The sequence below is a fragment of the Lissotriton vulgaris genome, chromosome 2_1 (genome assembly GCF_964263255.1).
Source record: "Lissotriton vulgaris chromosome 2_1, aLisVul1.2, whole genome shotgun sequence".
Lineage (NCBI taxonomy): Eukaryota > Metazoa > Chordata > Amphibia > Caudata > Salamandridae > Lissotriton > Lissotriton vulgaris.
In genome coordinates, this window is record NC_141687.1 from 1,003,169,311 (window position 1) to 1,004,322,743 (window position 1,153,433).

At 45.0% G+C, this 1,153,433-nt stretch overlaps 1 protein-coding gene across 6 annotated transcripts; it reads left to right on the forward strand.

Moving 5' to 3' along the window:
- The first annotated feature begins 33,054 nt into the window (after positions 1–33,054).
- Positions 33,055–839,364, forward strand: COBLL1 (cordon-bleu WH2 repeat protein like 1). 6 transcript variants are annotated; one of them, XM_086956594.1, is made up of 17 exons: positions 33,055–33,225; positions 233,632–233,717; positions 306,473–306,570; positions 581,526–581,702; positions 605,716–605,923; positions 626,356–626,584; positions 649,131–649,169; positions 655,839–655,939; positions 658,981–659,220; positions 668,730–668,892; positions 670,043–670,102; positions 687,795–688,020; positions 765,078–765,143; positions 767,406–767,497; positions 768,666–770,104; positions 800,694–800,858; positions 836,966–839,364. In XM_086956594.1, the coding sequence occupies exons 2-17, from the start codon at positions 233,712–233,714 to the stop codon at positions 837,050–837,052; spliced, it is 3,396 nt and encodes a 1,131-aa protein (XP_086812720.1). In that variant the 5' UTR covers positions 33,055–33,225; positions 233,632–233,711; the 3' UTR covers positions 837,053–839,364. The 6 variants fall into 6 exon arrangements, with proteins under 6 accessions (XP_086812720.1, XP_086812721.1, XP_086812722.1 ...); XM_086956595.1 differs by lacking the exon at positions 765,078–765,143; XM_086956596.1 differs by lacking the exon at positions 800,694–800,858 and having other exon boundaries at positions 836,966–837,193.
- The last annotated feature ends 314,069 nt before the right edge of the window (positions 839,365–1,153,433 follow it).

Consider the following 1,153,433-nt stretch of genomic DNA (forward strand, 5'->3'; position numbering starts at 1 on the left):
AGAGCGAGCCAGCAGAATATACTCTCAAATTAAAAACTCAGCTGCAAAGCGGGAGTTTTCATATGTTAAATCAGATATGCAAGAATACTATTACGCACAGGGTAATATTGGCAATACTGCTTATCTCCTGAGGGTATATGGGGAAACACGGGGAGACTACTAGCACGGCAGGCCAAGGATCGACACGTTCAAAAGAGGATCATATCCCAGAGAGACGTAGTCTTGAAGACACAGATAACCAGCTCCTTACAGAGCGGGAATGCTTTATAAAACACTATGAGAAAATATACCAGACGGATCAGCGATTTATGGTAGACCATCTCACGAGGTTTCTAGATAAGCTCCGTATCCTGTCTCTATCTAAGGACCAAAGTCAAATGATAATGTCCGAGTTTTCCCTTAAGTAAATAGACATAGTAGTGAACTCAATTGGCAATGGTAAATCAGCTGGAGATGATGCCTTTCCAGCAGAAATATATAAGAAGATTGCCCTAGTTTAAAAATACACTTACTAAAGCTTGCTAATCATATTTTATATGGCGGAGAACCCCAGACATCATTTCACATGGCTTTGGTAGTCAGCATTTTAAAGAAAGACAAGAATAAGGAAGACATTAACTCCTACAGGACTATAAGTCTACTTGACATTGACTATAAAATCTTCACAAAATTGTTGGTGAATAGGCTAAATAAGATTGTAGGATCAATTATTCACTGCGGCCAATGCAGATTTGTGGCAGGCAGACAACTTTCCACAAATACAAAGTTCCTTATAGAAGCCCTGGACTATCTGACGCATAATAAAATAGCTGCAAGGGTGTTATTTTTAGATGCAGAGAAAGATTTTGATCTCGTGTCCTGGGAAAGTCTTTTTTTTATTATTTTTTAGGTCTCGCCTGTCGATGCGCATGCGCATCGAGCAAGCGAGACTATGGGGGCTTATCCACTCTTTATCCACTGCAAGGAATCGTGGCGATTCCTTGCAGTGCCCGTGACTTTTAAGCTCAATGCGCATGCGCATTGAGCTTAAAAGCGCGTGCACGTCCGTCTTGTTTTACCCGCTCCGCCCCCTCCCCTTCCCGCCGTGTCGCATTTCTCCTCCCCCCTCCCCTCTCTTCCCTCCGTCTTGTTTGTTTATTTTACCCGCTCCGCCCCCTCCCCTTCCCGCCGTGTCGCATTTCTCCTCCCCCTCCCCTCTCTTCCCTCCGTCCTGTTTGTTTATTTTTTTTCTTCTCTGCCTCGTTAACCTGCCGTGTGCGTTTGTTTTGTTCTCCAATTAATGTTTTTTTGCAGGCAAAGGCCTCTCTCTTCGCCTTTGTGACGCGCAGCTCTGTTTCTCCTCTGGTCTCTGATGAACTAGCCCCGTGTCTCCTTTCTCCTCCTGCCTCCTGTGATGTGTGCATGCCCAATGCTTTTGTGTTAGTCCTCTTTCGGATGCCGTCTCCGCCCCTGTGTCTCCCCCTTTCTGTCTCGGAAGCTGACGCCCACCCAGTCTGTTTCCCTCTTGCCTCTGCACAGATTGTCTTTTCTTCCTCTCTTTTGCGCCCATGTGTCTGATGCACACATTTTGCTTTTTGTTGTCATCTTAATGTCTGTTTAGCTGAATTATTCCTATGCAGTTTTAAAGATGCATCAATAACTTGCAGTTGTTTTAATCCTTCTGCCTGACAAGCTGTCTTTACATGATCTGAGACTTTCCCCCCAAATGAATGGGTGATTTTAGGTGTGGCATTAGCCAAGACTTATTTCATTCTTAGTAAAATTGTATATAACATACTTACAAGGGTCTTCAGTCAGCCACCCCTCTCCATTGGTCTGCTGTTGTCATTCACTGCTCACTACAGCAGGGGGCGGTGGATCGAGCAGATCGAGACTGGATATGTTCACGGAGTTTCAGAAGTCCACCCTCTCACAAGGAGCGCATGCGCACACAAAGTAGTTCCGTTTTAGGCTTGAGGCTTCAATGGCAGAGTTTTTTTTTTTTTGTGCCCAGAAAATATATTTTTGCATTAAGGTAATTTAATTTTTACATAATGACGAGTGGCTGGGCACATCTTTCAACAATGGCGTTTTACCAAAGCAATGTAAACCAGCATTGGCAAAGCAAAAAGGCCAGACTTCTTAGCTTTTTCAGAACTGTTTTAGAACTGTGCTGGGTTTTAAACAGCAGAACTGTCAAGCATTGCTCTAGCAATATACATGGAGTTTGGTTTGGGCCTGCCTCTCTCAAACATTAGCTTACTTGACTAACTATTTACAGCTGTTGGCTGGAGACTGTCATGTCTGGGTTCATTATGATATTCCGAGCGTTAAAACATACACTGCCAAACGCGCCTTCACATCCTCACCCCCTCATCCTCACACACCCTCACTCACCCTCACCCTCACTCACCCTCAACCCCTCACCCTCACTCACCCTCACCCTCACTCACCCTCACCCACACTCACCCTCACTCACCCTCACTCACCCTCAACCCCTCACCCTCACTCACCCTCACCCACACTCACCCTCACCCTCACTCACCCTCAACACCTCACCCTCACTCACCCTCACTCACCCTCACCCTCACTCACCCTCACTCACCCTCACCCTCACCCACACTCACCCTCACTCACCCTCACTCACCCTCAACCCCTCACCCTCACTCACCCTAACCCACACTCACCCTCACTCACCCTCAACGCCTCACCCTCACTCACCCTCAACCCCTCACCCTCACTCACCCTCAACCCCTCACCCTCACTCACCCTCACTCACCCTCACTCACCCTTACTTACCCTCAACCCTTCACCCTCAACCCCTCACTCACCCTCACTCTCACTCACCCTCACTCACCCTCAACCCCTCAGCATCACCCTCACTCACCCTCACCCTCACCCTCACTCACAACCCCTCACCTACCCTCACCCTCAACCCCTCACCCTCACCCTCACTCACCCTCAACACCTCACTCGCCCTCACCCTCACTCACCCTCAACACCTCAACCTCAACCCCTCACCCTCACTCACCCTCACCCACCCTCACTCACCCTCACTCTCACTCACCCTCAACCCCTCACCCTCACTCACCCTCACTCACCCTCAACCCCTCACCCTCACTCACCCTCACTCACCCTCACCCTCACTCACCCTCAACCCCTCACCCTCACACAGTGCAATAGGTCTCAGACCATTTCAGTTAGAGATTTTAGCTTTTTTTATTTGTAATTCTTTAGCATTGGCTACAGGAAACAAAAATGCTAAACATTTACAAAAAAAAACCCATAAACAATTCTAAAAGCACTAACTCTAATGGTGCGAGACCTATTGCATTTCCAATGCTTGTCTTTTTTTATAACTCTGTTTATTGAAAAGAAACATAAATCAAAGAAAAACAGTAATGGTTACAAAATAAAATACAATTTCTGAGGACAACAGGAAATAAAAATTAGACAAAAGAATACATTGGGTAAAAAGAGAAAAATATTACAGTGATAGCATCAGCCCCCTCCACAGCCCGCCTATGGTGTAACGTTGTCAACAACATCAATTGTCCCATCAAATGGGGCACAGATAAAACCTCTGCTTTTGTTCCAGGGACCCCATACTTTGGTCCATTTACCTGGGCAACCTCTGCCCTCATACACCGCCCTCTCCAACTGCATGCATCAATCCAAGTCCGCCGCCCAATCCCCGTGTCAGAGTGTAACCACCCCCCTCCAAGTTCTAGCAATATTGCGTTTGGCAATCATACATCCCAGTGTGACCCAAGTACGTTCACACCTGGTTAGTTCAGTGGCCTCCCAAACATTCAAGAGACAGAGACATGGGGATACATTGATTGGTTTATCGCAGATTTGGGACATGGCGGAAGCCACTCTACCCCAGTATGTCTGACAGTCAGGGCAGTCCCACCACTGGTGTAGGAAAGTACCTATATGTCCGCAGCCCCGCGGACAATCTGGAGAGGACACGAGACCCATCTTAACAAGTGCCATACTGGTGTAATATGCCCTATGAAGCAGCTTGAGTTGTATCAACTTAAAACGGGACCGAATTGCCACCTCCCGGGGTGATGCCAGAGCCTCCCTCCACTCTTCGTCACCTAGCTCTCCCACCTCATCGTTCCATTTCGCCCGTATTTTACCCAGGGAGTCGGGCATATTATTAAGAATCTTGCGCTATGTCAGGGAAATCCCTCGTTCTGGGAGGTAATCATCCAGTAATCTGTCGTCTAATGCAATACACTACGTACCTGGAGGTACTGGAAGGTCTCCCCGCCTGAAGATGGTATTGCTGTTTTAAATCGCCGAACGGAACTACTCCCCCCATAGTCCAAAGGTCACCCACCGTTGAGGGGCCAATTAAGTCCCATTTGTCAAACCCTGGGAACCTCGAAAGCATACCCATATGAGAGGACTCAAACAGCTGGGTGGCCTTAGTGATCCCACCTTTCCATCTCAACGCAGAAGGGGCGAGCACCATAAAGAAATCGTAGTAGAGGTCGGGATGAGCTTAGGCGCATATTTTTTCCCTCCATACAGAGCTCTGATGAAGTTACCCGAGGTCATATTATATCTGTCCATTGTGTATGCCGGATCCGCGATGGGCCGATGCATCCAGTGGTTGAGTACCACCAGCTGCGAGGACCAACAGTAATATTTAATGGCGGACAAGACTATGCCTCCATCATACCAGCTGTTGGTGAGCTTGGTGAGGGCGATTCTGGGAGTGCCATTATTACAGAATAAGGAGCATACCTCGAATTCGATAGAGAGAAAGTATTGGGAAGACACCAGAAAAGGTGTATTCTGCAATGTGTAAAGAAAGCGGGGAAGAGACATCATTTTATAGAGAGCAGTTCTACCCAAGAGAAGAAGGGGTAAAGATTTCCAGTGCTGTACATCAGCACGGACCTCTGGAGCTGAGGGAGAAAATTTTGATGGTAGAAAACATCTTCATCTTTGGCGATGTATATACCTAAATACCGAAAGCCTTCAGTAACGACCCGGGCCAGATGGCCCGTTGAGAGGATCGGTGGCTCACCGCTCAAGACATAAACCAGAGATTTATTCCAGTTGATTGTATAACTGGAATATTTTTGGAAAAGGGTGAAAACATGCAGTATTTCATGGATTGATGAACGGGGTCGGGCCAGATAAAGTAAAATATCATCGGCATAGAGGGAAATTCTGTTTGACCAATCTGGTGTCCAATTCAGACTGCGAATCATAGGGTCACCCCTAATCCAAATGGCCACTGGTTCTAAAGCGAGGGCGAAAAGAAGAGACGACAGGGGGCAGCCCTGATGCGTGCCCCTACTCAGCGCAAAAACTGCTCATTGGCCTCCGTTTACCGTCACTCGGGCCAAATGGCGGGTGTAAAGCAAGCGCACCCAGGAGATAAATTGGGTGCCGAACCCATCTCTCTCCAGCACCGCAAACAAGAAGGGCCATTCTATCATGTCGAAGGATATCTTAGCGTCCAAGGACACTATCACTGAATCCTCCTGAATAGTGGAGGCTCGGCCCAGCACCCTGAACAAACGACCTAGATTAAGCGCGGTATTTCTGGCGGGCATGAAGCCAGATTGATCCGGATGGATCAGTTTATGAAGACATGGGGAGAGGCAAAGGGCCAAAAGTTTGACCAATATCTTGACCTCGGGGTCTAAAAGAGAGATCGTTTTATACGAGGAGCAACAATCTGGTGGTTTGCCTGTTTTATGGATGACAGCAATATTGGCCAATCTCTGTGTGGCTGTCAAAGTACCCAGGGATACTCCCTCGTCATACATAATCACCAGGAAGGGCGCAATCACAGAGGCGGCACTTTTGTAAAGTTCAATTGGGAGGCCACTCGGACCCATGGCCTTCCCAGACTGCAGCTCCTCAATGGCTTTGGAAACCTCCTCAGAGGTCAGATCGGCATCAAGATCTGACACCTCTGTTGAGTCCAGTTGTGGCAAAGGTAACGTGGAAAGCAATTCTGCTGCCTCAGCCTGAGTGCATGTGGACGAGGGGGCATAAACACCCATGAAGTAACTGGCGAAGGCTTCTGTGATTCCGAGCCTGTGGTGGTGACGTGCACCCTGCAAGTCCGAAGTCTCTGCCACCCACCGATTGGCCAACTCCCTCCTATCTAGCCATGCCAATAGCTTACTGGCTTTATTGCCAACATCATAAATACGGTGCTGAGTGGCACGGTACTGGGTCCGAGCGGCATCTTCCGTTTTGTTTCTGTATTCTTTCTGCTTTATTGCCACTTTATGGGAGACCTCCGAGGAAGCGGAGGAAGCCATCTCGGCTTCCAAAGATGTTACCTCCCTCTCTATATCCTGTAGTTGTTTACATTTATCCTTCCTATGACCCATGCCACCCCGGACCCCATGATCACAGTCTTTTTTTTGGGGGGGGGGGGAATAATTTTTATTAACCGTTGCATTAAATAACAGCCGATTACAATCATGTTTATCTTGCTTCTCACCTGATCTATCGTTATCCACACCAGTGCCACACATATCATTACATATGTACAGATTCGTTCCGCCGTAGTGCCCCGGCCCATTAATTGTACAGTATTTAAAATCGTCCCCAATAGTACAAGCAATGCGTTTGTCATTCGCTCAATTCCAAATCTGATTCCTCAGAAGAGGGGGCGCACACGTTTTCCCGATATGTGTTCCATTTGCCTCACACTCTCGTCCATTTTTGTGGACACCCTCTATGAACGAACACCGTTTTCTGCGCCACCATTGCGCTGACTAAGTCAAGACACCACTGTTGATGGGAGGGGACCTTCTGTGCCTCCCAGTGTTGAGCAATATTCAGTTTTGCTAGTGCAATACCCATGGTCACCCAGCTCTGCTCCACGTGGTTGAGGTCTGTTGGCTCCCACACATTGAGTAGACACCTCCTTAGTTCCGGGTAGACATCAAAGCCACTCACACGAGCGATCGTATCCATTACTGCCCTCCAGTACGAAGTGATGTTGGGACAGTCTCATAGTGTATGATAAAAGGAGCCCGCTACTCCGCACTCTCTAAGACAAAGCGGGGAATTTGCCCTCCCTATTTTATGTGTGGTCCTGGTGTAATATGTTCTGTGCAATATTTTAACTTGCACAAGCTTTAGTCTGGAGGAGATCACTACGTTCCGCGGGGATGCCAGGGCCACCTGCCAGTCTTGGTCATCCATCTCATCCACCTCGGCTTGCCATTTCTCTCTGAGATTGTGAGTGGGATCGTTTTGGTTATTGGCCATTTGATATGTTAAAGAAATTGCCTTTTTGGTGAGGTGGTCTGTCAATAATCGATCCTCGAGTGGCGAGGACTCAGGGAGGTCAGTTCCGGGAGGTATGGCTTTGTTAGTGCGTGTTGTATTTGAATGTATCTGTAATACTCCGTCCCCACCATCTGGTATGTTGCTTGCAGCTGTGCAAAGGTGACTACTCCCCCCTTTTTCCACAGTTCCCCCACCATGGAAATGCCTATTTGGTCCCAACGGGTGAAACCTTTACTGGTGCGCAGCTTACCTAACCTAGGGGTGTTCCAGAGTGGTGTCTGTTGTGTTATCACTCCTTCCCAACCAAGCTCTTGCTGTGCTACGGACCAGACATGTACGGTGTGTGCTGTGGGGCCAATCAGTGCTTGTTTCCGAGTTTTATCATACAGGGCCACCATGATTCCATCTGTGCCAAGAGTGTGCCTGTCCATACGCAGTGCTGGTTCCTCTTGTGGTGCATGGAGCCATTGATTGATCACTATAAGCTGCGAGGCCCAATAGTATAATTGAATGTTGGGAAGGGCAATTCCTCTGTCATACCAACTCTGTGTAAGTTTACACATCGCTATTCATGGGGGCTTCCCCTCCCAAAGGAGGTGTCCCACCTCAGCCTCAATCGACTTGAAGTAGGAGTTAAGGACAGGTGTTGGGGTGTTTTGCAGTGCATATAAAAACCTGGGTAGAGCCATCATCTCCTGATCACAGTCTTATATGCCTCCCACAGTATTATGTCAGAGGCGACCAAACGATCATTGTCAATAAAGTAATTTTGAGTGGTGTCTAACAATTTGGCGCGTACAGCTGCGACGCAAAGATACCAATTAAGAAGCGTCATTTCACGGCCGCCAGGGGGTGGGAAGCGCCTCCATAGTGCGCAACAACAGGAGAATTATCAGAAATACCCCTTGGAAGAAAAATTATTTCCCCAAATTACAGTACCTGGGTTGCCTTGCAGAACAAGTAATCAATGCAAGACATACTCCAGTGCACCCCAGAGTTAAAAGTGTACTGTCTGGATTGTGGAGTACATACACGCCATACATCAATCAAAACCAAGGTGTCTAAAAATTCCACCAAGTGCTTGCCGGATGACTCCCCCCGCAAACCATCTAGGTCCCCACTAAGGGCTGCATTACAGTGGCCTCCAACCAACATATCACCTTCCGGTAAATTAAGCAGGTGTTAGCCTAGATCGGTCAAAGTAGAAAAATGAAGTTATCGGGGGACATAGACAAAAGTGACATTTAAAACCTCCCCTCCTCTTTTTAATTCTTGACAGATTTGGGTTCTCAAAAAATGTTATACAAATCGTAAACTATTGTGTATAAAGATGCCTCGGCGCAAATCATCATCAACTCTAGAAATGTAGGTTATTGTAGAGTAAATAGAGGCACACGCCAGAGGTGTTCCCTATCCTCAACACATTTTCCCTTATTTATTAAACCCCTGGCAATAGCCATCAGGAAAAAAGCATCACTATCAGCACCAATGCAAGGCATGTCTAATATAAAAGTATATGCCGACGATATTGTCCTCTTTCTTAACCCCGGAAAGAGTATCCAAAAGGAAATCTTTGCAATTTTCACAGAATTGAAAACACTGGGTGGATACAAAATAAATAACGACAAGACTGAAATTCTACTCTGCAATTGCTCGCAAGATCAATTTCAATAATTGGACAAGGGGCACTGATAAGAATTTCAATTTTACCACTATTTAACTTTTTATTCTCAGCAATTCCTTACGTATTACAAATGTTGTTTTTAGAAAAATAGAAGGGCTATTTTCACCTTTTATATGGGCCAAAAAGCCATAGAGGTTAGCACTAGACACTTTAAGTAATCCAGATAAGAAAGGTGGGATGGCTCTTCCTAATCTGAGGAAATATTACCATTAGAATTTTGCACACAACACATACAGATTTTTTAACTACCTTGACCCACCTTGCACAGAATGTTTATTTATAATAAGAATTCTGAAGGAAATAAAATCTCGGACCCAGTGAGGCTTGTGAAAAGTCCAAAAAAAGTAAGTTACAAGGTCCTCCAGTGGTTTTTAAACAGAAAACACAATTGTTTAAGTATTATGATATACCACTGATAAATACATCCACACTCCTGGCAGATCTGTATGCCGGGGAAGAGAGGCTTGTTCAACCTAATATCTTAGGGAAATGGGAAAAGAATGGATACATATCTATGGGATATTTTATTAATACTGATACTTGGAAAACATGGACATAGATCGAATGTGGCCTAAGTTGCTATAAAGATACACTTAAATGATCTTTTCATCAAATCAATTTTTTTTAAAATATAGACCCGATTATACTCTGTGCAGAGTCAGAACTCAGTGAGGCCCTCTTAGAAACATCTAGATGCAGATCAATAAACAGTTAGTTACAAATTCCTAAAGTGGAATAAGGAGAAGAGGGTATATGAAAAAGCTTGAGATAAATGGCAAACGAAAGAAGGCCTCTTGATTTCAAGGACTTTTTGGAACAGAATTAATAAGTTCAACATAACATTATTAAGGAGTGCCAATTTTAGGAGAATGTAATTCGATACCAAATGGATACTATATGGGCCCCCAGCCTCTTTGCACAGTTTATATCCCCAGATAGAAGACAAATGCTTCCGGTGTTCAGAAAGAGAAGGGGGTAACTGGACCTATATTGTACAGGAATGTCAGAGAATGAAACAATTCTAGGAAGAGATCCAGGAACATTGTAGGCACAAGTTAGGTCCTGGTTTAATGATTGACAGCCACATTGCAATTCTTGGGTGTTCCCCAAAAATTACTGTTAGTACTTCACAAGCGGAAGGTTTATATACCTCAGCACTAGTGGCAAGATCACTAATACTTTAGAGTTGGCATAGTGAGAACATACATACCTACATTTTACCACTGGCAGTCTAAATTGTTCAAAGTCTGAGAATTGGAGAAATGCTATGCCCTAAAGTCGGGTTCTTATGGAAAGTTTAGGATCCATTGGAAATCTTTAGGAAACTAGGCAGCAGAAAATCAAAATCAAATACAAAGTGGACACTATACATCTTGTTGAAATCCGTAGTTTTTTTAAAAAGGGAAACATGCAATATGTGCTTTTAGTAACATCATTTTAAGTAATGCCCTCTTTTTACATATGAAGTACATTGTATTGATTAATTAATTATACACGTTTGAAGTTATTTGTCAAGTTTACAAATGGGAAATTGAATATCATAGGCACTTATGTATGTATGTTACTGTTCAATGAACTCTCAATAAAAACATTTTTTTTAAAGATACCACAAATTGCAATTTGTTGTTGTCTACAGTTGATACCTGGTAGGAAGTTAAGAGGTTACAGGAAGAAGTGCTTGAAGCAGAACAGCAAGTTTGGGTCAGAGCAGGTTGTGTTAGAAGTATCGAAGATGACATTTGTGTTTCAGGAGATGAAAGACCTGTTGTCAGATAGCTTGCTACCTGCAATGGCAAGAAATTATCATGGTCCTGCACATGTAGGGAGAGACGCCATGGTGTGCCTCTTTAGGCAGACATGCTTTAACCCCAGATTCAGACTGATGGCTGAAAGTTTGCGTCACAGATGTGTTATGTGCCAACAGCAGAACGTAAACAGAATAAGAGCAGTAACACTGAGACATATAGGGAGATCAGGAGATCCCTTTAATAGGATGAAACTGGACTTCATTGAGATGCCTGTGTGACCGATCATTCACTGATCACTATGTCTTTTGTGATGCATGCTCCATTGAAACCTAGCAATTCGGGTGGTATGAAATTCAATCGACAATGGAATCGTCTTCTTAGGGAGCCGATCCGACCTACATTACTGCATGAAACCTTCTCAATGGAGGGTACTGTGGACAAGAGTTATGCAACCCTTTGCCAGCACATCTTGACAGCTTTGGGTGAGCTGGCCCCTCTGCGAAGGGCGAGGGACAGGCCTAGAGGAGCTAACGCCTGGTTCACCGAAGATCTTGGACAGCATAAGTTCCGCTGCAAACAGGCGGAGCGTACCTGGAGGAGAGGGTATAAGGAGCAGGATAGGGCAGCCTATAAAGCGACCCTGCAGGAATATAAGGTCCAGCTAAGAAGTGCAAAAGCTAAGTTCTTTGAAGACACCTTGGCGAAGGCCTCCAATGAATCACAGACCCTGTTTAGGTTGGTTAACAACTTATCCAACCCGTCTTGTACAGTGCCAACTATTCCGGCTTCACAGGAATTATGTGATTCGCTGGCCCTCGCATTTGAGGAGAAAATCAGGACCATCTTGACTGGTCTTATAGCATCTGGACAGTCTGCGCCGTCTATGTCTTCCCCTTTGGATCCTTCCAACCACTTGGATAACATCAAGGAAGTTTCCCCTCGGTTGTCCTGTTTTCCTATTCCCTCGTTAAAGGAATTTCGCGTCTTGGCCAATGGCGTATCTTCAGGGTCACCACTTGATCCTATTGCCCATAAGATTTGGAAGGCATTTCAAGATGAGTTGTTTCCACCTCTTCATTCCATCTGCTGCCAATCACTGACCACAGCATCAGTCCCAGACAGCTGGAAGTTGGCAATTGTAACACCTTTGCTAAAAAAGGCTTCTCTGGACCCTCTCTGTGCGGCCAACTATCGTCCTATCTCGCTTTTACCATTCGCGATAAAAATTCTTGAGAGGTGGGTCACGAGAGCCTTGTCTAACTTCCTAAAAACAAATCTCTGTCTGGATGCGGCCCAATTTGGATTCAGACTGGCCCATGGCACCGAGACCGCATTGGTCACCGTGTTGGATGATCTACGGACGCGTGTCGACAGGGGCAAGTCAGCATTTTTGGTGCTGCTTGACATGTCGGCCGCGTTCGACACGGTAGACCATGAAGTTCTACTTGGCCGTCTTCGGAGCGTGGGAGTGAGCAGTCTGGCTCTAAACTGGCTCACATCTTATCTTGACAACAGACAACAAGCTGTGGCACTACCACCATTTCGATCAGCCACACGACTGGTGAATCAAGGAGTCCCTCAAGGGTCGGCGATCAGCCCGATCCTTTTTAATTTATATCTCCGACCCCTGGTGGAACTGATAAAGTCATTCGGCATATCAGTCATCAATTATGCCGATGACACTCAGTTGATCTTTTCATTTGAAGGATCAGAGATAATTTCAAGGAACACTTTTCACCATTGTATGTCGGCTACAGCAGCCTGGTTGCGAGCCAACTCACTCCAATTTAATGGATCAAAAACGGAGGTGCTCCATTGCTCTTTAGACCGTCTTCCACGTGCATTACCGGATGATTTTTGGCCGACCTCCATCCCGGGCTCGGTGGAAGCTGCAGAATCAGCTCGCAATTTAGGAGTTCTGTTTGAACCCAATTTACAGCTTGATGCTTCTGTAAACAGGACGACAGCGACATGTATGGGCCAGCTTCGCGCCCTACGTAAAATTCTGCCAATTTTTCCCAGAGGAGCCAGAGCTGAGGTAGTGCGTAGTTCTATCCTCAGTAGGTTAGACTACTGCAACACACTACTTCTGGGAGCTCCCAAGACCCTGATCCTAAAGTTGCAAAGGATTCAGAATATGGCCGCTAAACTGGCTTTGTCCCGACCACGGTCCGCTTCCTCATCTACACCTCTAGCTGACCTTCATTGGCTACCGGTCCAGCAGAGGATCGCTTTTAAAGCTCTTTGTCTTGTGTTTAGGGCTCTGCACGGACTAGGACCGATACCACTTCAAAACCTTTTTTCCTGTGTTTACGGCTGGGAGGAGCAGTTGTGGAGTTACTGAATCTAGCGGAGTTGGCACCGCTTGAATGCTGTATCAACTTGAGACTGGCCCTGGAAATGCCATCTAAATCAGCCTCGTCAGCAGCAGCAAGAGCAAGACTTGCAAAAGCAGCAAGAGCACTCCGTGAGGCGGAGCTGGAGGAGCAACAGCTGCAGCAGTCTGGAGAAGGCAATCAAAGCGGCGGTGTGTCCACGGTTCCTACAAGTAGTGCCAAAACAAGGAAACAAGTTCAGAAGACACCAGCCGCATGTTTACCACACCAAGAGGTTTTAGCCACTAAGCGGAAAATCAATAGCACTCATGAGGTAGCGAGCCCTGGTAACACGGTTATGGACTTACTCAGGAGAAAGCAAGGGGCCTCAGTGAACCTAGGGAATACAGAGGATACCCTAGTACATTCTCCTAATACGATGGGAACCCTTGAGGTGTCACCACCCCCGCAACAACTAGAGGAAAATGGTCCTGCCCTTACACAAGCTACACCGGCGGAGAGCCTGGAGGAGAATCTAACTGTAAGTACTTTAAGAGCTAACAATGGTGGTGTTGGTATTAACACTAACGGCCTCATAGATCCTAATACTGCTTCAATTGCCTCTCCGAACTCTATTTTTATCTCTCCCAACATACAAGGTGATGCAATTACTAAATTTTCAATGTCGTTTTCTGGGACTGGCGAAAATATAATGGGGGTAGTGGAAGATACTCTGCCCCAAGATAATCAAGCAGTTCAAAGCTCTTCACCGCCAACGAAGGGTTTAGCAGGGGGCTCCCCCTTAATGAATACGATGGAAGAAATACCTCTAGGGGAGCACATTCTAACTCATGGCCATGTAAATGCTGACCCTCAACCATTGACTGACAGTAATGGTGCGAACAGGGGGGCACCTATAACTCAGGGATCTTTCCTTCCTGAAGCCGAAAAAGAAGGGAATGTATTCTACTCCTTTTCTGATGAAACAGGAGCAGAAGCAGAGACCGAGGATGGTGAGTCAGACAAAGCTAACTCTAGTATAGAGTGTGATGAGGATGACCTGGAGTATGATGAAGATGGCGAATCCCTTCTGTTTACATCTTCACCAGAAGAGAGTATAGAGGAGGAGGGACAATCAAAGACAATCAAATCCAAACCTAAACTTCTGTCCAGGACTAAACAAAGAGGCCCCTGTAGCACAGATTTGTCTAATCAAGATACACTCCCCCCTTCTGCGGTAGAAGCAATTCTACAGGCCATCGCAGCCCATAGGGAACAGACGGAGGAGGATGGTAAACGATCAAGGTTGGCTCTACGCAAGATACAAGGGGTGGTTAAAAATCTGACTAAAACCTGTAAATAAGTTGGCGAAAGGGTTGCTGAAGTTGAGTCAAGAGTGCTGACTACTGAAAATGAAACTCTAGCAAACGTAGAGAAGATCAAACTCCAGGAAGCTGAACTAATGGATATGAAATGGAAGCTGGAGGATTTTGAGAATCGCCAGCGTCGTAATAACTTACGCCTGCTGGGAATTCCGGAAAAAATGGAGGGGGAGAATGTACGAGCATTTGTTATCAAACTGTTCAAGGAATATATGCCCGACCTAACAAATTGGAACTGAGAACTTGAGATCCAAAGAGCTCACAGGATGCCATTTAATCCTCCTGCTAAACCTGGCCCTTATCCTCTGGCTATTTTAATCTATTTTGGGAACTTCTTATTGAGACAATCAGTGGCCGAGAAAGCTAGACCTGATCATAAACTTACATGCAATGAGGTTTCCTTTTTCACTAGGCCTGATTTCTGCCATGCTACAGTGGAGAGGCGGTGGCGATTACGATCCTTAATTAAACCCTTTCAAGAAAAGGGGGCCCAGGCTTATTTAAATAACCCCGCAAAACTAAAGGTTGTATGGGCAGGGCAGGCCAAGATTTTTATCTCTGAAATTAAAGAGAAGGCTTACCTTGATGAGATTAACAAATAGGGGCCAGTAATGTTGTGATATAGAGTATAGAGTCTCTTGCTAAGTAGATATCATCGATTGATTATTGCTTGACTATTGCTTGATACTCATGCTTTCTTTGTTTTTTTTTTCTCAATGAGATATTGCCTATTATATATTTTGTAACTCTCTATTCCTTTAGGCTTAAACCTATAATACACTATTAAAGTGGATACGGTAGCTCAGGCGCTACACTGCTAGCATCATCAGGACTCTGGTAGAGTCCGATTGCCCACTAATTGTGGGGGGGGGTCCCCAGAGGGGGAGGGGCCTGTAGGGAGGAGGGGGGCAGGTGGAGCTTGGGGGGGGGGGTTGGAAAAAGGAAAAGAACTTGATCCAGAGGGTAACATTTTTTTTGTAAACTTTAAAAATTGTACAAATAAAGTAAGCAACTGTATGATGAAGAAGTCAACGCTCCTTGATAAGTATAATGAGAGAATTAGAGAGTTTTTTATATATGCTGATTCATTGACTAATGGCTAGACTGAAAATTCAAACTTGGAATATTGGGGGCCTATTGAATAGGGAAAAACAACGTCGATTATGTGAATTAATAAAACTTAATCCTGTAGACATTTTATGTCTACAAGAGACGCATGTTCCATGGGTAAAAAGATCACAACTGAGGCTTAGAGGATATAATTTGTTAGCCGTCTCTACCCAAACATCAAATATAGGAGGGGTGGCGATACTCGCTAAAACTCATCTTGGCCAACCTATATGTGCTGCTTCTGATTCACATGGTAGATGGGCAATAGTGAAATTAGCAAATGGCTTGATTATCTGCACAATTTATGGTTCTAATCAGGACGATCCGACAATATTCTCATTACTTGAAGCTGAGCTTGCAACCTGGCAAGGCTCGCTAGTAATCTGTGGGGACTTTAACATCTCTTTAAAAACACATCTCTTTAAAAACACATCTATTTAACGATCAAAATAACCATAATTTGCAGAATTATGTAGGACGCAAACCTAAAGTATATAAGGCTATCAGGAGATTCACAAATAGCTTGGGACTAGTAGATATATGGGGTGTTAAGAATCAGCAGGACTCAGGATGTACATACTTTTCCCACCCACACGAAAAACATGTCCGTATAGATTATTTTTTCTCCACTAGGGATTTAATGGCTAAACCAGCAATAACTAAATATCCTAAGATCATATCCGATCACAATGCTTTGGTTCTCACATTGACAGTTGGCGATCGAAAGCAGCCTCGGCAATGGTCTTTTGACCGAAAACTGTTGGTCGATAATGAATACATTAGACACATTAAAAAATGGACGGAGGAATTTTTTGATATCAACCGTTTTAGTGCCTCCAGAAACACTGTATGGGATTCCTACAAATCTGCCCTTAGGGGCGAGACCATTAGCTTCCAAGCTAGAGCGAGAGAGCTAAATAAGAATGACTTCAATGCTAAAGTAATAGCCTTGGCTAAGGCAGAGGAAGAACATATCACAGCTATTTCCCAGGGGGCAGATGCTACACAGTCAATGTATTTAGTTACCCTATTAAAAAATGAGCTAAACAACAACCTTAGTCAAAAAGCAGCTCAGACCTACAGTGCTCACAGGAGAGATATCTATGAGAATGGGGAGAAAGTGGGGAGGCAGCTGGCGTTACACACCCGGCAAAGGAATGTTTCTAATCAGATAAAATTGATAACCGATAATGGTAAATCGTATACGCAGCCAGATGTGATCACTTCGTTATTTCAGCAGTATTATCAGAATCTATATACGGAAGACTCTACCCCTCTATTAAATACAGAATATGAGTTTCTGAATAATTTTATTAATAATACCGATGGTCTAAAAAGATTAGATGATACTACACGTCAGGATCTGGGAGGCAAAATCACCTTAGATGAGGTTTTACTATCTTTAACCTCGCTTGCTTCGGGCAAAGCAGCAGGTCCTGATAAGCTACCCATAGACCTATATAAAATTCTGAGTCCTCAGTTGGGTCCAATACTTCATGATCTTTTTTTAGGTATTCAATGGAACGGGATAACCCCGGACTCCTGGAATAATACAAATATAATTGTCTTCCCCAAAAAAGGAAAATCACCTCAACAATTAACGTCATACCGCCTCATATCACTAATTAACGCAGATTCCAAATTATATGCCAAGGTGTTAGCCACGAGACTTAGTAGTGTCATTGAGCAAATCGTCTCCCCGTGGCAGCATGGCTTTGTACCTGGCAAAGGAACAACAGACCATACTTCTAGGGTAATCGCTTTGTTTGATGCCATGACTGTCACGGGGGGCCGAATGTCAATGATACTATTAGATGCCGAGAAGGCGTTTGATCGCGTCTCGTGGAAATTCCTGTGGGCAATTATGCAGTTAAACAATTTCGGCCCTAAATTTATTAAAGCGATAAGATCAATGTACTTATCTCCCAAAGCTAAAGTACAATTGATGGGTTCTGAATCCGACGATATTAGTATAACTAGAGGTACGAGGCAAGGCTGTCCTTGCTCCCCCTTATTATTTGCTGTATATATTAATCCCCTGATATTGAAACTTATTGAGAGCCCTATTATCACTCCAATTGTTCTTGGCCCGTTTTCTACTAAAGTATTAGCATATGCTGATGATATCGCGGTCTTAACATCAAACCCGATTGAGGCTATGGGGGAAATTGAGGCTATAACTACAGAATTTGGCATCTATTCTGGATATTCTTTAAATAAAAGGAAGACAATTGCATTATGTACCGACAAAATCGACTATAATGATCAAAGGAAAGCAGCAAATGCTACTTATTTAGGAATTGTCATTACTCCCACTGTTAAATCCATAGTTAAATATAACTTTAACCCACTGATTCAAAATATTACAAAAGATTTGGATAGAGTAAATGGGCTCCACTTGTCTATTATAGGGCGAGCTAATTTCCTTAAAATGAATATACTTCCTAAATGTCTTTACCTGTTTCGAGCAATTCCATTGGCTATTGATCCTAAGGTCCTAAAAACTCTTGAATCCCTTATGATTAAGTTTGTTTGGCAACATGGTAAAATTCGAAGGTCTCACAAGTTAATGTCTCTGCCTAGCGAAAGAGGTGGGTTGGCAATACCCAATACTAGTATGTACCACTGGGCCGCACTTCTTAAACAAATGACCCCACTGATTAGCTCTAACTTAAGGGTATTACCCCCTGATAATGATATTCCACCCTCAATATATGAGCTATTACTAGGGGACAAGGCCAATGGATTGTTCTTACAACAGATTGAGGCACGGGACTACACCTATGACCGGAACTATGAAATTATAAACGGGGCATTAAAGGTTTGGGGCAAAGTTACTAAACACCTGCACATTAGTAAATTGAATAGGTATACCTCTTTATGGTATATGAAGGTGACCATGTCATTTTCAAATGATATTATAGCAAGGAAATGGCAGAGACTTGGAATCCTGTGTGTTAAAGATTTTCTGGTACATGGTCTAGAAACTACTTTTTTAGATATTAAAGATAAATATCATCTTTCTAACGGGGATTACATCAAATATGTGCAAATATATACAAACCTTAAGGCTAAGGGACCTACCCTTGGGCTACAGAAAATAGATCTGTTGGAGGCTATTAATAGGTCTAATACACGTATTGGTGTTATATATAATCTTCTCCTTGTTAATGTACAAGATGATTTGGAAAAAACTGAATCTAGCTGGGCAGTCAAACTTAGTAATCCCAATGTTGACATATATAAAAGTCTTGAGCTGAGCCAATGACTTTTTAGGGCTAGCAACCTTAAAGCTCAAACATATAAAACTATTTTTGGCCTCTAGTACACACCCGCTAAACTGTATTCTTGGGGTAAAAGGGAAAATGATTTATGCCCAAGATGTACACAAGGACCAGCTAATTTAATACACATGCTAAGTAGTTGCCCCAAACTCACTCAAATCAAACATATGATTGCTGATTATTGGGAGGTGCTGTTTGGTCATACCTTTCCAGAAACAGATTCACTGTTTATTTTAGGATATGATTCATCGATCGCTCTATCAAAGAATGAGCAAAATTTATTATTTATAGGTACGGCGGTACATAGAATTATTTTGTCGGCCCGCTGGAAAGAAGCCGAACCACCAAGCTTCCAGATGTGGCTGGCTCGCTTTTTAGCTGTTTTCAGCTTCGAGAGAGCCATATACTCTACAAGAGGGTTTAAATGGAAAAGATTGGGCGAATCGATTTAGTCTCCAGTTTTGAGATGGAAAGCAGGATTAAATCCATCTATCTAGATTTTCTTTGATGGGATAGAAGTCAGCATACAACCTATAATATATATAACTGAATACTATTTAATAAAAAAAATAAAAAATAAAAAATAAAAAAAATGCTTGCTATTTAATGTAATATACTTTATGAGTCATTAGGGGAAGTTTCTGGCTCTTCAAAGGTCCTGTATTACCTATTGTATAAAATATTGTTTTATTCTATTATTCTTTCTTTCTTTTCGAAGTGAAATCCTTGAAAATGAATATGATTATGACTATGATTATGATGCTTTATGATTTCAACTTGTATTCCTCTCTAATATGCTTTTATTTTTTTCTGTGTTCTTTTTTTGTCATTTCTTTGTTATGTACCTGTCTGGATTGAGTTCAATAAAAAAAAAAAAAAAAAAAATCAAAACCTTTTTTCCTGGTATCAAGCAGCCAGACCTTTGAGATCCTCCTCTGCGTTCCTGGTGAGGATCCCCAGGATAAACAGAGTGAGGATGGGCGGCCGCGCCTTTAGCTTTACGGCCGCCACATTATGGAATACTCTACCTCTGGCTTTGAGGAGTAGCCATGATCTGCCTACGTTTAAGAGGGATCTTAAAACCCACCTGTTTCCTAGAGTAATGTAGCCTATTTCATTTGATGATTGGATATGGTCTCAGCGCCAGGATACCCTTCTGGGTGACAGCTGCGCTTAACAAGCATTAAATACATACAATACATACATACAATGGGTTGAGATATTTCTTATTGTGTGCATCTTCTCGCAATGAGTTGAGCTTACTGGACTAGGAAAAATAACAGTCTCACAGTAGCAAAACTGTTGTTGAGGGAGTTAATTCTGCGTTTTGGCTTCCTGACTTCTTTGGAGTCAAACTGAGAAACTAATTTTAAGAAAAAGGTCCTGAAGATGTTATGTGCAGCATTACAAGTTGAAGAGACTCCACTGCAGTTACCAACCAAAGGCTTCTGGTATTGTGTCGCAAGTAAACAGCACTTTTAAATCCAGGTTGGCTAAAGTGTGTGCTTCGACATCCCTAAAATGGCCTGATGCTTTGCCCCTTGTATTGATGACTCTACGCAGTACTCCAGATAGGAGGACAGAACTGTCGCCCCATGAAATCATCATGGGGAGGGGGCGTGGCTACGGAGGCGACCAAGATGGCCGCACCCGCATACAGCTCCGCCGGTCGGCATTTCCAGCAGCCCTTACATGGCGTAGAGCGAGCGGAACCACACGCTACCTTCTCCCCCTTCTGTGCGCGGAACTCGGCTGCCGGACGATGTCTTTTTGGTTCGGCTGCGGCACTCCTGGGGACGTCGTTCGAGCCTGATGACACCGGGCCTGCATTGAGGTATTGCCTGCATCGCGCTGGGGCCGTCGGAGCCGGGGTAAGTCTTTGCCTGTTTTTCTGCCCGCCCGCAAGCCTCGTCCTGCCCGCCGCTGCCCTGATGACTATCCCTGCGCCCTGTCTCCCGGCTGCCCCTCCCTGCTGGGCCCTCGCGACCGTTGCGGTGGTAACGGTCTTCGGGACTGCAATGTTTTTTGGTCCCGGGCACACAGTAGGTTTGGGGGCCGGCCCGGAGTGCGTGTGGTGCGGGTCCAACGTCATATGGTGGCAGTGTGTCGGGAGGTGTCAGTGGGCCGGTGGGGTTGGGGCGATAGTGCTTCCCACCCCTTCAACGCCAGGGGGGCGTTCTGTGATCGGTGGGGGTGATTTGGCTTCGTCCTTTGCCCTCCTCCTGTCCCGGGCCCTCCCTTGGCAGCGCCTAAGCGTCTGGCATGCCTGGCAGTGCAATCTGGGACAGTACTGCCCAGTCTACGAGCTGCCCTGGCAGGGGCCCCCTGTGGGCTGCTCTTTTGGAACGCACCGGCACCTGGTTGTCTCCTGTTCGTGTCCTGCCACAGTGAACCTACCCCTACCATCTCTTTGGGGACCCTCACTGGTGCAGTGACTCAGCTTGGCGCTGTGTGGCCCTCTACGGCCTTCTTGTCCTGGAGGCACCCCGGCTGGACCTGCGCCCTGAGCGCTCTGAGATCGAGGTTGAATTTTACGACCGTGCCAGGGACTGCCCTCCTGCATCCTCCCTCTGACCCGAGAGCTCGACCCAGCTCCAGTTGACTGGCTCAGTTATACTCTTGCATACCACAAACCGCGTCGCCCTCCCTGGGCACCAGCTCACCTTCCACAATGGTCAAAAAAGACCCGAGACAGCCCAAACTTCAATTTGAGAAGCCTCCTGATACCTTGGCGGACCCTGCAGCAGACCCAACCGCTGCGGCGGCTCCCCCTCCGGAGGAGCCCGACTCAAATTCACTGGCTGCCCCCATGATAGACGAAATGAGATCTGGCTTCAAAGCCCTGGACGCCCGCTTTGATGACCTCGATAAGAAATTGGCCGACATGAACGCAAAAATCCAGGGTCACGATCGCAGGCTCGATGTGGTAGAGTCCAGGGTTTCTGACCTTGAAGATGGCGCCTCTTTTTCCCTGAAATGGCTGGAAAGAGTTGAGAAGATCCTCAAGGACGTGGCTTTGAAGAACGAAGATTTGGAGGCAAGTGGACGCCGCAACAACACACGCCTTCTTGGCGTTCCGGAGACGACGGCCACTGGTCGGCTGGACACGTTTGTGGAACAGCTTTTGTCAGACATTTTTGGTAGGGAAACCTTTACCCAGGGCTTCGCGGTTGAACGAGCACATTGGTCCCTGGGCCCTCGCCCCAATCCCGGCCTGCCCCCAGACAGATTATTACAAGGCTTATGAACTTTCGCGATCGAGACACGGCCCTCCGAGCGGCCCGTGAGAAGGGCGACATCCAATGGCAGGGCAACAGCCTATCCTTTTTCCCGGACTTTACGATCATGGTGCAGGAGGCTAGGCAAAAGTATCAGAGCGTCAAGGCCATGCTGCGAAATTTGGGACTCCGTTATGGTATGCTCTACCTGGCACGACTCAGGGTGAACATTGATGGCAAATCCAGAATTTTTGATACCCCACACGCTGCACAGGAATTTTTCCGCACCTTCAAAAACAACAAAAGTGGTTCGCCCGGTGGGTCACGGCCACACTCCCCTCCACAGCAGTCCTCGCACTCCAGCGTGGAACTCTTTTCCCAATCCGGGAGTGGCTGAATAACTGTTTTGTTCTATTCCTTGGTTCACAATATGACTTGTGGTTCTTGCTCGTTCGAATGCATATTTACCATTCTACTGTTTTAGTCATCTGAATGCTGGCTTGCCCGACTGCGTGGAGTTGCCATGCCCCATGGTGAATACCTCCATGGTTTGTTTTTGTGGGAACGGTACTTGGGTATTCCTCTTTCTGGGTAGGGAGAGGGTGGGTGGCGGGCGGGAGGGGTTCTTTGTGTTTTTTATTTTTATTTTTGTTGATTATTGCAGTTTGCAAAGTATAAGGATGTTTTTGAGTGCTAGGATTTGCCGATACATTGACTCCATTTATGAGGTATTGCTGATATGGTTGTGCTAGGAAATGTGCCCGTTCCCTCCGGACTGTCATTGTTAACTTGGAATGTGCGGGGCCTGAATGATAATAGAAAACGGAGACAAGCCCTGAACTATGTGGCACGTCATAAAGTAGACATCCTTTTTATGCAGGAAACTCATTTGGCAGACGCCATGGCTGGTGGCCTGGCATCGGGGTGGGGCCCGCATAGGTATTTCTCCAGTTATAGCTCGTATTCAAGAGGGGTGGCTATCCTTGTGCATAAGCGCATCCAGTTCGCACACTTTGCCACAAAAGGTGACCCTGAAGGTTGTTTCTTGATCGTCACTGGTCAGCTGCTGAGTCATAGGATATAATTGGTCTGTGTCTACGGCCTGAACACTGACACTCCCTCTTTTTATCAATCATTTTCTACCCACCTCCTTGCTATTAACACTGGGCTCTTGATCATTGGTGGGGACTTTAACCTTCTCATGAATCATGATAGAGACAGTAATGCTTCCACCCCCGATTCCAAGCCCTTCTGGAGATCTGCACACATTATTCCCTTGTAGACATTGAGGCACATTTACACTCTATCAGCCCTGTTTTCACTCACTACTCTGGTTTCCACAACACATGGACCAGACTAGATTACTGGTTAGTCTCTCCTGTGAGTGCTAGCTGGTTGGATTCAGTCCGCACTCTCCCCTGCACTCTATCTGATCACTGCCCGGTTCTTCTCCAACTGTTGATCCCTAGAGAGGGGGCTATGAGAGGAGTTGGCGTTTCCCTGGTCGGTCGTTGCTGGACCCCGTCTTCACTGAGGTGCGACGAGCTTTCGAAGATTACTTTGATTTGAACACTGGCTTTGTTGACACCTGGGCGGTCCTGTGGGAGGGCTTTAAGGCATATATCAGAGGGGTGTGCATTTCAAAACATGCAGGGATCCTCCGAGACCTGCGTTCCATATTAGACAGGATCGAAGAAAAAATTGCTGCCGCTGACCGCGAATTACTTACTGCCCCCTCAGACATCCTGTCCGCCACTCGTTTAGTGCTTTATACTAAATTCCATGACGCGGAGGATAGGGACAGGCCCGGACAGGCCGTTGCGGGCACCGGGCAATTCCCCGGTGGCCGCATGGTTGGGGGCCGGTTTTGGGCCCCTGGGGCCGGTTTTGTTACAGGGCCGTTATGCTGCAAAAACGGCCCTGTAACAAAAACGGCCGAAAACCGGCCCTGTCACAGAGCGCGGTCGCACCTCTCCCCCCTCCACTCTCCTCCCGGAGGGGGGAGGGGGGCCGGCAGAGCACTTTGCCAGGGCCGGTTCTGGTTCCCAGTCCGGCCCTGGATAGGGAACTTTCATTTCTCAATAAGCATGGCGTTATGGAGACGGCGAACGCCCTGGTCGCCTATTAGCGAACACTCTGCGCCCTCCTAGAGCCCCAACTTGCATCATTTCCATGTCTGGTCTAGACTGCTCCCCAGTACAGTCTACCCCGGCGGTCTGTGAGCTCTTCCTCACGTACTATAAGACCCTTTACACCTCACGCCTCTCCGGGAATCGGGCCGACCAAGAAGAGTATCTATCGGAGGAGGCCCTTGTGTACCTGGAGCGTTACATGCAAGAGTTCCTTCTAGCCCCTATTACTGCAGACAGCATCATAGAAGCCATTAATGCATTGCGTGGCTCTTCAGCACCCGGACTGGACGGCTTCTCGGCCGACTTTTATAAAACATATAAAGACCTTCTGGTGCCACGTCTGGTTGAGGTCTACGGGGAGGCCCTTGATGTTGGCATCCTCCCCCCGACGTTTCGTGAAGCAGTGATCATCCTATTGCCTAAACCAGAGAAAGAGGCCATGCTCTGTGGTTCATATAGATCGCTGTCACTGCTGAACACGGACTACAAAATCCTAGCCAAAGTGATAGCGATCAGACTGTCGCTTCTGATGGAATTTATCATCTCTCCCGTGCAATCGGGCTTTGTTCCACATAGGTCTACGTCCCTTAACCTCCGCACCTTATTCACGGTTTTACACCGTATTGACCCTGTTACTCCAGCCGCTGCAATTTTATTGGATACGGAGAAAGCATTCGATTCGCTGGAATGGCCCTTCTACCTTTCTGTCATGCGCAGTATGGGCATGCCGGTGTGATTTATTGCCACTGTTGCCCTTTTGTATACCAGGCACTCCGCTCGGCTGTGACTTAATGGAGTATTGTCAGATCCCTTCCCTCTATCGCGGGCATAAGACAGGGTTGCCCCTTTCCCCGCTTGTGTTTATTTTAGCTCTCGATCCCTTGGCCAGACAGTTCCAGGAGAACCACTTCCAGCGCGGGTTGCAGTTTCGAACTGGCCCTTTATTGATGTCCATGTACGCGGACGACATGATACTATATGTCAGGCACCCCCACTGTAATCTGTAATCTGTCCCCATTAATATGGGAAATCATACGTTTCGGTGCCTTCTCAGGACTAAATATTAACTGGCACAAATCTGTCCTTTTTTCACTTACTACCAGCACTACACCCTGGTCTTTTGACTTTCCGCTGGAATGGTACTCTACCCCTCACCATGGCCAGGAGAGTTGCGATCATTAAAATGGTGGTACTTCTACGTTTTTTATATTATTTTAATAACATACCGGTTCCCCTAACCAAGGCCTGCTTCAAGCAACTTCGCTCACTTCTGCTCCGATTGGTCTGGGGTGACCGCACGCCACGTGTCAGCTGGAGAGTCTTGACCATGCCGCCAGACAAGGGCGGGCTGGGTGTACCGGACTTCTACTTGTATTATTTACTTGCCCAATGTGCCTATGCCTATTCTTGGTTCCACCCGGACGCGCATATTCCGTACTTACGCCCAGAGGCGGATTTGGTATGCCCTAGACAGCTTCTCACACTTCTCACCCACTGGCTTCCCTAGGGACCCGCGTGATATACAAACCGTATCCACCACATGCTGGGCCTGGAATAAACTGCGTAAACGTTTAGGGCTAGATGTGCTTTACTCTCCGGTACTGCCCCTTCCCAATGCCTCCCTTCTTCCCATTACAGAGGAGACGCTGGTGAAGCACACCTTGCAGAAATTTACGATCGGCACCCTCTGAGACTTTTTCCCCGATGGTCATGTATTCTCTATGACGGAGGAAGCCCGATTCACTGACCGCTCCTTTATGGACGCATTTATCATCACCCGGCTTCGCTCAGCATTGAGGGCATGCTTCCCCTCCTTTCTTCTAGCCCCCGAGGAGGTCCCCCCTCTTACGTTAGTGATACAGAGCTCATCCAACACACACCTGATCTCCAAGTCCATGTAGGTGGCTCTGTATATGTTGGTAGCTCTATGTGAGTGACTCTGTGTGGGTGGCTCTGTATGTGTGTGTGGGTGGCTTTGTGTGTGTGGCTCTGTGTGGGTGTAAATGCAATTGGTCATGCATTTGCGAGCGATTAAGCTATTGGCATTGTAAATGACAATGCCATTTATTTAACGATGCGTAACACTTAAACCTAGTAATGACTCCAAACTCAGGGCCGAATGGGAGAGAGACCTGGGCGGTCCTATTTCGGATGAGCAATGGACATATTGTTGTCAGGCCACGACGGATGTTTCCCTGAATAGTCGGCATAAGTTGCTACAGTTTAAATTTCTCCAGCGGATGTATTGCACCCTGGCTCGTGCACATAGAATAGACAACTCCCGGCCCCACCACTGCCGGAAATGTCTTTCACCTTTTGCAAATTTTGCTCACTTGACATGGACTTGCACCAAGATACATCAATACTGGTTAGACATTCATTCTACTCTGGGGGATATACTCTCTATGCCACTCCTGAGATTGCACTGCTGGGATATGTTGCTAATTTACCTAGGAACATTCGTAAATTGGCAGCGCTCGGCTTCATGTTGGCCAAGAGGGAAATAGCATTGCTCTGGGGTAGTAGACGGGTCCCCACTCTCCGATCATGGTTAAACAGTTTAGCAATTTGCAATACAAACTGCAAGGAGTTCAGCACTTTACTCCTCCCCACCTCCAGGCCTACTGATATATGGGTCCCCTATCGAGACTACATCTCCCGGCAACGAGTGGCCCAGGAGCCCCCAACACAATCCGGCATCAGCCCGACCGGGTGGGTTATAGCCCTTCAATCTCTGCATTGGGGCGGTACGGTGCCGGAGTTTGCATCAATATTTAGCTGTTTTCTTTTTGTTGGCATTATTCCATATACAAAATTTTGTCTTTGGAGTGATGTTCGCTTGATATGATGTCTTTGATATAAATCTATGTTGAGATGTCCTGGTACTCTCTTTTCAGATTTCACTTTGGTATTTGTCATTTGTGTTCATATTTCATGGATATGCTTTGCTGCCTTATTGTTATTGTCATTATTCAACATTACATTGCAATGTGATTGTTTGATTATGCTTTTATTGATTTTATTATGTTTACTTTATTATATCCTTGCATTATTTTTACATTTTTGTCATCCGTATTCCTGTGAAAATTTTTAATAAAGGTTTAAAAACAAAATCAGAATGGGGAGGGCCAAGTGAATGCCAGCTGTGCCTGCAAAGGCGATCGTAAACATTACAGATGACATGATTCTTGATTACTGGAAAAAAACGGCTGATGTGGTGCGTTTTGTGTCTCACCAGGTTGGAAAGGCTACAGCTCCGCATCAAAAGGAGCAGTGCCAGGACCTCAGTCTCAGTGACTGGGTAATGGTGAAGACGCACATGCGCAAATCATGTTTTGAGCCAAGGTAGCGTGGTCCCAACTAGGTGATTCTGGTCACCATGACAGCTGTGAAGTGCGGAGGCCTACATAACTGGGTACAAACTGCCTATACTCACAGAGTCCGGTGTCCCCTTGATGGTATAACAGCACCTGTTCCTGATATGCCTGTAGTTACAGTGAGACAGAGGGAGCAGGTTAGTCAAGCTGTTGGGGATAAACAAGAAGCTAGGACAGCACTCAGTTGGCCACAGGGGAGTCTGAGAAAGTCAACAGTTGAAGTCGATACAGAAGAGTCTCATCTTGTGGTGCAGACTGCGTCCGATTCAGACCCTGGCGAAGGGCCTAGTATTGTTGCAATGCGAGTTGTAGCTGGAGACTGGTGGCCAAGGAGACAAGAGAGAGGGAGACGCTATTTCTCTTAAGTGCACTTTCCATACACTATCCCTTAAGACACAGAAGGAGTTGGCCAAAGTGACAGTGATGAAGAAGGGCCAACAGTAAGAAGATAAAAAGCTAGGGTACCCTGCCAAACGTACTCTTCACCTGAATGGCCTTACATAGCAGTCAATGATTGGGAGAGAGCAACTTACACCTTTTGCCATTACAATTCACATCCAATTGATCCTCCTTGAACTGAACTTTGTGGCTAAACTGAGTTTTGAAATTGCAATGCCACTAAACAGACAGAGTTAATTTATTCTGGTAGTGATCATTAATGAGTTTGAACTGCGCATTTATTAGAGAAAAAACGTAATAGATTTGAAGAGATGTTTTAACTTTGCTATGCTGTTTGAGCAATTGAAAACTGAGCACATTTTTGCAAAATATTCCATTGCTTACACCCACATTTAATGTAAATACAATTTTTTTCCAATTTTTCAAAATAGAGACTGCTCCTTAAATTTTTCAAACGACCCTCCTTATTTCCTCATTTCTGCAATTATTGTGCATGCTTTGTATAATTGCCTGTGAATATTACCTGAGACGTAGTTGTATGCGATAACACTAGTCACCCAGGTCTCAACTGGGTCTACGTGTACCCTCTTGTGTTTTTTGGAATGTATTGGGGTCATGAAACCTGAATAAACTCTGGGAACATCTAAATCTAATGTAATAGAATTATGAGAGAATCTTCAAAGCTATTCTGTAATAAAATGTTTCTGCTTGCTTGTTCATGGATCATGTACGTGTGTAGTGAATATATGAAATCCTTTGTCTAGTCCTATAAAAGGATCTGTTTCCCTGTCAGAAACCTCACTTTTGCACAATTTTAGAAGGTGAATCTATGCTGGATTTTCATTAGAACTGTACTGAGTTCTTATTTAAAGGTTTTATATAGCGCTGGCTAGACCCGGAGGTATCGAGGTGCTTTACATGCGTATCAGATCATAGTTGCAGGTTACATCATTACAAAGGTTACATAGTTTTAGAGCAAGGCAACATAGTTACTTGAAAAGGTCGTAATAAACAATAAGCATATATACGTAAGGGAAAAAGCAGGCAAGGGGTTTGTAGTTTATGATTTATATGCGTATGTGCAAACTTGATTGATGGTCCACTTTATTTATTTATACTCTTATATACTTTGAGTAAACTTTTGAACTGTAGCCTGTGTATTTCATTCTTATTGAGAATGTTACATCTTCATTCAACGTACAGGATTTAAGAAAGTAGAGACGGACCCAGTAGGGGAGCACCAAAGTCCGTACAGGGACGACACCACTCTCAAGCACGCAGCTGATGCGCACTGGGCAAGTAAATGAGCGATAAAGTTGTGCCCAGTATGTATATGCACAGGCTGAACCGGCTACTACCCCAACTGATTTTGGCGCTATGCAGGACTCTAGACACTACAATAACGGTCTCCTTTATCACAAGGAGATTATTACGACAGCACAAAAAAATTAACACGTATGCACTCACACTTTTCTGCATGACCTCGTGCACTCATTTATCCACCTGCTCACTCATTCTTGCCTTCACCCACTCATAATACCACATACACAAACACACCAATCAGAGGAGACTGTAGAGACACTTTCATTTATATGCCACTCATGCTGTTATTGGAGAGCCTTGCTGATTTTTAAGTCGAGGACCTAAAGGCTGCGCTTGCGCAGTCTGGGGTCGGAGAATTAATGTGCCTTAGTTGCGCTTTGGAACCCGCCTCCCTGCCCTGTCTCTCCTCCATTGGCTGGCTTCCTAAACGGAGGCCAGCCATTGGAGGAGAGAGCCGTCACTCCGATTTAGCCTCGTCTCTTTCGGATTCGGGGGCGTAAGTTTTGCTGTTCTTTAGCTCGTGACGTCGTCCGTCACTCAGGACTGCAAAACACGCCCCCAAATCCGAAAAATTTCGGAAGCTTGAGGCCGCCATTTTGTTTCCTTCGCAGTGAAGGTGAGCCGTTCCTCGCTGTCCTCTTGCCTTTGTAAATGCTTGTTGCTTCAAGTAAACACTCTCCCCTAGCTCCCAGCACTCTTCTCCATCCCTGCATCCCTCTCCTCCTCGCCCCTCCCCGCGCGCGCTCCTCATGTGTTTCTATTTAAGGGCTGGCGAGCGGGCGCCTGCGATTGGCCCACACAGACCCCTTTGAGTTCCAGCGCGAGCCCCGAGGAGAGGAGAAGGAGTTCTACCTCAGAGGGGGCAACTCTGCACTGTCTCTTTGGGCCGGCCGGGGGTTGTGTCACGCATGCACTTCTTGGCGCGGGACGGTGGCAGTCACGTGGGAGCCCACCATGAAACCCTGTGACTTACCCCCGGTGCCGCGCGCCCCTCACCTCCCAATGTCCCTCTGCGCCGCTCTACTGGGGGCCAGGGGATGCTGCTGCTATATGGCCAGCCACTTGCGGAGATGCAGCGAGCTCACATTGGCTTCTGATTGGCTCGACGAGGCGGAGGCCAACCATGAGTCGGGTGCACCGAGGTCACCCCAAGGGAGCCACGTCCGGCAGCTGGCTGACCGCTTGCTTTCTTCCATCCCCAGGTTCGGACCCGAACTCTGACCACATGATCCTGGAGCAATATGTGGTGGTCTCCAACTATGCCAAGCAGGAGAACTCTAAGATCAGCCTTCAGGCCGGTGAGGTGGTGGACGTCATCGAGAAGAACAAGAGCGGTAAGTCCCTTCCTGCCCTCCCTCCCCACGTCTGTTTTTGTTCTTTCCTCTCCTCTCCCCTCCAGGAGCTGTGCATTAGCCCATCTGGTACTGTGCTAGGCTGCTGGCTGATGAGTTCGAAGTCTCCCCTTGTTGGTTTGGGATTGAGGCCAAAATGTTTCCTTCTACTAGAAGAATGTCCCCTACAAATGTGTATTTTCATGTACTATATTGTATAAATACAGCACAAGAACGTCTTATACACATGTATTCATATAAATGTTTGGCAATGTGCATAAAAGTGTTATCCACATTAGTGAAACAAGACAGTTAAGGCTGAAAAACAAAAATTAAGAAATTGTGTTTTTGATGGTGTGTTGATTTTGCTTTTGAGTCTGCATTCTTATTCTTTTGTGTATCCTTTCTGTGATGATGCTTACTGTGGTACATTCCAGAGGCCTTGTTTGCAGATCGGGCCTACACCGTTTTCTATAGCTGACGGAGACGTTTTAAGGCATGGGCAAAGTGGTCTCTAGCCTAGGGCCCCAACATTTCAAACCTCCCCCCCCCAAAAAAAAAAAATCCAGCTCTGTTCTGCTGTCTAGGGCCTGGATGGCCTTTAATACTGCTTAAACAGATTGTTTTAAATACCGTTTTACTTTAATGTATCTTTAAATATGGATGATATGTAGAGTCTGTTACAGTCATGTTGCAGAGAAATGTTAATGTTTTATGCCACATCCTTAAAAAAAGATTTTTAGATCGAAACAGTGTGTGGGTGGCTCTGTGTGTGTGTGTGTGGGTGGTTCTGTGTATGTGTGGGTGGCTCTGGGTGTGTTTGTGTGGCTCTGTGTGTGTGTGAGTGGCTCTGTGTGTGTGTGTGTGTCTCTGTGTGTGTCTCTGTGTGTGTGTGTGGCTCTGTGTGTGTGTGGCTCTGTATGTGTGTGTAGCTCTGTGTGTGTGGCTCTGTGTGGATAGCTTTTTTGTAGGTGGCTCTATGTGTGGGTGGCTCTGTCTGTGTGAGGGTGACTGTGTAGGTGGCTCTGTATATGTTGGTAGCTCTATGTGAGTGACTCTGTGTGGGTGGCTCTGTATGTGTGTGTGGGTGGCTTTGTGTGTGTGGCTCTGTGTGGGTGTAAATGCAATTGGTCATGCATTTGCGAGCGATTAAGCTATTGGCATTGTAAATGACAATGCCATTTATTTAACGATTAAGCTATTGGCAATGTAAATGACAATGCCATTTATTTATGATTTAAAAAAAAAAAGTCATGAGCAATGCCAATAGCTCTACTTTTAAATGCCGAGACCATTGCATTGTAAATGCTTGTTTAAACCATTCACCCAGCTATTTATGTATGTGCTCACTTCACACTCCTGGCAACTCACGGACTGCTGCTGGGTGCCTGCTGTGCTCAATCACCATGCCCTGTCAAAGGTAGCGTGACAGGCTTGAAAGATTGGGCATCGCTGCAGCCTGTGACTGGCCGGAGGTGTCACAATAACCACAAAGAGCACGGCAATAGGCTTCCCGGAGCTGTTCACATTCCGCTGCCTCGCGAATTAATGTTCTCCTCTTTTTCAAGCAGGGGAAGTGTATTTGCAGGTGCCACGTTATTCTTCTTAGGTAAATCTGCTTCTCTTCTCAAGGGTGGCTACGTGAATTGCTGCAGATTGCCAAATCGAAGGGCACAAAGCATAGAAAGGTGGTGGCACATAAGCTGCTAGGCGATCACCTTCGGAAACTGATCCGTCCTCTTTAACCTATTGGTAGTGTATGTGAAAAGAGCACAATCGCCCATAAACAAAAGCAAAACATGCTCAAGTCTTTCCGAAAGAAACATAACGGAAAAGTAAAGCAATGCATTATGGTTTCTTAAGATCCAAAGCTATGTCACCGCAAGTTATACTACATTTATGTTTTGTTTCGGCAATAATATCATTATTGAAATACGATTACATTTTTTAAATTTGATGACCTTGATTTTATCTGTTTATTTACTTTGGGAAGGAAATGAGTTAACCGAAAGTATATGCGACTGCTTCATCGATTTATTTGCAGTAATTAATTGCTCGCAAAAGAATCAAATCCATTATATAATGGCCACAGCTTTGTCGTTGGCTGGAGTCCTTTTTTTGTTTTGTTGAACTTATTCATTCTGGACGCCCTTCTCGTAATCACAGTGCTTCTTAACACGAGGATCTGCCCCTTTGTATACTCTTTGCCAATGATTGGTCAAGAGCATGTAAAGCGCTCCTGTGATTGGGTGACCAGCGTTAAGTTTTTAGTAGCAGCTGTCGGGCTCAAACTTCTGCTGCGAATCGGGCTTTTTAAAATAAGCCAGTAACAAGCTGATTTTGGAACTAACGTTGCCAAAAAAACTTCAAAAAGCGACTGACTACATTATTTTAAAAAGAGGGATGAAAAGAGCTCACTATCGCTTACCAGAAGCGTGGATGACAACACGGGGGCCGTCTCTTCTAGGGGCGGGTAGTTTTTCTAACCAATCGTAGGAAACATAGACACTAAGACTTTGCTTTTACTTTCCAGTCTCCTGTCAATCATAATAACACTAGCTTTCCGATTATATCCTCTTAGCTTCATTTACTGAAGTTGGTTAGAGTCTGCAGCGAGGCAAAACCAATTGGATTTTCCAGCAAGTTCGGAATCCGGGAGGTAAGACTAATATATGGAAATCTCCCGCCTGATTTGGGATTGTTGGGATGTGCTGTTTTTGGTCGACAGCTGTTTGCCGGTATTGCAGCACCCCTGGCGATTGAGGTTATCTGAAGTTTCTTTGATCTTGAGTACGAGCAGTAGGCAGAACCTAAAACGTGAGCATTGTTATGACTTCAAGAGTGGGGATGTAGCACAGAACACAGCCGGAAGAAAAGTGGTGTGTACCCACTGCGTACTTGGGTGTTAAACGCATTATTGTTATTTAAGCAATGGTTGTGGCATCCCAATGATTTGGGTTTTTTTTGAGAAAAAGAGTCAGTTTTACAGAAGTGCAACTTATTTTGTAACTTTTGTATTTCTTTTTCAAGCACTGCTGTAGTCGAGATTTTACAGTTTTGGCAGTATGCTACGGCCGGGCATCATTAAGCGGTGTCGAGGAGGTAGAAAGTGTCATGTTGCTGCGTTAAAAATCTGTTTTGCTTTAAACGCCCCATGTTTTGACCTGTCTGGCTTTTGATATTTTAAAAGGAAGTGTGCGTTTGACTTTATCTAAGTTAGTATCTCGTTATACGTATTACTACAGATTTGTTTTCTCTCTGCCGCTCCAAGTTTTCAGTTCGGGGGGTGGGGGCAAGGGGGGGGGGGTGTCACACAGAAAGTACACACATTCTATTTCCTTTGAATGTGTTTATTTTTGTTGCCCGGTGTTAGGGGTGTGAACCGAGTCTGTATTCCTCATTGCAGTATTATATGTGGTAGACATCTCTAATAATCTGAGATGATACGTCCAGTGACGCAATGGTGTTTCAGTGAATGGGTGGTACAATCTGATTTTGGAATTGTGTTGGTGAAAGAAGACCGTTGCCTTTGGAACTGTTTAATTTTAGTACCGCATTACAGTCGACTGTTCTTGCTCACTTAAATAATAATTGTTCTGTCTGGTACCCAGTAAAGGGCCAATATATGGGATAAAATGCCCCATGACATACATTATAGGGATATTGCAAGTCCGTGATTAGTTCCTTTATCATATCGAGGCTGAAGACAGAATTGACCTCCAAATTGACCTCCAAAATGACTTGTCATTAATGTATGGTAGGGCTTTCTTTATTCTGCATAATATACAGTCACACCATCACCTTTCCCACAAACCACTTAAATCCTTGGTGCAATGGCCTTTCAAATGAGAGGCCACATATTTGCAAGTATTAGCAATACATGTAGAATCTCTAGTGTAAAATTAAATATACCAAAAAGCAGTTGGATTTTTGTTACGAAAATATATTCAAATCAGTTTAATACCAGTCAGATTTGTTAAAAAATATTGCACTGTAGTGAAAAGTGTAGAAACATGCAGAGAGATTCTATCTTTTGTACTTATTACCCAAGGCATGCAAAAAATAAACATGTTGCTATACATATCACTTTTTGCTTATTCCCGACTAACAGAATGAGGAAAAGCCACATTTTATTTTTGTTCCTTCGGACTGCAACTTTTAATTATGCTCTTTGTCTTGCCTTTCACTTTTGCAGCAGGCATTGTGACATCAGAACTCAACTGTAATAACTTATTACAGTTGAGCAGCTACGTACTTCGTTTAATACAGGCATCTAGATCTGTTGTCACAAGTTGCCCGCAATGAGGACATTGGAGAGAGGTTTTTAATACAGGGATTGCAGTATCCCATGTATTATATTTAACACAACTGAGCTAAAATGGCAAGAGCGAATTAACGATAATGGATGACTTCCACCCCGTACCTCCAAGCATTCTAAAATTTACTGAGCGTATTTGAGATGGGGATAGTTAAAGTTTTTTCTTTGAAATATATTGAGGCAAATGATTTTGTAAGATAAGCAACATTTAAATCTGGTCCCCGATTTTGACTCTCTTCTATGTAAGGAGAGGCAGATAGGATGTGTGCTCTTTCCTTCAGAGATGTGTACCTTTCCAAATTGTAGCAGAGAAAACATATTAATGTACTGTGTGAACTGTGGAACCCTTTTGAACTTCTTGTTTTGGTCCAAAGATCATTTAAGTGTCTTTAAAGGGTTAGTTTTTCAAAATATGCTAACAGTCGTGCTGTTGTGTTATTCAGCTATAATTCTAGCATGTGCCAAAAACAGTTAATTCTTGCTTGTTGAAGCTCACCCTGGAGCTACAGCTGTTTTGGCTATGAACTTGTAAAACTACAGAAGAGCTATTGCGTTTTACTCAACAAATGAATGCTCCTATCAAGACACAATTACGTGTTTTTCCATTTGTTTTTAGGTAGCAATACTACATATATTTAATTACAATTTTACAATAAGTTGAAAGACCTTTCATTTGATGAATGTAAGGGAACACTCTGTGCTCCATCTGTTGTCAGTTTGATGCTCAGATTTCATAATAGACTGTTTTTTTATTGCCAGTGTCCTTCTTAGATATCTGATTTCGATCAGTAGGGACATTTTCTAAATGCGGCGTTGCATTTTCAAAAATAAATATATCCACCTTATTGAGCGTTGATGAATTATATTCTTTAAAATGCTTGGCTGATAATTGTATGTGAATGAGTCTGGTTGAAGCAAAAGACCACATAGATATAGATTATTTGTAGTCTAACATGGGCATTGGAAAGACACAGGAGAAGCTAGGCCAAAACAGACTTGTGAAAACTTTCATAACTCGCGCACCTTCATAACCAATGAGTCTCCCTTGCCTCCAATAGCCCCTCCCTTCTTTAAAAGAAAAATACCGCCTCCTGACACTGTACATAAACAAGCCCAAACCAGACACCCAGGTGTTCCGTACCGGGAGGGTGAAGGGACCTTAAAGGAAGGCGGTGGAGTAGGACTAGGACTAATGCCATTATCAGTAAGTAATAGACGCATTGCCTCCCGTCCCTCCCTCGCCTTGCTTCCTAACCAATGAGACATAGCAAGTGAAATAACATCAGGCAATTGAGTCGTAAACATCCATTGTTAATAGAGTGTCCAAAACATATACAAAATAACCTCTATTCCCTCCTAGAGGACAACACATTATTCAAACACTGCAGTTCAGTATTGAACAAACGTGGAGGGAGATGACAAAGTCACCGCCCTACAAATCGCCACCACCGATATCCCCTGCAATTCAGCCACTGTTGCTGCCATTCTGTGCGTAGACTGCCGCTGGACACCTAGGGGTGGAACCACACCCTTCACCTCATTTGCGAACAAGACCAGAGTACGTATCCACCTACTCAAGATAGCACTAGATGGCTTTTCCCCTTTCTTAGCAGGACCAAATTTCGCAAATAATGCATCCCCTTTAGAAAACGACTGTACCACAGGAAAGAGTGCCTCACGTCCAAACAATGCAATTTACACTAATCATCTGAGGTCGGCTTCGGGCAAAACGCAGACATGGTCACCTCCCTACTCACATGAAAAGCAGAATTGACTTAGGGTACGAATGATGAAACCAGAACAATCCTGTCCAGAGACACCTTACAGAAAGGAAACTTACAGGATAAGGCCAGCATCTCACGCAAGCGCCAGGTGGAATTAATGGCCACCAAAAAACAAGTCTCAAAAGTTAAACGTTTCAGATCAACACACTAAAAGGGTTCAAAATGCTGCACAGTCAAGGCATCCAATACCAACTGCAGATTCCAACTAGGTAAAGTGCAAACTGTTCTGGGAAACAAGTTAAACAGCCCTTGAAAAAATCTGGACATCAGCCCTCTGCCATCCTTTAGATTCTGCCAAAATCCACAACATGCCTGACAACTTCGCTGGCCACTGAACCTTCAAAGTGGTGACTGACAGGACCCATGTTCGCACCATCCTGTAAAAACTCCATAACCAGACACAGACTGGTTACGTTAGGGTCTGCCGGCTTCTTCAAACACCAGTTAGAAAAGGCCATACATTGCCTTGCATAAGAATGCTGAGTAGATGATCTTGAAGCTTGCAAGGTCACTAGATCAACTAAGCCTCTCCATTCAATTTCCATGCCATCTAATGCAACTTCCTCAATGACCCCAGAAGAAGGGCCGGAAGGTAGAGCAGGGATGGAACCACTGGAAGATCCCCCTCCGACCGCTCCTAAACAACTCCAGTAGAGGGAACCACTCTGCTTGAGGCCACCATGGCGCCACCAAAATCGCTAGCACCCCCTCCTTCTTGACCCTCACCAGAAACACCCTGACCAACTGAAAGGGCGGAAAGGCATATACCAAACCCAGGGTCCATGACAAGTGAACTCGTCTGTTGACCAGAAGACATTGTCCCCTCAAACATAATCTCTTCACTTTCGCATTATCTGGCGAAGCAAACGGGTCTACTACTGGAAGACCCCACCTCTGCACTAGTAGGTCGAACAGCGACAAGTGTAGGAAGAAGTCCTTGGAGGATGGAATTTCTCTGCTTAACAGTTCTGCCCGGACATTCTCCTCAACCTTCACCCCCTTCAAAATGGGCATTCAGAGACAGAACATAAACCTGTGCCTTTTAGATAATGTCCCATGCAATCAAGCACAGGAACCTGGACCTGGTACCCTCCCTGCCTGTTGACGTAAGACTTTGCCACCAGATTTTCTGTTTGTGCCAGTACCGATTTCCCATTCAGGATCGCGTCATAATTCACCAGAGCCAGAAGAAGAGTTCCCTGCGGATCAAAGTTGCCATTTGGCTACAGACCTAAAGATCGAGATCCCCTGGTGATCAAAGGGAAAGAATACAGTTGACTAGAATGTGCAGATGAAACCTGGTCCAAGGGACCAGGAACACAGTCGATGTCAAGTGAGCCTGCACCTGCAAGCACTCCACTGCCCGTGGGGCCTCCTGAGCCAGCAAAGACCGAACCTGATCCTGCAAACTGACCAACCTCCTCTCTGACAACGTCACTAACCCTCTGAGAGTCAGAAAACATGCCCCAACGAATACCATTTCCTGGGATGGATTCAAAGATGACTTGTTTTCCAATTTATCAAAAATCTGTGACCTTGTAGGACCTGTATCCCTCTTGCTACATGAGCCGCCAACAGTGACTCGCTTGTGAAGTGTACCAATAGGTCATCCAAATAGGGATGCACAAACACTCCCTCTGTATGAAGAATAGCCATCGGTGGTGCCAGAACCTTTTGTAAACATCCGGGTTGAGGACTTGAGCCCAAAGGGAAGAACACAAAACTGGAAATGCTTGAAACCTATCGCAAACCCTAGAAACCGTTGAGAGGGAACTGTGACCGGGACGTGCAAGGAGGCATCCTGTATGTCCATTGATGCTAAAAAAAATCTCCTGGACCTATAAGCAGGATAATCGTCTGAACAGTTAATGTTTTGAAATGAATACTTTTTATCCATGAGTTGACCCACTTGAGATCCAGGACTGGCCATACTACCCCTGACACCTTCTGAACCAGAAACAAGTTGGAATAGGCCCTTTTCCCTTGTTCTTTGACTGCAACCTGCAGATGGCCTCTTTCGCCATTAAGTCCCTGACACCATCCAGAAGGGTCAGCCTCTTCCCCTCTGCAACCGGAACCGGAGTCAGCAGGTCTCCAGTATTTGGGGGAACGTATTCAAATTCTATTGTGTAGCCATTGCCACAATGTCTAGTACCCTTCGATCCGACACATCCTGCTGCCAAAGTGATAGAAAATGCTGGATACTGCTGCCTACTGACAATGTCTCTCCGTGACAGTGATTGCCAGGAGCCTTTCTTAGACGCCCTCTTCTGAGAAGGAACATTGCATTTGAGAAAAAAACCTGGATGACGCCTCCTCCTTCGAAAAGAAGATTGAGGGGGTTCATGCTCTGGGATGATTTATAAGCTTTCTTCCATCCCTTCCTAGCAGAGGAACCCCCTTTAATGGGGCGGGTCATATTTTCTCTCATTAAGTGCCTTGGAGATCATGGCAGGTAGCTGCTCTCCTGAGAGTGCCTGACCCTCGAACAGAATTTTCATCAGGGGGCCTTCTCCCAAGGATCTGTCTTCCACTGCCTCAGCCATAGAGACTGTCTGGCCGCAATCATAACCCCAGTGGACATAGCTAATGAGCGTATAATATCCGATTTAAAGGTCTGCAAGCAACCTTGCTTGCTGTTCCATAGCTGCCAGCAGATCAGAACACTCTGTACCCTCCTGAACGGCCACAGCCTGCTTACTGAAGTCCTGCCCAAGGATTGCATAGAATATGCTGAGAAAAAACTTGTTTTCAAATCCAAATTCTCCGCTCTGAATGCTCTCCTAATACCAGACGCCACCTTCCTATCCATAGTAGAACAAAAACAATGTTGTCCCCCAGGATAATTTTCTCTCACAACTTTGAGAATACAAACAAGGGAAGGAAACCTATTGTTTGTATGGGTTATTTTATTTAAACCCTTTTAGCAATTTTTTATTATTTTGAAAGGCATTTTAAGGTAGAGAAAGACACTACTTACACACATTTACACTATTTACAACTATCATACAAACAAATCTATACACAAGACAATATATACAAATGAATTCACAGTTATAGGCAAGCTTCTTTTACAATAAGAAAAACAACAATTCTGTTCACATAAATAATTAATCTTTGTGAAAAATTCAACTTATTAGAAAGCCCAACCAGGGTCAAAACAACAGGAAAAGGCAACAGAAAAATCACTTTGTACTCAACAATCAGTTACAGTTGACAAATGACTGTTAATTTTGCTTAATCAAAAGTGCCTATTCGCCGTTATGCCGACGCGTTTCAAATCTGGAAGAAATCACAGATTCTCTTCAGGGCTCTGTCAGTGTGGAATTCTATAAAAATAAAGGAAGCTTGATTTAGCCACTATTTACAAGGAATTGAAAACCTCCCCCTAAAACACAGGGACAGAAGTCGCAGGATTTTACCTTTTCATATGGGTAACGCGGTCCCGCGGTCCAATAATTCAAATAGAGAGGGGCCTTTTGTTATGCAGGGATTCTGTTAAAAAGATTATGAAAAGGGATTTAATACCAAGCGTCTCAGAGACGAGCAGGTGGATGGTCCCACAATTTCAAAGCACACATTCCGTACCTTAGATTGTTTAAAACGGGGGCACCACTAGTTATTTTCTCCAAAGGTGGTTCTTCCGCTGTATACTTATTCACGCTGCCGCCTGAAAAGCAACAGACATGTACTGTACTTACTAGATGACCGTTCACTTTGCTAGCTCGATCTAAAGCGGTTTGCCTAACTATTGGCGTACCTGAGTATCTTTGTAGGGGGCAGTGAGGGATTTCGCTGTTATGTCGGACTCTCGCTGATGGGCGGGGATGCCTCCGCGGTATAACGCTGCGTGCTTCAATCTCGCTTGGATCTGAAATAGTTATATTTAAATTGTAAAGCGCGAAGAGGCTACTTGTCTACCATACTGCAGGAGACGCGCTAACACTCACCTCTCTTTCCAACCACATACCAGGAAATGCGAACTCATTGGTGGAAAACCACCATGTGAGGCTACTACTTCAAAGCCAATCCGCCGCTAAGCATTGTGGACTTTGTAGTTAAACAGATACTTCAAGTTTATAGGCGGGAAATCTCTGATAAAGAGTTTAGCCCCGTTTGGGTACTATTGAATTTTAGTATCAAATATGCTTCTTTTCTCAAAAGCATTTGATCGCTGTTTCCACTCAAATTAGTTTGGTTCAAGTTGAACAGCACAGTCCACTTGAACTCATTTTCCCCATGATTTTGATCAATAAAGTGTTGGACAAGGGGCGCTGTGAGCACTCTGTTTTTAATGCGTGACCTATGTTGCGTCATGCGTGTGTTGGCCTGTTGGTTTGTTTTACCTATGTAAATTTTTGGACAAGGGCAAATAATAGCGTACACCACGTTTTTGGTTCTACAGTTCGTGAAGTTCGAATGGGTCCACGTTGTGGTAGTGTGGCAGAAAGTTTTCCCTTCAATCGTTGTATCGCAAGCGATACAATTCCCACATCTATGGTGGCCCTCGATTGGTTTGAGTCCCCATTTGGACAATAAGTCGCTTTTTGGTTTTGGTATTCTAATGTCTGCGCGAACTAATTGTTGGCCAATGTTCTGGTTTTTTTTAAAAGCAAATATTGGGCGGGGAAATGGCATTTCCAATTCTTCTAACAAATGCCAATGTTTCAAAACCATCTGTCGAATTTTGTGAGTTTCCGCACAAAACGTGGTAACGCAAACTAAGCTTTCAAGTTCACGCTTCTGTTTTGTCTCAAAGAGACATTCTCTTGGTGTGTAACGAGCCCTCTTAAACGAATGTTTAAGTAATTTACTTGGGTTACACACCAAGAGAATGTCTCTTTGAGACAAAACAGAAGCGTGAACTTGAAAGCTTAGTTTGCGTTACCACGTTTTGTGCGGAAACTCAGAAAATTCGACAGATGGTTTTGAAACATTGGCATTTGTTAGAAGAATTGGAAATGCCATTTCCCCGCCCAATATTTGCTTTTAAAAAAAACCAGAACATTGTCCAACAATTAGTTCGCGCAGACATTAGAATACCAAAACCAAAAAGCGACTTATTGTCCAAATGGGGACTCAAACCAATCGAGGGCCACCATAGATGTGGGAATTGTATCGCTTGCGATACAACGATTGAAGGGAAAACTTTCTGCCACACTACCACAACGTGGACCCATTCGAACTTCACGAACTGTAGAACCAAAAACGTGGTATACGCTATTATTTGCCCTTGTCCAAAAATTTACATAGGTAAAACAAACCAACAGGCCAACACACGCATGACGCAACATAGGTCACGCATTAAAAACAGAGTGCTCACAGCGCCCCTTGTCCAACACTTTATTGATCAAAATCATGGGGAAAATGAGTTCAAGTGGACTGTGCTGTTCAACTTGAACCAAACTAATTTGAGTGGAAACAGCGATCAAATGCTTTTGAGAAAAGAAGCATATTTGATACTAAAATTCAATAGTACCCAAACGGGGCTAAACTCTTTATCAGAGATTTCCCGCCTATAAACTTGAAGTATCTGTTTAACTACAAAGTCCACAATGCTTAGCGGCGGATTGGCTATGAAGTAGTAGCCTCACATGGTGGTTTTCCACCAATGAGTTCGCATTTCCTGGTACGTGGTTGGAAAGAGAGGTGAGTGTTAGCGCGTCTCCTGCAGTATGGTAGACAAGTAGCCTCTTCGCGCTTTACAATTTAAATATAATTATTTCAGATCCAAGCGAGATTGAAGCACGCAGCGTTATACCGCGGAGGCATCCCCGCCCATCAGCGAGAGTCCGACATAACAGCGAAATCCCTCACTGCCCCCTACAAAGATACTCAGGTACGCCAATAGTTAGGCAAACCGCTTTAGATCGAGCTAGCAAAGTGAACAGTCATCTAGTAAGTACAGTACATGTCTGTTGCTTTTCAGGCGGCAGCGTGAATAAGTATACAGCGGAAGAACCACCTTTGGAGAAAATAACTAGTGGTGCCCCCGTTTTAAACAATCTAAGGTACGGAATGTGTGCTTTGAAATTGTGGGACCATCCACCTGCTCGTCTCTGAGACGCTTGGTATTAAATCCCTTTTCATAATCTTTTTAACAGAATCCCTGCATAACAAAAGGCCCCTCTCTATTTGAATTATTGGACAGCGGGACCGCGTTACCCATATGAAAAGGTAAAATCCTGCGACTTCTGTCCCTGTGTTTTAGGGGGAGGTTTTCAATTCCTTGTAAATAGTGGCTAAATCAAGCTTCCTTAATTTTTATAGAATTCCACACTGACAGAGCCCTGAAGAGAATCTGTGATTTCTTCCAGATTTGAAACGCGTCGGCATAACGGCGAATAGGCACTTTTGATTAAGCAAAATTAACAGTCATTTGTCAACTGTAACTGATTGTTGAGTACAAAGTGATTTTTCTGTTGCCTTTTCCTGTTGTTTTGACCCTGGTTGGGCTTTCTAATAAGTTGAATTTTTCACAAAGATTAATTATTTATGTGAACAGAATTGTTGTTTTTCTTATTGTAAAAGAAGCTTGCCTATAACTGTGAATTCATTTGTATATATTGTCTTGTGTATAGAATTGTTTGTATGATAGTTGTAAATAGTGTAAATGTGTGTAAGTAGTGTCTTTCTCTACCTTAAAATGCCTTTCAAAATAATAAAAAATTGCTAAAAGGGTTTAAATAAAATAACCCATACAAACAATAGGTTTCCTTCCCTTGTTTGTATTCTCAAAGTTGTGAGAGAAAATTATCCTGGGGGACAACATTGTTTTTGTTCTACTATATCACGGTCCAGTTGACCCCCTGTCCCAGGACCAAACTCCGTTTTTTTGCAAACCTTCCTATCCATGGCATCAGTGGGCTTACAGTCCTCTGGATTAATGACCGTCTTGCCAATCAGGGTAGCCAGAATTGATTTCAGACGAACTGAATGAGGAGGAGCGTCCTCCCCTTCCAACAAGTACACAAGAACAACCTCTGTAGAAATCGAGGGACCTGAATCTTCTCCTCCTCCTTCCATTCTCTCATTACCATATCCCTATCAGGACCTTGAAAGGGCATGGCAAAGCTAGAGGGCTTAACATATTGAAGAAACTGAGCATTCCCTGTCTACGCTTCCTGAAAGGAAGGAAATCCCAGGTTTTGCCTCATATGGGCCAGAACATCCCACATCTCTTCTCAGGAAACATACTTCCCTCCTGAGAAAGTAGATGGAGCCTCAAACTCCGCTACCAAAGTCTTATGCTTAGTTGGCTTGATGGGCTTTGCAGGCTGAGCTCGAAGGGCTCTTGCCACACCATCTCAATCATATCTTGCACCTCTTTAAACATGAGAAATGCGCTTCCCCCCTTTCTGGACTCCAAGCATCACTAGTCCTCTTGCGGGGTAGATTAACCTCCTCCTCTGAGGAGGATGCAGTTAGTAGCACACGTTTCCGTTTGTTAGCATTCTTCCCCTCCATGATAACGCACAAATGCCACATAACCCACCAGAGCTCCTGAAATACGGGGAAAGTAAACACATCCTAAACCAATAGGGAGATGTCAGCAGCACCAACGCAATGACCAATCAAAGTGTAAATAAATTTCCCCCAAAATTGTAAATGAAAAGAGGCTCAAACTTGTTCCGACTGCCATTCCATGTAAGAAAATGCCTTTGATTGTGCACCCTGCCATGCAGAGGCGCTGACCCAGCTCAGCCCCAGCAGGACTGCCGGAGTCAGTCGCCGTGTCCTTTGCAGGGCACAAGTCCTAAAAAAAGAAGTGGGGGGACGCTGACGTCACAACAGGAAGTGACGCCACGAAAGGTGATGCACCATCAGACTCATTGCCTCCCCTCGCTCACCCCTTAGACGCGATTGCATCAGAGAAGCCAGCGCGTGACCAGTGTTCTGAATGAGCTCCGATCTTGCCCCAGAGGCCAAAGAGTGAATGTGTGGCTCCATTTACTCCTGTAATCGAGCTCCCGGTAAAATAAGTGGGGGGACGACGTCCACCCGCGTGGTACCCCGACTCGAGCCCTGGTCCTTTGGCTGTGCAACCTACACCAGTCATGCTGCTGCACCGGATCACGCAACCAAGATAAGCAATCGCAGCCTAGTTCCCTGCTCCAGGTGGGGGCATAACATCGAAGCCCCCCACATCCCGCCATGAGGCGAAAAAGGAAGTAAGTCTCCTGGGAGACAAAAAAGAACAGGGCGGAGGAGGAGGCGGGGCATTTTTATTTTAAAGAAAGGAGGGGTCTATCATCGGCAAGGAAGCCTCATTGGTTAAGAAGGAAGGCGAGGGCGGGATGGGAGGTAATGTACAGAATGCACAAACTTGTTTCTGCAGTCCTTCTGAAATAATTATTTTATACAGCATATTCCAATGAAACGTTAAGGCTGATCCCACACTTAAATACCCGATTACTTTTATCACAACTTCGGAAAGTTTGCATTTAATTCCCAGCAAAAAAAATTGGAGGTACTTAGCAGAGGATGTTCCAAAAGACCGATATGTTCAGACTTTCCTTGAATTAGGGTTGAGGACGCTGTGAAGTAGGTTAAAAGACTCATTCTGAGTAGTGTGCAAACTGGAAATTAGTGTGTCTTTTTCTGGGGTGACTGCAAACAATGTTTCTTTAGGTTTTCATCTTATTACTCTGCCCTCCCACCCGACTTTATCGGTGTGCTAACACACACCATCCCACCGCCCATGTTGATAAGCTGGTTAGTACTTATTCTAATTATAATTTATATGTATATTTCTCACATACCTTAACCTATGATACCCCCAAATGCTGCGTCCCATAACACAATAACAGCACCTAGGTGGCCATCACGTACAAAATGACCACATTTTCCACATAGGCTCAAAACAAAAACAACACCCTTACAATCACACATGTTATTCACTCCTAATTGTAATTGCATTTATGTAATATTTACTATCTCTGACGAGGCATCAAAGCCTTTTTTCGGCGAGTGGCATTATATTCCACATCCCAAAGAGGATTAGTGGTGATTTAGTAAAGGGAGATATGAAATTAATTTGATCAGTGAACATGTGAGTTAATTATTTGGATTGAAAAAGGATAGTGGAGGGATAGAAGAGGGAAGGGTTTGCAATTTATATAGCGCTTGCTACCCCTGATGAGGTGTCAAATCACTTCTCTGCGGGTAGCACGCTACTCTGCAACCCAAACAGGATTAGTGGGGAATTAGTATAGGGAAATATAAAATTAATTTAAGCAGTGGACATGCTAGTCTGTTAGTTTGGATTGAAAAGGGTAGTGGAGGGATAGAAGAGGGAAGGGTCTAAAAAGTGTATTTTTAGCTCATAGCAGTAGGAGGAGGTTTGGTTTGAGTAAAGGGGAGGTGGAAGGGGGGAAGTCAGAGGGATGGGCTTGGGAGTTCCTAATAGTAAGATGTATGAGATGATGCTAGGAGATTTAGAGGAGGGAAGAGTCTAGAAAGGGTTATTTTGAAGATCATAGTAGTAGAATGGGGTTTTGGGATGAGCCCGAGAGTGTAGGTAGGTAAGTATATTGAGAGCGGTATAGGGTAGTGCATTGGAGATGCTGAATCAGATGTGATAACTATAAAGACACATAAGTACATGGAGGGTATATATGTATAAGGAAGGTAATATATGTAGATTTAAGTTACGCCTAATAAACTCAGACTTTCAACTGTTGCGGAACTTTAAGTTAATTTATTTGGTTTTATTATATATATTTTTTGTATTCCAATAATGAAGCAATTGTAGATTAATAGTTATAATAAAGTTACTTATTTATGCAGTTACCTATATTCATGTTAAACATAGAATAATATATGTAAGTAATATGTACATTTGTTAAGCACAACTAACGAATATCTACATATTTAATGGTAGCAGTACTCCACAAGAAGAATTGTTAGGCAAACAGGAAAATATTTTTTCTGGCTACCTTGACAATATCCATTAGTTTCCTAACTCAGTGCCCTCCTTTTGTGCCTCGGAGTGCCTGTAAGAGCAAAAGCTATCATCGATCAGCAGACGTTGAAACGGTTAATGTTTTGATAGCCAAGCCTCTGACTCTTGGGAATCATCTTAGAAGGGGCAGGGAGCAAAGTAAATAAACAAATAGGGTGTGATGTGGCTCAAGGCTGCATGCGATAGAAAGTAACAGTATCCAGGCAACAATAATAAGAATAACTGGCAAAAGGAAATTTAGTATAACAATATTTAAATACAGGTAAAAGAAAGTAAGATAATCATTAATTATAGTCACATATAAAATTTAATATCATTGGTACAAATTGATAAAAATGTTAAATCATGAACATCAAATATAAAATAGCAATAAAAGAAGGGGAGACTACAGTATACAGATATTGTAGTCTCTTAATAACAAGGGGGAAGTTAGAGACTGTGATGGTTTCCACTGCTGATAGTTCGAGTTGGTATCTGTCTGTCTTTTATTGCTATTTTATATTTGATGTTCATGATTTAACATTTTTATCAATTTGTACCAATGATATTCAATTTTATATGTGACTATAATTAATGATTATCTTACTTTCTTTTACCTGTGTTTACATATTGTTGTACTAAATTTCCTTTTGCCAGTTATTCTTATTATTGTTGCCTGGATACTGTTACTTTCTATCGCCTGTTGTGCCCTGATCCAGGAATCTGACTTTACTCAGGGGGTCCCTGTTTATCACAATAAGTTCAAGACTGCATGTCAACAAAATGAGCAAGCCATGTGCTGCTTAACCGCTTAACTGCTGCAGCAATTCCGCTGCGGTGCAGCGGTTCAGCGCAGAGGGCGGGGCCGCGTCGGCCAACGGACGTGCACAGCTCTACGAAGGTAGTGTGAGCGACGGCCGTTGGCTGACGCCAGCAGCGAAGAGGTTAACTTTAGGCAATAGATTCAAGTTGATTTTACTGTGGAAAGTGAGATTTAAATGTACTAAAAGGCGCTGAGGCAAACGAGGTAAACATTTAGAGACAATGATTGAATTGGCAGTTCAGCATCAGAAAGTATTTTAAACAGGGGTGTAGAAACCACAGTGGGGGATATGCCTCTCCAGATTTGGGAGTGGTGGGGGTGAGACTAAGGGGATAACACCCCACCCTGATTTTTAAGTAGAAACTTATTTTAAATTGAAGCAGATCATCTCTCTGAAGCCATGCTGCACATCACTTAAATCTCATTGAATTGCTACAACCCGAGGAGAAGATTCTGTGGGGTCTCCATGACCTCTTTGTTTTGTTAATTATTTAATTATGGTCATTGAGGTATTAAACCTCTCTTTAAATCATTGATTTGCCAAGCTAGGTGAGCAAGCAGAGCAAGAGAAAGGCAAGACCCAGGCAGGAAAGCAAAGGTCATCAATGGACAGGAGAATAAGCTCAATGTGGGCCTGTAGCATAGCACAAGGGGATAGTAGCCCCCTCTTCCGCTTTCTGCAGAAGGAAGGCACTTCCTCCACGATGAGAGAGCCAGCGGGGAGCCGAGTAAGCGTGTCAAAAGGCCTCCCTAGGGGTGGGCAATTCAAAGGTGGCGAGGGGGCCTTGCCACCAAACCCATGTAGTCAGACCAACATAATTTGATAAGATTGTGGGGCACAGGTCAACCGTTGGGCCTGTTCTCCTCCAAGATCCATTGCATCACTGCAAGCTGGAGGAGGATCCCCATAAGAGGAGTGCAGTGAGACAGCGGTGAGGAAATACCCTCCTGGTAGCTATTTTTCCTGCTGCCTGCCCGTGAACGAACTAGTAGCCTTTAAAAAAAACTCTTCCCACTGGGGTGATCTTATCCTCGGGCGCATCAAATTGGGGGATAGTACCATTGTTTTTTTTTTATTTAACTTTTTTATAAAGTTGAAATGAACGCAGGCCACAAATGGGGTAAATGCTTCAGGTGATGACGATTGATCATGAGCTGTCCGGACTATTTTCTTCTTTTGACCTGAAACATTAAACTGTTTTCAGTGGAACAAATATTGTAAGGAGGTCGGATTTTAAATTCACACAATGGAGCAGGCCTACTGGCGGCATCCTAAAAGGAAGATGCAGCGGATTTTGCGTGGATTTTTCAAAGAGTTGACTGAGAGCTAGGTCTAATGGTTCACGCCTGGAAATGAAGGCTGAGTAGCTACAAAAGAATTTCTTCAGAAAAATTGTGTTGGATGCAGAGAATGGCCTTTAAGCTGTGTGATGGACGCAGGGGATTACGTCAGCGTAGAAGATTTACCCTGTTATCAGTTTTTATGTCCAGACTTGCACTAATGGGAAATATTTTTCAGTTTTACTTCAATGGTGGGGATTTTGTACTTTTTTCTGCATTGTGAATGTTAAAGATTCTGCTACCTATTGATCAGTCTCCTCTTAAACAATGATTGTGCCCTTAACATCAAATAATCATGTTTATTATTGTAATCACGGACCAGGCTGTTTAAAAGCATATCTTTAAGTCCGGCACATCCATGTTTTATCGCAATTTGTTTGTATTTGCAAAGCCATTTGTTAGATGAATAGAAGCACATACAAGTTAAAGTTGGATTTAAGGTCAATTTTATTATCAAATATTATTCGTATAAGATTTTTCATGCTTTCTTTCAGGTGCTCTGAAAACTGCTTCAAAGTAGTGGAAAGGGTTACACCTCTAATAAAGAAAGATGGTTGTGCTTTTTATTTGGTCGAGCCTAGATCTAGCGTACATGCGCTGCAAGACATGAGGTGGAGTAGCGAATAGAAGCCCTGCCCACTCTCCGCCCATATTTGCCATTGGCTTGTGTCATTGTCTGTCCTAAATGCTGGCTTCTGATTCAAAAATAGGCTTGTTATTCCCTGCTTAGTACTGCTTCCTCTTCATTTTTCACCTCCAATGGCGACTGGCCCCTTTACTTCGGTTGTTACATGGTACGTGTTATTTAGACTGTGAGCACTATTTTCTTTTACTGCACGCACCACGAGCTTTGGTGCCTTATTTACCCCCTTCCCGTTGTCATGCCTTGTTTATCGCCCTCCCTTCCGTTGTCTGTACCTTTGCCACCCCTGCCCGCTGTCCTTGCCTTCTCCCTGCCACTGCTCACACGTTGTCCATGATGCCTTGCATTTGCAATGCAATAGGTCTTGCATTTACGCAAGTTTGAGCTATTGACATTGTAAATGACAATGCCTTTTATGTATGTTTTGGTTTTTAAAACATAAATGAAACACATAGTCAGTTACAATGCCAATAGCTTAAACTTGCGTCAATGTGAGACCTATTGCATTGAAAATGCTTGGTAACAAATGCCATTGGAACACCAGGTTTGCAGCTTTTTCAAAGAGATCTGCTTAAAATCCATGCGCATTTTTGTGAGAGGGTGCAATGCTGCACTCCGTGGCAGCAGTTGGGCTACTTCTTGATTGCAGGCAACAGCGTTAACAGATTTAGTGGCTCTCTGCATATGCATGTAATTGGTGAATGTCTGCTTTCCTCAAATGCAGGGCTTCCATGAGCCGCGCAGTTGTCGTAAATGAACCTTCAGTGGTGGAGTATAAGGGCTAGATCGAATATCGCTATGAAAGGAAAAGTAACAGGGCCACAATCCAATGTCCACTGGACTCCGGTGGAGCCCTTTACTGACTTTATTAAAATTTTGTAAAACAACCTCCCTCTTATCTGGGGTTTTAAAATAAATGGGCCCAAATTGTGGATTTTACAGAATAACTTTCAAGTGTATCGGCTAAAAGCTTTGTGACTGTCATTCAACTTCATAACCAATGTTGATCTTCTAGACGCAGATGTTGCCAGTTATTGCAGTCAGCACCTGGTCAATTGCTCTTTTACTTCACCCGGGGGTTCAACCAGGGATACATGGAAGTTAACGAGTCTCCAAGAAAAGTAGTACTGCCAGGGGCTTGACATACATAAAGCACAAAGACCCATGGGAGTCAGATTCACTAATTACTGGTGGGGCCATGCCATACCAAATAAGTGAAATGGAGGCCAGGTGACATTTGTGATTCCTGGGATGCCTTGATACAAAAAAATGATTTCAGTTTGAAAAGACCCAGGGATTACCACACTTCCCCTGTCCTCAGATTCAAGCATTAACCACAGATTCATACATTTTGAATGCTAACAGCCAACCAGCACTGGATCCCAAGCTGCCCTATCTTCAGCTCACAAAGCAGAGATCAAGATGTCAGACAGTACCCGTTTCAGAGGGCCACAGGGCAAGCAGGAGTTGCGGGGCCCAAGTGTTGAGTCCTTTTACTCTTGATGTCTCTTGGCCTGACCTACTATGCGTCCTAAGTAAATAGGCCAAATACTTACTTTTAATGAAAAAAGGAGTATTTATTGTGATTGCACAAAGCATAGAATCAACATACCAAATAGTCCCCACAGCCTCTGAAGGTCATCGTGTTAGTGCTGTACCAGGCGGAAACCCCAAGTACCTCTGTCCCATTTAATCCATCTAGTGGGGTTGGCTCTTCTCCATTCTATACTGGAGGTGACTCCCAGGTGCATCCCTTGTTCGTCCCCTTACAACTAAGTCTATACCTCACCTTAAGGGTCAGTGCTGCGGCGTGGCCATGCAAGATGGTCGACAGGACACGCTCCGAGGAGGCTCCGGGTCAATCCCGCATGACCTTGCATCATCCTGGGGCAACCCGGCCCCATAGCCACTTTTTTTGCGGGGGTGGAGGGGGGTGTGTGCAGAGACAGTGGGGCAATGTTGGTTGATGCTCCTGTCGGCACTGCTGCGTGCTGTTGCCACCACCTCCGCGCGCTGCTGCATTGCTTCTGGTGGTCCAGCTTTGGAAGAGGTGGGGTCCTCATCCACGGTTGGAGGAGCAGCCCTTGTGTGTGGTGGCCGCGGGCTACATCTGTGCCCTGAGTGACTAATGGAGGGGCCCTTCAGTGGTGTGAGTGGCGAGTGCCACCCTTCTGGGCTCTGGTGATCCCTGTTGTGTCAGGAGACTGCCCTGATTAGCTAAATGGGAGTTGACATGGTCCTGTTCAGAAGCTGCAATGCTGTGTCCTGCCTTGGGGGGAGCACTACTCTGCTCTCAGTGGAGCCTATGGTGGGGAGTTTGTGTTCCGCTTGCAGAAGCCTGGCAGCCTGAATTTTCTTCTGCTGGATGCTATCTGCTAGTGGGGTTTGTGCTAACCTACCTCCCCCTTACCCCCCATCGTTGAAGTAAATTTGCCCGGTGACTGGCCCAGGTGACTGTGTAGATCTGATAGTTACGTCAGCCAGGGGCTGCACAAGCAGGTGGGGGCCCCTCACGGCAACACGTTAGAGCACTATACCACCCCAGTCTCCACCTCACAGTGAGTGAGGATGTTGAACACACAGTGGAGGAACCCACAAGAGCTGAGTTGTTGGAGGCTATTCAGGGATCCCGTGTGGCCCTAGAAGGCAAGACTTAAACTGTGGTCATTGAAGACAATTTCCTACGTACTGAACTTTGAAAGGTTTAGGATAAAGTCAGGCTGGTGGAGGGTTCCATTGAAGAGCTGCAGTCGAAGGTGGCCACCCTAAAGATGCATGTTGCTGCCGTCATGACTCGCACAAGGGTGGAGGATGATGAAGGGTGGTCCCAATGCAAGAATGTGAGGGGCCAACCCTGAGCAATTTATGGACACCTGGATCAGGGGCACCCTTAGGCCCGAGGGATTATCCCCCATGTTCACTATTGAGAGGGCGCATCGTTCTGTAGTGGCTCCGTCGCGACCTGAAGCTCCCCCGAGAGGTATTATTGCTTGCATCCTGAATTATAAAGACCGTGACGGCATTCTTAGAGCATCTAGGGACACTGACTTGGCCAAATATAAAAAGCATAACATTTCCATTTACCCCGATTACATGAATACGGTCCAAGGTGCCCGGAAAACATTCCTGGACATTAAAGCTAAACTACGCTCTATGGGCCTTTGTTATATGTTGCTGTACCCGGCTCGATTGGATGTGCTACCAGGGGGAGGCAAGCACACTTTTTTTGATGCACCTGAAGATGTTTGGCACTGGCTGGAAGTATAGGACAAGGTGCCAAGGGATCGCAGTGGCTCCTGGAGATCGGGCACGAGGAGGAGTGTGTTGCAGCGGGGCCTGGCTTGGAGGGGAGGGGAAGGGAGGGATCAGGAACTGCCGACCATCACATCCCTGAGATGACTGCTGTGAGCAGGGCCAGACTGGGAAACACAACCGGCCCTGACAAAGTGCTCGGCAAGCCCACCCTCCCCATTTAGGGGGAATTTGGGGAGTGTTGGAGGTGTCGCTGAGCTCTTTGCCGGGGCTGTATTTCGGCCGATTTTGGTACAGGACCGATTTTGCAGCTATGCTGCAAAAACTGCCCTGTAACAAAAACGGCCCCCACCTGTGCGGACCACCTGGGGATTGGCCGGTGCCCGCTATGGCCAGTCCGGCCCTGGCTGCGAGGGTAGAAATACAGAAAGGTTGTGCCATGGCTCTGGCCCTTCCAGAGAGGCGGTCTGAGGCAGGAGATCATTCTTTGCAGCGAGATGAGGACACACTACATGTGGCTTCAAACCCCGAGGGAGTACTGTCTTGAGTACTGGTACCATCCTGTGTAACCTGCTTAATTTCTTGATTGTTTCCTTACAGAGGAGGGCGTCCTCCTTTTTATGGGAGTTCTGCTTTAGCTGTCATACATGGGGAGAGGAGTGCATTGATGGGTATATTTGAATTATCTCTGCAGACACTGTGTGGGGGTAACTTGTGCACATTTTGTGGTGGCTGGCTGTCATCGTTGCCCACTCACCTCCTAGTTACGGGATTGTTTTTCTGCTGGGTGACTTCTCCACATTCGTGGTAGGCACTGTTTGGGGGTGGAATTAGGCTGTAAATCCAGACAGTGAGATTACATTTGGATTTGCAGTGTGAAATGTTGTTATTGCCCTGCGTGTCCGGGGTGGGGGGCAGTTTTTCCAACCCCTCTGTTGGGGGTCAACAGTTTATTATTGTTAAAAAGTGTGTTCTACGACAGTGCAAATGGTAGCTACATTTGTGGCCCTGGAGTTGGGCATCCTGGGAGACGGGAGAAGGGGAGGGACTTGGAGCACGATTCTGCAGGGGATAAGGTTAGTCCAGCTTGGATAGTCACGTGGAACGCCCGAGAGCTCCGGGATTACACTAAACACTATATGGTCCATTCCTTTCTCAGGAGCCATAATATTCAAATTTCCTGTTTACAAGAGACCCACCTCGGGATTCTGGAAACACAGAAATAAAAAAAAAAGAAATGGAGGGGTCAAGTGTTTTCTGCCTCTTACTCCTCTTATGCCAAGGTGGGGGGGGGGGTCATCTGGGTGGCTCCTGGGGTTATAGTGAGACTTATATGGAGGCGAGGTATGTGTTGATTCAGGGTACCCTTGATGGAAAGGAGATCACAGTGTTAAATTCATATGCTCCAAATGTCGATGATTGGTGTTTTTTTTAGAGTTACAGGAAGTGCTGTCAGACAGTGTTATGTTATCAAAATGTCTTACGAGCACGAATCACCCCAGGAGTGGGGTCTTGGTGCAGAAGCCAGGACATAGCAAAACTAAAAACAAGTCAAATAGATTTGTCTTAATTATTTTCTAAATTGTCAGTGGTACTTGCAAAATCGCAGCTGAAGAGGCAGCTAATTCCAATAGAATGGAGCTAGGAAAGAGAATGACCTGCCCACTGACCAAGACTTCCTGATCCTAGGGACCCGGAGCAATGCTTGTCGAAAGATCTTAAAAGTCTTAGAGGGGAGTAGCGGGGAGCTTTGATGAAAGATTGGAAGGCCCATTACCTTATAGAGCTTTAGTGTAGTGTGGAGTCTCCTGTGCTATGGATGGATGATTTTAACTGTGTTTTAGATGGAGGGAGGAAACGCTTCCCACCCTAGATGGTACTAAACCACTGTTGACAGGAACCCCGGATAGAGTGATGCAAGACTTGGGTTTATGGGATGCATAGCGCATGTTACTCCTGGATGGGTTACAGCATACAAGTCAGTCTCGGACCCACAACACCTGTAGCTGGCTGGACCTGTTTTTGGTGGGTGGCCTGGATCATCCCGAATAGACACAGTCACACATATGGTCTGGTTTTTATCGGATTACTTTCCTGCTTTACTAGTGTTGGACTGGGGTGGGAGGTTGAATGGAAGTCGAGCATAGAGTATGCCAGCTGATTTACTTACAGACACCACATGCCGTGGGGACTTGCATACTGCTTAGACCATTACATCACCAATAATTGGGGGACCATGGCCACCCGGGTGGTTGAATGGGAGACCCTGAAAGCGGTGATACGGGGGGAATGTATCAGTACTATTTCTGGGGTGTGCAGGAAGCTAATAACTGATGTGAAGACCCGGGAGACCGGTTATCGGAGCTGCAGAAACAAGAAGTGTACACTGTGTGGGCCTGTGCAGACACCCCGACTGCCCATAGAGAAGTTTGTTCCTCAGGAATACACTGGATAAAACAGGCCTAAAAGCCTACCAGCAGTTGTTGCATTGGGAGGACGATAAATCCGACAGGCCCCTGGCATGGATTCTCTGCGGGAACCTGAGATAGGCACTAGAACGTCTATACGGCAAGCACAGGGACACATACTAACCCAACAGCGGGATATTTTGATGACCCTATTGGATCATTTTAAATTGGTCTACCGGGCTGGCCCACCTGACACTGAGGGTAAGCTGGATAGGTTCCTTCCAAGAGTGGAGCTTCCCAAATTGCAAAGAGAAGATCTGTTTGAATTGGTTGGAGAATTGACCTCCGGAGAGCTGGGTGTGGCTATTAAAGCATTGAACAGGTCTAAGGCCCCGGGTGGTGATGGATTCCCTGCGGAAATCTATCATGCCTATTCCCCAACACTTAAGGAGAAATTGTTGGAGGTCTATTTAGAGGCGAGAGAAAGGGGTTTTTTTACCACCCATTATGTGAGAAGGGGTAATGTGTTTGATGTTGAAACCTGGAGTGGACCCAGAGGATCCATTTGCATATAGGCCAATGACTATGCTCAACACCCACCTCAAGGGCTTATGCAAACTGTTGCAACACGATTGGGCGGGGGGGACTGAGATTTGGTTCATGAGGACTAATATGGCTTCAAGCAGGCATGTAGTACTACGCATAATCGCAGACAATTGTCTTGTGTTATATGATGCCATAGTGGATGGGGAGGAGAGAGCCCTGGTTTCTCTGGACCGCAAAGGCAATCGACACAATAGAATGGACATTTTTTATGGCAGTCCTCAGGTGGGCGCAAGAAAAATGTATGTGAATTAGTGCTGTGTGCTTTGAATGGGTGTGTGCATGGTAATGTGCTAGCGAATGATGGGTGTATGTGTGCGCTTGTGAATGGATCGGTGTGAGTGCACATGTAGATGGGTGGGAGTGAGTATGTGTGTGTGGGTGCTTGTGAGGGATGGGAGGAAGGGAGTGTGCTTGTGCGTGCCCGCCCCACTACTCGTCGACATTACACATTTCCTGTCTTGGGGTTGCAGTCCTCACCTCTCTTAGTTTCCCCATGGCCTGTGTTTCCAAAATAAAACCCACAGACCTCCAGTTTACGTACCATACTATTAATCATTTAGTCAGGATTTTTCAAAGCACCCACGAGGGTCTCAAGGCCTTGGAGATGCTAGATGCTTCACTGAGAAAAAGGTAAAAACAAGGCAAAAGCAGGAGAAAGCACTCAGACAAACAGGGGGGAAGGAAGGAGAAAGCAGTGAAAATGAGGGAAAAACAGGAGAAAGCACGCAGAAAAACGGGGGAGAGGAAGGAGAAAGCAGTAAAAAAACGAGGCAAAAGCATGAGAATGCAGTCAGAAAAACGGATCGGAAGAAGAGCGCTGCAGCAGCATGGAAGGGCTGGGTCTGGGGCAGGCACACACTCATCCTAGCATGCACCCAGAAGTATCACTTGCTGGCCTGTGCTGCACTCAGTCCATGAAGGCCACAGACTTTACATGAGGGGGTCAGTAGGCACCACTCCTGTGATACAGGTGAAAAGGCCTTTTCACCCTTCAGATCACTATGAAATGCAAAATGGGTATGCTCACACCACCGTGCTTCTGTCACTTAACTCCTGGTAAGAGCAGTAGCCCTCTAACATCATAAAGGTAGCACTTGTTGCTCGCCTCCCGATCCAACAAGACCTTGTTGCCATAAGAAGGGCCTAATTTCATTACCTGGGATCCAGATATCCTTGCAGCTGAGGGGCTCAGTGCTGGTGTGTATGCACTGTTCTGTGAGGTATGCCGCTGGCCGCGCGACACGAAGGGGAGGTAACGCGAGACAGCGTCTTAGTGACACATGCCTCGCGAGCAGAACGTCACCAGCGCGACAGGCAGGGCGCCGCCCCCCCCCCCGGCTAGGTGGCCAATGCAGGCGCGGCATGTAGGTGGTAGGCGGGCCTAGGGCCTTTATCTAGGCCAGCCCGGTTCAACACTTCCTCTTTCCGCCGCATGTTAGATGGACTACTCGATGGTCATCAGCATGTTATCAAAGATATGTACGCCCATAATGCAATGCAAGGCAGTGCCGAGCTGTCATTTTCCAATTTTACATGTATTGGTGCCATTGAATTCTGGTGTGTTATTGTTTGTTTGTGGTTTGCAGTGAAGCTTAGAATAAAAGCGTTATACCAAATGTGTCTTTTCTTTCAGTCGGCGTCTGCGTGTGGGTGATGGGGCATTCGTATGTCTCCAGACTCGAGCGATGGGCTGCATTCAGGAAATGGGAATTGGCCTTTCCAAAGACACGGATAGTATGGATGGGCTCACCTGGAATGAAGTGGGATCAGCTGCAGCGTAGACTGGCGCAGGGAGTGGCAGCCGTGGGGGGACCTCCCAACATTTTAGTAGTACATCTGGGCGGTAACGACCTGGTTACAAGGGGGAGGCGAGCCTTAGTGGATACAATGCAGCGGGAATTCACGGCAATAGCGAACGAGTTGGGAACAACGGAATTGGTATGGTCAGAGATTGTCCCACGCAGGACATGGAGAGGAGCGCGGTCACCGCATGCCATCGAGCAGAGCAGGAGGAGGGTGAACAGGGCCATGCAGAAATTCACCGAAAAAAGGGGTATGGGTTTTATTAGGCATTCATTAATACAGGACAGGGCTGTGGGTTACTATGAAAAGGATGGGGTTCACTTGTCTGAGACGGGGATGGATGTGTTTCTCCTTGACTTACAGGAAACTTTGGCGGCAGCAGGCTGCGTTTGAGATACGGGTGCTAGGTCTAAGTAAGGTGCTAGGTGGTGGGGGACTCTGTCATCGGCGGAGGCCTCATCCAGAGCTGTGGCGGAGTACAGGGCGATCTGGAAGCAGATGGACAGGAAGGGTACCTCTGCGGCAGAAGGAGACAGCAATACCTCTGCCTGGCACAGTAGGGGTGCCCGAGCCAAAAATCTGGAGCCGAGGGGGTTCCAGGAAGCAACGTCGGCGCCCCGTTAGTCCTTCGGGCGGTCGGGGGGCCTAAACCGACCGGGGGTGTGCCTCATCGCTCCGCCCCGACAGGGGGGGCGGGAGTAAACAAGATAACCATTAAAGGTATTGCACCGTCAAGAGCATCGACTTACCGTGCAAATTGGCTAATTAGGCAGGCGGGTCAGCGAGGGGCTGCCGTCTTGGATCGCCTGTAAGATGACCCACCTATCTGCTGTAGTATGCAAATAAACATGCACCACCGTTTTCCCACAAGCATGTCTCATGAGTCTTCTTGGTGTGAATGTAGTGGGTACAAGTGGAGCGAGTGATGGCGGTGTGGGCACTATGCTGTATTGAGGTGAGGCTTAGAAGATCCGCCCATTTTTTCAATTGGCTCCTGTTACTGAATAGGCTTAGTTGTACCTCCTTGATACCACCTTGTCTGCATTTGTAACCTCCCATAACAACTGGGCTTTTCACTTGTGTTGCTACACGGTCTGCTTTATAAGTCGGTGAGCATTTTTTTCTTTAATGATCTTCCCCTATTTCACCCACAACAGCGCAACAGGCCGCCTGCTTTTATATGATTTGTATTTAAATTATAGCGCGGTCTGCTTTAACTGTATCAGCTGCTTTTATTTAATTATTTAATGTACAGCGTGGGCCGCTTTCCATTTAGCGGTCACGCTTATTTAGTTAAGTGAATGTGGGCTGCTTTCCCGTTAGCGGGCATGCTACAGAACCTTTTAAATTAATACATTTCTTTTCGCTTTGGGTGAACGCGCACCATACACACTTTCCTTTTAATGTACATCTAGTTTAATGGGGGGAACCAGTGCCCCTCAGAACCAGGGTGTACAAGAATATGGAGAACGTTGGTTCTGTTGGGTAACAGAATTGATTCTTGGTATACTCCATAATAACCAATGCAAAATAACAGTACTCAAACTCTTCAGTAATAATCAATGAAAAAGGAGAAAAGACAAAGAACATGAATCAACGACACACCAAATTTGAATCAATCACAGTCTGTATTTAAGGAAAAATCCATATATTCTTTTACATTTTATGGTGTCGAACTGACATTCCAGGGCTGTCAGAGTTCATGAACATACACTTTGTTCCAACGGCGCAAGTGCTATGGTGAAAAAAGTGCGAAGAAAGGTGCTAAATAAGAACAGGAAATCTACAGTGCTGTATAAATTGTTGAAAATGATCATTCAGAGGAAATCCATCCCGAGGTTTATGAATCACAGAGCCGCTGTTTTTTAAAATTTCCATTTCACTTGCGGCCGGAAGCATTTGCTTGTACTCGTCTGTTATTGGGAATTGAGAAACGTGAAGCTAGCAAAATCTGGTGCAACTTGTGTATGTGTGTGTTTTTTATCTATTTATTTGTTTTGAATCCTTAGATTAATGTATTTGTATTTATTACAGTACAAACTTTGCTGGGGAGCAACCAGGCTGTTGTACGTTATGTGGGGTGTAGGGAGATGATACACAATTGTGTACATGAAGTTGGAATTTACATTTTTGAATTACACAGTTAAAATACATTGCACATATACTATGCATTTCACATATTTTAGGACAGGTTTAAAAATTTACCAAGATTTACAAGGTTTTCATTCCATGCCCCTAGGTTCTGAAACCAGCTGCTTAGCTTAGTCTGTACGTGCCGTTTATATTTGGATCTGTGCCTGCTTGTTCATGCAGTCATCTTGACTGTCTCACTCCTTTATTGAATCCCCTTTAGCAAAATGTGCATTTCTTTCGTCCCTTCAATTAGTGCTTGCACATTTAACAGATGCGCATTTTTGCAATGTGTGCACCTTGGTACTTATAGAAATCCCTGTTTAGAAAACGGATACATTTTGGGAGAATTTTGACTTTGTGACTCTTTTTTTTTTTCTCTATGTCTAGGGTTGGTGACTATAATCTGGTGCAAATATTTTCTTAACATTGTGGCTCATATTGAGCCTAAGGGAACTCACCTGTTGATTTTACGCATTTTGACAATTGTAATGGTAAAAGGGTGCCATCTTCTTTGAGTGTTTCCTGAACAGGGTATTTCCAGTATCGGCCCGTATTTGGGACTAGTGGCAGGGCGGACGGTGAGAGGAGCATAGGGGTCGCAAAGGGAGGGGGGGGGGGGGGGAGTAATATAAAAATAATAAAAATGTAAAAAGTACCTACAGATGGCCGCATCCTGCTTCGCTCTCCTCTGCTTCAGGCACAGGCTCCCAGAATGCTCTATGGCCAATCCTGAAGCTGCTCTCACTTGAGAGCAGCTTCAGAATTGGCCAGAGTGCTCTCAATTAGAGCTCCAGGACAGACTGGGAGTCTGTGCCTGCTCTCTCCAACCCCATCAATGCAGCTGAGATTGGAAAGCGGTTCACTATGCATGATGGTTCGGCCGGGCTATGACGGCCAGCTAAGCCATCATTCGCAGTGAAGGTAGTGCACTACCACTCCCCTCAGTGCCGTCACCCCCAGGACCCTCCCCCAAGACTTGGCAGACAAGGAGAAATAAAACAAATGGGTTGTTTTTTTCGCCTTCCCTTGCGTTTTTGGGGGACGACGCTCCTCCACCATAGCAGAGGAGCTGCTGCTGGGTATTTCAAGAGGTCCTTCTTACATTGCTCTTTTGTCAATTTTGGCATCATTTGGGATTAGCCAAGTAGCTCAGTCTCTAACCCTGGCTTACTGTTAGTCAGCACAGAACTTTCCATAGGGACACCGGAAAATCCTTCTCGGTAGGCTCAGGAGTTTGGGGATGCTTTTAAGTATGGATGAACGAGGGATCTTTATTTATTCAACCTAAGGGATTACTCATATTTCTTGCTAGCATGTTTATAATGTATTTTCTAAATACTTCGGGAGACAGCTGGACTCTATCTGTTAACCTTCACTACGTACAATATAGGTCTTGTATTTTTAAGACTTCTTTTACTCCCAGCCAGTGCTTAATTTGAGCTGCTAGTTTGTGGTGCTGGCTCTAGCACTCAATTGTGAACAGCTGCACTTATGGAAGTTTGCCACATGGCAGCGCTGTTTGTTTAATTTAGAGGTGAGCACACAACATTTATTAATTCAATATTCATTCAAAAAAATGACTAATGCATGCTGCCTAAACCATCCTCATAGCTTTGGAAACCTGGAATAGTAAGAATTGTCACACTTGTAGGAGCGTGATGGTTAGTAGTTGCGTGGATTCTGTCATAGGGAGCGCTGGCAGGGGAAATTGGTGGTGTAAACTGCAGTGGTCGCCCCCAAGGGCCCTGGCACTTATTATTTTCTTTCTTTTGCAAATTAAGCACTGTTCTCAGCCTACCACTAACTATGGTTCTCCTTCATTGCCCTTGTCAACTGGATCGAGAAAGGCAGAGGTATGAGCACAAAGTAAACAGAGGGTTTGACACCACAATATATCACTGTTTCCTGTCCGTCTATAGCACTCGCTGTCCTTCAGCCTGTTCATAAGCAAGCTGTTAGAAGCCTGGCACGAAGATCACCATATGACTTGTTTGGGATAAAAGTGTTCATATCATCCCCTGCCACTTTTTGGTGAATCGGTATCCACAGCTGTCTTAAGAAATTGCTTACTTTGTCTATCGCTTGAAAACAGCCAGTTCACTCCTCTAGTGCCACTTCAGTTGGATATAAACGTTAAAAGAACAGACCACTACACAATTATTCGGCCACTAATGTTATGGGTTAGACTTTGGCGGGTGCCTGAACTGTATGATTATAGAGCTGGTTTAAAAGAGATAATGGGGTTGGATAATTCGAACACCATCCCCTGGTTAAAACACGTCAAAACCTGGTTCACCAAAATAGGTCTAAAACACTTTTGGGAGAATCCAGAATGTTTACCGCCTAACACAAAACTGATTATAAAAAGGGCTTTTTGGAGCTTCGTGGTTAACATGGTAACAAATGTGTCTAATGCTGGAACCTTAGTGACCAACTTTCTCAGTTTCAAGGATGAGCCTCTTTTTGAGGCTTTTCTTGATGAGATCGAGCCCCCACTTGCCAAAACCCTATTTTTAAAACTAAGATATGGGAATCTTATGACTAAAACAACTTTGGCACGCTGGACTAGGGGGTCTAATGGTCCGACTCCAGTGGCAGATGAAACTTGTACTATGTGTGAATGTAATCAGATAGAAGACGACCTTCATATCCTTTTCTTCTGCTCCGCCTATGTACTGGCCAGAAGATGGATCAAGCCCCTATGCCTATTATTAGGAGTAAGATCCTGAAACCAGGCCCTAAGAATAATTAAAACAGACACAACCCAAACAATAGTATTTAGTGTCAGTCGATTCCTACATTCAATTTTCTTTTTTACGGAGAAAAAAAGGGCTAAAACTGTAATGTAAATGAAATATGCCCACATGATCAAATGTGTTTTAGAAATTCCATAAGGACCTCTGGTATTTTAGAATTGTTTGTGCTCAGAGAAAGTTTTATTGGAGAAATTTACTTTTGATCATGTATTTCTTCTTTTTTAAGTTCATAAATGTTTTATCATGCTAAATGTATTAAAAAAAGTGACATAATGCATATTTTAATGAACTGTGTTGTGACTCTTTTATGGCATTTAAGCCGAAATAAAGAAATTTGAATGAACGAAAACGGCCAGTTTATGCTTCGAATCCCCAGAAATGGGTATGCAGATTTTAAATGCAAATTAAACTGATTGTGTACCAAATATGCTAATATATACCTGGCAAATATTTGTGTATGGTTCATGAAGGACATGTAGTGCAGAATGTGTTCAGGCACTTAGTTTCGTTAAATCTGATCGTTTGTATGGCTGCCATGTTGTGTGAGTTATTGTTTAACTAGAACGTGTATGTTTTTTTTTTTTTTTGTTTGCAAACTTGTACAAGTGATATCGGCTGCTGAGTCCTACAAACTTGTATAAATGAGGCGGCAATGTGGGCAAACTAGGCCATAATAACAGGAGAGAGATAGTAATAATGTGTAATTGGAAGCACTTTATAAAAAAAGAAGCTTATCTTTTTGTTGTGACCTACAAAGAGCCCTTTAAAGGTCTCTTTCAGCTTGCCAGAAAGGCATTTCCGCAATGCAAGTCTAAACGTGCTGTTCGGATGAAGGGCAACTTTTGTTCTTGCAAAATATAATCAGCTCTAAACCCAATTTTTAGGCATGACACCCCTTATACATGTAAGCATAGATTATCGTTTCTGAGCCCTTCGTCATTGATTTCTCTTTTTCCTACCAGCCTCAACCGGCATGGTGATTTGTGATCAATCTCCTTGTTCTTTTTCAAAATACACAAGACAGAACGCTTCGGTCTCTTAAATGTTCAAGCGTGTGGGAAGGCATGCGCTTGCGTGCCAGCACCAGCTTCCTCACCTCTTGTGCCTTGTGGCCAACAAACACGCGGTTTGCAATTCTGTTTTTTTTCATGCTGTTGTATTTGATAGTTGGGCAATATCTTATGGGTAGTTTTACCACAGATCATGAACCATCTTACAACAAATACATTACTCTAACGGTTTTTGTAACATTTACTGTAAGAACTCGAGGTTTAATGCAGTTAGAAGGATGTATTTAAGCTCCACAGTGCAGGGCAGCACAAACAGAGCGAGACCCTTCCTTTAGAGAGGTAGTACAACGATCTTTGACCCACTGTCATCTCCCAGCCCCTCCGCCTGCGAGCATTCCAGTTGGTAAAACTATGCGAGAGTAGAAGGACCGGAACAGGGTAAATTTGAAAAATAACAATACCATTACTAAAACATACTCAATGGAAACCCAAAGTATAGAAAACACAACTTTCCACTTATTAAAACTGAAACAGGGAGAACACAGTAAAGCATGAATCATGGTGGAGCTTCCAAGATGAGAATTTTGTCTCAAAGTTTTAATTTTTTCTTATTTTATTGTGTTTATAAAAACATATCCGCACTGGAATACTCTTCTCGAACATCTCAAACAACCATTGAAGGTAAACGGGAATCCTCAGCTCAATGGTCTGGGGCACCATTTTCTCTAATAATTTTTTCTCCAAACCTGGGCAACGCTCTCAACAGCAGACCCAGAATCTAGTCCCCTTCAGGATCTACTTCAGAGGCATTTAGTCGTCCACCACTCACACACTTGGCTAATGTCTTGATGCTCCAATGTTTGCCAACCTGCTGCGTGATATCAAACTCCAATGGTTAATTGGAGAAGTTAAGCCTATACTCCCTTGCCTTTAAGACAATAGTTCAACAACCAAACATTAGTGTACAGTTAAATTGATTCCCTGTATGTTGTCTTCAAATAAATATCATGTAGGTGCTCCAGAAATTGTCTCCCTGATAGTTAGTAGTGAAAGGAGTAAAAGTGCGCTAGTGCTATACACAGGAAAAAAACTGTAGACTGGTTAGTATTATAACTGCTTTGAAGCAAGCCTCAAATGTAGAGGACCGCTCCAAAACATTACAATAAATGCCAGTCAACAGAACAATGTGTCGATGTTTCAACCCATGTGACCAATTCTCAGTCATCATCAGCACAATGGTAGTAGTAACCATCAATGTGGAATAATCCTGAATGAAACTTGTATCTATAAGTCCCCTATTGTCAGGATAAATGTACAGATCCACTCAAAAGGTTGGACCTATTGACTGTTACTTTACTGTGAGATCTGGAAAGCCCAGAGAGAAACTTTATGGTGGAACTGTCCAGCAGCAAGAAACCTTATTCAAACAGCCTGGCCTGGCAGACTTGTCTGTGACATCTTTCACATCGAACTTCTGCTCTTGTTTACAAAAGGCTTTATGCAATTGTCTCCCTTCTAGTAGCTGAGGCGTATTTGCATTTCTTGTTTGGCATATTCAATCATTACATGTTTTTAAGGTAGGAGTCATGGCTCTTGCCTATCCAGGTGTGAGCACACAAAGCGAATGCAGGAAAAACCAATTTAAGCCATGGTATAAGCCATGATTTTGGGTGATTATATATCTTGAAACAATGAAGGAATATCTGAACTGTCGATCTGTTTCTCAAGTTGACAGTGGTAAATGGTTATTTATCACTGGAACATTAATAGAAATGCTTATTTTCACTGGAAAAGGCACCATTTTTCAGAGGTCTGTAGTAAAACTATGTAACAGAAAAAAACACGAGATCAAAAGCACACCACTGGACACAACAGCAGTAGAGTAAAAACACACCTGCAGTACTCACAATAGCAACACAAAAACACTCCACGACAATAAAATAATAGAAGACTGGAACAACCCCACGTGACACAAACACAACAAAATGCACAATAATCCCAAAACAAATTAGCACAGATGCAACAGAACAACAAGACAGAAGAAAAACTATACACTATAAAGCAATAACAACTCAAAGACGACACACATAACATTGCAATTACACACCCTTTCACAAAGTACCCAACAAATTACACCATTGCATTATTTTACTCAGCAAATATTCTTGCACTTGTTATAACCGACAGAAATCCATTTTCATAATGCACCGGTAAAGGATTGCTCCAGGGACTGCAGTAGGTATACAAACGCACCGCGCTTTCTGAGACGTGTCTATGTTAGTGCTCACAGCACGATGCAACTAGTCGAGCAGTAGTGCAGAAAATACTTAGGGGAAATAAGTGCACAGAGATGCTTCGCAGCACGATCTAGCAACTTATGGTGTGAGCACGGGGTCGGGTGTATCATCTAGTCAGTTTCTTTCCACCTATACTTCCCCTCCCCAGGAACAAACCCACCTTATGCTGGGATGGGATCACATTATACATTTCAATTTGTGTCTGGTTTTAGCATAAGCCACAACCGCTTCTGTAGACTTCTGATGAGGTCCTGTTTCGGAGGGAGTCTGCAATGTGAATGACGACGAGGTTTTTAGTCTATTCGGGCTCCTATGTTTCAGGCTGTGAACGGTCGAGCGGGGACTTCCAAAGCTATACTTCTTTGCCTCGCTCATGGGGCTATTTATGGTTCTGGACCAGAGGGCATCAGGTCTCTCTTAATTCCCTACCTCCCCAGCAGGGCCCTTCGGTCCTCCACCAAGAATCTTCTTCCTAGATTTGCCAAGGCAAAATGGGGAGGCAGGGCTTTCTCCACCCTGGTTCCTAAGCTCTGAAACTCCCTCCCCCCTGCTCTGTGAGGACAACCATCTCTTGTGCATTTCCGAAAGGATCTGAAAACGTGGCTTCATGGACCCGGTGATCTGAGACTTGATACTTTGATACCTGCCTTGTCAGGCGCCTTGATGCCCTTGGGCTAAGTCGCGCGTTATATCCATCCATCCATCCATCCATCCATCCATCCATCCATCCATCCATCCATCCATCCATCCATCCATCCATCCATCCATCCATCCATCCATCCATCCATCCATCCATCCCCCCTCCCCCCCCCCCCGAATGTGTGTTTGTAGGTACTCTGCATGCCTATTGCATTTACTACTAGTTTATTTTTTATTTTATTGAATCTACTTATTCTTAGAAGGGGCTCCTCTTAAATACCTTATTGTGTGAAAATAACAATGGAGAGTAATGTGAGCAAAAATAACCTTGTTGCAGCCGTATTATCCGCGATTTTTCTTTTCGCGTGTTGTTTAATTCCCAGCACTTTTTCGTATAATCTTGTTAATTTTTCTTTTTAAGGTCGGAATTCATGGGCAGTGCGTGGTTTGGTTGAAATAAAGAGGGAGCTGCTAATCACCTTCGTGATTTTCGTGAACAAAAGGCAAAAAAAAGCATAAAGCAAACGACCTTTTGTGTACTAAAGAAAACGAAATCAAAATAATGCAAAGGTAGCCTAACAGAAAAACGAATAAAGCACTTAATTGCTGCGACTGCGAGGGTGCAGCTGGAATCACCCCATCATATGTACTTTGAAGTCGCTAGATTTGGTGGAGGGTGTGGCCAGTGCCTCAGTTATGTTGCTGCACTTTTTCAGAAGTGCAGGCCATCGGGAGTATACGGTTTCTACCAATAATCCGAAAAGGCACATGGAAGATGCAGGACTTGCAAGCATAGATGCCTTTTTGTGTCTTCGGGCTGTATTTGTTCTGGCGCGGTTGGTTATTCAGTGCACATAATATACTGATTCAGTCATTCCTGCGATCCTTTAATATGTTTATGTATAAAAAATGAAAACAGGCCCCTCTTTCATGACGGAGCCCTAATGTCTATGCAGATTTACTGCTGCCGCTAAAACTCATTATTCATCCGTGGGTTGAAGCCTTCTGAGTCTTGGCGGTGAGGTCCTACTTCGTGTTGACTGTAGGAAACGAAAGAGCGAAGAGCAGCCCCTAAACTTAAGAACACTATTTTTTCTACATGACGGTGTGCTCCAAGAACTTTGTGATAGGTCACCACTATAATCAAACAAGCATTTGCAATGCAATAGGTCTCCCATTAATTAAGTTTTAGCTATTGGAATTGCTAAATCTTGCAACACCAATTGCAACAAAAGTCCATAAATTGTAGGCCAAAAAAATGTGTATTTATTTTTGTAGCAATGGTTGCATGCTGCGCTTTAGATGAATATGTTTAAAAGTAAAGTGCACCATACTGCGATTGCTACAATAGTTAATTGTGGATGCGTTAACAATTGATGTGTGCACTGATGGCTGGTGGTGTGTGTGCCTGTAGAAATTGTGCACTGCTGGCTGGTGGTGTTTGTGCCCGGTGAAAGCGTGCACTGACGACTGGTGGGGTGTCTGTGCCTGGTGAAAGTGTGCACTGACGGTGTGCTTGTGTGTGTGGTTGTGTGTGTGGTTGTGTGTGTGCGGTTGTGTGTGTGTGGTTGTATGTGTGGTTGAAGTTGTGTGTGTGGTTGTGTGTGTGTGGTTGTGCATGTGTGTGGTTGTGCATGTGTGTGGTTGTGCATGTGTGTGGTTGTGTGCGTGGTTGTGGTTGTGTGTGTGGGTGTGTATGTTGTGTTTGTGGGCAGCGATAGGCACAATCAGAATTTATGGCTCTAACTGATACAGAGCCCTGGTCACGCAGACATACATCAGGCACTTGTATAGAGGGCAAGAACCCAAATACATGGACACACAGGCAGATGTTTCTTCCTAAGATGTGATTCTGTTTCACCTGGAAAAAAAACAACTTCTGTTTGTCTCCCTGTAGAACGTCATTCGCATTGCTCTTGTGGAGTTAAAATCATATGAACATGGACTTCACAGCATAAACACACAGAACGGAAGGTGAGAGGACTCCGACTCCAGCAGTTGGCCAGAGGTCATATATGCATGCTCTGAGAGAGAAACAAGGACACAGACACAAAGGTGTAGCAACACGGTTATCAACAATGAAGCAGGAGGCAATCACACAGGCAATTACAGCAGGGCAGTGAAACACACAAGGGATTAGACTCTGGGCTTGGAGACACAGGCTCAGCACTGGGCAGGGAGGAGGGGCTCTGAGAAACAGACACAGACATGACTGGCATGGACGCGGAGATGGGTAATGAGACACAAGCATGGATAGAGAAACACAGGAAGTGCTAGAGAGACACACATGGTTAGAGAGATACTGATGTATAGGAAGACACTTGCTGTGAAGACACAGCTGGATAGGAAGACACAGACGTGGATAGAGAGACAAGGGCATGGATGGAGAGACACACATGGCCATGGAGACATGGAAGAGATCGGCATGGATAGAGAGACACAGGCATGGATAGCAAGACACAACACATAATAGGGCAACACACCTTGTTATTGAGACACTTGCTAAGAAGACACAGACCTGGGCAGGAAGAAGCAGACTGGGAATAGAGAGACAAAGAAATAGAGAGACACACATGGTTAGAGAGACACTTGCTAGTAGGAAGACACATACATGGATACTCTGGCTGGGACACACAAACATAATAACTGAACTCCACATCTCACTGGGATCACCTCGCACCATAAAGGGTTTCCCGAACAAGGTATCCCACTACCAGTTGATGAACTTCGCTAATTGGACAGGCAACTGCACCAGCAAGCAAAATAAACGGAAAGTTGGCCATATAAAACATATGTAACATAACCAAATGCATGAGCAATGCAGGAATATGCTATTCTGTTTGCAACAAGCAACCATGCATGTTTTAGATGAGCATACCATGTGCTGCTGAGAAGAATTAAGAAGTTAAAATGGATCTATTTTTTCTTACAAACAATGAAAAGTTAGTTATTAAAGTTATAAAGGAAATATATCAGTATTAGAAATACTGTTCTTGTTAATTAGAACATTACAAAGTTATGGAGCAGCTCAAAACTATGGAATGGCTAATCAGAGCCTTTGAACGGTATTGGAGGGTTATTGTCACTTCCGACAAGAGCCAGGCCGTCATCGTTCGGCAGTTAGAAATTATTTTTCAGATGCTAAGACAACAATTTCGGTTTAAGCCACCGTGAGCTCATCAGTTTTGTGAAGTTGTTTTCCTAAACCTAGGGAAGTTAGATGTGCGTGACCAGCAGTTGGGTGAAGGGTTATTCACGGAGGTCGCCAACTGCTCTCCCTAGCCCCACCTATCTTACTCCCGCCGCACTGCCCCTGCCAGAAATAAGTTTATGAGGTAATGCCTGGAGAGTCTTGGAGTCTCAGATGAGCGGTGTCCAGGCTTGGCTGACGGAGGGAGGAGGGACTGGGACAAAACCGGTGCAGGCGCGAGAGGGTCTCCTTGGCGAGAAGGTCTTGTGAAGCTAGAGAGAAACAGTAGTCCCGCGACCAGGAAAAGAGCCTGCAACCCGAAGTAGAGCCCCATCCGTACAAACCGGTAAGTGCCCCCGGGGCGACTCTGAAACAAAGCACTATCTGCACAAATCGATATGTACACAGCTGAGAGGCGGAAAAGAGTAGAAAGGGATATGTTTGTAGGGCTCGGATAGGAAATGAATTTGGTCACTGCAGCTCATTGCATCCTTACAACACTACATTTACACATAAGGGTGGTTGATGTTTAAGGTATTTCAGAGTATGGGCCCTGCCACCCACCAGAAATCAAAAATAATTTGCTACTTTTTTCATAAATTGACAATATTTTTGCATTGCCGGCCTATGTACCTCATTCTTGTCACACTATCAGCCCACCTGCCCAAAGCGTCTCACTATTTTTGATTTTCCTACGTTCCTCACATTGTTTGTTCATGTGCCGAATGCTCCCCACAGAGCATTTCATGTTTCGTCTTCTCATTTCTTGGTACATGTAACCGCATTAAAAAAGCGCTTTGTGCTGCGCTGCATATAAAAACAAGCGGCACTGAAAATGATCGCGAAAGCGATCACTAGTGTAAAAAAAAAAAAAAGCCCGCGAGTGGTGCACGCACGAGTGCCACTGCGAGGCATATGTTTTCAATTATCGTGCCTGTGTCTGGGCACGATAATTGAAAACATATGGGCTTTGGTGCGCATAACAGACACCAATAGGCCGTGGGCGGAACAATGCGCCTGCCTTTGGCCTATTGGGTGCTCTGTTAACTAAATACACACACTCAAAGCCCAATCACAGAAGAGCAGACATAAAACACACGCACAAGCGTGTACGATTCCAGGGTCCATTTCTGAACCCCAGACAAAAGGACTCCCGCCTGCGCGAGCACTGCTGTGCAGTGCAACGCAGGTCGCAAGACCTAAAGAGAAAACCACACATTTCAAAATTGTATCGCTATGCTGTGCTGTGCTGAAGTAGGGTGATACACTTAGGACGCTATGCTTTTTTAAAATCAATGTACGTGTTAGGGCAGGGCTCCAAACTGGGTCCAGAAGGGCCGATTGACTGATATCTGGATAACCCCTCACTATTTAACTTACTTACATTTGCTTTCATAGTATGTCGATCTATCATATATGATATCCTGAAAATCTGGGATGGATCAGGCCATTGTGGACCTATGTTAGATAACCCTGAATTAGAATTCTGGGGAGCAACTATGTCCTGATTCATATTGGGTGAATCACTGCAAACAGTATGTTGTACATCTTTGTGTAAGCAGTTAGTGCAGTATGCAGACCCTTCTATTTTCAAAGTTGACTAGTGCATTATGGGAAGCCTGGAAATGCTGGAGTGCTGCGTACCCTGGCCTCCTTGGTTAACTAATAATGTGTTACTTGTATTTTTACTTATCCAGCACACCAGAGAATGACTCTTAATGATTCCTCCATCTAGAGTGCTATGGTTACATTTGTGATCCAAATCAAGGGGTGCTGGTGCAGAATATGGTGACCAGATAAATAATGAGTAAAGGCATGGGTTAGTCAGACACATACCATTCCAACTTTTATGATTGTATTGTACCCCAATATAGGCCTGGGTAGTCACCTAACCTATCACCTACATTTACTGTGCCATTGTGCTACATAACAGGTTTATGCTAACCTTTTACCTAGTTAGGTGCTCCATAAATGTGTGGTTTTCTCCGAAAACTAGTGTCCTTTATTATGCATGAGGATTCTCAGAATCACAGCAGGAATACCATCTTCTGCATAATAACTATGTGTAGGGGTTATCCCTTTCGTCATCCTCGACAGACATGACGTAGCAAGGTGGAACCCCTGAGGATACCTTTTGGGTATATAAGCACCATATCTTTGCAGAGGCAGGCGGAGACGACAGACTTCCATGCTGACACACTGTCACAAGACCCTGAGGTTCATGCACGCAGCAGACACTCCGGCATGCAGGGGTCTGACATCCCTCGAGAGGTGTCCATCTCAAGACCAAGATGGGGTCCTTCACTCTCTCAAACCAGGTAATGGGGTTGGTCCTATTCTAGGGGTATTCTTGGCTACACACCTACTTACATGCTAGGTACATCTAGTTAGGGTTAGCATTGTAGAAGTACGCATTATTACTGTCATGTATTTACATGCCTACATATCTTCATCGTTTTAGCACTATGTTAGAAATCTACCATCCATTTTCTCTGTTGGTGCTTATAATCGAATATATCTGTTTCTTTCTTATGGATGTTGTAGCACACAAATTTTACACTAGAATGACGCTGGTTCAATAAATGCTTATTGAAAACGTCCCCATCGTTTATTCTGTGTATCTCTCTGAGACAAAGTGAGCACGAGTGACTAGGCGAAGACAGTTGCCAGTAACTATTCTCTTCTTGATAAGAAGAGTTTCATAGTGGCACTGTGAACTAGCTGGTATACAGGTGAACATATCCGGTGGGGATGTCTGAAATCCGTCTGGACACCACTCCCACAGTTTGTTGTCTAAACACGCAGATCGTATATAGATTTGTAGGAACTACACAACACGACCACTTTATCAAGAATAAGTGAAGAACAGGATATCTTTCTTTTTCTATTTAGTCTTTTATTTACTCACTAAAATGGCTTCCCTTGCATATGCATGCCTTCACATACAGACGGCTAGACATCTATGAAAACTTTTTGCTATAAAGGTTGGGAAAAGCAAAGAAGCATTCCCAAAGTCAATTGGCTTGTTGGTTTTGCCCGCACTTGTTGTTCATTCTGCTCAACTGTTTCTACTAGCTAATCTTCTTGAATTGTATCTTCCCCTTTGCTCTTCTCTCTTTAGTTTGCTTTTTCTCCTACTTATTCCCTTAGTGAGGGCTCATTTACACTATCTGCCAAATTTATGGCTGTTCACTTAGTAATGTAGTGGATGAGTGTGAAAGATGGAGCATCTATCCTTCGCAGGTCTTTGTTTTTGAGACAATGAATCTAGTGTTCCGGGTGGTGCCGGTTTGGACTGTTTGCATCCAAGCATAATATATTGCTCAGGGAAAGGCTGAGCTACGCCTTCCTTTTACTAAACATTGTGACTAGAGCTATTTGCTTGACCACTAGTACTAACAAGGAACAGGGATATGTACAGAATCATTCTTTGCATTTGGTTTGATTCAACTGATTTCTTTGCATAAATTGGTTTATACCCTTTTTAGGACTCTCCTATGCACCGCACATGCGCTGCATAGGAGGACCTTTAGCCGTCGTTCTGCTCTTTTTTGAAGCACATACTCGTGCTTGTGGTAGCATACACTTTGTGGGAGCGTACAGGGGAGCGCCACAAGCACAATTATGTGCTTCGAAATAGAGCAGACTGCTCTCCCCAGCGCGCGCCCTCGCACTACTCGCGGGCTCACCTCCTGCTCCCCCTCTCTCTCGCAATTAACTTTCGCAGCCGCTTTACTCGGCCCAGCCCCTCCTCCCTCCACTCCTCCCTCCTCTCACCCACCGCCTCCGCACCTGGTCCAGCGCATTGCACCGGGGCCAAATTCTGGTAGCACAGACTCTGATGATGATATGTTGCCTACTACAGCTTTTACTGCACTGTTCCCATGTTGTAAAATTGTGTCTAAAAAAAATGACGACACGAAAAATAAATGCATCGGTGCATCTTTTGGAGTAACCCAGCTGACTTCAATGACCTGTAACACAGATGTAGAGGGACAGCCACATACACGCACATGTACACAGACACGCCGATATACAGAAAATAGCACAGTTCTTGTCACACCTCAACCCTTTTTAACGTTCCTTTTTTGACATTGTTGTAGTTCACCCCGAGATTAGGCTCTCTTTAAACAGCTCTAGAAAAAAGAATAACTTTCTACACTGTGCATATTTTCAAGCAGAGCTTTTCTTCAGGTTTCTTTATGTCTCACAGTGATGTTTTGAGATCCGCAAGAGGGGACCCAGGGGGAGCTGGGCACGAGCCTGTCTCCCCCTGGGTTGGTTCGCACAATGGATCGGCAACCCAGGTGCGAGGAGGGCTAATTGGGGGAGTCTGTGGGCACGCGGGAAAAGCTAATTAGAGACGACTGCTGGGGCGGGAAAAATCTCTGTGCCTGAGAGCGGTGGGAGGAGAGGAATTTAGTTTGTCCCACCCTTCCTGTTACTCTGTCGCTGTTTTTTTCAGACATACAATTTTCTCAGCCTTAGTTACTGCCAGCGGATTAGCAATTTTTCTGCCACTATAAGACAGGTTTAGGTTAGCCATGTAGAGTTTGTAGGCGGATTTCCTGGGGGGGTGGGCAGTCTTGAGCGGGCTTGTCCATCCTCCAAGGGGGAAGGTGGGATATACAGATCACGAGGAAAGGAAAAGAAAATGATGGGGATCTCTCAGCATGAGTCAGTTCTTCTGGGGTTGCTTGGGTCAACATTTTGGGTGTTATGTTTTTGAAGATATGTCTAGCTGAGTTTGGGCATTGCTTTATCATCTATCTGTAAGATGTGTGTTTGGGAAATATAATATGCACCTGTCTTAATAAAGTGGCCTTTTTTTCTATTAAAGAAGTTGTGGGTTGTGAGTTATTGTGCGAAAATGAATGCTCTCATTTTATCTACCCTCGAAAGTATTTAATTATTGAGTTTTGCTACTATAAAGTAGGAGCACTAAACGCTGCAAAAAGAAATCGAGCAACTAAACACACCTTGCAAATCTGTACGGTATCATGGTGGTAAATAGCAAATTGTTAAAAATTAGCACTTACCAAAGGAAAAAAACTAACGCCACCACACGGTTTATTTCTGGTCACCCCTTTCATTGAAAAGCACCATGTGAGTTACGCACGGACCTGAAACAACCTGGCCCTGGTTTATTAGACACACAAAAAATAGATAAGGAGGATGCACCCCACACAATTAACCCCTTGCCTGCGGCCGGAATTCCGCTTCTTTGCGGCACATTCCGATCGCGGGCGTGGTCGTGACGGCTCCCGGCCATCATCAGCACACGAGCACTGTGTGCCATGACGGACGGGAGCCGTCACCTGCATGCAAGGGGTTAAGCGGTCGTTTAAAAATAACAGAAGGCCGAGGAGACCCCAAGCGATTTTGAAATGACCTGCGCTACCGCAAGATGGCGTCCAACAAGGGAAGTGTTTATTTTCCCACGGGAAGCATTTATTTTTCCAGGTATTGCACATCTATTTACAAATGCATATGTTATTAGGAAGAAATACCCTTAATAGTTAATACGTACTCAAAAACTTTGTTTAGTAAACAGTTCAAATTCTGGCCCGTTACGCCAGTCCATCAGTCTATTTGAGGATTCATAGAAAGCTACAATTATAAAAACACTCTGCTGCTATCGCGGCTTGACCGGTGCTATTTAAATACCATAGGCATTTTAAGTATTCAGCGGTTGTAGATATGAACTACTATTGACTGTGTGTAGTCTCAGACCTCTTTAATCAAACACCTTTCACTCTCACTCTTTCAGGTTTCTGCTTTTCCCCTTTTCCGTCTTATTTTTGCTCGGTCTATCTGCATTGGGTGTTTTTCCTCACCTACTATCGGCAAATGAAATGTGATGAGAGGAAAAAGAATTGCCGGTGACCTCCACCGGCAAGCAACTACCGGCTCAAATTGAGCACTGGCTGCAACTGACTTTCTTTTGTTATGCAGTAGATTTGCTCTTCTTTACCTGTCTGCTCCCATGTCTGTGCACCCCCGGGTTTGCTCCAACATTCTTTCTGCTTCTTTCTCTCCTCGTTTATTTCATATCTGTCCCCTTCTCTTCATCTTTATTTCCACCTCCCAACCTAAGTGGCGTCGCCTGCTACATCATGTCCTTCCTGCCGCTTTAAAACATCGAAAGAAAATAAATAAGCATGGGCGGAAAATCCGTTCCGCTCGCGAATTTTGCGGATTTTCGGTAAATTCGCAATCCGCGAACTCTCACGAATTTACTGAAAATTCGCAAATTCGCACGCAGCGGATTTTTTTTCTTGGTGATACAATATTGCGGCGTTCACTTACCGTCATTCAGCGTTTGCCGAGTTGTTTTTCTCGATATTTTGCGAGTGCTGCGCCATTTTGGATCTTGCTGCGGGATCCCGCAGGAGTTTGGCGACGCATCGCGAGAGTTCGCAATTGCGAACATGTAGGTGCGGCGGGCAGCAACAATCTCGCACTCGTGAAATTACAAAATTTGCAATTCTGCACAAGAAATCCACTAGCAAGCAGCATAGACCTTCTGAAAATGATGATTTTTATCAGAATAACTCCTCAGGTTGACATTTGCCTGCACTTTTTTGGATTTGAGGCCTTTTGACTTTCTTTGGATCACTTTTGGATTAGAAATCAACTTTCACAAGTAAGTTTGTTTGGGGCATTACAGTTGCTGTTCTGCAGAAAAACGAGTTTTGCAAAACTGAAAGCCCTCAGCAGGTGCAAAGGTTCACTCATCATTAGTAACCATTCCCTGTAGTACTTCCTGAGGGGCCCCTCCAGAGTTCAGTTGCCTATGTTTGTTTGGGGCATTACAGTTGCTGTTCTGCAGAAAAACGAGTTTTGCAAAACTGAAAGCACTCAGCAGGTGCAAAAGTTGAAACTCATCATTAGTAACCATTCCCTGTAGTGCTTCCTGACTGGGGCCCCTCCAGAGTTCAGTTGCTAGTTGCAAAAATTCTATGACCCTGCTCTGACCCTCACAGCAGGCTCATAGAATAGCTACAAGTAGGCCACAAAGGTACTGGAAAATAAAATTGCACTGCAACAGAAAGAAAATTACAGATAAGGAAGCAGGTGCCAGACTGGAATTTTAAAACAGTGACACATTAATACATCAACCCCAAATTAATTCATGTCAGTTGAAGCAGGGCAGGTGTGCTTGCTTTCCCCCCCCCCCCATAATCTACAGTGATGAACCAGATGGTGGCATTGATGTACCAGAGGGTGGCATGGGTGAAACAGGGTGGCAGTGGTGAAACAGAGGGTGCTGTGAACCTGTGATGATGAACCAGACCTAGAAACAACATAGTCGCGACCGTTGCGAGCCGACAAGTAAGTTCGCAATTGCGAACTGGTACAAAACCCTCGCGAACTGGCAGAAACCCTTGCGAACACAAAAAAAATCCGCAAATTCGCGAGAATTCGCGGATTTTGCGGATTGCGAGTTGCAAATACGCAAATTCGCGAACGCCAGATTCGCAAAATTCGCCCATGCTTAAAAATAAATACATAATAGACTGGAAAATCCGATAGCCTTAACGGGTTGGAGAACAGTAACTTTGGAAATGCGAACTGAAAATCAGGGTGTGAAATCATCGTACATCAGTGCAACCGCGATGGCTCAGATCAAAGCTTTCTCAGGAGTATAAAGGGTTTTAAGCGTAATCCGCATTTAAAACCTTCCAACAAATATTCACAGTGAAATTGAATACTTTTACTGTGACTCCGTTAGACTTGTGTCCCAACTCATAGATGTATTCCAAAATCAACTGTTATTTAACGTGTGCAATCCCCAGAACATGTAATATAAAAAATAGACATTCCTTTCTGGTGTCAAGGTATGCTATGCTACATTTGCGGTGTTATTTTATGTTCACGTTGTCATACTGTTATGTGTTGGATTGTTCGTAACATGCTTGCTCTATGGCGCTAGCAGACAGAACTTAAAATAACACAAGGAAACTAACACAATACAGCTGAAAGAGTAAGGAAATTTAGCTGAAACTTAACATTTTAATGAGCGTCTAAACTGTAGGTATTTTTCTGAGCTATGAATTCCTACTGGGAGAGCAATCTAGTTTCATGCAGGCAACTGAAAGAACACTCACTCACTGCGCACATTTGAAACACAATAACTTAAACAGGGAGTACGCTTACACCTCCCACTAGCCCCAGTCAATGCACTCACTTACCACCATGCTGGGCACCCTCCAAGTCAGACATCCCAGATACCCCCTATGCACATCTGGAGTCCCCAGGCCACACCCACAAAAACAAGCATTGGCATAGCCAATAGGTCTCGCCTTATGGAAATATAAGTATTTAGTTATGCAGCACAATACCCTTACTGCAACAACATTAACACTTATAAGGTTCCAAAGGCGAGACCTATTAGCTATGCCAATGCTTGTTATTATTGATACAGAATGAGTGCAAGGGAGCAAATACTGCGTACCCCTGTCTAGTTCTATTAATAATACTTTTAGTGCCTGGCTTCGCCTATACACGACTTTGTAAAATGGCATTCTGATTAATGCTGTAAGTGATTTTTTCATATACTGAGACCTTTTGAGATTGGTGGCAACTGTACTTTTCACGTTTTTCTTTCACTCTTGCATTTAAAGTTCGGGGCTGAAAACCTGCTTAGAACTCTATGTGAACTAAATGTGGGTTTTGGCATGCCTCAGAAAGGTGGAGGGATCTTTATTTGTCCTGCTTCCTGGATGTCTAACAGGAATATTAACTTTGAAGCATGCACAATTTAGCCTGCAGTGTAATGACCGACAATTGATGAAATCAAAAGGAAATTTTGCCGACAAAAGAAGTGAATATGCATTAAATACATACTGTTGTTTCATAGTGGCTCAGAAAGAGTGTAAACATTTGTGAAATGAGAAGTTTAAACGATTTTGTTTGTGCCATCTTTGGGCTCCAGAACATCTCATAGATAGCCATAGACCAATGCTCACAAAGTGTCTTGGAAACAGAAGGATCTTATGGATTCCGGAGATGGGAACTTTTAATATCAAATTAAATTTATCACATAAATTTTGTTGGCGCTATACCTCCTTATCAGTCTTTAAATGATTATTCTTTTGACATTTAAACTTTAACATAAATAAATGCTGAGAGTGCCTCGTGTGTGCATCATGTGTGTGGGCGGGCTTGCAACATAAAGGTGTTAATCTAAGTTCATGAGATGCATACAGAGTCTGCTGTTGATTAAGTATTGCTCTCCCGGTTCCAATTTGGCATATTTGCATTATTAAGGAATATTTTTTTGTCTGCAGGTTTTCCTCTTTTGGTCTTCACGTGCTACTGAAGTTTTTATTTGATGTATTATGCATTCAGCGAGGTCAGTGCATGTGATCTCTTGGCATTTATAGGAGAGATTTTATTGTGGCCTCCGAGACGGACATCATAACTTCACAATCCCCTCCTGATGGTTTGAGCTCACATGAGGTCTGACATGAATGTTCTCTCTGACTTGCCCTTCACCTACATTGTGCCTACTTAGATACATCTCGATATTGTATTTTATTGTAATTGCATTTACATAGCACTTACTACCCCTGACAAGCTTTAAATTACTTTATGGCAGTGATCATGCTACTCTGTAACCCAAGGTCAGTAGTTAACCAAGTGGTTATTACTTATTGTAAATTGGGTGGTTATTGGGTTAGTGATGTGCTCTGAGGAACATTTTGTAAGCTTTTCCTCCAGTTTCTAGTGGTGAAATATGTTATTAGGATTTAGGTATTCTTTATTACAGTGAGTGCATACAGTAAAAATGTAAACAGGCTGGAAGAGGGTGGATACTCGTGAGGTTGCAGAGAGAGGTTACACAGAAGGAGAATTTATTATGTTTTCCAGCGGGATGAGTAGATTGGGCAAAAGGTTTAGGCATTTTAGGAATGGTTATGTGGAGAGTTTAGCACTGGTAAGGAGGGGTTTGGCTGCATTACTGAAGTATAGTAAAGAGTAAGGCATGCAGGCATGTGATAGAGTAGGGTACGCCTAGAGTCACTAAATTGGGAGAGTATAATTTAAATAGGAAGGTGGAAGAGATAATAATCCCTAGCTATTAATCAGGTACATTTCCATGCATGTTTTTGTTGCAATATTGAGATAGGAAGCAATCTGGGCCATACATTAAATGCACAAAAATGTTGAAAGTCAATTACATATGGGCAGGTGAATAAATGTTGAGATTTTTGGTTGCCTCATTCTACTGTTAATTGTATTGATACAATCTGGCTGTGTTTTATAGATATTGAACATTCATAACATTGTTTGACTTTGTACTTTGTGTTTTTTAATGAGGTACTGAGTTATGTGATATATATTAATAGCAGGTCATTTGAATTTTCCTTGTAAGATTTTGAGGAGTGGACAGTCCAGGTGGTTTGCACTGATCAATTTATTATGCATCTGTCTGAACTAGATGCATGTGTGATATGGTCTAGGGAATATGGTTCTCCCTGATAATAAAGTTGTTGTGCAGAGATATAATGATAGACCTCTTCATTAACAGAAAGTATTGCGTATACCGGTGCATCATATATATAGGTGTTACATTCAAACGCATCCCTCATTACTCGAGTACAACATGTTAAACCTCTAGATTTTTATATTTTTATATTGGAGCTACAAAAAATGGTAAAAGTGAAATAAAAGAGTATTCCATGCATTTCCAAGCAATTGCCCATCTGAATAATGTAGATAAACTGTACCCAGTTCATGCATTCAGATTTATTCCATATCACTGAGAATGTGCCCATGGTTTGAGATTGCAGTGGATCCATTTGATTTAAAGTTTTAGAGAGGACGTTTATTCTATCACAAAGGGTACGTTGGCAAATATGGTTTTAGCTGATAAGATATTAAACTGTCAAATTTTTCCTGGTCTGGGACAGTTCAACTTGAGGTTAAAAATTATAAATCAAAAAAAGGTCAATGGAAATATAATATTTAGAGTTCAACGTGTGCTTGGGAACCCTTCATCCCTATGGACTGAAGGGCCTTTATAGACCTGGTCTTCTTTAGGCTCAAATAAATGTAATGCAGGCATGGGAAAACAAGGCAATAGTTAATATCCAAAATAAAGTTTTTCCAAATCATTGCATCTTTGTTAATTTGGCAAATGAGTGGGTATTCTTTTGCCACAACCAAAATTATATTTTTTAGAATAATTTCTCCTTTTTGGATCAGGAGACTACTTTGATGAAGTGCATGCATCTGCACTTCAAACTATCTTCCTTCCAGAATACATTATGCGGATGGATCCTCCAGGCTGCTGTTGTGGTGGGAAACATCTTTCTAGTCCCATCAAATAGCCCTTGAGACAATGAAGTGAAAGAGGGGGAAGAAATGGGGAGGATCTGACTCCTGGCCGTTTTGTCTGAGCAGCAGCCATCCTCCATCTTACATTCTCTATTCCTACTAAAAGATTTGTGCGCTCATCTGAGTTGAACCTTAATGACAGTTAAGGTGATCACTCTCTAGTATGCTGCTCAACATTGTTCCTATGTTTGTGTTCATATTGCAAAAGAAATCAAAAAATGATTCACAATGATGTGGACCTACAAGTACCATAGTAATTGTCAACTTTTATTTGACAATTTTAGCATGTTCTCCATCAATCGAACGCTTGAGTAGGAGTTGTGGCAGGGATTCCAACTTTCCTTCCCTGGGAGCACTTAAAAGGGTCTGTGTCTTATGCTCACCAGATAATCAGAATCTTTACAGCAGATGGTCATTTCCTGCAGTGTCAGTGGTCTAGGAGAATAAAATGAAAATCGGGCCAAATTCAAGTATATGTAGCCTTCTGTTGTAACGGACTATGCCCTGCATGCCTGAACTGCATATGCCTGTGATCCTGGTTTTTGATTTTCGATCATGCCACACACTAATCCCATGTGCGTGCATTGACCTAGGACTGGTCCACGACAATAATAGTTTCTGGACCGTGTCTTGAAGCGGGAGAGGCACCCTCACATTGACAGAGGACTACCATTCCCTGTCACGGGTTTCACGAGTGGAGCATGGTGGTGGCAGTATGCCATGGCTGGTGAATTGTAGTGATAGCAGTTGCGGCTGACATGGCTCGCGGGTGGGGGGAGGGGTCGTGATGAAGAGAGTGAGCAAAAGAAAATCGCTTACCTTGCTGCCGTAGGGTCCCACGTCTCTGCTCCTGCTCTCCTTCTTCCGACTTCAGGAAGAGGAAGAAGGCAGCCAGGCTCCCTCCCCATAGCCAATCGCAATGCTGCAATGCAGCTTTGTGATTGGTTTTAGCGCCGCGACACAGCGCTTAGCGAGGGGCTGGAGGGGTGGGCATGTTCTCCATGCAGGCTGTAATGCAGCCTACATGTAGAAGGGGAATGTGTGCATGACTGGTTTGGGTGGCCCGAGAGGGACAATCAAACAGTCACTGCGCACTTAGGAGTGGGCAAACCACTCCTCCCCTGCCCTGCTCTGTTAGCAGAGCAGCCCCGCCCACCCGTCCACCCACAAAGAAAACATGAAATGGTAATAACGTAGTTATTAACAGTTTATGTTTTTGATTCTCGCACTGCAAGAAAGCAGAGGGGCGACGCTCCTCCGCCATAGTGGAGGGGCCGCCCCTGAGTGACAGGCTTTTTTACCTGTGAGGTATGAATGCATGCTTTCCTGCCCATTCATCTAAAATTCTGCTGTCCACGATGAACCTAGAATCCTGAATGCCAACATTGTGTTGTGCATGTGTGCTAGGATTGATAGTGTGCCGCGTGCGACTGATACAAGCCAGCGGGTTCCACTTTGAAAGCCCACATCCTGGACCATAGTACAAGATGGATGAGCGATTGTTTCGCTCAGACACCATATGTGTATTCCTGACATTTCCTAGATGTGAGAGGGATCATCAGATGGTTTAGTAAGGAAACCGAGCACAGGCCTAGGCCCCTCTCGATATATTAGGCTGTGAATGACTCTGACTGCAGGTATTTGGCAGGGAGTGCAGAATGAGGTCTACAGGATCTCTTGGTAGGGAAAGGAGTCATTTGAAGGGGCACAAATAATTGTCTCTATTCCTGGTCTTTGTTAAGAGGGGTCGTAAATAGTTGGGACGGTAGCCTCTCACACCTCTTTGTACTTCTGTGGTGGGCACTCCAGCTAGAGGCTGTCCAGTTGAGCAGAGTAGCATTGTAGACAAAGGGCATGTGTGGAAGGTGGCTTGACCAGGACACATGAAAGGGGAACCAACACAAACCATTTCCAAGGAAGCAACCCTGATTATTACCTCGATCTGCAAACTGGGTATAAAGATGGGAGGCCAATACCTATTGGTGTTTGTTGTTGTGGTCTCTTCTGCTAAGGAGGGGGTACTACATAGAACTTTCCTGTCACAGACTACGAGGCAGCCAGGGGGTTGGTGTTGCACTAAAAACAACTCTCCAGTAGCGAGGGAACTTCTCCAGGAGTTCGATCTGAAGGATGGGTTGCTGGACTGTCCTGGATGCCAAGACTACCTATCTACGTACATAAGGAAAATATGAGAATTAAGCCAACACACAGTATCCCTACCAAATACATGTGAACATACAAGATCGTGACCATGGCTGCTGTAACAACCTAAACACATAGATGTTCTCACCCGAGAATGCCCAATAAATATAAACTTACACCGCTGTCCGAGTCCTGCCCTTTTCTGCTATTTGGGGAAGGAATTGAGGACCAAAGGTTGCAGACACACTCTTATGTGTCTATGTGCCAAGACTACCTGCCTGTGAGCTAGGGGCGGAGAAATCAACCCCGCAAGATGAGCTGATCTAGGATGGGGATTGCTGTAATTGACCTTGGCGTAGGGTCCGCCATAACAGGGATTCGCTAAGCAGCCACTTCAAAGGAATCATGGTACTGCTGGGGCTGGCCTAATAGTGTGATCTTTGTCATTTATTCTTATCATAGCTGCCACAGCACCTGCAGCTGTGTGCCTCAGTGGTCCGCTCTACCGAAGCAGGGATAAGTGCATGTTGGTGGAGCTTGTGCCCCACAAGTGGACTGCGTGACCTCAGCACTGCCAAAGTGTGCTGATGGGTCAGGCCTAGCTCTGAACACGAAGAGAACCGAGAAGTGCCCCTGGGGTGCCTCGTGAAGAATCAAGGTTGTTGCCTTGATGCCCTGCATTCTGAAGATGGTGCCCAGTGACCGCCATGCCGAAGACTCATCACCTGCAGGCGTGTTGTCATTGCCCCAAAAAGAGGTGAGAAGTGCCAAGTACTCACAGGTGTGCCGGAATGAACTGCACCGTAAACCGAGATCTACTGCCAGCCGCTCTGAAGAGGGCTACTGAAATACGCTTCTGCTTTTGCTACTACCGAAGGAAGCGCGGCGATTCAGCTACCGTGAAGTCTTTCATGTGCTGTCTGGAATCTCTCTGCTACTGCTACCAAACGTGGCCTGGCGCTGCTCCTGTGAACTGGGAGAGAAATTAAAAGGGCATAGGCCTGGGATACTGAGAGCTAAGCACAAACCCAGGAGCGAGGGAGAGCGCGAGCTCCACACATAGGTACAGCCTTGAACTCTGGGCCTTTTCAGGGGAGACCGCCCCAGAAAGGGAAGGACCCACAAGGGACAACTGAGCTAGCCAGAAAAGACCACTGAAAGCATAAAGATTTGCACCTGTAACCCAGGTATCCGTGCATTTTTATATATGTGGTAGAATTCTATGTTTTTGTGGAATTACGTGTCTTGTTTACAAAGAGAAACACTGGGCTGGACATTCATCTCATTGCGCTGTTGATGGGAGGCGGTGTTGATTACAGAGGCCCCCACACCACCCTCTCTTAGTGGCCTGTGAATGTTTGCCCTCGCTACCACTCAGAATCCATGGCTCAAAGGGTTGCACTGGCCTAGTTTGCAGAACAATAGTAAGGTGGGCCATGGGACAGTAGTGGTAAAATGCATAAACCCCTAAAGTTGTGGCCCAGGAGCCCTGCCTGCCTTATGTACAATTCTACTATTGGCCCAACGTGTCACATCATCTTTTCGTTGCTTGCTTGTTCAGTCATAATGGCTTCCACGAGTTGCTTTGAGTGTCTTCTTGATTTGAAAGACTTCACCACATCTGTAACTTTTTTTGTGCCTGACACAGCCCAGCTTAGTCAGGTGTCCAGGAAACCACCGGGGATGGGTGTGCTCCCCTGGCTCCTTCATGTTGTACAAGCAAAGCTGCATGTGTTGACCTGTGAAGTCCTTTCATCCAGTATCTGGGCATAGGTCTAAATGGTGCTTGCTGAGCTGCTCTCAAGGTAACTGTAATGCTGCGTTTGCAGTAGTACTAACAACACTCCACCGCTAATCCTAAAAGGAAGTGGAACTGTTGTCAGTGCTTGGCCCCAATTTACTTTCCAAGAGAAAGTTGTATGTGGCTTGGCAATCCCATATTGAGGTAAGGAGGGCACAGACAAATACAGTGAGATAATCAACTAACCCGTGTTCTAACATTATATTAATATAAAGTATAAAACTGCAACTAATGTTGAAGTCTACAGAGTGCTGAATGCAAATGTGTTTAATCAAACCCTTTTTTTTTTTTAAAGCACGGCAGTTTCAGTGGTATGTAGTTTGCTCAAGTGCAAGTGGCATTATTTTCTCTGGGATCCAGTTGACCATACCTTGCTAGATATATGTTTTACACATTGTAATAGTTTGCAGAACATTTTCTTGCTGGCATTTTAGAAGTGAAATTTGAAATGAATAGACTCTTATCAATCTACAATGATGCAGTAAATTGTCTTGGAAGCATTTCATCCAGGACTCAATCCCTATTCCCTCCTCAACCCCTAATAAACCCTTGAATCTATGTAATTTATGGATGTTAGTTTGATTGTGGCTTAATAGTTCTACCGCTGCTTCTACACTAGAGACATGGTGGCAGCTTAAATTTGATTTTGAGTTTAAGATCTGCATGGCTGCCAATATTTTAGTTTGTGTATGAAATTTGCATGTTTTCATAGTGCCTATGTGTGACATTTTAGTGTGTGCTTGACACTCTGTGTAACGCATTATTATAGGCAATCACATCTGTGAAAGGAGACAAGTATTGTGTATTACCCTCACAAGTTGAATAATATGGTCTAGAAGTAGCCATAAAGCATCCACAGCTCCTGAAGTACATATACAAAGGTCACTAACCCACATCTGTTTACTAAAATAGTCGTCCCACTTGCATCCTGGGAATTTGGAGCTTATTCTTTAACTTTTAATGGTACACCCAAATGAGGGTAAAATCATAACCACCATATATGCTAACCAAGCCTGAAAACAACAGGAAGGATTTGGTGTTATAGTTTTCTAAATATAACTGGAGTACTCCTAATGTATCTTGCTAAATGGGTAGCGTACTCTCGCAAAGCAAATAAGCCCCTAACTAAATAAAGTAGAATGCTTCATCCTCCGGCTCTCCGTCTGAGACTGGGAAGTTCCGGTGGAGGAGAATTTTGTGATTTGTGCAGGATAGTTTCTAATATTCTGGGTTCCTAACCTATCAGAGTGAATTTTGATGTCCTTAAAGTAGCAGATCTAGGTGCAGTGGATCCCTCAAGACCTTTGAGCCCCGATCCCAGTGCACCTGCGGCAATCCTGAGTACGGATAAACTATGATGATAGGTGACATTCTCAGCCACCAGATCCCGGCAGTAGGTAGTCTCTCAGTCTCTCATGCAACTTTCCAGGCACCAGCACAGCTGCACAGACAGTTGGGTTGCGAGGTCTGATTTTCCAGCTTTAGACTGGCAGCCAAGAGCTGAGCCGGCTCCCTGTCGCTCTCTTGGAAGGTCTGCAGCTGCACAGAACAGTAATTTCCTCATGATATATCAACACCCAGCACATCCTCCTCCTTCCTTTCATTTTTAGTTGATGAGCTGTCAGTGACTCTGCTCAGTGTGCTGAGTTTGGAGTTGTAAGCATAACAACCAAGCCTCCTCAACCCCCAGCCCCAAGCAGGATCTGAATAGTTCCCTCAGGTTAGCACAGAATGTATGTAACGCATGAGACGCCTTGCAGCATGATGTGAGCTCTACAGTGTCGTGAACAACCAGCTAGACCTCGGAAACAGCACTTCGCTTTGGGTGACATTTAGTTTAAGTGTTGGTATGTTTGAAAATTGCAACATTGTTCAACTTCTGATGAGTGACACTTGGCAGATTTGGATAGGTCACTCTGGCACCTAACACTCTCTCTAAGACTCATAAGGAGATGTTCAGACTGGTGGACACACTTATTTTAATTTGGAGAAGGATTTACCTGATCAGTCTGATACCTTTAAAAAACTTTGACTCCTGTTAGATTTGCCAAATATCTTATTCATTGCATTGTGCAGTCATAATAAGTGTTTTCTTCCAGTCTTTTTTCCAAATGAGGGAGATTGTACACTGGATGGAAGAGTAGCTTGGTAGGGGTGGGCGTAGTTCGCGAAGTAGCGCTACGCGAAGCTATGCGAAGTGCACTTCGCACTACGCGAACTTCGCGTAGCACTACGCGAACTTTGCGTAGCACTACGCGAGCTGCGTAGTAGCATGTTCGCACTGTGGAAGATGCGTTTTCAATGATAGCACAGTGCCGGATGCTTGTCTGCACTGTGCAATCATTGAAAACGGCATCTTGCACAGTGCGAGCTGTAGTTTTCTGCTGCTCGAGTAGATTATTACTCGAGCTGCAGCTTTCTCAACGCGAACTGGTAGTTTCTCATTGAGAGCGGTCGCGAGCAAGCGCAACCACTCACAATGAGAAACCTTACCTCCCCGCGTTGAGAATCTCGCCGGGATGTAATTTTGCTTGCTCGCGGTCGCGAACATGACGTTCAGGACCGCGAACAAGCAAAAAATGAGCGCTGCACTACGCTACGCTGCACTACGCTTGTTCGCACTGTGCTACGTGCAGCTCGGGTAGTGCGAAGTTGTGCAAACTTCGCAAACTCCGCGAGCGTAGCATAGTGCTTCGCCCAGGCCTAATAAAAAGTAGACTTTTTCCAAAAAATAGCGTGCTTCGGTCTATTTTTAGCAGGTTGGGATAGCACTCTATTTATTTTAGGATGTGGCAGATGGATTTGAATAGCTAAACTTTAGATCTGATGATCTTTGCTGTTCAGGAATTAGCTATTATTTTTTTAATATATATTTATGTTAATGAAGAGCTTGTATTGGGCTGATGTGAAATAAAATTGGCCAAGTGGTGCTGGCTTTAGATTTTCAGTAGTGCTGGTGCAAGTAGCCTTCTCTCTAATAGAGATAGTTTTGTTAGGCAAAACTACCTTTCCAGACTAGTTATAAGGTAGGTTTGGTGGCTCTCTGATGGGTGAGGGGAAGACAACTGACCTTGACAATTTTGATCGGTAAACAGGGAAGTATTTGAAGTCTGAAGCTTCTGCAATGAAGAGATTCATAGCCCTTTTTTTTAGGACTCCTATGTGTAGAGCACTGAAGGAGGTTGTCGAAGGACATAACATTGTGTAGTCAGGTGAAAAGTTTACAATTGTTTCTGCACCAGTTGACATTGAAATCTCCATGAAGATGTAATGGTGTTCAGTGATCTGATTTGTGATGTTGCATTTGGGTTTAGGTAGATGATAGATAAGGTTTAAGTAAGTGACTATAGATGAAGTCAAGATTATCTTGTACCATAGGAAACTGGTGCACCTAGTGTTTAGGAATGTATGGCAAATATATATTTGTGAATGACCACAATTCCCTATACTAGAGTTATCTGTCGGCTCTCTGATTGGTTCCTCAAGTCTTTTGGTACTGATAGATCAGTGAGCGACTGCGAATGATGACTTAGCCAGGTTTCAGTAATGTAGAAAAGCCTAAATATGATGGTCAAATATTTGTGAGTCAGTATGGTGGGCAGTAGTAGATCCCGTAGACTGTTGTGGATCACTGATTGGGCCTTTGGCATCTGGTTCAGTCAATATGATTTGGATTGTTTGGTCGATTTGTGGGAGGGGGATTCATGATGTGGAGACCTGTGAAAGTATGGATGGGATGTTGTGCTACAAGAAGACATTTCTTGATGATAGAAAGAAATCATATGCATGAGGTGAAGGAGGATGTGGGCGGTGAGAAGAAAGGATATAGACCCTCCTAAATGTGTAGGTTGTGGGGGTGAGTACCTCCCCTTAATGTTTAAATGATGTCAACTGAAGCATACATATGAATGGCACCCAACAGGGAGACTTAAGTGAAAGGCAAGGGAGGAATACAGTGTTGCTTTGAGCAGTATTTAGGGCAACCATGGATTGACTGGAGAAAGGATGTAAGCTTTTGTCAGATGTAATTACTTGGTAAGATGGAAAACAGATAGATTCAATCCTAAGTTATGAATGTACTATGTGAGAGGCAAAAATATCGTAGCTGAGGATCTGTGCATCAACAGACCCCTTTCAAACAGGAATTGACAGGTTGTGGTGACAGATTTGAAAGGCTACTTTGGTGGGTGGCGCAAACAGTGCTGCAAGCCCACCAGTAACATTTAATTTACTGGCCCTGGGTATCTGAGATACCACTTTACAAGGGACTGATAGGTAAATTAAATACGCCAAAGAAAATTAAATACGCCTAACAGGTGTAGACCAATCTTGCCATGTTTTACCATAGAGAGCACATGCACTTTACACTGGACAGCAGTGATAAAGTGCCAAGAGTCCTAAAACCACCAACACTATGTCAGCAAAAATACTAGGAGGAAGGCAAAAAGTTCAGGGATGACTCTGCAAAAAAGGCCAAGTCCAAAAACCAAACATTTGTTCATTATGAAAAGTTGAACAAAAGGCGTAGGGCTGATTGAACTTTCGTGAAACACATAATCAGGCAATCATTGTTACAACATTGGGCTTAAACCTATCAACAGGTATTTTGTTACATGGAATGCCACAGATAACCATAGTAGGCATGGGTATTTTGTTGGATACCCCTTGATAAACCTTCAAAGTAAAAGATTTGCCCTGTAAGAATCTTTGATAGACTATATTAGAAGGATTTATATATTGTTTCCTTTTAATCATGGTGGTGTGGGATTCGTTTTCTTAATTTGTAGTGTTTACGCATAAGAAATCAAGCCAACTTAAATTAACTTTCTGTTTCTTCCATTTTGAACATGACATCATAACATGTGATCACTGTCACTGTTGGTTTTTCTACTCGCTATAGTAAAGAATTGTGGGCTTACATTGAAATAACTGAAACTTTCCCAGTCACATTGAACGCGATGTACCTAATCAAGGACAACCTAACTGTCTCAGACCAAGTAACATATTACGTAACAAGTCATGTCACTTGAATAGACTCGGGAAATGGCAGTCTAATGTAATGGATTTGTGAGAAAATCCTCAAATGTATTCTGTAGTAAAATGTTCCTTTTTGTTTGTTCCTCTTCGGTGCATAACCTGTGAACCATGTATTTTTGTAGTGAATGTATGAAGTCCTTTGACTAAAGTCCTTTAAAAGGACAGAGTTTTCCTATATTTAGGGCTCTATCAACATTTTCCTTTTAGAAGGCGAATCTATGCTGGGTCTCCTGTAGAACTTTACTGACTTCGTTTCCGAGTCATATTCTTATATTCTTAATTGACTGTGGATCCAGTATATGTATTTTGTACATATAATCTTTGAGTAGACATTTAAACTTTAGTCCTTGTCTGTCATTCTTATTGAGAATGTTTATAGCTTCAGCCTAATGTATGGAATTTAATAAAAAGAGACTGTTCCATCTGGGATCACCAAAGTCTGTTAGGGACTTCGCTTCTGGTGCAAGTAGTTGGCGCTCATGGGGCAGGTAAATGTGACACAGATTTGCGCACCAACAGTGAACAGGTTGGAAATTTAGAGCAATGATGCAATATACTTAACTGAATTCGCAGATTCCTTGCCATGTTTAATATTTTACGTTTTTTATTGCAGGCATATGTCCTTCACATTTAAGCAGCAAACCTTTTTCTTTTCTTCTACTTTAATTTATTTGATTTATCCTGCATATGCTTGTTGAGGTTGTGTCTTTTTATTGTAAATGATACAAGGCAAAAATGAGTCTGTAGGTGGGTGGGTGTTTAAGTGAGTGTTTGAGTGCACGGAAGGCGGAGTGCATTGTGACCGTTTGGGAGTTTCTAATCTCACCAGTAACTGAGAAGGCACTTTCACTGATATGCCGGACCTATAGGCATTGCCAGTGCTCAGTTAAAGAATTAGTCCCTCATTGTCTTGCATTCGGGCCCCTATTATTTATTAGTTCAAACAAAATACTGTGGCATGATGGGGAATATTGTCTTTTCTGTCATTGTTTTTGGTAGATTCTCAGTTAAAATTGCCGCGTTTGACTGAATGCTACCTCCAAAAATTGTAACATTCCTTGAAATGCTCATCTCTTTTTTCGCATTCTTTGATTGCAAGTGGAACGCAATAAGCACCGTAAACTACTTAGTTTGCACGCAAATGACTACTAGTAATTTGGTCTCTTTGTGTTACTCTTTTTTTTAATACTTTTTTGTTGTATTCGGTCTTACAGGTTCGTTTGCCAGGATTTTGACAAAAAAAAGAACAATGCTTAAACCACAGTGTTTGACACAGTAATTTCCTCAGGTTGAATTGCCATTTCTTACAATACAGCAATTACTATGTATATATAAATATATTTCTTGGCTGGATGTGGAGAAGAACACATTGATTGTTTTCTTGGTTTAACGTTCAATGGCAAAATCAGTATTAACCAGAAACGTATGGTGTTTTTATTAAGATCAATAAAATGTACATGTTTTATTAAGTTCAATAAAATCTAAATTATAAAACATCTGTTTAGCTTTTTAAAGTTTCGAAAAGAATCATTTAAATTGTGCGGTTTCCATTATAACAGCACTCTTGGGTGCTCTGCTTTAAATTAAAATTGGAAATGGTGTAAATAGTTTCGTACTAGTGTAATGGCATTAATTAAGGCTCTTTTTTGTTTTATTTGTGACGATTCTACCATCTGTTCTGGAAAAGGTGATGGAATCCCGTTTTTAGTGAATTCTAATTGGAAATGATACTGCATACGCACGTTTATATGAGTAAAATGCACGTCTTGGCAAACAGTGCAATACTGGTGGTGTTTTGGACACTCAAGCACAGGTTGAACCTTTCATTTGGGGTGCATTGCATTTTGAACCTTTAATTTGGGGTGCATGCATTGTCCTCCGAGGACTCCAAATAACAAAGAGCTTAGAACTTTTCCTGGTTTGAATGTTGGCCTTCTAAAGGCCAATATTCCTACCTCAGTTTGCCGCAATGCTTCCTACATTTTTAGTATTTTTAAACATTTTTTTAAGAGTCCCGGTGGACTATTAAAGCGACAAAATATGTGGACTTGTGGAAAGAATGATATTGAATGTATCATGGCATTATATAGTCCAGCTTAAAACAAACATTACAAAATATGACCTAATTTCTTATATAGATTATTACTTCTTTTTGTGGCAGTGTTGTGGTCTGTGGATGTGCTGGATTGTTGGGACTCACCAGGCGGATGCTTTGCCTGTGTGAAGGAATGTGGAGTTTGTGAGGAGCAAAATCTTTAGTGATGTAAACAGAGGAACATGCAATCAGGAAGCGGGAGGAGGAGTGAGTGGGAATTTGCCATATAACTATCTCTCAGTTCCCTGAGGAAGTATTGAATTTCCAACCCCTGAATATCATTTGAAAAACAATAATGGAAAGTGCAATGTTTCCATTCTTATCACCTTGTTCTCTCTATCCGGGATAGTCAGTAGAATATTGAATGGTGCAAAAAAGACGTCGCCTTTTACCATTTGTAAAATTGCGAGGCTTTATTGACAGTATGACATGAGCACCTAAATCAGAGACGCATTCTCTGGGTAAACAGGTCTGGCTTTTTGTTGTGGGAAGTTCTTTTTCAGAATAGTTAGGACACTGTGTGAATTTTCTCCCAAGAGTTCTGGAAAACAAAACCAATAATAAAGAAACAGCTTGTGCTATAACTATCTGGACAAAAGCGCTTTTCCGGGAAAGAATGCATTAGCAAAGTTAAGAAGTACTCCCAGAGAGGAGGGAGATAAAAATTAGAAGGTGAAGTTTGTGTTGCAAGTGGTGAATGTAAAAGGCATACAGAGCAAATTATTACATGATGCATACTTGTCAAAGGGCCAATATTTTGTTGCATCTTTAAGCAATCCTATGCGTGCACAAATCTTTACTTTTTGAAAGAACAAATCTGTAAATCCAATATGTTGTTTCAAAATGTTGCGGTTCATCATTTATAATATAAGTGCGGGCCGATGCAGGAAATTACTTAATGCTCCATATTATAGGGGGAAAGACTCTCCATTTCCAGGAGCAATGTTGTCTTCCTCAGATTCAAATGAGCATCGCTGCTTTCTGGTTCTTTTTTCACTTGTGGGTGTGAGCAGATTGTACCAAGATGTCTTACCATACAGAATATAGCAAAACCACTGGGGTGAATGTATGACATTGTTCTACATTCTTCAGTCAACTGTTGTTTTTGCACTTACTACAGAATATAAACAAAACACGTTTGCCCAGCCATAGGTGTGAGCATGGCTCACTGATCATATTTAATCACGATTACTGCGACTGTGTTTACATAAAAGTTTGTGAATGCAAAAAAAAGTGAAGAGACTTGAAAAAAGGGTCTGGAAATTCGAGCTCACATGATTAGGCGATGGATGGCTTAAGAAGATTGCTGAGTGGATACCCCAAGGATTACCCTCCATCAGATTGGTTTGTCGAGTGTTCTATGTGTAACTATTGAATACTTTGTAGTTTTATCAATAGAAGTGATATACACGTTATTTTAAATTACTTGTAGCTGTCACCATTACCTAGATGTACATAAATGATATATAATGATTTGGGCTCTCATTCAGGCATCTATGACACAAAAGAGTAAATTAGAAGATATTACAATTAGGCATACAACTATTACATTATACATAAAATAGCATTTTCTAGGTATGTCTTGTAGGTGGAGTTTGATTTCACTGGCATGGTCTTTACATGGGAATTGAGGTATTGTCGTAACTAGAGAGGGGTAGTTGTGGGAACCCTTTCATTTTTTTTTGTACTCAGAACCCGTTTATTGAATTTTGCACATAACAAAGCAATGGCATGGAAAGGAGTCAAATGAGTAAACACCTGGGACTTTGGGCACAAGCCGAGAAGATACATAGGCAGTGATATAGGAGGTATATCAGAGCAAACAACAGCAATGTTTAGTTTACATACCACAATGATCAGTTCTAATAAATATTTCTTATTAGGAATGTGGAGTTAGAAATCAGGGTAGAGGATGGTCTGTTGCTTCATTTAAAAGCGAAAAGAGAACAACAAACATGAAGAAACCGATGATTTTTCAAGAATGGTTATCTCCAGATAGGTTTTGTCAAGCTATTTAAAGCCATTCATAAATAAACATTTGTTAATAAAGGTTCGCTAAAATAAATTAGTCAGAACCACTTTCTTCAGGTTTGTTTTTGGTCGAAAACACACACAACCATCACAATATAGAGGATGTGATGTTGTCTGTACTGGTCAATCGAAGCAGACCGGTTGATGACTGTGGTATTGGAAGATTCATTTTTTAAAATGTGTTGGGTGTCTTCAACACCTTCGAACATGACGTAATGGTCAAACCTTTATCGGGGCTAGAATTTGTGTGCATGAATCTTAAGTGGTTACATTCATTCTTTGTAGAAAGAAAGTAAGCTGTTGCTCTTCCTTACTTGGAGACAGAGTGTAGAGGATTAAACTGTGGTGTCCCACTGTGCGGTCAGTTCTAACTCCATTCCTATTTAACCTGCATTTTAACCCCATGGTAAATTATTCCTCCAGGCAGGGGTGTGTTTCTACCTGTGCTTTGAAGACACCAGTACATATTTTGCCTATTTCATCTCTATAGAGCAGGCTGAACAAGTCAAGATCCAGAAGATTTGGACAAATGTTTGACATTACTTTTCTGTGGATATCCACCGACCTCCTTTAAGCGTAAACAGGCAAAAACTAAACTCCTCCTGACCCCTGCAGTTATCACAGATGTAGGTGATGTAACCTGACCGTTTGCCAGTGGACCAGATGATCAGCCTCCTTATTTAGTCTATGACCTTGGCATTCATATAGACTCTCACCTAGTTTCAGACACAGGTGGCAAATTTGTCTATACTGAGTGTAGAGAGTCCTCAAAACAATTCCTCCAGGTTTGAAAGAAATCTACATGTCTCAGTGAAAAGTAGCCTTATTCTCTTAAGACAGCACTTCAGCTACCCAAGGAAAAAGGAGGTATAGGTCTTCCGAACTTTCGAAATTACCAAACTGCATACCTATGTAAACTGAGGTCTAAATGGCTTCTCCCACAATCAGACTATATCCCTGTCTGGCTAGACATAGAAAGAGCGATCATTAACAATATGCCTCTCTCCGCTCTCCTAACTGCTGACGTTTCTTCTTTTCCCCATTCCAAGTACATTCTGCTCAATACCAAGAGAGCCCTGCTGAGTTTAGAACGGATAACCAAAGCCAAGATAAAAATTAACAAGTCCAATTCGGCCTCCTTATGGTACCATCCAAGTTTAAAGGTAGATGGCAGGTCACTATACTGGGATCACTGGTCTAAAAACGGGGTAAACCTAGTCAAAGATCTATTTACAGGCTCATTACCTTTACCCTTCTCCGAACTGCAGACCGGCACAATTTTAAACCTATGGATTTTTATAAATTCCTAAAACTTAAAGCGCTCATTTCATCACTCTCTATCACACCCTACGAGCCATCGATAGTTGGCAAGCTTGCTCAACTTGTAGAAGCTGGGCACACCGTATCCAGGATATATAAACTCCTTTCTCCCAACTCACAAAAATCACATAGAAAATGTGAGAAGTCATGGGAGAATGAGATAAACTCCTCTCTGATCCCATTTGATTAGGAGAAGATTCACCTGATCCCTTTCTCTAACAACATTTCGCCTATACGCTCTCAAACAAAAATATTGTTAATAAACAGATCGTACTGGACCCCGGAGAACATTTTTAAGCTTAAACTTATCGATAGCCCCACATGTTGTAACTGTTGTAACTGTAAATCTCACGTGGGGGACTTGGCCCACATGCTCTTTCATTGACCCGCCTTACAATCCTACTGGGACAAAATCTATAATTATATACACAAAACCTTTCACTACCGTCCGCCAAGAGATTTTTCCTACATTTTATTGGGTGCTCTAGATCCTCATCTTGTAAACACCCAGGATCGGCAGCTGATGGACCATATGCTCACACTGGCATACAAAGTCATTCTAAGCAAATGGAAAAGTGCCAGTGAAGTCTCCTTCAAAATGTGGCAGGAACGGTTGTTCTCTTTGAGAGGTGCGGATAACGAGTCTCTCCATACTTCCCCATGGCGTAAATCACACAGAAAACTGTGGGGCTCCCTCGACTCTTCGTACACATGCTATAACCCTCCATAGCTCGCAAGCTCTGTTACGCCTAGTATGTGTCATACTCCTCGCAAATTGAGTAATACTTTACTTTTACCGATTGTGTGAATTGACTGTACTGACCAATTCGATATTATAGGGCCTGGACTCATTGAAGACATCTCATTTAGCACTAGAGCACTGTCAAGCAGTAATGTCATCAATATTATAATTCTTACCACTGTTATTATTGCTTTCTTTTATTATGTTGTCATTATAATCTTTATTTTAACTATTATCATCCCTAAATTTTGCTAGTATCATTAAGTCAAGTCAAGTCAATAAAAATGTATTCGGATCACAAGGTATCCATAAAAGTACAAGTACATAAAAGAAACAGAAGAGATTCACAAAATGGTTAAAAGTGAAGCATCGTGAATTCACAGAAATTACATACAGGTTCACCAATCATGCATAGTTAATCTAGCCCGAACAGCTGTACGTAAAAAAGTGTCAGTGCGAAATATGAGTTCTTCATTGTCCATAGATAATATCATTTGATGTGCATTTTCCAAGCTGATGGGCTTTCATTTTTTAAAATACGGAGTTAAAACCATTTAATATATTTCATATAACATTTGCAAAAAAATAAAAAATGCAACGCAGATTGTCCACTCGAGCCATCACACGGACAGGGCAACAAATCCGATTCTTTCTGGTGGCCAAGGGGAAAACAAAGTGCAAGTTTAATTGAGCCTGCCCTTAACTGGAATAATAAACCCCTTACCCATTGTGCCATTGGAAGTGTCAAATAATGGGGCAAGGGCGAGGTTACGAAGTCAAAGGTCAGATATGTTGAAACAGTGGTCTTAGAAGATTCCCTGTCTAATCTTTCTTCATCGTAGAGTGTGTATAGGGCATATCTTATTTCATTTTTGTGTGGGAGATTATCAACAGTGTTCTTGATAAAAACATTTCCATAATTAATGCTACAAAGACTGTTATACACACCTGAGAGCCAGGGGATAATCATACCTGTGGAGAAGTGTGGCTCAATGGTTAGAGCGGCAGACCCTGATGCAGAGGTCTAGCCCGGGACCAGGGTTCAATTCCCCGCCTCGGCGGGTCTTGGGCTCAAAAATTCCACGGACCTGATAATTCTCGCCTCAGTGCCTATTCTAATCATAGAGTCCCACTCTGCAACTCTGGGCAATAGCTTGCTTAATCTCCACAACGGCCCCCACAACGCTAAGGATGCCTGGCCTTCACCCTGGCGGTGCCCAGGAGTGGACGCCTCACAGGGAAAGCCAGGACGGGTTCCACAGCGGTATTCGTACAAGCGCCTTGAGACCCTTGCGGGTGAGTAGTGTGCTATACAAGTATCAATTTTACTTTATCGCAGTTCAGACAGTCAGAAATAATATCTCTGGAGAGTGAAGCCGCCGGATTCTTCCAAATAGAAAGCCAAAGCAAAGCCGGACGGGCCCGAATGAAATCCTCGATAAAATTCAAATGTAACTCCTTATGGCAGACATATTGTGTGGTAGAGATAGGAACACAGAGCATCTTCCTAAGAAATCTATTCTCTTCCAATTGAATAGGTCCACTCTTGGCCACACCCCAAACCTCCGCGCCATAAGTGGCCACGGGGGTACACTGGGCTTTATAGATTTTTTAAATAGCGGATAAGGTACCAGTGTGTTTAGAAAGGGGTAGGCTAAGGATGGAATTGATGGCCTTTGAGAACCTACTCCTGGAGTGAGCAATATGCTCAGTCCAGGAGTTGTTCGCAGCAAAGACCACCCCTAAATAAGACAAGCATTGGAAATGCAATAGGTCTCGCAGCATTAGAGTTAGTGCTTTTAGAATTGTTTATGGGTTTTTTTGTAAATCTTTAGCATTTTTGTTTCCTGTAGCCAATGCTAAAGAATTAAAAAAAAAGCCATAAACATTTCTAAAAGCTCTAACTCAAATGCTCCGAGACCTATTGCACTGTGTGAGGGTGAGGGGTTGAGGGTGAGTGAGGGTGAGGGTGAGTGTGAGTTAGGGTGAGGGGTTGAGGGTGGGTGAGGGTGAGGGGTTGAGGGTGAGTGAGGGTGAGTGAGGGGTTGAGGGTGAGTGAGAGTGAGGGTGAGTGAGGGTGGGTGAGGGTGAGTGAGGGTGAGTGAGGGTGAGGGTGAGTGAGGGTGAGTGAGGGTGAGTGAGGGTGAGGGTGTAGGTGTCATCTAAATTATTATTTGTGTAATCACTCGCACACACAGATAAATCTTCCATTTTTGCAGTGCATGCACATCTCTTTCATAGGGGGTTGAACAAAGTCAAAAACATGCCTACAAGTCATAGTTTCCTTAAAGTACTTGTCAAGGGATAAACTGTGCGCCTTTTGTTTCCTTCCATTGCCTTGTCATCTAGGTGCTAATCTCCAGATGGCTCCCAGCCAAGAGGATACCTGAACAAAAGAAGGGTTGTGGCCCTTTAAATCAGGCCTTTGTATTGGGCCCGGCTAGAAGTAAAGGTAATAAAGCCGCCTCGTGCTGTGTGCAGGCTGCAGCGCCGAAAGGAATGCAGACAACGTGCGGCGCGGCCGAGAATGTCCCGGGGTCGGGAATGACACCAGGACAAATTCAGCTTCTTTCCCGGAGTTGGCTGGACCCCAGGTCCCAGGACTCGACAGGATCCCCCTACTTTCCAGCATGGATGGTACGTGCTGAACTTCAATGGCCGAGCCCACTGCAAAGACAGGGGCTGTTGCACATTTTGACAACATGGTTTATACAACTCGGTTCTAAAGTCTGGGTAAAAATTTGCACGAGCAGTTGCAAAGGACTCGCTGAACCCACCTGATTTCACAAGTGGAGAAAAAAAATCTATTGGAAACGCACTGGTAAAACGACCTTTCACACAGAGAGGGGCATGCTGCGCACTGGTTTCAGCCTACTCCTCTCAAATAGTATTAACATACAAATAATTTAGGAGAGAACTACTCCAGCATTATTAAAGTGCGATAACGAGTGAGGTGACCATGGCTGATTCTGAACACACTTACATTTCACCTCTATTTCAAAGTCTTCCTCCGATACCTGCATTTTTTTAAGAGGCAATGGCATGTTTGTAGGAGGGGGGGGGGGCATTAGCGGTGCCGGTGCTCCACCTGTAAATGCCCCTTTGTGCCTCACCACAGGCGACAGTCGCAGCCACCAAAAACTTACACAGCTCTCTGCCGGAGTGTAGCGACGTTGTTACATTTTGCGTTTCATTTACCCTTGCATTCCCTAACAGCATTTGCTTTATTCCTGATGCTTTGTTTGTGTAGTTCTTCATGCAAAGTATTGCTCATGTACAGCGAGCAGTGTGAAAACAACAGCTCTTATGTGGCTGTGCGAGTCCTGTGGGCTAGGACTGGGAGTCGCGGAGTTCAGGCTAAAGGCAGGGCAGACGTCTCGCAGTGCCTGTCAGTGAGATAGAAGGGAGTTTTGAACACATGCTCCTCCATTCATTGGCCTCTCTGTACATTGCACATAGAAATGGCATAGTGCGGCAATTGTAATTGTGATTATCAGGGCTTTAAGTGGGTTGACAAATGGGGGTGTCTCTCAAGGGGGCGTGCCCGCTTAATTAAGGGCGTGGATTAAAAACACACGAGCTAAAATCTGTGATTAGCACAGTGTGCCGCCTGACTAATATTTTGCTGCTTCTGCATCCAGATATATAATATAACTTGTAACATTACACCTATAACAAGCCAGGACTGTGGACATTGTCAATGGCTGTTAGTAGTATAAGATGAAACGAGAGGGAAAGAAGAGATGGCGAGGCAGAGGGCAGAGGGAAGGGGAGAGAATGAGGTGAAGTAAGAGGGATTGCTGTGGGGAGGGGGGGGAGGAGAAGTGCGACACGGCCGCAGCAGGGGGCGGAGCGGGGAGAGAAATGTAATTGACACGGCCGGCCGGTTGTGAAACTGAAAGCATGGCCGGCCGGCCGTGAAAGCCTTTGATGCGGCAGGGGGAAATGCGAGACGGCGGGAAGGGGGCGGAGCGGGTAAACAAAGACGGACATGCACGCGCCCGTGACTTTTAAGGTCAATGCGCATGCGCATAAGCTTAATGCGCATGCGCATTGACCTTAAAAGTCACGGGCACTGCAAGGAATCGCCACGATTCCTTGCAGTGCAGATAAAGAGTGGATAACTCGCAATACTCTCGCCTTGCTCGATGCGCATGCGCATCGACAGGCGAGACCTAAAAAACTGTTAGTGGACTATAATTTGTCTGTGCCTACCGAGATACTACCTAACTGTCGTTTGTTAGGGCCACAAGACATGATAAAAGATTTCTTAAAATTAGTTTTTAAATCAAGGGATTCCATATAATCAACAAATCCCTTCACCAGGACACGTAAATCATTCGGTGTGCGGCCCATAAGCACCGCGTCATCTACATAAAGCAGGACGGGAAGGGAGTTGCCCAAGATTTTCGGGACGTCGTGTGTAAGAGGGGTAAGGGTTTTATGCAGACCATTAATATAAATAATAAAAATAAGAGGAGCTAAAACGCATCCCTGTCTAACCCCTCTTTGAACTTTAAAAGTGTTTGATACTTCACCCCCCTGGCCAATTCTGACGCAGGCTAGTATCATTATTGTCATGTCTTTTCGTTATCGGGATTAGCACTATGTTTATTACTATCACCTTTTCTTTGTTACTGTACTGTATTGTTTGTCCTTTCGTTTTCCCTCAATAAAACGATTTGAATAAAAAAAACTGCACTATGCAAATTCTATTTATTTCCCCTTCAGTGCGACCCTTGTCCATTGTTTCCAACCAGTGCAACATGTTGCTTTCCATCTTGTGTCCGAGCCATCTGGGTGAGATCTCATTTCTTTTGTCCCTCTACTGACTCTATATTCATAGAAGAGCTCAACTTCAAGCTCTGAAGTACTAACAGTCACATATAAAGCATTTATTCTATGAGTTTTTTTAGAATGTTACATTTAGTGCAGTCCGAAGCGAATCTTGCGTTCCACTATTTTAATGTGAGTTCGTGGTACCAAAAACCAAGTTAGTTGGCTATGGGGTAGATCCTTATCTCAAGCAACAGCTAAAATCTTGCCCTCCATTCCCTTTGCATTGGCAGCTGTGCTAAACTTACTAAATTTCCAGGTACTATTGTAGAAAGCATTGACTGCTTTCTCGTTTCTTTTAAATCTCTTAATGCCCCTTTACAACACTTCAGGGTAATGTGTTGTGCTCTTTTGGCTTTTGTAATTAAATAGCAGCTAGAAGCTCCCTGTACTAGTGCTTTAGTGATGCATATGGCAATGCCGGAAACAATAAATGCATGTTGAGGGGAGGGTAAAAGGATGATATTGGTAAGAAGTTTGTTCTTTTAACTTTCTATAACAACACAAGCTTGCTTTAGACCCAGGCATGCCACATGAAAAGCAGCTTACAGGTTTGCCTAAAAAAAATTACAAAATCACAGTCAAAGAAACAAAAAACACAAGCAAGTTGGAAGCCTAGCTTGTCTGTTCAACATTTGAATCAGAACAGCGATTCTTAACTCGTGGACTGCTGACCCGCCCCCCCCCTCCTCCTCCTCCTCCTCCTCCTCCTCCTCCTCCTCCTCCTCCTCCCAGGGGTCCGAGACCCATTCTCAGGAAGTCCATGGACTGCAGTGCCTAGAGCTATCCCAAACTGAGGAAACTGAGGCCATAGGTCAGCAGTAATATTTAATCAAAATGAGGTCATCCATGCATGTGAGAAGGCTGATGTTTACGTTGCTAAAGTTTAACTTAGTTTGCTTCCCTATGAATATTACATTTTACCAGCACGTTTATCAAAGTTTCAACCCTGCAGATCCTCAATTGAACTGTAAGTTGTTAAAGTTGTTCAAGCTTCACAACCCTGCCCTTAAAAAAAATATAATAATAACACAGCCTAGTCATTCCCCAGTACACCCAATATTACATGGAGGTTTTTAAGTTCAATAAGAAGATGAAATAATTGTACTATACTGAACAGTAATTTTTTAAAAAAAAATTCTTGACAGATATACCATGTAGGTAATATGCAGCGTGTGGTTTTATGTGAAAATGTATATTATTTTGAAGGTTTTTTTGTACATTGTTACGGTTTAAATGTAACCAAACAATAAAAAACTTACTGTGAATTCAGGTGTGGGTGGGTGTTTCTAATGGGACATAATTGAGAGTTTTGGAGTTGAGGCAGAAGGCAGTGCGAGTTTCATCCATGGGTCGTTAGGTGTTCAGACTATTTGAACATCCGATCCTTTGCCTCTTTTCAGAGGAGCACAGAGCAATGGTGGCATGTGGAATTTGTAATTGTGATTACTTGTGAAAGTATGTGAAGGAGGTAGAAAGCTTCTGAAATATTGACAGGTCTAAAGACTTTACAGTTGAATGGTTGTGTTTGTTTGAGAAGGGTACAGTCATTTTGTACGCAAGGAAGTATATACTGGAGAGAGTGAAAAGAGTGCAAAAGAAAACAATGACGTGTGACTTGAAAATAGAGAATTTCAGAATGATGTGGGGAGAAATAAGGCTTGCTGTAGTGATTTAGACGGGGACATCAGAAGTCAAGAGGTAAAGAACCACTGAATCAGAATATTGTTCCTGCAAAACGTATTGCTGAAATGCCACTAAACGGGACTCTGGCCTGTTTCTATCCTTGAGCTAAACGGCATTTAGCGCCACGCAGTGTTCGTTTTAAGCCATTGCACTGTAAGCTCTATGCCCATCGAGCTAAAGAGGTTTGTCAAGGGATGTCTTTTTGTGGTAATGATACAGCATAACTCTTCGAACTAGGGACTTTTACAAATCGTGTCACGCTGCTTACTGTTTCCGTTGTTGAACTATTGTTAAAGCGGAAAAAGAGTGACTTAGAATTAAAATGTCAACTTACACTGTTTTTAAGAAAAAAGAGTGAATTCCACCGACTGCATGTAGTTATTATTATATTTTATTTTTATAGAGCGCAACAGCTACCCTAAGGTTTCCCGGCGCTAAGAAAGAGGCTGAAACAGGTAACAAGGGGAAAGGGACAGTTGAGCAGATGAAGTTTAGTTATTGGTTAAACAACCATGTCTTCAGGTTCTTACGGAATTGCAAATAGCATTCATTTGTGCGGAGTTGGATTGGAAGGGAGTTCCATAACAAGGGGGCCAGATAGGAAAAAAGTTATCCAAGAGTGATTCTCGGTAGCAGTATGTTTCTGAACTGGAAACCCCGAGGTTTATTATAAGATGAATATTGCTGTTAAAAAGCAATTGTAAACCAAACATCTTTAATCATAAAGATCGAAATAGTTTACAAACAACAGAGGAGAAAGTAGCACATAGCTAGTCTGGCTATATGCTACTTAGCCAGATGTAAGAACGTTAATTGCGCTTTCTAATTGGAAGGGGCCCATTTTGTAAAATGTATTTACACTAAATAATTTAGATAATTAGAATTCCTCAATATGCCTCGCTGCTTAGGAACCATCAGGTGGTGCTCATGTGACATGCTTGAGATTTCCAGAGAGCCACCGGGGTGCAATATTAAATTCCACGTCTGGCGTCATGGCGTGACTGCTCTCAAAAGTCACGTTCCTTGTGGTGGCGCGTGTGAAAGAATCGAGACGCTGATTCGAGGCAAAGCTTGGGTTTGTGGTTGCTGCAGGGATTTGTTTTTCACTTCTTGCGTGTGAAAAAACTGGAAAATGCCTTTGGCAGAAGCGTTTGTGAATGCTGCTTCACATGTGATATGTAAGTATATATAGCAAGTTATTGTGTGATATATTTCATATATGTGGCACTGAAGGACACTGACATACTATCGATTGTAGGTCCGCTGTTTTTGGGGTGGCACGTGTCTAAGGATAAATGTTTGCCAATTCCTCTAAATTAGCCTGCTAACCGAAGTAGAGCTCATTTTTGGTCATATGATGTTTTCTTTATATTAAAAAGGTAGTGCGCTGGGTGGACGATTTTGCAAAATATGTGTACCAGCTTTACAAAGCCTTTCACCTCCAGGCCAACTAGTGGCAAGGCCACAGTTACACAGTGGCTTTCCTGTTAACTTGGCGAATTTCAAATGACCTGCTTATAAAGTTGTTAAAATAATATAAAATGAAGATAATAGACGTTGGTAAGAGTAAAGGTGGGTTTAATAAACCTCATCCACAAACAGCCAAGAGTAACTGACAAAGACCAGGATTCTTATTAGGAATCCATGTACAGGGTTCTGTGAGCTAAGAACATTGGTAAAGACACACAGGTCTTTAAGGGGAAAGGAAGAGAATATCACACATCTCCCTTCCTTACATTAAAACAAGTGAAAGAAAGATAGAACAATATAATATCAAATAAATACAGTCTAAAGCAATAAAAACAGGTCAGAAGCACTAAGAACTCCATGAGATATAATTGCAAGGAAATATTCAAACATAGTCTTTCAAATAGCAAGGAGCTCTACGAGTTCTTTGACTCCTTTTGAAAGAAGGCAAGGTCCTGTCAAGAGAAGAGTTAGAAGCAAGATGAAAGTTGCCACACGAGCCATCATTGTGGATAGAGTCACCTGAAAGAGACAATTTAGGATTAACAACAACTACACAACTCTTATTCCAGATTCTCCCATCTTCCGTCTTAATAGCATTCTTAAAAATCTTAACAACAGCTCTAATGTCAGTGTATTTCGACCACGGTTTGCGTCCTACCAGAGTCTTTATTTTTACAAAATCACCCACTTTGACCTCCTGAAATCCCACACATTTCTTTTTGTCAAAGTATTCCTTACAAGCTGTTTGCTTAAGTAACTCTCTGGTTCTCCATTCTCCAATGTCATTATGAACTAAACCTTTATTCAAACACATCCACTCAGGACACCACAACGTATTAGGAACCCTCCCTTTGAACAACTCAAATGGAGACCTCCCAGTGGAAGAATGAGGAGCAAAACGATAAGTATTAATCCTGTCCTGAAGAGTTGTCTTCCAATTCAAACCAGAAGACCGAGCTAGCTGAATTGACTCTTTTAGAGTCTTGTTGACTCTTTCAACAGCACCATTGGTTTCCGGATGGTATAGGGAACACCTTTTATGAACCACACCACATTATTTTAAAAAATCAACAAACATAGAGGAACAGAATTGTGGTCCATTGTCAGATAACAAGCTATTAGGAAAACTTTCCTTATTAAACAATGCCTCTTAATGATAGAATCAGAGGTTTCCCCCCCCCCCCCCCGCTCCCCTCTCCCCCCCCCCCCCCCAGTCGGAAGGGGCCACATACGCGACCGAACCCAACGGAGCAACTCCGCCCCAGGTTCCTTACACCCCCAATTTCTTTCCTATTTCCTCCATTGGATCAGAGGTAGTTTCAGCAGAATGTCGCCCCCCAGTTGACTATGCTGCATCTGCTTTTCTTCAATTTTTTTTCTGCACCTGACAAGCAAGCACAAGGTCGTAACCCACATGACGATCCCTGCCGCAACCCTCTACCACACCACGACAACACTCTGAGTGTACTAGCCACCCACGACACTCACATACGCCGCCCAGTGTCGGACCTGGTCGGTAACACTCACCATTGAGAAACAACACATTGCATCACTGGCCGGAGGGTTGTGGGCAGCATGGGGACAGCCGACCAGAGGCACACCTGCCTTGAAGGGATGGGCCAGATACTCTGGTGGGATGGACACCGCAAAATATGTTGTAGTGCAATGAAAGAGTGTCATTTATAGTTAACGCCGAGACTGTCCCCATTACAGCTGATTGCGTTATTCGCTAATGATTGCATTTATTGGGTTTTCAGCCGTCATCAACATTCGCACAGACATTGTACGAGCTGCTTAATTCACTGTTTCCCTTTCAAATTATGCTCACAAGAAATGTAACTGTATGTCAAGTGTTTTAATAAAACATATTTAAAAAAAAAATGATAGAATCAGAGGTAATTTCCCTGACCGCACAAACTTCAATCCATCTAGAGTAAAGATCAATTAGAACAATAAGGTAAGGAGTATCAGAAACCCCAGACAATGGACCCAAAATGTCAATCGCAACTTCATCAAAGGGATGACTTGGTAAAACCCTCTTGACCATAGGCATTTGTTTTGTCTTTAAAATCTTGTCACTAGAACAGCATTCAGCACAATCCCTGACCATCCTCTCTATTTCTAAGTCCATGCCAGGCCACCAGAATTGCATACGTAGAATCTCTTTTGTTTTCACAATGCCTAAGTGACCGCAATGAGCATGAGACAACAATTTTTTCCTTAGACTACTGGGAGGAACAAGTTTGGTACCACGAGTTAATAAACCTTCGTTCACAGAAAGTTCATCTGAAACTAATAACCAAGGCTTACTCAAACGAGTATTATTCTTTAAGGAAAGAATAACTTTACAAATCTCCTCATCTTTCTCTAACTCCAACCTCCATTCAGATTCATCTATAGCACCATCTGTCACCTCACACACGTTTGTGTATTCATCCAGCTCACAGGAATCATCCGTTTCAAAACTTTCAGTGTCAACTAACCTAGATAAACAATCAGCTGACTTATTAGCTATCCCTGGAATATATTGAACATCAAACTCAATTTCCTGCAAGGAAACAATCCATTTTCTGATTCTTGAAGATATAGCGTCTAGTCCTTTTTTTTAGAAAAAAACCTCTCTTAAAGGCTTGTGATCAGACAAAATACAAACTTTCATACCCCAAATCAGATTCTTAAACTTTCTTAAAGCCCAGAAAATTGCAAGAGACTCCTTCTCTATTACAGAGTAATTACACCCCGATCCTCTGAGACAACGAGAAGAACAACAAATCAGAGAATCTTTCCCATTTCTCTTCTGAACAAGGACAGCTCCCAGACCTTTGTCACTTGCATCTGTAGGACAGTAGGAAGACCAGGAACAAATGCCTGAAGAGAAGGAGCTTTATTTAACTCTTTCTTAATACGTATAAATTCACTCCTGTATTCATTTGACCAGTCAAAAACAACATTCTTTGCGGTCAATCTCCTTAGACTATGAGTTTTGTCTGCAAAGTTAGCAATGAATTTACCATAAAACTCAACCATACCTAGAAACGAGAGAAGTTCTTCTTTACAAGTAGGTTCCTTCACTTTGTCAATAGACTCTACCAATTCTTTCTTAGGAAAAACACCATTACCAGTGATACAGTGCCCCAAATAGTTAACTTCTTGTACTCTGAATTTGCATTTAGACCTTTTTAGAGTCATACCTGCCCCATCTAAACGTTTCAAAACAGCACACACACGACTATCATGCTCGAGAATGTTATTACCATAAATCAGTAGATCATCCTGATAACACTTAACACCAATCAACCCTCTCAACATTTTTGACATGATATGTTGAAATACTGAGGCCGCAGAAACAAGACCAAAAGGCATTCTCTTAAATTTAAAGGTACCCATAGGTGTAATGAATGCAGTCAGTTCCTGCGAGGAATTGTCTAGCTCCACCTGATGGTAAGCGGAAGCTAAGTCAAGAGTAGTGAAATATTTTGCGCCTTTCAAAGTGCCAACCATCTCATCTATGTTGGGAAGGGGAAACCTGTCCACCACAACTTCTTTATTTAGTGATCTTAAGTCTATGCAAAGACGAATTTCCCCTGTTGGTTTTTTTGCAATAACAACTGGGGCAAGCCATTCAGTTGCTTCAACTGGTTCGATAATGTTATTTTTTACAAGTTTATCTGGCTCTTCTTGAACCTTTACCTGCTCCATAAGAGGAATCCTCCTAACTTTTGCTACAACAGGAAGAGCATTTTCTTTCAACTTTATATGATGTTTGTAACCACACAAACATCCCAAATCTTCTTTAAAAACATTTGGCAACTGTTTTGCCAAAATATTTGACAAGTTATCATCACTCTTGTTAGATACAGAATTAGACACCTCTTGAATCTGAACCTGGGGAGAGGCATTAGGATCAAGTTTAACACCTAGTTGACGTTGATGCAGCCATCCCAATAACGCATCCCCTTTCTTTGAAACATAAACTTTTCCCACAATAATATGAGAACCCAGTTCTATTTCAGCCATGAAGTATCCTAACATTCTAATTTGTTTCTCACTGTATCCTAATGGGAAGATATCACATTTGAACATTTTGACTTTTTTTGAAAGGAAATCATTAAACAGTTTTTCATCAATTATCGTTATTTTAGAGCAAGAATTAAATTTAAAATTAATCATGGAATCTTCTACTCTAACCATACAAGAAGGATGATCTGATTTGTCATCATTCACTTCAAAACATATAGATCTTACTTGAGGTTGAGGCCATCTTCTCCTGGAGTTATCACCTTTGTATGTTTTTGTTCTGCAAAATTTAGCATAATGGCCTTTTTTATTGCATAAATTACATGTTACTTTCAAAGCAGGACAAATAGGTGAATTCGCTAAATGACTAACTTGACCACATCTAAAACAAGAAAATTTGTTATTCAAAGCAGAATAAGATGAGTTGGATAACATATTCTGCTTCTCTTCAGAATTTGCGCTTTCTAGTTTCTTCAATTGATATACAGTTTCATCCACTTTTACTTCATCTTTTGACTCTGAAGTAGATGGTTTCTCTTTCTCTTTCTTTAATTCTCCAAAACATCTGGTCATATGTTAAACTTGTTTTGCAATTACAAGAACTTCTTCGAGAGGAGGTTCATCTTTCAACCAGAGTTCCTTCCTAATATCATCATGTGCACACCTTAAAACAAATTGATCACGAATTCTTTCGTCAAGAGTCTGACCAAAGTTACAGGAAGATGCCAACTTCCTTAAGGAGGATACGTATTCTTCTACTGTTTCTTCTTTCTTTTGTTCTCTTAATCCAAAATGGTATCTCACCATAATAGTACTGAGTCTCGGTAAATAGTGTCTATCAAGCTGTAGAATGGCTATCTCATATTAATTTAAGTTTCTTTGCTCGGCAGCCGATAAATCCGGTAAATGTTCAAGAACATCTTGACCTTCTCCTCCAAGAAAATGTAGAAGGAGCGAATGTTTTCTTTCTGCTCTCAAATTTGTTCCACAAACTCTTGCATTATTTGCAAATTTTTTTTCTCCATTTTTTCCATTTTACTTTGGGTTCACCTGGACTTGTAAGAAAAAATGCAGGCTGAGTAACATTTTGCATTTTTTTTTTTAATTAAAGAGAGTAAAAAAAAATATTGGGATATATTTCTCAAGCTTAATCCTTTCTCTTTCTTATTATTTTAATTTTTTTTTATACTTGAATCCAGCATTGATAATTTTTTTTTTAAAGAGTTTAATTCACTTAGGATTAAAATTGTTATTTTCCCTTTTTTTTTTTAGTGTCCAGAAATGTCATAAGAAAACGTCATAAAGCCAGTCTCTAAGTAAAAAGGAATACTCGTGGATTAGTAATTGTCCATTGTCTCAGACGTGCACTTGAAACAGCAGCGCAACGTTCGAGAGACAAACAGATGACGAGTACAATGGCAGAGTGAAAGACGTTCTACTGGAGCGCAACGCAGGCCACGTTGAAACGCAGCGTACCAAACAGATGACGTGTAAGATTTCAGCGTGAAAGACGTTCTGCTGGAACGCAACACAGGTCAAGTTGAAGTGCAGCGTGTATGACATCCACCGCGCGCATACAAAGCGAGACAGAAATTCTTCACGCGCTCAGTCTCCAACCCGTTTAAAATGTTTCCTTATATTTATTTTAATTAGTCCCGGTCTCATTCTCTTAAAATATACCTCCCGCTCTCCTCACCATAATATTGAGCCGATTTCTGCCGCTGTGAAGCCAAAGCTTCGCTTCTTTGTCAAACAAACAGCCGCTGGAGGAGAGACAAGGTCGGTTTTCTTTTCTTTGTTGTTGTGTTGAGGTCGTTTCCGATCGTCGCCAATATAAAGTTGTTAAAATAATATAAAATGAAGATAATAGACGCACAGGTCTTAAAGGGGAAAGGAAGAGAATATCACACTGCTCTAAGAGGCTAAGGACTTCCGGAAGATGGGATCTAATAAACCTCTCATCCATGGTCCTTCGCATGTTTTTTTGCTATTCCCCCTCCAGCAGGGCTTTAAGTGGGATGAAAAAACTGGAGGGTCTCTCAAGGGGGCGTGGCCAATGTATTTATTGGAGTGGCTTACAAACACATAGGATAAAAAATTGTGCTTTAGAATAGTGTGCCACCCGACTGGTATTTTGCTGTTTCTGTCATTGCATCCATATAAATGATACAACAAGTAACATCATACATACAACAAGTCAGGACTATTGTCTTTGTCAATGGTTGTTAGTTGCATAAGATAAATGAGTGGCAACTATGGCTTGAATTAATATTGAAAAAGCTTCCACTTAAAGCCCTGGTGACACCAGGACAATGTTACTGCTCCAGAGTTTAAATAAGAGAAGGGAAATCCAGAGAGAAAATAACTCTTTAAAGGATTTCCCTTCCCCTACAACGCTCGGGAAAAAACAGACCGCCTGTGCCAGGGCACAAAACAGAGCCCAATAGAGACCCGTTTCCAGGCTTCCTTAAAAAAACTGCCGGTGCTCAGACCCGGTGGGACCCGGCCTACTTAAAGCACTGCCCTCTAGTGTGATGCTTTGCACCTCTCTGTGGTCTATAGACTTCGTGTATATACAGAAAATGACTGCAGGGGAAAACTCGTTCCACTATTCTCCACCTGATATCTCCTGTATTGCTATCCTTTGCATTTGTTCCATCCCACTCTGCAGTTTAATGTTCGCATACAAAAATAATGGCTTTGTCTTTGACACTTTTTGAATGTGTGGCAATACACCGCAAGCACTTCAATTGTACAGCAAGTGATGAGACCATTGTCTGTGTTATACAGCACTTTATTCGTATTTGCCCAGTGCTTAATTTGTTAAAATAAATATGTGCCTGGGCCCTCGTCAGGGGGTCACTGAAGCTTGCACCATCTAGTGCCACTGCCAGCACTGTCAGTGACAATACCAGCACTACTACTAACCTTCAAGCCTCTACAAGGATAACAATTCTGTCCATTCCAGTTCCCCAACGCTCTAAGATTGACTTGGGTGGCTGGTGTTAGTTATTTTTTAATGTATATTGAATTAATAAACTGTTGTTGTGCTCATCTCTAAATTTGATACACAGCGCCACGATGTAGCGAACTTGCATGTTCTGTCTAATGTCATTGTTCTGCCAGTTCTATTACTTATGTTCTGGATCTAGAATTGTGGGGATTTGGGAGTTGACTGCCTTGACTGAAGGCATGTACTGTGCTGTCTTCCCAATAAATCTTTTAAAACTTTTTCCTGGACTTACTGAATTTACTATAGTAGTAGCTATTTTTAACGTATATTGAATTAGTAAACTATTGTAGTGCTCATCTCTAAAGTAGACACTCCACAACACCATGTGGTGGACTGCCATAAGTGTTGGTGTTGACAATTAAGTGCTGGTGCTGTGCACCGGAAACCACTGGCACAAATTAAGCACTGCACTTGTCTTATATTTCACTACACCTAGGAAGTATTTATTGTCATTTTAAAAGACTGCTATTGAAGTAAGGGTGTTTAAAGTGTGCTGTTGCACCACCAGACATAAGTGTTACACAAGAACGTTGTATTTTTGTCACTATGGCCACTCGTTTTTTTTTATATTGAGCCTTATACATACGTAAATATCAAAGTACATACACTGCTTGCTTTAAAGTCAAGTACCTTGTGTACCAGAACAGCTGTTGCAAAACGACGAATCAAGTCTTGTGAGGGAACTGTACCTCTTGTTTGAGGCTTAAATGATTACTATTTGAGATTTCTGCGCCATGCACATTTCCTCTGCATTTTCATACTCTACGGCTACACTGAAGAGACTTCAAGATGTACTGTTTAAGTACTGGCCATGCTCATATACATGATATTTTTCATCAGCACGGATCTACCATGTAAGGAAATTCAGGCAGTGTTGTCACAGCTAAATGATGAGGGTTAGGATCAACCAGTTGTCTTTATGAGTAGGTGACTACCAGCGTTAATGAACTATGGTTTTCCTGTAGTCAAATGCGCATACCACTCTCTTCGTCTTCCGATGGACCTTCTTTTGTGCCAAGGGGGCTAGATATAAGAGAGTCAACAGTCATCGAATGAGCACTAGGAACTGGATAACTGAACCACCAACTAGAAATTAAGCTTATGTAGATTAGTCTTAATACAATGCAATAAAAATAAAGAATCATCACAGCAAGCCCAAATCTCCTGAATAAACATAGGCGAGCCAAAATCATGTACACTAAAAGCTCAGTTAAAGTAATACAGAATAATAGCATTAGTACTTGATGCTCAGTGATCTCCCTACTATGATCCTTCCTGATCATTGATTAACAGGATTAAGAAAGCACATTCATTTAGATAGAAATAATAGCTGAGAAAATATGGACATATTTAGTATAGTTTACCAAGAGTTTAATACATTTAAATGCATGAACAAATTTGTTCAGTCAAAGTAGATATACCAAATCTCAAGAATTCAGGAAGGGACATGGGTGAGGCCAGTTCAAGCAGTCTCCCAGAAAGGAAAAGACCACCAAGTGCATATTCGTCACTTTGGAAAGGAAGCCAGGTAAATCTGCATCAGGCAAGTCGCAATGGAAGTTCCACAAATCTCCGTCAGTGATTGTAAGAGAATAACTGGTAGTTCGTCCAAAACTCAGTGTGTTCGCCAGTTCATCAGCCAGGCAGATTGCCAGACCACAAAGATTCCTTTTCTCCCTCTCTCATCTAGCAGTACTATATTCTTAAAGTTCCTGGGGTGACCCCTCCTGGAATCACCTCACTTTATCAGACCACTCAGTCCATTGGTCAGTTTGTATATGATGAGTGTCAGGCGACATAAAGAAGACACATATTTTGGAGAAATAGGTGGAACAATTATACAATCCTTAAGCAGTCCAATAACTGAAACATTGGAACATTGTTCCTTTAGCGAGAGCACATGAGCAAGCTCAAGAGGACAGTTTCCCAGGCAGCTGTTTGGATTGTATCAGGAAATGTAGCAAAATATCTTATTTGGTACATGAGAACTCAGGAAAGAAAACAGTGTTTGCCGTTATTTGATATATTGTGGAATTCTCTCACGAGCAATAGTTTCAGCAAGGTAAGAAACTTCACATATGCAGTTAGGCCTACATTAATTCATGCTAATATAACATAAAATATATATTATTAAGCATACAGTCAAAGGAAATATAAAGATGTCATGATTCTAGTATACTCTGATGCACTGAGCATCATTTTAGTGTGGTTACAAATAATGTGTCCGTATGATGCATTAGTACATTGAAAGTATTAACATGTAAATGTACTTCACATTATGTTTTAAAGTTTCATTAAATGTGCGTAACAGCATATGTACAAAATACAATCTATGAACGTTTTGTGGAAGCATCATTAATTAGGAATGTGTAACACCTACTTTTCTTTTGTCATTTTGGTGCAAAATTTACACACATAAATGGTACATTTTAGTAAAGTTCATCCTTGTAGCTAGGATTATTCATAACATTTGATAAAAGTTTATTAGTCATACATATATATGAATGAAAATAATAATTATTAGGGGTAACTCATTTCGTGAGAGTTCACCATGTACAGGCTTCTAACACACGTTAGTAAAAATAATACTTTTAAAATGTATAAATCACAGTCTACATTACTTGTACGCATATCATCTAGTCTAAATCTTTGTTTGCATGCTTTTACTATGCAGTAACAAAAATTATTTAATTTTGCTATTTGTTCTTGAATGAGTAATTGGTGCACATTTTTTTTTCTCTCAAAATCGTCGTAGTTCAGTTTAAAGGTTTAAATGCGATTTTCTCTCCAACAAGAGACATCGAGAGGGAAAACTTTGATGTTGTTTGGTCCCTGAAGAAACTGAGACCATACATGTTTGGGACTCACTTTAATGTTCAAACTGACCAAAGGCCTTTCAGGTGGCTGATGCTGATGAGAGGAGATAACCCAAGCTGTTAAGGATGGTCATTTGCCTACAGGGTATGGACTTCACAGTGGAACACAGACTTGGGACTGGCACTGCCAATGCAGATGGCCTTTCCAGGTTCTTCCACGTAGATGATAACTACCAGGATTAGGGTTAGTTGCTTTTCACCTTCAGTCTGAAGGAGGGGCCACATAAGGAAATGTCTCTTTTTGCATGCTCACCTCCAAAGTTTTGGATTATTGCTGCTGGTTTTTCGACTGTGAGAGCAGACGGAGGCCTGCTAACCAGACCTCAGTGCTGGTGTTGTAACCCATTACAAAGTGCATGTTGAATTGGCTACCCCCAATTGGCATAAGCTAACTTACTTATAAGTCCCTAGTATATTGTCCGAAGGGTACCTAGGGCCTGTAAGTTAAAGTGTCTACCCAGGGCTGCAGCACAGGTTCTGCCACCCTGGGTGTGACATAGTACAAAATGTCTCCCAGTTTTCCATTGCAGTCTAGAAGAGTAATTGTAAACTGCTAGTTGGACTTTGACCTTTAAACCAATGGCAAAGCCCCCACATCATACACGGCAAAGAACTGTATATTATTAAGTGGGACATGTACTTTAATATGTCCTAACAGTAAAACTACCTGATTGTTGTTTCATTGTAAAAAAAATCTAGTAGCCCCATTGTCTAGTACAGGGTGGTATCTCAGCCCTGTTAACTTCTGTTTAGGACTACTGAAATGGGTACTTGAAAATATCAAATGGATTGTGGCATTAAACCCGACTTGATGCCCAAGTCAAATTTAATGGCACTTTTAAGGAAAAGCAACTTTTAGAAAGTTGCCACCCTGTTGCTTGGTCTATCAGGTGGCCAGTAACAGTTGCTGGCCACCAGACAGCCTTCTGTCCTGGGGAGTAATGGAAACAACTCACAGGCTCAGGAAAAATAAAGGCTTACAACAGAGTGTTACTTTCCCCCTTGCAGGAAGCCACACAGGCTTCCCCTCTGTTCATGTAGATGGGCTGGTTGTGGGAACCGAGAGGGGAACCAGTTTCCAAAATGTTTTTTCCAAGGGGGAGCAGGGGGGGTGATGTAACCCACAAGTAGCCACACCTCTAGGGTGAGCTACCAACCTCCTAACAGCCAAGGAAGAGTTCAGATATCTTGAGAGTCGGCAGAATAGTGCACTCTGAGATTGCTAGATGCCACACACAGCCAGAAGTCGTCATAAGGAAGGAGGGATCCTCAATCAATCAATCAATCAATCAATCAATCAAGTATTTGCTAAGCGTGACTACTCACCTGTAAGGGTCTCAAGGCGCTGTGGGAGGGTGCAGCTTCCGGTCAATCAAGGAGGGGATCCGTCGAAGAGCCAGGTCTTGAGGTCTCTCACGAAGATGGGGTGTGATGTTGTCTGTCTGAGGTGGAGCGGAAGGGTGTTCCAGGCCTTGGGCGCGAGGAAGGAGAAGTAGCTGCCTCCTGACCTGGTTTTTCTAGTGCGTGGGACCACGGCGTAGGAGAGCTGGGCTGGTCGTAGGGTCCTTTGTGGTGTGTGGAATTTGAGTCGGCTGTTCAGGTATGCTGGTCAGGTGTCGTGGAGGGCCTTGTGTGCGTGGCTGAGCATCTTGAAGGTGACTCTCGCCTTGATGGGGAGCCACTAAGATGTGGCAGTGTTTTGGCAGGTTAAGGACCAGTCTTGACTGCGTTCTTGATGTTTTGTAGCTTGTGGGTGAGGTTTTTGTTTATTCCGGCGTAGAGTGCGTTGCAGTAGTCGAATCTGCTGGTGACCAGGGCGGGAGCGATAGTCTTTCTGTGTTAAAGGGGGATCCATTTGAAAGTTTTGCGTAGGAGGCGAAGTGTGTGGAAGCAGGAGAACAAGACTGAGTTGATCTGGCGGTCCATTTTGAGCTCAGAGTCAGGATGATTCCCAGGTTGCGTGCGTGGTCCATGGGGGTGGGTGGGTTTCCGAGGGCGGGGGGGCCACCGGGTGTCATTCCAGGCATCGGGGTTTGGGCCCATGTTGAGTACTTCCGTCTTGTTGGTGTTAAGTTGTCAACTTCCATTCCTTCTCGAAAGTTGTGTCTGGCAGTTTTAGGTTCGTTGGATAGGGAGAGGATGAGTTGGGTGTCGTCTGCGTATGACACAATGTTGAGTCAGTAGTTTCAGTTTCAGTTTCATTGGTCTTTATTCGGGTATGCAATATCCATAAAAGTACAAACATTACTCATAATCATTTACATAATCCGTCGCCATAAAAATGTAAAGCAAAAATCAGCTATAAAACTAGTCTTTAAAGATATTGCAAAGTTATCACGCATATTCAATAGCAGCTTCAATACTAAAGTGCCAAAGTGCAAGGTGCGAATATTTCAGAAAATAGCAGCAAAGATGGACAAATTATTAGATCACATTAGAATTGCAAATAGCAGCATCGTATAAAAGTGCCAATGTGCATAATGCGAGTAAAAACTATAAGAATAGCAGCGAGAAAAGGCAAACTTATTAAGGTCCATGCATAGTGATCTATTCACCCGCATATTATTCATATTACATGTTGTCCTGTCTTAAATATAAAATCCGGAAGTGTATATAGTACATCTTAATCCAACATCCAAGAATCCATAGAGGAACGCGAACAAATAGTCATTTTCAAAAAGGTGCAAACTCGATATGTTAAATCATCATCGTTAAGCTGAAAAATAGATTTATATGCAACCTTAAAATCCGTTATTCCTATTGTCCTAAAAAAATGGTATCAGCAACTGCATACTGTATTTTTGATAGAAGGTACAGAAAAACAAGAAATGCAGCATGGACTGTTTTCCTAAGTTACCACAGGGGCAAGCCAGATCCTCACTATTGGGTTGATATCCTATGGGGAAGCACAGCAAATATTTCATTGTGCCCGATCTGAGGTGGAAAAGAAGGCTTCGCTCCCAACTCGTGATGTCTCTTAAGAGATAACTAACAGGTAAACAAGAAGGAGGTCCGCCTTCTTCTGCCATTAATATATATTGCCCCACGGATGCTTTGGTGAGCTCCCGTGCATGTCTTATATCCCCATAATGTTTATATAAGGCTTTACGGATGTGATTTTCTGTCAATTCCATCTAGTTGATCAAGTTTATAAAAAATAAGGCCAAGATTAACTGCTGTCAGATTTGCAGTACTTCCGCGAGCCACGGTATGTCACCTCCCCTGTCATATTTTAAGCAGTCAGCCAAGATCTCTCTTGTTAATGAGGCTGCCGGATTTTTCCAGACCTTTAGCCAAAATATGGCAGCGCGGGATATAATCTTCCAGGTAGGGCAATCTTAACTCATTGTGACAGATAAAAGTAGAGCGGGATATAATCTTCCAGGTAGGGCAATCTTAACTCATTGTGACAGATAAAAGTAGAGGATGAAATTGGTAAACCCAAAATTCTCCTACAAAATCTGTTTTCTTCGGCCTGGACACTTTTAAGGTTTATAAAGCCCCAGATTTCAGCCCCATAGGTCATAACTGATAAGCATTGTGTCATATAAAATTTAAGTAAGGACAATACTACCTCAATTCTTTTTGGTTGGGGAGGCTTATTACTGAGTTTATTGCTCTTAAAAATTTGGTCCGGCCATATGCCAGATGTGGTGACCAGTATCCATTATCCGAAAATTGTAAACCCAAATACGGGAGAGTGCATAGCAGAGAATCTGAGCCCAGGGTTATAGTACTAATAAGACTTTTTTTAGGGCCACAACACATTAAAAAGGATTTCTTAAAATTTGTGCAAAGGTTCAGGCTATTCATAAAAGCTACAAAACCCCTAACTAAAATGCGAAGAGCATTGGGTGTGCGCCCCATTAAAACAGCATCATCTGCGTATAATAGGGCGAGCAGTTTATTACCATTGATTATTGGGACAGCTGTAGTTTGGTTGGATAGTACATTGCGTAACTCATTAACATATAAAAGTGGGGCGAGAACGCACCCTTGTCTAATGCCTCTACCAACTACTATGTCCCCTGAAACTGCTCCATCCATGCTTATTCTCACCCGGGCCTTTAGGTCCCTGTGTAAATACGCTAAAAAATACACCATGTCTTTATCCAACCCTTAATCTAAAAGGCATTGCCAAAGCATGGATCTATTAACAAAATCAAAAGCGGATGTAAGGTCCATAAATGCCAGGTAGAGGGGACTGTGATGGGCGATGGTATTTTTCCCTATAATTAAATTAAGGTTGAGACACTGTTCCACCGTTCCAAGGTGACTTCGGAACCCAGCTGGCATTTATTTATTATATTTTCATCCTCTGCCCAAGTTCTGATTTTATTGAATAAGACCCTCCCCAATATATTAAAGAGTGTTATCAATTAGAGAGATAGGTCTATAACAACTCGGGTTAGATCAGTCTCCCTTTTTAAAAAATGGGGACAATTACAGATGTAGACCAGTTGTATGGAATTTTAGTAGTTATTAAGTTAGTTATTAAAAACGTTGAGTAGCAAGGGAGCCCAGAACTCTGGCCTAGATTTTATAAGTTCAATTGGTAGCCCGTCCGGGCCCAGGGCTTTGTTTCCCAGGCTCTGGTTTATTGCATCCTCGACTTCTGACAGGGATATTTGAATTTGAACGAGGGTGGAATTTTCAAAAATATCTTCGCACTGAGATGTGGAAGAATATATATTTGAAAAGTGAGCTACCCATGCTTCGCTTGTTATATTACAGCTTAACGGGGTAGATGTGTTGCCAAACTCTCTCAATGACTTAGTGGCTGACCAATAGCCGTTTGTATTATTAAGCTTGGCAGCACAGGCTAGATTGCTCCAATGCTCTTTTAAAACCACATCTCGCCTATCCTTTACTGCGCTTTTATAAGTGTGCCTTAGCGCTCTAATAAGATTGGGGTCTCTGGGGAAAACTGCTAGGGCAGCCCTGAGTTCCCTGTTAGCCCTAGAGCAAATATTGTCAAACCACCTAGGGTCGGATTTAGGTGTAGCTGCTGGTCTAGAAATCAGCTTTGTGATACCTGCACATAATAAGATAAAAGCGGAAACTGCCTCTGGGTTAGGGTTGACCGATGTGAGACAGGTCTCACAAAGCGATGGATAGGTTTTTACCATCTTTTGAAACACCCTCGGGCAGTCCATGCCCTTCCATTTAACTCTTAAATTATCAGTGCCGGCCCCTGGCTCCTTTCTAGTGTTGGGTCTCGGTGCTGCCCTAAAAGAAACTAAGATTAGGTTATGATCCCCAAAAGTAGATGCCCTAACCTCTGCCAAGACTAAATGGTCTTCTACTAATGCCGATATAAAAACATAATCTATGGTTGAAGAGCGTTGGGCTGAGGGAAGACCCCTGAGGGACTCCACAGGTGGTTGGTATAGGGTCCGAGAGGAAAGGGGGGAGTCTGACCCACTGCGTTTTACTGGAGAGGAAAGAGCTGATCCAGTCAAGGGCCTTTTCCTGGATTCCTGCGTCGTGAAGTCTGCGTATTAGGGTGCAGTCTGAGACAGTGTTGAACGCCACTGAGAGGTGGAGGAGGATGAGGGATATTGTTTCTCCTTTGTCCAGTAGGGTGCGGATGTCGTCTGTTGCGGTGGCGGGGCAGTGGTCCGTGGGGGCCCCGGAGTGGATTGACTTCATCGTTTTCAATGTGTCTTCGGTGGTGAGGGCTGTCCAGTTGTTAATCGTTGGCTTCAGGGTGTCAGGGGTGGTTGGTTGGGGTTGTGTGTGTAGGTTGTCTTCGTCGAAGTTGTCGTAGATGCTCATGATTTTGTGGTGAAAGAACGGGCTGAGTTTGTTACAGAGGTCTTGTGAGGGAGGGATGTCAGTCGACTCACTGGTGGGTTGGGTGAACTCCTTGATGATGATGAAGAGTTCTTTGCTGTTGTGTGCGTGTGTGGAGATTCTGTCTTCAATTGTTTTTTTCCTCGTTTTTCTGATGAGTTGGTGGTGGGCGTTGGTAGCAGCTCTGAAGTTGTTGCGAGTTTCTGTGGATTTGGTGTTCCTCCAGGTCTTTTTGAGGCGGCGGCAGGTGTGTCTGGACTCTTGAAATTCTATGGTGAACCATCTAGCTTTCTTGGCGAGGGTGGTTTTGTTTTTCTTGAGGGGGGCTATGGTGTTGGTGCTGTCAGAGATCCATCTGTGCAGGGTTTGGGCTGTTGTGTTGGGGTTGTTGTTTTCCGCGATGGTTGGGGTGGAGTTGCTGAGCGAAAAAGTAAGCTGGTCGTCTGATTCTGACCCAGTTTCTTCGTGGGAGCAGGTGCTGGTGTCTGTGGATGATGGGTGTTCTGAAGGTGAAGTGGAAGCATCAGTGGTCAGTCCATGGGAGTTCGGTGGTGTGGCTGAATGTGATGGAGTTTACTATTGTGAAGAGGGGGTTGAGGGTGTGTCCCGATGAGTGTGTGGGTTCGGTCACGGTTTGGCAGAGTCCAATGTTGTGGAGGTTGTCCAAGAGGGATGTGGTGTTGGGGTCCAGTTGGTTGTCGATGGGGAAGATGAGGTCTCCCAGCAAGGAGTAGTTGGTGGATGGGATGGCATGCGGGTAGATAATGTCCATGATGGAGTTGGCAAAAGGTCCGCCTGGTCCAGGGGGTAGGTAGATAATGGTTCCTCAGAGGGTGGTGGTAGGGTTGGTCTGTATCTTGAAGTGTAGATCTTCCATCATGTCTGTGTGCTCGTCGGGGAGTGTGCTCAGGCGGATGGTGGATTTGTGGAGGATGGCGATTCCTCCTCCCGGGCGGGTGTGGCGGTCCTTTCTGGAGATCTTGTACCCTTGGGGAATGGCGATGGTGATGTCCGGTCCTGTGATGGTGTTGGTCCAAGTTTTGGTGAAGAACATTACGTCCAGGGCGGTGCTGTCGAGGAGGTCCCAGATGTCGGTGGTGTGTTTGTGGAGGGTTCGGACTTCGAGAAGGATGCAATGCGGGTTCTTTGATTCGGTTGTGTTATTGCGGTTGGGTTGTGCTGGATCCGTGTTCCTGGCGGTGCTGTAGGTTCGACGGCAGCGGTGGCAGCTGAAGGGTCCATGGGTGTCGGCCGGCGAAGCTAGCTTGCAGTTATTGTTGCGGCCTGGGTTGAGTACGTGGAGTGGTGTTGGGCTGTAGCGTTGGTGGTGCGGAGGTCCAGGGCTCCTGGCGCTGGTCGCGGTCGGGTTGCGGACAGGCGCAGGCGCGCCTTTGACGCACCAGCGGCGCAACCGCACAGGGGCCACCATTAAGTAGGGGAGGGAGGAGGGACTAGCAGCTGGGTGGTGGGAGCAGGGGCGGTCAAGGGGGCAGTGGTGGCGGGAACAGGCACAACACGGGACAAGGCCAATTAAGTGAAACCAACAGTGGGGTCAAATAAGGAAGATGGCAACAGTGGGGCACAAAGGCACAAAAACACAAGTGGCAACGGGCACAAGGTCAGTTAAGGAAACAAAACTACTGTAGGCTCAATAAGGAAGACCGCAACCGTGGGGGTAAAAAGGAAAACCGCAGTGGGGCACAAAAGGCGGCAACAGTGGGGCACAAGCACAAAAGAACAGCAGGCACAGAGAATTGAGGAGCGAGTAGGGGCTAAGAGGAATACCCACAGAGGCAGGCGCAGTCAGGGTGGTCTCAAACTCTGCCTGGGAAGGTAGAGTTGATCAGCGGCGGAGCACACCAGAGCGGAGCTGCTGGGGAAAGAGTGGTCCCAGATCGGGGATCCTGGTACTCCATTGGCTAGTGACCACATCATTCTCCCATGCAACTTTCTGAGCTTACATATAGCACCCAGAACAGATCACATCTGGGCAGGAGAAAGTACCAAAGGACTGCTCTGCTGACCCCTGGACTTGGTAAGAGAGGCCGAACCAATCGATGGACTGCACCTGCTGCTCCTTGGGCTAGTTAAGGACTGTGCCTGATGTGTCTGGCTCCTAGAAAATTTACTCCAGAGCCCCAGACTGAAAAGGTGAACTCGAAGAGTCAGTCAGATGACTCCCTCTTTCAGCACCACTGCCATAAAAGCTGAATTAGCTCTTCCTGGCTAGTCTGAAACCACTCCTGAAGATTTGCCACTGACCAACGAGGTGCAGCCAAGAAGACCACCCCTCAGCTCCCAAAAGTTGCACACATGTCTGCCAGACTCTGGAGAGTTTTCAGAGAGCGAATTGGTCACCCAAGATGCACACTAGCATGCACCAAAAGAAATCACTGGACCTGCTGTCATTAGAGACCAGTAGCCCAGTCCCCACTGGACTTCTACTGGCTCGTACTGGACTTCGAGGGACCCCCGACTCCTGTGGCTAAAGTTGCCCCACCTCAGATGTGTACTGAGGAGTAACCCCAGAAAGAACCTGGTGACTGCACAGCACCCAGAGCATCTTTCAGAATCCTCAGCATCTTGTATGTCCAGTGTCAGGACCACTCCATTGAAGTCTATGGTGGTCTTTGTGTAATGGATGGAACTGGACTTGAGAATGCTTTGGGGACCAGGTAACTGTACAGGTATTCCTTATTGGCCTCCTTGAACCTACTCCGAATAGTTTGCCCAGTCCTGGCCGGAGTAACCAAGCACTACTTTACATACAAATGTTTTCAAACTTTACGGTTACCAATGCTTGTGCGTTCTTTGGACTATTGGACTAAAAAGCTGAGATGTATGTTTTATTTAAAAATCTATATCTCTCGATCACTTTTGTGGATTTTGCTTATCTTGGTTTCTAAAAATTCATTAAAATATAATCTAGATTTATAAATTGATGTCAGATTTCTTTTCTGTTGTGTGACTGTCTTGTTTTTTTGTTTGGTGCGTCTAAATGCTTTACACTAGTTTTTAGGTCTCGCGTGGGTGTGGCAGCAAAGCTGCCCCACCCTCGGAGAGATCTTGTAAACAAAAAGGGAGCCTAAGTCCCGCCCCTCCTTTCTATTGGTTAGCGTCAGCGTTCATAATAAACACTGGCTTCCCATTAGAAAGGAGGGTTTTCTGTTGCCGCCCTGTCCGCTTTTGGAATGGTCCCTCCGAACATGGTAGCCTGCATTACGGCCGTCGTGACCAAGTTTCTTATCTGAAGCTTCGTCACTCTGCCTTGTTAAGTCTCTCTAGTTTAATAGGAAGCAGCTGCAAAGTGCTGCATGGCCACTCGCTACCGTCATTACATTTCATATGCATTTTTAAAAACTTTTTAATTCTCCATTAGGAACGTGTATTGTAACACTTGCATTGTCCTCGTTTATTTAGGTGCCGGGTCTATTTACTGTCCCAGTCCGACCACGGGTGCCGCCGTCCTGGAGGGTTTGCCCGTGTGACTCAGCGCCACATCCAGCAGGTCACATAACTGGCAGTCCGAGCCCGGCGCAGCCACAGACCGTGGGAGACAGCAGTGTGCGTGAGGCAGGTGTGTCTGTCTGAGGGAGATACAGCAGCATTTATTTATTTTATGTATTTATTTTATGCGTTTTTATAGCGGACTTTACCCGAAGGTGTCAGAGCGCTTCACAGTAGAAACAGTGTGTGTGAGGGAGAGAGACAGCAGCCTCCGTTTGTTTATGGGTAACGGAGAGAGGCAGCTGTGTATGCCTGAGGGAGTGTGTGTGCGAGGAAAAGATAAGTGTGTGAGTGTGAGACATCGCTGTATATCTCAGGGAGAGTGACAGCAGAGTGAGAGTGACAGCAGAGTGAGAGTGACAGCAGAGTGAGAGTGACTGAGAGACAGCAGAGTGACTGAGAGACAGCAGAGTGAGAGTGGCAGCAGAGTGAGAGCAGCAGAGTGAGAGTGGCAGCAGAGTGAGAGTGACAGCAGAGTGAGAGTGAGAGTGACAGCAGAGTGAGAGTGAGAGTGACAGCAGAGTGAGAGTGAGAGTGACAGCAGAGTGAGAGTGAGAGTGACAGCAGAGTGAGAGAAACAGCAGAGTGAGAGAGACTCGGCTGTGTGAGTGTTCCAGAGAGAGCAGGATATGCTTGTGCGCTTACATGGTGCACTGACACACAGGGGCTAAAACAAAAAACAGCTGAACACGTGTTTTGGGAGCTTCATGGAGGCAGCCGGCCCTCTGTGAGGGGAGCAGCAAGGAGGGGACGCCCCAACCAATCAAGCGCAATTACTCACACGTGACGGTCTCAAGGGGCGGGTAGGGGGCAGGTCCTCTAAGTGCTGGGGTCACTGTAAGACCCAGGTCTTGAGGTCCTTGTTTGTATCGGCACAGGTACCCAGGGTTTACTTTTGAGTTTTTACAAAAAAACTTAACTTGACCCAAGACAGGTCTGTGAGTGTATTTCATAGTGAGGTCTCTCAACCACACCATATAATACACCTCAGTCTTCACATACCATATTTATGGAAAGCTTTCTTGATGTGCTGTAAACCAACATGAAAACCTCTGTTGGTTAATTTGTGGAGTTACTCTCACACGTTTAGGCTCAGCTGCAAAAGAAAAGGGTTAACTTGTTTTCATTAGTACTTTCAATATTTTATGTTATTGTAGTTGAACCAGAGTAGTTTATAATTGAACTTGTATGCATTATAGAAAGGGTAAATAACATTAAAATCTAGATGTAAAGTTGGTTCACTAAGCAACGATACAGGATGAATCAGATGTCCTCACCATCTGTAGCCCTGAGGTAACAGACTCTCACGTCTTCTTATAAATCCATATCCACTTCAACCTCCAGATTTTGCATGGAGAAAGTGACAAGCTGAGGAATCTCTACAGTTTCTTAGTGTTTTACAAAGTAAGTATTTGGGCATGAGAGTAACATGTCATAGTCCCTTCAAGATTTTCAGTATTGCAATTAAGAAGGTCCTCTTGGTTGACCAGCATTTCATTGAATACTTCATTGATATTTTAAGATGGCGCCTGGTCATTTCAGTGATAGTCTGCATTCTTAAAACTCTATTATGTCATCCCATTCGCACAAACAAATTAGCCCCAGTCATCGTAGCATTCCCAGGTGGAATATTTGGAAGTTTTGTGGCACTTTCCCATAGCTAACTTAAACTGTCTAGCATGATTCCAAGGCGGTACTACATATCAAGAATTTCCAGTCTGCTTTCCACGCAATATTTACATTGGAACCATCGGTTCCTCCAAATAATAGTGGGCAGAGTTAATTAGTGTGATCATAAGTTAATGGTCTTGTGAATGAAGAAGAGGGTTGGAAGCTCTTTGACAATGGTCCCTTGATAGTGAAAAGCATAGAATGGCAGGCATGAGATCACACCAGCTTGGGAATGATTTAGCCTTTTTGTTCATTAGAAAGCTTAGTAAATCAGCTATGTACAAATAAAAGAACAGATGCATCCCTGCTTGACTTCTTGGCTTCTTTGTTAAAATAAACACAGACCCTAGTTACTGAATGGGGGTCTTGGAACAATGTAAAAACGGAAGTTAAATACTCCGTGCACTTGGTTTACTTGATGAATGTCTCTATTTATATAATGGAATGCCCTACTAAAGTTATTAAATGTTTTAGATGATCTTGTCAACCCTCCCTTTCTGCTTGTTTTGCCAGAGCAGTTATCACAAAAGTATTGTACAGTTTAGGAGAACTTGTCTTGAATCCTGTTTAATGGAGGTGCAGGAATTCTTTTTCTTCAAGCCATTTCTCTAATTCGATTAGTAGTACTTTGGCTCATATTATAGGTGAAGCATTAGCTGTTAAGTATTAATTAAATTGATAGTGTATATTGTATACACCATGCTGGAAGTACTACCCCTCTAATAACTACACACTAATAAAATTAGTTCAATTCACCTATATAATAAGACAATTCTAGAAAACCGCGATCCGGAAATGAGTAAAATATGCATGCAAATTGTTTGTCGGCCAAGTGGAAACTGGCAGGACAGTGTGACATTGTGGACTGGGCAAGGTGAAAATGGCCATATTGAGCATACTTTCATACTCTACCCTTGCATATGTGAGCAGCACATGTGACAAGTTGGTAAAATCGTTAGTGAAATCGGCATCTTATCATGAACTCAGCCCTGGAAAAGTAAATAATCCTCTGTATGAAATTAATGCATAGTATTTATACATTTCCTTCATTTTGCCATGCCATATTCAGTTTAACAAGACCTTTGTGGATAGAATTCATGCATGGTATATAGGAATTCCGCGCTGCCCCACGATTTGCAAAGAAACGCCTGCTTTCCTGAAAATACCAATTTACCCCCAAACCAATACCATTCAATGTATGTGTACCAACACTCGCACTCGAAATGGTGAGGGGACCTATGCAAGCTTAGTGTTTTTGTATTCATTAATAGTGTATATAGACACAGAAAAACTGAATATCTATGTCTGCTCACTTTCCTGAGACCTCTGTGGCTTTTCGTATAGGAAATAAATCTGTGATTATCTATGGTACACCACGTTGGATTCATAGAGTCGGTTGCCCTTTTCCAATCCCCCCACCCCTGCCACACAGACACGGTGTTCTTTCCCTATTTCCCCTTTCACCTCAACTTCCCTTCCTCCTGCACCCAAGTTTATACTTTACAAAATGCACTCAACATGGATAAGAGAAAGCATCTTCTTCGGTGCGTTATCCACAGTCCTTCTTATGCTCGGTTGCTAGTACCTAATGTGAGTCGTGGTTGCAGGTGTGACTCACAGGCACTCATTTTTTTTTGGGGGGGGGGGGACAACAACTCATCTTTAAACCTCATACCTCGACTCTGAGCAAGAGAGAGAAAAGCAGCAAAGCGGGAAAGAGTTGAGAACACAGTGGCAGGAGCAGAAAACGGGGAGTGAAAGAAACCTACGAGGGTGGAGTGTAGGGACTGGGAGAATATAATGTTTGAAGAACAAGGCATGGGGTGAAATAAACACTAGAAAAACGTGCCTCGCTTTCTTCTCATCTCTTGCTTAGTTAGCCATTTATACCCTCAAACCCACAACGATTTTATGGCATACGTTGGTTTTCTTGTTCTCTCTATGTTTATCCGTTGAATGTCTCCTGACAAAACCGCATAACCAAGCGATTTCACACCAGCTAGCACAGCCAAGGGGGAACCATGCTATATGCTGGCTTCAACTACCAAGGCTCCCTGGCAAATGCCCTGCCATAATTGTAAACCGGTTGTGTCTTTTAGTGCACTGTTGTGCCAATTGTTCTTTTGTTCTGCCTTATTGCTATGCACAGCCTGTTGGAGTATAGTAGCTAGACCACCAGTCAAATGACATCTGATAAAGTTACCTAACTTGGGTAAACAGTTACTTGTGCGCAGTTGATCACTGATTAGGTTACCGGACAAATATAAGCACTTGTATGAAATATATGACATTGTAATATTGTGACAAAATACTCAATAAAATGATGTAAAAAAAAAGCTAGAAAAGTTTGTATTCAGCAACCGTGACATTTGGCAGCGATGCCTTTGGGCTTCTTAACTAAATTGGACATTAAGCACTGGCGCAGAGCTGTTTTTATTTGAAGAAATATGGTAATACTGAAAGGTAGAATGGGAAAGTGTGGAAACGGAAGTGTCCGTGTTTCCCACTTATGCCTTAGGAAGAAAAGCGCACAAAATCAAGACCTGTCCCATCTCATTCAATTAGTTCGGGTCTCATTGTATGGCATCTCTAGGTTTGCAGGGCTCTAAACTAATGATGAAAACAAAAAAGGAAGGCGAAGTATTGATGGATTACTTGAATTACTCTGAGCCAGTGGTAACTTTGGTCAAGCCCGAACCATCATTTGTTTCCCACCATTCCACCACAGACCAGAACCAGCCATATGCATATCTGACTTGGTGCTAGTAATAGCCCAGCTGGGACTGCCAAACTATGTTCCCTCTGAATGGAAACACAAATTACCCCAGAGCAGTTTGAACTAATTTGGAATAACTGAAAACATACCATGTATCCAAAATGCAGTTAACATGGTTGTGCATTGTTTTTGGCATTTTGGCTCATTGGGTGTACTGTACTGTTTTGTGTTTTAACAAGAATTGAGGACTCTTGGCAGACTTTCGACGTTGACTTATAATTTCAATGCTTTTCTACAGATAGAGACGTGGAAGTAATATGTATTAGGCAGTGTTTTGCTGGGAGATTTGTAGGGTCAATGCAAGTTAGCTTTGTTTGATATCACTGAGACGCGGGTTTTGCAAAATTTCAGGGACTAATAAGAATCAGTGGGTGCCATGAAAAAAGCAGGTTGAAGCCCTTGTTATGGTCTGAGTTCAAGTCCCCTTTCATACAACATGTCCACTTGCATACGGAGTACTGTTTTCTATGTGTCAAAATGTGGAAATGCATCAGAGCATGCCATTCGCTCTAATAACATTAGTTCCCTGTAATTATTAGGATGCTATTGAATGTAAGTGTCTATAAAACCTGATTCACAATGCATGGCAGTAATGAATCCCTTAATCCTGGCCAGAGACATCATCACCTCCCGAATCTAATTCTCGCCATCACCATGTCATTCTTTCTCCATAGCCACTGGTGGTAATGGACATCAATTAAAGGCAAGACCATGATGGCAAAATGGCAAGGTTATTGCAGGCACTTGCCTGGCTTGATGGCACCTTATAGAAATTTCCGAGGTCTGGGGAGTCCTTAGGATAAATTTGTAACCCTCTGGAGTTCCATCGCCGGTACATCATGCAAGAGATTTTGGGTCAGAAACGCTTTTGGCGATCTAAACAAATGATGCATTGTAGACTTGACAAGTTTTATACATGCATGCCTTTGTTTTTTCAACTAAAGTTTGTTGACTCAGTTTATTCTCCAAGTCCAACTATAAGGAAAAAAGTAAAAATATTAACCACCGGTCACAAACCTGAAATATTTTCATTCAATAATGAAGGAAGTGGCCCGCTTAGGGTCACCCGGGTCACTCAAAACCACCTATCAGCCTTCCATACCAAATGAAGAGTCTGTCAGACAGTAGAGAATACAAACCAATATACGTTTATTCAGATACACTTGAGCGGAGCCCGGTTTGCCCAGTCTCTTAGGAGTTCTGCAGAGGGACTGACATCAGCAAACATGGAGATACATTATGTACAATTCAGAACCAATGAAGGCCCGCCCATATGGGAATTTTCCAGGCGGATGCAGCTAAACAAAGAAGTACAGTTGGATAGGTTTTGGGTCTGAGGCTGGGCACACACTATCTCCTACCCAAGGTCACTTTTTCCGTGGCCGTCACTAGATTGGTGGGAGAAGACCTCTATCTAGTGGGAAAGGTATGCGCTAATAAGAACAGTGTATTCATTAGCAAAGCAAGGCCCAACCTTGGAGAAACAAAACTTATCACAGGCAATTTCATGAAAAATCAAGGATTCGTTTCAATCATGATTCAAAATGGCGGCCAAACATAAAATGGTGCCGCGAATGCTAACTTACATAGAACAATGCACAAGCGAAGATTACGAAAACATTTTCATTCCAACAGACCCTCCTTTTAGCAAGAGCTAACTATTTTAGGAAATGATCAGAGAAAATATAAGATTTTCGAGGAAAAAGGAGCATCAGTATTAGGAGCTGTTCATATATTCAGTATCAGGGATGGAGGCTGCAAGGAAGGATGTAGTCTCAAAAATACCTTCATCAATCTGCATGAAATCGTCCATATCCTTTTTGCATCATAATTGCAGCATTAGTACCATAAATTGACATTTTCTGTTTGGGAGTGAGGATATTGACACAATAGGAGTAACAAGTTGGGAGACATTGTATGCAGAGGCAACATCTAAAGAAGATACCGGCAACCACAGCCAAGAAAATTAAGATCTTCCAACCCTAGAATGTTAGCGTGTTCCAAAACCACCCCAACAGCATCCAAGTACCTTCTTCTTGGTGTACATCAGCCGATATTCTATGTCATTTTTGTATGTAATTTTCATATAGCTGAATAAACATTGGGAGCGTTATTAGGTATATTAATAGAACAGCTGCTGCCAATGACGCGATAGGCCCCTCCGCTATCTGCAAGTATAACGGCTAACACCATCTGGTTCTGCAAAGTGACTAATCTTGTAGCCTGGAGCTCAGCAGTGATATTTGTCACCATCCCAGCAGCTGTATTGATAACCCATTCAACAACTCTTATTAACTGAAGAACTTGAAGGCTATTAGCCGTGGGGCCCCAAAAAGGTAGGAGGCCCTTCACAGCGTCTCCAAATTGTTGTGCTTTGATGTCTGTTTGATCTACATCCTTTGTCTCAACAACCCTTTTGACTCGGGTCAGGAATATACTTCTACGTTGCAGCTGATTAATATCACAAAACTGGACGGGGCAATATATACAGGGGGAAGGAAGGTGAGACAACATGTGCCTGACCATCCCCTCAGAAGCCAGACGTGAGCTTGTGACCCACAGACAAATTAGACATTATGGGGCAGGATCAAAGGCGAACTCTTAGTTGCATTCAGCTTGTAGGTGAAATTATATTTACTCTCCCCCACCTTTATCTCCCCAGTCCCCTGGACACAAAAACTAGCTGTCGTATTGACCACTGGCACAGGTATCGGTTTATCTTTGGTAATATTTTGACTTCGGAAGGATCTAAAGTACTCAGAAGTGTTAAACCATTGGAAATCAGCCATTTCCATGCAAAACCAGGCGTTATCCTTTACTCTTTGATACGTTTTCAAACAAGACTTTGAGGACAGTGCCCCTAGAGTCCCTTGTCCTGCTGGTCCTAGGAGGGTAAACCCTTGATAGAAGCTTAAATATACATTCGCAGTGTGAGAATCAATGGATGTCATACCCAAAGTAGAAAGTTGATATTGGAAATACACCAGTCGAAACAATTCGTACCAACCCTCACAGCTGCCAGTATACGACGGTGGCATTGATACCAAATTATGGCCAGTGCTTAATTTGTAAAATATGAAGTGCAGGTGCTCAAATGTTTGTCGGAGGCCACACCCACTTTTCCCAGGCTCCACCCACTTCCTCCACTGGCACCACCCACTTATTATATTAGCTCCACCCACATCTTTAACGGGCACCGCTAAAAGTCAAATGTAATATATACCTGCCTGGAGCAGCCTCGAGGAATGTGTAGGGTTATTGTGGTCAGCCCTTGAATGGACTCAAACATTTCTTCACAACAATAGCCGACAGTGGTTGTGGACTTTCTTTCGCCATCATCCCACTAGGTAAAAGGAGAACTCCTATGAGGATTCCTTATTTCCCTGCTGCTACTTTTTAACATCTATTTGCTTCCTCTTGCTTCAATTATTACTCTCCAGAACATGTACAATGGCTACCATTATTCAGTGAGCGAATTACTTAACACTGTATAAAAATTCAAAATGAATTAATAATCAGTTGTAACTTGTGTTTGACGGACATAACAAAAGGGTGTGAGATTTAAGTGCAGACCATGTATTCTGTTATTTGCTAAGATGAACACATATTTATGCGTTAATTATGGCGAGATAAGAGTCCCAAGGCTTGGGAAGCGAACACTGCCTTTCGGTCCATGCGGGTGAAATTCTTGACTCACACGATGCTTTTGAGTCTGTTAACATGAAACTGGTCAGAAGGAGAATAACCCTGAGCTCCGGTGAATCTCCGTGAAGGGATTCAAGGATGGAAAACGAGCTACAGCAACGTTGTGCACAGGACATTGTCAGCATTGTGAGCAGGTGTTGACAAATTGTAGTGATTCAGCCGAGTTGTAGTGGGTAAGGAGCTATCAGACTGTGCTTGGGAGAACTGCGAGAGATGTTTGGACGCAGTTCATGCTCAAGCCTTGCACGGCTTTTGCTCACGCAATTCAGTCAATTTCGAGCCAGGGAAACATGTGCGGAGAGTAGTCAGATGAAATAAATTTCTTTATTCCCTGCATGCCTGGCCAGTGCTCACCCGTGCAGACCCGGAGCCTGTGCGGGGGTGAGGGGCCACGGTGCGAAGAGGGCAGAGGTGACTCAGTCTGTGCTTGGACAAGTGCACGGGTTCAGGTACCGCTGCTGGCGCCCTTCAGTCATTAGCATGAGAGTAGCACGAAAGATGGGTAGCAGGCAGCAAGTGAAATAATGGTTGTATAACCTACAACTACAAGGCAAAAAAAATAGCCTAGGCGAGCTCCCCGAGATTGTGCGCACTGCGCAGTTACATTAAGGCTGAAGTGCCGTCATTACCGTAAGGTAGAGGCCGCTTTTTCCACAGGGGCCTGTTTGAGTGAGAAATGAATGGTGCACGGCACGGGTGAAGCTGGCACTGGATTAGAAGGCACTGGCAGGTGGCAGGAAGCAGGGTGGCATTGGGGTGTGTGGAGGGGAGAAGAAGGCTTGATGGGGGAGTCAGACGAACCCTTCTTCCATTAACATACTGTGTGAACCGTGCACAACAAGGGACAAAATCAATCCAGGCATCATCGCCGCTAAGGTGGTAGTGAGTGACTGGTGGTGAGCCTGAGAGGCAGTGCGGGTATGGTGGGACTTGGGTGTGGCAAAGCAGTGAATGCGCGCGCATTGCAATGTTAATGTGAAAATTAAATCTGTGCACGCTGCTTGCCGCACAGAGCCCCAACCAACCCCCCTCCGATTTGGTGACTAGCGAGCCTGAACCGAAACTGAATCCAGGGCTAGCCCAGTACTGTCTGATCCATCCAGGCAGCCCGGGCCGGCCTGCAACTGCGCAACAGTCAATAGCAACACACACTACTCCTGTCAACATGATCATGATGATCAAACTAAGGGCCCCAAATAATGGCCGCGGCCCCTCATCATCTGACCCTCACCAATCAACATAATAAAAAGAAGTAAACCAGTAATCACGGCGCCTGTGGCCTGCGCCTGCTAGGCCTGGCTCACCTGCGCTACGCAGCTTTATTTACGTTTTTAAATGATGATTAGGCCTCCGGCCTACCCCACCAGGCCATCATGATCAGACCACCCAACAAATAAATAATCAACATAAAATGTTAACCAGACAGTAATCACTGCGCCTGCGGCCTGCCAGGCTATGCCCCCTGCCCTGACTAACCTGCGCAGCTTTATTTATGTTTTCATAAATCATGATGCAAGTGATTAGGCCGCCGGCCTACCCCAGGCCATGCCTCGCCGCCCCCTCACCTTGTGAGCTGGTCTGCAACAGTAGTAGTCAGTCTCTACGTCTACCGAGTCAGCCAACCTCAGGTCCGACACCCGCTACTTTCAACGGCGGCGTTTAAGTTCAACTACCACCACCAGTTACTTGGTGGTGGTGAGCACGACGACGAGAATGATACGACCTTGGCCGTGTGGGTATCCTGGGGCGTGCCGTGGCAAGTGAACGCCACGCATTCAATTGTAAAATCTGCGCACGCGTCACTGCCTCTGCCTTGCACAACCCCAACCCCCACGGAAGAAGACCAGCCCAGCCCAGGGCCCAGGCAAACCAAAGCCCTGCCCAACTCGGTGCCCCACCCACTGGACTGCATGGCCGGCAACACTGATCCGCGTGACCGCGTCTGCTGAAGTCTGTTGTCAGTCAAAAACACTAGACGAGGGAGGAGGAGAAATTGAGTCGGACTCGTCACCATTAAGAAGACAGTAAGTTGTTCAGAGTCATGACTCATCATGATCAAACACAACCAGCATGGGTTATTAAGAGACAGCAGCTGAGCCAGCAGCACACATGCAGTGACGAAATCGTGTAACTGACGTGCGGACGGTGCACTCACTTAATACGGTGCGTGACTTACTGTGTAGACCCGGTCCCGATAATTAGGTGCCGGTGCTAAGCACCGGCAAGCCCCGGCACAAATTAAGCCCTGATTATGGCTCTTATGAGTGACCGAAGGGAGCAACCCAGAAACCCAACAATTAGTTGTATTGAACACATTATGAGCAAAATGCAACATTTGTATAAATACATTCTTCGCCTGGGGCTAGAGTAAACAAAAGATGTGTTTAGGGGGAGTGGTAGTAGTACCTACCAAGAAATGTACAGGAAATGTCTCCTCTAGAAACCAAGATATTACAAATATTGTCACTCGTTCAATCACAACAATTAGTATACAAACTATTTTACTCTTTGTCGACCAACCCCTCATTGAATGCAGTGGTGCAAATGGCTGTACCTCCTCGGAAATAGGCCAACCAAAGGGTTGCAAAGGGGAGAAATGCAACAAATATGATAGGAAAGGCAAGTGTTCCCAGTGTCCGTCAGAGCCTCACTGGTACAGGCTTCTATTGTTTATCAGTATGTTGGTGCTCTTGAGCACTGACGGTGGAGCTTGCTCTGTCCTAAGCTTGTGCTGTCCCATGTCGATCAGGATAAAGTACCCCAAAGGGATACCTTTTTAGCTATTCTGTCCAATGTTCAAAACAGTGCACAAGTCGGTTACACAACACCCTAAACTAATTCCGTTGCTACAATAGCAAAGTACACATGACTTACACAGTCCATCCCTAACTAATCTGACTTCTCCTTTTGTGCACCGTTCCTCAACCGAGGATGCAAATTGTACCTGGCAGTCCCAGGCACCATTGGATCAACAAAGAGCGGCTCCTTAATAGCTTGTATTTCTGGAGGGACCGCTGCATTCAATACTTCATCATTTTCCTCATCTGTTTTGGTCCAGGTCAACTCGCGTCACTAAAAGGAACGAAATGGGGTACCAGCTTGCATTCGGTGTCTCTGACTCCCTCCTGCACCTGTTCGTTATAGGGCAGAGGGAGAGGGACCTTGCAGCAATGGCTGGCTTGCACCCAGTTCTTCCAGCCAGCGATTTTAACGGTGGTGCATGTGGATAAGAAGACCTGTTCCGGTTCCTTCCAGCATCGCTCCAGATTCTTCTTCCGCTGAAAGTTGCGAACCAGCACGAAGTCGCCGACCTGGATATCATATCGTTATCAGGCCCCTCTGGAGTAGCTGGTAGGGACTCCCGGACGTATTGGTGAATAGAACGCAAGCTTTCAGTTAACAGACAAAGATAGTCTATCAACAATAGATACTCAATATCGGAAAACCTACGAGGGCGCCGGAACGCCCCAGACATTTGCCGGGCGTTCAAACACGACCTTGTATGGTGACAATCCTGTCCTAGAATGTGCCGCTGTTCCTATTGATAAAAGTGCTAATGGTAAAGCATCTGGTCCCTGTAACCCTGTGGTCTCCTGAATTTTTGCCAACTTTAGTTTGAGAGTACCATTTTACTTCTCAACCAAACCTGCTGACTGTGGGTGATTATCAGCATGACATTTTTGTTTGATATTCAAGCCAACACAAATTAGCTGTATTACCTTGGCATTAAAATAACATTATCACTCCAGATCAAACTGGGCAAACTGAAATGAGGAAAGAACTCCTTCAGGAGTACCTTTGCTGTTGTAATAGCTGTATTGTCCTGAGAGGGCTAGGTCTCAACCCATTTACTGAAAGCACAAACAACAACCAACATGTACTTCAAATTATTACACCTATCTAATTCTATGTAGTCCATCTGGAGGACCCCAAAGGGGAAAGTAGGTGGTGCAAAATTACCGGGTGGTGTAGGGTACCTTTTCCAGGATTGTGCATCATGCACACCATACAGTAGTTCACTAAATGTGAAGCTGTCTTAGGAATATTGTCATTTTGCCATACAGGGTCTAACAACTTGCAAATACCTTTAGAGATGATATGGGTTGGGCCATTGTGACCACAGGAAGAACATATGCATCTGGCAACATCCATCTGTTTACCTGATTTATCAATCAAACATCCCTCATCGTTCAATTGTGCTGTACTTTCTTGCCATATTGCTAATTCTTCTATTGTTGCCTCACTTTGTATCTCCTTCACATTCTCAAGTGTATCCTCAAACATTGTAATGTCAGACACCCACCTAGCGGGCCTGCTACAAACATACTGTTAATTTTAATCTGTACTGTTTCCTTAGCTGTCTGGTCAGCAAAAGCATTCCCTCTACCTACATCGTCAGTAACTTTCCTATGGGCGCTACACTTCACTATTGCCAACTTCTTAGGGAGTGTCAAAGCAGACAAAAGCCTGAATATAAGGTGACCATGTTGGATCTTTGCGCCGTGGGAAGTAAGGAACCTCTCACAGCCCAGAGTCGCCCGAAATTGTTCGCGACCCGAAGGCATACTGGCTGTCAGTATAAATATTGACAACCAGTCCCTTGCTCAATTCACGAGCTCGAATAAGGGCAGATAACTTAGCTGCTTAGACTGACTGATAAGGGACTCGTGATGTATCTACGACTGTACGCAATGTGGAGAGAACCCTGTGTGACATACGGTCAGTGCCTTCAACGAATGATCCCTCTTCCCACGCCTCATACTATGCTGGATTCCAGGCTAATGCCCTCCACCAACCCTGATCGGTCAAACCCACTCATTCCTGTTTGGACCGGACCTTACCCTTAGTTAATTGGCCATACCACCCTCTCCAATGCTCCAACTTCGATATCCACAGGCCATGGAGCTCCGCTAGTCCCATATGATCAACTCCCTCCCCAGGAACCACTCACCATCAACTTGGGCCCTTCAGGCTTACACCGAGGCCCCCCCATCAGCTCACCCCCCAACGCACCCTTTAACCCTTTCAGATGTGGATGCGCGCCTGAAAGATATATCTCTCCAGTTGCACAGTCTCACTACTGAACTACATGACCTGAAAGCCCTCTCAAATAATCTTTTACCAGCAATCAGCTCCTTCCTCACCTCTGCGAATCTGCCCAGAGTCTCCCCTAGGGTTAGTGATCGCATGGGTCAGCCTTTAGCCCCCTTTAGCTCGAAAACCATACCCCTACCTAATGCTCCCTCCTGCCCCAGAATATTTGAGACCTACCTGGCGTCCAATGATCTCAATGACCTTCACAACTCATACTCTAGTAGGTCCAACTCCAACATGATCGCGCCAAGACAAATACAAGCCAACCATTCTGACCCAAACAGAGAACCTCCTCACAATCTTAGAGTACTCAATAAAGACAACCTCACAAGAGTGAATGTCATCCAGACTCCTTCCCCATAAATCTGTTACAACTTAAATGTGTACTACTAAATTGCAGGTCAGCCAGTAAACACACCTCTGATATCTTCGACCTCATCCAACATAATGACTTAGACATCATCATCCTCCCTGAAACTTGACTAAATCCCTCCTCCACTCCCATCTTAGAAAGCCTAGTACCTCCTACTCACTACATAATTAGTCTAGACAGAGCTCGGAAGCTTGGTGGTGGCCTAGCTTGTATTTATAGGAACACACTCTCGATTTCCTCACATGGAGTCCTCTTTGCCTTCCTCCTGTGAATACCTATGTCTCAGCATCTCAATCAATAACCTGCCAGTTTGCAAACTTCACACTTTTTATCACCCCCAGGAGACAATCTCCCCTTCATCAAGCAACAAATGGAAATCATCTCTGGCAATGTTGACTCAGACATGTCTCATATCTTCCTTGGTGATTTCAGCCTTCACTGGTCTAACCCCAATGACCATGCGATAACATGCCTTAAATCGAACTGATTCAGCACTGTAACCAACCTACTCCTAATAAAGGAGAAACTCTAGACCTCATTATCTTGAAAGTACAGACCATCACTTTGGATACCAATACCCCTTGTAACTGGTCCGACGACCACTGCATCCTCTTTTATATTAACAGAGAGATGTCTAAGAGGAAGGGTCAACCAACGAAATCAAAGATTTGGAAAAGTGACCTCAGATAAAAAAAACTCAGATGAACTAGCAGCCCACTGTAAAGCTGCCCTCTCCTCCCAAGCTGACTTGGTTGAGGTTCAGTTAATCACCAGTTCCAACATCATTGATGACATTGCACCACTCCAACAAAAATATCCAAACCGTGGTACAATGACAATCTAAACACGGAACACAGCAACCTCAGGGCTGTTCAACGGTCGTGGAAATCCTAACCCTTCCTGGTCCAACTAAAACTCCTTAGAGATGTTAGGAGCTTCTACAACAAACAAATCAAGAGCGCTAAAGCTGACTACTTCAGACACCAACTAGATCAAGCTGCTAACCGTCCCAAGAAAATTTTCGAATTAGTCAAACAGCAATCAGTGGAAGGTCCAAACCACTCTGACTCTGGAGGCAGTCCACCCTCATGCAACGAACTTGCTGCTTTCTTCACTGAGAAATCAAAAAGTGCAAACCTATCAGCCTGAACACTAAGAACAATGCGCATTGTTCTTAGTGTTCAGGCTGATAGGTTTACACTTTTCTAAGAGGTCAAGGGGTGGTGTGAACCCAGAGGATGGAAGGAGAGCCTTCTTGGAGGAGAGTTCAATGGTGATGAGTCTTGATTTCTCAGTAAAGAAAGCAGCAAGTTCGTTGCATGATTCTTGTCCTTCCTCCACCACAGATCACAAAGAGTCAAAGCAAACCACTCCACTCTCAGCCTTCTCCAGTACCCATGGATGTCTCCCAAGGGTCAGCCCTTTCTCCTATCCTCTTCAATCTTTTCTTGGAACCACTAGCTAATTCACTAAATTCCACAAACATTCTCTTCCATATGTATGCAGATGATACTCAACTTTATCTGAAAATCTCATCCCCGGATAACATCATCTCACTCAGCACTACCCTAACGTCTACTCAAAATTGGTTAACTGAGAAACATCTCCTGCTCAACACCTCCAAAACTGAACTCCTTCTCATCCCTCCTCCGAACCACATCCCCAAGCCAGACCTTTGGCTGAATCAACTTACTGCTTTCAACTGCACCCCTCTCATCATAGACGCAGCCAAATCTCTCTGTATCACTCTGGACAAGCACTTGAATGTGAAAAACCACATCAGCAATGTGTGTAAGGGAGCTAATCATTTGATGAGAACACTTGGAAATATCAAACCACAATCTGATTTCAAGCAGGTGGTCCAAGTGCTTGTCTTGCCGAGGCTAGACTACAGCAGCGCTACGCTCTGTGGCCTTCCCAAATACACCCTGGCTCCACTAAGGGCATCACTGAACGCTGCGGCTAGACTGGTTACAGGTTCCAAACTAAATAAGCACATATCCCCAGCCCTAAAATCTCTTAAATGGTTGCCCTACGAAGCTCGAATTCCGTTAAAGTTTGCCGTTCTGACGCACAAAAGCCCTGCGTTTCAAAACTCCCAGGTACCTAGCGCAAAAGCTTGAATTATCCTGTGGTGGTAAAGCCTCAAGAAGCGCTAACACTTTTCTCTTGAAACCACTCATCCTTAGCAAAAAGAGAACTTGTCACCGAACCTTCTCCGGCGCTGCCCCACAAATACGGAACTCTCTTTCTCCGGAAGTATGCAGAATATCCTCAACGACTGCTTTCAAACTGAAAGCTAAAAGATTCCAAATGAATAAATTCTTACCTTACTTGGGCTAGGTTCAACTGCTCGAAGTCATTGATCCTACAACCATTGTACCATCATTTGATGCTGCTCTTCTTTACCGCATTGTGTTCTCCCTTCGTAGACCGCTATATACCTGTTTATTGTATTACTCTGCTTGACTCAGTGTCTTGTAATTATGCGATTATTCCTGTTTTTTTTTATTCTTACTTGATGTCGTTATTGTATTTATGTCCTTCCATCCATCCTTTTGTAAAGCGCTCTGATATCCTTCGGGATCTTGTTCGCGCTATATATTAAACTTTATCAAATAAAATAAAAAAATAAAAGAAGGGATGGGCAGTAACATGACTGGATTCAGAGTGGTACATCTTTTGATCGTGATATGTTTCGCGAACAATGTTAGTACATAACCCGTCAGATGTGCACTGGGGAGTTGCTGTGTCTTAGTGTTATTCAAAAGAGTATCCACAGCATGAGGTACCATGACTGTGAGATCAGTATCGAGCACAAGTCCAGCCGATTGTCGTATCGAGACCGCCACAGCCATGACTGCTCTTAGACAGCTCGGGAGTGCTCTTGGGACTGGGTCAAGAACAGCAGAGAAATAATCACAGGGCCGTTGCTTATCTCCAAATTTATGTGCTAAAACAGAAAGACCTCAACCACCCATTTCATGGGCGTACAACACAAATGGTTTAGTGTAGTCTGGAGTGCCAAGTACTGGAGCCAAACAAAGCGCAGCTTTCAATTGCTCAAACGACTGCTGACATTCAGGCGTCCAAGGCAGGGGCTCATGCACGTCTTTTAATGTTAGAGCAAGCATGGGATTAATTAGTAGCGAGTAGCTAGGTTTCCACTGCCGACAGTAGGAAGTGATACCTATGAAAGCGCGCACATCTTTCTGAGTTTGTGGAACAGGCATTTTAACAATGGTACTAATGCGCTCAGGAGTCAATCTCCTACCCTCCTTCAGCAGTATGTGACATCCTGTTGACAATATTGAAATTTGGAAAGGGAAACTGTATGTCTGTGCTGTGCCAAATAAAACAACAATTTACCTGTACTGTCCCTGCAACCTTGTTCTGTGTCAGAAGCGATAAGGAGATTGTCCACATACTGGGGCAATACATTACCTATAGGAAGCATAAGGGACTCAAACTGGGTCTTTAAAGCTTGACTTAAGATACCTGGACTCTCAGTATAGCCCTGAGGAGCTCAACAGAATCTAAAGCTTCTGCCAGGTAGTATAAAACCGAACAAATACCTGCTGTCTGGATGGATAGGAACACTGAAGAATGCATTTTTCAAGTCAATGACAGAAAAGAATGTAGCAGTGGAAGGAATCATTGTCAAAAGAGTAGTAATGTCAGGGACCACAGAAAATGGGGAACTACTATTTTGTTAACTTCACACAAGTCAATCACAAAACGATAAACATTTTCTTGATCATTTGAGGAACCCGAAGGTGTACTTTTAAGAATGGGAAGAATAGGACTATTACAAATATTAGCAGTCGTCTCCTCAACCACTCCTTTCTCAATCAAATCCTGTACAATTTGCAAGAAGGCTTGCTCTCCTGCCTGCGGTATTTATACTGAGGGATTGGAGGCAAAATAGCATTTTCTTTAACTTGAATCGAAACCGGCGATTTCTGTAACAGTCGCACATCTGTGTTGCCTGTTGCCCACAAAGTGGGTGGCACATCTTTAAATTCAACAGGAAGGGGCACATCATTGAACAGACACTATTTCGCGCGTGCCACATCCAGACCTATTGTCATGTAAACACCTGCCAGGGAACAATAAATTGTAGCATACAATTTCTTCAACAAATCCAAACCTATAAAATTTTCTCCACAATTAGATGTCAAAAAGAATGGTGGTGAATCCACAGTGAAAGGACCAATAGTCCGTGCAAGAGGTCTTAAAATGGGGCTTACAACCGATACACCAGAAAACCTACCGAAACATTGTTATGGCCAGTCAGAGGTGCCCCAGGGACCAAAGAACGAGCAATGGAACTGTTTGTTGCACTGTATCCTCCAAAAATTCCTTAGCCGAGCCATGCAACTCCTCAGTAACGCAAGGACCACGGTAATCTACAGGTATCGGAACTGGTCCCTCACTCTGTCCCTGGCTGTCCTAGGTATAAGACATTCCTGTCACCTCATCTGTGTCATAATCATCATGACAATACTGTCCGCCCGAGGGTCATCAAAGTAATTATTATCAGAAGGACCCTGTGAGGCCGCAGCATGCTGTCCGCCCCATCAGCTCCACGACCCCGTCCACGAGAATCTCGTCCACTAGGGACTGCCACTTTCTGCAACAACACAGGACACTTGCTACACCAGTGTCCCTCCTCCTTTCAATAAGCACACTGATTCGGCCCTAAAGGCGGAGTATTCGGCTGTCTGCTAGTGTGTGGTATCTGTTGGGCCAAACCACCACGTCCTCTACCATTCCCTCTAGAAACCTGCTGCAACAACACCTTTGTTTTCAAATCCTTGTGCTTCTTCTCCGTCCTCTCCTTGTCCTCATTTTCATTGTGCTCATAATACTGCACTATATTTAAAATAACAGAAGGGGAAGAGGTGGACCAAGTGCTTTCAGAAGCCTGCAATCGAGCCGCAACCTCCGGAAGCAAATTGGAAACAAATCTGTTAACAATCAGACGCCTCCCTTAATCGACAAATCCTGTGCACTACAATCCAGAAACACATCTTCAAACCGTGTGAAAAAAATCAGACACACTCATCTTTCTTCTGGCGACAAGCCATTAACGTGTCCCAATCAGCCTTCCTCGGTGGAATAAGAGAATGCATATACGTGATAATGTGACCTGGCAAAACAAGTATCTCTGCCTTAGGCTCATCACCGGGCTTCCTTTCCTGATCCCATACTTTGATTTGATCCCATATACGACACAGTTCCGCAACATGATCTTGGTCATGCACTTGCCTCCAAATATCAACCTGAACCAATAAACCAAAGAACATTTAAATATCTGCAACTGTCATTACTGTTGAAGAGGCAGCTTCAGTCAATTCTTTATAATATGCAGTAGGATTTTTCCTAGGGTCGGGTAATTGGTTGTTAAGAGACAATACTTCACTTCTTTTCCACGGAGTATAAACCCATTACTCCTGAAACCTGGCAGCCACTGCCGCCTGAGTAATATTACCACGACCATCTGTTACTTCGGGTATCTTGGGGTGATATATAGGATGAACCTCTCTCATCGGAAATTGAGACACTATAGTGGGGCTTTTGTCAAGCAGCCTTCACCTATAAGCAATCAATGTCGTAATGCTACCAAAACTTGACCAGATTCTATATTACTAACATATACACGGTCTTTAATATCATGTAAAATCTGTGGTGCAGCATCTTTGAAACACTGCTCCCAAAGGCTAATCAAAGTAACTAGACATTTGCTTAAGGGCCTGCTGTTACAAAAGGCTCATAATCTTTCAACACATTCCACACATCTTCCACACCATAAATGAAGTGTAGGACCCACTGCGCAACCTGGTTAGCCACTACCGTTTTCTCTGCATCTCCCACTTCATTTCACACATACGGACCCAGGCGCTCTTTAAACTTTGACCATTCTTCATCTCCAAACCCGTGCACAGGTATCCCATCGCTCAAGGAAACTGGAGGATGACAAGCATTGGAAATGCAATAGGTCTCGCAGCATTAGAGTTAGTGCTTTTAGAATTGTTTATGGGTTTTTTTGTAAATCTTTAGCATTTTTGTTTCCTGTAGCCAATGCTAAAGAATAAAAAAAAAAAAAGCCATAAACATTTCTAAAAGCTCTAACTCAAATGCTCCGAGACCTATTGCACTGTGTGAGGGTGAGGGGTTGAGGGTGAGTGAGGGTGAGGGTGAGTGAGGGTGAGGGTGAGTGTGAGTTAGGGTGAGGGGTTGAGGGTGGGTGAGGGTGAGGGGTTGAGGGTGAGTGAGGGTGAGGGGTTGAGGGTGAGTGAGAGTGAGGGTGAGTGAGGGTGGGTGAGGGTGAGTGAGGGTGAGGGGTTGAGGTTGAGGTGGTGAGTGAGGGTGAGGGCGAGTGAGGTGTTGAGGGTGAGGGTGAGGGGTTGAGGGTGAGGGTAGGTGAGGGGTTGAGGGTGAGTGAGGGTGAGGGTGAGTGAGGGTGATGCTGAGGGGTTGAGGGTGAGTGAGGGTGAGAGAGTGAGGGTGAGTGAGGGGTTGAGGGTGAAGGGTTGAGGGTAAGTGAGGGTAAGTGAGGGTGAGTGAGGGTGAGGGGTTGAGGGTGAGTGAGGGTGAGGCGTTGAGGGTGAGTGAGGGTGAGTGTGGGTGAGGGTGAGTGAGGGTGAGGGGTTGAGGGTGAGTGAGGGTGAGTGAGGGTGAGTGAGGGTGAGGGTGAGTGAGGGTGAGGGTGAGTGAGGGTGAGGGGTTGAGGGTGAGTGAGGGTGAGGGTGAGTGAGGGTGTGTGAGGATGAGGGGGTGATGATGTGAAGGCGCGCATCCGTAGACAAAAAACAGAGTAACCTCTTACTCTTCTACCTTAAAGCGCTTTGGGCCTCGTAAAGTGTAAAAGCGCTACAATTGATCCATTAAAGTTATTTATATCCTGGCTCCAGTACCTACAAATACAGGGAGCATGCCCCCTTTAAAACCTTGTATAACACCTTTAAGGGGCACTAAAGCTGTGTAACTATTCACGCCCTGCGCAGTTCCTGGAGCGGGTGTTTAAAGTGACACCTACGCCCCTCATTGAGGTCTGAAGGCGCGCGCGCCTCCTCGGGAGGTTCCCGGGCAGTGAGGCTGGGCTGAGGCGAGCAGCGGGCTGGGGTGTCTGGGGGGGTGGGGGGGGAGTGGGCGCGTGCCGGGGGAGCGGATCTAAATAACCAATTACACCACATCAAATTAGACAGATGCAAAAACGCTGAGCAAATACCCCCACCGGCCAGAGCTGGGAGCGTTTATCGTGCCTATAAATTAAATTATTGATACCAGATTGCAGACGATGCGATTGGACGGAGGGAGGCGGCGAGTCTATCTGGTCCCTGCCCCTCCTCCCGCCACGCTCCGGGGCAGCTGTGGGGGATAATCTCCTTCGAGCCGGAGGCGGGCAAGATGCGCGGTGCTGTCAGGGAAGAATGCGAGCAGCGGGACACGGCGCTGCTGTTTTCGGGGGGTCTAGGGTGAGTGCCACAAACTAGTGATGCTGGGACGCGTCCGACAGTTAGGGTAGTGACGGGACTGTATGTGTGTGTGCTTCGGTACTGGGACATAAGGGGGCGCTGCAGGTCAGGTTGCAAGGCTGGACAACTGCTTGGTGTCCTGGTAATGAAAAAGTAGGGAGTTGTGCAAGTAGGGATTAAGAAGATGCACTGCTTGATCTCAGTGTGAGTACGAGTACAGCGGCAGTACGGCTGCTGCAAGTCTGGATTGGGCTGCACTGGGTGCTTGCACTGTGAGTACAGGTACAGGACAGTAGGGCTGCTGCAAGTCTGGACTGTGGTGCACTGGGGGCTTGCACTGTGGGGAGAGAACAGCGCAGAGGGGCGTGGGAGAAGCACAAGGGAGAGAGCAGCGCAGAGGGGCGGGGGAGAAGCACAAGGGGGAGAGAGCAGCGCAGAGGGGCGGGGGAGAAGGACATGAGAGAGAGAGAGAGACGCATACCTGTGTGAGACAGCAACAGGGAGCGTTGCGAGTGGCATACAAGACGGAGGGAAGAGAGGGGAGGGGGGAGGAGAAATGCGACACGGCGGGAAGGGGAGGGGGCGGAGCGGGTACAATAAACAAGACGGAGGGAAGAGAGGGGAGGGGGGAGGAGAAGTGCGACAGGGGAAATGCGAGACGGCGGGAAGGGGAGGGGGCGGAGCGGGTAAACAAAGACGGACGTGCACGCGCTTTTAAGCTCAATGCGCATGCGCATTGAGCTTAAAAGTCACGGGCACTGCAAGGAATCGCCACGATTCCTTGCAGTGTGGATAAAGAGTGGATAAGTCCCAATACTCTCGCCTTGCTCGATGCGCATGCGCATCGACAGGCGAGACCTAAAAAACCAGGGAAGGAGAGGCAACCGCAGTGACCTGTACCAACGATGCTGAGGGCTGCGTCACAGGAAAAAAAGCTGGTGAGAAAGATGCTGAAACAATGGGTGTGAGGGGGTTGCTAACAGTCACAGTTGCTGCGGACAGCAAGGAATCAGAAGGAAGAGAAAGAAGAGAAGGAGCCGGTGCCATGGCAGTCGAGAAAGCAGCAGTAGATACAGGAACAGAGACAGCGGAAGCAACAGTAACAAGCGGCTGTGAGGGCGATGGAACAGGGGATATATCTTTTGTGGGCCGTACGGGGTGGGGGTCTATTATCTAATAACTCCTCCACTAAAGTATCATTTTCTTCTTGGGCCACATAAGATTTATCAGTATGTAATCAAAACCTCCAAGTTCAATCCCTATCTCTTGTTTTTCTCTATCATGTGCTACAGCTTTCTGAGTTAAAGTTTGCATTCTCCCCTTTCGTGCCTCCTTTTCCATCTTTAAGCGTCTCTGTTTAGCCTCCTTCTACCACATTCAACGATCATCAAACATAGACTGTCTTCTTCATTTCGCAAATAATTTTTCCTGTAGAAACCCAATTTTTTGTTAATCAAAAGTGCCCATCAACGGCCACTGCAACTCTCCATTGTCTCTTGTATATTTGTGCCATAATGTACTAAACATAATAGGGCCAATACAATGTTTCACATACATATTAAAATTAGGAGTGCCTTCTGGGGGCGCCTGCTGAGCTTTTTCCAATTGAGCATCTGCAGAACAACAGGAAACCAAGAATCGGCTAATCCAAGGCATTTTCAAAAAAGAACCCAAATTCGCTATTTTGCCTGGCAAAGCAATTGCAGGTGCTTTGATCCCAAAAACGGTCCTAAGACAGTATCAAATACAAACCAAAATGGTACCATATCCACAAAGAACCAAAACAAACTCACCTGATATATGCAGGTCAAACAAATATATTCTCCACTGTCGACTATTCAGACCAAACGGTCAGATCCAAGGATTTCGCCGTTCAGGATTCCAGTCGGGATGACCACTGGACGAGGCACCGTTCGGCGGGACAGAAGGGGCAGCTGGAATACAAGAACTCTCTCATGCAGGGATCTCTGATCCGTCTGACCCTACGATGGCCCCGACCTCCTCACCCGTCCGTGGGAGGGGATGGGTCACTCACCCGAAGGATTACCTGTTCGGATGCCAACTGAAGGAAGTGGCCCGCTTAGGGTCACCCAGGTCACTCACGACCACCTCTCAGCCTTCCATACCAAATGAAGAGCTAGTCAGACCATAGAGAATACAAACCAATATATGTGTATTCAGATACACTCGAGTGGATCCCGGTCTGCTCAGTCTCTTAGGAGTGCTGCTGAGGGACTGACATCAGCAAACATGGATATTAATATTATTATTATTTATTATTCAACCAATAATATGATCATACACAGTATGTAAAAATCTCAATATACACAATGTTGCATAAAAACTTTAAGAACAATTTCTTGAAACAGTTCAAAACAATAGTTTAAAACCTAGTTTAGCTCAGCTGCTGAGTCAGCGTTTTAGACAAGATTTCAATTTTACGGATCCATAAAGACAGAATATCAGTTAAAAGGACACATGTATTAAAACAGTCTGACCCCAAAATTTCCCCTCCTTCCCCGCAAAATAACGTGTCAGCCGCTTGACCAGCTTTTTAATGTAGGTGTAAGTCAGTGTTATAATACAACTTTCTATCTCTGCCACCAGGTGTAAAGCAGGAATATTTTTATTGTAAAAACAAGCCACTTTGTTGTGTCTGACCTGAATATGTGTAAGGCTTCAGAAGGGCATGAGAAAGAGAGCAGTCGGCAAGCCGTAATAATCCATTATTTCCTTAGGCTTGCATATGCGGGACTGAAGAAAATGAAATGTTCTGTAGTCTCTGGGGTAGAGTGACAAGACGGGCACAAAGGAGATATAGTAACATTTGCCCAACTAATTTTCCTTGCATACAGTGGAAGAGATCCTGTCCTAAGCTGTATGTAAAGTACTCGTGCCTGAGGGGGTTCAATATCATCCATATACATATCGATCTTAAAATAACTTTTAACATTTAAAAAGTGAAGAGTTAAAGTGTCTCCTGCCGCAGCGTCGTTACAAGAAGAATCAACAAAATCCCAATACCTCTTTTCCAGTAAAGGGACCATTTTTGTAATAGACTGTGGGTCCTCCCATATCGCACCCAGGCCCAGTCTAAAGAGCCACTCCCTGACCTTTAAAAAACCAGGCCAGTTGGCCTGTATTTCCTTAAAGGGTTAATAATTCCACCACTGCTTCCTTTACAAGGATCTGTGTATTATTAGTTCAAAGTCTAACCCAAAATGTTAATACTTTAAGAACAGCAAAGTTTGTGATGGGCTTTAGACCTAGGTCACAGCATAGTGGCAATATGGGTGTATTGTTTGGGAGGTTAAGGATTGCCTTTAAAAATGTGTTTCACGCTACCTGTAGCTGTTTCACGTTCTACAGGCCCCACAATTCAGCCCCATAGAGGGCCTCACCTAGGTCTTTGGCCGTATGTATTTCAAGTATGGGTGAGATTGGGCGGAAGACTGAACGTTACCCTCTTTACTATTGCGCATGCCACATGCTGAAGTGTCGGCACACTCTTCTGAATCTTGGGTGACCATGCTAAATTATCACTGATTCTGACTCCCAAATAGTCGAAAGCCTTGACCTGTTCTAGAAGTTGGGTACCCAACATCAGTTTCCCCTTGGTGGATTTATAAGGGTTAAAGACCATATATTTTGTTTGAGAAATGTTCAAGGCCCCAATCTTTGCATGCTTCAGCAAACTTGGTCAGCACATTCTGAATGACCATTAGAGCCTTAGAAACGAGCAATGTATCCTCTGAAAATAGCAAAGAGCGTATAAGGCTACCATCTAGTTTTGGCGGGTCTCCTCCACAATCATATAAATCTTTTATGAGCCCATTCATGTACAAGGAAAAAAGGGCTTGGGGCGAACACACAACCCTGACGCACCCCCTTAGAGACAATTATGCTGTTAGAAAGTCTACCATCAGACTTCCACCTAACTTTGGCCAATAGGTGGAGTAAGTCAACTGTGGGTCCTAGTTCTCTAAGTGTGGCCCAAAACTTATTGCGGTCAAAGGAATCAAATGCCGTTTTAAGGTCGACAAATACAACATATAAATGACACTTCCGATCTTCACTTCCTTCCAAATAAGCAACAGGAATCTAAACACTTCATCTAAGGTGCTCGCTGATGAACTAAAGCCTGCCTGCAGGTGTGAAATAGTGTTGTTCTCCTCTATCCAATTTTGGAGATGTAACAGAATAACTTTACAGAACAGTTTTTGGGAAACCTCTATAATACTTATTGGTCTATAACTTGATGGGTCTCCTTGGTCTCCTTTTTTGAAAATGGGAATTATTTCACCTCCTTTCCAGGTTGAGGGGATGTCTTCACCTCGCAGAATAGCGTTAAAAACCTTTTGGAGCAATGGACCCCAAATATTAAGCTCTGCTTTATACAGGTCTCCTGGGGGTCTATCTAGGCCAGGAGTTTTCCCAGTCTGGAGTAAGTTGATTGCTGTTATCATTTCCTTTAAGGAAAACCCTTCAGCATATTCCTGTGTTGGCATTGAGATACCTTAACTTACTTCTGCTACTGTTACCTCGCCAATAAAGAGCTTTTGAAAATATTCTTTCCAGATGTGTGGTTGTATGTAAAAATCGTCTTCGCTAACCTGCTTAATTGAGCCCTTTGAAAGAAGGTGCCAGAAAAGCTGGCTATCCTTCTGTTTAGATGCCTCAGCTAGTGTACGCTAGTTGTCAGCCTCCCAACTCTTTTTTGCCATGTCCTGGGCCCTCTTGTACAACGTCCTTCTGCTTATATTATCGCCTCGTGTCCCCTGCTTTACTGCCACTATTGGATTGTTTCTAGCTAATCTGTAATCCTCGTTATACCACGGAACGATGCTTCGTTTGGACATATTAAAATTAGACAGTCTACTAAAATAGGGTTTGATACTGTTAGTTAATTGTTGGAAACTAGACGCGATGAAATCATTATCTTTTTGGTCTAGACCACGAAGTGCCATAAGGGTCTCAACCACTTCTTTATAAATCTTAGGGAGTCATTTCCCGTCGGCTATAACCTAGGGCCGTTTAATTCTCCTGTTATTATTTGTGGTTACAATTGGGGCTATTGTTTGATGAGTTTGATTATATGAAATAGGGAGGCCAGTTAGCTCCAATAAAAAAGGCAATATGATCGCTGTCCTCACGGTTTTGGACAGTCATATCCTTGACATAGGGCCACAAATCAAGGTCCACCAAGATATAATCTATCCTACTTTTAATGTTCCCCCTCTTAAACGTGAACTTGGCTTCCTCATCTGAGGGTGTCCGCCCATAACAGGCACGCACCCCTTGGGCTAAGGTAAAAGACCGTACCTGCTGCCCAACCTTGGTACATCTTTTAATCTGTAGATTATTTACACCCGTAGCTTGCTCTTGTTATGTTATGTTTTAAAAAAAAAAAATTTTTAAAACCTTTATTATTAAAGAGCACACAGCTATTCAGCCTAACATCCCGGAGGCAAGGCAGCATAGAATCAGGAGGAGAAAAGTGCAAGGTGATTCACATCAGAACATTGCAGGTTGTTTTTTGTTTTTTAAGAAAGAGAACTAAACCGAGAAAAGAAACGCCAAAAGGCGCGTGAGAGTGGCAATGGAGCAGCAGAGACGTCAAGGAGTCGGCAAAAGGCAGAGGAGGACAGGTAGAGAATCAATAAAAAGAACGAATGGTAGGATGGGAAGGGGGGGGAGGAAAAAGCAGGAGAAGTACAAACAGCATAAAACAGTTGGTGTCACAGGTTACGGTGATAAGTGTTCGTCCAGAGGGACAGGGTCCGGTGGCATGCACACATCGCCCCTGTACGCATTCCATGCCCCCCACACTTTATTCCATGTCTGAGGCCTCCCCCTGGCTACATAGACCGTCTTTTCTCGGATCATGCACCAATCCATGTTGGCTTTCCATTGTACCACCAGGGGGGCTGTAGCAGCACCCCACTTTTGAGCAATATCACGCTTGGCAACCATATTGCCCAATGTCACCCAACGAGTCTGCGCCGTGTTGTGGTCAGACGGTTCCCAAACGTTAAGGAGACACCTCTGCGCCTCTGCAGCCAACACCACACCAGTCACCTCTCCCATAATCCGGTGCACTCCCGCCCAGTAGGGGGGCAATGACGGGGCATTCCCACAGAATATGTAAAAAGGTTGCGAGAGCACCACAACCTCTACGACAAAGGCCATCTGGCGAGAATCCCATATGCAAGAGCCGAGGGCCGGTGACATGCACCCGGTGAAGGATTTTGAATTGCACCAGTCGGAGACGTGAGGAGATAGCGACCTCCTTAGGGGAGGACACTGCACTCTGCCAGTCCTCATCGTCAAGTTCCAGGCCGTCCGCCGTCCATTGGTCTCGCAAGCACAGGAGGAGATCAGTCCGAACATTAATCAATTTCTTATAGGACAGGGAAATAGCACTGTCAGGCATATGGCCATCCAGTATCCTGTCCTCTAAGGGGGAGCTTTCGGGGATCTCTCCCTCCGTCGGCTTGGCAGAGAGCAACGCGTGTCTCAGCTGGGCGTAGCGGAAAAACTCCGAATCGCCCAAACGGTATTCAGCCTGCAGTTGAGGAAAGGTCTTGACTTCGCCCTTAACAACCATATCGTCCACCCTGGAGATGCCTATGAGATCCCATTTGTCGAAGCCCTTGGTGTGCCACAGCCTGCCCAAGATATCAGAGTCGTACAGTGGGGTAAACCTAGTCAGTCTGTCCTGCCAACCCTGCGCTTTAGTGATCGTCCGCCAAATGTGAACCGCTGCCTTGGTCGGGCCTGACAGGCACCGATCAAAGGATCTAGAATACAGGGCACGATAGTAGTTGCCACCGCGTAAGAGCCACCTGTCCATTGCGTAGCCTGGGCTATCAGTAGGGCCATAGAAGCCGTGGTTGATAGCAGTGAGCTGAGAGGACCAATAGTACCGACGTACATCCGGTAGGGCTATGCCTCCGTCGTACCACGGTAACATGAGCTTCTGGATGGCGACACGGGGTCGACCATCCCAGAGCAAGGCCCGTTGCAAACTCTCAATCTCCCGAAAATAGCGGGCCGGAACCGGGTCCTGAGTGTTCTGCAAGGCATACAGGAACCTGGGCAAGGACATCATTTTGAACAATGCTGCCCGGCCCAGGAGAGAGAGCGGGAGCCTGCGCCAGCTATCCACGTCTCTCCGCAGCCGTTGGAGAGGGGGGAGCAGATTGTGGTCGTATCGCGCCTTAGAACTACCGGAAATGTATATTCCCAGGTACTTAAAGCCCTGTCCGGCCATCTGGATATTGCAGCCTCTGGGGAGGCGCGGTGTGTCCCCCTTTAGAATGTAAAGAGAAGACTTGGCCCAGTTGATGACCAGGCCAGAGTGGCGTCCAAAAAGCCTGAGCACGTCGCATGCCACAATGAGCGACTTGCAGGGGGAAGTAAGGTAGAGCAGAATATCATCTGCGTACAGGGAAACTCTATCTTCAAAGCCCGGGGCCCAGGTTATGCCATGTAAGTCCGGGTGTGTACGTAGCATGGCCGCAAGCGGCTCAAGAGCCAGGGCAAACAGGAGAGGTGACAGGGGGCAACCCTGCCTGGTACCTCGGTGAAGGGCAAAGGACGCTGACACGCGGCCATTGACTGTGACATTAGCCAGCGGGCAAGCGTAAAGGAGTTGCACCCAACTCACAAAGACCGGTCCAAATCCAAGCTTCGCCAGCACCGCCCAGAGATAACTCCACTCAAGAGAGTCAAAAGCCATCGTGGCGTCAAGAGAAGCAAGCACTGCCGGCTCTTCGAGGGTGTGGGCTCTGGCCATAACACCATGGAGCCGACGCAGGTTAAGGGCAGTGTTACGGCGGAGAATGAAACCCGACTGGTCCGGGTGCACCAAATCACCGATGACTCCAACCAATCGATTGGCAAGCAGTTTGGCTAGGATCTTAGGCTCTACATTGAGGAGAGAGATAGGGCGATAGGATCGGCACACGTCTCTTGGTTTTCCCTCTTTGTGAATAACCACGATGGTGGCCAGCCTCTGATCTAAGGGGAGGAGGCCCTCGTCCAGTGCCTTCAAAAACATAGTCCGCAGGTGCGTGGATACCACATCCGGTCGAATTTTGTATAACTCGACCGGAATACCATTGGGGCCAGTCGCTTTACCCGACCTTAGTGCACGGATCGCCAAGGCGATCTCGTCAGCGGATATGTCTCGATCTAAGTCGGCACGGTCCTCTTCAGAAAGACAGGGAAGGTCAATCGTTGAGAGGAACGCAGCCGAGTCAGCCTCGGAGCGGTCTGAGTTGGAAGTGTAGACACCCCGGAAATAATCAGCAAAGGACTCGGCAATAGCACTTGGGTCCGTGACGGCGACCCCGTCGTCGCCCAAGATCTCAGGCACCACGCGGCTAGCCATCTCGCGCCTGTCCAGCCAAGCTAGCAGTTTCCCAGCTTTATCCCCAACGTCGTAGATACGACCTTGCTGTTCCTTGGCCAGGGTAAGGGCAGCATTCGTGGCGAGATCATGGTATTCCGTCTGTTTAAGGGAAAGGGCATGTAAAAGAGAGGGGTCGGGCTCAGGTCCCAGTCGGGACTCGAGGCGCAAAACCTCGTCTTCAATACACGTGAGGTCGGCATCTCTGACACGCCTGGCCTCTGCAATGAGAGCAAGAGCCTCACCCCTTAACACAGTCTTGAATGCCTCCCACAAGGTAATAGCCGAGCCAACCGAGCCCACATTCTCCGAGAAGTAGAGGTCGATGGCCTTAGCAAGGAGTGCACGAGTCTTGAGATTACGGAAATACCATGGGTTAATGTGGTATCTATGGTTCAGACTCCCTGTCTATCTATATTCTTTATCTGTCTCTATTGTCTAGAATGCTCTTTAGGTTCTATGCTTGATGTTCCACCTTTGGTCAGTTACTGCTTGATCTCTATTCTTGGCTGACGTTGCTTCGTGTATGCTGTGAAGGTTACTCATTAAAGAACCTATACTTCACCAGTCTGATCTCCGCCTCTCCTTGAAGACTGGATGTAACATTTGGCGACGTTTGGGATTTTTTTAGAACTTCCTTCACATTTCCAGCATCCACAGAAGTACTGGGAAGCTTTCTCGACCATCCGAGTGCGCTAGAACTTTCACTTCAAGAAACGCGCCTCCTCTACAAAAGGTCGTATGAAAATTTTCATTTCCTGACAGTTTTTACCTGTCCTGCGCTACTTTAACCTTCCCTGCGCACCTCCTTGTCTCGAGCGAGTCCTCCTCGAGCGCCATAGACTCTACGTTCCTCCCTCTCGAGCGAGTTTCAGCTCGAGAATTCCTGTCGAACGTACCCGTCTGAGTCTTCTCTCCCGGCCATCTTCGTCCACCTTCCCAGTCAGCCGTCGCGCACGTCACAATCCTCCGCCCAGTCCTTGACGGAGTGACGCGCTTCACGTTGTTTCACTTTACGTGACTCCATCTTGGTGCAGTTCACGCAAGTCTCCTCTTCTTCATTTGCATGCGCTGTCAGTTTCATGCGCTCGCCTCTTCAAGACCATTGCTTCTCATCGTTTAGGTGGACAACGTGTTCTTCATCATTTACACAGCGTTTTTTTCATTATTTAACTATTTTTTCACTACGCTGTCCTGGACTTCAAGCAGTTCTAATCGGCTTCAGGTTTGGTTCTTTTTTTTTTTTTCAAGTTTTTGGCTCTACTTTTCAACAGCACATCTCTTTGAATTCTACTCGATGATGTGCACATCTTACCAAGTACTTTAACCCTCTCTTCTGGAAAATCAACTGAGAGAGACCATTGTTATTTTTTCTTTTCTCTCATTTCTGACTGTTTTGTTTGTGTTCTCTGCACACATTGTTGTTTCGAAATGTCACAAAACATTGTCACTCCTCCTTATTTTCTCCCTGACCCAGGTGTACCTAAAACCAAATGGAAACAATGGTTCAAGGGTTTTGGCAGTTACATTATTGCTTTAGATGGTCAGAAATATGAACCAGACAGGAAATTAGCCTTACTTTATAACAGTCTGGGAGCTGAAGGTCAACGTATCTTTGACCATTTACCTGTTTCTCCTCAACCTCATGAAACTGAGTGGGATTGTTTTCAAGAAGCTGTTTCTAGGTTAGCCAAATATTTCATTGATGAAACCAGTGTTGTGGTAGAGCGTCACAAATTCTATACCAGACACCAGTTTGAGTATGAGTCAATTGACACTTTCTTAACAGAACTTAGTTTTGATAGCAACTTGTGAATTTGATGGTAATATTGATTCTTACCTCAGAGATCAAATAGTTGTTAATTGTTATAACAAAAAGGTCCAGGAGAGATTGCTTTGTTGTAGGGATCCATCTCTCAAAGAAACTCTTGAGCTTGCGAGAGGAATTGAGAGATCTGTCTCCTCTCAAAGGGTTTTGAACAAAAATAAAGGTGAAGCTGTAACCGAAGCTGTAAATGCCTTAAACATCAAACCAAAGCCTGACCAATTTAAAAACAAAGTTTCCAGAGAGCCTAAAAAAAGCTTTGCGTGTTTCAGGTGTGGTTCCTCTTCACATCTTGCCAATTCCAAAAGTTGTCCAGCTCTCAGTAAAACTTGTCTTAATTGTAAACGTACTGGTCACTTCACCAGGGTATGTAACAGAAATCTTGTAAAAGTTAATGCGATTGAAAATGTTGATTTTACTGAACCTGAGAATGTTTGTACAGTTGTCTCTTCTAAAAAGATTGTTCTGTACATTGATGCTGAGTTGGATGATGGTGGGCCCATCTGTGATATCACCATTGGTGATACTGTAATCCAAGTGACGGTGGATTCTGGCTCCCCGATCACCTTTGTCACTGACATTTTATTTAATTTACACTGGAATTCTGCCCAGCTATTCCCTCCTGATATTCACACCATTTCTTTTGGTGGCCATTCCATTGACATGCTGGGATTTTTCAATGATACCATAAAGTTTGAGGACAGGTCCATTGCTACTAAAATATATGTTGCTAAAAATGGATACAACATTTTGGGATGGAAAGATCAGGGCAAATTCGGCATGGTTTTAAGACCAGGCACTTCTTGTCCTATTTCCTTGGTTGATGTTTGTTCCTCCACTAATCTTTCCTTACACCAACTTTTAGCCAAACATAGTGCTCTTTTCAGGGACAAGCTGGGTCTTGTTCATGACTTTGAGCATCGCATTGTTCTCAAAAAAGATGCCATTCCTGTTGTACATAAAGTTAGGAATGTTCCCCTATCTGTTAGGTCCCAACTTAAACTACACTTAGAGCAACTATGCCTTGACAAGGTTATTGAGCCTATAAACTCGTCAGAATGGGTCGCCCCCATTGTTATCGCGAAGAAAAAGGGTAGCAAAGACATAAGATTATGCATTGATTTAAGGTCCTTAAACAAAAATATTTTAATAGATTGCTTTCCCCTACCCAAAATTCAAGACATGTTAGCCCAACTTGGTGATTCTAAAGTTTTTTCATGTCTGGACTTAAGATCTGCCTATCACCAGGTTGAACTCTGTGAAGACTCCCGTGACTTGACAGCCTTTAATACACCTTTTGGTCCCTATAGATTCCTACGCATGCCTTTTGGGCTTGCGTCTGCTGCCTCTGTCTTCCAGAAACTTATGTACAAAATGTTTGGTAATTGTAACAATGTTTTGGCCTACCAAGACGACATTCTCATTTATTCTAAATGTGATGATGATCATATAAAGAAACTTTCTGAAGTACTGAACATTTTAGAAACCAATGGTTTTACTGTAAAAAAAGAGAAGTGCAAGTTCATGGTTGACAGCATTGATTATCTTGGCCATCACATTTCCAGCAGTGGCATCTCTCCCAAACAAGATCTTATTAAAGCCATTGTGGATAGTCCCAGTCCGGAAAACAAAGATCAACTAAGGTCTTTCCTCGGTGTTTGCGAGTACTACTCGAGATTTGTGGATTGTTTTGCTTTGCAAACTGAACCTTTAAGAAAATTGCTCAGGAAAGGTGAAAAGTTTGTTTGGGATGATTCTCTCAACAAGACTTTTGTGCACTTAAAGAAGCTCATTGTTCAAGCCCCCTCGCTTCATTCCTTTAGAGATGATATTCAGTCTATTGTCACGGTGGATGCAAGTGGCATCGGCTTAGGGGCTGTCTTGTCTCAGTTGGTTGATGGTGTGGAACAGACTGTTGGCTTTGCTTCCAGGTCCCTTTCTCCTGCAGAACGCAGATACAGCACCATTGAGAGGGAAGCTCTGGCTTGTCTTTGGGCCACCAAGCATTTCGAGACTTACCTTTGGGGTAGAAGATTTATTTTGGTGACCGACCATAAACCTTTAGTGTTCCTTTTGTCGAACAAAGACCACAATAGTCTCAGTCCTCGTTTAGTCAGGTTACTCTCTAGGATGTACGATTTTAATTTCTCTATTTCTCATATCCCTGGAGGGAAAAATACCCGTGCTGACTTCCTTTCTAGATGTCCCCTTAAGGATTCTGAAGATTCTTCCTCCCTTTGTGAGGACTCTGAGTGCGTTGTAGGCATGGTTGATGGTTTGTTGTTCTCTGAGAATATCATCAGCAAGGATGAGTGGTTGGATTGTGTTAAATTGGACAAAGTCCAAAACTTAGTCATGAGTCATGTCATCAAGGGCTGGCCCGATGACAGGAATCTTGATTCTGGCATACGTCTGTTTGCTAAAGTTAAAGATGAACTTACTGTTGAGGACGATTTTTTGATGAGGGGCTCCTTGTTAATTCCTCCTAACAAACTTAAAGTGAAGTTGTTGAATTTGGCTCATCTTGGTCATTTAGGGATCACCGGTACCAAGAAAAGGTTAAGACTCTACTACTGGTGGCCAAATCTTGATGTTGACGTTGAAAATTTTGTTGGCAGGTGTTCCTGTTGTTTTGAGGCTGACAAATCTCTCAAGCTGCGGAATACCCCCCTCATTCCTGTTCCTTATCCTCAAGGTCCCTGGGAGAAACTGGGCATTGATTTTATTGGTCCCATGTATAACTTGAAGCCTCATTTAAGGTTTGCCATAGTCCTTGTGGATTATTTTTCCAAGTGGGTGGAGTGCTGGTTCATGTCTGATCCTTCCACGGTTGGTGTTATTGATTTCCTGGATGACCTCTTTCATAGAGAAGGTATCCCTAAGTTCCTAGTCTCTGACAATGGTGTCCAGTTCAAGTCCCATGTCACTCAAAAGTTCTTATCCAATCTTGACATCAAACACTTGACTGTTGCCCTATACAGCCCACAAGGAAACGGCATGGTCGAAAGGGTTAACAAGATGCTAAAAGACACTATCCAGTTAGCCTGCTCGCAAAATTTGGATGTTTCCAAAGCTGTCAAAGAAAGGTTGTGGAGTTATCACAATACACCCCATTCCACAACTGGCATTACTCCTTTTGTCTTGTTAAAGAAACGTTTTGGCTCTTCAAAGCTTAGTCCTCTCTGGGTCCTTGACAAGACAAAGGTTGACGGGAAATTACCCAATGTTGATCAGGTTCGCAACAGGGTTGTTTCTATGCAGAACAAAATGAAAGCTGTTTATGATGACAAATTTAAAACCAAAGTGGTTCCATTTAATGTGGGTGATTCTGTCAAAGTCAAGAGACCTCTGAAAAACAGTAGTCAAACTTCAAAATTTTATCCTGCTTCAAAAGTTGTCAGGGTCTCCAAGAATGCTGTATTACTTTCAAATGGGAAATGGTGGAGCAAAAGAAATGTCGTGGTTGTCAATCCTCCTTTTTCCAAAATCTGCAAAGACCAGAAGGACAGCAACTCTTCAGTCTTCTCATCGTTGGATTTTCAGCCCTCCACGCCTTCCCCTCAAGAAGACTTTTCCTTCATTTCTGGTGTTGATGATCTGGAACTTCCAAGTTCTTCTTCCTTGCTGTCCGACCAATGTTCACCTATTGATGTCTCTGATGATGTTTGTGCCTCTAATGTTTTACCTGATGGTTCTGTCCCTACCTCTAATGTCATTCCTGCTCATTTTGATCTTCCTCCTGTCCTTAGGCGGAGTTCTCGCAACATTTGTGCTCCTGCTTATCTCAAAGACTATTACCTTTAATCTGTTTTAGGCAGAGTTCTCGCAACATTTGTGCTCCTGCTTATCTCAAAGACTATTACCTTTAATCTGTTTTTTTTTTTTTTTGTTTTGTTTTGGGGAAGGGAGATGTGTGGTATCTATGGTTCAGACTCCCTGTCTATCTATATTCTTTATCTGTCTCTATTGTCTAGAATGCTCTTTAGGTTCTATGCTTGATGTTCCACCTTTTGTCAGTTACTGCTTGATCTCTATTCTTGGCTGACGTTGCTTCGTGTATGCTGTGAAGGTTACTCATTAAAGAACCTATACTTCACCAGTCTGATCTCCGCCTCTCCTTGAAGACTGGATGTAACAGTTAACCACCACCGGCCGGTCAGACAGGACGATGTTAAAATCAAACGAGACCCACAACGGGGAGTGGTCGGAGATACCCCGTGCCAAAAAACGGGCCTCAGACACGGCAGACGCATGTGCAGCTAAGGTAAAAACATAGTCTATACGGGAGAGACTACCATGGGCACTCGAAAGGAAGGAGAAATGGCGGAGCGCGGGATGTAAAAGTCGCCAGCTGTCCACCAAACCCATGGAGTCAAGAAAGGAAGTCAACCACAGTTGGGAACTGCGGAGATCTCTCGGCGGTTGGCGGTCCAGGGAGCCAGAGCAGACTGAGTTGAAGTCACCCCCCATTATCAATAGACCATCAGGCAAGGACAAAATGGCGCCACCAAGGTCCTGGAAAGTACTGGATTGTAGGCCTGGGGGAACATAAACCGAAAGTAGCGCGAGGGAACGCCCTTCCCATCTCCCCGCCACTGCAGCGTAGCGCCCCCTCTCATCAATAACAGTGACGTCTATCTCAAGGGGAAGGGACGCACGCACCAGGATTCCCGCCCCCCGGGAGCCCGAAGAGAACCCAGAGTGGGCCACCATCTTGTAGCCTTTACGATTAAGAGCTTTGCAAGAGTTTCCAATCAAATGCGTCTCTTGTAGGAGCACAATATCGGGCATATGTCTCTTAAGCAGTTGAATCACCACCCCTCTCTTAACACGGTCACCCAACCCATTAACATTCCAACTGATCACTTTTAATTTCCTACCCCCCATCGTCCCGCAACCCGTCCCACCCAACCCCAGCCAACCCAACCATCAAGTGAAAAACAGCAGTAAACATGATCCATTGCCTAGAGGAAAGAAGAAAGAAAGAACGAACAAATAAACTTGTATAATTGCACCCTGCACCCCTGCATCAGACTAAAAAGCCCCCCCAACCAGCAGTGTGCGTGTCGCCCCATAACTACTCTACAAAAAGTCCCAGAGGAGTAAGGAATCTCCACGAACACCTCCCGCCACCCTCCATGTAACGACAGGAAAGTCAGCAGGGTCACTTAAAAAACAATACCGACAGTCTCATGAAGCGGGGTCACCAAACGCCCGTGTTACACAGTAGAGCCAAGTCTCATAGATCCGAGCCACCAGCCGCACCTCCATCTTGTTCATCTTGAGCGTCCCGACGCGGCGACAAAGTGTCCAACCATTCACTCACATTCTCGGCGAAGTCAAAGAACAGGGCACGGCCCTCATGCTCAATCCGGAGTTTGGCAGGGAACATCATAGAGTACTTATATCCCATATCTCGCAGTCGCCGCTTTACGCCCGCATAGCTCTGGCGCTGTCGCTGAACAGCCCTGGTAAAGTCCGGGTAGAAGTGTATTTCAGCGTTCTGGTACTTAAGCGGTCCATGCCGTCTGGACGCCTGCAGGACCGCATCTCGGTCCCGAAAGTTGAGAAGCCGTGCTACGATGGGTCTAGGCGCCACGCCCGACTTCGGCGGGCCGCCCGGCACCCGATGGGCACGCTCCACAGAGAAAAAGTTACTAAGACCAGACGGTGCCAAATGGGTCTTTATCAGGTCCTCCACAAAGAGGTCCGTCGCCGCTTCCTCCGACCCCTACGGAACACCGACAATGCGGACGTTCTGTCGCCTGGCACGTCCCTCAAAGTCCTCCAGCCTCCTCGAGAATTGGTCCGCAGTCATCCGCAGGTTCCGGACCTCGGTTTGCAGGTCCGAGACGTCGGCCGTTAGGCTGGAGGTCTTAATGTCCAGTGTCTTCACTCTATCATTAGTCTTGCCCAGGTCGGCTCTAATGAGAGTCAGATCAACAGCCATAGTGTCCACCTTGTGGGTCAAGATCTCATGTTGCTGCTGCATGTCATCCCGAAAACTGGTAATGGCCCCCATGATGTCGCTCAGGGTAGGCTCGGAGCCGTCAGGTGAGCCCGCAGATGGAAGGCTCTTGGCAGAAGATCCCGTGGCAGGCGGCGTCTTCGGCTGGACATATCGCTCAATTCTACTCTGTTGTGACTGTGCTTTTCCGCGGACGCCCTTGTTAGACGTCCTGTCTGGGTCCCCTCTGCCCGCCATGTTGGTTCCGATGAGGACAAAGGGCTGCACCAGCCAAGCCCGAGCCCAGCGAGCCAAGAAGAAAATCCGAGCTAGACAATTAGACCAGGCCGATGAAAGAACGCACTGTAGGCACTAGCACTCCGCCAGTAGGGACAGCAGGCAGTCACTACGCAGTCCAATCGTGCGGAGTGGCGGAGACCGGAGAGACAATGGCACAGCCCTGGCACGGAGTTCAACTCGACGTAGCTCAGCGTAGGAACCACCGATTCGAAGGCGGAAGGCGGCTCCCGCCTCAGTAGACCACCAGCAGTAAGAATCCACCCGCGTGGATCAGGATTTCAGACAGGATATATGAGGAGGATCGGAAGGTCCGCGGAGCTCCGAGCTTACGCGGCCATCTTGGTTGCCCGCGAAGCTCCTCCCCCTCTGTTATGTTATGTTAAATGTATTTTATATAGTGCAAATCACCTTCGGGCCTCTAAGCGCTTTTAGAGAAATAAATGACAAGAATCACAGACGTCAACTGGTAACACAGGCAGCGGATTATACTGTGGCTAACGTCTCCTTGAATAGGAGCGTTTTAAGTTGTTTCCTGAAAGTAAGGCGGACCGGTTCCCTACAGAGATACTCAGGTAGATTGTTACAAATTTGTGGTAGCGTAACAGAAAATGCTCTACCTCCTTTGGAATTGGTGGTGTATCGGGGAAGGACTAGGCGGCAGGCCTCAGATGATCGCAGTGTCCGGCCGGGAACATAGTTCTCCAGGCGTTCTTTTATGTACACTGGGGCTTGGCCGTAGATTGCCTTGTAGCAATACAGAGGCCCTTGAATTGAGCTCTCTGTTTGATGAGGAGCCAATGCAATTTGTGTAATAGAGGAGTGGCGCAGGACCTTCTGGGAAGTCTGAAAATTAGCCTGGCCGCATCATTTCTGGGGGAGGCTAATATAGAGAGCGTTCCCATAATCCAGCCTAGAGATGACAGTGGCGCATGCAATCTTCTGTAGTGAGGCCGTTGACCGAAGAGGGGCACGTTTCCGTAGCTGCCTCATCAACCCTATACAGGTTCCTACCATTGTGGTGACCTGGCTAGACATGCACAACTCTGAGTCAATTTTTATACCCAGGCTTTTTACGACGGGGACTGGTATGGGGGCTGTGCCCAGTTCCGGTGGCCAAAAAAGGTCTCACCAAGGGCTGCCTTTAGTGGGAATGACGAGCACTTCAGTCTTATCAGGATTTATTTTCAGGGAATTGGCCGTAATACAATTCACTGCGAGTCTAAGTAGCTTTTGCACCGATTCCTGGGCCTGACTTGAGTTATTTATCTGGGTGAGGAGTTTGGTATTATCTGCGTAATTGAAGACACGGCAGTCCATATGAGCCAGGGTCTCTATCAGGGGTTGCAAGTAGATATTAAAAAGAAGCGAGGACAATGCAGAGTCCTGGGGTACGCCGCAAGTAAGACTGCCCTTAGCCGAAGCATGCTCATCCAACTGAAACCTTTGAGTCCTGTCTGATAAACATGACTGCATTTATGTGCTAGCCCACAGATGCCCAGGGCTGAAAGACAGGAAAGCAGCTTTTTATGGCTGACCCTGTCGAATCCCGCTGATAGATCTAATAAAATCAGGGCACTCGATTTTTTGCTGTCAGCCAAAATTCTGAGCTCATCAAGAACAGATAGCATCACTAGCTCAGTTCTATGTTGGGCTCTGAAGCCCACCTGTCGTGCATGGAGTAGCTGATGGTCCTCCAAATAGGTCGAAAGTGTCCTCAGTACATGTAATTCTATTACTTTCGCCAGCAAAGGGAGTTGGGAGATAGGTCTGTAGTTCTTAAGAGTGAAAGCATCCGCACCTGGCTTCTTTAGCATGGGGATAACTCTGCCCTCTTTTAGATTAACAGGTAAGTAGCCAATTTCCAGGGAATTGTTCAATAGCATAAGAATCTGTTTTTCCAGCCCAGCAAGGGCCATTTGGAAGATCCTCAGAGGGCAGGAGTCTCCCGGAAAGCCCTATTTGGTGCGATTAATTAGTAAAAGCAGAGAAGCGGAGTCTATTTTAGGGAAATTTGTGAGTTGTATACCGGGGTTGGGGAGACTGGGTCTGGGGAAGAGAACCCTGGTTAGTCAAGGTGTTTGCTAATTCTGTGATAATATCCCTAACTTTCTCAAGAAAGAATGCCTGAAAGACGTTACAGTTGATCGGTGCGACCCTAGATTTAATCTCAGACTTTTCACCTAATTCTTTCAGAATTATGAACGTCTCTTTCTGGATATTAGCAACCTCTGTTATACTTCCCTCATAGTACTCCGCTTTTCTAGTTATAATGACTTGCTTGTACGAGGTGAGAAGGGCTTTATAGGCAGTCAACTCATCTGAGTTATATCTTATGCGCCACCGCCTCTCGGCTTGGCGAAGATTTTGTTTCCTTTCCCACAGAGATTCATTAAACCATGGGGCCCCCTTAACCTTATACTTGACTTTCTCCTTCCGTTCTGGTGCCACTTTGTCTATGGCTTCGCGTACGTTGGCCGAGAAGGATTCACTCTCCTGATCAATATTCTTGGTTGTAGTTTTTTGAGGAGGGAGTGTAAGCAGGGTGGCCACTAAATGCTCGGCCTCAATTTTTCTCCAATTTCTCACCTTTCTCCACACCCGTGGAGTGACTATCACTCGGGACCCAACATTTAAGTAGCGAATGATCGACCAAGCGCAGGGACTAATATTAGTTAAGACAGCCCAAGGCTGCGATGTCCAGATAAGGTCAAGGGTATGGCCCAGTGCATGGGTAGGGCTGTTGACCAGTTGGTGGAGGTCCATTGATAGCATAGTGGTGTCAAAATGACTAGCAGATGGCTCTCTTTGTGCTTTGTCCCAATGATAATTAAAGTCCCCAACTACTAGGAGACGTCTCTATCTTCCTCCTGTTCTAATTCTTGTACAAAATCTACTGACTCATAAGTCGTATTAAAGTCACCAGCTAAGATAAGATATTATTCTTCACTGTCGATGTTGTGAAAATTAAAGAGCGTTGTTAAGGTTTCGGAGTGCTTATAGTGGCTGCTGAACCTGTTATAGATGTTGAATTGTCTAATTTTGGATATTCCCTTTGGGCCATATCACGTAAATACCAAGAATCTCCTGGGATTCTACTTCAAGTGGCTTGATTTTACAATCCAATGTGGTCTTAACCCATATTAATAGCCCACCAGCTGGTCGGCCTGCTGGTGATGGCATAGCCTCCATACTAAATGTAGTGAACTCCACCCTGCACACCCGCTCTGTCGCCCAGGTTTACTTGAACAGGCATACATGACTACTGTCCACCATATTACCACACTTGTGGTCGTTTAGCTTAGATTTTATTCCCGCAATGTTCCAGGAAACAATCTGTAGTGACTGTTCAGCACCCATGCTTCCCTATTGCAGGCAGCTAAATATAGATTTTTCAAGCTTTTGATCTTGGGCAGGTACACAGGTGGTTGGTTGGATGGGTAGGGTATTATTCGCTATCTCATTATCGATGGTATTACCAGTGTTTGTTGTTCCCTCAGCTTGGGTGGTTGTAACTACAGCGCAAACCAGCATTATTTTTAAATTCCCTTGATTTAGTTAGTCTGGGCTATCCAAATCAGTAAGTGCTTCATATCTATTACTTATTTCCATGTGGAAATGGACCTTTCTGTTTAATGGATACTGAATAGCGCGATCATTTGATAGGGGAGATGGCCCAGTTGGATTGAGATTATAAAAGAATCCAAGTGACACTAACTCAATCCCATGTCCTGGAGCCCAACCAAATGGATTCCTCCTACTTTGGAGCAGTTGCCCTGCAAGGGCTGGAGTTCAGCAATTAATAACTATGCAGTCTCCTTTTGCAACCTTCTGTAAGGGACCAACCCACCTCAATCTTCAGACAAACAAGATATCATGGAAACTTGAGTTGGAAAAATCAGTATTCTGTGATAGCGAATGACATACTTTGTTCTTCAATTGAGTGGTAGATTCCTTTAGGTTACCCGGGAGTGGCAGGGCATCGGTTAAAATCACCACATATGGGCAACATTCTGGGGAGGGATGTAAAAATCACATCATTGCAAGTATCCGCCCTTGTGGCAGGGTTACCGAGTTGTGAGTTGGACTGTCTAGAAGGTTCAACTCCTTTCCCATTTAGTAGCAGACTATTGGTATTCAGTTCAGAGTTGTTATCAGAGTACCCCTTTTCGGTTGGGGGGTAGTTATGCGCCATTACTTTGCGTTTGTGTTCCCGTGTGTCATGACCATTTTCTTGAGCAGTGGTCGCAGCTAAGGGTTGTATTAAATGACAGTGGTGGTTTTCCACCACGGTGTTGTGCTTTCCGTAACTTTTTACCCCCAATTGTACTGCAGATTCTGGACATTGTAGGCCATAATTCCCTGTTGCTAAGCTGGTAAGTGACTTTTTGATATTTTCCACATTGGCTTCCAAGTTATCAAGCCTATTCGTTATGGGTGAAAAAATCATGTTAAACAGTTTTCAAACCCGTTCATTAGAAGCTTAATATCTTGCGAGGATAGAACTGTAGGGACAGATGACACAGAGTAAGAGTGTGATACTGTTGGTGATACTGGATTAGTGCTATTATGATCCACAATGGGGGTCTCCTTGGCTTTTCTCTTGGATCAAGTATTGTCTGCCAGTGAGGGCTCCATATGTTTTTGGTTCCTCTTCCATTTGGCTGGGGGGCCAAACATCGGAGGTGCTGGAGGTGCTGGCTGTTGGGGTGGGGACTTCTCTGGGGTGTGGGTTCCAATGCAGGTTGATCAACAATAAGGCCCTCTGGTTCCATGATCTTTGGGCATTAGGAGAAATGTCCAGGTTCATACCTGCAATTGAGCCCCCCTCCATAGATAACCAACGTTGTACTACTAATATTTCTTTGTGAATCACTTTCGCAGCCTGTGATAAAAAAAAAAACAGTCAAGGGTGGAATTCTGGAGGGATTTAGAAATACTCTCCCTCTCTCCTCTTAGCTTCCTTTTCGCCATAAAAGGGGCTGGCACATTCATGCTAAATAAGGCTTAAGTCAGTACAGGATGTCCAACAGACTTACTTGGCAGAGTTCTTCTTTAAGAGGGGTCCAGGCAATCCGATTCCAGGAATAAATGAGAGGCAAATAGAAGAAATAAAAGCCAAGAGGGTGGGCCTAGCCCAGCCTCTGACGGGCGCAGCCCTTGGCCCAGGCTTTGCCCGCGCTCGTCCCATGCTGTTGGAGCTGCAAAGTGCTTTTAAGTGCCTCCAGGCGAGAAAAGCACAGCATCAGCGCCTCCTGGCGCTGTTGAATTATGGGTCTTGAAGTCCCCACTTGCAGGTGGTGTCACTGGCGTTAGTGGCATTGAGATACAATATGTACAATTCAGAACCAGTGAAGGCACACCCATAATGGAATTTTCCAGGCAGATGCAGCTAAACAAAGAAGTATAGTATGATAGGTTTTGGCTCTAAGGCTGGGCACACACTATCTCCTACCCAATGTCACTCTGTCGATGCCCACCACTAGACTGGTGGGATAAGGCCTCTATGTAGTGGAAAAAGTATGCACTAATCAGAACGGTGTATTCATTAGCAAATTAAGGCAGAACCTTGGAAAAACAAAACTTATCAGAGGCGGTTTCATGAAAAATCAAGGGTTAGTTTTAATCATGGTTCAAAATGGTAGCCAGATATAAAATGGTGCAGCGAATGCTAACTTACATTGAACAACGCACAAGCAAAGATAATGAAAACATTTTCGGTCCAACAATATGTCCTCTTTTCTGAACAACACACTTAGTTGCACAGTACTTTGTTGAAATCAAAACTGTCATTTTGTCTACTTTCTCATAAGGGCCATAGTAAATTCACAAATGCTGTTTTCCAATACAACCACCGTGTTTGAAAAACGGACACCCTAGATCTAAATTGTAGAAAAATATGTAGAAAGGTCAAAATATGCTTTGGCAAAATGTGTGAAATAACTTCAGCCATACTTAAGCCCACTACCCTTCTAGGTGTATAGGCCATCAGCCAAGACTGTCCAACCATCTTTGTACTGGGCTTTTATTTCAGTCTGACTCCAGGTGTAACCCATCTCCTGCAGTCATCCTTGAGACCTCCGCCCCTGGTTTTCTTGGGACTTCCTCGTTTCATTTTCCCTTGAGTGTTCAAGGTCAGGGTTTGTCTGGTAGTATTTTATGCAGGCTTGTGGAGAGGTGACCTATCCAGCTGCAGCGGCTGATTTCTTCATGAGGAGGGAGTTGGAAAGTCTGCTGCCATTGGTCGTTGTTGCTGATGGTGTGTGGACAGATTTGGAGGATTTTCCTCATTTTTATTTCTTCTTTTTTTTAATCAAATTTTATTCAGGTTCTCCAATTACAGTACAAGCAAGTAGAACATTTGAGTAATTGCATTCTATGTAGCAGGATATCACTTAAATACAGGTTGGTAAAAATAAATCGCATACAATTCCTACATAACTTGGTCATATGCCACCTTGGTATGCTCATCTCATTTGGGACCCGGCTAAACAGCCTATGTCCCGATATAATAACTCTTCTCATCCTGCCACCATATCAAGTGTACCAGTTTCTGAAGTCAAGTTTTTTTAAGTAATACACATTTTTTCAAAACTCCCCACCCCCTCACCTGCTGACAGGACGCTCCTGTGCTTTGAAAACCAAAATCCATTAGGATGCAGCTCAGACCTAGCTTCTAAGAAACTGAAAGTGGAGTGTCTATCCCGGAAGATGGGTGGGTCCGTCTTAAATTGGGGAAGGACAAGCGGGATCAAACTAGAGCCTAAGCTTGGTAATTCGTATAGTGCAACTACCTTAGTAGATGCCCTCATCTATGAAGGAGTGTGGTGACAATGTGTAGAGACTCCTACAAAGCTTCATGGAAGGAGGGTGTTGGCCGCCTTGAAAGCCTCCTGCAAGAGGTCCCAACTCATAGCGATCGGTTGAGGATTTTCCTCATACAGGTGTTGATAAAGGTCTGGACTTTGTTGGTGGTGGTCACAGTTCTCCTCCAAGTTTCTGCTCCATAAGTAAAGACCAATTTTACGTTGGTGTTAAAAAGCCTAATCTTGGTTTGACGCATTAGGTGATTGGAGCTACAGATTGTCTTTATTCGAAAGAAGGCAGCCTTTGCTTTATCGATTCTTGCCTTGAAGTCCGCATTGGTGCCACCCTACTTATCTATGAAACTGTCCAGGCAGGTGAAGGCTCATCTTTTTCCAGTGTGACCAGTTGTGCTGGTCGTGTTAAACTTCAAGATCTTGGTTTTTTCCCTGTGGATGTTGAGGCCAAGTTGTGCTGATGCCACATTGTCCGTCTTCTCTTGCATCTGAAGATGGGTATGGGAGATTATGGCCAGGATATCTGGAAAGTCCAGGTCGTCTAGCTGCATGCAAGGTGTCCACCGGATCCAATTTCTTCTCCTTGCTGTGGATGTCTTCATGATCCAGTCTATGACCATTAAAAAGAGAAAAGGTGGAAGCAACACGCTTGGTAGACTCCAGTCCTCACTTGGAAGACTTCTGTGAGTTGTCCTCCATAAACTTCAGCTATTATGTGATTAAACTACTTTCGGTGCAGAGTTAGTCAGCAGCCTACGGAGATGATTAAAAGTTCTGAACAGGAGAGAAGTTAATAGTGATGATGCCATCAGAAAAACCAAACCCTAAAATAGTGTATTTGCATGGACGCAGGTGAATACTGGATCTAGCTAGTCTGTTTTTTCCATTAATCATACCAATTGATAGTGGGTGTTTTAACGTGAAGGTTTTGTGCTAGTTTCAGTGTTCACGATAAGCTCTTTCATTGGGTAATGTATGTAATTCACAGCTAAACTTTCATATTGAAATATTAATCCAACCAATTAATGTAGAGATCAAATTCAATACGAATTTACACTTGCACGTCAAGATTACATTATTAATAAATGTCGGTGATGTGATTAGAACAAATTCTTTCTCATTTCTTCAGCTTTGTGTAGATCTTATTTGTGTTACTTTCTCTTTAGCGCATGGGAGTGGTGGAATTCCATGGATGACAGAGTCCTGGGTAGCTCCTCATAGAAGGCTGTTCATGGCAGTGCTGATTTGCAGTACCATTCGTTACCTTATGTTTTCCATGGTGGTAGCTCTCTTGTCATGTCAATGTTGGCTTTCACACTGTCATGGCCTGCCTGCCACCTAAATTTGTAAGACTCACCAATGTGGCTCGTGGACCATGTTATGCATGGAGGTGACTGTGTAGCCCACCCAAAGTAGGGTGTGATCACTTTCTTCCACACCATTAGACATTGTTTCCAGTCCTGAAATTTTGTCTGATCTCCTAAAGCTTCCTGGATTTTGTTGTCTTGCTTTGCTGTCATTGAATTAACTAGACTATCCGTCCTGAAAAACTATTGTAAGTAAAAAATATTCACGATGGGGACAGTGTCTGTAATGACCTCCTAACTCAAGGATAAGACTGACTTTGTGGAGATTTTTGAAATAGACAAAAGTGCATGTTCAATGTCTTGGCTCAAATGTATTACCCATCGTAACACCGGCACCTGCAGTGGGTTCATGTGTCCTCTGAGAATTATTAGATCTTACTTTTACCAAAATAATTCCCTTTATCTGAAATGTGGCCTCTTTTCTAGTGCATAAAAATTTTATATTGTATGTGATTGTTTGAATTATTCATCTTTGAAAGAAACTTTTATTTTTGTTTCACTTAGCAGCTGCTCAGTTTAAACAATTGTCGTGCTTGTTGGAAGGCCTGCTGAGCGGAGTTTGACCCTTTTAGGTCGGCTCTGTTTTTTTCCATTCCACAAGACTGATGCATTATGTATTAAAGGTCAGCGGTGTTCTTGTGGTCCTGGCAAGGATATTGAACTTGGCAAAGCAGCCTGAGCTTGTCCATATTTCATGGTGCATTTTTCGGGGTGGTGGATCACAGGGGAAGTCAGGAATGCATTTTATTTACCCTTTTTCCCTCGCTGTTTGTTAAAGAGTCTTATTTTTTGTCAGTTTTTCCAAAGTAAGAGTTCTCGTTGTTGAAGGCAATTACATCTTGCTGGATTCGAGTGTCCTTCGTTTTCTGGTCCAAACAATTGCTTACTCTTTTTGTTTTTTCTAATGAGCTGTCTTTCTAAAATGGACACCTTTTATTTTACTAGTACCACAGTCTGCACACATAAGATTCTAGTGTTCCCTACTTAGTTCTAAAGAATCGCGATAGCAAGCAACAGAATTGTGAAGCGGCTTACTGAGTCAGAAACCTTACTTTACAATTAGAAATGATGTGCTTAGAACTCCGCTTTTTAGAATGTTTTTCTATTCCGTCTTTTGTAAATAATTGGGGAATAAAAGCACATACGTTTTAGCCTATATGTGTATAAGAATATCTATAGTTATGGCTGTCTCCAGATCTTTTGATTCTGAGAACAACAAGTGGCTTTTAATTGTTGGTGGATGGAATAAGACAACAGTAGTGTTAATATGCATTGGCAAGGACAATAGGTCTGGCTTTTTGTTAGGGGAAGTTTTTGATATTTAGTCAACCTTAAGCTATTCTAGAAAGAACATTCGATAAAGAAGTAATATTTTAGGCTACTGCAGTATGGAAGCTGGGAGAAGGCCCCTTTGATGAAGAGACTGCAATACCATAGTTATGCTATATCCTCAAATAGGAGTGCTATGAAAGTATTCGGAAGATGAAGATTTCATTGTAAGTTTTTTGAACTCAAAAAACATGCACAGAATGATTTTTTACAATAGATACATGAACAGTCATGCATGTCTTTACTTTGTGAACAAAGAAACTGAAAATCTGACAGGATCATGACGCAAATTAATGTACATGCAGAGTTAGTGACTAGTACTCGGGGCTAGTGAGAGGCTAAGCTAAGGCATTAAAATAGCAATCACTTCTTTAACACTAAACAGCGCAATTATAAGATCACCTTGCAGCAAAGTAAATGCTTCAAAATACACACAGTGTCTAACTAAATGTTGTATCTAGAGTCAGACAAAACAACTACTTTGTGACTGTCACCAAAGCCTAAAGGAACAGAGTAGCCATTGCCAAAATGGCATGCTCTGTAGCCAGGCCAAAAAAAAATCTAGTTTAGCATATTTCCTGGCCCATCTTTTGACTATTGCTCTTGATGTATTGACACAAATGTAAACCATGTGACCGTGTGATTTGGGATTTGAGAATCATAGTATATCAAATCTCAAATAATGAGTCAAGTTGTAACTCAAAGACCTTTCTACCAAGATCACACTTTGCCTCGGCTCATTCAAATTAGACAAACCGCATCTTTCTGGCCAAAAGATTCAGTTGCTCCCTCAGGAAAACCCCACTGTCTTCTGGCTCGAGTGTAGGTTTTGTTTATTCAAAATAACTTTTACAACTTTTATTACGATTATGAATCAGTCGAAATCATCAAAATGGTGCACTGGTTTCCATGGCTTTTTACTGATCCAGCTGAAAATATCTGTAAATACATTTAAGCAGTTAATAACCTGAAATGTCAGCTGTCTCAATAAAAGCAAAGTGCCCTGTGTCACTCAGACACTCGTCTGACTTCATCAAACCTTCTTTCAAATAAATTGTTTACATATTTAGCATAAACGGTCTTAGGTCATCCCCCTATGAAAAAGAAAACAAACAACAACACAGCATGACTTGTCAAGCCCGTTGTTATTCTGTTTGAATTTTAGGTTCTGGTAATGAAATGGAAGACGTTCCCAGATCTAAACGAAATCTGAGAGCAATGAAATTGTTGTACTTAATGTCCAGAAAAAATTGCTAGCCATTGTGGATGCTGAAAACACTGAAATGAAATGGAAAATGAAATGAAAAATTATATTTATATAGCGCGTAACTACCCGGAGGCCTCGCAGCGCTTTAACTGATTACTGTGGCGAGGCACCGGGTGGGTTAACACGCTTTTCCAAACAAGTGGGTTTTTAAAGCTTTCCTGAATGCCATCCGGTTGCTGTTCTCTCTGAGATCCAGAGGAAGAGAATTCCAAATTCTCGCAGCAGTGTGAGAAAATGAACGTCCGCCCCATCAGGCTTTGTTGATTTTGGTTGGGGTGGCTAGATGCAATGCACTGGAGCGGAGGGCTCTGGAAGGAGTATAGGGCACAACTAGGGGGAACAGGATGGCAGGACCTGTTCGATGGAAGGATTTATGCACAATGCACATGGCCTTGAATTGTACTCTTGCAGCCACTGGGAGCCAGTGTAGTTCTCTTAGGGCCTTCTTGGCTGACTGCCAACGAGGAATGTTAAATAATAATCGGGCAGCGCAGTTTTGAGTGACCTGGAGTCTGTTGGTCACTGCTGCCAGGGCTCCCAGATATAAAGCATTTCCGTAATCCAGGCGGGAGAGTATCAGGGCCTGAACCATGATTCTCCTCGCCTGGAATGGAAGCAAAGGGAGCACCTTCCGGAGCATTCTCATTAGCCCGACACACGTGGATGCCGTTCTGGTGGCCTGGACAGAGAAATCTAGCGCTTTATCGAGCCAAACTCCAAGGCTCTTTATCTGAGGTTTAGGTGGAGGAGGAGAGCCTAGACATGTGGGCCAGATGGAGGCCAGAGTGGTCGGTGCAGGGTTGCCCAATAGCATAATCTCCGTCTTCTCCCCGTTTAGTCTGAGACAAGAGGATTGCATCCACTTGGCTACTGCCTCTAGACAGGGGCCCAGTATGTTGGACGACCCCTCAGTGTGGTTCAACGAGACCACCAATTGGGTGTCGTCCGCGTAGGTGACAATACGCACACCAAAGGGATGGACTTTCTCTGCTAGAGGTCTCATGTAGACATTAAAAAGTGTGGGGCTTAGGGCAGAGCCCTGGGGAACCCCACAACTGAGTGGTTGCTTGGAGGAGACTACCTCACCGTCAAACACCTGGAAGAAGCGCTCATCCAGGAAGGAAGTCAGCCATGCCAGGGCCGCGCCTGACACGCCCATGCCCTTCAGACGATGTAATAGAGTGGCATGGTTAACCGTGTCGAACGCGCCGCTGAGGTCTAATAATATGATGGCTACTTTCCCTCCCTGGTCCAGCACAGATCTTGTTTCTTCCGTCACTGCCAGCAGAGCTGTTTCGGTTCTGTGTTGAGGGCGGAATCCTGTCTGAGAGGCACATAGCAGATAGTTAGATTCTAAATAATCTACTAGGATGTTGTTAATGTGCCTCTCAAGCAACTTGCTCATCCAGGGAAGTAGCGAAATTGGGCGAAAGTTGGCCAAGTTGTTTTGGTCTAAGGTGGGCTTTTTCAAAAGGGCTTTAACCATCGCACATTTCCACGGAGCTGGAACAGAGCTCGAGGTGATGGAGGAGTTAAGGACATCTAGGATGACTGGGCGAATGGCATCAATGACCTTGGTAAGGGCCTGCGGGGGTGCTGGGTCATTGGGAGATCCCGAGGTGACTTTAGGGATCATTCTGTCTAATGAGATGGTGTCTATGAGAGGGAACTCATCAAGCGAACAGGGACCTAAGAGGTCAGTACTTGTAACGGCGGTATTCTCCGAGTCACTTCTACCAGTGGCGAAGGAGTTGTAGATGGCCTGGATCTTCTGGGAGAAAAAGGTGGCTAGGTTATTACAACTGATCCTGGTACTCTTGAACTTCACAAGAGAGTTACCGTATTTTCCGGCGTATAAGACGACTTTTTAACCCCTTAAAATGTTCTGGAAAGTCGGGGGTCGTCTTATACGCCGGTTACTAAAAATGGCGGTATTTTTTACATAGCGCGGACTTCACCCGAAGGTGTCAGACCGCGTCTCAATTGAAATGGGTGCCGCTTAGGGAACTCCAGCACAGAACGAAGAACGTAGGCGGTCTTGAAAATAAATTACGGTACTGTTACGGTACCACAGGCTGCTAATGAGCAGAGCAGAAGTACGAACGTTACATAGGCGATGGTGGCACTGTGCAACACGATATCAGCCCCTCGCCAGCCAGAGGCAACTCAAACACTGCGCAAGGTTTAAACTAAAACAAATGGCGCCGTGAGCCCTACCTAGACTGCAGCTGCACATCCCCCAGGCAGACGAGGCGCTCCTCCACGTGTGCTGATCTCTCTCTCCTTCCGTAATTCTTACGCTCATCGGAAGGAGAGGAGCGTCAGTACCACGTGATCTCCTCAGTCCATGGAGATAGAAAGGGGACTGTAGGACGTTAGGAAGTGGGGGTCGTCTTATACGGCGAATATAGCATGAAACCTACATTTTGTCAATGAAAGTAGGGGGTCGTCTTATACGCCGGGTCGTCTTATACGCCGGAAAATACGGTAATGCACTCTAATTTCAGATTAGTAGAGGAGAAACTGGGGAACTTGTGAATATGCTACAGAACATATATTATATTTTGTAATTGAAAGGTGTTTGTATGTCTGTCATGGCTATATGTCTTAATCCCACATCTGATAGATGTAAAATCTTTTGTGCACTGCTGTGGTTACTTTCGAAAGCTATGCAAATATTTAACACAATCCAGTTATTTGCCAAGTGATCGTAGTAGAGACCCGAACAGTTGTACCCTCCAAAGGCATTTACGACATTCCATGCATGTACTGACGCCCATTTGGCATGGATTCACCACAAGTAAGAGGAAGGTATTACTAACTGAAGTAAGATAATCCATTCTGAACTCTGAACCCATTTAAGAACCTTTCAGTAAACGAGTGTATCAATAAGCAGAGATCTTTATGCCTGTCCTTGAAGACAGTTTGTCACTACAACTTCTGAAACTTTACATTGAAGGCAATTTTATGCCGTTATTGATGTCTCTAAGAAAGTTCCCCCCCGACAGAAGAAATATCTAAATATTTCTGTAAGAACCACTGTTAACGTAAGAAAATTGCTCCAGTTCTTGAAGAGATTATCGGCTACCAGTGAAATCTGGAATCAAATTTAAAATGTTAACCCTGACCCACAGTTTATTCAGGGATAAACATTTCTGTCTGAGGAGCACAATGTGCTTGCAGTAACTTCAACCGTAAGTTCAGTGCATCTGGGTTTTAAAGTCTTGGTTCCCTTCAAATTAAGCAATTGCACCAATGCCCAAAATTAGGCGAATACGCAAAAGGAAAGCTCAGGACTAGAAAAGTTATGTTCCAGGGAAATGATCTTTTCATAACCGTACTCCACGTCCATGCGTTCTACCACTCCTTCAGTTGCTTAATTGGCTAAAAGAACTATGTCTCACATCAAGTTTTCAATTAAGCTTCCATAACCTCCTTTAATGCTTGCCATCCACAGAGCTTTTTCACCTCTCTCGGCAAGGTTAGGCGAAACATGGTCAATCATAAAGGTTATTGAAGGCCCTATGAGATGCAGGTTATATAAGGCTATACTTCTATTTCTGGAAAATCTAAGGAATGTGGACAATAGAAGCTGCGGCTTCAGGAGGCCAGAGCTACCTGACGCTACTTAGTGCCTGAATACGAGTTTGGCAATGAGGGAGCGGGACCGCCACGCCAGGGCCCCGCTCCCACACCGCTAAACCTGCGTGTGCACCACCTACTATGTTAAACTTTAACAGTAGGGCGGCTAGTTCTTAGGCAGTCCAACGGCGGTCCTCAATGGGATCATCAAAAACAGTACCTGCACCGCATGGACTAGTAAAGTCCATGCTGTGCAGGTACTGGGGTGCATGCACACCGGCGGGCACGATTTGTGCTCCGTTGCATGCAACCCATGGCCCTGAGGCAAAAGGGGGCCCTGTAGGGCCCCCTTAGGTATCTCTCAGCCACGGTTTTCTTGGTGTAGGAGCTGCCATGATAATGTTGGCAGAGAGGAATCTTGTTAAATGCTTGGCAGGACCGCTGCATTGCGGCCTAAAGACTGCCGCACCACCGCCAGGGATCAGGGCCGGACTGGCCATAGCGGGTAGAGGGCAATCCCCCGGTATGCCGCACGGGTGGGGGCGGGTTTTGGGCTCCTGGGGGCCGCTTTTGTTACAGGGCCCTTTTTGCAGCATAGCTGCAAAATCGGTCCTGTACCAAAATCGGCCGAAAACCGGCCCGGCAAAGAGCTCAGCAGCACCTCCAAACCCCCCAAATGGGGAGGGGGGGACGGCCAAGCACTTTGCCAGGGCAGGTTGTGGTTCCCAGTCCGGCCCTGCCAGGGATCTTTGATCCCTGAAGGTTGCGGTGTGCAATGGTGGTCCGACCGCCCTAGTTACAATAGGGAAGTTTGACCGCCGGGGTCATGGTGGCTGGACTGCCGCCCCGCAAGTCTGGTAGTTCTCGGACTGCTAGACTCTTAAACAGGCCCTTAGTCTCCAAAGCCACATTGAATGCCCTCTGATCCTTTAAGACACACAGGGATACATAGCAGTCATCCAGGTACAAAAGGATCCCCGACTGAATGCATATCTCCATGTTGACTACTGTAAAAGAATATTCTGGCCCTCAAAATAGTGCCGCCAGGTAACCCATAACTCTACCTTCTGCCTGGGCCTGCTCCAGTAATCATCCCTCAGATTCCCTGGTGCAAAGTTGGTGATCATTGCCACCACCTCACAAGCTTTTTGGTACATCTTGTTTAGCTCAATTAATCTTTCTTTTACTCCATTACGCATACTTTTTATATTCAGTTTTTCTTTTACCGTGTCTATGGAGAGAATTTCGTTCGCTATAATTTGATTTAATGGAATGTTACGTCAGTTATAATGCTGGAATTATTATGCTGACTGTTGGCCAGCTTCTGTGCTACGCCTTACCTAAAGCATTGTATAAACCCTGTTCCTTTACGCAGAGGCTCTTTATCTCCCTAAAACTCCTATTGCTGCAGGAGCTGAACTATTGAATCTTAAACAATTTACCGTAGTATTGCAGGTAAATCATGAAATAAATCTGTCTCTTTCACTCTGCCCCTCGTTCATTATGTCTCTCCTTCTTTCACTGACTGCCCTCACGTGGTAGCACCTGCAGCAAGTTCAGTGTAGCAGGCAAACCCTCGGGAAGAGTGGTGTCATCACATTGTTTCTCCTTTCATAGTGTAACTGCTGCTCTCATTACTCCGGGAAACCATGTCTTTTTCCCCCAAGGAGTGTTAATGGTAACCGATTACAGTGGGATGTGTCTATTGGCATTGGCAGGGCTATCAATGTCCTCTCACCCACTGTGCTGTTTAACCCTCCAAGAAAAAGGGGGAAAGTCAGGACGAAATTTTATTTTGCATTTCATTAGTCAGTCAAGTACACTATACCGTGGGCCATTGGAATTATGCGGCAGAGGAAGACCAAATTAAATGGCAGAGTTTACATGGCAGAGTTGACTAAATTATGCAGCAATAAAAGGCTAAATGTACAGCGCAATGTGGCACATTTTGTGAAAGTATTACTTCATTATTTTGTAATTTTTACACTCTATAACACTGTTTGGGAAAATATTCCACCTTATTAATATCAATTTAAGAATCAAACACAGCAGTAAACTACTGAAGGATGAGCAATAAACCTTTGCGAAGGGCCTTCAAGTGCGCAAGAGCACATGTCACCATGTTTTCAGTACTGTTTGATCCGTTCATGCAACAAACACATTTTTTGCTTAATATCTACAGATTATGCAGTAGGTAATGGATGTTGTGGCAAATGCAACAAATCCAGAATTATGTGAAAAAAGCAGCAGAATAGCATACTTTCAGTGCCCCTGGCTAGAAACACAGCAACCATTCCTCACTTTTCAGTCAACAGTATGTTGCATTGTTGGTACTTGTATTTTTGCTTTAACACTTTCTTTATTAGTTCAAAGCCCCAGAATGCAAAGTGATGTTGGCTAAAATGGCAGAACTGGCCTCATGTGTTATACATGACATGAAGTCACTTGTCAGGTATGCTTTAACATTATACAAAGTCCTCTATTTCAATTCAAAATCTGCTTGTTTCACACACAAAGCCAAAGGTAAACTCTGCTCATATGTTTTGTGAGGATTATCTCTTTCTTTCACGTCATGGGTTAATCCGATTGTTGGCAATATGAACTGTTGTTAATGTGGTGGAAAGTGTTAAACCAAGATTCACAAGAAAGGCACGACATGGACAGTAGCAATGCAGGTTTCCCTAACAAAAACAATATGTAAAGCACAGATGACAGCAGCAGGAGGACCACCATGCAATTATCTCACTCATACAGGACAGGCACAATACAGTCAGTTAAAGCACTAAACATGGAGTGAGAGGAGCTAAAGTACTGTTGTACACTCTTTGTAAACATACATAAACATACAAGAAGCACAACACACTTGGAACAAAGAGCTAGATTTCTAATAGAATTACCATATACTCATGTAGGATGACAAAACACATCTGCCTAGCGAGGTATGGTTGATCAGTGGGTTCCACATCTAGCACCGTGAACATTCAAGAGTACAACTGTTTGCTTGTTGTACAGTCTCTTAGATTTGGGTTCCCTATAACATTTATATTCTCCCTTTGTTAAATTCTCAGACCAGTATAAAAATTGTGTTTTGGCCAGCTAAATATGTTTTTTACTTTTGTCTTACAGCCACAAGATTAAAAATAGTGGGTAGAAAAATGGACCCTGATTCTCTTTTCTGTCTACACGTATTGGTGCTCAAATATTGCCACTTTGGGGACAGGAACTCCCTCAGGACTACACGCATCTGACATCAAATATTGTGGAAAAGTCCCTGTTCATAGGGCGTGCTATGCAAGTGCATTCACCTGCTCCACTTTTTTAAATTCATAAGCAGTGGAAACATCTTCATTCTTCAGTGGAAACAGCTCTTCTTCATAGAACAGGTACACCAAGTGCAGAAATAATGTGCTTTTCCCGCCTTCAGATCACAGGTAGGGCAGTAGCAGCACACGCTTTCCCCGTCTCAAAAAGCATATAGATCAGGCGGCAGCAGAGCAAGTTTTTCATCCTTGCAGAATTGGTACAGGATGGCAGTAGTAAAGCCAGCTTCCTGCAACAGAAAGAAGCAAGTGCATTCTTTCTTTATCCGCAGAACATATTCAGAAGGGCTGAGTAGTGCAAGCTTTTGTCAGTCAGAGAACATATTCAGTTAAAGCACGAGTGACGTGCAGGTTAAAGACAGATCTCTGGTGCGGTGCTTGAGTGAATTTGCGAGTTCAGACACTAATCTCACTTTGGTGATCTTTCATGTCAACATCCTGAATGCCCCAAGTTTTCCACATATCGATGGGTATCTGTTAATTCATAGGCCATTGTTATTAAAGGTGTCTCAGTCACAGCCTATCTAACTATGCTCTGTACAGGAAGACAGTAGCAACCTCTTCGAAAAGGTTTTGAATGTGAGTGCACCAGATGCTGTGAAATCCCAGCCTCGGTGCTGCACCTATTCGGAATATTGAGGGCTGCCAATGCCCCTTTTCGTTATCTATCGCTCCCTCTGCTCTCTTTTTCCTTCTCTGCCTCATCCCCCTCCACCCTCTCCCCCAGTTTACAGCAATATGTACGAAAAAGGCTTATCTAATAGGGTCTGTGCTCAGTACTTTTACACCTTCAGACAACCCCAAACCAATTGTGCGTTGCATTAAATTACACAATTGGCTCTTGCAACCAAGCGCCATTTTGTTTGAAGTAAACAGGTGAGCGCGCTAGCCAGGACAGCTTCTGTTTCCTGGGTTCCTTGGCAGCTAAATCCTCGTGTTGTGACTTGCGCTCCTGCCATTGTTTGTAATGTTATTATGAGTAACAAAACTTGTCTCCTTGTCACTCGTTTTCTGGTTTATGCGAAATCCGAAAGTCATCACCCAGCAATTAGTAGTGATTGACATAATGTAGTACACGTGCAGGTGCAGCTGCAGCGCCGAGCTTCTCTTGGTTTCAGTGTGCTCTTTTGAGATTGCGTAACGGCCTCCGGATTGCGTCAGGCTGCTAAGTACATGGTAAGGATAATGGATGCATGTATGAGGTCACCCTCAGCTTCCCACTCCCGCCTAAAAAGCGAAGGTTAAGGAAAGTTTAAGCCCTGCTATAAGTAAAATAAATGACAAGGGGTACATGCGATTTAACCAAGCAGCCTTTTATTGTGCTGGGCAAAATGGCACGCCAGCAGGATGGGAATGATCGGGGTTAGCCTCGTGCATGACGAGGTCTGCCTCATGATTCCTAACCTTTGTCTAGACGTTACAGTTGATGTGGTGTAATTTCAAAATAAACCCGTGACTTTTTAAATATAGGGCATCAACAGAACAGTAGGAAATGTTAACAAATGTGTGCTCACTAAAAGTAACCTACACCCTGCTTGTGGTCTGCCCCTTTAATAGATACAGTGACTGACCTTCATCTAGCTCCGTGGCGGCTGGTAATTTTACCAGGGAGTGGGCTGGGGGGAGGGAGGCACACATACACCTCACTCACACCCATGCAATCCCACACACACATTCACACATACACGCATGCGTGCACCAAACATAAAAACTCATAAAACTTACCTTAACTGCAGCTCTCCAAGAGGGAAACCTCAGAGGTCCCAGCAGAGTTTGGACTGCTACCTTTCCCCATTGGCTTACCTTAGGTTAGCCAATGAGAGAAGGCATCATTCCCAAGCCTTGGAGGTCCCAGGAGGGTTGGGACTGCTTCCTTCCCTCATTGGCAAACGTCAGCCAGTGAGGGAAGGCAGCAGTCTCAACTTCGTCACAGAGTGGGATGGGGTCAATAAGCCTGCTGACACCACCCCACTCTGTGACAAGATGTCACTGATTGACACTCAGCCCTGCGAACTTCAGGGGTTAAAACTGAAGCTCCTAGGTCCGAGTCAATCAGTGATGCTCACCCTCATCATGAGGGATAGGGCCTTGAGGCACTTTTACCAGGTTGAGGAGCACATGGGGCTGTAAAATACTCAGCTTGGCAAAATTCAGCTCAGGTAGCCGTGAGCCTGCACATTATGGCCTGGTACTACCTATACCCCCTCCTCCCTTGTCAAGACACAACATAACATCAAGAACAAGAGTTTCTTTGGAAAAGGGGATCGTAGATAACCCTCCGGCCGTATTTATTAACAAACAATTAAACAATTAATAACAACAATATTTACAGAAAGTTACGCAGAAAACATGCAATTGACATTGATTACATTGATAGATACAGATGTCAGATGGCTAACCTTAACATAACTCTAATACAAGTTATTCCTATCCGAATCTAAACATATGCGCTGAGTTAGAGCGTGGGCGACAAATTGCTGATGTTCTTAAAAACGATTGTTTTTTTAAATCTTTAAAGTCTGCGGCACAATCTGTGGGGAATCGGTGGTGGGAAACATTAAAGGGCTGATTGGTGACTAACCTGTGTTTGCACTCCCGCCCGTTCCGCCGTGTCCTTTGTGGGCGTTTGTTGCGGAGGGTGAGGAGGAGCCCAGCACTTCCGGGCACACAGCAACCAGGTCAGCGCTCTAGTTTCCCCGCCCCTCTCCCTGCTTAATGCGGGAAGGACAGCGGCCGTGCAGCGGACACGCCTTTGGCGCGCCGAAGGCACGCCAAAGGCAAGCCCGTCTGCGCCCGTCTGCGGCCGGACGGGGACCGGGGCCAGTACCCATGCCCAAATCGAGCACCTACCTATTCAGTATGGGAGAGAGGAACAAATACAGCTTTGCCCCCCCTCCATAGTGACGGCTTGCCGACACTCTATGGCCACGATGCTACTCAGAAAGTGCCACCATTGCTCCTTCAAAGGGAAGATGGAGCAGGGCAGTCAGACGGGCCAGGAGCTGCTTATGGGCGGACTACTGAACTGCAGATCCCTCAGTAAGCATAGCGTCGAGATTTCGGAGCTTCTCACGGATGAAAACCTTGACGTGTTGTTTCTGACTGAAACCTGGCTGGGGTCTAATTCGGACCCGGATATAATAGAGGCCCTACCCCGCGGATACACTATAGCCATTGACATAACTATAGAAGATCCACTGAAGGGAGGGACTAATAACTATCCCTGTAGAAAGTGGAAGAACTTCTTGCAAGACACCTTCAATAAGATGCTTAGGGAAGGAGGCCCCCCAGGAGGGTCTGACAGTGAAAGTGCTAGTGGAAATCTGAATGAGCGCATTCTGCAGGCCCTTAACAAAGTGGCAGGAGGAGGAGCTTCGCGGGCAAGCAAGATGGCCGCGTAAGCTCGGAGCTCCGCAGATCCTCCGCACATATCGTGGACGAAATCCTGTTCCACAGCGGTGGATTCCAATTGGCGAATGGTCACGGATGCGGGATCCGCTTTCCGTTTCTAAATCCGACATTTCTTGGCAAAGTTATGTCGTGTTGAACTTTGTGCCAGGGATGCGCCATTGTCCCGGAGGTGGCTGGTGATCGAGACGACGCGGTGCATGATTGATATGCGAAGCGAGCATCTTCTGTTCCTGCTGGCGGAGTGCACGTAGCCGCGGAGTTGCCTATTGCTGACTTGGCCCTCGTGGAAGCTAAGCCTCGTGTCTGCTCGAGTGCCTACTGTGTCCTCGCCGTATTGCCCTTTGTTCTCTCCGGACCCAACATGGCTGGCAGGGGTGATCCCGACAGGACGGCGAACCGGGCTAGCAGAAAGACGATCCAACCCCAGACAAATAAGATCGACCGGTACGCCCAACAAAGGACCTCGCCCTCTGTAGTAGCTCAGTCAAAGGACTCCTTACGCACGAGCTCACCTGAGGGGTCGGAGCCCACTTTACGGGACATTATGGGGGCCATTACAAGCATCAGGACTGAGATGCGTAAGCAGCCCGAGGTCCTGGCACATAAGGTGGACACCCTGGCCATCGATCTCAACTTGATCAGGGCTGACCTGGGCAAAACTAATGATCGAGTAAAATCCCTCGACATCAAGACCTCCAGCCTCACGACCGATGTTTGACCTGCAAACGGAGGTCCGAACCCTGCGGTCGGTTAATGACCTGTTCTCGAGGCGGCTGGAGGATTTTGAAGGACGTGCCAGGCGGCAGAATGTGCGCATCATTGGGGTACCGGAGGGTGCGGAGGAAGCGGCCGTCGATCTCTTTGTTGAGGACTTGGTAAAGACCCATCTCGCTCCAGCAGGTCTCAGTCACTTTTTCTCAGTGGAACGGGCCCACAGAATACCTGGCGGCCCTCCGAAGACGGGTGTCGCACCGAGACCCATCATCGCCCGTTTATTCAATTTCAGGGATCGGGATGTGATTCTCCAGGCTTCGAGGCGACATTGGCCTCTCAAGTTCCAGAATGCTGATGTGAACTTCTACCCGGACTTCACCAGGGCCGTTCAGAGACAGCGCCAAAGCTTTGCGGGGGTGAAACGGCGCCTCAGGGACTTGGGGCTGAAGTATTCTATGTTGTTCCCCGCTAAACTGCGAGTCGAACGTGATGGCCGAGCCCTGTTCTTTGATATGCCTGAGACTGCGAGTGACTGGCTGGACACTTTGCCGCACCGCCGAGAAGAACATGAGGAACACTCCGAAGGCGCCTCTGGTGGCCCTGATCTTCAGGAATAGTGCTTTTCGCACTGCCTTTAGCGGTTGGTGTGCCCGTTGACTGTGACTGATAATGCCAAGCTGTTGCACTTTTACCTATCCTATTCTCACATGGAGGGTGGCAGGGGGGGACTGCGGGGGTTCCTTACTCCTCTAGGGTCTTTTTTGTAGCTTAGTTAATGGGGCGACAGGCACACTGCTGGTTGGGGGGGCTTTTTAGTCTGCTGCAGGGGTGCAGGGTGGGGGGTGGTGTTGGGGATGGTTTTGTGTGTTTTCTTTGTTTTCTTCTTCTTTCTCTTAGGCAATGGGTCGTATGCTCTGTCTTGTTTCATTTGTCGTTGAGGCTTTTGGGGGTTGGTGGGGACTTGAGACACGACAATGGGGGGTAGGAAATTGCAAGTTCTTTGTTGGAACGTCAATGGCTTGGGTGATCGTATTAAAAGAGGGGTGGGTATTGCAACTGCTTAAAAGACATATGCCGGATATTGTTCTCTTGCAGGAGACACACTTGGTGGGGAACACGTGTAGAGCGCTTAATAGGAAGGGCTTTAAAATGGTGGCTCATTCGGGGTTCTCCTCGGGGTCCCGGGGGGCGGGTGTTATGGTGCGTACGTCCCTTCCTTTTGAGATTGACTCCACTATAGTTGACGAGAGGGGGCGGTACGCAGCTGTTGCAGGGCGTTGGGAAGGGCGGGCCCTGACATTGGTTTCGGTTTATGTTCCTCCGGGTTTGCAGAACAACACCTTTCAAGACCTTGGTAGCGCCATTTTGAATCTGCCCGCAGGGTTGCTCATTGTGGGGGGTGACTTTAATTCGGTTTGCTCCGGATCCTTGGACAGACATCCGCCTAGAGACCTCCGAAGCACGCAAATGTGGTTGCCCACTTTTCTTGACACTATGGGGTTGGTCGACTGCTGGAGACTCCTGCATCCCACCCATAGCCAATACTCATTTCATTCTGGCGCTCACGTAGTCTCTCCAGGATCGATTACGTCCTTACTTTGGCGGCTCATGCATCGGCGATCTCTGAGGCCCGTTTTTTGGCGAGGGGTATTTCGGACCATTCCCCGCTGTGGGTCTCATTCGACTTCAATATTGTCGTATCGGAGCGACCTGTGGTGGTCAATCCGCGGTCTGAAGCCGATTCGGTTACTTTCCTGTCTGATATCGATCTCCCGTGCTTGTCCGACGCAGATCGAGACGATCTAGACAGGGACATATCCATGGATGAGGTTGCACTCGCAATCCGTTCCTTGAAATCTGGTAAGGCGCCGGGCCCCAACGGCATTCCGGTAGAGCTGTATAAGATTAAACCGGATGTAGTTTCCCCGCATTTGCGTAATATGTTCCTGGAGGCGCGGGAGGCTGGCCTACTTCCCCCTGACCAGAGGTTGGCCACCATCGTGGTCATCCATAAGGAAGGGAAGCCAAGAGACTTGTGCCGATCATATCGCCCCATCTCTCTTTTAAACGCGGAGCCTAAGATCATAGCCAAAATGCTCGCCAACCGTTTGATTGGCGTCATCGGTGACTTAGTGCACCCGGACCAGTCGGGCTTTATTTCACACCGCAACACTGCTCTTAACCTGCGTCGACTTCATGGTGCCCTGGCTAGGGCCCATACGCTTGAGGAGCCGGCTGTCCTGGCGTCGTTGGATGGCACGATGGCTTTCGACTCCCTCGAGTGGAGTTACCTGTGGGCAGTGTTGGCGAAGCTCGGTTTTGGCCCGGAATTTGTGGGGTGGGTCAAACTCCTATATGCCGGACCGTTGGCTAACGTAGCTGTCAACGGCCGAGTTTCCGCGCCTTTTGCTCTTCAGAGGGGCACCAGGCAGGGCTGTCCTTTGTCGCCCCTCCTGTTTGCACTCGCGCTTGAACCACTTGCGGCCCTGTTGCGTACCCACCCCGACCTACATGGTATCAGATGGGCCCCTGACTTCGAGGACAGAGTGTCCCTGTACACAGATGATATTCTTTTGTACCTCACCTCCCCCTGCAAATCCCTTATTGTGGCCTGTGAAGTGCTGCGACTTTTCGGTCGGTACTCCGGCCTAGTTATTAACTGGTCCAAGTCATACTTGTATGTTCTGAAAGGGGGAACGCCACGCCTTCCAAGGGGTTGTGGCATACAGGTGGCGAGCCAGGGCCTCAAATATTTGAGGGTCTATATCTCCACTAATTCTAAAGCGCGCTATGAGCACAACTTGCTTCCCCCTCTTCTCCGCCTCCGGCGTGACGTAGAGGGATGGCGCAAACTCCCGCTCTCCCTGCTTGGGCGCGCGGCGTTGTTTAAAATGATGTCCTTGCCCAGGTTCCTCTACGCCCTGCAAAATACCCAAGATCCGGTCCCAGCTCAATACTTCGGTGAGATCGAGAGCCTACAATGCGCCCTACTTTGGGACGGCCGCCCTCGCATCGCTATCACGAAGCTTACGCTACCGTGGTACGATAAGGTGATAGCATTACCTGATGTGCGGAGGTATTACTGGGCCTCCCAGTTAGCGGCTATTAACCATGGTTTATACGGTCCGGCGAACAACCCGGGGTATGCCATGGATCGGTGGCTCCTGGGCGGCGGGAATTACCACAGGGAACTCTACTCGAGGTCTCTCGACAGGCGGATGTCTGGTCCAACGAAAACCGCGGTCCATATTTGGAGGGCGATTACTAAGGCGCAGGGATGGAAGGATAGACTGACTAAGGCGACCCCATTGTAAGACTCGGACATCCTGGGCAAATTGTGGCATACCAAGGGCTTTGATAAGTGGGACCTAATTGGCATTTCCAGGGTGGAAGATATGCTGTTGCGTGGCGAGGTTAAGACTTTTGCCCAGTTACAAGCAGAGTTTCAGCTGGGTGAGGCGGAATTCTTCCGGTATGCTCAGCTGAGACATGCATTGCTGTCCGCCAAACCGGAGGGGGAGGCGATTCCCGACAGTTCTCCTTTGGAAGATAGGGTGCTGGACGGCCATATGCCAGACAGTGCCATTTCATTGTCTTACAAGAAACTTATCAACATCCGTACAGACCTCCTCCTGGGTGTGAGGGACCAGTGGGTGCAAGATGGGATAGAAATTGATGACGAGGATTGGCAGAGTGCGGTGTCCTCCCCTAAGGAAGTTGCTATCTCCTCCAGTCTTCGGTTGGTGCAGCTTAAAATCTTGCACAGAGTTTATGTTACTGGTCCCAGACTTGTGCACATGGGCTACTCTGTCGATGGCCTTTGTAGGCGCGGCTGTGGCGCCCTTGCCACCTTCATGCACATTCTGTGGGAATGTCCTGCAATAATTTCCTACTGGCGACGTGTGCACTCGATTATGAGCCAGGTGACTGGGGTAGAAGTGCATGCAGAAGCCAGGAGATGCCTCCTGAACATTTGGGGTCCGACAGATCACAACGTGGCCCAGACCCAATGGGTGACCCTTGGCAATATGGTAGCTAAACGGGACATCGCGCAGAAGTGGGGAGCTACAGCAGCTCCGAAGGTTGTACAGTGGAAGGCCAATATGGATTGGTGTATGTTCCGGGAAAAGACCGTGTATGTTGCCAGGGGTAAACCTAAAAAGTGGCAGAAAATGTGGGGGGCTTGGAATGAATACAGAGGGGACATTTGCGTACAACCAGACCCTGCTCCGCAGGAGGAACGTTTATCACCGTAGCCTGTGACACCAACTGTAAAACTTTACGTTGCTATCCTGTGTTTCCCTCCCTTCCCATTCCTAGTATTATATTCCGTTGGACATAACTGTGTTCACTGTGCCCTCCCGACCCCCCCCACAACGCCTCACTGTATTTCACATTCCATTGCCTCTTTCTTTGTGCCAGTTTCGGCACTCTCTTTCTTTTTCTCCATCTCTTCTATGTTTCTCATACAAAATTTAAAATCAACCTCATTCGTTCTGATGTACTGATTCTTGCACTTTGGTTCTTTTGTTTCGATATGCTGCCTCGCCTCCGGGATGTAAGGCTGAATAGCTGTGTGCACTGTTTTTAAATAAAGGTTTTAAAAATTAAAAAAAAAAAAAAAAAACAAAGTGGCACCTCCACTACTGAAGAAATCTGACGGGAGAGCCAGAAGGCCCGCTCCTTTGTTTACTCCCGCCTTGCAGAAGGCCAAGGCAGAATGCAAGAGACTGGAGAGAAGTTGGAGAAGGGATTTTAGAGCACAAGAGCGGAGGCTCTACAGAGAAGGGCAGAGGAAATACCAAGTCCTACTTAAAGGGGCTAAGGCCGCCCATTATAAAACCAGAATAGGAGAGGCTGAGAACTCCTCAAAGGAACTCTTTAGAATTTATAAGGAGATCTCCACGGTGGCTGGCTCGAATGCCCCCTGCAACGATTCAGTGGGGAATGCAACAGAGTAGCAGACTACTTCTCTCTGAAGGTGAGGAACATCTATGCCTCATTTACTAGTAATCCTGGGAGTGGACTGGTTTTTGAGGAAGTGCCTGGAGACAATGTAGTGGGACGGAAACTGGAACGTTTCACAGTCCCTCCTCCAGAGACCCTAAGAAGCATTTGTCTCAGCATTAAGTCTGGATCCCCCAGGGACCCAGCCCCTCCCAAGGTGCTAGGAGAGAGTTTGGAGACTCTTGAGCCTTATATTAGGCACGTTTTGGAGATCTCTTTTTTGTACCTCACACGCTGCCAGTGACCGGGAAAAGAGCTGTGATCCTGCCGATCAGGAAAAAATCCACTCTCAGCCATGATATTCTTGAAAATCTAAGACCCATCTCCCTGCTGCCTTATGTAGCGAAGGTAGCGGAGAAAGTGGTCAATATCCAACTAATGGCGCACATGGAGGTGGCTAATCTCCTGCACCCCTCACAATCAGGGTTCCGGGCGGGATACTCTACAGAAACCGCTCTGTTAAGAGCCATGGAAACCATCAGGCAAGGAGTAGACGCGGGACACACCATGGCACTGATAATGCTAGACCTCAGTGCGGCGTTCGACGCTGTGGCACATTTCACCTTGCTGCAGTGTCTGAACAGAGGGGGTGTCTCGGGTCCTGTGCTGGGCTGGCTGAAATCCTTTCTGACAGGGCGCAGCTTCCAGGTCCAACGTGGGTCTTTCCAGTCCAAAGAGGTTGCACTAGAGCAGGGGGTGCCTCTGGGCTCTGCCCTGAGCCCCACTCTGTTCAACTTGTACTTGTCTCCTCTGGCTGAGGTGGTGCAGGCGTTTGGAGTGGAATTAGTCTCTTATGCTGACGACACCCAGCTGCTGATCTCCCTATCCCAGGCACCTTCGGCCGAGGCTTCCAACTTTAAGGCATGCATGCAGGAGCTTGCCTCCTGGATGAATAAAAACTGCTTAAAGTTGAATGGAGGCAAGACCGAGGTGATGGTGGTGGGTAGAGACAAATCTTGCTAGACCGCAGATTGGTGGCCACAATGTCTAGGCCCCACCTCTATACCCTGTCTGGAGGCTAAGAATCTAGGGGTGTGGGTGGATCCGGCTCTCTCTTATGAAGGTCATATCTGCCGGCTAGTGGGGAAATGTTTTGGTATTCTAAAAACTCTTAACAAAACACTTGATCTGCTCCCGCTAGAGGCCAGACAGACGATGACGCACGCACTTATTACATCCCGTCTGGATTACGGGAATGTTTTATATCTGGGTGCTCCAGAAAAGAATCTTAGACGGCTACAAGTCCTGCAGAATGCTGCAGCACGACTGATTTTGAGACTACCCAGAAGGGCGACGTCTAAACCAGCCCTTGAAGCTCTTCATTAGCTTCCAGTCAAGAAAAGGGTGCTGTTTAAATCCCTTCTCATCTGTCATCTCATCCTCTGGCATAAGGCTCCAATGTACCTGGGAAACCTGATCACTAGGTATGTACCGGGCAGAACGTTGAGGTCAGGCCGGACAGGGCAGCTAGAAATCCCTAGGATTAAGAAAGCGAGAATGGGCGACTGCTCATTTCGCCTCTTAGCTGCGCAAAACTGAACAAACTCCCGGTCTGTCTGAGGATGGAAAAATTGGAGACCAGGTTTAGGAGCCTTCTTAAAACTCACCTGTTCGGGAGGTGCTACGACACCAACCAAGATGGCCGCATAGTCTCCCGGCTCCGCTGACCCCCGTCCTCCGCTCGCGTATCCTGTCGAATATCCTGATCTCCTGCCCCGGATTCATGTAGGTGAACTGGTCTGCATCCCGATGGTGTGATCGCGGAATTTTTCTGATGTTCTGGTGTGAAGTAACATCGAAACTGGAAGCCGGGGTCTCTATTTCTGGTCTACCCGGGTCCAAAGTGAACAACAACGGACTGCCGAGGGTGGTTGGGTCCGGTCCCTGGAACTTTCGAAAATTTCTCTGAACTACTTTGCAACCATCTGCTGTCTGGTGCTGTACCTGAGGTGAGGCGACGGGTGGTGCGCGGTGCTGCGTCGCGGGGGGCCCCGGCCCGGAGGCCCGACACTAGCACCGCTGGTGCCCTGGGGTAGGGGTCCCGCCGCGCGTTGCTGCATGTTGCTGGCCCGTCCCTCACGGCCTGTTTCTGCTCCGGCGTATCCTGCCCCGGAGAGGGAGCCTCTCCGTGGGAATCGTTATGCCTGCGGCCGAATGGAACCCGGCGGAACGGATTCAATGTGGCCCTTCCTTGCGGATGGTAATGGCAGAAGTTGCGGCGCTTCACGCGATGGTGAGGGCCCAGGTCAATTATTGGCTGTCGGCAACAGATGGAATCATAGGACCGGGAACGAGCCCTGACTTGCTCTTTGAGACCCGGCAGCCGACTTGCCCCCTGTTGGAAGCTCTACTGGTGTGTTTGGACCCGGTGCTGGAAGCTGTGCCTGCCCCCGAAGAAACGGAATTCATCGTGTGTGCTGAGATTGGTGACTCTCTTAAGTTCTCGGAAACATCGGTCCTACAGTTATCGGAGCATTTCACTGCTTCCCCCATCCTGGACACTGTTGGCCCACACTTTGATCTGTGTCGGAACGAGTCTCACCCCCTCCCCAATCGGTCTCCCAATATGGCGGATGGAACGATGCTTGGCTTCGGGGACGGGGAGGGACATCGTTGGTGCAAGCTGTGTGCGTTGGGACCTGCTATTCCTCTCCTAATTGCTGACTCAAGCTCCGGCTGCTTCTGTGTGAACTTTGATTTTCCGGGGATGTGGCTTTTCTTATCCGAGGGACACAGCAACTTTGTTAGACGGGGCCAAGGCTGAGATTGTGGGTTGAATCGTTTACGATGGATCTATTGGTAACGGGACTGCTTCATCAGCAGACGGATTCCGGGGCGGGGGGTTTGTGGTTCCCCCCCCCGAGGTATTTTTGTATGGTGGACAACTTTACTTGTGTTGGCTTAGGGGGGCCCCTTTGATAGGGCGGGGGGGAGAGACCGGGAGCGCATAGACTATCGCCCTCCTCCGCTTCCCCGTTAGGTAGGGTTTCCTTTCTTTCTCTTTTTTCTCTTCTTCTATATTTCGGGTTTGGTTCTCGGGCAACAGCACACTGCTGGGGGGGGGGCCGTAGTCATCTGCAGGGGTGCAGGGTGGGGGGTTGGGGGAGGGGAATCTTTTGTTTTTATTTTTGTTTCTATGGCCTTTTTTCTCTTCTCTTATCTTTCTTTGTCTTTTCTGGGTCAGTGCAGTGGGTTTCCTTTGGTATCAATCCCTGCTTTTTCATCTGTGCCTCAATGTTCGTGGTGTTTTTTGGGTCTTAGGGCAGGTAACTGCAGGCGCGAATTGACCGTAATATTCCTTCACATCCTGACCTCTTGTTTCAGCGCCATTGATTTGATCGATTACTGTTTATTGTCGATACGTTTACTATTCTGCCTGCCATTTTCGCTGCTGGGAAATTGCTCGGCACCTGATCCTTCCATCTTATATTATAAAATGAAAACCTTTTATATCCTGTTTTTCTAATTGTGCTGTTCAGTGGCCAAGAGTACGCTAGCGTGGAGATTCTGCTCCCCGAGGTGCTGCCTGTGATTAAAATTGCTCTCTGTTAATCTAACTGCTTAGCGGCTGGCCCCCGGGGTTGTAGGCCCATACTTGTATTTAGTTTAAATGTCAATAAAGGTTTTCAAAAAAAAAAAAAAAAACTCACCTGTTCGCCAACTAGTTCTCTGTGATTAGCTATGAGCTTGTGTTTTTTTCTTCTTCTATTGGACTGTCTCTCTCTCTCCACAGCGCGGGGACATGCCGGGAAGGCGTAACCAGGCGCTCTATAAACTTCCTTATTATTATTATTATTATAATAGTCATAATGGCAATTACCTTTCTGCGTATCCATATTTGGGCCTACGGCAAGGTCAATAACTGGTGTCAGTTCCTTATCAGTTAAGCCCACCCTCCAGCGGGAGTGCGCATGCGCAGATGGCCCGTTCACCGTGAGGGTCCCTTCCCCCCCGGTTACCCCCGTACGCTCTGTATACTATCTCTATAAAGGGCCCTTGCAGTTCTGCGCCCTTTTACTGGCGCCATTGGGCATGTGCGGGGTGGCCAACTAGCCTACGAAAAGCAGCCAAAAAGGCTGTAACTGCCCCTGGAGTTCTAGGAGGGACACTTGTCCCTTCCCCTTGGGCGACCCCATTCAAGAATGGCGCCGCCCTCTAAGGACCTTACATTTACTGCTCACCAATCATTACCTTACCACCAGACCAATGAATCGCACTAAAATACGACAATATATTTACCTTAACCACATGCGCGCTAGCGCAATTCCCCTCCTACGCGATGATTTACTAAATCCCATGTTACGTGACGAGCTGGGCTCGGCATCAGCGTGCGAGGAGGCTACGCCATGACGAGCCCAGCTCGTCATCAGCCCGGAAGGGGTTAAAAAGGAAGAAAACATGTTACTGGAACAAAACACAACCTAAAATGAAAACAACATCATACACTCTTACAACTTCTGCTTTAAGGGATGGTGGGTGGGAAAATTAAATAACAGCCTCCTAGCGAGGCTGGTTTGCTGGGGAGCGCAGATGGCAAAGAGGAAGATTCCTCTGCTCCCCAGCCCTTTACCCCCAAGTTTTCATCAGACCGGTTCTAACCGGCCTGGTGCTGGCCACTTGCGTGACCCGGAAGTGATTCCTTTCACTCCAGGTTACAACCCATGACCCTACGACTATCGTGCTTGGGGCGGCTGTCGCGTCACTGCTGTGTGCGACAGACCCGCTCCCAAGTCGTCAGGGGCCGGCAGGACCGCCATATTTTCGGCGTGTACTATGCCGGCCCTGCCTTTTCTATATGGCTTGGTACTACCTATACCCCCTCCTCCCTTGTCAAGACCCAACATAACATCAAGAACAAGAGTTTTGTTGGAAAAGGGGGTCATAGATAACCCCCTCCCTGGCTGTATTTATTAACAAACAATTAAACAATTAATAATAACAAGTTTACAGAAAATTACGCAGAAAACATACAATTGACATTGATTACATTGATAGATACAGATGGCTATCAAGTGTACCCATCACCCTATCCCCTACATTCCTTTTACTCATAACTGCTAGGCACAACGTTAAGGGAACCCCCAAGAGTTCCAACCAGACAATTTACAGAATACAACAAGCAAATGGTAATAGTCCCAAAAAATGGATGCAGTTTTACAGCTCTCTGCAAAAGATGTTAGTGATGTTGCCCAGCCCGGCCTCCTCTGCTGATGACGCACTGCAGTGCGCCAGGGCATGCTGGGAAGTGAAGTCCTTGCCCCTGATGCAGCGGGAACCGCGCTGGTGTAGCAGCCCTCTGGACGGCTGGTCCGGTAAGGGCAGAAGCTCAGGGAGCAACAGGTAAGGCCAGAACAATTGGTGAAAATGCGGAAAGAAACACCGAAATAACATGATCATAGTAATCGGATTTGAGTGCCATGGAGTGCATTTCTTTTCAGCAATACTAATCTTTTTATCCTCTGGCCAAATTCCTAAAATATATGTTCATCCTTTTTAAAATGTATTTAAAGGCCTTTTCTATAAATGAGAGCCTGTTTGCTATTTGACTTAATGTGTTCTCTGAACTCTTATGTATATAGTTCTATAATCATTTGGTTAGGGGTTTCTGTAAAATGTAACATTCTCTAGCACATGCCTTGCACGGAGTAAGAAGGGTGTCCAAACATAAGCTCACCGTGAAAATAAATCACTCGACACCTTGGAGACTGTCTTGAAACCTGAATGGCTGTTGCAGCCACCTAGGAAAGAAAGGGTTATCCAAAGAGCTCAATCTTAACCAAATTACTCGCCTCTTTAAATAGCACTCCATCATCATGATGCAGTAATAGTCAACAAACCAGCTATCTCTCAAACTACTGTTTGACTGCCCTTGGCTTTGACCCTGTATTTGTACTCTGCTGCCTTAGGCTAGGTTCTTACTGTACAAATACCACATACCTAGCTAGAGGCCAGATTGTTATCTGCTAAGGTGACCTGTCTGTCTTTTAGTATTTTCAGTCGGTCTTGCTTACGAGTTGTTAGACCCGCAGACTACTTCTCCTGCACTAATCGCCCACTACCCTATATATCTTGTATGGGGTGCAGATCTGTATTACTAGAAGTCTGCTTAGTCCCTTCTTTAATAGGAAATGCACTGCCTTAAAAGGCAGTGTAGAGTCATTGGTGGCTGAACCCTTGTACATAAGGGAGTGCCTACATGGAAAATGATAGAATTCCATTTGCTGGTGTGTCTGCACCAACTAGAGGTATGAACACAGCCAAAAAGCACCCAGGGCACTGGTTGAGTATCTCAATCCTTGAGGTAGGCATTTGGGACATGTCATGCAGGTGGTGCTTGGCTAATGGTTGGGTGGGGGGACACCTGGCCTCTTTCTCAAAGGAGGTTTCAGCTGCATATCTGCACTCCCTGTTGGTGCTCCAGGTCCTCATGTATACATTATTCACCTGCACCATGGCCATTGGTGGACTTTCTATCTCCGTTGTATGGTTCTGAGAGCCCATGTCTCTAGTGAGGGAAGCTACAGGCACACATTCGCAGAGAGTTGGATTATTTTTTTGATTTCTGTGACTGGTGATAAGTTTATGCATTTGCAGTCAGTGTTGCTCGCAGCCCTTGATGTGCTTAGCACACAAAGTTCCTGCATCCCTATACAAGAAAGCCATGCTTGATGTTGTTACATATGATTTGATATTGTATTTTGGAAAAGTACTGAATAAAGTCAGCATTACCATTGAATTCACTAAGCCAAATTTGAATAGGCAGAATTAAAGCTGTATTTACAGGCAGCATCTTTGGTGCTGTTAAAGAATTGTGGTTCTAACGCTTTGATGCCATCCTGGTGGAAATGTACCTGTCTACATTGGCATGACATTAAAATATTACAGACCTCTGCAGGCCTCACAGTAAATGGTAAAACGCCAATTATGTGAAAAAGAATCAATAGGAGAGCGGCTTTGGCTTCACCCACTTGTTGGGAGCCAAAAGTACATGTTTTGATCGAACAGATTGTGCTTCCACAAAAAAGTGCTTGCCCTCCACACAGCTGCGATCATTTTGTTTATTTATCCAGCTGCCTGAAATTGAACTTTCAGGGGTACACACATGACAGTGTAATGCTATCAACATGTCTTCAATAACTAAATAATTTATGGTGGTTTTCTCCGGCATCAGCACGGATAGGAGGAGGGCAGTCAGTAACCGACATGGATTGTCTGGTTTGGCACCCGACCTTATAATCCTTACCAATATTATTCTACAATTATTTGCATCCACACAAATACATATCCAATTCCATGCTATCAACTTGTAATGTTTCACAACACAAGATTCTTTTGAAGCCAGACCTAATGTCGCTGCCAGTGCTTGTTCAACCTTGACATTCCAGCGAAGGTTAGCCCGATCTCAAGCCATGATTACTGAGTGAAAAAGTTGAGTGACATTGACCCGTTTTAAAACATAGGACTGGTGAGCATTGCCAAAATCTTATGAGAAATACTTCCATTAAGAGTGATGGTTACTTTGTACTCCGATCTATATCTCACTAATAAAAATGTGCCCAACACAAACTGGGCACATTTCCAGCCTCTTATTTTGCTAACATTTCGGATATGCCAAGGAGGGCACCTTTTTGCAAATGGTTATGTATTTTGTAAAAAAGAAAGAAAAAACACCCTTCCAAATAATTTTCTCAAAGTTATAAATGAATTTCACCACATTCAGGGCAAGGCCTATGGCACATTTCTCCACAATAATGAAAATATATTTGTACACTGATGTTAAGATTTTAAAAATTTCACCCGGAATTGACTATGCAGAGTTGAGGCTAGCCCTTCATTTTACGAGATGATGACTTATACAGGGGTGTAGCCTTTTTTTTCAATTATGTACACAATGTCTTGGCACCTAACTTGCTCTTTTATAAACTTTACTCCCTGCCCTCTTGATGTTCTCTCCTGTTTGCAGGAAGACAGCTTTGAATGTTTTGCCTGCCTGGTGTAATAAAAAAAAATCACATTCAACTATTACATGCATAAATACATACATTAAACAAGGTTTAAATGTATAAGATCTGGTAGCACTTCGTATGTATGAACAAAATAATGTATTAGTAAGTTACAAAACACACAATCTAACCAGTGTTTTTTCTCCACTTGGTCTTGATCATAGTTAGTTGTCAGTGTTTTTTCCTCTTTCTTTTATTTCTCATTGAGGTATCCCCCTTCCTGTCCCATTTCAATTAGCATCGAAGAGTGGTAGTCTATTTCAAAATGTGTGTTTCAGCCTTTGTTTTTACTGCAACTTCACTAAAATCAATCTTGATTTTTACAGGAAGAATTGTTTCTGCAGATTTCTATTTTTCTTAGTAAAACGTTTAATTTCTTATTTTTCTGGGATGTATACCTGAGTAGCTCTTTCAGGGCGGTAGCTATTTCTGTTCCACCGTAATCCTTTTACCAACTTTGCAATGCTCTTAGATATCATGTATATTTCTCTTCCTTTTATAAATGGCCATTAGTTATATTTTGCTCTTTCTTCCCTCAGGTGGGATTTACACATCCATTTCTGTCCCCATTCAACCATTGGACATTGCTTATTGCATACTTTACGTTTGTATTATCTATAATCACCATTTCACCCTCTGGTGGGCTGATGCTCATATGTGTGTATAACTTACAGTGACTTCATTTGTGCATTGTCGGTGTTTGTTGGTACTTGATATCATCAGCTGTGACTGGTGCGGTGACATAAAAAACTGTTCTGTAAAAACTCTGGTAGATTGAACATTCCACAATGAATAGGGACAGATTGTGGTTCCGCTGTTGGAACAAGTGGACTAAACTCTTAAATTAAGCACTATATAATTCATTCTCAGGGTTCAGGTTGTCTGCATCAAGTCAGAGACACGTTAAAACAACATAAATACGTACAATGCTCTATGTATTATATTGAAAGTTTTTAAATACTATGTTGTAAACATATGTTTAGAAAAACACAAAGCAAGTCCTCTACAAAAAAGAAGAAAAAATAATTAACACAAAGCACTGCTTCACACCACATGTTCACACACATCAGCTTAAAGATCTTGTACACTGCATCGATCACTTTGAGAAAGTGCTACTAAGGATGTATGTTACATGCTCTTTTAACCTACTGTGTGTTGTCACGATTGGTGTACGTCAATGTTAAGAGTTCTGATTTATATCTAGTTATAACTGTTTGAATGGTTTGTGGTTGTTGTTTTATTTGTTAATATGTTTTTTTATTTGAATATCTTTCTGTTGCTATTTGTTAGTATTGATGCTTTCTAATTTGCCATTATTCCAAATATGACAAACCTTCTGTGTTTCCAATGTGTCTTATTGTAAAACATTATCAAGGGTGGTTTTCCAAGCTAGTTTTTACACAAGCAATTTTTAGAGGTTAAACAATTTCACTTTCCTTGGTAAGGATATTACCGGAACAACTCAGAGAGGTCAAGTAAATATCTTGATAACATTTAGACAAGGCATCTAAAACATCAGGTGTGCTAATACAATTTCTCCCACTTTTATCTAGAATCTCTAAAATAGTTTGGTTTGCAGTACGCTCCTGCCATTGTGCTGCTAAGAGTGGGCCATCTTTACCTCCTTGCTGAAATCGAAAGTATCTAGAGTTCAGTATTCATTGATCCATTGCCTTTAAGTATTAGGATTTAATCTGTGCCTTGGCTGGTAAAATATCATCCCAAATTAATTGATGTCAGAGCTCATTAGCGCCTACCACTCTGACGTGGGGGTTTCCACTATCCTCCAGATTGCCCTCTAGCTCCTTGTCGGTTTGAGCTAATATACATTGTTGAGCTTGGTATTGTTAAGTGAACCCACAGATGTCAGCTTTCATTGCATCCTAGAGTCTATTGCTTCTGACCATGTGTATATTAATTAGTACAAACTATTTGATACATTTCCTAAATTCCTGAGTGTTTTGGTTGGGCTGGTTTGGTGCTTTTGGAAATGTCGGCAAGAAATGTTACTTACTTAATCTTCTAGCTCTAGTACTAACAAAATTGGTGGATGATTGGAGACCCATATTGGGTGACAAATAACTTTAGCTTTAGTTTGCTTGTGTACAACTAACCAGAAATAATTATATTGTAAAATATTGAAAAAAGAGTGAAGAATAAATATATAGACTCTCTCCTCTGGATTTCTCAATTTCCTTGGATGTATCAGGTTGAAAACATTTATTAATAAAAGGTAGTATGTCTCATTCATGGAATCTAGAAATGCCAGCATAGGTTGATATAGTAACTTTTTAAAGATCAAGGTATAAAGTTAAAGGTCCCTGCAAAGTCGAAGTTATTGGGCAAGGTCCGGAGTTTATTACTTAATTTGTGTGTAAAGTTTCAGGATATCATTATTGCTGCCATATAGTGTGCATATGTACAATACCTGTAAGCCTATCTTTAAACTTCTCATCATATAACACCATTCTTTGAGATCAGAAAGATTATACTGGAATTTATAAGGTGTGTCAAACTCGATGATGGTGGTGCCCATAATGAATGAATCAATCATCATTTGTAAAGCGCAGCATTGTCACCCCTAGGGGTATCTGAGTGCTCTAGGCACGACGTCTCGTCAAAAAGCGAGGTCTTGAGTTGCTTTCTGAAGTCCGCCTGGGAGAGTGCTGTTCGAAGATGGAGCGGCAGGTCATTCCAGATCTTGGCGGCAATGTAGGAGCAGGAGTGGCTTTCGCTTCCACTGTAACGGATTGGAGGCTGTTCGCAAGGGCTAGTGAGGTGGAGCCTAGGTGTCTTGCGTGTAGACAGAAGTTCACTCGATGATTAATGTAGGCCGGTCCTTGATTGTGTATAGCTTTGTAGGCATGAGTGAGGATCGTTTACCGGCATCTCTTCTGGATGGGAAGCTAGTGGGGATTTCTGAAGTGGGTGGTGGGTCCGTGTGGGGAGGTCCAGCATGAGTCTAGCTGCTGCATTCTTTATGTTCTGGAGTCATCAGAGTTGCTGGGTGGCCGGCTTAGAGAGTGTTGCCATAGTTGATGTGGCTGGTGATAAGGGTCTGGGTGATGGTTTTTCTGGTGTCAACTGGGATCCATCAGAAAACATTGCAAAGCGTGCAGAGATTGTGGAAGAAGGAGGAGGCGATTGCGTTGACTTGTTGTTTCACTGTCAGTTCGCTATTGAGTTTGATGCCTAGGTTGCGTGCAAGGTCTGTTGGTATGGGTGTAGGTCTGAGTTCTGCTGGCCACCAGCTGTGGTTCCATACTGACATGCTCTTCCCAAAGATGAGTATGTCTGTCTTGTCGGAGTTGAGTTTAAGGCAGTTAACTCTCATCCAGTTAGCTGCATTGGTCAAGGCGTCGCAGAAGTTGGTTCTGGCAGGGAGTGGGTCTTCGGTGAGCGAAAGGATGAGTTGAGTGTCGTCTGCGTATGAAATTATGTTGCGGCCATGTGATCTGATGATGCCTGTGAGGCGAGTAATATAGGTGTTAAACAAGGTGGGGCTGAGGGATGATCCTTGGGGTACGCTGCAAATGATGTCTTTGGGTTTGGAGGTGAAGGGAGGCAGCCAGAAGCTCTGAGTGCTTCCTGTAAGAAAGGAGGCGATCCACTTGAGGGTGTTATGCTGTATGCCAATGTTGGAAAGTCTGTTTATGAGGATGTGGTGGGAGGCGGTGTTTAATGCAATGGAAAGGAAAAGGAGGATCAGGGCCACAGTTTTGCAGCAGCCGAGTAGGGTTCTGATGTCGACTGTATTTGCGATCAGTGCAGTCTTAGTTCTGTTGTTGGCGCGAAATCCTGATTGGGATGTGTGGAGTAGGTGGTTTTGTTCCAGGTGTTCGATGAGCAGTTGGTTGATGGCCTTCTCACGTACCTTGGTTGGGTAAGGAAGCAGGGAGATTGGTAGATAATGTTTGAGTTTGAAAGGTTGAAGAGACAATGGGGGCAGGGGTCCGTGGGTGCCCCGAAGTGGATGGAATACATGATGGCAGTGGTGTTCTGTGTGATGAGGGGAGACCAGGTGGTGATCGTTCGGCTGGTGTGCGCTGGTTGGTTGAGGCTGTTGGGGTCGAGGGTAGTGGGTTGGTGGTTGAAGTTTATGTAGATGGTGGCAATCTTGCTGTGGATGCATTCGTAGCATAGAAAGATCTTGAGTTAGATGGAACATAGAAAGATCTTGCATCTAATCTGAAAAGGGTTTCCTATAATTATATGCCACAAGGGTTTCTTGAAGGCATGAAGTACTAGGCTTTAGAAGGGGCAGCTCTTGTTTAACCCTATTTTGTTTACTCCCGGAATTCAGTCGCTTTACTTTAAGCGTATTTATTCTAAATTAATGTATCATGGTGGTTTGCGTTTTTTTTAGTTAAGCCAGGTCTTGTGCTATGCTGCCTATCTTTGTACCTTCTCATTTTCCATTTCCACATTTCCACCCCATTGCCATCCCTTCCTCCTCCATCAATCCACCCTGCCCTTTTTTGACATCAGACCACCCTTCATCCTAATTGGATGCATGTTGAGCATTCTTGAAGCATAGTTAGAACCACATTGCTGCTCTCCCTTCTGCTTCATAAAATCTACTAATTCGCATTATTTTTAATATATGTATATGTTCTTTCTCTGAGAGATTAACTGCAAAACTTTTGTAACCTCTGTGAAAGCCTGTAAAGAGCTTTGTCAGTTGATTTTAATTGAAGAGCTGGCTATCTTTGTAGAAAGAATTTAAAGGGTCGGTGCTACCATTTCTTGCTACCAATTAACTGGTCACCCAGGCAGCTTCTGGAAATATGGAGAAGGTGTTGCCCTGTTTATTGCTGTTGTCTAGATAAAGTGCAGATCAGTTCCTTAATATTGCAATCTTGAAGGTAGGCAGATTGTCCATCCTAGGTCTGGTCCCGGCTTCAGGAGAAACAGTTGCAACTCTGTGGGCCGTAGCAATTGCAAGATCAGGGAACACTGATGTATTGTGTTTCCTCAAAGAGGTTATCTTTCAAATCTGCACTGACCCATTAGACCATATGTTTAGCGTTTCCTTCAAGCCCTTCAGTACTCCTTTTATCCACAAGGTAGAGCACTGGGCTGGTTCTGTAGTTCCTCACATTTTGAGATGAAGAGTTTAATCTCGGTTACATTCAGTGAAGGCTTCTCTGCGAAGGCAGAGGAGCGTCACCCCTCAACAGTGTAAGAGAAAATAAAATTATACTAACTCAATGTTATGTTTTCTTGCGATTGCAGCAACTTTGGGGGGCAGGCGGGCTACTCTGGTGAAGGGGGAGGGGAGGAGTTGTTTTCACTCCCTACGTGCGCATGAATGTTTGGCCGGCTGTCTCAGGCCAGCCAAACATTCATGCATACATAGCATGCTCTCCACCCAGGCTGTATTACAGCCTGGGTGGAGAACATGCCCAGGCCCCCATTCCCTGTCTGAGTGCTGAACCACGTTGCTCAGACCAATCGCAATGCTGCATCGCAGCGTTGTGATTGGATCAGGGGAGCCTTGGTGTTTCCTTCCTGTTGTGGCCGGAGGAAGGAGTGGAAAGACGCGACGAGGAGGACGTGGCGACGCAGACAGGAGGCAAATTTTACATTTTTCATTTACCCTTTCCCACCCCCTCCCGCCTTCTCACCACCCCCAATTATTGTCGGCTGCCACTGGTGACATTGTTCTTCCTTCAGAACATTAACAAAGTCAGGCACTCAGGATTTTATTGCCCGACGTGCTGTTATATAGGTTGCTTAATCTCTCATCCATGGAACCAGCGTTTAGCCCCTGTGCACCCATGTTCAGTAGATTGTCCATTTGAACATTTTTTATTGATTTAATCTCTATCAGTTTAATTTGAAGCATAGCTTTAGTCCAGTGAGCTGATGAATGATGAAGCCTGAGAGCAGCAGGTCTTGCCTTGACTGTCTGTGGCGATTATCTGTGTAACTCTGAGAGTGTCCCAGGGCCGGGAGGGGGGATAAGGTATGTTCTTTTAATGCGCTAGCTGGTGTATCTTTAGTATGGTGTCCGCCTAATCCATTTAGTTCACTGAACTCATGAGACTCAGTAGAATGGGCTAGTCAAATTTAGTGGTCAGAGCAAAGCTATCTGCAGCTCAAATTGAGCAGTTTACCAGCCAAGGTCAACATATATGCATCATATTGAAGTTCTGAGGAAGAATTTGGGTTTGGAACCATACATTTGAGAACTTTTTTTAGGTTTTCTTTGAGTGCAATGTAAGTTCTTGCTACTGAGATTTTGACAATATAGCTTGGGCCTGGGAGGCCTACCACTACTGTCTCTAGCCACTTAACCCGTCCATGAAGTCTGTCTGCAAAGGTAGGAGAGGAAGGCTTTGCCCCTCTCTCTTGTTGTACCCCTTTTAAACAAATTAGTTTTTCTCCTCATATAGGTTCCAGTGTAGGTGCCATTTCTCTTGTGTGAGGGTATCAACAAGTGGTGGGATCTGTGCAGAACAACATTAGTGAGAATAGGGTCCACAGCTGAGTACAGAGTCAAAACTGAATAACCATTCGGTATGTAAAGGTAATATGATCCTCCTTTATCTCTTTCTTCCTCACATGATTAATTGATGCATTTAAGGGTACTCCAAAATGTACTCAAGAAAGTGGGCTTGGTAGTGGGGTGTAGTAGCTAAGCAAACTTGAAGGCTGGGGATTCTAGGTTTATCCTGCTTGTAGCCTCGGGCTCAAAATCAACAGCTTTAGCTGGAGCGCAATAACAACAACATATCAGGCTTTCAGAGACGTTATCCGGCTTTAGCTACTTTCCTTGCACTACTGGGTGACTTGGAGCACCAGAAAAAAAGGCTAAGCCTTCTGTTAAAAACTTTGCCCTCTTGGCCTACCCAACCCCCCCTCATCCTGATCAGCTTCAAATTGAGCATATGTCCTGGCCATCTGCAAATTGGACTACTGATTGGCACTTTGTTACTTTGTTCACTTAGCAGTCTGCCTCAAAAATTTCAAAATTCATCATTCTGTTACTACTTATCCATGTTTGACGTCTTTTTGATCTCTAATTTCTTTCCTTGTTTTTCTAAACGTACGTGGGAATTTAATTGTGTTATTGTCTTAAATTAAAAATGTTGATATTGTTTATACTTAACACATATTTCTCTGCAGCTTGTTCCACGGCTGCCAGGGTGTGATCATGGTTTCTCTTAGTAAGTTATTGCATCCTAATCTGAGTGTGTTTATTAAGTTGATAGGGGCACCGCCCCTCAAAATGTATAAACCATTTTCTGACATGATGGTCATGAACAGTATGAGCATAAGTTATACAGAATTGATCACAATCGTTATCATAATGTGTGCACAGTAAATATTTCTCAAACACTACCAGTGCATTTATTTTTTGTAAGGATTACAGTTTCTAGGAGGAGGAAGTGATGCACAAAGCTTTCGAGCAGAGCATGGCCCTGGGATGTGTAGCAATGCACAATGATTCCAGAAGAGCACTAACCTGAAAAGTGTACCTGCTCGGTTGCATATAAGGGCACCTTGCAGGGTTTGTGTCTGAAGAGAGAAACTGTGCACCCGCCTGATTGGCTGGATTTTCTGATCTAGGATACTGCACTGGCTGATTGGCAGTGGGTCATGGCCCAACAAGTTTGGCCATGAAGACCACCTAAACTCAAGTCACCTAGACATGACACCACCTGGACTCATGTGGACTCTATTGCTTTTGGTATTTACTTAATGTGGGACCAAGTGCTGTCCATTTTCTCCTGGCTACTAATTAGCCTGAAGGCCCCTGCTGAAGTGCTGCTGACCATACCTGCGAGAAGTTTCAAACAAGGAGTCCGAAGACACAAACTCAGCACATTGAAGCTCTCTCTACACATCTCCATAGACTGGAAAAATGTGCCTTGTTCTGTACTTTTCCAACATTGGGACCCAATTTCTATTTTCTGCTGATCTGATCCCCGCTTCAAAGTGCCTTGATGCCACTCCTTGGTGGTTAACAGCGCTTTACAAAATCCCCAAATAAAGTACATTTTGTTTTCAAGAAATATATTTATATTTCGTAACCAACCAGACAAAACAAAAGGACACGAGGACAAAAACATTTGGAGTATTGCGTGCCTCACTGGGTGTTCACTGCATTACTGATGAATACATTAAGTCTTTGGGAATCGGCTAAAATTAAGTATATTGTGGTTCAGTAAATGTTTCTAGTTTAAAGCTCTATAGCTTTTTACATGTTTGATGTTTCTGAAAGAACTGACAGGGCTTTGGTCTTGATGAAATGTGTACACAACTATATTTACTTATACATTTAGTGGCTAAAATAACCTGGAAAAGCTACTTAAATCAATAGCCCGCACACCCGGATGTATGAAAAAGCATGCGACTGGAATTTGCATGACATTTTGCATTAGCACTTTTTCCGTAGATGGAAGATTTGCGTTCGCTTTAGAAAATAGAGCTCACTCTAAATTCAATGTCATTTTCTTTCGTTTTTAAATTACTATACATTGTTTTTACTACATCAAAGAATATAGTTCATTATGCACAACTCTGTTTTCATCTTTCAGAGTTCTTGGTCTCGTTGATGTATTGGCAGAGCCTATACAGTAATCTCTTGAATTACTATATAAACAAAGTTAATTTCGGAAAATCGTCTGTCTCAATAGTCCTGGTATTTGTAATCAAGTTAATGATGAAAAATTGATTTTTTCGGTGATGGGCAGTCTAAAAGTGCCTGTCCTGTTTGACAACAAGCAATTTAAAACCCACATATTGGGGTGGAAATAAAGTTAATAAAAAGGTACAGAATAGGCAAAAAAATCATACTGGATTGTTGATTTGCAAAATGTTTAGGGCCATATTCACAAACGGTGTTTTATAGTATGTTTAATAGTACTAATAATCAGTGATTGAAGTGAATTAAAAACAGTATAAGAACTGTGATGCTGCATGCAATGGGGGCGGGGTCAGTGAGAGTGGGGGAAGGTCAAAGGTGTGGCTAAAAAAACAAAATATTCTGTAGTTATTTTGGTCTTTCACCGCCAGGTAGCAACATATAAAATAGCACACAGCATAAATGAGAAATAAATGTAAAAAGATAAGTTAATGAGTGGCAAATGCACTTTAGTACATTATGAAATCTATATTAGTCAATGCACTGCAGAAGTCTGAGTTTAATTAGAGAGCCCCAAAATGTTATTTTGTTTGGTGCAGTGCACATTAAGTTTCTAGTGATTATCATTTCGACTTGTGTTCAGAAAGCAGACCATCTAATACAGTTGTCGAGAGCGACGAGCAGTTGGATACACAGCTTAAATACAAAAAGCCAATGTGTTTCGTCGTTAGGTCATTAAGACCTCGACTTCTTCAGGGCTGATCAAGACTGTATATGTAGATTCATCCACAAGTTCAATATCCAATCCGTTGGGCACTGTAATGCCTAAGTCCAGTAGACTACTGGTCAGCCCTGAAAAAGTCGAGGTCTTAATGATCTAACAACGAAACAAGTGTTGGCTTTTTGTCTTTAAGCTGAGTATCCAACTGCTCGTCACTCTGAACAACTGTATTGGATTGTCTGCTTTCTGAACACAAGTGGAAATGTTAATCACTACAAACTTTGGGGCTCATTACGATCGCGAGCCCTGAGTAGGAGGGAACGTCCGCATGTGCTGCGGCGTTCCCTCCTGTGCAATTAGGATGTGACCGCCACCCTGGCGGTCACATCCTCTATATTTAACATTGCGGCGGGTGCGGCTTCAAGCTGCACCCGCCGCAATGATAAAAAGGCATGCATTGCATTTACATGCAGAAAGCGGCAGGCACCGCGCGGTGCCTGCCGCTTTCTGCATGTAAATGCAGCGGGGTACCATAGGTACCCCCGATGTGCACCCCCCACCCAACCTTCACCAGGGGGCCCGCAACGGGCCCCTGAAGTGAAGATCCGTATGCTTTTCCACGGCGGAGAATCCGCCGCTGAAATGAATGTTTTTGAAGCCATACTAATATGTCTGGCGGTATATGAGATACACCGCCACCATAATAGAGCTTTTCCGCCGCTGTTGAAAGCCGACCGTGGCGGAAAAGCGGCGGACTGAAACCAAGACCCACCAGCCATCCTAATGTGGCGGTGGGTCTTTGGTGGGTCCGCAGCGGTTTTCCCGCATCCTCTGGGCCGGCGGTGGCTTCCGCCGGCCGAGGATGCGGGAAAACCGCGATCATAATGAGCCCCTTAATGTGAAGACTCGGACTACTATTTGGACCTGAACTGAAGAACTTGTATTAAAGTGGACCACCAATAAGATACTATTGCAAATAAGATTATTTAAGTGCCCGGATTTGTATATCTAATATTTCTGCTCTTCTTTCGGAGGGCATGTGGGATTGTGGATGGCAACCAATCCTTTCCTTGGAGCACCATTTATACTCTCAATTTGCTATATACTTTCCCCCAAATAAGAGTGCAGTGCACCCACATTTTGTTTTATACCTGGTTACCATATCTCTTCACAGGGTTTAATTCTAACACACAACAAAATGTACTTACCTGTAAATGAACTTTACAAATGTATCAAAATATCAGTATTTATGAAAGCACAAATGAAGCACATTTTATTGTTTTGTTTAAATCTGTTTTTATGAGGTTTCAGTTTACCCATCGTCATAAAGAACAAAATGTATCAAATCAAGCCGGTTTTACATTAATCCATTGAGTAAATTCAGAATAACATTCCGACTGAATAGGAAGCCCATTTTATTTTATAATTCTTAAGTGTAAGGAACACAAAGATTTTAAAATGATGAAAGCAAATCAAGACACATTACTTAGTGATGTGGAATACTTGCCAAAACCGGATTTCCACACACTATTGTTTGTGCGCCATATAGTAGTGTCCGTAAAACTGCACATCAGTAATGCAGCTATTTCTTTTTTCTTATTTGTGTTTATTGAATTTTCAACATGGAAATCACAGTACAGCAATTTAGAAATTCTCAGATGTACAGTATCAAACTTCATTATACACTCGGACCCCATTGTTACAGGCAACTCATCAACAAAGTTCGTTTTTCCTTCGTAACCCATTCCCCTCGTAGTTCCAACAATTCTTTCCACACTATTCTTCCTCCACACTCTCCCCATCTCACTCACTTAGTGGTTCACATATATCTCCCCTGAATTTGTTCCATGCCCCCAGACTTTACTCCACTTCCGGGAACACTCCCAATTGGTGAATCCCGTTCTTTCAGCAACCATGGCCGCGTCCATGTCCTTGCTCCATGCGGCCAATGATGGTAGCTCTGCTGAGCCCCATCTTTGTCCTATATTACGCTTAGCTATCATCCCTAATGTGGCCCAGTCCTGTGCCTGGTGAGTGAGGTCGTTTGGTTCCCAAACATTCAACAAACAGCGTCTAGCCTCTGGTACTAGTGAGACGTCCTCCGTTTGGGAAATAGTTCTCATCACTTTAACCCAGAAATCCATAATTTTGGGGCATTGTCATATGGTGTGGAAGAAGGTGCCTTCGTCCCAACAATGAATTAAGCAATATGGCTGTGGTGTTTTACCTATCCTGTGTAAGGTGTGTCTGGTGTAATAAGGGTGATGTAAGTTCTTCATCTGCACCAGTCTGAGTCTTGATGGTATACCCACCACGTGGGGAAGCCAGTGCCTCCTGCCATTCAGTCTTGTCAAGGTCTCCCACGTCTTGGATCCACTTGTTCCTAAGGTGTCCAGTGGGGTCCGGCAGGTTATTGACCAACTTCCGGTATGTAAATGATGTAGCCTTCAGTTATGCAGCTATTTCAATGGAAATGTGCTCTCTGTAAATGACTGTGTGCTACCACACCATGATTTAGTATATATTTACAGTAAAAACAATTCTCCCCTTGGGAAAACCAGTTCCACATATGAGCCTGTGAACCAACAAACAACACTCTTCCCTCAGAAGAGAGTTGTTTGATAGTTTGAAGACCAATATATGTTGGACTGGTTTTCCAAAGGGGAGAATTTTTTTTTTACTGTTGGTGTGTGGAGCCCTTCCCACATGACTAGTAGTTAAAATATATTTGCAACAGTGTACTCTAAAATCTACATACCACACAAATCTACATACCACCCCTTTGCTACTCTTTTGCTGAATCGGTGTAGCTCATTTGCCATACTTGTTCTTTAGGAAAGACTTGGATTTTTCACATTCCATGGGACGTCAGTGATGTAACACTGATCAGCACCCTGACAATTGTTCCAGCACCACTGATAGTAGCTTGTTTGCACCAGCTGCTCATATGGGGGTCTGAGAGGACTACCTTTAGAGGGCCGGTTGCTTTTTAAGTTTCTGGTTGTGTGGACTTCCACTAGTCATTGGCTCAAAGCAACTGCAGAATCTTGATGAGTGTGAAGTTCTGAAAACCACGGTTATAGAATCACCTCGGCTAGAAAGACTTGTTTACCGTACCAGCGAGGAACAAGATGTTATTGCATTATCATGTAGAAGTAGTTTTAATTTTATCTAGCCGTATATTGCAGCCAGACCATCTATACTATAGCCTTAATTCCTTCCCCCCCCCCAAGTTGTATTTGGGTCCAATTATAATTGGTGTTTATAATGTTCAGCTGTCTGTGCCAGCGGGTAGAGCTTGATATTAAACTTTGGGTGGTGTTACCATTTGTCAGTACGGAATTTATTACAGCAAAGCTTTGGAGTAATGCATAAATGTCTTATGCTTAAACTCATTTGAGGTGAAACATCCACGATAGTAATGTAAATCTATTTCTAATATGCTTAAACTCATTTAAGGTGAAACATCCACAATACTAATAGAAATAGGTTTACAATGTCATTTCAGTTTACCATTCTTCCGAGTTGTAATTGGGAAATCGAAACACAACTCTCCCTGCGCTTGGAAACGGCAATATTGCGGAATGTAGCCCTATAGAAAAAAGGTAGCCATTATTATTGACACGCATTTAGCAGTGCTAATTGGAATGTAACACTGAACTGCTGGTAATAGCGTGGTTCTTTTTCAGACTATGCTAGTCAAAGGTAAGCGCTGTATAAATGCAATTACAATGATTTGGGAAATAATGTTCACACTCTGGAAGCCCATTTAAATTTAACTGTCGAAAACATAAATGTCTATTAAATACAGAAGATTTGCAGTCTTGTACTGCCTCTATGCAGCGCAAGCAAACCAATAACCGTGCTGAAAAAGTGGATAGATGTTCAAAGAAGGGTTTGAAGGCTTGCCAGTTATTGCCGACATGTATTTTGTCAGAGCGTGCCGTTCCCTCAAACGCGCGCCTTGCCTTAACCTAGAAGCGTCAAACCTGCAGCTTGCCAGTTATTGCTGACATGTTTTCTGTCAGAGCGTGCAGTTCCCTAAAACGCGTGGCTTGCCTTAACCCATAAGCGCCATACCTGCATATTTTAAAGGTTCCAGCAGCGTTGCTCTGCTCATTGTACACACATAAAAGGGCCAGTCGAGAGCAGGTGGTGGGACTGAGACGCGTCGGACTGGTTTGAGCGTGCTCACGGCGGAGGCCTAATAATCATAACCCCCGCACTCTGCCCCCATTCCCACATGTATACCACCTTCGCCCATACTGTATTCCTTATCCGGACAAGAAAAGGCCAACATACACATTCGTCACATAGTGGTCATTTGTTGGCCGCAGTTTATTAGGAATACAAAGAAACATGTATATACTTTGCATATTTTGGCATGTTATGTCCTGACAAAACTTCCTTGTTATTGTCTCATGGCCCTTCTGGGTCGTTCTCTTTGGTAGGTTGGTTTTTGCGCTCCCTTTGCGCGGGGAGGGGGTAGCTTCTGTCCCGGAGTTAGGCCCCCTCGCTACCTTGTCCGACTCTTGTTGTGCCCTGCCTTCAGGCAGGGGCTGGGCTGCGAGCGCCGTCTCCGTTTGCTACCCCCCCCATCATTGGTAGGCCAACTTCCTTCCCAGCCGTGAGGCATCCCAGAGAGAGTGGTCCTACACACCTGTCCTTAGGCCAACTCACCCAGCCGTGAGGCATCTGAAGGTGAGTGGACCTATTCTGGCACACCGCCCTCCGGTGTGCCTCCGTACCAACCGATATCAGCGTAGTTCTTCGCCACGCTTTGCCTGTTCCTCAGCACTGCGACATTGCTGTTCCTTAGGTGTGGGTGGGTGGGACAAGAATTTGCGCTCCACCGCCGGTGCTGCTCCCCTGCTCCGATAAGATAGGAGCTTGCCTGGGGGAGCAGCGCTTATATGCCCCCCCATTCACCTTCCAGGCCAGGTAGGCCCCCATGCCCATTGGCGAGTTCGTAGCCTGCTTCGGCCTCCATTGGCCAGAGGTGCCGGCTCCTCTTCGGCGGCCGCCGCGGGGGGAGGGGCCGGGCATTTTCTTAGCTCCTGGTCACTTTGCGCGCCAAAAACCGGCCCCCACTAGTTGTTTGTGTCCAGGGGCGCAGCGCTGGTTATGGCGCCGGCTCTCGAGCCCCCTTCGGGAGCAGCCTCTGCATTAACCCCCGCACTCTGCCCCCATTCCCACATGTATACCACCTTCGCCCATACTGTATTCCTTATCCGGACAAGAAAAGGCCAACATACACATTCGTCACATAGTGGTCATTTGTTGGCCGCAGTTTATTAGGAATACAAAGAAACATGTATATACTTTGCATATTTTGGCATGTTATGTCCTGACAAAACTTCCTTGTTATTGTCTCATGGCCCTTCTGGGTCGTTCTCTTTGGTAGGTTGGTTTTTGCGCTCCCTTTGCGCGGGGAGGGGGTAGCTTCTGTCCCGGAGTTAGGCCCCCTCGCTACCTTGTCCGACTCTTGTTGTGCCCTGCCTTCAGGCAGGGGCTGGGCTGCGAGCGCCGTCTCCGTTTGCTACCCCCCCCATCATTGGTAGGCCAACTTCCTTCCCAGCCGTGAGGCATCCCAGAGAGAGTGGTCCTACACACCTGTCCTTAGGCCAACTCACCCAGCCGTGAGGCATCTGAAGGTGAGTGGACCTATTCTGGCACACCGCCCTCCGGTGTGCCTCCGTACCAACCGATATCAGCGTAGTTCTTCGCCACGCCGTCTGGGAGGCTTCCGTCTCCCCGCGGCTCCCCCCAACTACGCCCTGCTCTTCCTGGTTTGCACCCTGCCAAGAGCATCGCCTCCCACGGGTTGGCCCGACTTGAGCATCTACCCTCTCTATCCCTCATGAGACTGTCTTCTTCCATTTTCTTTCCTCGGTGCCACCATGCGAGGCTTCCCGGGGGGCTTGCAGGATCATTGCCTCTACTTGTCCCATGGTGGTAGGCCGCCCTTGTCTTCTATACTGCCCATCTGAGCCTGTATAACGGGCGTAATTACATCTTAAGTTGAGGTCACCCCATCTCGCACTCTTTCCCTTGTCCCCGGGGACCAGGACACTACCAGCAAGCTGTCTGGGCCTGTTCTATTGAGATGCAGCCATCATTCCCATTCGGTAAACGTTGCATTGGTAAGACATTTGCTTAACTTTGTAACCGCCTACTCCCTTGCAATCTTGTCCAAATAATCATTTTATTATTTCACACTTTTGCCATTGCTTTTGCTTCTACTAGTATCCAATATACCCACTCGATTGCGCATTTCATTGTGGTATTTCCACATGGGGCATTGTTCCTTACCTGCCACCCCGCCCTCAACTGTACTCATTTCTTACTTGGAAGGATAGAATCATGGGTTGGCCCCACTGGGGTGGCAGGAAGCCTAACAGTCCTATTTGTAAAGCTCATGTTGCCACAGGACATCCTTGCGCTGAATAACAGCTGCTTTATGGTTGTTATTGACCTCAATACCTGACCAGGCTCTTGGCTTTATGCCAACTGTTGCCCTCTCGCATTTCATCGGTGAGAGTGTGAGCTACTGACCCCCTTTTGTACTCTGGAACCCCTCAGCCCTAGCTGGCATCTTGATAACGACCCGGGCACCCTTTAGCCCCCGCCGAGATCTGTCTTAACTTACTGTAAACATATTGACTGCAATTTCCACGGCTGGTTTAGCCACAAGGGATAGATATGATGAAGGCAGTTAGCGCTGAGGCGGGGGGGGGGGGTGTTCTCTCTACCTTCTCCTTCTTCCCTATTCTACCCAGACTGCAGAGCTGCCGGATGTTTTTGACCCAAAGTTTTTTTTTTTTTTTTTTTTTTTTTGTTGCAAGTTATGTGCCAGCTCCTGGCTAACTGTATACTGTTATTACCAACAAGGGGAGTCTCGTGGTCCACATGGTCCATGTTCCTTGCAGCAGGCACATTAACCCTCGGCCCTGTTTACTATGACTAAAACCCAGAACTTCCGAGTCAAAACTCCAACTACACAAGACTCTGCTCCTGCCAGCCCGTTGGGAGATTTCATGCCTTGCGATTGTTTCCTGCCAAATTGCTGGAGGGCAGAAATGAGGCAGCCTGGCTCTTAATCACAAAATTAAACTGGCATCGGCGCTGAACGGGTAGCTTATGCCCAGACAGCAGGTCTGCAGGAACCTTTTCAATCTAGCTTATTTATTTACGCTGCAGTTTGCTCGGCTCTGGGTTTTTATTTCACACAATTTCGATGTCACCAATAGCCCCCTCCGTCTTCTCCTGACTCTCTTGCCTTCCCCACACGCCTAATGCCATATGGCATTAAAATCTATAAAACACTGTTAACTGCTCGCTTGACTGGCCTTGGCCATTGAAAATCAGTTGATGCCAGCCCTTAAACACGCTTTTTTATCACTGCATTTCTGGCGGTGCCAATTGTCATAATTTATTTATTTATTTTTTTAACAGTTGCTGATGTGTGGCTTTTCTGCACTTCAATGTGCTGTCCGTATGCATCGTAATAGTATATGTTCCTTTTGGACTAAAGAAAGCGATGCGCTCTTCAAAGCAAATATTATTATTTTTTTTTTTTTTTTTTTTTTATTTATTTTTTTTAACTGGAGGCCGGGGATTGAACCCGCGGCCTCATCGTACATGCAAAGCACGCGATCTACCACTGAGCTACATCCCGATGTTAGAATATGTGCCAGTGAAGTGGCGTAAAACCGGAACCAATTAATTTATTCAAATTATGTGTAAAGAGAAAAAGGTCCCAATCCCGCAACTCAGTCATGCCGTTCCCGAATCTTGGGGAGTTCTACAAGTAAAGATATGTCTCTCCCGAGGACACTCCTATGACCCGGAGATTGGATTTAACCACTCCCGGATCAGCCTGCACATAACCTCTTGAATAACCTCCGGGCAATGACTGGCTGCTGAAAGCTGCTTATCACTTTAGGGGGTAATTTGGTGCACACAGTAAATCGGTCCATTGTACGCTGCCTTCTCCCTGTCGCAGAATGTGAGTGCAGTCACGGACCCCTAAGCAGGAGTAGGCAAACCGACAGAGAAGTTGCGATATGAACACCAGGACTCAACAACCTTGCAGCGACCTTACTACACTTTGCAAACAAATCAGTAATGCCCGCTGTGACCTGGCCTCGGGCAATACCTTGCGTCGTCTGATTCCTATGCGCCTTTCATCTCTCGCTTCCTGCGACACTCAGGCAGACCCTGAGTGCAGTTACTCGTTTCCCCACTCTTTGAAGTATTTTGAAAGGCGGGTCCGTCTTCCCCTCATCGGAGCTCGTGCCTTGTAGAGCCCCTCGCAGCGCGTCCTCACTCATGCCATGTTTGCTGCTGCCTCGCTCCTCCTTGCACCCAGCCGCGCTAGGGGCGGAGTTCATTAGTCCGGTATCTAATGTGCACGCCTGATTTATTATGCAGTAATCTGATACCTCAGTGATTACCATCACAGGAAATGGCGCCCCTGCCCCCAGGCCGCCATCTAACATTAACCTGATAGCGGGCATTGCTCTCTGCCTGGCCCAAGCCCTTTGAAGCAAGCCTATTTACCATCTGTCGCCTCTGTGACTCTAGCGTTGCAAGTGTTGGACTCCTCTGGCCTCGTCAGACGAATCACCATGGCCAGGCTGAAATAGGGTCTCTCCATGCTCGTAAATGGTTTTACACGTGGGGAGTCGCGAAAGCCAAGGAATTTTCTTCATATCTCCATTTTTGTCATTTTGGATCGGGCCTGAGCTCCCAAAATCACCTAGCAAGCTATCTCCCCGTATCCCTTATGAGAACGCAGCTTGATCTATTCACCTAGTTGCCTGGGTGGTGGATATTATAGGCATACATTCCTATCCTGCTGAAAGAAAAGTGGCCCTGGTCCTAGCAGGATTTACCGGTTAATGTAGTAATTAACCACGCTCCAGATTACCCAACATTATTTCCGCCATGAAGGTACTTCTGAACTGACCGGGAACCAAGAACCCTTGTACAAGGGTAGCTGTCTTAACTGGCGTTATCAAAAGCACCCTGCAAACCCCGACTGTATCTGTTATATGGCTATAGCTCGCCCTGGGGGTATTGGAGCACTTTATATGGGCCCCGTTTTGACATTACGCATTCAGGCGCGGGGAGAGTGAGTGCTGTGCCAAGAATGACATGATGACTTTCATTCTCCCTCATGCATTCAACCTCATGTATTTTTGGTTTCTCACAATTTTTACTACCTCATGTATTCTTGTTTGCTCACAATTATCACTTTACCGTATGTAACGTATGCCTCTGCAATCTGTTGCTCGTGTAATGTTCTCAGTTTGTATCATTTCTGTTCTTATTGTGAAGCGCTCTGACACCTTCAGGTAAAGTCCGCGCTATATAACATTGCATAAATAAATAAAAAATTCTGAAAGCGTCTAGTTTCTTGCCTGTCGCCATTACTTAGCCGCAAGGGAGCACCGCATGGGCTCTTGCACAATGGCCTGGTTCATTTTCACTGTCTTATTGACGTAGAGTGCACGCACAGGCATGCCGACACACCGGGGGCGATCTCACGCTCTGAACATACTTAGGGCAAGACCCACCCCGTGTCCCCAGTGTAATGGCCGTCTGGGGTGCAGGTGCGAGTGCTCCTCTGCTCAAGTTCCCCGAAAAACGTTCACTTCCAGCCCTGCATTGTATCACACAAAAAGGGGGGTCGGGGGCCAGCAGTACAATTATATCCTGAACTGAAAAACTATCTGCCACTAATATGGTGTCACTCATCTTGTAATTGCGCGATTCTCAGCTAGCATTCCGCAAGGCTTCGGCCTATTCCCTGAGCCAATCCTGATTCTTGTGCGCAGCTGAGCCAGCACACAAGGGCTCCGGCATCTGTGCATATTCAGCCTATGAAGCGTGGGGGTATGGTGCGTGTGAGGAGTGTTTCTCAAAACAACAGCACGTTAAAAGCAACGGTAGCGCGGGTTTCAAATCCTTGTTTCCCGACATGAGAGCACCGGGGGTATGTATCGAGTAAAATAGTTCTCCCTCTATCGTTCACTATTTTATTTCATTTACCTTATTTCCATGGTATCTCTTTGCTGAGATCCCATGAGTGTCTGATGTAAAAGCAGCGCGGAGCTGATCTAAGGCTCCACCCTGACCCCTCCGCCAGGAACGGCAGCCGCAGCGTGAGATGACCTGACCAGCCTGGGCCACCGGCTACTATCGCCATCTTTTTTTTTTTTTTTTTTTTTACTCGCGCCCCTAGGTGGAACCTCCACTATAGCGCGATGTGAGAAACCCTGCCAGAAGCACAATTGGCTGAAACCATTGCCTGAAGCACCGGTCCTTCTGCGGGGGTGCCGCGCCATCGATCTCTGGCATGCCAAGGATGCTCGGTATCGGGCGCTTTCTATCCTCCCTATTTCCTTGTACCTTGCGTTGCGGGCAGCAAGCAATATTCCTGCCACCCTGTTTCTTACCTCCTTCGATCGCTGCGGGGGCACTGCCGCCCGCCCCGGCCTCTGTCATCTCGGGGGCACCACCGCCCGCCCCGACTGGTTCTGCCTTGGCTGCTGTTCCTTAAATGCCCCAGCTCCATGCGCCAACACCTGCCAGCTGCCCTGGATCGCTTCCTCGTGAGCACCGCCGTTCTGGCTTGAAGTGCATACGGGTCGCCGTTCTGGCACCCTGCTCCGCGTCGGTCGTCTTCCCACCGCTGGTAGTTGATCCCAACTTCCTGGACCCCGGTTCCCGCGAGGTGCCGCCTAGCTCTGATGTCGTGCTGCTGCTTTGCTCTGTCCTGCGAATCGGAGGGGGTACCTTCGCTTCCGGCGAGCTCCGGGAGTCTTTCACTTTCTTGCAAGTGGAACGGGGTGTGCACTCCGACTTCTCTGGTAACCCCTTGTTCCTCTTCGGGCAGCAGCGGCCGGTTCCTCAGTCGTGAAAGGCTTCGCCTTCATCCATAGAACCTTCGCATATGAATGGGATTCTCGACTCGACAAGAATTTGCGCTCCACCGCCGGTGCTGCTCCCCTGCTCCGATAAGATAGGAGCTTGCCTGGGGGAGCAGCGCTTATATGCCCCCCCATTCACCTTCCAGGCCAGGTAGGCCCCCATGCCCATTGGCGAGTTCGTAGCCTGCTTCGGCCTCCATTGGCCAGAGGTGCCGGCTCCTCTTCGGCGGCCGCCGCGGGGGGAGGGGCCGGGCATTTTCTTAGCTCCTGGTCACTTTGCGCGCCAAAAACCGGCCCCCACTAGTTGTTTGTGTCCAGGGGCGCAGCGCTGGTTATGGCGCCGGCTCTCGAGCCCCCTTCGGGAGCAGCCTCTGCATCAGCCCCTCTTGCGTGGCACGTGCGCAGCACGTATACTCGAAGAGCTCAACGCATCTCCCTTCCTTGATTTCAGCTTTTAATAGGTCTGTAAACTCTAAATGCCTTCCCCTCATTTTAACGTTGTACAAACACAGAAAATTCAGCTTTTCTTTTCAGAAATCCTAAGTTTATAATTTATTATATATATCGAGTGTATATTGATCGTTGTAATTTTTCATAAAAGCGGAAATGTAATGGCTTTTGAAAACACGTTTAGCTATATGCGTTACGTTCATTGATGTTTAAAGAAACATTTCAAGTTTAGTGATTTGAATGAGATTTCACTGGTCTTTTTAAATTATTTTTAGTTACCAGAGGTGCTAGAAGATTACAATTAATTTCTGATGTAAGGTGTTTTGTAATAAATTGACTCCACGCCAAGTTATTTCACAGTAGCCTGCAACTGCAAGCACCTTTTCTTTTTATGCACCTCTCAATGGGCTACAAAAAATGTAGTTCCTTAAACAGAAAAGAGCAGCAGTTTTCTCAATAGACACATGAACATTATTGTCGTCATTATAATCCAGTTTTCTCAATTCTGGATTACAATTAAATATAAACGGCAATCTTATCTATAAATTGTAGAATGTATTTGTTTCTGTCATAGTTGTGAAAATAAATGCAGCCCAATAACAGGTTATTTAGAACAACTGTGCTAATAAATGCGTATTCACAAATATATTACTACAGTGCAAAGGCCAAAATTAGGTTTATGGTAAAAGTACCGCAAAACCTTCATGAAAAAAGCGTTCCAGACTGCGTCACAGATTGCTTGTAACAATTACTTTGCACATGGTAACAACACTGCTATAGTCATTACATCTCTTCAGTTTTCTTTTACCTACTTCAAAAATATAACCCTTGCATCCTGGTTTTGGTGACATAAGCAGGGCTTTAAGTTGGCCAGGTCTCACTGGGTCTGAGCACTGGCAGTTTTTTAAAGGGGGCCTCAAAACGGGTCTTACGGGGCTCTGTTTTGTGCCCTGTCGGTTCGTTTTTTCGGGATGGAAGTGACAACAGGCTCATCGATGTGTGCTGCTCACACTGCTCACTTCTCAGTAGTGGAGAAGTTACGGCATGGTGTCATGCCAGGTGAGCGTTGTAGGGGAAGGTAAATCCTTTAAAGAGTAATTTTCTTTCTGGATTTCCATTCTCGTTTTGAAACTCAGGAGCAGTAACATTGTCGTGGTGTTACCAGGGCTTTAAGTGGAAGCTTTTGCAGTATTAAATACAACAAGCCAGAGTTGCTGCTTATTTTTCCTATGCAACTAACAACCATTGACAAAGCCAATATTCCTAACTTGTTGTAGGTATGATTTTACTTGTTGTATTATATATCTGGATGCAATGACAGAAACAGCAAAATACAAGTTGGGCGGCACCCTGTGCTAAGCACATATTTTTAGCTTGTGTTTTTTTTAAGCCATGCTCTTAATTACATTGGCAACGCCCCTTTGAGAGACTCCCCCCGCCCCCCCCCCTAGTTTTTTCATCCCACTTAAAGCCCTGGAAATAAGTTTTGTTAAAACAAGCACACATGATTAAAATACCATTGCATAAAACATGTAAGCAGATTCTCTGTCCCTCTCTCTTCCCCCATTGACCGCGATGAAGTGTGTAATTACTATTCTAACCTCACACGTTTTTTTACTTTTTTGATGCACTAGCTCAAAAGTACCTAAACACCCTACGGATACCTGTCCCAATAATGCACCAGTCCCCTCACAAATATAGTCTTCACAGTGTGGGTTATACATGCCCACATACACAACCACCCACCCACCCATCCTTGCTCTTTCCCTCTCTTTCTCACACTCTCTGTCTTCCTCTCGCTCTCTGCCTCTCTCTCTTGCTCTCTGCCTCTCTTGCCTGCTGCCTTTTTCTCTCCCTTTACTCCCTGCCTCTTTCTTACTTCTACTGTCGGTGTGGGAGGTTGATACACTATTTGCTATAGCATGTAACTTTCATTACCATAAGGGTACCAACACTTTTCTCTTGTATTTTAGGTCACTGGCTAACATCCTCAAATGGTCAGATCTGGGATTGCAAGTTTACATTTATAACTAAACATTTGTATTCAGATCCATAAAGTAGTTAAGAAAATTTAAAGGACTGTCTCTCTCAGATGAAGGTACGGTTTCAAGATCCCACTGGAAGTAGGCCCGCCAATCATCACTACACCCCAATTTATTTGAGCTGATACAAATTGTACAGCTCAAAAGGCAGCTGAAAGTCTAATGATTCAGTGAGTGCTCGTTTTCAACTCTGACATCATCCCTCTTTCACACCCTCACCAAAGATAATCTCTGTTCAAGCGACTTGCCCAATTGTTATTGTGGCTGAACAGAAAGATCCTACTTCTACCCATCCCCAGAAATACAGAATTTGTGTGAGCAGCAAGTCCGTTCTGATTAAACTGCTGCAACATCTCATGCACTTGTTCTGCTTAGAAAGAAAGCACTATATGTTTACATAGTGAAGTTGGTATGGTTCCTTGAGTATGAATTTACTAATGGCAATCCAGTTCTGAAGAGCCTCAATGATGAGTCAGACTAAGAAAATATGTCTTTCAAAAGTTAGACCAACTATATACAAGCTGGCTTCAATTGCAAAGACCACACACAACAGGAAAATTAACTAGGGTCAGAGGCCAAAATTTAAAGACAAACTGGAATACGTAGCCCCTAAAACTGGCTTATACATACAAAATATACTCCATTGTCTGGTCAAAAAAAGAGCAGCAAAGGAAAGTTCCTACTGTGAATCAAAACATGTGAAATTACAAAAAACATACAAACTTATGTATATGGATTCCCATCATTCACCAAGCCTGGTGATTAGCTTCATCATTTGGGTATCCCTGGATATACACAGTGACAAACCAGCTCTGTAAGTATCAGAGCCAATGAATGTCAGAAAGGTATATAAACCAAGATGAGCAAGATGTATTATGTGGGACCAAAAGATTTTTAAAGTGGTATTTTAAATGCAGTGCAAAGTAATGAAGTGCAAGAAAATAAAATTGGTGCGTGAACAGACCAACAAGATGTATAATGTCAGTCACGATCAAGGGTTAAAAAGCGTGAGTGCCAGGACTAGTTTTAATAAATAGCTGTCCTATATGATAATGGTCAACATGTTTCAGCACTTGACGGCAAGAAATACAGCCATGTGCTTTCGTCAGGACCTTAACAAGACTAAGATGATTTAAACTGCTATTTATAACACTTGGAAAAAGGATATAGTGTGAGTATTACTTCTCACAATACCGATTCCGTCACAATATCTTCAATATTTCTGAAAAAGTAAAATAAAATAGAAATAAAATTGACACACATTTGATTCATAGGAACAATCAAGATGCACACTCTCAAAATATGTGGCCGTAAAACATTATGCCATCATATGTATGTCCACACGAGGTACATACCTCATTCTTACCTTAAAGATAAGGAAGATCAAGCCTCACCCCACCTGGCAACAGCTCAGGGTGAAGGAGGCACCGCTCTGAAAAGGAAAATACACCAAGCTAAAATTCATGTGGTGTATCCAACCTTTACATCAAAACCACTGACTAATCCGCGGCATGCAACACAGGAAATATTCGGTACAAATGTATATGGTTTCACGAGCCTACATATTGTTAAGTAGACCCGGGATTGCTAGTGTACTGCGTCAGCATGTATACAATTAAAAACTCCAATAGGGGGGCAGGGATTTTTGTACTTATTAGGGATCATGCCTCCCACACAAACTGCCACAAACACCTGATCTAAAAGAGAGAGTGTCTTCATTGTTGCCATTTGTACTATGACAAGGTATCAGACAATCGTAAACGACCTCGTTAAGATATGCAATAACATGTGGCATACAAGAGACCTGATAAAATGGTGCCCGTTTTGGTCGGTTAACATTAAAAAGGAAGGAACACGAGCGCGTGTACCTACCTGTCCGTCGGTACCTCAGACGGTCAGCAGAGCCGTCGGGGGGGTGCCGAACGGACGGACAACCGGGATAATATATCCAGTGTGATTGCTGGAGTCTTCCGGGTCTCGCGCCAATTCCCGCGATGACGCGGGTACCGCGAGACCGGGAAAGACTACAGCAAAGGTAGAAATCAACGATTCTGTAGTTTCAACAAACGCGCGTGGGGACAAAAGGGATATACGGGATTATTTAATGTATTGCCACACCTGGCAAGGCTTTCTTCATTGGCCTTGCCAGGTTATTCACCTTGCATGTATTGGTACACAATATGAATTTCTGTCTCTACATAACACCTTCTCTCTCCGTGTCAAAAACTGTAAACTGGTAACATCGTTGACAATCCAGGAGCGTGTGGCAATACATTAAATAATCCCGTATATCCCTTTTGTCCCCACGCGCGTTTGTTGAAACTACAGAATCGTTGATTTCTACCTTTGCTGTAGTCTTTCCCGGTCTCGCGGTACCCGCGTCATCGCGGGAATTGGCGCGAGACCCGGAAGACTCCAGCAATCACACTGGATATATTATCCCGGTTGTCCGTCCGTTCGGCACCCCCCCGACGGCTCTGCTGACCGTCTGAGGTACCGACGGACAGGTAGGTACACGCGCTCGTGTTCCTTCCTTTTTAATGTTAACCGACCAAAACGGGCACCATTTTATCAGGTCTCTTGTATGCCACATGTTATTGCATATCTTAACGAGGTCGTTTACGATTGTCTGATACCTTGTCATAGTACAAATGGCAACAATGAAGACACTCTCTCTTTTAGATCAGGTGTTTGTGGCAGTTTGTGTGGGAGGCATGATCCCTAATAAGTACAAAAATCCCTGCCCCCCTATTGGAGTTTTTAATTGTATACATGCTGACGCAGTACACTAGCAATCCCGGGTCTACTTAACAATATGTAGGCTCGTGAAACCATATACATTTGTACCGAATATTTCCTGTGTTGCATGCCGCGGATTAGTCAGTGGTTTTGATGTAAAGGTTGGATACACCACATGAATTTTAGCTTGGTGTATTTTCCTTTTCAGAGCGGTGCCTCCTTCACCCTGAGCTGTTGCCAGGTGGGGTGAGGCTTGATCTTCCTTATCTTTAAGGTAAGAATGAGGTATGTACCTCGTGTGGACATACATATGATGGCATAATGTTTTACGGCCACATATTTTGAGAGTGTGCATCTTGATTGTTCCTATGAATCAAATGTGTGTCAATTTTATTTCTATTTTATTTTACTTTTTCAGAAATATTGAAGATATTGTGACGGAATCGGTATTGTGAGAAGTAATACTCACACTATATCCTTTTTCCAAGTGTTATAAATAGCAGTTTAAATCATCTTAGTCTTGTTAAGGTCCTGACGAAAGCACATGGCTGTATTTCTTGCCGTCAAGTGCTGAAACATGTTGACCATTATCATATAGGACAGCTATTTATTAAAACTAGTCCTGGCACTCACGCTTTTTAACCCTTGATCGTGACTGACATTATACATCTTGTTGGTCTGTTCACGCACCAATTTTATTTTCTTGCACTTCATTACTTTGCACTGCATTTAAAATACCACTTTAAAAATCTTTTGGTCCCACATAATACATCTTGCTCATCTTGGTTTATATACCTTTCTGACATTCATTGGCTCTGATACTTACAGAGCTGGTTTGTCACTGTGTATATCCAGGGATACCCAAATGATGAAGCTAATCACCAGGCTTGGTGAATGATGGGAATCCATATACATAAGTTTGTATGTTTTTTGTAATTTCACATGTTTTGATTCACAGTAGGAACTTTCCTTTGCTGCTCTTTTTTTGACCAGACAATGGAGTATATTTCAATTGCAAAGAGCCAACTAGAGATATATATATTTTTTAGAAGCATGGTACTGCTCAATTCAAAGATCAGTCTGCAAAGAAGAAATGTAGACCACAGTGACACTTTAATGTGGAATGGTCTCTGTCTAGACCTCCTACTTGTAGAAACCCATTTGAGGTAAAGAAAGAAACAAAAACTGCCTTTTTTCAAGAGTGACCTTCCTGGATTGTCCCACTTCCCTCAAAGCAATTCAAAGTAGCTGTAAGAGGCACGTGATTGTATACTACAAGTACCACTCAGCAGACTAGATGCATGTTCCATCATTGTCCAGAGAATAAGCCTTGGAGCAGACTTGCAGGATTTGTACCTGATACCCTCAGCAGACAAAATTGTCTCTGTCGTTGGCACATAAATCCAGTTACCATTCTCTGCAGCATATATTTTTTTCATTTGCTGCTGTTTATTAACAAGAGTTCTTAGAAGGTAAGCACATTTTGTTGCATTGCGCACATCAAATAATAATTGGTTACATTCTAAGTAAAGAGGTTGGTGTAGGTGTATCCACCTCCCTCTGAAGGAGGCCACAAGAAAAATTTAAGGCCAACTTTTAACATCATTAATTATGCAGGAACAGAAATCTACTTCGGACAAAAAATATTAAGTGGAACATCTCAATGCATTCCTGCACAATTCTTTCTTTTATAAGTGAAGGAAAGGTTGAATGAGCTACAAGATAAAGTGGTGTGTATCTTCTTTTCAGTCTGTCAGTCTTCACATATATAGCTCACCTGGGTGTTGTGTGGAACATGATGTGGTTTAGATGAAACAAGCTGCCACAACAACTTTCTGGTCATATATTATTTTTTTGTTATTACCACATTTGAATGGGATTATTTCCTAATAATCTTTATCATTTGCCTGTCCTTCTGAGGACTTGGTCAATGGAATGCAAACAATGGAATGCAAACCCTTTCGCACACCACTATTACCTACCTCTTGTGCAGTGGATATTACTTCAGGTAGTCTCGCAAATGATTATTATGAACACATCAAGCAACTGCCCGAATTCTAAACGTTCGCATGTGCCTGTCCATCCCCTCTACATCTGCCTGTGTACCTTCAGAGGTCAATTGTTTAGTAATTAATTTTAAAGCATTTCTGACAGGACCAGGGCTCTTGAAGGCCCAATGAATTTGCCAGGATCGGTCTTTCAGAATGCCTCCTGACGGGTGATTGGCTGGCAAACCCTACCTGTCCTTTAAAGGCACTTGCCAGAATCCTTCCAGTTCCCTTCGGGAAGTCTAGTACACTACGACCCTTTTGTGGTCTTTGAGGCACAGCTGTTCTTTGAAAACACTGCAATAAATATAATGCCTGGAAATTTCATTTTTAACATTTATGAAAATCAGTTCTTTGTCTGTCTACACTCTACCACTGGTCTTTAGTCTTTCCTGCATTGAATGTATTTCTCTATTTCCTTCCTCCGATCTTTCTCCCTCCATTGTCCCACTCCATCCCACTAATGCGTTCTGCAGCAAGTATTTCCTTTCCCGCTTTGTAAACCCTTTAATTTTCATACTTATGCCCCATATTATTTATCAAATTAATTGCAATATCTGTCCATATACTCTATTTTGCTCAAAATGAGGCAGCAAAATAGATTACCCTTTGACATCAAATCAGTTAATCTTCTGAATCTAGTTAATCACAAATCCATGAATTCCTCCTTTGGATTAACAACCTTAACCCGTACCTCAATTTTACAGCCAACTGCTCGGAATAGGAACTCCCTTTCCTTGATCTCATGATCATAAAAAAAAACAATAAGTTGGAAACAATCACATACAAAAATCCCACTGACAGCCACAGACCACTCTTGTACCAAAGTTTTCACCCCAAGGCATTGAGGGAGAATATAGCCTATGGGCAATTCCTGTGTATTCGCAGGAATTGTAGCAACATTGATGATTACAAAAATTAAGCCTCTGAACTAAGTATCAACTTGGTCAAGAGACGATACCCCCCCACGAATCGTGAATAACGCTAAAAAAGAGCTCGGAACACCAACCGATTAAATCTTCTAGAAACGCACAAAAAACAGTAAATCACATGTGTCACCACCTTCACCCCCGAATCCAACTTGTTAAAAAGAATCATTAACAAGCACTGGAGAATTTTGGAAACCGAAGAACTTACCCTCAGCAAACCATGATTCGCCTTCAAAAGGACAGCTAATATTAGTAATATTAAGGACCTACTGGTCAATACAAGACCAAAAAAGCAAACTTCCAGGTCCCTAATACTCTTTGGGATTTACCACCTGTGACTGGACACTACCCCTGTGGACAGTGTGTAGTCTGTCTGTTTACCCAGGCCTCGAAAAGCATTCCATTCACCAACAACTGGAGGTGGACCCAAAACACACAAATTGCAACACACGGAATTGCATCTATCTCATAACGTCCCCTGTCCACTCCAATACATAGGAATGTCCACACGTGCAGTCAAAACTAGGATCACTGAACACAGGAGCAATTTCCGATGCAAAAAATGTAACGCCAAAATGTGTGCACACTTCGTGAAAAAAAACATTCACCCAATGACATACAATGGACTGTTATTGAGGCTTTCCCTACCATCACCAAGGAGGCCCTTTTCAGAAGGGAATAGTGCGGAGTGTTCAAACTGGGAGGACATATAAGGGGCCTCAACAATGATATTCCCTGGGCAGAATTGAACCACTAGGGTTTCTGGTCACCTTACCACCATGCCCCAGGCACACTTCCTGCTCATGATTCCGGAATAACCAACCCCGGTCCCCCAAACCATTCCAGTCCTTACACATACTTGGCTTACACCGGGATAAGATGCACTAAGCCTTGCCCCTTCGCGATGTACAAGTGCCCACCTACACATATACATACATTTGTCTCCTTGACATGAGTGGCCACCTTCCGTGGACTACTGCAATTGTATCTCGTTCATGCCCCTTACGAGATCTCTCTAGTTTTAATCAGACCTGCACCTCAACTAGTTTATGCTCTTCTCACTTGAATTGCAACGTGCCCTCTTGTAAAGTGCTTACACCACAGTGACCGAAGGCTGCATCCACCGCAGGCTACTTCTCTCCACGAGCGCTGTCTTCCGCTCAAAGTTTTTTCAAACACAACACTGCTCCAAGATGGCCGCCTACCTGGTTGACGGTCTAGTATTTCACATAAATACAGGCAACACGGAAGTTGCCATCACGGGGCCCTGGGGATAGGGTAAGAGGACGGCAAGTGCTAATGCACGCCTGTGAGTATACTTACTCCGCACTACTGGTAAGCCTGCTACTGCCACTTAACAATATTTGTATGCACTGCTTATCCCTTTCAGATCGCCGGATCAACAAGGTGCTCTGGCCATCCCCGTCAGTCCCTTGACATTTTTCTAGGGGTGAGTCATGGCAGTGTTTGTTAGGTTGTGTGTGATGTTACCTTTGTGTGCAGTATGCAAGTGCATTTTTCCTGTTACTCACTAGTTTCCATTCACTCGCGCCCCCCCAACTAGTGAGACACACTCACGCTACGCTCCGTCTACCGCGCTAGCATGCACTCCGCTAGCACTTTGTTCCACCTGGAGCTGATGTGGGATCGAAACTCCATGGCACACACCAAGAAAAACATCTCTTCCATGCCATCCTGTATGCTTTAAATGTCTGTGGAACCCAGGACTCCTTGATGAGCCTAGAAGCCTCCGACTATATGCGTGACACTTTCCAAGCGCTCCCGAAATCAACCATCCCATCCCATCAACCGTCCCTGCAGAACCAACTTGTGTCTGTCTCCCATCACATTCATTAACAGATCCAAATCTTCAGGCAGAGGAACTGGATTGTCTATTACCAACTCTATACTTGGGAGGGCCAAAAAGGAGTTACCAGCACCACTTCCTTGCGCTCTCGCCTTACCTTCAACATTAACCTCTGAATAGACGCAAAAGTCAGGAATCCATAACTACGAGCAGCTTTCCAATGCTGCAGAAATGCATCCACTGCTTCCGCCGCTGGATCTGGTCTCTATCTGTAAAACCTGTTCACCTGAGCATTCACCCTGTTTGCGAGCAAATCCACCATACACTGACCCCACCTGTTGCTTAATGCTTTGAACACCTCTGTTCAGCATCCTATTGCTAAAATCCTTCAAACTCCTTGAATACCAATTTGCCACGATGTTGATTATCCCAGGAATGTGTTGAGTCTGAATAATAATCTCCTTGTTTAAACAAAAATGCCAAAATTATTTTGCTAAATACGTTAAAGCCTTCGAACTAAGTCCTGCCTACTTGTTGACATACCTCACATCAGAAACATTTTCCATCCTTAATAAAAAAACAACACTTCTTCTGGTTTCTGACAAAACTCTTTACTAGTATAGATCATGTCAAAAACTCCAGGTAGTTGATATGCATCTCCTTCTCTTGTACTGTTCACTTTCTCCCTAAAGTTAGGTAACCACACCTTGCTCCCAGCCCTGAACACTGGCATTGAATTCTATCTCCATAACCGGCATGTCACCAAAAATGGCCTTCTTTTCCAGACTTCCTAATTTTCTAGAAACTTCTACAACTCCCCCGTAGACTCTACATCCACCTGCACCTTCTGTGAATATCTCACCCCTTTCCATTGAAACCAGGCTTACAACCTCTGCAACGCTCGATAATGCAACAGGGTTGGAAATACTGCCTGAATTGATGCTGATAGCAAGCCTAATATCCTTGCTATCTGACGTTAAGTTACCCATTCGCTTGTTAACATTGTATTTATCTCGCTCCGGATCTTCTTCACCTTCTCCGAGGGCAACCTCAACATACATGCCAATATACAAATCTATAAGCTTAAAAACACCATCTATTGTGCTGGCTCCAGGTGTGACTTCTTTTTGTTTACTACAAGCCCAAGATCCTCCAAGATTCGCACTGCCAACTCCTTATGCTCCTGAGCTAACACCTTGGTCTCGCCTGTTATGAAAATGTCGTCCAAATGCACAATCAGCCAGACACCTCTTGTTTGCAACCAAGTCACAATTGGCCTCACCACCTTGGTAAAACACCAAGGAGCCGACTTCAATCCCAACGAAAGGCACTTGAACCTCCACATTACTCCCTGCCACGGGAATCTTAAAACATCTCTCTGTTCCTTACAAACCAGAACTGCCAAGTATGAATTCTTCAAATCCAGCTGTCTTAACCAATCTCTCTTCCTTAGCAGTTCTCTCAGCATATGCATCCCTTCTATCTTGAAGCAATTGTACTTAAAAAGTTAAAACAGGCCTCATCTTTTTGACATTTTTCCCTACTAAAAATATGTTGTTTACAAATCCTAGCATCATATTCTCTACCTTCTCTATAGCTCCTTTCATGCCTAGCTCTTTTACTTTTTGTTCCACCATCCTCTCTTCCTCCTTTGAGAATCTTAGAGGTCTTGGCTAAATCTCCTGCACTGGAACCTCAACAAAATCTATCCAGGATCCTTGCACTGCTTGTAACACCCATGGATCAGCTGTAATCTCCTTCCATCCAGTGGTTAATTTGTAAACAAATACGTGCCTGGAGCTCTTGTCAGCAGGCAGCTTGCACCAGCCCATTTCTCCTATTGGCGCTGCCTAAAACATAACCCACTACTAACAATCAAAGTGGGTACACAATGTGACGTAATAGCCAGAGCTGCTTACTTTAGAGCTGGGGGAACCAGGTTTGATTCTCTGCATCTGCTCAACATCCTGTGAGTCTGGACAAATCACTTATTCTCCCCGTGCTTATAATAAATGAATTTTTCGTTAGCGGGTGCTCATGAAAAGCGCTGTATTGATGATTAAGTGCCGTTGCTCAGCACCGTAAACCACCATTTGAAATTAAGCACTGCTTCCATCGCTCTAAAAAATGAGTGAGTCTGCCACCAAGTTTTACTGGGATACACAGAGGATCTCTTGCCAAACGTACCTTGTTGCCCCGCAGTCCTCCTGTCTCCCTCCCCTTGGTATCTGTAGGGCATGAACCCATGCGAGAAAGACATCCACGTGATCCCAAATCCGCAGTCGGGGAGTCAATCCCACATTCTCCCGGCCTCACCAAAAACCTTCCTGATATCTTTCTGCACTTTCTGTATTGAGTTAATTGCTCCAGCATACTTTGACATCTCCTTTACACATTCATCCCCAAATAACAGGGCCTTTGCCTTTTGGGCCTCTGCCTTACTAGCAAGTTCAGCTAGTTTTGGATCAATCTTCATAAGGAAGTTTATTCGGCACTCAATGCACAAAGGTGTCTTTGTGTTTCCTAACAATCACATAGCTAACTGCCAGCCATTGTCTCAGCTCCAAAACATCCAGAGCAGTCGCCTGCAAATACGCTTCCTCACACATATCGCAGATCTTTGTAATAGGTCCGAAAACATCTAATAAATGATTGTGACAACCTTTCAGACCTTTATCAAGACTGCCTTGGACATACCAACCACAGTCTCGTTCTCACCTCTAGGCATTTCCTGCCTAATCCAGTACTCCACATATTTTGCCACGTGTCGAGCTGGACCCCACTGTGATGACCGGGTGTTGAATGGAATGTGGGTCCAACATAAAGTCCCCCAAGGGGTCCTTTACTTAATCAACCTGATTTTTACTCTCACTCTCTTTCTTTATTCTTTTGCTCTCTATTTCCTCATCATCTCTATCTCCCAAGTCTGAAGAATATGAAATCACTATGTCTCCGCTACTGAAAGACTCATCACAGGCCACTGCTCTGTGATCGCTTTTTACGGCCTAATAGCCTTTCCAATCAACTCCACCAGCATTTTCCTTTGTCTATCATTGGGGCCGTATTGCCCTTTTGCCTTATAGCCATCCTCCTTTTGGAGATGCTTCCTCTTCTGAGTCATTTTTCGACCTTCATTTGACTCTCCAGCTGCTTCCTCCACAGACCAAAACTGTTAATCTTCTGCTTTATTTCCACTAAATTTCTCTTCTAATCTCTCCAAACAATCTTCCAAATGTTTACCCAATTGGGTTGCCAAAGAAGAAACCTCCTTACTCACACATTCCTGTACCTTTTCATCAATACCCATCCCTGAAGCATTAAGACTCTCAATACTTCTACTTAAATTATCTATCTATCCCATATATCAGTGGCTCTTAACATTAGGACTTCTGTGGACCCCCACTTAAGGATTACAGGAACCCGGAGACCCCCACTAAATTATTATTGGAATCTGAGTCATTACTGGAAGCCGGAGACCCTGGCATAAGCATTTTCGATTATTTGAAATGCAAATCAAACAAATACATAAATCGTTAAATATTTTATTTAAATTACAAACAAATATTAAAGAAAAGTAATTTTAATTGGACGGTTAGAGCTTTTCTAAATTCAATTTAGGGCCCTCATCATCCATATTGTATTCTGTTTGATGCACTTGTACTGTTCCCACAAATCAATCAGTGGATACTAACAAATATTAGCCTCGAATTTAAGACATTTTCACATTTCCAGGATGTTTTAAAATATTTTCAGCTTTACATTTTGCTTCTTCATTTATAGACGCTATTATTCTTTTTAAATTATTTATTTTTATAAGCAGTTGTGGACCCCCTGCTCAGGCTTTGCGGCCCTCTCAGTTATCCCTGAACCACAAGTTAAGAACCACTGCCTTATATGTTAAATTGAGACCTGCAATAGATGTATAAAAGATTATCTCTATTTTTTTTTATTACGGTCTAGCTGCGTCATAACTAGTCACCTTTAGTACGAAAATTAAGTATCTGCTCTACTGTAGTAACCTGAGTTTTAATGTCGCAATGCATGATGTCAGAGCTTGCAGACAGCTTGAATAGCAGGTGATAGAGCAGAATTATAATTGGTGCTTAAAGAATGAAAGAGAGTACTAGCTTTCCACTAATCTGAAACCTGGTTCAATTAATTGCCAGAAGGAGTCATTAATGGATGTATGTTTATTTTTTCAGGGCTAAAATTCATTGCATGAGCAGATAAATCTCTCAGCATGTTACCAGGCCTCTTTAAAATTGACTTGCATTAAGGTACTTATGATTTTGCCCTACTTTAATATATATTGTGGTGTATTGATTTTCATACTACAGTCTCCTCATTATAATACAATACGTAGGAGCGGGACCAGAGATTTAAGGTTTTGGGGAAAGATAAAGATGTGAACATGTATTTTAAGGAATAAAATACTGTAAGTAAAAAGATACTGCAAGCAACTATGGAGTTCCTTGACCTTATAAAGGAACTTCTCAGTGACTTGCCATGTACTTCTAATGTAGGGTAGAGAGTATTGTATTCCATATATAGTACTGTTTTATAAGTGTTATGGTCCATCTCCTGTTGACAGGTGTATCGTTCGGGAAGGACAAATCAAGAAAGGCGTGTGGCATTTCTACCCGACCCTCTTGTATAACCTGTCCCACTTTTATGTGCCAATTTTTTATTTGGTTGGGCTTCTGCATAATTTCTCGCCATATCCCCTAAGGTTGACAAACATTGGGTATTCTAGTCCTCACAAATTCTGTATTTTCATGACACATTTAGACCATGAACCAAGCATGTTATCTATATGTGTTCAGTGCCTGCATGTTTGTTTTTTAAATTTCTTTCACAAACATACAGTAAATACATTTCATACATTTCTAACTTATTGCATGAGAGATAAAAAATAAGCATATTTGCTTATTTTTGATAAATGCTTTGACCTCTGATTAGCTTAATAAGGAATGACTTGCCACTCTGGTGCCTGTAGTTTTATTATTCTCCATCTAATACTAAATAAACAGACTCTTTTTGCACTTGAGTCTTCTGTCTTGTGTCGTTATGTAGGCCCAGTGAGCACCCCATCTGCAACACTATGATTTCCACATTGAGGTTTGATTTTTTTCATTATTTGGTACTTTCTTTTCGACAGTGACTCTCCACTATTACAAATCCTAGAAGGGGTCATGGGGTCTCTTCTTATTTACCTCTTCTACTTGCAGGTGGTTTCACCAACCTAGTCAACAAAACCAATCGATCAATCAGGGGTTTCTCTATAGCACGGATACTTACCCGTTAGGGTCTCAAGGTGCTGAGGGGGGCGAAGGGAGGTCTACTGATCCGTCTGGGCGCAGGAGTTCAGTTGAAAAGCCAGGTCTTGAGATCCTTCCTGAATTGGGTTAGCAACAGGGATTGTCTGAGGTGGAGAGGCAGGGTGCTCCAGGTCTTGGGGGCAAGGTAGGAGAATCTTCCTCCGGCTCTGGGCTTTTGGACCCATGGGACAGTGGCCAGTGTCAGTTGAGTGGAGTGAATGTGTCTGGCGGGTACATCTAATGAAGGGTGATGATTCAGATATACTAGTCCAGCTTCGTGGAGGGATTTTGTAGGTTTTTTTGAGGAGCTTGAAGGTGTTTCTCTTGTTGACTGGGAGCCAGTGTAGTTCTCAAAGGTGTTAGGTGATGTGGCTGGGATTGTTAAGGTCCACTCTGGCTGCAGCGTTTCGAACACTCTATAGTTTCCTAAGGAGTTTCTGTGTGACACCGGTGTAGAGTGTGTTGCCGACGTCGAATCTGCTAATGGTGAGTGTATGGGTGACCATCTTTCTGGATTCAGTGGGGATTCATCTAAATGTCTTTCGTAGCAGGCGGAGCGTTTGGAAGCATGAGGAGGATATGGCATTGATCTTGCTGTTCATTGTGAGCGAAGAGTCCAATCTGAAGCCGAGGTTATGTGAGTGGTCCGGTGGGGTGATTGGGTTCTCAATGCTGTGCGCCACCAGGAGTCAATTCAAGTTGAGGGGGTAGGTCCCAAGATGACTACTTCGGTCTTGTCCGTGTTGAGTTTGAGGCAAATATCTTTAATCCAGGTGGCATCTGAATTAATCACATTGTGGACGTTGATTCTGGCAGCTTTGAGTTTGTTGGTGAGGGAGAGGATTAGCTGTTTGTCGTCTGCATAGGAGACTATATTGATTCTGTGGTTCCTGACTATGGCAGCGAGCTGTGCCATGTAGACGTTTAAGAGGGTGGGGCTCAGCGAGGAGACGTGGGGCACTCTGCAGCTGATCTGAGTGAGTTCTGTGATGAACTGTGGTAGTTTGACTCGCTGTGTTTGGCCTGTGAGGAAGGAGTGGATCCCGTCCAGGGCCGTGCTGCGGATGCTGGTGTCATGGAGTCTCGTGATTAGGGTGCAGTGGGAGACGGTAACAAAAGAACTTCAAGCTGCAGACATCAACAATCCCAAACGCCTGACATGTGACAACCAATACCGCAAGCAATGTATTATTTAAGGTTTTTTGTAAATGAATATCACGTAGAATAAATTCCTGGAAATCCTAAAATCACCTAATATTTTGCTTTCTCTGCACTGTGGCATACCTGACTCAGACCCTGTGCTTCAGTTAAAAGGACCACTCTTCCCAACTGCAATGGTAAAAGTAGGGCGCTCTAGCACTGTTCATGCTTACCAGAACGACCATGAGGAAGCCCTTCTTAGGAAAACTGAATTTGAACAACCACTCCTTCCGAATACCTTCACTTCATAGTTGAGTAAATTAGGATATTATTACTTGTAGACCAGTAGGCTCCTTTTAACCATATTTTGAGGAATCGTCTACAGTTCCACAGGACAAGCAGTAATATTCTATTAAAAATAGCTTAAAACATTTTTTGATACAAGGTCTGTAGATTTTGATTACAGTCACTCTGGCATTCACTCACACTCTACACATCTGTGCTTATGCTCAGTCAAGCATACTCCCAGCTTCAGAACCTACTATGATGCACTGCGCTTTCTTGCACCATACTGTAGACCCTTAGCCGGACACTTAGACCCTCACTATGAATCTTTCACCCTAGCTCTGTGGTAGCTTTACCCTAGGCTATTCACAAGCTGAACTGTGCTTTGTGTACTCGCATCAGTGCTCTGTGCATGCCCAGCAAAGTACTGTGCAAACTCGCCCTACAGGGCAAACCCACTACCATGGATTTAACACAGTCTGAAGACCATCAGTTGTGTTGTATAACGTCGGCATGCCTTGAATCATTTGTCAACTGTGAAGAAAAACCTGATCTGTGATAAGTGCTGGTTTGACAGCTCTAGTGCTGTGCTCTGAGTAATACCATTTGTAGATGTTTTATTTACTATTTTGCTCTGTAGAATGTTCCCTGTACGAGCCTTCTAAAAACCTCTTACTGTGTTCACTGAATGATTTTTCCCATGGTTCAACTTTTACACAGATGTGTACTTTCTCTGAGAAGTGTGCATGTGGTGCTCTGTTGTTCACAAATGTTTTTGCCTGGTTCCCCAGTGTTTTCTTTGACTGAAGCCTCGTTATGCTGTCTGTTAACTTACATCTTGCAACCGGTTGTTCTACGGGCAGTGTGCTACTAACTGGTGCTGTTTTTTCCTGGAGTTCGTTTACTGATTGCTTTGCTGACTTCTTACCCAGATATGTGTATGAAACATGGCTTGTATGTGCTACAATTCTCGTTCTCTTCTGTCTTCACAGGTTACTCCCTAAAATAGAGTCCTGGATCAGGAATCCATAATCCCTTCTAGTTTGAGTGCTGGATCAAGAACTCCTCTGGGATGCAGGTAAGAATTAAAGAAAATCCCTCCGTGTCTGATTTATCTATAGTCTGATTTTTTTATATAACACTCTATTAACCACATGCTATCTTGGTGCTGAATGAATTGTGGATAAAAAACCACCCAACTTGTGCCCTTTTTGGAAAGGTTATGTCTTTTATGCTTTCATGAAACCCAGGTGATTGGAGTGTATCTAAGTCTGTGTGTATTATGTTTCTTGGCTGATGGTAGAGTAAAAGATCGGCCTCAGGCTCATTTTCTCTTACAGTGCAGAATTATAAGTTTGGGGACTGATCAGGGGGACAAAGGGTTATTTGTATTCCAGTGTTAGGAGAACCACATGAGAGCATTACAACTATCCACCGTGCTGCTTGTGGGACCTTTGTATCAAAGTGCCATTCCCAAGACTTGAAAATAGGGAGTGGCTATGGGAAGAGAAGAGTACTGTCAAATAAAGCATCAGCTTGTCCTTTAAAATGGGAGGTGAGAGGAGGGTTACTAGCAGAAGGAAGAGCGTAAAACGTGGCAGAATTGTGCATGGAGAGGCCCTTTCTAGGCAGTCATCTAATAAATTGTCTACTGAAGCAGTATTATCAGCAAAGGACAAACAGCTAGCCCCTATTGAGAGACCTAGTAAGATAGGTATAGGAGGGCTGACTAAACTATCACAGGGGAGGAAACCAGCAGGGGAGAGTGATACATGGAGATGAACACAAAATGACCATTCAAATTGCTTGATATTTCTTTGAAGGACCAATTGATATTGCTAAATATTCCCGATGGTACTTTCTTGTCAAGAGCCTTATAAGGGGAAGTGAAGGTTTTGTCCTGTTTAGTTCAGCGGAATTTTATTAATGTAAATAGGCGATGTAATGATGACATGCCTGCCTGCTGCTAGTACCTTTAAATATGGTAATAGCTGTTTGCCCATTGATTGTTTTGTACTAGTATACCACTTTCATTGGGTAAAAGATTTTTAGGGTTCTTGATTTAAACCCTAGTGATCATAATGCACTCAGTTTAAAGCTTAAAGAAGCATTCGAGTCCCGAGAAAATGCCCTTTTTGTCCTAGAGGAAGTATACCATCGAAGAATTCAGATCATGATTACGGAAGACTTACTCCAGGCTCTGACCTCAATTGAATTTGAACTCGCAGATATGGAAGTATGGGACAATGCGATTGAATGGATTGGCAGATTGATGAAGCAATTGTTAGCCCATTTTAAACCGGGAAAGGTTGGACCAAAGTTATTTTGTGGCCTCAGAGAAATGGGGAGTGATTGGTTTGATGATGATTGTCGGGAGGGGAGAAGGTGTCTCAGCAATATTAAAAATAGAATATGTTTAAGAGAAGCAATGGAGGCCTCGAAAAAAGAATATCGTAGTTTATGTGCCTATATAAAAAAGGAATGTAATAGAGCAAATTGGGAGAAAGTGCATCACCTCTATATCGCCAGCCTCTTTGGAGGCACATATAGCTGAGGAAGATCGGTATACCTTCATTCATTCTGTTTATAGTGGAGGAAATTCTGAAAATTTGGTGGTGGTCTCTGGTGTTTTGCAATCTGACAAAGAGGTTATTGTAAATTATCAAACAGCTGTGGTATTATTAGAAATGATCTGCAACATCAAATCCTTCTAGGCTGGTAGCTCAGATGGTCTTCCGTCTGTTATTTTCAAGAAGGACCCCAGAAAGTGGGGCCTAATCCTACATAGGTTCTCTTAAGTGGTTTACAATTACGGGTATCCGCCCAGACTTATGTAGGGGATCTATAGTGAAGCCTATGCACAAAAAAGGCAATACCGGCTCACCAGCCAATTATCACTTGATAATGTTATTGGATACCTAATTATATGCCCAGGTCTTATTAAAGTATCTAGCTGCCTAGGCATTTGGCGCTGGTCTTCTCCCTGTGGAGCAGGGAGGGGTTAGGCTGAATTTCTTAACAACAGTTCACGGTTTCACCCTGTGGGGGGTAACAAGTATGTCAATGGAGTTGGTAGGCTGTCTTTGTTGCTGCTTTGTTGACTTACTTGCAGCCTTTTACAGGGTGGACAGAGGCACTTTTTGGCTTAAGCTCCGACAGTGGAATATCTCTGAGGCCTTGCTGTGTCTCTTGATGGAACATGACGATGCATTAAGTACCTATTGTCTAGAGAACAAGTTGTCAATCAATATTGACAAGACAAATGTTTGTTATTTGCATAGTGGAAGAGGAGATTTTCCTGGTTCCTAGACAATATGCGGTTGGAGTAGGTGCGAGATAATAAATACTTGTGGATGATATTCTCAGAAAACTTAAGATGGGGCAAGCAGCTGTCCAGTCAAAGGTAAGCATTGACAGCTGAAGTGAATGGTCCGAAGCGGGTTGACCACAAATATGGTAGTTAGACTTTTGAGCCTCTTAGTAAAGTTATATTGGGGGGGCAAGATAATTCCTTGGGCTCTGTATGGAGAGGAGATGCTGGCTATGGATATACGAGTCGCATGGGAAATGCTAGAAGTCAATATGTTGAAATCAGTACTTGATTTACCAAAAAACGTAAAGATTCAAGCCATAAGGCTTGAGATGAAATCTGTAGGTTTGGGTCATTTGGCGGATGCTAGAGCCTTGCGATACTATTTTTCGATTAAAAATTGAACCCCTAGTGATGAACTATCTGTGCAGATCCTCCCTGAGGTAATGGCAACCTTTCTTGGTAAGAAGAACTTAGTGAAAATCATTATGGAATGCTTAGACTCCTAAAACATTCAGCTCGAAGGAGCTGAGTCGTAAAAAAGTGGCCAAATAAAGAGCATTCTCAGGTATTGTACTGAGGAAACCAGCTGGAATTTGAGCAATTGGAGATCTGTCACCCCCTTTTTCTTAACTCAGGAGGGCCTTAATCTCTTACTGTATCTTTATAGAATACCAGCTAGGCACTTGTGGAACAAAATACTGCCTCTGAGGATGGGAATCAACCCTGGGTGGCGTATGCCAGGTTTAAAGTGCAGATAGCGTAAAATTGTGACCAGTGACTATGCAAGGTGGGGCCGGGGTATGTGCGTATCTTCTTTTAGTGGATTGTGTATTCTTCCAATACGAAGGGAAGAACATTCTGATCAGTATGTAGCCATTGCTAACAGCCAAAATGTAGATAAAAGTGCGTCGTCTTATGTTAGGAAATTTTCCTCCTGATTAGTGACTTTATACCCTGCTGTAGGGCATAATGGTGATCATAGAACAAACTGAGAACATACAGTCCAAGATCGGAAGACTTGGTTTGTGCTCGATATTGATCTGTGAAACTGGACAATTGGGGCCCTCTAGTTTGGCAGTAGTTGTTTTTGAGGCTTTCTTTAAACCCAGTCTTGCACAATGCAACTATTTCATGATTTACACTTCAATAGGGCATAACTTCTGTACATACCAAATATAAGTATGTCTATGAACTGGACTTATTGTAAACTCCCCTAAGGTGTTCATCATTTCAAAATATTTAATTATGGATCTTTGTTTGTAGGTCTGTATTATTGTTCCATTTTGTAATAATGTTATTTAGTTTATTTAATCATGTTTTGTGATATATTTAAATGTTATGTATTGATGATTTGGAAAATGTGTTGTATTTCTTTAAGAATTTATCTCTTAGAAATAGATATTTGACTGACTGACTGACTTACTCGTCAGTCTGACTATAAAGACAGATATACGCAATCTGGTAAGGTAATAACATTAAAGTATAGGTTGGAGGTAACTAGAGTGTAGATTATACCCAGGCAAATGAGGATATATTTTTTCTATGGCTGGCCATTGAAACTATATTTCAAAAGGAAAAAGAGGATATGTTTCTGAATATCAAAGATAGTACCAACAGCTCTTCTACCTGAATATGAAGGCCCTAGGGGATGCTAATTCATTACAATAGTCCAAAATCATCCGGCATTCAGAGGTAGGAATTAACAGATTTCCTTCAGCACCTTTAAATAAAGGAAAATGTAAGATGATACTTTTTTTTATCATGGGATCCAAGTGTCGGAATGTTTATGAGGCAAATACCCACGTTCTTGACCTTAGGAACTGGAATGGGTGGACGAGGTCAAGAGGTAGAGGTTCATTCAGCCCCCTAGGACAAGAACCTTTATCAGGCTTGCTTCAGGAGTCCCCCCGCTCCCTTTTTTGTCTATCCGTCAGATTATCTTCCCACTCTACTAGCTCCCTCTGGAGGTTCCGTTTTACAACCTACAATTTACCCATACACTCCCCGCGGAGCATAGGCTTCATGAGTTCCCATTCCATGGCCCTAGACCCCCCCATCCTCCAGTTAGTCTCCATATACAGAATAAGTGTCTCAGCTAACCCTTCTGTGAGTATCTTGTGTCAGCATCTCCAGTACTAGTTTCCAGACTCTACACAACTCCTTTTTTGACTCCCACCCACACTCAAGCAGCATGGGGAGTGGCCCGATAAGAATCTGCCCAGGTATGACTCCGTCAGTCGCCCTCACTGTAGGCCCTGATATATGATCTAGATGCCTATAAGTGTTATGAATTAGAGAATGACAGGTTTATTCTTGTGTGTCTGGGTGTAGCGTATTCTATGTATTAGCACAGCCTAGATTGTTCATCACCTCCCTAAGTGCGCAACCCATCCTCGGTTTTGTGCCCACTCTCTTCGGGTGTCTGTCCAATACACCATGCAAGACACAATTGAAATTGCGATTCTCCTATTAACATGACCAGAGAATCTGGTTTTTATTAAAGACACGGAGGCTTACATTATGCATTATCCTTTTAATGCAGTCACAAGCAGCGGCACTACATCATAATAAAACAATTCTAAAATGGAATAAACATAAGGTATTAAAGGCATGTGCCACAAACAGACTGCCTCTTTTAAATACTGACAAATAAATAAAGTTCCAAAGGATCTCAAAGTCTTGGATAAAGGAGTACAAGAAAAAAAATCCTTAACGAAACTTGAAGTGAAGAAGTTCTTGAATGAAGAATCCAAAATGGGAACAATGAGCCCAAGGAGAGGAGAAATTCTTTAAGCCGAATTATCTGAAAGGAATGGAGAACATGTGAAATATTGAAAAAAGGTGACAAATAAAATCACAGAGCATAGTATTATACAATACAATCAGAATGATAAAATCACAATCAAAGATATATTTAAAAAAATATACTATGCAGGAATACACCGTCCAAGGGAGGGTTGGGAGGGATAATGTTAGCCTCCGTGTCTTTAATGAAATCCAGATTGTCTGGACATGTTAATAGGAGAATCACAATTTCATTACAAGACTGGAGGCTACATTATGCATGTTGGTAGCCGTGAAGAACAACATCAGACATGTGCTCGATGGGTTTGCAGTAATGTCGAGCAAATGTGGATGCGTTGGACCAATCTGCAGCTTTGAGGATATCGTCCAATTTAGCACCAGAGTAGAAAGACTTACCGGCTATAGCGCCTCTAATTAAGTGTGCTTGGAATTTAGGTAAATCAATACCAGCCAGGTTCATAGCACACTTACAATAGAAGAAGAAGAGATGGATTTGAAAGGTTTAACAAAAGAGATAAGCAGTTGATTAGCGCCAGGAGGGCGAAGGTCTTTCATTCTATTCTCATATTCCAAAATACAATTCAAAACACACAGCTTTTTACACATATCAAAGCGAGGATAGAAAATAAAATCTGACATAGTCTTGGTTCTTCTAACAATTTCAAATTTAACACCATGCATATCATAAGACATATAAGAAATATCAAGACACTTGATATCAGAGATTCTACGGCAAGAAATAAGGCATAAGAGTGTTGCAAGTTTGATAGAAAGACATTTCCTATTAAGAGAAGAGTTATCAGGCCAAGAAATAAAAAGATCAAGAATAGCCTTAACATCTCACATGGACTGGTATTTAGGCCTAGGTGGTCTCTTTAGTCTGATGCTTTTCATGACTCTACAAATGATAAAGTTTTTACCTACCGTCTTACCGTTGACAAGAGAATGACCGGCAGAAATTGCTGATCTATAACTATTAATAGATCTATAAGAAAGCCCATTATCAAATTGTTCAACAAGAAAATTAACTATATGTACGACAGGAGCCTCCACGGGATCCAAGTTCATCTCCACACACCAACAAAGCCATTTTCCCCAAATGTTGTTGTACCTATAGTGCGTTCCAGGAGCCCATGATTCTCTGAGGAGAGGTGCAGCTGATGACGAAAGCCCCGACAATTCATTGGATTTCCTCACACTTTACAAGCAAGAAGGTTCAAACTCCCGGAAAGAATTAGGTGGTGATCTTCCCCGTCTGCGTTTGTAACGAGGCCTTGGGACACAGGAATTAAGAAAGAAATTTGGCAGGCCAGTGCCAGAGTCGTTGGGAACCAGGCCTGTGAAGGCCAAAACTGAGTTATGAGAACCAGAGAGCATTGGTCTTGTCTGACCTTCTGAAGAACTCTCTGGATCATTGCGAAGGGGAAAGGCAGAGACTGAGGTTCCAATCGCTGAAATCTAAAAGGAACCTTGAGTTCCAATCTGCAGAAATATTTGACTTTCCTGGAAGGTACTCTGCTTTCAGAGCAATCATGTGTTCCAGGCAAAACATCCAGAGTCTCTCCGCTAAGTTAGAGAGGACTGCAGATTTGGTACCACCCAGGCGATTGATATAAGAGACGGCAGAGATGTTGTCCATTTTCAAGACAACGGATCTCCCTTGAAGAGAGTGTCTGAAGCTCATCAGAGTGTAAAGGCCTGCTGAGAGTTCCAAATAGTTTATATGATAGGCGGACTCCGAGAGAGACCAAACGCCACCAGTGTTTTGGTTGAGAAGGCGAGCGCCCCAACCATGAAGGCTGGCATCAGATTCTAGAACAAACTCCGGAGAAGATCCCAAGATTGCTTTCCCATTCCAGGTGTCCAAATTCTCCAGCCACCAAGAGAGTTCCGATCTTGCTTCGTGATCCAGAGTAACAAGATCTCTGTACCAAAGACCGAATCTGAGAGCCTTGCCTTTTATCCTCTGAAGAGCTAGGTAATTGAGAGGACATGGGAAGATGGCTTGAATGGAGGAAGCTAGGTGGCCTAAGAGTCTGGCTAACTCTCTCAGGGAAAGAGAATCTTGTTTTAAGACCAATCTTATTTCCCTCAGAATTTTTGAATTTTTTTTCGGGGAAGTAAGAGAAGGCATTTTGAGGTATCTACCGTAAAACCGAGGAACTCCAGGTATCTGGAGGGGGTAAGGATAGATTTTTCCAGATTTATAATAAACCCTAGGCTCTCTATGAGGTCCATTGAGGTCCTCAGATCTGACAAGATCAGCGAATGGTCTTGGGACATAATGAGAATATTGTCGAGGTAAATGATTATGCGAATACCTCTTTCCCTCAGAAGAGAGACAATAGTTCTCATAATCTTGGAGAAGCACCAAGGGGCAGATGAAAGTCTGAAAGGAAGGGCTTGAAATTGAAAAAGGCGATTGTTCCAAGTGAACTGAAGAAAGGGTTGATGCTCCTTGGCCATTGAAATGGTGAAGTAGGCGTCTTTCAGATCCAGTTTCACCAACCAGTCTCCTTCTAAAAGGAGGTCTCTCAGGAGGTGGATGCCCTCTACCTTTGGTGGGGAAGAGGAAAGAGGTTGAGGAATACTTACTTGGAGTATTGGAGTTTGTGTTCGTAAATCCGTGGGATCTGGATCCTCTGTAGCGTGAGCCTCTCCCTCTTTGTGGGTAAAATCGGTTGGATTTATAGAAGCCTCTTCCTGAGCCTCTAAATCTTGAATAGGGCCTTTGATTGCCCCGGCCGGAGGAAAGGCCCCTTTTTCCAGCCCGTCCAAAAACGTTTTGATTGAAAACACGTTTTAAATTAGATTGGGCCTTATCAAGGGCGGTGAAGGTAGAGACATATTTACCGATACATTTAATCATGTCTTCACCAAAGAGTAGCCCTTTCGGGTTTAGGGAAGGTTCTCTTTCGGCCATGTCTCCCAATTTTGGATTAACCTCAGTAAGAAGGGCTGTTCGTCTCTCAATGTTAAGGCTTGAATTAGCATTGCCCAGGAGAACTAGAGCTCTTTGACTCCAGCCTCTGATAAGGTCAACATCAAGGGGAGTGTCATTGAATGACATTCTTCTGAACAAGTCTAAATTTCTACTTAAGGGACCCAGGACGTCCAAATGGCGGTCTTGGCAGCCCGTAAAGGACCTTTCTAAGCCCTTTCTCGGGTCTCCCCCCAACTTGAATAAAAACTTGATCAAATCAGGAACTAGGTTGGGGGTTTGACAAACTTTATCCTGAATTGTCGGTCTAGGTCACTCGGACTTGAGGGTACTAAGATTTTCTTTTTCCAGAGAATTTCTGAGCCATCTTTGAATAAACTTGGCCACATGTTCCTGAGGGAACCATAGGGAGCTTCTGGGATGGGAGATATTAAGGGGGGAGAACATCTCCTCACCCAGGGGGTTGAGAATGACATCCTTGGAAGAGCAGGGAGATTGCATATCAGGTTGGCTATTAAAATCTAGCTCTTCATCGTCCATGGTCAGGGACGAACTCATCATGAGGATTAAGGAAGTTGCCTTCTTCCTCTGAATCGCTCTCTGGGATGATTTGAGCACTTTCAAAATTTGTGTAGCTAAGGACATCCATATTATTTGCGCCGCGAAGGACCGCCGTATTGATTGTGCCGCGTGGAACACCATAATGAATTGTGCGCTAGGAACACTAATGGTAATTGAGGTGCAGGGACCTCCTTGAACACTTGAGGTGCTAGGACCTCCCAAAGCATTAGAGGTGCTAGGACCTCCTATAGTGCTCTTCAAAGGCTCAGAATGATTTGTTTTCTTGGCTCTTTTGCCTTGTGAAAAATTATCCAAAGTGAGATTGTCAGAGAAGTCGGCCTGATCAGGAGGAAGGTGCCTTTTAGAGGGCATAACCTTTTTGAGTGTATCAAACATAAGGGACTTCATTTCCTTTTGAATACATTTTTTTAGAGACTCCTTGTTGATGTTAGGAGAGCTTTGAGCAGCCTCATCAAAGTCAAAATCTGACATTGCAGTCAGAAAGTAAAAAAGAAAATTTGGCTGATTAAACTAATTTATAAGGTAATGGTCGATAAATTGTAAAATGTAAGTGATAATAATCTTCCCCCTATTTTTAATTTTTTTTTATCGTAGCCTTAAAATAAATAAATAATATGGAGATCAGTAATTAAATGAATAATGAGTCCTCCGGCATCAATCGCATCGAGAAAAAAGTAGCGCAGCAACTGACTCGAGTGCTCGAGCCTGCAATTGTTAGCTTAGAGGAATGACACTTGGAAAAAGGAGCGCGTAGCGTCGTCGTTCCCAAGGGTCATTCCTCAACACTGCGGCAAGGAGGAAAGCTCAAGAATGTCCGACGCTCGAGACAGAGCGATGCGGACAAGAGGGGAGATTTAGGAGGGCTTTCAAAAACATCGGAAGGCGATTAAGGAGTACGCGTGAAGAAAGAGGGTTTAAATGTACAAAATCCCTGAGCGTGGTCCCGCCCGAAACAGAAAAGGAGAAATGAACTCCGGTAAGAAGGAGGGGGGTGGCGGGCGGGTAATCTGAAGACTAAAAATAGGAAATCAGAGGGAGGAGGGGGGGAGGGGGGGAAAAGGGAGATGAAACGACCCCAGAAAACGATAAAGTCAGGAAGAATCAGCGATAATAAGTTAAGCAAGAACCTAACTGCACAATAGAAAGATATAAAACATCACATTTGTAGAAAATAACAGTTAAAAAACAGTATAAATAAAGTTAGTACAGAGAAGTAAAGGGAACTTAGCTGCTTGTGAGCCGCATTTAAAAGAGGCAGTCTGTTTGTGGCACATGCCTTTAATACCTTATGTTTATTCCATTTTATAATTGTTTTATTAGGATGTAGTGCGGCTGCTTGTGACTGCATTAAAAGGATAATGCATAATGTAGCCTCCGGTCTTGTAATGAAATCCGTAGCCCAGAAGACAGGATCATCCACACAGTTTGTCAGGAGATCCTGTATTGTGTGAAGAAAGTATTTGTCATATACATTTGAGGCATACATATTAAGATTGCTCACTGCTTTACCATTTAAAGTGCCCTGAATTAGGGCATACCGGCTGTCCACATCTGCGTTTAAGTAGGTAAAATGGAAAGGTACCCTAGGGGAGTTCCAGATCTTGGCCCCTCTAGCATATGTGGAGAAGGTGGATGAATACAGCTGCCCTCTCCATTTTCTGGCCACCCTGGCTGCTTTTGCATTATTAAGATGTGTTTCCTGTAGACATGCAATGATATGTCTTTTGCTTCAAAAAGGAAAGAACCCTATGCCGCTTGCTGTATCCCCCAACCCTCAAACATTAGCTCTGATCTTCTTAAAGGTGTTGCATCTGTGATATATCATAGTCTGCACCACAGTGTATGTGAACACTCAAGCTGCCGAACCAATTTGAATGTAGCTGTGCTGCGGGCCCACGGTATGAGATGAGGGAAGAGGCGGCAGACCGACGCACCACAGTTACCCGAGGAATGCTCCATTAAAACTAGACCCACAGAAATCCCACCCTTCCCACCCCTGGTAACCATGCTCTCCCACATGTTCTGTTGTGGAAATATACCTTTTTAGGGGTACACTGGTGCAGGGTCACCCTTTTGTCTACGGGTTCAAAAACCAACAAAGTAGAGATCAGCACTGGAGTAGGAATAAATAACAAGTTTATTAATCACTCATGAGTGGGACCACGTCCACACAGCACTCAAGTGCTGGAGGAGTTAGTGCATTGGCTTTACAAACCAGTGCCCTTTTCATACAGGTTTTGTGCAGTGTAAGCACGTGAACAGAAATAGGAAGAACAAGTTTTTAGAAATAGTTATCAGCAAACAAGGGCAGATAAATAACTACATGGTCAGCAAAATGGGAGGGGGAGCAGGAGTGCTTATGGCAGCAGTAAATGATTGACAGTTAACAGATGTACTGGCAGCTACAAACTGTCAGCACGTACATTGCTTTTAGCTCAGTCTGGAAGTCAACTAAAATAGATAGCACAAGCAGAGTGAAAAGACAAAAGAATTATGAAGTACACTTAAATGGACACCACAGCCAAAATGGTTATCGCTTATGCCAAGTAAATTATTACATGTTTTCCACAGACGGCCTTTTTCGCATAAGCTAAGACATTTTCTAATGCTTTAAAAGGGGTACGATAAATATCATGTATATCAATCAGCATCATATCGCTGACTTCTCGGTCTATTGCTAAACGGGCATTTACATTTTGGACATTTGTTTTAAATGATAGACAAGTAGTACAAGTGGAGTATACAGAGGGAACGAAGCATTGGCCCTCATTGGATACATAAGCGCCTGATTTTCCTGCTATTCAAAGCCGCACCAACAAAGAGTCCCAAATTAAAGTCAACATATTGCTGTAATGCAGTGTCAGTTTGATCCACTTCATCATTATTTATAGATTTTGAATCGGTTCACGGAAATGTCATTAAACAATTTCTGATCTTCATGATAAGCTGCAGGTGCCAGGAACACAGGAGGATGCAAGAAGGACACGTAGCATGTTCCAGACCATCCGATTGGTAGATGATAGTAGCCTTTACTTCCACAAATGAAATAAGTGTTGTGAGGAGATAAAAAACTGCTATTGTTCGTTCCAGTAATGTTCAATACTGTGGTACAGTCACTTTTTCCCACTGGGATACTACCAAAACTGCTCACGCAAAGTTTTGCTTGGGCTCTAGTAACAGGGATGACAAAAGGCCTGTTATCCTCGGCCGTTCGAGTGTTGGAGAAAACATAACGTGTGGAGGAATTTCCTCTGCGATAATCCTCCATTTCCCATACAGTTCCTTTGGCTTGTGGGTGCCCTTCCTCATCGAGGTAACAAACTTTATTAAGCTTTGCATTGAGTCCTCCTGCATCAGCTAGAGTGATATTAGCAATTGTAGAAGCCCACAACAGTGCGAACCAGGTTCCACAGGAGACATTATGCGAGAATGGCAGCGGTGACAACGGATTCCTTTTATGTTCTGATGAGGAGGAGTATTGCCACAAACCCAACCGTTAGTAGCATTGCTTAGCTGGTGTGTCTGATGCAACATTTGATAAAAATGAATTGATTCTCAGATTTTGCCGGTATCCCTGTTCATGTTGCGGCAAATCAAAATGATGGTGCTCTTTTGCAGCAAGTGATGTAACAGTAATGTTAGGTAAGGAGGCTCCAGGCATTATTTCCTCCTCTACCCACATTACAGTAGCGATGAGGGCAACAGTCAAAGTCAGACCAAGGATGCAGATTGTACAACCGTTGCATATTGTCGCAGCGATCTCCTTCTTAGGCAAGCTCATTTTCATCAGCAAACAACAAAATAGATGATGGCCTAGGGTCCTGGGCAGGTGTTGGTTTCTTTACTAACATTGAGACTAGCAGTCATTAATAGGCTACCCCCCTTTGTAGTCTTTAACCACCCAGGACAGTGGCTCAAACAGTCTCTTTCTGGGATGAAATGTCTTTCTTCCTGGATCGAAGCTGATATCTAGATGTACCAGGGATCGTGTGGTCCGGAAAGACTTCCTCAGGTCCTTCAGGTGACGCAGCTCGCCCTTTCTCGGTAATCAGAATGTCGTGGTGAACTGTCAACGCAGCTGGGCTCATGAGGGCATGCAGCATGGAATCGCCAAGCTGCAGATCGTGGCCTTCATCCTGCGACCTGTCTGGAAGAACTTCCCGTACCTGCTGATAAATAGAAGACAAGCTGTCAGTTAACTGGGACAAATAGTCACTCATCAACCCATGGGGTACATCATGTATAGGGAGAGGATTTGGGACCCCCAAATATTTATGGGCCTCCCAAAGACTATTTCTTGTGGGGTAAGGCCAGACCATGTATGTAATATCGATCTGTTGGAAAGCTGAGCTAGGACAGTGCATCTGACCATTTCAAAGACGTGGAAGCCTGTATTTTAGCCAATCTCAATTTCAGGGTGGAGTTGTAACGCTCCACCAGGCCTGCTGTTTGTGGGTGAAAATCGGCATGAAATTTCTGCTTAATCCCCAACCCTTTCATGACATATTCTACAACTTGTCCAATGAAATGAGGTCCGTTGTCCACTTGCAGGACCTCAAAAGTTGCAGTTGGTGTTGCAAACCCTCCTGTTGGAGTTTGCGTTCACTTTCCAGGATTATACTGGAGACAGACCAGACAAGACGGGACTATCTTTTTAGCAGTGCCGGCCATATCAGGATGATCCCAAACTTTCATAAGTTGTTTTGCTATTGAGGATGCACCAACATGTGCCGGCCCATGAGCCATGTGAATCAAGGGATATAAGTAGGCTGTGGGTAACTTCCATTTGGTCATATCTTTATTCCTCCAGCAGCCCTCATCATCCAGTGCTCTCTCCTTAGACCATTTGTCTAGTTCATCAGTGAAGGCAGATCGTTGCATGTCCAGCACCTCTTGCCTGGCATCATGCCAACGTTCAGCTTGTGACCTCTACATACATGGATGTGGTACTTCGCTTCATTGCAGTTTCATGTGCTGTCTGACCTGCAAAGGCATTACCTGCTCTTATTTTATCAGACACCTTCTTGTGTGCACTACACTTAACAATTACCACTTTCTTAGGATAGGTTAGGGCAGTAAGAAGATTATGCACTAATTCTCCATGCAGTATCTGCGTCCCATATGAGGGGAGGAAACCCCTTTCTTTCCATAAGCGACCAAAATGATATGCCACCCCAAATGCGTACTGGCTGTCGGTAAAAATATTGACAAGTAAGTCTGTACTAAGCTCATATGCTCATGTTAGTGAGTGTAGTCTGGAGTTCCTAATACTGGTGCAGAACAAAGAGCTTGGGGTGACTGTTGGAACGCATTCCGTCATTCAGTAGTCTATGGGAAAGGCATTGGAGTGTATTTAGTCAAAAAGGGCCAACAAAGGTTTAATAATGTGCGAAAAACTGCCTAGAAAGTAGTGAGGCCAATTAGTGCACGAACATCCTTCTGAGTGCGGGGTACAGGAGTATCTAAAATAGTGTGAATGCGATCTGATGTGGGTGCACGTCACTCCTTAGACAGGAGGTGACCTAAATAGGTACCTTGCTGTCTGCAAAATTGTAATTTCTTTCTAGAGACTTTGTGAGGATGGGAGGCAAGAAATGGTAACAATAACAGTCTTCCTTCTTCACAGTAGGTAAGGACGCCAGAAGGACATCCTTATAAGACACGATCTCTCAATTATTGGATAATTGTTATTTAAAATAACACGCACAGCTTCCGAAGAAAAACGTTTTGTAGCATGAAAATATTTAAGCATATCGATACCCACAATGTTGTCCGGCTTGTTAGGGGAAAATAAAAATGGACATGCTGCAGTGAATTTGTCAAATCCGAATTCAAGTGACTGTGAAAGTGGGCTAGGTGTCGGAGTCCCATCGAATCCTATCGATGTTACCATTGTGTGAGACAGGGGAGCCCTAGGAACCAGTTTTTTAGGCAGAGCACTATGAGTAGCCCCTGTATTAACCAGAAACCGATTAGTAGATCCCAAGGCATTTTGCGTCAATATAAGGACCCATTTGATCCGCTGGCGCCTTAACCGGTTCCTGTCCCCATCCTAGGCAACCCAATGCATAATCGAAATCGGCAAGGACTTCATTAGAATAATCAGACATTTGATATTGATTTTGTCTACCAAAAGTATTAGAGTAATTTGGTCCTTGTTCAACTGCTTCAAATCTGGGGCGAGCTCCTGTACCTCCCCTGTTGCCTGAATTCTCTGGGCGTCTTCTCACACTACCCCTTCCCTGTTGGTACTGCTGACCTCGCAAAAGAGGGCACTCAGAATGCCAATGCCCAGTCTCTTTACAATAAGCACACTGATCAGTGGACACATTTGCTCGAGGGAGAGGGGGTGCTCCAGGTGTATATATTGCACATCCGCCTCTTCCACCTCCCCTAAATGGTGGACCATATACTTGAGCCAACATAACTGTTGTCTTTAACTCCTTAACCTTCTTATCCTCCCTGCCTTTTGCTTCCTGTTTCTCATAATATTGGGCCATAGTCAAAAGGGTAACTGGGGGAGACGTGGTTCAAGAGCTCTCGCTGGGCTTTAAGCGACTAGCTATTTCCGGTAACATATTAGCGACAAATTTGTCAACAAACAAATGCTTACCCATATCATCGGCCAATGACTGGCCACTAAAATCATGAAATGTTTCCTCAACCTTGAAAAGAAGTCAGAAACTAACTCATCCTTTTTCTGTTTACAGGACGCTAACGTAGTCCAATCTATTTTCTTGGGGGTATGAGAGTCTTTAAATTAGTCACAATAGCTTTAGGAAGATCTAATATCTCCTTCTGAGGTTTCTGCGCAGGCTCGCTTTCCGCATCTATTTGTTCTAAATGTTCCCAAGTATCACCATATGCTACATTGTCATCTATTTTACATATTGTTCTCCACATATCAGGAGGCAAAATAAACCCAAAGAACATATCAAAATCTGGCAAGGTCATAGTGCAGGAGCTAATGGCTCCTTTCACCTCCTCATAGAAGGCGGCAGGATTTTTCCGGGGGTTGGACAAAGCAGCCTTAAATTATAAATAAAATACCCCTTTGTGTCATCCGAAGTTTTATCATCATTTGTTCCCGCAACCTTAGGAGGATCATAGAGGGGTGCAGCTTCATGAATAGGTTTTATAGCAACTGTACCACTAACTGGTGCAACCTCATCCACGAAGCATCTACTTTTTGTGCTGGAGATTGAACTGTTTCTACATCTTTCTGTTTTCTAGCTAATTCTTGCTCCTTTCGTAAACGTAATGTTGCGTCTCGTATTTTAACCACTCGTCTAATCATAGCAGTTAGGGCCGAAAAAGGAAAAGTCCCATCTGTTAATCGTTTATAATCAGTATTTATATCCTTTGACTCTAATTCTTGAGACATTTGTCTATCATCAAATGTTACCTCCCAAACCAATTTTTCTAAAAAATAAAATTGCTCAGTATTTTTCCACTGTTGAACCATAGTTACTATGAGCGATGCAGCAGCCGGCGAGCCTCCTCCCTAGCAGCGTTTTTTAATTTATCTTTTTCTGATCTAGTTAATGTAGAGCGACTCTGTCGCCCACTTGTTTATCTTTATCTTTTTCTTCTGAAGACAAATGCTCGTCGTCAGAAACCTCATCAGGGGCACTAGGAATGGGACATTTATACGGGGTTGGGGCATTCTAATAGGATGCAGTCATCCTGAGGTTTATTAAGTATGGGATAAATAGGGCGCCTAATAGGGTACTGGCCATTTACCTCTAATCGACTTTCCCTATCTTTTTTTTTTCCCCTATTTTTTCCTTCTTTTCTTTATTTTTTAATTCTAGCGCTTTTTTATATATCGTTTTACGTTGTACTTTTTCTGCTACAGCTACTGCTCTCTTCATTCTCTCTCGTACTTCTTTCTCCCACATACGCACACAAACATATCTTGTATACTTTTTCTTTTAAATAAACACTGCTCTATATATTGAACCGTTTTAAAATCAAATGACCCATTCACTGGCCATTGCCGATAAGAATCTTATTTTGGGTATTTGTTCCACAGTGGACCGTACATTACGGAAGAAATACCATATTTGACACACATGTTTCTATTAGGTGTCCCCTCTGGGGGAGCCAGCTGACTTTTTTTTCTAAACTTTGTTTGGTACCACCAGAGCAGCAACACGACCTATGGAGTGGGCTGAGAACAGGCATGCTTCAAAAATATGTGTAAAATATTACTACTTAAAAATATTTCAAACGGAGAAAAATCTCCACATTACCTGCCTTCAAACTTTGCAAAGAGTGAATAACAAATTCAAACGAAAAGCCCAGGGTTAAATCAAGAGTGCTGCTTTAGCGACCTTACCAAACAGAAGGCTCCAACCCCTACTTGCCGATCTCTGGTCGACCTAATGGCTACTACAAATGTGCGCCAAAGAAAACCCCACTTGAGACCAGCCACCACCTGGAGGGTCAAACCAGGAAAACCGGAAAATTCACGTTGGCGTGCAAAGACAAAGGTCTCCTCATGCAGTGCGCTTCCCCATTAAGATTCCAATCCTCTGTCACTCATGAGTGGGACCACGTCCACACAGCACTCTCAAGTGCTGTAGGAGGATGTACACTGGCTTCACAAACCAGTGCCCTTTTTATACAGGTTGTGTGCAGTGTAAGCTTGTGAACAGAAATAGGAAAGAACAAGTTTTTAGAAATAGTTATCTGCAAACAAGGGCAGATAAATAACTACATGGTCAGCAAAGTGGTAGTGTGAGCAGGAGTGCTTATGGCAGCAGTAAATGATTGACACTTAACAGATGTACTGGCAGTTACAAACTCTCAGCACATACATTGCTTTTAGTTAAGTCAGGAAGTCAACTAAAATAGATAGCACAAGCAGAGTGAAAAGAAGAAAGAATTACGAAGTAAACTTAAATGGACACCACAGCCAAAATGGCTGTCGCATATGCCAAGTAAAATATTACACGTTTTCCACACTGTCTGGTCTGACCACCAGTACAGTACTCCAATGCTGAACCTGTAATGAACAACAAAGAGAAATTCAATCCCAACCCCCCAATTTGCCAAATATACCATTTGTTACTGCTAGTTATTAACATAAGCAGGAAAACTGTTCCTCCTCCACCCACACAGAGTCCCCAAGAGCAAGACCCGGCTTGGCCCAGAGGCACTGGAAGGGACTCAGCTGCCCTACACATGTGGGAATGCATGACCCAATGTTCACATCTTTGACAAGGTTTATTCTCCAAATCCGAAACTTCGATTAAATGTTCGTACCCCTTTCATTTTATCACCTTGAACCCCGCCCCCCACGACCACCCTAAGAGGCACATCAGTCATTTCAGCAAAGGAGAATACTTGTACCACCAGCTCTGGTAGCAGCTTTATTCAGTCCATAGATGTATCCAGGCCGCTCTCTGTATATCTGGATGTCAAGGAAGATGTCTGATCCTCAGATGCCTCTGGCACAGACTCTTCCTTGGTTCCCATATTACCATTGTCTCAAATCACAACATGGGGAAGGGCTCTTCTTAGGTCCAATACCTGGGGACACGCTTGGCAGACCAGTATCCTCTGGCAGCACCCTCCTGTCCCAAGCGACCAGGTGGTCTGTCTGCCCTCCCAGTTGTGACTTTTTCCCACTTCTAGACCTGCTTTTGGGCTCTGGAAGAAGTGTGATTTTTCCATTCACCATTTTTCATAGTCATGCCGGTAATATCAGCATGTATTTTAAAGGTCATGGCTCTGAGTTCTTGTTTAACTTTCAGTAACAATTTTCTTTGTTTCTGCTCCTTTTGGGTGTACTCAGGATATATAGCAATAATGTGATTTTCGGACTGTGCTCCTGAAGCTTCCCTGGCACTTTTAAAATACAGTCCCTGTCTTTATAGATAAGGAATTGTGCAATGTGCACAGGGGAGAGGATGCCACCAGTGCCCGGTGAACCCTCTCCACCACAAAAATATCTGGGAGTCCTTGTGGTTTCAACGTGCATTGAATCTAATCCTCTAAGAAGTTTGACTCAGAGGACCCCTCTGCTCTTTCAAGGAACCCTAGTAGGCAGATATTATTCCATCAGGAGTGCCCAACCATATGCTGGTACAGGTTACAAACTTCCGCTTTCAGCCGTTTATGAATTCCTTAGCCAACTTTATTATTTCTTTGAATCCCCTTAGATCTGTCTGCAGATGGTTGACCTCAATCAAGACTTATTCAATTTTGCCCTCAAGGGCCATTCTGGCGCTGTGGATTGCAGCTAATAATTCTGCTCTGGTAGGTTCCTCTGAGAGGTCTGTGCCCAGTCTGTCGTGTGGTCCGCTGTCCCGGGGTCTGCACAGTAGTGTATTACATGATGGTTTTGCCGGACTGGGCTTTAGGTACTCTTCTGAAATGCTGTGTGGGTTTACTTCTCTGATTCCTCACCGACTTCAACACGAACGAACCCCTCTGACCGTATACATCTAAGGACTCCAACCGTCTGGAACTGGTGCTAAGCTCCGGGGTCGAAGTGCCCGCTTCTCAGAAGAGAATCAGAAGAAAGTTGCATCTGCCTTTGGGGCTATCCCTATTACATCACCTTGGTTGTCGAGGGCTTTGTGCAATGTCCTCCTTGTTCACCTCCTCACATTCTTAAGGGTGATATATTTACCTCTATCTCACAGGGCCTTTCCACTAACCTATCACCTTATGCACAATGAGGTTGCCCACTCATTGCGGGGACCAGGACCACGGGCCAGGCAGTATGCTGGGGGGCAGTAGGTCCTCACAATTGTCGTTCATCCCCAGTTGGGATGGCACGGTTGATCCAGGTACAGAGCCTGTCTTCTGTGTCCACTATAGGGAAGGGGGTAATTGAAAGCATTGTCTCTCTCCCAGCTTTCTCAGGAAAGATTGCCCCTTCCTGCACACTCAGTGAGAGGATGTCTTTGTCCCCGATGGTATTTCAGGGGCAATACTGCTATCCCTCCCGGCACAGGGTCCCAAACCCGCCTAGCAGCATGGCACTACAAGCAGGAGAGACAGCTGCCTTAAATTCTTCTCCCGCCGATCCAGCTGGGATCTGCCAGCCAAGGCAGTTGCAGCCTTGACCCCCGAGGCCAAAGATGAGGAGAGATGGGGCGCTGCACTATGCGGTGGCATAAGCTGCAGCACAGCTGCTGCCCCGCTCATGCTCAACCAGCTGACAGGGCTGCAGTCTCTGGCCACTTTGCATACCAGGTCACTTCTCCCGCACCACCCATGGTGGTCTGAGAACCCCCGCAGGGTGACACACTACAAAGGACCCACAGGCTTTCGTATCTCCCCCCCCACCACCACCACCTTTTAAAATTATCTTTAATTGATCCAGTGGGTCATCCAAAGAGCTGTGTGTCATCTGCCTAGGTCATAAAGGTAAAGCTGTGTGACCTATTTGCTTCTATGACATAATATGGGCACCAATAATATTGGGACACACACATACCTCATCAAAAATATTGTGGTTCTAAAAATCGAATTTAATACCACAATATATTTGTCTACAAAATATCAAGATTATATAGATTAATGTATATATATATATATATATATATATGTATATATATATATATATATATACACACTAATTTTAAAAAGTATTAACTTAATTAATATATAACTAAGTACAATATTTTTACAAAAGAAGAAACAAATTTAATAACACTATATACATACATATATATATATGTATATATATATATATATATATATATATATATATATATATATATATATCACCTACTGCCGTTCGCCAGTAGGTAGTTATAGTTAGGACCTAGTTTCCATAGGAAATCCGCAACTTTCTATTTGGAATAACTTTAGCGCCGGTCGACGAATCTTCGTGAAATTCTCCAAGAAGATGGGGCGCTCCGCTCCTATCCTGAAAGTTTCTGGGTGATTTGTCAAGTGGGGGCTGGTTCCCAAAACGTGTTTTCCCCATGCAATTTTCCATAGGGACATTCAGACACGGCTACAGCCTGAACTGCTGAACGGAATTACACCAAATTTAGCAAAAAGGTAGAGTTTGGTTCGCAGATTACGCTTCTTGTTAAATGGTGTAAATCCGTTCAGTAGTTCCTGAGAAAATCAAAAGTAAAATCATAGATATATCTATAGACGAAGTACCATACGCGTATCCCCCCTGAGCACGAGCTTTATGCTAATTGGCTGTGAACACTCCAAACCAGGAAGTGTTGGCAGCCATCTTGTGCCTCGGTAGAACCGATACACAAGAAAACAGAAAAACAAATGCGCAAAAGATGCAAAGGGGCCTGCTTGCGGGATGTGCGTAGGGTACGCGTACCCTTCCGATCCCAAAAAATACACCACTCCCCTTGAATACTGGGGGTCCCTGGGGGCCAAGTAGCCCACCAGGAACCTCCAGTATGTGCCAGGGGGCTGCTTTGCAGAGAGGTGTAAAAAGGGGTGTGGCCTCATTACACCTCTCTGCAACGCAGCCCCCTGGCGCATACTGGAGGTTCCTGGTGGGCTACTTGGCCCCCAGGGACCCCCAGTATTCAAGGGGATGGTGTTCCACCTCTGGAAACGCGCCAGGGGGCTGCGTTGCAGAGAGGTGTAATTAGGCCACTCCCCTTTTACACCTCTCTGCAACGCAGCCCCCTGGCGCATAATGGAGGTTCCTGGTGGGCTATTTGGCGCCCAGGGACCCAGAGTATTCAAGGGGATTTAGTTCCCCCTCTGGAAACGCGCCAGGGGGCTGCGTTGCAGAGAGGTGTAATGAGGCCACGCCCCTTTTTACACCTCTCTGCAACGCAGCCCTGTGGCGCATACTGGAGGTTCTTGGTGGGCTAGTTGACCCACAGGGGACCTCAGGATTGAAGAGGAATTAATTCCCCAACTTAAAACGTGCCACAGGGCGTGTTTGCACACATGTCTCCTCAGGCCCAGCCCCCTTCCTTCACTATTGAGCAAAATATTCCTCTAAAAACAGCCGAACTATGAATTCCTATTTACTCACCTGTTATCACAAAAGATGTCAGTGCTGCTTCTTTGAGCCCAGTACGGACCCTGAAAAGTAAATCTAAGCGTACTTACTAGTAACTTGTATTTCCTTCCATAGGAATCTATTGTGTGGTTTTCACCAGAAAAGTTTCGAAGTGCCTATTTTTGAAACATACAAATATTCCTCTAAAATCAGCCGAACTACGAATTCCGATTTACTCACCTGTTATCAGGAGAAACCCCAGTGCTGCATCTTTCAGCCCACTACTGATCCTGAAAAGTAATTCTAACCGTAGTTACAGTAACTTGAATTTCCTTCCTTAGCCTAACATTAACTAGTTTCACTTGGAAATTCTTCTAAGTGTGGAGTTTTGGAATTTTAAAAAAATTCCTCTAAATTCAGCCGAACTACGAATTCCGATTTACTCACCTGTCATCATGAGAGACCTCAGTGCTGCATCTTTCAGCCAAGTTCTGATCCTGAAAAGTAATTTTAACCGTACTTACCAGTAACTTGAATTTCCTTCCATAGGATATCATCAAAACTTTATTTTCGGCTTTTACAGCCATATAAAATATATATACATAAAAAATATATAAAATAAAAAAATATATATTACAATTTCAATATTGTTTTTGAAAAATGTTTTCAATTTATATTACAAATATGTAATGTAATGAAAAAAAATAAATATCTAAAAATAAATACTTTAAAATAATGTAGTAAATCAGTATAAAAAAAATATAACAATTAATACATTTAAAAATTATCATTTACAAAACCTTTGAAATTCACTGAACAAACCATAGGTTTCAGCCACGTTATAGTTGGGAATTAGCATTTAAAAAACCTTAGAAATTCACTGAAAAAAATCATAAGTTTCAGCCATGTTATAGTTAGGAATTAGCATTTAAAAAAACCTTAGAAATTCACTGAAAAAACTGTAGGGTTCACACATGTTATAGTTAGCTGGACATTTCACTCATACAAAACCATTGAAATTCTCCCGTTATAGTTGGTTCGGCTAACTATAACTTCCGCACCCGCAATGCACTGCTGATGACATTACATATTACATCACTCATGACATGGTCAGTGACATCACTCATGACATCACTGATGACATCATCCTTGTGAAAGAGTGGCAGACCTCCTCACACCCTAATATAACCTTTGATACACACATTAAAAAATAGAAACACAAATTTTCAAAAAAATGGAGATACCAATACCAGTTACAACAACCTATTCAGTAATTCCAACATCTACACAAATTCACCAACAGTTCTATATAGTCACTCATACATGTACTCACTCATCATATTACTCATACACCTATACATCCTGTTACACACCGATACTCATCCATAGAGTTACTCACACACATACTCACACATGCAAATAAACTATCAAACATCCATTTCCTTGCATATACAGCTATACACACACCACTACACTTACTTCTACAGAAACGTACATATACTTACTCTCTTAACCCCTTCGGTGCTCATGACGGAACGGTTCCGTCATGAGCGTCGGTTGGCCTGTGCTCATGACGGAACTGTTCCGTCATGAGTCCATAGGTTCTTTAAAACCTTCAGCACCGCAGAGGAATTTGCGCAGCACTGAAGGGGTTAATCAATCACATATAGAAACACATACTTATATATGCAGGAACTCTTCCAATCTCTTACTCTCACATATACTCACTTATATACATCAATACTCACATATACTAGTTTAAAACATATGTAGTTACTCATGAAGATTCTATTGAGACAGTCGTTCACTCACTAACACACCCATACACACACTCATCCACCCATACAGTCCTGCACACATGCTGTCTTCAGAACACATACAAACAGTGAGTCAGTCATTCATGCATCTGTGCGCTAAGTAATAACCCCCTCCAAACCATACAGACACTCATTCTGATACTCAAAAAAACAACTAATAACCCATATAGAGACTCATGTAGCTACTCACCAACCCATGCAGACACTTATACACCAAGTGAGACACTGATACAGATATTTACATATCTAAACATTACTCGCTAATACATGTATTCACTAAGATACACTTAAGAAGTCAGTTATGCAATCAATAAAAAAAAAAAATCAATTTAGACACTTATTTACCCATTTATTCTTCCATCGAGCTTTAGGTATACATATGTAAAAAAAAACATATTTTTCAGAAAGACGCATTCACTGGATGATGTCATCAGTGATGTCATGAGTGATGTCACTGACCATGTCATGAGTGATGTAATATGTGACGTCATCAGCAGTTCATTGCGGGCGCGCAAGTTATAGTTAGCTGAACTAACTATAACGGGGGAATTTCATTGGTTTTGTATGAGTGAAATGTCCAGCTAACTATAACATGTGTGAAACCTATGGTTTTTTCAGTGAATATATAACTAACATTTATGATGGTTTTTACTAAATAATTATAATTCAAAACATTATTAAAAAGAAAATTATTCAAGAAAGTTACTAAATAAAATAAAAATACTAAACTGCAATATACTGTAAAATAAAACAAAAAAATATTTAAAAAAAAGAAAATGGACACCTTTAAAATAAAAGCAAGTACATTTCTAAACTGCTAATATAAAAAGCTACAATAATTAATTAAAATATCTTAACCAGAAAGGGAAAAATATTTTAAATGCTACATCCAAAGTAATAAATATAAACCATTTAAAATAAATATCAAGCAAATAAACTCCCTTAAAAAAATTGAACTAAAAACCATAAATAAAAGATAAAGAAATAACATTCCATATTCACCTCATAAAAGTAAAAAGAATGTACATTTTGAAAAATTAAATGTACCACTCACTCAACCTTAAGAAACAGAAGGGAAAGTCCTATACTTTAGGGAATAAAATGTAGAATTCCGAAGCCAATCTAAGTTATAAAAGAGTCATTTGGAGGGGTCTGATGTAGTGTTCCTGCTCCAGCTTAAGCAACAGTGTTTGACTTTGAAGGGATGAGATTTACTACTCCCACGCCAACATAACCAACAGTAGGGAAAGTGTTAGACTTTGGAGTGGGAATAGTAAATTTGATCCTACAATCTAAACCACAGCAAATAAACTTTGGATATTGGATGAAGGAGGGAATCGGAGGGAGGATCAGATTTACCATTCCCACTTCAACATAAGCAACATTGGTGAAAGCATTGGGCTTTGGAGGCATTAGATTTACTATTCCCACTCCAACCTAATCAACAGTAGGGAATGTGGCAAAGAAATGTAAAAAAGTATTTAATAAAATCAAAAACATGGTTTTAAATTTGTTTACAAAATATTCTGTAAGCAAACAAAAATAAGTATTTTTTTATATTGCTGATTAAAAAATTACCAATTTAAACATTTACCAATTTAAACAATAATAAAATACAATAATAAGACTCCCAGCCTACTCCCCTACAGTCCCAACAACCCACAAAAAATGAAATAGTGAAAAGGAAATCATACTTAAAAAAATCTAAAATTGAAAATTTGTAATTTATTTAGATTTATTTTTACATTTTTAAGAAAACCTACATTGAAAATTATTTGAATCATTTATATTAATTACTTTTAGCCAATGTTTTTTTATAATGGTGAGGGCTCTGCAGCTCCCACAACAATAACGTTTCCAAAAACGTGTCAAAACAAGACACACATTGACAAAACCAAAAGGCTGACCACCAACACCAGACATATTGACTTTGCCAATTTTCAGGTTTTGCATAATCTTGTCAAAACTTCTTTTACACTGATTGATACATACCAGTATTTTCCAAGGATATTAATAATGGGCAAACCGGTTTTACTAAATGATGCTTCAAAGAAATGGTACCCAAAATCTTAGTTCTTTAGCAAAACGCTTTTTTCTAGGTGCATATTTTTTTTAAACATTTAATTTTGAAATTAAAGAATCATCAGTCTTGCTTTCAAGCTTCTGCAAGTATTTGCATCTAATCGGAGAGCACTGGAACCGCTATTGATAGTGCAATCTAAGCTTACAGAATTTCCTTGGAGCACTCACCCTAATAATAAAAGCTTTTTTATTAATGGACGATAAATATAAGTTCAAACAGCATGAACATATGAATACAAATCTTACCTTTACTGCAGACAATGTTCAGTCACAGGTCCATAATGTGGAACTGTAAATTGGCAGTCAAATGGGAAACAGCGATTACAACGCGGCTGGAACCACGCTGCACCTTTACCATGCATGTGTTACAACGCATGCACTGTTACCATGCATAGCCATTACCATGCATGTTTTTAAAAATACATGGGTCTTTACTACGCATGCCTTTACCGTTTTAAAGGTAGAAACAGTAAAGGCATATCAATGCACAGGTGATAAGGGCATACGCTGATTAAGGTGTTAGAAGCACTGGTGTGGTCAAGGCTATTGGCTTCATTAGAGGAAACTGGGAGACCTTTCTGCTTCCTCTTAATGACCTGTGCCGCACTGCACCTCAGAAGACCTGCCTCGTTGTCCCTTAGAGGCAAGGGGGATTGTTCCTGGAAGGGGGGGAGTGGCAGTGTGCGGTGACGGATTTAGAGCTTTAGACTCGGGTGTTTTTTTTTCTTTTTAAATTCCTCAGGGGCGGGGGCCTTTAGGGCTCAGGGCATGGGTTGGGTATTGTAAATAAGGGCTGGGGGCCTAGTCATGCTGGGGGTCTTGTTTTAGGGCTTAGGACAGGGGTCTGGTATTTTTAAAAAAGGCGGGCCAGGGGGTGATTGCACTGGGGTCTAGTTTTAGAGCTCGGGTAGAGGTCCAGTATATTTAAATAGGGCTGGGGGATGGAGGGGTGGCGCTGGGGTATACTTTTAGGGCTCAGTGCAGGGTTTGGGTTTTTTAACAAGGGGTGGGACTGGGGGGGCGCTGAGGACCGGTTTGAGGGCAGAAGTCAGGAAAAACCTTTACCACGCATAGGCCTTTAACATACATGCCTTTACTAGTTTTATCAAGTCTGCAATATGATGTAGAGCTAGCTCCTCGTGGCAAATAAAAGTGGGTGTACTAGGGGGAGCAGAGAGAATGTACCGTATAAATGCATTTTCAGTTAGTTGTAGGGGATAGTTGTCCACAAAACCGCACCCCCCCCCGCCCCATAGGTTGTCATGGTGAGACACTTTGCTTTATATATGTGGAGCAGTTCGGTAGGTGGTTTCCTACCTTGCTTTTTAACAAAAGGTGATATTGCAGCGGTAGATCTAGCAAAAGCTAATTTTTTAGCAGTGATGGCAGAGGCCCAGGAATTGTGATGATTAAAAAGTACACCTAGGTAAGAGACATTTTTTGTAAAGGCTAACTTTTTACCATCTATAAATATTTCACGGGTTTTCTGCGCCCCTTGCTCAAACCTCATAATAAACGTCTTAGATATATTAGTTTCAAGACCGAGGTCGCTCATAAATGTGCTAAAAAGATCCAGGGCTCGCTGGAGGCCATTTTGCGTGCGGGCTATAAATACAGCATTGTCCACCTGAAGAAGAGCGGGGATAGGCCAGCTTAAGGGAAGTCTTTGCCCTGGAGGAGCAACGCATCTTCTAATCCATTTATATATAAGTTAAAAAAGAAGGGGGCCAGCACGCAAACTTGCCTGACCCCCCTCCTAATTGGGAAGGCTTCTGTGCATTCTCCCGTCTGGACAAAACACACACCAGCTGACACGTCACTATACAGTCAACGTAGAAGCGTAATAATTTGTTCGTCAACCCCCACCCCCTCAAGAACCTCACACAGTCTATTGTGCTTTACCGAATCAAAGGTCGCGGTGAGGTCAACAAAGGCCATGTATAGACTGCCCTTTTTCGCTCGTGTGTACTTGCCAATCAGTATAGTGAGATTCAAGGACTGTTCGATGGTGCCAAGGCCGTCACGAAACCCGTACTGCAGGTCGGATAAAATCTGTTTTTCCTCGGCCCAGTCTGCTAAGCGTTCCAATAAAACCCTCCCTTCCACTTTGACCGTAGAATCTAGGAGGGAAATCGGTCTAAAGCATCCTGGTTCTTCACGGTTGCCCTTTTTGAAAATTGGTATTATTGTTGATTGTGCACATGTCTGCGGGAGGGTAGATCTTACGCTGGCATTGATATCCTGTGTCAGTATGGGCACCCACAGAGAGACATTGTATTTGTACAGGTCAACAGGTACCCCATCGGGCCCAGGTGCTTTACCGCCCGCGCTTTGTTACAGGGCCCTGGTCACTTCCTCCAAGGTGATTACTAAATCAATACGTTGTTTCTGCTTTTCTCTTGGGACTGGACCCCTGCTGCCGCTTGTGTGCTGGGCGCTACTCCCTCTGAAGCGCAACTTCTCGCCGGACCCGCTTCGCGGGTCCCGCTTCGTTGTGCCTGGAAACTGCGAGAGTGGGAGTGAAGTGGGCTGGGTCCTGCTAGACTGCTGTGGGTTGTGCTGTGAGTTTTCAGGGCTGCGAGCGACTGGTACGGGGACTCTATCTCCTAGGAGTCCCTGTTGGCCAGACCCGAGACACCTGGGCCACTCTCCCTGACTGACACGCCCCCACCAACGCCGTTAAAGACTCCGGACCTTCATAACTGCATGGGACATCGTTTCTGCTTTTCTCTTGGGACTGGACCCCTGCTGCCGCTTGTGTGCTGCGCGCTACTCCCTCTGAAGCGCAACTTCTCGCCGGACCCGCTTTGCGGGTCCCGCTTCGTTGTGCCTGGAAACTGCGGGCGTGGGAGTGAAGTGGGCTGGGTCCTGCTAGACTGCTGTGGGTTGTGCTGTGAGCTTTCAGGGCTGCGAGCGACTGGTACGGCGAATCCATCTCCTAGGAGTCCCTGTTGGCCAGACCCGAGACACCTGGGCCGCTCTCCCTCACTGACACGCCCCCACCAACGCCGTTAAAGACTCTGGACCTTCATACCTGCTTGGGACATTGTTTCTGCTTTTCTCTTGGGACTGGACCCCTGCTCCGCTTGTGTGCTGCGCGCTACTCCCTCTGAAGCGCAACTTCTCGCCGGACCCGCTTCGCGGGTCCCGCTTCGTTGTGCCTGGAAACTGCGGGAGTGGGAGTGAAGTGAGCTGGGTCCTGCTAGACTGCTGTGGGTTGTGCTGTGAGCTATCAGGGCTGCGAGTGACTGGTACGGGGACTCCATCTCCCAGGAGTCCCTGTTGGCCAGACCCGAGACACCTGGGCCGCTCTCCCTGACTGACACGCCCCCTCTTACCAATCTCCTACAATACCAAGCCCCATTGCCGCTGCGTGGGAGCGTCCCGGGAGAAGCCCGGGACAAGGGCGCGGCCGTCAGAGGCCGGAAGAGACTGGACTGGGCCAAGGCTCTTAGCTGCTCTCTGGAGACTGTGGTTGTATATTGTATATTTTGTTGTGTCTTGCTTGCCTTAGTTTTAGTGCCAGTTTTGTGGCCTCACGAGCCGATCTGTTGTTATCCCAGTGGAATCCCCACGAGAGTACAGTGTTCGCGGATCTCGTGGTTTCCTCTCTCTGTCTTAGTGAGGAACATGGAGTGCCGCGAAACTAGAAGTATGGCAGCGGCGGGAGGCAAAAAATTGACTGGAACATTAGATGATTTCATTGTGCGTACCAACTCCCTGATCAATGAAGGCATCGTGCTTATGGAAAGAAGGGTTTCCCAGGAACTGGCATTAGCCAAAAGATCGTCTCTGAGTCTTATTGGCTCTGCCCGCACCCCTGATACTTCACTACATATACCCAACCCTGTACAGGTCCTTGCTGATATTCACAACGTGAACTGTAGTCAGCCAGGCTCACGAGACCTGTCACCCCTCATCCCCCAGGCTGAGGCTCATAACCTCGCAGGGATTAGCTCGGAGCCTAACCAGGTAAATCCTCAGGTAGACCCCAGGTAGTGTCTACAAACGAACAAAGGAGGGGGAAGAGGGAGGGGGCAATTCCTAAACGAAAGCACCCAAACGTTAACACCATTGGTGCTAAGAAAGCTTGTGCCAATCCAGCCGGGAATACCAGTGTTGATCCAAATGAGAGGGGTGGACCGGTAGAGTCGAGAGATCCTGTTAATGATTCTACTGGGCAGAAAACTGGGGCGGGAGTAGCTCATCCTGAGGCCGCTAGTTTACCCCTGAACATCATCGATGACACCATCTTGGATAACTCCTTGGTGGATATTCTCGAGGACAGCATTATAGTCGACAGGGGGAGGGCTGACATATCAGGGGTGGCTGACGGGGAGGAGGAGCCCATAGGTTGCACCATAACTAAAATCATTAAAACCCTACTCGCACCCCTAGAAGCTAGGCTTCATGGTATCGAAAAAGTGCTCCACGACATACATAAGGACATATGGTTTCATGATAGCAGCTATGCTAACAGGACCACTAATGCCACTGCTCTAGCCAGTAAATCCCGGCCTGCGGTCAAGAGCACAGCAGTTGTAAAAAATAAGATGCCAAAGAACCAGGCACTAAATCCCCCTAACCACGCGATCAACAAACCAAGCACCCAAGCTCCCATATCAAACAAGCCCATTGACCAAGCTAACCCAAAAGGCCCCGCTACCCCACTCCAAAACCTGATTCAGCCCCCGCCCAAAAAAACCTGATACGGCGAAATATCCACCTATCGCCAGATGCCTGTTCCTATGTGATTATTCTGACGGGGGTAACAGAACTCGTCCCTCCTAACACAGAAACCTTTCAGGCGCTCAAAAATAAGGTATGTCACTGGTTAGCTAACAATTACCCCTTACCCCCAAATCTTTGTGGCAATATCTTAATGGTTGAGAGAACGCCATGGGTAGGACATAACAGGAAAAGAATACAGGGGGACTGTATAGTAGTGACCTTTGAGGATTCCCGCATTGCGGAATTTATCTGTCGGGGGAACCCTCGCAATAATGGTACTTTGGTCACGGCTAGGCCCCTGTCTTATTTCTATATGCCCAAAGAGCAACAGGATAATAGATGGAGTTGGCTTAAAGATCCAAACCATCATAGAGGAGCAATGAGGCAAGTGGTGCCCAGGGAAATGAACCCCTATAGCTGGGATAGGGGTGGTGAGGAGGGGTGGAATTTAGTTAAGAGAAGAGGAGGCAGGCATAACCATGACATCAGACACCACGCAGACAGGTTTAGTGGCATTGGCATGATTGCAGCTCACACATATAACTATGTCCAAGCCCCCTACCCACTAGATAACCTCTGTAACATCCCAATGACAAACCAGTATGACTGCCTGTCCGACCTGGGTTGGGTGGATTGACAACAGGCGGGCACAGCGTCAGGAATTGATAAAGGAAATAGGACCAACCCCGTCTCACCCGTAAACATGGCCTCGGAGACTGGGGTCTTAAGTGTAGACACCGGGGTACTAGTTCCCGTTGTTCACAAGCCCGGCATTGGTAAGGATTCAGTAATTAGTCCAAATAGCCAACCAGTGGGTAGGGAAGCCCCCAGAGATAATAGATATATAAAGGTTGGAACATGGAACATTGCTGGGCTGAGGAACAAAGTTGACGACCCTATCTGGAGGGAATTTATAGGCAGCGCAGATATCATTACCCTACAAGAGACGTGGGACACAAAGAATATACTCACTTTGGATGGATACATTACCTATTCTCTCACAGCAGTTACTACCACTAGAGGAAGAGCTAGGGGGGGACTGGTAACCCTTGTGGCAGCCAATATTTCTGGAACACACACGGTGATTGACTCAGGTTTCCCCTATTAGGGAGTAATATAGTAGACTACTTTCCGGTCTGGTCTCATTTTAGTGATCACAATCCCGTTTTTTTGTGTGTTAGAGGTGTCCTTAGCAGATCTGAGATTCAATTGAACAGGGTTGAAAAACAAGATATTCGGGCCACAGATCAGGCTCGCAGAATTAAATGGTGCAAAATTGTCCCCGAGGATTTCATAGGCAACCTCTCCAACAGTAGAGGGGAGGAGCTGCGTATATGCATGGACAAGGAAGCTGGGGACTGTGAGGTAGTGGAGGCATACCAAAAGGTTTGTCACCAGATCATGTCTGACTTAACACATCCCGGTAAAGTTAAAGAATCAGGGTCAATTGGCTGGTTCAACCATAACTGCTCAGTAGCTAACCGCAAACTGAAGGAGGCCTTGAAATGTAAGCCCGTTGATAGACAATGTGTGGCACTCCTAAGGAAAGCATATAAAGTAGCAGTAGAACAGAGGAGACGGGAGATCATGGAAGATGTCTGGGCAGAACTGACCTCTATCAACGTTATAAAAAAATAGCGCCAAATTCTGGGCAGTGATTAATCAACCCTACTTTGATGATTCAAGTAATAATGTTTTAGACTGTGGTATTCAGGAGGACAAGTGGTTCTCCCATTTTAAGTCAGTTTATGAACATGTGTCTACAGGGGTCGACGATTCAACCTTGGGGGCTACTCACCCATATACTCTAGTGGTGAACGAGGGTGAGGTTGCTGAAGCCATCTGCAAAATGACAAGCAATAAGGCCCCCGGTCCTGATGGCGTACCAGCCGACCTCTTTAAGTGTAACATAGCAATATGGTCTAAAGTTTTATCTAATGTTTTTAATAGAATTTCTAAAACCGGTATCCCAACGACCTGGTCGCAGTCGGTAATTGTACCTATTTTTAAAAAAGGTAATAGAGGAGAGCCAAGCAATTACCGCCCAATTTCCCTTATAGATTCAGCAGTGAAGGTTCTAGGCAGAGTGGTTCTGTGTAAATTATCGGATTGACTCGAGGATACGAACTCCCTGTCAGCACTACAGTATGGGTTCAGAAAGGGGCGCAGTACTATAGATCAGAGCCTCAACCTCCAATTACTGATTGGAAAGTACACCCTAGCGAAGCAAGGTTGTCTGTACATAGCTTTTATGGACCTGTCCTCGGCCTTTGACCGAGTAAACAGATCCAAGCTATGGGACTTGCTTCTTAAGATGGGCGTTGACGAAAATATAGTATACTTTCTAGCTGATCTCCATAGGGACCTCACAGCCACAGTCAGATATGATCGTAAGGGGAATTGCACGGGCAAGATAGGTATAACTAATGGGGTCAGGCAAGGCTGCATTTTAGCACCTTTATTATTCACATTATATATCAACGAGTTGGCAAGCGTCTTGGGAGCAGTTTGTAAGGACATTCCAAAGGCAGGCAAGTTTTCCCTTCCCGCATTATTATATGCGGATGATGCCGCACTTACAGCGCGCACATCAGTAAGTTTACAAAGTCTTTTAAATTCTTTTTATGAGTTTATGTCCTCTCTGGATCTTAGCGTTAATTATTCCAAATCCCACGTCATGGCTCTGGGCACAAAGGGCAGGCATAGGAAGCTGATGACACTCCACTGTAATGGGAATAGGTTATCCAGGGTAACCAGATTTCCATACCTTGGGGTGGTATTTGATGAATGTTCCACCTGGCTTCCTCAACTGTCCGAGAAAAGAAATGCGTTTGTCCGGTCCATCTCTGCCGTTCTGGGATTTTCCCGTAAACTGGGGGTAAAGCCGTTACAGGCAGTGTTAAAGGTTTACGACGCAAAATGTGTTTCCATTGCAATGTATGGCGCAGATTTATGGGGTTTTAAGAACGTAAAGTTGTTACAGGTGGCAGAGGACAAATTCTTGAAGTCCATTTTATCCGTACCACAATCGACCCCAGGTTTTATAGTTCATCAAGAATGTGGGGTGGAGTACTTAGAAGACCGGATTGCCATCGCACCCCTTTTGGCTCAGGGGTTAGAGGCGGCAGACCCGGAAGCTGCGATCGGCCCTGGACCAGGGTTCAATTCCCCGCCTCGGCGGGTCTTGGGCTCAAAAATTCCACGGACTCGATAATTCTCGCTCCGGTGCCATCTCGACTCACGGGTTCAGACTCTGCGACACTGGGCAATAGCTTGCTTAATCTCCACAACGGCCCCTCGCGGCGGGATGCCTGGCTTTCACCTTGTGGATACCCTGCCGGGGTTATCTCACAGGGGAATACCAGGACGGGTTCCCTAAGCAAGCGCCGGGAAACCCTTTGTGGGTAGCTGTGCGCTATATAAGCTCAAATACATTTACACAAAGTGGATCATGGTTTGGCTGAATCCAGAAGTAGATGTGAACCACAAGATTCTGACGGACTGTCTTAGTCTAGAACTTTGGGAATCCATTCCGTGGCTAAACTATGTCAGAAAGGTTGCAGTCTCACTAGGGCGCCCAGAAATATTTGAGGAACCGTCCAAACTGGTTAAAGGAGACATAAAATGGGTCAAGACTGCTTTTAAACTCCATAGAGGAATGGATAGAGAGGGCTTTGAATTGACTAAGCCAACTGTGAGAGCCCATCAGCTAGTCGTAACATCAGACAATGACCTAGAATTATATCTGAAGGTTGTTAATAATGCTAACCACAGATATCTACTAACCAAGTTTAGATTAAATAAATTCCATTTACTCCTCTCTGGGCGCCCATGTTGGACTAAGGTTACAGACTTGAAATTATGCACCTGTGATGGTTTTTCTATAATGGACACTGCCCACTTCATGTTCTTTTGTGGTTATTTTAATGAAATACGAAAAAAAATGTATTGTACCCCTACTAAAGGATAAAGGGTTCAAACAAGTGAAACCTGCCCTATTATACCTCCAACTGCTTTCCAATACGTGGGAAATTTTTAATGTTGCCACTTTTTTAAACATAGCTATGAGACCGAGAAAAAAACTAGCCAGTCTGAGATAATATTTTTTTGTGATTTATTTTTAGAGACTGTTAATTAATGGATTTTCATTCCTAACCTAGGTGAATTGTGCATGTTTTTAAATTTACTTATGAATTTGACACTTAATTCTTATTGTTCTAGATTTTTGCCATATATTCTTTCTTTGGTTGATGTGTTGGTGATGTTAGTTAGCCATATTGCAATTTAAATGTCTTTACCCTTTTATTGGACTTCTGTATACTTTTGTGGTTTTTGTTATGAACCGAATAAAGTATTTTGACTGACTACTAAATCAATATGTTCACAGTTATCAATATTGTAATCATCCAGATGCCTCCCCGAAATCCCTCGGTCATTATATAGCTTGGAGAAGTGGGCAACCCATGCTTCTTCTGTAATGGCTATCTCCACAGAGGGGCCTATATTTGGGCTTAGGAAGGGGGTTCTCAGGACCTTCCAGAAAGCTGTGCTATCTTTCTGCTCGACAGCATTATGTAGAGAGTCCCAAGCTTCATTACTAAGGGTTTGCTTTCTTTCTTTTAATACCCTTCTATTATCTGACCTGGCTTGATGGACGTTGGGTAAGGATCTTAGCTTTGTGTGTAGTGCCCTTTTTAAATCGGCATATGCCCTGGAGCATTTTTTATCGAACCATCCTGTGGATTTAGAGTGTTTGCTAAACTGGACAGTAAGTACATTTTGGACCACCCTTGTAATGTCTGCAGAACAGTTCACTATCGTTGCATCCAGAGCATCCTCACTTAGACAGTTTTCTATCTGATGTTTACATTTTACTAGAACGTTTTTAATTAACTGATCTGCGTCAACCTTGGACCACTTTAAAGAGAATCTGTTTACTTTATTTAATTCTACCGTTCCCAGCATACAAGTATGCAGATCAGGTTTTTTTGGAGAGTACGCATGAGTCTTGAACTTTAAAAGGAGGGGGTAATGGCCGTTTATAGCGATGTCACCCACCTCAAAAGAAAGAGCCAGGTGCGCATGTACGGGTGAGATCAAAATATGATCAATGATCGTGGCAAAGCCTCTCCCGTTAAAGGTGGGCAGAAAACCAACTGGGGTGGTCAAGATCTAATTTGCAAACCCGAGGTCTAGTTTGGATATGAGGTCATTAAATATATCCCCCGCCTTAGAGTGGTTGAATGAGTGCAACTATCAGCATCATTTGGGATACCTCACAGTCTGTTATTGGGATGATTACATAGGCCCCAATTGAAGTCGCCCAACAGCAGAGTCATGGTATCTATTCTTTTCCCGTTGGATATTGTTGTGACTGTAGCCAGGATGCCTTTCGCTACTGAGTCAAGATTATTATGGGTAGTATTATTATATAGATTAATCAATAGTATGCGATGTGTTGCAGTGTAATGTAACTTAACCACATGAAAATAGATTTCTCCGGGTGGAACGTGATCTTACTTGAAGGCAGCTTATTAGATATATATGTGGAAATCCGACCTTTTGGCCTTCCACCCAGCCCTTTCACTGCCGATGTGCTGAATGTTTTATAGCTATTAATGTCTATAGGTTCAATTGCCCTTGTCTCCTGTAAGCATAAGATGTCTGCGGTTCCCACAAAAGCTTCCAAGACTGGGTTCATCACCTTGTCACGTAGCCCAGAGATATTCCAAGACACCACTGAGCACGTTATAGGATCGGGTTTTGTCGAGGATGTGGTGCTGATCAACTCTATTACAGTTGAGAGATCCGGATTGGATACTATTATTGTCCCTGATAGATCAACATTCTGTTCAGAGGAGTACACTAAGTCCCCCGAGGATGCCTTACCACTTATACATTGCTATAGGTGCTTATGGTTAGGGGGCCTAGTTTGTTTCTCATTCCATGTTTGACCCATCTGCTGGGTGGTATCCAAGGTGGTAGTTTCTTGGTGCTCCCTCTTTCCTTCGGTGTTACCTGAAGGTGGTGCCAGTCAGTCAACCCCATCCAAAATATAGAGGGGCTCAAAGGAGTTAAATGTTGGGACATCGAATCTGTATTGTGGGATACCCCTGTTCTTATCAAGTACAGGGACCTACTCAGTCAGCCAAAATGGTTGGTAAAAAAGCCCAGAGGAACTACACCCATTCCCTCTTTTCTAGACATGTGGCGCCTGGACACTTCTAAGATGCTTCTGACCAGATCCGGCGATCTAAAAGTGACCACGACACAGTCTCCTGCCCGTGATTTAGGTGTAGAACCTACCCAGGGGATTCGGCGAGCCATCTTGAACTCAGAGATTAGCGCACGAGTGTGGCCCATCTTAATAGATAGTGCGTGTAGAGCCTTATTTTTCAGGGAGGACCAATGCTCGAATACTCCCTGTTGTATGGGGGGTACATTTGTCAGAACAACAGTATATGGTGTAGCCTGTGGTGGAAGGTGCAGGAAGGTCGGCTCAGATGGATAACTGTCGTTCTGTCTCCCATTGGCCTCCCTTAACTTCTCCCTGGGGTGCTGTCTAATTAAATTTACATGATTCGCCTGGGTCGTGGTACACGCAGGGCGGGTTACTTAGCTAAAAGTCCCTCAACCAACCTCTATAAGGTACTGTTCAGCTGTGGGGCGGACCGCGTGTCGGAGGGCATTGGTGCTACTTCACGCTCGAGATTATGTGTGGGCCTATCTGCTGGCGCGCTGTTAGCTACATAAGTATTGTGCGCAGCATTCAGGGCAGAACTGCCATGAGGGTTATTATCTTTAAGCTCTGTTTCGCGGCGTGTCTGTTCAGGAGGGTATCTAAGTTCCAGTGAACGTTTAATGACCCCCTCTAGACCCTGTAGCTTTTCTTCTATAGCAGATATCTTAGTTAGCACAGGTCTGATAAGGTTTGATAGGATACCCTCAAGTTTTTCCCAGAAATTTAACTGGTTTGCATCGGGAGTTCCCACCGTTGCAAGAGTGATCCCCATGGGCTCATGGGCCACTGTTGATGTGGCTGAACTTAGATTTTCTTGCTCAGACACACGGTTGTTTTGCCTTTGATGCAGAGTTTTGTGGGTATTTGGTCCCTGACCTCGTCTTTTTTTTTTTATGGAGGCGCTGACCCTGTGCCCTCGCTCAACTTAATTTTTTGGCCTTTCGTCTGAACGTTGGGTTTATTGGTTGTAACCTGACTAAGTACTTCACACGCAGTGGAGGGTGGGACTAATGGCGTCAGAGAGGTTTATTCCCCGGGGGCAGTGTGGGCAGGCCAGGCGGGCTTTGGGGGGCCTGCTAGGGATATATCTAGTGCTTCTAAATGGTGAATTAATGGGCGCAAAGTGCCAACTCATGGCTCGTGTGATAACCTGCGTTCAGTTATATTAATTTCATGCATTAGGACCAACTCGACCCTTTGCAAAAAGGCATTGAGGGTCCCAACCACCCCCTGCCCTGTAAGGGATTTTCGCTTGCTCATCCTCACCCCATTATTATATTATGTTCTATGGGATTATAGGTGTATTCTCATATTATATTCAACCAAGTTCCTATAGGGAAGTGTCTAAAAAGTATCGAAACTAACCACTAGGGGGGATTCACTATTTCGACAATAACAGGCAAGAATATGTCCAGATTTTCACAATAAAAATGTCAATACCGTGGCCCAGCCCAGTCTCTGACGGGCTCAGACGGGTCCGCCCTTGGTTCGGGCTTCGTCCCACGCCGCGGTGGGAGAGGCAGCGTTATAAGCGCAATGACCCCGCCTCCCCATCGCTCGTTGCACTGAGGGCAGCTGTGAGGGCAGGTGATACACTCTGGGGGTTGCGGTCCTCCCCAGAGTGTAGCCGGTACTGAGGGCTATGCGATGTGCCCCTCACTCCTCCTGGGGTTCCTCCCAGGCTTGCGTGGCGTCCCGAGGTGCAGGCAGACAGGTTTTGCCAGCAAGATGCACGGAATAAGTCTCTCCTATGAAATCCATTTTAAAGGCATGTGTGGTAAAGGTATATTAGGTATAAAAAATGTGTGGTAAAGGCATTTACGTTATAATGCGTGTGTGGTAAAGGCATGCGTTGCAACAGAATGCATTTTATCGTCAAGTATTCCAGCCAAACGGTTTGTGATGCAGGGGATTGGGCCTACTTGTCCCAAGGACAAAATAAACATGAAAACTTGTTGTGTTTGACCCCAAATAATATGTCCTGAGCGTCAGGCCATAGGAATTCCATAACCCTGCTTACAGGAGGAATGCCTGTTGCTCTCCAAGGGTGCCATTGAGAGAGTGCCGGAGGAGGGGGTTGTAACTATTGCTATTTCCACTTTCCGGAGAAGGACAGGGGATGTCCAGTTTTTGGTGGCCCTTCAGTCTCTACATCGCTTCCTGTGGAAGGACAAATTGCTAGCCCATGTCCTGACTGCCTAGGACGGTGTCCTGCATGATGGCTGTTTTCATATATCTGTTCTGTCCTGCAGCCCCACAGATATTATCTTCAGTGGAAGGTAGGCCAAAAGCATTTTCAGTTTGCTGTGTTCCTCATCGGCTTTACCAGTGCCCCTCCGAGAGCCAACAAAAGTGATGGCAGTGGATGCTGCCTATCTTTGGAGGTCAGGGATCCCAGTATTTCTCTACTTGGACGACTAGCAGTTAAAGGCTGGTTTGCCATAGTCAGCCACAGATCACCTCTGGACTTCAGCTGTCCTCTTGACGTTGTTGGAGTTCACTATCAGTGAGCCAAAGTCCCATTTGAATTCTTCACAGAGACTTCAATTCCTTAGGATGATCCCGGACACAGTTGTGTTGGGACCTTTCTTTCCACCGCAATGAGTACAATAAATTGTGGCTATTGCCCTGATGTTGCAGGCTTGGTCCTGGATCATGGTTAGAGCTATTCCGAAGTTTCTTGCCTCCTAGCCTTTTGCATCCACTTTGCTAACTATGCCAGGTGGCACATGCATACCCTGCAATGGAATTTAAAGTTCCATTTGGACCAGCAAAAGGGCAATCTGGCTTATGCTATCCATGTCGGAAATGAGACGGCTCGAGATTTTCATTGGTGGCTGCTCAAAAGCATTTGGTCCACCGGCAGGCTCCTCTCCCTTCCCCCAACCAGAGCTGATAGTTGTGATGGACGCGTCCCTACTGGGCTGGAGAGTTCACCTGGAGGAGGTGGATCTCAATGGACTGTAGTCTCTGGCAGAAGGCTGGCTCAATTTGCTGGAGTTGCAGATCTTTCATGTGGTTCTATAAAGGCTTCCTGCCATTGATCAACGAGGCCGATGCTGGTGTTCGATGACTACATCAATGCCACATGGTACTGCAACTAGCAGGGCGAAGTGTGTTCCTGGGTCATGTATAAAGAGGCTTTGCGCCTAACTGGTGGTTGGACCGACAGGGTTTTTTTAGTGATCTCGAATCACCAAGCAGGCTCCCTGAACGCCAGTGCTGAAGAACTGAGAAAGTGGTGCCTGGCAGATCATGAGTGGTGTGCTGGGCGCTGGGACAACTTTGTAGCAGATCACGAGTAGCACCTATATATACCAACATGATACAGAACATCTTCCAACAGTGGACAGAACCCTTGGTAGATCTTTTTTGCCACTGTTAAGAACACACAGTGTTGGAAGTCTTGCCTAAGGATGTTTCCCCAAGAACACTTGTTAAGAGTTGCATTCCGCGTGGAATTGAAGGCAAGATTCCTATGCGACTTCCCACCCCTGCTCCTTCTAGCCTGAGTTCTGAAAAATATCCAGACCAACCATGACCAAGTCATCCTAGTGGCTTTAAAGTGGGCCAGGAAGGTGTTCTACCATCACTTTCTGGTACGAAAATTGTCCTCTGATCAGGCTGCCGCTTTGTAAGGACCTCTGTCTCAGCAACAGGATAAGGTCCTCCGACCAAACGTACACAATCTACACATACAAGCTTCAAAACCGAGCAGCATCAATTTACTTTGTTTGATTTGCCACCTGAATTGGTGGATGTCATTATTGCCCCCATGCTGCCATCCACAAAATCCTTTTATGGTGGGCACTGAGACACATTTTTGGCATCACAAGGGATTCATAAGATTGACCCTTTACAAGAAAAGCTGTCAGACATTATTTTGCTTGTTTTGTTGTTGGCCCAGAAAGGCCTAGCAGTTGTCAGCAGTTCAGCCTTTTTACATCCTTTTTTAAATCATCTCTTATTTTTAGGTTTATTAACTGTGTAAGGTGCATCTTCCCTCCCAAACGATTTGTGATGCCACTGTGAGACATTCCTTGGTGTTGATGTTTCTTGTTATATGCCGCTTGCTGTGTCATCAAACCTGCTGTACACCACCTTTTTCCCATACTACTTAGTGAGGTCTCGGCAGCCTTCTTGCCGAAAGTCATTATCACATTCTATGTTGGGCAATCCATCACTCTATCAGGGTTACCTTGCTTACTCGGATAGGGCCTCCCTCAAACCCTCCCCCTCCCAGCATCTCTGCGACTCCCTTAATACTTTTTTCCTTGACACAATTTCTACCATTAAAGCAAATATTCCCCCTTCTTCCCCTTCCTTTGTCAACCCCCAGTGTCCCCCCAACACAGCCCGTCTCGACTCTATTCTCCTCCTTACAGAAGAATCCTTTCTTTCTCTTTTACCGATGGTCAAGTTCGGTTCCCCTCTTGATCCCTGCCCTGCATCCATTTTGAAACAGATTTATTCTGCCTGCGCCTCGCCCCCTCTCACTCTTCTCAATAGCTCGCTATCACAGGGCATTGTTATGCCACCTCTCCTTCCCATCTTAAAAAAACCTGGAGCGGACCCCTCAGTACTTGTCAACTATCGCCCCATTTCTCTCCTGCCCTTTCTGGCGAAAGTTCTGGAGCGCCACATAACCAGGACGCTCAGTACTTTCGTGGAGGAGAATATGGTATTAGCCCCTCGGCAGGCTGGGTTCCACCCGTCACACTCCACGGAGTCCGTGGTACTATCGGTCCTTGACAACCTCAGAGAGGGTATGGGCACTAACCATCCCCAGGCCCTGGTCCTCCTCGATCTCTCTGCCGCTTTTGACACGGTTGATCACTCCATCTTACTGTCCCGTGTCAGAGCGGCGGGAATCGGGGGATCTGCCTTGGTCTGGCTGTCCTCCTTTCTGAGTGGCCGCACCCAAGCAGTGCGCTTGGGAGATTTTTCAGCGGACTTCCAGCCGGTTAAATGTGGGGTCCCCCAGGGCTCATCCCTGTCCCCGTTGTTATTCAACTTGTACATTGCTCCCCTTATTTTTGCCCTCCAACAGCTGGAGGTCTCCGTCTATAATTATGCGGACGACCTTCAGCTTATTTTTTCCCTATCTTCTTCCCCTGAGTCCATTTCTAATTTTCAATCTGTCATGACCGTCATCATAGACTGGATGAACCACAACCACCTGAAGCTCAACCCCGACAAAACGGAGTTGGTGCTGACAAGTGGTTGCTCCAGTCCCTGGTCCCCCTCTTTCTGGCCCCCTTCTTTGGGTTCTCCCCCAACCCCTTCTTCTTCTGTAAAAACCCTTGGGTTCAAACTGGATCACCAACTCTCACTTCATTCCCAAGTCAGTTCTGTGGTGTCCTCGTCCTTCCTTTCCCTTCTTACTATTTGTAAAGTCTCTCGGATTTTCTCTTTCCCGGCCCTTAAACTTATAGTCCTAGCAATGGTGATCTCCCGCCTGGACTACGGCAATGCCCTTTATTGTGGCATGCCCGCGTACAGCCTGCGACGCCTCCAGCTAGTCCAGAACCAGGCGGCCTAATTTATCCAAGTCTCATCACGTCACTCCCCTCCTCAAGACCCTACATTGGCGCCCCATTCGTGAACGAGCCCAGTTCAAACTAGAATGCATCATTTTCAACGCCCGCTCCGGTTCAGCCCCTGCCTTTATCATTTCTGAAATTCACTTTTATGCTCCCCCAAGGGAGCTGCGTTCCTCCACCCAACAATTGCTCCTAATCCCCTGATTCAAATGCAAAAAGTGGGGTGGTTCCAAATTTTCCACACTCGCCCCTACCTTTTGGAACTCCCTTCCGGTTCATCTGAGATCCTGTCCCCAGTACACTCTCTTTCGCAAGGCACTGAAAACTTTTCTTTTCACACAAGCCTTTTCCTTTTAAACCCCCCTTCCATCCTCCTACTTCTGACGCCTCAGGGTTCAGTACAATACAGCGCCATGAAACCGCTAGGTGTACGTGCGCTTAAGAAATATTTTAAACTCTAAACTCTTACCCTCACCTCCAACAAGAAGAGGAAACCAAAAAGACTTTAAGCTTCTACATTGATTGTACGAAAGAATAGCCAGTGGACGAATAGCTTTTTACGGCATGGTCCGTAGCAAAGAAAGTGAAGAGTGTGCAGAAGAGGTCCTTGTTGAGGTGGATTCTCTTTTGCATTAAAATCTGCTATTCACTGGCCAAGAAACAGCCCCCAAGGAATGAGACACTTCTGTCAGGACTAAGGCTGCTACCAATTCGTTGTGACAGAGTGCCTGTCCTTGACATTTGCCAGGCTGCCATGTCATCAGTACATATTTTCATGAAGCACTCCTACTTTGATAGCCAGGTCCTCCCTCTTTTTAAGATCTAAAAAGGTCCCAAGTTTGAATTCAGCACTATGTTACCAACAACACTCCACATCTGAGGGGGCTGAGAAGAAACTGACATCCACGTACCGAGGTGACACTCTTATGCGTCTGGCGCTTGGGGAGTATTCTAACGTCAGGAGTCCACGATTAGATAGAGTATTCACCAGATTGAGCTTTACCCAACGCAAATAATGCACCACTCCCCTTGAATACTGGGGGTCCCTGGGGGTCAAGTAGGGGTGTGGCCTCATTACACCTCTCTGCAACGCATCCCCCTGGAGCATACTGGAGGTGCCTGGTGGGCTACTTGGCCCTCAGGTACCCCCAGTATTCAAGGGACAGGTGTTCTCCCTCTGGAAACGCGCCAGGGGGCTGCGTTGCAGAGAGGTGTAATGAGGCCATGCCCCTTTTACACCTCTCTGCAACGCAGCCCCCGGCGCATAATGGAGGTTCCTGGCGGGCTAGTTGGCGCCCAGGGACCCCGAGTATTCAAGGGGATTTGGTTCCCCCTCTGGAAACACGCCAGGGGGCTGCGTTGCAGAGAGGTGTAATGAGGCCACGCCCCTTTTTACACCTCTCTGCAACGCAGCCCCCTGGCGCATACTGGAGGTTCCTGGTGGGCTAGTTGGCCCCAAGGGACTTCCAGTATTCAAGGGGATTTAGTTCCCCCTCTGGAAACGCGCCAGGGGGCTGCGTTGCAGAGAGGTGTAATGAGGCCTCACCCCTTTCTACACCTCTCTGCAACGCAGCCCCTTGGCGCGTTTCCAGAGGGGGAACTAAATCCCCTTGAATACTTGGGGACCTCAGGATTGAAGAGGAATTAATTCCCCAACTTAAAACATGCCATAGGGTGTGTTTGCACACATGTCACCTCAGGCCCCGCCCCTTCCTTCACTATTAAACAAAATATTCCTCTAAAAACAGCCGAACTACGAATTCCGATTTACTAACCTGTTATCACGAGAGATGTCAGTGCTGCATCTTTGAGCCAAGTACTGATCCTGAAAAGTAAATCTACGCGTACTTACTAGTAACTTGTATTTCCATCCATAGGAATCTATTGTGTGGTTTTCACCAGAAAAGTTTTGAAGTGTCTATTTTTGAAACATACAAATATTCCTCTAAAATCAGCCGAACTACGAATTCCGATTTACTCACCTGTTATCAGGAGAGACTTCAGTGCTGCATCTTTCAGCCAAGTACTGATCCTGAAAAGTAATTTTAACCGTACTTACCAGTAACTTGAATTTCCTTCCATAGGATATCATTGCCTGCTATATAAAATATATCATCAAAACTTTCTTTTCGGCTATTACAGTCATATAAAATATATATAAAATAAAAAAATATATATTACAATTTCAATATTGTTTTTGAAAATTTTTTTCAATTTATATTACAAATATGTAATGTAATGAAAAAAATTAAATATCTAAAAATAATTACTTTAAAACAATGTAGTAAATCAGTATAAAAAAATAACAATTAATACATTTAAAAATTATCATTTACAAAACCTTTGAAATTCACTGAAAAAACCATAGGTTTCAGCCACGTTATAGTTAGGAATTAGCATTTAAAAAACCTTAGAAATTCACTGAAAAAACCATAAGTTTCAGCCACGTTATAGTTAGGAATTAGCATTTAAAAAAACCTTAGAAATTCACTGAAAAAAACATAGGTTTCACACATGTTATAGTTAGCTGGACATTTCAGTCATACAAAAACATTGAAATTCCCCCGTTATAGTTGGTTCAGCTAACTATAACTTGCGCACCAGCAATGCACTGCTGATGACATCACATATTACATCACTCATGACATGGTCAGTGACATCACTCATGTAGAATTCCGAAGCCAATCTAAGTTATAAAAGAGAAAGTGTCGGAGTTTGGAGGGGTCAGATGTAGTGTTCCTGCTCCAGCCTAAGCAACAGAATTTGACTTTGAAGGGATGAGATTTACTACTCCCACGCCAACATAACCAACAGTAGGGAAAGTGTTAGACTTTGTAGTGGGAATAGTAAATCTGATCCGACAATCTACACCACAGCAAATACATTTTGGATATTGGATGAAGGAGGGAATCAGAGGGAGGATCAGATTTACCATTCCCACTTCAACATAAGCAACATTGGTGAAAGCATTGGGCTTTGGAGGCATTATATTTACTATTCCCACTCCAACCTAATCAGCAGTATGGAATGTGGCAAAGAAATGTAAAAAAAAATATTTAATAAAATCAAAAACATGGTCTTACATTTTTTTTTACAAAATATTCTGTAAGCAAACAAAAACTCTTAAGTATTTTTGTATATTGCTGATTAAAAAATGACCAATTTAAACATTTACCAATTTAAACAATAATAAAATACAATAATAAGACTCCCAGCCTACTCCCCTACAGTCCCAACAGCCCACAAAAAATGAAATAGTAAAAAGGAAATCATACTTAAAAAAATCTAAAATAGTAAATTTGTAATTTATTTATATTTATTTTTACATTTTTAAGAAATCCTACATTGAAAATTATTTGAATAATTTATATTAATTGCTTTTAGCCAATGTTTTCTTATAATGGTGAGGGCCCTGCAGCTCCCACAACAATAACGTTTTCCAAAAACGTGTCAATACAAGACACACATTTACAAAACCAAAAGGCTGACCACCAACACCAGACATATTGACTTTGCCAATGTTTGTTTATTTTCAGGTTTTGCATAATCTTGTCAAAACTTCTTTTACACTGATTGATACATACTAGTAATTTCCAAGGATATTATTAATGGGCAAACTGGTTTTACTAAATGATGCTTCAAAGAAATGGTACCCGAAATCTTATAGTTCTTTAGCAAAACGCTTTTTTTTAGGTGCATATTTTTTGTAAACATTTAATTTTGAAATTAAAGAATCATCAGTCTTGCTTTCAAGCTTCTGCAAGTATTTGTATCTAATCAGAGAGCACTGAAACCGCTATTGATAGTGCAATCTAAGCTTACAGAATTTCCTTGGAGCACTCACCCTAATAATAAAAGCTTTTTTATTAATGAACGATAAATATAAGTTCAAACAGCATGAACATATGAATACAAATCTTACCTTTACTGCAGACAATGTTCAGTCACAGGTCCATAATGTGGAACTGTAAATTGGCAGTCAAATGGGAAACAGTGATTACAACGCGGCTGGAACCACGCTGCACCTTTACCACGCTTGTGTTACAACGCATGCACTGTTACCATGCATAGCCATTACCACACATGTTTTTAAAAATACATGGTTCTTTACTACGTATGCCTTTACAGTTTTAAAGGAATGAATGGTAAAGGCATATACGTTGCACAGGTGATAAGGGCATATGCTGATAAAGGTGGTAGAAGCACTACTATCAATGCAGATTCACTCATCTCCTTGATGTCCAAGGTCAAATCTGGATCCCCCCGGGATTGCTGCCCCCCACATATCATGAGAGAAGTTTTTTCTTCCATTCCTCAACCTGCTCTATCCCTTTTAAATTCATCAATCACTCAAGGCTGTGTCCCAAAATCATTTAAAGGTGCCACTGTGGTCCCCCTGATAAAAAAGGTCGGCGCCGATTCATTAGAGCCATCTAACTATCGCCCCATCTCTTTGCTTCCCTACTTAGCTAAGGTCTTGGAGGCACATGTTGCAAAATCTTTGTCTGCCTTTATAGAACAAACCGAACATCTAGACCCTCATCAAGCTGGCTTTCGCCCAGGGCATTCAACTGAGATGGTCATCTTGGCAGTCCTGGACGAGCTCCGCAGGGAGGCCGACACTGGTACCCCCCAGGCTCTGGTTCTCCTTGATCTGTCTGCCGCGTTCGACACGGTGGACCATAAGATCTTGTTAGACCGTGTCGAGCGCGCAGGCATCCAAGGTAGGGCCCTAAGTTGGATTACCTCATTCCTGGAGGATCGTACACAGGCTGTTCGCCTGGCAAATTTTACAGCGCCAGGGCTGAATATCACATGTGGGGTTCCCCAGGGCTCCTCCCTATCCCCACATTTGTTTAACATCTACTTACTCCCCCTAATTAAAGCCTTAAAACAGAGGAAAGTAACGACTTTCAACTACGCAGACGATCTGCAGCTTTCCTTTACCATAGACAACTCCATTGAATCAATCTCCAACTTTCAGGACACCATGGTGTTCATCCGCAACTGGATGGATCACAACCACCTAAAATTGAACCCCGGAAAGACCGAGGTACTGCTGATAGGAGATAGTTGTACATCCTGGGGGCCTCACTATTGGCCAGCAGAACTAGGGACGTTCCCTAAACCCTCCTCTTCCGTAAAAAGCCTAGGGGTGACTATTGACAAAGATCTGTCCCTAAACACTCAAGTGGGCTCGGTTGTATCTAAATGCTTTTTCCAACTGCGGAAGATCCAAAAGATACACCACCTACTCTCCCAGGCAGCACTGATACAAGTTGTGATTGGCCTAGTCTTATCCCATCTAGACTATGCTAACTCAATCTATCTAGGCCTCCCCTCCTATCAGATCAAAAGGCTCCAGCTTGTACAGAACCAGGCAGCTAGATTGATTTATCAGCAGCCTAAGTGGCAATCGGCCAGAGCTCTGATAAAAAAACTCCATTGGCTCCCACTGCTTCAGCGGGCCACCTTTAAAACCGCTTGCCTCACATTCAAATCTCTAAATTGTTATAGCCCAGTTTTTATTAACAATCTAATACTGAGGTATGTTCCAACCCGTGATCTCCGTTCCAAACATCAGAATTTGTTGGTGAGCACAAAATTCAAACGCAAACGACATGGTGGGTGTCGCTTTGGACATTTGGCTCCACAACTTTGGAACTCACTCCCATGGGAAATCCGTTCTTGCCCTGATTTACTTCGGTTCAGAAAGCAACTTAAGACATGGCTGTTCATACAGGCACATGAGTAACCATCTCCTCAGAAGTCTCGTCAGAACAGTTAACTCACAATTGCTCAAAAAACAGCGCCATGAAACCTTGGTCTAAGTGCGCTTTATAAATTGGTTATAACATAACATAACATAACTGGTGTGGTCAAGGCTATTGGCTTTATTAGAGGAAACTGGGCGACCCTTCTGCTTCCTCTTAATGACCTGTGCCGCACTGCACCTCAGAAGACCTGCCTCGTTGTCCTGTAGAGGCAAGGGGGATTGTGCCTGGAAGGGGGGGGGGGGGAGTGGCAGTGTGCGGTGACGGATTTAGAGCTTTAGACTCAGGGTGTTTTTTTTTCTTTTTAAATTCCTCAGGGGCGGAGGCCTTTAGGGCTCAGGGCATGGGTTGGGTATTGTAAATAAGGGCTGGGGACCTAGTCATGCTGGGGTCTTGTTTTAGGGCTTAGGACAGGGCTCTGGTATTTTTAAAAAGGGCGGGCGAGGGGGTGATGCACTGGGGTCTAGTTTTAGAGCTCGGGCAGAGGTCCAGTATATTTAAATAGGGCTGGGGGATGGAGGGGTGGCGCTGGGGTATACTTTTAGGGCTCAGTGCACGATTTGGGTTTTTTAACAAGGGGTGGGGCTGAGGGGCGCTGAGGACCGGTTTGAGGGCAGAAGTCAGGAAAAACCTTTACCACGCATAGGCCTTTAACATACATGCCTTTACTAGTTTTATCAAGTCTGCAATATGATGTAGAGCTAGCTCCTCATGGCAAATAAAAGGGGTGTACTATGGGGAGCAGAGAGAATGTACCTTATAAATGCATTTTCAGTTAGTTGTAGGGGATAGGTGTCCACAAAACCCCCCCCCTCCCCCCCCCCCCCCATAGGTTGTCATGGTGACACACTTTGCTTTATATATGTGGAGCAGTTCGGTAGGTGGTTTCCTACCTTGCTTTTTAACAAAAGTTGATATTGCGGCAGTAGATCTAGCAAAAGCTAATTTTTTAGCAGTTATGGCAGGGGCCCAGGAATTGTGATGATTAAAAAGTACACCTAGGTAAGAGAATTTTTTGTAGAGGCTAACTTTTTACCATCTATAAATATTTCATGGGTCTTCTGCGCCCCTTGCTCAAACCTCATAATATACGTCTTCGATATATTAGTTTCAAGACCGAGGTTGCTCATAAATGTGCTAAAAATATCCAGGGCTCGCTGGAGGCCGTTTTGCGTGCGGGCTATCAATACAGCATTGTCCACATGAAGAAGCGCTGGGATAGGCCAGCTTAAGGGAAGTCTTTGCCCTGGAGGAGCAACGCATCTTCAAATCCATTTATATACAAGTAAAAAAAGAAGGGGGCCAGCACGCAAACTTGTCTGACCCCCCTCCTAATTGGGAAGGATTCTGTGCATTCTCCCTTCTGGCCAAAACACACACCAGCTGACACGTCACTATACAGTCAACGTAGAAGCGTAATCATTTGTTCATCAACCCCCACCCCCTCAAGAACCTCACACAGTCTATTGTGCTTTACCGAATCAAAGGCCGCGGTGAGGTCAACAAAGGCCATGTATAGACTGCCCTTTTTCGCTCGTGTGTACTTGCCAATCAGTATAGTGAGATTCAAGGACTGTTCGATGGTGCCAAGGTTGTCACGAAACCCGTACTGCAGGTCGGATAAAATTTGTTTTTCCTCGCCCCAGTCTGCTAAGCGTTCCAATAAAACCCTCCCTTCCTCTTTGACCGTAGAATCTAGGAGGGAAATCGGTCTATAGCATCCTGGGTCTTCACGGTTGCCCTTTTTGAAAATTGGTATTATTGTTGATTGTGCCCATTTCTGAGGGAGGGTAGATCTTACACTGGCATTGATATCCTGTGTCAGTATGGACCCCCACAGAGAGACATTGTATTTGTACAGGTCAACTGGTACCCCGTCGGGCCCAGGTGCTTTACCGCCCGCGCTTTGTTACAGGGTCCTGGTCTCTTCCTCCAAGGTGATTACTAAATCAATATGTTCACAGTTATCAATATAGTAATCGTCCAGATGCCTCCCCGAAATCCCTCGGTCATTATATAGCTTGGAGAAGGGGGCAACCCATGCTTCTTCCGTAATGGCTATCTCCACAGAGGGGCCTATACTTGGGCTTAGGAAGGGGGTTCTCAAGACTTTCCAGAAAGCTGTGCTATCTTTCTGCTCGACAGCATTATGTAGAGAGTCCCAAGCTTCATTACTAAGGGTTTGCTTTCTTTCTTTTAATACCCTTCTATTATCTGATCTGGCTTGATGGACGTTGGGTAAGGATCTTGGCTTTGTGTGTAGTGCCCTTTTTAAAATCGGCATATGCCCTGGAGCATTTTTTATCGAACCATCCTGTGGATTTAGAGTGTTTGCTAAACTGGACAGTTAGTACATTTTTGACCACCCTTGTAATGTCTGCCGAACAGTTTACTATTGTTGCATCCAGAGCATCCTCACTTAGACAGTTTTCTATCTCATGTTTACATTTTACTAGAACGTTTCTAACTAACTGATCTGCGTCAACCTTGGACCACTTTAAAGAGAATCTGTTTACTTTATTTAATTCTACCGTTCTCAGCATACAAGTATGCAGATCAGGCTTGTTTGGAGAGTACGCATGAGTCTTGAACTTTAAAAGGAGGGGTAATGGCCGCTTATAGCGATGTCGCCCACCTCAAAAGAAAGAGCCAGATGCGCATGTACGGGTGAGATCAAAATATGATCAATGATCGTGGCAAAGCCTCTCCCGTTAAAGGTGGGCAGAAACCCAACTGGGGTGGTCAAGATCTAATTTGCAAACCCGAGGTCTAGTTTGGAGATGAGGTCATTAAATATATCCCCCGCCTTAAAGTGGTTGAAGTGAGTGCAACTATCAGCATCATTTGGGATACCACACAGTCTGTTATTGAGATGATTACATAGGCCACAATTAAAGTCGCCCAACAGCAGAGTCATGGTATCTATTCTTTTCCCGTTGGATATTTTTGTGACTGTAGCCAGGATGCCTTTTGCTACTGAATCAAGGTCATTATGGGTAGTATTATTATATAGATTAATTAACAGTATGCGGTTTGTTGCAGTGTAATGTAACTTAACCACATGAAAATAGATTTCTCCGGGTGGAACGTGATCTTACTTGAAGGCAGCTTATTAGATATATATGTGGAAATCCCACCTTTTGGCCTTCCACCCAGCCCTTTCACTGCCGATGTGCTGAATGTTTTATAGCTATTAATGTCTATAGGTTCCATTGCCCTTGTCTCCTGTAAGCATAAGATGTCTGCGGTCCCCACAAAAGCTTCCAAGACTGGGTTCATCACCTTGTCACGCAGCCCAGAGATATTCCAAGACACCACTGAGCATGTTATAGGATCGGGTGTTGTTGAGGATGTGGTGCTGATCAACTCTATTACAGTTGAGAGATCCGGATTGGATACTATTATCGTCCCTGATAGATCAACATTCTGTTCAGAGGAGTACACTAAGTCCCCCGAGGATGCCTTACCACTTGTACATTGTTCTAGGTGCTTATGGTTAGGCGGCCTAGTTTGTTTCTCATTCCATGTTTGAGCCATCTGCTGGGTAGTATCCAAGGTGGTAGTTTCTTGGTGCTCCCTCTTTCCTTCGGTGTTACCTGAAGGTGGTGCCAGTCAGTCAACCCCATCCAAATTATAGAGGGGTTCAAAGGAGTTAAATGTTGGGACATCGAATCTGTATTGTGGGATACCCCTGTTCTTATCAAGTACAGGGACCTTCTCAGTCAGCCAAAATGGTCGGTAAGAAAAGCCCAGAAGAACTACACCCATTCCCTCTTTTCTAGACATGTGGCGCCTGGACACTTCTGAGATGCTTCTGACCAGATCCGGCGATCTAAAAGTGATCACGACACAGTCTCCTGCCCGTGATTTAGGTGTAGAACCTACCCAGGGGATTCGGCGAGCCATCTTGAATTCAGAGATTAGCGCATGAGTGTGGCCCGTCTTAATAGAGAGTGCGTGTAGAGCCTTATTTTTCAGGGAGGACCAATGCTCGAATACTCCCTGTTGTATGGGGGGTACATTTGTCAGAACAACAGTATATGGTGTAGCCTCTGGTGGAAGGTGCTGGAAGGTCGGCTCAGATGGATAACTGTAATTCTGTCTCCCATTGGTCTCCCTTACCTTCTCCCTGGGGTGTTGTCTAATTAAATTTACATGATTCGCCTGGGTCGTGGTACACGCAGGGCGGGTTACTTCGGTAAAAGTCCCTCCACCAACCTGTATAAGGTACTGTTCAGCTGTGGGGCGGACCGCGTGTCGGAGGGCATTGGTGCTACTTCACGCTCGAGATTATGTGTGGGCCTATCTGCTGGCGCGCTGTTAGCTACATAAGTATTGTGCGCAGCATTCAGGGCAGAACGGCCATGAGGGTTATTATCTTAAAGCTCTGTTTCGCGGCGTGTCAGTTCAGGAGGGTATCTAACTTCCAGTGAACGTTTAACGACCCCCTCTAGACCCTGTAGCCTTTCTTCTATAGCAGATATCTTAGTTAGCACAGGTCTGATAAGGTTTGAGAGGATACCCTCAAGTTTTCCCCAGAAATTTAACTGGTTTGCATCGGGAGTCCCCACCGTTGCAAGAGTGATCCCCATGGGCTCAAGGGCCACTGGTTGATGTGGCTGAACTTAGATTTTCTTGCTCAGACCCACAGTTGTTTTGCCTTTGATGCGGTGTTTGGTGGGTATTTGGTCCCAGACCTAGTCTTTTTTTTTTATGGAGGCGCTGACCCTTTGCCCTCGCTCGACTTAATTTTTTGGCCTTTCGTCTGAACGTTGGGTTTATTGGTTGTAACCTGACTAAGTACTTCACACGCAGTCGAGGGTGGGACTAATGGCGTCAGAGAGGTTTCTTCTCCCGGGGGCAGTGTGGGCAGTGTAGCCTCTTTAGGCGAGGCGGGCTTTGGGGGGCCTGCTAGGGAGATATCTAGTGCTTCTAAATGGTGAATTAATGGGCGCCAAGTGCCAACTCGTGGCTCGTGTGATATCCTGCGTTCAGTTATATTAATTTCATGCATTAGGACCAACTCGACCCTTTGCAAAAAGGCATTGAGGGTCCCAACCACCCCCTGCCTTGTAAGGGATTTTCGCTTGCTCATCCTCACCCCCTTATTTTATTATGTTTAATGGGATTATAGGTGTATTCTCATATTATATTCGACCTAGTTCCTATAGGGAAGTGTCTAAAAAGTATCGAAACTAACCACTAGGGGGGGATTCACTATTTCGACAATAACAGGCAAGAATATGTCAAGATTTTCACAATAAAAATGTCAATACCGTGGCCAAGCCCAGTCTCTGACGGGCTCAGACGGGTCCGCCCTTGGTCCGGGCTTCGTCCCACGCCGCGGTGGGAGAGGCAGCGCTATAAGCGCGATGACCCCGCCTCCCCATCGCTCGCTGCACTCAGGGCAGCTGTGAGGGCAGGTGATGCACTCTGGGGGTTGCGGTCCTCCCCAGAGTGTAGCCGGTACTGCGGGCTATGCGATGTGCCCCTCACTCCTCCTGGGGTTCCTCCCAGGCTTGCGTGGCGTCCTGAGGTGCAGGCAGACAGGTTTTGCCAGCAAAATGCACGGAATAAATCTCTCCTATGAAATCCATTTTAAAGGCATGTGTGGTAAAGGTATATTAGGTATAAAAAAAATGTGTGGTAAAGGCATTTACGTTATAATGCATGCGTCGTAAAGGCATGCGTTGCAACGGAAAGCGTTTTACCGTCAAGCATTCCAGCCAAACGGTTTGTGATGCAGGGGATTGGGCCTACTTGTCCCAAGGACAAAATAAACATGAAAACTTGTTGTGTTTGACCCTAAATAATATGTCCTGAGCGTCAGGCCATAGGAATTCCATAACCCTGCTTACAGGAGGAATACCTGTTGCTCTCCAAGGGTGCCGTTGAGAGAGTGCAGGAGGAGGGGGTTGTAAGTATTGCTATTTCCACTTTCCGGAGAAGGACAGGGGATGTCCAGTTTTTGGTGGCCCTTCAGTCTCTACATCTCTTTCTGTGGAAGGACAAATTGCTAGCCCATGTCCTGACTGCCTAGGATGGTGTCCTGCATGATGGCTGTTTTCATATATCTGTTCTGTCCTGCAGCCCCACAGATATTATCTTCAGTGGAAGGTAGGCCAAAAGCATTTTCAGTTTGCTGTGTTCCTCATCGGCTTTACCAGTGCCCCTCCGAGAGCCAACAAAAGTGATGGCAGTGGATGCTGCCTATCTTTGGAGGTCAGGGATCCCAGTATTTCTGTACTTTGACGACTAGCAGTTAAAGGCTGGTTTGCCATAGTCAGCCACAGATCACCTCTGGACTTCAGCTGTCCTCTTGACGTTGTTGGAGTTCACTATCAGTGAGCCAAAGTCCCATTTGAATTCTTCACAGAGACTTCCATTCCTTAGGATGATCCCGGACACAGTTGCGTTGGGACCTTTCTTTCCACCGCAATGAGTACAATACATTGGGGCTATTACCCTGATGTTGCAGGCCTGGTCCTGGATCATGGTTAGAGCTATTCCGAAGTTTCTTGGTGTTAGAACTGGCTATTTCTGGTAGGCTAGGGCTGACGCCAAAGCCAGGCAGAAACCACCAATCTAGTCAGGGCAAGGAAGTCACACGCCAAGATAACCCCTGCTCACCCCCTTGGTAGCTTGGCACGAGCAGTCTAGGCTAAACTCGGAGGCAATGTGTAAAGCATTTGCGTCAGCGCACAATAGCAACAACATACTAGGTACACCACAAAAGAGACTCCACACAAGGTTATTATAAAAATAACGTTTGTATTGTAAAAACACATCAGATAAAATCACACATATACATGGTGCCAATTGGCACGGGCAATATTCACATGGGATTATTCACAAGACAGGGCCACAAGGGCCACTGTCACAATCAGCACTTTAGTAGTAATGAAATACTATCAGAACTTAGACTAAAAGAGTATAAAATCACTGTAGCACAAAGTAACAGTTATGAATCACATCCAGTAACTACTGGGAACAGGTAAGTACACACTACGCAACCCTAAACACCTTAGGAGCGTGTCACGCAGGTAACCAGGACCTCACTAGGACCACCTGTACTAGAAAGAACAACCACCTAAGGATAAAATCCACTTAGGTGTATAAATCAGAACACATTACCCATGATGCATGAATATACATTCAGACGAGTAGCAAAGAAAGAAAACACATGATGTATAGACCTACACATTCAGCGGTGTTAAGGACAGAGCACATGATGTAATCACAATACATTCAGGGGTGCAGCGCAAGAAGACACATGATGACTAAACATTCAGAGGTGCAGCGCATGAAAAGAAAGACACATAATGCATCAAACATTCAGAGGTGTCAAGAGTAAAGCAATAGCGCAAAAGTCACATGAGGCCTAAAAACCTTCAGAGGTGCAGGAATAACATATAATGCAAAAGATCACATTCAGAGGTGCAATAACCATACCATTGCGCAAACTCACATAAGCCACCACCTGTGGCAGTCCCTAGGCCATTGGCCTTGTTGGGGCTCAGACGCCCTGAGTCTCAGTGTCAGGGTGCGCTGCCATGCAGCGCCAGTCTCAAAGTTCAAAAAGCCTAAACGTGGCAGGTGCCCACAAAGTGCTGGGCACCTGGAGAACAATAAAACTGCGCCAGGGCCCTCACTGGCCCTTAGGCGCCAACTGCGCCACTGCGGGAGCCACACAGGCTCTGGGCATAACACACATGCCCCAGACGTTGGAGCCACAGAAGCTCTTAAAACAATGGTGCCCCCATGAGCCTCGCCGGACTCTGGACACGAGCTTCTCCCAGGCAGGAGGGGACGAGCACCGACAATATGCCCCGACACCCCTGCTTATCTCACCTGGCCACCACGAGCCTCAACAGGCTCTACACGACTTAGGCAGTTGGAGTCCCTCACGGGGGACTCGTATCAAGAACACGCCCTTAGGAGCCTCAACAGGCTCACTAAACAACATGCGGCCACGAGCCGCTCACTGGGCTCCAAGTAATATGCCCTGCGATCGTCGGGGCGGCCCTCTGCCCAGCGGGGCCGCCCAAAGCCTCCTCGCTTCGTGGGAGTCCCTCACGGGGGACTCTGTCACCAATACTGCCCCGGGTTGTTGGAGCCTCTACAGGCTCTGTGCGACGTTGGGGCGGCCCACTTCCAGCTGGGGCCGCCCTACCTGCTCTCGCTCCCGGTGCCACTCTCCGGCACCAACAACCGCCGCGTCGAGCCCCCCCCCTAGCCCTTCCAACTCACCGGGCTGTCTTCGGGGCGGGGCTCCTCCGGGCGGCGGCTGCACGCGAGGGCTCTCTGCTCCTGCCGCCGGCTTCACTGTGGCGGCGGGGGAATCTCCGGTCTCCCTCTGCACACGGGAGACCGGCAACGACCATCAGAGCTTCCCCCAGGCAGGGGGAAGCGGGAACAGCTCTCTCCCGGCCGCCATGTTCCTTCGCCGCACAGCTCCCCGGGGGAAGCTAACCAATCGGAGCGCGGCTCCTCGACTCAGGCCCACAGCAGCGGCCCAATCGGAGCGCGGCTTCTCAGCTGAGCCCTCGATGATGCACCAACCGCAGCGCGGCTTTGCTGAGGGGGCTCGTCTTCTCTGAGCCAATCAGGGCTCGGCTGCTTCGATTTCCTTCTCCGCGGCAATCCCAAAGGGGTAGGCGGCCCTGACGCGGGACGGCACCCGCAAAGTCAATATAAATACGGCACAGCCAGTAAAATGCAGGGAAGAGCGCCCCAGGCGCTAAGGCAATAATAAAGCGCTTCGAAGGTGATCTGGGACTTACAGCGCTCCCAGCGCTATGCAAATAAAGCGCTCCCTGCGCTGGATCACAGCTAAAGCGCTCCCAGGCGCTAAGGGGGAAGCACAGCGCCTCCAGGCGCTAGAAATCAACTCCAGCGCTCTCCCCAGGAAAAGGCAGCTTCTCCATGCTGCCAAGGTCCCAGAGCTTCCCCAGGGGCAAAGCCAAGTCCCCCCTTCAGCCCAGGCAGGGCAGAAGGGTCCCCCAGGAGTCCAGGAATCCAGGCACCCAGGGGCTGGGCAGCGCCCACCCCTGGTAGATCCAAGTCAGCCACAAGAGCTAGCACAAGAACAACTTGGAAGGAGACTCATCCCCTTCTTATACCCAGAAATGCCTTTGAAGTACTTCGTGCAAGGGACCCTGAGTGCTGGAATGTTTCTGGTTTTCGTCTTCCTGACCGCTTCAGGGCAAGAGGTGACAGTGAGCCCTCAGGATGGAGAGCTAGCAGGGTGGGCGACAGGCACGGCCCGGCACCACCAGACGCTCTTTCCTCCCATCCCTGACAGCAGAGGGGCCTTTCATCCACGGCTGACTCAGACCCCCTCCTCTGGGGCCTTGCAGACCCTGCAGACCCTGTCCTACTCAAACCAGACAGTCCATCCACCAGCAGGTCCAGGCACTCCTGGGCAGACTCACCAGCCAATCACACGCTAGCACCAACTTACACAATTATGCCAACTTCCAAAAGTAGTACTTCCAGACTAGGCACAGTCATGCTGCATACATCATTTTGCAGCATTCATTCTCACGAGTTTATACATACCAAACTTGACCCTTGCACTCCCCACACAACAGGAACTACCATGGGCATACATATTCCCCATTCATTCCTATGGGAGGGCAGGCCACTCACTCTTCATACAGAGAGCTCCAGCACTTTACACTGTACCACAGTGAAAAAAGTGCGCAGAGGCCTAGAATCACCAACACCAGGTTCCAGAAACAGGCTAGGAAAAAGCAAAAAGTCTAGGGGTGAACCTGCCCAAAGGGCCGGGTCCAACACTTGGCCTCCTAGCCTTTTGCATCCTCTTTGCTAACTATGCCAGGTGGAGCATGCAAACTCTGCAATGGAATTTAAAGTTCCATTTATACAGCAAAAGGGCAATCTGGCTGATGCCATCCATGTCGGAAATGAGACGGCTCGAGATTTTCAGTGGTGGCTGCTCAAAAGCATTTGGTCCACCGGCAGGCTCCTCTCCCTTCCCCCAACCAGAGCTGATAGTTGTGATGGACGCGTCCCTACTGGGCTGGAGAGTTCACCTGGAGGACGTGGATCTCAATGGACTGTAGTCTCTGGCAGAAGGCTGGCTCAATTTGCTGGAGTTGCAGATCTTTCATGTCGTTCTATAAAGGCTTCCTGCCATTGATCAACGAGGCCGATGCTGGTGTTCGTTGACTACATCAATGCCACATGCCAGTAGGGCGAAGTGTGTTCCTGGGTCATGTATAAGGAGGCTTTGCGCCTAACAGGTGGTTGGACCGACAGGGTATTTTAGTGATCTCGAATCACCAAGCAAGCTCCCTGAACGCCAGTGCTGAAGAACTGAGAAAGTGGTGTCTGGCAGATCATGAGTGGTGTGCTAGGCGCTGGGACAACTTTGTAGCAGATCACGAGTAGCACCTATATATACCAACGTGATACAGAACATCTTCCAACAGTGGACAGAACCCTTGGTAGATCTTTTTTGCCACTGTTAAGAACACACAGTGTTGGAAGTCTTGCCTATGGATGTTTCCCCAAGAACACTTGTTAAGAGTTGCATTCCGCATGGAATTGAAGGCAAGATTCCTATGCGACTTCCCACCCCTGCTCCTTCTAGCCTGAGTTCTGAAAAATATCCAGACCAACCATGACCAAGTCATCCTAGTGGCTTTAAAGTGGGCCAGGAAGGTGTTCTACCATCACTTTCTGGTACGAAAATTGTCCTCTGATCAGGCTGCCGCTTTGTAAGGACCTCTGTCTCAGCAACAGGATAAGGTCCTCCGACCAAACGTACACAATCTACACATACAAGCTTCAAAACTGAGCAGCATCAATTTACTTTGTTTGATTTGCCACCTGAATTGGTGGATGTCATTATTGCCCCCCTGCTGCCATCCACAAAATCCTTTTATGGTGGGTACTGAGACACATTTTTGGCATCACAAGGGATTCATAAGATTGACCCTTTACAAGAAAAGCTGTCAGACATTATTTTGCTTGTTTTGTTGTTGACCCAGAAAGGCCTAGCAGTTGTCAGCAGTTCAGCCTTTTTACATCCTTTTTTAAATCATCTCTTATTTTTAGGTTTATTAACTGTGTAAGGTGCATCTTCCCTCCCAAACGATTTGTGATGCCACAGTGGGACATTCCTTGGTGTTGATGTTTCTTGTTATATGCCGCTTGCTGTGTCATCAAACCTGCTGTACACCACCTTTTTCCCATACTACTTGGTGAGGTCTCGGCAGCCTTCTTGCCGAAAGTCATTATCACATTCTATGTTGGGCAATCCATCACTCTATCAGGGTTACCTTGCTTACTCGGATAGGGCCTCCCTCAAACCCTCCCCCTCCCAGCATCTCTGCGACTCCCTTAATACTTTTTTCCTTGACAAAATTTCTACCATTAAAGCAAGTTCGGTTCCCCTCTTGATCCCTGCCCTGCATCCATTTTGAAACAGATTTATTCTGCCTGCGCCTCGCCCCCTCTCACTCTTCTCAATAGCTCGCTATCACAGGGCATTGTTATGCCACCTCTCAAAACGGCCGTCATCCTTCCCATCTTAAAAAAACCTGGAGCGGACCCCTCAGTACTTGTCAACTATCGCCCCATTTCTCTCCTGCCCTTTCTGGCGAAAGTTCTGGAGCGCCACGTAACCAGGACGCTCAGTACTTTCGTGGAGGAGAATATGGTATTAGCCCCTCGGCAGGCTGGGTTCCGCCCGTCACACTCCACGGAGTCCGTGGTACTATCGGTCCTTGACAACCTCAGAGAGGGTATGGGCACTAACCATCCCCAGGCCCTGGTCCTCCTCGATCTCTCCGCCGCTTTTGACACGGTTGATCACTCCATCTTACTGTCCTGTGTCAGAGCGGCGGGAATCGGGGGATCTGCCTTGGTCTGGCTGTCCTCCTTTCTGAGTGGCCGCACCCAAGCAGTGCGCTTGGGAGATTTTTCAGCGGACTTCCAGCTGGTTAAATGTGGGGTCCCCCACGGCTCATCCCTGTCCCCGTTGTTATTCAACTTGTACATTGCTCCCCTTATTTTTGCCCTCCAACAGCTGGAGGTCTCCGTCTATAATTATGCGGACAACCTCCAGCTTATTTTTTCCCTATCTTCTTCCCCTGAGTCCATTTCTAATTTTCAATCTGTCATGACCTTCATCCGAGACTGGATGAACCACAACCACCTGAAGCTCAACCCCGACAAAACGGAGTTGGTGCTGACAAGTGGTTGCTCCAGTCCCTGGTCCCCCTCTTTCTGGCCCCCTTCTTTGGGTTCTCCCCCAACCCCTTCTTCTTCTGTAAAAACCCTTGGGTTCCAACTGGATCACCAACTCTCACTTCATTCCCAAGTCAGTTCTGTGGTGTCCTCGTCCTTCCTTTCCCTTCGTACTATTCGTAAAGTCTCTCGGATTTTCTCTTTCCCGGCCCTTAAACTTATAGTCCTAGCAATGGTGATCTCCCGCCTGGACTACGGCAATGCCCTTTATTGTGGCATGCCCGCGTACAGCCTGCGACGCCTCCAGCTAGTCCAGAACCAGGCGGCCCGCCTGGTCTTCAATTTATCCAAGTCTCATCACGTCACTCCCCTCCTCAAGACCCTACATTGGCGCCCCATTTGTGAACGAGCCCAGTTCAAACTAGAATGCATCATTTTCAACGCCCGCTCCGGTTCAGCCCCTGCCTTTATCATTTCTGAAATTCACTCTTATGCTCCCCCCAGGGAGCTGCGTTCCTCCACCCAACAATTGCTCCTAATCCCCCGATTCAAACGCAAAAAGTGGGGTGGTTCCAAATTTTCCACACTCACCCCTACCTTTTGGAACTCCCTTGCGGTTCATCTGAGATCCTGTCCCCAGTACACTCTCTTTCGCAAGGCACTGAAAACTTTTCTTTTCACACAAGCCTTTTCCTTTTAAACCCCCCTTCCATCCTCCTACTTCTGACGCCTCAGGGTTCAGTACAATACAGCGCCATGAAACCGCTAGGTGTACGTGCGCTTAAGAAATATTTTAAACTCTAAACTCTTACCCTCACCTCCAACAAGAAGAGGAAACCAAAAAGACTTTAAGCTTCTACATTGATTGTACGAAAGAATAGCCAGTGGACGAATAGCTTTTTACGGCATGGTCCGTAGCAAAGAAAGTGAAGAGTGTGCAGAAGAGGTCCTTGTTGAGGTAGATTCTCTTTTGCATTAAAATCTGCTATGCACTGGCCAAGAAACAGCCCCCAAGGAATGAGAGACACTTCTGTCAGGACTAAGGCTGCTACCAATTCGTTGTGACAGAGTGCCTGTCCTTGACATTTGCCAGGCTGCCATGTCATCAGTACATATTTTCATGAAGCACTCCTACTTTGATAGCCAGGTCCTCCCTCTTTTTAAGATCTAAAAAGGTCCCAAGTTTGAATTCAGCACTATGTTACCAACAACACTCCACATCTGAGGGGGCTGAGAAGAAACTGACATCCACGTACCGAGGTGACACTGTTATTCTGGTCCGCTCCATCATTTCCAGGGTAGCGTGAAGTGTGTGCAGTGCTGGATAATGCTACCTAGTGGCGTGCAGGGGCCCTGCTATGTTTAACGTTTTCCAGATCCAGTCTGGCGCTTGGGGAGTATTCTAACGTCAGGAATCCTCGATTAGATAGAGTATTCACCAGATTGAGCTTTACCCAACGCAAGTAATGTGTTCTTCGATCTTTATTGTGTGTCTGCAGAGTTCCTTTGCTCATTATTCACAGTATAGCTCCTGAGACCAAGATCGAGCATGTGGCAGATGAGGTGCTTGCAAATTTTGCTCGGTGCCTTGTGGTTTGTATGGAGTTGTTTGCAATGATGGAGCACTTTATTTGTTATTCTCTTTATTCAATTCAATACTACATGAAAACACCACAATACTATCATTGTTACATGATAAGATTATTCTCAAATTGGCTCGTGCAGCTATGAAATGTTCACTCTTGACCCACCCTCCCATATCCATCAAATTGGGGGTAGCACAAACAGCGATGGGGCCTGGGTCCGTTAGGTCTAAGCGGTTCACACAAACCTCCATGGTAGTCACTCCATTAGCCTCATATTTTATCCCACTTTTTTTGGCATCCCCTATTTTTGTTGACTGTATTGTCAGCTAATATATCTTTTTCCCAGTCTCTCAGGCTTGGCGCTATTTCCACTCCCCAACATCGGGCTATTGTGTGCTTAGCCACTGCAAGGCCTAGGTTCATCCAAGCCTGCCCCATGCGATCGTTGCCTGAACCATCCCAGAGATTAAGTAGGCACCACTTGGCTGCAAGAGGGATTGTTGTGTCCCATAGAGCGTTCATACAGTTAATGATTACCTCCTAATAACACTGTGTGAATGGACACTCCCAAATAATATGAAAAAGGTACCTTTCTGGGCAGAGTTTCTATGACATGAATCATCCGGTACCCTTCCCGTTTTCACTAACATGGTAAAAGTGAAGTAGGCTCTATGTAATATTTTAAGATGTGCCAGCCGGAATCCCTCTCTGATTGCTATTTCCTTTGGAGAAGCTAGTGCCTCCGGCCATTGATTATGGTCTATACTGCGCAAGTCCACAGTCCTCTTCTCGCGCAGGCCGAGCAGGGTGTCAGGTATGTGAGTGAAATCCCTTTACGTTCCATGTTGTCGTCTAGTAATCGATCCTCCAAAGGGGAGGAATCAGGCAGTTTCTCACCTCTGGGCAATGCCAATTGGAGCATGTGCTTAACTTTCAGGTAGCAGAATATCTCAGTGTGTGCAAGGCTGTAGTCCCTCTGTAGGTCGGCGAATGGAATGTCTCCTCCCTGTGTCTACAAATCCCTGATTTCGGACAGCAGTGACGGAGCATTTTTAGAATTAGCCTTGGAGGATACTTGATGTCTGAAACCAGGTTCTTTGGTTGAATCCCATGTATCTGCCTGCAAATCTCCACTGCCTCCTCCAAACTTAAAGTTTATAATATCAGACAGTAGCAGTAAGCAGCAAACAAAACAGGTGGGGTGATGGGTGAATATGTAACCCACTGACAGACACTAATAATAATCAGCAGTGCCCTTAGGCTCAAAGTCAACTCAAAGCTCTCAAACATGGTCCTTTGTTAACCGTGTTTATAAAGGGCTAGGATTGGGAGTTCAGGGGTTGAGACTGAATGCACAGCAAGTTTCTCACGGGGCCTGTCAGTGAGTTAAACCAACTTTTAAAAAGTAAAAATATGTACTTACCTACTGCCTCATGCTTGGTGCTCCTTTTCATCTCAGCAAAAAACACAGTTGATGGACAGAATGCAGAACAATGTCTTACATTCACCCCAGTACAAAGATCTGGGCCTAAGCAGCATAGGCTCCCAGAGCTACAGTCAGCAACTCCCTTCTACCAATCCAGACGCTTCTCTCATACTGTTCAGGCAGCATGAGAGAAGCACCAGAATTGGCTGGAGCACACTGATGTGATGCTCCTTAAAGCACTAGGGGTCTGTGCTTGCTCTCCATCCACCTATCTAAAACCGCGTGGGTTGGAGTGTTTAACGTGCACATGTCAGGCTGGCCGTAGCAAGACAGCCAGCCAAAGTGACATGCGCACTTTATGGTTTAACTCTTTTTATTAAAGTTCAGTCAGGTATCACTAAAACCCCTCATATCGAGCAAGGTCCATGTGAACTCAATGCAACTTGTACAGTCCAACCCGTTAAAGACTGGCTATTATCATGTAACCCTACGAAGGTCCCTCCCTCCCAACAATAAACAAGAATGAGAGAACCCCCAACCCCAACCCCCTCCCCCTCCAAACCCTCCCCGTCCAGTGCTAGAGCCCACCCCAGTGCCCCGTGGCTCTCTGCCTTTATGATCCGTCAATCTGCGACTGCCTTAAGTGTCAGTCTCCTTTGTCTCTGTGAGTCTCAACAAGCGTAAGTACCTAGGGCAGGTGATTTCTCTAAATTCGGTAACCAGCAGTGATCGGAATGGTTGCCAGTTCTTCATATTTGTCCCCTTCCCCCGCCAAGGTGAGCGACAACTTTTCCATGCCCAGGACCTGCCACATTCTGTGTAGCCAGCCAGTAATCGTGGGAGTGGTGGCGGTGCGCCAATGTGTTAGGATATTTTGTAACGCCGAACCCAAGGCAATAGCTATTTGTCGTCCTCTGCGGGAACGTAGGGGGTATGTAAGTGCGTTGGGGAACCCTAAGATAACGTATGCCGGGAATCGAGGAAGCTCCGTTTGGAAGTGCTTTTCGACGTCGTCAAGGATCTGAGTCCAGTAGGGTCGGAGATGGTCACAGTCCCACAATAAATGTGTCAGGTTCGCAACCTCGCCAACACAGATTCTCTTTGCTATGGTCCATCTCGTGTATTCTTTCTGAGTGTAGTACCAGTATGTGGTTATTTTTGTTAGTGTCTCTGTAAGTCCAGTGTGGTATGCGGAGTGGCGTGCTCTGTATGAAATCTTATCCCATTCCTTATGGCTGAGGACGCTACCTAATTCTCTTTCCCAACGTTCCCTACCAGGATTATAGATGTGTGTCTGTGGCGTCTGCAGCATCTTATACAGGTCGGATAGGAGTTTGGCATCCGAGGTTCATGATATGAGCGCTCATGCAGCAAGAATCGCCTATCTGCGCTTGTCCGCACTTGAGGTTGAAGTGCCCCGTGCCTAACTTAGAGATATTGTAATCGCTCGGCTTCCGAAAAACTGTATTCCTGCTTAAAAAGGGGGAAGGGTAGAACCCCTTCCGGACCATAAACATGATATAGGAAGCGGCAATCGGCTGGTCGCCAGTGGGAGAAGGCACCTTTCTCCTTTCCTGGCGTGAAATCTGGATTATCTACAGCGGCGTAAGAGGGGATGGAAAAGTTGTAAAATCTTTGGTAACGCAAATGGAGTCCCACACCTCCAAAGGGATTCTGGTGATGTACGAGGCGTAGAGGTTTGCAGGTCTGTGGGCCTTTCGGAGGAAAGGGATTTCCTGTTGCGGGTGGCCCGCTACTGCCTGGTCTTGAAAGAGCCAGTGTTTCTCTGACTCCCATTTGCTCCGTTCCACCAAGTAACGTAACTGTGCCGCCTGGTAGTATTTGTGCAAGTCGGGTATTCTCAGGCCCCCGGATTCCGGGGGAGCATGGCCAGCGCCCTCCGCAGTCTGGGTTTAAGGCCTTGCCAGATAAAGTGGGCAATGTCGGTCTGTGTTTGCTGGATCCAACCTGCAGGTGGACGCAGCCGCAGAGCCCGAAAGAGGTATAGAATCTGGGGTAAAATAGTCATTTTGACCGCTGCAATCCTGCCCAGCCAGGAGAGCGGGAAGTGCCTCCACCGTCCCAACTCTTCTCAGACTTTTTCGTGTAGTATCTTGTAGTTGGCGGCCACCATAGCGGGGATCGCGGATGCTAGCCGGATACCAAGGTATGGGACCGTGTCCATTGCCCACTAAATAGGGAGAAGATTCTGCAGGTAACTCCTCGAGACGGGCGAGAGCGACAAGTCCAAAGCAATGGACTTGTCTTTGTTCATTTTGAACCCGGCGAAGGCGTCCAGTTCCGCTAAACAAGCTGGAAGGGCGGTGCATGGGTTATCTAAGGAGATCAGTTAGTCATCAGCATAAAGGCTGATGATATGAGTGTAGCCTCCGAACTTGATCCCTGTAGCTGACGTATTCTGGCGAATTCTCTGGGCCAGTGGCTCCATGTACAGGGCAAATAAGAGGGGTGAGAGAGGACAACCTTGTCTCGTGCCCTGCTCTATGTCAAAGCTGGCCGAATTATAGCCATTTACCCGTACCACCGCAGTTGGGGATTTGTAACAGTTAAAGATGAAGTTGCAGAATTTCTCCCGATCCCTGCTTTGGCCAATACTTGTTCCAGGTATGGCCAGTGGACCCGGTCGAACGCCTTTTCGGCATCGATGGCCAGCATCACGCTCTCTCCTGGCCGTCGCAAAGCTTTTTCTATCAGGTGGACTATGCGTTTGGTATTGTCCACCGTTTGTCGCTCCGGTATAAAGCCCGCCTGGTCTAGATTTATAAGCCCGGGTAATTGAGGGGCCAGTCGGGCTGCCAGAATCCCTGTATATAGTTTGAGGTCCACGTATAGAAGCGATATCGGTCTGTAAGCCCCGCATTTAGTTCTGTTTTTTCCCGGTTTAGGTATGACGGTTATGGAGGCTCGGAGTAAGTCAGCCGGTATCGCACCGGGTTCGGCAAATGTGTTGAAAAGCCGCGTTAGTATCGGGCGAGTGTGGTGCAGAATTTCTTATAGAAGATGTCTGAAAAGCCATCTGGTCCTGGTGCTTTCCCTAGCTTAAGACGGGTGATGGCGTTGATTACTTGCTCAATGCGGATATCTCTCTCTCGAGAAATTCAGCCTGAGATGGAGAAAGTGAGGGAAGTGTTACCGACTCCAGGTACGTTCCGGCCTCTAGGTCGTTCAGGGAGCTGCCCGTATAAAGGGTGGCGTAAAAAGTGTGGAAGACGGCGGCGATCTCGGCGTCATCTGAAACGGAGACCCCATCAGGTCGCACAATCTCTATAACCTTCTGTTGCTGGCGTACTACTCGTAACCTGTTCGCTAACAGGCAGCCACATCTGTCGCCACCAGTATAATAGGCATGGCGCAGCCTCAGTGCCGCAAATTCTACGCGGTCTAAGTCCAGGGCTGATAACTGCGTTCGTGCGGCCTTATGTTGCCACCAGATTCTAGGGGCCCCGGTTCGCTGGTGGATTTGCTCCAGTTCGCAGACGTGTTTCGTAAGCTCGTCGCGCTTACTCTGCCTGTCCTTGTTTTCCGCCGAAGAGAGAGCTATAAATTCCCCCCGTATGACCGCCTTCAGAGCGGCCCACTGCGTCGCCGGGGTTGTGTCGGTGTTGTCATTGCGTGATAGATAATCCCGTATGGCCGTTTGAATATGTTCCACCACGTCTTTCCTGTGTAATAACGCGTCTCTAAGGCGCCAAACTCTAGGGGGATTGGATGTGGGTGGTAAGGTGAGTGTGGTAATGACTGGTGCATGGTCTGAAAGCGAGGTAACCCCTATCTCTGTGGAGGTAGATAGGGTGCATACCGGGCCAGAGGCTAAGAGATTGACCAATCTGGCATACATCCTATGGGCAATAGAGTAGTATGAATATTCCCTATCGTGTGGGTGATGTCTGCGCCATAAATCATGCAGGTCTAGTTCTTTCAGTCGATCTAAGCTACTGGTGGAGAGTGCCCCCGTCTGATGCGTGCGTTGAGCAGACCTATCTAGGACATTGTCGAAGACCAGGTTTAAGTCTCCCCCCACAATGATATGTCAATCTGGTGTGGCCGTGACCTCTGCAAGGGTCGAGTGCAGGAAGCATTCTTGACTTTTGTTAGGGCTGTAGAGCCACCCTAAAGTGAACGTGAGACCATTTAAGGAGAAGCGGTAAGCTAGCAGCCTCCCCTTAGTTCTGCGCTTTTGTGGAGGACCTCCATTTTGAAATGTCGGGCTGCGAGAATTGCTACCCCTGCAGTCTTGGTAGTGTTCTAAGAGAAGAGCTGCGTTGGGAATTTGAGGGAGCGCAGCCGGTTGTAGTCTCGGGCTAACAGGTGGGTCTCTTGTAACAAACATATGTCCGCCTGTGCATTTTACAGAAAGGATAAGATCGTTCTTCTTTTAAGGGGACTATTTAGACCCTTCACGATAAGTGTCAGGATCTTAAGGGTGTTCGGGCCGATATGTCGTCCACCTCCACCGCTGGGTCGATCCCTAGCAAGCAGCAAGCCTCTCGCAGGGAGCTGATTTGGTACAGCTTGTTATCCAGCCTAAACACTATCTGGAAAGGGTGGCCCCAGCTGTAAGGTACATGCTGTTTCTGAAGATGCGCTGTGACTGGTTTAAAGGACCGTCTCTTCTGCAAAGTGAGTGCCAACAGATCTTGAAACAGGCCTGGAGTGTGATTCTTAAAGGTGATAGGGTGTTGCTGTCGAGCTTTCTGCAGGATTTCTTCCTTTGTGCGAAAGTCCTGAACACAGACAAGGATATCTGGAGGGGGATGACGCATTCCTCGGCGGTCCCACTCTATGTGCTCTATAAGGTGCACCTCTGACTCAAGTGGGCGACCCAGGATATAGTTAAAGAGCTCTTTCGTGAAGGTGAAAAGGTCCTTGGTATCGTCTGTCATCTTTACTCCTCTTACCCGTATGTTATGGCGTTCTCCAGGTCTTCCATGTGCGTTTGTAGGTCCACTTGTTGGTAATGGAGTCTCAGGATCTCTTGTTGGAGGGCCTCAATGTCGGTGTCCTGTCTGTCAGTCTTTGTTTCCCACGTTGCTACTCGCTCTCCTATCCCATCTACCTCTCTGTGAACCTCCTTAAGTTCTTCGGTAAATTCTTTTTTGAAGGTGTGGATGTCGTCCCATAGCTCAGTAAAGAGCGATTCTAAATATGCTTTCGTGATGGGTTCTGTGTTATCTGTGGGGCCCGCAGTGGGGCGTGTAGTAGTCGTGGTCATGCCTTTGGGCGACTGGGACGTCTGGGCTTTCTCAAATAAGTCTTTGACTGATTTTTCTTTATGGACCCTCGCATTCGACATGGTAGGTGGGTCTATTGTCGGGGTCCCCGGTCCCGCGGTGTGGGCTGAGTGTAATCCGTCAGTCCAGAGCGCCCTCTGCACCACTAGCTGCTCTCGTGGCGTCTCCCTGGTGGGACCGCTATCTTTCGGGTGGCTGCAGGCCGCCTCCGCCTTTCCTGGGGTGTCCCCAGCACAGCTCGGCCCACCTAGGTTAGGTCAGTTGGGCCTTCAGAGTGGTGGGGCCTCGTAGCTCGACCGCCCCCTCCTGCACCAGTCGGGACCTGGGGCAATGCTGTGACCCACGGGTCTCCCTCAGCTTCGGCTTTGTTACGGGCTCACAGCGGTGATCCAGCCGCACCACTTCCTCCTCCTCACCTTGGCCACTAGTGCTGCCACGTGCTCCTCGTCCCTCCGTTGCTCGAATCCCGGGGCTACCACCCCGGCCGCTCGCTGGTGCGGTAAAGGCCCTCTTCCAAATCAAATCAAATCAAATCAAAATATCTTTATTTAGATATAAACATATATCTTTAAAAGAATTTACAAAGTTCACATTGTATAGCAACTGTTAAAAAGCGAAGAAAAAACAAGTAACAGTCAATTACCCAGCCGTAATAAAAGTAGAGGTTATCCACTCTTGGGCTTCCTAGTTCCATAGCAATTTAAGAGGAAAATAAAAACACGGGGTTGTAGTGATAAGAGAAAGGATAGCTTTAAAGCATATTGTGCAGGAAACTTTTCTCATCACCCTTTTATAATATACCCATTGTCGATGGTACCGTACGTGTAAAAGACAACCAGCATTCCTAAACCTCTATATTAAAATTTCATTTCGCGTCCCCCCTTAAAATTAAAATCTATTATAGTAGGGGGGCGCATTAGCGGGACCCATTTTGATTAAAACTACGGTATGCTAGCTGAATGAATTTTGTGAGTTTTATATTTAAAACAATATTTTCGGGGTTCAAACCCACCATAATCGCTTGCCTACAGGACCGGACCCCCAGCCTATTCCCTCTTCCGCTTCTCGCAGCGCGGGGCCCGGCTCACCCACCGACAGTGTTATGGAGTCTCACGCTCCTGGCCCCGTGGATGCGTCCCTCCTTCGCTATCCCTGGTCAGGGCCACTACGTGCGGCTCACCAAAAAGTGCTTGATCACCTTGTGGTTCCTGCAGTGCCCTGCGGCCGTGTTCTCTGGGCTACCTTTACCAAGATGGCGGATGCTCCACTATGTCTTGTTAGGCAGGCCAGTTCCTCGTGGGGGTTGTCCTAGGGGTGCCTGGGCCTCTGCTTTGTCCTGTCTGCAGGACTGTGGACGCTCCTTGCGGTCGAGGCGGCTCCCTCGGATCCCCGTGGGTCGCGGCACACGTCGGCCTTTACCAATATGAAGGCGGCTCTTCCTCCGCAGCTCGGGGCTCCGTTTCTCCTCACCGTGGCCCCGTTCCAGGTCTCCTTACTTGTTCCTAGGCCGCCGAGCACTGGGAGTCCGGCGGTGTGCGCGGTCCGATGTTCAATGCGCTTTGGTCCGTCGCGGACTCCGCCCCTCCCCCTCTCTGACCATGGAGGCAGCGGGCTTCTTGAGCAGAAAGGGCTCCTTTTGCCAGCTAAGCGGGGGTCCACCCGTAGCACCGTGGCTTCAGGGATGTCTGGTGCTCGTATCGTGGTGCCGACAGTGGCTACTACGGCCTCTGGCCGGTGCTGTGAAAAGCTGTCGGCGGGAGCCCGGTGATTTCGCGTCTCTCTACGCCACCATCTTGGCCATGCCCCTGACATGCGCACTTTAAACTGAAGGGCACACTATTCCTCCATGCTGCTGATACCCCCCTCCCCCCAGACTTGATTGCTGCCAGCACAAAAAATAAAATGGTAACAAATCTGTTTTTTTTACCATTTTATTTTTCATGTTTCCTGCTCTGCAGAATAGGGGCAAAGCTCCTCCGCCCTGATAGAGACACGGCTGCTGAATTATCTGATACTTTATTTGGGAATTGAGAATGAGACTAATGGTGACAGTCCATGATCAATGCCTCGCTGGATCTGTACTGTGCCTCTCACCCAGTGTTTTGTCTTCAAGAGCACATCTACTCTGCCAGCACAGGTAAAACTGATGACGGTGAATGCAGGATGTTCTCTGATAGTTCCTCTTTCCCTTCGCCTTTCCAGTCAATTAAATAGTAACTGCACTGCATACTTTTCCTGAATCCAGGATTCCTTTAGATGTACCTTGATGCTCCTCCTGTTTCATACACCGACAATGTTAAATAGGGGTTCACAAGGTTGGTGGGATCCAGCAGTGATACCTGAAATTTAGAGTTCATCCACCCCTGCTAAAACGACAGTTCTACTGCCAGTAGAATGATGCTATTTTCTAAAAGGACAGTGGGCTATATATTGTGGTTCATACTTTTGTATCCTCTACAAATGAAGATTTTTAGTTGTCAGCAATACAGTTTTCCTTGTGACCTTTCGTGTGTTTTTGTCTTTTTGTATCTTAAATTTCTTTTTTTTTTTAAACAAAATTGATTGCGTCAAGTAAGGAATATTATGCAGAGCTCTGTAACCCAGAGATCTTCTGCCACATATATGATAAAGTAAAGGGCATTGACGTTTATGACATGCAAATGATAAGTCAACTGAAAAATAACAATGAGAAAGAGTAACAACCCCCCACCCCCCTGATGCACAGTCACTAAACCCTCCCTCACAAGTTACTGATCACTCATGGAACGAAAAAGAGAGAGAACAAAAAAGGAGAAAAGAACAAGATCTCGGCTAAGCAGAGCTACTTTAAATTTCTTTTTTGCAGTGTGTAAACCTTTTCGTTTTTCCTCAAGAGGCCAAGTGTCTAATGACACTGTACTCGGAGGCGGTACACTCGTTTTCCTTGGATTTATGATGTGGTTCCAAAGACATAGTTTGTGTAAGATAGTCAAGCATTGATTACGAGGTGAATAACTTGAATTGTGGTGAGTTTTAATCAAGTTGTACTCTGTAATCCACATCAATTTCGTCTGTTTTAATAAATAATCTGCAGATAGGTTTGAACATTCTGCTCCGGTTTCTGAATGACCTCTTTTGTTTTGTCATCAGTCTGCTGATACGATCCAGAGAACAAACAAACCCCAATGCCTAAAGCGAGGCAAAACGTATTTCAAAATATTTATACAGACTGTGGCCCCTACTTAGTCATGTCACCAGGTAGTTGGTGGTTACAATTCCTTCAGTAGTTAAGAAGTGGATTACCAGCATTGAAGTGTAGTCTTGGGGCCGTATTACACATTATCACTGTTTGCGCCTGGCGCCCCTTTCAAAAGGTGTGCTGATAATGCGCCCCATTATGGTGTATGAGCTGCTCCCAGGGCAGCCCATTCATGTGAAAACACAAAGCAGAGGCTCTGTGTTTTCACAGTGCAGTCGGCACCCAACTGCAAGGGGATGTCTGGGATCCCCTTTATCCCCTGCAGAGGGCTGCAGTCAGGAGGAGCACTGACAGTGCGCCATCTTTTAAATGGTGCACTGTCCGTGCGCCTCCGGAGGGCTTTTTTGATTCTGCACCCGCGTCTGTAATATGGCGCGGGCACAGTCAGAAGGAATTCCCTCATTTGCATAGGGCACGCCCGTATGCAAATGAGGAAACACCCTCTATTGATTGCGGTGGCGCTTTAAGTGCGCTATCGCTATCATAGAAGGAGACGCACAAGCATCTGTGTCCCCTTCTATAATACCAAAGTGCCCAGGGGCGCGCAATGCGGGTGCAAACGCCAGTTGCTCCCTGGAGCACCATCTGTTATACTGCCCCTGGTGACTATCATGGTCATGGTGATGTTGGGAATTGAAATAGCTAGCTGCATGTCACCTGTCGCTAAAGTTTGATTCTTGCTCATTGGCCACATGTCCTAATGTATCATCACATTGCAAGTCGTATGTGGACACTACAAGTGGCATTTTGCACCAGTGATTCGAGCAAATCCTTTCACCAGGCAAATGTTTTATTTTGATGTGTCAATATGGGCTTTTGAGACTCTCGGATGTTGGCAAATAAAGTTGTTATTGTTGTAAGTGGGTTTGGATAATACAATAAAAGAATCAGAAGGTGGGTGATCTGGGTTTTAGGTTACTAACTTCTTAGTAGGGCCCAATAAAGATATACAGTGGTAAGCAGATGCTACTAAAAGTTAGGAAAATAATCTCTCTATGTGCCTCGTTCTTGAACCTTCCTCCAGGGCTTGCACTAATTTGCCTAAAATCATATTGCCAGCCCTAAACAAATATCTGAGGCCACTGAAAGATTATCACATTTAGAGCTATGCTGTTAGCAATACAATCCTGTGATGTTTTGGATGGCTTCTCCTGAGCTGCCCTAAAAGGTTTTACCATTATCCTTTAATGGCCTTTCCATTATTCAGACCTGGGCAGGATTGTCTGCTTGTGCCTGAGAAACATAGATCAATCACCCTGTTTCAGATATTTGAACAGTGACGCTTGTTTTGCACAAACCACTAACCTCCTCCCATTGTATCATCATAGGTTACTCACTTGGGTACATCGCTGGATCAGGAGTCCAGAAACCGTTCGGGCTTGAGTGCTGGAGCAGGAACTCATCCAGAGAATCTTCAAGGATGCAGGTAAGAAGGAGAGAAACGTTATCAATCCTTGAACTCCTTGATACTTTATGTTGAAAATCATTAGCGGATACTGTGCCCAAGATCAGATTTTTTAATATTGTGAGAGTTTTAGAAAGCTTATTGAGTTCATAAAGTCCTCCAAGAATGTAGCTAGAGCTTTCGAAGTTTTTGATCTTGACATCTTTTCCTACATATAAAACAAGACAAATTAATCCCCCTTGTTTCATAGTACCTATTGGCTTATCCAGCACAGCTAGGCAAATGGGATTTCACAACAGATCCATGGTACAGTGGGGTACTCTGTCAATACTACAAATAGTGTGTGCTGTGAAAGGGTAGGTGGGGTGGAAGTCTGTAGCATGATAAACCTTTTCACAGATATTATATTTACATTTAATATTTATTTATTCCAAGGAAGAACTCAAGTGCTAATTATTCCATATTCCAGGCCCAAATCTGTGCGAATGCAAAAAGAACAATTGATGGACAGAATCCAGAACAGTGTCATACATTCACCCCAGTACAGAGATCTGGGCCTAAATCCATTGTTTTTTTGCTCACCATGCCATTCCAGTTTGGACCCAGCCATATGCAAATCAGTCTTGACCCTGCGCCAAATGGGAACAGTCCAGCCCGAACTGCCAGGCCAGGTCCTCCCTGGACTCGAAACAAGCATCCAAAGAGCGGTTTCGGGTTTTCAGCCCTCATCAGCCAGTATAGCTTGACTCCAGTGGCATGGAGAGCACGGGACCCATTTCTGGGCATAACTGTCCCACTCAGGGTGACAAATGCAAAAAGAACAATTAATGGACAGAATTCAGAACAATGTCATACATTCACCCCAGTACAGAGATCTTGGCCTAAATCCATTGTTTTTTTGCTCACCATGCCATTCCAGTTTGGACCCAGCCATATTCAGTCTTGACCCTTGATGGCTGGGTTCAAACTGGGGTGGCATAGTGGGCAAAAGAATGATTGATTTAACCCAGATCTTTTGACTGGGTTAGAATGTTTGCATTGTCAGTATTCCGTCCATCATTTGTTTGCTGTAACACTTTTCGCCCTAAGTGGGATGGGTATGCCCAGACTTGGGTCCCTTCCTCACTGTGCCACTGGATTCTAGCTAGCCTGGCTGAAGAAGGGTGACATACCCTGAAACCGGTACCAGGATGCTTGTTTCCGGTCCAGGGAGGACCTGGCCTGGCAGTTTGGTCTGGACTGTTACCATGGGGCACAGGGTCAAGACTGATTTGCGTATGGCTGGGTCCAAACTGGGGTGGCTTAGTGGGCAAAAGATCAATGGATTTAACCCAGATCTTTTGACTGGGGGAGAATGTTTGTACTGTCAGCATTCCGTCTATCATTTGTTTGCTGTAACAAATATGTGTGAAGGCAAGAGATTTTGAAGGAGGACAAGTTGAAATTAATCAGAAACACATACACACACTCACTCACTCACTCACTCACTCACTCACTCACTCACTCACTCTTTAATACAGCTCTGCCTCAGAAGTCCCAGAAAGGTTGGGACTGCTGCCTTCCCTCATTGCTTGACCTAAGGTCAGCCAAGAGGGAAGGCAGCAGTCTCAAACTAGGCAAAGAGTGGGATGGGGTCGGTGAGACTGCTGACACTACTCTGTGACAAAGTGACACTGTTTGACACTTGTCCCTGGGCACTTCAGCGCTTAAAACTGAAGTGCCCAGGTCCAAGGCAATGAGTGGTGATACCACTTGTCAGTGAGCATCAATAACCTTTGCTGAGCTGAGAAGGTCATGCCCACAGGAGCTCTGACATCCTCAGCTCAGGCAGCCAGGAGCCTGTGCATTTAGCACATCTCTAGCTCCTGGCTGCCTACCTGAAAATGAAGAGTATCTGTCAGGCCGACTGCAATATCTTACCTGCTTTCTCTTTTACTTTATTTGTTTTTACATATGCTTGTTTATTTCCTTATTTGATTTTATTTAAGGACTTCAACAATAAATTCCTTTTAAATCAACATTCCCGGTGTAACCTGCTTCATTTCACCGACCTTAGCGCAACTTGACAGACACTATTCTTGATGGGCAAAAGGTGAAGGGGCGTAACCCGTCAGCCCCAATGGACCAGCCGCGGCTGCTCATACTTTAATAAAACCTGTTTGGGTGACTATGATATAGGTCAAAATGTCGATAGATCAAATCTTGGGCATTCCCCCATGACAATTCGTTTTTGCAAACATATAATCAGAGCGTAGATATAACACTGTAAGTGAATATAGTTTTTGCATGCTGTGTCTATGGACAGTTTGTTTTCCTCATGTTCTAAACCATGCAAGGTTAGCACTGTCACTTGTGAACACTTTTGTAACACCCTTTGAAGTGTATATTGTACTTTTGCATCTACAGTTGTACATGTTTGTGGTCCTATTTTTGGGTCCTTTATTGGTATATCAAGCAGATGCATTGATTAATTTCACATACCCCATTTAGTCCAGCATATTTCTTCTGACAGTTGCAGGTTCGAAATGTTAAAGAAATTACTGTGTATGATCTCCTGTGTTGTGTTCATGAATAAAGATTCATTTACAAATAATACAGAGCTGCCCTGTTCTGCTCTGTATTTTATTGAAATACCGGGTTGATGTTGAGTTGCACAGGGTGACTATTCACCATTTGAAGAGTGCTATCCATATCAGGACATGGTCAGAGGGGGATAGAAGGAGCAGGCAGAAATCTCTCTGGAGTCAGATGGTGGACTTCAGCCACAGGTGGGAAAGTGAGCAACTGATGCTGTAAAATTATAGCAATGTACACGAGGTAGAAAGCAATGGGACACTGCCAATGGGTTGGGGTGGTGGGTGTTGGGCACAGTTGAAGGAGCAAGCAGCCATCCTACGACATGAGTGAGTAGGACAGTGGAATATACAGACATGCCATTGGAGAGGATGGCAGGTAGTCAATTCAATGGAAGGATAACAGGGCACAAGTACCTGGTGGAGTAGAGGGCGATCACCGGCCACCAAGAGGGCCAGGTCCCAGAATGTGAAACAAAGGGGTGAGAATGGGATTCACACTTGGAGTTGATGAAAGGGGCTGATATGAAGCAGCTTAGTGGCACAACAGGAGGCAGAAAGGTGGCAGAAGTGCATAGGACACACATAGAGTGTAACAGAGCATGAGATGTGATAGGGCCAGTGAACACCATGCGGAGCGAGTGCAACAATAGAAAGGCAGGGGGCGAGGACAGAGGAAGACCGGTCCAGGGAACCATGGGGATAAACTGCTAGGATTGAATATGTAGATAGTGTGAGGGGGCACACGCGAGTTTGCAAGGCAGGCGCAGAGGACAGTAGAATAGGTACTAAGCATCATTGGGGTAAAGGGTCAGACCGGCACATGGAGGAGCATGGGACAGCATAGCAGGTATGTAACACCAGAGAGGCCAAAAGGGACTATTACAGAGGACAGGGAGAGGATTAGTGCTGCGCATCATGGGCAGGCGGAATCCAGAACAAAACTTTAAAAGACGGGAAGGGACAACAAGACACCGGCAGAGAGTGCGGAAGTGGGCAGGTGGCATTCAACATGGGGGGGGAGGGGTGGGCAGATTGTGACACATAGTCAAGGAGGCGATGAAAGCAATTTGCATCTTTTGTATTTGGATGTGGTCTGGCCTTATTTTTATATATTTATTTTATTGTTCTGGTTTATTCATGTTTTATATTTAAATTCTATGGACTATAATTACAAAAGCAACTAAAAATCAATAGCTTATTATTAAACTACAGTTATTCTAAGTATGTCAACAAAAAAGTACACACTTAATTGTGTAAAATCACATAAAGCTAAGTTAAGTAACCTTTAGGATAATTCTTAATATGTTGTCAGAAGATAGACCACGGTACCAAGCATGTAACATGCTATGATAAAGTCTCAATTAGCCACCTTCATATTTGAAAGGCGCTTATTTTTTAATTTTTTTAACGTACCAGCATCCAGTCGTTTGGAATAGATCAACATACCCAAAATCCTTCTTCGAGAATGAGCTTCTTTCAAGTGGATCAACAGCCAACTGAAATAGGCAGTATTTCTGCTTCTGTTAAAATATTCACAGTAATACGTAATAACAGTAGGAACACTTAGAAACTAAGTACCTGAGTTAAAGTTTGGTTTACAGAATACCACACCATAGACGTATGCCCGCTCTATTTAGTGGGGGTGGATTGTCATACTTCCCGAAGGCGGTGCCCCTCTGGCTCTGCTGGTGGTAGACTTACACTGATGTCCCTGTGGATTTTAAGGCCTTCCGTTAAGGTACATCTGATTTCCTATCCTTTTTAGTGGGAGTGATCTCATGTACCTTTTTTTCCAGTTTGGAACCGCCAGGAACACCCTTGTGGTCCCAAACAGAAATAACTCGCACACCATGGGAAAACCCTCCCAGGGTGTAATGGTCATTAGTTTTTTGTTTTTCAAAAACAAACTCCTGCTTTGGAGTTTGGTTGGAAAAAAAAATTGGTGAGAACCGCCTGAAATATGGCAGCCACTCAGTAAACTTTGAGTGCCTACAGAGGATGTATCTGCTGTGGTGATGTTTCCTCTGAAGGCACAGGGATCTCCACAAGGACGACATAGGTATACAAATATGGTGAGCGGTAGCCCAGCCAGAGTGGTGTGTGTAATCACCAGCTACACCCTGACGGATGGCAGGCTGCCCGCCATACTCTAAATGAGGCCCTAGTTACTAAAACTGTCTTTTGTGAATAACACTGGAGACAAATGTTACCTTTTCTTTTAAACTGGTTGATGTTGTGGGACCATGTAATTACTTCAGGATGAGATGCATCATTCACATACAAAATATTCACAATTTACAAATCTGTGTGAAAATGACTTCTTATAATTAGTATTTTTATCATTCATAGAATCGTAACTAATTAACTAATGATGCTGCAATTGCAATGAGTTACCTAGGTCATTTAGAAGAGTAGATAGTTAGTTATGCCACATTTTTTGTGCAAGACACCATTATTTCTAACATGCATCTAGTTTCTGATGTTCTGTTCAACTTGCTCCTGCTCACTCCCCCTTCCAATCCGTGTCCAGCTGCAAGTCCTCTCTCTCCCTTCATCTCTGCGTAGCATCAAGTGAATGACGTCAATATAATAGCAATGCAGAACATTGTTAGAAAGCCTGTGTTGTGAATGAAGCTTCCATTATGTACCCAAAGTATCATTTTTTTCAAGAACTTCTGTTAGAAGTGTTAGTGTAGATGCGCAAATTCTATGAGCCAAAGTTAGACGTGTGGTTAATTTTGCGTTGATCATCTTCATAGGGCAGTTGCTTAGAGGGAAGATGTAAGATTTCTCTTACCTTAAAAAATGGGTTAGTATTTGAATTTTTAAAAAGATTACGTAGTTGTTTCTGATTTGCCAGTGTGGCCCTAACCATGATCATACTATGCAGAATTTGCAGAATCTATTAAAAGAAAGTGTGATTTCTGTATAAAAGCTCTTGGGCTTTAGCTGTTCAAGTTTTGTCTTAGCTTCATTGGGTCGTTCCCTTTGGGGTCCTGCTTGATTTTACAACTGTCATTAGGACTGCTGTTGCTGGAGATTTTATTTTTCTATGTCGATTTGACGTAAATTCTTTATGGGATGTCAGTGCTCTTTGTGAGTGTGACATTTAGAATTCATGCTTAGATTCTGCCTAATTAGGAATTCATGTGTTTTATGATTTTGCATTGTCCCCTGACAAGCTGATAACTTCCCCCATAGTACCATATGTGCAGGAGACCGGTCTGTGGGTCACTAACCAGAAGACCGGCAGATTCGATGGACCGAAGTTGTACAATCGACAGAGGAAGTGACATAAGTCACGCAAAGTTATTACTAAAGGTGGAACTGAAACGGCTGCGAACCCTGTTATTCTCCATGGCAGAATGGATGGTAAGTGTTGTGGAAGGATGAAGGAGAACTCCGAATGAGAAGAAAAACAGAAGATCAGGACAAATGCAGAGGGGGAGCGGACGGGAACTCCGACGGGACTGTCATCTGTTGGAAGGTGAACAACCATCAACTTGACGAGTCTGCTCACTGAGTCGGACACCAATGGGAGCCATTTGCCGTTAGGGATTATGTTTCACATAAATGGTGTCTGTCTCTCTAGTTTTCCCAGTTTTGGTGATAGAACTATATTACAGAGGCTACATAATTGGGCCCGACTTTGAATCCTAACCTGGTTGCAGAGAAGGTGATTTTGGCCTATGCAACCCCAGTTCTTTTGGACCTCTGTAGTGATCATTCCCCTTTGTCCATTCTTCTCCCTCTAGTTGTATCTACAGGTGTGCACAGTCCCAAAGAGTGCAGTCCGATATCAAACAAGCAGGTATAACTAAAGGGAGATGGGGGAAGAGTGGACATAGAGAAACGAAGGCAAGCATATTTATAAGTTTCATGCCTGCTTAATCTTTAGACCCTCTCCTGAAGAAATTACATTTTTGGAATGGATAGGTTGGGGTCAGTGTATTCATTTGAGAGGGGTCGCTGGGATTAATAGTCGACAGGGGACCTTTGTAAACATGCAAAAATAAATCTGTTCTTGCTTGTATTCCAGTTTTATTAAAATAATAACGGAGCAGGTAACACTCCGGCTGAAAGCCTAGATTTTATTGTGAATGAAGAGTGTGCTAAGTGCGTCACTAAATAGTCTGCAAGTAGTCCTCGACGGGTTATTGGTTAACCTACAGGATTTGCACTTGCAGAATATCATCTGCAAGTATGAGGTGCAATTCAAAAAGCTTCTATCACGAAATTTGCGGCCAACCAAACCTTTCTTATCACCGGTGCAGATACCTTTCAGACGGAGAGGTCAAACCTATGCTTCCCCGGGGTCCAATGCACGGAGCTCACCTTGGAGCTCTTGTGTAATTACCTCAAGACCTTCAGATAATCCACTCACCATACAAGTGAAGTGGACACTTACCATTCAGCAACGAAATAGCCGTGTTGGCACAGCTCCAAAGAAGCCCTAGGAAATCATATACTTGCCAGCAAATGCATTTCGAAACTCAAGACAAGAAGGCGAGCTTTGGGCCATTAACCGTACTCCTGCTTTTAGACTCCTCTTTGTGTCGTAAAGCTCATTCAGAGTGGTAGAAACAACTACAGCTCTCTATGCAGGCAGCTCCTGGCAGCATCAAGCTGGGTGAGCCACATCTCTCAGGCTTGTCATCTGTAAAGCAATCTTTGAAAACCCTCGGTTGCACTTCCATTTTTGGTGTTGTTTGCCATGTAGCAGTAAGAAGATACCTCGAGGAATTCAAGTTATTTTCCTGACGGTCGAGTCTTCAAGTTGAGACAATGAAAGGCCTGTTTTTTGTTCACCTGAGAGCAGCAGCATCCCGTGAGGGTGGCACCTGTGCTTTCTAGTCAGTAGCTGCGGGACTCTGTCTCGGTGGGAGAGCCAGTATTAAGGTGCCCAACCGGGGACAGCAGGTTTCTCTCTGAATGCGAAACGTAGAGTTGTGTATATGGCCCGGTGTCTGAAGCCGAATTTAAACGGATCCTGCATATTCTTTTAAGGGGTTCTTTAGTCAGATTTGTCACAGGAGCGAATTTTTAAATTGAATATCACAATAACTGCAACTCCCTGGTTATGAGTAAAAAAGGAATGTAATAGCGATAGCTAGAGGCAAATTTAGTTACAGTAACTTTAATTATTGTAAAACGTCATCATCCCTATTTTTTTTTTACAGTTTCTACTTTATACAGCTGGTTGTCTTCAAAATAAAGCTGCATTGTTTTATTTTGCAGTGACTCGATACACTGCAGTATCTTTAGTTACCTCTTCCACTGGCTTCTTGTTCTAAACTTGAATTTATAAAGGTGAATCAATCCCCTCTAACGTTACTCTGTACTATAATTCGGTGCCTTTAAAATCACAGTGACGTTTCCTGTAGTGGAGGCTAGGTCTGTACTGCAGGCTCATGAGATCAGGACGCCGCGGGGAGTGGGGTGCTTCTTGAACACCCATAAGAGAAGGCGTTCCTGGAGAGGATGCAGATCCCACAGGGTGGAGCGCCGACCTTAAAAGTAAAGGCCAAAGACTATGATGCTGTATGGAGAGACTGTTCAATGCCGAAGATCAAATCCATGGAGTAGAAAGAAGACTGGAGCAGGATTAACCAGACCACCTCACAAGAGAACACAGCCGCTGAGGAAAGTTGGGTGCTGTGTGTTTAGGTTTATGAGATAGAACATGGATGAGGCAAGTAGTGTGGCGTTGGTGGTAGTTTTTAGGAAAGGGCAGCACCAAAACCCGAGAAAGAAGCACCACTGCTCACATTGTGGGTCAAGGGCATTACATCACCACTACTGAGTGGAGTGATGGTCATCCCTAAGATATTATTTAAGATGACTGGCATCATATCTCTACTGATAGGTGTTGAGTTGCAGTATCACTACTATGTGCTATGGATATAGGTGGCAGGAAGTTATCTACCAGGAAGTCATTAAAACAGTTTACTACTAACGAGCTGACAATCACCAAAGGGACATGACTGTCTCATCCCTCCCTCCTTTCATCCTCTGTCCACTCCTGACACCATTTTGGATTTGAAATTCAACTCTTCCCCCATTTTATCCCCCAGTGACTCCCCTCAGCCCTAATGTGACCCCTTTACTGATTCCTTGATGGTCCATGCTCACATTGGATGTGGTCTGCCGGCCAGAGATTTGAACCTCAGCAATGCCAATTCAGCCTGTCAACGTGGATACATTTAGTTCCATCAAAGTGTGTTAAAATAATATCTGTTATTCAGCACTTAGAAATGGCAGGGGTGCATTATATTTATTTATTTATTAATCTTATAGAGCGCGACAGCTACCCGTAAGGGTTTCCCGGCGCTAATTGACAGTGAACAACATGAATGATCCTGAAAAGAAAGGATTTATTGGGCAAACAGCCAGGTCTTTAAGGCTTTTCGAAAACGGAGATGGCACTGCTCCATTCGTAAATCCATAGGAAGAGAGTTCCATAGTTTGGGTCCCAGTACAACAAAGGAACGGCCTCCCACTCTGGAAAGCCTGAACCTAGGTACGCAGAACAAATGTTGGGAAGAAGAACGGAGTGAGCGTGTGGGTAAATAAGGCTTGACGAGTGCTCGAAGGTAAATGGGAGCAACATCAATTTTAATCTTATGCATAAAGCACAATGCCTTAAATTTTACACGATTTTCAATATTAAGCCAATGAAGTTGCTTAATGCGTTTCGTGATTGGATCATATTTCCGGCATCCACACAGGAGCCGGGCAGCAGCATTCTGAACCAGTTGGAGACGACGCAAGATCGCCTTGGTAACCCCCAGATAGAGCACATTACTGTAATCTAATCTAGAGGTCACTAATGCCGTCACAACAGATCTTTGGGTGTCAGATGGCAGAATCCAGAAGATCTTTCTCAGCCATCTGAGAATAGTAAAACAGGTGGCTGAGACTTTATTGACTTGGTCTTTCATCGTCAGATCCCTGTCAATGAGAACACCGAGATTTCTAGCACGTTCAGATGGTATCGGTAGAACGCCCATGGTTGACGGCCAGTGTCTCGGGCTCCAAAGGTCAGGCTTGTTGCCGAAAACAAGTACCTCCGTCTTTTCGCTGTTAAGCTTTAGAAAGTTACGGCTCATCCAGCGGGAAATGTCACTAAGACCGGATTGCAGAGAGGATGGTGAAGAAGGGTCAGCTTGAGATAGAGAAAATACAATCTGAGAGTCATCAGCATAAGTGAAAAGATTAAGACCAGAAAGCTGAGCAACATGAGCTAACGGAACAACATAAAGATTAAAGAGGAGAGGGCTAAGGATATAAAGAAGACTACAACAAAAATACTATTATTATTGTTATTTATAAATCCCAATAAAGATTAATCCTGTCACAACATATGTATTGTAAAAGAAATAAGTCTTTAATTTTCTTCAAACTGTAAGACAGTAAACATTAGAACGATTTGTGGTCTACATTTCCAGCCTTAATTATTAGGAGGTTATATATTCTGTATAAGCTTTCAGGCAGAGCCCTAGTAGAGGAATGGTTCTGCAGCTCAGTATGTTGAGAATGTCCTAACTCTTTGTGAGGGGAGGGCCTTCAGAAGACTGCATAGCAGACCCAGTTAGATTTAACGACTTGTGGGTGGTGCACTGGTTCTGACAAGTAGAAGCTTCTATAATGGAGAAAGGAGGTTACAACGGGTTCATAAAAAAGCTGCAATACTGGCCAGTTGCCAGGTTAACTAAGGGTTCCCAAAGGGACCTTGTGGTCTGTCTAGAAATTCAGGATCTGACAGGCTCTGGGGTGGTCACAAGGGTACTAGACCATTGCAAAATCTGGTACTTGCGTTAAGGTGTGGTTTGGAGAAAAAAAATCGTAATCCAGGACAGAGGATGTTGGAGAGCCTTTGCTAACACCATGTCAGGTAGAACCCAAGTAGTAATATTAATGCTGCAGGACTGGGGCAGTGGAGTTCCACACAGTTACAAAAAGCAAACGTGTATGCTGGAGAGTGTACTCGGCAGATGACGCGAACCATGGGCTGGCAGGAGGTGTTGCTAGGCTGGCAGACTTGCCATGCTCCCAGAATGCACTGTGGTTGCCTTGTTATGGTACTACCAAGATGACAAAGCTCCAGGGGTGGCTACCACTGTGTGGGGAGGCAGTTGTCCATTTTGCGTACCAACAAAAACAACAAAAGAATACAATCACTAATAAGGGACTGGGGTGCATCATCCTGTTGAGAGCTCATAGTGGAAGGGACCATGTTGGGTTTCAGCGAGGCACACTGCCGTTGGGTTCAGGAGACTGGTGGGAATAGGGCCTTCTGAGGCAGCGAAAAAAACAAAAGTCCAAGAAAACCCTTCGAGACAAAAGTGTCAAATGGTGGGAAGGCACATCGGGAACAAACGGCTGCAGTACTTCGTCCATGCAGTAGTTACTCTAGGGGCCACTTTTGTAATTACAAAGCAGTTTCTCTTACATGCTTCGTTGTTTTCTGGCTGGATGTACGTTTATTTTGACCAAATTCTAGCTAGTTGGACTCAAGACACTTTTGTGTTGTGGTGCAGCTAAAGCTGTCATTAATTGTTGCCGTCTTTTACATCCCCCCTCTGGTGTGTGCCAATTTTACCTGAATCGTGCAATATTGATAATTTCTCTCTTCCGCCTGCTAAATGTAATGAGTCAAACTACTACATGTATCTCAGGGCACAAGTCCTAAAAAAAAGAAGTGGGGGGACTCTCCAAGGTAGGCGTGGTCACAGGAAGTGACATCACGACAGGAAGTGACATCACGACAGGAAGTGACATCACGACAGGATGTGACATCACATGTAAGGCAGATCTATCATTTGCATATATTGCAAGATTTAATAATTGAAGCTGCTTGGTACTTAAGCCTGTGACTTAAGGTCCCTGTATGGAGGAATTAGCAGTTTACAGATAAATACAGACAGAAAACAATGTGTTTACTGTCTACTGTCTACATTTATTTGGTCATCTCCCGAATAGGCAGATTGCATAATGAGCCTCGGGAATAGAACTGCACAGTTTTTAACACTGCCCTCTGTTGTGCACAAGTCCAATAAGAGCCTAGTTGTCTCAGCCCCTCCAGGTGACTTCCTCTGGCCTAGGAGATGTCATGGGTGTAGCCTGTACTATGGTCATACCAAAACAAGCCAGTTGTGGCGCATAGATGCAACCCAGATTTTCAGGGAAATCTCAGCGTTTCCTTTTTAGGTCTGTCTTTCTATGAACATACCTGTGCTGCACTTGATTTAAGCATTGAGGTGTCCCACTAGCTTTGCGTTCTGCTAAAGGTTTCAAAGCTCTAACCAGGGCCGGTTCTAGGATTTGCAAGGCCCTGGGCTGAAAGGGCATGTGCGAGGCCCCCTCTAATTTACATAAGTGGCCCTTTGCAAGGAGACCCTTCACAGACACTGTGGGGACCCCATTGTCCAGCATTTTGGCTCCCCCAGTTTTAACTTTTACTCCACAAGCATTTCTCACACCTTCATAGGTGTGAGAATTGATTGTGGTCTAAAAGTTAAAACTGTGGGGGCGCCAAAATGCTGGACAATGGGCCCCCCACCGTGTCTGTGAATGGTCTCCTTGCAATTGAGGGAGCGTCTCTGTCTCCCTCCCCTATGCCTCCTGATACCATCCATGAGAGGCCCAGGGAGGGGGCCCCCTCCAATGGACCTTAATTGCAGGCGACACCTTTCTTTGTAATAGATCGCCAGGGAAACAACAGGAGACATCACCAGTGCGTGGCCCCATGCTGGTGGGCTGAGTGCGAGGCCCTGTGCAGCCGCCCACGCTGCCCATGCCTAGCGCCGGCCCTGGCTCTACCCCCATATCTGGAGTAACATAGTTTCATGAGAACATTCGTGCTTAGTATTTTATTGGTCTAGTGGAGACTAGACTATGTCCGATTACAATGAGAGCGTCCCAAGAGTTTGTTTTCGGTTCACCCGCAGGCTTTTGCACTTCGGACTAGAATGCGAATTTGAACTGGGATCAAGTAAAGTTTGTATATTTTCCCATCACATGATGCAATAAGACTACTTGCACGAGAAAGACAAACTTTTAGCATGATCCCTCAGAGGGTGCATGAAGTATGTTTCTTAAGCTGTGGGTTTCCGGCGACCAGTTCACTTATACAGCACGTCTTTAGCGCCACAAAACAAAAGGGAAAACATGTTTCTTTGTGTCTCGAACCATGACACTTCACTTTCCTTTTCTCACGAAAAAATACTTCACCTGGTCTTTGTGATTAATGCAAACAGTATCTGTCCATGGTGTACACAACTAAGAGATGGTACGACAGGACCACCCAGGCCTTTAAGGTTGTCACATTAAGGATGTAACAAGAGACTGGCTAACCTGGCCCTACTCATAGCAAAGTGCATCCCCACTTGAGTCTAAAGTTCCACCTTCCCTGGCTTCATGGAACTAGGACGTTCTCAGGTGGGCTGGCACCAAGAGCCATGTGCTGCATAGAGAATAGGCAAGGGGACTCTGCAAGCACCCCTTAGCAGAGAATTGACACTCACTTCAGAAAGACCTAAAAAAAACTCTATCCGAGAGATCTCTCCCAAGAAGAACGCGCTATGCGCCACATAAGATCAATGCACCCATCTATTTGTATCTCCAAGATCTGAGACAGTTACCCTATTGCTTGACAGCGGTGACCTATTTTCCCACGTCGCCCTGTTCTCCTCACAGTCTTAATAATGTTTAGCTCTTTCTACCTTGTGATCGCACCCTCCCCTCCTCCCCCCTCCGCCCCCGCCAAGTTCAACATTCAAACTGTTTATTTTCAGAGCAACAGAGTAGTTCCTGATTGGGACGAGTTAAAGGCCATAATGTTAATCGCTTCGTACATGTTATTAGCATAACTTAGTTCCACACTCGATCTACGAGCAGGCAGCAGGCGAGGCCGGGAGTGGAGTCTCGAGCAGGGAAGTCTGGAGTGGGAGGCGGAGGCAGGTCAGGCAGCAGGCAAGGATGGACGCGGTTTTGATGGAAAAGGGTGGACGGCGTTTTGATTGAGCAGGGTGGACGGCGTCCACCCTGGAAAACCCTCGAAAGTAAGTGGGGGGATGTCGTCCACCCGCGTGGTACCCCGACTCGTGCCCTGATGTATCTTTACACTCGCTACTTCCCTCCAGTGGGGGCTTTTGATCAGCTCAGTTTATTTAGGCCTTTTTAGGTGTCGCCTGAGCCAATGCGCTTGCTCATTGCTCCGGCGAGATTATAGTAAGGGGAAAAGATCAGTCTACCAAACCGGCCGATTAGACATAGTTCATGTGATCTATGCCCATGCACAACCCCAGCCACGTCACACTCCGCCATTTGTCTGTGCCTCGCATCAGACTTCAAAGGCTGCCGCTCCCCCGCCTCCCACATCAGACTTCAAAGGAATGCACTCCCACCCCCCGCCACAGCAATGCCGAGAGCTTGTCTCCACCTGCTCTCCCGTGTGCTTGCATCTTCCTTCCTTGGCCCTGGGTGTTTTCCGTGTTCCCCCATTCTGTGCTTTGATAAACTGAACGCGCTTTGTAGCACTCAACCCTACGTGCTCTTAGCTTCAGTCTCCGTGCTGCTGCACCACATCACTCGGGGACACCACCACATCACTCAGGGGCGCCACTACATCACTCTGGGACACCACCACATCACTCAGGGACACCACCACATCATCAGGGGCACCACTCATGGGCACCACCACATGACTCAGGGACACCACCACATGACTCAGGGACACCACCACATCACTCAGGGACACCACCACATCACTCAGGGACACCACCACATCCCTCGGGGACACCACCACATCCCTCGGGGACACCACCACATCACTCGGGGACACCACCACATCACTCGGGGACACCACCACAACACTCAGGGGCACCACCACATCACTCAGGGGCACCACCACATCACTCAGGGGCACCACCACATCACTCAGGGGCACCACCACATCACTCTGGGACACCACCACATCACTCTAATACACCACCACATCACTCTAATACACCACCACATCACTCAGCCTAACCACATCATCACTCAGCACCACAACAGCACTGTCCTTCCTTGCTACCAATAAGCATTGCCATATCCAATAGGACTCGCATTAGGAAAGTGTAAGCTATTGGCTTTGTGAATAACAATGCTATTAATGTATATATTTTCAAAGCCAACACATATTTAAAAAAATTGTCATTTACAATACCAATAGCTCACACTTTCTTAATGCGAGACCTATTGCATTGCAAAGGCTCGTTATATAGTGCTTACTTTACCCAGAGGTGTCAAGGCGCTTTACAATAGAGCAATGTGAATTACATAAGGAACGAGAGTGACATGGTAGTGGTAACATTACAAACAGTAACCATGAAATAAAATGTATCTGAATGGATCTTTCTGGCTTATCTGATTTTTCAAATGGGGGTGACCGAGATTTTCACTGAATATGTGGCATAGGTCGGTCGGTAACCGAGTATTGTCTGGATATTTATATCTGGCTAGTAGCATGGAGGACTCGAGCAAGAAAGACTTTAGGTATTTGACCAATGTAATGTTTATGACCTTGCCCCTCCCCACTTATTTCTCTGATCTCTTCCTCAGCCCCTGCCTGACCCTCATGAGGCATGAAATACCAGCCTCATTTGATGCAACATGTGATAAGAAAATCATTGAACTAAACTGAAGGGGCGTGTGGGTAGTGGCAGCGAACCAAACGTTTTCACAGCCACTGCTCTGTGACATATTTTTTCTCTGCTGAGCTGTAAAAGCAGCATGTGTTAAGAATCTCTCCGTGCACAGGATGCAGCTGTGAAGGCGCAAAAGACGCCTGAAATAGCTAATTGTGTTTGTCTGACCCTGTTTGTTTGTTTTATGTATGCGCCCATGCCTATGTTTAGATGCTGAGATCCCTAATAGCTCGGGTATTGTCCTGTGATTAAGCAACAACCAGCCATAAAATGCCCTTTGAAATGTGGGCTGAAAGCTTAGTTCTTCCAAGTTAATCAGTGGTGCCTTTTGCTTACCTCACTCTCAGGAAAACGTTGAGTCACTGGGTATGCAGCGGCCAAAAACAACACCACCGTGTATGATGGCGCATTTATTCTGAGGTCTAAATACCTAAATACCTGGCACTCCCGTTATGATAGCATTATATTGCATTACAGTTTCATTTATATAGCGCGTATTACCCCTGGCCGGGCTTTGAAGCAAGTGCTGCTTTTAGGGTTGTTTCGTGGTCTAACATTTCTGCACATCATTTTCTGAATTTTACCCTGGGCTATTTTTATAATGGAAGAGAAAGAGACACACGTGTTTAGTTGGTTGAGAGAATTAGTCCGCTTCTGGAGGTACTGTGGGGGTGTATACACAGTGCTGGCTGTGATGTTTAAATGTGAAATGAGGTGGAGCGTAAATACATACCTTGAACTGGACAAAGTGAATGAGCGAGCCCAACTCTTTCAAAGAGGGATTGGATGGCTCTCCCCGAATACATTTTGAAAAAATAGTGTGCAAATGAGTACATTTAACAGTACATTTTGCACAAGGAAAGCCACCGGGAACTTGGCGGCCATAGATTGATGCACTATAACTAGTCACAGGCCATTAGCTGAAGCCAACTTTTAGCAGCGCCTGCCTGTTTAGACATCTCACCTAGAGCACATTTTATTAACTCAACTCTGGTGAAGTCTGCGGTAAACACGGTCAGATCGCCTTGGGGGGGGTCGCACTGCCCCCACACATATCCTTTAAAGCGGCCTGTGTTACTGCAAGCAGTGTGTTTGCAGGACATTGCAATTTAGTGTTCATTCAGCAAAACTAATTGGAACCTAAAATCCCTTTGCTAAAGGTTAAACATTCAAATATGTATTGCAGACTATGACTGACTTCGTCCACTTAATAGATGAAAGTCTTAAGAATATAGTAGGAAAATGAAAATGGCGAACTTTCTTGAAAGTAGATATGCATGAAGGGTTACACACACGACTGAGCGCAGGCGTCTTTAATACTCATTTATTGCTTCACGTGTGTTACACTTTTCAGTTTTGTCCTCCCAAAATAAATCCAGCTCACAGTGTAAATCTCGCGGCCAAACTACACAGCAAAATACTTTCTACCTGTCTTGCACACGAAATGAGATGTTTTCATTAAATTGCCTTGGCCTTAATGTTAAATATGGAAGCACGCGCCCCCTCAAGACGGGCATCACATCATTCAAATGAGATGTTCGACTTGTGGGGGCGAGCCTCTGATTCTTACTGTAGGCGTTTTAATTTTTTCCAAATGACTGGTGAGGGTGAGGCAAGCAAAACTTGGGAACAGCTGAAATGTGCCGACGCTTAAAGCCTTATTACTAAATTCTACTCACTGCATGCACAGCCAGCTATCCTCCTAGCACATTAGACTGTAATAATAAATCACTTCCGAAATGAAAATGATTTCATTCAAAGAAATTGTTATTTTCGCCTTAGACTTGCCCCTTGACCGAGGCAATCGGAAGAAATGAGGGGCCTGGGTTTATTCACCTTTTATGGAGACTTGTGATTGTCGCTTTGAATGAAGGCAGTACATGCAACAGGAATGACTCCTCTCCACAGTCAAGTCAAGTCAAGTCATAGAATTTATATAGCGCACTACATACCCAGAGGGTTTCAAGGCGCTTAGGAAGGGGAGGAGGATTACTTGTCAAATATCCACGTTTTAAGTTGCTTTCTGAATGCTAGGTGGTTCTGGGTAAGGCGAAGGTAAGCGGGGAGTGAGTTCCATGTTTTAGCAGCCAGGTATGAAAAGGATCTGCCTCCCATGGTGGTCTTGTTGATGCGAGGTACAGTGGCGAGGGCTTGGCTGGAAGAACGTAGTTGGCGGGAGGGGGTGTAGAAGGACAGTCGTGAGTTGAGGCATTCTGGTCCGATGTCGTAGAGTGATTTGTGTGCGTGGGTAAGCAGTCGGAAAGTGATCCTCTTATTGACGGGTAGCCAGTGGAGGTCTTTAAGGTGACCAGAGATGTGTTCGTTGCGTGGGATGTCTAATATGAGCCTGGCTGAGGCGTTTTGGATTCGTTGGAGTTTCTTCTGGAGTTTTGCGGTAGTACCTGCGTAGAGGGTGTTTCCGTAGTCCAGTCGGCTCGTGACCAGAGCGTGGGTGACTGTTTTCCTTGTTTCGGAGGGGATCCAGCGAAATGTTTTTCTGAGCATGCGAAGAATGTTGAAGCAGGAAGAGGATACGGCGCTGACTTGTCTGTACATTGAGAGTGAAGAATCCAGGATGACGCCTAGGTTCCGTGCGTGGTCTGTCGGGATGGGTGCTTTTCCGAGGGCTTCCGGCCACCAAGAGTCGTCCCATGCAGAGGGGGATGTACCTAAGATGAGGACTTCTGTTTTGTCTGAGTTCAGTTTCAGACGGCTTTGTTTCATCCAGTCGGCAACTTCTTTCATTCCTTCGTGTAGGTTAGTTTTGGCGGTGCTGGGGTCATTGGTGAGAGAAAGGATCAGTTGAGTGTCATCCGCGTAAGAGATGATGTTGAGGTTGTGTTGGAGTGCGATGGCCGCGAGGGGGCTCATGTATACGTTGAAGAGGGTGGGACTGAGTGAGGATCCTTGTGGTACGCCGCAGATGACTTCAGAGGCCTCGGACTTGAATGGTGGAAGGCGGACTCTCTGGGTTCTTCCGGTGAGGAACGAGGTGATCCATTCAAGTGCTTTTCCTTGGATTCCGATGTTATTGAGGCGTTGTAAAAGGCTGCTGTGGCAGACTGTGTCGAATGCTGCAGAGAGGTCAAGGAGGATGAGGGCGACTGTGTCTCCATTGTCCAGTAGAGTTCGAATGTCGTCTGTTGCTGCGATGAGGGCGGTCTCAGTGCTGTGTTTTGCTCGGAAGCCGGACTGTGAGGAGTCGAGGGATTTGTTGGCTTCGAGGAAGGCGGCGAGCTGGTTGTTGACAGCTTTCTCGATGACTTTGGCCGGGAATGGAAGAAGCGAGATGGGGCGGTAATTTTTGAGTTCGGTGGGGTCCGCTGTGGGTTTTTTCAGAAGGGCGGTGAGTTCAGCGTGTTTCCAGTCTTCCGGGAAGGTGGCGGAGTTGAAGGAGCAGTTGATGACGTCTCGGAGGTGCGGTGCTATGACGGAGTCTGCTTTGTTGAATATGTGGTGAGGACATGGGTCTGTGGGGGATCCTGAGTGGATGGAATTCATCAGGCGGATGGTGTCTTCAGTGGAGATTGGGTTCCAGTCGTTAAGGGTGTTCACGGGGGGAAGATGATCAGCAAATGGTAGGGTGGGTTGGTTTCCGGGTTGGTTGTCAAAGCTGTTGTGGATGTCTGCAATCTTGTTGTGGAAAAATGAGGCTAGGGAGTCGCAGAGGGTTTGAGAGGGGGTGATGTCGTTGGAGTTGGCCGAGGGATTGGAAAATTCCTTGACGATGTTGAAAAGTTCCTTGCTGTTGTGGGCGTTGTTGTCAAGTCGATCCTTGAATGCTGTTTTCTTGGCTTTTCGGATTAGTTGGTGGTGCGTGCGGGTGGCGTTTTTGAAGGCGTCCTTGGTGCTAGTGGTTGGGTCTTTTTTCCAGGCCTTTTCAAGGGAGCGGCAGAGTTTCTTGGACTTCTTGAGATCGTCGTTGAAGCATGAGGCCTTCTTGCTGCCAGGTTTGTTTTGACGTTTTTTCAGTGGTGCTAAGGTGTCAGCGGTGTTGGATAACCATAGGGTGAGGTTGGCGGCGGCTTCGTTAGCGTTAGAAGAGAGGGCTGGGGTGTTTCGAAGGAGCGATTCGGAGATTTGGTCCGTGGTGATTTTGTTCCAGTTTCTTTGCAGGATAGGTTGGAGGTGGATGCTGGGTTTTGGTTTGTTGTAGGTGAAGTGAACGCAGCTGTGGTCAGTCCAGAGGAGGTCCGTGGTGTGGCTGAAGGAGACATGGTTGCTGGATGTGAAGATGGGGTCGAGTGTGTGACCTGCGATGTGGGTGGGTGAAGTGACTAGTTGTTTAAGTCCGAGGTTGGCGAGGTTGTCCACGAGGGTGGCGGTGTTGCGGTCGTTGATCTTTTCAAGGTGAAAGTTGAGGTCTCCCAGAAGGATGTAGTCTTTGGAGGGGAGCGCGTGTGGGGTGATGAAGTCCGTGATGTCTTCACTGAATTTTGCGCGGGGTCCTGGTGGTCTGTAGAGGAGGGTGCCTCTGAGAGTGGTTTTGGGGTCGATGTGGATCTGGAAGTGAAGGTGTTCGGAGTTAGCGAGGTTGGCGTCAGAGCTGGTTGAGATGCGGATTGATTTCTTATGGACGATAGCGATTCCTCCTGCTGTGTGGCTGGTACGGTCTTTGCGAGTGATCTTATAGTCTTCAGGGATGGCAATGGTGATGTCTGGTGCGGAGGAAGCATTCATCCATGTTTCCGTAAGGAAGGCGATGTCCGGAGAAATGGTGTCTAGTAGATTCCATAGGTCAATGGCGTGTCTGTGGACCGATCGGGTGTTGAGAAGGATGCATTGTAGGTGGTTGGGGTCGGGAATCTGTGTTGTGGTCGTAGCGGAGGTGTTGTCGGTGCCGATGAATTTGCAGGAGTAGCAGGAGAAAGGTCCATGGGTGTGTCCAGGAGCGGCTTGGACGCAGTTGGGGGCGCGGCCGGGGTTAAGGGCTAGGAGGGTGGCGGCATCGTAGGTAATGCGGGAGGGCTGGGCAGCGCGAGGGGCAGGGGGTCTGGCGCTGGGCGCGGTCCAGGCGCGGACGGGCATAGACGGGCTTACCTTTGGCGCACCTTCGGCGTGTCCGTAGCGCGTGGACGCTGCGCGTGGGACCATCTGACATTAATGCACAGTGGAGGGGGCGGAGCGTGGGAGGGTCAGCAGGGAGGCGGTAGCGGGGAGGCGGGGCAGGGTTCAACACGACAACAAGATGGTGGGTGGGTGTAATATCGAAACCTAGGGAAGCACAGAGCCAAATAAATACACGCACAGCTGAAGGAGCAACAGCGCGTCCCCTCTGAGTCTCAGGGTGAGAGAGCAAACCAGGCTGCAAGTGGAGCGCGAATTAAAGCCACAGATACAAAGGCGAAAATAGCACTCACAGCAAATACAGCTCGCTAAAAGTCAATTGGGGGTAAATGCACAATGCGCTTAACTGCAGAGATAGTTACAATACCAAATGTCAATTGCGGTATGCAGGAGCGATTGGTAGCAGCTGTGGGCAATCACGGGCTGGTCACTTGGCCAGCACACACACTGTCATTAGCATGCATTGACAAAGTCAATAGGGCTTGTCTTTGGCACCTCTTGACTTTGCGACTTGCTTTTGGCGGTGATGTACAGCGTCAGGACACTGTGCAGTCATGTCACAAGAAAACATAAAAAAACACAAAGGCTGGATGGGAATCTTGCAATTTCCACTGATGAGTGCATGTGTCTGAACGCATATGAGCGCTGGTGGAATGAGGCTTGCTCCATTTACTCGGACGGGATGGCGAATCCAAGAACACACGGAACAGATTATAGTGTGGAAAAGGCCACTTTATTGAAACAGGTGTGCAACACTTGATCCATGAACCTTGGCCCTAAGCCATGCATACTAAACATTAAATTCGGCCTCACTATACATACTAATAACTATCCATCCTCCTCCCCTAAGTTACCCCAAATAACCCATCACAAATTTCTTCACTCAGACTCCACGCATCCAACTATCCTGCATGCACCACTGTTTTCTTGTTACTTTCAAACTACCCCTCCTCCCCCCTCGACTGGATCTCAACATGACAAACTTTTCTTGAATTGACTTTACACTCAGCACCTGAATGTCCCTCACCTGCACTTTGAACTTTAACAACATCCTGTCCAACAAATCCATCAGCTTTTTTTTCTTTTATCCTCTGGCCGCCTCCCTTTCATGTGTCTAGAGTCCAACTCAATTCACCAAAAAGTAATCACTTCAGCGGGCCCAACCATCTTCTCTGGTACCAACAGGACACCAACATCTTCCATTAAGACCTGAAACAAGCGCAAAGCTTCTGCACATTTGCCTGACGTGGAGGAACTTACCAAAAATAAATCGTCCAGGTAATGAGTTATGAACTCCTTCCCCACAGAGGAAAAACCTCAATGAGGAAAAGCTGAACACATCTAACAACAAACAAGAATTTGAATAACCCATTGGCAGTGTTTTGTAGATAAAGAAATAACCCACAGACTGCATGCCCAACAGCTCTTAATCAGAGGACTGGACATGAAGCAAGAGAAAGGTCGATTTTAGATCACCTTTTGCCATTAATGTTCCTTACCCTGATCTATTAACCATTGCTTTAGCCGCATCAACAGAGGCATAGTGAACTTTACTGTAGGTTTGCTGGATCAAATTCTTGACTGACATGCCTTCTGGCCAAGACAAATGTTGAATCTAACAGTATTCTTCTGGTTCGTTCTTGAGGACAGCTCCAATCTGGAACACCGTCAAATTAGGTAGAGGTCAATCCTCAAATGGTCCTTCCATGCACCCTTCACTTACATCCTTCAAAAGCTTCCTCCAGAACAATTCTTCGTGACCCTGAACAGGCTTTAACTTTTCCGCTCATCTCCTTTCCCTCGGCCCTTCATAACATAAACGAAAACAATGCTCACTCACCCAACAACAAATCCTTCTCCCTTTGAGTGCCCAACTGCAAAAGCCAATGTTTAAGCCTTACTACCTTAACTGGTGTATGTACCTTTTCCCAAAGGATTCTGTCCACTTCTGCCCCTATTGCTGCAGCCCCGCCACCGCCCCCCCTGCACTGCTTTGCTGCACAAAACTGCTCCCCCTGAGATCCATCCTGGATGACCATATGTTTTCCCCACCCTTTGAGTACCATTGCCTGTGTTTTCAATAGTCCCACTAGCACTGCCCCCTGTTGTATGACCAACAAGCGCTGGCATTACCTGCTTGACCCTGTCCTGCTGCACCTACCCCAGTCTGGGTGAGACGTCCATGAATGGACTTGTATATCACTGGCCACCCACTTGTTGTGTAAGTGGATGGAGCTGGTCTCTCCAGTGTCATTGTTTGTCCCCTAACCCCATTAGCATTTTCCACCAGTTCGGCCCTAAACTCCTCGTCGTACCTCACCCAGGCACAACCTCCAAACGTTATTCCGCCTTCCATACTACGTTTTAAAAAAAATATCTTTTATTGGCGTTTTTTTGTGTTCTCTGGCTGTGTGTGTTTGGCTGGCTCTGGGTGTGTGTGTGTGGCTGGCTCTGGGTGTGTGTGTGTGGCTGGCTCTGGGTGTGTGTGGCTGGCTCTGGGTGTGTGTGTGTGGCTCTGGGTGTGTGTGTGTTAGTAATTGCTGTCTGCTGAGCTCGTCCGTAGGGTACAATAGGTCTCACATTTGCGAGAGATTAAGCTATTGGCAATGTAAATGACAATGCCATTTATTTATCTGTTTTCAAAACCAACACATAAATACAAATGTTGTCATGTACAATGCCAATAGCTCTAACTTTTCCAAAGGCGAAACCGTTGCATTGTAAATGCTTGTTTTTTGTTTAGTCTTTGGGGCAAGCAAGCGAGTCCCGCCACCCCCCCATCTGACCTCTGTGGCCTCTCATGGGGAGGCAACTCTGCCTGGTGTAGGACCCCCGGCTACAGTAAGTCCTCCCTGTCCGCTTCCTCCAATAGTTACAGTGGCTCTGCAACCTTCCTATTTGAATGGCTCGCCATATCCAACGCCCGCGCTACTATAAAACGACCTACTGAAAGAGAAAAGCTAGTGCTGGAAAAAAACAAATCTTACCCTGCCAACCAGCGTGTGTCACTGCCAACAGCAAAATGGCATCAGGTGAGCGCATTCCCCTGTCCTTATAACCCCGCCCCCGTGCTACCTGACCAATTCCCATTCCCTATGTCCCCAGACGCTGCCACCCAAACAAAGCTCCCAGGGGTGGGGGGGGCAGTACATTTTGCCCCCCTCTCAAAAAACTCAATGTAATATTTTTGTTATCGTTTCAAGATGGCGGAAGCGACTTGCATCGGTAAATAAAAACTGAAGTATAATTAGCAAAACGGTGCAAATAAAAAAAAATCAAAACCACCTCGGGTAGTTATGGGGAGGCAGGGAAAATGCATCATATGAAGATGAACGGGAGCAGAATTGAGAGAACACCTCATGGGCGATAAAGCTCAACATGGAGATCGCGTGGGGGAGAGAAACACAGATGAAAGAGAGCATCTCGGGAGAAAGGAGAGGAGCAAACCAGTGCTAGAGTTTGAAAACATGTGTACTCATGGAACCCTTGTACAAAAAGAAATGAAATAGAGGAGTACGGTGGGGTTACAAAAGCACTTAGATGAGAGCAAATCAGAATGATAAAAATGCCAACCAGTGGTAAGAAACGTGCCGGCTTTAAACCCACTTTAAGATCTGGTAAGCTGTCAATAAGTATTTTTTCCACCACATAGCTTCCGCTGTCTGGATCTAATCCGTGAACAATAATTAGCTGCAAGCCTTAGCTCTGGTTTACATCTGCTGCCATTGTGCCAGCTTGTAGGCTTTAAAACAGTATAATGCAAGTCCACCTTAGCTTTAACACACATGGTTCTCACAATGAATAAATCCGGCGTATTGCCTTTATCATAACTATTCGTAATAAACAGATTAGACCTATGTCATCTGATATAACTTTTCAAAAATTGTCTATCAGACTATAGCTTTTATCATTGACTTGTCACCATAATCAATTTGAGCACAATGTATTGAGTATACGTTTCCCCACAGTGCAGTCATCAGACGCATAGGCACAAAATTACAAATACGTACAAAATTACAGTTGGCAATATAATAATCAAACACCTCCTAAGAGGCCTATTAGAGATTACTGCAATGCAAATCGCTTGCCAGGTGTGGTAATCTGTGATATTCCATGTATCAAAATGCCGTCTACAAGCTTAAACCCAGCGTAAAAAAATGTATCTCTAAGAGCCTGTTGGATTCGGCATATGGCTTTCTCAGTAAATAAGGAAGGCCCACTTCTTTTGTCATAACGTTCCATAATAAACAATGAGATCTGTGGCATCTGACAATAGATTTCCTAGTGAACCAATTAGGCCTCTGGCCTTTATTGTTGACATGTCACCATGATCAACGCGGGCTTATTGTTCGGAGAATAAATTTCTCAAAAGGCAAAACACGCACTAGTTACCATGAAATCACACAACTTCTGCCCAACTTCTGTGTGTAAGAGAAGAGAACATGTGCGGAGCGTAAGCCCCTCTCTCACCACTGCGTTTTCAAGTGCTTTTTTTGTGGATCACATAAAGAAGTGATGACAGATGAATTCTCAAGCCAGACTTAAAATTACGGGACAGATTAGCACCAGGCTGGGCTTAAAGCCAGAGAGTATAGTTTTTCTCTGTTTATGGTTAATTTTATAAAATATTTTTGGTATCATGCTATTTTTGGTGCAGGTGTTAGGGTGAGCGCTAATAACTCCAGCTGTCTAATGTCAACATTTGAAAAATATATTTGAAAAAAGTATGCTTTAATGTGATGTTGAAACTGCTCTCTGTTTTTGCTTTCTTGTTCTATTTTTGTCATTCTTCTTCAATGTTCTTAGTAACCTACTTACTTTCATATACCGCCTTTATTGCACGTGATAGCAGAAGTTGGCATTCACTGGGAAACAACACAATTCTCCGGAGGGAAGTGACGTGGCAAGAACTGCCTTTGTGTTTTAGCTCCACCTCCTCAGTAGTGTGGCCTTTCCAAGCTGCACGATCCACTTTCACCACGTCGAAGCTAGCTGGTGACATTCCAACATGTCCTCACGCAGCCTCCTTTTCCTGCCATCCTGCCCAGGGAACTCTCTCGACTCCTCGCCGGTGTGCTTGGCGTCTGCAGCCAGAGCTGTTTAACACAATGTTGTGACCGCGCCCGCCTCAGACGTTTTCTAAAGAAAGCATATTAAGGGCTAGAGCACAATAGGGTGACTTATTTTCATATACCCACAAGATTTCTCTTTTCTTTATTTGTTTTAAGGGTGGGGCCTGTACTGTACACAAGCTTTATGAATGCTTAATGAGACAATACCTGGGTCACGTGATAATAGGGATGAATAAGAACGAGGGAATCTGAGAAAACATTTAAAGCTGCGTGTTAATACAGGTGAATTTTGTTCATTCAGTGCTCACTCTCGAGATGTCTGTAGTACCTCATTACCTCATGTACCTCATTTTTGACTTCACTCTGGGTTACATAATGAATTCATGCAACCGAGTCGCGCCTGCATGCTTTATGTTCTATATTCATGCTGGATTATTTTTCTTGCGTGGGCCGCCTCATTGTGTCATAGATATGGACGCGGCATATTGAGATTTTTGTGGCTCCTAGGTGTACTGGATAGCACAGACTGAATCAAATTTAGAGTAGGTTATTCCAAACTACAGTTCAGTACATTACAAAGTGTGCACTTAAGCAGCGTGTAGGGGGTTGGGTAGAAGATAGGGGCAAATTATCTTTCTTCTAGACAGTGCTTTAAATGGAAATGTGGGCACCCTATACCAGAGTAATTGTAATTGCATTTATATAGCGAGGCGTCAAATTGCTTTATCGGCGAGAAGCACGTTACTTGGCCACATCACACCCCACCTGAGAAGCCTGCATTGGCTCCCCATCAACAACAGGATCACCTTCAAACTCCTCATCCACGCACACAAGGCCCTACACAGCGCCGGACCAGCATACCTCAACGACCGACTCAGCTTCTACACCCCCACCCGCAGCCTCCGCTCTGCCAACCTCGCCCTCGCCACGGTTCCACGCTTCCAAAAAAACACGGCTGGCGGTAGATCCTTCCCCTACCTCGCCGCCATAACCTGGAACACTCTCCCTACCAGCCTACGACACGACAGACCCAGGACCTGCTGGCCTTCAGAAGACTTCTCAAGACCTGGCTCTTCGATCAGTAGCCCTTCGTTCGTACTACTAAGGTCTAAACCTTGTCTAAATCGCCAAATCTTAAACCATCAATAACTTTGTTAATCTTTTCCTCAAAGAAAATCGCTAAGCTATCATAGAGATCCTGTGTAGTGTTAATCTTATTTTTTTTGCAGTCAGGGTTAGCGAGATCCTTCTCTATTTTAAATACACTTCTAGTACTATTTGATGCTTTTAAAATAATATCTGCATAGTATTCTGCTTTTACTATGGAGATTTATTTTTTATAGTTACTTTTTACTTTTTTCAGGGCAATTTTATCCTCGTCTGCATTCTTTTTTCTCCATTTTCGTTCTGCTGCTTACAACCCTTTTTTAAGTTTTAAAAATGTTCATTGTACCACAGGGCAGACAGTCTACCTGTTGTTTTTTATTGTTTTTCATAGGGGCGATCTGTTCTAACGTATTACCGATTTGTTCATAGACTAGCATATAATTTCCATCCACCTGTTTACTTATATGTAGAGAATTTTGCGCAGGAAATACTGGAGATAGTTATGATTTTTTCAAAAGTCCTTTCCAGTCCCTGCCGCAATGATTATTTTCCTTAGTGGTGGCGGGATCATTCCTTCTAGGATTAAATACCAAGAACTTAATCAAATAATCACCAGACCAATCTACAGGTAGAATATCCTCTAATCCAATGACCTCTTCCCTAGAGAAGATTAAATCCAGTGTATGTCCTCCCTATGTGTAGGTTCTGTTACCCACTGTTGCAAATTCAAGTTCTCACAGGATTGGAGAAGGTTTTTGAAGGCTGGGTCTAAATTCCAGTTGACCCATAAATTAAAATCCCCTAAAATAAGTACTCTAGTATGGGTAAATGCCATGCAACTAAAAATATCAATGAGTACCTGTTGCTGGAAGCTGGCAGAACCGGGCGGTCTATAGCATACTATTCCTTCATGGGCTTTCAGCGAAAAACCCAAAAGTTCTATGCCCTCTACATCATCAATTTCCATTGAGGCTAAGTCCCCATTGTCTATAAAAATTACCCCATCCCACCCCCTCTGCCACTATTTCGCGGCTTGTGAAAGGCCTTGAGTCCCGATGGGCATGCCAGACCTAGTTCAAAATCTGAATCAGGGCGCATCCAATTTTCTGTCAGAAACATTGCATCCAAATGATGTGTTTTCAGTGATAATTGAATCTCCAGATGGTGTTTTACCAGGGATCTTAAGTATATTGGTCAATTCTTGCATTACCTGTGTCCAGTAGCTATGTATTATTTGGCATTCCCCTAAAATGTGGATATAGGAGCCCTCCCATAAAGTGTGGATATAGGAGCCCTTTGTGTTTTGCATTGTAGGCACTTGGGCGTCTCAGCTCGGTCCATTGCATGAAGTCTCGCCCTATCAAAGTACACTCTATGTAATATTTTAAACTGAATCAATCATAGCCTGAGTTTTATTGCCACTTCTTTAGGGTGCATTAAGGCCGTTTCCTAGTCTATTGCCTCTAATTCTCCCGTTGTAACCTTCCATTTACTTCTCAGTGCTAGTAAATTGTCAGGCATATTATTTGTCCACGAGACTGCCTTTTCAAGTATCTCCTCCTAGAGCAACCTGCCTTCTAATGGAGCATATTCAGGGAGATCAGTGATATCAGGTTCCTGCTCTCTCCAGGCATGTCAAAGCTGAAAATACTTGTTGTATTCCCTATCTGACAAATTATATTCCTCTTGTAGTTGTGGAAAAGTTATCAGATCTCCGTGTCTAATAATGTCACCCAGGTTTGTTATTCTGATGGTGTCCCACCCTTTGAACCCCTGCAGTTTTGCTATCTCCTGTAACCGCCTGCCCTCCCGTAAGAGGGTAGCCCTTGTTAACCCCTTGTCCCATTTTATTTGACGTTCTGCTTCTTTCCAGGCTTCCATTACTCTCTGTGTTGCTGGTAATAGGCCCTGTATCATGTACGCCCGAATATTTGGTAACACTATTCCCCCATTATATTGAGTGCGTTGTAGTGTTTAGAGTGCGACTCGGGGGTGACCTCCGTCCCACACTAGCGTGCAGACTTTGTAATTTATTTCCAGAAAAATTGCCTCTGGGATCTTGTGGTACGTATTTTGAACAATATATAGGAGCTTTGGCAGTGTGATCATTTTGTACATGGCGGCCCTTCCGAGTAATGTCAATGGGAAGCGCCACCAACTTGCCACTCCTCCCGGAATTCTACAAGGACACGTTGAATATTATGAGTGAGGCAATCCGTGACATTAATAGAGATGAACAAACCCAGATATTTAAAGCCCTCAGCTGCAATTGTAAGACGCAGCGGTATAAGTTGTTTGTCAGCAGGGCCACCAATGGGGTATATGCCGTATTTCCCCCAGTTGATGTTATATCCAGCTTGTTTGCCCTATTCTGTGACTAATTTGAATACAACAGGGAGTGTTATGTCCGGACTGGCGATGTATAGTAGGATATCATCTGCATAGAGGGAGAGTCGTTCTTCCCTTGTCTGCCCCTCATCATCCCAGAATCCCTTCAGTGCCGGGTGTGCTCTGATTAGGCATGCCAATGGTTAAGGAACCAGTGCAAAAAGCAGAGGGGACAGTGGGCAACCCTGTCTGGTCCCTCGTTGGATGGGTAAGGTCGCTGGTTTGACTCTATTGACCTTAATTCTGGCATTAGGGTTTGTGTACAATATATCTACCCACGACCGGAAGTTACTCCAGAACCCGGTTTTTAAGAGCACGTGTCTCATGAAAGCTCAGTGGACCGTATCAAATCCCTTTTTGGTGTCAAGCGATAGGAGTGTTTAAGGCCTGGCTCCCCTTTTAGCTGTGTCCATCCAGTTTGCCAGTCTAGGTAAATTAAGGTGTGTGGAACGTTTGGGCATAAAGCCCGACTGATCCTTATGAATCAATGATGTGATAACCGCCAGCAGTCGCGTTGCAAGTATAGAAGCCAAGATCTTAGTCTCAATGTTTAGACGTGAGATTGGACGGTAGAACCCCCAGTCTTTTAGGGCTTTACCTGGTTTTGGTATGACCACCACTGTGGCTTGACAAAGATCCGTGGATAGTGATCCCTCCTCCTTGGCTGCCAGAAGCATTCTTAAGATGTATGGGGACAGCAGACTATAATTCATTTGAAAAATTCTCTGGGTAGCCCGTTGGGACTTGGGGTTTTCCCTGACTTTTGTTTGGCTGTAGCAGATGTACCTCTTCAAGAGTGAATTCTGCTTCTAGAGTGTCTGTATCCTCTAGGCACAGGGTGGGCATTTCAATTTCGCGAAGGTAACTGCTTAGATCACCCTCGTCAGCTGTTGTCTTCACCTGATATAGATTGGTATAAAATCGCTCGAACACTCCTGCTATGTCTGCTGCAGTAGTATATTGTGTACCTGCTTCAACCATCTGGGCAACCCAGTTTGCCTCCCTCTCCGTCCGGCTCAGCTAGGAGTTTCCCTGCTCGGTCACCTGACTCGGAGTCTGTGCTGCGTTGCCTGTATTTGTGACTGGACCTCCCTGTTAACCAGCGCTCAAAGTTGCCTGCGGGTGACCTCTAACTGCCTAAGCGAGATCGCCTTGTTTTCAGGGGTAATATTGTGTTCTAGGTCAAGAAGTTGGCCTTCCAAGGTTTCTATCTGAAGAATTTCTTCTCTGCGTTTCCTCGCTATTGTATCCTGCTGCCTACCTCAAATGACTGCCTTGTAGGCCTCCCAAAGGGTGACAGCGGAGGACACTGAGCCATCATTTTCTTGAAAGAACAGCTCAGTTTCCCGTTTAATAACCTCCATCACTGCCTCATCACATAGTTCTCATGCGCTCAGCCTCCATTCTGATAGTGCTCCATATGCAGTCCCTTCTACCCGTAACCTTAATGGTGAGTGGTCAAAAATACCTCTAGACCAGTACTCTACTTCATCTACTGTCCGTATTTCACCTGCTGGAGCGAACAAGTAGTCAAGTCTAGAAAAGGTCTTATGTGTCCCCTAGAAATAGGAGTAGGTATGTTCCAATGTATGGTGCCTTCGCCACAAATCTATTAGCTCCATTGACCTCACAAATTCAGCCAGCTGGGTAGGGACACGGGTCCCCGCCATAGTTTTGGACCGGTCTCGACTCGGGTCTAGTCATCATTAAAATTGCCGCCGATAACATGAGTCGGGGTATCTGAGTCCAACAATATCTTAGCAACTGCGCCTAGCATTTGGGATGGCAGTCTTGGCGGACCGTATACATTAACTAGGGTAATCTCCCTCCGTCCCCACATACCACGAAAAAAGGCATATCTACCGTTGGGATCTATCCAAGATTGAATTATACGAAATGGCAAGGTTTTACGTGTCCCCCTACCTACGAACGTGCACTACACTGCGTGCCTCGGAGATGGGTTCCTTGTAGGAGCACCACATAGGGCCTGATCCTCTTAATATACCGATTAACCAAACCTCTCTTAATTTTGCTACCTAAACCTTTGACATTCCATGTCATAACTGAATAAGGTAAGTCTTCCATTGTGTGTGTGTTTGGTGTTAACACTGTAGGACCCATCCCACCTTTCCTAGTCTCTTATCTTGAGATGTTGTGATGCTGTCTAACTTAAAAACAAATTGAATCTTTAAACTAACAATGTCCCTCCCCCTAACCCTGAACCCCACTTTCTCCAGCACTGTACGCCCATCCCCTGAAGTGTCAACGTGACAACTCTGCGTATGTGTCCATCGAGAAGTCTGTCGAGCTCGCCCCTCACCTCCCCCCAAACTCTAAATATCGATCAAATCACTAAAGGATATACAGTGACTGAGAGAAAAGTGTTTGGTCTCTCTAAAGCTGCGCCCGTCTGGGGGGCAGGCCGCCTTGCCGGCAGTCAGTCGCCAGTCTACTCATGTCGCATGTCTGTAGTTCAGTCCTTTTCACCATCTTCACATTGTTGCAATTGAGGATCATTGTCCTTTGCCTGAATCTCGACTCCCCACTCCTCTGCGTTGTTGATGGCCTTGAGTAGCGGTTTATCACTATCCGTGCCAACCTGGGAATCCTTGTCGGAGTAAACAGTCTGTGCAATGTCTCCCTGGTTTGAGTCTCCGTCTGTGTCTCTGGTCTGTCTAGACCCATCTTCCGAAGCCACCCTTCTTCTCTTATACGGGGTAGACGGCAGCGTGGCTCCGACCGGCTTCTTAAGTTTCCCTGCCATTAGCCTCTTCAATTTTATCCTCTGCGGTCTAGGTTCCCATCTGTGAAGTGACTATCTGGACCGTGCTTCCGCCCCACCTGTGTCTGGTCGCGGCCTAGGCCTATCGTTAATCCATGCCCAGGCTTCTTCGGTGTTTTGAAAAAGTGAGCAGATTCTTGGAAGATTAACTTTAGTTTAGCCGGAAAAAGAAGCATGAATTGAAGTTTCATGGCTTGGAGTTTGCTTTTTACTGAGTCAAAAGTGCTCTGCATTCTCTGTACTTATCTTGAATAGTCTGGGAAAATCATAACATTGGCATTGGCCAGTTTGAGTGGCCAGTTTGAGTCACCTATTTTCCTTGCCTCTCAGAGGATCATATCACGATCTTGGTAATTCAAGAATTTTGCGTTCAGTGGGCGGGCTGAGCCCTTGGCGGGCTGAGCCCAGGGAGAATTCTCACAGCCACATCACCACATATCATTTTCAGTTCTGGAAAGCCTTTGTGGAATTTATGCGTCATGTCCTCCACTTCGGAAATGCGTGTTTCTGCCTGTGTCACTCAGTCTGCGATGTTGCGGACATCCTGCTGCAGGAGAGTCACTTTCGATCTAATCTCAGCCATCTTGCCTTCAAAGGCCTCCCTCCCTGTTAAATATCTACGTCCCATTCGTCGGATAAGGATTAATGACGTGGGTGCCCTCAGATGCTCTCTCATCTGTGGCGAGTAGTTATGGCTGTTCCTCCATACCCTGTACCTGCCCTCCCCCGGGGTCCTGCCAACAGCCGCAGCCACAAAGAGGTCTCCCCCCGTCCAAGATGCCACTGTGGAGGCATCACAGAAATGTCCCCTTTGGTATGTGTGAGCAAAGTTTCCGTAGTTTACACTATCGTTGGGGCTCCGTATCTCCAAGCATGGGGTCCTTGCTTTTCTCAGCACACATGTAGCATCACTCAGCCGATCTGAGCTCTTCTCTGGTCTAGGTCACTTCCCCCTGGATCAGATTAGCGGGCTGCGGTCACGTCCTCCATCACAACAGTGGGGGAAGGGCGCCGATCCTCTGGATCGCTGTGTCTCAGTGCCGGTACCCCTCAGGGCACCACGGTCACAGCCTCAGTAACGGTTGCAAGCGGGGGGAGGGGGGCTGTCCCTAGTCTAGTGCACACGGCCTCTGCGGCCCAGTCTCAAACCACGGAACCGGCAATATCGGCATTTGCCTCCGCTTGCGTCCCTCTTCAAGATGTCATCACAGAGTCGGGGCCCCTTCAGGCAGGCATTCAGTGCCAATTATTTACTCCGCTGAGGGGAAGCGGGAAGACTCAACTCACCCGGTCCGACTTCGGTCATGCCGTTAAGACTTGACCTCTGGCGTGCTTTCTCCGCTGTCCCCCCGGGTGTGCCCTACGCAGCGTCGGCTTGGGAACTACCACCGGAAAGGGTCTCCTTCAAATTTGGGTTGCCACTAGGCAGTAATCTCTTTCACTCAGACTGCTCTCGGCTGTTCCCCGTGTGGCCCCTCATGACTGGTGCTGCGCCACTTGCAGATCGTGTCGGCCATGTTGGCGGCGTCCGCTCACTCCGCAGCGATGTAGGTTTTTTGCCTCCGTAAGCCTAGATCAGCAGTCGGGCACCCTCCACAGCAGAGTCTGGGCTGCAGGGATTATTTATGTATTAGTCAATTCGTCGATGGTTACTAATAAAGCAGGATAACACTCATTACCTCATCGTCCCTCCCTCGCTTCCCTTCCTTACAAAATTGAGGCATCCCTGCCTCACCAGACACCCGTACCCACGTAATTTGTCACGTGGGGACTATATATAGCCCCCAGCCCCCTCATACCTCCTGTTTTTTTCTGTCTTTTTCTGTCTCACCACTGTGAGACGCGCGTCCCACGCGCTGGCCGTTCTGCGGAGCTGCGGTCTTTTTCTCTTTCTTGGGGGCTTCTCCCTCACTTGCTATCGCCATCCTGGGTCTGGCGGCGCCGACCTGGTGTATGCGAGCCTTCCCCACCGTGTTGGTGTTGTTGCGGTGCACTTCTCGGCGGCTGGGCGGTCGGGTTCCGGGAGACGGAGTCGCCGGCCTTGAGTGGCTGGGGCTGTGGTTCCAGTTCGAATGGCCGGAATGGAGGCGGCGGCTGGCGGATGTGCTGTAGCTTCTCGGCTGGCTGTTTCCGATGCTCCTATGCGGTAGGGGCCTCGTTTGAGGTCGTTTTTTATGCATTTTAATGTTTTTGATGATTGGTTTCTGTGTCTGCGTGGCTTCTTTATTGGTTGCCTCGTGTATCCTTTATTTCAATTGGTTTTCTCCCGGCTGGGGCTGTGTTACACATTATTTAAGGGCTTGCCTCGGCTTTCTGCCCTGTCAGTTTCACTATGGCTAAACGGACTTTCGAAGCGCTTGAGGGTTTTGTCCTCCTCTGATGAGGATGGTGAGGTGCCTGTCCCGGCTCGTAGGACCAGGTCCCAGGGTCCGGTGGATTCTTCTGCCCTCCTGTCTGCTTCTGAGGTGCAGTCCATGATTGAGGCTGCTGTGTCTCATGCTTTGGAGGCGAGGGGTGCTAAGCCACGGCGCAGGTCTTCTCGTGTTGCGGGGGGTCCGGTGGACTCTCCCTCTGAGGACTCGTCTTCTTCTTCTTCGGACTCTGCCATGCCTTCTACATCTTCGGGGAAGTTTGTGCGTAGGGAGGAGGTGCCTGCTATTCTCCAGCACATCAGGGAGAACTTGGGGTTTTCTCCTTTTGCTGCTCCCATGGGGTACGAGGACATTTTTCCCCAATATGTTAAGCCTCCTGAACTCACTATGCCCTTTCATGGCCGCATCAAAGACTTGATTTCGGGGGAATGGCGGGACCTTGAGCGCGCCTCGGTTCCTCGCTTTTTACAGAAGCTTTATTCCCTGGAGGAGGGGGAGGTCTCTCTTCCTCACTCTGTGAAGGTGGATGCTATGTTGGCCACTCTTATTGGGCGCACTTCTATTAATCCTGAGGATTGTTCGCCTTCGGATGCCACGGATAAGAAGGTGGATGGTGCGCTGAAGAAGGCCTTTTCCGCTGGGAATTTGTCTTTGCGTGCTGGCATCTACTCGGCGTATGCGGCGCAGTCTTTGGTGTCTGACTTTGGCAAGCTGGCCACGGCTGTTCAGGAGGAGTCGGACTGCTCTGGCTTGCTTGTCCACATGGAGCAGCAGGCTAAACTCTTGGCTGACGTCTCTTCAGATGTTCTTCGCTCTGCGGCCATGACCTCTGGCTCCTTGGTTTTGGCTCGTCGGAACTTATGGATGCGTGACTGGAAGGCTGATTCTTCGGAGAAGTCCTCACTCCTTAAGATTCCCTTTGATGGCAAGTTGCTCTTTGGTGACCAGCTGGATAGTATGGTCACTAAGGCATTCAAGGACCGTAAGCATGCTCTGCCTTACAAGGGCAAGGCGTCTGCCTCTGGTTCTCGCCTTTTTTGGAATACTGCTCCTTCCTCCTCTGCATCTTTTCAGTCTTCCCGCCAGTCCTCCAGGAACTTTTCTGCTCGTCAACGCCATTTCAGGCCCAGGAAATCTTCGGCCTTGCCTGGTCCCAAGCTTCCGGCGGATACCTTCAAGAGGAAGTCCTGACGTCGACTGTGTTTCGCCCACGGGTCCTGTGGGCGGAAGGCTGATGTCTTTCCTGGACGCTTGGCGGCTGGAAGTAAGGGATCACTGGGCGTTGACTATTATCAGGAGAGGCTATCTTATCGACTTTGTCGCAGTTCCGCCCGGCTGGGGCACCATCCTTACTCCTATCCCCAAGTCTCCGTCCAAGAGGGAGGCTCTGCTGGAGGGGGTTCGGGATCTTCTGTCAAAGAAGGCGATCGTTCCGGTCCCGCTGGCGCAGCGAGGTCTGGGATGTTATTCCATTTTGTTTCTGGTCCAGAAGGTGTCAGGGGGATTCCGGCCGGTTCTGGACCTGAAGAGGGTGAATGGTTGGGTTCGGACCGTTCACTTCAAGATGGTGACTTTGCAGTCCATCATTCCGTTGGTGGGGGTCCGGGACTTCATGACGTCTATCGATTTACAGGACACCTACCTTCACGTTCCTGTGGCTCGGACTCATCAACAGTTTCTTCGCTTTGCAGTTGGCGGCTTCCACTTCCAGTTTGCGGTTTTGCCATTCGGGCTGAAGTCCGCCCCTCGGGTCTTCACCAAGCTCTTGGCCCCGTTGGTGGCCCTGGTCCACTGTCAGGGGATATATTTGCATCCGTATCTGGACGACTGGTTGGTTCATGCTCCCTCTTTCCAGTTGACTATCGATCACACAGACTTGGTGCTGGCCGTTTTGAGGGGGCACGGCTTTCTTGTCAATCTGGGCAAGTCGTTCCTTGTTCCTTCCCAGGATCGTCTCTTCATTGGGGCCAGGTTTCGGACAGATTTGGGAGTGGTCACTCTGCCCGAGGCTCGGGTGGTCAAGATTCAGTCTCACATCCTGTCTCTGCTGTCCGATCCAGTGCAGGTGCCGGCACGTTGGCTGCAGGTTCAGGGGGATATGGCTGCCACGGTGTTTCTGGTTCCTTGGGCCAGATATCATTTGCACACACTGATGGCTCATGTTCTGGCGCATTGGTCTCCCCATTGTCTTCCCCTCTCTTCTCCGATTCCGGTTTCCCCTCAGATCAGATCTTCTCTGGGTTGGTGGCTGGTTCGGGGTCATTTGCTGAAGGGTGTCTCTCTCTCTCCTCCGGGTCCGGTTGTGGTGACGACCGATGCCAGCCTCTCGGGTTGGGGGGCCTGGCTTGGGGTTCATCAGTCCAGGGGCTTCTGGTCTCCCGCTCAGAGCAGGATGTCGTCGAACTGGAGGGAGTTGGAGGCTTTCCGTTTGGCTCTGTTGGCCTTCTCCCAGTTTCTGCAGGGTTCCGTGGTCCTGGTCAGGATGGACAACGTCACGGCCATGGCTTACGTCAACAGGCAGGGGGGGACGAGGTCCTCTTCTCTGGCCCTAGTGGCTGGGCGGTTGTTTGTTTGGGCGGAATCTCATCTGTTGGCTCTCTCGGCGATCCATATTCGGGGGGTATCCAATTCCCGGGCGGATGCCCTCAGCAGGGCCATTCCGTCGTCTGTGGATTTCTGCCTTCGTCGGGAGTTGTTAGTGGCTCTGACGTTGCGTTGGGGTGTTCCGGTGGTGAACCTCTTTGCGGATGTGGGAAATGCCTTGGTGTCCCGGTTTGTCTCCCGCTGTCGGGAGGGGTCGGCCTGGGCGGTGGATGCTCTCTCTTGCCCTTGGCCCCGCGGGCTTCTGTATGCGTTTCCTCCTTTCCCCCTTCTTCTCCGCTTCCTGCTGAGGGTCCGGTCCTCGGGGGCTTCTGTGATTCTGGTGGCTCCGGCGTGGCCTCGGGCCTCCTGGTTTCCTCTCCTGGTGGAGTTGAGGTCGGAGGTGGAGTGGTTGCTGCCTCTGTCTCCTCCCCCTTTGGTCTTCCCGGCGCTTCAACAGGATGTTCTGGGCCGGATGCGCTTGGCGGCTTGGAGGTTGAACGCCTAGGTCTTCTGCGACGTGGGGTTCCGGCTGGTTTGACCTCTACTCGGCAGGCGGCTAGACGCGCTTCGACCAACAAGTCTTACCTACGGCACTGGCGTTCTTTCAGTCAGTGGTGTCTTGTCAAAGGTTTGGACCCCTCTTCCTCTTCTTTGTTTGAGGTGATGCTGTTTCTTCAGGAGGGTGCTTCCTTGGGCTTGAAGGTGTCTTCCCTTCATTTGCAGTGGGCTGTGATTAGGGCGTTTAGGAGCTCTTGGGGCAATCTCTCGGATTCTGAGGGGTTGGTCAGTCGCCTTTTTAAGGGTTTGAGTAACGTTCTTTCTGCCCCTCGGCGGCATTTTCCGACCTGGGATCTTTCTCTGGTCTTGGACGCCTTGATGTCACCTCTCTTTGAGCTATTGGTTTCTGTGGATCTGCGCCTGTTGTCCTTCAAGACCTTCTTTTTAGTGGCCATTTCGTCTGCTCGCCGCCTGAGTGAACTGGGTGCTCTTTCTTCCAAACACCCTTTTTGTCTGGTCTTTGATGACAGGATCGTGTTGCGACCTATTCTTTCCTTTCGTCCTAAGGTGGACTCTCAATTCCACAGGGATCAGGAATTGGTTCTTCCTTCCTTTTTTTGTTCCCCGTCCTCGGAGTCTGAGGTGCGGCTTCACTCTTTGGATGTTAGGAGGGCTCTCCTGGTCTATTTGGAGCGGGTCGCTCCTTTCCGTCTCTCGGATTCCCTTTTTGTTAATTTTGGTCCTGTGAATAGGGGTTTGCGTCCTTCTACTCCTTCCTTGAGTCGTTGGGTTCGTTCTCCGATTTCTTTGGCGTACAAAGTGGGGGGGGCACCTTTCTCCTTTGGGGGTTCAGGGTTGTTCCACTTGCTCCATGGCTGCTTCCTGTGCGGAGGTCCAAGGGGCTTCAATTTCAGAGATCTGCCGGGCGGCCACCTGGGCTTCCCCGCTGACCTTTGCCTCTCATTACAGGATTGGCCAGGAGGTTGACTGTGCTGATGTGTTTGGACACAGGGTTCTTTCCGCTATGATTCCTGAATAGTGGTTTTTCCCCTGGTCTTCTGTGTTTTTTAATAAACCTGTTTTTTGCATACCTTCTTTGGTTGTCCTGTTTGGCTTTGTACATCTCAATTTTGTAAGGAAGGGAAGCGAGGGAGGGACGATGAGGTAATGCTTCAATTACTTACCGGTAATTGCATTACTCTGAGTCCTACTCCCTCGCTTCCCTTACTTGAATCCCTCCCTCCCTCCCTGATGGTCCAGGCCAACCTTTTGGTATGGTTTCGATCTGTGTGGTATTACAGGAGGTATGAGGGGGCTGAGGGCTATATATAGTCCCCACGTGACAAATCACGTGGGTACGGGTGTCTGGTGAGGCAGGGATGCCTCAATTTTGTAAGTAAGGGAAGCGAGGGAGTAGGACTCAGAGTAATGCAATTACCGGTAAGTAATTGAAGCAGGATTAATGACGGGCGGGCGGAACTCCGGCAACTGCGACTATTCAGCCATGCTGCTGGCCACGCCCCTGGTTATGCCTTCATAATCAGAAAATGTTAGATATATTTGTACCGTTTGTACCGCAGTCTCCTGCGCTACCAATACTGCGGAAGTCCCGCAGCGAGGCCCTGCAGCTAACTCCAGCTGTGCACTACCAAAGGCTGTGTGCTGTGGGAGGGTGCGGCCAACCCCCGCTGCTCATTGCTTTGTTTTGAAGCAGCACCTGGCTGCCGGAGAGGGTCATAACCTGCGACCAGGTCAGATGGCGTGGCTAGCACCCACTGTCAACCCGTGGGGTTGGACGCAGGGCCTGGCCTTGGCAAAGTGATCATAAACATTGTAGTCTGCTGACCTCAACTGGTCACCATTGATGTTATCGTAGTAAAGTTGAATTTTGCTAAGGTATGTAGGTTTGCAGCCCGCTATTATCCAGCATTTTGTCAATCAACCTTTAAGTATATGGATCAATTCACAAAATATCACTGGATATACAAAAAGTCTGTGTCTCTATTACGGTCCCTTTTTGCGAACCTAATATTAGGTCCTTAGTAAACTACTTTGACAGTTACGTACAGGCATTCCAAACAATATCATTTTTTTTCTATTTTTGAACCAGAGCACTGGGTTCTAACCTTTTTTTCTGTTTTTTGGGGACAATTTTTCTTTTGTTTGTGGAACTTTGTATTTTTGGGAGATTGGCTAAATATAACAGCAAAACAGGGCATTGAAAAATAATCGATTGTGTTTTTTGCGAGCTGTGTCACTCTGCCTGCAGCAGGCATTACCTTGCCACAGTCAAAGCAGTGTAATCCAATTCCGGCAAAAAGAAGAGTCCAAGTCCTGGTCTGGAACAAAGACAGCCGGGAAAACGCATCTCCAGGAGCCACCGCGCTTTGGATGGGTGTGCTAGATGTGAAGGCACCCTGCTATGCTTGCCTGCTCCTTATAGCAGTGCCAAACTATTAGGAATGCCATACGTTGGGATGCTTATGCATTCCAGAGTACCATACGAGTACCTTTTTCCCCGTTTGTCTCCTGACCTCCTTGTCACAGATTTTGCAAGTGACCTTATTTGCAGAGACCTTCCACTTCCCTGGTGCAATTGTGAAGAAGGCCCTAACTATAGATTCAGGAGTAACTGCTTTCCTCCTCCACATCTTGAGGGTCTTGAGGTTCAAGGTGTGTGCAACTCGTGTGATTTTGTGTAGCATAATTAGGTGAAATTGCCCCAAAATTACGCAAAATGCATCTTGTACTCAAAAATGTATGTTCGGATAAAAATTCAACTTGAAAATGCAATTTTGACTTGATTCTCGGTTGCTTGCATTCAAAACACTACCGCTTGTGTTCAGATTTGAGGTTTTGGCCTAAAACATTACCTGAACAGTCCGCACTGCTAAAAAGTCTATCTGAAAATTTTGTGGACTGCCTTTGTTAAAGGAACTACCTTTCACCTTAATTACACTACCTTTAATGCTATTCGCTTTCGAAAACTGCCTGAACTGTATATCTGGTGTTAAAATTTCCTCATGAAATTATTCGATGTGGCGTAATCTCTGCATAATTACAGCAAAGAAGCAAATGGGACTGGAACAACTTCAGATTGCATAAATACAGTCACACTAACCAATCGGATGTGGTTTTATTGAGTCACACAAAACGCCTTAATTATTTGAGATTGCCAAGAAGCCCCTAGACTCAAACTTGAAACTTCCATGCCCTGCAGGACTCTTTTTAGTACTTCTAGACCCAGAAAAGGAAGTAAAGGACTTGCAAGAGTCATACAGCACTCTGTCGCAATGGGTACTGTGGTACCAATGGGACAACAAACCAAAAAAATTAAAGCAGCCATCTGATTAGCGACTGCAGGTATACCACTCAAAAATAAGCCGACAGGCTTCAGAAAAATAGCTTAAAGCAATTCCTCATACAATATTTACACACTGCTATTTTAGTGACTGAGGTTGTTGTCCAGAGAACCCAACTCCATCATGGCCTCAGGACAAACTCCAGAGCAGATGCCACTTGCCTCTCCATCCACTGACATTTGCCAGTTCTAGTTTAGTCAGCTAGGTATAACTTGCAACCTCATGATGGACTGCTTATGCCCTCATATATTATAATCACTCATGACACATTAAGTGACATCATTTATTATATCACTGTTGACATGTCAAATGACATCATTAAGGTCAGCTCACTGGCATCATCCATGTTACTGCAATTCACATTACTTAATAAACGATTCCATCATTTAAAAAAAACTAAATTGGTTATAAAGTGTGTACAGTCATATAGAGCAAATAAATACCGATTGTACGTGTGTTGGTCCATGGAATGCAAACAGCGTAGGCCCTAAAGCCAAGTCTGGTAGTCCATGGCGAAAGTTATATGCCGCCCGGTTTACCTACCGGTAAAACTTCAGGTGTATTGATTACTCCATGTTCAATAAGGTGAAGGCTGAGTATACCTGGAGTGGGTTGCATAGTCATGTTTCTTAATGGGTTATGGAATAATGACAAAGGCTGTTGTCAAAATTCAGTTAGAAAAATGAAAGATTCGGTTGAAAATCAGTTATTCACCCATGCATATTTTGCCACAGGCCCATGTTAAAAATATTTCCTACAGTGCAATAGACAGATTGTAAGTAAACTGAAGGTTTATTAAGTGTGGTGTTTATTTAAAAAACTCCCCTGATGATGTTTGGCTTTACATATTGTAATTTAGAATGCACGGTTGACACACTTAGCGATGGTAAGCACGGCGTTAATGTTGTATGCTATTAGGCTCATCTCAGGAGAGTATGTATTTTACCAAACTACAGATGGTTGTCCATGCTCCATGGCTGAAGATATCTTAACAGGGGCTAAAACATACCTGTCAATCTGCTTTCTACAAATTGTGGGTCATGTGTAGTATTTAAGAGTGTGATTCCATTAATGTGAATAGAGAAGGAACACTTTGTGGAGAATGTTCAAGGTTTCAAAAGCCAGTGAATACATTAAGGTCTATAGCGGCATTTTGTTTGTTAGGTGGTTGAAAAACAGAAAAAGCAGATCAACATCAACCAAATGTGGGTGAGTTGCTAGATATGCTGTGTGCCCTTCATGTTGCCAAAGGATATACCAGTTTTCATTTGATTGGTAACAGGTGTAGCTTGTTGAATCACTGCAAAGTCTATAGCACATTTTCACAATCATTGATGGTATCTGCCGAAATGTTTATGATATCATTTGAGATTTCATTAGTGAAGTCCTTAGTGATTTCATTTAACATGTCATGAGGGATGTACTATGTGAAATCACAAGCATTGCATTGCAGTCTCAAGTTATAGTTAATTTACTAAATTATATCTTTATTAATTTTCAGTTTTGGGGTTTTAAACACGAGTGCAAGTCTCATTCCGTCACCTAACTATAACATCACTTTAACTTTTGTATTTTTGGTCTCCTTTTTTATGTTCCTCGAGTTCTTTTGATCGTACCTTACCACAATGTCACTTTAGCCTTTGTTTGTTTTTTTCCGGTGGAAAATATTAATATATATATATTTGGTTAAAGTGGTGTTAAAGTTAGGTATGGTAGGTAATATGCTTTTAGCTTATGTGAAAAGGAATCACTGGAAAATAAAATTGATTTTCATGAAAGTAAAAAACACAGGTGCATCGATCTCAGCTCCTTCCTGAAAGTTTTGTGGTGATTAATTACATTTGGTGTAATTCTGTTCAGTCGTTTTGGCTGTATTGCTGTCTAATTTTTGCTATGTAAAATGCATGGAGAAAAAGGGCCTCCACTTGGCAGATCACCCAGAAACTTTCCTTGAAGTAGCTGAGGTGGAAGAATTTTGTGTTTGGGAATTTGCCTGAAGAGGTGTCAAACGGCACCAAAGTTATTAGCAAAACACAACACTCTTTCTATGGTAGCTTTGACTTATGAATAAACATGACAATGACTGTTGATTGTGGTGCACTTACTATTTATATAATGCAAGGGTTGTGTCTGCACATTGATCTTCTAACAGGCATTGCCAATTTGTTCAGAAGCATGCTATTAGACTTCCCCTATGTACTGTAATTTGTTTGATTACGTGAGGCTGAACAGACTGCTAAAGCTGTCTCTAGGCCTTACATAAAAGGTGACAGTGTTTTTGACAGGAGAAGCATAATAGATAAACCTAGTGGAAAGTGGTATCAACCACATATTCTGCAGTTAAGGCCTTTTCTGGTGAACATGAATAGCCCTGTTGTGGTCAGGTCTGGCTTGGTTATGTTCAATGGTGATGTCCATTAGCTTGGTAAACATGACTCTTTCCATGCAGGCTCTTAGAGTTTAGTTGCTAAACGTCTAAGGAAAGCCTAGCATTTTGTAATGTTTCCATTGTATTTTTCATTCTTTTCATGCCAGCAAATTCTACAAACAATAGATAGTTGCTGAAGATCCATAAGAGTCACCTTTAGTCAAGCATTCACAATCCCCACAATAAAAATGTATTATCCAAATTATGTACAAGATATCTGAATGGGGATCCTTTCCATATTATTTGGCTTTACCGTAAGCCTGATTAGTTGAGGCCCTTCAGCCAGAATCTGTACTGAAAAGGGGATACTCTCCTTTTTACCATTAAGCACAATTACTTTATTTTGTACTTCCTACAGCTGTTAATATCAGCTTTGGAAGAGTTAATTTTAACTGATTTGGAGCAAAAGAAGATTTTTTGATTCTACACCTAGTGCTGTGCTGGGGTGCTCATCTGGGCAACATGACTGCCTAGGGGCTTTGGTCCAAGTCAGTGCAACGTCTTCACATGAATGCGCTCAAGCTGCAGGTGGTCAGTCTTTCCCCGAAGGTCTTTCTCCCTTCCAATGTCCAAATTCTGTCAGACAACACCATTACCATCCGCTATATCAAAAGAAAGGGCAGTGGGATGCTCATCACCCCTATGTTGAGAATCGATTCACCTGTGTAAGTGAGTGCAACAATGGGAAATCTTCCCTGTATTGGCTCATCTAGCAGGCTTCTTCAATGTGAAGGCGGATGCTTTCAGTTGCTTCCCAGCAAAAGACATTAGTGAGAGCTACACCTAGAAGTGATGGAGGTAATCTTCTTCAGATTGTGTTTTCATTCATAGATGTCTTTGCCACAGTCCAGAACAGGAAGTGCCTCTGTTTTCTGCAATACAATAACCTGGGAATGGTTTCCTTTCCTTGGGAGATGCCTTCAGGTTTGACTCATCTCATGCTGTACACATGTCTGCTGCTCCCGCTTGTCAGATGTCTCTGCAAAGGTGTGGGAGGACAGAGAACAGCTGCTTCTGATAGCTACATCTGGTTAAGGAGGATCTGGTGGGCCAATATGTGGGCACTCAGCTTAAGGTTGCCCTGTCATCTCCTCTGCAGAACAGAGCTGTTCTTGCATTGGGTGGTCGAGTCCGCTTCACTGATCACTAGGTCCGGCAGCTGCTCAACATGGAGATTGAGTGGTGCCAATTAGTCCTTTGGTTACAAAACTCGTGTTGGCTGCCAAGAAGCCTGTTACTTAATCTATCTATGCATACCGCTGGATTGACTTTGTTCAGTGGTACGAGTCGGAAAGCATTAATGTCTTTGATATCTTATGATATGTGTTTTACCTTATGCAACTAGACTGGCGGTTGCTATCATGAAGGGCTATCAAGAGACCCTGTCTGTTTTCTTGTGTTTGCCTGATCAAGCTTCCCTGTTTAGGTCACTGCTAGTTGTGTATACTTTTTTTAAAGGTTTGCTTACATATATTTCCCCCCACTCCCTTTATTGTTCCTCAGTGGGATTTGAACTGTGTTTTGACTTTTTTAATGACATCTTTCATTCTGATGCATAGTTCTCCGGTTCAACTTTTTACTTTAAAGACAGTTCTGTTGGTGGCGATTAGGGTTAGTAAATTATAGGCCCTATCCGTTCATCCACTTTTATTCCACCCTTACAAGTTGAGTTTTTGTACCACCTGTCCTTTCTTCTTATCCAGAGCCATGTGTGTGTTCCACATGGCTCACACTGTTACTCTTCCAAATTTTTTTCATGCTCCAGACCAATAAGGAGGCGTGGTTCTGTATGCTGCATCTCACGCGTGCAGTGTTTGTATTACTTCAACTTCAAATGACAAAACAGGCTGCTGCCTAGATTTTTGTGGGCTTTGCTGGAGTTTAACAGAACAAGGCGGTGACTAAACTCAGTGTTTCGTGTTGGGTCATCCATCGTTTGCATCAAGATCTCTTATGCACTGCATTCGTACTGTACTCATAGTATCAGGTCGATGGCTGCTTTTGTATCTCTATCCAGAGGTATACCAGTTGCCAACAGTGCTGACGGGTAGGTGGTCCTACTTGCTTACTTTTACAGAGTACTACTGCTCATATCTCATGTGTGTTGTGATGCATACTTACCGTAAACTTCATTCCATGAGCTCTGCTTAATCAACGCTTCTCAGTCTCACCTCCCAGGTAGGTACTCCTTAGGGGCTCAGTCATAAGGGAAATAATCTACAGGAAGATGTATCCATTAGAAGACAATGTTACTTTCATGAGCCCCGATGAGTGAGTGCTGTGATAAATAAAATCCTAAGAAATGTAAATATATCATGTGCTGTATCGTTTTGCCTGTTGTGCCTCTCGGGTCTTAGAAGTGTGGAAAACATATCAGGAACAAGCACCATTGAGGTGTTAGTAGGCACCGAATATACTCCGGTGATCTCAAGTTCAGAGTCTGTAGCTGCTGGAGCCACACCTGCCTCTTGACATCCCTGGGTCACCGCTGAGGAAATGGTTTTCTTGCCTGAGCTAAATCCTGGAAGAAGTATTCCGAAGGTGCGGGCAGATAACATATCCAAGAGAAATACAGTATAGATAGGAAGTAACTTTTTGGTCTGTCTAGAAAGCAAAAGAGAGTCACATTGCTGGCTATTTTAGTGAACACATTTTTATAGCGATTTTCTTTTGATGCTTCTGTTTTTCTCTATCCCCTCTGCGACATGAAACAGAGGCAGCCATTGTTGCCCTCACCCAAACATCGATCACATATGTATGTGTGAAGGAAAACAAAAAATCCTACTCGACTTCCTGTTAAGGCAGTTTCTAAACTGAATCATGTGGTGTTATTGTTCACTGGGTGGAGTGCATATGTGGCACCATGCTGGCATGACGAGGATTGTTGATTGTGATGCACATTTTATACAATGCATGTTGATCTTCTGACCGGCATTGTCAACTTGTACAGAAGTGTGCTATTGGACTGTCTGACTCCCACGGTGTGACGCGTTTGGTATCAGGGAGCATGTACACAGGGCAACTCCCATCTCTTTCTTTGAAGACTTGTGCCTCGGTACTTGTAATATGTTTTGAGTCTGTAAGTTCTATGGAGCTGAACTGGGTGCAGCATTACCTGCTATTGTGTTTATTTCTGCCAATCAGGGAAGTGTCATGCTGCAGCTGTTCCTTGGCCGTGGTGCAGGTGCTCTTCAAATGCCTGTGCGCAGCACACATTGTCAAATATGCAAGCATTCTGTTCTTCTGTCTTATGCATCTGTACAGATCTTTTGTGCTTCGAGGTTTATTGTTGGGTCAATTGTTGTTGCCCTCCTCTAACTGCATTGCAAGTAGTTAATGTTAAATGTTTTTGTCGTCTTCTTTAGGACTCGTTCATTTGTGTATTTATTTAATATGCGTGTAGACACTAGTATTCCTGGAATAGGAACATGTTTGATATTTGTAGTTTTGGTGGCATTTTATACCCTTCAACAGTAATACGGCACAACAGAACTGACCGTGCTAGTATTATTAGTCCTGATGTGGCTATGTTAGCTACAGTATGTATACATTACTTTTATTTACCATGTATCTTCCTTTCTGGAAGAAGGGTTGTGGTTCCGTTGTCTCACACACAGGGAAAGATGGATCTGCACAATAATAACCAATTTGTTAAGACCTAGTCGGATGCTGAGATGGTTTTTAGATTCATTTGTTGCTCGCTCCAGTTTATTTTGTTGATATTTTCCCTTTTGCAGGCATGTAGCATTGGTTTATGGGTGTATACGTTCATATGAACATGTATTTTGCACAGGGCTGGACTGGGGACCAAAACCAGCCCTGACAAATGTTGTCATACCATTTCTCACACTGCACGCAGCGAGTGTGCACTGCGAGTGAGCCTGGCCACTGCAATTGAAGTTTGGGGTTGGTTTACCCCAGGAAATGTTTGATTTGAATACACTTGCAAATATGGAACACATTTTTCATTATATAACATTGTCAAGTTCTTGGATGGGTGGAGATTGGAGACATGGCTGCATGGCTCAATGAAAGCATGAACAGTTAGATGGGAACTGGATGAATTAACTCAAGAGTGGATGACCATGAATATGTCCTTTTAGCTACATGGAGCAAATGTCTTCCAAGCACTGGTCAAAGGTGGGTGCTCTGGTGCTCATTTTAGCTTTTGTGTAAAACCGGAGAGGGAAAGCGTTAAACATGTAGTGGCCTAATTTCACAATGTGAAACCTGGAAGCCTTGCATCAATCATGGTTTCCACTTGACCACATTGCATGATCCTAGGCAATTCAATTTTACTCAGTGCCTCCTTTTCTTTCTGCGTCACATGACAGTACATTAAAAAACATCTGTTCGGGGTGTGTGCTGCACAAAAACAAAAGACAGTAATATTACTCCACCTATTGTAACACGCTGGGCCACATGTAGGGGGCAAAAGACAAGTTCCTTTTGGTTCACTGATAGTATGGTCGTCAGTGCAGTGTGGCAGAGGGTGTGATTCTTTCTAAGGTATTGATTACAATACCTTCTAACAATTCTCACTCAATGTAATGGTATCATTTAATATAGTAAACTGAAATGAGTTGCACTGTCTCAATAGAAAGAAATAGACGGTTTTCAATGTTGAATGGTCTTAATCAATTATGTACTGGACTCCCCGAGCCAAACAACAGCAGACCTCTCACCCATGTCCCCAGAAAGCCATGAAGGTCAGTGCTGCTCCTGAGTAGAGACCAGAACCAACCAAATGCAAAAACAAATGTTTTTGAAGCAAGTGTGGCTTTACCTGCGCACTTTAAAAACATTAATTTTGCATTGTTTGTTTGTAAAGTGATGAGGCCCAGCGGGCAGGGAATGCAGCCGTCCTGCCCCTATGCAACAACAAGCATTAACAATGCAATAGGTCTCGCCTTTTATTAAATGAAAGCCATTTGCTTTGCTATACAATACCATTAGCAAAGCAAATGGCTTTAACTTTGTGAGTGTTGTAGGGGAAGGAAAATCCTTTAAAGAGAGTCATTTTGTCTCTGGATTTCCCTTCTCTTTTTGGATCTCAGGAGCAGCAACATTGTTGTGGTGTCAGCAGGGCTTTAAGTGGAAGCTTTTTCAATATTATATACAATCCATAGTTGCTGCTTATTTATCTTTTGCAAATTGCAACCATTGACAAAGCCAATAGTCTTGACTTGTAGGTATGATGTGACTTGTTGTATCATATATCTGGACGCAATGACAGGAAAAGCAAAATACAAGTCGGGCGGTGCATATGCAAAACACAGATTTTTACTTTGCGTGTTTTTAAGCTACAACAGCTCCGCTGGCCTGGTTCTCTGGCTCTACAGCAGTTGTGCTGACCCGGTTCTCTGGCTCTACAGCAGCTCTGCTGACCCGGTTCTCTGACTCTAGAGCAGCTCTGCTGACCTAGTTCTTTGGCTCTAGAGCGACTCTGCTGACCTGGTTCTCTGGCTCTACTTCAGCTCTGCAGACCTGGTTCTCTGGCTCTAGGGCAGCTCTGCTGACCCGGTTCTCTGGCTCTACAGCAGCTCTGCTGACCCGGTTCTCTGGCTCTACAGCAGCTCTGCTGACCCGGTTCTCTGACTCTAGAGCAGCTCTGCTGACCTAGTTCTTTGGCTCTAGAGCGGCTCTGCTGACCTGGTTCTCTGGCACTACTTCAGCTCTGCAGACCTGGTTCTCTGGCTCTAGGGCAACTCTGCTGACCTGGTTCTCTGGCTCTATAGCGGCTCTGCTAACCTGGTTCTCTGACTCTAGAGCACATCTGCTGACCTGGTTCTCAGGCTCTACAGCAGTTCTGCTGACCTGGTTCTCTGACTCTAGCGCAGCTCTGCTGATCTGGTTCTTATGCTCTAGAGCTGCTCTGCTGGCCTGGTCCTTTGGCTCTAGAGCAGCTCTGCTGAACTGGTTCTCTGGCTCTAGAGCAGTTCTGCTGACCTGGTTCTCTGGCTCTCCAGCAGCTCTGCGGACCTGGTTCTCTGGCTCTCCAGCAGCTCTGCTGACCTGGTTCTCTGGCTCTAAAGCAGCTCTGCTGACCTGGGTCTCTGACTCTAGAGCAGCTCTGCTGACCTGGTTATCTGGCTCTAAAGCGGCTCTGCTGACCTGGCACCATGTGGTCAGGAGTTCCAGTTAAAGCCACAGGACAAAATGGCAAAGCAAATAGGTCTTGTCTATGTAGAAAATAGAGTTGAGTGGCGTAGACTGTGTGGAATGGATTGGTGGAGTTTAGAGTGAAGTGGAGTAGAGAGGCGTAGAACTCCTGCACAGGGTCCAAGATCCGAGACGGACCATTGGCTGGGCTCTGGCTCTCCTCATCCTGTTAAATTGTTGGCTCGTACTGCTCTCCCAGCGAGTAGGAACAGGCAGCTGCTTTACCAAGGAGCTTGGCCTGGATAGAACACAATTATCACTTCAAACTCTGTCCCCATGTGGTCACATCGGACAGAAAAAGCCACTAGCTCCTCACTGAAATCACAAGGTTGGTGGGAAGTGGGGGAGTTGATAAAGTAAAGGAGCATCTTTCTTTGTGAATCTATTTAGTAACATTTCCATTTTAAGTTGCTAATATAAGGTATGAGAACGAAATAATAGCAGAACAAAACCGGAATAGGACTCAATGAATAAGAATAATGTTGGTCATTAAATAACATCCATAAATAATACGGCATGGCCTCTTATTGTAGGAACATTGATTAAAATGTATATATATTTTATATTGCGTGCTGATAAATAAAAGTTCTTACCTTCACATGCAAAAACTGGAATGCCCAGTTTTATAACGTTTTGTAGAATCAGAGAGTTTAACCGTTCCCGAAAATGAAGTCATAATATGTTGTTACTTTCCGCTGAAGGACAAAACGGCCTTACGTTGTTCAGCAAATACATTTTGCCATTAGTGCTGTTACAACAATAACAACAATCCACCAACTGGAAAAAAGTGCTGCTGCTCCAGCAAAATTTTCAGGTCTTGTGGTGGAATACTAATCACGGTACTTCCTGTCAGACACTCTATCCCAGAATGCTCCATTTTGAAGTTTTTTAATACTGTTTTGTTACCGGAACTTTTGCAACGTGTGTCTTTGATTCTGGGAGGGCGGGATTTTTGATCTCTAGTTTACCACTCCAGATCTAAACCCCGTTCAGGTCGACTGAATCTTTATTGCCTGTCATTGAGGAAAGAAAGTGCATCCAATACCAGGTTAGTTTGACTAATAATGGGCTAGACTCTGAAAAACCACATACTACTTCTAAGTTTCAAAGGTTTATTATAGAGTCACGGATAACTGCAAATACAGGCATCTCAAAACGAGATTCAAAAGATATAGAGGCACTAATACAAACATATGTTCTCTAAAAATTCTTAGGCGACCAAAGAATATCACTATAATTAATTCCAAAATCATCAGGGTTGCAAGAATAGACACAAATTGTAATCTATCTGTCATTTACAAAGGAAGGAAGGAATCGGGTTAGGCTGTCCCTACTCTGTACTGGATGGTATCCCTACTTAACAAAGTCCCAACCTATCAAAGGTGTCAGCTGTGAATGACTTCCTAAGAAGTTCACCCACTCTTAGTCTCAGGTGAAAACCTATGATCTCCAGTCATGACCCCTCTCTGCCTACCCATCCGCTCTCTGAAAGGTCCCCAGGCATCTGCTCTCCCTCCACCCAGGGGTGCTGTCCCTAATACAAATCATAATTACAGTTGAAAACGCCCCTCAAGAGACGCCCCTCACGTGGTGTCGGTTCTGGCTTTTTCCATGATGATCTTCCTTTAGGCCTCGTGTTCAGCGTTGACCTTGCTTCCCAGGCTTCTTCTCCAGCTCGCTGATACCCCCTAAACATTCCTGAATCCTCCTCCATGTCTGTACCAGTCTCCTCGAACAGAGCTCTATTCATCAAACTTTTGATTGGAACCCCCCTCGCACCTGCAGACAGACATCCGCAACTTGGATCCCATTTCTCATAGACTTCTAACAGAAGTTTGCAACTTATTTCTCGACACAACTCGTCATGTACCAGCACGTGCAAATTAGAAAAACCTTTTCTCTCTTCAGGCCTACAACCCTTCTCGCAGAGGTTCTATTCTCTTCAAATCCTTTCGAGAACTAAAATAACATGTTAACACCTTATTCTTTAATTATGAGAAACACTTCTATGGAATATAAATCTAATGAATAAACAGAATTACTAAATAACATAGTGCAATCCATGTCATGTATAAGTGTACATTTCCAATCTTCTTTGCCCTGGCCATGAGGCCTGTTCCCTTCTATGCTTTGCAGCATGACATTCCTCCTTTAGCAGCTACATAACATGGATCCTGATTAATCACGTCTAATGTTTCTAAGCATTTCCACACATTTCTATTATAGCCCATACTCCATAGGGGCTTTCTATCTCTACTAAAACACTCTTGAGTAAGTACGGATACATTTTCTCATTTCTCAAGTTACATTAGCTAACTTTACGCCATGGGCTTGTACATATGGCGTATACGTACGTTTCATTCAAATTGCGCTCTCTCAGTTCCCCCCTTTGATGACCTCTAGGGGTCATCACTAGTACATCAATTTGAATGTTTCATACAGAGCTTGTTGCAAGGCTCCCTCGTTTCAGCATTTCTAAAGCCCTCAGACTCCTGTACTGATTGTCCTGCATTGCAGCTAATCTCCATTCCTGTTCTCTCCTGGATCTCTCCAACCTATTTGATCTGTACCATTGGTACGACCTCACCAATCCCCACAATATGATCACACAGATCACTATTATGATGATAGGTTTCAGTATATACCATACAAAGCTCTTCCCTATGTTGGCGAACCAACCTCCAACTTCACCCATTCCATGACCCACTTTTTCCCAAACATTTACTTTAGTTAGGTCTTCGATCTCCTTGTGGATGTTAGTTATATTCATAATGACTTTTTCAAGGGGTTTTGAATTGTCTGGAATGTAAGTACAGCATTCCTGGACCCTCAAAGCCTTACAGACTCCGCCTTCCTTGGCTAGTAGGACGTCTAACGCAAGACGGTTCTGAAGCACCATGGCCCTTATCGACTGCATCTCTCCTTCCACCAGCATTAAGGATCTAGCAGTACTGGCAGACAATCTGTCTACGACTGTTGCCAGTCTCCTAATTTTGACATAATTGAGGATCAGTCCTAAAATAGGAAATGCAGCGCCAAATACATCGCCAACTAATTCCGCATCCCCTAGGTCTCTTCTTCCCTTGTTGAGACCTTGCCCTCTATGATTTCTAAGTCTTGGGCATGGTATATTTTGGGGAAGACAATTGCCAAATAACATGATCCGTACCAGTTATCAGGTAGTCTCACGTAGGCATTTCTTCCACATACAAAATATACATTTGGAATCACTTGCATTCCTTTCAAGAAGTCCTTTGTGTAATATTCTAATCTAAACGCATGTTCACAACTGACCTCCCCTACGAATACGTTTTCGTAGTACGTTTGGCTTCTGTGAAGGCACAACTTCCCTTTCTGTGTTCTATCCAAAGCTATTGGACCACTACTACCCTTCCTTTTGTGTGCTTTCTCCTCCTCGGTCCAATCTGTCTTCCACTGTCCTGATTTTTTCAGAATCTTTTGCCTTCTGTAACGATCATCCACTTGCCCTGTAAACTTCTTCTCGACTTCTGACACTTTGCAAGTCAGGTTATTTCTGCGGGCATGTGAAGTATCTAAAGTATCCCAAGGAATGAAGAATTTTGCTAATCTGTCTTCACTCTTATAGTAGTCCCATTTATTCATTTGTTTGTAATTTGGGACTTCTGGTAACACTGAATCATAATTAGAAAAATAGTATTCAAAACTATCTCGTCCATAAAATATGCTAAGCAATAAACTACATGTAATGCCATAAGTCAGTGGGAGGTGGTGGTATCTAATGCCTTCATCCACAGACGCAGGCAGTTGCATACACACATAACAATCCTTGACCTCCATGGCATCTACATACTCATATAACAGTTTGGCATAAGCATTTGACCTATAGTCGCCCTGGGACTCATCCATATGTAACCTACGGGTTTCTGCTGCTAATAAAGCTTTCTCCTGCATTGTTTCCCCTTTCTTACCAGCAGCAGTGGGTTTTGGTGTCACTACAGATTTTTCGTCTGGTACCCTGGCCTCACTCTCGTGTCCCATCACATATGATACAGTAACTACTAAAGCTATAAGAAATATCACTCCCACTATTAGTGTGCCTATTATACATTTGGCTCTGCGGTTCGGATTACCGGCCTCCATGTTCTTCAGACAGTATGATTCCTTTCTCCTTTTCAACACAAAGTTCTTTCTCTTTGAGTTCCTTTACAGTCTCTCTTGATCCTTCAGTCTTTAGAACCACACAATCGGAAGCTGGCAATCTCTTTTTGAACTTTAACACAGACAACCCTAGCCCTTCTCCGTCAACTTAAAGGAAACCCCTAAGTTTTCTCTGCTTCCACTAGGCGCTAGGTTATCTTCTCACTCTCGTTTATTTACAAAGTCTTTAAGTATCTACAATGAGGCTTGAACCCGCGGCTTGGATAGCGTAGTTCAATATTTCCAAATGAAGAATGTGCTCTTCATGACTTGTTATCGTTGTTCCGAAGTCGGGGAATTGTAATTCGGTGAAGAACATGTGCTTTAACTTGCTTAGGTAGGGAGGGTTGGGGATTTTGAACGTTAGTGACCCTTCTGTTTCGACTCCAGGCACCAACAGCTGTACTTCTACTGTGATGATGGGTTCAGTGCTGGTCACTATCACCACCCTTATTCTCCCTGTAGCTCGTTCCCAAGACATCTGTCGCCAGGTATGTCCACTCAGGAGTGGCGTATCTTCTGCTAGGCACACGTACTCTCCTTGACCTTCTCGGATCTGCCGCTTCAGAGCCCAGAGCGCCTTCGTCCAGGTCTGAGTCTTCGGATATTGGAGCAAGGGGTCTCTCTGGAGTTGACCTCAGGCTTGACCTTCTCCTTTGCGGCCAGCTGGCCTCTCCACGCCTTGCCCTCCTGCTCCTTGGCCTGCTGCTTTGTTCGTGCTCACTTTCAGCTTGGCCAGCGTCTGATTCATACTCCCAGCTACTTCCTCCTTCTGTAGCGTCGTCGGTTTCACTATTGTGCTGACCGTCCTCGGCCTGGTCAGACACGCTCCCAGCTTCTTCTGGCACCTCTACAGCTTGGCTGGCCCCCTCTATGGCTTCTCTGTCCACAGGTGGACTCACATCCGAGAGAGGAGCTGTTTCTTCTAGAGGTGCTGGAACTCTCCGCGTATGGGACGCGTGGATCCAGTTGGGCAGACCTCCCACTTTCACAGCAGTATTCGATGTTAGGATGATCTGGTAGGGCCCACGCCACCGGACATCTAGGCAGCTTCTTCTGACGTGCTTTTTGACCAGTACCCAGTCTCCAGGGCACAGGTCATGACACAAGTCCTGGCACGACGGGACCTCGGCAGCCTGCACCTGAAGGGACACAGAATGAATGGCATCAGACGGACCCTTACAATAGTCCAGGATCATATCATCTGTGATATTCAACAATGCTGCAGTTGGTACTGATGGCAATCTCATTGCCCTCCCCATTAACACCTCGTGTGGTGATAGTCCTGTTCTTCTGTCTGGGGTACTACGGATGCTCATAAGGACTAGTGGCAGGGCATCAGGCCAACTCAGAGACGTTGATGAACACATTTTGGCAATTCGGGACTTTATGGTGCCATTTATCTGCTCCACGATTCCCGAAGCTTCTGGTCGATAGCTACAATGCAGTTTCTGGTCTATGTTCAGGGCTGCACAAATCATCTTCACAAGTTCGCTGTTAAAATGTGTTCCCCTATCTGATTCCAAAGAGGCCGGTACCCCGAAGCGCGGGATGAGTTCCCTAAGCAATAACTTGGCTACTGTGAGGGTGTCACACCTGCGTGTAGGGTATGCCTCGACCCATCTGGAAAATATGCAAACAACCACCAGGACGTATCGAAGGCGGTTGCATCTTGGCATTTCAATGAAGTCCAGTTGCATCCGATTGAACGGAACCCCAGACCTCCCTATGTGACTCAATGCGACTGGTGTTCTTTTTCCTATGTTCAGCTGTTGACAGGTCACTCAACGCTGGCACACTGCTTCTGCGGCTACTCTAAACTTGGGGTTGTACCACGTTTGTCTGAATACCCTCAACATAGCGTCTCTCCCTAGGTGTACTGGACCATGTATCTGTCTTTCCATTGGGCTCACCAACTCATTTGGCAACACTGCCCTTCCATCTGCTGAAACCCAAAAGTTTGCTTCGCCCATCACACATCCGGCAGTTTCCCATGTTCTTTTCTCAAAATCGGGTGCATTTTCTTGTATACATTTTAACTCGTCCCAAGTATCTACGGTTTCCAATATCATAGCTAATTCAGTCCTTACATTTATTCCACCCACTTTCACCTCTGTGAAAGAGTACCCTTGTTCTGCACAATAACGTGCAACTTCATCAGCGTATCTATTGCCCTGTGACACAAAGTCTGTGTTTCTGGTATGTGCTGTACATTTCACAACGGCAATAGCTGCCGGACATTGCAAGGCTTCCAACAATAAGCGTACAAACTCCCCATTTCGAATGGGTGAGCCTGAAGAGGTCATGTAACCCCTTTGAGACCACAATTGCCCATAATCATGAACTACCCCGAAACCATATTGGCTATCGGTGTATATGGTGACTCGAATTTGGTTACTTGCCAGGCAGGCACGCGTCAATGCAACAATTTCAGCTACCTGAGCGGAGTGTACTCCTTCCAGGCATGCGGCTTCTACAACTCCGGTAATTGTACAAACAGCATAAGCTGCTCTCAACTGACCAACATCGTCTCTTACACATGAGCCATCAACAAAGAAAACTTCATCAGGGTCAGTCAGTGGCTCATCCACGATGTCTGGTCTCGGTTTGGTGCATAGTTCAGTCACATCAAGGCAATCGTGATCTGCACATTCATCATCCTCAATGTCACTTGGGAGTGGCATCAATGTAGCAGGGTTCAAAACAGAGCATCTCTTGAGGGTCACGTTCTCTGCAGCAAGAATGACTTGCTCATAGCGCGTGAGCCTGCTATTGGTCAGATGCTGAGTTTTGGTCCTGATCATCAACAGTTCAACAGAATGTGGCACATACACCTCTAACTGGTGTCCCATGACTATGTTTTCGCACCTTTCAATGCTGACACCCGTTGCAGCAACGGATTTGAGACATCCGGGCAACGCTGCGGCTACTGGGTCTAAGGTAGCCGAAAAATAGGCGACTGGTCTACGGGCATTCCCATGGATTTGGACCAAGACTGACAAAGCACAACCCTCTCTTTCACAACAGTAAAGCAAGAATGTTTTTTCGTAATCTGGCATTCCCAGAGCAGGAGCACGACACAGGTCCTCTCTCAGCTGCAGGAACGCCATCAAACAATCTTTGTCCCATGGCACCGGATCACTCACCTCCTTGTGCGTCAGTTTTTGCAAGGGTTTTGCTTTCAGTGAAAAGTTCGCTATCCACTGTCGGCAATAACCCACCATCCCTAGGAACATCCTGACCTCTCTCTGTGTTTTAGGTGCGTTCATTTTCATGATCGCCTCTATTCTGTCTGGTGACACCTTCCGTTTTCCCTTTTCAATTCTGTGCCCCAAATACTGCACTTCCGTCAGGCAGTACTGCAATTTGCTCGGAGACACCTTGTGCCCGTTTGCAGCTAGGTGATTTAGCAAAGCAATGGAGTCCTCCTTGCAAGCTTCTTCAGTTTCTGACGCAACAAGTAGGTCGTCTATGTACTGGACCAGAACCGAATTCTGGGGCAGCACCAGACTTTCAAGATTTTTCTTCAAAAGCTGGTTAAAAATCGATGGGCTCTCTGTATACCCCTGTGGGATACGACACCATGTTAATACGCGACCTTCCAGCTTAAAAGCGAAAAGAAAGTGGCTATCCTCGTCCAAAGGGATCGAAAAGAAAGCCTGGCAAAGGTCTATCACTGTGAACCATTCGGCTTGGAACGGTATCTGAAACAATATCACTGATGGATTCGGTACCACTGGACAACATGAGACAACTATGTTATTGATTTTTCGAAGGTCCTGCACTATTCTGAATTTCCCACTTGGTTTCTGCAAACCCATAATCGGGGAGTTACATGGACTACCCACGATTTCTTTCAGTATTCCCTGCTTAATCATGGACTCGATCACAGGTTTTATACCTGCAATCGTTTCTGGGGTCAATTTATATTGGGGTGTTCTTGGAAACTCAGCATTCGGTTTTACTATGATTTTCACTGGGTCCACTCCCTTGACTAGTCCAATCTCTTCCCCAGTGAAATCCCACACTTCTGGTGTCACGGTCTCCCTTAGATCCCAAGGGAGCTCATCCACTGTCAAAGTGGGATACAGCTCCACACACGTTCTTGAGTTTGCGACCTTAAAGTCAGCGTCATCATCATTAGTCAGTACCTCCACTCCCTGTGGTGTGCAGTATATTGTACAATTTAACTTGCACAATAAATCCCTTCCCAATAGACATACAGGGCTAGAATCACAAACCACAAACTGATGCTTATCGCTGTATTTCCCTATTTTCACTAGCACTGGTTCGGTCAATGGGCTTGTTATTCTCCTGTTTGCGACCCCCACCTCTTGAATCGTTTCTCCTGACATGGGCAGGCCTGGAACTACGGCTGATCTCAACGTGGATCGAGTGGCCCCTGTGTCTACTAAGAAAGTCGTGGGACACCCTGCCACTTCGGCCTCCACGTATGGTCCCCTTTGGTCCACCTCTAAGACTGCCCCGAGGGTACAGTCTTCTCTCTCCACTCTCTGTCCCGTTAGGGGATCAACGTAGTAACACTCTTCTCCTCCTACGAAAAGAGGCATCTGTCTATAGGTCTTTCCCCCTGTCCCTATTCGGGGTGGTTGAGGAAACTGGGCTCGTGGAGCTGGGGTCCCCCCTTTGACCACCCTTCCTTGGTATGCTGTTGCCCCCTTTCCTGGAGTGTTTTGAACCTCTTCCTCCTCTATCTCTAGTTCTCCAATTTCAACGTTGTAGGGACACTCGCGTTTCCAATGTCCCACCTCGTTACATTGATGGCACCGGGTCGTCTTTTTCAATGTCGCAATGTCTACCCTAGGTCTTGAGTTGGAGTTCTCATTACCTTTGTTCTGGTTATTCTGTCTCCTGCCCACGGTCCCTGTTCCCTGTTGCTGTTGTCCACCCTTACCAGCTGACTGCATCTGTACCACCATCAGTTTTTCTTTTAGCTTTTTGGCTTTTGAATCTATCTCATCACTGCAGTATCTAGCCTATCTCAGAATTTCGTCCAAAGGTTTATTTTGCCAACAAATCAAGTGTTGCTGAATCATTAAACAAATATCCGGTCTTAAGCCCAAAACAAATTTAGACACAAACTGCCCTATGTCTTTAGGATCCATTACGTCCAACCCGCTATATTGTTTAAACGCCTTCAGCAACCTCTCATAATATTCATGAACTGTCTCCTTGGGTTCCTGCCTAGTTCGATCTATTTTGACCCAATCTATGTCCTGCATTGGCACCTTGTCCTTCAGCCAAGTCATCACTCTCTCATATTTTGTCATTACTGTCTCGGACGGTCCATTAGTCCGTGCATCTCTCTCTGGTTCTGATGTGGGCCATTCAGCACTAACCTTACATGCTGACCACAAGTCTCCTGGTACCACAATGTCAAACAGGGTGTTCAGGTCAATCCAGAGTACTTTGGAGATTTTTACGAACCTCTCTACCTGCTTGTACCATTCCACTGGATTCTCCCTCAATTTAGGGAAGGAATTGGTAAAGGCAGCTAAGTCCCCCCTACTCCAGGGCACATGCACATAGCTCCCGTTTGCAACCTCACGCAAAGGGTATGCCTCTATCTTCTGCAGCCCTCCCTCTGGGGACATCCCAAGTGTGCTTCTCCTGACGGTCCCTTTCTTGGACCATCTTTCTTCCCATTTATCCAGCGCTCTCCATGTCCTTATTCCAGTGATCAATTCCCTTATGTGTGTTTTTAATCCTATTGTTCTTCTCTCATCTAGGTCCTGATCTGAATAATGTAGCCTGTGGTTACCCTGTAATGCTTTGGTCCTTGACAAGTCTAGCATGTATTTTCCTGCCAGTTCGGCTAATTTCTCAAGTGCTGCTCTCGCTTTCCGAGTGATGTCCTTTGCCATGAACAGTACTTCATCCTGCTCGTACATGTCCATTCTCTCCAAAGGCAAAGTACCATCTACCATGTCATCCAGATCTGATTTTAAACTGGCGACATCAAGTCTCTTTGCTTTTATCTCGGCTCGCAAAATGTCTTTCTTAGGATGTTCATTGGTATCTCTCCCATCCCAGCTCCGAGTCCTACGCCTCGGCTCAGGGGTGTTCAGGAGAATCCTCCCTTGTTCCCATCTTTCTAAGTCCCATGCTCGGCCATCTTCCCTTGGAGGGTGGTGAAACACCGTCCTGTTCCCCCCAATTTCATTTTGTCCATTCTCTCTGTTTTCCTTAGCCCCATGATAGGATTCTCTGCTATTCTCCACCCTGTCGCTATTCCCTCGTTGCCTAGTGTCACTCAGTACCTGGTAAGCTCCTTCTCGACTCCCCATGTCCCCGGTATTCCGTTCATGTTCTTGATTACAGGGGTCATGGCGAGACCTCTCGCAACTCTCGTTTTGTCCACTATTGCCAGGCGCATAGTGGGTGCACTTAAAGCTGTCCCTGTACTCCTGCGTTCTCCTATCCCCTTCGCTGTGAACGGGGCGGGACACCCCTCCACACTCAGGGCTCCTGTTTTCCAATACTGGTCTACCTCCACTCCTGGTATGACGAGTATCTCCTCTACTTTCCTGACCCTTCCCGTCCCACTCCGGACTGCTTTCGTCAGCCCCGCAGTGAGTCCGGATCCTGCTATCTTGGCTTTCCCTTTCAGCTTCCGCTGCTATCAGGCTCTTGTGAGCCTCTACTGCCGCATCCCATTCCTTCAGGTACTCTCTTAACTCCTGGAAGGATTTCGGCTCTGATCCCCTCAGATCTACCGGCCATCTCGGGCCCCCCTGATCTCTTGTGGGATCTACTGCTGTATGTACTGGGGTGCTCCAGTCCCTTGGTCCTGGCAGTTGTCTTGGGGAATTGATTGTATCGTTCCTCCTCGCCATTTCTGCTCTCTCCCTGTCCAATCGTACCTGTTCCTCCCCTCTGGCTCTCTCTGGGTCATAAATCGATACTATAGGACCTATCGTAACAGGTACTTGCAGGGCGTCTGGTAGTGCATAGGATGTGGCACGCTCCGTTTCTGACACCTTTTGTACCACAAACCTTCCGACTACCTTCTGCACCGGGCTAGGTTGAGGCAATTCTTTACTTGCAGTGGGATCCCAATCCGTGCTAGGAAGCGGTCTATACTCCCCTATGCCAGCCCCCCCTTCTCTGCTGGGCTCGGCATTTTCTGTCTCTCTATTGTACGGGGGTGGCCTATCTGTTAGCAACCTATTTATCAGGCTGTCCTCTGTCTCGCTCTCATCATCCTCCTCTAATGGGCTCCTGTTTCCCGCCACCTCTATCACTGGGTACAGTTTGTTTACTTCAAGGTTATGCACTCTCCATCTTTTAGCATCCGCATCCCATTTGGCATCCTGCACTGCTCTTACCGATCGTTTCACCCTTTCTTGACGCCTGTTCTGGTTCCTATCGTGCGCCGCCCTAATCCATGCATTAAGGGCTTCAAACTGGGTCGGTCTAGGCAGAGGTCTCATTGAGGTCATAACCAATGTTCCCTCTAATTTTTTTCCTTTGTGTGCGGCACTGTAAGGTCTTTGTGCGCTGCAGCCAAGGATATGTGCCCGGAACCAGTCCGCGTGTGTGGGTGCAGCATCTAAAGAAAGGGGCGCGGCCAACCTTAAAGAGAAAATGCCTATGGGGCGCTTTTACACAAAGTGTAATAAAAATAAAGAAAGAACGCTTTTGTAGTGCGCCCGCTGAAGTAAAAATGGTTGTGCTGTGAAATAAATAAATAAATAAATAAGTGAAGCAACTAAAAGTGAAATTGGCCTGCGTTGTAAATTAAATAAATAAATAAGCTCAGCTGCTATAGTTAAAACGGGCTGCAGTGGAAATGAAAAAATACACAAGTAAATGATATGATATAAAAGGTGGCGGCGTGCTGCGACATCGTGGGTGGAATAGGGAAGATCATTAAAGAAAACAGTGCTCACCCACTAGATAAAGCAGACGATGTAACAACACAAAAAGTCCAGTCATTATGGGAGGAAACAAATGCAGACAAGGCGGTACCAAGGAGGGACTACTAAGCCTATTCACGAATGAAAAGCGACGATTTGAAATGTAACTTAGAACTTTGGGTACTTCAACTCCTTAACAAACTGTCTGTTACTTACTTATCCTGGCTATTATTTGCTTTCCTCTTCTTGTGTTTGTACCTTTCTTGGTGTATAGTCTCTTTTTCATTATTTTGACGGGATGACTTGTATCCTTTCACTGCTCAAAATAATGGGTCTTCTTTTTCATTAGGCACTCTATGAGGGTGCTTGTATTTTCTTTCTTGCTTGGTCTCATGTGCTGATTCCCCTTTTCATATTCCTACCCTTGGTTGCTTCCCTTTAGAATGACCCCACCTGTTCCTCAATTGCTCTCCTACCGCTGATGGCACTTTAAATAAAATTGTTTAACATTCATTGTTTTTTTTAGAGCTGTATAGCTACTCATTGCTGGGGGGCGACTTTGCGTTCCAAAAGGCGTTTTTACACACCTCTGTTATGTCTCGCCCACACATTGTTGCTTCTTCCCTGAGAACCTGCCCAAGAATTTTCTCATTTTTCTTTTGGGGGGGGAGGGGAATGTCGGGGGGGGGGGCAGCAACTGAAATATACTGCTGTGCCACGCTGCATTCCAAAAAAGCACTTTAACCCTAATTAAATGTATTATTTTAGTTACCAGTCCAAGTAGTGTTTATTATTTTAGGTTACTAAATAAAAATAATAAAATGGCGTTTTATTCTGTAGGAACGTCATCAAAGATGTGGGTTGATATGGAATGATGTCACTACATTATCGCATCTTTCTTGTTTCATTTTTTTTTTTAAGATGCTCCTCACCTTCGGCAAAAAGCTTTTGAAAAAGTCAGTTGACAAACAAGGCAACACCTATTTTCTGTGCCAATGCTTGTTTGTTGTGAAAGGTATTTCATTTGCACACAGTCCCAGTGAGTCAGAGGGAGCGCTGGCACAGATTTGCTTATTTACACCCGCTCGTGTCTATTTCTTGTGTCTACTGATGATCGCCTTCTGAGATTAGTGTCAGAAATAACTTTGGCATCCTTGTTTCAACAGTGCAAGCTGCGGGGCCGATTGCGAACCCTTTCAGGTAGAATCCTTGTTAATTGCAGCGCACAGGGGCGCCGAAATTAACATAATACTAACACAAAGGGTCACAATCGGCCCCGTAGCTGTACAATTAAGAAAAGAAAAGCAGAGTCTACAACACAGCGTGTGCTAAAGCACACGTTGTGTTGGAGACACTGTTTTTCCTTTCTTAACAGTGCAAGCTGCGGGGCTGATTGTGAACCCTTTGAGGTAGCATTCTTGTTAATTACAGCGCAAACGGGCGCTGCACTTAACATGAATACGGTTTTGGAGATGCAGGGGCTAAGAAGGTGTGAAAAAACGACAACCCTCATTTATTTGCAAATGGTCTTTTAAAGACCCGCGAAGTACTTGGGTGCGACTGTTGGGTGCCGGGAAGCTGTCTCAGCCTGGGGGTCCACACATGAGGGGAGGGGAAGGCAGAAGTGTGAAGCACAATGGGCTCTTCCTCTGCCTCCCGCCTGGATTTCGTGACGCTCGCGTTTTAAAAGCGGCGGCGCGAACGGTCTGGTAGGGGTGTGCGCGCTAAATCCTGGACACTGCGCGCTCCGGGTGACCATCGTGGGCGCGCGCCCACGCGCGCAGCTTAGTGGGAACAGTGGTCATAACTGCTTTTAACTGATGTAATATCTCTAATCTAAACGTCCCATACTTTGGAAACGTCAGTTCCTCATTCCCTTCTGTAATCTTACACCAATTTGAAATCCACAATATAGTATGCAACCCAACATTCGTCGCCATATAATTAGCCGGCGTACCCTCCGGCGGGGCCTCTTCCCCATCATAAGATCTCCGCCTCTCTCTCTTAAACATCGCTCTTAACCATTTAAAACACTTCATGATCAAATGTACAATTTCCTGCTTCGCTATTCTGTTTACTTCCTGGTGACAATCCGCCAATCCTAGCGCGGCTTTGCTAGCTGGCCTATCACAGCGCGGTCTCACCCCTACCGGCCAATCCCAGCGCGGGATTGGCCGCGCTGGGCCAAACTTTCTGACGTCACTCGTCTCCCCTTTGCAGCAGTTCCCCTCCTTTCTCAGCTCGTCTCTCGGTCACGCATGCGTCCCATTCATACACTGAAAGGTGATTACTTCCGACCAAGCGATCACTTCTCTTGCCTGTGCGTCCACAGTTTATCTGTAATTGTCACCACAACTGACGAAATGCCTTTCCAGGCAATCGTCTCTCTGATAGGTTGCTTACACACAGTAACTTCCGACCAGCGTCCGTTACTCACACACTCACTCTTACGTTCCCCCTATCACGGTCCTGCGGGCGATCAATGGTACCTCATGACCCCCTTCACACTGGTTGACAATTACTCTGGGTGTCCGATACACCCGAACCACTTAAGCTCTCTTCTGAACTTAAGATTTGCACCGGTTGCGCGCGCTCACAACCTGTTCCACAGTCACTCTACAGGCATTCAACTCCGCAAGACATTACGACATAGATCAAACACAAAAACACCGCAATCTAACACGCATGACTCTTTATACTCACTCTCGACCGATACTGCTGCTTTTCTTTCTCACGCCGTCAGCATCCTCTTTGGCGGGCGGTTCTTCTGATCATCGATCTCTAGGGGCCTTGGGGTAATCTAACCTGGCCTAGATCACCTTCCTCAAGAAGGCAACCATTCTCTATAGCTACCAACTGGGAGGGCGGGAGTTTTGATCTCTAGTTTACCACTCCAGATCTAAACCCCGTTCAGGTCGACTGAATCTTTATTGCCTGTCATTGAGGAAAGAAAGTGCATCCAATACCAGGTTAGTTTGACTAATAATGGGCTCGACTCTGAAAAACCACATACTACTTCTAAGTTTCAAAGGTTTATTATAGAGTCACGGATAACTGCAAATACAGGCATCTCAAAACGAGATTCAAAAGATATAGAGGCACTAATACAAACATATGTTCTCTAAAAATTCTTAGGCGACCAAAGAATATCACTATAATTAATTCCAAAATCATCAGGGTTGCAAGAATAGACACAAATTGTAATCTATCCGTCATTTACAAAGGAAGGAAGGAATCAGGTTAGGCTGTCCCTACTCTGTACTGGATGGTATCCCTACTTAACAAAGTCCCAACCTATCAAAGGTGTCAGCTGTGAATGACTTCCTAAGAAGTTCACCCACTCTTAGTCTCAGGTGAAAACCTATGATCTCCAGTCATGACCCCTCTCTGCCTACCCATCCGCTCTCTGAAAGGTCCCCAGGCATCTGCTCTCCCTCCACCCAGGGGTGCTGTCCCTAATACAAATCATAATTACAGTTGAAAACGCCCCTCAAGAGACGCCCCTCACGTGGTGTCGGTTCTGGCTTTTTCCATGATGATCTTCCTTTAGGCCTCGTGTTCAGCGTTGACCTTGCTTCCCAGGCTTCTTCTCCAGCTCGCTGATACCCCCTAAACATTCCTGAATCCTCCTCCATGTCTGTACCAGTCTCCTCGAACAGAGCTCTATTCATCAAACTTTTGATTGGAACCCCCCTCGCACCTGCAGACAGACATCCGCAACTTGGATCCCATTTCTCATAGACTTCTAACAGAAGTTTGCAACTTATTTCTCGACACAACTCGTCATGTACCAGCACGTGCAAATTAGAAAAACCTTTTCTCTCTTCAGGCCTACAACCCTTCTCGCAGAGGTTCTATTCTCTTCAAATCCTTTCGAGAACTAAAATAACATGTTAACACCTTATTCTTTAATTATGAGAAACACTTCTATGGAATATAAATCTAATGAATAAACAGAATTACTAAATAACATAGTGCAATCCATGTCATGTATAAGTGTACATTTCCAATCTTCTTTGCCCTGGCCATGAGGCCTGTTCCCTTCTATGCTTTGCAGCATGACATTCCTCCTTTAGCAGCTACATAACATGGATCCTGATTAATCACGTCTAATGTTTCTAAGCATTTCCACACATTTCTATTATAGCCCATACTCTATAAGGGCTTTCTATCTCTACTAAAACACTCTTGAGTAAGTACGGATACATTTTCTCATTTCTCAAGTTACATTAGCTAACTTTACGCCATGGGCTTGACAATATGGCGTATACGTACGTTTCATTCAAATTGCGCTCTCTCAATTCTTTCAATGAAGGGATTATTTATGTGCTTTGATGTCGCTATATTCACACGTATTTTAAAACTGCATTATAAAGATGCATAAGGCTGTGCATATGAGGAAGTAATATAATATACAACATAATGTGAGTAGCTAGCATACATGCTACACTCCTAATTTGGCTGGGAGTTTTCTGATATTTATCAAACGTAAAATTATGTTATTTTAGATTTCTCCCTCTTAAAATTACCTTTACTTCAATACAGGTAGGCTCCTCCTCCTTAGCTGGTGCCTTATGCTGGCATGTGGGAATGCAACACTGCAAGCGAGAACTACCCTCAAGTCTGTGGCATTCCTATTAAGTTAAAATGAAGGTCGAAGACTATATTTAAAAAATACGTGTGTTTTTTTTACTGAGTATATTGATGAAGCCTGCAAAGTAATACTGGGAAAGGAGGTCGCGCCTTTTTTCAGAAATGGATTTAATCATGTGTTACTTAGAAACTCATTAATGCAACACATTTCGTTTTGTTAATGTATATTTTGAAGTGCTTTGACATTGTTACACACAGAAAGACACTAGATGGAAAAAATATGTGCCTGATTACATTGTTTTAGTACATAGCTACGAGAAATACACTCTAACTTATTGTTTTCATTTGTTGATCTCTTATTTTTATGGGGCCATGTGTTTCTAACACATGGCCCCATAAAGATAAGAAACTGCTTTGCGACATACGCAAAGCAGGCCATCGATTCTGGCTCGGAGGCCAAATGGCGTCCACCAAAAACCCTAATTTCCAATGGCAGGCCACCGTTTACCATAAATGGTGATGCCAGCCAATGGAAATATGGGGCGGGGCTTAAAGCCCTTCTCTGAAAGTACTCATTAGCGATAAATCTCGCTGAGCGAGCCTCGCATGTGCGCAGCTACGCTAGGCGAGAACTAAAAACAGTTCCCACCAGCTGTAAAACTGGCCCCGACCCTGCCAGCCCAGTTAAATGCCCAGTGGCCAGTCGAGCTAGTCTGGGTCGCATCATGCATGCTATACCTTCTTTATCATCGCGTATTTTCTGGCCTTACATTAGTCTCCTAGTTATTGTTTTTTTCATTAGTAGTTTAATCACTCGCGCCTTATGATTGGTCCTCTTTCAACTTTATCTTCTAATGTAATAGGACATGTTCTCCGACTGTGCCTTTACCTCACAGATGTTGAGTTTCCCTGACATTTGTCCCAATGTCAAGAAATGATCTTGTGCTGCTTGTATTTATAACAACTTGTATCTACCCGCCAAGCTCACCATATATATTTGAGTAATTTACTGATGCTGCCATGCACTCACCTTGAGGGGAGGGGGCAGTGGGCCCACCCATCCGGCGCATTAACGCTGGGTCATGCCCTGCTTGGAGGACAGGTAGGGTTCTGGTGTATATTCCTGCCCCTCCACATGCATTGCTCTCTCTGGCAATGTGATTGCCCACTCTGTCCCTGACTCTGCATTGCCTCGGAAAGAGCACAGGGTTTTCCTTGGGAAAGGACCGTGGCAAATTGTAATCTGTTTGTCTTGAGTTGCAGGTGGAGTTACAGGGCAATTTGGAGGTGTTTTGGTACTGTCATCTACCATCTTAGGGAGCACAGCAGGGGTACTCAGTGCCAAACTGCCCCAGGAGTCTTTACAGCAGGACCTCTGAATGTTAGAGACAGCACCCCCTTAGTTCCATGGGAGGTTACCAGCCTGAGCAGCTGGGGGCTTGCTTAGTTACACTTTCCAAAAAGAGGGTGTGAGTTTTAAGATGGGACCAGTGGTCCAAAGTCATGGTGGAGGCAAACCCTTTCACTGGAAGTTAAAGACTGAATGGGTTGCCAACGGCGCCTGTTGGCTCATCGAATGGAGTGGCAGCTTAGGTCACTCAGTGCTTCACGCCCCATGATCGCCCGTAAGTTAAACCAATACATAGCCTACTTCATGGTGAAAAATAAACCTGCAACAAATGTTTATCCACTTACAAATGTGTGGTCTTGTTTCTTTGGTTCTGGTTTGTTATGGCATGCATATGTGTGGGGGACGGCTACAATATAGCGACACTATACCATTTGGTCTGTTGCACTCTGTCCTCTTTATTTTTCAAATTACTACGCTACTCCTCCTTCCTTTGTTGCCCCTTTCTCTTTTCGTCTCTTTCTCATCCACTTTTTCCTGGTGAAAGCTGCACTTTGTGCCACAGTGCCTAGCTGGCACAGTGCCCCTGAGCATACATACACTCACAACGATTTCAAATCTGCTCCTTGATTGGTGGGTACCAGCGATCACTTGGATAATAAGCCTGCCGGGTGCTGCATTCCCAGTTAATGCACTGGTAGAGGTAAGGGGTCAGCCAGGGCCCAGCAAATAGTTTCAGCAAGACACTGGTATAACAAGGGAAACCTCACCTCCCACCTCAGGCACGGTTTATGGCTGAACACCTGGCTGCTGCAGTACAAGTGCCTCAAGCAATGCGGCAGGAGCCGCGATTGCCTGACAGTGCATTTCTCAGAGCAGAGAAGCGAGAACAGACACTGCAGTGCTTTAGCCGAACCCTTGATGCGTAGCACTTGGCAAGACCGGGACATGCGGCTCAGGACATAGTGCCAATATCGGCCCGCACACCATCCCCCAAACTACATGATCCCCATCATAAATAAGTGGACAAGACAACATGTTGTTGGGAAAAAGTAGTCGCAGGTTTATTAGCATATCATTGCCAAAACATGGTGGGTTAACTTAGAGATGATCCAAAGGCAAGCCGCCCCTCGCAGCTTGCCACCTTATAGGCCAAGTAGCCCGCGGCCTTGGCCATACAGTGCTTAGCGGTTGTGGTGAGAGGGTAACCCCTCACCTGTCCGGTGAACCATTGGTCCACCCTCTAGCTCACACCCCCCCCTATGAGGGGCGGAGCGTTCAAGCAACCCCCGGTTGACCAGGTAACCAACCGCCCGTAGGATAACTGGGCGCCGTCGCACCCCCAGGGTCCACTGCAAGGATCTCCCAGGGATAATAGGCCTCAGCACCCTTTGTGCTTCTGCATAGGGTACTCCTAAGTACCTTTCGCCTCTGGATCATCATGTAACTCCTCCACAGCCCTGGATGTGGCGACCGTCACAGGCAGGGCCCCCCACCAGAGCTACCTCCTAGATGCAGCCTGCAGAGATTAGCGCTTCCTGAATGTCCAATAGAAATAAATCCATGCCTATGTTGGACAGGTGGACTCCTTCTTCGTCAAGGCAACCAGAGGCTTTGGCATGAAGTTCCCCATGCCGAATAAAACCGAAGCCCATCTGCGCCGCGAACTTACGCATAGCGCAGTTTACTTTCCTTCGCGCCACTTCTATTGCTTGCCCAGAGCGGGCACCTAGCCAAAACCGGCGTGGTGTGATCTCAGACCACCAAAGATCGCAAGGACCCAATAAATTGCTGATTTTGGTAATGTTCACTTTCATGTCCCTTAGGAGGAACCTTTTCCCCAGGAAAGGCAGGTCGTTCCCTCCCACGTGCAGAATGAGCACGTCTGGAGGGTGGGCGTTCCCTTGTAATTCTCGTGTTAGCAAACCAAGCACCCCGCTCCATCGCAAGCCAGTGACTCCACGCCAGACAAACTGAGTTTTGCTAAACCCATGATTCCACTTTCTGCCCACCGGGCCAACCTGGAAACCCCCTCGTGTCCCAGCACCCAGACCGTTGTTCCTGGTAAATAAAGAGACATTTTGTATGTAACTATTTATTAAACACACACAAATCACACTAGTAGAAATACCACACTGCAAACAAAACACAGCAAAACATTGTACATGGGACATAGCCCCGGGTGCCCAATATACACAGATTCTGTTTCAAGACCCAGGACAACACATCAAACATCTCTTGTGCTCACAGAGCACTACCTGTTACTGTCTGGTCTAATGTATCTTTTGTAACAGTCAGAAGATAATCTCCCCAGCTGTTTGATGCCTTCAACCTGTGCCCCTTCTGAGGATGCAGTTGTGGCTGTGCCTATGCGGAAGGAGTGGGAACTGTACTTTTTGCCCACCGCTGAGACACCTGCTGCCAACAAGCATGCGTGCATGACATGTTCTACTTGGAATTTAGTCAAAGGCGTGCCATCTGCATACAAGAGGAGATAACCCATACCGGGAGGACGGATTGCAAGGTAAGCCGACAGGAGGCTCACGGGGCAAAATGTGTGCGCGCCAAGGCTTTGTAGCCAAAATTCAATCCCCCTGCCCCTCTGATCAGTCTTGGATTGGCGCCGAGTAATCTTGAGCGTGTCTCCCAAAACCAGTACGTCCTGCAGAGACAACGCTACACCTGACATGTCATGTTTGGATTTAGCAACCAGTTCAGAGATCCTGAACGCGCCGAAGAAGGCTAGACTAAAAGCAGATGCAAACAAGGCAGACTCGTGAGCGGACGAGGTGATCTGAAGCAAGCACAGGATCATACTCTGGAGAGTAGCAAAGTCAATAGGCTATCTGTTATCGGGCACTTTGTGTTCCCCCCTAGCCCATCCATTTAATGCTGCCCTGGTAACAAATGCCCTGGTAGGGCCCGCCTGTCCTAACAACTTGACCTTGTAACTGATGGCTGCTATGTGTCCAGAGATCCACGAGTGGCTCTTGTTGTTGTCTTTAGCCCACAGGATGAAGGCCTGGACTTTCAATTCTGCCGCATCCCCTGCAACTTCCCAAGGTCCGACAGTGGCACAAATTTTTTTAACACAAGCCTTGTATCTATTGATAGTGTTCTGTGCCAGGGACATCTCCCCCAGAGCCCTCATCCTGTTCACCACTTCAGCAGGTACCAGAGGTGTGCAGGGAAAGGGGTGGCTTCCTCTCTCGCTCTCAGCCAGGCTTCTCGGAACCGTTGCCACTGAAAACGAGAGAGAGCGTCAGCAGCGATGTTCTTGATGCCCTGAATGTGACGCGCCCTGCATTCAACATTGTTATACAGGCAAGTACGCACCAGCTCGCGCAGCAGACAAAGAACCAGGGGGCAAGAGGCAGAGTGGGAGTTGATTCAGAAACTGAATAGATGATGGACCCTTTCTAGAGTAAGCACCTGACTGTCTTTCCCCCGTGCGGTATTTTAACCCTTAAGTTTAAACAAGGGGACTGTGTGCACACTGAATGGCACCCATCATCACTGTGCCTTTTCCCTAGGGAATTTTTAATAGTTCAAACAACCGCAAAGGTGCACCACACAACTTGAAACAGTAGTAATGTTAATGATGTCTCTCGGAGATGTTGGAGTTCTTCTTCAAATCTTTTATTTTCAAACATTAGTCAAACATATACAGCCGACGCGTTTCGTCCCAAACTGGGACTTCTTCAGGGCTTTAAATTGGTCGGACGTCGCGTGCGTGGAAGAAAATGGAAGCGTGGTCCTGGGGTCACCTTGCCAGCTACAATTATCCTATTATTTAGGTTCTTTCCGACGCTGTATTTATATTAAATGTATGCTAGCGGGGGACAGCAAAACAGATTTCTTAAAAGTTCTTCGGAGGTATAACGGATTGTGCCACCTTACTGTAAAGACTGTCTCAGTCCGTATGCTGAATCAGATATGTAAATGATGTTGGACTGGAGGTCCTGTGAGTCCAATGGAGGGGGGTGTGGGCACTGTATCCCAGCAGGCCGTTATAATAGGAACGGCCGGCGCCCATCCACAGCCCTCGTCCTGACCAACACCCGCAGCGACGTCGTGTGCTGAGTGGGAGTTGATGGCCTGAACCACTGCTAAATTATCTGACCACAGTAGAACCCTTGTGGCGGACAGGATGGTGGGCCATAGGTGGAAGGCCACCACGATGGGGAAGAGCTCCAGAACTGTGATCTTAGCTGTCGCCTTTTTCTTGATCCATGCATTGGGCCACTTCTCTGCGCACCATTCCCTGTCTAGAATGGCCCCCAAACCGTGCCTGCCTGAAGAGTCCGTGAACAGAGCAAGGTCAGGGCTGCCCGCCCAGGAAGCCCTCCAAATCACTGCCCCATTGAAATTGCGCAGGAACTCCGCGCACATGGCCAATCATGCTGAATACCTTTGCTTAGCTTAACCATGTGGTGTTTTTTGGAGATGTTAGCAGTGGCCCTAGCAAGTCTCCTGGCAAAGACCCTACCTGCTGGAATTATTCTAGCAGCAAAGTTGAGCAGGCCTAGGATGCCCGGGATACAGCCCAGGGAAGCTTTGCCAAGCCCTACCAGCGCATGAATCTTGCTAGACAGGTCGCGCACCTTCTCCTCAGGTAATCTGGATTCCCCTGCAATAGTGTCAATCTCTATACCCAGGAAGGTCAGGATTTGAGCTGGCCCGACTGTCTTACCGGGGGCCAGGGGTATCCCCAAGTGGTCTGTAAGGCGGACAAAATCTGCCAGGGCCTGTGAGCACAGCTGTGTCCCGTCACTCCCGATAAACAAAAAGTCATCCAAGTAATGAGTCACCCCTTCTACACCGTATGTGTCTTGGAGTGCCCATTGCAAGAAACAACTAAAAGCTTCAAAATAAGCACAGGACACCGCACAACCTGATGAAAAATAAATTTTACATGACCAATGTGTCCCCTGCGTGTACCCCAACGTTTAGTGTATGTGCATGTCACCCATGCATTTTCCCTCTATGGCCTGCAATAATAATGCCTCTGCATTTCCGTCCCACATTGGGATGTCAGTTACCAAGTATTCCATGAAAGAAACGTTAATTTTGCATTTAGGCCCATGTGGCCCATGTGTCTGCATTGTGCACTTTTAAAATCGAGATGAACCCATTTTGTGGCTCAGCCTGAGCCAGTCTCCGAATTAGGGTTTCAGGCCTCCAGACACTCTGAGAGCTGCAGCTACGTATCCCTGACCTCGCATACTTTTGGCTCAGCCGAGAGAGGCCCAGCACGGGGTGCCAAGACAGTATTTTGCACAACAGTTATCTGCTTGCTCTACAGAATCACATTCCTGCCTGGTGAAGGAGGTAAACAGAACCCGTCTGCAGAGATAGGGCTTAGCCTTTCTGTCACCGTTTAAGTGATTTACAGAGCTCGCGTCCATAGAAAGCTCAAGGCCCACACGCAATGAACGAAGAAATAGATGCCCACACTGGCTCTTTGTGATGAGTGACCTTTGCTTCAGATAATACATCCCCGGACTTAAGATATCAGACGTGCTGGTCGCCCTACACTGAAGGCCTCCCTACCAGACCGAAAGTCAGCCCCCCCCCGTTACACGTCAATTGCACGTCATGATCAAGTTGCGCACACAAGTAGGGCAAAGTTCCAGCTGGCCATGCAACCCCCTCCATGCATCCACCCACCTATGACTCACCTATGAATCCTCAAGTGAACGCCCACATGTACGCCCTCATGCACGCCCACATGCTCTTATCTCTCTTTCTCTTGCTCTGCCTGGAGCGCTCCTCCCTATGTATGAATTGAATGTATAAATATTGTACTCTGTGAATGAAGATTAGAAGACCCTTCCTGAACCTTAGTGGTGATGGAACCGATTCTCCCCTAACTCGAGTTATTGAAATAAAGCCCTTTTGAATCGGACACCACGGATTCTGCCTCTCATTTTATGCATGACCCTTTATTTATTTATAGAAATTATGACAGGGTAATACTTTATTTACCACATAAATCTGGCGCCCGAATAGGGACAAATCCCCTTCCCCACGAGCCGTTGATGTAGGTCCAGCCCTTGCCCCCTTCTACAGCCGTGACGGACTTCAAAGTGTACACGCCAGCGGGACTTCCCGCTTACTCCCTCAGGCCCACGGGGGAGGACGGACTGCGACCAGGCATCCACACGAGGCGGTGAGGATCGCGGATCATCCCAACCAGAGCCCAACCCGTGAGAGAGCAAGGTCCGAGGTTTCCAGAGGTCCACCTGTTCCGCGCATGCGCAGTATCAAGTATCCGAGGCCTTCAAGTTCTGCTTCCCGGTGAGTACCACTATGGGGAACGCATAAAGTTAAAGACGGGTTCATTTATATGAACACGGTAAAGACGTGTCCGTTCACACGAACACGGTAAAGACGGGTTCACAGTAAACGTGAACACGGTAAAGACGTGTCTCATTTACGAGACCGGTATGGCTGTGCTGTATTCCAGTGCATAAAGTTAACTGTTTTCAAGTACATGTTTAACTCCATGTATCAGTTAAACTGTATCTGTTTTAGTGTTTGAGTGTTTTAGTGTGAATGATTGTTTCAGTCAGACTATTTTGGTGTGTATTGTGTTTTCAGTTGGTTCAGTTGTGTTTTAAGTTGGTTTCAACATGCCACTGTTTTCAAAATTACGTCAGATAGGGACCAGAAAGGGTATACTAGAAGAGCCAGTTAACATCCCGCCTAGAGACACACCTGGTCATTATATGTATAATAAGCACGGGCTAGATGCCATATTGTATTTAGACTTATGGGTAGATTACACAAAGGATTTAGAGGAGAAGTACAGATGGCCTGTCTCGGGAACATGGGATTCTGAATGCATTATGAGAGTAGAGGAAGCGCTATGGAAAAAGAAATCAAGACCCTCTCAGAAAGATGCCATTGAGTTATGGCGCAAAGAAGCACATAGGAGAACAGAGAAAGAATTCAACAAAGCAGAGAGAACTAAACAAGCAGCGGAAAAAGCCAAAGAAAAAGAACTGCGGGAGGAGGGGGAACGGGTCAACTCAGAACAGGCTGATAGAGAGAGAAATGCCGTAGTTACTGGTATTTATCCCGTCCTCTCAGAAGAACTAGCTAGAGTGACCCACTCAGAAACACCCCGTAGATCGCGAACGCCACCACCTGTACCCTATAGAGTACGTAGAATAAAGCCGACAGCATCTGAGGCGTTTATTTCCTCGTATCTAGAAGAGTCCCCACCGGACTACGCAAACGCAGATTTCCCTCCGCCCCCACCAGCGGAACAGCTCCAGCAGCTCGTGAAAGACGACCATGTGCCAGGGGCCGTAGGGGGAGGGGGGCCTACCATAGATGTAGCAATCCCCCACTGTATATACGATCCAGAACCAGGAACGGGCTCAATGCTCATGATTTCATTAAGACTAAGACAGGCCGTCGCATATTTGGACAAACTACCAGATATGAAAGACCACCTAGATAAAATATACCGTTTCATTAGAACGGGGGAGGGACCCGAGAGTATAGCACAGGCCATGCAAAACAGAAAGGTGGGGGTTAAGAACCACATCCTCCGTTTTATTATTAACTGCCTGATCAGGGAACAAGACGAAGGAGACGGGGATGTAAAGCCTGGTTTGATAGAATGGAGTGATTACATAGATGCCGGTCGGCATGATAAACAGGGACAGACAGATAGCATGATGAAGAAAATACGAAAGGAAATATTAGCAACACACAAAGTAGAGTCTGATGAGAAGGGTGAGTCATCAACGGAAGAGGTAGATGAGGCAAAGGACAGGATAAATTATGTAGGCAATGCACAACGGTTTGACAGGCCCAAGTGCCTCGACTACCATAAACAGGGGCCGGCTATAAAAGAAAGATATTCCCTTGAAAATCTATTCCAAGCTACTGAAAAAGCACTGAACCGACGGATAAAGAACGAGCGATCTCACACCACACACGAAATGGAGTTGGCCCGGTCAGCCACCCAGTGGGTGTCCAATTCTAATATATATAGCAATGATATAGTGGCTCAAACGTTCTTGAGCCTTCCGCCGAACGAACAGCGTTTGGCTGGTATTTACATGGTCCAACATTTAATAACGTTGTATGAGAATCAATATTCCGATCCCGGTCAATTGTATAAATTACTGGACGACATAATTCTAGACAGATGGACAGGCCTGGGTACTGAATTAATTAACGTCATCCTGGATCAACGACATAAGTACTTAAATTTTCTGACCACATGCATGCTTCCCGCCCCACACCACGACAGAAAGCACCTATACGTAGACAGACAGAACCCCCTACGAGAGGTACATCCCGTCAAAAATGCAAACAATGAGCTTCAACGGGTGTATGTTTACACCCCCTTGACGAAATTAGAAATACTGGAAATGAAAAAGATGTTGCCCTGCCATGATAAAGACCCGGGGGGGTTTCACCGAGAATTAAAAGACATTCTCCGCATCGGAGATTATACGTACGCTGACATTCTGAAACTATTGAAAGTACTGTTGCCTGCAGGTATTTATGAAAAGCTTAAGGAAAAAGACTGGGAGGTGGGCGAGAAAAAGTTAAGTTGGGAAGCATTGGAAACAGAGGATAAAGCCAGGCTCCCGGGGGTTGGTCTTGGTGACAAAGCTAAAGAACTACCTGAACTCCTAATACAGGTTTTGCTGAGACTATTGATTACTAAAAAGGAAGACTGGGATGCTATTTCAGCCTGTAAACAAAAACAAGAAGAGGACGCAAGTGATTTCTATTCTAGATTCGAGAAATGCTTTACTATTAATAGTGGCCTTAAGCCCGGTAGTGAATCATATCCCCATCTTTTCGTGAGCAAATTAGTAGAGAATTCCCTACCCCAGATCAAGAATAGAGTACTGAAGGTTGAGAGTACTTGGCAAGCAAACAGCCCTTCACAAATGTTACAAATGCTACAATATCACCAGAACAGGATTAGAGAAGAGCAGGATCAGGAAAAGAGACGCATGAAAGAGACAAAAATGAAGGTGCTGGTTGCCCAAACGGTACCGGCAAACACGAACAAAACTGGCACGACACCTGTCAAGGGGAACTGTAATTATTGCAAACAACCAGGTCACTATGTAAAGGAATGTGCTGTCCTGAAACACAATATAGCTACAGGCAAGACAAAAGAACGACCACACATTCCTTGGCAAAATAGCACCCAACAGAGCACACAACAGACAATAGCGACTTTTCCACCCCCACCACCGCCTGTTCATGCCACACCACAAATGTATCAGTACACACAGTCAGACTATCCAGAATACCAATCGTTCTCATGAAACAGCCTTGAGAGGGAAGTTGGCTTGCCCCTTATTGAGGTTCCTGTAGATCAAGAGGGTCCGTATGTACATAGTCGTGTACTGGGACAGGACAGAAAGTTTCTGATTGACACAGGGGCGAGCAGAACTACCATCAGCCATGACGAGGTTCCAGGGGCACCCCTCTCGGGCTCACAGAATATTTCCCTGGGATTTTCAGGAAAGCCTATTGTTAATGAAGTATCGAAACCAGTCTCCCTCGGGGTTGGTCCACTGTCACGTACCACAGACTTGCTTCTTACTAAATCATGTCCAGAAAACTTACCTGGTATTAAGACATTAAAAGAACTAGGAGCAGTTATCTGTTGTTCTCCAGAGGGAGTGCGATTGTTCTTACGTGATTTTAAGGGTTATTATGTGTTGACAGATTTTGACCACAGACTCCAGAATGTACCACAGCACCTATGGGCACAAGGTCCGACTGACGTAGGTTACATGAACATAACACCACACCGTGTCACTCTCAAAGCTGGAGTAGTACTACCACGTATACGACAATACAAGTTACCACCTGAAGCCGAAGTGGCCTTATTGAAAATTATTGACGAACTCATTGCACAAGGGGTGGTGGTGGAGACTGACTCGAATGTGTGTAACTCACCTGTACTTCCTATCCTTAAACGATCAGACCCTAATGCACCACCAGTTTACAGACTAGTTGTTGACCTTCGAGAATTGAATAAATGCGTAGTCCCACAATACCCAGTGGTCCCAGACATTTCTTCATTACTGACTGCTATTGATTCTGAGGCAACGTTCTTTACAGTCATTGACTTGAAGAATGCCTTTTTCAGCGTTCCAATTCATCCAGATAGCCAATATCTTTTTGGATTCAGTTTAAAAGGACGCAGTTTTAAATTCACGAGAGCACCACAAGGTTTTACAGAAAGTCCTAGCATTTACAGTCAAGCATTAAAAAGACAGCTGGACAGTATTAATATGCCTACTGACACAGCACTGATACAGTACGTTGACGACATCCTAATTACAGCACGATCAGGAACAGACTGCGAAGATGCATCACTGACGGTTTTACACTTTCTGGCAGACAAGGGACACACAGTGTCCCCTTCAAAGTTGCAATTCTGTGCACAGCAAGTGGTGTACCTTGGATTCTTGCTGTCCAAGAGGGGTAGACAGCTGACACAAGAACGTATACAGTTAATTTCTAACCTTTCACAGCCCAAGACACAAAAGGAAGTGCGGGCCTTCATTGGCCTCACTTCATACTGCAGGCAGTGGATTCCCCAGTATGCCTATCTAGCCAAACCACTCATACAGTTGACAACACAGGAGGCAGCGTCTTCGACTGTCCTCCCTTGGACACAAGAACACACCTTGGCATTTGAGGAATTAAAAAGAGCCTTATGTCAAGCGCCAGTTTTAGCGACTCCTAGTTACAGCAAACCCTTTATGCTTTTCGTAACTGAACGAGATGGAACAGCATTATCTGTCCTCACACAAGATCAAGCAGGAAAACACAAGCCTTGTGCTTATTTTTCTAGTACACTAGACCCAGTGGCCCAGGCTCTGCCTGCGTGCCTGAAATCGGTTGCGGCAACAGCCCTAGCCATAAGACAAAGTGACTCGATAGTGCTGGGACACCCCCTGACAGTACAGGTACCGCATGCAGTGGAAGTTCTCTTGAACAGGACACAGACACAACACTTGACCGTAGCGAGACTGACAGGATATGAACTGACGTTATTTCAACCTCACATAGAGATTAGACGATGTAATATACTTAACCCTGCTACACTTTTGCCCTCAAGTACAGTAGACACCGCACCACATGACTGTGTGGAAATAATGATTATAGTGACAAAACCAAGACAAGACCTGACAGATGTGGCACTCCCAGACCCTGACCTAACACTCTATGTAGATGGATCATGCATGAGAACGAGTGCGGGAGAATTAGTGGCAGCATATGCCGTGACCACTGCTACTGAAGTCGTAGAGACACAAAGAATAGACATACTGTCAGCACAAGCAGCAGAGCTCATCGCTCTGACACAAGCCTGCATAAGAGCTAAGCACTTGAAAGTGAACATTTATACAGATTCACAATATGCTTTTGGCGTAGTTCATGATTTTGGAGTATTATGGAGGGAGAGAGGTTTCTTGACCTCTCATGGGGCCAAAATTCAGCACGGCCCGCTTATTCAGGCCCTGTTGGAAGCAATACATTTACCTGCAGCCATAGCTATCCTGAAATGCAAAGCACACACCAAAGCTACAGACACCATTTCCCAGGGTAATGACCTGGCAGACCGAACTGCTAAACTTACAGCCCAGACAACAACAGACACGACAAAGACAGAGGTATCATTACTGACAAAAAGTATGACAGTCAGGGATCCTTCTCAAGATGTACTCGACATACAGACACATGCCACTTCAGATGAAATAAAGAAATGGACTGAACAAGGAGGGGTCCAGACTGACCAAGGTTGGATGACTAAGGGCAAAGCAACATGGTTTCTCCCTGATTCCATGGTACAAGTGATCATAAACACAGCACATAGTCCAGCTCACTTGGGAGAGAAGGCAATGATAGACAGCTTACAGAATATCTGGTTTAACAAGCACCTGCGTGCAGCAGCGAAACAGAAAGTAAGAACATGTATGATCTGTTGTCAGTTCAATCCAGGTAAAGGCATCCCGGTGGAACAAGGCGGATTTCATCCTCCTGACCCCCCATTTGAGGTCCTCCAGATGGATTATATCCAAATGGACAGATGTAGAGGTTACAAGTATGTCCTGGTAGTTGTGTGTGCACTAACTAGATGGACAGAAGCGTATCCAGTCCCAGATTATACTGCTGTGACAACCGCCAGGCAATTGGTGCGCGAATTCTTCCCTAGATACGGATTGCCCCGTGTCGTTTACTCAGACAATGGTCAGCCTTTTTCTTCTGAATTAATGAAACAAGTGTCACTTCTGTTAGGATATAACTGGAAGTTCCACTGTGTACGACACCCTGAAACAGCAGGCCTTGTAGAAAGACATAATCAGACAATAAAGACGAAGCTAGCAAAGATCTGTGCAGAAAAAGGCGTGGATTGGATGGTAGCCTTGCCGGTTGCCCTCTTTTACATGCGTATGGTAGCCCATTCCAGGACAGGCCTATCACCATATGAAGTGGTTTTCGGTAGACCGCCGAACATGTGGGGTACGCCTATGCCTAAGAAAATAACTGATGTTGACAGTAACATGCTTACAGATTACCTGGCTTCCTTGATGTCTGCACTACTCTCTTGTTGTTCACAGGTTGCCGCCGCCTTCCCTGACAACACCCAGGTCAAGGAGCACGCCATAGTCCCAGGCGATTACGTCCTCGTCCGGAACTTTGATCGATCAAGCCCCCTCGAGCCGCGTTGGAAGGCGCCGAAGTTAGTGTTACTAACAACGAGGACAGCCATCAAGGTCGAAGGGAGAAAAGGATGGCTTCATGCCCATCATTGTAAAAAGTACTTTGGAGACTCTGGAACTTTGGTAAAGACAAAAGACATTACAGACTTTGAGCCCCCTTTGCTAGAAAAGACTCCACAGCAAGAGTACAGGTCCAAATTACGATCTAGAAAGCCAGACAACGTTTAATTGTTTAAGTCCACTAGGTGGTGAATCGGTTAAACAAGATTTCTGACATGCATAAGATCGCGGACAATAATAGTAAAAAGAGCAAAATGAAAGAGAAATACTGCAAGATATTACGTAGTAGATGTATAGTATCTTTGATTTTTCTGTCTCTTCTGTGCATCACTATAATCTGTGTTAGCTTAATACTACATGTTTTCTTTCCTCCTATTGCCTCACATATACACTATTCCATTAATGACACCGTAGAGCATACATTTAGTGATCTGCCACCCCATGAACTGTCATATCGACTGGCCCTGCGCAACAATACTTTTATTCGGATGTTGCACCGTTCTCATCAGACCAGCAATGCGACAGATTGCTGGGTATGTGGCCGAATCCCACCTTATCAAAAGATGAAGGGCGTTCTGCCCCTCGTCCCTTTTCCGTTCTCCCACAATGGTTCGTGCGGAGCATGGTTCGCCTTAATGTCATCACTAGACAGAAAGTCCACAGTTTACCAGGGTGACTGGATATGGGGAAACTTGAATGAGGTATGTTTTCCAGACAAAGACGGTCTTCCCCAAAGGAAGGGGACCAATCTAGAAAATGAAGAGTACGAGCAAGGGAATGCTTCCCTCAACTTTATAATGCTGAATGTTCAGCCCATGCAAAATACAGGTCCACCGTTTATTTCAGTCCTACCAGTAAAAGGTGATTTGTGCGTTAGAAAGAAAGGATCAGTACATATGGGACACAGCGAGTGTAATGCTGTAGTAGAGTTTAATGATAAAGGAAAGTCTTCTTTCAAAGCATCTCGCCATACCTATTTCATTTACGGTCAGACAGCCTATGTACATCTGCCCTTACACTGGGGTGGGACATGCTATATAGCGTTCCTGCTGCCACCCGTCTTTCTGGCCCCATCCCATTATCATCGAGATTCACGACTAGAGCATGTTAGACACAGGAGAGAGACCGATGCCTCAGAGATTGATCAGACTGAGACAGCCTGGGAGCAATATACAGATTTCAATAAAGGATTCTTGTTCTTCATAGGTCCCGTCCAAAACAGTAAACTCATACGCAGGTTAACAAGAACTCTGGAATCAGTTGTGAATGAGACTGCATCTGCCCTGGCGAACTTGACCCAGGAGCAGTCTGCCATGCGACTTGTTGTTCTTCAGAACCGCCTTGTTCTTGACGTCATCCTGGCGGATAGGGGCGGGGCCTGTAGAGTGATCGGCTCCAGTTGCTGCGTTTTCATTCCTAATAACGCACCATCTGTGTACGCAGCAATAACAAGGCTCCACAAGATTGCTCACGATATACATCAAGACCCAGGCACATGGACTTGGTCCAGTTGGCTCTGGAGTGTAATATCGGCATGGGGATGGAAAGTGTTGTCGTTCCTAGGAATGATACTGCTTATGATATTCGGCTGCTGTCTCTGTCTGCAGTGTGGCCCGGCCATTTGTGGCCTGTGTGCCACTGCCTGTATTCCACATCTACGTATACAAAGGATCAAAGATGAACAAATGATGCTGTATGATCAGATATACGGTCTCATGAATATAGATGTGTCCTGAAGGGTAAAGTAGGGGACAAGGAGGGAATGAGGAAAAATAAATTTTACATGACCAATGTGTCCCCTGCGTGTACCCCAACGTTTAGTGTATGTGCATGTCACCCATGCATTTTCCCTCTATGGCCTGCAATAATAATGCCTCTGCATTTCCCTCCCACATTGGGATGTCAGTTACCAAGTATTCGATGAAAGAAACGTTAATTTTGCATTGAGGCCCATGTGGCCCATGTGTCTGCATTGTGCACTTTTAAAATCGAGATGAACCCATTTTGTGGCTCAGCCTGAGCCAGTCTCCGAATTAGGGTTTCAGGCCTCCAGACACTCTGAGAGCTGCAGCTACGTATCCCTGACCTCGCATACTTTTGGCTCAGCCGAGAGAGGCCCAGCACGGGGTGCCAAGACAGTATTTTGCACAACAGTTATCTGCTTGCTCTACAGAATCACATTCCTGCCTGGTGAAGGAGGTAAACAGAACCCGTCTGCAGAGATAGGGCTTAGCCTTTCTGTCACCGTTTAAGTGATATACAGAGCTCGCGTCCATAGAAAGCTCAAGGCCCCCACGCAATGAACGAAGAAATAGATGCCCACACTGGCTCTTTGTGATGAGTGACCTTTGCTTCAGATAATACATCCCCGGACTTAAGATATCAGATAATACCAGACGTGCTGGTCGCCCTGACACTGAAGGCCTCCCTACCAGACCGAAAGTCAGCCCCCCCCCCAGTTACACGTCAATTGCACGTCATGATCAAGTTGCGCACACAAGTAGGGCAAAGTTCCAGCTGGCCATGCAACCCCCTCCATGCATCCACCCACCTATGACTCACCTATGACTCCTCAAGTGAACGCCCACATGTACGCCCTCATGCACGCCCACATGCTCTTATCTCTCTTTCTCTTGCTCTGCCTGGAGCGCTCCTCCCTATGTATGAATTGAATGTATAAATATTGTACTCTGTGAATGAAGATTAGAAGACCCTTCCTGAACCTTAGTGGTGATGGAACCGATTCTCCCCTAAATCGAGTTATTGAAATAAAGCCCTTTTGAATCGGACACCACGGATTCTGCCTCTCATTTTATGCATGACCCTTTATTTATTTATAGAAATTATGACAGGGTAATACTTTATTTACCACAAACCCACGGGAATGCATTTGTCAAAGTAAAACATGCCGTCGAGCTTGAAACCTAGCAGGTGATAGCTGCTCGGGTGGACTGGTAGTAACCTGAAAGCTGATTCAATGTCAGCTTTGGCTAACCAGGCCCCTCTGCCCGCTCTCCTGACCAGATCCAATGCTACTTCCAGCGTGGCATAAGACACAGAGCATGCTTCCACATCTAGCCCGTCATTGACCGAAGTCCCTTTAGGGTAGGAAAGGGGGTGAATCAGTCTAAAGGCACCTGGTTCCTTTTTGGACACGACCCCCAAGGGAGATACAACAAAGTTCTCTAAAGGTGGGTGCATGAAAGGACCTCCTACCCTGTCCAGCGCTCTCTCTTTCTCAACCTTCGCCCTCACCACATCTGGTTGTTCCTTGGCAGATTTAAGGTTATCAGCATCCCTGCTCCCCAGAGTACCCGAGTAAGGGATCCTAAAACCTTTGTGGAAACCGATAAAAGGAAGCGGCTGTCCGCCTCTAAGGGGTAACGCCTTAGTAAAGGAGTAATGTTGTCAATGATCACAGGGGACCCTCCCAGTGGCACCGGCCGGTGTGAACTTGGAGAGGGAGAGGATGAGACTGGGAAAAGAGGGTGCCCAGAAAGCTCGCTGAAATGCAAAGGGGGAGAAAAAGAGGGCGTGAGAGGAGAAACCAAACCCGGAGAGCTGCAACCTGACCCCAACTTACTGTCCACCCTTGCTAGCTTGTTGGGAGCTCTGCTAGGATTGGCAACAGGCTGAGGTTGCGGGGTGGGGCCCCCCACAGGTGTTCCAAGCGTGGACAAACTTACATGTCTTCCCCCAAAGGCAAGACTCATTGTTAAACAAGCGGCAGGTGCCGGGAGGAGAACGCTTGAAGCCACCTCTGGCACCACCTCCTCTGCGGCCCCCTCGAAAGGAATGCTTACCCTTGCCCCGAAAAAAGGAAGATCCCCCCGTGGCAGCCTGCCCACTGGTAGTGCTGCTAGCTGGACCCACTGGAAGCTGGCCCCGTGCTCCCATGTGCTCCATCCAGAGCTGCACCTCCTTCTGATCCCAGTTCATCTCTGGGCACTGAGACATTTTTCTACGGAACTCCCTATCATAGTTGATCCACCCGTTTCCACCCCATTTCAAGGCCTCATTGTGGATGATCCTGGAGTATTGAACAAGGCCTGGGCCCTGCTCCGGAAAACGTTCCATTGTAACAGACGCTAAGATTGAGAAAGCTTCTAGCCAATTAGCAATGTTCTTCTCAGGCCAGGGCTGGTACTTGACCTTTTTTTCCTCTTCCTTAACCCCAAACTTTCTAGCATCCATGCCTTCCTGCCCTAACATGAGAAGGGTAAAAATGTCGATGAACTCCCGTCCCCAGATGGCCTTTTTGGCGGCCTGAGGTACCTGCCAAGCCAGAGAGCATCGCCCGAGAGGAGCGGAGCAGTGGAGATCGTGGGGACAGGAGTAAGCACGGGAACAGGCAAAGGGCTGATGGCAGGAGGCACCCCAGAGGGAGTGCTAGCGGACGCGGAGGGAGAGATAGAAACCATAGCGGTGGCCGCAGGAGGAGCGGCGGGGGAGCTTACCGGCGGCGCCCCACTGGACGCCCCATTCGAGGTAGCGGGAGCCACAGTTGGTGAAGCAACAATTACTGAATCCCCCTGCTTTGCAGCCTGCACCGAAGACCAAACAGTGGAGGCTGCCAGAACAGGACTTCCGCTAACCAGGCCACTACCCCCAGCTGGTGTGGCGCTAGAAACAGGTAACCCCCCTTGAAAGCGCTCAAAGAAATTGTTCAACGAGTCCAAGACTTTGGTCAGATCGTCTTTGGTAGCAAAATTACCTTGTGTCGCCTGATTGTCCTTGGGGAGGGCAGGAGGCGGTGGCGTAGCACTTGCCCCCAGTGAAGGGACCTCCCGGGGGGTCGCCACCAACTTGCTACGAGTCAGCGGCAAAGATTCCAAGGGGAAATCCCTAACAGTGGGCTTTCTGATCCGCTTGGGCCTGGCTGGAGCGGCATCGGTATTGATTGAGTTGTCGGACGAAGGGGATTCAGCCGGGCAACCAGAATCCTCTGGCTCTGGCGTGTTCAACAAGTTCTGTGCCCAAGCCAGGCCCTTCAGCCTTGCCAGCTCAAAAAAGTCAGCCCACACTGCGTCTTGGGAGGTGCCCGGCAACGAGTCCTCCACCTGGGTATTTTCTTGGAAGAGGGGAGGGGAACTCTGGCTGTCCATTCTGGCTTCACAACGCTTGCACGGAATATCCCAGTGGTGCGACAAGCGGAACGCATGTTTCGAGCGACACGGAGAAAATCCACGAGTGAAAGTGAGAAGGGACTATGGAGGGAAAAGGTAAACGTTAGTTGGCGTACTTGTTGGTGACAATTTCTATAGACCACAAACCGACTTGTTCCCTCTCCCCTACTGCGTGCATAAGTTCCCCCTCCATGTCCACCCCTAGAGGCTGGTTCTACCCGTACACCTGTCTCTGGACCACTAGAATCCACCTGTCCCACTTTGTTGACCTTCCGCTGATGATTTTACTTTGTAATCTGAAAAATAAAGAACAGTGTCACAACGTTTCTTTCCATTCATTGAAATGTTCTCCTTCGTCTGTTGTGCTCCTTCCGCTTCTATGCGTCATGCCACTGTATTTCTGCTCCTTCTCATCCAGACTTCACTAGCCGTATACATTCAATCCTGCAAGATATGGATGTTAGTGCCACCTTATATGAACCAAAATCAGACCTTGTAAGCTCTCCTGTAACACCTTAAATAAGCTACACCAAACATAGCTACACAATGGCTAAGTGACTAAGGAGAAACCTGTTCCCAGTGCATAATAGGTAAAGGAGCCCTAACGGGGAGAGAAAAAAAGAGGCATGATTGCCATCCCAGGAATACCGGTGGCGAGGTCCACCTGAACTCGGGTGTGAATGCCACAGCCTGGCCATCCACGAAACCGGGACCCACGAGAGCCAGGATGGGGGGGGGGCTTATGTTAGCCCCAAAGCCCAGAGAGCCGAAGCTGACGAGAGAAACCCCCTCTCGGACCGGTGCAATTTACGGTGCACTTTCAGCCTCTCTGATACACAGTCTTTATTACCAATTTCATACTGTCAACATTATTTGCTCACCTGTCTTGAGAAAGACCCGCCGCGACCACCGACTGGGGCGCATGAGGGTTGAAACGTCGACGCATGTCATAGATCCAGAACCACCAGGATCCCAATAGGAACACTAGGAATCCTTGGTTGCCAATCAGCATCTGGGCAATTTATTTATTTATTTATTTATTTATTTATTGACATTTGTAGAGCGCGGCGAATACCCGTGGGCGTCTCGGCGCTAATTAAGGGATGGATCAGCAACTGGGGTAAAGAAGATATACATGGCTATTGGTCAAATAACCACGTCTTTAGCTGTTTGCGGAATGTGAACAGGGAGGGACTTGCTCGGACATGTGCAGGAAGGGTGTTCCAGAGTCTAGGGGCGGCAACCAGGAAACGCCTGTCGCCCCAGGTGCAATGAAATATTTGTATATATTTGTATATAGGAAATCCCTTTTCACTGTATATTTTCTCACTCATTAAGCACTATTTACCTAATGTCATTTAACTGCACCTGCTTTTGACGGTCTTATCATGCATTAAATGTTATCATTGAATGAAGCAATTCAGACAAAATATGAATGAATTCTGATATAAATTGCATGAAACAATTTCTTGATCTCATGACTTTTTATTTTTTGAGCATTCATTTCTCAAATTATGTGTGTACCAGAGAGCACCGAATCTTGATTGCATTAATAAGCAGTGTCAAAGCAATGTGTCTTACCCAACAGAACCATTCTTTTGTTTAACCATAGTATTTGGATGAGCTCAATTGAAAGATCAAAACTGATACCCAGACAACAACAAAATCATCACTGTGTATAGTAATAGACATTACATGCTTCCGGCTGGGTATGTACCATCTTAACACATGTGTAAAGGGCTTGCCTAAAGCATTAGTACGCTATCTACCACCGATTTTTAATGATGTGCCATAATACATACTGAAGCATCTAACAAATTATTATATAAACCCACATTCATGATACCCCATCACATTGCTGAGTTGAATAATGTTATAGCGATCTGTCTCCATCCAGACATATATTAACAGATTGGAAGGTGTAAAATCCTACATTCAAAATATTCAGCCACAGTGCTTGGTCATCATGCATGGTCCATCTTAAAACATGCCCGAAAGACTCCTTAAGAATACTAAAACATTGCTTGTCATCATATCAGCCATATACTATCTCAAATATGTGCTACAGCCAAACGGACATCTTGCGTTATAGCACAGTCCTCAACCGACTACCTTGTCACCACATAAGAGTGAGGTGAGCTATTCATTCATAACCTACATTCAAAAAAATTCATCCACCAAGATTTGGATCATTCGAATATATGCCACCCTACATCTAATTAAAGATCCTGAACCTGTCCATAAGCCACTGAAACAAAGTTGGTCCTGGCACCAAACGGGGGTATGGTTTTGGGGATTTGCAATTGAATCAGGAAAAATAGAGGAGCCTAAACTTCAGACGCCTGTTCACAATGCCTTTGGCTTAACTTCTGTTGGTAGCTATGGGAAAGGTGTCGCCCCACAGCTCCTCTCCTTTTACAAGATTTGCTCGATGCGAGAAACTTCGATGAATAAAATGCATGAGCTTAATTTGTACTCTTCTTGCTACATTTGACTACAGTGCCTTGTGGTTACTGTCTGGCGCCTTTAAGTGCTGCTTTTTCAGTTGTAGTGGTCCCCCAAAGCAGCAGAACGCCTAAAGCTCTAAAAAGCTGAAATCTCTTCCCTTTCATTTCTACGTGTGTTATGTTCTTCCCATGTTAGGGCACTAATATATGTATTGCGCTGTACAGATTCTGATCTCGCTGGACGGTGCATTATCACTTTCCCTCGTGCACATATTACTTGTAATCCTCTTATGTAGTACATCCTGGGTTTAGAGAGTAAGGAGATAACCTGTGGTTGAACATAAATAAGACATGCTAAAGTCTGGTTCATGAAATGGAAACCTTTAAAAGGTTGTGGAGAGGATATAACATATGCTGGCAGTGGTAATAGAGGTGAGTTTGTTGAGCTGAGCGAAGTGGTGCCCATGGCTGTGCCTTTTCCTCTGCCGGCGTCTCTTGGGGACTGGGCGGCAATCGTGCAGAGCACAGGCAAGGCAGGAATCAGAGCATGCAATCCGGGTAGGACGGTTATGTGCCTCGCGGGGCAGGCATGGGAGCGGCAGAGCAAGTTGAGTAAAGAATATTACATCACACAGTCTCTCACCAATTACAGCACAATAGACTATGAGTTTTTGGCGTGCAGTTGAAAAATTGAAACATTCTTTGTGGGGTAGTATTTTTACTGATCATAAGCTGTTGGTTTATATACTTTGTGGGGATAGTACAGGTAAAGCTTTGGCTTTGGCTTGACTTGTCCGCCTGCTATCTAAACTTCAAGCATACAATTTCACAGTCAAATATTTACCTGGAGGTAGGAATGTCAGGGCACACTGCCTGTAAAGGATACCTATGGATGTTTGTGTTGATGACATTCAAACTGATATTGTTGAATGTGTTATAGCTTTACTTTATTATCTGGTTGAAGTCTTGCTTGATGCATAAGGTGCTGATAGTCTTCAAACTGTGTTTAGGTATGTGAAGTGTGGTAGGCCAAAGGGGAGAAATCTGGAGGAAAGTTTAAAATCTTGTGCTCAATTTGCTGGTGAATTATCATTGGTGGATTGGTTTATGTTACCCAATGATGTTTTTGGTCCACCTATGGCATTAAGAGACATGTTGATTAAAGTGACTCATGAGGGTCATCTTGGTGTGTCTGCTACTATTTACAACCTTAAACAGTTTTAATGGGGACCGTCTCTAGGTTCACAAGTCAAAAACTGAGTAGCTGACTGTTCTACACGTATGGTTTCTTATTAGCACTGGAAGACCTTTGAGACTCTACTACATTTGGTTCCCTTGCCAGAACGTCCATGGGTTACATTAGCACTTGTTTTTACTTGACCTTTTGATTTGTTGCCGGCTAGGAAAAAGTATGTGTTAGTCCTTGTTGATTACTTTTCGTAGTGGGTGTATTTTGACTTTGTCTCTTTGCCAGAGACACCTTCTGTAATCATGTTTTGCAAAGAAGTTTTGACATTGAAGGACCACCCAAGGAATTAATCACAGATAATGGTACGAATTTCTAATCCCTTAATATGAAGAGGTTCATTGAGGGATTTCAGTTCAAGCATTTGCGGGTTGTCTTGTATTGTCCCTTGTCTAACGGTTTATTTGAGCGCATGAATAGGTTTTTTAAAAGAGGGCATACAGTCAGCTTTATCATCAGGTGTTGCTGTAGTGGAGCTCATGTGGGAAAAAAGTATGGAATTATTTGGCAACTTCCCACAGTACTACTCGTGAGTCCCTTTTCAATTTATTGTGCAAAATTATGCCTAGATGTACCTTATGCCCTGATTGGTTAGAATATTTTAAAGATGTAATCTATGAATTAGTCTTGATATTGGAGGCAGAGTTAAAAGTAAACATTGTCATTAAATCCAGTTTTGAAAAAAAAAAACACTTCTGCAAGGCTTTGGTTTTGGAAATTGGATATTGGGTGCTCATTAAGAAACCCAACAGCATTAGAACATGAGAATCCAAATGTATGTTGCTTGCCAGAGTGAGCAAAGTTCATAAAATAGTGTTGTTGGAGGGGAAAAGCTGGTGGAGTAGGAGTCTGGTACATCTTTCTCCGAATCAGGCTACCAAAAGTTTGTCTGTGAAAAGATTGGGTGATTCTGGTAGTAATAGTTATTGGTGGATTGCTGGATATAGTGGTCCTGCTTCTTCCAGTAGGGATATGTTGCAAAGAAGTCCGTCATCAAGTGACTTGTATGATTTTTCCAATGGTTCTGAAGAAGTGGTATCAGAAACCTCTTCTCTGTCCAATTCAGTCCCAGTTTTTAGTGGTGTCTCGATGAACAGGGGAACCACTGATTGCTTGGATTCAAATGTTCCTTGGGCATGTGTTGCTAGACGCTCTCGCAATGTGTCTGGTCCTGTGAAGTTTAAAGAATATTACATGCATTTTAGTTGTATTTGTTAATTTGTACTTTTTTGTTTTATCATCTGTTTGCTTGCTGTTATTGCATTATTTTTTTGTTGCTTTTTCTCTCTTACTATTGTTTTATTTTGGGAATTATTGTTTTGTAAGAGGAAAGGTGACGTGGGCTTCTTTGCCTCAATTGTGCTACTGCTCTCTTGCTTGTCTTGTGTGTGATTGTTTGACTTGGATTCCATTTTCTGATTCCTGCCTTTTTTATGGTTCAATTCTTTTTATTGCTCTTTTTCAAACAAAACAAAAACTAATGCCAATAAGCGACCTGGCACAATTCTGGACTATGCAGAGCCCGGCAATGAAAGCATGCAAGCCGGCATCCTATGGGCAAACAAAACTCCCAACCCGCCCACTCCCCACCCGTCCTCTATTCAACCCTGTTCTAGCAGTGGAAAATGTTGTAGTGTCGCTGTGCACCGTTACTATTTCAAGGATGTTGGCGCTCCCGCCTCTGGTAGACTGGGTAGGCGCAGATATTTGGGACACATAAGTTCACAGAACACTTGCGTCAATAGGGTCAGAAAGGGAAGCCATAACTCATGAAAGTCCGCGCCTTTTCCAGCAAGTGTAAGAGTTCTATTTTTCATTCCCAGGATGTGCCATAAGTGGGTTAACCAGCCTGTGTGTGTGGGAATTTGATGGGTTCCCCAATATGTAAGGATGTTTTGTATGGCAGTACCCAAAGCTATGCTGATCAAACGCCCTCTTCTAGATTTCAGTGGTTATGCCATTGGGTCTACTACCCCCAACAAAATGTGTGCAGTAAATCTAAGTAGTTGGGTCTCGAGGTGTTTGTCAATTTCGTCCAATACTTGGGTCCAGTAGTGTTGAATTTGGAGACATTCCCACACCAGATGTCCCAGTGTACCTCACTTTCCGCAGTTTCTCCAACAATCTGTGCTCACTGATGGGTTAATCTTACGCACTCTCTATGGTGTGTACTACCAGTAAGCTGGTACTTTTGTGAGCGTGTCTGTTAGAGCCATGTTACTGGCAGTGTGTCACGCTCTGTGACAGATACCTTCCCACTCTTTATTGCTTAGGGGTCTCCCTATGTCTTTTTCCCATCTACCTCGCCCTGCATCGTACATGTGTATGTTCCGTGTGTTCAGCAACTTATATAAGTCGGAGATCAGTCCCCTGTCTGAGGTCTGTGCAGGAGCCTTCTCTCATAGAGAGTGAAATGATGTTATGTGGCGTCTCTGTTTTGTGGCTGCATTACCCAATGTCTAAGCTGTAGGTACCTTAAACGCTCTGTTTTTGGGATGCCATAGTCTGCTTTAATCTGTTGAAATGAGAGTACCCTTTCAACATTTAAAAAGTGACCCACAGCACTCGGAGCGGTGCCACGGCATGAACTTTGTCTCCCCCATTCCTGGCTCAAAATCTGGATTGTCGAATAATGGGGTCATAGGCGATGGAAACGTCGTAAGATTGTGTTTAATATTGGTCTGATCCCATGTAGTCGTTGTTGGGTGTATGATGTCGAAAACAATATAGGCTTCGTGGTCTATGTGCCTTCTTTAAAAAGGGGATTTTCATCAGTGACTTGCCCGCTAGGGCCATGTCCTGGAATAACCAGTGATTTTCTGATTCGGTACAATTCCATTGCACTAAATCCCTTAACTGCGCTGCTTGAGCTGGAGGTCGGGAATTCCTTGCCCACCCTCGCCAGGTGGTAGAAAGCTGAGGTTCTTTTTTATCCTAGGTTTGCGGCCCTGCCATATGAATTGCATGATCTATGTTTGTAGTTTGGGAATCATGCCTGGTGGCGAATGTAATGGAAGTGTTTGGAACAATTATGGAATTTTGGGGAAGATCATCATCTTAATAGCTGCTACTCTACCCAGCCAAGATATCGGGTGGTGTTTCCATCTATGCATATCAGCACAAACTTGTCTGAGTAAATTGTTGTAGTTTGGGGTGGCAGTGGTGTGTGTGGAGGCTGCTATTTGAATTCTCAGGTAAGGAATTGTGTCATGTGGCCATTGGAATGGATGTTTTTTCTTGAGGCATTCCACCATTTAAGGAGGAACGTCATCCACATAGAAACCTATGGTATGTTTATCCCCACCAAATGAGACTCCAAGTATTTGTGGATTTGCCCGTACTCTGTGCCCCAGCGGCTCCATATATACTGCAAATATCAGGGGTGACAGAGGACAACCCTGCCTTGGGCTATCGGAAGTGGGACTAACCTATGACCATTGACTCTCGCAGTTGCTGTGGGAAAGCGGTAACAGTTTAAGACAGTGGTTCCCAAACTGTGCGCCGTGGCTCCCTGGGGAGCCGTTAAAACCTAGCCAGGGGAGCTGTGCACCAACCACTTTAATGCATTTAATGTTGAAGGGGTTGTTGGTTTCAGTTAAGCTAATTAGACTTAAACACATGATGTCGATGATTTGTAAGTGATATGCCTAAAGCTGTAAACGTATGCTTAATTGATGGCATGTTGAAGGAGATGACCTCCATATTTCACTGGATCCCCACATTCCAACACTCCCAAAGTAAGCAGAAGAAGCCTGATTTATTTAGTTAAACTCGTTAATAGTTTCGTTTTTTTCCAAATGCATTTTACACCAATGCAAGTTTCCAGGAAAGTACGGTTGTCCTGTCTATTAAACACATTAAGTATTATTAAGTAATTACATTTTTACTTGAATAATCGGTACTTCCAGTACTCATTTCTTTCAGTACACACACATTTCCAGACTGGCCTGCTCTCTCCTCGAGCGCGGGGAAGTGAAACACATTATACGGCATATTGCCAACATTAGGAAGCAAGAAAGAGGGACGTTTAAAAAAAAAAAGGAGAAATAAAGCTGGATGTGGTTTAAAAAATTGCTAGTCCCCTGCTGAAGGTGTATTGGCACGTATAACATGGGTAGAAATGGAAGTGCATGCAAATATTCTTCAAGCACAGAAATACTTTGGCAATGTGGCCTCCATGCATAGGGGTGCTATCTAGCACTGTAAGTGGGATAAAAAAGTTTGGCAGGGTACTCTAAAAAAGGCATGGGTAAAATAGTGTAAATGGGAATATTTTATTAAAGGCGCCGCCTGAGTAATACGAAACATCCTGCGTATATGATTAAAATACCTTCATCAGCTTCATCCCAATTAATTTCAGGGAGAAAAATGCAAGTACTCCCAAAGCTGGGTTTACATACCCCCTACCCTCCAAAAAAGTAACAGTAGGGAGCCACAGGCAATGGCCATTGGGTCAAGGGAGCCGCAGGTCGAAAAAGTTTGGGAACCACTGGTTTAAGATCCGAGTGCGAAATCATTCCTCCGAGGCCAAAATGGGACAGGACTTATTCGAGGTAGGGCCAGTGTACCCTGTTGAATGCTTTTTCAGTGTCTATTGTCATCATCATATAGTTGCCCGAGAATCTAGAAGCCTTGTCTACTATATGTAAGACCCTCCTGGTATTGTCACTGGTCTATCTCTGGGGTATGAAGCCAGCCTGATCAGGGTCGACCAGGGCTGACATATATCAGCTCAGTCTGTGTGCCAGTATATCTGTAAATAGCTTTCCTTCTATATTGAGCAGCAAGATGGGTCGAAACGAGCTACAGTGTGTTTTATCTTTCCCAGGTTTGGGGATGACTGTTATAACAGCCTCTGGCATAGAGGCAGGGATTGCGCTGGTTTACAGAATGAATTAAAAAAGCCTGGTCAATAGAGGAGCAACCTCTGGACAGAAAGTTTTGTACGCAGCTGTAAAGCTGTCAGGGCCTGGTGATTTGGCCAGCTTTAGCTGGGATGTTGCAGAAATCACTTCCTCAATGTGGATTTTCTCCTCCAAGATTGCGGTTTGGTCTGGAATCTATTTAGGTGTTTGCACATCTTAGAGTTATCTAGTGCTCTCTGTCATCTAGCGTTTTTCCCGCATAAAGCTGATCATAAAATTCTCGGAATGTCGCAGCTATCATAGCATCATCTGTCACTGGGTACCCCTCTCGATTGATTATCGTTTGGATGCTTTGCTGCTGCTGGCTCTCACAGAGCTTATTTGCCAAGCGCCGACCGCATTTGTCCCCCCTCCACCCCTACATAGAAGGAGTGGCGCAGCCGGAGGGCTGCATGTTCTGCCCTGTCAAAATCTAATGTAGCTAATTGTGCTTGTAATGCCTTGAGCTGGAATATGAATGTGCCCCAGGCTGATATTACCGGCCAATATAAGAAGTATAGTGAAGGGGTCATGGTGTTATGGTGTTTTTAACTGAACCTTTGCAAAAGAACGAGACAGGCCAAGGATAGGTAGCATTTAACACAATGAATAATGAGACATCAATAAAAAGAGAAGAACGAAAACCCTTATAACTATTTAAAATATATGCTTATACTCTAAGCGCAGGATTTAGAACACTTTAGAGGAATAGCCAATGGATCCTTGTACTTGAGAAAATTGCTATCAACAATATAGTATAGAACATAAAGCGTAGATGTATCACATGGGGTCCGCATTATAGCCAAGTTCTCGCCGCTCCCCGTCCACCCGCTAAGACAAGCTCTGTGAGGTGGCCCCCCACTGGATGTGCTTAGTTGTCCTCAGCTTTCGCCAGCGTGGGTGGGATTAATTCCAAGGCCTCTTGCTGTCCTTTCGTGATTTCAGCTTGATCGGGTTTGTTCGGGCTCCGAAGGCGACCCTGCCTTCACCAACACGGTCGCTGTTCCCCACGGACTGGGGATCCCAGGTCTCTGTCTCCATGCTCTCCAGGAGATCCCAACCCCAGCAATCGGCAGGCCTCTGACAGTGAACTCAGCTGCCGGAGCCTGCCCTCCCATCGGAAGATAAGTATAAAAGGTGACCCCAAGAATACGCAATGTTCTGATTTTGCAGGTAAGCAGTCACTGGGCGAAAGTCTCTTCGCTTTTGCAATGTTAACGAGGCCATGTCTTGAAATAGTGTAGGAGTTTGGTCTCTGAAGGAAATGAGATGCTTTGCCCTGGCTTTGCGAAATATTTCTTCCTTGGTTTGGAAATCGTGCACACAGACCAGAATGTCCGCTGGAGGGGCTTTTTCAGAGCGGGGAGCCCCCACTCTGTGTCAGGACTGGATTTAAGCAACCCTCTGTTAGCCTCAAATATCTCCCAGTTATTGTTAAAATACCAAGAAACTATTGTTGCCGACCTGGTTGGTATCTGCCAAATCGATGGTCATCTCTGCTTTTCTCTCTTCGAATGATCGCTTGGCGGAGGAATTCCAAGATGGCCGCCGGTGCGATTCATTCAATAGCAGTCTAGTGTTTAGAGGCTCCTCAGCAAACTCACCTGTGCTGAGGAATGCTCACGCTGAGAAGTGCGCACTTCAACTGAAGCCCTGAGGTGAACGGACGCTTTTCTTTTGGCTTCCGTTTTTCGAGATTTGTATCCTGCGCAGTGAGTACTTCAACTAACTCTCTGCAGTTAGACTTTCTTCCTGCGGCTGCGGTAAGTCTAACAATTAACAGTTAAGGTTTTGTCGAAGATTTCTGAGCCGAGAAGATTTAGCGCTCATTAAACAGTAAGCGTATTTTCTAGTGACAAGCTCTGACAGCAAATGTCTACAGAGAAAGCAATTCGTCTGCTTAATATAGATGGGAATTACACAGTGACTAAATGTATGTAACCCTAGCGAGCAATACAACAGTAAATGGAAATTCAAGAATATTGCAAAGACTGAGTATCCTGGTTCGTGGAAATATAGAATTATAAGAACTGTAGTATTGGCAGTACTTTCAACAAGTAATACATAGAGACTTCCATAAAGAAAGAATAGAAGATCTACAAGTAGGTGGGGTTATATATACATATATATAAAATTACTTACCAACTTTGACAGAGAACTTTTCCGGTACTCTTCCACTGGAACTTGTAATTTAGTAGAAGTCTACATCAGCTGAAAGACAAGAAAACACAAATCAAGGTATTTAGAGAAAGGTTGAGGCAATAGAGTGAGTACAGTGTTATAGCAAAATTAGTCATTTAACCCATATTGTTTAATCTTATCTTAGTGACAGCACAGAAAAGAAACACAAAGTAGCTGAAAGCAGACAACGCCATAAGAGAACAGATAGCCACCAAACTAGGAGAGGTAACCAAGGTCTGGGTCAGGTTAATATGAAAATGTAGATTTAGAGTTTGTTGTTAAAACTGTTCTTTTCACAAGAAGACCGAACAAAGGTGTAGCAGTCCTGTCCAGCAGAAGCAAGCTGTGGCGTGTTTCTCTTTTCTTCCAGCTCCCCTTTTCCCCCTCTTTGCTGCTTGGATGCTATATGCGCTGAGTAGTGGAGTTAGGGAATTGAGGAATTTCATCGGCTCCTGCGGAAGCACAGAGTTGTGGATCAGGTACTTGACACTGTGTGCTCTGTCCAATTTGAGAATAGTGTCCTTAGGATTGCCGAGTAAATGGTTAAAGAGGTCTCTTACGTAGCCAAAGAGATCGCTTCCCTCTACTTTCGACGCCACTCCTCGGATCCGGACGTTGTTCCTTCGGGAACGATTCTCAAGATCCTCTAAATGTGGTTGTAGATCTATGTGGTGTTCTGGAAAACTGATATTCCCCTGTCTCATGGCCTCTGTCTCTTCCTCCCGGTTGTCCCCTTAGTCTTCGAGTGCATCCGTGTCTCTTCCAATCTACTTAATTTCTAATGTTAGGTCTTTCTTGACTGTTTGGAGATCCTCCTTCAGCGACAGAAAAAAGGTCTTCAGAAATTCTTGGGTCACCAGCTCCTCCACCGTGTTAGTTACAAATGTGTGCGGCGCTTCTCCACCCGTGGGCCACATGACTATGTCCTTTAGGGAGCGGTCTTTCTTCACCTGACTGGTGCTCATTGTTATTCTCTTTCACCTACACAGGCTGAGTCGGGGTCTTGCTCCTTCAGCCCTCGGGCCGGGTCTTTGCTGCCCCAAATGCTTATAGGGATTAACCACTGGGAAGGCCCCAGCTCCCTAACCACACTCTCTTCCTTTGTGTTTTTTTGATGCAGGGACAGGTCAGCGAAGCCTTCTATCTCAAGTCCCTATATCGCTCCACCACCACCACCTCGGGCGCCAGTCGCTCTCCTACATTGTTTATTCCACCCTCTGTCTTGACCCCGGGCTCGAGAGTGTGGCTGCTACAGCTTTGAGGGGCTCCGATGGTCTCTGTTGGCACCGATTTGGGTATGCCCATCCTTCTCGTTGTGGAAATCACTGTGCCGTCCATGCAACCATGCTCTGCCCGTCAACTCAATGAGTCTAGGCCCCTCCAGCAGCCCAGAACCATATATGCCCGGCTATGGCATGGCCAGGCGGGTGCCCCCTTCAGTCCTTCCGCTATCTATCCTTCTGGATCTATGCAGCAGGGCCCTCAGGCCTCCCCTGGTTGCTCCTCTCTGGAGGGTTCAGCACTCTTCTTAGCGCCTTACGCAATCTCTCTGGGTCTCGGGCCACACATGGCCTCCGCCGCGTACGCCCCTCTACCTTGCTTGTGTGCCACTCCATGCTCGATCACGACCACCCAGGGGTCCCATCAATATTCAGCTCACCTCAAGCACGGTGCTTTCCCTTTGGGTCTCCTCGGGCCAGAGTGTTGGGTGCGCTTCCCGAGGCCTACGTCATTTGGGAGGCACCACTTGCTTTTGTCTCTGGGTTCCGCAGTGCAGTGATCCTGTGCTCCGAGATTTTGTCTTCCCTTCTGCGCTTTGGAGGCTGTGCTACGCAGAGGAAAGTGCTTCAAATTCAGTGGCGGGTGGGATAGACGGCGAGGAGCGTCCTACCTCGCCGCCATCTTGGTCACGCCCCCCCATGCCTTTCTTAAAAAACTTATTTTTATTGAGGTTCGTTACGTCCATGTGTGGTATCAACAAACAGTTCTGCCATAGCGTAAAAAAGATAAAAGGAGTATGTACAAGCATGGTAAGCAGTTCAAACAACAGTGGACATAGTCATAGGGACAAACATTTCAGATTGCAAAATACCATAGTTTGAGCATTGGACAAAGGAATCTTCTGATTCCTGCCTTGCCTATGTTCTGTGGCTCTTGCTTGGACCCTCACGGTGCAGGTGGAGTGGGAGGTGCAAGTTGTGGTCTCCCTTTTGTCCAACTAGGTGGACTCACTTTTGTCATCGTCCATTGCGTGTCATCTCCTCTTTATAAAGTATAATGAACTTCAATATTCTGTCTGGGGTGGGCTGTGAGATGGGTGTTAAAATTATGTATAAAATGAAAAGAGATCCTCTTTCGATTCAGCATTAGGAAAATAAAGACAGGGAATTATTACAAAGTACGAAGGCAAAATCGATAGTATTTTTATTATCAATATCAAGTGTTAATTCCCACACAGTGGTGTTTTGGGGAATTATAATGGAAGGCAAACTAGTAAAGCTGAAAAGCTGTTTTAGCTATCCAAATTATGATTATCAGCCAAAGATCTCTTTCACATTGTTTCCTTGTAAGACAATCGGCTGGTCAACCCTCCCCGAGGCATGTTTGCAGAGTGGTGTAGAAAGGGGAGCGGCCTGTGACCACCTCTCAGCACTCCCACTGTGTGGGGCTTACTGGAGGTAACAGGTGGGCTAGTTGGTCCCTAAGGATCCTCAGCAGCAAAGGGGACTTCATCCCCCAAACAAGAGTTCTCCAGGAGGCGCTTTTGCAGAGTGGTGGAGAAAGAGGGCATGGCCTGCTATCAGAACTCAGCAATCCTGCTGTGTGGGACTTACTAGGAGTAATAGGAGGGGTAGTTGGCCACCCCAAGGACGTCCTTGGGAGCCAACTACCCCTCCTATTACCGCCAGTAAGTCCCACACAGTGGGATTGCTAAGAGGTCTTCGGAGGCCATGCTCCCCTTTCTCCACCACTCTGGAAACAGTCTTCCTAGCACACTACTGGTTGGGGGATAAAGTCCGCTTTACTCCTGAGGGATCTTGGGGGCCAAGAAGCCCTCCTGGTACCTCCTGTAAGTCCTACACAGCGGAATTCTTGAGAGCTGGTTGGAAGCCCTGCTCCGTTTCTCCCCCACTTACTAGGTAAAAAACCTTAGAAAATCACACACAAAAAACAAAGGTTACAGGGACGTTATTTTTAGCAAATAGAATTGAAAAATAGAAATTCACTAAAACAAAACAAAGGTTACATGGACGTTATAGTTGGATTGACATTTCACTCATACAAAACCAGAGAAATTCAGCTAATATAATTAGCTGAGTTAACTCTAACTTGCACCCCCGCAATGCAATGCACTGCATATGACCTCACATATTACATCACTCATGACAAGGTCAGTGACAACACTAATGACATCTTTGATTTTTAGTTCCTTTGTATAATGAAGCAGTGCACCAGAATGGACGACAAAGTCAATCGCATTCTTCATTAACTCTAAAGATTGTAAAGATTCTTTCAGCATACCTTCTAGCAAGTGGCAAGGATATCTTACAGGGAAGCACTTCAGCTCAGAGAACGATGTTGAAAGGTCATCACACAACATTTTCATATACGTAACTGAATCACTGCAAATACAAACAGTATCACTCCAATCTTCTTTTTGATTTGGTAAGAATGTTTTGCAACAGCATTCCAAGTGATTTGCATTCCAAGACCATCATTGCCGATCCTACCTGCCTTGCCGCTCCAGGGGGGAGCAGGACTCCAGGTCCCAGGCACCTTTGCGGCACTCAGGCCGCCGCCACCGCATTTCACGTGCCAGATTGATTGATTGATTGATTGATTTAGTTCTTGTATAGCGCAACTTTGCCCGAGGGCGTCAAGGCTCTGGGGATGGTATGAAACAGTCTGATGTGTGAGGAAGAAAAATGATTAGCTAATGGTAGGCTTCCCTGAGGAGCTAGGTCTTCAAGGCCTTCCGGAAGTGGGGATGCGAGGGTTGATCCCTAAGTTCAACGGGGAGGGTGTTCCACAACCTTGGGACCAGGGCGAAAAAGGCCCTCCCACCCCATCTAGCCTTCAAGATTCTAGGAACAGTGAGAAGGTTTTTATTTGCTGATCGAAGATCTCTACCCGGGACATAGAGGTACACAAGGGAGCCGAGATCTTTTGCCCCAAACCTATGCAGGGCACAGTGGGTAAGGCACAGTGCCATTAAGTCAATCCTGGCTTGTACGGGGAGCCAATGAAGATTTTTTCTAATGGCTGAGCCCGATGAGCGCCTAGGCGCATCAACTACGAACCTTACGGCCGAGTTCTGTACAATTTGGATCCGCTAAACCAGTTGCTTGGCCATTCCCAGGTAAAGGACATTGCAATAGTCCAAGCGGGAGGTTATGAGGGCTACCGTGACCTGTTTACGAGCTTCCATTGACAGGTAGTGGACAATTTTCCTAAGGATCCGTAGGACCCCACAGCAGGATGAGGCTGTCCTGCTAACCTGCTTGTCAAAGGAGAGCGAGCAGTCGAAGATAACACCCAGATTCCGAGCTGAATGCGTGGGTGTAGGGCATGCCCCAAGCGCCGGAGGTGCATTAAGTCAGCCTGGGGCTCCCACAGCAAGGGAGCCAATCATTGCCGATCCTACCTGCCTTTGCCCTCCAGGGGGAGCAGGACTCCAGGTCGCAGGCATCTTTGCGGCACTCAAGCCGCAGCTAACGCATGTCACATGCCAGGAGGCTCATTAAGTCAGCACGGGCAAAGCCCGGGCCCATTCACGCCCGGAGCAGACTGGGCTGGGCCTACCCTCTTAGTTTTAGGACAATATTTGCTCCGTGATACAGTGAGAAGGTAAAAACGGCTATCCTTTATTATTACTTTTATTGCAGTTTCCTTGGTCCTTGTTGGGTAAACTTCGTCGGGATTCCACCCTATTTTTCATAAAACTATGGGGAGATTAAAAAAACAACGCCTGCTGTAAAACCCACTGACACTACTGGGTTAGAGAAAGCGCAGGCCTCCAGTGCTCTTAGGAGTGCTAGGAGAGCCTGCTCTATCCAATCCCGTTGTTGCGTTCATTCTATGAGAGCAGCGCCAGGATTGGGTAGTGCAGTTTCCTGCATCGGGAGCTTCCCGGAAGACACCTGAGGTAGGAGAACGTTGTGCTGCGTAGGTAAGTGAAATTTGTTTTCTTATTTTGTGCGACTGCCTCGCCCTCCTCACCACTACCCTCAGTTAGGGTGACCAACCGTCCGTAAATTTCACGGACAGTCCGTAATTTTGGCTGCCTGTCCGTTGTCCGTGAAGGATTCTTTAACGGACGCCATTTGTCCGTAATTTTAACCGGGCACAGCTTGCCCCCACCTCCCTCCTTGACTCCGATGCTGCATGAAAGCTCAGACCCCCAGCAGCACTGTAGAGGCACAGCGGGATGGCAACCCTCACACCTCCAGCCCTAGATGAGCTGTTAAGAGGTGCTTGAAGGTGAGAGGGAGGGGCTGCAGGTTCAGGAGCAGGGGGCATCTATTCACATGCAAACAGCCCTGAATGCGTCTTGTATCTGCTATTTAGAGGGGCCTCACACATTCCATTTCTACCCAGGGCCCCAAACATCCGAGACTCGGCCAGATTACACCCCTGATTACACCGAGGCAGCACCTGCTTCTCTTCACCGAGCTTAATTACTGTCACTAATTTGTAAGCAAACCTCGGTTCTTCAAACATGCATAATGTAATACAATAAAGAAATGCCACAATCACACCCACACTGATTAACAAAGTATGGAGGACAATCAGTTCAGTCAGTTCTCTTAGAGTATCTCCTGTAAGTACTGTACATCACAGTGGGGGATGGCATTTTGGACAGAGAGCCTGTCTTCTCGTTGTCTTGTGCAGGAGGGGGCGAGAAGCCCAAGATGATACTAGAATACTGCATGCCCACCCCTGTGCCCACCCTGGTGGATCACGTTCCCTCTCCTGTGATGACTCCTGCTCCTGTCCCCCCATGTGGTGGCTCCAGTCCACCCCCCGCCTGTGATGGCTCCTGTCCTCCATGTGGTGGCTCCAGTCCACCCCCGCCTGTGATGGCTCCTGTCCCCCATGTTGTGGCTCCAGTCCACCCCCGCCTGTGATGGCTCCTGTCCCCCATGTTGTGGCTCCAGTCCACCCCCCGCCTGTGATGGCTCCTGTCCCCCATGTTGTGGCTCCAGTCCACCCCCCGCCTGTGATGGCTCCTGTACCCCATGCTGTGGCTCCAGTCCACCCCCGCCTGTGATGGCTCCTGTCCCCCATGTGGTGGCTCCAGTCCACCCCCCGCCTGTGATGGCTCTTGACCCCCATGTTGTGGCTACAGTCCACCCCCCGCCTGTGATGGCTCTTGTCCCCCCCTGTGGTGGCTCCAGTCCACCCCACACCTGGGATGGCTCCTGTCCCTCCATGTGGTGGCTCCAGTCCACCCCCGCCTGTGATGGCTCCTGTCCCCCATGTTGTGGCTCCAGTCCACCTCCGCCTGTGATGGCTCCTGTCCCCCATGTTGTGGCTCCAGTCCACCCCCGCCTGTGATGGCTCCTGTCCCCCATGTTGTGGCTCCAGTCCACCCCTGCCTGTGATGGCTCCTGTCCCTCCATGTGGTGGCTCCAGTCCACCCCCGCCTGTGATGGCTCCTGTCCCCCATGTTGTGGCTCCAGTCCACCCCCGCCTGTGATGGCTCCTGTCCCCCATGTTGTGGCTCCAGTCCACCCCACGCCTGTGATGGCTCCTGTCCCCCCATGTTGTGGCTCCAGTCCACCCCCACCAGTGATGGCTCCTGTCCCCCCATGTTGTGGCTCCAGTCCTCCCCCACCAGTGATGGCTCCTGTCCCCCCATGTTGTGGCTCCAGTCCACCCCCACCAGTGATGGCTCCTGTCCCCCCATGTTGTGGCTCCAGTTCACCCCCGCCTGTGATGGCTCTTGTCCTCCCCTGTGGTGGATCCTGTCTCCGCCCTGGGTGGCTTCTGTCCCAGTCCTGGAACGGCCCCTGCAGCGAGGGTGAAGTTCTTGATGGGCCTCTTCTCAAAAGGGCTCAGCTCAAAATTAATATGGAAAGGTGGGCGAGTAAGTAAGTGAAGGGATGTGTGAATGGCTGGATGAATTAGTGAAAGGGTGAATGGATGAATGAAAGATTGAATAAATGGATAATGAGAGAGGATAGATGGATTGATGAGTGAGGGGAAGGATGGAGAGAAAATGTAAATAGCTGGATGTATGGGTGGAAGGGTAGCTGGATGATTGATGAGGGGAAAGATGGATGAGGGGAAGGATGATGGATGGAGGGGAAGGATGGATGGATGAGGGGAAGGATAAATGGATGAGGGGAAGGATGGATGGATGGATGGATGGAGGGGAAGGATGGATGGATGAGGGGCAGGATAAATGGATGGGATGGATGGATGGGTGAGGGGAAGGATGGATGAAAGGAAGGATGGATGAGGGGAAGGATGGATGGATGATGGGAAAGGATGGATGATGAGGGGAAGGATGGATGGATGGATGATGAGGGGAAGGATGGATGGATGGATGGATGGATGATGATGAGGGGGTGGGTGAAAGGATGGATGATGAGGGGAAGGGTGGATGGATGATGAGGGGGTGGGTGAAAGGATGGATGGATGGATGATGAGGGAATGGATGGATGATGAGGGGGTGGGTGAAAAAATGGATGGATGATGAGGGGAAGGATGGATGGATGATGAGAAGGATGGATGGATGGATGATGAGGGAAAAGGATGGATGGATGATGAGGGAAAAGGATGGATGGATGATGAGGGGAAGGATGGATGATGAGGGGAAGGACAGATGGCTGGATGGATGGATGATGAGGGAAAAGGATGGGTGGATGATGAGGGAAAAGGATGGATGGATGATGAGGGATAAGGATGGATGGATGATGAGGGAAAGGGATGGATGGATGATGAGGGGAAGGATGGATGGATGATGAGGATGGATGGATGGATGGATGATGAGGGGAAGGGCAGATGGATGGATGGATGATGGGTGGGTGAAAGGATGGATGGATGGATGGATGGAGAGTGGGTGAAAGGATGGATGATGGATAAGTGGGTGGGTGAAAGGATGGATGGATGATGATGAGTGGGTGGGTGAAAGGATGGATGGATGAGTGGGTGAAAGGATGGATGATGGATAAGTGGGTGGGTGAAAGGATGGATGGATGGATGAGTGGGTGGGTGGATGGTGGGTGGGTGAAAGGATGGATCAGTGGATTAGATGGTGGGTGGGTGAAAGGATGGATGAGTGGGTGGGTGGATGGTGGGTGGGTGGATGATGGGGGGTAGGTGGATGAGTGAAATGATGGATGGATTGATGGATTGATAAGTGCAAAGGTGAATGAATGGACATATGAGTGAAAGGGTGGGTGTAAGGATGGATGAGTGAGTGAAAGGGAGGGTAGATGGACAAAAGGATGAATAGATGTGTGAAGGAGTGAAATGATAGATGGATGAGTGATAGGGGCAATGGATAGATTCATGAGTGGATGAGTAGATGGATGGATGGGTGGGTGGATGGATGGATGGAAGGTAGGCTAAGTGAAAGGGTTGATGGAGAGAGAAAGGGAGGATGGATGACTAAAAGAGTGGATGAGTGGAATGATTAGTAAGTGAAAGGATGGCTGGATTGGTGAAAGGGTAAATGGCTGAATGGATGAGTGAATGGATGGATGGGATGAAGAGTGGATGGATAAGTGTACAGATGTATAGGGTGAAGGGGTGGATGGATGGATGGATAATGGAGGATGAGTGAAAGGATGGATGGGGGATGGATGAAGGGATGGATGAGCGAAATGATTGATGGAAGGATACATGATGGATAGGTTTGCAAATGGTTAAAAATGTTTGGAAATGGCTGGGCTTACTTATATACTATTGTGCGACCTCTGGTGTGTCTGTAAAACGTACCTATTGTCCTGAATTTTGACCTCCTGTCCTGAATTTGTGTCCTGAATTTTGACCCTTTGTCCTGAATTTTTACACTCACCGTCCTGAATTTGCACCAATGCCAGTTGGTCACCCTACCCTCAGTGCAAGCCATCCACCACTGCATACAGGGAGGCTGACTGGAGCTTGTTAGGGCACTTCCTAGATCTCTTTGTTTAAAGGCTACAGGCATCTTGAAGGCCCCGGTTTCATTCTTGCCGACCCAAGGGTGCAGTATTAAAATAGCGGAGTGAGACAAAGAATTCATTTGCATGCGGAGTCTGTAATATCTGGCAAACCACCTGCTGTTTCCCATTCCATCATATCCTTTGGCCTAGCCATATGCTGTGATGTTGATTATTTCTGATTAAAGTGTCACCTTATTTCCTTTGATTCTTTTTCTCCCAATAATCTTACATCACCTCATTCTGAAGTTGTGCATCTTAGGTGTTCTTTAGAATGTAAGGCTTACGACGCTCGATCTTTGGCAGTTGTTGCTGGTTCGTCGAGGCAGTCGGATGCCCGGTTTCTTCCTTGAATAAATCACCTTTCATCTTCGTCCTGCGTTTGGAGATTCATTTCAAGTTCCCATCACAACACCATGCTTGTGAGAAAGTGGGAGTTCTAAGCAGAGGAGCGCCTGAACTTTTACTTTCCTGCTATTTTTGAGTTTTTTGAGAGTTGTGGGCACAATGGGGCTCACAGTTAATTTAAAGATATTTCTGATTAATTTAAGGGGTGCAACATGAAAACAACTGTGAAGTTTGAAGGGAGCAGAAAGACATACTAGATTAAAAAAAAGTAAAATTTCATTTGTTTTTGATTAGCGATATCCGACTCTTAAAATTTTAGCAAGTATAGATACAATCATATTTGCAAGGAAAGAAAGAAAAGAGCCACCCACCAATAAAGGAAAACGAGCATAATTCGGAATAGTGATAATCACAGTGGGGAACAACGAGACATATAGTTAGGAAATAAAAAAGGTCAGTCTAAAATGTGTCCACAAAGCGAAAACAGTGTAGTATTGTTTCTATATCCGTTTTAAAACTGTATTTATATTCGAAATTATCATGTAGATTCCAGGCGTGTGCAGCTGGTGGGAAGATCCAAAAGGAATTTGTTCAAAATGTGAACCACGAGATTCCTTCCTTACAAGTGTGTTTGGTACCTTGCACTCCCAGACACTTGAAGCATCAGTTTTGTGTCGGTTAAATGGAATGCAGGCTGCTATGCTGTGGAGCAACGAATCCCATATGCCGTTTATTGTTGAAGAATTTCACACATTTCTGGAACTAGACTTAGACTAGAATATCTAGAGAAAATGCACCGAGTATGTTGTTTGACTGTAGCTTGAATAGTTAGGTAAATTGTCTTTTGTTCTTACCAACCGTGGCGGCTCCGACGCTAAGGCGGAGGAGTGTCGCACCACTCCTTTTTGCAGTGTAAAAAAAAGGGAAAAATTGAAAAATAAAATGATAACTCGAGGTTATTATCATTTTAGTTTTCCTCGATGCTGTGCCTTTGTGGGGCAGGGCTGATGGCAGAGCAGGGGTAGGAGTGGTTTGCACTCCTTATGTGAGCATGAGTGCTTGGCCGGCCCTCTCGAAAGCATGTTGTATGGCCATGCGCACACGCTCAGACCCCATTTGCTTGCTCCCCCTCCCCATCTGCGAGGCTGAGCATTCATTCATCCATCAATCCATTCATCCATCCATCCATCCATTCATCCATCCATCCAGCCATCCAGACAGCCATCCATTATTCCATCCGCCATCCATTCATCCATGCATCCACCCACCCACCCACTCTCCACACACACATCCGCCCACCCAGCACCCATCCATGCATCCACCCACCCATACACCGACCCATCATCCACCGACCCATCATCCACCATCCATTCATTCAACCAAGCACCCATCCAGCCATCCATCCATCCATCCAGACAGCCATCCATGAATCCATCTGCCATCCATTCATCCATGCATCCACCCACCACACACATCCGTCCACCCAGCACCCATACATGCATCCATCCATCCATACATGAATCCATCCATCCATCCATCCAGACAGCCATCCATTTATCCATCCGCCATCCATTCATCCATGCATCCACCCACCAGACACACATCCGTCCACCCAGCACCCATAAATACATCCATGCATCCATCCACCCATTCACCGACGCATCATCCGCCATCCATTAATCCACCCAAGCACCCATCCATCCATCCGGACAGCTATCCATTAATCCATCCGCCATCCATGCATCCATCCACCCACTCACCACACCCATCCACCCACAAATATTGACACCTGAGCCATTAGTGATAGACTTTGAATATTTGCAGTCTTACAAGGGAACAACTGTTGCATTGTTGAAAAAGCCAGTTTCCGTGACGAGATTAGGGAACAACTGTTGCATTTTGGAAAAAGCCTGTTTCTGTGACTTGATTATTTGCAGTCTTCAGTTTTTAGAATTCGCATTTTGGAAAAAGCCCGTTTCCGTGACGTGATTATTTGCAGTCTTCAGTTTTTAGAAGGGAATAACTGTGCGTTGTATTGGCATGTGTTGAAAAAGCCCGTTTCCGACGTGATTATTTGCAGTCTTCAGTTTTTAGAAGGGAATAACTGTGCGTTGTATTGGCATGTGACCGTTAGCATTTTGCCATTAACATCGCATGCATTGCAATTATCCACTTGTTTCTGAAGAGGTGAAGCACACGTTATTTAGGAAGTGGGGCATACTCGCATACAGGTTTTTTGTTCGCAATTTTACCGATGCTACGGGGAGATCATATGTTATTCCCACAAAAGACCCCCCTCCCCTAGCCGTGGGGGTGGCCTCTCATTCCAGTGACCTGCAGTTCAAGCGCGAGCACCAAAGGATCCAGAGCAAGCTCGAGCCCCGCTTCGCAGGTTGTGAAGTCAGGCTCTCCTATAGCACCATAAATAGACAGGCTTAGTGACGTCACGCGGGAGGGCGGGCCATTAGCTAATCAGTAAACATTCCTTTTCATGTTTTTGCTTGTAAGAACGCCAGCCTGCACAAGGGCTCACGGGAGGGTGCGCGCGGCTGAAGGCGCACAGGTAAGAAAACTTCACTTCAGACTCAAAGACTTTAGGTCGAGATTTCAGATATTTCAGGGACCGAATGAAAGAAGCAATGCATTCATTTCGAAAGACTGCTTTTGTATTAGTAAAGTTATGTGGCAATGTGCAGCTAGGGCAGGAGTCGCAGCGCGTGATGCGCTTGTGCTCGTGGGAGCTACGGCGTAGGTGTGTGCCCCCCAGGGCAACCGGGGATGTGCCACAGTTTCGCCGTCTTTTTTTACCGGTGATTTTTAATATCATGTACAAGTTTTAGAATGTGTGCACAGTTTCTGAAACCGTTCTCCTGACCCGAGTGTTTCTTGCCTGTGCATTGGGAGCTCGAGGGTTACTGCCCGGACGCGTGTCTTTCTCCGTCTTCGCCCGGTGCAGGATTGCTTGCCTTTGAGGAGCTGCAGGCAGTGCTGTTTATGGCACTGAGGTTATCTTGCACACAGTGTTGTGCACACACAGCAGCCCTCGCGTTAAGTACCTCAGCAGGTGCTGGCATTTCAGGCAACCACACGCGAGACTCTTTTATTATGGATTTACATGCTAATTTAGAACTGAAGAAGTTCGAACCCACCGGATGTTCTGCCTTTCAACAGTGTTCTTTGAAAATGTTGCACGTTTAAAAACATGGCCCCACCGGGCTCTCCTCCCAACTTGGACTGTGATTTGCTCATTTCGGTGGTTGCTTGTTCTTTTTAAAGGGGTTCATAGATGCCCATTAGTTTAGTGCTTAGCTTTTCTCCTGTGGGTGTCCGGAGAAGGCAGATTCTGCAGTTACACCCAAGACATGCATTCCTAAACCCTCCGACTTCCTTGGCAACCCCTTCTCCTGGAGACGTTATCAGAAGACTATCGGGGAATACTCATACCACATTCCACCCCAATAGGGGCGTAAGGAATGTCCCTGTGGTGCAAGGGGGAGGAGGAGGGGGGGGCATTCTGGGGCTCTAATTCTGCCAAGGCCAATCTGTATATGTAGGCTATGCGAGACCCGACCCTTCATTACATTTTGCCGGATTGGGGCTTTATTTTGTGTTACACGACTGAACACCACAAGTGTAAAAGTGCAGTCACACACCTCACAGATGGATGCATTCTCAAATGTATACATAAACTCACCCCGAATTAACGATGGGACTTAAAAATAAAAATACAGAAGATGTGATGGAGCCAGTAATGGTTTTATTCTAAGTTAGAAAGAAAAATAAAGCTAGCCAGAATTGTCATATACATATCACTTGCTAAGATTCATTACATTAATTTGTCAGCTCTGTTAGGTGCCAGAATGTTTTCAAATAGCATTAGAAATAGACTTACAAATATAACGTTATCAGTTTATTGACCTATGAAAAACAGTGTGTTTTGCAGAGTTGACTACTGTCTATACCGGCATCATAACATGAAATTGAGATTCTATTTCCATCAAACCTAAACGGCGATGCTTTTTGTATCTCAGGATATTTATCCAGGCCCTAACCACCCTGAAGAGAATAAAATCGTTTGATGACATTGAATGTTGGTACCAAGTTTGCGATTGTCCTCAAATAAATTCTCACATAGAACACAACGGAGCTGCATGGGTGTAAATACGTGGTATTTTCCTATCTTTAAGTGCCTTATTATCTCCTAGTTTCTATGGACAGTTTCTTCACAACAAATTTGAAATTAAGAATCCTAACCAACTCTTGCGTATTTTGTAGTGAGCAATTCCATGCAGTTGCCTAGGAAAGTCCGTTTTAAAGGCCACGGGGTGGGAATGGGTCTGCGCGCACATTCCCAGTTTGCCAGCAAACCATAATTAGAATGATTGGTTTAGAAAGAAAAGACGTGGAATGCACCTCTCCAGATTGAGTGGGGACAGTAGGTGCTAGTAGCAAGCAAATGAAATACTGGATCACATTTAGGGAGTAGGTCCTGGGGGAAGAGCAGAGGAATCCTATGATAACAACATGGGGGAAGATGGATGGCCATATGTGCTCAGCAGCTTGTTTTACTTAGCCAGAAAGTGAAACAATTTATTGAGTGTGCAATCGGTTTGGTCATTGAGGAGTATAATGTGGGATTCTGAAGGATTTTTTGGTTCCTGCTTTTTTGGGTGGCAGTCCTAAGTGTCACTTTTGTAGACTGATCTGAAATGGAAGCAGATCTTAAGCATAATTCCTGTTATGAAAGAGCAGCATTTATGTCGATGAAGTACTTACATTTTAATAAGAGCAAACATTTGTGGTCCTGTTCCGAAGAATTTGCTGCTATCCAGTCCAAATTTTCTGCTGTGTTCATTCCTTAAGGACATTGTTGCTCTGTTAAGCGCATTGCTGAAGGACAGGTCTCTTGTCACTGTGGGCTACTACGTTTTTAAATATCATGGTTGTATTACAAGTGGTTGTAATTCTAGATCAACAGAAACTCATGATTTTCTATAGTTTTGACTATTTGAGGGAGCAACATTTGTCGTGTAGTTGTTCCTAGCTGAAGGTAAATCAATTTCTCCTATACCTCTCCATATCTGCAGCATCAATTTAGGAAGGCACATATTATGTACACTAACTATTTATTCACAGCTGCACATCGCCACATAAATATTTATGGGTTGAAAAGTAGCCGATCTGTTTTCGAGTATCTAGTCTTGATCGTTAACCCAGGAACATTTAGTGATTGTGCTGTGGGGTAATAACTTGTCGCGGAAATGCTAACCACATATTCGGCATATCCGAATAGGTAAGGACATATTCTGGATATCTGTTTGTTTTGATTTTGTATCTTCTATCCTCGGTAAAAGCCAACCGCACTTTGATCCCTGCTGGTGGCAGAATAGCTGACAGAAACCAGACACCAGAAACATACCAGGACCTTGGAATTAGCAATGTTTGTTAACCTTTCTTGTGTATTCGTGCTTTAGAGTTGACATTTTCCAATAAGTAGCCCTTTATGCTAATATGTTTTAAATTAGTTACCGATAGTTTTACATTTTAAAGTTTACTTATGTAGTGTATAACTTCGGGAGTCATTGTTGAACAGTAACATGGACTCAGTGATCTAATTTTCTCCTTTAACAAAGATTTTTTTTCCAAAGAATTTACTGACTAGATATTGGAAATGAGAATCTAATTTTAATTTTTGTCCTTTACATTTTTACATTAATGTTTTGAAACATTTGTTTAAAAAATATTTTGTTGGGCAGTTTGAGATTTTTACTCATAAAATTCCGTTTTACAGCGAGGCCTTCAAATGTGTAATCTTGGATGTATTTACAGTGTTGAATTTGTAATTTTCTGGGCACGGTTGCCACAAAGCTCCCATAATCCTTTTATGCTCTCAAACACTACCATTCTCCTTCTACACTTCCTTTCTGGTCATTCCCATTCCCACACTCAACTCTGCTCCCTCTCAACACCTTAATGTTTCTCTCCTCTTTGTCTACCTCTGTGGGTCAACAGTTGTTGCTATATTTCTAAATGTGCAATGATAGGATTGCCTGCTATGTTCTGGCAGTATGCTGGTCAGTCAGCATTTTTTTTATCTGAAGACAAAACCCAAAAGAAGGGGTTAGGTACTTTATTGTTTTTTTTTTTAACACAAAATGCAGTGGTGGCTGGTGACATTCGAAAGTGGAAAGGCGGAATAGTTCTGGATGAGTGATTGATTGGCATCCGAGTGCTTCAGTGAGTTGGAAGACTGGGATGGATGCTTAGGACAGGAACTCCAGTTGGCTAAGGCAGTTTATCCATCCATCCACTCACACCAAAGAGATAGAGTCTACTGGCTGGATTGCTCTGTTCTAATCCTGGCTTCAATAATGAGGTCAATCAATCAATCAATCAATCAAAGACATTTATAGAGCGCACTACTTACCCGTAGGGTCTCAAGGCGCTGGGGGGAGGGGGGGTGCCGTTACTGCTCGAACAGCCAGGTCTTCAGCTTCTTCCTGAAGGAGAGGTGGTCTTGGGTCAGGCGCAGGTCGGTCGGGAGGGAGTTCCAGGACTTGGCCGCCAGGTAGGAGAAGGACCTTCCTCCTGTTGTCGCTCTTCGGATGCGGGCGACGGCGGTGAGGGCGTGGTCGGCTGATCGGAGGTGGCGTTTGGGAGCGTAGAAGTTGATTCGGTTGTTGAGGTAGCTCGGGCCTTGGTCGTGTAGGGCTTTGTGTGCGTGGGTGAGGAGGCGGAAAGTGATTCTTTTGTTGACGAGGAGCCAGTGCAGGTCCCTCAGATGTCCGGAGATGTGGCTGGCTCGTGGGATGTCGAGGATGAGTCTGGCTGAGGCGTTCTGGATCCGCTGGAGTCTCTTCTGGAGCTTGGCGGTGGTACCGGCGTAGAGGGCGCTGCCGTAGTCCAGTCGACTGGTGACGAGGGCCTGGGTGACGGTCTTCCTGGTCTCGGTGGGGATCCACCAGAAGATCTTCCGTAGCATGCGTAGGATGTTGAAGCACGCAGAGGAGACGGCGTTGACTTGCCTGGTCATGGAGAGGGAGGAGTCCAGGATGAAGCCCAGGTTGCGTGCGTGGTTTGTCGGTTTGGGTGCGGTGCCCAGGGCGGGAGGCCACCAGGAGTCGTCCCAGGCGGAGGGCGAAGAGCCCAGGATGAGGACCTCCGTCTTGTCTGAGTTCAGTTTCAGGCGGCTGGTCGTCATCCACTCGGCTACATCTTTCATCCCTTCGTGCAGATTGGCTCTGGCGGCGGCGGGGTCGTTGGTCAGGGAGAGGATCAGCTGGGTGTCGTCGGCGTAGGAGATTATGTTGAGGTTGTGTTGGCGTGCGATGGCCGCGAGGGGGCTCATGTAGACGTTGAAGAGGGTGGGGCTCAGCGAGGATCCTTGAGGGACGCCGCAGATGACTTCGGTGGCCTCTGACTTGTACGGTGGTAGGCGGACTCTCTGTGTTCTTCCGTCGAGGAAGGAGATGATCCATTCCAGTGCCTTCACCTGGATTCCGACGTTGCTGAGGCGCTGTACTAGGGTGCGGTGGCAGACAGTGTTGAATGCCGCTGAGAGGTCTAGGAGGATGAGGGCCGCTGTGTCTCCGTTGTCCATCAGGGCTCGGATATCGTCGGTGGCAGCGATGAGGGCGGTCTCGGTGCTGTGGTTGGCTCGGAAGTCGGACTGTGGGGGGGTCGAGGGATCCATTCGTCTCAAGGAAGGCGGCCAGCTGCTTGTTGACGGTCTTCTCGATGACTTTGGCTGGAAACGGGAGGAGCGAGATGGGTCGGTAATTCTTGAGTTCGGTGGGGTCCGCTGTGGGTTTCTTGAGTAGAGCGCTGAGTTCGGCTTGCTTCCAGCTCTCAGGGAAGGTGGCGGTGTCGAAGGAGGTGTTGATAATGTCCCGTAGGTGGGGTGCGATGACAGCGTCGGCCTTGTTGAAGACGTGGTGAGGGCAAGGGTCGGTCGGAGATCCGGAGTGGACGGAGTTCATCATGCGGACGGTGTCTTCGGTGCTGATCGGAGTCCAGGCGCGGAGGGTGGTGGTGGGGGGCGGTGGATCGGTCGTGGTGTGCGTTGGTTGGGTGCTGAAGCTGTTGTGTATGTCCGCGATCTTGTTGTGGAAGTATGAGGCGAGGGAGTTGCAGAGGTCTTGCGATGGGGTGATGTCGTTGTTTCCTGCGCTGGGGTTGGAGAGCTCTTTCACGATGTTGAAGAGTTCCTTGCAGTTGTGTGCGTTGTTGTCCAGCCGGTCCTTGAATGCAGTTTTCTTGGCGGCGCGGATCAGCTGGTGGTGCTTCCGGGTGGCGAGCTTGAAGGTGGTCATGTTGTCCGGTGTTGGTTCCCTTCTCCAGACTTTCTCGAGGGCTCGGCAGTTCTTCTTGGAGCTCTTGAGTTCATCGGTGAACCATGGGGCTTTCTTGCTGCTGGGTCTGCAGGGCGGGGTCCTCAGCGGGGCGAGTTCGTCCGCGCAGTTGTTGATCCACTTCGTGAGGTTGTCGGCGGCCTGGCTGGGGTTCTCTGAGCTGGCAGGTGGGTGCTGGCTCAGGGAGGTGGCGAGCTGGTCGGCTGTGATCTTGTTCCAGCTTCTGCGGGCAACCTGTTGCTGGTGGTGGTGGGTCGTTGTTCTTTTGAAGGTGAAGTGGACACAGCTGTGGTCCGTCCATTGAAGTTCTGTGGCGTGGCTGAAGGCGATGTCTGTGCTGGATGAGAAGACGGCGTCGAGTGTGTGTCCGGCGAGGTGGGTGGGGGTGGACACCAGCTGCTTGAGTCCAAGATTGGCGAGGTTGTCGAGCAGGGTGCTGGTGTTGCGGTCGTTGTTGTTCTCCAGGTGGAAGTTGAGGTCCCCCAGGAGGATGTAGTCAGCGGAGGCGAGGGCATGCGGGCTGACGAAGTCGGCGATGTCTTCGCTGAATTGAGTGCGTGGTCCCGGAGGTCGGTAGATCAGGGTGCCTCTGAGGGTGGTCTTCGGGTCGGTGTGGATCTGGAAATGCAGGTGTTCGGCGGTGGTGAGGGTGTTGTCGGTGCTGGTCGTGATACGGATGGTGTTTCTGTGAATGATGGTGATGCCTCCTCCCATCTGGTTGGCGGTGCGGTCCCTCCGGGTGATCTTGTATCCCTCTGGGATGGCGATGGCGATGTCGGGCGCTGAAGAGGCGTTCATCCAGGTCTCTGTGAGGAAGGCAACGTCCGGGGCTGTGGTGTCGAGGAGGTTCCAGAGTTCGATGGCGTGTCTGTGGACGGAGCGGGTGTTGAGCAGGATGCACTTGAGGTGGATGCTGGTGTTCGACTTGGCGGGTGCTGGTGCGAGGCGGGTCCGGATGCAGGTGAACTTGCAGGCATGGCAGCTGAAGGGTCCGTGGGTGCGTCGTGGGGTGGCTTGGTAGCATCCTGGGAGTTGACCGGTGTTGAGTGCGCTGAGGGTGACGGCGGTGTACGTCAGGCGGGTGGGCAGGGGTTGTCGAGGGACAGGGGTTCTGGCACTGGGCGCGGTCCAGGCGCGGACGGGCGTAGTCGGGCTTACCTTTGGCGCGCCATCGGCGCGCCCGCTCCGCGTGACTGCTGCGCGTTCGCACGGTCGCCATATATGGCGAAGTGCGCGGGGGGGCGGAGCAGCTGGGAGGCGGGAGCGGGGAGGGTACAGAAGGCAAAAGGGGCGGGGTTAGCGGCGGTGGCGGGAAGCGGGGAGGGAGGACGAAGGGCAGCAAAACGGGCAATACAGGAAGGAAAGACAAAAACTAAGTAACGGGCAATACAGAAAGACAAAAACAATTTAAGCAGCAAAAACTAAGTAACAGGCAATACAGAAGGACAAAACAATTTAAGCAGCAAAAAACAACAGGGGCAGGACAGGCGAGCACGGACCACGCCGCTCGAAGGCAGGGGGCGTGGTCACGCGGCGGCAGCGAGGCAGTCAGGCAGGGGGGGCACACACAGCAGCTGGTGGCCGTGCGGCGCGGGGGTGTCCTAGAACTAGGTCCAAGAAAACGTGTGATTTTTGGCAAATAATTTCAATATCCAGTCCTTCCTACTGTAGATATGTGCAACTGCACAGTCTGGTATCTAGCACCTTCAACCTTACGCCCCCCTCACCGTCACATATTGGCTTCTGAAAAAATCGATTTTAATCAGGCCACATTTGAGTTTAAGATACCCATATAGAATAATATTATAAACTTGCTTTTTCCTTGAAATCACGACCCCAGTCCAATACATACCATAAATAAATGCTCTATCTACCACTACAAGTGAGAATCTAAAATAATATAACTAGTTTGCATATTGTCTTTTTTCCTCAAACACACACATGTACACAGAGGAAGGCGTTGTTTATAGCGTTTTGTGATATTATTTTCGCATATCACACTGTTGCACAAAAATGCTTTTAATACGGCAAATTATCTATTGTGGAATGTTTGCGTGGTCCACATAACCCAGTGAAGAAAAAATGCAATATTAACTCATGAAAACCGAGGTGACATCTCATACGGAAAGACATGACATCCACAATGAGTGTTGTTTTGAAATTTCCATAATGTTCAAAAAAGGTACCTCTCGTGTGAACCGCCTGGAAGTGCGGAATCCTATAAAAATCGCAAAGCAGAATCACAGCGCACAGCTGTGGAATAGGAGCAGCGCTTGCATATTATAAGAACACATAAGTACATGAAATATTCTATCTACGGGTTTACTATCTAATCCTCGCGTGCCCTTTACTTCAGCCTTCAAATTACACCGTTTTCGGTGTCAGTAACAAACCAGGCATTAGGCTCAGGGGTTAGAGGCGGCAGACCCGGAAGCTGAGATCGGCCTGGACCAGGGTTCAATTCCCCGCCTCGGCGGGTCTTGGGCTAAAAAATTCCACTGACTCGATAATTCTCGTTCCGGTGCCTTCTCGACTCACAGGTTCACACTCTGCGACTCTGGGCAATAGCTTGCTTAATCTCCACAACGGCCCCTCGCGGCGGGATGCCTGACTTTCACCTTGTGGATACTGTTACATTCTTATATGTTATGTTCCTTTAAGCCATTAGACTGTCAACACGTCTATGATCTAAGCTAGAATGTTCTTTGGTCATTTTTTGAAGATTGCTGCTTTGATGTGAACATCTAAGGGGTCTTTTCCTTCAAATAAACCTATTCACAAGTACTACTTTTGGCTATGTACCTTACTTTTAAAAGTGGCGACGAGGATGGGATACGAACCCACGTGTGCAAATGGAAAAAAGCTGTTCAAGAAGACCTTGTTTTAAAGGAAGTTATAGTACGGTTAACTTCACCGTGCAATAGTTTCTCATGGAGTAATTGTGAATTGTCTGAATATAAAACTGTGTGGCCAGAACTCTCTTATGATATGGATGCGAGTATTGTTAGGAGAGCAGACAAACTTGTGGTACCATCTAGTTTACGTGACAGGTTATTAGATCTTGTCCATGTGGGACATTCAGGTATGTCCGGTATGAAAAGAAGATGTAGGTGTGATTTCTGGTGGCCTGGCATGGATAAGGATGTGGAAAGGCGTGTTAGGAATTGTTCAGCATGCACCTGTAGTGATAAATCTCATGTTTCCCAAGAGTCCAACATTAGTCCTGTTTTGTTTCCAGACAGACCGTGGCAAAGATTAGCTATGGACATTTGTGGTCCGTTTAGCATTGGTAATATTGCTCGAAAAATTGCAATTGTTTTGATGGATTATTACAGCAAATGGCCTGAAGTAGCATTTGTGAGGGAGATTAAGGCTTCTAACATAGTCAATTTTTGTGATGAGTTGTTCCATAGAGAGGGTTTTCCTGAAACTATCACTACTGACAATGGCCCACAATTTGTTGCTAGTGAGTTTCAAAACTATTTACGCTTGTGTGGTGTGAAGCACATTACTACTGCTGTTTATTGTCCTAGAGAGAACGGTATGGTTGAGAGATTAAACCGTGTATTAAAAGAATGCATACAGTTGGCTATGATTGATGGTGCTGATTGTAAGGTTGCTGTCAAAGACATGATTTGGAGTTATCGTAATACTCCACATTCTGCAACTCTGGTATCACCCTTTCACCTTCTCAAGGGACGTTCTGCTAACAAGAAGGTAACTCCTGCATGGATGCTCAAAACTGCTTGTGGTCAGGTTCAAAAAGAGAGTCTCAATGATAGAATGAATGCATATCAGCAGAAGTATGTGGAAAAACACAACAGCAAAGTCAAGAAATTGGCAAAATCTTTCCGTGTTGGTGATATGGTGAGATCTTCTCGTTTTGGTTTGTCAAAGGATGGTTCTTCCAGGTGGTCCCATCCAAAGAAGGTGTTGGAAGTGACAAGTAATCCTCCTCCCCCTCCTTAGCGCCTTGAGACCCTCTGGGTATGTAGTGCGTTATATAAATTCTCTGACTTGACTTGACTTGACATGGGTAATTGTGTGCTCTTGTATGATGGACGGAAATGGAATTTTTGTAATATTGTTTTGTGCAATGAACTAGAACGAAATTTGTGGTTGAACAGAAATAACAATATTTCCGTACCCAAATTTAACCCAAGTGCTATGCCACCTAATTCTTCTACTGCTCCTGTAATTTCTCCATGTAAAGTTCAACGAATGTCTTCCAATTTGGTTAAGGAAGATGTTCCGAGTTCAAGGAGATTATCTGGAAGAATTATTGTAAAGCCTAGCAAGTTTAATGATTATATGTTATATACTTAAATGTTTTTTTTTCTCTTTTATTTTGGAAAGGGAGATGTGTTACATTCTTATATGTTATGTTCCTTTAAGCCATTAGAATGTCAACATGTCTATGATCTAAGCTAGAATGTTCTTTGGTCATTTTTTGAAGATTGCTGCTTTGATGTGAACATCTAAGGGGTCTTTTCATTCAAATAAACCTATTCACAAGTACTACTTTTGGCTATGTACCTTACTTTTAAAAGATACCCTGCCGGTGTTATCTCACAGGGGAATACCAGGACGGGTTCCCTAAGCAAGCGCCGGGAAACCCACTGCGGGTAGCTGTGCGCTATATAAGCTCAAATACATACATACATACACGGAATTGATGCACTGCTTCATCGAAACTTGGCTGAATCCACCATTAAATGAATCAGGCAGCCTCCCTCCCCTAAGCCTATCACAATGCTGCAATGGCAGCGTTGTGATTGGTGGGGATAGCGCCCAGTCAGGCGTATATGGGAAGGCCATTTTCTCTGTGTAGGCTGCAAGCAAACTACATAGAGAAAAGGGAGGGTATGCATGACTGCTTTGGTTGGCCCCAGAGGGCCTACCAAACAGTCAGGGCCCACATCATTGGGCAAGCCACTCCTCCCCGATCTGCCCACCCGCCCCCAAACAGGCACACCCTTCTGCTTTAGAAACCTAAAATGGTAGTTTTACCTTTTTATGTTTCTGCTTCTCGCACTGCGAGAAAGCAGTGGGGCGACGCTCCACCACCCTAAAAGAGCCCGCCCCTGACAAAATGTAGTGTTATAAATAGCTATAAATCACAGGAACACTGAAATATGAAAATTATTTCACAGATCTTTGTGAAATATGGATTTCATCATAATAATGACCGCCCCAGCCCCCAAACAAACACTGCTGAGCAATATAACACTGTCCCGGCTTTCAGGATTGTGGGTCCTGGAGAACAAAATTATGCAGCAGGATTATCTAAACTATGCAGTAAAAACGCAAATTATGCAGCACATCCTGGGGCAGTATTATTTTCATCCCTTTTAGCTAGAGACATTTTTTGTTGAAATCTGCATATTTTGCTAATTGTGTGCAAATTGAATATTAAAAATACTTTTTTTAAATGCATAATTACGTGGTAAATGCTGCTGCTCCAGAATCCCCTGAATCCACTGACCCCCTCACCATTGTCCATTATTTTAGGAACAATGTATGTGAGAAAGTTAAAAAACCTAAACATGGTAAAAAACATAAACCTTCTAACTTTGTTCACTGCACTTTGAAGAAAACAATGTTTCAAGCTAACTACCGCAGGATATATATGTAATAAACACCATACATAATGGGTACCATGTATATTATGGTCCAGAAATGCTCACTTGGTTTCTAGTGACGTTTACAAGTAACGCAGCCTTTGACGTCATAGTTTATGTTGTCACGACAAACCCTCAATGGCAATATTTGTCCTATAAATATATCACAGATGCTGGGAACATCCTTGGTGTAGTTGAATAATTTACTCTTCCTCGCTCACCCCTGGTAGACCAGTGACTTCCTTACTGTATGCCAAGCACATGTTCCAAAAACTACAGTGACAATTAACCTACCTGTGAACCGAACCCATCTGTCTCCGCCCTGCTCTTACTCCCATAACCACTCTCGTCCTGTGTGAAATAAACACTGAGATCAGATTTAATGTGAATGGTTTGCCAGATTAGAGGAGCGCATGACAGTCATTTGCAAATGAGTGAACAAATCCTCTCTATATGTGGAACACCGATCAGGGGCGGCTCTAGGCTCATGGCGGCCCTGGGCAGTAAGCATAGGTAGGTGGCCCCAGAAGAGGGGGTCCGGGCGGGGCAGAGCCCCCCCCGCAGCTCAGGAGCTGGGGGCGGTCAGGGTGTTAGGAAGTGGAACAGAGCCGGAGGCCGCCAAATCCCTGCCAGGGGCCGCCACACAAATATGTATCCATCCTCAGAGGATTATTATATTAAGGATATATATTGGCTTGGAGGCCCCTAGGGTTTGGTGGCCCTGTGCAGGTGCACAGCTTGCACATGCCTAAGGCTGCCCCTGCACCATTCTAATACTATCCGGAATAGCAAACATGCAACCATCAGTACAACATAGATATCTACGATGCTGCCTAATCAAACATATGAATTTCAAAGAACAACCAGAGTTGGAATGATCCCTTGTGGTTCTTCAGTGCATGTTGTCTACCTACTGCTTCAGGCGAGTGTCACTGCAGACTTCCCAGGATTCTCAGCAGAGAGATGAGATTGAAGCACAACTTGAGAAATGCTTTGAAGGCTGGCATGAGCAGCACTTGCGCCTCAGAGAACACGTTGTCACATCACAAGGATTTGGAGTGCTTCCATTATCATAAGAGTGTACTCAACACTTAAGTATCCAGAATGCGGAACGTGAAGAGACGCACTTAGCTCTCGCCGACTTGTGCCCACTACCCACCCCTATATGATCTTTCTGACTTACAGTTAAGACAGTATAAAACTTAACCTCAACCATACACTTGCTCACATTGATAAACAAGTATCAGAAAAGTCAATAGTCATTGGGCCTGGCTTGCATTTTGGGGCCTAGCTTGCATTTTGCGTCCTGACTAAAATACTTCCACAACCCCAATTTTTTTTTACTGTATACCCTGCATCCGTGAGAAAGATTTTAGTGTGTGATGATTCGGTGTATTTTTATCATCTAAAGTAGTCCCTCCTGCCTTGTAATACAAATTCTCATAGTGGACAGAACGGTACATCAGACAGCCAATGGCATGAGGTGAAAGAAGAATAACCATCTGGACTGAGCCAAAGCCCACTCTCCATATATTTTAAAGCATTGGGAACAATGGATCTCTCAGTCAGATGCCCAGTCAGCCAGACCTAAAAATGCTAATGCTCCCATGTCCATGAAAGCACGCCAGACATACAAAATGTTCCAGAAGACAGTGGTTTTTATTCTGTTAGTTCGAGACATTCCTCCTCATCTTACATTATTTTGTGAATGAAGAGTTGTTTGCTTTTTGTATTATTAGATACAGGTATCAGCAGTATGTACTTTTAGTACAAAATCCAATGGGCAGTTGGAAAACTATTTATACAATAGAACGTTTAGTTAATGTGCATTTTCTTAGTTTATTGTAGCACGTCAGAAATCCTATTTTAGATAGAGGTGGTCGCAATATTCCATTCTGCGGAATTTTGGCATCTAGTTCCGGCTAAATTTCAGGCAATCGCCACGTGGCAGAATTTTTTCTTGCACGTGGCTCCAGAATGGTAAGTTGGCGAGCGTGAGTGAGATTTGGCATCCCCTTGTGCGATTGCTAAGAGGACATCTGCTGAGATCTTTCTAACGCTGGCGATTGTGACCGTTTGCCGTCAGAAGGCTGCCACTCAAGTAGAAATCTACTCAAGCTGCAGCAAAATCAACTTGAGTAGCTGCACCCTCTGGCGCACTGGTTGGTGCTGTTCACTCAGATTTTTCAGCGTGGAACGCGCTACGAGCAGCACAATGTGCCTATTATTTAACTCCGCAGATTTCCGCGGAGTATAATTCTGTGAGTTCCACACACCCTAATTTTAGAATAATAACTTAGTAATAGAAAGCACTCCATTTAGTATACATGGTTGTGAGTATAATTTGCATTCGCATAATGTGTATGCCAAATTACACTTACTACACAATAAATGACAAACATTTGTAATTGAACGCTTACTTTTTGTAGCATACATTTATTTTTGTACTACAGTAGCCAAAGTGCGTGTATATGAATTATTAAATAGCCACCTATAATTTTGTACTGACACACCCAGGAACCCTTGGTCCTCACTGTAATGAACCAGTGCAGGCACTTCTGCACTCAGCATACGTTCCCAGCACACTCCACTGTCTAACTTTGTGTTGCCCATGTACCATGCTACCAACCAGCGTTTCCACATGCAGCATACACACTCATTCTGCGCATACTGTTCAATACTACCTGTGATTGAATCATCTTTTCTTTTTTAATTGTCTTTGCCTGTGGTTGTTACAGTTTAAAATTGTAGTTTTAACCTGCCTGTGATTCCATAATCTATCACCTGTTTTGTGTTTAAACTTGTGGTTTTTCCTATTGTGGGATTTGTAGTCCAAACAATTTTTCTCTTGGATTCCCAGTGACTACCAGTTTTTCCCCTCCAAATTTCTCCTTTGCTCTGTGCTAAGACCTGTATGTTAAGCAGTGCACCCCCAGCCACCACTTTGTGATAACAAGTCAGTGACACCAGCCCCCCACACAAGGGATATTCTACATCAGAGGGTGCTCTCAGACAGCAGTAATCCGCTGTGTGCTGTTTGAACTGTATTTAATAGGTACTGTGCACTTAGTTTTGGGACCAGGAGAGGGAGTAACGTTTTATTCAAACAGTATTGTTGAAGGACAAGTTTGTTAGGCCCTTACCTGCAGAAGTCCAAAGTGTGGATTGAGCCGGTCTGTCTCCTAGATTTCTGAATAGAGCAGCTCCCCAGTCCCAGCCCCAGACCTACGACTGCTGATTGTTTTTTCCCAGCTCCAAGCAAACCTGAGCCCTCCCCTCACACCTACCCAGGCCCCTTAAGGCTTTGCTGGGTACACCCCAAATCATTCTCCTCCATCTTGTGAGCAGCAGCCTAGATGTGTCCCAGATTGCAGCGAGCAGAGTCCAGGAAGTGGTAAGGAGGAAAACTAGTGTTGTCTGTTCCCTAAACAATGATTTTCCCTACCTGTGATTGCATCATCTTTTCTTTTTAGGTCTCGCGACCTATCGATGCGCGCAAGCGCATCGAGCGTAGCGAGAATTCATGTGGCGAAAACATCTTCAAACCAAAGGGCTTTCAGCCCCGCGGTTTTCATGCAGTGCCCGTGTACATGCACGCGCATCGCATCCAAGCCCAGCCCAGTCCTCCCCTAGCAGCACTCCTCCCACGCCAGCAACTCCCCCCTCCCACACCAGCACCTCCCCTCTCTCGCATTCGCGCCATCCGGCTTCTCCTCCCCTAGCAGCACTCCTCCCACACCAGCATCTCCCCCCTCCCACACCAGCACCTCCCCTCTCTCGCATTCACGCCCACCCACCAGGCTCTCCCGCCCCCATCAGGCTTCCCTCCCAATCCGCCTGCCTCCCCTCGCGCATTCACGCTCCCCCACCAGGCTCTCCCGCCCCCATCCGGCTTCCCTCGTAATCTGCCTGCCTCCCCTCGCTCGCATTCCCGACCCAGGCTCTCCCGCCATGGAAAATAAAACCTGTAAACTTTTTTGCACCTCCCCTCTCTCTCCACTAATTATTCACTGCTGGCCGGCCCATCTAGTTTTGCACGGCTTTCGTTTTCCGCTTGATTGCCTACACAGCCCACCGAGTTCCATGTCTCTTGTTGTTAGGGTTTGCTGCAAAGCATGGCTTTACATGGCTCTCCATCAGAGCCTCCTCTCCGCCCCCTTCCCTGCTGCTGCTCGCATCGCACTCTCTCCTCCCCCCTCCCTTTTCATCCGCTTTAATCAGGCTCATCTGCTGCTGCCATTCTCCCCTCCCTTCTCGTTCTATTTCCTACTCGTATTTTCTTGTTTTCATTCCTGTTCGCCAATGCTAGTTTGAATCCATTGTAAACAGGCAAAAGCACTTGTGTGTGTTTTAAAAGCATGCCATGGCTTCAATGTGCGATGGCATTGCACAGGCTTATAGCCACAAGTTGAACGTGTCACTTTACCTATCCCGGTACATTCAGTTTCTGAATTTAAGGGCAAATAAGTTACATGTTCTGGTTGTGGCTCCACACTAGTGTTAACATTCTTGACTTCAGACATGCAGTTAGTGGGAGACGGGTCCACAGCGCAAAAGTGATAATCTGTTCGTCTTTTTCAACATTGCTCAAGCAGTAAAGATGCTGACATAGGCTTTGATTACAGGCAGAATTCTTAAGATTACTCAGCAAGAAAGGGGCCACGAGACAGACCTGATCACCGGCGTTCATGTGCTCTTGGAAGACTCTCAGCGGCTCTGTCTCTCGTGCACACACGCACTTATCTCACAAGCACATTCCATTCTCTCTCTCTCTCGCTCCTCCTCCTCCTCCATGGGGCCTCCTCCCATCCACTCCCTTTCTCTCTACTGTACTCCTCTTCGCACGCACTCACTACCCTCTCCCCTCCTCCGAAATCCGCTGCCAACTTCTACTCCACACAGCCTATTCTATTCCTTTCACCCCCTGCTCCCTTTCTTGGCACCGACATCCGCTGCGGGGTACCTCCCTTCGTCCACACTATCACAGAATGTACTTCTCTTGAAGGGCAGCTCTTGACGCCTCTTGAACTCCGATGCCCAAAAAAGAAAAAAACATGTTTTTTAAACAATCCCAAAAGTTTGTCTGCCCTCTTTTTACTGTGTCCCTCACTGACTTTCACATTAAGTCCCCACCACATGTTATCCTTCCTGGCCCCACACTGATCACACTCCTGTCAGGTTAGCCCCGCCCTTTCGTATGTGTCTGGTCTGTTTCTGCACTCTCATGTTATTCAATGTTTCACCACACTCGCTGAATGTCTTGAGGGAGGCCAAAGATTGTTGACATTGTCATCCAACCCCTTTTCATGCGAGCCTGTAGGAATAACCGCACAGGCAGGTGTTCCAGCCCACAACAGCCCTCTCATCAGAACCTGCAAATCGCCTGCAGTCCTCTGGGAACCCACCCCCACAACAAATAAATCAAAGGCGTCCTCCCCTGTGCACCCGTGAGACCCCCCGGCCATCTGCAGGGCAGCCCCGCTCAGATAAAGGCACAGCATGCAGAGTCACAGCAGCCAGTCAGCCTGTCTGAGACCCGGGGCCCTCCGTCTCCCTGTCTGCAGAGAGCTGCAGGCAGACGGGCCCTTTCACTCAGTCATCTGCTGGGACGCGCCGAGCAGCGCCTCGAAGGCCTGGTTTGTGAAATTAGCGCATTGTGACAACACATCGCCAGTCGTGCTTTGCGCTGCTCGAGCTTGGCCTTGTGGTCTGGCGAGGGGCCAATTCCTCCCTCAGTTAGGAGTGGGCACAATCTTCTAGGAAGCTATCTCTCCAGCCTCATCATTCAGATGATTTAAGGGACAGTGTAAGACTGACCACAGTCAAACTACCTCCCCTGCGAGACTGCTGCTGTTCCCCACCCCGGATTACACACCATGGGCCATTCTCACCATACTCCATTCGCACTATACTCCATTCTCACCATCCTCCATTCTCGCCATACTCCATTCTCGCCATACTCCAATCTCGCCATACTCCAGCTCCTATAAAATCAGGCCAGGGTGAAATTCTGATCACACCACTGAAGTTAGCCAAATTCCCATTACTTGATTTGGTCTACTTTTTTAAGTAACGCAGCACCTCATATGGATAGATTGAAACCCTTAGGATGGTATTACTTGACATATTTGTCCACAGGCTCGTTTGCTTAAAAAATATCCCCTTAGATACTGTTAAGCAGAATGTTGCAATGTAGTCCGGGCCATTTCTACAGTTTCTGTGTTAAATATTAAGGGACACCATCACATCACTCAGGGACACCATCACACCACTCAACAACACAACCACACCACTCAGGGACATCACCACACCACTCAGGGACACCACCACAACACTCAGGGACACCACTACATCACTCAGGGACACCACCACATCACTCAGGGACACCACCACATCATCAGTCAGGGACACCACCACACTACTCAGGGACACCACCAAACTACTCAGGGACACCACCACATCACTCAGGGACACCACCACACCACTCAGGGATACCAACACAGCACTCAGGGACACCACCGCAGCCCTTAGGGACACCAACACAGCACTCAGGGAGACCACCACATCACTAATGTACACCACAAAATCAATCAAGGACACCACCACATCACTCAGGGACACCACCACACCACTCAGGGACACCACCACACCACTCAGGGACACCACCACATCACTCTGGGACACCACCACATCACTCTGGGACACCACCACATCACTCTGGGACACCACCACATCACTCATGGACACCACCACATCACTCTGGGACACCACCACATCACTCTGGGACACCACCACATCACTCTGGGACACCACCACATCACTCTAATACACCACCACATCACTCAGCACCATAACAGCATCACTCAGCACCACAACAGCACTGTCCTTGCTGGCTAACAACAAGCATTCCCATAGCCAATAGGACTCGCATTAGGAAAGTGTAAGCTATTGGCTTTGTAAATAACAATGCTATTAATTTATATATTTTCAATGCCAACACATATTAAAAAAATAATCGTCATTTACAATACCAATAGCTCACACTTTCCTAATGCGAGACCTATTGGCAACGCCAGTGCTTGTTTTAAATGGCTTTAACTATCTTTGCCTGTGGTCGTTACAGTTTAAAATTGTAGTTTTAACCTGCCCGTGATTGCATAATTTATGTGGTTTTTCCTACACGTGACCGCTTCCATTTCACCTGTTGAATTGTGGGATCTGCAGTCCAAACTCTGTAGTGTTTCCCTCTCATTCCCCGTGACTACCAGTTTTTCCCTCCAAATTTCTCCTTTGCTCTGTGCTAAGACCTGTATGCTAAGCAGTGTACCCCCAGCCACCATTTTGTGTTAACAAGTCAGTGAAACCAGCCCACCCTCCCCCCGCCAGCAACAGGTATATTCTATATCAGAGGCTACTCTGAGACAGCAGTAACATGCTGTGTGCTGCTTAAACTGTATTTAATGGGGACTGGGCACTTCAGTTTTTGGCCAGGAGAGGTAGTAAAGTTTTATTTAAACAGTATTGTTACAGGACAAGTTTGTTAGGCCCTTACCTGCAGAAGTCCAAAGTGTGGATTGAGCCTGTCTGTCTCCGAGGAGATTTCTGAATAGAGCAGCAGCTTCGAACTCCCCGGCCAGCAAACCATGTCTGAGGTAGCTGGGACCTTATATAGTCTGCTGTTGTTTGGTACATGTGTACACTGATTTGTGGTTGTATCTGGTGTTTCTATTGGATTAGGGTTAGTGTCCTCATTGGTTGGGTATTTGAGTATTCTGATTGGCTTCTGGGTCTGTGATTCAATCAATGTAAGGTTGGGATTAGGGCTAGGATTAGGATTTCTATTTAAAGTAGAGACTAGGGCTTCCTGTTTTGTTGTTTGTTGGGACTAGGGTGGGGCTAGGGTTAGGCCTTTAATTGAAAGTAGTGATTAGGGCTTCTGGTGTCATTGGTTGCTGGGCTAGGTGTGAGACTAGGGGTAGAGTTATGCTTTCTATTGGAAGTAGGGACTAGAGCTTCCTGTGCCATTGGTTGCTTGGACTTGGGCTGGGACTACTGGTAGGACTAGGGCCTCTATTGGACGTAGAGATCAGGGTTTTTTGAACTGATTGGTTGCTTGGACTAGATCTAAGATTGACTGGAAGGTCCTGGTCTCCTACTGGGTACAGATTTTAGGGGACGTGTTGGGGTTGGATAGTGTTAGGGCTAGGGATCACATTGGCTGGCGGGGTCACCTGATTACTAGGGCTATGAAAGTTCCAGGGTTAGGGCAACTCAGCCCGGGCGGAGAGGCCAAGGGCAGTTGCCTGTTTGCGCCTCTTGGGACCAGGCCCATTCAGTAATACCCACCCACAATTTATTTCCACTGTAGATATGTACCTATCTTTGTGTAGTGCTTCGTATAAACGTGTAGAATAATTATGTTTAAAAAAAATCATCTTTGGTCTACATACACTTGCTTCAATTGTGCATCTGTGTACCTCCATGTACTTCTGTGTGTCTGTTACTTTTCTCCTGAAAAAGCATATCCAAAGCACTACCCTATTTCTCATCCTGTACCTCTATCATTATCTTTAATCTACATATACCTACCACCTTTATGCATCTATGTACTTTCAATGTACTTATGGATCTATATATTTAGCAATTTCTTCTAATTTCAAATGCACTACCATATTTCTCAGCCTATACTTCTCTCAATATATCTTCTAGCCCAACTTTCTGACTCATCTCAAACTACTTTCTACTACTCTTTACAATTCACTACCCTATCTCTCACCCTATACATCTATCACTATATCCTCTACACCCACTCTCATTTATCCCAAACCCCATACCACTACTATGATCCCCAAAATAACCCTTTCCAGACTCTCTCCTACTCTACCCCTCCTTGCAACATCTGACACCTCTTTTACTATACTGATCTCCAATAAAAACCTTTCTAAACTATTCCCTCTGACTCTTCCCCTCCCTCGAAAAAAACCCTTTTTACTCATCCAAAAGCCTCCTCCTACTGCTATGATCTAAATAAAAGAAAATAAAAGAAAATAAACAAAGTCCTTCACTCTTCTATACCTCCACTATCCTTTTCAATCAAGATAACAGACTAACATGTTCACTTCTCAAATTCCATATTCCACTATACTAACTCACCACTAATCCTTTATGGGTTCCAGAGTTGCGTACTACTTGTCAATAAAGCGTTTCAACACACCACAAGCACTATATAAATGCAAACCTATTTCCCTCTTCTATCCCACCACCTACCCTTCCCTATCCATATAACTGAATAACATATCCACCATTCAAATTACTTCATATTTCACTACACTGATTTTCTATACTAATCCTGTATGGGTTCCGAATTAGCGTGCTACTCGCCAGAAAAGCGCTTCAACACCCATCAGGAGTAACAGGTGCTATATGAATGCAAACCATTCTTCCCCTTCTATCCCTCCGCTATCATTCTCACTCCAGATAACTGACTAATATCCACCACTCAAATTCCATTCATATTTCACCACTAATCCTTTGTGGGTTTCCGAAGTAGCGTGCTTCAACACTACATCAGGGGTAACAAGCGCTATATACATTCAAACCTTTTTTCCTCTTCTATCCTTCTGAATCCAAATAACTGACTAACTTATCCACCACTTAAAAATGTACTTGCATGTTTCACTATACTAATTCAACACTAATCCTCTATGGATCGCGGAGTAGCCTGGTACTCGCCCAAAAAAAACAGGAGTAGTAAGCACATTACAAATGCAATTGCAATACAATACTAGTCTCTCCATGCTGCACCAAAGTGTGTCACTTTGAACAGTCTCTGCCAGCGCACACACATTTGCCATGTGCACACTGTCCCACACTGCACCCTCTGTGTAGTGTATTTCTTGTATGCTCACATGCAATAAGCATGTTTTGACCATGCACGCATTTCTGTATCAACGTTATGTAGGCCAAGGGTCAGTTAAACACAGAGCAACGGAACTTTAAAAAAGGTGAGTGAACCTGTAGCCTCACTCCAATGACACAGGGTAGGAAGGACATTGTCCTTACTACTGATCATTACACGGTATGCTGCATGACTGCGCTTGTGCTGTTTAACTCCTGGTGAAGACAGTAGCCGTTTACGTCTATGAGGCTAGCGTTTTGGACTCCCCTCCGAGTCCCATAAGACAGCAAACCATGAGACAGACCTATAGCATGACGCAAATGCATGATCTCTGTCCGTCTATAACAAAACAAATCACTATTAGGAATCCAGTCAACAATACAATTGGGCACTCAGGGCAGGATACACATCTTTACCATGCAGAGGACTTTTCCATCCCAACAATATATATATTTTTTCTCTTCTCAGTACAGCCTGCCACAACTCTTATGGTTTGTATAAAACGTTTTTAAACCTATGCTCTCACTCTTTTGGCTCACCAACACATGTGTAATATGCGTTCGTGCACCACATTGTCAAGTCTAGAATACGCTCACTATGCATCATGCATGAAACGAATACTAAAACTACACTTCAGAAAACGCCATTCTCATATCCATTCACCCCACCAGAAACACTATAAAACAGCTATGCTCTGTGGAAGGGAACACAAGAAGAGGGAAAAAGTAATTGACTAAGAAGCAAGTAACTGAGGTTATATAGAAAGCCAAACAAAACAAAATCTAAAGCCCACCCCTAAGTATTGATGTTGCACACAGTTGGTCTTTCAACAACCACCAACTATCATTTTCTTCTGTCGTGATCTAAAATAGAATTTAGGTAGGTGGCCCTCTATCTGATAGGTTCACTACACATATTTTCCAAAGCTGGGCTTCCACTATATCTTGTCAGAACTGTGATATTGGAGGACGTTTCCCATCCTTGGTGGAGGATATAGGGACTGGGGGAAACAATTGATGTATATGAGGAAATAACAGCACTTGCATTCTGTTATATGTATATGTATATATGTGTGTGTGTGTGTGTGTGTGTGTGTATATATACATATATTTACTGGAAAAACCATAGGTTTCAGGGGTGTTATAGTTAGTTGGACATTTCACTCGTACAAAACCATACAAATTCCCCCGTTCTAGTTAGTCCAGCTTACTATAACTAGCGCGCCCGCAATGCGCTGCTGATGATGTCACATATTACATCACTCATGACATGATCAGTGACATCACTGATGACATCATCCTTGTGATAGAGTGGCAGACCTTCTCTCATCCAAATATATCCTTTGATACACACACTCAAAAATACAAACTAACATTTTCAAAACAATGGACATACCAATACCAGTTACAACACCCCTATTCAGTAATTCCAAGATCTACACACACACATCCACTCATTCACCAACAGTCCCTATACTGTCACTCATACATATACTCACTCATCATATGTACTCATACACCTATACATCCTGTTAGACACCACCACTCATCAATAGAGTTACTCACACACATAGTCATACATGCAAACAAAGTATCAAACATCCATTTACTTGCATATACAGTTATACACAAACTACCATACTTAAGTCTACAGAAACTTACACATACTTACTCTCTTAAAGAATTACTTATAGAAACACCTACTTGTTTGTACAGGAACTCTTCCAAACTCTCACGCTCACATAAAATAACCTATATGCACCAATACTCACATATACTAGTTTACAACATATGTAGTTACTCATAAAGACACTTTTGAGACAGTCATTCACTTACTAACACCCCCATACACACACTCATCCACCTATACAGTCCTGCACACATGCTGTCTTCAACACATACAAACAGTGAGTCACTCATTCATGTATCTATGCACTAAGTAATACCCCCACCAAACCATACATACACTCAGACACTCATACTGATACTCAAAAAACCAACTAATAACCCCATATAGACACTCATGTAGCTACTCACCAACCCATGCAGCCACTTATACACAACATTAGAGACTGATACAGATATTTTCATATTTAAACATTACTCACTAACCCATGTATTCACTAAGATACACTTAGTCAGTTATACAATTAATTTTACAAAACAAATCATCCATTTAGACACTTATATACCCATTTATTCTTCCATCGACCTTGAGATATACATAAATAAAACATATTTAATTTTCAAAAAAACACACATTCACTGAATGATGTCATCAGTGATGTCATGAGTGATGTCACTGACCATGTCATGAGTGATATAATATGTGACATCATCAACAGTGCATTGCGGGTGCACGAGTTATAGTTAGCTGAACGAACTATAACAGGGGAATTTATATGGTTTTGTATGAGTGAAATGTCCATTTAACTATAATGCCCCTGAAACCTATGGTTTTCCCAGTGAATTTCTAAGGTTTTTAAAATGCTAATTTCTAACTATAACGTGCCTGAAACCTATGGTTTTTTCAGTGAATATATATATATATATATTTAGTATACTATGTATACCTGTAAAAATGTCTCAGTCCACCTATTTGCCTCTGTGGCACGGAAAAAAATGGGTGGAACTGACGTCAGCACGCCAACGAGGTCCTCTTATGGCTCCGCTGACATCATATGGTATCGCGAGCTATTATGATGTCCTCATTGACGTGGGAGAGCTTGGAAAGAATTTCTGTGGAATGCTGGTGCAGGGGATATTCACCTAAGTGTTCAGGCTAGTTCTTTGGGAGTGTGAGAAGTTAGCTTGGCATATGATGTCCACTATTCTAGTGGGCACCTTGCACCAGTCTAATCAACCCTTTTTGATGGTGGTTGTTAAGTCAACCTTCTAGACAAGCTATCCTATTGTAGCATGGACCAGCAGTCATAGGCTAAGTCTTCAGAGAGCATGTGAAGCAAGCTGTTCAATTATAATACCTTGAATACCAAATGAAAGGACACCACACAAGGTATATATCAAATATATATGCATTTATTCTAAACACAACCCCTCTGCACTCTTTATGAGGTCAGAGGTAAAAGTACATCACAAGTTACTCAATTAGCATATGATAAGTTGCACAAATACAGTTATGCCCTAGGGCCCTCACAAATCACATACTAAAGAAGTAGTATAAGAACCACGTGAGAGTTAGACAGCAGTCCTAGGGCCTGTAGAATCGCTGGGGCTATACTAACCAACCAAAGGTTAGGAAGTAGGAGGTCCACGGGAGACGCGTGTAGTGACTAAACACAGTAGCGAGTTACCATTGACTTATAATGGGAAACGAAGAAGTTACAAAGTTACTGTTTTAGTACACTTCCGGATGGACTACGATAAAACCCCTTCAGACTAGGACACTTCGAGAGTCAAGATCCACGGGAGCACCGGATTACTCGAGTTACCTCACCCAGGGAAGCTGGGTGCATAGGTGCCTTTTGGTGTCTGGTTTCGTCGTTGTTTTCTATGGAGCTCTGCAAAGAAGTGCTGCAGGCGACCCGTGGAAAAGTGTCCTGGTGGATCCAAGGGTGGATCGATGATCTGAAGAGCCTGAAAGCAGAGGGGACAGAGTCTGGGTCACTAGCCAGTGACCAGGAAGGAACCAGGCGATGTTGCGTGCTTTAAGGTGAAGAAGGCGAGCTTGTCTCTTCAGCCACGAGGTCCAAGAGGCATCGACAATGACCAGGCGCTGGATTTGAGATGTCCCACGAAGGATCTAGTTGACTGCGGTGTCGGTTTCCGGATTGGACCCAACAAGCCTTGGCAACCGCAACCCATGCAGGATGTTGAGATTGGCTCTGTTGCAGACCAGCAAGGTCTGTGGCGCTTCTCATATGAAGGGAAGCTTGGAGCAACCAGGAAAGCAGTTTAGTTCAAAAGGAAAGTCTTCAGGGGGCTCACTAGCCAACGGGCAAGGATTCGGAAAGACGCGTTGAGCTGAAATGCTAGAGCGGGCCCCACGCGGCACTCGTGGAGGGCTGAGCTTCAGTGCAAATGGCGCTCGGGTCTGGGGCTTCTCGTACCCCAGTGCACAACTGCTAGGGTACCTCGGTAGTCGAGCAGTTAACAAAATGCAGGATGTCCAGGGTGTCCGGTCCCACGTCTCTCGTGCCCGCCACGGGTCTCAGCTTTGCTGTGGATGTGGGTCGGAGTTAGAGAAGTCTGAGAGTCCAGTTCCTGTGTCGCTGAGTCTTTGGGTTCAGGCTGGAGCGTCGACAAAGCAGACAGGCAAGTTACTGGTGGTGCCTGTTTGCACACAAGGGAGATGTCTTCCATCTTCTAGTCAGAATAGAATGTCGAAGGTCCAAGAGTTCTGTATCAAAGTTTCTTTCCAGGATAATCTAAAATCCTGGGGACACAGCTCCTATACTTATACTAAGCTAAGGGGCTGGATTACCTGCCTAGGTCCCTCCTACGGGTGGACCTGAGAAGGGGGTGGTTACACTCCTTTCCCCTTGTCCCGTTTCGCGCCAGAGCTGGGGCTGGAGTGCCCCAGCAACTGGTTTTAACCGGGCTATGCATGGAGCACCTTGTGTGCCCCAGGCAGTGTCTAGATGCATTCACTGAATGCAGCCCTCCCTGCCCCAATACACAAAACCCCTGTCTGGGGAGGTGCTGGCACCTTCCTAGACAGGAAACCTATTGTCCAGGCCGCCCTAGCTGGAGTTCCCCCAGTAACAGGAGGTCAGACTCGTGTCTGTGGCAGCAGCAGCATCCATTTTGTGATGCTGAGGCTCTGTTTAACTTTAACCGGGTAAAGCAGTAACATACATGTCTTTTCCCTCTATAAGGGTGGAATGCTACCCCCGCCGCCAGAATTGGCCGGGGGTAGTATTCCAAAATGTTTGACACCTTACACAACATATTTTGATAAAGCCAAACCAAAGTTGGCATTAACCGCGAGGATTATAATGCACTTAAGAGAATATGGTATGACTTTATCATAGAACAGCTATAAGGAGATGGTTCCGAAAGCTGCAGAGGGGATCAGCTCATGCTAGGGCACCCTCTCACATAAAACCAAGCACTCTGCCTCCAGGATTGTCGAGGCCTACCATAGGAGTGACGTATAGGTGCATATGTGTCTATATGTATAGGTAGATATAGATATACTATATCTAAGTAAAGGGTGATTAAACCACCTTACCCAAGCTGAGTGATCAGCCTGTGGTGTCAGTTTGGATGGCCAGCCAGGGGTGGCATAATACATGCTGCAGCCCCTGGTAGGCCTTGGATGCACCTATGCCCTGGGTACCTATGGTACACTATACAGGGGCTCACAAAGGTGACCCAATACCCTATCTGGTATGTACCTTAAGTACATGGTATCAATTTAGAGTGAGAACAGCTGGGCTGTGGGTCTGATTGGCAGGCCCACAGCCACACTAAAGTAAAAAAAACAGAAAATCACAGCAAAAAGTGGGGGTGACCATAGGAAGCAGATCCTACTCTCCTACAGGGAGCAACTGTTTATGTTGCCACTCCAGAAACCGAAACCAGTGATCCGAGGGCAGAGGCCCTGCAGATGGCACACGAGGTGGGGCGCCCAGTCGTGTGCACCGGCGGGGCAGCAAAGTGACAAGCACCACAACCCACAAAAAAGGTAACAAGGGCACTGAATAACACAGGATCTTCTCTTTGTATCTGGCAGGAACAACGAAGTTAAAATGCCCTAGTACCAAAATATAGAATTAGTGCTACAACGGTCTTTAAGAGGACCTGCGACTCCGCTTCTACCTCCCGTACTCTGGAGGCGGTAAATGGGTTACGCGGTACGGTCATACTGCAGTGGGAGACACACTCGTTGACCTCTCATGGCACTGCTCCACACTTCAAGAAGGACGCTTTCCTTTAGCTATGTTTTCTGATGACGTGTCGTGCTGGTCCCGTCCAACAACAGAACTTCTTTAGATCCAAACAGTCTCTTCCACTCTCTCACCGGAAGTGAAACCAGGCCACGCGGACACTTTCACAATACCACAGCTGACTATGCACTTTTCGGTTAAAAAAACAAAACACATTCCTTCCTCCTAATTAATCAAATCAACGTCTCACTGTAGAACAGGGGTCAGCTTCGATCGGTAAACAGCCGTTGCAACAACTTTTTTACTTCGCGATACCATTACAACGCATGCATTACCACGCATGCGTTGTACATCGCGAAGTCATTACTACGCATTTTTTTACAACGCATGGTCATTTACCACGCATGCCTTTACAACAAATTTTGTTGTAAAGGTATGTATGGTAAATAACCATGCGTTCTAAAAAAACATGCAGACGATTCACGTCGTTGTAAGGAAACAAAGGCTGTTCCGTTTCCTCACAGCGACGTGCACCACCCTCAGAGACGAATGAGTGAAGCAGGAACCACGAGGAGAGAGGAACCACGAGGAGTGAGAGGTAAGGGGGATTAGGCATGGGGTGGGGGGTTCTTTTCTAGGGTTTAGGGTAGTGCAGTGGTGTTTGGGTAGTGTAGGGGGTCGTGTTTTAGGGTTTAGAGTAGTGCAGTGGTGTTTGAGTAGTGAAGGGGTCGTGTTTTTGGGGTTAGGGTAATGCAGTAGTGTAGGGGGTCGTGCTGGGGATAGTGTTTTAGGGTTTAGGGTAGTGCAGTGGTGTATGTGTAGTGTAGGGTGTCATGATGGTGGTAGTTTTAGGGTTTGGGGTAGTGCAGTGGTGTTGGTGTAGTGTGGGGGTCATGCTGGGGTAGTGTTTTAGGGTTTAGGGTAGTGCAGTGGTTGTGTTGTGCGGGGGTAGTGTTTTAGGGTTTAGAGTAGTGCAGTGGTGTTTGTATAGTGTAGATATTAGGGTAGTGCAATGGTGTTTGTGTAGAGTAGGGGGTCATGCGGGGGGTAGATTTAGGGGTTAGTGTAGTGCAGTGGTGTTTGGGTAGTTTATGGAGTCATGCTGGGGGTAGTGTTTTAGGGTTTGGGGTAGTGCAGTGGTGTTTGGGTAGTGTAGGGGGTAGTGCTGGGGGTAGTGTTTTGGGTTTACGGTAGTGCAGTGGTGTTTGTGTACTGTAGGGGGTCGTGCTGGGTTCTAGTGTTTTAGGGGTTAGGGTAGTGCAGTTGTGTTTGGATAGTGAAGGGGTCATGCTGAGGTTAGTGTTTTAGGGTTTAGGGTAGTGCAGTTGTGTTTAGGTAGCGAAGGAGGTCGTGCTGGGGTAGTGTTTTAGGGTTTAGGGTTGTGCAGTGGTGTTTGTGTAGTGTAGGGTGTCATGCTGGGGGTAGATATAGGGTTTAGGGTAGTGCAGTGGTGTTTGCGTAGTGTAGGGGGTCGTGCTTGGGTAGTGTTTTAGGGTTTAAGGCAGTGCAGTGGGGTTTGTGTAGTAAAGGGGTCGTGCTGGGGGTAGTGTTTTAGGGTTTAGGGTAGTGCAGTGGTGTTTGCGTAGTGTAGGGGGTTGTGCTAGGGGTAGATTTAGGGATTAGGGTAGTGCAGTTGTGTTTGGGTAGTGTAGGGAGTTGTGCTGGTGGTAGTGTTTTAGGGTTTAGGGTAGTGCATTTGTTTGGGTATTGTAGGGTGTCATGCTGGGGGTAGTGTTTTAGGGTTTAGGGTTGTGCAGTGGTGTTTGGGTAGTGGAGGGGGTAGTGTTTTAGGCTTTAGGGTAGTGTGCCCAACCAACCACAATATCCGTGGACAAAAGGGATCCTGACTCTTTAAAACGCTCCGCCAATTGAATAATTTGGGTCAAGGGCCCTACCATGTCCAAGACCTATCAATTCCTTTCTTGGGATCTCACATATACTTGGAGAAAAAAAGATACATAATATCTCATCAGTTTCAGATGTGTGTGCCACCTTCCCCTTCAGTGAGGGCCTGGAGCATTCTCCCCTCATCCTATTCCTGACCTCCCTTTCAAGGGGTTGATGGATTTTCCCCACCACATACTCTGCCACTTTGGCGTCAGGGCTCCACTCGGCCGACTTAGGATGGTAAATTTGGGTAGGCTCGAACATGTCCAAGTGGACCCCGTCTCCAACCGGGGACTGAAAGGAGTGGGACCCGGGTCGCCCCGAGTCCTTATCCTCATCGGAATAGAAATCTTCCTCCGATACACCCTCTCCCCCTAAGGGAAACCCGCCGTTGGGGGTCGCAATTTTGTGTCAGGTCCTCCTCCTCCCGGCAGGGTGCATTTTTTAGCGTTCAAGCACTCTTGAGGAAGGTCTCCGTAAGTTTATCAAATCCTTCCAAGTGCCCCGCGTTATGCTTAACGGCCCTTTTATTCCCCATATGGGAGCTACTGGGACCCGCCACCACCAGATCTGGGTCACTGAACACCCCAGGGATGCTTTTCGCCAGCTTATCAACCTGATACCTAAGAGTAGCTAGTGCCCTGGAAATAGCTAGAGAGAGAGCTTGGTCCACTGCTGGAGGGAGGAGTTTGGAGGCCATTCCTCCTCCACTTCCTGGTAGGAGGAGTAAAAATGGTCTTCTGGAGAAGACCTGATAGCTGAGGGTGTGAGCACAGAACAAATGCCCTTAAAATCCTTAAAGCAGCCCCCACGCCGGTGCTCCAACAGCTGGGCTTTCCCCGAAGCTGTTATAAGAATAGACTGAGGCGCAGTACCAATTACCACCACCAGGTGGCACTGATCACTAACGTGGCCGTGTGGGGAAATAACTGCGTAGCGGTATCAAAATTAGGCGAGGGTTGGTCAGAATCAAGCGGACACTAAAGGAGTGACCGGATTCCCGAACGCGCGTAAAGAGCAGCGGGAGCGCTCGACGGAGCTGCCTCGCTCGGACCTGACGCACCTGACAGGAGCTCACCATGCGCAGAGCGCACAGCGGGAGAAACTGCGAGGGGGAGAACGCGCTCGGGCACGAGCCTGCTGCGCAGGGAATATGAAACAATACCAAGGCAATAATGCTAAAAACGTGCACATGAAACCGCTATACAAACAGCACAATGTCAGAGTAAGCCAAGAATGTAAGGAATGCACTTAACTGACGAGCAGTGAAGAAAGAGGAAGCAGAAGGAACGGCACAATATTATATACAATGGACTGTGATATGATTGGACTATAGTTGCCTTGGATACTACTCCCTAATGGTTCATGGGTTGTGTAGTCTTTTGTTTAATGATTGCTGTGTTACGTTTTCTTTGAACTGCTATGCAAATAAAGTAAGGAAAGATATGCATAATCCTAGCCTCCATCCTGCCATTGAATTCATTAAACTTTATTCGATCTGTTTTAGAAACATAGATCATAAAAGTGTACAGAAAAACAGTAAATCCTCTTTCCTAATACAATTACAGTGAGAATTAATTAAAACCAGTAGGTAAAAACGGGTGTTACAAAGCCCGGTTCAGAGCAACTTCAAGTTAACAGAATCGTAAAGTTCAATGTTTCGCAAGATCAATCTAATGTACTTCGTGCAAAATATGCAATAAGGGGTCCAAGTAAGATGTAACGCTCCAATACCTGACCAATACCTGACCAGTCTGCAATATATAAAACTGCAGAAAAAATAAAAATAAAAAGTGTTTTGCACACTTCTGTCATTGGGCTATATGTGAGCTACATCTGGGGGATATTTGTGCTACATTTTGGATCTTTTTTCTCTGTCTGGTGGCCATTTTTGGAGACTTATTTGTTATGAAGTTTCCTAATTTCCTCATTTACTGCAGTCTCCTCAGTAGGAAATGCTTTCAGTTTTTTCCATGAAGTAGGCATTCAGATATGTCACACATTTGCCATACATTCAGAATGTTAGCACTCTAGTTGTTCATTAGATTACTGTAGTAAAGCTACTGCTCACCAGGGAGTTAACTGGAAGTGTACTGCTGGTATTGAAAGTGATAGTTTCTGTCTGCATGTAAGAATTTTCTAATGAAATAGAAGAGGATTTGAGATCTCACTTAAAACATGCCCATCATTTTATTTCTGCAGCACTAACCATAATTACTATGACAAAATAAACCCCGTCATTTTGCTCCATTTTAAATTAAATGTGTTAAGAGTTACCAGTTTATTCCAATCAAGATGGCTTCTGGTGTGCCACACATTTGTCATAAGTAAGGCTGTTAGCCCTCTAGTTGTTCTTTAGAAAACTCTGGGAAGCTGCAATAGAACACAAAGGAATCAACTGACAGTCTCTGCCCTTGTTAGATGTACATGTTGTACTGAGACTTCATTCTCACATGACTGAGAAAGATAATGTGAATTTACAGAAAATATGCTCTCATTTTAGCTTCTGGAGCACCTTCCAAAACTCAATGGGACAAGCATGTGAAAATAGTTTTCTCTCAAACATGATTCATGATATCCCAGTAGAAGGTTTTTCACAGGGTAAAATCCCCTTAGAACACACCACAATTCCTGAAATTAGTATGGTACCATCAGCAAATGAATTCTAATGTAACTAAAGTCTGTTATCACCCTTTATAGTTCTCCTTTTGATAACTCTCAAAATCTTCGATTCATTATAATGCATTTCAATGGGGTACTGTCATGTATATTGGTCCCAAGATGGCTGCCAGCAATTCCAGGATGAAGTGCTGAGAGCCAATCACATCTCACGATGACATGTGTTGTTAGGCTCCGCCCAGATATCGATATTTGTTCTTTTTCAAATTTCTCAGGAACTACTGAACGGATTTACACCATTTAACAAAAAAAGATTTCTTTCTGTACCAGGGGCTACCTTGTTACCAAATTTGATGTAATTCTGTTCAGCAGTTCGGGCTGTAGCCGCGGCTAAAATTGCATGGGGGTAAACACGTTTTGGAACCCCCTTTTTTCTCAGCTCCCGCTTGCCCAATTGTCAATCGGCGCCAAAGTTATTGGGAATAGAATGTTGCAATTTTCCTATGGTAACTAGGTCCTAACTATAACTACCTACTGGCGACTGCCAGTAGGGAATATATATATTATAAATATATATATATATATATAAGTATGAACCATTGTTTGCATAAGTGAGTAGGATGACTTCATAAGTGATTAGGATGTGTGCTGGTGTGTAATGTCGATATAGGTGTATAACTATATTTGATAGTGTTCTATTGATCATTGACAGCATGTATGAGTGAATCTATAGGTAACTGATTAGATGTGTGTATAAATCTAGGAATCACTGAGTGGGTGTTTAGAATCTTGTATTGATGTGTCACTGGTTTCAAATATGGCAATCTGTATTTTACAGTGAGGGATGAAAGGTTATACTAGTGTATGATGAGGTGTATCTGATTGTTATGTGATGATGTCATCAGTGATTTCATTTGAGATGTCATCGGTGATGTCACTGACCATGTCATGAATGATGTAATATGTGACATCATCAGCAGTGGATTACGGGAGCACGAGATGTAGTTAGTACAACTAACTATATCGGAGGAATTTCAATGGTTTTGTATGAGTGAAATTTCCATCTAACTATAACACCCCTAAAACCTATGTTTTTTTCAGTGAATTTCTAAGGTTTTTTAAATGCTAATTCCTACCTATATCAAGCATGAAACCTACGTTTTTTTCAGTGAATTTCTAAGGTTTTTTTAAATGCTAATTCCTAACTATATCAGGCCTGAAACCTATGGTTTTTTCAGTGAATTTCAAAGGTTTTTTAAATGCTAATTCCTAACAATAACATGTCTCAAACCTATGTTTTATTCAGTTAATTTCAAAGGTTTTGTAAATGACAATTTTTAATGTATTGTTATACTGATTTTTTTGATACTGATTTACTAAATGTTTTTAAACTATTTATTTTTAGATATTTTATTTTTTAAATTACATTATACATTACATTACAAAATATACTTTCTTAGAATTAATTACTTTAGTTTAAATACTCTGCAAATAGGCAATAGACTTTTAAGTACAGTAGTTACAGTTGTTGCAATGGGCAACACAATTTCAAACAAAATGCAACATTGAGCTTAATGGGGATTTCTAGTTAAATGCAATTAGTTAATGGATTACTTTTCTAACCACAGGACTGGATCCTAGATTCAGTCCTGTGACATCTCCTGTAAACAGTTGAGTAAAAGCGTTTTGGTTACGGTAGTGATTTTTAAGGAATATTATTCTATATTAAAAGTTGACACTCCGAAACTTTTTCACATAGAATCACCTATGTTATCCTATGGGAGTGATACACTTTGCAGGTAAGTAGTGCTCTCGTCACTTTTTCTTACTCATCGATGGATCCTGGATCCAGCACTGGTGCATCTCCTGTAAACAGTTCAAAGAATGCGTTTAAGTCATACAGGCGATTTTTTTTGGAATATTTTTAGTTCGTGAAAATAGACACTTTGAAACTTTTCAGGTGAAAACCAGACAATGGATTCCTGTGGAAGGAAATACAAGTTACTGGTAAGTACGGTTAGAATTACTTTTCAGGGTCAGTGCTGGGCTAAAACATGCAAAACTGGGTTCTCTCCTGTTAACAGGTGAGTAAATCGGAATTCGTAGTACATCCAGTAAGCGCCGCAGAGCTGCGTAGCAGAGAGATGTAGGGGCACAGCCTGCACCACCTCTCTGCAACGTATCTAGTGGGCTACTTGGCCCCCATGGTCCCTCAGGTTTGAGGTGGATTTTTTTCACCAACTTAAAACGCACCACGCAACGTGTTTGCACACATCACGTCAGGCCCCGTCCCCTCCCTTCACCACTTCCCCTCCCTTCACCACTGTGTAAACGTGCCCTGTCACCGTACTAAGAGATTAAGTCCCTTTCAATCCTAAGGGTCCCTAGGGTCAAACTACCCCACCAAGTACCTCCAGTAAGCGCCACAGAGCCGCGTTGCAGAGAGGTGTAAAAAGGGGCGTGGCCTCTGAACACCTGTCTGCAACGCAGTACCCTGCGCATACTGAAGATACCCGTTGGGCTATTTGGCCCTCAGGGACCCTCAGTATTGAAAGAGAATTAATTCCCCAACTTAAAACGTGCCACAGGGCGCGTTTGCACAGTGGTGAAGGAAGGGGCGTGGCCTGAGGTGATATGCCTGCAAACACACCCTTTGGCGTGTTTTAAGTTAGAGAATTAATTCCTCCTCAATCCTGTGGGTCCCTGGGGGCGAACTAGCCCACCAGGTGCCTCCAGTATGCGCCAGGAGGCTACGTTGCAGAGAACTGTTCAGAGGCCACGCCCCTTTTTACAGCACTCCGCAATGCAGCTCCATGGCACTTACTGGAGGTACCTGGTGGGCTAGTTGGCCCCCAGGGTCCGGCGTGAATCGACAGGCATGCTGTAAACTGGATCCGCCCGCTAATCCGTCTTTTACCTCATGAAGGTTGCTGCAGTGGATGTCAGTGTGTGTCTCCAACAGGTGGGAACCTTGGAGCTTTGATCCATATATATATATATATATCTCAAACTCCTGGTTGACACACACGGTTTGGAAAGCACTTGAACTGCTGCGTATATATATATATAAATATCAAAAAGCACTCTTCTTCCTCGTCTTTTCGCAGCCGAAATAGAAAGAGCACGGACCACAGGATTCTCGTTAAATACCGGTTTGTTTATTCAGGATATTTCACAGACAAACAGCAGCCATAACGCGTTTCATCCCTCTCTGTGGCTTGATCACATGACTCGGTGCTACCTATGGCATTTCTTTTTAAAGGTTACACTTTTTTATGTTATTGTCATTAATTTTCATTTGGTAACGGTGTACCACATGGTTGTTGTGCAAAAAAGTGCCAAGTACTAACCTGCATTAAAATACACTTTAACATCCGTAAAGTTTATCGCAAATTGTCCTTTTTGTACCAGGATAATTCCCACTGTGAAATAAGTATTCATTCGTTGTGCCTCATTCCACTCGCTAACATACTGTGCAAATTATACTGTAAAATACATTTCATAGGCAACCAGATAGGGCATTGTCCATACCATCACAAGATAGTAAATGAAACTGTTACTTTGTGATTTGTATATACAGTAGGATCAGATCTACTTCAATGAATATAAATATACATATATATATATATATATATATATATATACATGTGTATATATATATATATACATATATATATATATATATATGTATATATATATATATACACACACATAGATATCAATACATATCAAACAAACATACATTTAAAAAATCTCCTTAAATATATAAATATAAATAATTGAATAAATATTGTCATGTTGTGCAAAATTACATATAAAATATATATGCGCACATCACACCACAGAGTCCATGAACACACCACTTTTTTAGGGGCATTGGGATAAATCCCCATTTGCTCTGTTTGCTATTTATCCCATGGATATCTAACATTTGCATTAGGACCCTTGGAATTGCCCGGTGGCCTGATCTATCTTGTTAATTCACTATCAGTTTATTTTCTGCCCCAATGTGTATTTAATCTGGCGCCCCAATATCAATTATATTATTTGGCCTGACCCAAATTGGTCGACATTACAGTAACTGGATGTATTAGTGCAAAAAGTGCATGTGCAGAAAAAGGGAAAAGTGCAAGTTGTGCCTACTTAAAAGAAATGATAGCTTTAAAAGACTATAGGTGGAACTCTTTCTTTCATATACAGTATAAATACATTTAGGCGAATTTATACTTTTTTGCATGTTTTTATGTGCTGTGCTATTTTTTTGCGAACATAACTATAATATGCACATTCTGACCTTCAGACATTTTGTAACTGGTTGAGGAACCCGACTGACCAAATTAAAATAAAGGCAACCAGCCTGGACCTCAAAGGCTTGCATGTAATTCCTCTGAACTGTTCAGCCCATTAGGATGCTTACTATCTAGATTTTAAATATAATGCATCTCTAATAATCTGAGGGATTTTTCCTATCTCCTCCTCTTTTGTTGTTTGGAACTGAATCAATGAGGACATATCTGAGATCTTTTGGTTTCCCTTCATGCTTTCCTGAAAGTGGCTTGCCACAGGATATTACATCGTGGTTTTTGATGGCTCGTATGTGTTGAAGCACCTTTTTGTGCCCCAGTAAGATGGTACTCCTGATGTATCTTAGTTTGCACGGGCACTCCAACACATACACCACATGATCAGTCTTACAGTTTAAAGCCTTAGTGATTTCAATATTTGGCCCACCAAAGGGGGTAGAGTAGTAAGTTGTAGACACCCCATGTTGGCAGGCCTTACAGACTTTACATTTATAGAATCCTTGTCTTTGCGCTAGCCAAGATCCCTTCCCTGGAGGGCCACACCGGTCATTGTCCACTAACATATCCTTTATGGATACACCCCTCCTTTATGTTATGGAAGGCCGTTTGGGAACAGTTTTGCCTATTATAAGATCCTGTTTTATGAGATACCAAGTCTTGTTGATAATTTCTCTCACTGCTACCTCCTGTCGATTATACTCTAGAACATGGGTACTCACAAACTTTCTGTCGGGGGCCAAAATTACAGTGTGGTTTGAGGCTGAGGGCCGCACCCGTAGGAGTGGGGTCAGTGGGGGGTGGAGTTAGAGACAATGCTGTATTTTAAAGGAGATGTAACTACAAAGAGCACATTTTGATAATACATTTGTATTAGCAGACAATAGCAATCTTAATAGGCGTTGCATAGCTTCATACACACTTTGAATCCAATTCCATCACAGTCTTTCTCTCTCTCTGTCAGTCATTCTCTCTCTCTCTCTGTCATTCTCTCTCTGTCAGTCATTCTCTCTCTCTCTCTCTCTCTCTCTCTGTCAGTCAGTCTCAATCATTCAGTCTCTCTCGTCAGTCAGTCAGTGATTTCGATATATTAAATCTGAACTTACCCATATATAATTAACTCCACAATATGCTGGGAGTGTATATTTAGGGTGCAATATTTTTGCACAATAATATTTCTTTTTAATATTCTGGTACGATATGCTGCCCCGAGCTTAATGTGCAAATGAATAAGTGCACCCAAAGCTTATTTAAGAAGCCAACTGCCCACACTATCAGAGGTCGGGGTGCATAATACCAAGGCTGCAAAATTCCACCTCATGCCTCTTTAATCTACCCCAGACAGTCCCTGCCTCTTTATCTCTCTCTTGCCGGTTTTATTTCCATTGCTGCTTCCTCCCTCTGCTACTATTTCCGTCTTTTTCTTCCTCCTCTTTCTCTCCTTTTGTGTGTTTCTCTCTTGTTTGCATCAAAATCTGTTAAGGTAAAAGAAGTGCGGGTCCCAAAAATGAATGCTGGTGGGCCCCACCTACACCCACCTGCTCAAATTAAGCACGAGGGGCATATTATCAAGAACAGCGGTAAAATCATCGCCGCTTTAGCGACCGGGAACTGCCGCTAAAGCGGCGATAAGGGGCTTGATAATATGCTCTTGTGAATTCCCATAGCAGCCCAGGTTCTGGTGTTAACCTGGGCTGCTATGGGAATTCACAAGGGCATATTATCAAGCTCATTATCGCCGATTTAGCGGCAGTTTCCTGAATTACACCTAATCAGGTAGGAAGCTAGGTCTTGGTACGCGGACTTTGCATTTTGTGATTTGGTGTAAATCAGTTGAATGATTTTTTTAGAAATTAAGGATCAAAAATATTTTTATATCTGGACAGGTGGGCTCGCAAGAGGCCCGAGCGACTCTCGGCAGAGTGCCAATGTAAAAATGGAGCATTCTGATCAGCCCAGGGAGTTACCCCCCTGGGCCAATTCGCTCCTACTGGAGTCAGACTTTGTCTTTTTCAGTGAATATATTGACAGACTCCTGCGGAGTCGAAACGCGTCTCTCATTATCCTGTTGAAGGTGACCTGATTCATTAAAAGAAGCCTTTTGACCTACACTCTTGAGTTCGTGCCTACTTTGTTGGATTTCTGTATGAGGAAGCTGGATTGTTTTGTGTGGATATATATATATATATATATATATATATATATATATATATATATATATATATATATATATATATATATATATATATATATGTATATTGTTAAATTGGAACATTGAAAACACATGTCTTGCGCAACTGAATAGATGTGCTCAAACAACTTGTAAATGCTGTTTGTTATATTGCTATGCAAAATATCACATAACAGCATGTGCATTCTGATATATATTGAAAAGCCGAATCCAGCGATGCTTCGCTTCGTGAATTGGGAGAGAGTAATTTACAAGCTTCTATGAACCTCATACATATTTTAATTAAATATGCAGACATTGATCGCTTGGTATTAATAGCTGAAATTGAGGACATTGAGAAAGAATTGAGCAAATCTGACAAACAGGACTGGATCACGTCAAAAAAGAGTAAAATAAAAGATCGTCTCAAGAAACATGAGGAGAAAATAATTGCAAGGAAGGTACACAAATTTGCTAGGGACCAGGAAGATAACCAAAAAGGGCAAATATATACTTTTTCAAAAAAATATGACAAGTTTCGGAAGCTAAAAGGGAAAAATACTTTGAAATCAAACATCCTACAAACTGGTGCCACAAATGTAACTGATGACGATGCAAACACTGATGCAGACTCATTAACAAGTGGCTCGAGTGAGGAAACGAGCAACAATAGCAGCAGGAACTCTGAATTCCTGGTACACAGCATGGAGGAGGAGGTGGATTTTTTGGTGGCTGCCAGAATGAAAACCCTAAGACCACGAACGAGCAAAATCAGGTCGGAAAAGGCGGAACACAATCAGACGTGCAAACAGGAGGAAACTCAAACGGAAAGCCCAAAAAAAAGAAAAACTTCTGGCGCAAGAAGTAAGGACTGATGCACATACAGTGGTAAATCTAACAACCATGACACTTATGAAAGCAGAGGAACAACTGCTAGCGTTGGGCCTCAACTACTGCCCGAGTACCGACTTTAATTATGCTACAACCCGAATTGACATATTCAAATTTATAAGGAAATTAAAGCTAAAAAAGTTTTTTGCCATGAAAAATGCGTAGGATGAGAAAAAATCTAGAACTTCCACTGCAACAGAATCTAACCTGCAGGCCTCAGAAGTACCTACTCTATGGACTTTACATGAATTGAACAACGAAGAAGAAAATGACTCACAATTACCAACACAAATAAAGTTACGAGAAATGAATTTACTTCAAAAAGGTGCAGGAGAAAGCCCTTTCAAGCCAAAGTCAACATTTATCCCTCTCATGCCAAAGACGCGATAGATGTGTTCCATGACTGTGTTACAGAAGAAATGAAAAAACTGAATTGCCAAATAAATCATAACAGACGAAGACCTAATCAACAACAGATACAGTTCACCAACCTAATGGAAAAGATCAACAAAAACCCTGAGGTAGTGGTGAAAAAATCAGATAAAGGGGGCAATATTGTTCTTTGGAGCAAAATGGATTATGATAGGGAAGCAAACGGCAGTTGGACAATATAGACTGCTATGAAAGAACATCAATGAAAACATATAATAAAGCGAAAGACAACATCAAAAAGGAATTACAAAAATGGAAGAGTGAAGGGCTGATAACTAACAAAGAGTTTAAATTCATGTATAACACCCGTCCAGTAATGCCCTTTCTATATTTGCTCCCTAAATTGCACAAAGGACAAACCCCCATACCAGGCCGTCCGATAATATCAGCCATTAACAGCATAACGGAACATGCAGGACAAAACATAGACTATTATCTACAGGATCTGGTGAAAGGGTTGCCTTCATATATAAAAGACACTGGCGATTTCTTAAAACGGATTGATAAAATGGTGTGGACTGATAATTTAATGCTTTTAACTCTTGACATTGAGTCGCTATACACTAGCATTAATCATGAACAAGGTCTGCAGGTTGTAAAATATTTTTTGGACACACGACCAGCGGAGTATATGCTGCACAATAAGATGCTCATGTCATTAATAACTTGGTGCTTGAATAATAATTTCTTTACCTTTGGCAAGGATGTGTTTAGACAGAAGCGCGGAGTGGCCATGGGGGCCTGTTTTTCCCAGAGCTACGCGTGCTTGCACGTTGGGTTCTGGGAGAGACAGGTCCTCATGAGGCACTACCGCCAAGAAATGGAGCAAAGAATTTGTCTATGGGTGAGATTTATAGACAATGTTTTTATTGTGTGGAGAGGCAACAAACAAAGTGCAAAAGAATTTGTTGATAAACTGAATATAAATGACTGTAACCTGTACTTTACATCGCATTGTAGTGAGAACTCTATTGAATTTTTAGATGTTCAAATACAGGTAGCAGACAACAAATTAATTACCACCGCATATAGAAAGCCAACTGCAGGCAATGCGACCCTCCACGCGTCTAGCGCACACCCTAAGCACCTAATTGCCAGCATACCCTACGGGGAAGTACTGCGTTTAAAACGCATATGCAGTACCCCCGAGGAGTATGAAAGATGCAAAAATGAGAGTTTAGAAAGGTTGCGAGCCAGAGGGTACACAGAAGACATGCTTACCAGAGCCACAATCAAAGTAGGCGAAAGACCACAAACAGAATTATTACCACCAGACATCGAGGCAGACAATGAAACTGTAAGCAGCCAGGAAGCACCAAGATTAATCACCACGTTCAGTAGACAGGAGCGGAAAATAAGAGCAATATTCAATAGAAATTGGCCAATTGTTTTAACAGATAGTGTTCTGAAAGAAGACCTTTTAGATAAACCACAGGTAACTTTCAGAAGATGTAAAAACATGGCCACCCATGTTTCTCAACCACAGACAGCAGGGGCTCCTGCAACTATGTGGTTACCAAGTAAACAGGGCTTCTATAAATGCACAACCTGCCGGGCATGTAATTTCGGCATTAATACCACTAAATACAACACCCCCTGTAGTGAGCATGATTACAAAATCAAAGGCAACTATGACTGTCGTACAGAATTCGCTGTATACATACTTACATGCACATGCGGGCTCAGATACGTGGGCAGCACCATTAAACCAGTACATGTAAGAATACTCCAACATGTACGAGCGATTATCAATAGCAACCCCACCTACCCGGTAGCAAGGCATTTTAAGGCAATTCATGATAAAAATATTAATTGTTTAACTTATTATATAATTGATTCAGTACCGTTGCCTAAAAGAGGTGGAGACAGAGAAAAAAAGCTTTCTTAGACAGTTAGAGACGAAATATATATTAAGTCTGAATAGTAAGTCTCCATATGGATTAAACAACACAGAAGATATGCACACGTTCTTATAAATACAACTGTGAATTATACATAATGAAATACGGCAGAAGATGATTTAGAATTTTATGCTAATGCACTAGCCAACCTCTTATTCCCAATTTTTTTAAAATACATTTATATATCTTTTTCAATGTTTATATGCACTGAGCACTTTTTAGACAATGCAGATAAAACATTGGGTTTTATGTCCGGGCTCGGACTATTAGCCATGGAATTTTGTAAAGAACTTTGTATGCGAAATGTCTATTTATCGGTTTCTTTAAAGACAGTCATTATAAGGCATTATTTTGCACATATAAAAGGAGTAATTTCCGTTGTGTACTGTAATTGCGTAATTTTGCACATACTTGGGTTTACAGGCATTTATGCCGATATATGTTTTAAATTCTGGAGTTTTATTGTCTTTTAGAATTTTAACATGCACCAATGCATAATATTACAAACAGTGGATCTAAAGCATTTATGCTGCTATATTTGAATTCTAAAAATGTGATTAATTTTAGAGTTTTTTTATATTGTAAAATGTCTTGAAATTGTATTGCACATATTTATTATTTATTTAATATTTATGGCCTGATATTTGCACATTTAGAATATATTGCATACTTTTATAATGACTACTAAAGAATGAAACCGTTTAGAGTATATATACACAACATTAATGTTGGACGGCATACTTGTTAAAAGAGAGAAAAAAAGAGAAAAAATGCATTGCGACAAGTAGTATGTTTTCACTTTTTAGCACCACATGGTGAGAATGGTTGAAAAAAATAAGTATTTAATGTGGAAAGTTACTGCATGGTCGCCATGTGATCAAGGTTACTTGTTAACCGAAACGCATCATGCCTGAGAAGATCCGTGATGTGAGAGAATAAAGCTTCCTAAAATATTTACTTGCTGCGTGGTGGTACGTTATTCTGCTTTACGAAGTACGCTGGATGCAGAGTGTACAAAGATATATATATATACACACACACACACACACACACACATATATATATATATATATATATATATATATATATATATATTGAAATTGCATGGTTGTTATTTGCATAATATATATGCATTCATCGGAATGCACATACTGTTATTTGACATGCTGCATTGTAATAGAACAAAAAGCATTTCCAATTTGTTTGTGAACATCTGTTCAGTTGCGCATGCCAAAGGGACATGTGTTTTCAATGTTCTACTTTAACAAGATATGTGACTTCACTACAGACATTATCATAAATTGTTTGATAAGACTACTGTTCGGTCTGGAATGTTTTCATTCCATCAGCATAGGCACTTTAGTTATGCAAATCATGTTAGATCTATTTAATAATGTCGTTTAGCAGGGACAGAAATGATCTGCTATCAGAAGATGCTGACTTTAATTAATAGTTCAGACATTACCCTAGTCTTACATCTAGCTGCTGTAAAATTGAAGAACATGCATTCCCTTCATTAAAACTGAAATTGGGTGATAAATGACACATTTTACAATTTAGGGTTCTTTTAAGTTCCGTTCCGTCCGTCAGAATACCATGTTCCTTGGTCAACTTATGCTAATTCCCCTTTTTGTGAAGTCTGTGCCTGTGCACTCCAGATTTCATTCCGAAGGAATCTCGAATCGAAATGCTATCTGGCCATTACCGTACATATGGACAGCAGCCATTGTCTGTGACATTCTCCTAATACTGTTGATGATGTAAGATTCTACTGTTTTAGGTTATTTGGAAAAAAGTTATGGAAAACAGTGCAGGTAGCTGGCTTTTTTCTGGACTGCACAAATAAATTGCATCTCTGTGTTCCGTAACATGATATTATGGAATCTAATGCTAACCCATTTATTGCTTGTAAGTAAACTAGGAGATGTCCAGTAACTGCATCAGAATTCATGAAACTCTCAAACTTAACATAGAGAGAGTAAAATATATATTTTTTGTTCTTGCTACTGCTCCTCCACTAGGAGAGGTTGATTTTAATTGGAGCGTCGTATAATATCGAAAGTACAGAGGGTGCCACATTTGAAATCTTTTTTAAGTTCACTTATTGTTATTTTTTATATATATTTTTTTATTAAGACAAGGCATCAACAATAAAGGCATATTACAGAGGAGACACTTTCCCACATAACATTACAGTTTACAGGAGAAGGTGGGGGCGGAGGAGGTGGGAACAGGGAGCAGAGTATACATGTATTAAAAATCACGGGGAAGCAGGAGTATCAGAGATGGAGTCTCCAGGTGGCACACAGATCTCTCCCCTGTATAGGTTCCACAACCCCCAGACTGATACCCACTTACGAGGTCGGCCCCTTGCTAAATAAACAGTCTTCTCACGAAACATACACCAATCCATATTCTCTTTCCATCCATCTAGGGTGAGCGGCCGCTCGGATCCCCACTGTTGAGCTATATTCCTTTTCGCTATCATAGCTCCAAGTGTTGCCCACCTAGTTTGCACTGAGTTAAGATCTGTAGGCTCCCAAATATTAAGGAGGCATCTCCTCGCCTCCGGTCGCACCGTCACCCCCAGGACCTCTCGCATAGTGTCATGTATCTTACTCCAATACTCAACTATATACTGACATTCCCACAGGATATGGAGGAACATACTCACCAGACCACACCCTCGTCTGCACAAACCAGTTTCAGATAGCCCCATCAGAACTAGACGGGGCCCTGTGACATATACCCTGTGTAGTATTTTGGTCGGCCCTGTAAGACATTCCCCGCTGACTTAGCATATAATGCCCTACTATAATTGCCGCCAGGGAGAAGCCACCTATCCATCGCGTATCCAGGATCCGAGATGGGCCCATAAGTACCCTGATTGATGGCTGCTAACTGAGAGGCCCAGTAGTATCGCTTGATATCAGGGAGGGCAACACCGCCGTCATACCATGGGAGCGTCAATTTAGCTAAAGCAATACGGGGTCTACCCTCCCATAACAGACTACGCTGCAACCCTTCCACCTCCCGAAAATAACTAGCCAGCACTATATCTAACGTATTCTGGAGGGTGTAAAGAAAACGAGGCAGAGACATCATATTAAATAGGGTTGCGCGCCTCAGTAGGTAGAGAGGAAGCTTCTTCCAACTGGCTGTGTCACTCCTTAATCTGACCAGAGGGGGAAGGAGATTCCTCGCATAACGAACCGTAAAGTCTAATGAGATGAAAATCCCTAGATACTTAAACCCGTCTGCAGCGATCTGAATTGGATAATTCCACGGGGGAATCGGAGTTTCCCCATTAAGAACGAACAAAAGAGATTTCCCCCAGTTTATAGACAACCCCGGGGTCTAATACATCACAAACGACAATGAGAGACTTTCTAGGCGAGGTCAAATACAGTAAAATGTCGTCAGCATACAAAGAGATTCGGTCCTCCCACTGCGGGGACCATCGAATACCCCGAATAGAGGGTTCCCAACGTATCCAGGCCGCTAAAGGTTCAAGGGTTAATGAAAACAGAAGGGGAGATATGGGACTGCCTTGGCGAGTGCCCCCTCAAGAAAAAATGGCGCCAAGACCGGAGTGAGAGGTTCAGTATATAAAAGTGGGACCCAACGGATAAAATAGAGTCCAAAGCCGAATTTAGCCAGGACCGCCCACATATACGGCCATTCTACAGTGTCAAAGGCCATCGTTGCATCGAGGGAAGCTATTATGGCCGGCTCCTTCATGGTATGAGCCCTCGCTATCACCCCATGTAGTCTGCGCAGGTTTAGGGCCGTGTTTCTATGAGGAATAAAGCCTGATTGATCAGGATGTATCAGCCCACTGATCACCTTAACCAGTCTATTAGAAAGAAGCTTAGCAAGTATCTTGGGCTCTGTATTCAATAACGAAATAGGCCCATATGAAGCACAGTCGATTTAGGCTTACCCTCCTTATGAATAACCACAATAGAGGTCATTCTCTGATCATAGGGTAGTATCCCCTTCTCCCGGGCCTCCACAAACATACCTCTCAGGTAGGGAGCAATCTTATCAGGTCGAAGCTTATATAGCTCAATTGGGAGTCCGTTAGGACCCAGTGCCTTACCCGCATTCAAAGAACGCACCGCCAAGGCCACCTCGTCTGTGGTGAGGGCGCTGTCCATGAAATCACGATCCTCCTTGGTCAAGCAAGGAAGTTGTAAATCTCGTAGCAGCAAGTGGGAGTCCTCCTCAGGCAGGTCCGAAACCGAAGTGTACACACTCTGAAAATAATCCACGAAACTATCCACTATATTTTGGGGGTCTGTAAGTCGTGCTCCCTCCTCCGTCACCAGTTCCGGTACCACACGATTAGCCTTATCCTTCTTGTCCAACCAAGCAATAAGTTTCCCTGCTTATCCCCTACGTCATATAATCAACCCTGCTGTTCTCTACTCAGGGCTCTGGAGCTATCAGTAACCAGTGATCTGTACTCGAGCTGCTTAAGATTCAGGACATGCAGTCTAGCACGAGTCACCTCCTGCTCCAGTTCCTCCTCCAAGCGAGTTATCTCAGATTCTACTGCACTAATTTCTTTGTTCCTATCTTTCTTCACACCGCAATTAATGAGAGCCTGACCTCTAATAACCGTCTTAAAAGCTTCCCAGAGTGAAACCGAGGAGGGCACCGACCCCTCAGTCTCCAGGAAAAATGATCTAAAGCCTTAAGCAGGTCCTTCCGGATTTTAGGGTTACGCAAGTACCAGGGATTAATAGGGGCTAATAAACAACAAAGGTACCAGAGGGTCTCAAAAAAATGTGCCCACTAATAAAGAGAACCAACCGAGAACTCACCCCTACTCACAGGTTATGTCACAGAGAGCTATCCAAGGATGAGGAAAAATACCCATCAGTCACCATTCGGATCCGCCCTTCATCATTTGGGATTTTATCCGTACCACCCGTCAGAGGTTTTTAGTACTCTCCTCGGAGGTCAACCCGGTGGTAGGGGGTATCCTCAGTGAGTACGAGAGACAACAGTGTGGTATACCACTCGATGTAGGTGAGTGGCAGGAAAAGTGGGACTGGGGTGTGCAGTGCAAAAAGAAGTGTGAAAAAAGAAGAAACCAAGGAAAAGTGTGTTTAAAATTGGTTTAGAAAAAGCACTAGATAAAGATTTATTCCAGTTGTGCTTAACATACCAATGTTAAAAACAATGCGCTTGCCAACTGTCTAGTTATGTAGAGTGCCTCAGGTCAATACGGTCGACTAGTTTCAGCAATTAGAGGACAGTGTTGTCCTTGCTTTCATCAGGACCAGAATTAAAATGCTACTACACCAAGTGAAGAAGAAAATCAAAAGCCAAAAGTGACACCAAAGAAACATAAACAAGTGCACATGGTCACCTGAATGCTCCTGGTGCCCTTACAGTCTGTGCAAATCCCTGTAAAAAGAAAATGAGGGGGTATAGCTCTCAATAGAAAAATGGGCCAGACAGTAGAACCATAAGCTATGGTTTAAACTAACACACATATAGTGTTGTTCAGAAAAAGCAGTATCTGATTGCTAACACAGTTTAAAAAAACATTTGGAGAAAGATTTATAGTGCCAAATGTTAGTGAGCTCTTACCTTAATCTGTAAGGTTGGCTAGCCTCACCCCACCTGGCAGAGGCTCAGGGGAAAATGAAGCACCGCTCTAGAAAACATGTAGGACACATATTAAAACATGAACTGCACGTGACAGAACAAAGCTCCTCTCAAGCCATTTGCCGAAATAAACATGGTCCTGAAAACCAATCATGGTGGTATGCTCAGGAAAGAAGCACCATGTGAATAAATATCCATGGTAAAAAGTGCTCGCAAAAGCGGTTGAGTGCGTGGGCTCTCCTTACCTAACCGTCGGTACTCCTGGCCGTCTGGGGAGGTACCGACTGCTGGCAAAGGAGTGTAGATATGCCCTGCACTCATTGGATGAGAGGTCACGTGGGGCTTTCCACGGGCGTCTCTCGATTGGCTCCGGTGCTTGTACAGATAATCAGCCACTCGCTGGTCGATGAAGACAAGTACGAGCCAGATAAATGTAAACAGCTGAGGGCAGGCGGAAGCCTAGGAGAGATTTGCGTCGCTATTGGGCGCGCTGTCATGTGACGCGTTCATAGCGCGTCTCGCGATTGGGTCGAGTGCGTGTGTCACCTGCACTCCTATTGGATGACGACGTCTGTTGTTCATACCGGGTCTGCCTTAGTAGTCAGGGCAACAATGGTAAACAAAACGGCGAGGGGAAACCCCGACGGGGTATGAACTAGGTTTACATGCTACACGGTATATAACCACTAGAAAGTCTAAGTGACAGGCAGAATAAGCGCTGGTAATTAGGAGCGCTTTCGGGTAAAAGTGTGGAAAATAATGTGCGCTCACGAGGAATTTAAATAGGATGTGAGTGATACACAAAAATCGAGCAAGGCTCTTATTCGGTATCAATTATCGGCCTTGTGGTCATATGCCCGATAATGCCTATGTTGGTGATTCACCTAAAAATGGAAGGCTAGGAGCGAGGTGTGACCTACTGGAAGGATCTTGTGTGTCTATCTCCCTCTCGTAATGAATCCAGCAAACAGTATTCTGCTGAGGTGGGGTGTGCTCACGAGGAGTTCGGATATTAAAAAGACATGAATGTTACCCCTAAAAACTAGCATGGCTCTTATGAAGTGTCATTCGCCAGTACGGTGTTCACAATCAAGGTAATACATATGATGGTGAATCTCCCACAGAGACAGAGGGGATGTGACTAACTCATCGGGTCTTGTGTGTCTATCTCCCTCAAGTTATGAACAGAGCAAACAATACCGCTGTGTTAAGATGACACCGTGTTGTATAAGACTGAAGTAAGAAGAAGGTGCTGTTGTTACAGAGATGACCACGGAATGTCGTCATTCAGTCCCTCTTTGTGTGTTTTCAATTTGAGGACCCATCTTTGTTCTTTCTTCATTAGATAGCTGGCCACGTCTGTAGTGTGTGCGGGTATGAAGGGTTGTTTAAGAACAGTCCATTGGAATTCTGTGGCTAGATGTTTGGCTTCCAAGAAGTGGGCAGTAAGTTTGGTGGCTTGTCTCGCACAACGGATCGTGCTCTTATGTTCAGATATCCGTATGCGGACCTTGCGTGTTGTCATGCCCACGTACTTGTAACCACAAGGGCAAGTGATAAGGTAGATCACGTGGTCACTATTACAATTAGTGAACTTTACTTGCTTCCATGGTCTTGTAGTCCCTATGTCGATTTCCAATGTTTTCTTGGTCTGTGCGCAGACCTGGCAATTACCACATGGATGATGCCCTTGGACAGGGGGAAGGTTCCACAGTGTGCCTACAGCTCTGGGCATCTCCTCGCGTGGCCTGGTGTGCACCAGTCTGTCCCTTAAATTTGGGCCCCTCTTTAAGGAGACCAGGGGACGGGAAGGGTAAGGCGCCCAGAGTTCAATATGGGCCAATGCTTCTTGACCGCACTCTGAATATTGTTCGACAGACTGCCAAAAGTGTGGACAAAGGTGAGACGGTCTAGGTCAGGCTTGGGAGGTCTTGGTTCCAGTAGGGCATCCCGGTTATTATTCATGGCCCTTTTCAAGGACCTCTTCACAAGTTTAGAAGGATATTTTCGAGCTACAAGTTGTCTGCTCAAATCATTAGAGTGTTTGTCAAAGGCTGTCCTAGTAGAACAGTTCCTCTGCACCCGCAAAAATTGGCTAAAGGGAAGACTTTCCCTTAGTGCTCGTGGATGGTTGCTGTCAAATAACAGCAGCGAGTTCCTTAAGGTTGGTTTCCTGTAAAGCTCTGTTTGGAGGCCATCTGGTCCTGATGTTATCAGAAGATCAAGGAATGCTAGTTGTAGCTGACTGATCTCGATGGTAAATTTGAGGTGATTATTTCTGCTGTTCAGCCACCCCAAGAATTCTAAGCAGCTCTCACTCGAACCCCGCCACACAACAAAGACGTCGTCGATGTACCTTTTCCAGGTTCTCACTTTGTCAAAAAAAGGATTAGTCTGGTTCAGTACATGATTTTGCTCGAACGAGTGAACATACAGGTTCGCCAGGCTGGGGGCGTTAACGCTCCCCATACTGGTCCCTGAGGTTTGAAGGTAAACCTGGTCCTCAAATTGGAAAAAGTTTTGTTTCATGGCCAGTGTAGCACAGGCCATTATGAACCGTAAAGTCTAATGAGATGAAAATCCCTAGATACTTAAACCCGTCTGCAGCGATCTGAATTGGATAATTCCACGGGGGAATCGGAGTTTCCCCATTAAGAACGAACAAAAGAGATTTCCCCCAGTTTATATACAACCCCGAGTTCTAATACATCACAAACGACAATGAGAGACTTTCTAGGCGAGGTCAAATACAGTAAAATGTCATCAGCATACAAAGAGATTCGGTCCTCCCACTGCGGGGACCATCGAATACCCCGAATAGAGGGTTCCCAACGTATCCAGGCCGCTAAAGGTTCAAGGGTTAATGAAAACAGAAGGGGAGATATGGGACTGCCTTGGCGAGTGCCCCCCCAAGAAAAAATGGCGCCAAGACCGGAGTGAGAGGTTCAGTATATAAAAGTGGGACCCAACGGATAAAATCGAGTCCAAAGCCGAATTTAGCCAGGACCGCCCACAAATACGACCATTCTACAGTGTCAAAGGCCATCGTTGCATCAAGGGAAGCTATTATGGCCGGCTCCTTCATGGTATGAGCCCTCGCTATCACCCCATGTAGTCTGCGCAGGTTTAGGGCCGTGTTTCTATGAGGAATAAAGCCTGATTGATCAGGATGTATCAGCCCACTGATCACCTTAACCAGTCTATTAGAAAGAAGCTTAGCAAGTATCTTGGGCTCTGTATTCAATAACGAAATAGGCCCATATGAAGCACAGTCAATTTAGGCTTACCCTCCTTATGAATAACCACAATAGAGGTCATTCTCTGATCATAGGGTAGTATCCCCTTCTCCCGGGCCTCCACAAACATACCTCTCAGGTAGGGAGCAATCTTATCAGGTCGAAGCTTATATAGCTCAATTGGGAGTCCGTTAGGACCCAGTGCCTTACCCGCATTCAAAGAACGCACCGCCAAGGCCACCTCGTCTGTGGTGAGGGCGCTGTCCATGAAATCACGATCCTCCTTGGTCAAGCAAGGAAGTTGTAAATCTCGTAGCAGCAAGTGGGAGTCCTCCTCAGGCAGGTCCGAAACCGAAGTGTACACACTCTGAAAATAATCCGCGAAACTATCCCCTATATTTTGGGGGTCTGTAAGTCGTGCTCCCTCCTCCGTCACCAGTTCCGGTACCACACGATTAGCCTTATCCTTCTTGTCCAACCAAGCAATACGTTTCCCTGCTTATCCCCTACGTCATATAATCAACCCTGCTGTTCTCTACTCAGGGCTCTGGAGCTATCAGTAACCAGTGATCTGTACTCGAGCTGCTTAAGATTCAGGACATGCAGTCTAGCACGAGTCACCTCCTGCTCCAGTTCCTCCTCCAAGCGAGTTATCTCAGATTCTACTGCACTAATTTCTTTGTTCCTATCTTTCTTCACACCGCAATTAATGAGAGCCTGACCTCTAATAACCGTCTTAAAAGCTTCCCAGAGTGAAACCGAGGAGGGCACCGACCCCTCATTCTCCAGGAAAAAATGATCTAAAGCCTTAAGCAGGTCCTTCCGGATTTTAGGGTTACGCAAGTACCAGGGATTAATAGGGGCTACCCTACCATTCGATCCCAAGCAACACAGAATCGGATCCAAAGCGGAGAATGGTCGGATATGCCCCTAGCAAGGTGTGCCGCCTCCGCGATGTAAGATGCTTGTGCCGCAGGCACTAGGCAGTAATCTAAACGGGAAAGGCTACCATGGGCCCCAGAGTGAAAGGTGTATTGTTTTTGGTCTGGATGGAGCAATCTCCAACCATCTACCAAACCCATAGCATCTAGGAAATCAGGCAGCCATCTCTGAACCTGCCCAGTATCCCCAGGAGGATGTCTATCCATAACTCCAGAGACCACTGCATTGAAATCACCCCCTAAAATCAGTATTCCCCTCGGGAGATCCAATAGGACCTTTCCCAAGTCAGCGAAAGTGGTCGCTTGCATACCCGGGAGGACATAAACCGACAACAAAGAGAGGGTGTGCCCCTCCCAACGACCAGTCACCCCAACATATCTGCCTCTATCATCTTCCAAAATAGAGTCAATCACCAACGGGAGCGCCTTCCGGGTCAGGATTCCAACTCCCCTGGATCCCGAAGTGAAACCAGCATGCGCCACCAGCCTGTATCCCATTCTATGCATCGCCTTACATGAATTACCTACTAGATGCGTTTCCTGAAGTAGGACCACATCAGGAGCATAACGTTTAAGAGACTGGAGAACCACACTACGTTTGATTTTATCCCCCAATCCATTCACATACCAACTCAATACCTTCAGTTCCCTATCCCCCATCATCAATGATGAAAAGGACGTGATCATCCTCCGACTTCTGCAACATATACATGCTACGTTTCAATTCGATGCCTTGAAACTCAATGCCCTGATAAACAATAACATAAAACATATAACATAAAACGAAAAAACAACCCCCCCCCCCCAAAACCCCTCCTTAATACTCCCCACCCTGCTCACGGCTTTCGCTCGCCCCCAACTCGCCGTGTGCCCTCGCCCCTAAATCTAACTAATTCACTAACGAAAAGTAAGTCCGAGGAGAAGAAAGACCCTCCGATTCCCCGCCTAACCCCTAGGATATTCTTAGTCCTGATTGGCCTTCATATACAATAAACATACCTGCGGAAATGTCCCATCCATAGTCTTCTCCCCAACCCAGATCAACACCCCCAGCAACAATGTCCCTCATCACTCTTGTTCTTGCGAGCCCTCTTCGTCCTCTCCGCTCCGTCCCCGAGGTTCACCCGAGAGGAAAGACTCTCCAGCTAGTTCGAGGCAATTTCGGGATTGTCAAAGAAGTAAGCCCTTTCTTCATGCTCCCCACGCAACTTGGCAGGGTACATCATGGCGCATTTTATTCCTTTATCATGGAGCCTCCTTTTGATTCCATAAAGCTTTGCCGCTGTTTCTGAACCGCTTGCGTGAAGTCCGGGAAGAAGTTGATGGTGGAGTTTTCGTACTCCAGGGGGCCCCCAGCTCTGGAGGCCTGCATGATAGCATCTCTGTCCCTAAAGTTGAGCACCCTCGCGATCATCGGTTGGGGTGGAGATCCCGGGTCGAGGCCTTCTTCCTGGAATCCTGTGCGCTCTTTCCACTGTAAAGAAATTTCCCAGGCCTTTAGGTTTCAAGTGATTGAGTATGATGTCCTCCACGAAAAGGTCCGCGGCCTGACCTTCGGCCTTCTCCGGTACTCCAATAATGCGCACGTTATTTCTAAGGGCCCTTCGTTCATATTCGTCCAGCCTACGACCTGCGATATCACCAGCGGCCTTAAGATTACAAACTTCCTGTTGCAACTGTGTAACATCATAAGTAAGGCTGGCCGTCTTGACATCCAACGATTTCAACTTTTCACTAGTTTTGGTGAGGTCCGCGCGAATTAGGTTGACTTCAATAGGGACTGTGTCCAGCTTGTGATCTAGGGACTCCATCTTCTGACCAAGAGAGGTTTTCACCCCATCGATAGCGGCCATCACATCCTGTAGCGTAGGCTCCGTCATAGCGGCCGAAGCATCTCGACTCCCATCTTGCGATTTCCCCAACCCAGTAGGCGACCCTCTCCTCTGGGCTGTGTGTATCTATCCAACTTGTTGGCTTGAGTGTATCGGGCCCCTCTAGCAGCCTTAGATTGCTGTTTCTCCGCATCAGGCTTGGTCGCCATTTTAGGGTTGAGGTATGAGCGAATCACCCGGTGTCCGAATTCTTGCGACAATGGCCCTAGATCATGAATACAGCTGAGCGAGTGATATTATCTGCACTCTCGACCCGCCCGTGAATACCGCTAACAAGCGCGTGACCCGATGTACCGGGGGGACAACCCATCTCGAGATCGCTAAACTTGCGTACCGGCACACTCTCCCAGTCCCAGTCCCAGGCGTGATGGCCGAATCTCAGGGCAAAATTCCGCCGCCCGAGCTCTCAAGTAGTTACCAGTCCTCCTCAGACTCACAATCATTACAGCTCTCCGGCTCGGGCCCCAGCTACTTCAACCATCCGTCCCCAGCGCCTCATCCGCCTCATCCGCCACACTCGACCTGTACACCACACCTCGGGGCACTCCTCACTGCCACAGGTGTCCTTTTTGCCGATCAAGGGCAGGTAGTACTCCTGAGGGCCGGGGTAACAATGCAATCACTGCGGAGACTTGTCTGGGAGCGATGCGGGCTCGGCACCCCCTCGATCAGACCGATGGCTCACTCCGGGGGCGATTGGGGGGGGGGGTGCCTCCTGAGTCCGGGAGGCAATCAAGTCCAGTACCGGGCTGGCAGCTTCCGGTTTCTGGCCCCGTTGTTTACCCATTCCAGCCAGGGTCCGATGCCCACTCTAATCTCCTGCTTCCATGCTAGCAGGCCGCAATCTTCCCGGCAAGGTATCTTGGGTCACCAGTGGCCGAGCGGGCCGCCAATTTCAGTGTCCGGCACCGCTTCGGTTCCGCTGCAACATTCCACCGTCAGACAGCAAGATAGACAACAGGATATATTCGGGGGCAGCGGGGGTCTCAGGAGCCCTAAGCTTACGCGGCCATCTTGGACGCGCATGCAGCTCCTCCTCCAAGTTCACATATAGTTGAGGTGCACACTTCTTTGCCTCTCTCTCTTAAACTCCTACCAACCCACACCACTGAATCATTATTGAAATATATTCATCCTTGTCCTAAATAACTGGCCTAACTCGCTTTGTTTTTTTGTGGTCACCCATAGAAGCAATTCCAGGTCAATCTTACTCGAACATAGTAGAGCATACAACCCCCTCTCCCCCCTCTTTAGAGCACAATGGAAGTCTACCCTCTGAACATCTAATAGTACTATGTTACTGTGGTTGTGTTTGGATAGGGATATCATACATGATAAATCGAAGAAGACTGGGAAGGATAAACACACATTTCCATAATCTGGAGCCACTGGAAGGCTGAGAGGTCATCAGAAGGACACAACCTCATGAGAATGGATGGTTAATATTCTATGTGGTCCGACAGATACCATCTCAACAAAGTATCCTACACTTGTGAGGCCACACTCTCTGATCATGCCCTGGTCATTGTTTGCTTGAGAAATAAAACAGGAGATGGTGAATCCATATGTAAATGTAAATTAAAATTGTAGATTCAAAACAGTGATAAATGATCCAGAGTTGACAGGAAAAAGCTTATACCAGCTACCTCACACTTTATGCAAAAGGATGATTCTAGAGGAGTGTGGGTTACTCTATTGTGTGGAACGCCAAAGACTGTTCTGACGCACACTCTCATGGAAGAGGTATCCCATAGGGCTAATAAACTCCGGAAGAGTGAACAATATTGCCCCTCAAGTTATGTAACAGCGTTACACCTCGGGACACCTTCTGGATGCTTTTCAAGTGACATTTATTCTGTAGTCTCTCTAGGTGATTAATAGAGTATTGTCGACCCCTTTTAAGCTGCAGAGAGCGTTGAGACAAGTGTGGTCCCTCTCCCCCTGTTTCCATGAGCATTACAACTCTACCTGAAATTATTATTGCTAGTACAGTTGTACTGTGAAGGATTGTATGAAAGGGCTGGTGCCAGCCACATCAAACGCAACGCGCATTCCTAGGTGATTATGTTAAATGCAGATGAAGGAAAGTAGTTGAAATAAGCTGAGACACCATAAGGGTCAGCCCTATACCTTACAAATTAAACTGACATTCTTAAGAAGTGTAATCAAAGCAGATCACAAAGTATCAGACACATGTTGTGAGCTAAACATTACTTGTGGAGCCTTTTCATATGGGGTTTAAAAGGTGAACAATACTTCCCTGTGCTGAAGTGAAATATATAATAAAAATTAACTTCCTCCCAAGGGTGCTTTATCTTTTCCATTGTTTGCCAATCCTGCTCAAGGAAAACGGCAGCTTACCGTTAGGCCCATTGTCTTTTTTTGTCATCAGGTCATCTAAAAGTTAGTAAGTATGTCCTGCAAAATATTTAAGTGGAGGGGGGTTTAGGTTTATCACATTTGCAAATATACTTTAAGAAGACATGGTTTTACTATAACGGCAAATGGTAACAGTGTGTTACCCATACTTGCACCAATTTGGAGGGGGAGGCAGATTTCCCCCAGTCATTGAGAGAGCTACTTAAATGCTTGAGGGTGGGGTCTGACGCATAGGTACCAAGTGACTCCATACTGTGTGTGCTGTAGGGATTTTGAACCTCTATTTATAGGGATAAAACTTAAATTACAGATCCCGAGATGCAGCAGTCTGTTTATTAAAATCTGTGATTGACAGACGTTGATCCACATGATCTTGGGTCTCCTGCCAGCAATTCTGTGCACAAACTAGAAATGTTACAGGGAGCAGCATATGCCTCGCAGTCAAAAATGTTGGGTGGTGCGCAACCCTGTGGATGACAACTGATTAATAAATTGAGTCGAAGAAATATTGCAGAGAAGTGGGATTGTTCTTTTTATATCACTGGTACACTTGTTAAAAGTGCCTTATTTTTGGCATTAATTCTTCCAGATTTTTTGATTGATGTTTTGTATCTCTGCGCTGCTCTAGTATGTCTTTTTTCAACTACTCATTATGATTATTATTATTTTTTAGCGTTTGTATTTGGGTACTGTATGGAAAGTTCAGTACGTTTGAGGAACATTGCTGTAAGTATCACCATTCTAAGTGCATCACCTTAAAACAGTCCTGGCTCTTTAGCCAGCAACACTTTCCAACAACACTTTGCATGCTTGCATAATGATCGTTTTTTTAGCCCATTATAATGCTAAAAGTGAAACTACAAGGCCCAGAATACAGTTTACAGTCTTATGAAAAGCCATGGCATGGGACCACTTGGCGACTATAGTGCTAAAACTGCCCATAAAATGGTTTTACCACAACTTTCCACCTACAAATGGAAATAAACACAAAGTAAAAGAAGCCAATTTCTGTGCTGTTCAGAGCTCAACAACCCCCTTAGGAAAGGAAAGGATGTGGAGTGAGAAGGCAAGCAGAGCAGCCTTGCCTGACGGGCTGATCTACTTCGCTTCATGCTCCAGATCATGTCTTGAAAGTATCACCTTGTTCTTAATAACAAATAAGAGTGTCTTTGTGTTCTCCTTTCTCAGTGTGCAATTTAGTTTGGCAGTAGCACAGCATTACACTTGAACGAAGAAAATAGCTCACCGACTTACTTAACCTTCCGCAGTGGGTTGTCTACATCCTCCCATGAATCTGCCCCCACCTGCTGCCAGTTGTTCCTTCACCAGGTAAAGTGAAGCTTGATGGCTGCTGCGGATGTCGTTCCTTCAACTATCTCGCCGTGAAGTCATGGAACAACCTACGCCCTCCACCTTCAAACCTCCCTCTCGCTGGAAGATTTCAGGAAAAGGCTAAAGACATGGCTCTTCAATCAAGGCTTAAAGGACCCTAGCGCCCGGACACCCCATGGGGTGACATGTTGCTCTCTACAAGACTGATTGATTAATTGATTGATTGATTGAGTGATGGCATTAAAAACAGACTGGGCAGGCAGATCCGCTTTGGGCTATACTGAACAAGCATTGGCATGGCCAATAGGTCTCGCTTTTGGGACCTTATAAGTATTTAGTTAGGCAGCACAATCAAAGAGTACACTGGAGAGCAGCTGGACATGTGTCTTTCTGGACTCCAGTTGCTCCGAGAAATGCAAACCATCAAGACCGTACTTTTAGGAAATTCAAGGACTGCGAAGAGAGTGTCAAATGTAAGCAGATTCCACATACTTACTAGTGAAGCATCCTAGCCATGTGACCCTCGGCAGGACAGGTGGCAACAAATCAGATGTTTCAACCTCTATAGGCACATGACTACAATTTGATCACATTTTGGTCAAACATATTATGGCATAGAGAAATTTTTGTAGATCCTTTTATTCCTTCATTATAGCCTGCCTGAGAACTGAATAAGCTGATAGAGACAGTCTGGCAGTGGATGTTGATACAGGCCAAAAACGCCTGCTCTGGACATTAAAAGTTCTAATTGGGCAAGTACCAGTTGATAGCCCAGAGATACGAAAAAAAACCGATATTGGTTTAGAGACATGCTTTCCCTTTGGCATCAATGCATCTTGCCCTCACCATCCCAAATCGTGTTAAAGAAAAAGGGCAAATCTAAGCAAGCCTTCTGCTGAAACACGCAACATCACTTAGTAGCTTCCCAGTCGGCTGCTGGAGTCAGGAAGACAGCCAATGCTTTTTTTGACCCAAGGTCTGTATTTGATGCAACCACGTATAGCCTTTCTTATGCCACCTACCTCTCTACATCTGGAAAGGCCTATTCTTATGTCTTTGAACGAGCAAGGTGTGCCTTTCTGCATTTGTTAGCTCGTTTCCGTGTTACATTTAGTATATAGTTTGGGTGAAAAAATGACCAAGATGGAAAACCCCTTGATCTATAATCTACATCAAGTAAGTTCCATAAATTGCCGTTTGACTAAGAGCTTGCACACATGAGCATCTATGGTAATTTCTGTGTAACATCAGGAGAAAAACACCACCACACTGTGGCCAGAGCCACCTGCCTCTTTTCTGCCCAGAACAAACACGTGTACTTTTCTTTCCGGTTATGGGAGTGTCTCGGACGTCTGCAACTGGGTCTTGCCAGAAATAAGACCCCAGAAAAGAAGTACTGGTTTTCCCAAACCTTAAATCCAAGGATCACGTGCTAGCTTCTCCCTGTATTGACAGGAAAGGGGCATCGTTTTATTCCATATTAAAAGAAAACTATGTCCGTGACTGAACGGATTACATTTCAAACATTCAAATGTACAGGTAAAGAAATTATAATTGTATATATTTGGCTGTACCTCACTCGAGTTACATTGTGTAATCTTTAGAGCTGTGCCACAATCACGATGATACACAAGAATGGTTTGCTTTGCTGGCCTTGAAGATGACATGGCGGAAGCAAAATCTTTACCGCAATTAAATGCATCTTTAATATGTAATCATGAAAAACAAGCCCAGGCAACTACAGTAACAGACCTGAGTTGCAACTATTGCAAATCAAACTTGAAACAGTGTGGAATCTTTGGTCCTATGAAAGCAGAAGCGAAACGTAGTCTCAGAAAATACAACACACATGTCCTAGTTGTCTCTGCGGCAAGCAACCACCTTCCAGGTTTTACATTGAGGATCTGCAGTTTGAAGGGTCACCAAACCTCTCATCTGAATATACAGAAAAACATCCTTTTTTTTAAATCCAGCGATTGTTAGCATACGGTTTATAAATCCACAATTCTGATGGCAATTGTTTTTATTTCCTTGCACCAGGAGGGCCAGCAGCTTTTGTGTTGCCGAATGCTCACTTCATTTGAGGAGGTTACAGGGTTAACCTGATGTTAGCTGCTTTGTAAATAACGAATCCTCTCAGCGCACAGCCCACGTTTTGCATGTGATGCGTAAAAGATGAACAACAGTAAATAATTATTGATCGTTGTCTCACAGCAATATTCTCACAAGGGACAGGATATATGCTAGACATTGACGTCTCATTACTGCTGGTGTGTAATTTATTTCTCTGCTAGTAAAAAGCGTATCTAGTGTATTTGGCCATGCAGAGAAAATATTCCTGCCTAGGAAACTAATTCAACAAGCATTGGCCGAGCGGGAAACAAGCATTGGCCTCGAAAATGAAACAGAGGAATGCCGCGAAAGTGAAACTGATGAAAGTGATCGCACGGTCTGCTGCAGTGTAGAGAGGCGGGGGTGGAGGCCAGCATCTGCGGTGGAAATGAAGCACACAGAGAGGCACGCAAGGGGGGGTGGGGGGGGGGGAGGAATTGAAGCGCTGAGAGAGGCAAGCAAAGCACTCCCCGAGCACATGCACTCAAGCTCTTTTTTTTACCCCTTACTAAAAGTCGAGCAAGCAGCGCATGTGCTGCTCTAGGCTCGACCTAAAAAGGGAGGCAGGCAACCAACTGGCAATAGTTAAAACAAGCTTTGACAAAGCTAATAGGTTTGGCATGCGTTTTGAGTTAAAAGCGAAAAATACTGGCTTTGCCAATGTTTATTGGCAGAATTACCGGCGGCAGGCTGGGGAGTAGTCGCTAGGCATGCAGAGCAGCAGCAGTAGCCCAGCCTCAGAATGAAAAGGAGCCCCCTGGGTTGCTGGAAAGCAGCAGTGGGCCTGCAGCAGGAGAGAAGCTGCTGGCCATGATGCTGAGGCAGAATAGCACAGTGAATTTATATTGAACAGACTGACCCTGGCAAGCATGCCCAAATTCTGTGTAGCTGAACTCGCAAGCCAGCGTGTGGTGGAATATAGGTCAGCCTGTCCCAATCTACAAAGAGACATGCCATGGGGCAGCTTCATTAATATCAGGCTCGCACTCAAATGTTAATGAGCATGGAAAAATAGCTGCTACAGTCAAAAGAAAACAAAGGCTTGTTTTATGTTTAAAATTCGTATGCGAATAAAGGATTCATTGTGGCAGAGTGTGATGATTGAGGGTACTTTTGAGCTGTAAATAGTCCTTATTGCATTGCAATGCAAGTACAGTGCAGAAGGCGGAATACAACTTTACACAGCCGAATGAGATGAAAAGAGAATTATTCTTATGGATGGAGTAAAAGTCCACTCAAATTATATTTTAAGGAATTGTTAACAATAGGCCCTTTAGACAATTGCTCTTTTAAGCAAAACCTAAAAATTGAGATGCAGACCTCAGTGTTCGCGTATACATAACAGTACTGTGTGGGCCTCACCATCTCTCTGCACGGTGCTTGCAGGTCTGTCAGTATGACGAGCCTCAGTTCATTTCTGTACAGGCCCAGGACAAGCTGGCACCACTCTGTGCCCAATACTGACTGCCATCAGGCTGACTAGTCTCTCTTCTATGTTTAGAGAGGCATAGGTGACTAACTCTCAGTTGGAAGTGCCGCAGGTGATAAGCGATGTCGCCAGTATCTCGAGAGAGCTCTAGATGTGATTATATAATATTTTTTTGGTAAGAAGATCATTAATGAGGGCCTGTTCAGAAGAGAAATGTGTTTCATATAACACATTTTTACTACTTTTTGGAGAACGCTCTTTGCTCTGAGAGTCTGCTAATCTTCGATTTTTATGATCTTTATTAACTATCGTTACCACAGTCTCCTCTTCCTCGTTCCATTCATTACAAGATATGCTGCCTCCCTGGTAGGCGTATTAAAATCCCTAGCTTAGTACACAGAAGTATTTTTTTTCTCTTTTTTGTCTCCTCTTTGATTTCACGGTCTACTTGGCCCCATTGTATCTCATAACCTCCAAGGAGTGATTGCCTGCTTTGGAATATTCCACTTGATTTAATTTGACAATGACGCTCAGATGTCTTGCTTTCTTTTAAATGTTGGGGTGTCTTTGGCTTACATGCCACAACCCTGCTGTTTTTGTTTCTTTGGTACCGGTAGTTTTTCACTTTGGAAAGAATGGAACGAGCACATTAGGCCGTCGGGGTGGTATTAGCTGGTATATTTGAGGTGATCCTTATTATATCCCTTACCTGTCTATTAACACAGCGTGGCTGTTCTTTTATCAAGCTAGAACACTGTGCTTCTGGTAGTGTAAATCTCCAATGCCTGGAAAGAGTTCCTTATAACTTAGAGTAAGAATCTAATGCTTTAATCCATTTTTCCTAGTTTGGTGCGTTAAGAGCAGTTGAGTCACAAAAAAACTGCCTTGTAAATACTTTTATGATTTATTGGGGGGGTACACATTGCTGCGAGTAAGATGTAACACCATACTTAATGATGTATGGGTTAACTTAGTTACCACAGTACAAAATGTTCAACAGTGAGAAAAGAATCCATTACAATAATCCAGCGACGGGAAAAGATCTGAGCAGGTGAAGGATTTATTCTCTAATTTTGATTAAATGCCAAAAGCTCACTGGCCAAAGAAGCACGTCATCGTAACAATGGGCCTGACAGCTCCTTGGCGTTGTATGTACACTTATTTCACTAAGACTAATATCTGTGACGGGCATTGGCAAAACCTGTAGATCTTGCCTTCAGGACCTTTTGACTTTGCCAATGGTTTTTAGCCAGGCTGCACAGCCTCCCAGGTGGTAAGTTTGACATGGCTAGAAAAGTAATAAAAAAAGCATTAGTGGGGCATGTGCCTACAGAATGACACAGCTGCTTTTCTTTTTAGTTACCAAATCGATTTGGATTAGTAACTAAAAAAATAAAAGAAGAGTACCACTGGTGTGCGGCGTGGGTTGTGGCGAGAAGTACACAAGGGAGGCGTCAGGGAAGCACCTGTGGAGTGCTTAAATAAAAAGAGAATAATTGTGACTGAAACATGAGCAGTGGAACGTCCATGTTCCAACGGAGGGACAAACACAAGAAGAAGAAGGAAAGGCCACACAAGCTATCGAATAAGAAGCAAGCAAATGAGTGACACTGAGGCCATCCAATGGTAGGCAACCGGTGGGCTCTAAGCCCACTGTAAGCTAACGTCTCATAACAGACAGCACACGCAGGAAGCATACCAAGGCAATTGAAACACCTACCAGGCAATTTTCAACTTGGAAAAACCTCCAAAAATTGCAAAATCAATGGCTGGAGTAAAACTTAAAAAACTTCAAATGATCTTCACTTTAGCCCAACAAAAATACTTAATGTCCATAATATAGACTCAAAATAACCGCCACTGCAGGAAAACCAATGAAGCTGCAACTTCTTTGTAAACACAAGCAAACATTTTGAAATAGGGGCAGGCATTCTGCCATCAGGTAGATTGATACCATTCACTCAAACAAAAGGAAAATAGATAAATGTTTTCTTTAAACGACTAAAGAGACTGGTATTGAAATTATAACAGAAACACTTCATCTTGCATCAACCCAGCCACCAGAGAGGGATTGAAAACCTGCCCAGCTCATTAGTTCATGTACTTTCATGAAACACACGCAATATTCGCTTTCTCTGACAGATCAGAGACCGACACAGAAAAATTCTACTGTCCAGCTTGACATATTGAGTGGAAATATTGAGCTGTTGAGTGCTAATGTTCGTTAATTGGCACATCTCTCAGTATCCCTTTGATGTCTGGCAGTTACACAACATTCTCTGTACTGATCTTGTGTCCTACAATTGGCTAGACAGACCTGGGTCTGCACAGCTATAAACAAATGTACAAAGAAACAGTGCAGTGTCTGTGTAGTAGAGTTTAATAACTCAAGTTCATTTTTAAATAACATTAAAACACGCTTTTTTTCTATTTCCATAAGGTTCACTCAACTCTAAGCTTCAGAAAAATCTTTTGGAAAAAATGAATTTTTCAGTACTGAGAATGGGAAAGCCTTATTTCAGAACAATGCCTGCTCGCTAAATATGAATTGGTCTCCTTAAAGAGGTATAAAGCGAAGGTCATGGCACATTATTTCAGTCTGTCTAAATATTGTTTTGGGTGCCATTTTTAGGTTTCGACTGCACACCGCCTGTGCTGTGCCTGCAAAATTACTTGTAAACACAAAGAAACCTAAAAACACGCCCTTCCATCCCTACTATGTACCTTATCACAGCGCTCAGTTCTGGTCTGTCTGCTTTCGCAGAGAACCTTCTTCACCAGCTTCTTACTCTTTATTTCAAAACAAGCATTGGCAAAGCCAATAGTTTATGCCTCGGCTAAATCTATTGGCTATTAGCTTTGTCAATGTTTTTACTTGTTGCACACCATTTGAGCTGCTGTTCAACATGACAAAGTAAAAAAAAAAGCTGTGATGTGGTCAAAGCCGGCCGCGTCATAGCGTTTTTTTTTATTTCACTTTAAGCCACGTTGCACTTTGTCAACTACTAAATAACATGTACAACATATTGACAAAGCCAATAGATTTTGCATAGGCAAAAACTATTGACAAAACCAACGCTTGTTATTTTTTTATGAATCAGGCGTATTTTACATTTTATTAATTGACAAAGAGGATTTTCTGTTTAAGCATTTTTTCGTTGGAATCGGCTGAGTGAAGCTAATCTGTATGAGAGTCAGGAATTTGCTCGTCTCTGGTTTCACCCTCCACTTTTGGTGCAAATATTCAACCTTTCTGAATGAACTAATGAATTAGTCTTGGCAAACAAGCGACAGTTGCAGTTTCACACAATGTTGCCTATTCCGACTGTGTTTTTTTCTAGTTTTGTCTTTGTGATTAAAGTATATTCTGTCATGGAGGAATCCTTTGCCCAAAACCCTGCCCTATGTTGGTGTGTTACCTTCCATTTGACAATCTGGAAACCAGGATCCTTATGCCTTTAGGAGGAGTAAACCTACAATAAAACTACTCCCTACAGGCCTTTTCCCTGCTATGTGAATTTCCCCAGCATGCCCAATCCCCCCAGGCACTCCTGTTTGATTTCTCCCTTTGCAAGCTCTATTGCTTGCCTTATAATCCTTTCTCTTAAGGTATACCCACTCGTTTCATTCAACATTCCTCCTGCTCCCTTAACCTCTCCCTCTAGTCAGCAGAAGCTCATCTGTCTTGCCCCTTCCTTCTTCCAGGGCCACTGATTGGGGCCACTGCAGCTTGCTGTGGGAGATAATAGACTTCCTGGTAGAAATTAAGATGCCTGCTTTAGAGCTGCATATACATTTTTCTTTAATGTTGATGCCCTATGCGTGTGTGTGTAGTGCACACACACGTGTCTGCTCTCTTGTGGTGAGAATGCATAAGCTGTATTGTGCTGAAAGCACTCCTGCTGTTGTGAAATGCTGGCCACGTAAAAATGGTGCTAATTCTTTGCAACATTTGGTCATTTTTAAGATGAAGCCAGTTTCCCACACTGGTAAAGTGTCCATGCTGGTAAAATGCTTACTGGTAAAATGCTGACCCTGGCAAAATGGTGTTAACTTTTGCAAGTTGTGGGCATCCGTGTGATGATGCTCATTGTCCACCCTGTTAAACTGCAGTCCTTCGCATAATGGGGTTAATTCTAGGCATCTTGTTGCTATCCCTGTGATGAAACCAGTTGGCATCCCTGGTAAAATGCTGTCCATCACATAATGATGGTATTTATTTTCGACTTGTGGTCATTTATTGTGTTATGCCTACACCTGGAAAATGTATAGGCCAGGTTCAATAGTAGTAATTCTTGGTAACTTGTGGGTGCATGTGCACAGCCATGGTAAAATACTGACCTCGGCATAATGGTGGTTATTTATAGCTTATTGGGTTCATGTATTGCGCAGTGGTGCTCAGCCATGAAGTCATGGCATTGCTGGCAGTATGGCTGAAAATGTTTGGTATTTTGTGAGCCTCTCTTGCAGAGTGATGCCCAACCCTGACATAATGTCCACCCTGACACAACGGTGATGCTTTATGGCATGGTGTAGACATTCATAGCTCAGTGACGGTTTCGGAAATTTGGAGGTAGATCTTGACTTATTGTGGGCAACCATGACACCCATAACTGCTACAGTGCTACCCCCTGTACAGTGGTGGCAATTTATGACACATTGTGGGTATGCATGGTAGAAGATGCACCACACTAGAATAATCGTGGCCTTGTCATAATGATAGTTATTCTTGACATACTATAGGCTGCCATCTTACGTTACTACAAAGGCTCAAATGTAAATCATTTTTAATGTAATAAAGCTCAAGAAGGTTCTAATGAGACAGGACATTGTCTGACCTAGGGTGGTGTGGAGTGCAGAAAAACGATGGATTTAGGCCCAGATCTTTGTACCTGGGTGAATGTAAGACATTGTTCTGCATTCTGTCCATCAACTGTGTTTTTTGCAATTCTAATAAGACAGGAACCTGTGCACATGATATATGTGATGTGCACTTGTATACAGTCTTCGCCAACCTTCTCAAACAAAAATATTTGGAGGAAAATTAAGTTGTCGGAAGCCTAGGATTCTGTAGTTTTTGAGAGAGGATTGGGCAAGGTGAGGCCCATTGCAGTTGGAAAAGCTTGTGTAAAGTGTAATGGTGATTGGTTTATCCATGATTCGCATATTGGATTTACTATTAAGTCCCTAGGAAAGTGCACCAGGAGTTCCCAAGGCCTGTAAATCAAATGCTACCAGTGGGCCTGCAGCACTGATTATGTCACCCACATGAGTAGCCCTCCAAACATGTCTCAGACCTGCCACTGCAGTGTCTGGGAGTGCTGTGTTAAACTGCCATTTCTACCTGGCAAGTGCACCCACTTGCCAGCCCCAAACGTTCCCTTTTACTACATGTAAGTCACTCCTAAGGTAGACCCAAGGCAGCCCCATGGGCAGGGTACATCGTACTAAAATGTAAGACATGTACTGGTGTGTTTTACATGTCCTAATAGTGAAATACTGCTAATTTAATTTTTCACTATTACAAGGGCTATCTATCCCATGTGGTAACACGGGGATTGCCTAGAAATATCTTTTAAGTGTCATTTCCCATTGGAAGCATATAGAGATTCTGGGGTCTCTGAGCTCATCTTTTGATGAAGTTGGTTTTAAATTGCAATGTTTGAAAATACCACTTTTAGAAAGTGGGCATTTTCTTGCTTAACCATTTTGTGCCTCTGCCTATTGTAGAATACACATCTGGGTTGGCTGACAGTTGGCCTCTTGTGCATTCACTCTAGACAGTCACACAAAGGGAGCTGATGTGTGCCTTGCATATCCTGATGGACCATCACCAGACTGATGGGTCTACCTGAGCTAGAATGGTGGGAAGAGTTGTCACTAACATCTGAATAGGCCTGTACCTGTCCTCACACAAATCTGTCTCAATCACCTGTAGTGTGTTTGGAGCCAGGTCAAGGAAAGGCAGGGTCTTGTGCACAGCAAATACTTTCCTTTGAAGTTTGCCTACTTTAAAGGCAGAAAGGGGTATAAGTATTGGACCTTTGACACCCCAAAATAAGAACACTTCTGGACTGAGGGCATTCTACCAGGAGGAAGAGCTGGATGCTGTAGGGGGGATTGCCACTCTGCCTGTTGTTTTGTTGTGCTGGCATGCTGCTTCTGTCCTGGGAGTGAAAGAACTAGACTTTGCTTTCTACATCCTGCTTTCAAGGTTCTCCAAAAGCTTGTGCTTGCTTTTAGCTGTTATGAAGTCCCAGGGCCATCAGAGACTTCAGCTACCAGTGACTTGCTAAGTAGTGCTAAATCCAGTTGCTGGGCCCTTAGAAGTTTAACCTGGTGATCTTATAGAGAAAATCCACACATTTACTCCCAGCATCAGTTTTCTTGACGTATTGCAAAAGATCGCTGCTACCTCCACCTAAGCATGGTTCCTGCTGGAAGTATCGACCACAGCTTTCTTTTTTTTTTTTTTTTTTTTTTTTTTTTATTGAGCATGATCTGTAGTAGTCAAACAAAAACGTATTTTGTACAGTAGAGAATAAATTCTTAATAATACAATACAACATCCGTAAAATTTTAACGAAAAAGATACAGAAAAAAGGAAAAAGAAAGTAAAAAAAAAAAAAAACGGAAAACGGAAAAGAGAATAAAAAGAAAGAAGGTAACAGAAGAGACAGAGGAAAATGAAAAGAGGGGTCAATTATAAATAATACATTTTTACATTTTCTTAGCATGTAGTTCCTTGTCAGCCCTTATCATATCAGGTGGAGGATCTTACATTGTGATACCAGTTCGAAATTGGGGCCCAAATCTGAGTACCCCTAGCTCTTGTTTTCCTACCCCTTGTGCGATATATAGCCATCTCCTGCTTGTAGATGGCAAGAAATCGGCCGAGCCACATCTGAAAAGTGGGAACATTAGAATCTTTCCAACATGCCGCTAGAAGAATGCGGAAAACGGCAGTACCCAGAAATACAATTCTCTGTTCCTCTACGCTATGGCCTAAAGATTCATCGTGGCCCAAAAGATATAGAGTGGTGGAGGATCTGAGGTTCCGTCCAAAAACTTGAATCCAGAATCCTTCGATCATTGTCTGTAAGTTATTTAGTTTCGGACATTCGGAAAACATATGAATCAAATTAGCTTGTCCCTGTCTACATCTGGGGCATCTGTCATCTACTCGCATACCCCATGTGAACAGTTTAGCCGGAGTAAAATAAAGGTTGTAAATGGTTTTAAAGTATTGTGCTTTAAGGTTAGGTGCTAAAAATAAAGTTGTGTAAAGAGTTATACTGTTATTAATAGCTACATCAGAATTACCAAGTTTTTGTGCCCAGGACCTCTCAACACTTTCTAAATCATCCTTAGAGGAGTGAGAGAATAAGTTATATAGAGTACCTATTTTGGTGTCTAGTTTCCCTATAACAGAAAAAAAGTTAAAACTATCTAGGTTGATGATGGCTTTAGAGTTACGAATGTTGGTATAAACTTGAAAGTATTTTAAGTAGTCTGTAGTTGGTATATCAAATCTCTGCTGAAATCTCTCAAAGGATGGAGCAACGTTCTGTCCAAAAAAATGGCCAAGTGTGTATATGCCTGAATTTTCCCATCTCCTAGAGACAGTATCTTTTAGGGATGATGATATAACCTCACTATGCCAGAGAGAGATATACCTTGTTATTTTAGGTATACCTAACTGTTTAGAAGCAAGTTTCCACACCTTCCATACATCTTCGATTACTTTAAACTTTGTTTTCTTATAATAAGATGCTTCAAGCTGTTTCAACAGTAATCCTCGGCATTTATCTCCTAGTCCCAGTTCAAAAATAGAGGGGATGTAGGTGTTTGTGATAGGTGAATTGAGAGGTTTTAATTTGAAAAGCAAGCCCATTTGTTGAAGTAGTGTAGCCCAAAGATAGAATGTCAAATTCGGGATTCCTAGACCGCCTCTATTCGGGGGAAGAGTTAAAGCTGGTAATGCTCTCCTTATCTTACCGTAATTCCAAATGAATTTAGAGATTGTTGAATCCAGGATTTTTATAATGGTGTAATCGGCCATCAATGGGATAGCTCGGAATAGATAGAGTATACGAGGAAATATACTCATTTTAATATAGTTAGCCCTACCTATTATTGTGAGGTGTAGATTGTCTACCCTCTTTAAGTCTGTTTTTATTGAATTAAGCAATGGATCGTAGTTGAGCTGATTAATTTCTTTTATTTCCGGAGAGATATTCACCCCAAGATATATTGCGTTTTTCACTTTATAGGGACTGTCATATGTGATATTATTTGTACATATTACCATGGTTTTATCTCTATTAAGTGAATAACCAGAATGAAGTCCAAAATTTTGAGTTAATTGTTCTATTTCAGCTATTGCATCTGCTGGTTTGGTTGTAAGGACAGCAATATCGTCGGCATAAGCCAATATTTTAGTAGAGTATGGACCCACATTTACTGGTTGGATTTGGGGAGAATTAAGAAGCTTTAAGATTAAGGGATTGATTACTAAGGCAAATAATATCGGGGAGCACGGGCAACCCTGCCTAGTACCTCTTTGTACCTCGACATACTCTGACTCAAAACCCTCAATTGATAATTTAGCCTTAGGATTAATATATAAGGCTTTCAAGGCTTTAATAAAGCCAGGACCAAAGTTGTTAAATTTCAAAATTTCCCATAAAAACCGCCAAGACACACGGTCAAACGCTTTTTCAGCATCTAATAGGACCATTGACATCTCTCCCCCCGTGGCGCCCATGATGTCAAATAAGGCAATGACTCTTCGAGTATGATCAGTTGTTCCCCTCCCTGGAATAAAGCCATGTTGCCACGGGGATACGAGATGTTTGATCACTCCCCTTAGACGATTTGCGAGTATCTTTGAGTAAAGCTTTGAGTCTGAGTTTATGAGTGAAATTGGTCTATATGAGGAGGGAAGATGAGAGGGTTTACCTTTTTTCGGAAATATTGCTATGTTTGTGTGCTTCCATGAATCCGGTGTATCTGAGTGATATTGTACCCCTAGAAACAGATCTAGTAAGTAAGGTAGTATCTGTTTGCCCAACAGTTTATACAGCTCTAATGGGATCTTGTCGGGCCCAGCCGCCTTCCCGTTAGCTAAGTCTGCTAATGCGTTTTCTACTTCCTCCATTGTGATCTCTTTCTCCAGTTCTTCTCTATCAACTCTGTCAAGTATTCTAGGTATTTCTGATTCCGGTACCCACTCTCTAAGAAAGATGTTCATATCTCTTGTAGATATATGTTCATTCTCTTTTTGGTATAATTTTTGATAATATTTCCTAAACACTTCTGCGATGTCTTGAGAGGTAGTATATTGTTGACCCTCATATTCAATATTTTTTATTCTATTATAGGTTTGTTTCTGTCTGGTTTTAAGAGCTAATTGTTTCCCTACTTTTTCTCCTGCTTCGTAGATTCTAGCTCTATTCGCTTGATAAATTTCTGCCGCTTTTTGAGTTAATGAACTATTGATTTCTGTTTTTGTAATCAGTAATTTTTGTAGTATATCGGAGGTTGATTTTCCTTGCTGAATCTGTTTGGCATGTTCTGTTTCCAGATTGATTAATTCAGTATTTAGTTGTTTATTAGTACGATCCTGAGTTTTCTTATAATTTGCCACATATGCAATCGTCTCTCCCCTAATTGCTGCCTTAAAACAGTCCCATACACTAAATCTGGGTGCACTGTATTGATTATTATCAAAGAAGGATTGAGCAAATAATATGATATGATTAATATAGTCTGGATTGGTAAGGAGCTTTCGGTCAAATGACCATTGAGTGTTGGGTCTATTAAAATTGTCCCGTTCAAAGGTTAGTGTTAATGCATTGTGATCAGAGATGGTTTTGGGGGATTTGGTTATATTTATTAAAGCTGTCTTGTGTAGTGATGTCATGATATAATCTAGCCGGGCATATTTGTTATGGGGATATGAGTAATAAGTATAGCCATTCGCGTTATGCTTCAGCATATCCCAGACATCCATTAAATCGTGACTGTCCATCAGTTGAGAGACTGCCTTATATACTTTGGGTTTACGGCCACTATAATTCTGCGGGAGTCGATTATTTACTAATTTTTCAATATTTATATTGAAGTCTCCACACAGAATTAGTGGGCCGGCCCAAGAGGCCAGTTCTAGTTCTAGCTCGGTGAAAATCTGTGGATCGTCCAGGTTTGAACCATAAAGTGGGCAAATGGTTATATCTGACTCCATTTGAACCACAACCCACCTGCCTTGTTTGTCAACTAGTTGGCGTCTGGGGTTCCCTAATCCTGGTCTAGCCAAGATTGCGACCCCTCGTGTTTTAGCTGTTTGTGTTGTTGCTGCAAGCAAATTAAACCCGGGAATTTTTAACAGATTTTTATCGCAGCCAGCTATGTGAGTTTCCTGAATACAGAGGATGTCCACAGGATCTTGGTGCAATAATTGAAAAAGTTGGGCCCTTTTCCTCCCATCATTAAGACCTGCTATGTTCCAGCATCTCAATTTTACTCTCCCCATTTAATATATAAACCAATTAAACCTGTGCCATCTCTATAGTTCATTTTAGACCAATACCATAAATTGCCATTTCTCTCCCAATTTAGGTTAGTCATGATATAGCATACATTACTTCGGTTACTCACAAACACAAAATATTCTTCACAATTTTTGGTACTACAAATCGCTCTACAGATCACACTCTTTTTTTCATTTTTTTCCCCCTCCCTTTCACCCTCCCCCTCCCACTCCCTCCAACCCCCTGCAACCCACCCCCCCCTCCCTCCACGATGTGAGGCAGTTAGACTCTATCAGAGTCTTTGGTGATGGAGAGACACTCCCAAGCCAGGTTCGAATTCAAAATAAAGTCCTTTAAGACAAGAGAGAAAAAAAAAAAAAAAAAAAAAAAAGAAAAGAAAGAGAGGAAAAAGAGATACTAATGAAAAGAAGGACGAGGATAAGAGACATTATATATATATAGTTTCAGAATAGACCCATATAGTTTCTATATTCCACTGGATTAGCCACCAACGAATATCAGACTTCTCTATTTCCTCTTTTTCCCCCCTTAGTATCTACTGAGAGAATCACTTATTCTCGTATTTTCGCTAGCATGTCATTAAGAGAGGCTATCTAGGAATTCTTTAGCTTTGATTTCAGAGGTAAAGTATTTAGTCTGGCCATTGTATATAACTTTCAGTTTAGCTGGGTTATTTAAGTAGACTTGTGCTCTTTTCTCCATAAAGGGTTTGATGAGCTGTCGCAGACGCCACCTCCTTTCCACTGTCGTGTGGCAGAAATCGGGTCTTACAAAATAAGAGATGGTGTCTCTGGTCCTACGAGCTTCTGGCCTGGCTTTTTCCGAAATAGCCTGTCGGAGGAGGAAATTTCCCAAAAATACAAGGACAGCCCGTGGATAATTCCCCTGCTTGCTAGTGGGTTTCAGGGTAAATGGGGTTCTATGCACTCGTTGTACTTCGAGCTCCCAGTCCCATGAAGAGAGTTCTGGAAGAGTGTCTTTAAAGAGCTGAATGATGAAAGCTCGGATATCGGAACCTTCGATATTTTCTGGTATCCCAAGTACGCGAAGGTTGTTACGACGTAAACGATTTTCCATGTCCTCGAGCTTCCATCTGACATCACTTAATTCTGCCTCATGAGATTCAACTTTCTCTTGTGTGACTGTAGCCTCTGCCTCATTAAGGACTATTCGCTCTTCCATCTCCGTAATTCTAGTGTTGAAGGCATTTACTGATCTTGACAGTTTGCGCACTACACCCTGAACCTTATGCAGCGCTGATTGTGCTTTGCGCCCATCTTTTGATGTTTCTTCTCGATGTGATGCAATGGCCTGAAGGACTGTATCCATTACCGTGGAGAGTGTGGCTTCTGGTTGTTGCGTAGAGCTCCTTTGAGCTGTCCGGGATACATTGATATGTTCTTGACCCCCCAGGGCGATCGACGTTGAATAGTCCCATGTAAGCCCCTGGGCTCTCTTCTTTCGTATGATAGTTCTTCTATTTTCCCTGGATTCTGTCGTCTTTTCCTCTTGGTCACTCTCTGTCGCAGAGCCTGTGTCTGTTTCAATCTCTAGCTCGGAATCCTCTGACCATCTTGCATCCTCTATCCCCTCTGATAGTGAGTAAAAGTCTGATGGGTCCCTATCAGTATCAGTAGGATCAGGAGTTATCGCCTCTCTGTGACTCCTCTTGTTACCTTCAGTGGCCTCCAGCAAGCCCCCCAGATTTTTTGTGATATCTCACAGCTTTCACTGCAGGCATTGTAGCGCCCCCAAAAAATTGACGCAGCCTGAGTCCTGAGCACTGTCACCAACTTCCGTGGCACACACTCCTACTCCGCACCTGCTCGCGGCTGAAGAATCGATGCAATGACTGCCTTGTGGCTGCGAACTTGACGCAGCTCCTGCATCGCCACTGCTGCATCAACACAGCGCGTCTGGATTGATTTTTAATGCATTGTATTTCGACTCTGCAGTAACGAACAGAAGCTGTGTGTCTGGAAACCAACGCATCACCTCCCCTACCAGTAAGGCACTGACGCATCACCTTCCCTGTCAGTAAGAAACCGATGCATCACCTCACCTGCCTAGGAGTAAGGAACCGACGCATCACCTCCCCTGCGAGTTACGAACCGATGCATCACCTACCCTGTGTAGTGACGAACCAATGTATCGCTTTGCTTTTCTGGTGTCTCACCACCCCTATGCCTTGCACGGTTTCAGGTTTTTGACCCATCTAAGGTACTTTATGCTAAAACAAACACATCCATTGATTTCAATGGACTACACTTGCTTAATCTTTTAAAAGTGATATTTTGACTTGTGTATGTTGGATGTTTGTCGTTCTGATATTGTGGTATTATATAAATATTGGCTTCGTTTTCTAAACTGGTGTGGACTCCTTTTTCAGTGTTTTCACTGTGTTACTGTGTGTATGTACAAATGCTTTACACATTGCCTCTGAGATAAGCCTGCCTGCTCGTGTCAAGCTACCAAGGGGGTGAGCAGGGGTTATCTTAGCTGAGTGACTCCCTGTGACTCCCTTACCCTGACTAGAGTGAGGGTCTGGACCGGGTGCAAACCACTACCAATTAGAGACCCCATTTCTAACAGTGAGCGTGCAGGGAGCAAAGATGACTGGCAGGAGAGTATTGAAGTAGTCTTGAGAAGAGCCTCTTAGAATGCTGACCATGAAACACCGATGGGCAAGTCATGAGCTGAGCCCAGCCCAGCCAATGCAGCCCTCCATGGGCAACTGAAATTGATGACATTTGCACAACTTGCACATTTTTTGTTTTGTTTTGTGGATCGAGGTATCTAAAAGTGTGATTTTAGCAACCCCAAGTAGCAGGTGTTGGCATAATCAAACCTTGATAGAATCTCTGCTCCAACCAAAAGACCTCGAAAATACCAAAGTATTTGTTGGAGGAGCTTTATAAGGTATGTCATTTGGTAGAAATAAGCTATCTACAGCCTTAACCTGTTCCCCCAAATGCAGTTCCTTGTCCATAAAGTAATCCTTGTTATTGATTTAGTTACCTGGTGTCCCAAGGTGGGATTTCAGATGTCGAGCTAGCGTTGGATCAATATCTCATTGTTGCTGTCATTCAGCGGGTTGTTACTCTTTCAGCTTCAGAACTTAACAAGCATGAGGTGGGTCCTGAAGCGTCACCAGAGGTCTGTCAAACCATAGAAACATTTGTGTGTTATCTGCACATGAAAATGCATTTCCGAAAAAAGATGTTATAAAGGCTGACAAGGGATTTATACATTAATTTATTTAATGTATGTATAACTCCCTTGTCTGTTATTATAACATCTTTTGTCGCAAACTCATTTTCAAGAAGGAAGATCCATGCGATACGACAACATCACAGGTGTACTGTGTTTGAACAGAACTTAGGGAGAGTTAATGACTATGTCTTGGACCAGCAGGGTGTCCTGCAGACAGCCCCATTCTGAGGTCGTCCAATACAGGTATGAAAATGGTTCATGTCCCATCCCAGGTAAAGCCCCACTTATGTAGCTCAAATGGTCGAAATCCATGAAACCAGGTATTTTTGCTCTCTTTCGGGGCCGTCCAATAGCAGGCAAATAGGTCTAAATTTCACTTCTATGTTGGGAAGTAGACTTCTTTAGAATAAGCCTTACAACACCTTCGTTCCAGGATTTTCTTTAGTAAATTGTGATCCTTCTGCTCCTAATTGCAAAACTGAAGAAAAGTCTATTGTCTATTTCAGGACAAACATCAGCATTCCCAAGCAGCCATCAAAGCTTACTATTAACGCAGTAAATGAAAGCTTGTAGGTCCACGTTTGCCCTGCACAGGTCTTGAAACAAGCTGTGCTACTTTAGCTTCCTAGACTTATTTTCATGTTTGTGTTTTTGGGTCTGATAAAGAGGCATCTTCGGGCGATTTGTGAGTTTTAGGTAATATTTAATACCTATATGCATTCCCTAAGTGGCTTTGGGTCAGCCTTCTTCATCCATGAATTTGATCTGCTGTCAATCACAGTTTGCTTCCGCACTTCTCAGCATATAGTAGTGGGCAATAGGCCAGCTAACGTTTTGCCTGATCAGAAGGGCACAGCTGTCTAACAAGACATGCACGTCAGTACAAGGTCTGGTGGGACAATACATTACTTTGCCAATGCTATTTTATTCATTTTTTTTTTTTTTTACGGTAGCCAAAGAGAAGTTGGTTGGCCACGCAAGCGAACAGCCTAGAGGGAATTGCCTCAGTCTCACTTTGAGTACTACGAGTGCTGGAAAGCTGTTTGAAATGCTGACAACACTGTACACCATGCATGCTGTCATGGAAACATGTATTTGTCTTGTGAAGAAATGGTACCATTTTAGAAGACTAAAAATCTACTGCAGTGAATCACGAGTCCTATATCACAATTCAGTCCCATGATTTTGTCGTCTGGAACCTTGCATATTTTATATTCCTTACATTTATGTATGGAAACTTTGTTGAAAAGAAAATTCAGTTAATGGATGTCATTCTGAAAAGAAGTCCTGTCAAACTGGTATACATGCTTGAGGCATCGAAACTCCGTGTCATGTATTCATCCTAATTAGTTCTGCCTATTCTTTCACAAAGTGTAAGGTATTTTGTGATGGCCATTTGAGTGACATTTGCAGGTGTATTGTTCTGTTCTCAAATGTTTGAATGATGGATCCCGTTTACACGTTGTATGTTGTCGTTTTGGGAAAAGGAGACTTAATGGGCGTCAAATAAGTGAGAACTCTTCTCAGAATGCCTTCGACAAGACTTTTGACTCCTGCTGCAAGACCTATAAAAAACTGCTGCTCCACATTAGCTGTTGGTCACCCAATACACAACATTCCCTGCACGAGTATAGCACAGATGGGACACTAAAGGCTACAAGGTAAACCTGGCTATCACGATCCTAAAAAAAGACTGGACTCTAACAAGAATACAGGTTATCCTAATACCAACTCAGAGCAAAATACAGATGTCCTGCAGAATTGATAGAACATAATATCAAAGAAAGTTTACAAAGGTACGAAAATTCCCCTGGCCCAGTATCAGAGAAGTATGAAGCAAATATTACCATGAAGTTATTTATCCGGATATACTGTAAGTTTCTTCTATCTCTGAACAACTCTGCAATGTCCGTACAACCCTCTGATAGACAAACCTTCTGACCAATATCACCACTAGCACCTAGCAACCTGTCCGTGTATGTATACCTCAACCTTTACTTCCTGCAAGGTGCACAGAAGCCACACTGAAAAAAACACAGAAAAGCTTCTTGCATTACTTTGTAATGCCAAAGTCACTGAGAATTCTTCACAGCCAGCGATACCTTTCATCAAAAGTTGTTACTCTAACGAATACCAGACTAGGCGGATGTGGTAGTAAATGAAATTGTCTCCAGTCATCTTTCACAAACCGCATTGAGTAAATTGAATGAATGAGTGAATGAACAGCACAATCGAAAATTTCCAATAACTGCATAAGGAAACTTGAATCTACCTTCATTTGTACAAGGAGCCATGGGAGCTGTACCAACAGCTCAGACTGCCTGGACCCTATGAGCTTGTGACTGAAGGAAAGGATATGTTGCAACAGATCTGGCTATAGCAAAGACAAATAAGAACATTATACCCTTAACGTGACCATAATTCCTGGAAGTGGCCACACCTCCATATTTAAAAGGTAAAAATAGAGGTTTGCTTCTTGTTAAGACCTGTGTCATACTCCATGGGTATCTGCAGCAGGTACAGCTGGTTATGTGTATGTACTTTTATTTTATATTCTTTCCTGAGCTTTGTCTCTAGGTATTGTTGAGTGGTACTCGTGAAACAGCGTGGTTGTGTGTTAGACAGAGATGCAAATTGAACTTGTTCCATTTGTTGTAACTTGCAATGGTATCCGAAATGTGTGTTCAATTTCTCAGTCAATTGGTATCTGATATCGCCCTTGTTTGAAAATGGAACATGGGATCAGATTATTTGTTCCTTGCCTCTTCATCCAAGCAAAGGTGCTGGTAACTGATAAAATGAGTGAAGTTTATAGATTTATGCTTGTGTACTTCAGTTAGAAAATTGTCTGCTGCAGCTGCTTATTTTTGTGTTGTTTGACCTACAGGGTTGTTTGCTTGTCCTCGTTTTCGTTCTTGCTGACATTTACGGCCAGATCCAAGAAGCCTGTATTGGTAATCAGGTTTTCGAAGATAGAGTTAATGAAGAGTTGGAAGTTTTTCTAAGTCTCCCTTCTGAAATTTTCTTATTCCCAAAATGAGCTGTAAGAAGGATATGACTGACCTGGGATGTTATTGGATATAAAAAAAACTGGGTAATTCGACGGAACCTACTTGCTTTAAAATGTACTCTGATTTAAAAGCAACAACGTCTTAATACTTCCATTATCTATAGTTTCAGCAAGCCCTAGATAGTCATAAAATACAATTGGCAGAGGTCCAAGATCATTTCCCATTGGAGGCTAGATTTTTAATGTCTGAGATGCAAGAAAAGGCAGTATGAAAACACAAATAGGGCTATGATAAGTAGCCTTCCAGATTGATTTTTTTTTATTTGATTGTTCGATTTATAGAGCGCAACGAATGCCCGGAGGCGGCTTTGCGCTGAGGACTAGTATGTAAATGGAACTAGATATCGGTTTGGAAAAGCCAAGTTTTTAAATCTCGCCCTGGCGAAAGCGCGCGAAATCGCGCTCTCGCCGCGAGACTATAGCTGTCGGCTCAGCCGACAACAAGTGGAGACAAGAGCTGGCCACGCGCAGCATTTTGCAATATGATTAGGTCGCGCGCGTGAGCTTCTGCCGTAGACAGCATGGCAGAAAGAATCGGATCACGATGCGCGCCTCGTGAACAGTTCACATGACTGTGTTTGGTAGGCAGGGGGAGTCTGCAGAGGGGCGCGCGGCGCCGATAAACAGGCTGGCTTTGCCTCCTCCCACCCGCTGTCCGTGTCTTTGTTCCTGCCCCCCTCCCGCCCGCTGTCCGTGTCCTCGTTCCCGCCCGCTGTCCGTGTCTTTGTTCCCGTCCGCTGTTAAAATGCCGCGTTAAATGCTCATATTTCGTACCCTTTCCGCGGTCAGATGTATAACTGCAGCCAGTCAGGCTATTTAAAGGTAGCGAGACAAGTGAGGTAGCACGCGCATTACGCCACAGATTCTGGGGCTCTGTTGATGCTGAGCTCGTGTAGGATAAGGGTCGAATTCCTGATGGGACTAAACTGGTGCCCACTAAGACAAGCATTTGCAATGCAATAGGTCTCGCATTTACGCGACTTTGAGCTATTACCATTGCAAATAACAATGCCTTTTATTTTTGTTTTAAAAACATAAATAAAGGGCATTGTCATTTACAATACCAATAGCTTAAACTCAAGTAACTGCGAGACCTATTGCATTGCAAATGCTTGTTACTTTTTTCTGAATGCTGAAAGATCTGAGCAATTTTTAATTATTAGCGGAAGGAGGTTCCAATGCTTGGCGGCTCCCAACAGGAAGCTCCTTCCTCACCAACGGCTCTGCTTGAACCTAGGCACTTGCAACAGTTTAAGTTGTGCAGATCTGAGGTTCCTGGACGGTGTATAATGTGTTATATTTGATTTTAGATAAGCAGGGCCATTTCCATGCAGTGCCTTAAATGTGATACAAAGAGTCTTAAAAATAATCCTCTTACAATGCAAAGCTCCCAACTGTTGAGAAACTGATTCATGCTTAGGGATGTTCATTATCAATCTGGCTGCTGCATTCTGCAGGCGTTGCATCAAGAGTTGGGTTTGGATCCCCTCATATAGTGCATTGCTATAATCCAGTCTTGAAAAGGCCAGCTTAGTCACCAGCGTTTAATAGTATACAGGGTCTGAGAGAGAAATGGTATAAAGATACAGGACCAATGGAAGATGAAGATTTGGAAGATGCATTGATGCACCTGCTAGAGGCCATATAGTCCACCTTGAAACTTATTCAACTAAAAATGCTCCTCTAGATAATATGTCGCCCTTCCTGACTGTATTCAATGGATCTGACAAGTGACTTAACCTGCCTGAGATGCCAAAGAGAAACAGGTACATATGTATGTAACATATGGGAATATTATTTGTTACGCAACTTCTGGTCTGCCATTAAGTGAGATGGATAAAATACCAGGTTGCAACCTACTTCTAATGTCTTTAATGGCATTACTGAGAATAGAGGGGGAGAACGATCATCGTCCAAAATATAAAATCATTTTCTACTTCCTGGTTACAGTGGTTGCACATAGAGACATAGCAAGATGATGGGGGAATGTGAAGGACTGGACGCACAGTAGGTCTGTTAAGAGCTGTTCGAGATTGCAGAATTGAAGGAGACTCCTAAAAGTTACCAGATTGTCAACCTGCCCACAGTAATATACATAAAGTGCATCCGCTGCCTCATTATAGAGGATCACAGTTTAGGAGGTAAATCCTTCAAGTGAAAAACTCCTTTGGCAATTTTGTTTGATCTTCATTAATGATCTAGACTGTGTTGTTGAAAATCAGCTAGGCACCAAACCCCTCATGATATCATTAAATGGGAAAGAAGTAAACAAGATAAAAAATTCCAGAGACTGATTGATGATACACAAGGAAGTTTATCCAAATTTATTTGCAAGAAAATAACAAAAATAGCAAAAGCTAAAGTGAGCAACATAAGAAGGGAAAATATACAAGAATGATCCACATCTAAGTAAATTAAAATAAGGGGGTGTTGAGCACAATGAAAAATCATGGAGCAAAATGTGTTACAATGCAGACGCTCCATTTTATATGACGAAAACAGGTACTGGCCTCAGGAAGACACTCTACCATATTTTGGAATGGGAAGTTCATGTGATTCTTATTGGAGAGACCACTATCTTGGATGAGACATTTTATATGGTTAAGCTCCACCTTCCCCAAGGAACTCGTGGCATTTTTGGTCCCATGAAGAAGCCCAGGTTTGATGGTCCACTTCACATGCAATAATCTGGTGGCCTGCTGCTGCCATCTGCTCTCCTAACCATCTACGATCCGTGAGTAACCCCTCTCTGCACCTACAGGCAAAGAGACACCTGAGTTTCTCTGATGAACAGAAGTCCTTACTCTTACGTTCGTGCAGCAAACCACGACATGCTGTTAACTTCTCCACTGAAAGGTGCATGAACTTCAGTATGTTCTAGTTCTTTGCGTAACTTAAGGTCAAGAACGAGACATGGAGCAGTATCGGCCTCGATCTGGATACCTGTAGAATGGGAACAGAGCATGGAAATGGAAAAGTCCATGTACGAAGGTTGGAGATGCCTGAAAAAATAAGTGCAATATGGGGAGCATGGAGGGATAAATAGTAAACTGAGTGTTTTGTATTGTTGTTTTTTAAAATTGCTTTATTTTTCTGAGTTGACACAGTAGGAAAGATCATTTGAAAAGGTTAAAGAACTGTATATTATTGCTCATAGTTGTATGTGCTACATGACAGTATGCACTACCTAAATGATGTACCGTTGCTCCTTTCGATCATGGTTTTAAATGTTAGGATCCATTTTGGGGAAGGTTTAGTTCAGAATTAAAAAAATAAAAATAACCAAACAGCTATAACTGTATTTTAGTCGTGCATTTAGGACATCCAACTCAATGGTAACTACAAACAGATTGAGACTTTAAAGGGACATTCATGTTGCTGTTCGCATAATCTCTAGGTAAAATAGAAGTTTTGCAACTTGGATCTTTTTTGGGTTCACATGCTGTGCATTATTCCTTCATCTAGAGGTTGGGTCTATAACTCTCCTCTTGAGGTAGTCTCTTTTCTCTTTCCTCTGTTGGGCATCAACTGCCCTCACCATTTGGTGCTTAGTCCAGCCTTCTTCTGATGTCAGACGCCAATCCCAGAAGCCTCTGCACATCTCTGGAAGCATTGCTGAAAGCTCTCCAATAATCAAAAGCTAGAAGAAAGAAAAAGGGTATCACTGAGGGAAAATTGAAGGCCTAGAGAGAAAAAACAATGACAGCAGTAGAAAGGGATTCTTGTCAGAAGATTTCACTGATTTCCACTGAAAGACACCGAAATCAGTGGAACATGCAGACATCTGACAGGCGAGGGCAGTAGAATGCATGGGCAGGGTGCCTCCTGCACTGTGTGTCATGGAGAATACAACTTTCTGTTTCTGCCCAGAGTTCCACCACAAGTTTGACCAGATGACTAACCACCAGGTGTGCAATCTTTCCCTTCCACAACACTGAGGGTTGCGAGGCTTGCGCCAAGTTCAAACCAAAAACATTTAGGGCACAGGAGAAGCAAAGGCAGGTGCACTACACCATGCAGGGGCAGAAGGAAACTACATTACTGAGAGACCTTGGGCTGTCAAGCGAGGAGGAGGACAACACCGCTAAGGGATAGCGCACAGACATCAGAAGGAGGTCATTGACGGCGAGCTTGAACAAAAGAAGCAGAAAGAAAAGTGTGTCCAGGTAATGCAGATAACGCGGAGGAGGCAAGCCGAGAACACCGGACTCTAAATCCCAGAAGACTGCTGTGGGGGCCGAAAATCTCGCTGACCAAAGGCTAGTCGAGGTTGAAAGAGCTCCTTGGGTCCTACACCATGGACACTGCAGGTGGTCAAATCTTGGCGAAGACAACGGCATCAGAAGATGATTAAGGTCAACAAAAACACAAGAAGACTGCAGTCGATACATCAATGACTGAAACTTCCACACCGAAAGAAGAAACCGGTGATCACACTCCACGCCGAAGAATGCTCCTTCGAAATTGAGCACAAAAAATATGTCTCAAGGCCAAAATGGCCGCACTACTTCAGAGGGAAAAGGACTTTGATGCCTCCCTCCGGGAATTCCGTATTCTGTCAAGACCTTATATGGAAAACAGACAAGAGGAGAAAGGGAAATTGGAACCCCAGTGACCTCAGAGCCACAGGAAGAGGATGAACAAGACATCTTCTATGAAGAAGAGGACCCAGAGTCAAAGGGTCTGTTCCAGGACGTCGAGTGATCAGAAGGCAATAAAGAGCAATGGCAAGACCTCAATGCCGTTCACCTCTGAAGAAGGTGCGGACATGTATCCCTCGACGCCTTCACCCTCAGATGACAACACAGTGTGCAATCAAATTGTGAAGAGGGCTGCCGACCGGTATGGGGTCCAGTTGAAGGAAGAGAAGACGTAGGCATGTCTTCTGCTTGAGACACTCATACCCCCACAAAGCAAGAGCGAATATTTACCAATGCATCTTGGATCAAGGGAGAGAAGAGTTTAAAGAGCCAGCAACTTGCAGGTCAGTGACACCCAGGATCGTAAAGAAATGCAAACATTCATCGAAGGACCCTGCATACATTCAGGGCAATGTAGTGGCCGAATGCATTATTGTGGCTATGGCCAAGATAAGACCGAATATGCCAATTACCTCTGGGACACCCCCAGATGAAGAAAGCAAAAGAATGGAAATGGTAGGGAGAAAGGTCTGCTTAACCGATACAACTCTGGAAGGAGATGGCAGAACTAACGAAACACCTTCCAGAGCAGGACAGAAGAGGGCAAGAGCCCTCGCGGAACAGGTTATGAGCATGGCAAACACGTGTTTGAAATCATCAGCACTGTATGCCTCTGACACAGTGGGTAGACTGCTGGTAGCAGGAACAACATTAAGGAGCCACACCTGGCTGCGAGTCTTATGATTCTTAAAAGAAGGCCATGCCAACATCATCAACCCCACTTTCAATGGGGAACACCTGTTTGGGAGTGCAGTAAATGACACGCCGCAACCATTGAAGAAGGACCACAATGCAGCAAAGTAATTGGGGGCCTTACAGTTTAGAGGCCAGCAGAGAAGGCAAGTCCCCACATCCCCCACTAGGGCACCAGTGGGAAGAGGGTGCTTCCAAGCCGTCGCAACACACAAGGTATTCTAATATACAAGTCATGCACAAACAATGTAGCAACAGTGGCTATACTAGGCACCACACAGACACCCTTTCGCGGACAAGTGAGAGGCAGAGGGCAATTGTCCACAGGGGTGGCAGCAGACTTATAATACCAGATGCCCGACCCACACCCCATGCCTGGGGGGGGGGGGAGAATAGGCGCTTTCTTTCAGACAGGAAGGGAGATCACATCAAACAGGTGGATACTCAATACCATTCTACACAGCTTTTGTGCAGAACTTGTAAAACCCCTGCCAAAACGAGGCCCTAAGAAAGCACCCTATAGGCCAGAAGCAAAAAACACTCTTTGCCTAGAAGTGGAAAAATTGCTACAAAAATTGGCAATAGAGAAAGTGCCCCTAAAGGAAATCAACTAAGGAAACTACTCAACATGTTTCCTAGTCCCAAAACAAAAAAAATCACTGTGGTCCATACTAGACCTCTGCTTTCTAAACAAGTTCATAAAGACACAGAAGTTCAAAATGACAATAGTACAAGAGGTGATCCCGCAACTCCAACCAGGAGATTACGTGGCAACCATAGACCTAAAGGAAAACTTGTCTGCGCATCTGAATGTCCGATAGACACTAGAAGGAAGTGTCTACGCTTTGTAATAGACAAGGTGCATTACCAATTCAGGTTCTATCATTCGTAATAAAATCAGCACCCAGGGTAATCTCAAAGTGCTTAGCTGCCGTAACTGCGCATCTAAGAAAAAAAGGAATACATGTGTACTCCTACCTAGAAGACTAGCTGATAAAGGCGAGTTCAGTCCATAAATGCAGAGACAACATAAAAACAGTGATGGCAACACTCCACATACTGGGGTTTCCCAGAAATACAAACAAATCCTTGCCCACGCCAGAATAGGAAACTATGTTTTTGGTAGTAAAAAACAACACAATGCAACAGATGGTGTTTCCATGGGAAAAGAGGGTTCTGGTGAATATGCAAGAATCTTGCCGCTACTCGAAGAGTCAGTCTTTTACAGTGAGAACTTGCTGGAAATGTTGGCTTCCTTCATACCACATGTGAAGCTACACATGACCCCAATCCAGGAATGGGTCAAGAGCCATTGTTCACAAGCAACAGGGAGTTGGGAAGATCTAGTGGTTGTTGCGCAAAGAGTACAGGAGGAAATGACATGGAACAGGCCAAATATAACAGTCGAAAGACCCTTAAATCTACCAGCTCCAACATTGACCATCACCATGGACGTATCACACATGGGATATGGAGTCATTTGGGGAGGGGAGGCTCAATATCCGAGATTTCTGGAAACCAGAAGAAGTGGTAGAATAAATACACGTACTGAAACTACAGACAGTGTTTCTAGCCTTCAAAGCATTTCAGAAGCACTTATGGGGTAAATCAATACAAGTCTACAGGGACAACACAAAGACAATGTTCAACCTCAGCAAGCAAGAATGAACAAGATCCTTTGCCCTATCAAAGCTAGCACAGGAGATATGGAGGTGGGTCATCCAGAGACAGATAGCCATAGCAATGATACCATCTACCAGGAGTAAACAACTTAAAAGTGGACGGACTCAGCAGACAGGCATCCGGATCACACAAGTGGGAGCTGAATCAGTCAGTAATTGAGAAGCTGTTCCAAAAGTGGGGGGACAACAGATATAGACCTTGTCCCAACTCCAGAAAATGCATGCTGTCAGTTTGTTGTATCCAAACATCCACACCGCCACTCCCTAGGGAATGCTCTGTCAATAGACTGGTCATGGAAATTTGCACACACTTGTCCCCCTGATCCCATTGTTAACCTCATGCGCGCTAGCGGAATTCCGCTCGTACGCTGAGATTTTTAAAAGCGCATGTTACGTGACGAGCTGGGCTCGTCATCAGCGTGCGAGGAGGCTACGCCATGACGAGCCCAGCTCGTCATCAGCATGGAAGGGGTTAACACTGGTGATCAACAAGTACTGACAATCACAGAAAATGTTAATACTCATCGCCCCCCAGTGGGTAAGACAAACCTGGTTCTCAGATCTGATATAGACGGCATACAACCACTACAGAGACTGCCAGTGTCAGGCAACCTGCTTTCCTTGCAGGTGAAGACATTCTCCACCTAAAGCCAACTACACTGAGTCTAGCAGTATGGCTCCTGATGACGTCGACTTCGGTCATCTGGGACGCTCGGAGAAAGCAATTGTAGTCCTCAGTGAAGCAAGAAGACCGACCGCAAGGAAATGCTACACAGCCAAATGGGAAAGAAACACAAGATGGTGCCAGAGATCTGGCCTTCTTCAGAACCGAATATGGGATACTGCATCCATCCTATATCTAATACATCTGCTAGACAACAGTCTTTCCTACTTGTCATTTAGGGTACATCTAGCAGTGATAGTGGCCTACACATGGGAATTCTTAGGGAGAAGCTTATTTGTGACTCCAGTGGTCAAACGGTTTCTAGAAGGGGCCTAGAGAATAGCTCCACCAAGGAGCTCACCAACACCTGTGTGGAACTTGAATGTGGTGCTTACTCAATTGATGAAGGAACCAGTTGAATCACTCTACATGACTACCTTAAAATGAATCACTCTGTTTTTAATAGGAATGACATTGTTTAGTAAGGTAAGTGAGCTGCAGTACTCGCTGTACAGAAGCCATACCTGAACATACCGATAAAACAAGGTAGTCATGAGGACCAACACATGCTTCCTGCCAAAGGTCATACCCCACTTTCTATAAATCAAACAATACAAATACAGAGTTGTTTTCTAGAATTAAAGATTAAGCCTGAACATTTTGTTTATGCTGGATGCCCGCAGGGTGATACTATACTACTATGAGAGAATAAACCCAATCAGGAAAGGGAAACACTTCTTTGTATCATTCACAGACAGTAAAAACTGTAAACCTTTCTCCAAGAACTGAATCACAAGGTGGATAACTCAGACAATTGAAATGTGTCACAAAAAAACTGGCATACAGATAGGAACCAAGCCAAGAGCACATTTGACAAGAAAATAGGGAGCTACATCTGCCTTCCTGGCAAACGTTTCACTGAGTGACATATGGTCATGTTATGGTATGTTATGTTAATAGATTTGCTAAGCACACGATTACCCGGGGGTGTCTTAGTTCTGGCCCGTGGACTATGCCAGTTTCTGTAAAGATGAAGATGACTATTTATTATATAGCCATATTTTCAAGGCCTTCCTCAATGAAAATAGAGTTGGAAGGGATCTGATGGCAAAAGGGAGTTTGTTTCAGAGTTGGGGTCAGCTGCCCTAAAGCTACTGCCACCCCATGTGGCATTAAAGACTCGGAGTTGCTAGCATTTTAGCTCCTTCGGAACGCAGATGCCTTTTTGGAATATACTAGTAGAGCAGGAGCCTCAAAAAAATAAGGCCTGTATTCTGGAGCGTTCTTCAGGTAATGCAAAGAGATTTAAAGATAATGCGGTTCCTAACTGGGAGCCAATGCTGTTTATGCAGATGATTTCTGACTGATGAATGCTTAGGAATACCCAACAGATGACGCGCCCCTACATTTTGAGTCATCTGCAACTTGTTGAGTTGTTTTCCAGGTAGGCTAATATAAGACCATTACAGTAGTCTAATTAAGCCAGGATCAAAGAAGAGGTCACTGTTTTTCTGCTGTCCAGGGGGATAAATGGGAGTACTTTTTGATGGTCAATAGGAAAAGAGGAATTCCATCAGCTCCTTGGTACACGGATAGATTGAGGAGTCTCAAGCTCTTGTGTTAAAAGGCAGAAAGACAGTGGAGGAGGGAATATTCGGAAAAAGACAGATTAAGCTGGAGGTGTGCAATTATAAAATACAAACAAGAAATAACTACTGCCAAGGCAGAGCATTTTGCATCCATCATACTAAAGAGCTCCAACATATCTAGGGATATATTCAAAATAGTGAAAGATCTGACTAACCCTGGGTGTACCACTAGTAAAATTAAACCATCCCAGCAACTGTGTGACAGATTGGCATGCTTCTTTCAAGGCAAAAGAAATAAAATTGTGGAAAGTATGAAGGATTTATCTCTACCCACCTCGACAGCCCAGATAGAGGCCCAAATGAGAAGGGTGCTACTGAGATAGCTGCTTCTGGGGTATCTTTGGATAATTTTCCGACTCCATCGGAGGAGGAGTTTGCTAGGGTGGCCTTAGGGGTTTCCTCTGGCTCCCCTTTGGATCCACTGCCCCACAGGAAATCAGGAGAACACAAGGCCTGCTGCTTTTACGTAAGAAAATTAAGACCTGGCTCTTCCCCAGGGTATAATATGTCTCCACTAGAGGGTAGAAGTAGATTTACTGGATGTTAGTTCCTCTTTTATCATGCAGCCGACAGCTCCTATGCTCAAATGTTTTCTTAGCGCCAGGATGCCCGCAGGGCTACAGTGCGCTCTATAAATGTTTTATAATAATAATATAAATTTTTAACAAGAAAAAACATGATGAAGAGACAGCATTTACCTGTGGTTTAAAATTCAGTTTATCATCATTGATCACACCAAGATTCTTAGCTTTTGTGACTGGAATCGGAGCTGATTCCAGTTCATCCAGCTTTGTGACAAGTTAGGTAGAAAATTGCCAAATGTGATGACTTCTGTTTTGTCACAGTTTAATTTCAGACAATGAGAGTTAATCCATGAACTGACTGCTAGCATGCAATCCTTAAAATTTAGCTTTAAAGGTGCAGAGTTTTTTGATAATGATAAAACAATTTGTGTATCGTCTGTGTAAGACGTCACTGCCAGACCGAAAGTTCTTATAAGTTTAGGCAGTTCCGATATATAGATGTTAAATAACGTGTGGCTTAAGGATGATCCCTGAGGGACTTCGCAGGGGAGGATGAAAGATGGAGATTCATAGCTTCCCAAGGCTACGGATTGTGTTCTGCCTGACAAAAAGGATCAGAGTAATGCGAGTGATTTATCTGAAATGTCAATGGAGATTAGATGATTTAACAAAAGATAATGGTCGACGGTGTCAAACGCCGCAGCAAGATCAAGTAAAATCAGGGTGGTCGATCCCCCTGAGTCCAAAGTCGCTCTAATTTCGTCTGTAGCTTTAATTAAAGCTGATTCTGTACTATGTTCTGTTCTGAAACCAAACTGTGTCTCATCAAGATAATTATTTTGTAGTAAATAATCAGTCAGCTGTTCATCCAAGATTTTCTCCACTAATCTAGCGGGAAAAGGTAGATGGGAGAAAGGTCTATAGTTGTTATTGAAGTCTTTTTCCATACAGTAGAGAAAACACCACGTGAGAATATAGTATTAAAAATATCATTACATATATTCACAAGACACTACTGCATCGACGTCCAGGTGAACAGGGAAGCACACGTGGGGCAAAGAGCACTGAAGCATTTATTGCAAGCTCAACCTCCTCTCCAACCCAGCCACCACAGTGAAGAAACTGCTACGAAATCAATGCGCAGTATGTGAATCCAAAAGAGATTCACACTGCAAACCAAAATGGTTACCTACCGGTAGGAGTAGTTTTACAGCTTGAACAATTTTTTGAATTCACATGCGACCCACCCGCCTCACCAGGAAATGAGGTCAGGCAAAGTAAACCAACCCATAAATAAGGTACATATCAAGAGGAAGCCTAAATTAAATTAAATGGACAATCACCAGAAAAAATTATCTGAAGATGGCTATCATGGGATGGGCGTCTGACATCAGAAGAAGGCTGCACTAAGCACCAAATGGTGAGGGTAGTCGGCGCCTAAAACAAACAAAAAAAAGAGAAAAGACACTACTTCAAGTGAAGAGTTTCGAACCCACCCACTAGATGGCAGAATAATGCACAGTATGTGAATCCAGAAAATTCTTCAAGCTGCAAAACTACTCCAAACAATAAGTAACCATTTTGTTGTGAAAATTCTGAAGTCCCGAAAGAGTATACATTTCCCTAGGCAAATTATGATGTTTTCTTATCTATCTTTACAGTGCCTCTGTGGAGGTACAATTACCAGTGCTTTCTTTCAATTTCATGGAGGTAATTGGTTCACAATATACCAATTTGTTGCATCTGTAAGAGAGTTGATAGGCAGAGCCTTATTTGTTTATTTTTTCTTAAGAAATTAGAGCTGCCTGATTAAGATTATTGCAATAAATTAAATTGTGTAAAGTTGGGCTTCCGACGCCTGTTAATAGACATATTTCAAATAGAGATAGTCTTTCTTATGGTCTTGCAAGCCTTTTGCACCAACTGTCATGCCCTCTTATAATTAATTAAACACCATTCACTGCCCCAGCGTAGTGCTGAATTTGAGCTGGTGGTTCCGGTGCTCTGCACCAGCACATAATTGTCAACACCGGCAATTATTACAGTCACCACATGGGGGCACTGGTTGTCCAATATGCTCTGGATATTGAGCCTCTAACTGCTAGAGTCAGGATCACACCTGACTGACCCCTGGTCTCAAGTGGCAAAATCAATGCAAGAACAAAGGGGCATCCCCACATTCCTAATTTGCTACCCATTGTTTTAAATTTATGTTGTGAATGTGCTTGTGTGTGAGAGTATGGTTATGCGAGAAACAGCATGTGCATATGTGGGCATGTGCCTGTATGTGATAGTGTTTGTGAGTGAAAGCGAGTGAGAGTCAGAGTGAGATCAACGCCCAGATTTACTTTTCTTTGACGCAAAGCAAGGCTGCAACATACTTGCTGCGCTGCCTTGCATCAAAGGAAGATAGAGAAAATGTCCCATATTTACTAAGATATGGTGCACTCTTTCTCTCCCAGTGTGCAGGTGAACTTTTGGCAGACCCCACATACACCCTTGCGCCATAGTGCAAGGGAAAGTTCGTTCTCTGAATCATAGGTGTTGTACTGAAAGGGGTCCCTTCTAGTAAAAAAAAAAAAAAAAAAATTTTCCTTAAGGCTTTTGCCACTATGAATATGTGCTGTACAGTGCAGCACACATGCAAAGTTGGGAAAACGAGGAGAAATGAAAAAAGTTCTCCCCGTTACACCTTTCTCGGGGTGTCGTAAGATTTTGGAGCAAATTCCTGTCTACCAATGTATGTAGAAAGGGATTTGCATCAAAACCTATGGATGGTTGCACGGCAACACCAATACACCATTTATTCAACACCCCCTTCAATCAATCAGGTTTCTTATAAAGCGTGACTACTCACCTGTAAGGCTCTAAAAGTGCTAAGTGGGGAGTGGGATGGGGGGTAGATCTGCAGTTCAGTAGAAGAGTCAGTTCTTTAGGTCCTTCCTGAATTGCGGTAGCAATGGGGATTGACTGAGGTGAACAGGCAAGGAGTTCCAGGTCTTTGCAGCAAGGTAGGAGAAGGATCTTCCTCCAGCTGTAGTCTTACGGATCCGTGGGATGGTGGCCGGGGTCAGTTGGGTGGAGCTGAGATGTCTGCTGGAAGTGTAGAAGGAAGGGTGCTGGTTGAGGTATGGATGTCATGCGTTGTGAAGGGCTTTGTAGGCTTGCATGAGGAGTTTGAAGGTAATTCGTTTGTTGATAGGTAGCCAGTGAAGGTCTCTCAGGTAGCCGGTGAAGTGGCTGTGGCGTGGGATACTTAGGATGAGTCTGGCGGAGGCGTTTCTGGTTGTTCTGCAGTTTCTTAAGGAGTTTTTCGGTGGTGCCTCATTGATACAAAATACCACACAGCAACACATAGCCCAATTTGTGTTAAATTTGGACTCAATCCAAAGCAATTCAGGATTTGAGTTGGATAGTAAATTCCAACCTAACACTTAGCACCAGGTTTGAGTCACAAAAGTGGGCCTGAATGTCACAAAGTATAAGGGAATATGAGTGAGATTTAGAGTGAATGGAAGTTAGTCAGTTAGAATGAATTAGAGTGAGTGTAATGCGGTGTAAGATAGTGTGATGTTAGGGCCATGTGGCATGTCTTCTTAGAAAACATCAGGGTCAATGGTCATATGATGTCCCCTTGTTTGATGTCATTACAGTCAAAGGGTATATGAAGTCACTTCCGCTACCCCTGGCATTTTGGTGAATCGACGCCTGTGTGCTTGTTAGAAAATCGACCTCTCTAGGTCTGAGATGCTGAACTGGCATCAGTCATTTGACAAACTTAAAAAAGGATCTGGTACCTGGGTATTAAAATAACAGAAAAAAATATAGTATATCTAGGCAGTTAAATTTCGACCATTTTAGGTAGAGTTACATGAATATCTACAGAGGTGGGAAACAAGTAAGTTCTCAATTGTTGGATGCATCGGTGTACTCAAAACTAGGGTGTTTCCTGGTGTGTTTTTCTTTTTGGTATATCCGTTGGCGATCACATACGCTTTCAAGGATGAATTGCGAAATAAATTAATGTGGCATAAGTCTCTGTGAATTTCTTGGAAAGAACTCACCTGTTTTAAAGTCAGGCTTGAATAAAATTGCGCACAGAAAGATGGGAAAGCCCCGTGCCCTGACAGAATTCCGAGGTACCTTTTAGGTCAGAACCGGTTGTGCTGGCCCATTGCCTAAACCGTTTTGCCAACGCCGTTATGACTGGTGCCCATATCCCTGATTCCTGGAGAGGAGCTGCGATAATACTCCGTTATAAAAAAGGATTGCAAGTCAGAGCCAGGAAATTATCACCCCATGAGTCTAATTGATGCTACCTAAAAAAATCTGTAGGCAAATACTCGATCGTCTCATTGATTGGATGGAAAAAAACAAGATCCTCTCTCAATTCCAGGAGGGATTCATTTCCAAGACAAGTAAGGTGGACAAAGTTTTTAGATTCTTGCTTCTGAAATGGAAGGTAGATGATCTTACTGGGGTAGCCTCTATGTGGTCTTTGTCGACCTATCGGCTTTCGACATGGTCCCAAGAGAAAAACTTGGTACCAGCGTGAGTGAACTGGGCCTGCCACCTCACCTATTAGACATCTTAATTCACTTTTGTATGAATAATTTTGCACAGGTGAGGTAGGGTCAAAATGGTGAGACAACGGAGAGGTTTAGAGTGGCCCAGGGTGTTAGGCAAGGCTGTGTGCTTGCCCCAACTCTATTTCTTCTTTTTATAAATGGGTGCGTAGATTTTCTTTTGAATTGTGCTAGCGATTCACCTGCACTGGGGGGAGTGAAACCCTTAGCTTTATTATTTGCAGATGACACCCTGTTGGTGTCTAATCCCCTAAAAGGCCTAGAAACCTTACTAAATAGATTCAGCTTGTTCTGCACCGAAGAGGGGTTAGCCATAAACACTTCAAAAACTAAGTTCATGACTATTCATCCTTACAGGTGATTTAGAGGGACTATAGAGCTAGATGATGTAGTTCTCGAGAGAGAAGAGTAATGGACTTAGATTACCTCGGCATCCACCAGTCTAGTGATAGCTCATGAGCTAACCAGATTTCGAAGAGCATCCTCATGACCCACAAGGTGGCTGGCAGCCATACTGAAATTTGCAAGTAACACTTCCATACATATCTCCCCTTCTTGAAATATGGAGAGCCCAAGTGGTGGCTGCTGCAACTTATGGGGCTGAAACTTGGGGCTATTTTAATGTTGATTCTTTGGGAGTCGTTGAAAATAATTACTTGAGAGCAGCTTTAATACTTTCTCAAAGCACCCCTTTAATTTTCAAACATGACCTGGATATGCATCCCATTACTTCCCATGCCAGATTGAAACCAGTCCAGTTCTGGATAAAAATCTGGAGTACTCCAGAGCTTGACCATTACAGGAATGCCCATGGTGACATGCTGAAGAAACAAATATTGTGACTAACACTCCCATGGCTCAAATATGTGAAAGAGGCGTTCGTGACTCTGGGCTCAGATGACCTCTGGTTCAATCTTTATCCATTTCTTCCAGCTCTTCCCTATTGGTTAAAACTCGCTTTCGGAAAAAGGAAGATAGAGTTATATGTTCTCAAAAACATGGTTCTCTTACAGATAGATTTCTGCAGATGAAATTAATCCCAGGGTTTGAACCCTTCATGAATATGATTGAAGCACTTTTTGCAAAGGTTCTTTATATTCGATTCCGACTGGGTGTCTTGCTGCTTGCCAGTTTTACTGCCAAGTGGATGAGCCTTGCTGAAGGTAGTAAAACCTGTCAAGCCTGTTATAGTGCAGATGAAACTGATGAGCCCCTTTTATTTTTCTGACCAGTATTTAGACGTCAGCACAAGCATTTGATTGTGCGCCTCTACAGGAATTTGGGAGTTCGACAGTGGAAGGATGCACTGAGAGTTTGTAGATCAGGTACCTCTTCCCACTTAATATTCTCCATAACAAAATACCTTGAAGGCGTATGGCCCATCCGATCCAAGTTTCTCCAACAGGGGATAATTGTTTTGAGCTAATCTTATCTGGGCCAGGGCTAATTGGATGACATCACTTTTCCCAGTTGAAATTGTCATTGATCAGTTTTAAGAAATTTACATTATTTTGGTTAATACTCATGAGCTGATTTTGAAAGCTTTTTATTGATTGTACATAACGTACTAATGGGTGATCCTATGTATGATCTTTTATCTGCTTTTAATGATTCATTGTCAAATAACCCTGAAACTTCTTAAACGTTTTTCTATATTATATGTATTAATGTAAACATTGCATGTAATGTTGCAAATATTGAATGTGGATTGTTGTTTTTAAGGTGTTTGACCGAAGTAAAGTGATTGAAACTAAACTAACAAGAGTTATTTTCATTGGGCGTCCTTCATGTATGACTTGGCCTACTGACTTTCTATGCAATGCCATCACTTAGTGCATAATGTAGTCTGTTGGTTTTAGTCCCTCAAAGTTCAAGCCTATTATCTGATGTTCAGCTTAGTTGAGTATTTTTAAATATGTCAGTGGGCGGCCCTAATCAGTTTTGGGATGCCTATCAATTCCCTCTTTACCACATGTTCTAGAGCAAGTTCTTGAAGTCACTACAGGCTTTCAAGCGGTCGCTGATGTCCAATATGGCAAAGAATTGGTCTCTGGTTCCGAAATTCACTTAAGGGTAGCCCCTTCCAACTGGGGTACTTGTACTTGGTGGTAGGTAGCTGAAGTACCTTTATATAAAAGTTTATTTTTTTCTCTTTTTTACTTTTAGTTCTAGTTCATATAGATCCTGTTATCAATCAGAATCCATGATAAAGACACTGTTCAATTCATATCAAAAATACAGGACAAATACAGATAAGTCATAAATATCTACAACAACAATGAGCAATACAAAATTATTAAATAATACCCCTTGGTAACAACTATATCTCTCACCATACTCTCGTGCTAACAATCATACCACACTCAACCTACAAACTAAGATGGAGAAAGGAACTGAATTAGTGATTAGCAAGATGACAATGCTAAACACGTGGGCCAAGATGTAACTTTGGGCTCCCGCTGCAGGTCTACGCGCGTTTCGGCAGCTTTAAGCCGCCTTCATCAGGACCTTTTTCATCGTGACTGTGCAGATACCAGGGGATCTGAAAAAAATTATTTACAAAAAGTAACCATATTGTCACCACCAAATAAAACCAAATTAATTTTGTTGCAAAACAACAGGAGCTCAACAACATGACCACAGCGAGCAGGGCGAGCAGGGACATAATTCAATAAGACCTAAGCTGTCCATTGGATGTCACCATGCCTAATGGCTTTACATAATATCTTGGTAGGGGTGGTATCACTGGGGGTGAGCATCTAGTACAACAAAAATTATCACGTTTAGTTAAGAAGGTGGATGGATAGTCCTAATTTACCAAAAGGTTAGTAAGAAGTGTAAGAGTCTTAAACCTCATCCTATTACCTCGATTAGTCAAGTTAATTCAGCCATGGGGCATGGCCCTTAAGCTTACCAGTTACATCAAACAGCAGTAAAATCACCAAGAGCGTCTTAAGTGTGTATCAAGGAACAGGGCGTCCTATGTTGCCAATAGGTAGCTGCAAAGAAAAGATTTTTCATATTTTATCTAAGATACGCCCTAAAGGTAAAGCTAGTTACAACCACTAACGTGGAGACTGTGTCTGATGTAATTCAAATGCTACCCAAGGAAGATACCTTTTTTACGTTAACAGACGCGTTGAAATGCTTGTGAAGATCACGTTTAAACAGCTTGCTCGCAGATGATTATAATCAGAAGGAGGCTAGGGCTGCGACGTCCAGCGGACATGATTTACACCATAGTCTGTAGTAATATAAGACATTTATAATAAGTGAACTATTTAGATTCCCAACCCTCCAAAAGTACGGTCGGTAGTCACATTAGTTCAAACATGGGACCTCGCCCTTGAGCTTACCAGTTGCATCAAGCAGTAGTATAGTCACTAAGAAGCGTCTTCAGTACTTATCAGGAGGCATGGCGTCCTATGTTGCCAGTAGATAACTGCAGGGAAGAGATTTCTCATATTTTTATCTCTAATAGGCACTAAAGGTGAAACTAATTACAGCCACTAGTTCAGAGGGTAAATACCTTTTTTACGGTGTGAGACGTGATGAACTGCTAACAACGACCACGATTTCACAGCTTGTTCACAGAGAATAGCGGTCGAAAAGAGGCTAGGGACTGCGACGGTCAGCGGACATAATTTACACCATAGTCTATAATAATCCGAGACAGTTGTGGTAAGTGATCTATTTAAATTCTCAACCATACAGTGGTACTGTCACAGTTAATATAGCGACGAAAAAAATATGTAATATGTTAGGCATAGTCTTACTTCAATTTGCGAGGGGGGTCCTTTATCTACGTAAAAACTGCTCCACAGTCAGTACCCTGCAAAGTGGAGCAAGAACATATTATAATCCACAGGCGACGCAGCTCAGGTCTAGATGTGTAGACGGCCAATAATAGCCATTTAATGTAATCCTACCCTAAATATACGTTAAACAAGAGACATATTGCTGAACTATGTGTAAGGTTCAAGGTGCCTTTAAAGGACTCGCGCGCCACTTCAGACATGCGACAGCCGCAGCCGGCCGACCCCCAGGCACACAGTCTAAAGACCAACTTTATGAAAAAAAGGGGGAGAAAAGAAAAATGTTTTCCCTTGCTATTAATCGGCTTCTAAACGACATGCCAACCCAAGACGGCCAAAGGCACAGGTATAGCTGATGGAAAGCCGTCTATGCCGATAATATAATTCAGCATGAATTCCAAACACAGCGCTCAAAGCCCCCAAACAGGCAAGGCTTGCTTACCTCGGCAGACCCGCAATGAGGGCCGTGTATCCGCACCGCACAACGCCTCCTCCGCCAGAAGTTTCCAGGCATTGACTGCTCCTTCGTTTTTAAACACATCCCGCGGGGCTGATTAACACACGTGAGGTCGATTTCCGTGTACGTCATGCCGATATGTAACTTAATAGGCATAAACGAAGGACTGAGTAAACGACTCAGTCTCTATCCGTCAACGTGTTCCCTCCACCTGTGAAGGTAGAGGTAGGACTGTTTTGCGGATTACGTCGACTCCGGGGGTCATATCTTAAACAATCTATGAGGCACCCTGCGTTGCCTCGGGGGACATGAAAGTCTTGTAAAGTCATGGAAGTCTTGAGAAAATTAGATTGGAGATGAAAGACTTTGAGACCTATCTCACCAATAAAAAGATGGATAAGTTGAAAAAGGACGTTAGGTGGTTCGCTAAAGAGAAAATTTACCCCTACCTAACTCCCAGTTACTATCAGGAGGCACCACAAAGTAATCAAACTACTAACTATAATGGGCACTCAGGTAGGAGATTTACCAACTTTTCGGATTCAGGGTCCTCTGGTTCTGAAGGGGACAATTATCAGGACAGTAACTATGGTTACCCAAACCCTGGTCCCTTTAGGGGCAGGTCTAACCAACGCCCGTTTCATGGGAGGGGTTTTTTACCCCGGGGCCAATTCAGAGGGAGGAATGTTCGGTGGCAGGACCAAGCAGCACATGCCCAAATGAACCCTCAACCTCCACAGCAGTACGTGCGGACTCGCAATCAACAATATTGGTGGTAGGAGGTCTAGAGACATCTAATTCCGTACCCATCCAAGATTTACCTATTTACAATTTATCCACGACAACTCTTAAACCTGAAGACATTAAAGTATTAAGTAGGGGTCTCTCCTTTGTCCCCAGCATCCATCTAAATAAATTTAAACTGCATCAGGATCTTTTTGCCTTCTTTCGTAAAGTCAGACTTAACAAATTCTTCACTGACCGTCCACCGACTGAGGACGATAACAACATGTCAGGATGCAAACCGCCATCGACCTTCACACCCACACTTGATATGGTGGGAACTGAAGTTCGCATCTTTGAAAAGCACGTCCTCCAAGACATTGCACGAGTCATAAAAAACCCGTATAAACCTACATCTAACCTTTCCCCATTGGAAACCACCTCTTTGAATGAATTAAGAAATAATCCATCCATTGTCATTAAACCCTGTGACAAGGGTGGGGGGATTGCTGTATTTGACAAGGTGAGGTATGATGATAAAATGTTGGAAATGTTGGCAGTGTCTGAACATTACAGACCGGCACAACGTAAGGAAGTGGAAAGACTGAACAAACAGATACAGGAAATGACTCAAACGGCATTCACTGACGGTTTCATCTGTGAGGATGAATACGACTTCCTTAATAAAGTAGCTCCTACTACCTCTGTGCTATACGGTCTCCCTAAGACGCACAAATCAGAAACCAACCCCCCCATGCGTCCCATTGTTTCGACTATCGGCTCTAGCACAGAACCGTTGTCTAAATATGTGGACAAATTTTTATGTCCACTAACTCAAGAATATGCCTCCTATATTCGTGACACAGGGGATATAATTAACAAAATAGAGGGTTTACCTTTCAACCCTGAGACGGACATCCTTGTGACGCTCGACATTGAGGCATTGTACACCAACATCCCTCAGTGTCGGGCGTTACAGGCGGTCTCCGATCTCTTGAGAAGATATCCATCTGACCGCCCGGATGCTTTCATTCTCCAATGTTTGGAGATTGTGCTGATGAACAACTTTTTTGAATATAACGGTAGTACCTTCAAACAAATTATGGGTACATCAATGGGGGCTTCTTGTGCCCCGAGTGTGGCCAACATATTCATGGGAGAATGGGAACTCCAGAATATTTACAATGAATTAGCCCCCTTTTTTGAGAATATTTTTGTTTGGAAGCGTTTTATTGATGACATTTTTTTCATTTGGAGTGGATCGGACGAACTTTTACAAACTTTTTTTCTTTGGCTCAATGCGAGTGATACCAATCTCAGGTTCACTATGAATTCTAGCACCCGTAAAGTAGACTTTCTTGACATTAGTATCGAAGGAACTAATGGATTTTTGACAGTCAGCCTATATAGGAAAAATACGGCAAAAAACACCATTTTGGAGTACAACAGTTATCACCCCAACTGTCAAAAGGACTCCGTACCTTTCGGCGAATTCTTACGAATTCGCCGAAATTGTACAGATATTGCGTCTTTTCACCAACATGGAGATGCACTCAAGGAAAGACTGCTGAAAAGAGGCTACCCGCATCGTCTGGTGCGACATGCGTATAAAAGAGCCAAATACTACGACAGGTCCGCGCTCCTATTAGGCAACACACGAGTCAAACAAGATCGGATCACGTGCGTAGTTGACCACTCTACTTTGAATTTTAAGATTCGTAATATCATCAATAAAAATTGGAGAATTTTGAACATTGATGAGAGTGGCCCGGCACTCCCTCTCCCTATGCTTGCATATAGGAGAAATAGAAACTTACGGGACATGTTGGTTCATTCGAGACCGTTTGCCAAAAGTTCTTTATTGAACAACCAGCCCTCCATCACAGGTTTACCGATGGTTGTGGGCAATCACAGGTGTGGCTCCTGCCACGCATGTGATTCAGCCATTGTGTCTGACACGATAACATATAATGAAAAACACATCAAACTGCGATTTTTGACCAACTGTCGCAGTAGTAATATCGTGTATATCATTTTCTGCGGCTGTGGTTTGGCTTATGTGGGTGAGACGGGCCGCGAGTTCCGCGTCCGTTTCAGCGAACACAAGTCTGCCATTAGGACAAAGAAATTGTCAGCACCCTTAGTCCAACATTGTCTGGAGAAATCTCATAAAGAAAATGAGATCAAATGGTGTATTTTAGAGAAAGTGACACCCAAGCTGGGTCAAACAAATGAAACCACACGTAAAAAACGTGAGACTTTTTGGATCTATCTCTTGGACAGTGTGCAACGTGGACTGAATGAAGAGCTTTCTTGGTATGTGACCAGGTAATTTGATACACGTGAGACACACTGGCACCGGTTCGGAGATGATCTTCTGATTTTTACCTTATCTCAGGGTTGCTTTTCCTTTATACTGTTGCGCCAGCGAGTGGCACCCGTAGAGATATTTAGTCCAACCTCTCATTCTTGATCAGGCAATTTATAGCCCGAGTTTATCAAATTCAGTCTTATTGCCAATTGTTATGCTGGCTAAATTTTGGTCCGTTATCTATGCCATGGCTTTGGGGTCAGGGTTCTTGATTTATTTATTTGTTGCCTCTGTTTTCTTGTCCTGTTAATTGCATATTAGATTTTGGGGACATAGCTAATTCCGACTTGCTTTCATGTCCCCCGAGGCAACGCAGGGTGCCTCATAGATTGTTTAAGATATGACCCCCGGAGTCGACGTAATCCGCAAAACAGTCCTACCTCTACCTTCACAGGTGGAGGGAACACGTTGACGGATAGAGACTGAGTCGTTTACTCAGTCCTTCGTTTATGCCTATTAAGTTACATATCGGCATGACGTACACGGAAATCGACCTCACGTGTGTTAATCAGCCCCGCGGGATGTGTTTAAAAACGAAGGAGCAGTCAATGCCTGGAAACTTCTGGCGGAGGAGGCGTTGTGCGGTGCGGATACACGGCCCTCATTGCGGGTCTGCCGAGGTAAGCAAGCCTTGCCTGTTTGGGGGCTTTGAGCGCTGTGTTTGGAATTCATGCTGAATTATATTATCGGCATAGACGGCTTTCCATCAGCTATACCTGTGCCTTTGGCCGTCTTGGGTTGGCATGTCGTTTAGAAGCCGATTAATAGCAAGGGAAAACATTTTTCTTTTCTCCCCCTTTTTTTCATAAAGTTGGTCTTTAGACTGTGTGCCTGGGGGTCGGCCGGCTGCGGCTGTCGCATGTCTGAAGTGGCGCGCGAGTCCTTTAAAGGCACCTTGAACCTTACACATAGTTCAGCAATATGTCTCTTGTTTAACGTATATTTAGGGTAGGATTACATTAAATGGCTATTATTGGCCGTCTACACATCTAGACCTGAGCTGCGTCGCCTGTGGATTATAATATGTTCTTGCTCCACTTTGCAGGGTACTGACTGTGGAGCAGTTTTTACGTAGATAAAGGACCCCCCTCGCAAATTGAAGTAAGACTATGCCTAACATATTACATATTTTTTTCGTCGCTATATTAACTGTGACAGTACCACTGTATGGTTGAGAATTTAAATAGATCACTTACCACAACTGTCTCGGATTATTATAGACTATGGTGTAAATTATGTCCGCTGACCGTCGCAGTCCCTAGCCTCTTTTCGACCGCTATTCTCTGTGAACAAGCTGTGAAATCGTGGTCGTTGTTAGCAGTTCATCACGTCTCACACCGTAAAAAAGGTATTTACCCTCTGAACTAGTGGCTGTAATTAGTTTCACCTTTAGTGCCTATTAGAGATAAAAATATGAGAAATCTCTTCCCTGCAGTTATCTACTGGCAACATAGGACGCCATGCCTCCTGATAAGTACTGAAGACGCTTCTTAGTGACTATACTACTGCTTGATGCAACTGGTAAGCTCAAGGGCGAGGTCCCATGTTTGAACTAATGTGACTACCGACCGTACTTTTGGAGGGTTGGGAATCTAAATAGTTCACTTATTATAAATGTCTTATATTACTACAGACTATGGTGTAAATCATGTCCGCTGGACGTCGCAGCCCTAGCCTCCTTCTGATTATAATCATCTGCGAGCAAGCTGTTTAAACGTGATCTTCACAAGCATTTCAACGCGTCTGTTAACGTAAAAAAGGTATCTTCCTTGGGTAGCATTTGAATTACATCAGACACAGTCTCCACGTTAGTGGTTGTAACTAGCTTTACCTTTAGGGCGTATCTTAGATAAAATATGAAAAATCTTTTCTTTGCAGCTACCTATTGGCAACATAGGACGCCCTGTTCCTTGATACACACTTAAGACGCTCTTGGTGATTTTACTGCTGTTTGATGTAACTGGTAAGCTTAAGGGCCATGCCCCATGGCTGAATTAACTTGACTAATCGAGGTAATAGGATGAGGTTTAAGACTCTTACACTTCTTACTAACCTTTTGGTAAATTAGGACTATCCATCCACCTTCTTAACTAAACGTGATAATTTTTGTTGTACTAGATGCTCACCCCCAGTGATACCACCCCTACCAAGATATTATGTAAAGCCATTAGGCATGGTGACATCCAATGGACAGCTTAGGTCTTATTGAATTATGTCCCTGCTCGCCCTGCTCGCTGTGGTCATGTTGTTGAGCTCCTGTTGTTTTGCAACAAAATTAATTTGGTTTTATTTGGTGGTGACAATATGGTTACTTTTTGTAAATAATTTTTTTCAGATCCCCTGGTATCTGCACAGTCACGATGAAAAAGGTCCTGATGAAGGCGGCTTAAAGCTGCCGAAACGCGCGTAGACCTGCAGCGGGAGCCCAAAGTTACATCTTGGCCCACGTGTTTAGCATTGTCATCTTGCTAATCACTAATTCAGTTCCTTTCTCCATCTTAGTTTGTAGGTTGAGTGTGGTATGATTGTTAGCACGAGAGTATGGTGAGAGATATAGTTGTTACCAAGGGGTATTATTTAATAATTTTGTATTGCTCATTGTTGTTGTAGATATTTATGACTTATCTGTATTTGTCCTGTATTTTTGATATGAATTGAACAGTGTCTTTATCATGGATTCTGATTGATAACAGGATCTATATGAACTAGAACTAAAAGTAAAAAAGAGAAAAAAATAAACTTTTATATGTTTTGAATAATTTTGGTACATTATCTGTTTTGTGTCACCTGTTTTGGAAATTTATAGACAGAATTGCGGAATTGAATTATCAGGCCACTGTAGGAACGTTCGTACATTACCATTGTTCTTGTTCCCCTCTGTTCCTTGGCCACAACTAACTTTTCGAGGGGGTCCCTTCGTACATGTTGGTACCTTTATACGCAAACAAAGTCAGCTGTTGATGTGTGCTACTGAGCATCAGCTTTTAACTAATTAAGAACTCCAATCAAAAAGTAGCATCCAGCAATGTTCTACAATATGTTAACTCTCCCAGAGGTATAACTTTGTTAATTAAATTGGCTGTAGAAGGGGAATAATTGGTTATTTAACAGTTTTAAGAATTCATCAAATGGATTGCATGTAGACTATTTCATCATTAATTTTCTATGCCTCCCCACCCACTGATAACAGTTTCTGCAGAATATGCTGGTATATATGCCCTTTTGTTTTATGATAGCTGCTTTCCCAGTATTATACAGTTCATGAGATTACAAATTAATTTACAAATTAACTTGAAAATCTGAGAGTATAGGACCAATACTAGAAATCAAACCTCAAATTGTGATTTTCGGCCGTGTGGGAGACTCACTTATATGGGGCAGAACACGAAGACTATTTACTAAGCTCATACATTTGCTGAACTACATGTGATATAAATGGCAGGACCCTTCTGCTGCAGAATTTGTCAAATGGCGTGGGGAACTCTCCTCCTTAAAAAATGTTTGGCGTCAGTGATTTTCACTGTTAAATTAATTCATGAAATATTAGTTGTACCTATATAGTCAAAGCTCACAGTAATTTGTTATAGACCATTTTTTTTTATTTTTTTTTTTTTTATTTTTTGAAAACCTTTATTAGTGCATCTGGAAAATCACAAATAGTGGCCTACAACCCCCAGGTGGGCCACAAATACTGTTGAGCACTTGTACAGGCAATACGGTGACACGACAGTACAGCAGTATGATCAGTAAGCATTCAGCAGTTACACTGTAGAGCCCTTGCTGACGCGTCTCAGGAGTTCTGAAGGTTAATTTTTAAAGTTTTCATTGCAAGCAATAATGTCCGACTATTTCGTTTCAATAAAAAGGAACATAAGCGAAAAGAAAGAACAGGGTCCGTGAAGACGTAAGATAGGGATATCAACGCAGATATACACAGCCCAGCAACTAAGGGAACAAAACCCACCAGGCAGAGTGGCGGTCAGGATGTACGTTACCAGGATATCTGACCCAAGGCCCTATCAGCATTCGCCGCCACCCACCCGGCAAGAACGTCGACACGCACCCAAGACAGAAAGAAGGAGAAATAAATCAGAAGAAAAAACAAGGCACCATAGGAACAAAAAAGAAACAAAATACCCATCCCACAACCCCCACCCTACACGCATGCAAAGGCTACGGCCTACCCCCCCCAGCAGCGCGTCTGTCGCCCCATAAACCCGAAATATAGTAGAGGTAGTAAAGAAAGAAAAAGAAAGATATAATGTCACCATTGATATAGGGAGCCAGAAAAGACCATTCTAATCTAAACCTCCCAGGAAACCTAACCCCGGGGGAGGGCCACAATTTCCTTCCAAAATCCGGCCTCCCGAACTCACACAGCCCCATACAGCTCCCACACCGTGTTCCAATAAAGTCAAAGGACATTCCGCCAAGAGAGAATCTAAACATCCATATCCAGAGTCACAGGTCAACACATTAATCACAACCCCCACAATCAGAATAAAGAGCAGGACATAGAGATGCTGTATCAAAGCGGGAAAAAAGGAGTACATTCTGTGCAGTCAGCCAATCAAAATAGGTCAGTCTGGGTCTCCGCCATCCGTCCGAGCAAAGTCACGAGAAAGAACATCAGCCCTGGCCTGAACGGCAAATTCCAGCCAGGGCCGGCCAGCGCTGCGAGCACTCCCTGGGTAGAACAAAGGAGCAAGATGGCCGCTCCAAACGAGGAAGAAACACAGGAGGCGGAGAGGAGCGTCCCCGGTCACCACCAGTTCCAGCATCCGTTTCGTTGAGCACCCCCTCCGCCACCGGACAACACAGTCCCCACCACTGTAGAAAGACGGCTCCAGAGGCAAAGACCTTAGGGGGAATCAGGCACTGGGTGGCCGATGAACAGAACCATTGTGGGGAAAGAGTCACAGTTCCCAATGTGGGGGGTAACATTGTAGCCAAAGCCTCACCAAAGAGAGGACCAGCAACATTGTTGTCAGGGACACTGCACATCTCCGCCCTCACATATTGCAACCTTGTATCAGTTCCAGACAGTGGCAGAGGTGACAGGGGGTCAGCCAGCCCCGGTCGCGTTATACAGGAGGAAGCACCCTCGATCTTCTCCGTCAGTTCCTGGACGTCACGCCGCCATGTTGTCCCCAAGTCCGCAAGGGCGAGCAGAATATCCCCATAAGTCAGGGTGTCCTGAGTCAGCAGCCGATCCGCAGCGAGCGGCGATGCCCCGGGGTCCGCCTCCAGCCCAGTAACAGGCAGGGCAGCGTGCGACAGAGATGGTGGAGCAGCCGTCGCTTTGTCATGAAAGGCAGGCGCCATTGCCGCCACTCAGGAAATCCGCAAGGACGAGAAGGGGGGGGGGGGCGATCTCCCTGTCCGGGGAAGCAGGCGTTAAACCTCCGGTGATAATGCAGCCCACAGCAAGGGGTTGCACAGTACGAAAATCACCTTGCCCTTCTCGCCAATACGAGTGTCCTGCAGCTGAGATTCGCCCCAAAATGGGGAATGCCCAGGCGAGAAGCCGCAGAGCGGGGGGAAGCGCCGCGCAGGGGCTCCAGTCACATAAAGACCCACCTCGGCCAAGGTGAGGCACTCTGCATCGGGAGAGAAATGAAAAGTCCAGTGCCGAGATCGCAACACTCCCGTAGGCAACGGCACCTCCCCCGCACGTCTCACCAGCTCGGTCCCATGGCGTCCAGCGGTAGCGATCAGCACAGCTACCCGGGCAGCTCCGGAGATCGACGAAAGTAGTGAATCCCGCACCAATTCAGACTGCAGAGGTCTTAATGGAAAGCAATCGGCTTCTGCGCATTCGTTTCGGCATTTAAACACGGTGTGAGCCAGGAGTAAAGTCAGGATAGCTCGCCAAAGGTGGACGGCTTACGGAGCCGGGAGCTCAGACATCCATCCCGTCCGCCATCTTGGCTCCTCCCCCCTAGACCATTTTCTTGTACTTATCTGTGACCTACAGTAATCTAATATAAATTGCATTGTTATATGCTTCGTATTGCATTTTTGTATTCTACTAATTTATAGCATAAGATCTTTCCTAGTATGAGAAATTGTGTTTTTGGTTGAGGGGGTTGTGAGCCCTTCTGAAGCAACAGCCATAATCCTTGTCAGGGTGAACCACAAAAGTCACTAACTTGACCTGTGCTAACCCTCTGGTGGCTTGGCCGAAAAGCAGTCAGGCTCAACTTAGAGGCAATGTTTAAATTGTTTATGCAGCACACAAACAGTATTAAAGTGAAAACACAGCACAACAAAATGTCCACACCACTTTAGATTAATGTGCAATGTAATAAATTCTATGAAAATTGAGATAGGCAACTTCAAAGATTATGGGTCTGTATAGCGCCCATAAGCCCAAACCACCATTTGTTTATCTGGTCATGTGAGACTTGGTGAAAGTCGCAAGTTCAGGCCAACCACCATAGAGCGAGGGCCAGATACAAGGACTAGGGTAGCTCAGCTGAAAAATATATCCTCTATTGCCCAGCGGCAAGAGTTCCATTTGCGGTGGAGTAGGCCGAGAGGAGCAGGAAGAGTGTTGCGTATGGCTGTCACTATAATATAAATAGCAGGCAGGGCGTCGCGGATAGTTGTCACTGTAGTGTGAAGATTGTGCCAAACGTTGCGGATGGTTGTTGCTGGAGCTTCGCGTTGGTAGTCATTACATGCTGTCGTGTGAAATGTAAATCTCTCGTTGCCAGCTGTCGCTGGCACTTGCTGTAGCACGAAGATTGACATTCACTGGAGTTTTGCATTGGCGGTAGGCACTGTCAGCAAAATCTTGGCACAACGGGTCCATTACCAGTCGCAAACAACCAAAAACTTCTGGATTTCTCCTCTGCTTAAAGGAGGAGCTCCGCTGGTGCCACACCAAAGATCCAGAACTTGGGAGGCACCTCTTGGAGGTCAGTGACTCACTCCAACAGAGGCCAGCAGGGCTCAGGCAGGTCCAGCTACAGGTTCAGTTGGAACAGATCAGCCTGGCAGTTGGAGATAGGCCTCTGTAGCTTGTTGTGTCCCTGTAGCTCACAACAGGAGGTTAGTCAGCTGACCATTGGAGTCACTTCAGCCTGAGATGAAAAGGGCAAGCCTCTAGCAGCAGGGCAGTCCTCTGCCAGCAGGACACTCCTTTTGTAGTTTTTACAGTACCAGGAGTGTACTGAAGAGTAGGTCTGATGGTCCCCTTTTTTAAACCTGGTTTTGAAGTGGTAGAAACTTATGGGGTTTTTCCCCCACACAAGTGTCTCTATTTCCTGCCTCTCTGGGAGGAATGCGCAAAGGCCAAGTGCACCTAGTCATGTGACCCAGGCCGGGATGCAGGATCTAAATGGTTTGCACAAGAAAATACCAACTGTTTAAAAGTGTCATTTTCAGAAATGGAACTTAAAATCTGACTATTAAAGAGGGGTTTAAATAAAAATTTCTCAGACACCAGACATGACATTCCTACCTGCTCCCAACCAAATATCATCACATATTAAATGTAGTAGGGTAACCCAATGTTTTCCGATGAGAGTGGTACGCCTTGCAGTAGTGTAATATGAATTTCGGAGTTTTCACTACCAGGACATCTACATCTTAAAAGTACTTGTCCATACTTAAAATAAAATCCATCCAGCCCTATGGGCTGTTTAGGGCCTAACCTAGGGGTGACATATGTATTAAAAAGGAAGGTTTGGGCCAGGCAAAAGGTTTATTTTGCCAGGTCAAAATGGTAGATTAACACAGCACATATAGGCAGTAATGGCAGGCCTGAGACATATTTTAAATGGCTACTTAAGTGGATGTCATACTGAGTGTTGTATGCCTGTGAGTAGCCTTTAAAATACAGGCCCTGGTTACCTGTAGTACCACTTTACTAGAGACTTACTAGTAAATTAAATATGCCAATTGGGAGTCAGATAATGTCACTATGTTTAAAGGCGAGAGCACGAGCACGTTAGCACCAAGTCCTAAAAGTCAACTAAAACAGATTCAGAAAACAGGCTGGGTGTAGGCAAATGTTAAAGGTGACTCTGCAGAGGTCTTAGTTCAACATCTAGTATTATAAATGTGGTCTTGGGATATGTACAGAGTAGAAAATATGTGTGTATAAGTCTGTGGTAAACTAAGAGCACCTGTTAAGGACATCCCTCCTGTCAACAGTGCATGTACATGTAATGTTTTTTGAAGGGCAGTAACATTCAAAACAAGTTTGTAGCATATGTGCAGGGAAACCATGCCTAATGATCAAACATATGTACAACAAATTTGAACTAGCGACCCTGGACGTAAGGTAACTTAAACTGATTACCATAGGATCTCACGTGGACTGTACCTCATCTATCTTCACAACATATTGATGAAGTAGAAATGAAAGGACACTGTTTACCTTCCTTTATTATAAACACTAGGGAATTGAAATAGCGCAGTGTGAACATCAGGGTTTTCCTGTTAATTATTTAGATTTCTGTGGCATGGAGCCTTGTCCTTTAGTTTTATAGTGTCAGCACTCCGTTGCCTTTTGTTCCGAAAAGTTTCTGGAAACATCCAAAGAACGTCAAAGATTTGAAAGACTGGAGACCCATTGTCTGAACAGTTGGCAAAACTGTACGCATCAGCTCATAGTGTTTTTCTGGGCTACGTATTTATTCATGAGGCTGTGGTTTATAGCTTTTCAATGATTGATGTGTTAATCAGTGCCAACGCTCCTTGTGTCTTTGTTGTGCTTTAGGCAACCTAAAATGTCACATCCTTAATAGTGAATGCATTGAACCCTTTGCATGAGCACTACATACAAATGTAAGCCTAGTAAATTGCTATTATTCACCCCACTATGAGAGGTGCTCCTTACCAGTGGTGTAGCTTGGGTGTTATGGGGCCTAATGCCAACAAGGAAAAGGGGTAACCAGATCTTTATTAAAATAAAGCTATAATTTGGATATGAAAATGCCACTTTAAGAAAGTTGTAATTTTCTTGTCCAAGGTAATGACACAAAGGAGGGGCTTTGTTGTGGACAGGATGGGCCATCATGGCATGATGTTTGGGGAGGGACTGTATACAGTCCCACTTACAGTTCAAAGGGCTTTGCCTTCTGCACACATAAAGGGACCTGACACCAGGCGTACTGTGCCTTTTGTCACCCCAGACAGTTTGGAGTATTGACCAGGGAATGGAAAGGAACTGTAAAGGCACTGTAGTGGGATTAGGACAGGGAATTTCCCCCCACACACAGAAAGGCTGGCATTAAGTATAAATAATGGACATCCACAGCCTGTCTTCAGGACACTCCAGGACCTGTTGAAGTTACAGAAAAAGAGCTGCACTACTGTCTGGTGACTGCTTTGCTGCTTGAAAGACTACCTTGCCATCTGAAAAGGAAGACTAGACCTGCTTGCCTTCACTTCAGGCTAACCAGAGTGACTCCTGTGTGGGTTACATGAACACGACTTCAGAGACCTCCCTGCAACTGTTCATCTGACCTGCTGCAACTGAACCTGCAACTGGACCTGTCTGACCCTGCTGGTCTCTGCTGGAGTGATTTGCTGATCCTCAAGAGGTGCTTCCCCGGATCCTGGACCCTGGACCCTAGCTGGCATCAGATTGTACTCACCCGAAGTATAGATGGAAATTATGAAGTTTGGTCTCCTCACGACTGCTAACATGTCCGTTCTCGCTGAAACTCTGTCACGCACGACAACCACCAGCGTCAAGCTCCAGTGAGTCCTGCTCTTCATGTTGACAGAGACCCCCAGTGACAACCAGCATCATGAGACCTGCAGTTCGTGCTACAGCAGCGACTGCTCATAACGACCACCAAGGCGAAGTTACAGCAACAGCTGTCTGTGGCGCTTAACCGGTTATTCTCGCTACAGTGATGACCATCCTCAGCGCTCAACCTCCTCCTTGCACCCTGCTCCAACCCAAACATAACGTTTTGCACCTAATTTAGAAAGGAACATTTCAGAGGAACTAATTTGGTCCCTTAATCCAACCAGTCTTCCCTCGTTGGATAGCATGAACTTAGCCCCGGTCTACCGCAAACCTAGATGACTGCGAATGGCGTCCTGGACTTTTAGGCACTATTTTGACAAAACAAATGGATTGGGTTGTTGTCATTTTGGTGTCATTTTATTCATTAAAATTCACTCTAGTTTTATAAATTGGTTTGAGATTTTTCTTGTTTTGTATTTTTATTTTATTACTGTGTGTGCTGTATAAATGCTTTACACATTGCCTCTGTTTCGCCTGACTGCTTTGTGCCGAGATACTAGAGGTTTAAGCACAGGTTAATTTAGTGAGTTTTTGTGATTCACCCTGACAAGGACTGTGGTTGTTGAATGTGTGGGGGTCCCAAACTCCTCAATGATTTCTTACATAACACATATAAGTGAGGCTACTCCTTTTTGCCTTACACATGTTTAACTTAATGTACTTTTCCAAGGGTATTTGCTTTTTTCCAGAATGGTGCTTTTCTGTAGTTTTCCTTTCATGCACATCACCCAGCGTGTACTGTGAATTGGCTCCTCTTTAGGTGTCTGTTTGAGTCATATTGTGGTTGGGTATTTATGACTCTGTGGTTATTTGTACATTTTACTGATATTATAGTGTACTGAATTAATGTTGGTCTTCTATAATAGTTTATTTCAATTCTCCCGACGGTTATATTTTTTTATAAACCTTTATAGTTTTCTGTGTGAATGATTATAGAATTGTTGTGAATTTTGCAAAAAAGATTAAATGTTTTTCTCCCATAGCTGCACGGTCTTCTAAAGTGACACAAGAGACCTTTCTGGTCACGTTTGAGAGCACTGGAGTTGAGGATAAAAGGCAATCTCACAGTGCCTGTCAGTGAGGCATATAGAATTTTAAGAATACATGCTCATCCAGTACTCACCCTCTGTGCAGATCGCACAAAGCAGTGTTCACGAATACTAATTCAACTATGAGTCTATGGCAGGACCGGACGCTCAGATTATGCTTTTCTTCCTTCGCTATTTATTACATGCAAAAAACAAAGCAGCCCCAGAGAAGCGTATAATAAATGCTTAGATATCAAACACAGTAAAGGATTAATCACAACATCGTATGTCACTTGACAAAACTACAACTCCCATGAGTCTATTATAACAGTCCATAACGTAGTCCTTCCACCATGTCCATGAAGGCTAGATATGCAGTCTCTTTTCTCTCTTCCCCCTCTTTCTTCGCTGCTCACGCAGCCAGTTAAGTGATTTTTATTTGCTTTCCCTGTGATTGCGGATTTATGTGTTTTGCCGTCTGTTTTGGGGACAAGAGGGGGCTCTGATGGTATTTCTTCCCTCACAGAGCCCTGTTGGTCGCGGGAACGCTTCTCGCTCCTAACGCAACTTTTCCCTCTTCTTTTCCAGAGTGCGGTGCATAAACGACCGCTAGAGGGCGCTCCGACGTCTCGTTGCTCCGCAGCGCGGTTTCTCCTCATAGAGAGGAGCTGCGCTGAGAAGCCCACCGAGCCGGAGCCTTGCCCTTGCCGCCCGATTGAACGCCCGGTCTCCGGGTCTGTATTTGCCTCGCAATTGATTCAGTATAGCGGTTTGACCGCGTGATACGCCTCAGTATTGCTCTGTGAGCTGTACAAGGAGTGTGTGGTAGCGCACAGTGGGGCGACTGGACCCGGTCCTTGATAAGAGGGTCAGCGTGGTTAGGGGGGTTTGGTGCAGCCTTCATTGCTGTGTTATCGGCCCAAAAAGAGGTGCAGTCCTTGGGTCTGCCCATACTTATTGACGCCCACGTTGATTGGGTAGTATTTCAGTGGGGTGCCTGGGTCTCCCTTTTGGTCAAGACCTGTCATGGAGCAAGACGTCTATTATGAGTAGGAACCCCACTCCTACTTAAGTGATGAGGGCTTCTACCAGGCTGTTGACAGCTCTATTTATCTTTGCGTTACGGAGGTAGTGGAGGCCATGGAGGAGCGTCTTTCAGCTCGCATAGTGGAAGAGTGTGCTAAACTTGCGCAAACCAGTTAGGAGCACCTACAGGTCTCCCAGGCCCCTCAGGGGAAGGCCCCCCTTTCCCGAAGAAGCCCTGCCGGGAGGGGTTGTCTGAAGGGGGACAGGGGGTGGATAGAGGCGCCTTTGAGCGTCTGTGTGACGCATTCTTAGCCAAGGCGACTGCCGCCCCCCCCCCCCCCCCCCCCCCCCCTGCGCCACTTTCAGCCCCTGAGCCCTCGGTGGCTTTTGATATGGCTCCGCCGTCTACTGGGGGGGACTCCCCTGACACGGATGACGACGACGAGTCGGGGCGCTCTTGGCGGCCCTCGAGCTCGGCCGCTAAGTTACCTCGGGACATTTCAGGCATGCTGGATCCAGATGAGATCATCCATCAGCGATCCACAGCCTGGGCTTCAGGTGACAAAGTGACAAAGTTTGTGGCGAGTCTCCTGCGCAAACCCTTGGAGAAGGAGGCTAGGCGATGCCTGCGGGGGAAATGCCCGAGACCCACGCTGGAAGGTAAGGTGGCCTTGACGCCCGAACTAGATGCAAAAATGCCCACCTTCCTAGCGAAGTTCATGAAGGACCCATGCAAAGGCATTGACCCCTCCTGGCGGTCATGCCAGGATAAACTACTGGACGCAGTCACCAAAATCCTCGACATGGCGGAGGAGGCAAAAGTTACTGAAGTCGCCATTTCTCCTGACTTCCTGTCGAACCTGGTGCAGAGGGTGATAATCTTTCTAGGCAACGACAACTGCGCCCTATCGACAGAACGCCGGAGATCGCTTTTGATCAAGCTTGACCCCAAGTTGGGGGACTTGGCCTCTCCAGAGGCGGGCGCTGTGGCCCAGGGAGGTCTCGTTGGGAAACCTTTCCTAAAGGAGCTAGGGACGTTTGTGTCAACCTTTACATGCCTGGACAAAGCCCAGTCCAGCATAAAAAGGGTTTTTCAACGTTTTTCCCATGGGGCGGGTCGCAGTAGGTGCCGCACGAACGGCCGTGGCAGTCAGAATGCCAACAATAGAGGGCAAGGCTCCCGGCGAGGCCAATATCAAACCTCAGCCAACTTCACCAATTTCTACCTCACAAGAGGGCAACGTTTCGGTGGTCGAGGGTACCGGAAGAACTCAGGACCCAGCAATTCGAACGGTGAGTGTCATCCCGGCAGTTCAAGTGAGCATTGGCGGTCAACTAGCGGCCTTTTACAAGGAGTGAGCATCTCTTAGTGCAGACGCATGGGTCTTACAGACCGTGCGCGGGTTCCATATTGAATTTTACGATCAGCCCATTCAGGTAAGTACCCCGCGCCCAATGGTCTTTTCAGAGTCCGACACGCAGTTGATAGACGAAGAGGTCTCAGAGTTGCTGTGCAAAGGTGGCATTTGTCAATCAACTCTACACCCCTCAGGTTTCCTCAGCAACACCTTTCTGGTGGACAAAACCGATGGGGGCAGGCGGACGGTGATCAATCTCAAAGAGTTCAACGGGTGGTTGATTTACCGGCATTTCAAGATGGAGGGGATACACCCCCTCCGAGATGTACTCCTCCCTCGAGATTGGATGGTACGACTGGACCTCAAGGATGCTGACCTTGTGGTCCCCATTCATCCTCCCCACCGCAGTTTCCTGCATTTTTGCTGGAGGGATTGAGTGTTCGAATTCACCGCTCTTCCATTTAGGCTTTTCTCAGCCCCAGTGCTTCACGAAGGTGTTGCACCCAGCGGTGGAGTACCTGCGCCGCTGGGGCATTCGGATGGTTGTCTATTTGGATGACATCCTGTTGATGACCCAGTGTCCATAGAAATTGAGCTCCCAGCATCGACAGACAGTCGCCAGGGGCTGGAGTTTATCATCAATAGCGACAAGTCAGTTTTGGTACCGTGTCAGAGGGTTACCTTTCTGGGGTTTGTCATAGACTCCGTAGGGGCCTCTCTCAGTCTTCCGTCGCGAAAGATGGCCAAGATCCGACACCTCTTGCGACAGACAATTGCAAAGGAACGTACTTCTTTGAGGCACATTGCCCGGGTGGTGGTCCTTCTTTCCTCCTCCATCCAGGCAATCTTCCTGGGCCCCCTACATTACAGGGCGCTTCAATGTCTAAAAGCGCAGCACCTCCGGAGGGGCATGTCTTACAATCAGTTGGTGCACCTCTCGGAGGAAGTGAAGGAGGAAATGTCGTGGTGGCTATCCCACATGGAAGCCTGGAATGGTCGGGCGATTTTCGTGTCTGTCCCGGATCTGGTAATAGAATCAGACGCCAGAAGGTCGGGTTGGCGTGCTCGCTGTGGGGAGTTCTCCACAAGCGGCACCTGGTCATCCGAAGAACAGAAGTTGCACATCAACTGTTTGGAACTTCTGGCAGGGTCTTTCGCAGTACTCTGCTGGACCAGAGATTCAGCAAAGTCATGTGTGCTATTGAAGATGGACAATGTCTCAGCTGTTCGATACGTCAACCACCTGGGAGGTCCACGGTCTCGAGCTCTGGCGGATCTAGGGAAAGAGTTCTGGGATTACTGCCTAGCTCATCATGTGTCCGTGACGGCGGAATACTTGCCGGGACAGGCCAGTCAGGTGGCGGATTGGCACTCCAGGTATCTGCGGGACTCCAGCGAATGGATGTTAGACGTTCAGGTTTTCCAGTGGCTGAACAATCTGTGGGGTCCCTTTTCAGTGGACCTGTTTGCGTCCCTTTTCAGTGGACCTGTTTGCGTCCCGCTTAGATCATCAACTCCAGCGGTTTTTCAGTTGGAGGCCGGATCCTCTGGCGGAAGCCACAGACGCATTTCTCCAAGATTGGAGTCAGGAGAGGCTTTTTGCGTTTCCCCCCTTCTCAATGGCGATGCGGACGGCAGCCCAGGTTCGCCGGCAGAATGTGGAGCTGGTGATAGTGACACCACTCTGGGGGTCCCAAGTCTGGTTCCCAGTTCCTCTGGAACTTTCTTGGGATTCTCCAATCCTACTCCCCCAATTTTCTCACCTTCTGCTCAATCCGAAGCGGGAGCCGCATCATCTCATCATTCCAGGTTCTCTCCCCCTTATGGCATGGAGGCTTTCCGGCGATGCTGGACGCTCCCGGGCCTTTCGAGATCGGCTGAGGACTTTTGTCCAAAGCTTGGGCAAACGGTACGGCGAAGCGCTACAGATCCGCTTGGACTAAGTGGATGCGTTGGTGTCTTCGACGAGACTTGGATACCCTGGTCACAGGAGTTGTTCCCATTCTGAATTTTTGGTCAGAATTGCCGACCAAGGGACTAGCGTACAGAACAATTAACGCAATGCGTTCAGCGATTTCAGCGGGCCATAACCCGGTGGAGGGGACACCAGTGGGTGAACACCCTTTCGTCTGTAGGCTCTTACAAGGTATTTGTCTTTCTTTACCTCCAGAACCTCGGTATTCGGTCCTCTGGGATGTCAATGTGGTACTGAACCTCTTCATGTCTTGGCAACCTAATGCATATTTATCCTTGAAGGAGCTTTCAGCCAAATTGGCTATGCTTTTGTGTTTGGTATCTTGCCGTAGAGTGTCGGATGTCCGGGCCTTGGACGTTTCTGCAAGGACTTTCTCCCCAACGGGGTTACTTTTACGGTGGGGCGTCGCACAAAATCCGCATCAAGAACTATCTCGTACCCGGCTTTTGTGGATGTCCCTAAGTTGTGTGTGGTTCAATGCCTGAAGGCTTATGAGGAGATGACTCTGGATATTCGTCCTCCGGGTGAAAGACAACTGTTAATTGCCTTATGAAATCCACACAAAGCTGTCTCCTCCCCCACCATTGCCAGGTGGGTGCGATGGGTTATGCAAGAAGCAGGCATTGATACTAAGCGTTTTGGAGCTCACTCAGCCAGGGGGGGCCTCTAAGGCGTTTTCAGTAGGAGCTTGTTTAGAGGATTTAATGAGGGCAGCAGATTGGTCCTGGGATTCCACGTTTAAGAGGTTTTACTTTAAACCGGTGGTGGATATTGCTCAGTTGGTGGTGAGTAAGCTTTGAACTAGCATAATCTGAGCCTCCAGTCCTGCCATAGAATCGAAATTTACCTAGTGGATGTAACGGTAAGTTTCAATTCTATTAGGGACACAGAGGCGAGGATTATCCCTCTCAGGACTGCATCGAGTGAGAACCCACCCGTATGGTAGTAAGTAATCAGGTTTACAATCGGACTCTGTACTATGTTACATTTCCGTAATGTATGTTTTTTATTACATGGCTGTAAGTGTGGTTTGTTTTACTCCGCTTACGCTGTCGTATTTTTTCTGTTAGGAAATGACGGTTCCAAACAAGATCAATGAGGAATGAGCGTAATGCGCGCGAAGAAAGAGGGGGAAGAGAGAAGAGAGACTGCATATCTAGCCTTCATGGACATGGTGGAAGGACTACGTTGTGGACTGTTATAATAGAGTCATGGGAGTTGTAGTTTTGTCGAGTGACATACGATGTTGTGATTAATGCTTTACTGTGTTTGATGTCTAAGCATTTGTTATACGCTTTTCTGAGGCTGCTGTGTTTTTTGTATATAATAAATAGCGAAGGAAGAAAAGCATAATCCTCGCCTCCGTGTCCTTAATAGAATTGAAACTTACCGTTACATCCGCTAGGCAAATTTCGATTCTAGGCAAAAGTGTGTGAAAGAGGTAGTCAGCTGTCAAATTATTTACAATGTGAAAATAAATGAAAATGCAGTCCTTGCGTGTTAATGGGTGTGTTGTGTGTGTGTAAGGAGATGGTGAAGTGAAGAACGTTCAAGGCAGGGCACAAGTCCTAAAACAAGCATTTTCAATGCAATAGGTCTCGCATTTGCTAGTGCTATGTTATGTTATGTTACGTGAATTTGTAATGCGCACAGATACTTAAGCTATTGGCATTGTAAATGGCAATGCCTTTTATTTATGTATTTTTAAATGCAACACATATGTAAAAGGCTTTATTTCTAATGCCAATAGGTCAAACTCTCGCAAATGTGAGATCACTTTAATGGTCTCATTACATTTCTACTAATGCAGTGCTCTGCTGCCCATCGCCCCTGAGAACTATGTGTCTCAACTGAAGAGGGCACTCCCTACAGAAGCCCACTTCATCTGAGATGTTTTTAAGTACAACAGCAGTACACTGACCCTCAGAGAACTTCACTAGCTCCCACTAGTCTCACGTTCTCAGCTCTGTCACTGACCAAAGCTGATTGCCACCTTCAAGACCTCCAGTGGAGTGCGCACACCCTGCAGCAGCAGCATTACAGGATTGAGAACAGGGAAATGATGGAAAGAGATGACACGTTGCTAGGCATTCTCTTCCTGGACTCACAGTTTCTTGAATGCCATTCCAGTGCATATCTTCCAGAGCCCACCCTATCTCAACTTAAACAAGTAGATGACAAATCATATCTTTAGGCAACACTCCCCTGGTTAGCCATCTAGACGCTAGCCCAGCCCAAAGCAGTTCCTAGTCCTGCTCTATCCCACCTTACCAGTTACGTTACACAAGGACACATTCATTGGTGTAGGCATGGGGAGATTAAATGATTTGCCAAGAATCACAGGATGCTGAGCCAATGCCAAGGCTCTAACTGGTTCCCCAGCACCAGAGTCAGCAGCTCCTCTACCCTGGACAACATCTCTGTGTGAGCCTCTTTTCAGGACATTCTCCATCTTCACTGCGAAACCCTACTTTAGATGTTCCCTCCACCGACCTGCCTGCGTCTGAACCACCTGGTATAAAACTACCATTTTGTGCACCGGAGCATTGCTTTGTTGCGAGGTCCCAGCATTAGCAAAACTTAAAGCGAGAGAAACACAGCAAAAAGAATGAAATGTGAAATTCATTAAACCGAGAACAAAGGCAGAGAGATTGCGAGAGAGAGAGGGAGAGAGCAAAGATAGAGAGAAAGAGACTGTTACTCGGATGAGATACCGAGATGTGAACGAGGTAGCGAGTGAGCGTGACGGGTACAACAATGCACGAGAGATGTCCTAAAAGAGAAAGAGACAGAGTGCTGTGTCCCTGAAGCAGGCGCCGTGCTCAGCATGCAATTTTATTTTTTTTAAATAAAAGCTGAGAGAAAGCGGGGTGTCACCAAAGCGGACACGGCGTTCATCTAAAAAATAATAAGCGTCGCCATTGAGTAACTTTTAACGATTAGAACGGCATGTGAAAAGCGGCCGCCATTGTCCTGTGGGGGCGCGCTGCAAATGCAAGAAGCAGCCGCCATTCTCCACATTAGTTAGTTAAAAAAACAAAATAGTGCTCACCCACTTAAAACGGAGACCATGTAACAAGCCATGTAAAAATGCAAGTCGCCATGGGATGGTACAAATGAAGATAAGGCGGTACTAAGGGGGGGAATAATAATCGTATTTTCGAATCAGAAGCCAGCATTTACGAAGGAAAATGACACAAGCCAATGACAAATATGGGCGGAGAGTGGGCGGGGCTTCCAGTGCACACTCCATTACAGCAAGCCTCACAGACCAAGCAGTGCATGTGTGCTGCTGCTAGGCTCGACCTAAAAAGAAATGGGGGGACTAACCAGGTTAGGCAGTATACACGTGAAATCATGACACGTGCCATCACAGCGCATGATGTCACAACGCGTGACGTTGCACGTGACATAACAGGAAGTAACGTCACTGGATGTGACCTCAAGAATTGACATCAGATATTAAGACCTCATACATGTTTATCAGGTATATAATGAGAGCATTTCAATACATTATGAGATTTAACTAATAAGATGTGGCATCTGGGTTGTGCCAAAAAGGTGGCGCAATCCCGACACAAAATCTGGGCCTCAACTAATATATTAATTGTTTTAAAGCCTATCACAAAGAAATTGACAAAAAGTAGAAGCATGGCAGTTGGTCTGTTCGCTTAATTGATTGCAATGTCTGCATTTTAAAATATTTTATGGCTTAAGGCATCTGCTGTAAAGGTGCCCAGTAGATCTCAGGGAATAGTAATAATGGTGAGATAACTCTGGGGGTTAATGCACATGCTGGAAAGATCTGTGTTTTGTCTAGCCTCAGTTTTGACTGAAAGTAGCATAGTGGTTTAATGTGTCTCCTGCAAAGCACACCACCTAACATGCAGGTGGCAGATTTTTATTTTTTGTAGATAGTAAAGAGGGTTACTGCTTTAGCTCAAAGATCCTTTTGTTACCTGCAGTTCATGAGTTCTAATCTTTTAATATAGCACAGTGAGCTATGAAGGACATGTGACTTCTACACCCTGTAACCCTGTCTCATGTAACTCATCTTGTACATTGATTTACACATGTACATGATTTATTGTCAACATGTAATGTGTATGTTGCATAATGAGCTCTGACACCCTGCATTGGGTTGCGTAACTCTATAAAAGAAAAAAAATAGTGCTGCTGAAATTGTTATTTGTGTGAATACTGGGACAGACTGTTAGATTTGGAGGTCTCTGGTTGGCACAGGTAGGTACTTGTGACAAATAGGGACCTTTGCCTCTAGTCAGAATAAGGGGGTACACTCCTAAAATAACCCCTGGCCGCCCCCTTGGTAGCTTGGCACAAGCAGAAAGGCTTATCTCAGAGGTAGTGTGTAAAGCATTTGCGAACACATACAGTAATCAAGTGACAACACTACAGATGGACACCACACAGGTTTTATATAAAAAAATAAGTATTCTTTATATAGACTTATCACAAGACACCAAACGACAAAATTCCACAATACTGTACTTAAAATGGTAGGTTTAGCTTAGTTCTCTTCAGATCTTAAAATGCAACACTTTGAGTCAATGTACCTTACGATGCGTCACACTTCTACAACAAAAGGGTTGCAAAGATGGAAATGCGGCAAAGATCCGGTGCAAAGAAATTAAGACGTCAAGTTCTTTCTGATGCTGCACGCTTCTCCGATGTTGTGAGAAGTCTCGGCTCGATGCGTCAGCTGCAGCAACGACACTCTTGTTCAGTGATGTGACGACAACGGTTTTGGCGGCGACACTCTAATCCGACGTTGCGAGACGCTTCTGCTCGATGCGACAACTTTATTGGTGACACCCTTGTTCAGTGATGCGATGACAGCAGCTCCGACGGTGGCACGGTCCTCTGTGGATGCGAGGCGCTCCTTGTGATGCGGTGCAATATGACCGCTACAGCAGCGCCATCCTTACTCAGTGATGCTACGGCAGCGGCTGCGACGGCGACACGCTTCTTCCTTGTTACGAGACGCTTCTCTAGATGTGGTGCAATGCGTCAGCTACAGCGACGAAATCCACGATGCGACGGCAGCGGCTGCGATGGCTACACTCTTCTTCGGGGTTGCGGGACGTTTTCTGGAGATGAGCTGCAATGCGTCAGCTACAGCGGCGACATCGACGATGCGACGGCAGCGGCTGGGATGGCGACACACTTCTCCTTGAGTCGCGCTTCTAGCTCCTTGCGACATGCAGTCCCTCAGAAGGCCCAGAACAGCAGCAGGCACTTCCAAAGAACTCTGGGGAGCTAGGGTTGAAGCCTGTTGTCCCTGAGACTTCAGCAGGAGACACGCTCTTCTCTCAAGCCCTTGGACATCCTTCACAAGTTGAAATTAAGCACACAAAGTACCTTTCTCCTTTCTTTGGCAGTCAGGCAACCACTGCAGGCCAATCCCACAAGCAGCACTTCAGCTTAGGGATAGTCTCTCCTCAGTTTCTTCAGGTTCCTCTCCTCAGCAAATGTTTCTTCTTCTTGTCCAAAAGTGATCTAAAATCTTGAGATCAGGTTCCCAATACTTGTACCCCAGAATCCTTTGTCTTCTGAGGGCAGAGGGGCCCTTGCCTAGTCCAAACCAGTTCTGGAGCACTCGGTTTACACGACTCTTTCTTTCCTTTCACAGTGCAGGGCAGAGACCTCAGACACACCACAGGAGGTGGAGCCAGCATTGTTGAGGGAAGTCACAGTCCTATTCAGGTCCCAGTTGCAATTCCTCCCTTCCATTTAGATGCAGATCTCTCTATTCACCACTGGGCTCACTCGCCCCGTCTCCTGGAATCCCCCAGCCCTGTCACTCAAACTCCAGACAAGGAATACAAAACCTAGCAGAGGCAGGCTTGGATAGTTAGACAAGAAAATACCTACTTCTAAAAGTGGTATTTTCAAACACAGAATGTTAAAACCAACTTCACTAAAAGATGTATTTTATCATTCTGAGTTCAGGCATACTACACTCAAATTTCCACCATGTTCCCTGAGTCAGTTAGGATTATAAGATGTAATAATCTAACAGCCCATTCTGGCCTATGGAGAACAGGTAGCCTTGCAATAGTGAAAAACGAAAATGGCTGTAATTCACTATTAGGACATGCCACACACACCAGGGCATGTCCTACCTTATACTTAAAACTCACCCTGCCCTTGGGCCTACCATAGGGGTGTCTGATATGAAGAAAAGGGAAGGTTTCGGGACTGGCAATTGGGTGCACTTGCCCAGTCAGCATGGTAGTACCAGACTGCACACAGGCTCTGCAATGGCAGGCCTTAGACACACTTTTACAGGCTGCTTCTGTGGGTGGCACGACCAGTGCCGCGAGCCCACTAGCAACATTTGGATTTACAAGCCCTGGGCAGACTCGGTGCACTATACTAGGGTCTGACAAGTAAACCAAATCAGCCAATCATGGAGTCGCTAATCCATACATCAATTTACAATAGGGAGAGCATATGCACTTTAGCACTGATCAGCAGTGGTAAAGTGCCCAGAGTCATAAAACCAACAAAAACAGGCCAGACAAAATACAGGAGGAAGGCAAAAAGTTCAGGGATGGCCCTGCAAAAAGCGCCAAATCCAACAAGGACCAGCACACCTGACATTTTTACAGTGCATCCATCTCTTAAATTCAAGGACTGAACAAAGGCAAAAGGATGTCTCTCATTAGTACCTGTGAAATAATACCAAGCTGTGTGCCTTTGTTTCCCCTCTGTGGCATTTACATTCAAGTATGAGGTTCCAGGCCCCCTCCAGTCAGGAAAATCAAACAAAAGGACGCCTGATGGGCCCTTTAACTTTGGCTCAGCTGGAGTTGAAAAATGAAGCTCCCTCGCTGCCTGCCCGTTGCTGCTCACGATGGAAAGCAGACAACGTTATGGTGCGCTGCTGAATGTGTCCCGGTGTCTGAAAATTACACCGGGACAAGTACAGCATGTTACTGTGGGGCCCAATTGCTTGGCAGGGGGGATGGCGTCCACCCTGTGAAAATAGTGGGTGGATGCTGTGTAACTGCGTGTACCCCCCGACTTGTACCCTGGTTCAAGGAAGTACATGCGGGAGAGTGAAAATAGGGTGCAGAAAAAGAAAGAGATAAGGTACGAAATATTCAGGGGGAGAATTTCAGAAAAATGTGGGGAGAAAAATGTGTCTCACGAAGAGGCGACAGACAAAAGTGGTGTGAAAGGGAGAAGAGGAGTGATATTCTGAAGACCCCTACCCCCTACTCTTTCCACAGATCTCGGTAAGGTAGTACACAGTCTTATATTTTCAGAATTGAAACATTTTCAATTCTAAAAATTCACAACAAAATCATGATTGCCACTCTATTGGCTGAAACTACTAACAAGCATTGGCAAAACCAATAGGTCTGCCTTATTTTAGAGGCACGTCTGCTATTGTCTGATATGTCTGGTTGCATCAAGAGAAAGCTTAAAGAATGTCACCAAAATACTGGTGTGATGGTACACTATGAAAAGCATATGATTTTAGTTTACGTGTTGTTAGACCATGCCCTTAATTGCGTAGGTCGCACCGCTTCCAAAGAATTTCTAAATACACTTCTGACTAACTGTGTACTGGGCATCGGGCGTTTCCCCGGGAGACTGGTAAGGTGGCCGCTTTTGATACTGGGGGCTGGATTTGCAGCAGTGCAGCAGCTTTGAAAGCACTGCAGTGTTCCTTGTATAGCCACAAGTTTTCAGGTAACAATAAAAGTGCCAAGATAACTCTAGTCATTAATGTAGCTGCTGAAGAGAGATCAGAGTTTTGTCCAGTGGCAGTTTTGACTCATGTAAGGTAGCTCAGAGGGTTAATATGCCTGCTGCAAAGAGCTTATACTATGCAGATCATCGAACAGTATTTTATGTGCATAGCTCAGTGGGTTACTGCTTTTGTCACAGAGATACTTTGTTACTGTGCAGTTCATAAATTACTATTATAATCTAGTTGGAAAATTGTTTTCCCCAGTCTTTTCATTCATCCTCATTTTACTAAAAAAGGTATGTTTGGGTAAAAATACATTCTTATTAGTAAAGTCAAACCTAACCACTTTGTTACCTTCTGAATCCTGAGTCTGTGCTTCCCCGGACCAAGCACTCTTAAAATGTGCCTACCAGCATGGTTGACATGTGAATCCTACACCTTGTATTTCCCTTTGTCTTATGTACCATTTTCTGTATGCTGATTTACACACAAATGATTCCATTTGATGTCTTTGTGTGTGATGTAAATGCTCTTACACCCTACGCTGGTATGAAAGGCACTATAAAACAAATAAAATACATGTGAGAAAGGGGTTATGGACATTAGAGAGACACTTCTGGAGGGTGATAGTGAGGGAATCATGGAAAAGCCCCAATAAAGATTGCCGTATTCTGGTGCACTGCAAGGTGATCATTTGCTATGCTTTAAAAACTAATACAATTGAATACAATGACAAATGTGCTGTGGAATGCACTATTTTTGCATTTTCCCCCAAATCTTCCCAAACCAATGTGTAGTGGCTAGGCTTGCTTTCTGGGATCGCTCACTATGCATGGTATGGGGACTGGTTTGACAAAAGTTGCCAGGACTGCTTTGGGTTACCACTCTGACTCTGCTCAGACCACCTTTCTTTTAAAAGACTTCCCACTTTTTTCATCCCGCTTAAAGCCTGCCCTTTTACAAAAAATAATCCATGATGTGTGCCCTTTAATGAGAAGTGGGAAGTTAGAAGCGGGAGGTACCTAACAGTGCTCTCTGCTGAGTGGGGACAGGGCCAGCCGTGGGCATAGGGAGCTGTGCCTAGGCCCGGGCTGCCAATTCTCCAAGGGGTGCAGCAGGGAGCTGCCCTTACTTAATGGTATGCAACCATCTGCTGGTCCATCCCACTTTGTTTACCTGGGGTACCATTAAAAACGTTATAATCAGCCCTTAATGTACCTCAGCTTAATTATTAGCACCCCATCAACGTCCTGCTCTCTTGCTCCCATCTATCTCACACTTCCCGCTCTCACACCTCAAGTCCACCCCTGGCCCCTTCCTCTGCTTCCACAACAAACATCGCATTTTCTTTCCCAGGGTGCTGTCCCGGTCAATCCGATTCAGGGCTAGTTGGTGACTCAATAGCCCGATAAGGACAGTCGAGTACTTGAATAGTCAGGTGTCTTTTAGGTCTCGGCCTGCGAAAGACTGTGCACATGCGCAGTCGAGCTGGCGAGATTTATTGATATTCAGTAAGTTTCACTAATGAGGTTAAGCCCCGCCCCTCTTTTCCATTGGCTGGCGTCACCGTTTATGCAAAACGGTGGCCAGCCACTGGAGAAGAGATCTTAGTGACGTTCTTCTTTCTTTTTAAGCCCCGTCCTTTTCAGACTGGCTCATTTGACTTACTGCTGGAGTAAAAGGTTTCTGATCTTCTTTATGGGTCCAAATGGCCCCATAAAGAAGATAAGAAACCTTTTAAGTCAGCAGCAAGTCAACCCGAGCCACCGCGATCTCTCCCTCCCCTTCTTTGCCTCTTCCAGCACCAATGGCCATTTTGAAGCAGGATTATGTCCATATGACGCTATTCGCTCTCTGATCGAAATCGCCATTTGCACCCCAAGGACTTGTAAATTGAACAAACCTTTTTAGTAAAAGAAAAAGGTCTTGGCCTGCGTCAAACATAATAATTCTGTGTAGATCGAGAGCTACCACTGATGTGTGTGCATATATATGCTTACAGTGCCAGGTATTCTTGGCAGATGAGTGGTTGGCACAGGTGTGTATGGGTTCAGTGGCTCCCACGATTACGGGGGCTGTTTGCGCAGGTGGGCCTGTGATGGCTATTCCCGTACTTAGGAGGACGGTTAGCTCTCTGACTGGCACAGGTGGGCATGTCCCTATTTGTTGAGTCACCGGCCAGGAGTCACGGGCGACTGGCCCGGTCGTGTCTCCGCTCCCTGGTGCCACAGGAGCCCCAGCGCTGGTAGCTTCCTCTCTCTCCTCCTTCCCCGCACGCCTGCAGTGACGCGGCCTGGCTGTCTGCGGTGACGTTGCAGCTGCTGGAGCCGAGCCGCGCGCCCGGGCTGAGCGGAGGGCGAAGAGCATGCACTGAGCCTCGGAGCGGGAGGCGCTGGGATTGCAGGGTCGCTGCTGACCAGGCAAGGAGGACGCAGCGCCCATGACGACAGAAGCCCGGCATCCGGGAGCCGGCGTGGAGAGCGGGGCTGGGCCGCCCGGGCGCTGCTGCTAATGATGCTGTGCCTGGCCTGGCCGCCGCAGGGACAGCCCGAGAGGCAGTCCAGGCATGCGAACCCGATATCCTTACAGCAGACGCTTGCAGCTCCGAGAGGAGAGAAGACTCTGGGGCCGCCGCAGCACCTACGGCCGCAGGTGAGAGCTGCAGGCAGGGAGAAGTGAACACTGGTGTCAGCATCCCACAAAACTGGGGACACATCACACAACACTCCTTGCAAGCTGTGGGTAGATCCAGTGGTACGAGGAGTCAGTGTTTGGGAAGAGTGGTGGCTAAAACCCAGGTGCAGTGTGAGTGTGGGGAGAACGGGCAGTACAGATAAAGTGGGAATCACCTCATGGATGCTGTCACAGCATGAGGGTGCCCCCTCAAGCCAGTCGCAGTGAGTTGCCTGCCTATAGTTGTGGCTCTTGGTACATAGCGGGAAGGGTCTTCCCATAACAGTGCGATGGGCATAAATCTTGCTGTAGTGGGGGTATGTTCCACTATACATTGTAGGGGGGCTACAGGCCTTAGAGATTGTGTGGGTGGGAGATGGGGCCCCCATGGACTTTTCAGTTTGTGTGTGTGTCTTGGGGTTCTCCCCATTGTACTTTGGATCAGTGCCTATGAACAGTATACGAGGTTGTTACTTCCACAATGGAGGCAGTGTGGGGTTTAAACCCAGGCACTGTGTTTGATAGTCCATGGGTAATGATAGTGTGATAGACTTTATCAGAGAGAGGGAGTGGGGGGATTCCTAGGTAAAGTGGGCGTTGTATACCCCTGGGCAATGTGCCAGTACCGCCCACATCATGCTAGTTTTCGCAGCGTGGGACGGGATGGAGACCAGGACTTTGTATTGTTGTCCGCACGAGTTGTAGAACCCAGGACAGCAAGCTCTCTTGTGGAATCGGAAGGCCTTGGCCTTTTGGTGCAGGCTCCTCTAAGTGCTTCGCTTTCCACTGGTGATCTGGCCTTTCGTTGTAGTACACCAACCTGTGTGTACCCCCGAATTAAGTCTCGCATGTGAGGCTTTCAGGAATGTCGCAGAGGCCTGAAGCTGCTGTGAGGGGTGCTCCTTCCCTCCATTGCATTGGGAAAAGTAGCTACTTCCCGTCTATGACGACCTGACGACCAGATCGTGTGTGGCTCTCTGTGTGTGTGGCTGTGTGTGTGTGTGTGTGTGTGTGTGTTTTTGAAACATAAATAAAACGTGTTATTTGCAATGTCAATAGCTCAAACTCGCGTAAGTACGTGATCTATTGCATTGCAAATCCAATAGGTCTCGCATTTGCGAGAGATTAAGCTATTGGCATTGTAAATGACAATTGCAAACAAAACAGGTGATGGACAGAATGTGAATCAATGTCACACATTCACCCCAGTCCAAAGATCTGGGCCCAAATCCATCGTTTTTTTGCACTCCACACCACCCTGGGTTAGACAATGGCGATATGCAAATCAGCTCTGACCCTGTGCCCCATGGGAACAGTCCAGTCCGAACTACAAAAGCCATGTCCTGGAGTGCAAAAAAACGATGGATTTGGGCCCAGATCTTTTGACTGGGGGAGTGTGTGACATTGATCCACATTCAGTCCATCACTTGTTGTTTTTGCAATTGTAAATGACAATGCCATTTATTTATCTGTTTTCAAAACCAACACATAAATAAAAAAAATTGTCATTTACAATGCCAAGAGCTCTAACTTTTGCAAAGGCGAGACCGTTGCATTGTAAATGCTTGTTTTTTTGAGCTTGAGAAAAAGTAATACATAAGAACATAAACTTCATGAGTGCGGCTATTCCTTCAAACCCTTCACACATGATTTTTTTTCTCGGATATATGTGTGTCTTGGCGTACTCTGCGCTCAGAGGGTGTAGATAAAGACGTTCATAAACGCCCCTACAGAGCTTATAAAAAGAATCCTTGTTACCATCCTCTTGTACAAACGAAAACATTTCAAGAATGCGCACTTCTTCCTCCCCCCTTTAGTTGCAGCTTCGCATTCCTATGCAAGTTTGCCTTAATTGATGTGCGGCAGGTATTCGCTGGTGAATTTGTGCGCTAGGTTGTCGATAGGCTTCTATTCCCATGGTGTTCATACAGTTGAATGCAAGTGAGTACAAGCTCGCTTTCTTTTCCTGTGTTCGGGGAAAAGCCACCATATGGGATTATTAGTATTATCTTATAAATCTTAGGTCTTCGGCTAGCACAGTACATGGAGCCGCAAAAGAGCGTCTGCAAGTCCTTTTGTGCCCAAACCAGTCTCCCGTAGACAACATTTTTGCAAAAAGTATAGGAAAAAACAAAAATGATCTAAAATACTTGAAACTCGATAATCACCATCTGCCGCTAATTCTTGTGCAATAGCCTCAAATTTTAAGAAGGCATTGCAATGTTTTCCTGCCATTAGAAAGAGATGAGATGACATAAAAGAACAATAAAAATATTAACATAGAATATATGCATTCAATAGATAATTTATGTTTCACTAGTGTTTAACTGTCTGTTATCTCAGAAACTGAAAGAAAAAGAAAAATGGGTGTGTTTGATTGCCTGAAACAACAAGCATTGGCAAAGCCAATAGATCTTGCCTTTTCAACCTATTGACTTAACAAATTTAGGTTGCAGATGCTCAGCTGCATAGGACACAGAAAAATAGCAATCACTGTTACCTCTCACATTATTCTGTAGTAGCGTGCATTTAATAGCATGCACGCAACCATGCAGAATTATGTGGGTGCCATTTTCCACTTGGATCGGTAAATTAAAAAATGCCTTGCTGTGTAGTGCGAAAGTGCAAAATAAAGATACAAAACTGTGAGGTAGTGGGCAACAGAGAAGCGGATGGGGTAGACCATAGAGGGATAAGGTGAAAAGTAGCATACGAGTCAAAGAGCAACACTGGGTGTGGGGGAGAAGCGCATAATGGAGAGAACAACACAGAGAGTAGGGGAGCAGCACACGAGAGAGATACACGAGGGATAGAGTATCACAGTGAGGAGAAGCAATGAGGAAGAGAGTAACACAGACTGCAGGGTGGATATTTGGATGGGGAGAAGCGCACAAGGGAGAGAGCTGGAAAACGTGCACTCTCATGGAGTGCTTTAACAAACAGAACTAACTACCCTAAAAGAGAGCAGTAGAATCATACAAGACAGCAAATTAAAAGGATGGTAAAGAGTCTATGCTCCGGAGAGGGACAGCAGAAGAAAAGAATTAGAAGCAAGCAAGAGTGATTAGAACACCAACCAATGATAAGAAATCGTCTTGCTGTAAGCTCCCTGTAAGTTCAGAATATATCTTTCTCAACCAGTCTGTTAGGCACGACCTAAAGACAGTCCATTGAAAAGCAATAACTTGCAATTGGTGTGACATCCCCAGGCATTTGACTTTTATATGAAGTAGGATTGTAACATCATTATAGAGCCTCTGAATCCACCAGCCTGTTGCTAATTTTCTAGTAATTACTATTGAGGAGCAGCGAATTCCATTATCTTGCTGACTTATAAACCCAATGGATTCATTTTAATGGATACTAGCAGGCGATAGAACCAAAAGCAATGTATCACAGTTATCCTTCATGTACACTTTAACCTAAAATAAATTATGATTAATAGAATATTTTACAAAATTATATTGTAAAGTCAGTCCAAATTTGTAGACGTCTGATTTGCTATTTTCTGTGAGAAGAATGGCAGTTCATGTTACTGCTACCTTGGGGTAGAGTGTTGCTCTCTGAATTTTCTCTTACCCGACACCTACACGAGTGGACCCTTCCCCCTTTGTAATATTGCTTACATTTGTGAATTTTTGGCTTTCCTTCGTTGTACACTGTGGGAAGACATTGTTTTAGGAAGCTTTCTGTATAGACCATTGAATTCATATTACCAAGTGCGGTTCTCAACCTTTTAACCTATGTGGACCCCACTTAATCTGGGACCCCCACTGAATAATTATTGGACTCTGGGGGACCCCTACAAAGCCATTACTGGTTGCCAGGAACCCCAGTCTAAGCTATTATAATGATTTGAACCACAAAAAAATAAACAAAAGGTGAAATATTTAATTTAATTCACAAACAATCATAAAAAAACACCATTTTAATTTTGATAAGATAGCTTTTCTAAATTCCGTTTTCAGCACACCATCCATACTATTATCCGTTTGATGCACTTACACTGAACCATACATCAACTGGAGGATAGCAATTACATTTTAGTCTGCAATTTCAAATTCCTTTACATTTGCTGAATATTTAAAACATTGCAATTTTACATTTAGCTTCTTAATGTATATACCTAATTTATGAATCTGTAATTACTATTTAATTTTGTAAGCAGTCACGGACCCCCCTATGTAGGCTTGGCAGCCCCCTTTAGGTCCTCAGACCACATGTTAAGTGCCTCCTTCTCTCTAGGCAGTCTGTTTCTAAGAGGAAGGTGCTGCCTGCTTCCACACATATAGTTACTCTATTGTCAAACACTGTGCTGTAGACAAGATAATAAAAGTTACTAGTGTAACGTTTGGTATTCACAATGTTCTGAATTGAGGTTACCAGGTACCTCGATGTTATGTAAATTGTTGTCCAGTTGTGTGTTCCTGTAAAAAAAAAAAGTACTGTGCGTTCTGGGACATGTAGTCCGAGTACAAAGCTCCGCTAGCTGCCGGTAGGCGGGTCTTTCCATCTCAGAACGCTTACGCCTCTCAGCTTGCTGCGTGTGGGTACGGATTTCTGGAGTGTGTATTTGAAGCGAGATTGGAGGCGAATGAGCAGGAAAAAATAGTTCCTCTAGCTGTGTTCGCCACTAAGTCCCGCCCCTGTCGGTGAAAATGTTTGTAAGTTGGCAGGCCTGCAATTGCTCCAAATTTCCCGATTTCCAGAAAGACTACAGGGCCAGAACAGTGTGCCCCTGGCTCCATACAGCCATATTTACCATGTCACCGTTTCTGTAGTAGCAATGCTTGATTTGTTCAATTTTTAATTGCAAATAATTCTTGGACTAATCTTTTACGCCGAAGGACAGCACGCGTGTATTCTCCATTTTCTTCTTATTTAGTCTTTGAGAAGTTTGGTTTCAGTTTGGGTAACGAGTTTCTGGAATGAACGATGTCTTTTGCCTCTTGCGAGCTACCTGAATTGTTCAAGCCTTTGAGATTGATTGTTGAAATGGTTAACTGCTCAGTTGTGTGCGGACTCCAAAGTTCAAAACTACTTCAAAGTGCTCTCACAGCAGCCTACAGATCGGTCGGTCATGTGAAATTGACTCACATTTTAGTACACAGGAGCGTCTTGTTTGGCGCGGCTTATCTGGAGCCTGCTGTTTTTTATTTAAGGGTAAGTGCCTTTGAACTTTCTTCACTTTTGAGAGAAAGTATGCATGCCTAATGCAGTAGTGCTGCCTGTCACGGCTATTGGACGTTGCCTTCTGGTTGATTCACCAGATGGAAAAAAATAACTGAAGGGAGGGACTCTTGCTCATAGATACACTAGGTGGTTGCAATTTGCTCGCATCAGCGTTTGTTTTGGCACTGCTTACTTGGACATATGCAAATGTTGCATGATTCACAGTGGGCAGAGTAGAGTTAAAGCAGAAATGCAAGAAAAAGAAAGGACAGAATAATAACTCAAATTAAAGTGAAGGCACGCGACTAGGATGTGGTTAATGTGGTTGAGACCGTGTGGCTCCCCAGGGGAAATTGACCCTTCGTTTGTGTTATTTTACGTCTGCAAACTATTGATTTTGAAGACTCAAAGTTACGATTTTTTGTTGTTGTATTTTTAAGTGCTATAATGATAATCAAGTTTGGTTGTAAGAAAATATAATGCCAATCCAACTATTAGACTATCGCTCATATAAAAGGTATATATATATTATGGCGGCAGCGCTGGCTTCATTTGAATAAACTTTCTTGCACCAGCACTCTTTTGGGTCGACTCTTCGTCACTACGGAACTGGCAGGGGTGTTTTCTGTCTGAAAGGTGACGAATTCCGTGGGAAAAAAAAAAAAAAAAATATATATATATATATATATATATATGTATCTTTTTATTAACATCGACTTATAAGCAATCGACAAATCAGTTTAGAATCTTTACAGGCATGACAAATAGAGGCAGTGCCTCTTCACGTTTTACACAGTATGGATCATTCATAAAAGATATTTTAACCGAGCAAACTATAAAATATATACGTCGCTCTCACATGGGCGGGACTATTCACTAGATTATGACTATAACAGAGATACCCCTACTACAGAACTGGAGTTACAGGACAGAAACTACTCCATTCTGATATATCTCAGTGCTATGGTTTCACTTCAGTTACCTTTATTCTCTGCTTGCTCTGTTTTTTTAGATTGTGGCCCTAATAGAGTTCTTGACATAAACTCAATGAATGCTTTGTTAAGGGCCTTTAGTATATCAGTGTCAGATGGAAAGGTGGCAGGTCAGAACAACCACATTTTAAAATGTTTTTTAAATCCTATGAAGTTAGTGCAAGAGCATATATATACAACAGCAGCCTATTTCAATGGTAGGGGGCAAGGTAGGAAAAGGGCTGGCCACCATATTTTGACGTACGGATGGGGTGGGGACATAGTAAAAATTTGTGTTTTGATCTTAGGTTTTTTCCAGAACAGTAGACGGTGAGTCTCTCCTATTCAATTTCAATCTTTATTCGGTTTAAAAAACCTTGTAAGATACAATACATTAAAATCATAACACATCATAGTACATAGTAAATAGCAGCAGTGGGTAAAAATATATCATCACATCTTATTTGTGCAAAGTACGCAAAAGTCATCTAAACTGGGATTAGCTAGATCCTGGTCGGTCCCCTTTCTATAAAGAACACTGATTAGATATACACAATAGTAAAATAATAAATTAAGTATCTGTTTTGTTTAAAAAGTGATATACACCATAACAATAAGACAGGCAGCACTATAACTAACAAACAGTCAATAACATGGTAAAATAGCCCATTACATTTAAGTTTTCTGATTTTTCTTTCTCCTAATCAAGGCAACACATAGGAGAAAACGACTTAGGCTAAACACAATCGGTTGTGCAGTATCTCCTTTGAATATTCTAAGTCCAACCTTAATTTGTCTAAGGCCTAGCCTATTACAAATTGGCTTGAGCCATTTTTTCCTTGCTTTAAGGTATGCTGGGCATATAAATAAAACATGAGACTCATCTTCTTTCACCCCCATTTCACAGAACTCGCATATGTTAGAGCCAGCGACCCTGGTCAGCCCCTTATTACAGTTCCAGCTAGTTGTTCTATCTTTTAATAGCAAAATGCTATAACGGAACTTTAAATATAGGCTTTTAGCCAGTGGAGGGTGAATTTCATCCATGAGGGGCTCTAATTGCATATTCATTTTAATTCCAAATAATTTCGAAGTTAGAGTCCCTGTTCTGGGATTTGCAAGCGCTGAGTCTCTAATATAGTCCCAGTACCTTTGCTTCAAGATGTTTTTTGAACTGTTTGTAAGAGAATCAGGGTCAAACCAAAAATCACTTAACCCTAATTTTTCGAACCATTTTTTGACGTACTCTAGCCATGGCAAGGGCGTAGTATTCTTTATGGCCAATATCTCTTGCAATGCTTCTCTATAATCAGCCAGCTCTTCAGTGGACCATAGACGGACCCAGTAGAGTAGCGGGCGAAGAGAAGCATAATCATCAGTACGCCTAAAATTAAGGTCCCATAATACGGGTGTTAGTGGAGTTGACCCAGGTATCCCTAGAAGTTGCCTGATGAAGGAATTTTCCCTCACTCGGAAGGTATCCTTTAAAGCATAGGCCCAAAGGTCCGCACCATAAAGTGAAGAAGATTGCACTTTATATTTGAATAATTCGATAGCTGGTGAGACCGCTTTGAAATGGCTATTCTTGTGCTTCTTTAAGATTGGTACCTGATTTTGGGTTAGCCTTAGTTTTGAATTCTCCAATTGCGTTTTCCATGTGACATCACTGTCTAAAATAATGCCCAGGTATTTAAAATTAGGGACTTCTTCAATAGGTTCATTGTTTATTTTAAAAACCTTATTAAAACCTTTATGGGGGTTGATTGTCATAACTTTTGTTTTTGAGGAGTTAATTTCTAATTCCTTGTCATGACAATACAAACTAAATGTATTTAAAAGGTTTTGGAGCCCCCTGGGTGTCTGAGAGATTAAAATTGTGTCGTCTGCGAATAGTAGTGCCGGAACGGCTTGCCCACTCAATTTGGGAGAGTCATGCTCGCAGCCCAAAAGAGTATCAGGGATGTCATTGACATATAAAGAAAATAAGGTAGGTGCCATTACGCACCCTTGCCTTACCCCTTTTGCTATTTTTATTTTCTCAGTGACTTCTCCATTCGGTCCCCATCTAACACGTGCATAATTGTTCTCATGGAGTCTAGTTAAAATTTGAAGGATATTTCCAGGGACACCCATTTTGTTTAATGTCTTCCATAGGGCTGCCCTAGGAACCATATCAAAAGCTGCCTTCAAATCAACAAAGGCCACGTATATATGGGAACTCCTTATAATGGTATATTTCCAGACTAAACATAAAAATCTAAAAACCTGGTCAACAGTGCTTATCTTACATCTAAAACCTGCCTGATATTTTGTATAAATAGAGTGCTCTTCAATCCAAGAGGTGAGCCGACCAAGAACCTGTCGTGCAAAAAATTTTTGTAACACGTCAATAAGGCTGATAGGTCAAATCCTTCGCATTACCGACCTATCACCCTTCTTGAACAGAGCCACAATCTCTGCCCCCTTCCAGGTTTCCTGAATAGCAGCTCCTTGAGCAATTTCATTAGATAGTAAATTGATATAAGGAGCCCAGATGTAATTTTCGTGTTTCCAAAGATCACCTGGTATTCTGTCAGGGCCTGGTGCTTTCCCTGACTTAACTGCCTTAATTGCGGGGATAGTTTCTGTTAGAGAGAAAACAAGGGGTGCATCATACGCTACCAAGGGGGCCTGCAAACTATTCCAACCTCCACTCTCACTTGAACTTGTGCAAGAGTATAACATAGTAAAGTGCTCGACCCATGTCTTTTCCTCTAAAAATTTGTCTTTACATTCTGTCACCCCCCTGGTGCCTCTAGCAATGAGGCTCCAGAAAGTGGTCTGATCTTTGCACTTACATGCATCCAGTAAATCGGACCAAACCCTTTCGTCCCACTCTTTCTTGGCCTTTGATAGGATTCTTTAGTACTGTGCTCTCTTAGTTCTCACAATATCCATTGAACCCCCCCTGACCGCTATAATTAGATCTGTCTTGGCTTTCCGGCAGTCCTGGTTATACCAGGTAATCCCGGTTTGTTTACTCTTTTGGGCATTGTGTGATCTTTTTATTGCCCTTGTCAGGATCCCGCCAAGTTGGTTAATTAAATGTTCATGGGATTCTATCAAACTAAGATTTTGGATGACCGTACTGTTACCTAAGAGAGAAGACATATGGCTCACAAATATATTATAGATTTGACTAATGATTTTTGAGTTGTCTAATACTATTGGCCATTTCAGGGATCTGCGGTTATTTGCCACTAGGGGATCTTGTGGCAAGGACATTGTGCTGTTAGCACTTTTGTCAAGGGTTTTAAAAATCTGGGTTTGGACAGATAAAATCAGAGGATAATGGTCGCTTTCCGTGCGATCATCCACTATTAGATCGATGGTCATAGGCCACAGGTTCAGGGAGACTAATAAATAATCTAAGTGGCTGGAGTGTGCCCCTCTAGTAAACGTTGGTCTACTGGGACAGTCTGAGGGCAACCGCCCATTACATGCACGTAAGCCTGATTCTAATGTCAGGTTCAGTAATTGTAAGGCGCTCACTGAGCAAGGTGCTTTGTAATTTGTATCTACTAAGGGAATATTGTTTGCACTGTCCTCATCCTTGTAGATGTCTTCTAGACCTATTATGGGTTCGAAACCTCTATTAAAATCACCGCCTATAATCATTTGTGCATTTTGATCAAATCCCGCCACAAGGCTACTCAGCTGGGTTACAACTGTAGATTCTTTCCATGATCGATGTGGTCTATTATAGATATTGATCACGTAAGTGCTGCGACCCTTGGTATTTTTTAACTCGAGCAATAAAATGTCGGGATTATTAATATCAATTTGCTTTAAGGATAGGCCTCCTGTGATTTTCACCCAGATTGTTAATCCGCCAGAGGGTCTCCCCCCATTTGTGTTTACTGCGGGTATGAAAAAAGATCTATAGTCCACCTTATAGTAGTTTTCAAGCCCCCATGTCTCCTGGAACATAATTAGATCCCCACTCGAAAGGTAATCGTGCCAGGACGGATCTGAAAGTTTTTTTTTCAGACCTGCTATGTTCCAGCAGATGGTTTTTATACTTCCTAGACCCCCTCCTGTTTCTGCTACCTGACAAGGTGGAGTTACCCTAGGTGTCTCTGAATGCAGTTGTTGTGTTGTTGTTTCAACAGGATGTAATGACTGTTGCAAGGTTTTAGTAGGTGCAATCTGCTTTGATTCGACTTCGAGATACAACCTAAGGCATGTGTGGTTTGTACTACATGGCGTTGTCAGGGCCCTTCCCTCAAGTCAGTCGCAGTCAGCTAAACCAGCTAAGGCTTCAAACCTATTTGAAGTGCTAACTCCCCAGTTGTAAGATGGGGCCCGAAGCCCCAACCATTTGTGGGGGCATTCCATCTGGGTGCAGGGGTAATGGGAAAGGGTGGGTTATGATAAGAGCCCAACCATCCTCCATTCAAGTCAGCATTACCTATGGGTGCTGGGGTATTAGGATACAGTACATTCTGCTGCATGCCTGGCCATCCTCCATTATATTTAACATTTCCTGTAGGCCCACAATTATTGGTTATTATACCAGGCCCTCGTCTGCCCATTTGATTCCAATTTTGCCCTGGAGTAGTGTTTTGAAAAATATTGTGGTGATTTGGTAGCCATGGACCTACCCTATTTTGGGGAGCGTAATTCATATCAGGAGCTGGTGGACCCCCTCCCCAACCATGGTCTCTCGTTGGCCAAACTGGCTTCCGGGGTTTTTGATTGTTGGCCTTTTGTGAATCAGTATAGAAAAATTCTAATGTGAGAGGGATTATAGAGCTACTTCTTTTTTGTGGTGGAAGGATATTTGGCAAAATATCCGGAAGAGCAGCTGCAGTCGAAAAGTTTAGTATCACACAGTCGCCCTTCCATTTTTTTTGCTTATTTCCTATCCAACCAACCCTCCTTGCTGTTTTAATTTCATCAGCCAACCGCTGTTCACCCCCCTGTGCTTTCCGCATATTATTTGAGAGCCAGTATAGTGCCTTACTTTTGAGTGATGAGGCTGACTCAGTTTGGTCCGTTGATAGGGTTGGTGTGTTGGCTAGCACTAGCACTAACGGTGCTGCTTCAACTACAAATTGTGTTTGGTTTTCTTCAAAACTAGAGGGCACTGTAGCATGTGTTGAATCAATTAATCGGACAGTTGGGGCTTCTAGTGGCAAGTTGTTAATATTTTGGCCAGAAGTTTGTGGGTATTCTGCAGGAATTACTCCTGGAGGAGTATCATCTGATGTTACCCTGGATTCATTATCTTTCTCTGGGGGATCACTGCCTTTATTAACATTACTTAAGACATTTCCTATTGCATCTGCTAAGACATTTTGTGTGCTTCAAAGTTCCTTTATCTCTGCAGAAAGTTTGTCAATCTTACTAATATGTGGCTTAACAATTGTCTGTATTTTTATTTCTAACAGCTCTCCTATTTTTGACATTAAGTCCTCGTCCAATATGTCCCTCAAATTATTAACCTCCTTGATCTGGCAGGTATTTTTTTCCTTTGGTGGTGATGTGGCCTTGTTTTTTCCAGAACGTGCCCCCCCACGTTTGCTTTGCAGTCTGCGACTGGCTCTAACTGCCCTGGAGGTCTGTTTAGCCGGTGGATCATTCTCCACGTCTTCTTTGTCATTATTTCCTTCAACCTCAATGACAAGCTGTGCATCTGAATCATTTACCGCGTGTTGTTCAGTGTCCCCCACATTCACTGTGCTTACATCAATGTTGACAGTTACTGGGGAAGCTGGTGCATGAGGATCGTTGTTAGAGTCTAGTAACAGGGACTCATTGATTTGCGAGGAGGTGGGTGGGCTCATGGGAGGAAGAATAGGTGATTGGGACAGACCTAACGATTGTCTGCGTTCGCTGTTTATTTTGCTGACCACTTGGACAAGGTAATTTTCCATGGTGTTCTTTGGTATTTCGGATGCCGTATGTAGATTTTTTTTACGCATAATTTTGCAGAGGTGTGTGAAAGTCTTATACCCACTGCTCGAATAATTAACAAAGTATCGCTCCCAAGGTTAAAACAAAAAATCTTACTTCAAAACTTGTGCAGATATCCAGCTGACTCCTTTCCGAATTAGTCAGTATGATTGGCGTTTCCACGTGGGCCCCCTTCTTAACCCGGGCTCCTGGGCGATTCGATAGAAGCTATATGGCCTGCTTACCGACCCTCGTCTGGATGGCCTGGGCTCAAAAGGTGGTCAACCAGCGTCTGGAACACCACTACTTGCTATAGTCACTCACGCAAATAATTTCCTGGTGCACAAGGAAGTAGTGTTAATAGGGTGGCCTAGCCTGGCCGACTTGTGCCGATGAGGGCCGTAGAGGGCCCACCCTTTGCCCGGGCTTCGCCCCGGGCGCTCCCGCGCGCGACTCGCGGGGCGAGAGGCTCTCCTCCCTCTTAAGGGGCGCTCCGATGGTGTCACATTGGTCGCGCCACACCCGCCGGGGCAGCTGGGAATTGTAGTCCCTGCGGCGGTGGTGGCTTGCTGCGACTTTGGTGGCCGTTCTCCTCACGGCGGCGTTAGCACTCCTGCTGCACACTCCCAGGAAGGATGAAGAGCCGTTGCCCTCACGGCAACGTTAGCACTCCTGCAGCGTGCTCCCAGCTATGTTTAAAGAGCCGTTCCCCTCACGGCAGCGGTAATGGCCAATACAGGTATTTCTGACAGAGCAGTTTCAACAATTCTCTTCTCCTGATAGGGAGCCAGTGACGGGCTCTGAGCAAAGGGGCCAACCGCGAGTCTGGTGGCAGTTAGCTGACCAGACTGGAGCAGTGTTCTGGACGACCTGCATTTTGGAGAGAAGAGATTCATTGGATGCTAGTACTATGGCATTTCCCTAGTCAAAATGACTAATTATTAACGCTTTAGTAAGAGTCTTCCTCGAACTCGGTGAAAGCCACTGAAATATTCTCCTGAGGAGGCATATTATTCCAAAGCGGGTATCTCAAACAGGGAGAGAGAGGAGCATCGCCCCACTGCTGGACCAAGCATGAAAACATGTAAAATAAAATGATAATAAAGCAATTAATACAACTGCTTTATTATTTGTAGGAAGGAGTCTCAGCCGAGTCTGGAGAGTGGGGGCATCAGCAGCACAAGGAGTGGTGGGCACAGGGCACCAAGTGCGCATTGGCCAGCCATCTTAGGACGACCAAACCGACATGCACACTTTGATATCTCCAGACTGTTGCTTAGAGATATCAACAAGGCTCAGGAGCACAGGCTCCCATCCGGCGCTGTCCAATCCCAGCACTTCTTTTATGCTGGGTAATACTAGCATGAGAGCAGCGTCTGAATTGGTGCAGGGGAGTCTGGGAGCCTGTGTGTGTAGCTCCAGTGCATCAGGAGTTGAAGAGTGAGGCAAGGCGGCAGGTACTTTTATTATTTTTGTTCTCCGCGCTGCCCCACCTTTTTTCCATGCTAGCGGCCACCACTGATCATAGTTGGATCTAACCTGATCCTTCATAGATTGGTTTTAATCTAGAATGACTCTTAGATTTCTAGTCGTTTTATCAGGAGAAGGCACAGGGCCTAGCTCACGAGGCAACTATTCCTCTGACCAGTATAGCTGAGCTTTTCCAAACAGAAGGATTTCTGTTTTGTCTCCATCTAGCTGAACACAATTAAGGGTCATCCAAGCAGCAATTTTCCTCATACAGACGATGAATCTGTGTTTGACATTTTCCATGTCATGCCTGAAGGTGATGATTACATGGGTGTTCTGCATAGGAATGAATTTCAATACCGCAGGACTTGGGCAAGAGGTGCTACATAGATGTTAAAGAGAGAGGGGCTTAATGAGGAGCCTTTTGTAACCCCCTTTCTTAGGATAAGGATCTCAGATTGAAAGGCAGATGGAAACCATGTGGGTCTTGTCAGTAAGAAAGTCTTTGAACTAGACAAGGGCAGTATCTCGTGGAGATGTTGAATCAGGATGGAATGTGAGACATTATCAATTACTGCCGCTGACAGGTCAAGAAGTAGCAGCATTGCTGGTAATAGGCAAGAATGTGCTTGTTGGTATCTTCTCAATAACATGTATGTGGGATGTTTCTTATGTTCTGGCTTTTCAGTCTCACAGAACTTACTGCGGGTTGTTCGCCAGCAGATACTTGGTTCTACATGGGTTTCTATAGCGCAGATGAAGCCACTAGGGAATCAAAGTGCTGTACAGACGTGCAAGTGACAGAACTGGATCTTACAGAAGCAAAGAACGTTGCTGCAGTTGGTAGTTAAAAAATAACAGAAGGTTACAATATGACTTGGAAGGCAACTTAAAACAAATGATAAAAAATACAGCATGTCTTCCATTGCATGTCAGAGGTTTTGGCAGGGTCTGAGACCAAAACTCAATAGGAGAATCGTATAGTAGGGCACCTGTTTTCCAAGATTGAAGAAACATGCCACTGGAAAAGAAAAAAAACATGTTACCTCCAGCACCTGTCGCCATCTAGTGGTATTAGTCTTGTTAGCAATAATTACGTTAAACTAGTTCTGGGCCTGGAGAATAATGGCTCGCTCTTTTGATGGCCATTTCCAAAATATAGAATTCAGTAGTTTGCAGTGATGTAGCAAATTACTTAGAGACTGGTCAGGGACAATTTAGCAAAGGTAAGAGGCAAGAGAAATCAGAGGGAAAAGTGATGATCGGGAGATGTGGGGTGCTTATGCAATAGATCCAGTGCAACTGCCCTGAGTTTCTAGATTTCTTGGAAAAGTCTTCCCCTCAATTTTGAATGAATTAATGTACAGTAAATGCAATTAATCAATGGCTGTTCGAACTATGGTTAGTTTCAACTCATTTTCTTTTCTAGGGTAGGCTGGCTGAGTTAACCCATGAAAACTAAAGTGTTTTACATAGAAAACTTACATTGTACACATATGCTTAGTGCAAATTGTAGTTCACAAATGCTTTCAGTGTGCAACTTCCACCTACTCTTAATAGGTTGAATCGTTATGAAGCTGATTTTTATTAATTTCATTTATTTATTTAACAAGTAGCAGTTATTATCGTTTTATTCAGAAAGGATAAGCAATAGGACAGGAATTCTTTTCAGTCAAAGAATTATAGATGGATTGCATGTAAGTGAAAAACAAGCATTGACAAAGGCAATCGTTTTTCGTCCTTCTTATGAGGGAAAGGTGCTATTTGCTTTGCCACTGGGTATTTGGTTTGTCATATTTTATAGCAAAAAAGTATCCAGATATCGCTGCCCAGCCATGGACGTGAGTGTGAACACAAGTAGTCATAATGGGATGTTTTTTGTTCATGAAGTATAACAAACCATTCCTAGATGGCTGCCAATGTGACCGGCCATTTTTGTATGATAGTGTTTCAAACTATAACAAAAAAATATTCAGAGATGACAGCTAGTGCATGCCAGTGTGTTCTTGTGCACTTTGGCAATTTCGTAATTTTTTTTGATGTACTGTATTTTTCATTTCCTGTCACAAGATGTCAGATGGGCATTTTAGAACTGTAACTTAAGTATGCAGTAGAATGCCCGCAACCAGAAGCAGGTGGACTTGTAACGGTTTTGCAGCCAGCGAAAATAATTTAAAATGAAGGAAGACATTTCAGTATATTTAGAATCTAATATCCTCGTGCAGTGAAGGTACTGAAAGATTCCAACCACAAGTAGTGGTTGAAAAGACTGCCTTGGTGAACCTCAAATGTGAAAGAAGTCAATTTGCTTCTAGTAAGGTAATTAGGTTTTGCACGTACGCGTATTTCTTTCTCGGCATGTGGATAGTGTTACCAGCGATTGTTAGTTGGAATGTACATTTTCTAGCACCACTTTTGATGGAGTGCACACATTCGTGTTTTGGAGAAAGCTGTTTGAAATGTTGTCCATGATTGTGGTTATGGAGTATTTGTGAAGAACATGAGCATAGGATAGTGAGAGTGGAAAGTGTTTGTAGGCCAGATTGAATTTTGTGAATGATATATTTTGTGCAAGGAGGCATGGTCAGTAGAGAGAGCTTCAGGAATGACTGAGTCTTTCTGGTCAATTCATGCTTCAGTGATGGCTGTGAGGTATGGGAGGTAGGAATGACAATGTTCAGTGATGTTGAAAGTCTTGTGGCAAAGCAACTAGGCATCACATACAAACATCTAATGTTTAAACCCGAAGGTGGTATGGGAGGTGGCTAGTGATGAACCCAGGGTACCAGTGGAAAGCCAATATCTGTTGTGGGTTACAGGGTTTCCATGGCATTGGAAAGTGCGTGTAATTGATGGGACCTTAGGTGTTGCTGATAGCAAGAATAAGAATGGATAGAGCGAGTGGTGTCAATGTTTGTCTTATTACTGGGCCCAGCCAGTGGTTCGGGGGTCGGTGTTGTTAGAAGAAATATTGTCAACAGTATACTGTGTGAACCAAAAACACAACCTAAATCAGAGTCACATTTTCTCCATATTACCGTTAATGTTGTCGGTCAGTCTTTATTTACAATGAATGATGTTGTACTGGTGCAAGCAAATATTCCTCCTTATTGAAAACAAGGTAGATGGGCTAAGTAATCCAGTAATCTTCCCTATTCACCTCTACCACTTGTGTCATCAGAGTGTTCCCTTTCTTCTCAAAGAATTTCTTTCAGGGGAGAGGAGGGTCACAGAATGACAGACATGGTTGCCGGGTGGCCACCTTGGCACCCTACTTCATATGTTAATTTCGCATTGCTGGATATTCTAAATTTAAAATTAAAGGAAAAGGTCCAAAGCGGGTCAGGCAGAAGAGGGAAGTTAATATTTTTCCACTGTCTAAATTCCCCTTTAAAAGCTTAACTCAACAATATTTGTTTTGGCAAAGGTGTCTATGGTTCTCATTTCTAGAAGTGAACACAAATATTTATTTTACTCTGTTAGACCGTGAAATGCAATTTTCAATAGAATGGGACAGCCTTTGGGAGAAGAAACCTAGTAAATGGTCTGAATATCCTGAAAACTTTAACTATCATTTTTTGTAAATTCTTTTTGTTTGGATTTTCCATTGTACATAAAGGTTAGTAATGCTGCATAGTATGTAAATGCACAGGTATGAGCAATAATAGCGGTAACAATAGTCACATTTAAATTTAACAAGCGTTACAAGTATTACACCTGGTAATTGAAGTCCCATTAGAACATTAGAACATTAAATCACATCTTAAAATTCGGCAACAAAAGAAAGTAAACTCGTAGACTAATTGGGAGGGTGTAGGATGGGATTGGAGTCAATTATAGTGAGCAGTGTGAATAATCGTACTGTGAGCAGGGAGGTAGCACAAGATATCGAAGTTGGGGGTTTCAGTGACCAATATCGTAGCTCGCATATGGCCGGGGGGGGCACTTAGCGGATTGGTAAGGAACGGGAAGAGTTGGCTCCATTGGGTCTCGAGTGGCTTCCGTAGAAAGAGTTCGTGAGGTAGAGTCCCCTTTAAGATCTTCCTGAGTGGTGAGGTGTAAGAATAGAACTGAGAAAGAAGTGTGTCCCATTCAGATGGGACTTTTTCGAATGTGACTTGTTTATTCGCAGCGGAGAGCGGTACCCTCCGCGGTTCTCCACTTCCGCAGCGTACCACGCCGTGCCTCCGAAGACGGGGTGGTGGGTGCTTTTCAGTACACTGTAATCATTCTCTTGGCTAATAGTAAAGCTAGGCTCGGAAACCAGTTGCGGACAAAGTGACGTTTTCTAAATTTAAAAATGCCAAGGGTGCATGCTTCCCAGGAGTTAAGGGCAGTGAGTTCTGTGACGTCGTGTAGTGTGGTATGTATACCTTGCAAAATTATTGTTTTTTGTTTAAAGTCTTTATTGCAAGCATTCATATTCTAGTCAAATATTTAAGCATGGTTGCAAATAACAAAAACGTACCAACCCTTATTGCTTTTCTGTGTATTATCAGTCTGTTTCCATGATGTGGTCAGAATCCAAAGAAGTGCTTCTTGAATAACATTTATGAATATATATATATATCCATCACAAAAATCTTGCCTGGAATGAGGGAGCCACAAACAGGAAAATGAAATTTTGCCGCTTTAATGATGATACAAACAGTGAAAAAACAGCTTGCTGCCTCTCAAGTATACTGTCCAGCCCTGACGCGTTTCGTGCTCTCTGCAGCACTTCTTCAAAGGGTTGAGGACTAACTGCAAATGAAACCAGTCCTTAATGCCTGCACTCATCTTTACTTCCTAATCCCCGCCTCAGTGGGCGTGGCCATAACCATGGCCCGATGGTTCTTATAGTGCAGGAGTTTTCCACAAGTGATTTGCCGGTTTCATTCTCGGTGCAAGTGAAATAAAATCCCCAGTGGGTTGTGGGGTCAGTGTCACAGTTCAAACGCCTTCATAAATTACATCACCGGCTTTTCCTTGCTCCTCACGCTGACTCGTCGCTTGGCGCTTCAGCTCGGACTGCAAACTGCAGCTGGGTTCACCTCGTGGCTCAGGCAAGAAGCCACATTAAATCCATCACAAAAAGCTTGCCTGGAATGAGGGAGCCACAAACAGGAAAATTAGATTTTGCCGCTTTAATGATGATGCAAACAGCGAAAAAACAGCTTGCTGCCTCACAAGTATACTGTCCAGCCCTGACGCGTTTCGTGCTCTCTGCAGCACTTCTTCAAAGTGTTGAGGACTTACTGCGAATTAAACCAGTCCTTAATGCCTGCACTCATCTTTACTTCCTAATCCCCGCCTCAGTGGGCGTGGCCATAACCATGGCCCGATGGTTCTTGTAGTGCAGGAGTTTTCCTCAAGTGAGTTGCCTGTTTCATTCTCCCCACTGGGGATTTTATTTCACTTGCACTGAGGACCCGAAGTGCCGTTCAGCTGAGCAGGCAGGGGGCTGAGACCGTGTCGAGAGGTATCAGTGGCTGCGGTAAGGACGCTACCGATACCGTTACAGAATCTTGGCTTACTGGAGAGGGGAGGTGTACGCACGGAACTGACACAAGGTTTGGCAAACGCCAGCAAGGATTCTTTCCAGACATAGGAGTCAGTACCAGTGTGTCGTGTCAGCACAAAATAGTAATCCCATCTAAACAGCAATGTCAGGCGATGCACGTAGAGCCCGGGCGCTCGCCGCACAGGAAATGTTTTCAGATGAATTAGAAACCGAAACCAATATTGCCAGAGAAACCAGTGGGGAACCAAGTGGGGTCGAATCTACCAACATAAGAGATGTCTTCAAGGAACTGGAAAAGCTGAAACGCCATGAGCAATCAAAATGGTGGGAGGCGCGCTCACTTACAAGGTACCTCAATGTTGGGAGAGTACCAAGGGGGCAAAGCATTATGCTAGCCCCCAGCTATGAGGCACCTAATCCTCTTACGATGGCTGAGTTGGGCGAATGTAATCTGGACTCCTCTCGTCGCTTGATGCAAATTTTGGTTAAGTTTGCAGAGATTGACGGGGAGGAGCTCCAGAACAAAATAGACGCCTTGGAGAATGCAATTAAAATACAAGTGGGCGATAAGGAAACTCCCCAAACAACTAAGCTGAGGGAAGACATGCTAACTAGATTGGCCAAAGAAGAGGACAAAATTAAGACCAGGAAAATATATAAATTTAAGAGGGACAGGGATGATTATGCCAACGGGCAAATATTTACATTTGCACGCCGCTATGACAACTTGAGAACGGCTACAGCCAGCAAACGTAGCACAGCCAATACAGGAGCTGCCAAACTATTGACGGATGAATCGTCAGTATACAGCTCGGCCATAGAGAGTGGGTCGGATAATGAAGACATAAGGAGACTGGCCAATATTAAACTGACTCTGGGGAAGAGCTGGACATTTTAAAACAAAGCAGAAAAGATACTCTGAGACCACGATTCCAGGGCAAAGCACGGCAACAAAAACCCAGCGTAGGATGGGCAGGCGCAACGCTGCAAAACAAAGGAGATCCAAGCAAACGGGGATGGTCCGGGGAGGAACCCAAAAGAACCCTCAATGAACAATATTGGTGAGCCGCAAACATGCAATGGGGGAAGGTCTCAGGAAATACAGGAAATGCAATCAAAATCTATAATCAACCTGAGTACCTTAGACCTGACGGCAGCGGAGAAGCAATTATTAAGCTTGGGCCTGAGTTTCTGCACTGAGTCCAATTTCTGCTATACGAGAACTAGGGCAGATGTTTACAATACATACGTAAACTTAAGCTAAAGAAACTGTTCTTGAACAAACCGACGAACATTGGTACGGGGATACCAGAGTCCGGAGTGGGGGCCACAGGACTGGCAGTCAGTGACATTGGTTTATTCCATGATATGTGTCAACTGGGGAATGATGACAACCTGGGGACACAGGAAATAGTGTTATTAAGTGGCCAGACTAAACCAACAACCCAGTTTAAACCCAAATCTAGATATATCCCTTTGGCAGCACATGATGGACTCGATACATTCAGTGAGTCAATGGTGGCGCAAATTAAAAAACTGGCTCACGCAAACAATGATAAGAGTAAAAAATATTCAAGCCAAGAGAGAAAACTGAACCACTTGGTCAAGAAGCTACAAAAAGCAGAACTGGTAATCCGCAATTCTGACAAAGGCGGAAACATAGTCTTATGGTCATTAAAAGACTATTTACAACAAGCATATGGTCAATTGATGACATCCAATGCTACAGAAGGAGTAATCCACTAAAATACAGGACTATGCAGGACAATTTATGTAAACACTCAGTGGCATGGAAGGGACTAGGATTGTTGAGTGGGGATGACTTTAAATTTATCAAAAAAGATCACCCTCTAGTCCCTTACATCTATTTTATACCCAAGGTCCACAAGAGCCTTACCGCACCGCTAGGAAGACCGATAATTGCTGCCTGCGGGGGACCTCTAGAGAACCTCTCAAAATACATTGATTATTTTCTGCAAACGCATATGAAATCCTTAGACTCATATGTTCAGGATGCAAATGACTTTTTGAGCAAAATAGAAGGTATTGAGTGGAATTCTGACCTGCTTTTAGTGACATTGGATGTAAGCTCCCTATATACTTGCATCAAACATAGGGACGGCTTACGTGCATGTGAATATTATTTAAGCACTAGGCCAATGGAATTTGCCCATCATTCGAAAATGCTCTTAGAAATGTTATCTTTCTGTTTGGAAAACAATTATTTTATGTTTAATGGCCAATTTTTTCAACAGGTTCAGGGTGTAGCCATGGGGGCCAGTTTCTCCCCGAGTTATGCGTGCCTATTTATGGGCTGGTGGGAGGAACTGGTCCTCAGGCGCAAATATGAGCAATACTGTACATCCAATATAGTCTCTTGGCTTCGTTTTATTGATGACTTATTTATTGTTTGGCGTGGCTCTGAGGAAAGTGTTTTGAATTTTATACAGGAAATAAATGTAAATGATCTTAATTTAAATGTTACTTCTAGTATTAGCAAGGAATCGGTGACATTCTTAGATGTGCAGGTTTTTTTATCCAATAATGTTCTTAGTACTACCCTTTTTAGAAAGCCAACGGCTGGTAACGCTCTACTCCACGCCACAAGCGCTCATCCACAACATCTTATTAAATCTATATCCTACGGTGAGATGCTTCGCATCCGCCGCATTTGTAGTAATGAGGATGATATGATTGTAAAACAACGGGAAGCTTAGTAAGATTTGTGGAAAGAGGATATAGTTCAAGAATAGTGGAAACCGCCATGAGAAAATCACAGCTAAAACCTAGAGGTGAACTCCTGAAATACAACCCAAAAAAGAGCCAAATCCAGAATACAGACGCTAATCCGGTTAGGTTAATACTGACATACTCCAAGCAGGAAAAAGAATTAAGGAGTATAGTTAGGTACAATTGGCACTTTGTTCAGGATGACCCTATTATTGGAGACTTGATGCCCTCAAATCCAGCGATAACTTTTCGCAAAGCAATGAGTCTGTGCAGTATTTTAACTAAAAACAGCCAGGAATGCTTTAAGAAGAATAACTGGATGCCTACCAGCAAGGGCTTCTTCAAATGCCTGTCATGTAAATACCAAGAAATACACCACTGTCATCCCAAGGTCGACCAGGGAGATTAAGCAACATCTTACATGCAAGACTGAGTACTGTGTCTACATTTTAGAATGTGAGTGCCATTTGAGATATGTGGGCAGCACGAAGCTGCAAGTCCATAAAAGGATTTTGCAGCATCTGCGAGCGATAACTGACAAGGACCAAAGTTATCCAGTTGCGAGGCATTTTGAGGCATGTCACAATAGTAAACCTCAATGTTTATAATACTACCCAATCGAATCCATCCCTGTAACAAAAAGAGGAGGGGATAGGGAGGCTTGCATGAGAAGAACTGAAACTAACTATATTCTGCAATTTGACTCTAAATGGCCAGGAGGATTAAATACCACTGAGGACCTCCATACATACTTGTAAATAGTTGATTTACTTATGAGGGGTCTTATGTGTGATTACATAAAAAGGAGTAAAACTATATATTTACATACCGTATAATTTGGACCATTTAGAAATTCGAGTATTTATATTGCTATGTTCTTGTATTGTATTTATACATATTTATCTTTCTATAACTTATGAAATCTAGAACAAAAAAACTTTTTTTACCATTGCAATGTATTTACAATGTGCCATGATTATTTTTAGCTGTTCTTTTAAGGCATTAGGGTAGGTTTTATCCATATGTCTTTTAATCAGTTATTTTTATCATGTCACCGATTTCTTTTAATAATAGGTCCTTTGTGAAAATGTTTTTTATTTTACACGCACGATTAATTAGGTGCGTGTAAATAAATATATTTATATATTGGCAATTTCATGATCAACTGTATAAAATCAACACAATCCTGTCCCCTGCGAACTGATTATTTATATCCCCTTTCTTTCCCCCGGATAATGAATAAACCAGTATATCTATGAATTTTATATCAATGGATAGTATAGCTTTTAACTTTGTCAATATGAGCACGAGTCACTTTAGATGTATTGTACTGTAGCACCAAGTCACTTTATCAACCTTATTGAAGGGGATCCTTCTAGGACTTGTGGCCAATACATAACACCACTTAAGACAAGAAACGCATCCAAGTGCTGAGTTATCAGCTGTAGTACTCCAAGTAGGAATTGTCTGTAGTGTAAAGTGAATCTTTATTGCCTATACCGACATTTCCTATACAGTTTTTCTTAAAATCATATTTTGTTTCGTTATTTCAAGAGGAAACGCTAAAATACATCGATTTCTGTTTACAAATTTATTTTTTGCACGTTTGGGTGGGCACATGTTTATTTTTGGATTAAATATTTTATGTTACGATGGCATAGGTTGGATTAAATATGTTGTGAGACTAATAACTTGCATTTAATCAGGCACACAAAAAGATAGCAAAACTGTGAATTAAACATGCTATCAACTGTCCAAACATATCATTGATAGTTGAAGGTTTTTTTTTTTTAAACTGTCATTGGTGAAATAATTTATTGTATTTATACAGATCGTATTTATAAAATCAAAGTACTGTAAATGTATCTATACAGATAGTATAATTTCTATTGTCTATTGCAACATGTGATGCACTGGCACCTTAAAAATGGGCTGAGCATAATGCATTGTCATGTGATCAAGGCCGCAGGGACGGCCGAAACGCGTCGTGACAAGCTGTTTATTTGGGAATAAATGAATGCTGCAACATAAGTTGGTCCATGCCTCGTATTTCTACCACAGTTTGTCAGCCCAAAGTTTTGACGCCGCGCACTTCGATCAAGAGCGGTGCGTTCCTTTACCGGCAGAGCCAAGCCGGTTCGTTTATTTTCATTAACATGTCAGTTTGACACAAAGAAGGACGCACTCTCTCGTTTCATTCAGGAAGAATTAGTCAATTTTATTTTCTTTTTGCCATGCCATGCCCTATGCGTTTCGGTCAACAACTTTGACCTTGATCACCGGATAATTACAAACAGAGAAGATTCTCTTTTATTTCTACAAGAAACAGTTACTTCCTGTTTTTAGTGAGAAGTACATTGTGGTTGGTGTAGTTTATACATACTATCAATAACAAAAGGGGGAGAGAGAGAATAGATCGAAATGGATTCGTTCTCCCTGGACTAATGTAAATAAACAAAAGGAATCCACTCCTTGGATATAGGGCGTGTCCTCCAAAGTTGGGGAACACCCTTGTTGTTTTTGGTCCCCTCACACACCAACAAGCCCCTTGGTGTCATGCTTCATCATTGGGGTCCTCATACCCCTCTACGGGGTACGGCGTACTGCGACCTACGGATACGCGGCAGCACTTGAAATGACTATGTGTGGTGTGGATGGGGTATTTAAATGTGAGTGTATGGTGGGGTTTAGATCTAAGTGAGTGAAGTTTAAAAAGTACCCCCGGGCTGGTGCTATTAAAATTAAGTGTGGGAGGTTAAAAACGCAAACAATGTGCATTACCTCCTCTCTGTGTGCGTCGACATGTTTCGGTGTAAAAACACCTTCAGGACGGGGTACACAAATCCCCACCTTACTCACGTTTCTCTAACTTGTATCAGAGTCTCCAATAAAAGTGAGAACTACAGTGCAGGTAAAACAATGTACCTAACAAAACGCCGCTTAATAGTCAACCTGTTAAGAGAAGAAGACAAACATTTTTTTGTGGTGGTCTACTTTTCAACAACCATGGGTAAGGTGACCAGTGGTTACAGGTGACAGAAATTGCGGTTAAGTCTCATACTATAGGTGTCAATCGTGCCTATAGTGGGATTAAAAAAAGGGACAAACTAGACTCACTGACATATAGCATAAAACACCTTTTTTTTTAATTGGTGTATAGCGTTATTCAAAACATAACACCACTAGTGGTCCAAGATGTAAAGCATATTGTTTAGTGCCCCTGTAAGGAAAAGAGACACTACATGCCCCTATATACAGGTAACATACTGTTTTGCAGGGGTAGAAATGCCTCATGAGCCAACCAAACGTCAGGGTCCCTTCTGCTATTTAGCACCTGGGGAAAAAATACATAAACAAGTGTGTAGTGATTTGTAAGTGCTTATCTCTGTGTTGTGTTTTAAAACCAGTAAATCATTTCTTTTACTGTAATGGAGGCAAAATGTGTCCATTTGCATGTTTTTTTTCATCATTTTTTCATTTAGTATGTTGATTTCAGAATCATTTTCATGCTCTCTAGTGAGCCTTTTCTTATTTGTATCAAAGATTTCTTTTGCTCCTAGTCCACAATGTTCCAGTTCTGGGGGATTCCTGTTCTTGATGTTATTTCATACAATGATTTATTTCCTTGGAGGTGTTACTAGTCTTGTTTCATGTTCACATAGATTTACATAGAGTTCCTCGTTCTGGTTAAGACCTCTCGGATCTAATGTTCTGAAGGTTATTATATGTTTCGATTCTTTCTGGCGCATGATTCTTTCTCGGTTACCTCCTCTTTCTGAAGATGGTACTTGTTAGAGGGCCCAATATTTTAGACATTCCCACCGACTTTCATGTTCTTTTTCATTGTGTTTTGAAATTGCGTTGGAGTGGTCCTTATGTGTGGTGGCTCGAATATGTTCAAGTATTCGTTTTTTGACCTCAAAGATGGTGCTCCCTATATAACGCAATTTGCAGGGACATTCCACCATGTAAATGACGTAATTGCTTTTACATGTAAGATGTTGCCTAATTTTCCAGGTGGTGCTCTGATTGATAGATAATTCTTTCATGTCGGTTGCAATTTTGCATGCCTTACATTGTTTGCATGGCCAGAATTTTGGCTCTTTGGCTTTCACACTGGTTTACCTTTTCTTGGATTGGCTCTCTATCATTGAAATGACATTTTGATGATGGTTATATGTCTCATTTGAGTGCCAATTAGATTTTGGTGATGGAAACTTAAAGTGATTGTTTTGTTAGACCACATATGCAATATGTTTGCGAGCAAAACATTTTAATCACAATTTTGGTTTTTTTTTTGGCTTAGGAAGTGCTTGCAGTTTTGATGCCTTATCCTGTCATAATGGCACAGTGCTAATAACTGCATGCGCACATTCATTTGTCTCACTTCACGGTCATAGTAGCATGTTTAATTTAAGGCTTATTTTGTTCAGAAAGTAAAGATGTGTGTGCTGATCGGCTTCTAAAAGATGCAACAAAAATACTATCCTTTTGTGAATAGTATACAATACTTTGTTGTGCAGCACTTCAAGTTTAGCACTTACAATGCAAACATCGTCTGACTATCTTTCATAATATTCTTCTTTAGGCTATAGATTGACTCAGCCAATGATTGAGTGCACATATACAAATATCCCCTTCAGCAGACTTTGGTGTGATGTCAGTTGTACAGTTTTAAGAACAACGGATAGCAGTGATTGGCTGATCTTGTCATGCTGTACTGTTAGTACTAATGTATAAGCTCCTTTTCTTGTAGAATTCAAGCACATGGTTAATTGGGTAGAATGTTAACAACCTAGATATCATTTCACTGGGATTAATCTTCTATGTGTTAGGCCTGATGTGTGATTATAGTTTTTAAGATGTCAGAAAACCTGTGTTTACCATTGGCTATCTTTGCTTAAGGAAAGAATTGCCAGCCTCATGCCTCTAAAAGTATGAATGAAATGTTGGAGGAATTTCGAAGGGAAAGGCAAATTTACCCTCGTTTTATGACTCTTCCCCTATAATAAAACTTTCTGGGACGTAGTGATAAAAGACATGAGGCACTTCCTGGGTTAGACATTCCTCAACCAGGGGGAGGGTGGGGGGGTTAGGATTATAGTCCTTGGAGGGAGTTAGGAGCAGAGAAAATAGCCTATGATATATTTGGGCTCATTGGAGTGCGGAATTGGGAATTTACGACCAAAGCTTTCAAGACCACTAATGGGGATATAGTTGCTTCCAAGGGACACGTATCAGGACTGAGAAGTAAATCACTGCTCCCCTTGAACACAGACTTGAATGTGTACAAGACAAAAATAGATTAAATGGGCTACATGGACTAGTGATTTGTGAAGGGTCCTAGGAACCAAGAGAACAAGGGAATGGGGAGGGCTATAATGGTGTGTTTAGTTTATCTTGTATATTTAAAGTGATAGATAAAAATGATTGAAACATGTGAGAAACTGGGTTGTTGATTGAGGTGGATGAAACCCTACTCAGGCAAAAGCCACAATCCTTGGCAGGGTGAAATCCATAGTCACTAAATTAATCTGTGCTTTAACTCTCTGGTCACTAGTATCCACTGGGTATGGGTTCCCAAGCAGTAAGGCCAAACCCTGCCTTAATATGTCCAAAAAAAGAATGCCAGTACTGCCAAATGGTTTCAGTTACTTTGTCAATACTCTACATATGATCCAAACAATATGTAAAGGGAATTCAAATCCAAGAATTAATCATGCAACTACAAACACTAGTATCCACTGGGTATGGGTTCCCAAGCAGTAAGGCCAAACCCTGCCTTAATACGTCCAAAAAAAGAATGCCAGTACTGCCAAATGGTTTCAGTTACTTTGTCAATACTCTACATATGATCCAAACAATATGTAAAGGGAATTCAAATCCAAGAATTAATTCTTGGATTTGAATTCCCTTTACATATTGTTTAACTCTCTGGTAGCGTGGCTCAAAAGCAGCCATACTTAACATAGAGGTAATGTGTAAAGTATTTATGCAGTACCCAAGCAGTAATAAAGTTAAAACGCAGCACAAGAATAATCCCATGTGAATTTAATTGATTGATCTGACACCAAAATGACAAAATGCAAATCTGTAGAAATCAGTGCTTAATTTGTAAAAAAGTAAATTCCAGGGCCCTCATCAGGAGGCTACTACAGCTCTCAGTACCCATTGCTTCTTTCAGTGCTGCCAACAACAGTACCGACACAACTTTTAACAATCGTACTCCTTCAAGAGTGACAATTCAGACTCTTCCAGGCCCCAAAGCTTGGACGGCAGGTATTAGTCACTTGTTATATATTTTTAATTAATAAACAACAGTTGTTGTTCTAATCTCTAAATCTGGTTAATAGCGCCACCATTTGCCAGACAGCCATAAGCGGCGGTGTTGACAACTAAGTGCCAGCGCCGAGCACCGGAATCCACTGACACAAATTAAGCACTGGTAGAACTGCAGATGTGCAATTTCAAAGATTCAAGGTAAGTATAGTACCTAAAAGTGCAAAGCGCCACTCGCAGTAATCTGGTTGTGAGATACAGGTGAAATGCAAAAGTTCAGGCTGATCGCAATAGAGTGCAGGTTGGATACAGGGCCCAGGTTAGTCCCGCTGAGAAAGTTACTTTCTCAAAGTGTAGTGCAAAGAGTTTGTGTTGGAGGAGCCTGTGTGGAGCCGGGAGAGTGTTGCAGATGGTAGTCGCTGAAGCGTGAACAGCAGGCCTGCTGTCTGGGACAGTCATTTCTGAAGTGCGTAGATTCTGTTGGACATCGAGAACAGTTGTTGCTGGAGCTGCGCATTAACAGTCACCGTAGGCTGTCAAAGTGCAAATCTCACGTTGCTGGTGGTCGCTGTAGTGTGAATAGTCTTGTTCACTGGAGCTTCATGTTGCTGGCTGGCCAGACAGAGCTCAACTTATGCCACACCAAGAGTCCAGGACCTTAGAGGCACCTCTTGGGGATCAGGAACTCACTTCACCAAAGTTCAGCAGGGCTCAGGTAGATCCAGTTGCAGGTTTGGGTAGGTTCAGTGCAGCAGGTCAGCTGGGCAGTTGCATAGATGTGTCTGGAGCTTATCCTGGCCCTGTAGCTCAGAACAGGAGGCCTTCTAACTAGCCCTTGGAATGACACAGGTAGTCTGGGATAAAGGAAGCAGGCCAAGTCTTCCTTCTCAGACAGCAGGGCAGTCCTCTGGCAACAGGGCAGTCCTTCATGCAAATGCACCACCGGTCATGTTGGAATGATATGGTTACAAAGTATAAAAAAAACATATTCAAATATGACAGCTAGTGCATGCCAATGTGTTCTCATGTACTCTGGACATTTTGTTATTATTTTTTTATATATTTTATTATAAATTTTCCACCACAAGGTGTCTGATGGCTGTTTTAGAATTGTAAATTAAGTATATACTGGAATGCCCGCAAACAGAAGCAAGTGGCTTGCTGATAATGTGCAGCCTGTGAAAAATAATTATATTTAGGTTTCGTATGCACAGTCCTTGCAAACAAAAAAGAAAGCTCTAAATGGGCTCAGAGCCCATTATTTATTATTGGTTGGCTGCGACTTCACTCTTGTTTCCTTGCTTCTTATTGATCAGAACCTCCTCCTCACCTCTGCTTCCTCCTGAGGCTTTGTGTGAGTCCCTACAGTGGAGCATGGTCCAAATATAGCTTCCTGTGTGCTGCCATAGTCCTTCAACTTGTTGCAGGCTCCTGCAGCTACTCTTTAAAAAACTTATAGAGTGCATGCTTCTGCAGTCTCTCTCCCTTACCGCCACCCTCCTCCTGTGGTCTGTTGTTTGTTCCCCACCCCACCCTCCTCCTGCTATCCACTATTTGCCCAGCTCCTCCCACTGTCCATGGTTTGTTTCCCACCCTAGTCCTCCTCCCAATTTTCTTGTTCCCCCAAACCCTGCGCTGTTTTTACACATATTGCACAGGCTTCTGTGCAACATGGCCGCATCATAGGACTGAAAAAACTTTAAGCCATGTTGCAAAGCAGCTCGTGCTATTGTGAAATGTAAAAAAAAAATTTGACAAAGCAAGTGAATCCTTCTTAGGCAAAACCTGTTGGCTTTACCAATACTTGTTTTCCTTTGCCATTGACGAAGTGGGGCAGAGACCATTACAAGCAACATTAGGTAAGGTGCGCTTTACATACTGTAACTAGCAAAAGTTTTTTCAGGTTTGTACTTGCTGAACCACAAATAAACCTTAACTGTGTTTTTGAGTGTATTTCTTAGTATTATGACTTACTTAAGGCACCTGTCTGCGATGTACCTGTACTGCGTTGCACAAAGCCTCTCTATGCTCAACTCGCACGGATGGACAGGAACTGCCTTCAGTCAGGCCCCCTAGCCACAAGCTGTGGATCCTTCCTAAACTTAGCCTTGATAGTTTAACCTATTTTTAAATTCTAATTTGCAACATCCGTGAAAATCACTATACTAAAATTCTGTTTTTCTGAAAATTGTGACCTTGAGAAAGTGTTGCCTGTTGATGGATACAAAATAGCACCCCCATGATGGCAATGTTTAAAACTGCAATTTCTCCGGGGCAAATCGATTCATTTTTCCTTTTTTTTTTACCTTCCATTGTCCTTGTTTGTGAATCGGTTCAAGCACTCATCTGGGGTTGGGCACCTCTCAAAGATCCTTTCTTTTGTTGTTCATATATTTCCACCATGTTAAAATCACAACGTTGACCAAATGTAATGCAAAACTTTTTTTTTTATCTCCTTCATTTCGTCTTGAAAAATTCAAATGTGATTAACAGAAATCTCAATATTTAATTTGTGAATTCAGTCAACAGTATTTACAGGCTATTAAGTACATTTTTAGGTCTCACCTACTGCCTGCTTTTAGCTCTCTGCTCTCCAAAAAGCCTATTGTGAACATTGCCAAAATTTGCAGTCAGCTTTGGGTGAGCCCATTACTTACCTTTGATTGTCATTTGCTTGCTTCTTATTCAGTGGCTTTACTTCCTGTTCTGTGTTAGCTCCTCCCCGGAACATAGCTCCTTTACCATCATTTTTCTTTGATGACTTTTTTCCTTCACGGCTCACTTAAAATGAGCTTCTTTTTTAGGTCGAGGACCGTAGTCTCGGTCAGAGAATTAATGTGTCCTAGAGTGGAGCATTAACCCGCCCCTCTTCTCCATTGGCTGGCTTCCTAAACGGAGGCCAGCCATTGGAGGAGAGGGGCATCACTCCTTTTTTCGGATTCAGGGGCGCGAAAATGTCAGAGCTTTGCGGCAGCCATTTTTTTTTCTTGTTTTGCATTGTTGCCGAATATTGCATCTGCTAAAGAAATCAAGATCAACGCTTCCGTGACCGAGTCGCTCCTTCATTAGTGTGCTACTTTACGAAACAATGACCTGTATTGATGTATTCTATCAGGTTCTTGATTGGAAATATAACCGAGAAGACTTGTGTCTTTGTTGCGAGCATCGCGGATGGCGGGGAGCTGGGGAGTCGGCCGAAGCGCGAGAGCAGCACACACATCGCGAAAGCAACACCTTCATTTATAATTTATTTAGGATCGGGGAACACATAGGATTGGATAGCACTGGTGCATTCAGATGTGGCTGTTTATGAAAGTGGCCTCACCTGCGCTCCTGGTCTGTGCCGCCCGAGTCCCCACAGCTACAACAGGAATGCGGCTGGGGAGGGAGGTGTGAGAGCAGTAAATGAACACATTCCTGCCTGTTTATGAGAGTTGGGAGCTCCGAGTACCAACGGCCTGGCTGTGGGCCACGGCTCGCCGCCTCCGGTACACCAGCTGCCGGGAAGCAGCATCAGACAGTGTGAAGGCCTCTGTGCATGAACACGTCCCCTGGGGAGGATTACAGGCACAAATTTCATCTAATGTTAACTCTCTCAGTCTGTACTGTGAACAACAGCTGCGTGGGTGAGGGCGCCCGCAGGGGCTGCCCTTCGCCCCTGCTTTTCAGTTTCAAGGAGGTCCCCCAAGTAGATGTTAGTCCACTTTGGCAGGATGGCAAGAAATTCGGGTAAAAAATTATTTTTTTTCTTTTTGAGTTCGGTCCGGCAAACGTGGGAATATTTAGAATTATATTGCCTGTTTTCTAAACCTCCTGCAGCAGCAGGCCAAGCTGCAGCTGAGCGCGCTGCAGGGTGCCCACCTGCCCCCGGGGGCTACGGCCTGGGCAGCTCGCCCACGAGCACCTTCAAGCACCCCTTCGCCGGGCAACTTAGCCAACAGCACTGGACCCGATGCTCTCTGCCCTACTCGCCCCCACCCCCTGACCGTGAGTCCTCAGCTCTGCCCTGTGGTCATAGCTTGTGCCCTGGATTACGTGCACGGCCGAGCCCTCCGCCAGCCTCACGGCTCCCTCATCTGTGCGCTCCGACTCCTGCAGCCCTCTGACCTGCCCCCGGAAGTGTGTGTCCTTGTTTTTCTGCCCTCCTTCCTGGTGATCCAGGCGTGCGCTGCCCTAAGGTCTGAGGTTCCTTCACACCTGAAAGGTGCGCACCAGGACACCCAGACACGTACTGCCTGCAGTCCAGTGCCCTCAGACCCTTCCTTCAGTATCAGACCCGAGCCGCCCTTCCTCAGTGCTACAACCCATGCCCTCAGCCCCACACCCGGAGGGAGACCATGTCCTGAACCCCCCTTTCTGTCCAACTCCACTGGACCCACGCGGGGCCCTGGTGCAAATGCTGCCTAGGGTTTGCGACTTCTGGGTCTTACTAACTGCAACCTCCCCATCCTCAGGGGGCTCCTTTGCCACAAGTGGATCTCACACTGCAAAGCATCTTTCAGTATTTATTTCATGACTTGAATTCCGCCGCACCGGACTCTGCCTCGGAAGCGGGAGTTGAAGGGTGGGAAAGGAAAGTGAGGGCGGGGTGTGGAGCAGAGGGAGTGGGGGGGTGGTAATGTCGTAGAAAGTTTGGGGGAGGAGGGGTAACATTATAACTAATATTTCCCGCCCACCGACCAGTCCCTACAGGTTCTATGAACAGGACTCATTGAAAAAGAAATGCACTTTTTTATGGCTCGATTTTTTTTTTCTCGTTTCTAAGAAATGTGTTAAAATGAAATAAAATTTGTTCTTGTGCGAAGTGTCCTGTGCAAGTGCAGAAATACAAGGTTTAAAGTGCGGAGCGCGCACTCCTTTCGGTGTTTCATGTACAGAACGAGCATGCATCCTCCCCCACCCCCCTCTGCATGAGTGTTTCACGCCATGTTGCAGGACTCCCATGAACTAGCCATCTGTAATGTCGGGATGCAGTCTAGTGGTTGGGGTGGAGCTAGGGGGAGGAACAGGAACAGGAGGGGCCAAAGGGTCCGAGCTTAGGGCAGATAGTGTTGGACCTGGACGAGACAAGAGGTGCCTAATAAAGGTGGTGTTTAAGTAACCATTCCTGTGTCCTGGTATGATTGATTAGGACATGACAACTGGCGACGAGGGTGGGATGTAGCAGTCCGCTATCCCAAGACCCCAGAAGCAAGCACTGTCCGGTCCCTGGGCGTCGCGCTGAGCAAGTCGCTGTCACGACACGCGAGACCGCCAAGATCGCCGTCGGAATGACCAGCGATCGAGATTTGCGCTCCGCGATTGGTAAATCGCGTGGAGCTCCTCTGGCGCAGCTGAGTAAATTGCTGCCCGAGCACCAGAGAAGAACCTTCAAATCGGGCGCTGTTCGCGCCAAAAGACTGCCAGTGCCCAAGCGAGTAAGGGCGGCAGTGAGGCCAAAGGAAATCAAGCGAGGAATCCGGAGCCCAACCCCGACCCTGCCATGCTGCGCGAATGAATGCGGGGACTGACGGAGCGCTGGGAAAGGAAGCGCTGTCCCGCCAGAAGAAACTGTGCCACCCCGTCGGAAATCTCACCCCCGATGCGTGAGACATCGCATCTGTGCCCGGAGATCGAGTCGGACTGAAGCCTCGAACCTCAATAGTGGTAGAGAGAGAAGACCACACCAGAAGAAAGGTGCAGGACCCGAATGAAGGCCCGGGTGAGTCCATGTAGAGAGTTACATGTGGAGGCGAGCTGAAGGCAGTCAAGCCTCGTGATAGTTGGGCGGCCATATTGGAGTCAGGCTAGCCAATGGGACATCCCTGTGAAAATCGGGAGCGGCCATATTAGAGTCAGGCAAGCAGAGCTTGGGAATGAGCATTGACAAAGACAAGCAACAAGCATTGGCGCACATAATAAAACAAGCATTGACAAACATAGGGAACAAGCATTGGCGCACATAATAAACAAGCACTGATAAATGCAAGTAACCAACAATGAACAAGCACTGGCAATAGCAAACAGAACAAGCACATGCAAATGCAAGGGACGGAATAAGAAAATAAGCACGAGCAAAAGCAACAATATAGACAAACAAGCACAAGTACGGACAACAGTAAAGTAAACAAACACGAGCGACTGCAAGAGAGCAAAATCAACAAACCCGAGCAATTGCAAAAGGGGAATAAGAAAGCAAACACAAGCTAAGGCAAGAGATGAAACGAGTACACAAGCACAAGCAAATGCAAGTAGTGCAATAGAACAAGCATAAGCGAACGCAAGAAGAGTAACAAAACGAGCACTGGCAAAGGCAAGATTTACAGCGCACCAAGCCCAAGCAAGTATCAGTAACAAGCGAAGATCGCACTGAATATAAACAAGCACGAGCACCAGCAACACGAAGTGAAAGGAACAAAAGTATCAATAAACACAACAAGCACTGGCAAGTGCAAGAGATACACTGAGAACAAGCACAAGCAAGCACATGCTTCAAGTATAAACAAGCCCTAGCAAATGCAAATCCAGAACGCTACAAGCACGAGCCAATACAGACCCGAACATACCAAGCACGGACAAATACAAATCCCGAAGTCAGCGAGCACAACCAAGTGCACATCCTGAATGCACCAAGCAAATACAGGTCCGGAATTTAACAAACACAAGTAAAGGCAAGTACCTAAGTAAACTTCCCGCACCACGCGAAGATAAACGATCAACAGTAAGAAGAGCTACGAAATCAAATGGTCCAGAAGCACGAGTAAACGAATATCAAGGAAGCCTTCTCTCATCATTGAAACCACTGGATAACCCATGCTAGGCCGAAAAGAAACCCAGGAACGAACTGTCAATGGCGTCACGTATCATCGCAGAAGAGCCTCTAATTACCTGCAGCTAGCAGGCCACCCTAACGAAAGAGGGAAGTTGCTGAGCCACGAGTCACATATGGAGCAGCTGAGTGGTGGCCATTTCGAAATCAGGAAATCCAAGCCTAACTCATTGAAGCCTACCGAGACAGTCGTGCTAAGGGCGGACAGAATACAGCAGTCACCCAGGAGTGGCGAACCTTCACACAGGATTTCGGCTGAAGAAGGTCAGCAAATAAGACGGGAAGCAAAGTGAACAATCCTGCGACGGTAGCAGACGAAAACATTCCTCCCTCATGGCGGTGGTAAAAGCAACCCACCGGTCCAATCCCTTCATTGAAGTACTACCCCCAGTGACGCAGACTGACAGTCAGAGTTTGGGTCCCAAATGGAACCGGTGGCTGGAATCACTGGACGATTTTCTTGACGCAATCGGTGAATGAAGAGATGGAAAATGTCTGATACTACTCCAGCTAGTAGGTCATGAGGGCCGACGCTTAGTCAGAACATTTCCTGAAAAGGACACAGAGACCTATGAGAGACTCCAAGAGAAGCTGCGTGCACATTTCCACGCACAGGCAGACGTGGATCATGATCGCATTGCCTTCAACACCGCACGGCAGGAACCAGGAGAACCATTGCCAAAATTCATCAATCGCCTGCAAATTCTGGTACAATGCTGCCATTTCAACACATTTACAAACGAGTAAGCAGTTCGGCTCCGGATAATCGAAGGCTGTTCAAATCCTATCACAAAGCGCAAGATCCTTCAAGGGCATTGGTCGCTAAAGGAAATCATCAGGTAGGCCGGAGTTGGAGCGCGGGTCAAAGCAAGAGACGGATCAAAGAAACTGCACCTGAATGCAAGACACCAAGATACCCGGAAAGAGACATCCCTCATGCCCGGGAATAAAGCTCAAGTAACAAACAAAACCAGAAAGAGGGAGGGTGAAGGCAGACCAGAGATAAGACAGCGGGAGAGACAAAGTCATGAATACTCCGACAGAGACATGGAATACTCCGAATCAACGATACGAAAGACAACCTCAAGGAGTTGTTCACCTTCAAGGAGTCATTCAAAGTATGGCACAAACTATTCTGAAGAGGATGAAGCGTCAAGTAGGACAGATCACACCCATGGACACAATGACAGCCTGCACAACAAGCGGGTGAGAAAGACAAACTATCGATGATTGGACCAATCATGTCAACTCTGGAATTCGGTGCACAAACAACCCGGAGCATCCCACTATTCGCCAATTTCTGTAGATGAGTCCGAGGAGGCATCCAGCAGTGGGACACATCACCCCCATGGCATGGATGCCAGTGCACCAAACAAACGAGAAGAAGAAGTAGCAAACCACATAAGGCGGAATGATTCACTCAGACACCGGAGAGGCAAAGACAAACGCACTCATGACACCCGAGACAATGAGGAAACTGAGAGGAGGCCATTATCAGTACACGAGAGAGGCAGAGACGAAGTACCCTGGGATCAAACACCAGAAATAAACATGTGGCAATCAAACAACTTCTCCTGTGAGATGGCACCGAAGCCACTGCAAGAAAGGTACCTAGAGAAACATCCCAAAGAGAACTCCGACGCTACGAGCAGCCCGTCACGGCCTACCTGTGTCAGAAATCTACCATTCAAGACACACCCAAAGGAACGTTCTCGAAGGAAATCAGCAAAAGACTCCTCCGATTCAGAAAGCATGTCTGTTCGATCCCTCTGGTCGACCGAGTCATGGTTCCGACAACGTCCATGGCATCAATCACCCGAACGCACCATCGAACCAGAGGACATTCTTCCCATCAAGTGCAACACATCTCACACCAATGTCTCCGAAGACAATATCACATCACAAGACAACCTGTCATGTCAGTCACAGGTATGTCGAGACATAAAGAATATACCGTCACCCCTGACGGGGTCAGCGAGGCTGACTCAAAGGACCTACCGAATGAAAACAGGTATAAGGGACATTACACACCGGATGAGAAAGGACTATCCAGTCACTCCGCAAGGAAAACTGGACGTGTTGACAGAGACAAATCATCAGCAGCAGAGAGGGAAACATGCACGTGTTCAGACAGTCAAAGGGTTCACCAGTACCAAACGCGAGTGGGTGAATCAACCAGCGGCAGCAAATGAGTCCCCGGACCAAACCTGGATGATCTTTCCAAACGGTGTATCACCATCTGGTATACATGACGTTGGACAGGAGGACAGTGCTGCCCTCGAATGGAGAAGACAAAAGGAAGTAAAAGTACATGCCGGTGCTCGGAAGAGAACCAGAACAACATCCTCCCATGAAGGAGATCAAGCGTCAATCGTACAAGAACCCCAAAGAATGACAGACTGCCGCCGTCATGTGGAGCCCTTCATGGTCACTTCACGAAGGGCAATCGTGATCGCCCCGGAGACTGAAGATGAGTGGATAACCCAGAACCCTATTGGAAACCGCCATGAATCTGGGAACAAGAAGATCACACAAGACATTTCGCAATTTCAAAGATGCGTCCCTGTAGTCACAGAGACTTTTGTCAAGGCAAGAGAAAGCCACACCATGGAACTGGATATGTGTCTTCATAGCTTAAACGGGCGGCCTGCAGACCCGCATGGCTGATCGAGGAACTACAGATATGGTGGACGCTAAGTTTATTTTGTTAACAAGGGGGGAGATGTAATGTCAGGATGCAGTCTAGTGGTTGGGGTGGAGCTAGGGGGAGGAACAGGAACAGGAGGGGCCAAAGGGGACGAGCTTAGGGCAGATAGTGTAGGGACCTGGACGAGACAAGAGGTGCCTAATAAAGGTGGTGTTTAAGTAACCATTCATGTGTCCTAGTATGATTGATTAGGACATGACAACATCCAAATAATATTTTCTCATTAAAATATAACATGTGTAAGAGTCCAGCGTCTGCGTCCTCTGTTGTGGGTGGAAAGAGTCGGGGGCGGAGAGGAAGGGTGTCCGAAGTATCAACATTTCTATCGCCTCTGCAAAATACCAACACACCGTCCTTTCAAAGTATAAACGCGTCTCTTCCATGAGGTAGAGACAGTGTTCCACGCAACACACCAATAAGTAATTTCCGAAAAATGTATACAATAAAAAAAAGCACACATTGCACAAATATTATGCGAAAAATATAAATGCACCGTCATTCCCAAAATATATAAATTATAAATGCACACACAACACACATATTCAGTTAGGTGAAAAATATAAACGCATCGCAAAATACTAAAGCGTGTCTTTGCCAAAAAAACACTCTCACGGACAGACATTGTTTACTGCAAATTTTTAACGTGTGGCCACCCGAAACATTTTTTTTTTGTGGGAGCATGGATTCCAACAAACATGTGTGTGTACATTTGTGAGGCTGATCCCCCAGGCGGCGGTTTCCAGGGAAAGTTGTGCTATTGTGGTGCTGTTAACGAGAGCGCACAATCCAGAGGGAGGGAAAAACTCTATCTGGCCTGCAGATAGTAATGGGTAGTATTTGGCGCTTTTACTGCCTGACCCTTCACCCTCAAGTCCCAGAACACCTATTTGAAACGGAGCAAACCGAAGAGGTCGCCTCTGCAAGCTGAGCCTCGCGTCTTGAAAGTACTGAGGCCACTCCTCCCACACCCCTGCTACGGTTCCAGGTGCCTGTGCCTCAATGGATGCTGGCTGTCGAGCATCCTGGAGGATGCCCAGTGGCCGTCTAGATAGATTTAACTGAAATGTTCTTGGCCTCCAAATTCAAATATTTGGATGGATAAAATGGTGTTTGGAAGACAGCGTGTGATTGGCACATATTCTCCAATAACCAGCATACAAAACCTACAACAGTCTGTGTTCTACTCCGTGCTGCACAAAGTGTACTCAGGGGCCAAGCTTCAGGGACTGGTGTTTGGGGTGTTACACCGCTCCTAAAATTATATTTTGTACTAAATAGTCGGGTTCAAGTGGTTTCGGTCAGGTAAAGAGAAGTGTCTGTCGGATTTCACCCGGGATTATCACGTGCCCTAACTGACAAAAACACACACTCTCTCATCTATGCTTTAAAGGCCTTGAAAAATGTTAGTCAGTTTGACAAATATTGCGTTTTCAGTACCCTAACAATCCGTCTCCTGTTTATTTCCATTGCCCCTTGAGCCCCTCTCTCGTGTCCTACTTCTCATGTAATGTGTTTTAACAAGAGACCCCAGCGTGTTTGTTGGGAAATCTGAAGTCGGAGGGTCTCTCCACCGCCCAAGTCTACCTGAAACTGTGGCCCACTCCAGCCCGCCCACGCCTCACTCCTGTCTACTCTCAAAGAATCTTGTGTACAAAGCAGCGCCACTGAAAGTGTTGATCTGCCAATTGTGGTATTTGGAGAGGGGTATTTGATAAGAATTGGGTATTTTAAGAGGGGTGTTTTATGAGAGAGGAAGTGAAACTTGGTGCAGAAGCAGGGGGCGCAAGAACAGCGGAATCCTCTCCTCTGAGTGAAGGCAGGTTAACTCCTGCCAGTGATAGCCCATTAAATCACTCTTATGTGGCACCTCTATACAGTATGTCTCGTTGCCTCTCGGGCTCTTGGTCTCCAGGTGGCTCTGTTATTCTAGTGCGTGCGCGCCGGAGTGGCCTTCTTGCTCACAGGATGGCCCCCTTACCTCAGCTGCCTGCAGTACACGCTCCTTTCCAGTTATATCGATTCTGGGCCCAGTGCTGGTGGCTGCAGCTTGTCTGGGAAAAGCTTCATTTCGAAACCACCTGCGACGAAACCCAATTAATCATTAATGAGGGATCCAGGCCTGCCCCGGCTATTAACTGTTTCTGTGCCAGGTCCGCACAGAGCCATGGGCAGTGTGGGGCTGCGTGGCTTAGAGATGCAGTTGCAGGGCCTGGTGGACCTGAGATGTAAAGCGCACGGCTGTGGGGCATAAGGAGCAAGGCGGCAGAGCATGTGGCTGCAGGGCACAGGCATGGACTGCTCACAGATCAAACAGTTAGCTAACCATGAGCTCAAGTGCTGGTACCAACCATTGCCTGCAGGGCAGTGGTGCTGAAGTGGTGGTTCTATTCCACTACAGCCAGGTTACGTTGATAAGTCTTGGCACTTCAGCGAATTATGCATGCACCGGCAAGCCAACCCTTTTCCTCTCACCTCCAGCATGAACAGCCGGTGCCAATGTGAACAACGGGGACCCCATGGGAGAACGTGGAAAAGGTGCGGGCCCAGCAGGGGAGGGAGAAGGGCGTCCAATGGCAATGCCGTTGGTGTTTAGTTTTACATTTCAGCGCGAGCCCGGGGGTGCCTGGTAAAGCCAGCAAGACCCTGCTCCCGTTGTGATTGGTGGTGGGTGCCACAGGGGACAGCTGCAGGGTTCCAGCTTGGCGGCCAGCATTTAAGCTGGAAGGGCTGGGGGCACGGGGCAGTGACTTCTTTTCCCCTGTCTGGCACCCCCTGCAGCTGATTCCTGGACTTGCACACTCGAAGTCCTTTCTAATATTTTCACAGAGATGGGAGAAAGTGCTGCGGGAAGTAACATGCAAAGTTTAGTGCGCACTTCCGATACGGACAGCCTGTTCTCCGCACCCTTCAGGAGCGGCACCCATTTGCATACGCCAGATCCCTCCTCATGTAATATATATCCGCCCCAGACTGCTGGAATTACTTTTGGGGCTGGGATTGCCGTCCTAAGCTAGAGAGTAGGTCAGTACAACGAACCGGTGACTGCAATTGAGAAAATAAAACAGGTGTGAACCAATGTGAGCTCCGGAGAAGCGAGGGAGTGCAGGCTGTGTATATAGACAACATAAAAACAAGGCGGCCTGTATGTGTATTTGTGGCTCTATGTGTGTGTGTCTGTGTGTGTGTGGCTCTGTGTGTGTGTGTGTGGCTCTGTGTGTGTGTATGGCTTTGTGTGTGTGTGTGTGTGTGGCTCTGTGTGTGTGCGTGGCTCTGTGTGTGTGCGTGGCTCTGTGTCTGTGTGTGCGTGGCTCTGTGTGTGCATGTGCGCGTGGCTCTGTGTGTGTGCGTGACTCTGTGTGTGTGCGTGGCTCGGTCTGTGTGTGTGCGTGCGTGACTCTGTGTGTATGTGTGTGGCTCTGTGTGTGTGTGGCTCTGTGTGTGTGTGTTCTCTGTGTGTGTGTGTGTATGTGTGCGTGGGTGGCTTTGTGTGTGTGGCTCTGTGTGGGTGTAAATGCTATAGGTCATTATTAAAGGTAGAGCTATTGGCATTGCTCATGCCATTTATTTAACGATTAAGCTATTGGCAATGTAAATGACAATGCCATCTATTTATCATTTTTAAAAAAATGTCATGAACAATGCTAATAGCTCTACCTTTAATAATGCCGAAACCATTGCATTGTAAATGCTTGTTCCATTTCCTTTCAGTGCTCCAAGAGAGTGCATGCTCTCTCCCTCATTTTGACTTCACCCACAATTACCTATCCTCCATGCAATTCATATTGCTCCAAACCCTTCTCTTCGTCTCCTCTGCTAGTCTTTACTTCCTCCATCTCCTCTTGGCGTTTTTGTCTTAATTTTTTTCAATCATCGTCCCAAGCATCCTCGTATTCCCACATCCACTCTCTGTTGCACCTCGCATTAACCTTTCCTCCATTTTAGCGCACTCACCCCTCCCGTTGCGGGTCTGTATGCATGCATATGCATGATAACGCATGCATACATATACGCCATCAAGCTTGGCTGCCATAGCATCTTGAGCCATATGGGTGTATACATGTCATTGCACTTTTCATTGTTTGTTTTGTGTCAATGTCACATCACATTGACCAAAATTATTACCAACGCAATTAAGGTCTAAAGGTCTTTGCTAATTTTTGTTCTAATTCCAATAGCACCAAAACGACTAGCGGACAGAGTACACAAAGGCCAATAAAAGCACATTTTTTGAGCAAAGTTCTGTATTCTCGAAATTTTGGTAGAAATCTGTGTAGAGGTGTTTGCTGTAAGCTATATTTCATATGGGAGCTAACATGGGAAAACACCTTTTTTAACCGCCCCCACTCCCCACACACCTTTTTTTTAAAGTCGTTATACCATACACAGAACTGTAGGGAAATTGGCATGTCGGAGTTACGTTGCATGTGCTAAACGAGTGACCAATTTTGTGCAGATACGTTTACGGGATCCAGTTGTTGGCAAAAATTGCTTTAAAATTAAAATTGTGACTGAACCGTAGTTGCACAATTGTGATCACCACTGTTTTGTAACTATTGTATATAAATATATTTATATAGAAATATAATTTCCAGAATGTATGTTCTCCGTCATTGCTTGTCAAGTGTTTAAAAACAGGTAGTTAAAACCTTAGGTGATCAATTGTCATATAGATTCCACCTGTGGTTGAACACACAAGCACTAAATGGTGGGAAGTGCACTGTATATGAAACTAGACTAGCTTGAAACTCACACCTGTCAGGTACAAGTGAGTAACTTGTTTCTTATTTTTTGTAATATTAACTCTCTAATATGGAACAGCACACAGTTTAAGCCAGTTACTCAACTTTATCCATGGAATCGACTTAAAACACATGAACTATATTGTTTCTCTGATGTTAATGTTGACAGCAAATCATGTCAAACATATTTATTCCAATAATCAATTACACAAACAATATATGATAAATGTATTAACTTCTCCTTTTTATACACATTTTACAGAAGAAGAACGAAAGGAAAAGCACCTCGACCACCAGCTGATGCAAGATCTTCTGTAGGTTCTTCAACATTCGATTTGGAGTCCGCAATGATGGAGCAAAAGGAGAACCTTGATAGAGACATACAGTTAGCAGTTGTCCTTCCCAATGATGTAACAACATCTACTTCTGTTAATGGCAGGTAAATTAACATTCGCTTTTTGTATGTTCTGGTGCAACTTGTCTCTTGTTTGGCTTTAGACTAATCGTTGTTGTTATCCTTTAAATGATAACCCTTATATGTTCTCTGTAGTTATTAGAATCAAGCCAGCATTATTTGCATATTTGTTCCAATTCAGGACTAGCAGTGCCTGTGGACCATTGTGAGTTTAATAGTAGGTAAAGGTAAAAGTTAAATGTGTATAGTGGTGAGCAGCAGTAGAAAAACAATTGCAGCGATATTATAAGAAATTGAGGACGGATCAGGGAATAACTGAAAGCTTCACAAAACCTGCTTTGGAAAAAGAACAATTTATTTATTCAAAGTTTTATATAGCGCGAACAAGATCTTTGCAGATATCAGAGCGCTTAACAAAAACAGGGGGTAGGGGCAACAGGAGAGTGACTAAACAGACTATTAGGTACAATATAATAGTCAGTAACATAATAACATAATAAGAAAGCAGTAATGTACGGATAAAATATACCAATAAACAGTCGTGTACAGATAAAAAACCAATAAAATACCAATAAGCATACCAATAAACAATCAAGTAACCAGTAGTATAAGACGGCGCAAAGACTTTGGTCCAACTATAGTAGAGTTCAGGTGAACTTTGGCTATAGGGATGGCTTATATCACTTTCTTAGAGTTGAAGAGAGCAAGGGGTAAGGGCATCGGGAGGGTGATTCAACAAACTAGTGGGTACAATATAGTAGTCGGTAGTAAGCGGTAGTAAGCGGTAGCTCAATTGATGGACAGAATGCAGAACAATGTCATACATTAACCCCAGTACAGAGATCTGGGCCTAAATCCATAGTTTTTTTGCTCACCAATGCCATTCCAGCTTTGACCCAGCCATATCCAAATCAGTCTTGATCCTGCACCCTTTGGGAACAGTCCAGCCCGAACTGCCAGGCCAGGTCCTCTCTGGACTGGAAACAAGCATCCTAGGACCGGTTTCGGGCTTTCAGTCAAAGGATTGTTTCCATTTTCTTGCATGCTTCATAAGGTGAACTTTCATATATGATATGTCATCTGATTCTTATACTATGCTACTGCCTCTTCGTTATCACGGACCAAGGGGCATTTGTTGACACTCATTTTTGCAAGAATAGTTGTATCATTTGTTCCAATGTAGCATCACTGTAGTCTTTCTATGGCCCAGATTGAGGTTGTAGGTTGAAGGGTTATGCCATTTTGGATAAAAGCCAGAAGGAAAAGCAACAGGGATCAGGCAGCTGTACTCCTTTCATCTGAAATTGTGTGGGAATGACTATCTGCTGCTTTTTGCCCCACCACCAATATGCATGATGTAGTGGTCCACATGGAGCCTAGGCTCTTCCATGGGCGCTATGAGGTCACGACATCTAATTCTGCTTGCCTGTCTTGGTTAGGATTGCAGTGACAACTGTGTATACTATTTACTTCATCATGTGCACCAGTGTCAGCCCTCTAATTAATTGCCTTGTCCAGCTTCCCCAGCTGCTGCTCGAGCTCGCACCTTCTGCCAGATTTTACACTGCTGTTTTCCACATCTTGTTGTTTTAACCTTCTTTGGTCTTGACTTTTGGATCCTTCTTGCCTCCTCTTAATAGTGTTTCTCTCCTGACTTTTGCCTCATTTTTGCCTCTAAGCTGTTTTTTTCTGCATATTTTTGCCTCCTTATTTGCCTCCTCTTAACTCTGTGTTTTTCTTCCGACTTTTGCCTCCGATTTTCTCCCTCTTTTTTCCTCCTCCTAAACAGTATTTTCCCCATGCTCTCCTGGATCGTTTATAGAACCTTATGGGACCGCACAGCGCCTGCCCAGCGCCCCTCCCGTGAACCTACCTGATAAAGGCCACAGCGCAATCCAAATGAGCAGGTCCCCCGGCCAGCATACCACCGCTGCTGCAGGCCGAGCACGCCGCTCGAGCTCACACTCTTTTGCCTCCTCTTAACTGTGTTTTTCTCCCGACTCTTCCCTCCTTTTTTCTCCCACTTTTTTCCTCTTCCTAAACCGAATTTTTACCATGCTCTCCCTGCTCGTTTTTGGCACCCAGCGCACCCCCCCCCCCCTTTTCCCCCAGTACCCTACTTAATGGAGGCCGCAGCATGACCCCATTAAGCAGGTCCCCGGGCCAGCTCACCACCGCTGGTGTAGGCCGAGCCCTCCTCTCGAGCTCATAACGCTGTGCCAATTCTTATACTGCTGTTTTCGACATCTTGTTCTTTTAACCTTCTTTGGTCCTGACTTTTGCCTCCTTTTTGCCTCCTCTTAACTGTGCTTTTCTCTCATCTTTCCCCTCCTTTTTGGTACCACGTTTTTCCTCCTCCTAAACTGCATTTTCCCCACACACTCCTCGCTCATTTTTGGCACATTCATCGCCGCTCTCCCTCCCGATTCCCGCCTTCTGCTGCCCCACCCAGTGCCTCTCCCAGGAACCTACTGAACGGAGGCCACAGAGCGGCCATGCCGCCGGAATGCCGAAGGTGTGCCAAAGGCAAGCCAGTCTGCACCCTCCGTTACACCAGCACAGAGATAACAGCCCTGAAGACCAGACCCCACAGTAACATATGCAGCCGTGCGTCCGCACACTCACCTGCAGGATCCTTCTCCTGCTGACAATGCCTCTTCTGCAATGTCCGATCACCCTCCCACAGGCCCCCGCCCACCACTTCTGAGCCAGGACAACTCCAACGCCTCCTAATCAACACCCGATCGCTCCTCAAACACGCCACCAAGATCTGGTATACCATCTCCTCCTTCACCCCGATGTTGTCTTCATCACCGAGACCTGGCACAACCCCACATCAGCACCTGCCACTGCCACCGTCGCACCAAACAGATACACGATCATACACCGGGGCTGCATCAACAAACACAGAGGTGTAATAGCCATCATTCAATGTCGCACACCCTCCATCCTTTATGCATACATTATACACCATGATAGAGCATATAATGTTTGATGTGGTTGCTTTGTTTATGTATTAAAATTCATCAAAAACGATTTATAAAAACAAGAAATCCACTAAGAATGCCTCCACTGCACAGCCGCCACCGACGACACTAATCCCATCATGGAATACCTAAACTTCCAACTCAACAAAGACAGCAAGATCACAATCAGAGGAACCCTTGCATACAGACCTCCACTTCCACCTATGCATGACCAGCATCGACAGCTGGATGCAAAACAACTGCCTCAAACTCAACACCTACAGAACTGAGGTACTCCTCTTCGGGAATAAAACATCTTCGTGGTATGACGCCTGATGGCTAGCTGAACTGGGATCCACACCCACAGAACATGACAGGAACCTAGGCATCACACTGGACAGCAAACTCACCATGGAAAAACATGTAAGCGCAGTAGCCTCAGCCTGCTTCCCCCTGCAAACTCTGGAAAATCTTCAATTGCGTCCCCACCAGCACCACACTCGCCGTCAACCACGCCCTCTCTGTGATTGATGTAGGCTGGTCACTGATTGTTTAGAGCCCTGTAAGTGTGGGTTAGCATTTTGAACTGGCACCTTTCGTGGATGGGGAGCCAGTGAAGTGTTCTGAGGTGAGGGGTAATATGGACCTGCCTAACTGGCGTACTGAATGGTATGTAGTCTGTTTAGCAGATGTGAGGTGATTCCCACATAGAGGGTGTTTCTGTAGTCCAGGAGGCTGGTGATGATGGTCTGCATCACTGTTTTTTTGCTGCTGATGGGAAGCCACTTGAAGATTCTGTGGAACATGCAGTGTGTGGAAGCAGGCTGAAGAGACGGCGTTAACCTTTTGTTTCATGGAGAGTTTGCTGTCTAGGATGATGCAGAGGTTGCGGGCATGGTCTTTCGGTGTGGAGGTAGGTCTGAGTTCCTATGGCCATAAGGTGTCGTTCCAGAGGGAGGTGTAGCTGCCGAAAATGAGCACCCAATCAGTATGATATATCATTTGTTGCGCACAAACTCCATTAATACTCATTAGGATACATGTACAGGTGCTCTGGCACTATTAGAAAAAATCCACAAAAATGTAAAAGGGTCAAAGTGCAAGATCAGGACTGTGTGAGTCTTCGTAAGACTTTGTGAGTGTTCGTAAGACGTAGTCCAAGGCCAATAAACAGACCTGCATGAGATAAGATTCCAGCTTAAAGATTCATGGGCTTGTTAAAAAATATGTTCATTGCAGAAAGAAAAAAGTAATTAGTCAATTGGGAATTATAAAATTAAAAACAAATCGCAGTATAATTCTGCAAGAGGATTAACATATGGTCTTCCTCTGAAGAAAATCCAAAGAAAGGCTAAGTGCAAATAAAATAGACCGACTGACATTGTCTATTCATTTAGAAAGCTAAAGAAAGTCTACGTTTAATCAATAAAAAGACCAGAGTAGAGTCTGCTCAAATAGAAAGCCCAAAAAGTACTAGCTCTTCTCCAAAATAAAGCAGTTTTTATAATGTTTCAGGGTACAGAAGTCACACACGTTTCATGGTATGATATGGACCTAACAAGGTTCGACTAGCAATGTTGTAGACACATAAACCATAAACCATACATACATTTTTGGTAAACATGATACTTTTAGAGACTCCTACTTCCTAATATAGTTCATTGGTTAGATTGTGCATTGCTAAATAATGAAGCAAACTGACACTTTATGTAACACAGCGTTACAATCGGTTGTTCAGCTAACAAAGGCCATACATAGGACATTGGCAGCCAACCATGGAAAGTTACAAAAGAAAATAACATCCTGAGTATTGCTTCCTCAATAGAACACAAATGTTCAATGTTTTACTTGTACAGTCATCACAGTTTATGGTTCATGTTCGATGATTTTCCTGAAATGAAAAAATACACAAGCACAGAGAGAGAATGCCAGGCGTGCTCACATACGATAAATGTGTACTAGCATTCTGCAAATATGAATAGCTGTCTATGCAATCTGACTGCTACCCAGTTTTGCTAACTGAAACAGGTTTAAACTAGGCGTTATTTTCTAACATGTTAAAACTCGCTTGCACCAGCTTCTGTGAGAATTGCATTTGGCAAGTGGCCTGTCTGATGTGAGTAACACCTGATTCAACTGGTCTGGATGATAAACCATGACATGGAAGCCGATGGGAGAGACGGTTTCAGACAGCCTTAGAATGATGGTTGTTTTGTGCTCACATTCTGATTGTGCCTAGCTCAGACTAAAAAACAACAGTGGTAGTTGTTGGTGTGTTGTGGCTCCTGTAAACCTAAATAGCGCGGGTATCCAAAGTAAGGATTAAGCTTGGTGCAATAGATCGAATCTATTATGTTAACTGAGATTTGTTTAGCACTGTATTGCCTTTACTGTGGCCTCTTGTCTATGTATATTGCACCAGTCTGTCATGCAGTTGCCATCTTGAATTCATTGGTGAGTAAACCTACAAATTCCACAGGAGTGTGTATAAAATTTAATTATCCAGTATTGGGGTATCTTTCATAGATTCACATGCCTGAATCATTCCCCGTCGTCGAGGCGGGAGTCCCACTGTAACAATATATACAATAGCAGTGCCTAAAAATCCTTGTAGTAGGCTGGAGAAAGGTATAGGCCCAAATTGGGCCCAAAACTTAGCAGCCTATCTACCTCTTTTTGTAAAAAGAACTGAAATAGTAGCTCCAGCCAATCGGCTGTCCTCACCCTCTAGAACCTTCCCAGCTCAGGCAGTTCTCCTCAGATTTTCACCGCACTTCATGTGGAAGGGAGACTCCTTGAGTGCCTACTCCGCTTTTTCTCTGTTTTCTCTTCAGGATGTCTGAAAAGAAGGCTCTTTTCAAAGCTCGTGGGACCTGTCTTAAGAAGAGGGTTCATGTGGATGACCAGCACTTCGACTGCATCTACTGCCTGCACCCCTCACACATTGTGAAGGATTGCAGAATCTGCCGCACCTTCCCTGCCAAAACCATCAGGGACAGGGAGGCAAGGGTTCTTTTATGGCTTAAGTCATCTTCCACAGATGATGAGGACAAGGCCTCTACTTCCAGTAAGAGAGCCAGATCCCGAGAAAGCTCTTCTCCTGAGAGAAAGAAGAAACATAAACTCTCTCAGAGATCTTCAGAACCCTCAAGAAGGTCATCCTCTCCATCAGGACATTCATCGGCAATTGTGAGTACAGCCCAGACTAATACTGTCACTCTGGTGTCTTCTCACACTACAACTGTCACTTCTACCTCCTCAATTTCTTCTGCTACGGTGTGAACAGCTGCTATCGCCTCCCCTAGGGTGTCAGCTAAGATTTATTCTGCAAAACCTGGTACGTCGACGCCATCGTCAACGCTGGCGTCGTCTAAAGTTTCTGTGTCAAAGTCATCGTCGATGAGAGCCCTGTCGTCGTCAAAGCCATCATCGACTATGAGCCCTTCGACGACGAAAGGCCCGTCGACGACTAAGTCATCGTCTACAAGGAGCCCGTCGTCGACGACATTGTCGACAGACCCATCGACGGCAACTCCGTCGACGAAGAAAGCCCCGTCGACAAAGAGGACAGCCTCGTCGACTAAGGATTCGTCGACGAAGACACCATCGACAGCCTCATCCACGAAGGACTCGTCGACGAAGACACCATTGACGGCTTCATCGACAAAGGATTCGTCGACGAAAGCATCATCGACGGCCTCGTCGACGAAGGATTCGTCGACGATGGCATCATCGTCTGAAGCCCCGTCGATGGCGAAACCATTGATGACAGCCCCGTCGACGGTAAAACCATCGATAACAGCCCCGTCGACGACGGACCCGTCGACGACGCCACAAGAAACACCTCCATCAAGAGTGCAATATACATCTCTCCACTTCTACCATCACATATTTTAGAAACATATGTGGAGGAGGATTCTGATGACGAAGAAGATGATGAGGGTCCCTTTGGGATTGCCAGTCACCCTTCACAATTATGTAATTATCAAAAAAGGACTAGCTGGGTTGTGTTTACAAAGGGAGACTCAGTACGTATGATGGCAAACCATTTGGTTTGGTTGTTAAGCCCTCACCCACCGACCTAGTCGGTGGCATGCTTCATCATCGGGCCCACCACAGTGACGCCGAATGCGTCCCGGGTGTGCTTCGACTCCAGATTACTGAGGAGCTGGTATACTTCTCTGAGTGTGCTGTGAGGGGGTGTATAAGAAAGTGATTTAAAAGCTATGCTGTAGGTCCCAGTGCCCGAGGGTATATAGAACTTTAATAGCTGGGCCCACGCTAGCGTATAAAAAGGCAAGCGGACGAGGTGGAGCGAATTATGAACTCCCGCGTCCTATGTGGTCGACATGTTTCAGCCAGGCCTTTTCTTGTTATAAAACTGGCTTTCCTCAGGACCAATGAGAGTGTGGGTGAAAAAATTAATATTAAGTGAAGTGATTTTTAAAATGTGTCGCACACGCTAAGGTGCTATACGTGTGTGGAGGGGGATTCCCTCCGCTTTACTGTACACAAAACATAGAGGACGAAGACAGACGTACATGGTAAAGTCGGGTAAGTATTTTATACCAAAAACACAACGCACTGCCGGCAATTTTTAAAGGTGTGTGAACGACCTCTACCGGCGGGATTTAAACGTGGCCATGAAATTGTATGGCGGCAGTGAGATATGAGGCGTTTCTAAGCGGAGTGAAAGTGGTGGACTAAACAGCGAAAGATAGTCAATGAGTGAGAATCAAGCATAGGTAATTCTGTTTCCTCACACATGCTATTTGCTGTTAAAGCCTCAAAGGTCACCAGGCAGGGAAGAGCGGACCCTAAAAGTTTTTAGGGAGGTAGAGATTAGAACCTGTTGGGAGAGAAGGTAGCTTACCTATTCTGACGTGAAGGTTGCATCTCAGTACTTACGAGATTACCGGTCTCCGTGTTCCATGAACCTGTAGTCCTGCTGCGGTGTCCCGAGTGAGTGGAGATCAGGAGCTTTCTGATATTTATACTCGTTCAGGAAGGGCGGTACCTGCAGAGGGGTGGAGCAAGGGGCGTAGCTGCGCATGCAGAATGATCAGTGTCGAGTGCTCATGGGCTACGCATGCGTAGAAGTGTATAATTGTTTACATTTGGAAAGAGTAGCACAGAGGGACTACAGAAAGGGACAGGGCCACGAGTCCAGACGGGAACAGGGCTCAGCAGTTCAATGAATTCCATGGTATGAAATCATTAAGTCCAGTCAAGTGGGTGGAAAGGCGGTAAATCCACCGTTGCTCTTTTGTGTGAAGAGTTCTCTCATCGCAATTATCGAATTTCTCGATGACTGTCCACGTAAAATCATTAGGAGTGTGGTTGTGTGACAGGAAATGTTCTGTTAATTTACTGATATTCTTGCCACACCTCATGGTGCTCCTGTGTCCGGTCATTCTTGTCCTTACTTTTCTGGTCGTCATCCCGACGTATCTTAGGCCACAATGACATGTTATTAAGTACACCAAGTTAGCAGAATTGCAATTGGTGAACTGCCGTTGCGTCCAAACTTTGCCAACTTCAAGATTGAGTGTTTTGGATGGAGTGGTCAAATGGCAGACACTGCAATTGTTGCAAGGTTGATGTCCAGTTAGTTTGGGCAGCCCCCACGCATTGAGGATAGTGTTTCCTGAGGGACGTTGGTTTTTTCTGGGTCTTGTCGAGACCAACTGGTCTCTTAAGTTTTTAGCTCTCTTAAAGGCAAAGCGAGGGAGGTCCCACTTTCTGGTACCAGAATTGATTATTTTCCAGTTCTTCTTGATAATACTGGACACCTGATTAGAGGCCGTGTTATACGTTGTAACACAGGTCATCACAGGAGGTTCCGTTGGTTTCGGTATGGTTTCCAGGAGTGCATCCCTGTTCAGGTTGCGTGCCCTTTTGCAGGTCTTAGAGATGATTCTCGTTGGATAACCACGGTCTTCCAGTTTATGGACTAAGGCTCCGGACTGTGATTTGTAGTCTTGGATGTTACTACAGTTGCGCCTTATTCTTAAGAACTGGCCAAACGGGAGGTTTTCTCTGAGAGGCCTAGGGTGGAAACTGTCAAAGCGCAGTAAGGAGTTACGTGAGGTGGGTTTGTAGTAGGTGGTGGTAGTTAAGCCATTGTTCTGTGCTTTAATGTTAAGGTCCAGGAAAGCCAATTCAGTGGGGCTGCTCGTGCATGTGAAGCGCAGATAAGCAGGAGCTGCGCATGCAGAATGATCAGTGTCGAGTGCTGATCATTCTGCATGCGCAGCTACGCCCCTTGCTCCACCCCTCTGCAGGTACCGCCCTTCCTGAACGAGTATAAATATCAGAAAGCTCCTGATCTCCACTCACTCGGGACACCGCAGCAGGACTACAGGTTCATGGAGCACGGAGACCGGTAATCTCGTAAGTACTGAGATGCAACCTTCACGTCAGAATAGGTAAGCTACCTTCTCTCCCAACAGGTTCTAATCTCTACCTCCCTAAAAACTTTTAGGGTCCGCTCTTCCCTGCCTGGTGACCTTTGAGGCTTTAACAGCAAATAGCATGTGTGAGGAAACAGAATTACCTATGCTTGATTCTCACTCATTGACTATCTTTCGCTGTTTAGTCCACCACTTTCACTCCGCTTAGAAACGCCTCATATCTCACTGCCGCCATACAATTTCATGGCCACGTTTAAATCCCGCCGGTAGAGGTCGTTCACACACCTTTAAAAATTGCCGGCAGTGCGTTGTGTTTTTGGTATAAAATACTTACCCGACTTTACCATATACGTCTGTCTTCGTCCTCTATGTTTTGTGTACAGTAAAGCGGAGGGAATCCCCCTCCACACACGTATAGCACCTTAGCGTGTGCGACACATTTTAAAAATCACTTCACTTAATATTAATTTTTTCACCCACACTCTCATTGGTCCTGAGGAAAGCCAGTTTTATAACAAGAAAAGGCCTGGCTGAAACATGTCGACCACATAGGACGCGGGAGTTCATAATTCGCTCCACCTCGTCCGCTTGCCTTTTTATACGCTAGCGTGGGCCCAGCTATTAAAGTTCTATATACCCTCGGGCACTGGGACCTACAGCATAGCTTTTAAATCACTTTCTTATACACCCCCTCACAGCACACTCAGAGAAGTATACCAGCTCCTCAGTAATCTGGAGTCGAAGCACACCCGGGACGCATTCGGCGTCACTGTGGTGGGCCCGATGATGAAGCATGCCACCGACTAGGTCGGTGGGTGAGGGCTTAACAACCAAACCAAATGGTTTGCCATCATACGTACTGAGTCTCCCTTTGTAAACACAACCCAGCTAGTCCTTTTTTGATAATTACATATTAATTTGGGGATTCGGACTGGCTTATCTAGTCCTCTCTCTCCGTTTTGATTTGCTGATACTCGGCAGCGCACAGCTGCGAGAGATATATTGACACCCTAACATCATGGTGCAAAACTTTGGCCTAACCTATACGGAGGATGACATCAGTGAAATCCTCTCAGACCCTTCACTCCAGGCAGATTTCTCTACAGCTTCCACCGTAGCACAGACTTCAGATTGGGACGCTCTCACTGAGAAAAAACGGAACAGGATTCGCACGATCCTACATGGCATCGTCCTCGCACAATACCTGCGAACCAATACAGCACCAAGGGGACTGCTAGTTACCAACGCCCCCAGGATCTTCCTGGATGACGTTACCTTCAGGAAGGACTGGGCCCAAATAGCGTGGCACTGTACCAGAGACTGGTTGGTACTCATCATCAAGACTGCTAAACGCCTGTCTGATGCCATAGTCATAGAAATCCAGGCATCAGAGACACATTTCAAGACCACTCTTACTGGTTACAAGAAAAAACTCGAGGACCAGAACCGCGAGATTTCTGAGTACAATGAATACTTAACACAAACTAAAATGAAAAAGTTTGAAAAAGACCTAAAAAGGTTCAGTTACTCGAAAATATACCCCTATGCCGATGACGATTACACTGCACCGACTAAAGGTCAAGATAACTCTGATGACAACAGCTCTGTCTCAAGTGGGTCCAGTACGGGCTCGAACAACACAAGAGGAAGGGGACGTAGAGGCCAAAATTGGCCACAACCGTGGCAAGGACCTCCACACCATCATAATTTCGGCCCTCCACCTTTTGGCCCCGTTCCTCCATATTTTGGATACCCTCCAATGTACGCCCCAGGACAGATGCCATACTTTCAGAACAACCAGAATCAACGGTATCCTTTTTTAGGCCAGGGCCGCAGATCACGCGGCAAGAGAAGAAATCCCGGACAACGGGTACATTGGGAAACGGAAGAAGACCCGGTCAGTTCGAACACCCGGAACAAATCCCGAGAACAACCGGGGACCAGCAAGTAACCGAACCCCGAGTGGACAACCCTCTGGTGTTCAATATTTCAGACATACCCCTAACCAACGAAGAAAATGCCGTCCTCAATAAAGGCCTCTCCTTTGTTCCTACCACTAGACTCGACACGTTCAAACTTCATGTGGAACTTGCTGAGTTTTTCCGCAAATTAAAACTGAAAGCATTTTTTGAAAAGCAAGAAAAACAGGATGGTAATCAGGAAAGCATAAACGAAACCGGTTTGAAAGTGAAATCCACTTTTACTCCTCCGCCAGCAAGCATACCTGTAGAAATTATCACTTTTGAGAATGCCGTCTATGCAGAAATTGAGAAATTACAACCTGGGAACAAGTTCAACAACTTCTCCTTTCAAGAACGCGAGATCGTCAAACACCTACAAAATGACTCGACCCGCATTATAAAACCTGCGGATAAAGGAGGAGGAATCGTGGTCATGAACAAGTGTGACTACGACAAGGAATGCTGCCGTTTATTGAGTGACACTCGGAACTATAAGCTCCTGAACCAAGACCCCACTGAGGAACTCCAACTGAAAATCAACCGAATCGTCAAAGAGGCTGTTGATGCGGAACACATCTCCAAACAGGAGGGCGATTATCTTTGCACCAAGAACGCGAGGGTACCATATTTTTACACCTTACCTAAGGTACATAAGGGTAAAAATCCGCCACCAGGGAGACCCATAGTGTCGGGCATCCAATCTCTGCTAGAACCACTCTCACGCTTCTGCGATTTTTTCCTCAATCCCCTTGTACAAAAAACACCATCCTACATCCAGGATACTAAACATCTACTAAATGTCATTAAAGATATGGCATTCAATCCCGAATCTCAACTCCTGGTCGGACTGGATATTGAAAGCTTATACACAAGCTTACCCCAGGATGCTACTCTACAAGTATTACACGATGTCCTAATGGAAACCACTTGGCAACACCGCACCCCACGTAAATTCATTCTTGAGTGTGCGGCACTGGCTCTTAAGGAGAACTACTTCGAGTATGAAGGAAAATTCTACCTCCAGACCAATGGAACCTCGATGGGGAGTGTTTTTGCCTCGAGCGTGGCCGGACTGTACGTTCACCACTTCGAACGCAGCCACATCGAGTCTCCCACTAACCCATACTCGGCCAACATAATCACCTGGCGTCGTTACATTGACGACATCTTCATTATCTGGGAGGGTAATGAAGACACCCTGAAGCATTTCATGACGTGGATTAACGATCGGGATGCTTATCTGCGCTTCACATGCACGAGCAGCCCCACTGAATTGGCTTTCCTGGACCTTAACATTAAAGCACAGAACAATGGCTTAACTACCACCACCTACTACAAACCCACCTCACGTAACTCCTTACTGCGCTTTGACAGTTTCCACCCTAGGCCTCTCAGAGAAAACCTCCCGTTTGGCCAGTTCTTAAGAATAAGGCGCAACTGTAGTAACATCCAAGACTACAAATCACAGTCCGGAGCCTTAGTCCATAAACTGGAAGACCGTGGTTATCCAACGAGAATCATCTCTAAGACCTGCAAAAGGGCACGCAACCTGAACAGGGATGCACTCCTGGAAACCATACCGAAACCAACGGAACCTCCTGTGATGACCTGTGTTACAACGTATAACACGGCCTCTAATCAGGTGTCCAGTATTATCAAGAAGAACTGGAAAATAATCAATTCTGGTACCAGAAAGTGGGACCTCCCTTGCTTTGCCTTTAAGAGAGCTAAAAACTTAAGAGACCAGTTGGTCTCGACAAGACCCAGAAAAAACTAACGTCCCTCAGGAAACACTATCCTCAATGCGTGGGGGCTGCCCAAACTAACTGGACATCAACCTTGCAACAATTGCAGTGTCTACCATTTGACCACTCCATCCAAAACACTCAATCTTGAAGTTGGCAAAGTTTGGACGCAACGGCAGTTCACCAATTGCAATTCTGCTAACTTGGTGTACTTAATAACATGTCATTGTGGCCTAAGATACGTCGGGATGACGACCAGAAAAGTAAGGACAAGAATGACCGAACACAGGAGCACCATGAGGTGTGGCAAGAATATCAGTAAATTAACAGAACATTTCCTGTCACACAACCACACTCCTAATGATTTTACGTGGACAGTCATCGAGAAATTCGATAATTGCGATGAGAGAACTCTTCACACAAAAGAGCAACGGTGGATTTACCGCCTTCCCACCCACTTGACTGGACTTAATGATTTCATACCATGGAATTCATTGAACTGCTGAGCCCTGTTCCCGTCTGGACTCGTGGCCCTGTCCCTTTCTGTAGTCCCTCTGTGCTACTCTTTCCAAATGTAAACAATTATACACTTCTACGCATGCGTAGCCCATGAGCACTCGACACTGATCATTCTGCATGCGCAGCTACGCCCCTTGCTCCACCCCTCTGCAGGTACCGCCCTTCCTGAACGAGTATAAATATCAGAAAGCTCCTGATCTCCACTCACTCGGGACACCGCAGCAGGACTACAGGTTCATGGAGCACGGAGACCGGTAATCTCGTAAGTACTGAGATGCAACCTTCACGTCAGAATAGGTAAGCTACCTTCTCTCCCAACAGGTTCTAATCTCTACCTCCCTAAAAACTTTTAGGGTCCGCTCTTCCCTGCCTGGTGACCTTTGAGGCTTTAACAGCAAATAGCATGTGTGAGGAAACAGAATTACCTATGCTTGATTCTCACTCATTGACTATCTTTCGCTGTTTAGTCCACCACTTTCACTCCGCTTAGAAACGCCTCATATCTCACTGCCGCCATACAATTTCATGGCCACGTTTAAATCCCGCCGGTAGAGGTCGTTCACACACCTTTAAAAATTGCCGGCAGTGCGTTGTGTTTTTGGTATAAAATACTTACCCGACTTTACCATGTACGTCTGTCTTCGTCCTCTATGTTTTGTGTACAGTAAAGCGGAGGGAATCCCCCTCCACACACGTATAGCACCTTAGCGTGTGCGACACATTTTAAAAATCACTTCACTTAATATTAATTTTTTCACCCACACTCTCATTGGTCCTGAGGAAAGCCAGTTTTATAACAAGAAAAGGCCTGGCTGAAACATGTCGACCACATAGGACGCGGGAGTTCATAATTCGCTCCACCTCGTCCGCTTGCCTTTTTATACGCTAGCGTGGGCCCAGCTATTAAAGTTCTATATACCCTCGGGCACTGGGACCTACAGCATAGCTTTTAAATCACTTTCTTATACACCCCCTCACAGCACACTCAGAGAAGTATACCAGCTCCTCAGTAATCTGGAGTCGAAGCACACCCGGGACGCATTCGGCATCACTGTGGTGGGCCCGATGATGAAGCATGCCACCGACTAGGTCGGTGGGTGAGGGCTTAACAACCAAACCAAATGGTTTGCCATCATACGTACTGAGTCTCCCTTTGTAAACACAACCCAGCTAGTCCTTTTTTGAGAATTACATATTAATTTGGGGATTCGGACTGGCTTATCTAGTCCTCTCTCTCCGTTTTGATTTGCTGACCCTTCACAATTACACATCAAATGTCAGGAGGAGAATGAAGAGGATATGCAGGACCATTATTATCAAGAAGACCTATCAACGCCTTATTATACTCAATCAATAAGGCCTCCACATTCCGAAGATGCAAGTCATCTCCCTCCTTTCTTAATTCAAGACTTGCAAGCCATGTTGGCAGACTATCGCCAAAGATTTCCACCTACACCAGCTGCACCTATTGTGCCTCCTGTGCCAGTGAATGTACCACGGCCTCTTTCGCCAGAGGTTCCAGTGTCGCCAAGACACACTGCGGTCCCTACGCCACAGGATAATCTTGATACCTCATCTTCAGATGATAATGAGAGAGAAGAAGGCGAGTTGCCTGCGGACAACACGTCTACAGATCCATGGGATGATTATATAATCCCTATGCCTTCACCGCCAGTACCACAGTCCTCAGATTCTCCACCAGAAGATATTGGCGGATTTCACAACATCATGCAGCGGGCTGCTGCGCGGTTTCTGTAATGGTAGAGCAGTCAGACTGTTTTTTGCATGACTTCAAGGAGGGGTACAGAAAGATTACCAGAGCAATACCAATTATTGACTATATATGGAAGGAAGGCCTTAACATCATGAAAACGCTGGCTTTTATTCCAGCAATCCTTCCTCAAATCGAAAAGAAGTATCGAGCACCATCAGATACCCCATCTTGTCTATTGGGACACCCTCGTCCAGACTCAGTAATATCTCAGGCTGCACAGCAAATATCCAAGAATCCCTCGACTCCGATTTCAACACCCCCTGACAAGGAGGGCAGGAGGCTGGATTTGATAGGGAAAAAGTTTTCCACAAATGCTGCAGCATCCATTAACGATTCAGAAAAGGGGGTGGTGATGAACAGAGTGTCTGAATTAAGCAGACCACTCTTACCCAGTCCAAAGATCAGGGCTTGATCCATCACCGTTATTTATCTCAATTGCACCATCCCAGCTCAGAACCTGGCTATATGCAAATCAGGCTGTCCCTGGCCCAGTGCATCATGGGAACAGGGCAGACTAAACTACCAAGCCAATTCTTCACCAGAAAGGAGACAAGCTACCGGGGACCGGTTTCTGGCATTTCAGCCGTCGTCGGCCCGGCTTGCTTGAATCCTGATGGTGCAGCATCCATTAAAGCGGCTAATTCCTTGGCAATCCTTGCCCGCTATGACCGACAGATGTGGTCGGACCTGTCGGAATTCATAAATTTAATACCTGAAGATAGACAGCTGAAAGCGCACAAGATAGCACTGGAAGGAGAGAGGGCGGTATCGGAGATCATTGACTGCGCCCTAGACATCTCTAACACCAAGTTCAGACAATTAGCAGGCGCAGCAGTCCTCAGGCGACAAGGCTGGCTCAAGGCTACCTCCTTCAGGCCAGAGGTTCAAACAAACATTTTAGATATGGCTTATGATGGTGACTCACTTTTCGGTAAGCACATAGACGATGCTTTACTAGCGATTAAGACGGATACCGACACCGCCAAATCTCTTGGTACCCTACAATATAAAAGAGGATCTTTTAGAGGGGCAAGAGGCCGTGGATTCTCCTCCAGAGGAAATTATCACAACCAGAAAAATAGACAGTACCAGTCTCAGTACAAACACCCATACTATCAATCGTCTTACAGGCAACCTACCTCTGGTAATTTCTCTCATCAGGGAGGAAAATGACGATCAAACAATCAAGGACGTGATTCCAACAAGCGTCAATGAGTATTGCCGGACGCCAGTCCATCATCCTCCGCTCCCTGTGGGCGCGAAAATGTCCTCGTTTTACCAACAATGGCGGAGTATAACTTCAGATCAGTGGGTTCTAGATCTGGTCAAGAATGGACACACTCTGGAGTTTCTGAAGAAACCACCAACGACACCGCCCAGGGGTCCCCCTCCCCCTCGTCTTCACTTACTGTTCAAAGAGGCCTTAAAGATGCTACACAAGAATGCGATAGAAAAAGTTCCCACCTCTCAAAAAGGGAAAGGATTTTACTCTTGCTTCTTCCTCATAGAGAAAAGATCAGGAGATTGACGCCCAATTTTAGCTCAACAAATATCTAAAGAAACCGGGTTTCCGCATGGTGACGCTAACAGATGTCCTGAATTGTCTCAACGAAGGGGACTTTATGGCTTCTCTGGACCTAGAAGACGCCTACTTTCACATCCCTATTCACCCAAAACACCGCAAATACCTGAGATTCGCAGTGGCTGGCGTCCATTTTCAATTCAAGGTGCTTCCATTCGGTCTAAAGTCGGCACCAAGAATATTTACGAAGTGTTTAGCCCCAGTTGCTGCCGCACTGAGGTCACAGGGAATAAAAATCTTCCCGTACCTAGATGACTGGCTGTTAAAAGGACCATCAGTGAACTCCACAAGGGAACCGGTCCAAAGCTCCCACTATCTATTCTCAAATTTGGGACTCACCCTCAATTCAAACAAATCTCAATTGCAACCCCGTCAGGTATTAACCTTTCTGGGAGCATTACTGGACACGTGCCAATGCAAAGCGTTCTTGACTCAGGAACTACAAACGAAACTACTAAAGCTGGCAAGACAAATATCGGCAAGAAGGTCACTTTCGGTCCGAACTTATGCTTCCCTTCTAGGGATGTGTTCGTCTGCAATCAGTCTAGTCCCAATGGCAAGACTCAGAATGAGACCTCTACAGGAGGAATTACACCGACAGTGGCGGCAGGTAGACGGCTCGTTCGAGGATCGCTTAAAGGTGACATCCAGAATCAGGCGAGCCCTTCTTTGGTGGTCGAAGGAAGACAATCTGTCACCAGGCCTCACATTTCTCCAGACCATGCCAGAATTTACCTTAACAACAGATGCTTCCATTGAAGGTTGGGGAGGTCACCTTCAGGACCTCCAAATTCAAGGTCGATGGTCTCACCAGTATCGGCAGTAACACATCAACAGCCTGGAGCTGAGAGCCATCTTTCTATGCAAGCTTTCCTTCCGAGGATTGCGAACTCCTCAGTGCTGGTGAGTACGGACAATACCACCAGCATGTATTATATCAACAAACAAGGGGGAACAAGATCTCTCTCCCTTTTGCAAGAGGCTCAAGAAAAGTGGGAGTGGGTCATCCAACACGACATATCCCTCAGAGCGGAGCATGTGAAGGGTATTCAGAACTCTCTAGCCGACAACCTCAGCAGGTCTCTCACAGGTTGCCACGAATGGGAGCTCGAGCAAGATCAAGTGGCCAGGATCTTTCAAACATGGGGCACACCAACTCTGGATCTGTTCGCGACACGGCAGAACAGCAAATGCCTGTACTTCGCCAGCAGATTTCCTCAACAGGGGTCATGGGGAAATGCCCAGTTGATGAGATGGTCCGGAATCTTTGCATACGCCTTTCTTCCGATTCCGCTTATTCCAAAAATACTGCAGAAAATTAAAAGGGAACATTGCACTCTCCTCCTAATTGCTCCTCGCTGGCCAAGGCTGTACTGGTTCCAAGAACTGCTTCTTCTGTCTCGACAGCCTCCACTTCGTCTCAGACCGACAATGCCAATGCTGACAAGAGAAGGAGGCCAGATTCTGCACCCGGATCCTCAATCGCTTCACTTGCACGCCTGGCTCCTTACTTCCTAGAATTTAATGGATCTTAACATTTCTACAGATTGCAGAGCAATTTTAACTCAAGCCCGTGCTCAAAGTACCATCAGAACATATCGTTTTAAGTGCAAAAGATTCTGTAGCTGGTGTGAGGCAAATAATGTTCATCCGCTCCAAGCTCCACCAGAGGACATCCTTCCTTACCTGCTGTCCTTGGCCAAGGCAGGGCTAGTTTTCTCTTCTATTAAGGTACATCTGGCCGCTATCTCCAGATTCAGGAAGAGTTCCAACAAACCATCACTGTGTTCTTCCTCATTAATAAAACAATTTCTTAAAGGGTTATTCCGAGCTTTCCCTCCAGTTCGACCTCCACCTCCTGAGTGGGACCTCAATATTATTTTATCCCAACTGTTAAGGAGGCCATTTGAACCTATTCAGAAGGCTGAGCTGAAGTTTCTAACTTGGAAAGTAGCTATCCTGCTAGCCCTCACTTCGGCCCGTAGAGTCAACGAGATGCAAGCCTTCACGATCACAGAACCTTTCTTACATTTCTCTAAAGACTTTGTAACGCTAAGAACGAATCCAAAGTTCATTCCAAAAGTACCATCGCTATTTCACATTAATCAGCCTGTAAAACTAAAGACCTTTTCCCCGGACCCTGTAACTCCAGCAGAAAAGACATTGCATTCCCTGGATGTCAAACGGTGCCTTAAGCTCTACCTGCAAAGAACTAAGCAGAACTGCAAAGAACTAGGCAGTTCTTTGTTACGGATACTTACTTCTCACTTGTGCTGGGAAATTCTGAGGAGAACTGCCTGAGCTGGGAAGGTTCTAGAGGGTGAGGACAGCCGATTGGCTGGAGCTACTATTTCAGTTCTTTTAACAAAAAGAGGTAGATAGGCTGCTAAGTTTTGGGCCTAGTTTGGGCCTATACCTTTCTCCAGCCTAGAACAAGGTTTTTTAGGCACTGCTATTGTATATATTGTTACCTTGGGACTCCCGCCTCGACGACGGGGAATGATTCAGGCATGTGAATCTATGAAAGATACCAATACTGGATATCTGTAGTTACAGGTAAGTAGCTTGTTTTCTTATCCTTTAAAGAACATGAACACCAAACAACTTCTATAGTTGAATAGCTACACTAACACATTCCGTTATTTGTCTCCATACAGCAGTAAAGCGTACGAAAGCTTAAGCAAATAATTTAAAATGTGGCCAATGGATTTTTAAGTCTTCCAGTCTGAATGGTATAGTACGCAATAGTATAGCCTGTTTTAAGCTTTTACTGTTTTAGCAGATAAGATATGGAAAATAAGTTATGAGCGATATACCAAGTTTGCTAATTTTTTTTTTTAAGACCTCTAGTGGTTTCTGGATACAAAAATGTCCCTATTGATAATTTTGTCTGGTTGTGTAGAACAATGGACTAGCAGGCTTTGGGGAAAAGAGTTCACAGTTGTAGGAGTGTCTCTTAGTCAACATTGAGAGTCGTGGAGCGAATGATTGGGGATGAGTCTGAGTAGTCCCAACTCCTATTGCAGCCAATAGATATATGCAGCATGCTGGATGTTCTACCACTTAAATCTGTAGTAACAAAAAAAGGCGACATCCACTATTAAGCAGAAACTAATTTTACTAAAGAAAAATTAAAATATATTGCACATTTACAAATTATAGGTCTGAACGTTTTGATTGTCTTGCTAAAGAACAGCTGGGAAGTCTGAACAGGTATGTGAAATGGATATAAGGCTTAGTAAATTCTATACTTCTCCCAATAGGACCTACAAATAAAGGAGATATGTTGTGTTGTTTTGCCTGCTCGCCCAAATGCACTTCTCTCCTGCCCTGAAAAGCACTAGTACTTGAAAACAAAGGATCGTTGGGCTTTTCAGGACTGGTGCTCCTACAGTTAGCTGTGATAATGCTGCTTCATTGCACTTCCCCTTCCTACTACTCTCATGGACAAGAACCCCTGAACCACATGTCAGCCATTACTTTCCATGAACGGAAACCACAATGCCCAGTTTTTATGATCCTGTGCCATTTGGGGACAGACGTCCAAAACTTTTCTGCCTAAATCTACTTGTGAGAATGTGTAGATCTTCCTGGCATATTCTACAGAACTCATGCTGGAAAACCAATTGATGTCCCAATTCTCTTTGCCACCAATCTACGCATTACTACTAATAGACCCTTTTTTGTGGTCAGGGCTTCAATGCTGAGGTCAGGATAGAAACGGAGCCTACCTTCTCCGAGCATCTTTGCTTCTTTTTGTTGCTGAATAGACATTGACTTGCATTTGGAGTAAAACAAAGACCCACTGAACAAACACAGAGGTGTTGCTGAAGATAACTAGTTCCACATCCCCTATAAGAAATACAACCAACAGATAAAGTATGCACATCAAAGTCACCCCACAATGCGAGTAGGTAAAGTAATAGGCTAGCAGTGGGCTACATAGAAAGGTATAATGTAAGTCATTGTTTTAGTTTGGAGACTGCAGAAACCTGGTTTCTACATTCATTTTAGGTTTAAATATTTTTATTGTTTTAAACATAGTACAAAAAGCAATAACCCTCCTACATCCACAGGCCGGTGAGTGCAATGAAATAAAAAACAAATTAGACAAGATGAAAAGGAAGGTGAGAGAGATACAAAGATAGAGAGTGGGGAGGGGATATATTCTCAACAAGGTTTAACCAATACCCATCTAAGAGCTGTTGTATACAAGGAGGAGATCAAAAGACGAGAAGGTGGATATGTTAATTGGACGCGTGAGTCGGTTGTGTGACGTGGAGCAGACTGAGATAAAGAGGGCGGAACAATTCCATAAGTTCTTCGGGTAGAAATCAAATAGATCCCCTTGTTTTATCAAACAGTGGTAGAGTATGTGTTACAGTCCCATTAGCTTTTCCAATCTCATGAGTTTTCCATAGGTTGTGAAGCCAATCTCACTTTAACAGGACAACATCAGTCCCCCAACGGGACAATGTGACCTGTTTAATTGTTAATGTGTTGACTCGCCCGTGTTGTAATTTCAGGGGATAGGCCAACGTGTATTGGGGAAGATCATTTTATTCACTAATCCCCAACCTTCTTTCTGCTGCACTTTCACATCTAGCATTTGTGATATCCGTATACCAGCATAGAGAATTGTGCATGCTACCAACTTATCACAACATCTTTGTGGTCTGTGTATATGGGTGACTGCATATTAGGTCGGTCTAATTCTACCGTGCCTGTAGGTATGTGCACGTGGGTGCCTGAATGTTTGCTCATCTACGTGCATTGTGGATTGTAGGTGTTTTGAACTATTTGTGCCTGGATGCCTCTAGGCAGTGTTTCTGTCTGCATTCTTGCACTTAGCTGTCATCTATGTCAATTTGTGGGAGGATGGCCTGTCTACATGCATATATACGTACATGCACCCTTGCAAACTTCAAACTCCCCATCAATGTAAGTGCTAAAATTCATTGGCTGATACACTTAATTTTCTCTTTTTTTCTTTTTATCACAACATCTTTGTATTTCTGAACCTCTCACTGCTTTCCAGTATTGGTGGGGGCTTTAGGAAAAACAATTAAAATGAATAATGTAATAGGTGGAGCCAGCTGGAGCCCTAGATGGCAGTGTTTCTTGGGCGCTCCCGGGCAGGAACCTAATCATTCGCCCACTCACAAAGCACCTGGAGACCAACAATGTTTGGGGCTGAAAGTCTGTGTTCCTTTAGCAGTAAAACTCAGCTGTGGTCTTTTCATTCTTCCTCCCACTGCCTTGCATATGACTTGAGGTGCACAAGACAAAACTTGGGGCTTTGGATGCACTACTTGCAGGGATGCGCGCTGTTGGGAAACATGGTAGCAGGTTTGTTAGCATCAATGTTTGTAGGAGCCAGGTTCCTGGTGAGGAGAGAGGTCTAGCTCCGGGATAAGTGGCTTAGCCGTGAATTTAGGGATCACATTGTGCCATCCTGGGTGCTATGGAGGTGGGAGGTCTTGCTAGAGAAGAAGCCTGTTAGATCAGATGTAAGTGAAAAGACTGGACGAGTGCAGGGCCCAGAATCTCCGCCTTGTGCGGTGCTCTAAATGGACCTCCTGGGAGCAGTTGACTTCAGCAGAGAATTTCAGATTCAACTCATTGACAGGGTGGCTTACTTAGATTACTCTACCTCCACTTCCTAACAGCCTGCCACCATGCATGAAAAGAATAAAGAAAGAGAGAATCTCTTTAGTCCTCGAGGAGCCACTTGGAAAATGGGTTCACATTGGGTGTCTGATAACTAGGCAACGCTCAAAACCCGAGAGAAGTTGTGCGAGTTAAAAGTGGTACAAGCAGTAATCACACTAACAACAAAGATCAAAGCATCTGCAAATGTTATGGAGGTAAAGGAAGAGACCTTTTCAGCATAGTGCTGGAGAGGTAGTCAAGAGCAGAAAACAGTGATGCTCATAGTTCATGTTCTGGTTTTTCAGGCGACTGAAATGCGAGACACCGTACAGCAAAAACCCTCCTTCATACCTTGAGTGATTGAATTGGGCTCAGAAAACCTGAAGAGAAAATAGAGTGCATTGCCAATATATAAAAGGGCATTTCAGAGAAAACTCTTCCAAAACACTAATAGTGCAAAAGATCACAATGTTGGAAGAACGTTTGGGGTAATAAACCATGCTGGTGCAGAAGCTTGTGACACCTGTGCTCAGAATTTCGGAGGACAACCTCAAGTATATGGCAATGCCTGGCAGAAATGTAAAGGGTATTCCTCTGCAAATGAACTGTCGGGACCAGATAGATAAAGGCTCCTGCTCTTCCCCCGGTCAGCACCTGAACATCTTGTGCAGGAAGAGGGCCTTGTGGGTACTGGTAAAGTTAAGGGTCTGACCGCATTGGTGCAATTCCTGGTTAGTGGTGAGATGAACATTGTGGAAATCTTCAGATTTTCAAGAAGTAGAAACTATCCTGGCTTTTCTGAATATCTTGAATGTCTAACCTCTGTGAGGGAAGAAATGTTTTCCTTGTTGGCACTTCCTAGAGTGGAAAGTTGAAGGCGATGCAAAAACGGGGTACTTTGGGTCAAAGGGAAAGTAGTCTGACAGGCGCATATTTGCTTAAAATTGGCATAAAACACTAATTAATAAATCCTGTGGTTATGCTTAAAAAAATGCATCTCGTGTCTGAATGCAATGTGAGTGGTACTAGGTGGCCATGCTTGATTAACTACTCTGGGAAAAAGAAACTCGTCTGGCACGAGGTTGTACAAAAACCTTACCACTGTATGTTGATATTGTAAATATTTCTGTGAAAATGAAAAAAATCTCCTGCGAGTTTGCAACATCTGATATTTGCAACAACCACTCCGTGTAAATGAATGACTTAATTCGCTATAATTATATTTAAGTATGTTCTAGCCTTCGAAGGGTGTTGACTTCCCTGTAGAATTTGCATCGGATTAGGTCACTGCAGACAAAGGTTTTCCTGAACTCTGTCAACACTCATTCTGTCTTTAAAGATAGTCTTATTTAAAACCTTTGTACACAATCCAATCCGGAGAAAAACCTGGTAGCTATTGTTCTCTTTTTTTGTTCTTCCACATAGCAAACCCATGATGGACTTGTTGATTTTCCTTTGCGCACAATATCATTTGAACCCATCGGCATATACAATAGACCTTGTTTCAGAGGACAGAAGTCAAGTTAAATTCAAGCCTAACACGCCAGTTGGAATGCTTGATGTGGAAAAGGTTATTTTAAAGCCTAAGAATGTGGATGAAAAGAACAAAAAGCCTACTCCTGTGATTCCTGAGGTAAGAGCATCAGTTTTTGTTGCCAAATTAATGTTTAAAATAGCTTGGAAACACACGTTGCTCCAAGACTCAAATGGAGATTTGAAATATTAATGATGGTATATTTTTATACGGGCTGCGTTTAAAGTTTATCTTCACACAAAATGAGTTAAAGATTTTATGTATCAATACATGTTAAATCCAGGTTAAAAATATTACTTCTGATTTTATTGATTTCCATATGACCCTTGAAAATGGCTCTATTGTATTTCCTCCTAAGTAGCAAAACTTGCTTTGTTTTACATGAGAGCACAGTTGTTATGCAGTCATATAGTACTCAGCAGGCAGCACCAAAGTTGAAGAACAGAACACGCTTATACCAGTGGCCCGACTTCAGACCTTGAAAGCAGTGCACATCACAGATACCTCATTCTCTGAAAGGGCTTGCACAGATCTGCACAGACAGTTTGCAGGTCTGATTCCCCACAGAGCTTCCTGAATAGTGATATTAAATGGGTGGGGGGCAGTGATTACAGGGCAATTTATTTTAACACCACCAGCTTCCTAATCACTATGTGGGAGCTGAGCACTGTTGGCTCTTGCATGTTCCTTATTCATCATGACATGGGGACTGTGGCTTGTTTTGTGACTGTGCCCCTCTGTGGTGGGCTGAAATATTGAAATTCTAAAGATATTCCTTCACTGTTTTGCCCTCAGTATTTCAGTAGATGGAAGAACTTTTGATTTATTACACAGCTATCTGGAAGCATCTTGTGCCCAGCAATACATTTCATAGTAGGTATTCACATATGTATGATGCACTTTCACTTGCGCTCGACTTGAGTCGGAATCAGGGAAAATAAGTGTAACTCATGCATAATGGTGAGATGTCACTTTATCAATCAAAAATACTATTCCATTGGGCCCAATTTTCCCTTCCCCAAGCTTGTAAGCTTGTTACCCTTTTTTTCGGACGTGCCAAGATTATGATTTTCTTCTTTGTGTAGATATAAATATTAAAACACCCACAAGTGTTCATAAAAACCTTTCACATAAGTCCACTTGTGATATCAGCTTTAGTGAAGTTTATTCTATTTGTTAACTCAAAGTAGGGTCTTAAATATCTGGCTTTGACTTTCAGACAGCTCCAAGTTAATGCAACAGCCTGATGTACTGACTCAGGTGCAGCTTGCCGGGTCCTCACAGACTTTTGCCACTTCTTAAATACGACCATACTCTTCTTTGACCTTTCTTTGGCCTCTCGAGTGTTCAAGAAAGTGACTGTGATTGTGGATCATCTTTGTAGGTCGTAAATAAATTCATTTGTGTACATTAATGACTGACTGCTAATGTCACACTCACCGCAATCAGTTGTGGAGCATCTCCTGATGACGGGCAAACTCTTGACATTATTGGGTCTCACCATCAAAAAGTCAAAGACCAATCTAAGCACCGCACTGAGACTTCCAGACATTAGCATAATTCTGGTCAGGGCAACTTTTAAGGCCTTTCTCTAACAAATCGATTCCTGGAAATTTAGGGTATGATCATGATGTTTTGGGATCAGTCCTGTATCTTAAGGAGCATGGCCTCGTGTATCCTCCTCATCCACAATTCTAAGTGGCACATAAGAGCCCTGCAATGTAACCTCAATCCCAGTGGCTCATAATTAGGGTTGCCTCACACTCATTCGGATCTCTGGGGAAAGAGCTTTAGATCTGCAGTGGTGGCTGTGAGATACTGATCTAAACTGTACCAGTCTACTCTCCCTTCCCCACCCAGAGCTCACAGTTGTGATGGATGCACCACTGCTGGGTTGTGGAGGAACCTAGGGGAGGTAGCTATCAGAGGTAGAGAGCCTGCTCCACCCTAACCTTCTGGATCTTTGGGTGATCCGATTGGCCCTGAAAGTCTTTGACATGCATCAAAGAGAGACTAGTACAGACTATAACATGCAATACTACCACCATCTGGCGAATTGGGGTCCTCGGCCCTCTGACAGGATGGTCTATGATTCTGGAGGTGGCTGGATCAACATAACATATGGGAGGATCCCTTTATGTCATAGCAAGCAAAATGAGAAGATGTCTAGCTGACCGTGAGTGGCATCTCCCTTCTGAGGTGCCACTGGGTGTCTTCAAACACTGGGAGTATGCCTGGCTAGATCTATTTACAACCATCAGAAATGCACTGTGTCAGCGATTTTGCACACTGGAGTTTCCTTGAAGGCACTAGTTAGGAGACTTCGGCTAGAATGAATTGAAGGGCCTCCTCTATGCCTTCCCAGTGATTTCTCTGCTGCCTCTGATTCAGAGGATCAGGAAGGACCCGGCTCAAGGCCTCTTCATTGCCTTGGACTGGGCCAGGATAGTCAGGCACCCAGAGCCTCCGAACCTCAGCATTTGCCCTCCAATCAGGCTTCTGATTCAAGAGAACTTACCATCTCAGCAGCAGGGCAGGGTCCTGCATCCAAATCTTCACAACTTAGACCTCTGCACGTCGAGATTAAATGGCGGTTGCATTTGAATTGCCGACTGAGCTGGTGGATTGCGTCAGTGATTATTGACACCTTCTACAAAGTCTATCTGTGCTAGATGTGGGGACACATTTGTTGCCAGAAGCACTGACCCCTTACAAACCAAACTCCCTAATGTTCTTTTGCTTGTTCTTTCCTTAGCCTAGCGAGGCCTTACAGTGGGTACAGTGAAAGGTTAACTATCAGGCCTTTTGGCCTTTCTTTGTTTACAAGACAAATGCCCTTGTTTAAGTCGCTTATGATACATTTCATTAATGGATTGATACATTGGTTTCCTCCCAAATCATTTGTGGTGCCCCACCGATACCTTACGTGGTTTTTACATTGGTTATGTGCACTTTCTTCAAGCCTATGCATAGCTGTTCCTTAAAACTCTTGATGCTGAAAACAGTCTTCCATTTCAGTATCATGTTAGCACGACATATGTCTGAGCTGTAGGCAATACTCATACCACTTCCCAATACTAACTTTCCCAGGTGAAGATGATGTTGAGGACCCAGTCGGTTCAATCAATCATCTTGCCAGCATTCTATTTTCCTCCTCATCACTCGAAAGTGGAGGAGAGGCTGAACTGCTGTGATCCAAAGAGGGCACTGAGCTTTTACATTGACCGGATAAAAGAACATTAGGTAGACAATCAGCTCTTTGTTGGCTTCTCAGATGCAAAGAAGGGCAGGGTGGAAAAAGGAGGACCCTATCAATATGGTTTGTTCTTGCATTAAGAACTGCTGTGCATTGGCTAAAGAAATACATATACAATTGGTGCTGTTGGGTGCGCGTATTTCTTCAAATTTTTCCTGAACATTTGGCAAATTATTCATTCATTTCCAAGCAAGTTAATCAAAAGAAATGTAAATCCAAACCATCTGGGGTATCACAAAAGATTTTTATAAATTACAGTCATTTATAATTACTTATTTAAATATTTACAAGGCTGTTATCAAAACATGTTGGCGCATAAAATGCAAAGAAGGTGACATTCAGTGCTAAGTGATATTTGTGAAAGTGTTATATATACAGTGGTGATTTGGGTAGAGGGGAAGAAAGGGGGAGAATTGGCCAGTAATGTAAAGTCCTTAAGATAGTTCTGCGGACCACATTAGTTTTTCTTGTTGCAGAGTCCTTAAAACTGGTCCAAAAGGTTCTAAATGTCGACGTTTCAACCCTGGAAAAAGCACTCTTGAAGGGTCAATGAGGGTCTTCATCAGGACTGGGTAAGGGGGGTTGGCAGTCTCAAAGGAGGCCCGGATGGGCTCTCCTGGGGTTAGCTCAAGCCGAGCCACATGTGTATGGCTGGCAAGGGGTTTCAGGCTCCCTCGGTTATAGATTCTTTAGTGTAGAAGTTGCTGATTTAGTGCAATCAACTGGAGGTTGAGGGCAGGCAAGGATGTGGTCTTTAGGATCAACGTGAATAATCCAGAGTCACTCAGGTGCTGTAAATGCTTTCTGCCCCGTATGGGACACCTATGTAAATAGACAGCGGTCTTCAGGATCAGCGTGATAAATCAAAAGTCGCTCAGGCGCTGTAATTGCTTGGCTCCGTCCTTTAGGATCAACGTGAATAATCCAAGGTAGCTCGGGAGCTGTAATTGCTTTTGGCATTGTCCAAGCTCGCTGTGTGAATGACTTTTGAGTTATCTCGCTGTTCCTAAAATCCGCTGTCTATTGACACAGCGATTTCATACGGCGCAGAATTGCACTAAATCAGCAACGTCGACGTTTAGAACCTTTTGGATCAGTTTTAAGGACTCTGGTTTGGATTTATATTTCTTTTGATTAACTCGCTTTGAAATGAATGAATAATTTGTCAAATGTTCAGAAAAATTTGAATAGTACACACCCAACAGAACCAATTGTATATCTATTTCACCACTGCCCAGGTTCTGAGGGATACTGGGTTACCCCATTGTGACCTAACTTAACGTGCATTGGCTAAAGAGCAGCCACCAAAGGCCTGAGAGCCCATTTTACCACTGCCAAACCTGTTAAAATGGCATTGGCATTAGGGTGCTGTTCTTGATATCTGCCAGTCTGTGACAGGGGTGTTGGTACATATGCTCATAAAGTACTACTGTCTTGACAGCCAGCTCCGACGAGAGAGTAATTCCACCTGTTCAGTCCTCCAGGGCTTTTTTGGTTTGAGTCGACTCCCTACATCCTTCTCCTTTGGGAGACACTACTTTTTGTATCTATTCTGAAGGTGAGGTAACTGTGGTTAAAAGTATCAAAAAAGATCAAAAGAACAAGTTACTTAACTTAGCTAACTCTCTTTCTGGGCGATACTATATGTACCCTCAGATCCGTCACTATCCTCCCACCTACCGATTCTGTGAGTGGCCTTTTTAACATCTAAGAAATTCCTAGTTTAGAAATGAGCACACAGTTAACAACAATTGTTTTCTCTTCCGCACCTGAGGGGTTTGAAAGGGAAAGAAAAAGAAACCAACACCAGCGTGAAGGGCAACATGATCTGCTTTTTTCCCTCCGTCCATTTTAGGCTAATATGGAGTCTAATGGGAGATGCACAATGCCACCTCCTGCTGCGCAGGAGCTCTTCTCTTGAAGTTGTTTGAATCCGGCTGGTGCCTGGGGATAGTCTAAAGGTGAGGAATCTCCGATTATATAGAGAATCCACCAGAAACAATGTTACAGAACGTTAAGTAACTTGTTCCTCAAGCAGTGTGGCAGGTGTCGGTGTGTGTCACTACAGGCAGACAAAAGTGTGGTGGCGAAACACTTTGTCTTTGCCAGGCTGTGCACTAGAGCGGTTACTTGGCACCTGCTACCAACCATACATTTATTTAATATGGTGAAGCAGCAGTCCAGTAAATACAGGCTACTTACTGCCCTGTCATTGCATGTTGCATTGTTGGAGGCACGTTGGTCTGGTGAAGCGTGCAGCATGGCTGTGGTGCTAGATTAGTATAGATGGTTCACCATGCTGTAACACCCAGGGATCTTGGGGTGGCAGATGTCCGAGTGGAGCCTCTTGTTAATAGTCAGTTGTCCGATGCTGACCAACACAGTGTTTGCAGCTCCAGCAACTATGTGTGTCTCCTGGAAGAGTATTTTGTTCCTCCCTGCAGGTGATAGTCATTTGAGCAACACTCAGTTGGCCTCTCTTGTGAAGGGTCAGTTGGCACATGCTGGCTAACGCAAAGTGTTTACAGCTCCAGGAACTATGTGTGTGTCTTATGGAAGAAGTGTATTGTTCCTCCACTGCAGTTGATATTCTATTGACATTTGCTTGCTGTTGATGTCAATATTGGTTGTCTAGCTCTTTTCCAACTGTACCATCATTTATGTTCTCCCATCCACAGAAGACTCGGGGCGGCAATAATATCCCTACAGATATATCGACATGTTACAGGACAGTGGCTATCAAAATTAGTGCAAAGTGAAACTTTTCTTCTCCCTTGTGCCATGCAATTTTCTGTGGGTTGAAGGGTAAATTGGCCAGCACAGGTTTCTCTGTTCACCTGTATTGGTCTGTCACCCAGATCCCATATTTATTATATTTACATATAGATTTTCTAATCATCTAAATGTAAACTGTGGCTATGCTGGCCCTCATTCGAGAATTATAGAAATAGTTTAACAAAACGTGCAACTTGGGTTGTGTGGGATACCACCAAACTCTAAATTTTCCTATCCAATATGGTTTTAACTATTTAGGCTTCTTACAAGAAGGGCCCCCCAAATATGCTAATTTATGTTCGGGAATACAGGGATACAGGGCATTAATCATAAATCAACATTCTCACATAACCAAAGTACATTAATAAATGGAATTAATCCAACATAGTCACTGGCCCACTGAATTCCTTCAAATATTAATTTTGTTATTCATAAATTACTTTCATTTACATATCTTTCAGTTTTTGTATATCCACTTTTGCTTTCACTTGCACATATTTCATTTTTTATTCCTCATTGTTTTATTCATATTGTTCTTTTTTTAAAAACAGACATACTCCTTTATCCCACCCAAAATGTAACATACAAGTTACAACGCTAATTAAATCAATACAATATATGTAACAAACTATCCCACTTAAAGTTCACTGCCCCACATTCAAACCTGAATACCACACTTATGCACACTTCCCATGACACCCAAAATCCTTACAAAGAGACCACTCCATTTTAGTCGTCCATTGTTGCGTCTTGACCTGGGATCACCAGACAATATTGGTCAACCTACTTTTCAGTGGATATTAAGTTATCTTAACCACTATCTTCATTACCTATGTCCAATAGTTTTTTTCTTCTTTTGATCCAGCTCCACAAGTGGGGTATTTTACATCTCCCGTTTGGCCTATATCAATACTATATGGCAACTTTATTAGAAAAAGCATCTTCTCTTATACCTCCAGATCACTCCTCTTCTGTGCGACATATGAGACTAGAGAGTATCAACTCCAGAGCTTCCAGATTTTGAATCCACTATTCAGATTTAATGGTACTTGAATCCCTTGATATACCGCAAGCATATACTCGAGGGTCCAAGAGTAATCTACTGTTCTGAGGACACTTGCCGGGAGACTAACACAGTGAAAACTAGGCATTTTAGATTACTTGCCATGAGAAGTAAAGAGGAGGGAGCTTGCAGCTAATTAAGTAGATAGGTTAAGCTGGAATGTTTATTTGTGATCAACCATTAGGCCTCATTATGAGTTGCCTTGAACGGTTGTCTGAGGAGAACCGCTCTGGGCAACCATAAATTTTCCAGTGTTTCTGAACCTGAAATGATCGGATCTGGAAGCACCAGACCGGATTTAATCAGGTGCAGATGCGCACTTGGTGAATCCACTGGTGCAGAAGGGCAGCGGTTGCAGATCAAGTTTCATCTTGGCCCTTGACTACCCCTCCATCATCATTAGGGGTAAATGACAAGGGTTCCTAGTAGTGATGTAGCTAGACCTTTTGCAGCCTGTGGCGGTTCCTGTGCTTGCGGCCCCAAATCTTGTGCCACCCCCCAGCTACGCCACTGCTTCCTAGAGACTCTCCACCTTCGCTACCCCTGAAAAAACTCTCTTTGCCTCAAGCCCAACAACCCTCCCACCTAACATCCTCCAACCCCCTCAGATATTTACATCTTCTTATCGCAAGTGGTAAATACCTTCACAGAGGCCCACAGAATCGTGGAAAACCTGGAGTAAAATACCCAGATCTTGCTTGTTGTTTCCCATTCCAGGGATTATAACTAGCAATCTCCGTTAACTCTGTAGTGTAGTTCCTAGTTTCCCACTAGGCCCTGCGCATTGGAATAACATAAACAGTAGTATCGACGTGGAACTGCTTATATTCCAGGCCTCCACTGACTATGCTAAACTTAATTGGGTTGTGTTACCAACTAGCTCAGAGGTCACTGGAAACTTTCTTCTCTGCATAGGAAGTGATCAGCTTCCTTGGCACAGACAAGAAGGGATTCAGCTTTCCAACAACCGTGCAACATGACAACTTTGCTCCTCAGATCAAGAGTCGATCTCTAGGGTCGTGTGAAACAATAGACACAGATTTCACTCAGTCAGTCTAGTGCAGTTTACTTTCACAGTATGTAGAGAATAGAGAGACGGGCGTTTATCAATAAAGGGTTAACATTTATTGAACAGTCTTTCTTCTCATACAAGAGAAATGTATTGCCACAATTGCAATAACTGTTATTATGAAAAGTACGTACAGTAAGATAAGAATAGCGAAATAGAACTGTAAAAGCATTGATATGGTTTCTTAGCCATACAATGGTTTAAAAGTAATAAAACATATATACAGTCATATATACATTAGGCTAACATACTCAACTGGTGCTTCTAACTACGCCTACCCCAGTGTGCCTGACCTAAGCCTAACACGTGAGAAGGGGGAGTAAGTAAGTAGCTTAAGTTAAGTTGGTTTTGCCAAGGTTTGTTTCAAGAATTCTCGTCTAAGGGTTTAGTCAACACCATACCTCTGAATAGAATGATGGAGGATTGGTATCTCCTTCAGGGGTCTCTCTCGATATCCCAGTCACCCGCGAGGGTAAACCGGAAGCGCCGGGACTGGATTTCTCTGCACGAGAAAGGCAGCGGCTTCTTCAGCGCGTCTGGAGGAAGGAGGGGTGACAGCGTCCGCGGGCAGCTGGGCTGGATGTCTTCGCAGAGGACGGCTGCACGGCTCCTCAAGCGTACTGCACCATAGGTCGCGCTGTAGCGGCGATAATGGTAATCAGTAGCTTCACCACCACAGGATAGCAGGCTGCAGCGACAGGCAACGCTCAACAGCAGTTAGCTTCGCTCTCACAGCTCACAGCTTCGTATTGCTTAAGGCAACGTTGGTAATATTTATACCTGACAGGTGCCGGGTTTGACGCAAGTTTGCTGGACATAAGACGTCAATTAAAGATGTCACTAGGAAGTGGCAGCTATCAGTTGCTCATTAGAGTTCCATTACTAATCAAAACATAGCAAGCGGGGATTTCCAGGTTTGCTAAGTTTTTATCTTGTTGAAGAACTCGGAGTGTTATCTAGGAATATCAGATAGTGACTGCTGCTCTGTCATTGCACTAATTGGTCGCAAAGGAAGTAGCAGAGAGTCATGCTGGAATGTGGCTCTGTGGCTCTGCTCGTGTGAGGCCAGAGATGACTTTACAGAAAATCGCACTTGAACGGTTATGCCAATATAGGGAATAAATGGATTTATAGCCGAATAGGGGCATAAGGTCACAGTATCGATCAGGAACCTAGATAAGCACATGACACCCACTCCACGAATTCATGTCCATCAAAATTACTAAAACTAAGCAATTTAGATGTATGTGTAACATTGTGTAACATAGCCCACCCCAAAATACATAAATGCATTCGAAATAGGCGTACTTGTAATACATGGAATTTAGGTACTGTACGTTTTTTTAAAGCATAGTAATCATTCAAAAGGTATTGCATATGAAGTCAATGAACGATTATGCAAAAGAATTACACATGAAGTACCTCTGACAGAAGAAATGCGAGATAAATCATCACATAAAAATGCATTGTAATAATATGTGTGCTAGAGGCTGGTGTTATGTTAATATGTCTCTAGATGTGTTTTTTAGAAATAGAAGTGTGAAGCTTCTGTTCTCTAAGAATAGTTTTTACGTTAAGCAAAGAATTGTTCGTGCCAAAAAGAGAGGGTCAATATTTTTAAAAAAATTGTCCAATTCAAAGAAAAATCAGTTTACCAAAGCTCCTGGCAGTTTTATGTTGATCAAAACTGAAGGCCGAATACAGAGTTCATGGGAACGCTGTGTGTCGGAAAACTTCTCAAAAGTTATTGTTTCTCTGTGGGTGAGAACATCGTATCAGACAGGCTCTCAAAGAATTGGTCTACAAAATCAGGTGATAGTTCAACCAAATTAGATAGCGCTGAAACTTGGCAGGTGTGAGAATGATTGCTGTCATCGAATGCAGGATCAGCAATGCTCACAGAACGTTGTACCTGGATGATGTTGCTTTTGTCACTCGCTCCACTGTTACCACTTGGCTGTAGTACAGGAGTCTCCACGAATGCCGTCATCAGGATTGGTAGCCGCTGGGGACAATACAATGCGTGAGCCGTTATTGGACTTAGCAAAGTATCGACGTCCATTGGTACTGCTGATGGAAGTGAAAGACAGATGTCCAACACGCATTCATCGCCGCAAAGCATACACCGTAGCACAGGTAAAATGCAATTTTGCCATATCGGTCTGAATGAAAGGAACCAGGTCATGTTTAGATCTCTCAGCCTGGCCAATCCGAGGACGTTAGTTATCCTGTCCCTGTAGCGCATTGCTAGGATTGTTTCTTCCATTCCCATGGGAGCTATGTCTGAGCCGAGGCTTGCCATAACGTAGCAGAAGGGTCAAAAATAGAATCCCTGCGATGAGTCCAAAAAATAGTGGAATACCACCAAAGATGGAGTGCACAAAATTAGGAAAGATTCCCAAAATTGCCTGGAAGGGTGTTAGCAGTCCCGTAAAGACTGTTTTAAATATGCCTGGGATGCTTGTAGCACTAGACATGTTAAGGAGTTGGTCGAGTATTTGTACGAAATGCACGGGGCAATTTGTTGATAAAAGGTCATGGACTTCAGTAGCCGTCCTTGCGACTAGAAGATCATACGTCTCTTTAGATGACGTTATAGGCACTGTTGTCTGTAAAAGCACAGATTTCATTTTGCTTAATGTATCAATTCGTATAGAATAGAGATTCAGACGAGGCCAGAGGGGAGTCACTGTGTCTGGAGGCCCGCTCGGGAACAATGCTTGCATACAACATTTGACCATGGACGTTACTTCTACTAGATAACTTAGTCCGGGCGCGAGGCCACAGCACCTGTGATCCGTTCTTAGAATGTAACTCCCGTTTGCGAGTTGCATAAAGAAGGGCTCTATCTGAGTTGCAGGTGTGACTAGCTGGTGGCATGAAAGGTTGTTTGAATTGCCATCACATGCTCCGTGTAAATTAATACCCTGACACAAAAGTATACCGCTTAGTGAGTGTTTACAGTTGTCACCACTAAGAAATACATTTTTGTCGCTGTCACTATAGCAAGAATGAGTGTATGGTAATTTCCATTCGGATTTAACATATCCCTTACCCAATTGTTCATACTGGCCAGCAGGTATGTATTCAAGGCATTTATGAAATCGGAAAGTTGTTATCGGAATTGTGATAATTCCGTGTATTATCCATTCAATGACAGGGCTCTCTGACATTGTCAATGATAATCTCTCGAGTTTCTCGATGCTCAAAATTGTATAGTCTGCTCCTTTCTGTGCCAAACTGATCTGTTTATCAGTAAGGTTAAAAATGGAAAATAATGACGTTGTGTTTATCAGACGCCAAGGCACATAGCCTGAACGAAGATTTTGCAGCGTCCAGCCTAGTTCTATAATAGAGCGTAATTGAGACTGGCCATGTTGTAACATTAGCAAATCTCTGTCTATCACATCAAAGGCAGAGGATACAATATTGTCCAAAGAATATATTCTGGAAGACAGAGTCATTAACCCATTGTCTACCACAGAAAGTGATTTTTCCAAATTAATACGATCAATTTCTCGTATCTTTTCAGCAGTTTCAATTTGCTTTACTTTCCAAGCCTCGTTGTAAGCAGCATAGATACTGGTCGCTATGAAACGCTTTTGACGCTGTTTGCGTGGTCCAAGAATGAAATCGCGCAAATCAGCACCATCTTTTAATAAAGACAAGTGTTGCTTAATTTCAGCCAGTGTGGATGAAGTTAGCCATTCTAGGCAGAGTTTACCTACACTGTATGTGGTTATAATTCCTGGATGTTGTCTCTGGGAATATCTAGGGTCTAATCTGGTCATTTTTAAACCCTGTGTTTTGTTCAGGAATCTATCTTGACAGCTATTTGTGTCTGTAGGCCAGATTAACCACTTTTTCCAATCCGGATGTGTTCTGTTGAAATGTAAAATGTGTGACACGTCTAACTCATTATCTGCAGTTGTATTCTCAGCTATTGGCTTTGGTATAGACGGTGTTTTCATTTCTTTGTTCTTAGCTAGGCCAAGACAAGATGTTTGGTGTACAGTGTCATTTAAAAATAACATTTGTTCTGGTATCATGCAGGTTCTAAACAGTGCTTCTATGCCTTGCACCTGCCAATCTTTTGTACCCCAAATTGATTTTGTTTCAATATTATTTTTCCAATAATCAAAACCAAATGTCATCATTTTGTCATAAAATGCTTCTGAATATATCAATTTAGAATTTGTCAGCATTGTTTTCATGCCTGTTTTATCTAACAGTTTATAATAAAACGTTTCTGCATCACTGGTGTTAAACCCTGAAAAATATTTGAATTTCTCAAAAAATGCTTTAGAACTGTTTTTGGGTGGTGTAGAACAATGTTCCTATTGATTATACATAAAAACATTTCTAGGCTGTGCAGATTTATGCAAGTAATGATCCCCATAGTGGGTATAACAGAATAACTGCTCATAACTAGATGAACCTTGTAAATAATCATGATCTGTGAATCTAGCTGACATTACTAAATCAGACATCATGTCATTAATACTGTTAAAGTCCCAATCATCAGAGAATGTACTAGGTGTAACAAAGTCACTTAAGGAAACCTTTAGTTGATGAGGATACTTCAGGATTTCGACCGGACCATAGATCTCATAGTCTGTTTTCTCCCATACTACCCCACCAGGTATTGGAATTGCTGTGACATTTACTGTTGACAGTTCTCTTTTCTTCACGTGGGATGATCTGTGTGGTTTCAGGACTAGGTTGATGTTCTGACTTGCTGTGTCCATTGTAATATATTTTCCTTCAATGAATTTTCCCAAACACAGTACCATGATGAGCCAAAGCAGGAGGAAAAATACACCTAGACCGAACCAGAACTCTAGCCAAGGGGAAATTAGGTAGATTTCCTTCAGTTGATGAAAGAGTTCCGTTGCTTTTTCTTTAAAAGACTTTTTTGTTTCTGGCATCACTTCGGGCTCATTTTCATCTTCAGAGAAGTTGTCGAAGTTGATGAAATAACCAGAGGCAGTTCTGTCAATTGATGGGATTGTTCTTTCAATCTGTCTCTCGGTAGCACTTTCTGATGCCACATTATTGTAGACTGGTGTTGTTTCTTGACGAACTGTTTCAATCTGTGTTTCAAGAGGCACGAGTTCCATGGCATTATTGCATAGTCCTTCATTGTGCACTGCAGGCTGATCGAATGTGATTAGTCTTTCAGTTTGAACCTCTTGGATTGTTGCAAGTTTGGGTATTCTGTTGTTTCTTGGGAGTCCACTGGGCCTACTGTTGATTATAGGCCACATGCTTGTGGTTTTACCAGGTCGATGGACACGACTCTGTTCTCCTTTTTACCAGCAAGGGGCGGTAGCACAACTGATCTTGTTCCGGTGACTGCTAAGACAGGTACTGCTTTTCTGTAAGAAGGCCCAAATTCCTTCTTCACCGCGATCTTTTCTCTGACTAGATCCCCAATCTTTGGAATCCAGACAGGCCTTGCTGGGGCTGTTGCGGGTGGTGCCTCGTCAGTGGTATTTGGCTGTTGCTTTAACTTTATGTTGCTTAATGATTTTCTTGTTTCATTCAGTTCCTGTAAAACAGCCAAACGGTCTTTTACTTCAAACTGCTTTGTTTCTTCTTGTACCACTGACATCTGACTATCGAGGTCCTGAACGTTCATTCTTATTCCGAACAATAGTTCGTATGGGCTGAAACCTTTTAGAGAATTTCTTGGCATGTTGTTAAGACTAGTCTGGACACTTATTAAATGTTTGACCCACCCAGCGCCTGAACCTAATACCTTCGCTGTTATAGATTGCTTTATATCCCGGCTTTTTCTTTCTATCACACTTGTGCGACGGACAAGAATACCGCAACCCAATTCCCATGCTGGCCATGGCCTCCTTATAGGCTCGAGAGCTGAAAGCAGGACCCTGGTCAGAATGGAACGTGGTAATTGCGTATATGCCGATATGGACTCGCGAATCTTTTATAACCGTTCTAGCGTCAGCCGAGCGCTGGTGGCCTCATTATTTAAGTGTATTTCGTCTTTAACTATTGATAGGACGCAGGACGGGGTGTAGGCAGCGTTACGCTCTTTCTGATTGGTAGCCGGTAGCAAGGTTCCTTACTGCGATCCCTATTACAGTTTTCACAGTTGTTTGCATATATTTGGTGTTCTACACTCATTCCCGGCCACCAGAATACTGATTGTAATTCAGTCAGTGATTCCTTGATCTCTCTGTGCCGTAGACCCAAACCCATGTGTGCGTCTGCTATTAAAAATATTCTCCTGTTCATGTTTGGAATTACTCTATCCCCCACTCCAGGGATTCGAGCAAAAGGAACGGAGTTTGCATCGATTATGTATGCATAATTGAGTGGATAGTTTACGGGTAGTGCTGCACAGTCGCCCTTTACGGTCGTTTTTACTGCCAGCATGGTTTCCCCGTCTATATACTTATCTGTACGCTTTTTTGTGGCTACGGAAGCCGGGTTAGTTGCTTCCGCGGTGGCTGTATTAGCCAATGAATTCCCTGCAACGTGAACGCCATCACGCTGAAGACTCTGTGCGTGAATCACGTGAGTCTTTTGTAGTTCTTTGTGTAAAAGAGCTACCTCGTTCCAGAGCTTTTTATGCTTTATTGTGGCACCTGTGTCATCTTTGTAGTCGTTTTCGATCCAACTCTGCAGTTTATTGTTGTAAGAATTGACGCAAAAATGAGAATCACACACTATAAGTGTGGGGAATTCGCGTTCTGCATTTTCGAGCGCCATCTTTAAAGATCTGATTTCAGTTCTTTGAACCGAACAGTTTCTTACAGATTCAGTTTTTGTTACTTTCGGTCTGAATTTACCGCACAGCCAACGACCTTTAATGATCGCACATGCTGCATTGTAGGATTTACTCTCTACATTAAAATGCTGTACAAAGCTATCTGTATAGATTATACAGGCATATTGTGGGAGAGGCAGGATTTCGATTGGCAGAGGATATTCTTCTTCATATTCTAAATCATTCAGTTCTTCGTATTGCGGGGCGAAATAGTATTTCACGTCTTCCGCTGCTAGAGAATCTATGCACTGTATCCATTTTGGATCCAGTGACACTGTAGGCAGGTTTACTGGGCTGAATAGCGCTTCGAAGGCGGATTCCGCTGTAAGGATATTAATCCGTTTGCCGTGTGCTAGTTCTCTTTCATTTGCTAATGCGATTTGCACTGCGTTCACAGTTCTTTCTGTGCGACTGAATGTTTTTTCTGCTTGTGTGTACAAGTGAGATTTAATTGAAATTGGTACCTTTTCTCCCTCATTAGAGGTTAGGTACGTGAATCTGCATCTTCCTGGGATGACTCGGATTACAAGATCGATCGTGTTGTCACGTGTATCTAATTTTGTTTTTGCTAACATGTCTGTTTGCAGTGATCTCAAAATTTCTGTGTGTTTTTGAGTCCAATTGATTTGTTTTAAATCAGGTTTAATTAGTTCGTAGAGAGGTTTAACCCTCTCTGCGTAATTTAGGATGTAAGTTCTTCCGAAATTCAGAAAACCTAGTATTGATTGTAAATTCTTCAGCGTTTTTGGAGCTTGGAGTACAGCGCACTTCTCTAAGAAGTTGTCCGCTAGGCTTTTCCCTTCACTTGATAATTCGTACCCTAAAAATAGTACTGTCAGATGGGCAATTCGGGACTTTTTAAAGTTGAATTTGTAACCCTCTGCTGCGAACCCAAGTATAATGGTGTTCACTCTTTTTAAGTGAGTATCCAAGTCGTCGTCTGTGAGATAAATATCATCTACGTAAGACAATGCTTCATCATCATAGATTTGTAGTAACTCTGTTACCCTAGCTGAGAATAGTCCTGGGCTGTTCTTGAACCCCTGTGGGAGTCGACAGAATTTTTTCTGTGACCCAAATGCGGAGAAAGCGGTCAAGTATCTGCTTTCTGGTGCAATGTTTTGACAAAAGAAACCATTAGAAATGTCTAATGTCGTTTTATATTTTTTCCTAACTATGTTATTCATTAGGGCTGCACTATGCGAGTTTTGTACTGCAAAAGTTTTGCAACATGTATTAAGGTGTCTGTAGTCCAAAACTAGACGATATGAATTGTCTGGCTTGGAGACAGGAAACAAAGGATTGTTCATTTGAGAGGTGCATGTTTCAATCACCCCCTGGTACTCAAGTTGATCTAAGATCTCCCTGACCTGTTTTTTAGCTTCTTGCTTTATGGGATACTGCCGTTGGGCAGTTGGTTCACTTTTTAGTTGGATTTTGTGAGGCGGAGAATCCTCATCCCATCCTACATGATTTTTATACAATGCAGGTGCCTGGGCTACAGCCCATTTCCTTGCATATGTGTATTTTTTGTGAATCGGTATGTGATTCGAGAAGGCAGGCATAATCACTTCTTCGCCACGAGGGCACTCCCTGACAAACTCCGGGGGCCAATCTTTTTCAGCTAACAGAATATCATAGCCTTTTGAGAGCTTATCCCAAAATAGACCCTTAATTTTCCTAGTCTTATCACCCTCTATACGCAATGTTATTTCGTATATTTTATGGGGCTCGCTAAGTCTGGCGTCGGCAGTTTCAACCTGAATGTATTCATTCGTGTCCACTGTCTCCAGATGACTCATCAAGATCTTGCGCGCTATACTGATCTCTGCTGCACTGTCCAACATTGTCAATGCCCACTCCCCGTTTTTCAACTGTGTCCTCAGTATTCTCGGCATGGTTGATTACTCTAATACTGGCTACCTTCTTTTTCTGAAATTGAGATTTCTTATTTTGAGCAGGTTCCTTGTCTTTGGACTTGGTGTGCTCTCCTGGGTCTGACCGTCCTCTTCTTTCCGAATTCTGTGGAAGAGATCGAGAGGGACGTGTATCAATACTTTGATATCTATCAGGTTTTTTTATATTATCCCTATTTCTAAGGTTATATCTTTTCTCAGAGGGCTCCCGTTGGGGAGACTGGCGTTCTCGAGTCGGAGTTCTCTCCCTCCGTCGAGGAGACCTTCCTCTGGACTGGAAAACTTTTTCCTTGGGACTGGATTGTTTATTTCCATCCCAGCTCTTTTTAGGAGTATTTGAATTATTTTTAATAAATAATTTTTCAGGATTTTCGAGCAGTTGGGGCTTAACTGGTTTCCCACCCAAGCTGTCTCTACCTAATTCTTCATAGCATTTTTCTATGATTTTTGCAAGCTCAACAGGATCTTTTATATCTGTTTCCCTCAACTTCTGGCGAATCGCCACAGATGCTGCTTCTCCCTTTACATTGGCTAATAATATAGCCGTGACCTGCTTGAAGTCTTTCAGTAATTTCATACCTAGATTTAAAGCTGGTTCTGGACCGAATTCATTTTGAATCTGTTTTAGCACGTCTGGTATTACCGCCATAGACGGAACACCGTGTGTTTTTGTGTAAATGGAAGCAAAGACTGTACCCCAAGTGTCACAGTCCTCCACGTGTGGTGCGATTCCCATAGGAAGGCAGATGGTCAAGATTCTGTGTTTCTCAATAGGGGTAGTATCAGGAAATACTGCCTCTATTTGAGTGATTTTCTGGGCTAACCAGAAAGGAATTTGTTCCCGTTTTACGGGTGTTTTACCAAGACATGACTGTATGTTCTGTGGTGTAATTTTATTTGTGTTCCCCTGATGAGGGGTCAGCTGTGGTGTATTAACAGCTGGCTGGACTGTTGCAGTCCGTATTACATATTGGACTAATTGCCTATGTATTTTTATTAATGTGTTTAGCTGTGCTAGCAGCTCTTCTCTAGACATTCTTATAATGTCAGGATGTGGTGTGTAGCTGGCTAGAACCGGCCACGTGGCTCCTGGTCTACCTAGTGGACCGAGCCTGGTTATGTGATCATTGTGTTTTAGGGCGCCATTAAACCAGAGCAGGTGCTCTTGAAATTTAAGTGGAATTTCAACCTCCTCGAAAGGAGCGTACTCTTCCGGAGGTTCCTCTATTTTGTAATAGTGAAACTCTTGTGTTATAGCGTTTACCGCTGGAAAGTTTATCCATGAATAGAATACCTCTGTCTGCCGATACTCGTGAGCCTCTATCACGAAAATTACTGTACCACCTTGAGGTGGCAGTCCGTTTTCTATAAGTTTTAAAGTTATAGATCTTCTTAACTGGACCGGGATGATAATAGCACCCGGGTCTGTGTATTCGGGACCTCGCTGAGTCGCATCTACTGCGGCCCCAGTGGTGCCGTTGTTTTCTACTGACATTGTATAAATGCAGTTTTTGCAGAGTAGGTCTCCAAGGAGACAAAGATTAGATGCACAATATTTTGGAACACTGTATCCTTCAACGTTGAATAAACCAGAGCTTTACATAGGAATCTCTTCCTACTAAGGTCGGGCGGATTTTAACCTTTCACCCACTCCAGACGTCTATTGGAGTATTTACGGGAGAAAGGGGTCTGTGAAATATGCACGACTGAGTTACTCTATAAGTCTTGCGTTAGTTTATCGCCTTACCAAACGTTGGGCGCCATGTAGTGTAGTTCCTAGTTTCCCACTAGGCCCTGCGCATTGGAATAACATAAACAGTAGTATCGACGTGGAACTGCTTATATTCCAGGCCTCCACTGACTATGCTAAACTTAATTGGGTTGTGTTACCAACTAGCTCAGAGGTCACTGGAAACTTTCTTCTCTGCATAGGAAGTGATCAGCTTCCTTGGCACAGACAAGAAGGGATTCAGCTTTCCAACAACCGTGCAACATGACAACTTTGCTCCTCAGATCAAGAGTCGATCTCTAGGGTCGTGTGAAACAATAGACACAGATTTCACTCAGTCAGTCTAGTGCAGTTTACTTTCACAGTATGTAGAGAATAGAGAGACGGGCGTTTATCAATAAAGGGTTAACATTTATTGAACAGTCTTTCTTCTCATACAAGAGAAATGTATTGCCACAATTGCAATAACTGTTATTATGAAAAGTACGTACAGTAAGATAAGAATAGCGAAATAGAACTGTAAAAGCATTGATATGGTTTCTTAGCCATACAATGGTTTAAAAGTAATAAAACATATATACAGTCATATATACATTAGGCTAACATACTCAACTGGTGCTTCTAACTACGCCTACCCCAGTGTGCCTGACCTAAGCCTAACACGTGAGAAGGGGGAGTAAGTAAGTAGCTTAAGTTAAGTTGGTTTTGCCAAGGTTTGTTTCAAGAATTCTCGTCTAAGGGTTTAGTCAACACCATACCTCTGAATAGAATGATGGAGGATTGGTATCTCCTTCAGGGGTCTCTCTCGATATCCCAGTCACCCGCGAGGGTAAACCGGAAGCGCCGGGACTGGATTTCTCTGCACGAGAAAGGCAGCGGCTTCTTCAGCGCGTCTGGAGGAAGGAGGGGTGACAGCGTCCGCGGGCAGCTGGGCTGGATGTCTTCGCAGAGGACGGCTGCACGGCTCCTCAAGCGTACTGCACCATAGGTCGCGCTGTAGCGGCGATAATGGTAATCAGTAGCTTCACCACCACAGGATAGCAGGCTGCAGCGACAGGCAACGCTCAACAGCAGTTAGCTTCGCTCTCACAGCTCACAGCTTCGTATTGCTTAAGGCAACGTTGGTAATATTTATACCTGACAGGTGCCGGGTTTGACGCACATAAGACGTCAATTAAAGATGTCACTAGGAAGTGGCAGCTATCAGTTGCTCATTAGAGTTCCATTACTAATCAAAACATAGCAAGCGGGGATTTCCAGGTTTGCTAAGTTTTTATCTTGTTGAAGAACTCGGAGTGTTATCTAGGAATATCAGATAGTGACTGCTGCTCTGTCATTGCACTAATTGGTCGCAAAGGAAGTAGCAGAGAGTCATGCTGGAATGTGGCTCTGTGGCTCTGCTCGTGTGAGGCCAGAGATGACTTTACAGAAAATCGCACTTGAACGGTTATGCCAATATAGGGAATAAATGGATTTATAGCCGAATAGGGGCATAAGGTCACAGTATCGATCAGGAACCTAGATAAGCACATGACAACTCAAAGAGAGATATCTTCTGGTATCCCTAATTCCAGCCCACTATCTCTCTGCAGAGTTAACTTGTAATTGAGGGTCCCAACTTTAGATCAGGAATGTGGTTAACCAAGTCCATGTTTTTGATAGTTTGCAAACAGGTCTGATATGTCCTAGGTCTTCTCCTCTCTCGGTGAAAAGCAGGCTTCTTATGAGATATGTCTACAAGGAACCTTTATCGTATTTACCACTATACCTAAGTTGTGATTTAAACGCTTTGATAGTGATTTCAGTTCTGATGCTTTGCTATTGTAACAAACCTTGTAAACTTTCCAGTGAACAGTTGCACTGCGTATTTCTGTATAATTTAATGAAATCCACGTGTTTTTGATGTTTGTTACTTCTTTCCCCTTAGCAAACTGTCCGAATAGTAATAAACTACAAGAAAACACAGAAAACGGTTCTGAGAGCAAGTCCGAATGTATCGCTTCAAGAATTAATTCGTACGATATCCAGTAAATGCGAGCTGGATCCTTTGCACACCGTTTTGCTGAAGGACCGCCAGTCTCAAGAGCCACTTGAACTGACCAAGTCCCTCAATGACCTTGGATTAAGGGAACTGTATGCAGCCGATAGGAGAAGAGGTATTTTTGTCTTATTATTATAGCCATTTAATCAGGATAAATGAATTCTAGACTCCCTCGCAAATTATTTCACATGGTGCAATTTAGTATGTATTGCGAGATGTTTGCTCTGTTGAGTTAAACAGATATAACCTTTCAATGAGGTTATCAGGTGACCATTAAATTTGATACCTTAGTTCACTTGGTTTCGGAGAGATTTACATATTGCACTGCTTTTCTTATCAGATGTCACAAAGTTGCATGGTTTTAAATTGTACTACATTTGTGTGAAAAAAGTGACTTTTGTGACAATTTTTCTCAAAAAATAGTGTTGCAGAGAATTTGCTTTTTACACATTTCCCATTTAGGAGAGTGACAATTATCTCCCAATTTAACTAAAAATGTTTGTGCACCCACTGTATAAAGACTCCAAATAACCAGGTTCATTAGGTTATTAAATAAATGCTGAAAACTAGAGCAGCATAATTCCCTGGCAAGTGCCACACATCAGACTTTAGAGTAACAAATTTTGTGCCAATTCCCCGTATCACCGCAAGGATATGAGTTTGCCACGCAAACAGCTGAATATATATTGTGTTTGTGTTCCTGCCCAGTGGCTATGCTCACAACGATTTTTTTCCCTCTGTCAGATTGAAGGCAGTGACAAAAACAAATTGGGCCTGGCTTACTGAGCCAAATCATGTCACAGGATCAGAGCTCCCCCTAATTGGATGGTTCGGTTTAACTTGCTGTGTCCTGCTCTTCGTGGTCACTCCCACCGTTGCCATAGATTGGATGTGCTGCGTGTGTTCAAGTGCAGCCCTTCCAAGAACCACGCATCAGGGGTTATACTAAGGCATTTTAGTGTTGGTGACTGTCATTTTATTGCTGGTGTCTGCATCACTGCACTAAAATGCATTAGTCGCCCATATTAGGGCCCTCTCGACCATACTGAGGCACTCTACGAGGAGCTACAGCTCCAAGCGCTCTACGCTATGGAAAGCATGCTGTGACTGTCTCAGATAATTAAGTAAATACATCAGTGATGAACTGAGACGCCTGCCTTCCAAATCAATAACCGCCACCACGTCCTCTAATATGTTTTCAGTAGGTCTTCAACAAAAACCCAGTGTGCAGACAGGGTGCTAGGTGGATCTGGGGGTGGAGCCTTGCCTGTTGTTTTTCAGCAAGGCTGCCACTTCTGCAACCAATGGCATGCAGGGTGATTGGCCCCTAAGCTGCAAAGATGACACGTAGGCGCCCTCTTCTCACTCGCCTTAGTAGCTTTATTCACACTTACTGACTCGGGCTCACTGGCATTGGACACGACAATGAGGAAGGAGGATGTTTATTGTAATTTCCAAAATACTGTGTGACCCTCAGCCTCCCATGTTTTCTTTTTTTTATTGTCCTCATACCGCCTCCAATCAATAAGCACCAACCAGAATTCTAGTGCCCCTTGTGTTGAAAATCGTTCTCTCTTCTTCAAGCAAATTTACTGGGCTACCTCAGGTACAACTCGGTTCCATAGCCCAACTGCTTTGAGAAGATGTAATCATCTTACAGACTGGCTTACAAAATCTTAAACAAGTCCCAGAACTCACCACCATCATTCATGTTATTCCTCCACCAATGAATCTTCTTTAAGAAGACCACTGATCTATGCAGGCATGCCAAGAAAGTGAGGAGGTTTGAGTCCATAACTTCATATTTCCCTTCTCGCAATCAAAATTAAGTAAAACATCAGATTTCTGTTCTTTACGTGTAGAGCAGGACCCCCCCCCCCACCCCCCCCCCCCCCCATGTCCTGCTGCCTTATCCCAAACATGATTAAAGCGGTGCTTACCTCCATAGCGATACCCAGTGAGTGAGAGATGGTCTTAGCCGCGGCAGTCCAGAACCCTTCCGAATTTGGACAGGTGTTAAACATATGCATATCTTCGGACTCATTTCTAACACATCGCTTACATTTGGAATCGCCACTTCCCCTTATTTTCGTCAACTATTCTATGATCCAATAGACTCTATTGAGGGTAAAGAAAAGATTTTTCCTTAGGGTAGCAGTTTTAACTACTGAGTAAGTAGATAGATACTTGCCATAACTCTTAAAACTCCGCGTCCGGCAAGTATCCATCCCATGCAGATAATGGTGCTCTCATCTTCTCATCCGCTGCTGTAAGTAGATGATGGTACCACCGTGCCACTTCCTTCTTCTTAACCTGACTGTCTTGGAGGTCTATTTCCATTTGGCTACGTTCAGCTCCTGTCCAACCCTGACTCTTAAACCATGCGTTCACTTGGTAGATTTTAAACCTGGAGATTCTCCCCTCAGTGTTGTTACTCCAATATTCCTAAGTTAGCTTCTGCCCATTTTCCACCAACTCCCCCCATCTTTTAATGCCACTTTGCTTTAGAGGATCAGTAGGAAAGTCAAGCAGGCACTGCGGAGTACCTGGGGAGTGCCATATGGGAGACAGCCTACTGTAATAGGCATTTCTCAGTAATGATTTAACCTCAAACCAGGTACTTGCTGCTGCCTGGAAACATTTCAATCTGACCTTCTTAAAACGTTTTGGTGCCCCAAATTTATAGGAGAATCCTTCCTCAGGCAAGCCGGAGAGCATTGCTCTACACATTGCCCCAATCTGGGTCTCATTTGGACAATGCAGTAACATTCTATTTCTCTTAAGCTGAAAAGCCCAGCAGTAAAGTTGTAGATCTGGGAGCCCTAACCCTCCTACTCCGATCGTCTTCCTCAACCTCTTCCAAGAGAGACGTTTTCCTTTGGTGGCCCACCCAAAAGATGTTTTTTTCCCATGCATGTTTTCGATATACTTTTTATCAAAAATTAGTGGAATGTTATCAAAGTAAGGTGACTTTGGGCAAGAGAGTCATTTTTACTAAGTTTATCTGCCCATAAATAGACAGTGGGAGATTCTGCCATCTTTTTAACAACTGTACTGTCTCATGACCCAATTTTTCAAAATTGTTTGCAGCAATTTTTCCTGTATCATGGGCTATTTTTATCCCCAAGTATCTAATTTCTGTGACGCTCGCTATTTCCCTACCATGCTGGTTCCAGGTCATTATTTCAGTTTTTTCTTCATTAATCTTATATCCTGCGAACCTGCCAAAGATCCTTGCCTCTGCCATAAGCTGGGGCAAAGCTCAATGTACATCTGAGGTGAAAACCATTAAATCATCAGCGTATAATGCGACTTTCCTAGTATATTCCCCTACCTCAAATGGTTTTATCTGTTCATTCAATCTTAAACTTTGGGTCGAAATGCTCGATTTAAAAGTCAAAAAGATTAGGCGAGAGAAGGCATCTTTACCTTGTCTTCCTTTCAATTCTTACTGGTGATGATAAACTGACATTCACTAAGATTCGAGCAATTGGGGTGCTATAGATCTTGTCTAATGTATCTATCAGGGTTTTACCCATGCCAAAGTGATTTAGAACAGCTGTGAGATATCTCCAATTAACACGGTCAAATGCCTTAACGGCATCTACGGTTACGACGGCGAGTGGGGCACCCATAGTTGCGGCTAAGTCTCCTGAGCCTATCAATGCATGATTAAGTTCTCTCAAATTTCTCCCTGGCAGAAAACCTTTTTGGTCCTCATGTATCAGGTGTCCCACTACTTTAATCAAACGTGCTGCTAAAATACTTGTAAAAACTGTGTCAGCACGATTAAGTAATTAGATCGGGCGGAAGGATTGACACTGTAAAAGATTATTGCTGGACTTCGGGATCAGCGATATTACAGCTTTATTCCACCATTCCGGGATTGGCATACCCTCTATCAATATAGAGTTAAACAACTTAACTCAAATTGGAATAATCCCATCAGCAATTATAGTGGAAAACTCACTAGAATCGCATAAGGCCCCTAAGGCCATTCCTTTTTTTTCTTGCTAATTGAATTTCACCACCAGTTATTTCTTGACATAGGTAGTGTTGTTGGTCTTCGGACAATTTGGGAAGATGTTTTTCTTGAAGCCAAGATTCTGTTTCTTCCTTTTTTATTATAATATTTTTTATGTATAGTTCCTGAAAGAATGAGTTGAAAGTCTCTCTTATATTACTACTCTCTTCTGTTATGGTACCTGTATCCTTAGCAGTAATATCCCTAATATAGTTTTGCTTCCTTTCCAACCTTGATTTACACGCCAACAACTTTCCATAACACTCCCCATATACTATATCTCTATCTGTACTGACTTCTCACTGTTGCAATACATTCTCTTTTACCTTTACCCTAAATTTTGATTGCAACTCCTCAAGTACTACTAAATTTTCCTTCCTTTTTCACTTTTAGCATTTCTTCTATTTTCACCATCCCTTCCTCCCGTCGGGAGAATTCAGCTTGCTCTTCTCTCATCCAATTTACTGATAGACATTTTAAGCCCTCCCCCCCACCTTGACCAGGCTTTATACACATCCTATACTATGTGTACAGGGGCAGATGTCTTATTGCAGGAGAAAAACTCCTCTGTAACCATGCAACAACTTGGTCACTATCCCCTCCTGGAGCAAATTCCTTCTATGTCTTGTTCACCTCCTTGCCCCATATATGTTCTTCAAATCAACTTTTAGAAGCACTGATGCGTGTTCTGAAAGATGGATGGAGAGATGCTCTATCCCTACGACTTTCTCTGCTTCTTTTCTATCCATGAAAACGTAGGCTAGTCTGGAATAATGACTATTCTTTTTGCTGTGAAAAGTGTAGTCTCTACAATCCCCTTTTATTTGGGTTAAACATCACATAAATAATTTTCCTGCATATCCAGCAAAAAGCCCCTTATCTAATAAGACGTTAAAATCCCCACCTAAAATGATGGGGACGTTGAAGTCAACCAAGCTGCGACAAGAGTTGCGCCAGATGGGAGACATCATCAATGTTGAGGCCATAGTAACATTGATGTACTCTAATTTCAGCAATGATCCCACGCCCTCCCTCATCCACTCTGGACCGAACCAACTCTACTTCATATTTTGCTTTAAAAGCTAGAGCTATAACTTTAGTGCAGTGCAATTGGTCAGTAACTACTTCATTCTTCACCCATTTTTGTTTTAAAAAAAGATCCCTACATTCCTGTTTACTAAAATGAGTGTGCTGTAGCATACTTATTTGTGATTTGTGCTCTTTTAAATACTGCAATATAGTTTGCTGCCTTTTGTTAACCCTTAGCCCATTTCAGTTCCAACAAAGTATTGCAAGAACCTGTGTCCTACTTAAGTTTCCTTCCCTCTCTGACTCTTCTTTTGCCATATAATCGGTGCTCCCACTTGGTGCTTTCCTTTTGTGTTTATTTGTCTGACTTGAGATCTCTAAACTTTTTATTTTTTCCCCATGCTCCCCATCATGTGCGCTCTTTCCCCTGGGAACCACCCAACTCTGTAACTAGGCCTATCCATAGCCTATTCGAGCTCATCCCCTAGTGAGTGTCAATAACCCCGTCCTCCTCGTTCATCTAATTTTCCCCAATCTCCCCCTTCCTTGCTTGTACTATGAAATTATCCCCATCTCCAATTTTTCTAGTTTTCCAGACAGAACCTTCTCTCTTTGTTTCAAGTGTACTACCTCTTGGATGTTTTTTTGAACCGCTGTCTGTAGTTCTTGCATCCCGCATTACAAATCCTGCGAGCGGTGTGCCTGGCTCTCAATCTTCGCTTCCAGGCTGGAGCAGGTCACCTGTATCTCTTTTTGGTTTGCCTCCAAAATCGAAAAACGCTCTTTGATTTCCTGTTTTAATTGACGAAACATTTCTTGAACTGTGTCGAACCCTTTTGTATCGCCACACCCAGTACCTGAACCTCCAGTTTACTAAAGTCCCACCTGGGTCGTTACTCTGTTAAGTCATGGTTTCTCCAGCGCCTAATTTTGGCTCTTCTATTTTCAGGCAGAAAAACGAAATTTGCGCAGGAACAGCAGAATGGATTAAGGTGTTGCCTTTTCCCCCAGATTCAAGCCTTTTGTTTCACTCATTGTTCCTACCCTACTCAATTGGCTCTTCGAGTCCTCCTGGGTGCCATCACTTCCTTCCTCACGTTCCTCTGAGTCTCCCCTTAAGTCTGATCTAACTTTAAAGTAGGATTTTAATGAGGGGGTAATTTTGTGGAGTTTAGTGGCGGACGAGCCCTGTTTCTCCTTTGGGGGGGGCTATATCTTCTTTGGTTAATGATTTCCTGCCACTGGGGTCTTTGCTTTGGCTGAGGAGTTACTGCCTTGAGATATTGTCTGCTTACTTGGCAGCTTACCTGGTAGTAAAGAACTCCTTCTTTCACTCTGTGGGTTATCTTCATCTACTGCTCACAAGGAGTTAAGGGACTTTAATGTATACCTAGTGGCGCCCCCCTGTTTTTTCCACTGCCCTGACTCATTTCTTCCGACCCAATTGTCTGTGGCCCCCACCTTTATTCTGATGAGGCAGCTGAATATCTAACTTGGAGCTATTTCCCCAAATAGACTTACCCTCAGTCCCATTGCAGTCAGTATCCATCAGGGCATGACTCTGATTGTGGCTTCTTCCATTACTAGCCCTTAAGGTTACAGTGGGCTCCTTTCCTTTCTTCCTGTAGTGCAGATCCCCCTTCCACACTCCTGACGTGTTCTAGCTCTGCCGACGCTGATTGCATTGCAGTCTTGCTGCGGGTGAACGTCCTGGGCAGCGTGGAGCTCCCGTAGTGGGCCCTCTGCTGTAGAGAAATGCGGCGTTCCCTGGACCACCATCCACTAACTGACCCCAGAGACTCACTGTGGCTTCAAGAATCAGGGGGACATCCTCATCGGCCATAGCCGTTGAAGGTAAGCATGGGCGCAGTTTCAACACTCCCTCTGGCGGCTCCCGACCGGTTACCTCAGCTGATCTCTCCGTGCCGTCCGGCCTCCCATGTTGAGGCACTGATAATCGCAATCTGTCCGGTAGGATTACCAAACCTGCTGCATGGAAGTTAAATTCACTTACCCAACTCTCCCATGTTGGAGGGAGCACACTTCTCAGGCCCCCGCCGGATCAAGGAAACATCACCTGCCCACTTGTGAGGGGGACAGGGCATACTTTTCTGGTCCTGCCGGGGTCAGCCAAGCGCACAATGAAAAGACTTCCCTCTGACAGCAGTCTGACTCCTCTGCCTCCGCTCAGAGACCCTATGCCTGAAGCAGCTGAGCAGCAGCATTGTCTGAGGTCAGTAAGCTGTAAAGAAGACATATGCATGATTTGCGGCAACTTAGGACAGTCCTGATCTCCAAGATAGTGAGAGACAGCCTCTGATAGTGCCCCTGCCTACCACACACTGCCTTAAGCTACTCATGGGGTGTAATTTTTATCAGAAGGTGGCTTTAAGTGTCACATGGTACGAGAGGGGGAATACACTGTTTGTGTTGGTTCCTGCTGGGGCTTCTCAGCACAGTTTGATCAGTTCATGCAGAGGGAGGATGAGGCACGTGGTTCTGCTTAGGTCCACCCATGGGAGATGAATCCTGTTTGTGTGGGGGAGGGGTGGATGGACGTTATGGAACATGAGGCTCATTTGCAGGCAGTATGGCATCTCACTTCCTGTTTGGTACAGTGAGTTCCCACAGTGCCCTTCCATTTCTGGTGCTTTGCAGCAGTTTACAATCTTCTTAGAGGTTCTCGTTACTCGAATGGGTGTAATTTCTGATATTTATATGTTTCTCTCGTCTTCATTTCTTGATTTTGCTCGCATGAAAGTGTCACTCATAGTTGTTGAATGTCACCCATAATTACACTGAAATTATGAAAATGTCATACATATGCAATAAGAAACCTTGGCACCTAAGCAAATGTATCTTTTATTTAGAAGCCCTGAGCACCAAGAAAACACTGGTGACAGAGAGAAATGGCGGAACAACAAAGATCGATCCTGCTGCTGAGAGTCATTAAGTAGACCTGCTAACCTGAACAAAAATGTCACAACGTGAGAAGGGACTGGCCTTGAAGGGCACTTATGTCCTCACCTCGCCCCTAAGCCCCCTCCTCCTTTAAAAAACAAAACACTGAGGCTGGTGCCGGTATCCTGGGGTGTTTTCTCACCCCTTACTGGACATTGGCAGTTAAAAGCCTCAAAAAACGTGCTCGAAATCCACTATTTACAGTGGTTTTCAACCCGTTTTCTCTGCCACCGTGTAATACCTGCTCCTCACCAGGTGATCATGTGATGGAAGCCAAGATCCCGTGTCATATAGTGGCACCGTGTTAGTTGGCAAGTCTGCTTTAAGTCAGACTTGGCATGCATCCCTGAAGTAAGAACGCAAAACAAGAGTCTTTGACAAAAGTTTATGTAGGTTTAAGATGAGAGTCTGAACCGTAGAGCCACCCGCAGTTGTCCCATGCGAAACACGGGCGTCCCCTGGTGCCATGAAAATTGCACTTAACTTTTTAATTGCCCCTAACTTTTTAATTGCCCCTGAGGGCGCCTTTTTGTGTCCCAGTGCTATGTGATCCCTTTCTCTCCCAGGCCGTACTGCGACAAGTATGCCCTGCAGGAAAGTTTATCTTTTCTCTGCCCGACGTCAAGTTCTGTCTGACCTTGAGCTTTCCTTGCTGCTTGTTTTAGCACGCTGCTGGGAATGCACAGTGTGCACCACTTCTTGCGTTTCTCCATTTAGTTTAGAACCCCCCTCCTCTTTCTGTCCTGCTCTGTGCCGTGCCTCGCCTGGGGAGATCTTTCTTTGGTCGAGTCCCAGCTTCTAAAACGCTGCTTTCATTAAGGTGTGAGCCTCTGCCTATTGTCCTTGGATACAAACTTGTAAAAATGTAGTCACGGGGACTGTAGCCTAACTGTGTCCCCCAGGAGTGCCATAGGGTCACATGAGTCACCAGGAGTGTAGTCGTGCAAGAAACAAAGAAATGTGGATAAAGAGTGAAGAAAGGGATGCGAGGGGAAATGAAAGATGCACATAAGGGAGAGAGAGGGGCCTGAAAGGAGCAAGAGAGACTGGAGGGACAAGCAAGAGAGGGGGGATGAGCGAGGTTTAAAAAGAGAGGGCGACACACCAGGAGTACAACAGTGTACGATGGAAGTTGAAAGAAACAAATTGAGGAGAGTGATGGTAAAGGTATGGGATGGCCATAAGGATAATGGAGAAGGCAAAGGCAAGAGAAAGAATACAGTACGAAACGGGCATAAAGAAGAAAATTGTGAGCAGGAAGGAGATGAGAGCTAGAGAAGTAGAGTTGAGTGAGGGAGAGAACGAGGGAAAAAGGAGAACAGATGATGGAGAATTGAAAACACCAGAGGAAAACTGGAGGAAAAGGAAAGGCAGTGTGTGAAAAAGTGGAATAATTATATATATATATATATATATATATATATATATATATATATATATATATATATAGAATATATATATATATATATATATATATATATATATATATATATATATATATATATATATATATATATATATATGAAAAAAATGGAGGAAAACGGATAGGAACTGTAAAAACAAAATGAGGGGGGTGAGAAATCAAAAAGGCAAGAAAGGAGACGAAGTGAATGATAAAAGCAACCTATGAAAAGGGAAGAGGCCTAACATTTTTACCTGTAACAAAATCGTGTCTCTGAGATATCATTTTAGTTTACTTGTGGCCCAGCACTTTAGGAACTTAATTTACGATAACATTCCAATATGAAGAGTAGTCAGCAGTCCACCACTGGATTTCATTTCCACATACATTATTTTGACAGAGGAAATAATGTTGATGTGCCAGTGCCAAGATCGGCTTCAGGGCTCTTACCCTGGGTGTAGCTGTCAATGGCACAACAGGTGCATTCACACTGAGTACTAGGAGACAGAGGAACTGTGATGGTTGTGGAATGTTATTACCCAAGGGAGCCTATTGTCCTTGCCTGCACTAGGAACCGTGGGTCCTTGCCACAGCGTTATATTTTTTTTGTCTGCTCTGGACAGACTAGATACAGCAGGAAAAAATCCCAGTTTATTCACATTAATATTGGTTCTACCTGTGGCCATAAGTTCTCAATTGTTGCACCATGTAGGTCTGATATACCATTGGACTGATTGCATGTGTCCAACTATCCCAGTCTAAGAATACTCCAAGTGAGCTGCCACCAAGGGATATGTGCTCCATCTGAGTTCTATTAATTTCATACCCTTTATCACCTCTTAAGGCTCCTTTTAGACAGTACATTTCAGAAAAAAAGGGTAGTTTCTGAAATTAATCCCTACTGCCTTGATCCATTCATGATAAAATGTTACTCCTAGTGTCACACAAAGAACTGAAATGTTACACATAAGCACACTGCAACCAAAAAAATGTCACAAATAAGGACACTGGAAGCATGACAGCTTCGTACTCTTGGTGACAGTCATGTGGTGAGCACACGTTTTTGAAAGCAGAAAGCAAAATTTGTTGTACTGCATGTGCAAATGCTTTCTTCAGAGACCAAACATCTAACCTTTATCACAGGGTGATCATTTATTTATTCTGTTTTATATAGCGCGTACCTTACCTGAGGTTGTAGGAGTGCTTTACATTAGGTAAGTATGGCATAGTATCATATGCAAAACAATATATAGTGCAACAAAATGTAAGAGGGTAAGTCATATGTTGGTACTCCTTTGCGAGGCAGAATACTGTTCCAGTGAATGTGATGGATCAATGCTTCTGTAGGACTATTGGGTTATTGTTGGCATTCTCAATTCCAAGTCCTGATTGAACTCCTTAAAGTATGGGTTTGCCTATATTGAGGGGGGGGGGGGGGGGGGGATCAAATTACAACTTTTTAAGGCATTACATGACAAATATTAGTTTGTCATTTTTCGTTGCTTCAAACCTAAAGGTTAAAGGAGCAAGGATTCATCAGGTAAGATTTGTGCCATGAAGGAAGGAATTTTTGCACCAGATATCGTGGGATGCTCCGTTGCATAACTTATTGTGTTATACATGCTCCTAGGTTAATTTGGGGAGGCCATTTCAGAGGTCTCCGTGCTTGTGTGATTTGATAAAAATGTTTCCCTTCTGTGAATGTTTTGCTGTTTCAAGTGGAGTTGCTTTCAGGGTAGGTAAGTGGAGGTTAGGGATACATGTGATGGGAATTTGATAGTACCATAGGTTCCACTATTGTTTTGTATTCCAATTCAAGTGAAAAAGGACTGGACCCCTTGTAAACTTGGAAGCTGGTACTGGGCAGACTGAATGAGTTCCTTTGAGCATGAAGATTTAGGTTTTTCTCAGATGTGAAGCTAGAAGATTTCATACATTCGATGTTAAAAGAATCAAGCCACAATTTCACTGGGATTGAGCTTTGCAGAGATAAGAATAGAATACATTTCATTTTTGTGGGTTTAGCTTTAGGTGGCAGAATTATATTCATAATTCCATGTCGTGTACTGTATGATCTTGCTGAAATAGGTTTTCAGGGGAGGTAAGGTTTTTCATTTTACTTTTTAAGGTAGTGCCTGGATAGAGAGAATATATGGTTTGATTGTTTCAGACGCATTGTGAGAGTTTCAACATGCAGATTAAATAGAGCTGGAGTAGGAATTGAATCTTGATTAATGCTTCACCATGGGAATGTGCTATTCTAGAGTTTTGTTCTTAGTTTTATGTGCTGGGAATAGTTCCAAAGTAGGCAGTAAGCCACTTAAGGACAGTTCCCTTTAGACCCATTATTTTTCAAAGGGTGATCAGCAATTTCTAAAGGTTGACTTTTTTTGGATACCAATGAGGGGACATAAACCACCATTTTCTTTTTTTTTATTTCAGTAACATTTTTATTGAAAATTATATTTACATGGTGCGTAACATATACATTGGAGGTAATTCACAAAGAGAAAAAGAAGAAGAAAACGCCCTGAGGGGGGGGGGGGCAGGGTTGTTGACATTCTATGACTTAGTTGAGGCTCCTGTGGCTGCGTTGATTGTAGCCGTTGCTTCGGCGGTTTGTGTGAGGACAGGTAGTTGTCCAGTGATCGCCACATTTCGCACTTCTTGAGGGGTGTCTGTGTGTGTTTGGCCGTTATGCTGTCTGCCCCCCTTAGGAATGTAACCCAGTTGAACCATGCCTTGAATGTGACTTTCTCCGTGTCCTTCCAGTTGTTCAGTACCGTCTTAACTGCTGCCATCAGCAGCAGGTCTATCAGGTCCCTGTCCTCTTTGGTTTTGTTGAGGGAGCCATGAAGCCTATGGCCAGACTGTGGAACTCAAGTTGAAGTGAGGCGCCTGTAATGTCATTTATCAGTGTGCCTATCGTGTTCCAATGCTTCTTGACCTTGGTGCAGTGGAACAGAAGGTGTGCTAGATCTCCTGTTTGTTTGTTACAGTTCCAGCAGGAGTCACTTTCTCTGACTCCTATGGATGCTAGGCGGGGTTTCCAGTATGCTTTGTGTATCAGCCAGAATTTAGTTTGGTCTAGGGTGGTTGTTACTTTCTTCCTCGATGTGGATGTCCAGAGGTCGGTCCTCTCTTCCTCGCTGAGCCCTCTACCTATGAGTGTTTCCCAGTATGTTGTGACCTTGTTGTTAAGTTTGGTGGACTTTGGACTTAGGGCTTTGTACAAGTGTGCTACCTGGTGCCCCAGTTTGTTTAGGTTGGTAGCGTATTGCACGATTGAAGGTGTGTGTTTGGTAAGGCCTGCCTTGCTGATCGCCACCTTGATCTTCAGGAAGTTGTATAGTTCGATGTTGTCCAGTTTGTGTTCATCTTTTAGTGTGTCAAACGTGGTGAGGGCCGTGTTGGTGTAGTTGGTTTACTGTGGAGATGCCGTGTTTGTACCAAGAGTGTATGTCTAGTATTCTGTCTCTGCATTTGATTCTGGGGTTGTGCCATATGTCCTTGTTTCGCTATACATGCGGTTTGGAATATCTTAAAGTTTGTTATATTGAGGCCTCCCAGGCCTTTGGCTAGTCTGAGCTTTTGTAGGCTAAGTCTTGGTTTCTTGCCCTTCCACAGGAAGGTGTTGAGCAGTTTGTCTAGTTTTTATGGAAGTCCGCTGTGTTGATCATCTGTATGTAGTATTAGCTGTGTTGTTGCTGCAGACCCTCCCGCACCTAAACTAAGGATTGTTGGGGGGGTTGACCTCGCCAAGCAGCAAGATGGTCACTCTGTGAGCGAACTCTGCTGGCCGAGCTACAAATCCGGCATCATCTGATCCTACGGGACGCCCTTGTTGGCACTATCACCAGAAGGCACTTCACAGAAGTCCACGCATCCGAGCCCGCAGTGACCCGAGACTGGATGCACCATTCCGCCCGGCCCTGGGAGCGCAGAGAGACGAGCTGCGTCTGCGGCCTACATGCAGACACTGGGTCGGCTGACCCTCGAGGAGCAGACCTGTGCACAACGCGATTTCAAACTCCTGCCACTATTGACAGCGTGGACCCATTGAGCCGCCGGAGACCTCTCCTGGCTGGTCCGGTGAGGAGGACCGCAAATGTGGGGAGCTGGGTGGGGTGGTTGCCGTGTGTAGTCAGAGCAGACTCAGACGGGAGAGGAAGACACGCCCGCCCCTGCGTTCGATCGCTGCCTGGCCCAGGATACTGTGCCTCCTCCCGGCCCTCTCCGCTCGGTCCTATGCAACTTGTTTAGCTGTCGGTCTCTGCAGCGCGAAACTCCAGCACACTCACGGAGGTTAGAGGCCCGCGGTGGTTACCCGGGATGCATGGGTTGTGGGTCCTCGCCCTGTAGTGACTGCTTGAAGACCGACCGGTCTGTGGATGAGGCGGGTGCCGGTGGTCCCTGGTGCAGGCCTGGGCTCTGTGCACTACCCATTGCGGGGCTGGCCTGTGTGTGCCCCCCACCTGTTATCTGCCATCTGGCTCACAGTGAGTGTGCAGCACGCAACTGCTGCTGGAGTCGGCTGGGCCCTGCGCAGGGGAGCAGCCTGCTCGCTGCCTTCCTATTCAATCCAAATAACAGAATAACATGTCCACCACTCAAATTAATTTCATACTTTCCGAGACTAATTCACCACTAATCCCTTTTGGGTTCCAGAGTAGAATGCTGCTCACCGAAAAAGCGATTTGACGCCTCGTCAAGGGTTAGTAAGGGATATATAAATGCAATTACAATTATCAATAGAAGTCAAGGCTAGACAGTGCAACCCTATAGGCCTCAGCACCTGACTTGCTATCCCTATCTTGTATGTATATGTTCTGGGGCTACCCAGAAAAGCGTGTGCACACTGAAAAGGACGAAACACATCAGCTATGTTTTGATCAGCTTGATCATGTTTTAAAACTTCATTGAAATGAAAGAAGCATCTGGAAGGATACTTGTGGACATGGATTCTATAAAATTCGTTGTCTAAGTCTATCTGTGGTGCACCTGTGCTGTTTGTTTAAATTACAATTATCAAGTCTTCCTGAATATATTCACAGTATTTTATCTGAATTGAATTCTATATCCTCTCTGTTTAGGTGTTTGATCAAGTATTCTAGTGGGATCAAAAGATTTTTCATTGACTGTGAGGTTTCAGTAACTCAAGTCTCAAACAAAGCTCCATTTAGAGATTTTTCTCTAAACAATGAGGGCCATTGATTAGACTAGATTTGGCAGGGTGAGTTTACGGAAAGAAACTTTTTCTGTCACAGAGCAAGTAACTGTTTATGTTCTTCTGTTCAGCTCTCATCATTAATTTCAGATATGTTTTTTCTGAAGAGTAAGATAATTAGTATTTAGCTAGATTGGGACTACCTTAGGCAGTGACTTTGTAGAGGTTCTGAAATACAACCTGACCAAACTGGAATTCATCCATGAAATCACAGTGCCCTGATCACACTATACACCTAGCTTACCTGACAAATTGCTTTGAAGAATATCACTCTACACTTTTCAGTATACAGTGGATTTTTTTTTGTTTGTTTATTATGAACTATATATTGACATAGTTATTCTGCTTTGCAGTATGGTGGATGTCATCTGGTTGTTCCCTGCAGTACTTCTGAAAATCCTTCCGATGTTTACACCAGAAGGATTTTCTTTTTCAGAAATAAAGTTGGAACTTGAATAAAAAACTTCCCTCGCGTCCTAAGGTTTATTTGTGTTTGTTTGCTGTGGTGCTGAGCCCACAGTTGTCACAGTAATCAAAGTGAAAGCAGACATTAAACATGGTCTATTTTCACTTTGATCGTTGCTCAGGGGAGTATAACTCTGTCCACCAAGCACTAATCTGTGTGGGAGAGGTAGTACGGGAAAGGGGACATTATCTCCTTTTCAGCTGTACCTTTCCGTTACAATTTCCCAAGTAGATCCCTGCATGGGGATCATCCGGCGACTCCAATCCATGGTTGAACGGTGACAATATGAAGTTAACGTTGTCTGTGCATTCTCCCTTGGACCTTTCCCATTGCAAGTGGTAGGCTGAGCTACATAAGTAGGATACCCTTTTTATCGCGAGAAGAGTGGGAACACAGAGACAGGAATTTTGTGGATTTCAGTAGATTCTGGAACTTTTCCTCACCGAAATGTGAGGAAAGTGTTTGATTTTAGCTTCAGTTTGAGATTTGCAGGGCATTCTGGGTAAGGAAAAGTACTAGGATCCACTAATGTCGCAACACTCTGGACAGTCCTGGGTTTCTAGTTTGGAGAAATTACTAGTTTTGGTAGGTTTTCCTAACCTGAACATGAGCTCAAATTTCTCAGTTACCCGCATCGTCAAATTGGGTGATATTGCATGCAAAAAAATCTGTGTTGCATGATGGAGCCTTTTTTGTTGCAGGCCACAGGTCGCACACGCAAGTAGGATATTGCTTTAAGAAGTGTGGGAACACAAAACAGTTTGGACATTTGTTGATTTCCAAATATAAGCCAGTGTGCAAGAAAGAACACAGTTTGCAAAGTGCCCTTTGAATCACATTCTAGTATGGGTAAACCCAAATTCAGAGTTGTAAAAATAACAACTGTTTATAAACTCAGTATCTTGGACATATTTATAAAGGCATAGACTTCCTTCATTCATATTTTCCATGGATTCAATTTTACTGTATGACGTCTGCATGGTTGGTACTCAATGAAACATAATTGTAAGCTGCAGTTCAGTTATTTGCTCTGTGTTTGTCTTATTTTTGGACATCTATCAGACACTATATATCTGTTACCTGAAAGGTCTGACATATGTAATGGTATATTGCTTTTCCAAAGTGGCCATTGGGCCAAAAATTACAGTTAAAACCGATGTCTGCTATTTCTATTTTTCACCATTTTGTAGGTATTACTTTTGAGTTAAATGCTTTGTTTGGGAAAACATGAGAAAGCTACACAAATGATTCTGTGCTGAATTTAGAATTGTATGTAGCGTCCCGGGTTCACTCATAAGTTTCATACATGTTTGCATCACAAACTACAGTCACGTTCAAACCACAAACAAATAGGAAACCTGGATTTTCTGCGCTTGCTTACTTGTTGTTGATGAGCGTGAGCAAGGAAAAAATTGGAGCGGAGTTTTTCGGAACTCCGCGAGCTTCACGTAACGTGGAGTACGGAAAACTGCAAAGTCCGCGAGCGGAGTTCACCACCCTGGTTTAGTTATTATGATGCTTCCCTACGGAAAGACTCCACAGCCCCTTGGTCACTTTTAGAGTCCCTGACATATGGGGAAAAAAGGCCTCACAGTGGGCCTGGATACTTTTTGTCAAAATAAATAATGAAGGGTTAAACGCAAAGTTTTCCAAACATAAAAAAGGGCTTAGCACTGAGGTGGGAAAAGCCTTAGCTACTAAGGCATCAACAGACATACATTGAGAATGTCCTCTGTGGATGGTCGCGCATTATGGTGCTGTGACTCTTCTACATCTCTAGTGGACCTTTCCCATGGGTAGCAATTTGCTAATCGTCCTTGGAAGGTTTCACTTCCATCTACCAACTCTAGAGCTCCGCTTTGACTCCTTTCATTGTGTACATTTTGGCCAGCATAGGTAGAACTTTCTCACATCCCTACACTCAGTTAATGTCACTCTCAGTAAACCGACAGATCTTTTTTTCGATGCGTTCCAAGCAGTGAAGGCTGCTCATATTGGAACATAATGACCACTAACAAATGTACCTCCCACAAATCGAATCTACAGAATGTGATCTTTGGTTGCTGGAACCTATGTGTGTACCAAACGTTATTGCTACTATGTAATCTGATCCCTCAAGTTGGGGTTGAAAGTGAGCCAGGTGTATATGTAAAAAAGTAACTTTTAAGAAACTAGTGTATTTGATCCACCAGTCACCTTTCCAATTTACCTCACTCATTTTACGCCCCCTCTCAAGCATGTTATCCTCTCTCAGCATGAGTCCCCTGTTTTATTGATATTGGTGCACCAAGGTTGAGTCTGTGCAAGAGAGCTTTGCACACAGATGTATTTTGCCCGAGTGACGCTTAAGCTTTCACCACAGCAAGAAAGGCGTAAATATAGTAACAGCTGAGGCACATAAATGATGATTATATGTAATTTAGTTGCCATACTCTGACTGGAAATTGGGTAGTTGTAGGTGAAAGGGGTAACAGTGTGTTACCCATACGTATGCCTTAATCAGCGCAGGTGAGACAGGGGCTGCTGTTAAGAAAGCAAAGAGCAATTTGAGACAGGCAGTTGTGGATAAAAACAGCACACTCACAACCACGATACTCCAGTTTGTGATATTTGGGAGAGCTGCAAAGCAAGTGTGTTTGGTGTGCCCTGAAAGCAGGCACCCACCTTGTTTTCCACCATACCCCAGCAAGCTTCCGCTGCACAACTTCCTCAGAGTATGCTTTCTCTGCATTACCGTGGCTACTAACAACCCCCCATTATCTACTCCGCATAAGCAGCTGTCCAAATTTGGATCCTGAAATATCTGTTTATTGTGCAGCAGAAAGTTTAGGAAAGTGATGCGAATGCGCAGTTTCCGGGTAGTAAAGAACGGATTTGGGTTGGGGGGGGAGGGTGGGGGGGGGGATTCTGGGCGGAGATGAAGGGGAACGTTTGTGCGGGACAGTTCTGCCACACAAGATTTGAAATAGCATTTTCTAAACCAGCTCATACTTCGTCATTTAATGGTTTTCATAAACATACCCTTAATAGGTCTCTGTACTATATAGTCACATTAGCAAAGTAAACAGAAATGTCTTATCCTTTTGACAATCCTTTTCTTTTAAAGGACATTTCTAAGCGAGTGAACATTGCATGTCGAATAGCTACCTAAAGCACACAGAAATATACATTACTACTTCTGCAAGTGCTCCACGATGCTCATGCTGTGTCTCGGTAGAACCGGCGCCCTGCATGTCCAGAACAGCTCAGAGAGAAAGGAATTCATTCATGTGCGTTGTCACTTCAACATATCTTAGTGTTGTATATGGTGACAGGTAAAATACCCTGGGTGGAATGAGTTACTGCTTTACATGGCCATGCCTGATGTTTGGATGGGCTGTTTTTGGCCATGGTTGCAATACCCTAAACTAAAAAAATACCGGGGTTTGCATCTCATTGTTTTGCCATTTAGTTATCCCCTACTTTCATAATTTCAGTGAATAATGCAGAATGCTGTGTCATTCGATTTATGTAGGAGTGACGAGTATAATGTTGTACCTATGCGATATAGATGGCACCCAGTTTTAAGGCCGAATAGGGTGCCTTCAAGACTCTGGGCTAGATTTCCAAAGTTTCCAGAAGTTCTGGCAGGGCAAGCAAATTATGACTATCTCATGTTCCTAAAATTTCCATCTGCACTTAATATTTATGCATTCCTGAATTATCACAATGCTAACAATCCTTTTTTTGGTTTGTTTTCTCTTAGAAGGATTACTACACTTTTACCTATTTCTTTGAACCTGCAAAGTCATCATTCACATACTGACTAGAATAAGCATGAATGGGGTTGGGATATTAAAATTAATCTTTCTGTCTGATTCCTTGTTCACATTTTATTGGTTCACGTAACCCTGTTTTTCTCCCAACCCACAATAGGCCACATTTACAGGTAAGTGGAGGGTTTTGCCAGTACATATTAAACATTTGACAACATTGCTACAGGGTGCTACTATATGAGCATTCACAAAATATCAGGGGCGGCCAGCATAACTCGAGGGTGAGGGGTGGATGCGGGGGCAGCTGGTGGGAGGGGTCACAGGGGTGTCACGCGGGGGGAGACAATGCAGGGTTTACAAATAAAAATAAAAAAAACAAATCTTACCTCGAGGCCTGGTCCAGCGTTTTCTGTGCTTCTGCTCTCCTGAGTCCGCTTCCAGGAACAGGAAGCGGGCAGCTAGGCTCCCTCCCATAAGCCATTCACAACTCTGCAATGCAGCGTTTTGATTGGTCTGAGCGCGATGACACAGCACTAAGCTAGGGGCTGTAGAGGTGGGCATGTTCTCCATGCAGGCTGTAATGCAGCCTGCATAGAGAACAGGGACGTGTGCATCACTGCTTTGGGCTGCCTGAGAGGGCCAAACAGTAATTGCGCACTTGAGTGGAAACCACTCTGCCCCTGCCCTGCCCTGTGAGCAGAGCAGCCCGCCCCTGCCCCGCCTGAAAAGGAAACATAACATGATAAAAACTGAAAGTTTTTATCATATGTTATGTTTCCTCTTCTCGCACTGCTTGAAAGCAGTGGAGCGATGCTCGTCCGCAATAGCGGAGAAGCCGCCACTGCAAAATATATCCTTTATTTCGCCTCTGACACACCCGTTGATTCATGGTAAAAACACCCAAAGCTTCTCACATTGTACTCATGCATAAGTTACCCAATATATTTGTGAGCTGTACACAATTATAAGACGAGGGATTTGGGAGGGGCGGCCGACCGGAGGGAGTCCTGTTCCTTCCAAGGCGTTTTGGGGGCCCAGCGGCAGGAGGGGGGGGGGGGAGAGTAGCCAGCACCGTAAGTGGGCTGGTTTTGGGCTGGGTAGTTTTTCCTTGGGCTGGGAGTTGGACTTTATTTGGGCTATGGGGGATAAAACCGGCCATTTTAGGTCACTGTCCACCATTTCAGTGGCAGTGACACAGCAGCCGGCTTGGGAACGGTGGGGGCGTTTCACATTTTTCCCACCCGCCCTTTATGGGTGGCAAGAAGGGGATCTATTGAGGTTATGGTATAGGGGGTTGGTTGTGAGGGCAGGTGGACGGTTTTTTGGGAGCTGATGCATCGGGGGGGGGTTCTGTATGGGGTTTTGTCGCTGGAGCAGGTGCTGGTGTGTTGTTCAGTCGCCAATGGGCGGTTTTCCCTTAGGGCTGGGAGAATTTAGGAGGTCTGTTTTCTGAAGGGAGGGGGGATAAGTGCAACAGGTTATTTAGTTAGGTAGGGAGGCAAGTTTACTTTGGCAAATTGTTCATGTTTTGGTGTTTGGGGGAACAATGTTTAGGGGTTCCTGTTAGGAAGTTGTTATTTAGCGAGGCATAGTTTTGTACGGCACAGGCCAAGGTATAATTTTGTGAGGTGCACCTGCTTCCAATAAAGCGGCCTTTGTCACACCTTAATCGGAGTCCGTGTCGGTGCTGTCCCCCTCCCTGGTGGGCCCCAAGCTGATTTTGAGTTGTTCTCTGCACAATTTAGATGTTGTGATCTCTTGCAATTCATGCATGCCTAAATTAAACTTCAGATTTTTTGAGGGTCATACTTTTCTCAACCTCGTCCATTGAAAGGAGATCCCAGAGGGTGCCACTTCCCTCCTTTAGTGATGCTCTTGGTTTATTTTCTTTCATTCTGAAAAGGCTCTGTTCACGAATAGGGTTTCTACCTCTTGGTAATTTTACTTTCATTTTGTGAACCACTCCAACCTGGCTGCTTCCTTGTCTTGGTAATCTTCTCGCCTTTCCCAGCGGATGGTGCCATCCCGGCACTTAGGCGCCCTGCGGCTGCGATGATATATTTCGGCAGGACACCTTACATTTTATATTGTTATGTAAATATTTCAGTGTGCCCCGAAAATGGTTTATCCTCCCATTATTGAAATCCCTGTATTTTACGCAAACTCGCCAGGCGCTTCTGTTTTTGCAGCTGCTCCTAATGAACATGTTTTATTTACGGTCTCCTGTGTCTTATGAGCTGCGTTGAGATCGAGGCATTCCAGACCTAACGCATTCATTTTGTTGCCGCAAATGGGGTTTCTTAATTTTCTCTGATACTGTTTCTCCCAACTTTTCTGTTTTTTGTGTTAACAACTAAATAGAAAACAGACACAGACATGCAACTAAATAGAAAACAGAGACAGGCATGCAACTAAATAGAAAACGGAGACAGACATGCAACTAAGGGCTAGATGTAGGTAATTGTAATTTACCGATTCGAAAATACCGAATTTTACCGATTCGGTATTTTCTAATCGGTAAATGCATTGTAGATAAAAAGTCGGTAAAAAATACCTAATCGTTAAGATTCGGTGTTTACTGAATCGGTATTTTCCGATTCGGTAATTGCCATTCATTCCTATGGGCCTGGAGGCCCATAGGAATGAATGTCAATTACCGAATCGGTAAATACAGATTCGGTAAAATTGGGATAGAGTCGAGGGTGGCAGGGTGTCACTTTGACACCCTGTTGCACCCCTGAATAGTGCTGGTGTGCACATGTGGCACACCAGCATGTATGTCTGTCACGTGGCACAGGTGTAAATGCACAGATTTGCATTTACTCAGGTATTCGTTATTTACCACCAACTAATAGTTGGTGGTAAATAACGAATCCTTAAAGCACAAAAGCACTCTTTAAAGGGCTTCCTACATCTCAATAATCGGTAAATATACCACCTACATCTGAAAAGGCTATTACCGGACCAGTAATAGCCTTCCTACATCTGGCCCTAAATAGAAAACAACATGCAACTAAAAAGAAAACGTAGACAGACATGCAACTAAATAGAAAAATGCTATGTTATGGTGAAGAGTTTAGATATTGAGCTACAGGTTCAAGTACTGTTGAAATTAGGAGCTTTTTATAGTAAAAGAAAGGAAAATGGTTGACTGTAGACTCTTAAGAAAATAATCTGTTTTTGTCAGGGCATGCATCAAGTTACAGTATCATTGCAGTGCATTCTATTTAGCTGATGCCTTATGGTGTGTTACCTGTACAAACCATTCAGAACATTATATCACATTATCTACATTGCATTTAAGTAAGTTGAGAGTCTTTTTATGCACATTTACATCAGAAGTCATTGCATCCTCAAGAGTCATCACGCTGTGGGTAAGTAAGTATACATATTTGTTAACCATCATTATAATGATGCATTGGGAATTGGCCTAGCCCTGTGCCCAACCAACCATGGGTGACCAACCCACTGCGGGCAGCCAAACAATAGGCAGGAGTTTCATACAATGTTACAATGTATGATCTGCATGTCTCTGGAGACTCTTTTATTTCTTCACCCATTTTGAGCGCTACAAGGTTTAGAGCTTTATTTAACAATGTTTCAATGGTTGTTCCAGGATGACACTTTTTAATAGACCATGTTCATAATTTGTATGTCAAGCCCTCTTGTATCATTTTTCAATTTTGAATAAATATAAACATTTATAAACTGAGTAATGCTTCCTCTTGATCACAGACATGCAAAGTTGGTTTTGAAAGACAGACTTCATTATTGACACCATGTTTTCACTTTCTTAGCTTCTTCTGCTGCTGAGTTGAATTTATCGTCTTCACAAGGTATGCTTTTTTAACTTAAAGGTACTGCTGAGTACTTAGCTAGCTATGCTGTAGCAGTATTATTTATTTTCAGAGCTATTTGTTGATCGTGTTATAGGCTTTAGCTTTCCAGGAAAAACATTCAATTTCTTTTTATTGAGCCAGTCCTGAAGATTAGTGTTGAAAAGCGTAGCAGACCAGCACTCTTATGGTTACAATCCAGCAATCTTAAATATATATTGCAAGTTATTCCTTTTGGAAAGAGCAACTCATACTTGCTTCCTATCGTTTCCCACATTGTGCAGACTTATGTTGGTTTTGTCAGCCCACAAGTCTCTTGAATGAACCTGTGTCACAATAGATTCCAAGATGCACTCCCCACACTCCCCGAAAACAGTGTATGGCGGATAAATGAAAGACCCCGCCACAGGTGACTGCCTCCATAAAGTAAGGGGATTGGTTAATAGAGTGACCACTACTCTTCCCCAATTAGGGGGACTGGTAACGCTTTTGAAGTAAGACCGGACTCAAGGAGAGCTGCAGGGAAATAAGAAGACATGTTATCCTTAAATCTAAGATTGTTAATATACCTTGTTATTGTGGTCACCACCCCCTTTTGTACCGCTTTGTTCGCCATAAGTTGGCAGGGTATGCTTAGACGTAAGTCCCTTGCTCACTATGCCACTGGATTCAAGCAAGCCGGGCTGAAGACGGATGAAATGCCAGAAACCGGTCCTCGGAAGCTTGTTTCCGGTCCAGGGAAGGCATGGCTTGGCAGTTCGGGCTGGACTGTTCCCATGAGGCACAGGGTCAGACTGATTTGCACATGGCCATGTCTGAACTGGGGTGGCAGAATGGGCTAAAGAACGGTGATGGATTAAACCCAGATCTGTTGACTGGGTGTGAGTGTTTGATTGGTTCAGATGCTCCGTCCATCACCACCCCCTTTTGTACCGCTTTGTTCGTCATAAGTTGGCAGGGTATGTATGCTCAGACGTGAGTTCCTTGCTCACTTTGCCACTGGATTTAAGCAAGCCGGGCTGAAGACGGCTGAAATGCCAGAAACCGGTCCTCGGAAGCTTGTTTCCAGTCTAGGGAAGGCATGGCTTGGCAGTTCGGGCTGGACTGTTCCCATGAGGCACAGGGTCAGACTGATTTGCATATGGCCATGTCCGAACTGGGGTGGCAGAGTGGGCTAAAGAACGGTGATGGATTAAACCCAGATCTGTTGACTGGGTGTGAGTGTTTGATTGGTTCAGATGCTCCGTCCATCACCACCCCCCTTTTGTACCGCTTTGTTATTGGGGTACTGCATGTCAACTCCAAGACAATAGAAATCCACTCAACAGCCAACGAGCTTCAAAAGGTCTCCTTGAGGACAAAAAGGAGGAGTTACAGTCACTCCCCTTGAGGGTGCAGGAGCAGAAGACTTGTGCCACTCATTGGCAGTAGTAAAAACAAAAGATTGTCCGTCCTTAAACAAGTAAGCGGCTGCCCCAATGTCGTAGAGGCAAAAAAGAAACAAGCATTGGCATAGCCAATATGTCTCGCCTTTGGGACCTTATACGTGTTTAGCCATGCAACGGTTGATCCACGGGTATTGTGCTGCATAACTAAATACTTATAAGGTCCCAAAAGCGAGACCTATTGGCTATGCCAATGCTTGTTAATGCTTGTTGTACTGGCTGCTTGGATTGGTCCTTCCACCTTCACTGGAATGCATGAAAAACAATGTGACATCTGAAATCAGTCAGAGAGCGGTCCGACAGCACTGGGTCAACAATACCGATAAAAGCTTGTGATAAAAAAAATAAAATGCCAGGAAAAAAACGGTTTGCCATGTTTTTAATAGCATCTGTTTTTTTAGATGCTTTTGTGAGCCTTTACTCCCAAGCGCTGCAAGACAAACGTCAGCATTAGTTTTTAAGAAGCAGAATCTTACCACTTCCATCAAAACTATAACTTATATACAAGATTGCAGACACCACTTAGCATCTTGCTTAGACAGATCTGTAATTGAGAAATATTTTCTAATAACAACGGGCATGTTGCAGTTGATTAGGGAGAACCTGAAACTTTGAAAACGGTATTAGCTCTGAAGAGCTTTAACGCGCAAGACATTCAGTCCAACAGAAACAATGGACTTGAGTCGCCCACTTGTCATCAGAAGTTGTAACTCTATTTTAAGTGGGATACGTGCCCCAGTAACCACTGGAGAGGACAAACCCTTCAATTCAACCGGTCAAACGATGGTTGAATTGTCCTTCATGTGCAGGCAGCAGGAAGATCAGTAAGCGTGTTGTGAGAAGCTGGCACAAGCACAAATATCTGACTCAGCCAGGTCAATCTGCATCTTCAGTGAGGTGGGGTTGGTGTAGGGGACCCGCCAGGTTGGCCTGGCGCTCTCTGGACCGCTTCAGTGCCAGGAACATAGATGGTTCCTGACCGTTAGAAACATTTTTGCCTGTCCCTCCTTCCATGCACCCTTTCATAGTAGAACTAGTGTCACTGCACTGCTATCCTGCACCGGGGTGTGATGACCACAACAGGTATTATTATTCAATCTAGTGCATTTATAATGAACACAAACAATTTAACTAGATTCCCTTCAACACAGTTATATTCAGATAGCTAGTATCTGCCCAATGCTTGTTCACTCAACGCCTGCTTCTGGGCTTAATGGGAATGAACATAAAGGTGATGAGGTGGCCAGGACAGAAGGTAAAAGGAGGGGGCTGCTGTCATGGGTGCAGCTAAGAGACGCAAGTTAGTAGAAGAGCCTTTGCCCCCATTCAGGGGTCCGCATTCTGCCACCATTTTCCAATCAACAACGGCCTAATAAACTGGGGAAAAATCTGCAAATTACTGCATTCTTCATCCCTTGTGGCCCATGCTAAGTCTTTCAGAAGAAAAGTTATTTGCTGGAATCAAATACTACAGAATACATTGTTGATCACGATATTGAAGTTCACTGAAGTAGTCTGGTGTGTGTAGTTCTTGAAAATATTGGGTACTGACACTTCTACTTGACGTAAATCCCTGCAACAACTTCAGCCGGTGTGGATATGAAAGCCGTGCAACAGTACATGCATGTTATGCGGGGCATGTTTCACAGCCACTATGTTCGAACTAAAGAGACTAGAGCCAGTGCATGTGCTTTATTTGTTGCTGGTCGTCGTTACTATGTAGCTAAGTAAGGGAAAACCGAAGAGAATGCAGTCTGGCCAAAGTATTCTGTTCATAACTGCCAGGTATTCCATGTGTCTGCCGAATCTCCTTCATTCTCTGCCTTAGTCTACAGCCAACAGCCAACTCTACTGGACTGTTTAGTTAGAAGATTTAAGTGACTCCTCAATAGTCGCCTCGTTTGACTCAGAGACATTTTATAGCGAGCGCCAGGGTAGGTTTGGGATTTAGCTGTCAAAGTTGTTTTAGAGAAACAAGAGAGCAAACAGGGGTACCCCTTTATAGGAGGAGAGGAGAAACTGATTAGAAAAGACCAGGAGTGCGCTAGATGGACAATAGAGTAAGTAGCACATATATAAGGAAAAAGGGCGGGAAGAAAAATAAAGGAATGCAAAATATGTAGAGAATAGAGTGAAAGGGTCAAAATGCTGAAAAATAGGAGAAATGCAAGAGCTAAAGAAAATGACATTGAAGAGGACACAGCGGTAACCGATATTCCAGATCCATTCCTTCATTGGCAGACCGAATAAACATCAGGACGCGCCTTGCGCTGAAAGTAAAAAGCAGCAGGGGGAGGGGATAGAGGAGAGAGCCTGGGCCTGTTTCCCTTGCGGGAGCGAGCAGGAACCATCTGTTTGTAATTATTAACAGATGGTTCCTGCTCGCTCCCGCAAGGAAATCGCCAAACGTGCACGCGTTGCCATTGAATCAATGCAACGCGTGCACTTTTTTGGGACACAAACTAAATCGAAGGCGAGACCTACAAAGGAGGTCCCATAGTCTGTTACAACCAATGAGTAACAGTGTTCACCGTGTTCTCAAAACAGCAGAGAAGAGTGTCAAGAAACAGCAAAAATAAAATGAGGGAAATCCCTTTCACAGCTGTGTAATCGGAGCACCAGAGAGATGTGTGTTCAAATCCTAAATGCCAACCACACGCACCGAAGCAGAGTGCTCCGCAATAGCCAAAGCAACAAGCCCACGATCGAAGGGGAAGTGATGGCATGTGCGGTTCAGAGTTCTGCTGCGTAGGGGGTAAGTGCTGAAGGGCAAAGAGGTGGAATGGGATGTCTGGGTAAGAAATGCGCTTACCGGGCTCAGTGACTGGTAACAGCCGAGCGGGAGCGCGGGAAAGATAGGAATACAAGGACACGAGCGTCTGCTTCTAGAACGAGGTCGCAAAGATTCAGTATAGGTAAATCCGTGCCCGAGACGTGGTCAGGATCCCAACATTTGCTGAGGAACAGGAAACAAAGTAGCAGGTCTTTTGGGGTCTTGACGAACAAAAAGGGCGTGGTTATGGAATCGGAACAGTAAGCCAAGCAAAGGCTTGTTCCGGACACGTCACTATAAACAACGAAGGGGACGTGTGAAAAAAGATCACTGAGTTTGCTATCACCTCGAATAGTAAGGGATCGTCTGAAAAGATCAGACATTCTCAAAATCGACATGCACTACCACAATCCTGTCCCCATTCCCTAGATACAGTACAAGAAGCCTTAGCCCTAACTGTTTTGAGCTAATTGTTTGCAAGAATAAGTAATTTGTGAAGAAGCTGAGCCTAGAACTGGGTGGGGTGGGATGGGGAGTGAGGCTGTTGTTTCATAGCATTGTATGCTGTGAGACTACAAGTCATGGGTATGGTATTTCTTATAGGGGTACTAACATTTACAAGTGTATATCTGTAAACTGGCCAGTTGCTGTCAGTATTATCAGTTGAGGGGTTACTCACTGGCACAGCAAAAACACCATTTTGGGATGAAGAACTGAAATTTAGATTTAAGGTCTGGTCTGGTAATGACTTCAGACAGTGATACCACAAGAACCATTAAACCTACAGAATAATGTAGTTTTTTGTGCAAGCATGATTATGAACTGTAACCAGTCAGACACTACCCTAAAATCTAATATTAGGAGAAAAATCACTAGCGGTCTCCATTTTGAAAGGCGAATTTAGGTTCCCTTAAAGTCCGAGAATGTATAGGCCACGTCGAGGAAGTATGCACACCCAATAAACATGCAGTCCTGGGTTGTTGCCATATCCATAAGTAACCCTGGGACATAAATGTGACCTTCACATTGCTTCCGTCTTGCTGAGGTGCAAGAACTTAATTGCTCAACTACACAAGGTGACCAACGGCCCATCTTAAGTAAGCTGCCCCTTACATTTGTCCTTCTTTTTTCATGACAGCACAAACCAACAAGGGTTCCATTATGGTTAAATGTCTCCCTCCGCTGAAGTACATATCTACGTGTCTGGGTCACATGAAGTACAGCTACTGGTATGAAAGGGGTGGAATACATCTGAAATATGGACAATTAGGGGCCAATTCACCAAGGCAGTTAAGAGTTTGTGAAGTATTACTCCAGTGGTACTACTTCACTTAGTCTCAAAAACCTTTGTGGCTTTGCCCCAAAACATCTAAAAATGGAAACTTTGAAATATTAATTAAAAATTCACATAGTTAGTGCAAATATAAAAGTCTGTGCCAACTATGCACTCTTACTAATAAGGAGTTGGGCTTTTTGTGGCTGATTCAAAAGACATTTATGAGTATCTGAGGTACCTTGCAAACTGATAAATGTGTTTAAGTGGTCCCTGGAGCACAATTTCACTTACGCATAGGAACATTATGTTTCACTGCTCTTTGATCTATTTCATTAAGTGATGCGCCCTGTGGGAAAGGTCAGGTGTGCTACGACTGTAGCCATACAAACTAAACCACAATGTCGGTCCTCTGACACTGGGCCAAATCAAAGGGACTACACTATCTTCACTTGCAGGTGGATAGGACTCCTCTTTTGTTTACTCCACACATCTCTGAAGATTTCAGTGAACAGGGAGAGAGAAATGTTCCAATGCTTTGAGACATGGTGGCCAATTCTTCCTATCACCATTGGTGTTAGCTTTAGGTAACATCAACAGGCCGGTGCCTTAGGATTTTAGATTGTATGTGAGAGCAGCGCTAAACACATCTCCTTAGCCTTGGTGCTGCATATGTTTTCTTTATATTTCGCTCATTTATTTTCATTGCACAACGTTTCTAGTTCTGGAACTCTTGTCTCCCCCTTCAGCCTCATTTGAGCAACACTCAACCCATAATTCCCATCTTCATTAACATTGAGAGTGTATGTGCTTCCCCTTCCTGCACTATTTCACTGCTTCTTTTTTCAGGACTGACTCTTTGCTTCTGTTATTCCTTCCTTTCCCTTATTAGATTGTTCCTCTGATTGTACTTTTGTGGCTTTCTGTTTGCTTTTCTTTCCAGAGTAGTCGCTTTTCTATTTGGGCTTTTCCTCTGGTGGCTTTATTACATTTCTACTGTGTATTTATATGTTCATATATCTAAACACGTGTTTTGAATTGTAACGTTTTCCATTCCGCAGTTTGTTTAAACTATAACATTATCTTAAATTAATTACTTGAAGTGAATGTACAAGTTGATAACAACAAAAGAACTTATAATGTGCAATATTTTTTAAGCAGTTGTTTTCATGCTTCAGAGTCCTTTCAGATACCTCAAAATCTAGACATGGAAAAGCAGAAAGAAGATGGCAAAGGATTCTTCCGCTTTTTACGGAGAAGTAAAAAGAAGAGTGAACCGGTAAAAACTTTTAATCCTAAAGTGATCTTGACTTTAAGTAAAGCTACAGCTAACAAAGGCTTTCAGTGTACAAAATCTACTACTGAAAAACTGGAGTACTTTCAGAATTTTCTCTTATTTATGTTTCATTTAGTTCAAGAAAGAGTTGGCAGAAAAAGGTTGCACAGCTCGTCTCTTTACATTACCTATTGTGGCACATAGGATTTAGCCTGTTATTCTGTCTGGAAGGTAATGAAATCTCTCTGCCAAAAAGCAGTAATGGTGTCTAGAATTTTCTCAGGGGAACTTTACCACCCTATTCTGACTATTTCAGAAAGAATACCATGCAAATCAGGATTCACGACCTGTTAAATCTGCACGCTTTCCCTGTTATCAACATGTAAAATGAAGTAGGAAGGTAATATACCTTTGGGTCTCTCAATATTCCCAAGCTACACCTATTTGAAGTTGACCTCTCGGGTCCTAGCCTTCAGTCCCCTAATTGGGATACCATTAACTACAAATGAATATTAATTATTTTGCTGAGTTCAACCTCCATTCCTGATGATTTGGATACTAGAACTTTTATAGTTAAACATTACTTGGTTAAAATATTTTTTTCATTACAAAAATGTTATTTTTTGCATAAAGTTTAAATCCTAAAAGGTAGCTTCACATTGCCGGCGTTGCCCTGTGCAATGGGATATGTCTTTTGTCAAGGACTATTTGGAGTACGTTAATATCTATGACACCGATATTCAGCCATCCTATTTAATAAATAATTTGGCTTTTAAACAGTTCCCTATTCTGTATACAGTATTCAGATGTGATTACTCCCATATATCTTCTACCTTTCTTCCAAAAGCTTTGACATGTGACATCTCTTCAGCCTGTTACTACTTTGCCATTACCGCTTCTTTTCTCTTCTGCTCCACATATGGATCTGAGAGCCCTCCTAGCTACCCCACAACTCTTTTGTTAGTCTTCTTTGTAGTCCTATGCAGAGTCTGTAATGATATTGATACCTACCCACTTCCATACTCTATGATTTCTTGCACATGCTCTCATAAAAAACATGGCATATCCATACACTCATTCTAAACCTAAGGAGATATTGAGTCCACTTGCTCCTTTCACTAACTTTCTCATCATAGCAGATTTCTCTGATCACATGTAAACTGTGATTACTGTTAATGTTCCTGACACCTGATCCTTTAGTTGACCAGTCTGGTATTTAACCTGTTTGAAATATCTTGCTAGAGATGATTGCTCATTAATCAACCTTATGTGTTAAGTAATATGTGATTTAATTGGTCATCTATTCTTTCACTGTGTAAAAAAAGACTGTAGTTGCATTTCACCCAATATAAATGCACATCTCCTTAAAACATGCAAACTGTTTCACTTTGAACTACTATCTGATTTGTTTACTTATTCATAATTAATTAGTTATTGCTGTGCACACAGTGTAAGGAATAATGTGTCTCCCGCTTGTTTTTAAAAGAGCCTGCTTTTCTTTCTTCATTTTTTGACTTCCTAATTACACAAATATTTTGGCCTCCTCAAAGTGTGACACTTTTTGAATTTTAGTAGGTAGTATCTGTTCCTCCCATAATACGTCATTCAGTGTTATGTACACTTAGAATAGCTCCCAATGTTATAGTATAAGTTTTTTTTTATCATTTTAGTTGCTTAGAGATCTACACTTAAGATTGCTTTTTTGCTGGTCTTTTTTACAGAACAATTCTACCCAAACAATTTTTATTTAATGTTTTGCCAGTATTTCTTGATGCTACCCTCAGTCTTGAAATTTCTACATAATCAGTTTTCCTTGTTTCACAAATGCTCTAGGTTCAGATATGATTCTTTTAGCCTCCATAGGATGTAATTTTTCTTGATGCCTTTTCAATATATTCCTATGAAAGCTGTTGCATAGAGGACTATTATTCCTGCCTTTTGGTTTCTAGAGCAATTGTGTATGAATCTCAACTATCCTTCTCTCGATCATCATGTCTAAAGAATGTATTCTTGATTTATCTGTAGTATGTGTACATTTAATTTAATCATGGATGTGATTCAGTGCATCTCTTTTGCTCATTAATTCAATCTTGGAAAACCACCTATATCAGGACTATATGATCCAAACACTTGATCTATGTCATTAAACTCTTCTTCAGTATATCTTGTCTTAATACATGTTCCATTTCAGACATGTACATAAAGGTATTTGCATATGCTATTGCTTCATTGGAGCCCATTAATGTTCTTGCACTATGCAAATATTATGCATTACTCCATTCAAAGTATTTGTTATGTCAGAGGGTAATTGTGCTAGCTTTGGACCCCCCGGAGTAACACGAGAGGATAAATAAGAGTAAAAGAAAAATCTGATAATATCACATATCTGTATTAAACTGAAAATCTATAAAAATGTGCATGCCTAACCAAACAGACTGATTCTTTTAGGCCCAGATTCCATAGTTCAACCTTTAAGCAAATACTTTGATGGCATACTCAAACATTAATGAGAAGATTTTTGAATACATTGATAAATATTAAATTTCAACCAAAACAACAAACATATTCTATAAATTGAACATTAGATTGCTAATTTAATCTATCTACCATGTATATGGTATTATAAACCTCAGAATATATGATTTTAAAGAACAAAATATCATTACATCCCAGATTTTGTCGTATCACAAAGCTGTTGCAGTCTCCTCCCTTAAATCCTAATCAATGTGGCCAGTCATTGTTACTTCTCCCGTACCCTTTAAACCACTTATTTACAACATGTTTGGTTGTAATGTTGATGTAAAAAAACGCACAGAAAACAGATTTAAGCATGCTAGTAAATGTTTTTGAAACATCATTCCAGATACAAGAAAAATTTGAAATCAGTATATAAAGCTTGCTAATCCATGTATGCAACTTTTTCTGATCTGTCATTTTTGATCTATCACTTAAAATATCTGTCTTGAATTTTTCCATATCATTAAATTAATATTTTGAAAACGGGACAAGGATATTTATTTTACTTTTTTGTGTGTCATTCTAAGGCTGCGAGTGCTCCTGCAACTCCTTTACTCACTAACCAAAGACCAGCCACTGTTACAAGACCCAGCAGGGTTTTTAAACCATATGAGTCAAACACACTGCCCACGGAAATGCCAAAGAAGAGACGAGCACCTTTACCTCCAATGTATGCATCGCAGACTGTTCCAAAAGATTTCGTGCAAGGTCATAACCGTCCCCAATCCTGTGTTGTAAAGTCTGCCAGTATTGACGGAGATCAAAAGGTCAGTAAACTTGTATTTTAGTTCAGTGAACAGTACAATCAATGTAAATTAATAAGCAGATAGAGCCCATTCTATGGATATTGTCATGATTTCAAGTCTGTTGGATAAGTTCTGTCGAAGTCCATAGTAAACAAATGGTGCAGTGTGTGAAAGAAACAAAAGGCATCAGAGGCTACCAGGACCCAATTATCGAGCTATTTTATGTTCACCAGACAGTTATTTAGGTTCTCAAAAAAGCCATTGTAATCATATATTCGATATTCTATTTCACTCAATCCTCATTTTTTTTAAATTATAATCTTAGACTGTTCTTCTGTTGGTAGAATGAAAGACACAGAGCGTTTTGCAGTCAACCACCATACAGTAGTATGTTTTGTGAGTTGCTAGTGTTCACATTTGTCTTGCAGATAGCATCCCACCCCGGAAAGACACTTAAATTGATACTTGTATAGCGCACTACTCACCCGCAAGGGTCCCAAGGCGCTTGTATGAATACCGCTGTGGAACCCATCCTGGCTTTCCCTGTGAGGCGTCCACTCCTGGGCACCCCCAAGGTGGAGGCCAGGCATCCTTAGCGTTGTGGGGGCCGTTGTGGAGATTAAGCAAGCTATTGCCCAGAGTTGCAGAGTGGGACTCCATGATTGGAATAGGCACCGAGGCGAGAATTTTCAGGTCCGTGGAATTTTTTGAGCCCAAGACCCGCCGAGGCAGGGAATTGAACCCTGGTCCCGGGCTATACCTCTGCATCAGGGTCTGCCGCTCTAACCATTGAGCCACACTTCTCCACTCTTGAATGAATATGAATATGGTACAGTATTTTTCACAATTTGGGATGGGAAAGGAACTCTCCAGTATTTGAATTTGAATGGAAATCGGGTTTCTTCATGGGACAATGTTTTTTGGAAAAGCACAGGTATGCATGAGTAAAGTTTGTGAATTGCACTACTCCAGGGACTCTGTAGCCATCATGTTATGAGTGTAATACCCACAGGGAAATGGTGGTAATTGTATATGCTAAGATAGATCAAGTCAAACCTGCTGATGCACCAGTGGAAAAGACTGTATGTTGCGCTATCATGAAAAGTTTTTGTCGGATAAATACGCCGTTTGCATTATGAGTAATCTCACTGTATTTGAGTGTCTGTGTATTTTCCTTTTACTGAACTATGCTGTATATATAACTTATTTATAGAGGGTCAGAAAGCGTATTGTGTATTAAAGCATTCTCATCTCTGTACATGTGGGAGAGAAGGCATACTTATAAATCCCAAACTCCTTTCAAGAATGTTGAAGTGTCATTATGGGCAGGCATTGAGCCCACCTTTATATAAAATATGAATTGCATGCAAAGAGCCTGCTGGATTTTTTTCGTTTTGGTATAATTTTAGTTCAAATGATTTTTTACTACGCATTTTTGGAAAATAAACAAGATATAATACTTGAATGCCTTTAAATTGGTGACGTTGTACAACCATAACAGATTCCTAGGAAATGATCCAATGACCACACTTACAATTTAGGGAGACGATTACAGACAGCAAATTATAATACAAAACAATATAAATCCGTACAAATCAATATAGAAACTAATAAAGAAGTTAATTAATACAAAGCAAACAATGTAATTTGGAAGATAAAAATATTTCCTATTTTTATAAATTGGTTTTGGATTTTTATTGTTTGTTGTGTCTTAATTATTTGCTGAATTGGTGGTTTTAAAAGCTTTACCTATTTCTCTACAGTTAACCCTGCCTGCTTGCAGCCAAACAGCCAAGTGTTGAGCAAGGGAATAATTGTCTGAGACCTATTCTGATCCTTCAACTGTTAGTGGCCTTATTGCCAGTTGTAGATAGACATTTACCACTACTAATAACCCATTATCGTTAGTCACCCTTAAGCTCTCAAATATTTTGCATAACAATCTGCGATAAGATAGCTCATCTCTAGGTCAACAATCCAAATAGTTGCACAAACACTGCTCATCAGCAAACCTGACTAGTGTACCGCCATGCTCGATGATTGTAGCAGTACTTCCTTCAATAAACTCTGTCTCATGACAGTTTTTTATTTTCCCAGTGCTTCAACACATGAAATAGTTCTGATGAAACCAGAACATCTCTTTGAACTGCGATTGATTTTCTGCCTGAAGACATTTTACTATGGAACGCTCCCACCAAATCTACCCCTACCCCTGAATGATAATGCAGGGTATTCAAGATGTGCTCCCTTTCCTTCAAACAATGAAAGCGTGGTTAGTCAACCATGTCTTTGATTAATTCTTCTCTTTGTCTGTTGAGCTGTAACCAGGGACATCTTAAAGCTGAAATTAAAATAAGTACATTTCTTTCATGGTTTGTTTTTACGTTCTGTTCAGTGATGTATTTTGTGAATGGGTAGAGAATGTTATAAAGTCCACATTCTGGGCAAGATTCACAAAGATTTTTGTAAGAGTTGGAGAGATTGTCTTCTGAGTTTCACGAGTAAAACATACTTAGTAATGGAAGGACGTTTTGTGAAGTAGGGTGTCGATGTGTAACCATAGTACTGTACATTATTAACTTTAACAATGCATTACAAATCCTACCCTGAATATATTCCAATATTGTCTTTAATGTGTAAAGCATGCAAAGGAGTTGTTGCTTGTAATGATACCATTAGTATTGGCACAGACTGGGATCAGAGATGAGATCAGGTACCCCCTGCAAGCTCATAAAACCTTTTAGGCAAGGTCACCTCAGTTGGCAAGAAGTGGTGAGATTTAGATGAAAGTGCAAATGCTGCTTATTTATTAAATGTTGAAGTCTGCTCAAGTTACAAGGAGTATTTATCTTCTTTTCAAACTTTGTTATCTAGTATTAGGGGTGTCTTTCATAGATTCACATGCCTGAATAATTCCCCGTCGTCGAGACTGGAGCCTCCGGTACATAAAAAAGTAATGTCCTATAGACATACATAGAAAAAATAGGCCTAAGGGCCTCACCTTAGTAGCCTATCCTTGTCCTTATATAAAAAGGACCAAACTCTTAGAGCCAGCCAATCAGCTATGACCTCCCTCTAGAACCTTCCTGGCAGGAGCCTCAGTCCCTCAGATTTTCTACCGCACGTTGTGCTAGGGAGTCTCCAGCCTGAGTTCTCCTCAGGATCTCTTCAAAAACAACTTGTTCACTTTTAAAAGTGGTTTCTTCCTTCTACATCTCGACAAGGATTACTTCAAGCCACTTATCACTGCAGTAAGTAATTTATTTCTTCTGCATTTTGATATGTCTGAGTCCCAGAAGAAAGCCCTTTTCAGGGCCTGCTCTTCATGTGGGAAGAAAAGGCTACATGTGGAGGATAAGCATGCCCTGTGCTTATATTGCCTTTATCCAGACCACGTCCCTAAATACTGTAAAATATGTAGGTCTTTCCCCAACAAGACCTTGAGGGACAGAGAAGGTCGCCTACTCATCTGGCTTGACAGACTCAAGGAGAGAGAGAATGTGGAATCTTCAGAGGGGAGCATTTCAATGACCTCAGAAGTCTCTCTAAAGAGGCCAAGGGTAACTTCCCCTGGCCCCTCAGACACTCCTCCTATGAAGGCACAAAAGAAGTCTTCAGAGGCAAGATCTACGACATCTTCAGTGTCTGCCAAGGACCCCCAGACTTTTAAGAAGCCTACACAGTCGTCCAGCAGACATGCGACGGCTTCCTCAACGCAAAAAAGAGTTACCACAGCGACAACGACTGTGTCGACGACGACAGCGTCGTCGGTTTACCCATCGACGACGACAACTCTATCATCGTCGTCAGCAGGTAGACCTATTCCATCTATAATCCTGCTGAAACCGTCGACGACGAAGATCACACCATCGACGACGGCGTCGTCGATAAAGAGCCCACCGGCGACGATCACGTTGACGACGAAGGCGTCGACGAAGACGTAGACGACGAAGGCGTCGACGACGAACGCGACGAAGACGCCGACGACGAAGACGTCGACGGCGAGCTCACTGTCGACGAGGAATGAAGCGTTGACGAGCGCATAGTCGACGACCGCCTCGACGTCGAAGATGAAAATACCATCTACAGAGGCACCGTCGACGAAGACCTTACCGTCGACGAGGACACCGTCGACGGGTGATTCGTCGTCGACTTTCGCCATTTCTGAGCCGTGGAAGAAATCCAAGCTGGTAGAAATGTCGTCTCTAACCCTGCCACCGTCGACGACACCAGCAACAACTGCAGGGGCTCCGGCAGCAACTTCTGCGTCTCGCAAGATAGCCAAGCAGCAAATTACACCGGAAACAACGTCTCAAAGTAAAGTGCAAACTCATTTGCTTTCGGAAATTTTCCAGAGTGAAGACTCTGAGGAAGAAGAACTCCTGGATCAAGCTACTTCCATTTCAGACCTTCATGTCAAATGTCAGAGCACGGACGAGGAACAGGAGGAAATGACTTACCATGAACACTCTGTCCAAACCCATGTTCTCACGGAAGTCACCCCGATGGTATGCCTTCCCGCTTCTATTGTTAATGACCTTAAATACCTTATCCAGGACTACAAACAACGTTTTCCGGAAACACCGGCAACTGAGACAGGGGGCCAGACGCCTGCTATAAATAATCCAGCGGCAGCCCCAAAACAGACTCTGCCAGTTCCTCAGGTCCGCCATGAGAGAGTCCAACCTCAGGTGATAGTGTCATCAGATGAGGAAGATGATGAGGAACTGGAAGAGGGAGAAGTCCAGGAAATCCAGTCGGACCATGAAGAGGAGGAAGAGTATGTAGCGTCTTCCCCAGCTTCACCTCAACAACGCCAGGCAGATTCACCGCCAGTGGATATTGGCGGTTTCCATAAAATAGTGGAAAGGGCAGCAAAGCGATTTCATATGGTGATGGAATCGACTGAGACTGAGTGCTTCTTACATGACTTCAAGGAGCAAACACAGAAAACAACGAAGTCTATACCAATAATAGAATTTCTCTGGGACCAGGGAAAGAAACTAATGCTGACGCCAGCTTCTGTACCTGCGGTTGTTCCGCGCCTGGATAAAAAATACAAGGCCCCACTTACAGCGGCAGCTTGCCTAAATAGACACCCGAAACCGGATTCGGTTGTAACCCAGGCGGCCCAAAAGAACTCTCGCAACCCTTCCTCTCCTCTGTCGGCCCCTCCAGACAAGGAAGGCAGAAAATTGGACACAATCGGTAAACGGTTTACAACAACATCGGCCATGACCATCAAAGTGGCCAATTCCATAGCTCTGTTGGGGCGTTATAATCGGCAGCTCTGGGAAGATATAGTCCCATATTTAGCGGAACTACCTGACACAGTTCAGGGGGAAGTCAAGGCACTGCTTACGGAGGGTCAAACCTCGGCAGCTGAAATCATTGATTGTGCCATAGATGCAGCCATGACTGGCTTTCGTCAACTAGCTGGGGCAGCAGTCCTGCGCCGCCAAGGATGGCTTAAGGCAACGTCGTTCAGACAAGCGGTGCAGACGAAAGTGCTGGACATGCCCTTCGACGGCCAGCACCTTTTTGGTGACAAGATTGACGAGGCGCTCCAAACGATAAAGAAAGACACTGATACGGCCAGAGCACTGGGTACTTTGCAGGCACGGAACCAGTCCTTTCGAGGCAACAGATCTAGGGAACTGTCCTCTTACAGAGGATCCTATCAAAATAGGTCCTCGTACTCCTACCAGAATAAATCTCAGTACCTACAGAAGCAGCAACAGAATCGTCAGTCTTCTTACGGAAGGTCAAACTTCAGGGTCAAAAATCAGAAGAGAGGCACTGGCGGTCGCCAGTGACCAATTACTCCAGCCAGTCCAGCAACTATATCCCTCATTAAAAATTGGAGGAAAATTGACCCATTTCCTAAACAATTGGCATCTCATCACCACGGATCGGTGGGTACTTCAATTAATAAGATTCGGCTATTCCCTAAAATTCACCACCATCCCTCCTACAACACCTCCCCGCAGACTGCCACACAAACATCTACGCCTGCTACTCCAGGAAATATCTGTGATGCTGAAGAAAGGAGCAATCGAATGAGTTCCATCGTCTCTAAGAGGGAAAGGATTCTATTCCCGCTTCTTTCTTATACGCAAGAAGGAGAAAAAATGGAGGCCCATTCTAGACCTCAGGGCGCTCAACTCTTTCCTGAAAAGTCAATTGTTCAGGATGGTGACGATCCAAGAAATACTAGGCATGCTGGAAAAAGGAGATTTCATGACATCTTTGGATCTCCAAGATGCCTACTACCACATCCCAATCCTCAAGTGTCACAGAAAATTCATGAGATTCGAAGTCGCAGGAAAACATTACCAATTCAAGGTCCTGCCGTTTGGCCTCAAATCCGCTCCGCGGATTTTCACCAAGTGCCTTGCACCCGTGGCAGCTTTCCTGCGTCAAATGGGTCACCAAGTCTTCCCCTACCTCGACGACTGGCTGGTAAAGGCACCTTCAGCTGCAGGCGTGACTGAATCCTCCAATGCCTGCACCACTCTTTTTCAACAGCTAGGATTAACTCTCAATCTCGAGAAATCCTGCATGATCCCTGCAAGAAACATCACCTTCCTCGAGGCAACCTTGAATACGGAATGCGCAAGGGCATTCCCTTGACAGGAGAGGACAAACAAGATAATATCTCTGGCCACGGCTGTGGCATCAAGGAAGTCCCTAAAAGTTCGGACCTAAAAATCACTCCTAGGGATGATGTCTTCTTGTATACTCCTAATCCCTCACTGCAGACTCAGGATGCGCCCATTGCAAGAAGTCCTCGCGAACCAATGGACACAGAGTACAGGTTCCTTCGAGGACATTGTGAAGATAACACCACAAATATCCAAGAGTCTGGACTGGTGGAGGAGTCACAAGAATTTGTCCATAGGACTGCCATTCCTACTTCCAGCAACACCTCTGGTGATCACCACGGATGCCTCCCTGGAAGGCTGGGGAGCTGTCCTCCAGGACCTTCGAATAAGCGGCAAATGGACCACTCAGGAGAAACAACTCCATATAAATCTTTTGGAACTGAGGGCTGTGTATCTGGCGCTACAAGCCTTTTTACCACGCATCCAGAACTCCCAGGTGCTCCTCAGAACGGACAACACCACGACGATGCACTATCTCAACAAACAGGGAGGAACGCGTTCGCTCACTCTATCACGCAAATCGCAAAAGGTCTGGAACTGGCTTGTACTCCATGGGATCACGCTAAGGGCGGACTATGTCCCGGGCAAGGACAACACCATTGCGGACGCCCTAAGCAGACAAAAATCCCTCTCCCACGAGTGGGAACTCGACAAAAGTACACTGGATCACATATTCTCAGAATGCGGAATCCCAGGAATCGACCTGTTTGCCACCAAGGGGAACGCCAAATGCCCAAACTACGCAAGCTGGCGTCTCCAACCAGGGTCACTCAGAAATGCTTTTTCCATCGGTTGGTTCAGCGTATTTGCGTACGCTTTTCCACCATTTCCGATGATTCCCAGGGTCATCAGGAAGATGAAGGCGGAGCCTTGTACCCTGATCCTAATTGCCCCGTTCTGGCCGAGGCAGCACTGGTTCTCGGATCTTCATCGCCTCTCCATCAGGACGCCGATTCGTCTGAAGCAGCACCCGAACCTACTGACAATGTCCAACAGGCAGGTACAACACCCGAACCTGCAATCGCTCAGGTTATCAGCCTGGCTCCTGAGCACAGAGAGTTCTGTAGTCTGAACATCCCGCAGGAATGCAGGGACGTACTGGCAAAAGCAAGAGCGGACAGTACCAACAAAACATACTCTCTCAAATGGAAACGATTCTGCATATGGTGTTCAGAGCAAGGCCTGAGACCACTACATATCACACCCGAACAGATATTGCCATATCTGCTGCATTTGGCACTGGCGCATGCATCCATAAAGGTGCATCTGGCGGCTATCTCACGATTCACCAGGACTTTCAAAGGAACATCTCTGTGATCCAATAGGCTTGTCAAGCAGTTCCTAAAGGGACTTTATAGATCCTTCCCGAGACCTAGAAGGGTCCCTCCGACATGACATCTCAACTTAGTCCTCAACCAACTCATGAAGCACCCTTTTGAGCCCATTCATCGAGCATCCATCAAGTACATCTCATGGAAGACTGCTCTGCTACTCGCTCTAACATCTGCCAGGAGAGTAAGCGAGCTACAGGCTCTATCCATTCAGGAACCCTTCATGCAGTTCAAACAGGATAGGGTGGTGCTGAGGACAAATCCCAAGTTCATACCGAAAGTGCCTTCAGACTTTCACCTCAATGAACCGATGGTTCTACGTTCTTTCTTTGCAAACCCTACCACCACAGCAGAAAGGACGCTACATTCTTTAGACCTCAAAAGGTGTCTAAAGTTCTACATAGACAAAACAAAGACTTTCAGAAAATCATCACAACTATTTGTGGCCTACAGTAGACCAAGGATGGGTATGCCTCTAACGAAACAGAGCATCTCAAGGTGGATCTCCTCAGCGATAGCATTCTGTCATGACAGGGACGGACGGCCTTTGAGTGCTAATGTTACAGCGCTTTCCACCAGAGCGATGTCCACATCAGCAGCACTGTTCGCTGGAGTGCCGATTTTGGACATATGCAGAGAGGCGACCTGGAAGTCACCGCACACCTTCTCCAGACACTACTGCCTGGATGCTGAACTTCAGAAGGATGCAGCAGTGGGCCAGGCGGTGCTTCGCCATCTATTCCAGTGAGGTGAGCCTTCCAACATCCCGCCATCCTGGTATGCACATTTTTTGTCTTTATGATATTTTGATTTATGCTATCGTTTCAAAGTCGTATGGTAATATGTGTATTATCTAAATGGACTGTATAGCAAATTTACATCAGAAATGTGCATAATGTATTGCTGACTACTCTGATTCAGGCATGTGAATCTATGAAAGACACCCCTAATACTGGATAAGAAACTCATTACTTACCTGTAACAGCAGTTATCCAGTATTGGTGTCTTTCATAGATTCACATGCAACCCTCCCGCCTCCCCTGGAAGGACTCACATCTCTCTTTAACTGTATTATGCCTACCTAGCTGGGTGCGTACGAAAATCTGAGGCTCCTGCCAGGAAGGGTCTAGAGGGAGGTCATAGCTGATTGGCTGGCTCTAAGAGTTTGGTCCTTTTTATATAAGGACAAGGATAGGCTACTAAGGTGAGGCCCTTAGGCCTATTTTTTCTATGTATGTCTATAGGATGTACCGGAGGCTCCCGTCTCGACGACAGGGAGTGATTCAGGCATGTGAATCTATGAAAGACACCAATACTGGATAACTGCTGTTACAGGTAAGTAACGCGTTTCTTCTACTTTAACGGTTTATTTTTCGCTGATTAGCACAAACATTAAAATGTCTCTTTTCTGTCAGTCCATAGTTGTTTTTATATTCTGTGAATATTTTTATTTACTTGATAAACTGATTTTATGAATGCAACAAACTTTATTACCATGTTCACAGACCATATGCATTTGATTGACTTTATGTAGGACTTATCAGGAAAAGGAGTAGTCAGAACTGGTTCTCTGCAGCTGAGTGGCTCCTCATCAAATGAATCAACTTTGCGAAGAGCTAAACGCAAGGCTCCTCCTCCTCCCTCCCCAACAGCTCAACCACCACAGGATCAAACTGATGAAAACAGCAATGAAGCTGGTAATCTGAATCTTGCACAATATTTATGACAAGTATAATTTTTCAGAGTCATAAAAATAAGGCCACTGATTAAAATTCATGAAAAAAAACAGAAGTAGTTTGAAAACGACATTACACACATGCACAATTGATACAGGTTTGTTTTTGGTTGTAAACATAATTGATGTCAGCCGCCTCCTTGCGTGGTGCCGGAACAGCTATTTATGCTGTCCCAGCAGTCCCGCCAAGCATATTGCGGCCTCAAGACCGCTGCACCACCAAAAGAGATCTCTGATCCCTGGCGATTGCGGCAGTGCAATGGCGGTCCAGCCACCCAACTTGTAATGGGACGGTCAGTCTGCCAATGCCCAGTGGCTGAACCGCCACCGCTGCACCCCGGAAACTCTGGAGGTACTTGGACTGTCTGATTCGTAATCTGGCGCTTAGAGTTTGCTCCCTTTTGGCGTAAGATTTGAAAATGCTCCTGCCAGACGAGAGCACACGTTTTCCTTCCCAATCCAGTGTGGGTAGGGAAACCAGTGTGTGCCGAGGGTGGTCTCCCCAGGACACCGCAAGTGACCCGGCCCCCAGAGATGGGGTACCCGAGGCCATTAAAGGCTCAGGGAGGGAGCATGCACCCTTTCCCCATAAAAAATACTTTGGTCCCCAGGGGATTAAGTCCCTGGGGCTGAATTCGTCTCGGGGGGCACACGCGGGTCAGTTGTTCATGGAATGGTTTGTTGTCTTTTCCAGCTAGATTGGTGCTATTTTCATGCACAATATAATTAAATGTTTCCCTTTTTTCAAGGTAATTCGATATATTATGCATAATGAGATCAAACGCAGCACAACTCCTTCGGGAAAAGGACAGATTTTTCTCTTACTTATTCTGCAGCATGAAACGCTTGCTGCCCAGGACAATGTGTCTTGATATTTGGGCTGATATTATTTAGGCTGTGGGCAACTTTGATGCAACATCATCTTTACTGTTTATAGTGCCGCACACCTACACGTCCAACAAAGTAACTTCCTCTTTGTAGAGCTCACATAAAGCTTTTGATGTAATTAGTACAGCGGTAGCTAGTATGATATTCATTTATGAATCTACACAGTATTTTACACATTTGGAACAACTGTGCTGAATTCCGTTTCTATATATTTTTTTAAACAGAAGCCTCTCCGAGAAAGAGTCCTGCTGAAGACCAACATTCGGAAGTGACATCTGTAGCGGGTGACTACTATTCCTAATAATTTTAAAACAAAAATGTTTTTTTATGCCTCCTGGTTTTCTTTCATGCCATAAAGCAATCTGCATTTCTATTGTATTTCAACGCCTATAGTAACTATAGCTGGTACACTTTTTTTTGTATATTTCTTTACTGTTACTTAAGGTCATGACAACAATTATATAGAAAATAAACTCATTGTAAGAGTGTGTGCCAAGAGTCTATTATTTTGTACTGTAGGTGTTTGATCTAGTGTGCACCTAGTTCAGAAACCAGGATGTGGTGGGAATGAAAAATGCTGGAAAGTTTCAATTCTATTAAGGACGCGGAGGCGAGGATTATGCTGTAACTTCCTTTATTCCTACAGCAAGCAGTGTTCAACTTAAACATATAACAAAAAAACTAGCACTCCCAGGGTGCTCTGGGCAGTCAATAATGTCCACCAATCAGCATGCCACGTCATCCCCCAAGGCGTGTGCTTCCTGGGTCACTTCCTCTTTCTTGACTGTGGCCAAAACCAATTAGGACTCCATCACTCATTCTTGGTGCCATCAGATCCTGAAAGAAAGAACCAGAGGCCCATGACTCTGTTTTCCAGACCCACAATCATCCATAAGCCATAACAGCAGAAGCAGGATGACCCAAGGCATGCAACTTAAACCAGTAATACATGAAGAAATACTTATACAATACAAGGCCTCGCTTGCCCGTAGAAGCCAAAGCTACAAAACTCAATCCCGGGCGGGAACAGGAGTTCGGTAGAGCCCTGGGAGGGAATAATCCTCGCCTTCACGTCCTTAATAGAATTGAAGCTTTCCGTCATGGTTACTAGGAAATTTTTCATTCTATGACGGGACCGGAGGCGAGGATTATGCTCGTTCAAAGCTTGTCCACCACCAGCGAGGCCATATCCATGACTAGTTTAAAATAGAATCTTTTGAACATCGAGTCCAATGACCAGTCTGCCGCGTTCAGGATATCCTACAACCTGGCACCCAGGGAGAAGGCCTTTGACGCCATGGCTCCTCGCACAGAATGGGCACCAAACTGCGAGACATTTATGCCCGCTTCCAGCATCACCCATCGGATCCAACGTGCAATCATTGGTGGTGTAACAGCTTTGAAGAGCTTAAGCAATGAAATCAGCAATTGATGCTCGCCCGGCGGGTGAGTCTCTCTTCCGACATATTCTCATATTCCTTAAGGCACCTGACGACACAGAGCTTAGGAGAGTGATCAAAAGATGGATAAGAAATGATTCCAGAATCCGACAACATGGAAAGTCCCCCCTTGAGGGGTACACTCTACCCGAAATGTCCAAGGCCCGCACATCTGAAACCCTGCGACAGGAAACCAGGCATAACAGCATTGCCAATTTCGCTGATAATTCCTTCCTCGATAGATATCTGTTGGCCTGCCAGGACTGAAACAGACACAGGACTTTATTAACGTCCCACAAGGAGGAGTACCGGGATTCCAGAGGGAGCGTCAAGCGTACACCCCTCAGCAACTTGCAAACCATCGGGTGTCCTCCCACGGGCTTACCCTGAACCGGTATATGTCCCGCGGAAATCACAGAATGAAAAGAATTGATCGTCCTTAAAGCCAGGCCTTGTGACGCCAGTGATGCCAAGAAATTGAGAATGGCTACCACATCGCATTCCTTGGGATCTTGGTTGTTCCGAACACACCAACTTGTCCATCGAACCCAGGCCAAACTGTACCTCTTGTTGGTGCTTTCCGCCCATGCCTTCCCCAGTAGCTTCTGAGCGTCTTGCGATAATCCACCGACTCTTCATCTATGCCTGAAATCCGCCACGCCACAAGTAGCATCCTCCCCTGCTAAAAAGGGGGTGAAGGAGACCTTGGGGATCCCTCAAAAGAAGAGGATCTCGGGGTAGTAGGATTGGAGAATCCCAAGAAAGTTCCAGAAGAACTGGAAACCACACTTGAGACTTCCAATACGGAGTGATCAAGACCACCTTTGCCTGCGAACCTGATTCGTGAGTCTCATGATCATTGCGAACGGGGGAAAGGCATAGCCCGCGTCCACTGACCAATCCTGCAGGAATGCATCCGTGGCTGCTGCTAGAGGGTCCGGCTTCCAACTGTAGAACTTCGGCAGTTGCTGGTCTAGCCTGGACGCAAAGAGGTCCACCGAAAACGGACCCCATGTGTCGTTGAGACGCTGAAAAACCGCAGGCTGGAGTTATCAGAGGCTCATATCCGTCCAGCTCCTGGAACACCGGTCCGCCACCACATTGGCGACTCGCGGAAGGTACTCCGCCAACACTGAGATATCTTTTGACAGGCAAAAAGTCCACAGATCCTTGGCCAGGTCTGCCAGTGCTTTGGACTTCGTCCCCCCCCAGGTGGTTGATATAACGCACCGCCAATACACTGTCCATTTTCAATAGGACGTTGCACGAGACCTTGTCCTTGGTCCAACAACGAATGGGGAAAGAGCCCGCCATCAATTCCAGACAGTTGATATGCAACCAGCTTTCCACAGCGGACCACTTTCCTCCTGTAGACGAATCCCCGCATCGGGCCCCCCAGCCCTGTTTGCTGGTATTGTACTCTATGACCAAATCTGGGTCGCAGCCAAAGATGGCCCTGCCATTCCAGGTTTCCATATGGTCGAGCCACCATCTAATTTCTCTGCGTACTTCCTCTGTGAGAGGAACTTGATCCGAGTACTGAAGCCCTCTGCTGAGGTGTGACGCCTTTAGGCGTTGAAGGGCTCTGTAATGGAGCGGCCCCGGGAAAATCGCCTGGATGTACAAGGACAAGAAACCCACCACCCTCGCTACCTCACGAAGCGGCGTGGAAGGGCGGGCCAAGGTACGTCGAAGCTCCCTTCGGATCTTGACCACCTTTCTTGGCGGAAGGCTCAGGGTCCGAGCCACCGAATCGATAGTGAACCCCAGGAAGGTCACTTGATTTGCAGGCACTAGAAGGGATTTCTTGTAGTTGATGACAAACCCCAGGTCTTGTAACAAGTCTGTTGTGTCTTTGAGACGATCTGCCAACCGCACTTGGCATTATTACAGCAACAAAATATCGCCCAAAAAGACAATGAGGTACAAAAGGGGGTGGTGATGGACGGAGCATTTGAACCAATCGAACACTCCCACCCAGTCAAGAGATCTGGGTTTAATCCATCACCGTTCTTTAGCCCACTCTGCCACCCCAGTTCACACATGGTCATATGCAAATCAGTCTGATCCTGTGCCTCATGGGAACAGTCCAGCCCGAACTGCCAAGCCATGCCTTCCCTGGACCGGATTCAAGCTACCCTAAAGTGTCCGTAAGTAAGCCAACACTGTTCCTTTTCATTTTTACCACACACCTTAGCGAGTGTGTAGGCAAAACACTGTTTCACGTGGCTACAACCTTTTTGCCACTCGCTTTTACACCCACTGGTCCTGACGAAATCCCCGTAAAATACCTATAGGGGGCTGAAACATGTAGACCGCCACACTTAAGCCAACTCACAGGAACATTGTTCCCAGGGTAGTTGCATCACACATAGTTTTAACCAATACCCTGGGCCGCCAATAATAAAACGTTAGGCAAGTATTCCCAGAGGTATTTTTTATCTTTCACCTTCACCCACATCACATTGTTGCACCACACCCGCTCCGCTGTAGTTGGGCGTCAAAGCACAACCAGGTGGCACTCGGCCACCTGGTTGGGACCCCGATGATGAAGCATGACACCAACCAGGTTGGTGTGTGAAGGGTCTTTTAACAACACCCAATGGGTCCAGTATCTAGGCCACAAACAGTAGTGACTAAAGATAAACGCATACACATAGTGGGCTAGTCCACGTTGTTTCTACGTATTACTCTCGGGGACAGGACGCGCCCTACACACCCTTGCTCTCCGACTGATTTTTTTGACATTCCAAATACCAAGTCTACTTTGTCTTGAGTCCATTCATTCCACTATCAGACACTCCCTATCCCTTTATCTAACTTATGTTTTCTCCCTTTTTGACGTTTTTTTCCGTCTTTCTCTGGACCTATTTCTTTCCCGTGTTTGGTATCCCTCTCTTGTTCTCGGCCAATGTCTGGTGAGGAAAAATAAGGTTCGAGGCATATGGGCTGCAGATGGTACATTATGAATAGATCACCATCTGGTGTTGGGCTCGGATGATTGCACTTGTTTTTCTCTTGGAGAGTCTTTTGTATCTTGGTGACTCCTCCTTTGGTTGCTAGTGCGCATGGGCATCGGCTCCATCCTTAGATTGTTTTTTTCCGCCATGGGGTTCGGATGAGGATTGAAGCGCTCCAGATCGACTTCGGAAAGAAGTGACTTTTCGGCGCGTATTCCCTTTCCAATTCGACGGTATTGTTATCGGACGCGATTTCATTTCCATTCCGACGCGTTTCGACTCCAACATCGAAGAAAAACTTTAATCTACGTCGACGAACAGGAGGCCTTTCTCGACGTGGTCAAGCCCGGAGTCCATGGAAAGGACTCCATTTAAGGAATGTCCAACGTGTGGTGCTAAGTTCCCACACAAGGACCTACACGAGGTGTGCAACCTCTGCCTGTCGCCTGAACACGAATCCAGGGACTGCGAAGCCTGCGCAGCATTCTCTTCCAAGTCGACGATTAGAAACCGTCGAGCTCGAAGACACAAGGTTTCCAGAATGCAGTCGGAGGCGATCCCGGAGCTGTTCGAAGACCAGAACCTCGAAGAAGAAGAGGATCATGAAGAACAGTCAGGGTCGGAAGGGGACGAGTCGGAGGTCGGAGAATTCGACGTTCAACAAACCGTGAGTGACGACGTCCCCTTACCAAAAAACCGACCCCGTGCGGTAACGACCCCGCCTTCGAGCCCGGTCAAACCGCAGAAAAAAGTTTCCGACGCCCCGCCTTCGGGCCCGGCAACGAAACCGAAACTCTCGGTCTCCCACCATGTCGGATCCGAGAAACGGTCGACATTGACTTCGACACCGAAGCTTCATGCAAGGGAAAGCTCGGAATCGAAACATTCCATGTCGAAACCGAAACATACTTCGACGTCGAAGACTCACTCGACACCGAAAAAATCGGACTAGAGCAAATCCTCGGTGCCGAAGACACCGAAAATTGACGATCGAAAGCAAAGGCACCTTTCGGAACCAAAAGCTTCGGTACCGACACAGGAGCAACAAACAGATCCGAAACAAAAGATTTTGTTTATCGATCCACAAACTGGCAAAGTGGTGACGAAGAAGAGGAAGAATGAACAGCCAGAGGACAAAGCTCTTCCTTCTAAAAAGAGAACAATGGGGACAAATACTACAACTCCTACTTCTCCTCGACCTAGAGTCACACCCTCTTCTCCTATTCCTCACACTATGCCAACTATTCCTCCACCTTCTACACCAAGACCATCTACACCTCAGTCAGATGTAGACAGTGATACAGGGGAGGGAAGGGAGAACCTCATGGGGATGATGACACTATCCCAGATGAGGATGACCCATGGGAACATTATGACGCAGGGTCAGATGATGACAATGACCTAGAGTTATGCCCCTCAAAGCCTTCACCACCTGATGATAACACAGGTTTTGTACAGCTCATTAATAGGGAAGCAAAATATCATAAGGTAGATCTACATACAGAACCTCATGTAGAGGATTTCCTATTAGAGACACTACCTACTGCACAAAGAACATCAGGTACTCTACATATGCTGAAGGGTCTTCTCAGTCACACAGCAGACATATTCAAAGACCCAGTGAGGGCTAGGGTGTTAAACCCAAGAATTGATAAAAAATATAAGGCAGCTCCAAAGGACCCAATATTTATCAAGGGGCAGGTACCTCTGGACTCGCTTGTAGTTTCAAACGCTCGCAAAAGAGCGAACTCGTTATCTACAGGAGAAGCCCCTCCACCTGATAAGGAGTCAAAATTAATATATGCATCAGGCAAAAGAGTAGCATCACAAGCGGCAAATAGCTGGCGCATAGCCAATACACAAGCGCTACTTGCACGCTATGACAGGGCACATTATGATGAGTTAGAAAAAATCATCACACATCTCCCTAAAGAACATCAGAAGAGAGCAGATCAGTTAATACAGGAAGGAAAGATAATAACTAACACTTCCATTAAGAGCGCCCTAGACGCGGCAGACACTGCAGCAAGGTCCATCAACACCAGTATCATGTTAAGGAGACATGCATGGCTTAGAGTCTCAGGGTTCAAACAAGAAGTACAAACATCTTTATTGAACCAACCCTTTGATCAGAAAACACTTTTCGGCTCAAACACAGATGAGACTTTAGAAAAGATGAAAAAGGACACAGAAACGGCTAAGTCAACGGAAGCATTACAACAGCCAACACAAAGGGGTTCCTTTCGTAGATCCACCTATAGAGGGGGCTCAAAAAAGTACAGGAACAAGACAGCAATCCACCTCTTTTACACCAACGTCACCCAGAGGTAATTTAAGAGGCAGTTACAGAGGTAACAACAACAAGGGTAGAGGTCGCGGAAATAATAACAACCGCAACTCCCCAACCCCAAAACAGTGACTTAATGCAACTTCCCCCAGACCACATAACACCGGTCGGGGGACGTCTAGCACAGTTCCTACCTGTCTGGGAAAACATCACATCAGACAAGTGGGTGAGACAAATTATCCAACATGGTTATTGCCTAGAACTCACTGCTACCCCACCAAACATCCCCCCCAAACAGCGTCCAATGAATCAAGACCATCTGACATTGTTAAAAGAAGAAGTACTATCACTGCTACAAAAGTATGCCATAGAGAAGGTTCCAAAACATCAACAAGGGACAGGAGTATACTCTCTATACTTCCTAATCCCCAAAAAAGGCGGGTCTCTAAGACCAATCTTGGACCTCAGACCTCTCAATGCATACATAAATTCGGAACATTTCCACATGGTCACGCTCCAACAAGTACTTCCTTTACTGAAGAAAGGGGACTTTCTTTCTACACTGGATCTAAAAGACGCTTACTTTCACATCCCAATTCACAAAGCCCACAGAAAATACCTAAGGTTTGTAGTGGAAGGACAACATTATCAATTCAAAGTCCTTCCGTTCGGGGTCACAACAGCACCGAGAGTGTTCACAAAATGCCTAGCTGCGGTGGCAGCACACCTAAGAAGACAACAAATACATGTCTTCCCTTACTTGGACGATTGGTTATTAAAGGCCAAGCCACAAGAAGAATGCCTTCACAACACACAGAAGACCATTCAATTGCTGCACCACCTAGGGTTTACGGTGAACTTCAAAAAATCCCACCTACAACCAAACACAATTCAACAATACCTGGGGGCTACTATTGACACAGAAAGAGCCAAAGCATACCCCAATCCAATCAGAATACAGACAATGGTTAAGTTAATACAAAGATTTCAACCACAACACTCACTACCAGCACGAGTGTTTATGCAGCTGTTAGGCATGATGTCCTCCTGCATACTACTAATACCACATGCCAGACTACAAATGCGCCCACTACAGGAGTGTCTAGCGACACAGTGGAATCAGGCTCAAGGTCAGATTACAGATCTGGTGTTGGTAGACGACCGTACGCATCGCTCTCTGAAGTGGTGGAACACAACAAACATTTCCAAGGGACGGTCGTTCCTAGAACCGATTACACAAGCGATACTGACAGCGGACGCATCGCTCTCCGGATGGGGAGCGCACATGGACAAATACACAGTGCAGGGGAAATGGAGTGTGCAGCAAAAGAAACTGCACATCAACTACTTGGAACTACTAGCAGTATTTCTAGCACTAAAAGCTTTCCAAATGCAAATAACCAACAAGGCAGTCCTGATCAAAACAGACAACATGACTGCAATGTATTATATTCAAAAACAGGGGGGGACACACTCTCTCCAACTATCCAGACTAGCACAGGACATTTGGAGATGGGCCATTCCTCAAAAGATCTATCTGTTAGCAGAACACCTACCAGGAGTTCAAAATCAGATAGCAGACATCCTAAGCAGAGAGTCAGAACAAGTACACGAATGGGAGCTGCACAACCAGATACTGCAGCCATTCTTCCAAAGATCGGGGCAACCAGAGATAGATCTGTTTGCTAATCATCAGAACGCAAAATGCCAAAACTTCGCATCTAGGTACCCACACCACCGGTCCCAGGGCAATGCACTATGGATAAATTGGTCCAACAGATTTGCTTATGCTTTTCCCCCTCTCCCACTAATTCCATTAGTGGTTCGGAAACTGCAACAGCACTCAATGACAATGATACTAGTAGCACCCACGTGGGCAAGACAGCCGTGGTTCACCACGCTACTACAACTCTCACAGGTGCCACATCAAAAGCTAAGATTATTACCCATGCACCTTACACAGAACCATGGAGAAATAATGCACCCAGATCCCAAACAATTGAACCTAGCGATCTGGCTCCTGAGGTCATTGAGTTTGGATACTTAGATTTACCTCCAGAATGTATGGAAATCATTAAACAAGCAAGACGTCCTACCACCAGAGCATGCTATGCAGCAAAATGGAAAAGGTTTGCTGTACACTGTAACAGTAATCACATCAACCCTCTGGACGCATCTACTAAACAGATTATTTGCTATTTACTATACTTGCAGCAATGTAACTTAGCATATACCTCTATCAGAGTTCATCTCGCAGCTATAGCAGCGTACCTACAAAACAGGCAACATCTTTCCCTGTTTAAAGTACCAGCAATTAAAGCTTTCATGGAAGGACTCAAAAGAGTCATTCCACCAAGACTGCCACCTTCCCCAGTCTGGAATCTCAACATAGTACTTACCAGACTTATGGGACCACCCTTTGAACCTATGCATAGGTGTGAAATACAATTCCTCACATGGAAGGTGGCCTTCCTCATAGCTATCACTTCACTCAGAAGAGTAAGTGAGTTACAAGCGTTTACAATTCAAGAACCATTCATGCAGTTACACCAAAACAAGGTGGTTCTTAGAACAAACCCAAAATTCTTGCCTAAAGTAATTTCAGCATTCCACATCAATCAGTCAGTGGAACTACCGGTCTTCTTTCCAAAACCAGACGGTAGCGGAAAGGGCCCTACATACATTAGATGAGGGCAATATTGTATTATATAGAAAGAACACAAACTTTCAGAAAGACAAACCAGCTATTTGTAGCGTTTTCTCCTACACATAAGGGCAATCCCATCTCTAAAGCAGGCATTGCCAGATGGATTGTAAAATGTATACAAATATGCTACTTAAAGGCAAAGAGGACATTAACTGTTCCTCCTAGAGCTCACTCTACACGTAAACTAGGAGCATCTATGGCATTCTTGGGAAACATTCCACTAGATGACATATGCAAAGCAGCTACCTGGGTTACACCGCATACCTTCACAAAGCACTATTGTGTAGATGTGCACACAACACAACAAGCTAGAGTGGGACAAGCTGTACTAAAGACTTTATTTCAGACTGTTGCAACAGACACGGGCGACCACCGCTAGGGAGAGAACTGCTGTATAGTCTATTCATAATGTACCATCTGCAGACCATATGCCTCGAACGGAATATGCTACTTACCAGTATGCATCTGTTCTTGGCATAGAGGGCTGCAGAGTGGTACATGCCCTCCCAGCCTCCCCGGAAACCTGTGTCTGTTCCAACAATATCTAATTTAGATACACTTACATGGGCATTTCTATCTTTATTCTATCATACTACTCCATCTAACCCTATTATGGCAAAACAATCTAAGGATTGAGCCGATGCCCATGCGCACTAGCAACCAAAGGAGGAGTCACCAAGATACAAAAGACTCTCCAAGAGAAAAACAAGTGCAATCATCCGAGCCCAACACCAGATGGCGATCTATTCATAATGTACCACTCTGCAGCCCTCTATTCCAAGAACAGATGCATACTGGTAAGTAGCATATTCCTTCTGGTCCCCAAAAATGAGTGCCGGCGGGCCCCAGTGGGTCAAATTAAGCACTACTTGAGAGCACAGTTACTCAACAAATATTTCATTATATATTAACATTTTTACACTTTGAGGCACCAGAAGATAAAGATATGTCCAGGGAAGGTGGTTTTGGGTCAAGGACCAAATCACACAGTATAAATGATCAAAGCCATGGACCTGTGCTTCAACTTCTGATACTCTTTAAGTCTTGCATTTATTACCTTGAGAATGCTTTTTGCTCTTGAGTACTAGATGACATGACATAATTCTGTAATACAGGATCGCCTGTTGACCATAGTTATCGAAGGCAGCATCAAATCCTGTTTTAGGCCTACTTGCTTATTAATATTGACTTCAAAGCTTTCAATTCGTAATCGTCATAAAACAGTCACTCAAGTGGTCTTCTGCTTTTTTCTTTTATTCCATAATGATGTATTTGGCATGTAAAGATCCCTCTTGGATTGTTGCTCTTATAGACTGCAACACCCCTCTTTATCATCATCCGTCACCTAAAAGAAAGTAGCAAAGACCTGAATTGCTTGCGTGTAGACTCCTGAATTACCACACTTTCTACAAGCTTTGCTATTGCTAACTATATTTTCTTCGACTTCTTCCTCCAATAAAGTTGACTGAAATATAAACACTATCCTGAAGAGCAGTCGCACAGCAAAGTGCCGCACATTTACTTATTTTGGTTCTGTTGAGGAAGAGCAAGTAATTCATTTGCCAACTCTGGCTCCTGTCGCGGTGCTTCCTATGTCTGGAGGAAGTCTTCCAGTAGTGTCCTCCATCGGACCGAGTTTGAAAGGGGTTTTTACATTTCTCAGAGCGTGTTTCCAGATGTACGCTTTCCAGCTCTGTGTGGATGGAATTTATGCTGTTTTGATTTGAAAGTATCGGAAGGTATAATTTGGAATTTTTCACACAACCTCTATTCATTTTAGGTGCGCGCATTTGTATGTTGGACTTGGGCCAGAGGCAAGTCAGTTAGGACTGGCTTCATTCCGTTTTCCCCACCGGTAGAGTTTCTGTGACTCTTAAGTTTTACTGTACACTGGCCCTTCTGTTAATTGAGAACAAAAAGAGGTCTATTCATATTTTAAGCCTAAATTGTCCGAATTTTAGTTTTGAATAGGTCTAGTCTAGCACATACTGAGCTCACAGTAGAGTAAATTTTAATGGCAAACTTCAAAGCATAAGTAGAAACGAAAGCACCCTGCCTTAATTCCATCTGACTTTTATGAACACATATTCTACCTCAACTTGGATAAAGTAATATTTATTATAAAACATATTGATACAATGCAGATGTATTTTAGTTGCATTTATTAATTCTAAATTGTTGTGGGGACGTATGACTCCACAAAATGGTTCCACACTGACCACAATACACCCATTAGAATCAATTTTTGGACGGTACAGTTTTGAGATATTTTATTGTTTCACTCAACCCACTGATACTGCCATATATGCAAACTATATATTGGCATAACACATGTTGTCTATTCAGGACGATGTTTTGGCTGTCTTTCTCTCCCATTCTTCACATTGCCTAATTAGGTTAGCAAGAAGCCTTCTCGATTTGTCTACTAATTAAACAGCTATGAACACTACATAGGCATAATTGTCAGTTAATGCACCATGCTTTCTAAATCGATTCCCGCTCACACTACTTGCAGACTTCACCAGCTCCCAGCCGTTAGTATACATACAGGGGTTGATTCACAACGTTAAATTACACTTTTTAATAAGTTTACACTTTAGAGTTCTTTTAGTACTTTTTTTGTATTCACAAACTCAGAGTGTAAGTTTGCCTAATTAGGTTAGCAAGAAGCCTTCTCGATTTGTCTACTAATTAAACAGCTATGAACACTACATAGGCATAATTGTCAGTTAATGCACCATGCTTTCTAAATCGATTCCCGCTCACACTACTTGCAGACTTCACCAGCTCCCAGCCGTTAGTATACATACAGGGGTTGATTCACAACGTTAAATTACACTTTTTAATAAGTTTACACTTTAGAGTTCTTTTAGTACTTTTTTTGTATTCACAAACTCAGAGTGTAAGTTACTACTAAAAACAAAACAAACAAAAAAAACACTTGTTTTTCCAGCACTACACTTGACCAACAACTGGTACTGCAATACCCTCGCACACAAAATAATGGGAGGTCACAGTACCTATGGTGCAAAAGTGTAAGTTACTACAAAAGTGCAGTTTACGAATACCTAAAAGTACTAAAGTTACTAAATCGTGCAGTTTGTGAATCATGCCCTGAGTGTGTAATTTTTGTGAAACTTTTTGGTTTGTTTACCTTTACCATGAAACACTGTCCAGGGCTTAACTGGTAAACCATATAAGACACATTTAAGGTCCGAGACCATATAAACTGACCTTCACTCCATTCAATAAAACATACTGAAACTGGAACTCTACTGTGAGCATGATACTCATGAAGTTCAAACCTATACTAATTATTTTGACCATCACCTTTCATCTTGTGCACACACAGTAGATTTCAGTGTGGTGCACATTATACAAAAAGCACATCTTTCAACTACGCTCGGGGTCTCACCACTTCACCCTTATGTTGAGCATTCACAGCAGTAGTTGTTATCAGCTCGCGCCTAACTCCCACCCTCTGTTGTCGGCTTGCCCCTCCCTCCCACCCTCCGTTGTCGTCTGCCTGCCCCTCCCTCCCACCCTCTGTTGTCGTCTGCCTGCCCCTCCCTCCCACCCTCTGTTGTCGTCTGCCTGCCCCTCCCTCCCACCCTCCGTTGTCGTCTGCCTGCCCCTCCCTCCCACCCTCCGTTGTCGTCTGCCCGCCCCTCCCTCCCACCCTCTGTTGTCGTCTGCCTGCCCCTCCCTCCCACCCTCCGTTGTCGTCTGCCTGCCCCTCCCTCCCACCCTCCGTTGTCGTCTGCCCGCCCCTCCCTCCCACCCTCTGTTGTCGTCTGCCTGCCCCTCCCTCCCACCCTCCGTTGTCGTCTGCCTGCCCCTCCCTCCCACCCTCCATTGTTGTCTGCCTGCCCCTCCCTCCCACCCTCCGTTGTCAACTGCCTGCCCCTCCCTCCCACCATCTGTTGTCATCTACTTGCCCTTCCCTCCCACCCTCCATTGTCATCTGCTTGCCCCTTTCTCCCACCCTCCGTTGCGTCTGCGTGCCCCTCCCTCCCACTCTCCGTTGTCGTCTGCCTGCTCTTCCCTCCCACCCTCCGTTGTCGTCTGTCTGCACCTCCCTCCCACTCTCCGTTGTCTGCCTGCCCCTCCCTCCCACCCTCCGTTGTCGTCTGCCTGCCCCTCCCTCCCACCCTCCGTTGTCGTCTACCTGCCTCTCCCTCCCACCCTCCGTTGTCGTCTCCCTGGTCCTCCCTCCCACCCTCCGTTGTAGTCTGCCTGCCCCTGCCTCCCACCCTCCGTTGTCTGCCTGCCCCTCCCTCCCACCCTCTGTTGTCATCTGCCTGCCCCTCCCTCCCACCCTCGTCGTCTGCCTGCCCCACCCTCCGTTGTCATCTGCCTGGCCCTCCCTCCCACCCTCCGTTGTCGCCAGCCCCTCCCTCCCACCCTCTGTTGTCGCCTGCCCCTCCCTCCCACCCTCTGTTGTCGCCTGCCCCTCCCTCCCACCCTCTGTTGTCGCCTGCCCCTCCCTCCCACCCTCTGTTGTCGCCTGCCCCTCCCTCCCACCCTCCTCCGTTGTCGCCTGCCCCTCCCTCCCACCCTCCTCCGTTGTCGCCTGCCCCTCCCTCCCACCCTCCTCCGTTGTCGCCTGCCCCTCCCTCCCACCCTCCTCCGTTGTCGCCTGCCCCTCCCTCCCACCCTCCTCCGTTGCCGCCTGCCCCTCCCTCCCACCCTCCTCCGTTGTCGCCTGCCCCTCCCTCCCACCCTCCGTTGTCGCCTGCCCCTCCCTCCCACCCTCCGTTGTCGCCTGCCCCTCCCTCCCACCCTCCGTTGTCGCCTGCCCCTCCCTCCCACCCTCCGTTGTCGCCTGCCCCTCCCTCCCACCCTCCGTTGTCGCCTGCCCCTCCCTCCCACCCTCCGTTGTCGCCTGCCCCTCCCTTCTACCCTCCGTTGTCCACTGCCCCTCCCTCCCACCCTCCGTTGTCAACTGCCTACCCCTACCTCCCACCATCCGTTGTCATCTGCTTGCCCCTCCCTAAAACCCTCAGTTGCCGTCTGCTTGCCCTCCCTCTCACCCTCAGTTGTTGTCTGCTTGCCCCTCCCTCCCACTCTCCGTTGTTGTCTGCCTGACCCTCTCTCCCAACCTCCATTGTCGTCTGCTTGCTCCTCCCTCCCACCCTCCGTTGTCAACTGCCTGCCCCTACCTCCCACCATCCGTTGTCGTCTGCTTGCCCCTCCCTAAAACCCTCAGTTGCCGTCTGCTTGCCCTCCCTCTCACCCTCAGTTGTTGTCTGCTTGCCCCTCCCTCCCACTCTCCGTTGTTGTCTGCCTGCCCCTCTCTCCCAACCTCCATTGTCGTCTGCTTGCTCCTCCCTCCCACCCTCCGTTGTCTGCTTGCCCCTCCCTCCCACCCTCCTTTGTTTGCTTGCCCCTCCCTCCCACCCTCCGTTGTCTACTTGCCCCTCCCTCCCACCCTCCGTTGTCTGCTTGTCCCTCCCTCCCACCCTCCTTTGTTTGCTTGCCCCTCCCTCCCACCCTCCATTGTCTACTTGCCCCTCCCTCCCACCCTCCATTGTCTACTTGCCCCTCCCTCACACCCTCTGTGTCTACTTGCCCCTCCCTCCCACCCTCCGTTGTCTACTTACCCCTCCCTCCCACCCTCCGTTGTCTACTTGGCCCTCCCTCCCACCCTCCGTTGCTATTTGCCCCTCCCTCCCACCCTCCGTTGTCATCTGCTTGTCCCTCTCTCCCACCCTCTGTTGTCTACTTGCTCCTCCCTCCCTCACTCCGTTGTCGTCTGCTTGCCCCTCCCTCCCACCCTCCATTGTCGTCTGCTTGCCCCTCCCTCCCACCCTCCGTTGTCGTCTGCTTGCCCCTTCCTCCCACCCTCCATTGTCGTCTGCTTGCCCCTCCCTCCCACCCTCCATTGTCGTCTGCTTGCCCCTCCCTCCCACCCTCCATTGTCGTCTGCTTGGCCCTCCCTCCCACCCTCCGTTGTCGTCTGCTTGCCCCTGCCTCCCACCCTCCGTTGTCGTCTGCTTGCCCCTCCCTCCCACTCTCCGTTGTTGTCTGCCTGCCCCTCTCTCCCAACCTCCATTGTCGTCTGCTTGCTCCTCCCTCCCACCCTCCGTTGTCTGCTTGTCCCTCCCTCCCACCCTCCTTTGTTTGCTTGCCCCTCCCTCCCACCCTCCGTTGTCTACTTGCCCCTCCCTCCCACCCTCCGTTGTCTGCTTGTCCCTCCCTCCCACCCTCCTTTGTTTGCTTGCCCCTCCCTCCCACCCTCCATTGTCTACTTGCCCCTCCCTCCCACCCTCCATTGTCTACTTGCCCCTCCCTCACACCCTCTGTGTCTACTTGCCCCTCCCTCCCACCCTCCGTTGTCTACTTGGCCCTCCCTCCCACCCTCCGTTGCTATTTGCCCCTCCCTCCCACCCTCCGTTGTCATCTGCTTGCCCCTCTCTCCCACCCTCTGTTGTCTACTTGCTCCTCCCTCCCTCACTCTGTTGTCGTCTGCTTGCCCCTTCCTCCCACCCTCCATTGTCGTCTGCTTGCCCCTCCCTCCCACCCTCCGTTGTCGTCTGCTTGCCCCTTCCTCCCACCCTCCATTGTCGTCTGCTTGCCCCTCCCTCCCACCCTCCGTTGTCGTCTGCTTTCCCCTCCCTCCCACCCTCCGTTGTCGTCTGCTTGCCCCTTCCTCTCACCCTCCATTGTCGTCTGCTTGCCCCTCCCTCCCACCCTCCGTTGTTGTCTGCTTGCCCCTCCCACCCTCCGTTGTTGTCTGCTTGCCCCTCCCACCCTCCGTTGTTGTCTGCTTGCCCCTCCCACCCTCCGTTGTTGTCTGCTTGCAGCTCCCTTCTACCCTCTGTTGTCGTCTGCTTGGCCTCCCTCCCATCCTCCATTGTCGTCCGCTTGCTCCTCCCTCCCATAATCCGTTATCTTCTGCTTGCCCCTCCCTCCCATCCTCCGTTGTCGTTTGCTTGCCTTGCCCCTCCATTCTACACTCCGTTGTTGTCAGTTTACCCCCAGCCCTCCACCCCATGCTTCGTTGTCAGCTTTTCCCAGCCCCTCCCTCTCACCCTGTAGTGTCAGCTTGTCCATCCCCTCCATCCCACACTCCTTGGTCATCAGCTTGCCCTAGACCCTTCCACCCTCAGTTATGAGATTGACCCCAGCCCCTCCAACCCCCACCCTCTGTTGTGGTCTTCTTGCCCCAGCCCCTCTTTCCCACACTCTGTTGTCATCAGCTTGCTCCAGTTCCTCCCACCCTCCTGTTGTTGTCAGCTTGTCCCAGCCCCTCCCTCCCCCCTCCTGTTGTCATCAGCATGTCTCCCCAGCACCTTAGTGGTGCTCCCTGACTCCCCCTCCCTCCCTTTGTGTTGTGTCCCACCTTCTTTCGCAGTGAACCTAAAAAAATTCAATACTTTGTCCAGTGCTGAACACGTCATACCGCTTTGTCCCCACACCCTCTGTCCATGTTGCTCCATCACACACCCTCCCTCAGTGTTGCTTCTCTCCCACGTCTTTCTCACAGAAATGAAGACTATTGTTAGGATGGATGTTTGACTGATGAGAACGGCTGACATAAAATCTTTCAGCTTGTCTGACGGAATATTCTTTAGGGTTCCAAATTTTGTTTTCCCAAGTGACTGTAATCATAGGTGAATTAGCTTCAATCTCCTGTAAGACAACCCTGTGATTTGACCAATCCGTTTCTTTGTCGTATCCATTCCGATGAGAAAGTAGCATTTTTGGCCGTAATTTTGGAGAGTATTTTATGCTGGTCAGCTTTTTAGCCTACACTTTCTTCCTTTAACTCCACCGCCTTTACATCTAGTTCACCTACAAATCAATCGTTAAAAGGTGATCATTTGTATTAGATGTATTGTGTGGGACATTATGCATTTCAGCAGGTCAATGTGGATGTCCTCATTCCTCACTGGAAGAAGCTAAAGTATGGCCGCTATAAATCTTTCCACCAGGGAATAAAGCGATATTTACCATTAGATGTTGAAAGGTATATTGATATATAAATTACTTTTCAATACATTCTCGAGGTTGGAATAGGAAATGCAATTTTCCATGAGTGAAAATGTAAATATTTCCATGTTAATATTTTGTTGAATATGGGATCATAACTCTCAGGTGTGCTTTACATGATTCGTTTTAGGAGTCCTTTTTTTTTAATTGGAGAAAGGAGTTTAAAATTCATTTGCCAGATGTCATTGTGACGAATTCAATCCACAAGCAGTCATCATTTTGACCACTTTATATTCTACTCGTTCTTCTAAAACCAGCTTTTTTGCATCTATTGTGCCTAAATACTGTGATAGGTTCATATCGCAACTGATGCAATTTATTTACTTTACTTTACTCTTGCCACACTTATAGCAAGAACTCCAGGCCCACATGGTCCTGATTATAAGCCTACATCTTATATTATTAAATGTGATAAGAAAAGTGCCCCTCTCTAAGTAATATTTTTGTTTGATTCTAAAATGCAGTCCCTTTGTACCCTGGACAACCGAAACCACAAATATTTACGTTTGACTTGGTTGCTACATACAGACCTTGAATCGCTCATTTTCCTTCAACATTCACATATGTTTTTTTGCTAACCCGTGGTAGGTGGAGCCATCTTTGACTATAGCCTGGAAGGAATTGATGAAAAGGAGGAGTCAAACACATACCTCAAAGCAAATGAAGCAACAATGCCTGAGACTTCAGATGTTGCCGGTTCTGCTGAGATGCAGTCCAGTACTGGAAAAGGTGACATTGCTACTGAGTCCCAAGGTATTACACCAGCGAGCTTGAAGAGCTCAGAAGAAAAGCAAGAAGCCTTGAATGCTGATAGGTAAGAACTTAAATAGATTTTAAAACGATATCAATGTGAGAATAAATATATATATATATACTAGCTAATATATCAGCTGGGAAAACTTTACAATTCAACCCTGCGGTAGGCACTTTTGAGTGATGTTTAAATCTCCTGCAAGTGCCTGATGTGAAAATTCCACTTTGGAGGATTCCCACATCTTCCATAGGCTTGCACTTTATATTCTAAAGGCTGCACCGCTCTGTTCTATATGGGATGTACCTTTAGCTGGGTGCTCCGGGCACAGACTGGGTCAGTGTGCCATCTTAGAATTAATGTGCTGCCCCCACAGCAGCTGTGAACCTGCACCTGGCCTAGTGCAGATAATTAGTAAAAGGAAGACCAGTTCAGGGGCGGCTCTAGGCTCATGGCGGCCCTGGGCAGGGAGCGTAGGTAGGGTCCCTGGAAGAGGGGATCCGGGCAGGGCGGAGTCCCCCGGAGCTCAGGAAGGTGTTACAGCCGAGGCTGCCAAATCCCTGCCAGGGGCCGCCACGCAAATATGTATCCATCCTCAGAGGATTATTATATTAAGGATATAGATTGGCGTGGCGGCCCCTGGGGTTTGGTGGCCCTGTGCAGGTGCACAGCTTGCACATGCCTAAGTCCGCCCCATACCAGTTGTTGAAGCCATCAGCTTGCCTTTCACTTTGCAGGTGGCAATGTGGTATGCCTTTTTAAGGAGGACGGAGATCCCCGTTACCAGCGGGTGCAGTGAGTGTTGGCACCTGCTGCCTGCAGGGGAATATCTAAAGGATTCATTTGGACCCCCTATGTCTGCTTACAGGAGGCGTCCTCCGGGTACCCAGACTGTGCGTCACCTCATATGATGTGCCTCGAGTCAACCTCTTTGCCTTTGCACCTACATCTGTAATGCGGCGTGGGTGCAGAAACAGATTGCTCCTGCATACAGTGGCGGTTTCTTGTACAGGGCGTCGGGGCTCCGCCCCCTTTACTTTTATCTCTATAACATAAACATTCTCCACAATAAAAAAACCGCATTTGCTGGTTCACATTCCCCCCAAAAAAACACAGTTTGCTGTTTGTTTATTCGAAAATGCAGGCTGCTGCACTCACCTAAATTCGCTCGTATGCCAATGCATCTTTGTTTTCTCTGTTGGGGGCGGCTATAAGTAATGTTGAGTGACGTTGGGCAAACTGTTTGCCGGGCTGAAGAGCTCACCGACCTGAGGTCTGTGAGGTCATCAGCTCGGCAAACAGATAGCCCAAAGCCTCAGTCTCCACCTCCTGATGACGTAGGTGTAAAGATAGCCCCGGGCGCTTCAGGCTTAAGCCCTGTAGTGCCCGGGGCTTCACGTCAATCAGGAGTGAAGTGCATGGCTACCCCACCCATTTCCAACTCGTCACAGGGGGGTTGGTCCCACCCTGTGACGAGTTGGCAAGGGGTGGGGTAAAGGATCCAGGCAGGCGGGAAGTGTAGATTTGATTTTGCGCAGTGTGTCCACAGGATTCCTGAAGACACACTGCGCAGACTCGAGTTTTCTGTTTCCGGTGTAATTTTAGGTGCATCACACATGCTGCACTACAAAGTAATGCAGAGCTTTCCAAACACTGTGGCTCCTCTCAAGTGTGGGTGTGTCGCTCGACGATGACATAGTGGGCATATTAGGACGAACATCCTCTTGGAGATGGCGTTCAGTGGCGCAGTAGGTGGAGAAAGGAGAGGTGTTAGGTGAGCGCAGCCTCATTTACCTTTGCGATGTGCGTTGAATGTCCAATCTGCAGTCCACTGAGCTGTCTCTGCAGTCCCCATCCCAGGCGCTCAGCAAGGCAAATTTCCAATTTTAAAAACTGTTGGCATTAAATTGTATCCTTGCCTAAACTAATATGGTGCCAATGTCCGAAGTGTAGTTTGTTTTCCTCTTGATTTGTTCCGCCTTTTGATGGCAGACGTCTGAGCTGAAGGTAACCCCTAAAGCTGTATCTTCCCGATATTTGCTAGGCTTTGTCCTGGTGCTGGCGAGACAACTCAGTGGGTTAATGGCCCGCTGGAGAAATCTGCATGGAACGGTAAATCACAGGTTCGAATGATAGCAGGGCTGACTTAGCTCATCATCTTTTGAGGCACGTTTAATATGAGTACCAATAAGATAAGTAGTCATAATGGCTAGTATTCACGGTAATACGAAAGAGTACAACTTAGGGAACGAGTGACACATAGAACTGGTTATAAATGTTATTACTTATTAAATGTAAACACTAAACTGCCTCAAAATCACATTTCTGTACTTTAAAACGCCCAGTGCGACCGGATCAATGGATCTGACTCCGAGCAAGAAAGCAGGTTTTAATTTCTGATAAACGCCATCACAAACAAGGAATGCAGCCCCTTAAAGAAGGGTGACTTGTGTAAAAGCGAAGCGCTTGGGAAATAAGATGCCAGCATGGGTCCCCCAGAATGTGACACTGGGGTTGTATAACCAAGGACAGGCACATGTTCTGCTGAGTGTCCACTGGTGCAAGTGGTGTACCTTTGTTTGTACACTTAGCAAAATTGGGTTTTCTTTGAAGCAGTTGCACAAACCGCACATAGCAGCATCTCAAGACTCTAAGACTCAGGCACAGACAAAAGGCCTGCAATGTATTAAAACAGGTCTCCTTATAGAGAGGTTATCAACATTCCCACATGTTTATCCATATCATTTTATCAGTATTTATCAGAGGCGTCTCTAGATGTAACTTTTATGGGGGGGGGGGGGGGGGGGGGGTTGCACATTGGAGCCACATTTCAATCTGCAAAGGTAAATATATGGATAGGCTTAGAATGTTCACATCTTATTTTGGATGTATGTGTGCATATATACCTATTGCAAAAAATTGATGTTTTGGGGTGAGTGAGTAGCAACCTCATGGAATAATCATAACTCTTGTGAGGGCGAACCCTCAAAGTCAAAACATGAACCTGCCTCAATGGGGCAGAGCATACGGGCTTAATTCAGGGCAGAGTATGAAGTATTTAAGCAGCACCAACACAATAATAAAGAAAAACTCCAGCACAATAAAAATCCCCAAAAGAATGAGAAGAGTAGAGTAAAAATTCAATAAACAACATTACAACAAAATCACGATATCCAATAAGGGGAACCAGATATTTGAGTTTGGAGGGCCCCACATTTTTTCCTTGGGAGCAGCCGCAGGTCCTCAATTTCTAAACCGCATACATTTAACTCAGAATTTCTCAGAGACAGTGCATGTACCACAGCTAAGAGTTGCATCTTTGTGTTTGGGGTTTTTGAGGGACAACTGCGTGCGTGCGTCATTTTACCCATAGTTGCACAACTGATGTAGTTGTTGTACTGCTATCTGCCGATGTGTACATTTTAATTTAAAACTTGACACCCTTTAATTGTAAAGTGACTTAGTTTGCCACATTGTGTTTCTTGGTGCTTTACCGACTGCCTGTGTGTTTATCTCACCAGGCTCGTTTTTTGTTCGTTGCATCTTTGTGTTTGAGGTTTTTGAGGGGCAGTCAGAGCGGCGAGAGAGAGCGTAGGGCAGGGACAGAGGAGCAGGGCAGACACAGAGGGGCAGTCAGAGGACAAACAGCGCAGGGAGAGTAGGAGGGCAGAGAAACAGGCAGTAAGAGAACCGCAGGTAGAGTGGGTAGAGTAAGAGGGGGGAGAGCCTGGGAGGCAGGGAGAACAGTGGGGCAGAGTAGCAGGAGGAGGGAGAGGGGCAGTCAGGCCAGAGACAGAGCTCTGAGTGTAAGAGGGCAGAGACAGAGGGGCAGTCAGAGTGGCGAGAGAAAGCGCGCTGAGCATGGCAGTGACAGAGGGGCAGTTAGAGCGGCGAGAGAAAGAGTGTAGGGCAGGGACAGAGGAGCAGGGCAGAGACAGACGGGCAGAAAGAGGACAGGCAGAGCGGGGAGAGTAGGAGGGCAGAGAAAGAGAGGTAGCAAAAGAACCACAGGCAGAGAGGGGAGAGTAAGAGGAGGGAGAGCCTGGGAGGCAGGGAGAACAGTGGGGCAGAGACAGAGTGGCAGGAGGTAGGAGAGGGGCAGTCAGGACAGAGACAGAGCTCTGACTGTAAGAGGGCAGATACAGAGGAGCAGTTAGAGCGGCGAGAGAGCGCTGAGCATGGCAGTGACAGAGGGGCAGTCAGAGGACAGGCAGAGCAGGGAGAGTAGGAGGGCAGAGAAAGAGGGGCAGTGAAAGAACTGCAGGCAGTGAGAGGAGAGTAAGAGGGGGGAGAGCCTGGGAGGCAGAGAGAGCAGTGGGGCAGAGAATGGCAGGAGGAGGGAGAGGGCAGTCTGGCTCCATCTGATTGTCCCTGAAACCGATTAGATCACTTGACACCCTTTAATTGTAAAGTGACTTAGTTTGCCACATTTTGTTTCTTGGTGCTTTACCGACTGCCTGTGTGTTTTTCTTGCCAGGCTCGTTTTTTGTTGGTTGCATCTTTGTGTTTGGGGTTTTTGAGGGGCAGTCAGAGCGGCGGGAGAGAGGGTAGAGCAGGGCAGGGACAGAGGAGCAGGGCAGACACAGAGGGGCAGTCAGAGGACAGGCAGAGCGGGGAGAGTAGAAGGGCTGAGAAAGAGGCAGAAACAGAACCGCAGGTAGACAGGGTAGAGTAAGAGGGGAGCGAGCCTGGGAGGCAGAGAGAGCAGTGGGGCAGAGTAGCAGGAGGAGAGAGAGGGGCAGTCAGGCCAGAGACAGAGCTCTGAGTGTAAGAGGGCAGAGAAGGGCAAAGACAGAGGGGCAGTCAGAGGACAGGCAGTGCGGGGAGAGTAGGAGGGGAGAGTACAGGCAGAGCAGGGGAGTAGGAGAGCAGAGAAGGAGAGGCAGTAAGAGAACCGCATGCTGAGAGGGCAGAGTAAGACGGCAGAAGGGCAGAGAGGGGAGAGTCAGAAGGCAGAAAGCACCGGGGTTCTTCAAATTAAAGCTGGGTCCACTTTCGGATTCAGGACCAAGCATCAGTGCTGCTCAATGGCAGGTTCCGCCACAACTTTCTGACATGGATACATGTGTGCCCACCTAAGCCGATCTGCTCCTATTTATAGATTGGTGTCCAAGAGCACCCAAAGTACGTCAGAGAGAGCAAGTTATTTCACTTTTTAGTGCTGTAAAGAGGTCTGCAAACCCAGAATACCTACTTAGTTTCAGATCATTGCAAGTGTTAGAAACCGCATCAAAGGCTCCTTGCCGCCTAAGCTAGGTGGCTGGCACGCCATTTGATGCCTTTAATTTAGTAGCATAAAATGCAGTGCAATTTGCACAACAGATTCTGCTGACAGAAGGCGAGAGTAGAGGTGAAGTGGGAACCCTTCTCTCAGCAGACTCTTGAGGCCTAGTGACCTCATCACTAACACAGTGAGGTAACGTTTAATAATGGAAAGAGTAGGCAGGTTTTTTTATGTTTGTGCTCCTGTTTTATGGTCTGGAAGGCTGCTTTTACTGTTTTTTTTTCTGGTACTACCACAAACATTGTCTGCAGCAGGTAAACTGCATGCAATCTCCCATACCTTGCAATACACCTATATGATCTTGAACTTTGACGTTTCTGGGGGTACAGAGCTGACCTCGGGTGATTGTCCAATTTACAAGAAATTCTACTGATTATGCAGCAGTCATGCACCGTTGTGCTTTGTTATGATTTTTAAATATTTGTTTCAGCAGTTTTTTAACAGTTGGCTTTCTATTTTATAGAGCAACAACATTGTACACTGATGCATGTGATCGATGTTTCGTTGTGAGAAATAGTTATGAAATGTATTTGGGAGATTATGTATTCCGTCTGGTGTCCTTTTGTCAATAAAAGCTACAATGCCGAGGCAGGATAGGACTGTCCCTGTGTATGTCTTAGCTATTACAGAAGGAAGTGTGTTTTCACATTAAAGCTTTCATGGTGGGTATTGTGCCTTACACTGCCCACGTATGTTTTTATTGTATGTTAGATTTGTGACAAATAAAAATACAAGTCAGGTTTAGTCACCGCTATATTCTCAAAGGCAATGGGTTTTGTATCGACAGGGACTGATTGCGCTCTACTAGGGTACTGACTACTTTATCAAGTTAGAGATGGTGTTAAACAATGGTGCCACAGGAAAAAGGGAAACCCTCTGAACCCTTTTATACGGTGTCCAAGAACACCTACACTACATACAACGCAATTTCCTATGCACACAAAAATCAATTTAGGTACAAAATGTATTTTAAACATACATCCAGTAAGTTCCGTTCTAGAAAATAATATTTTCCGCTTCTTTTGTTTGAGCAATATTCCGCTGTTTTATTGCCCACAAAAATCTTTTTGCCAGCCGACACGTGTTTCGTCAGAGTACAGATTGCTCTGACTCTTCAGGGCTTTCTTGTAATGATGGCGAATATTGTAATCCCGCTTAACCGGTGATAATTCCAACCCGGTAAGGGTATCGTGGACGTTCAATGGTTGAAAAAAGTCTTCCTACGAATCTTCGGTAGCTTTGATTGGGACGCAGTCACAATATCTATAAAAATCCGTGTTATTACACTGGTGGCCGTATCTAGAAGCGCGTAGGTAAACAGAACATAATCGGTATAATCCGCTCTTCACTATTGATAAATATGTGCTTCAATGCAGGCGAGGTAATCATCTAACAGCGTGTGTCCTGCGTTTATTACACCCAGTCCGTATGTCCCTGGACCTCGGGCCGTGTAGAGACCGCGAATCCGGCGATCTGCCTTTCCAGTCTTCGCGTTGAGACCGCTATGTCCCTAGACTGCTTACTGGGGTGCAGGTGTACTTTATTAGAAGTGTTCAGCCTCCGCCCTTAACATAATGCCATTAACACAGAGGCAACTCAGTTGTTGTGCACCCTACGTGTGGTCTAGATTCTTATTGTTTTTTCATTTTTTGGGGTCTAAATTAGCTTAAAATGCACTATTTGAGAAGTTTTTGAAAGCAAAAAAAGGGCAGAGGAAGAACCCTCTCCCCCTGATATTGACTTATATCGGTTGGGCTCACTTGGAGCTAACTAAAAAAAAAGAGCATTTTGATGGCAAATGTGCAATATATGAATGGTACTCAGCATTGTTATCTCGAAGTCTGTTATGAAGTTCTGTGATTAAACTGAATAAGCAACTACCTATGTTATTATATCACATTGACATCTCTTTATTAATGTAATAACTGCACTTTCACAATTGATTTATTAACCTTCCTGCTTTCTCAAATTTGCTTGAAAATGCACCATTTGTCCATCTTTTTTCAAAATTTTCTCGGGGGGGAATCCCCCCGAACCCTTCTTAGGGGGTTCGGGCTCGCTCGCTACGCTCGCTCGCTATGGTGCACTATGATTACCATGTTACGCCTCACCACTTTCAAATGTCATCAGCCGCCACTGCCTGCATATTCATGAATTCCCCTAGGATCACTTCGGTGACTACATGTATGTGTTACAGAAGGGGCATCTGAAGCGCCTTCTGTGATACCAAAGTGCACCCAGAACATAGAAAGTGTGCACACATGGCTGTTGTTTCGCTATGGCAGTTGTTGTACTATACTTTTTTATGTTGCGGCACAGCATAATGTGACACAGAATGAGGGCATTTTGGTATGAATTAAGCAATGGTGTTTAATGAAAAGTTAATGGAGGTATTTTTAGTACTGTCTTCGTTGTCTTCCCAATAAAGTCTCCAAATGCCTCTCTTTTAAGCGTATTGAGTTAAACAAGCATTGGCTAAGCTAATAAGTCTCCAGTGTTCAGCGAGCAACGCAATCAGCTTTTCCACAGCCTGTCTAGCCTTGTTAAAAATATAGAGAGCAATCAAAAGATGTTTGTAAGTAGCTTCAAAGAACTGCTTTCTCAATGTCGCTGGTGCAAATTCATTTTGACTCTTTGTATCAACGTATTTCCTGTTCATTTTCTAATTCTGCCTACTCTAAATTTTACACTTCCCAGTCTGCAAGTCTGTTTTGCTCACACGGGCTGTCGTCATTACTTTAATTGGCACCTAGTCTTCAGCACTCCATTCTGCATGACTTTATAATATATCTATATGCAAGAAAGACTACAGGTGGGGGGAGGCTGCACTCGGACATCTCTAACCATTTTCAACCTTAACAAAACTGATTTCATTCCTGACCGCAACTGTAAGATCAGGATAGTATGCACAGCATTATAATTTGCATCAGCACATGCTGCAAACTATGCCTCGTATTATCTCAGCACCACATACCAGCAGTAGCTAGTAGGACCTTACAATATGGCCCCAGTAGATCCACAAATGTCTGAACCCTGCCTGATCGAGACCGACCACTGTTGATTTCATTTCTGTGTTTTATAACATAAATAGTCAGACACTTGCAATATAGAAGGTGCAATTTGAAGAAATTCAGAACGCACATAATTCTCAGTTTCGCCAAACAGCTACCACTATAGACCATTTTATCTCTTGCGTTTTTAGCTAATGCTCTTTCCCACTGCTCCTCCCCTTCTTACCACTTTGCCATAGCCCATGTACTGTATTGGTATTTGTTTCAGAGGCTGCTTTTTCCTTTACCCATCATTACACCCTTGCATTATTTTACCTCCTCTTCTGCCGATGTCTCCCATTCTGCCACCTCCTTTTTTCCGTGAGTCCCGGGAGTGCTTCTTATGTCCCTCATTCCCCGTTCATCCACTGCATTTGTAGTCCTCCCCATTCCTTCTACATGCCCTCATTTTGATTTTTGCTCTTTTCCAAATTTCACTCTCATTCCTCTTGGCCACAGTATTTTATTTGTGTGGGTGAAGTTGGTTTCCTCTTTTTCCTTTCTGTCCCTGTAGGAAGCTGGCTCTTTATGTGATATAACAAAAAACGAATAAACTGTGTAAATAGGGCAGGGGGTTCCCATATGAGTGGGCATGGGCTTCCTGTAGCAATCCCAAAGTGCTCAGTTAGGTCGTAGTGTGGTTGAGTTGTTTTAGGCTTAACGCAGAGGAGTGCAAGATATCTGAAAATAAACACAATGGTCAATAACTGAGTCACATGACTTAACAAGCATTTACAATGCAATGGTTTCGCCTTTGGAAAAGTTAGAGCTATTGGCATTGTAAATGACAAAATTTGTATTTATGTGTTGGTTTTGAAAACAGATAAATAAATGGCATTGTCATTAGCTTAATCTCTGCAGTCACTCTGCACTCCCTAGTCACTCTGCACTCCCTAGTCACTCTGCAGTCACTAGCACTCCCTGGCCACTCTGCACTCCCTAGTCACTCTGCAGTCACTAGCACTCCCTGGCCACTCTGCACTCCCTAGTCACTCTGCAGTCACTAGCACTCCCTGGCCACTCTGCACTCCCTAGTCACTCTGCAGTCACTAGCACTCCCTGGCCACTCTGCACTCCCTAGTCACTCTGCAGTCACTTGCACTCCCTGGCCACTCTGCACTCCCTGGCCACTCTGCACTCCCTGGCCACTCTGCACTCCCTGGCCACTCTGCACTCCCTGGCCACTCTGCACTCCCTGGCCACTCTGCAGTCACTAGCACTCCCTGGCCACTCTGCACTCTCTAGTCACTCTGCACTCTCTAGTCACTCTGCACTCTCTAGTCACTCTGTACTCCCTGGCCACTCTGCACTCCCTAGTCACTCTGCACTCCCTAGTCACTCTGCACTCCCTAGTCACTCTGCACTCCCTAGTCACTCTGCACTCCCTAGTCACTCTGCACTCCCTAGTCACTCTGCACTCCCTAGTCACTCTGCACTCCCTAGTCACTCTGCACTCCCTAGTCACTCTGCACTCCCTAGTCACTCTGCACTCCCTAGTCACTCCCTGGCCACTCTGCACTCCCTAGTCACTCTGCACTCCCTAGTCACTCCCTGGCCACTCTGCACTCCCTAGTCACTCTGCACTCCCTAGTCACTCTGCACTCCCTAGTCACTCTGCACTCCCTAGTCACTCCCTGGCCACTCTGCACTCCCTAGTCACTCTGCACTCCCTAGTCACTCCCTGGCCACTCTGCACTCCCTAGTCACTCCCTGGCCACTCTGCACTCCCTAGTCACTCCCTGGCCACGCTGCACTCCCTAGTCACTCTGCACTCCCTAGTCACTCCCTGGCCACTCTGCACTCCCTAGTCACTCTGCACTCCCTAGTCACTCCCTGGCCACTCTGCACTCCCTGGCCACTCTGCACTCCCTGGCCACTCTGCACTCCCTGGCCACTCTGCACTCCCTGGCCACTCTGCACTCCCTGGCCACTCTGCACTCCCTGGCCACTCTGCACTCCCTGGCCACTCTGCACTCCCTGGCCACTCTGCACTCCCTGGCCACTCTGCACTCCCTGGCCACTCTGCACTCCCTGGCCACTCTGCACTCCCTGGCCATAAAATAAAAATATTGCATCTACATGGTAGACACTGGTCTTTACAGAAAGGCACATTAATACCTCTACCCTAGTTTAGGAGTTATAACTGTGGCTTAAACTACAGAGGTATCCGGAAAGTGTATTAACCACCAAAGTACCATTAAGGGTATTTCTATTTCGTGAAAGCTTTCTGGGCACACAAAGCTCTCAACAGCAGGGCCCTTACCCAGGTAAGCTATTTCAAAATGCAGAAGGTATGTGACCAATTAAGTAAGCCAAAACAGAGTTCCTTCAATCCATATCTGACTAAACAATAGTTCTTAAAGTTAAATACCAGAGAATGCCTATACCACAAATTCCGTTGAATTAAATAAATGCCCTCTGTCTGAATGGATCAAAAGCAGTATTCAACAAGCATGCTTCTTTAATGGCTGAAAATATTGGGATCCCAACCTCCACATCCAACAAAATAAAAAGAAAGAAAGAAGTCTGTGAATCATTGCTGCAACACATATTTTGCTTGCTCCGTAAATTAAATGTAATCAGTTGCAGATACCCACAATTCTCAATGCTAAAGTTACATCTCTCAGTCATGCAAACCAATGGCCATGGTTGGACTATTGTATTATGGTCTACCCAAGGGTACCCCCCCCCAAAAAAAAAAGAAGCTCACAGAATGATTTCAAAGATTCAAATGTCACTCAGACAAGCTGTCTCAACCTTCAGAAAGATAATTATGGGAAAGCGGCTTTAAAAAAAATATAAAACTATCTTGCTCCCAATGGCAATGGTTAGGTGACATATCCGTGCTTTAGAAACGTCCTAAAAAAACAAATGAATTCAGTTCACTGTATTTAGCTCAGGCCTTTTTACATTTCATTCACTTCTGCTGCATGCACTCACTTTTCTGTAATAAAATATATATTTTCTGTAATACAATATAAATATATATAAAATGCCACCAAAGTCTAAACCATGACCCATAGCTGTCAGCTCTTATTGCATACAATGAATATCCAGAAACTGTTGTTTTCTCGTCTGAATTTGAAGGTCTCTCTATCCTACCCCCACAACACACAGACTTTTCTCTGGTGCAGAGAAGGTAAGATTCTTAGGCCTCCCAATGGAATTATAGGTTGAATAATGCATTGTTCTGGTCGCCAGTCTCTCAGCTGTATCCAATTTGTATTTAACCTCGTGGGATCACGGTGCACTAAATGGGGCGTGGTTTGTTAAACACACAGATAGTATTGAGTAGCATGCATTGTGGGATAAGAGTGGCGGGGAGGGTCAACGTATATGTTTACTGCCAGCTCTGGCCTTCAATGCCAGCTTTTCCCTTTAAGTATGTGATCTTGAGCTAATAATCAATTATAAGTAAAAGGATGATGCACTTTGAGCTCTTAGCGAGACCCTCCTGGGGAGTCAGCCCTATGGAAGAAGGAAAACTTTACACACGGTGTTCAAGCTGGTGCAGCGAAAACTACCTTCAGTAAACTGAGACACAACCAAATGCTTATTTGCTTCTACGTAGGGCTTTTGGGAAGTACTCAATACAAACACAATATATACAAAATGAGTAAGGTGGCGGAATGTGTAGATCTGGGAAACGTTAGCAGCAGATAAGCTAGCTCAAAGGATTAGTGGATCCGTTGCAAACGTCTGTGTGTAACATGAAGTCATGTATTCTAAAAGCAATGCAACAAGTCAGATCAGTGAATTAATGCAGTTGGTATCGTGATCTATGTCGCGTATACGGGTGGCGTGCACTCAACCTTTCATCCTTTCGCAAGTAATTCATTTTGCGCACAATCCATAAAATCGGTCAGCTGGTTAACAGCACTAAAATGTAACTGCAGATCAACGAAATGAAAATATTCAACAGCAAGCACTATATGCAACTATTAGCAGTGGCGGCGTGAGTCTACCCTTTGAAAATCAGTACATATGCAAATCCCTTCAGCTTTGTTAAAACGCCTTGGCCGCCTAGGATCGCCTTGAAATAACTAATTATTAATCCCTAAAGTGAAGAGACTGTGCTTCACGCCCCAAAGCATCTTTAGGGCGCATTGGGCCTCAGTGCAGTGTATATCAAGTGATAGTTAGCTCAGAAGTTGATGCACGCCCCCTACAGGAGAGTAAACATAAGCATGAGGTCAATGGCAATGTAAGACAAATGAGCTAGTAAATGCCACAGAGTTGAATCATATTAACACCTGCTATTTAAAGAGCGTTTACACTTCTAGGAGCTTGCCTTATTTAATCATACATTATTGGTATACCCATCATCAACAAAGCGCCGTACCTTGCAGCTGCTTGAAGCGGCCCTCTAGGACGTTGGCATACTGCGCTGCATTGACGAAGGCGGCAGGAGACAGCCCTGGGGAAGAGGGCGTCCGGGGTACATCCAACGGCCCCGATTCGAACTGGGCCATCTTCGATTAATTCGTTATAGCGCCTCAACGGCGAGGGACGAGGGTGGCACAAAAAAATAGAAATCAAAAATAATCCAATGATGCAAGCAAATCTTCTACTCAGTGCTCAATAAAGTATGTTGTCGCTTTTCTTAATAACCTAGAAGAGGTGCAACGAGGGCTCAGCGATCTACGGCTCAAGTGTTCCCAGCAGAGCCCCCAGCATCCCGAGGCAGCCACTCCCCTCTTTTAGTTTTCCCTCCTAAAAAGAAAAGGAATTTGGAGTAGGAAAACAATCCCGAAATCTTGAGGAATGTGGTTTCAATTCCAGACAGGCCTGCGAGGGGATCTCTCGGTTCCCCCTGAGGTGGAGGAATCCTGGGCAGGAACTGATTGAAAACAGCAGCAGAAAGGGGCGGGCCTCCACGAGGTAGACCAGAGGTATGCTGGGGGTCCCAAGTACCCAGAGAAAGGGGGTTTGCAGGGTGTCCTCAGCAGCCTAGCTTGGCAGGAGGTCGGAATTAGAGGAGTCTCGCGGCAGACGATGGTTTCAGCGCACTTCAGTGCAACAGGAGGTGCTCCGTTGTCTTCCGGGGTAACAGGTATCGTGGACAGCAGCCAGGGGTGTTCCGATGCCCGTGGCTGAGGCGCGCGCTGTGCGCAGGTCCCTTTAGGGGCGGGCGGGGCTCTTCCTGGGCAGCGGCGGCCGGAGGTGTGTCGGGGTCCTCCCGTGGCAGCCGCAGGCGCGGGCAGAGGTCTTTCCCGGGCTGTAGCACCTTGATGACTGTGCACAGGGCTGCCGCCCGGCTGGCTAGTACACAGGGGCGGAGCCATAGGAGTCCGCTTGACAGGAGAGCAGGTTCAGCTAGTACAAGGTGCGTGCTCGGAGCACCGTGCCTGGCTGGCTCTCACGGGCCTCAAACTGCAGAGTCCTGGAAGGGGGAGGTGGGTGCAGTCTGCGGTGCCGCGGGCAGGGTACAGCAATGCCATCTGCACTCAATGGTCACCGGCCCCAAAGTAAACTCCGGGCTGTAAGCTGTGTGCGTGCTCGGGTGCAGGAAGCACTTCCTCCGTCCCCCGCCCGACACTACCTGCACCCTGTGAGCTCAGCCAGCTTATCGCCGAGGCAATTCACATGGCTGAGCCAGGAGCTGCAGCGGAACACCGTCACCGTTTACAGTGTTAAACAAGAAACAACGGGACAAACAGGGGGGCAGAGGCTTACCTCATGGCCTCGGTAGACGCTGCTCGGAAAGCACAGCGTCCTGTAGTGATTCGGGGGCGTGCTCTCCCCTTCCCATTGGCTGGAAGGTAAAATTCCAGCCAATGGGAAGAGGAGAGGGCGGGACTTAAAAAAAGACCCAGAAACGCCCCCGAATCGCGTCAAGGCGGGCCCTGAACTCCGTGACGCTCCTCTCCTCCAATGGCTGGCCAGCATTTACGAGGCCAGCCAATGGAGAAGAGGGGCGTGTTCAGGCCCCCATACTACTAACAAAAGATTTCGGCTCCGCCCACCCACTGCTTACGCAGTGGGACGGTAGCCGAAACCTAAAAAGTAGATCCACACCAATTTAAAAAAATATCAAGTATCTTTATATATGTTTAGGCAAAAAAAATCGTTCAGGTAAGTAAGTTTTCAAAAGGTCGAATTCTGCAATTTTCACGTATGTGATAAAAATCATATGCAGTTTATCAGTTCTTGTCAGTCACCTATTGGGCCCTTCTCCAGGAGTTAAGGTGAGTTGGCAAGGTCCAAGGCAGCACCAGCAGCACATCACCAGCAGCACAATGGCGGCCAGGTGCCGAGGTGTCAAACTGCTTTGGGTGCCCCATGTTATCCAAAGGAGAATGGTTGTGCTACAAAGAGTCAGCAGGAAGGGACTGTGTGACCAGTCTGGTTAAACCAACGGGTAGCTTTTGTTCTTGAGATGTTGGGGGACATGGTGACACCTCTATTCCTCTTCTCCTCAGGACAGGGCTTCCAGGTGCAGAGGGTCTTTGGGATGTTTGGTTTCTTCGTCTGGCAACACTCTGGGGTCAGGGGGGCTACCAACAGAGGTTGCATTCAACGTCGGGGAGGCGACCAGGAGTCACTCCACAGTGGAATCAATACCTTTAGGGCTTGGGGACCGAGCCAACACTCACTAGGACACAGGCTGGGTGCTCAGGTGCTGTAGGTTTTAATGGAGTCTGGTTTTGGCGGGGCCTGAGTCCTCTTGGTCCTTCTTTGGCTGGATGCAGGGTACAGTTCCGCTATCCCTAGGTAGACATTGGTTCCTTGTTGAAGGATGGCTGGTCTTCCGGGCTTTGGGGACAAAGCGGCTGCAGGACAAGTCGTTGTCTTGTGCAATTGGCAAAGTCAGCAGGCAGGACGGCAGTGTTGGCTCCAAGTCAGTTGCTGGGTCTTCTGTTCTTCATGTGCAACTTTTCTCGTCCATCTTCTTTCTTCAGGTCATCAGGATCTGTTCTTCTGGTGCCAGGGTCTCCCCTAAATACTGAATCTAAGGTTGTTAGGGGAGTGTAGGGTAGCAGCAAATGAGCTACTGACCCTTGGGGTCAATATGCCCCCCAGAATGACCACTTGCTCTTGAAAGTGGGCATAACCTTGTCCCAGAATTCTTAAGTATGCCATCACAAAGATGGCTAATTCTGAAAAATTGTGTCCACCTCAGTGTAGCCCACCTTAGTACCACCCCTAGGCTGGAGGGGGCAAGCCTACCTGACTAGCTAATTTTCCTACCTCTCCAGGTGCCACGTGGACCCTGGGCAAAAGGGAGAGGCTTTCCTCCTGTGAGGGGAGCCAGACTCACATTTCATCGGCAGCAGCTCTTTGAAGCTTGCCGGCCGTGGGAGGCTAATCAGCAGATCATCCTGTGACAGGGGGTGTTACACCCTCTTCCAGGACAGGCTTTTGTTCTGGGCCTCCAGAGAGCAGAGTTCACTTATTTTTTACCCTTTAGACGAATTATATAACTTATTTCCAGCTATTCATTAACTTTCCAATGAGGCATATTGAGCTTTCCCCATCTTTACCTTTAGTTAACGATTGTACGTTTGAATTCTTCACATTGGAGTTCACCAATGTGTTGAATCTTCATGCTGATGCATTGGTTTTATTTAATATTTTAGCACTAAAATTCTGCCATAGTTTCTAGGAACCCTGCATGTGCGCAGTATTGGGTTTACTCCACTAATTGCACTACCTAAGAGTCTTGCACACCTGTGTAAGGCCGCCTTTCACTGACAAGGAGATTTGAAAAGTTATGTCTTAGTTATCCACCTAGGGTCAGCCCACCAATTGTTTTACGATACCATAGCTCTTGCACCATGTCACTCCGTAAAGCCACAAACACATTCAAGTATGCAGTTTGGAAAAGAGCTGCCCCTGAATTCACATTGTTTAAACATCTAGTGGCCTAATCGCAAACTGCATTTTGTAGTACTAAAAGTAGTACTATAGTTGTACTCTAGCTAAATGCTATTCACAAACTTGAGTGTGGAGACCTCCTCTTCTGCCTTACTTATCTTTTCTTTGCAGAAATTTCAGCCAGTGTGGCAGAGATCTCCGCACACATAGGTAAATGTATTTTAAGTAAAAGTGGAATGGACCAGGGTTGTGGCTGGGAAATGGAGATTACTTACTACTAAATGGGAGTGGTTTACAAAGGGATGAGGAGTTCATAAACATTAAGCAATGACTTATTTACAAAAAGACACTTTAAAAAAAGTTTTTACATTAAAAACAACTTGTAGTTCTATTGACTACGAATTAGTTAAACATCAAAATGAGAGGACTTATTTTGTTAAAAAAATTAATATTTTTGCAGTGTGAATCTTTTCTGGATTCACGTGTTGTGCATTATTCCGCCATCTAGTGGTTGGGTCCGGAATTGTTGTATTTGTCCTTTTTTTCTTTTTCTTGTTAGTGGGTGTCGACATATCGTCATTTGGTGTCCTCATGTGACTTTGACCTTCGTCCTAAGTGAGCTCCCACCTTTGGTTGTCATCTTCAGATTCTTTAGGACTTATTTTGTTTACAAAATGTATATTTATAAACAAATATATATTTACATTGTTTAATAAAAATATTGTAAAGAGTAAACATGCTCAAACCTTTTACTTTATCAGTTGTATGGTAAAAATAATTAATTCATTTTCTACCTTTATATTGTACATTCAAATATTTTAGAAACACTGTTAATCTATTGATTCCACCTATAACTATGGTGGCAGAGATATCTAGCTATATGTGAAAAGTTACTAGTAGTAACTTTACACTCATCAGTCTTAGATGTCTCAACTGCTCCACTGCTGGTCTATGGGGTGGAGACTTATAAATATACACTTGCTTGCCAGTTTGCAGTGCCCACAAGAGTGGGTGAGTATGCTGAGGGTGTCTTTTAGGGAACACGTAATTACTTCTAATTGGTTGAATTTACAAGGATTTTAATGAATTTTATCAAGTTCATAATATTTATTTATTTATAATTTATTTTGTTTATCTTTTTCACATTGCAATTCTGTTTCCTGAAGGTTTCCAAATAGGACCAAACAAGACAGGTATGAGAGCCATATCTTAATTATGCATGGAAAGTATGCAGTAGTCTGGACAGAATTTTTGAGGCGCTGAACAAGACCTTTGAATCATAGGGGTTTACATACCGGTCGAAACATGTTGCCAATAATATGGTAATCATTGTATTTCATATTTCATCAGATATCCACCAAAACTATTTTTAATCATATCGAGGGTAACTGTTAACAAGGGGAAGTCCTAGGGTATACACTAACCTATCTTTGTTTTCTACCTGGATCCCTGCTAAAGTCGATGAAAATGATCTAAGAACTCCTGGAGCAGTTAACTTCTCTGGAGTCTTATTTACCCACTCTGATGTGGTGAGGGTTCCTATGATGAATCATGCCACAATAAATTGTGGGTGAAATAACCTCTTCGATATCTTTTGGATCCCTTCAGGTTACAAATGCAGGGGACTCTTAAGACACAAAAAACTTTAGTGTAGGTTGATTTCCACACTTGAGCAACATTTGCAAAACTGTCAGTGATTTGGGAGGATGTACTTTGGTGTCCCCCCTCGTTCTCTCTTTTGTTGAACATACGTATCTGAAAGAGACATGTTAGAATATCCCCAGGCGTCAGGCTGGTTCTGGAAATGTTTTCTGCTTAGCAGTACCTCTGCTCGCCAGTAGGCGGCGTCCTGCGACTCCAGGTCCGTCACTGGCGTAGTTGGCGCCAAGATGACATCACGGAGAGTACTTGGGCGCCACCCATGCGCGCTGACGTCAGTTCTTTCTTTTTCCGCACAGTTCCGGATTGAGCACGTACCTCGGGTCAAATTTTTGACCACTTTTTTTTAGACTTTTGTCTGCTTTTCTGGTCTCTTTGTGCATGCAGGGATGCGGTGGTGCCACCGTAATATGTCGGTGGCGGACCCCCTTGATGTCTGCCTCTACTGCCTGGAGCTTGACCATGACTTCCGGGATTGTCGGGACTGCTGTGCCATGGCCCGAAGGCCTTACGGGACAGGCGCCGGAGTTGCTGGAGGTCCTGCACTCCTCCTACCACCGCTCCGGGTCTAGGGGCCTATAGCGGGACCGCTCACGGGACCGGAACCGCCGCTCCTCGGACTCTAAGTCTTCCCCTTCAGATTCCCGTAAACAGCGCCATAAAAAGAAGTCGAAGAAGCTTGTTCGCTCTCTACCGTCCTCCCGTCGCTCTCCGGAGGCGGACGTGGGGGACAGGGGCTCCGCCCCTCAGGCTCCTCCAGACCCTGGGAGTCCTGCGACCAACCCGCTATACCCGGGTCCGTCGGCGACTCCCGAACAGGTGCAAGAGTTACTTGCTGCCTTGGACTGCCTTTACAGGCCTCGGGCTCCCGAAGGCACACCTTCGGGCCCCGCGGTCCAGTGTTCAGATCCTGTTGGCCCGGTGGCACCACCTCTGGCGCCAGCCCCGGAGCCACTGGATCCAGCACCCTCGGCTCTGGCCCCGGCGCCACAAGGTGCAGCGCCGCTGGCTCCGGCACCGCCCATGGCTCCGGTCCCAGCACCGCCTTTGGCTCTGGTCCCAGCACCGCCCCTGGCTCTGCCGCAGGCGCCGCACTGGGTGCCATTTATCCCGCCCCTACCCCGGTTCCTGGACCATTTTGTTCCGGCCTGGAATCCACATTGGGATGCCACCCTGTCTGGTGCCGCTTCCAGCGCCGCTGACCCCATCTTCGGGTCCGGCCCTGCAGCCACGGCTGACTCCAAGGACCCCCTTGCGTGGCAGTGTGACTCCGAGCAGGATTGGGTGGATGACCTTCAAGATGCTGGTGAACTTGATGTGTCCTCTGACCCGGGGTTTGCCTCGCCTCCGCCTACTATGGAGGAAGGCACTTCTTATACTACGGTGCTGTGCCGCACCGTGGAGGCCCTCCATCTCGACCTCCCTACGGTGGCCCTTGAGATCAATCTCCTTACGAAGGTGCTCCAGACGGCGTCTACATTGTCGGAGCTGCTACTCCCTTTTAATGAGGCCCTTACTGAAGTCTTCTTGGGTACTTGGCTGCTGCCAGCCTCTGGGGCACCGGTGGATAAGAACGTCGCTAGGCGTCATCGTCGGGCGCCTGGTGATCCCGCCTACTTGACTACTCACCCCACGCCTGAGAGTCTGGTCTTTTAGGCCTCAACATCACAGAGTGCCTTTCCCTCGGCTCCGCCGGATAAGGATTCTAAGAGGCTGGACCAATATGGCAAGAGGTTGTTCTCCTCAGCCAGTTTGGGGTTGAGATCGGTTATTGGGCCGTTACTCCCACGCAGTGGAGGATTCGGTCGCGGAGGTTCTGCCTCAGTGCTCTGAGGAGGTCCATGCTGTCCTTTCCCAGGCGATTGTGGAGGGCAAGGATGCGGCGAATTTTGCCATCAGGTGTGATTTGGACATCGCTGATTCGTTGGGCAGGGCAATTTCCACGACGGTGGTGTTGTAGCACCACGCTTGGTTGCGCTCTATTGGGTTCTCACCCAATGTCCAGAGCTCGCTCATGAACATGCCCTTTGATGGCTCCCAACGATTTGGTGACAAGGCGGACAATGTCCTGGAGCGCTTTAAAGACTTGCGCGCCACAGGCAAGTCTTTGGGTCTTTCCACGAAGGCCCCTGCCACGTCTGGGTTTCGTTCCTTTCGTGGCCAGGGTAAGAGCACCCAAGCTCGCTCCTTTGCTAAGCCTGTGCAGAACCAGCACCAGCGTGGCCGCAGTTGTGGCTTCCACAGGGGCGGGTCTAGTAACCAACAAGTGGGTCAGTCTACCTCCACCCCGCTGCTTCCGCCTCAAAACCTTCCTAATCCGAGCTTCAGGGAGCACCCCATGCCAGTGGATGGCAGGGTTTGCCACCACCTCCACCACTGGTGCGAAGTAACAACAGACAAATGGGTGCTACAGATAATCTGTCAAGGTTACTCTCTCCCCTTTCTGTCCTCCCCTCTGGCCATGCCACCTCGGTACCACCGCATGTCGGGGGATCATTTAACTCTTCTCCGTCATGGAGGTCATGGCCCTCTTGGCCAAGGGGGCCATCGAGCGCGTTCCCGCTCATGAAGTAGGGAGTGGTTGTTATTCTCACTACTTCCTGGTCTCCAAGAAGGCAAAGGGAGGCCTACGCCTCATCTTGGATATCCTGGATGTAAATCGCTTCCTCCGGAAGGAGAAGTTCAAGATGCTAACACTGGCTCAGGTCCTGGCTGCTCTGGACCCTGGAGACTGGATGGTGGCGTTGGACTTGCAGGACCCCTATGTCCACATCTCCGTCCTGCAGGCCCACCGGCGCTACCTGCAGTTCACGGTAGGCCAGGAGCATTTTCAGTTTGCCGCTCTCCCCTTTGGCCTTACCAGTGCCCCTCCGGTGTTCACGAAGTTGATGCCGGTTTTCGCAGCTCACCTGCGCAGGTCAGGGGTGTCAGTCTTCCCCTACCTCGACGACTGGCTGTTAAAGGCGGGCTTGCCCCAGGCAGTCGTCACCCACCTCCAGACTACGGCCGACCTACTGCACTTGCTGGGGTTCTCCATCATTGTGCCGAAGTCGCACCTGAGTCCCTCTCAGAAGCTCCCCTTCATCGGAGCGGTTCTGGATTCGACACTGTTTCGGGTTTATCCATACTGAGCAGCGAGTCCGGGATATTCAGGCTATGATTCCGCTCTTTCAGCTTCTATCCCGGGTTTCAGTCCGGATGACCCTCCGGCTTCTGGGCCTGATGGCCTCCTGCATCCTGCTAGCGACGCATGCCAGTTGGCATATGAGTGCTCTGCAGTGGGACCTGAAGTTCCAGTGGGCACAGCATCAGGGCAACCTGTCAGATCATGTCCAGATCTCAGAGGGCGCTGCCCTTGGATGGCTCGCAATGGTGGCTCGCGAATTTCGATTGAGTCTGTGGTAGATCCCTCTCCCTTCCCCAACCGAAGGACACAGTGGTGACGGATGCGTCCCTCCTGGGATGGGGAGGCCACATGGGAGAGGCGGAGATCAAAGAGCTCTGGTCTCTGGCAGAGTCCCTGCTCCATATCAACTCTCTGGAGCTGCGGGCGATCTGGATTGCACTGATGGCATTCCTTCCCTCTGTCTGGGGAGGTGTAGTGCAGGTGTTCACGGACAACACCACCACCATGTGGTATTGCAAGAAACAAGACAGGGTGGGGTCCTGGACCCTATGTCAGGAGGCGTTGCGCCTCTGGACATGGCTGGAACATCAAGGCATTACCTTGGTGGTTCAAGGCATTACCTCGGTGGTTCAACACTTTGCAGGTTCTCTGAACGCCAGGGCGGACAAACTCAGCCGCCGATGCTTGATGGAACATGAATGGCGTCGGACGTGGCGCAAGGTCTCTTTCAGCAGTGGGGAGAGCCTTGGTTAGATCTATTCACCACCAAGAGAACGCACAATGTCATCAGTGCTGCGCGTTGGAATTTCCAAGGCGGCACTCGCTCGGAGACGCTTTTTGTCTCGAGTGGAGCTGCAGTCTGTTGTACGCCTTTCCTCCTATACCACTTCTACCCAGAGTGCTGAAGAAGATCAGGCGCGACCGGGCCCAAGTCATTCTTGTGGCTCCGGACTGGGCTTGAAGAGTATGGTTTCCTGAGCTACTCAGTATGAGCATCGATCCCCCGATCCGTCTGCCTCTTAGAGAGGATCTTCTGTCGCAGCAGCAGGGGACAGTCCTCCACCCGAACCTGTCCAGCCTCCACCTCCATGCGTGGAGATTGAGAGGTGACAGTTGACGGCTTTTGCCCTTCCTCCCGAAGTCTGTAATGTCATTCTGGCAGCCAGGCGTCCCTCCACCAAGACGGTGTATGCCTGCAGGTGGAACACATTTGTGGCATGGTGCACAGCGAAGGCTGTGGATCCCCTCTCTGCCCCTCTTTCTGAGGTTTTTCTGTTCCTTCTCTCATTAGCCCAGCAGGGCTCTGCTTTGGGCAATCTTAAAGGTTATCTTTCTGCCATCTCCGCCTTTCTGCGGCTTCCAGATCAGCCTTCTCTATTCAAGTCCCCGGTTGTTAACCGTTTTCTCAAAGGCATTATGCGTACGTTTCAACCAGTACCCTTCGTAATGCCTCAGTGGGACTTGAATCTTGTCTTGACATTTCTGAAGTGCGGTCTCTTTGAGCCCCTTCATAACTGTCCCTTACGTCTTCTTACTCTCAAGACGACTTTCCTGGTTGCGATCATATCTGCCAGGAGAGTGAGTGAGCTCCAGGCTCTTTCTTCCAAACCTCCTTTTCTTTCTGTTCATCCACACAAGGTGGTTTTGAGGACCCGTCCTTCTTTCTTGCCAAAGGTTGTCACGCCCTTTCACATCGGGCAGACCATCACTTTGCCCACTTTCTTTCCGCCTCCGCATCCTTCAAGGGAAGAGGAGAGGCTCCACCGTCTGGACCCAAAACGTGCGCTCGCACTCTATCTGTGATACAAAATGGGATGATAGACAGAGCGTTTGAGCAAATCAAACACTCACCCCCAGTCAACTGATCTGGGTTTAATCCATCACCATTCTTTAGCTCACTCAGCCACCCCAGTTCAGACATGGCCATCTGCAAATCAGTCTGACCCTGTGCCTCATGGGAACAGTCCGGCCCGAGCTGCCAAGCCATGTCTTCCCTGGACCGGAAACAAGCATCCTGGGACCGATTTCGGATTCATAACCCCCACAGCCAGGCTATCTTGAATCCAGTGGCCAAGTGAGCAAGGGATTCACGTCTGAGCATACCCTGCCAACTTAGGGCGAACAAAGCGATACAAAAGGGGATGATGGACGGAGCGTTTGAGCAAATCAAACACTCACCCCCAGTCAACTGATCTGTGTTTAATCCATCACCATTCTTTAGCTCACTCAGCCACCCCAGTTCAGACATGGCCATATGCGAATTAGTCTGACCCTGTGCCTCATGGGAACAGTCCAGCCCAAACTGCCAAGCCTTGTCTTCCCTGGACCGGAAACAAGCATCCTGGGACCAGTTTCGGATTCATAATCCTCATCAGCCGGGCTATCTTGCATCCAGTGGCCAAGTGAGCAAGGGACTCACGTCTGAGCATACCCTGCCAACTTCGGGCGAACAAAGCAATACAAAAGGGGATGATGGACGGAGCGTTTGAGCAAATCAAACACTCACCCCCAGTCAACTGATCTGGGTTTAATCCATCACTATTCTTGAGCTCACTCAGCCACCCCAGTTCAGACATGGCCATATGCAAATCAGTCTGACCCTGTGCCTCATGGGAACAGTACAGCCTGAACTGCCAAGCCATATCTTCCTTGGACCGGAAACAAGCATCCTGGGACCGGTTTCGGATTTATAATCCTCATCAGCCAGGCTATCTTGAATCCAGTGGCATTCTATCTGCAGCGTACACAGCAGTTCTGGGTAGTTGATCTACTCTTTGTTGGCTATGTGGGCTCCAAAAAAGGTCGGGCGGTGCACAAACGGACCTTCTCCCGGTGGGTCGTTCTGTGCATCGAAGCCTGTTACTCCTTGACCATGAAGGAGCCTCCTGTGGGGCTGCGTGCCCATTCGACCAGGGCAACGGCAGCCACTAATGCCTTGGGACGCGGTGTCCCCCTGCAGGATATTTGTTGGGCAGCTACTTGGGCCTCGCTGCACATGTTTACCAAGCACTACTGCCTTGACCGTCAGGTCCGGAGGGACAGCTTCTTTGGCTTTTCTGTGCTCCGTGACTTTCTGGTGTAATCCTGTTCGCAGACCCACCACCGGGATTGGTATTGCTAGGGTATCCATTCTAAGGTAAGGAATCTATCACTAACATGTCTCTTTCAGATGCACATGTTACTTACTTGTGTAAAGATATATCTGTAAGAGACATTAGTTAGTGATAGATTCCTTACCACCCCGCCCATCGTCCCCATTCTGCGAACTGGTTACTAGGGTTAAGGTCATCCTCCTTTTAGGGCCCTAGTTTTATGCACCAATTGTCAGTCTCTTGCATGGCCCTCCGTTTCGGCGCAGAATAGTTGTGTACAGAACTGACGTCAGCGCGCATGGGTGGCGCCTAAGTACTCTCTGTGACGTCATCCCGGCGCCTACGACACTAGTGTCGGATGTGGAACTGCAGGACTCCACCAACTGGCGCGCAGAGGTACTGCTAAGCAGAAAAACTTTCCGAATCCAGCCTGACGCCTGGGGATATTCTAAGGTAAGGAATCTATCACTAACATGTCTCTTTCAGATGCACATGTTACTTACTTGTGTAAAGATATATCTGTAAGAGACATTAGTTAGTGATAGATTCCTTACCACCCCGCCCATCGTCCCCATTCTGCGAACTGGTTACTAGGGTTAAGGTCATCCTCCTTTTAGGGCCCTAGTTTTATGCACCAATTGTCAGTCTCTTGCATGGCCCTCCGTTTCGGCGCAGAATAGTTGTGTACAGAACTGACGTCAGCGCGCATGGGTGGCGCCTAAGTACTCTCTGTGACGTCATCCCGGCGCCTACGACACTAGTGTCGGATGTGGAACTGCAGGACTCCACCAACTGGCGCGCAGAGGTACTGCTAAGCAGAAAAACTTTCCGAATCCAGCCTGACGCCTGGGGATATTCTAAGGTAAGGAATCTATCACTAACTAATGTCTCTTACAGATATATTGTTACCCAAGTAAGTAACTTGTGCTTTAGAAACATGTCAACAACCAGTTTAAGGAGGAATGCAGTCAGACTAGGACTGGAGGTGGGATTTTAACTTTCTATGTCTAGGGGACAGCCGCTGCCCCTCAGCTTAAAGTCAGGTATTCATTAGCGATTACTTAAAATTAGAACGCAGAGTTTAGCATTTTTATTTCATGTTACGGTATATGATCAATGTTGACCCGCACTACAGTATTCTAATGGTTCTTTCAATAAATATTTCTTACACTTACCTGCTACCTTAAGTACTGTCTCTACGTTCTCAATATAGAAGCTCTGGGTTTGATTCGACGTCCTTTTATTTGCTGAAAATGTAAGATACGAGTTCGGTACATGTTTTTCAAGCTGACCGACTTGATTTGTTTAGGGAAACTACAAGCTTGTGTTCATTATTATCTTCCTTTGTTGGTTAGAGGCTGAATTCATAAGGAGTTGTGAATGAAGCTGTCAAGACTTCATTGTTTTCGTCTTGGCATGATGCAACTTAAAAGCTGGAGGCTGCATTTGATCTACTTCACTAAGCAGTATCAGTTCCATGTGGAGCAACACGTTTGTCCACTTTGCTGTTACTGTATATGCAGATTTTGCTTTGTAATTTGCAGCCGTCTGTAATTTTAAGCAACCGATGTCAGTTTGTTTACTTGTCAGTCTCCTTCGTATTACCTTTCCCGAAACACTTCATTTTCAGACTAATTTCTCTTTAGTATTTTGGTACTCATTATAGTATTTCTGCTGTACATTTAGATTTCTGGCTTGTTTTTGCTGTGGTGTCTTTATTGTAATTCTTTTTTTCTGTTTTTTTAAGCAAATGGCCTGGGCAAGTGTTTCTGGTGTCAGCGGTGTTAGTTCTGCATTAATTTATTTGTGTGCTATTGTTAAGATTTCATCCTTCTCCATCCTCCCCTTCTTTTGCCCTAATAAGCATCGAGCCGTTAATCCAGTTCTCAGCACAAACTGGCATTAATGCCCAAATAAGCATATTACACCAGATACAGGAGTTTGACCCCCCTCTGCCACAAATCATAGGTCCAAAGTTCATGCTCCCGAAACTGTCAAATTATGCACAAATTACATGTAATATTCTATGGCCACAACTTTCAAATGGGTGTAGATTGCACCTATGTAATGGTAATTAGCAGGTGTGTAATACTGATCCACTATTAGTGTGTAGTGTTAATTAGCAAGTGTGCAATATGCACCCACAATTTGTTTGTACCATTGTAATCACAGCTTTAAGCTCGGCAGATAGTGCTGTAGAGTAAGTGTCATAATCCTGCTCTTTAAGCTCGGCAGGTAGTGCTGTAGAGCAAGTGTCATAATCCTGTTCTTGCCTTGCCTTCTTGCCACTTTGTGGTGCTAGGTAACTCCCACAGAACCAAAATATTTTTCTCTAAATATGCTTGTTTCATACTCAGTGCCACCCTAGCTGCTTTACTGTAGGTGTAGTTGCTTAATAGATGTTGCATTTCATGGATCCCCATATCCTGTTACATGAACTATTCCCTAGTTGGGTGATGCAAGTATTCATATGGAAACAATGTATAATTGAAGAGAGTTTACATAAATAGAGTGACATGTGATATAAGGTGCAGAGCACACTATTTGCCAAACAGTTCTCTGGTCTGACAGTCAGAAATATCTGTGCTGAATGAAGACAAGAAAAATTCAACCCATGAGAAAGGGCCTCCCCTGCATGGACCTCTTCCAAGGGGAGTTATCTGGCGATCACTTGGGAATGCACAATACACCAGTGTGTTTTGTGGAGACTCACTGGTGCCCCCTGCAGGGACTGCCTAGATTTAGGCTGTCTAAAAGCTTATGTAAATCCTGAGCTCAGTATGCTCTCTCACCATTTATTGTGATGTTTATTAGGTGTTAGGATTAAGCAGTGGAAGCTGAAAGAAACACATTCACTTATGGATGGCAGATTTCAAATAAAGTTTTTCCTGTTCGGTGACAGTGGTGGACAGAGGCTCCCATGGCCTCTTCCCATCATCACCTTGCCAAAGGCAGCCTGGGACATTGCCCATCTGTTTGTATATTGGAGAACTAAAAAGCTTAGGTTCTGGTTCTGAAACAAGTTTATTTAGACACTTGTCCATAAAACATTCTAAAAAAACAGGGGTCTTAAAAACTTGATTTGATTAACAAAATAAAAGGCACAGTCCTTAAGAATATGAATAAGGGTAGATCTAACATTCAAAGGGCAGGGGCAGAGACCACTATTATTCGGTACCGTGATCCTGTGAGGGCAGGATGAGTAGATTGTATTGCATCTCTCCCAGCCTTTAATATTTCATTCCTCAAACTGCCGAACAAATTGGAACCGTGAAAGATCACTCCAGAAGAGTAGCTAAGCACTACTCCTTGATGCAAGTGTCAAGTCACTGTAAAAAAATTCGACTTTGTCTCCTGTCTATGCCTGGGGGAGCGGCACGTTCACTCTGTTTAATAGCCTTTAGTTCCACTCCTTGTATTAGAGACTGGCATAGTCCCACAGTGTTTTCATGGTTGGGACCTCTGTGCCTAGACAAAATGTTTCGGCTCAACACTAGGATTCAATGGAGAAGATTGAATTCTTCTACGTTTCAGGCTACCAAGCATATGGCACCCTGTCCCCCTTCACCTTTACAACTGTAGCTGGCAGGAGCAGCATATCTGGGACGAGGACTTGGAACCACAACCAGTCCTGGCAAAGTGCTCGGCCGCAACAACCTCCCCACCCTTTCCCCACTCAGGGGGGTTGGAGGTGCCACAAGCTCTTTGCCGGGCCAGTTTTCGACCGATTTTTGTGCAGGCCGATTTTGCAGCTATGCTGCATAAACAGCCCTGTAACATAAACGGCCCCCAGGGGCCCAAAACCGGCCCCCACCCGTGCGGCGCACCAGGGGATTGCCCGGTGCCCGCTATGGCGAGTCCGGCCCTGGGTACTGGTGTCAAGGCAACCCACTGCTTTAATCTTGGGGTTACTCACACCTCATGAATAAGACAGGTGAGAGTAACAACCACATAAAAAGGGAAGATACATTATGTGAATGCCTCACTATCCTTCTGGCAGGGAGGGTGGTTAAGACTCTTCTTTCAACTCCTGTTTTTCTTCCTAATGATGAGATCTAAGATCTTCTGCATGATCTGTGGAGCCTTACTCTTATTAGAAGCAACCTGGTGGGTTATAATATAGATTGCATATTCATTACAGTGACATCTGTAATCTCTACTTCAAGCACCTGTGCCAGAGCGGAGCAGTAGTAGGACAAAGAGTGCAGGCATGCACCAGAAACTGGACCCCACACTTTGCACTTTAGAAATAAATCAAATATACGTTCTAGCTCCTTTCTTTTTTGGCACTCCTCATTCTTTAAATGTAAGGTTAGTTCTCACTTCCATGGTGTGCCTGCTCTAGGGTTTCATTTTTTAGGTCACACTAACAGCCTGCTTTAGTTTCCTGTAGTCGATACACACACTAGGGCTTTCAGTCAGCACACTGCACATCATTAGTTGGCTTTCTTGTTAATCTCATTTACTTTCTTCTTATTCAATGGCTTCTTTGTCCCTGCTTCTGTTTTTTTCTTTATTATTATCAGCACTAATCATCCATGCTGGAGACCATACCAAATTAAGCAAACAAATAATTTTGCTTTCTTGGAGTATAGCTTCTTTACAATCCTTTTGATTGGATAATGTCTATCCTGGCTAACATTAGGGCAAACGTTTTTTACTTCAGATTGTAAAGCTGAGGGCCAAGGTTCCCCTTATACCTTTTTCTCCCTCAGTGTCTGGCACCAGTGCAACTCCTGCCTACTGTGATGTAACTTGCTGAATACAGTACTGTCCCAGTTCAAAATTCCAGACCACTGTCTTTACTAGCATGACAGCCTGTCCTAGCTATAGTTACTGGGTACACCTGTGGTTACTCCAAAAAGTCCCTCATGAATGGGTCCAGTATATCCATCCCCCTAGCCTCTTTCTTTGAAAAGACAATTGTGGGTAACAAAGTGAGGTGGTGGTACTAAAGCAATAAGAAACACTACACGCACTGGAGAAAAGGCTGAGATGGTTCTGGTAGTTTTACTACGAAGAAGAAGTTCAAGTTCTATATTTAATAAAAAGAGGACGACTGGTAAAAACGTTGACATTCGGGCTTCTCATAAATTTCTTAAGCATGGGTAAGTATGTGGAAAGAAAGGCAGAATAGAATGCTAATTGCAGCACTTGCAGCAATAGCCCTCCCTCCATGCCCGCTCGGTGCCTCTGTTTCGGACCTTATCTGCCTCGCACAGCAGTGCGAGGCACAGCGTTGGCGTGCAGGATGGGTTCCAGGAAGGAATGTCCCAAACATCGGTGAGCAGGGCACGCAGATGGTGGAGATGGGAGCCATGCATAGCTCACCCCACCTCCTCCAATCTGAGGTGCGCCTTGGAGCAGTGAGCGGGCCTGAAGGTACACAGCGGGATTGGAGCTCGGGCGCTGAAATCAGTTAGAATAGGCGAGAGGAGGAGGCGAGGAGAGACAGGAGGCAGCCAGAGGTGCAGAGAGCAGCCCACAGCGGACCCTGGAATCCAAGTGCCCAAAATGCGACAAGACCGTCTATTTTGGTGAGCGTGCATGATTTTTTTATTCCTCTCAGACCATGACTCCTATTTTAAAAAGAATGGCGCGAGAAAGAAGCGGGGTGAGTTAGCAAGGCCGCGCGGCAAACGCGCAAATTAAAAACAGATGGTGACATGGCCCATGCTCGTAACCGCAAACCGTAGGCCGTGGATGGGTACATTTCCTGGGAAAGGTGGGACATGCACCCACCTTTGCCCAATTGCGTGCTGTCATTTTAGAAAGACGCACACAAAACACAAAAGAAAAAATGCTTTAGAAAACAAAACCACAGGCACGAGTGTGTGAAAAGTCCAGAGTAATTCCAAGAGGTTGTTTACCTAGAGCAGCGCATGCACGCTGCGCTAGGCTCAACCTAAAATTTTCTTCAAGAATGAAAAATAAGTCTATGTTTAATAACTCTTATTTTCCAGTCTCTGTCTCTGTCTCTGTGAACCCACAAGCTCAATATGTGCTCCCGGCGCTGTTTATTCCTGTGCCTTCAGGTACTGGCGGAGGAGGATGACTAAGAAGGGTTTGAGGACCTGCTTGCTCGTCAGTGTGATTCCGAGCACGACTGGGTGGATGACTTGGAGGAGGCCGGAGGCCTCGACGTTCGAGGCATGTGGGCTGCTGAATTCATAGCTGTGCATAGATCGCCGCCTAGTGTTGGGTCCGGATGATTGCACATTGTTGCCCTGGAAGAGTCTTCGAAGTATCACGAGATAGGTGGCTCCTCCCCTGGACTACAGTGCGCATGGGCATCGCCTCCATCCCCAGATTGTTTTTTTCCGCCATTGGGTTCGGATGTGTTTCGGTTCCCTCTGTCGGAATCGATAGTTGTTTAACTTTCCTAACTTGAGACCAAAAGGTCTTTAGGATTCGCGTCGGTATTGTCCATCGTTCGGGTTTGTTTATTCATCGGCTCCGAACACTTGCTGCCCTTCCGCGTGCTGTCGGCGCGGACGGGCCTACACGACGCTCCAGGCTACTTCAACATGGAACGAACTCCGTTTAAAAGGTGCCCGGTGTGCACCTCAAAGTATTCACACCTCGACGTGCACCCAGTGTGCAACAAATGTTTGTCGCCGGACCACGATGAGGCCAGGTGTATGGCCTGCTCCAAGTTCCGGTGTAAGAAGACTCTCAAGCTTAATCGGGCCGCAAGACTCCAGGCCCAGTTATCAGCGCCCCCGCCAGACAACATCTTTGAAGAAGACGTTGATGACGACACCGTCCTACAAGTTTCGGACTCCAACCCGGCGTCAGAGGATGAAAACTACGACGCGAGAGACGAGGAGTTTGAGGAAGTCATCGAGGAGGTAGGGGACGACGACGGGGCCATTGCCACCGTGGAGGATAGCTCAGAGGAGGAGCATCCTCAGACTGACTCAGGGGTCAATCCCCATTATACGGCCCAGGTCGAGGGATCGCCTTCGGGCCTTACCCAAGACCTCAATACTCGTCCCACGGCCCCGCCTCCGGGCCCGGTCACGGACATTGGTGATGCGCCACTCCCGGTACAGAAACCGAAAGTGAAGCCATCAGGGTCCGCACCACCGGTATCGAAACCGAAAGTGCAAAGTCGCACTGGTGGGACCAAAGGCTCCAGAGGCCTCAGCGCCTAAAAAGTCCAAAATGGCCGCCGAGATCAAGAGCCACGCCAAGATGGCCGACCCGAAGACCCCGGTGTCGAAGCCGAAGGCGAAGACGCCCGACGCGGCTGCGTCGGCGCCGAAGATGGTCGACGCTCTAAAGAGCCGCGTCGACGCTAAGAAGGTCGATGACCCGAAAAAAGCCTCGAAGAAGCGTCAAGACGACCCCAAAGCTCTGGCTGCGCCGATTCCGGTCGACAAGGCCAAGGGTGGTGATGTGTCGGCTCCGAAGACCGTGCCTTTGATCGCCGACCCGACTCCGGACTCGGAAGAATCGCTCGAGCCGGTCCAGCCCTCACCGTCCTTTACCAAGAAGGTCACGGAGTCCCTTCAACGTATTCGGAAGGACGCATTGGCTCCCGAACCGAAGGATGTGGTGCCGAAGCCTCCACAAAAACCGGCAAAGGCGCAGACGCCGATCCACTTCACGCTGCCGCCGAAGACGACGCCGAAGGCTTTCGCTCCAAAACATGGGGCCGGGGTGCCCTTAAAGCTGGTGTCGACGCCTAAAGCGTCATTGGTGGTGCCGAAGCCTCGGCTCCAGCCACTCGCGGACGAGGAGCGTCGAGAGGTTGTCATCGACGCCAACACGGGCAAACTCTCTCTCCTTAAAAGGAAGGTCACCCCGGAGCCAGTGTTAGAACATTTTCGTATTCCACTCAAAAGAAGTTGGACTCTGCGGGTACTTCTGCCCCTATGGAGCCTGCATCTCCACAAAATCTAGAACTCTCACCAACTCACTCTAACGCTGGGGAGGGTGACGGAGATGAGGAGGAGGAGTACAATTATCCAGCGTACTCATATCCAGAGGAGGTCAATGAACCATGGTCTGCTGGAGGCGACCCTGAGGACCCTCAGTCAGGACACGAACCGCAGCTTTTTGCAGCATAAACTTCTCCAACAGAGGACTCTGCAGCCTTCAACGCTCTAATTGAGAGAGCTAAGGCCAATCATGATGTCGACCTCCATGCGGACCCAGTGGATGTCGATTTTCTGTTTGACACTTTCTCGGTGGCTGAAAAGACGGTCAAGACATTGCCTATGCTCAAGGGAGTGCTGAAGCACGCGCCTGAGGTTTTCAGGGAGCCCACTCGGGCGTGAGTCATCAATCCTCGTATTGACAAAAAATACATGGCAGCGCCCACTGATCCGACGTACATCAAGGGACACTTGCCACTGGACTCTTTGGTTGTATCCAACGCACGCAAGCGGGCAAACTCGCAGACCACGGGTGATGCTCCTCCCCCAGACAAAGAATCGAAAATCTTTGAAGCCTCAGGAAAACGTATTGCTGCGCAGGCAGCTAATATTTGGCGCATTTCAAACACGCAAGCCCTACTTGCACGCTACGATAGGGCGCACTATGACACCCTAGAAACACTTCTGCAGCACTTACCTGATCAGTACAAAGAGGGAGCTGAAATGTTAATTCAGGAGGGGAAACTAATCACCAATGCTTCCATTAAGTGCGCACTGGACGTGGCTGATACCGCCTCCAGGGCTATAAACACTAGCGTGTTACTGCGTAGGCATGCATGGCTTAGAATATCAGGCTTTAAACCAGACATACAGACAACCATCTTAAATCAAACAGTTAATCCAGACCACCTGTTTGGCCCTGAAGTAGATGCAACCCTTGAAAAAATGAAGAAGGACACGGACACTGCTAAGTCTATGGGGGCCCTCCAGTCCCAGCAGTTTCGGGGTGGTTCCTTTCGCCGCTCCAATAACAGAGGCACCTCAAGGGGTCAGGCATCACAATCCACGCAGTACTATAAAAGCAACACCCAGACCTCATACACCAACAAGGGTAGAGGTGGTTACAGGGGCAACAACGTCAAAGGCAGGGGACGTGGAAACAACAGCTCCAGGTCCTCCACCACCAACAAACAGTGACGCCTTGTCACTGCCCCCCGACCACACAACACCGGTCGGGGGGAGACTCCAGCAGTTCCTGCCCGCGTGGAAATCCATCACCACGGACAGGTGGGTCAAATCTCTTATCCAATACGGTTACTGTCTGGAACTTACTTCCACTCCACCAAACATACCTCCAAGAAACCGTCCTATGTCCGGCGAGCACTTGCACTTGTTGCAGCAGGAGGTCAAAGTCATGCTGCAAAAAGGGGCAATAGAGCTCGTGCCACTGCAAGAAAGGGGAACAGGAGTTTACTCTCTGTACTTTCTAATCCCCAAAAAGGACGGATCCCTCAGGCCCATCCTGGACCTCAGGCCCCTCAACTGGTACATTCTGTCAGAACACTTCCATATGCTCACATTGCAGCAGGTTCTCCCTCTGCTTCGGCAGGGGGACTTCCTGGCTACGCTGGATCTCAAGGATGCATACTTTCACATTCCCCTGCATCCTTCACACAGGAAGTACCTCAGATTCACCATTCAAGACCAGCACTACCAGTTCAGGGTTCTGCCTTTCGGGGTCACCACAGCGCCAAGAGTTTTTACAAAGTGCCTGGCGACTGTGGCGGCGCATCTAAGACACCAGAACATCCACGTCTATCCCTATCTGGACGACTGGCTCATTCAGGCAAAGTCAGAACAGCAGTGCGCCGACCACGTGTCCCGCACCATTCATCTCCTGCACGATCTGGGATTCTCACTGAATTACCCAAAATCCCATCTCCAACCCGCCCATATACGGCAGTATCTGGGCGCGACAATAGACACTCTGGCAGCCACTGCGCAGCCAAATTCAGTGAGAATCGCCAGTATCCACACGCTGATCCAACGATCCAGACCTCAGCACTCGCTTCCAGCGAAGGTGTTCATGCAGTTGATAGGCATGATGGCCTCCTGCATCTCCATTGTCCCGCACGCGAGGTTACATATGCGTCCGCTCCAGGAGTGCCTAGCACGTCAGTGGACTCAGGCTCATGGGCAACTAACAGACCTAGTGTTGGTGAGCGGTCGGGCGTACAACTCTCTACATTGGTGGAATCCACAAAACCTTTGCAAGGGCCGACCGTTTCAAGAGCCAGTGCCACAGATTATCCTGACAACGGACGCTTCTCTCCAGGGATGGGGAGCGCATGTACTCCACTACACAGTGCAGGGACTATGGACACTACAGCAAAGGAAGATGCACATCAATGTATTGGAACTGATGGCGATCTTCATGGCCTTGAAGGCATTCAAAGTACATCTGTGCAACAAGGTCGTGTTGATCCGGACGGACAACATGACGGCCATGTACTACATTCAGAAGCAGGGAGGCACACACTCTCCGCAGCTGTCTCATCTGACTCAGAGCATGTGGAAGTGGGCCATTCAGAGGAACATCTTCCTCATGGCGGAGCATCTCCCAGGCAAGGACAATCAGATGGCGGACCTGCTCAGCAGGCACAGCCACCAAATGCACGAGTGGGAGATACATCCATCAGTACTCCAACCGTACTTCCAAAGGTGGGGTCATCCAGAGATAGACCTGTTCGCCACAAGGGAGAACGCAAAATGCCAAAGCTTCGCCGCCAGGTTCCCACACCCGCAATCGCAGGGCAATGCGATGTGGATGAACTGGTCAGGCAGATTTGCGTACGCTTTTCCCCCAGCACCTCTGATACCGCTGGTGGCAAGCAAGCTCAGGCAGCACTCGATGACTCTCATCCTGGTTGCTCCACCGTGGGCTCGCCAACCATGGTACACCACGTTTCTGGAACTTTCCGTGGTACCGCATCAAAGGCTTCATCTCACACCCAGCCTTCTGACGCAGAGCCATGGTGACATTCAGCACCCAGATCCGCAACAGCTCAACCTGGCGATCTGGCTCCTGAAGTCCTAGAGTTTGGCTACCTCAATCTTCCCCCCGATTGCATGGACATCATTCGGGAGGCAAGAAAGCCCACTACTAGAGCATGTTATGCGGCTAAATGGAAGCGGTTTGTCATTTATTGTGTAAAGCACGACATTGACCTGCTGGATGCTTCCATTCAGAACATCATTTGTTACCTGTTCCATCTGTACCAATGCAATTTGGCGTATTCTTCCATCCGCATTCACCTGTCTGCAATGGCCGCATACCTCCAGAATAGGCAACACCTATCACTTTTCAAGGTTCCTGCTATCAAGGCATTTCTGGAAGGACTCAAAAGGGTCATTCCACCACGGACACCACCAGCCCCAGAATGGAACCTCAATGTGGTTCTTACAAGGCTGATGGGTCCTCCTTTTGAGCCACTGCACTCTTGTGAGCTTCAGTTTCTGACTTGGAAGGTGGCTTTCTTAGTAGCAATTACATCGCTACGGAGAGTTAGTGAGTTACAGGCCCTCACCATCCAAGGACCATTTTTCCAAGTACATGCTAACAGGGTGGTGCTCCGCACTAACCCTAAATTTCTACCCAAGGTTGTATCTCAATTCCACATAAACCAGACAATTGAGTTGCCAGTGTTTTTTCAAAACCCTGAGTCGCTGGCGGAGCGGATGCTCCACACCCTTGACGTTAAAAGAGCCCTAATGTACTACATTGACAGGACAAAGGATTTTCGAAAGACCAAGCAACTTTTCGTTGCATTTGCATCACACCACAAGGGTAACGCTATTTCCAAAGCTGGTATCGCTAGGTGGATCGTGAAATGTATTCAGATCTGTTACGCTAAGGCTAAACGCACTCTCACAATTCCACCAAGAGCCCACTCCACCAGAAAGTTGGGGGCCTCTATGGCTTTCCTTGGGAACATTCCCTTAGAGGATATTTGTAGAGCAGCCACATGGTCTACCACACATACTTTTACTAAACATTACTGTGTAGACGTGCACTCTAAACAGCAGGCAGCTGTTGGTCAGGCTGTTCTCAAAACACTTTTTCAAACAGCTGCAGCTGGCACGGGCGGCCGCCAATAATAGGAGGACTGCTATGTATTCTATGCACAGATATGAATTCAGCAGCCCACATGCCTCGAACTGCAAATGCTACTTACCAGTATGCATCTGTTCTTGGCATGTAGGGCTGCTGAACTGCAAATGCTACTTACCAGTATGCATCTGTTCTTGGCATGTAGGGCTGCTGACATTCATATCGCCCGCCCTCCTCCCCGGCGCCTGTAGCAGCTGCAGTATTCATATATATGCTCATAGCATGGTCATCACTCACATAGTTCACTCCATCTCGGCCAATGGCTAAAAACAATCTGGGGATGGAGGCGATGCCCATGCGCACTGTAGTCCAGGGGAGGAGCCACCTATCTCGTGATACTTCGAAGACTCTTCCAGGACAACAATGTGCAATCATCTGGACCCAACACTAGGCGGCGATCTATGCACAGATATGAATGTCAGCAGCCCTACATGCCAAGAACAGATGCATACTGGTAAGTAGCATTTGCATTCTCCTCTGATCCGGGGCTTGCCCCTCCCCCGCCCACTATGGAGGAAGGCGCCTCGTATACAGTGGTGCTCCGTCGGGCTGCTGAGGTCATTAGCCTCGATCTACCCCCCGTGTCCCTGAAGACAAATCTCCTCACTGAGGTGCTCCAGCCCGCGTCCCCTTCTTAAGAGCCGCTGCTGCCCTTTAATGATGCCCTCACCAAAGTCTTGTTGGACACTTGGTCACGGCCCGCCAAAGGGGCCCCTGTGGATAAAAATGTCGCCAGGTGTCTTCGCCCGGCGCTGGGTGACCCTGCCTTTCTAACCACTCATCCTATGCCTGAAAGTCTGGTCATTCAGGCTTCTACGTCCCAGAGTACCTTTCCCACGGCTCAGCCGGATAAGGACTCTAAGAGATTGGAGCAGTTTGGTAAGCGGTTGTTCTCTTCGGTAAGTTTAGGACTGCGATCAGTGAGCACAGCTTGCCTTCTGGGCCACTATTTCTACACGGTGTGGGATTCAGTGGCTGAGGTGTTGCCTCAGTGCCCGGAAGATGTCCAGGCCGTGCTGTCTCAGGCTGTGGCTGAGGTTAAGGCTGCGGCTAGATTCGCCATTCGTTGTGGCTTGGACACCGCAGACTCCCTTGGTAGGGCAATTTCGACGACCATGGCACTTAGGCGCCACGCCTCGCTGCGGTCCACTGGGTTCTCCCTAGACGTTAAGAGCTCGCTCATGGAAATGCCTTTTGACGGCACTCGCCTGTTTGGTGATAAGGCCGACACGGCACTGGAGCGTTTTAAGGACTCTCGAGCTATGGCCAGTTCATTGGGCCTTTCCACCATGCGCCCGTCTACGTCTACGTTTCATTCCTTTCGTGGCCATGGCAGAGGCGCCCCTGGCCGTTCGTTCAGCCAAAAGCCCACGCAGAACCAGCCTCAGCGGGCCTGTGGGCGCGGCGGCCGCCGTGGTGGCTCCGGGGGCTGGCGTGAGGTTCAGTCCACCTCCGCGAATTCTACCTCAAGGCCTTCCTAGTCTGAGCTTCGGGTCACATCCCATGCCAGTGGGTGGCAGGATTCGCCATCACCTTCCCCATTGGTGTTCCGTCACTTCCAACAAGTGGGTGTTGCATCTCATCCGGAGGGGCTACTCCCTCCCCTTCGAGTCTGCCCCCCGGCAATTCCACCTCAGTTCCACCGCATGCCGAGGTGATAATTTTGCCCTTCTCCAACAGAAAGTCACGGACCTCTTGGCCAAGGGAGCCTGGGCCGGAAGTAGGACGTGGTTGTTATTCACACTACTTTCTGGTCCCCAAAAAGGACAAAGGAGGCTTGCGCTCCATCTTGGACCTCAGGGTCGTCAATTGCTTCCTCCGGCAGGAGAAGTTTAAGATGTTGACTCTGGCTCAGGTTTTGGCTGCCCTCGGCCCTGGAGACTGGATGGTAGCGTTGGACTTGCAGGTGCATATTTTCCACATCACCGTCCTGCCGGCCCACCGGCGTTCGCTGCGGTTCACGGTAGGCCAGGAGCATTTTCAGTTTGCCGTGCTCCCCTTCGGCCATACCAGTGCCCAGCGGGTGTTCACGAAAGTGATGGTGGTGGTCGCAGCTCACCTGCGCAGTTCAGGGGTGTTAGTCTTCCCCTACCTCGACGACAGGTAGTTGAAGGCGAGCTCGACCCAGGCAGTCGTTACCCACCTTCAGACTACGGCCGACCTCCTGCACTTGCTGGGGTTCTCCGTCAATGTGCCAAAGTCTCACCTGAGTCCCTCTCAGAAGCTCCCCTTCATCGGAGCGGTTCTGGATTTCACGCAGTGTTGGGTTTATTCCCCCGAGCAGCGAGTCCGGGATATTCAGTCTATGATTCTGATCTTTCAGCCTCTATCCCGGGTTTCAGTCAGGATGACCGAAGGCTCCTGATGGCCTCCTGCATCCTGCTAGCGCAACATGCCAGAATGCATATGCGCACAGCATCAGGGCAACCTGTCCGATCATGTCCAGATCTCGGAGGGCACTGCTCAACACTTTGGGTCAATGAGAGATCCCTCTCCCTTCCCCCACCGGAGCACACGGGGGTGACTGATCCATCCCTCCTGGGGTGGAGAGGCAACTTTGGAAAGGCGGCGATCAGAGGCCTCTGGTCTCCGACGGAGTCCCTGCTCCATATCAACCTTCTGGAGCTTCGGGCAATCCTGCTTGCACTGTATGCATTCCTTCCCTCCGTCCGGGGAAATGTTGTGCAGATGTTCACTGACAAGACCACCGCCATGTGGTATGTCAGCAGGATCTGCGCCTCTGGACATGGCTGGAACATCAAGGCATTACCTGACAGGTTCTCTAAACACCAGGGCGGACGAACTCGGGCGCCAATGCATGTTGGATCACGAATGGCGTCTGAACGCGGATGTGGCGCACGGTCTCTTTCTCCATTCGGGAGAGCCTTGGTTAGATCCGTTTGCAACCAAAGAGAACACCCAATGTCATCAGTTTTGCGTGTTGGAATTTCCAAGGCGGCACTTGCTAATCAACGCTTTTCGTCGCGAGTGGAGCTGCGGTCTGTTGTACGCCTTTCCGCCTATACCACTTCTGCCCAGAGTGCTGAAGAAGATTCGGCGCGACCGGGCCAAAGTCATTCTTGTGGCTCCGGATTGGGCACAAAGATACTGGTGTCCCGAGCTACTCGGCATGGCAATCGATCCCCCGATCCGACTGTCTCTTCGGGAGGATGTCTGTCACAGCAGATAGAGATGGTTCTCCACCCGAACCTGTCCAGCCCCCACCTCTATGTGTGGAGATTGAGCGGCGACAGTTGACAGCTTTCGATCTTCCTCCCGAAGTCTTGTGATGTCATTTTGGCAGCCAGGCGTCCCTCCACAAAAACGGTATACGCCTGCAGGTGGAACAAGTTTGCGGCATGGTGCGCAGCTAAAGCTGTGGGTCCCCTTTCTGCCCCTCTTTCCGAGGTCCATCTGTTCCTCCTTTCCTTGGCCCAGCAGGGCTCTGCTCTGGGCACTATCAAAGGTTTTCTTTCTCCATTTCCGCCTTTCTAAGGCTCCCTGATCAACCTTCTCTTTTTAAGTCTCCGGTTGTTAAGCGTTTTCTGAAAGGCATTACGCACACGTTTCCTCTTGTGCCGTTCATAATGCCTCAATGGTACTTGAATCTTGAGCCCCTTCATAACTGTCCTTTACATCTTCTCACTCTCAAGACAGCTTTCCTGGTAGCGATCACCTCTGCCAGAAGAGTGATTGAGCTCCAGGCTCTTTATTCTAAACCTCTTTTCCTTTTCTGTTCATCCGGACAAGGTGATTTTAAGGACCCGTCCTTCTTACTTGCCAAAGGTTGTTACGCCCTTTCACATCGGGCAGGCCATCACTTTGCCCACCTTCTTTCCGCCTCCGCATCCTTCGAAAGAGGAAGAGAGGCACCATCGTCTGGACCCAAAACGTGCGCTCTCATTCTATCTGAAATGCACACAACAGTTCTGGGTGGAAGACCAGCTCTTTGTTGGCTATGTGGGTGCCAAAAAAGGTCGGGCTGTGCACAAACGGACCATCTCTCGGTGGGTCGTTCTCTGCATCAAGGCCTGTTACTCATTGGCTAAGAAGGAGCCTCCTGTGGGGCTGCGTGCCCATTCCACCAGGGTAACGACAGGCACTACTGCTTTGGGACGCGGCCTTCCCTTGACCGACATTTGTCAGGAATCTACGTGGGCCGCGCTACACACGTTTACCAAGCATTACTGCCTTCACAGTCGAGTCCGGAGAGACAGCTTCTTTGGCCGTTCTGTTCTCCGTGATTTTCTGGTGTAATCTTGTTCGCCTATCCACCACTGAGGTTGGTATTGCTGGGGTATCTATTCTAAGGTAAGGAATCTATCACTAACGCTTCTCTTTCAGATACACAAGTTACTACTTGTGTAACGATATATCTGTGAGAGACATTAGTTAGTGATAGATTTCTTACCGCCCCACCCACCCTACCCGTTCTGCGAACTGATTACTAGGGTTAAGGACATCCCTTTCAGGGCCCCTATTTCAATGCACCAGTAAGTATCTTGCATGGATCTGCGTTCCTGGTGCGGAAAGTCGTCTACAGAACTGACGCTAGCGCGCATTGTGGCGCCTATGTCTCCGTGACGTCATCTCGGCGCATACAACGCCAGCGACGGACGCAGAGCCGCATGACTCCACCTACTGATGCGCAGGGGTACTGCTAAGCAAAACGTTCCGGATCCAGTCTGACGCCTGGGGATATTCTAAGGTAAGGAATCTATCACTAACTAATGTCTCTTACAGATATATCGTTACACAAGTAGCAACTTGTGCGTTTAGTGCTTTGGACCTTAAGCAAGATGACAAGAGAAAAGCCATCCAGCTCCCTTTAAATGGGATTAGTTTGTCCTATCACTCAACTGATGCACACATGCACCAATACAAAATGGACAAATGGATGGCTGTCATCCAAGCGGGACTGTTTAGACCACCACCTCTCTTCCAGCCGATCAGTGCATTCCAGGCTTACAAGGCTGGGACTTACTTTTACCAAAATCTCTTGGTAGGAGCCTCCTCAACCTTCAGTCGAAGAAGAGATGATTCAGTGGAAAGACTAGTCTTTTCCCCAGTCTCAACAGAAACCAGTAATGTTAAAGGACTTCCACTGGGATCATGTGCTCAATATATAATGCCCCTGTGATTCAACGGGAAAGGGAGTAAAGATATAGATTGTCAACATTTCCAGACGAGCAATCAATTGAAACTCATGTTGATGGAAATGCAGATTATTTGCATTCTTTTTTTATATATTATTCAGATGTGTTTTTTTTTTAATTCAAACACACCACCCTCTTGGGATACTTTAACTCCTATATGTCAACATGTTGCAAGTAATGCAACAGTATGTTACCTAAATGGACGTAAAAGTGACTTTGTACGCAATGGATTATTGAGTAAGATTCTAACAAAGTTGATGAATCAATAAATCATCCATTTTTATAATTATCAGGCTTTCGTATAGTCCAAGAGTCTTTTCATATGAGAGATATTTAAACATAAATAGTGATATATTAATCCTGTTGTGAAAGATTTACTGCTGTAGAAAGTGAGACTAATCAAGCTTTCTGTATTATGTTTAGTGTGTTTATTTTTATTTATTTTATTTTGAAAGTTTTATATAGCACGAACAAGATCTTTGCAGATATCAGAGCGCTTTACAATGCAAGGAATAACAAGAGAGTGAGTGGCAGGTCATCAGGTAGAGTGAGATTATACGTGGGGGAGCAAAGTAGAACGGGTACATCAATAGTGCAAGTATTACAGATAAATGTGCGCATAGATAGTCAGGTGAACCAATAATACAAATAAAACACATAATCGTAGAGTACAAGCAACATAGTACAGATAGATGTGCGCATAAAAAGTCAGGTAAAGCAACAATACAAATAATAAACATAATCGTAGAGTTCGAGCAACATAATACAGATCGGTGAAGAGACTTTACAGCTCATAGGTCACGTGCATTTGGCCATGAGAATAGCTTTTACTTCTTTCTTAAAAATTGTAATGGAGGAGATGAGCCTGGTTTCAGGCGGGAGTGAGTTCCAGATCCTGGGTGCCATTCCTGAAAAGGAGCGTTTAAAAGTTTCTACTTTCCGGAATCTTCGAGGTTTTAGCAGAAGGTTGTTTTTGCCTCTAGTGTTTCTAGAGCCGCCAGAGATTGACAGCTTCTGAGTGAGGTATCCGGGAGAGCTCAGGTGTATAGCCTTGTGTTTCATGCAGGCGATTTTCAAATGTATTCTGGCTTCAAAAGGCAGCCAGTTCAGGGATTTCAGGTCAGGGGAGATATGTGAGTGTTTTTTTGACCCAGTGATGAGTCTCGCTGCAGCGTTTAGAGAAGCTCTTAGGGGTGCCGTAGTGGTTAACGGGAGACCGCAGAGGGCGGTGCTGCCGTATTCAATTCGCGGGATTACTAGCGCTTGTACTGCAGTTTGGAAGTCTTTGGCAGGTAGGAAGGGTTTAAGTTTCCTCAGGGTGTTGATTTGGTAGTTCGCTGCCTTGGTAGCCTTGCTGATATGATGCTGCATGTTGAGATTGGAGTAGAGGGTTATGCCTAGAGATTTTGCTGAATCCACTATGGTGGGTTGGACATTGAGTGCAGTTAGCTGTTTAAGCCAGGTTTGAGTGGTAGAGATCTTCGCGGGAGGTGAGATCAGAAGGAATTCTGTTTTCAGGGCATTGAGTTTGAGATGATTATCGGCAAGCCAAGATTGGGTGCTTCTGAGCGTTGAGTTCAGGAGTAAGATGTCATTGGGGGATTGTAGTTTGAGATATAGTTGGGTGTCATCTGCATACATGTGAAAAAGTACATTGGATGCTTGTAACAAGGTGGTGAGAGGTTCCATAACTAGGTTGAACAAGGTTGGTGATAGGGAGGATCCTTGGGGGACGCCTAACGAAACAGGTACTGGTGCGGACATCTGGTTGTTACTCTTGAATTTCTGCGTCCTGTTGTGTAAAAAGGAGGTGAACCACTTGAGAACAGTCCCAGATAGACCCATTCTTGTGTTCAAAAGATCGAGTAAGTTCTCATGTTTAACTGTGTTGAATGCTGAGGAGAGATCAAGAAGGATGAGGAGGCAGGTATCATTTTGATCTAGGATTTGAAGGGCGTCGTCAATTATGTGAGTCATAGCAGTTTCAGTACTGTGTCCTGCTCGGAAGTCTGATTGATGAGGGTTGAGGAGATCAAACTGATCAATGTGTTTAGTCAGTTGTAGTTGTGCGCATTTTTCCAATAGTTTGGCGAGAGTGGGAATATTGGTAATGGGGCGGTAATTGTTTAGGTCGGATGGGTCGGCAGTAGGTTTCTTTAGTAAGGGTGTGACTTGACCAACTTTGAGGGAGTCAGGGATGATACCTTCTTGGAGCGAACTGTTGATAATTTTAGTCCAGATTGGGAGGATCAGTGGGGTGAAATCTTTGACAGCGTTAGCAGGGAGGGGATCCGTGAGGTGATTGGATGGTTTCAAGGTGCTGAGCAGTTTGCCTATTTCTTCTTCGGAGTAGGTGTCAAAGGATGACCATGTTGCATTGTTTTTTGGTTCAGTGGGTGTTATGCATTTAGGTGTGGTGTAGAGGCTTACGTCAGTGCGGAGATCATTCTTTATGTTGTCAGTTTTTTGGGTAAAGAAAGCGGCGAAGTCATCACCGGAGGGTGTTTTGCACAAAGTACTGATAGGTTGTAGTTGATCCTTGGCTTGTGTTCTGATTAATTCAAACAGTTTTCTTGGATGGTTTTTTGCTTGGTCGAGCTGGAGGCTGAAGAAGTTTGCTTTTGACCGCTTTATTTTCCTGAAGTAGGCGTTTCTCTTTTTCTTCAGGGTTTTCAGGTGCAGTGCAGAGGGAGCTGTTCTCCAGGTGCGCTCTGCCATACGCATGGCTCGTCTATCTTCATTGAGATTCCCGTCGTACCATGGATTGGAGATTTTAGCGGAGACTCTTTTTAGCTGCATGGGAGCAGCCTCATTAATTATTGAGGACATGGTATTGAGATAGTGGTCAGTCAAGGATTGGACATCTGTAGCGCCCGTAGGAGGGAGCAGGAGGTCGCGGCTGTTCGGGGGTAAGGAGTATGGGTTGAGTTTTTTCAGGTCTCTTTTCCAGACTTTAGGTCTGGAGGATTGAACCGCGTTGAGTTTGACTTTTTCATTGATGTGGAATGTGACAATATGGTGGTCTGACCAGTCACAGGGTTGGATAGACTCAAGTTGAATAGCGTCCTCTTTGGCGATGATGAGGTCGAGGATGGAACCTTTCTCGTGGCCTGGGCTGTTGCATAATTGTGTGAGGTCCAGGGCGTTGAGAAAGCTTTTAAGACTATTTACCACCGCATCATCGTGATCGTTCCAGTGAAGGTTGAAGTCTCCAAGGTATATTTGGGTGAGCTGTCGTCCGGCGTTGGTTGAAATCATGTCCATGATTTGTTGGGCGAAGGTGAGCTTGTCTCTGGGTGGGTGGTAAATGCCGTGAAGAGAGCATATCTGTTTGCCCTCACTGATGATATCGAGGCAGATGTATTCGTAGGAAGTTGGGGAGGGTAGGGAAGGTGCGGGGGCTTTCAGAACAGAAAGGCTGTTCCTGTATATGCAAGCGATTCCACCACCTATCTTCCCAGACCTGTCAAGCCTGATGATGTGATAGTTGGAGGGGAACCAGAATGTCCATTATAGGTGTAGAAGATTCGGTTAGCCAGGTTTCAGTCAAAAAGATTAGGTCAAGGTCCAATGTTAGGATGAGATCAGCGATGGCGGGGGAGTGTCTAGCAGCCGATCTGCAGTTTAGGAGAGTGCATTTGAGACGGGGTATGTCAGGGGAGGTAGAGGGTACTAGGGAGAGGGGGACTTTTCTAAGGTTATTCGGGACGGAGATTCTGTTGTTTAGTGTGGCGGGTCTACGGGGATCTGAGTGTATCGTGGGAATGGGCAGATGCGAGGCAGTTGTGTCGTTTAGGGGAGTTGGGTCGTAGGAGCGGAGGAGAGTGAGAGTGTCAAGATCCGAAAGAGGGTTGCATGTACGACGGGGGCAGTTGTTGCGATTGTGGGCAGGGATCGAGGTCCAGTGTGGGCGGCGGGTGCGGTTGTTGCAGTTGTGGGCACGGATCGCAGTCCTGTGTGAGGGATGTAGCTTGGGGGCGGCATAAGGACGAGTGGAGAGCAGGTTGAGAGGGGGGGTGGTAGTGGGCGAGGTGTTTCTAGGGGGTGTGATGAGTAGTTCTTTGATGGTGTGAATTTCTTCTTTGATGGTGTGAATGTCTTCTTTGAGTTGGAGGAGGGAGGACATCATCTTGTCAAGCGTGGGATGAGTGTTAGTGCTGGGGGTGGAAGTCATGGGTGAGTGGCTGGCTAGGTAATTATCGCACGGGTGGGGGGATGGGTTGGAGTTCATGCCGGGCTCCGCAGAGTCGGCGTGCGGGTTAGTGTTAGGGAGGGGAGAGGGTATGGGGGCGATGGGCGTGGTTGAAGTACGGAAGAGGTTGGTGGTGTAGAGGAGGGAATTGGTGGCAGGTGTAGAGAGCGGGAAGGAAGTGGAGTGTATGATGGTGGTGATGGGGGAGCCTGAAGGGTAGTGTGGACTGAGAGTGGGGGGGAAGATGGGGTTGGAAATGGTCCTGTCGTGGGGAGGGGGGTTATAATAGTAGATGTGGTGCGCTCTGCGTGGGTAGTTAGCGGGTGGTAGTGGAGACTGAGAGAGGGGGGGACAGAGGGTGGGACTTGTCGTTATGCGTGTCGTTCTGGAGCTGATCAAGGTAAAAGGGGTTGTGGGTGGAAGTTGTGATGTCAGGGGAGGGAGGAATGGGAGTGGTATGTGTGGGGGTCCAAAAGTTGGTGCTAGAGGGACGGCTAGTGTGTGAGGGGGAGAGATTTGTGAGTGTGATTGAGGAATGTGGGGTGGTAACAGCAGGTGGGTGATTGACTGGGGTGCTGGGGGTAGAGGTGAGGTGCGTGTCATTCTGATGCTGAGATAAGTTGTGGGTGGGGGCTGTGACGTCATGAATGATAGTGATGGAGGAGTTATGGGTAGAGGACCGAAGCTTGGAAAGGTGCTCCTTGAACTTGGGGAACAAGTTGTCAAGTAGTTCCAAGTTCTTGTCTGTAGGTTGAATTAGGATAATCCCGTTATTGTAGATAGTAATGGTGATTCTGCCAGGCAAGAGTTGGGATGGCGAGATGGAGAGAGTTAGGCCATGAGCGGTTTTTCTGGTGGTGGAGACGGTGAGCAGGGTGAGGAACACTTTTCTCCATTGAGCTCTGCGTGAGGTGTGGAAGATGATATCAATGTTCACGGCTCCATTGACCGGTGAGAAGTAGGTGTCGGCAAAGGGGGTTTCAGGGTGGGCCCTCAGGAGGTTGTGTTTAAAGCGTTTAGCGGCTTTTTTGGTGAGATTGGTTGGGTAGTTGATTCTATATGTGTGCTTGCCGATGAGATCCATGTTGGGAAGGCTGTAAAGGTGGGTATGTGATGACGAACGCTAAGGCTACATATGTGCAAAAACAACTGTCAGCCGTAGGTTACATGGCACAGAAGTGTCACTAGTAAGTGGCCGAATAGTCAAAATAAAAGAGGTAGCAATCGGTGCAGACCAGGAATCAACGAGTGGGTGCAGCTTGCAAAAATGTACAAGATATGTGCGGTAGCAATGAGGTAAATGGACCCAAAGTGACATTAGTGAGTGGCCAGAAATAGCCAGAATGTAGAAAGTAGCATTGGTGCAATCCAGGAATAGAAAGTGAATGGGTGCAGCTTACGAGAATGAACAGGATATATGGGGTAACAATCAGTGCATAATAGGGATAAAAGTGAATTGGGTGCAGCTTACACAATATACAGTACACAAATAAGAATAAAATACTGAAGAAATACTGTAACCAATATAACATGCAAATATGAATAAAATACTAAAGATATAATAGAACCAATATAGGTGCAAACAAAAGGCTACTAACGACAAATATGACACTAGTAAGCAACCGGTAAAATATGAGGTAGCGATCGGTGCACTACCGGTGTGGAGAAAAGTGAATGGGTGCTGGGTACACAAGATGTATAAAATACAAGTAGAAATATAATGCTGCAATAAAAGGCAGACACTTGATCACACGAAGTTTTAGATACAAAGCTGTGTAAAGTCTGTGGTAGGAGAGATTGGTCTAAGAAGGCCAGCTCTAAGGGTGTGTTCAGCTAGTGGGAATGACTAGTCCATGATGGCCGCCAAGGCGAGAGAGAGACCAGGCCAAGATGGCCGCCAAATGGGGAGATCGAGACGATAGTCCTCTTTTAGTTGTTGTTGCTTTCAGAGCAGGGGAGGGCAGTTTCAGATTCTATTTGAGCAAGCCCAGGTCCTAGCTTGCTGAATGTATTTTGGACCAGTCTATAATTTGGTCCTTTATCTTTGCATAATTAATTGAATTATTATGTTAAAAACATAGTGAAAAGTGCAAAATCGCTTTTGCATATATTTTGTTCAGATAATCGTAGATTTATAAAGATTAGGAGGTCCTACCTAGTGTTATTCAGCTGAAGTTGGAAATCTTAATAGAATGGGGAAGATATTTGTGCTATTAGTCCAACAAACAATTTTCATCATAACTTGTGGACAGCAGTATAAACACAGGTGTACCTCTTCTAACAAGGTAGCCACTGTTCTATATCTGTCTATATTAAAACTTTTGGAAATGTTCAAGTGCAGTTTATGTTAATGTACTCTGTGGGTGACACAACCATAGTGGCCAAGACCTGTTCACGTTTGGAGGTTCAAATAAATCTCCATCCAAAAGTGACTTGTTCAATAGTAGGGCAAATAATTAAAAAGAAGTAAGCTGTTATCAGAAGGAAATAATTGAGTATTTGTTATTTTTTTGTTTTTCTCGAAATATCACCCTTGTCTGTGCTTATTTGGATGAATCAAAGTTGTATTTACGGCACGTAGTACTTACTACTAAGAACACTTAATGCCACATTCATTGTGATTGCTGAATTAATTTGGAACACACTGCAGGAAATTAAGACGGGAAGTCTGATTGTGAAATAGGAAACACATTTATGGCTCCTGCAAACAAAACATGTATGGGGATCAGGTAGACCTAGAACAATTTCTCCAGTGATGAGTGTGGTCATTTCCTAAAAAATCATTGACTTTTATTTTGAATGCAAATAATTCAGGGGTCCTTTAGTGTCTTAGTGTCTATGGAACAGGCATACTCTACGGCTCCTTTAGCTATACATATCCTGGCCAGCTTTTTTGTTTGCTTGGCATGTACCTTTGCAACAAGAGTAAATCCTGTTCCTCGCCATATAAAGAGGAAGAGATATTACTCACACTGATTCCATGTACCAAAAAGGAGAAGAGGGCTCTGCCCCATTCTAGCTCTTCCTGATATAAACCAGTCCCTCCCCTGCACAGTTTGAGTGCAACTTTGGCTCATGTCCTGGCAGACATCTAGAGTAATTGGCTTAGCTCGAAGGACCTGGCCCTAACTCCATGTACCTGTTCTGCAGGAATCCAGGAATACATTTTGATAAACTGTGGGACACCCATATTACAAGTACAGAATGCTGCTTTTTAACCTGAACACATATCCAAGTATTTGTGCGGATCTGGTCATTGTGGCTGTCTTTCGTTTTGAGTTTATAAAGCTTTATTTATCAACAACCAAAGCAACAATACAACAATTTGATAGAAATATAATGGTATTGAAATCTGTCACGTAATAAACATCATACATGGAAAAGAAAAGTCTTTTAGAATTTTCGAAGGGTGAAGGGAGAGGAAAGGGTGGAAGAAAAATAAAGGAAATAAAGTATAATCTTTTCATGATGGAAATAACGTTCCCACAAACTGTACATCAAGTGTAAATAACCTAGAGGCATTATAAAAAGTAACCCAGTACCAAGCTATAGCTACAATATCTAGTTGAAACAAGGAAGGAAGACGGAGAGGTAAATACTCAAAGTGGGTGGAAATTTTAAAATAAAGTGCAAATAGTATTAGAAACACTATTTATATTGCTTTTAAGAAAGGTAGTCAATGACAATCACATAGTAGGTTTGTTATGTAAATAATAATAGGAAGATATTTAAGAAGTATCCATTTTATGATTGTAGCAGACATAATCCAACCAAGCATTGTATGAGAGTTTTGGATAGTAATTTTTGAAAAACTATTGCCAAAAATATATCTATTAATTTGGTTTTATGAAAATTGAAAGAAAACTCTCAGGTTAAAGTTCCTAACAAGAGATTAAGAATGTTAAAAACGTTGCTGTATCAGAAATACCTGTTTAATTTTGGCCCAGACCCTTTGCAAAAATGGTAATGTACTGCAGCACCAAATTAACATATGCATAATATTACCATTGGGAAAAGCACAAGACCAACATTGGGTTGATTTATCCATAGAAAACTTAGCACAATTAGGTGGATTAATATAAAGTCTTTGATAAAAAAAAATAAAGATCGAGTTGTAGTAGCTAATGTGGAGATTTGTTTTTAATTCGTAACTATACTTTATCCCAAAATGTAATATCGCAAGTAATTCCCAAGTCATGCTTTCAGAGGTGTTCCGTTTTGAACTTGGTCAGCATAGGAGTTGGAGGTGAAAGATGATTATAAATCATGGAAGCCTTAGATCGGAGTTTACACAAATCTGAAATGCACAGTATGGAGGGTTAGGTATCCTGTAAAATGAAAAGAACGTATAGGATAGTTTTATAAGCAGGGAAAAGCGAGTGTGGAAGGATTGTGGACAGTGGAATATGTGCCTAAAGTGAGGAAAAGAAATATAAGTATCCCCTCAAATAACCGTGATATCCAAATAATACCTTAGTCCCTCTAAGATTTCCAGAAAATAGGTCTGTTGTGTATTTTAATAGGCGTACTATACCATACACCAACAGCAGGAGTATAGGTTGACTGAAGCAAGGGGCAAGTATGTTTAATAAGTGGCGAGGCAGAAATAGAAGGTTTAGAAGAGAACGAGAGAATCTTATTTGGGGTAAAAGAGTGAAGTAATGTTTTTTCTATATCTAACCCAAGAGGATAGAAAGGAGCAGCATACTCCGAAATCCAGAGTGAAGCTTGGCGTAATCCAAATGCTTTATGATACCGACTAAAATCCAGAATGTTTACACTTCCTTCTAGTTTAGACTTCTTGAGTAAAGATAGAGCAATTTTAGCTTTTTTATTCCCCTGTAAAAACCTAATTAGTATACAGTCTATTTTCTTAAATGTAAGTTTGGGAACACAAATGCATCATCGAGATTATATACAGTAAGAGGGGGAGAGATCATCATTTTAATGGAGTCGAGACCCCCTCCCCACCAGGACAAAATTTAAAGGGTTTCATGATGAGAATACATTTTCAACTTGAGTAATGCACTCTTTAAAGTTGTTAGTGACAGGATCCTGAACAAAATGTGTAAACCAAATGCCTAAGTTCTTTGTTCTAGAAGGTGCCCACTCAAAATTTGACCACCCTCGGGACATTGTAGTTTGCTATGAAAGGGCGAGAGCCTCGCAGCTCCCGCCCTGCCATAGCAAACTTGGTTTGGATTTTGAAAGAGAGAGCAGGGAAATCTGCTTTCTCTTTCAAAATGCAAACCAAATAGCTTTTCCACACGGGGCACTGCATCTTAGCAGCTCCCCATGTGGAAAAGCAATGCCGGCTCCCGTGGAACTCGGGGGAACCGGCGGGACTGTGGGGGGATTGGGGACCTCACCAAGGCCCCCAATGGAGAGGGCCAGCTCCGGGGAATGGGGTCCCCGGGGCTACATGTGGCCGTGGAGGGAGGGCAAGCGGCCCCCTCCCCAATTTTCTTTTTTAAAAAGGCCATGCCTTCGGGGGGTGGAGTCCCCGGGGCCGATCAAGGCCTCAGGAGGGGGCCACGCGGCCCCCTTCTAAATTGTTTTAATAAAAAAAAAAACAATTGGGGGCAAGCCCTGGGGGATGGGGTCCCAAGGGCCAATAAATTAGAAACAGAAAGACCGGCATCGCGCCGGAGGCCACGCCTCCTCCTTGCAGGACTCTGAAAATACGCCCCCTGGTGCGTTTGAAGAGTGGGAACGAATTCCCCTTGAATACTGGGGGTCCCTGGGGGTCAACTAGCCCACCAGGAACCTCCAGTATGCGACACAGGGCTGCGTTGCAGAGAGGTGTTCTGAGGCCACGCCCCTTTTTACACTGTGTCGCTTAATGGAGGTATCTGGTGGGGTAGTTGTATCCTAGGGACCCTCAGGATTCAAGGGAAGTTAATCCCCCAACTTAAAACGCGCCAAGGGCGCATTTGCTCAGTGGTGAAGGGAGGGGGTGGGCCTGATGTGACATGTGTGCAAACACGCCCAGTGGCACATTTTAAGTTGAGGAATTAATTCCTCTTCAATCCAGAGGGTCCCTGGGGGCCAAGTAGCCCACCAGGTACCTCCAGTAAGCGCCACGAAGCTGCGTTGCAGTGTGTTGTAAAAAGGGGCATGGCCTCTAAACACCTCTCTGCAGTGCAGCTCTCTGGCGCATACTGGAGGTACCTGGTGGGCTAGTTGGCCCCCAAAGACCCTCAGGATTGAGGAGCAGTTAATTGTCCAACTTGAAACGCGCCACAGGGCGTGTTTGCAGACATGTCATCTCATGCCACGCCCCCTTCCTTCACCATTGTGCAAACACGCCTGTGGCGAGTTGTACGTTGGGGAATTCATTCTCTTTAAATACTGAGGGTCCCTGAGGGCCAACTAGACCAACAGGTATCTCCAGTATGTGCCAGGGAGCTGCGTTGCAGACAGGTGTTCAGAGGCCACGCCCCTTTTTAAACCTTTCTGCAACGCAGCTCTGTGGCGCTTACTGGAGGTATCTAGTGGTATAGTTTGACCATAGGGACTCTTAGGATTCTAGGGGACTTAATCTCTCAGCATAGAACAGCCACAGGGCACGTTTACACAGTGGTGAAGGGAGGAGACGGGGCCTGAGGTGACGTGTGCAAACACGCCGTGTGGCACGTTTTAAGTTGGGGAAATAATTCCCCTTCAATTCAGAGGGACCCTGGGGGCCAACAAGCCCACTAAGTGCTTCCAGTAAGCGCCACTGTGCCGCGTTGCAGAGAGGTGGATCTGAAAAACACGTTAGTAAGATTCCTTACCTTAGAATATCCCCAGGCGTCAGACTGGATCCGGAAAGTTTTCGTCAGCAGTACCCCTGCGCGTCGGTAGGCATCGCCTGCGGCTCCGCGTCCGTCGTGATCGCCGGAATGACGTAGCTGTAGTACTTAGATGCCGCCCTCGCGCGCTGACGTCAGTTCTTCTTTTTTCCGTGCCAGCAAGCGCAGAGCCGTAGCTAGAGCTTGTGGCGCCCGGGGCTATCCTTCAGATTGCCGCCCCCCTTGGGGGGTGCTGGGGTAAAACGACGGCTAGCACCTGAAAGAGGTCCGAGAGACACGTAGTATCGCCGCTAATAGTTACCTCGATCATGCAAGTTACATGCACATACATGACACGGTCTGTGGCTGTTGCATTGCATGTGTGCATGCTTGTGCAAGTGTCTGTTCTGTGTGCGTGTATGTTGACATCTGCTTTTGAGACTGTGTTTGTTTGTGTCTGTGTACCTGCATGTGCGAGTGTGAGGCCTGCTCTACATCCGTGTGGGACAGGTGTTGCAGACTGCAGTCAGGGACCACTTAGCACAAGAGGAACGTGCACACATTCAAACAACCCCCCAAAGGGGCATCTATTGCTTTCAAAGCTGAGGATACAGGCACTTTGGTGTGCAGCACAATAACCCAGGTCAGCACTGTGTCGAGGAACCCCCATTTTACAAGGATTCCACTCCCAGTCTTAACCCCTTCGTTGCTGATAACGAGCTCAGCTCGTCATCAGCCACGGGTGGCGTGTGCTGATGACGAGCTGAGCTCGTCATGTAACGCGGAAAACGGAAAACAGCCGCACAGCGCAAAAATCTCTGCAGCAGCGATGCGGTTAAAGGGACGGTCACGGGTTCAGACAAGCTACGGAGGCCAGTGCAGCTTTAGTGGTAACACGAAGAGGCTGAGGCGGTCTGTAATCTCTCAATGTCGCACATAGTGGGGGGGAAAAAAGTAGGGGAACTGTGGACGGAGAGTCAGAGGGTGGGAATAACCCGAATTCTGGGTCACTGGGCGGAGTGGCCAAAAGAGCAAATTATTCTTATTATTAGTATTTGTTTGGCCTTTAACTACCCAGTTACTGATTATTGCATTATTTAATTCAACCCATAGATACATGGTTATTTAAGGTTATGAGTTATTGACATTAAAATACATTCACAGAGTGGGATTCATTTCCAATCACAGAATGTCCCAAATATGCTTAAAAGTGGAATCACAAGCCATTTGTCTCAGAGCCATGGAGTTTCTGACATCAGCACTTCTCCCTCTTTCCACGAGAGCAGTTGAAACATGAATAGCAAAATATCCTAATTTGCTTATATTTTCTATATAAATATGGCTCTGCAATGTTAGCCACATAATGCATCATCTGCTGCATAATTTGACAATTTGAACTAATAAATTGTTTGTAGCTCAAACAGATCAAAAGTTAATAGAAAATGTGTTTCTGCGAAGTGGACGACCCTTTGCAAAGGTTGACTGATCACCTTTCTCACTGATGCATTTGTATGTTACACTGGTACTAATAACGCAAAATCTTTACAGAGACTGTTAGCATGTGCAAAAATTTCAAAATAATCAGTATCAGAAAATATACTGCATTATGCTGCAGCCTTTTTTTTGCTGCATAATTTAGTCAACACTGCAGCATAATTTGTCCTCTGTTGCTGCATAATTCCAGTGACCCCCAAACCAGGCCACATATGCTAAAAGTGCTTGTGCATGAAGCAGCGAGACCATGAAGTTTATAAACTTAGTTTGGCGTGCATGCAAATCATGCATTGCAGACCCCTGGTAAGTTGCAGCTACTACTGCTGAAACAAGCCCAATGGAGTTACCAATGTGTGAGGTAGACTGGCCTCAAGGGCAACAACGGCTTTATTGCTGGTGGATCCCTGTGCCCCCCAGCTACTCCCTCCACCACAGATTCCCTCACTACCACCCTTTAACAGTGCCCCTCAAGTCTCTATAACCACACTCTGGCTCAAATGCATTTAATTTGATTTACAGCGCCAATGATACCAGTGTAGGGTGTCTGAGCACTTTATATCCCACACATTACACAGAGACAATCAATCAGGCGTGTGTAAATCGCTGTATAGGGAATGTTACATAAGACAAAGGACTACAAGGTGTAGAAGTCACATGGCAACCATACTAGTAGTCAGTATAGTTTAATAGTGATTGGTCTGGAGAAACACAAACTCTGAATTTAGAATATAATACCATGGCTGGGGGTTCTCATTAATAACCAAAATTCATTGCTATCCAAATGAACCCTTTTTGGAATATTAGGATAATCAAAGACTGGGGAAAAAACATAATGCTCTAATTTATACCTTGCAGTTTGCATGCAGCTCTTAGATGACAGTTAATAGCTCACTGTTCTATGTTAAGATTTTGACTTATAAGCTGCAAGTAATAAAAGGAACTCACTGACAAAAGCAGTAGCCCACTGACCAATTTAATTTATTTGCACTTTGTGATCTGCATGGTACATGTTCTTTGCAGCAGGCACATTAAACTCTCTGCACTACCTTTCCACAAGTCAAAACTTACACTTGACAAAACTCCATCTCCCTCTAGGAAGAACATTAATCACCAGTTATCATGACATTTTTATGTTTGCTGAAAATTGCTGGAGGCCAGGAAGGAGGCAGGAAGTGCTTTTAGAAATATAATATACTTGCAAAAATGACGCCCCCACCTGAAGTCAGCACCTGGATTGCACTAATCGCACCGCTCTAGAGCCACCCTACTCAAGGGTCCTGTGATATCAGTGACAGAGTCACTGTTGCTCTAGGGTGTGATGCGTCATTGGCCTGTCTGCAAGACTGGAGCAGAACTTCAGCATGAATGTCAAGCCTTCAAGGTTAACCCACCCTGGCCACTGCTAGGGTCCACCTGCTGGTTCCAATGACTTCTAAGGTCTTGTGGGGCCTTCTAAGGTCTAGCATGGGAACGTGCTCCCTTAGGAGAATGGTCTGGGGACTGGTCATGAAGGCTGAACCGGGCTCCCCAGTTCCAAATTCGGCAGCTCTGGCCATAGTGCCACATTCTCTCCCCCACTGAACACTAAACTGCCCCACTAAGAGAAACTTGCACTGCCTTCAACTACAACCCAAATGTGCCTCGCTATAAACACTTGGACACAATTCAAATTGCTCACAAAAAATGCTGCCTGAAAAAAAAGCATAGCATCCTGGAAAAAGCAAACACTCATAGAGAATTCAAGTTTAAGTAAAGCATGTGAAATGTAAACAGAAACATGACTACCTTATCGGTTTCACATTCATTATTCTGGAATTAATGTGTTTTTGCCTTAAAAGGTTAAGGACATATCTACAGGGCCTGGAAGGAACCCGTTTCAATGTCCAATGCTTATATCCTTACAAAACGTAAGCAGTATCGTTTAACAAGACCACATCCTTGAACACAGAGCCTGGGTACACAATTTGTTTTCTAATTCACCCATCGAGAATATATTGCACAGTACCTCCAGCAAAGGTGCACTTCCCCACCCAGGGAAAACAATGTTCAAAGAAAGACAAGAAAAGAAAAGTAGCGCTTCACTGGCAAACTCTGTAAAGTGATGTTAATGTGTTTGGGTGTGAATAACAACAATCTGGCCACTTTGCGACCCCTCTATCATGCTCTATATTGTTATTTTTCACATTTTGAACTTTTTATTTCTCTCCATCCCCAGGCTGCATTTTTTAATAGAAACATGTCAGAAAAAGACGACATGTCCAGTAAAAGTGTTTTACTTTTTTGGATCCAATTCACAGGGAAACAAATAAACGAAAGGATAGGAAAGAGGGTGCAGTAACCGTTTCTTGAAGTCACGGTTTTCAGTAAGTGAGGAGGAACAAGATAAAAAACGGAGGGAGGAAGAGTAGGAAAGAGGGAGGGGGAGGGCAAATGACCACAGCAGAGCAGGAGAAATGGACACCGCACTGGTCTTCTCTGAGTAAGAAGCAAGAGACAAGCCTTTTCCTTCTCTGCCCGAACGGCCAGCAACACCTGGCCTTATCTATTGGCTTTTTCTGCGGTTCTGGGATGCGAGTTTAAAACAAAAAAGTAGGGAACGGAATCCATTAAATTATATAAGTAGGGGCACGCCGTGCCCTGCCGATCCCCCACCCCCAAGATATGGCTCGGCTCCGGCTCCTATCATGAAAATAAATTGATAATAAAACAGTTTTATTATCATTTAATTTGACATGATTTTATGCTGCTAAGGCAGTGGAGAAAGCTCCTAGTCATAACGAAGGAGCTGCCTCTGGTATTGCATCACTCATTTGCATAAACCTGTATATTTGGACGCATTTAGGTGTTTTTCTCTAGAAAGGCGCAACTTATGCCTCATTGCAGCTGCCTAGGCCCTCCTAAAAAGAACATTTTTTACAGTAAACAGAAAAGGTGCAGAAACAGCAGTATGGTACAATTTGACTCATCTTACCCACACTCAAGGAGCTCAGAAATGAGTGAGGAGCAGAAAACCTATAACATTAAGGAAGCAGGTGAAGAGCAAAAGGGTCCAGGGACTAGAAGGAGACCTCCAGTAATACCTCTCTGTGGGTACAAAGAAGGGAACGAAGGAAAACAGGAGTATCTCCCACAGAAGAAATTAATAATTAATAAATGAGTGCTTCAAATAGTAGTTATTTAAAGACGTGAATTACATAGTAAAACAGTTTAAGTGAGAACGAAATCAAAGATAAGAAGTAAATTTCTGAAAATAAACACATTTCATCCTCTATTATGTGCACGTCATTTCCAGTAAATAATCATTTTGTCCTGGAATACGATTCTTTCATATTCATCATGATCCTTGTCATTCCCAGTCACATGGTAGTTAATGGTAACACAATCAAGTTTTTCAAAATTTGTTTTCATTCTTGCGTGAGTTAAAGGGAAACCAGACTCCTAGACAGTTCTACCAGAAACAGGCAGCGGTACCATGTGTTCAATGACAGACTCCGTGCAGTGGAAATGCAGGCTGTGCGTTCACGGCTGTCTGCTGGGTAGCATTCCACACTTCTCCTTACCACAGTGGCGACTACAAACAGGATGGAGCAGTAATGCAAAAATGCCTTGTCCCTGGCTTCCACAAGTGCCCAGCCCTTCCGTCTTCAAGTTGGCAGCAGACACGGGCACGGTCGAGGTGAGTCAGCAGCAAGTGCACTGCCACTGCAGGCAGCGGAGGAGAGAAATAATTCCCAGAGCCTCAGGGGTGCTGGCCACACAAGAGTTGAAAAGGGCAGAGGCAGGGGCGGGTGGAGCCTGTGACGTCCCCTGCTTCTGCCCTTTTGAACTCTTGTGTGGCGCAGCACCCCTGAGGCTCCGGGAATTATTTCTCTCCTGTGTGACAAAGAAGTTGTGGAAGGACACCTGCCTCCTCATCCTTCTTGATCTCTCCTCAGCATTCGACACCGTTAAACATGAGAATCTACTAGAACTACTAAACACAAGAATGGGCTTATCTGGAACTGTCCTCAAGTGGTTCACTTCCTTTCTTCACAACAGGTCGCAAAAATTTAAGAGCAACAACCTGATGTCCTCGCCAATACCTGTAACGCTAGGCGTCCCCCAAGGATCTTCTCTATCCCCAACTTTGTTCAACCTAGTCATGGAACCTCTCACCACCTTGCTACAAGCATCCAATGTACACTTTCACATGTACGCTGATGACACCCAACTTTACCTCAAGCTACAATCACCCAATGACATCCTGCTCCTGAACTCAACGATCAGTTGCACCCAATCCTGGCTTGCCGATAATCACCTCAAACTCAATGCCCTGAAAACAGAGTTCCTTCTGATCTCACCTCCAGCGAAGATATCCACCACTCAACATTGGCTTAAACTCCTAACCGCACTTAATGTCCAACCCACCATCGTGGATTCAGCAAAATCTTTAGGCATAACACTCGACACTAATCTGAACATGCAGCAACATATCAGCAAGGCAACAAAGGGAGCGAACTTCCAGATCAATACTCTGAGGAAACTTAAACCCTACCTCCCAGCCAAAGACTTCCAAACTGCAGTACAAGCACTAGTCATCCCTCGAATTGAATACGGCAGCACCGCCCTCTGCGGACTCCCCCTAACTACAACCGCACCACTAAAAGCTTCTCTAAATGCTGCAGCGAGACTCATCACGGGGTCAAAAAAGTACTCCCACATTACCCCTGACTTGAAATCCCTGAACTGGCTGCCTTTTGAAGCCAGAATACATCTGAAAATCGCCTGCATGACACACAAGGCGGTACACCTAAACTCACCCGGCTACCTCGCTCAGAAGTTGACAATCTCTGGGGGAAGTAGAAACACGAGAGGCACAAACAATCTCCTGCTGAAACCTCGAAGATTCCGGAAGGAAAAAACATGCAAGCGCTCCTTCTCAGGAATGGCGCCTAGGATCTGGAACTCTCTCCCTCCCGAAACCAGGCTTATCTCCTCCACTGCACTCTTTAAAAAAGAAGTAAAAGCTATCCTCATGGCTAAATACACTTGAGCTACTATCTCGAACCCTGTTAACACCCTGCACCGATCTGTATTACATGTTTGACCCTTGACCTATTTGTAAGAGTTGTTTTTATCATTCACATGATTGGCTTTGTCACTTAGTTGTACTATTTATACTGTGATTTATTGATTTACTTGTTTGAATATGCTCCCCCATGCACCCTTCTATGTAAAGCCTGTTTACCTGTTTGACTTTGCTCCCTCATGTACCCGTCTATGTAAAGCGCTCTGATATCTGTAAAGATCTTGTTTGCGCTATATAAAACTTTTTAAATAAAAAATAAATAAAGGTTCCAGGGGCAATTCAAACGTGGCCTGTTGTGGCAGCCTTTATAATTTATTTGGATACACCGGCTGACAGTAGTGTCAGTCAGTGTACCCAAATGAATTATAAAGGCTGCCACAACAGGCCAGTGCAGCGCGGACGCCACCCTCAACAACGTGCCGCGCCCCCCACCCCCTCCCCCCTAGCTACGCCGGTGAGCAAGCGAAGGTCCGGGAAGAGCGTATCCTTAGTCATTTTTGTGGAGAAGTGTGGCTCAATGGTTAGAGCGGCAGATCCTGATGCAGAGGTCTAGCCCGGGACCCGGGTTCAGTTCCCCGCCTCGGCGGGTCTTGGGCTCAAAAATTCCACGGACCTGATAATTCTCGCCTCGGTGCCTATTCTAATCATAATGTCCCACTCTGCAACTCTGGGCAATAGCTTGCTTAATCTCCACAACGGCCCCCACAACGCTAAGGATGCCTGGCCTTTACCCTGGGGGTGCCCAGGAGTGGACGCCTCACAGGGAAAGCCAGGATTGGTTCCACAGCGGTATTCGTACAAGCCCCTTGAGACCCTTGCGGGTGAGTAGTGCGATATACAAGTATCAATTTACATTTACATTTACATTTTTTTACTAACTTTTTGGATATTTTTGTCTATCTTTTTCGAGTCGACTCGACTCCTGGTGCCAGTAGGGATGCTCGGTTTCAAGCCGTGTGATGCCTGTCACCGACTGATGTCGGTAACCGACCCCCACCGCCGGGGTCTCTACTGTTTGGGGGCCGACCACGATGACACATCGTGCCCCGACTGCCGGGCCTTGACGTCGAAGGCTAGGCGGGTGCGGTCCCGCAAGCTACTCGAGCTCTGGCAGTCGGCTCAACACCGCTCGAGGTCCCGGTCGAGGAACCGGTCACGGAGCCGGAGTTATCACCGCTCGTCGGGATCCAAGCCCTCGCACTCGGGTAAGTCGAGGCATGGCAAAAATAAGTCGTAGAAACACCAGCATTCTTCGACCTCCCCTCGCCGGTCGCACGACTCGGCTGATGGTTTAGGTGGAGCTCGCGCAGTTGCATCCAACCCCACACCCTCCGGTTCCTGGGCTCAATGCAACTCTGGAGCAGATTCGAGACTTCATCGGGCCATGAGGACTCTCTCTGCCGTCAGGCCGTGCCGTCGCATCTTCGGGCCCCCTGGGTCTGACTGGGGGTCCTAGCCCTGTGTTGCTGGCGGCTTCTGCTCCCGGATCCCGGTTGACCTCACGACTCCTGTGGTGCCGACCCCCTCAGAGCCAACACCCGCACTGTCCTAGGGCGAAGCCGGCCCCGGTTTCAGCCCCGGCCCGGGCTCGGCGTTGGACCAGCGCCGATCGGCGCCTTCTCCGACCCCGACTGGTGAGTGGTTCACCTACGCCCCGGCTCTGTCATTTCTGCCTGTTTAACAGGACACGGATGAAGGGGAACACTGGGAGGTGTCTGAGGACCCTCTGGCACAGAAGTGCCAATTGAGTCAGGACTGGGCAGATATGCTAGGGGAGGCCAGTGTTCTAGACACACTATGCCTGACACGTGGCTACTGAGGAGGGAGCTACTTATGCTGTGGTGCTGTGCAAGGCGGCCATGGCCTTGTGCCTTGAGCTCCCTGCAGCGGCTGTGTGGACTAACCTCCTCACCGAGGGGCTTCAACCACCAGTATGCTCTTCAGAGCCTCTGCTGCAGTTTAATGAGGCCCTCACTGATGTTCTTCTGGGCACTTGGTCCAAGTCCAACACAGTCCCTCCTGTGGATCGGAACGTGGCCGAGCGCCACCGTCCAGCTCCGGGCGACCCCTGCTTTCTGTTCGTACATCCCACCCCTGAGAGCCTGGTTATCCAGGCCTCCACGTCCCAGACCGCCTTCCCGACCGCACCCCGAACCGGGAATCCAAAAGGCTGGAACAGTTTGGCAAGAAACGGTTTTCCTCCCTCAGTCTAGGGTTGCGGTCCATTAATACTGCTTGCCTTTTCGACCATTACACCCACTCTCTGTGGGATACGGTGGCAGACGTGCTGCCCCAGTGTCCGGAGGAGGCCAGGACACGGTTCGCCCAGGCTCTTGCTGAGAAGCGAGATGCAGCATGATACTCCATTCGATGTGTACTTGACACCACGGACTCACTGGGCATAGCGATTGCAACGACGGTGGCGATTAGTCGTCACGCCTGGCTGAGGTCCACAAACTTTTCAGGGGATGTCCAGCGCACTCTCATGGACATGCCTTTTGATGGCCATCGCCTCTTTGGCGACAAAGCAGATAGCGAGCAGGAGCGCTTTAAGGACTCCAGGGCTACGGCCAAGTCCTTGGGCCTGTCGGCCCAGCGCCAGCACCTTTTGCTTTTCGCTCCTTTCGTGGCCAAGGAAGGGGCTCCCCCGCACGTTCGTCCAGCCACAGGCCGCAGAACCAACCTCAACGCGGTCGCAGATGTGCATTCCGCCATGGCTGAGCAGGGGCACAGAGAGCCGGTCAGTCCACATCCGCTCCCGCAGCATATGCCTCAAAGCCTTCCTAGTCTGAGCTTTCAGGCCCATTCCAAGCCAGTGGGAGGCAGAGTTCGCCATCACCTGCTCCACTGGTGTACCATCACTTCGGACAGGTGGGTGCTGCAAATGGTCTGAAGGGGTTACTCCCTCCCCTTTGAGACGACCCTTCCAGCCATGCCACCGCAGAACCACCGCATATCAGGGGATCACTTGCAACTTCTGCAGGAGGAAGTTACGGCCCTCTTGGCCAAGGGGGCCATTGAGCGCGTTCCTGGACCAGAAGTAGGATGGGGTTGTTACTCACACTACTTTCGGTTCCCAAGAAGGGCAAAGGGGGCCTGAACCCTATCTTGGACCTCAGGAGCGCTTTCTTTTTATCTGAACCGCACATAACAGTTCTGGGTGGATCACCAACTATTTGTTGGCTACGTAGGCGCTAAGAAGTGACAGGCGGTGCACAAACGGACCATCTCTCGATGGATCATGTTGTGCATCAAGATCTGTTATTCCTTGGTGTGCGGGCTTATTTGCGTTGGCAACTTTGATGATTACTTTACACGGCAGGTCCAGCCGTGAAGTCGACGCACCACCCTAAAATGAAGGGACCCCGGTTTCGAATTATGCCAGATCGACATGGGCAGTACAGGTATTCAAAAGCTGATGGAAGTGGGACTTTCAGTCTCTGCCTATTGGAGGGCTGCTCCTTTCTTTTGAAAAATTCACGAAGTTGCATGAAACCAATTGGAGGGTAGAAAGTGCCTAGAAACTACAAATGCAGTAATGCCCTGCAAAAATACACCCGAGCTTAATGAACTGTTGTAGTGAAAGCCACGCAGGAGCATTTTGAAAAGCCTTAAACAACGGAAGCGGAATTGTGGCAGGAAAGACTTTGCAACCTCGGAGTGCCTTTGAAAAAGAAGATTATTACGAAGTTGCATGAAACCCATTGGAGGGTAGAAAGTGCCTAGATGCAAAAACCACAGTTGATGGACAGAATGCAGAACAATGTCATACATTCACCCCAGTACAGAGATCTGGGCCTAAATCCATTGTTTCCGGTCCAGGGAAGGCATGGCTTGGTAGTTTGGGCTGGACTGTTTGTCACCCGAGTGGGATGGGTATGCTCAGACGTGAGTCCCATGCACTCCACACCACTGGATTCAAGCAAGCCGGGCTGAAGACGGCTGGAATGCCAGAAACCGGTCCTCGGAAGCTTGTTTCCGGTCCAGGGAAGGCATGGCTTGGCAGTTCGGGCTGGACTGTTCCGAGGTAGAGGGTCAGACTGATTTGCATATGGCCATGTCCGAACTGGGGTGGTGTGGAGTGCAAGAAAACGATGGATTTAGGCCCAGATCTCCGTACTGGGGTGAATGTATGACATTTTTCTGCATTCTGTCAATCACCTGTGGTTTTTGCAATAGAAAGTGCCTAGAAACTACAAATACCGTGATGCCCTGCTTAAATACACCTGAGCTTAATGAACTGTTGTAGTGACAGCCAAGCAGAAGTGCTTTGAAAATCCTTAAACAACGGAAGCGGAATTGTTATGTTATGTTATATGTTATGTTAACTTTATTTTTGTATAGCGCACGTCTACTCCAACGGAGTGTCCCGGCGCTTTATAGTGGCAGCTCATAAAAACATAACAAACACAAAAATCCAGAAAACAGCTAGACAGCATAACTAAAGAGTAAAAAGCCAAGTTTTTAGGCCTTTCCTAAAAGACAACAGATTGGAGGTGCATCGTAAGACCAATGGCAGAATGTTCCAGAGCTGAGGCGCTCTCAAACCAAAGGAACGCCCCCCAATCCGAGCCTTCCTGACTCGAGGCACCACAGCAAGAGACATAGAGTTAGAGCGCAGTGCTCTGGTAGGACGATAGAAAGCAAGCCTACGTTGGAGATATTTAGCTCCCAAACCGAAGAGCGCTTTATGGGCCAGGGTCAGTGCCTTGAACATTATCCGCTTACGGATAGGCAGCCAGTGGAGTGACTGTAAAAATCCGGCCGCTCTGGCACGCCTGTGAAGGCCAAAAATGGCACGCGCCGCGGAATTCTGCACGACCTGTAATCGCTGCAGTAAATAATCAGGAAGACCCAAATAAAGCACGTTGGCATAATCCAATCTGGAGCCAATCAAAGCTTGCACCGTTATCTTCCTGTGCTCTTCAGAGAGCAGAGGCAGAAACTTCCGAAGCATCCTAAGGATGCCAAAACAAGAGCCCGTGAGGCCGAAAATCTGAGATCTCATAGTCAGATTGTTGTCGATCTTAACTCCCAGGTTTTTGGCCACCTGGGATGCCTGGGCTGGGGGAAACATATCTGCCGGCCACCATGCCTGCCAATCAGGATCCGCAGCACAGCCAAAGAATAGCACCTCCGACTTGTCAGAGTTACATTTGAGGCCGCACCGCTGGAACCAGTTGAACACCGCCCGAGACAATCCCGAATGCTCTCCTCATCCAAATCCTCCCCTTTCCTACATGTGAAGAGAAGCTGGGTGTCATCGGCGTAAGAAACGATCTGGGCCCCGTAAGACTCCGCCAGTGCCGCCACTGGGGTCATAAAGATGTTAAAAAGAGTCGGGCTCAACACAGAACCCTGCGGAACTCCGACTCCCAGCGGCGGCATCTCAGCAGAACCCGGGGGGACCCAGACCGTTTGTCGACGGCCAGCTAAGAATGATGTAAACCAGCTGAGCACCGTCCCCCTCAGACCGATGTTATATAGTCTGGCGAGGAGCCCCTCATGGGGGACGGTGTCGAACGCCGCCGATAGATCAAGCATGACAAGCATGGCTTTGCCTCCAGAATCAAGAACCTCCCTAATAGCCTCAGACACTTCTAACAACGCCGTCTCGGTACTCAAATTGGGCCGGAAGCCAGATTGAGACTGGTGCAGCAAATTGTTGGACTCCAAAAAAGCGGAGAGCACACTATGAACGTGCTTTTCCGGAATTTTTGCCAACGCTGGAAGCAGCGATATAGGCCTATAATTGGCCGGCACCTCAGGGTCTAAGCCCGGCTTTTTGAGAAGGGGGATCACCATAGCCCGCTTCCAGGCCTGCGGAACCATCCCTTCCCTCAAAGAGCGATTCAGAAGTGGGTTGATCAGTGGGTTAACTACATCGGCCCTCCTCGCCAAAAATTTGGCTGGACAAGGGTCCAACGGTGAGCCTGATTTAAGGTTCACTAAGAGTGCCAAAGATGAGAGAGAAATGGACGGAAAGACTGACAAGACCGAGTCAGGAGTAGGTACAATATCTAACCCAACCCCACTGCTGAGATGAGCTGGCAGGAAAGACTTTGCAACCTCGGAGTGCCTTTGGAAAAGAAGATTGCTATCTTTGAAAAGCGTCAGGCAGGATCACAGAAGGAGTAACATGGACTAAAATGCCTACTTCATATTCTAATAAAAGTAGTGGATTACAACTTACCTGTTTGGTGTGCGGGCTTATTTGCGTGGGCACCTTTGATATATATATATATATATATATATATATATATATATATATCATCACACTTCCGCCCACTGAGGAAAGGCCCAAACAGGATTGGAAATCAGCCAGACTTTATTCAGAAGCAGGTGAGGTATGCTGGCACAAAACGTAACTTCACCCCAAATTCGAGCGTCCAGCCCAACGCGTTTCGTGCGGGAAGCACTTAATCATGGGCTCAGGGCTTGTAGCAGAAGAACACTGGCAGTTTGTGATTCAGTAACAAGTTTTCGAATCGCTATTTGGGCTTTGTACATACCAAACCGGCAAAAAGGTTTGTACACGTGCGTGCGTGGCCCATAGTCTCCCGTGGAAAGACTGCAGTCAGCCATGGAGCCTTTCTTCTCGAGCCTGTGGTACCTGAAGTGTAAGGGCCCTGCACCCGAAGAAGCCGGCTGCTCATTTTGAGTCATTCCATTTAACTTGTGGAGCACTTGAGAACTTTATTGATCTGCTCTCATTTGTGTGGGCTCACATTTTATGGCGCAAACATGGCCCGCTAGGTGTGCGATGCTGAATGCAAAGGTTACATGGTTAAGTAGGAATTCACATAAATAAAATAACCAGCACAGGGGCAACGTTTGAATGAAATAGAGAAGCTCTGCATATCCTGCATTTCTAAGGGCTGGGGACAGAATCCAGATGGTTTAAAAAAGACTGAGGCTGGAAATCGAGAGAGTAGGTTGTAGGAAGTAGTGAGCAATGCCACGGAACTCGAAGAGGGCTCTAGCTTTCAAGGGAAGGCACTAAAGCGTTATAAACACAGGGAAAATATGGTCACTGTTTTTGTCGCCGTTATGAAGCAAGCCTCTGCAAGTAAAACTGCTTTCCCAGATATATTTTGGGAGGACTATTCAGAAGAGAGTCTACATAATCAATCCTTGACAGCGAAAGAGTTGCGGTCCCTATTTACTGTTCTAAATGCACTGGTTCCCTCTAGTGGCTGTTTCTGGGGATGGATTTCCCTGTACATTCTATTCAGCTATGAAGTAAACGATTTGGGTATTTCCAAAATGTGCTTTTTATTTTGGCTTTTTGCGCTTGTGTTCAAAAATGTATATTGAACTCACTTTTTAGGTAAAGCGTTAATGCTTCCCCCACGGACTACTGTTCTCTTATTGATTGTTTTCATTTTTATTTTGTACTTTAAACATTTATCTTTGTATTCAAACTTGGTTGGAATTTCTAAAAACATTTCTTCAGATATGTGGTTGGTGTTTGGTAGATCATGCACATCTATGGAGATTTGCCTTTTAGCTCATTATGAACAAAACAGAGGAGCCATGGATGCCCTTGGCGAAAACTGATTTTACCTTTGTTGGTCCTTCTGTTTGGACACCGGTGCAGCATGGCACACTTCACAGCAAAGCTTTCCCACATAGCCCCTGTCAGTTGAATTGCGCTAGGCTCACTTTGAAGACACTGAAAAAAAGGATTACATCAGATGTGCCTTTTTAGAATTGCTTCCAGCAACTTCTTCTAAAACCATTGGGAAATAGTTCTCTAAAATACAATATTTAGCCTAATTCCTTAACACATTTCTTGAGGGAGTGCCCTGGAGATAAACAGATCTTGGAGACTTCGTTTCATTCTTATAAAGACTAAATTAGTGTTTATACCTAGATTTGACCAGCCCCCACTTAGGTACTGCTGAACAGGGTTAGGTTTACAATCACATTAAGAGTGGTAGTTTTGGTGTTTTATTTCTTTCGTACCAGTTGTGAAAGACACATTGACCTATATTATACTAAGGGTGCACTGATCCTGATGGTGCCTTAGCGTACCTTTAAAATGGTGTGCCAGGCTGTGCACCCTATTACAGAAAAAGCTCAGCCACCAGGGCAGAGGCAAACACATTTGTCATGGGCGCAGCGTATTAGTGAAAGGCCGCCCACTCTACCTTTCACAATGTAGGCGACACCAGTCTGCACTTCAGAAAGGGGATTGAGAGGTACAACATAGAGAACATCCCAGCCACAGCTGTCGCATCACCGACTGTCATTGGTAGTCTCACTCTCTCAGGAGAGCTCATCATAGAACCTCCTGGAACCAACATTTCAATTACCTAGTCATGCCCTTCTAACAATGGACGAGGTGACAATACCACTAGGGTGAAAGCGGAGGGGCAGGGTACGACTTGGAGAAAGGGCACCTCTATTGGGAGATACCACACAGGAGCAGTGAGTGATTGGACCCAACTGCAGGAGGATGTCTCAGGGCTCCTTCTCAGCGGATTTCAGACAGTGCCGTTTGGAAGGCACCAACTCTTTGTGGCTCACTAGCAGCACATCTCTTGACAGTCTATTTGCCTCTGTACCTAGCCCATAATATGCATTGTCTTAGGGGCAAAGTTTTTCTTTCATTGGCATCCGTCCAAGCCCCCATGCCAGTGGAGGCTGGTGACATTTGAAAGTTTTGAGGCGTAAAACAATAGTCGTACAGCACTGTAGCGAGCAAGCGTAGCTTGCGAGCCCAAACCACCTACCAGGGATTTGGGGGGGTTCTCCCCCTAGAATTATTTTTAAAATGAGTGGGCAAATGGTGCATTTTCAAGCAAATTTGAGAAAGCAGGACGGTTAATAAAGCAATTGTGAATCTGTTCTAACAAAGACAGTGATTTCCTACATGTGACTCAGTCAGCCACATACAATTACAGATCTGCTGGCGGCAGGTGCATGCAGCTAAATTGTAGAGTTCTACCTAAGGGCAGGGTTTTCCCCTGATCCTAGTTGACCTACTTTAATATCTGACGTACACATGCCTACAAAATGACGTGGGAGCCGCGTAAACTTTTTAATTTTATTTAGCAATGCTGCATAGCATCGAGGATGCTGTGCATGGAGGCTAAACACTGTTGGCAAAGCTAATAGGTCACAAAGTTGGGACTCACTGCCTTTACAAATACATCTTTAGAGAGGGTCGACTTATCTCCAAAGAGGCAGATTGTCAGGTGTTCCAGTGCTGGATTGAGTAACTGCCCCTAGCAGAACACAATTTAGCTAGCACCTGTAATGACTTGGTCTTTCTAGTGAGCATGCTCGGGTCGGGGGGGGTGATGGATGGGGTGCAGACAACCCGAGTGCTAAGCGCCAGGGGGCAGGGCTTTCCACTGCGGACCGGGACGGACTGGGCAAGCCAGATGGGAGCGGCTGCCCGAACTGAATGTGCTCTTCGGTGACTGGGCTGTGAGGCAGCCCAGGTGCAGCGGAGTGCGCCCTGTTTTGCTGCAGTGCGGCATACATCAGCCGGATTGGGAATCCCGCTGTGCTGCTGCCTGCGTGGAGTTTGTTGTTACGATGTGGGGACACTGTGGCCCCACCAATTTGCTTGATGTTGTGCTGCTGTCCTCTCTGAGATGCTGGGCTCATGATTTCCATCCGACTTTGAGCTTCCTGACACGGTCATTAGTGACCGGTCTTGGCCCTTGGATTTGGCAGCAATCTGGAACTGCAGAAATTTACCAGATTTGGGGGTATGTCGGGGTTCACCATTAAACTGGTCTATTCTCTTTCCATTGACGGGCACGACAATGGCGTTTTCCTCCTGATTACTACTCAAATGGGAAGCTGCACCAGTAAAATACCTCAGGATATGGTTTAGTAGGGACATTAACGATCTATGGAAAGCTAACTATGGGCACCAGCTTAAGTGACTCGATGAGCATGCGGAGAGCTGGCAGAAGCTCCCATTGTCTCTAACTGGAAGGCTGGTCATTGCGAAAATGGTGATCCTTCCAAAAGTTCTTTATCTGTTCATCAGCCTACCACTCCCCCTGCCGCTCTACTTCCACCGACAAACGTGATCACATCTGGTTTCCCTTGCATGGCCAGGCAGGCAGCCCCATACCGCTTGGGAAATAATGACGATCCCTTTTGAACAGGGAGGATTGGGGGCTGCCGATATGGACCTATACCATTATAGTGCTCAGGCGCAGTTTGCACACCACTGGCCCTTCCTTACACAGTTTCCAGCCTTTACAGGCCGCTGAACATGACCAAGCTGTGCCGTGTCCTCTCCAGAATGCATTATACCTGGCCTCCAAGCGCCTGAGGGCGCAGATAGACATGGTAGCCTGCACGGTTTGGGCAGGGAACGAGGTTCATTGGACGGCCTGCATGGGGCACCTATTTGACATTTTCACTTAATATCAGATACAGGCTTCGGCCCGGGCAACCCACAACTCCTTCCCAAAAGCCTCACTTGTCTTCCAGGTCCTTGGAGCTACTCTTACCACCTGCTCCCCTCGCAGATTGACCACGCAGCTATATGCAGGGATTCAGCAATACGTATTCTGGCTAGCTGGAGTGCATGGGACCCGGACATCATGCCTCCCCTCCCTGATGACCATCAGGAATACTGTTGCACCCAAACTTGTGCACTCTCTCCTAATTTATAGACAGCGCCTTGTTTATTTTAAATATCTGCACAAATTATACCGCACCAGAAGGGATGCATAGCATGGGCCTGCTTGGAGATGCATGATGTATAGGATGTGCAGCACCTTGTGCCAACTTCCTGCATGGGACTGCCATGGTGTGCTGCGCTACTGCGGCGAGATCTTTGAGGCACTCTGCGAGCTTGTGGATACATGCTGGAGCACTCCCTGCACATTGCGCTACTAGGATATGTGCAGGATGTGTTCCCCTCGGAGGGGAGCAAGTTGAAGTTGGTTCTTCTTCTGCTTGCAGAGCGAGGGTGGTGATGCGGTGGGGCCGGCGTATGCTGCTGCATGTGGCTTTTTGGCTCAGGGACGCAGCATACTGCCAGGAGCAGCTGAGCACTTTTTGGAAGCTGGTGCCTGTGCACGTTCACCCTAAAGATATCTGGTCATCCCTGGAATTGTATCTCAATATCTTGTTGGGACTGGAAGAGAATGTGAATGCTGACGAGTCAGTCGTTCTGATGAAGCCCAAGGATGCTGGGGTGCGGAACTCCCATAAGCTCATGTTTGACTCCAGTGAAATGTGCTTTCTGCTATATGAAGTGAGCCAGTTCTGTAAAGCTACTGTAACTGCAACTGTTTCCCCCCTTCACATGCTGCGTGATCCCTATCCCCATTCCCTTTGTTTCCCCTCTCCCCATGTAGTTGTAATGAACAGAATGGAATAGTAAATCTTGGTAGTGATATTGAATGTGAACCCATATGAACCTTGAATGATGTGTACCGTTCATTCATACTTTGTTTGAAACTCAGTAAACCGAATTAGAAAAAAAAGTAGACTAGATATACATGCTCTGCATACTTCTACCATCTACTGTTGGGTCTGGATATTTGCAAGTTCTTTTTCTTTGAAGAAGTCTCTTGAGTCATTAGGTAAAGTGACTCCTCCTCTCTTTCGGCACCAGAACTAATCCTTAAAACTATGAAAGACAGGCTTGATCCGAAGCAGAAGAAGGTACATATTCAACCTTATACTGGTCGGATTTTGGCAAAGGCAGTACAATCAGCACCTGCTTCATCGAAACATCAGCTTTCTTTTGAGGAGGCCACTGACGTACCTGTACGTAAGAACCAAAAGAAGGACATTGCAACCAGTCTTTACAGCTACCATGACCGCTTCTCCTTCACCTTCCTCACCACCTCCTCCATCAAATCACTCTCTTATTGATAAAGAAGACATTACTCCACGGGGTTCTCCCCAGTCTGATAGTAGGGATTAGGGGGAGGAGATGATGTTGATCAGCAGTCCACAGGTCCATGGGACAGCTACAGCATTGACCCCTGCCCCCTTTCCGCCCCTACTCCACCATAGACCTTAACGCAGCTAAGCCATCACCTCTTTCACTTTTTGAATTAAAAAAGGTTTAATGTTCATGTTAATGCTTGATTTGTCCTATTGATGAGCGTGCTTTTCAAAAAAGTAAGTTGTGTTATCTTTAATTGTGGAATACCCATGGCATTGTAAATGGCGAACTAGTAGGCTCTGTAAACTGTAACTTTCAATTTCAGTGTTTTTTTAGTTTAAAATGTTTCACTTTTCCTGACATTTTCACCTACGTACAGCGTTAGTTTAACCTTTGTTTTTTCAGTGAATTTCTGAGTTTTTTTTAAATGTAAAGTAAAATATGATTACCATACCGAACTATAACATCACTTTAGCCTTTGTTTTTTCAGTGAATTTCTATATATTTTTTTAATGTAAAGGAAGATCTTATTACCATACACAAGTCCCCAAAGGCGGTCAAGCCCCACTGCTGTGGAGTTTGGTACAGGGCCTGGTTCACTCCCAAATGGGCGGCTAACCCCCTTCACAGACAGCCTTCAACAATGCGAGCATGGTACACCCTAGTACAGCGCCTCAGCAACGTCGGAATCCAGGAGAAGGCACTGGAATGGATCATCTCCTTCCTCGCCGGAAGGACACAGAGAGTCCGCCTCCCCCCGTTCAGATCAGAAGCCACCGAAGTCATCTGCGGCGTTCCTCAAGGCTCCTCGCTCAGCCCAACCCTCTTCAACATCTACATGAGTCCCCTCGCAGCCATCGCACGCCAGCACAACCTCAACATCATCTCCTACGCCGACGACACCCAGCTGATCCTCTCCCTCACCAACGACCCCGCCAGAGCCAACCTACACGAAGGAATGAAAGAGGTAGCCGAATGGATGAAGAACAGCCGCCTGAAACTGAACTCTGATAAGACGGAAGTCCTCATCTTGGGATCCTCACCCTCCGCCTGGGACGACTCCTGGTGGCCCCCCGCCCAAGGCAGCGCACCCAAACCAACGGACCACGCACGCAACCTGGGCTTCATCCTGGACACCTCCCTCTCCATGACCAGACAAGTCAACGCCGTCTCCTCATCGTGCTTCAATACCCTACGCATGCTACGCAAGATCGTCCGGTGGATCCCCACCGAGACCAGGAAGACGGTCACTCAGGCACTCGTCACCAGCCGACTGGACTACGGCAACTCCCTCTACGCCGGAACCACCGCCAAACTCCAGAAGAGACTCCAGCGGATCCAGAACGCCTCAGCACGACTCATCCTGGACATCCCCCGCCGCAGCCACATCTCCGGACACCTGAGAGACCTGCACTGGCTCCCGGTCAACAAGCGAATCACCTTCCGTCTCCTCACCCACGCACACAAAGCCCTGCACAACCAAGGCCCAGGATACCTCAACAGCCGCCTCAACTTCTACGCTCCCAAACGCCTGCTTCGATCGACCAGCCACGCCCTCGCCACCGTCCCCCGCATCCGAAGAGCCACCACAGGGGGAAGGTCCTTCTCCTACCTCGCCGCCAAGACCTGGAACTCCCTCCCGACCCACATCCGCCTGACCCAGAACCACCTTGCCTTCAGGAAGCAGCTCAAGATCTGGCTGTTCGAGCAGTAGCGGACCCCCACCCCCCTAGCGCCTTGAGACTCCCCGGGTGAGTAGTGCGCTATACAAATGCTTGATTGATTGATTGATTGGGGTTGGGCACAGGGCCTGTGTCCAAACCGCCTGTGGGCAGACGATCCCTCACGAGCACATTTTGTTTGGTCACAAAAGCCAGAGGGTCAGGGTCCTCAAAACCTTCTCCTTTGTATAGTATTTTCCTACTAAAAACTCTGCGAAAAATCTTCCCCTTTATACCCCAAGAGCTTAAAAAAACAGTGACGGTAGCGCTCTTTTTGTCAAAGCTTGACTATTAAAATGCATTGGTTTTGGGAGTCGATAAATTTCAACTACAAAAATTGCAATCCCTACAAAATGCGGCAGCCAGACTTCTTTTGGGGCTACACAGAGGACAGCCAACATCAGCCGGAATTATATCACTCCACTGGTTGCCCATTAAACAGCGCATTGAATTTAAATCTTTGTAATTGGTACAGAAAGCAATAAATGGTGGCAGTGCAGCTGATCTTCAAAAACTTTTTACATCATATGTTCCCTCACGAGTTCTCAGATCGGCCACTCAAGGCCTTATAAAAACTGCAAAGTTTAGACGAGCTAGATGGGGGGGCCGAACCATAACACACTGTGCGGCTAAGCTGTGGAACAAGCTGCCTCTGTCCCTGAGACGCCAGCCAAATCTCCAGCTATTCAGAAAACATCTGAAAACCTGGCTTTTCACAGCCTCATAGGTTTTGGCCACCACTCCTATTCTACTCTCACACTCACACTCCAGAGCCAAGACACTTCGACATTTGAGCGCTTTATAAACAAAATAAACATATTTGTTAAACATTTTCAAAATAGGGGATTAAGTCTCCGAGTCCTGTAATCGCCACCACAACATTTCTGTTCAAGTTGAGGCCAGTCAGCCAAAGTGTTCACTCCAAAAAACCCCTCTTAGCCAACCAACAGCCTTATATTTCTGAATTTCAGTCCAACTATACATATGTCTATACATTTTGAACCTTCATTTCCCCATAACTACCGAACAGACTTACACAAAATCACTATAAAGACACTTTCTGGGTACACTCCTAGCTTTCTGCCAAATTTGGTGTCATTCAGTTTCAGCCATTTTGACCCTAGCGCTGTCTGACATTCCCTATGGAAATGACATGGGGAAATTGCGTTTTGCCCCCTCTCCCCATTATCTCAGCCCTGCTTGACAGATCACTACAAAACTTTCCTTGAAGAAGCTGAAGTGGATGAACGATTTATTTGGAAATGTTCGCTAAGATTCATCAAACTGCACCAATGTCACTAGCTAAACTAAAAACCCTTTTCCTATGGAAAGTCTGACCTAATTAGAACTACAGTCATGTCTGCCACTGTGTGTGTGTGTCTCTCTCTCTCTCTCTCTCTCTCTCTCTCTCTATATATATATATATATATATATATATATATATATATATATATATATATATATATATATATATATATAGAGAGAGAATCAGTGAAAAAAACATAGGTTTCAGGGGCATTTTAGTTAGTTGAGTTAGTTGGCCATTTCACTCGTACAAAACCATAGAAATGTCCCCGTTATTATTAGTTCAGCTAACTATAACTTGCGTGTCCCTCAGGGTCCCTCAGTATGCCCAGGTGTGCAAGCACGCCCTGTGGCGCGTTTTAAGTTAGGGAAATAATTCCCTGACGGCCCCTGGGGGCTAACTAGCCCACCAGGTGCTTCCAGTAAGTGCCACTGTGCTGCGTTGCAGAGAAGTGGTCCAGGCCGGACCTCTTTTTACACCTCTCTGCAGCGAAACTCTGTGGAGCTTACTGGAGGTACCTAGTGGGCTAGTTGGACCCTAGGAACCCTCAGGATTCATGGGGACGTAATCTCCCAAATTAAAACAGCCACCAGGCGCGTTTACATAGTGGTGAAGTGAGGGTAGGGGGACTGAGGTGACTTGTGCAAAAACACCCTGTGGCACGTTTTAAGTTGGGGAAATAATTCCCCTTCAATCCAGAGGGTCCCTGGGGGCCAACTAGCCCACCAGGTGCTTCCAGTAAGCGTCACTGCGCTGCAGGGAGGTGGTCCAGGCCATGCCCCTTTTTACACCTCTCCGCAACGCAGCTCTGTGGCGCTAACTGAAGATACCTGGTGGGCTACTTGTTCCCAAGGGACACTCGGGAGCCAAGGGGACTTTATCCACCAAATTAAAACGGCCACAGGGCGTGTTTGCACATGTCAGCTCAGCCCCCCTTACCTTCACCAGTGTGCAAACGTGCCCTGTGGTGCGTTTGAAGACGTAGTTTAAATCCCCCTGCCCTATTATGTACTAGACGGTACAAAAGGGGGTGGTGATGGACAGAGCAACTGAACCAATCAAACACTCACACCCAGTCAACAGATCTGGGTTTAATCCATCACCATTCTTTAGCCCACTCTGCCACCCCAGTTCAGACATGGCCATATGCAAATCAGTCTGACCCTGTGCCTCATGGGAACAGTCCAGCCCGAACTGCCAAGCCATGCCTTCCCTGGACCGGAAACAAGCTTCCGAGGACTGGTTTCTGACATTACAGCGTCTTCAGCCAGGCTTGCTTGAATCCAGTGGCAAAGTGAGCAAGGGACTCACGTCTGAGCATACCCTGCGAACTTATGGCGAAAAAAGCGGTACAAATGACTCCAATCTTCGGTATTTTCAAACCAAAAGAACCGAGCCCAAATCCATAGTACGTGGTGAAATTAATTTATTTCAGTCATCGGCAAATCCTTGCCCGACGCGTTTCAGAGCCAAGCTCCTTTGTCACGGGTCAACTCTGTTTGTTTCAATAAAATATAAATACACATAAAAAAGTGAAAACATCACAGTAACATAAACATCAAAATAGGACTACTTCACCACATCTAAGGCTTAGTGAGAATGGCAGCAATCTTAAAGTATTGGTCAAAGTTGATATTGATCTATTTACAATTCAATGGATCAGAACTTCATATCATATGCAAACTTAATATGCCTGATTTAAGTATATTTGCTTGTTTTCAACCTTTTACAGTTGAAATATCATTCTTCATGTTTTTACTATAATAAACAATTCCGCCCCAGTGGGCAAACAGTAATCATATGTCCAAAGTTCCAAATAAGTACTCCATATTCATCTTCATAGTACAATATTTACTATATTCACAATTCTGCCCATGTGGCCTGTTTCCACAATACAACTTCTACAACTCAGGCTTCTCACTAGTATCCTCATAATTTGATGATGGTGTCTCCGTCTACTATGATAAATACATACAAGTGATCAATATTCATCTGATATCTATAAAAATATATACACACAACTTACCGGCCACTCTACTTCTTTTAACAGTGCATTCCATCATCCTAAATGAACTGACAGTATATATATATATATATATATATATATATATATATATATATATATATATATATATATATATATATATATATATATATATATATATATATATATACACATATATTTAAAATGCATCAAGTGAATGCTTCCTGTTTCACTATGTATGTAAACCTCCTGCTTGTTCCCTTTTTATTTTTACAAAACTATAAATATTGTACTATACAGCAAACATGATAGTCTACAACTTACTGTTCACCATACTATACCAGATCAATATTACATTTTGAGAAGGTGCTCCTTTTATCTGTCTGTATCCAAGCACATGCCTTATCACAGACCATTACACACTGGGCAAGTAGTTCCCGCAGCCATGTTCTATTTTATGATTCTATATGCATGAAATAATGGTGCCCCCTGTGCTCACTTGTGTGTATTATAACCATACATTACAGTCCAAACCAGATGTGCTGGCATTGGCATTGCTTGTTTTCTTGTGTAGTGTTTATTATTTGTTAAAATGGACTTCGATTAGGGATTCTTGTCCATTCTGCTAGTACACAGGTAACTTTTTCAGTTTTCCACATACGAATCCTATTTTGTTGGCTCTAAAATGAGTACCATAAGCTGCAATTGTAATTTCTGCCATCTAGACTCAACTTGAGTAGGAAGTACTTCAGGACATGTGCATCTGCTACCTCAGCCAAAGATGTCTTGCCATCTCTCGTGTTTTCTCCGCGCAGTAATCTACTGCTTGGCGTTAGGCATAGACAAATAGTTGTAGTTTGACAACTGTTCACGTTGAGACTCGCAAGCAGTGTCTGGCACTGGGTGAAAGGAAGTCAACCAAGCCTTGCTGAATAGGAATGCTTTGCTTATACCTTGGCTTTAAAGGTTTTAAAGCTATTAATAAACAATGTTCGTTCTTGCAGCTGTCAGTAATTGCTATTTTGTGAGAGCCTAAAGAATAAAAGCACCAAATGTTTTACCAGTGAGTAACTTATCCTTTTTTTATGTTCACTTCATCTGAACGGTGTCAGTCAAGGATACTTTTAAAACCCCATACTGCAGAAAATGTTCATTTATTAGTGAACCATACAAAAAAATTGTTCAGATACAAGCAGTTTTATTTCTGTGAATTAACAGATTACAGCATTCGGAGAAACTGTGGTTCTAAATGACCTATCATGTTGCTGCAAATAAGTTTATACAGCTATATCCAGGTAATTTTGTGAAGTGTTTTCTTAGATGCCGCTAGATATTACCTTTGGAAGATCATATACTTTACTGTTAACCTTATACATAGTCCAAAGTTTATCATACTGTGGATTTATAAAAAGAAATGATGTGCCATTGTGGGATTCTGAACGAATCTTCCTATGCTTATTTCAGGACAATTGAAGCTCCGTCAGATGGTCACTGTACTCAAGCCAAAAGAAGCTTCCATGTATTATGTATGTAAGTCAGACTTGCTAATTTGAAAACTCTTCCACATTGCAATTCTATAGCAGATTTTGCGTGGTGAGGCCTTGGAACGAGTCTAGTGAGTGAGACCCAAACCTTAGGGTAAGGTTGAATTTATTTGGAGAGATTTCCCACCTTCTACTGAAAATATCTTAATAAATGGGCCAAATGGTATATTTTACAGTAAACAACTAAACGAGTATTGGCCAAAACACCATAGTTGTTTTCAGGTAGTTCTGCGAATGCAGTCAATAAATATTAAAGATTCTAATCCTGCAAGACCCAGATACATTATTTTTCAGCAGCAGCACATCATTATATGCACCGATCATAAGAAAAGCTTGACATTGATAGAAAGATTGACCTGACCAGATGCAATAAGCATTTCACATGGTTGTAAAGCATGGTTAAAACTAACTGCCAAGAGATGTCTTTATCTTTTACTGTAAATTAGAAATAGCTGCATAAAATGTGGGTACTGTGACTGGATTAGATTTAAGCAACATGTGAAACTAATGTCTTGCAATATTACAATTTCAGCTACTTGAAGATTTGACCCACATGGTTCACTTCAAGCGGTCGGAAACAACCAGATTCACAGATGCTTTTTCATATGAACATAGCACTAATTGCGATTCGGTAACATGTTACAGAATCGCAGTTTGTGTTAAGCGATTCAGTTTTTGGAAGAGGTGTGTTCAGGGCATCCCTTCAAAATACCAAATTGCAATGCTATATATGAATGTTTTGTGACCAAATTATGGTCAAAAACATACATTTTTAACCAACATTTTAAGGGTGGTAGTAACCATTCGCAAATGGTGAGGGGTACATAAACATTTTATACTATTTTTTTAAACACACCCAGTTTTACTTTGAGGAAAACAGGCTACATAAAAAAAAGATATCTTTTCTAAAGAAGCAATCAAAAACATGGTGGTCTTCTGACCCCAGCAGGCCACAATCCCTGTGATGACTGCAATTCCTAATGGGTCGCAATTTACGACCTGCCTCGTAAATATTCATGTGGTAGGTCTATTTGTGATCCCATTAGGAATTGCTATCTGAAGTTTGTAAGTTTTCTTACATTAGGAATTGTGTTTTCCTAATTGCTATTCGGTAAAAAATCGCAATTAGCAAATTGAAATTCCAATTTTTTGCACATATGGCCCCAAATGTGCAGGTTTATCCTGTGACTTGACCCAGTTAGTTTTATTAGTTTTTTTCTGCCCTTAGTTCTTTGTTTAAGTGCGCTTGTAGGTTTGAAGGCTTTTGACACCTTCTCTGAAGTGGGACACATTTCGAACAAAAGGTGTTATGCCTTGTGTAGGACTCAAGCCACCCATCCCAAGTAGCGCAGCCACATGCAGCTGATCTCCCCTTTGTCATGGAGGCAGTTTACGACCTAGAAGGGCCAAGTACAAAAGGTTAGGAGCATAGTCCACTAAAGGGTTTCCAGCTTGCCTTGTATCCCTGTGTAAGACATTGTGGCGCCTATTCACAAAGGTGTTCTTGAGTCTGTTTTACATGCTCTTACATGCCTTTGTGAATTAGACTCAAAACATTTAAAATGGACATAAAATGCGACTGATCAGTGAATAGTCACGTGATATTCATACAAACAGGACTACACCCTCTTTGTACTTTTACTAATAGGGAGCTGGGCGTAGTGGGACGCTTCACAGAGGCGTGTAGGAGTATTCTTGTAGTACTACTTCTTCTGCTCATGAATTCTTTTGTGTATTCAGCCCCACAGTCTTGACAATGTGCCGCGGAGATGACTGTTGTGTGACATGGCACCACTGTGTTAATTGGCTGATTTACTATGAACAGATCCTCTGTATGATGATGATCCACACTATTTTCTTTTAGCTTAATGTATTGTCAGCTACGTATTTTAGTCTCTCCCTCTGTAAAGGCACACACTGTGCGTCACAATATTTCATCATGAATATTGTTCTTACAAACGCACATACATTGGTCCAGCAAACCTTAGTGTGTCTTAAAACCCAGGCCACAAAAAATCTGCACTCGTGGCGGGGGCCCCGCAGTCACACTGGAGAGGCCCCGCACTCAGGGCGGAATCGCCACAATGAGAATATTGCCCCAAGTGCGCGGACTCTCCCACAACTGCGGGGCGTCCGCCACTTTGTGAAACAGGCCCGTAGGGTTTTTCGATTTGACATCGCATTAATCATGCTAAAAAAATAAAAGTGTCCGGTAAAGCTACTTGTTGTTTTTTTTTTTTTTTTGCAGTTTAACGCAGAACAAGCCCGAAGGTACAGACACTGAAGAAATGATGCTTGAAAATAAAGAGATTAAAACACTGGAATTTAACACAAATCAACGTACGTTTTTTGTGTATTTGTTTTTTTACTTCTCTATCTTAGTTGTCTGTCTGAGTCACTACGGTAGGCTGTTTTGTTGTCATGGGTTCAAATGTGTCCTCCCACTTAGTCTTGCATCATGCAAAGTATTTAATTATAGAATTATAGGATGAAAGGTTTAGCTTTAGCCTGAATCTGAATTATTTCATGCAACTTTTCTGAGCATGATCAGTACTACTCTTAGGCCCACATGGCTACTGCTTACAGTTTGGTGCGATAATTATCACACCCAATAAAGACAGACACTAATGTGTACGGACATTATGTGCTGGGATAATTGTTGCCTCTTGCACATGTTATCCTCAGAATGGGGCATAGCATGGGTTTTAATGCGTACCGCACCAACATCTGCATGTCCTCTGTATTTACCAAGAATTTTTCCATCTTTAAATTTCAGTAGGTTTGGCTTGGTGAAAGGTAATCAGAGGCACAATCCTTATTGTGCCCGGTAATAATCATGTTCAATAAATATCGTAACATTTTCAGTTGTATGCAGCGTTTGCTCAGTGATCACAATCTACATGGCCACTCGTAGTGAGAGCCTGAAACAAAAAACACATGCTTTACTAAGCATCCATAATAACAATACTTCAAGATGTGCAATGAATTACGTTGGAGGTTATTAAGGATTGGAAGAATTAAAGATTGTGGAGACTCAATTTTGTCCATTTAGCCTGAAAGTCTCCAGCTTCGTGCTGAGGGTAGTGAACTCAGGCGCTGTGTACAGATTCTCACCCCTCGTGCCACTAGGAATGCACTTTAGCCATTCGCAGCAGCTCTACTGACTAGTTGGTGACTCTTTCAGCCTTGTGCTGCAGGTATTTCTTTTAGTGGCCGAGCCTAGTTCATGAGCAATAGTTTGCCTATTGTCGCTCATCATTTTTTTTTTTTACAGCAATTTCTAACAACATTAATGAGATACACAGTTAGTTATTGAAAAACATACACAGTGATCTTTAGAGGTTAACTCTGTAAACTTTCTAATATTTTCCATTCACTTTTTTTTAGAGATGCTACTGAAAAAGTAGTCTTGAATGATTTTTAAAAACGACTTAATTTATCATTTAAAAGTGTTTTTACTACAGAGAATTTTGATGTCTGAATTAATTTTCTATGAAATTATCTTTAGGAACATCAGAGGATAATCTACCTGTTGAAGCAGACGAAAAAGGCAATTTAAGTAAAAGCACTCAGCTGAGTGTTAAAAGTGTTGTAGAAGACATTAGATCTCCAGATGATCACAACAATGATAATATTGACTTAAGAATGCAGAGCACGCATCCCCACTTAATAACAAATCAAAATAGTAGTAGTGGATATTCTACAAGCACTTCAGGGGTGAAAACGCAAGATGCATCAATACAGACTGCTAGTCATGAGCTAAATGATCATGGGCAAATTGCTTCTGAAGAATTTACCTCAGACGTTTTAAAGGAAAAGGATAACTTTCACTGGAAATTAGATAATAAGTTAACTAAGAGGCATGAAATCACTACTGTTCAAGAAAACAACAATGGACATACACATGATGTTGCTTTTGCCACAAAAGAAAAGGGCACACAAAGTCCCTATAGTGCTCCTTCAAAAAGTCATGAATTGTATAGACAAACTTCTGAACCTAAACCTAAGCCTTCCAATGAAATTACAAGAGAATACACACCCAAAATTGGAATGACCACTTACACAATTGTGCCACAAAAATCATTGGACAAACTTAAATTCTTTGAAAACCCAGAGGATAGGAATTTTGAATATGGCATACAGTCACAAGTTCTTGAAGTTCCTCAAAGCCCAGTAAAATCTTATCTTCCATCTTTAGAACTCAAGCGGCAGGATCCTATTAGTGATTTCAGTGATGCTAATGTTACTTCTCCATCTAAGCTTTGTACCAGTGTTAGCCAAACTGAGTCCTACTCAGTAGTAAACAATGGAGCAATGCTGCCTATATCTAAGAAAGCTGTAACTAATGCTTCACCAGAGAAAAAGGGAAACCAAGATGATATTTTCCCCAAGTCAAGAACAAATTCATTTTACTCACAGTTACAAAGAAGGGTCTCTGGTCAATATGTAACTTCTGCAGTTGCTAAAAGTGCCACTAGCCCTACCAGTCCAATTAAAAAAGAACAATTTATTATGGAGACTGAAAAAAATGTTCCTTTATCATCTGGGTCAACTGTTGCTGCTACAAATGGAAGGCTTCACTCTCCTTCGGAATTAAGTCAAACAAATGTTGACAACAACAATTATAGCAAATCTGAAAATATTACAATCAAGCCCCCTCTAATAGCACCAAAACCTTTCAGCTTTTCCAATAATCCGTCAAAACCGATGCTAAGATTAAGGACTTTCACTGCTCCAAAATCATATTCCACAACTGCTCCTTCTCCGTTTGCTCTTGCTGTGTCTTCAGCAGTCAAAAGATCACAGTCTTTCAGTAAAACACGCACTACTACTACAACTCAGCCATTAAAAGTGGATTCTATAAATACATTGTCGCCAACAACGTCTCCTGAAGTACACAATTATTCTTCAGAGAGCATCTTGGAAAGCTCAAGCACACAGGAACAGGTAAGATCTATTTCAATCGAATTTTTTTTTGGGGGGGGGGGGGGGGGGGGGGCGGTTAAAAAAATATTTTCCAAATATCTTCCTAAATTTTGTTTGGCTGACATTCTTCTTTTAAATGACTTTTAACTGAACATGTACAAACACACATTTTAAGACTTAGTTACTGCAATTTGATTAGTAAACAGTGACTGTACAAATAAATAAAAAAATGTTGTTCGTTTTTTCCAACAAGACAAAGGCGCGGTGCAAACATTTTTGAACTCAGGAAACACAATACGCTATAATACAATAAATAATATTAAATGAGCGAGAAGTTTGTATAGATCCCATTGTCACAATTGGGATGAGATTTGTCCAACAATCATGAGGCAGTAAGGCGCTCCTTGGAAATGGTCACACCATTTTCCCCAGATTCTATTATATTTTTGAGGACAGTCCTGGTTTCTGTATACTAATTCCTCTGTTTCTGTGCTGTGGTTCATGGCCCTTTAGACTGATTGATTTATAGATTCCCTGATAGAGGGCACTTCCGGTACCCTCCAAAATCCGACAGTGTCTCTTTCAGTGACCAAACATCCAAAAGCCATTAGCATCCTGTCCCTCCTGCATCCCAGTAAGCTTTCAGCCCTAGAAGTATGCATTTAGGGTTTCAGTTAATGAGGATGCTCATTATCTCTTGAAAGCGATTAGAAATGTGGTTTCAGTACTCTGCTATCACCGGGCATGCCCAAATCTTGTGTATAAAAGAGCCTGGGATCCCATGGCAGCGCATGCAAGTGGGAGACGTGGTCATCTGCATGTGAAAGGGGCTATCTGGGGTATAATAAATTCTGTGAATGTACCTGAATTTAATTAGTCTCAGTTTCGCAGAGATAGCAGTATTAGTAGAAGTAAGCTGTATAGTTTAGTTAATTAAACAAATTGCAGCTTGATTAAAAGAAATATTCCAAATGCAATGTGCAGTATACCAAAGTGTAATTACAGTTCACTTGCTGTACATTATTGAGAATATTTCAATTGAAAAATGATGGACTAGCCACCACCTACTGAGTTCACAAGGTTAGGACCAGTCCTAAGTTGCTGTGTACCTACCAGATCATGTTAGAAATGGCCAGCAGCCATTTACCCTCAGGGCAAGGGTTTCCGTTTAAGTCCTTTTCTCCACTTCATCTGTCTGTCCTGCCCATCTCGGACCGCATACTTTATTATAGTGTTTTGCCCTTACTTATGGCTGGGTGCGGCCACACTTATTGGGGAAAGCTGTTGCCCAAGACCGTTGACGTATTTGACGCATTTCGCCAGAGCCCATGGAGCAATATTTCTGAAGCACGTTTACTGACACGTAAACACCTCTTGAGCAAAAAGGCAAAGATGTTTCATTATGAACATAGTAACTTTGCGTAAAGCTACCATTAACAAACCTTTTGTGTATATACGAATACAACAGTAGTATACAGTTATAACTGTCTTACTCTAGTGCTATCATTCAATTGTTAAGAGTAAGCTTAAACCAATATATTCTGGTATCTCTAGAGTGCGAAAAACAATTTTATTCTGTTTCAATCTAAATTCTGTGCTATACGTTACAAAAATAACAGTCTAAAAGACAATATTGTTGATTATTACCTTATAATTATTGATGGGAATTATGTTTAATCAATTCCATAATTCCTGGTGTGTTCACTATATCCCCTGGCTGTTAAGTTGATAAATAACTTGCACCTCCTTATTCTGGTTGCAACCAGAATAAGGAGGTGCAAGTTATTTTTAATATAAAGGTGAAAAGTCATCATTAAATCAACACACAAGCACCCTTATTTATTAGGGTTATCAATTTAATAATACTTCGAATATTTATTTTTAAGGCATCAACTTAGATACCAGGATATATTGGTTTAAGCTTACTCTTGTCACCTGATTGATAGCACAAGAGTAAGACAGTTAGAACTGTATACTACTGTTGTATTCGTATATACACAAAAAGTTTGTTAATGGTAGCTTTACGCAAAGTTACTATGTTGATAATGAAGCATCAGGGTTCACAATATATGCTAGGCGTCCAAATGTATTGTTTTTTCATTTTATATTTAGATTTATAATAAAGAAATGTTTTGGTCCTGATGAAGGTGGAAACTACTGTACACCGAAACGCCGCGTCGACTGTTTTTAATGACTCTCTAACTAGAGACATGAGTATAATATTTTTTAGATTGTATCCCCTAGGGAGGTACTTATATGATTTTATGTGAATAAATATCCTTTTTATGTAAACAATCTTTCTTATATGTGCTTTGTAATATATTGTGATACCCTTAACATTGTGATTTGCAACTGCCGGTGCTATGTCATATAGTTGGTTAGAAGTAGTTATTATTTACAACAAGGGGTGGTGAGGGACAGAGTCTCTGAATTAAGCAGAAAGCTCTCACCCAGTCAAGAGATCAGGGCTAGATCCAACACCGTTTTTTAGCTCACTGCACCATCCCAGTTTCAGAACCTGGCTGTATGCAAATTAGTCTGTTCCTGTCCCAGTGCATGATGGGAACAGGGCAAACCAAACTACAAAAGCCAATTCTTACACTGGGAAGGAAACAAGCTCCCGGGGACCGGTTTCTGGCATTACAGCCGTCTTCGGCCCGGTTTGCTTGAATCCTGATGGTGCAATGAGCAAGGGTCTCACATCTGAGAATACCCTTCCACGCTTAGGGTGGACAAAAATATTTACAACAAGGGGTGGTGAGGGACAGAGTCTCTGAATTAAGCAGAAAGCTCTCACCCAGTCAAGAGATCAGGGCTAGATCCAACACCGTTTTACTCAAACATGAGTCCCTTTCTCACTGCTCCATCAGGATTCAAGCAAGCCGGGCCGAAGAAGGCTGAAATGCCAGAAACCGGTCCCCGGTAGCTTGTCTCCTTTCTGGTGAAGAATTGGCTTGGTAGTTTAGTCTGCCCTGTTCCCATGATGCACTGGGCCAGGGACAGACTGATTTGCATATAGCCAGGTTCTGAGCTGGGATGGGGCAGTGAGATAAATAACGGTGATGGATCAAGCCCTGATCTTTGGACTGGGTAAGAGTGGTCTGTTTAACTCAGACACTCTGTTCATCACCACCCCCTTTTTGTAAATCGTTTTTGGCCACTATAGGTGTGGCAGGGTATACTCAGACATGAGTCCCTTTCTCACTGCTCCATCAGGATTCAAGCAAGCCGGGCCGAAGAAGGCTGAAATGCCAGAAACCGGTCCCGGTAGCTTGTCTCCTTTCTGGTGAAGAATTGGCTTGGTAGTTTAGTCTGCCCTGTTCCCATGATGCACTGGGCCAGGGACAGACTGATTTGCATATAGCCAGGTTCTGAGCTGGGATGGGGCAGTGAGATAAATAACGGTGATGGATCAAGCCCTGATCTTTGGACTGGATAAGAGTGGTCTGTTTAACTCAGACACTCTGTTCATCACCACCCCCTTTTTGTAAATCGTTTTTGGCCACTATAGGTGTGGCAGGGTATACTCAGACATGAGTCCCTTTCTCACTGCTCCATCAGGATTCAAGCAAGCCGGGCCGAAGAAGGCTGAAATGCCAGAAACCGGTCCCGGTAGCTTGTCTCCTTTCTGGTGAAGAATTGGCTTGGTAGTTTAGTCTGCCCTGTTCCCATGATGCACTGGGCCAGGGACAGACTGATTTGCATATAGCCAGGTTCTGAGCTGGGATGGGGCAGTGAGATAAATAACGGTGATGGATCAAGCCCTGATCTTTGGACTGGGTAAGAGTGGTCTGTTTAACTCAGACACTCTGTTCATCACCACCCCCCTTTTTGTAAATCGTAGAAGTAGTTAAGGCATAGTGTGCCCGCAACTAGATTTGATATTATGGCATACAGGCCCTTTAGTGAATTGATTGAAGCCATCCTTGTCCTGATGTAAAATTTCAACATTGAGGCTTTGCTGTCTAATGATTGATTCACAAGGCCAGATTCCAGTCTTAGACTTGAACGTCATGTGTGTCGTGGCTGTTGGAAGATCTTTCTGTACGAGCTGCAGAGAATTTGCGCCAAAGCCGAGTCTAGTGCACCTGCGTCAGCGAGGTGGCCGTACAACTTTGGCAGGGAGGAGAGTGGCTTTCAATACCCCAGTATAGTTGCCGACAAGGCCCTGCTTAGTAGCTGGTTCAATTGGCCAATGCCTTGGGCGATGGCAGTTCCTTTCTTTTTGAGAGCCCTTGATTGAACGGCTGGTTTACTGTTTTAACTATACCACACCCCCATATAGTTATATTTAATTGTTGCATGAATTGTCTGATAGCCTAGCTGCCAGGATGCCTTCTGTTTCTTCTGGTATCTCCCAAGTATGAAATGACCACTTTTGTTTTGTCTTGATTTATCTGGAGGTGGTTGGCCAAGTTGTATGTTTTCAGTGCGTTCAAGGGCTGTTGGATACCTGTTTTGGTGTGATCCATATAATCACATATTGAATTGTGTTTCAAATTTGGAAGGAACCAGGCAGCTAGACTTCCAGGAATTCCCTAAGTCAGCTAAATGTAAACCTAAAAAGCAGGGGGACTAGGCTGCAGCCCTGCTTTAGGCCTTGCTTAGTGTCAATTTTATGTGTGACCGTGTTGAGCACAGTTTTCACTAAAACCCAGATCCCAGAGTACAATGCAGATATTGCTCTTAGCAGCATTTGGGGTAAGCCCAAGGCATCAATCTTCCTACATAGGATTGCCCGGTCAACCCTATCAAAGCTGCAATGTAATCGATAAAACAGCGAGAGATAACCTGTTGTTTTATGAGGCTTGATGTCTCAGGAAGGATAATGCTATGATGTTAGCCACTGTGGATGCCTCAGCCTGGAGACCTAATTGAAATAACGGCAGGACTTCCTGCACTCGCACCCAGACCTCTAGCTGTTCCGACAAGACACAGGCATAAGCTTTGGCTTCTATGCTATGTCCAGAAGTGCCATCAGATGGTAGTTTGAGGCCATTGTCCAATCCCCCTTCTTATGTATGGGGTAAAGAATAGACTCTCTCGAGGCTTCAGGGATGATTGCAGTTTGAAAGGTGAGGTTAAAGAGTGGTGTTAGCAACCTGGCCCAGTTGTCTGGGGCACATTTGAATAGGCTTGCAGGAAGGCTGTTGGGGCCAGGAGCGCAGTCATTTGATGATGGCTTTATTATGCTGGTGTTTGGATGTCCCATCCCCGCAGTCCGCAGACAGTTCGACTTGGATCCATTTCCAAATAGGAGAGCTGTGAGATCTTCGGCAAGTTTCGGACTTGCTATAGGATCCTGTGTGCCTAACCAGGCAGTGTCTGTTTCTGAGTGTTGAGGCCTCCACCTGATTCTTCTCACAAGGTTCACATGCTCCTCCCCTGTTCAGGTGCCCACATGATTGCTCTTGGCTGTTGGTTGAGATGTTAAGTCCAGTGTTCACCTTAGTGAATTGAGATACATTTCTGATCAATCAGCTGTTTTCAAATTTGCAAGCTGGCCTACTAGGCGCTTAGAACGAAAGAAGTAGTCCATGGTCAATATTCTTTTAGTAGTCCGAAGTAATGGTTGTTCAGTTCCTTTTGTCTCCGTTTGTAGGTTGCCAGGAAATCTTGTATGGTGAGCCCCAATTTAGGCTGAGCGATGCTGTTAGGTGTCGTCCCAGGCCTCTCATGTTAAAGTCTACTACGATTATAATTTTGTGACATCGAAGGTCCAAAAGGAGCAACTTGAAACTATCGAGCAGCTCTCCTACCATTGCCATCATGGCTGTTTATTGGAGCATAAGGTTTACAGTTAACCTGTATCAGGCCGATTGCTTTCCGACTGAGTTTTAAGCCAATGATGGAAACTGCTTAGCCCCCAAGAAGCCAAGATCCAGGGCAGTGGCCTCCAATTTGCTTGAGTGCTTAATAATGATTGAAAGACCACCCAACAGGCGCCCAAAAAGACTTTAACAGAGCGCCGGAGTGAAGATCTCATAAGAACCTGGCACGGTCGTTGGGACAAGAGGCAAAGGTCTCCTGAAGGCATAGAATATTATTTGTCTCCAGATAAGACATTGCTTGCCTGCTCCTCCTGATACTTTTGATGCCAACAGCATTCCATGATACTTCTGAAATGGTAGTGTTTGATCTCGGTAGTGAGTGCCAAAGGCATATCTCGGGCTCGGGATGGTAGCCCAGTCTCTTGGGTGCAGGAATCTCATTCTTCCACAACTTCATGTGTATGCCACTTGAGGTTTTGCGCAGGAGTCTGTTATGGAACAAGAACCCTCAGCCTCTTCCATGTCCCAGCGTCATTTTCCACCTGTTGTGCCCTTCAGTACACTCAAGGTTTTTTGTCTTTGGTATGGAGGTTACAGAATGTAAGGGTATTTTACTGGTGAAGGTTTAAGAAGCTCTGTCCCCCATTCCGCAAAGGAGGCTTCTTCCACCTAAATTTGTAAATGTAAATGTATAGGCATTTATATAGCGCACTACTTACCCGGAGGGTCCCAAGGCGCTTCGACCGCTGCGAAACCCTTCCTGGCTTCCTTGAGAGATGGTCCCTTAATGGGTATCTCCAGGGTGAGACCAGGCATCCCCGGCGGTCTGGTGGGGCCGTTAGTGAAGATGAGGCAAGCTAATGCCCAGAGTTGCCGAGTGTGATCGCTGATCAGAGTGGGCACCGAGGCGAGAGAATTATCGAGTCCGCTGACCCTGGTCCAGAAACCTGCCGCGCCGGGAATCGAACCCTGGTCCCGGGCCGTCCTCTGCTCTCGGGTCTGCCGCCTCCAACCAGTGAGCCACACTACTTCACCTACAGTATGTCTCTGTGGTCCTCTCTCGACTCTTCAGAGGTGGTAACTTTGCTGTTTGAATTTGAGATTGAAGGATCAAATCTCACCCAGATAAGGTCCTCCGAAGTAAAATGTTTCATTGCGGAAATGTGGCTAAACAGCCACCGCAGATTTTCTTTATTGTGCGTGTCCTGGAGGCCTTTGGGGCAGTACCGGGGTATTGAGAACAACTCAGGACGATCACACCCTTCCTCTTCTCCTACAGGCAGGGTAGCGATGTCTTGATGACCAGGATGCACTGAGGGTGGCCCGCTGCTGATTCACGAGGTTCCAACAAGGTTGCATTTGATTGAAGGTCTCTAGGGATGCTCTAGTTTAGGGGACTGTGTGGTGAGTCTCTGCAAGTGCTATCCGAGTGAGTGCTTGAATTCACAACAAGAGCAGTTGCTCGCTCACTGCTGTTCTTCGAAAGTACAACTGAAGTGTGGACCATTGAAAGGCTGATCAGCTGTGCTCCATGCGTCATGGGGGTTGCCTGCGGCCGAGCTACAGCATCACCAAGGTGATCCACGTTTGAAGACCTAATTGTAGGGATTGTCGGTGCATCCAGTTCCAAGTCTTCGCTGGTGGGGCGCTTCTCACTGCCCTCTCTATGTAGTATAAGAGTAGGCTGCCCTGAATTGACAGTGTTGTCGTTGATCTCTTGAGGCAAGATTGTAGACGTAGATTGAACAAATATGGGGAAGAGATTTGTGAGTTAGATCCAACCTGTGCATTGGTAGATTTGCATAGCTTGTGTGAAGACAAATTTCTTTTTGATATACATTGTGTCTTCGTCTGTTTCTTTAATCTTTTTTTTGCCCTCCTTGATATGTTAGATTTTGATGGAGGGTTGGGTTCTATGAAATGTACAAAAACTTCATGCTCCCCTCTTGTGTCAGATGGTTCCATGGAAGACTGTTTCTTCTTAACTTGGGCTCAGCCAGGGGTTCCAGGGAGGGATAGGCTACCAAAATGCTGTTTGAGCAGCACAGAATGTCAAGTGGCTCAGTCTCGACTTCAGAGACAAAGGTTTTGATTTCCACTGGCAGGCCCGTTCCAGGATTCGATGAAGTGAGAGACTAGCCCACATTAAAGTTTAATTCCTGATCTATTGGCTAAGTACTCACAACCTTGGCCTAAACTAGATCCCCTATGATCCTGGGTAGAAAGCTTAGCTTTTCAAGGATAGGGAAGCATGGGCCAGGTTTGTCCTTCTCCAGTGTGCTCATTTGGGCCTCCAGGCTACTTAGTTTGAACTCTAGTTTTGCCAGGTGAGTTGCCAGTGATTGTATCAGATCTATCTGTAGTTCCATCGTATTTGATTGCCAGAGTAGCATCCTGGCAATTGTGTCCTGCGAGGCGCTCATCGCGGCCAACAAAGGGCTTTTGGAGCCGGACCATGAGTCCATGGCAGGGCCAAAATCCTTTACTGTGAGCCTCCTACCCAGTAATAGAGTTTGGCCTAGTGTCTCAGTTATTTGGGCCTCTATGATGGAAGGGAAGCGATCCAACAGGTTACCCAATTACAGATCGGTTATGCTTTCCCTCCTGGTCAGGATTGGTGTGTTGTTTGCGATTAGTGGTGTTTCTTCACTATTCTGTGTTGTAGCTGGTAGGCTCATCGGCTTTGGAGTTTGGTGAACTTGGACACATTGCTTTGCATAGTTTCTGCTGCTAAGTCCCTGCTTGTGGTCGGAATGGTGATGGCATGCGGCCTAATCGTTCCCTTTAACGAATAAGTCATCATTGATGAGGAGCTGTTGAAACACTAGGTAGTTTCCTCTAGGTCCTCGGCCTTGAATACAAGCGATGTGGCATGTTCAAAGGGCATCTGCCAGTTCCTTTGTGCAAGATGACAGTTTCCGTCTTGGTATTGGCAATCTGATTAGCCTTGTTTGACTTTAATTGGATTCTGTTGATTACTGCCCAAGGTTCCCGCTTCAGAGTTGCAGCCAGAGATTAGGTTGAGTGATCATAGGGTCACTCTTCTGCCTTGCTTGTGCAGACTGCTAGAGGCGATGCTTTAGACCCTCTGTATCCCCCAGATGATGAGTCATTCTACTCTGGGCATGTAAGATTTAGATTTTCTTGATTTACTCTGGTTTGAGGTGTATGCTGGGTTGGTGGGGGTACCAACCGGTTGAGGTGCCTAGGGGGGTGATTGATTTCCCTGACAGTGCTGCCACTCATTCCCTGGACTTGGATGAAGGCCGTAGAAGCCAGGAATGGGCACGAGCATTCTGCAGGGCACTAGTTGGGTCCCCTCTATGAGGCAATTGAATGATGGAGGTCTTGCTAAGTTGAAAAAGGCAGTGGGCGATGCACGAGGAGGGGGGAGCACACCCGGGCTGCACCCACCCTAAGTGGGCCGCTTACGTGTACACAGGGCTCAACCAATGCAGTGGGTCCTAGCCCACACTACCCACTCTACCCACACTGCCCCTCTCCTCAGCGCTTGTGGTCTTGCCTTGGTGCACTGTTGCCTTGTTGCTGTATAGAGATTATGTTGCAGCGTTATGCAGGGCTGTTACTTGCAGGCTCCACTTTAAATTCAGAGGGTCCTTAAACTGGCTCAATTAGCCTCTTCTTCGGGGATAAGAAGCAGGCTCCTCCTCTCCTTTTACTGCCAGCTGCAGAGACTCTCTTGGCCCACTCAACCCACTAACACGCTTTGGGGAGCGAGCTAGAGGTGGAGAGAGTGGGAGGTGGACACTGGGGTCGCCGACAATCACTGATGAAGTGCGCTTACAGCACTCCTCGCTGTCCTCGATGCCTGCTATGCGACATACACACCATTGGAGGGAGGCCGAGGTGGGCAGAAAAGGGGTAAGTGCTCCTGGTCGGAGGAGGGTGCCTCGCCTTAGCTCACCTCGCCTTGCCTCCCACGCCCGCACCGCCTCACCTTGCAGCCTCAGATGCACTTGAGCTTGTCCTCGCCTTGCCACCTCAGCGGCGTAAAAAGCACACAGAATACTAGAAACAGTTTGACCGCAAATGACTAGACCAGTCATTGTAGAGATAGCATTGACTCTGGCCGCCATTTTTACTTTACCCGAGTATTCATTGTCAAAGGACTGTACAACATTATTGTATTTGGTTATAAATAACATGGGCAGTTGCGTATGCTATTTTTGAATGTGTGGGAATGTTTTGTTACATATATTAATATTAATTTGATTTATAAATCGCTTGGGTACTCCGGATGGGGTATCCCAGTGCTAGCATTGTCCTACCAGCCCACTACCACCAAACTGAACTAACAAAGAAGAAAACAAAACAAAAACTAAAGGAAACCAACTGCAGAGAATACCAAGTCCAATCTCACTGAGCCCCAGGGCAGCTAAAATAACCAGGTTATGAGCATCTTACGGAAAGCTGTTTTCAAAGACTTCTTCTTTCCACATCTTTGCAGCTCGAAAACCAAAAGAGCAGCCACCCATCTGGGCTTTTTCCACTGATGGGACCACAGCCAGCTTAGCCTTAGATGACCTAAGACTGCAGCTGAGATAAGGTTTCAGCATGGAAATCAGGTACCGAGCGACCCTACCATTGAGGATTTCATGGCATAGACACATAATTTCAAAAGAGGTTCTCTTACTTAAATTAGGCCTGTGCAATTTGGCAAGAGCTGGACCAGAAGGCGCACGACTGGGTAGATTTAGCAATAAATCTGCAGCCGCATTTTGTACTCTAATCAACTTTTGCAATCTACCCCCTAAGGCCCCGATGTAAAGGATATTGCAATAGTCCAGTTGGGATGTCACCAATGCCTGGACTATGGTTTAACTGGCGCAAGAGGCCGAAGTTTCATGATCTTCCTCAAAATGTTTAAGGTGCTGAAACATTTACTTATGACACAAGCTATCTGACTATCAAAAATCAGCTTAGAGTCAAACCAAACTCCTAAGTCCTTTTCTTTAACTTCGGGACTGGAACGGGGGCCCAGAGCATCAGGCCACCAGGCGGAAGACCAGACAGAGAGAGCTTTACCAACAATGATGACCTCGATTTGATCAGCATTAAGTTTGAGGCAGCTCTTTTTCATCCATTCTATGAACTCCATCAAACAAGATCTAAATTGGGTAGTTGCACCTTCCACTTCCTGGAACAGAGTGATCATAAATATTGGGCTTATTAGGTACTTTTTTAAAAACTTTATCATTTTATAACATACGTAATACTTACAGCAGTGCATCAGTATACATTAGTACAATCTCCACCAAGATATCATCAAACTGCCAATCCGCATATTCAACAACGTTACAGTTGGTATTGCATTCATTAGCTGCGTTAAGCAGCTCACCCAGCAGTGCAGTGTCCATTTCTTTTTTAGTGACGCCAGGTTGGTACTCACCCAACCGACTTCAGGCCTACCCCCACTGCCGCATCTATAATCCTTCCCGAGGCGTCATCACTACACACCATATTCACTGGCTACTTTCATCTTGCGCCCTGTTACTCAAATATGCTCTCAATGGTTGCCTGATATCCTTAGGCCTAGATGTAATAGGTTGCAGTGTAGCATACAATTCACTATTGGTGTCACAATACATCAAACTGTGAAGACATTGTTGAAGTGTTGGGATGCTTTTGTGGCTCCAGTGGATTGCCAGCTCTCTTAGCGAGGAGCAGTGCTATACCAACATACCTACGTATGGCTTTTGGAATGTCCGCAGTTTAGCCCAGTAGCGCCATTAGTGGGGATGTCCTAATTTGAAGACCTGTCATTTGCTGCAGTGCCATGAAGATTTGCGCCCAGTATCCCACCACTACCCTACTGCAAGTCCATGTCATGTGGATGTAGTTCGCCATTGGTGCGTGGCATTTGGGGAAGTTTGCTTTGCGGGTCGCGTCTGTGCGCACCATCTTAACCGGTGTCATATATATCCTGTGTAAATATTTATAGTGTATCAACTTGTGCCTGCAGTTGCCAGAAACCGTACAAAGGTATGTGCAGCATGTTTTCCATACAGTGTCAGAATGGGGTGTCCTAGATCCACCTCCCAGGCACCCCTGTTCCTACCATCACTCGTTGGCATGTGTTCTAGGCCAGCACGGTATAATCTGGCTACCAGTCTAGGCTTTTTAGGTACTTGAAAACATATTAGGTCCATATCATTGCTCAAACCCTCATAGAATTTAAAGACAATTTTAAGAAGTAGGCTATCTACCATATTAAACTTTTTCCCACTTCTATCCCTCCACTATCCTTCTCAACTCAAATAACTAACTAACATATCCACCACTCCTATTACTTTACTATTTCACTATACCAATTTACCACTAATCCTTTATGGGTTCCGAAGTAGCGTGCTACTTGCCGAAAAATCGATTCAACACCACATCAGAGGTAGCAAGCGCTATATAAATGCAAACCTTTTTTCCTTCTTCTGTTCAAATAACTGACTAACATATCCACCACTCAAATTACTTTCCTATTTCACTATAGTAATTCACTACTGATCCTTTATGGGTTTTCGGAGTAGCGTGCTATTTGCCGAAAAAGTGCTACAATGCCTCATCAGGGGTAGTAACCACTAATAAGTTGCGTATCATCAGCATAAGACGGATGGTTACATTGTGTCGATCGATGATCTCTGCCAGGGAGGCGCATGTATAGATTAAATAAAGTAGGGCTCAACGTGGAGCCAAGAGGCACCCCCTGAAGCAGAGGCAACATATCCGAGATAAAAGGGCCTTTAGGCTACCTTGAAAGTGCTGTTTTTGAGGAAGGAGGCCAACCCACCTCAGAGCCATACCCCTAGCATCGCAGTTCCCTAGCCGCTCTAAAAGAAGGTGTTGAATGCTGTGCTGAGGTCCAACATTAATAATGCTGCTGCCTGTCCGCTGTCTGCAGAGAGTCTAAGAGATTCCAAAGCTAACAATGAAGCTGATTATGTAGAATGTTGTGTATTAAAGCCTGAATGAGTCAACTGTAACAGATTATTGGTCTCTATAAAATTTGTTAGTTGTGTGCTTTTCAGCCACCTTTGCTAAAAAGGGCAGCAGTGACATTGGTCTAAAAATTTCAGGCAGCCCTGGGTCTAGAGAAGGTTTTATAAGAAGGGGCACAGCAGTGGGATTCCACCTCAAAGGTAATTGAGCCCTCACGAGTGACCAGGCAATCAAATTGCGCAAATGAGGTAGAATAGATTCCATTCCCAGAACAAAAATGTTGGGTGGAGCTGGATCCATAGGTGAACCAGGTTTTACTTTGGTAGAAAGCATCCTAAGCTCGTCCAGAGAAGGAGCAATAAAACTAGCGAGGCTGTCCCCAAAAGATAGACCTCAAATCAAGCTTTCGGGCATCAGATATCTCTGACATCCTATAAAAAGGAGTCATACATTTTAGCCACTTTATCAGCAAAGAAGCGAGCAATCACATTGCAGCTCTTAGAAGACTGAGTACTATGAGTAGAAACTCATTCCAATGATGACCGGTAATTGACAATTGAAAAAAGTTCTCTCTGAGTTAGCAGAAAACTCAATCTTTTGTGAAGAATATTGTCTGCGAGTGCTACGTATTTGCCTATGATATTGTTTAAGCAACTCATTATAGTTGGCTTTACTATCAACACTAACCTTTCCGCCATGAATGCTCCAGGCATTTGCAGGACTTCTACAATAGTGCCAGATCCCCATTAAACCAATTGGCAGATGGCCTAAAGCGTGTCAACCAAAACTGTGACAGAGACGCAATCTTATCCCGAGCTCCAAATATCCAGATATCTAGGCACTGGTTGGCGATATCAATATCTTTATCTACGGCCAGTTCACTGAGCAGAAGTGCATCAGTGAAAACCTCAGAAGATTCGTTTGCCCATCTGCTTGTTTTACATGACACATTACCTTTACATATAGGAACAGGCTTCAAAAGAGGAACCTGGAAAGGTATAATATAGTGATCCGACCAAATAGACAAAATGGGGTCCAAGTTATGGGTCCAAGGTATGCCCCAGGATATGAGTAGGGACATGGGCTACACTGCAGAATCTGGAGGGTCTTTAAATCCTCAATAAGCGTAGTAGCCGAACGGCATGCTCCGTCTCCAAGATGGAGATTGAGGTCGCCAAAGACTAGCAAGTATTTATAGCGTAGTGAGAAGGACGGTAAAAGATCCGCTAGTGAGGAAATCAAAATAGAGGCTGGATATAACACCTGGAACCATTGATTTGCAGCTGACGAATTGCGCAACACACAGTCCATCTACCTGCTCCTTTTGCAAAGGTCTACATGTTTGTGGACTCAACCTTGAGTATGAATGGTAACTTAGGAGGTGAAATGTGCATCCCTCATTAAAACCCCTTACATGTACCTGGAGAGAGGTCACTATGTGTAAATGTAAATGTAGTATGCTTGTAAAGCGCACAGCTGCCCCAGCAACGGGGTGTCCCGGCGCTGTATAACGCTGTGGAACCCTTCCTGGCTCTCCCTGTGAGATGCCCCTCCTGGGCACCCCCAAGGTGAAGCCAGGCATCCCAGTGTTGTTGGGGCCATTGTGGAGATTAAGCAAGCTATTGCCCAGAGTTGCAGCGTGGGACCCATGGTTAGAGTAGGCACCGAGGCTAGAAATATCGAGTCCGCGGACATTGAGCCCAAGACCCTGCCGCGTCGGGACTTGAACCCTGGTCCTGGGCCTGGTCTCTGCTTCAGAGTCTGACTCTCTAACCAGTGAGCCACACTGCTCCACTATATTGATATACCTTCTGACTAAAAAGCAGTGGGGTGTAGCTTGTAAGCACAAATGTTTCACAACAAAATGTAGGTTCGCCCTTTCACTAGTCTGGCAGGGCTGTAGTATGATTGGTGATCGGGCGCAGGGCCAACCTACCTCTGCACACTGCTGTTGATTGTGTGCAACAATAGTTGGTCACTGATGGGGAATTGGGAGAAAGGTGAAGCATTGAGCACAGGACCTGGCCGCAGACCAGACCATGCCAAAGACTGTGCGCAGCAAAGGTTGGCTGTTCACATGATGTCTGCTGACAGCCAGGTCCTGAAGCCTACCTATGCTGCAAACAGTCAAATGCTGTGTGCAGCAGGGGTTGGCTGTTCCATTAGGTTGGGCACAGGGTCTGGCCAAAGATCAGGACCTGCAGCTCCTCAGGGATTTGGGTGCTGGTTGCCTGAACAAGTTGGGGTATGCTCTACTGAGAATATGAGCAAAAAAACACAGAAAGTCACTCAAAAAAAGAGGTTTAAATGACAATATAGTTGGGTATGGTAATAAGATCTTAAGTCAGGATAAAAAGAAAATAATTCATAGAAAAAAACAATGATTAAAATAGCCTAATAGGTGTTGAAATGAGATGAGAGCTAATATTTAAAAAACGAACAACTGAAATTGTCCAGTAATAGTCTAGTCTTGCTCTCTTTATATTAAATTTAAATTGGGCATTCTACCAACTGCATCTTTGACCTCTTCTAGGAGGAGCAATGTAATCCCCCCAACCTTTGCCTAATGGGATGTCGTTCAGTGGAGAAATACAAGCACATACTGTTCTTTTGTGGCGCATACATTAAATAGTGTGCCTGCTGGATCATCCCTCTGTGCTGCCTTCTTAGGCTTGACGATAGGCGCCATGCCCTGAGAACATGTAGGGCAGATACTAGGAGCTGTGCTGTCTTTTCGGTTGCCAGCTATCTAAATTCTATATGGCATCTCGGAAAAAGAGGTATGAATACCCGTTTGCAGCATACACTCTAAGTTTAATTGGGCATATGGTTCCTTTGAAGTGACTTTTATGCTTTTGTATATAAACGTCTGCTAGATAATAGAGTTTTGCTGAACGGCCCCACCAAGCTTTTTGTTAGTTGGAAATTGAATTCTCGTTTAATGCTACTTGTTGAAATGTTTTTAATGTGCCATTTTTTTTAACTTATGCTGCTATGTATACTTATATGGCTTTTACAACCGAAATAAAGTTAAATGATTATGGTGTGATGTTTAGACACTTCATCATGACCTCAGTGTCCTGGCGGATGTTACGGTGTTTGCTGTAATATAATCGGGAGATGAGATGGGTGCTGTCTCCATAAAAATGGCCATCTACCTGATGTAGAAGCTAGGGAACACATGCACAGATTAAAAACACCACAGCTTAATTTTCTAATTTCAGGAAATAAAAAGTAGTAAATTGGAAAGGATGTTATCTTTCCAAGGAATGCTATAACTGTGTGCCATAGGACATTGCCCGGCCTCAGTCTCGATCAGGGAGTGTAAGGATAAAGCCAGCCAGAACTTGAATTCTATATCGACTGGGTTTAGAGTAAGCATGTGTTCATGATTTTTTGAGATACGCTGAAAGCACTCTTGGGTTGGTCCTGATTATAAAGTCCTAGGTTTTAAGAAAAAAAGGTTGGGCACCAGAGGTAGGGTGTAGAGATTTTTCCCAAAACTATGAGTTTGCAGAATCATTACCTTCATTTTTTCTGATCTCGAATTTGTCTGCCATCTTGGGTCTAGAGCAGCAGACCAAATTGCCCAAGCTCAGAAATTAAATGTATCTGATTCCAATTGAACACTGCTTGTTATAAATTGGGTTTGCTGCTTGACTGGGGTGTAAACCCTGGTCAAGCAGCAACCACAATTCTAGTCAGGGTTAGGTACAGGCAAACCTAAATTATCCTGTGCTCACCCTCTGGTAGCTTGGCACAGACTACTCAGACTTCACTTAGAGGCAGTGTGTAAAGTACTTCTGCAACACTTCAAACAGTGAAAACACCATAAACAATGATAACACACCAGGTTAGAAAAATAGCTCTTATTTTTACTGAATAGAACAAGATCAAAACATCAAAAATCCAAGGAGTAGAACTGGAGTTTATAGTGAGAAATAGCACCAAAAAGTATAAAGGGCTATTGGTGATATCTGGCCTCGTCAAACTGTGACAAAGAAACAAGTTCAGGCCGACTGCGATGGAGCATGTGACGCTACAGGGACCCAGTTAGGCCTGCTGAACAGAGCACCTTAAATCCTGGTTGCGGAGCGTTGCGTGGCGTGGATCCTCTACAAAGATTCATTGTGAAGCCGAGGTGATGTCAGTTCAGAGTGCCGTTGAGGCTGCAGTGGGAGGTCCTTTTGCGTCAAGGATTCCGTCGACAGTGCTTGTGATGCGAAGTCCAGTGTCGGGGATGCGATGCCCAGCTGAGGAGATGCTTCATTTCCAATGAGGGATGAAGCTGCTATGTGGACTTTTGTCATCGAGGCTACCATCAACGAGACATGTGAGGAGCTGCGCCAGGGTAAAGCATCGCTCAGTGATATTTCAAGCCGATTTGTAAGTCCCAAGATGCAAGTTGCGGCAGTGATGTGAGTCTTTTGCGACGGGTCCAATCTACTCAGCCATGGATATGCTTCGGATGAGTTGCCCAGAAGAGAAAATGTGTTTATTCTGCTGGCAAGCACCTTAAGCCCATTTGGAAGTGTCCAGGAATGGGGTGGCACCACTTGGCAGGGTAGACCCACAGATGGAAGAGACCAGGTGCAGTTGGTGGACGCCTGTTCTGTCCCTGAAGCTTCAGATCAGGAGACCAGTCAACTACCCCTTGGAGTCACTGTGGATTCAAGAGATGAGGGTCCAGTCCTTATCACCCAGGCAAGAGGGCAGCAGACAGAAGACCAGCACAGCAAAGCAGAAGTCCATCAGAGTAGCATTCCTTCAGCATCACAGCAGTCCTTCCTGACAGAATATCATCAGGTCCAGGAGTGTACTGAAGTGGTGTTGTCTGAGGGCCGGTACTTATACCCAATTAGGCCTTTGAAGTGGGGGATACTTAAGACATATCTTTGAAGTGCACCAATGTCCTCCCTCCTGCCCTTGCTCCAGGCTCACTACAGTGGGGTATGCAGCCCTTTGTGTGTGGACAGGAAAATACCTATTCAGGTGTAAGGGAGGCTATGCCCAGATCCTCCCACCCCTCCTGCCAGAGATAGCCCATTGAGTCACACCTAAGCTCCCATTGTGTGTGGCTGTCTAGAAGGACTACACAAAGATCAACTGCCAGCTAAACCCAGTCAAATGGCTAAACTAAGGAAAGACCAACTTTCTAAAAGTGCCATTTTCAGAATTGTCATTTAAAATCCAACTTTATAATAAACTTGGATTTTTAATTGTGAATCCGGAGACACCAGGATTGAGGGGTTTATCTTTTCCCAAATGGAAATTGCACTTATAATGTAATATGGTAATCCCAGTGATATCTTATGGGAGAGATGAGCCTCATGAAAAACGAATTTGAGAGTTGTTTTTTTGACTACCAGGAAATATAAAACTTGAAATTACATGTCCTGCCTTTTAAATACATTGCACCATGTCCTCTGGGTTATCCAGGACCTAACGTAGGGGTGACATATATTTATTAAAAGGGGAAAGTTTGCGCCTGCCAAAAGGTTCATTTTGCCACTTTGGCCTGGCAGTGTAAACTGCACACATAGGCTCTGCACTGGCAGGCCTTAGACATGGTTAAAGGGCTACTTGAGTGAGTGGCACATTCAGTGCTGCAGGACTTCTAGCAGCATTTAAGTTACAGGCCCTAGGTACATGTATTACCACTTTACTAGGGACTTATAAGTAAATTAAATATGCCAATTGGGGTCAAACCAATATTACCATGTTTAGGGGAGAGCGCAGAAGCACTTTATCACTGGTTAGCAGCGATAAAGTGTGCAGAGCTCTAATACCAGCAAAAACTAGACTAGAAAAAAGGGGAGAAGGAAAGCAAAAGTTCTGGGGTCAACCCTGCAGTAAGGGCCATATTTAAAACAGCGTAATACTCTACTCCTGATATTCAGGAATAAAACCAAATGTCCGTGATGTAAGGGCCTATACTTGATGACTACCTCTGAAATTTTTTTGGGCCACTTCATCAAAATAATCATCCTATTACAGATCCTTTTTCCCATGCAAGAAAGACTGTCCAATGCCTTCGACCCTCTAGTGATGGATAATTCTGTAGCTGAACACTGGTAGGCCACTTATAATTTCTCTATTTGTGGTTTAACACTACCATCATCAGAAGATGTAACGTCTTTTTCCTGTTCTATTGCTCTTTTGATATTATATATCATTATAGTGACGGTGTTGCTTTATTAGAAGATGCATTCATACCAGAGCATCATCCGCACAGACCCTGTGCACCCTCAATAACTTTATGAGCCATATTATTACTTGGAATTATAATTGAACAAAATAATCACTGTTGGCCTTATAAATACCTAGTTCCAACAAGCATTGGCATAGCCAATAGGTCTCGCCTTTGGCTAAACACTTATAAGGTCCCAAAGGCGAGACCTATTGGCTATGCCAATGCCATGCCCATGATGCAGTTAAATATTTTATCAGAAAAAAAAATAAAACAATACTGCTGAGGATTACATCAGCATCAAGTAGCATTAGAAAAAGCTATGCTTCTAAGGGCTTCTTGCATTCTGCTTTTTATGATGTCCTGCATTCCAGGCTAAGCAAACATCAGAACCTGAGAAGGAAACACTGCAATGTCGAGCATTGTGCTTCAGTTGGCAGCGTTTCTAAAAAGCAGATAAAATAAACCTCTAGTTAACAAATGGTGATGGCAAAATAAAGTCTTGGCGCTCACCTCCTGTAATATTCCGGAGAGGCAGCACCCTCACATATGGCGACTCTGGACCTCTCGGTCGCAGTCTTGGCCTGAGACGGGGGGGCAGCAGTCACTGGCACTGCAGCTCCACTTACCTTGCTTTGCTGCCCCCAGGGGATCGCTGCATGTAGTGGCAGGGAGGCCTCACGCAAGCGCTGCCTCACCGGCTCTCACACAGCCACGCACGCCGCAACTCCACAACTCTGTGGCGTCGGAGGCACCGGGTACCTGTGTTCTGCCCCTTAAGCGTGTAGTCGCACTGCCTGGCGTGTGCAGAGCTCTGCGCCGCCAGCAGCCCTCCTGCGCTGCCGGCAGTCACCTCACAGGACCCGGCCCTCTTAGGTTGCAGCACCGGTGCGGCGGTATCTCCGCAGCGGAGGGTCCCCGATGCTAACAGTGTAGGCAGGACGGGCACTGGGGTCACCGCACCTCAGGGGCAGCCTCCCCGGGGCCCCATCACCGACGTTGTATGCTGTTCTTCGGCCACGGCGAGCGGAGCTCTTCAGGTTTGATGTTGCTCCACAGCCATTGGAGCCGGAGATGCTGAGTTCAAAGAACGCCAACCAAACATCGGCAAAAAATTAAACTAAAACCGCAGCACGCAGTGGAACAAGCTGCAAGGCAAATAAGCCCACATGTTTCCCTTGCGGGAGCGAGCAGGGGCACCATCTGTTTGAAAGGTAATTACAAACCATTTCAAATCTCGCTCCCGCAAGGGAATCGCCAAACATGCACGCGTTGCCATTGAAAGCAATGCAAAGCATGCACGTTTTTTGCAGAAAAAGCAAATCGATTCCTAAAGGTTTCCTGCTTGCGCGCTGCATAGGCGAGACCTAAAAAACTGTCCAGAGCATCAAATCAAGGAGGCCATACCCTGCTTCTAGACACCAATAGTATCTAAATTGTAAATGAGGACACTGGTGACCTCATCATGTGGAGTGGAATCACCATAGCCTAAGGTTTTTAGATAAGCTTCACCCTATTTACTCTGTGCACCCCCTTTAAGTCCTGTTAAGGAGGTAATATAATCAGGTTCCAAGATACTGATTGATTCGGAAATGGAGCATATTAAACAGAGGTGGGTTCGGATTCGTCTTCTATCAACACAAGATAATATAACCGATAGGATGGAATTGAGATAGGAAAATGTGCTTGAAAGCAACATCCTTAAATTGTAATATTGACTCTGGGTCAATTTCTTCTACCCGGTCTCCCCTCTGTTCTAAGATAGTTCTGGCATATAGTAACATTACCATGATATGGTGTCTAAAAAAGCAGGTGTCGCTCAATTCATCTGTTTATGCTGAAAATGAAATAACATTATCTCATAGTACTTTTTATGGAGCCGTCTAAAAATATGCTCGCAGGTGTGAAGATGTAAAGAGACACGAGGTCTTCTGCTTCTTTGCATCGTTCTTAAGAGTCTTCTTTCATTCTAATCTAAATATAATATGGAAAACTTTCTAAGAAAGTTAATCAGTCCGGTTTTATGAATGGTTTGCTTGTGATTGTTTGATGAACAGTGATACCAAGACTGTCTCTGCCTGCGGAGGTATGGTGAGTTGTTTCTCACCTCTATTTTCTGTACTTTTAATGTTTGCGAGTCCAGGCTTATGCCACCTGTTAGTATTTGAACTAATTATTTTCAGTCAAGTTCCTGTTTGTACTTTTTATTTAGCTGCATTTTGGTTGTTGCATTGTGATTCTCATTTTTGATTTATTTTGTGTCCAGTAGCTGCCACCTTCACAACCAGAGGGGGAACATCCTTTACCACGCAACTTTTACCACTCAGAGCCTTTACGACGCAACTATTACAACGCATGCCATTACAACGCGTTGCGCTGGGGGGCGCTCTAGGATAGGGAAAAGATTTAATTTACTATCCAACACCTTCCCTACTATCCACGGGGACTGGAGTTGGAATAGTAAATTAAAATATTCACTATCCAGCACCCCTCAACACTATGCGTTGTAAAAGCATGCGTTGTAAAACTTCGATGTAAAGGCATGCGTGGTAAAAGCATGCATTGTAATGTCATACAACCCAACCAGAGCATTTAGACTCTGTGTTTTTTTTCTTTTGCTACCACCTGTCTCCTGTTTTCTTTGTTTTACTTTGGTTTGTGGACACAAGCTAGTTCACCCTCTCCCAAGAGAATGCTGTGCCCCCTCAATGATACGCCAGCCCGCAGCCAGTGGCACTGTGATGCACTTTTGTCTTTTTTTTCATCCATTTATTTTCTCTCCCTGTGTTGTGGGGAACTCTGACCATATCACCATCATTTATTTTGATTCAAGATCCTATTTGCACTTCTTATTTAGCCGTATTTCTGCTCGATGCGCTATAGATGTCGCCAATGATGCATTTTAAGTTTCCAGTAGCTGTGCCCCTCACAGGAGTATCATCTGGATCCTTATTTATTTCTTTTTCTGTCCCCCACACTCGCCTGTGTCCTTCCTGTTTTTTTCTGATGGGTGATATAAGCTCCACCTGCATGGAAGAATGCCACATCCACCCAATATTCATAGTCCACGCACTTAGTATATGCAGGCGTATAGGTGGTGCACCAGTGGAAAGCCTGTCTTTGACTAGTGCTCAGTTTACATTGGTTATCTCATGTACGCCATCAGTGTATCGGGTATTGTAGTACTGATTCTTTTTTTTTGCTGTGTGCTCTTCAAGATCAGCTTTAGTCTTCGTGATGGGAGCGAATTTTTGAATCTCATTAAGAACCTACATAACAATATTCTCTGTGCATCAGAATTCTGGATTAGCAACACCACCAGCCCTGACACAGTATTAGTGGGCCCATGGCAGATGTTGATTTATTCAAACTCAAAACATTGTAAATCCCAACACTTGACGTCTAGGATTTTAGGAACGCTCTGTAAATGTAGAGATACCCTCTGACTCCCCCCCCCTCTTTTCTCATCCCAAACCTCCCCTTACTGCTATGATCTCCAAATAAACACTTTTGAGACCCTTACCTCTTCTACCCCTCCACTTTCCCTTTCAATCCAACTAACAGACTCACATGTCCACCACTTAAAGTAATTTCATCTTTCCCTGTACTAATTCACTACTAATCCTCTTTGGGTTCTGGAGTAGCGTGTTACTCGCCGAACAGCTCTTTAACACATCATGAGGGTAGCAAGTACTGTATAAATACAAACGTGTCCCTCTTCTATCTCTCCACTATCCTTTTTCAATCCAAAAAACAAACTCACATATCCACCACTCAAATTAATTTCATATACCTTTATACTAATTCACTTGTAATCCTTTTTGTGTTCCAGAGTAGTGTGCTAGCAGTTGAAAAGTGTGTAGTAATCTGCTTGTTAAATAATGCACCTTCCCTGCCCTTGTTCTCTCCCTGATGCTCTAACAATATGATGTCATTTGGAATGTGAGAAATGTTTCTACTGTTGAGATAGCAGTTGGAGAAGATGGGCTGAGCAGCCAGGAGGCTGCTCCTGGTGGGGCGTATATTGGAACTTATTAAGCTGTAACTTGATGAATAAACTACCAACTACAAAAGCTGTCTACGAGACCTCATTCATTTCTACACTGGCGAAGAGGATGGGATTCGAACCCACGCGTGCATAGCTGCACATGGTAGAAAATAATCGGAGGGAGATTTTGATCACATGCTTCTAAAGAATTATCAAGTCCCGCTGTTAAAAATGTGACAGTGAAAAAATGTGGAGAAACTGCAGTCAACACCAATTTACAGTTTCAACTGTGAGCAATGATCTATTAACTGATGACGTCCAGTTAAACTGCAGTCAGCCCCAATGTGTGATGATTATACTTTCTGAAAGTATGCCGTGGGAAAAGGATAATTAAGACAATAATGAAGTGAGTGGCTCGAGTGGGATCACGGAACTTGGGAGTTGTGCAATGGGTTGAATGAGAATGAAATGCTTGTTAATATTAAATGGAGTGAGTTATGACCGTTATCATTCAAATGCCTTTTGAGCCAATAAAGGACACATACTTGTCGCGCGCGGCTTACCGAAGTTGAGAACCTCCATGCTGTCCAAACTTCGTGTTATGGAGAGGTGCATGCTGTTGCTGCAAGCCACCCGGCGCGCCGTCAATACGTATCTCGCCATCTTTGGATTGTAGTCTATGGGCATTTGCACAGTCTATTGTAACTGTGCAGTGTTTGCCAACCACGACTTGTGTCTCCAGCGTATTGAAACGGAATTGCAAGAAGGCCCCAGTTTGTTGTCGTGTCTCTGTGCTCTGTAGCTGACCTGGATTGCCATCAGAGTTAATTTTGTGAGTCAAGTACCGGTGATACAGATGATTAATGTGAGGGTTGCCATGAGCGTCGCTGTCTGAAGATCCTCACAGGAACTGTCATTTACGCTAATTGAAAACTACATTTTACTGAGAATGTCGCTTTGGAAAACTTAGAACTAGTGCAACAACGCCATCTTCTGGCTATGGAGCGCAATTGCACCAAGAAAAGGAATTAACTAGTTCACTCGGAGAGACAGGAGAATTCAAAACTGGAACAGTAATGAAATATTGCTATAAGGAATTAGATAAAGGGTCAAAGGAAAGGAGAAACCCAGAACTGTACTGTGTGAAATGATTGTTAAGTATTAAGTCACTCACTTGTTTGTTGTGGTGCATGTGATGACTGCTGTGTCACTCAGTGACACTGCATTGAATTTGGTGATATATGCCAATCAGGGCCGGCCCTAGGCATGTGCAAAGTGTGCACCTGCACAGGGCCGCCAAACCCCAGGGGCCGCCACGACGAGGATCGGATCGGAAGGATCACTGGCGGCCCCCTGGCAGGATTTGGCGGCCTCCGGCTCTGACCCCGGTCCGCAATCTGCACCGTCACACACACTAATAAATCAGCCAGGTTGAATTCCCGAAGCCGGCGGCCCGACCCAGTTATACCACCAAGCAATGGCACTGCAGCGTTGTTGTTTTAGTTACTTTCACTCTTGCCCAGCCAGCCAGCAGTTTGGGACCCAGGGCCGTCAATCTTAGCCCTACTACCAATGACGTGACGGCCCTGGGACAGTCAGCCCCCGCGCGCTGTGCGCAGTACACAACTCTGACGCGTCACGGGGGTCACGCTCCCGCCAGGGAGAGTGCGTAAGTGAGCAGTGGCGCCACTGTGACTGTGCGTCATCATCGTCGGAGGTGGGCCCGCTCATTGACCGCGAGTCCATCCTGCAGCGGCTGGACCACCTGGAGGAGGTCGTCACGTGGTCTACAACCAGCTCAACGGTGAGTGCCTTGACCCTACACGTTATGTTGATGTCCAGTTCCTAATGCCTTTCATAGTGATTTGCAGCTTATCCTCCCATGTTCCCAATTGTGGCCAGTAAGGGCAATTTTATTAAGTTGCACAAGATCACTCTGGCCTTCAGGTGGGGGCGCTAGTATTAACCGCATCGCTGCTGCGGTGATTTTTGCGCTGTGCTGCAAATTGCCATTTTGCTGGTATCATGACGAGCTCAGCTCGTCATCAGCACACGACACCCGTGGGTGATGACGAGCTGAGCTCGTCATCAGCATCGAAAGGGTTAACTTTATATCTACTGATTTTGCAGCCAGCAGTGAGCAGGTACGCAACGAGACCGCATCCTGCTGACCCTCTGAACTTGGTTGAAAGGTGAGTAAGAGTAGGGCCAGGGGCCATGGGCTAGGGCCCATGTGAGCCCTGTGACTGGAGACCAGTGGCGCTGTAGCCTAGTGGTTTGAAGATACAGAGTAATTAAGCTTTTAACCTCGACATTAAAAGAAAGCAATACTTTGAGAAAATGTTGTAACTGTTGTCACATTTGTTAAAGTGAGTGCATTCATTAAAAGTACCCGACACCTGCTACCCTTCACCATATCACAGCACAGCTTGTCCTGTTGTCCCCCTCCCACAAAAAACACCTCTCAACTGACCCTGTGTGCCCAATGCTCTCAAAAGTACTCCTATGTGACTCGTAAGTGCGTTATAAGAACTAGAATATGAAAGTAACATCTCTGTATAGCTAACAAAGTCGCCGTACAGAGGCCTAATTCTGAATGAGCAGGGAGACATGGCCACCTTACTGCACACACTTCTCAGTGGGCTCAGGCCAACCGCAGGGCAGGGAGGAGAGTCTGCTTGACTGGAAACACTCACTCTCCACACAACTGTCTCAGGAGCACTAGAAGGCGCAGAAGAAAATATCGCACACTCCGTGGCCCCCACCAGGGCTTTCAGAGAGTGGTAAAAAATCTCATTTGCTCCCGAAATCAAGTTTTATTGCATGTGTAGCTATTTTGCATGCGGCGTTGATCACTAACTTACATACAGCACGAAAAGACACATATAAAAAATGTATGTATGTATGCATGTATGTATGTATATTGTTTTTCCAGCCAGAACCTAGCCAAAAGCAGCGGAGAGCTGTACATGGTCAAACACAAGCTTACAGCGAGTGAGTGATAGGAGAGTAAACTGGGCTGTAGGAGGTTAGTGCACTGTGACGTAGTGTTCCTCAAAGAGGTGAGTTTTCAAGATCAGATCAGAGTGTACCTTTAACATAGCACACACTGACAGCAGAATCAGGGGGCGATGCGCTTTTTTCTGGAAAATTTATGGAATCCTATTTTACGTGATCTATGTCAACTTCTCATGTTGTCGAGTTTTCCATCACATGATGTGATTTGTTGGCCATGATGAAACAACATTTAAGACAATTTGCATATTGTGTTTAATTTCTATGAGTGTGTGTGGTATAATATATGGGATGAAGTACCCACTGTCATACATTATAAGTATATTGCGAGTCACAGAGAGTGTTATAGACGAAGGAGGCCAACAGCAGAGTTTCTTTACAAGGTCATGGAACTCCGAGGTGACTTGCAATGTCCTTTCAATACACAGCAGAGAGTACTTTATTATTTATAATTCAGGGCCACACAATAACCATTCCCACAAACTGCTTAGATTGTTGGTGGCTTGCTCTTTCAGAGGAAAGAGAGAGTATATTTGCAGACATGAAGAATGAAAGCGCTACCTTTATCGTGAAATTGAACACACCAAAATGCATTAGTAATGTGTTGCATTAAAGATAGTAGACAGAGCTTAACAACAGAAAAAAATGCTTGTGCCAGAATGTGTAGGAACACGTTGAGCTCCTATGTTTCCTGTAATGACCCATCACTTGCAGAAAAACACGTTGCAATAACTATCTCCTTTCTTCTGACCACTGTCCATAAAACAAAAACAGAAGAAGGAAAATCGAATTCTTGTTGTTGGTTATTTAACAGTTGCAATGCGTGTGACTTGGTAAAGGTTCCCCGGGCCCGACCCTTCAATTTGGAACGGTGAGAGTCTGACTCTGAGAGGAGCCTACTATAGAGTCTGAGAATTAATTAAATAGTATAATTTTAATTTATAATATATATACTGTATATATGATGATATATGATTGTGTACTTTCACTCAGACTGTTCTTCCTCTATATGGTAAGGACGTGACCTCTACAGAGATTACTGATGACACACAAGTGTAGATCATATTTACAGTTCTCTGATCTACGTCCCAAGATAGACATTAAAACAATCAGTTACATGTGTCTGTCAGAATCCAAACCAGGAGAATCCCTAGTAGTCTCTTGGGTTACATTTTATTCATGCTTGTGGTGGCCCACCTATCTCATAGCCTTCCTTAATAAGGCAATGTTGTGTCAGCTCTTGAAACCTTTCGTTGGTTGTCATTTCGTGAAAGAATCTTCAACAAGTGTATGTGTTTGTAGCCCAATTGTTTAAAAACTGTTGCATATTTACTCCCTTATGAATATACTGACTAAGTTTAAGTTAAAAATGTGATTGTGGCACTGGCAGTGCAGTGCCACACAAAGTCGCTACAGTAAGTGCAGAAGGTGCCGGTGCCCCTGGCACTGCAGCTGTCTGTGCGCCCAGTCCCTCATGTTGTGTGTCACAATGCCCTCCTCCTCCTATATTGTATCGTTCTGAGACGAATTCGGAAGGGTAGGTACTGGTCAATCATCGAACGACTTTTCTGGACGTATTATTAAAACACCTTCCTGAGCTCCGCCCCGTCCGGACCTCCTCTTCCGGGGCCCCACCTGCGCTCCCTGCACAGGGCCACCATGAGCCTAGAGCCGGCCCTGTGTCAATGTTATGTACATCTGATTTTGATTTACATCGAGTCATATTCTAAATTGATACTCTATTTTTATTTTCATTTTATAGTATTATTAAAGGGAGGTGGATTCCCCCTTTACAATTATTTGGGCTGTTACTGCGAGTGTATGGTTTATTAATGTCACAGGGAAGCGTTTTCCTTTATTACAGTATTTTGTAAGGTTATTGGTACTGCTTGGGAATGTAGTATGTGAACAGAATATTATTGCGGGAGTGTGAGTCCCTGATCTTTGCAAAAGTATGCAGTAGGGGTAAGTATACGGTATATTACAGTGCATGCAGTAGAGGGCATGTGATATTCCCTGGTCTTGCTATTTGTTTATGTTTAAGATTTCTATTTTACTGTTTATTACTTATATTATTAATACTGCATTACTATTATTATTATTATTATTATTACATGAGGAGAGTTTCTTCCCATATTAGTACTGTGTTCCAGTAAGTTTATTTCTGGAATGTTTATTTTCATTTCCTATTTTTATATATGTGTATACTGTTTAATTTTGTTTAATTATTATCAGTGGGAAGATGAGTAGTAATCTGCTTGTTAAAGAATGCACCTTCCCTGCCCCTGTTCTCTCCCTGATGCTCTACCAATATGATGTCATTTGGAATGTGAGGAATGTTTGTACTGGTGAGATAGCAGTTGGAGAAGATAGGCTGAGCAGCCAGGAGACTGCTCCTGGTGGGGCGTATATTGGAACTTATTAAGCTGTAACTTGATGAATAAAGTACCAACTACAAAAGCGGTCTACGAGACCTCATTTATTTCTACAAAGTGCTTTGACGCCTTGTCAGGGGTAGTAAGTGCTATATAAATGCAATTGCATTTACAATCCCCCTTTGGGATTGGTCATATTAAATGCACATATTTGCTGTGTGGAGAATTTTTACTCATTTTTCACCACTGTATTAAAATCCATTTTACCCTGAAACCTCCTTTAGTCCATTTACAATGAAGGCATTGCCTGTTATGGATTATTAGTGACAATGTTCATCGTTCCTCTTGCCCTTTGTACACTGTTGGTTCGGCACTTGATGAATTCTGTCCTTCTATAGCTATGACCACTTCAAATGACAGTATTCTTGGCGAACTTAAGATGTAGATCGATGCAAGATGTTTAGTACTTCTCTGCTTTTGTTCCTGCTGCATGCAGTTCATCTGTTGAGGGTTTGAAAGGCAGGCCATCAGTTTACATATGAGAAAATGTTCTTGAAGAAGTTAATCAATTCCATTCCTGATTCTAAAACTCCTTTCATACCTTGTGACATGCCTCCAAACTGTTCATAGTGGTGTATGTATTTAATCTTTAGTTTCTGTCCTTGATCTTATAGGTATGTCTCTGTTTTATTATACAATCTTTGATGAATGTGATTCTGCAGATATGAATTACTTTTCACACTTCTGTGACAGATACTATTGTGAAAATACTGTGTTAGATGTCACTAGCATAAATTTGGTGGATGGTCAAATAAAATATCAAAGTTAGACATTTTTGGTGTTCAATAACTTTCCTGAAGTTATTAAAACTTGGCCCTCTGTCTAAAGCTGGCAACAAAAGAACAGGAACGGCTGAAAATCCGAGTTTATGGTCGACCCCATGACATAGAAATTCAAAATATATCAAAACACGAGCGACCCATATGTCCCTGTGAAGTGGGCACTTCAGTTTTTGTCAAGGCGCCAATTCACTGGACCGTTAACTCTAAATGGTTCAAACCTCAATTCTTGGGTTCTTGGAAGGGGAACCCTCCAGAGCAACAGCATGTCTTCACCTTAATAGGTATTAAGTGCGCATATTAGATGAATGTCCATTCAAGGGCCGATTCAGCCTAAGTGCAAACAATCGCTGCAAATTGCTGTTCCCAGCTTACCACATGTCGACAGTGCAAAAAATGCGAAAAAAAAAGCTTCCCGCGATCCGGAACACGGAGCAGGCTGTTCAATAATGATGATCAGTCCGGTCACAAAGAGTCGATGCTCTGAGTAACTAGCTATGCGCAAAGCCAATAAGAATGAGTGAGGGATACGAATGTCACCTATGGTGCTCTAATCCCACTAAAAGAAAACCTAAAAGTGTGGTGGCGAGAAAGGACCTGTTGGCTTTCCAGAAGTTATTTCATGTGCCACTATATAAATAAGAATCACATTCCTTCCAGTGCATGCCAAGTGCTGGTCTTGGCCGCCTTTCTCCTTTCCTTAGGTTTCCTCTTCCCAAAATGGTTTCAATAGGACCTATATGCTGTCCAGGGTTTTCCATCCATCACCATCTTTAATGATTCTTATACTTCACTGTATTATAAATCATTTACGCTGAATTGAAAATAAAGACGCAAAGACAAATGAAGATGCAATTGTTTATAACATTTTACATCCCAATGTTTAGAGGTTGGTTTTCCAATATCCAAATAATGTTAACAGATGTGTTATACTGTAGTTATCAATTTGCTACTTGATATTTTAAGTGTTTATTAGAGTATAATATTTTGATGGATAGAATTCTGCTAAAGATTAAGCGTTTTTTGTTGTTTACTGTTCCCTAACCCGTTCTTCGGAATCATGAAATCGGGATATGCTTAAATTAAACCATGCTCTATATTTTCAACAGATAGTTCATAATCTCTCTAATAGTATTTATATTTCTGAGGATACAGAACACTATTTCAAAGCTCCCTCTGAAATCAAGGTGAAAGAATGACTTTCTTTATGCTTACCGAGTTTTGCAAAGCTGTGTCAGTAATTGTAATACGCTTTATTGTGAAACAGGAATGCTTTTCTGCCTTTTTTAAACTAATTTCTTCTGGTTTAGCAATACTATTTTGCTTGTATTGTATTTGAGGCTGTTTGTGCTTGATGATTCACATGAAAATCTTAAAAGCTGCATGTGCGCTACCATTAACCTTTACCAACACTAATGTCCAATTAATGGCTTGGTCGTCTTTAACATCCTAGGTAAAGTGTTTTGCATTTCCCTTTGTAGAAAATGAACTTAACAAATACTGAAAAAAATAATAACGCACAAAATCCTCCTCATGCCCTGGAGAAAAAGACAGCTTTGTCATTTCCAAACCCTGACCCAGAACAGATCCGCCAGAGCCTGCTGCATGCCATTCGCTCTGGAGAGGCGGCTTCGAATTTGAAAAGGGTGAGTTTACCTCATCAAAATAAACGACGGAGGATTTTTTAGTTATAATGGTATTGCTTGATGCCAAAAGGTTATCCCAATTGGCACCGCATAAATTAATTCAGTATTATGTAAAATGAGCCTTCTGGCTGTGTCTAAAACGGGGTTGTATCTATTCAAAGCTTGCTTTCATTATCGCTTGAATTGATGGTGGTTGGGGAGCGTTTGAAATAGAGATGGTAAACTCTATGGTGATTTAAAATATATTAATAGTTGTATTCATAAAACGCATTGAAAGGTTTTATGCAGCTGCATACTTCAGAAACAAAACATACATATTGACTATTACACTTATATCTAAAATAAAGAGGTATACTACTACTACATTTTTTATTTCTGTCTGCATCCATTTGGAGACTAACCCGTCTTGCTTAACGTGTGTAACCCAATTCTTATCTTTCGTATCACGTTATGAGACATTGTCACATCAGCAGTTCATTATTGGGATTTCAATAAATAATGGACTCTTCAACTACTCAACTGCCTATACAAATGTCAACAGATTGTATTTAATTCAATGTAAATCAGTGCATACGCGCGTTTGTCGGTGTAGGAGGCCATGTTTCGTGAGACTCAGAAAAAGATACGTGTAACCTGTTGGGAGATTTGTATACTTCCCTGACCCATTGGTGTCTGGTTGTATACCTACTTTTTCGTTCAGTGCTGCCATATTGTTTATGATAAAACTGAAAAATAAAAGTTTAAAAAGAAAATGTAAATAAGTGCATAATCTCATCCTACTAGAATATAGATAGGGAAATAACTTGTTTACACCACCATTATACTCAGAAACTGAAGGTAAAAATTGTAAATTGCCCAAGTCTAGTTAGTTCGTTTAAATAATTGTTATTAGTTTCATTAAGTAGACCTTAGTGCACTGACAGGCATATAGAATTGTACATTACCCAAGTCTTATTGACACGTTTTTAGCTTGGATTTCTAAATTTTTACCAGGAGTACTGTTAGGTAGGTTAACGATAAGTGAATGCCCGGATTCCTCCAAACAATCTTTACCCGGGACATATGTTGCCAATCTTTTATTATTGTAGGAAGTGATACCAAGAATCATTATATCTGAAAGAAAAAGGTTAGTGTTAGATTCCTTACCTTAGAATATCCCCAGGCATCAGACTGGATCCGGAAAGGTTTGTGTAGCAGTACCCCTGCGCGTTGGTAGGCGTCGTCCGCGGCTCCACGTCTGTCGTCGGCGTCGCGATCGCCGGGATAACTTCGTCGGAGCACTTAGACGCCGCCCTTGCGCGCTGACGTCAGGTCTACCTTTTTTCCATGCCAGCTAGCGCAGATCCGGGAAGAGCAGTACTCTTAGTCATTTTTTGATCTTTTTTTAATCACTTCTTAAGTCGATCCTCGACTCGCTTTACCGGTAGGGATGCCCGGGTTCAAACCCTGCGACGATTGTCACCTCTTGATGTCCGTGACCGACCCCCACCGTCGGTGCCTTTACTGTCTCGGGGCCGAACACGATGACAAGTCTTGCCCCGACTGTCGGGCATTGACCTCAAAGGCTAGGCAGAAGCAGTCCCTTAAGCGTCTCGAGCTCCGGCAGGCAGAAGCTCGAGGTCCCGGTCCAGGAGGAGTCGAGGGACCGGTCCCGGGGCCACAGTCATCACTGCTCGACGAGTCAACACCACTTGTCGGGCTCCAAGTCCTCAGGTAAGTCGAGGCACTCCAAGAAGAAGTCGAAGAAGCGTCAACGCTCTTTCGACTCCCCCAGATGCTCGCGCGAAGCGGGCGGGGGTTCAGGCAGCACCGCCCACGCGGCTCCACCGGAGCCGCTAGCGCTGTGTACAGCTCCATACCCGCCGGTCCCTGGACTGCACGTGACGCCGGAAGAGATTAGTGCTTTCCTCAAGTCCATGAGGTTGTACTTCCCTCCGTCGGAACCCGCCGAGGTGCCTTCGGGCCCCGTGGGTCCGTCTGGGAGCCCTAGCGGGCCGGTCCTGATGCTCCAGGGCTCCTCAGGATCCAGGCTTGGATCCGTGACGACCAAGGGTGTCGCCCGACACTTTCCCAGGACGACGTCGTGGCCAGTTCCAGCCCCGGTACGGATCCGGCGTCGGACCGGCGCCGTCTTCGACGCCTATCGGTGAGCCCTTCACCGACGACCCAGCTCCATCATTTTTTCCTGACTATCAGGAGATGGATGACGAGGAGAACTGGCAGGGGTCTGAGGACCCTCTGGTACTGCAGCGTCAGTTGAGCCAGGACTGGGCAGACGAGCTGGGGGAGGCCAGTGGTCTGGGCACTTCGCCTGACACTGGATTTGTCTCCCCTCCTACCATGGCTACGGAGGAGGGGGCTGCTTAAGTCCTTGGGCCTCGGCCAACGCCAGCAAACATCCGCCTTTCGCTCCTTTCATGACCAAGTAAGGGGCGCCCCCACACGTCCAGCTAGCTACAGGCAGCAGAACCAACCTCAACGCCGTCGCGGACGTGGTAACCGCCGTGGCGGTGCTGGCAGACAACGGCAAGGTCAGTCCACATCCTCCCCCGCAGCATCTGCCTCAAAGTCCTCCTAGTTCGAGCTTTCAGTCCCATTCGACGCCAGTGGGGAGCAGGGTTTGACATCACCTCCTCCACTGGCGTACCATCACATCGGACAGGTGGGTGCTGCAAATCGTCCGAAGGGGCTACTCCCTCTCCTTCGAGGCAACCCATCCAGCCATGCCACTGCAGTACCACCGCATGTTGGGGGATCACTTGCAACTTCTGCAGGAGGACGTTACTGCCCTCTTGGCCAAGGGGGCCATCGAGCGCGTTCCTTAGCCAGAAGTAGGACGTGGTTGCTATTCCCACTACTTTCTGGGACCTAAGAAGGGCAAAGGAGGCCTATGCCCTATCTTGGACCTACGGAGCATCAATGGCTTCCTCCGGAAGGAGAAGTTCAAGATGCTGACTTTGGCTCAGGTCCTAGCTGCCCTGGACCCAGAAGACTGGATGGTAGCGTTAGACTTGCAGGACGTGTAATTCCACATCCCTGTCCTGCCGGCCCACCGGCGTTACCTGCGGTTCACGGTAGGCCAAGGGCACTTTCAGTTTACTGTGCTCCCCTTCGGCCTTACCAGCGCCCCACGGGTGTTCACGAAAGTGATGGCAGTGGTCGCAGCTCAACTGCGCAGATTAGGGGTTTCAGTCTTCCCCTATCTCGACGACTGGTTGTTGAAGGCGGGCTCGCCCCAGCCAGTCGTCTCCCACCTCCAGACTACGGCCGACCTCCTGCACTCGCTGGGGTTCACCATCAACGTGCCAAAGTCACACCTGTGCCCCTCTCAGAAGCTCCTTTACAACAGCGCAGTTTCGGGTTTATCCCCCCGAACAGCGGGTTCAGGAGATTCCGATCTTTCAGCCTTTATCCCGGGTCTCGGTCAGGTTGACGCTGCGGCTCCTGGGGCTGATGGCCTCCTGCATCCTTCTGGTGCATCATGCCAGGTGGTGGATGCGGGCTCTGCAGTGGGACCTGCAGTTTCAGTGGGCACAGCATTGGGGCAACCTGTCCGACCACGTCCTGATCTCGGAGGGCACTGCAAGACAGTTACAGTGGTGGCTCACGCACCGCGATTGGGTCAGCGGCAGATCTCTCTCCCTTCTCCAACCAGAGCACATAGTAGTGACAGATGAATCCCTCCTGGGATGGGGAGGCCACATGGGAGAAAGGGAGATCAGAGGCCTCAGGTTTCCCGGCGGAGTCCCGTCTCCACATCAACCTTCTGGAGCTGCGGGCGATCCAGCTTGCACTGAAAGCATTCCTTTCATTGTCCGGGGAAGTGTAGTGCAGATGTTCACGGACACCACCACTGCCATGTGGTACTGCAACAAACAGGATGGGGTGGGGTTGTGGACCCTTTGTCAGGAGGGTCTGCACCTCTGGCAATGGCTGGAACACCAGGGCGTCACCCTGGAGGTTCAACACCTGGCAGGTTCCCTGAACGCCAGGGTGGACAAACTCAGCCGCTGGTGCATGATGGATCACGAATGGCGTCTGAACTCGGACGTGGCGCAAGGCCTCTTTCAGCAGTGGGGAGAGCCTTGGTTAGATCTATTCGCCACCAAATAGAACGCGCAATGTAATCAGTCCTGCGCGTTGGAATTTCCTAGGCGACACTCGCTCGGAGACGCTTTTGTCGCGAGTGGAGCTGCGATCTGTTGTATGCCTTTTCGCCTATACCACTTCTGCCCAGAGAGCTGAAGAAGATCCGGCGTGACCGGGCCCAAGTCACCCTTGTGGCCCCGGACTGGGCACGAAGATACTGGTATCCCGAGCTACTCAGCATGTCAGTTGATCCCCCGATTCGTCTGCCTCTTCAGGAGGACCTTCTGTCGCAGCAGGAGGGGAGGGTCCTCCACTCGAACCTGTCCAGTCTCCACCTCCATGCAGGGAGATTGAGCGGCGGCAGTTGAGGCCATTTGATTTGCCTCTTGAAGTCTGTGATGTGATTCTGGCAGCCAGGCGTCTCTACACAAATTCGGTATACGCCTGCAGGTGGAACAAATTTGTGGCATGGTGCACAGTAGAGGCTGTGGATCCCCTTTCTGCCCCCCTTTCAGAGGTTCTCCTCTTTCTTCTTTCTCTTGCCCAGTAGGGCTCTGCTCTGGGCCCTATTAAGGGCTACCTCTCCGCCATTGCAGCCTTCTTGAGGCTTCCTGATCAGCCTTCTCTTTTCAAATAGATTCTTGAAAGGCATCACGCACATGTTTCCTCCTGTTCCTTTCGTGATGCCTCAGCGGGACTTGGACCTTGTTCTAACCTATTTGATGTGCGCTCCTTTCGAGCCACTTCACAATTGCCCTCTTCGTCTTCTGACTCCTAAGACTGCATTCCTGGTTGTCATCACCTCTGCCAGGAGAGTGAGTGAGCTCCAGGCTCTATCTTCTAAACCTCCTTTCCTCTCTGTCCATCCGGACAAAGTTGTCTTGAGAACTTGTCCTTCTTTCCTGCCCAAGGTGGTTACAGCCTTTCATATTGGGCAGTCCATCACCTTGCCCACCTTCTTTCCGCATCCTTCGAAAAAGGAAGAGAGGCTCCACCGTCTGGACCCAAAACGTGCGCTCTCCTTCTATCTAGACCCCACACGCCAGTTTCGGGTGGACGACCAGCTCTTTGTTGGTTACATGGGCGCGAAGAAGGGACGGGCGGTGCACAAGCGGACCATCTCTCGATGGGTCGTGTTGTGCATCAAGGTCTGTTACTCCTTGGCGAAAAAGGAGCCTCCTGTTGGGCTGAGTGCCCATTCCACTCGGGCCACGGCGGCTACTACTGCCCTGGGTCGGGGAGTCCCCTTGCAGGACATCTGCCAGGCAGCTACGTGGGCTTCGCTTCACATGTTTGCTAGACACTACTGCCTGGACACTAGAAAAAGAAGGTGGGGGGTCAAAAGGGGAAAGTTTAACGACCACGGTAGCTCAAACCCCTTATCAACATGAGAAACAAACGGGAGTTACCTGGTCAGATAGCTTGCCTACGTGTTGTGTCATGCCCGAAAAACCACTAAACCAAACTGTCCTCACAGTGATACTACTGGGTTCAAAAAATTCCCATCAGCCCACCATTATTGGCGGAGTGTCGTCATGTGGGATGTAAACCATGAACCTAAATCTCTCCCAATGCACCTGATAATGATGCGGAGATAGGTTCTGGGAGGTATTGTTCTGAACCACAGTATTTCGCATAGTGCAGATGCGTAACATCTAAATGGTCCTGAAGAAAGCTTGGACTAGTTGTCCTCGAAGCTGAAACATGTCGACCTCCACGCACTACGCCATGATATAGTTATTCTTTAAGACTATAAGGCGTTGTTTTTACTCTTGAACCAGGACGATACTTAATAAACATATTTTTTGTCTAAGGAGCCAATTTTACTCACATTTTGTTTTCTTTTGCACGAGCACTGCACTCCATCGGTCCTACCTCTGAAATACTGTGGTTCAGAACAATACCTCCCAGAACCTATCTCCGCATCATTATCAGGTGCATTGGGAGAGATTTAGGTTCATGGTTTACATCCCACATGACGACACTCCGCCAATAATGGTGGGCTGATGGGAATTTTTTGAACCCAGTAGTATCACTGTGAGGACAGTTTGGTTTAGTGGTTTTTCGGGCATGACACAACACGTAGGCAAGCTATCTGACCAGGTAACTCCCGTTTGTTTCTCACTTCTGCCTGGACAGCCAAGTCCGGAGAGATGGCTCTTTCGGCCGTTCCGTTCTCCAGGACTTTCTGGTGTGACCTTCATTCGCAGACCCACCACCGGGGTTGGTATTGCTGGGGTATCTATTCTAAGGTAAGGAATCTAACACTAACCTGTTTCTTTCAGATGCACAAGTTACGTACCTTCAGTAACGATATTTCTGTAAGAAACAGTAGTTGGTGTTAGATTCCTTACCGCCCCACCCATCCTCCCCGTTCTGCGAATTGATATCTAGGGTTAAGGTATTTCCCTTTGAGGGCCCTAGTTTCATGGCACCAGTGTAGGTCTCTGGCATAGCTCTGCGTTCCTGGCGCGAAATGCCATGTAGAAGAACTGACGTCAGCGTGCGAGGGCGGCGTCTAAGTGCTCCGACTACGTCATCCCGGTGATCACGACGCAGACGAGGACGTGGAGCCGCAGACGACGCCTACTGACGCGTAGGGGTACTGCTACGCAAAACTTTCAGGATCCTGTCTGATGCCTGGGGATATTCTAAGGTAAGGAATCTAACACTAACTACTGTTTCTTACAGATATATCGTTACCGAAGGTAAATAACTTGTGCGCCAGGGAGTCTCTGAAGATTCAGAGTGCTTTTCAACCACATGCATGAGATTGTTGCTCCCAAATAATAACCCTGTCACTATCCCGAAGGCAGACATTAGCATCAGGGCTTCCTTTTATATTTGGAGCTGGAAAGCACTGCAAGGGGTGACTAAATTGGCTCAAAGAGTTTACTGTGCGCTGTCATTAATTGAACAGTGAAATTCCCAGGACTTTGTTCTTATGATAGAGCATTCTTTGTTTGGTTTTCATCCAAATAATGTATTTAAGAAGTCATTACAACTTGTAAAGCAAAAATCATGGATGCTTAACTTCTGCTTCCCCTGTTCATTGGAATTCAACAACATAAGCGTAAAGTGACTTTTAAGTCTTTAGCTGACTTTTTAAGTTATTTGCTGTGGGTGGAATGAAAATCGCAGTAGGGTGTTGTTTGTGTAGATGAATGGGTTTTTTTGTGTCTTTTTTTTAAGAACCAAAAACCCTTGATCCTATAAGCAAATGTATTTTTGTTTATTCTTATACTGCTAGGACGAGTCAGTCCTCAGGGAGCAATAGCTTGCTTTATGTGAGGACAGAATTACGATGCAAAAACTGGTAAGAGGACACGTGGTAGCTCTTACCAGTTTGTACTTGTTTAAGCAGTAGATTTGCAAGTAATTTCCCAGCACTTTACAGACAGCGGGAATTCAGCTGTGCTTATGTACATTCCATACTCTTTCAGTTTGATTCTACAAAAAGTCTGCTTGCCATTCCACTTTAAATCTCAGCTTGAACCTGAAGAGGAACCTTCCGGGATAGATCCACATATCAAATTAAACTTTAATGATTGTTAGTAACATAAACATTAACTTCGATGCTCCAGTAGTTTGTCATCTTCTTCTTATATGGGATAGGATTAAATTGATATGGTTTGGAGGATGAATGGGGGTGAAAAATCAGAACAGTGTAGAACTGGTTCAGATACAAGAGCCATGGTTTCCTGTTCTTGACCACAAAGCAATTTGTGTGGGATATTTCTTTTAACATGAGGATGCTGCTTTTTCTCAGTATAAGCCTCCTACAGTAACCCACAAAAACATAGGAAAAATGTGATTCTTTCTTTGTGCATATGAGAATATGGATTATTAATTGAAGTGGATAGTAGTCCTCTTCAAGTAATAATTGCCATACAACTTAATATCTACAAATCCTACTCAAATGTGTAAGGTATTTGGTCGTGCTAGTCCCAACCAAAGTCAAAAGTAAGGTTGACCGTGATGGAGCACGGCTCAGATACAGGAACGAGGTTTAACCCAGTCTGCTGGAGTGCAGGACTTCTGTCAGAGCCTCAGCTTTGGTGCAAAGTTTGAGGCTCTTGGAGTCAACGGACCGAAAGTTCTGAGTGGGCAAATCCTACTTTGAGGAAGGTCTTGTCAGTGATTGACTGCTCCTCAATATTGACCTCAATGAAATCCCCTTACATTCGGACTAAGAAACCTTTCTGGAAGTCAAACTTCATTCAGCTGAACAAACCAGCTAGTTGAATCCCACCACTGATTCAGCTGCTGCGGCTTGGCGGCAATAGGCTCTTGTTCTAATTGGAAAAAGTTTGAAATGGAGTCTCCAAGTGTTCAGTCTTCCAATTTTGGAGGAAGAATAGTACACTCTGACACCAGTCAAGGGATCAGGACCTTTTGGACATCACTTGGGGGTTATGGATCAATCTCCCAGAAGCCTCCAACAGTGTCCAGGGCAAACCTAATTTGATCTGGTCTGCTGTTTGTGGTATCCTGGCCAATGAGGTTGGATGGAATGTGTTTGTGTGTACTGCGTTCCAGATTCCAGTCAACGACAGCTGGACCAGGCTTTTCGATGTAGCAACATCTAGATATACATATGGAAATAAATTCACCTTTAAATCATCACAGGATGGCGTATATATAAGAAGAACATAATACCGGGCTCAGCAGATCATTGGGCTTCTTGCAGCTTTTGTGCTCGTCGCTTAACAAGAGGCTAGCCAGCTAACTATTGAGTTCAACTCTTCTTCCCTGGTTTCAAGTGGGAGCAGGACCAACACCAAAAGGTGTCTCCTCACAGATAACAGCAGGTGAAGTCCTCTTTCTGAATTTAGGGCTCAGCAGGTGCAGTCCTTCTTTCTTGCTCAAGTCCAGTTATGTAACTTTTATGACCGGCTGTAGCTTGTAGGTGGGAGTAACTCCCCTTTCAAACAGCGAAAAAGTTTACAGGGGCAAACCTACCCACTTTGACATATTTTCCTCGAGGTTTCGCTCTAAACAATCTCACAGTGCACTTCTCTGGCAAAATCAACATCTTTCCTCCCTTGGCCAGACCTCTGGGCACATTCTTGCTGCGGGCCTAGGGAAACGAGGAACTTTCCCTGCAAACCAGTTCTGGAACAGTTTTATTTTAGCCAATTCGACAAACTTTGAGGGTCAGAGCATATGCACTGGGTCCTGGTTGTGAGGTTCCTCAGTGCACAGAGTTAAAAAAAAAAAAAAAAACACCAACAACAAAATGTGGCTTATTATGTAAGAAGGAGCTTTTTTCTTACAGTGCATACTTTGGATATGATGGTAATTGCACTCTTTGGTCTTACCAGGCCTGCTGAATGTGTTTCACTGTAAATATCCTATATAATCTAGTTGCAGAAAGATTGGAAGCACTTAAATACTAAAAAAACAAATTACTATTTGGAATTTTATGATCTGATTCACTTCTAAATTTATTTATAAATTGTATTAGAGTGTACGTTTACTAGAATGTACATTTGAATCACCAAAGTTCATTAATGCACATGACTGTCATTAAAAATGATTTCATGTACATCACTACACAAAATAATACCTGCACAATGCATCAACAGCCTTGTTCATCACTGCTATATTTTGGCTAGGTTTGCGCTGTAAAAATATCATATAGATTTATACATACGAAGAAAATTCACATTTTTATGATTGCAACAGTTTTAAAATCACTTTCTTATTTGTTTCCTCTTATGTGAATTCTCGGCAGGGATGCATGCCTTAGACCTCTTTCCTGCAGAAGGCCAGTTCTTAACCTCCTTGGACCGCTTTGGCCTGCAACAAAGAATGGCTGTGGCCAGAATGGTCCTCTGATTCTCCTACTAGGAGGGATTCCACATTCTTTGTTTTGTCCATAAAGACCTCCACTTAGATCATTTTCCTGGTTTACTGAGAAAGGGAATCTTCAACTAGCTAGTGTTAGACCTGGCATCCTTGCTGTGGTTCTCCCTGACGTTTTCTTTCAGACCTCCTGGTTTAGTTGACTTCGTTTGCTGGCCCTAGGACTCTGGCCACTTTACCACTGTTAACCATTGTTAAAGTGCAAGTGCTCTCTGTTTAAAACATGGTAATATTGGCTTATCCATAATTTGCGTATTTAATTTACTTGTAAGCCCCTAGTGAAGTACACTACATGTGCCCATTACCAGTAAATCAAATGCCAACATTGGGCCTGCAGCACTGATGTGCCACCCACTTAAGTAGCCCTTTAAACATGTCTCAGGGCTGCCATTGTAGAGCCTGTGTGTGCAGTTTTAAACTGCTATGTCAATCTGGCAAGTTGACACTCTTGCCAGGCCCAAATCTCTCTTTTTAATACATATAAGTCACCCCTACGACTTTTATGTTTTACATGTCCTAGTAGTGGAAAACTCTTAATTTTTCACTTCTGCAGGACCTATAAGATAACATTGAGATTACCTTATTACATCCTATAAGTATAATTTCCAATTGGGAAGAGATTGGATCCCTAAGTTTTGTGTCTCCGGAATCACCATTTAAAATCACAACTTATGGTGAAGTCAGATTTCAAATTGGAATTCTGAAAATGTCACTTTTCGAAAGTTGGCATTGTCTTACTTTAGCCATTTGGTGTCTTCTGCCCATCTCTGAATACATGTCTGGGTGGTTGACAGCTGGGCTTTGTGCATTCCCTCTAGACAGCCATGCACAAAGGGATCTTAGTTGTGGCTGATAGGCCATCCACATCTGATGGTCCATCCTAGGCAGGATGGGAGGCAGGAGCTGACCCAGCCTAATAGGCTGTGTCCTGTCCCCACACAACCAGCTGCATACCCCCATGTATTGAGTTTGGAGCAAAGGCAGGGGCTCTGTGCACTTCAAAGGCATCTATTTGAAGCCCCCCCCCCTTCAAAGGCACAACTGGGAATAAGTACTGGACCTCTGACATCACCACTTCAGTACACTTCTGGACCTGTGGATACTCTGCCTTGAAGAAGGACTGTTGTGCTGCTGCAAGGACTGCCACTCTGCTGGACTCCTGGTCTGCTGTGCTGACCTGTCGCCCTCATGCCTGTGAGAAGGACTGGACCTACATCTCTCCAACCCAGAACCAAAGTGACTCCAAGGGCTTGCTGGCTTGCCTCTTGATTGAAGTCTCAGGGACATAAAATACTTTTAACTCTGGATTCTGCCATCTGAGAGTCTTGCCCTGCCAAGTTATACCCATCTAGTCCTGGACCCTTGACATCTTCATCTACGCCACTGGTGCGAGGATCTAGGACATCGCATTTCCATTGATGCCTAAACATCGCCACTGATGCGCAGATTGAAGACATCGCATTGCCAACGGTGCATTGCTTCCATTCCAGACTGATCTCGTCCTCGACGCAACCACAAACCAAGGTACGGTTTCAGTGGGCCAAGGCAGGTCCCTGTACCCGACCCACTCTTTAACTTTGGTTTTGACCTGGTTTAGCGCAACCAGATTGCCCTAGTTGGAGCTTTATGCTTTTAATCACTACATTTCAGTTTATTCTTTACAAATTCATAACTCTGGTTCCAATTATTGGAGATTTGTCATTTTGGTCTTGTTTATTAAATAAGGCCCTATTTTTATAACCAGGTCTGGTATTTTTTTGTGTGGTATTTTCACTTTTATACTGTTTGAAGTGTTGCCCAAATTCTTTACCTGACTGCTTTGTGCCACACTACCAGAGGGTAGGCACAGGTTAATTTTTGGTTTATATGGAGGAGTGGTGTGGCTCACTGGTTAGAGGCGGCAGACCCGGAAGCAGAGGACGGCCTGGGACCAGGGTTCAATTCCCGACGCGGCAGGGTCGTGGACCAGGGTCAGCGAACTCGATAATTCTCGCCTCGGTGCCTACTCTAACCAGGTATCACACTCGGCAACTCTGGGCATTAGCTTTCCTCATCTCCACAACAGCCCCCCACATACGCCAGGGATGCCTGGTTTCACCTTGGAGATACCCAGTAGGGACCATTTCACAGGGAAAGCCAGGACGGGTTCCCCAGCGGTCTACAGCGCGCAGATACCCCATGTGGGGTGATTCATGCGCTTTACAAGACATCATTACATTACATTACTTATCTGTCTTACCCTGACTAGGATTGTGGTTCCTGCTTTGATGGGATGCATACATCTGCCAAACAGATTCCCAATTTGTAACAACTAGTATGCGAAGGATTCCTACACCCCTAAGCTATTACTGCCTTTGTGATTGCATTCTGGCTACTCCCTACCAGGAAGGGGGAAAAGAAAAGAAAATTGAAAAAAAAAGAAAATTGTAATGAAAAGACGTAAATGGTGACAGTAAAGAACAAGCGGTACAAAGGGCATAAGAGAGATTTTAGATTACTGAACCGGTAAGGTTTGTGTATGGTTGATAGAGTTAAGGAATTAAAAAGGGAGCAGAAAGAAGGGAGGAGAGATGCATGGATAGGCTTTGAGAAGGAGCAGGACACAGCAACTTTGTGAGTAATTGAGTCCAGGTATTATGGGAATTGTGGTGTAATAAAAATCTTCAGCCACAGGCTTTTTGTCTGTCCAGTGCCATTGTTTTTTGCTCGGCTCACATAAGATGTGCTGGGTGTCTGTTTAGAGTATAGGAAGGTATTTTGCTCGGCTCACATAAGATGTGCTGGGTGTCTGTTTAGAGTATAGGAAGGTATCAGCCAATCAAAAGATGGAAAGATTATTTTTCTTTTTGCTGCATAATAAATGGCCATGTGCTGTGAAACCCATTACTGAATAGATCAGGATATTGGAGTCAGTCGAAAAACTGGTGATTTCTTGTGCTCAATCCAGAGTGAAGGAGTCTTTACACAAGCTTAAATCAAAGACACGAATACACTAGAGTTTTCTTTCAACTAGCGTAAATGATATAGGTTCGCGTTAGGTGAAAAAGCATTACAGCAGAGAAAAAGCTTCTATGTCTAGCTAGAACTGACAACGTAATAATACGAAATCCTAACTCATGTGAATTTATGTCAATTCTTGGTAAAGGATTGGTGGGGGTGACTATGGCATCACACTGGCACTAACCAGTGAAAATGGATCTTTTAAAGCTAGTAGCTGAAGTCATGAAAGAACAATACACATTTGAACTCAAATCCTGATAACTTGGTTTGAGTAATTTCTAACACTGTAAGAGGAAACAGCATAATCAATATATTGTTCTCACTTTCGGTTTTTCTGCCGTGTAGTGAGAACTATAATTGTGCTTTTATAGAGCACCCTGCATTGTGCATAGTGTACACAATCTCATGAAAGTTTTAACAGCACACTGGGTACATAACTCTCGAACTTTAATATAGCAATCAGTTAGTTTTTTCCCCAGCAGTGGTAGGACATGTGATCTTTCACGCAGTCACTTTGCCTACTGACCTGCTTTATTGACAGAGCATTTTGATCTGAAGAACACATTGGACATTAGGTTGAAGATAGTGTCTTCAAGCAGATGCCAGCAAATACAAAAGTGACTGCATTCTGTGTTGTGAAAGGTTCAATTAAAGAAGTATTCTCTAACAATTTTGTTCCACCATTCTGTCATTGTATGAAAGAAGAGAGGCTGCTGAAGAATGGTTGAGAGTGTTGCGTTAGCTTTTACATCTTATGAAAGACAAACTGCTATGGATTCTTATATTTATTTTGTACGTGTTCGTTAGTTCATATCGTGTGGTAACCACAGTAGTAATCATTTTTCTGATTTGGACTCACACGACATTCCCTGCAGACTGAAACGCATGCTTGAAAGACTGACTAGCATTGTGCAACATCCCTCTTGGTTACATTGCCCTAAGGCAAGAGAGCAAGTGACTTTATATTTCTGTTTCCTCTTGAAAAAGCCCCAAACATGTAAGCTATAAAGGGTAAAAACACAAATTGACCTATAATTGAGTTGAAAGTTCCTAATGTGTCAAGTTGTGATTATGAAAGAACTATGAAATAAGTTAAAAAAGCAGCTACTGTCTGCACCTTATGCACAATACCAGTACTCATTACTCATGCAATATGTGTAATTGCTGTACACTTGCCATATATGATGCTATTATGGGGTGGGAACTACACCTGTACGTTCACATATAGAACGATTACAATATAGAGGACACCAGAATTAACACATTTAAGATAGTGTGTGAGAGCTAAGTTCAAAACATACCTTTCACAACTGAGCCCACATGACTGATATGGATCTTCTCCAGAGTACTACATTCTGAAAATGGAAGGCTTTCACAAGGATTTCAAATATATTTTATTGCATAGTTAATTAAAACCTTTGCAAAACAACACACACTATTTTAAAAAGTAATGCAGAATGGAATGGAAGATACAACCCTTACCTCAAATACAGAGTTCTAAAAATACATTTAATTATATTTAATTTACCTTAATGCTAAGTTATTCCAACATGATAGGCCTTTGAGTTAACTGGGGCTGAGTTATTCGCCCTGTCTCTGTTCAGAGTGTTCAGTACGGAAGTAAATCTAATTTCTCGATGCAGGACTGGTGACCGACTGTAACCAGAATTGCGGTAGAATAACTTTCAGTAATTATGACGCTATCTTTGGAAACTTTTTCACATTCGCTGTATGGATCAGTTTAGTCTGGAGGAGCTTCATTTAGTGGTCTCTATTTTTTGTAATCTGACACTCTGTCCTGAAGATGGTCTTATGTACTATTTAGACTATGGGATACTGAAACGTCTACTCATTGGCTACTAAAAGTTACTTGGAATGGACTCTTGAACCCATCAACACATGTTTGCTTTTTATATTTGAAGTACACCTAATCTTATTATTGCATTTAGAATGAGTTGAATATTGACCCTGGATTAGATAGGTTTCTGATCTGTCCTATAATTGTGACCCCTGGCTATTCAATCCCACAGGACTCCTTGTGTTTCTGAAATCAATGCTCATCATATGCATGGTGTTTTGCAACCCAAGTCTGCTTTTTGTAGTCGTGCCTTATAGGACCAGAATTTTTTTACAACTGATCAGTTCCCAGGATTTTTCCTCAGGGCTCATGGATGATCTTTTCTGTTTTTAGAATGCTGAACTTGGACAGATCTCTTTTAATAGGTGGCATTTTTAAGAGACTTTCAATAAAGCACTTGCATGGTATCACAAGATTAGTTGTTGTGTGCCTGAGTTAGACCCCTGTAGCACATTTTCTTACATTTCCCTGTTTCGGCACAATAACATTTCACTATGGCTTTAATATTAGAACTATCGTGGCCTCCTTCCTGGATCTAGGCATCACCCCATTAGAACAATAAACTGAATTAAATAGTATATGAAGCACCGGTAAAAGTTCAACAAGTAACAGCTTATATATTTCATTGGGGAGAGCATCAAGACCAGCAGCTTTTTTATTTTTCGATCTCTTTATTTGATACCTAATCTCCTCCATAGTTATAGGTGCATCAAGCGCATCTCTGGAGGTTTCAGTGAGAGCTGGTATGGACTTATCCCTTAGCCAAGAGAATATCTGGTCATGGGAAGGATCTAGATCTTCCCTATATAGATCCGAAAAAAGAGATACAAGGCAATTTTGCATCTCTTCCGACTTACTTGATTTATTCCCGTTGCCATCAATGATAAGTTCATTGATATTATTTTTTGCCCGATCCAGCCTCGCCTTCCAAGCCAGTAGGGCCCCTGCCTTTACCCCATACTAAAAAAAATTCATATTTCTAGCTTGCCATTAGGCCTTACATTTCAGATCTAAAATGGGCCTAAGATCCTGCCTAACCTTCTTCAAATTCCTTCCTATCTGCTTTAGTTTTTCTATATCGTCAGGGTTTGTACTACTCCTTTCCAGTTCTAAAGCGGATATCTCGCTCTCAATGGCCTATAATTCCAGAGTCTTTATTCAGTTCTTGGAACTTATTAGGGCATGTAACATACCTCTCAAACTAGCCTTATAGGCATCCCATACATAATCTATTGAAGTAGATCCTAGATTAATGGTAAAAAATTCAAGAGAGGACTTAAAATGGACTGAACAATCCCTGAGTCTGATAGCATTACTCTGTTCAAAGTCCATCTTGATTGTGGACAATTACCGCCCATAGAATATAGAAATAAGAGGGGAGCATGATCAGATAAATGACTCTGCAATATCGATATGTTGATAAAATTTTCAAGAACTTCTCTATTAACCAGCACATAATCTATCCTAGAGGAATGGTGATCCTTTTAACAGTGAAAGGTAAAACCTTTGACATCGCCCATCTTGGACCTCCAAAGATCTACTAGGTTTATATTAGATATTAAGTTTTTCATAACCCTATGCGATCTCTGGGTCCCTATAGCATGGCTCAGGTTAGATCTATCTTTAACTGGGTCAAGCCTGACATTAAAATCACCTCCTATTACCAAGGGAGGGTTTACCATAATCAGACTTTCTTATAGTTTAACTAAAAAGGCAGGGCCATCCGTATTTGGACCATAGAAAGATGAACAAGTCATTTCCGTCCCCTCAAAGTCCAGAAGGGCTATAATCTATCTGCCTGATTGGTCTGTTTGAACTGACTTGATCCTACAAGGGACCCCCTTCTTTACTACAATTGCTACCCCACGACTGCTTATTGATTGCTGTGAAAAACAAAAACACTGTATCCAAGGACTTTTTGAAAAAACTGACTGCAACTTAATTGGATTTAGATGGGTTTCCTGCAACAGACAGACCTGTGCTGGTGAAAGCTCTAAATACTTTAGGATCAACCTTTGCCTATGCGGGCACCTCAATCCGTTCAAATTCCAAGAGATAAAATGGATCTTACGACCCCCTTTCATGTTATCTATCATAGGCTTGGGCGTCTTTTGCTAAGTTTTGGTAATGCTCATTATTAAACTAGTGTGATGAGGAATAATTTTTACTTATTTTTTCCCTTCTCTGCTCCTCACCCTGTGCTCCCCCCTCCTCCCTCTTCCCCTCCGTGCCCCCTAAAGTCCCCATACCCCCCTTCACCCCGAGGAACCCTCCCTTCCAATAGGCTACGCTTATGCAGACACTGCTCCCTCGGTCTATACTCCGTTGTTTAAGGCTTAATATGTATCGAGGACTGAAAAAAACAAGCTCTCAGAAAATACCTCTGTATTCTTCCCTTACTTCCCTCCCGACTTTTCATGATGAATTTTTGCAATAAGAGTGTCAACAACTACTGTAGAACTAACCATATGCATGTGGTTGTTCCACATCACACGCAGTGGAGCTGGGAACCTCAATTGTGCTTTGGCCCGAGACTATTTAGCTCCTCTAATCTGTTCCCCAGCTCTCACTGTCTTGTGGCCGTTATATACGAGATGTCGGATCTGATGGAAAAAGAGAAGGGGGTTGATCTGAGAATGAAGAAGAAATAACCCCTTCCTTTAGAGCAGCTGTCAAAATAAGCTCCCTTACAGAATATGAAAGAAACTTTACCAGTATCTTACGAGGTTTCTGCCTTCCCAAATTTCTTTTTAAGGGTCCCTGTGAACTCTTTGGATTTCCTAGTTAAGATCGATATTTGGATGACTCTTAAGAACTGGGCCCTTCAATGAAGTGATCAGGAACACCCTTATGTCCTGCCCCTCCACAGCTTCCAGAACATTTACGAATTTCAGATTATTTTTCCTTGAATGGTTCTCTAATCGTTCAAGGTCGTCCCTCAGTTCTTTGTACTGGGAGGAGGGTTTCTATCGATTCTTTCAATGTCGGGATTTCTTCTTCAATTGCCTCAGTCCTTGCCGTGACTTCCTTTAACTTTTTATCAAAGACCTCGCAGGATGTCCAAATTGCAGTCTGGTTTACCTCTGAAACCGGAAACCTATTAGCCAGTTCTGCTTGGTTCGTCTCAGAAACTGTGAATCTACATGCCATCTCATCCTTCATGGCCAAGAGTAGATCTGCTAGGGAATGTGAATTTGACAATGATGGACTTGGATCGACATGAGGAGGGAGAGCCAGATTTCTATGCTTTCCATACTGACTGGCCAAATCCCCCCCTCTCCTCCCCCCGATCATACGTCCGCACCGCTCGCACCAGAGCCTGCTCCACCTCATGCTCCAACTCATTCTTCTGCAGAGGATCTTGCTCCGCACAGCACTTTCCCTGCGCTTTGCCCAGATCTTGGTCTTGCGTTAGGTCTTCCTCCTGCCCCCTGCACTGGGGCGATTTGGTTGCTGAAGAGAGTGACATAAACTGCTAGAAGGTTTTCAAAGATGAGGTGATTTTCGATTTTATTGCAGATTTTTTTTTGTCTCGTGGTTTCATCTTGCCTTTCTGTATCTAGGGTTACACGGCCAGCAGACCCAGGAGTCTCTGGCCCCTGCTTGCGCTGTCCTGGTACAAAAGCTCTAACTTCGGCTACTGCTACAGGTGGGGAGACCCGTTGGGGCAAAAAAGAGTGAGTTATCACTTTATTGGCTGTCAAATGAGCTGCCCTCGCCCGCAGTGGACCCCTTGATGGCTGATTCCTACTGTCCGATCTCCCTCCGGAACGCCGATTATAAGATCTTTAAGGCCGTTCTAGCAGGGAGATTGGCGAAACTGGCACCCAATCTAATTAATTCAGATCATAAAGGTTTCATGGTGGGGAGAGCAATCCAGGAACAAACCCAATTATTGATTGGAAATATTGACCTGGCGGAGATAAGGGCGAATCCCTTGGCAATAGTGGCCTTAGATGCTGCTATGGCCTTCGACCGGGTGTGTTGGAGGTACCTTTGTGGGGGTATTGGAGGTCATGGGAATGGGTCCTGTCTTTTTGCATACTTTAAAGTACTGTTACTTGGATGCATCTGTGAAAATCCTCCTGAATGGTTCCCTGACTCCAAGTTTTGACATCCAGAGAGGGACAAGGCAGGGGTGTCCCCTGTCCCCCCTCTTGTTCAACATTCATATTGAGCCCTTAGCCCAAACTATCAGACTGGATAATACTATCACTCCATTTAAATCCTCAAACTATGAGTGTAAATTAGCACTGTATGCTGATGATGTGATAGTATATACTAGTGACCCAGAGCTTCTTATACCACAACTTGAAAACTGCCTTAAGGAATTTGGTTCGATCTCCGGGAACCTCGCCAATTCGGCCAAAACCGAAGTGATGTGCTGGAATACCCTCTATAGAGGTGGCCCCACCAGTAAATAATTTAGATACCTAGGTATTAAAATCATTAAGGACTTGAGCAAAATTCCCCTGATAAATTTGGGGAAAATTGAAAAGGAGATTGATTAACTTTTTGCTAAATGGAAAAACCTTCCTTTGACCATCTATGGGAGGGTAAATCTTGTGAAAATGTCTGTCTTACCAAAATTGACGTACTTTTGTAATGCAATTCCTTTAACTGTCCCACCAAAGAACATAAGTAAGATTCAGCGGAAAATTGGCAGTTTTATATGGGGCCAAAAAAGTGCTAGGATGTCATGGAAAAAACTAAGAAGGAAGCTCCTAAAAGGTGGGTTGGCCCTCCCGGATGTTAATTGGGATTTGATGGCTTTACAATTTAAGGGCATTAGGATGCTGTTGACTACTCCAGAGGAAACTAAGTGGAGTAGAGTGCTGGGGGAAATGGCGCTGGCTGAGGGAGGTAGCGGACAAGGAGGGTTTCTATATAAATTTGGGGCCCCAAGGTTTTTTAAACAGGTTCGCCTTAAGGTTCTCAAGACAGCCTTGACTACTTGGTATGAAATCAGGTGTATTTGGGGTATAGGTTATTTTTCTGACTTTGCCCCTATTTGGGATTCCCCGGGTACCCCTCCTTGTTTTTGTGACAGTTTGTCTACCCCGATCAAAAGTGCTGGTCTTTCGAGGTGGTCAGATCTGGTGGATTCAGATGGGATTCTTCCATGGGAGGTTTTACAAGCTAAAATAGGCCCCAAATTTTCCAGGTTCAAGTTTCTCCAATTAAGATCATGGTATGAGGCAGAAGTGGGCGAAATCACTGGGAGTTGGGATCTTGAGCTGTTACTACAAGACTCCCGGCCTAAAAAGAAAGAAATATCTCTTTGGTACACAGGATTTCTAGAAGCAGAGGAAATCGAGGTCCCTTCCCAAATATCAGTTTGGAATCAAACATCACTTGCCCATGGTATAGAAGAATTCTTTGAACCATCACTTAAGCTACTTTATCAATATATAAAGCCTGCCAGTCTGAAGAAAAATCTTTTTTGTGTGATTAACAGGCTTTATTATACCCCGTCCAAGATCGCCAAATTCGCCCTGGCCCCAAGCTGTCCTAGATGCAAACTCGCCAATGCCGATGATATTCAAATTTTCTTTAATGTCCGAAGCGAAGCTCTTTTTGGAAAAATGTGGGAGATACATTAACATCTATTTTTGAAACCAACATAGAGATAGATCTCCACTTGGTGATTTTTGGTAAGAACGACTCTCACAGATCCAAATGGGCTTGCTGTTATATCTTGTGCTTTTGGCGAGTAGGGAGATCTGCATAAGATGGAAGGCTACAATTCCTCTGGGAAGGGAAGATTGGCTCAAAGCCGCCTTCAACATGGCACGCTTAGAACAAGACGGCAGAGAGGAAAACCTACTAAATACTTGGCTCCCACTGTTAAGTTGGGGTCGGCGCTTGTGTCTGAGAAATGGCTAAATACTGGTCCTGCCCCAGAATCCTATGATTACACCCAAACTCAAATACGTGAGGAAGGCCCGGCAGGCCTAGACAGATGCAGTTACCCGAAGGGCGCCCAGTAACAAATGAAAAGTGGGCTTGTTAAATCTGCTAATGTCTTTGGTGAGATGAGGACAAAAAAAAACATTTCACTATAACCTTTTGCACATATTCATGTGTGTGACAATGTTGGATTACCTTCTCTGTAGCTGCTTTGCTTACATATTTCGCTTCATGCAACATTATCATGATGCCTCGAACACATAGAACAAGGCCTGTGCACACTCTGTACTATGTCGTTCTATCCTTATCCACTGTGTGACAGGGATATTTGAAAACCCATAACAATGCTAATCTTACAAGGATGCTTTTTATTATAAATAAATAAGCATTCCCGGGGGCTAGACAGGGGAGACACTTCTGTTAAGATTGAGAGGTCCCTGCATCATGAGGTTTTGCCAGGCAGCTGCCTAATATCTCCTTGAGGAGTTTGTGACCAAGACGGGGTCATACATTCTGTACTGCCAGGTAATGGACAGTCACACTCACTCACACCCTAGATACACATAGAATAGAGATTGCATGATAGGAGTGCGCCTGATTACTACCTTGTTTTACATGCCTGTATATATATATATACACTGTTCATAGCACCATGGTGGACCTGTCCCTGCTATTTACAATGTTGGTGCTTGTAAGCACTTTCATAAGCTTCTGTTTACTGAGTATCACAGCACATGTACTCTATATAAGAATAACGTTGGTTCAGTAAATACATTGAAGAGTGTACCTTTGTGTATTCTCTGTATACTTCTCTGAGAACAAGAGCACACAAGTTAGACCTGTTTCCATGATCACCTAGGTGGCAGGGTTGTCATGTTTAGTGGTTGCCAGAAACCATTCACTCCCTGTTTAGGTTAGGGGTGATCATGGTGGCACTGTGAGCTAGCTGGTCTGTAGGCCAGCATATACAAAGGGGTGTATGTAATCAGTCTAGGCACAGCACTCAAAGTTTATGTTTTGCACAAACGTACAGGTCCTACGGATTAGTGGGAACTACACAACATAGTATAGGAGGTATTGGCATGCTCTGATAGAGCTTCGCATTGCTTTTTTACCTCGTGCTTCAGATGTATTTGTTGCACATTAGCTGGAATCTAGTAATTTGTCCAAAATTAGCTCATAAAGGGCTGGAAATTAATTTTATGGTACTTAATTCACTTTGTTTTAAATAAAAACATGATTGACTGTCAGCACTTTAGTTTATTCGTGCTGCCCAAAACTGTTTCAACTTATCAGGCATTTTAAGGATGATTTTTCTCAATACCTTACCGACCTTTAGCACTTTAGTGTTTAGGAACCTAAGATTGTTTTACCAGCCATCTTGTTAAACCTGTTTTTAGGATGGCTTTAACTGACACCATGCACTTAGGCTATTACAGTTTACCCACCGCACAGGGCACTTACAGTATTATGCCCCTGCCTCTACTTCTGTTTAAGGATTAATTGAACCTCATTTTTACAGTTGGGATGTCACACAGATTTTAATTGATGAAATACTGTTTATGGTCATTTTTAACTGTTCTGTATTCTAATTTGAATATACAATATTTCATGTTTTTTATTAAAACTGAAATAAAATTTGACTTACCGTGATCTGGACCTACTGAAGGCAGTGAAAAACATTGGATAAGCTAACTTTAAGCTTTGGTGAATATAGCTTTGTTCCACTTCACCCTCTAAGAGCTTGGTGACAAAGAACTGCCCCAGGTAAGAGAATGGTCATATGAAGAAGAACAGTTGAAAGCATCTTTCAATAGTAAATGAACATGTTTACACAAAGGCATCATGATGAACCTGAAAATAATTCTGACTAAAAGTAATTCGGTTATATGGACAGTGCCCCTGGCTGTAAAGAGGACAACAGAAGTTTGTGCCATATGGTGGTTCTCGCTCAAGCATTACCAAATAATTTTCACTTTGATTCAGTTTGGGGCAGTTTTGGTTTATCCAGAAATCTTGTCAGCGGACACAAAGTTTAAGAATTTAGTGTTACCAATAAGACTGTGACTCAAGGTCTTCATCAATGCTGAAAGTTGGAAGAGCCTAATATTTAACTGTATTTTGGTTTACACATGTGAAAAATAGGACAATATATATGCAGAGACAATAATTGGAAAAATACAATAACACTTAGTACAAAGACAGCTTAGAACACTGTTGTTGATGAGAAAGTGAATGGTGTAAGAAAAACAGCTTGAGTTCCTGGTCGTTTTATGACTTGATTAACGTTGATGGAATAGCTGACAGTTAGGATCAGTATCACGTAGGAGACGATTGATCCATATCAATGCACAGATATTGCTTGGTCTGTATGTTCCATAGAATTGAATGGAAGTTACAATAACATGCTTTAACCATCTGCATTGGTTCAATGATAGTCTTCAGTGGAAGGTTTATAATATGTACAGGTCGTACAACTGTTTTTTGGTACTAACTTGAGATGTGGCTTTTTCAATGCAGTGAAGTACTTTTTGTTGGTTTAGTGCTTTGGGGAGAAAAATAAGTATACTCTTAACATGCTCCAAAAGATCAAATGGCTTGAGTGTCAATGGAGGAGGGACTTTTTATTTATTCATTATTCTAGTAATTTGGAGGTGTAATATTATGAATAGTATATGTCCCTGTGTTTCCTCCAAATCTAGGGGTTTTCTTTGCAGCTGGTGCATAGTCAAAAGTCTGTATCTGAAAGAGACTATTAGTTATAGACTCCTTACCTTAGACTTACCCCCATGCTTCAGCGTAGATCCCAGAGAGCAGTGCTCTAAGTCACTTTTTTACTAACTCTATTTTGACTTTGTCTCTCAACTCCTGTTGCACGAGAGATGTCTAACCATAGACCCGGCTTCAAGCCATGTGACTCCTGTTACAAGTTGATGTCGGGGACGATTTGCACCTCGTGTGCCTTTGGTGCCTGGAGCGCGACCACGACCCGAAGTCATGCTCCGATGCCGGGCCCTGAACCCGAAATCTTTGCAGGGGTGCCCCTGAAAGATTTTGGAGGCCCAGCGGTCCGCTCCGCACTGCTTGAGATCCTGGTCGAGGGGAAGGTTGCAGGACCGGTCGCGGAGCCATCATCATTTGTCATTGAAGTCTTCACACTCATCGGGTAAGTCAAAGCACAAGAAGAAGGTGAAGAAACACCGTCGCTCTTCGCCGGCTCCCCATTCGCCGGCTGATGCAACGCGAGACCCAGACCGTCGTCGATCTCCGGCTCCTTCTTCAGATCCCACTGGGACGGCTCCGCGCTTCTCTCCCTTTCCCGGAGCATCCCCTGCCCAGCTTCATCAATTCTACGAAGCGCTGCTCAGCATTTTTGGGCAGCCCGACTCTGCAGGCGTTCCTTCAAGCCCCGCGGACTCAGCTGGGGCCCTAGGCCTTCGATGTCGGCGGCTCCGGCCCTGGCGCTGCAGGGCCCCCATCGATCCAGGCCTGGATCCGGATCGGTGCCAGTCGACCCCATGATACCTTCCCCGGCGCAGATTCTAGTGACGACGCCCCGGCACCGGTTGTGCCCCCAAAGAAAATCAACCCCAGCCTTAATCCTGACATGGACACGGCGCCGGACTGATGTCGGTACTGGCCCAGGAGGGTAAACTCAGTGGTTTGGATAAACTCAGTGGTTTGGATACCTCCCCAAATCTTGGCATGCGGTCTCCCCGTATCGTGGCCATGGATGAGGGTGCATCCTATGCTGTGGTGTTGCGTAGGGCGGCTGAGGTCTTGGTCCTTGAGCTTCCTACGGTGGCAGTCTGGACTAACCTCCTGAGTGAGGTGCTTAAGCTGGCAGCGGCGTCTTTGGAGCCTCTGCTGCCATTCAATGAGGCCCTCACAGACATCCTTCTGGGCACTTGGTCCAAGCTCAGCAAAAGGGCTCCTGTGTATAGGATGATTGCCCGATGACACTGCACGGCCCCGGTTGACCCATTCTTCCTCTCCCAACACCTTACCCCTGAGAGCTTAGTAGTACAAGCCTCTACCTCTAAAGGCGCGGTTCGAGGCATGTGATCTGTAGATCACATGCTCTGCATACTCCTGCCATTTAGTTTTGCTAGTTGTTTTTCTACAAAGAGGTGTTTCCTGTTACGAGGTAGGTGACTCCTCCTTTTGGTGATAGTGGGCATGGGCATCGACTCCATTGTTAGATTGTTTTTTTCCTCCATCGGGTTCGGACGTGAATTGCTGCGCTCCGGTTCGACACGTTTCTCCAGTTTACCTCGATGTTCAAGACACTCACCCTCGACAGTATTGTTTTTGATCGTGTAATCCCATTCTCCGTGTAGTATTTACTGGAAAACCCTCTTTTGATCCAGTAGCTCATGGAAGGCCGCCATGCGCCGGTCCGCCTCGCAGTAGATGGAACGGACTCCATTTAAATTCTGCCCTCTGTGCCACGTGAAGTTTCTGCGCACTGACTCACACGAGCTGTGCTTGTCTCTGAAGCACAGCGAACAGGACTGGGACACATGTAAGGCTTTCGACTGAAGAAAATGATTTGTGAGTGTCTGGCTCAACGTCGCGACATGCAGAGCCAACACACAAGTTCCATTTGGGACCTCTTCGGAGAAGATTCGGAACAAGAGGCCGCAGACGCCATGGGAACCGAGGAGGAACAAGACCCGATCAACATCTTGGACTACGGCTCCGAAGGGGAAAAAGACATCCTGCAAGGGCAGCGTACTGTTAGTACAGATTCTCCCTTGCCCCAAAGTCCACCTCAGCCCAAGAAGAAGGCTCCGGTCCAACCCCCACCTCCGGGCCACAGTTGGCACAGAGAACATGTTTCTGACGCCCTGTCCTCCGGCTCAGCACAGAAACATAACCAAAAGCCTTCCGGCTCCCAACAGAGCCGTTTGAAAACCGGCACGAGACAAAACCTTTGGGATCGAAGTCAAAGACAGGCTCCGCCCCACCCCCTTCGATGCCGAAAACGTATTTGGAACCGAAATCCGCGGCATCCAAAGGCCCGGCACCCAAAACACTGGCACCGAAGCAAACGGATGTGTCGATTCCATCCATAGAGCAACATTTTGATGCTCCGTCCTCCAACCCCGATCTGAAACAGCGGGAGCTATATATTCACCCAATTGGACTTATTAACACAAAGGTGAAAAAATACAAACCTGCGACAGAAGAGTGCTACCAGAATTCTTTAAAAGGAAAAATGCTGGTACTAATCCTTCTCCTCCTCCTCCTCATCTTCCATCGCCTCCTTCTCCTCAGTTTCAACCATTGCTAATTTCACCTGAGCACTCACCACCACATACACCTAAAGATCAAGATGATGGGGATGGGCCTGGGGACAAAAAGCCAGTACCCACAGACCCCTGGACAGATTACACCAATTCCCCCACAGGGAATGTTCCTAATCCGTACCCTACCAAACCTTCTCCACCGTATGACAGTGTACAATACATAGAGCTGTTGGGCAGAGCTGCTAAGTACCATGGGGTTCAGTTGCGTAAGGAATCCCTGGAAGAGGATTTCCTTTTCGAGACTCTTAGTAGTACACAAAAGTCCTCGCACACACTCCCTATGCTCAATGGTAAGATCAGACACTTAGACGATATTTTTAATAATCCCGTCAGGGCCCGTATCCTCACCCCTAGGGTAGACAAACAGTATAAGCCAGCACTGTCAGATCCAGCATACATAAGGGGGCAGTTATCATTGGGTTACTTGGTAATTTCCAATGCATGCAAAAGGGCCAATTCACAAACAGCTGGAGATGCTCCACCCCAGACAAAGAATCTAAGCTGCTAGACGCTTCGGAGAAAAGAGTAGCGTCTCAGGCTGCAAACTTTTGGCGCATCTCCAATACACATGCACTGTTAGCTAGGTATGACAGGGGGCATTAGGATGAAATGGAGCAGTTGCTCCAATTTCTACCTGATGAGTACAAGTCCAAGGCGCAATACCTAGTGCGGGAGCAACAGCTCATTTCCAATAATTCTATCAGGTATGACCTAGATGCTGCAGACACTGCAGCCAGAGCCGTCAACACCAGCGTCTTTTTAAGAAGGCATGCCTGGTTACGTATTTCAGGATTCAAACCGGAGGTTCAAACTTTTATCCTGAACACACCATTTGACAAGGAACACCTTTTTGGTCCTGTGGTAGATTCCTCACTAGAAAAAATGAAGAAGGACACAAAAGTGGCCAAATCTATGGGAGCCCTTCAATTAACCCCAGGACGTGGTTCCTTTCGGCACTCCTTCTACAGTGGAGGGCCCAAAAATACCTCGTCCGATACTGCCACCACCACTTACAACAAGGCAACAATCAACTTTCTGCCTCTAAGGGTTACTTCAGATGGGGTTACAGAGGCAACAATGGCAAAGGTAGAGTTAGAGGCTCCAATACACGTCCTCTCCCTCCAACACCAAACAGTGCCTTGCCTACACTCACCCGGATCATGTAACACCTGTCGGGAGTCGTCTTTCACATTTCCTACCCATCTGGCAGTCCATAACTACAGACAAATGGGTACTGGAAACTATCCGTTCTGGTTATTGCCTGGAGTTCACCAACAATCCTCCAAACATTCCCCAACGTTCACACAAACTGTCACTGGATCACTTACACCTCCTCAAAAAAGAGGTTCAGTCTCTCCTTTTAAAAGGGGCTATGGAGCCCGTATACCACTACAATACCAAGGGTCGGGCGTATACTCCTTTTACTTTGTCATATCCAAACAGGATGGTTCTCTCAGGCCAATGTTGGACATCAGAGAAATTAATCTTTACATACATTCAGACCATTTTCAGATGATAAAACTTCAACAAGTGCTCCCACTCCTGCAAAAGGGCGACCTTCTCTCTACTCTAGGCTTAAAGGACACCTATTTTCATATTCCATTACATCCCACTCATCACAAATTTCTCAGATTTGTGGTGGTGGACCAACATTACCAGTTCAAGGTACTCCCCTTCGGAGTCACCACTGCACCCAGAGGCTTTACAAAATGTCTGGCAGTAGTCGTTGTTCATCTAAGAAGACAACACATTCATGTCTTTACCTACTTAGACGACTGGCTCATCAAAGACAGTACTTATCGAAAGTGTCTCCAACATACTCACAGAACACTGCACCAACTGGGGTTCACAGTGAATGTTTGGAAATCGCATCTACAACTTTCCAACACTCAAAATTACCTAGGAGCCACTTTAGATACTCATAAGGCTCTGGCCTTTCTAAATGCCGCCAGAATTTGCAACATTTAGGTTGCGGTAATCTAGTTTCAGTCCAATCACTCGCTCCCAGCTCGAATGTATTTACAACTGCTAGGAATGATGGCATCTTGCATCATGATCGTTCCCCATTCCATACTTCACATGTATCCCCTACAAGAATGCTTAGCGAGTCAGTGAAACCAATCGCAGGGTCTGTTAACCGATCTAGTGTTGGTAAGCGGCCGTTCTCATCGCTCTCTGCAGTGGTGGAACACACAAAATGTATCAAAAGCATAGCCCTTCATAGATCCAGTTCCACAGACCATTCTAACAGCGGACATATCCCTCACTGGCTAGGGGGGCTCATCTCAGCACCACACAAGGCAAGGCCTGTGGAGTCAAAAGCAAACCTTTCTACACATAAAACATCTAGAGCTGTTAGCCGTCTTTCTAGCACTCAAAGCATTTCAGACTCACCTGGTCGGCAAAGCTATCCTGGTTCGTACTGAAAACATGACCGCTATGTATTACATACAAAAACAGGGGGGGGAACACATTCTCCAACTGTCACACTTTGCCCAAGACATTTGGAGGTGGGCCATTCACCAAAAAATCTATCTCTTAGCATAACGCCTCCCAGGAGTGAACAATCAGATTGCCGATCTCCTCAGCAGACAGAGACAGAAAATACACGAATGGGAACTCCCCCCAAGTTCTCCTCCAAAACTTTCAAAGTTGGGGAGTTCCTCAAATAGATCTTTTTGCCACACACCAAAACGCAAAATGCCCAAACTTCGCCTCCAGGTACCCACACCCGCTCTCCAAAGGCAATACACAATGGATGAACTGGTCAGGGATATTTGCGTACGCTTTTCCGCCTCTTCCTTCAGTGGTTCAGAAACTCAGGCAAAAATCCCTCTCACTGATCCTAGTAACTCCCACATCGGCCCGTTAACCGTGGTTCACATCTGTTGGAGCTGTCACTAGTTCCAGATCAAAAGCTGCACCTCACATCCAGTCTCCTCACACAGAGCCATGGAGAAATCAGACACCCAGATCCCAAGCAACTGAACCTCGCGATCGGGCTCCTGAAGTCATAGAATTTGGTTATCTAAATCTCCCACGAGACTGTATGAAACTCATCAAATAGGACAGAAGGTCTACTACAATACCCTGTTATGCAAGAACAACATCCTTCCTCTTGATACTTCAGTACAAAATATCATTTGTTACCTGTTACACTTTTAGCAGTCAGGATTAGCTTACGCTTCTATCCGACTACATCTCGTTGCAATAGCTGCGTATTTACAAAATAGGCAACATTTATCGCTTTTCAGAGTTCAAGTAATCAAAGCTTTCAAGGAAGGACTCCAAAGAGTTATACCACCAAGACTTACACCTGCTCCAGTGTGGAACCCTAACATAGACTTCACTAGATTAATGGGCCCACCTTTTGAACCCATGCATAAATGCTTTCCTCATTGCAATCACTTAACTGAGGAGAGTGGGTGAACTACAGGCACTAACTATAGAAACACCTTTTTTCCAACTTCACAGAGATAAAGTGATGCTTCGTACTAACCTCAAATTTCTACCTAAGGTAGTATCTGCGTTTCACATCAATCAGTCAGTTTAATTACCGGTATTCTTTCCTCAACCTGATTCTGTGTCAGACAAGCCCTTCACACCTTAGATGTCAGAAGAGCATTTTTATATTACCTTGAAAGAACAAAATTATTTTGTAAGACTAAACAACTTTTCATTGCTTTTGCACCACCAGACAAGGGCAATCCCATATCCAAGTCAGGTATTGCCAGATGGATTGCTAAATGCATTCAAACTTGTTATGCAAAACCAAAGAGCATGTTAACAATACCCCCTAGAGCGCATTCCACTCGTAAAATAGAGGCTACTATAGCTTTCTAAGGAAACATCCCCATAGTTGATATTTGTAAAGCTACAACATGGTCCACACCGCACACATTCACCAAACAATATTGTGTAGATGAGTTAGCAAGACAACAAGCTAATGTGGGCCAGACAGTACTTAGAACACTATTTCAAACAACTCCAACAGCTACAGGTTAGCCACCTTTTAGGGAGAATACTGCTGTATAATCTATGCAAAGTATGTGATCTACAGCTCACATGCCTCGAACGGATAATGTTATTTACCCAGTAAGCATCTGTTCCTGGCATGTAGAACTGTAGATTCCCATGCTCCCACTGCACCCCCAGGTACCTGTACCTTTTGCAGTTCTCTCTTACTATTTATACATACGCATGGAGTTCTCTATTCTTTACTTACTAACTCCATTCTCACCCTCTGTGGGAAAACAATCTAACAATGGAATCGATGCCCATGCACACTATCCCCGAAAGGAGTAGTCACCTACTTTGTGACTGGAAAGACTTCTTAGAAGAAAAACAACTTGTAAACATCCAAAACCAACACTAGATGGCAGGAGTATGCAAAGCATGTGAATCTACAGCTCTACATGCCAAGAACAGATGCTAACTGGGTAAGTAACATTATCCTTCCCTACTGCTCCCCCAGATAGGGAATCCACGAAGCTGGACCATCTTGGGAAGAACATTTTTTCTTCCGCCAGCTTAGGACTGTGGTTGGTCAACACTGCATGTCTCTTGGGCTGATACACACACTCTGTGTGGGACAAGGTAGCTCAAGTGCTGCCACAGTGTCCGCAAGCGGCCTGGGCAGTACTCCCCAGTGTGGTCGCAGAGGGTAGAGACAAAGGAATGATCACCATCCGATGTAGGCTGGATACCGCCGACTCGCTGGGTAGAACGATTTCTACGTCAGTAGCCCTGAGGCGCTTTGCCTGGCTGAGATCCACTGGCTTCTCTGGGGATGTCCAATCAACCCTTTTGGACATGCCCTTTGATGACTGTCGCCTGTTTGGTGACAAGGCTGAAACCGCGCTCGATCGCTTCAAAGGTTCTAGAGCTACGGCCAGATCCTTGGGCCTCGCTGCCACCTCTCGTCCTTTTCAGTCCGCCGTTCACCCCTTTACGGAAGGGGTCCCCCACCACGTTCCACCTAGGGCCACAGGTCAGTGCGAGCTGCCCAGCTTCTGTGTAGCTGGGGATGTGGGAGCCATCACTGTGGGCCTGGGAGCCAGCGGGCGGGCCAGTCCACCAATGCCCCCTCTGCAGCAGCCTCCAAACCTTCATAGTCTGACCTTTCAGCGCCACCAATTGCAAGTGTGTGGCAGGTTCTGCCTTCACCTTCCCCACTGATGCACCATCACGTCAGACAGGTGGGTTTTGCAAATAGTCCGAAGGGGCTACTCCCTCCCCTTCAAAACTATCCCTCCCTCCCTCCCTCTATGCCACTTACACATCGCATGTTGGAGGATCATCTAGCCATTCTCCGTCAGGAAGTTATTGCTCTCTTGGCCAAGGGTGCCATCAATTGTGTTCTTGTGCCAGAACTAGGTCATGGTTGCTATTCCCACTGCTTCCTGGTACCCAAGAAGGACAAAGGCCTGCGTCCTATCTTAGACCTCAAGGCATCAACTGCTGCCTCCACAAGGAGAAGTTCAAAATGCTCAATTTAGCTCAGGTCTTGTTTGCCCTCGACCCTGGAGACTGGATGGTAGCGTTTAACTTGCAGGATGCTTATTTTCATATCCCCGTCCTGCCTGCCCACCGGCGTTACCTACTTTTCATGGTAGGCCACAACCATTTTCAGTTTACTGTGCTCCCCTTTGGCCTTACCAGCGCTCCTCAGGTGTTCACGAAAGTGATGGCTGTGGTTGCAGCTCTTCTGCGCAGATCAGGGATTCCAGTCTTCCCTTATCTCAACGACTGGCCGCTGAAGGCGGGCTCACCCCAGGCAGCCGTATCCCACCTCCAGACTATTGCGGACCTCCTGCATTCGCTAGGGCTCACTATCAACGTGCCGAAGCTGCACATGATTCCCTCACAGAAGCTGCTTTTCATTGGAGCAGTTCTGGATGCAGCTCAGTTTCTGGCTAATCCTCCCGAGCAGCGAGTCTGGGATATTCTGGCTATGATATCGATGTTTCAGCCTCTATCCCAGGTCTCGATGAGAATGACCCGGAGGTTGCAGGGCCTCATGGCCTTCTGCATCCTGCTGGTAGATCATGCCAGATGGCTTATGCGGGCTCTGCGGTCGGACCTAAAAGTTCCAGTGGGCGCAGCATCTGGGGAATCTTTCTAATGTCATCCAGATCTCAGAGGGGACTGCAAGGCAGTTGCAGTGGTGGCTCAAAAACCAGGATTAGGTCAAAAACAGATCCCTCTCCCTTCCCCAACGCGACTCCACAGTAGTGACGGATGCTTCACTCCTGGAATGGGTCAGCCTCATGGGAGAGGCGGAGATCAGAGGCTTGTGGTCTCCGGCGGAGTCTGGGCTCAACATCAACCTTCTGGCGCTCCGAGCGATTCGTCTTGCACTGAAGGCATTCCTTCATTCTATCAATAGAAGAGTAGTGCAGGTGTTCAGACAACACCACCGCCATGTGGTACTGCAACAAACAGGGCGGGGTGGGGTTGTGGACCCTTTGTCAAGAGGCTCTTCACCTTTGGACATTGGATCAGGGCATGTCTCTGGTGGCTCAATGCCTGGAAGGTTGCTTTAACGCCAGGGCAGACAAGCTCAGCCGCCAGTGCATGACGGATAACGAATGGCGTCTTCACTCGGAGGTGGTGCAGGTTTCTTCCAGCAGTGGAGAGTGCTTTGGATAGATCTATTGGCTTTCGAAAATAATGCACAATGTCAGCAGTTCTGTGTGTTGGAATTTTCAAGGCGGCACTCGCTAGGCGACGCTTTTCATTGAGAGTGGAATTGCTTGCTCCTGTACACCTTTCCGCCTGTACCACTTCTACCCAGAGTGCTGAAGAAAGATCAATCGCGACCGGCCCAAATCATTCTTCTGGCTCCGGACTGGGCACAAAGAGTCTGGTGCCCTGAGCTTTCGAGCATGACCATTGATGCTCCGATCAGACTGCCTCTTTGGAAGGATCTTCTGTCTCAGCAGCAGGGGACGGTCCTTCACCTCTTTGCGGCGACAGTTGACAGTTTTCGACCTTCCTCCCGAAGTCTGTAATGTAATCTTGGCAGCCAGGCGTCCCTCCACTAAAACGGTATACGCCTGTAGATGGAACAAATTTGTGGCATGGTGCACAGCAAAGGCTGTGGATCCCCTTTCGGCTCCTCGTTCAGAGGTTCTTCTCTTTGTTCTTTCTTTGGCCCAGCAGGGCTCTGCTCTGGGCACTCTTAAAGGCTATCTTTCAGCCATTTTGGCCTTTCTTCGCCTTCCTGATCAACCTTCTCTTTGATTTCTGAAGGGCATTACTCATCTCTTCCCTAATTCTCCCTTCGTAATGCCCCAGTGAGACTTGAACCTTGTTCTCACTGTTCTTATGTGTGCTCCCTTTGAGCGACTACATAATTGTCCTCTTCGTCTCCGTTATTTCAAAACTGCTTTCTTGCTTGACATCGCCTCTGCTCGCAGGGTGAATGAGCTTCAGGCCTTATCTTCAAAGCCTCCTTTTCTTTCTGTCCCTCCTAACAAAGTTGTCCTCCAAACTAGGCCTTCTTTAATGCCAAAAGTGATTACCTCTTTCCACATAAGTCAGATCATCACATTACCCACCTTCTTTCCGCCTCCGCCTCCCTCCAAAGAGGAGAAGAGACTCCACCGTCTGGGCCCAAAATGTGCGCTATCCTTCTACCTTGACTGCACTAAATAATTCCGAGTGGACGATCAACTCTTCATGGGTTATGTGGGTGCCAAGAAGCGTCGGGCAGTTCACAAACATACCATCTCTCAATGGGTTGTCCTATGCATTAAAATCTTCTATTCTTAAGCTAAAAAGGAACCTCCAGTAGGGTTGCGCGCCCACTCAACCAGGGTGACCGCAGCTACTGCTGCTTTGGGACATGGAGTTCCCTTACTTGACATCTGCCAGGCTGTCAGCCAAGTCCGGTGAGACGGCTTATTCGGCTGTTCTGTTGTCTAGGACTTTTGGGTGTGAACTTGGTTCGCAGACCCACCTCCGTTGTTGGTATTGCAGGGGTATCTATTCTAAGGTAAGGAATCTATAACTAATAGTCTCTTTCAGATGAACAAGTTACTTACCTTCGGTAATGATATATCTGTAAGAGACATATATTAGTTATAGATTCCTTACCTCCCCACCTAACCTCCCCGTTCTGCAAATTGACTTATAGGGTAAGAGACTTCCTTCCAGGGCCCTAGTATTGTGCACCAGTGATCAGTGTCTTGCATGGCTCTGCGCTTCTGGCGTGGAAAGACATTAGCTTGCATGGGTGGCGTCTAAGTAGACGCTGCAACGTCATCCCGGCGACCACGACGCCGACAACGGACGCGGAGTCCTGCAACACCACCTACCGACTCGCAAGGGTACTGCTACAAAATATTTCTCTGGATCCAGTCTGAAGCCTGGGGGAAATACTATGGTAAGCAATCTATAACTAATATATGTTTCTTACAGATATATCATTACCAAAAGTAAGTAACTTGTTTGTTTAGTGCAATTTGACTTTTCTTCTAGCCCATTGTAATTTGTGGTTCAAGAGTGAAGCTGCCTTTAATTGTGAGCAAGACCTTTGGAAAGTTTATTTTGGTTGAGGATGCAAGTGTGTTAACTGGGACCAGCAAATCAATTTTTAGAAGTCATTGAAATGCCAGTGGTGTTTTCCATATGATCAATAGCAAATGAAAGGGAAGGCTCTTTGCAGGGGCTGATTTTTTCATGGGCTATGAAACATTTTTGAGTTTCAATACATTTAAAGGAATTACAAGGTGTTGTGGTACAAGGAGAAACAGAGGATCAGTGATAGGTGTTTGGACTTGTCAGTGTAAATGTAAAGTAGGGTCACCCACAAATGGACTTGTCCAGCTTTGTAATACCTAGATATTTTGAATTAAAATGTCATTTATTAATTGGAGTTGTGGATAATGTACCAATTATTTTATTTAACTATTTAATATGTTCAAGTATTTCTTAAGAAATTAACATTTTCAATGTTTCTGAAAATGATGCATCAGAAGTGGAAGCATCCAAGTGAAATGTAATTCATGATCCAACAGTGGGAGTAGAAAAGGGGTTCAAAGAAAGTGAAAGAAGAAAATGAACTAGAGTGTATCTTCATAATATTAATTACTGTTATAGCGGATCATCTCCATAACCAATACCAAATTAATTAAACAAGGATATCTCTACCCTCATACATTATCCATGATACAAAATAGGTCCAGGCGCCTATCTGACGTAGGTTTGCAAATCAAAGTAGCATGTTTCCTTGCAGAATAGCCTTCAATTAATACTTCTCTAGTACAGCTCATGAAGTTTCAACAGGTGGTAAAAGGCTTAGGATATATAAGACCGAAGCAATAGTTGTAACCCATTCTACCACTTTTTGAACGTCACTTTCTTCATGAAGAATGGATTTAAGCTTAAAGGGTCTCTAGCCAATATCTGGACATTTGTATCACCTTGCTCCTCCTATCTTGCTGTTCACATTACGGGACCAGAGAGATTAATGGAGCTGCTTCTCAATAAATCCAAGGGATATATGAAACTGGTACTTTAGAATGAAACTGTTACTGTAGAATGAAACTGCTATGTCAGCCCTTCTATTTAAAACTATTTAGCCATCCTCCACAACTCATTGATTTGAGAGCAACTAGCATTGACAATTGGAATATACCAAAACTGATGTAGGATTTGTTTTTTATTCAGTCATTTTTATTGGTATATTTGTAAACATTTTGGTATTCACAACAGTACTCAATGTGATCACATGGGTTCTTACAAATTTGTTTATATTCTTATTTACATTTGACTCTACATGTTTCGGCCTTAACTTGATTTGTTGATCCAGCCTTTTTCTATAACATATGTTCAGAAATCTGTCCTTTTTCTTTTTTTGATGCACGATTTATCATGATATAGGAAGAGCAAAGTAATTCTGATCAACAATGTGAACTAAAGCTAATCTGCTATTTAATTTGTTTTGCCAGCACACCAATAAGCTGTTTAAGTTGTAAGTTGAAAAGGATAGTGATAAAGAGGACAAACTGTACATCAGTGATAATATACAACTATTATTTATGAGTCATTTTATATTTTCTTAGGTCACTGTGCGATCAAACACTATATCAATTAACGGAAGATCAGGATGGAGCCATCCAGTTCCTGCAGATGTGCCTTACAAGCAGTAGCAGATGTATTGGATACTTCATAAATTCCCACTTCCAATACAAAGGACAAAATAAAATTAACATAAAAAAATGATTTATATTGTTATATACATATTTTATTTGTAAAATAATATAATTTCCTTGCTGGCTGTATTTCTCTTGGGTACATTAAAGTATAAATAATTTATAGTTATATTTTTTTCTTGATTTCACAGAAGCTGGGACTATGCTTCAATGCAATATAACAAATATTTTTTATTTTGGTGGTGAAAGTGAATATAATATTTTAGACTTCATGGTAAGAGACCATGGATAACTGTATATGTAGAAATAGGCTGCAAAATTATGTAGACATTTTTAGTTGCAAAGATATTTCATTTTACAATTGAATTTGTTTTCTTGTCATGTTAGAGGTAGTTAAAACTGTCACCAGTTGCCTTAATGTTACAATGTTAAGTTAAGAGAATTAGCACAAGGTGAAAATTAATTATATTTATTATGAATGCTCAGGCAGGTTTTGATGTTAGATGTGTGTTTGTTTTGTACAAGAATGAACATGGAAAACATTCCCCACATCGGAGGTGCTTAGTCCATAATTTGGTCTTCTTCAGCATTCCTTAACTCTCTATTCCTGTAAATTTGTCATTCATACTACTAAAACATTATGTACTCTGTTTGCTCACCTTTAAGGCACTTAGTTCCTCCACAAGGTTCAATCCTGCCACAATGGATCACGGGCCCCAGTGCCACAACGCTCATTCCTGCTCCAAAGCTTTAAAACGCATTCCTATGCCAATGATTGAAAACACATTCCGCACCAGTGCTCAAAACACACATTTCTACACCAGTGCTCAGAACACACATTCTTTCACAGGTGCTCGAGCACACATTCCTGCCCCATTGCTCCAATGCACATTTGCACCCAATGTTCCAACGCACACCTTTCTGCCCCAACAAAAGAAATGAAAACATTAAAGGGCAGTTTTAATACTTTTTTCCTTGTTGTCAAATGTCTTTCTGCCTTTACACGCTCCTCTTTGCCTCATTTTATTCATTCTTTTGTACCCACTGACTTTAGCACTTACTGGTCAAGAAGAGTCCTGCCACTCCATCCCTCCATCAAGCAATGGTTGGGATCTGTACCTAAAGTAGCACATGGGTTCACATTCTGTTTCTGCTTTCATCTTATTCCAGACTTGCTGTCAGGTCTTCATTCTTCGGTCCTCATTGTTGCTAATGTAACAAACTATGTTTGCGAAGAAGGTCCAGTACCCTCTGACACCATTGGTTAGGGTTAAAACTTGATTTTATTGCTGTAAAAGAATTTAATTTATGATAATGTTGATTTCAGTTGCAGCAATTAAGATGACCATTGTAATTTACATCTAACAAGGGCGTTGAATAATTATTTTGTTATGTGTAGCCATTGGAATCTTTGTTATGATTTGAGCAGTCGTACTTTTAGTGTCCTTTTATTCGTCTGTCATTGATTTATGTGTTAACGAAAGAAGTTTTGATAAAGACTGCCAATAACTGCAGTTTATTTGAAAATATTAACGATTCAGAGGAAAGATTTTAAGTGGCTAATGTCAGTCAGTAGATTCATTTCAGTGTATATATGTATTTGAGAGCTGCACAGAATGCCAAACACTAAGTTATGATGTAAAATATTAAATAATTACATGTTTCTAAGTCAAGCTAATCAAAGACTGATAGACATACATAAGATTGAAGTCTTAAAGTTTTACCTACTTTAGAGGTTGCCATGTGCCTTAGTAATCAAACATATCCAGTATTAACCAGTTGGTTCCAGTCAAGTGATGGAGGATCCACAGTTATAAAAGGGACGTACCCGGCACTGCACAAACATTCAATTGATAATCTAGGTATTGTTTGTCATGCAGCAACTGCTGATGAAACTGTTGTGTACTCTTTGGATAGAACTATTTTGATAATCAAAATCATTCTTCGTTCAACGTTCGTTTTAGTAGAGAACTATTGTTGGCACTTTACTATTCAAAATTTATTTTTTAAGCATAAGACAAAATGCCTATGTTGCCATTTCAAACAGCATCATAGATTTGCCTCTATCTTACCTTGTTGTATTCAGGTAAACAAAGACTTGTCTTTAAAATGAAACTATGCTGAATAGAGTAACTTTCCTGCTAGCTTCCAAAATCTATACAAGGAGGTGTCAAGGAAGCAATAGATGTTTTGATGAAAAATAATCAACATTTCATAACAGTAGGAAGTGTGCCAGATGCTCTTTTTCATATCTACTGTATAATTATGTTACTTAAATAAAATGTTGAAAATACACTGGTATTAAAAAATGTCTCAATAATATTTTAGTAAAGATATTTTTTTTAACATTAGTCACTGATGTAGATAACTATTACATGTTACACTTCCTGTTATGTTTCTTGAACCCCTTTGAAGCTTTGCCACCTCACTGAACCTTTGAATTCCAGCTCATCTGACTAATCTTCTTCTTTGTGTTGTGCTGTAGTAGAATAAAGTAACTGGATTATCTTTGTAGTTGATTCTCTGGTTCCCCCTAAAAGAAAACTTATAGTGAGACGATGTCCCTTTGCTTCTTGACATACCCCTGAACTTGCTTTGCTAAACTAAATGTGAAAGCCTAGAGAGAGTCTGGATTTGTATGTATTACTCTGATGATAAATTGCATTATATTGCAACAATTAAAATCTCTAAGAAGAATTTACCTCATTCAAAATACTACGGTAAAGTAATTACTGCTTGTTTGATCTCTTCTAGGGAGATGATATTCTACGTCAAAGAACTATGGGTAATGTGTGGGTCGCAAACCTTTTTGCGAATGCAAAAGGGCTTTTTGGGATGTAGAAAGCCCTGTTTGCGATTCGGTAAGCTGTTACTGAATCGCACATTGGGTTTGCGATTCGTTATTAGGAAGGGGCGTGTTTAGGACACTCTCTCCTAATACCGAATCGCAGTGGTATGTGTGAATGTTTTGCAACCGAAATGCAGTCGCAAGCATTTGCAATATATTGCCAATTTCACATTGATAACCCTTGCGCAAATTGGAAGGGGTCCCTATGGTACCCCTTCTCCTTTGTGAATGTTCATAAAGTAACTTTTTGTAGAGCAGGCTTTGATCCTAGCGACTGCTGCCTACTCTTGAAAAATTAAAAGAAAACTTTTAATTTTCTTGTTTTACCTCATCCCGTTTTCTTTTAAGGAAAGCGGGCTGCTTTTATAAAAAAATAAAGTTTTTTTTAAATTTAAAAGCAATCTCATACATGGTGGTCTGCTGACCCCAGCAGTCCGCTATCCCTGTGATTTTAGCGATTTCCCAATGGGTCACAAACCAAGACCTACCTCAATAATATTCATAAGGTAGGTCTATTTGTGACCCACTGGGACTCGCAAATGAAACTCAAAAGAGCTTCATACATTTGAAATAGCGATTTCCTAATTGCGATTCATAGGAAATTGCAATTAGGAACTCGTTATTTTAAAGTTTCGTAAATGTGGCCTTATGTCCAGCTTGCAGAACCCTTGTATTGCAACTGTCTGTCAGTCTGGCCCTCCAGAGACACCAAACTCCAATGCTTTATTTGCTTCCAAATAAAAATTACACAAAACATGTTTTTGGGGAGAGATGGTTCTTGCAGGTGGGAGAAATGAATTTAAAAGTATTTCACTACCAGATGGAGTCACAAAGAACTGAGATTCAAGGATTGATTCTTTCCCGCCTTGATTATGCTAACTCACTTTACTTAGCAGTCCAATGCCGTTCATAAACAAACTCCAAGCCATTCAGAACGCTGCTACTCGAATACTGCTAGGCATTCCCAAAACGCAGTCATCCCTTCATTAGCTACCCATATGTTGCAGAGTAGAATACAATGCACTCTATCACTCATCGTTTAAACCACATATTAGGCGTACATGTTCTGAACACACAGCTAATCACCTTTACAAATCACAGAGAGAGCCTGGCTCTCCCATCCTTCAGTGCAAGTCCCTCCCAGCTTACAGGAATGCAGCGATACACAAATCTGTCTGGGAGGATTTCTTTACACTTCCTATGTTCTACCAGGCATGCCTTGGCTTCCCAAAATGGACTCCAAGGTCCTCCATTGATGCACAAGTGCAGGCACACTTGCACTCGTACATCCACAGTGCATTTACTGCAAAGCACTGTTATCCTCGTGTATTATGCCACCACACGCAGAACTATGTGCAGCAAAGACATTCAGTCTGCTCACACCATTCAGTGCTGAAGCATTTCTGTACTGTACCAGAGTGTGTTATTTTAAAAACACACATTGGCAGCATACATACATTTACCAGCATGCACTTTACAATGCTTCACCCTTTGCTAATGGTACTTCTTGCAAGCCCCCATGCACTCACCACATTTCCATCACTCACATCCTTCCACATCTACCTTATGTAGGCCAAGGTGAGTTAAGCACATAGCAACAGAACTTTTAAAATGGGGAGTGAGCCTGTAGGCCTCACTCCAGTAAAACAGGGGGAAAAGCCCCCACCGCACTTGCGCTGCTTAACTCCTGGTGAAGGCGGTAGCCTTCCATCTCAATGAGGGCAGCACTTTGGGCCCCCATCCCACTCCAACAAGACCACAATCCATGAGACAGGCCTATGTCATTGTACACATGCATGATCCGTGTTCACCTAGGACACAAAATCTGCATTAGGGACCCAGACAACAGTGCAGTTGGGCACTCAGCGTATGGATAGATATCTCTTACCAGGTAGAGGACTTTTTTGTTTCAACGAGATTCAAACAACGTTTCAAAGTACAGTAAAAAAAAGAAAGTACTGACTCAAAAAGAAAATTCGAGATCAGAAATCTGGAGAAAACCATGAAGCTTTATTTCAGTTTTAAAGTACAATACAGAAAATAGGAAAAATGCAAATGCAGCAGTAATCTTCTTAATACAGATGTTAGTGGTTTGCTCTCAGTGATAGGACTAATGTTATAGTAAATTAAATCAGGAAAAATAAACCATGTCTCAAATGTGCAGCAAATCAGTAGAAAATCGAGCAGCATCCCTAATAGAGACTGAAATGATCTGGTGCATCCACAAACTCAAGGCATTATATAACCATTTTCAGCATAGAAAAACATGGAAATTGCAAAGTCAGCATGGTGTGAGCATTGTTACAGCAAATCATATTTCATATTTTATAAACTGCACATAACCCAACAGAAAACAATTACAAATTAATGTAATACCATGTGCTAGCAGAAAGGGCCTTAGAAAGTAGCAAAAGGCTTACTCTAGATTGTTCATCGAGCAGAATATGTCACACAAAATAAACATCTTGCTGCAAGTGGTATCAAGCTAGCAAATCTAAACGCATATTCAACATCATGTTATTGCAGCAATTTTAACAAAGATGGAGACAAGATCTATCTAAGGCCTAGTGAGCCTAAGCCAGAAGGTAACACTAAAACACATCATAATGATGTGTTTTAATTAGAATAAGTCATAATAATAAGCTTGTAAGAAGCTAGGTTATTAGTTAGGAGTATTGAGAGCCCTACTCAAATAATAATCACAATCCTTGGGTGAATCACACAAGTGGCTAAATAAACCTGTGCTTAAGACTCTGGTAGCTTGTCACAAAAGCAGTAAGGCTTGACTTAGAGGCATTGTGTAAAGTATTTATGAAGCTCTCAAACAGTAATTAAGTACAAACACCGCATAAGAAATATCCCAAAGTAATTTGGGTAAACAGAGTACATTTTTATAAATAAAAAGACACCAAAAGGTTCAAATAATTCAATAAGTAGAACTGAGTCATGATTGCAATGGGGGCACGGGTCAGATACAAGAACCAGGTTAATCTTTATTAAGAGTTTACCTTCTCACTGAGTCCAGTTCCACACAAGGAGACAAAGCCAGACCTTCATCTTGGTTGGAGCTGCAAGGAGATTGTTGATGGCTTGAGGAGCAGGTCATCTTCGGAGCTCCTCGCTGTTGGGAAATGCAGGCAGCTGTTTCAGACGTGAAAAGCCTAGAACATCTGGATTTTCACCTGAATTCTAGTTCTTGCAGTTTCCAGGTTGGAGGAGTACACTCTGACACCAGACAAGGGTCCAGGACTTGGAGAGCCAACTCTTGGGGGTGAGGACTCACTTCAGTAGAGGCCAGCAGCAGGGTCCAGTTGGTGCTGCGAAGTTACAGTAAAGACCTCCGGAAGCTTGTTGTGTCCCTGTATCTTAGGTTCTGATTTAGATCCTGGTGGTTCTACCGCCTTCCCACTGCGGCGGCAGTCCCAAGTACTCCGCCAAGCTGACTGCAGTCTGCCTACCGTATTTAGATGTATCCTGGGGGACTCTCCATCCGCGTGGACGGCCTGTTTGCTGCAGCATACGGCTCTACCACTGCAGACTTTCCCAGTTGTGCTGGTTGTGATCTAGTGGTAGGTTGCTAACGGAGTTAATTCCCCTATGGGACACTGTCACCATTGAACTATTTCTGTGGCTGTAGGCTGGGTGCTAGCTGATGTGTTTTGGATAATTGGTTGCACCTGCATACCACGCTATAAAACGCACTCCATTTCAGACCATGATCCTTTGCCATTCCACTGCACAGCTCAATGCTCAGTGCTCTCATCTCTTGGTGGAGCTGTGCTTCTCCTGGGTGCGGCCGCCAGTTTAGGGTTCCTTCCGCAGAAGTGGCCCGGATGTGGCTTGCGGAGGTCCCTCTAGGTAGCCACACCTGCTTCACTTGCCTCGCCTCGTTTAAGGAAAATTCTTCGCCAGCTCCTGGTGAGCAGAGATAGCCTACAGCCGACCGGATCAGGCCCAGCTGTAGCGCAACTGACTTCAGCACCCAGCAGAAAGCCTGCAGCAGAGAGATCACGAGCGGAGAATAGCGTTGGAGGATCAGGGAGGTCAAGAGGGCCGGAGAAATGGAGATACCAAACCCGGAGATGCCTTGCGGGGGCCACCACCGAGTCATGAGCATAAGGGACAAGGGAGGGGTAAGGGGAACTCACTGCTGCTGCCAAGAGTGAGCCAGGAGCTACAGCGGAAGCGGTTCTCCCAAGTGCTCCTTCTCGGCCCTGTGTTCCCCCTAGCCAAAGTTCTCACAGCTGTCACGCCAGAAAAAGGAGCTCAAAATGCGGTCCTAACCCCCCGCAACTGTTCAGACAGCACCAAGTCAGCAGGAGTGAGCAGGGTCCGGAAAGACACTAATAAATATATATATATATGTATATATATATATATATATATTTTTTTTTTTTTTTAAATGCGCCCCTAGTCTGCTTTAATCGCTTGCAATTTTGCCATCATCGTTTTTTGCTCCACGCCTCCCCACTAGGTGGTGATAAACCAGAAAAACCAGTAAAACTCAGCCAGTGTGGGACATAGCTCGCTGGAAGTAGGAACGCACAGGGGCTCCAAGCCCCAAAAACGCCACTGCAAACATTACTGTTTCCCTCCGCCGGAGATATTATCATCTTGCCAGGAGGCACATACCCACGGCAGCGACTAGCGGGTATCGGCACCTTGGAGTCTTTCTTGGATCCTCCTGGCCATAGAAGCCCATGTTTAAAAGCCTCTAAAGTTAAAGAATTTAAAGGAGTCATAAAGTGTGAAAAAAAAATCAATTTCCAAAAGCGTCGCAGAACTGACAGGCAACACCACAAGCCGTCATAAGTCCCCAAACCAATAGACAAAGCAGAAAAAAAGTGAACGGGGCAATGGGCAGAAGTTCTTCACTAAAAATGTAAACGGAGGGGGCAGCAGGGCCAAATGGGCTCCCAAATGCTCTATTTAACTAATCTCCCGACTTCTGGGCAGACTACCTTATACCCCTCTTCAACTACATTCATAGACAGAATAGGGTACCAAACTCCTGGAAAGGGAACATAATTCACGCAATTTTTAAACATGGAAGTCGCAGCAAACCAGAAAATTAAAGACTGATATCACTGATGGGCGTAGAAGCCAAACTATATGCATCATGTATCCTAGTCAATCTTCAAGACTGGATAGAGGAGAAGAGCGTAATTTCAATGTTCCAAACCAGTTTTAGGTCAGAATAGGGAACAACTACAAACCTGGCAACTCTGGCACTTTTAACAGATAAGGCAGTAAGAAGAAAATCATGATTACTTGCAAGCTTCATCGACCTGAAATCCGCGTTCGATAAAGTGGCCAAAAATTGACTATGGGAAAAAACGAAAAACCTGGGGGCTACCAACTGAATAACTAGATGCAATGATCGCCCTTCACAGTGAAATCTGGGCGCGAGTTAAACTAGGCGATGGGAGCAGAGTATCAGCCAGAATAAATACACAGCACTGCCTAAAACAAGGCTGTGTTCTGGCACAGTCTATTCAATTTGCATCTAGCAGACATAACCAAACACATGCTATCAGTTAAGAGTCATCCGCCTATGTAGGCCAAAGAGCCAATCCCTTATTTACAATACGCAGATGACATTGTGAAGTTGAGTCAAAGTCCGATTGGCCTGCAAAGAGCAATAAACAAATTGTTAATCTATCTCAATCAGGAAAGTTTGGAGTTGAACAAAAAGAAAACGGAGGTCGTATGCCTAGTGGATCCCAAGAAAAACAAGTCCAAATGGTACATCAACGGTGACCAAGTCGTCAAAGAGCAAGCTTTGTACAAATACCTGGACATAAAACTGGGGCGGGGCACAACATATAAGGACAAAAGAATGGAATTAAGAGCTAAAGCCTAATTACAAAACTTCGCCTTCAATCTGCTGAGAAAAGAATTACGCTGCCCGACCACAGTGTGGTAAGGAGTCCGAGCTATTGAATGAGCTTCAGACCAAGGTATACAAGGTCGTCTTTAGTCTCCCCAAGTCTGCATCCCCCGCACAGATCCGGATAGAATTTGGTCTCCAGACCAGAAATTCCGAAGCATGAATTCCTTTGTAAAGCTGTGCCACAAATTCCAATCATCTGAACCCGGCTCATTGAACAGCTTATGCTGGGTAGAGATCAAAGCTTAAATGGACGAAGAAATATGCAACACATGGGGTGCTTACTTGAGAAAATCTTTAGAGGAACTGGACATTCAATCAGCATGGGATAGCATGGAAGAAAGGGCAAAATTCAACAAGGTTTGCAACAGTTCGGCAAAGAAGAAATCCCTCTTGGAAGACAAAAAATTATTGACCAAATGACAACATGTATGTCCAGTGATCCTACAGACACATAAAGCCTCAAGCTTATCTAGCAGCTCACTTTCGCACTGAAAAAGAGCTTCATCCAATATTTTTTAAGGAATGCAGAACTCGAAGGATCTTCTGACATCATGGAAAAGCAAATAAGCAGCGAACTGTCGATTATGCGGTTATTTTAACGAAACAATAACATTTGTTGTGTGCAGGCCCTGCAGTTAAGGATCTAAGGAAATCTTTTTTTAAATCTTATTTTTAATGAGCTAAACATTCTCACATGCAGACAAGCTGTGATCTACTGGATGGAGGGCTCATCAAATATCTTGTCTTGCCGAGGCGTAAAACATTTATTAGAAGTAAGGAAAGTTCTCTGGCAAGCTGACTCAGAAAATAGGAATAGCAGCTGGAGGAACAGTTTTATATAAAAAAAACTGGAATAAAAAGATTATACAAGGAATGTGCACCAATGCAGAAATATTGGATAACGTTTTTATTGTATGTATTGCATCCTAATTAACAGCATATAGCATGGACGCAATAAGGAAACAGATAAAGTGGACCATTCTTTAAAAGGTTTTTAGTATCACTGCTCTTGCACTTTATATCATTATATAATGTAGGGATTTAGGCACTATTCATAACTGGATAAATCCACACCAGGTTTTGAAGTAGGATTAATATTTTATCCGTTCCACAGGAAGCAATTGTACTGTACTTCACGTTTTAAGGTTTTAAACAATGTTTGTATGGGTTTTAATTAACCAAACAAATGAATAAATATATTGCTTGCTTGGCAAATGTGGGCCAGAATAGTCGGCGCAGTGAATGCTGGGAAAAAAAACCTGCGTACGAAGGAGGAAATTAGAAAACAGTGGAGCCGCCTGCCCGGAGAGTGCGTTCCCTGGCCTTCAAGCATCACCTGGATGGCCCAGAGGACTGATGGTGGGTCTCCCAGGCCTCCCTTGTAACTCATGCTCTGGGGGGAGGAGCAGGTCTTGCAGACCGTAAAGGCTTGGCAGGAATCCTGGTGGAGTGGAGAATGGAAGTTACATTTTTCAATGTGTCACTAAACCTAAATGTCATGTTTACTTTCAAGTTAGCTGTTGCTAATGTTTTCAGTACAACACTTATTTCACATAGAAACCTAAAAATATCTGTAACATCTTCTTTGGCTTGTGTGTATTGAGTTGTATTTAAGATAACAGGTTTCAATAGCCATCACGTTTCACATGATGTTATGGTGCTTGTACTCCAAATAGCATATATGTGTTTTACATAGTAAATATTTGTGCTCTTTCTGTTGCACATTTACACAAGGTATGTTCAAGTCACCATTCTGCAAGTGTTGTGATTGTTTAATTGAAGTAACCACAACTACCATGAAGTCTTGTTTCTGTTTTGTGATAATATTGCTATTTCACTGTGCTTATTGTCCATTTTCTATTGTATTGCAGCATTCGTCCTTCCCATCTCCTCCCATGTCTTCATGCCCACCCCCAAATAACCCCACGTATGATGTTTGTTTTCAACTTTTCTTTGTAATGCTATTGAAAAGACTGTGTTGAGATTACAACAGCTGTTATGGTTTCTGTGGAGCGCATTGATTTGCAACTATTTATGACATCATATGGGCGCACCTTTGAGGTCTTCAGCAGCTGGACTGGAGCCCAGCAACAGTTCCTTCTTGCCATGGTCGTCGTGCACCGCCTCTGCAACTTCTTCCACCAAAGGACAGTTTTGGCAATTCTGAGCAGAAAGCCCGTATCGGAGGTGCAGCTGCAGTGGCTGTAGCGCGGAGGCAAATGGTCAAGTAAATATTTTTACAAACGTAATTTTGCCACCGAAATGCAAAATCAAATAATATTAAAAAACAATAATTTAGAGGATGACAAAACACTCAGAAAAGAAGCTTCTCTCTGTAAACTGCTATACCATGCAAGGCTGCCCGCACTTCCAATATCACTATTTGACTGGGAGAGGTATTTGTCTAAACAACTTTTCTTTTTATTGTCAAACTAGCATCCCGCCCCAGCGTTGCCTGGGGCAGAAGGGGGCTAGGGGCAGCATTTCAGGTTTGCGTGCATCATGGCTCCCGCCAGTCTCTCCGCCCGTCCCTCTGTGCGCACCCGCGGCTCTTGGCTGCTTCACTTACCTCATCCACCGGCGTTGCCCGGGGCAGAAGGGGGCTGGGGGCTGCATTTTGGGCTTGTGTGCACTCATGGCTCCCGCCCGTCCCTCGGTGCGCACCCGCGGCTCTTGGCTGCTTCACTTACCTCACCCGACGCTCCTCCCCGCGCTGCTGATTTTATCGCTCCACTGCTCCTCCGCTTCTCGCTGCTCCTCACCGCTTGACTGCCGCTCACTGCTCCTCCCCGCGCGCATGTCCTCCGCTTTTCCTGTTGCTCCTGAACGCTGCTCCTCCCCGCGCTCCTGATGTCATCACGCAGACGTCGCGGCCGGCGCTACTTGCAAGGCACTACTTTATTTTTATTTCTAAATTTTTTAAACAACGTATATTTTTTATTTTTATATAGCCTATGTCCTTCTGCTTGCTCTGAGGTTTTCAAATATGTCTTGGGTGTTTGGATTGGTGGTGTACTTTTCGAGTTTACCTGGCTCAAAGGACACAGTTCTCTCTTTATAATAGTAGTATAGATATCATCCTGTTTAAAATCTAAAACATAGCCTAGAACGAAAACTACAAATTGCCACCTGCTTGCGGGCACCTTGGTCTTCCTGGATAAACATATGCTAATTAAGCAGGGCATGCCTCGCTGGCTCTCTGTAAGCTGCAATTTTTAACCTTTCGCACTTTAACAGTTACATAGGTGGTATATTAGTTTCAGTGCAACATGCTGCCTCTTCGTGTCACCTTTATGGAAATACCAAATGTCGAATTAATGGAGGAGCTGCAGGTAGATTAGCCGTTCTTGGCATTAAGTGGCCTTTATAACATGTATTTATTTATTTTAAAGGTTTTATATAGCGCTAGCTAGACCCGGAGGCATCCTAGCGCTTTACATTAGCATAAGATCATAGTTACAGGTTACATCGTTACAAAGGTTGCACAGTTATTAGAGCATGGCAACATAGTTACCAATGCAACACCATGATTACTGCACACTACACGCTGCTGTGATAATGACTATGAGACAAAGTATGGTGAGTTATGTAATCGCTTGCACGGTTTCCACAAAAATGGTGATCAGTTGGTGAGGTCAATTGTATCCAGCTGAGCATGTATTTTTTTAGTTTTTTAAAGGAGGAGCTCAAAGCCCGACACCATGTGTATCATGATAACATGCCAGATTTGGGCTTTTTCCCTCACATATGGGCAATGTTTATCCATTTGTATGGTAAAACTCTCCTGGCGGTGAGCCAAATTTGGGCTGTAATGTACACTATGTGCGTGAAACTTTTGAAATGCGGTGCCGCCTGTGCCCCACCTAGTATCATCCTCAGTCAGGCTCCAAACTTCCCAGCTCCAGGCCCCAGCATATCAGGGCCATCATGACATCCTTGCAAGGTACTGCAATAACCAGTGGTACACCTCCGGATGGAGGAAGCATTCAAAAACTAACCCTATGATGATGCTGTCACATTTTTAAGAGCAGGGCGGAGAATCAAGATATACTGCCTTTCCGACTTCTGTATGTGAATGAGGGTTTTTTTATCCGTACTTTGCACGAAATTTGCAAAACCCTGATAATTCATGTCAAGTGATCCATTCCCATTTTGATATTTAAGTTACGAATAAGGAAGCTGAATGGATCACAGTTCCATCTTTCTCCCCCTTTTGATTTAATATATCCTTGCCATGTATTCATTTGTTCCTCCTTGGCTTTTAAATCATTCATCAAGTCATCAGTCAGCTGTAAGTAGACCACTGTTTTCGCCCTTCACCCAGCCCTGCATCTGTGCCTTCCAATCATTTGACAGGCAGGAAGCAACACAAGTCGTCCTGCCGCCTAGGGTCGTCAGTAGCAGAAGGTATAAATGTGCGTTGTGCTGGCCAAGAAACTATTTGAAGTAAGTAATTTTATAGACTACTCCATTAGGCAGTAAGACGGTAACAGAATTGTATCTGTATCTATTTTAAAGTGTGTATATGTCATTGAGCAAAGTTTGCTCAATGTAAAAGTGCCAACACGATAATTTGGTGTTGCTTGTCGCCTACCCTCTAAACTTGTACTCCAGGACAAAGCATTGATAATTCATGTCAGATCAAGATTCCCTTCTAGTGGTTGAATTGCATAGTGACATACTGGAAAACATGGAAACAATCCCGGCTTCCCTGTGTGACCAAATTGTGTGATCCAATGTTTTCACAACTGTTTTTACGCACTAAAGTATGCTTTCCTTCTTAGAGGTACAGATGGTTGTTCTAAATATTTCAGAATACAACTTTTCACATAGTGGAATTGTGATGTTAGCTATACTTTTACGTTTCCTGTTACATGTCTTTTTAATCCGGATATGCCATAAAGCTGCTTTCGCACTGGAGCAGACCTAATTTACTCCTCTCAAGAGCTTTTCAAGTTTTGAGTGTTTCTGCTTTGTTTCTTTCTTGAGATATTTTGCAAGCCCTAGCTTGAAAGGAAGGGGCAGGGGTGTAGAAGGGCTCCAGTGAAGCACCCTCTTTGCTAGGATATGCCTGTTATATGCACTCCTAACCCCGAACACCTCTAGCCTCCTACCAGGAACCTCTTGTGTGTGTATTGGTGGAGGGCTTCAGCTAACTGGAGTGTAAGTGGTGTTTGAAGTGCATTAAAGAAGCTCTGACTATTCAAGTTTTGCTATGCTTTGTACCCAGTTCACAGAGGTCTGGTAGAGGAGGGAGATAGAGGTCATTCAGTGCCCTGTTGCTTTAAAGACAACACAATGCATACCTTGAGGCACTCTTTCTCTTTAAAACTTTTTCTAATTACTGGTTATTAGTTCCCTTAAAAAAAAATTAAAAATCCTCTTTACACATTACATTTCAACTGGGCATTTGCATACGCCACTACCCCTGAATGTGTTTTATTTGTTCTTCCTTCCTACTGTACTCTGCCCCCATGGCTCTCTTCAATGCCCTTGTCCTATTCACAAGCCATTCCCATTGCCCACCCCCTTCACTCTACCCTCGGATGTGCTTCTATTCGCATCCTGGCCATAGCACTATGCTATTCTATCTTCTCACCTGCAGGAAGCAAATATATTGGATAATTCCCAAAATGGGTTTCGTGCAGGCCACAGCACAGAAACTGCCCTTCTGGCTGTGGTGGAACACATCAGGCATCTGTTGGATCTGGGTCAGACGGCGGCACTGATCCTTTTGGATCTCAGTGCCGCCTTCGATACGGTGTCTCACCAGATTCTTTTACATCGCCTGATGGAAGCAGGAGTAGGAGAGGTGGCACTCGAGTGGTTTCGCTCCTTTCTTAAGGATCGAGCCTTCAAGGTTTCTACACCCCCTTTTGTTTCTGCTTCTCGCCCCATACTACAGGGTGTTCCCCAAGGGTCGGCCCTAAGCCCTACCTTGTTTAACTTATATGTTCAGCCATTAGCGGAGGTAGCCCACAGCTTTGGTCTCTCCTTAGTGTCATACGCCGATGGCACGCAGTTGGCGGTGGCACTTAATGGCGACTCCAACATGGATGCCCCCACCTTTCAGTCAGCTCTAAAAGCTGTGGCAGGCTGGATGGCGAACAATCGGCTCCAACTTAATGCCTCTAAGACCGAGGTCATTATTTTTGGTAGGGAAAGTGAATTATGGGGAGATCAGTGGTGGCCTTCTGATCTTGGCCCCGTCCCTTCCCCTGTGACTGAGGTTAGAAACCTTGGGGTGTGGTTCGACCATAAGCTCTCCTTTACTTCCCACACAAAACGTGTGGCCGGCACCTGTTTTGGTACTCTGCAGTGTCTCCGACCAATCTTTAAGTTCTTCGATGCGGAGACCAGACAGATTATTGTCCAAGCTCTGGTTCTTACCAGACTGGATTATGCTAGCTCCCTGTTTCTGGGCCTAAACCAGGCCGAGCTATCTCGCCTTCAGAGAGTTCAGAATGCGGCAGCTAGGATGCTTGTTGGCCTTCCGAAGTTTGTCTCGGCCCGTCGGACTATTCAGGATCTCCATTGGCTGCCGGTGGGGCAGAGAATTAAGTTTAAAGCTCTTTGCTTAACTTTTAAAATTCTCAAAGCAGCCTCCCCTCCTATCCTTGCACAGACTATCCAGCACTATGTCCCTGCCAGAGCTCTTCGCTCTGCTGGATCTAATTTGGCCATTGTGCCACGTTTTAAAAAATCTAGGATGGGCGGACGCTCTTTCTCAGTGTTGGCGGCAAATCTTTGGAACTCTCTGCCTGCCCCTTTGCGCTCTATTCCTGAGTTGCTTCCTTTCAGGAAGGCACTTAAAACCTTCCTTTTTACCACAATTTAGGCCCATGTTTTCTACCTTTTCTGTCGTGTTGTGTTATTATTCTCCAAAGCGCCGGGACGCCACTTTGCTGCGGCATCCGTGCGCTATACAAAAATCATATAACATAACATAACATAACTCCAAACCCTGACCAGAGCTCATCACCACACGCCGCTCTCACAATCATTATTAACATTCTGCATCTTTTTTTAACAGTAAGCTTTGCTACAGTTGATCTCACTGTGTAATCTTGTGTTATTAGGTTTACAACATATTTATTACCTGGAAATAAAGGGTCCCAAGAGTTCACCAGTGCCCTAAAATGGTTTCTGCACCATCAGCAGGTCCACTGCAATTTGGGGATTATACAGCTGCAAAAGACAACCTGTCTAAAACATATTGCAAAGTCATAGGCAGGACCTATTCGTTATGCCATTAGTTTGTTGTTTTGCCACTCACATTTTTCTTCACCTCTCTCAAGCACTCTTTCCGTTTCTCTCATATTGGTTCACTTCTGGTCTTTAATCACCATGTCTTTCCCTTTTCAAGATTTTGGTCCCTCCAGCCCACGCTCTCCTCCTCTTCTTGTGGTGTCTTCTGCAAACACAGGCGTACCATCTTTGTGCTTCTGTGGCCTGTTCTCCCCTTTTTTGTCTCTTTCTCACACATTCTTTCTGCTCCTCTGTCTGGAGTTAATTCATCACTTTGTGCATAAACTATGTATTCCTTTCTATCTATTCTATGAGTCTCTAACCCCTATCTATTCACCATAACACATAATTCCACTACACTAATACGCAACCCAATTCCACCCCACACAATTCCACACTTAACAATTCCAATTCAACCCACATAATTCCACTCCAAACCACATACATCCACTCTTCTCCAAACCAAAACACATGGGAAAAAGACATTGTCATTTACGCCAATAGGTCTAACTCTTCCAAATGCGAGACCAATTGCATTGCAAATGTTCGTACCTTGCTACTTTGTTGTGTTCAATGATTGTATACTAACTAATTAATCTTTTTCTCATTTCAGGACATTTTCTTACCTGTTTATTTGAAGTAGTTTTGTTTGAAACATAAACTGTGTAATTAATTACATTTCCACTGAAAGGTCTAATGATATTCAATTATTTTTCCTTTTAGGTTGCTACATTATATTTGTGTATAACTCCTCGGATGTATGATCCACACTTTTACTAAATATTTGCATGTTCACGCTCATTATAGTTCCAACAGCCAGCGCATGTGTCCAAACATCTGTGTCTCAGGATACCTATATTCTAGCAGAGGATAAAGTTTCTAGGGAGGACTCCCCTTCTGAAAGTCCGAATGAAGAGGAGCTGCCTTGTCAGTCTGGCCTGCCTGAGAAGACGGCTCTAGTGAGTCTCCCTCGGCCCACACATACACCTCCCACCCCAGCAGTTATTACACCTCAGCAGAAGGATACCTCAACTTCATATGCCCAAAGCAGCACAAAGCACTTCCTATGCCCCCCAGTCCTGCCTGGTGGTGAGACAACACCACCACTACCTTCAGTTCAGCCAGGACCCAGTGGGATGGGGAACACTGGCTCAAGGCCACAGGTTAGTGGGAGTAGGGGTCGTGGGAGGGATCATGTTTGCCTGCGTAATGAGGCCACTGGGGTCACTGTCCACCATCAACCAAGTCTTGGGAGCCCTCCGTAGGTCCTCAGACATGATGGGCCAGTTTCTTACAGAGCTCCGGGAAATGAAGCAAGAGGGAGCACAATGTTCAGATGGAGAATCTAAACTCTAATTTGGGCTCCCTGACTGAGGTGCTGCAGGACATTTACACCCATATGTGCAGGGCTTTTCCTGCACCACATACCCCTTTCTGTGGCCCACCTAAATCTGGGCCTACTACATTAGCCACAGCCACAGCAAGTTAGACCCTGTCACAAGAGGTAACACCTGTTAGTTGTAGTTCTTTTATCCCTGATAGGCTCTGCGCATTGGAATAATATACACTATAGTTTTGACATAGAACTGAGGTCAGTATGTCTCTATCGAGTACATTAAACTTAATTACTTGTGTGTACCAGCTAACTCAGAGGTCACTAGAAACTTCTCGAATGAACAAGAAGGGATTAGTTTCTGACAACCGCATAAACATGACAACTTTTTTTTGGTCCTCATTTTCTACCCTGGTCACGTTGTAAGAATAAGTCGAGAGTGACACACTACCTTAGTAATCTGGTTTGGAAGGCATGGATTAAACCTACCCACCAAATAGAGAAGTCTAACTCTCCTGGACCCACTCACAGAGACCATTAGGGGTAATGTTTTGCTGCACCGGAGTACCCACAACCTGGGCGCAGTCTGACCAGTCTGGGTTCTGCCAGCAGAGATGAAGGGGATGACCAATCGGGGGACAAAAAAAAAACCCCGTAATTGGTCATGAACTATGCCCATTTTAGAAGATGCCAAAATGCTCTTTTGTAAAGATTGCCAGATCTTAGTAGGTCGAGTCTCGAGACCTGTAATAAAGAAGCCTGCCAATTGAAAAAGGAGGGAGGAGCAGAGTCTTTCCATTTAATGCAAATTTCCTTCCTTGCTGGAAGGATTGCATAAAAAAGCAGGCTTTTTGGGAGACCAACGACCCCTTCCGTGACTCCAAACATTATTAAGGCCGGGTTCAACGTAACCGGGCAACCCAGGCTAGCTGTAAGACATATACTAATGGAGTGCCAGAAAGGCGTTAAAAGTGGACATTCATAAAACATGTGTAAATCAGATGCTGCAATTGCCCCACATCTTGCATAGGAAACTAAACGGTCTGTCGAGAATTTAGAGAGCCTTTGGGGCGAATAATAGGCCCTATGCAATACAATAAGATGGTTTCTTCGGAGCCATGCTGGTTTGGCAATATCCCATAACAGTTTAAAAGAGGAAGTCCAAAGACTTCCCACCTCCAGATCAGGAAAAGATGTCGCCCATAGAGTTTCGGGCAGTTGGAAATCGCCATCCATCTCCTCCAGAATTAAATGATACCAAAATGATACCTCCTTCTTTGCTGGAGGTTTGTCAACCAGTTGGGATTCCACCCACGTAACGCCACCTAGTTGACATTTAAACCTGTGGGTGACCTGTGTACGTGCCCAGCTAGCTATTTGAATGTATTTGAATCTAGAAAGAGTAGGGCCACCTGTAGCACTCAACGATTCCCAGGGAATTGGAGCTCCATCAAGGAACAAATCGCCCCAAACTGCCAAACCAGCCTCCCTCAAGGGCAAGGTGAGACTATCCATGAGCCAGCCCGGGTTGCCAGGTGAATCCCATAAGGGCGCTCTGCTTGAAAAGTAACCTGTCTTAGTGATAGTATTGACCTTAGCCCAAGTTCTAGCCAGGCCCTGCAAGACCTTCAGTTTAATTTTTTTTTTAATTTGGGATTTCCAAACTTAAAAAGGAACCCTTCCTGTACACAACCTTCCCCATTGAGCATGGCACTAAACATGCCCCCAATCCCACAACTAGTGGGTACTTTTTTTTTTTGTAAAAGTAGGTTTTATTATATTTGCAAAAGTAAGACAGACAGATAGAAAACAGGCGGCAGTGTTACAGCAATACAAATATGAGCTCTGTAGGAGCCTCAGAGACAACCTTTAGAAGCCTCACGCAGCAGCAAGTCAGATGAAGCAAAGTCCGTGATGACGGGGCTGGGAGAGCTCCAATCAGTAGGCGCCACTTAGTGGTTCTGCCGAAAGTTTCCTGAGGAGGGGTAAGCTGCATAGGAAATGTCACAGGAAATACCAGAGCGGGTAAAGTCCTTCCTCAGTGCTGCAGTGCCGCAACAAAAGAAAACAAAAGCCCCCCCAACTTCCCCCCCTCCCTCCCTTCCCCGGGTCCCCCCTCCCTCCCCCCAGGTGGTAGCACCAACACACAGTCACATCTCACATCATATACTCAGCATTCGTGCAATTAGACTTGGAAGAGGTGAAGTGCTCTCAGGGCCGATGGACAGACAGCAGACGGCAGACCCCTCGACAAGAATCTAACCAAGGGTCCCCAGCGGAACATAAAGTTCTTAAAGTTGCCCAGGAAGATGTCCGCCATTCTCTCCATGCTCATCAGTCTCCATAACTTTGCATGCCATAATGATATTGCCGGGGCCGTTGGCTTCTTCTAAGCTGCAGCTAGCGTTAATTTAGCTGCCCCTAAGCACATCCACATAATTTGTTTATCTGCTTTCGTCTGGTGTTCCAATAGTGGGTCTCGGAGACCCAAGACCCCAAAGGACAGTGAATCTGGAATCGGATACCCGAACATGTCCTTAATGTGAGATAGAATTTCGGTCCAGAAGGGTCTAATAATCGGACAGTCCCACCAGATGTGACGAAAGTCACCCAGAAGGCCACAGCCCCTCCAGCAGCGATCCGTAGTCGCCGGAAATATGCGATGAAGTTTTGAGGGGTAAAGGTACCAGTCAAACATGGTTTTGTAATGGGCATCTCTCAAGTCCGCCGAGTGGTTGTGGGTCTTAATGTCTCGCCAGAGACCCTTCCATTCATTCTCCGCTATGTCCCTACCCAGCTGATTTTCCCAATGCTCCATATAGCGGGGACGAGGAGAGATCGCAGTGTCAAGCAGAAGTTTGTATAAGAAGGAAATCGTTCCCTTCATTGTGGCAGTCCGTAGTAAAAAGGCTTTGAACTGCGAGGGTGGTCTCGTAGCAGCCTCTCTCAGCCCAGGTGAGGTTGCCCAATGGATCAGCTGGGCATACCGGAAGTGTTCTGTGGGTGGCAGGCCGTAATCCCGCATGCAATTAGCAAAGGTGAGGGGCTCCGTGCCATGAAAGAGATGTGTAAGGGCCCTACAGCCGCCCTCCCTCCACGGCCGGAAAGGTCCCTCCTGCAAAGCCGGTGAGAAAGCTGTATTAAAGTGTCAAGGAGTGAAGGGGGAGGGGAACGACGTCCAGCGTTCGTCCCCTGTTACTGTGTCCCAAACTTTTAGGACCGTGCTTGTGGGGGTGCTGATGTACGCATTTTTAGGTCTGTCTGGCTTGGGCTTCCATGCCAGATCCCAAATCGACTGCCCCGCCACACTCCTGTCCATGTGCAGCCAGTGTTTTTCAGACTCTTGCTGCGACCACTCCACCAAGACTCTCAGTTGCGCTGCCTTATAGTACAGGTGCAGGTCCAGGAGGCCCACTCCTCCCTCCTCACTCGGGCGCCTCAGAGTCGCATAGGAAAGGCGCGCTCGCCTACCCTGCCAGATGAATTTCAGGAGGAGGGTCTTCAGTCGTCGGAAGAAATCCACCTCCATTGGTATGGGGAGGGCTTGGAAAAGGTACAGGAACTTCGGGAGGAGGACCATTTTGATAGCATGGATCCGACCTAGCCAAGTTATGTATTTCGGCTTCCACTTGTTCAGTTCCCCTCGTACAGCCTGTAACATGGGCGGAAAGTTCACTGCAAATAGGGAGCCCACAGAAGGTGTCAGACGGACCCCTAGATATAGCAGGGAGGCCGTCGCCCACGCCAACGGCGTAAGCGACCACAGTCGCTCGACCTCGGCCGGCAGGAGCGTCAAGTTCAGGATGTAAGATTTATCGAAATTGACCTTGAAGCCGGCCAGGTCTTCATATTCAGACAGCAGAGATTGTATGTGGGCCAGAGAGTGTGCCGGGTCCCCAACTGAGAGGAGCACGTCATCTGCAAAAAGGGAGATCTTATGTTGTTTCCCCGAGAAGGGGAGACCCTTTATCTGCTGCTGTTCTCGCAGCGCGATGGCTAGAGGCTCAATGCTTAAGGCAAAGAGCAGCGGCGAGAGAGGGCAACCCTGTCTCGCACCCCTGGTGTGAGTGAAACTAGCGTAGCGATGTCCATTTACCATCACTCTGGAGCAAGGGTTGCTACAATTCGCGCGGATCATGGTAATGAATTGGTGCGAGAAACCAAAGGCCTCCAAGGTGCGGAACAGAAAGGTCCAGTCCACCCGATCGAAGGCCTTCTCCGCATCCAACCCCACCAACACCGCCGGGAGGCGAAATCTTGTAGCTTTCTCAATGAGGTGAATCACTCTCCGCAAATTATCGTGTGTTTGACGCCCCTTGATAAACCCTGATTGATCCGGGTGGATGATGGCCGGCATCAGATCCCGAAGCCTACGAGCAAGGATTGCAGAATACAACTTGGCATCTACGTTGAGGAGCGCTATCGGGCGGTAGGACGAGCAGCGGGACGGGTCCTTCCCTGGTTTAGGGATCACCGAGATCCTGGCCTCGGCCGTGGAGCTCGAGGTGCATCCCGAGGTCGCCATTTCGTTAAAGAGGGGCACCAAAAACTCGCAGAGCTCCGTAGCGAAAGACTTGTAGAATAGCGCCGTGTAGCCATCCGGTCCAGGAGCTTTGTGAAGCTTAAGATCCCTGATGGCCTCCAGTACCTCCTTTCTAGAGATAGGGGCCGCTAGTAGCTCGTTCCACTCTTTCGACACCCTTGGGATGGGGAAGCGATCCTGGGCTGCTTGGTCAAGGGAGTCGCCTCTGTACAGTGCCTCATAGAACCGGCCAAAGAGGCGTGCCTTGTCAGCATCACTGTGGTGAAGCGTTCCAGAGGGGTCCAGGATGCCACCCACATATTCCCTTTCCCGCTTATCACGCAATTGGCGCGCCAGGTGTCTACCTATCTTATTTCCCTGAGAGTAGGAAGTGCGTCGCAGTCGGAGCAGAGTAAGCTCCGCACGATTAGCGTAGTGCGCCTTCAACTTACCCCTCACCGCAGTCAAGGGTCTCAGAGTGAGCCTAGATGGATTGGCTTTGTGGGTCTGCTCCAAGGTGGCCAGCTCCGTTTCAAGTTCCTCCCATTCCTTCCGCCGCAAACGATTAAGGTTGGCGTTAAGATGGAGGCACTTGCCCCTTATAGAGGCCTTACACGCGTCCCAGGTGTTAAATAGGGAGGTATCCGAGGCCGGATTGAGAGTTCGAAACTCCCCTATAGCCTTGTGTAGTTCCTTACAGGAAGTATCATCCCTGACGAGCGCCAGCGGAAAATACCAATTCTTCACGCCATCCCCCCCGGACGGCCAGTGTAGCGTCAGTACCAGTAAGCTGTGATCCGAAACAGATAGGGGACAAACACTAGAAGTGCGGACATCCCCTCGAAGTGCCTGGCTCGCAAGAATATGGTCAAGCCTAGAGTAGGAGTGATGGACATGGGAGAAAAACGTGTAGTCGCGGGATTGGGGATGCAGGAATCTCCAGCAATCAATCAAGCCAAGGTCACCAATCAGTTCCTGAGTCTCCGTGGAAAATAATCCTGCTCCCGCCCTCTGCATCCGCGAGCTGTCTAGGTCCCCATCCCAAACCATATTAAAATCACCCATCAGCACCACAAAGCCCTCAGCAAAGTCCCCTGCCCTGTCCAACAGGTCCCGGAGAAAAGCATTCTGCCCCGAGTTGGGATCATACACCACCACAAATGTACATGACACTCCGCCAAGCACCCCTTTAACCATAAGCCACCTCCCTTCCTTGTCACAGCTAATCCCCAAAGGCTGAAAGTGTAAAGATGCTCGGAAGAGAAGCGCTACCCTTCTATGTTTGGTGGAGGCAGAGGCCCTATAAATCAGCGGGAAGTGCCTATGGCGCAGCCGGAGCTCATCCTTACGCGCTAGATGGGTCTCCTGGAGCCCCACTACATCCAGGTGATGGTCAGTAATATATTACAAAATCTTTTGGCGCTTCTGTGGGGAGTTAAGACCTTTGACATTCCACGTCCCTATACTAAGCGGCATAAGGGAATTCCAACACCCACCCCCGGCAAATCGCTGCCAATACCTCCTTGCCCCACCACCCCCCAAGAAACCCTATTGCTTGGTCCGTCAGTCCCCCCACCTCCATGTCCCCACAAAACCTTTCAATCCCGTCAGAGGCCAACATCTCAAAAGCAAAAACAGCATCCGTTCCGATGATAAGCTCCCGGCCATATTCACCATTCAAGAACCCAAGGAATCTAGCCACAGAGAAGAAAAGGCACATCATACAGTCACACCAGGCGCCACCACTCCCCGCTCCCCCCTGCCCCCTCCCAACACGGCCCCCCCAACAGTCCCCGTGACCCACCCCCCAATCCAAACCCAAGACCAAAAACGAACAAAGATACTTAACAGTCTCAACGAAGAGTCCCAGAACAGTGCAGCGCACCGTGAAGTCACTGGGAGGGGGGTGGAAGACCTCAGGAGGGTCTCCCAGGGCCTCGGTCCGGGGTGTCTTCTCACAAAGTACCTGCATACCCACGGAACCAGAGAACGTGGGCCCCTCCGGCTCCCTTAGGCCTGCAACCTTCAAGTCAGGCCGCCCCGGAGCTCTTGTGAGAAGACGTCAACGTTGCCGAGACAACGGAGGCAACCGCATCTCCCCTCTCCTGTAAGCTGGTTGCTCGATTGGGCCGCCCACGACCCGATGCTGACCCCACTCTGTGCCAAGAGGAGGACCGATGTCGCCGTCTTGGGGAAGGGCTCCCTGCCCTCGAAGCTGGAGTTTCATCCTCGATTCCCAGAAGTTTCTTTGCCACCTGCAGCGAGTGTATCTGCACTAGTTTATTCTGCCAACGGAAGACTATGCGGAATGGATGGCCCCATGAGTAAGGGATGTTCTGGTTTCACAGAAACTCCGTCACTGGTCTGAACTCCCGTCGCTTCTGAAGAGTCGTCGCCGCCAAATCTTGATAGAGCTGCGGACAGTGTTCACGGAACTGCAAAGTAGGAGTGTCTCGTGCCTTCCGAAGGATTCTCTCCTTGAGTTGAAAATCATGGACACACACTAGAATGTCCGGTGGCGGTCCTCCTCCCCTTCTCGGCAGACCTACCCTGTGGACCCGGTCCATTCGAATCTCACGCACATCCTCGTCGCCCAGAATCTGAAGGAAGAGGTCCTGGACGTAGCCGCGTAGATCACCCGCTTCGCCATCCCATGGTACCGCTCGTATGCGAATGTTATTCCTTCTAGAGCGGTTCTCTAAGTCTTCTGCATGGGATTGCAGGTCCAAGTTCTGTTCCGTGAGCCTCAGCACGTCCTGCTGCAGCTGGTGGACGTTGTTCGCCATACTGAGATCGTGATCCTCTAACGTTGCTACTCTCTCTCCCACAGCGTCTACGTCCCTCCGCACCTCCCAAAGATCAGACGCCAGTTGCGCTCGGAGGTCCGAGATGTCTTCTTTGATGGGCTTGAAGAGGTCAGGCATAAATGCTTTGGTGACCAGAGCCTCGTCATCGGAGCGCTTAGGAGAGGAGCTTGGGCCAGGGGACGCTGACTGCTGGGTGTTTTTCGATTGGCCATCCTTCCCGTTCTTCCCCTTGCGCAAAACGGTAAACATTGCGGCCCCTCTGAACTTCTTGGGAGGCACCACGAATGGTACCCCTCCACCACCAGCTAGAATCCTCACAGGGCCCTGGCCGAGCACCCTCACCTTTGGCCCAGGTCACCAGTCACAGCCGCAGTTCGTTACACAGGCGGAGGTAGCCAAGTCCAGCAGAGGTTGCCTCCGGTGCTCCAATCCGGCACTAACATCCAGGGGTGGTGCAGATACTCAGGTACAACACAGCAGGAAGACAGGAGGTTAGGGGACCGTTCAACCCCTGCGGCCCACTACGCTGGCAGGGGCACCTATGTGCTAGATCGCAGCTCTCGGGGACTACGAGGTGACAGTTTGCAGTTCGACCTTGCTTGCTCCCTCGGTGTACCAGCGCCTCAAGTCCTGCGCCGAGAGGATGCGGGGGAGGGGGACCAGCTATAATGGAGGCCTCCCGAACGGTGCCGGTATAGCCCCTTGCAGCAAGTCACTCTAAGCACTATTCTCCGGCCCCCCCAATTAGCAGTGTCTGTGGTCGTGCTCATTCACCGCCCACTCCGGCACTCCCTTGCAGTGTTGGACCCCTCCGGGGTTCTAGATCTCCATGTCGTCTCGAGCCCCAGCTGCAGATTCGAGCCAATGTCGCAGTCAGCCACGTGTTCTGAGCCCAGCCCTCGGCCACCGCACTCGCCGCCGCAGTCCAGGTGCACTCAATCCCGAGGGGGCCGGGGCACGTTCCCTCCGTTTAGGTCCAGTGCGCGGTCCAGAGCTCCGCCCCGGTGTGCGAGTCCGGGGAGCAGCGCCGAGCGCTCCCCCAGCTAGGCCGCAGACCACGGCCTCAGGTAGAAAGCGAGACGCGCCGCAGCTCCGGGTGCTCGCGGTCAGGAGTCTCCTCCCCCGCCGGGGAAGCCGGGGATACAGCGCCGGTCCGGCACCCCCTCGCTGCTGTTCGGCCCCCGCGGCACATCACCACAGTGCCCCGGTGGACTCGTCAGCCTCTGCTTTCCGCCCAGGAGCTCCTGGGCCGCCTTCGTGCGCTACCTCTCTCCGCACCGCTCCGGGCCCAGGAACCTCCACCGACACTGGTGCCGCGAAGACGGGCCCCCGTGACTCCGGGGCGCACACCACTGCAGGCCGCCGCTCCGCAGGATCGTCCGAGCGGCCAGTTGCCAAAAAGGACTCCCGGGGCCACGCTAAACAATGCTTCCCTAGTGGGTACTTTTAATAACATTCGAGAATGACTAAGCTGGAATGCCCAGGCGTATAATTGAAGGTCTGGGGCTGCCAACCCCCCCTTTTCTCTACGTCGTCTTAACTTTTTCCAACCTTATTCTCGCGGCACGCTGGGCCCAGATAAAAGAGTTGATATCACTCTGTAGTTTAACAAACAATGAAGGTTCAAAATAAAGAGGAATGGTGTTAAACAAAAAAGTGATCTTTGGCAAGATCTTCATCTTAATGAGGTTTACCCTTCCTATGACTGATAATGGCAGCGAAGCCCAAGACTTCATAAGTTGTCGACACTCCTTAGCAATACGAGAGAAATTAACGTCGACCATTTTATTGATGTCTTGAACAATATCCAACCCCAATTATCGCATTCGTAAGGTTGGTTGAGCCCCAACTGGTAAGTGCTTGTGGTTCCAAATCATAATCTCTGTTTTAGAGGCATTGACCTCATATCCAGAGATATCGCCAAAATCCTGAGCCAACTTAATAACAACTGGCAGGGCAGAGCTACAGTCTGAAGAAAAGATGAGGATATCGTCGGCGTACATGGCCACTCTCTTATCCCACCCCCTGTAACTAAAAGATTGGATGTTAATGTCGTCCCTCAACCAATGCGCGAAGGGCTCGATATACAGGTCAAACAAAAGGGGGGAAAGAGGGCAGCCCTGCTGCGTTCCACACGAGATGTTAAAGGGGTCCGTCAGTGTACCATTGACCAACAGAGAGGCTGTAGGGTTCTGATAGAGCAGTCTCACTGCTCGGCGAAAACCCTCTCCAATGTTACATTTATCCAAGACCCCCAACAGGTATGACCAATTCACCCTCTCGAAGGCCTTGTAGCATCGAGGGTGAGAACAGCTAGTGGTAAACCGGCCTGAGAGGCAATATCTATGGCGCCTATAAGGTCATATGTCAACTCAAAAAGTTGTCGGCCCTTAACAAAGCCTCTCTGGTTTTGATGTAAAATATCCCCTGCCACAGAACCTAATCTATTAGCCAAGATGGAAGCAAAGAGCTTATAGTCTGCATTTAAGATCGAAATTGGTCGATACGACCCGCATGACGTAGGTAATTTGCCTGCTTTTAAGATTAAGGTTATTGAGGCGTTGTTCCAGGATTTTGGTGGTGCCCATCCTTCCTGTAAAATTTGATTAAATAATGTAGTTAGAAAAGGTGTAACCACCTGTTCAAGAACCCTATAGATCTCAGCAGGGAGGCCGTCTGGGCTAGCCACCTTCCCGGACCTGCTACTCTGAATAGCTATTTTTACTTCTTCCTGAGTGATCCTTCGGTCTAGTAAGGTTGATTGTTGTGGGGTCAGTGAAGGTAAGGAGATATCATTTAGCCATTCATCAACAGACTCCTGGTCAATAGTCTTATCCTCAGTGTAAATTTCTTCAAGGAATGATCGGAAAACTTCCCTAATATCCTCATCTGAAGAATAAGACACGTCGTCCATCTTAATTAATCAATGTTATTACGCACCCGATCGGTCTTGGCTTTCCATGCTAAAAGCTTCCCTGCCCCTTCGCCATATTGAAAATGGGCGATTTTGCTTACTTCCCACCTTTGTAAAAGACGGGCGTTCAGCCCTGATTCTAATTCGCCCTTAGTACGAACCAGTTTGTTGTTTAAATCTTGTAAGAACAAAGGGGAGGATGCCGAATGCAAATCAATTTCACTTTGAAGTCTGGCTATTTCGACCTCGCTAGAGAATACCTCCCTTTTGTAGACCCTACTCCTATAAGAAACCCTGCTGGTTATTTTGCCCCTAAGAAAGGCCTTAAAAGAATCCCAGATTATTACGGAATTAGTAGAGCCAATGTTCACATTCATGAAACCCTCACTTTCCTTTAACCCCTTCCCTGCTCATGACGAGCTCAGCTCGTCATGAGGCACACTGGAGCTGTGCTGATGACGAGCTGAGCTCGTCATGAATAAAGTAAAATAGCAATTTCCAGCACAGGATGGGAATTGCCTTAGCAGCCAAGGTGTTAACAAAAAGGAAATCTCCTCCGGCATCACAAGCAGGGAACAATCAAAGGACCAACTTCTACGATCAGCTCTAAGTGAACCCGTAAAAGCCAGTGTCATCAAGACCGCACAATGATCAGGTAAATGTAGGGGGAGATACGTAATGCTCTTTACTGTATTTTCCAGAGACCGGCTAATTAAAACATAGTCAATCCTGGATTGATGATGGTACTTATAGTTACGGAATGAAATTCCATTTGCTTTCCCAACCTTATTCTCTATAAATCTACATAGCCATATAATTTCATACTGGCCAATAGGAGGGTTCGTGACTTCGAGTGGTACAAGGCTCGACTCCTTGGAGACTTACCTAACAGGGGGTCAAGGACTAGATTAAAATCCCCAGCAAAAATAACCGGCTCTGGAAAAGAAAGCAAATGTAAAAAGAGGGACTCTTAAGACAGAAGGGTCATCCAAATTGGGTCCGTAGTATCCTACGAAAGTAAATTGACCCCCTGCGATGGTGACAGTAGAGATAACCCATCTGCCACAAGGATCTATTGACTTAGATATTAACCGGGCTTTCAACCATTTTTTAAACAGAATCACAACTCCCCTATTGTGAGTGGATTGCGTTGTGGAAACATAAAAGTCAACCCATGGTTTTTTTTTTATAAGAGCATGGAGTTCTGACTCCGACAGGTGTGTCTCCTGGAGAGCAATGACCTGTGCTTTGCAATCCCGCAGATATTGTAAAATCCTATCCCTTCGGTGACTCGTGCGGAGGCCATTGATATTCCAGAAGAGAAATTGCCAACTATTCATGACTAGGTTGCAATTCACCCACTACACACCGTACCCATGCCAACTCTGAAGGGGTCCTCACCAGAAACAGTAAGATCATGCCAAAGACCACTTTATTACCAGTTAACAAAAAAACAAAAGTAACCAGGAGAAACATGAGGAACTTTTTTACTTTTGCCCCCAACAACACCCGCCACCTAACCCTGTGCCCACTGCAACCCCCACCACTCTTCCTGGGAAACCCTTGCCCTATCAATCCGGACAGTGTCCAGAAGATAGTCTCCCTCCAGGCTCCCACAGAGTATACAAGGTTCAAGATTTTACCCTCTTATAATGGTCAAAGCTTGAATTCTTATAGCCTCAACTATGTGTATTTCCTATAGTTACTAGAAAACTTAATGAAAAACACAATTATTTTTTTCCATTCCCAACCCCTGTTGCCCACTCTTTTTTTTTTCTTTTTTCTATTCCTTTCCCTTCTCACATTTTATCTGCTATAAGAATTTTTTTTGTTTTACTAAACAATTTTCTAGATACTCTCATATTCCAATCATTTTTCAATCTTTTTCAATCTTTTCCTAAAGACATAAGCCAAAAACTGGCAACCAAAAAGAGCCCGCCACTTGGAGAGGAGGGGTCATATTAGAGGATTTATATCCAATTATATTAGAACCTCAGTTAGCCCGACGAACCTCCTTTGCCACCCAAGGCCAACAATAATTCATCTGCTACTTGTACCAACCTAATGTTGTACATTTTGTTGTTGTGCATGAACTTTAGTGCTGCTGGGAACTTAAGTTGGGCGGTGGCTCCTAGCTACCGAAAAGCATCTAGTCTCCTCCCCAATTCCCACTGTTTGTCTAGTGTAGCTCTGGACAGATCCGACCTAACCTGAAAAGTAAAGCCCTTATACTTTAAGGACTTTAATTTTAGGGCTTGAGTGAGTATCAACTCTTTAAGGCAATAGGTGTGAAAATTGACAAGTATTTTCCCCGGCTTGGTTCTTTGAGGGGTCTCTATGAACCCTTTGGATATCGACACTTAGGAGTTCTTCAGATTGCTCAAGCTCCAAAGATACCTGTAGTAACATAATGACAAATTGCTTTATGTCCGTGCCCTCACTTCCCTCCAGTACATTCAAAATCCACAAATTACAACGCCGGGCATTATTTTCCAAGGTCTCCATTCGGTCGGAAAGAACAGTCTCTTCTTTCCTGATTGCTACAATATCCACCTTCGCCTGATCCAAATAGAGTGAAAGTCCAGCCACTGTTTCTTCTAGGGCCGTGGTTCTGGAGTTAAGACCATCAATTTTGTTATCTACCGACTCACAAAAGCTCCTTATTTCCGACATGATAACTTTGTTTCCCTTAGAATCGGAACAGTCTCAGAATCGTGGAAACAATAAAGAACCGTTTTACTCAGTCAATCGTGCATGCTGCGTTTCAATAAAAAGGGTTTATTGAACAGTCTTATTTCTCGTGCAAGAGATATGAACTGCTACAATCGTAAGACAGAATGCAAAGTATAATACGTACAGCATTAGCAGTAAGATAAAATAATGCTGCAATAGCAGGCTAAAATGTTAATATTCGTCTGGTGCTTCTAGCTAGTTCTATCCCAGTGTACCTAACCTAAGTGTAGTACGAGGTAAGAAGTAGGTTCGGTTTTTCTATAGTCTAGTTTAGCTATAGTTTAGATTGGTGTTGCCAAGATTTGCCAAAAGTCCCTCTAGGTTCTAGTCCGCTCCATACCTTAGAATGAGAGAGGTTGGAATCTCTTTACGGGTCTCGATCTCTAACACCCCGCAAGGGGAGTCAGAAACACTGGAGCTGGATTCTCTGTGAGGAGGATGACAGTGTCTTGTCAGTGCGTCAGGCGGGGACTCGATCTCCTTCCGAACTTGCTGTGGCGAGCCGCGTAGCTATGTCGTGCAAGTATACAGCTGGACCGTACCAGGGTTTGCCATGGCATGTGAAGGTATATTTATACCTTGAAGGTGTTTAGGAATCCCAGTATTGACATAAAAGTCGGGCAGAGGAACGTCATGAATGAACCCCTAAGGAATAGATGTTCGTGCATAATAAATTAGTTCTTAGAGAAATCAATAATCCAAGCAAGTCCTAAAGGCTTAATAGTCTGGTTTTCCAAGAACTTGTGACGTGGATGGACGGATGTAGGTGGCCATGCCTGTATTTGGTTAGCATGGATAATGCCTAAATAAGGGTAGAATTTCTATGCCTAAATATGGGCAATGCAAATTGTGCCTATATAAGGACATAAATCGGGAAACCTATATACGGTATCTAAATTGACACCCACTCCACTTTCGTATGAATGACATTACTAAATCCTAAACATGTTAACCATATCTAAAATAGAGTTTCGCATGATTTGCTAAAACATGTCTAAAAATATATTTCTAAAAAAATGCATTTAAAAGTGTTGCTATGCATAAAATCCAATGGTGCAGTACATATTAAAGCAATGTATCATTCCAAGCATATATTTACAGTGAATGCTAAATGAATGAACATACATATATATATACACATGATGAAATGGCTCGTAAATGCAGAAGAAAAAAGGCCGAAACCATTTCATGTCTGAATTGTTGTTGAAAAGGTGAAATATTGTCTCGTGGAGATTTTCAAATAATTCTTTTCTCTATGAATCGTTCAACTATACGCAGATTATTGTGACAAAATAAAAAATACAAATTTGGAGAAAAAATGTATCGTAGGAAAAAAATGAAGGTCAAATTCAGAGTTTCTCAATACACTGTGTGCCTAGATCAAATGTCCGTGTATGGGGACGGAGAAAACATGAAATCTTCTAATCCTGTAGACAAAAAATCATCTACGGTTGTAGGTGAAAGTTGGATTACCTCGTTTAGAAGACTAACCACACATAGATGAGAAGTATCGCCGTCAGCATTGGTCGCATCGTATGTTACCCGTGTGCCTGTTGTTTCCTCTCATACCTCAGCAGTAGCAATTTGAGCCTGTGAGATCTCAATGAATGCCTTCATCAGAATTGATAGCCGCTGGGGACAACACAGAGCATGGGCCGTTAACGGTTTCAGCAGAGTATCGATATCCGTAGGCATGACTAATGGGAGTGTTAGACAGATGTTTAGCATGCATTCTTCGCCGCAAAGCAGGCAGCCTAGAACAGGTAAGATGCAATCTTGCCAGATTGGTCTGAATGACAGAAACCATGTGGTATTAAGTTCTCGTAGACGAGGTAAACACAGAATTTGGACAATGCGCTCACGACACTTCATCTCCAGTAGAGCTCTCTCCACAGTGAACTGTGTGTCGCTGGTGATTTGGCTTGCCATATCATAGCAGTAGGAATAAAAACAGGATCCCTGCAACGAGTGCTAAAAGGAGAGGCAGTACGCCAAACACAGAGTGCATGAAGTTAGGATTAATTCCGAGGACTGCTTGAAAAGGTGCTAACATTACTGAACACACATTCTTAAATACATGTACAATGCTGCTCGTATCAGATATGTTTAAGATACGTTCCAACATTTCTGAGAAATGTATAGGGCAGTTTGTATTCAAAAGGGCATGTATCTCTGCAGAAGTCCTTGTGACTTGTAGATCATAGTTTCCTTTGGCCAAAGTCAGTGGCACGGTTTGTTGCAAAAGAATGGGTTTCAATTTCATTCTGCTTAGAGTATCAATTCATATAGAAGAGATGTTCAGTGAAGGCCATAGAGGCGACTCCCTGACAATCTGTATTTTTGTAAACAAGACTTGCATACAGCAAGTGACCCTGGATGTAACCGTTACTATGTATGAGATACCTGGCAACATGCTACAGTAGCTGTGATCATTCAACATGAGGTAACTTACATTTGAAGGTGGTCCGAAAATTGGATTATTCACTGCAGCTGGTGAGCCTTGCAGGTGACAGGAGAAGTTTGTAGTGGAACCGTCACAGGCCCCGTGTAAGTTAATACCCTTACAAAGGAGAGAACCGCTTAGTGCGTTTTCACCGTTAGTACTGCTAAAAAACACCTCACACCCCCCCACTCCAACATCAGTGTGTGTAAGGTAAATCCCAGGATGTCTTTATGTATTCTTAACCCAACCTTTCATGTTTGCCTGCTGGTATATTTTTTTAGGCAATATTGAAAATGGAAGATTGTAACAGGCAAAGTAATTTTACCATGTATGATCCACTGAGTAGCTGTTTTTTCTGCTACTGTGAATGGTAATTTTTCCAGTTTTTCAATGCTCCACACCGTATAGTCTGCTCCCCTTTGTGCCAGTTTGATCTGTTTATCAGTGAGATTGAATTCTGTAAACAGTGACATTGTGTTTATTAAACGCCAAGGCACATAGCCTGAATGCAAGTTTTGGAGCGTCCAGCCTAATCGCATGATAGAACGTAATTGAGACTGACCATGTTGCAACATGACCAAGTCTTGTTCCATGATGTCTATGGCAGAAGAAATAACGCTGTCCAATGAATATATCCTGGACGACAGAGTTGTTAACTTATTGTCTACTACAGAGAGATATTTCTCTAAATTAATACGATCAATTTATCGTATTCGTTTTGCAGTCTCTGCTTGGGTAATCTTCCATACTTCAATTAAGAGCAGTGTAGATACCAGCATATATGAAACGTTTTTTTACATGGTTTTCTTAGTCCTAGCAAGAATCCCCTACGGTCTGTGCCTTCTTTAAGTAAAGATGCGTGTTGTTTTACATCCTCTAGTGTAGCTTTCTGAAGCCAATCAAGGCAAAGTTTCCCTACACTGTACATTGTTACTACCCCTGGATGCTGTCTTTGAACATATCTTGGGTCTGGCCTATTGAAAATGAAACCCTGTGTTTTGTTCAGGAGTCAATCTTGACAGTTGTTTGTGGGCCAGAGCAACCATTTGTTCCAATCTGGATCTGATATGTTGTGATGCAAAATAGAATGTACGTCGACCTCCCCCTGTGTAGTGCTATTACTTGCAGGTGCAGGTATGGACAAAGTGTTCATGTCTTTGATCTTGGCTAACCCAAGGCAAGACATTTGTTGGACAATGTCATTCAAAAACATAATTTGCTCAGGGATGATACAGGCTCTAAATAAAGCTTCTACCCCCTGCACTTGCCAATCTTTTGTACCCCAGACAGATTTTGTATCAACGTTGTCTTTCCAAAAGTCGAAACCCTGTCTAGACAGTTGGGCAATAAAGTCTTCAGAATAAACCTGTTTGGTATTAGTTAACATATTTTTAGTTCCTGTCTTGTTCACATTTTTAGAATAAGACGTTTCTGGATTTGACAAATTGAACCCTGAAAAATATGAAAACTTCTTTGCAAACGTTTTTGAGCTACCCTTTAGAGGTGTAGGACAATGTTCCCATTGCTTATACATAAATACATTTCTAGGTGATACACATTTATACAAAAAATGATGACTATAATGGTTATTACAATATAGCTGTTCATAGTCTGATGAACCTTCAAAAAATTCATGATTTGTGAATACGGCAGACATTTCTAGATCAGACATCATGTTATTAACAGTCTCGAAGTCCCAATCATCAGAAAAGGTACTAGAGGTAATAAAGTCACTTAATGAAATTTTAAATAAGTGTGGAATCTTCAAAAGTTCCGACGGGCCAAAAATGTCATTTTCAGTTCTGTCCCAAACTATACCTTCTGGTATAGGAACGGCTGTGATGTACACTGCTGACAAGTCTCTTGCTTCACGATGGGAGGATTTGGTTGGCTGGAGAAGTAAGTTCACTCTTTTACTTGCTGTGTCTATTTGAATATATCTTCCATTTATCAGCATACCCAGAGTTATTACCAGAGCTAACCAAAGTAGAAAGAAGAATATTCCTCAAACAATCCATAGTTCAATCCATGGTAAAACCAGATAAGTCTTTATCAGGAGATGAAAAAAGTCTGTTGCTTGTTCTTTGAATGTTCTTTGTGCTGGCGTCGTTTCAGGTTCGCTGGAATCTTCAGAAAACTTATCAAAGTTAATGAAATAGCCAGAGGCAGTTTTTTCAATGGTTGCAATTGCATCAGTATTTGTTGAAATCGCTGGAACCAGTTGATCACTTGCTACTTCATTGTAGACAGGTGTATCAGGACGAACTGTTATTTGGGGCTCAAGAGGGATGAGTTCCATAGCTTTGTTGCTTAGTACTTCATTTCTTACTGTCGAATCTTCAAAGGTGATGAGTGTCTCAGTTTGAACCTCTTGGATTGTAGCTAGAGGAGTGCGTCTGCTACATTGTTAGAGGCCACTTGGCCTACTGCTTAGTATTGGCCACATAGTGTGGTTTGATCAGGTCAATGTGCACAAATCTTTGCTCCTTTTTACCAGCAAGGGACGGCAAGAGTACGGTTCTTGATCTGTGGATTTCTAGGACAGGTACTGGTTGTCTGTAAGAAGGCCCAAATTCCTTCTTGTCCGCGATCTTTTCTCTGACTAGATCACCAAGCTTTGGGATCCAGACAGGCCTTGCTGGGACGGCTGTTTTTTCCCCAGTGGTGGTTGGCTTCAAAAACACGTTGCTTTGTTTTGATCTTAGTTCATTTAAGTCCTGTAAAACAGCCAAACTATCTTTGATACCAAATTGCTTATTTTCCACCACTGTTCTTTGACAATCAAGGTTCGGTACCAACATTCTAGTCCCAAATAGGACCTCATACGGAGAGACACCTCTAGAGAACTTCTTGGCAAATTGATTAATGCGCATTGGACCCCATTAAGATGTTTGACCCACCCATCACTCAAACCATATACCCTAGTTGTTAATAGACTGCTATAAGTCCTGGTTTTTTCTTTCCACAACAGAATTTCACTCAGGATGGAATGGATAAGAATAGCGCAATGCTACGCCCAAACTTGCCATGGCTTCTTTTTAAGCTTGAGAGCCAAACGCAGGGCCCTGGTCAGAGTGTAGTGTGCCAATTGCGTATGTGCAGATAAAGACTCGCAAATCTATTATAACAGTTTGAGAATCAGCCTAGCACTGAGGCCACATCCACAGGAACATTGACTTAGTGTTTTAGGGATGGCATCCGTCCAGAGGAACGCCTGCACGTAGATAGTCTAATGCTGTCTAACAAAGGTGTCTGTACTGGGCTGGATACACTTTAGTCAGGTGTCTGGTGGCGTTCTGTACTACGATCTCTATTGCAGTCTATGCAGTTATTGATGAAGATGTGAATCTGTGTATTCATTCCTGGCCACCAGTGCATCTTATTTAAAGTTAATATTGATTTAGAGATCCCCTGATGTATCAGACCCTCTCCCAGATGTGCTTCATAAATCAAATATGTCCTAAGTTACACGTTTTGAATTACTCTATCCTCCACTCCAGGGATTCGAGCAAACGGATCGCTGTTCCCATCAATTATATATGAGTATTTGAGTGGAAACTTTTTAGGTAACGCTGCACCACTGCCTTTGCTTGAATCATTGACAGCCAGTATTATTTCACTGTCTATTTTCATTTTCGAACGAGTTATTGCAGCTACGGAAGCTGTCTGCACAACCCCTTTTGCGGCTTCATCAGCCAATTAATTACCTTTAACATGAATGGGATCACGTTGATGACTCAGCGTGTGTATCGCATGAGTTTTGTAGTCCGTTTCGTTACTGAACTACTTGTTCCCAAAGCGTTTTATGCTTGATTGTGCCACCTTTTGCATATTTGAATCCATTTTGAAGCCAATTCTGTAAATATTAATTATATGATTGAACACAGTAAAAGTAATCGCACACTATGAGTGCGCGGAATTCGCGATCCGTATTTTCAAGTGCCATTATGAATGCTTGTAGTTCAGCTCGCTGAGCTGTACAATCCCCTAGAGATTGCGTTTTTGTGACCATAGGTCTGAATTTGCCATCACACATACGATCTTTAACAATCGCACATGCTGCACTATAAGCTTGTTTACCCCCGTAGCGGCTTGTGCAGATCCGTCAGTATAAATTATAAATTCGTACTTGTCAAGAGGGAGAATTTCAGTAGGCAGAGGACATTCGTGTTCGTATTGCAGGAATGCTTGCGTTTTCAAATAAGGATAATAAACATATTCAACATCAGTTGCAGCTAGTGAATTAACCCATTGTATCCATCTTGGATGTAAAGCTTTTGCATTCAGAATGCTAGCTTTTGTAACTGCCTCTAAGGCTGGCACAGAAGTTACGACCATAATGCGTTTCCCCTGGGCCAGGGCTCTTTCCTTTGCTACAGCGGTTTAAACTGCTGTCAGAATTTTTTCTGTTGAGGAAAAATGTCATTTCTGCTTGTGTATACAAATGTGATTTGTATGCAATTGGTACTTTTTCACCTTTGTTAAAAGTTAAGTAGGTGAATCCGCTTTGACCCAGAATGATTCGGATCACTAAATTGCATACGTTTACACGTGTTTCTAAGTGTTTTGTTGCTAACATATCAGCTTGTAGTGAACGCAAGATATCTGTATGTTCCTGTGTCCAATGTGTAATTTTAAAATCGGGTTTGATTAATTCGTCGAGAGGTTTAACCTTTTCTGCGTAATTTAGAACGTAAGTTCTTCCAAAATTCAGGAAACCTAGAATCGACTGTAAGTTTTTTTATTGTTTTTGGAGGTTGGAGCAGCCCACACTTTTCTAAAAATTAAGGTGGGCAACTCTGGATTTCTTGAAATTGATTTTGTAACCCTAAGAGGCGAAGCCCAGTATAATGGTGTTCACCCTGTTCAAGTGCCTATCCAGGTCATCGTCTGTCAGATAGATATCGACATATGACAATGCTTCATCATCATAAATTTGGAGTAACTCTGTTACTCTTGATGTGAATAACCTCGGGCTGTTCTTGAACCCTTGTGGGAGTCAACAAAAGTGACCCTAGGTCCCCATTATTGAAAAAGCTGTCAAATACCTACTTTCGGATGCAAGAAACCGTTAGAAATGTCTAATGTGATTTTATATTTTTTACGCACAATGTTATTCATTAATGCTGTACTATGTACGTTTTGCACTGGAAATGTTTTAGAACAAGAGTTTAGGTGTCTGTAATCCAAAACTAGAAGATATGTATTGTCTGGTTTGAAACAGGAAACAAAGGATTTTTCAATAATGATATGCATGTTTCAATCACCCGCTGGTATTCAAGTTGATCTAAAATCTCCATGACCTGTTTTTTAGCTTCTTGCTTAATTGGATACTGCCTTTGCGCAGTTGGTTGATTTTTTTATCTGGATTTTATGATGAGGTGAATCTTCATCCCATCCTACATTATTTTTATATAATGCTGGGGCTTGGGCAACTGCCCATTTCCTGGCATAAGTATATTTTAAATGTACTGGAACATGGTTGGAGAAGGCTGGCATAATGATGTCTTCGCCGTGTGGGCACTCCCTGACAAATTCTGGTGGCCAGTCCTGTTCTGCTAGGAGTATATCATAACCTTTTGAAAGTCACACCCAAAAGAGTGCTTTCATTTTTCTTGGTATGTCTCCCTCCGTCCGGAGTGTTATTTCATACAACTTATGTGGAGAACTAACCCTGGTGTCTGCATTCGCAACTTGAATGTCTTCATTCAAGTCCACTGTCTCCAGAAGTCCCTTCAGGTTCTGGTGAGCTGTTGTTAATTCTGCTGTACTGTCCAGCATTGTCTGAGCCTATTCTACGTTCTTGAGTTGTTCTCAGAATCCTCGGCATGCCTGATCTTCAGACCTGCTACCTTCTTTTTTGTAAATTGAGGTTTTGGTTTGTTTTTCTGAACGTGTTGTTCGTCTTTCGACTTTACTCGTTCTTCCTTGTGGTCTGACTGTCCTCTTCTTTCGGATGTCTGTGACGATATCTGAAAAGTACGAGAGGAACGTGTATCAGGATCTTGATACCTATCAGGTTTTCTCAAATTATCCCTTTTCCTGAGGTTGTACCTCCTTTCAGAGGGCTCCTTTTGAGGAGACCTACCGTGGGATTGAGAAAGTTTCTCTTTTGAATGTTGTTTATTATTTTCCCACTTCTTTTTAGAAGAGGTAGGATTATGTTTAATATAGTCTTTTTCACTCTCAGACAGTTGTGGTTTAACTGTATAATTCTCTTAATTTTTGTATGTTATTAAGAAATTCACTGTCCAACATTGCTTCAATGTCAGGATCAGGTGTATAGCCGGCTAAAATCGGCCATGTTGCTCCTGGTCTACCTGGTGAACTGAGCCTGGTAATGTGATTTAAATGTTTTAGGGCCCCTTTAAACCACAGATCATGCTCCTGGTATGTGAGTGGAATTTCAATATCCTCAAAAGGAATAGTTGGATCGTCATCTTTGTAGAAGTGAAACATTTTAGTTACTGGATGTGATTCAGGAAATACTATCCATGAGTAGAATACCTCTGTCTGGTGAGATTCATGTGCCTCTATTACAAAAACCACGCTACCACCTCTTGGTGTTAGACCATGTCTTATAAGTTTTAGAGTGATGGCTCTCCTTAAATTAAGAGGATTTATTATATCATTCTCATCGGTTTCATTAATTCCTGTATAATCAAAAGCTGCTGCCACATGGACTGGTACAGCTCCACCAGTTTTGGTGTTATTGTCGCTATCCGACATTGTTTTAATGAAAAGTGCATAGCAAGTTTCAAGGGAACAAAGATAAGGTGCACAATATTTTGGAACACTGTATCCTTCAACTGTGAACAAACCAAAAAAGCTAATACGTAGAATTTTTGTCCTACTCAGCTATAGCGGATATTCTCCCTACCCACTCCAGACGTCTTATGGAGTATTATGAGTAGAGGGTCTCTGAGAAAAGCATGACTGAGTTATTCAGTATCTAGCGTTAAATTAGTGCCTTACCAAACCGTTGGGCGCCATGTAGTGTAGTTCCTATATCCCTGATAGGCTCTGCGCATTGGAATAATATACACTATAGTTTTGACATAGGACTGAGGTCAGTATGTCTCTATCGAGTACATTAACCTTAATTACTTGTGTGTGCCAGCTTACTCCGAGGTCACTAGAAATTTCTCGAATGAACAAGAAGGGATTCATTTCTGACAACTGCATAAACATGACAACTTTGTTTCCCTGAGAATCGGAACAGTCTCAGAATCGTGGAAACAATAGATAACAGTTTCACTGTCAATCGTGCATGCTTCGTTTCTACAGAGTTACACAGAAATAGATAGATGGGCGTTTCAATAAAAAGGGTTTATTGAACAGTCTTATTTCTTGTGCAAGAGATAGGAACTGCGACAAACGTAAGACAGAATGCGAAGTATAATACGTACAGCGTTAGCAGTAAGGTAAAATAATACTGAAATAGCATGGTTTGTAGCTATGACATATATATATATATAAGATATGAATGTCATTTTGAGAAACCATTAATAATGTGATTCAAAAGGTGCTTTCACTTTATTGTGCATAACCTTGAACAGAAATGCTACCAATCCAGCGAACACCAAAACACTTAATATGTATAGTATATCTTCACTGTTCATCACTAGAGCACGCGGTGCTATCACGAGAAAAAAAGTGTGTGTGCCTTATTTAAAGTGAACACTACTGCATGTCCGCTCTGTGATCAAGGGCAGTTCCTGCCCGAAACGCGTCATGCCTATCCTAACCTGTGTTGGATAATAAACCTATGCTGTAAACACTCGAAGAGCCGTGTGGTGGTCCGTATTTTCTGTGGTCACAACCTTTGGAGCAGAGATTGACCCATCTATATATATATATATATATATATATATATATATATATATATATATATATATATATATATATATATATATATATATATATATATATATATATATATATATATATATATATATATATTCACTGAAAGACCATAGGTTATAGACCATATATAGTTAGGAATTAGCATTTACAAAACCTTGAAAATTCACTGAAAAAACCATGGGTTATAGACCATATATAGTTAGGGATTAGCATTTACAAAACCTTAATTTACTCGCACAAAACCATTGAAATTCGCATATATAGTTAGTTGCACTAACTATATATCGCGCACCCGCAATCCACTGCTGATGATGTCACATATTACATAATTCATGACATGGTCAGTGACATCACTGATGACATCACTGATGCCAACTCAAATGACATCACTGACAACATCACTGATAATATCATTCATGTGATAATACAATGAACCTCTTCAGACTCTAATATAACCTTAGATACAATCAGTGTAAACAGACACTCACAGACTGTCACTCATCCATGGAGTTACTCATACATCTACTCAGTCATGCAAAGAATCAATCACACCTCCATTTCCTCAACTATACAGTTATACACACCTTACTAATTCAAACATATTCTAACACATATTTAATTTCCTATACGATCCCTAATACAAGTTCACAATGATCCATACAGCCACTCACACATTCACTGGCTCTTATGCACGGTTATATATGTCAACTCTCACATGCACTGTGTTTTACATATGTACTTACTTTGACATGTTGCACTGAGATATCCATTCACTCACCAATACACTCATGCACACAGTCAACCGCCCATGCAGCTGTTTCCACATGCACTTTTGAACCCATACATCTAGTGAATCAACTGCTCACACATATATGCACAGAGTCATACACCTCCCAGCCACTCATACACATACTCAGTCTCCCATACAAATACTTGGGCAACCAATGAATATCCCATATAGTTACTCATATAGCTACTGATTAACACATTCAGCAGTTTACAAAACAACAGACATAATGATGCACAAATTAAGACAGTTTAGTCACTAACCCATGCACTCAGTGAGACACATCTAATCACTCACTCATACAATCAGTCATGCACCTACTAAATCCTTCATCCAGACACTTATACATCCACTCATTTTTCAATATGTAAGACATATTTTAACTTTACAGAAACATACAGTCACTGGATGTTGTGATCAGTGATGTCATCAGTGATGTCACTGACCATGTCATGAATGATGTAATATGTGACATCATCAGCAGTGGATTGCGGGTGCGCGATATATAGTTAGTGCAACTAACTATATATGCGAATTTCAATGGTTTTGTGCGAGTAAATTAAGGTTTTGTAAATGCTAATCCCTAACTATATATGGTCTATAACCCATGGTTTTTTCAGTGAATTTTCAAGGTTTTGTAAATGCTAATTCCTAACTATATATGGTCTATAACCTATGGTTTTTTCAGTGAATTTCAATGGTTTTTTAATAGCAAATATCAAAAGCTGTAAAATGTCAAGTACGTGGTAGGTAAAAACATTTTCGTATTTATGCACGCTGATGTGCTTTGAACGCTGCCCCCCCCCCTCCCTCCTCTTTTCTTTTAGGAATATTCTCTCTTTGCAGATAGTGAAGGGTAGGTAACACAGGCCTTTGCCCCCGTTGTAATCCGTCGTGCCTGCTTCCCTCTCCATTTGATTGATTGTTATCCTAGCATTTATTGTTTTGGAATTGGTTCTCTTTGGTTCATTCTCTATTTACAAACAAGCACAGAGTCGCAATACTCTGTTTAGTCTTTGCAGATAGCGAAAAATCGTTAAAAAACAAAAGGAATCAAGCAAAATCAGTAGGCCACTAATGGGATCTCTTTTTGACCTCGCTAAAATAGAAACATTATGAACAACCCCTCATGACAAATACGAAACTAGTGAGAGGAACTGAGCTCGACACCCTGATGGCTGCAAGACAGCTCGGCTCCGCCGCCCACCCCACCCAAAATAACGACAAACCCTATGCAAATATTATAAATATATACAACACACCAGCAAAGTAACAGGGTAAAACGTTTTATTAAATAACTATTTACATGGCAGCCTGCTGCAACATCCATCACTGTTCCTGTCGAGGTAGCATAGCTGGCGGCCTAGGGGTGGAGGACCGTTGTGCAAATTGCCCGGGGACGACACCATGCGCCAAGACTCGTCCCCAGTACATCCAGAGCTGATGTCCGACAAGTTGTGTGTGAGGATGCTTTGCTGATGCCGCCACCCCCCCCCCCCACCACCTTTTTGTTGCCTGATCCGGCTAGCTCAATCGATCGAGCATGAGACTCATGCACTCTGATCTCCTTGGCCTCAGTCAAGCATCAATAGTAAGATTTTCATACGTGAGTGTAGGTTCATGGTTTTCCATCCACAGACTAAAAGCCTGGAGTGGGAGTGAAAGAACAATAACTAGGTAAGAAGGAAGGCAGAGGTTGTGGGAAGGACTCTGGATATGGTATGTTGCTTGGTCCCTGAGATGCTTCGATGTCACTGCCTTGCACAAATGGCATAAGTCCTGGATGTTGGGTGCCATAGTTGAGGGTTCGGAGCAGCGCTTGTAACACTGTCTGAAGCTTATTTGCACCTGCTGCAGCTTCACTATTCTCAAAGTAAGTGGGGGCTGTTTGTGGACCTGACTGCATTGGAAAGCAATGTGATGCGGTGCCTCCCTGAACCGCTTGACGGAGGCCCCCGAGATAATTGCACCTGCTCCACACCTTGTCCCACAATCCGTTTGACCTGAAGACACGTCCTGCGGTGCCCTGGTCCGACCATCACATGTACCTGCGCCAGGAGACGGCGCGGGGTGCAGTAGAAGGGAGTGGCGGCGCAAACGAGCCTCCCCCACCTCCCCAGGTGGAGGTTTCTCAGCTACACCCCAGCGCTTCACTCGACCAGCTGACTTACGCCCGCTCTTGCGACACAGTGCCTCGCTCGGCCAGCTGAATTGCGCCTGCTCTTGCTATTACAACGTCTCACCCGCCATCCAACGGAATTGCACCCAATCTTGCGGTACAGCGACAGGCGGCTGCTACGGAGCTTACGAAATGGCGGTCGGTTCCACAGACTTGGGCCTGGCCTGCAAAGATGGCTCTGGGCAACCGTGGAACTCGAACGCTTGACTGCTAAGGCATGGGCCCCATTCCCAAAAGAGTCCCCTCAGCCTTGAAGATTCTACAACAGTCACCGGGACCCCCGACTCCCGCAGGCTTCCGGTGGGGAGCGGCTGCCATGATTGCTTGCGGAATGGCCACAACGTAGCCACGAGATGGTGGTGCTCTCATGCTAATGCCAGCTTCAGTCTGAAACATCCAGAAACACTGTAGACTACCAATTCGATCAGTTCCGGTGGAGCCTCAACGTGACCCGGTAGAGAAGAACTTGCCCTCCCCTCTTTGATTGATAGTTCTTGTTGCCTGTCCCTTCTCTTGTCATTTAACAGAACTTTTTGGTCTGCTGAAAGGGGTTGTGTTCCGACCGCTGGTTGGTGGAGACATTTTGACTATATTCTGGACCTGCGTTGTCGCGTAATGCGTCATATGACGCGCCGCGTTAGCGCACCCGTAAGTGCTCCGATGCGCGAGGCGCAGCTTCCCGGAAACGATCCAGAGCGCGGCGCGCAGCGCGTAACGTAAACATAACAGGTCATGTGACTTGTTAATAAAACTTTTCATTGGTTCATTTTACTTTTGTTATTCTAATGATGAAAGGCTTGGTAATATGACCTAAAAATAACACTTTTCATTGCTTTCGAACATTTTTTTTCCCAAATGATGAAAGCCCCACCTTTTTTTTTCTCACTCTGACTTGTAAAGCAAAGGACCCAAATGCATTTACAGTTTATCACTAACAATGTTCCAGGCTAATGTATTTTCCCGGGAAATTTACAACTGTCCTGCAAGTAAAATATTCCTTTTTCGAGAAAAAGGGCGTTTCTTCGTCCCATGAGGGAGCCGTTGAGCAAAAGAGGCTCGTCCTGCTGTCTTAGTCGCTGATAGGCATGAATATCGGATTCTTATCGATCACTTTATGTTACAGGAGTGGAAAAAACAACAGCCCTTGACCATTTATCTTTACTGCGTTCCTGCGTATTATACCTTTTAATCGTCATGTAATCGGGCTGCTTTATTTCACTTGCCTTTTACTCATTCGAAAGCAGTGGCTATTATTCAAAACTATACCAAAAAAGGTAGTACTACCATGTTTTGTTTGAAAAATCTTTATTGTGAAAATGTCAGTATACAAATATGGGCCTATAACCACGTGGGCCGGCCACGGAGCAAACTGGAATCGTATATGATGAGGGGACATTTACACTGTAGAAGAACGTAACGAGCGGGCCATTAGGTTGCAAGAACTAAGGTGTCTAACAGTTGCGGAATCGGTGGACGTACATTTTATAATTAAAATACGACAGGGTCAGTTACAATAAAATTATCTAGATATACATTTGCGGGCAAGTATCATAGGTGACGTTAATTAGAACTTTCAATAGTACAGTAATCAATAACACATCAGAACTTAATATCAATAGGGATGTCCAAATGTTCAATCAATTCTCATCCCCGCCCGCCATGTGCTTCAAAACTGCATACGTATCTCGTGATATCAAGGTTCGGCAACCAGTACACAACAAGGAGTTACGAGTCCCATTTATACCGGCGCCATTTTGTACGAGGCCGGGCAGGTCCAGGATATAGTCAAAATGTCTCCACCAACCAGCGGTCGGACCGAACACCTTTCGGCAGTCCAAAAAGGTTCCGTTAAATGACAACAGAAGAAATAGGCAACAAGAACAATCAGTCAAAAGAGGGGACGCTTTCGTTAATGGGGCCCATGCCCTAGCAGGCAAGCGTCCGAGTTCCAAGGTGTCCCAGGGCCATTTTAGTGGACCAGGCCCAAATCCAAAGAGCTGGCCACCATTTTGAGAGTCCTGTTGCAGCCGGCTATCGCTGCACCACAAGAGTAACCGCAATTCAGCTAGATGGCGGGTGAGTCACTGTACCGCAAGAGCGGGCGGAACTCAGCTGGATGGGGGGTGAGGCACTGTGCCGCAAGAGCGGGCGGAACTCAGCTGGATGGCGGGTAAAACGCTAAGAGGCGCCCCACTGCAGATGAGATGCCTCCACCTGGGGAGGCGGGAGAGGCCCGTTTAAGCCGCCCCGGGCACCCTACGCCGTCTTTCGGCGCAGCATTGTAGGATGGCCACAACAGTGAAACTTGCTGGACACCACCTCGGTGCCATCCGGATCTCGACGCGTTGTGCTGCCTTCGGCCTACTGTAGCAGCAAGTGCGGCCACAACTCTGCTGAACGGCGAGTGAAACGGCAAAGGGCGCCGCACTGCACATGAGGTGCCTCCACCTGGGGAGGCGGAAGAGGGCCGTTTGCGCCGCTTCACCCCCCCCCCCCCCGGGCACCCCACGCCGTCTTTCGGCGCAGCATTGTAGGATAGCCACACCAGTGCAGCAACTTGATGGACACCACCTCGGTGCCACCCGGATCTCGGCGCGTTCGAGTCACTGTACCGCAAGAGTGGGCGAAACTCAGCTGGATGGCGGGTGAGTCGCTGTACCGCAAGAGTGGGAGAAATTCAGCTGGATGGTGGGTGAGTCGCTGTACCGCAAGAGCGGGCGCAACTCTGCTGAACGGCGAGTGAAACGGCAAAGGGCGCCGCACTGCACATGCGGTGCCTCCACCTAGGGAGGGGGGAGAGGCCAGTTCGCGCCCCCCCCCGGGCACCCCACGCCGTCTTTCGGCGCAGCATTGTAGGATAGCCACACCAGTGCGGCAACTTGCTGGACACCACCTCGGTGCCATACGGATCTCGACGCGTTGTGCTGCCTTCGGCCTATTCGCACATCGGTCCGCTACTGACGCCGCCTCACAGGCCAACGGATTTTGTAGGCTTTTTATAGCCCAAAGCCGCATAACAGGTCATGTGACTTGTTTATAAAACTTTTCATTGGTTCATTTTACTTTTGGTTTCCTAATGATGAAATGCTTGATCATATGACCTAAAAATAACACTTTTCATTAGGATTGAAACATTTTTTTTCCCAAACGATGAAAGCCCCACCTTTTTTTTTCTCACTCGGCAATCCAAAAAGGTTCCGTTAGATGACAACAGAGGGGACAGGCAACAAGAACCATCACTCAAAAAAGGGGAGGGCAAGTTCTTCCCTACCGGGTCACGTTGGGGCTCCACCGGAACTCATCGAATTGATAGTCTACAGTGTTTCTGGATGTTTCAGACTGAAGCTGGCATCAGCATGAGAGCACCACCATCTCGTAGCTCCGTCGTGGCCATTCCGCAAGCAATCATGGCAGCCGCTCCCCACCGGAAGCCTGCGGGAGTCGGTGTCCCCAATGACTTTTGTAGAATCTTCAAGGCTGAGGGGACGCTTTCGAGAATGGGGCCCAAGCCCTAGCAGGCAAATGTCCGAGTTCAAATGTGTCCCAGGGCCATTTTAGTGGACCAGGCCCAAATCCGAAGAGCCGGCCGCCATTTTAAGAGTCCTGTGGCAGCCACCTATCGCTGCACCGCAAGAGTGGGCGCAATTCTACTGGATGGTGGACGAGACGCTGTAGCCGCAAGAGCGGGCGGTAAACAGCTGAATGGCGGATGAGGCACAGTGCAGCAAAAGCGGGCGGATAACTGCTGATTGGTGACTGAAACGCTAAAGGGGCGCCCCACTACAGCAGACGAGCCTCCACCTGGGGAGGCCCGTTCACGCCGCCTCCCCCCCCCCCCCCCCGGCCCCCGGGGTGCCACACGCTGCTTTTCGGTGCAGCATTGTAGGATGCCAAGACTAGTGCGGCAAGTAAAGGACATCACCTGGGTGCCGTCCAGATCTCGGCGCGTTGTGCTGCCTTCGGACTATTCGCACAACAGACCGCTACTGACCATTGTTGCTTTTGTTTAAATTTTTTTTTTTAACGTGTTTACTGTTTTTGGTGCTTTGTATATATTTATAAGTTATTAAAGTGTTCTAATCCTACTACTTTGTTGGAGTGCTATATATTTTTAATGTGACACATAATTGTGAAGACTTTGATGAACAAAAAGGCATCCCTGGAATCTTCCGCTTCAGGCTCGGTCCCACACACCCTCACAGTGAGAATCCCCTCCCCAATCACAATACAGGATCGTTATCAGATAGTAGGAACGCGTGTGGTGTGACGGATCTCATGAGGTGGGGGCCTTGATCTACTGTAACTCCTTTGAAGAGGGGTGATTCTTTACAGTTGAGGCCATAAACTACATCCGCAGGGCTAGGTGATAGCCTGGGACCGGCCTGGACAATCAGACACAAAGGAAGAGGAGTGTCAGAGGGTGCGGTAGTGAATAGGGTGAAAGGGAGGTGTCGGGCGGGCACAGGGTGTGATTCTCAGGGAAGAGTAGCGCAGATGGGGGGAGGTTTATAGCCCATGCATAAGACAGAGAGCGGGGGTGACCAGTGCGTGGGGGAGATGCTTGCGAGGGTGGGGAGCCATGCTGAGGATCGGCGGCGTGCAGAGAGTGGGTCTGGTCAAGGCATCTAAAATGGCTGCCGTGCACGACAAAAGTGTGGCATTGGAAAAAAAGCAAGATGGCGCAGACAATGTTTATCAATACGGATTAATTTATAACAATTATTTTAACAATATATTTACTCGCAGTGTCAAAATGGCGGTCAACACTTCCTGATTTCCTTCGAATCGAACGTTAACAGACGTCACGCAGCCAAAAAAAAAAAAAAACGCTTACGCGCAGCCGCTGGAACACAAGTATCAACATATATGAGCATCCTCAGCCACCCTCAGAAAACATAGGGGGTCAGGATACGTCTCCCGTACCCCCTTATACCCATTTCTCACATTGTTTTTCCTCCATCTTGTAATTTATTTAAAACGAAACACAAAATGGCGAATTCCCGTTTCGCGTCCCGATTCGCTACCCGGTTCGCGAACCGGAAAGCGCTTCTACCGCTAAAAATCAAATTTTTTTTATTTGCCCCACGGGACCCTTTAATAACCCCAACATCATTCCTAGGGGGTCAAGAAGGGTCTACCTTGCCCCCTTTCATTAAATTCCCCCTTCGTTTTTCTCCTCTTCTTGTCTCTCGATCCTACCGAGAGACAAGATGGCGGCCGCTCCGGACTGTTTCGAATAATGACAGACACCGGAGAGCCAATCAGCTTCGCTTCGCAAAGCTCTGTTACGCGAAAAGTTCGCGAACCGGAGCGCTACCCGGGACGCTGTCACAGATATATCTGTTTTTTAAAACGTTAATTTCTCAAAATCCACTGGAGCACATATATTGAGACCCAGCAAAGGCACATCGGGCTAACAGTCCCTACAATTTTGCCAAGTTTCGTGCAAATCCATTCAGCCGTTCGAGCTAAAAGTGAGGCCAAACGCCCTATGGAAAACTCAATGTTAAAAACGTGTTTTGGGACCCCCCTTTTTTCTCGGCCCCCCCTTGACGAAACCCCCCCAAATTGTCAGGGCCTGCTCAGAAACAAAATGTGCCATTTTCCTGAAAATTTCAGCCGATTCCGTCCACAAACGCCAAAGTTATTAGACATAGAATTTTCAAAAGTTCCATAGGGAAAAAATCCTAACTATATATACCTACTGGCGACCGCCAGTAGGTAATATATATATATATATATATATATATATATATATATATATATATATATATATATATATATATATATATTCACTGAAAAAACCATAGGTTATAGACCATATATAGTTAGGAATTCGCATTTACAAAACCTTATTTTACTCACACAAAACCATTGAAATTCCATATATAGTTAGTTGCACTAACTATATATCGCGCATCCGCAATCCACTGCTGATGATGTCACATATTACATCATTCATGACATGGTCAGTGACATCACTGATGACATCTCAAATGACATCACTGATGACATCTCAAATGACATCACTGATGACATCACTGATGACATCTCATTTGACATTACTGATCACATCACTGATGATATCATTCATGTGATAATACGATGAACCTCTTCAGACTCTAATATAACCTTAGATACAATTAGTGTAAACAGACACTCACAGACTGTCACTCATCCATGGAGTTACTCACACACCTAGTCAGTCATGCAAAGAATCAATCACACCTCCATTTCCTCAACTATACAGTTATACAAACTTTACTTATTCAAACATATACTAACACATATTTACTCTCTTATACAATCCCTGATACAAGTTCACAATGATCCATACAGCCACTCACACATTCACTGGCTCTTATGCACAGTTATTTATATATGTCAACTCTCACATGTACTGTGTTTTACATATGTACTTACTTTGACATGTAGCACTGAGATATCCATTCACTCACCAATACACTCATGCACATAGTCAACCGCCCATACAGCTGTTTCCACATGCACTTTTGAAACCATACATCTAGTGAATCAACTGCTCACACATATATGCACAGAGTCATACACCTCCCAGCCACCCACACACACACTCAGTCTCCCATACAAATACTTGGGCAACCAATCAATAACCCATATAGTTACTCATATAGCTACTCATCAACACATGCAACAGTTTACAGAACAACAGACATAATGATGCACAAATTAAGACAGTTTAGTCACTAACCCATGCACTCAGTGAGACACATTTAATCACTCACTCATACAGTCAGTCATGCACCTACTAAATCCTTCATCCAGACACTTATACATCCACTCATTCTTCAATATGTAAGACATATTTTAACTTTATAGAAACATACAGTCACTGGATGTTGTCATCAGTGATGTCATCAGTGATGTCATTTGAGACGTCATCAGTGATGTCATCAGTGATGTCACTGACCATGTCATGAATGATGTAATATGTGACATCATCAGCATTGGATTGCGGGTGCGCGATATATAGTTAGTGCAACTAACTATATATGTAATTTCAATGGTTTTGTGTGAGTAAAATAAGGTTTTGCAAATGCGAATTCCTAACTATATATGGTCTATAACCTATGGTTTTTTCAGTGAATTTTCAAGGTTTTGTAAATGCTAATTCCTAACTATATATGGTCTATAACCTATGGTTTTTTCAGTGAATTTTCAAGGTTTTGTAAATGCTAATTCCTAACTATATATGGTCTATAGCCTATGGTTTTTTCAGTGAATATATATATATACATACATATATAAACATATATCATCTGTATATCTATATAAATACAAACATAAATGCATGCATACATATACTTATATGCATACAGATGCATGTTATTTACATGAAAGTTGAAAAAACACTAATAAAAGCAAAGCTAAAAAGCCACCTCATTACAAACAGAATGGCTTTAACTTAAACGAGGGCGAGATCTATTGCATTTTCAATGCTTGTTTACTTTGGTTCCATCAAGAAGGCATTCAGATGTGTCACACATTTGCCATAAATTCTGAATGTTAGCACTCTAGTTGCACATTAGATCACTGTAGTAAAGCTACTGCTCACCAGGGACGTCTGCTGCTGGTATTCAAAGTGCATGTTTCAGTCTGCATGTCAGAATTTTTTTAATGAAATAGAAGAGGATTTGAGAAGTCACTCAAAATGATCCCTAATTTTTCTTTCTGAAGCACTAATCATACTTTCTATGGCAAAATTAACCCCCTCATGTTGTTCCTTTTTAAATTGAGTGTTTTCAGACTTACCACTTCATTCCAATCAAGATGGCTTCTGGTGTGCCATACTTTTGTCATAAGTAAGACTGTTAGCGCTCTAGTTGTTCTTTAGAACACTCTGGGACATTCTGTCATTGGGCCATACTTGGGGTACATCTGGGTGATATTTGGGCTACATTTAGGCTCTTTTGTCTCTGGTGGCCATCTTGGGAGACTGTATGTCAGAATATTTTAATGAAATTGAAGAGGGTTTGAGAAGTCACTCAAAATGTGCCCTAATTTTTCTTTCTGCAGCACTAATCATAATTCATATGGCAAAATATACCCCCTCATTTTGTTCCTTTTTAAAATAAATGTTTTAAGAGTTACCACTTTATTCCAATCAAGATGGCTTCAGGTGTGCCATACCTTTGTAATAAGTAGGACTGTTAGCGCTCTAGTTGTTCTTTAGAACACTCTGGGACATTCTGTCATTGGGCTATACTTGGGCTACATCTGGGTGATATTTGGGCTACATTTGGGCTCTTTTGTCTCTGGTGGCCATTTTGGGAGACTGCATGTCAGAATGTTTTAATGAAATAGAAAAGGATTTGAGAAGTCACTCAAAATGTGCCCTAATTTTTCATTCTGCAGCACTAATCATACTTTCTATGGCAAAATATACCCCCTCATGTTGTTTCTTTTTAAATTAAATGTTTTAAGAGTTACCACTTTATTCCAATCAAGATGGCTTCAGGTGTGCCATACCTCTGTAATAAGTAGGACTGTAAGCGCTCTAGTTGTTCTTTAGAACACTCTAGGAGGCTGCAGTAGAACACAAAGGAATCAACTGACAGTCTCTGTCCTTGTTGGATGTACATGTTTTACTGAGAATGTCAGACTTCATTTTCACATGACTGAGAAAGATAATGTGAATTTACAGAAAATATGCTTTCAGTTTAGCTTATAGATCCCCTTCCAAACCACTGTGGGAAAATCATGAGATATTAGTTTTCTTTCAAACAATATTCATGATATCACAGCAGAAGGTTTTTTCACATGGTAAAATCACCTTAGAACCCACCACAATTCCTAAAACGAGTATGGTACCATCAACAAATGATTTATAATGTAACTAAAGTCCTAAAACCCTCTATTAACTGCAATGCTTTTTAATGAGGTGCTATCATGTATATTGGTCCCAAGATGGCTGCCAACACTTCTTGGATGAAGTGCTGACAGCCAATCAGATCAGATGTGTGGTTAGGCTCCGCCCAGATATATATCTTTTTTTTAACCAAAATTACTCAAAATCCACTGGAGCACATATATTGAGACCTAGCAAAGGCACATCGGGCTAACAGTCCCTACAATTTTGCCAAGTTTCGTGCAAATCCATTCAGCTGTTCGAGCTAAAAGTGAGGCCAACCGCCCTATGGAAATTAACATGGGAAAAACGCGTTTTGGGACCCCCCTTTTTTCTCGGCCCCCCCTTGATGAAACCCCCCCCCAAATTGTCAGGGGCTGCTCAGAAACAAAATGTTCCATTTTCCTGAAAATTTCAGCCAATTCCGTCCACAAACGCCAAAGTTATTAGACATAGAATTTTCAAAATTCCCATAGAGAAAAAATCCTAACTATATATACCTACTGGCGACCGTCAGTAGGTAATATATATATATATATATATATATATATATATATATATATATATATATATATATAAATACATACATAAATAACACAGGCTAAAATGTGAATACTCATCTGGTGCTTCTAGCTTGTTCTACCCCAGTGTACCTAACCTAAGTGTAGTATGAGGTAAGAAGTAGGTGCTGTTTTTCTATAGTCTAGTTTAGCTATAGTTTAGATTGGTGTTGCCAAAAGTCCCTCTAGGTTTTAGTCTGCCTTAGAATGAGAGAGATTGGAATTTCTTTCTGGGTCTCAATCTCTAACACCCGGCAAGGGGAGTCAGAAACACTGGAGCTGGATCCTCTAGCGTCTGGTCACAGCGTCAGGCGGGAACTCGATCTCCTTCTGAACTTGCTGTTGCGAGCCTCGTAGCTATGCCGAGCAAGTATACAGCTGGTCAGTACCGTGGTTTGCCATGGCAAGTGAAGGTATATTTATATCTTGAAGGTGTTTAGGAATGCCAGTATTGACGTAAAAGTCAGGCAGAGGAACGTCACGAATGAACCCCTAAGGAATAGATGTTCATGCATAATAAATGAGTTCTTAGAGAAATCAATAATCCAAGCAAGGGGAAGTCCTGAAGGCTTAATAGTCTGGTTTTCCAAGAACTCGTTGTGACGTGGATGGACGGATGTAGATGGCCATGCCTGTATTTGGTTAGCATGGATAATGCCTAAATAAGGGTAGGATTTCTATGCCTAAATGTGGGCAATGCGAATTGTACCTATATAAGGACATACATTGGAAAACCTATTTACGGTACCTAAATCGACACGCAACACCAGGTCCCACCTCAGTCCCTGCATCTGTGGATCCACCAACCACCAACATGAGCACATGTTTATCCGGACTACCAAGAGGATATGGCAAACCCCCACCACCAGATAGAGATACCAAACCTAATTTCCCCCCAGTGTGTGACTACCAATCACTCTGTGAACTATTTTCTGGTCACATTTATCTTTCTGAGGCCGGTGGCATTTTGAACAATGGACTGCAAACACTTTTGGCTTTACAATTATGGTTTCATTCACCATGACTGCCTTTTTCTAGTTTGTTTTTTTGGTTGACATCCACTCTTACTTTATTTGCTTGTGTTTAATAAAAACAAACTAATAATTCAAAGACTGGTGTGGTAGTTATTTTCTGTATTTATTCTATTGTTTTTCCTTCCATCATACATTTCATAATTTATACAGCCAAAGTATTTATTCATAAACTAATTGCAAGTTGGTAATATTTCTCTCTTAAGTTCTATCTTGACAACAAAATAATAAACCAAAATATCACCAAACAGTATTTCATTCAATTACTAACAGAGTGTTCTGTCAGATTTTTATTGAACAAAACAAACCATACACAACACAAATACTTAGTGCCATATTTACATTCTTTATTTCGGTTAAAATAACCATAAAAGAGTACAATGCAATTAAAAACATCAACATATACATCATGTGCTAGTAATCCGAGTAAAAGCTATTTGAGACATACATAGGTGCTTGAGCTATTTATATGTATAAAAAGGATTAGCCAAAAGGATCAAGTTTATAGAGGATTTAACATTCTAAATCAATCAAAGTAGTTCATAGTTAAAAAAATAAAATGGATTAATACAGTAAATATTTTCTATTATAAAATGTTAAAAAAGAATCAAGGAGCATTTTTACAGGGGATAATTTGAGCTAGAGTAAGTGGGGACTACTATAATACCAGTGCATTTTATTTCGTTATGCTATCAGTTGGAGCAGAACTAAGGATACTATTACATTTTTAGACCTTTTTTCTTCCTAACTATTGCTACTGCAAGAAGGAACCGACGCAGACTAAATACTATGGTCTGTGAAGTATCCCCTTTGAATACTCTTTCCCCCTCTTTAATTTTCCGAAAGCCTAGAAGGAGGCAGATAGGCTTGATCCACTTCCTCCTTGCTTGCAGATATGCAGAGCATATAAATATGGTACAAAAGGGGGTGGTGATGGACGGAGCATCTGAATCAATCAAACACTCACACCAAGTCAAAAGATCTGGGTTTAATCCATCACCGTTCTTTAGCCCACTCTGCCACCCCAGTTCAGACATGGCTATATGCAAATCAGTCTGACCCTGTGCCTCATGGGAACAGTCCAGCCCGTACTGCCAAGCCATGTCTTCCCTGGACCAGAAACAAGCTTCAGAGGACCGGTTTCTGGCATTCCAGCCGTCTTCAGCCCGGCTTGCTTGAATCCAGTGGCAAAGTGAGCAAGGGACTCACGTCTGAGCATAGCCTGCCACACTTATGGCGGCCAAAAGCGGTACAAAAGGGGGTGGTGATGGACGGAGCATCTGAATCAATCAAACACTCACACCCAGTCAAAAGATCTGGTCCTCAGAAGCTTGTTTCCGGTCCAGGGAAGAAATGGCTTGGCAGTTCGGGCTGGACTGTTCCAATGAGGCACAGGGTCAGACTGATTTGCATATAGCCATGTCTAAACTGGGGTGGCAGAGTGGGCTAAAGAACGGTGATGGATTAAACCCAGATCTTTTGACTAGGTGTGAGTGTTTGATTGGTTCAGATGCTCTGTCCATTACCACCCCCTTTTGTACCGCTTTTGGCCGCCATAAGTGTGGCAGGGTATGCTCAGACGTGAGTCCCTTGCTCACTTTGCCACTGGATTCAAGCAAGCCGGGCTGAAGACAGCTGGAATGCCAGAAACCGGTCCTCGGAAGCTTGTTTCCGGTCCAGGGAAGTCATGGCTTGGCAGTTCGGGCTGGACTGTTCCCATGAGGCACAGGGTCAGACTGATTTGCATATAGCCATGTCTGAACTGGGGTGGCAGAGTGGGCTAAAGAACGGTGATGGATTAAACCCAGATCTTTTGACTGGGTGTGAGTGTTTGATTGGTTCAGATGCTCCGTCCATTACCACCCCCTTTTGTACCGCTTTTGGCCGCCATAAGTGTGGCAGGGCATGCTCAGACGTGAGTCCCTTGCTCACTTTGCCACTTTAATTTTCCGAAAGCCTAGAAGGAGGCAGATAGGCTTGATCCACTTCCTCCTTGCTTGCAGATATGCAGAGCATATAAATATGGTACAAAAGGGGGTGGTGATGGACGGAGCATCTGAATCAATCAAACACTCACACCCAGTCAAAAGATCTGGGTTTAATCCATCACCGTTCTTTAGCCCACTCTGCCACCCCAGTTCAGACATGGCTATATGCAAATCAGTCTGACCCTGTGCCTCATGGGAACAGTCCAGCCCGTACTGCCAAGCCATGTCTTCCCTGGACCAGAAACAAGCTTCAGAGGACCGGTTTCTGGCATTCCAGCCGTCTTCAGCCCGGCTTGCTTGAATCCAGTGGCAAAGTGAGCAAGGGACTCACGTCTGAGCATAGCCTGCCACACTTATGGCGGCCAAAAGCGGTACAAAAGGGGGTGGTGATGGACGGAGCATCTGAATCAATCAAACACTCACACCCAGTCAAAAGATCTGGTCCTCAGAAGCTTGTTTCCGGTCCAGGGAAGAAATGGCTTGGCAGTTCGGGCTGGACTGTTCCCATGAGGCACAGGGTCAGACTGATTTGCATATAGCCATGTCTGAACTGGGGTGGCAGAGTGGGCTAAAGAACGGTGATGGATTAAACCCAGATCTTTTGACTAGGTGTGAGTGTTTGATTGGTTCAGATGCTCTGTCCATTACCACCCCCTTTTGTACCGCTTTTGGCCGCCATAAGTGTGGCAGGGTATGCTCAGACGTGAGTCCCTTGCTCACTTTGCCACTGGATTCAAGCAAGCCGGGCTGAAGACAGCTGGAATGCCAGAAACCGGTCCTCGGAAGCTTGTTTCCGGTCCAGGGAAGTCATGGCTTGGCAGTTCGGGCTGGACTGTTCCCATGAGGCACAGGGTCAGACTGATTTTCATATAGCCATGTCTGAACTGGGGTGGCAGAGTGGGCTAAAGAACGGTGATGGATTAAACCCAGATCTTTTGACTGGGTGTGAGTGTTTGATTGGTTCAGATGCTCCGTCCATTACCACCCCCTTTTGTACCGCTTTTGGCCGCCATAAGTGTGGCAGGGCATGCTCAGACGTGAGTCCCTTGCTCACTTTGCCACTGGATTTAAGCAAGCCGGGCTGAAGACGGCTGGAATGCCAGAAACCGGTCCTCGGAAGCTTGTTTCCGGTCCAGGGAAGGCATGGCTTGGCAGTTCGGGCTGGACTGTTCCCATGAGGCACAGGGTCAGACTGATTTGCATATAGCCATGTCTGAACTGGGGTGGCAGAGTGGGCTAAAGAACGGTGATTTATTAAACCCAGATCTTTTGATTGGGTGTGAGTGTTTGATTGGTTCAGATGCTCCGTCCATTACCACCCCATTTTGTACCGAGCATATAAATATGACATGGGCCTCATTTTCCTTAACGCCCATATCACAGAGTTCACAATGATCAGAATCCCTTTTATTCATAGGCTCTGTCTTGCACACCCACTTAGAAGTTCTAGATTTTAGTTGTTAAATGCCATAACGGTACTTTAAATACAGTGATTTTGCCATTGAGGGTAAAATTTCATCCATAAAACATTCAAATTTACATTCGCTTTTAACATCAAAGAATTTAAGTGACAATTTCCCGATTTTAGAGTTTTGAAGTGGATAACTATGAATGTATTCCCAGTATCGTGCCTTCAATAGCTTTTTTGAACCGTGAGTTAGGGAATCGGGATCTGTCCAAAAGCTATATAAACCTAGTTTTAAAAAACATTTTTCGAAATGCAGTAGCCAGCTTACTCTAACAATATTTTTTATCTGTAAGATTTCCTTTAATGCTGCTCTATAGTCCACCAGTTCATCAGTGGACCACAGACGAACCCAAAAGAGCAGCGGGCGTAAGGAGGCATGATCATCGGAACGTTGTACATTTAGATCCCAAAATAGGGCAATTAAAGGAGTACAGCCAGGGACAGCTAAAAGCTGTCTAAAGAAGCTGTTGTCCTGTAGTGAAAAAGAGTCTCTGGCTACATGGCCCCACAGTTCTGCCCCATATAGGGCGGCAGATTGAGCTTTATACTTAAATAGTTCAATAGCGGGTGATACTGCCTTAAGGAAGCTGTTTTTATGCTTCCTTATTGTAGGAGCTTGGCTTTGTATTAGCATTAGCCGAGACTTTTCTATCTGTGATATCCAATTCATTTTAGAGTCGAGGCTAATGCCCAAGTATTTAAAATTTTGGACCTGTTCAATATTCTCCTTATTTACACTAAAAACTTTTTTAAAACCTTTATGTGGGCTGATGGACATAATCTTAGTTTTTGAAGAATTAATTTCAAGATTTTTGTCCAAACAGTACAAATGAAATTTATTTAATAAATTCTGTAATCCTTTAGGGGTCTGGGAAATTAAAATCGTATCATCCGCGAATAGTAGTGCCAGAACGGCTTGACCACTCAACTTGGGAGAGTCATGCTCGCAGCCCAAGAGGGTGTCAGGGATGTCATTGACATAAAGAGAGAAGAGAGTTGGCGTCATAACGCAGCCTTGCCTTACCTCTCTCTTTATGTCAATTTTTTCCGTCAGTTCCCCGTTGGGTCCCCACCTCACTCTTGCATAATTCCCCTCATGCAGCCTCATTAATTGGTGTAGTATGTCACCGGGGACTCCCATATCTCTTAGTGATTTCCATAGTTTGCCTCTCGGGACCAAATCAAAGGCGGCCCTGAGGTCCACAAAGCCTACATATAAATGGGAGTTCCTTATATTAATATATTTCCATACTAAACATAAAAATCTAAAAACTTGATCCACTGTGCTAATTTTAGCTCTAAATCCTGCCTGATATTTTGTTAAAATAGAGTTATCTTCAATCCAAATGTTAAGCTTGTATAAAAGTTGACGTGCAAAAATCTTTTGGAGTACATCCAAAAGACTAATTGGTCTATAGGTGGCAGGATTAAGTCTGTCTCCCTTCTTGAAGATGGTTACAATTTCGGCACTCCGCCACGTCTCCGGTATTGGGGCCCCTCTTAGGATGTCATTACTAAGAAGATTAATGTATGGGGCCCAAAGGAGGTTTTCGTGTTTCCAAAGATCGCCAGGTATTCTGTCTGGGCCAGGAGCTTTGCCTTGTTTGACTGCATTGATGGCTAGTATAGTATCAGACAAACTAAATGTTAAGGGTGTAATACATGGGTTGAGTTGTAGATTCCCTAATGTACATTCGTCTTCATCTTCCCCACCACACGAGTACAGGGATGAGGAGTGCTTGACCCAGACACTTTCTTCAAGGAATCTATCCCTTGATGGACTACTTTCTTTGGAGCCACTCTCAATCAGCTTCCAGAAGAAGGATTGGTCTTTTGTTTTGCATGCTAAAAGCAGGTCTGACCACACTCTACCATCCCATTCTCTTTTTGCAAGATCAAATATCTTTTTATACTGCATCCTTTTCTCTCTAATAGTGTTAATCTTAAGCATGGGCGAATTTTGCGAATCTCGCGTTCGCGAATTTTGCGGATTTGCGAACTCGCAATCCGCAAAATCCGCGAATTCTCGCGAATTTGCGGATTTTTTTTTATTTGTGTTCGCGCGGGTTTCTGCCAGTTCGCGAGGGTTTCGTACAATTTTGCAAAACGCGAACTTACCTGTCGGGTCGCAAGTTTCGCGAACTTGTTGTTTCTACGTGTCCAGCCTGTTTGGGACACTCTTCTTCATCACTGCCACTCTCTGTCACCACTGCCACTCTCTGACTACTCATGCCACCCTCTGGCCCACCCATGCCACCCTCTGTTTCATCACAGCACCCTCTGCTTGTCCAGTCAGTGTACATTATTGTGGCAACGCAAGCACACCTTCCCTGCCTCAAGTGACCTGAATTAATTTGGGGCTGATTAATGTGTCACAGAATATTTTTTTAGCTGGCACCTGCTTCCTTAGTGCTTCCTGATTAGTGATCTTTTGCACTTGCTGAGTGCTTTCATTGTTGCAAAATTAGTTACAACACCTGCCCTGCCCCAACTGACAATAATGAATTAGGGGCTGATTAATGGATTTGAACCTCCAGCCTGGCTCCTGCTTGTCTCCCTTAGCTGTAATTCAGGACCTTTGTGGCATATGTGTAACTATTCTGAGGTTCAGAGCAGGGTCACATAATAGTTGCAACTGGCAACTGAACTCTGGAGGGGCCCCTCAGGAAGCACTACAGGAAATGGCTACTAATGATGAGCCTGAACTTTTGAACCTGGTAAGTAGTTTGTTTTGCTAAGATCGTATTTCTGCAATTTTGCGCTTATCCGCGGGGCGCGAAGTTGTACGGGGAAGCCGCGAACTCACGCGAACAGTGCGAGCAAGCCATGAAATCCGCTGCTCGCGGATTTGCGGATTTTGCGGGAGATTCGCGAATCTCGCGGATTGCGAATTTACCGAAAATCCACAAAATCCGCGAGCGAAACGGATTTTCCGCCCATGCTTAGTTAATCTGATTATCTTTTACAGCTTGTATTAATTCGGTTTTAGCATGGTGACAAGCTTTATTATTCCAGCGGCCTTCCTTCAGATTAGTTTTTTTCTGGCCAGATTGTGCCTGTGTAGTCCCTTTTAAAAAGATCTCTCTAAGCTGTGACATCAAGTTCTCATGTAACTCGACTAAAGAAATGCCCTCTCCATTATTATCGACTAATGGGGACATTAGAGTTACATAGGAGTCGTAGATTTTCTTAATACTTTTATTACCCATTACCGCAGGCCATTTAAGGACCTGTGGTTATTGGATTCTAAGGGGTCCTCAGATCGGGAGCTCTTGCAGGGAATTATCTAGCTTAGGGGGGCAAATAGCGTCCCACAGATTGACAAAATTAAGGGGAGGTGGTCACTTCCTATACTGTTTTCCACCTTTAGATCTTGAAGCATTGGCCATAAGCACATGGAGACCAGTATATAGTCTAAGTGGCTGGCACAACGACCTCTTTTAAAGGTAGGTTTACTTGGACAATCTGACAGAAGTCGCCCATTACAGGCGCGCAAACGTGTTCCATTGTTAGTTTTAGTAGTTGCAAAGCCCCTTTTGAGCAAGCAAAAGTACTATTTGTGTCAATATGGGGGATTTCATTAGCACTATCTTCCTCCCCATAGATATCTTCTAACCCCGCAACTGGTTCAAACTTCCTATTGAAGTCTCCTCCAATTATCAGCTTAGTTTTGTGGTCGAGGCCGCAGATAAAATTAGCTAGCTGAACTACTGTTTCCGAATCCTTATTAGGGGATTGTGGTCTGTTATAAATATTAATAATACAGACCGGCCAGCCTTTTCCATCCCTGAATTTTATCACCAGAATGTCCGGACTGTTACAGTCTATTGTTTAACATCAATTCCTAATGTTATTCTTGCCCAGATTATCAGGCCACCGGACGGTCTACCTTTGTTCAGATTACTAGCTGGAATGTAAAATGATCTATACCCTACTTTAAAAACGTTTTCTATGGCCCAGGTTTCCTGGAACAGAATAAGAAAGTCCACGAAGGGAAAGTAAGCAGATGGAACCAAGGGGGGTGGCCCAGCCCAGCCTCTGCCAGCCCCGGACGGCCACAGACGGCCCGCCCTTTGCCCGGGCTTCGCCCGGCGTCTCGCGAAGTGGGGGGTTAGCAGCCTTTGTAGCGCCTCCTGGCGCTGTGCTGACGGTACCAGCCTGCGCCCTGCCGCAGGGGTTGATGGGAATCCGAGTCCTCCACTCGGCAGCCGCGATGATGTCAAAAAGCGGCGGCGGGAGGACTCGTGCGGCAGGGTAGAAAGATGCCCAGAGTTTGTACCCGTAAGCAATCACCCACGGTTTGCCAAAAAGTCTCTGTGCTTTTAACAAACAGCTCCCTTTAAGTATTCAACGGGGGCCGCTGACTCAGGTGCAGCGTGGCACTCCCAACCTTGCTCCGCTCTGCTTACAGCTTACCGCCGGCAATTCAATTCAGTCTGCAAGCAAACCTCCAGAGAAAGTTCTATCTGCTGCCTGCTCATCGCATTACATTTGCAATTTCACACCTTGCCACCATGGCTATGCATTTGGTTGACTACCGCATGTGGTTAGAAAAAAATCAAGCAGCAAATATTGGCTTGGTGCCACTATTGAACAGAAAACAAGTCAAATACCATGTAATAAACATCTGTTCAATCACTGTGCAAGTTGTCTCAGTATAAGATATGTCCACAGAAAGTCTATGTGTCTTCCACAGGAACAACCCATGGTCCCTTTGTACTTTGAAACAGTACCATTTAACTGCAAATGTCACAACTTTGGAATGTCCAAATGAAGAAGATGGCATGGTGAAGATAACTAAAAAAGATTAAAACAAAAAAATGAGTAATACAACTTTATAAAATAGACACATTATAAAGTCATCTTTTTAGGGACACATTTCCAAAATCCCAATCTGAAATAAACAATGAAAATGAGCACAAAAGTCAATGTGTTAAAACTTTGATAAAAAAAGACTTGTTGCCTGGATTTCCCCGAACTTGCCCTTCCTGAATAGTTGGTTTAACAGTGTGTAAATATGTGAAGAGATACTTACACTTGTGAAGAAGTTCTCTATGACATCCTGACTTAAGTGAAGCTCTGTCCACCTCCTCACCACTATCATCTTCATTTGGCATTTCTGGACTCACCTAGTGGCTCTTCATGGTCTCCATACTCTGCGATGTAAGGGATGTTCAGTGGCAAAGCTTTGTGGTGCAGCATGCAGCAGGCCATGGTGATTAGGCACACTTTATCAGTTGAGTAGAGGAGTGCTCCACCAGTCTTGTGCAGACAGCAATATCTGGCCTTTACGAACCCAAAAGCCCACTCCACTAGCCTCTGTGTTCTTCTGTGGGCCTCATTGAAGCTGATTTTCTTTGGCGTTGTTGTATTCCTCAGTGGTGCCAACAACCATGGTCGGTTAGTATAAGCAGAGTCTCCTAAATGGAAAAAAGGTGAATAATCAAGATATGTTACACCATTTCAGAAGATTCACCTTGAAATTACCCAAATAATATTATGTCAGAGTGTACTTATTAACAAGCCAGGCCCTATCAGGCTCATGTTGTGACATTTACAGGGGTATGTTGCTGTTCCGTAGTATAAAGGAATTATGGGCTAAATACGGACACTTATGATGTACAAATCAGCTGGGGGAAACCTTCTGACTTTGTTGTGGCTGCTCCATACCGAGGAGCATCGTGACAGAGGCTCGCATTTCTACCACAGGGGAAGACCTCCCCTTATCATCAAGGACATTGCCTCATTTACAGGGGGTGATCTGCTGCCGTTGATAGCCACTGGGTACTCTGATTCCCACAACCCCCTTTGCCTCATCATCTGCCTGCAATTTGCTGCATTTGAGCAGCTCCACAGTCCCGCTTCTGGGGGAATCACTCTCACTTTGTTGTGGCTGCTTCCTTATCAAGGAGCAGCATGACCGAGGTTAGCATTTCTACCACAGGTGAAGGGCTCCCCTTATCTTCATGGAGATTGCCTGTTTTACTGGGGGTGAGCTGCTGCCATTGACAGCTGCTGGGGACTCAGATTCCCACTACCCCCTTTGCCTCATCACCTGCCTGCAATTTGCTGCATTTAAGCAGCTCCACAGTCCCGCCGCTGGATGAAGCACTCTGACTTCGTTGTAGCTGCTTCTATATCGAGGGGCTTTGTGACATCATTTCTGCCACATGGGAAGGACTCCCCTTATCACAGACTTTGCATGATTTACAGGGTGTGAGCCATTCCCATTGACGACGCTGGGGACTCAGATACCCACAACCCCCTTTGCCTCATCACCTGCCTGCAATTTGCTCATTTTTAGCAGCTCCACAGTCCTGCTGTGCGGGGCGCTCCTGGGCCAAGGGCAAGCCTGTCCACACCCGGCAGTGCCTGGTGGCCAAGCAGGGACTTGCATTCCACTACACAGAGCAGGGGTAGAATATTGTCAATCTTGGGACAGGTCAACTGATTTTAGGACTTTAACCAATACCCAAATGACTATATGTGTGAAGCAACACAGGAGAACAGTAATCAGTCCAGGGGAGTGCTGCCACCATACCACTACCTGTACTCTATCTGAGCCCGCCAGAAGCTTGGTATAATGAAAAGAGCGCTAACAGCTAGCATTTATCAGGTACACCTAATCCCTTTATCATGGTGTCTGGCTTTCCGCCTGCTGAAATTCTGTCTTTACAGGTACATACCTTACGTGGTGCTCCTATTATTTTGAAGCCAACTGTGTCTAATATCATATATGTGTGTGCACATATATATATTCACTAAAAAAATGACAGGTTTAAGGGACGTTCTAGTTAGTTGGTCAATTCACTCTTACATAACCAGAGAAATTCAGCTGTTATAGTTAGTTCAGCTAACTAAAACTTGCACCCCCACAATGCACTGCTGATGAAGTCATATATTACATCATTCATGACACGGATTAGTGACATCACTGATGACATCTCAAGTGTCTGGATGGATGATTTAGTAGGTGCGTGACTGACTGTATAAGTGAGTGATTAAATGTGTCTTACTGAATGCATGGGTTAGTGACTTATACAGACATTCACACAGTTTAGTTTGTCAGTTAGTCTGTAAACGTTTGCATGGGTTTGTCAGTAGCTAAATGAGGATCTATATGTGTTATTGATTGGTTGTCTGAGTATCTGTATGGGTGCCTGAGTGTATGTGAGGGTGGGTTTGACTGTGCATAGATGTGAGTGGATGATTCACTGGGTGTATGGGTTCAAGAGTGCATCTGTGAAGGGCCGTATGTGTGGGTGAGTGTGTGTATGGGTGTGTTGGTAAGTGAATATATGTCTCAGTGGTACATGTGTGAGTAACTGCATATGTGATCGGCAGTATATGTGAGTGTTGGAGTGTATAAATGAGTATATGTGAGAGTGAGTGATTGTGAGAGTGGCTGTATGGATCATTGTGTGCTTGTATTAGTTATTGTATAGGAGTGTAAGTATGTGTTAGTATATGTTTGAATAAGTGAGGTGGTGTATGTATAACTGTGTAGGTGAGTAAATAGGAGTGTGATTGATTCTTTGCATGACTGACTGACTAGGTGTATTGAGGACACGTGTATGCCCCTCTGGTCCCTGCACATGGCGTTACATGAGGTTTTCCCTATTGGGGTTATGTGTTTTGATTATGCCTTCATTCTGGAAGGTTCATTTTCGGGCTACTTTTGGGCTGCTTCTTGCAGGTTTTTGGGCGCCTTCTTAAGGTCTCATATCGTGTGGCATTCCGATGTGTATTGAGAGGCTGCTCTGTGGGCACCATGTGATTCAAATGTGGCAATGACTTGGATCAGGCCTATTGCTCCCTTGGATGATGTTTGTGAGGCCCTATGTATCTTATTCAACAAGCTGGCTGCGGTAGTGAGCATATCCCTGCACCTTATTATGTCATGTGGTCCAGGTAGCCATTGTTGTTTTCCCCAAGTTAGCATGAGCCCGAGCCAGGCTGTCCTCTGCTTTGCTCACGGTACTAGACTAACATATTTTTGCTTTGTGCCACACTTCAATTTTCACATAGAACATACTGTTGTTTTGTGTTCTGCTCTTTCCTGGGATTTAGTTTGAACACTGCAGACAAGGTCGAACAACAATGCCCCTTTTTATTCTGTAATGGTCAGACCCTACCACCTAGGCTGAAAGAGCGCAACTTCGCTCTTTATTTGTAGGGGTGCGTTATAATCATGGTTAGTCTGAATCCACATATAATGTGTTGTATTATGTTGTTGGAATATAAATTGTGATAAAGTATAAGTGAAGTGTTAGATGTTTTCTTCATGTAAACAAAGAATTGCTGTAGTAAATGTGAAAATGTAGGTAACCACATATGTGTGAAGCATATTCATGACTAATGAGCATATCTTTTATAAAGCTCCTATAATGTGTGTATATATATATTTTTTTTTAATTTTTTAAAACCTGTATTCAAAAACAGTGCACACAGCTATTCAGCCTGACATCCCGGAGGCTAGGCAGCATTGTGAATCAGGAACACACAAGTGCAAGAATTATTACAGCAGAGCGATGAAGGTTGATTTTACTTTTATAAGAAAAACACAGAGAAAGTAAAAGAAAGAAAGAGGCGCCAGACCCGGCGCAAAGACATAGGCAATGGAGTGTGAAAAACAGTGAGGTGTTATGGGGGGGTCGGGAGGGTATAATGAGCACATTTATGACCAACCGAAAAGGAACCAGGAGCGGGGTGGGAGGAAAACACAGGATAGCATATAAATAACATTGCAGTTGGTGTCTCAGGCTACGGCGACAGGTGTTCCTCCAGCGGAGCGGGTTCTGGGGGTACACAGATGTCCCCCCTGTATGCATTCCAAACCCCCCACAATTTCTGCCACTTTTTAGGTTTACCCCTGGCAACATATACGGTCTTCTCCCGAAACATGCACCAATCCATATTGGCTTTCCATTGTACAACCTTAGGAGCTGCCGTAGCTCCCCACTTCTGCGCGATGTCACGTTTAGCCACCATGTTGCCAAGGGTTACCCATTGAGTCTGGGCCACGTTGTGGTCCGTCGGATCCCAGATGTTAAGGAGGCATCTCCGGGCTTCCGCATGCACTGCTACCCCAGTCACCTCATTCATGATCGAGTGCACGCGTCGCCAGTAGGAAGCTATTGCGGGACATTCCCACAGGATGTGCATGAAAGTGGCAAGGGCACCACATCCACGACGACAGAGCCCATCAGTGGAGTAGCCCATGTGCACGAGTCGGGGACCAGTAACATAAACCCTGTGCAGGATCTTGAGCTGCACCAGTCTGAGATGGGAAGAGATGGCAACCTCCTTAGGGGAGGACACCGCACTCTGCCAGTCCTCATCATCAATTTCTAACCCATCACGCGTCCACTGGTCCCTCACACCCAGGAGGAGGTCGGTACGGACATTTATGAGTTTTTTATAGGACAGTGAGATGGCGCTGTCTGGCATATGGCCGTCCAGCACCCTATCCTCCAATGGGGAGCTATCAGGGATCGCCCCCTCCTCCGGTTTAGCAGACAGCAATGCATGTCTTAACTGGGCATATCGGAAGAATTCCGTTTCACCCAGTTGGAAGTCTGCCTGCAGCTGGGCGAAGGTCTTAATCTCGCCTCGCGACAACATGTCCTCCACCCTGGAAATGCCTATCAAATCCCACTTGTCAAAACCCTTGGTATGCCACAGTGTGCCCAGGATATCCGAATCGTACAATGGGGTCAACTTAGTCAGTCTATCTTTCCATCCCTGAGCCTTGGTAATTGCCCTCCAAATGTGGACCGCGGTTTTCGTTGGACCAGACATCCGCCTGTCGAGAGACCTCGAGTAAAGCGCCCTGTAGGAATTCCCGCCGCCCAGAAGCCACCTATCCATAGCGTATCCTGGGTTGTCCTGGGTTGTTCTCCGGACCGTATAGACCGTGGTTGATAGCCGCTAGCTGGGAGGCCCAATAGTACCTTCGCACGTCAGGTAGCGCAATCCCCCCATCGTACCATGGTAGCGTGAGCTTTGTGATGGCGATGCGGGGTCGGCCGTCCCAGAGTAGGGCACGTTGCAGGCTCTCAATCTCCCGGAAGTATCGTGCCGGGACCGGATCCTGGGTGTTTTGCAGGGCATAGAGGAACCTGGGCAAGGACATCATTTTAAACAATGCTGCGCGCCCAAGCAAGGAGAGCGGGAGTTTTCGCCATCCCTCCACATCCTGCCGAAGGCGGAGAAGAGGGGGAAGCAGATTGTGCTCGTAGCGCGCCTTCGCATTACTGGAGATATAAATCCCCAAGTACTTGAAGCCCTGGCTCGCCACCTGGATGCCGCAATCCCTCGGGAGGCGCGGTGTTCCCCCTTTCAGGACGTACAGGTGCAATTTGGTCCAGTTGATAACAAGGCCAGAGTACTGACCAAAGAGCCGCAGCACATCACAGGCTACAATAAGGGATGTGCAAGGGGAGGTGAGGTACAGCAGAATATCATCTGCGTATAGAGAGACTCTGTCCTCAAAACCAGGGGCCCACCTGATACCATGCAGGTCAGGGTGAGTCCGCAACAGGGCCGCAAGCGGTTCAAGCGCGGGTGCGAACAGGAGGGGCGACAAAGGACAGCCCTGCCTGGTGCCCCTGCGAAGAGCAAAAGTCGCTGAAACTCGGCCATTAACGGCGACGTTAGCCAATGGCTCGGCATATAGAAGTTTAACCCATCCCACGAATTCCGGGCGAAAACCGAGCTTCGCCATCACTGCCCACAGGTAACTCCACTCGAGGTAGTCAAAAGCCATCTTGGCGTCCAAGGACGCCAGGACAGCCGGCTCCTCAAGCGTATGGGCCCTAGCCAGGGCACCGTGAAGTCGACGCAAGTTAAGAGCAGTGTTGCGGTGTGGAATAAAGCCCGACTGGTCCGGATGCACTAAGTCGCCGATAACGCCAATCAAACGGTTGGCGAGCATCTTGGCGAGAATCTTAGGCTCTGCGTTTAAGAGAGAGATGGGACGGTACGACTGGCACAAATCCCTCGGCTTCCCTTCCTTGTGGATGACCACAATGGTGGCCAACCTCTGGTCGGGGGGAAGTAGGCCATTCTCTCGCGCCTCAAGGAACATGTTGCGCAAATGTGGGGACACCACATCTGGTTTAATCTTGTAGAGTTCAACTGGAATACTGTTGGGACCAGGCGCCTTGCCAGACCTCAAGGAGCGAATCGCAAGTGCGACCTCGTCCACGGAAACTTCCCTGTCCAGATCATCTCGATCCGCGTCCGACAAGCATGGAAGATCGATGTCAGAGAGGAAAGCAATCGAATCGACCTCAGACCGGTCCGAGACAGAGGCATAAACACCACGGAAATAATCTGAAAAGGACTCAGCAATGGCGCTCGGGTCAGTGACTACCACTCCGTCCTCTCCCAGTATCTCAGGGACGACGTGGCTGGCCCTCTCCTTCTTGTCCAGCCAGGCCAGCAACTTCCCGGCCTTATCGCCAACGTCGTAAATCCGACCCTGCTGTTCCCTACCCAGGACGAGAGCAGCATTAGTAGCGAGGTCACGGTACTCCGATTGTTTAAGGGAGAGGCTGTGCAGCAGGGCAGGCTCGGGACCCGCCTCTAACCGGGAGTCCAGTTCCGTGATCTCCGCCTCGACACGCACCATGTCGGCATCTCGGATTCTACAGGCCTCCGCTATGAGAGTAAAGGCCTCACCCCTCAAGACGGTTTTAAAGGCCTCCCACAGAGTGGAGGCCGACGTAACCGACCCCACGTTTTCTGTAAAGTAGAGGTCGATGGCTTTGGCCAGGAGATTACGAGTCTTGGGGTTCCGGAAGTACCATGGGTTGACCACCACAGGTCGTTCCGACATAACTATATTAAAATTGAATGAGACCCACAGCGGGGAATGGTCGGAAATGCCCCGCGCCAAAAAACGGGCCTCGGAAACCGCCAGCGCGTGAGCCCCGAGGGTAAGGATGTAGTCAATTCTGGAAAGGCTACCGTGAGCGCCAGAATGGAAGGAGTATTGGCTCTGGGTGAGATGCAGGAGTCGCCAACTATCGGCCAGCCCCAGTGTCTCAAGAAAGGTGGGCAACCATAGTTGGGTATTACGGAGGTCTCTAGGCGGATATCGGTCCAAGGATCCGGAGCAAACCGAGTTAAAGTCACCCCCCACAATCAACAACCCCGCGGGCAGATTCAAAATGGCGCCACCAAGGTCCTGGAAAGTGCTAATCTGCAAACCCGGAGGAACATAAACTGAAACCAGTGTCAGGGCACGCCCCTCCCATCGCCCCGCAACAGCGGCGTACCGCCCCCTCTCATCAATCACAGTAGAGTCAATCTCAAACGGAAGGGATGTACGCACCAGAACACCCGCCCCCCGAGATCCCGAAGAGAACCCCGAATGGGCCACCATTTTGAACCCTTTACGATTGAGTGCTCTACACGTATTGGCAACCAAATGCGTCTCCTGCAAAAGAACAATATCCGGCATATGCCTTTTAAGCAACTGCAGTACCTCCCCACGCTTAATATGGTCACCCAAGCCACTGACATTCCAACAAAGAACTTGCAGTTTCCTACCCCCATCATCAAGTCCCAAGTCCCACCCAACCCCGAAAAGCCTCAACAACAAGTGAAACATAACAGAACATACGATCCATTGCCTAAGAGATAGAAAAGAAGAACAAAGAAAACACACGTAACCATCCCCACCACCACCCCCCACCCTGCACCCCTGCAGCAGACTAAAAAGCCCCCCCAACCAGCAGTGTGCCTGTCGCCCCATAAACTAACTACAAGAAAGACCCTAGAGGAGTAAGGAACCCCTTGGTCCCCCCCTGCCACCCTCCATGGAAAAAAGGAGAAACAAAAGTGCAAAAGCTTTGGCATCAACAGTCACAGTCAACGGAAACACCAACCGCTAGAAATAGCACGACAAGCACTATTCTTGAAGATCAGGGCCACCGGAGACACCTTCAGAGTGTTCCTCATGTTCTTCTCGGCTTTGTGGCAAAGTGTCCAGCCAGTCACTCGCGGACTCGGGCAAGTCGTAGAACAGGGCTTGGCCATCACGCTCGATCCGCAGTTTAGCGGGGAACAGCATAGAGTACTTGAGCCCCATGTCCCTGAGGCACTGTTTCACCCCCGCAAAGCTCTGGCGCTGTCTCTGAACGGCTCTGGTGAAGTCCGGGTAGAAGTTCACTTCTGAATTCTGAAATTTGAGCGGCCCATGTCGCCTGGAAGCTTGAAGGATCACATCACGGTCTCTGAAATTAAAGAGTCGGGCGATGATGGGTCTCGGTGCGACACCCGTCTTCGGGGGGCCGCCAGGTATTCTGTGAGCCCGTTCAACCGAGAAAAAGTGACTGAGTCCGGCTGGTGCAAGATGGGTCTTCACCAAGTCCTCCACAAAGAGATCAACAGCCGCTTCCTCCGCTCCCTCCGGTATTCCGATGATGTGGACGTTCTGCCGCCTAGCATGTCCTTCGAAGTCCTCCAGCCTTCTGGAGAACTGGTCATTAACCGACCTTAGGGTGCGGACCTCCACTTGCAGGTCCGAGACATCGGTCGTTAGGCTGGAGGCCTTAATGTCGAGAGATTTCACCCGATCATTAGTTTTACCCAAATCGGCCCTGATCAGGTTGAGATCAATGGCCAGGGTGTCCACCTTATGTGCCAGGACCTCGTGCCGCTTATGCCTCTCAGTCCTGATGCTTGTAATGGCCCCCATGATGTCTCTTAATGTGGGCTCCGATCCTTCGGGCGAGCCCGTAAGCAAGGAGTCTTTGGATTGGGCCACTACAGAAGGCGAGGTCCTTTGCTGGGCATATCGGTCGATCTTATTTGTCTGTGGCTGGGTCGTCTTCCTGCTGCCCCGGTTCGCCGTCCTGTCGGGGTCACCCCTGCCGGCCATGATGGGTTCGGGGAGAACAAAGGGCTACACAGCGAGAACGAAGTAGGCACTTGTGTAGGCACGAAGTGAAGCCACCACGAAGGCTAAGCCAGCAACAGGCGACTCCGCAACTACGCACACTCCGCCAGTAGAAACCAGAGGTTTTTGCTTCGCATTTCAGTCATGCATTCGCATCGTTTCGATCACCAGCCGCCCACAGGACAATGGCATCCCTGGCACAAAGTTCAACATGACGTAACTTTGTCTAGAAACGTCGGATTTGGAAGCGGAAAGGGGTTCCCGCGTCTGCGACCATTCACCAATTGAAATCCACAGCTGTGGAACAGGATAGCCTCAAGGATAGTTGTGGAGGGTCGGAGGGTCCGCGGAGATCCGAGCTTACGCGGCCATCTTGCTTGCCCGCGAAGCTCCTCCTCCCCTTAAAATGTATGTATATTAATAGTTCATATATGCATGTATTTTAGGTTTAAAGCATTTTATTAAGGCATAACAAAAGAAAAAGGGGCAAGGAGGGTATAGGGTTTGCGAAATACAAGAGGATAAAAGGCATAAGTAGTTGAAGCGTAGTGATAGACAATGGCAGTAGCATATAAAGTTCCTTTGAAGAGAGTCCTGGCGTGTCCGCCATTGTCAACAAAGCTGGAAAGCAAAAGAAAAGGCAAACAATAGATTGAGCCTCCCTCCCTCCTTGAACCCCTCCCCTCCAACTCCCGCAACTCCTCCCCAAACTCCCCCCCCCAACTTCCCCCTTCCGGTGCTTGGGTTATTCTTACGCCCTGCCCCTCCTCCCCCACCCCACCCTACATGAGCTCCCCACTCATTGTCCGTTTAAGCAATCGGGTCTATGGGAGGCATTAGTCTCAGGAGTCTAAGGTATCTCGGACAGGTAAGTTCTCTAAATTCTGTGGTTAATAGCGCATGGAAGGGTTGCCACAGCTCATCAAACCGTTCCACGTCCCCCGCCACCATGAGCGATAGTTTTTCCATGCCCAGGACATGCCAGAGTCTGTGGAGCCAACCTGTAATGGAGGGGACTGTGGTGGTGCGCCAGTGTATCAGTATATTCTGGACCGCTGAACCTAGTGCTATCGCTATTTGCCGACCCCTACGGGACTTCAAAGGGTACATTAGCTGATTCGGGAGGCCCAACAAAACGTACGCCGGGAAGCGCGGCAATTCTATCCCAAAGTGAGCGTCCACCTCATCAATAACCTCCTTCCAGTAATCCTTCAACAAAGGGCAATCCCAAAGCACATGCGTGAGAGTCCCTGTCTGCCCACAGTCCCTCCAACACACCTTCCCAATGTTCCTGTTCATTTCATGCAATCTCTCTGGGGTATAATACCAATATGTAGACACCTTTGTGAGGGTTTCGGTGAGCCCCGTGTGGTATGCTGAGTGTCTCGCGCGGTATGCAATCTGATCCCATTCCTTACGGCTAAGCGTCCTCCCCAGCTCCCTATTCCAGCGCTCCCTACCAGGGTTATAAAAGTGAAATGGGGGAGGTTGCAGCAACTTATATAGGTCCGAGATCAGCTTAGCGTCTGAGGTGCGAGTCACCAACCACCTCTCATACGGTGTCAACCGACGGTCCGCCGTCTCGTGTACCTGCGGCTGAAGCGCCCAATGCCTAACCTGCATGTACCTCATCCTCTCTGTTTCGGCCAGTTGGTATTCCTGTCTAAGGTGCTGAAAGGGGACCACCCCCTCCGTGTCATACATCTGGAAGAGCACACGGCAGCCTGCCGCTCTCCAGTGCATGAATGCGCCCGGTTCTAGACCCGGGGTGAAATCAGGATTCTCTGCTATTGGCGTAAATGGAGAGGGGAACGTGGTGAGATCATGAACTTCATTAACAGCATCCCACACTTGCATGGGAACTCGCATGACAAAGGACGCATATAAATTGGGGGGGTGGAGGACCTGCCGCAAGAACGGTATCGCCTGTAAGGGACGTCCCGCCACCGCTTGGTCTTGAAAGAGCCAATGCTTGTCAGATTCCCATCTGCTCCATTCCACCAAGTAGCGCAACTGTGCCGCCTGAAAATATTTCCGGAGATCCGGGATGCCAAGGCCTCCCGCCTCCGGAGCCAGTGTAGAGAGAACCTTCTACATTCTCGGCTTGGGCCTTGCCAGACGAAGCGTGCAATATCTGCCTGCATCTGTCTGATCCATCCCATGGGCGGCTGAAGTGGCAAGGCCCGAAAGAGATACAAGATCTGGGGCAAGACCGTCATCTTGACGGCAGCTATTCTGCCGAGCCAAGACAGCATCCCTTTACCCCAGCGGCGCAGCTCCTCCTTGATTTTCCTGCCCAGTGCTGCGTAATTGGCCGTCACCATCGCCGGTAGCGTCGGTGCTAAGAGAATCCCCAGGTAAGGTACCAGGGTTGATGACCACTGCATAGGAAAAAGCCTCTGCAGGTCTCTTCTCGTATCAGCCGCCAGGGACACATCCAGGGCCGCTGACTTGCCCATGTTCATCTTGAAGCCCGCTACTTTCGAGAAATCATCCAGCTCCTTAATGCATGCAGGGAGGGCCCTCATCGGGTCAACCAGGGTCAATAGGACATCTTCCGCATAGAGACTAACCGTGTGGACATATTGTCCCATCTTCACCCCTATCGCATCCGGATTCTGGCGAATCCTTTGGGCAAACGGCTTCATGTATAGGGCAAAGAGAAGTGGGGAGAGCGGGCACCCTTGTCTAGTGCCCCTTTCTATCTCGAAGCTGCGGGAGCTACAGCCATTAACTCTAACCGTCGCCGATGGGGACTTATAGCAGATAAAAATCATCGAGCAGAACTTCTCTCCGATACCCATCTTCCCCAGTACCTGTTCAAGATAAGGTCAATGAACGCGGTCAAATGCTTTCTCCGCATCCACCGCTAGCAACATTCTCTCCCCGGGGATCCGTGAGGCTTTCTCTAAGACGTGCATCACCCTCTTGGTGTTATCGACTGTTTGTCTTCCTAGGACAAAACCAGCCTGGTCAGCCTCTACCAGGCCTGGCAGGTGCAGAGCCAGTCTGGATGCCAAAATCCCCGTGTATAGCTTGAGGTCAACGTTCAGGAGGGAGATTGGCCTGTACGAGCCACATTGGGTCCGGTCCTTCCCTGGTTTAGGAATGACCGATACCGTAGCTCTCAGTAGGTCCGGTGGAATAGCCACCTGTGCAGAGAAAGAGTTGAAAAGGCGGGCAAGGATAGGTGCCACAACCGGGCAGAAGGTCTTATAAAACAGGGACGTGTAACCGTCCGGGCCCGGGGCCTTCCCATGCTTGAGCCTGGAGATGGCGGCGATCACCTCCTCGACGTGAATATCACGTTCCAGATGCTCCGCTTGTGCCGGGGTCAGGGCCGGAAGGGCCACTGACTCCAGGTAGTTCGCGGTATCCTGCGGCGAAGGGGGCTCCCCTGCGTAGAGTTCCTCATAGAACCTACTGAACACCTCCGCAACAGCTGCGTCCTCAGAGACAGCCACCCCGTCAGAGTCCAACAATTCCTTGACCGAGTTCCGCTGATGCGCCACTCGAAGCTTATTTGCCAGGAGTTTGCCGCATCTGTCCCCCCCCGTGTAGAACGCATGTCTCAGGCGCAGCGCCGCACATTCTGCTCTGTCCATGTCTAACGCCGACAGGAGTCTCCTAGCTGCCTTCAGTTGTTTCCATATCCTAGGGGCTCCTGTGCGGCGGTGTACGTGCTCTAGTTCTCGAACCTTGGAAGTCAACTCCTCCCTCTTGCGCTGTCTCTCCCTATTCGCAGCCGAGGAGAGAGAAATAAACTCAATGCCGCCCACTGTGTCGCTAACGATGTGTCCGGGTTGCTATTATATGTTTGATACTCCCGGATCGACTCCTCAATGTGTTTCACTACAGATTTCTTGTGTAGCAGGGTGTCCCTGAGACGCCAAACACCACGGGAGGGGCAGACCGGCGGCAACTTGAATGTGCCCGAAACCAGTGCGTGGTCTGACAATGACAGGCCCCCTATGTCCGCCGACGTGGCCGAGGCGCACATCGGGCCGCTGACCAGCAGATGGTCTAGCCTCGCATACGTCCAGTGCGCATGCGAATAATAAGAATAGTTCCTATCCGCGGGGTGCAGCGTGCACCAGAGGTCATGCATGTCCAGATCAGCGAGCTGAGCCTTCCCTGCCTGTGAGAGTTCCCCAGTTTGCGGGTTTCTCTGCGCGGATCTATCTAGTGTAGAATCAAAAACCATGTTCAGATCCTCCCCCCAAAATGATGTGTCTGTCCGGGGAGGCCGTCCTATCCACCAGTGCCGAGTCTAGAAAATGTTCCTGGTGTTCATTCGGGCTGTACAAGGAGCCAATGGTGAATGTCATGCCCCCCAGCTTGAGGCGGTACGCTAACAGCCTCCCTTTCTGTTCTGCGAGTTTGTACAGCACCTCTCCCCTGAAGGAACTCGATATCAATATGGCTACTCCGGCCTTTTTAGAAGTAGTGGAGGAGAATAACTGCGTGGGAAACTTGCGGGAGCGCAGTCTATGACAGTCGTGTGCTAACAAGTGGGTTTCCTGCAGGAGACAAATATCCGCCTGTGTTCCCTCTAACAGAGACAGAACCGCCCTTCTTTTAACTGGATTGTTTAACCCCTTAACATTAAGGGTCACCACTTTAAGCGTCGCCATGTTCACGAAGGCCAGTGTGCACTAAGCAGCGGGAACCCACTCGGGTAGGACAGGTCACGGGGTGGCAGCGCAAGGGTGCTCTAGTGAAAAAATGCAAGAATGTGTAAGGCACTGGACGGTATCCCCCCTCTCCCCAAACTTCCCCTGAACCAACTCACCGGCAACTGGCCAACAATCCTATCTCCCCTCCCCAAATTGTGCAACCCAATGTCCCAGCCATGTCCCAGAACGGACAAGTCCGTGGAAAGTACTTAAAGTGGACGTCCGGCCACTCGTTCTTCCCGCCTCCCCCCCCCTCCCTGGCCCCAAACCTGCTGTCTTCAGATGCTATGTCCTTCTCCCCCCGCAGCGTTTCTACGCTGTCAGGGCCACGCCGTTCGTGGCAGCAGAGTCCCTGGCCGCCTCCCTCAATGCGTTGGCCATTTCGGCCCTGATGGTGGGTGAATCCGGCCTCCCCACACTAGCTACCGATCGCCTTCTCGCTGTTCTCCGCCGTCCACCTCTGTCCGAGCGCCGCCGGCTTGGCGTCGCTCCATCTTCCTCCGTCGCTGTGAGTCCCAGGACCCCACATATCTCCTGCAGGGAGCGCAGTTGGTGCATCGTGCCGTTCCAGTGGAAGATGAGGCGGAAGGGATGTCCCCAAGTAAACGGTGTTTCATGTTCCCTCAGAAAGTCCGTCGCAATCTTGAAGGCCCTGCGTTTTTGCAGCGTGATGGCAGACAAGTCCTGAAACAGTGCAACAGAGCGTCCCCGGAAGCTTAGTGGTTGCTTTTTGCGCGCCTCCGCCATTATGCGCTCCTTCACGGGGAAATCAGGGGAAATCAGGTAGATAGGCCAAAATGTCCGGTGGAGGTGCCGTCAGTGGCGTAACAAAACATGAGGGGGCCCCCCTGCAAACTACATGGAGGGGGCCCCCCTCCCATTCTCCGTGCCAGTCTAGAGCTCTCAGGCCAGCGACCCGCCATACTGCAGGGGATGCGGGGCGATTGTTATGCCACTGTCACCAATACAGCCGTTATAAGTAACACTTACCTTGCATTCTTCTCCTCTCTGCCTTGCACCCTTCTCCCCCTCCACCTTGCACCCTTCTCCCCCGCCGCCTTGCACCCTTCTCTACCCTGCATCCTTCTCCCCTCTGCCTTTCACCCTTTTCCCCTCTGCCTTGCACCCATCTCCCCTTTGCCTTGTACCCTTCTCCCCTTTGCCTTTCACCCTTCTCCCATCTGCCATGCACCCTTCTCCCCCTCCGCCTTGCACCCTTCTCTACCTTGCACCCTTCTCCTCTCTGCCTTGCACCCTTCTCCCCTCTGCCTTGCACCCTTCTCCCCTCTGCCTTGCACCCTTCTCCCCTCTGCCTTGCACCCTTCTCCCCTCCGCCTTGCACCCTTCTCCCCTCTGCCTTGCACCCTTCTCCCCTCTGCCTTGCACCCTTCTCCCCTCTGCCTTGCACCCTTCTCCCCTCCGCCCTGCACCCTTCTCCACTCTGCCTTGCACCCTTCTCCCCTCTACCTTGCACCCTTCTCCCCCTCCGCCTTGCACCCTTCTCTACCTTCCACCCTTCTCCTCTCTTCCTTGCACCCTTCTCCTCTTTGCCTTGCACCCTTCTCCTCTTTGCCTTGCACCCTTCTCTTCTCTGCCTTGCACACTTCTCCCCTCTGCCTTGCACCCTTCTCCCCTTCACCTTGCACCCTTCTCCCCTCCGCCTTGCACCCTTCTCCCCTCCGCCTTGCACCCTTCTCCTATCTGCCTTGCACCCTTCTCCCCTCCGCCTTGCACCCTTCTCCTCTCTACCTTGCACCCTTCTCTACCTTGCACCCTTCTCCTCTCTTCCTTGCACCCTTCTCCTCTTTGCCTTGCACCCTTCTCCTCTTTGCCTTGCACCCTTCTCCTCTTTGCCTTGCACCCTTCTCCTCTTTGCCTTGCACCCTTCTCTGCCTTGCACCCTTCTCCTCTTTGCCTTGCACCCTTCTCCTATCTGCCTTGCACCCTTCTCCCCTCCGCCTTGCACCCTTCTCCCCTCTGCCTTGCACCCTTCTCCCCTCCGCCTTGCACCCTTCTCCCCTCCGCCTTGCACCCTTCTCCTCTCTACCCAGCACCCTTCTCCCCCTCCGCCTTGCACCCTTCTCTACCTTGCACCCTTCTCCTCTCTTCCTTGCACCCTTCTCTTCTTTGCCTTGCACCCTTCTCCTCTTTGCCTTGCACCCTTCTCTTCTCTGCCTTGCACCCTTCTCCTCTTTGCCTTGCACCCTTCTCCTCTCTGCCTTGCACCCTTCTCCCCTCTGCCTTGCACCCTTCTCCTCTCTGCCTTGCACCCTTCTCCTCTCTGCCTTGCACCCTTCTCCCCTCTGCCTTGCACCCTTCTCCCCTCTGCCTTGCACCCTTCTCTACCATGCATCCTTCTCCCCCTCTGCCATGCGCCCTTCTCCCCCTCTGCCTTGCACCCTTCTCAGCCCCCCATTTCCCTCTCCCTGCGGACGCCCATGGTGTGTACTAACAAGGTGCTTACCTGAGGGCACCATTTTGCTGCCTCGTCCCTTCTCATGTGAGCTTTGCCCTGGAGAATACTCTGTCTGGGGGCCCCCACTCCCACCCTTGTCAGGGTCCCGAGCACTGCTCTGTGCTGTCTCTTGCTCTTGCTCTCTGAGGCCCCCACCCCATCCTTGTCCCTGTCTCTTCTCTTCTCTTGTGGGGTGGGCCCCCCACCCTCTCTTCTCTTCTATTGTGGGGTGGGCCAACCACCCCATCCTTGTCCCTGTCTCTTCTGTTCTCTTGTGGGTGGGCCCCCCACCCCATCCTTGTCCCTGTCTCTTCTCGGATGGGGGCCTGTCCCTGTCTCTTCTCTTCTCTTGTGGGGTGGGGCCCCCACCCCATCCTTGTCCCTGTCTCTTCTCTTCTCTTGTGGGTGGGCCCCCCACCCCATCCTTGTCCCTGTCTCTTCTCGGATGGGGGCCTGTCCCTGTCTCTTCTCTTCTCTTCTCTTGTGGAGTGGGGCCCCCACCCCATCCTTGTCCCTGTCTCTTCTCTTCTCTTGTGGGGTGGGCCCCCCACACCATCCTTGTCCCTGTCTCTTCTCGGATGGGGGCCTGTCCCTGTCTCTTCTCTTCTCTTGTGGGGTGGGCCCCCCACCCCATCCTTGTCCCCGTCTCTTCTCTTCTCTTGTGGGGTGGGGCCCCCTTGTCCATGTCTCTTCTCTTCTCCTGTGGGGTGGGCCCCCCACCCCATCCTTGTTCCTGTCTCTTCTCTTCTCTTGTGGGGTGGGGCGCCCTTGTCCCTGTCTCTTCTCTTCTCCTGTGGGGTGGGCCCCCCACCCCATCCTTGTCCCTGTCTCTTCTCTTTTCTTGTGGGGTGCGCTTTGTTTAGAGTGGGGGCCGGGCTCTGTGCTGCTCTCTTCTCCTGTGGGGTGGGCCCCCCACCCCATCCTTGTCCCTGTCTCTTCTCTTCTCTTGTGGGGTGGGGCCCCCTTGTCCCTGTCTCTTCTCTTCTCCTGTGGGGTGGGCCCCCCACCCCATCCTTGTCCCTGTCTCTTCTCTTTTCTTGTGGGGTGCGCTTTGTTTAGAGTGGGGGCCGGGCTCTGTGCTGCCTCAGAGGAGCAGTGGAGACTGCTGTCTCTGGGGCCCCCATCCTCTTTCCGGGACTGCCTCTGGCTCTGACTGAAGTGAAACAATGTATATTGATACTTTGTTTCTCTTCAGTCAGAGGGAGGGGGCGAGGGGCTCCGAGCAGGCTGCACCTGCTTCAGATGCAGAGGGAGAGAGGCTTGCTTCAGCGCAGACCTCTCTCACAGCTCTCAGAAGAGCTGAGGGGGCCGAGGCCCCCTGGGGGCTCCTTCATTAACTGTAGAGAGTGAGGCCCCCCCGCAGTGCGGGGCCTGCGGGGGCGTTTGCTACGCCCCTGGGTGCCGTCGATTGTCGCTGACGGCCAACCCTGTGGGCCCTATCGATCCGGATTGGGAAGTCCGTTGGCTCACCCAGGATTTCCCTAAACATGTCTCTCAGATAGCCGGCAATATCAGCCCCCTCTTCGGCGGATGGAACCCCCCAGACCCGTATGTTATTCCGCCTCGACCTGTTCTCCAGGTCCTCATTATGCGCTTGGAGGTCCACGTGCTGTTCCTTGAGGCGGAGTACCTCCTGCTGTAGGTGGACAATCTCCTCGTCCCTCCGGTGGGCCACCGTCTCCACCGTGTCCATGCGCTCACCCAGGCCCTCCACTTCTCTGCGTACCTCGCGCACCTCGCTAGCCACCTCCTGTTTCAACGTCTGGAAGTCCTATTTGAGTGAGCTAAAACGGGCCACCATGAAAGATCTCGTGACTGGGGGCTCCCCCCCAGCTGGGTCTCCTGAGCCTCTGGAGGAGCTCGGTGACGGCTGTGCTTTATCCCGTTGTTGTTGGGCCCTGCTAAGCATGTCCGGGAGCGTACGATCCCCCTTCTTCACGCCCCGGCCGCTCGCCATCTGCTCACCGTGGATCGCGGCACACCGCTCGATGGAAGGAGTTCAAGACTACTGATAGCAGGTCCCGGCGTCGCTGGGTCTCCAGGTATGGGGTAAATGCGGCTAGGGTGAGACTCCGATACCTCAGGGCCGTCGTCCGTTCCGTTCTCTCGAGGACAAAATGGCGGCCGGGCACCACCATGTAGACCCTCCTTCTCCAACACCCAATGTCCAGATTACCACATAGTCCCAGGGCTTCAGCAGTGAGTCCGCTCTGAGACCTCCCGGTCTGTAGTAGTGCCAACCGTGCTGCACCCTTGCTTTACACTCCTTCTTGGGCGTCGTTCAGGGCCGGGGGGTGCGTAGTAGCTTAGGCCGCGACCTCAGGGCCTTGTCTCGTCGTCCCCTCGGGGACAAAATGGCGGCCAGGCATCTCCAGGAAGACCCTCCTTCTCTAATGGCCACTGCTCAAGTCACCACACAGTCCCAGTGCTCCAGCAATGAATCCCCTTCGGGGTCTCCCGGTCCTTAGTAGGGCCAACTGCGCTGCTCTCTCCATCCGCGCTTCTTTTCGAGCTTCAGTCGGGACCGGGAGGCGCGCGGCGTTCTAGGCCGCAGCCGCGGTCTCGAGTGTCGTTACTCCCAGTCAGTGACAATTCCTCTCTGCAGTGTCCCTCACGGGTTGCTCGTCAATCTCATCAAGATCAAAGTCTCAGAACCGCTGCAAAGTGGCAAACAGACGCCACGCTTCCCAGCCGAGGCCTCCGTGCCGGGGCTAGCTGTAGGGCTCCGTCCTTGGGACCCCGCCTCCAGCTGCTCGCGCCGCCGCGACTCAGTGGCACTTCGCGGTCAATTCGCCATCGCCCAAATGGTCCCTTACATCAGCACCCGGGACTTAATTTTGTCATCAATGCGTGCACCAAGGTTTCCGCCACCCGTCCCGCGGCCGCTGTGCTCCAGCGGGGGGAGAGAAGCTGCCGAAAAAGGGCTCGGGCCTAGGCGGGCCGGAGGAGCTGCGGGAAGAAGCGTCTGCTCACTCCGCCATCTTGGCCACGCACCCTATGCATGTATTTTAAACGTGTACACTGTTCTTATGTTAGCTGAAAACTTGGTAGGCCTAACTTTCATTTCTCCCTGTTCGCTCTCAGGTTGAAGGTTGTTATTTAAAATGTATGTGTTCGTGAAATTCTCTCCTTTCCCCTTTCTGATGCAGGCGCAGGAATTTGTCCTCGTTAGTTTGAATAATGTCTTTGTTTTAGAAGTTGGACAGACCTAGGAAGGAACGGATGCCTTTGAACAAGCGAAGCCGATAATGTAGGAGGATGAAATTCGTGTCTGTAAAGGCCTGGGAACCAAAGTCGTCGAACAAGAGTCTGGATGTCCATTACCACATGGAAGGTTACCTAACAAGAAGTGTCTAATTGGATGAAGAGGTCTCGTGATGTTTTCGGGGGTGTGGTATTCGACTTTTGTATTGGGGTTAGGGACAGAGTCCCAACACTTCTACCTTACCTGAAGAGAGGAGGGCATCTTAGAATGAGCTCTTTAGCTTTACGCTACTCAACCCAATTGACATGCGTGCTCTTCTTAGGAAGTCTGCATGTGCTGACACCTTTCAGGGAGTTTGCCTGGAAAAAAGCTAGTAGGGATGTCATGTTAGAAGTAGTGTAGGGGCAGATTAATGCTTTTCACTTATGAAGCACCAAATCTCTTGATGTAGTCTCTATAATTATTTGTGTTTTAATTCTGTGCTTGTTGCACTGCTTACATTGTACTTGTAGATTTGACTTTGTATTAGTACCCATGTATCTTTACACTCTCGTAATGAGGTGTTTGTTAGTTCAACTTTTCTTACTGTTGTAATAAATATACTAAACTTGGGTTAGCAGCCTGTATTTCTTCGGCGTCATGTGCATTGGTAATATATAATTGACTGATGAGTTACTCTCTCCTCCACAATTACAAAGCAGGTAATAAAGAACCATCGGCTGGGGTTCCAGAGTAAGACTAGAATGTGGAACCCGGCTCCTTCAAGACAAAACACGTAGATGCAGCTGTTGTTTGGGAACATGTACTTTGGTCATATAGGTAACAGGTGGGAAACACACAGTTGAAGAGGGATCTTTCCAGAGAAGGGAGCATGACAGCACCTGTGATGTAGACATTATATCTATAGACTGAGGTACGGGGTCTGCTGCCAAACACCCAGAGATCTTCTAAAGTATAATCGGGGGACGGGAGTTAACTCCCAGTCCCTCTGTCTTATATAATGACAGCAACTTTTATGATTTACGGACTACTTGCTAACTAACCGTATTTTTTGTTAGGCATTTTCCTACTTATAGCATGTATACTGCATACTAGAGCACGTTAGTTAGAAATTAACATTTTAAACTGTTCTTGTCTCTCTGTCTCATCTTATTGGGTACTGGTACGAGAGTGAGAGCGAAAGGGTGTGTCCTGTAACCGTGACTCCTGAGAGCGTTGGAGTGTTGTGTTCTGGGGTGTCTAACCACTTGTTACATTGTGAGTGAGTTGGTGGGCACGTGAGACACCGTATCTAGTTAGTCCCCAGGCTCAAGGATACTCAGGTGGTAGGATGACTCAGTTCCTGCCCACTAAGGTTCCATGATCCCAAGCATAGTTCTTTGAGTCCACAGAATCCCTGCAACATGGCGTCGCTTACATTTGGTCTGGTACTGATTTACGGAATGCCTGAGTAGTGCTTGTGCTGGTCCACAATACCCTCACACCACTTCTCGGAGACGCCCATGGTGGGAGGACTTTGCCTCCTCGGTTGATAGGGTAAACCTATTGCTGAAGGTTCTTCAAGCTTTTTTTTTTTAAAGGAGGTTGTCCCGTTTTTGTGCTACCGATATTTTTTCAAACCAAATTTTTGATTTTTATAACCAAATTTTTCGTTATGGCTCAACTAGTTACAATTCCTTCCCATTACCACGCAAGGGTTATGCAACATTTGTTGCAACAGAGAGTCCCCAATGCGGGGTTTCCTAAGTTGTTTGTGGTTGAAGCGTATGTGGGTTACGATTCCCGCAGTAGATGCGAATGTCAATACCTTTGATTCTTATACAGTGGCTGCAGTGCCAGCGACATATCGCCCTTATGCTGTGGCTGAAGTACCTCTTACAGCCTGGGAGCACCAGATTTGGTCTAATGGCGCCCTTCCCCACACTCTTTCTTTCGTTTGCATGGGCCCCTTAAACATTGACCGGCCACATGGCCAGTAGTGGCCGGTTTTACACAATCTAAGTATCTTAATGCTAATTCAGCTGAAGTTTGTTTACTGTATGGCCAGGTCTGTCATCTATTTAGATGTCTGATTCAGTGCCTTTTTGGTGTCTCCAACTGGAGCTGCACATCCCATACAGGCCATGGTGGGGCCCTTGTGATAAGTCCAGTCCTTATCAATTTGGCCATGAACAAACGTCCTCAAGCTCATGAGGACATTCCATTTTGGATAGCTCAGAATATTGAACAGCTTGATGCAGTTTTCCCTCATACTGGCCCTGTGGAGAAACACAGGATCCTTACCATGTGTTTACCCAGTGGTCTGATTCCTCCACAGGCAGATTGCAACACCTGGGGGACGGTGTTTGCCTCAATGTATACACTTTGTTTTGGCAACCCCTCTATGAGCGTTCTTCTGAGCGATCTGAAACAAATACAGAATGAACACAGGGCTCGTCCAGCCCTAGATTTGGGGATGAAATTGGTGGGTATTTTTCCAATCGTCTCCGAAATGATTCTTTCTAAAATTAAGGGTGAAGCAGTTTACTTACAGTTTCACCAATGCTTTTCGGCACTGGCCTACATTGATCGTGAACGTGAGTTACCGATTATTATTGCCGATGTGTATATATCTTTAGGTCACAATAATCTGGGGATCAGACCTTCTACCCAGTCTCGATGTAAACCACCTCCTGAAAAGGAGGGACGTCGGGTCTTTCCTAAAAATACATGGGGCATAAATAAACAGCAACAGAAGCCTAAGTCTTGTGCTGGGTCACCACCACCTGATGCTTCTGAATGTAGATATGATTTACGTGATCGCTCTAAAATTAAAACTCCAGAGAGGTTTCAGGTTTCTGATCCTCGTTCCCCTTATTCCTTTTAGGAATCGTCAGAACAACAATTTTGCAGAGGACGACGACAGGATGGCAGACAGGCGAGTCCACGCAATCTAAGCAGGACCCGCAGCACTAGTTTGACGTGAAAGTCAAATAGGAGGAACCACCTTTGTATCGAGCCCCTTTTCATAAGAAAAAAGTTTCCACCTTGACTGCGAAGTATGCTCCAGACAGTGAGAACCCTTTTCCATACGAGGAGTTGGGCAGTGACTCTCCTCGACAACATAGCAGAAGTTACCGTACCAACTGACACATTTATAACTGTAGAAACCACGGACAAACCGCGTAGCTCCTCTAGATAGACTTTATCATGTGGACCTTCAAATTGAAGGCGACTTTAAACCCACCGTAAATGTGTTTTTTGGGACAACTTCAAGTCTCCTTATGACATTTTACTGGCGGGGTTGGATTGGCCTCTCCCATTTGTTCTTCCATGTCCTCAAGGTGAGGATGTTATTATTCCTTCTTTTTCTAAATATGTACCGGATGAGACTAAGCATGCTTATGCTTCCGAGTGGTTGGGATAAGGAAATTGCCTTTTCATTTTGTGCCTGTTCGCTCAACTCTTCCGCCTCAAGCTAAATATTAAATTAAACGTGACGCAAAAGCATCAGTTAAAGAAATTCATACTCAACTGGAATACCAGGGTGCAATTGAACCATGTATTTCTGTGATGAACAATCCTCTTTTTCCTATTTTGAAACCTGAAGGTTCATACCGCATTGTTTTAGATTACAGACATTTGAATAGACATACCCGTACCTTTGCTGTGCAAAATACACATGCCACAGCACTGGTTACTAATATCATACGTACAAAGTTTAAAACTACTTTGGATATTTCAAATGGTTTTTCTGTAACACTTTGGCCTCGGAGAGCCGTGACTTGTCAGCATTCAGCACTCTTGGCTCTCCGAAGAGCAATGCAAGATTGCCTATTTGGCATATGTATAGCCCTGGGTTTTTGCAGCACGTATCGTGTCCCTTTGAAATGAAATTGATCCCAAAGCTTTTTCATATGTCGGTGACATTTACTTGACATATGATGAATTAAATTGTCATCTTGCTTGAGTAGATGGCATTATAACTCAATTTGCAACCTTAGGGTACAAATGTAACTTTGCAAAATCGCATATAGCATTTTTAGCTGTAATTTTTCTTGGTTATGAACTGCCAAATGAGGCTAGGGTTTAGCACCTCACTTTCTGGAGAAGTGTGTTCAATTGCAACCCCTGTCTAACCTTAAGAAGTTACAGTTTCTGCCATTTTTTCTCCAGCAGAACATACATTCCTGACTATGCTCATCATATCAAGCCGCTTCACACATTGATACACCCTTCCTTTTCTGCTTCCTCTTGGCTTCTGAAACACACTGCAGTCTTGCGTGTATTACAGAATGATTTGCTTGCCGCACAATATTTACAAAATCTAGATTAAATACAACCAATTTGGTTATTAGGGTTGTTCCCGGTTCAATCGGTTTAACTTATGTGACTTTTAATTAGGGTGACACAGTTCCCATCTCCTATAAAGCACATCTATATAGTTCTGCAAAGTTGCGTTTCTCTTCTACTGAGAAAATTCTTACTGCTGAGCAGGTGGCCATTCTAAAAGAATGTCCTCTTGCACAAGGTAAATTAATTTTTGTCATTTCTTCTGTGCCTGCCTTAGAGGCGGTCACAAAAGCTAGTATTCTTATCTCTAAAGCTCTACATCCTCGCTGGATTCAATGGGCAACATCTTTGATGTCGGCTGATGTCGATTTTGTTTTTCACACGTCATTACAAACTCAAACGTTTCTTCAGTATGAACATGTTCACCCTCTTCCTCTTGATGCAAGTGCATTATCTACACTGACGGATCGGCTCAACCGGCCATTGGTTCTAAACAGGCCTATTCTGCAGCTGTACCATGAGCAGAGGCATCCTCTTTTTGGATTACCGCTACTTGAAGCTCTGGACATCGATTTTTGTCTAACCTTCCGCTATGCCTATTTCTTCTGTGTGCTACCTGTTTTTTTCCTGCTTCCTGTGTCCCTTGCAGTGGGCTCTGGATATCTACCTGGCTACACCATCACACACTGCCCTGGATTATAAACTGTTGATGGGTCCATTGATGTTCCATAACCAGGACTGTTCCCTGTGTATGCGGCTTGTGTATAATCCATTGTTGGGGCCAGTGGCTAACAGTGCTTCCTACGCAGGTGCACACAGACTCTTGGATCTCAGCTTTATTGAAGTCATTACTGAGGCCACTTGCATGGTCCTGCTGACCACTGGATCTGAGGAACATGTCTGTTCATTTGACTTGCTCAATTGAATGGCTACACTATTCAATTTGGACGGTTCTGATGCTTTACTAGAGCTGATGGCATTCCACTTGTCCACATACATACTGGGCCTTGACGACACGCTGTAATGGAATATATTTTTATGAACAAAATATTATCCTATCATTTTATTAGGCCATATTCTGGAGGCTCACCTATATTGCTTTGACTCTTTACCAATAATTCCTGTGTCCATTACATGCTACTGTTCTGACCAAAGGGAGGGTGTCATGTGCTTCAGGTAGCAATTGTTGTTTTCCACATGTTAGCATGAGCCCGAACCAGACTGTCCTCTGCTCTGCGCACAGTACTAGACGATCATATTTTTGCTTTGTGCCACACTGCAATTTTCACACACAGAATAATGTTTTGTTTTCTGTTCTTTCCTTTGGATTTAGTCTGAACACTGAAGACAAGGTTGAACACCAATGCCCCTTGTTATTCTGCTCTGGTCAGACCCTTGCACCCAGACAAAATATGCAGATGCAACTGTGGAACATGTACTTTGGTCATATAGGTATACATGGGTAGGTGACACACAGTTGAAGAGGGATATTTCCAGAAAAGGGAGTGTGCAACACCTGTGGTGTAGATCTTCTGTCTATAGACTGAAATACAGGGTTACCTGCTAAACACCCAGAGATCTACTAATATATTATCAGGGGAGAGGGGTTAGGTCCCAGTCCCACTGTCTTAAATAATGACAGCACTTTTTTATGATTTACGAACTAATTGCTGTGCTAACCGTATTGATGTTAGGCATTTTCTACTTGTTTTGCCACGTATACTGCTTCCTAGAGCACGCTAGTTAAAATACACATTTTAAACTGTTTTTGTGTCTCTGTCTAATCTTTTTTTGGACTGGTACAAGATTGAGAGTGAAAGGGTGTGTCCTGTAACCACGATTCCTGAGAGGGTCAAGAGTGTTGTGTTCTGTGGTGTCTAACCATTTGTTCCTCTGTGAGTGAGTAGAAGGGCAAGTGAGACAATATAGCTAGTCAGTCCTCGGGCTCATGGATACTCAGTGGGCAGAGACTGAGTCATCCTATCACCTAAGGTACCATGATCCCAAGCATAGTTCTGTGACTGCAGAATCCCTGCAACAGTGTGGGGGCTGTGATGGTCATTTATGGAACTCCCTTCCCTCCCGTTGCCCACTTCTCCCTCGGATCCACAATGCTTTGGGTCTGCTGCCCTCAGCGGGGATCAGGGACTCCCTGCCAGGTGACACACTACTCCCACTGTTTTGGAGGAATATGATCCAATGAGCAGACTTTGGATGTTTGGAAGCATTAGGGGAGAGGAGGAGGCAGAATGTCCTGCTTACGACGGGAGTCAGGTGTGCTGCTGGTAAGTGTCATTCTGCAAGCAACAAACTGAGATGGCTGATTGCCCTGGTCAATTTCCCCACTGTCTTGGTGCCAATATTGTGCAAGGACTACAGAGTTTTATGGCGGACACCATTATCCCACGTGTTCCGAAAATCTGGCTTCTGAGACTGGAAAGTAACCTCATTTTGGAACTGAAGGCAGGGCTTGAAGCTTAAAACTTTTTAGGAATGGGGTCGTTTTTTCTGAAGTGGGTATGAAGTGGATGTGTCATGTTGGGGGTCCAGATTTACTGTGTATATCTGGGCTGGGCGATTGTATGAAGGCATTGCCTATCCAGACAGTCACCTGTGCCTTCCGTAGCTGTAGCCCCAGTTCTTGCCGTGTAGGGTTCCCTGCCTGCTGCAGTTGCCATGTGTTTGGCCAGCCACTGGGTCCTTGTTGAGGCAGTATGTTTGCTGGCTGATTCCTTGTGTCTGAATGTACTGCGTGATCAGATTGATCGGGGCTTGGTTTTGTGGATGGAGATTTTGTGGGGACTGGCCCTGGCTTATCGATCTTTGCCCATGATAAGCTTTCAGGCAGCAGTGGACGGTCAGATGGCCCATTCAGAGGCAGCAGAAACTCTCTCTAGGGTTTGTCTGCCACCAGCCTTCCTGACCCCTGCTGTCGTACCTGGGCCAGAACCCTCTGGGTTTATTGATGGAGTCCCTCTGAAGACTCGTGTCATTTGCACGCATGCGGCCTGCTTGGGGTAGGTTTAACTCAATTTGTAGGTACCTGACTTAGTTGAGTTTTTCTGGGCTTGCTCCTAGTTCTGACCCTTCCTAGTGGACCTTTTTGTGGTGGGGTGTGTGGCCAGTTCCCCTCTGGCTCTGGGATACTCCCACATGACCAATGGGTGCACTGCCTTTGGGTGGTGTATAATTTACTGGGTGTGCCGAGATCCTTCCAATGGTCCTTCACTCCCAAGCGACAAACAACCCTTACCTTTCCTAGTTTGCCATACGTCAAATGCTGGGACTAAGGATCACAGGTTTGACGTCTCCTCAATCAATCAATCAATCAATCAATCAATCGATTAATCAATCAATCAGTCAATCAGGAGGTTCAGATGAAGAGCCGGGTATTGAGGCTCTTCCTGAAGGTGTGCAGAGTAGAGGAGCATGTGATGTTGATTGGGAGCTTGTTCCAGGGTCTGGCCACCATGTAGGAGAAGGTTATTCTACCCGCTCTGGTTCTGTGGGTGCACAGGGTTTGTGCTAGTGCGAGGTCGGCGGAGCAGAGGTTTGTTTTGGGTACATGGAAGAAGACGCTTTTGTTGAGGTATTTGGGTCCGGTGTTGAGGAGGGATTTGTAGGCATGGGTGAATAGCTTGTAGGTGACTCTCTTTTCGAGGTGAGCCTGTGGAGGTCTCGCAGGTGTTGAGTGATGTGCTCGCCTGATAGGCTGTTAGTATCGGATCAGGGACAAATATAGCAACAATTTACGTGCAGAAGATGGAGCGACTTGACAACTACAGGCCAAGCACAAGCTGCACTTTGCTCTCCAAGGCCAAATTTTTCCCTAACGTCCAAATTACACATTATATCACACCCTGTAGTCATGCGTAGTGGCAATGCCATGCCCATTGGTCCACGCAAATAGCACCTCTCACGTCTTTCAAATACTACCAGTGTTAAGATACCAATAGCACTAAGAAAGCTCCTTTAAACTAAAAAATAAAATCAAGATGCTAGCTCTATATCACAGCCAGAGCCCAGGCATACCTTCTGTGTCACCCCCAGTGAGACCCCCACACCTGTATAATCCAGAGATCAAACATACACTCTGTTCCTTTTGGGTACATGGAAGGAGACTCTTTAGTTGAGGTATTTGGGTCCGGTGTTGAGGAGGGATTTGTAGGCATGGCTGAATAGCTTGTAGGTGACTCTCTTTTCAAGGGGAGCAAGTGGAGGTCTCACAGGTGTTGCGTGATGTGCTCATGTCGTGGGGTGCCGATGGCAAGTCTGGCCGTGGTGTTCTGGATGGTCTGGAGTTTTTGTAGCAGGGATTTGTTGATTCCAGCATAAAAGGTGTTTCCGTAGTCCAGTGGGCTTGTTATGAGTGCATGGGTATTGGTATTTCTGGCTTCAGGGGGGATCCATTTAAAGGTCTTGCAGAGGATGTGGAGGGTATGGAAGCAGGTGGAGGTGATGGAGTTGATCTGTCCGGTCATGGTAAGGGAGGAGTTGAGTATGATGCAGAGGTTCTGGGGGGTTGCAGAGGGCGAAGGGCCACCAGGAGTTGTCCCAAGCTTGTGGGGGTGGGTCCAAGGATGAGGACATCTGTCTTCTCCAAGTTGAGTTTAAGACAGCTGCTGCTCATCCAAGCTGCAACTTCTTTCAGTCCTTCTTGGAAGCTGAGTTTGGTGGTTTCGGGGTCCTTTGTGAGGGAGAGGATGAGCTGGGTATGGTCGTAGGATTCCGTGCTGTCTGATGATGGTGGCGATGTAGATGTTGAGGAGCGTGGGGCTGAGCGATGATCCTTGTGGTACTCTGCAAGTGATCTCTGTTGGTTCGGAGAGGAAAGGTGGGAGTCTGATCCTTTGGGTTCTGCAGGCAAGGAAGGAGCAGAGCCAGTCAAGGGAGATTCCCTGTATTCCTACTATGTGGTGTTGTTTGATTGCAAGAGTGTGGTGGGAGACGGTGTTGAAGGCTGCAGAGAGGTAGAGTAGGATGAGGACTGCGGTGTGGCCTTGGTCTATGAGCATGCAGATGTCATCTGTGGTGGCGAGGAGGGTAATCTTGGTGCTGTGGTTGCTTCGGAATCCGGATTGGGAGGGGTCGAGGATGGAGATTCTTCAATGAAGTTTGTCATCTGGGCGTACACAATCTTCTCATTGACTTTGGCTGTGAAGGGAAGGAGCGAGATGGGTCTGTAGTTCTTCAGGTCTGTAGGGTCTGTAGAGGGTCTCTTGAGGATGGGTTTGACTTCTGCATGCTTCCAGTCATCGGGGAAAGTACAGGATGCGAAGGAGGCATTGATGGTACATTGTAGCTCGGGTGCTATGGCGTGGTGGCTCTGTGGAAGATGTGCGGGGCTAGGGGTCCATGGGGGCTCCTGAGTGAGTGCTATTCATGGCCATGGTGGTGTATTTGGTGGTGACTGGGGTCCAGGTGATGATGGAGGGCCGGCTGTTGTCGCTGAAGGGACAGGTGGTTTCTGGGGTCTGCTCGCTGAAGTTGTCGTAGAGGGCCTTGATTTTCAGGTGGAAGTAGGAGCCGAGCTTGTTGCCAAGTTCCTGGGTGGGAGTGGCGTCTGTGGCTTCGCTGGGGGGGTTTGGTGAATTGTTGGATGATGTTGAAGAGTTCCTTTGCATTGCTGCGACGCTGTCTGCACAGTTGGAGATCCAGTGGTGTAGTTCCTTGGCTGCCAAGTTGGTCTTGGTCGAGGCAGGGGGCGGTTTTGGATGAGGGTGAAGTTGAGGTGCTCCTCTGTGACCTTGCTCCAGTTACTTCATGGAGGGTGAGGAATGGGTTTGAGAGCAGTGGCGGTGTTGTAAGAGAAGTGTACGCAGTGGTGGTCGATCCAGAGGGGCTGCGTGGTGTGGCTGAAGCAGATGGTGTTCCCATCTGCAAAGGTGGGATCGATTGTGTGTCCTGCCTTGTGGGTAGGGGTGGTGTCGAGCTTTTTCAGTCTGAGGTTGGCGTGGATTTCCAGGAGTTCTGTGGATTTGGCGTTACTGAGGTTGTCGAGGTGGAAATTCAGGTCTCGGATGAGTAGGTAATTCATGGAGGCGATGGCATGTGGTGCGATGAGGTCAGTAATGGTAGTGGTGAACAAAGCACGAGGTTTGGGTGGTCAGTAGGCGAGGGTGCCGCTAAGTGCGGTTCAAGGGCTGATCTGGATCTGGAAGTGGAGGTGTTCAGTTGTGGCGGAGGAGTCACACATGGTGGTGCTGAAAAGTCGGAGGGAGCGATAGAGAGTCCTCCACCTGGGCAGTTGGGGCAGTCCTTCCTCTGGAAATTGTAGCCGTAGGGAGTGGCGATGGCGATGTCAGGGGTAGAGGAGCGCTGGTCCAGGTTGCCGTGAAGAAGGCAACGTCAGGCGAGAGGGTGTCAAGGAGGTCCCAGATTTCTACCGTATGTTTAGGGAGCTCACGTTGAGGAGGATGCACTTCAGGGGTGTTGGCATCCGGCTTGGGGGAGGGGGTCATGGTGGTGTGGAAGTGGTGAAGGTTCGGCAGCAGTGGAGGCAGGAGAACTGGCTGTGGGTGGTGTTCGGCGTTGACAGCTGTTGTTCCTTCCGGGGTTGAGTGCGAGGAGGGAAGCTGAGTCGTACCGGTGGGTGGCCGGAGGACCAGGGTCCCAGGTGCTGGTCACGGTCGGGTGCAGAAAGGCTTGTCTTTGGCAAACCGAAGGTGCTGTGCATAGCCGCCAAGTAGGGCAAGGGGAGGGAAGTGCCGCTGGGAGGCAGGGGATGGAAACCGGCAGGGGTGGGGAAGCAGGGGCAAAAAAACAGGGAGGGAGGGCACGGACAGGAACAGAGGCAGAAGTAGATAAGGGGACAAAATACTCATCCTCACTGTTCTTTTTGCGCAGAGGTGAATCTGTATGGCCGGGGTCCTTTTACTTCGGCTGCAGTGGAGCTTGAAGAACCAAATCCTCCTGGCTGGCTCACCAAAACTTTGCTTGAATATGAATTTACCTTTAAAAAAATGAAAGACAAGAGGCCTTTGGAAAAACAGGAACAAGTGGTTTAATTAAACGCAATGGATGGGTGAACAGACAACAGAGTCGGGGAATGAAGACTGTCTCAAAGCATATTGGTTTCGGTTGTCATTTTATACATTACATGAGGTATCATAAAACAGTTGTACATGCCCTTGAAGACAGAAATACAGGCCTAGTCACAGGTCCATAAATCTGGTCTTTTGATAAGCGCAGGTGGGCCTAGACTTTGTACTGTACGGACACAATCTGCTCCAGAGGGTAAATGTCCATATATCTGGTCTGGGGAGCACGTGATTGCTGCATGCACTGTGCATGCTGCGTTCTGATTGGCTGTGTGTTCCGAACTTAGTGTGGCAGCTGACTTTAGGGTGTATTTGGGAACATGTGCCCCTCCGGCCAAACATGTTTTTAGGAAGCCAAATTCCTGAGACCAATGTAGTGTCACTGGCTGTCTGTGGGAATGGATCTGGGTTTTCCTGTCCCCACACCTGTGATCTGTCAATCAGTTGCTTCAGGACTGCCTGAACACATATTTCTGTGTTGAGGGGGTGGTCATTTCAGGTGAATTCAACAATGGAGATGCAGGTTTGTTATTACATGTACATATATCGTGGTGTACATCGACATCGTATTTATACATTTGAACGCTTAAGACCATGAAAGTGCAACTTCACATAAATGAGAACATCCGTCCTGTTTCTCAATGACATAGTCAAATTGCATTTCATTTACAAGAGGCTGTTGAGAAAGAACTTGAGACACTATTAAAGCACAAAATCATTGAGCAGCCAACTAGTCTGACACTATGAGTATCACCCACAGTTGTAGTGCTGAAGAAGCATAGCGGAGGAGCTGTGCACATCTGCTTTGATATGCATCAAGCAAACAAACGGATTGAAAAAGTTTGACAGCCATAGCTGCACATTGCTGACATTATTACACAGCTATATGGAACTAAAGTCTTTTCATGCTTTGGTTTAAACAAAGGGTATCACCAAGTCGAACAGGAAGTAAATTACAGATACATTACTGCCTGTTTGTCTCATGTTGGTTTATTTGGAAATAAGAGGCTAAATTTCAAAGTGTCATCAGCTGCAGAACTCTTTCAGGACATCATTTGTCGCATAATACAGCAAGCCCCAAATGCTTTCAATTAGAGTGATGGCATACTAGTTTTGGGGCCACACAAAAAGGACATGATAAAACTCTTACACAAGTGTGTCTCATATACTTGCCGATGCAGGTATCACTTTAAATGTGACAAAGTGTGAGTTTCATAAAACCAAGCTCAAGTTCTTTGGTCATTGTAGGAAAGTGCCTCTTTTAACATGGTTAGCCCCTACTTTTTGCCTGATGCCTGATATAATTTCAAACTGTTAGTGCACTGGGTACCTGCTAATCAGGTGCCGAGTGCCAGATCTCGTTCTCAAAACATTTACCAATTGGCACAACTTCAGTTACCCCTGTAAGTTCCTAACAAATCTTACCCCAGGTACCTTGGGCATGGATGCTGAAGAGGGTTCTCAGGGACTGCAGGCTGGTTCTGCCACCCCAGGGACCCCTCACCATGGCTATGCACTCTGCCATTACAGGCTGCGTGTCTTGGTGCACAGAAATCCAAAGAGTCGACATGGCACACAGACCTGTGTGCCATGCCTCCCATACACTGCATGGGATATAGGTATGCCACCCCTACTGCAGGCCTTTAACCCTAAGGCAGGGTGCACCATAGCCTACATCGACCTAAAATGAGAAGATGAACTTTGTTAAAGCATTGCCTGAATTTCTATTTATTTTTCTACTATTTCTCCATTGTTTCCTATGGTGCATATTAGCACATAAAAGTGATATATTTTCCAAACTTTGAAAAATTGTAACTCCGAAACTACTTACCTTAGAATTGTGTCTTGGTCTTAAAAATGAATAAAACTTGATATTATTTTTAGAATTTGATCTCGGATTTGTTCTTGAACGTGTGTCACATTTATTGCCTCTGTGAGTACAACTTGACACTACCCTCTGATAAGCCTAAGTTCTCGTCCACACTACCACGAAAAGTGAGTTAGCACTATCTACTTTTACCTCTACCTGCCTTTTGGAGATTTCTCGCACTCTTTACATAGTGTACCTCATATTAGTACACTGTGCAGAGAGGCGGTTTCCTACAGTTATATATTTTCTGATGCGGGGATAAGCTTGGATTTAAATTAAGTACAAGCCTTGTCATGCACTTCTCCCACACAAGATGTAACTATGGTGAGATTCTTCCTTGGTATGGCCAGTTACTGTTTAAAGTATATTCGTGACTTTGCCACAACTAGTGCCCAATTGATAGACTCAATGAAACAAAATGTTCCATTCCGATTCCCATGTGAATATGAACAAGCTTCAAGACATCAAGCATGCAATTAAGAACGCCACTGGAATGGCATACTTTGAACCAAAATTGCAGACAGAGGTTGTTGTAAGCCCAGTGGGGTTGGGTGCCATTCTTGCCCAGCACACTGCATATCCCCATGCTCCAAAACACATTTTGGCTTATGCTAGCTGGAGTTAGTAATTGACAGAAAGTTCCTATTCACAACCTGAAATAGAAAGCCTTGCTGTGGTGTGAGCTTGTGGGCATTTTCATGTGTTCCTGTATGGGGAACATTTCGCAGTTGTCCCTGACCACCAACTATTGCTCACCATTTTCGGCAATCCTTAAGCCAAGAGGCCCCCTCGCATTGAGAGGTGGGGGTTGCGATTGTAGGAGTATGATTATACAATTGTTCATCGTCCAGGAAAAGATCAAAAGCCTGCTGACTACTTCTCACTTGTACCAATACAACGTCCTAGCACTACTATTAAAACGGTTGGTGCTTATGTTAACTTCATCATGAAATCCAACACCCCTACTGCCAAATCGGTGGAACAAATCATTGTAGCTACGAGCACTGACATATATTTGCTAATACTCATTGACATTATTACACATCAGTCATGGTGAAAACATACTTTACATCTTCATGATGACCATTAACACCAGAAATTCAAAAATGTGCAGGAAGAACTTTCAGTTACCCCAGAAGGCATCATCTTATGAGAGTTAAGAATTTTCATACCCGAGGTGTCTAAGACAATATGTTATTGAACTGGCCCATGAGGGACATTTAAAAGAAAAACATATTTTATTGATTTGCTATACAATATAGCTTATACTTATCCCAGTGCACATATCCATGAGTCCGTAGTACACATCATAACTTTACAGTGAGAGATACATATCCATTATCTTATTGTACTGATTGTAAATAGCCAACATCCTAATTCGTTAATTATTACATTCTTAGTGAAATACATGTCAGTAATGTCCAGAATGCAGTAGTTCAGTTCACATATTCAGCTGTAATCACAATAATAGTCTAAGCATCATAATGTGCTCATTAACTGATTAGAAATAAACAAAACCTAACATAACATTCCTAAATCCCCCTCCCTCCCTTCCTTAGACCTAGATATCCGTACAGATGTCCATGGTGATCTACAGTCTCACATTGGTTATTTATCAGCAGATACACAACTTTAGCAGATAATCCCTCTAAACAGTTTTAGTTGTACAACATTGCATCCTATATCTTGCAACAGTGCTACTTGCCCATATTAGTAGCCGGATACCGCTATACAACTCGCAAGGCAATATTTCTGGCGCAATAAATTCTTCTAGCATCACATTCCATTCCAGCGACATAGGCTTTTTCCTCTGTACTGCTCCCTCTTTAATTCCTCGCTCCCAGCTTTGCCCCATTTCACCACTTTGTTGTACCAATCTACTACCGCTGGGGTTTTCGATGCTTTCCACCGCATGGTTAGTGTTCATATAGCCAGTACCAATAATAGATTTACTGTGGGGCCCCCTTTATTGCTCTTAGAATTATTTCCCAGCATGCAGTATTCTAGTGGGTCTCCCTTTCTCCCCGGAGATACCGCATTTAGTATTGTTTGTACTGTTGCCCAGTAATACGCTAGTCGCCGGCAGCTCCACAACATGCGTAGTAAATCTGCGTTGGGGGCATGACATCTAGGACATGCATCAGTCGTGCCCGGGAACATATTATGTAACTTACGAGGGGTCAGATAAGCACGGTGTAGTATCATTAGTTGGATAAGTTTAAATTTTGGTTTCTGCGACACCTTCCTCAGGTATTCTAATAAATGAGCCCATTCTTTATCAATTAATTCCTGGCCTAAATCAATATTCCATTTTTCACACAGTGCCTGTAGTGATGCTGCCGTGTGTGTGCGAATTCCCTATATAACCATCTGGTCAAGTGACTACCTCTCCCCATTAAATACTGCAGGTGCACCATCTCTTGCGTTGAAGGCTCTGCACCATTCGGTGCCCATATAGATCACACATATCTAACAACATTTGCATCCAGAAGAAATAAATTATTCAGCACTCCCTGTTCCCTCAGCCTATGAGGGACATTGTGGAGTTTTTGCTACTATACAAGCTCTATGGGACTGAGCATGGTTCTCTCGTCTTGACGAAAGAGTTGGAAAAAAAGTTAAGGGTATGCCATTTGCACAACTGCTTGTCATCCAAAACAGCACAGCAGTTAAACATGCCTGATTTTCCAAAGCATGCATGGGAGAAGATTGCAATTGATTTCTTTGGACTCCTTGACAATGAACATCATTAACAAGTAATTGTTGATAAATATTCTCGTTTTCCCCTTGTAGAAAATCAGTCTTCAACTACTATTGACAGAGTCATTGAGAGATTAGAAAGTGTTTTTACAACATGGGGTGTTCCTTCGATTTTGAAAGCGGACTTTGGCTCACCTCACAGTAGTTGAGAATTTAAAGATTTTCTCACTCATCTAAATGTCAAGCATCAGAATAGCACACATCTCTGGCAACAAGCGAATGGTGTTGTCAAGAGATTTATGAGCACCCTCATGAAAACTGTCCAGTGTGCTTCCACAATGGCCCACTGAGAGATCTATTGACATTGCTAAACTTTTCCCTACGGATTTGTCCCACAAACCCAAAATAAAAACCTATTCAGATAGACGTTGTTGTGCTCAGAGCACTGTGTTCAAAAGAGGAAACCAAGTCATGGTAAGGCAGAAATGGAAATAAAAGTCTGATGCTCTTTTTGATACTGACCCGCAGAAGATTGTGACTAGTAAATGACACATGGTGACTGCTCACCATCGTGGAAAGTCCATTACGAGAGATTCTTCGCATTTCAAGCACCTGTCTCGACATTCACCAGCTCCAGATGTCAGAAGTGAGACGTATCCACCTGAGAATCAGGAGAGCGGAACACCTTTACCAGTGTTTCTGCCACGAAAGCCGGTCATGGATACTTATATTATATCTCTGTAACCTAACATGACAAGATCTAGGTGATTGTTTCGAGCACCAAAATTACTTACTAAAGAGTTGTGATATATATATATGTATTGTTAGAACTGGGGGTCTCTAGTTGGCAATGGTATACACCTTTGACCAAATAGGGACCCTTGCTTCTAAGTCAGGAGAAGGAGATTACACTCCTAGATAACCCCTGCTCACCCCCTTGGTAGCTTGGCACGAGCAGACAGGCTTATCTGAGAGGCAGTGTGTTAAGGATTTGTGAATATACACAGTAATACAGTGAAAACACTACAGATGGACACCACACAGGTTTTATAAAAATGAGTATTCTTTATATAGACTTAACACAAGACCACAAACGACAAAAATCCACAATACTGTACCCAAAGATGACTTAAAGATGGTAGAAGTTGCTTAATTCAAGTTGTTGATAAATGCGACAAAGTTCTCAACAAAGTACCTAGATGCGTAATGCAAAATAAACAAAAGGTTTGCAGGAATGGAGATGCGTTGGTTCCGTGCTTCGGGGGAGATGATGCGTCGCAGCACAATCCGTGTGCAGAGTTGGGGATGCATCTTGATCCTTACCGGAGAGGAGGTGATGCGTAGATTCTCGTGATGCGTTCCGGTTGCAATGCCACAATCCGTGTTTGATGCGATAAGACGGAGCCCTTGATGCGACGACGTGAAAACAATGTGTGCGCGCCCGGTTGCCATGCGGCGAACTCTGTATCTTTGGGACCGCGACAGGCCCTGTGACACGCTTCTCCGGTAATGCGACTGCGACCTTGCGGAGAAGATACGCTTCTCCGGTGATGCTTCAAGTAACAGCTTTGATGAAGGCATGCTTCTCTGCTGATGCGGCGGCAACCTCTGCGGCGGCGACACGCTCCTCTGGCGATGCGACGGCAACAGCTGCGACACGCTTCTCTCGATGCATCACGCTTCCAGCTCCCAGCGACATGCAGGCTTCTGCAGACAGAATTCACAGCAAGGAAAGTCTGAGGGATGCTGGAGGTAAAGTCTTTTGTCCCTGAGACTTCAGCAAGAGGCAAGAACAAGTTCAAGCCCTTGGAATAAGATTCTGCAAGATGACGAAAGTTCTTTGAAAGTTCCTTCTCCTTTACTTGGCAATAAAGAAACCACTGCTGGCCAACCCAGCAAACAGCACACTGGCAGAGGGGCAGTCCAAACTCCTGCAGCTTCCTTGGTTCTTCTCCTTGGCAAAAGGTTCGTCTTGTTCCCAGAAGTGATCTAAAAGTCTTGGGTCTGGGCCCAGTATTTATACTACTTTTCTCTTTCTTCTCTGAAGGCAGAGAGGCCTCTACCTAGTCCAAACCAGTTCTGGTCAGCCCTGGAGCACTTTGTTGACAAGACTCCTTCTTTCCTTTCACAGTGTAGGCCAGGGACATCAGACACACCACGGGAGGTGGAGCCAGCATTGTGGAGGGAAGGCACAGCCCTATTCAGGTCCCAGGTGCAACTCCTCCCTCCCATCTGCATGCAGATCTCTCTATTCAGCACTGTGCTGACTCACCCTCTCTCCTGGAATCCCCCAGCCCCTGTCACTCATACCCCATACAAGGAATACACAACCTAGCAGAGGCAGGCTTGGATAGTTAGGCAAGAAAATACCTACTTTCTTAAAAGTGGTATTTTCAAACACAGAATGTTAAAACCAACTTCACTAAAATATGTATTTCATCATTCTGAGTTCAGGCATACTAAATTCACATTTCTACCATGTTCCCTGAGTCAGTTAGGATTATAAGATGTAATAATCAAACTGCCCATTCTGGCCTATGGAGAACTGGTAGTCTTGCAATAGTGAAAAAAATGAAAATGACTGTAATTCACTAATAGGACATGCCACACACACATCACGTCATTTTCTACCTTATACTTACAATGCACCCTGCCCTTGGGCCTACCATAGGGGTGTCTAATATGAAGAAAAGGGAAGGTTTAGGGACTGGCAATTGGGTACACTTGCCAAGTCGATATGACAGTCACAGACTGCACACAGGCCTTGCAATGGCAGGCCTGAGACACAGTTTACAGGCTGCTTCTGTGGGTGACACAACCAGTGCTGCAAGCCCACCAGCAGCATTTGATGTACAAGCCCTGGACACACATGGTGCACTGTACTAGGGTCTGACAAGTAAATCAAAATACCCAATAATGGAGTCATTAATTAGTACAATATATTAACATGGGGAGCACTTGCAATGTGGCACTGAATAGTAGTGGCACAGTGCCCAAAGCATATATCCAGCAAAAGATATCAAAAACAGAGGAGACCATGAGTAAAAATGGAAGGGAGACTCACCCCAATGATGTCAGGTCTAACATGTATTATTTGTACTTTTTATTTAACAAGGGGTAGATATAGTGTCATGTGAGTTAGAGATGACAGGACCCCTTTTGTACCTGACGGACTCCCTAAAACAGTGGTGTAAGTGCTTTGGTGTGGGTAATAGAATTCATAGGGCCCAATTCTCAAAGGTAAACTTAGACGTTTGGTCTTAACTTAGACCAAAGTTCTAAGTTTATGACTTTGGGATTTCACAAAAGGCAGAAGGTGGCCTAGAACCCCTCCTGTTACCACCTGTAAGTCCCACACAGTGGGACTGCCGGGAGTTTGTCGGAGACCAAACCTCCTTTCATGACCACTCTAAAAACACATCCCTGGCACACTATTTGTTGGTGAATGAAGTTCTCATTCGGGAATGAAGTCCCCTTGGATGCTGAGGGTCATTGGGGGCCAAGAACCTCTCTTGTTACCACCAGTAAGTCCCACACAGTGGGATTGCTGAGAGCTTGTCGGAGGCCCTGCCCCTTTGTTCCTCCCTCTACAAACATGCCTCCTGGCACACTACTGTTGGGGGATGAAGTCCCTTGGATGCTGAGGATCGTTGGGGGGGAAGAACCCCTCCTATTACCACCAGTAAGTCCCACACAGCAGGGTTGCTGAGAACTCATCAGAGGTCCTGCTCCCTTTTCTCTACCCACTGTGCAGACTCATACATCTACTCCCACAGTTACTCACTCACTCATACAGCCACAAACACACACACTCACCTACCCATTCGGCCACTCACACAGCCACTCAACCACCCATACAGTCACTCACACACCCACTCACTCACCAATACAGCAAACCACACAGTCACTCACCCATACTACTACTCACACACCCGCTCATTCACTTATACAGTCAATTACATTACCCACTCATACACACATACAACCACTCACACAGCCACTCCCACACTGATACAGGCAGTCACACAGCCACTCAGATGACATATGTTAGAAACAGGATCATTTAGTAGTACAAAAAGATTAGCTATTTAACGTATGCAGTAGCTTAGTATATTTCTTTAAGTCTCAGAAATGTTTTCGAAACACTCACACTCACTTGATGATGTCATCAATGATGTAATTTGAGATGTCATGAGTGATGTCATGAATGATGTCAGTGACAATGTCATGAGTAATGTAATAGGTGAGTGGAATCTTCACTCACAATGCTTTTTGAAAATTCAGCTGTGTCATCTGTTCAGCCACTGAGTAAGCTATCTTGTACTACCTGAGGCAGGCAGAAGCTGAAATGTTGTAGTGGAAACATTTTTTTATTGTTGTTTTGGTGAATCCATCTGTTTAGTCACTTCTTTCTTGGATATTTTATTTATTTATGACTCCAGATTTTTGGCTGGCTGTTGTTTTCTTGTGATCCTTCATCTTCAAGTAAATACATATTGATTGCCAATGCAGAGTGGACAGAGAAAATAGTGGCCTGTTACAGTTACATAGATGATCTCTTCCTGGTGTGGAGGGGATCAGTGGAAACAGCAGCTATGTTTGTGAATATTTTAAATGCAAATGACAATAATCTGCAGTTTACTGCAGACATAAGTTTGAGTAGTTTGAATTTCCTTGATTTGGAAGTTTTTGTTGACATGGACAAGGTTTGCACATGGCTGTACCGCAAACCTACAGCAGGAAATTCCATTCTGCACTTGACTAGTAGTCACCCCCCCCCCCCTAAATTGATTCTAAGTATCCCCTATGGGAATTACTCAGGATCAAGAGAAACTGCACAAATGATGAGGATTTTGATGACAGTGCAGAAGCGAGTATAATGCGATTCAGGGCAGAAAGTTATGATGAACAGTCACTGAGAGATTCGTTTTGCAGAGTGCCAGGGGAATCTAGACAGGATATACTGAAACAGAAAGGCACCCCAGAGAAAAAAGAACAATTCAGGATGAAAACGACCTTTTCTAGTGTGGCAGAGGATCTAAGAACTATATTGAGGAGAAACTGGAATTTACTTAGATCAGATCCGGTTATTGGGACAGATATATTCCGCACGCCCGTTGCTCACATTTAGAAGAGCTCAGGCACTGAGAGATTCTTAAATGAAGAGCCACTTTGTGAGAGCGGTACCCAGACCCTCTGAAAAGGCACCCATGGATTTTACCCTTGTGGGAGGTGCAAAGCCTGTAGTAACAGCAAGAAAGTTCTATTGTACAAGGTTAATGGGACTGGGAAACTACAGTGGATTAGGAAGTTTATAACATGCAGTACTCCCTACACCATGTACTGTCTGGTATGCCCTTGCGGACTAAGGTATATTGGGAGCACAATCCACCAAACAAAGGTACAAATCCTAGAACACACACGCGCAATAAAAAATTGGGACATAACAAGGCATTATCAGACACACCATACTAGCAATATAGATTTACTGACTTTCTTGGCATTAGATCATGTCCCAGTGAGTTCGAGAGGAGGGGATAGAGTAGCGAAGTTAAGAAGGTTGGAGTCGATGTATATTATCGATCTAGATACCATGGCTCCTGGGGGATTAAACTGCAATGAGGAACGTGCAGTACACCTAGGATAGAGGGCTCTCTTCTTAGGTATTCCTTAACCCTCCCTCCCACTTACTGATTATTTTGCGTAACTTTAAATCTATGGAATCTGGTATGATTTGGAATATGGTACTATTTTGAATCCATGTTTGTGCGATTTGGAATATTTGGTATTGAATGACAATAGGAGATGAATTGAATGTCTTAATGTTCTTATTTTGCTTTGTTCTCTTCTTCTTTTATCATTTAAAGAGGATATGTATGTTCTTGTCTAGTATAACTTTAATTATAGCACTGGGGATGGGTTGAACAACTGTGAGGGAAGGGATCATGTATCATAATTGATACGTTTTCCTTTTCTGAAGTGGTTTCAGCATGCCCATCCAGGGCTGGATTATGCGATAATTTTAGTACATCACGCGGTTGCATGTATTATAGTGCGGTTATGCGAGATTATTGGCCCATCAAGGGCGAGATAATATGAATTTGTTCAGCTATCTTTACATTACAATATTATATGTATATATATATATATATATATATATATATATATATATATATATATATATATACCTTATGGATGTGCTGTTATTAGTTCTTTGGCTCCGTTTTTCCCTCCTTTGTGACCCTCACTTTTTCCCTTCATTGTCAATTCCAGTCTATCTCTTTTTCCTTCCCTTTTTTTATTCATATCTTGCACTGGGGTTCACTCAAATTGAAATGGATTAGTTTATGTTCCATCTTGAGTTTAACACATGGCACTATGGTGTTATCAGCACATTTAGAACATTTGACATAGAGATCTACCAGACGGGGTGTTAATCAATGAGAGTAATAGGGCTGCCATCGCTGTTTGATGTCCCTTGCAATTTAATTAGGACGAACAGGGCTGCCATAATTTTAAGATGTCCCTGCAGGATTGATAATGTGCTTTCTTTGGTCTTTACGGTTTTTGTATTTATATTGCGAATTTGTACAGAGTATATATGTTTACAGATCTTGCTTCTTTTAATATGTATATAGGGTATAACATTTTTATGATATAACAATTAATTTTGTATTGAAAGTTTTAAAGTATTTATACTTTTATAATTAAAAATGCCTATTTTGCATAAGAGGTAAAGATTAATGTTTTGCACAATATAGCACCTTGCACTTTGCACTTTATAAGACAGACTGTTCTGGACCATATTTATGCATTTATGCAGATACAATCCTGTGTTAAATCAGCCACATTGTAAATGAATTATCAAATTGATTTTTGTGTATTCAAAACAAAAGGATTATTCAAGATAACAGCCACACTCTCTAAGATGTACAACCTAAACCGTAATAGTAACTCTTCTATGTTTAGTACTATCACATGGTGTGCACTAGCAATTTAAAAAAAACAGGCATGTAGGGTAATCTGTGACTGTGAACAAGGGCAACCGCCCGAAACGCGTCAGTCTCATATGCTGCCTTTGCCTTAAGAAAATAAAGAACTTGCCTTGATTCTGGGACTCGTGTCGTGTTCTGGGTCTGGGGCTCCAGATTTCAGTCTTCGTGCTTTGCTGCATTTAATCTGCGGAGGGTGGTTGCCTCCGCCTCGAGTCCACTCCCCAGTAGCTGTCCGACGGCTTCAACCAGCTGTTTGCATCCAGAGAAGTGGAATTTTCCGACGGACCCTGCCTGTGGAAACCGAACACACCCTGCCTTGTAACGAGGCTCATTGAAACGCGCTGCACGCTGAAAAGTCTTCGCCATTGTGGAATTGGGCGAAAAAGCAGAGCACAACACAGGCGCATTTCTGAGCAAAAGAAGAGTGGGGTGAGTGATTCGTATCGCATTGCCAGGCGGTGGGGAGGACTTCAGGCATACGCGAGGGTACTTCAGGCTTAAAACTCATTATTTGCCTTTTGTACACCGAGCGTTCAAATTTCTATTTACGAATATACCGGCATAATGGCAGAAACGGGAATGTCGGAAGAGACAATGAGGGGGCGTGAGGCGGCGTCATTAGAACTTTTTACCAACTTGCCGAAAATTACCCGGAAGGGAGCAACAGCGGAGGCAGGGACATCTGCATCTGCACAAAACAACAGCCCATCGATAGAAATGCAGATAAGGGCTCTTATGAAACGCTTGGAAAAAACTATGAGGAATGAAGTCACAAAGTGGTGGGAGCATAAATCCCTTTCAATGTATATTGCGGAAGGAAGAATCCCAAGGGGTTTAAGAATTCTACTTGCTCCCAGCTACGACAAGCCACACCCGGAAATGTTGAAGGAGTGGGGTCACAGTAATTTGGATGCCTCCCGGAACTTGGTCCAAATCCTTATAAAATATGCGGAAATTGACCGCTTAGAACTACTCAAAGAATTGCAAGAGATTAATGGAGAGCTGTCAAAACTAGAACCTCATGACCTCATTGTGACAATGAGAAAAGAAATTCAAGAAAAAGTGAACAAACATGAGGAGAAAATAAAAGCACGCAAAGCGTGGAAGTTTGCGCGCGATAAAGATGACTACGAGCATGGGAAGATTTACACTTTTGCTCGTAAATTTGAAAATGCAAAACGCCTAAAAATGAGCCAGAAGTCAGCCCCTGGGAAATCATCAACGAGGGTAGAAGTGACTGCTGGTGGCTCGCGCACGGATGTGCAGGCAGATGCACAAATAAACAGTGACTCCAATTCCACATGCAGTAATAGAAGCAGCATTTATTCGGATGATGAGGCCTTGACAACGGGTGATGAGGAAGGAGGACCTCCTATGGTTTTGAATCTAGGTGAGGAGCTGGATTTTTTAGTGAATGCGCGGTTACAAACGCTGCGCCCACGAAATCAGCAAAGTCAACAGAAAAAAGGGCCAGAATCAACCGCCGTCGAAAAGAGCGCCGCCAAAAACACAAGCGTAAACAACAACAACAAAAAGAAAAAGCAATGGCGCAAGAACAGAAATTAAATGACAAGACTGTTATAAACTTATCTTCGACTACCCTCACCAATGCAGAAAACCAACTTTTAAGTCTAGGCCTCACGTTTTGTCCAATAACAGACTTCAACTACACAGCCACCAGAGTGGACGTGTTTCGTTTCATTCGAAAATTGAAGCTTCGCAAATTCTTCAATATCAAGGAGGGCCCAAATATTACTGAAACAGTGGACTTGAATACAACTACACCTGTGTTACTAGCCCGTGATATCAGAGGCATGCTTACACTTCATCACCTGAGTGATGACAACAATGAACCTAATACCAGCACATCCACACAAGAGGAACTCAGGGAAGCTAACATCTCCCAAATCGGAGCGGGCTCTAGCCCATTCAAACCTACGTCAACATTTACACCCACCATGCCCAAAGATGCAATAGATGCATTCCATGATGTGGTTACAGCAGATTTGAAAAAACTTTACCATCAGGTCAAACATCGAAGAAGAACCAAGCGAGAGAACGAAAACCAATATTGGCAACTCATGAACAAGTTGAAAAATGATCATCGCAATATTGTCTGTGGTTCAGACAAGGGAGGAAATATTGTTATATGGCCACAAGAACAGTATATAACAGAAGCCAACAGACAATTATCGGATCTGACTTGTTACATGAAGACTAATTTGAAGGAATATGATTTGGCTAGAGAGAAGTTACGCAGAATGCTCTTCAAATACAGAAGGGAGGGCCTAATCTCTATGCAAGAATTCAAATTTCTACACACCGAGCTTCCTATTATGCCCAGATTTTATTTAATCCCTAAGGTGCATAAGGGGATTTCACCGGTCCCAGGACGGCCAATCATCTCGGCAATAGACAGCATTGGTGAACATCTCGCTCAATATGTCGATTATTTTCTACAACCTCTGGTATCCAGTCTGCCAACATATATCAAGGATACGGGACATTTCCTACAGCAAATTAAAAACACCACATGGACAGAAGGCTCCCTGCTAATAACATTGGACATAGAAGCTCTTTATACGAGCATTGAGCACTCCACTGGTCTTAAAGCCCTGGAATATTTTTTAAGTACCAGACCAGCAAATTGCTATAACCACAACAAAATGTTGGTGGACTTGGTTGAGTGGAGTCTATATCACAACTTTTTTAGGTTCGGGAGGGATGTGTATCTGCAACAGAGGGGGGTGGCCATGGGGGCCTGCTTTTCCCCTAGCTATGCGTGCTTGCACGTAGGCTATTGGGAGAAGCAGGTCCTCATGGGGGAACACCAGGCCATCTTTTCTGAATGTGTGGAACAGTGGGTCAGATTTATTGACGATGTGTTTTTAATCTGGAGGGGTGATGAAGCCAGTGCGTTAGATTTTATAAAAATGTTAAATACAAATGAATATAATCTAAAATTCACGCACCACATTAGTAAAACATCAGTTAATTTTTTGGATGTAAAAGTTTACCCCAAAAACAACCGGTTGGCAACCACCCTTTACAGAAAAGAAACTGCGGGCAACTCCACGTTGCACGCCAGTAGTGCCCATCCGAAGCATACCATAGACAACATTCCATATGGTGAGCTACTCAGGATTAAGAGAATCTGTAGTGTGGCAGAAGAAAGAGACAAATGTATAGAAGAATCCATCAGCAGATTTAAGGCCAGGGGATATCATGACAAAACCCTTAAAACAGCGGTCACAAAAATCCAACAAGTAACCAGGGAATCTCTTCTGTCCCAAAATAATAAGATTCTGAACGAAAAGGAACACCTTGAAAGCTCTGATATTAGGTTCCTCACAGCTTTCAGTCATCAGGACAGAAAAATAAGATCTATCCTCACGAGAAATTGGCCCATTCTGCAAACAGATGAAGTTCTAGTTGGAGATCTTCCAGCCAATCCAATCATTACGTTTAGGAGGGGACCCTCCTTACGCAGCCATGTCTCTAACCCTTTCCCAGAACTTACAACACAGCCTACCCGATTACCACCAAGAAATGGGTTTTTCAAATGTAACAGCTGTCGGGCATGTAAGTTCGGGATAAATACATGTTCATATTCTACTCCATTCAGTCCAACTCCCCTACAGATCAAGGGGAATTATAACTGTAGGACCGAATATGCAGTGTACGTCCTGACATGTACTTGCGGCCTGAGGTACATTGGAAGTACCCGACCAGCAGTACATGCCAGGATATTACAACATTTGCGTGCAATTGTTAACAACGACAATGCTTATCCTGTCGCCAGGCATTTCAGACAAGTTCACAACAACAACTTGGAATGCTTGAATTATTTTGTGTTAACATCAGTTGCACAACCAAGAAGAGGGGGAGACAGAGATAAACTCCTGCGCCAGATGGAATCTAGGATGATATTAGAGCTTGATACTAAGGTTCCTAATGGGCTTAACACCACGGAGGATCTCTATCACTTTCTTTAATTGATTTGTCAGTTTTCATTCATTTGTCAAATGTCACACCCATTATTGACCTATGTGTAGTCTCTCACCTTATGGATGTGCTGTTATTAGTTCTTTGGCTCCGTTTTTCCCTCCTTTGTGACCCTCACTTTTTCCCTTCATTGTCAATTCCAGTCTATCTCTTTTTCCTTCCCTTTTTTTATTCATATCTTGCACTGGGGTTCACTCAAATTGAAATGGATTAGTTTATGTTCCATCTTGAGTTTAACACATGGCACTATGGTGTTATCAGCACATTTAGAACATTTGACATAGAGATCTACCAGACGGGGTGTTAATCAATGAGAGTAATAGGGCTGCCATCGCTGTTTGATGTCCCTTGCAATTTAATTAGGACGAACAGGGCTGCCATCATTTTAAGATGTCCCTGCAGGATTGATAATGTGCTTTCTTTGGTCTTTACGGTTTTTGTATTTATATTGCGAATTTGTACAGAGTATATATGTTTACAGATCTTGCTTCTTTTAATATGTATATAGGGTATAACATTTTTATGATATAACAATTAATTTTGTATTGAAAGTTTTTAAGTATTTATACTTTTATAATTAAAAATGCCTATTTTGCATAAGAGGTAAAGATTTATGTTTTGCACAATATAGCACCTTGCACTTTGCACTTTATAAGACAGACTGTTCTGGACCATATTTATGCATTTATGCAGATACAATCCTGTGTTAAATCAGCCACATTGTAAATGAATTATCAAATTGATTTTTGTGTATTCAAAACAAAAGGATTATTCAAGATAACAGCCACACTCTCTAAGATGTACAACCTAAACCGTAATAGTAACTCTTCTATGTTTAGTACTATCACATGGTGTGCACTAGCAATTTAAAAAAACCAGGCATGTAGGGTAATCTGTGACTGTGAACAAGGGCAACCGCCCGAAACGCGTCAGTCTCATATGCTGCCTTTGCCTTAAGAAAATAAAGAACTTGCCTTGATTCTGGGACTCGTGTCGTGTTCTGGGTCTGGGGCTCCAGATTTCAGTCTTCGTGCTTTGCTGCATATATATATATATATATATATATATATATATATATATATATATATATATATATGGAATTGATTGAATTTTAAGCATGTAAATAGGAGATGTACGCTGCTCAAAGCATTATTTGTATGTATTTTGATATATCCTAGGATGTTACAAAATGGTGCTGACATTGCTGAAAAAAGTTGGTCCCTCCTCTATATTGTCATGTCGACACAGGAAATTAGTTGGTTGTAAATAATATAAAAAAATTGCAGTTTCTGGCGCGCCCTCGTACCATTGAGGAAGGCGACTGCCGAAAAGCATCTGGTGCGTTGAGAGTCTAAATAAAAACTATAGACTCTCCCCCGTGAGTGCTGTGCCTTTTCTGGATGGAGAGGAGACGAGTAGCGGTAATATTTGCGGGAGCACCTCCCCCCGTAACAGCACCCATTCGAGAGTGCGAGGACATCGTCCAGGTGGAGCGATAATTAATATATATATATATTCACTGAAAAAACCATAGGTTTCACACCAGTTATAGTTAGGAATTAGCATATAATAAAACGATTAAATTCACTGAAAAAAACATAGGTTTCACACCAGTTTAGTTAGCTGAAAATTTTACTGACATAAAACCATTGAAATTCCACGTTATAGTTAGTTGGACTCACTATAACTTGCGAGTGTAATGCACTGCTGATGACGTCACATATTACATCACTTATGACATGGTCAGTGACATCACTCATGACATCACTCATGACACCATCCTTGTGACAGAGTTACAGACCTCCTTTCACTGTAACCCTTGAAACACATATTCAAAAATAGAAACTAAAAATTTTCAAAAAAACTCATACCAGTTACAACAACCAATTCAGAAATTCCACCATTTATATTTACATCCACTAATTCACCAACATTAATTGGTGCAGAACACTTTTACTTTCATAATGATGAAATCCCTGGTCGTGTGACCTGAAAATAACACTTCTCATTGGTTCAGGCCTTTTTTTTTCCAAATGATGAAAGACCCCACCTTTTTTCCTTATTCTGACTTTGTCCTTTGACTGAGGAAGACCTGATTGTACCTCTCTGTACCTTTTGGATCTATAGAATGGCTTCAGTAGCAGCAGCAGCTGGTGCATCTGCACCACCACCACCACCACCACCACCAAGAGGACCACCACAACAGTACATTGGTGGTCAAGAAGAGGAGGAGGAGGAAGAGGAAGAGGAGGATGGGAGAAGATGGCTGCCTGAACAAAATACCCCATACAAGCCCAAGTCACACATTGTATGGGAGTTTTTTTCACTCCCAGAGGGAAAAAAGAAAGTGAATGCGGCAAAGGTGACTTGCCTTATCTGTAAGGAACAACTCTCAAGGGGCAACCCAAACAAAAAGTATTCCTTTGGTAACAATACCATGATTCGACATATGATCTGTAAGCACCCTAACAACTATTCTCGTGCAGAACTCAGGGAACTGGCCAGTAACCCCCCCCCCCAGTCATCAAGGACCACCTCCCAAAGAAACGAACCCACTTCATCGGGACCAGAAACATCAGAGATGATGCCTTGTATTCAGCAACGATTTGCTGATTTTAAAATCACTTGTACTGCATGTGGCAAGCTTATGGTGAAAAGAGCGTAAAGCTCATCGTCCTTGCAGGTGACAATCACAAGTGCCCCAAAAAGAAGTCATTTTTTTCTTTTTTTCTTTTTTGCTCCAGTTGAGCCAGTTTCAATTCCCTTTTTTTTGTTTCTCCCCCTAAAAAAATACAAAAAAATATAAAACTTTTTTGAAAAGCCAAAAAAAGCACAAAATGTTCAAAAAACATAAAAAAATATAAAACAACAAAAAGAAGAAAAAAAACAGTTCTTTTCAGAACTACCTCCAATTTATAAGAAAAGGCTTCATTTTTAAAAAACTCTGTCATTCTTTTTTCCTCATGGAACGCTCCCCGGTCCACTCCCCGGTGAGCGTACTGGGCGCTCCCCCCGCGCAAAACGAAAAAAAAAAAATATGTATTGCCCCGCGGGGCCCTTTTAAAGCCCCCACATCAAACCTAGGGGGTCAGGGAGGGTCCACCCTGCCCCCTTATGGTCATTTTCCCCTTTGTTTTGGCCACCTCTTGTGTCTCGATCCTACCGAGACACAAGATGGCGGACGCTCCGGACTGTTTTGAATGTTTACAGACACCCAAAAGCCAATCAGATTTCCGTGCGCACCTCGCGTGTCGCGCCCGGGGCGCTCCCCGGTGCGCGTACCGGGGCGCTGCCATAGATATATATATTTTTTTTAACCTAAATTACTCAAAATCCACTGGAGCACATATCTTGAGACATAGCAAAGGCACATCGGGCTACCAATCCCTACAATTTTGCCAAATTTGGTGGAAATCCATTCAACCGTTCGGGCTAAAAGTGAGGTCGACCGCCCTATTGAAATTAACATGGAGAAAACGTGTTTTGGGACCCCCCTTTTATCTCGGCCCCCGCTTGACAAATCCCCCCCAAACTTTCAGGGAAGGACCGGGGCGCCGCAAGGCCATTTTGAGGACATTTTCAGGCAGATTCGTCAACCGGCGCCAAAGTTATTCCAAATAGAGTTTTGAGATTTAACATTGAAAAAAATCCTAACTATAACTACCTACTGGCGACCCCAGTAGGTTATATATATATATATATATATATATATATATATATATATATATATATATATATATATATATATATATATATATATCCCAGTCATCCATCCAACTCCAAGGAGAAAGTGGCACGTACTCCTGGTCGGTGAGTATAAGGCTAATTTATTTTGTTCAGGTCTCCCACGACCCACAATGATAGAGAGATGCGTTTCGGCTTTATCAATCTCATTTGGCGCCATAAAATCCAAACTATATATAGCCCTCCCCTCTAGTACAGGCACTATTAGACCTAGAGAGCAGACTACATGGGTTAATCCAAGACTAAAGAAAACCTTCAATAAATCTTAGAAAGGTAAAGTGCATAGTGCAATACATCAAATAAATTAAATAACAGCATAATGGAAAATTACCCTATTGTATCAATAGAGACATTGTCAGTACGTTCTCAGCCTGGGGAAAAAAACATATAAAAATAGTATTCCTAAGTGAATTGTAAATTAAAAATGGAACAACACCAAAGCTCTCAAAATAAAACATACTTTAAAAGACATGCTCATTAATACATTCATGAATGTCGGAAACCCACATATTGCCACATTAAGAAAAAGAAACACATTTCCCCAAATAGCAAATGCGGCGAGCAAGACAGGATAATGATTTGATTACAGTTTATATACATCTTCTGGAACACGTTAAGGAGATAACAGTCTTGTGAATAATCCACGGGGCTCAGCTAGCTCCAACTGAGTGCACTTACGACCTGCATGTCAGCCTCCGGACAGTCTCTTCAAGCTGATAACACCACAAGATCCAGAATCCCCTTCACCGGAATTATTATTTCAAAATCCGTGCATTAATTGCTGCAACTGTTCCGAGTATAAAAAGAACCTGTAACCTAGTCCGTGTCTGAATAATGTTCGATTATAAGGCCGAAACCTTAATGTCTTAAAGGAAATGTGGGCCAAAGTTTTCCGACCTCATGTGAAAAGAACACGCTTATATGATGAAATTATGGACACACATGAAGGGCCCGAGAAAACCAAAATGAATATATATATATATTTTTTCCTTAAAGATACATAAATATAACGTTCGTTAGGAATAGAAAATCTATACTTCCCTATATGCACTTATTTTCAATATTCTTTCCTCAATATTCTTATACCATGACATTCTGGGAGTCGATATTTAGTACTACACCTAATCACCCAAATAAAACGTGTTGGAGTGCAATTTCTTTAGGGGGCCTAATCTGAATTAGGACTGATGCCCTCAGTGTGATTCTTTTATTGGCTTCTTAACTGCCTCTGTGTTATCTGCGTTGATGGATTTACAGTACAGAGAGGCACAGCAATCTTCTATTCCCATACGTTAAATTACTAGGGTAGAGAACCCTCTTCACCATGAACGTACATGTTGCACAAGAAATATAATCGTAAGTAAAAATATTTTAGTCTAACGAAGTTTTTGCCATGCCTGAAACCGACCTCGTACGATTTTTATTTCGATTCCCTTTCTTACCACATGCACACCGCTTTGTCTCCAAGAACATGCGCTCATTGATGCCACACGTGTGTATCTACTAATTTCAAAGCATGATGTGCTGAAAATGGGGCAACCAATGTATACGTAGTTCAATATTGATGTAATTTGTCAAACGTCTTCTGTGAAATGACACAGAGCTCCGAAGTACACGTGTTGTTTACGCTGTAGAAAATACATTTAAATAAAAAGCCAATATGATATTTCCAAATTTGCACTGAGTTAATTATTCAAATAAAGGTATGCCATGACTTACGGTTATAGTGTGTTTCAATCATTTATTTTGTTTCCGTCTATCGAGATGTTATTCTTTGTGATTAGAGATACACAACATCTAGGGAAAACAATTTCGCTGCTTGTTTAGTGATCTATTTTATTTTTATTGTATTGCATGATATGAGTACTGCACTAACATAAGATTGACACTAGATGTCAGCATAAATCCACAAACTAAGTGAAGCTCTCTTTTCCCAGGCATTTGATTTAATTATTTTGTCTCTGCAGTAAACTACATATAGAACTTTTTAAATTATTTTTATTGTGGTGCAAAACTCGTTAAAACTGAATTACATATGAAATATGCACGTCTCGGATATCTATATAGATTCCCTTTTGGAAAAAGTAGTTGAATCGTGTTATTTTTTCTTGAAACGTTTTTATTTTGTTAAGTTGCCAAAGAATGATAACAGTGATGGCTGTATCTTGTTTTAAGTTAATCGTACACATTATTTTGCGAATTCATTATAGAAGTTTCCCCTCCAAAACTTTAATATAGGATTGCTTATTTTTTTCAGCCTTATAGTTGTCTGTGAGTGTCCTTTGAGGTAAATTAACAGATTTTTCTCAGACTTCAGTCGGATTTGCGTCGATCCGTTAATAATCAGCACGAGGGGTGGATTTTCAATCACCAGGGCATGTAGATCACTTCACGGGTGCGTGTCCTGCGGGTCATAGTTACTGCTCACTAGGGTTGGACCAAATGTTTTGTTCCACCCGTGAAATTGGCTGTATTTTGGTGATTCCATATTACTTTTGTATTGCAGAGTTCAGACCAAATTCCGCCAATCGCCATGTGGCAGAATCTTTTGTCGCGCATGGCTCCAGCATGGTAAGTTCAAGTAAGATTTGCCATCGCCCAGCACAATTTCTGGTTGATAGGAGGACATCCAGCAAGATTTTTCCAACTCAGGCGGTCACAACAGTTTGTGGTCCGAAGACTGCTGCATGAGTAGAAAATCTACTTGTGCAGCAGCAAAATCATCTTGAGTAGCAGCGCACTCTGGCACTCTTAACCTCCTGGTTCAAAAGACACCATCATACATAAAAGATACTAAACTTCTTCTCAACATCATCAAAGTCACAAGCTTCAACCCAGCTACCCAACTCCTGGTCGGACTCGACATTGAGAGTTTATATACCAGCCTACCACAAGACGCCACATTGGAAGTCCTACATGATGTCCTCATGGAAAATACCTGGGACTACCATACCCCCAGAAGCTTCATTATGGACTGCGCCACTCTCGCGCTGAAAGGCAACTACTTTGAATATGATGGCAAATTCTATTTGCAAACCAACGGAACTTCCATGGGCAGTGTTTTTACCCCAAGTGTGGCGAGCCTTTATGTCGCCCATTTTGAAAAAAACACCATAGAAACGCCTACCAACCCATTTTCACCAAACATAAAAACATGGCGACGCTACATTGACGATATTTTCGTCATCTGGGAGGGCAACCAGGAGGCTCTAGAAAACTTCCTCCTCTGGATCAACAGTCGGGACAACTACCTACGCTTCACAAGCACCAGCAGCCCAACCGAACTGGCTTTTCTAGACCTCAACATAAAAGCAGATCAAGACGGTTTAACAACTACCACTTTCTACAAACCAACAGTAAGTAACTCCCTTCTCAGATTTGAGAGTTGTACCACTTTGTATAGATTTTTCGTCCATCCCCTGAACCTTCTTTTACTGATTTTAAATGCTTTTTTGTAAAACTCATAATTGTGAAATTCTTCTAGTATTTTTTATGAAGTGTCATTGCAAAGATTTTTATTAATCATGCAATAAAGTAAAGTAAAGAATTCTCAGATATGAGAGTTTCCATCCCAGACACTTAAGGGAAAACCTCCCCTACGGGCAATTTTTGCGCCTCAGACGCAATTGCAGCCACATCCAGGACTATAAACAACAAGCCACCACCCTAGTCCACAAACTGGAGGACAGAGGGTAGTTAAAGACTACAAATACCTGGGGATAATCTTTGATTCCAACGGCTCATTCCAGCAACATGCAATAACAATAAAAAACAGAGGGATTTCACTGGCCATCGCTTTAAAAAATATCAAGAACAAAATAGCGGGCCCAAATCTAATCCTTTTGCTGGACATATTTCGTGCAAAACTGCTACCATCACTAACCTATGGCAGTGAATGCATGAGAGGGAGAGACAAAGACATTTTAGATAAAGCGGTTAGCAAAACACTCCGAATACTCTTCTCGCTCCCTCCTTGTATTTCTCCAGCACAGCTAAGGCTGGAGTTTGGTCTACAGAAGCAGCAAATTGCAGGTAAGTGCGCATTTGCAAAATGCTGGCATAAAGTTAAGCACACTGTAACAGACTCCCTGAACGCCCACCTTTGGAAAGAGCTGGAGACAAACAAGGGATCCCCTGCAATGGCCTACCTCCAAGCAGCTATAAAATCCCTTGCATTAAAAGACCTTTGGGATTCGAGCTGTTGACATAAGTGCTTCAAGCGCCTGGTCAATAAGTCAGTGAAAATCCTTTCCTTGGAAGAAGACAAAGCAGCATTAACCAGGAGATCACATGGGTGGTTCGTAATCCAAAGCTACACCAGCGCTTCACCTCAACCATACCTCAGTACCAGCTTTTCAAGGAAGGCGAAGGAAGAATTCCTGCGGCTGAGGATGGGAGTAATCCCGTCAAAAGCCCATCTTCCCCCATGGAAACGCCTGGAATCCAACTCCAACTGCAGGCTTTGCGATAATCCAAATGAGGACGTTTTACACTTGTTATGCAGCTGTAAAGCCCTAGACAGTGCCCGAAGTGGCCTACTAACCCAGCTCTGGAACCAATACGGTGTGCGAACTCGCAGACAAGCCCTGCTGATCAGCTTTAAAGGAGAAAATATCCAACTGGCCTGCGGACTAGTGCGCTTCATGCAAACAGTTAATACGATCAAAAATCCAGAGACCAGCGATTGAATTAGACTCATAAAGATCCGCTTCTGCACCTTAAGAAAACTCTTTTCCGACCAACAAAGACTTAGTAAATGCTGAACGGTCTCTTTTTTAAACAAATGCAATTCATTGTACCACTTTGTATAGATTTTTCGTCCATCCTCTGAACCTTCTTTTACTGATTTTAAATGCTTTTTTGTAAAACTCATGATTGTGAAATTCTTCCAGTATTTTTTATAAAGTGTAATTGCAAAGATTTTTATTAATCATGCAATAAAGTAAATTTCTCAGATTTGAGAGTTTCCATCCCAGACCCTTAAGGGAAAACCTCCCCTACGGGCAATTTTTGCACCTCAGACGCAATTGCAGCCATATCCAGGACTATAAACAACAAGCCACCACCCTAGTCCACAAACTGGAGGACAGAGGGTATCCCGCCAGGATCATAAACACCACCTGTAAAAGAGTGCGAAACCAAAATAGAGAGGCACTGCTAGAAACCACTGAAAACCCCCCTGAGGAACCCACGCTCACCTGTGTGACAACATACAACACGGCATCGAACCAGGTTTCCAACATTATTAAAAGAAACTGGAAGATCATTAATTCAGGCACCAGAAATTGGGAAAAACCACGGTTTGCTTACAAAAGAGCGAAGAACCTAAAAGATCAGATTGTCCACACAAGACCCAGACTCAACACCGCCCCGGCCAACAAGACAATCCTAAATGCTTGGGGCTTACCCAAACTCACAGGCCACCAACCGTGTAATAACTGCAGCTTATGCCACTTAACAGTACCAACCAAAACCCTCAATCTAGAACCAGGAAAAACATGGACACAACGACAGTTTACCAACCGTAACTCGTCCAATCTAATATACCTCATTACCTGCAGATGTGGTCTCCGATATATCGGGATGACTTCCAGAAAAGTCAGAACAAGAATGACAGAACACAGGAGCACCATCCGGTGTGGCAAAAATATTAGCAGACTGACGGACCATTTCTTATCCCACAACCACACCCCTAATGACTTCACGTGGACTGTCATTGAACAGTTTGACACAACAGAAAATAATGAAAAATTCCTTCTCCAGAAAGAACAACGCTGGATATACAGGCTTTCTACCCACACAATGGGCCTGAACGACTCCATCCCGTGGAATTCCCTAAACCTCTGAAAAATGGATTACAAAATGTCTAACTCGGAACCCTTCTGTCCCTCTCACAGTGTAACCCAGCCCAAACAGAGTAAACCTCTGCCTTATCACAATTTGTGCCCAAAACCACAGGTAGACTAACCAGTGCACTTCAACGTAATGCATTGGGGTGTTTCATGAGAACGTAGTCCTTCAGAATAACTGTCTTCCACCAATATGCGCTTAATAGGGCTTCGATTTTACCCCACATCATCTCAACAAGCCTGCGCACATGCTCCAGTCCGTCTAACACTAGACGCACTGCTTTCTTGCACATGCGCAGTCTCGGAGGCACCTGTTGGCCCTCTGTGCGCACGCGCGATAAACGCTGCTCCTTGGCGCATGCGCGCAGCAACAATGACAGGGCATTCAGCGCGAGCGCATCCCTCCCTCTATTTCCACCTTTACTCAGGTGGAACCAATAATCGGGGCTATTTAAACCCTATCCACGGGCCTCCTTCACTCAGAAGGACGACAGGTCCAAGGAGGATCCAGACCGGCAATTCCGTGAGTAACACAAGTACACCACTGCAACAACTGGGGTAAGCTGCCTATAACTTTTTCCCTACAGGTTGGATGTAAACAATACCTTTACTACCTCTTTTCAGGGTCTCTTTCTCTGCCAGGTGACCCAAGGAAGCTTGTTACATCAAATAGCCTGTGTGAAGATAATGTACTTTACTTACCTGTACCTCACCATGCTAATATCCGCTGTTTTAGCTCACCACTACAATCGGTTTTAAAATAAAACCCACGCAGGTTATGCCTCTGACAAGACCATACCCTAGCCGCATATAGGTCGATCACTCACCTTACAAGTCGGCTATAATGATGTGAAAATTATCATGTCATACTAAAATGACTCTACCCTGTACGTCTGTCTATGTCCTTTCTATGTTATATGTAGTAAAGCCAGAGGCAATCCCCCTCTAACATATAAACACACCTTAGGAAGTGCGACACATAGCCAACAAAAATAACACAATCACTAAAATTTAGTATTTTTATTTAAATTGCACCTTTTTGACATACTCACTTGGTCCTGAGGAAAGCCAGTTTTAAATTAAAAAAAGGCCTGGCTGAAATATGTAGACCAAACAGGACGCTGGAGGTCTTAATTTGCACTCCAACACATCCAATTGCCTTTTTAATAGCTAACAGGGGCCCAGTTATTAAAGTTTATCCATTTACCCTCGGGTACTGGGACCCACTGTATAGCTTTTTTAACTTTCACTTTCTCACTCACCACACTGCACACTCAGCGAACATAGCAGCTCCGCAGTAACCTGGCGTCAAAGCACACCCGGGACACATTCGGTGTCACTGTGGTGGGCCCGATGATGAAGCATGCCACCAACTAGGTTGGTGGATTAGGGCTTCATGAACAAACCAATGGTTTGCTGGCACCCGTACTTCTTTGAGTCCCCCTTCCCCCTAACATAGCTAGTCCTTTTTGATTTTGACATCTTGTGTGATGCCATTTTCACCGATTTTCGGCACGGAATGTACTGCTGGAGCTAAAACACAGCGTGAGTGGCGTAGCATTCCTATTTCCACCCATTGGCAGAACTCCATGGAATTTCAATCAGTTTTTATGTAACTCCACTGAATCCCACTGAGACAAATTCTGCAAGTTCTGCCCACCACTACTGCTCATCAATCGGGCAGGGCGTAAAAGTCTGCTTGCGGAATTCATGCACTCCGCGCTCCGTGGAGGAATGCGGAGTTCTTGAATTACTCCTTCCTGGGTGCCAAGGGAAGTTTTTTTCAATTTGTGCTTGGGATTTGTCTTGGGCTTCGCTCGCCAGCACCATGAGAATCTCGGGCCGCTAGCGAGGTCGCGCGATAGTTAGCACGTGCTTGCATGGATTCCGGCCAAAACGGCGCCATTATAGTGTTGACTGTGAACATACCACTCAACCAGCTTTTGCACCCAAGAAGCAGCTGAAAGCCTTCTTTGAGTGGTTCTCCAATGAGCATTGGAATTATGTTTTTTGTGCAAGAAGCCTTTTCCCCCCCATTTTCCACAGGAAGGAAGTGCTCTAGAGAATCCAACTTCCTGCCAGCAGGCTCCTCCCAGTGCTTTTGGTCACTTTTCATTTAGATTAGGAGCTGGAAGGATCGCTCTTCTTGTCTGCTGCATAAATACATTGGATTTAAGGACTTTGTAGTTGAGATTTCACAAGTAAGTACAAGACCTGTTGTATAAGGGTGTTGCTTGTTTGATTGGAGGCATGCACCAGGATTTATTTGTACTTTATTCGATTTTTAAAATGTAATTTAGCGGGTGGTCTGCACTTTCAGTGAGGGCCTAGTTATCTTTCTGCATGTCATTTTTTTTCTTTTGTAAAGGGAAACTTGTTGCACAGTTTAGGACATTTTCTCCCTGTTTTTTTAATAAACTTAAGCTATTCATTTAATTCACTATGTGGCCTATTCTGCCACGGGCCTTCCAGCCAATAGGCCCAGTACTAGTGATGGGTCCATGAAATAACTGTTTCTGTGGTGTCTGTTGAATTGAAACATCATTTAGCCCATGGATGGCATTGGATTGAATGACAAAATGTTTTTTTTGGGGTGGGGGGGGGGTATTTTATGTTTTTTGTATGCAACAAGTGTACATTTGATGCCTTTGGAGGATGTGTGTTATTGTAAAACTTTTTAGACCAGTTAATTTTTGTTTTTGGCATCACTGAATTAATTCTGCTTTTTTCTGTGTTACCAATGCCTTCTTTGTCTGGCCAGTGTGTGAGTATGCTTGCCAGAGGCCACCATTTGTGTTTGTTCCCCATACCATGTGGCCAGTGTCATTTTGTATGCTCAGGTCACATAGGCCTGCATGTGTTCTTTGTTTTCTATGTCTCCTGTTTATTGTTGTGACCATGACCATGTGGCTAGCAGCCATTTTGTGTTGCCAGCCAGTGTGCTTTTGCCACAGGCTTGCATGAGTTCTTTGTGGGGGCCATGCCTCCTTGCTTGTTGTTGTTATTTTTGTGCCCATGTGGCTGGTTGCCAATCTGTGTAGCCTACCAGTGTGATTTTGCCATAGGCCTGCATGTGTTCTTTGTTTTCCAGGCCTCCTGCTTGTTATCGTGACCATGTGACTAGCAGCCATTTTGCTATATACAGCCAGTGTGCTTTTGCCATAGGCCTGCACTTATTTGTTGTGGCCATGCCTCCTTGCTGGTTGTTGTTGTTGTTGTGACAATGTGGCTGGCAGCCATTTTGTGTGTTGCCATTCAGTGTGCTTTTGCCCTGGGCCTACATGTGTTCTTTGTTACCCATGCTTTCTTGCTCAGTGTTGTTGTTGACCATGTGGCACTGGCTGGCAGTCCCTTTGTGCGTACAGCCAGTGCGGCTTTGCCTTAAGCTTGCATGTAAGTATGAGATATCAGTTTAATAATATGCTTGAAGATAATTTTACATATTGTAATTTTTTTATTTTAATTGTTATGGCTTTTTATATTTTAATTTTTTTAAATTATAATATTGTTGAATGTTTATGTTTGTAAATGCAATTTTGTTTAATAATTTTTATTAACCGGTTCCATGCTCATGACGGAGCTGCTCCGTCATGAGGCGCGGTTGCGCTGTGCTCATGACGGAGCCGTTCCGTCATGGTCCTGCCGCCGCGCCTGCGCGGCGCTGATTTCGCACCTGCGCGGCGCGTTCTATTGAGCGGGCGGGGCCATGACGGAACCGCTCCGTCATGAGCACAGCGCAACCGCGGCTCATGACGGAGCGGCTCCGTCACGCGCCGCTCGCCACCCCCCCCCAGCGATGCGGCGGAATTGCCGCCACAGCGAAGGGGTTAAATCTTTTGTATTACATTTTCTATTTACATTTGTTAAAATGATAATGTTTTGAATTTTTTTATTTACATTTTAATTTTTTTAATTGTAAATAATCTTTCCTTTTTTGCCTATGTTGATCCATCATTAATCCATTCATCCATCCACCATGGGTACACAGCCGTGCAACATCATTAATTATTTTAGGTATATAATTAAATTTGCTCCTTTTGGACACCTTGGCTGCAGTGCACTTTAGACTCTAGCATCATTTGTTTTTAGGTCTCGCCTTCTCAGCGCGCATGCGCTGCAAGTCAAAAAGACCTTTTCCCGTCGCTTTGGCTTTTCAGCCAAGCACATGCACGCGTTCCATTGCCTTCAATGGCAACACGTGCACGTCAGGAGATTCACTCTCGGGAACGGGCGCCACCATCTGGCAGCAATTATCTCTCCCGCAAATGAATCGTGCCCGCCCCCTCCTCTCCTCCCCCCACTGTGCTTATTTCCCATGTCCCCGCCCTCCCAGTCCAGGCTCTCAAGTGACCTTTCAAATTTGCCCCCTTGCCGTCCAGCCGAACAATAAGCTTCATTCTGAGGACCTCCTCCTCTGTACAGACCCAGACGCCTCCTGTTTATTCAGCATTGGTTACTTATCTGATACACCAAGGTCAAGCGCCTTCTATCATGAATGTGAGCAGTAACTGGGGCAGAACTGGCCATAGCAGAGCACGTTATAGCGCATCGAGCCGCAAGCATGTTGTTTGTTCATTTTGGTGACCATAGACAAATGACGTCTCTTCTGTATTCTACAAGAGTTATTTTTGTCTTCCAGAGTTTGCTTCTGTGTACTACTCGACAAACCTATTGCTTACTTCGCAACCTTTTGAGTCACGTGGTCTGGTGAGCACAAGAGATTTTGGAGGCTTGTCATGTTGAAATCAATGAAGATTAAATATTGTGGAGGATGAGGAAGGTTTCAGGAAATCTATGGAGACATTTGGCTTTGGATGATGGTTTAACTGGAACCTTGCACATTTACATGTTGTCTGTTTGAACAGATAAGTAGAATTTCTATGGAATTGGCGAGTACAATTATACACAGTGCTTTAAATGCACAGGTACTATCTGGCACTTAGTTCTGACCTGCACTTCTTTAATGTGAAAGGGAGAGCACCTGCACTTCTCAACACTGCTTGAATACATTTGGTGACAGAGTACCGGCACCTCTTAAGAACAAACAGGTACTCTAAAGAGTAAGTACCTGTACTTCTAGATTTCGATTTAAAGTACTAATTATAAGTATGGACATCAAGCTTTCAATCCAGTGATAGACATTTCATCCGGACAGTGCACGTCACGCAGTGGCGACTTTAAAATGCCGGTTTCCAAGAGATGAGTCATTGGTACTCATGTCTGTGTTAGATGAAGTGTATTGTAGATGGACGCTGTGGTCATAATACTGCAGCTAGTTGCAAACAGCCTTGATTCTATTCAAAGGTGAAAAGAGCTACTCGAAGCTCAGTTGGTGATACTGTTCCAATATACGTTTAACTTTTGAGTCACAAGCTCTGGTAAGCTTAGAAGCCATTCGAAACAGACATGTAAGATAAAATTCTTACCTTAACTTTACAAATCCGTAAGGATTGAATTTTTTTATTGAAAATCTATGCTATTTATTAAATGGACTTAATTGATACCCTCTCAATCGTGCATAGCAATCAAATTAATGTAAAGTGCCTGCTCTTTACACTTTTCTTCTCTTCCCACCAATACATGCGTCTGCAATGTGAATGAAAAGAGCACCAATCTGGTCACCCTTGCACAACAGAAAAGTGATTTGAATGTGGGCGGCACTTCATTCAGCATGCTTCTAACCAAGCAACCCCCCCTATATTGTAACATGCTATCCATCTACTGATTCACTTCAATGTGTTATCAGGGAAGGAAAGTGTATTTTAATGCAATTACAATACAGTCCTACAACAAAGAATCCCAGACAATACCACTTCCACTTTGTGCCCTGTTTGACCTACACACTATATGCCCTCCACAACACTGTTTCAAGACTTTCAGACTCCTTGCTCTATCATGCAATCTATTCCTCCACCTGTAGTGCTTCTATTTATCCCCAGGGTCTACAACATTATGCAACACTGGTTTTTGGTTTGCACAGGAGATGAAGTGATTTGCCCAGAATCCCAGCATGTTGAGCCAAGGCCAAGACTCAAACCCAGCTCCTAGGTCGATAGCTCAAGCCGTTACGCCATACCCAGTCCCCATTGCTGCCTTACACAGGCCTCATCTGGGAGGGAAAGTTAATACTTCACCGAGCATTCGATCGACGATGCACGGTGATGATAAAGACCAGGAAAACTGAGTTTAAGTGCAAATTACTTTTCACTGACGAGGCTGAAGCCATGAAACGTGGTCTGCTTAAGGCGCATCGCTGTAGGCTCTTTCTTTCGAGCAGCAGGATGCTAATTAAGGTTTTTTTTTTTTCAGAACAAATTTTATTATGTTGTTGAAGGATTACAAAGAAGACACTGCTCCCCATGAACCGGAGGGCCAGTGAGCAGATAAATAGCCATCACATACAAGCAGTTCTATCAACAGTTTGATATAAATGAACATCCCCGAACTCCCTTCCCCCCAATGCCCTCCCCTTGCCCCCCCTCCCGGATCCCCACCCCCATCCCCGCACAGTGTCTACATGGTCCAAAAGTAAAAAACTTTTGAAAAACACAGTCAGTGTGTACACCTTTTCACCCAGGGTCAACAAGCAATAGTTCTGCATCAGCATCCCGTTGCGCTGGGGGTTCCAGCCACAGCCCTCTATGGTCCGCCCATCTCTTCCATATTTTAAAATGTTTCCGGGGGCAGCCCCTGGCCTCAAAGATCGGGCGCTCCAGCCCCATACAAAAGTCCAAACCCCTCTTCCACACCTCTATCAAAGGAGCCCTATGGTCCTTCCAGGCCCGAGCTACATCTCTTTTGGCCACCGTGAGGCCCAGGAGCAGCAGATGACGTTTATATATATTCCCTCCCACCTGTTCCATAACATGAAGAAGGCCCAGTTGCGGTGAGCGGGGGAGGTCCCAGCCCAACACCTCAGACAGGCAATTCCATACACCAGTCCAGAACCTCGTCAGTTTATCACACGACTACATCGTATGTATGAATGTGCCCACCGCATGACCACACCGCAGGCATTCAGGGGAGGCAATCAGACCAGCTCTCTACAGTCAGTCCCTAGTATAGTAGGCTCTTTGTAAATACTTGAATTGAATAAAACGCAGGCGCACTGCAATCCCCGCCCCTCTCGGAGCTTCCAGGGCTTCTCTCCAGTCTTCCTCCTCCAAGGCACCTATTTCTCCCTCCCACACGGATCGTAACTTGTCTAGTGGAGAAGAACAGTGCTTAACTAGTGTCTGACAAATATTAGATATTTTCTTATTTTCCAATTCCCCCATAAACACCTTAGCTTCTAGGGGGCTAATTTCGGGCAGAGAGTCCAGGCCGACCAAGGAAGGGGATAAGGCGTGCTGGAGCTGCAGGTATTTAAAGAACTGGGTTCGGGGCATATCGTATTCTTCTCTCAATGCTTGGAACGATTTGAGGGTTGTGCCTTTCATGACGTGGCCCAGCGCCAATATGCCAATCGCATCCCAGCCGTGGAATCCCTGTAAGGACGCCAGTGCCGGTAGCCGCCCATTTTGCACCAGTGGGGTTTCTCTAGTTAAATTATTCCACCACCCCATACGGCGTAGAGCTCCACGCCACACCTGGAAAACCACCTGGGTAACCACTGGGAGCCTCTTCCTTATGACCGCCGAATACAAAATGGTGTGCAGCGTGTCTGGGTCCATCATATATCTCTCAAGGGCATAGGCCGAGTCGCCTCGGTCCCCATACCACCATTCGTTCAGTACCAAAAGGTGAGACACTTGATAATAGGATAAAATGTCTGATGTTGCCAGGCCCCCACAATATGTGGAGAGGAAACAGGTGCGGAGTGCCACTCTCGCCACCCCTCCGGCCCAAAGAAACTGGCTCAACGCCGAGTTCACCTGTCTGAACCACTGTGGCGAAATAGGGTACGGATGATTTTGTAGCTGGTAAAGGAGACGCGGGAGAGCCACCATCTTAAATATGGCTGATCAACCATAGATATTCAAGGGCATTCTGGACCATGTTTTCATGTCTGACCGTACGCGGTCCCAAACAGGCACCACATTGCGTGCCCAAGCGACTCCAGGTACATCCGTCAGGAATACGCCCAGATACTTAATGCCACCAGCCGCCTCTTGCAGAAGCCTTGTTTTTGGGAGTGTGCTGCCCTCAAGATCTGTCCTATACATTTGTATGCCTTTGTTCTTGGATGGGCACATACATATTTTGACCCCCCCTCTCCTTTTTAAAAGATTAACCCAAAAACGTGATAGAAATGATGTGAATATGAAAAAAAGACTATACTACTTTATTCACAGATTTGTTAAAAATTATTATCACCAAAACATGGGTTACAATTAGGCAATATGCAGAGGGCTGTTTGAAGGTTTGCCACCTGGAGTGTACTTTACCCCTCCAGTCCTAGTCCTAGTCCAAGGTAGCAAAACATTAAAAACAAGCATTACAAATCAATAGATCTTGCATTTTCGAGAGTTTAAGCTAATGGCATTGTAAATGACAATACCTTTTATTTATGTTTTAAAAACGAAAACAAAAATAAAAGGCATTGTCATTTGCAATATCAATGGCTCAAACTTGCATAAATGCGAGACCTATTGCATTGCAAATGCTTGTTTAAAACATTCCATTTACTTATTTAGTTCTCTGAGTGCCACAGGTGTCTCCTTTAGAGTATATTGAACATAACGGAAATAATTCTATCATTCTATATATTGTGTGTTATATTCTGATGGGGAAATATGGTAAGGCGGTGTGCTTTGCCTTTAAAGTGGTTACCTAGTTTAACAAAACAACCAGACTAATATTGCCTTCGTCTGTACTAATTCAAATGGCAAACAATGCAATGTTTCAACTAAATGTTTTTCTTGTTTGTTTGCTTTTAGGTACACAAGAAAAGAGACTTCACACATGGTACTGCCAAACTGAAGGCCTGTGCAGTCACACGTCAGTCCTTTAATCACTTCCGCTTGTGTAGCTTGATGCAACTGCCAACAGAGCTTTAAGAAGATGGCCCCAAAGAGATATGGTGCCAGAGAAAATGGCCAGTGAGAAAAAGAAACAACTTGAATGAATGAATGCATGAATACAAGCTTATATAGCACATGGCTACCCGGAGGCATCCCAGCGCTTTTAGACCTGACATCGGGGAGAGTACCAATTCAGTGAAACAAGAATGTCTTCAAACGATTCCTGAAGGCAAGATGGTTGGCTTCAAGCCTGATGTTCTCAGGGAGTTGGTTCCAGAATTTAGCTGCCTGGAAGGAGAGCTGGCGGCCGCCCATGCGTGACCGCTTCACCCTCGGCACTACCAGCAAATTAAGATGGTTGGATCTCAAAGATCTGAGAGATTGATGGCGGCGGAACAGAGGACGAAGGATGGCCGGGCCATTGTTCATTATAGATGTATGAGCCATAGACATGGTCTTAAACAAGATCCTTTCCTGTATCGGGAGCCAATGAAGATACCGCAAAGCAGCCTTCGCAAAACTGCGTCTAGGTACAATCAAGAGTAGACGGGCTCCACAATGCTGGACCGATTCAAATATTTTAATGGAGCCTGCGGGGGCACCAAGATAGACCGCATTTGCGTAGTCCAGTCAGGAGAGAATAAGAGACTGGACTAGCAGGCGTCTGGCCTTAAATGGAAGAAGGATCAGAACCTTCCTTAGGAGCCTAAGCAGACCGTAGCAGGTCGCGGCAACTTTTCTGGCCTGAACTTGAAACCCCAAGTTGGAGTCGAGCCAGACCCCCAGACTCTTAATCTGGTTCTTGGGGGTGGGGAGGGACCAAGGCATTTCGGCCACCAAGGATCAAGGTTAATGGGGGCCTTGTACCCCAGTAGCATGATATCGGTTTTTGAACCGTTTAGCTTGAGGAATGAGGCGTCCATCCATTCCAAAACCTTGGTGAGACAGGGGGCCAGATTATTAATCCCCGCATCCATAGCGTCAACCCTAGCCAGGGAGACGACCAACTGCGTATCATCGGCGTAGGGGACCAGCTGAATTCCCCAGGGAAGAACCACATCAGCAAGTGGCCTCATGTAGATGTTAAACATGGTCGGACTCAGTGAAGATCCCTGGGGAACGCCGTGATGCAGTGGAAGTTGTTTCGACGATGATTCATCCTCAAAGACCGAGAAGAATCTCTCCGAAAGAAAGGACTGGAGCCATTTGAGTGCCATCCCTTTGACTCCCACCTGCCGCAGGCAGTGGATCAGGAGTGGGTGGTTTACTGTATCGAAGGCTGCGCTAAGGTCCAGCAGTACCACCGCAGCGCAGCCTCCAGCATCCACAATATTCCTAGTTTCCTCTACTACAGCCACTAGTGCCGTTTCTGTCCCCTGCTTGACTCTAAATCCGGTTTGGGTGGAGTGAAGGGCTCCCGTGATCTCAGTAAATGATGATAATGCTTGGTTGACGTGTTTTTCTGCGATTTTACTAAGCCCAGGCCACAGCGAAATGGGCCAATAGTTGGGCCAATCTTCAGGATCCAGGCTAGGTTTTTTAGAAGCGCCTTAACTCTGGCCTGCTTCCATGAAGGGGGAACCACACCTGCTACCAGGGAGGCGTTTATGACGTTTTTTATAACAGAGCAGACAATCGGTGAGACCTGTTTAAGGACAGATGGCTGGTGGGGCGACATCCAAAGGGGAGCCAGATTTAAGGCTGCCAAGGAGTCTTTCTGCCGTGGATAGATCAAGCAGAGGAAAAGAATCCAGAACTACGGGGGGACCAGGACCGATTATAGAGGAGAAGGTACCACAACAATCAGTCGAGCCAGGGACCTGGAGACCTGGAAGGAAGCCAGAATAGATATTGGACCCCTTGGTAGCAAAAAAACAGGCCAGGTCATCACAGCGTTTTTGGGGGTCATGGGCTGCATTAACAGGACGGGGGGGGGAACCAAGGATTGGAATATTTTAAAAATTATCCTAGGAGTGTTGGCTGCAGCAGCAATTTTCTCCTGATAGTAGGATTGTGCAGTTTTTAGTTGGTTCTTATATATTCTGAGCGCTGATCTGTATTAGTTTTTATTAACAACTGAGAAATTTTTCCTCCATTTTCTTTCGGCACACTTGCAGCATTGTTTAAGACTCTTTAATTCCGTGGAGTACCAGGGCATTTTATTTGGACCAATACGATGGCACACTTCTTTCTTGGGCAGAGTGGTATCTAAGATGGTCTCTAACCACTCATTAAAGGCGGCATTGGCTGAGACGGGATTATCATGGATAACAGGGGGGGACTTCTTCAAGGCTGCAACCCAGTCATCCAAGGAAAATTTTGACCAGACCCGATTAAGCTTCTTGGATAATTTAAATGGGTAATTTAGGTCAGATGGGATCCAAGTAAATGAAAGCAATGCGTGATCGGACCATGGGACAAAAAGCGACTCAACCCAACTAATGTCTCCGAGATTAGTAAAAAAGTGGTCTATCAAGTGTCCCGCTAGGTGAGTAGGTCCAGACACAATTTGTTTAAGTTGTAGTATCCCTAGAACATCCAACAGATCTGGAGAAGGAAGAGCCTCTGATTTGCCCAGGTGTATATTAAGATCACCTAAAATGGAGAAGTTGGATGTACTTCTAATAGTGTGGGTGATCTTGTTGTGGAGATTGTTACAAAAATTGCTATGTGCTCCAGGCGGTCTGTAGACCAGAATCCCCGAAAAGGTACAGGTAGGGGAGAAAGAGATGGAGAACGCCATACTCTCACACTCAGAGAGTGGACTCTCAGAGATTCGACAAACAAATAAGTTCTTATAGATTATTGCGACCCCTCCCCCTCGACCAGTTTGACGGTCGTGCCTACAGATCAAATAACAGGGTGGGAGAGCCCGAACTATATCTGGGTCAGATGTCTCCGTTAGCCATGTTTCCGCCAGGAAAAGGACATAAGGGTCTCGCTCCTCCAATAGCAAGCGGATTTCCACCGTGTGTTTCGGGAGAGACCGACAGTTCAGCAGTGCTAGTGAGTATGGCTTGGCTTTTCCATAAGGGTTACATTGAGGGCAAAGGGTCCTTACCTCCTCCAATGGAATAAGGCTGGGACAGAAGGCGGTCGAACAACCTCTCAGTAACCAAAGCTGTTCCCCACTATAATGTAATTTCCCAGGTACAGAGGGACCCATCCTCCCAGCCCCTGGCCCCGTCCTGGCACGGACGGCCTTTCCTTAGGCGCTCCTTTGAACGCGTCCGCTGCGCATAGGAGTGACCGTCTTAAATTATGCGCTTCAGTGTGGGTCCAGCGCTTCCTCTCCAAGGACTAGAGCAGCAACCTGCCTCCTCCCCAAGATGGCCGCTGTGAGTTGCCGGCCACCTCCGAGCCCCGAGATCAATTCAGCTCCTAATCGGCTGAAGTGAGGGAAATCAGGTCCCTAATGCGGCGCAAAAGAATTTAAGCCTACTCACTAAAATAGGAGGGGAATACAAATGGATTTTATTAAAAGCGATGCAGTGAAATAAAGTGCATTAAAATTTGTGCAGAGGAATCTAACTCCCGGCTTCCGCCTCAGGAGTGGAGAAAGTGTCCCTAGGTCTGACCAGAACAATCTCGCCCGCTCAATTTATGCGCTTCAGCGCGGGTCCAGCGCTTCCTCCCCAAAGACTAGAGCAGCAACCTGCCTCCTCCCCAAGATGGCCGCTGTGAGTTGCCGGCCACCTCCGAGATCAATTCAGCTCCTAATCGGCTGAAGTGAGGGAAATAAGGTCCCTAATGCGGCGTAAAAGAATATAAGCCTACTCACTGAAATAGGAGGGGAATACAAATGGATTTTATTAAAAGCGATGCAGTGAAATAAAGTGCATTAAAATTTGTGCAGAGGAATCTAACTCCCGGCTTCCGCCTCAGGAGTGGAAAAAGTGTCCCTAGGTCTTTCCACCACTGGCGTGCCGGCCAGAGCCTTTTTAAGCAAACTTGTATGTGCTGCAACAGCATCTGGGGAGCACGCTGGGAGCAGCACTTGTGTACCAACAACACCACCCCAACCTAAGCCCAGGACCATGTCTGTCTGTGAGACAGCCACTGCAATCATGTTGATGACGATGAGTAGTGACATTGAATTGGATTTGTCCCTTTTGGAATGTAGTAGGCAATCGTTTCAGAAAACATAGCAACATGGGCAGCAGCCACAGCCAGCAGTAGAACATTTTCCGGATGTTGGAGCAGAACAGGGGCTTGAGATTCCTTCCGAGCAAGAACCTACTCTTTTAGAATCATTGGCTCCCAGATCTCCTGAAACGACAAGGAAGGGTACTACTCCACCATCTTCTCTAAGCACCACTTCTGATGATGATGATAGGGGCATGGAGTACACCCCAGCACAGGCCAGGGGAGAACAGGGGAGGTAAGGAAAGAGAAAAGTTCCTTAAAGACTTAGACTTATGGAAGGGGACGATGAGGAAGATGATGATGATGATGAGGTTGTGATTGTGGAATATGACACAGAAGAGAGTGACATCACTATTCAATCTCCTAGGAGGGATGTGGCACAGGTGCCACTACACCCAGCTCTCATTTTTGCAAAGCCACAGCAGAGAGCTGCACTAACCCCTACCTCAGGTGAAGCAGAGAAGCAATCAACAACATGTCCACCTATCTCCACCAGTCTTTCTTCTTCTTCAGGCATTTTCAGTGGTACAGTAAAACAGTACTCCACAGTTTGGGACTTTTTTACATTTAGCAAAGAGGACAAGCTCCATTGCAGTACGCAGCATTTGAAACAAGGCAAGCCAGGTACAAATTATGGCACTGGAGGCCAAACGATCCTTATGAAAAAACACCACACAATCAAGTGGGAAGAGCATTTTAAGAAAATTGCTGAACATGACCGTGGTAGTGAGGAGAGCCGGGAAACATCAGCTACAAGTCCAATCCTGGTGGAGGTAATGATGAGGAAGAAGTGGGTGACATTTTCACGCAATGCAGCCCTGTCCCCAGCAGTGCACTAGCAGAATCACTCACCTCTGCAACTTCACAATGGCACAAGACCTGGAATGAGATGTAGACACCACGGTGACTGCCTCATCATGATGCACATTGAGTCTACCACCACCATCTACTTCTTGAAAGAAGCCTGTGTCAGTGGCCCCAGAAAAGAAAAAAATACAGGCTACTATTATGGGCATGTTTAGGAGGGAGGGGCCCTACGAGCGGAACTGCCCAACCACATGTTTGTACAACAGGAAGCTTACAAAAATGTGAGCGCTGGACCTCCTCCTTTTTTCTTTTGTGGAAGGAGTGGGGTTCTTAGAATTTGTGGAATCTATCTTTCCGAAATGGAAGGTACCAATTCAGACCTATTTTGCCAGCGTTGCCGTTCCAGCGCTGCATCTCGTTGTGGTGCAGTTGTTTGGTCAAGCTCTGCAGTTAAGTGTTGTGCACACCATCCACCTGACAACAGACATGTGGTCCATTTGTCAGGTGACTGATTACATGTGCACAAGTGCACACTGGATCAATGGGGTTAAGCAAAAGATAGCTGCAGGTCTTGGCCCTGAAGAAAGTTTTGAGGGCATTCGGCAGCATGCCACAGTGACCATGTTCGCCATGGAAACATCACATACAGCTATAAACGTCTTGGAGGAATGAATGGCTGCAACCCAGACATCTTAGATTTTGATTTGTTGTTTCAACATAATTAAGGCCATGTCAGACGAAGGCTGTTTCAGGATCCTGTGATTGGCCCATTGTATAAACCTGGTGGTGTAAGACCTCAAAAAAGAAGACATAGGGCCAGATGTAGGTAAATCTCATTTACCGATTCTTAAATACCGAATTTTACCGATTCGGTATTTACCGATTTGGTAAATACCGAATCGGTATTGCCCAATGATTCCTATGGGTCTTGAAGCCCATAGGAATCAATGGGAAATACTGATTCGGTATTTACCGAATCAGTAAATACCGAATCCTGCAAGGGTGCAGGGGGTGTCACTTTGACACCCTCTAGCACCCCAAGTACAAGCTTGTGTGACATGTGGCACACATATATGCCCTAAGGGCATGTCTGTGTGTCACATGGCACAGGTGTACATGCACAGATGTGCATGTACACCTGAATTCGGTATTTTACCACCCAATTGTATTGGGTGGTAAAATACCGAATTCTGAAGGCCTGTAGCACTGTAAACAGTGCTACCTACATAAAAAAATACAGATTTGGTAATTTTACCGATCGGTAATTACCGAATCGGTAAAATTACCGAATCGGTATGTTTTTAGGGCCCCTACATGCCAATGTCCAAATACCGGTCGGAAACAGACGAAAATCGGTATTTTCGGCCGTTTCCGACCGTTATTTTGACACCTACATCTGGCCCATAGTCAGCAACATACTGACCACATGCAGAAGAATCTGCACTAATTTCAGCCATTCTTTTAAAGCCTGTAAGCAGATGCCTATTATTTAGCTTAATAATAGAGCATCAGTTAAAGCCCTGATACAGGAGGTGCCAACACATTGAGACTCAATCAATTAGGGATTTGTGAAGCACGCTACTCAACCATGAGGGTCTCAGGGTGCTCAGAGTCAGCCAAAAAGCCAGGTCTTGAGGCTCTTCCTGAAGGTGTGCTGAGTGGAGGAAGGTCTAATGTTGAGCAGGAGCTCATTCCAGGTCGATGACGCGATGTAGAAGACTCTTCCACCTGCTCTGGCTCTGCGGATGCGTGGGGTTTTGTTGAGGGCTAGGTCAGCGAAGCGGACGTCTTTCTTGGGTACGTGGAAGGAGACTCTTTCTTTGAGGTATTGGGGTCCGGTGTTATTGTAGGCATGAGGGAGTAGTTTGAAGGTTTCTTTGTTATCAATGGGGAGACAGTGGAGGTATCAAATGTGCTGGGAGACGTGTTCATGTCGTGGGATGCAAGGACAAGTAGATTGTCATTGTATGATTGAACACTTACAATAAGAGTAGTCACACTGGGATCAGTGTACTCCAATGCAAGCATCAGAGCACAAACCTCTGCCAATTGGGCCGTACAGTTCCCTAATGTCTGTGTATGCACGACATCAGACTTGAATTCACCATCCACCATAGTACCAACCACAATTGTGCAGGCCGAAGAATATGCGTGCTTTGAACCTGTAGTTGCTTGCGCGCTTCCATCAGTGTAAATAATACAACGGAAATCCTCCAGTGGGCGCCTCGTCAGAGGAGCAGGATGAACAAATTCATACTGCAAGAACTCCTGAGTCTGCAGAGAGGAATCTAAAATGAACGTGACATCCAGAGATGTCAAGGACGTGTCCCATTCCAAAGCCTTGGAATTTGGTACATTGGCTTTCGCCACTGCCTCAAAGGCTATGGAGTAACAACCAAAATGCGATTTTCACAGTGGAAACCACAACTCAGCCGAAGTGTACAAGTGGGACTTGTAAGCAATAGGGACTGTGTCACCCTCATTAAAGGTGAGGTACGTGAAACCCACCGCCCCGGGTACGATTCTTATCACCAGGTTGGTGTGGTTATCACGGGTCAACAAGAATTTAGATTCTAGTAGATCAGCCTGCAAAGATTGCAAGATGGCTGAATGCTCAGGCAGCCAGTATGATTTGGAAAAAGAAGGTTGTATCAAGGCGAATAGAGGCTTGATACGCTGGGCATATTCGGGAATGTAGGTACGGCCGAAATTAAAAAAGGCCAGTAAAGATTGTAGTTTTTTCAGTGTTGTGGGAGCGCGCAAAAGTGCGCATTTCTCCATAAAGTGAGGATCCAAACCTTGATCTTCATTGTTAAGCTCGTACCTGAGGAACAACACTGTGTACTCTGCAATGTGAGATTTTGCAAAGTTTAATTTTTGTAGCAAAAATCCGCAAAATTGCAAATTATGCGGTCCACTCGGCACAGATGCGGCCATAATTCGTCGTCTGATGAGATAGATGTCATCCACATACGAACATGCATCTGTGTCAATCCCCTCCAAGAGAGAGACAACGTGGATGGCAAAGACGCCAGGACTGTTCTTATAGCCCATAGCCACACGGCAAAATTGGCGCTGTTTGCCACCACTGGTAAAAGCTGTGCATTGACTACTAAGAGGGGACAGATTGTGGGAAAAAACATTGGATATGTCAAGTGTGGTTTTGAACCTTTTACACACAAGACTATCCACAAGAGCAGAACTGTGAGTATTCTGCACCGCGCAGGTATGACAATGTGAGCTTTAATGGCGGTAATCCAAAACCAAACGGTACAAAACATCTGGCTTGGTCACAGTAACAAGAGGGTTATTCATTTGAGACACAGACGTTTCAATTACACCTTGATATTCCAATTGTTCAAGGATTTCCGCGACGGAAGCTTTTGCTTCTCGCTGCATGGGGTATTGGGGTTGAGGCTGTGGCATTGATCGCAAAGGTATCTCATGTTGAGGGGAAAATTTGTCCCACCCACATGAGTACGGTACAAAGCAGGCGCAAGTGCTTTAGTCCAATCTTCTGCAAAATGCAGCGCCTGCTCTTACGGCAATGTGTGCGCGAAACTAGGGAGGATTACCTCCTCCCCTTGGGGAGCAGGTAAGACAAAGGGTGGGGCCACTCGACCTCCGCCAACAAAATATCATATGTAGTAGATAGATTCTCCCCCCCAAAAACTTTTATAGTACGTTCTAGGTCACCTTCATTTATGAGGACAATTTCATAAAGTCTTTCAGGGGGAGCCACTCTAGTGCCAGCTGTCTCAACTATAACAAAGGTGTCAGTCGCTGTCACCTTCAGTAGTGGACGCAGGGCCTCTCGTACTATGGTAATCTCCGCCGCGCTGTCCAACAGTGTCAGCGCCCATGTCAGATTCTGAAGCTGCGTTATCACTATCTGTGGCATATCTTGCTGTTACTGCAGCAACTTTCTTCTTTTGAAACTGGGGTCTTTGACGCAGTGACTCGTCTTGCTTGCCTTTTCCATCAGCCTTGCGAGGCTGCTCACGGCTCTGTTGGGCACCTCATCCTCTGCCGCCGCCTCCTTCAACGGTGGGTGAGACAGATGTTTCCTGCGAAGAGTGAAGAAAACGTTGTTAAGGAACCAGAAATCTATCAGGTGACTTAATTGTAGTGCGGTCGCGCAACTCATATGTACGCTCAGTAGAGGCAGGTGTAGGTGAAGCAGGACGGGACCCCTGTTTCTGTTGCTGGTTCCCCTGTTTTTTGTTCTTTCTCCAATTTTGTTTCGGAACTTTCTGGGGATCATCTTTATCAGATGACGCCTGCTGAGTTTGCTGCTGTGTTTGTTTTTTAGCGAAAGGCTTAATACCCAAACTAGTATGGCCAATGGTCTTATAAGCCTCCGTAATAATTCTCGGTAACTGACGGGGTTTCTGGGCCTCAGGAATATCGTGCAAAGCATTAGACACTTAGAAACTTACCGCATCCCCCTTAACATTTGCAAGGACGAGATCATGAACCATGTCAAATGCTCCCACAAGTTGCATTACCAACTCTACAGCCACCTCCGGTCTGTGTTCATCCCGAACACGCTTAATGACAGAGGGCAGGACAGCTATTGACGGGGTGCCGAAGCACCTAGTATAGACTGTCACAAAAATCACACCCCAAGTGGTACAGTCATTTATGTCTGGCACTAAGTCTTTCTGCAAACTAATGGCAAGGATCCTGTGTTTTTCCACAGGAGAAGTATACGGGAATACTGCTTCCAGTTGGTCACATTTCTCGGCAAGCCAAAAAGGCATCTCATCCTTAACCTGGGGATGCTTGCCCATAACCGCATTAACCATACCGGGACTAAGCTTCAGTACCTCTTTCCCCTACTGGATGCACTGCACCACCTGGGGCCCCACCCGGGAGGTTGCAGGAAATGTAATGAACCAGACCCCTTATCACTGTCACAGCAGAGTTATAAAGGAGTCTCAATTTAGGAGCTCTCAACCGCGGCACATTAGGATGGGGGGTATAAGCAGCTAAAACAGGCCAAGAAGCACCTGCAATCGACAACGGTCCTTGTCTGACCGCTGTTATTACATGTGGGAGGGCTCCATTAAACCAAACGGCATGCTGCCACACAGAAGCGGAACTTCCTGTGTCCTATATGGAGTGTACTGGCAGGCACGGCAGATGGAATGTAAGTGTGAAGCACACCAGTACCAGCATCAACCGCAGGAAACGTGACCCATGAGTAAACCAGCTCAAAAGGGTACGCTGCGTCGGCAGATACTATAAAAACCACTGCCTGTCATTCCAACAAGACTAGGAAATCCTGCAAATGATTGCGCACAGCCAACCGGCTGTGTACTGGGATATCCACCACAGCCATAACAACACAGTGAAAGAGAAGTACAATGCAATATAAAAAGCACAACTGGGTAGTAATTCAAAAGAAAACCGTTTTATTTTATCAATGTCGAAAAGACCTATGTAACTACAGGTAGATTTATCCGTCACCACTGTCAACCGGAAACAATAGTGAGGGGGTCGTGGACTGATACAAGCACTACTCAAGAGTCTCACAATAAGACCACATCGTTGGTGGCGCCATGTTGCAAGGATCCTGCTCATACACAGAACTGTGCACAGAGACCTAGGACATCAGTGAATTGTGGTGTACCCGAAACTCACCTCAGTACCTAGAAAAACTCCAACCCGCTAGCATCAGTGTCACATTAGCTCTTCGTCCTATAGCAAAGTAACCAATGATTAGACAACCTAGAATATGCGACTTAGTACAAACTCAGGAATGGTGGGAAGCGAGAACACTCTTTCATTATACTCTCATACCAGTCCACAACAGGAGAAAAGAAGAGACACGGTAAGGTTAAAATATTTATTTTAACTATGCGATCTCAAACGCAGTATCTTAGCCAACATAAGCAGACATATGATTAAAAATAATATGGTCAGCATTGTTACAATTCCATAAAATACAAAAGGAGAAATCATATTACAACTGATGGTGAAAACAGGTCTCATAGCACCTAGTTTTAACACCCTCCCTATATAGGAACTAGCCATTATAAACTAAAGAAGGTCTCTTAGGCTTGTTTGGGGGACCCCATTACCTTTCTGCTCAGTAAGAGTAAATCAAATTCGGATCAGCCAAAGCTCTCTGCATCCCTGGAAACGGAAAATCTTCCAAGTGTGTGAAATCATGGCAAGTGTGCAATAATAAAGGCGCCAGAATCTTAGTTGGCTCACAGCTGCCTAATTGTTGTGTCTAAAAAGCGTTACTCGATCATGTCGAAAGACAGAAACCATGTTTAGATAACCTTGACGGCTTCAGCACTCACTGTGCAGACTAGGGCACAATATAAGTCTAGCAACGTCGAAAACAAGACCCTTTCTCATGTGTAGACCTTCATGAAGGCTAAATTACAAAAACAGCTATACAGTGTTGTGTGCAAAAGCGGCAAAAGGTAAAATGGCGTTTAAACTTCTAATAAGCCATGCTAACATAACATGCGCGTAAAGCAGGCCCTAGGCTATACTACAGCACTACACTCTATCTTATAAGCACATGAAAAGGCTGCGTAAAAACTGAAGGGTGCAGTGCAAAGTAAAAGTAAAACAGCCTACTTCAGGCATCACTTTTGATAAAATAAAATAGATTCCCCTTTATTTTGTTTCAAAGAAACCCATAGTCTCCATCCATATAACATCCTAACCCTCTACCCAAATAAACTGACCCACGTTCTAATGTCCCATAATCTAAAATGTCCAAAGAAAGTGAAAGCCGGTCCCAACTCCCTTCCCACCCTCTCCACCCAATTTTTTAAAATGCTAGAAGAGAGCATTGTCGATGTCGGTCCAAAGCTAGTCCACGTTCTGCTCCATTGTGGTGAGTCAGTTCTCGATGGTTTACAATCATTGCAGAATGCAGTGCAGCAATAGCCAGGTGTTTTCAGCGTGGGGGAAGGTGGCAGCAGTTGATGTAAGCTGGTGGCAATGCTGATGATGGGATGGCTGGGAGGTTGGAGGCTGAGGGGGACTGGCTGCACTAGGTTGCAGCTGAGAGGCATTTGTTTCCTCCTCCTTCTCTTCCGGGACCACCAGCCGTGAGTATTCTTGCTGGATACACTCAAGTCTCTGCTGCCGCAGATGGGCCGCTCTCTCCTGCCTGTTGGGTGGACCAAACAAAACAGATAGCCAATCAGGTTTTACTTATTTCTTATTTGATCACACCCAGCCTGCAAGTACTGAGCGGTCAATATTTTATTTGTGTTTTTTTTTGTCTTCTTGGATTTTTATATTTCTTTTTGTATGTCATAAAAAGAACAGCTATCAAACAATAAAGAATGCATTCAGAAAACAATGTGCACAATATATACAAGTGTTCAATATGTACATCATCAATACTGAATTTCAAATACACCAAAATACATTACAACAAATAAATTGAATTGATACAATGCCTAAAAACAATTTTAGAGATAGGCACCAGTCCTTGAGATTATATAACAGAAGACAGGCGGACAACAAAGTTCATAAATACTGCCTGCCCGTCTTGCTGAGCCAGTGATTAGATATTTTTGTGGTTGCACTTCTAGGGACGGAAAGCGTGATATTATTTATATCCCTAGTTGCACCCTTCTTCTTTATCCCTGGCTCGGGCCCTGATTGGCTATCTGTTTTGTTTGGTCCACCCAACAGGGACGGGTCATATTTAATAGTCCCACTCTAAAGTAAGCAACATTTGAATGAATGAAATGTGATTTGTAACCGCGCAACTAAGCCCAGTGGGCGTCAAGGCGTAGTATTTTAAATATATATTCATAATTAAAACATATTTAGAAATCAACCCATAAAAATGTATATAAAACATCACTTCAAATGCATAAATAATGTATACAATTAAAGCAGAATAATCTCTATAGACAGCTAAGTGCTCCTACAAGGTATCTAGAGAAAAACACATTTAAAAAATGTACTAGTTAACTAAAAACAACATAACCAAGGTTGACATTATTTCAAGAATTAAAAACACAAAAAATAGTAAAAAACTATTTTCACTTTTCCCTACTCCCCACAATCACAATAACCCACAACATGTTTTTGAAACACTGCACATTTTTTTGTATTAAACACAACAAATTAAATGAATAGAAAAATACAAAATATTTTCAAAATAAAAACATAACAAAGACAAATAAATGACTCCAAACAATAGAATAGTTTTTATAATTTAAACTGCAATTATCTAAATAAAATAAAAATACTAACTATTTACAAAAAAAACATTACTTTATGTCATAATTTAAACAATTTATATAACTAATAATCTAATTAACCAATAGTAATAAAAATCAATGACATTTAAGAAAAATGAATTAAATAATGTAACATTAAATAATGTATATATTTCCAATTCCAATTAACCAATGAAATTGCAAAGATTAAGATTTACAATGAAATAACTTCCACCCCACTTCCCTACAAGCTCAACAACCCATCGGTAGTTGAAAAAATAAAAAATAACTCAAAAAAGATACTTTAGAAATAACACCAAAACAATAAAACCACCAAAAGTAAATTACAGCCAACTAACAAGTAAACACAGAAAACCATAAAAATTACAAAATATTAAAAAATCACTTTTTTTCTTAATTTTTAAATTTTTTGTCCTCATTTGCCTTTTCTTCAATAAAGGCCATACCAACCACCTTGCACGATTTATAGACGTGATTTGACAGATTGGTAGTAGAGATTTCCCATGAGAAGAGGTATAATTGCTTTCAACTCCATCAAGGTATTTTTCAACCTGTTGGACCTTTATCGAAACTTGACTGGCCCTGGTTCAGGAGTAATTAAGGCATAATCATAGGACCCGGGAAACCCCCCCGCCCCCCCAAAAAAACCCCGGGTTCATCTCCAATTAATTAGAAGGTCCCAGAAAGCCAAGTTCCGCTTACTCGCTGTTTTTTTAAGGTCCATTTTAGACGTTTCATATAAGGAGGAAAGCCACCGAGAATGTAATGGGGGTGTTTTCTCTACCCAATGTATGCAAATTTGTCTTCTCGCTAATAGAATTGCGTAGAAGAGAAGATTTCACCTTACCTTTGATATTATCTTCCAACCCAAAGATGACTAATGAGAGGGTAATTTCTAAGGATGTGTTTAGGATAGAGTTTAGAGTTTCTTTCACATCTACCCAAAGTTTTTGGATGTCAGGACATTCAAAAAACATATCTACCAAGTTGCATTTGTTACATTTTTTATTTGGTAGAAATGTAAATAATTTCAAAGGGGTTATATACGCACGATGTGCAGAGAAGAGGTGATTTCGTCTTAGCCATGAAGGCTTTCCGATTTTATATAATAGACCGAAAGATTTTTGCCATCTCTCCTCACATGGGGTTCCAATCTCCGTTCCCCATAATTCGTCTGGGAGTTTGAATTCCTCGTCAATTTCTTCCAACAGCTGCCAGTACCAAGTGGCTACCTCCTTCCCTCCCATAGCTCTTTCCACCAACTTTTGTTCCGTTATGCTTGTTTTCCCTAAGTTGGCATCAGTGCGGGTCTGAGAGCTCACCCAGCTGTTTAGTTGAATATATTTAAATCTTGACAGCCCTATGCCAACTAATTCCTGTAACTCATCCCATGTTATAAGGTTACCATCTTTGAATAGTTGACCCCATCTTGTAATACCCGCTTGTTCTATTATCGTGCAGAGACTGTCACGCAGACACGGTGGTAACCCGGTTGAGTCCCAGATTGGAGAGTAGTTGGAATAATATGACAGACCCAGTTTTTTTTGATGTTGTACCAATTTTTAGCCCATGATTGTGCTATTTTGAGTTTAATGTTTTTAAAGAATTTCTGACATCCAAATTTAAACATAAAGCCATCCAATGCTAAATTAGCCCCCATTAACATAGCCTTATACGTAGAGCCAGTTGCGAGATTAGATGGCATCTTTAGGAGGATTCTTGAATGTGACAGTTGGAAGGCCCATGAGTAATACAGTAAATCCGGCAATGCAAGGCCCCTTATCTCTCTTCTTAACTTTTTCCACGCGATTCTTGTGGTTTTATAGTTCCATATGAAAGAATTAATTTCTCTTTGGGGTTTTTCAATCATTTTCGGGTCAAAGGCAGTAGGAATAGTGTTGAAAACAAAGGTGAATTTTGGAAGGATACACATTTTAACTAAATTCACTCTACCTATAATTGAGAGTGGGAGATGTGACCAAGATTTTAGGAGCCTTTTGCTCTCAGTGTGTACCCTATCCAAGTTAATTTGCCCAATGCTGGCCACATCTTGGGTTATTCTTATTCCTAAGTAGCGCATCGATGAGGATATTTTTGCCCCCAGCTGAATGTTTGGTATATTCCAAGCCATTATCTCACTTTTACTGGAATGGATATCGTACCCCGATATTCGACCAAATTCCTCTGCCCGTTGGATGATTACTGGGTATGCTCTGGCTGGGTCAGATGTAAAAATCAGAATGTCATCTGCATACTTGCTACCCGTCTTTCCCACTCTCCAAAGCTAAAAGATGGAATATTAGCCTCGTCCCTTAAAAGCTGAGCGAACGGTTCTATGTATAGGTTAAATAGGAGAGGAGAAAGCGGGCAGCCCTGTCTTGTACCTCTGGTTATATTAAATGCTTCGGTAAGAGACCCGTTAACCAGTAACCTAGCTGAGGGAGCACTATATAGCTGTTTGATGGTCCTGCAGAAATTCTCCCCACAATTGAATTTTCTCAGAACATCATTAAGGTATAACCAGTTAACTCTGTCAAACGCTTTGGTTGCGTCCAGAGTTAAAGTAGCCAGAGGTAATGAAAAGGCAGTAGCGATGTCTATTGCGCCTACAGCTTCATATGTTAGCTCAGCTAGTTGTCTGCCCTTAATGAAGCCTTTTTGGTCGGGGTGAACGATTTTTCCGATGACACTGGCCAGTCTTGTAGAGATAATTGTTGTGAAAAGTTTATAGTCGTTACAACTACTAAAAAAATTCTCTCACCTTGGAAGAGTCTGTTGAAGAACTTGACAAAGACATTCAGCGAATACATAGAGATCCATTTCGTCTGAATCCAGCAAGGACCAAACCAAGGAAAGTCCTAATTAACTTTTTGACCTATACCCTCAAGGAAATTTTTTTAAATCTCGCTTTGAAAGCAGGCACATCGAAGAGCCCTGATTTTTCTTTTGAAATACGTTCAGACTAATCAAAAACCACGCTGGATAGGCAGTGGGAGCTTGGGCAGCGTATGAACTCATTCAGATCAGTTGGAGCAACAGTACAGATGAGATTTCCTGCCTTTCTCAGAGTCATGTATAATAACAAGATGCACAATGTTCGGTCTATACATGACGCTGATGATCTATTAAACTCCATTAGAGACCATGCACAAGCTCAGGCAGGGACTCACAAATAAACTAATATAAGCACTGTCAAAAGCGAACAGACGAACAGGGGAAAGGAGGAAAGAGAAGATAAAAATGAAATGAAATGAACTTGAGAAAAGCATCAAATGAACAAAAAAAATAAAAAAAATAAATGGATGTATTTTATCCAATTGCAAAATGTTTTTTTTTAAAGGGTTATTAATAGGGTGATCTACATATAGATTTAAAAAAAAAAAGAGGAAAATTATAAAAATCTATAAAATAAGAAAAAAGGAAAACAGGTAAAGAGGGGTATCGGAGTAACTCTAAACTAAACTTTGTTCCATACCTAACTTTACCTTCAATGCTAGAATTATAGCTATTTATTTCCTCGCATTACTCTAAAGAAAGGAAAGTAGCGATGGAGGGGTAAAGAAGGCTGCGGAACGGTAAACATCTGGCTTAACACCAAGCCAGAATAAATAAGGGAGGGTTTCCAAGGGGATGGGTGGGGGGGTTGGGTGGAAAAATTATGAAAAATCCTCATTTGGAAGTTCACTTTGGTGTTCTAGCCTTCATCTGTATGTACAATCAAACATTTGACAGTTTAAAATCAGAAAACAATAATAAAGTCAAGAATGTTAAAGAAATTACTGAAAGAATGAAGTTACAAGGGGATGAGTTTAAAACATGACAATAGTTAACTACATGTCCTGGAATGTAAATGGTCTGCGCGTGAGAGGGAGAAGAGAGCGTATTTTACAATATTTGAAAGACTCACAGGAGCAGATCATTGCATTGCAGGAAACACATCTTCTTAAGACAGAGGCGACTAATATATTGAAGAAACAAAGATGGATAGACAAATTCTGTTCCACAGATCATAATGCGAATATTAGAGGGGTAATATTCATTTTTAAAAAATCTACAAGAGCGCAAATACAGGAATGTAAGGAAGACAACACAGGGAGGTGGTTAATAGTTAGAGTCACTCTTGATGGTCAAATGAGGACATTGATAGGATACTATGGCCCCAACTCAGATGATCCATCACATTTGGACACTGTAAGAGATCAACTAGTTTCAGTCCAGGATCCAATAATTTGGATGGGAGACTTTAATATTGTTCTAGATCCTAAATTAGATAAGTCAACCAAATCTAGAATTTGCAGTTCTGTTAAATCCAGAGATACCCTTAAAACATCATGACACATTTGGGCCTGGCAGACTTATGGAGAAAACGAGTCGGCAATAAACCAGGCGTCTCCTTTAGAAATAGTCGATTCAAACATAAATCTAGAATTGATTATGTCTTCTTTAGCTACTGTCTAAAGGACACATTGGTGTCAATCGATTATGTACCATCACATCTCTCAGATCACTCTGCAATAAAATTCACTTTAGAATCTAATAATCTGGTTAACAACCCGTCCTGGTCTTTCGATCGGACATTACTGCTTGAGGAGGAAGAGGTCAACTTTCTGTCAACTGAATCTCTAGTTTTTTTTAATATAAATAGAGAGTCTGCAAGCCCAACAGTCGTCTGGGAAACCTTCAAAGCCTTTCTAAGGGAGCAGATTTCTAGCAGAGCCTCTTATAGGCGGAAATATATGAAACTTCTGGAATCTAATATTGACCCCTCTTTAGTAACATCTAGTGATCATGAGAAATTGGCCGAATTAAAATCCCAATTGGAAAACACCTTACAAGAGAGAATAAACAAAAGATGGGAAGTGAGTAAATCCTCTCAATTTGGAGAAGCTGCAGGGAAGGTTCTTGCGTGGAAAATAAGAGCAGAAAAAACCCTCAACTATATCAGGGAAATTAAGATACCTGGAGAGTTAGAAGCAAGATCTACTAATTCAGAGATAGGGAGAGCTTTCTTTGACTTCTTTGAGGAGATTTACAAAGAAGACCTCCCCAATGACCAGAAAGCAAGGGATAGTTGGCTGGATAACATAACCCTTCCAACTTTATCAACAAGTCAGAGCAATCTCTTGGAGGCCGAGATTACTGAAGACGAGGTCAAGAAAGCAATCCGCCAATCAAAAAAAGGAAAGGCGGCTGGACCGGACGGTCTGCCTGGAGAAATCTACAGATCTCTTGAGGGGATTATTGCCCCCGTGCTTACGATACTCTTCAATGGCATTCTAATACATGGGAGTCAGCCCCCAAAAACGTGGGGAGAAGCTACAATTGTACTTATCCCTAAACCGGGGAAAACACCATTAGATTGTGGGTCATACAGACCAATATCACTACTCAAAAACGACTATAAACTTTTCACAACAATTATCTCTACAAGACTGGCCAGTGTCATCGGAAAAAATCACTATTACATACAATTATGTTTAGAAATATTGTGGGCTGGAGGAAGCACTTCAACTCCCAGAGTGCACCTCAGAGGGAGTTAAAAAAATAAGTTTAGGCACAAAAAAAAAGTATTAGAGCCAGTTAAAGATAGGCATAATACACTAAAACAGCCTAAAAGCAGGAGTAGGAGCAAGAAATCCAAAGCTCCTGGGGACATAACTCCGTCGTTGCGCTCATACTTCAGAGCTTTGCCACAGGTTCTACAGATCACACAAGACATGGCGGAAGCGTTGAAAAACCAGAATATACAGCAGGATAAACAGTCTGAATATGGCGTGTCTGTCTCGAGATCAGATTTAACCGAGGCTACTATGTCGATGGGGGGACCATCTGAAGCTCCTGTGGAAGTTACTCAATCTATTTTGTCTGAGTCATATACATAATGCACTGTAGAGAGTCTGAAAATTGCACAATCAAAGGAAATATCAGAGAGAGAAAGCCTAACAACAACTAAATTGGGCAAGAATAAAAAGGCTACCCCTCAAAACTTAGATCCAGTACTTGGAAGTGCACTTGAGGCAATAGTCTCCTCAATATCAGAAATGAGAGAGGAGATAAGACAGGATTTTGTAATATCTAAAACGAATCAAGCAGAGATTAGAGCTACTTGTGAAGAGTTGGGACAAAAAGTTGAAGGCCTTTGTGAGAGAACGGAGGCATTGGAAAGTTCAGTAGGCCTACTGACCACAAATCTGGAAGCAGCTAGATCTAAAATTCACACTCTCCAAGGAGATGGAGATGATATGAGAGAAAGAATTGAAGTTTTAGAAAATTACTCCAGACGCAACAATATTCGACTTCTCAAAATACCAGAAGGGAAGGAAGGTGGGGACCTTAAGAAATTCATTGTACATCTAATAAAAGATACACTTAACTTGGAGGAAACGATTGAAGAGCTAGAAAAAGATATCCAGCGAATACATAGGGACCCGTTCCGCATGAACCCGGCAAGGACTAAACCAAGGAAAATTCTAATTAACTTTCTGACATATGGTCTCAAAGAGAAAATTTTAAATCTTGCCCTAAAAGCTGGTTTAATAAAGGGTCCTGATTTCATGTTTGAGATACGATCAGATCTCTCGAAGACTACACTAGAGAGGCAATGGGAGCTGGGGCAACGTATGGACAAATTTAGGTCACTTGGCGCGATGGTACAGATGAGATTCCCTGCATTCCTCCGAATTATGTACAACAACAAGATGCATAATGTTCGCTCTACTCACGACGCTGATGAAGTACTTGACTCTATTAGGGATCACGCTCAAGCTCAGGCGCATAAGTCAAATTAAGTAAGATAATAAACAGTCATATGTTCAAGGACACAAAAAAAAAAGAAGAAAGGGAAGAGTAAAGGGGAAAAACATATAAAAAAGGAGCTTTAAAAAAAATAATAAAAAAAAAGAGGGGAAAAAAAAAACAAAGGAATGACACAACAAGAAAGGGGAAAAAAATTAGAAGAGCACAAATATTCACCTTGAGTAAGATAATCACATGCACGAAAATTTAGCACATCAAATTTATCGTCTTTTTATATTAGGGTGATTTCTTATAAGTAAGGTTTAGATACGGCTACCTCTTTCTCTTTTTTCAACGAAAAATAGTAGCAGTGGAGGGGGTAAGGATAGGCACCTGGCGGGCGGAACCTGGCTCAACACCAAGCCAGAATAAGTAAGGGGGGTTTCCCGGGGGGGTGGGGAGTGGGGGGAGGGGGGCAGGAAAGCAAAAAATACTAATTTGTCAGTTCAACTTAAGGTTCTAGAAACCAACCTTATTCAAAAACTAATTAATAACATGCTAAATTCGGAGAAATATTGAATCTCAAAGTTAAAGATAATGGAGACGGTAGGGGGGAAGTTACATTATGACAAACTTTAATTTCATGTCCTGGAACGTCAGTGGTCTGCGAGTGCAAGGAAGAAGAGACCGGATCTTACAATACCTAAGAGATTCGCAAGCACAGATCATTGTGTTGCAGGAAACTCACCTTCTTAAATTAGAGGTCACTACTATACTAAAGAAACATAGGTGGATAGATACATTTTGTTCCATTGACCATAATGCGAACGTAAGAGGGGTTATATTTATTTTTAAAAAATCTGTAACAGCGCAAATTCTAGAATGCAAGGAAGACAAGACAGGAAGATGGCTGATAGTTAAAGTTTCTCTTGAGGGTCAGACTAAGATATTGGTAGGTTATTATAGTCCTAATTCTGATGACCCATCACATCTGGACGCCGTAAGGAACCAACTAATATCAACCCAGGAGCCAATAATCTGGATGGGGGACTTCAATATTGTTCTTGATTCAAGATTAGACAAATCGACCAAATCTAGAATCTCTAGCACCGTAAAATCAAGAGAAACCCTCAAATCAATTATGAAACACCTAGGTTTGGCGGATCTGTGGAGAGAAAGAGTGGGCAATATGCCAGGAGTGTCCTTCAGAAACAGACGCTTCAAACATAAATCCAGAATTGACTATGCTTTCTTCAGTTACTGTCTAAAGGACACCCTAATATCAATAAACTATTTACAATCACACTTATCAGACCACTCCGCACTAGAATTTACTTTGAAAATAGATAACCTAGTTAAACATCCTTCCTGGTCTTTTGATCGAACACTTTTTCTGGAGGAGGAAGAGGTCAAATTTTTGTCAGATGAGACCCTATCCTTTTTTGAAATTAATAAATATTCTGCTACCCCTACAGTGGTTTGGGAGACTTTTAAGGCCTTCCTAAGAGGGCAGATTACTAACAGAGCCTCTTACAGATAGAGAATATATAACTAAAAAATTAGGACATTAGAAATGGACATGAAACTTCTAGAATTAAGTTTGGACCCGACATTGGTAACATCTTCAGAACATGAAAAACTGGCCGAATTGAAAAATCACATGGAAAATATTCTACAAGAAAGAATAAATAAAAGGTGGGAAGTGAGTAAATCCTCCCATTTTGAGTTCGGGGAAGCTGCAGGAAAAATATTGGCATGGAAAATAAAAGCTGATAAAGCCCTAAACTACATTAGAGAAATTAAGGTTGCATGAGAGACTGAGATTAGATCAACCAATCAAGAAATAGGAAATGCATTCTTTGAATTTTTTGAGGAGTTCTATACAGAAGATCTCCCCAATGACCAACAAGCAAGAGATAGGTGGTTAGATGCTATTACACTTCCAACCCTATCAACAAATCAGAACAAATTATTAGAGAAAGAGATTTCTGTGGAAGAAGTAATAAAAGCAATTCGCCATTCAAAAAAGGGAAAAGCTGCAGGGCCAGATGGTCTGCCTGGAGAAATTTACAGATCCCTTGAACATATTATAGCTCCAGAACTCACAGTACTTTTCAACGGTATTTTAATAAAGGGAGATCTGCCACCTAAGTCTTGGGGAGAAGCCACCATAGTACTCATTCCTAAACCTTGAAAATCCCCATTAGAGTGTGGGTCTTATAGACCAATATCACTTCTTAATAGTGATTACAAAATATTCACAAATATTATGTCCACAAGACTTGCTAGCGTCATTAGTAATAGTATCCACCCTGATCAAAAGGGATTTATCAAAGGGAGACAACTAGCGGAGTTAACTCATGAACTAGTGGGGGCCATAGACATCGCAACTGCCGTCTCCGAACCTCTGGCTACTTTGACCTTAGACGCAACGAAAGCATTCGATAGAGTCAATTGGCTCTATCTAAACGACGTATTAAAAAAATTCAACTGTGGGGAAGGGTTTTGTAGAACAATTAAACTACTATACAATACACTTTCTGCTAGGCTTATGATTAATAGGGGTTTAACCGATGCCTTTAATATATCTAGAGGTACAAGGCAGGGCTGCCCGCTTTCCCCGCTCCTTTTCAACTTATACATCGAACCGTTCGCTCAACTTTTGAAGGACGAGGCTAATATTCCATCTTTTAGCTATGGAGAGTGGGAAAAGCGGGTAGCACTATATGCAGATGATATTTTGGTCTGCACATCTGACCCAGTCAAAGCACTTCCAGTGATCATCGCATGTGCTGAAGATTTCGGCCAGATTTCGGGCTACGACATTAACTCCTATATAAAATAAAGGTATGGAACCTTCCAAATATTCAGTTAGGGGCAAACATCTCAACATCTATGCGTTACTTAGGAATAAGAATAACCCAGGAAGTGGACACTATTGGATCAAATAATCTAGAAAGAATACATATTGAAAGTAAAAAAACTTTTAAAGTCCTGGTCACATTTACCGCTCTCTATAATGGGCAGAGTAAATCTAGTCAAAATGTGCATCCTCCCTAAGTTCACTTTTATTTTTAATACAATCCCAATCGCATTTGAGCAGAAACAGATTGAAAAATCCCAAAGAGAAATTAATTCCTTTATATGGAATTATAAAACAACAAGAATAGCATGGAAAAAAATAAGAAGAAGAAGGGAAAAGGGGGGCCTTGCACTTCCAGACTTGTTGTACTACTCATGGGCCTTCCAGATGTCACATTCAAGAATGTTACTAAAACGCCATCTAATCTAACTCCTAACTCCATGTACAAAGCAATTCTATTGGGGGCGAATTTAACACCAGATGGTTTTATGTTTAAATTTGGAAGTCACAAATTTTTCAAAAAAATGTAACTTAAAATGGCACAATCATGGGCTAAAAATTGGAATAACATAAGAAAAAAAATAGGCTTGTCATATTACTCTACTTATTCCCCAATTTGGGACTCACCCGGCTTACCACCATTTTTGAAAGACAGCCTCTCAAATATCATAAAACAAGCAGGTATTATTAGTTGGGGCCAGTTGTTTATAGATGGGAAAGTATAGTTATGCAAGTATAGTTATGCATTTTATTTTTTGCAAAAAATAAAATGCATAACTATACTTGATCTTTTGCCTAAAACAGGACTAATTTACAATGAGTGCCTGAATCAACTGTTCCTTGTTGGTTGTGACTGAGTCATTGGCTTAAGGGTTTCAGACCCTCCCCTCAGCAGCCACAATGGATGCTACAAAAGGCCTTAAGCTGGGTTAATCATCTTTTGAGTAGATTGCCTAGTGCCTATAGTTACACAGTTAAGCATTTATAAGTGGACAGTACATGTGAATTTGTTCATGTTATTAACTGCACCACTCGGCTTGGCACTTTTTGCTGCATAAACATCAACATTTTTGAACATTGACAAATTGATTGCGGATATAAAACCAGCTATTTCAAAAACAAATAAGTGGAAGTAGCATGATATATGTTTGAAGGGCTAAGGGCCTGATTATGAGTTTGGAGGTTCTGGAGTGGGCTGCCACATCAGTGCCCTGCTCCAGGACTGTCAAATTTGACAGCCAACCACCCAGCAGATCACAAGTAATCTCGTGGTCTGGCGGGCGATCCTTTGGCATTCCCACTGTGGTGCCTATTAATAAGGCACTGAAATGGGAATGTGAAGTTCATGCTGTGCAGGAAAGGGGGTGACTGCAAACGGGGGGCACAACACTTGCCTCCCTGCATGCACCCCGTTGGATTGGGGCAACCTGGGGTCTTGTAGGGCCCCCTTTGTTTCCTCTGCAGTTCTGGCGGTCCCATTGCGGTCTGACAGCCCAACTTGTAATAGAGTGGTCGGACCATTGGTGCAGTGGAACCCGCACTGCCACCATTGCTAAGGCGGTCCATCTGAACGCTGTAGTAATTTTAGGCCCTAAGTTAGTTAATAAGAGAAATCCTTACCTAAGTCTAGCATGCCATTTCCACATCTGTTTCCTCAGACCATCCATCTTCTCTCGTTCATAGTACCACCTCAAATTTGAAAATAGAGTGTGTCACAAGTGTAACCAATATGGCCACCGGGGTTTCATCGTCCCGAGTGGCTTTGGTTTCTTTCTTGCAGAAATGAAGTTTTGCATGCATTATCGATCTTAGACCACTGGATTATGTGGTTGGAAGGTGGGCGCCTTAATATCAAGATATTTTTGCCGGTTTTTTGCATAGGTAGAACTGTTTTTCTGCCGCAGGCTGTGCGGCGTGCATCGGGACAGCCTCCATTTCTGACTCCTGGGGAGATTTCAGCACTTCACTACAGAGCGTGCAGAATGCATTCCTTTGAGTCATGGGCACAGTTTTGGCAATGTTTCAAGCACAGTAAGAGCCTGATTACATGCAGACATTCTTCTTTCCCTTAATGTGAGAGCATTACTTATTTTGCAGTCTTTTATTAATGAAGATGAATTACAATCTCTTACCTCCTCATTATAATTATGGTGTCTGAGTTCTCCTTCACCCCTAGTAACTAATTTACTGATGGTTTAATGCAGGTCTCCTAAGCTTTTGCAGTGCTTCAGGCTTGTTTCCTTGGTGGTTCCTTTCCTTCTGTTGTGTCCGGTTGAAACAAACGCTGCCGTTATATGCATTGAGGAGAAATGGTCCATGCATGATCAACGTCCTTCAGATGTAGATGTAGCGCAGCGTATCATTGAAGAAGAAAACTCTATTCCAGATGTTTCTCAGCTGACAAAGGAAATTGAGCTACTCAAGAGAGCCACAGAGGATTTGGGAAGCAGAAACTAAAGGACAGTGGCGGCTCGTACAGGTGACGCTGTAGGTCGGTGGGGTGGGGCGGGTGGGGCTGGGTGCAGGGTGGGGCTGGGTGCAGGGTAGTGGAGTGTGACATATGTCACATTAGAGAGTAAGGAAATAAATGAATAAAGGCACTTACTTTGTGCTCGCAGCATCGCCAACTCGGTGTAAAGTAAGTGCTTGTTGCCTGAGCGAGCCGCCAATGCTAAAGGAATAATCATCATCTTGATGGCATCCCAAAGCATTCAGAGGGCTCTAATATGATATCCTTCTTGCAAAATGCACTTCCTTGCATAGTTCGTTTACAGGACAGACACTTGCTAAACATTCAAAGGGATCATCCGTTGGGTCCCAAACCTTTTGCTTCTAATTCTCAACGAGGGGCATAATTATTCTCTTTTTGCAGCACTAAATGAGTAGTCGTTCTGCTGCAAATCAAGCTGGGCTCTTGCAATGATCTGACCACAAATTATAGTTCTTTTTAGGATGCTTTGATTGCAACGCCTGCCAGATTGAAACACTTCCTCAAATTTAATTGACAACTGAAGTCCATGAACATTGGAAACAGCTTAGTCCATCATTGTACTTTTAAAATCACTTATAAGGAGAACTTTTTGCAAGATCCATATCAACTTCAGACGTTTCTTCGCCAACACCCCCCCCCCCCCGAGGATATGGGGATTGGTGCTACGGCACAACATTACTGCTGTTCTGACATATTGTTATTAAGCTTAACTTATTGCTTTTTTCTTTCAGGTACTATATTTACTTCAAGTAATTACTCATTTAACCTTCTGTTTTCTTCCTATGTATGGAGTATTCATTCGTCTTTGTGTTCCCTGCCTTTTTTTCGGTATGTACTGCTCCTATAGACACCCTCCCCATTTGTTCTTCATGGTAAGTCCTATGTTCCTATGTTGTATCATTTGTCCTTTTGTTATATATCAAATGTTTTTGTATTGTTTACACTTTTCTGTCTTTCTTCAGTGGTATTCTATAGTCTTTTCTAAGCTCATTATATTCCTTTTTATGTCACCGGGCCGAGCCTGGTTCCAACTTCTTTAGGCACCGCGTTCTCTCCACATCCCCCAGGATGTCTTATTTTCTCATTACCGTCATTTCTACAAAGGAGGTATATTGTACTTCCTGTGATGCCTTCTTGGTACTATCTTTCTTTAGGGGTCTCTTTCCCATTTTTTTTTCTTGTTTCCATTTTTTTATTCTGTTAGAACTGGGGGTCTCTAGTTGGCAGAGGTAGGTACCACTGTCCAAATAGGGACCCTTTCTTCTAGTCAGGGTAAGGAGGAAACAATCTTCAGATAACCCCTGCTCACTCCTTGGTAGCTTGGCACGAGCAGTCAGACTTATCGAAGGCAATGTGCAAAGTATTTGTACCAACACTCACAGTAACACAGTGAAAACACCACAAACTGACTCCACAACATTTTAGAAAAATAAAGGTATTTTAATCTAAACTACACAAGACCAAAACGACAAAATTCCAACATACACAGTTCAAGAATATGGTTTCAAAAGAGATCTTAAGGTTGCGATAAAATAATCCACCGTTGCGCCACGTTTTAGCCAACAGTACCTTTAGATGCGACAAAAGTTCCAAGTGAAAACTGCAGCATTGAAAAGCAAGCGGTACGTCACTCCTGAGAATCCGGGGAGGCGATGCAACAACCCTGCTGGACGTAGCGGGCGTGTTGCGTTGACTCCGGTCTGTACGGGGAGGGATGCAATACCTTGCGTGGATTCCGGTGCGCAGGTTTAGGTGGAAGCGGCTCGCAAAAGGTACGATGCGATGATCTTCGGGGTGGCGACGATCTCCGGTGTGGCGACGATGCGCGGCTCAGCATCGATCTTCTCCTCTCGCGGCCCCTCGATGCGATGGCTCTGTGACCACTCTCGCAGCAACGTGATGTGGTCCGCAAGCAAGCGGTGTGACGATCTCTCCCAGTGACGACAGGCTCTGCGACGATACTCGCAGTGATGGTAATCTTCCTGCACCGGAATGGTGCGTCCCGCAAACAAAGGATGCAATGACTCTGGCAGCAGCAACTGGCGCTGCGATGATCTCTGCCTTCGTAGTGGCAGGAATTTCCTTGCACTGACAGGGATGCACTCCGCAAGCGAGCAATGCGTTAAAACTTGCAGAAAGTCTTTACAATCTTGGTTTTCAAAGAGTTAAAAGCATATTCAGAGTTGTCTGGTTACAAGCTCAATGTGGATAAGTCTAAAGCAATGCCACTGGACAAATTCTGTTTCAAAACCACTTTGCTGGAAAGGGCTTATCTTGGAACCTAGGTAAAATAAAGTGCCTGGGGCTATGGTATGGTAATAATCCTAAAGATACACTAAAATCTAGGTTCTTATCTCCAAAATTACAAAAACTGACACAGGTCTGGTCACCATTATATTTGTCATGGTGGGGTCATCTGCATACAATTAAAATAATCTACTTCCTATTATTAAATTTGATCTTATGATGTAACCTATAAAAATCTCTGGGAAATATTTTGTAGCCATAGACAAGCTTCTATCACGCTTTCTCTGGAATGGAAAGCACTCTTGGATATCCCTTCAATGTATGAGTCTGCCTAAATCTCTAGGGAGGGTTAACTTCCCTGATTTTATCCTTTATCATAAAGCATCTGGCATTAAGCAGCATCAAGGCTGTCTTTATTACCATCCTGACTCACGATCTAAATTGCGGTATTTATTGGAACTTACCATGACAGCCCCCTTTTCTCACAAGCATATTCTTTATGTCTCGTCCTCTGAAGTATTGGATACCCTCTCTTATCTCTCACTCTATATTCATGCCATATCTGAGTGCTCATCAACTTCTTACGAGTGCTTTGTTCAAAGTCCTATTTGGTAGAACAAATGGCTTTTAAAGAAAGGTAAATCACTGCTTTGGTGGGATTGGTCTAGTAGAGGCCTCAATTGCTTCCACATACTAATGTCGTTTTTTACTTCGAGAGTCTTTCCCAATCCTTTCATTTGCCACCTACGTGGATGAGCAATATCAGTATTTGCAACCTTTGAACACACCACACTTGGGTCCATTTTATCCTCTCCCACTCAGGATCATGGTGTGCAGATCATCCTCAGATCCATAACCATTCCCGCCAAGGCCTGCTTTTATTTATGAAACACTAAAAAATCTTCCATCAGATAGACCTACATTTAAAAATCAACTTACCCTTGAATTTGAGTTAGAAAATAATTGGTCTACAACTTTCTGGGACAAAATATGGGAGAAAATCCACATCACCGCACGCTCTCCTAATCTTACTCAAACTTTTTACTATATTGATAAACAGCTCTAATATACTCTTTTACATCTATTTAAACTTAAACTACTTCAAAATATATATGTTGGTGTTGTAAGAGAAGCTATGGCACCTACTTACATAAGTTCTTTCAATGTCCTAAGCTGTCTAAAGTTTTTTATCAAGTGTGGTCCGGAATAACTATAATAATGGGTATTAGGTCTCCATTTTCCATAGCTGCTTTATTTCTATACAGCTTGGGTAATCTCTGGCCCCATGACAGAATGCATGGCAAATTAGTAGACCTTTCTATCACAATTGGTTTTTAGGTAATTACCTCTCTTTGCAAATCTACTGAGACTTTTACTCTCCAACATTGGTGGAATCTGGTCTGTCATAACCACCAATTGGATCTACATGATTTGCCATCTACTTTACAATTTGTTAAATGGGAAACACTATGGGAAACACTTACTAGATATTTGTCTATAGATGCATGTAGTAACTCTAGTTAAATGTAAGATTTTGCTACATTCCTGTTACTATTAAGGTGTATTTAACATGCTGTTTTTCTTAAAGTTTCCCACAAGGATTACATAGTTTCATCAGCATATGATTTTCTTATTCTCCTTTCTCCCCCTCTTCTTTTCTCCCATCCTCCTTCCCTTTCTTCCTCTTTATAAACATTTCTGGCTTTTTAATTGGTAAACTTGTTCCATAGTACAGGCATAAAATCCTTTATCTCTGTAGTTGAAGCTTGGACATTATTTGTTTTCTTAGGTTAATGATGCACTACTATTGAATTGCTTGTCACTGTTGAACATAATGTTTGTTGTAATCAAAAAGAGAGTGGAGAGCTAGAGAGGCTAGTCCATTTCCCCAGTTTATATGTTAGCAATTAATGAGAACTAGCTCTGGTTTAAGCCTCTGCCCGGACAAGAGGTTCATTGCGGGCCCAGCGACATTGCGTAAGTGCACATGGTCCTGGCCCCCGGCTGAGCTCCATGCTGAGTTGTTCACTAAAATCAGGTGTACAACTCGAGAGGAAACACCTCTTGCACATATAAGCACCGTAACGTGTGCTTTACACACAGGTCACTGACAAACTCATACTAACGCCTGTAACACCCTACACATATAAGGTCCTGACGAAAGCCAGTAGAAGAAAACGCCTGGCTGAAACTAGTTGACCGCACAGGACGTCGGAGGCCATAAGCCTACCGTGCACGTCCGATAGCCTTTGTTTTTATTGACTGCCTGGGGCCCACCAATAACGGAGTCTTTGGGACACCCAGGACAGTATTCTAAACCTGACTCAGAGCACACTCACAGCACCCCCACAAACCAAAAAAACCAGCTCCTCAGTAATCTGGCGTCGAAGCACACCTGAGGTCTCGGGTGGGCCCGATGGTGAAGCATGCCACCAACTAGGTTGGTGGGTGAGGGCCTTCATAAAACCTAATGGTTTTCCTCCACCCGCAGAACATAATGTTTACCTTTCTCAATACATAAAAATAATGTAAATTAAATAATAACATTTTGGTGCACATTCAATGCTTTCTTAATCTGCCATGTAAATGCACAGGGTTTGGGTTTGTAGAGAGTTAGAAAGCTACTTGCACACATATATCGTATTTACACTGCATAGATTTGTGTTCCTGTGGTCACTGAAATCCTCTAAATGAGTCGCTGTTGGGACATTTCATTTTTCTTCTAACTTCTACCACTTATTTTCAGTAACATCTCCCCGAATGAACATGCAGTAGCTCCAAATTTTATTTGGGGCAAAATATAAGAAAAGTATGAAAAATGCTTAAAAATATAAATATATTGTTTATAGAAATGTCTCTCTGTATACCTTATAAACCACTACATTGAAACGTAAATAAAACATTTTGAGCTAAGTAATATTGTATATCAGACAGAACAATGAGTCCGCTATTTGAAGCCTCAGTGAAAACTGTCATGGGCTACACTATTTCCACAACCTGGAAACACACAAAATTAATAATAAAACACGCGGAAAGGAAAGTTCAAGGACACACAATTTCATTTATTTCAGGAACCTGTGGCAGTAGAGATCACAAGTATTTTTAAGTGGAGCTTTGAGCAACACTTAAGATATAGGTCTAATACTTCACAGCTATGGGCTCACAGAGAACCTATAGAGAAAGGCTCTGCCCAGTACTGCCTCACATTATTGTGCCAAGCATGTCTCTAGTAACAGGCATTCATGATTAGGGATCTTAGATTTCGTTTCTTGGAAAGTCCACATAGGTTTCTGCTCATGTCTTCATATGTATGAATGAGATGCATCTACTGTAGTAACACATCTGTGAAAACACGTACATTGCGAGTTTCTCTTTTGCATTTGACACCATGAAAACTTACACATATACCCTAACAGTGCACATTAGACATACCTTCCCACAGACATACAGCACAGTATCAGTATCAGTATGCTCATAAAGGGCTATGGTGTTGCTTTCAGCAGCCCTTACCAGCAAGTCACACCAATAGCAAATATCCACACATCCAGGAACATCAGTCCTAGAATATTAATGAGTATAGGGCGTTACCTGCCTATGAAATGCATAAGCAGCTGTCAGTTGAGCCCCAACAGAGTTCAAAACCAGACACTCACAGACCATTGAACATGACAACACTATCTAACCAAAGATGCACCGGAATACATTAGACAACACATAGCATTACAGAATGCCTGCCTGCAGTATGCAGTGGAAACCTTAGAACTGCTTGCTGAAGTACATTGATAGTGCCACGAAGCCAACTAAAGGCAGTCTATGTGCTACAAAAGACCACACCAATGTAACAACACTGTAATAGAGATGTACTCTTTTTCATGATATGGCTGAAAATGGTTCTTATGGGAAGCCCTTGGCCTCTACGGACTGATACATATGGTATCTTATAACTCTAGGGGCTGAAAGATACAAAGATGAATGTAAGCAAACATTTATACGGCAAAATTTCCGATGTGCTATTTATTTAAAAGTTTTCGTTAAAATGTAAAGGTTCTTCTAATCACGACTAGTTTCAAAACTGTTGAACTCTTGTATCCATTGGCCATTCAATAGGTTAACGTTATTTATGATCGAATCAGGATATTATCCAACAGCGTTAAGCCTCATTGGAATAAAGCAATGGGAAAGTTATTAAATTGGAAGTGGGAATGGTGTATAGAGGCATGCACAATGCAAAACAAATCATAAAAGCATATGCTGGCAAAAACTCTTGACAACTGTTAAATGACAGACAGACCTGTACTTCACCTCACAGACAGAAAAGAGACACAGGGCCACCTGCTCCTGGGAGAGCAGAATTGAAAGCAATAAACGAGTGAAGCCTGCCTCTTACTGGTATATCCTTCACCAAGAGGGAAGACAAACTCCAGCTAAACAAAAGAAGACCAATCCACATAACAATAAAAACAGGTTACAAAATTGATATTGCTTATACAAATTGAATGATATCAGCAAGCAAAAAAAAGAAAAAAAACAGCTGGTTGATATGAAGAGTAAATCAGTAGTTGCCCAGTATCAGTAGTGTGGAGTCTCAGATGCTTTGCACAATAAAGGTGTGCCGCAGCTGGAACATACCTTGTCACTTAAGTAGCACAACATAAATGAAAGTAAAAAGTAACAAGCACTAGGGAAGCAGAAGCAATAAATATCCTTAAGTGGTCACCTTTTCTTCGCAGTGCTCAGCCTACTCAATAGGGATGCACAGCAAAGTGGCAATAAGCCAACTATGCCTCCCACTCCAAACAATGAATGGCTGTGCTGTTATAAAAATGTAAATAACAGTAGCAAGATAGCATTGGCCAAAGCAGACTGACCTACTTCCCATTCTACATATGGAGTCTTCTGGTGAGCTCCAAATTATAAATGATACTGTTCTCAGGCGATGGTAAGCAGTAGCTGAAGGGGTCCGGCATGAAAACCCATTATCTAGGTAAGTATGTATGCATGATAATGTGTTTGACGTGAATGGTGCAAACACCATTAAGCATAGGACTGCAGAGAGATGTTCCCATTTGTTACTCTTGACTTGGATCAAGCTAAACGGGCAAACCTGGCCCTAATACTTAAAATTCCTTCCTTCATACAGTTAGCCACTAATCCAACCACCTCAGTATCACTTCAATTAACGTTTTTCTAAAAACACTTTTGTTTAAGCTGTTTTCAAAGGAGCAAACATGCATGTGAAATCATGGCAATTTTGGATTCAAATTAAGGAATAGTATTTTAGCACAAAAATAACCAGGACGAGAATATTTAAATGAGGATATTAACATATATGGCTTTAGTTTTCGAGAATCAAAATCGGTTTTTAGGTACAAGGTCTTTTGCTAAAAATTGCTCTGTAACAAAAAAAATAAAAGAACATAAATAGTAGGACATCCCTATGATCTACTATATTATGAGGATGTTTGAAGGAAAAAAATAAAAAATATTAAATTTCCAAATATTGCCAATTTATGGGTGTGTGTTTTCTTAATCTGTATTCTTCCTGTTGAATGTTCGATGTTGCCCTGGTAATTGAATCAAATCGGTGTCAGATGAAAACACCGTATGGGGAGTACACTAAATTCTTGGGCATGTTCATTTTCCTGTATAATGAGAAGAGGCATAAATTTAGAAATGAATACCATCCTGGCTGGCACACGACATGGCACTTACTCAGCATTCATATTTGTTTTTCAAAACCAAACCCACACAATGGGTGCACAGGAACCATAGTTGATTTTCCTTGGCCGGTTCTGCCTGGGCGAGTAATGCAGCCATCAATAAAGTGCATTAGGAGGCGCCTCCCTATGCATTAAAGGCTGCACAGTGGAGGCTTCACATGTGCACTATTAGTGGGTACTACACCTCAAAATGAAGTAGGGGAGCCACAGGTTTGGCAATGGAAGGGACCCACTAAATTGCAGCAGGACTTCCAGTCTGCCAAACTCTAACTGAAGTTCTGAGTCTGAACAACCACTGGGCATATATTATTGAAGACTTCTGGCAACCTCATAGTTCAATACACATATTAGTGATGGCAGCTGACAGGTCCACTTATTACACCCCTTCGAGAGGCCCAATGCAACATGACGATGAATTACAAAAGAGAAGCAGTAACCGTAGACTAAGGGTCTGAGTCTATATTACCACAAACATCATAAAGCACACTGAACAAAACCCAAGAGAATATCTGCATTTTGAAAACAGTGAGAGGTTTTGTATGACTCAGATTTCTTGTTACTGCAGCGATTAAAGATATAGGGCAACATGTATGACTGCAATTTGTGAGTCGCAAAACCTGATCTATAACTGTGTCTCAAACACTTTGTGATTTCTAAATGGGTTGCAAGGGACCTGCCTCATTATTATTCATGAAGCAGGTCGCTATTTGGGCTGACACTCACAGGGATGGTGGCCCACTGGGGTCAGCAGACCACCATGTCTGCGACTGCTTTTTAAATGAAGCAGTTTGAAAAAAAAATTCAGCTTGTTTTCCTTAAAGGAAAAAGGGGTGCATTTCAGAAATGTAAATGAAAGAATTATTTTAATTTTTTTAGAGTGAGCAGTGGTCCTTAGGAACACTGCCTGTTCTGAACATGTTTTGCCATCCCCATTCCCAAAGGGGAAGGGGTCGCTTGGCGACCATTCCCTGTTTGCAAATGGCTTACCAAGAATTTGAAATTGGTGGTAACCTGCAAATGTTTTGCGACCGTATTCCACTTTCCCATTCATACACACAATTGCGACTTGCTATTAGGAAAGGATGCCCTAATAGGGTTGTTACAAAGGAATATGTATTTTACCGGTACTGATGGGCTGTTTGTGACGGGTAAAATACCTGGTACATCTATTGCATAGTCACACCAATTAAAACGTGCGATATAAAAGTCTGCAAATTATTTTTTCCAGTCGCCTACTGTTCCCACATGCAGAGCAGCCTGACATGTTTTATGTTTTCTATACTGATTTTAAAAAATCCATCTTGTCCCACTTCACATCTTTTTCTGGCCCGCCAAAACCTACTTCCTTGCAGGTGCACTTCTTGTAAACTTTATACTTTTCCAGGGTCAGTTGCCTGCATATGGGGCCTTGGTCCCAGAAACCACATAACAGGCTTTGAGATATCAGTCGTCCGGACACTTGTGCTTTTTCAGTCCAAAAGCCCCCATGGATACTGAGTTAGTCACAGAGCGGTCAGCGCTTTCCGGCGCTATATGTTTCCATGACTATAACATCTGTTAACCTTTCTCTCCAGAGGCCATGGCTGCAGCTTCAAGAACGACACAAAATAAGATTGCGCCAAACAAGCACATTTTAAGGCTAAAACACTAAACTCAAACACAGAATTTAGCCGTCTCTTTTCCTGAGATCTACCCAATAGAAAACCACAACTGATAGCTTCAACACATTAATGTGGCTTTGTAGATAAATCTGTCACATTATCCAATTTCCCAAAAAGTACACTGTGTGCAGGGCCGCGGTGATAAACTGGAGCTACATTGTTTCAAAACATTTCAAGGATTTTGTATCTGGTGGCGCCCTTGAATAAACGGCTTCAAACTATGAAAATAAACCTCACCGAGTCAAGTTATTATTATCGTTCCCATGTTAAGGAACTTTTTCATTTGCAAAATGTAATCTTTACACTTTTGACTTTGTGTCTTTAAAATTCTATTTTCATATGTTTGTATCAAAATGTACTCCAAACTAGCAACAGCAACATGAGCATTTTTTTTAAAAAAAATGTATTGTTTTCACTTGTAACCAAGATGAGTCATCTTTTTTAATGATAGAGAAATGAACAGAGGGCCGACAACTTGGAGTTTTGGTGCTGAGTAAATCAGCCTGCAATAGTAAATGTGACTGTTCAAATATAGTAAATACCTTTATTGACCAGACTCTATCCGGTAGATGCTCAGACCACTTTATGAAATCCTTATATTTCAAATACTGTTTTTTAACCAGCAGATATATATTTCTGTTCTTGAATCATGGGGAATTGGGGGTTGTTTATGTTCTGCAGGCAACCATCTGCGCGAGATCGTTCTTGGTGCTGCATTAATAGGCTAGCTACTCATTGGCATATGGAGGCAACAAAACATGGGCATTCTTTCATATTGTAGAAAAGGCTGAATCATTACCGAGAGATGATATTGCTCGAAACAACGTGCGTTTTGCTCTTCTTAGTTAAAGCAAATAGGACGATAAACACCAAAGGCGTTGCATACTCTGCACCTTCCCTCACTTTTAAAATAACTGAACCTTGTGATTGCATTTCCTACTTCTCTCCTCATCAATCAATTCACAAGCTTATATCCACTTTCCCTATTTATGTGTTCACTGCCATTCCTCCGTCCTACTTTCTTGGACCTACTGGTTTTGTGAAAGAGGTAGGAGCCATTTCCTTCCTACATACCTACCCCTCATTTCTCAACATCAGCCTACCTTTCACTGGGCCAGAGCTGCCTTATGTTTTTCTCCATCCCGAACTGTCCCTTTGCCATGTTTAAGATGCATTTTCTTTCAACTGACCTAGCTGTCATTCTCCAACCTGAGCACCCAATACCAGATTTGCCTTCTACTAGTTAAATTCTCTTTTCATATGATCCAGCGCGGCTCCAAACAAAACCTGAAAACCATCACCATACTTCTTAGGAGCTATTAACACATTACTCGTCACTGGGGTCCATAACACAGCGAGTCATTTATACACGCATTCACCTTGCTCCCAGGAATGAAGCCTAGAGGAGAGCTGCTGGATTTTAGCGGAGTGTCTTATTTCATACTAACATTTTATACACTATATACATCTGCAGTTTATTGATATTACCATGGTTTTATTCTTAAGAAACATTAAAACACCCCACCATTATTGTCAATGGATCTGCTAGTAAAAGCTAACTAATGGATAACAAGACCAGCTTAATTCTCCATTTATTTAATTGTTATTTTGAGATTAAATCTTCTAGCATGACCTTACTTTATTCGCTCTAATTTAATAATCATTTAAAAACATTTAATAAACTAGAGAGAAAGAGAAGTTAAATTCAAACATTTATAGGGGGGCTCCCTGTCATCAGTACTTGTGGGGCCAGAAATCTTACCTTCACCTGAGGAATTGCCCGTAGGGGTCCCATAGCTGCTCTCCTCCGCCGCCGTTCCGGCCAACACGGCAGCTGAGTGGGGATTGCAGCCCGGGAAACTGAACTACACTTCCCAGCATCCTTTGCGGGAATCGGGACGCCGCCTGCCTCGAGCCACTTCTGCGCCTGGAGGCGCATAAAGACAAGCTGCGCCACCCGCGTCGCGGAATGCGCGCGGGCAGCGCCGGGAGAAGCCCGGGACAAGGGCGGGACCGTCTGTGACAGTCGTTGAACGGAGGAAGACGAGACGGGCCACCCCCCTTACATCTACAGAGGACAAGGCCAACCCTTAAGGAAGGTACTGTTATTGGGACACAAAACCCCCTGGCCACTTATACTTATGAAAACGGTGCACTCTGTAATTTTGAGGGTGTCTATATCTATGTGACCGGTACCCTTTGCTATATTTTTAATTTTTAATTATTCTGTTCATCACCTATTTTTAAAGAATGAGTAATCTGGGCAAAAAAACAAAAACTCCTGCACCACGCCCAAACACGAGATTGCACGCGACAACAGCTCAGCCTTTACCGAGTCTGACTGCAATCGATAAAATGTTGAAAAAAACTATAGGGTTGTGGCTACTGCAATTGAGAACACAAAGCGAAGACTATCTATTACACCCACAGTATGTTTTCAAGAGCAAGGAGGGGATTGTTCAGTTATTATACCTGATGCTATGGTCTTAAACTCTTACCTTACCTCTTCTTATGTTGAGTTGCTCTGTGTACAGGCACCTGCAGAAACCCCTATAGATGTTGAGAAAGTGCAGGCTCCTACTGGGAACCCTATAGATGTTGAAGACCTACCCATTGTTTTGACCTCTTCCTCTCCCTTGGTAACTCCAAAAGTAGGCAAAACATGCCCTAGGAAAAAAAAGAAAGTCTTTTTAAAAAACCGGGCAAAAAGAAGCTGGCCAATCATAATTTGGTGACCCCCAACTGTTAACTCATTACACCCGACCCCAGGGATACTGTGTTGGGTTACCAATATGGTCGCTGACCTACAGGCATGCTTGGAACAGACCATTGTTACCCACATCAAGCCCCTGGTGTCAAAACTGGATAGATTAGCCTCTATCCCTAATAATAGGGGGGTAGGGACAACAAAGTCTGCAAATCCCTTGGAAAATTTACCACCTCCCGTATGTGCTGGTATACCTAAAAACTTCCCTAGTGTTAGTGCATCTCCAGCAAAAAAACCAGTATTACAGAACAAAAGTGCAGATACTCCAATAACTATTACTAAGCAAGTATATGTTGCATCCCCCCCCCCATCAAACTACTAGTACACATTCTCAAACTCACCAGCCAGTGGGGAATCCTACGCCAACGTTGATAAATCTAGACTAATGCACAAGGAGGGGGAAGTTGCGGGTAAAACTAGTTCACCAACGACTAGGAGCCCTCCATTCAAAACTGCTCCTCGCCAGTTGCCTACTATTAATTTGCCCCCAGAAGCTTTACCATATGTGGTCGCCCTCACAGGCGTTCCGGCTCTAGGTGAGGGGAAAAGAGAAAATGAGACCGATGTACAAAATAAGTGCATCCAGTGGCTGAACACAAATAGGCCCCTACCCCCAAATGTTTCAGGGGAGATATTGGCGGTTAGAAGAATTGAGTGGATTGGGAGGGGTCCAAAAACAGTGTCAGGAGATGTCGTAACAATAAATTTTAGGGACACCTCTGCTGTGGACCATATTTGCAACGCTCGCCCTTGCAGACATAGTTCTCAAATATACCCACTACACATGTCTTATTTTTATCCTATTGCCAACCTGAGATCGACCCATCCCAAGAGGGCGTACCACAACAGGGGTCTCTGCTCTCCTCCTAATAGAATGCAACACTGGCAGACATTCGGGGAAGGCATATTTCGACACACTCCCACATACCTGCTGCAAGCTCACTGGAACAGGTTTACTGTGTTAGAGGAGGTAGATTGACTCACACCGAAGGAAAACACCTCACCACATATTTGTAATGGACAGTCCATGGGAGGTCTAGTACCGAATAAAAATGTTCCATCCACCACCATTAGAGATGACTCAATTTTTAACACTTTGATGAGGGAGGGGAACAGAGAAGAGGGGAGCCTGGTTCGTTGCCTAGTAAATGGAGTGGGGTACTCACAAGGTCGAGATAAGATAGTGGAAGGCTGCTTAAAAAACTTTCTTGGAACATAGCCAGGATAAAAATTAAATTGCTCACACTGGAGTGGTCCTCCTTCATGTTTGCTCACGATATCTGCCTGATACAGGAAACCTGGGCCCTGGAGCAGAGTGCTAGTCCAGGTTTTGAAACTTATGACATCCCAGCAGTAGTCAGGGGCCGAGGCCGCCCTTCGGGCGGGCTATCAATATGGATAGGCACACATTTGGGTATCCAGGCTATCCAAATGCAAACAAATTCCCTGGATGTCCAATGTGTACTATTAACGCCCCAAAACAAATCCAGAGTAGCCATTATAAACACCTACTCAAGGCCAACTAAGAACGGCCAGGAATCGTGCACAATCAAAGCACTTGATCTCTTCATCCAGACACTTGACCCCACTATTGCGATAATCCTTGGCGGTGATTTTAATTGCCAGTTCGAGCCCCTGGGTAGCCCCGAGATGTGCGAACAGGATGAAGTTGATTCGCTCTGGTGCATCCCCGTCCCCAAGATCACTCTGGTTAGGGCTTGGACTCCGTTGGTACTCCAAATAAAATCTTTCTCCCTTGCAACGTCTTTGCGGGCGTGCAATGGGAGGTTGGACCCCGACTGTCCAGGGCTATCTACATATAATCGAACTAACAATCCCTCCATCATTGATTATATCATGATGGAAGCTAAACACTGGGATAGACTCAAAGACTTCAAGGTTGTACCAAGGCATGACAGTGACCACAACGCCCTGGTCTTAACCCTTAAGCCTGGGTCTTTTGACTTAACTAACCCTGACCCTAATCCCGCCACGGTGTCAATACCCCTTACGGTAACCAACAATAGGAGAAGGATCAAATGGCCCCACTGTGTAAACTCCCCTACCCTGCTTCCAAAAATCTACCAGATCGCTATCCCGCACATAAGTGAGATGGGTGACTTGATCTCTCATCGGCAGGCTATAGAAATTCATAGGCAGTTAGCCGTGATGCTAGGGGATGTATTCTACTCAGTAGGTGGAAACAAACAGCAAAAGCCTAGGACCCACCCCTGGTTTGATCATACCTGCAAGAAAGCAAAGAGGGATCTCCCTGCAGCAATCAAATCCAAAGACACTGTAAAAATACGGGCATCTAGATTGCAGTATAAGAAGGAACTCATCAGGGGTAAGAGAGAGTGGGAGGAATCGAGGTGGGAAGACCTGAGACAAGCGCTCCTCTCAAAGGATGCTAGGACATTCTGGGCCATAGTCACTTCTGGGGTGAAGGAAGGAGGAGAGGCTGTATCACCGAACATTGCTCCCTCAGTATGGGAGGCACACTTCATGGCACTTTACGCACCCCCGAGTTTGGCGCCCATCAGTGCCAACACCGGGACAAGATGCCAGAAGTAGACATGGCCCCCCCGGATTTCCCCGGCCCTAGACCCCCCCCCCCATGAGCATGGACTGGCGGGGGCCTCAGGCTCGGGATACCGGCCGGGCTTGCTGGATCTTCGGGAGACGATTCCTACTGAAAGCCTTGAGAGCATTTCTCTCAAGGAAGTGGAATCTGCTATTCCATGACTGCTCCCAAATAAAGCCCCAGGCCTTGACAAGCTCCCAGGTGACCTCTTTCGCTCCCAGCCTAAAATCTGGGCTCCTTACCTGGTAGTCCTTTTTAATGCAGTTCTCCGGGGCTCTGTGTTACCGGAGACCAGGCTGGGAGCTGAGATCGTCCCAATTTTTAAGAAGGGTTGCCCACTAGTTCCATCTAACTACAGGCCCATTAGTCTTCTAGATACCACCCAGAAACTAATGGGCCGGATACTATTGGACAGACTATTGGGTTGGATGGAGGAACACAAAACATTGACCACCCTCCAAGCCGGATTTAGAACGGGCGTCTTGACCTTGGACCAAATCTGCCGGCTGCAGGTCCTATTTTGGAAAACTGCAAGAGTAGAGGGTGGCAGCCTCTACCTTGTTTTTGTGGACCTGCGGGCCGCTTACGATCTGGTGCCTAGGGAGAGATTATGGATGGTGTTGGAAGAACTAGGTCTCTCGTCCTACTTATTGAATGTCCTAATTAGATTCCATGCAGGGAACTATGCGCAGGTGAGGTGTGGGAGGAACGGAGAACTCTCAAACCGTTTTCCTGTGACCAGGGGCATACGCCAGGGCTGCGTCCTGGCCCCTACACTTTTTAGCCTCTATATTAATGGTTTGGTAGATGCACTTAATGGTGTCAGGGACAGCGATGCCCCGTGGTTGGCGACTGGCCGGGTGCCCGCTCTGATGTTCGCGGACAACACCTTGTTGCTATCCCGAACGTCAACGGGCATCCAGCGGATTTTGGACGGGTTTTTAACCTTCTGTGCCTCGAGGGGATTGGAGATAAACTTGGAGAAAACCAAGTTTATGATCTTCAATCCACCGAGGCACACCCGTCCGAACCCTGTATTGAGTGGTATTCCACTCGAACGGGTAAAAACTTTCGTCTACCTAGGGGTTACGCTGACCGCACACTTTGACTGGGGCCACCAAGTATTTAAATCCTCAATGAGACTGTCGCAGATTTTAGGGGGTATTGGTAAATTTCATAGAACCTCTCAATTTAAACCAGTTGCCCCTGTTGTCGAGATTTACAGTACCCAAGTCAGGTCAGCAGCTATGTATGGTGCGAACTTTGGGGACATACGAACATACAGAGTCTACTAAAGGTTGAGCAGGCCTTCATGTGTAGTTTGGTGGGCCTACCCCAAAGCACCCCTCTCATACCATTGTGGCTGGATATGGGCCTGGAGTCTATCAAAGAATTGGTGGCCGCACGACCACTGCTCTACTGGAGAAGGCTCTGGTATGTACCAGAGCTCGCAGCCTACAGAGTGGAATTCGCTACGGTCTGGGGCCTGATAAAGAATAAAAACATACCCTGGTTATCCCATATTAAAGCTTTCTTCTACCAAGTTGGCTTAACTCACCTATGGGACACCCCCGAGGAAAGTTGCCCGAGGATCCAGAGGTCAGAGTTGATGGCTTCTGTGAGATATCACAACTTTAAATCACTACATTGCTCGACAACCTTGGGCAGGTTATCCATTGAGTTTTTGTTGATGAAAACTGAATCCAAGAAAGAGGAATTTTAGATTTAGTCCAGCCCCCACTTGCAAGGAAATTATATACCCAACTGAGACATGGCTCCCTGCCCATCAGGGCTCTGACTTCTAAATGGGCCAACTCGAATGAGGGTAGCTGCCCTGCTTGCAACAATGGCAGAGAGGACATTGAGCATGTTATGTTCTTCTGCCCGGCATATAGTAGAATTCGGAAATGTTGGTTGATGCCGTTGTGTAGAAATGTGGGACTCACACAATGTACACAGGCCTGTAGAGTTTTAACATTTGATACCTCCCCCTTATTGTTTTCGCTGATTCCCGTTTCCTGTATTGTATGTGGCGCAGAAGAACTGTTTTTTGTTAATAGGAATTAATTGCCCAGCCTTCTTTTGATAACTTACTGTTTAATAATTTTTTTAAACTGATTATATTTATGTATCTTATCATTGTGCCTGTACATATTTTATCTGCACTTTTTATGGTCAATGACCGAAATAAAGTTATCACAGTAGAAGATATTACCATGGTTTTATTCTTAAGAAACATTAAAACACCCCACCATTATTGTCAATGGATCTGCTAGTAAAAGTTAACTAATCGATAACAAGACCAGCTTAATTCTCCATTTATTTAATTTTTATTTTGAGATTAAATCTTCTAGCATGGCCTTACTTTACTCGCTCTAATTTAATAATCATTTAAAAACATTTAATAACCTAGAGAGAAAGAGAAGTTAAATTCAAACATTTATATTTATTAGCATAACAGTTCAGAAAAATAAGTTGAAGACATATTACCAAGATTTCAGGACACAGGCATCAGAACAAGGACAGTGTTATTCCCAAGAACCACATTTCTATTCTTTCTTGAAGTTCACCTCCCATCAAAACTGCGCACCCATTCAAAAGTTAAAGTCCAGAAAAATGTCAAAGTCTTTGCACCATATCAAAAGTTCATAAATCCGACAGCATGTCGTGGTGCGAAATAAAATCAAAAAGCAAGCTTTTTTCTTACTTCCAAACGTCCTCTTTTATACCCTTTCACCCTAACTTATCTATCTAAGATTTGAAACTTTTAGGGTCGTCATTCATTCTCATTGGTCGAATCAAGGGGTGGATGAGCATAACCTCATCTTCTCATTGTCCATATTTCCGCCAAATCATCGTTATAATCAAAAAATAAAGTCTCAATTGTTCTTTGACAGTTTTTTCACTTGTGTCCTTTAAATTGTTATTTCAGACTCGTTTCCTATGCTCATGATGCGGACATGCAAATTAAACATTAATTTTCAAAGTATAGCCCTTCTGTTTACCTCCCTCCATTCTAAGGTAACCCAGTTAGTTATTACCTAGCAAATTTAGCCACAAATAAGCATGATTTACTTACCATTCTCCTTCATTTCTGCCAAAATTTGACATACAAAAAACATATACACACAGATTTTGGTTTGATTATGACATTTGTGCACAGGATTAATATAACAACTTCACTTAATTAGTAAGTTATGATTCGCCCTATTTTTAACATTGGGGTTCTTGGTCATTGTCTAAAAATTGTTGACCACCTTGTTCCTAGACCATAAGTCTCTAGAGCTAGAAGCAAGATGGTGAACGCTTGAATTGGCCAAGTGTAAGCCTTTTTAGGTCGAGCCTGGGCAGAGCATGCGGAATGCTGTATTGTAGTGTGGAACAGAAGCCCCGCCCACTGTCTGCCCATATTTGTGATTGGCTTGGGTCATTACCCTCCATAAATGCTGGTTTCTAATTTGGCCCATGAGGACTGGCCCTTTTACTTTGGTTGTTACACAATATGTCTTTTTTAGTCTGTAAGCACTATTGTTCTTTAATAAGTTTCTCCTACTGCAGACACAAAATGCTTTCCTGCTACATTCAGCGCACCATGCATGCTTTCACTTTCCGAGCAGCCACAGTGGACAATAGTGGCCACTTCTTTGAATAGGTCTCGCATTTACAAGAGTTTGAGCAATTGGTATTGTAATGACAATGCCTTTTATTTATGTGTTAACTAGCAAAACAGATAAATAAAAATCCTTGTCATTTATAATATTAATAGCTTAAAATCTCACAAATGTGAGACCTATTGCATTGCAAATGCTTGTTCTTCTCTACCGAGCAGATCCACTTGGAGGTCAAAGCAAGATGACTTACGCTCCCTTGATGCCCCCAAAATGATCTCAGGAGCAAATAATAACCAGGCGTTGTTTTGCAGAGGGAGGCACACAATGACAACACCAATATCACAGAGGCTGCTTGTTTGAGAGGCTTTGCGTTTACGGGGAATTTTGGGCAGTGGCGGCAACATTGACCATTGCAGATGAAAAAACAATGCAGCGTTGGTGTGCTGTAGGATAGTACCGAAGTTTCAGAGGACTGCTAAGGCTCCAGGAGGCATGGCTCTCAGTATGGGACCTGGAGCAGGAGTGAGCTGCGGAATGCTGCCTGGAGGTGGATGTTGCAGTGGCTCATCAGGGGTGACGCAGCCGGAACAACTACTTGAGCAGGGGAGCTCAAGACCTGTGGTAAACGAGGTCATATACACCACTGTAGATACCACTGTCAGCCCTATGACAGCGCATGACATGCACAAACCAACCATTGGTGATCTTCTGCCTGGATGAGCAGCATCAATCAGCAGCGGGTCAGAGAGATGAGCCCCCATGCAAGGCTGCTTCACAATAAGGACAGAAGTGTGTACACCCACTGGATAAGCCACTTCAAGAAGAGTCGGATACCCAGGTATTTCAGGTATCCCATGCCATTACACTCCCCTCTGTCAGGGATGGGCTGGTCACAGGCCAAGGGTATTATGTATGGGAATCCCAAGATGAGTCTCAGTGGAGTTGCTGAGTATGCCTTTCACTTTGTCTCTCAAGCAACCTCCCCTCACAGTCATCGCTGGAACTCAGGTTAGTGAGAGTGTTAAATCTGTTGCATCTCCTTTGGTGGATGGGTCTCACGGAGCTCAAGGTTCTGAGACTGATGAGAAGGGGGAGGACACTTTGTTGAGGAGATGGGTTGTACTTAGAACAGAGTAGGCCTGCAATCTGTAATGGAGTACCTCCGCACAACCCTAGGACAGATCCCCCCCAAAACAGGGAAAGCATCTCAGGGGAAGCATCCCTGTGTGGACCAGGATGGATGAGATCCACATAGGCTGTTTAGGTGGAGATCTGGGGCAGGACGGCGCTGTTGCTGATAACGTGCCCCTAAAGGGGGATTCTCGCTAGAATAAGGCTACAAGAGAAACCTAGGGAGATAGAGGGCACCGACCAGGCTAAGACTGGATCAGATACTGAAGTGGCAAAATGTTTTTTCTCAATGTAGGATAAGTCAGTCAGTGACTCTGATCTGTCAGATGTTGATTAATTGAGCAGCTTGATAAGTGATGCGAGTGACCTAGCCCTGAGACCAAAAGCCGGAAACATCTGCTACATGGCCTTATTTAAAGTGAGACAATGCAACTTCCCAGCACGCCTTTGAGAGCCTAACTGGATGGGAAACAGGCTTTCAAACGCATCTGTTTCCCTGCAGGGCCTTTACTACGCAGCTGTTACCACGCATATATTGTTACCATGCATAGCCTTCACCACGCAATGCTCGTGGTGAGGGCATATGCTGGTAGCAGTGGTAAAGGCACCTGGTTGGTCAAGGCTATCGGCGTTGTTATGAGGAGCAAAGAGATCCTTCCGCTTCCTCTTTCAAGAGTTGCCTCGTCGTCTTCCTATTAAGGTAAGGAGGATTATTTTTGGGATGACTTTTGTTGTGGGTATTTTTTAGTGATTAGGGCAGGGGTCGGGTATTTTTTAAAAGGGCAGAAGGCTGTGGGGGTCGCGCTGGTTTCTAGATTTCTGGCTTAGGAAAAAGGGCGGGGCAGTGGGAGTTGTGCAGGAGTGTATTGTTAGGGATTAGGGCAGTGGTTGGGTATTTTTCAAAAGGGCAGGGGTGGTGTGAGTCACGCCTGGTTCTAAGTTCAGGCCTTAGGGCAGGGTCATGGATTTTTTAAAAATGGGCAGAGGCAGTGGGGGCCATGCAGGAGAGTATTTATAGGGATTAGGGCAGTGGCCAGGGAAATTTTAAAAGGGCAAGGGTAGTGTGGGTCGCGAAGGGAACTAAGTTAAGGACTTAGGGCAGGGTTGTGGATTTTAGTGAAAAGGGTGTGGACAGTGGGGGTCATGCAGGAGTGTATTTTTAGAGATTAGGGCAGTGGTCGGGTATTTTTAAAAAAAAGGCAGGGGCGGTGTGGGCCACACTGGGTCGTAAGTTTAGATCTTTGGACAAGGTCATGGATTTTATTTTCAAAAAAAGGGTGGGGGCAGTGGGGGCGTGCAAGAGTGTATTCTTAGGGATTGGGGCAGTGATCGGGTATTTTTTAAAAAGGGCAGGGGACAGTGGGGTTCACGTTGGGTTTTACAATTAGGTTTTAGGGCAGAGTCGGGTATTTATTTTAAAAGGGCAGGGGTAGTGGGGGTCGAGTAGGGGACTATTTTTAGGCATTAAGGCAGGTGTCGGGTATTTTAAAAAAGTGTCGGGTGGGGGAGGTCCAGGTTCTAGCTTGAGGACTGAGGGCAGGAGTTAGGGAACATTTTTATCACACATGGACCTTTTCCATACATGCTTTACAACAAAATACGTTGTAAAAGCATGCGTGGTAAAGGTTGTACGTGGTAAAGGCATTTGCATTGTAATGCATGCGTGGAAAAGGCATGATTTGCAACGGAATGCGTTGTTGCATCATACATCCTAACTGGATGCCTAGAGGGCTTGGCTCAGACTCTGGCAGGAGCAGTTGATTGCCTACTCTCGAGACTATCTAACAGGGCACAGGCAACCAGAGAACCTGGGCTGCAACTAGGAAGCTGGAGGGGACAATACATAAGATTTCTAGAACTTGCTCAGAGATAGCAGAAAGAAACAGATCATACCTCTGTAAGGGAACAGACAACTGCAGATGTTTCTCAACTAGTGGACATAAAATGGAAGTTAATAGAGTTTGACTGACTGACTGAAGTTTTTATTAAGCGCTCGAATGCCGCGGCGTCTTGGCGCTGTAGATTAGAAGGCTATGTGAGGCAGATCAGGGTAGGGAAAACAGCCATGTTTTCAGGGATTTTCTGAACCTCAGTTTGGAGGCTTGTGAGCGAAGTTCAGCAGGCAGTGAGTTCCAAAGTTTGGAAGCCTGATTAGAAAAGGATTTTCCACCCCAACGCACTCTCCGGATTCTAGGCACACAGACCAGGTCTTGATTGGCCGATCTTAGAGTTCGGTTGGGCACATATCGCGGGAGGAGTTTGGCCAGGTCATCCGATCCTTTTCCGTGAACGGCTTTGTGGGCCAGGCAGAGGGCCTTAAACTGAACTCTGCGCTTAATTGGCAGCCAGTGTAGCTCTCGAATGGCACGGGAGGTGGGGTGACGCCTTGGCAGGTTCAAAAGAACCCTGGCGGCTGCGTTCTGGATAGCCTGCAGCTTGATCATTTGCTTCTCTCCCGTACCAAGATAGAGAGAGTTGCAATAATCAACCCGAGACATTACCAGGGTGGCAATAACAGTCTTTTTTAAGGTGGGTGGGATGTAGGGCAAGATCTTTCTAAGTACCTTCATCGCATGAAAACAGGCAGAGGTGACTTGATTAACCTGCGCCGTGCAGGAGAGGTTTTTGTCCAATAGAAATCCAAGGTTTCTGACCTTCTCGGCTGGAGTTGGACAACAGCTGGCTTCCGGGGGCCACCATAGCTGACTCCATATCGTGGGCTTTTGACCGAATTCTATGACTTCAGTCTTCTCAGTATTTAATTTGAGAAAGTTTTGGCTCATCCAGTTTTTCACATTGAGAAGGCAATTCCTGAAACGCCCTGCAGTTGCTTCAATAGAATCGGAGACAGACACTATGATTTGCGTGTTGTCTGCATAAGAAACTAATCTCAGGCCATGAGATTTTATCAGATCCGCCAAGGGGGTGACATATAGATTGAACAAGGTTGGTGATAACGCCGACCCTTGTGGGACTCCTCCAGGAAGAGTGAATTCCTCTGATTTAAGTCCATCCCAGTAAACCTGTTGGATTCTGCCTGTCAGGAATGATGCTAAGAGGACCAGAGCGGCATCAGAGATGCCCAGATTTTCCAGTCGGCTCAGTAGGACCGAGTGGTTGACGGTGACGAACGCCGCGGTTAAGTCAAGTAATATGAGGGCCGTTCTTCCACCGTCATCCATAGTCTTCCTGATATCCTCTGTTGCAATGATGAGAGCTGACTCAGTTGAATGGCATGCTCGAAAGCCATGTTGTGTAGAGTCAAGAAGGTTATTCTTCATTAGAAAAGTCATCAGTTCTAAGTTCATGGCTTTCTTGAGGATTTTAGCTGGTAGAGGCAGACAGGAGATGGGCCGATAGTTTTTAGTTTCGGAGGGATTGAGTGATTCTTTCTTAAGAATCGGGCGGATACAGGCTTTCTTCCAGATTGAAGGGAAAGAGATCGAGCAGATAGCCTTGTTTAGTAGGGAGGTCAAAACTCCAGTTATGGCTAGTGGAATAGAGTGCAGTATGTGCGGAGGGCATGGATCCAATGGAGATCCTGACTTCATCTGTAGGAGAAGGTCCCCAACCTCTGACTCCTTTAACATGGGAAACCTGGGGTAGGCAGGGAGAGTGGATGGTGATGATTCCCTAGTGCCCGCTGCCAGGACCTGAGTGGGAGTGACAGAGATGTTAAGGTCAGTATTGGAGTTGGTAGCTACAGTGCTGAGATCATCATATACTGCCTGTACTTTGTTCTGGAAAAAAGCAGCAATATTGCCGACAAAGTTCTGGTCAGGTGTAAATATAGTGTCTCGCGGGGTTTTTGCCAGAAGAGTAACTGTTTTGAAGAGCTCTCTGGCAGAGTTAGGGGCTTCTTGGATTTTGGTGGTGTAGAATATAGATTTGGCCTGAATAATCGCTGCTTTATACTCCTGCAGAACTTTGGAGTATTCAGCCTTTTTGAGAACACAGTAGTTAGACCGCCAAATGCGCTCGGCTTTGCGGCATTTAAGTTTGATTAATTTCAGCTCAACCGTGTACCACTGGGTGGTGGCCGACCGTTTCTTAGGCACTCGGGACTCCAGAGGAGCTAACTCATAGGCAGCCTGAGCAATCCATCTGTTAAAGTTGGAAGCTCTGGTGTCGATGCTACATTGCTCAAATGTTGGTGGATTGTTAGCAAGCGCCTCTGTTAGCAGTTTCGAATCTAAGTTCTTCCATGAGCGCTTATTTTCCGGGAGCGGGAAGCGTCTTCTGTGTCTGGCAGAGTCATTGAATTTTAGGTTAAAAAAGACAGCCATATGGTCGGACCATGGGACAGGCAAAATAGAGGAAAATTTTAGGTTATTGTTATTAGTGAAAATGCCATCAAGAGTATGTCCTGCATCATGGCAGGCTTACACACTAGTTGGATCATATCAAAGCTAAGCAGGTTGTCAATGAGAGTTGTGGAATCAGAGTCGTTGGTGGCTTCGAGATGAAAATTAAAATCTCCTAGAATTGTGAAAGTGGCGGAGTCCGTGGTGGATTCCAAATATGTGTGGAGAGCAGTAATGAAGGGAGTTTTTGGCCCAGGGGGTCTGTAGAGCAGCATTCCAGAGAAAATCAGACGATTGTTACATTTGATTTTGAAGTTCAAGGCTTCAGCCTCCATATTTGACTCTGGTTGGCAGAATATTTTTAGATGGGACTTGTAGATAATACCAATGTCCCCGCCTGTTCTTCCAGGTCGGTTGAGGTACTCTACAAAATAGCCTTTGGGGACTGCTACGTTCCAATTAGGACCGGAGGCCTCTGATGACCAGGTCTCAGTGAGGAACATTACATCTGCATCATGATCCACTATGAACACCACGATATCGCATTTGTGCTTTGGCATGGATCTAGTATTTAATAGGATACATTTTAGAGTCCTTCTCCTGATAGCAGGAGAGGTGTCCCGACTATGATGATTACAGATGATAGGTAGAGTTTGAGTATCGCCAATGATGGAATAACTTAAGGATTATTCTGAGTAAGGTGTGGAGAGTAAATACGCTTGGAGGTTCATGATCAAACTTTTTCAAGGTATCTTCCCAGAACGCGAGCATTGGAACTTGGAAATATAAGATTCTATGAACACATAGAAAAACACATTATGAAAAAACAATGGGAGCACGAGAGAGCTACCTTCAGCCCGAAACCCAGAGCTATCTTGGACATTTTTTGGTAACTTTCTTCACAGGTAAGCAGTGTCTGATTATCTAAAAGTAGAATGGATTGACATTCCTTTTTTGTGAGGCCTGATTGCTGCCACATTACCGTGGAGTGATGAAACTGCTGATAAAACCATTCTAGAATAAAGGGTCCCAAGCTTTTCTTCTACCCTGTGAGACATAAGATAATCCTCAAGAATAAGACAAGTACATTTACATAAGAAATTAAGGCTAAGGAATATTCGGATAGCTTGCACTGATATGTTCTGACAAGTAAATGGGTGGTAGTTTGATGTGTGGGCAGCCCAGATGTCCCGAGGGGCTTTAGAGCCTGTTTCTAGACGGGAGAAGGCTTTCCTGATGTGGTTGTTTGGACACAGAGTTTAGGTCACTTACGGTTACTCATGGTGAAATTCATAGGTGGAAGACTCTTGGTCATTGTTTCTAGTGGCAAGATGTGATTTATTTTTGCTTTCCATTTTTTTCTTCATGGTTGTTGTATCATGATATATTCTTACTGGTTGTGCTCAGGGGGCATGCGTGTGCACATTCCATCATACAGACAGTGAATTGGGTCTGATCTTTTTACTAGGATGGAAGGGGACAGTTTGGTTGAGGGAAGGTGGGTCATTGAGGGGCAGCTTTGGGGGGTTGGGGAGGCTTTAGGGTGGGCTAGGGTGTTGGGAGTGTACAAGAAAGTGGGAGCAAAATGAGAAGTGAGGATATTGCAAGAATCAATTGTTAGCTAAGTGATATAGCTTGAAATGGTTGTCCATTGAGGGATTCTTGTTGGTGTCTTGTGGGGAAGGACCCAATCAACCAATAAGCAATATTTCTAGCTCTAATTTCTCTATATCATTTTCTAGCATTCACACTATTTCTGGTTGTGTTCTTTTTTTGTTTTGCTTTCCACATGGTGTTTTTACAAATGTTGCATGTATGTATAGTTAATATCCAGGGCTTGAATGACAGATGAAAGTAGGCCAGGTGGCTAAAGATTTGAGAACCCTGGGAGCAAATATTATATGTCTACAGTGGCTACGAAAGGCTGCTTATAAACCCTGAGTATTCTCTCTTGATCTACAGCACACATGGTACTACTACAAGGTGTGTGTGCAATTTCAGCTAAAAGGAATGTGGTAAAGAGGAGAGCCTCAGACAATCCTAGTAGGTGGGTATTGGCGAAATGTCAGATAGCGGGTGCAAGTTTCACCATCTGCCCCTTTTATGGGTCTAATCTGGATGAGGTGCTGTTGTGGAGTATCTGGGTGCCAATGCCCCTTATTGTATGCAAGGATCTCAATTTTCATTGGGATACCGTACAGCCATTAGCATAGGCAAGATGTAGGTGTTGGGGAAGCCAATGGTTTATGGCGCAGTTCACCAGTTCATGGAGATCCATGGGCTCATCGATGCTTGGGCCAGCTTGAATCATCCTGATCCAAGTTAGACATGTTTTTCTTATTCTCATAGGAAATATGCTGGAATATTTCTTGGTTTCATGCAGTATTTTGAGGGATGTGTGAGTCAAAAAATCCCCTATGGTCTTCTTGGACCAAAACCCTTTGATTTTTGAGTGGATCAACAATTTATATTCAATAGGGGGCTCTAACTTATTCTAGGGCATATTGATCATGTGAAGGAATGGCAGATAAACAATGGATAGAAATAAAGGGAGTGCAGATGACGGTATCTTGTTGGACTGTTTGACACTAGTGTTAGAGTGGAAACATTTAGTTTCTACTTTCACAACCAGAAAGCACAAGCAAATCATTTTAAGGAACATTACAAGGAGTTGACCAAACTGGGAGCTTTTGAGCTCAAGGCCATGATTGAAGGGCACGAAGAGTTTAAGCTCCTTCAAAGTACTGCTAATACCAAGGGTAGCATTAATAGCTATTATGCTAGAAAGATAGTGGAGTGATAGCAAACGCATAGGGCAGAAAGCTATGAATATGGTGATAGCGTAGGAAAGGTCCTGCCACTGAGAATGCAGCAGAAAGATGTGTAAAATGTCATCAATGTTATCTTGGATAAAGATGGACACCAGGTTAGTACTCTAAAATCTGTTGTCAGGGTGTTTGAAGAATATTATCAAACACTCCATCAGGAAAACGTGTCCTCCTCCCCGAGTAAGATCAAACAGTATCTCAAATTAGTCAACAAATTGGTCCTAGCTGAAGGCAGCTTTCGATGCTTCGTTTACACTATAAGAGCTGAAGGAGTCCCTGGATTCTCTGGCATCTGGGAAGGTGGCGGGACTCGATAGGATCCTTTTGGAGTTTTGTCTTGAATATTTTACCTGGTGCTCTTGGGGGATATGATTTCCATTTTCTTGGAAATTCACAACAGGGATCCTCACCCCTAGCTTTGTGGACAACTACCACGTGCACCACAATACCGTGTTTTTTTGAAGAAAGGAAGCCTTCACACTTTCTTGACTCATATCACTTAGCAATAGCGATGCAAAAAGCGACTCTAAAATACTTACAATGCGTCTGAGTAAGGTCATAGCCAAACTGATCTGTCCTTGGCAGCATGGGTTTATCCTGGGCCATAGTATCACGGATCATATCAAGCAGGTAATCATGATATTTGACATGGCTAAGGTATTAAATACCCCTATGGCTTTGATCCTGTCTGACACTGATAAATCATTTGACAGGATCACAAGGAGTTATCGATAGGAAGGAGCTTGGTCCCGGCTTTAAAACTGCTATGCTAATGTTATTTTGTAATCCTACTGCTAGACTGCAAAATGATGGGGAGAGAGTCATAGGCAATTGTATTTAGCAGAGGGACACTACCCCTGTTAACCCCTTCAGTATGCAATCTACATTGACCCACCCCATTGCAAAAGCTTAAGAAAATGAACTTGGTTAGGTCCCTGACTGCAAATGGTCTGACCACCAAGGTGTTGGTGGGTGCTGATGACCTCTCTCTTGTCACCACGGACCACGAGCAAACTATAATCTAGGTAGAAAGGGAGGCAGAAAGATTTGGCAACATCTCAGACTCCTATCTGAACAAAGGTAAGACCCAAATAGTTTGCAATGAATTAATTAGTTTGCTTGATGAACACAGTGCTGTGTATTTGGGACTTAATATTGTGGTTAAGGTAGGAAATATAATTCAGTTAAACATAACTCTCTACTGATGAAAACTAAGAAGGACTTGGCTTACATTTAGAGATAGAGCAGGCATGGTTAAAAAGATTGCAAGCCATCTGAAATAATATTATATAGGAACACAAGGATGTGAAGGGCCTTAATATATATATTCTGCTCCCAGTGACTAGGGTGGCTGGGCCGTGCCTAATTTTAGAAACTATTATTATTGGGCAGAAATTCTACAGCACATGGGAGTTGTTATCATTTGCTGGCAGAGCAAGGACCCTGGGTTTGATGGACCATTAATGAATTAATTCTGGGAACAGAAGCTAGAGGTTGCTTTTTAAGAATTTTGGAACCAAGTTAGTAAAAAAAAGTCAAATTTAAGACTTTTAAAGCAGCAACTAAAATCGGGAGTAGGCTCATCGGTGTATCGGATTTGGCTCAGTATAGTTATTATACTGCGTTATAGCAATCTTTGCTCTTTCCAAATGTGTTTCAATGCAAAGGCTGTCCCGCTCGGGAATAAGAGGAATTTCAAAAGTGGGTGATATATTAAACTCTGACCTAATTTGCTCTTAAAAGGACCTACAGCAGAAGATTGAGTTGACTAAAGGGATTTATTTTTAAATATCTGCAAATTAGGGAGTTTTTTTTTAAAATTGACACATAGCAAATTTTTACTAGAGCAGGTTTTAATTATTACATTTTTGAGCCGTCCTAGAATAGTGAAGGTCAGCATAATTTATAAATTGCTAACTGAATTAATTCTAGATGATTGTGAATCACAGTAGATTCGAGGTTAATCTTTGCAACATATTTTGTCAGCATCTTACTTTCAGTTGGGTTGAAGAGCCAACCTCATAGGACTAAATGATACCCCCCTCCAAGTTGTATAGCAGGGGGAAAATATCCAAATCTAATTCTCCGCAATGTAGAGCAAGTGAAGCAGAAATAGTGCAATTGTTTTTCAAAAGTTGGGGCCTTTTAAGGGAGGGTTAGTCATTTTTTGAGTACTGTCCTGAATACAGAGGTTTTGATTACACTGCAGCTGATGTTGCTTGGAATAGACAATACATTAAGGATAGTGGCAACATTTATCAAATTTTTGGTGCCATGGCACATGCCCGTATTTGTATTGCCGCAACCTGGGTGGATCCGGAACCCAATCTTATCATCAATGTCTTGCCAGACCTTTATCAGTGTATCATCTTGAGGGCAATTTTTATCAATGTAAGGGCAGAAGGGGGAAGAAACAAGGAGCTAATATCTGAACACCTATGGCAAACTGGCTACCCAGAATGAAAACCATAGCCGTAGTCCATATTAGGAGCGGGGTACTAATATTCAAATTTGTTTTGTTTGGAAGGTTGCTAGATTTTGTATAATGTTGTAAGATGGCGGCCAAGGACACATAGTGAATTATTGTACTGTGTTATGTGGTAATGTTGGGTCTCCGAAGGAACTCTTAAGGGAATATGATCACACTGCCCCAATCCTGCACAGCAACTCTTTTATGTATTAAATATTTTATTGAGCATAAGCCAAAAATGCACCCCATCCAATTCTGCAAAGGCCGTAACCAGTCCAGGGAGGCTGAAATCAGCGGCCTCGCGGACACCCCGCCTAGGGCCAGTGGAGAAGTCATCACATTAACACAGCAAGCCGCCTACAACCCGAAAAGGGCCGGCCGCGTCTTAAGAGGTGCTACAACGGTGCAAGCTGAGCAGTGCTAGTGCATTGCAAGGAAACGAGAATCAAAGAACTGTAAACAACCCCACCGCCCACCCCCCCCCGCCCCACCCCTCTCCTTGTCCATTTCCGGGCTCTAGCTATAGGTCGGGAACCCCTCTCAACAGTCAGTGGATGCCACGCGCGCAGGGCCTGTGCGTTTGCGAGCGTGTGGTTTGGGGTCCGGGAGGGGCGTTTCCGCCAAGCGGAGCAGTCGCAGGTAGCGTGGACAGCTCACCTCCCGGAACTCACCAGTAAGCAAGGCGAGGAATGGCTGCCAAAGTTCCGCAAAGTCCGCCCCCCTCCCTGCAGCCGCCAGCGACAGTTTCTCCATTCCCAGGATTGCCCACAGACGGTGAAGCCACCCCAACTGCTGCGGAGCCTGGGTCGCCCTCCAGTGCGCCACAATATTCTGGACTGCAGCCCCAAGCGCAAGCGCGATCAGGCGCCCGCGCCAGGATTTCAGAGGATACATGAGTGCGTTTGGGAGGATGTACGCAGGGAAGCGCGGCAGCTGTGTGTCTAGATGTGCATCTATAAGATCCAGGATAGGGTCCCAATACGGGCGCAGCGCCTTACAGCTCCAAAGCAGATGTTCCAGTGTCCCTAGTTCCCCACAACCCCTCCAGCATCTGTCACTGATTCGGGCATCCCATTGGTGAAGTCTCTCAGGGGTGTGGTACCAGTATGTTGCCACCTTCGTCAAGGTCTCGGTAAGACCAGTGTGGTGTGCCGAGTGCCTGGCTCTGTGGTATATCCCTTCCCATTCCTTCCTAGTGAGCTGCCTCCCCAAGTCCCTCTCCCATCGGACCTGGCCTGCATTGTATGTGTGTACCTGCGTGAGCAGCAGCTGCTGGTAGAGATCCGATATCAGCTTCTTGTCGGAGGTGCGCGTCAGCAGCCATCGCTCATAGGGCGTGAGGTGCCGTTGGGCTCCGGGCTGGACCGAGGGGTGGAGCACCCAGTGGCGTACCTGCAGGTACTGCAAACGTTCTGATTCGGCCACGCCGTAATCTGCCTTGACCTGCTGGAACGACAGTACACCCTTGAGGTCGAACATGTGTCCCGCCGCGCGACAGGGTGTCGTCCGCCACGTCGTGAACGTGCCGGCGTCCAGGCCCGGGGTGAAGTCGGGGTTCTCAAAGATAGGAGTCATGGGTGAGGGGAAGGTGGTCAGCCCCTTGGACACGGCCACTCTATCCCACACTCGCAGGGCAGTGCTGGTGATTGCAGAGGCATACAGGTTGTGAGGGCGGTGTCGGCGCGGGAGGAAGGGCACGCCCTGGAGGGTACGGCCGGCTACAGCCTGGTCGAGGAAGAGCCAGTGCTTACCGGACTCTAGCTGGAACCATTCCACAAAGGTGCGCAACTGAGCTGCCTGGAAATACAGTGTGAGGTCTGGTACCCCGACTCCTCCGTTCGCGGGGGGTAGAGTGGCGAGGGTGTGCTTGAACCTGGGTCGTCGGCCGTTCCAGATGAACCGTGACAGTTCCGATTGCGTTTGCTGGAGCCATCCCGTCGGGGGGTCCAGGGGGAGCGTCTGGAACAGGTACAGAATCTGCGGGAGTAGTGTCATTTTGACTGCGGCAATTCTTCCCAACCACGACAGCGTGAGTGGCTTCCAGCGCCGGAGCTGCTCCCGGAGCTTGCGAGTGAGGGCCTCGTAGTTGGTCCGCGTAGTGTCTCGGACCGTAGGAGCCAGGCGAACGCCCAAGTACGGGACGGTTGTGCCCGACCATTGGATCTGGAATTCCGATTTAATCTCGGCCACTACATCCGGGCTCAGCGAAACATTCAAAGCCTCAGATTTGGCTTCGTTGATCTTGAAGCCCGAGGCCAAGGCGAAGGTGTGCAGCTCCACGAAGAGAGCGCGCAGGGATCGCATCGGGTCGGTGAGGGACAGCAAGACGTCGTCAGCGTACAGGCTAATCTTATGCATGTCGGCCCCGAATTTGATACCTGAGATGTGAGCATGCTGTCGCACCCTCTGGGCCATCGGCTCCATGTATAGTGCGAATAGGAGCGGCGACAGCGGGCATCCCTGGCGTGTACCCCTGCCGACGTCGAATCTCGGGGAGGTGTGCCCGTTCACCCGTACCGCGGCGTTGGGCCGGCGGTAGCAATTGAAGATGCGATGGCGGAGTTTCTCTCCGAATCCGAAGTGACGGAGGGCCTGGTTGAGGTATGGCCAGTGCACTCTGTCGAAGGCCTTCTCCGCATCAATGGTGAGCAGCATGCAGCCGGGTTTAGTGCGCGATCCGGCTTCAATGAGGTGCAGCACCCGCTTGGTGTTGTCGCTGGTCTGCCGTTGGGGGATAAAGCCCGCTTGGTCGGGATCTATCAGTTGCTGCATATATGGGGCGATGCGGCTCGCTAGTATGCCAGTGTAGAGCTTCAGGTCTACATTCAGTAGCGATATGGGTCTGTAGGAGCCGCAGGCCGCCGGGTCCCGACCGGGCTTGGGAATAACAGAAATCGACGCCTCCAGCAAGTCCGGGTGTATGGCGCCAGGCGAGTCAAACGTGTTGAACAGGTCACGCAAGAGAGGGGCAAGCTGTTGGCAAAAGGTCTTGTAAAACGCCGCAGTATAGCCGTCGGGTCCCGGGGATTTCCCGACCTTGAGGCGGGCAATGGCCGAGATGACCTCTTCCAGGGCTATGGGCCTCTCCAGGAAGTCCGCCTGGGCCTGGGTGAGGGTGGGGAGGTCCGCACCCCGCACGTAGGCCAGACCGGCATCCGGGTCTAAGTGATCCGCGTCATAGAGCGCCGCATAGAAGTTGCCAAAGGCCGTCGCGATCGCTGCGTTTTCCGTGACCAGGTCACCACTGGGCAACCGGAGCGAGCGCACCTGTTGCCTCTGGGTTTGCGCCCGAAGCCTACTCGCCAGCAGTCTTCCACAGCGGTCGCCGCCGGTGTAGTAGACGTGTTTAAGGCGCATCGCGGCGTATTCCGCTACGTCTTGGTCCAGGGCAGCTAGCATTTTCCGCTCTGCGCATAGTTGACGCCACGCTCTGGCTGCCCCGGTGCGTTGGTGCATTTGTTCCAATTCCGCCACGCGCTGGGAGAGTTCGGCGCGTTTCAGCTCCCTCTCTTTGTTGTTGGCCGTGGCGACGGAGATGATTTCCCCGCGTAAGACCGCCTTGAGGGCTGCCCACTGGGTCGCTTTGGTAGTGTCATCATTGGCATTGTGCTCCAGAAAATGGGTAATCGCCGACGAGAGCCGAGCTTGGGTGTCAGCCGAGTGCAGGAGACCGTCCCGCAGCCTCCAGTGCCGCTGTGGAGTCGGCATCGTTCCTACCCGAAGCGTCGCTACCACCGGGGAGTGGTCCGAGAGCGAGGCTGGCAGAATCTCCACGCTCTCCACTTGTAGCGCCAGCTGCGAGGAGCCCAGAAAATAGTCCAGCCTCGCGTATGTCTTATGCGCCGCCGAGTAGTACGTGTAGGCGGTAGTTTGGGGGTATGCGTGCCGCCAGAGGTCGGTGAGACCCAGGTCCGACAGATGCGCGTGACCCGCCGCCGTGAGCGCCCCCACCTGACCGGATCTCTGACCCGAGCGATCCGCTGTGTTATGAAAGACTATGTTAAGGTCCCCCCCCAGTAGCAAATGAGTGTGTGTGGTGGCTGTAGCGGTCTCTAGAGCTGTGTGCAGGAACCTCTCCTGGCCCTCGTTCGGGCCGTAAATAGAACCCACTAGCAAGGTGTGGCCCGCTATTAGGAAGCTATAGAGTAGGAGCCGCCCTCTAACTTCGGCCTCTTTCTGGAGGACTTTCCCCTCAAAGGATTTAGCCACAAGGATCGCCACCCCTGCGGTTTTCTTCGGGGAAGAGGAAAAGAACTGCCATGGGAACGCGCGGGATTTGAGTCTATGCTGGTCGCTGCGCACAAGGTGTGTTTCCTGAAGCAGGCAGATATCCGCCTTGGAGCGCTCGAGGTAGGACAATATCGCCCTGCGTTTGTTCGGGCTGTTGAGACCCCGCACATTAAGCGTGAGCACTATAAGGTGTCGTGGCATAGCAGAGGTCGTGTCTGGGAAGCCAAGCTTGCCCCGCGGCCGGGATCGTAGGCCCGCGGGTCGCCACACAACACTGCGCTAGGGTTCGCGGCGGAACGCCATTTGACTGCGAAAGGCCCTGGACAAGGAGAACCCCCCCGCCCCTCCCCCCTCTCACCCCGAGAACCCCCAACTTCAACCTGCCCCCCCAATCGGGACAAGTGTCTCGCCTGAACCCCCCCCCTCTGCAGTGCAAACTCCCCCCGCACAACTCCCGTAACCCCCCCCAACCCCTCTCCCCAACAAGCAAAGAAACATGGTCTATCATTGTCCCAGGTCTAGCCCCATGGCCGCTGGACCCGTGGTAAAGTAAGTCCGTAGAATGGGAGCAGTGGCGACGTCGCAAGCAGGCCCGTTCACCCTGAGCGCACCAATGCCGGTAGAACGTCAATGTCATCAGTAGGAAAGGACAGGGGGTGCGTTGCACGGGCCCCCGCCGCCGGGCTAGCGGAGCCCGGCATGACCAACTCCAGAACCACCAGTGCGTTGCCCTCTCCTCGGTCAGCCATTGTTCGCAGGCGCCAGGCCCTGTGCTACAGTTTCCACCGCAGACCTCCGCCCCTCCTCTATCTCCGTGTCCGCAGGGCGTCGCGGCCTGCGTCTGCGTCGCTGCTGCTGCCAGCGGCCCGGTCCCGCTTCGTTAGATGATTTGGCTCCAGGTGACTCGTCCTCAGCTCTCGGTTCGTCCAGCCCCAGCGCCTGACAGGCCTCCCGAAGAGTGCGTGGCTGGTGTAGGACATTGCCCAGCCGAAACATCAGTCGGAAGGGGTGCCCCCAGCTGTAGGAAATGTTGCGCTGTCTCAACTCCGCCGTTACCGGGCGGAAGGTGCGTCTCTTCTCCAATGTCAGTGCAGCCAGATCTTGGTAGAGCACCGGGGAATGCCCGCCGAAGGAAATCTTCTCCATGTGGCGAGCCTTGTGCAGGATTTCCTCCTTCGTCTTGTAGTCTTGCACGCACACTAGGATGTCTGGCGGGTTTGTTGCATTGGCCCTCGGCGGGCCCGTCCGGTGGGCTCTGTCCAGGTGGAGGGGGGCATCCTCCTGACGGCCCAAGATGTGATTGAAGAGGCCCTGGGTGAACTGGAAGAGGTCCTCCGTGTCTGGGGACAGTTTCACACCTCTGATCCGGATATTATGCCGCCGGGAGCGGTTTTCTAAGTCCTCGGCGTGTGTCTGGAGGTCCACTTGCTGGTCGTGGATGCGGGCCAGTTCCTGTCGCAGGGCCTCTATTTCGGCGTCACGCGTATCACTCTTGGTCTCCAGGTCTGCCACTCTCTCCCCTATGGCGTCGGTGTCACGGCGGACCTCCCTGATCTCATCTTGTAGCTCCTTTTTCAGGGCATGGATGTCCTCCCGCAGGCTAGAGAACAGGGACTCCAGGAAGGACCGCGTGACTGGAGCTTCGGGGTCGGCCTCCTCGTGGGGCGATGAGGCCCCCCCCTTCTTGTCCGTGTCTGCTCGGGGGGTAGCGCCTGTGGGGCCGCTCCGCTTCCCCGTGGTAGGGGGGGTGAAGAGGTCCTTGATGGAGCGGTCCTTCCTGGGCCTTCCGCCGGACATCGTGCCGCAGGGCCTTCAAGGTCGCCCCTCCGTCGGCTGCGAGGCAACTCCCAGGCCCTCTGGACGCAAATTCGGGTCTGCGAGGCTAAAGTTGTGGAGGCGGTATCCCGCGGTCCCCAAAATCCAGGCGGGCAGTGCAGCGCCACAGGGCGCGGCAGGGGCACAGGAAAGGTTCCAACGGTCGGGGCGGGAAGAGTCAGCTAGGGAGCCGCCAAGATGGCGTCTGCTACGGGTCGCCCTGCCTCCTCCAGGGCCCGGAGCGTAGCAAAGTAGCTGGGCCTCCTCACGTCCTGCAGGCTCCTACACCTCCGCAAGGACTGCCGTGGGAGAGCGTGGCTGCCGGTGTAGGTGCTCTGGGGTACACTCCGCCACGACAGGCCGGGCGCCCCGCCTGGGGGATGAGGTACGTGGGTGCAGTCCAGTTGGGTGTAGTCCTGCAGGGGCAGGCCTGCTGGGGGGGGGGGGGGGGGGGAAACCGCCTGACTTCCCCACTCCGCACACCCCCGCTCTGTGTTTCGCCCCCTTGGGGTCCCCTGGGCTCTCCGGGCCGACTCCGGGCCAAGTTCCGTGGCTTCCTGGCGCCCCACGGATCCTCCGCAGTGCGGCGCGTGGCGCTCGGCCTCGGCGGCTGCAGTGCGCCGAGGTTCACCCCAACTGGGCAGGCGGGAAGCGGGAGCTCTGCAGGGAGAAGGGGGGGGCCCGCTACCACTGTCCTACCCCCCCCGTACCTCCACTCCGCTGCTGCGAGTCCTCCTCGCGCTGGGGACACGTGCCTGCCCCGGGGCCTCACCTCTGCATGTCAGGCGCCGCTGCCGGGTCCTCAGGTGCGGGCCGGTGGCGAGCCGGTCGGGGGTCGCTCCGCCGTCCCGGGTGTGCTGCAGGTCCGCAGAAGCCCCCACAGGACGCTGTGGGAGGCCTCGCGCAGTCCCGCGCGGGCCGGACCTGTCACTGCCGCTCTCAGGGGACTCCGGGCGGCTCCGAGGCTCCACCCACCTCGGCCTCGCTCTCACCCCCAACCAGGGCTCGGGAGCGCACTAGGCCGCCGGCGGCGCCGCACTCGCGGCGGGAATCAGGCTGTCTCTGGACACTCGGCCGGCCCAAAGGTCGTCGCCGCCCCTTCACCGGCGCTGGATGGTCCTCGAGGGTCAGTTGCAGCCGGGCACGCGCTGAAAATGTGCTAAAATCAGCGGCCGGCGGCGGGAGCTCGGCGAGGCACGTCTGCTCACGCCGCCATCTTGGCCACGCCCCCCACAGCAACTCTTTTAAATAATAATTAAAAGTGTTTACAAGATTTCTGCTTCAATAACAGGGATTCTGAAAAGCCTGAAGTTAGAAGATCAACAAGAGTAAGGTTGCCAAACAAGAAGCATCTACGCCCACATGCATCAAAGTGAATTGCATTCGCAAATGGTGCGATTCGCAATTTTGGGCCGTTTGCGAATGCAATTGACAAATTGGGATGCATCATGTTTTTCGCAATTTTAGAAATCGCAATCATGTTGCGATTTCTAAAATTGCGATTGCATTTAAGAAATCGCAATTTAAGATTTCTTAAATGCAATGCATGAACATTTTTAATTTGTGAATTCGCAAATAGGGAGAGGTAAATCACCATGAAGTTGACCTTCATGGTAATTTACGAAAACATTCAAAAATGCACAAAAGTGCATTTTTTGAAGTTTCATTTTATACACACACATGCCCTTGGGGCATGTGTGTGTGAAAAATGCACTTAAAGTTAGATTTAAAGGAAAAGAGCTATAAGCCATCGAAGGGGCAGCCATCTCAAACCTCCTAAGAAGTTTAGAGGAAATTGCTCTAAGGGTTGTGTGAAATTAATGGGGTCGGGTGGTGGTGAAGCAGATTCCCTCTGGGTCGCAAGGAATCTCCCCTTCTGGTGGCCAGTTGCTATGTACCCCAAGTCACCTAGAGAATGACAATCCACAGCGTATTCCAAACGCAGGCACTTTACCCCAGTTACCCCCTATTGCCCAAATTGAGAAACTAATGAAATCCTTGATACTCCCGGTACTTGAAAGAGTGAAAGTCTTGTCGGAGAGGCTGGATAGATTCGAGCAAGCCACTCTTGACAATTTATTTTCACTCAAGTCTTTGATTAAATTACACTCTAGAAACCGGGAGGGTGGGATGGAGGTGATAAAAATCTCTCAGGTGGTTTCATCTCCCGTTGAGGCAAGTGTACCTAAAGCAATAGGGCCAGCCCCTGGGGTCAACGTGTGTGCGGGGACTGTTGTTGAAGGTGGCCTTATCCAAACCAATGCCCCAATAAGCCCCAACCATAATTCTAATTTGAATAGAGGGACTCAAGGTCCTTGTCAAAGTCCCCCTGCTCAGAGCAATATCATCAATAACAGCGTGGGAGGTAGAGAGGGCCAAAATTGTAATCCACCGGTTCCACCTAAAATGCCCGCCAAGGTCAAGAAGGGAGCAATCCACCCCCCCACATTAACCTACCCCCCAATTGTCAGCCTTATGCAGTGGTGCTTACCAGGGTCCCACAGCAGAAGGCGGGCACATATGAGTCGTACCACAAACTCAAAAACAAAACTATGTTCTGTTTACCGGAAAACAGAACTCTGCCTAGTTCATTTGATGGGCAGGTCTTTCATGTTAGACGGGTCAGTTGGGTTGGATATTGGACTAAGGACACGTTGGGTGCATCTTGGTCAATTTTAGGGATGTTAGGGAAGCAAGGTGTATCTGTAACCAACAATGTAGCCAAGATAGCATAGGAATTAGCACTCATGATCTTAGCTATTTCCATTCTTACCCAGTAACTCCACAGAATGTTAGCTACCATACCTGGGGTGGAGGGATCGAGGGTCCTACTCCCATGACCTTCACTCACTCAGGTCTTCCTTTCTATTCAGAGGCCTTGGACCCAACAGGCAGGGGTGGGGTTGTTGACTTGGCTTTCATACCCCTGACGAGAGGGTACCTGTTGTAGCCGACACGTCTGGGTGCTGTAAGGTGTTTGAGCATGGTGCATTACATGGGCCTCTTTATCCCCCCGAGTTCCCTCCCTCACCTTTCTTAACCCCCGTGAACAAGCTTGCGCTTCCCAACCTGAGAGTAATTGTAGGCTGGTTGTGGCCGAGGGTATTCCACTCGAGACCCGACCCGGGCCTAGTATGTCCGCGACGCTGTTTCCAATAGAGCAAGCTATAGCAAACAGTGACGTGAGGATTGTTATCTGGAACCTAGTGGGTATTTCTAGAAAATTAGATCTCCCAGACTGGAACATCTTTATTGAATCTTTTGGGATATGTATCTTCCAAGAGACCTGGTGTTTGGAGCCTTGTCATAAGGTTGGAGATACCACGTATTTTGTTCCTGCAATCTTCCCTCCTTCCAGGAGAGGTCGTACCTCAGGAGGCCTCCTTATCTGGGTCAGTATCTCCCTGGGCTGCCATATTAGGCACAGAGAAATTAACTCTCCCGACTTATTAAGATTATCAGTTAGGGGGCCCCAGAGAGGGCGTACTTTGGAGATATTCAACATTTATGCCAGGGGTACCAAAAGTGGCTCATCATCTCCAACCATAACTGGGCTTGAAAACGAACTTAGCCAGTGTAGTACTGACAGTAATGTCATGGTTGCCGGGGATCTAAATTGTACCTTCGAGCCCCTTGCGGCAGATGACATCTTGGGTATCTCCGATGAGGACGCCATGAGGGGGTGGCTCATCATCTCCAACCATAACTGGGCTTGAAAACGAACTTAGCCAGTGTAGTACTGACAGTAATGTCATGGTTGCCGGGGATCTAAATTGTACCTTCGAGCCCCTTGCGGCAGATGACATCTTGGGTATCTCCGATGAGGACGCCATGAGGGGTATTCCACCTTTATCAATTTCGCCCATAAAGAGGTGGTCCCAACGGGCCATCCAGCTTAACACCGTATTTCTGGAACATGGTCTAAGAGCGGCAAATGGTAGATCAATATCGGACCCTTGTGGAGCACACACATTTAACAGGGTAGACCATACATCGAGGATAGATTACATCCTACTCGATTTCAAGCTCTGGGGCATTATGCGTGATATGGAAGTTCTGTCCACTATGGACAGCGACCATAATCCATTATATTTGATCTTGCACCCCATGTGGTCGCCCTCAAATGGTCTGCAGGAACCCACTGTGCTGCGGACAACCGGAGAAGTTTGTCCCTCAAATTGTGGGAGGTACCTCAAATGGTGTAAGGTTGCCCTGGATGTGGAGAAGGTTAATAATATAGGGGCACTTTTGGGAAAGGCCTCGTCTAGCCTGGACTCCACCCCCTTGGATCCCCTCGAGGTATCGTTGCTCTTTTGTGATACCATCAATTCCCTGGGAAAGCTATTTCTAATAGACAGTCGGGGACCCCCCGGAAGGGAGTGTCGGAGACCCAAGGGCAATCCGGGGTGATATTCCAAAAAATGTCGCCAGGCGAAAAGAGCACTATTGAAAGCTGTTAAACTTAGGGGACCTGAGTTGATTCCAGTGGCTAGAAAGGAGTATAAGCACTCTATCAGTGAAGCAAAGAAAGAGTGGGAGGACCTGTTCTGGCGTGACTTGAAGGAAGCTAGTGCGGGGAGGGACTCCAGGGGCTTCTGGGATGTAGTAAGGGCTAGGAATAGGCCTGCTGATTCTCTCATAACATGTAACATCTCTGAGGAGGTATGGTTTAATCACTTCTCTCTCCTCTACACTCCCAATTTATTTGTAAGCCAGGGGACAATCAACTTATCACCATTGGGCCCCTCCGGGATGAGTGAAGATCTTTCCTTTACAGCTAAGGAAGTGGAGAATGTGAAAAAATCCATAGTCCCAAATGAAGCAGAAGGCCCAGATGGCCTACCGGGGGATCTGCTTCGCCTCAATCTGAAAGAATGGGAAAGGCTCATTTCATCCTTGCTTAATGCTTCTTATCACGGTGCGGCAATCCCAGACTCCTGGAGGGGAGCTGAGGTCGTCCCGATCTTCAAAAAGGGGAGTCGGGACGACCCAGCTAATTATCGTCCGATAAGTCTAATTGATTCAACCCAGAAGGTTGCAGGAAAGGTGGTTCTTGGGAGAGTGCTCCAGTGGGCAGATGACAATAAAATCCTCTCTGACTTCCAAGCAGGCTTCAGGTCAGGTACCGGGACCATTGAGCAGTCATTTAGATTGCTGCTCTTATACTGGAAGGTGGTCGTACTAAGCAAATGCAGTCTTTATCTCACTTTTATTGACCTAAAGACTGCCTTTGACCTGGTGCCCCGGGATCGACTGTGGGAGGTACTGTCTGACTTGGGGATGCCTCCTTTCTATATTGTCTCTACTGGTGGAGCTCTACACAGGAAACTTCACGCAGGTCAGGTGGGGTAAGCAGGGTAAGAAGACCGCCAGAATCCAAGTGAATAGGGGCGTCCGCCAGGGATGTGTTCTTGCCCCCACTCTGTTCTCATTGTATGTGAACGGAGTGGTGGAGCACCTCTTGAAAAATCCATCTGATGCACCATCCCTGGCAGGCAAGAGAATTCCAACTCTCCTATTCGCTGACGATACCCTCCTGATCTCTAAATCCCCTGTGGGTTTACAGAGCCTCCTGGACAGTTTCCAATCTTTCTGCACAAGTGGGGGCTTAAAATCAACACAGAAAAGACAGAATATTTGGTACTTAACCCCCTGAAAAAGCTTGGACGGCCTCCTGTCTTAAACCAGGTGACCCTGGAAAGGGTTAGGGAATTTGACTATTTAGGTATCCGTCTAACCAACACTATGCAGTGGAACTCCCATCTACAGAAGATGCTGCTAAGCCACAAAAGGGTTGTGGGGGCTCTCCTGAAAGAACAGCGGTCGTCCTCTTTTAAACCCATTGCACCTGTGTTAGACATATATAAGTCGAGAGGTGTTAGTGCAGCACTCTATGGGGCAGAGCTCTGGGATCCTATAACACTGATCAGCTGTCTTGTTCCGAGAATAAATTCTTGAAGGACCTGATGGCTCTCTCACAAAGCACCCCTACGCTACCCCTACTACTCGATATGGGATGCAGCTCAATTAAAGACCAGGCAAAGCTGCGTCCTTTACTACTCTGGGCCCGATTGTGGAGGGTTGCCAAACTCGCCAGCTATGTGGAAGGTCTGTCGGAAGTATTATCATTGCCTGGTTGGTCCAAAATGAGGTGGCTCAGGGACGTTAAATCCCTGCTTGGGGAGCTGGGGCTCGGGGAAGCTTGGCTTACTAGATCTGCCCCCCCTAAAGCTGTCCTTAAGAATATTTACTGGAACTGGGTATCGGAAAAGAGTAGCATTGACCCCAAACAATGCAGAGCAACTAGTGAGTTCCTTAGGATTAAGGACATGCCCCTCCGCGAACCCTACCTTGATATAATTTCAAAATCTATAGATAGGGCTCTGTACTTTAAGTTCAGAGTAGGTACGCTCCCAGTGGGTGAATTGACTGCCCTCTGGAAAATCCCGGCCCAAACCTCACCTTTTTGTTTATTTTGTGCGTCTAGGGTCGAGTCTGTTGCCCACTTCCTATTTGAATGCCCCGCTTATAAATCCCCGAGATCTAGGTGGCTAAAACCATTGTGTAGAGAGTTGGGCACCAGACACCACATAGTCGCCCTGCGAATCTTGATGTCCGACACCACCCTTGTTCGTGTGTGGTATGTCGAAATTTTTAAGTTGGGCTTGGTCGATCAGATCTAAAAGGCTTAATGAAATTGTTTAATTATGGTCATTGTAATTAGACCTTCTTAAGTAATTTCTTGATGTCATTTGTATTCTTTTATCTAATCTTGTGGATGCATTTTATATGTTCTGAATTTTAACTTGTTGTGCTATGTAATGCTTTTAAAAATATGTTTTATCGAAATAAAACCTATTGACTGACTGAACTCCATACCTTTTGCCTTCGTTCCTCTTGTTTTCTGAATTTTATTTTTATTAGAATTAGGACTGCTAACCAGCGCTAAAGTGCTTGTGCTCTCTCCCTAAAACCTGGCAAAATTGGCTTACAACTGATTTGTACATTTAATTTACTTATAGGTTCCTATACATATAATTCTACATGTACCCAGGAACTTTAAATTAAATACTGATAGTGGGAATGCTGCACTGAATTTGCTAACAACTAAAGTAGCCCTTTAAAACATGTCTCAAGTCTGTCATTGCAGCTGGTAGTCCAGTTTTAAACTGCCAAAAGAATGAGCTGGGTATCGTTGGCATAGGATACTATGCTTTGTCCGTGCTGTCTGATGATGGCTGCAAGGGGGGGCCATGTAGATGTTGAAAAGCGTGGGGCTGAGCAATGATCCTTGGAGTACTCTGCAGTTCATCTATGTGGGTTTGGAGAGGAAGAGTTTAAGGCTGATTCTTTGGGTTCCGCCGGTGAGGAAGGAGCAGAGCCAGTTGAGGGCGGTTCTCTGTATGCCGGCGTCATGCAGTGTGGTAGTGAGTGTGCGGTGGGAGACAGTGTCGAAGGCAGCACAGAGGTCAAGAAGGATTAGGGCTGTGGTGTGTCCTTGGTCAAGGAGGGTGCGAATGCCATCTGTGGTGGCGAGTAGAGCAGTCTCAGTGCTGTGGTGGCTGCGGAATCCGGATAGGAAGGGGTCAAGGATGGCGTTTTCTTTCATGAATTTTGTTAGTTGGACGTTGACGGTCTTCTCTGTGACTTTGGCTGTGAAGGGAAGGGGAGGAGGGAGATGGGTCTGTAGTTCTTGGGGTCCATGGGATCTGCTGAGGGCTTCTTGCATAGGGGTCTGACTTCTGCGCTTTTCCAGCCATCGGGAAAGGTGCTGGTTTTAAAGGTGGCATTGATGGTGCGCCATAGTTCCGGTGCAATGGTGGTGGTGGCTCTGTGGAAGATATGCAGGGGGAGGGCTCCATGGGGGCTCCTGAGTGGATGTGGTGTCTTCGTGGTGACTGGGGTCCATGAGGAGACAGTGGGCTGGCTGGCGCTGCTGGAGGAAGGAGTGGCTTCGGAGTCAGGTGTCTGGTCGCTGAAGTTGTCGTAGAGGCCCTTGATTTTCAGATGGAGGTAGGAGCTGAGCTTGTTGCAGAGGTTGTGGGAGGGGGCGATGTCTGTTGTTTCGCTGGGGGATTTGGTGAATTCCTGGATGATGATGAAGAGTTTCCTAGAGTTGCTGGAGTTGACGAGGATCTTGTTCTGGACGAAGGTTCTTTTGAAGGATCTGATGCATTGGTGGTATTCTGTCATGGTGTTCTTTTAGGTGGTGCGGTCTTCTGAGGATTTGTTGTTTCTCCAATTCTTCTTGTGATGTCTGCAGGTGCATCTGGATTCTTTGAGGTCGGTGGTAAACCAGGTGGCCTTTCTGGGGTACTGTTTTTGAGGTTACGTAGTGCTGCAAGCTCATCTGCACAGTTGGTGATCCATCTGTGGAGTTCTTTGGCTGCGAGGTTGGCGTCGGTTGAGGTGGAGCTGGCAGGGCAGTTGAGGGTGGAGTTGAGCGACTCCTTCGTGGAGGGCGGGGTGCAGGTTTGGGCACAGTAGGTTTGTCGATGTGGTAGTGTACGCAGAGGTGGTCCATCCAGGGGGGTTGTGTAATGTGGCTGAAGTGGATGTTGTTACCTCCTCCGAAGCTGGGGTCGAGGATGTGTCCTGCCTTATGGGTGGGGGTGGTGACGTGTTGTTTCAGTCCGAGGTTGGTGAGGTTGTCCAGAAGGGTGGTGGAGTTGGGTTCGCTGAGGTTGCCAAGTTGGGAGTTGAAGTCTCCGATGAACATGTAGTCAATGGCGGCGATGGCGATGGGCGCAATGAGGTTGGAGATGGTGATGGTGAACGCAGTTAGAGGGCTGGAAGGTCCGTGGGCGAGGGAGCCTCTTAGGGTCCTTCTGGGGCTGGTATGGATCTGGCAGTGGAGGTGTTCAGTGGCGGGTGGGCTGTCGCTCGAGCTGGAGGTCGTGAGTCGGAGGGAGCTCTTTGGTGTAATGGTCCCCCACCTGGGTGGTAGAGTGCATTGTATGTAAAAGGTGAGACAAGTGTTTACATGTTTTAGATATCCTAGTACTGAAAAACCTCTAAATTAGTTTTTCACTACTTTAAGGCCTAACTCCTATAGGAAAATATTGGGTTACCTTATTACAGGTAATAAGTGCTAATGTTTTACTGGGAAAAGGTAGAAACATCATGTTTGGACCCAAATGAATTGTAATTTAAAATCCTAGTTATAAAGTAAGATATTAGATTACAATTTTGAAAATGCCACTTTTAGGAAATTGGCATTTTCCTGCCTAAGAGCTTTTTCTGCATCCTAAAAGCTTCCAGCTGCCTGGGCCTTTTAATGGCTCCCCCAATAAGAATGAGTATTGGACCCAGACAGTGAACAATAGAAAACTAGGTGTGGGAAAGATGGGCCATCCTGCCAGGAATGCCGCGGGTCAAGCTGTCCTCTGGCCCACTTATATTTCAAAGGCTTGGCTCTAGCCTACACAAAGACTTCTTGGAGTCTTAGCAGGGGGAGGCAGAACTTTCGAGAACCAGATGTGGGGTGGCCTAGAAAAATCACCAGATATAGTCTTTGGTTGCAATTAGAAGGTACTACCTCTTTTGTTGCCATTAATGGTACATTAAATACTTCGCCCATGCTTCCCCATCTAATTTTCATGCACAAAGAATTGTGATCACTATCTTGCGATTGTTTGACCTCCATGTCCACTAGGTTCCCCCAAAGACAGGTATCGAGTAATATATAATCAATACGCGAGGGGCCACTAACTCTGTTAAAGGTCATTGCCCCACTTGGGTCAGAAATGGTCCTACCATTCAGTGCTCGTAAATTATATTTTAACGTTAGTGCATTCATTTGGATCGCCCTAGGTGACCATTTCCTAATTGGCACCAAACTCAATGGAGGGATAGACTGCCTCAGATCCTCCTCACTAGTTCCCAGAAAATCTTCCTCACTTAAGGGTTCATATGTACAATTAAAATCACCTCCCACAATAATGTTAGACAAGGGGGAAATACCCGCTAATGCTGTTTCTAGCGATGCTATGGTAGCTGAAGTTTGTCCCCCTGGGGTGCCTCTAGCATATACATATAACAGCTCCACAGTGCTACTACTGTTGGGACCCTTAAAATATAAGTGTAGGATATCGTCTGAGGGTAAATTATGCATGGTAACAACCCAATTCAGTGCCACACTGATCCATATTTGGAGGCCCCCCGATGGCCAGCCTTTCCCTGGGCAAGTTGCCGGAATAATGTAGGTAGAGTACACAGACTTATATAGGGGGGTCAAGCTCCAAGTCTCCTGGAACATGCAGACCTCGTACTCATCGATGAAATTGTTCCATTCTGGGATAGCCAATTTCTTTTGGAGACCTGCTATGTTCCAGGAGAGGACCCGGATCATATTTGGATTTTCTTCCTCTCCACTGGGCAGGCCATGAGCATTCAAACCCATCACCTCTACACTAGGTGAGCTTTGAGCTGTGCTGTTTTCGTGGGTCAAGTTCTCTAACTCTAGAGGATCTTCAATACCCAGACCCCTCTCTTCCATACTCATGTAACTTGGGGTTGCACTGGTAACATTATTCAAATTCTCAAACTCGCCCATGTTATGTGTTTCTACTGGGCGGTTCAGGTAGTAAGCCTTAGATAGTCAATCTATACTGTTTAATTCAGAATCATCCTGCATCCTATCTATAGACCATAGTGGCAAGTACCTAATTTGGATGTTAGAGTGCCTAGGGGGACATGTCCGATACTCTAGGGCCACTAAGTTCTCCGCAATTTCTGCATTGCATAACTGTATTTCGATGCAATCTGTAAGAGAGCTAAACAAGGACAATCTTTTAACACTGATCATGTCATCCCTGATAATTGATCTACACCCCCTCACATGGCGTAGCTAGTGGATTGCTTTATTGTGAATAGATTCACTGCTCTCATGACTGGCGTTCCTACTTAGCTTTGGAACCCCGGTCATGTAAACAGTTGCATTTGGGTTTCTGGGGGTCATATTTTTTGATCAAGTGCTCACAGGGTCGCCCAAGGTCATCCCTTTTTTAGTCTGAATCATGCAACTGGAGTTTGTATTGCTCGGGTGTAGATCCTTAAACTTTGCCGTTACTCCCCGTAATTTCGTAACATCTGCATAAGAACCAGAGCTGTGCTGCCCGGGGGCGGTATTGCTACCAAATGAACTTGAAGCCGAAATTCTTTTCAATGGGGGCCCCCTACTGTTTTTGGATTAATATGTGACGTTTCCCTTGTATTGGGTGCTGTTGCAACTTTGGATGGTGTTATTAATTGTGGTACTTTAGTCCTATGCAATTCCCCCTTCTGTGTTAGCTCCTTGTTTTTGTTTTGTTTTTATAAAGGCCAATTCCCTCTCAAGGCTTTCCATTTTCTTCATGAGCATCCTATTGGAATGCGGACATCTAGAGCATTCCACAGGACCATCTATATTAATCTCTGAATCTCTAGTCACATGATGCCTCATGTTCTCTGATCTTTTAATAGGGGAGTCAATCTTGGTAGGAGAGTTAGGCCCATTTGGTAGCTCTATGGCACCTGACTCAGTGGGGCCTTTGGGGTAGCTATGAAATTCACAGATAGTACGGGCGGGTGCGGGTTTCTTTGCAAAAATTGCAGGGATCACTTTACTCTGATTCTGCTTTGGGGCTCCAGTTAAAGAATCAGAGTGTTCCGCCGCATTATTACTAGGCATGGGCGAATTTTGCGAATCTCGCGTTCGCGAATTTTGCGGATTTGCGAACTCGCAATCCGCAAAATCCGCGAATTCCCGCAAATTTGCGGATTTTTTTTTTATGTTCGCACGGGTTTCTGCAAGTTTGCGAGGGTTTTGTACAATTTCGCAAATTGCGAAATTGTACAAAACGCGTGCGAACTTGCAGAAACCCGTGCAAACACAATGTGCCCAGTATGTGCCTCTTATGTGAATAAAAGGTCAGAGAAAGATCAGTTCAGCAGATGAAGAGAAAGAAGCTCCTGGTCACAGGAACAGCACAGGTATTGCGCTCGTGAAAGTCAAGGATGCAAAGCCTATCCAGCATCACAGCTGATTTTCCACGGTAGATTTGGGAAGAAGGCACACCTGTCCAGCCTCAACGACGCTCACGATTGTTTTTGGGCTAACGAATGAGTCACTGAATTTGAGCATCAACTAGTTCGAGCGACCATGTGTGTGTTACTATGCAATCGCCCCGAAGGGCGCAGGGGTCCCTTGAGTGAGATGTCCATCATAGTGGGTGAATGGCGAGAAGACGGTGCAAACCGCGAGTGTGTGGGCGGGGCCAAACGGGCAGGGCTACCATGCGAGTTCACACATGCTTCTAGTGTGTATAAAAGGTCAGAGAAAGATCAGTTCAGCAGATGAAGAGAAATAAGCTCCTGGTCACAGAAACAGCACGGGTATTGCGCTTGTGAAAGTCACGGATGCAAAAGCCTCTATCCAGCATCACAGCTGATGTTCCATGGTAGATTTGTGAAGAAGGCACACCTGCCTCGACGACGCTCATGATTGTTTTTGGGCTGATGAATGAGTCACAGGAAGGGCATGGTAAATATTTTAGGATGGCGCCGGCAAGCTGCCAGCGCCATCCTAAAATACTTACTAAATTAGCTTCAACAGGAAGCTCTAATAGATAAAATCGAGCACCTGCTTTATTTTATCTATTAGAGCATCCTGTTGAAGCTAACTTAGTAACTATTTTAGGATGGCGCTGGCAGCTTGCCGGCGCCATCGTAAAATAGTTACAACAGGCCAGGCTTGAACTTTTGCCCCCGGAAAAATCCGCCGCTCGCGGATTTGCGAATTCTCGGGAGTTCGCGGATCGCGAATTTACCGAAAATTCGCAAAATCCGCGAGCGGAACGGATTTTCCGCTCATACTTAATTATTACTGGGGTTCCCCAATAGAATCTCCTCACATTCACTAACAATAGCTTCAATACTTGTGAGGACGCAGTTGGCAGCCGCATGTTTCACCTTTTTTGCCCTTTTCCCCTTTTTTGCATGTACGAGTGCTGCTCCCCCCTCCATAGACTTCCTTTTACCCATTACAACAAGTTTCAAGTTTCAGAAACCTCTCTTCAAGTGCCCAGCTGGCCTACTACTGCTGGACTTACATGTGCTCTGCTGGCCTCTGCTTGAGTGAGTCCCTGGTCCCCAAGAGGTGCCTCCTCTGGTCCTGGACCCTAGGCTAGCAACAGAGTTCACTACTCTTCAAGAAAAGGAGAAATCCTGAAGGTCTGGTCTCTTTGCATGTGACTTTGAGAAGGTAACTTTTTCAGTATGACTAACCTGGTCCCTTTATATAGCACACACCCCATTGTGGTCAGTCTCAACTTGTGACTTTCTTCTGATATACCACAACCAGATTACCACAAGTGGTGCTTTGTTCTTTTAGGTGCTAAGCATACCTAAAACTTTGAAATTCCATATCTCTGGTTCTACTGATTGGATTGTTGTTGTTCTAGCCTCATAGTATTTATTACATATTTCATTATTTTATTAAATAGGTTTGGGATTTCCTTCTGTGGTGTTTTCACTTCATTACTGCTTGGAACAGCTAAAAGTATGCTGCATTACCCTATTATTTCTCATTTCTTGGTATGGAACACAAAATTGGAACATAATACTGCACCTAAATAGAGTAACTTGCAATATAGGAATGTATAGGTTATAAAATATTACATATTGAAATCAAGGATGGGGGAGGTCGAAGGAGCTATGATCCATTCAGCTTCCTAACAGTCAGTCAATATCAATGGGGAATGGATCACTTGTACCTGCAACTAAGGTTCGGGAGTTCTAACCTTCATTACTTAAAAAACCCTCATTCACGTAAACAGGTCGTTGGGCGGTATATCTTGATTCTCCGCCTTAATCAGATACGTGACAGCATCATCATTGGGTTTCTTTTTATGCTTCCTCCACCTAGAGGGAACCACTGGTTATTTCAGTAGTGATCTGTAATAAAGGAAAAGGCGAGGGTGCTCGAGTGGAATGAATTTTAAAAAAGTCCTCATACTGCCTCTACTTTAACTTTATTCAGTTCAGAGCATGGGGAAAGTTAAAAACAGTGTTGTGCGTAGTCAGACTGTTGGAAAGTGGGTTATTGGTAGGGGCAAATGTAGGTCTGCCACTAGCAATAAGGCCACTAACACATGATAGGACCCAGCATAGGTCTTAGAAAATTATTCCTATACTCAACCCTTGGTAATGTGGCTGCGAGCAGACAGGCTTAACTTCAAAGACAGGTATGTAAAGTGTTTAAAAACACAATTTCAGTAAATAATTAAGACACCACACATAATAAAAATCCAACACCAATTTATAGTAATAAGAAATACTTGTATCTTTAAAATGAAACCTCATTTACAAAAATCCAATGTAGGGAACCGGAGATATGAATTTTTAAAGATTTAATAAAATATAGCACTTAGAAGATTATATCACCCTATGGAGATACCTGCTTGCGATAGACCGGGGCAAAGTCAAGGTTTCAGGATGGGCACGATGGAGCCCTGAGCATCTACAGCCCATGACAGGTCCCGGTCTCAGTTTCTACCTTTACATTTAGAAACTTTTCTGGACCATTTTCTCTCAAGGCCCCTTGAAACTCCCAGCCAGTCCGGATTCGGTGAGGTTTCGCCAGCTTGACTTCCCTGGACCAGGCTTAGAAAATATCTCAAGTTTGCCTCAGCGGGCCAAACCAGGATTCCAGGTCCACACGCGATGGAAGGCAGGCGGCTTGGCTCTCGTGGTTGCTCCCGTCGACTTTTCTACGAGTGGACTTAGAAACTTTTCTGGAGCTTTTCTCGTGGAGGTCTCTCGATGTTCCTCATGTAGCCGGATCCGGTGAGGGTTCGCTGGCTTCAGATTTTCTCTAGTCCCGGTCAATCTCTGGAAGTGGGTGCTATGGAGCTTTCAGCAGGACAAACCTGTTTGGCTTGGTCGGCTCGGCGTTGAAGGCAGGCGGCCTGGCTGGCCAGGTTGAATCAGTCCCTCTGAGGAACTTTTTTCAAAGTTGGTCCAAAGATCTCCAAACTTCTTTAACTTTTTCCGGACGTTCCTCAAGGGGACCCAAAGTGTCTCAAACTCAATCCAAGGGTCTGGAAGCTCCAAGATGGCCCTTGAAAGTTGAGGACTCCAGTTCCCACAATCCACTGGTACTAAACCCTTACAAATCCACTGGTGGGTCTCCAAGGTGTAGATTTACTTGGTGATGTTCCAGTTGAGCTTCTTTTAACCTGTAGCTTTCAGGGTGTCCCCTCTTTAGTTCTTTTCCAGCAAGACAATCCACAGGGTTGTAGTTTCAGATGGTGCAGTCTTCAGAGGTCAGGCCTTAGAGTTTATTGCACAGCAAAATCTTCTCAGCAGGGCACATCTTGCTTCAGTAAGTTTCAAGCAGCAGATCTAGAGGGCTCCGCCCTCTCAGATACTTATTCAAAATTCTCTGTGTCAGGCAGCAGGTCACTTCTGACCAATGAGAGCAGGGTAACTCCTCAAGGTGATGACCACATCCTGTAGAGTGTGGCATTATTTTGTCTCAGAGTGCATCAAATCTTCCAAATCCTTTGGCTGATTTTCCAGCAGAGTCAAGACCTTGCTATACACACCCCAGGAGATGGCTTATTTCCCTAGACTCCCCCACTACAATCTGCACATATCTTCCTTAAGCCTAGCCCTGACTCTGGGTCAAGAGTGTAAAAGTGTAACTGACACCCAGGCATCCCCTCTGCATTTGAAGAGCATGGTTTATGACCCCCCCCCCCCTTGCCTGGAATTCCAATGGACCAGCACACTGCCGTCCCAGCAGAGTTGGTAACCCCTGGGGCTCTTTATCACCTCTTCAAAGCAGCCTGGCTAATCCACTTAACTTTGACCAATCAGGGCAGACCACTGGAAGGCTAAATTTGGACTTACAAACAAGAAAGTCCTATAACTTCTTATATGTACACTTTAGGAGAGATTCAACAATATGATATTGTTGGATTTACTGCTATCATTCTGGGAAGTCTTTGAATGGTCGGACTAGGCCCCTCCTATCAATAGTTATTAATCAATAACTTCCTACCATGTTAACCTATGTACCAAGGGATTGGCAATGGGAAAAAATGACTTGGGCCATTTTTCCAGCACCAGGATTTACAAAAACATATTTTATAAGTACTTGCCTTATATCTACAGGAACCCCGCCCCATGTGCAGCTAGGTGAGACTTTAGGGGTTCTGAATCTGTTGAAATATTACAGATTCTCCTTTTACTGTGCTCCTAGCATCAAAGTCGAATTTGAGCAGCACTTTACCACATGTGGGGAGTGAAATGTGAAATTTCACTTTAACCAGGCATATAAAAAATCATTTTATAAGGGTGTACCTTATAGATAAATGATTCCCACCCCTGGGATACCTAACGGAGACCCTGGGGTCCCTAATACACCAAAACATTGTAGTTTATTCATTCTTAAGTGCCCTACCACCAACGTCGGGTTTGGGCACAGTTTACTTTTTAAAAGCAGTCCTGGCGCACAGGGCTGTTTTTAAACTGACCTCATGCTTCAGCAGTGCACACACGCAAGTGCAGAAAAAGCTGCTGGCCTCTAAAATGCCATGCCCCAGGGTACTGGGGACTTCTAGGAAGTTTCAATCCCCTGCCCTATCATATACTATGGGTTTAGGGGGTAGGTCATGCCAATTGCAGGGGTACCCCACCATACCATAGTGTACCCTAGTGAATGTTAGGTGTTTTAAATGTATTCTAATGGGTTCCTTTCAGCTTAGCACTGGCCCTGGGCCTGGTTAGGCAGAGCCCAGGGTCAGACACAATCAGTTACCACCAGCATCAGTCAGCAAAAAGTTGGGGGATGCCCAGGGCACAGGATGACTTTACAACACAGATTATGTATGAGTCCACTGCACTCACTATTCCAGATAGGTGGTCGACATGTTTCAGCCCCTATGGGTGCCCAGAAGGGTCGGGGACTTTCTTCAGGACCTAGAAGAAGTGATGGAAATGGATATTTTCCAGTCTCAGTGTCGTAAGTCAGTGGACTATGCTCCGAACTGAAAAAAGCTGAAGTTAAGGCAGTATGAGGACTTTTTTAAAATTCACTCCACTCAAGCACCCTCACCTTTTTCTTTATTACTGATCACTACTGAAATAACCAGTGGTTCCCTCCAGGTGGAGGAAGCATAAAAAGAACCCCAATGATGATGCTGTCACATATCTGATTAAGGCGGAGAATCAAGGTATACCGCGCCCACGACCTGTTTACGTGAATGAGGGTGTTTTAAGTAATGACGATTAGAAATCCCTAACCCTGGTTGCCGGTACAAGTGATCCATTCCCCATTGATATTGTATGATATTATTACACCAAACAAGTGGGTACTCAGAATGAAACACTAAGGGCCAGATGCATCAAAGGGTTTTGCCCATTCTGTGTCTATGGGAAAATGTATTTCATGCATATGGCTCTGAGGCCCTAATTACAGGTACCCTGGAGGATTGTACAATAATTATCACATCTAATGTTTCCACCAATTAGTGCCAACTACAATTTCACCATTCAAATGGCGAAAAACATGAAGATTTTCTTGCTTTGCGCACCAAAACCTGAATGTACCCATATTTACTGGGAACGCTTGCCCAATATATTTTTGCAGGCTTTACCTGCAGGAATTTAAGAGGGAACACTTCGACAGTGTGTACTTTTTTGCACCAGATGTGGTAAACTCTGCACATCTTGTAATGGTGAAGCCTGTGTAAACCTGTTTGTGTAGTGGGTGCAAAAATTAAGGGCACTCAAAATTGAGCCCTACACCTTGTACCTGCACAATATGGGAAAATTCACAAAATATAATGTTAGTAAATGAAGTAGTACTACTTGGTGCAATCATAAATGTGAATGTGTCCTGTCTCTCATGCAGAATATTCTGTCATCTGTGTGTAGAACTCTGCATATAGGTCCACATTTCTGGTATAAATGTTAGAGTGGCAAGGAAGATTGACTAGGGATTGGGAAACCTTTACTGCAAAGTAGAAAGAAGAAGGGGAAAATTAAGGAGGGGCACAGGGAGAGACATGCACAAACAAGGACAAGCACACAAAAAGTATAAGATAGTTACAATTCAACACCTACATCTACTCCATCAGTACAACCTGTCCATACAGACTAAAATCTACTTAAGCCAAGACAGTGCTTGACTTGTTAAAAAAGTTAGTGCCAAGGCCCGTCTCAGGAGGCTTGCCTCACCCATTGTCCCCTAGCAATGCTGCTAATGACAGAACTGAAACACGTAGTAACCATCACAATCCTACAAGCGTGACTATTCCAGGCCACCCAAAGATATAACAATGGCTTGAGAGGCAATTATTAGTCTATTTTATTGTATATTTATTTATACAAGAGCTGTTGATGAGCTCGTTTGAAAATTAAAAAATTAAAAAATGACAGCGTCACAATGTGGCAGACTGCCATAAGTGTCAGTTTAGATAATTATGTGTTGGTGCTGAGCACTAGAAACCACAGCCACAAATTCAGCACTGAGCTAAGCAATTCATATGGCCAATTTCAGGTCCTTGAAGGGATTCACCTAGAGAACAAGGGGGGGGGACACCATGCTTAGGCAGCCTGGGGAGGAGGCAGCAAGGAGTTTTTATTGCTGAGTTAGGGGGAGCTCTGTATATCTGCTTCTTTGGCCCCTGGAGGTGGTTAGGATGGAGGAGACGGATTAGGGGTTGGGACGGAGGCGCACCTGGGTGTGTAATGGGGCGTGCTTTGAAGTGAAAAACGTGAACAGGGATTGTGTAGCTCTCCTCATACCGCACCAAATAATTTAACATTTGTAATGTTTTATCATTAAAATACCTTTTCCCTTGATAATACCAAAGAGACACAGCAGGAAGTCATGGACTCATGAGTGGCGTGCACAATCCCGGGCGGAAGTCAGGCAGGCCGGGGGCGGGACGTCAAGACACACCGGAAGCCCAGGCGGGAGCCTACCCAGCACTGGGACGTGTGGGCAGGATGAGAAGGGCGGCTGGCGCTAGCGGGGCTCCCGTGAGGTGAGAGAGCCCCGCACCGAAGGAAGAGACCACCGCTGCCTGCAACGAGCCCTCGCATGGAGAGCTGGAGATGAGTACCGGTGAGTGGGGGCCTTTGCTGAGCTGCGAGGGCGGGGGGCTTGTGTGTGTGCGCATGCGGCGGCGGGGGGCTCTGTATGTGTGTGAGCGTGCGTGTGTGTATATGGCTTGGAGTCTGTGTGTATGCGTGTGTGTGTGCGTGTGTGTGTTTACAAGAGGCCGATGACTGTGGGGGGGAGGGGGTGTGTGTGAGCGAGCGAGTGTCTGTCTGTGTGTGTATGCGCACGCATGTTGCTGAGAATGTGGACGGAGCCGACGTGCGCGTTCACGCAGACAAATCCAACAGCAGAAGCTCGTGCCACCCTCCTGTCCCTAATGCCCCCGAGACGGACGGCTATACGACTCTAGCTGGACGCATCCTTCGGATGCTACTCCAGCGAGACCTAAAAATTGAGGCTGGGAATAAATAATATGACCAGCACAAAGGACAACATACAACAAAATTAGAAGAAATAAAAGAAAAAGAGGCTGTATAACTTTAAAGATTATATACACTCATATTAATCACATTATGCAAATATAATACATAGGAGCCTGTAATCGATGTATAAAAACCGATCTCTAATATCTAGTTGCCTGTAATAAGGAAATGATGTAGCCGCTGAACTGTAATAACTGATTACAGTTGAATTCTGAAGTCGCAATGCCTACTGCCTGAGCCAGCAGCCAGGGTGAAAGGCAGGTCACGGAGAGTAATTAAAATTACAGTTTAAACAACCAAAGTGAGAACTGACTTTTACTTCTTCTGCTTTATTTTCCCAAATAAAATATATTAGGCAGAAAGAGGATATTTATGTCAATATATGTAATTATAAGAAACATGGAATCTCACCGCATGTTTTTACACCTCCTGAGCTACAGCATTTTTAAAAATCTGACATAATAAACCGATTGTAATATCTATGTGCAACAAACATATACATGTTTTTGGTGTGTTTATCTTTGCACTAGAGATTCTTTTCTTTTTTCACTTTTGCCAGCATCCTATCTCTTTCATGTGAAATAGCAACACACCAAGTAATTATATAGTTAGTATGAAAGGAGAGAGTGGAATCATCTACTATGATAAAGTAAAGCATTCCATATCTCAAGGATACTGCAAGTCACCTTGGAGTTTGAATAACTTCTATAGGAAATTCGCTTTCGGCATCGTTCCTGTCAATGGTCACAGAAATCCTTGATGATTTGTAATATGCTTAAAATGTACTATGGGGGTACTTTCTCCGAGATATAAAAAAAAGGTAAAAAATCAAAATACATAAAATGAAAACTAAATTGGAATGTAAAAAGGAATCTGATAACCGTAAACATTGAAGACAAATCCCATTATGAACATGTAAAACAATTGCAAAAAAAAATAAAAATCGAAATAGCTGTTGGACTGTAGCCGAAGTAGAAACCAATATAAACCCCATTATAAGATGTTAAATATGGACATTGTTAATGAATTATAAAAAATAACCTCACTTAACAGTATTCAATAGAGAAACTCAAAGACTCTTTAAGCCCAAATTATAATGTTGCTGGGAAGAGAACTCGGTCACAATGGCAATGGAAGTCCCTCCCTGCCAACATAGTGGTCCGTCTGCCAGATTTCTACGTGGGTGGAAGTTCAGTTTAGCCATGATGGAGACTACTTTGTTTATGCCTTAGCCAAACTTCTCCGATGGAGTAAGGGGCATCAAGGATGTACTCCTGTTAGACTTGGCTTTTTCAGCGTGTTTACCCCCAGACATTTTGCTTTTTGGCCTCCTGTTTTTGACCCTTTTTTTGTTGGTTTTAAGACTCTGGCCACTTTACCACTGCTATTCAGTACTAAAGTGCATATGCTCTCTGTGTAACTTGTATTATGGATTGGTGTTTTCATGAATGGCATATTTGATTTAATGGTAAGTCCTTATTAAAGTACAGTGAGAGTGCCAGAGCCTGTAAACCAAATGCTGCTAGTGGGCCTGCAGAACTGGTTGTGCCAGCCACAAAAGCAGACCTCTGGGTGACTGCCACGAGCCGCTGCCTGCACAGCAGCCCCGACGTCTGTGGTTGCCGGCACTCCCGACTTCAGCCACGTGGATTTTGACCTGCAACGCATGTGACTTCAAGGGCCCGACAACTCCTGCAATGACCTCCAGAACCGATGCCTGCGGATGACAGCTCTTCGGAGCTCACCAAGAGGTCACAGACACCCTGTATTTCTAAAAGTACTGTTTTGCGGATCTTTCTGACACCAGAACTGGTTGAATTCATTGTTAACTATGTTGTGATAGCCCCGGGCGGAGCTATCGACTTCAAGAAACTGTAGTTCAAGTCTATTTTTGAGTATTGATATTTCTGAGAACTGTATGGTGGATTTATTTCGTTTTTGGTCATATAAAATCTTGGTTAGTTTTCCATAACTGGATGTGGTGTCCTTTTGTAGTGTTTTCATTGTATTACTGTTGGTTATGTGCAAATGCTTTACACACTGCCTCTGAGATAAGCCGGACTGCTTGTGCCAAGCTACCAAAGAGGTGAGCAGGGGTTATATTAGGAGTGTACCCCCCTTATCCTGACTAGAAGGAAGGGTCCCTACGTGGACAAAGGTGCAAACTATTGCCAACTTGGGACTCCCATTTGTAACACCGCTCAATTAGGATGGGCAAACATATAGCTTTTTTTTTATATATTCTGTCACCACCAGGCACAGATTGGCAGTGAGGGACAGTAAAAAAGAAATAATGCCCCCATTTTTAGTTCTACATGCTCATGTAAATGGGTGGGGAGACATACTCATAATACTAGTAATGAATTACTGTTCAGAGTTGCAGAATTGTATTGAGTGGCCAAGGCGCAAGTTTAATTATTTCAGTGCTGAATTTTCTGCCTCTAGGTTAAACTTATTTTATGTAGTTTATAGAGCGCGCAGCTACCCCCGAATATGCTTCTCTCTCTCTGTTCTGCATCATCAGCAGAGTCACTGTTGAAAAAAGGAGGGCAGGATGACTTTGCTCCTTAAAGTATTAAGACACATTTCAAAATAAAATGCCTACATTTAAAGAGGGTAGGAAAAATAATGGTGAGGTTAATTAAAGTGAATCTTTTAATAGATTGAAGGATGTGATTTTAATTCCCCTTTAATATTTCACGATCACGTCCATTTAATGTAAAAATGTTCAGAGTTTGATCTCATAACCAGCTTTTATCAAAGTTTACTCGATTTATGCCATTGTATTTTCAGGGTTCTTTTTGATAGGAAAACAACACACGCTAAATCTGGGAATGGGAAAAAAGGATGCATTCATTTCAACAATTTTGAAATGATTCATAAACTACTCCTCCGAACAGCAAACTGTAATATTATCTGTCTAAAAATATAAATTACTGAATGGAGCACATTAAGACCTTGACTTTTTTGAGCAGCTGCAGACATAAGATAACGCCACACAAAGGCTTTGCAGTACTGGGAACATTCTTGCAGCATTATCAGTTTTGTTTTTAAATGCAAGCATTCAGATCTGTATTATTATGAAAATAATAGAACGTGAAGGTTGTTTTTTAGGGAGGTTGTGTACTCCTTGCTTAACGTTAAATCTGTCACAAGAATTACAAGCTCTTGGGAACCATGAAATAACAATTGCACAACATGTTAAATGCGCTGTTTCTTTTTCTTTCTTTCTTTGTGGCATGTGCAAGTTCTAAAAAGATTCGTACACAAACACTAAATGCCATGTTAAAATAAATACCTAAGAGCTGTGTTCTTCTCTCCCCCCCTCATACAATATTACTGATCGCTGCTTTTGAGCTAGTGCGCTGTAGTGTAGCAGTTGGACAGAAATATTTGTAGTTGATCAATGAGGCTGTTGCTTCATTGCATGATATTGGATATGCAGAATAGCATTTTTTTTATAACTGTGGTTTCTCTACACATCTGCCTATAGGAACCATGACCATACTCTAGCTTGGACATCTTTCGATTGACATTTCATCTGTGGTATGTACAGAGTTTAGTGCGAAAACTGGTCTCGTAGCTACTAAACCGTGGGTGGATTTAAAGTTCAAGCCTCTATAAATGACTACCCGACAAAGGAAGGACATCAAAGATTGTTAATGCCATCCAAAAGGTTCTAAATGTTGGGAGCCATTTTGGACACCTAAAGAAACAAAACTGACTGCATTAGTCAGACAGTACTGTCACGACTAACTAGGGCCAAATGGAACTCTTGTTGACAGTCCATTTACTCCCAAAAGCCACTGAAGCCTAGATTCAAAACTTCTCAAACTCCAGGTCACCAGTCTTTGGGGAAACGGAGCTAAGAGGGGTAGTAAGTAAGGTAGAAAAACAAGCGCCATAATCGAGATGAAAGTGTAAGTATTCCAGAGGTCAAAAGGTAAAGAATAGTGCTCTGAGGAATTAGCAAATCTTCTAGGTCACAGTAATAATGGGGGAATAAAGTGAAGGTCGACGTATGCCGAGGACAAACAGCAAAAGAGCCCACAAGGGACAAACTGGGTTCAAAGTGTAGCAGAACTCGAGGTTTCCAGGCATAGTAAAAAAGAATAACTGCCACTTTAAGGCAGAGATGGCAACTGTGACCTGATACACCCTCTTATTGGGCCTTGCACTAGTACAGAAATAACTGCCCTTAGGTCCAGCAGTGCCACTGCTTTAAAGTGGTTTATTGAAAGGGCAGGTAAATAGCTGCTGTTAACGTTTGCAGGCACTGTAGGTTGAAGGGGACAGCCCACTAAGGGCCGCCTAGAAGCGCTTGAGGGAACTTGACACACTCATCTGCCAACGCTTGTATGCTGGAGGCCACAGGGTGAGTCAATTCCATGGGGGTTGGATCTCATTCACTGCAGTGACTTTCATGGCCAGTATTGACAGTATAAAGCAGGGGTCTCCAAACCGGTCCTGGAGGGCCGGATCCATGCCAGATTTTTGGGATATCCCCATTGAGATACATGTAGTTATTTTAAAAATCTGGCATGGATCCGGCCCTCCAGGACCGGTTTGGAGACCCCTGGTATAAAGGATGATAATATCTAGGAGATGGTTGAGTTATGGGAATTTTTTTTTTCATCGGAATCCATACCCACGAGCTTCTAATATAGCAAACATGCATCTTCTGCAGCATGTTCAACCCTTTAAGTGTGAGTGACCACCCCCACAACTAACCACCCAAAAATAAGCCACCACAAGATACAAAGCACATTCTGATTCATCGATTTAACCATACAAGCTGCACTGCTGATTTTTCGTGAATAGAAAAAAGCAAAGCTGGCCCCCTGACCAGCTGGAGTGTTTAAAATCAAGCGTTGTGCTAGGGTAATTTTATATAAAAAAATAACTAGTTTTCAATATCGTGATACTATGATTCCGTAACAGAACGATCAATGACCAAACTATACAGAGGGTGAGTATATATTGGCAGTATAGATTTCCTATTCAGAGCTTCAAATCTACAACGTTCAATATTTATACAACTGAAAAGTATGTATATCTGGAGTTAAATATCATTTATTTTAACACATAAATGTGCGTTTAATATGGTGATTACCGGATGCTTTTATTTTTCAAAAAGTTTAACTTTATTAAGTTGCTGAATTAGGTGTTTTTTTCTTCCTAAAGAATCTATCACTGATGCGTGTATGATTTAAAAATAAGTCAACAGGGTCTGTTGGCTTTTATCGCAGTTATATTGCTGTAATTAAAAAACAAATTACCGAGATACAAGGATAATGTGCAAAAACATATTTAAACCCAATATTTACTGTTTTTGAAGGTTCCACATTAAAACCAAACATAAGCTGTCAAGCACAGTGTAAAGCAATTTAAAATGTTTATTTTTATGCTTTTAAGTAATTACTTGGATTTATACACACAATAGCGCATTAATGTTGCTATGCATCACACTAACTATTAATATTCCAGATCTGTTAGTATTATTCTCGATAGACTTATCTTAACTAAGCAGGGTTTATTTAGTGTTCCATACCATTCTGATAATGATTCAAATACTCCGTCTAATTTTCAATTACTTCACTATCATTGAATGAATTCCTTGAAACAGAGGTGATGCAAAGGATGGAATCATAGCATTAAACATTGAAATGAAGGATGTGGAACCTCTGATGCAGATATAACTACAAATATCTTCATGGAACTAGCATTAACACATGCTTTTTGTGTAATAAACTTTTTTGTCAAGCTTCAGTAAGACATTTCGAAAATGTACCACATGAAAAGGAGCATTGCAAGCTTCCTTTTCCATCAGAACCAGTATACAAAGACAGAAGCAGTGCCAGCTTCATTTATTTTAAATTATTTTTTTGCTCCTTTGCGGCACTCGTTTTCAAGACATTCACCCCAAGTTCCCAACTTTTCCTCAAGAATAGTCTAGTTAGTTTGGCTTCTTGCCCTAACAGATCACTTAAGAAAAAAAAGATTTGTTCTCTTGGCTTGTCTAACTGTTTTATGCAGAGTAGCTTCCTATATGTGTTCGATCTTGTAGTATTCTTTTTCGTCCCTTAAGAACCACCATGCACCAGTCACATTTAGGATGTCATCATAAAGGATGGTATCTATGTTTACTGAAGGACGTTAACATTAATGAGGTACACTACATTTTAACTGACACGAACGGGAGAAAAAAGAAAAATGTAAGTTTATCTTGTCACTGAAACCAGACTCATATTTCCAATCTTGACTTCACTCATGGGCTTGCTGTCCAGGCCGAGGAATACCTTTTTCTACACAGTTGTATTTCATGTTGACATTTCTCTTGGGTGTGTCAGTTTTCGGTCAGCCTTTTAAAGAACATTTTTTCTCACAAACTTATGTACTCAGCCTCAGGTCTTTATTTACATATCCTATTCGTTATTTGCTGTGAATTCACCATAATGTTTATTGGGTTTGATTAGGGGTACATTCTTATGGAAATGTCCATCCTCCAACTTATCCTACATGGGATTGTAGCGTGGATTTCACATTAATTTATTATGGCTACAAACCTGTTGGGTTCAATGTTTTGTACTCTACGCTCTCGCCTCCTTGGGCTACATTATTGCAATCTTGGTCTTTGGGCACTCACTATTGAGGTTCATTGAGCATTCTTAGGGTGTACTATTTTTACACTTTTAATCCCCCTACCCAGAGAGGGCAATGGGGATATAACCCATTGCCTTACATACTCTTGCCTAGATCAGCTTCACCCTAAGTTTATGGACCTCGGATACTTACCCAGCTGGGTTCATTTTACATGCGTACGTTTAACGCTGTAATATTCTCTAAACAGGGATGGGAATCGGTGCTAACCCCATTTTCCCATATACACTTGCCTACATAGGTCAAACACAGTTTTTACCCTTACACAGGGCACCGTTGCATGGGTCACAGTCCCATTTCCATGTACATTTCTACCCTCACACAGGGTGCATCTTTTGGGTTTTCAACCCATTTCTGCTGTGCACTGTGCCTCTACGAGGGGGTTGGCCTTTCACAGGCTTATACACTATGGGTCACAGTCCCATTCACAGTCTCCTCACACTCCTACACAAGAGTAGAGGATGGTCATGGGTTTTAGTCCCTTTGGTTGATATTGTCTATTTACATTCTGTAATTTAGCTGTTTTGTATAACTCAATGTTACCCTTACATCATATTGTTATTGTTTATTGAAAATAGGGGGCAGTATTAGTTATAGTATGTATCTACTTTGCCTCTTCTCTGTTTTCCTTTTCGGCCAGCTTTCCTCGTGGTGTCATTCTCATTGTCATCCTTGGTTTCTGGATCTACACTGCTTGTTGTCGTCTTTTGTCTCCAGCCTTCCCTCGTTTGCATTTTCATTCTTTTCCTTCCCTGTTCAGGAGGAAATCCATTACTCCCTCCTTCCTGTGTATGTGTGGAGGCTGGTGTCCGTTTTGCATAGAGCCTTGTTCTTTCTTCCCTCCCTGCCTGCCTGGCCAGTGGGTGCATTCGGGGGTTAGTCTCTGGTGTGTCTGTGTCCTTCTGCCCCTTGTTGTTTCCTCATTCTGGTTTCTTGGTTTTTCCTCTCACCTTTTCTATGTCCGTGAGTCTTTGTCATGTCTATTGGTTTCCGCTTAACCCTTCTCTTCCTCCTCATCTCCTTCCTCATCGTTTTCTTCTACCTCTCTCTTCGTGCTGCTTTCCTTACTCCTTTCCTTGACGTTGTTTCTGTTCCTCTGCTGTTCTTCCTTGTTATCTCTTCCTGGGTTCTCTCTCGCTATTTGTTATTCACATATTGGTTTTATGCTTCTGTTGGAATGAATGGGGATATGTAGTATCCTGCATTTATATTGTAAGGTGTTTTACTAGCCATGCTCAGCCAGTGCCTGTGCTCCGACTCATTAGAATGTTGGAGTCTGATGATGTCTCGGAATGTTGGGACAGAGAGGCAGTGTGACAGTTGGTCATGGGCTGAGCAGCTGACAGGCAGCTACTGGTGGGACTCTGATCTACCACATATCTACTTGTTGTCCTGTGCCTTACTACCTCTTATCTTTATGAATCAAACATCCTGAATTACAACCTTCCTAAGTGGACCTTCCTCACTACAAAGTGTTTCCGGACCCCTCTAAAACTGCAAAGGCATTTACAGGAGGTTGATTTATTTCTTCTTCTCAAGGTTATATTATGCAGTAAACAACCTCCTCTCATCAAGGAAAAGATCCTCCTGTGTTTCTGATTTACGATTAGGATTAAGTAGTGTTTGGTCGACTAAACCGCTGCATTATAAGTATCTCCACAGGGCCTGTGCTACCCCGAAGCACTGGCATAATTCGACCCTACTAGATCCCACTGCTGCCCTAAATTCCCGGTGGACCTTGCAGATTTTTCTCAATTTGCATGGACCTGTGGGTTGATAGCATCCTTCTGGGGGAACATCTATTCCACTTTGTCTCTCATGGTTAGAAGACCTCTTGCATCTGACTCCCTGATTTATTGGGGTGCGATAAGTCATTACATTTAGGATTACGTCTTTTTACTGCTATTACCTTACTTCTAGCCAAATGGCAAATCTCGCTTCACTGGGGTGCCCGCACGCCTCCAATGGTGGCAGCCTGGCTGAAAGATCCGTCTTATTGTGATATTAACACTGCATTGTACACTTCTCTGCAGCCAAATATTTACAGGCCAAAGGATATCTGGCAACCACTCCGGGACTATTTGTTGTCTATAGATTTCTCTACAAATGATGAAACAACAGGTTAAAAATGTGCTATTTATCTAATGCTGTATAAGACATTCTCCTGTTCTGCTCTGTGCTGCCCACTGTTCTGTAGCTACCTTTGAAGTGTACCTTGTATTTATAATTTTATATCTCTTTTGAAAAACATAATTTTCTTTGTTGGTAACTTACTGTACCGCAAATGTAAATGTTGTTTCATATTTTTAGCTCTTGACTTTATTGAATGTATTTGAAATGATAAATAAAGTTAAAAAAAGAATTGTGTGGTCAACAAGGTCGTTGCAGGCACAAATTGTCAAAGTTATCCAAATCTGCTGTCTTTAGCAAGATATAATCAATAACGAATTAGGCACTGTTAGATTTAGGAGTCTCTAGTTGGCACAGATAGGTACATGTGACAAATAGGTACCCTTGCCTCTAGTCAGGGTAAGGGGGTATACTCCTAAAATAACCCCTGTTCACCCCCTTGGTAGCTTGGCACAAGCAGACAGGCTTATCTCAAAGGCGTGTGTAAAGCATTTGTGAACACCTATAGTAATCCAGTGACAACACTACAGATGGACACCACGCAAGTTGTATATTAAAAATAAGTATTCTTTATATACATTTAACACAAGACCACAGATGACAAAAATCCACAATACTGTGCTTAAAATTGTAGAATTCGCGTAGTTCTCTTTAGATCTTAAAATGCAGCACTTTGAGTCAATGTACCTTAACATGCGCAACACTTCTACAATGAAAGTGTTGCAGGGATGGTGATGCGGTAGTTCCTTACACGCAAAAACGATGATGCGTTGAAGATCTGGTTCAAAGAAACAAAGATGGCTTCTTTTTCTTGATGCGGCATGCTCCTCCGATGTTACGAGATGTCTCGACTCAATGCGACAGCTGGAGGGGATGACACCCTTGCTCTATGATGCGATGACAGCGGCTTTGGCGGCAACACTCTTCTCTGACAATGCGAGATGCTTCCACTCGATGCGACAACTTCAGCGGTGACACCCTTGTTCAGTGATGTGACGACAGCGGCTGCGACGGCGGCACGCTTCTCCATGGATGCGAGGTGCTTCTGCAGTGCAATATGACAGCTACAGTGGCAACACCCTTGCTCAGTGATGCAACGGCAGGGGCTGCGACGGCAAAACGCTTCTTCAAGGTTGCGAGACGTTTCTTGTGATGCAGTGCAATGTGACAGCTACATCGGCGACATCCCGTGATGCGACCGCAGGGGCTGCAACGGCGACATGCTTCTTCTTCGTGAGACGTGCTTCCAGCTCCTTACGACATGCAGTCCATCAGAAGGCCCAAAACAGCAGCAGGCACTTCCAAAGAACTCTTGGGGAGCTGGTGGTTGAAGTCTGTTGTCCCTGAGACTTCAGCAGAGGCAAGCTCTTTTCTGAAGCCCTTGGAGATCCTTCACAAGTTGAATAAAGCACACAAAGTTCCTTTCTCTTTTCTTTGGCAGTCAGGCAACCACTTCAGGCCAATCCCTCAAGCAGCACTTCAGCAAAGGGATAGTCTCTCCTCAGTCTCTCTAGTTCCACTCCTCAGCAAACGTTTTATCTTGTTGTCCAAAAGTGATCTAATTCTCTGGGTTTGGGTCCCCTCTTTTATACACAGTTTCTCTTTGTTCTCTGAAGGCAGAGATGCCTTTGCTTAGTCCAAACCAGTTCTGGTCAGTCCTGGAGCACTCTGTTTACATGAATCCTTCTTTCCTTTCACAGTGCAGGGCAGAGACATCAGACACACCGCTTGAGGTGGAGCGGGCATTGTGGAGGGAAGGCACAGTCCTATTCAGGTCTCAGGTGCAACTCCTCCCTCCCATCTAGATGCAGATCTCTCTTCACCACTGGGATGACTCACCCTGTCTCCTGGAATCCCCCAGCCCCTTTCACTCAAACTCCAGACAAGGAATACACAACCTAGCAGAGGCAGGCTTGGAAAGTTAGACAAGAAAATACCTACTTTCTAAAAGTGGTATTTTCAAACACAGAATGTTAAAACCAACTCCACTAAAAGATGCATTTCATCATTCTGAGTTCATGCATACTAAACTCGAATTTCACCTAGTTCCCTGAGTCAGTTAGGATTATAACATATAATAATCTAACTGCCCATTCTGGCATATGGGAATAGGTAGCCTTGAAATAGTGAAAAACGAGGATGGCTGTAATTCACCATTAGGACATGCCACACACATCAGGGCTTGTCCTGCTTAAACTTACAATGCACTTTGCCCGTGGGCCTACCATAGAGGTGTCTGATATGAAGAAAAGGGAAGGTTTGGGACTGGCAAGTGGGTGCAAGTGGGTGGCAGTACCAGACTGCACACAGGCTCTGCAATGGCAGACCTGAGAAACACTTTTACAGGCTGCTTCTATGGGTGGCACAACCAGTGCTGCAAGCCCACTAGCAACATTTGGTTTACAAGCCCTAGGCACACTCAGTGCACTGTACTAGGGTCTGACCCGTAAACCAAATCAACCAATCATGGAATTACTAATCCACAAATCATTTTATAATGAGGAAAGCATATGCACTTTAGCACTGATTAGCAGTGGTATAGTGCCCAGAGTCATAAAACCAACAAAAATGGGTCAGAAAAATATAGGAGGAAGGCAAAGAGTTCAGGGATGACCCTACAAAAAGGGCCAAGTCCAACGGGCACTTCAAGCAGTTTATGTCTGTATGCTCTGAAAATCATTTTCAAAAGAGTTTTGTGCTGATATCAAGCCCTCGTTGGAGCAGAATAGAGAAAACGACCTGCCGATTGCATCAGTCTTTGAAAAGGTATGGTTTATGATCAGAAACCCCAATGCTGATTTCAACTTGACTATTGACTTCTTGTTTACTCCTAGTTCACCGATTTTGCAGTTAAAGTCACAACATATAATAGTGAGTACATAGGAATAATTTGCTTTTGACACACTTCTTGGCTAGAGGCTTAAAGCTTTTTGAACCCCTGCATTTTTTTCTATGGTCAATATTGCTGGACATGCTCCTCTCTGCAAAGTCATCCCCAAACATTTGTCTATTTCCCTCCATTTTTCCGCTGAAATTTGTTTTTGTTAGCGTTAGGACTCTGTGCACTTTACCATTGCTAACCAGTGATAAAGTGCTTGTGCTCTTCCCCTAAGCCTGGTAAAATCGGTTTACACCTGAATGGCAAATTTAATTTACTTCTAAGTCCCTTGTAGAGTGATACACCATATACCAAAGGACTGTAAATTAGAGGCTACTAGTGGCCTGCCAAATGTATTGTACTACCCACTTAAGTAGCACCTTAAAACATGTACCAGGCCTGCCATTGAAGCCCGAATGCAGTTTTAAACTGCTAATTCAGCTTGGCAATATAACCCCCTTGCCCAGCCTTACAACCCCCTTCTATTGCATATAAGTCACCATTAATGTAGGCCCTACATAGCCATAAAGGTAGGCTTTATTGTAATTAAAAGGTTGGACATGTACTTTTAAGTTTGACATGTCTGATAGTGAAATATTCCTAAATTCGTTTTTAACTACTGTGAGAACTATTTGTCGCATAAGATAACATTGGGTTGCCTTATTACATTTAATACTTGTCAACTTTTAATTGGGGACAGATGAGCATTTCATGTTTAGCATCTATGAAATTGCGATTCTCCTATTAACATGACCAGAGAATCTGGATTTCATTAAAGACACGGAGGCTGACATTATGCATTATCCTTTAATAAGCAACTCACACAGCCGCACTACATCATAAAGGATAAGTTCTAGAACAAACAGTGTACAAAGGATGTAACTAGGATATGATCTGCCTCTTTTAAAAGAATCGCAGCAGCAGGAAGGACTTCACAAACGGAGAGAATCAAGAAGAAACATCGAGGAAGGAACTCCAGTATCTCCAATATCATAATGGAAAGCTCCTCAATGGAAATCCAGTCAAATAGAATTGCCTGAAAGAAAGAGATGATTAAGAATCAAGAGCCTATAGAGCTATAAAATCTCAAAAACAATTATAGCATGGGTATAATAAGAGATTAACAGCAATTGAAGCAGTAGATAATTTCATAAAGACATATCAAAGTTGTAAAAGGGAGGAGGGAGGGATAATGTCAGCCTCCGTGTCTTTAATGAAATCCAGATTCTCTGGTCATGTTAATAGGAGAATCGCAATTTCATTACAAGACCGGAGGCTACATTATGCATGTTCGTAGCCCCGAAGGACAACATCAGACATATGCTCGATAGGCTTGCAGTAATGACGAGCAAAGGTGTTAGCATTTGACCAGTCAGCAGCTTTCAAAATATCATCCAACTTACCACCTGACCAGAAGGATTTACTGGCCATAGCTCCTCTGATAGAGTGTGCTTGGAATTTAGAGAGGTCGATACCAGCAAGACTCATGGTAGACTTAACCCATCTAGCTATAGAAGTGGAAGAGACCGGTTTAAAAGGTTTCACAAAAGAAACTAAAAGTTGATTTGCATCGTTAGGATGTAGGAGAGACATTCTAGAGTCATACTCTTTCATACAAGCAACAACACTAAGTTTAGGGAAGGTGTCAAAACGAGGATAAAAGATAAAATCTGACATGGTTTTCGTCCTTCTGATTAACTCAAATTTGACACCAAATATGTCATAACATCTATTAGAAATGTCTAAGCTTTTGATGTCAGAAACTCTTCTACAGGAAACTAGGCACAATAGAGTGGCGAGTTTGAAGGAGAGAAATTTTCTATTAAGGGAAGAGTTATCAGGCCAAGAACAAAAAAGGTCTAAAATACATTTAACATCCCAAAGGGTCTGATACTTAGGTTTAGGAGGTCTCCTCAATCTTATACCCTTGAGGACTCTACAAATAATAGGATTTTTACCTACCGATTTACCGTTGATGGGGGAATGGCCCGCGGAGATTGCGGATCTGAAACAATTAATAGAGCGATAAGAAAGGCCTCTGTCAAATTGTTCGACCAGAAAATTCACGATATTGACGACAGGAGTCTCCACGGGATCGAGATTCCTTTCCAGGCACCAATGAAACCATTTCTTCCAAATGTTGTTATACCTGAGGTGTGTTCCTGGTGCCCAAGATTCTCCGAGAAGAGAGAGAGCTGTTGACGAAAGTCCATACAATTCGTTAGATTGCCTGACACTTTCCAAGCAAGAAGGTTCAAATTCCCCTCGACAATAAGACGATGATCTTCCCCGTCTGCGTTTGAGACCAGGCCTGGAGAGGCTGGGATCAGAAAGGGAATGTCGCATGCTAGTTCCAGGGCTGTCGGGAACCAAGCTTGGGACGGCCAAAAGGGAGTAATTAGGATCAGAAGGCATTGTTCTAATCTGACTTTCTGGAGGACCCTCTGAATCATGGCGAAAGGGGGAAAGGCATAACCCAGGAAGTGAGACCATGGTTGGAGAAAGGCGTTCACAGCAAGAGCCCCCGGGTCCGGCATCCAACTGAAATAGTTGGGAAGTTGGAAGGTAAGCCTGCTGGCAAATAAGTCCACGTCTATAGGGCCCCAAAAGTGGAAAAGGGAATTGAAGACGTTCACATCGAGTTTCCAGTCTGAAAAATCTACAAGGAATCTTGAATTCCAGTCTGCAGAAATGTTTGACTTCCCTGGAAGATATTCCGCCCTGAGGGAAATTTTGTGTTCTAGACAGAACATCCAAAGTTTCCTGGCAAGATTGGCGGGACCAGGGAAAATGGCCTGGATGGAAGAAGAAAGAAGCCCGAGAAGTCTGGCTAGTTCGCGGAGTGTCAAAGACTCTTGTTTCAAGACGGACCTGATCTCTTTCCGGATTTTGGCAATCTTCTTGGTAGGAAGAAGGAGAAGACATTTGACAGTGTCCAGAGTGAAGCCAAAGAAATCTATGGTCTTGCAGGGAGAGAGAATGGATTTCTCTTTGTTGATGATGAATCCTAGACTCTCTATTAAGTTCATTGAAGTATTCAGATCTCTTAGGAGGTCTGAATGGGATTGGGACGTGATAAGGATATCGTCCAGGTAGATGATGAGACGGATACCCCTTTCTCTTAGAATTGTAACAATACACTTCATGATCTTGGTAAAACACCAAGGGGCAGAAGAGAGGCCGAAGGGAAGAGCTTGGAATTGGTAAAGACGTTCTTTCCAAGCGAATTGAAGGAAAGCTTGACGTTCCTTGTACATTGGGATGGTGAAGTAGGCATCCTTCAGGTCTAACTTGACCATCCAATCTCCTTCGAGAAGGAGATCTCTTAGAAGGTGGATACCTTCCATTTTGAAGTGACGATAGACCAGAAATTTGTTGACTTCTCGAAGATTTATTACCGGTCTCCACCCTTTGTCCTTTTTCTGAACAAGAAAAAGAGTGCTTATGAATCTTGCATCGGACCAGGGAACCTCCACTATTGCGCCCTTTTTGAGCATAGAAATAATTTCTTCCTCCACGATCTTTTCCTGATCTTGTGAAAGGACAAAGGGTTGGGGTAAGTGTGATTGGAAGGGGATCTGTAAAAAGTCTATCTTGAAACCCAAGACAGTTTCTAGAACCCATGGATCTTGGGTGATTGAATTCCAAACATGATAAAATTGTTTTAGTCGGCCCCCTACAATGGGAGGGAAAGAAGAAAGAGGAGTAGTACTTACTGGTAGAGTTTGAGGTGTTGGGAGCACCGAGACCTCTGGAACCACGGTTTCTTGGACCCCTTCCTCTTTGGGGAATGAAATATTCCTAAATTCGTTTTTAACTACTGTGAGAACTATTTGTCGCATAAGATAACATTGGGTTGCCTTATTACATTTAATACTTGTCAACTTTTAATTGGGGACAGATGAGCATTTCATGTTTAGCATCTATGAAATTGTAATTAAACATCCTCTTTAATGGTAAAGTCAGATTTTTTTGTCACAATTCTGAAAATGCCACTTTTAGAAAAAGTTCTTGTTCTATCAATTTGGTGCCTGCACCCTGTTCCTGGGTCAACTGATTAAGTGTAGCTGGCAGTTGGAATCTTGTGTATTGTTCCCTAACCATGAGACAACAGGAAGTGAGGTGTTCGCAGGATGGGCTACTCTGAGTTAACAAGAGTGAGGAGCTGTCACCTACTACAATACTCTGCCTCAGCACTCTCACAAAGTCATTAGTCATTTGTTACTCTAGATAAAATGGAGGGCAGGGAGAAAGAGAATACCTGACACCTCTGAGGGGGTGGAAACCTCTAGAAGCGTCCTCTACTTCAAAGTGCACACCAAGTATAAATCTTGGACACTTAGACCCAACTCTTCAGTGCACTTTTGGACCTGTGGCCAGGCAGAAGGATGGCTGTGCTGCTTAAAGGACTGCCACTATGCTGGCCTGCTGCCCAGAAAACTGCTTCCCTAAAGGGCTTACCTCCTGGCCTGCTGCCTTCTTGCCTAGGTGAGAAGCACTGAACCCCCATCTCTAATCCCAAGAACTCAGAGTTTTGGGATTAGATTGGCTAGTTGGCTGGCCTCCTATTCAGAAGCCTCAGGCACAGAACAGAATTCCAACAACCTTAAACCCAGCACCTAGACTCTGCCATCAGTGTTTCCTGCTCTCCCAAGTGTGCCACCTTAGTTCTGGACCCTTGGAAGTGGGCCTGAAGGTGCTTTTCCAGCCCATCTGTAAATTTAGCAGAACCAACGCATCTCCTCCATGGCGCATCTGCTGTAGAACTGGTGCATCACCTCTGCTGCTTGAAGCATTGCTCTCGGAACTGATGCATTGCCTCTGCTGTATGGACTACCTCAACACAAGGAATTTTCATTACCATTGCATCTCATTAGAACCTATGCTGTGCATCGCATCTCCACGCAAGGACCTCACATCGCCTCTGCTGTGCGACACATCCTCAAAGCAGGACTATTTGCAGCCAGGATTAAGGAACTGTGTTCAGCAGCTCTAAGTGGGTCTGTGTAGCCACCTCGCTTTCCATCGTGATTGGCCTGAATTTTTTACTTTTGACCACAGTTGGTGCTTTGTGTATTTAAGCATTATTTTCACTGAAATCTTTAAACTTGCATATCTCTGGGTCTATTGATTGGATAATATGCATTTTGGTCTTGGTATATTTATTAAAATTGACTCTATTTTTTTAATTTGGTGTGGAATTCTTCTTGTGTTGTGTTTTGACACTACTATTTGAAGTGCTGCACAAATACTTTACATATTGCCTCTAAGTTAAGACTGACTGCGCTGTGTCTAGCTACCAGAGGTTTGAGTTAGGTTAATTTGGGGTTTGCTTGTGACCACCCTTACAAGGATTGTGGTTGCTGCTTGTGTAGGTCTCACCCCCAACCAGAAACCCATATGCATGTATTTTTCTTAATGTAGTGTTTTCAAATCGGTTAATGTCACATATTTGCAGGTTATCCTCACGGTTATCCATTCTTTGATTGCTATGCAAATGTTGGTCCTGCACGTTATGTGCAAGCCACCAATGTTCCTTGTTTTAGCCAGTTTAGTTGGACATTTAGAATGGTTATTATATTTATGAAGGACTGATGCCCATGTTTTTTGTCGAATTATGATATCATAAGAAATTAGAAAATTCACAAAGTTGGTATCATCTGCTTTTTGAGGGATACCAGCCACATTCCAGGAAATGATCACAGTGTTTATTTTCCACCTGGTGGTTTGATATCCCTGTCACCCCTAGGTTTTTCCTAAATTGCTTACTCGTGGGTATTTATTTTTTCGCTCTCATGTTTTTTGGGTTTGAAATTGTTTAAGTTTTCAGATTTAATTCATGCATTAGGCAGAGCAAGTAACAGGTTTAACAGCAGTCAGTAGAGAATGCAAGGATATACGGTATAAGTAGGATATTGTGATTTGCATGCTGTGCCCATGTCATACTTCAGCCACTGTAGCTGGAACACCTCAAGGAACCCATAGGACATGTTGAACATTAGATGTTAGTGCCAACATAGGCCTATTTCCCGGTAGTTATATATCTGCAGAATGAACCTGACGTCTGTATCAATCAATCAATCATAGCACTTGTAAAGCGTGCTACTCACCCGTGAGGGTCTCAAGGCGCTGGGGGGAGGCGTGGAGGGGAGGTGCTGCTACTGCTCAAACAGCCAGGTCTTGAGGTATCTCATGAAGGTGATGTGGTCCTGGGTCAGTCGAAGATGGACGGGGAGGGAGTTCCAGGTCTTGGCGGCCAGTTAGGAGAACGGTCTTCCTCCGGTGGTGATTCCACAAATCTGTGGGATGGTGGTGAGGGCGAGGCTGGCGGAGCAGAGCTGGTGGGACAGAGTGTAGAACGTGAGTCGTCTGTTGATATAGTCGACGCCTATGTCGTGGAGAGCCTTGTGTGCGTGGGTGAGGAGCCTGAACATGATTCTCTTGCTGACTGGAAGCCAGTGCAGGTCTCTCAGGTGGGCGGATATGTGGCTGTGGCGAGGCATTTTGAGGATGAGGCAAGCGGAGGCGTTCTGTATGTGCTGGAGTCTTCTTTGAAGTTTTGCTGTGGTTCCTGCGTAGAGGGCGTTCCCGTAGTCCAACCGGCTGGTGACGAGGGCTTGGGTGACGGTTCTTCTTGTTTCGGTGGGGATCCATCTGAATATCTTTCAGAGCATGCGTAGGGTGTTGAAGCATGAGGATGAGATGACGTTGACTTGTATGGACAGTGTGAGCGTGGAGTCCAAGATGAATCCCAGGTTGCATGCATTGTCCGTGGGTGTCGGTGCATTGCCCAGCGCTGTGGGCCACCAGGAGTCCTTCCAGGCGGATGGGGATGGTCCCAGGATGAGGACTTTCGTCTTGTCCGAGTTCAGTTTCAGGCGGCTGAGCTTCATCCCGTTTGAAATGTCCCTCATTCCTTCCTGGAGGTTAGTCTGGGCGGTGGCTGGGTTTTTGATGAGGGAGAGGATCAGCTGTATGCTGGCACTTGTAATACAATAGCAGACTAGACAAAGCCTCAATAGTGAAATCGGATTCATACATTATGCTAAACAGTCAACAAGAAATTCCAATAAAAAAAATTACTTGCAATCCTATACAGTTTCATAAATGCCGCCATGTGTTAAAGTAAACCATGACAGCAGAAGGGACAAGACCAGGCTGCCACCCACCGATCTCTCAGACATCGTATAGGTGGTCATGTAGCTACCCCTGCATCCGTCCAGCAGGTAACACCTTAAGAAAGTGCAGTGTAAAGGTGCGGGTGTGGGGTAGCCCAGGGGGATGTGATTGGAGCATACTAATGTGGGTGCTTCCATTTGGTATGCCCCCATATCCTCCGTTGCCAAGTAGTGAGACCACATATTGCCAGTGCATTTATTTTCTTTTACCTGTCAATTTTGGCTAATACGGTTTGTCTATTCTGGGGATCAGGGTTCAGTGTTCTATTTGCTCTACATATTGGAATTATTTTTACCATAAAAGGCATGAGTGGGTGGAATTTCTTTATGCCCCTGGCCTGGTTTCTTACAGTTCAGTGGAGTCGTGTCATAGACTTGTCTCAATGCAGGCAAGTTTAGCACAATATTGTCTGGCGAGAATCCATTTGCCAAAAGTTTGGTTTTACACAAACTCTATTAAGTTTGAAGATCCGGTGGCAACTAAAGTGCAACCGCTCTTGTCCTATGTACTGCTCATGTATCATCTTAAGATCAGGAGATCCCCCATTCTAATTGCCTAATACCCTAGTTTATCAGTTAAAAGTATATATACTTCATGGAAGTTCTTCCCTCGTTTTTCTTAGTTCAAGTAAAATTGCAGATCGTAAAGTTTCTCTTTTCTGTGATCCTTTTCGAGATTTCAGACTTTAGGGCTATATTGCTTATGTCTTGTAATAGCATGAATCTTTCAGGATGTTGTTAGTTGTCGGTATCAGACCAATTTGTGACACCAAATTCATAAATTTATGAATGAGTGCTCAGATGAAGGGCTAAAAAAGTGACTGAATAGATGTGGGGCTAACTGGTAAGTACAGGCAGAGGGCTCACATAGCAGGAATATAGAAGTATGAAGAATTTGCAAAGTTATGCCAGTGCAAGCAACACTAAGGAGCTGAGCACCAATATGTCAAGGATGACCAAATTAAATAAACAATTGCCACCAGTAGGCTAGGACACATATTACAACAGGGCTGGATGCCCAGACCTCATACACAATGTCAATAATTATCACTATAGTGCTACTGGAACAATTACACAAAAGTAGGCACTCTGAATAAGCATGGGCGAATTTTGCGGATCTCGCGTTCGCGAATTTTGCGGATTTGCGAACTCGCAATCCGCAAAATCCGCGAATTCCCGCGAATTTGCGGATTTTTTTTTTTTGTGTTCGCCCGTGTTTCTGCCAGTTCGCGAGGGTTTTTACAATTTCGCAATTTGCGAACTTACCTGTCGGGTCGCAAGTTTTGCGAACTTGTTGTTTCTACGTGTCCAGCCTGTTTGGGACACTCTTCTTCATCACTGCCACTCTCTGTCACCACTGCCACTCTCTGACTACTCATGCCACCCTCTGGCCCACCCATGCCACCCTCTGTTTCATCACCACACCCTCTGGTTGTCCAGTGTACATTATTTTCCGCAAAGCAAAGCACACCTTCCCTGCCTCAAGTGACCTGAATTAATTTGGGGCTGATTAATGTGTCACAGAATATTTTTTTAGCTGGCACCTGCTTCCTTAGTGCGCCCTGATTAGTGATCTTTTGCACTTGCTAAGTGCTTTCATTGTTGCAAAATTAGTTACAACACCTGCCCTGCCCCAACTGACAATAATGAATTAGGGGCTGATTAATGGATTTTAACTTCCAGCCTGGCTCCTGCTTGTCTCCCTTAGCTGTAATTCAGGACCTTTGTGGCATATGTGTAACTATTCTGAGGTTCAGAGCAGGGTCACATAATAGTTGCAACTGGCAACTGAACTCTGGAGGGGCCCCTCAGGAAGCACTACAGGAAATGGCTACTAATGATGAGCCTGAACTTTTGAACCTGGCAAGTAGTTTCAGTTTTGCTAAGATCGTATTTCTGCAATTTAGCACTTATTCGCAGGGCGCGAAGTTGTACTGGGAAGCCGCAAACTCACGCGAACAGTGCGAGCAGTGCGAGCAAAATCCGCTGCTCGCGGATTTGCGGATTTTGCGGGAGATTCGCGAATCTCGCGGATTGCGAATTTCCCGAAAATCCGCAAAATCCGCGAGCGAAACGGATTTTCCGCCCATACCTAACTCTGAAGCCAAAAATGCACAATATACACATGCATATTTACTCAGGTATATGTTCTACTACACCTAGTTGTAACACTATACTTTTTTTGCTGTTCACCATTTCACAGTGGAGATGTACACCTAAGTGTAGATTTACATGACTCAGTCCCCTCGGATCAGGGGGCAGGAGCCTCCTACAGCAGGATTTACAAGTGTAAGGTTACTTCTTGCATACGTAGGTGGAGTTCTCTGCCACTGTGGCGGAGAGCTTCTTATATGAATGTATAGAGAAGATCATTAAAGTTTATTATTACATATGTTAATGTGTAATATTTAATTTACAGTAACATGTAAATACATTTTAAATATATATTTTTAACCTAAAGCTAAGAAAATGTTACAGCACAGTTATCATCAGATTAAATGTTTATTAAATGATTCATTAATTCAAATGTATTAATGTAATATAAAATAATAATTTTTAAACATTAATTTAAAAAATCACACCATTCTTTTCATTTTTATTATTACTTAATAACTGGTGTGTTTTGTTAAATATTTATAAGTTTGATACCATTAAATTAATATTACATGTTTAATAAAGGTTTAAAGTGTACTGTATTTTTAATTGAGTTATTATTTCCTTGTTAGTTTCGTTAGTAATTAATTAATTAAGCGCCATCATACCCTCAGGGTGATAGTGTGTTTTATAAATACTTATAATATAACATTGCATTTATTTTGGGGGCGTGGCTTAGCAAGCCACGATGGCGGCTGTGTTTTGCTGAGGCTCCGCGATCGGGCTCGCATCCTGCCCGTTTCCAGGAATCGCGGGGAGCCTCAGCCGACGGAAAAGTCACCTGCAGTTCGACAACACCTGAGGCACCTTCCAGGTGAACCGCGGCCGTCACTGAAGTGCGGCGCCAGCAGAGGAAATCTTCCCAGCCGGAGCGGTGAGCTGAGCTGCAAAATGGCGGCCGCGACTCCGGCCGTCAGAGGCTGACACCACTGAGCCCTTGCACCCGGACCAGAGACCCGGAGGAACATACAATCGAGCCGAGACCACGGAGTCCCTGGCCGAGCGGCACGACTGGCCCGCAGAAGCGTACCGGGCTCACCCCTGCAGGCGCGCATCGGCGCGCAAGATGGCGGCCTCCGAATGGGAGCTTCACTCCACCGGCGCCCCGGTCCGACCGGAAATCAACCGACTGCAGATCTGATCACCGGAAACTGAGGGGCACAGGCGGACACTCCACCAACGCGGCGCCTGGACACTCTGGTGGCCACAACATCTCCCGCGAGCGGTGAGTGTCTGCTTCCCCCTCCCCCTCCCTGGGGGTCCCCAACACCAACACCCCAGCAGTCAACGGACCCCCTCTGAGGCCTCTCGGGGGACGCCCGCCACCCCACTCCCTGGACGGAGGGCCTGAACGAGCATGAACGACCCTGATATTGCAAACGGCCCGAGGATCGGGCTGCCTGACCCTGACATGGCGCCCAAGGAACTCCGGATGCCGGGCTCAGCGCGGGCCTCCTCTTGACGCGGCAGCATCCCTCTGAGACTACGGCGGTGGCACGCTGCAACAGGGGAAAACCCATTACCACCCCAGACTTACGGGCGCCTACCGCTTGGACCCCCCCCGGCCCCAACTCCTGGCATGTAGACAGTCCTCTACCCCGAGGGGGGAAGGGTGAAAAACCAGCCATCTGCCTCGCTCAGGGCGACAAGGAGCCCTCTCTCCCAGTGTGCCTGGACAACAGCGGGGGGCGCCCCCTGCTGCTGAGCGCCTAAGAATACCCGCGCAGCCCCCCCTCACCACCACCGAGGCCACCAGACCCTCGGTGCGCGCCGGACCCGGGGCGCCCCGCGACGGACCCAGAAGCACCTCGGCCCCAACGAGGATTGAATACCTGACCCCCACTGGGTCGGCACCTGGCCCAACGACCCGCAGATCCAGAACTCCACGGCGACGTGGTGCCCTCTCCCTCGGACCAATGGGGAAACCGAGGGGCACGCAGGCGACTGCCGTCCCTGAAACGGCCATCGAGAACATGCCGCACACTAGGACCTGGACACAAGCGAACACGCCACATGCGGATCCCTCACTGTCGGCGAAACTGGACCAGGTGCTGGCAGCTATTGAACTGTCCCGGCTCTCAATGGAAGGACGATTTGGCGTCTTGACGACGGACATCGGCCTGATTCGTGACGACCACCGTAAGCTGGCGGACAGGGTGAAGGAGGGAGAGCGTATTGTGGCCGCGCTTCAGCCTGAAGTGAAGACGCAGGAAGCAGGCATGAAGGAGGTCCTACGATGAGTGGCGGCCCTCGAGGAGCGCACAGTCGACTTGGAGGGGCGCTCGAGAAGATGCAACATCCGTGTCCCGGGGCTGCCGGAGGGGATTGAAAATTCGGACCCACTAACCTATATGGAATCATGGACCAGATCATTTACCCCCGAGTCGGAGCGGTCAGCATTCTTCTCTATCGAGAGGGCCCACAGGGTCCCTGCCCGGAAGCCCAAACCAGGTCTCCCTCCACGCCCCATGCTGGCTAAGTTCCTGCACTTCCGAGACCGCAATGCGGTGCTCCGAGCGGCCCGGGTGACGGGCCCCCTGCAAGTGGAGGATCAACAGGCCATGGTGTTCCCGGACTATGCCCGAGAAGTACAGCAGCAGCGCTCGACCTATCTAGAGGTTAAAAGGCGCATCCGCGCGAATGATCTCCAATACTCCCTACTGTTCCCGGCCCGCTTCAAGGTGCTCCACAACGGAAAGGCCTTATTTTTCACCACGGCGGAGGAGGCACGGGATAGGGCGGAATTCCACTGTCCGCTGATTCCTAAGCCTGGTCCCCAGCGGAGGCACAACAGTGACTCGCGGCAATCCAGAAGACAAGGCACGAACCTCACCCGGACAAGCCCTTCCAAAAATCAGGTATCCTCCCCCTCGGGCTCGCCCGACCTCACGCAAATCATGCAGGAGAGACGCGACGCCTTAAGAGCGGTGACGGAACTGCACACATCTCCCCTAGCATCGGACCTGGAAAGCCAACCGCACCTGTTCACCCCTGAGAAGGACCGGGACAGTGACGGCACAATGTCAGGATTTGGTCCGATCTCGTCCCCCCTACTTGCTGTACATACAACAGACGCTACCCCGGCTGGCCAACACGGCACCTCTTCATGATGATCCAAAAGACAATTGCTGTATCCTATTTTCTTGGTTGCTTAAAGCGCTGAGCCATGTTTGTGTGCCGAAGAGGCATAAGCAGTTGACTGTATGTGCACGCGCGCGATGGACATCTCTCCTGCAAAAAGCCCGATCCGCGAATAAGCCCGGCAGTAACACATGCTGCCAACCCCGCAGAATTCTGTTATATTTCTCCCCTAGTGGGACACAAGTTTGGATATGCCACCACCCGTGATATATCCCTGGTATTGGGACTGTTCCCCACCTTTGGTTTTACCCGTTGTTGTCCCCGTTAGACTCTCCCCCACACATATGGAAGCATGGCGCGCAGATGCACACACGAAACACATGACCTCGCTGTCCTCGGGATCTGCAGGGGAGTCCCGCTCACGAGCACGATATCTTATCAATGGCGACTCCAAAGTCAGACGTTAATGTCCTCACACTGAATGTACTCTGTTTACTCATACATCAAGCGTATGTCCGCATGTGTTGCACTTTTACAAGAGACACATACCAACGCTACCGAACTAGGCCGACTACAGGCCAAATAGCGAGGGACCTTTTGCGCCACGACCTACTCAGCATTCGCACGTGGCGCCTTAGTGTGGGTTAGGCCAGGCACCCCTTTTCGAACACTCAGACGGGTGGTTGACAGGGAGGGCAGATACGCACTATTAGAGGGAATCTTAGACGGGCAAGAGGTCCTCCTGGGCAGCATTTACGCCCCTAACACTGAGCAAGATAAATTCTGGGATCACCTCACAGTAGTCCTGGCCCAATTCACTACAGTTCCATGGATTTTGGGAGGTGATTACAATTGCACGCTGAACCCCGCTTTGGACAGATCACCCCCCCCCCGCATTTATTTTTAGAAGCTTGTACAGCGCGCGGCTACCTCCGGCGGAGGTGTCCCGGCGCTATGATAGCCAGAGTATCCCCAGAGAAAGGTTACCAGGTTCAAATCCACCAAGATGCTGAAGAATATTAACGTTTTAGTAAACAGCCACGTTTTAAGTTTACGACGAAAGATAGGCTCAGACTCCATGAACCTGAGGTCAAGAGGAAGGCTGTTCCAGAGCTTGGCAGCTATGACGGTGAAAGTTCTTCCGCCACTTCGAGAGAGCCTGAATCTTGGCACGATCAAAAGACGAAGGCTGTTGGATCTTAAATGTCTTACTGAAGAGGAGATCTTGAGTCGTTTGCTCAGATAGGACGGGCCAGTTCCATGGATTGCACGGAATGCCAGAATCAGGATTTTAAATTCGATGCGCCGGGCTATGGGGAGCCAGTGTAGCTCGTCCCGGTATGCTCTGAGCCGAGCAGCGGCGTTCTGCACAACTTGCAGACGGTCAATCAAATATTGAGAGGCACCTGCATAAAGACTATTAGCATAGTCTAGATGTGTTGTAATAAGTGCCTGGACGACTGTTTTACGGGAGGATTGAGGGAGATAGGGGAAGATCTTCCGGATCATACGCAGTTTGGTAAAACAAGCCCCTGCAACTTTATTGACTTGGGAGCTACCAGACAAGGTGTTGTCAAAAGTAAAACCTAGGTTGCGGGCAGTTTGTACTGGAGTAGGTGGAGGGTTCAATACGGTGGGCCACCATAGAGCTGCAGGGGGGGGAGATCTCTGACTGAAGAAAAGAACCTCAGTTTTGTCGGTATTAAGAGCAAGGTGATTGGCTGACATCCAGGAGCAGATATTGCCAAGGCAGTTTCTGAAGTTGGAAAAGAGGGAGTCAGAGTGGTCTCTAAATGAAAAAGCAAGCTGAGTATCATCAGCATAGGAGACCACCCTGACACCCCAAGACTCAACTACCTTGGCAAGAGGAGCCACGTAGGCATTAAACAATAAAGGGCTTAAGGCCGAACCCTGGGGCACTCCGCATAGGAGAGGTTTATCCTCTGATTCAAATGGGTGCATCGTAACCCTCTGATACCGACTAGACAGAAAAGATTTAATCCATGCCAGGACTGTGCCACTGACCCCTAGCTGTTGTAGACGAGTTGCCAATATGTGATGGGATACAGTATCAAACACGGCGGATAGGTCGAGCAGGACCAGCATGGCCTCCTCGCCCCTATCCACCGATTCCCTGATAATCTCAGAGACTTCTAGCAGTGCCGTCTCGGTGCTGTAGCCGGTTCTAAAGCCGGACTGAGAATCGTGTAACAGCTGATTTGATTCAAGAAACTGAGCCAACTGCTTCTGTACCACTTTCTCCAGTATCTTGGCAGGTTTGGGCAAGAGTGATATGGGCCGAAAATTACCAAATTGCGTGGGGTCTGCACCAGGTTTTTTTAAAATGGGAATTAGTCTAGCCTGTTTCCACACTGAGGGAAATTGACCACAGGACAGAGAGGAGTTCCAGATGTCTAGAAGAGGGTTCACTAGAACAGGGGCAAGAGCACTCATGACTTTCGCAGGGACTGGGTCCAGAGGGGAACCAGACTTGACTTTATATAGCAGGGACAACGCCAAGTCAGGAGTCAGTTCACTAAAGGAATTAAATGAATAATGAGGGGAACATTCCATGTCAGAAAGGTGATTAGATGGGGCAATATCAAAGGAGGATGACAGTTTGATTATTTTGTTCTGAAAGAAGTCCGAGAGTCCGTTGCACAGATCTTGAGTAGGGGTACATAGGGTTTTCGTGGCAGGAGGATTTACAAAATCTTTCACGATGGTAAAAAGAGTTTTAGAAGAGTTCTGCGCCTGTTGGATGAGATTAGAAAAATAAGCTCTCATCGTAGAACGTTTCAATTTATGAAACTTATTGCGGGCAGATTTATACGCCAGTTTGGCGAAAGGGTCATAATCCTGTCTCCATTTGCGTTCTAATTGTTTACACTTGCTCTTTTCCTCACGAAGCAGGGGGGAAAACCAAGGGGCGGAAGGGCGTGATCTGGAGGAAGTCAGTGGGACAAGCGGGGCAACAGAGTCCAGAGCAGAGGAAAGGGTCGAGTTAAATCTTACAGTTTCTTTATCAAGATCCTCCAGCTGATTTAGTTGAAATTGAAGACAAGCTTCCAAGGACTCACATGTGACTTTGCACCATTTACGGCCCCTATCTCTGTCAATGAAAGAAGGAGGAGGAGGGGAAGGAGAAGTGATAGTAAAGGGAAGAAGGAAGTGATCTGTCCAGGTCAAGGGATAGGGGGAGAGGGTGGACATACCAGGATGATTAGAAAAAATAAGATCTAAAGTGTGACCTGCAATGTGAGTCGGGCCTTTGACTAATTAGGGCAAGGTAAGGCCTTGTAATGTTTCCAGCAGGGAAGAGGCTTGCGAGCAGGAAGGATTATCGATATGGAGATTAAAGTCTCCCAGCACAGTAAAGTGGGGGTGTTTAAGAGAAAAATCTGCAATAGAATGCGTCAGAGCATTGAGAGAGGGGACGGTGGCAGCAGGGGGGTTATAGACCAGGATACCGGCACAGATGGTGCTCGCAGGGTCCGAGACCGTACTAGTGCGATCCCAGGCCAAGATCCTCCTGGCGTTCCAACACCGCTACGCACAGGTATACGAGGCCCCAACCCGCTACACTCCATCATACGTGGACCGCTTCCTCGATTCACTGACACTGCCCACGATATCGGACGCTGACAAGCGCGCGCTTGACACTAAAATAACACCCTCGGATGTCACTCAAGCACTACGCGCCCTGTCCCGGAATAAAGCCCCAGGGCTCGACGGCTTCCCACTGGAGTACTACTCGACGTTCTCTGCCCTGCTGGCTCCCCGATTGGCTCGGATGTTCACGGCAGCCCTCCATCCGGGAGTGCTTCCCCAGTCACTGCGGGAATCCGTGATTGTGACCTTCCCCAAACCCCACAGGGACCCTCTCCAACTGGGATCGTATCGTCCTATCACGCTCCTGTCGGCGGACTGCAAGGTCCTCGGGAAGATTTTGGCTGACAGGTACACCCAGGTCATACACCCACTGGTCCACCCTGACCAATGTGGTTTCGTGCCGGGTAGGAACACCTCACAGAACATCCGCCCCGTATTCCATGTTCAGGATCAGGTTCGGGACAGATTTCCACGCGCCGCTTGCCTGATTATGGATTTGGAAAAGGCGTTTGACACTCTCACCTGGCCGTATCTATTTGCGATCCTGAGTCGTCTCAACGTTGGTCCGACACTCATGGCATACACTCGCCTCCTATACACCGACCTAACAACGCGAGTGCGGATTGGGAAACACATCTCCCCTGCATTTGAGGTTCGCTGAGGCACGAGACAGGGGTGCCCCCTATCACCTCTTTTATTTGCCCTGGCCGTCGAACCGCTGGCGGTCAGACTGCGCCAGGAGGGAATACATTGGGGCATCCCGCTCGCAGACGATACGCATTGCGTCTCTCTGTACGCAGACGACCTCCTTATATATGTCCGAGACATAGAGGCGGATCTAACTCCCATAGGAGTGGCGCTGACAGAGTTTGCGGACGCCTCGGGACTCCAGTGAACTGGGACAAGTCCACAATCTACCCCTTCCACCCGCGCTTACCTCCCCGTGACGTCGGGCTGGGAACCCATAAACTCTCGTGGTCCGCAGAAGCTCCCCGGTACCTTGGTGTCCGCCTGTACCACTCTCCGGCAGACATCTTCGACGGCAATCACCGGAAGGTGATCGCTAACCTACGCCCGACTGTAGCCTTCCCGGGCACCAAACCCAGACGAACATACCCCCTCCAAGTCACGATAGCGCGTCAATATATGATGCGGATCCACCGGATGGCCCCAAGTAGGACCCCATACTCCCAGTTACTACCGCTGGCAGGCTGCCCCAGACAGGACTCCTATTTCTCGGCGCCAATGTTGGCTGAGTGGACACATTGCTCCATCACGGATATGGAATCGCTCTTCGAGGAAGGACAGCTGAAACCAATCACTCAGCTGGTCGCAGAATATGACCTTCCCCCAGGTCAATTCCTCAGACATCGACAGCTACTCGAGGGATTCCACCCCTACCATAATCTCAGGGCAGGTGAACCAGACACGCATCCAGTAATACACACTATCCTACACATGGGAGTGGGACGCCACTTAGTCACCTGGATGCATAAATCAATCCAGGAACTCTCGTACGCCCCCCTGACGGCCCTACGGCCCACATGGGAGGAGGACATCGGTCGCGCACTACACGACTCAGAGTGGACCAAGGCGCTCGAGTCCCCGAAACGCGTCTCTAGGAATGCTCGATTCAAAAACATCCAATACTATATACTACACAGGGCATACCTCACACCGGCGCGCCTACAACGGTTTTACCCATACACACAATTCCTATGCCCCAGGTGCCGATCCCCCGATGCAGATTTCCGTCACATGTTTTGGGACCGCCCTGACCTCCACTCCCTATGGAAAACGGTGCACGACACACTGGCAGATCTCACAGGCCTCACAACTCTAGCCTCCTGGGAATCCAGTGCACTAGGCATCTTACATATCCCTAAACAAGAACCTGTACACAGGCGGTTCGTGTCCTTGGCGCTACTGTTGGCAAACAGATGCATAGCTATGCATTGGCGATCCTCGGAAGGTCCCCCCATAGCAGCTTGGACGGGAGCGGTTAGTAAGTGGGCGGCGGCAGAGGAGGATGCCCTCAGGGAGGAAGAAGCCAGGGGTGCGCGTAAACATCCCATCTCCATGGAATGGGCCATGTTCCTACACAGCTTCCGGCAGTCCCTGCGCACAGAAGACCCACCCTTGCCCCCCCCCTCTCTCTCTCGAGTGAGCACATAGTTCCTGGTCAAGACCCTGACCCCACACTGACCATCCCACTATGCACTAACATGGAATGCCCCCACTCTCTGACTGCGCCACCTTGATATGGGTGCACTCTGAGGGAACCCCTTGTCTCCCGACATCCGACACCTGCTTTTCATCTACCGTGCTCCTGCCAACGCCTATATGCTCCCCTCCACAGTTATGTCCCCCCAGTTACTGGTAATACAGTTATAAGAACTGTACAGACCCCGATCCTATGCCACCAAGGCGGGCATTCATGTACTCACTAGTATCCTCCTTTCTCCCTTACGGAGCACGATTACAGGATCCCAGCCTGAGAACATATCTGACTGATCTGTACTGTTTCATGGAAGAAATATCAAATTCCACAAGTTTGTACACAGAAAAGTTGTGCGCACGGCTGACCGTGGCTGAATGTTGAGGCCACGCCGGCAGTTGATCCACTATGTACCCAGGTGTTATGATGCAACAATAAAAACAAATTAAAAAAAAAAAAAAATAACATTGCATTAATTTTTGGAATAATACAATAATTTGTTATTTATTATCTACGTTTTCCACACTCACACACATAATTTAAATACTTCTTTTGTCATCAAAGTAAAAATGTGTCACTCCTTGGAAAGAGCGGTTAAAAGATTTTAATTAGGAGATGGTCACAAAACATGTATTTCGACGCATACATGTCTTTCTCAAGACAAAATGTAGCTGTGGGGCATAGTATTTCTACAATTTTTATGCAAAGTTAATTCATGTGAAATCAAGGAAAACAACTACAAAAACAATACATGTCTTAATACCAACCATTACAAAGTCACATATTTAGTTGAGAGTTCATTGTGTGTTAAAATCGTACTTCAATCTTTGCAATCTGGCAAAGTTACTTGGTGAACTACATAAGTGTGCAGCTTATCATAGTGGAATCGTCTGCAACACATATTGTCAACTGGTTCCTGATTAAGGCAAGCAGTTTACAATATGTGATTATCCATACTGCATCTGTGGGTAATTCTCACTGCATTTCATAGTGAATTAAATTAAGACAAGTAATACCACTCATACAAATATGATATCAATTTTGCAATAATGTTCTAGTGAGCAATCTCGGTAATTGCAATGCAAGATATCAAAATGTTACCATCCTGCCCAAATGAGTAATCTTCGATATTCATAACCCAACTGAATCATTCCTTTATAAAACACTTCATGCTGTTATTCCACAATTTTTTCATCCATTCACACCATTTGTGATGCCATTCATCATATGTAAGAAAAAACTCATAGCTTGAAACAGAATATATGCATCTTGATTGTGGGGGGGAATGGTACATTAGTGACCTACACCAGATGGGTGTGGAACTCCTTGTAACTGTTTAGAGCCGTTTGCTGCTGTGTATCAAATACCAGAATATAAAAGGGCTTCCGTTTCCTCACCTTAAGTTCTCTGTCTCCTACCCTTTCATGTCTCTCTACAGTATCAACACTAAAATAAGGGCCTAATTTATATCCGTGTGGGTGACTACTCCATCACCCAGGAATAGGTAATAGCTACCAGATTTATAAATGTATTTATTTATTTAATGAGTTTTATATAGCGCTGGCTATACCCGGAGGTGCCAGAGCACCTTGCATGAGGGATGTATGACATTACAACGCATGCTTTTACCACGCATGCTTTTACATCGCAACTTTTACACCCCATGCCTTTACAACGCATAGTGTTGAGGGGTGCTGTATAGTGAATAGTTTAATTTACTATTCCAACTCCAGTCCCCGTGGATAGTAGGGAAGGTGTTGGATAGTAAATTAAATCTATTCCCTATCTTAGAGCATCCCCCAGCGCAATGCGTTGTAATGGTTTGCGTTGTAAAAGTTGTGATATAAAAGTACTGCATGGTAAAAGTTGCGTTGTAAAGGATGTTCCCCTGCATGAGGATCCGGGAGTTGCAGGTTACAAGTTACATTTATTACAAGAACATAGACAAACATACGATAAAAAGCAATGTTAAGGAAATTCATCAAGGGAGGGGGAGGAAGGAGACAGAACAGGGAGACAGGGAGAAATTGTGTCCAGTGTTCGGCTGGGTAGGTGACTGCCGGCAGGATTAACCAGGGCCAATCTCCTCAATAGCTGTCAAGGCAGCTCCACCGAACATTGGCCATAATGCTCGGACTCCGCTGTGTGGATAGTGGTCAGGTGTAATCAGAGAATGTCCTAATAGAGCAGCAGAATTGGAGAGGTGAGAAATCACAGTCTGAGCAAAGTCCAGACGACATCTTGAGGTCAGGTACTGTCCTGAGAGGGCTTTACACAGAATATTTCAGCTTCGAACAAAGTCTCCAGGGCCAGATTGTTTTGTCGGGGGGGTCATAGAAAATCCCCTACTTATATCATTTAAATGCTGAAATGTGTCATAGCCGAGAGGGGGGACTCCCGTTCAGGACCGGCAGATCTCCACCATAGGAGGGAGGCCCGCAGATCGAGCAGTCCCCAGAGAAAACTAGGGGAGCACATCAGGTTTCGAGACCCAGCTATAAACGTTAAGCTCTTGCTGCCTTTTCTCTCCCATTTTCCCTTTATAGCCTTGACCGTGCCTTCCCTCCGGTGTGAAGTCCTCCCCTTGTCACAGACGTCTCACTGGCCACCATTTTAGAGTCAGGCGGGACGCTTTGGATCCTTGTTGCATGTCTGGCTAGTGCAGGGGACCCGTCCTACACCACCATTCCCTTCCGGTGCGGGTTATAGCGTTTGCTCCCTGACTCACCGGAAAACACACTGGTGACAAAAGATTCTATTACCGCTGCTTCGTCCCGCAGGGTTTCGCAGCTCAGGCACTTCCCTGCAATCACCATCAGATCACTTTTGTGCGCACTGGGGATGTAGAGGGGACAACTCTGGGACTCGCCGCTCCTCCGACCCAGTCTCCTAGGGGCCCCTCCTGATTACGCTGCCCCAGCTCAGTTGTATATAGAAGTAAGTCCACTACGCCCCAAATGCTATTTTGAGGTGCAATCACTTGGCAAATTTTAAGCCGATTACACAGCACCAGCACAGTTAGGGGGAACGGTGCTCACAGCGGCAGATGCATCCAGTGCTACCATGTTGGGAGAGGGGTTTTCCAGCTGGGTTTGGTGCGGAGAAGTACCCCGCTTGGTTGGCATGGCATTGGCTACCACAGAGCTTCAGCTCCAAGCAGCCATGGTGGGCTCAGACCACGCCCCCAAGTTTCATTCATAAATAGGGCTCCCGGTTTTATGGTATTTATTTTTTTAACATTTCCGTCTGTATTTATCCACATTTATTTTTGTTGCAAGCAAAATAAGACGCTGCAGCTAGTATTTTTCCACATTTAAATAAATAGACATGCACACTTGCATTTGGTTGTTATAGGTTGTCATAACTGCTTTTCAAACTGGAGCCCATCCTAAGTGTGCTTTACATATTGGGAACAAATGTCTTTCCTGTCCTCTAAGAAAAGATGCGTGAATTAATGTTATTGATTAGGTCTCGTTTGCACAGCTCTCTGACAAAAAGTTGTCAAAGCATTACTCCCTCCTTAACTTGCATTTTATCAACCATCACAGAGTGTCTGCTTGACAAACTAAACAGTCAGAGAGTCTTGAAGTTCTATTGCCCAGACTTTGGGAGACCCTCCCTCCAGCCATTAGAAAACAGACTACTTCCCGAAGACCTAAACGTGAACAAACCCTTTGGTGGCAACCTGCTTGTAAGATTTTGAAGCTTGTCTTTGTAAAAGAGCTGCTGCTGTCTGTAGAGGAGTTTTTGCGAGAGCACCACAATGAGGGACCATTTCACCGGATTAATATGGGTCACCGTCAAGATATGCAGGGAACTGGATGTGAACACTGGTGCAGCAAAAGGTACCGAAATTAAAAAAAACACAGAACTGCAGCTATCCATATTGGGCAAGAGTTAAGAGCCTTTTAATGAGGCAGAACTAGCACTTTTCAACAGAGTTTCTATGATTTTAATGGTCTGTACAATCACACTTGGCAGAGAGCAGATACTTTGTGCATAAATGCTGATTAAGACATATATTTGTAAAGGGTCATTTGTGTTTCCTAAATGTTTTACATAGTAATTTTGGTTTGCCCAAAATATGAAACACTGACTTTTGAAACGCTCGTTCTGCAGACACAGCACTCCTGTGTGCACTTGTTTACTCCTCTCCAGAGTGGCAGTTTGACGGCAGCAGTCTCATACTTCTTTCCACAACCCCTCTGCTCCTCAGATACGTATTTTACAGAGGAGCACAGAGGCAGCAGGAGCATTTGGATTGTCGGTATTTTTCCATTTTTATATATAAATATAGACAAAGAAAAAAAGATTTTCTGTCTGTACAGCAAGAAAGAAGCAATGTCTATCTTTGTCGGTACGGCTGTATATAGAATCATCCTGGCAGCACGGTGGAAAGACTCAGATGCTCCTACTTTTCAGGGGTGGCTGAGTAGATTATTAGGTATTTACAAGCAGGAGACTGCAATTTATAGAACTAGAGGGAAAAAATCAAGAACACTTGGGGAGCAGATATGGGCTCCTGTTGCCACCTGGTATGATAACCAAAGAAATATATAGTTTCAGCAAAAGAAATTGTTTAGTAATGTAATATAGGTCGATACCTCCCACATCCTGTGTACCCTCTCTCTCCCCTTTCTGGAGTATACTTGAGTATTTCCTTGAAGAAACATTAAAATGAATTATGTCTTACTGTGCTGTTTATTTAACATGATCGCCTGGAATGAATGAAGCAAGGAATTCTCTTTTTTTCGGTAGTGTTAGGTTGTGTACACCTTGTATATTGTGCTTTACACATCCTTCTTAAATTGTATCGTTTTGAATCTGCTCAAATAAATATAATTTTAAAAAAAAGCAGATCAGATGTAGCCTGAAGTTCAGATATGGCTATTTATAAATGTGTTGGGAAAATTCCCCAAACTCACTTATGCATGTGAAAATTTTATTCAGAAGACATAAATACCAGTAGTATAAGAAGAGATTATAATATTGCACATATATGTGTCTTTTTTTAAGATTAACTTGAAATTTCAGTATACAATTTAAAACCATTAAATCATTCTTATTATATTATTGCCTTTACTGCGAGTTTATATCTGAAAAGGAATAAGAGGTATAAAAAAGTGTGCATGCAGAAAAGAAAGAAAAGAAAAGGGGAAGAGTGAGAAAAAATGAAAAAAACAGATGTGGAAAGGAAAAAGATAAGGCGGTATAGCATACTTTAAAATAGAAACTTGATAAATTAAAATGCAGAATGGCAATTGAAGCCCCATCTGGTATAATAATAATCATATAAAGAATAAATAATAAATAAAGTGAAAGAAAGTAGTTCCCAGACCTCTATGGAACTACGTAAACATGTATGAGAGTTTGATTACTGTGAGAGGTGATCTTAACAGTAGAATCCTGCCCACATTGGTTGCTTTCTAGATGCAAGAAAGGATCCCAGACTTGCAGAAATAAATCCGTCTGGCCTTGAATATTTTAAATAACTTGTTCATGGGAAGTAGTATGTATCATGGCTACCAACCAGGCATCTTCTGATGGTGGGTTTGGTGACTTCCATTGTCGTAATATACATATTTTAGCGGTGGCTAGTGCTCTGTGCATAAGCCGACGTTGTGGTTTGGAGAGGCATGAGTAATCTCAGAAATCATGTAAGACAATGGTGGCGGGTGTATATTGTGAGTCATGTTGCAACCAACTGCAGCGCACATCCAACAGTTGGTATTTGGAAGCAACCCTGCACTGTGTAATTTTACCTGTGACCATTGCCAGACGTGAAGAATTTTAAATAAACAAAATGTAATTCTGTCCCCACGGGCACCACTGTTTACATTTTCCAATATGCCCATCCATTCTCCATCTTCGTGAGAAACCGATAAACAGGTTTGCCATCTGCTACGAAGATCTCTGGATAAAGGCTGTAGTAACAGATGTGATGTAAGCGTCTTGTATAAACCAGAAGTAACTCCTTTATGTTCCCCCGAGTGTGCAGATATGTTACTCCTGGTGAAGATTGTAGTAACCAGGAATGTGATCCTAAACTCTTATTTAAGCAGTTATGAAGTTCGGTGTAGTTTTCAGCTCCTGCGCCGGAAGATCAAACTCTTCTGTTAGTTGTTCAAAAGATTTGAGGCATCAATTGTGGAGAGGCTGGTCTAATGTGAAAATACCTACCGCTTCCCACTGAGGCCAGGATATTACTTTTCTTTTGAGATGGATACCTGCATTATTCCACACAAGGGGTTTCTCATGTATACGCGGGTTAGAGCACATCAGACGATGTGCCCTTTGCCAAGTTTTGCTCATTGCATACAGCAATAGATTATTAGGGTCAAGGCAGCTTGTTCCTGTCACATACAAGGCTGAAAGGCCCACTTCTGTAGATAGGAGGCGTTGTTTTATTTGCACCCATTGTGGCGTTTCAGAGATGTCCGTTAGCATGTACACCACTTGGGATAACTGCAATGCAAGGGTGAAATGTTCTATTGATGGGAGAGACATTCCTCCATGAGATTGATGTGCTTTCAGCTTTGTCACAGCTAAGTGGGGTTTTGTTGATCCCCATACAAAAGATGTAATCTTAGAATCTATATTACATAATGTGGACAAAGGAATCTGAAGGGGAAGCATTCCAAGGGTATAAATAAAACATGGAAGGGTGACAGCTTGTACACGACCCCACATGGATAATCCCAGTATCTTCCATTTTTCAATGTCGTGCTGCTTCTGGGTTAGTAGATGGCTTAAATTGTCTGCAACCATTCCTTATGTTCTTTTGTTCACCAAAATACCAAGGTATTTGAGTCGTGAACATTGCCAGTGAAAAGGGTAACCTTGTATAGCTCCTTTTGTGGTGCCATCTGATAGGGGCAGTGCTTCACTTTTTCCTAAATTATTTTGTATCCAGAGAAAGAAGAGAAATTATCTATTATCTGGAGTAGTGATGGTAGCATGCAAGAGAAGTCAGTGACAGTGAGCAGGATATCGTCAGCATATAAATAAAGCTTAGATTGTCCCACCGGAAGAGGAATGCCCACAACCTTGGTCAACTGACGAATTGTGGAGGCTAGGGATTTTATAGCCAAAAGAAATAGAAGAGGGGACACCCCTGACGAGTTCCTCTGCGTATTGGGAATGGGTCTGAAACAAATCCTCCACCAATAACCTGCACAGTGGGATTCTCATATAGCAGTCGCACCTTGGCTATAAATTGGTCTCTCAAACCGAATCGCTCTAAAATGTTTAAAAAGATATTCCCATTTAACGCAATTAAACGCCTATTCTGCATGAAACAATAATGCCGGCGCATCATCCTGAAGAGATTTGGCAGACCAAAGAGTATGGGCCAAGTGAGCAAATGATTCCTTGAGGAACACCCTGGCACAAATCCCACTTGTGTGTGATGAATTAAAGAGGGTAAGACTTTGCAAAGTTGAGAGGCTAGATTCCAGTCCCCACCTGTAAGGTAGTGCGTCGTATTTATTTCTGTTAGTAAACGGTTCCGTTGGAGAAAAAAAGTTTTCTTCGTACCTGTCGGCACGTAAACTGATCCTACGCATATATGGGTTTCACCTATTCGTAACTTGACAAATATATATCGCCCATTTGCATCTGCCCATGTCTTTCACACCTTAACTGGAAGAGATTTACGAATATGAACCGCTACTCCACATTTACGAACAGAATTTGCGTCTGGGGATCCACTGCTCTGTATACTGCTGTGAAACACTTTTCCTACCCAATCTCTGAGCAATCTGAGGATTCATGTGCACATCATAATAAGTGCAAAAAAGAGAAATGTGAGATGATAAAAAAACGAAGCATTGAATAAAATATTAATGATTTCTAAGAGCACAGAAAAGATTGATAGGAGTACCACATGCAAAGGAAGACAAGGCAACATCTTCAATCTGCTATAATAATGACTTGAAGTATAATAAAACAAATATGACTTAAGGTTGTATGAGCCACAACTGTGAGTAACATTGAATATACCTATATTAAGAATATGAACCTAAAAAGCATCTCACATGAATATAGGCAGAGTTACAGTTATAAGTATAATTATGACCGCTGGGATAACGTAAACAATAATGATAATGAAATGAATCAATACTCATCTGCCCCATGTGTAAATAAGACTTTCTTTCAGAACGTAATAATTAGAGATTGCTCAGACTCTGATGTGAGGATCTGAAAAGCATCATTGTGTGGATACTGTCTATAGCATCAACTTGGATCATAACTATACGCTGTTGTGATTTATTCCTCATCCAAAGTAGATTTTAAGGGGGGGCGAGATTTATCTCTATATTGTCTCTTTGTGAAGGTAGATACTGTTTGCAAGATCGAGGTTTTGTCTTCACGTGTGTGATTGATTCGCTCAAGTTCTCTGCCTCAAGGATGAGTATCACTAGTATTCCGGAGTCTGCGGTCTTATACTTGCCGATATGGTCTAGAATCGTGATGATAACTAGAAACAGGAGGAGCACTCCTTATTTTTAACCTCTTGGTAAACCTATTCTTAATAGTTTAAACCTAGTGTGCTGCAGTGGCTGGCATGCTGTCTGAACATGCCGTTAATTTCAATTTTTGTTTGACATTACAACAAAGCATAATCTTGTTTGGGCCCTTGACGAAAACTTTTTTGTCATGGCCAATGCATTTCGGGCTTGTGTGGCCCTTCCTCAGGGGCTTGATTCTATAAGAAATGTAGAAAAAACATTTGAAAAAACTGTACAGGGAAGTAATTCGAGATTTCATATAAACCCAAGTACCAGTGTTCCAAAATATCGTGAAAACATAAATGCTGAAATGTATACATTCCTTTAATATTTGAATAATTTGCACATAAGTCCCTAAAAAAATAAAATCAAAATAAAATAATAATAACTGTGCTCAAACAAAACAGTCAAAAAATACGTATGTTTCAGTTACATATACTACTACCTAAGATGCTGTGTTTAAACTGCGCTCTAGGTAATAATCTTACCTCTCCAAACAATTCAAGCCGCCATAAATCCTAATGAGCCTGGTCTGTAGATATATGCTTCTCCATTTTTGGTGATACGGAAGCGGGCAGGTTCAAATAGACCATATTTGATGTCCATTTGTCGCAGTTGAGATCTCATGGAGAGAAACGCTTTTCGCCTTTCATTAGTTTCTCTGGAGAAGTTCACTGCGATGCGATTTTCATGACCATCATATATAAATGAGCCTTGCGTATGAGCTGCGGATAATAGATGTCTTGTTTGGTCATGCCTTAAGAAGCATGCAATGAGAGCTCTTGGGCGAATAGTCATGTCTTTTCGTGGAGAACCAATACGATATGTGCGTTGAATTACAAGCAGTGGGTCAAAGGTAACACCAGTCAGTTTTGGAAGAATATCACATAAGAATGCTCTAACATTCTGTCCTTCAATTTTTTCTGGAAATAAAAAAAACAAATATTATCTCTTCTGCTACGATCTTCCAGATCAACGAGTTTGCTGGGCAGAAGCAACAGCTCCTGGTCTCTGCTTTGGACAGAGTCAATCTCTCTACTACTGGTATTCGTTGGTCCAATTCTTCTGCCCTATAATGAAATCCTACAATATCTGCCCTATTTGACTTAAACTCCGCTGTGAAGGATGATATATTAGTGTCCATATCTTCCAGGCGACGACTAATTGCGACGACTGTTGTCAATAGTGCCTCCTTCCCTTGGGAGGTTGAGGTAACTGGAGATGAACTACTTGAGTAGAACTTTTCGTAGGCATGTTGTTCCATTGCTTTAGTACTTCTCCAAAGAGGAGCGGCTTGGAAGGTTTATTTCTGTGTTTATTGTTAGATATTTGTTTTAGAATCTGAGTGACTTCTGCACAATACTAGTATCAGTGATCTAGGCCTCAGAATCAAATTGTAGTGTTAAAGACCTTGTACTTTTTCTGCTGCTTGGATACACCTGGGCATAGGTCAATTTTTCAGCTTGTCTGCCCCGTTAGATAAGGTATCAAAATACTTTAAGGTGGCAAAAATCTGTGTTATAAAAATTTACTACAAGATCACCACTGTCAGCGAGAAACACCTTATTTGCGTTGTAAGCCAAGCAACGGTTCTCTTTAGATACTAAGAGAATATCATCACACTGTCTTTATCTCAAATAGACTATAGTAGAGTCTTTTTTAACTCAAAGGGCATGCGTCCTGAGTCATGTAGGGGACTGTGCCTCGAGTACATATGGTCACGTTAGCTCTTTAGAAGTGCAGGTCATCTTGTATCAGAACGAGTCGACTTGAGATTCCATCTAGAACGACCACCTTCTATCAATATCCAAGAATTTCAATTGTCATATTTTGTCTTATTCCCACTTATATCAAGCGCAATAGTATCAGCAAAATGTAGTTAATATTGATCCATTTTGCCATATTGGAGTAATAAATGGCTTATCAAAGTGCGCAGAATAAGTTTCCAATCACCTCTGGAGGCTGTAAGCATTTTTTCTTGTAATTACCGGAACAATGAGAAAAAAGAAAGGGTATATTTATATTATAAAGTTCATATTATGGGCATAAATTCATACCCTTTCAGAAGCACCTGTAATGAGAAAGATGTAGCCTCTTCACTTCCGTCCTGCATAGGTATTGTAGACTCTTGGAGGTGGCAGATGTGGTCGACTGGGCTTTCAAATTACTCAGGATCCTAGGCTTCCGGAATGTGGCAGGCCCAAATGATTCCAGTAAACTCAGAACCTGCTTACTGTGAGCACCACAAGACGGCACTATTACAACAATATTCTTTCAGGAGCATTAACCGTAAGGAAAGTATTTTCCTTTCCAATTCCACAGCACTCGGGTTTTGCAAAGCCCTCATAGTGGTGACAGATGTGGCTGATGTGTCTCACAGGATACGTGAGAGCTGATGCTTCCGATGCGTCCCAGGACCTAACAAGTTCTGAGTGCCTCAGAGTTTCTCCATACCAGAATGAGCCCTAAAAGAGCCACTTTTTCTGCGAAACTTGGGCCATCTGTGTCCAGAGTATTGAATGTTTTTAAAAACGTCAGCGCTGCAGCACTGGTTGTGCTGAGAAAAGTGCCTTCTCCTTTCAGAGTCCGTCCCGCGGCGGAGCTCTCTCTTCAGGCGGCCATTTTCCCTTGTGGCAATACCATGCCCCCGGTTCCTGTTACTCTTACATGTTTTGCAATTAATACATCAACAATATCCTGCCTTCTTGCCTACCTAGGGAGCATCCTAACATTAATAATATCTGTTTACCAACTTGTCTTTCTTTCAATGAACTTGATTTTCTGTGGGGAAACATCCTTTACAACGCAACTTTTACAACGCACTACCATTACGATGCAACTTTTACAACGCAAGTCATTACAACTAATTGCGCTGGGGGGCGCTCTAGGATAGGAAATAGTTTAATTACTATCCAACACCTTCCCTACTATCCACGGGGACTGGAGTTGGAATAGTAAATTAAACTATTCACTATCCAGCGCCCCCCAACGCAAGTCGTTGTAACGACTTGTGTTGTAAAAGTTGCATCGTAATGGCATGCGTTTAAAAAAAAGGAATTGTAATGACATACATCATTTTCTGTGCAATATTGAGGCATTACCTTCTATTTTTAAACCATATTTCCTCAGCACATAGAATGTTCCATGTTTTACCAAGGGTCGGCTTAATCCTAACCCATTCCCTACTGTATGTTGTAATGAACCTTAATGGATTGGAATTCACATACTCTATTTTTTCTTGTTTATGGGCGCCAGTAGTCTTTCTCTCCCCACATTATTAGCCCTTCGAAATCACTTGAAAATGCTAATATCTCTCTCTAAATCTTCTTAGCATGATTGACTTTTCATTTTCATATGCCTTGTGTGGGCTACAGATTCTCTGAGCGCTCTATATTACCCCATAAGGTATACTCCATTTAAGGCAATTGGGATGATTACAAACATGAAGCTAGCTATTGCCTGCTTTTTCTTTCCTGTACAATCTGAATGCACGTATCAAGCTTAGATTGCTATTGTTCCTACCTAGTTCACATGGTGATGATTTGGCTGTTGTGATATCTCCTTCCCACACTAGAAATAAATGTGCCTCAACCAAATCTATGATTTATCTATCTGACCCTCTGTACTTCTTCACAGCTTGCTTTTTTGGAAAGGGCCTTCCTGTTAAACTACAAGGCTTCTTTCTTCCCTATTTCCCTAGACAGTTGTTCTACTGCCAACCTCAGCTTCTGCTCATCCTTGCTCAATGATATCCTTGCCAGTACACAAAGCTACTGGTACAGTTGGTTGCTTCTAATCACATCCTGCACCTTTGCATATACTCCTACTCTAGTTTTACATGTACTTTTGTTGTCCTTTTCTAATACAAGCTGCAAGGCTCTTGGAAAGGATCACTCACTCGTAATCAATATTCATGAATTCCTTCTTGTTGTAATAAACTGTTGCTCCTTCTGGATCACTCACTCAGTAACCAATATTCATTGATGAATTAATCGCCTTTTGTTATAACCACTTTTGCTCCCTCTGTATTGACAGTTTTTGCCTTATTGCTGTCACTTCTACTTCTTCTATTTTCTTGCTTGCTCCTCTCAATGCAACTATCATAAAGTATATTGCCAAAAAAACAAAGATGGTTGGTTGGATACCCATGTGCTTCTGCTAAAGAAAGGGAACCGTTCATCCCAGAAAGTGACCTTGTGAGAAAACAGGGCTTTTTTCAGATGTCCCACGAATTTTTGCCCCCATTTACACTACTGGATGCTGGTTTTCTAACTCTGACGGTGCCCTGTATGAGCTCTGCTAACCAAGCCCAGGGCCAGTGCTCTGTTTAAAAGGTACATGGTAATTAGGTGTAATTACATTGGTACTGAAAACCTACTTGTAAGTCCCTAAACTCTTTACTTTGTACCGGTGCAACGCAACCTTTTCAAACCTTTGAGTGCTTTTTGGTTCTAAGCGCTGGTTTTGCTTTTAATCTTTAAAAATTCAAGTCTCCTGCTCCCTGCATTGGCTATTTGTCGTTTTGGTGTCATTTTAAAGAGAAATATGTTTTCCAATATTTTTAATTGGTATTGGACTTTTATTGTGTGTTGTTTCTTATTTATTTACTGTTTTGGTGATAAGGTAGAATGACTCTTAAGTCACAATGGTTTCCAAGAAACAGCATGTTTTGAAAATGATCTGATATTGCTGGGGCATTCCATTCTGATCAATGTAGACTTGACGTTGGAGAGCTACAACTCTTAATTTCTCTCCCATCAAAAGAAGTCTATGTTTAGAAAGGAATGGTTCTCATGGCGGAGCTAGAATTCCTTTAGAAAAGATAACCTATTCTATTCAAGTCCTTCTGAATAAGTAGATGTTGTTAAAGACCTGGGGTTCATAAAAATGTACGAACTGTTGTCTTTTTGTTATTTTTACATTTGTTTACCTCAGGACATGGTGAGCTGGTCAGCCAGATAGGAAGAGGTGCTGGTTCTGATGGCTTGGGTCGTGATAAAGTACCCCCATCACAGCCCTACTTTCAGCATCTATGGTTGGGCAATGGCTTTAGAAATGGGTTGATAGTGGACATGATACATCTACACATATGCTTCATAAAAGATAATGATATAACAAAGTCAATGATGATCAGTGGTTGGTAGGGGTACCATTTGGGAATGCCTGGTTGGTGGGTAATGGGCTTGTTAGATAAAATTCATTCAGATCTATATTGTGCCTGATGGCACAACATAGTGTACATAGTGTTACAACATTTCACAAAAATGTTACTTACTGTAATCAATTACCCACAAGCTCACCAATAATATAACATATTTGAAACAATCTATCTATCTATCTATCTATCTATCTATCTATCTATCTATCTATCTATCTATCTATCTATCTATCTATCTATCTATCTATCTATCTATCTATCTATCTATCTATCTATCCATCCATCCATCCATCCATCCATCCATCCATCCATCCATCCATCCATCCATCCATCCATCCATCCATCCATCCATCCATCCATCCATCCATCCATCCATCCATCCATCCATCCATCCATCCATCTATCTATCTATCTATCTATCTTTCTATAGGGAGAATATTTTTGGTTTGCTAATAACTTTGGCACCATTTGACAAATCTTTATGAAACAGGCCCTGTGCTGCGCATTTCTTTCGGCCCTGTGGCCAACTGTATGCCACTCATGGCCAAAGGCTGTGCACGACGGTTGGCTGCCAGTGGGTTCTGGAAGCAGGGCTTAGCCACAGGCCAGGCCCTGTGTACAACCCCACGTCATTCATGGTTGAAGGCATGGGATTGGCTTCACGTATCGTAATAAAATGTTACTTTACGTTAAAAAAAACTAGAAATTCACCTTGCCATGCACTGCTAAATACCTCCCATGCCACATCGCTCATGACGTTCTATGAAATCAATGCAATATTTAAAATTACATAATTGATGACAACACTGCACGGGGGCGCGAGTCATAGTTACTTTACTCTATGAATTATAGTTACTTGAGAAAATTATAACCAGTGACTTTCAGTGTTTTTTTTTGTTGAAAACTGTGTATTTTCACCTAACTATATTGGTCTCTTTAAACTTTTGTGTTTTCAGTGAATTTATAAGGTTTATTTTAATGTACCTAAGAAAATAATTACAATTCCTAACTGCAGCATTATTGTAATATTTGTTTTTTTCCCTGAATATATATATATATATTTATGTTCCCATAGGAAATGTATTTATTGTGATGCTAAAAACTTTGGCGCCAAGATTTGGGGTGGTCTGTGAAGCTGGGGCAGAGAAAAAGGGGGGGTCAAAAACATGTTTTCTCCTTTTATTTTTCTATAGGAACTTTAAACACAGCTACAGCCCAAACCACTGAACAAATTTACTCCAAATGTGGCAGAAAGCTAGATCTTGGGCCAGAAAGAGTGCTTTTTGTTATTTGGTATAAATCTGTTAAGTATTTTCTGAGCACTTAATGCTCAAAACGTTGAATATTTCACTCCGCAAAGGCAACGTGGACCAGCAAGAGGTCCTGCTGAGATCTGATTGGATGCATTCATACCAACCAAGAAGTGGTGTCAGCCACCTCAGGACTCAGAACTCAGTCCCAAGTCCAGAGTCCTATAAAAATGCAAGAGAAATACATGGGGGCATGGTTGGGATAGGCTTGAAGGTGGCTTCCCAGAGGCACTCCGACAGGGGCCCAAAATATATATATTGTTTTTGATTTTGCTGCAAATCCATAGCAATTTTTCTTTAAAAAAGTGTATTTTCCATGCTTCTTTAAAAACAGCTGGGCCGGGGTGGGGGCGAAGCTTGTATTTATTTTAGGGAAAGGGCATGTGGACCCCTCCCAAAGCCCCTTCTGGAGCCTAATTAGGTGCCGGGGACCCCATCTCCCGGCTGAAAAGCATTAAAAAGAGGGGTGGGCCATGCAAGGCCTGGGGGCCCCATCCACCAGGGCTGATGGTTAATAAATCCTTTGGAGATCCTGGAAACCCCATCCCCTGGGTCCAAAACTAAGGCTAAACGGAGCGAGGAGAGCACATGGCTTCGCTCCCTGAGTCTTAAAATTCTCCAGGGACCCAGTCCCATTAGGGCAGCTCAGATACTGTGTCCCGGGGAGCTCAACCTCAGTTCATATTTGTTTCTCTGCCCACACTATTTTGGGCATAGAAATGTGTTTCTTCCTGCCTGGTAGAAACATATTTAAAACTCCCACCAACAGGAGGAAACATGCAAGTCTATTTCCACCCAGCAAGAGACTTAAACATGCTCTCTCAGAGAAGATGTCTGTTCTGTTTCCCTGTCTGCACTGCTGCAGGCTGGGAAACAGAACACATATTGCCCCCGCGTAGAATTAGCAAACATAGATAGCTCTTTCCTCCAGGTGGGAGAAATGCTGGCTCCCGCATCATGCCAGCGGGTCAGCAAGGGCTCTGGGACTCCCCTCGTAGCCCCCAGTGTTTAGTTTATGGGTGCTCTGAAAGGACACTGGGGCACCCACCTGTGCTCTGGGGATGGGGTCCCTGGGGCCCGAGAAAACTCAGGGAGGAGGGCACCCTCCCCGTATTTGTTGATTTGTCCTTGTCCTAACTCACGCCCTCGCCATGCACTAACAATTACCCCACATATTGCATCACTCCTGACGTCTATGACACCCTTAATGATATCATTGCAACACTTACAATTAAATTATTGATGAGAAATCTGTGCATAGTGGGGGTGCGAGTTATAGTTACCTTAGGGCACTAGTTATAGTTGCTTGAGATAACTATATCTATATATATGTTTTGGGAGTTCAAAATGCTACATTTTTACTGAACATTTCACCAAATTATGTTACTTTTGTTTTTTTCAGTTCTTTTAGGCATCGCCTCTCCTGAATCATGCCCCCCCTCCCACAATCAGCAATGACAATAGCTTAATCCGCTATGCCTATATACTATGAATATCGCTCAAACACAGTCTGGACACACATTTAATCGGTATTATTTAATGTTTTATGGCCTCTAAATATAAAACAAACTGAAACTAACTCTCCAGCAGAACGTAAAACTGTTTTAAATGCTCATTTTATTACCAGTGTTTAAAAGATTCATTTGGAATGTCTTGGTAGAATCACATAACATATAAATATTTGCGTAGTTCACCATTACCATTTATAAACTCTGTTTAATGCTGAAAGGTTCCATGTCTATTTATCAGCATGCAGGGCTGGTAGTTCGAGGCAATCTCATTAATGTTGAGGATAGTAAATAGATCTTTTACAAAATAATAACATACATTTTACAAAAAAGCATAACAACCTGGTTCCAGACACATAAACCCAAACACTGAAGCCTATTTTTTGCACACTGGTGAAGCCTAATTGCTCCAAGACTCTCTTTATAAAACGCCTATTAAAAATCATCATGACATATTTAAAATCTAGGTAACCATGTTTTCTTCTCATATAAAACCAAGTACAAAGGCATGTAAAAAACTACAATACAACTACTTATTTAGATACTCTTAAATGCCTTTGTGAACAGTCCCAATAGTGAGCACTCATGTTTTATTGGAATTAGTGTTGCACCATGATGTATGTCATTTAGCACGCTGCATTTAAGAATGCAGTAAAATTATGGCTAAGAATTAACCCTATTGGTGAAATTGTTAAGGTTACCATATATCATTTCAAAACAATCGTTTCCAATCTAGGTGAGGTTCTCATCAAATTTAGACCAAGAGGATTGTCTTTAAAATAGGCAAACACATGGAGCTGACTCAATGATCAGAAGGTATAACAGGACCTGCTTCTCAATTAGCATGGGAGAATATAGAGAAAGGCTATTCAACAGGATTCCCTGCTTGCAGAATAGTAACATTATAGTGTTTAGTATTCAGTTCATAATGGCAAATCCTCTCCGGTGAAATGGATTCAACATTATGTGTATGGAATGTCACTTTGGGTAAGTGGGCATTTCTATGCTCAGGGATCTTTGTGCCTGCCAGCCTGTTTCCAATTCTATCTGGGTGCTGGGGGGACAGCTACATCTGTGCATTCCTGATAGAAGGCCATAAACTAGAGGCTCAAGGTAAACTGCAGACCTCTGAGGGGCCTTTCTGGGACGGTTACATGCGGGTGGAATTGGGACCTGCATTCCAAGGGGCAGGGTCTTGGCCTCACTACAGATAGTGATCTAACCTCCCTGTGTAGGACCGCAGACAGGACAGAATTTAGAGAGGACCTATGCATTTCAAAGGTGGCCCCTTTTGAACTGATTGCATCTTCAAAAGCCATTATGGGTATAACTACTGGGTCTCTAGCTCCAGAAGTTAAAGACGCTTTTGGATTTGGAACCATACTACTTTGGTTTGATGTTGGGACATTGACACAAGGAATCATTAGGTCAGGAGGGACTACTATTGGGCTATCCACAGACTTGTGGTGGCCTGGAGCTTGTTGCGCTCTAGGAAGGGGACTACTACTTAGTGGATTTTGCCTAGACATTGCTGGCTTGCAGCTAAGTGCCAACTGTTGTGGCCTGGTTCCCTAAGTACTCTCCAAGGGCCAGTTGGCTGGCCTCCTGTCCACGAGATCCCAGGGACACAAAGGATCTCCCAGTTTCCACAAGATCATAAGTACCATGCAGGGTGAGGTGGAAAGGGGTGGAAAGGATTGTCGGTTGAGCTAAGGACCGTCCTGATGTACACCGTCAACCCACTGTGCAGGGGAGTGTGCTCGTAAAGATCAGCAGCCCACCTAAGGTGCCGGATGTGTGGAGTTTGAGAAGTGAGGGAGATGCTTGCAGAGACCAAGGGACCCATGCTTGCAACCAAGGGAACTGTGTTAGCTTGTACTTTGGAGCGTGTGATGCTCGAGGAGTGTTGGGGAGCCGAGCTGAGATCTGAGACTGCCTTCGACCTCCAGAGTGGGAGGACGAAAGTGTCTGACATTGCAGCTTCTATGTGAGGCCACTGGTTCCCTCTCCCTGGACCCATTTAACAAGTAACTTCATTGTGGAGAACATCGTGACTGGGCCCGATGGGTTTCATTGTGCCTTTTGAGGCACCTACAGCTGACTGTCGGGAGCTATGGCAGCTTGCACCTCCACCTGTGGGGAAACACTTCTCCAGACTTGGAAGCAAGCTAGCATCCTGGGTCACAACCTTTTGTCTATGGGGGCAATAGTGATCCCACCTTCATGCAGGTACCACAGGGCACTTGAGGTCTAATCCGGATGGAAGAAACTAAGTACCAGTTTGTGTTCCCTCAATATAATCAACGTGGCTCCAGCAGGGCCAAAGTGTATTGTTGGCTGCTGTAGTTGAGTGACTGAGGGGCTATGGTGCGTTGTCATGAGGCACAATCAAAGACCTGTGATTTCTTGACTATTGTCATTTCTTGACTATTGCAAATGTTGGGGTATGCGACATTGGGAATGTTGTATCTGCTGATTACCTCGGAATAGGGCATATATGGTTATGTCGTTCTGCTGCTAATTTGAAAGTCTGACAATTGCATATAATTGTATAGTGCATATCCAATCTGCAGATCATTTTGATTTTAATGTATATATTGTGTTGATTTAGATGCGTGTGTGTGTAATACAAAGACCAGTGTTTTATACAAAAGGTGTGGAGTCTTTTTGTACGCAGTGTATTGCCATGGTGGTGTTGTGCCAATACTTTGCATTTGGGCCCTGAGGATAAGCCTGACTGCTCAGTGCCAAGCTACCCAAGTTGTGTGGCCCCCTCCCCAATCAATTAATGGCTAGGTCCTAGGAGGATGGGGCTGCATGCCATTCTCCCCCTTAAGAAGAAGGTCGGGTACCCAGAGGCAAAATAGGATTAGGAAGGGGGCAACATGCCCCCTACCTCTTTTAAATATAAAATCAGTGCCCTGGGTCGTGTACAGATCACCCACTATTTACAGAGCGGGCCTCAGGGTGCAATTTTGGCCTGGGGAGGGCGGCTGCCTGCCTACCCCGGGGAATCGTGTCCCTGTGGCCAAATGTAGCTTGGTAGGGGGGCCATGTAACCCCTCCCCTAAAAAATGATGTTAGACCATGAGGGTGGGGACCCTGGGCTGAAATTGGCCCAATGAGGGGGGCTGGGTGACCCCCACCCAGGTTGACTGCATTTTGGGGGTTATCTACAGGGCCTGGCGTGGGGTTGTCTGCATGCAGGAGATTGGTCACCCTGCTGCTGAAGGCCAAGAATGAAATAGGTTGGTTTGACATATGGTAATTAAATATTACTTTAAGTTAAAAAAATAACTATAACTGCAGAATTTTTATGGTTTTGTGTGTGTAAAATGTGAACCTAACCATAATGTCCCTGTAACCTTTGTTTTTGTAGTGAATTTCAAAGGTTTTTAACATTTTATTTCCTATCTATAAAGTCCCTGTAAACTTAGTTTTTTCCAGTGAATTTCTAAGGTTTTCTTGATTCTATTTCCCAACTATAACGTCTCTGTAACCTTTGGTATTCAAGTGAATTTCTAATGTTTTTCAAATTCTACTTCCTAAATCAAATGTTCCTGTAATCTTTGGTTTCTTAAGTGAATTTCTGTGGTTATTTATTGAGGAGTCGCATTTGCACAGTGGTAAAGAAAGGGGGCCTGACCTTCGACAGCTTATCAGCAGTCCCTCTGTGTGGGACTTACTGGACGTAACATGTGGTGTTGTTGGCCCTCAAGGTCCCTCAGCAGTCAAGGAGACAATCCCTCAGCCTGTAATGCACCAGGAGGCACATTTTCAGAGTGGAGGAGAAAAGGGGCAGGGCCTCTGACCGGCTCTCATCTATCGCTCTTTTGGACTTACTGGGGGTAACAGGAGGGATTCTTGGACCCCAAAGACCCTCAACCTCCAAGGGGACAGCATCCCCAAACCAGTAAAGTGCCAGGAGTTGCATTTGTAGATCAGTGGAAAAAGCTTGTGTGGCTTCTGAACACCTCTAAGCAATCCCACTCTGTGGGATGTACTGGCGGTATTAGAAAGGGTTGTTGGCCCCTAAGGACCCTCAGCGGCAAGGGGACTTTACCCCCCAACCAGTAGTGCATCAGGAGGTGCGTTTGCAGAGTGGTGGAAAAAATGAGGGGCCACCGAACACCTCTCAGCAATCCCTCTGAGTGGGACCTACTGGAGGTAACAGAAGGGGTTCCTGGCCCCCCAGAGTTTTCAGCATCCAAGGGGACTTTATTCACCAACCAGTAGGGCACCAGTAGGCATGTTTGCAGAGTGGTGGTTAAAGGGGGCATGGTGTCAGCCGACTTGCCGGGGCTGGCTTTAAAAAAAGGGGGACCACGTGGCACCCCCTTCCCTAGGCCAATATCAGGCCCGGGGACTGACCATTTAATTTTTTTTAAAAACAAGGTGAGGGTGCTGGCCTGGGAGGGGGGACACCCCCTCCCAGGTCAATTTTGGTCCTAGATACATCCCCCGGGGCCTGGCCACTTTATTTATTTTTTAAACTAGGTGCGCCCACCTTCTTGGCCAATTTTGGCCTGGCTTCTCTTCTGTTACTTTTGTTGGGTGCTGCTGGGGCAGCCTGAAGGCCCCCGCAGTCTCTGCCAGCTCCCTGCTTCCTGTGTAAGCCGGCATGAACTTGCAGCTCCCTCTCTGTGAAAGCAATTTTGTGCCCTGGGAAGGGGTGGCCCCAGGGGCAGTATTAAGACCCAGGAGGGAGGGCCTCTGGGTCCCCCTCCATCAACAAAATGTCACCAGAACCTGGCCCACCCAGGGGCCGATAATTAACAAAGTGTGGGAGCCAGAACATGTTTTTTTTTTAATTAAAAAAATGCTTTTATGTCTTGCAGGAGGGCCTCTGTGGGACCCTCCCCCCAGGAGGCCTGGGGGGTCGGGGTATTTCTACCCTGCCCCTTTTCTATTTTTTTGTATTTTTTTGCCGGGGCTCGGCTCAAGCCGAGTCCTAAGATAGCTGCCAACACTTTCTAGTTTTAAGTTTTTCCAGTTAATCAGATCTCAGCATGACATCAAGAGGGGTCATGGATCCTCTGTTTCACTTCAGATACACATTTGGATTTTCTTTAATGTTTAATAAACTACTGAACTGATTTACACCAAAAAGCCACTTCCCTGAACCAACATCTACCTTTCTGCCAAATTTGGTGTAATTCCTCTCAGCAGTTTGGCCTGTAGCCGTGTCTAAAAGTTCCTCTGAACATTAACATAGGGAAAGACATTTTGGGACCCCCCTTTTTCTCAGTCCCCGCTTGACTGATCACAAAGAAACATTTAAGACAGCAGCTGAAGTGAGTGTCATATTAGTTTAGTACATTTCACAGGGATTCGTCAAATGACGCTATAGATGTTAGGGCTTTTTGGGTAGATTAAGAGAAAATGTGTGATTGTTTCTAAGGTGAAAGATTGCACTTGTCAACTGTTTTGTCATCTAGTCCATAACTAAAATGTGAAGGCAAAATATAATGTAAAGAAATTTGTTTTTGTCGAACCCACATCATTGTAAATACTGGTCCACTCCCTTTTGTTCTAGGTCACCAACAGTGGTTTAGCATCAGTTTTTCTTCATGCTTATACATTACGAGAAATTTAAACCATAAGAGATTGTTTATTTTAAAGGATATCGAACCTGGTTTCTAGTTTGGCTTGAACTCAGGAAATCTGTGGTAGACTGTTGTGTTTGAGTCCTCAAGTGTTACAGATAGAGGTGTGCTATACGGCATGTAAGAGAGCTTCGTGGTTTGAGAAAATAAATTATTAACTTCAGTCCAACTTTATTTAAATGAGGATCATGACCAAGATCCATATAAATTGCTTGAAGAGGTGCAGTTTTGGAAGCCAAGAAGCCATTTTAAAATTAATTTCTCACTAATGGCCAATTGTGCACCGTTTGAATGACCCCATATTTCAGCTCCATAGACCACTGCAGTGATGGCTTCAGCATTGCAGGTTGGCATTATTGTTATCTATCCCAACCTTGTGGAGAGACGTTTTGAGGGCACCACCTTTATAAGATAATATGGACTAACACTTAGACATTTCCAACTATTTCAAGCCATTTTACCCTACCTCTTGTTAGACCTGTCAGCCTTAGGGTGCTCCTGCCCTAACATTTTGCCTTCACCCCTCCTATTTTTGCAGAATAAGTTTTTGTTGATCTTAGGACTCTGTGCACTTTACAACTGCTGTATGAAAGTGCCTATGCTCTCTCCCCTAATCATGGTAGAACTGTCTTAATACCAATTGGCCCATTTAATTTCCTTGCATGTCCTGAGTAAAGTGGTACACCATGTTTTAACTTAAATGCTACTTGTCGGCCTGCAACACTGATTGTACCACCCACTTAAGTAGCCCTATAAAACATGTCTCAGACCTGACATTGCAGCCTGAGTGTTCAGTTTTAAACTGGCATTGTGACCTTTTGCCAAGCCCAAATCTTCCTTTTTAATACATATACGTTACCCTTAGGGCCCTGAACAGCACAATGGGCAGGGTGCAGTGCATTTAAAAAGTTGGCCATATACATTTAAGTTTTATATGCCCTGCTGGTGACAAACTCTTACATTTCTTTTTCACTATAGCAAGGCCAACCTCATTCTTAGTTAATTAGTGATAACTTTCAATTAGGAGCAGGTTGACAGGTTGACTTTGTTGTCGAAAGAATTGAAATTTAAAGTTCTCTGTAATGATGAAGTTGGATTTTAAGTTGAAATTCTGAAACCACAACTTTTAGAAAGCTGGTATTTTCTTTTCCTAACCATTTGGTGCCTGCAGCCTATCCCTTGGTCACATGACTAAGTGCAGGTGCCATTTGGCCATTGCATATTGCTCCCAGACAGCGAAACAACGGGAAGATAGGTGTTGGCAGAATAGGCCACTCTGACTTAACAAGGGGGCAGAGCTGTCCCCTACCACACTTGAACACAAAGACTCGGCCTGAACACACTCACAAAGAGTTTGCCAGTAGCCTTTTGTGTCTCCAGACAGGCTGGGGCCAGGACAGTAAGGAAGGAGATGTCTAACATCTTAGGGGGTGGAAACCACCAGAACATTCTCCTGCTTCAAAGTAGGCACCAATTACACATAATGAACTCTTACACCTAGCTCTTCACTACACAACTGGATCTGTGGAAGACTCAGAAGAAGGACTGCTGTGATGCTTTGCTTCAAGAAGGACGGCCCCTCTGATACCCTGCTGTGCTGCCCTGATGCCTTATTGAGAAGGACTGGACCTGGATCTTGAACCCAAGGCCACCACAGTGACTACAAGGGTAGCTAGCTGGCCTCTTGAACCCAGAACCTGGACTCTGTAGACTGTGAGTCATGCCCTCCCACTTAGCGCCACCCCAGTCCAGGACAATTGGAACCGACCCAGTACAACGTTTCGCCTTGCCACACTCCGCATTAGAACCCCTGTGGAACACCCTCCACCCATTGCAAGACATCGCATCGCCACTTTTGCTCCTCGGAACCATCACTGCGTGGTGTATCTCCAAACACAGTCATCACATCACCACCGCAGCTCCTCTGAACCGCCGCTGTGCAAAACATCTCCATGCACAGACATTGCATTTCCACCGCAGCTCCACAGACTGGGTACTGCACGATGCACCCACCCGCACAGACCTTGCATCACCACCACAGCTCCTCAGAACCAATGCTGCATGACGCATCTCCATGCGAGGACCTTGCTTTGCCTCTGATGCACTATGCATCCTCAACACTGGAGTCTGCAACGTTCCACAACCAGGATTTGGGGTACCTTGTTAAGCAAACCAAACTGGGCCCCTGTAGCTGGCCGCCGCTCCATTGCGGTTGGCCTAAACTTGTGACTTTGCATTTTTATGGTGCTATTTTCACTTAAAAATTGCATATATCCGGGTCTACTGATTACTTTTTTGTTGTTTTGGTCTTAAATCATTTTTAAAATTGTACTCTATTTTTTTAAATTAATGTGGGATTTTTCTAGTGTTGTATTTTACTTTATTGCAAATAAATCAATTTTTACTTTAAAAAACATTGGAAATTCACTAACGTTATAATTAGGTGTAATAAAAATATCTGTTTTTGTGTAGAACAAACTTCAAATTCACTGTCACTCGAGATGTCATCAACGATGTCATAAAAGATGTCATAGAACATGTAATGAGTGATGTAATATGTAAGGTCTTAAGCAGTGCATGGCGGGGGTGCAAGTTAAGTTATAGTTAGTTCTGACTTTGACCCGATCTCACACTACTAGATGTACGTGGTTGGCACTGATCTTTTAGAAGCTAGTCATTATCTTAAGCTTTTAAAATTTACAAATCCAGTTCTACTGATTCGATTTTTGTTGTTTTGATGTCAAATAAGTTATTCAAATTAAGACTATTTTTCTAAATTGGTGTGGATTTTTGTCTTGTGTTGTGCTTTCATTTTATTACTGTTTGTATGCTGCACAAATAAGTAATACATTGCCTCTAAATTAAGGCTGATTGCTTTCTGTGCCAATCCACCAAGAATTAACTGCATATTAATGTTATGACTTTTGTGGCTCAGCCTTACAGGGATTGTGGCTGTTGCTTGAACAGGGGTCACCCCCATTGAATCCACAACCCAATTTCTCACACCCATTCTCTTCCTCTACTTTGGGTTCTCCAATTTTGTGCACATCATTTTTTTATGTCACACCACACACAAAAAACACCAAGCATGAAACTTTATATATTGCCTTTCTATCAAAAGGGAGCCAGCATATAAAGTACAGTATAATTGTAATATGTTCAGAATGGCCAGGCTCTCTGATCAAACAAGCTGCATCATACAATGATGGTTTTGAATTTTAGAAATATTGGTGAGAATCCCATTGCCATAGTCCAGTCTGTAGAGTACCAGGGCTAGAGTTTCATCATTGAGATCCTATTCAAGCAGGAATAATTATATCTCATGAATCATCTGAAGCTTGTTATTTGCTCTACTGGCCAGGAAGTTGATATGTTTGTGGAAATCGAGATAGATGAAATTCCAGAATCATGTTAAGAGTTTTCACACTTTCAAAGATCGATAAAGAGGAGGCAAGAAAGGAAATACAGACAAGCCAACCCTGAATCTGGGAGAGGCCTGGTAGAGAAGAGATGAGGCGGAGGCTAGTTTTTTTTGCAGTGGACAATACTCAAAGTCAATGCAGCAAAGGTCATGTCATCAAGAAAGGTGACCTTCAAGTAGAGCAGATTATCATCCACATATTGAAGGCATAAACGCCCTGATTGTCTGATGACTTTCCCAGGGGGTTCAAGGTAAAGGGGAAAGAGAGCTGAAGCTAGCATGGATCCCTGTGAGGCACCTTGTGATAGTGGCATAGCGTTGGAAAATTAGTTGGCAATTCTGAGCGCTTGGGATGGAATAGTTAAGTATAAATTGAACCAGTCAAGAATCATATCTTAGAAACCCATACATTCCTTTAAGGCCTGAGTGAGGACATCATTGATCACTCTGTCAAATGCCACAAAAGATCAAGTATGACTAAGACATATGGTATACCCTTTGTCAAGATTGCACAGTGCATCATCAATAATTTATAAAAGAGTAATTTTGGTACTACATCCAGCACTAATACCAGATTGAAACAAATCCCAGATATTTTGGTCCCCTACTATTTATTTCAATTGATTATCAATACAGCTTCCCAGAATTCTGTCAAGAAAAGGTAGCATGGAGACAGGGCGGGAGATATTTGAGATCTCTTGGGTCTGCGGATAGTTTTTCTTTTTTCCGAACAGGGGCTCCTTGGCCCAGTTTTAAACTATTTGGAATGGCCTCTTGGGAAGGAATAGGTTAATTCATAAAGGTTCAGAGTGAAAAATGGTGTTAAAGCAAGAGCAATTACTTGGAGATTTTCTGATAGTGACTAATTCTTTATGTTTCTTTCAGGTTCACCATTACAGGGAGCAAAAGATTAGTGAATACATTAATAATCTCAAATAGCTTTTTTAACCTTTGAACCTGCTCAGAAATCCAATTGTGGGTGAGGGTTTATATTTTTTGCTCTCTCCCTGTATGGACTCTTCGACTCCTAACGTCATTCAATTTAAGAAGTGAACAGAGCAGATCTTTTATGATTTTTGGACTAAGCTAGGCATGTAAGATGTTTGGTGGAGCTTGAACCCGACTGGTAGAGTGTATTCTTGTTTTTGAAGCAATTTAGGTCAGTCTCTTAGGTTATTCTTATCCCGTCTCGCTATCTCGCTATTTCAAACACCTCGCAGCAATATCATGTGGGTGTTTCTCAGAATATTTGGTGGTTGTTTTAAAATTCCCGTTGCAGGGACCCAAAATAGAGAGAAGACGGATAATGGACAAACTCTTGTTGAGGCAGGGTACTAATATTCGGACACTATCAACAGAGATTAAATACTTCTTTACAATAAACAATAATACAACCGATTAAGACGCTTTTAAGGCCACAATTTGGGGCTTTCTGATCTATCTTCCTGCACATTAGAACAAAAGGGACAGGGATGAGTTGTACAGTGTGCAATTGGCTGTCAATAAAGTTTATAACAAGGTCTTGGAAAATCAATCAGATCAGTTATATCATAACTGGCTGAATAAGAAAGAAACCTTAAAAAATTTCTCGGCTGGATAGCCAAAGAATATTGTAATACAAATTCGATTTTGGTGGTCAGAGGTCCCAATACTGACACTATTACAAAAGAAAACCTGGAAATGGGGGAAATCTTTGTGGATTATTATTCCTTGTTGTATAAGGGGGAGGCTTCGACCCAGGACCCAGCACTAGTAGAGCAATTTCTATGTGAGGGGCAATTACCAGTGCTAGGAGCTGAAGTTGCAGACCCACTGGTCAGTCCCATTAGTGAAGATATCTTTCGAAATGTAATAAAGAAACTGCCATTATTTAAAACCCCTGGGGAAGATGACCTTGGAGCAGAATTTAATAAATGTTTCTGCTCTCTATTTGTAGCACCCCTAACAAAGCTGTTTAATTTAATTACCTTTTTTCTTTAGCCTCAGGAGCTGGGGAAGACCTTCCCCAACCTCCCGAGGCATTTTTTTTTCAATATAATAATGATCGTACGTATGTCGCGCTGACGTCATTACATTGAAAGTGAATGTGAAATGAAACAATCAGCTAATTTCACTTTCACTGACTAAATGCTTGTGGGGCTATCTCAGCCCCACGAGCATGTAGGCAGACGGAAGAGGTATGATTGGGAAGAGGAGAATCACCCCTCTCCAATGGTACCTTTCCTTAGTGGATCCCTGCTTGGGCATTGCTGAAGGAGGATGATCCACCCACTTGACGTCGGGGAGGGGAGAGAGGCCCCTTGGGCAAGGGCTTTTGCTCCCCCCATTATTATGGCCATATTTAGTATTGCTGCCCCTGGGGGTCAAATGGGGGCAGTAGCATATGAGACACCAAGGATCTAACGGCCATATTCATCAACATGAATTGCGCTCGCAAATGGCCAGATTCTGAGAATCTGGCCGTTTGCGAGTGCGATTTTTGCATTTGGGATTCATCATCCCAAATGCAAAAATCGCTATTACCGAAATCGCATATTTGCGAGGAATTGGATTTAAGGAATCTCTAATAGAGATTCCTTAAATCCAATTCATCAACCAATTGGAAATTGCGAATTCGCAATTTACCACCAAGTCTGACTTGGTGGTAAATTGCGAAAAAAGAGTAAAAAGCACTTTAGTTCATTTTTTTCTTTTGCATGTTACACACACACATGTCCTCTGGACATGTGTGTGCGCAACACCTGTTCAAATGTGCATTTGAGGGGTGCTACAGGCTGTCCTTTGGACACCCCTGGCACCCTTCAAATCGCAATCTTATTTGCGATTAGCAAATTGCTAATCGCAAATAAGGAAAAACTCCCCATTCATTCCTATGGGCTTTTGGCCCATAGGAATGAATGGGGAGTTTTTCCTTATTTGCGATTAGCAATTTGCTAATCGCAAATAAGGAATCAGTAGGAATTGCAATAAATGTTGCTAATCCTACATGAATCCCGTTTTGCGAGTCCTTAATAGCGAATCGCTATAATTCGCTATTAGGGCCTCGCAAAACGGGAGATTGATGAATCAGGCTGTATATTTTTCTTGATACTTAGGGGTGGAGGCTGCCTAAAATGTGCATTATTTGCCACCACCCCACCAAAATATTGTCACAGTCTTTCTGGATGGGGCAATTGACCCTGCTCGCCCCCCCCCCCCGGGGTACAAAGCCCACTAGGCACCAGGGATTATTCATTTTTTTTTATATAAGAGGGTTAGGGGATACCCAGAATGGGCATGTCAAATGCCCCTACCCCGCCATATAAAATGGACAGTCTTTCTGGCCCCTGCGGGGGGGATATCATGGCAAGAGCCCCTGATCTACTCCCTTAGGGAAGCAGAAACCCTACTAGACACCAGTAAATATTTTTACTTTGTGTAGAGGTGGGACTGACCAGAATATGCATTCTAATGCCCCCACCCCTCCAAAAAATGGGCATGGTCTTTCTGCCCCTCCCTGGGGGGACAGATGTTGGATAATACACCCAATATACTTTCCCGGGTGGGGTAGAAAGCCCACTTGTCACCAGGGATATGTTTATGGGTATGCCAGGGAGCGGCCCAATAGTCAAGGGACTCTCCCCGTTTTTTAGGCACACATTTTAGCAATATGCTTAGGCTCATCTGCCCCCAAGGCGGGCAGAAAACCACTAGATACCAGGTAAAGTTTATGTGTGTGTGTGTGTGAACTTGAGTTCGGCTGATATTCTGCATGTACTGGTGTTTGACCGGCTGTGTGTACTGGCATTTTGCTGGCGGTGAATGTGGAGTTGCACTTGATTGGTGATGTGTGTGGACTAGTGCTTGGCAGCGGTGTGTGTGGACTACCGCTTGCCTGGTGGTGTGTACGGACTGGTGCTTGGTTAGTGGTGTACATTGGATGGTGCTTGGCTGGTGGTGTGTGTGGATGGCACTTGGCTGGCGGTGTACATGGACTGGCACTTGGCTGGTGGTATAGGCAGACTGTCACTTGGCTGACAGTGTGGCTTGCATGCATCCTCCAGTGTTTTATTACCCAGAATCCAATACACACCTCATATTTAGCTAAAAAGTCATATTTTCCTCACATGTCTGTGTGTGAAAGTTGAAGGATCACCTCACAGGCACAAATTTCCTAACGCGCAGCATTCCCCTCGAACTCCTGATAAAAATTATACCTCGCTTGAGTGGGTGCTCAAAACATTATGGATATGCTTTGGGCTGCCCTCAGTTTTTAATTTTATATGCTTTTAGGCTGACTCTGCTTTGGGCAGCCTGGCAAGTGAGGTATAATTTTTATCGGGAAACAGAGGGGAACTCTAGGTGGTAGGAAATGTGTGCTGTCACGCTGATCCCACACAGAAATGTGAGGATATGTGATTTGTTTAGGTAAATTTGAGGTTTGGGGATCCACGTAAGTCACACTTTCTGGACTCCTCCGCATGTCTAGATATCAGAAATGTCTGGATTTGGTAGGTTTGCCTAGATGGCTGCGAAGCCTGGGAACAATAGCCCAGGCGCCATCCTGGCTGTCATATCATTTTTGCAAAGGAGACTCCTGCCTTTTAATCCCGGGCTCTGCAGCCATCTCGGGAAACCTACCAAACCCAGACCTTTCTGAAAACTAGACTACCGGGGGAGTCCAGAGAGGTGTGGCTTGCATGGATTCCCACTTTCCTTACCCAGAATCCCCTGCAAACATCAAATTTAGCTAAAAACATTAAATTTTTTCCCATTTCTGTGTAGGAAAGTTGTGTGATCAACAGGCTGAAAAAAAGTCTTACTACCTAGCACTCCCTTACGTCTCCTGATACAAATGTCACCTCATTTGTGTGAGTGGGCCTTACTATGTCTCGCAGCCCCAACACCCTAGGGGAAAGAAGGGACACAATTTGTTTTTATCTTAATCGTAGTAACTCAATCCATTATTATGAAACACTGAAAATCCTCCACCAGTCCCACTTTTATGGAATGGTCTAATAGGATGAAAAAAGTCATCAAAAGGGAATTTTGGTATTGCTCTTGGGTCAAAAAATGATCAAGCTATTGGAAAATATGGACTAATTTGCTGTTGATGGAACCTCATAAAAAAAGAACTATCTTTAGCAATCGACTGTGCTGGCACTCGAGGACCTTTTAGAATTAATGTTTTATGAAAGTAGGCACTTTAATATGCAGCAACTTTTTGGTAATCTACTGATGAGTTTGCTGGACACTTTAACATGATAATATTTAGCCAGGTAAATTTAGCGAACAGGGAACAGCTTTGTTGCATCAGACACTTTAGCTTGCATGCATGCACAATACATAGGATGGTTTATGAGTTTACAAGTGCACTTTTTCATATTATGAATCTAGAGTTATAATGGGTAATTGTTCTGATTGTAAAGATGTAACTGACAATTGCATTATTGTAAAAGGATGTATGTTTTTTTAATTTTTTTCTTTACATACGTTAAAATGAATAAGCTTAATCTTGTGCAGCAAAAGTAAATAAAAAAGGGATAGTGGGTTGTGAGTCTGATGCCACAAGATGGCATGGTATGGTGTTACAGTGGATCAAAGTCACTCCACCCTCGGTTTTACCTTTCCTTTCCAGTCATTAAATGGTGCAATCAGGAGGCAGGTGTTTCATGAATAAAAATCCAGGTTCATGTCAACTAAGGTGTTTGCTATTTCAATGTTATGTTTAACCATTGAATGGAAGTTATGGAGTAAGAACCTTAAGGTGCAGGAGGAAGTGAGTTCATAGGGCAAGGAATGAAGTGGGATCTTGATCAGATTTTTCAGCTCACTTCTTCACCCTTTCTATCAAGGACATAACTGTCAGGATCTTACCATAACAGGTATTTTTTATGAATCCAGTACTTGTGGTATTATCTGACCAATTGTCTTCATTTAAGACCACAGAAATAGTCCACAAATTCTGCATCTCAGAGTTGTAGACATCTACCAACTCCAGGATCTCACCAAGGAGAAGTGGAGAACAATTCCTCAAGGTCAAAGTGTCGGTATAGATGTAGGGCTGAAGAGTAAAGCTATGGGTGTTGAGATCCAGGAAAGATACATGGGGCATATTTACATGCCCCTAATGCCAATGGAGCGTCACTTTTTCTGACGCTCCAGTGGCATTTCTCTCTACCCCATATTTACAAGGTGGCGTTAAGCCACCTAACATGGCTAAAAGCCACCCTGTAAATATTCCCCTCACCGCAGCAGTCCACTGCGGCAAAGGTGCAGGGAATGAGTTTTGTAGTGGGCGTTCTACTACAACACCCATTGCTTTTTTACATTGCCCCATATTTACAAGGATGGGGTAGCGCCAAAAACTAAGACAGTGATAAGAGCAGAAATGATTAATATTTCCTCGTATTTTGCTCTTTCTAACAGCAAATCTCCTTTACAGATTGTTTATGTGCAGGATGGTGTTCCTTCCTGCACATAAACAATCTCCTCTGCAGCACAGGCACCCTTACAGCATGGCGCAAGGGTGCCTGCACTGGCGCTAGGCAGCTTTTTTATGACCAGCACTACACGAAACGCTGGGGTGTGCTGTATTTTTATAAATAAGGCCCATCCCTGCATTTAAAAAATGTCAGTGCACTGCGTTACGAATTTTGGAGTAACGCCGCACGCCAATATTTTATTGTTAAATCCCATTATTTGGAAAAGCATTAGTCCGTGCAGGTTCCGAAGTCAAATAGTTGGATAGTCTCCTTTCTAGAGTAAGCAAAGGCACATGTGGGAGTGGCTGAGGAGGCCAGCATAAAACAAGCAAGGAGCATTGACTGCCCTCTTTGGTAACATGTTTTATAAGGTAGTTGTTTTCATCTGCTGTAAAACCAATAACAGCAGGGCCTGATTGGTATTGGGATAAAGTTTATTAATGCTCACAAAAACTTATTCAGCAGTAATTTTACATACGGTCACAATTAACATCGCTTTTTCTATTTTATATATCACTATCCTTTTAACATTAAGGCACTAATTTTCAGCCTCGTTATAATGTCTAATAAAATCTGAATGTCCCGCAACAGACAAATATGCGGCGCAATTCGAGCCAATTACGTCGTCAGTACCATTACCATACATTGCCTTGACACAATTTCAAAGAACCATCTGTCAATACCAAAGTGCTAACATTCACTTTGTAAAAAAGGGGCCTCTAGCTTGCTTAGAGCACCAACTTAAATAAAACATGAAAGCAATGAATTCAGTTCTGAATTGTGCTGGACAAGTGAGCTTTCAACGAAATTCGAGTCTCCACTCTTACTTTCTACTAAAATGAATTAGCCATAGAGGTTAAAAATTAGAACCCCTTTATCATCAGGAAATGGATGGCATCATGAATTATTAATGCCAGGACCTAACCCAAAGGCTTTCCAATTAAATCCACATGTAGATTAGGTCTGTTTCAACGTTGTTGTAAGTTACAAAATACGATCTTTGACTAAGAGCCTGATTATCAAAGTCCTGGTAAATGCTGATCTCTGAACAAACACCCGTTTGTGCAGCAATCGCAGTTGTTAATTGCCAAGAGTGATACAGTTTGTACCCCCGTCAAACGTAATGTAATAAATAAAAAAAAATGGCCGACCTCTACCGATGCTACTTTATTTCCTAAAATTATATGAAGCAACATTTTAAAAAGGAAGCACCAAAATGGCTGCGTGTTAACAGTCCTTGTGCTGGACTCCGCCTTACCTCAACCCATGCAATTATGCTGGACTTTAGCTATGAAGAATCGTTCTAACTGGGAGTATCCTGGGTTGCCCTTGAGCTGACCTTGGGGCTGCACTGCCTGCATGCCTATCAGTATACTTTTGTAGCTTCACACAGACAACCTCAAAGGAGTCCTAATCTCATCTGTATACCTCTCCTGGGACATGGCAATGTGAATCAGCAGTGGTGCTGAACGACGTGTTCAGTACTAGTCGGGTCCTGCAACACTGTGACTTGTGGCAGTAACATGTGGGCCGTATGTGGTCCCACGTGCTACTTGGACTGAATTGCTGGAAATTGTGGGTCATCATTGGTGGTGGAGTTAATTAGGCCAATAACACACAGACAGAGAGTTCATAACAATTTCGGCCATTTTGAAAGTAGTACGGTGAGCTCTGTGTATGACGCTCATCAAGTAGTTTCAATGGCACTGAAGGTTTACAAAGCCTATATATTTAATTGATTTGGAAATATCAGGCATGGAAGTATTTACCTCGCAGTGTGCTTTGGTTACACGATTTGAACATATGCACACATAAACTAGGCACTACTGGGCATTAGTGGTTTATACAGTTAACTCCATGGATGAAAGGTGAATGCATAACAAGGCAAATTGCATTCTTTCTGGAACTCTTGGAAATAGGTTTACTAACGATAAATTGAAAATGTAGAGGTGGTGGTGAAGCTCTAGAAGAACAGAAGCAGGTACCTCCAAATACACCATCAACTGAAGCCAGGAATACCTTACTTTCTTTCAGTTACAATGCATGTAATGCATCGGGAGATGCTAAAGGTGCTGACTGTAGGCAACCAAAGTCCTGGGGCCTCATTTATGAGAAATGACGCATCGCTGCGTGAAAGCAGCGGTGCGTTACTTCTCAGTGCCCACTCCTTGCGACATACCTGATGCGTCATATTTACTGTATGACGCATCATGTCGCAAGGAGTTACAGATGTCAGTATTTCTGACGTATCTGTAAGCGCAAAAGTGACGCATTGCTGGAGTGTGTCACAAAAGTGACGCAACTCCAGCAATGCGTCCTTTCACATGGGGCAAGCACCATGTGAAAGGGCCTGCATCAGTCTTACGCCTGCTGTGAGGCAGGCGCAAGATTTTGACGCAACGGCGTCCGAAAAGTGACGCAGTGAAATCTCATAGATTTCACTGCGTCACTTCTACAAGGCTTTTTGCGGGGGAACGCCCCCCCTGCATACATTATACCTGACGCAGGTATAATGTAGCGCAGGGGTTTACAAAGTGACGCATCTGCTTAGATGCGTCACTTTGTAAATAGTGCGCAACAGGAGGCATGTTTTACGCCGCTGATGCGTCACAAAAAGTGACGCATCAGCAGCGCAAAACTGACGCAAGGCCTCATAAATGAGGCCCCTGTTTTTTATGTGAAAACTCACCTGTTGGAAACTTTGCCATCTATGGCTAATAATCATAGCATTCACAAGAAAAAGTTTGCAACGTCGCATGCCCCAATGGGCACAGTAGTGAGGGCCTCTTGGACCCACTTTGGTTCTCCAATTCAGTTTTACACTTTACACATTTTAGCAGACTTCATTTTAGCGGTGTTTTTATATATTTTAATTACACAATATTATTCTATGAAGATGCTACACATGCTGTTTGCTTTTAGCAAGCCTTTCATGTGACATAATCTGTACACTTTGTTCCAGGCTAAGAACACAACAATATATCCTATTGTTTACGATGTCCACTCAGACACAGCTTCTAACATCTAGACACATCATTGCATAAGAGATGTACCTCTAAAATAGTAATTTTATTTTATAAACAGTGCACTGTCCCTTAATGGGTCAGTGGGGCACTCCAGTCACAACAGACCTAGAACAAATACTGTGTTCAACATGCTGCTCTGCTAATGCTAATCTTCCATCCTAATCCTGCAGAGAGGTATTGCCAATCCTACTCCAGAATAAATCATCTAGGTATTGGGTCTCAGACTAACCTAAGAGATCAGGCAAAGGGTACACCTGCTATGCTCCCAGATTAGGGAATAATGATAGGTAGGGATCTACCTGTGTACATGTGCGTATTCTAGAGTCACGGTACATAATTGATCTTAATACCAGAATACCAAATGGCATGAATAGTGGGGAAGAACTGGCCACACATATTGGAGTTTAGTAATACTTCCACATTATGCACCTTTCATTTCACATGAGATAATACTTATTTTCACTGCTATTGCAGTAAGGGTTTGGGTTATGTACTCTATGGGTTTAATTACGGTAATCCATTTAACAATAAGATGGTGTAAAAAAATATATATTTCATTTTATTGTGTTAATAATGTATAGGATTTACATGTTTTCAAATAATGAATTACTATGAAATGATTATTCAAGCATGTCCTGTTAAAATTATGAAGTAATTTTTCTATGTTTGTGCATTCATAAATGTATTTCTATGATGAGTGGAGCAGACCACAGAACTTGACAAAGGCTTTTGCCAGAATACGTTGTTTTTTAAATGTTAGTTCCATCGTCTGGTGTGCCACAACCGTTCTTCCTTCGATTGGCTAGGATTTGTTTAAAAAAAAAACAAAAGAAAAAAAACCCATATATATATTCAAATCAGCATCTCCTTCCTCACTGTCAAAGAAATCGAAGGACACAGCGGGGCATTAAAAGGCTGCTTTAATGGATTCAAAGCATAACTAGTTTCGGCGTTGGCTTTCCTCGGGGACTACCAGTCCCACAGTGCAGCATACGGGCAATCTGGTGCTCAAGGGAGCCGCTTTGATGTTTCTGCAATGTCAAGTCAAGTCAAGTCAAATGATTTATATAGCGCGCTACATACCCAGAGGGTCTCAAGGCGCTTGAAGAAGGGTGGGGAATTACTTGTCGAATATCCAAGTTTTAAGTTGCTTTCTGAATGCTAGGTGGTTCTGAGTGAGGCGAAGGTAAGTGGGAAGAGAGTTCCAGGTTTTAGCTGCCAGGTAGGAGAAGGATCTACCTCCCATGGTGGTTTTGTTGATGCGAGGTACAGAAGCAAGGGCTTGGTTGGAGGATCGTAGCTGGCGGGAGGGGGTGTAGAAGGAAAGTCGTGTGTTGAGGCATTCGGGTCCAAGTTCGTAAAGTGCTTTGTGTGCGTGGGTAAGGAGGCGGAAAGTAATCCTCTTATTGATGGGGAGCCAGTGGAGGGGTTTCAGTTGACCAGAGATGTGGTCTTTACGCGGGATGTCTAGTATGAGTCTGGCTGAAGCGTTCAGGATGCGTTGGAGTTTTTTCTGGAGTTTTGCGGTGGTACCGGCGTATAGGGTGTTTCCGTAGTCCAGGCGACTCGTGACCAGTGCGTGGGTGACCGTTTTTCTAGTTTCGGTGGGGATCCAGCGAAATGTTTTTTTGAGCATGCGAAGAATATTGAAGCAAGATGATGAAACGGCGTTGACTTGTCTGTTCATGGAGAGTGAGGAGTCCAGGATGACGCCCAGGTTCCGTGCGTGGTCCGTCGGGATGGCTGCTTTTCCAAGGGCCTCTGGCCACCAAGAGTCGTCCCAGGCGGAGGGGGAGGTACCTAGGATAAGGACTTCTGTTTTGTCTGAGTTCAGTTTTAGATGGCTGTGCTTGTCAGGACTGTGCCGACCCCCAGCAAGAGACCCCTGTCAGTCCCGGCAGCTAGGGGAAGATTTCCTGTTGGGAGGCTGTTCCCGCTTTGGGGTTCCTTGCAGAAATTGGCTCATGATCACGGCTGGTCGGAGGAGTAGCTCGCCTCCGGCTTGTGCCGCCATTTCGATGCAGTTAGCGTTCTAGTCTTTTTCTGCAGTCGGCCATTTCCTAACGCCGCACGTTCTATGTGGCGCACTTCAACTGTCCCTTTCCAGCAGTTAGACGCCCTGAGTTAGACTCCTGTCAATTCACCGCGTTCTGTCATAGTTTTCCCGCCATTCCAGTCAGCTTTCACAGAGACTCTGTTCCGATACCCCTGTAAGCGTTCACGCTTCGTTCCTGAGGATTCCTGCTTTTCCGGTTGTGTGCCTCTGACTTGACGCGGCCAGTGTCTGGCTGTGCGGACTCTGTCAGTCAAGCATTCCTTGTCGGAGTTTCGTTCCAGTGGGCAAGTACCTTCCGCATAGTCTCAGAACCCCGGTAAGAACTTTCATTCTTCAGCCTTGCCGGTTCTGTCGTAGCCCAGTGCTTGCCCGTCTTCTACTCAGAGCCTTCAGTGAATGTTTCCAGAACAGTTCTAACATCCAGTTGTGACCCGACTTTGAGTGTCTCTTCTTGACTTTGAAATTCGTCTAGTAAATGAGAGTATATATTATATGCATATGGTAATACTGTTGTCTACCACCTCTAACCTTCACGTCATCTTTGCTACATCTCTACACAAGCAACAAGAGTACCAACCCTCACCTCACCTTTGGGACTCATTAAGAGAGAAGCTAACTCCACACAACAACCAGGTATGATTGAGGAGAGTCGAGAGTGAGTGAGTGTGTCGTCCATGATTTATTAGAACGCTAGTAATGTTCTGCTCCCTGTTGCAGGTGTTCCCCAGCCACTCCTTCCAGAGGTAGTACGAGGCACCAGTGTGGAAGACTCTCTTTGTTGTTTGTTATCCACTTCCCCTTTCCCTTCCATTCCTGGGCTTGGAGCAATCCGGGTGCAGGGGTGTTTGGGAATTCGGAATTTAGCATCACTGAAGATAGCCGCTCGCTCCCACGGAGATCTGGATATTTCAGGTACTGCTTCTGACAGATTGAAGTGCCTCAATTATCTTCCGTCTGAGCGAGATGGCCGAGGGTTTGGATGTCAAGGCTTTGGCTTCTGTGTTAGAGGGACTTCAGAAACAGTTGAGTGAGACGAGGGAGGAAGTTAGGAAATCCAACCAGGAGGCTAGTTATTTTAGACAGAGATTAGATGAACTAGCTGAGAGCCCGCGCCCCAACTTCGGTGGTATAAAATCATCTACCTTTGGTTCCGCTCCCTCCTCATCCTCTTCTACGGAGTTTACCACACAGGTGGTGCACGCAATGTCCCCTACCATTCCGTTGGCCCCGCCTGAGAGATTTCAGGGAGATCCCCACAAGGCCCAAATTTTTCTGACCCAGTGTTCCCTGCATTTCTTGTGTAAGCCCATTCTGTTTAAAGAGGATCAGTCGAAAGTGGCTTTTGTCCTGTCTTACCTGAGCGGAGATGCCGCCGCGTGGTCTTTGCCTTTGGTGGCAAGCAACGATCCAGTGTTGTATAAATTCGAAGAATTTAAAGCTGAGTTTTTGCGTATTTTTGACCGTAGAAATGTGTCACAGACCACCGACAATGAACTATTGGAATTGAAACAAGGGAATCGTGATTTGGTGGCTTACCTGGCACAATTCAATAAATTGATCGTCGAAACGAGTTGGCCAGAGGCTAAGCGGGCGGCCATTTTCTACCGAGGCCTCAAGGATGAGCTGAAGGACGGTTTGGCGCAGATTCCCAAACGACCCACAGATGTGTCAGAGCTCATCGACCTAGTATTACAGATTGATCAGAGACTTGCAGAAAGGCGAAGTGAACGACGAAAGGATATCCGTACTCTCCCGCCACGATTCGATCGGTCTCGACCGGAGGTTGTGAAAAACCCAGAAGGCCAAAGCCAGGAAGAGCCGATGCAGGTGGGAACCATTCGAGGCCCTCTTACGCAGGAGGAACGAGAAAAGAGGCGCCAAGGTCGATTATGTATGTATTGTGGGCAATCGGGCCATTTTGTCAAGGAATGTCTGAAGAGATCCAAGGCTAGCTCGTGGGTAAAAGATCGGCTCCACCAGTAGACGGAGTTGCACTGGTGGGAGCGAGTGACGAGCCAACTCCCAAGCCACAACTGTTAGCCAACACCCTGCAATCCGCAGCCCCGCATCTAAATTTACTGTGTAGGATCGAGTTTGGAAAAGCTCAGAAGAAGGAGGTTTCGGTGATGGTAGATTCGGGGGCTACAGGGAACTTCTGCGACATCCAGTTTGCCAAGACCTGGGGAATACAGTTTGAGAAGAAACCTAGACCGGAACCAGTGCGAGCTGTGGATGGCACCCAGTTGTCGTCGGGACCCATCACTTATGATACTGAGTTGATGACAGTGGTGGGCCCCGGAGAGCACCGAAGCTTCAGTCGATTTAGTCTCATAGATGCCCCCCAGTTCCAACTCATACTGGGGCTACCCTGGCTCACCGAGCATAACCCGCAGATTGATTGGTCACAGCGCTCTGTAAAGATGAGTTCCGAGTTTTGCTCTGAGCATTGTTTCCAGTTGGCTCCGGAGAGCCCAAGTTCCACGTTGTCCCAAAACCTGGCCAATCAGGTTCAAATGGTGTGTGCTCTGGAGGCCCCAGAGATCCCCGAGGAATACCAGGATCTGAAAGAGGTGTTCAATGAGAAGGAGGCTAAGAAGTTGCCACCCCACCGAGAATATGATTGTCGGATCGAGTTGGAACCAGGGGTGTCCTTGCCATGCAGTAGAATCTATGCGTTGTCGGAACCGGAGAATCTCCATTTGAAGGACTATATTGAACAAAATCTAGCCAATGGATTCATCCGCCCCTCTCAGTCTCCGGTGTCTTCGCCCCTCTTCTTCATTCCGAAGAAGGATGGGACCTTGAGGACTTGCATTGATTATCGGGCATTGAACCTGGCCACCAAGAAGAACCGTTATCCTCTGCCCCTGATTTCAGAACTCTTGGATCAAGTCAAAGAGGCCAATGTGTATACAAAGTTGGATTTACGGGGGGCCTATCATTTGGTGCGCATGGCCGAAGGAGAGGAGTGGAAAACTGCCTTTCGAACCAGGTTTGGTTTGTATGAATATCAAGTGATGCCCTTTGGGCTCTGCAATGCCCCCGCAGCGTTCCAGCATTTTGTCAACGATGTGCTTCGGGAGTGTCTGGACCGTTTCGCAGTGGTCTACATCGATGACATCCTTATTTACTCCAACAGCTTAGAGGAACACGTTCATCATGTGCGAGCCATCCTGAAACGTCTACTGGAAAACCATCTATTTGTCAAATTGGAGAAGTGTGTCTTTCACTCTTCCCGAGTGGAGTTTTTGGGCTTTGTTTTGTCTCCGGAAGGAGTTGCCATGGACGACTCTAAGTTGCAAGCGATCAAGTCTTGGCCGGCGCCCAGATCTGTGAAGGAGATCCAAAGTTTCCTGGGATTCGCCAATTTCAATAGACGCTTCATCTTGAACTTCTCCGAGAAGGTGAGCCCCATCACTAGGCTGCTAAAGAAAAACGTGCGATTCGTCTGGGAACGAGAATCGGAGGAGGCGTTTCAGCAATTAAAAGAAGCGTTCGTGACAGCCCCAGTACTGCAACACCCCTGTTCGAGTGAGCCCTTTTTCATTGAGGCCGATGCATCCAATTTGGCCATAGGAGGAATCCTGTCGCAGCGCCAGAAGAACACCGGGCAGCTTCATCCAGTGGCGTACCATTCCCGCAAGCTTACCCCAGCGGAGATAAACTACTCCATTGCTGACAAGGAGCTTTTGGCCGTCAAAGAAGCATTCAAAGTGTGGAGACATTATTTGTTGGGAGCGAAACATGTAGTCACGGTTTTCACAGATCATAGGAATCTACAGTTCCTCAAGTCAGCGCGCACGCTCACCCCCAGGCAATTGCGTTGGTCGCTCTTCTTTGCAGATTATGATTTTGTCCTCACGTACAAGCCTGGCTCCTCCAATGGGAAGGCGGATGCTCTGTCCCGTCTGAGTATGGGAGAGGAAATCAAAACCAAGATGGAAGGATTCATTATTCCGGAGGAGAAGATAGTGGCCATAGCTGTCGAGGACGATTTGGAGGCCCGAATAAAGAAAGAGTTTTCCAAGGCCGAATATTCAGATTGGCAATCAGGTGGTCCAGACCGCAGTGTGAGAAACCAAAGTCCCTTCTGGCAAGAAAAGATGTTTGTCCCCAGTGAGCAATTGCAAGGTGAAGTCATTCAACACTTTCACGACCACCCGCTAGCAGGCCATAGAGGAGCGAAGAAGACCCTGGAACTAATCAAGAGAACCTTCAGTTGGCCCGGCATGGATGCTCAGGTGAGACAGTACATCGCCACTTGTGAGCCCTGTGTTAAGGGTAAGAGTATGAGACAGTCCCCGCAGGGCCTGTTAATGCCGTTGCCCATTGCCCCGTCTCCTTGGCATTCAGTCTCCATGGACTTCATAGTAGACCTGCCATCTAGCCAAGGGTATTCCGTCATTTGGGTGGTGGTGGATATGTTTTCCAAGATGAGCCATTTTGTCCCTTTGAGGTCCCTCCCCACAGCCTCTCAGTTAGCTACTCTGTTTGTGGACCACATTGTGAAATTACATGGGGTTCCCAAGGTGGTTATCTCCGATCGAGGCCCACAGTTTGTCTCTCGATTTTGGAAGGCTTTCCTCAAGGGTCTAGGAGTGGACTCCCGTTTGTCCACCAGTTTTCACCCGGAAACGGATGGACAGACGGAGCGAGTGAATCAGGATTTGGAACAATATCTCCGCTTGTATCTGATGGATCAGGAGGGGGAATGGCCCTCATTGTTGAGTACGGCAGAGTTCGCGTACAACAATGCCGTCCATTCGTCTACAGGATTTTCCCCATTTTATCTGAACTCGGGTCGGCATCCTAACATGCTGGTGGGTCGGGTAGACGTGGAGGTCCCAGCAGCCGAAGAGGTTATACACGAGCTACAGAAATCCTATCAGTTAGCCTCTTCCAATCTCCAGAAAGCCAAAGATGCTTACAAGGTACAGGCAGACAAGAAGAGAAAAGAGAGTCCAGTGTATGAATCAGGAGAAAAGGTGTGGATTTCCACTAGGCACATGAGGTTGAGAGGAAATCGAAAGTTCCAACCTAGATTTGTGGGCCCCTACCCTGTGGTGCGAATGATAAACCCAGTGAGTGTGAGAGTGGCTCTCCCCAAGTCATTGAAGATCCATCCTACGTTTCACGTGTCATTGATTAAAAGAAGCCCACCTAACTTCAGACGTGTCCAGCCCCCAGCTCCAGTTCAAATTCAGAGTTCCGAGGAATTCGAGGTTAAGAGGATCCTAGACTCCAAACTCAAGAAAGGGAAAATCTTTTACCTCGTGGACTGGAAGGGTTATGGTCCCGAGGAAAGGTCGTGGGAGCCCAGCAGCAACGTTCATGCCCCAAGATTGGTCAGCGAATTCCACAAGGTTCACCCCCAAAAACCCAGGGAGGGGGCTTTGGTGGGGGGTACTGTCAGGACTGTGCCGACCCCCAGCAAGAGACCCCTGTCAGTCCCGGCAGCTAGGGGAAGATTTCCTGTTGGGAGGCTGTTCCCGCTTTGGGGTTCCTTGCAGAAATTGGCTCATGATCACGGCTGGTCGGAGGAGTAGCTCGCCTCCGGCTTGTGCCGCCATTTCGATGCAGTTAGCGTTCTAGTCTTTTTCTGCAGTCGGCCATTTCCTAACGCCGCACGTTCTATGTGGCGCACCTCAACTGTCCCTTTCCAGCAGTTAGACGCCCTGAGTTAGACTCCTGTCAATTCACCGCGTTCTGTCATAGTTTTCCCGCCATTCCAGTCAGCTTTCACAGAGACTCTGTTCCGATACCCCTGTAAGCGTTCACGCTTCGTTCCTGAGGATTCCTGCTTTTCCGGTTGTGTGCCTCTGACTTGACGCGGCCAGTGTCTGGCTGTGCGGACTCTGTCAGTCAAGCATTCCTTGTCGGAGTTTCGTTCCAGTGGGCAAGTACCTTCCGCATAGTCTCAGAACCCCGGTAAGAACTTTCATTCTTCAGCCTTGCCGGTTCTGTCGTAGCCCAGTGCTTGCCCGTCTTCTACTCAGAGCCTTCAGTGAATGTTTCCAGAACAGTTCTAACATCCAGTTGTGACCCGACTTTGAGTGTCTCTTCTTGACTTTGAAATTCGTCTAGTAAATGAGAGTATATATTATATGCATATGGTAATACTGTTGTCTACCACCTCTAACCTTCACGTCATCTTTGCTACATCTCTACACAAGCAACAAGAGTACCAACCCTCACCTCACCTTTGGGACTCATTAAGAGAGAAGCTAACTCCACACAACAACCAGGTATGATTGAGGAGAGTCGAGAGTGAGTGAGTGTGTCGTCCATGATTTATTAGAACGCTAGTAATGTTCTGCTCCCTGTTGCAGGTGTTCCCCAGCCACTCCTTCCAGAGGTAGTACGAGGCACCAGTGTGGAAGACTCTCTTTGTTGTTTGTTATCCACTTCCCCTTTCCCTTCCATTCCTGGGCTTGGAGCAATCCGGGTGCAGGGGTGTTTGGGAATTCGGAATTTAGCATCACTGAAGATAGCCGCTCGCTCCCACGGAGATCTGGATATTTCAGGTACTGCTTCTGACAGTGCTTCATCCACTCGGCTACTTCTTTCATTCCTTGATGTAGGTTGGTTTTGGCAGTGTTAGGGTCTTTAGGCTTATCAGTGATGTCATCAGTGATGTCATTTGAGATGTCATCAGTGATGTCATCAGTGATGTCACTGACCATGTCATGAATGATGTAATATGTGACATCATCAGCAGTGGATTGCGGGTGCGCGATATATAGTTAGTGCAACTAACTATATATGGAATTTCAATGGTTTTGTGTGAGTAAAATAAGGTTTTGTAAATGCGAATTCCTAACTATATATGGTCTATAACCTATGGTTTTTTCAGTGAATTTTCAAGGTTTTGTAAATGCTAATTCCTAACTATATATGGTCTATAACCTATGGTTTTTTCAGTGAATTTTCAAGGTTTTGTAAATGCTAATTCCTAACTATATATGGTCTATAGCCTATGGTTTTTTCAGTGAATATATATATATACATACATATATAAACATATATCATCTGTATATCTATATAAATACAAACATAAATGCATGCATACATATACTTATATGCATTTTAGGGTTGTTAGGGCGTTTTCGTGTGTATTATGTTGCTTTTTTAGGGCTTTTGGGTCAATTAAGTAGGGTTCCCGGAGCCTAGGGCTGAGGGGCCGGTTCAGTTTCGTGCGTATTGGTGTTGGCAAGGTTTTGAGGGATTTTGGCGGTTTTTGGTCGAGATTTGGCCGTTTTATGGCTTTTTTTGTGTTTGCGGGGGGCGCGTATTCGGGTTGAAATTCGTCCCCGTTCCAGTGGATGGATTGGGCTGATTTTTGGTGAGATGTTAGGGAATCGCTGGAACTAGTGTCCAGCCAAGTTTGAAGCGGATCGGAGCAGTGGAAGTGCTTTAAAGAGCAATTTTTGTGCGGAGTAGCGAATTGTCATGTTATTCAATGGGAGTTTTTGGTGCGCATGGAGAAGGTGAATTTGGGGTGTTCCAGTTGCGCTAGAGGGACGGGGCTTGGGTGAGCTGTAGGGAGAGTGGATCGGCAGGTGTGCCGAATTTTTGGGATTTGTTGGCCGAAGGGAAGGGTGTGCTTGGGCAAAGTCGATTTGGTGAAAACGGTGCGTTATTTACATGAAAGTTGAAAAAACACTAATAAAAGCAAAGCTAAAAAGCCACCTCATTACAAACAGAATGGCTTTAACTTAAACGAGGGCGAGATCTATTGCATTTTCAATGCTTGTTTACTTTGGTTCCATCAAGAAGGCATTCAGATGTGTCACACATTTGCCATAAATTCTGAATGTTAGCACTCTAGTTGCACATTAGATCACTGTAGTAAAGCTACTGCTCACCAGGGACGTCTGCTGCTGGTATTCAAAGTGCATGTTTCAGTCTGCATGTCAGAATTTTTTTAATGAAATAGAAGAGGATTTGAGAAGTCACTCAAAATGATCCCTAATTTTTCTTTCTGAAGCACTAATCATACTTTCTATGGCAAAATTAACCCCCTCATGTTGTTCCTTTTTAAATTGAGTGTTTTCAGACTTACCACTTCATTCCAATCAAGATGGCTTCTGGTGTGCCATACTTTTGTCATAAGTAAGACTGTTAGCGCTCTAGTTGTTCTTTAGAACACTCTGGGACATTCTGTCATTGGGCTATACTTGGGGTACATCTGGGTGATATTTGGGCTACATTTAGGCTCTTTTGTCTCTGGTGGCCATCTTGCGAGACTATGTCAGAATTTTTTAATGAAATTGAAGAGGGTTTGAGAAGTCACTCAAAATGTGCCCTAATTTTTCTTTCTGCAGCACTAATCATAATTCATATGGCAAAATATACCCCCTCATTTTGTTCCTTTTTAAATTAAATGTTTTAAGAGTTACCACTTTATTCCAATCAAGATGGCTTCAGGTGTGCCATACCTTTGTAATAAGTAGGACTGTTAGCGCTCTAGTTGTTCTTTAGAACACTCTGGGACATTCTGTCATTGGGCTATACTTGGGCTACATCTGGGTGATATTTGGGCTACATTTGGGCTCTTTTGTCTCTGGTGGCCATTTTGGGAGACTGCATGTCAGAATTTTTTAATGAAATAGAAGAGGATTTGAAAAGTCACTCAAAATGTGCCCTAAGTTTTCTTTCTGCAGCACTAATAATACCTTCTATTGCATAATATACCCCCTCATTTTGTTCCTTTTTAAATTAAATGTCTTAAGAGTTACCACTTTATTCCCATCACGATGGCTCCAGGTGTGCTATACCTTTGTAATAAGTAGGACTGTTAGCGCTCTAGTTGTTCTTTAGAACACTCTGGGACATTCTGTCATTGGGCTATACTTGGGCTACATCTGGGTGATATTTGGGCTACATTTGGGCTCTTTTGTCTCTGGTGGCCATTTTGGGAGACTGCATGTCAGAATGTTTTAATGAAATAGAAAAGGATTTGAGAAGTCACTCAAAATGTGCCCTAATTTTTCATTCTGCAGCACTAATCATACTTTCTATGGCAAAATATACCCCCTCATGTTGTTTCTTTTTAAATTAAATGTTTTAAGAGTTACCACTTTATTCCAATCAAGATGGCTTCAGGTGTGCCATACCTTTGTAATAAGTAGGACTGTTAGCGCTCTAGTTGTTCTTTAGAACACTCTGGGACATTCTGTCATTGGGCTATACTTGGGCTACATCTGGGTGATATTTGGGCTACATTTGGGCTCTTTTGTCTCTGGTGGCCATTTTGGGAGACTGCATGTCAGAATGTTTTAATGAAATAGAAAAGGATTTGAGAAGTCACTCAAAATGTGCCCTAATTTTTCATTCTGCAGCACTAATCATACTTTCTATGGCAAAATATACCCCCTCATGTTGTTTCTTTTTAAATTAAATGTTTTAAGAGTTACCACTTTATTCCAATCAAGATGGCTTCAGGTGTGCCATACCTTTGTAATAAGTAGGACTGTTAGCGCTCTAGTTGTTCTTTAGAACACTCTAGGAGGCTGCAGTAGAACACAAAGGAATCAACTGACAGTCTCTGTCCTTGTTGGATGTACATGTTTTACTGAGAATGTCAGACTTCATTTTCACATGACTGAGAAAGATAATGTGAATTTACAGAAAATATGCTTTCAGTTTAGCTTATAGATCCCCTTCCAAACCACTGTGGGAAAATCATGAGATATTAGTTTTCTTTCAAACAATATTCATGATATCACAGCAGAAGGTTTTTTCACATGGTAAAATCACCTTAGAACCCACCACAATTCCTAAAACGAGTATGGTACCATCAACAAATGATTTATAATGTAACTAAAATCCTAAAACCCTCTATTAACTACAATGCTTTTTAATGAGGTGCTATCATGTATATTGGTCCCAAGATGGCTGCCAACACTTCTTGGATGAAGTGCTGACAGCCAATCAGATCAGATGTGTGGTTAGGCTCCGCCCAGATATATATATTTTTTTGAACCTAAATTACTCAAAATCCACTGGAGCACATATATTGAGACCTAGCAAAGGCACATCAGGCTAACAGTCCCTACAATTTTGCCAAGTTTCGTGCAAATCCATTCAGCCGTTCGAGCTAAAAGTGAGGCCAACCGCCCTATGGAAATTAACATGGGAAAAATGCGTTTTGGGACCCCCCTTTTTTCTCGGCCCCCCCTTGATGAAACCCCCCCAAATTGTCAGGGGCTGCTCAGAAACAAAATGTTCCATTTTCCTGAAAATTTCAGCCAATTTCGTCCACAAACGCCAAAGTTATTAGACATAGAATTTTCAAAAATCCCATAGAGAAAAAATCCTAACTATATATACCTACTGGCGACCGCAGGGATTCTTGGACCCCAAAGACCCTCAACCTCCAAGGGGACAGCATCCCCAAACCAGTAAAGTGCCAGGAGTTGCATTTGTAGATCAGTGGAAAAAGCTTGTGTGGCTTCTGAACACCTCTAAGCAATCCCACTCTGTGGGATGTACTGGCGGTATTAGAAAGGGTTGTTGGCCCCTAAGGACCCTCAGCGGCAAGGGGACTTTACCCCCCAACCAGTAGTGCATCAGGAGGTGCGTTTGCAGAGTGGTGGAAAAAATGAGGGGCCACCGAACACCTCTCAGCAATCCCTCTGAGTGGGACCTACTGGAGGTAACAGAAGGGGTTCCTGGCCCCCCAGAGTTTTCAGCATCCAAGGGGACTTTATTCACCAACCAGTAGGGCACCAGTAGGCATGTTTGCAGAGTGGTGGTTAAAGGGGGCATGGTGTCAGCCGACTTGCCGGGGCTGGCTTTAAAAAAAGGGGGACCACGTGGCACCCCCTTCCCTAGGCCAATATCAGGCCCGGGGACTGACCATTTAATTTTTTTAAAAAACAAGGTGAGGGTGCTGGCCTGGGAGGGGGGACACCCCCTCCCAGGTCAATTTTGGTCCTAGATACATCCCCCGGGGCCTGGCCACTTTATTTATTTTTTAAACTAGGTGCGCCCACCTTCTTGGCCAATTTTGGCCTGGCTTCTCTTCTGTTACTTTTGTTGGGTGCTGCTGGGGCAGCCTGAAGGCCCCCGCAGTCTCTGCCAGCTCCCTGCTTCCTGTGTAAGCCGGCATGAACTTGCAGCTCCCTCTCTGTGAAAGCAATTTTGTGCCCTGGGAAGGGGTGGCCCCAGGGGCAGTATTAAGACCCAGGAGGGAGGGCCTCTGGGTCCCCCTCCATCAACAAAATGTCACCAGAACCTGGCCCACCCAGGGGCCGATAATTAACAAAGTGTGGGAGCCAGAACATGTTTTTTTTTTAATTAAAAAAATGCTTTTATGTCTTGCAGGAGGGCCTCTGTGGGACCCTCCCCCCAGGAGGCCTGGGGGGTCGGGGTATTTCTACCCTGCCCCTTTTCTATTTTTTTGTATTTTTTTGCCGGGGCTCGGCTCAAGCCGAGTCCTAAGATAGCTGCCAACACTTTCTAGTTTTAAGTTTTTCCAGTTAATCAGATCTCAGCATGACATCAAGAGGGGTCATGGATCCTCTGTTTCACTTCAGATACACATTTGGATTTTCTTTAATGTTTAATAAACTACTGAACTGATTTACACCAAAAAGCCACTTCCCTGAACCAACATCTACCTTTCTGCCAAATTTGGTGTAATTCCTCTCAGCAGTTTGGCCTGTAGCCGTGTCTAAAAGTTCCTCTGAACATTAACATAGGGAAAGACATTTTGGGACCCCCCTTTTTCTCAGTCCCCGCTTGACTGATCACAAAGAAACATTTAAGACAGCAGCTGAAGTGAGTGTATATTAGTTTAGTACATTTCACAGGGATTCGTCAAATGACGCTATAGATGTTAGGGCTTTTTGGGTAGATTAAGAGAAAATGTGTGATTGTTTCTAAGGTGAAAGATTGCACTTGTCAACTGTTTTGTCATCTAGTCCATAACTAAAATGTGAAGGCAAAATATAATGTAAAGAAATTTGTTTTTGTCGAACCCACATCATTGTAAATACTGGTCCACTCCCTTTTGTTCTAGGTCACCAACAGTGGTTTAGCATCAGTTTTTCTTCATGCTTATACATTACGAGAAATTTAAACCATAAGAGATTGTTTATTTTAAAGGATATCAAACCTGGTTTCTAGTTTGGCTTGAACTCAGGAAATCTGTGGTAGACTGTTGTGTTTGAGTCCTCAAGTGTTACAGATAGAGGTGTGCTATACGGCATGTAAGAGAGCTTCGTGGTTTGAGAAAATAAATTATTAACTTCAGTCCAACTTTATTTAAATGAGGATCATGACCAAGATCCATATAAATTGCTTGAAGAGGTGCAGTTTTGGAAGCCAAGAAGCCATTTTAAAATTAATTTCTCACTAATGGCCAATTGTGCACCGTTTGAATGACCCCATATTTCAGCTCCATAGACCACTGCAGTGATGGCTTCAGCATTGCAGGTTGGCATTATTGTTATCTATCCCAACCTTGTGGAGAGACGTTTTGAGGGCACCACCTTTATAAGATAATATGGACTAACACTTAGACATTTCCAACTATTTCAAGCCATTTTACCCTACCTCTTGTTAGACCTGTCAGCCTTAGGGTGCTCCTGCCCTAACATTTTGCCTTCACCCCTCCTATTTTTGCAGAATAAGTTTTTGTTGATCTTAGGACTCTGTGCACTTTACAACTGCTGTATGAAAGTGCCTATGCTCTCTCCCCTAATCATGGTAGAACTGTCTTAATACCAATTGGCCCATTTAATTTCCTTGCATGTCCTGAGTAAAGTGGTACACCATGTTTTAACTTAAATGCTACTTGTCGGCCTGCAACACTGATTGTACCACCCACTTAAGTAGCCCTATAAAACATGTCTCAGACCTGACATTGCAGCCTGAGTGTTCAGTTTTAAACTGGCATTGTGACCTTTTGCCAAGCCCAAATCTTCCTTTTTAATACATATACGTTACCCTTAGGGCCCTGAACAGCACAATGGGCAGGGTGCAGTGCATTTAAAAAGTTGGCCATATACATTTAAGTTTTATATGCCCTGCTGGTGACAAACTCTTACATTTCTTTTTCACTATAGCAAGGCCAACCTCATTCTTAGTTAATTAGTGATAACTTTCAATTAGGAGCAGGTTGACAGGTTGACTTTGTTGTCGAAAGAATTGAAATTTAAAGTTCTCTGTAATGATGAAGTTGGATTTTAAGTTGAAATTCTGAAACCACAACTTTTAGAAAGCTGGTATTTTCTTTTCCTAACCATTTGGTGCCTGCAGCCTATCCCTTGGTCACATGACTAAGTGCAGGTGCCATTTGGCCATTGCATATTGCTCCCAGACAGCGAAACAACGGGAAGATAGGTGTTGGCAGAATAGGCCACTCTGACTTAACAAGGGGGCAGAGCTGTCCCCTACCACACTTGAACACAAAGACTCGGCCTGAACACACTCACAAAGAGTTTGCCAGTAGCCTTTTGTGTCTCCAGACAGGCTGGGGCCAGGACAGTAAGGAAGGAGATGTCTAACATCTTAGGGGGTGGAAACCACCAGAACATTCTCCTGCTTCAAAGTAGGCACCAATTACACATAATGAACTCTTACACCTAGCTCTTCACTACACAACTGGATCTGTGGAAGACTCAGAAGAAGGACTGCTGTGATGCTTTGCTTCAAGAAGGACGGCCCCTCTGATACCCTGCTGTGCTGCCCTGATGCCTTATTGAGAAGGACTGGACCTGGATCTTGAACCCAAGGCCACCACAGTGACTACAAGGGTAGCTAGCTGGCCTCTTGAACCCAGAACCTGGACTCTGTAGACTGTGAGTCATGCCCTCCCACTTAGCGCCACCCCAGTCCAGGACAATTGGAACCGACCCAGTACAACGTTTCGCCTTGCCACACTCCGCATTAGAACCCCTGTGGAACACCCTCCACCCATTGCAAGACATCGCATCGCCACTTTTGCTCCTCGGAACCATCACTGCGTGGTGTATCTCCAAACACAGTCATCACATCACCACCGCAGCTCCTCTGAACCGCCGCTGTGCAAAACATCTCCATGCACAGACATTGCATTTCCACCGCAGCTCCACAGACTGGGTACTGCACGATGCACCCACCCGCACAGACCTTGCATCACCACCACAGCTCCTCAGAACCAATGCTGCATGACGCATCTCCATGCGAGGACCTTGCTTTGCCTCTGATGCACTATGCATCCTCAACACTGGAGTCTGCAACGTTCCACAACCAGGATTTGGGGTACCTTGTTAAGCAAACCAAACTGGGCCCCTGTAGCTGGCCGCCGCTCCATTGCGGTTGGCCTAAACTTGTGACTTTGCATTTTTATGGTGCTATTTTCACTTAAAAATTGCATATATCCGGGTCTACTGATTACTTTTTTGTTGTTTTGGTCTTAAATCATTTTTAAAATTGTACTCTATTTTTTTAAATTAATGTGGGATTTTTCTAGTGTTGTATTTTACTTTATTGCAAATAAATCAATTTTTACTTTAAAAAACATTGGAAATTCACTAACGTTATAATTAGGTGTAATAAAAATATCTGTTTTTGTGTAGAACAAACTTCAAATTCACTGTCACTCGAGATGTCATCAACGATGTCATAAAAGATGTCATAGAACATGTAATGAGTGATGTAATATGTAAGGTCTTAAGCAGTGCATGGCGGGGGTGCAAGTTAAGTTATAGTTAGTTCTGACTTTGACCCGATCTCACACTACTAGATGTACGTGGTTGGCACTGATCTTTTAGAAGCTAGTCATTATCTTAAGCTTTTAAAATTTACAAATCCAGTTCTACTGATTCGATTTTTGTTGTTTTGATGTCAAATAAGTTATTCAAATTAAGACTATTTTTCTAAATTGGTGTGGATTTTTGTCTTGTGTTGTGCTTTCATTTTATTACTGTTTGTATGCTGCACAAATAAGTAATACATTGCCTCTAAATTAAGGCTGATTGCTTTCTGTGCCAATCCACCAAGAATTAACTGCATATTAATGTTATGACTTTTGTGGCTCAGCCTTACAGGGATTGTGGCTGTTGCTTGAACAGGGGTCACCCCCATTGAATCCACAACCCAATTTCTCACACCCATTCTCTTCCTCTACTTTGGGTTCTCCAATTTTGTGCACATCATTTTTTTATGTCACACCACACACAAAAAACACCAAGCATGAAACTTTATATATTGCCTTTCTATCAAAAGGGAGCCAGCATATAAAGTACAGTATAATTGTAATATGTTCAGAATGGCCAGGCTCTCTGATCAAACAAGCTGCATCATACAATGATGGTTTTGAATTTTAGAAATATTGGTGAGAATCCAATTGCCATAGTCCAGTCTGTAGAGTACCAGGGCTAGAGTTTCATCATTGAGATCCTATTCAAGCAGGAATAATTATATCTCATGAATCATCTGAAGCTTGTTATTTGCTCTACTGGCCAGGAAGTTGATATGTTTGTGGAAATCGAGATAGATGAAATTCCAGAATCATGTTAAGAGTTTTCACACTTTCAAAGATCGATAAAGAGGAGGCAAGAAAGGAAATACAGACAAGCCAACCCTGAATCTGGGAGAGGCCTGGTAGAGAAGAGATGAGGCGGAGGTTAGTTTTTTTTGCAGTGGACAATACTCAAAGTCAATGCAGCAAAGGTCATGTCATCAAGAAAGGTGACCTTCAAGTAGAGCAGATTATCATCCACATATTGAAGGCATAAACGCCCTGATTGTCTGATGACTTTCCCAGGGGGTTCAAGGTAAAGGGGAAAGAGAGCTGAAGCTAGCATGGATCCCTGTGAGGCACCTTGTGATAGTGGCATAGCGTTGGAAAATTAGTTGGCAATTCTGAGCGCTTGGGATGGAATAGTTAAGTATAAATTGAACCAGTCAAGAATCATATCTTAGAAACCCATACATTCCTTTAAGGCCTGAGTGAGGACATCATTGATCACTCTGTCAAATGCCACAAAAGATCAAGTATGACTAAGACATATGGTATACCCTTTGTCAAGATTGCACAGTGCATCATCAATAATTTATAAAAGAGTAATTTTGGTACTACATCCAGCACTAATACCAGATTGAAACAAATCCCAGATATTTTGGTCCCCTACTATTTATTTCAATTGATTATCAATACAGCTTCCCAGAATTCTGTCAAGAAAAGGTAGCATGGAGACAGGGCGGGAGATATTTGAGATCTCTTGGGTCTGCGGATAGTTTTTCTTTTTTCCGAACAGGGGCTCCTTGGCCCAGTTTTAAACTATTTGGAATGGCCTCTTGGGAAGGAATAGGTTAATTCATAAAGGTTCAGAGTGAAAAATGGTGTTAAAGCAAGAGCAATTACTTGGAGATTTTCTGATAGTGACTAATTCTTTATGTTTCTTTCAGGTTCACCATTACAGGGAGCAAAAGATTAGTGAATACATTAATAATCTCAAATAGCTTTTTTAACCTTTGAACCTGCTCAGAAATCCAATTGTGGGTGAGGGTTTATATTTTTTGCTCTCTCCCTGTATGGACTCTTCGACTCCTAACGTCATTCAATTTAAGAAGTGAACAGAGCAGATCTTTTATGATTTTTGGACTAAGCTAGGCATGTAAGATGTTTGGTGGAGCTTGAACCCGACTGGTAGAGTGTATTCTTGTTTTTGAAGCAATTTAGGTCAGTCTCTTAGGTTATTCTTATCCCGTCTCGCTATCTCGCTATTTCAAACACCTCGCAGCAATATCATGTGGGTGTTTCTCAGAATATTTGGTGGTTGTTTTAAAATTCCCGTTGCAGGGACCCAAAATAGAGAGAAGACGGATAATGGACAAACTCTTGTTGAGGCAGGGTACTAATATTCGGACACTATCAACAGAGATTAAATACTTCTTTACAATAAACAATAATACAACCGATTAAGACGCTTTTAAGGCCACAATTTGGGGCTTTCTGATCTATCTTCCTGCACATTAGAACAAAAGGGACAGGGATGAGTTGTACAGTGTGCAATTGGCTGTCAATAAAGTTTATAACAAGGTCTTGGAAAATCAATCAGATCAGTTATATCATAACTGGCTGAATAAGAAAGAAACCTTAAAAAATTTCTCGGCTGGATAGCCAAAGAATATTGTAATACAAATTCGATTTTGGTGGTCAGAGGTCCCAATACTGACACTATTACAAAAGAAAACCTGGAAATGGGGGAAATCTTTGTGGATTATTATTCCTTGTTGTATAAGGGGGAGGCTTCGACCCAGGACCCAGCACTAGTAGAGCAATTTCTATGTGAGGGGCAATTACCAGTGCTAGGAGCTGAAGTTGCAGACCCACTGGTCAGTCCCATTAGTGAAGATATCTTTCGAAATGTAATAAAGAAACTGCCATTATTTAAAACCCCTGGGGAAGATGACCTTGGAGCAGAATTTAATAAATGTTTCTGCTCTCTATTTGTAGCACCCCTAACAAAGCTGTTTAATTTAATTACCTTTTTTCTTTAGCCTCAGGAGCTGGGGAAGCCCTTCCCCAACCTCCCGAGGCATTTTTTTTTCAATATAATAATGATCGTACGTATGTCGCGCTGACGTCATTACATTGAAAGTGAATGTGAAATGAAACAATCAGCTAATTTCACTTTCACTGACTAAATGCTTGTGGGGCTATCTCAGCCCCACGAGCATGTAGGCAGACGGAAGAGGTATGATTGGGAAGAGGAGAATCACCCCTCTCCAATGGTACCTTTCCTTAGTGGATCCCTGCTTGGGCATTGCTGAAGGAGGATGATCCACCCACTTGACGTCGGGGAGGGGAGAGAGGCCCCTTGGGCAAGGGCTTTTGCTCCCCCCATTATTATGGCCATATTTAGTATTGCTGCCCCTGGGGGTCAAATGGGGGCAGTAGCATATGAGACACCAAGGATCTAACGGCCATATTCATCAACATGAATTGCGCTCGCAAATGGCCAGATTCTGAGAATCTGGCCGTTTGCGAGTGCGATTTTTGCATTTGGGATTCATCATCCCAAATGCAAAAATCGCTATTACCGAAATCGCATATTTGCGAGGAATTGGATTTAAGGAATCTCTAATAGAGATTCCTTAAATCCAATTCATCAACCAATTGGAAATTGCGAATTCGCAATTTACCACCAAGTCTGACTTGGTGGTAAATTGCGAAAAAAGAGTAAAAAGCACTTTAGTTCATTTTTTTCTTTTGCATGTTACACACACACATGTCCTCTGGACATGTGTGTGCGCAACACCTGTTCAAATGTGCATTTGAGGGGTGCTACAGGGTGTCCTTTGGACACCCCTGGCACCCTTCAAATCGCAATCTTATTTGCGATTAGCAAATTGCTAATCGCAAATAAGGAAAAACTCCCCATTCATTCCTATGGGCTTTTGGCCCATAGGAATGAATGGGGAGTTTTTCCTTATTTGCGATTAGCAATTTGCTAATCGCAAATAAGGAATCAGTAGGAATTGCAATAAATGTTGCTAATCCTACATGAATCCCGTTTTGCGAGTCCTTAATAGCGAATCGCTATAATTCGCTATTAGGGCCTCGCAAAACGGGAGATTGATGAATCAGGCTGTATATTTTTCTTGATACTTAGGGGTGGAGGCTGCCTAAAATGTGCATTATTTGCCACCACCCCACCAAAATATTGTCACAGTCTTTCTGGATGGGGCAATTGACCCTGCTCGCCCCCCCCCCCGGGGTACAAAGCCCACTAGGCACCAGGGATTATTCATTTTTTTTTATATAAGAGGGTTAGGGGATACCCAGAATGGGCATGTCAAATGCCCCTACCCCGCCATATAAAATGGACAGTCTTTCTGGCCCCTGCGGGGGGGATATCATGGCAAGAGCCCCTGATCTACTCCCTTAGGGAAGCAGAAACCCTACTAGACACCAGTAAATATTTTTACTTTGTGTAGAGGTGGGACTGACCAGAATATGCATTCTAATGCCCCCACCCCTCCAAAAAATGGGCATGGTCTTTCTGCCCCTCCCTGGGGGGACAGATGTTGGATAATACACCCAATATACTTTCCCGGGTGGGGTAGAAAGCCCACTTGTCACCAGGGATATGTTTATGGGTATGCCAGGGAGCGGCCCAATAGTCAAGGGACTCTCCCCGTTTTTTAGGCACACATTTTAGCAATATGCTTAGGCTCATCTGCCCCCAAGGCGGGCAGAAAACCACTAGATACCAGGTAAAGTTTATGTGTGTGTGTGTGTGAACTTGAGTTCGGCTGATATTCTGCATGTACTGGTGTTTGACCGGCTGTGTGTACTGGCATTTTGCTGGCGGTGAATGTGGAGTTGCACTTGATTGGTGATGTGTGTGGACTAGTGCTTGGCAGCGGTGTGTGTGGACTACCGCTTGCCTGGTGGTGTGTACGGACTGGTGCTTGGTTAGTGGTGTACATTGGATGGTGCTTGGCTGGTGGTGTGTGTGGATGGCACTTGGCTGGCGGTGTACATGGACTGGCACTTGGCTGGTGGTATAGGCAGACTGTCACTTGGCTGACAGTGTGGCTTGCATGCATCCTCCAGTGTTTTATTACCCAGAATCCAATACACACCTCATATTTAGCTAAAAAGTCATATTTTCCTCACATGTCTGTGTGTGAAAGTTGAAGGATCACCTCACAGGCACAAATTTCCTAACGCGCAGCATTCCCCTCGAACTCCTGATAAAAATTATACCTCGCTTGAGTGGGTGCTCAAAACATTATGGATATGCTTTGGGCTGCCCTCAGTTTTTAATTTTATATGCTTTTAGGCTGACTCTGCTTTGGGCAGCCTGGCAAGTGAGGTATAATTTTTATCGGGAAACAGAGGGGAACTCTAGGTGGTAGGAAATGTGTGCTGTCACGCTGATCCCACACAGAAATGTGAGGATATGTGATTTGTTTAGGTAAATTTGAGGTTTGGGGATCCACGTAAGTCACACTTTCTGGACTCCTCCGCATGTCTAGATATCAGAAATGTCTGGATTTGGTAGGTTTGCCTAGATGGCTGCGAAGCCTGGGAACAATAGCCCAGGCGCCATCCTGGCTGTCATATCATTTTTGCAAAGGAGACTCCTGCCTTTTAATCCCGGGCTCTGCAGCCATCTCGGGAAACCTACCAAACCCAGACCTTTCTGAAAACTAGACTACCGGGGGAGTCCAGAGAGGTGTGGCTTGCATGGATTCCCACTTTCCTTACCCAGAATCCCCTGCAAACATCAAATTTAGCTAAAAACATTAAATTTTTTCCCATTTCTGTGTAGGAAAGTTGTGTGATCAACAGGCTGAAAAAAAGTCTTACTACCTAGCACTCCCTTACGTCTCCTGATACAAATGTCACCTCATTTGTGTGAGTGGGCCTTACTATGTCTCGCAGCCCCAACACCCTAGGGGAAAGAAGGGACACAATTTGTTTTTATCTTAATCGTAGTAACTCAATCCATTATTATGAAACACTGAAAATCCTCCACCAGTCCCACTTTTATGGAATGGTCTAATAGGATGAAAAAAGTCATCAAAAGGGAATTTTGGTATTGCTCTTGGGTCAAAAAATGATCAAGCTATTGGAAAATATGGACTAATTTGCTGTTGATGGAACCTCATAAAAAAAGAACTATCTTTAGCAATCGACTGTGCTGGCACTCGAGGACCTTTTAGAATTAATGTTTTATGAAAGTAGGCACTTTAATATGCAGCAACTTTTTGGTAATCTACTGATGAGTTTGCTGGACACTTTAACATGATAATATTTAGCCAGGTAAATTTAGCGAACAGGGAACAGCTTTGTTGCATCAGACACTTTAGCTTGCATGCATGCACAATACATAGGATGGTTTATGAGTTTACAAGTGCACTTTTTCATATTATGAATCTAGAGTTATAATGGGTAATTGTTCTGATTGTAAAGATGTAACTGACAATTGCATTATTGTAAAAGGATGTATGTTTTTTTAATTTTTTTCTTTACATACGTTAAAATGAATAAGCTTAATCTTGTGCAGCAAAAGTAAATAAAAAAGGGATAGTGGGTTGTGAGTCTGATGCCACAAGATGGCATGGTATGGTGTTACAGTGGATCAAAGTCACTCCACCCTCGGTTTTACCTTTCCTTTCCAGTCATTAAATGGTGCAATCAGGAGGCAGGTGTTTCATGAATAAAAATCCAGGTTCATGTCAACTAAGGTGTTTGCTATTTCAATGTTATGTTTAACCATTGAATGGAAGTTATGGAGTAAGAACCTTAAGGTGCAGGAGGAAGTGAGTTCATAGGGCAAGGAATGAAGTGGGATCTTGATCAGATTTTTCAGCTCACTTCTTCACCCTTTCTATCAAGGACATAACTGTCAGGATCTTACCATAACAGGTATTTTTTATGAATCCAGTACTTGTGGTATTATCTGACCAATTGTCTTCATTTAAGACCACAGAAATAGTCCACAAATTCTGCATCTCAGAGTTGTAGACATCTACCAACTCCAGGATCTCACCAAGGAGAAGTGGAGAACAATTCCTCAAGGTCAAAGTGTCGGTATAGATGTAGGGCTGAAGAGTAAAGCTATGGGTGTTGAGATCCAGGAAAGATACATGGGGCATATTTACATGCCCCTAATGCCAATGGAGCGTCACTTTTTCTGACGCTCCAGTGGCATTTCTCTCTACCCCATATTTACAAGGTGGCGTTAAGCCACCTAACATGGCTAAAAGCCACCCTGTAAATATTCCCCTCACCGCAGCAGTCCACTGCGGCAAAGGTGCAGGGAATGAGTTTTGTAGTGGGCGTTCTACTACAACACCCATTGCTTTTTTACATTGCCCCATATTTACAAGGATGGGGTAGCGCCAAAAACTAAGACAGTGATAAGAGCAGAAATGATTAATATTTCCTCGTATTTTGCTCTTTCTAACAGCAAATCTCCTTTACAGATTGTTTATGTGCAGGATGGTGTTCCTTCCTGCACATAAACAATCTCCTCTGCAGCACAGGCACCCTTACAGCATGGCGCAAGGGTGCCTGCACTGGCGCTAGGCAGCTTTTTTATGACCAGCACTACACGAAACGCTGGGGTGTGCTGTATTTTTATAAATAAGGCCCATCCCTGCATTTAAAAAATGTCAGTGCACTGCGTTACGAATTTTGGAGTAACGCCGCACGCCAATATTTTATTGTTAAATCCCATTATTTGGAAAAGCATTAGTCCGTGCAGGTTCCGAAGTCAAATAGTTGGATAGTCTCCTTTCTAGAGTAAGCAAAGGCACATGTGGGAGTGGCTGAGGAGGCCAGCATAAAACAAGCAAGGAGCATTGACTGCCCTCTTTGGTAACATGTTTTATAAGGTAGTTGTTTTCATCTGCTGTAAAACCAATAACAGCAGGGCCTGATTGGTATTGGGATAAAGTTTATTAATGCTCACAAAAACTTATTCAGCAGTAATTTTACATACGGTCACAATTAACATCGCTTTTTCTATTTTATATATCACTATCCTTTTAACATTAAGGCACTAATTTTCAGCCTCGTTATAATGTCTAATAAAATCTGAATGTCCCGCAACAGACAAATATGCGGCGCAATTCGAGCCAATTACGTCGTCAGTACCATTACCATACATTGCCTTGACACAATTTCAAAGAACCATCTGTCAATACCAAAGTGCTAACATTCACTTTGTAAAAAAGGGGCCTCTAGCTTGCTTAGAGCACCAACTTAAATAAAACATGAAAGCAATGAATTCAGTTCTGAATTGTGCTGGACAAGTGAGCTTTCAACGAAATTCGAGTCTCCACTCTTACTTTCTACTAAAATGAATTAGCCATAGAGGTTAAAAATTAGAACCCCTTTATCATCAGGAAATGGATGGCATCATGAATTATTAATGCCAGGACCTAACCCAAAGGCTTTCCAATTAAATCCACATGTAGATTAGGTCTGTTTCAACGTTGTTGTAAGTTACAAAATACGATCTTTGACTAAGAGCCTGATTATCAAAGTCCTGGTAAATGCTGATCTCTGAACAAACACCCGTTTGTGCAGCAATCGCAGTTGTTAATTGCCAAGAGTGATACAGTTTGTACCCCCGTCAAACGTAATGTAATAAATAAAAAAAAATGGCCGACCTCTACCGATGCTACTTTATTTCCTAAAATTATATGAAGCAACATTTTAAAAAGGAAGCACCAAAATGGCTGCGTGTTAACAGTCCTTGTGCTGGACTCCGCCTTACCTCAACCCATGCAATTATGCTGGACTTTAGCTATGAAGAATCGTTCTAACTGGGAGTATCCTGGGTTGCCCTTGAGCTGACCTTGGGGCTGCACTGCCTGCATGCCTATCAGTATACTTTTGTAGCTTCACACAGACAACCTCAAAGGAGTCCTAATCTCATCTGTATACCTCTCCTGGGACATGGCAATGTGAATCAGCAGTGGTGCTGAACGACGTGTTCAGTACTAGTCGGGTCCTGCAACACTGTGACTTGTGGCAGTAACATGTGGGCCGTATGTGGTCCCACGTGCTACTTGGACTGAATTGCTGGAAATTGTGGGTCATCATTGGTGGTGGAGTTAATTAGTCCAATAACACACAGACAGAGAGTTCATAACAATTTCGGCCATTTTGAAAGTAGTACGGTGAGCTCTGTGTATGACGCTCATCAAGTAGTTTCAATGGCACTGAAGGTTTACAAAGCCTATATATTTAATTGATTTGGAAATATCAGGCATGGAAGTATTTACCTCGCAGTGTGCTTTGGTTACACGATTTGAACATATGCACACATAAACTAGGCACTACTGGGCATTAGTGGTTTATACAGTTAACTCCATGGATGAAAGGTGAATGCATAACAAGGCAAATTGCATTCTTTCTGGAACTCTTGGAAATAGGTTTACTAACGATAAATTGAAAATGTAGAGGTGGTGGTGAAGCTCTAGAAGAACAGAAGCAGGTACCTCCAAATACACCATCAACTGAAGCCAGGAATACCTTACTTTCTTTCAGTTACAATGCATGTAATGCATCGGGAGATGCTAAAGGTGCTGACTGTAGGCAACCAAAGTCCTGGGGCCTCATTTATGAGAAATGACGCATCGCTGCGTGAAAGCAGCGGTGCGTTACTTCTCAGTGCCCACTCCTTGCGACATACCTGATGCGTCATATTTACTGTATGACGCATCATGTCGCAAGGAGTTACAGATGTCAGTATTTCTGACGTATCTGTAAGCGCAAAAGTGACGCATTGCTGGAGTGTGTCACAAAAGTGACGCAACTCCAGCAATGCGTCCTTTCACATGGGGCAAGCACCATGTGAAAGGGCCTGCATCAGTCTTACGCCTGCTGTGAGGCAGGCGCAAGATTTTGACGCAACGGCGTCCGAAAAGTGACGCAGTGAAATCTCATAGATTTCACTGCGTCACTTCTACAAGGCTTTTTGCGGGGGAACGCCCCCCCTGCATACATTATACCTGACGCAGGTATAATGTAGCGCAGGGGTTTACAAAGTGACGCATCTGCTTAGATGCGTCACTTTGTAAATAGTGCGCAACAGGAGGCATGTTTTACGCCGCTGATGCGTCACAAAAAGTGACGCATCAGCAGCGCAAAACTGACGCAAGGCCTCATAAATGAGGCCCCTGTTTTTTATGTGAAAACTCACCTGTTGGAAACTTTGCCATCTATGGCTAATAATCATAGCATTCACAAGAAAAAGTTTGCAACGTCGCATGCCCCAATGGGCACAGTAGTGAGGGCCTCTTGGACCCACTTTGGTTCTCCAATTCAGTTTTACACTTTACACATTTTAGCAGACTTCATTTTAGCGGTGTTTTTATATATTTTAATTACACAATATTATTCTATGAAGATGCTACACATGCTGTTTGCTTTTAGCAAGCCTTTCATGTGACATAATCTGTACACTTTGTTCCAGGCTAAGAACACAACAATATATCCTATTGTTTACGATGTCCACTCAGACACAGCTTCTAACATCTAGACACATCATTGCATAAGAGATGTACCTCTAAAATAGTAATTTTATTTTATAAACAGTGCACTGTCCCTTAATGGGTCAGTGGGGCACTCCAGTCACAACAGACCTAGAACAAATACTGTGTTCAACATGCTGCTCTGCTAATGCTAATCTTCCATCCTAATCCTGCAGAGAGGGATTGCCAATCCTACTCCAGAATAAATCATCTAGGTATTGGGTCTCAGACTAACCTAAGAGATCAGGCAAAGGGTACACCTGCTATGCTCCCAGATTAGGGAATAATGATAGGTAGGGATCTACCTGTGTACATGTGCGTATTCTAGAGTCACGGTACATAATTGATCTTAATACCAGAATACCAAATGGCATGAATAGTGGGGAAGAACTGGCCACACATATTGGAGTTTAGTAATACTTCCACATTATGCACCTTTCATTTCACATGAGATAATACTTATTTTCACTGCTATTGCAGTAAGGGTTTGGGTTATGTACTCTATGGGTTTAATTACGGTAATCCATTTAACAATAAGATGGTGTAAAAAAATATATATTTCATTTTATTGTGTTAATAATGTATAGGATTTACATGTTTTCAAATAATGAATTACTATGAAATGATTATTCAAGCATGTCCTGTTAAAATTATGAAGTAATTTTTCTATGTTTGTGCATTCATAAATGTATTTCTATGATGAGTGGAGCAGACCACAGAACTTGACAAAGGCTTTTGCCAGAATACGTTGTTTTTTAAATGTTAGTTCCATCGTCTGGTGTGCCACAACCGTTCTTCCTTCGATTGGCTAGGATTTGTTTAAAAAAAAAACAAAAGAAAAAAAACCCATATATATATTCAAATCAGCATCTCCTTCCTCACTGTCAAAGAAATCGAAGGACACAGCGGGGCATTAAAAGGCTGCTTTAATGGATTCAAAGCATAACTAGTTTCGGCGTTGGCTTTCCTCGGGGACTACCAGTCCCACAGTGCAGCATACGGGCAATCTGGTGCTCAAGGGAGCCGCTTTGATGTTTCTGCAATGTCAAGTCAAGTCAAGTCAAATGATTTATATAGCGCGCTACATACCCAGAGGGTCTCAAGGCGCTTGAAGAAGGGTGGGGAATTACTTGTCGAATATCCAAGTTTTAAGTTGCTTTCTGAATGCTAGGTGGTTCTGAGTGAGGCGAAGGTAAGTGGGAAGAGAGTTCCAGGTTTTAGCTGCCAGGTAGGAGAAGGATCTACCTCCCATGGTGGTTTTGTTGATGCGAGGTACAGAAGCAAGGGCTTGGTTGGAGGATCGTAGCTGGCGGGAGGGGGTGTAGAAGGAAAGTCGTGTGTTGAGGCATTCGGGTCCAAGTTCGTAAAGTGCTTTGTGTGCGTGGGTAAGGAGGCGGAAAGTAATCCTCTTATTGATGGGGAGCCAGTGGAGGGGTTTCAGTTGACCAGAGATGTGGTCTTTACGCGGGATGTCTAGTATGAGTCTGGCTGAAGCGTTCAGGATGCGTTGGAGTTTTTTCTGGAGTTTTGCGGTGGTACCGGCGTATAGGGTGTTTCCGTAGTCCAGGCGACTCGTGACCAGTGCGTGGGTGACCGTTTTTCTAGTTTCGGTGGGGATCCAGCGAAATGTTTTTTTGAGCATGCGAAGAATATTGAAGCAAGATGATGAAACGGCGTTGACTTGTCTGTTCATGGAGAGTGAGGAGTCCAGGATGACGCCCAGGTTCCGTGCGTGGTCCGTCGGGATGGCTGCTTTTCCAAGGGCCTCTGGCCACCAAGAGTCGTCCCAGGCGGAGGGGGAGGTACCTAGGATAAGGACTTCTGTTTTGTCTGAGTTCAGTTTTAGATGGCTGTGCTTGTCAGGACTGTGCCGACCCCCAGCAAGAGACCCCTGTCAGTCCCGGCAGCTAGGGGAAGATTTCCTGTTGGGAGGCTGTTCCCGCTTTGGGGTTCCTTGCAGAAATTGGCTCATGATCACGGCTGGTCGGAGGAGTAGCTCGCCTCCGGCTTGTGCCGCCATTTCGATGCAGTTAGCGTTCTAGTCTTTTTCTGCAGTCGGCCATTTCCTAACGCCGCACGTTCTATGTGGCGCACTTCAACTGTCCCTTTCCAGCAGTTAGACGCCCTGAGTTAGACTCCTGTCAATTCACCGCGTTCTGTCATAGTTTTCCCGCCATTCCAGTCAGCTTTCACAGAGACTCTGTTCCGATACCCCTGTAAGCGTTCACGCTTCGTTCCTGAGGATTCCTGCTTTTCCGGTTGTGTGCCTCTGACTTGACGCGGCCAGTGTCTGGCTGTGCGGACTCTGTCAGTCAAGCATTCCTTGTCGGAGTTTCGTTCCAGTGGGCAAGTACCTTCCGCATAGTCTCAGAACCCCGGTAAGAACTTTCATTCTTCAGCCTTGCCGGTTCTGTCGTAGCCCAGTGCTTGCCCGTCTTCTACTCAGAGCCTTCAGTGAATGTTTCCAGAACAGTTCTAACATCCAGTTGTGACCCGACTTTGAGTGTCTCTTCTTGACTTTGAAATTCGTCTAGTAAATGAGAGTATATATTATATGCATATGGTAATACTGTTGTCTACCACCTCTAACCTTCACGTCATCTTTGCTACATCTCTACACAAGCAACAAGAGTACCAACCCTCACCTCACCTTTGGGACTCATTAAGAGAGAAGCTAACTCCACACAACAACCAGGTATGATTGAGGAGAGTCGAGAGTGAGTGAGTGTGTCGTCCATGATTTATTAGAACGCTAGTAATGTTCTGCTCCCTGTTGCAGGTGTTCCCCAGCCACTCCTTCCAGAGGTAGTACGAGGCACCAGTGTGGAAGACTCTCTTTGTTGTTTGTTATCCACTTCCCCTTTCCCTTCCATTCCTGGGCTTGGAGCAATCCGGGTGCAGGGGTGTTTGGGAATTCGGAATTTAGCATCACTGAAGATAGCCGCTCGCTCCCACGGAGATCTGGATATTTCAGGTACTGCTTCTGACAGATTGAAGTGCCTCAATTATCTTCCGTCTGAGCGAGATGGCCGAGGGTTTGGATGTCAAGGCTTTGGCTTCTGTGTTAGAGGGACTTCAGAAACAGTTGAGTGAGACGAGGGAGGAAGTTAGGAAATCCAACCAGGAGGCTAGTTATTTTAGACAGAGATTAGATGAACTAGCTGAGAGCCCGCGCCCCAACTTCGGTGGTATAAAATCATCTACCTTTGGTTCCGCTCCCTCCTCATCCTCTTCTACGGAGTTTACCACACAGGTGGTGCACGCAATGTCCCCTACCATTCCGTTGGCCCCGCCTGAGAGATTTCAGGGAGATCCCCACAAGGCCCAAATTTTTCTGACCCAGTGTTCCCTGCATTTCTTGTGTAAGCCCATTCTGTTTAAAGAGGATCAGTCGAAAGTGGCTTTTGTCCTGTCTTACCTGAGCGGAGATGCCGCCGCGTGGTCTTTGCCTTTGGTGGCAAGCAACGATCCAGTGTTGTATAAATTCGAAGAATTTAAAGCTGAGTTTTTGCGTATTTTTGACCGTAGAAATGTGTCACAGACCACCGACAATGAACTATTGGAATTGAAACAAGGGAATCGTGATTTGGTGGCTTACCTGGCACAATTCAATAAATTGATCGTCGAAACGAGTTGGCCAGAGGCTAAGCGGGCGGCCATTTTCTACCGAGGCCTCAAGGATGAGCTGAAGGACGGTTTGGCGCAGATTCCCAAACGACCCACAGATGTGTCAGAGCTCATCGACCTAGTATTACAGATTGATCAGAGACTTGCAGAAAGGCGAAGTGAACGACGAAAGGATATCCGTACTCTCCCGCCACGATTCGATCGGTCTCGACCGGAGGTTGTGAAAAACCCAGAAGGCCAAAGCCAGGAAGAGCCGATGCAGGTGGGAACCATTCGAGGCCCTCTTACGCAGGAGGAACGAGAAAAGAGGCGCCAAGGTCGATTATGTATGTATTGTGGGCAATCGGGCCATTTTGTCAAGGAATGTCTGAAGAGATCCAAGGCTAGCTCGTGGGTAAAAGATCGGCTCCACCAGTAGACGGAGTTGCACTGGTGGGAGCGAGTGACGAGCCAACTCCCAAGCCACAACTGTTAGCCAACACCCTGCAATCCGCAGCCCCGCATCTAAATTTACTGTGTAGGATCGAGTTTGGAAAAGCTCAGAAGAAGGAGGTTTCGGTGATGGTAGATTCGGGGGCTACAGGGAACTTCTGCGACATCCAGTTTGCCAAGACCTGGGGAATACAGTTTGAGAAGAAACCTAGACCGGAACCAGTGCGAGCTGTGGATGGCACCCAGTTGTCGTCGGGACCCATCACTTATGATACTGAGTTGATGACAGTGGTGGGCCCCGGAGAGCACCGAAGCTTCAGTCGATTTAGTCTCATAGATGCCCCCCAGTTCCAACTCATACTGGGGCTACCCTGGCTCACCGAGCATAACCCGCAGATTGATTGGTCACAGCGCTCTGTAAAGATGAGTTCCGAGTTTTGCTCTGAGCATTGTTTCCAGTTGGCTCCGGAGAGCCCAAGTTCCACGTTGTCTCAAAACCTGGCCAATCAGGTTCAAATGGTGTGTGCTCTGGAGGCCCCAGAGATCCCCGAGGAATACCAGGATCTGAAAGAGGTGTTCAATGAGAAGGAGGCTAAGAAGTTGCCACCCCACCGAGAATATGATTGTCGGATCGAGTTGGAACCAGGGGTGTCCTTGCCATGCAGTAGAATCTATGCGTTGTCGGAACCGGAGAATCTCCATTTGAAGGACTATATTGAACAAAATCTAGCCAATGGATTCATCCGCCCCTCTCAGTCTCCGGTGTCTTCGCCCCTCTTCTTCATTCCGAAGAAGGATGGGACCTTGAGGACTTGCATTGATTATCGGGCATTGAACCTGGCCACCAAGAAGAACCGTTATCCTCTGCCCCTGATTTCAGAACTCTTGGATCAAGTCAAAGAGGCCAATGTGTATACAAAGTTGGATTTACGGGGGGCCTATCATTTGGTGCGCATGGCCGAAGGAGAGGAGTGGAAAACTGCCTTTCGAACCAGGTTTGGTTTGTATGAATATCAAGTGATGCCCTTTGGGCTCTGCAATGCCCCCGCAGCGTTCCAGCATTTTGTCAACGATGTGCTTCGGGAGTGTCTGGACCGTTTCGCAGTGGTCTACATCGATGACATCCTTATTTACTCCAACAGCTTAGAGGAACACGTTCATCATGTGCGAGCCATCCTGAAACGTCTACTGGAAAACCATCTATTTGTCAAATTGGAGAAGTGTGTCTTTCACTCTTCCCGAGTGGAGTTTTTGGGCTTTGTTTTGTCTCCGGAAGGAGTTGCCATGGACGACTCTAAGTTGCAAGCGATCAAGTCTTGGCCGGCGCCCAGATCTGTGAAGGAGATCCAAAGTTTCCTGGGATTCGCCAATTTCAATAGACGCTTCATCTTGAACTTCTCCGAGAAGGTGAGCCCCATCACTAGGCTGCTAAAGAAAAACGTGCGATTCGTCTGGGAACGAGAATCGGAGGAGGCGTTTCAGCAATTAAAAGAAGCGTTCGTGACAGCCCCAGTACTGCAACACCCCTGTTCGAGTGAGCCCTTTTTCATTGAGGCCGATGCATCCAATTTGGCCATAGGAGGAATCCTGTCGCAGCGCCAGAAGAACACCGGGCAGCTTCATCCAGTGGCGTACCATTCCCGCAAGCTTACCCCAGCGGAGATAAACTACTCCATTGCTGACAAGGAGCTTTTGGCCGTCAAAGAAGCATTCAAAGTGTGGAGACATTATTTGTTGGGAGCGAAACATGTAGTCACGGTTTTCACAGATCATAGGAATCTACAGTTCCTCAAGTCAGCGCGCACGCTCACCCCCAGGCAATTGCGTTGGTCGCTCTTCTTTGCAGATTATGATTTTGTCCTCACGTACAAGCCTGGCTCCTCCAATGGGAAGGCGGATGCTCTGTCCCGTCTGAGTATGGGAGAGGAAATCAAAACCAAGATGGAAGGATTCATTATTCCGGAGGAGAAGATAGTGGCCATAGCTGTCGAGGACGATTTGGAGGCCCGAATAAAGAAAGAGTTTTCCAAGGCCGAATATTCAGATTGGGAATCAGGTGGTCCAGACCGCAGTGTGAGAAACCAAAGTCCCTTCTGGCAAGAAAAGATGTTTGTCCCCAGTGAGCAATTGCAAGGTGAAGTCATTCAACACTTTCACGACCACCCGCTAGCAGGCCATAGAGGAGCGAAGAAGACCCTGGAACTAATCAAGAGAACCTTCAGTTGGCCCGGCATGGATGCTCAGGTGAGACAGTACATCGCCACTTGTGAGCCCTGTGTTAAGGGTAAGAGTATGAGACAGTCCCCGCAGGGCCTGTTAATGCCGTTGCCCATTGCCCCGTCTCCTTGGCATTCAGTCTCCATGGACTTCATAGTAGACCTGCCATCTAGCCAAGGGTATTCCGTCATTTGGGTGGTGGTGGATATGTTTTCCAAGATGAGCCATTTTGTCCCTTTGAGGTCCCTCCCCACAGCCTCTCAGTTAGCTACTCTGTTTGTGGACCACATTGTGAAATTACATGGGGTTCCCAAGGTGGTTATCTCCGATCGAGGCCCACAGTTTGTCTCTCGATTTTGGAAGGCTTTCCTCAAGGGTCTAGGAGTGGACTCCCGTTTGTCCACCAGTTTTCACCCGGAAACGGATGGACAGACGGAGCGAGTGAATCAGGATTTGGAACAATATCTCCGCTTGTATCTGATGGATCAGGAGGGGGAATGGCCCTCATTGTTGAGTACGGCAGAGTTCGCGTACAACAATGCCGTCCATTCGTCTACAGGATTTTCCCCATTTTATCTGAACTCGGGTCGGCATCCTAACATGCTGGTGGGTCGGGTAGACGTGGAGGTCCCAGCAGCCGAAGAGGTTATACACGAGCTACAGAAATCCTATCAGTTAGCCTCTTCCAATCTCCAGAAAGCCAAAGATGCTTACAAGGTACAGGCAGACAAGAAGAGAAAAGAGAGTCCAGTGTATGAATCAGGAGAAAAGGTGTGGATTTCCACTAGGCACATGAGGTTGAGAGGAAATCGAAAGTTCCAACCTAGATTTGTGGGCCCCTACCCTGTGGTGCGAATGATAAACCCAGTGAGTGTGAGAGTGGCTCTCCCCAAGTCATTGAAGATCCATCCTACGTTTCACGTGTCATTGATTAAAAGAAGCCCACCTAACTTCAGACGTGTCCAGCCCCCAGCTCCAGTTCAAATTCAGAGTTCCGAGGAATTCGAGGTTAAGAGGATCCTAGACTCCAAACTCAAGAAAGGGAAAATCTTTTACCTCGTGGACTGGAAGGGTTATGGTCCCGAGGAAAGGTCGTGGGAGCCCAGCAGCAACGTTCATGCCCCAAGATTGGTCAGCGAATTCCACAAGGTTCACCCCCAAAAACCCAGGGAGGGGGCTTTGGTGGGGGGTACTGTCAGGACTGTGCCGACCCCCAGCAAGAGACCCCTGTCAGTCCCGGCAGCTAGGGGAAGATTTCCTGTTGGGAGGCTGTTCCCGCTTTGGGGTTCCTTGCAGAAATTGGCTCATGATCACGGCTGGTCGGAGGAGTAGCTCGCCTCCGGCTTGTGCCGCCATTTCGATGCAGTTAGCGTTCTAGTCTTTTTCTGCAGTCGGCCATTTCCTAACGCCGCACGTTCTATGTGGCGCACCTCAACTGTCCCTTTCCAGCAGTTAGACGCCCTGAGTTAGACTCCTGTCAATTCACCGCGTTCTGTCATAGTTTTCCCGCCATTCCAGTCAGCTTTCACAGAGACTCTGTTCCGATACCCCTGTAAGCGTTCACGCTTCGTTCCTGAGGATTCCTGCTTTTCCGGTTGTGTGCCTCTGACTTGACGCGGCCAGTGTCTGGCTGTGCGGACTCTGTCAGTCAAGCATTCCTTGTCGGAGTTTCGTTCCAGTGGGCAAGTACCTTCCGCATAGTCTCAGAACCCCGGTAAGAACTTTCATTCTTCAGCCTTGCCGGTTCTGTCGTAGCCCAGTGCTTGCCCGTCTTCTACTCAGAGCCTTCAGTGAATGTTTCCAGAACAGTTCTAACATCCAGTTGTGACCCGACTTTGAGTGTCTCTTCTTGACTTTGAAATTCGTCTAGTAAATGAGAGTATATATTATATGCATATGGTAATACTGTTGTCTACCACCTCTAACCTTCACGTCATCTTTGCTACATCTCTACACAAGCAACAAGAGTACCAACCCTCACCTCACCTTTGGGACTCATTAAGAGAGAAGCTAACTCCACACAACAACCAGGTATGATTGAGGAGAGTCGAGAGTGAGTGAGTGTGTCGTCCATGATTTATTAGAACGCTAGTAATGTTCTGCTCCCTGTTGCAGGTGTTCCCCAGCCACTCCTTCCAGAGGTAGTACGAGGCACCAGTGTGGAAGACTCTCTTTGTTGTTTGTTATCCACTTCCCCTTTCCCTTCCATTCCTGGGCTTGGAGCAATCCGGGTGCAGGGGTGTTTGGGAATTCGGAATTTAGCATCACTGAAGATAGCCGCTCGCTCCCACGGAGATCTGGATATTTCAGGTACTGCTTCTGACAGTGCTTCATCCACTCGGCTACTTCTTTCATTCCTTGATGTAGGTTGGTTTTGGCAGTGTTAGGGTCTTTAGGCTTATCAGTGATGTCATCAGTGATGTCATTTGAGATGTCATCAGTGATGTCATCAGTGATGTCACTGACCATGTCATGAATGATGTAATATGTGACATCATCAGCAGTGGATTGCGGGTGCGCGATATATAGTTAGTGCAACTAACTATATATGGAATTTCAATGGTTTTGTGTGAGTAAAATAAGGTTTTGTAAATGCGAATTCCTAACTATATATGGTCTATAACCTATGGTTTTTTCAGTGAATTTTCAAGGTTTTGTAAATGCTAATTCCTAACTATATATGGTCTATAACCTATGGTTTTTTCAGTGAATTTTCAAGGTTTTGTAAATGCTTATTCCTAACTATATATGGTCTATAGCCTATGGTTTTTTCAGTGAATATATATATATACATACATATATAAACATATATCATCTGTATATCTATATAAATACAAACATAAATGCATGCATACATATACTTATATGCATTTTAGGGTTGTTAGGGCGTTTTCGTGTGTATTATGTTGCTTTTTTAGGGCTTTTGGGTCAATTAAGTAGGGTTCCCGGAGCCTAGGGCTGAGGGGCCGGTTCAGTTTCGTGCGTATTGGTGTTGGCAAGGTTTTGAGGGATTTTGGCGGTTTTTGGTCGAGATTTGGCCGTTTTATGGCTTTTTTTGTGTTTGCGGGGGGCGCGTATTCGGGTTGAAATTCGTCCCCGTTCCAGTGGATGGATTGGGCTGATTTTTGGTGAGATGTTAGGGAATCGCTGGAACTAGTGTCCAGCCAAGTTTGAAGCGGATCGGAGCAGTGGAAGTGCTTTAAAGAGCAATTTTTGTGCGGAGTAGCGAATTGTCATGTTATTCAATGGGAGTTTTTGGTGCGCATGGAGAAGGTGAATTTGGGGTGTTCCAGTTGCGCTAGAGGGACGGGGCTTGGGTGAGCTGTAGGGAGAGTGGATCGGCAGGTGTGCCGAATTTTTGGGATTTGTTGGCCGAAGGGAAGGGTGTGCTTGGGCAAAGTCGATTTGGTGAAAACGGTGCGTTATTTACATGAAAGTTGAAAAAACACTAATAAAAGCAAAGCTAAAAAGCCACCTCATTACAAACAGAATGGCTTTAACTTAAACGAGGGCGAGATCTATTGCATTTTCAATGCTTGTTTACTTTGGTTCCATCAAGAAGGCATTCAGATGTGTCACACATTTGCCATAAATTCTGAATGTTAGCACTCTAGTTGCACATTAGATCACTGTAGTAAAGCTACTGCTCACCAGGGACGTCTGCTGCTGGTATTCAAAGTGCATGTTTCAGTCTGCATGTCAGAATTTTTTTAATGAAATAGAAGAGGATTTGAGAAGTCACTCAAAATGATCCCTAATTTTTCTTTCTGAAGCACTAATCATACTTTCTATGGCAAAATTAACCCCCTCATGTTGTTCCTTTTTAAATTGAGTGTTTTCAGACTTACCACTTCATTCCAATCAAGATGGCTTCTGGTGTGCCATACTTTTGTCATAAGTAAGACTGTTAGCGCTCTAGTTGTTCTTTAGAACACTCTGGGACATTCTGTCATTGGGCTATACTTGGGGTACATCTGGGTGATATTTGGGCTACATTTAGGCTCTTTTGTCTCTGGTGGCCATCTTGCGAGACTATGTCAGAATTTTTTAATGAAATTGAAGAGGGTTTGAGAAGTCACTCAAAATGTGCCCTAATTTTTCTTTCTGCAGCACTAATCATAATTCATATGGCAAAATATACCCCCTCATTTTGTTCCTTTTTAAATTAAATGTTTTAAGAGTTACCACTTTATTCCAATCAAGATGGCTTCAGGTGTGCCATACCTTTGTAATAAGTAGGACTGTTAGCGCTCTAGTTGTTCTTTAGAACACTCTGGGACATTCTGTCATTGGGCTATACTTGGGCTACATCTGGGTGATATTTGGGCTACATTTGGGCTCTTTTGTCTCTGGTGGCCATTTTGGGAGACTGCATGTCAGAATTTTTTAATGAAATAGAAGAGGATTTGAAAAGTCACTCAAAATGTGCCCTAAGTTTTCTTTCTGCAGCACTAATAATACCTTCTATTGCATAATATACCCCCTCATTTTGTTCCTTTTTAAATTAAATGTCTTAAGAGTTACCACTTTATTCCCATCACGATGGCTCCAGGTGTGCTATACCTTTGTAATAAGTAGGACTGTTAGCGCTCTAGTTGTTCTTTAGAACACTCTGGGACATTCTGTCATTGGGCTATACTTGGGCTACATCTGGGTGATATTTGGGCTACATTTGGGCTCTTTTGTCTCTGGTGGCCATTTTGGGAGACTGCATGTCAGAATGTTTTAATGAAATAGAAAAGGATTTGAGAAGTCACTCAAAATGTGCCCTAATTTTTCATTCTGCAGCACTAATCATACTTTCTATGGCAAAATATACCCCCTCATGTTGTTTCTTTTTAAATTAAATGTTTTAAGAGTTACCACTTTATTCCAATCAAGATGGCTTCAGGTGTGCCATACCTTTGTAATAAGTAGGACTGTTAGCGCTCTAGTTGTTCTTTAGAACACTCTGGGACATTCTGTCATTGGGCTATACTTGGGCTACATCTGGGTGATATTTGGGCTACATTTGGGCTCTTTTGTCTCTGGTGGCCATTTTGGGAGACTGCATGTCAGAATGTTTTAATGAAATAGAAAAGGATTTGAGAAGTCACTCAAAATGTGCCCTAATTTTTCATTCTGCAGCACTAATCATACTTTCTATGGCAAAATATACCCCCTCATGTTGTTTCTTTTTAAATTAAATGTTTTAAGAGTTACCACTTTATTCCAATCAAGATGGCTTCAGGTGTGCCATACCTTTGTAATAAGTAGGACTGTTAGCGCTCTAGTTGTTCTTTAGAACACTCTAGGAGGCTGCAGTAGAACACAAAGGAATCAACTGACAGTCTCTGTCCTTGTTGGATGTACATGTTTTACTGAGAATGTCAGACTTCATTTTCACATGACTGAGAAAGATAATGTGAATTTACAGAAAATATGCTTTCAGTTTAGCTTATAGATCCCCTTCCAAACCACTGTGGGAAAATCATGAGATATTAGTTTTCTTTCAAACAATATTCATGATATCACAGCAGAAGGTTTTTTCACATGGTAAAATCACCTTAGAACCCACCACAATTCCTAAAACGAGTATGGTACCATCAACAAATGATTTATAATGTAACTAAAATCCTAAAACCCTCTATTAACTACAATGCTTTTTAATGAGGTGCTATCATGTATATTGGTCCCAAGATGGCTGCCAACACTTCTTGGATGAAGTGCTGACAGCCAATCAGATCAGATGTGTGGTTAGGCTCCGCCCAGATATATATATTTTTTTGAACCTAAATTACTCAAAATCCACTGGAGCACATATATTGAGACCTAGCAAAGGCACATCAGGCTAACAGTCCCTACAATTTTGCCAAGTTTCGTGCAAATCCATTCAGCCGTTCGAGCTAAAAGTGAGGCCAACCGCCCTATGGAAATTAACATGGGAAAAATGCGTTTTGGGACCCCCATTTTTTCTCGGCCCCCCCTTGATGAAACCCCCCCAAATTGTCAGGGGCTGCTCAGAAACAAAATGTTCCATTTTCCTGAAAATTTCAGCCAATTTCGTCCACAAACGCCAAAGTTATTAGACATAGAATTTTCAAAAATCCCATAGAGAAAAAATCCTAACTATATATACCTACTGGCGACCGCCAGTAGGTAATATATATATATTACCCACTGGCGGTCGCCAGTAGGTATATATAGTTAGGATTTTTTTGAATAGGGATTTCTGAAAATTCTATGTTGAATAACTTTGGCGTTGAGGGACGGAATTGGCTGAAATTTTCAGAAAAATGGCACATTTTGTTTCTGAGCGTCCCCTGAAAGTTTGGGGGGTTTCGTGAAGTGGGGGCAGAGAAAAAAGGGGGGTCCCAAAACGTGTTTTTAACATTGAGTTTTCCATAGGGCGGTTGGACTCACTTTTAGCTCGAACGGCTGAATGGATTTCTATGAAACTTGGCAAAATTGTAGGGACTGGTAGTCCGATGTGCCTTTGCTAGGTCTCAAGATATGTGCTCTAGTGGATTTTGAGTAATTTAGGTTCAAAAAAATATATATATCTGTAAGCGAGCCCCGGTACGCGCACCGGGGAGCGCTCCGGATGCGCAACGCGACTTGCGCGCGGAAAGCTGATTGGCTCTCGGGTGTCTGTAAACATTCTAAACAGTCCGGAGCGGCCACCATCTTGTGTCTCGGTAGGATCGAGACACAAGAGGTGGCCTAAACCAAGGGGGAAATGACCATAAGGGGGCAGAGTAGATTTTTTATCGTTTTTTTGCGGGGGGAGCACCCGGTATGCGCCCCGGGAAGAGGTCCGGGGAGCGTACTATGGGGAAAAAGAATGATAGACTTTTCAAATATTGCATGTTTATTGATTGTTCTTTTATTTATTTATTTATTTTTTAATTTAAGTAGCAACATGTAGGTACCAATGCAGAGTCTAAAATTTAATATACACCGTCTCCTTTGTAGATATCTTGCATGTTGTTTCGGAAGTTATTGTGGTATATGGAATTCATACCATAGTCTGTCAGGAAAGCAGAAACAATATGGAGGCAGGAGATGATAAAGTGATGTTAAATACACATTGGAGATAATATAGTTGGAGAAAGGAAGTAACTATGAGCAAACTTACTATGTAACACAAAAAAGTTGCACAGTATATTTTAAGTCTCACTTTATATTATATCTTTTTGGGTACTATTTCATAATTGTCATATAAAAAAGAATAATGTCTCAAACAATTTTAACTTTTAAAATTAAAATTTATTGTTCTGATTTTTCAAAATCTAAAAGAATTTGCAACATTAATTCATCTGGTATGTCCTCCTTTTCATTCCATGATTCACATTCTTCAACACATTTAATTAAGTCTTGGTCTACAGTGTCATCAAAAAAGTCTATTTCTTCTTTGTCTTCCTTTGGATTGTTTTCAATATTAATTTGAAATGAAATATTATTTTCATTTTGTTGTGCTTCCATTTTCTTGCTGTAAGTTGCATAAAAAATAAATATATCAGTAGAGATAGGGCACTGTTGGGTTTAAGTTCAGACAGGTACTTGTGAGTTTTTAACAGTGAAGTTATCTTTGGGCATTGTATGGTTTCAGGCAGGAAGTAGAACTATTAAAAAGTGCCTGTGATGAAGCCTAAGTAAATTCATAATTATACCACAGAAGCCTAACTCAATCAATAATTTAAATAAATAAGCCTTTCTCAATGTCTAACCCTTATAGAGGGACAGTATATAACTATCTGAAAACGTTTTACAAAATTAACTTGAAGTGCATAACATAGTTCTCCTTTCAAATTAACAACTTACCTTCTTCAAAGTAGTTGAAGTTTTCTGTCAAATTCTTTTCCAAATGTACCTTAGGTAGTGTTAGTCAAAATGGCTGTGTTTCCCTCTCATTTTTTATATATATTCATGTACTTAACCAATCAAATGTCAGCACATAAAAGTTCAAAATGTAAGTAACATTTTAATTGGTTAAAAATTCAAACAGTTTCATATGTGTTTTTGTCATGTAATTTACCTCAGGATATTTGGACAGGGCTACAGCCCAAATGGCTCAATGGAATACCACCAAATTTGGGTAAATGGTAGGGAGTGCTATGTAGTAGGGCCTATTCTATATTTGATGAAAGTGTCTCCAGTGGTTTTTCTGTAAATTACTTTCCCACCTTTTTTTAGCGAGCGCTTACCGGTGCGCGCCCCGGTACGCGTACCGGCAGCGTTACGGGAGTCCTCCATTTTGTGTTTCGGTAGAATAGAGACACAAGATGGAGGGCAAACAATGTTCAGAATGGGTAGAAGGGGGCACGGTAGACACTTCCTGACCCTCTAGATTTCTGAGGGGGGCTTAGGACGCTCATATAGGCCCCAAAAAAAAAAATTCACGTGGGGAGCGCCCGGTACGCGCACCGGTAAGCGTACCGGGGAGCGTACTTTGGTGAAAAATAGTGAAAAAAATTAGAAAAAGATAAATGTTTTGAATGATCAGAGGTAGGGTAGCTCTGAAAAGAGCTTTTGGGTTTTGTGGCTGATTTAGGTACCTACAAGTAGGTTCCAATGCATAGTCTTAAATTCAGGAGGAATATTCTATTCCCCTCATCTGAGAAGTGCACACCATCTCCTCTGTAGATGTCTTGCATGTTGTAACGCAAGTTGTTGTTGTATATTGAACCCATTCTAAAGTCTCTCATGTAGGCAGAAACAGATTTATTCACATGTTTCAATGCTTTCTCAAATTGTGGACAAAATTGGTTGGACCAGTTCCATTTCTGTCTTTGGCATATATTGGAATATACCAAGGCAGTTTGGGGAAAAAGTGTCATCAATTGATGAAAGGTGTCCTTTAAAAGCATTTCTAGACCAACCCCAGTCATAGTGCCCAAATCATTTCCATCACAGTGCACTATTAAGAGGTCAGGGTTTGGCAGATGCATAAAAAAATTATATTAAAAACATATAAAATATATTTTTCCTTTAAAAGAAGAATACATTTTACAGCTTTTCATATTTGCTATTAAAAAAACATTGAAATTCACTGAAAAAACCATAGGTTATAGACCATATATAGTTAGGAATTAGCATTTACAAAACCTTGAAAATTCACCCGCAATCCGCTGCTGATGATGTCACATATTACATCATTCATGACATGGTCAGTGACATCACTGATGACATCAATGATGACAACTCAAATGACATCACTGACAACATCACTGATGACATCATTCATGTGATAATACAATGAACCTCTTCAGACTCTAATATAGCCTTAGATACACTCAGTGTAAACAGACACTCACAGATTGTCACTCATCCATGGAGTTACTCATACACCTAGTCAGTCATGCAAAGAATCAATCACACCTCCATTTCCTCAACTATACAGTTATACACACCTTACTTATTCAAACATATTCTAACTCATATTTACTCTCTTATACAATCCCTGATACACGTTTTCAATGATCCATGCAGCCACTCACACATTCACTGGCTCTTATACACAGTAATTTATATATGTCAACTCTCACATGTACTGTGTTTTACAAATGTACTTACTTTGACATGTAGCACTGAGATATCCAATCACTCACCAATACACTCATGCACACAGTCAACCACCCATACAGCTGTTTCCACATGCAGTTTTGAACCCATACATCTAGTGAATCAACTGTTCACACATCTATGCACAGAGTCACACACCTCCCAGCCACCCACACACACACACTCACTCTCCAATACAAATACTTGGGCAACCAATCAATAACCCATATAGTTACTCATATAGCTACTGATCAACACATGCAGCAGTTTACAGAACAACAGATATAATGATTCACAAATTAAGACAGTTTAGTCACTAACCCATGCACTCAGTGAGACACATTTAATCACTCTCTCATACAGTCAGTCATGCACCTACTAAATCCTTCATCCAGACACTTATACATCCACTCATTCTTCAATATGTAAGACATATTTTAACTTTACAGAAACATACAGTCACTGGATGATGTCATCAGTGATGTCATCAGTGATGTCACTGACCATGTCATGAATGATGTAATATGTGACATCAACAGCAGCGGATTACGGGTGCGCGATATATAGTTAGTGTAACTAACTATATATGCGAATTTCAATGGTTTTGTGTGAGTAAAATAAGGTTTTGTAAATGCTAATTCCTAACTATATATGGTCTATAACCTATGGTTTTTTCAGTGAATATATATATATATATATATATATATATATATATATATATATATATATATTACCTACTGGCGGTCACCAGTAGGTAGTTATAGTTAGGATCTACTTTCCATAGGAAATCCGCAACATTCTATTGGGAATAACTTTGGCGCCGGTGGACAAATCTTCGCGAATTTCTCAAAGTAGGTGGCCCGCTCCGCTCCTTCCCTGAAAATGTGGGGGGGATTCGTCAAGCGGGGCCGAGATAAAAGGGGGGTCCCAAAACGTGTTTTCCCCATGTTAATTTCCATAGGGCGGTCAAACTCACTTTTAGCCCAAACGGCTGAATGTATTTCCACCAAACTTGGCAAAATTGTAGGGACTGGTAGCCCGATGTGCCTTTGCTATGTCTCAAGATATATGCTCCAGTGGTTTTTACGAAAATTAACTTTGAAAAAATATATATTGGGCTACATTGGGCTATATATATGTTAGAGCCCAAATGTAGCCCAATGTAGCCCAATGTAGCCCAATGTAGCCCAATGATGGCCACCAGAGACAAAAAAAAACAAATG

Coding starts and splice junctions, on each gene's coding strand:
- COBLL1 (XM_086956594.1), top strand. Junction 649,170..655,838: donor GAATTTATCGTCTTCACAAG/GTATGCTTTTTT, acceptor TTCATGCTTCAG/AGTCCTTTCAGATACCTCAA. Junction 765,144..767,405: donor AGCTTCCATGTATTATGTAT/GTAAGTCAGACT, acceptor TTTTTTTTGCAG/TTTAACGCAGAACAAGCCCG.